This window comes from Schistocerca cancellata, chromosome 2 (assembly GCF_023864275.1).
Source record: "Schistocerca cancellata isolate TAMUIC-IGC-003103 chromosome 2, iqSchCanc2.1, whole genome shotgun sequence".
NCBI classification, from domain to species: domain Eukaryota; kingdom Metazoa; phylum Arthropoda; class Insecta; order Orthoptera; family Acrididae; genus Schistocerca; species Schistocerca cancellata.
Window position 1 is genome coordinate 58,766,884 of NC_064627.1, and position 1,153,433 is coordinate 59,920,316.

At 44.5% G+C, this 1,153,433-nt stretch overlaps 1 protein-coding gene and 1 pseudogene across 3 annotated transcripts; both read right to left on the reverse strand.

The window, feature by feature from the left end:
* Positions 1 to 155,308: 155,308 nt before the first annotated feature.
* On the reverse strand, positions 155,309 to 836,652 carry LOC126161331 (uncharacterized). 3 transcript variants are annotated; one of them, XM_049917091.1, is made up of 10 exons: positions 836,342 to 836,652; positions 412,557 to 412,698; positions 269,422 to 269,579; positions 232,964 to 233,036; positions 232,218 to 232,385; positions 227,163 to 227,361; positions 202,314 to 202,564; positions 186,781 to 186,877; positions 162,570 to 162,853; positions 155,309 to 156,877 (listed from the first exon to the last, which is right to left on the reverse strand). In XM_049917091.1, exons 1-10 carry the CDS (start codon positions 836,401 to 836,403, stop codon positions 156,863 to 156,865), a joined length of 1,449 nt encoding a protein of 482 aa, XP_049773048.1. In that variant the 5' UTR covers positions 836,404 to 836,652; the 3' UTR covers positions 155,309 to 156,862. The 3 variants fall into 3 exon arrangements, with proteins under 3 accessions (XP_049773048.1, XP_049773047.1, XP_049773049.1); XM_049917090.1 differs by having other exon boundaries at positions 162,605 to 162,853; positions 836,342 to 836,646; XM_049917092.1 differs by lacking the exon at positions 836,342 to 836,652 and adding an exon at positions 548,108 to 548,347 and having other exon boundaries at positions 162,605 to 162,853.
* Positions 414,574 to 415,298, reverse strand: LOC126161333 (proliferating cell nuclear antigen-like; annotated as a pseudogene).
* Positions 836,653 to 1,153,433: the final 316,781 nt, after the last annotated feature.

Here is a 1,153,433-nt window from a genome sequence, read left to right on the forward strand (position 1 = left end):
CATTCAAATGCAGAGCATACGCGGATGATATTGTGTTCCTCGTACGGAATGAGAGGGAGACTCAAACAGCACTGGATTGGCTACAGACGTATGGGATGGCAGCTGGAAGTGTGGTCAACTACCGAAAATCACAATTCATGCATGTGGGGCGTGGACTCGAACCAGGAACGGAAGGACCCTTACCTGCGGTAGAAACCCTCCGCTGTTTGGGTATCACCTTTCATAAAGAGACAGCGAGAACGGCTGCGGACAACTACCGAAGGCTGTTACTCAGAGTCCGCACGGCAGTACGACTAAACGCCCTACGGTCGATGGATATGCTGCAGCGAGTGTTACTCGTCAACCTTTATCTCGCGCCCATGATGTGCCACCTGACACACCTTCTTCCCTTGACGCGCACGATGGCTATGAGGATTCAGGCGGCTTTTGGGTACTACGTGTGCCTGGGACAACTCTTTAAGGTACAGTACAACACGCTTACCCTCCCAGCGCGAGAGGGGGGCGTTGGTTTAGTGAACGTGCACGAGAAGGCGCGTGCCATGTATATTAATACTATGCTCAAACGGTGGCGCAACAGGAATCACTCGCTTACGGGGACGATCATCGAAGAACTCGTACCCACATCGCATCTTCCTCCGGTCAGTGTCGGCCATATATCACCCCCTTTAACGTACACTCCTGGAAATGGAAAAAAGAACACATTGACACCGGTGTGTCAGACCCACCATACTTGCTCCGGACACTGCGAGAGGGCTGTACAAGCAATGATCACACGCACGGCACAGCGGACACACCAGGAACCGCGGTGTTGGCCGTCGAATGGCGCTAGCTGCGCAGCATTTGTGCACCGCCGCCGTCAGTGTCAGCCAGTTTGCCGTGGCATACGGAGCTCCATCGCAGTCTTTAACACTGGTAGCATGCCGCGACAGCGTGGACGTGAACCGTATGTGCAGTTGACGGACTTTGAGCGAGGGCGTATAGTGGGCATGCGGGAGGCCGGGTGGACGTACCGCCGAATTGCTCAACACGTGGGGCGTGAGGTCTCCACAGTACATCGATGTTGTCGCCAGTGGTCGGCGGAAGGTGCACGTGCCCGTCGACCTGGGACCGGACCGCAGCGACGCACGGATGCACGCCAAGACCGTAGGATCCTACGCAGTGCCGTAGGGGACCGCACCGCCACTTCCCAGCAAATTAGGGACACTGTTGCTCCTGGGGTATCGGCGAGGACCATTCGCAACCGTCTCCATGAAGCTGGGCTACGGTCCCGCACACCGTTAGGCCGTCTTCCGCTCACGCCCCAACATCGTGCAGCCCGCCTCCAGTGGTGTCGCGACAGGCGTGAATGGAGGGACGAATGGTGACGTGTCGTCTTCAGCGATGAGAGTCGCTTCTGCCTTGGTGCCAATGATGGTCGTATGCGTGTTTGGCGCCGTGCAGGTGAGCGCCACAATCAGGACTGCATACGACCGAGGCACACAGGGCCAACACCCGGCATCATGGTGTGGGGAGCGATCTCCTACACTGGCCGTACACCACTGGTGATCGTCGAGGGGACACTGAATAGTGCACGGTACATCCAAACCGTCATCGAACCCATCGTTCTACCATTCCTAGACCGGCAAGGGAACTTGCTGTTCCAACAGGACAATGCACGTCTGCATGTATCCCGTGCCACCCAACGTGCTCTAGAAGGTGTAAGTCAACTACTCTGGCCAGCAAGATCTCCGAATCTGTCCCCCATTGAGCATGTTTGGGACTGGATGAAGCGTCGTCTCACGCGGTCTGCACGTCCAGCACGAACGCTGGTCCAACTGAGGCGCCAGGTGGAAATGGCATGGCAAGCCGTTCCACAGGACTACATCCAGCATCTCTACGATCGTCTCCATGGGAGAATAGCAGCCTGCATTGCTGCGAAAGGTGGATATACACTGTACTAGTGCCGACATTGTGCATGCTCTGTTGCCTGTGTCTATGTGCCTGTGGTTCTGTCAGTGTGATCATGTGATGTATCTGACCCCAGGAATGTGTCAATAAAGTTTCCCCTTCCTGGGACAATGAATTCACGGTGTTCTTATTTCAATTTCCAGGAGTGTATGTGCGCACGTTCCTCGTGGAACACAGTTACGTTCGAGAGCGTTTACCGACGACCCGACAGTCGACATCGAAGGACGTGTACCATCTGCTTCTTCGACAGATCGCCCGGAATAGGGTGGAACGCAAACGTCCCGCTGTTAATTGGCACGTGGTGTGGCGCACGGTCCACCACCCCCACCTACCTACATCAGTCAGGTCAACATGGTACATTGTCGTCAACCGAAAATACCCTACAAATGAGAAAAAGTACGCAATACATTTGGCAGATTCGCCCTTGTGTCAACGATGCGGCGTGCTGGACACGGACGACCATCGGCTGGTCTGCGGCGAGGCATTGGCTGTCTGGACTCTCGCAAGAAAAATAATAGCGTTCATGCGGCGCACTATCTATACAGCAGGCTGTTCTGACATCGTATTTTTTCCAGAAGAAATGTATTTCCCGCGTCATAAGACGAACGCAGTGGCGTGGATCACAGGTACGACGGTCCATTACATCTATAGAGACACACGTACGAACTTACTGAACGTCCTGGATTACTGGCAATACTTGCAAGATGGACACACAAAACTATTACGGCTACAAAAGTACAAGGATTGGTATGCCAATTTCCTGGTAACGGTTTTTGCGGACCCGCCATATCCTTGGGGTGTGCCGGGTGCGCAGAGATGAGCGGCGGTGCTTTCGTTGTGAAACCGACCACGTAATGTGATCGACTAAGAACACTATGCGAGTATGCGACCTACGAAAAACTCACGCTTGAACAGTTAGCAAATGGATGTACTTCAACTCTTGTTTTCATATCCATAAATACTTTTCTTTCGGGTGCCGGAGGTGGCCCCATTTTGATTTTGTTGTTATTTCATGCTGCATGGTAGGACGGCAGCGAGGTTCCTTCCAGAACAGTTATCATGTGTCAGGACGTACTATGTTTATTTTGTGAATAATAAAGGTTTCTGTTGCTCCTACCTTCCTTCATATATTTAAAAAAAAAAGATGGTAGAGCACTTACAAAAAAAAAAAAAAAAAAAAAAAGGCAGTTAAGGCGACCGCTCGTGCAAAACGGGAATTCCGGGTTCCAGTAACGGTCCTGCACAAATTTTCATTCCCGTCATTCCCTTATAAATCCGACAGTTGGCCATGTTCGCAACTGCGAATACATTTCATGTAAAGCATACTTTCCACAAAAAACTTAACTGATATAATGTGCGAATTTATGTTACTAAGCAATGAAATTCCTGTACTAGTTTATTTTTACATTATTAACTTGTTTGTTTACGAAAAATAATTTCATTGTAAAGCAGAAAGCTACTTCCTCGTTCCAGAATTTTATCTTACAGCGCCATAGAGTATGAGTGCTTCTCTAAACTGCTGGGTCAGATACACAACTAAATCTTAACTGCAGTCGTTACATTTCATTGCTAACAATTTGGGACTATTTCTGTGAACTCTTTCGTTCAAGGATTTCACTGCATCCATACGGTAAACAGATTTGGTGGAGTTACGAAAACGCCCCCTGTGACGTGGGACACACGCTCAAGGATACTTTAACTCGATAAAGACAAGGCAATAATTACCAATCAAACACAAATTCTGACTTGCAATTTCCAACAGATAACAACTGCATGACAACAGAAAACTTCTGTTACCCCAGAATAATATACATAATTGTCCTAGAATTTGAAAAATTACAAAACAGACAAAATGTCTACGGGCGTCAAAGCCCACCCCAAACAAAACCCTCTTTATTTAAATCTTAAGAACCATACAAACAATGAATGATTTACTGAGAAAAACTCCCACAGAAGCAGGACACCTTTTAAGATATAACAGCACAACTTCTGTTTCTGAATAAGATATTAAAAACCCAGTACAATGAAAGTCATCTTTGAGGTATTACAAAATTTCAGTGTCAAGTAATGGCACATCAGTGGTGCGTGGAAACTGCAACTCAGATTGAGCCTGAATGGAGGCTGAGAGGTACGGTGAAGAAGGGAAGACGGACGCCTCGGCGTCACCAAGAACAAATAGTACAATATTCAGTTTACATTCGCGCTATCGGTTACAGTTCAAACTGCCACCACCAAGGCGTCGTCCCTCAGTTAAACGACCAGCTACGACGGACGACGCGCATCACTGATAATTCCACCGAAACAACATAAAACCACACAGAAACTGGTCAGTATCCAGAATCGATTGGTTATATTACATATATTCCACAAACACACACTCAATAATTACAATACGACAGGATTCTAGCATGCAATAAATTTTTCATCATTAAGCCTCTGCTTGTTTACCTCTGAACACATTACCTAAATAGCAGCAGCCAGAAAAAAAAAAGTTGGTAGAGCACTTGCCCGCGAAAGGCAAAGGTCCCGAGTTCGAGTCTCGGTCGGGCACACAGTTTTAATCTGCCAGGAAGTTTCAACGTTACTGAGGTTTGTGAAATTGACATCGGATTTCTTTGGGTACTGCTGCATTCAGTCCAGATAATTGCTTTCAAATGCCCATGGGTTAATCTCCTTTGACTTGCTGTGATACCATACTACTTTTCTGAAAACGTTTGAACACTGAAACAGCAGCAAGTTCTTCAGTTTGGGATACTCGACATCACGTGAGCAGTGAAATTCAACAAGTTTTCGTCCTGTGTGCTTCTCTTTCAACAAGTCGTTTGTTTGCAAATCAGTGACTTCCAACTATAGTTCGACTGGTACATCATCAAGATTAAGATCAAACAGTTTCTGGAACAGACGAGTGACGATGTCATTTCATTAAGACCTAAAAATCCCTGCAAAAATGCCTGTTTAAGTCACGAATAATTGTTTACTTAGATTGATATCTTCGGGGATTTTGACACAAAACTCTTTTAAACAGTGAAAATGAGAAAAGTTTTCGCCTTCCTGTTGTGCATCAAAAAATTACAGCTTTCTTTGATGGTTCAAATTATTCTAAGCACTATAGGACTTAACACGTGAGGTCATCAGTACCCTAGACTTACAAGGGAATGGTCAGACTTGTCATGTCGAAACCTGTGTTGCTTTTTTTACCACTGTGAGTTAACATTGCAAGAAGTCTGAATGCAGAATTTTAGCTGCTGACATGACCTGGAAGACTGTAAACAATTTTATGAAGTAAGACATTATTGTCGCATGGTTTTCGCGCTTATAACTGCCTCTTGTACAACCCTGACCTCTCTCGCTACGTTATACCAACGCCATCTAGGGACAAGATGGCGTTAGCTACGCGCCGCTCTCTCGGCACAGCAGTGAGAGAGCTGATTCCCAGTGAAAGCGATCATATGATAATTAAACATTCGTTGACAAATATGGCTGATATGTTATCTACAACATTCTTTCCAAATAGCAATGAAATAGACACAAATAAGTATACGGTTTAGAACATGTCCAAATTTTATTTCTTGTAATTACCGCAAAAATGCGAAATATTGATACAATGTTCAAAACCTAGGTTTCTTGTGCACCAAGAACATACAAGAAAAGACGACCCTGCGAATCACAGACGTTGTTAGATGTCCGCAGACAAAACTGGGCTGGTGTTAGGGATGAATCAGGCCTAGTATCAGTATATTTCGAGGAGTGCCACGCATATTTAATCAAATTCTGAAACCTTGGGGAGGAAAATTGATAATGTACTACTGATTGCAGCTTGAGAATATTGTCACGGTGATAGACAGGAAATTGCAGTGAACTGCACACAATAATTTTCTCTGTTAATTTTCTGTAAAATGCCTTCCACTGACGGAAAAAATGCTCTGTCTAAAGGTTGGATTACGTTCGTCGTGCCTGGTGGAATCTGAAGTATCTCTACTTCTTTGTCAAGGTGCACTCGAAATACAGCTTTTAATGAATCAGACCTTTTATGACCTGACCACGAATCTAGGAGAAGAGATTTGTTCCCGCAGATCGGAATAAAAGCATGACGCATGAAAAGTGTAACGTTTTCATTTCCCATTTTTCCAGACTTCGATGCGTCTACCGCAAGATTGTTTGCGTAGAACATTGTTCTTTTGACACGTGGTCCGAAACGTCCAGTTGCTTGTTGAAGACACACATATAGTTTAGGCAGCAATGAACCATCCAGACTAATTATGGGCATTATAGTGTATGAATGGTTGAGTGAAGTCGTGGACTGCGCTATCGCCTCAATATGTTTTTCCCCTTTGAATGACAGTGTTCTTTTCGTACGCATTTCTTTTTGAAAACCTGACTTATCTGCATCGTACACGTACGATTCACTAAAACTAGCGATCTTACTTTTTTGCATTCGCAAGAAAAGCTTCTATCATTTCGATTTGTGTCACTTCATTTTCCGACCTGTTTCTCGATACAAATTTTGTTATTTTTCGTGCCACAATTTTATGTGACCTTTTGAAGCGACTAATCCAACTTTGAGAAGCTGTAAATTCTTTAGCGCCTATCGCGTTGGCAATCTCTAACGCCCAATTACGCAAAGTTGTATTGCTGACACTAAATGACTGTTGTCTGGCATCGGTAAATAGCTCAAAAAGTCGCGCATTTATCTCCGTTGCAATTTCCAGTCGACTCTTACGTCGTCCAGCGACTTCCTTTTTCCATCTATACAATTCACGTTCATAACGGACAAAGCGATACTTATTTTGAACAGTACTGACACGTAGGCGATCCTCACCACTTTCGTTGAATCAGTACGTCACAGCTTTTTCTTTGTCTGAAGGTAATTGTAGTTGCTGGTGTTAATTTCGGAGATAACTTATGGTACGTGGCACTATCACTAGAAGAGTCTTCATGAGTGCAACTTTCGTCGGTGTCTTCGCCGTCTGTAGATTCACAGTCTGCAATATCGAGTTTTTCAGTTGTTTCTAGCCACATGTCTGCGCCTCTAGAAGTTTAACAACCATGTCGCACAACACATAGTCTTCACGCGTGTTTTCTGTTGATTGCTTCATTTGGCGTCTGTGGTATATCTCCATGGCAAGCAGAAAACCATTTACAGGGTTCGCCATCACCTGTGAGGAGAGATTGAATGGTCACCGTAAAGTGGCTTGCGGAGTAGATGAACATGTACAGAACATCTTTCACATCTCTAACCAGTTTCAGGACGGTATGTTTCGAAATACGTAGCAGAAATTTAAAGGACGCGCATGCCACAGAAACGAATATTCGTTTCCCCTTTCCACCAAAGCAGTGTAGCGATATTCCTCTGTAGTGAACGCCGCGATAAGACGGCCGCACTTGCCGACCATGCGCACAACGCTCGCGACTCGCCATTTCCAGGGGTGGCCAGCCGTCACTGCAAGCGCCAAGCAGGAAACACAGCCATGTTGTGATTTTTTTTTTAGGTGACTTCCAGTTCATGTCAGCAGCTGCAATTTTGCATACGGACCTTTTTGCACAGTTAAATAACAGTGCTAAAAAAAGCAGTACATGTTTCGGCATGACAAGTCTGACCATTCCCTTGTTAGAGCTACTTAAACCTACCTAACCTAAAGGCATCGAACACATCCATTCCCGAGGCAGGACTCGAACCTGCGACCGTAGCAGCAGCGTGGTTCCGGATTGAAGCGCCTAGAACCGCTCCGCCACAGCGGTCGGCTGCTTTCTCTGAAATCCTTTGATGATTCTGTAGAGATTACAAACGAGGTTATCCTCTTCGTGAAGTTGAAAATGACGGCTAGAACATCAGCTACACCATATACGTGGGTACTGTGTTGCAAGTCAGTGAGACAGTCAACATAGGTCGATATACGCAGCTCACGATGATCAGTTATCCGCCTACTCTTAGGAAGAAAGAAAACCCCGTCGACATAGAGGTCACGTCGGGATGTTCAAGTATCGGGAAGGATATCAATTGTGTCCTTTCAAATGAACCATCTCGGCATTCGCCTAGAGCGATTAAGCGAAATCACGGGGAACCTAAATCTGTACGGCTGGATGCGAATTTGAACCGTCATGCTCACGAATACTAGTCCAGTGTGTCCGTGTGCTGCACTGTAACAATAAATTAGATGTGTCTACTTCGCCTCTTCTAAAATTTAGTGTCAGTTGTTTCTTATTCCTTAATAAGGTGGGCAACGTTTCAGGATTCCATAGCACTACGAGGTGCATTCAAGTTCTAAGGCCTCCGATTTTTTTTCTAATTAACTACTCACCCGAAATCGATGAAACTGGCGTTACTTCTCGACGTAATCGCCCTTCAGACGTACACATTTTTCACAACGCTGACGCTATGATTCCATGGCAGCGGCGAAGGCTTCTTTAGGAGTCTGTTTTGACCACTGGAAAATCGCTGAGGCAATAGCAGCACGGCTGGTGTATGTGCGGCCACGGAGAGTGTCTTTCATTGTTGGAAAAAGCCAAAAGTCACTAGGAGGCAGGTCAGGTGAGTAGGGAGCATGAGGAATCACTTCAAAGTTGTTATCACGAAGAAACTGTTGCGTAACGTTAGCTCGATGTGCGGGTGCGTTGTCTTGGTGAAACAGCACACGCGCAGACCTTCCCAGACGTTTTTGTTGCAGTGCAGGAAGGAATTTGTTCTTCAAAACATTTTCGTAGGATGCACCTGTTACCGTAGTGCCCTTTGGAACGCAATGGGTGAGGATTACGCCCTCGCTGTCCCAGAACATGGACACCATCATTTTTACAGCACTGGCGGTTACCCGAAATTTTTTTGGTGGCGGTGAATCTGTGTGCTTTCATTGAGCTGACTGGCGCTTTGTTTCTGGATTGAAAAATGGCATCCACGTCTCATCCATTGTCACAACCGACGAAAAGAAAGTCCCATTCGTGCTGTCGTTGCGCGTCAACATTGCTCGGCAACATGCCACACGGGCAGCCGTGTGGTCGTCTGTCAGCATTCGTGGCACCCACCTGGATGACACTTTTCGCATTTTCAGGTCATCATGCAGGATTGTGTGCACAGAACCCACAGAAATGCCAACTCTGGAGGCGATCTGTTCAACAGTCATTCGGTGATCCCCCAAAACAATTCTCTCCACTTTCTCGATCATGTCGTCAGACCGGCTTGTGCGAGCACGAGGTTGTTTCGGTTTGTTGTCACACGATGTTCTGCCTTCATTAAACTGTCGCACCCACGAACGCACTTTCGACACATCCATAACTCCATCACCACATGTCTCCTTCAACTGTCGATGAATTTCAATTGGTTTCACACCACGCAAATTCAGAAAACGAATGATTGCACGCTGTTCAAGTAAGGAAAACGTCGCCATTTTAAGTATTTAAAACAGTTCTCATTCTCGCCGCTGGCGTTAAAATTCCATCTGCCTTACGGTGCTGCCATCTCTGGGACGTATTGACAATGAATGCGGCCTCATTTTAAAACAATGCGCATGTTTCTATCTCTTTCCAGTCCGGAGAAAAAAAATAGGAGGCCTTAGACCTTGAATGCACCTCGTAGTGCGAGGTGTGTTCAAGTTATAAAACCTCAGATTTTTTTTTCTCTGTACAAGAAACAGGTATAAACACGCAGTTTATTTTAAAATACGCGTGCACTCGTTGTGAATCCGCAGCAGAGATGGAAACAGTGAACGGCGCACGCATGTGCGAGAGTGAGAACTGTTTTTGATACTTGAAATGACGAGATGACTGACACTTCGTTTCAGGATTGGAAAACGGCATGCAGGTGTCATCCATTGACACAGTCGATGAAAATAAAGTCTCATTCTGGCTGTCGTTACGCGAGGATGTTGTCTGGCAGCATACCACGTGCTCAGCGTTGTGGTCGTCCTTCAACGTTCGTGGCCCCCACCTGGAGAGCACTTTTCGCATGTTCAGGTCTACATGCGGGGTTGTGTACTCACATTCCAGGAATAGCCAGTTCTGAGACGATGTGTTCCACACTCATTCAGCGATCCTCCAAAACAGCTTTCTCCATTCGTTCGATCATGTCGTCAGACCGGCTGGTGTTAGGCCGAAATTGTCTTGGCTTATTGACACATGACACTCTGCTATCTTTGAACTGTCGTACCCACGCACGTTAGGCACTTCCATGACCATGACACCATCACTGCATGGGTCTTTCAACTGGCGATGATTTTCACTCGGTGTCACACTGCGCAAATGGAGAAAACGCTGTTTTCGTAATTAAAACGTCGACATTATAAATATCAGACAGAGTCCTCGCTCTCGTCGCTGCCGCTAAGAATTCTGTGTGTGCCATACATTGCTGCCATCTCTAACTGAACGGAAAACGTGTGCACGCGTATTTTATAACAAATCACATGTTTCTACCTGTTTACATTTCTGAGGAAAAAAATTGGAGATCTTGTAACTCGAATGCACCACGTACACTGAGTGAGCAAAATGGTGAGGAGCATGTGAATTCAAACTTCACGCGTCAACATGTTATTTAGTTTTATTTCAGTGTTTACCAAGTTAAATGAACAGCTAAACTGGGAGTACCTTGAAGCACATGTCCCACAAATTGCACTTACTTCTAGTATTTGGTAATATGTCGTTAATAACTTGTCGCGATTTGACGTGAACTTTAATTCATTACAATTGCGAAGCACACACAAATGACACAAAGTGCGTCCAGAAAGGTCAAATGACAGCGCAGTACATAAAAGACGAAGTGTGTTGAAAATGCGAATACGCATGCAGCTAAGAATCATTCAACGCACTAAAGTGAGCCAGATTTGTGTGCGGCTGCCAGGGAAATGCAACAGAGCTGTGCGTAAGCATCAAGTCCTGCTACAATCTGACAAGAGTGGTGAAGGATTCTCCTCCGATTCGGTGCAGAGGTGCGGAACAGGAACTAGGAGCAGAATTTTTGTTCACGGGTGTTTGATGTGGTTTTGGCACGGAAAGGATAAACTTGCTGATGCGAAATATTCGAGTGAGTTGTGTGGTGATACAGAAGTTGCACCGTATCAGAAAGAACTACGCCGCCTGCACAGTGTGTGAAGGTGTATAACCTAATGAATTTATTATAATATTTTTGTTTAAAATGAATTGCAAAGTGTTTTCTTCGATTTCACTAGTTGACATTCAGACAATCAGGATGGTGGGGTGTTGGGTTGGGAGTCTGGGAGGGGGTGGGTGCGGGGGGAGGGGGGGGGGACACAACATTGCTAGTCCCGAGCCAGTCACTAGTGTTCTGAGACTATGATGGAGGTTTTGCCGAAGCACTTCTTGCACAAACAGTTTCGCGCAAGTTTTCCACGAATTTTGCTTCACATAGCGCTCACAACGAACACGCGCTGTTTAATTGTGAACACCATTTTTCTGCATTCAGCTGGTCACTAAATACGACTGCTCCTCCAACTCACTGAAACATAATGACACAGCGGAGTACTTGGGAGATGCGCGGTCCGTAGACAAGGGACAGCAACCTATTGCTCCATCCAAATGACGCTTTCCGCCATTTTCTGTGATTGGTAGTTTTCCTGTACATTATGAAGGGCCAGTTCCACATCACTACTGAAAATACTTATCGGGGCAGTTTGATTTTGCCCAGCCTAGTGTAACTCTGGCGAACACTAACGGCTATTCTTCACGCAGTGTGACCTGTCACACTAATGTGACCATCTGAGAAAAGCCCAGAGGACTACCTTTTGCAGCGCTGACTGCTGTGAGATGTTGTTGTGTGCATAGTTCTGCGTAGTCAGCGCGTACACAATTTTCCCGCTAGAGCGCGCCCCGCTAAGCACAACAGCGCAGGCGCAGTGCTCGTCCGTCTCCGCACTACGAGATGGCGCTGCCTTAGAGACGGACCAAATTCTGCTTCCGCCCATCAGCGTATTAATATGTAACGCAGCCAATCAGATTGCTGCCAACATAGAACCTTTTCTCCTCGCGGATCACACTCGCACAATGATACCTGAATGTGCGAGGTATTATAACGAGTGTACATACCTCCGATTAGTCAGTCTGCATTTGTCTGCACCAGTCTATAGTCCAGTTTGAGTCTGCGCCTAATAAGATTATCATATTCCTGTACATAGCCATGAAGATACAGGGTGTTTCAAAAAAGACCGGTATGTTTGAAAAGGCAATAAAAACTAAACGAGCAGCGATAGAAATACACCGTTTGTTGCAATATGCTTGGGACAACAGTACATTTTCAGGCAGACAAACTTTCGAAATTACAGTAGTTACAATTTTCAACAACAGATGGCGCTGCGGTCTGGGAAATTCTATAGTACGATATTTTCCACATATCCACCATGCGTAGCAATAATATGGCGTAGTCTCTGAATGAAATTACCCGAAACCTTTGACAACGTGTCTGGCGGAATGGCTTCACATGCAGATGAGATGTACTGCTTAAGCTGTTCAATTGTTTCTGGATTCTGGCGGTACACCTGGTCTTTCAAGTGTCCCCACAGAAAGAAGTCACAGGGGTTCATGTCTGGCGAATAGGGAGGCCAATCCACGCCGCCTCCTGTATGTTTCGGATAGCCCAAAGCAATCACACGATCATCGAAATATTCATTCAGGAAATTAAAGACGTCGGCCGTGCGATGTGGCCGGGCACCATCTTGCATAAACCACGAGGTGTTCGCAGTGTCGTCTAAGGCAGTTTGTACCGCCACAAATTCATGAAGAATGTCCAGATAGCGTGATGCAGTAATCGTTTCGGATCTGAAAAATGGACCAATGATTCCTTTGGAAGAAATGGCGGCCCAGACCAGTAGTTTTTGAGGATGCAGGGACGATGGGACTGCAACATGGGGCTTTTCGGTTCCCCATATGTGCCAGTTCTGTTTATTGACGAAGCCGTCCAGGTAAAAATAATCTTCGTCAGTAAACCAAATGCTGCCCACATGCATATCGCCGTCATCAATCCTGTGCACTATATCGTTAGCGAATGTCTCTCGTGCAGCAATGGTAGCGGCGCTGAGGGGTTGCCGTGTTTGAATTTTGTACGGATAGAGGTGTAAACTCTGGCGCATGAGATGATACGTGGACTTTGGCGTCATTTGGACCGCAGTTGCAACACGGCGAACGGAAACCCGAGGCCGCTGTCGGATCACCTGCTGCACTAGCTGCGCGTTGCCCTCTGTGGTTGCCGTACGCGGTCACCCTACCTTTCCAGCACGTTCATCCGTCACGTTCCCAGTCTGTTGAAATTTTTCAAACAGATCCTTTATTGTATCGCTTTTCGGTTCTTTGGTTACATTAAACCACCGTTGCAAACTTCGTCTTGTTGCAACAACACTGTGTTCTAGGCGGTGGAATTCCAACACCAGAAAAATCCTCTGTTCTAAGGAATAAACCATGTTGTCTACAGCACACTTGCACGTTGTGAACAGCACATGCTTACAGCAGAAAGACGACGTATAGAATGGCGCACCCACAGACTGCGTTGTCTTCTATATCTTTCACATCACTTGCAGCGCCATCTGTTGTTGAAAATTGTAACTACTGTAATTTCGACAGTTTGTCCGCCTGAAAATGTACTGTTGTCCCAAGCATATTGCAACAAACGGTGTATTTCTATCGCTGCTCGTTTAGTTTTTATTGCCGTTTCAAATATACCGGTCATTTTTGAAACACCCTGTAAATATATAGACACTTTGTCAAGTATCAGAGATATGTGAGAATAAGATTAACATACCAAGACCAAAGGAATTTCAGATTGTCAATTGTAAACAGCATCCAGAATCAAGTTACGTACTGTCTATCCTTTTTATTATTTTAATAAATGTGTGTGAAAATTAATCAAGTTCTGTTTAAAGTTGGTCACCGTCAATCTGCTACTCTAAGCGTGCAAGTGGCATTTCTATCGTCTGACCTAACGGCAGAAGATAAACACGCCATGATAAGACCACGAGACATATTGCTGACACTCGCCTACTTCGTTAGAGCGACAAGTCAAATAATCAGATGGTGTGTGTACCGAAGGTCTTACAGTACGCACACCACAGATGCGCAGCAAGAGAGTCATTGAGGTGCTGCAAAGTGCTGACAGGTGTACGGAGCCATGCCGACTCTGGTGTCGCGCGCAGCTGCGCTAGGTTTCTCGGCTGAGGATCCATGCCGCAAACACCCAATCGGTGTGGTCTCACACATTCTCTGTTGGCTTTAAATCCGGTGTGTTTGGTGGCCAAGACAGCACGGTAAATCCATCCTGATGCTCTTCGAGCCAAGTACGTACGAGACTGCGAGCTGTGTGACACATTGCATTGTCCTGCTGGTAGATGCTACTGTGCCTAGGAAAGACAAACTGCACGTAGGGTTGGACATGCCCCCAAGGATAGATGCATGCTTGTGTTGGTCCATCGGGATCCCCAGGGAATATCACGAAAACATTCCCCCCTTCGTTCATCTGGGCATTCAGTTACTCAACTGTTGTCCGCATTTCCACGCCACTACTGAAAATACTTATCGGGGCAGTTTTATTTTGTCCAGCCTGTACCTCGTGTGGCCTTGGCGAGCATCCTGAAACTTCCCCTCGTGTTTGAAATGAATGACTGTGCTGGTAAAACTTCTATGTTACTCGATTTTTAACTCCAGAGTGAAACGGAACCTACTGAGACTGTTTCCTCTTCACTTATTCTGACCATTTCTAAACTGACACACAATATTTTAGCGCAACGCAATCTGACTCTCAAAAATCCCTAAAAAAGAACAGCCTTGACTAACAATAACCTATGCCCTTCATGAATCACTTACCTCACCAAAATTTTCGTTGCTCGAACTACTGCAATACAGCGAGCGCCAATACTGCCAGCTAAATAAAAGATTCTAACTACGGAAGGCACCAACTATTGATAGGCATGTAGTTAGCGAATGAAAGATTTTGGTAGAGAACAAAAACAATGTATTTACTTTAATAACGTTCAAAAGTCATAATATGTATATATGGCGGCAGAGTTTCAGTGACCGTCAGTTATTACAAGATAATTTCATTTTCAGACATAACCGCAAACAACTTTTACATATAATACGAGTCACCTGCGGAAAGCTGATGAAACGACGTCTCCAAACGGATCAGAATAGGACTTTCTATCTGGATGTGATATAAACAATGAAGTCGGCAATTTCTATAAAAGTTTTTCGCGTTGTTATTGAAACTAAAATTATCTGAAACGGACGTTCTGGTCGAATAACTAGAGAGACAGGGAGGTGACTCAGATCTGTATCGAATTTGCGAGGTGCATCGACAGTTAATCTGGTGCACTGGACAACTTGAGTGTGAGTTTTGAGAGGTTTTCCACACTCCATGAGTTGGATGCTGAGGTGGTCCCAATCTCCTCCGCAAAATACGTGGTAGTACATAGAATGAAGTTTACACCACATCCCTCCCTAGGAATAAATCTGAAATAAATCAACTAGATTATGAGAACCACTTACCACGTATGATGAGACAATAGGGTGATGAATTAAAAAAAAAAATTCTCCGGAGAAGATTCTTAGAGCAAAAGAACATTCTCTCGAGAAATTCCCAATTATGTACGAATAAAAAACTGGAAGAATATTCTCTGACGAGGGAGCTATGTCTCACTTCCCACGTTCATTTTGAGACGGTTCTAGGTGCTTCTCAGCCGCGGCCGGCGCAGAACACGCACGCAATCATGTATTACGTTCATCTCGCTCAAACAGGCAAACTATTCAGTGTTAAAGTATGGAACTGGCATCAAAGTGCTCTGGAAGAGTTGCACTTCGTTTCGATTTTACTTTTCTATGAAGCAACAAATTATTAAGACGATTATGGACTTCTTACGAAAATGAGTTTTCTGACGTTGTTACCGAATTTTCGACATAGGGTAAACTGTTTTGTTCTTGAAGTTAAATGAAAACTTTATGCGAACGAGATCTTAAGAATAGATATTTTCCTATGCTCGAAACCGGAACTCTGACAGAGTTTTCTAACACGAAACAAGTTTAGTTAAACACAGCGCATAATGGTCCGCTCGTGCGTCAAGTACTTATGGGGTCGCCCGTGAGGTTTTGTTACAAGAAACAGATCGCGAGCATTGTAATAAACCAGATATTAATTTTTCTGATCTACCTACTTATTTCCAACATAAGGTTTGTACTGTGAGAAAACATAATGATGAACATCTGAAAATGTCATTCGCACAGTTGTCTGGTGTATACCTAAGTCTTGTCCTACACCAGTCTGAAAACCTGAGTGTGCTAAATAGCACAAAAATGTTTTCCACTTTCGCTTCGTTTGAGAGGTTGCCCCCCTTTCTTTCATTTCATTATTTTCGGGAAGGAAGTTCGTTAGCCAACTCACGTTTTTATTATTATTATTATTATTATTATTAACGGTGTATAAAGTTCCACAGTTTCGCTCTGCAGTATTTCTTCGGGCTCTCCCACGCCCGGGTTCCCGGGTTCGATTCCCGGCGGGGTCAGGGAGTTTCTCTGCCTCGTGATGGCTGGGAGTTGTGTGCTGTCCTTAGGTTAGTTAGGTTTAAGTAGTTCTATGTTCTAGGGGACTGATGACCATAGATGTTAAGTCCCATAGTGCTCAGAGCCAATCTTCGGGCTCTGAGCAACATACATTTTACCGTTTTTTTCATTTCTTTGCCATTTTACCAGTTTTACTTTTAATCAGATAGATGTATGCTACAGAGCTCACTTTAAAAAACGGAGAATGTTCTCCGACTGTAAGAAACTTCTCTGGTTTTCAAAAAATGGTTCAACTGGGTCTGAGCACTATGCGACTTAACTTCTGAGGTCATCAGTCGCCTAGAACTTAGAACTAAGTAAACCTAACTAACCTAAGGACATCACACACGTCCATGCCCGAGGCAGGATTCGAACCTGCGATCGTAGCGGTCGCTTGGTTCCAGACGGTAGCGCCTAGAACCGACAACCTGTCCAAGTGTGCTAACAAACAGGAACTTGATTCACAAGTTTGAGAGAACGGGTAGTCTCTGGTCTTATTCATATGAAGATGGTGAATATTTTTCTGGTTGAGCGACTTCCCCCACTGTTTTAGTCAAAAATGGTTCAAATGGCTCTGAGCACCATGGGACTTAACATCTATGGTCATCAGTCCCCTAGAACTTAGAACTACTTAAACCTAACTAACCTAAGGACAGCACACAACACCCAGCCATCACGAGGCAGAGAAAATCTCTGACCCCGCCGGGAATCGAATCCGCGAACCCGGGCGTGGGAAGCGAGAACGCTACCGCACGACCACGAGATGCGGGCCTGTTTTAGTCAAGCTGAGAACATTCTGAGGTGAAGAATATTCTCCGATTATTGGATGTATTTTCCACCTTTTACGCAAAAAACAGTTTTCTCTTGTTACCCAAACATGTTTCAGCATCTCTGTGCCATCATCAACAAGTGTAAAAATTGAACATATTTTCGATCGTAGCTAATGTAACAGGCGGAACCCGTATCTAATAATTCTAACTGCCAACACGAAATATACAAGAGCTGCAAATGCAGAAGATGAATATTTTCCGATTCGTTGTTCGCGAAACTGAGAACGTTCTCGGAAATTCCGATAGTGAAGTACATTCTTTGTTTTATTCGCATGACCCAACGATGCGAAGGAGAGGACATTTTAGACGCACCTTGTTCGCTTTAATGGGATCGAGAAATGACGATTCACACAGATTTCTTTACGATTAGTGTGAGCTACGACAGGTGCCGACTTCAAGTTTTTGCAACCATCTGGATATTCCTCCAAGGTCGTCGAAGTACAAGAAGAGTCCTCCGCAGCGAAATGAAGTTGGTAGCACTGGAAGAACCTTACTGAGACATCTGGCGGCTTAAAGAATGGCATCGTACCGGCGGAGAATTAACGAGTTTTCTGCCCCACTGAGCACGCCGGGGCTTCCTGCGGACGTTTTTCTCGTCGCCGCCGCGGCCGCCGTCTCGTCCTCTGGTTCTCTTTGGCGTCGCGCCTCCGCGGCGGTCAGCGGGCAGCGGGCAGCTTCCTTCGGATGGGGGTCGGCGACAGGGTCCAAGGTCGCAGGCGCCGCGCTCCCAGCCGCTGCCCTGAATCGCAAACAGCCCGCCGTCCGCGCCACCCCATTGGCCAGTCGCTATCCGGTGGGCGGAGTCACCGGCCGGCGCAGCTGGACACGGCGCAACAAGATCAACACGAAAAAAATCGCCCGTGCCGTCAATTTTTATGATACCAGTAGGCTCGACGCATAAACTGCGTGATACGTTTTACGCTTCTTTAAAATTCCCTTCTTATTTTCCCCTCCAGACCAACTCCTTTGACGATCGTGGACTGAGAAGTTAAGCGTATTGCGATTCCTCTGTAGCTGAGATTTCTCCTGCTCTCCTTCTCACTGCTTCGCTATCCCAATCACGTCCGGCTCATTTCGCATTCGACCATTTCTCATCCGCTGCGTGTGCGAGGGAAGACTTGGACAGCGCCCGTATGTTATCTAGCGTCAGATCGGGAGCGAGTCACTAACCTAGCGATGCGTGTTTTCCAGACCGCATCTAATCTCTTGCGCGAAACTTTGACCACAAATTGCGGGCTTCGGCGTAGTCTGAAGGTTAGGAGGAGAGAGCGAAAAGGTGGGGGTGGGCGATTTGCATGCAGGGGCCAACGTCCAGAGAATATCTTAATAGTCGCTGTAATTTTGCAGACCCGCTGTTCCACCGACACGCCGGTACTCGTTGGCTAGCGCAACGCAGGTGTTTTATCTTCCGCGAGAGCCTTCGAGGACTTTTCCTCTCGACGGCGGTCGGGAGCGGCGGCAGAACCAGACTCGCTTTCCTAGCCAGACACTGCATCGTTTCTATCACTTTCTAAGTTCCACCGTTCCAAACAGGTTCTTTGGTTTACGTTTCCTTTCTTCAATGCGAAAATTTCTGTGTGTGAATTCCAGGATGAGAACATGTGAGACAATTCATTTGTTTTCTTTTTTTCTTTTTTCCAGCGATTCCACGGCTTGCTCACGCAGCTTTAACGAGCAGCGCCCTAGCTTGTGTAACAGGGACGTGAGCCAAATGGAAGGTAACCTGAAGGTACAGTACCAGAGAACCTCGATCATAATATTTTTGAATCGTTAGGTAGCGTTAGCCTTCTCTTCAACGTTACGATTGCTCTGCGGGAATGTTCCTCAGGATAGCACAATACTGTCGAAAAAGAGTGATGCATTCACTTAAAAAAGGGTATTTTTCATCTCTGTTTCGGAGTAGTGGAGCCATTGGGTAAAAATTTTCCCACTGCCATTGGTGGCCCGTCGTCGTTGGTAGATTCTAAAAGAAGGTACTCACAGACATGGCACTCCGTCTTCAGGTCACGAGTGGCCTACCGGGACCATCCGACCGCCGTGTCATCCTTAGTGGAGGATGCAGATAGGAGGGGCGTGGGGTCAGCACACCGCTCTCCCGGTCGTTATGATGGCATTCTTGATCGAAGCCGCTTCTATTCGGTCGAGTAGCTCCTCAATTGGCATCACGAGGCTGAGTGCACCCCGAAAAACGGCAACAGCGCACGGCAGCCTGGATGGTCACCCATCCAAGTGCCGACCACTCCCGACAGCGCTTAATTTCGGTGATCTCACGGGAACCGGTGTATCCACTGCGGCAAGGCCGTTACTCGCAGAGATGCGGATTCCAAAATGCTATTGTTGTTTTGCCGCCTCGGTTGTTTCCTGGTACATGCAGAGTACCCAACCACGATATTTCTGCATTTGGTGTTCCATGACCATCATTGGACGCACGCGGTGGCGTTACTGTAAACAAGTACAGTGGTAACTAAGAAAAACTCATCACACAATCGATGCATCCGGGTTACCTGTGATTTAGTTCAGCGTGTCACTGAGAAACACCGTTCCTAGTGCAGTGCGGTGTTAGCCACAATCTTGAATACCCACAAGAGTGGAAGACGAAGCAATATATCGCGAAACTGGACACATTCAGATGAATTTTACCTGGAACAAAAAAAAAAACGGAATGGGGTAATGATGCCTTTACAGAAAGCGGTCTCTTGGGTAGCAAAAAATGATAGGGGAAGCCAGAAAGAAGAGATTTTAAGAAATCAAAGGAAGCCAGGGAAGAACTTACAACTTCCAGAAACCAAACGTCTTGTAGAAAAGTAGTTCTCTAGATGACTTCGATAAAACATTATGGTAAAGTACAGGGTGATTCAAAAAGAATACCACAACTTTAGGAATTTAAAACTCTGCAACGACAAAAGGCAGAGCTAAGCACTATCTGTCGGCGAATTAAGGGAGCTATAAAGTTTCAATTAGTTGTACATTTGTTCGCTTGAGGCGCTGTTGACTAGGCGTCAGCGTCAGTTGATGCTAAGATGGCGCCCGCTCAACAGAAAGCTTTTTGTGTTATTGAGTACGGCAGAAGTGAATCGACGACAGTTGTCCAGCGTGCATTTCGAACGAAGTATGGTGTTAAACCTCCTGATAGGTGGTGTATTAAACGTTGGTATAAACAGTTTACAGAGAATGGGTGTTTGTGCAAAGGGAAAAGTTCTGGACGGCCGAGAACGAGTGATGAAAATGTAGCACGCATCCAGCAAGCATTTGTTCGCAGCGCAGGAAAATCGACTCGCAGAGCTAGCAGAGAGCTGCAAATTCCACAATCAACTGTATGGAGAGTCCTACGAAAAAGGTTAGTTATGAAACATGAACGTCAACTACCCGAGGCGATGGATCGGCCGCCAGGCAGCCCGTGACAGAGCACTTCATCACTGGCCTCCAAGAAGCCCTGATCTTACCCCCTGCGATTTTTTCTTATGGGGGTATGTTAAGGATATGGTTTTCGGCCACCTCTCCCAGCCACCATTGATGATTTGAAACGAGAAATAACAGCAGCTATCCAAACTGTTACGCCTGATATGGTACAGAGAGTGTGGAACGAGTTGGAGTATCGGGTTGATATTGCTCGAGTGTCTGGAGGGGGCCATATTGAACATTTCTGAACTTGTTTTTGAGTGAAAAAACACCTTTTTAAATACTCTTTGTAATGATGTATAACAGAAGGTTATATTATGTTTCTTTCATTAAATACACATTTTTAAAGTTGTGGTATTCTTTTTGAATCACCCTGTATTATGAACAGAAGAAACAAATCTCAACAAGGAGAAAACTGCTCACATTTTCAAAAATTGAGGGGACAAGGAGAATATTTCGGAACATTTTGTAAGAGTCTCAAAAAATGTAAAAGTTAGAGAACCATCCTAACTCAACGTTCCGACATCGTGGGATACTTGAGAGCAACCAGAAATAATAAAAAGAGGCCAAATACACCATGGTATTCGCGGACAAAACGGGGGAACATACGCATTTTATCATATAAAAGTGCCGGCAGCGTGAAGAAGTTCCGGGTGGAATAACTAATAGCAGTGCAGGCCAAAGCGCTATTATTGTCCATGCAGGGGGAGGAAAGGGACTCATACATGAGTTAATTTGTGATTCGGAATCTAAATACAAGATTATCACGATGATACGTGTAGGAATAATAGACATAAATGGTTAGAAGGTAAACTGATTCCTAGCACCCCAGCTGGTATCATACTATTCAGAGAATTAAAGCCTCCTTCCCCAACTCACAAAAAAGGACATAACTAAATGACTCATTCAGAATAAATACAGTTGTCACATGATCTTTCATAAATTGCAAATTTGTACTATAAAAAACCAAAGCCTTTTTTAAAAGCAGATGCCATTTTAAAGCGTATCCTGTTCTGAGGCTCCCAACATTCACTCTGATTTGAAAACTACAGAGGTAATCTCGATTAAAACGAAACAAAAAAGAGCAGAAAAACGTTTCTTCCATTAATTTGACCACCCTAAAACAATTAACCAAAAAGTATTTATTTGAAGTTACCCGGCATGATGGCGTAAAACTTTTCGAACATGTGGAAGGAACTGAAAATGAATACTGGGGCAGAGATGGCTTAATGGAGGAGGCAATAGAGCACATAATAATCAGTCTTGGTCTGGAAACTGAAGATGAATATACAGCACAAGAGACAACAGTGATGTGGAAACTTACACGGCGGATGAAACTGGAAAGGAATACAGTGAAAAAGCTACAGCAGATGAAGTACTTGACGTCTACCTTTTTCATGATGGACCATCCACTTCATAGCTCTAATCACCAAGCTCTGTGCAGTTTTCATTTTATAACTGCAGCTGTTCCTTGTTTCCTCCCCTCCGCAGCCCCGACTACGTGCTGGTTCACGATAAGGTGACCAAAGCGCCCTCAGTCCTAGGTGTAATAATATTGTCGTCGACTAATATAGTGACCAGCCAGAACATTATGACCGTCAGCCTGATAGCCCGTACGACCACCTTTGGCACGCATAACGACGGCGACGCATCGTGGCATGGAAGCAATGAAGCCTTGGTATGTCGCTAGAAGGAGTTGGCACCACATCTGCACACTCAAGCCATCTAACTCCTGTAAATTCTGGGGAGGGAGGCGATGGGCTCTGAAGACACGTTCAGTTACACCTCAGGTGTGTTCGATTGGGTCCAGGTCTGGTGAGTTGGGAGGCCGGCACATAAATTAGAACTTACCACTGCTTTCTCCTGGCCTTGTAACTTGGCGCTTTATCTTGTTGAAAAATGCCCTACCGTAGGAAAACTTGATCGTCATGAAGGGGTGTAGGAGGTCTGCAGCCATTGTACTTGGCTGTCATGCTGCCTTGCACCAATTCCACTGGGCGCATGGATGCTCACGTAAATGTTTCCCAGAGCATACTGGAGCCACCGCCAGCTTGTCTCTGTCCCCAGTACATGTGTCAAGGAGCTTGAACCGTGGATTTACTTTCAAAATCTTTTCTTAAAGAATTGACATTATTTACTAGCGATTCATCAAGAACATTAACACATTTAATCACACTATGTGAGCGTGGAAGTAGTTGCCAGTGGGCAACTGATGAAAACAAATTTCTTTTAACAAATGTAATTTTTATTCCTAAAAACCCTTTCCTAAAAACCCTAATCAGAAAGCACCCTCTAAATATCAAGTTTTTTTTTTTTTTTTTTTTTTTTTTTTTTTTTTTTTTTTTTTACAGTATGAGCTTGCGGGCTGAGAACCTTGCCGCTCCCTTTTCACACGGCCGTAGTCACGACCGCTCACAACAACCTCTGAAAGACTACACTGGTGCCAATCTGCAACACACCAGATTACTTTAAACAAAAAATTTTAACAACTCACACAAACACATAAACTACGCACCCAGTAGGAGGGATGGAAATGGTACAAAACACTCACATTAAAAAAAAATTACTTGCTACCGAAAGTGCAACTTGTTTTTAAAAGGAAACTCTTATGGTGGAAGGGTGACAACTTTTTATACTAAAATGACCATTTAAATAAAAACCCAAGAAATGCAGTCTTACATAAAATGTACAAACATGCTCTACATTACCCATATACCGCCTCTCAAGATGATAGGCAAGATAAAAACATGTTTCAGGAATTCGGGCTTTATACCTTAAGCAATATATTCGTTAACACCGAATCCGACAAACATGACAGAGGCAGCTATTAACGTACGGCAGACCGACAGACAGACCGACACTAACTGCCTAACAAATGCGGACGAAAGACAGACGAGCAAGCTGGGGACGAGAGACTGACCAAGAAAACAAGTAGAATTTAACAAGTAACTGAAACAACATATCAGGAATCACTTAACTTCTAGTAACTGCGATTTCTGGCGAAGACTGGCGCTGCACCCGCAAAACGCTCTCCCGAACCGTCCGGTGCCAGCCGCTTCAACGGACGCCGTCTCACGGCGTCGCAGCTCGCCCCGGCCAGCCTGATGTCGTGGGTTGACTCCTGTTGCTCTCGTGTCGGCTGCGAAGCCACTACCCCTCGCTATACGGCGCGGCCCACTAGACTGACGTGGCGACCTCACATGCGCCGACGCTCGAGACGGTCAAGTCATCTTGTGTCCCAATGCGCGCCCGACCAACCGATCGATCCAACCGCCAATTCCCATTGCCTGAACAAACTCGAGCAGACTGGCGGCCTGACACATACTGGCACTCCGGACGACAGACAGACACTGACTACCCCACACTGACCTGGCTGACCAACTGACCAGACTCCTCGCCTAGCGAGTTTTTTTTCCTTTATTGATTTTCAATTCCCCCCAAAGGGGGCGGGCTGGCAGCAGCTTAGTACGCTGCTCTACAGCCTACAGACTTTTATTTTAAAAACGGAAGAAGAAAAGAAACAAGAAAAAACAGGCGATAAAACGGTGACGTAAAGAGTAAAATGGCGGAAAAATGCGGAAAGTTAAAACAGAAAGCAAAAGGGGTTGGCAATGTTAATAAAGGACACAGGAATCAGACGAGTAACATAGTACATACACAATTAAAAAACACGGCGACAGTCTGGTTTCTGTTCGCAAGAGATAAAAAGCACACCCAGCGACAGTATGATGGCCGTTCGCAACACTTCCCAAGAAACACAACACGGAACACTCACTGTAAAACACTCACTGTAAAATACTGGACGAAAAGGTCGGCACAAAGATGACACTCCCGAGTAAAAGGCAGATAGGGAGGGGAGGACCTGGAGAAGGAACCAAGGGGGGGAACTAAGGAGGGAGAGGACTAATAAAGGGGGAGAGGGGTAGGGCAGACGCGAGAGGGAATGAGAGGAGGCAGAGGATGGAAATGCAAAGGGACTCGGGGGAAAGAAGGGGGCAAAGAGAGGGGAGGTGGGGAAAAAAGAGGATGGAAGGGGGGGAGAGGGAGCCCAGGAAAAGGACAGAGGAAAGGAGGGGGAGTGAGGATCAGAGTTGATAGGAGGGATAAATGGAGGGAGAGAGGGCGTCATCCGGGGGGGGGGGGAGTTGATGGGAGCCACCTTGGGAAAGGAGATGTAGGGCAGGGGGGACACAACAGTGAAGATGTGGCAGGGGGCGGGGATGGGAGAGGAGTGGAGCAACCAGGGGGTGAGGGGGTTCAAGACAGTGGGAGGTGTAGAGGATGCGGATATGTTCGAGGAATAGGAGCAGATGGGGGAAAGGAATGAGATCATAGAGGATCCGCGTGGGGGACGGGAGGCGTATATGGAAGGCAAGGCGGAGTGCATGATGCTCAAGGATCTGGAGGGACTTATAGAATTTGGGGGGGGGGGGGCAGATATCCAGGCAGGACTGGCATAACAGAGGATGGGACGGATTAAGGATTTGTAGGTGTGGAGGATGGTAGAGGGGTGCAACCCCCATGTCCAGCCAGAGTTTGAGGAGTCGGAGGCGGTTGTGGGCTTTGGATTGGATGGAGCGGAGATGAGGGATCCAGGTGAGGTGACGGTCAATGGTGAGGCCAAGGTAGGTGAGGGTGGGGGTGAGGCGGACAGGACAGGCGCAGACAGTAAGGGAGAAATCCAGGAGCTGGAAGGAGCGAGTGGCACGACCTACGATGATGGCCTGGGTCTTGGAAGGGTTGAGTTTCAGGAGCCACTGGTTACACCATGCAGCAAAAAGGTCAAGGTGATTCTGGAGAAGGCGTTGGGACTGGTGAAGGGTAGGAGCGAGGGCGAGGAATGCGGTGTCATCAGCATATTGCAAGAGGTGTACTGGAGGGAGGGGGGTTGGGGCATATCTGCCGTGTACAGGAGGTAGAGGAGAGGGGAGAGGACAGAGGCCTGGGGCACACCCGCAGAGGGGTAGAAGGTGTGGGAATTGGCATTATGGATGGTAACATAGGAGGGGCGGTGGGAGAGGAAGGAGGCCACCAGACGGATGTAGTTGATAGGAAGGGCGTAGGTTTGGAGTTTAAACAGGAGACCGGGATGCCAGACACTGTCGTAGGCCTTTTCGAGGTCAAGGGAGACAAAAATGGCGGAGCGACGGGAGTTAAGCTGGAGGGAGAGGAGTTGAGTGAGGCGGAGGAGTTGGTCATCAGTAGAGAAGGAAGGTCGAAAGCCACATTGGGTGTTTGGGAGGAGGTGGTTTTGGTGGAGGTGGTGATGGATGCGCCGGGAAAGGATGGATTCCAAGAGCTTGCTGAACACCGATGTGAGACAGATAGGACGATAGGAAGAGGCATCAGATGGAGGCTTGTTTGGTTTGGAGAACATCAGGATACGGGAGGTTTTCCACCAGGTCAGGATAGAAGCCAGTGGCAAGGATGACATTGTAGAGGGTGGCAAGGGTTGAAAGGAAGGAGGGAGGGCAGTGTTTGAGGTGGCGGTAGGTAACGCAGTCGTGGCCGGGAGCAGTGTTGTGTTTAGTGCGGAGTGTGAGGCTGATGTCTTGTGTAGTGATGGGAGTGTTAAGTTCAGATGGTGGGGTGTGGCCCAAGTACTGGAAGCTAGGAGCAAGGGGAGGAACAGAGGTATTCGTACGGTCCATGACGTCAGGGAAGAGGGAATAATCAAAGTGGGGATCATCTGGGATGGAAAAAACATCAGAGAGGTGGGAGGCAAAGTGGTTGGCCTTGCTGAGGTTGTCAGGAAAGGGACGGTCATGAAGGAGGAGAGGGTACTGGGGGGTGGGGCGGTTCCCAGTAAGACGGTGGAAAGCAGACCAATACTTGGAAGAGTTTATGGGGAGTGTGGTGTTGAGTTGTGTACATGTCTGGCGCCAGGCACGGCGTGTCTTAAGCAGGTTGCGGATGTGTCGTTGTAATTGCCGGTGGCGGGTAAGTGTACCCCGGTCACGAGTGCGGAGAAAAGAGCGGTAGAGGCGGCGGGACTCTCGAAGGAGAAGGACGGCCTGCCTAGCGAGCTCATAGCGCCGCTTAAATGCACGTGAGCAGGCTACCTTTCCAACCAGAGGGAGACACCAAAGTTGCGATTGCTACAGCGGCGCCACCAGAATCGGAGGGCGACTGCTTCACACTACGCGCTGCGGCACGCTTTTCAAAACAGCAGATTTTACCACGGCTCAGAGATATTCCCCTGGAAGACGAGAGACGCGCGCCCTCCCTTCGGCATCATGTAGAAAGTATCGGGATTCATCAGACCATGCAACGCTCTGCCACTGCGTGAACGACCAGTACCGATATTCACGTGCCCATTCCAGTCGTAGTTGCCGATGTCTTAGTGTAAACATTGGCACGTGCAAGGGTTGTCGGCTGCGGAGGCACATCGTTAGGAGTTTTCGGTGCACTGTGTAGTGAGAGTCACTTGTTTTCTGCTCAGCACTAAAGTCTGGTATTAGTTCCGCCACAGTTCGCCGCCTGTCCTGTTTTACCAGTCCGCCCGGCCTACGACGTCCATCTGTAATGAGGGGTGGCTACCCGACCCCACGACGTCTGGACGTGGTTCCACCTTGGTTTCGCCACGTGTTGAAGACACTCTCCACAGCACTCCTCGAACACCCGACCAGTCCTGCAGTTTCCGAAATGCTCTTCCGCGTCTGCGGGTCATCACAATCCGTCCTCGCTACAGTCAGGAACCGCGCGACCGCTACGGTCGCAGGTTCGAATCCTGCCTCGGGCATGGATGTGCGTGATGTCTTTAGGTTAGTTAGGTTTAAGGGGCTCCGGAACGCCCTATACTTGCAATGTTAAAATAACGCTTATAAATTACATCTTTCCTCACAAAGTATTTGAGGTAGGAAGTTGAACTTTTTACAGATTATTTATTGGAACATGGGCTACAACTTAACACAGGGATTTTACAAAATTTTAGTTCAGTTATTAAAGATCATTTTTTTCAATTGTAATGAAAATTCAAAACATTTTTTTGCAATTTTTTATTTATATACTCAAAAATATACAGTTTTTTGGGAAAAGGCTGTGTTAAATTATGCAGAAGGTACTGTGTAACATTTACTGAAAGTTTGAAACAAATATGTTTGGAAGATCCTTAGAAAACATGTAATTAGTATGAGAAAATAAAAGTTTTGGGAATCGAGCGACAAAGATTGGATTAACTTTTTAGTGCATTCCAGGTCCATAGGATGGATTATCTTCATCCTCTGCAAACTCCTCCTCCAGCTTCCTCTTTTCCTCCTCCTGTTTACTCTTGCTTATATTTCTAGACTCTTTACAGCCCTGTCTGCAGCCCGAAGGCGTCCCTTGTCTAAAGCAAGCATCGCTCGTACCATGTTAGAATGTTATTATTTACAGTAATAACACATACCTTTGGCTTTCCAACATTTCTCCTTTTCTTAAAAGCCTTCAGAAGATTTCTAATAACTTTACTTTTACTCATTATTATACTTCAACAAAACAGAGACTCAAGAAACAGAATTAACTACGAATATTTTCGAGATAACGACAGAGTAAATAAACATGAAACAATCGACAATCACACCAGCGATATATATTGAACCATCACAGGTTAGCCACAACACATACTTTATCTCACATCACTAAAATGTACCTGATGAACACGGACGTTAATAATAACACCATTTGACAGCAGTTTAACAGCGCCACAGTGGGTCACGCCCATGTAGAACACATTTAAAAAAAAATTTAAAACAGTTGTAGTCTTCGGAATTGAATAAATTATATATCTATTAAAAGGTAATAGTCTGCAGATTCAGAAAACGCAAAAAAGTAAGAATTGAACTTTTCATGATTTTGAGCCTTTCCGGAGCCCCTTAAGTAGTTCTAAGTTCTAGGGGGCTGATGACCTCAGAAGTTAAGTCCATAGTGCTGAGAGCCATTTTTTTGAACAATCCGTCCTCGACCAAACTCAGGTAGAACGCGCCCCTTCCCCATTCTACACACGGACAGCACACTCACTGATGCTACATGCACCGTGCGTGTGTCTGACTAGCAACTATTCCTCGCCAGGTGACGCTGTCATCGTCTAGACGATAGGTCGGTAGGTCGGAGGCAGAGAGAGAGAGAGAGAGAGGGAGAGAGAGGGGGGGGGGGAGAAAGTAAGTATCTGTCCGATTGGACTCTACCTGAAAGTTGCTGGAAGATTAAAACAGTGTGTCCTGCCAGGACTGTAACCTTTGCAGCGATATAAGCAGGCCTTGTTTTTCACAACTCAACAGTTACGTGGTGGATACAGAACGAATTTTCACGCTGCAGTGGATTGCGCGCTGATTAAATTAGGTAACAGTCCACTGCTAACTGAGAATTCTGCATAGCCCACCTAGTTCTTGATTAGTGTTTTAAACATAGCTGCGCAACAGCAACGGTTCCACGTGATAAGACTAAAAACAGCCGACCAGTTGCAATGGATAAAGAAGTCTTTACCTAGGTTTCGGCAGATTTAAATCTGTCTTCTTCAGAAGGCGGTAATTTTACATAAATATGGAATGATGTATCATCGTCGTTTTTACAAATATCTGCATAGATCCATTAGTCCAAATTAAGATATAGTCGCTTGTGAGCTCTGCCACATCCATGTACTAATTTTTATTTACATGACAAACCCTATTTTCAGAGCTATATTTTAATTTGGACTAATGGATCTATGCAGATATTTGTAAAAACGACGATGATACATCATTCCATATTTATGTAAAATTACCGCCTTCTGAAGAAGACAGATTTAAATCTGCCGAAACCTAGGTAAAGACTTCTTTATCCATTGCAACTGGTCGGCTGTTTTTAGTCTTATTCTTGATTAGTGGTAAACAAGGTCGCTTAATCTCGCTGCTCCTTGGGGTAACGAGTCATCTTGCGCTGGGTGAGAGCCAATGTTAGTTCACGACTAGGTTTAACGTTCACATCTGATTTATGAGACAAACAAATAGAATCAAAAATTTAAATCTAAAAACCAAAATTGTTCTCATATTTTTCATAAAAAGAACTGAGACATAAAAACGACGCAAGATTTATTACCAAATTAATTTGAAATTCTAATTATAATTTAAAATTATTGTTATTATTTGTATTTGTATGATTTATTCCGGAAACAATTGGCAAGCTGTAGTTAGCTGTATGATAGTCTTTGGATGTAAAAGGTGGATGTATTTTAGGATCGCTTAACTGCGGGTTCCTGTGATTCTGTTGTTGATTTTCGTGTAACCAGTAGTACTGAGTATTGTCTGGTATGGAGTAGCGAGTTGGAAGTTGTTATCAGCTTTTCGACTGCAAATACGTTTGGACAATGAGTTTATTACACTGGAAGTCTGATATATGGAATCTTGTGGAAATATAAGTGATATTAAGGAAATAAAACAGCTGATGAAGAAACAGATTGAAATAATCTTAGAATTGTGTGACTGAAGCTAATCATACATAATAGGCACGAGCATTGTTCTTTACAGTGGGCTGCCATAGTTAACCGGCAGGAGATTTATCAAGGAGCAGCACGGAACGGACATTGAGCACTTATCCTTCTCACCTAGTACTCATTTGCGCTTATTTAGAGATGTAAACTAAAAAAGTTGGTTTGAGCTTCATTTATGTCGATTATTTATTCGACGTTACAGAGGATGAAGTCTCAAGTTGCACCTCCATTTTCTGCAGTTTAAAATAGGAGTGTTAATTTCTGGCGTAAGGAAATTCCAAATTTTCTGTTGAGTTGAAAATATTTGGGTTGCAATATGTTCATACGTTTTATGAAGACTTCTTTTTCTTAAGAAAAGTTTGTGTCGCTTAAGTTAAGTTACCTTGTACTTGATTAGTATAAACCGCATCTGCAACGTTTGTACCTCTTATTCGAATCTGATTCCTACAATAACGGGGGAAAGCGCATTTTGCCACACGTGTAAGGGAATACCTTAGAAATGTGTTTAGTAGGCAACTGAGACATGAAAGACGCCTGTTCGGTAGGTATTTCCTTCCATCAAGCCAGCAACGCTGCAGTACATAATTCGGTCCTGCGGAGGAATAAAGCTTTGCCATCAAAATTGATGTGTTCACACACAATGTCTGTAGCGAAAGGTGTTACTCATCTTATCCCCCGTATTAAATGACGGTCAGTTTATTTCTGGAAAGATGAAGACAGCGGAAAGACAATTCTATCAATGGGCTTCATAATGGAAGCAAACTTTATGAAACACCAGGACACGTTCATAGGGTTTGTCGACCTAGAAAAAGCATTCGACAATGTAAAATGGTGCGAGATATTCGAAATTCTGAAAAAAATGGTGTTAACTATAGGAAAAGACGGATGCTACAGAATATACATAGCAATTAAGAAGAAATGATAAGAATGGAAGAGCAAGAAAGGTTGTAAGACAGGGATTAAGACTTTCGCTTCTACTGTTCATGCCGTACACGAAAGAAGGAATGACAGAATTAAATGAAAGGTTAGGGAATGGGATTAAAAGCCCGAGTGAAAGTTTATCGCTGATGGTACTGCTATTCATAGTGAATGAAATGAACGGTCTGATGAACACGGAATGTGGACTGAGAGTAAACGGAAGAAAGACGAAAATGATGGAGAATAACAACATCAAAACCGGAGAATCACGAAGAAAGGGAATTCTGCTACCTTCGATGATGGAAGAAGCAAAGGGGATATATAAAGCAGGCAAAGGGGGCATTACTTTTCAAACGAAGTCCACTAGTATGGACCATAGACCTAAATTTGAAGAAGAAAAATTCTGAGAATGTACGTGTGGAGCACAGAGTGCAGTGGAATTGAATCACGTATTGTGGGAAACAGAAGAGAAAGAGGATCGAAAAGTCCGAGATGTATTCTTAAAGAAGGATGCTAAAAATTTAGTGAGCTGGTGAGGTTCTCTGCAGAATGGGCAAGGCAATGAATTTGAAGAAAACCCTAACAAGAAGTAGGGACGGTATGGTGCTATACATTCGTCAACACACCTGTGTTTATACCGTCCATATTTTTTTATTTTCACCACGCTGGTGTTACTAGTACGTTATTCAACCTGGCTCAGTATCGTAACCGAAACAATTGATAGAAGAAAAATTCTTCATGAATAAACATCAGCTTTTATGACAACTTGTGCTTGATGCATTGTGGGGTAGCGATTTAGATCTCTCAAGTGCTAGCGATTGTTTCACACCTACGACTTGTTCAGGCAAGCTTCACAGATTTATTCAGCAGCTATTTTAAATGATTCATTACTTGACACATATCTTCATGCGATTGTTAAATGTAAGTAAAACGACACAAGTAAGAACAGTAATTACTCCTGGCAGCTCCTAAAATTGCAAAATTATTGCACTTGAAGTAGCTATCCTCATCGTCACGTCCCTGTTAAGAAATTACGACGTCGAGCTGTCACATATGGTGAAGTTCGCTAGGTAGAGGCCTAACATCATTGTATACTAATGTATGGAATTACCTTTGCATTGTTGTGAAACGAACATAGCTCTTCCGACACAGGGAGTAGCCACAAAGTTGGCGGCTGGTAGATCACGACATTTTAGCATTTGCCATAAATTATTTATATAGAGTTTCAGGTAAAAATTGTTACAGATTCTGGTAATTATGAATTTGAGTAAATTGTAGGTATATTTACAAGTTTTTACGTAGAAATCGTCATCGATGCATCTACAGATGTGTGCTTTGCCTCTTTTTGTATCCCGCCTGGAAGGCGGCGCGTGGATCTACTCCTGAAAACTGAAACGTTGGCGGTGTGAAGGAAGCGAGTAGGAGCAGGTGAGGTAAAACACGTCGGTACTGCAGTGTGAATTAAAATCACCTTTACTGTAGCAAGAAGAATACAAAACTTTGCAATGAGGTGCGAAGTGTCCCTGTCGTCTGCTCCTGATGAAATGGGGAGAATCTGTAGCGGAGCTCGTAGGCCTGGACAGCGCCGGCTAGAGGGCCCTGTCGTCGATGTCGGTGTCGCAGTGCCAACCTACGCCGTGGCACCAGCTATCGATGCCACACCTGTAATGATGTCTATCGTATTTACTGAAATTTTTGGGTCATGCGATAGCAAGCAAGTTACAATCAGAATATTACAGGCACATGAATGTGCAAGTAAATACTATGTGAGTATGTTACCTACGATATTTAGCATTACACTAGATACGTTTACTGGTAGTGTAAGCCGGTTAAGTTTAGTGTATTTGTGACACATATGACGTAAAGACAACGACAATGTTTTATTCTGCAAAGTAGTTGTAATCACTTAAGGCGCTCCGGAACGCCCTATACTTGCAATGTTAAAATAACGCTTATAAATTACATCTTTCCTCACAAAGTATTTGAGGTAGGAAGTTGAACTTTTTACAGATTATTTATTGGAATATGGGCTACAAGTTAACACAGGGATTTTACAAAATTTTAGTTCAGTTATTAAAGATGATTTTTTTCAATTGTAATGAAAATTCACAACATTTTTTTGCAATTTTTTATTTATATATTAAAAAATATACAGTTTTTTGGAAAAAGGCTGTGTTAAATTATGCAGAAGGTACTGTGTAACATTTACTGAAAGTTTGAAACAAATATGTTTGGAAGATCCTTAGAAAACATGTAATTAGTATGAGAAAATAAAAGTTTTGGGAATCGAGCGACAAAGACTGGATTAACCTTTTAGTGCATTCCAGGTCCATAGGATGGATTATCTTCATCCTCTGCAAACTCCTCCTCCAGCTTCCTCTTGTTCCTCCTCCTGTTTACTCTTGCTTGTATTTCTAGACTCTTTACAGCCCTGTCTGCAGCCCGAAGGCGTTCCTTGTCTAAAGCAAGCATCGCTCGTACCATGTTAGAATGTTATTATTTACAGTAATAACACATACCTTTGGCTTTCCAACATTTCTCCTTTTCTTAAAAGCCTTCACAGGATATCTAATAACTTTACTTTTACTCATTATTATACTTCAACAAAACAGAGACTCAAGAAACAGAATTAATTGCGAATATTTTCGAGATAACGACAGAGTAAATAAACATGAAACAATCGACAATCACACCAGCGATATAATTGAACCATCACAGGTTAGCCACAACACATACTTTATCTCACATCACTAAAATGTACCTGATGAACACGGACGTTAATAATAACACCATTTGACAGCAGTTTAACAGCGCCACAGTGGGTCACGCCCATGTAGAACACATTTCAAAAAAAATTTAAAAATAGTTGTAGTCTTCGGAATTGAATAAATTATATATCTATTAAAAGGTAATAGTCTGCAGATTCAGAAAACGCAAAAAAGTAAGAATTGAACTTTTCATGATTTTGAGCCTTTCCGCAGCCCCTTAAGTCTTTGTGGATGTGTTCAGTACAATCAGCATATTAGTACTGAATATATGAAAGCTTACTAATGGTTTGCAACCAGGGTGTGATAATGATACACTGCTGACACATATGAGTTCCAACGTTTTTACCTGAGGAAGGTCATGTAGACTGAAACAAGTAGTGAATAAATATGTTTCATTCAACAGCTAAAGATATCGGTAACAATACCAACCTTGCAATAAATCATTGCTGTGGAGCACCACGTGTCAAAAAACTTCCTCAAACGGCTTGTTAGTAAATCGAACATATTTCTCGTAATCCCTGTGAGGAGCTGCGTCTGGCATGCTCTTGAATCCTGGAATAAGTAAGTTTAGTGCTGTCTGCTTGAACGTAACGATATGTAGTAGCTATAAGACGACTCGGCCTCCTATGGACTAACGCTGTTATTGTGGATAACTTAGTTTTCGACAATACGTTTTCATTGCACAAAAAGAACTAATTAAAACACAGCAAAAACCTACACACACACACACACACACACACACACACACACACGCACACACACACACACACACACACATTATTTTCCCTCTTTTAAGCAAATGTAAATATTGGCCATGGTGTGACAGTAATTTCCCGTTACATTTTTGTATCGTTTCCCTGTATAAATTAAAGACCTTTCAAAGGGACGTGGTCGATTTTCTGCCACAGGCTTGCTCTAATGACCACGTTGTCAACAACTTGCCATGAGAGCTAATAATCATTAAAACACCATGGCAGTTAGCAAATATTGGGTTGGTCCATGACATCAGTGCAACAATTTTTTTATATAATTTATGCGCAAATTACACTCTAAAATTATAATGCAAACTTCGCTGTCTGTAAGTGATAAACAGCGAAGTGTTTTGTCCAAGTCATTCCGTGATACAAACTCCCTATTCCTATGTGTATATTGACACGCAAAGTATCGACAAATATACACAGATAAGCTAGAACATTATGACCAGCCTTTGACACGAATAACAATGGCGACGCGTAATGGCATGGAAGCAATGGGGTCGTGATAGGTCACTGGAGGGAGTTGGCGCCATATGTGGACACAAAAGTCACCTAATTACAGTAAATTCCTTGGAGGGGGGCGCGACGAGGTCTAACATCCCAGATGTATTCGATCGTGTTCAGATCTGGTGAGTTGGGGGACCAGCACATCAATTGGAACTCGCCACTGTGTTCTTCGAACCACTCCATCACACTCCCGACCTTGTGACATGGCGCTTCATCTTGTTGAAAAATGCTACTGCCATCGGAAAACATGATCGTCATGAAGGTTCAAATGGTTCAAATGGCTCGAAGCAGTATGGGACTTAACATTTGAGGTCATCAGTCCCCTAGACTTAGAACTACAGGGCTATTACAAATGATTGAAGCGATTTCATAAATTCACTGTAGCTCCATTCATTGACATATGGTCACGACACACTACAGATACGTGGAAAAACTCGTAAAGTTTTGTTCGGCTGAAGCCGCACTTCAGGTTTCTGCTGCCAGAGCGCTCGAGAGCGCAGTGAGACAAAATGGCGACAGGAGCCTAGAAAGCGTATGTCGTGCTTGAAATGCACTCACGTCAGTCAGTCATAACAGTGCAACGACACTTCAGGATGAAGTTCAACAAAGATCCACCAACTGCTAACTCCATTGGGCGATGGTATGCGCAGTTTAAAGCTTCTGGATGCCTCTGTAAGGGGAAATCAACGGGTCGGCCTGCAGTGAGCGAAGAAACGGTTGAACGCGTGCTGGCAAGTTTCACGCGTAGCCCGCGGAAGTCGACGAATAAAGCAAGCAGGGAGCTAAACGTACCACAGCCGACGGTTTGGAAAATCTTACGGAAAAGGCTAAAGCAGAATGCCAGTTCGGCATTTCTTAAACAGGAGATTGGAAAACCGATGGATCGGTCGTGGTGGAGATCATGATCAGCAATTCATGTCATGGCCTCCACGCTCTCCCGACTTAACCCCATCCGATTTCTTTCTGTGAGGTTATGTGAAAGATTCAGTGTTTAAACCTCTTGTACAAAGAAACGTGCCAGAACTGCGAGCTCGCATCAACGATGCTTTCGAACTCATTGATGGGGACATGCTGCGCCGAGTGTGGGAGGAACTTGATTATCGGCTTGATGTCTGCCGAATCACTAAAGGGGCACCGAACATTTGTGAATGCATAAAAAAACCTTTTTGAGTTTTTGTATGTGTGTGCTAAGCATTGTGAAAATATCTCAAATAATAAAGTTATTGTAGAGCTGTGAAATCGCTTCAATCATTTGTAATAACCCTGTACTTAAACCTAACTAACCTAAGGACATCACACACATCCATGCCCGAGGCAGGATTCGAACATGCGACCGTAGCAGCCCGCGCGGTTACGGACTGAAGCGCCTAGAACCGCCCGGCCACAAAGGCCGGCCGTCATGACAGGGCGTACGTAGTCTGCAACCAGTGTATGATACTCCTCGGCCATAACGGTGCCTTGCACGAGCTCCACGACCGAAGGATGCCCACGTGAATGTTCCCCAGAGCATAATGGAGCGCTCGCTAGCTTGTCTTCGTCCTGCAGTCTGGAGCTGTTTCCCAAAAAGACGATGGATTCGCGTCCTCCCATAGGCGTAATGGAGAAGTTATCGGTATTTATCAAACCATGCAGCTGTCTGATACTGCGCCAACGTCCAATGCCAATGGCCAGGTGGCCATTTCAGTCGTAGTTGCCGATGTCGCGATGTTAAGGGGCTCCGGAAAGGCTCAAAATCATGAAAAGTTCAATTTTTACTTTTTTGCGTTTTCTGAATCTGCAGACTATTACCTTTTAATAGATATATAATTTATTCAATTCCGAAGACTACAACTATTTTAAAAATTTTTTTGAAATGTGTTCTACATGGGCGTGACCCACTGTGGTGCTGTTAAACTGCTGTCAAATGGTGTTATTATTAACGTCCGTGTTCATCAGGTACATTTTAGTGATGTGAGATAAAGTATGTGTTGTGGCTAACCTGTGATGGTTCAATATATATCGCTGGTGTGATTGTCGATTGTTTCATGTTTATTTACTCTGTCGTTATCTCGAAAATATTCGTAATTAATTCTGTTTCTTGAGTCTCTGTTTTGTTGAAGTATAATAATGAGTAAAAGTAAATTTGCTGTTGCGACTTTCAATGATGGCAACATTGTAAGGTGCAAGGTATTTAGAAATATGGGAATGAAGATAGGTTCTAACATGGTACGAGCGATGCTTGCTTTAGACAAGGAACGCCTTCGGGCTGCAGACAGGGCTGTAAAGAGTTTAGAAATACAAGCAAGAGTAAACAGGAGGAGGAACAAGAGGAAGCTGGAGGAGGAGTTTGCAGAGGATGAAGATAATCCATCCTATGGACCTGGAATGCACTAAAAAGTTAATCCAATCTTTGTCGCTCGATTCCCAAAACTTTTATTTTCTCATACTAATTACATGTTTTCTAAGGATCTTCCAAACATATTTGTTTCAAACTTTCAGTAAATGTTACACAGTACCTTCTGCATAATTTAACACAGCCTTTTTCCAAAAAACTGTATATTTTTTAATATATAAATAAAAAATTGCAAAAAAATATTGTGAATTTTCATTACAATTGAAAAAAATCATCTTTAATAACTGAACTAAAATTTTGTAAAATCCCTGTGTTAAGTTGTAGCCCATATTCCAATAAATAATCTGTAAAAAGTTCAACTTCCTACCTCAAATACTTTGTGAGGAAAGATGCAATTTATAAGCGTTATTTTAACATTGCAAGTATAGGGCGTTCCGGAGCCCGTTAACACTAGCTCATGCATGGGTCGGTGGCTGTGGAGACCATCGTTATGAGCGTTCTACGGTGCACTGTGTGTTCAGACACACCTGTACTCTGCCCAGTATTAAAGTATGAAGTTACTTCTGCTAGAGTTCGCCGCCTGTACTGTTTTAGCCGTCCATCCAGCTTACGACGTCCGACGTCTGTAATGAGGGGTGGCCACCCAACCCCACGATGTCTGGACGTGGTTTCACCGTCGTTTCACCACGTTTTGACTCACCACAGCACTCCTCGAACACCCGACAAGTCGCGATGTTTTCCGAAGTGCTCGAGCTGAGCCTCCGGGGCATCACAATCTACTCGCGGTCGAACTCATATAGATCGGCGCGCCTACCCCATTCTACGAGGTGCATTCAAGTTCTAAGGCCTCCGATTTCTTTTTTTCTAATTAACTACCCACACGAAATCGATGAAACTGGCGTTACTTCTCGACGTAATCGCCCTGCAGACGTACACATTTTTCACAACGCTGACGCCATGATTCCATGGCAGCGGCGAAGGCTTCTTTAAGAGTCTGTTTTGACCACTGGAAAATCGCTGAGGCAATAGCAGCACGGCTGGTGAATGTGCGGCCACGGTGAGGGCCTTTCATTGTTGCAAAAAGCCAAAAGTCACTAGGAGCCAGGTCAGGTGAGTAGGGAGCACGAGGAACCACGAAGAAACTGTTGCGTAACGTTAGCTCGATGTGCGGGTGCGTTGTCTTGGTGAAACAGCACACGCGCAGCCCTTCCCGGACGTTTTAGTTGCAGTGCAGGAAGGAATTTGTTCTTCAAAACATTTTTCGTAGGATGCACCTGTTACCGTAGTGCCCTTTGGAACGCAATGGGTAAAGATTACGACCTCGCTGGCCCAGACCATGGACACCATCATTTTTTCAGCACTGGCGGTTACTCGAAATTTTTTTGGTGGCGGTGAATCTGCGTGCTTCCATTGAGCTGACTGCCGCTTTGTTTCTGGATTGAAAAATGGCATCCACGTCTCATCCATTGTCACAACCGACGAAAAGAAAGTCCCATTCATGCTGTCGTTGCGCGTGAACATTGCTTGGCAACATGCCACACGGGCAGCCGTGTGGTCGTCCGTCAGCGTTCGTGGCACCCACCTGGATGACACTTTTCGCATTTTCAGGTCGTCATGCATGATTGTGTGCACAGAACCCACAGAAATGCCAACTCTGGAGGCGATCTGTTCAACAGTCATTCGGCGATCCCACAAAACAATTCTCTCCACTTTCTCGATCATGTCGTCAGACCGGCTTGTGCGAGCCCGAGGTTGTTCTGGTTTGTTCTCACATGATGTTCTGCCTTCATTAAACTGTCGCACCCACGCACGCACTTTCGACACATCCATAACTCCGTCACCACATGTCTCCTTCAACTGTCGATGAATTTCAATTGGTTTCACACCACGCAAATTCAGAAAACGAATGATTGCACGCTGTTCAAGTAAGGCAAACGTCACCATTTTAAGTATTTAAAACAGTTCTCATTCTCTCCGCTGGCCATAAAATTCCATCTGCCGTACGGTGCTGCCATCTCTGGGACGTATTGACAATGAACGCGGCCTCATTTTAAAACAATGCGAATGTTTCTATCTCTTTCCAGCCCGGAGAAAAAAAAATCGGAGACCTTAGAACTTGAATGCACCTCGTACGTACCGTCAGAAGAGTCACTGATGCTACATGCACCGTGCGTGTGTCTGACCAGCAGTCGTTCGTCACCAGGTGACGCTGCTATCTCCTGGACGGGTTTACGTCGGTAGCAGGTCGGTGGTCATAGTGTTCTGGCTGATCAGTGTACTTTCGTAAATCTGTAAAAGCAGCTGACTTGGAAAGGCACTTCACTCTCACCCTGAGAAGCTGTGACGGGAGTGTGTGAGCGGCCTCAGTATGTACAAACGTCAGAGTGCAGTTCCCACTGTCAGGACTTCCACTTTTAAGGATGCAATATTTGTGGTTTACTTATTCTAGGATTGAAGACAACTGTGTAAGCTGAAATGGCATGTCTACTGTCGCAATATTAGCACAAAAATACGCGCTTTTACACAGTTTTCAATGTCACAACAAAAAACAGCTGTCAGGATAACACATCTCTATAAGGGGCTCCGGAAAGGCTCAAAATCATGAAAAGTTCAATTTTTACTTTTTTGCGTTTTCTGAATCTGCAGACTATTACCTTTTAATAGATATGTAATTTATTCAATTCCGAAGACTACAACTATTTTTAAATTTTTTTTGAAATGTTTTCTACATGGGTGTGACCCACTGTGGCGCAGTTAAACTGCTGTCAAATGGTGTTATTATTAACGTCCGTGTTCATCAGGTACATTTTAGTGATGTGAGATAAAGTATGTGTTGTGGCTAACCTATTTTCAGAGACTTAGTAGCACCTGAACTGTTGAAAAAGTGTATTCACGGAAAAACTCAAAACCCCAATGAAAGTGTAAATAGTGTTATATGGACGAGAATCCCCAAGACTGTATTTGTTGGAATAGAAACACTTAACTTTGGTGTGTATGATGCTGTTGCGACTTTCAATGATGGCAAAATTGTAAGTTGCAAGGTATTTAGAAATATGGGAATGAAGATAGGTTCTGACATGGTACGAGCGATGCTTGCTTTAGACAAGGAACGCCTTCGTTCTGCAGACAGGGCTGTAAAGAGTCTAGAAATACAAGCAAGAGTAAACAGGGGGAGGAACAAGAGGAAGCTGGAGGAGGAGTTTGCAGAGGATGAAGATAATCCATCCTATGGACCTGGAATGCACTAAAAAGTTAATCCAATCTTCGTCGCTCGATTCCCAAAACTTTTATGTTCTCATACTAATTACATGTTTTCTAAGGATCTTCCAAACATATTTGTTTCAAACTTTCAGTAAATGTTACACAGTACCTTCTGCATAATTTAACACAGCCTTTTTCCAAAAAACTATATATTTTTGAATATATGAATAAAAAATTGCAAAAAAATGTTGTGAATTTTCATTACAATTGAAAAAAAATCATCTTTAATAACTGAACTAAAATTTTGTAAAATCCCTGTGTTAAGTTGTAGCCCATATTCCAATAAATAATCTGCAAAAAGTTCAACTTCCTACCTCAAATACTTTGTGAGGAAAGATGTAATTTATTAGCGTTATTTTAACATTGCAAGTATAGGGCGTTCCGGAGCCCCTTAACATCAAAACGTGATATAATCCTAAACACAACAATACTAAATATTAACTCCCAGAAGGTTAAAATGTCCTAAACGCGCTAATATTAAAGTTTAACTAGAAGTTTCTTTACAAAATTGTTCCTACACTTAGGGTATGATGTTGGTCAGTACTACGAAAACCGTTCAGTTCCGGTTCAAAGTTCGGTACTACTTTTAGGATGACAATCAAGTCTACGGTGGATGGTTAGTTATGTGACAAATTGAACAATAGATTACCCAAGGTCGCTCGAGTTTACAGTGGACGCAAGCTGGTGAACCAACAAGTTTACGCCTCTGCATTCGGTTTTTGCCTTAAACTGCCGTCTGGAAGGCCGCTCTCTTCCCCTGAAATTCCTATAAAACTAATTACACCTTTGCTGAATTTTACAGCAGAAACTTTCCCTATGTTTCTCGTCATGTGAGAGAACATGTATTCATCCCTAGTCTTAGAATGTGGCGATATACACGCGCATGGTTGGAGCAGTGTGCGTATTATAGTGCCCTCTCAGGTTTTCACAAGAACAATTAACTAATAGGCTGGTTCTTTAGTCCACAGTTGGAGCTAAGCGATGCTACAGCTAATTTATAGCTGGATATCAGTCCGCTGTAAACGCAGTGCTCACTCAGATTTCTCCTCTGCGTCGTACAGAGCGTTATGCGCTCCATTCTGCACTTGACACCAGTTCAGAGAAGAGTCCACGAAAATTTCCGTCTTGTCTTACTCATAGCCTAACTGTCTCCCCACCTGGGTTCTTTCGTTCTTCACGTTACGGCTTCTTTCGACTAATAGGAGCGTTCCTATTATTTTGTGGAAACTCTCTCTACCAATAGCAAGGTCCCTACCATTAAATTGCGTCGAAACTTTGGCTCTTTTCTCCTTCCTAGCGCGTTTCCGCCAATCAGACGTTTTGTGCCCTTTCCAGATGCCTAAATGCGTACATTGACTCTTTCATGTGAGTACCACTCACTGGACACGTGATCGGAAATGCGTCACTGGTCTTGTTTTGTATCCATTTGGAATTCCGAAATGCAGTTTTCTAAAAGCTTTCTTTCCTGCATTCCCTCAGATGGGCTGTTATACTCACTCTCCTCATCTCAGTCACCTGGTCAGTCATTCACTTTCCACCTGGGACACCCCTTTAAGTGGTTTCTCTGGTACCCCCTGTAGTGTGGCCTCGCCTCTGCCCTCGTCCCTCTGAATTCCAAACTAAAACGCCTCTCATTGCTTGTTTCACCTTTTTCTCAAATATGCAGAGTAGGAACAGTGTCTTTATTACTGTCAATTGAGTGTCATCCCTTTTTGCATTACATACTGATAGGCAAATCTGCTCATTACCGCCAAATTCAGTTAGGTGTCATATTCACCTTCCCGTTGCAATGTATAAAGCTCTCATGTAAGGTGCGAATCTGACCTTCATTTATTCTGCCACCTTACACACTCTTGTAGTGGGAAAGAGTGTACGGCATTTTTGGCCAGGAGACCCCATATTCAGGGAAGTTCGGCCACCAAGTGCAAGTCTTATTTCACTCAATGCCACATTGGGCGACTTGCACGCCGGGGATGAGGATGAAATGATGATGAGGACAACACAGCACCCAGTTCCCGAGCAGAGAAAATCCCAAATCTGGCAAGGAATCGAACCTGGATCCGCTTTCATGGGAGGTGAGCACATTAGCATCCAGCTAAGCAGTAGTATTTAATATGACAGAATGTGTGCTAACACTGAAAAAGAAAGTGCCCCATTAGTTGCAGTTCCTAGGTTTTTGTTGTTGTTGTTATTTGATCCCTCTTGCTCCATTTTGCAGGAGAGGCTATCAGCGATTCAAGTCAACCGCTCTTAAAGCAATGTTTAGGCAACACATAGGAAAAATTTAAAAGCTGTTATATTTAGAAATAATTTTACAATTTGTAAAAAGAAGATTTTATGTATAACATCTTTGGGTTTCTTTGTTTGTTTAAAGTTGGAACAAAAAAACTGATAGCTGAAAATAAAACAATAAGAATACGTTTAAAACACCTTGTGATAATAGTTATGTTAAAAATGAAGCAGTGCATTGTCGGATGGGAAAAAAATTACGTGTTTAGTAGGGTAGGAGAGTGTGAAAGTACGTGCAGAAGTCTGTTGGGTAATACTGATCGCGAAGAAGTGGAAAAGACGGAGAGGGAAGGGATGGAACCCTGATGAGGTGGAATAAGTGGGTTGGAAATTATAGTTAGTCGGATGGGTAAGCAACGTGACTGATTTCTTTGGCTGGGAGGGGGGGGGGGGACGTTTGAAATTTCATCGGGAGAGCACGCGGAGGGTGTTCAGTAGGTTAATGTTGGATGGAACGTGTCGCTATAAGCTCAACAGTTTAGAAATTAGAGGGGAGACAGCAGAATTATTGGAGTCGAGTTTACGGATGTTCTAGATTGTTCAAAGCCGTTCATTGTAAGTGAGAAGAGGTGAGAATTTGATGAGATGGTAAAGATTCCATGTGGGAGAAGGTAAACAGATGCATGATGTTCAAGGATTGTAGGATATTGTTACGTAAAGCTGATTTCCTTGCAACATTTGCATAGGAGAGAATAGGTCGCATCAAGGTTATGTAGATATGAAGGATAGCAGAGGGGTGTAGTTTTTGCCTATTGCGTGCTTCCTGTTATATGGTTAGCATATGGGGTTTCAATATTAGTTGCTGGTCGAATTTTACTCCCAGATATCGGGAGGTTATAATTAAAGAGCAGCTACTGACAGAGGCCGTTTTGCAGGCTGTAATTGTCGTATGGCAGCGAAACTTGATAGATATGTTAACGCGTTAATGCGGAACAGATTGGCTATTGTAAGAAATTAGTATCAATTTTGGTGCAGTGAATACAAAAAAATGGCTCTGAGCGTTATGGGACTTAACATTTCAGGTCATCAGTCCCCTAGAACTTAGAGCTACTTAAACCTAAATAACCTAAGGACATCACACACATCCATGCCCGAGGCAGGATTCGAACCTGCGACCGTAGCGATCGCGCGGTTCCAGACTGAAGTGCCTAGAACCGATCGGCCACGCCGGCCGGCTTTGTTGGACATTTTCTGTTCACATTTCGTTCCTAATCCATTGCATATGGAAAGATTTGTTTATGTCTTTCTTGCATTCGCAGCGCAATACTTGCACCTAGTGGCCAAAACTAGAACTAAATTTTTCCAGCGTAAATCGGTTCCGCATTAACTCATTAAAATATCTACCAAGTTCCGGAGCTATTCCATAATTACAGCCGACACTGCACCTCTCTAAGTAGCTGCACTTTCATTACAACCACCCGATATTTTAATGTATTGGTTTGTAGGATAACATCACAGTAAATAATGAGGTAATAGAAGTCACGGAGGTGTTAGCCCTAGAATTATTGCCTAGGTTTTGGAAGGGCTGTCCTGTAAACAGCGTCCAGTGAAATTTGCGCCCAGTGAAGGTAGAGAAAAGATTCACTAACAGCGCTGTCCGAGCTCCGCAACTAGTTTGGCAGGCAGAAGAGCTGACGTCTCTTATGTGGTGTACTGATGAAGAGGGTTAGAGATGCTATAACAAGAAGTGTAATGACAAAATTGTACATTCGCAATTGACTATAATCAATTTTATTTTCTGTCGGGCATTATTAGAAAACTTTTATGTTTGACCAGATTTTCAGAATATTCAGCTTAAAACGTGAAAAACAAATTACAAACACGCAATTTAAAATTCGTTTCTCCTATACTTGACGAAGCATACTTTAAAATAAATATTAAATAAAATACCTGTGGATGAGGATATAGCACATATAATGTGCACAAGAAGCTTTTCTGTATTAACTAAAAGGCCAGGATTGTATATGTGTATATGAAACTTAAGCCGTACGTATCTTTTCCTCCCATTCCTAGCTCTACATTGATCACAAAGTGAAAAGTGCAAGTGTTACAAGCGATGTGACAAATGTGAGTGAAAGAACGCCAGAAATCGGCAAGCTGAAGGATGGAAACTAACAAAAGACTGCGTTGTATTGGCAGAACACTTAAAAAATATAACAGACCTACTAAGGAGACTGCCTACACCACGCTTGTCTGTCCTCTTTTAGAATACTGCTGCGCGGTGTGGGATACTTACCAGATAGGACTGACGGAGTACATCGAAAAAGATCACAGAAAGGCAGCACGTTCTGTATTATCGCGAAATATGGGTGAGAGTGTCACAGAAATGATACAGGATTTGGGCTGACATCATTAAAAGAAAGGCGTTTTTTGTTGTGACGGAATCTTCTCACGAAATTTCAATCACCAACTTTCTCCTCCGAATGTGAAAGTATTTTGTTGACGCCGACCTACATAGGGAGGAACGATCACCAAGATAAAATAAGGGCAATCAGAGCTCGTACGTATAGATACAAAAAAATGTTGAAATGTGTGTGAAATCTTATGGGACTTGACTGCTAAGGCCATCAGTCCCTACGCTTACACACTACTTAATCTAAATTATCCTAAGGACAAACACACCCACCCATGCCCGATGGAGCGTTCGAACCTCCGCCGGGAAAGATAGAGGTGTTCATTCTTTCCGCGAGCTATACGAGATTGGAATAATGGAGAATTGTGAAGGTGGTTCGATGGACCCTTTGCCAGGCACTTAAAGGTGATTTGCATAGTATCCATGTAGATATAGATGTAAATCATCTCCAAGATGAAAATCGCCACTGATGATGCTTCCCAAATAAAAGAAGCGAAATAAACAAACTGCTTTCAATTAGTTGCATAGACGGTGATGATGATGATGATGAGCGTTTGGCGTCATTGGCCGGGAGGCCCCTCGCGGGGCAGGTCCGGCCGCCTTGGCGCAGGTCTTATTACATTCGGCGCCACATTGGGCGACCTGCACGCCGGATGGGGATGAAATGATGATGAACACAACACAACACCCAGTCCCTGAGCGGAGAAAATCTCCGACCCAGCCGGGAATCGAACCCGGGCCCGGAGGACGGCAATCCGTCACGCTGACCACTCAGCTACTGGGGCGGACTGCATAGACGGTACATACTAGTGTCCTGCATGACCGAGTAAGCGAGCACAAAATACGAGGTGGGGCGAGCACACCCTAACTGGATAGGCTACCCGCACTAGTTCTGACAGAGCATAGAAGCCGTGACCGAATACGTAGCACATAACTTCAAACACATTACACGTGTAATTATCCGTGTGTCACTGCAGCCGGGCTTCTTATTTGTGGTGTGTCTCTCTCTCTGTAATCATGTAGCGCGAGGAAGCCAGTAGAGTAAGACGTAAGATTGAAACCAATGTTTACACATTAAAGAAACGGGAAGGTCTAAAAAGCCAAGTGTGCAGTGCATTTCTGTTGGTTGTAGATGAAAACGTTGCGTCTACTGGGTACGTATCGTGCATAAACTGCTCCACTTTATTGTTCTTCCATTCGGGAACCAGTCATTTAAAGAAACACAGATGCAAGAAACCTCACAAAGATCGTTTCTCTGGCCGTCCTTCCGTTATCTTAATATGCTTGAAATAAGTGAAAAGCAGGAAATTCTTAACAATGTGCGACAAATGTGTGCTACGTACGCAGGTACAACATTCAATCATTAACATAATCGCTTTTGCGTAGTTAGTGGAATGTGTATTACAGAGAAAAGGGGATGTTGTGACTCGTATAATATTTCATTAACGTAAAACATCTCGTTTTCATGGGACCGGGGGTCGGGTTGTTTGGGGGGAGAGACCAAACAGCGAGGTCATCGGTCTCTTACGGGAATGTTTCGATGATTTCCATATCAGTTCTGTATTACTTGTCTCTTTTGTTTATTATCATAGATCCTTCAAGTACTGTGTCATCACCACCCAGAAAGAGAACTCGTTTCAAGGAATGGAGGAACAACAGATCATCCGCAGCAGATGAAGTAGATCTGTACATTTTAATGCACCCCGGAGATGATGATGACATCTTAAAGTGGTGGAGCAGACACGAAACAGATCTGCCAGATTTGGCTGCAGTTGCAAGACGTATTTTATGTATCCCAGCAACAAGCGCACCTAGTGAAAGGTGCTTTAGTAAAGCCGGCATGTTACTAACAAATAGCCGCAGGCAATTAAATCCGGAACGCCTTAGTGATTTCCTGCTGATCAACAATAACTATAATTTTGTTTATGTTGCAAACAACTGAACGTATGACACGTTACGTCTGTAAATGTTTAATGTTCTTTGTATGCTTTCTTTATGAAGATGGTTGTCTTCTAGATTACAGGGAAAGCACTTATTTAATGTTTCCTATAAATGAAAGGAAAAATATCTCTTTTGTTTGGAAATGAGACTTGTCTTCTATCCGCGATTGTATTGAAATATCATTTTACTTTCCAGGTGCTTTATGAATTTAGCTGTCACGTACCCGTTCTTGGAAACGTTACTTTTGTATTAAAAGAGAGAGAGAGAGAGAGAGAGACAGAGACGTGTTGGATTTGTACAGTACAGTGCAGTGCAGCGAGTCGGGGCGAGGCGAGGTGAGACGCCAGCGGTGGCCGGTCATGCTCGGTTACCCGCGTGTCCGGAGTCCGGACATCAGGCATGGGGCGTCCCCCCGTCAACAGGCGAGCCGTGACCCGTCAAACACGGAGCCTTGCAGCACTCTAGTATATACCTCCACGAATTAAACACAACTAAGGAAAGGAGTAAACAGAAAAAGAATACAATATTACAATATAAAAAAAAAGAAATGATCGTATGGCATTGCTGGCCGGGAGGCGCCATCCGGGGAAGTTCGGCCCCCGAGTGCGGGTCTTATCGCAGTCGACGACACACTGCGCGACTTGTGTGCCGGTGATAAGAATTAAATGATGATGACGACAACACAACACCCATTCCACGAGCGGAGAAAATCTCCAACACGGCCAGTCACCTTTTTTCTTCATTTTGTTCGTTGTTGATGGTTGTGTTTGGTCGTTGCGAACGTCACTGACATCCGACCAAGTTCGTTTGTTGATCCTTCCACTCGGTTTTTTTATTACAGAGGCCAACCAGTTGTCTGACCGAACACGCTGAGCTGCCGTGCCAGCTGCTAAGCAGGCGGGATGACAATACAATACAATATCTGTATAACATGAGAGACAAAGGCGAGGAACCCAGTGGGCGCACACTTTTGAGTACCTCAGCTGTTGGACAAGTGTGTCAGCATTGCTAACAGAGACGTCCAGTTTAGCAGCGATGTGTTAGCCTGTGATTCGTCGATCGCTTCGGATGAGTGTGTCCGCACGTCCGAACACAGCAGGTGTCACTGATGTGTGCGACCGACCGGTACGCGGAATGTTTGCGGGAGTTTTTTTGCAATGATGACAGGCGCCTTGCCCAACGACTCGCCATGCTTTTGTTCACTGCCAGGTCTCTGTAGACATTCTACAAGCGCCTGTGAATATCTATGACGCCCTGGTTGTCCACCAAATGAAAAACTCAATGACAGGTCTCTGCTTGGAAACTACCTCCGTTATACGGTATACAGGGTGGTCCATTGATCGTGACCGGGCCAGATATCTCACGAAATAAGCGTCAAACGAAAAAACTACATAGAACGAAACTTGTGTAGCTTGAAGGGGGAAACCGGATGGCGCTATGGTTGGCCCGCTAGATGGCACTGCCATAGGTCAAACGGATATCAACTGCGTTATTTTAAATAGGAACCTCCATTTTTTTATTATATATTCGTGTAGTACGTAAAGAAATATGAATATTTTAGTTGGACCACTTTTTCCGCTTTGTGATAGATGGCGCTGTAATAGTCACAAACATATGGCTCGCAAATTTAGACGAACAGTTGGTAGCAGGTAGGTTTTTTAAACTAAAATGCAGACTGTAGATAAGATTGAACATTTTATTTCGGTTGTTCCAATGTGACACATGTACCTTTGTGAACTTATCATTTCTGAGAACGCATGCTGTTACAGCGTGATTACCTGTAAATACATTAATGCAATAAATGCTCAAAATGATGACCGTCAACCTCAATGCATTTGGCAATACGTGTAACGACATTCCTCTCAACAGCGAGTAGTTCGCCTTCCGTAGTGTTCGCACATGCATTGACAATGCGCTGACGTATGTTGTCAGGCGTTGTCGGTGGATCACGATAGTAAATATCCTTCAACTTCCCCTACAGAAAGAAATCCGGGGACGTCAGATCCGGTGAACGTGCGACGACCAATCCACCTGTCGTGAAATACGCTATTCAATACCGCTTCAACCGTACGCGAGCTATGTGCCGGACATCCATCATGTTGGAAGTACATCGCCATTCTGTCATGCAGTCAAACATCTTCTAGTAACATCGGTAGAACATTACGTAGGAAATCAGCATTTAGATTGCCATCGATAAAATCGGGGCCAATTATCCTTCCTTCCATAATGCCGCACCATACACTAACCCGCCATGGTCGCTGACGTTCCACTTGTCGCAGCCATCGTGGATTTTCCGTTGCCCAATAGTGCATATTATGCCGGTTTACATTACCGCTGTTGGTGAATGACGCTTCATCGCTAAATAGAACGCGTGCAAAAAATCTGTCATCGTCCCGTAATTTCTCTTGTCCACAGTGCCAGAACTGTACACGACGATCAAAGTCGTCGCGATGCATTTCCTGGTGCACAGAAATATGGTACGGGTGCAATAGATGTTGATGTAGCATTCTCAACGCCGACGTTTTTGAGATTCCCGATTCTCGCGCAATTTTTCTGCTACTGATGTGCGGATTAGCCGCGACAGCAGCTAAAACACCTACTTGGGCATTATCATTTGTGGCAGGCCGTGGTTGACGTTTCACATGTGGCTGAACACTTCCTGTTTACTTAAATAACGTAACTATTCGGCGAACGGTCCGGTCACTTGGATGATGTAGTCCAGGATACCGAGCAGCATGTATAGCACACGCCCGTTGGGCATTTTGATCACAATAGCCACATATCAACTCGAATCGACGTTTTCCGCAATTGGTAAACGGTCCATTTTAACTCGGGTAATGTATCACGTAGCAAATACCGTCCGCACTGGCGGAATGTTACGTAATACCACGTACTTATACGTTTGTGACTATTACAGCGCCATCTATCACAAAGCGAAAAAAGTGGTCCAACTAAAACGTTCATATTTATTTACGTATTACACGAATATATAATAAAAAAATGGAGGTTCCTATTTAAAAAAAACGCAGTTGATATCCGTTTGACCTATGGAAGAGCCATCTAGCGGGCCAACAATAGCGCCATCTGCTTTCCCCATCAAGCTAGACGAGTTTCGTTATTTGTAGTTTTTTCGTTTGACATTTCGTGAGATACACTCCTGGAAATGGAAAAAAGAACACATTGACACCGGTGTGTCAGACCCACCATACTTGCTCCGGACACTGCGAGAGGGCTGTACAAGCAATGATCACACGCACGGCACAGCGGACACACCAGGAACCGCGGTGTTGGCCGTCGAATGGCGCTAGCTGCGCAGCATTTGTGCACCGCCGCCGTCAGTGTCAGCCAGTTTGCCGTGGCATACGGAGCTCCATCGCAGTCTTTAACACTGGTAGCATGCCGCGACAGCGTGGACGTGCAGTTGACGGACTTTGAGCGAGGGCGTATAGTGGGCATGCGGGAGGCCGGGTGGACGTACCGCCGAATTGCTCAACACGTGGGGCGTGAGGTCTCCACAGTACATCGATGTTGTCGCCAGTGGTCGGCGGAAGGTGCACGTGCCCGTCGACCTGGGACCGGACCGCAGCGACGCACAGATGCACGCCAAGACCGTAGGATCCTACGCAGTGCCGTAGGGGACCGCACCGCCACTTCCCAGCAAATTAGGGACATTGTTGCTCCTGGGGTATCGGCGAGGACCATTCGCAACCGTCTCCATGAGGCTGGGCTACGGTCCCGCACACCGTTAGGCCGTCTTCCGCTCACGCCCCAACATCGTGCAGCCCGCCTCCAGTGGTGTCGCGATAGGCGTGAATGGAGGGACGAATGGAGACGTGTTGTCTTCAGCAATGAGAGTCGCTTCTGCCTTGGTGTCAATGATGGTCGTATGCGTGTTTGGCGCCGTGCAGGTGAGCGCCACAATCAGGACTGCATACGACCGAGGCACACAGGGCCAACACCCGGCACCATGGTGTGGGGAGCGATCTCCTACACTGGCCGAGGGGACACTGAATAGTGCACGGTACATCCAAACCGTCATCGAACCCATCGTTCTACCATTCCTAGACCGGCAAGGGAACTTGCTGTTCCAACAGGACAATGCACGTCCGCATGTATCCCGTGCCACCCAACGTGCTCTAGAAGGTGTAAGTCAACTACCCTGGCCAGCAAGATCTCCGGATCTGTCCCCCATTGAGCATGTTTGGGACTGGATGAAGCGTCGTCTCACGCGGTCTGCACGTCCAGCACGAACGCTGGTCCAACTGAGGCGCCAGGTGGAAATGGCATGGCAAGCCGTTCCACAGGACTACATCCAGCATCTCTACGATCGTCTCCATGGGAGAATAGCAGCCTGCATTGCTGCGAAAGGTGGATATACACTGTACTAGTGCCGACATTGTGCATGCTCTGTTGCCTGTGTCTATGTGCATGTGGTTCTGTCAGTGTGATCATGTGATGTATCTGACCCCAGGAATGTGTCAATAAAGTTTCCCCTTCCTGGGACAATGAATTCACGGTGTTCTTATTTCAATTTCCAGGAGTGTATTTGGCCCGGTCACTATCAATGGACCACCCCTCTATATGCTACGTATAGCGCCAGCACCAAGCGGAGCTTCATGTAAGTATAGTGGCTGAAGTGGGATTATTCCGTGATGTTCAGCAACAAAATGAGAATTTTTGAAACGAAATTGGCCGAGAAAAAAAATTGTTTTGTGTTGCTTATTGATCGCTCCTCGTATTTTGGTTGCAGTGTGACACAACTACACTACTGGCCATTAAAATTGCTACACCACGAAGATGTCCTAGAGACGCGAAATTTAACCGACAGGAAGAAGACGATGTGATATGCAAATGATTAGCTTTTCAGAGCATTCACACGAGGTTGGCGCCGCGGCGACAGCTACAACGTGCAGACATGAGGAAAGTTTTCAACCCATTTCTCATACACAAATGGTGAAACGTTGTTGTTATACCTCGTGTAAGGAGGAGAAATGCGTACCATCACGTTTCCGACTTAGATAAAGGTCGGATTGTAGCCCATCTCGATTGCGGTTTATCGTATCGCGAAATTGCTGCTAGCGTTGGTCGAGATCCAATGACTGTTAGCAGAATATGGAATCGGTGGGTTCAGTAGGGTAATACGGAACGCCGTGCTGGATCCCGACGGCCTCGTATCACTAGCAGTCGAGATGACAGACATCTTATCCGCATGGCTGTAACGGATCGTGCAGCCACGTCTCGATCCCTGAGTCAACAGATGGGGACTTTTGCAAGACAACAACCATCTGCACCAGCAGTTCGACGACGTTTGCAGCAGCATGGACTATCAGCTCGGAGACCATGGCTGCGGTTACCCTTGACGCTGCATCGCAGACAGGAGCGCCTGCGATGGTGTACTCGCCGACGAACCTGGGTGCACGAATGGCAAAACGTCATATTTTCGGATGAATCCAGGTTCTGTTTACAGCATCATGATGGTCGCATCCGTGTTTGGCGTCATCGCGGTGAACGCACATTGGAAGCGGGTATTCGTCATCGCCATACTGGCCTATCACCCGGCGTGATGGTATGGGGTGCCACTGGTTACACGTCTCGGTCACTTCTTGTTCGCATTCACGGCACTCTGAATAGTGTACGTTACATTTCAGATGTGTTAAGACCAGTGGATCTACGCTTCATTCGATCCCTGCGAAACCCTACATATCAGCAGGATAATGCACGACCGCATGTTGCAGGTCCTGTACGGGCGTTTGTGGATACACAAAATGTTCGAGTGCTGCCCTGTCCAGCACATTCTGCAGTTCTCTCAACAATTGAAAACGCCTGGTCAATTGTGGCCGAGCAACTGGCTCGTCACAAAACGCCAGTCACTACTCTTGATGAACTGTGGTATCGTTTGAAGCTGCTAGGGCAGCTGTACCTGTACACTCCATCCGAGCTCTGTTTGACTGAATGCCCAGGCGTATCAAGGCCGTTATTACGGCCAGAGGTTGTTATTCTGGGTACTGATTTCTCAGGATCTATGCACCCAAATTGCGTGAAAATGTAATCACACGTCAGTTCTAGTATAACATATTTGTCCAATGAATACCCGTTTATCATCTGTGTAGTGGACTGACAAGACAGCCAGTCCACAGTGACGGGTAACCGAAAGGCACGCGTTTACACACGCCGGCTGGCGTTAGGTCTGAAACAGGATACGTAATGAATGCTATAAAGAAAAGTACGTAGCTGCTGGAATACTTAACTTTAATCCATCATTTGTATACAGCGTTCTTGATAATACAAGTGAGACTCTCTCTAGAAATGGTTAATGGCGCCTTGCTAGGTCGTAGCCATGGACTTAGCTGAAGGCTATTCTAACTATCTCTCGGCAAATGAGAGAAAGGCTTCGTCAGTGTAGTCGCTAGCAAAGTCGTCGTACAACTGGGACGAGTCCTAGTACGTCTCTCTAGACCTGCCGTGTGGTGGCGCTCGGTCTGCAATTACTGACAGTGGCGACACGCGGGTCCGACATGTACTAATGGACCGCGGCCGATTTAAAGCTACCACCTAGGAAGTTTGGTGTCTGGCGGTGACACCACAATCTGCATTTCTTCTTGGTGTAGCAATTTTAATGGCCAGTAGTGTAATAACGCACAGAATCACTGTTTTTTTATTTTGCCGGAAATGGAACGAGAAGCGAAACAGACGACGCGGCCAAAAAACGGTCCAGCAGATTCGAGGAAAGGCGTGGAGTCGTGAGAGCAAGGAGGCTCCCCCCGGACGCCTTCCGCGCCGCTGGCGACGGCCTGTGTGCTGCTGCGCTGTGCCCTGGCCGCTCGATCCTCCGGCGATGGATCGTGTGCCCCGGCGCTGCGGCGCGACGCCTCGCTCGCCCGCCTTCTTGTCCGCGGCGGACAGTCGCAGCCAGCGCCAACAAAAGGCTCGATGAAACAAAAGCGGGGCGGACTTTTGTCGCGGACGCCGTTGCGCGACCAGTGAACCCACGATTCGCGACGCCGTGGACTTAATGGTCCTTACATCCTGCGAGCGACGCCGGACCGCGCGCTCTCCGACCGCAGAGATAAAGCCGACACAGTCCTCGCTCGGATCGTGCGAGGGGTGCGGGCACGGACTTGTTTTTGCGGAGGCGTGAGTCGCGGAGCAGGCGACGATCTGCGCTCGTCCCGAGGTATACGGCACGACAACGACGGCGAACAGCGTCTTCGAGCGTTCCGAAACTTGTGCATTCCAGTACCAACTCTCGAATCATGCAGAATCTTTCTACGAGATCCAGCATGATCACGTTTGCGGAGCATGCAATTACAATCGTATAAAATTTATTTGTCCTCATTACACATTTATAAAATGATGATCGGAAGCAATCATTTTCAGTCTAAAATAGACATAAAAATATTCTTGTTAAAAGCTGTATCTACTTACACTACATAACCATGTCATTCTGAATGGAGAGAAGTCTTCCAAAGTAAGAGTGATTTCAGGTGTGCCGCAGGGGACTGTCGTAGGACCGTTGCTATTCGCAATATACATAACTGATCTTGTCGATGACATCGGAAATTCACTGAGGCTTTTTGCGGATGATGCTGTGGTATTTCGACAGGTTGTAACAATGGAAAAATTGTACTGAAACGCAGGAGGATCTGCATCGAATCGACGCATGGTGCAGGGAATGGCAATTGAATCTCAATGTAGACAAGTGTAATGTGCTGCGAATACATAGAAAGAAAGATCCCTTATCATTTAGCTACAATATAGCAGGTCAGCAACTGGAAGCAGTTAATTCCACAAATTATCTGGGAGTACGCCATAGCAGTGATTTAAAATGGAATGATCATATAAAGTTGATCGTCGGTAAAGCAGATGCCAGACTGAGATTCATTGGAAGAATCCTAAGGAAATTCAGTCCGAAAACAAAGGAAGTAGGTTACAGTACGCTTGTTCGCCCACTGCATGAATACTGCTCAGCAGTGTGGGATCCGTACCAGATAGGGTTGACAGAAGAGACAGAGAAGATCCAACGGAGAGCAGCGCGCTTCGTTACAGGATCATTCAGTAATCGCGAAAGCGTTACGGAGATGATAGATGAACTCCAGTGGAAGACTCTGCAGGAGAGACGCTCAGTAACTCGGTACGGGCTTTTGTCAAAGTTTCGAGAACATACCTTCACCGAAGAGTCAAGCAGTATATTGCTCCCTCCTACGTATATCTCGCGAAGAGACCATGAGGATAAAATCAGAGAGATTAGAGCCCACACAGAGGCATACCGACAATCCTTCTTTCCACGAACAATACGAGACCGGAATAGAAGGGAGAACCGATAGAGGTACTCAAGGTACCCTCCGCCACACACCGTCAGGTGGCTTGCGGAGTATGGATGTAGATGTAGATGTAGATGAAGCGACATTGACACTGCCACCTACTGGCACCCAATCCAGCTGTCAATTACCGTGTATTGCATGTCTATGAAAACAAAAACTGGGAAGGGGCATAATAAAAGCTTATAGAAACTGATAGTTTCATGTTGAATGATGGTGCTTGTTACTACTAAGTATACATAGTTCTGAAAGTCACTTTGGTTTAGACTGGAATAGGAGGGAGAACCGATAGAGGTACTCAAGGTACCCTCCGCCACACACCGTCAGGTGGCTTGCGGAGTATGTAGATGTAGATGTAATGTATAAAAATACAAGAAAGTAGCAGAGAACATACCATTAAAATTCAGTTACAGTGAACAATTCGTCACTTAGTATAGTCTGTCTGTAAACTCAAGAGCGAGCAGCGCTTTTGGTGGGGGAAGCGGCCTTTACCGGATGAACGCTGCCACCGGCCTACGGGGGCGCCCAAAATGTGTTGCCCGTTACCTGTCTAGCGGTGTAGACCGGCGTGCAGTGATATACGTCGTTTCTGTTCGTGGGATCTTAGTTGCCAGTGTCAGTCAGTTAACTTTGTACACTTACTGATGTACTTCGATGTCCGGAAGTGATGGATAATCGTCTAGCACTGCAAGAGAAAGTGCAGAATACGAGGAAGAAGAGGTATTTGCGGAGTAACGAGCGTTCGACCGTCTCTAATGTTATTACAGTGTGTATTAAAGAGGCGACCCAGAAAGAACTATTGGCTAACATTACCAGACCCAATCAAAGGGCTGCAATCTATGCAAACGTCGGCCTCGTCCAATAGAACGCATAAGGAACGAACGCGAAAAGAAGCCGCATGGTTTAGTGTAATCGCCACGAAGGAAAATCTTGAGAGGAAACCGATCGTTGTAGACAGTTTCAAAATCACGGAAGACCTTTCATGCTTATGGAACACTAAATCTCTATCTCGGTCACTATTCATCTGATTCTGAGACATATTGCTTGAAATACCGGGTAATCAAAAAGTCAGTATAAATTTGAAAACTGAATAAATCACGGAATAATGTAGATAGAGAGGTACAAATTGACACACATGCTTGAAATGATATGGTGTTTTATTAGAACAAAAAAAAATACAGACGTTCAAAAAATGTCCGACATATGGCGCTTCATCTGATCAGAATAGCAATAATTAGCGTAACAAAGTAAGACAAAGCAAAGATGATGTTCTTTACAGGAAATGCTCAATATGTCCACCATCATACCTCAACAATAGCTGTAGTCGAGGAATAATGTTGAGAACAGCACTGTAAAGCATGTCCGGAGTTATGGTGGGGCATTGGCGTCGGATGTTGTCTTTCAGCATGCCTAGAGATGTCGGTCGATCACGATACACTTGCGACTTCAGGTAACCCAAAGCCAATAATCGCACGGACTGAGGTCTGGGGACCTGGGAGGCGAAGCATGACGAAAGTGGCGGCTGAGCGCACGATCATCACCAAACGACGCGCGGAAGAGATCTTTCACGCGTCTAGCAATATGGGTTTTTTTTGTTCCATTAAAACCCCATGTCATTCCAAGCATGTGTGTCAATTTTTACCTCTCTATCTACATTATTGCGTGGTTTATTAAGTTGTCAAATTTTTTTGATCACCCAGTATGTGCGCAATAGCAATTCTAAACACTGCTGAAATTTTCTTCGAAACATGTACATCGATTCTGGACTTCTAAGCAAAAGGCTTAACGTACGAAGTGCGTTCACATATTAATTTTTATTTTTTGGTAAGAACTTTATTTGTTAATTTACAGCAATGTTATCTTCTTCAAAATATTACCCATTACATACTATACACTTGTGCCAGTGCTTTTTCCAATTCCAGATATTGTTTAGGAACTGTTTCTTCGCGATAGTTTATAGGTCTCTTAACTGTGCATTTTTAATCTCATCCATGCTTGTAAAACTGCTGTCCTTTAAGGCCAGCTTTGAAATGTTTATACCGCTTGTATGTCCTTGGTTCACTCATAACAGGTTCAGATGGCTCTGAGCACTATGGGACTTAACAGCTGTGGTCATCAGTCCCCTAGAACTTAGAACTACTTAAACCTAACTAACCTAAGGACATCACACACACCCATGCCCGAGGCAGGATTCGAACCTGCGACCGTAGCAGTCGCACGGTTCCGGACTGCGCGCCTAGAACCGCGAGACCACCGCGGCCGGCACACTCATAACAGGCTCACCAAAAGCGATACTTAACATTTCTAAACATTTCATAGACTTTATTCCAGTCCTATAACGAAATTTAATACACATTCTCTAATCTGTTTTTATACAAAACAAATAATTCTTGATGCTACCAAAACACATGTAACCTTTTTGACAGCTGACAACAGAGTAAATACCCAATATGCATAACATTGTACACTTACTTTTGAGACATGTTTACGAAGACAGTGACAAAAAAGTAGTGCAAATCGGACTAATACAACACACAAAATTTTAAATTTCTGCTTGCTTTTTAAGACTCTTAGTGTTGCAAGTCCTTCAAAGAAAACTTCTACCTTTTAGTATAAACAAAAAGTAAGAACAAGCCTAAAATTCTACAGATTGATTGCATTATATGGGATTTGTTTTACGAATAGCCATAGAGGAATATACAATACATTCACATGAACAGGCATTCGGTTCTATGTTTGTTGTATGATCCTGACTTCCATTCTTATCTTATATTATTTATAATGTTGTGTTACGGAAGACGCTATTGTTTTTTGTATTCCTTATGGTCGTAACGCATTTGTCTAAAAATGAACTCAGCCGAGACGTATGTGCATACGGCGTCGCCACAGATTTAAAGCGCGTGTCGCGGCAGGGCCAATACTACGTTGAGAAACAGCCTGTAGAAGCGCCTTTGACGTGGCTGGGTTGGCAGAGTGGGGATTCGCTCGCTCGCTCTTCAGTTTACCGACAGACTATAGTGGTAGTTAAAAAAGACAAACATTACAATAAGTTTGCAAACAAAAAGTCCCATTTGAAATTATATCTTCGTCATAAAATTAGACCTACAAGGGACAAGTTCCTGAACTCATGTGTGTGTAGAGATTGTGGTCAGTATTATACAGAGTGTTTCAGAAGTGATTGTCAATATTCTGGAATATGACAGAATTGATCATTCGAAAAAAAAAAAGTCACGTAAACATGGGTTCTACAGCGTATACCTAAGAGTTACGAGCAATTCTTGATCTTTGGTACTTTGGAGCAAATGTTCTCTACTGCAAACTCTTTGCTTTCCATATTTTGGGAAGTGATAGTATGGCCCAAAACAAGAAAAGAAATGTCCGGTAAACATGTGCTCTAAAATGCATACATTAATAGCTATGAGCACTTGTTCATGTTTGCTACTTTGAAACACAACTCTGCTAATGAAGAAGTACACATAATTTCTGAGGTATGCATTTTAGAGCACATGTTTACTGGACATTTTTCTTGTTTTGTTCCGTGCTTCCACTTCCCCAAAATATGGACAGCAAAGAGCTTGCAGTAAAAGAGATTTATTTCACAATATCGAAAAGTCAAGAATTGCCCATAGCTCTTAAGCTATGTGTCTTAGACCCCACGTTTACTTGACTTTTGTTTCGAATGATCGTTCCTGTCACATCCCTGAAAACTGACCAACACTTCTGAAACATCATATGTAGGCCAAACAGGCCGTTCACTACGTTTTAAAGAGCATACATATCTCCCCAGCATAGAACATAACATGCAAGTACTACATACAGTAACCAAGGGTAGATTCTTCGATGTACTAAAGATAACTGAAATCTTTAGCAACAAAAAGTGTTGTTCAAAACGAACTTTAAATCAACAATATGAGTTTCACCAGAATGAGTATTTTAATATTTCCAAACAGTTGCTTCAGTGATCTGATATTTTGACGACATTTTTTTAAATGTGATGTATGGGGTGTTCAAAACGTCTCTCCGCATTGCCGTATGATTGTTAGCCGCGCGTGCCATACGCTCAGTCAATATACTGAAATGAAACTCAGTGAAATGCAAGTTATTAATTTATTGAATATTCATTTTTACTTAAAAATTTTCACATTAAATGGTGGAAGTGTCCCCCCTGTTGTTGAATGCACAATTCAATTCGTCTAATCATGTTTCCAAACACAAGCTGTAAACAGTTGCTTTCGCTGCACGCCAGAAGAAAAAGTCAGGTGGTGTTAGGCCAGGCGATCGTGGAGGCCAACGTCCCTGTGGAATTATGCGATCACCAAAAACATCAGCAAGCAGTGACATTGAAACGCGAGCTGTATGCGCGGATGCACCATCTTGTTGAATATAAGCGTTCAGTATTTCACTCAACACAAGTTCTCCTATGAATGGGTACAGAATATCACTGCAGTATCGTTGTGCGTTTATTGTTTCGTTGAAAAGTATGGGACCCACAATCCGACGTCTAGAAATTGCAATCAAAACTCCACATACGAGAATTTTGCGAGTTCATGTAGCCGAATAAATGAAACCACGCCTCATCAGTGAAAAACGTTTCATTAAGAATATCCCTTCCATTATGTTGAACGAAATTTTTGAGCCATTGACAATAATGCAGTCTCTTGCCATGATCGGTGTTTTTCAGTTGTTGCACGAATGTCACTTTGTATGGGAAAAATTCTAATTTTTGCCCTACAGCTATGTGGGCCGTTCCGACACTAACATCGATTTCCTGGGCGAGTTTTCTTCCTGACTTGTTCGGACTCATTGACATTTTATCGGAAGTATCGAGTAGTTTATCCTCTGACAAAACGCTAGGACGGCCACTTCTCGGTGGTCCGGTATTTCGAAATTTGTTACTCAAATCTCGCGCAGTATCGCAGTGTGGGAGTGTTGTCTCCGTGAAAACTGAATCAAACGTTTGACGAACTGAAACTGTGTATTTACCGCCACCTTTGAACACTTGTTCGACTAAAAACACACGTTCTTCAATAGTTAGCCTTTTAACAGTGACAAAAACGAAACAAACGAACAAAGGAACAAACTTAAACGTTCAAATCAACACCTAACGACACACACCAACGATACTACTGACGTTGGCTGAGATAATGGAAACAGTGGAATGTTCGGAGAGTCCACTTGAAGGAAAGTAACACAGGCAGGCGAACAATCATACGGCACTACGGAGAGACTTTTTGAACACCCCGTATTAATACATAACAACAAGTGTCCTTCTGACATTTACTGCCACATGTGAAACCAAGATGACAGACGTACCGCTTCCGCGTGGCCCATCTACACTCTCCACAACAGCAACTCAAGACAGGATGTTTGAGCACGCGTGAAGGAAGCGATCCCTGCTAGCTGAATGAACACATTGGCGGTGCAGCGTTTTCCTCCCTTCCTTTTGTACTTTACATTTTATTTGTTAAATTAATCCGCAATTTACCAATGTCCATCTTTCCATTAATGAACGGGCAGCTTCCGCATTCTGAATACGTTTTCTACCTTCTCATACCTCTTCTTTTACGATTATCTGTTGTGGAATTTGTTACTACTCTCTCTTAAACTTCCAACATTTTTTTTCTTTTATGTTTTTTTTGGGGGTGGGGGAGGGGGAGGGGAAGGAGACCAGACAGCGAGGTCATCGGTCTCATTGGATTAGGGAAGGACGGGGAAGGAAGTCGGCCGTGGCCTTTGAAAGGAACCATTCCGGAATTTGCCTGGAGCGATTTAGGGAAATCACGGAAAACCTCAATCAGGATGGCCGGACGCGGGATTGAACCGTCGTCCTCCCGAATGCGAGTCCAGTGCCTAACCACTGCGCCACCTCGCTCGGTAAACTTCCAACATTCTTCTTCTGTGTATTTTGTTTGTATACAATAAATTTAATGATGTAAATGTGCACACTGTTGCACCCTCTAGCACAGGGATTCTCCAACTTTTTCCATCGCGCCACCCTTCTCAAAGATAAATTACTTTCCGCACCACCAGCCCCCAAATTTTCTTCCCTTCCCCAGCACTTCTCACACTTGGCACAAAATAGTCCACGGTATCTGCAATGCAAAACAGAGCTGAAGGATCTCTTTTTCGAAACGCCGTAATTTCCATTTACTGCAACGCTTAAGCCTGAAATTTGGCTCAAACCTTCCTCTGTAACGATGTACAAGCTTGGCGCCCTGTGACGTCACCATCGGTCTCGATGAAGCTCCAAACAGCAAGGTGTCGACACATGAGAAAGAAAGGTCACAGGTCAGAAGTTTATGTGATGTGTAAGGTGGGTTAATGATGTCACTGGCACCAAGTTTCACCACAATTCCGGTCAATATCACTGTTGACTTGTCATATAATCAGAGTTTAAAACAATACCGAAAACACAAGTCAGAACTGTCAATTCGCTACGGGAGGCTGCAGATTCTAGGCAACAAAACACACGACTTGTTATCACAAGCTTCAACGGCGTAGGAAACAACAATCCACAAATAACGAACAAATAGTAACCGTCGAGTTTTAAGAACAGGTAACTAATTACTCAACTTGAGGATCCTGCTTCGGAAGAAAGCGAGAAGTCGCTCTCGCAGCTAGCGCCTCCAAATGCAACAGCGCGTGCCCGCCGCCAAAAGCCCCGACCTGGCTTCGCGCTGTGGAGACTGTTGTCAGTGCTCAGTTCCAACGAGCCAACAGCGTCCAACCACATCCCAACTCGGAAAATGGTGTTCGTCCTGAGGATCCTAGGCGTCGTCGACTGAGACGATCGGCCAAACAAACGACCAATGACAGCCCACTTTCGCCGACAGCGGTCCCGGCGAATACTTCAACACCATACGGACCCGACTGTTGCTGGCTGCCAATTCTTCCCCGACTGATACTGGTGTCAGTGCTCAGCAGACCACATGTCGCCATCCGACGACCAGCCCACCGACCGACCAACGGCCTTCCGTCTGCGTCGACCACGGTCCCGGCGAGTACTTGCACCGTGTGGACCTGCCTGCTACTGACTACCAACTCGTCCAACCGCCGAGGAACGACGACCCATCTTGCCCACATTTGACCCCTTCTTTTGACGCCTCTGCGACGGAGGCCAGAACTGCGAAGTCCAGAGTTGAAATCACGCGGTTTTCTTATGATTGGATGAGGAAAACTTTCAAGACACAGTGCCGCCCGTAACCGGGACGAAGAGGCGTCAGGGGTGAGCCTTGCGTGGCTCGTGTTCATGCCGTTTATTGCTTGTCATCTTCTCTTACGGTACTGCCGCCTCGTTTTCTTGTTCCATTTACTGGCGTCACTAACTTCCTGCCTTACCTGTCCGTGAGTGACAGCAGCAGCGCTTATCGATAAGTGCACTGTCGTACCGTCTCTGGAGCGACCGATAGTATTTCCGGGCTGTCGTGTGTCTGGAGTTCAGTGGGGGATGCAGCAGCAAGTGGAGTCGGTGGACGGAGTCGGCGCAGTGAGTCGGCAGAGTCAGTCGGAAGACACTCAGTCTCATGTTAGTCGTTGTTGGGTTGTGGACTGAGTCTGGTTCGTCGTTCCTCGGCGGTTGGACGAGTTGGTAGTCAGTAGCAGCCAGGTCCACACGGTGCAAGTACTCGCCGGGACCGTGGTCGACGCACACCGAAGGCCGTTGGTCGGTCGGTGGGCTGGTCGTCGGGTGGCGACATGTGGCACGCTGAGCACCGACAGCAGTATCAGTCGGGTAAGAGCTGACAAGTGCGAGAATTAGCGCACAATCAGCTTAATAGCTCATGCATCGAAGCTGCTTACAAGAATAATATACAGAAGAATGGAAAAGAAAATTGAGAATGCGCTAGGTGACGATCAGTTTGGCTTTAGGAAAAGTAAAGGGACGAGAGAGGCAATTCTGACGTTACGCCTAATAATGGAAGCAAGGCTAAAGAAAAATCAAGACACTTTCGTAGGATTTGTCGACCTGGAAAAAGCGTTCGACAATATAAAATGGTGCAAGCTGTTCGAGATTCTGAAAAACGTAGGGGTAAGCTACAGGGAGAGACGGGTCATATACAATATGTACAACAACCAAGAGGGAATAATAAGAGTGGACGATCAAGAACGAAGTGCTCTTTTAAGAAGGGTGTAAGACAAGGCTGTAGCCTTTCGCCCCTACTCTTCAATCTGTACATCGAGGAAGCAATGATGGAAATAAAAGAAAGATTCAGGAGTGGAATTAAAATACAAGGTGAAAGGATATCAATGATACGATTCGCTGTTGATTGATATCCTGAGTGAAAGTGAAGAAGAATTAAATGATATGCTGAACGGAATGAACTGTCTAATGAGTACACAGTAGTAGAAATGAGAACAGCGAGAAACTTAATATCAGGATTGATAGTCAGGAAGTCAATGAAGTTACGGAATTCTGTTAACTAGGCAGTAAAATAACCAATGACGGACGGAGCAAGGAGAACATCAAAAGCAGACTCGCTATGGCAAAAAAGGCATTTCTGGCCAAGAGAAGTCTACTAATATCAAATACCGGCCTTAATTTGAGGAAGAAATTTCTGAGGATGTACGTCTGGAGTTCAGCATTGTATGGTAGTGAAACATGGACTGTGGGAAAACCGGAACAGAAGAGAATCGAAGCATTTGAGATGTGGTGCTATAGACGAATGTTGAAAATTAGGTGGACTGATAAGGTAAGGAATGAGGCGGTTCTACGCAGAATCGGAGAGGAAAGGAATATGTGGAAAACACTGATAAGGAGAAGGGACAGGATGATAGGACATCTGCTAAGACATGAGGGAATGACTTCCATGGTACTAGAGGGAGCTGTAGAGGGCAAAAACTGTAGAGGAAGACAGAGATTGGAATGCGTCAAGCAAATAATTGAGAACGTAGGTTGCAAGTGCTACTCTGAGATGAAGAGGTTAGCACAGGAAAGGAATTCGTGGCGGACCGCATCAAACCAGTCAGTAGACTGATGACGAAAAAAAAAAAAAAAGAGATGGCAGCCAGCAACAGTCGGGTCCGTATGGTGTTAAAGTATTCGCCGGGACCGCTGTCGGCGAAAGTGGGCTGTCATTGGTCGTTTGTTTGGCCGATCGTCTCAGTCGACGACGCCTAGGATCCTCAGGACGAACACCATTTTCCGAGTTGGGACGTGGTTGAACGCTGTTGGCACGTCGGAAGTGAGCAGCGACGCAGTCTCCACAGCGCGAAGTCAGGTCGGGGCTTTTGGCGGCGGGCACGCGCTGTTGCATTTGGAGGCGCTAGCTGTGAGAGCGACTTCTCGCTTTCTTCCGAAGCAGGATCCTCAAGTTGAGTAATTAGTTACCTGTTCTTACAACTCGACGGTTACTATTTGTTCGTTATTTGTGGATTGTTGTTTCCTACGCCGTTGACGCTTGTGACAACAAGTCGTGTTTTTTGTTGCCTAGAATCTGCAGCCTCCCGTAGCGAATTGACAGCTCTGACTTGTGTTTTCGGTATTGTTTTAAACTTGTCTTGAGTGGTGTTTGATGCCTTGGTCTTGGTGAGGGCGAGTTTGAACTTATTGGTATCTTGGTTTACTCTTCATTGGCCGATATTTTCCATTATCTGTGCAGCTGGATCTGACCGTTGGAAATCGGTCAGATTGTCGGTCGGTTGTGAACCGTCCCTAGGTTGTGTTGGCTTCCGATTAAGAGTTTGTCGGTCTGGCTGCCTGTCTCACCTAAACGTGCGTTAGTGTTACCTTCCCAGGCTGACCCTTGGAACCTTCTGAGCGCCGGTCCTTGTGTTTTACCTAGTGATTTCCTTTCAGTCTTAAGTACTCTGTGTGGCCTTCAGCCGAGTTTTCGACCGAGCGAGGTGGCGCAGTGGTTAGCACACTGGACTCGCATTCGGGAGGACGACGGTTCAATCCCGTCTCCGGCCATCCTGATTTAGGTTTTCCGTGATTTCCCTAAATCGTTTCAGGCAAATGCCGGGATGGTTCCTTTGAAAGGGCACGGCCGATTTCCTTCCCAATCCTTCTCTAACCCGAGCTTGCGCTCCGTCTCTAATGACCTCGTTGTCGACGGGACGTTAAACACTAACCACCACCACCGAGTTTTAGCTTATTAAAATTGCAAGGCTTTTCTTCTTAGGCGTTAAGCCGTAAAAAAAGAAGAAGTTTCTTGTTTGGTACGTGGCCTTCAGCCGAGTTTCAGACTTTTCAAAATAAAGATTGTTATTCTTTAGTATGAGGCCTTCAGCCGAGTATTACACGAAATATTTACAGCCTATTTAGATTAAACTTTGAAAATCTTTGTCTCCGCCTTAAACTGTAAAACTGTTCTTGATTAATATGAAGCCTTCAGGCGATTTCTATGGGAAAAGTTTAAGCTAAGGCTTTCAGTCTATTTTTATATTAAAGATAATAAAAATTTTGTCTAAAGAACAGAAGAACTCCTGTACCTCAATTCCTTGCTTAGGCCGTGTGCCTTGGATTTTCGATGTGGCCTTCACCCGATCTAAATTAAATCAAAGGAGGTCTTTCGTTAAAAGCTTGATAGTTTTGATTCTTGCTTGTGTGATTGTGTGTTTTAAGAAATAAAGTTTATATGTTGAATGCAACTGACAGTAACTTATTTTGATCCCTTTCCACTAATATAACCGCATCCGCTCTGTCCTGCTAGCCCAGGGATTTCAAAGGGGTGGAATAAAGGACGTCAAAGGAACCACCCCCTTCGATTGGACGTTGATTCCCATACATTTCGCAGTCGAAAACGACAGCTTGCACTGCGGTGAGTAAGAGGAAGACGTTGTTCACAACCTCTGACACTGGGCCCCTCTAAGACCTCCCCCACCCCACCCCTCCTCACCCTCTTCTGCAGAACTTCGGTGCCAAGGCCAACATTCACTGAAAATTTTAATAATGCACCTGGAAGGACAGAACAAGTGCTGCAATGGTGCTCTTGCGCCTGATAGCAGGCCATCTGGAATCGGAGGCTGCCAAAGGGGTTACTTGTCTGGAAGCGACTAGGACGTGCATTTTTTAAATTCTCAAAAAAGATCGACGGATGCCACTGTGTATTTTGTCGAACTGGTGGTCTAGTAGAGATCCTTTGCCGTTTAATTCACCCCTCTAATCACTCCACAGAGGGCCACAAAATAGTAGCTGCAAAAAATACAGGGTGTTTCAGAAATGACCGGTATATTTGAAACGGCAATAAAAACTAAACGAGCAGCGATAGAAATACACCGTTTGTTGCAATATGCTTGGGACAACAGTACATTTTCAGGCAGACAAACTTTCGAAATTACAGTAGTTTCGAAATTTTCAACAACAGATGGCGCTGCGGTCTGGGAAACTCTATAGTACGATATTTTCCACATATCCACCATGCATAGCAATAATATGGCGTAGTCTCTGAATAAAATTACCCGAAACCTTTGACAACGTGTCTGGCGGAATGGCTTCACATGCAGATGGGATGTACTGCTACAGCTGTTCAATTGTTTCTGGATTCTGGCGGTACACCTGGTTTTTCAAGTGTCCCCACAGAAAGAAGTCACAGGGGTTCATGTCTGGCGAATAGGGAGGCCAATCCACGCCGCCTCCTGTTTGTTTCGGATAGCCCAAAGCAATCACACGATCATCGAAATATTCATTCAGGAAATTAAAGACGTCGGCCGTGCGATGTGGCCGGGCACCATCTTGCATAAACCACGAGGTGTTCGCAGTGTCGTCTAAGGCAGTTTGTACCGCCACAAATTCACGAAGAATGTCCAGATAGCGTGATGCAGTAATCGTTTCGGATCTGAAAAATGGGCCAATGATTCCTTTGGAAGAAATGGCGGCCCAGACCAGTACTTTTTGAAGATGCAGGGACGATGGGACTGCAACATGGGGCTTTTCGGTTCCCCATATGCGCCAGTTCTGTTTATTGACGAAGCCGTCCAGGTAAAAATAAGCTTCGTCAGTAAACCAAATGCTGCCCACATGCATATCGCCGTCATCAATCCTGTGCACTATATCGTTAGCGAATGTCTCTCGTGCAGCAATGGTAGCGGCGCTGAGGGGTTGCCGCGTTTGAATTTTGTACGGATAGAGGTGTAAACTCTGGCGCACGAGACGATACGTGGACGTTGGCGTCATTTGGACCGCAGCTGCAACACGGCGAACGGAAACCCGAGGCCGCTGTCGGATCACCTGCTGCACTAGCTGCGCGTTGCCCTCTGTGGTTGCCGTACGCGGTCGCCCTACCTTTCCGGCACGTTGATCCGTCACGTCCCCAGTCCGTTGAAATTTTTCAAACAGATCCTTTATTGTATCGCTTTTCGGTCCTTTGGTTACATTAAACCTCCGTTGAAAACTTCGTCTTGTTGCAACAACACTGTGTTCTAGGCGGTGGAATTCCAACACCAGAAAAATCCTCTGTTCTAAGGAATAAACCATGTTGTCTACAGCACACTTGCACGTTGTGAACAGCACACGCTTACAGCAGAAAGACGACGTACAGAATGGCGCACCCACAGACTGCGTTGTCTTCTATATCTTTCACATCACTTGCAGCACCATCTGTTGTTGAAAATTGTAACTACTGTAATTTCGAAAGTTTGTCCGCCTGAAAATGTACTGTTGTCCCAAGCATATTGCAACAAACGGTGTATTTCTATCGCTGCTCGTTTAGTTTTTATTGCCGTTTCAAATATACCGGTCATTTTTGAAACACCCTGTATAAGCACCGTTAGCTGCTTTGGATCACGCTTAAATTCCGCCGAAACGTCCCTAGTTGTTCCAACCTGTACAGAAGCGCAAGAAATGCTGTCGCGCTGCGCTCCAAACGGGTGCGATGACGTTCGATGGAGATGCAGCTCCACAGTGTCCTCAGGAAACGGTTGTAACGCCGGAAAGTGTCAGCAGTGTGAAAGGTTGTGAAGGACGCCTATCTGTTGCTCATCGTACTGCGAACTGTAGTTTTCGAGCGCGAAATGTGTGGGAATCAACGTCCCATGCAAAAGGTTTCATTGACGCCTTTTATGGCACCTCCTGCGGCATTTTCGTCCCGAATCTGAGCGACGATGTTTCATGAACTTTTACCTCGGCTACTCATAAGAAAATCGCGTGATTTCAACGCTGGGCGTCGCGGTTCGGACCCCCCCCCCCCCCCCCCCCCCCAGTTGAGACGTTAAAAGAAGGGACGAAATGTGGGTCAGAGGGGGCGTGACGACTTTGCGATCGTGTGACACGTTGGTTACATGGTTCGTTTGGGCGAGGGGACCAGACAGCCATGCCATCGGTCCCACCGGATTAGGGAAGGATGTGGAAGGAAGCAGGCCGCGCCCTTTCAAAGGAACTATCCCGATATTTGCCTGAAGCTGAAACGTCCCCTTAGAACAATTATACAAGACTGTGCTTAAACTGACACACAATATTTTTAGCGCAACGCAATCTGACTTTCAAAAATCCCTACAAAAGAATGGCCCTGACTAACATTAACCTATACGTTTCACAAATCACTTACCTCACCAAAAATCTTCGTTACTCGAACTACTGCAATACAGCGAGCGCCACTACGGCCAGCTAAATAAAAGATTCAAACTACTGAAGGGACTAACTACTGATAGGCATAGTTAGCAAATGAAAGACTTTAATAGAGAACAAACAATGTATTTACCACAATACTGTTCAAAAGTCATAATGTATATAGCAGTTCATGATATCCAGTATTGCAAATTTCAAAACTCCGTCATCTCTCTCCTCACATCCAGCACTGCTGGCGGCTCACCTCCAACTGCTCAACGCTACGCGCTGTTCACATCCAGCTGCCCAACACTACAATGGCAGACAACAATGCAAACTACCCACAGACTGCGCACAGCACAGCCAGTGATTTTTCATACAGAGCGCTACGTGGCGTTACCAATAAGAAAACCTAAAAGCCTACTTACAAAGAGATTTAGGGCAATCACGGAAAACTTAAATCAGGATGGCCCGACGTGGCACTGAACCCTCGTCCTCTGATGTGTGACACGTCCACGGTGTTACTAGGCAGAATTTTGGTAAAATTTGATGCCAAAGTGACGTCATTACCCAACCTTAATGTGCGACGTGAACTTTTGCGCTGTGGCCATTTTCTGCAAGTGACGACACCTTGCTGTTCAAAGCGTCGTCTGGTCCGATGGTGACGTCGCAGGGTTCGACGCTTTTGCATCACTACAGAGGACGGTTGTACACACCTTTCAGCCAAATTCAAACTTTGTTAAGCGTCGCAAAGAGTGGGCATTACGGGATTTCCAAAAAGTATCCTTTAATTCTGGTCCACAGATTATTTACCTGGCTTTATTTATTCAATTGTAAGTTATAATAATAATAATAATGTCTGTCCTTCAAGCATATCAGAGTTAAACATTTTTTGCTTAAATTATAAATTTGCATTATTGGAAGGCACTGGAATCGAACGATTAGAACTAGCATCTAAATAACCACGTCTCTGTGTGTAGCCATTGAAACTGAGAAAATACAGGGTGATTCAAAAAAAATACCACAACTTTAGGAATTTAAAACTTTGCAACGACAAAAGGCAGAGCTAAGCACTATCTGTCGGCGAATTAAGGGAGCTATAAAGTTTCATTTAGTTGTACATTTGTTCGCTTGAGGCGCTGTTGACTAGGCGTCAGCGTCAGTTGATGCTAAGATGGCGACCGCTCAACAGAAAGCTTTTTGTGTTATTGAGTACGGCAGAAGTGAATCGACGACAGTTGTTCAGCGTGCACTGAGAATCCGCGGAAAACAACTCAGTATGAACGTGACTCGCCTAAGGTGAACGTTTTCTGTGCCATTTCCACCAATAAAGTTTTTGGTCCCTTTTTCTTCGAAGGTGCTACTGTAACTGGACTACAGTATCTGGAGATGTTAGAGAATTGGCTGTTCCCTCAGCTCGAACAAGAAGCACAACAATTCATATTTCAGCAGGATGGAGCGCCACCACATTGGCACTTATCTGTCCGTAACTACCTGTACGTCAACTACCCGAGGCGATGGATCGGCCGCCAGGCAGCCCGTGACAGAGCACTTCATCACTGGCCTCCAAGAAGCCCTGATCTTACCCCCTGCGATTTTTTCTTATGGGGGCATGTTAAGGATACGGTGTTTCGGCCACCTCTCCCAGCCACCATTGATGATTTGAAACAAGAAATAACAGCAGCTATCCAAACTGTTACGCCTGATATGGTACAGAGAGTGTGGAACGAGTTGGAGTATCGGGTTGATATTGATCGAGTGTCTGGAGGGGGCCATATTGAACATCTCTGAACTTGTTTTTGAGTGAAAAAAAAACCTTTTTAAATACTCTTTGTAATGATGTATAACAGAAGGTTATATTATGTTTCTTTCATTAAATACACATTTTTAAAGTTGTGGTATTCTTTTTGAATCACCCTGTATACGGATTTCACTACATTTTTTTTTTACAAATTATTTCACTAATTAGTTAGCTAAGATTCAACAGTTTCGATGCACACTGAAGTGAGAAAACGTTTACCAATCATGTCGGACCACCTTTTGCCCGGCGTAGTACAGCAGGGGGACTGTTCAACTTGTTGGAAGTCCCCTGTAGAAACATTGAGCCATGCTGCCTCTATTGCCGTCCGTAATTGCGAAAGTGTTGCAGGTGCAGGATTTTGTGCACGAACTGACCTCTCGAATACGTCCCATAAATTTTCTGGGTGGCCACATCATTCTCTCGAATTGTCCAGACTGTCCTTCAAACCTTAATCGCGTACAATTGTGGACCGGTGAAATTGCGCATTGGCACCCACATAAATACTGTAGTCCTTTGGGAACGTGAAGTCCACGAATGGCTGCAGATGGTCTCCAGGTAGCTAAACACAGCCATTTACAGTCAATGGTCCGCTCAGTTGGTCCAGAGGACCCAAACCATTCCATTTAAACACAGCCCACATATTATGGAGCCACTACCAGCTTACACGGTGTCTTGTTGACAACCTAGGTCCATGGCGGCGTCAGGTTTGCGCCACACTCGAAACCTACCATCAGCTATTACCAATGGAAACAGAGACTCATCCGAACAGGACACGCTCTAGGGTCCAACCGATATGGTCACGAGCCCAAGAGAGGCGCTACAGACGCTGTGCCCTTAGGAGAGGCACTCGCGTCGGTCGTCTGCTGCCGTAGCCCGTTAAGGGGCTCCGGAACGCCCTATACCTGCAATGTTAAAATAACGCTTATAAATTACATCTTTCCTCACAAAGTATTTGAGGTAGGAAGTTGAACTTTTTACAGATTATTTATTGGAATATGGGCTACAACGTAACATAGGGATTTTACAAAATTTTAGTTCAGTTATTAAAGATGATTTTTTTTTCAATTGTAATGAAAATTCACAACATTTTTTTGCAATTTTTTAATTATATATTCAAAAATACACAGTTTTTTGGAAAAAGGCTGTGTTAAATTATGCAGAAGGTACTGTGTAACATTTACTGAAAGTTTGAAACAAATATGTTTGGAAGATCCTTAGAAAACATGTAATTAGTATGAGAAAATAAAAGTTTTGGGAATCGAGCGACAAAAATTGGATTAACTTTTTAGTGCATTCCAGGTCCATAGGATGGATTATCTTCATCCTCTGCAAACTCCTCCTCCAGCTTCCTCTTGTTCCTCCTCCTGTTTATCCTTGCTTGTATTTCTAGACTCTTTACAGCCCTGTCTGCAGCCCGAAGGCGTTCCTTGTCTAAAGCAAGCATCGCTCGTACCATGTTAGAACCTATCTTCATTCCCATATTTCTTAATACCTTGCACCTTACAATGTTGCCATCATTGAAAGTCGTAACAGCATCATACACACCAAAGTGAAGTGTTTCTATTCCAACAAATACAGTCTTGGGGATTCTCGACCATATAACACTATTTACACTTTCATTGGGGTTTTGAGTTTTTCCGTGAATACACTTTTTCAACAGTTCAGGTGCTGCTAAGTCTCTGAAAATAGGTTTTATCACCTCCATTATTGCATCTCACATCACTAAAATGTACCTGATGAACACGGACGTTAATAATAACACCATTTGACAGCAGTTTAACAGCGTCACAGTGGGTCACGCCCATGTAGAACACATTTTAAAAAAAATTTAAAAATAGTTGTAGTCTTCGGAATTGAGTAAATTATATATCTATTAAAAGGTAATAGTCTGCAGATTCAGAAAACGCAAAAAAGTAAAAATTGAACTTTTCATGATTTTGAGCCTTTCCGGGGCCCCTTAACGCCAAATTTTGACCTATTGTCCTAATGGATACGTTCGTCGTACGTCCCGTACTGATTTCTCCTGTTATTTCATGCAAACGCCACTGCTCTCGATCGTAAAGTGAAGGTTCAAATGGTTCAAATGGCTCTGAGCACTATGGGACTCAACATCTTAGGTCATAAGTCCCCTAGAACTTAGAACTACTTAAATCTAACTAACCTAAGGACATCAGACACACCCATGCCCGAGGCAGGATTCGAACCTGCGACCGTAGCAGTCCCACGGTTCCGGACTGCAGCGCCAGAACCGCACGGCCACCGCGGCCGGCGAAAATTGAAGGCCGTCGACCACTGCGTTGTCCATAGTGAGAGGCAATGCCTGAATTTGGCTATTCTAGACACGCTCTTGACACCGTGGATTTCTGAATATTGTACTCCTTAACGACTTCGGAAACGGAAGGTCTCATGCGTGTAGCTCCAACTACCATTCCGCTTTGAAAGTCTGTTAATTCCCGTCGTGCGTCCATAATCACACTGGAAATCTTTTCACATGGACCATCTGAGTACAAATGACAGCTCCGCTAATGCACTGCCTTTTTATACCTTGTGTACGCAATACTACCGCCATCTGTATATGTGCATATCGCTACTCCATAACTTTTGTAACCTCAGTGTACAGTATACTGTTTCTAACTCAGTCGTTATGTATGAAATATCATGAAGTACAAATTACAACAGATCAATAGTCAACATTTAAATGACACTTTAAAAACTTTTAAGTTTAAATTGGCCGTCCAAATGGAAAATAAAGAAGAGTTAAAAAGCACATGGTTCAAAACTCGGACATTTTCTGACATTGACACATTTAGTGCCATTGAAAGGTCTCTGTTGGATTGCTTTCATGTTAATTTCTGAAATATGTTGCCATTTACGGCATAAATTCCTCTTCTAAATTTACTGTGGCGTTTCTGACTATCTGGGAGGAGACTGAGTAGTGGAACGTGTTACTTTTACACATAAACAAGAACGATCTGTCAGACTACTACACTTTAAAACACAGTTTATATGTAATTCATGTCACACAGTCTCATACGGAACCTACATCCGCTTTCTTTTATATACTGTATATGGTAAGATACTGTCATCCCCTTTCCCTTCTGTGTGAGAGGATGAATGAGCAAATGTATTTCTAGTTGCATGCTTGAGGGTAGCAGACAAGGCTGTGTGCTAGAGAACAGTAGGACCAACGTCGGAACAGGTAGCTACGCTTTCTAACAGCAAAGAGGTTTCTATCCTTAGTATGGTCCTGTCCGTCTCTTGTCATGATGGTATAGGAAGCTGCCCCTCTGGCCACTTCCGTTTGTATTTGTGAGCCACCCTCAAGGAGGGACCAGGTCAGTCTGTCCGTGGCGAGCGTCTGAAGTGGTAAGATCTCCGGCTAAGCGCGTGTCTGCTAAGTCGGTAGGACAATGGATTTCTTAAGTTCAGCCTCACTGAAAATTTAATCACCTTTATTTCAGGTTTAGCTCTAAAATATCTAATGTTATCTTAAATTGCAGCCCAGTGTAATTCTCGTGTGAAGTTAAAAATATATTCCGGTAGTTGCTTTGTCACTACTTTGTGAGTAAAGTGGAACCACGTGTTGATCAGTACCTCTAACTAAGTTCATCAATCTTAAATGCGAATGTGCGTGAGATTATAACGTCTCGTCTTGACAATAATTTTCAATATAGCAACTTTTCTTTATCCTCAACCCACGTGGGGTGTACTTTGTGAAACCAGTACCACGTGCTTATACAATTGTTTGACCCATCAGGTTAATAGTAAGACGATAGTAACCAGTTCGAGGTTTTTCTTTTGTAAATTGCCTTTCGATCTAATTTATTTTAATTATCAAAATTATTGTGGAGTTACACTCTTTGTGTAAACCAAGTTGACCACGTGAAGCATGTGGTGTAATCATCAAAGTAGCCCTCAGCAAGTCTTTTCGGGAAGATTTCACAAAGAGTTAATATGAATTTAGTATACCAGTGTGTGGTAATTACATTACGGACAGGATTGTGCTACGAACGTAACTTCTTTGGGTGAAAATTGAATCGGTTGGTAGGGGTTAATTTTCTCTTGCATATGTTTCAACGTTCTTTGTGTGTTGTTTTATGAATGCAGTGTTGTATGCAGTCTCCCAATCTTGGCTCCATATTTGATGTGTTCCGTAAGATCTCAAACTAACATTTTCACAGTCCTAAATAAGGCACCAGCTTAGTTATGACTCACGTTTAATATGCTGAAATTTCAATGATCAATGTTAAAATAAATTTCCAAATATAAACTGATTTACTTCTATATATATATATATATATATATATATATATATATATATATATCCTCCTGGAAATGGAAAAAAGAACACATTGACACCGGTGTGTCAGACCCACCATACTTGCTCCGGACACTGCGAGAGGGCTGTACAAGCAATGATCACACGCACGGCACAGCGGACACACCAGGAACCGCGGTGTTGGCCGTCGAATGGCGCTAGCTGCGCTGCATTTGTGCACCGCCGCCGTCAGTGTCAGCCAGTTTGTCGTGGCATACGGAGCTCCATCGCAGTCTTTAACACTGGTAGCATGCCGCGACAGCGTGGACGTGAACCGTATGTGCAGTTGACGGACTTTGAGCGAGGGCGTATAGTGGGCATGCGGGAGGCCGGGTGGACGTACCGCCGAATTGCTCAACACGTGGGGCGTGAGGTCTCCACAGTACATCGGTGTTGTCGCCAGTGGTCGGCGGAAGGTGCACGTGCCCGTCGACCTGGGACCGGACCGCAGCGACGCACGGATGCACGCCAAGACCGTAGGATCCAACGCAGTGCAGTAGGGGACCGCACCGCCACTTCCCAGCAAATTAGGGACACTGTTGTTCCTGGGGTATCGGCGAGGACCATTCGCAACCGTCTCCATGAAGCTGGGCTACGGTCCCGCACACCGTTAGGCCGTCTTCCGCTCACGCCCCAACATCGTGCAGCCCGCCTCCAGTGGTGTCGCGACAGGCGTGAATGCAGGGACGAATGGAGACGTGTCGTCTTCAGCGATGAGAGTCGCTTCTGCCTTGGTGCCAATGATGGTCGTATGCGTGTTTGGCGCCGTGCAGGTGAGCGCCACAATCAGGACTGCATACGACCGAGGCACACAGGGCCAACACCCGGCATCATGGTGTGGGGAGCGATCTCCTACACTGGCCGTACACCACTGGTGATCGTCGAGGGGACACTGAATAGTGCACGGTACATCCAAACCGTCATCGAACCCATCGTTCTACCATTCCTAGACCGGCAAGGGAACTTGCTGTTCCAACAGGACAATGCACGTCCGCATGTATCCCGTGCCACCCAACGTGCTCTAGAAGGTGTAAGTCAACTACCCTGGCCAGCAAGATCTCCGGATCTGTCCCCCATTGAGCATGTTTGGGACTGGATGAAGCGTCGTCTCACGCGGTCTGCACGTCCAGCACGAACGCTGGTCCAACTGAGGCGCCAGGTGGAAATGGCATGGCAAGCCGTTCCACAGGACTACATCCAGCATCTCTACGATCGTCTCCATGGGAGAATAGCAGCCTGCATTGCTGCGAAAGGTGGATATACACTGTACTAGTGCCGACAATGGGACAATGACTTCACGGTGTTCTTATTTCAATTTCCAGGAGTGTATATATCACCGGTTGTCGTATGACTATAAAAAATTATAATTAATGTTCGTCTGGTTGGGAATTTGGTAAGCTAGATAGGATACCTGGTGAAACAGTTGCTCAGTAATGCAAGATTAACTTCCCCAGACAGCTCACAGCTTTTAACCCGCTTTTATTGTCTATCAGCACTGCTTACACCACAAAATAAAGGAACAACGTTAACAACGTTACACCCTGTGTGTATTTAAATTTAGGAAAGGAAGTATTTCCAGTGTTGGTTGCATCTCTGAAGCGGCAAATCACAGATCCTCTTCCAGTTGCAGTCGAGAAAAATATTTCGTCTTTATTAATGGCATACAGAAAATGTCGACTCACACAAGTAAGTCTATACGAAGGGTAATAACACGACCACTGCCTTCTTGCTAAAGTGGGACAGTCATTCCAAATCTTCGACTTAAATTCATTTAGAAATGTCCTGTCACTCGAGAGTTCTGTTCTCTGCTAACTGTCTACTTTTGAGAAGAGTCTCATATTATCGAACGGGCTGTGGATGCAGGTATAATCAGATGAAGGTGCTGGAAATGTATCCTCGAATTGTTAACGAAGCTTTTCGAGGTGTTCTACATCTATTCTACTAATTTTACAAAATAGGAAGTCATCGTGCATTGGCCGGCCGCGGTGGCCGTGCGGTTCTAGGCGCTGCAGTCCGGAACCGCGGGACTGCTAAGGTCGCAGGTTCGAATCCTGTCTCGGGCATGGATGTGAGTCATGTCCTTAGGTTAGTTAGGTTTAAGTAGTTCTAAGTTCTAGGGGACTGATGACCTCAGAAGTTAAGTCCCATGGTCCTCAGAGCCATTTGATCCATTTCCTCGTGCATTTCATTTTCTTAACGTAGCGTACAAAAACAGGAAGCTGGAAAAATCGCCGATATCAGTACTACCATCAGGTTGCAGTTTTGAGCTATCATAATCACGTGGTAGCAATTAACGTTTCTTGTCAGAGGCTACTGCATTCCTACCATGACGACAGGATCGTCTGAGAGTAGTATCGACTTCAGACTCTGGCCAAACTGTTCTCCATGCATTTTGACTCCTGTGGGAAGAAGTAATTTCTCACCAATAATGAGTGGGAATTTGGATTTTGCAAGTAAGACACATTCTGGATACTCATAAGGCTTTCTTATGAACTGATACCTGTTTTTTGAGGACTCTGGTCGTGCGGTAGCGTTCTCGCTTCCCGCGTCCGGGTTTCCGGGTTCGATTCCCGGCAGGGATTTTCTCTGCCTCGTGATGACTGGGTGTTGTGTGATGTCCTTAGGTTAGTTAGGTTTAAGTAGTTCTAAGTTCTAGGCGAGTGATGACCATAGATGTTAAGTCCCATAGTGCTCAGAGCCATGTTTGAGGACTCTGACGTTTCCTTTTAGGTATTGCTAATGACGCTAAAAAAATTGATGGTTTTACTCACACGGTTTCGATGTTTCGTCTCCTTGTTTCTCTTTAGATTTATACTCTTCGAGCTGTCGCTGGTTGAAATCGAAAACACATTGTGGTTCTGCAAGTTATTCAAAAGGATGCTAGGAAAGCCTAATGTCAGATAACCAATATAACGTTTACGCACTTTGCTTTTGGGTTTAGAACTAACGTTGCTTATAAGAACAGGAGAAGAGACACTCGCTGAATCTTTACCATACGAACTGCTGTCATCACTGTGAACCTGCCACTTATCCATGGGACTGGCAGAACTTTGTATCACTTTATATTAAATCTGCTTATCTACTTCCACTGAACATGCATTATAATTGTAGCTAATTTTTGATATCTACCGGTCGTTTGGGTAGAACAGTTCAGGTGCTCTGAGGTGGACGGAGGAACTGTGACAGCGCAAACAAATTAGTGACACACAAAGTACACACTTTACTGCCCTGCAATTCTTTATTTAAGTTGAGCAGCAACCTGTTGGATTTGGTTGCCCACAGCCACAACTAAGCAGTGGCCTGTCAGGGCCTGCGTAGCTAAATACAACGTCAACAAGACTACGTCCATCCCTCGCGGCAGACTCTCAATCACTGTAGTTTTTTTTTCTTTATTGTTATTTTCAAACCTGGGTACAGGCAGGCCAGCAGCAGCATGCTACGCCGCTCTTTGGCCTCAGAGATACACACAAGATATAAAGGAAGACATCGAGAGAAAAAACATGGTACACAGAGAAACGGACACAATCACTATTTAAAACACATGGAGCCGTTCACGGGGGTAGAGCCCAAGATAAAATTTGTTCAGACACTTGGACAGAGACGAATATTGTCACACGTGAACAGAGGTGCACAAAACGAATAATACAGAACCACTAAAGCACAAAACGACGATACACATAGAACACGAGGCGTAGATCTCCGACGCGCGAATGTTCACTAACCGTGTACGAGTCCGGGGACCTGCCATGAAAGGAGGAGGGGGGTTGGGAGAGGGAGAGGGAGAGGGGAGAGCAGATGCCAAGGGCAGGGTAGACGAAGGGAGGAAGGGGGAGGGGAAGCCAGGGGGAAGAGGGGAGGAGGGACGAGACAGGGGAAAAGGAAAGAGAAGGGAAGGGAAGAGAAGGGAGGGAGGATGCCGAAAGGAAGGGACACAGCAAGTGAGGGGGAGGATCAAAGTTGGTAGGAGGGGTAGATGGAGGGGAGGAGGACATCATCAGGGAGGGGGAGCTGGCGGAAACCACCTTGGGAGAAAGTAAGGAGGGTGGAGAGATGGAGACCGGGTGGGACGTGGGAATACAGGCGCGGCAGTGGGCGATGGTGGGAGACGATCGGGGAGACTAGCGGGTGAGGAGGATCAAGTTTATGGGAGGTGTACAGGATCCGTATCCTTTCAAGGAAAAGGAGGAGGTGGGGGAACGGGATGAGATCGTACAGGATCCGCGTGGGGGAGGGGAGACGGATGCGATAGGCGAGGCGGAGAGCATGGCGTTCAAGGATTTGGAGGGATTTGTAAAAGGTAGGGGGGGGTGGAGATCCAGGCCGGATGGGCATAACAAAGGATAGGGCGGATGAGGGATTTATAGGTGTGGAGGATGGTGGACGGGTCCAGACCCCACGTACGGCCGGAGAGAAGCTTGAGGAGACTGAGTCGGGCGCGTGCCTTGGCTTGGATTGTCCGGAGGCGGGGAGTCCAGGAGAGGCGACGGTCGAGGGTGACGCCAAGGTACTTAAGGGTGGGAGTGAGGGCGATAGGACGGCCATAGATGGTGAGATAGAAATCAAGGAGGCGGAAGGAAGGGGTGGTTTAGCCTACGATGATCGCCTGGGTTTTGGAGGGATTGACCTTGAGCAGCCACTGGTTGCACCAAGCGGTGAACCGGTCAAGATGGGATTGGAGAAGGTGTTGGGAGCGCTGCAGGGTGGGGGCAAGGGCAAGGAAGGCGGTGTCATCGGCAAACTGGAGAAGGTGGATGGGGGGTGACGGCTGCGGCATGTCCGCCGTGTACAAAAGGTACAGAAGCGGGGAGAGGACGGAGCCTTGGGGCACACCGGCAGAGGGGAAAAAGGTGTAGGAATCTGCGTTATGGATGGTGACATAGGAAGGACGGCGGGAGAGAAAGGAGCCGATCAGACGGACGTAGTTGATGGGAAGGGCGAAGGTTTGGAGCTTGAAGAGGAGACCGGAATGCCATACGCGTTCATAAGCTCGTTCGAGGTCCAGGGAGAATCACTGTAGTAAACACTTGTCCATATGCGAAAGCCATAGTCGACTCCACTTGTGGACTAGGTCTCGCAGGCTGATCTCCTGAGTGAACTGTAGCTAGGAACGGCAACCCTGGGACTCCGTACTAAAACTGTCGTACGCCAACACCGAACATGAACCGTTGGTGCCCGTGGCCGCTGCTTATCACAACGCGAAAGTCCACCTCACTGCCGGCGGCGCGGAGGCTGCTGTCTGGCCCACGCTTGTGGTTGGTGGCGAACTTCAAAGCGCCGTCCGTGGCGCCCGTCGGAAACTGTCTCAGCGCGCCAGCTCCGCGTGCGTCCATTGGCGAGGACACAGCATATTGAGTTTATCTTTTCAGCTGACTTCAGAAGCGTGGTTGGAATCGAGTGGACAGTCACAATAGCTGTGATTAACAATATCTGCGCATTCTTGGTGTGTGTGTGTGTGTGTGTTCGTCTGCGTTGGAGCGATTTCAACCAAATTTCATATCCTCTCCTGCCAGAAAACGATCGCCGTGTGGTGAAGAATAACCTGCCTAACATAGTTCAGAAGATATGGCGTCATAAACATTGAGAGGCCTGATAAATCATCACATGATGCATGACGTTTTAATTCTTTACTTAATTTTTACTAAGTCTACCCTTAACCACATTTTGCAGACAGTATACTCATATTACGCTGAATGTACCTACAAAATTATATCACATAGATCAGGAGATGTGACGTCATAAAAACTGACACACGTGAAAAACTGCTCATCATGCTTGGCGTTTAAGCTCCTTTGCTACTAACTCTATTCGCAACATATTTCGCACACAGTATCCACATATCTTGCTGAATTTTCGTACACAAATGCCACATTGCAGGACACATAATTCATGAAAAACGAGTATGACGTCGTACTGAGATGTGTGAAGAATTGCCGCATCATGCATCAGTTTTAATACATTGATTCGTTACTGGTTAGACACTCGCCTTGCAGCACTAACCAAAACGTCCTTGCTGTTCTGGTACTGCGAACGGCTGAAAGCAAGGGCAAACTACAGCCGTAATTTTTCCCGAGGGCATGCAGCTTTACTGTATGGTTAAATGATGATGGCGTCCTCTTGGGTAAAATATTCCGGAGGTAAAATAGTCCCCCATTCGGATCTCCGGGCGGGGACTACTCAAGAGGACGTCGTTATCAGGAGAAAGAAAACTGGCATTCTACGGATCGGAGCGTGGAATGTCAGATCCCTCAATCCGGCAGGTAGGTTAGAAAATTTAAAAAGGGAAATGGATAGGTTGAAGTTAGATATAGTGGAAATTAGTGACGTTCGGTGGCAGGAGGAACAAGACTTTTGGTCAGGTGTATACAGGGTTATAAATATAAAATCAAATAGGGGTAATGCAGGAATAGGTTTAATAATGAATAACAAAATAGGAGTGCGGGTAAGCTACCACCAACAGCATAGTGAACGCATTATTGTGGCCAAGATAGACACGAAGCCCATGCCTACTACAGTAGTACAAGTTTATATGCCAACTAGCTTTGCAGATGATGAAGAAATTGATGAAATGTATGATGAGATAAAAGAAATTATTCAGGTAGTGAAGGGAGACGAAAAGTTAATAGTCATGGGTGACTGGAATTCGAGAGTAGGAAAAGGGAGAGAAGGAAACATAGTGGGCGAATATGGATTGGGCGAGAGAAATGAAAGAGGAAGCCGTCTGATAGAATTTTGCACAGAGCGTAACTTAATCATAGCTAACACTTGGTTCAAGAATCATAAAAGAAGGTTGTATACGTGGAAGAATCCTGCAGATTCTAGAAGGTATCAGATAGATTATATAATGGTAAGACAGAGATTTAGGAACCAGGTTTTAAATTGTAAGACATTTCCAGGGGCTGATGTGGACTCTGACCACAATATATTGGTTATGAACTGTAGATTAAAACAGAAGAAACTGCAAAAAGCTGGGAATTTAAGGAGATGGGACCTGGATAAACTGAAAGAACCAGAGGTTGTACAGAGTTTCAGGGAGAGCATAAGGGTACAATTGACAGGAATGGGGGAAAGAAATACAGTAGAAGAAGAATGGGTAGCTCTGAGGGATGAAGTAGTGAAGGCAGCAGAGGATCAAGTAGGTAAAAAGACGAGGGCTAGTAGAAATCCTTGGGTAACAGAAGAAATATTGAATTTAATTGACGAAAGGAGAAAATATAAAAACGCAGTAAATGAAGCAGGCAAAAAGGAATACAAACGTCTCAAAAATGAGATCGACAGGAAGTGCAAAATGGCTAAGCAGGGATGGCTAGGGGACAAATGTAAGGATGTAGAGGCTTATCTCACTAGGGGTAAGATAGATACTGCCTACAGGAAAATTAAAGAGACCTTTGCAGAAAAGAGAGCCACTTGTATGAACATCAAGAGGTCAGATGGAAACCCAGTTCTAAGCAAAGAAGGGAAAGCAGAAAGGTGGAAGGAGTATATAGAGGGTCTATACAAGGGCGATGTACTTGAGGACAATATTATGGAAATGGAAGTGAATGTAGATGAAGATGAAATGGGAGATACGATACTGCGTGAAGAGTTTGACAGAGTACTGAAAGACCTGAGTCGAAACAAGGCCCGGGAATAGACAACATTCCATTGGAACTACTGACGGCCTTGGGAGAGCCAGTCCTGACCAAACTCTACCATCTGGTGAGCAAGATGTATGAGACAGGCGAAATACCCTCACCCTTCAAGAAGAATATAATAATTCCAATCCCAAAGAAAGCAGGTGTTGACAGATGTGAAAATTACCGAACTATCAGTTTAATAAGCCACGGCTGCAAAATAATAACGCGAATTCTTTATAGACGAATGGAAAAACTAGTAGAAGCCGACCTCGGCGAAGATCAGTTTGGATTCCGCAGAAATATTGGAACACGTGAGGCCATACTGACCCTACGACTTATCTTAGAAAATAGATTAAGGAAAGGCAAACCTACATTTCTAGCATTTGTAGACATAGAGAAAGCTTTTGACAATGTTGATTGGAATACTCTCTTTCAGATTCTAAAGGTGGCAGGGGTAAAATACAGAGAGGAGGAGGAGAAGGAGGAGATTTGTGTTTAACGTCCCGTCGACAACGAGGTCATTAGAGACGGAGCGCAAGCTCAGGTGAGGGAAGGATGGGGAAGGAAATCGGCCGTGCCCTTTCAAAGGAACCATCCCGGCATTAGCCTGAAGCGATTTAGGGAAATCACGGAAAACCTAAATCAGGATGGCCGGAGACGGGATTGAACCGTCGTCCTCCCGAATGCGAGTCCAGTGTGCTAACCACTGCGCCACCTCGCTCGGTGTAAAATACAGGGAGTGAAAGGATATTTACAATTTGTACAGAAACCAGATGGCAGTTATAAGAGTCGAGGGACATGAAAGGGAAGCAGTGGTTAAGAAGGGAGTAAGACAGGGTTGTAGCCGCTCCCCGATGTTATTCAATCTGTATATTGAGCAAGCAGTAAAGGAAACAAAAGAAAAATTCGGAGTAGGAATTAAAATCCATGGAGAAGAAATAAAAACGTTGAGGTTCGCCGATGACATTGTAATTCTGTCAGAGACAGCAAAGGACTTGGAAGAGCAGTTAAACGAAATGGACAGTGTCTTGAATGGAGGATATAAGATGAACATCAACAAAAGCAAAACGAGGATAATGGAATGTAGTCGAATTAAGTCGGGTGATGCTGAGGGTATTAGATTAGGAAATGAGACATTTAAAGTAGTAAAGGAGTTTTGCTATTTAGGGAGCAAAATAACTGATGATGGTCGAAGTAGAGAGGATATAAAATTTAGACTGGCAATGGCAAGGAAAGCGTTTCTGAAGAAAAGAAATTTGTTAACATCGAGTATAGATTTAAGTGTCAGGAAGTCGTTTCTGAAAGTATTTGTATGGAGTGTAGCCATGTATGGAAGTGAAACATGGACGATAAATGGTTTGTACAAGAAGAGAATAGAAGCTTCCGAAATGTGGCGCTACAGAAGAATGCTGAAGATTAGATGGGTAGATCACATAACTAATGAGGAGGTATTGAATAGAATTGGGGAGAAGAGGAGTTTGTGGCACAACTCGACAAGAAGAACGGACCGGTTGATAGGACATGTTCTGAGGCATCAAGGGATCACAAATTTAGCATCGGAGGGCAGCGTGGAGGGTAAAAATCGTAGAGGGAGACCGAGAGATGAATACACTAAGCAGATTCAGAAGGATGTAGGTTGCAGTAAGTACTGGGAGATGAAGAAGCTTGCACAGGATAGAGTAGCATGGAGAGCTGCATCAAACCAATCTCAGGACTGAAGACAACAACAACAACAAGACACTCGTACAGTCGAGTGAAACTCCCTGACACCTGGAAACGCTTTTGACAGCTATCGACTGCGAAGCGCAAACGGCTGCAGGGGAAAATAGCAGCCATCTATGCAGCTATGAAGAGGCGTTGCCATGGAGATCTTTACAAAATCGCGATGTAGACATGTGAAGCAGGTGCCCCATAGCGTACAGAACTGTCCGGGACCATATTTCTTAATTTGGATACCGTACGGATACATATTTACATTATACATAGTTCTTTGTACGACTGTTTCACAATTTCAAAAGTGTTTTCGCGAATACATGAAAATGAAATTTTTTACATACTTCGCTACAAACACACTTAATTTTTTGTTTTCGTTTCTAATAGAAAATTGGCAAAAGGAATACTCGGAAAATGGTGAGTTTATCATCTAGTCTACAATATAAAATCCAATTATCGTCGTAGTATCCGTGACAGTTGGTTAGCTGTTAGATGGTGATGTTTCCACCTCTCCTCGATTATTCTAATAGTAATCCTCCCCATACAAAATATTCTAAATTTTAGTGTAATGCCTTACACATCTGGCTTTGGAATACCTAGATAGACTTTAACACCACAGACATTTAGACATTTTAATTTTGTTGATGGCAGCGAAACACATTAAATGCCACTTTTTAGAGGAGTCTTCCGATCTTTCCGAAGCAGTGTCTAAGCAGATCCCGAGACCGTGAGAATAGAACTCATCATTAATTTCAGGAATGCGGCTGGTAAACCAAATGAAATCTTAACTTGATTGTACTAGTCTTTATTTTCAGTTAGGGGATAAATTTGCTAACATATGTTTAGAACTATGCAATTCTAAGTGGCTAGTTACACAATCCGGCGGCCGGATCTCTGGGTTTTGTGAGTAGCGGAGTGCTGCCGGATAGATGATTATAGAATAAGTGGTTAACAACATTGCCTCGCTTGTCTAAGTGAGATTGGCAACGCCAGTTAATGTTCCTTTCGCTTGCTGTGGATTATCACTGTTCTTATGCTTGTAGTTCACGTGCATGTGATTGTAGGTTCACGTACGGTCCATGTGACCACATGATATGTGTACATACACACACTTGTCGTCAAAGAAAATTTGAGAATATTTATCTGGGAGAAGAGCAGTTTTTTTATTACTTTGAACGCAACCAGTCTCGGACTCAAGAAGCGTGTTTCTTTTTTTTTTTTTTTTTTTTTTTTTTGGGGCTGCACGGAAGCTAACTGCAGTTTTTTGCGGTCGAGAATGTTTATGTTCATTTTAAACAAATGTCGTCACATGTGGATATGCTATTCCGTATGCAGTGTGATGTTCCTACTTCTTTCCCCTCAAATTACTTTTCACTCGATCGAGCAGGGGCTTATGAAAGAAACAGCAATGCGTTCTAGTAATTTCATTAATAAATCAAGATGTAGGTAGAAACTTTTAAAAACGGAATTATTCAGTTTTTTTGCAGCCATAACAGCAAATCTCGATGATCAATTATTCAAAATGACAGTCACAAGCGCATTATTTATTTTGCCGCCAACCGGTTTCAACCCGCGATGGGGACATCTTCAGGGCAATTTACACTGAAGATGAAACCGGTTAGCGGCAAAATAAATAATGCCATTGTGACTGTTATTTTGAATAATTGATTATAAGTAAATTAATCGCTGTTTATCTCCATACAACTATGTTGTCTAAAAAAAACTGAATGAGCCACATTTAGTGATATAACTCTTTTGTAGATGTAACAAGAAACCACAAAGTAAAAACACATTCAATATGGGAGTGTTTGTGCTGTGGTTGGGTCCATTGAATAGCTACCAGCCAGCAGGACCAGGAAATTTACTCGACTCTTCAATAAAACTTGCTCCGTCGAAGCAATAGGTATCTGATGTTTACGCTGCTCTCTACGGAAGCCTCTGTTGTCGATGCAAGAGATACTTTTTCAGGTTTGTGTTGCCCTTTGCACGAGTTAACTGAAGTGTAATGGAACTATTGTCTACGTAGATCAGGTTTTTATGATGAACGCTGCAATTCATTTACACGTAGTCGATGATGATGATGATGTTTGGTTTGTGGGGCGCTCAACTGCGCGCGGTTATCAGCGCCCGTACAAATTCCCAACCTTTGCTCCGTCTAATCTCGCCACTTAATGAATGATGATGAAACGATGAGAACAACACAAACACCCAGTCATCTCGAGGCACACACGTAGTCGAATCGTTAAAATGTTTTCAGAAATATATTGCCATTTATGAATGAAAAACTGGTCAACGTGCGTTAAATCATGGGCAATGTCCCCCAAATGTATTAAGAGCGCAGAAATATATACAGAATTGTTCCTAGGTAGACGCTATCCAATTTGTCCCACCTCCTTTAATACCATTAAGAGACTTCACGAGGCTGGAAGTTTTGCCCCCAAGGAAGCCTTCTACCAACTACGCTGAAGGGCTAGCGGCTATTGCAGAAGCTTCAGTAAATACGCGTGTCAGTTCTCGTCAAATACAAAGACAGGTTGGCACAAGCCAATAGACAAATATCACGCATTCCAAATTTCAGTACATAAAGAGCTACAAGTTACTGATTTTCAACATAATTTTGAAAGCGTATTCTTCAAGAAGACAATAATTCTATGGGGGAAGTATTGTTTACTGTCGAGGCGATGCTCAAAAATCACGGGAATACAAATCTCAGGAAGATGTACTGATATTCGACAGAAACCCCGATTAGCTTCGCCGGATGTTCATCTAGAGGACAGTTTAGTGGTGTGTGGCATAATAGGAAATTACTTGATATGTCTTAATTTAGTTGATGGTACGACGAACTGGGAAAGATTCACTGATGTATTTGATGAGTACTTTATTCTTGTTACTAAAAATGTCTCTCTGAGAACTCGTCAAATCATGTGGTTAAAACATGACCGATGTTCTTTCCATAGTTCTTCCATAGTTCTTATGTATTAAAACGCTTATTTGTAAACCGGTAGGTCGGAAGAGACAGTTCACAGGTGGTCAGCCTGCTCGCCTAAACTTCTTACTACGGAGATCATGTAATGTATGGGGTCCACGTGTTCCAACTACTTTGAAGAGCATGAGAGCGAATAACAAGTGCTTGTAAAGCGATTACTCCTGATATGTTGACTGTAGTGACTTCATCAGTGATGCCGCGTGTACGATAATGTAGTGATGCATTTGCTTCTCACTTTGAATATACTCAAATGTGACTGCAGAAAATTTATTGATTTTTTTGGTTCACAAACTTTGGTTTTATGTATTTAATGTCCAATTTTACATCAGTGTCCTAAAAACATAGCACATGTAAAGAAACTGAACAAATTATTTTATTTCCTTTTAGAACGATATCTCTACAGAAAATTGCAATAATTTTGTCACTAACAAATATTCCTTTGCGTGCATCGCATGCTTTCGACGATGATATGACCATTTTTTGAATGTTCTGGGAGGCAAAAAAGATAATTAGTGTCAAAATGAATGACTTTCCAGCGATATAACGTTTTCTTCGGCACGAAACATGTTTACACCACTGTAAACACTAATGCACAACCATCTACATCTACATCTACATGACTACTCTGCAATTCACATTTAAGTGCTTGGCAGAGGGTTCGTCGAACCACAATCATACTATCTCTCTACCATTCCACTCCCGAACAGCGCGCGGGAAAAACGGACACCTAAACCTTTCTGTTCGAGCTCTGATTTCTCTTATTTTATTTTGATGATCATTCCTACCTATGTAGGTTGGGCTCAACAAAATATTTTCGCATTCGGAAGAGAAAGTTGGTGACTGAAATTTCGTAAATAGATCTCGCCGCGACGAAAAACGTCTTTGCTTTAATGACTTCCATCCCAATTCGCGTATCATATCTGCCCTACTCTCTCCCCTATTATGTGATAATACAAAACGAGCTGCCCCTTTTTGCACCCTTTCGATGTCCACCGTCAATCCCACCTGGTAAGGATCCCACACCGCGCAGCAATATTCTAACAGAGGACGAACGAGTGTAGTGTAAGCTGTCTCTTTAGTGGACTTGTTGCATCTTCTAAGTGTCCTGCCAATGAAACGCAACCTTTGGCTCGCCTTCCCCACAGTATTATCTATGTGGTCTTTCCAACTGAAGTTGTTCGTAATTTTAACACCCAGGTACTTAGTTGAACTGACAGCCTTGAGAACTGTACTATTTATCGAGTAATCGAATTCCAACGGATTTCTTTTGGAACTCATATAGATCACCTCACACTTTTCGTTATTTAGCGTCAACTGCCACCTGCCACACTATACAGCAATCTTTTCTAAATCGCTTTGCAACTGATACTGGTCTTCGGATGACCTTACTAGACGGAAATTACATCATCATCTGCGAACAATCTAAGAGAACTGCTGAGATTGTCACCCAGGTCATTTATATAGATCGGGAACAGCAGAGGTCCCAGGACGCTTCCCTGGGGAACACCTGATATCACTTCAGTTTTACTCGATGATTTGCCATCCACTACTGCGAACTGCGACCTTCCTGATAGGAAATCACGAATCCAGTCGCACAACTGAGACGATACCCCATAGGCCCGCAGCTTGCATGACGCAGTGTCTCAATCTGGCGGCGGAAGTTTCCTTGGAGAGCGGTGTAAACTTGCGGGTGGCATACCATTCAACGGTCGGAACAATAGCTCAAAAATGTCTGCATTCAATATATTCTTTGCTGCAGTCACCACCGACGCCTACTGCAGCGCAACACCGCATGCAGACCAGCGATGCGGGTTGCGCGACTCTGCTGCGAAGTCTGGTCGACGCAAGAGTGTTTACAAGAAAGTACCACAGTTGACAATAAACTCGTATGTGCGGCCAACGTCCATCAGAGGGCATCAAGCAGCAGCAGAGCAAGGGGGCGCGACGATCGGCGAACTATTTCCTAGCGATCACGTGTGTGCAAATAGTCCTGGAAATATCCTTCCGCCCGTGCCTAGAAAAGTCGACGCCCGAGCATTCAGCGGAGGATTCTCGACTCGCCGAGTGCGGAGTAGATCGGCCAGTCCAGCGGTGTGCCACCGCGACAGTCCTCTCTTGTGATGCGTCGCTTCCGTCGTGTTAGGCTAGCTACCAGCTGATAACAGCCGACTTCGATGTGGGACAGTCGTATGGGTATCGAGTCGAAGGGAACTTTGATTATAGGAATTAGTTGTTGTTTGCTTGATCCGCAGAAGGGATCCTTATTGGTTTTTTTGGTTTGGAGACTGTGTTACTGTTGGTGGTTTATTGTAATTTTCTCAATTAAAAAAAAAGTTGTCGAACGAGTTGGTTCTTGCTCTGCAGCTTTAGCATTCTTAGTACGTGAAACTTGGTTGGTAGGTACTCAGAGAGTGCACGGGATAAGGTGGATGGGGCCGTAAACAGTTACTGTGAGTTGCACAATCAACACACAACTTTATTTTTCTAAGAACCACTCATTTACACATTGCTTCAAAGATCACAATTAACAATACCGCTGAAGACCTAGTTAAAGAAAACTTGAGATGCTTTCTGGGCTGAAGGCCCAAAACCACACCTAAAAAAAGAATGGCTGAAGGCCTGGCTTAGAAATCAAGAGCCATTGAAATAGAAGTTAGTTAAAAAAACATGCAATTGAAACAATTAGCGGCTGAAGGCCTATACTACGCGTCTGGAGGACGACTATAATTAAAACACATTAATAAACAATTTTACTAACCATGAAATTTCATTTGAAACTTCCAGCAGAAAGGCCAAAAGCCTAATTAAAGAAATATTAACTTATTGGGTGACTGAAGGCAGCAAACAAATTTGAAACAACGGCTGAAGGCCTGAACAACAAGTCAGACAAACAATTTAAAGTAAACCCCTTCCTTCTTATAAAAAAATTTTCCTTTAAAGAATACACAAGGTTGAATGCCTTATCAAAAGGGGTTTACGTAAATCCTTGGCTGAAGGCCACACATAACACATCGAACAACTAACGGCCTAAGGCCTGGATTACAAACAATTTCAGATAGAAGCAATTAAAAGAATTTGTTTATGAAATAAAATCAATCTTCAAAATTTTAATTTAATACAGCTGAAGGCCTTTATGTCAAATTTAAAAGAGCTGAATTAATAGACGGCCGAAGGCCTTGCACAATAATTCGGACTAACACGAAAATCACAATCTAAAACAAACAGAACAAATGGTGCTCAGAAGTGTTCCAAGGGTCGGCCTGAGGAGGTAGCTCAAACATAAGGTGAGCTGAAACAGGCAGCCAAGAGTTAAATAATCGGATGGCAACCCAAACTAGGGACGGCCCAAGGACCGACCAACAATTTAGCCAATTCCCTTCTGTCCGACCAACAGCACCACGATGGAAAATATCGGCCGAGGTTGAACAGCACTACGTCTTCAGAAATTGGCGTCTAAAAACAGCCAAGGGAACAATAACCACTCTAAGCAAAATATGAACCAAACAACTTAAAAGGCTGTCGAACAACACACAGCATCAACAGGACGAGGAAAGGCACACTGCCGGAACACTATGCTAACGGCCAGGTCAGGTAACTGGGGCGTTAACGGCCACAGGACAGGAAATAACACTGGTGCACTTGACTGGCAAGTAACAGTCAATTTAATAATTAATCCCAATATAGGAAGACGGCTGGAAGATTTCATTGACTCCAACACATCATACGTTTCTGCTATCCCAAACGCTCAAGGGAGCAACAACCTGCAAATGAACGGAGAGATGTCACATTACTTGAGGGTTCATAACAGGTTAACTGATAACTCAACTTCAGCGTCCAGGTTCGGTGGGCAACGAACTTTGTCGCTCTCGCAGCTGCTGCCTCACGATCCGACAGCGAGCGCACGCCTCCAGCGGTCCCGGCCTGGCTTCGCGCCGCGGAGACTTCCTCGCTGCTCCGGCCCAACCGACTGACTCCATCCAGTACGCAGACAGCATTAAAATAACCGCTCAGTCAAAACCACACAAACTACACGCGGTTCCGCGAAACACTTCCGCAAACAACTCGAACAATACTAAAACCAATCACTGTAGAACAAGTAGGAGGAATCACAAGTCGACACACACAGAGAACCTGTAAGCGGTCGGCGACCAAATACACGTCGTCTGATGAGACGACTCACAGAACGACCAACCGACGTCGTCCCAACTGAAGTCGTGTGCTGGTAATGGTCGGGCGAGTCATGGCTGCCCGGACCTCACTGACGCTCCGTCCCCACTGAACTCCCGACACACAACGACCCCGAGATACTAGTGGTCGCTAAGAACATACGAGGTGCATTCATGTTCTAAGACCTCCGAATTTTTTTATCCGGACTGGAAAGAGATAGAAATAATGCGCATTGTTTTAAAATGAGGCGCCGGCCGCGGTGGCCGTGCGGTTCTAGGCGCTGCAGTCCGGAACCGCGGGACTGCTACGGTCGCAGGTTCGAATCCTGCCTCGGGCATGGATGTGTGTGATGTCCTTAGGTTAGTTAGGTTTAAGTAGTTCTAAATTCTAGGGAACTGATGACCTAAGATGTTAAGTCCCATAGTGCTCAGAGCCATTTGAACCATTTTTTTTTAAAATGAGGCCGCGTTCATTGTCAATACGTCCCAGAGATGGCAGCACCGTACGGCAGATGGAATTTTACCGCCAGCGGCGAGAATGAGAACTGTTTTAAATACTTAAAATGGCGACGTTTTCCTTACTTGAACAGCGTGCAATCATTCGTTTTCTGAATTTGCGTGGTGTGAAACCAATTGAAATTCATCGACAGTTGAAGGAGACATTTGGTGATGGAGTTATGGATGTGTCGAAAGTGCGTTCGTGGGTGCGACCATTTAATGAAGGCAGAACATCGTGTGACAACAAACCAGAACAACCTCGGGCTCGCACAAGCCGGTCGGACGACATGATCGAGAAAGTGGAGACAATTGTTTTGGGGGATCGCCGAATGACTGTTGAACAGATCGCCTCCAGAGTTGGCATTTCTGTGGGTTCTGTGCACACAATCCTGCATGACGACCTGAAAATGCGGAAAGTGTCATCCAGGTGGGTGCCACGAATGCTGACGGACGACCACATGGCTGCCCGTGTGGCATGTTGCCGAGCAATGTTGACGCGCAAACGACAGCATGAAAGGGACTTTCTTTTCGTCGGTTGTGACAATGGATGAGACGTGGATGCCATTTTTCAATCCAGAAACAAAGCGCCAGTCAGCTCAATGGAAGCACACAGATTCGCCGCCACTAAAAAAATTTCGGGTAACCGCCAGTGCTGAAAAAATGATGGTGTCCATGTTCTGGGACAGCGAGGGCGTAATCCTTAGCCATTGCGTTCCAAAGGGCACTACGGTAGCAGGTGCATCCTACGAAAATGTTTTGAAGAACAAACTCCTTCCTGCACTGCAACAAAAACGTCCGGGAAGGGTTGCGCGTGTGCTGTTTCACCAAGACAACGCACCCGCACATCGAGCTAACGTTACGCAACAGTTTCTTCGTGATAACAACTTTGAAGTGGTTCCTCATGCTCGCTACTCACCTGACCTGGCTCCTAGTGACTTTTGGCTTTTTCCAACAATGAAAGACACTTTCTGTGGCCGCACATTCACCAGCCGTGCTGCTATTGCCTCGGCGATTTTTCAGTGGTCAAAACAGACTCCTAAAGAAGCCTTCGCCGCTGCCATGGAATCATGGCGTCAGCGTTGTGAAAAATGTGTACGTCTGCAGGGCGATTACGTCGAGAAGTAACGCCAGTTTCATCGATTTCGGGTGAGTAGTTAATTAGAAAAAAAATCGGAGACCTTGGAACTTCAATGCACCTCGTAGTACGACAGTGCTTTTATCGATAGGTGCTGCTGCTGCCACTCACTGGCAGGCAAGCCAGCAACTTAGTGACGCCAGTAAATCGAATAACAAACGATACGAGAGTACCGCCAAATCAAGATGTCAAGCAATAACAGCACGAACACAAGCCACACACGGCTCAGTATGTGATTTCTTCCTTGATCTACAAAGGAGTTAGATCACTTTATACGTGAGACCTCATGCTCATGTTTCTGCTAATCAGTTTGAATTTGAATTGATCAATACATGTATGCAGTTCGAAAGTAGTCTTGTCAAATGTCGTTATTTGGTCATACCTCATTATATACAGTGCAGGAGCGGACAAAACTATTGAAACATCACAAACACCACATATTACCTTGCTCAATAGGGTGCAGGAAAACGACTGTAGTAAAAAACAGCTTCCAGTCGTCTGGGGATGGATGCATTCAGGTCCTGGATGGTTTTCAAAGAACTATTACAATGTTCTTTCTCCAGTATAGTTCCAAGTTCAATCAGAAAGTGATGCTGGGGGTAGATAGCGATCATGCACTGTTCCTTTCAAATTAGACCACAAAGGCTCAATAATATTGAGACCTGGTGACGGTGATGGTCAGGGAAATTGCGATTAATCACCCTCGTGCTCACAAAACCAGTCCTGAACGATGCGAGCCGTGTGAACAGGGGTCCAGTCGTCTCGGAACACGGCACCACCATCGGAGGACAAACACTGTACCATGGGACAGACCTGATCAGCCGAAATGGTCACATAATCCTTGACAGCAATGAGATCTTTCAGAATAACTATGGCGCCCATGTAATACCACTATATTGCTACCCAAATCGTCATCGAATCCACGCCGTGTTTCACACTTCGAAAGTAAACTCGACGTTGGAAACAGAAACAAAACTGATCCGACAAAACGACATTTTTTCCATTGATACATAGTCCACGTTTTGCTGTTAAGAGCATTTGCGTCAGTGATGAGTAGTTTTGGAATTCCATCTCGACCCGAAATTCCCAGCTTATGGGGATCCCTTCGTGTTGTTTTAATGCTGAAATGTTTCCTGAATGCGACATTCAATTCTGTAGTACACTTCTGCAGTTTCAGACCTCTTAATTTTCGTCACAATGCTCTTCAATGACCGTCTGTCACGATCACTCAACACGCACTCTAATATTCTGCGTGGTGTCTGTTTGTTCTAAGTCGTGTCTCCCTACCACTTTCGCGCAACGACGCTCTGAGCGTGTTTTTTAGGGAATGGACTAGTTTGAACCTGGGACCTGTTGCTGGTAAGAAGACGCCAGACCACACAAGACATGTAGAGTTCAGAAGAGTTCAGTGGGACTAGCGATGATATAACCAAATACTTAATGATTTCAGCGTCAGCTCCACTGCACTCCCTGTGAAAGAATCTTAATACTAACTAAATTTAGTGGAAGGGGTTCAAGGCTTTCCTATTTTTAGTTAGCTGGTAAAATAACATCGGAAAAGCAGTTAAGTTTACCATTGGAATTTTTATTCTACTCACAAAACATTGTTTATAAATTGCGCTACTGATGAAAGGAAATATTTTAAAGGGGCTCTGAGCACTATGGGACTTAACATCTATGGTCATCAGTCCCCTAGAACTTAGAACTACTTAAACCTAACTAACCTAAGGACAGCACACAACACCCAGCCATCACGAGGCAGAGAAAATCCCTGACCCCGCCGGGAATCGAACCCGGGAACCCGGGCGTGGGAAGCGAGAACGCTACCGCACGAAGGAAATATTTTAATACAGGATGATAAAAACCAACTACGTTCAACAAAAATGTGAACGAATATTCCCTGAATGGGTTTCTAAGTTCTATAATGGATCGAAGGATGACCTATGCCATATCACATCTATAATCTAGGTTTAAATTAAGTTTCATAAAAGAGAAAACTGTCAAAAATGGTCTACAGTGACCCTCAATTATCTTTAATTACTTATTAAACTTGTCGTAAATTACAGTGGCTGATGTGGCTTCTCAATAATTATACAACAGAAAAGTCATCGCATTTCAGATTTTAACTTCTAGTAGCAAATGTGAATACCACGAAGTTTAATTGACAATCGACACTAGTATTACGTAAAAAGGGAATGTAACAGATGAGATTTCTGCAGTTCTGAGTGAAGCCTTATGCGCTCTTATGCGGCATTGTGTGCGTTCATTACCTTGTCGGTGGTTAGGCAGTGTCAGGGGGCGGCGGGCGGCGCAGCTCCACACACCTCGCCGTCTCGGAAGCAACTCTCTCCTAACTTCTCCTTACTACAATTTCCCGAACTTGGTTTAAGAAAAAGGCATCTGGCTGTGTTTTCAACTGACCAATCAGGGTCTCAATGTTAACCTTAAACTCCGCCTACAAAATTCTGCCTATCCCATGAGAAACGTTATACTTTTCGTGGTGGGGCAATGTTTTTAATGTTTGCAACTTAACAGAGACGCGTATAGTCTCACGCTAAAACTTTCAGCTGGTGTGGCACTTTTAGTGTTATCGTAAGATCTATACTGTTCTTCTGGAGGGCTCTATCTTTTAACATGGGCTGGGGGGTGGTCTAGGCGGTCGGCCGGCGACGTGGGTGTCCGTCCTTTATCGTAGGGCCTTCTAGCTTACACGAATCTGCTCTCGGCTTCTGTTCTCGTTTCTCCCCTCGGAACTGCGTCTGTTTCACGGTGGGAAGGTATGACATGCATTTAGGCGTTCTTGTATTAGTCTGTGGTATTCCATTTGCTCACTCGTTGATCGTATTACTTTGCTTAATTGAATGTCAGGATTTATTCGGAGCTATGTGACATACTGCCGGATTTGCGATCATCTCAGGGTTTTCATGGAAAGTGTTGGTTTTGCCTGACACCTTACAACACTTTCGTCCACATTGTGACTTAGGGGATGATGTTTTTCCGCTTTGCATGTATGCGGTATAAATCTCTAGAAACACCAAAAACTTCGGCTACTTTGCTTAAGTAAGCACCCACCACAATTTGCCCACATTCCGGTTCACTTCGCTCCGACAGAATGAACCCACAACTACACAGAACAAAATGTCCTGACCAAGATTAACACTTGCAACGTATTGAGATCAATATTATAACGGGAACATACACGGAGAAGTTGTCAAAATAAAACCAATGAAAAAGCAGTCTAGATAGCTACGGCACTTTATTAAAATGACCGGTTTCGGCCTATACTTAGGCCATCTTCAGACAGCGCCATCAGTTGAAGTTGACGATAGGTACAACAGCCAGCTGACCTGAGAAGCAGTTTCAGCGACTGAGGTCAACTGGCTGTTGTACGCATCGTCAAATTCAACTGATGGTTCTGTCTGAAGATGGCCTAAGTATAGGCCGAAACCAGTCATTTCAATAAAGTACCGTAGCTATCTAGAATACTTTTTCACTGAAGTTACCAAACATTTTAAAGTTCTCAAAGAGCAAAGCAGTCTCAGGACGGACTACCAACGAAAGTAGTTTGAAGCTGCGACCAAGGAGAATTTTATTTATTTATTTTTTTCACTTTTACCGTAGATTCAGTCACATGAAGAAAAGAAATCGTTGGAACAATCGCACCTGAACTCTTGACATTCGGAATTATAGACAGATGTTTACTTTCCGGATACTTTTTGTATTGCGGCCGTTTACATACAACCGATCGCAGCTCCACAGGATGAGGGGAAAGTGTCTTCCCTCTTCAGGTACATTTCCAGATTTACGGAGGTATATTGCTAGTCCGTATGCGCATTTGGTTACGATTTTATTCACTCACGGAATGGCTGGGGCGAAAACATGTACTATTTGCGGCCTACAAATGGAATGCTTTAACAGTAATTTATTAGTGTATTTCGCACAGTTAGTGTAAATAAAATGTTTCCTATGTGTAGACAAATGACACATCCCAACAAAGCAACTTGTCTCTGGCGTTTAAACGAATATTAATTCTCTTGGCAATTTCAATCTCAGCGAATTATTAGCTGTGTTTTCCGAGAGACGGAAAATGAAGTGTCATTAGAGTTAGGGTGGAATGGGTAACCTACAGTGCCCTTTTAATGATTCAAGAAACCACAGAGAATGTAATGTGGAAAGCACTATGGGGGCTGTGGCTAATATATCTTATTAAAACAATGGTAACGATATGTGTGCTTCTCTCTCTCTCTCTGTGCGTGTGTGTGTGCGCGCTCCACACACAGAATTAACTACTTTCCTTCGTGCAATTTTTGTGAATTTATATGAAGGAGTAAGCACTATGTTGATTGACTCTTCCAGCAACGTACGCTCCCAGAATTTAACAACCAAGTACACCTGCCGTGTAAAGTCTACCAGCGAAGTTGGAAGAGCATCACCGTGACGCATTTTTTACTTCATAAACCTGTGAGGAAACGCACTGATTTTCTTTAAATCTGCTTTATTTCCTCTATCAGTCCTATCTTTCAAGGATCGCAGACAGACGAATAATACCCATAGTACAGGTCGAACGACGGTATTATATTTTTGATAGTACACAGCAAAATGTGCTGTGTCTTCTTATTTTGTAAGACAACATTTAGAAAAATATCGTTTATTTTTTCTCAGGTAGTGGCTTCTATGTTCAACTCTAATGACTCTCTTAAGGCGCTGTACCTTCGTGTTGCCCGGAGGTTCTACGACCAGGTGCTATTCATCCTTAAGACCACCCAATGGCTGGCGTGTACAAAGGACTCATAATCACTGTAATCCCTGGTCGAGTTATGAGTCAACTATAGTGCCAACTCTCACTCGCGTTTCGAATCGGAACAGGTTTCTCAAATTAGGCCCTTTTGCGTGGCGTGTAATTTAGGAGTCCCTGGCTGTTATTAGTCGTTGTTTTGTAGCTAGGACGAGATACATAAGGCCCATAAGGGCAGTGAAGCTTTCATTAGATTACTCACTCCACCAAGCGGCATTACTGTAACGGAAATGCTTCGGTGTTTACACAGCCTTCGAGATTTCCAAACCCGACAATTTTTCCGGAAATTGCATTTTATTAACACAGATTACTGTTTAGCACAATTTATCTGTGGAATGTATACGGAAGTGGATGTAATAACTTAGAACTCATAAACATTTAAAGTGGAATGAACACTACTCGACAAAACTTTGTTTATGTACAGTTTCTTCAAAAGCAGTCAGCTGCAGTTGTTACTAATCTGATTTTGTTCTATGTTCGTCAGTTGCGTATGGCGGCTACACTGAACAATTAAAATCTAAGCTTATGGATGTCGGTAACGCTTCGCGACTAATAAACATAACATTTAGTGACTGGCTACGGAGTATTTTCGCTCTCTTAATAACGAGGCCGTCCGTTCAAAGGGAATTCTTTACAACATTTTTCCTAGAATTACGTCACATCATATACAGTTGGTTCAAATGGCTCTGAGCACTATGGGACTTAACATCTATGGTCATCAGTCCCCTAGAACCTAACTAACCTAAGGACATCACACAACACCCAGTCATCACGAGGCAGAGGAAATCCCTGACCCCGCCGGGAATCGAACCCGGGAACCCGGGCGCGGGAAGCAAGAACGCTACCGCATATACAATTCATCAGTGGGTCTGGGGAAGGAAAGGATCGTACCCACACATGTTGCGTTATATACACTCATGTTCAGAAAACAAAGAACACCTTTAACAACTAGAGAGACGACGTACATATTGAAAGGACAAGTACCGGGTGATCAGAAAGTCAGTATAAATTTGAAAACTGAATAAATCACAGAATAATGTAGATAGAGATGTACAAATTGACACACATGCTTGGAGTGCCATGGGGTTTTATTAGAACCAAAAAAATACAAAAGTTCAAAAAATATCCGATAGATTGCGCTTCATCTGATCAGAATAGCAATAATCAGCATAACAAAGTAAGACAAAGCAAAGATGATGTTTTATACAGGAAATGCTCAGTATGTCCACCATCATTCCTCAACAATAGCTGTAGTCGAGGAATAATGTTGTGAACAGCACTGTAAAGCATGTCCGGAGTTATGGTGAGGCACTGGTGTCGGATGTTGTCTTTCAGCATCCCTAGAGATGTCGGTCGATCACGATACACTTGCGACTTCCGGTAACCTCAAAGCCAATAATCGCACGGACTGAGGTCTGCGGACCTGGGAGGCCAGTAGGCCAAGCATGACAAAAGTGGGGGCTGAGCACACGATCATCACCAAGCGACGCGCGCAAGAGATCTTTCAACACATACTTAAACCAGTTACAATTTTTCTCTACACTTTTTCTCACTCGGTACGACAAGGATGGCGAAGAGTTTTTGAACCACTTCGTTACTTATGAAAAGACAAGGGTTTCACATAAAAGTCCAGAACAAAGCGCCGGTCAATGGACTGGTATCGTTCACGATCCCTATCAAAACCTAAAAAAGTTGAAGAGTTTCGAGTACCAAAAAGATTGATGCCACGATGTAATAGGATTGAAAACGAGACCTACTCGTCGACTTTACGCCTAGAGAGGAGACCAGTTCCCTACTGTTAGAGTCATCATCGACTATGACGCGCTGTAAAACAAACAGCGCCGGCCGGAGTGGCCGAGCGGATCTAGGTGCTACAGTCTGGAACCGCGCGACCGCTACGGTCGCAGGTTCGAATCCTGTCTTGGGCATGGATGTGTGTGATGTCCTTAGGTTAGTTAGGTTTAAGTAGCTCTTAAGTTCTAGGGGACTGCTGACCTCAGAAGTTAGGTCCCATAGTGCTCAGAGCCATTTGAACCATTTTTGAAGGATTTTTTGGGAGGAAAATACAGTGGAAATGATGACCAACTGAAATATAACGTTATTGATGGGATTATATGAATGCGTGATGCCAGAGGCGGCAGAGGGAAGCTCGTGGTGCGCTACGACAAATGATTAAATTTGAACTGCGACTACTTAATAGAGTAGCTATGATATCAAAATACACTCTAAAACAATTTTTCTTTGCTTATCCCGAATAAAAATTTCCAGAGAAACAAAATTTCTTTGCTTTTAGACTGACCCTTGTAAATGAGCTAGACAATAAGTAGAGCAACTAACAACAAGGCAAGAAAAGCAATCCAAGAGATATCAAAATAGGTGAAGATTGCAAGTAACAGACGAAATTACATTACACTGAGAAAGTAAAGGAATGTTGGGGAACAGGAAATGTACCGTTATCTTTCCAGTATATTTCTAACATCTCTTGCACCATGCTGATCTTGAAAAATTATTTCAGTAATTTCTACTTCGCTTGCTTAGCGTCCAGTACTGTACTCAATTCCTCCCAAGAAGTCGTTTAACTGTCCTTTTACTTCACTTCCTGTGTCTTTACTAGCGCTCCTAGTGCATTTCAGCTTTTGCGGATGCCCCAACCACGTTCACTTCAAAAATTCCCACCGCCGTCATTGTTTCTCCATACCATTCACGTTTCTGCCTCCTACCTCTGCCTTATTTCCATTTATCAGTATTCAGTCTTATCTATATCTTTGTTGCCACGTGTTTCTCGCAAAACAGATTTACTTGTTTGATCATAGTATGAAGGCTTTCACGACCGGATGACATATCTTCTGGTAAACATTCCGGGATGTAAGGTCGTGGTCCATGAAACTCTTCAGCTCCTAACGTTTCGTCCAGAGCTGCGCTGGACATCTTCAGAGGGGTGTTTCTCCTCCGGTGAGTCTTGCCGACTGACGGGTCGGACGTCTGAGAGCGACTTATATATCGCAGAAAGTGGGCGTGGCCAGAGTTACACGTGATATGCAGAGATAATCTTTGTCAGAGATAAAACTTAACTATCGATCGTGATCTCGTCACGGATAAAACTGTCTAGCAATTCTGTAGTGCTACTGTCCAAATATCAAGTTTCATGGTCTCTTCTTTCCGATTAAAATTATCCCTATGTTTATATATTTCAATTGCTTATCTACAAAGCCGTGGGTAATAGTTCGTCGTCGTAGATAAAATTTTTGTTTCGGAAAACTTCACTTGATGATTTCCTGACTGAAAAGCGTGTTCTGCTACAGCCGATTTATCTGTTTTTCCTAATCGGCAAAGACTTCTGTGTTCTTTTAACCGTGTATTTACGCTTCTTTTTGTTGTTCCAATATAAACTTTTCCAAGTGTACACGGAATTTTATATACGCCACTGGCTGATAGAGGAGCGCATTTATCTTTTACAGACCGGAGAACATGACAAATTTTCTTCGTTGGTCTAAAAACAGGTCTAATATCATGTTTACTTAAAATCTTTCCAATCTGATCCGTTACTTTCTTTGTAAAAGGGAGAGAGACTGTATTCTTCCATCGTTTTTCGGGCTTGTCCTTAGGCTTTTTGTTGATTGGGTGCAGAATTCTGCTTGCTTCTTTCTTTGAGTAGCCATTTTTCTCAAAAGCGTGCTTCAGATGTTTTAATTCGGCGTCTAGATACTCCGGCGTACAAATCCGTCTTGCTCTGTCAACGAGACTTTTAATCACACCTCTCTTTTGTTGTGGATGGTGGTTAGAGTTTTTATGTAAGTATCTGTCTGTGTGCGTTATTATTCTAAAAATCTATTGTTTCAATCTTCCATCTGTCTGTCTCATAACTAAAACATCCAAAAACGGTATTTTGTTGTCATTTTCTCTCTCCATGGTAAACTGGATTCTTGGATTTATATTATTAAGGTAGTCAAAAAATTCGTCTAAGGCTTCTCTACCATGTGGCCAGTTTTATCTCTGACAAAGATAATCTCTGCATATCACGTGTAACTCTGGCCGCGCCCACTTTCTACGATATATAAGTCGCTCTCAGACGTCCGACCCGTCAGTCGGCAAGACTCACCGGAGGAGAAACACCCCTCTGAAGATGTCCAGCGCAGCTCTGGACGAAACGTTAGGGGCTGAAGAGTTTCATGGACCACGACCTTACATCCCGGAAGGTTTACCAGAAGATATTTACTTGTTTGATTCGTTGCTGCGCTTTTATATTCATCAAGTGCAATTTTATTAACTTTTTCGAGCTTGATTTTGTTGTAATTGAAATATTTAGGCATCGAATCTTTCATGGAAAACTGTACCATGGCTATGAGTTATTAGACTGACACCGTACGTCACTTGAAGCATCTGTTCATTATACCTGTCATTTAATGCATGTGAAGACTGCTTCACAACACCTCTCAACGAGTTTTGAAACGTTCACCCTGAATATATAGTTCAGCAGTGAGTTCCGAACACGCCCAAATATACCTTCCACAATGCTTGCTTCCTCTCATGGTTCAACAACTAGCGCGACAATGAATGTTTCATCACTGACAAGTGGTCTGTAATCTGTGGCATAACATTAAGCCTAGAAATTAGCCAAAGGTTGAAGGTTGATGTAGCCGGCCGCTGTGGTCGAGCGTTTATGTGCGCTTCAGTCCGGAACCGCGCTGCTGCTATGGTCGGAGGTGCGAACCTTGCCCCGGGCATGGATGTGTGTGATGTCCTTAGATTAGTTAGGTTGAAGTGGTGTAGGGGAATGATGACCTCAGATGTTAAGTCACATAGTGCTTAGAGCCATTTGACCCATTTTTAAGGCTGATGTAGGATTTTCAAGATCACACTTGAGCCGGACTGCCACCCAATGAAAAATCATTTACGTCTTCTAAACTTTGTAACAACCTCGTTTTCAGCTTTCAGCACCCTATGGACACAGTTTGGATTCGCTTCAGTCGGTATTATGTCGGCAGCACCTGGACTCAAAGTGCAAACACAGTCAAGACTGTTGTGGCCATGGGTACCACTGCCAGATGCTAATAGAAGGGCTTGACCATCGCTTTTTGTCGATGCTTGACGGTCTGAACTCACCACATACCGACGGCCTTGACGGACGTTAGAGATAAATAGTGCTGGCGTGTCAGTTTGGCATCATTCCATGTTGCTGTAGCAGTCACCAGTTTGAAGACTGGTTTGAGTCCACACTCCATGCTCTGTAAATCTCTTCTCTGCGTGGCTTCTGCAGCGTTAATACATTTGGACCTGCTCATGTATTCGAACGTGGCTCATCTTTTTCAATCGAGTGAGGTACTGCAGCAGTACTCATATCTGGGAGGTTCACATATCTGTTCAACCATCCAGATTTTGGTAAAAAAATGCAATACCTGCAGCTGTCCTTCTGATGTTATTTGTTAAATAGTTACCTGTTTCGGTGATTCAGCACACCATGTTCAGGCCCTAACTGATGCTGGGGGGGGGGGGGGGGGGTGAAAACCAGTCGTATACACCTGATACCATCAGTGAGCAACATCTATGAACTCATTTCCGTAGACTACCGTAACACCGATGTTACGTCTGCAACTATCAACTACCAATTACCAACAATGGTTGTACACACAACATCGCTGTTACAGTAGTCTAAAGACACCAGTTCATAGATGCTGCTCACTCATGAGATCGTGTATACGATTATTCACTCCCTTAGCGTCAATTAAGGCCTGAACATGGTTCACTGAATCATCGAAACTAGTTGCCATATAATAAATAATATCGAAAAGACGGCTACATAAGTGAAAAAAAAAAAAAAGAACTGACGGCCCGAGTGGCCGAGCGGTACTAGGCGCTACAGTCTGGAACCACGTGACCGCTACGGTCGCCGGTTCGAATCCTGCCTCGGTCATGGATGTGTGTGATGTCCTTAGGTTAGTTCGGTTTAAGTAGTTCTAAGACCTAGGGGACTGATGATCTCAGAAGTTAAGTCCCATGGTGCTCAGAGCCATTTGAACCATTTGAACAAAAAAATCCAGATTTACACGCATCAAAAAAAGTTTTGCACCAGCCCAGTTCCCAGAACTCCTGAAGATAGACGTTGACTGTGGCTATTGTATCACAGTTCCTTTAACTGTTCAAAAAAATGGCTCTGAGCACTATGGGACTTAACATCTATGGTCATCAGTCCCCTAGAACCTAGAACTACTTAAACCTAACTAACCTAAGGACAGCACACAACACCCAGCCATCACGAGGCAGAGAAAATCCCTGACCCCGCCGGGAATCGAACCCGGGAATCTGAGCGTGGGAAGCGAGAACGCTACCGCACGACCACGAGATGCGGGCTTTTAACTGTTCAAAGACGTCACTAAATCCACCTCTAATGTATACAGCCATGCATGGGCAGCGCCTATTGGACGGAGGGGTCCGACAGACGATCAGTTCCAGTCAGTCCACCAGGAAGGAGGTACACTGCTCGTGTTGTCTGTAGCTCAGTCACGTCTAGACGGACAATGCCGCGGTTCGATCGCGTCCGCATTGTTGCTTTGTGACAAGTAGTGAAGGCTTCCAGAATGAGATTTTCACTCTGCAGCTGAGTGTGCGCTGATATGAAACTTCCTGGCAGATTAAAACTGTGTGCCCGACCGAGAGTCGAACTCGGGACCTTTGCCTTTCGCTGGCAAGTGCTCTACCAAGTGAGCTACCGAAGCACGACTCACGCCCGGTACTCACAGCTTTACTTCTGCCAGTATCTCGTCTCCCACCTTCCAAACTTTACAGAAGCTCTCCTGCGAACCTTGCAGAACTAGCACTCCTGAAAGAAAGGATATTGCGGAGACATGGCTTAGCCACAGCCTGGGGGATGTTTCCAGAATGAGATTTTCACTCTGCAGCGGAGTGTGCGCTGATATGAAACTTCCTGGCAGATTAAAACTGAAGGTTTGGAAGGTGGGAGACGAGATACTGGCAGAAGTAAAGCTGTGAGTACCGGGCGTGAGTCGTGCTTCGGTAGCTCAGTTGGTAGAGCACTTGCCCGCGAAAGGCAAAGGTCCCGAGTTCGAGTCTCGGTCGGGCACACAGTTTTAATCTGCCAGGAAGTTTCATATCAGCGCACACTCCGCTGCAGAGTGAAAATCTCATTCTGGAAACATCCCCCAGGCTGTGGCTAAGCCATGTCTCCGCAATATCCTTTCTTTCAGGAGTGCTAGTTCTGCAAGGTTCGCAGGAGAGCTTCTGTAAAGTTTGGAAGGTAGGAGACGAGGTACTGGCAGAAGTAAAGCTGTGAGTACCAGGCGTGAGTCGTGCTTCGGTAGCTCAGTTGGTAGAGCACTTGCCCGCGAAAGGCAAAGGTCCCGAGTGCGAGTCTCGGTTGGACACACAGTTTTAATCTGCCAGGAAGTTTCAGTGAAGGCTTACTTTTTGACGGAAGTGTCCAGGAGTCTAGGAGTGAACCGAAGCCATGTTGTTCGGAGATACAGATACAGAGAGACAGGAACTGTCGATGACATGCCTCGCTCAGGCCGCCCAAGGTATACTACTGCTATGGATGACCGCTACCTACGGATTATGGCTCGGAGGAACCCTGACAGCAACGCCACCATGTTGAATAATGATTTTCGTGCAGCCACAGGACGCCGTGTTACGACTCAAACTGTGCCCAACAGGCTCCACAAGCGCAACTTCACTCCCGACGACCATGGCGAAGTCCATCTTTGCAACCACGAGAACATGCAGCGCGTTACAGATGGGCCCAACAACATGCCGGATGGACCGCTCAGGATGGGCATCACGTTCTCTTCACCGGTGAGTGTCGCATATGCCTTCAACCAATCGTCGGAGACGTGTTTGGAGGCAACCCTGTCCGGTTGAACGCCTTAGACGCACTGTCCAGCGAGTGCAACAAGGTGGAGGTTCCCTGCTGTTTTGTGGTGGCATTAAGGTGGGGGTGGGGGAGGGGGTACATACGCCGCTGGTGGTCATGGAAGGTGCCGTAAAGTCTGTACGAAACGTAAATGCCATCCTCCGACCGATAGTGCAACAATATCGGCAGAATATTGGCGATGCATTCGTCTTCATGGACGACGATTCGCGCCGCCATCGTGCACATCTCGTGAATGACTTCCTTCAGGATAACGATATCGCTCGACTAAAGTGGACAGTATGTTCTCCAGACATGATCCGTATCGAACATTCCTGGAATAGATTGAAAAGGGCTGTTTATGGACAACGTGACCCACCAACCACTCTGAGGGATCTACACCGAATCGTCGTTGAGGAGTGGGACAATCTGGACCAACTGTGCTTGATGAACCTTTGGATAGTATGCCACGACGAATACAGGCATTAATCAATGCAAGAGAACGTGCTACTGGGTATTAGAGGTACCGATATGTACAGCAATCTGGACCACCACCTCTGAAGGTCTCCCTGTATGGTCGTACAACATGCAATGTTTTCATGAGCAATAAAAATGGCGGAAATGTTAATTATGTTGATCTCGATTCCAATTTTCTGTACAGGTTCCGGAACTCTCGTAACCGAGGTGATGCAAAACTTTTTTGATGTGTGTAGATTGTCTGTGAATCTCCTAAATAGCTTAAGTCGAATAACAGAATTGTTCCCTTGAAAGGGTACGGCCAGTTTACTTCCTAAGTTTTCGGTAAAGTGATCGATTATGCGTGGTCTGTCGCGACATTATTGTCTCCGCGTAAAATCTTCAGCAATACTGACGAAGTCTCTTTTCCCAGTGAGATTCATACGAAGAAACGTCACAGTGGCAAGCCCACAACCGCGCAATGCTCGTGATGTTCGGAATTTCTATATTTCTAATGTCTCTACAATCGGTATCATCCAAGTGAATGCACCGAATGTTCCTATAGAATAAATATAACTACTAATTTAGTAATTGACATAGGAATGAAATAAAAGAATATGAGAATTTAAAAATATTGTAACCTCTGAAAATATCATATACATTTATATTATAAAATAAATGTATGATGGTTATTGTGAAACACAGTTCTAACATTACAATTAATATGACACCTTTGTATCCCATAATCTGATAAGAAACATTTGTGTAGCAATCTTTTACGGACGTTGGTATATAAGTGAAAATATAAAAAAGTAAATAAAATAAACAGAAACAATAATCAATAATCGCGTTTCGAATTTGGGGTAACAAGTGAGAGGAAGCAACGGTAGCCATTGTGCTACCATTTCATCTCAGATCATCAGGTACCCCTGGAAGATATCTCAGTTACGTTGAAAAGTTTGATCGTCGTTTCCTCAGAAATGGTCAAATGTCTACGGATAATCTAAGACACACGTTCGCTTATTTTGACTTCTCTTCCACTGATCAGAGTTCCACGAAAATCGGGTTATGGCACTTGTCACATTCGTGAGTAAGCTTTTGGGACTGTCATGGTATGTTGCTAACAGATTGTTCTCATTAGACTGTCCAAAGAGGCGTTTTTACTCCACGACAATGTATCAACTCATTCTGTATACGACAAATAACACATGCTGTTTACTTGGGATATCGCATCTAATCTGAACTGCCCCTCCCCTTCCCTCTACCCGTATTATCCTTCCGACAAGACATCGAGTAAACTGTTTCTTTTTTCTCGGATAAAAAAAAAAAAACATTGCGTGGCAGCCATATCTAAAAAGATGACGACGGCGTGATTTTGCGGGGTGGAATGTTACCTGAACAGCCAAATTGCACATTTCAACAACCGAGATCTCAACGAGGTCATCCGTCGTTGAGACAAGCGTCGCATATTTAGTATTTTATCCGTCCTCACTAACTGTAGTTTTATCTATAGAAATTCTCAACTAGATGCAAGAAAGAAATTTAATTTCTTAATAGCTTTTGGCCACTTATGGTAGTGCCCTTCTTCAGAAGATATACCGCTGGCATTATTTGCGAGTGTCAACAGTAAGATGCACACAGCAGTATTTTGCTGTATGCATATTATTGTTGACAATCGCAAATCATGAGATAGGCATAACCTTCTGAAGAAGGGCACTAGGTGCCCGAATCCAGTTAAGAAACTAAATTTCTGTTATGCAGCTGGCTACCGAGTAACTCGACATACACGAACGTCGCATTTGAAGATGATTATAAGGACTAACATCATCACCCGGAGTCACTGTCACAATGTCTTTTTTTTCCCCTACGTGGTAAGTAGAACTTCATGATTACCCCTCGCTTGACGAATTTCGCATGTTTGATGGATTACTAAATAAAGTTTTCCCATCTTATATTAAAATCATGGCTGTATCCAGTCATGCAGTGCTGTGGCTCAGTCTAGTTAAGTGGTAAAGAAAAAAAAAAAAGAAAGCACACATTTCTAATACTTCTAATACGTACCTGTGGGAAAGGGATATACGTCCTAGTTTCCTCCACCCCCTGTCTTTGTCTGCCTCCTCTCACTTCTTTTCCCTCTTTCTCTGTCTTCTCCTGCCCTCTCTCTTTGACCAACTCCTCCTTTCCACGCTCTACGTCCATTTACTCTTGCCCCTCTGACGTCTTCCCCCTTCTCTCTGACCTTCAGCCTTGTTTATTGTCATTGCAAATTCAGATTTTACTGTTCTAATCATATGCCGGTAAGCCTTAAATACAACTTTCGTATTTTGTGTGAAAACCGCCTGCGAAAAAAAAAAAAAAGAACAGCCCATCTTTGTGTACATAATTTGTATTTAAAATATACATATTGAGAAGGAATAAGCATGTATGAGAGCAAAAAATTTCTCAAATGGTTAAAATGCCTCGCTATTATAGTGAAAACTGGCTGCGGCGAAGAAAACAAAGACGCACATTATTCCAGAGGAGCACAGCACAGAATTTTCTTTCTTGCAGTCGGTTTTAACAGAACCAGTACATTTTTCTTTCAGGCAAGAAATTGAAACCACAGCATCAATCCGACGACTGTTTACACGGATATGTTATACGGTGTTTATTATGCCTTCCAATGACGTAGCCCTTCACAGATCTGAGCGCACAGTGAACTTGAAAATATGTTTATTAAGTAGAGAATAACGTCCGATCGGGCAAGAAATGGAAACCACAGCGAAAATCCGATGACTGTTTGCACGTGTTGGACGGTGCTTAATATGCCTCCCGACAACGTAACGTCGTAACTTGTAAATTCAGTCCGGAACCATGCGACTCTTAGGGTCGGAGGCTCGAATCCCCCCTCGGGGATGGATGTGTGTGATGTCCTTAGGTTGGTTAAGTTTAAGTAGTTCTAAGTTCTGGAGGACTGATGACCTCAGATGTTAAGTCCTATAGTGCTCAGAGCCATTTGAACCATTTTTTTGTAACTTGTAAATTTGCCTAGAAAGTAGCGTCTCCCACCAGGTTTGAGGATTTGGTGAGGGATATAGCCTAATGTCATGTAGACCACATGGCATAATTGTCACGCGTTGCCTTCTTCATGACAATATATTCTCGGCAGCACTCCGCGGGGGCAATTAAGATGCTTTTCGATGGGAAGTGTTTGATCAACCACTGCACAGCTCTTAATTGGGTCCACCTGTTTCATATGTGCTCACTTGAACGGACCTTACTTTTCAAATAGCCCTCATATGTAATTTCCGTCTAAATGTTTAACCAAGTATCGTTTAAAATTTGAATTAAATCGGGCAAGAACTGTTAGATATTTTTCCTAACAATGTTTTTTTTTTATTGTGATTTTAAACACCTTATACAAAGGCGGGTTGTCAGCAGCACAATACGCCGCTCTTCAGCCTTGAGTTTGACAACAAGTAGTACGTAAAGGTGGCACAGAGAAGACAGTCAAAACGGTGGGCAAAAAATGTAGACACTAAAAATCAAAAAAACATGGTGCCGTTCACGCTGGACGAGAAACAGCACTAACACTAGGCGACACGGTGCACATAACATGGATGATGGCGACGGCATGTGAACGGTGGTGGCGTGACGGCGAACAACACTACACACAAACGAAGGCACACACACGACACACTGACGGCGACGATCTCTGGCGCGCGAATGTTCACTGAGCGTGTACGAGTCCGGTGACCTGCCAAGAGAGGAGGAGGAGGAGGAGGGGAATGGGAGAGGGGAGAGCAGAGATGCCATGGGCAGAGGAGAGAGGGGCAGGGAGGAAGGGGGAGGGAAGCCCGGGGGAAGAGGGGAGGAGGGAGGGGGGATAGGAAAGAGAAGGGAAGGGAAGGGAGGGAGGGAGGGAGGGTGCCTAAAGGAAAGGACACAGGAAGTGGGGGGAGGATCAAAGTTGATAGGAGGGGTAGATGGAGGGGAGGAGGACATCATCAGGGAGGGGGAGCTGGCGGAAGCCACATTGGGAGAGGGTAAGGAGGGTGGAGAGATGACCGGGTGGGACGTGGGAATACAGGCGCGGCAGCGGGCGGCGGTGGGAGAGGATCGGGGAGACTAGCGGGTGAGGAGAATCGAGTTTACGGGAGGGGTACAGGATCCGTATCCTTTCAAGGAAAAGGAGGAGGTGGAGGAAGGGGATGAGATCGTACAGGATCCGCATGGGGGAGGAGAGACGGATGCGATAGGCGAGGCGGAGAGCATGGCGTTCAAGGATTTGGAGGGATTTGTAAAAGGTAGGGGGGGCGGAGATCCAAGCTGGATGGGCATAACAAAGGATAGGGCGGATGAGGGATTTATAGGTGTGGAGGGATCCAGACCCACATACGGCCAGAGAGGAGCTTGAGGAGACTGAGTCGGGAGCGTGCTTTGGCTTGGATTGTCCAGGAGAGGCGACGGTCGAGGGTGACGCCAAGGTACTTAAGGGTGGGAATGAGGGCGATAGGACGGCCACAGATGGTGAGATAGAAATCAAGGAGGCGGAAGGAAGGGGTGGTTTTGCCTACAATGATCGCCTGGGTTTTGGAGGGATTGACCTTGAGCAACCACTGGTTGTACCAAGCGGTGAACCAGTCAAGATGGGATTGGAGAAGGTGTTGGGAGCGCTGTAGGGTGGGGGCAAGGGCAAGGAAGGCGGTGTCATCGGCAAACTGGAGGAGGTGGATGGGGGTGACGGCTGCGGCATGTCCGCCGTGTACAAAAGGTACAGAAGGGGGGAGAGGACGGAGCCTTGGGGCACACCGGCGGAGGGGAAAAAGGTGTAGGAATCTGTGTTATGGATGGTGACATAGGAAGGACGGCGGGAGAGAAAGGAGCCGATCAGACGGACGTAGTTAATGGGAAGGGCGAAGGTTTGGAGCTTGAAGAGGAGAGTGGAATGCCATATGCGGTCATAAGCACGTTCGAGGTACAGGGAGAGGAAGATTGCGGAGCGACGGGAATTAAGCTGGTCAGAAAGGAGATGAGTGAGGTGAAGGAGAAGGTCGTCGGAAGAGAAGGACGGCCGTAAGCCACACTGGGTAACGGGAAGGAGGCGGTACTGGCGGAGATGCTGGTGGATGCGTCGGGTGAGGATAGATTCCAGGACCTTGCTCAAGACCGAGGTAAGGCTGATGGGACAGTAGGAGGAGACGGCAGACGATGGTTTGCCAGGTTTAAGGAACATGAGGATACGGGAGGTTTTCCAAAGGTCGGTGTAGTAACCGGTGGACAGGACAACATTGTAGAGCCCGGCCAGGGTGGAGAGGAAAGAGACAGGAGCTTCATGAAGGTGACGGTAGGTGACACGATCGTGACCAAGAGCGGTGTTGCGTTTTGTGCGGAGTGTAGCAATGACATCCTGTGTAGTGATCGGGGCATTGAGTTCTGTGTGTGCAATGTTGTCCAAGTACTGGAAACCAGGAGCGAGGGGAGGGACAGAGGTGTCAGTTCGATCGCGGATACACGAGAAGAGGGAGTAATCGAACTGGGGATCATCGGGGATGGAAAACACATCGGACAGGTAGGAGGCAAAGTGATTGGCCCTACTAAGGGCGTCAGGGAAGGGGTGATCATCATGGAGAAGAGGATAGTAGGGGGAGGGTTTAGTTCTGGTAAGGCGACAGAAGGCTGACCAGAACTTGGACGGGTTGATAGGTAGGGTAACATTTAAACGGGTGCATGTCTGTCGCCAGTCCTGGCGTTTCTTAGCCGCAAGCAAATTACGAATGTGTCGCTGGAGTTGCCGGTGGCGTCGTTGTGTGTCCGGGTCACGCGTGCGGAGGAAGGCACGGTAGAGACGGCGGGATTCACGAAGGAGGAGGATGGCCTGTGGGGGTAAGGTAGGACGGTGGGGGTGGATGGCGACAGTAGGGACGTGGGCCTCCACGGCCTCAGACAAGGTCTGCTGGAGAAAGGAGGCGGCATGGGTGACATCATCAGGGTGGTGGTAGGTGAAAGGGTGGCTATCGACCTGGGTGGAGAGGGTATCCCGGTAGGCATTCCAGTTGGCATGGGAATAGTCATGGACATACGTAGGAGGAGGGTCATTACGAGGGTCGAGGCGGGGGCGACGACCGTCTGAAACGGTGAGGAGGACAGGGAGATGGTCGCTACCAATAGGCTCCAGGACATCCACCGTTATGCGACCAAGGAGGTTGGGGGAGGATAGAATAACATCAGGAGTGGAGTTGGATTCAGGACGGGTGTGCTGGGGGATGGGGATCAGGTCGCCTTGAAGGGAGGAGAGGAGCCGATGCCACCGCCGTAACTGGGCAGCGGAACGACTATGGATGTTGAGGTCGGCGGTGATCACGTAGGAGGAGAAGGTACGGTCGATGTGGGAGAGGAAGTCGAAGGGAATAGGAGCGTTGGGGCGGACATAGATGGTGGCGCAGGTAACGGTAAGGCCAGGGAAGAAGAGACTAACGATCAGGTGTTTGGTGGGGTCGGGAAGGAGAGGTTGGAGCCGAACGGGGATCTGGCGGTGGTGCCTAATGGCAACTCCGCCACGCGCATTCGGGAGAGGATTATTGGAGTGGTGGAGGAGGTAGGGCAAAGTGTGGACGGTGTGGTGGGGTTGCAGGAAGGTTTCATTGAGGAGGAAGGCATCCACGCGGTGGGTGGCAAGGGTGTGCAGGAAGAGGTTCTAGTTGGCGGGAAGGGAGCGGATGTTGTTGCAAAGGATACGGTGCTGTCGCGCCATGACAGGGATTTAAAGGAGGGTGTCAAGACGGGAGAAGGTGAAATGGGCCTGGTTGTTGGAGTAGGTGGCGTACATTTTGAGTTGGAAAACGGAACGGGCGGCGAGGGAGATCTGTTGGAGGGTGTGCGGGCGCTGAAAAGGATGAACATTCTGAAGGACGATGGTGAGGAATCTGATGATGTCCTCAGCAGAAGGGGGTGGGCGAAGGGAGTTGCCAGGAAGGATGGGGGCGTCCAGAGGGCGGACGGGAATGGTGAGTTCGGGAGTGGTAGGAGGGGGTTGGGCCTTACACTTCTGGGAGTAGGTGGGATGAGGGAGGTTACAGGTATTACAGGAGGGGGGGAGGGGGACTGGAGATTGGGGCACTGCCGTAAAAAGTGGGCTTGCCTACAGTGCAGGCAGGTGGGGGCCTCGTGGCACTCAGATGTTGGGTGTGCATTATACCGCAAGCACCTTTGGCAGCGGAGGGATTGAGGAGGAGAACGGGAGGGGTCAACTTTGTAACGTTGGTTAAAAAGGAGGGCACCCTCCTTCAGGAGACGGTCAATGGACGGGGCGTGCTCAGAAAAAAACCGCATAAGGCGGGTGGGGCCGGCAGTGTTGTGGATGCGACAAACCGCACGCACCTCCAGATGGGGATGGGCCTGAAGCTCCGCCAACACCTCCTCCTCTGTGATCGTCGGACTGAGCCAAGTGATCACGGTGGTGAGGGTCGGCGGGCGATGCGGGGGTTGGGGTTGGTGGGAGGGAGGTGGGGAAGGAGCAGGGGTGAGGGAGGCATGATGGCCAAAGTGGGTGACAGGGATGCGGGAAAGGAGGTCTGTGTGGAGGGTAGGGCTGGGGGAGGAGATGAGCACCGAATCACGGCGAGGAGTGAGGAGGGAGATGGGGGCACCAGGACAATTCTGGCGAAGGAAGAGGGTGAGGTTCCGGGCTTCAAGGAGGGAGGGATCAGGACGGGAGAGGAGGTAGCGGTAGGAGGAGGGGGTAGAGGTGGAGGAGGAGGGGGCGGGGACGGGCGGGGAGACATCCATGGCATCATGGGTGGGGGAAGGGGGACGAGGCGGAGCCTTTTTGGGAGCAGAGGAGGTAGGGGTGCCACTGGGGCGCTTGACGGCGGCGGAGGAGGTGTGGGGAATGGACCGTTCGCGTCGTGCAAGTCTTTCGAGTTGACGCCACTTCGGCGACTTGCGTGTCGATGGGGATGAAATGATGATGATAAGGACACCACAACACCCAGTCCTCAGGTGAGAAAATCTCCGACCCAGTCGAATGTTGATGATAAAGAACGGTCTGGACGGCCTAGTGTCATGAACGAAAACTTGACACAAAAAGTTGATGAGGTAATTCGTCAAAACAGGTGCTTCACTATTAACGAATTACAGTGGAAACTTCCACAAGTTTCAAGATCAGTTGTTTATCACATTGTTACTGACTAACTTCACTAGTAGAAAATGTGTGCGAGATGGGTGCCGAAAATGTTGACAGCAGAATGGCACATTTTTTGCCCTTTTTGGAGCGCTATTGCAAAGATGGCAGCGAATTGTGGAGTTACACTGAGACGGTGATGAAACGTGATCTGCGCACTACACTCCAGCGAATAAACGTCAGTCTAGTGAGTGGCATCATTCAAACTACTCGACGAAACCATGAAAATTCAAACAAGACCTTTCAACACGGAAAATCATGACCATCGGTTTTTGGGACCGGAAGGGCATTCTCCAGTTAGACTTTTTGCCAAGAGGAATGACAATAAATGCTGAGAAGTACTGTGAAACATTATTAAAGCTTAGGCGAGCTATTTAAAATCGCCGGCGGGACTGCTCTCGAGCGACGTCTTTCTGCTTCACGACAATGCTCGGCCTGACGTTGCGTCGAGGACCCAGACGCAACATCCACCGTACAGCCCTCACTTAGCACCATCAGAATTTTACCTGTTTCCAAACCCGAAGGGATTTCTTGGCAGAAAGCGCTTGGAAAGACATGTTGAAAGAAACTGTTACTATCTGGTCTGACGGTCAGGCGGCAAAGTTCTTTGATGATGGTATGCAAAAGCTAGCGCCACAACTTGGTAAATGTTTAGATGTTCATGGTGACTGTTGAAAACTGAAAAAAATGTGTATATTTTAGTCTGTGATATAGTTTACGTTCATAAATAAAGTTTCTCTTACTCCATTATAAATACGTTCTTATTTTAAAAGCGACCCTCCTATATTAAAGATATATAGTCTATGTCATTTCTTCGGTTCTTTAGAAATTCATGTAAAATCTCGAACTTAATTGGTCAACTACTTTTGAAAAGTTTTGATAGCAATGTTCCCTTTTAAATACTACATTTTTATTTATACTCTGAAGCGCCAAATAACGGGTATAGGCATGCAGAGATACGTAAACAGGCAGAATACGGAGCTGTGGTCGGCAACGCCTATATAAGACAATAAGTGTCTGGTGCAGTTGATAGATCGGTTACTGCTGCTACAATGGCAGTTTATCGTTTTAAGTGAGTTTGAACCTGGTGTCATAGAAGACGCACGAGCGATGGGACACAGTATCTCCGAGGTAGCGATGAAGTGGGGATTTTCCCGTACGATCATTTCGCGAGTGTAGCGTGAATATCAGGAATCCGGTAAAACATCAAATTTCCGACATCATCGCGGCCGGAAAAAGATCCTGCAAGAACGGGACCAACGGCGACTAAAGAGAATCTTTCAGTGTGAAAGAGGTGCAACCCTGCCGCAAACTACTGCATATTTCAATGCTGGGCTATCAAAAAGTGTCAGTGTGCTAACCATTCAACGAAACATCATCGACATGGACTTTCGGAGCCGAAGGTCCACTCGTGTATCCTTGATGACTGCACGACACAAAATTTACGCCTCGCCTGGGCCCGTCAACACCGACATTAGACCATTGATAACTGGAGACATGTTGCCTGGTCGGACGAGTCTCGTTTCAAATTGAATCGAGTGGACGGACGTGTAGGGATATGGTGCCAACCTCAAAATCATTGGACCCTGCATGTCAACAGGAGACTATTCAAGCTGGTGGAGGCTCTTTAATGGGGTAGGGTGCGTGCAGTTTGAGTGATATGGGACCCCTGATACGTCAAGATACGACTCTGACAGGTGGGACGTAGGTAAGCATCCTGTCTGATCACCTGCATCCATTCATGTCCATTGTGCATTCCGACGGGCTTGAATTCCAACAAGACAACTCGACACCCCACACGTCCAGAATTTCTACGGTGTGGCTCCAGAAATACGCTTCTGAGTTCAAACACTTCCGCTGGCCACCAAACTCTCTAGACATGAACATCATTGAGCATATCTGGAATGCCTTGCAACGTACTGTTCAGAAGAGATCTCCACCCCTTGGTACTCACAGATTTATGGACAGCCCTGCACGATTCATGGCGTCAATTCCCTCCAGCAGTACTTTAGACATTAGTCGTGTCTATGCCACGCCGTGTTGCGGCATTTCTGCGTGCTCGCGAGGGCCCTGCACGATGATAGGCCGGTGTACGAGCTTCTTTGGCTCTTCAGTGTACATTATATAAATAATATTTATTAAAAATACGTACAAAAACAGTCGCGTATTCACATGCATTTTTGTGTCAAAATTTCAAAGTAATCGGTGAAGAACGTTCGGAATTTAAGATTTAGAACAAACGAATATGAGCTTTTTGCTAACAACGTACGCCCTTTATATGGTATCGATATATTTATAAACAAATTGTCCCTCCAGTAGGTGTACAAAAACATGTGCGTGTTAGAATGGAACTTCATATCAAAGTTTCAAAGCTATCCGTTAAGAACTGTCGGTGATTTACAATTTCGAAGAAACGAACAGTTGCATTTTTATTAAAATAGGCTAAACATTAATTTACATAATTTGGATTTGCAGCTCCTTGTGTTGTTTGAACTAAACGTCCACATAATTTTGTAATCTTTTAGTAAAAATGTTCACATTACAGATTAAATAAAAGGCAAACCCACTGATAATGGCACAGAGGTGCTGAAACATGTTTGGGAACTTGGAAGGAACGGTGATTTGCACGACTGGCGGACCTTACATCCTACAAGATTAATTTCCATTTGGCAGGTTAGTATTGAAGAGTTGTCTGTGGCGAATGCAAGCAGACAGTGCGCGAATTCAACATTATCTTTTGCATCCAGAACGCCGGAGCCACACTAGATTCGCTTGGAATGATCAGCAGACAGCAGCTGAGTACACGTCACCGCACAGTTTAAGTCAGCCTCAACTCGCAGGCCGCTGCGGACATTCCTTGTGCCCGCTGCTCAGCTCTCCACCGTACGTTGGCACCGCGACACTTCGGCAGCTGCGACCTACCCCCAAGGTCGCCACAGCCTCGTCCGCGCCGCTGATGACGCTAACCATGCGAAACAGATCCTGGCGGCGAGCGACTACGGGCGGAAAAAATAAACAAGAAGCACGTAGTGCACTTCCGAGAGAGGGCTCTCACTTCAGCGGACGACGTGCATCCCGAGGAGTCAGAGACATTCCAGCAAGCTCGGTCTTTGACTCCTCTGTCGCCTGGTGCGGCAGTTAAGCTTTGACCGTCGTTAAGGGGCCCCGGAACGCCCTATACTTGCAATGTTAAAATAACGCTTATAAATTACATCTTTCCTCACAAAGTATTTGAGGTAGGAAGCTGAACTTTTTACAGATTATTTATTGGAATATGGGCTACAACTTAACACAGGGATTTTACAAAATTTTAGTTCAGTTATTAAAGATGATTTTTTTTTCAATTCTAATGAAAATTCACAACATTTTTTTGCAATTTTTTATTTATATATTCAAAAATATACAGTTTTTTGGAAAAAGGCTGTGTTAAATTATGCAGAAGGTACTGTGTAACATTTACTGAAAGTTTGAAACAAATATGTTTGGAAGATCCTTAGAAAACATGTAATTAGTATGAGAAAATAAAAGTTTTGGGAATCGAGCGACAAAGATTGGATTAACTTTTTAGTGCATTCCAGGTCCTTAGGATGGATTATCTTCATCCTCTGCAAACTCCTCCTCCAGCTTCCTCTTGTTCCTCCTCCTGTTTACTCTTGCTTGTATTTCTAGACTCTTTACAGCCCTGTCTGCAGCCCGAAGGCGTTCCTTGTCTAAAGCAAGCATCGCTCGTACCATGTTAGAAACTATCTTCATTACCATATTTCTAAATACCTTGCACCTTACAATGTTGCCATCATTGAAAGTCGCAACAGCATCATACACACCAAAGTGAAGTGTTTCTATTCCAACAAATACAGTCTTGGGGATTCTCGACCATATAACACTATTTACACTTTCATTGGGGTTTTGAGTTTTTCAGTGAATACACTTTTTCAACAGTTCAGGTGCTAACCATCACAGGTTAGCCACAACACATACTTTATCTCACATCACTAAAATGTACCTGATGAACACGGACGTTAATAATAACACCATTTGACAGCAGTTTAACAGCGCCACAGTGGGTCACGCCCATGTAGAACACATTTCAAAAAAAATTTAAAAATAGATGTAGTCTTCGGAATTGAATAAATTATATATCTATTAAAAGGTAATAGTCTGCAGATTCAGAAAACGCAAAAAAGTAAAAATTGAACTTTTCATGATTTTGAGCCTTTCCGGAGCCCCTTAACTGCGCATAATTAAATCCTTGTTGCACGCAGCAGACGTTCCACCGCGTTATCGTGCGTCGCTTGAAGAACAAAGCGTTCCATGTGCGCATATCTAACAGCCTGTTCCGCAAACGGCAGTCTGTTGTAGAATAAAGGAACACGTCTGTATGCCAGCGTTTTTCGACCTCTCTGGAGACAGATGTTATCTCCCAGCAGATGTCGCCGTTCGGTGTAATACTCCTTCTTTGCCCCTTTGCTCATTATTGTACGGTGCCTTTAATTCTGTCCCTTAAAAGGTTCTACATCTACCTCTACATGTACATGGATACTCTGAAAATCACATTTAAGTGCTTGACAGACGGTTCACCGAACCATCTTCACAATTCTCTATTATTCCAATCTCGTATAGCGGCAGAAAAAACGAACAGCTCTGATTCCCCTTATTTTATTATGGTGATCGTCTCTCCTTATGTAGGGGTCAATAAAAGATTTTCGCATTCGGAGGAGAAAGTTGGTGATTGAAATTTCGTGACAAGATTCCGCCGCAACAAAAAATTGCCTTCGTTTTAATGATGTCCACTCGAATCATTTGAGTGGACACTCACTTCCCTATTTCGCGATAGTACAAAACGTTGCTGCCCTTCTTTGAACGTTTTGACGTACTACGTCAATCCTATCTCGTAAGAATCCCACACCGCACAGCAGTATTCTAAAAGAGAACGGACAAGCGAAGTGTAGGCAGTCTCTTTAGTACATCTGTTACATTTTCTAAGTGACCTGCCAATTAAACGCAGTCTTCGGTTACCCTTCCTCACAAGATTTTCTATGTGTTACTTCCAATTCAAGTTAATCGTAATTGTAGTTCCTAGACATTTAGTTGAATTTACGGCCTTTAGATTTGACTGATTTATCGTATAACCAAAGTTTAACGGTTTCCTTTTAGCACTCATGAGGACCGCCTCACACTTTTCGTTACTTAGGGTCAATTGCCAATTTTCGCACCATTCCGATATTTCTTCTAAATCGTTTTGCAGTTTGTTTTGATGTTCTGATGACTTTATTAGTCGATAAACGACAGCGTCATCTGCAAACAACCTTAAATGGCTGCTCAGATTGTCTCTCAAGTCGTTTGCACAGATAAGGAACAGCAAAGGTCCTATAACACTATCCTGGAGAACGCCAAAAATCACTCTTGTTTTACTCGATGACTTTCCGTCAATTACTACGCACTGTGACCTCTCTGACAGGAAATCACGAATCCAGTCACATAACTGAGACGATATTCCATAAACACACAAATTCACTACAAGCCACTTGTGTGGTACAGTGTCAAGAGCCTTCCGGAGATCCAGAAATACGGAATCAATTTGAAATCCCTTGTCAATAGCACTCAACACTTCGTGTGTGTAAAGAACTAGTTATGTTTCACAAGAACGATGTTTTCTAAATTCATGTTGACTGTGTGTCAGTAGGCCGTTTGCTTCTACGTAATTCATAATGTTCGAACACAATATATGTTCCTAAATCCTGCTGCAGATCTACGTTAATGATATGGGCCTGTAATTTAGTGGATTACTCCTACTACCATTCTTGAATATTGGTGTGACCTGTGCAACTTCCTAGTCTTTTGGCACGGATCTTTCATCGGGCGAACGGTTATATGTGATTGTTAAGTATGGAGCTAATGCATCAGCATTCTCTGAAAGGAACCTTACTGGTATACATTCGGGTTCCGAGGAATAAGTCAGGAGTCCACTACACGCAGAAGGCGGCCTCACGGTTAGTAGGGGCTGTGTGGCGTGGACTGGGCGGTTACTGAAAGGAACCTGACTGGTATACAACCTTGTTGCTTTCCTTAAGTGATTTAAGTTCTTCACTACTCGGAGGGTATCTGATTCTACGTTACTCATGTTGTCAGCTGTTCTTGATTCGAATTCTGGAATATTTACTTCGCCTTGTTTGGTGAAGAAATTTCGGACGGCTGTATTTAGTAGTCTGCTTTGGCAGCACTGTCCTCGATAGTATCTCCACTGCTATCGAGCAGAGAAGGCGGCATTGATTGTGTCTTGCCGCTAGCATACTTCACATACGACCAGAATCTGTTTGGATTTTCTCACAGGTTTTGCGACACAGTTCCGTTGTGGGAACTATTGTAAGCATCTCGCATTGAAGTGCGCGCTAATTTCTACCTTCTGTAAAAGGTCGCTTATCTTGGAGATTTTGCGTCTGTTTAAATTTGGCATGTTTTTTTCGTTGTTTTTGCAACAGTGTTCTGACCCGTTTGTGTACCAAGGAGGATCAGATCCGTATTCATTTGGTATAAATCTCTCAATTGCTGCCGATACTATTTCTCTGTATTCAAGCCACACTCGGTCTACACTTAGATTGATAATTTCAAAGGAGTGAACATTGTCTCTCAGGAAGGTGTCAAGTGCCGGCCGAAGTGGCCCTGCGGTTCTAGGCGCTGCAGTCTGGAACCGCGAGACCGCTACGGTCGCAGGTTCGAATCCTGCCTCGGGCATGGACGTGTGTGATGTCCTTAGGTTAGTTAGGTTTAACTAGTTCTAAGTTCTAGGGGACTAATGACCTGAGAAGTTGAGTCCCATAGTGCTCAGAGCCATTTGAACCATTTGAAGGTGTCAAGTGAATTTTTATCTGCTTTTTTGAATAGGTATCTTTTTCGTTTATTTTTGGAGGATTTGGGGGTTACAATATTCAATCTCTCTACGACAACCCTGCCTTCACTAATCCGTGTATCCGTTTTGAAGCTCGCTATTAACTCAGGATTATTTGTTGCTAAGAGTCAAGTGTGTTTTCACAACCGTTTCTTATTCACGTGCGTTCATGATCTAACTGCTCGAAATAATGTTTAGAGAATGTGTCTAGTACAGTTTCGGATGTTATTTTATGCGTACCACCGGAATTAAATGTGCATTTTCGCCAACATATCGAGAGTAAATTAAAGTTACCACCAACTATAAACGTATAAGTCGGGTACGTGTTTGAAATCAAACTCAAGTTTTCTTCGAACCTTTCGGCAATTATATCATCTGAAATGGGAGGTCGGTAAAAGGTTCCAATTATTATTTCATTCCGTTTGCCAAGAATGACCTTTGCTCACATTAACTCACAGGAACTATCTATTTCAATTTCACGGCAAGGTAAACTACTTCTAACAGCAACAATTTCGCCACCGCCAACTGAAATGTTTAGCCTATCCTTTCGGAACACCGTTAGGTTCTTAGCAAAAATTCGGGTGAACTTATCAACTCTGCTGGCTTTAGCCAGCTTTCAGTGCCTATAACGATCTGAGCATCAGTTCTTTCTATTAGTGGTTGGAGCTTTCCCAACATAGCTACGACAACTTACAACTGTTATACCGATGGTTCCTGTATCTACGTTCTTCCTGTGTTCGGCAGCACTCTTTGATAGTGAAGCCTTTTCTGTGTTTTCTCGAGACCTTCTATCATAAAAAACCGCCAAGTCCACGCCACACAGCCCCTGCTACCCATGTAGCCGCCTCCTGCGTATAGTGGACACCTGACCTATTCAGCAGAACACGAAACGCAACCACCCTACGTTGCAAGTCGAGGAATTCTGCAGCCTGCAGCGTCGCAGAACCGTCTGAGCCTCTGATTCAGACCCTCCACTCGGCTCTGTACCAGAGGTCCGCAGCCGGTCCCGTTGACTATGCTGCAAATGGCCAGCTCTGCTTTAATCTCGCAAGCAAGACTGGCCTCCATTGCCACTTCTGTTAGCCACTCGAAACCAGAGAGAATCTCTTCTGAACCAAAGTGACACACATCATTGGTACCAACGTGAGCCACCACCTAAAGTTGACTGCACCCTATGCTCTTCACGGCACCTGGAAGGAACCGTTCCACTTTTGGAATTACTCCACCTGTTACGCACACGGAGTGCAGACTGGCTTTCATCCCCTTCCTGGCAGCCATGTCCCTAAGCGGCCCCATAACGCCCCTAACGTTGGAGCTCCCAACTATCAGTAATCCCACTCTATGCGACTGCTCGGATCTTGCGGCTGAGAGGTTTCCTCTGAAACAGGACAGGCGACTGCATCTGGCTGAGCGACAGTGTCAGCCACAGACAGCACCTGGAACCTGTTTGTCCGACTAACCATGGAGCCTTACGTGCGGCCCCCTGTGATGTCTTTCGCTGCCTTCCACGCCCTGAGGCGACCTCCCACTCGGCCACAGGTGAGGGATTAACCTCAGTGCGAGCAGTAACTGGGCTGGCCACCGGTGAGGGCCGATAGGAGGACTCTGAGATGGTGGACGTCCGTTGGATCCCAACGGCCGGCCCACAACAGTGGTGCCCATCCACTGCAGCTTCAGGCTGTGTAATTGAAGCCATCACAGCCAGGAAATGAGAACGAAGCATCACCAGCTCGGCTCTAGTTGCATTCCTTTTTCTTTAATTTTGTACCTTTGTAATTGTATTCTTATGCTATAAAATTGTAATTGACACCAGTTCATCATATTATTAACTTGTAAGTTACATTTCACTACAGACATTTCTGTTGGTCATAGTATATGGACTTGCTCTATTATCCGCAAGACTCTTCAATGGTGATTGTGCACCTGCACAGTCACAACAGATGGCTGCTGGCCATCTCTACAAGGACTACAGTGGGTCTGCGCCTCTGGTGGCCCACCAATACCGTAATCTCTACCAGGACTACAGTGGGTCTGCTCTGTGATGACCTACCTACCAATCTTCTTCAAAATGTCGAATGACTCTGCTGTGGGTTTGCTCTGTTGTGGCCCATTACCTGTCCGCATGTCAAGAGTCAGCACTGTCTTTCCGTTGGAAGGACAACACTACTTCAAGACTGCATGGAAATCCACTACTTCTGTGTGCAGTTTCTTTTACTGCTCAGACTTTGAGAAAAACACTGCAATTTCACAGTGATGAACAATCTGTACTGTATTTATGGACTGTGAGAAAATTTTAGCTTTTGACCAACATTGTATAAATAAGTGTGTGCATTAGATATCTTTGTTATTGTAATTATAAAAAATTTTATCAAATTATTATTGGCCAGTGCCCAAAACAATTTGTAAAATTTTTTGTGGGGAGCATGGGGGCTATGTAAGTAGGCTGTTTATATTTTCTTATTGGCAACGTTACGTAGCGCTCTGTATGAAAATCACTGGCTGTGCTGTATGCAGTCTCTGGCTAGTTTGCATTGTTGTCTGCCATTGTAGTGTTGGGCAGCTGGATGTGAATAGCGCGTAACGTTGCGCAGTTGGAGGTGAGCCGCCAGCAGTGGTGGATGTGGGGAGAGAGATGGCGGAGTTTTGAAAATTTGTAATACTGGATATTATGAACTACTATATATATTATGACTGTTAAGGTAAATACATTGTTTGTTCTTTATTATCATCTTTCAATTGCTAACTATGCCTACAGTAGTTTGTGCCTTCTGTAGTTTGAATCTTTTATTTAGCTGGCAGTAGTAGCGCTCGCTGTATTGCAGTAGTTCCAGTAATGAAGATTTTTGTGAGGTAAGTGATTTGTGAAAGGTATAGATTAATGTTAGTCAGGGCCATTCTTTTGCAGAGATTTTTGACAGTCAGATTGCGTTGCGCTAAAAATATTGTATGTCAGTTTAAGCATAGTCTTGTGAATAATTGTTGAAAGGGGAGGGATGGTAGTACAGGAAGAAAAATATCAGTACGATTTATAATGTACAGAAGTGGGTGAACAGAGTTTAGCTAATACCTATTTGTTTCTTATTTACTTGTATCTTTTCTAACAGGTATGTGACTGCACATTGATAATAATGTATTAGTAAATTAAAGTTAAATACCGTGGTTTCAATCTATGTTCAGGCTAATCTCAGGGACTACAATTGATGCGGTATTGACTAACAGACTCACGAGGAAGGTTTGTGTATATGAACTACTGTAGTACTGCCACGGCAGACAAGTCAACCGGAGTTAGATAGTAGTACCGACGGGTGTTCAAATGGCTCTGAGCACTATGGGACTTAACATCTTAGGTCATCAGTCCCCTAGAACTTAGAACTACTTAAACCTAACTAATCTAAGGACATCACACAACACCCAGCCATCACGAGGCAGAGAAAATCCCTGACCCCGCCGGGGTTCGAACCCGGGAACCCGAGCGTGGGAAGCGAGAACGCTACCGCACGACCACGAGATGCGGGCCCGACGGGTGTAATGAATGTGCAGCTACTCACAGAGGTCCAGTGTCGGCTGTAATTGGCATATGGCACCGAAACTTGGTAGATATGCTAACGTGTTAATGCCTACCCAATTTACGCTGGAAAAAATTACTTCCAAATTTAGCCACCAGGTTGAATTCTGGTGCCATGAATGCAAGAAAGATGTATAAAATATTTCCATATGCAATGCAATAGGAGGAAGTTATTGTCTGTTCTACAAGATTATGGAATAGGAGGCAAACTTTTGCAACCAATTAAAGGTCTTTACATGGATAGTCAGGCAGCAGTTAGAGTTGACGGTAAATTGAGTTCATGGTTCAGAGTAGTTTCAGGGGTAAGACAAGGCTGCAACCTGTCTCCACTGTTGTTCATATTATTTATGGATCATATGTTGAAAACAATAGACTGGCTGGGTGAGATTGAGATATGTGAACACAAAATAAGCAGTCTCGCATATGCAGATGACTTAGTTGTGATGGCAGATTCGATTGAAAGTTTGCAAAGTAATATTTCAGAGCTAGATTAGAAATGTAAGGACTATGGTATGAAGATTAGCATCTCCAAAACGAAAGTAATGTCAGTGGGAAAGAAATATAAACGGATTGAGTGCCAAATAGGAGGAACAAAGTTAGAACAGGTGTACGGTTTCAAGTACTTAGGATGCATATTCTCAGAGGATGGCAACATAGTGAAAGAACTGGAAGCGAGGTGTAGCAAAGCTAATGCAGTGAGCGCTCAGCTACGATTTACTCTCTTCTGCAAGAAGGAAGTCAGTACCAAGACTAAGGTATATGTGCACCGTTCAAGCTTTCGACCAACTTTGTTGTATGGGAGCGAAAGCTGGGTGGATTCAGGTTACCTTATCAACAAGGTTGAGGTTACGGATATGAAAGTAGCTAGGATGATTGCAGGTACTAGTTGATGGGAACAATGGCAGGAGGGTGTCCACAATGAGGAAATCAAAGAAAAACTGCGAATGAACTCTATAGATGTAGCAGTCAGGGCGAACAGGCTTAGATGTTGGGGTCATGTTACACGCATGGGAGAAGCAAGGTTACACAGGAGACTCATGGATTCAGCAGTAGAGGGTAGGAGGAGTCGGGGCAGACTGAGGAGAAGGTACCTGGATTCGGTTAAGAATGATTTTGAAGTAATAGGTTTAACATCAGAAGAGGCACCAATGTTACCGCTGAATAGGGGATCATGGAGGAACTGTATAAGGGGGACTATGCTCCAGACTCAACGCTGAAAGGCATAATCAGTCTTAAATGATGATGATGATGATGATGCAATAGGAACAGAGTGTGAAGAGAAAAGGTCAAGCAAGCGAGAAAGACATAATATTCATTTTATTATTAATCCTTGCTTACACAATTTGTTCAGTATGAATACCGGAGACGTCAGCGAGGCGCTGCATCCGTATATCGGTGTGAGCAACGGTTGCTCGCAGCAGTTTCGGTGGAATATGAGCAACGTGTTCATGTATACTGGCCTTCAGACCAGGGAGAGACTGGTCATGTCCCTGGCAAACGTGTGTCCTCAGACCTTTCAGTCGGCGATACTCTCACAATGTGGCACTAATTGCTGCCATTCACATAAAACAGTATCATCAACAGTACATTAACAGCTGGTGGCCCATATTGGAATTAATTTTTTTCCCAGTGTAAGTCGATTCCTCATTAACCCATTAGCATCTCTAATAAATTTCGCTGCCATACTATAATTACAGTCCACACTGGACCTCTTGAGTAACTGCACTTTAATTGTAACAATCCGCTACGTGTGATACAGGGCCAGGTCGCAAGTTTCTTTTAAATGTCAATATTTAACAAGTGGCGCAGTGTCTGTAAGTCTGCACGTAATGGTGGATCGTATTTTCCATTCTTTAGATTACTATTAATGGAGGACGAGTAGGTGAATGCCTCTTATTCGTTTGAATGAGTCTAGAAATAATTGCTTTTCATTATGTCTGCCTCCGGAAAGAGGGAGAAAAAAGAAAAGTAATCCACAGATGAGTTATTATTATGATGTGTTGCCTGGATGCAGTGTCTATGACTTCAAAAGAACAGACACCACGTACATCCAGCAGCTGTGAAACACTATACCTAAATTGAGGGATATCATTGCTATCAGCTGCAGCGGGACATTAAGCGGAATCAGCGGCGACGAACGAAACACTGTACCGCACCGGGATTCAGACCCGGGATCTCACTGCGCCATCCGGGACACAGCGTTGTCGCAACTGCACGGGCTATCTCGGTACGCTTCAAGACCGATCCACGCTCCCACCGAGCGCCACTTATCCGCAGTCCTTTTCTACTCTGTTCGCTACTTAGAGATTCCCACATGACGTCTGACGTACACTACTAGCCATTAAAATTGCTACACCAAAAAGAAATGCAGATGATAAACGGGTATTCATTGGACAAATATATTATACTAGAACTGGTATGTGATTACATTTTCACTCAGTTTGCGTGCGTAGGTCCTGAGAAATCAGTACCCAGAACAACCACCTCTGGCCGTAATAACGGCCTTGATACGCCTCGGCATTGAGTCAAACAGAGCTTGGATGGCGTGTACAGGTACAGCTGCCCATGCAGCTTCAACACGATACCACAGTTCATCAAGAGTAATGACTGGCGCATTGTGACGAGCCAGTTGCTCGGCCACCATTGACCAGACGTTCTCAATTGGTGAGAGATCTGGAGAATGTGCTGACAAGGGCAGCAGTCTTCTGTACCCATAAAGGCCCGTACAGGACTTGCAACATGCGGTCGTGCATTATCCTGCTGAAATGTAGGGTTTCGCAGGGATCGAATGAAGGGTAGAGCCACGGGTCGTAACACTTATGAAATGTAACGTCCACTGTTCAACGTGCCGTCAATGCGAACAAGAGGTGACCGAAACATGTAACCAATGGCACCCCATACCATCACGCCGGGTGATACGGCAGTATGGCGATGACGAATACACGTTTCCAATGTGCATTCACCGCGATGTCGCCAAACACGGATGCGACCATCATGATGCTGTAAACAGAACCTGTATTCATCCGAAAATATGACGTTTTGCCATTCGTGCACCCAGGTTCGTCGTTGAGTACACCATCGCAGGCTCTCCTGTCTGTGATGCAGCGTCAGGGGTAACCACAGCCATGAACTCCGAGCTGATAGTCCATGCTGCTGCAAACGTCGTCGAACTCTTCGTGCAGATGGTTGTTGTCTTGCCAACGTCCCCATCTGTTGACTCAGGGATGAAGACGTGGCTGCACGAAGCGTTACAGCCATGCGGATATGATGCCTGTCATCTCGACTGCTAGTGATGCGAGGCCGTTGGGATCCAGCACGGCGTTCCGTATTACCCTCCTGAACCCACCGATTCCATATTCTGCTAACAGTCATTTGATCTCGACCAACGCGAGCAGCAAAGTCGCGATACGATGAACCACAATCGCGATAGGCTACAATCCGACCTTTATCAAAGTCGGAAACGTGATGATACGCAATTCTCCACCTTACACGAGGCATCACAACAACGTTTCACCAGGCAACTGCTGTTTGTGTATGAGAAATCAGTTGTAAACTTTCCTCATGTCAGCACGTTGTAGGTGTCGCCACCGGCGCCAACCTTGTGTGAATTCTCTGAAAAGCTAATCATATGCATATCACAGCATCTTCTTCCTGTCGGTTAAATATCGCGTCTGTAGCACGTCATCTTCGTGGTGTAGCAATTTTAATGGCCAGTAGTGTATTTCTGCATTCGCAATGGAGAAAGTGGATCCATTCCGATGATTCCGCCTAATGTCCCGCTGCAGCTGATACGAGTGATCCCCCTCAATTTACATATTAATTAGAAACACCTGATATATTACATCCGAGCGAAACCATATTCCTACACTTACGAAAGGCTTTCAATACAGTTCTGCACTATTGTCTAGTGAAGAAAATACAGACTCGCAGAATATCGGACCGGCTTTCTGACCGCATTGAAGATTTCATAGCAAATAGAGCTAAGGACGTCCTTCTCTACGGTGAGACGATGAGAAATTGTCAGACGTGTCAGCAGTTTCGCACGTGCCCCTCGGGAGTGTTAGAGTATCGATACTGTTCACAACGTGATATAAAATACTGAAGGTCCATCAGGCTGTTCGCAGAGTGATGCTTTTGTATATACGTAATTTTTGATGACAGGAAATTAGAGTAAAATGCAAGAAGACCTGTAGGTAATGAGCAATTGATGTAGGTATTGGCAGAGACCTTCAACTTAATTTAAAGTTTAGTACTGAGCGTCAGAAGGGAGAACTATTTATTACTGAGCAGCGTTTGGCAATCAGTACAAATCGTCTAGCCAGTCTGATACTCCGAATTGTTCATGAAAATACAGGGTGTCCATAAAGTCCCTTTACAACTTCAGAATTTTATTACAATGCAGTTGCTGAAATATTTTAACAAGACTTCCACGGCTCACATCTTGTCGAGCTTTGCGTTATAACGATTGCTTTCCCTATTTATGCCATCAGTGCCTTATTAGATTTCCATAAAAACCGAAAGCGCTGAACCGTCTAAAAACTGACTGGGGATGTATAGAGGGCAGGGTAACCTATGGAATATTTTTGTTCTACATAGTGTAACCTCCCCACAAAAGATTCTGTAACCTCCCAACAGTAAAATAAATATATAATTACTTATTTCATTCACATTCAGCGTAACCTTTCAACAGATACACTCCAAAACCCCCCAACAGTAAAAAATATAACCATAACATTGACATTTAGCGTAACCTACCAACAGATAAATTCCGTAACCTACCACTAATACAATGTGACTAACTTCTCAATAAAATTGTCGCTCACTTGTAACCTTTCAATAATGAATGTCAATTTAAACTGGTGAATTTTGGACGTCAGCAGTGCTGCGTCATGGCCCTGAAAGATCATTCTGAATAAATTGAAAATTCTTACCTCAATAAGGTCGCCGGATAACGCATATATATCTGCTCTTACAATAAATTTTTGTGGCACAGCCCAGTGCAATGCTGGCCGATAGATTTGTCATGTATAAAAAGAACAACTGACTTTTCTTAGCAATAATCGGGATGACCATGGATTGGGGAAATTAGTAAATTCTTTAAATTGAGATGAGTGATTGTCAAAAGTTACTTTTTATGAGAAAGATTATTATTAAGAGATTTTTTAAAATATTTACATGCGAGTTGAAGTAACAATACTACATATGCGCGAGGCTGCTTTTACCTTATATTATATCGCTCAGGCTCCGCCATCGCTCCCCCACGACCGGCCCAGCCAACACGATACACCAGACTGCTCGCTAGCAACTCCTACAGCTACACAGTTCCTACTGCAGTCAACACTACTCTTTGGTCTCAGATTCTCTTATAGCTTACATATCGCATGCAGCACGTGAGCAATCCATCGAAATTACATCTGCTCGACTGCGCTAGCAAAAAATTCTTTGATCGTGGACCTCTTACAATAGTTATCCTTCTGTCTGTTACGTACAAGTGAACAGTATTTATAACACCATTGAAATTGTCAACGTTTAATTGTTGATTAGTGACGTGAAAAAAAAGGAATGTTGTCGTAAAAATAAAGAAAACAAACAGGTTTCGTATGACACTAGAAAACGCAATTTCCTCACTAGAAAGGCGAAAGTGAAAAAGGAAATATCGAACCTCGCTTCGATACTTCATCAGACTTATATGTTTCTGCTATGCATCGCCGGCCGGAGTGGCCGAGCGGTTCTAGTCGCTACAGTCTGGAAACGCTCGACCGCTACGGTCGCAGGTTTGAATCCTGCCTCGGGCATGGATGTGTGTGATGTCCCTAGGTTAGTTAGGTTTAAGTAGTTCTAAGGTCTAGGGGACTGATGACCACAGAAGTTAAGTCCCATAGTGCTCATAGCCATTTGAACCATTTTTTTGTTATTCATCAACAACTTTAATTTGTGGTCATGATGAAGAACGTTCTATTGACTACAAAACAAAAATAATAATTATATATATTTCTTATGTTTTTAAATGTAAACTGTACTTGCATCAAAAGTAATCGCTTTGGTTACATGAAAGCTCAGAAGTTACGCGAGCAAATAGTTTTTATTACGTATATAATGCTATTTATATTCCGTAAAGATGTAAAATATACACGGGACTGACATTAAATGATGCGCGGCTCTAACTATACGCTAAACAATAAACGAAACGACCAAAAACCGAAGAGAAGTCGTTGGCTAGAAGTTTCTCTCTCACACTTTCATATGTGTTTCTTTCCTTACCGATGCTACCAACACTAGCGTTTACTACGTCATTTCAGTAGTGTACCAACTACTGAACCGTAGTTTTGGTAGTAAGTAAGTCTGACACTGGACTGTATTTGGACTCTGTTCAGTATGTTGGCTTGATACCAAGCCTCCGTCGGCGAGAAAACAAGTAACAACGCGTTACGCAACAGAAACTGGAACATTCCCTTCAAGCGATACTGAAATGGCGGACCTGAGCCGTGTGTGTGGGTGGCTGTCGCCCCTTCTTTCTGCCCCCACGCAAATCCTCAGCGCACCGCGCTGCTGACATCAATAAACGATTGAAACAAAGAAATTCAGGTTTATACACTCAGAAAAAAAGAACAGAACACCTTGAACGACTGGAGCTAGGACATTCATATTCACAGGACATGTACAGTAGTATGTTCTACAGCAATGATAAGCATATTAGTCATCTCAGTTCAGCATGTGTCCTGTTGCGTACTGGGCACAGGGTCCGCCATGGGCCCTGATAACTCGTTCTGCGTTTGATGGCATCGACGCGAATAACGTGCGATTGGCGTCCTAAGGTATAGCCATTCATGCTTCTTTCACCTTGTTCCAAAGTTCATGTGTGGTGGTTGGAATTGGATCTTAACGGTGCACCTGTCGTTTCACCATATCCCACACATTTTCGATTGGCAAAAAGTCGTGTAATCTGGCTGGCAAGGGCAAAAGGCTTCCCGTGACACCAAGTATGCACATGCTCGTGCAGCAACATGTGGTCGTGCACTGTCTTGCTGAAAAATGCCGTGCGGAAAGGGTATACACAAGGGTCGCAAGATGTCATTCACGTAGGTCACACTGATCACAGTACCCTGCACACGAACCAACTGTGAGCTGTGTTTGTACCAGTAGCACCCCACACCGTAAGTCCTGGAGGTGGCGCGAATACAGTGCGAATGCAGTCACCGTGATGCCGCTGCCCCTGTCAGCGGCGAACCAAAATGCGGGCATCATTTTCAAACAAACAGAACACGGGTTAATCCTGAAGCACTATCTAATGCCATTCCTGTCCCCCGTGACGTCGTTTCATGCACCACTGCCGTCTAGCATGTTTCTGCACATTCGTCAAAAGTAGGCTGAGAATTGGACGACGCGCACGTAACTCATGCCGCAATAAACAGCGACGGGCTGTCACCCGTGATCAAAGACCTTGTAAAAAATAACTAGACTCACTGATGGCGCTGCAGTCGCGGGATAATTTGAAGCTTCGGCTGGACGCCATTATAGTGGTTGTAATCTGATGTGTTGTGTAGTACTGTTGTTTATGAAGACCCTGATTCAACGTTGTATATTTGTTGGGACGTACATATAGTATTTGTTACTCGTAATTCTACTGTCGGTACGTTCCAATCAAAAGAAGTACAATGGTGAAGAGTCGTGCAGCGATTAATTGTACAAATAAATTCGAGAAAGGAACGAATATTACATTTCACAGGTAAGTGAATATTTTAAGTTGTTTTGTATGTCAGTGCACTTGCTTCATAAATGTTTTTGTAACACGGTATTAGTATAATGTCTGTGCATCTATTTGCAGGTTTCCTTTCTCAAAACCATAGCTGTTACAAAAATGGTTACACGCTGTCAGGAGGCAACATTTCCGACCGACAGAATACCATTTTATATGTTCTGATCATTTTGAAGAAAGTTGGCTGATCTGTACTGTTTTCATGGTCTAGGTTAGGTTGAAACTTGATAATTTGGTCGTGAGTTGCCAAAGAACTATGCCATATAGTCACTTCTCGTCATAAAATCTAAAGCAAGGTAGAGTCAGAAAATATCTATTAATATAGTGGGCAAATCGAGTATTTTGATGCATTTTGCGTACATCTATCGTAAATGAACTACGAAAAATGCTAGGGGTCCAGTACGCAACTTTTAGCTACGGCAGACTCCATGTAGTACGTAAGATAAATTCATAAACAGTGACTAGTTGCTGTTTGTTCATAAGTTAAAAAGTATATTGTAGTAACGTATTTAAATGAGGCATTATGTTTGTGACCTAACTCAAGGGAAGGCATTTTATAACCAAAAGTGGTGTATAAACATTCGAACTCCGCGCGTCAGTTTACCACTCTAATGGCCGCCGCCCAGCTATTCAATTTGTCCGCTCTTCACAGTCGACCACTCGTGCGGTTGTGGGGGCCTGACCGTGATAGTGTACGATGTGTTACAATGTTGCGCGAGAGCCGAGAAGGAGCAGATCTGTCGATCTTCTCGTAGGTGTGGGGGGGGGGGGGGGGGGGCGGTTGTCAGTGCCTCTAAACACGAGCATCAAGTTGCCAGATTGATACCCACAACTGGCAGCCCACGACTGGCCTCCTAATTACCAACTAATTACCAAGACATGGTCATCACTGCCGTGGAGGCACAAGCAGCTTTCATCAGAAAACACAACAGACCTCTTCCTTGCCCCCCCCCCCCTTTTGATTTCTCGCTTGACAGCACTGAAGTTTCAAATGGCGGTGGTCTGGGGTGAGTGGAATACATGCTACTGGGCGTCCGGTTCGGAGGTCTGTTTGAGGTAACCCACTTCTAACAGTTTGCTGTGTCACTGCGCTGCCCCTGCTCAAGTTAGGCCTACTGCTACAGACGCAGCACGATGCGCCAAAGCCACACACACTACACGATGGTCTTCCCTCTCGGTGGTGCCACGTGCCCGTCCGGGGCCCTGCCTTCTTGCGACCGTACGTTCTCCTGACCACCGCTGCTGAAAGTATTTGTACTGGCTACATTCCTGCCAAGTCTTTCTGCAGTATCGCAGAAGGAACATCTAGCTTCTCGTAGCCCTATTACACCACCTCGTTCAAACTCAGTGACCTGTTGGTAATGGCGTCTCTGTCGTCTTGAAGGCATTCTTGATTAACATCAGCTCACCACATCCTGTCTCAGAGGTAACTAACGTTCATGACCATTACAGCGTGTATTTAATGCAAATCTAATTTCTATACTCATAGTGACGCTATTATTGCCACTCTTTCGCGACTGGTGCGAAATTTGAATAGACACCGTCTTTCAAAAAACGAGGATAGTGGAATGTAGTCGAATTAAGTCGGGTGATGTTGAGCGTATTAGATTAGGAAATGAGACACTGAAAGTAGTAAAGGAGTTTTGCTATTTGGGGAGCAAAATAACTGATGATGGTCGAAGTAGGGAGGATATAAAATGAAGACTGGCAATGGCAAGGAAAGCGTTTCTGAAGAAGAGAAATTTGTTAACATCGAGTATAGATTTAAGTGTCAGGAAGTCATTTCTGAAAGTATTTGTATGGAGTGTAGCCATGTATGGAAGTGAAACATGAACGGTAAATAGTTTGGACAAGAAGAGAATAGAAGCTTTCAAAATGTGGTGTTACAGAAGAATGCTGAAGATTAGATGGGTAGATCACATAAGTTATGAGGAAGTATTGAATAGGATTGGGGAGAAGATAAGTTTGTGGCACAACTTGACCAGAAGAAGGGATCGGTTGGTAGGACATGTTCTAAGGCATCAAGGGATCACCAATTTAGTATTGGAAGGCAGCGTGGAGGGTAAAAATCGCAGGAGGAGACCAAGAGATGAATACACTAAGCAGATTCAGAAGGATGTAGGTTGCAGTAGGTACTGGGAGATGAAGAAGTTTGCACAGGATAGAGTAGCATGGACAGCTGCATCAAACCAGTCTCAGGACTGAAGACCACAACAACAACAACAACCGTCTTTCAGATGTAGAAACACGTCTACCAACTTTCGTTTAAGTCGCTCAACTCCTTCTTGGCGTTGACACTTTTTTCCGACAGTGTATTTGGTGTCACACTGCTGGAAAGAGGTTTCCTAGTCATCGATAACATAAACCTAGCACGATGCATAATTTTCTCGTGTCTTCAGTTTATGCCTTTGTTGTTAGGAATACAGTAAGCGGTGGAATGGACAGTGTCTTGAAGGAGGATAGAAGATGAATATCAACAAAAGCGAAACGACGACAATGGAATGTAGTCGAATGAAATCGGGTGATTTTGAGGGAATTCGATTAGGAAATGAGACACTTAAAGTAGAAGGCGAGTTTTGCTATTTGAGGAACAAAATAACTGATGATGGTCGAAGTAGAGAGAATATAAAATGTAGACTGGCAATGTCAAGGAAAGCGTTTCTGAAGAAGAGAAATTTGTTAACATCGAGTATAGAATTAAATGTCAGGAAGTCGTTTCTGAAAGTATTTGTATGGAGTGTAGCCATGTATGGAAGTGAAATATGGACGATAAATAGTTTAGACAAGAAGAGAATAGAAGCTTTCGAAATGTGCTACAGAAGAATGCTGAAGATTAGATGGGTAGACCACATAACTAATGAGGAGGTATTGAATAGAACTGGGGATAAGAGAAATTTGTGACACAACTTGTTTAGAAGGAGGGATTGGATGGTAGGACATGTTCTAAGGCATCAAGGGATCACCAGTTTAGTATTGGAGGGAAGCGTGGAGGGTAAAAATCGTAGACTGAGACCAAGAGATGAATACACTAAGGAGATTCAGAAGGATGCAGTTTGCAGTAGGTACTGGGAGATGAAGAAGTTTGCACAGGACAGAGTAGCATGGATAGCTGCATCAAAGCAGTCTCTGGACTTAAGACCACAACACGCATCAGCAATATCTCCAAAGGAAGGAATTCTATGGTACTTTTTCTAGTGAAGCTACATTTTCTTACCATGATCAGTTAGCTGACGGTATGTGGTTGGGATGAAAATCGTGATACATTGCGGTTCACATTTAGCCTTGCACCTATCCCCCTCTTAGCGCCACCGACGAAAACGTTGTCGTAACCATTCGTGGTCACGGGTTCAATTAAAAAACTTTTCACAGCCAGAGCGACGTTTTTTGCTTTATTATAAATACGTGTAACGTTTTATACACTGAGGTGACAAAAGTCATTAGATACCTCCTAATATCGTGTCGAACCACTGAAACGTCCCCTTTGAAAAATTATACATGACTGTGCTTAAACTGACACACAATATTTTTTACCGCAACGCAATCTGACTTTCGGAAATCCCTACAAAGGAATGGCCCTGACTAACATTAACCTGTACCTTTCACAAATCACTTACCTCACAAAAATCTTCGTTACTCAAGCTACTGCAATACAGCGAGCGCCACTACTGCCAGCTAAATAAAAGATTCAAACTACAGAAGGCACTAACTACTGATAGGCATAGTTAGCAAATGAAAGATTTTAATAGAGAACAAACAATGTATTTACCTTAATAATCATAATATATATAGCAGTTCATGCCATCCAGTATTACAAATTTCAAAACTCCGCCATCTCTCTCCCCACATCCACCACTGCTGGGGGCTCACCTCCAACTGCCCAGCGCTATGCGCTGTTAACATCCAGCTGCCGCTGCCCAACACTACAATGGCAGACAACAATGCAAACTAGCACACAGAGTGCTACGTAACGTTGTCAATAAGAAAACATAAACAGCCTACTTACACCACCTTTTGCCCGATGTAGTGCAGCAACTCGAAGTGACATGGACTCAACAAGTCGTTGTCAGTCCCAGAGAAAATACTGAGCCTCTATATCCGTCCATAGTTGCGAAACTGTTGCCGGTGCAGGACTGTGTGCACGAACTGAACTCTCGATGACGCCCCATAAATGTACGATGGGATTCTTGTCGGGCGATCAAGGTAGACGAATCATTCCAACTGCCCAGAATGTTCTCCGGACCAATCGCGAACACTGTGCATTGTGGTCCACAAAAATTCCGTCGTTATTTGGAAATATGAAGTGCACGAATGGTTGCAAATGGCCTCCAGGTAGCTGAGCATAACTACACTCCTGGAAATTGAAATAAGAACACCGTGAATTCATTGTCCCAGGAAGGGGAAACTTTATTGACACATTCCTGGGGTCAGATACATCACATGATCACACTGACAGAACCACAGGCACATAGACACAGGCAACAGAGCAGGCACAATGTAGGCACTAGTACAGTGTATATCCACCTTTCGCAGCAATGCAGGCTGCTATTCTCCCATGGAGACGATCGTAGAGATGCTGGATGTAGTCCTGTGGAACGGCTTGCCATGCCATTTCCACCTGGCGCCTCAGTTGGACCAGCGTTCGTGCTTCATCCAGTCCCAAACATGCTCAATGGGGGACAGATCCGGAGATCTTGCTGGCCAGGGTAGTTGACTTACACCTTCTAGAGCACGTTGGGTGGCACGGGATACATGCGGACGTGCATTGTCCTGTTGGAACAGCAAGTTTCCTTGCCGGTCTAGGAATGGTAGAACGATGGGTTCGATGACGGTTTGGATGTACCGTGCACTATTCAGTGTCCCCTCGACGATCACCAGTGGTGTACGGCCAGTGTAGGAGATCACTCCCCACACCATGATGCCGGGTGTTGGCCCTGTGTGCCTCGGTCGTATGCAGTCCTGATTGTGGCGCTCACCTGCACGGCGCCAAACACGCATACGACCATCATTGGCACCAAGGCAGAAGCGACTCTCATCGCTGAAGACGACACGTCTCCATTCGTCCCTCCATTCACGCCTGTCGCGACACCACTGGAGGCGGGCTGCACGATGTTGGGGCGTGAGCGGAAGACGGCCTAACGGTGTGCGGGACCGTAGCCCAGCTTCATGGAGACGGTTGCGAATGGTCCTCGCCGATACCCCAGGAGCAACAGTGTCCCTAATTTGCTGGGAAGTGGCGGTGCGGTCCCCTACGGCACTGCGTAGGATCCTACGGTCTTGGCGTGCATCCCTGCGTCGCTGCGGTCCGGTCCCAGGTCGACGTGCACGTGCACCTTCCGCCGACCACTGGCGACAACATCGATGTACTGTGGAGACCTCACGCCCCACGTGTTGAGCAACTCGGCGGTACGTCCATCCGGCCTCCCGCATGCCCACTATACGCCCTCGCTCAAAGTCCGTCAACTGCACATACGGTTCACGTCCACGCTGTCGCGGCATGCTACCAGTGTTAAAGAGTGCGATGGAGCTCCGTATGCCACGGCAAACTGGCTGACACTGACGGCGGCGGTGCACAAATGCTGCGCAGCTAGCGCCATTCGACGGCCAACACCGCGGTTCCTGGTGTGTCCGCTGTGCCGTGCGTGTGATCATTGCTTGTACAGCCCTCTCGCAGTGTCCGGAGCAAGTATGGTGGGTCTGACACACCGGTGTCAATGTGTTCTTTTTTCCATTTCCAGGAGTGTATTTCCAGTCAATGAACGGTTCAGTTGGACCAGAGGACCTTAGTCTGTCCCATGTCAACACAGCCCACACCACTATATAGCCATCACCACCTTTCACAGTGCCTTGTTGACAACTTGGGTTCATGGCTTTGTCGGGTCTCTGCCACACTCGAACGCTACCGTCAGTTCTTAAGGGGAGCCGGAGGTGCCTATGCTGCCCATGTTAAAATCGCTAAGTTTGAGGAACATTTATGAATAAACTACCAAATAGAAAAAATTGAATTTTTTTTTACATATAGAGTGGTTTAGTATTGCAGTTATGACAGAGGGATTTTGGAGTATCTTTTCTAGTTTGCTTACAATAATTTTTTTTATTAATGACCCAAATTTTTTTACAAATAATTGCTTTATAATTAAACTGAAGTGAAACTACTGAACATATTGCCAAATGGCTGTGTTACAATGTAAGTTTGACCACTAGGAGTGCTGTATAAAAATTTCATCACTCTAGCTTGAGTGGATTTTGAGAAAATGTTCCTTATATTCGAAAAATTCTAATTTACGGGAAATGGCTATCAAAGTTTCTCAATACATTCCTGCACTATAGGACGGATTATCAGGGTCTTCTTCTTCATCCTACAAAAGCTTCCTCTTCTGTCTTATTTTATGGTCTGTTGTTCCATCATACTTCATATGCCTTTCTCTTCTTTCTGCTCCTCTTATCCATTCTCTGTCAATATTTCTTAGTGCTCGTACAGTGTTCACCCCAGCTGTAAATTCTAATGCCTTCAGAACTTCACACTGTTCCCTTGGTTGTAGGTTGCTATTGCATCATAAATGCTAAAGTGCAGTGTTTTTACATACACCCTTTTAGGAATCACTTTCCAAATCAAATTGTTTACGCTCTCATTAGGATTCTGCGTCTTTCCGTGTAGACATTTGTGTAACAATTCTGGCTGTGCTGTCATGAAAAATTGGTTTTATTGCATTTATCGCAGCTGCTGGCAAACCATGTTTGTGATCATAGTCCTTTTTTGCATTATATTTGCACCAGGAATCTTTTGGGCACAGGCTGTGTTGAGGGTATTCATTGGAAGAGGCAGTATGAAGGAACAATGCCCACACTGCTTTCCGCATGTCACTAACATTACTAGTATTTTTCCTTATAGCATACCCATAGTATCTCTGTAGACGTTCAATCACCTCATCAGTAAGCCTGCCTCTCCCTCCTATTGTCTTTCCATCACTGAGCTTACTTGAACCCAAAGTTTGTTTGAGCCTTCGAAGCCGTAGAGACGATGCTCCGCGTTCTTAGCGCTTCATTTGTCACAGAAAACAATGTATCCAACCCTTGCACACTCGCTGCAAGCGTCACATAAGGCGCTGTATGCGTAACAGGCCGAGAAAATCCCAAGCAGTTCGCCAGGAAGTCACGAGAGGGTGTTAGATGCATTCAGCGGCCGCCCATTTCCTCTGCAGGCGTGGGGGAAAATGGTAATAACTCCACTTCTAGGGCGAGTATAACAATAATTCAGAGTTTACATTAAAGAGGAATGTTCCAATTAATTTTCGGTAGTAAAAAAGAAAAATCGTAATTTTTTGGATTTGACCACCTCCGGCTCCCCTTAACAACTGAAGTCAAGACTCTTCTCACGAGCCTCACGGTTTTCCAGTCGTCCAGGGCCCAACCGATAACCTGAAGAACCCACGAGAGGCGCTGTAGGCGATGTCGTGCCGTTATCAAAGAAACTCGCGTCTGTCGCCTGCTACCATAGCACATTAACGCCAAATTTCGCCGCACTGTGCTAACTGATTTGTTCGTTGTACGAGGGTCGCTCGAAAAGAACTGCACAACATTTTTGTAAAAATACAGTTTTCATTCTGCATGTGTGAAAGTTTTGCACTGTGTAGATACATCCTTCCTTCTTGTTTTCAAACTTAGTTCAACCTGTTCCCGTGAGTGGCGCCGTCACAGCCTGTCTTCAAGATGGCTGCAACACTTGACGTTCGTCAGAAGCAACGTGCTGTCATAGAATTCCTGTGCTGTGAAAACGAGACAGTGGGAAACATCCACAAGAGGTTGAAAAAGGTGTATGGAGATGCTGCTGTCGATCGCAGTACAGTTAGTCGTTGGGCAAGCAGGTTATGTGATGAAAGCGGGCACCGCAATATTGAGGATTGTCCTCGCAGCGGCAGGCCTCGTACTGCACACACTCCAGACAATGTGCAGAGAATTAAAGAATCGGTGACTGCTGACAGACGCATCACAGTGAACAAATAGTCACGCTACGTTGGGATAGAGGAAGGAAGTGTTTGCAGAATACTGAAAGTGTTGGCGTTAAAAAAGGTTTGTGCCAGGTGGGTTCCCTAGATGTTGACAATGGCTCACAAAGAAACAAGATAAACAGTATGCAGCGAACTTTTGGAACAGTACGAGAATGGTGGAGATGAATTTCTTGGAAGAATTGTGACGGGTGATGAAACATGGCTCCATCATTTTTCACCAGAGACGAAGAGGCAATCAATGGAGTGGCATAATGCAAATTCACCCAAGAAAAAAAAATTCAAAACCACACCTTCTGCTGAAAAAGTTATGGCTACGGTGTTTTTCGATTCCGGAGGACTCTTGCTTGTGGACGTCATGCCAAGTGGAACTACCATAAATTCTGATGCATATGTGACGACACTGAAGAAACTTCAAGCTCGACTGAGTCGTGTTCGACCACATCGGCAAAAGCAGGATGTTTTGCTGTTGCACGATAATGCACTGCCACATGTCAGTCAAAAAACCATGGAAGCGATCACAAAACACGGATGGGCAACACTGAAACACCCGCCTTACAGTCCTGACCTGGCTCCATGTGACTATCATCTCTTTGGGAAACTGAAAGACTCTTCATGGAACAGGGTTTGAAGATGATGACTCCCTTGTGCACGCTGCCAAACAGTGGCTCCAACCGGTTGGTCCAGAATTTTACCGTGCGGGTATACACGCGCTGGTTCAAAAATGGCGTAAGGCAGTTGAGAGGGATGGAAATTATGTGTGAGTCGTGCTTGGGTAGCTCAGTTGGTAGAGCACTTGCCCGGGAAAGACAAAGGTCCCGAGTTCGAGTCTCGGTCCGGCACACAGTTTTAATCTGACAGGAAGTTTCATATCAGCACACACTCCGTTGCAGAGTGAAAATCACATTCTGGAATGAAAATATTGTTCTTAAGGATGTATCTACACACTGTAAAACTTTCAGACATGTGGAATAAAAGATGGATTTAAAAAAAAAAAAACAGTGTGCATTTCTTTTGGAGTGACCCTCGTACTTCCCGTATATCTGCATTTATTTCACGCAGTATTGCTTCTCTGTTAGCACTAACAAATGTATGAACACGCCACTGTTCTCGGTCGTTAAGTGAAGGCCGTAGGCCACTGCGTTGTCCGTGGTGCGATATAGTGCCCGCAATTTGCTATTCTCGGCACAGTCTTCACACTATGGATCTCGGGATATTGAATTCCCTAATGACTTGCGAAATGTAATGTCTCATGGGTGTATACCTTCAGTTACCATTCCGCGTTCAGTGCCTGTTAACTGCCGTCGTGCGGCGATGATCACGTCGGAAACCTCTTCACATGAATCACTTGAGCTCACCAGTGCACTGCCCATCTCGTGTACGCTATTCTACCAGGCTGATACAATAGCTCCCTACTTAGCAATCATATACAACCGCTCGCTGACCGATAGATCTGTACCTACAGATTGGAAAATTGTGCAAGTCGCACCAGTGTTTAAGAAGGGTAGTAGGAGTAATCCATCGAACTACAGACCTATATCATTGACGTCGGTTTGCAGTAGGGTTTTGGAGCATATACTGTATTCAAACATTATGAATCACCTCGAAGGAACGATCTATTGGTACGTAATCAGCATGGTTTCAGAAAACATCGTTCTTGTGCAACGCAGCTAGCTCTTTATTCGCACGAAGTAATGGCCGCTATCGACAGGGGATCTCAAGTTGATTCCGCATTTCTAGATTTCCGGAAAGCTGTTGACACCCTTGCTCACAAGCGACTTCTAATCAAGCTGCGGGCCTATGGGGTATCGTCTCAGTTCTGCGACTGGATTCGTGATTTCCTGTCAGGAAGGTCGCAGTTCGTAGTAATAGACGGCAAATCATCGAGTAAAATTGAAGTGATATCAGGTGTTCCCCAGGGAATCGTCCTGGGACCTCTGCTGTTCCTGATCTATATAAATGACCTGGGTGACAATCTGAGCAGTTCTCTCAGGTTGTTCGCAGATGATGCTGTAATTTACCGTCTGGTAAGGTCATCCGAAGACCAGTATCAGTCGCAAAGCGATTTAGAAAAGATTGCTGTATGGTGTGGCAGGTGGCAGTTGACGCTAAATAACGAAAAGTGTGAGGTGATCCATATGAGTTCCAAAAGAAATCCGTTGGAATTCGATTACTCGATAAATAGTACAATTCTCAAGGCTGTCAATTCAACTAAGTACCTGGGTGTTAAAATTACGAACAACGTCAGTTGGAAAGACCACATAGGTAATATTGTGGGGAAGACGAGCCAAAGGTTGCGTTTCATTGGCAGGACACTTAGAAGATGCAACAAGTCCACTAAAGAGACAGCTTACACTACACTCGTTCGTCCTCTGTTAGAATATTGCTGCGCGGCGTGGGATCCTTACCAGGTGGGATTGACGGAGGCCATCGAAAGGGTGCAAAAAAGGGCAGCTCGTTTTGTATTATCACATAATAGGGCAGAGAGTAGGGCAGATATGATACGCGAATTGGTATGGAAGTCATTACAGCAAAGACGTTTTTCGTCGCGGCGAGATCTATTTACGAAATTTCAGTCACCAACTTTCTCTTCCGAATGCGAAAATATTTTGTTGAGCCCAACCTACATAGGTAGGAATGATCATCAAAATAAAATAAGAGAAATCAGAGCTCGAACAGAAAGGTGTTCGTTTTTCCCGCGCGCTGTTCGGGAGTGGAATGGTAGACAGACAGTATGATTGTGGTTCGATGAACCCTCTGCCAAGCACTTAAATGTGAATTGCAGAGTAACAATGTAGATGTAGATGTAGATGCGTAGATGTGCATATCGCTACCCCATGACTTCTGTCACCTCGCTGTACGTCCTGTGGAGTACGGTGAAAATGCTGAGGACCACGCGGTTGTTCCAAGATTTTTGGTTAGCAGCTGCCTGCTCGGAAACTCTATATTTCGTTGTGAGTGGTGCTTGTCTGGTTGTGGAGGTGACACCAGCCTTCGGCGAGGCCGCGGGGGTCGGCTGCCGCACTGGCCAGCCGGCGACCTTGCGGCAAGGCCGCGACTCACCGCGCCGGACTGGTGGGCGTTGCGCAAGCAGCATCCGGCTCGCAGATCGCCCCCGCGGCAGCCGCCACGCCCGCCGACCGTCCACTGCGGCTGGGGCCTCTGCAGATGCCTTCGCCAGACAGCAGTAAAAAGTTTCTCTTCACGATGATGATGTCAGAAGGACCGTATAGGTGGAGAGTAGATTGGAGGTCTGTATGGGGTAGGGGAACTGTCCCCTGACGTCATGGACGAACACATGGGAGTCGGTATTGAAGACACAGACGATTGGAGGTCTGTATGGGGTGGGGGAACTGTCCCCTGACGTCATGGACGAACACATGAGAGTCGGTATTGAAGACACGGACGATCCAGTATTACACTCAAACAGAGCTTTTAAAGACATGCGATCACGGAAGGCGGAAGGCAAGTAATGCGACACATATTTTTTTCCTTGGTCAGTTTCGTTGAAAAACGCAGAATTTCTTGTGTGACATCATGGAGTATCCATATACAATGTGAAAAGTATTTAAAACGACATTTTTTTATGACCAAGAGACAAAACATTAACACAACCCAATTTCGATTACAGTAGATCTTCAAAAATGTCTCCATTGACACGCAAACAAAGGTTACACCGTCAGATCATGTTCTGTCTGATACGGGCAAAACCCCAGGACTATCCTGAATTGTACCTGCTGCTGCTACTATACGTGCAACCAGATCCCCTTCTGATGCAACAGGAGTTGCGTAAACAAGGTTGCGCATCTCTCCCCACGCAAAAAAGTCCAGAGGGGACATATCTGTGGATCGAGCAGGCCGTGGTACAGGAGCAATCCACGTTTCTGGGAACCGTCGGTCCAGGAATCGACGCACACGACGACTGAAATGTGCTAGTGCACCGTCATGTTGGAACCACATGCGTTGTCTTGTAGGGAGCGGGACGTCTTCCAGCAAATCTGGCAATGCTCTGGCCAGAAAACTGTAATAGTGCCTGCCATTTAATGGCCTAGGTACCAGATAAGGCCCAATTAAACATTCTCCAACAACACCGACGCACACATTAACGAAGGACCGCACTTGATGACCGCTAGTAACTGTGACATGTGGGATATCCCCACTCTAAACATGCGAATTGTGCGTGTTGAAGACTCCATCACGCTCGAACGTTGCTTCATCGGTAAACAACACAGAGGAAGGAACTGTAGGATGCACTTCACACTGTTCCAGGTACCACTGCGAACACTGTGCTCTGGGTGGATAATCAACTGGTTCCAGGTGGTGGCCACGCTGTAAGTGAAATGGACGTAACAATTGCTCTCGAAGGACTGTTCTCGCATTCGTCTGATTCGTCCCCATGTTACGTGCAATTGCACGAGTGCTGATTGAAGGATCCTGCTCCACATGCTGCAAAACAGCTTCCTCAAATTGCAGCGTTCTTACCGTGCGACGGCGTCCCTGTCCAGGTAATCTGCTAAATGATCCGGTCTCACGCAGACGTTGCTACACAGCAGCGAAGGTCGTATGATGCGATTAGGATATTGTTGTTGATAAACACGCTGTGCAGCTCGTCCGTTGTGGTGCACTACGTAATACTCACCAACCATATCAGTGTAGCCACTCCAGGTGTATCGCTCCATTACTAAGCAGAGACAATGCACAATTACACTGGTGGACAGCAGTTGCCTACAACTGAAGATCTTAATATGGCCTCTAACAACTGAAGAGCGTAATACGGCCTCCACCGGTTTAAATAATCCTCGTAGGAAGAAATGAATTAGGGAAAAATATTTGTTTTGATGTCCCCTACAACCTCCCAGAGTTCGTCGGTTTAAATACTTTTCACCCTGTATAGTTTCATAAAATTCCGTTAGGTGGCGGCGCTGTACGTCTGTAACGGAGCTGCGTTCCAAGTACAGAGCTGTCGTTGAGTTACTTTTTGCGGGAAACCAGAGCATCGCAGATATACATAGACGCTGTCAAAACCTGGCAGTGAACAAAAGCACGGTGAGTCGTTGTGCGAGTGTCACCATCGCAACAAGGGACCCGCAAAATTGTCCGATCTGTCGTGTGATGGTGCCCCGCACACTGCTGTGACTCCTGCTGTGTTGGCACGTGCGGACACTCTCATTCGAGGTGATCGACGGATTACAGTCAAACGCCTTGCTGCTCAGCTGGACGTCTCTGTTGATAGCGCTGACACATTCTTCCACCATTTGTGGTTCTCAAAGGTGTGTACCCATTGGGTTCCTCGTCACCTCACCGAAGAAATGAAGAACAACCAAGGACCATCTGCGAGGACCTGCTTGCATGTTACAAGACTGATCGTTACAATATTTTGTCGAACATCGTCACGGGCGATGGAACATGGGGTCATCGAACCGGAAACAAAACGGCAATCAATGGAGTGTCGCCGCACCACCTCTGCTTCAAGGAAACATTTCAAAGCCTGACGCTCAGCCGTTAAAGTCATGGGGCCGGACTTTTGGAACTCTGAAGAGGTTATCCTGTTTGATGGCCTCCTTCATGGTGAAACTATGAACTCTGAAGTGTACCGTGTTACCATCACCACGTGTTCGTCGCAGAAAAAAAAAAGTTACGGTCCGCGGGGCTCTCCCCGTCGAAGGTTCGAGTCCTCCCTCGGGCATGGGTGTGTGTGTGTGTGTTCTCCTTAGTGTAAGTTAGATTAAGTGGAGCGCAAGCTTAGCAACCGATGACCTCAGCAGTTTGGTCCCATAAGACCTTACAATAAATTAAATTTAAAAAATGCAAATGAACTTCTCCTTGTCCTATGGAACTCAATGCCTCACACAAGTCTGCGCGCCGGCTGCTGTGGCCGAGCGGTTCTAGGCGCTTCAGTGTGGAACCGCGCGACTGCTACCGTCGCAGGTTCGGATCCTGCCTCGGGCATGGATGTGTGTGATGTCCTTAGGTTAGTTAGGTTTAAGTAGTTCTAAGTTCTAGGGGACTGATGGCCTCAGATGTTAAGTCCCATAGTGCTCAGAGCCATTTGAACCAAGTCTGCGCTCTCGAGAGGAGCTTACATAGCTTCACTGGACTGTTCCTCTTCCAGCTGTTTGGTCCAATGAAGGAGGCACTCCGAAAGTACACGGCTGACGGAGTGGTCACTGACGCAGCAAGACACTGGCTCCGGCGTCGACCAGTAAAGTCGGGGCATGCGGGCATAGAAGCCCTCGCAGCATGGTGGCTTAAGGCCGCCGCACCGAACAGGGTTTTGTAGCTAAAAGAGTGGGGAATAATGTTATTTATTGCAACCCTGAATAAAACCAACTTCCTTTCAGGAGAAAAGTGTTCCACTGATTGCTGAATGCCCCTCGTAGGTAACATTCCTTCGTAATTTCTAAAATCGTCGGTGTGTAGGAACCCATGAAACTGGAGACGTACAGAATTTCGGAAAAATGCCATCAAGACAATCCCGAGTATAGAAAGGGTAGATAACTACGAGAACTATCGTGCCATTAGCTGAACAGCTCACCCATTCATGTTGCTGACAAGAATGACAAGGATGACGATCAGTTCTGCTTTAGGAAAGCTGAAGAATACAACAGAAAAGCAATTTTAACGTTCTGCTTGACAATTGAAACAAGGCTCAAGAAACATCAGGACACTTTCATAAGATTTGTCTGCATAGAAAAGGCTTACATAATGTTAAAATGGTACATGTTGATCGAAATTATTTGGAAAATGGGTATTGGCTATAAGGAAAGGGGGTGAGATCCCCTACTGTACCCGCAAAACAGGACACATACACTCCTGGAAATGGAAAAAAGAACACATTGACACCGGTGTGTCAGACCCACCATACTTGCTCCGGACACTGCGAGAGGGCTGTACAAGCAATGATCACACGCACGGCACAGCGGACACACCAGGAACCGCGGTGTTGGCCGTCGAATGGCGCTAGCTGCGCAGCATTTGTGCACCGCCGCCGTCAGTGTCAGCCAGTTTGCCGTGGCATACGGAGCTCCATCGCAGTCTTTAACACTGGTAGCATGCCGCGACAGCGTGGACGTGAACCATATGTGCAGTTGACGGACTTTGAACGAGGGCGTATAGTGGGCATGCGGGAGGCCGGGTGGACGTACCGCCGAATTGCTCATCACGTGGGGCGTGAGGTCTCCACAGTACATCGATGTTGTCGCCAGTGGTCGGCGGAAGGTGCACGTGCCCGTCGACCTGGGACCGGACCGCAGCGACGCACGGATGCACGCCAAGACCGTAGGATCCTACGCAGTGCCGTAGGGGACCGCACCGCCACTTCCCAGCAAATTAGGGACACTGTTGCTCCTGGGGTATCGGCGAGGACCATTCGCAACCGTCTCCATGAAGCTGGGCTACGGTCCCGCACACCGTTAGGCCGTCTTCCGCTCACGCCCCAACATCGTGCAGCCCGCCTCCAGTGGTGTCGCGACAGGCGTGAATGGAGGGACGAATGGACACGTGTCGTCTTCAGCGATGAGAGTCGCTTCAACCTTGGTGCCAATGATGGTCGTATGCGTGTTTGGCGCCGTGCAGGTGAGCGCCACAATCAGGACTGCATACGACCGAGGCACACAGGGCCAACACCCGGCATCATGGTGTGGGGAGCGATCTCCTACACTGGCCGTACACCACTGGTGATCGTTGAGGGGACACTGAATAGTGCACGGTACATCCAAACCGTCATCGAACCCATCGTTCTACCATTCCTAGACCGGCAAGGGAACTTGCTGTTCCAACAGGACAATGCACGTCCGCATGTATCCCGTGCCACCCAACGTGCTCTAGAAGGTGTAAGTCAACTACTCTGGCCAGCAAGATCTCCGGATCTGTCCCCCATTGAGCATCTTTGGGACTGGATTAAGCGTCGTCTGACGCGGTCTGCACGTCCAGCACGAACACTGGTCCAACTGAGGCGCCAGGTGGAAATGGCATGGCAAGCCGTTCCACAGGACTACATCCAGCATCTCTACGATCGTCTCCATGGGAGAATAGCAGCCTGCATTGCTGCGAAAGGTGGATATACACTGTACTAGTGCCGACATTGTGCATGCTCTGTTGCCTGTGTCTATGTGCCTGTGGTTCTGTCAGTGTGATCATGTGATGTATCTGACCCCAGGAATGTGTCAATAAAGTTTCCCCTTCCTGGGACAATGAATTCACGGTGTTCTTATTTCAATTTCCAGGAGTGTATAAACCATTCGGGGCTATTGTTAGTTCTCTTCTCTTATTTTCTGCACTCTGATTGAGTCTATGTAGCTGCGGCGTGCGATATAGCTGGCATTTCCGTGTGATGTGCTACGGAAGGGATCAGGACACTTCTGTTAAATTGCAACGAAATTGACTATAGTTAATTTATACGCGACAGACTTCTGCCGTAGGTCACAGGCTGAGAATATCTGAGGAATTGTGCGCGTGAGAAAAAGTAGCGCTTCGTATTAAATTCTAATACATGCCGAATAACTGGAAATTGGATCTGTGGACTATACGAAGGGACGGTAAAATGAGTATAAGAACGGGACTGGACACTTACCTTTGTGAAAATAAAAGCTACGCAGTTTGAATGACTCTATCGAAGTATAGTAATGGACCATAGTCCTTGCTATAGTATCTCTGAGTGACGAACTACTAAAATCATGGAATTTTAGTTGCCGTAATTGCTCAGAGTAATTGAAAGATCAACCCTTCTTTTCCCTCTATACAAAACGCATTCATTCATGATCATTTTATTATTACTGATGTTATTAATAATAAAAAACTAAAATGATTTACATAGTGGCGTGTGTGTTACTAAATAATAACTAATATCCAAAGCCGTTATTAACTATCTCGTCTTGGGTAACGCAGCAACAAATGAAGGGTGATCGACTGAGCAAAAAGTTAACATTAATTATCATGAAAACCCGAAATTTCGTCGCGGTTGCAGTGAAGATGTTTGTGGCTGCTCCCTCTGATATATAGGTCTAACTAAAATCCGAGCATATACAGTAGATAATAACATTATATCTTCTTTCAGAGAAGTCGGTGACAGCAGATCGACGGACTGCGGCTACAAAATGGTTCATAAGGCTCTGAGCGCTATGGGACTTAACATCTGAGGTCATCAGTCCCCTATAACTTAGAACTACTTAAATCTAACTAACCTAAGGACATCACACGCATCCATACCTCCATACCCGAGGCAGGATTCGAACCTGCGACCGTAGCGGTCACGCGGTTCCAGACTGAAGCGCCTAGAACCGCTCGGCCAATCCGGCCGGCGGCGGCTACAAACGGCATGGTTAACAGCACCAGTACAAATTCCCAATCTTTTCACTTTTCAGATTCGCCAATTTGTTGAATGATGATGAAATGATGAGTACAACACAAACACCCAGTCTCCGGACGGAGAAAATCCCCTACCCGACAGGGAATCGAACCCGGGATTCCGTGAATCGGAAGGACTTCGATTTGTTTAAGTTTTGTTGTGGTCTTCACTTCGAAGACTGCTTTGATACAGCTCTCCATGCTAGTCTATCCTGTGCAAGTGTGTTCATCTCTGAATAATTACTGCGAACTACATGCGTTTGAAGCTACTCGCTGTACTCCTCCCTCAGTCTCCCTCTAGAACTTTTACAGGCCATACTTCCCTCCACTACCATCCACATTGACAAGTGTTTGCTGCCTGAGGAATGATGTGGTATGAGTCAGTTTACAGGATGCGTACACATAATTAGCGTTAACATTAACGAACACATTATACGAGTATTTTAGCCCATCTCATGCCACTACACTCGCAAGCTACCAGTTTTTAATTAGAAATTCTTCTGCAGCACAGAAGAAGTTTTCCAGGGCAGATTATTTTAGGTTAGATTTAAAACTTGCTTTTCTGCCTATAAGACACTTTTTAGTGTTGGGGAAATCAACAAAGACTTTTGTTGCTGCTTACACAACTCCTTCTGACAGCTGACAGCCTTAAAGACAGGTAATAAATGTCATTTTTTCCTCGAGGTTGTACTAACAGCACTATTTTTCACAAATTGTGGTGAATTATTTGTGTCTAATTACATTAGCGAATGTATGTATTGTGACTGTGTAATTAAAATGACTAGCTGCTTGAAGACGGCATGTAAACTTACGCATTATTCTTACAGCTCGCTTTTATGCAGTGAATAGCTTCTTTCTACTATAGAGTTTCCCAGACCGCAGCACCATCTGTTGTTCAAAATTGTAACTACTGTAATTTCGAAAGTTTGTCTGCCTGAAAATGTACTGTTGTCCCAAGCATATTGCAACAAACGGTGTATTTCTATTGCTGCTCGTTTAGTTTTTATTGCCGTTTCAAATATACCGGTCATTTTTGAAACACCCTGTACATTACTCCACAAAAAAGTAGTTAAGCTAGAGGTCTGGTGATAAGGTGCGTGAATAAAAACCGAGAAGTTACGACATGGAATCCTGGACCTACCACGGAAATTTTTTAGTTCGCCTTTAACCAAGCCTTCACTCTTCAATAACGTTACTATTCTCCAAGAACAAGTCGTTCGGATTCCACGTTAAACTGAAGGTCCTCTTTACCCGGCACAATTAATGGAGTAGATTAAGGACATGCATATCGCCGAAATGGCGTCCAGTTGACCTTTCAGTTGCACTGAAATATAATTATTACTCCGAAAAAGGACGCAAATGATCATGTGTGTTTCAGCAGAATTATGTGGATTTAAAATGACAGTATTAGTTTAGTAAAAATTAAAAAAAAGCAGTCGGTAATAAAGTATCCAGTTCTTTAACCAGCACTGTTGATCGTATTTCTGTATTTGTTTCATGTTCACTTACATTTTTACTCCTTCTCAATGAGTCAACTCCAGCACTTCCCTACCTGCCCTATAATTATAATTCGCTGTCAGTGTTTTGGGAAGAAAGTTCGTAAAGTGGTATCTGTGACGCTGTCAATGGCGTTCAGGGGATATTTCAGTAAATTATTTTTCTTAGCATTTTTAGCAAAGTCGTTTACAATTTAGCATTAATCTTAAGGTACTGAAATGGAATGATGAACCATCAGTACAAAGCTACGAGCAGTCAAGGACGCCTCCCCCCCTCCCCGGGCTGTCTTTGGTGGTGTTATGGTGTTTGGACAGTTTTCAAGATGGTGATGGTAGATCTCATAAGCGCAGGACAGCAAATAGCAGTTATGTTTATCACGAAGAGTAACAGCCGACTAACCGCTGTAACCCCAGCTGTTACATGCTGAAATAAGTCGTAGCTCTGCCCAACCATGAAATGTTTGTTGGGTTTCACAGTTCTTTTCCTTTGATGAAGCAATACCTCTCTTTGTTCACGTCGTTACAGAAATATATTGTTTGACTTCTTTACCAGAATAAAATCATTATAACCTTATCTACTTACGATTACCACTAGTGTAATGCTTTTGTACAGGATGGGCAAAATAAATCTCGTCCACAAAATATTTCATGTACCTCAATATAGGCAACCCTACTTACATCTTCCAAAACCACGCATCACCAAGGAATTATCAGAATGGGACGGAAATCGGTAGATCTGATGTAAATGTACTGACAAACAACAGATTACAATCTCAGAAGAAGTGGATGATTTATTTAAAAGAAAGAGCTTCACAAATTGAGCAAGTCAATAAATAATGCATTTGTCCACCTCTGGCCCTAGAGCAAACAGTTATTCGGCTTGTTATTGATTGACAGAGTTGTTGGATATTTTCTGAGAGATATCGTGCGAACCTCTGTCCAATTGGAGGGTTAGAGCATCAAAATCCCGAAATGTTTGGAGGGCCCTGTCCATAACACTCCAAGCATCTCAATTGGGGAGCGATCCGGCAACCTTGCTGACCAAGTTAGTGTTTGGCGAGCACGAAGACAAGCAGCGGTAGAAACTCTCGCCATGTGCGGGCGGGCATTATCTTGTTGAAACGTAATACCAAGTTGGCCTGCCATGAAGGGCAACGAAACGGGGCGTAGAGTTTCGTCGACGAATCACTGTGCGTTTGGTTGTCATTCGCGGCATCCTTACAGTACACACGATATTCTACGCCCCGTGTTGTTGTCCATGGCAAGCAGTCCTGAGCTCAGTTCGCAGGAATACAAATCCCGTCCGCACACCACGAAAGTCTCTACTGTTTGTCTTCAAGCTTGGCAAACCCCATCTTGGCCAGCAAGGAAGCCCGGATTTGTCCCCAACTGAGAACGTTTGGAGCTTTATGGGGAGGGTCTTTCAACTAGCTCGTGATTTTGACGATCTAACGCGCCAATTGGACAGAACTCTATCAATCTGCCAAACCGAAAAACTTCTTTCGTAATGGCCAGAGGTTGATCAACTCATCATTAACTTGCTCAATTTGAGAAACTCTTTCCCCTGAACAAACCACCCAATTTTTCTGAAGCTGTAATCATTTGTTTGTTTGTTTATGTACATCACATCTACCGATTTCCTTCCCATTCGGACAATTATTCTTTCATGCTGCGCCCTTTCTTTTCTTTTTCTTTTTTTTTCTTTTGCCTTCTAGTGTATTTTCTAGTCAAGATACATTTTGCCAACCCTGTGTCATAAAGGCAAGTTGAAAGTCTAAATATGCCTGGTAGTGTTTCCATTAATGGCACGTTTCTTGTTCGTTTTGGTAATGCTCGTTCCAATATTTCTGCATGTCTTGAGTTGAAGACTCCATCATGTTCCTCATAGTATCAGTGATATTGCTCCATTTTATGTAAGGAAGACTTTTGAAAAAATTGCAATTTCCCTTTATAGCAGAACTGTTACGAACTAACTCCTGATTCAAATTTCTTGACAGGAGAAGACAGTTTAGGTATCTCACACGTGGTGCTACTTAGACGTCTGGGGAATGGGTGACCCCCAAGAGATGACAGACAAATTTCAGTTTAATGCGAAAGATTTCGACGATGTATTTCAATTCGGCGTCACCTTCTTGGGCACTGTCTTTCTGGAGCTACAAAACTAAATAAATAAATAAAATAAAATAAAAATTTTGTTTTCTTGTAACTACAGTCAGCTGTAGCTTAGCATATTTTCATTTTCATTGAGGTTATATTCATGCAGTACGAAGTGCGAAGTTCGCTTGCTTTTAATTTTGAAGGAGACAAAAATATTCACTATGACAACACTCCAGTATGGACATAATAAGCATAAAAGCCTTGAGTATATAACTTAAAACTAAAGACACAGTCGGTAAAGCTTAAGAAAACATTGTCTCTCATACCTCTTTATATGTGAAACCCAGCCAAATACCAGCTATGTGTTATCTGAATAAATTATATAGATGTCTACAAATAGTTGAAGACATAATTTTGTGAAGTGGAAACAGTTCACCATCATTTTGTTGAAAATACTACAGGCTACTGGTTTTGAGTTTACTTTATTCATTTGATGGGTCACCGTGAAGAATCTATTCTGGTATCGTATTGTCTAATGTTCTGTGTTCAAGCTCACAGCTCAAATTTCACTATGGCCAAAAACATAAATTTGACTTTTATCTTCAGGCAGTTGTGAATGTAATAATCAGTGGTAACTAAACACCTAAGCATTATCTCTCGAGTACAATATAAGTGACATGTAATTTTTGAATTAATATGCATTATCGTCCTAAGTTACTACATAAATGGTGAACACAGAAATCTTTGAAAACAACTTGTTCGATTCTAAAGCAGTCCGATTTCCAAGATAAAATTGTGATCCTATAATTCTATTATTTCGACTTATTTTTTCAAGTGAAAATTTATTCAGAGATAACCAAGACTGCTCTAGAACAAAGTTAATTTTATTTTGTTTAATGTAATTAGAAGGTTTATCAATTTTGTAGCTACATATTAGTTTTCACTTCTCTGTGTACGTATTTGACATAATTGTTTCAGCTTCGAATGCGGAATGTAATATGTAAGTTCATTATTCTCAAATAGCTATCATAACACACTACCGATTCTAGACTTCAGCTCGTTTTAGGTTGTCATGTAAATTTTTATTTTCTGTTTTTAATATTGATTTTATTTACTTTCCTTGAAAAACTAGTTTTTTTTTAAATTAAAATTACCACAAGTGTTGCCAGAAACTTCATATCAATCTGTATCGTTCCTCTGAATCAAACTGTTCCGTTATTAATTAAACCTATTGTTTGGTGTGTTTATTACAGCAAAGTATTTGCCATGATCGGGTATGTCTCACATTCATTAGATATTTGTGCATCAGAAACAGTGACCACTGAGCAGCGGTAGTTCGAAAGAATAAGGTTTGTTCTTGAGAAACATCAACTGGAGTGTGACAATAATATCGTGTATGTAAAGAAAGTACCTTCTGTCTCCTACAACTTTTTTATTTTGTTCTCTGCCTTCTATAAAGGATGTGCGACTATTTGACAACTATGGGTAGCAATAAATGCCTTGCAAGAATACGCTGTGTGGCGAAAATACAGACAGGGAAGAGGTTGTGGGTAAAGCTTAGTGGTTGAGGAAATAAAACACAGAGACAACTGTATTAATTCCATCACCATTTTATTGCATGCTCTTACAAAATTTTGATAAAATACAGAAGGAACACATTAAGACGTACACATTACTCAGTCATGCTCTTCACTTTTGCAGTTTACTTAGGCGAGGCGCGCCGTAAGGCACATCGGGACGTTTCGCTCGCATGCGGTCACACGCGTTCAGAAACCTGCTCTCATCCTCCAAACACTTCTGCTAGCCTGTATCTGAACACTGCCACTTGATTTATGCTCTCGAAATTCGTCCAAGGCATTTCATCGCATCGGACAAATCTCTGTTCACCTCTCAGAAAAGCACATTTCTTTTTTACAAATTAGAAAAGCAAACCCATCGATTGTCTTCGTTCGCTAGACAGCATGTTTACATCGAGACAAGCGCACTCCCTCAAGCAACGCAAAAGATGAAAACAAACAAAACAATCATAAAAAGGGACAAATTTACACGCAGACACTCAAAAAAATGGCAAATCTCATTCACAGTCAAACCTTTCATACGGGGTACTGTATTTACAAAGGATAAACACTACAAAACATACCGAAAACTAAGCAAAAACATTGTGGTTATTGCACAAAGGGGCCTATTATTAAAAATAAATTTAGTATTTAGAAATATTACACATTCTGGAACAGATGGTTCCGTTCAGAACAATACAATATAATTGCTACATAGTGTTTCTTTTCGAACAAAAGAAACCAGAGTACATAAGTTTTTCCATTCTACCAGCGAATCGACGTCTCCACATTTGTTCTGGACAAAATGCAGAACGATTCGTATAGTATTTTGCTCAAAAGACTTACTGGTTGAGTATTTCACAATTAATATCATTATAAATAGGAAATAAGATACAAAATTATTACGCTGAAGTACGAGAGAATTAAAAACAAACTGATCATAGTCATAACGTGTACATAACTGTGTCACCTCTAGCTGATATCAACGCCTGAAGAACAAAACACCACTTATCATACTCTTTTTATATAGTGGTCCCGCAAGCCATACACAACTTTTAAATAATAATTACACATCCTTCGATTCGCAACAACAAGGCACTCCATTCGGCGACGTAGCTCCGTCGGAATGTACGGGTCGTGTGGGAACAGGCGGTAGAGCGGGGGAACGTTAACTGCTCATGCGCAACAGCAACGAAACCCGCTCAGCCGTCGGTTCCGAAGCGAAGAGACACTTGTCTCTCTCTCTCTCTCTTGAAGCAGTCTTTGACACACTCAGAATTCACGCACAAGAAAACCACATGGCCCCTCCGCGCACCGGACAAGTTTCCAGCTTCAATCAGAATATAACAGTCAGTCGACGGCCGCGTTAGTGGCGACAGCCTGGTAACGAAGAGTGATAACAGACGCAACAAAGTGAGAACAAAAAAATGCAAGGGCGCCTATTCAGACGAGCAGCGCTCGCTCGCGGCGGTGTTTTTCTTGTGGGAGGGTCCTTCAGTCCCAGTCGCCGACGAACATGGCTCTCGGCGTCGGTGGGATGTAGGCTCTCGTGGGGATGGGCAGGCGGCCGTATATGTGGTTGTAAGGCGACTCTAGCGCCTCAGAGTCTGCAACAGAAACACGGGCAGCGTTATAGCACAGCTGCAGGAAGAGGCAGTCACGTTACACAGCAAGTGAGTACAGTGTTTCATCCCCTCCTGTTCTTTCCTTATCATCCTGAACTAATAAGTAAGCTGTCGACAAGAAAATTTCCCTCTACCTCGTTCCACTGTTTTTCGTACTGAAGTTCGACATTTCTCGTGCATTCATTACAAATGAGCTTCTCAAAACTCATATTGTTCTTAGTATTCAGTTATCTTCGTCTAACAGTTGCACCTCACACCTTCCATAGAAAAATCTAAGTATTTTTATATTGTTCTAGTTCAGAATACTTCTATTCTGTAGTGACTTCATAAAAAGGTATCAGCTATTAGTTAAACACATGTCGGATGCTGAGAGCCATAAGGGGCCCAAGGCACAAACACGGAGTTTCGAGAAAAATAGATGTTTGTGAAAATCAAATTTATAGGCAAACCACCACTCTCATAGATTTAACTTGTTATTTAACCAAGTCACAACACCCTATATCTCCTATAAAAAATAATATACCCACTTTATGTTAAGAAATTTTAATTAATATTTAGCATTACTATTATTAATGTTAACAAACAAAATTTTCATAAATAATCTAGCATCAATCTCATTTTCACTGTCGTATGGTTTGTAATTTACGTGAAACTAGAATCAGAACATAAAGAACAGATACTAAACACATTACACACCCAACTGTGACCTCTCCCAGCACTTAATGGTTCTCCTTATCACCATTTTCATTAACAACATTCTCCGGATTGAGGTTCAGATAAAACTGTCTGTTCACCTCAGGCATGAAATCCAGTAGTTTTGTTAAGTCCGTGAATTTTAAATTCAATCTAGTAGTTTTGTTAAGTCTTCATGTTTCAAGGTTGATGTTTGCCTTCCACCTACGTATTTGGGCACTAGATTTTGCAAACTATATAGAAACTGTGGGCAACGTGCCGTGAAGAAAATTGTGACTTCACACGACTCCAATAAAGAATATGTTACTTTAAACAGCAATTCATGGCAACCTGTTCAAAATTTCATCGTTACAAAATTTCTGGAATGTGCATTGTCACCAAAAATATCATCTTTTGGTTTGGTTGTGAGGTCGGTAATACTCGTAAAGGTTTCCAAATCCTCTGCGTCCATTTTACAGACATGAATGCTGAAACCATGGAACATGACGCAGTGGTAATGGCATTCCTTCAAGTGCTTCCAGCTTTTATGAAGAAATGGGCTTCAGTGTAGCCAGTGAGAGTTCCTACACCAATGAAAATTTATGCTTTGGACCCATATGGAAGTGAATATCAGAGAAATAAGTGAGATAGCTTTTCACAAATACACATATATACCAGTATAGCGGTACAACAGAATGATACTGGTTCACCGTCAGATCAACAGATGTCAGGAGCATGCATACATGCTACAATCGCAAAACCGATAACGGTGTGCTTCAGGCCTTTATGGTTCTCAGCACCTCGTTTCCTTCTTAGTCACATTTTTCTTACTCGCGGGATGCATGAAAAGCAATTCCTTATTGCTTGGGCAGATTCACATGACTGGACAAATTAAAAAGGTACTTTTTTTTTAACAAGCTGTTTTATAAAGAGAGGATACTGCCTATTTGTCTTTCATTGCAACATTTACGCGCTGGCATTCAGGTATAGCTTTATATTAATCAATACCAACTATGATATTTGTTTACTGCGGTGTTTGTTCGCCAGAGAGGTGGTGGAGAAACAAAATAAACAGGACGGAGAGGAACAGTTAAACAAGACGATTAAGGAATTGCAAATGTCTTTTTGGAAATGAATGACAGATTATGGCAAATAAAAAGAACATGCAGTTTAAGAAAGGTGATACGAATTAAAAAAAGAACTGCAAATATATAGAGAGACACCGAAAGGAAAAATTTGTAACTGTAGTTGGATGTTAAGTTACAGCCACGTGAAGGATTTTCAACATTTCCATCTGAATAAAACATAATGTACAGGTAAATGAAACGGATCGGATGTAATGGAATAGAGTAGAATGAATGCGAAATGAAAATATTTTGTCGAGACCTAGTAACACCTTCCCACAACATTTAGACACCTTTGTCGTGCCATTTCATAATAGTGATTAATGATTCTTCATTGGTAGTTATGTTACTAGTTACTACTTCCTTCCCGGTTTCAGTCCTCGTAATTACTTGAGGAAACTGTTCACGCTGTGTGAGATCCAGCTTATATGTTCCTGTATATTTGCTGATTTCTGCTGCAGTGCACAGACTGCTCAGTTCAATACTCGGATAAGTTTGAATTCTCATCCCTGAAGAAGACATATTTTATACAGTTTAGTAGACTGATACCTTGCAGTATTAACGTGCATGTACCTCTATGGTATACCTTCTCCATGCATATTATTTTCTTTATTGTCTCTTGCTCCACCCAAAAAATTAATTTAAATTTCTTACACATAGTCATATTTAATTTTGCCGCTGCCGAATTAGTAGACAGTCAGTGCGTGAATGTTAGACACAAAGTGACCCACAGAAGAAACACAAACCTTTGAGTTAATTGTAGGAAAAGGAGTAGATAAAAAGAGAGATCACATAAATGGAAACCCCAGTAACCATAGATTGGACATATGCAAAACAGACGTGCGTAAAGAACCATTTACCAGAACATATATTTGAAAGGTGACACAAAAGTAAGCAAGTATATTCAGGACGAATTATGTATGTGACTTTCTTACTGTTCCCTCGTAAATCAGATTCCCTTTATCAGAAGAAAATCTGGAGTAGAACTGAAAATTAAAGTAAGAACATACATATACACAGAACATATTTTAAATTCTGATAGAGGTGCAGATACTGAAATAAGTATTTTACAAAATTTGAAGAAACAGTTATGTAAATTATTAGTGTTAGTAATTGTGTCGGAAAATGTGTCTTAGTGTACTCAATTCCCAGAAAAATGTTTATATTTCAGAAACTTAACTAAAGAATAAACGTAACATCCGTATAATTCTTTGGTTACATATTGTCTTTATGATAAATTCCTTCTCATTAGTTCACGTCACTTATTAACAACTGGCTAGTGTTTTTCCTTTCGTTGTGGCTGTGTACGGAATGAGCAATGTTATTTTCTGCCCCGTCCGCAATTCTTCTGAACCCATCTATAGTTGTCATTAACGAACATAGCACGTTGGTTATACAACAGCTGATTCCGTTAAAATTATCAGTGTCCCATATTTAACACGCACATTGAGTCTTATGTAGGTAAACAGCGTTACCTTCAGTACTTTCCTGACCCCAACACGGTATTATTTGATCTGTGCAATGAGTGAAATCCCCATTCGCTTGAAGAAACCAACGTCGTGACTGTTCGGTTAGGCCATGGCTTTCCATTCCAGTGGGACCCACGAAACGGGACCATGAACTACAGGGAGTGCCACCTCACCTCTGCTACCATGAAAATTTTGAATCTATTCATTGCTTTCAACGTTTTTTGCTGCAGTTTGTCATTCATTAAAAAAAAAGAGACAGAGAGTTCGACAATGTAAAACGGTGCAAGGTGTTCGAACTTCTTAGGAAATAAATGTAAGCTATAGGTATAAACAGGCAATATACAATATTTACAAGAGTCAAGGAGGGACAGATAATGAATAAAAGCCCAGAAAAGAAGTGATCAGTTATATAGAGAGTACCGTATGTCGCCGCTACTGTTCAATCTGTACGTCAAACAGCGATGACGGAAATAATAGACAGGTTGGGGAGTGGGATTAAAATCCAGGATTGAACGATATCAACGTGCAGATTCAATGATGGCATTGTTACTGTTAATGAGACTTGGGAGGAATTGCAGAACCTGTTGAATGGAATGAACAGTCTAAAGATGTGCACTGAGAATAAATCGAAAGACGAAAGCAACGAGAAGTAGCAGAAATGAGATTAACGATAAACACCAAAATTAGAGATCGAGAAGAAGATGAAACAAATGAATTGTACTAGCTAGGAAGTAAAATAATGTATAATGGATGAAGCAAGGAAATAAAAAGTAAATTAGCAGGGGCAAAGAACTCATTCTTGGCCAGTAGATGACTGATATTGTCAAACATCGCTATTAACTTCGGAGAATGTTCGTTCGGATTAGAGCATTGTATTGGAGTGAATCATGGATTGTGGGAAAAGCAGAAAAGAGGAGGCTCGGAGTGTGTGAACCGTTGTAGTATAGAAGGATGCTCTAAATTAGGTGGACTGATAAGATAAGAAATGATTAGGTTCTACAGAGAATCGGCGAGGAAAGAAATATATGGAGCTGACAGGAAGAAGGGTCTGAATGAAAGCACACGTGTTATCAAGGAATAACTTTCCTGGTACTCGAGGGAGATGTAGAGGTAAAGACTGTAGGGGAAGAGGAGAGATTCTAATATATACATAGGTGTCCAAAAAAATGTATCCACAGTTTAAAAGTCCATAACTTGCAAACTGATTGACGGATTTGTCGCATTTTTGGTGAAAGTGTAGCTTAAAGTCTAACTTAAAGATATCACTGTAGATGTTCGAAATGGTCACCATTAACATCTACACACAAACGATGCCGCACGAACTACTGACTGCAACGTGTTCAGTTGCGTATTTGCACATGAATGTACGATGGATTCTCGAAGTTCATCCAATGTGCGTGGCTTTTGTCGATAAACGACGTCCTTTAGTGTTCCCCACAGGTAAAAGTCCAGAAGAATTAGGTCCGGGGAACGTGGTAGATACTCCACAGCATCTCTACGGCCTATCCATCTTCCTGGTAGATTTTCGTCGAGATACGCCCTAACACGAGTTTGGTAGTGGGCTGGGGCATCATCTTGTTGAAAGTAAACTCTTACGTCTCCATACAAGTCTCGGATGGCAGGTAAAATGGATGTCTGAAGCTTCTGAAGGTACACCTCACCGGTAACTGTGTCGTCAATGAAGAATGGCCCAATCAAGCCCCGGTAAGACAACCCACACCACACATCTAATCCTGGCAAATTCACGGCTTTGTCCACATGGACGTTCGGATTTTCGGCCCAGTAGATGCAACTGTGGCGATTTACTGTACCACTGAGTTTGAACTGTGCCTCATCAGACCACACAGTCATCTGTACTCCATTCTACGATCTGGGTCGTCCTCGTTTATTGCGTGTAGCAATCGTTTGATACTCATTTCGCCATTGCCGTTGCACCTCATTAATACTTTCGTACTTAAAATACCCATTCAAAACTGTCTTCCTTTCATCAAACGTAAGCCTTGCGCCAGTCATGTTTACTCGAGTAACTAGGTGCAACTAAGAACAAAACACTGACTATCTGGCGACTGTCATCTGACAAAACAAAACAACGCAATACAAGGCTTGTGTGGCGATACCCGGAACTACAAACTATTAAACTACCAAAGGTGAGACAACTCCGTCAATTAGTTTGCCAGTTATGGACTTTTAAATAGTTGATGCATTTTTTGGACCCCTCTGTAGAACAAATGAAGACGTTGGTTGCAAATGCTACTCTGAGGTGAAGAGGTTGGCACCAGACCAGTCAGAAGAGTGGTGGGGCAAAAGTAAAGTATAGTTTGTCCCCCCCCCCCGGGTCTTGGTTGCTTTGTCGCGTGTTAGTAGGAGCTCAGAAGGAGAGCGAGAGAGACAGACGGGCATGCGTGTTACCGTAGCGGCAGCGGCTTTGACGAGTGCATACACACCCATGCCGCTGTCGAAGGAGCGCGCGTGCCACATGGTGGGCGGCGGGTGGTGGCCGTGGTGCGGGTGGTGGTTGTGGTGGTGCTGGTGGTAGAGGGCCTGCTGCGCCTGCACGTGCGCCTGCGGCGGGAAGGCGGCGAAGCGGCCCACCACCGACGGCGGGGGCGGCGGCGCCGCCTCCTTGGGCGGCGGCACGCGTGACGTCACGAATTTGGGCACACGTGCGCGCAGCCCGCAGTAGTACGGGTCATCTGCAACAAGATAACACCACCTTGTAAGTACGAGTTCACAGCAGCTGCCTAATAGCTCCTCACTCTAGAACGGTTAGGTTCTTTAACAGCTGTTAAACCGAGTAACGATAAACCTGTGTCTCATCAAAAGTATCCAGACATCTGTTATTAGACATTACTATGGAGTGTGTCCATCCTTCGCCTTTATGATGGCTTTGCTGGGGACAGTATGAGTGAGGTGTGTGAATGTCTGTGGAGGAATAGCAGCCCATTTTTTCTCAAGACCCGAAACCAAGGAAGGTAGTGATGTTGGGCACAGGGTTTTGAGCGAAGTCGACGTTCCTACCCATCCCAAAGATGTTCCATCGAGTTTAGGTCGGGACTTTGGCAGGTCATCCCATTTCAGAAATGTGACTGCCCACAAAATATTATGCTGCTTTAGGACAGGTTACACTTTCATGCTGATACAATGTCGTCTCCTAACTATTCCGCTACTGTACACAGTACATATGCTGCAAAATGTGTCCATACCCTTCCGTATTTAGCCTTCTCATAACCGCAATATGGAGACCACACACTAACCACGGGCCGCGCGGGATTAGCCGAGTGGTCTTAAGCGCTGCAGTCATGGACTGTGCGGCTGGTCCCGGCGGAGGTTCGAGTCCTCCCTCGGGCATGGGCGTGTGTGTGTTTGTCCTTAGGATAATTTAGGTTAAGTAGTGTGTAGGCTTAGGAACTGATGACCTTAGCAGTGAAGTCCCATCAGATCTCACACACACACACACACACACACACACACACACACTAAACACGAGAAACACCCACATACCTAATCCCATCCATACTTCACTGTTGACACGACATATGAAAACTGTTACGAACTCCAGGAGTTCAACATTTCAAAACTCTCCCATCAGACTGCCACAGGGTGTGGAGTGATTCATCACTCCAGATCACTTCTTTCCAGTCATCTACCGTCCGCTTGCTACTATCCCTACACGGATTGTGCAACCTGGGCTGCTGATAGCACTTTGGAGTGATTCCGTCCAACGATTTCATGTAAATGCGTGCAGCCATCGTCCGCAATGCATAACGGTCCCTGTCCATCAGTGCATAAGGTGTGCCTGGTGCCGTTCAGCTGTGGCTGTTCCATCGCATCTGTCTCGTCTTGGAAACGGGAAGATATGACCGCAGCTGAACCACTTCACAGTCACATCACCAGCAGTTGACTCAGGCAGCTTCACAAACATTGCTATGTCCGTGATGGGCTTGTTACTGATGTAACATCCGAAGACTAATCCACGTTTCAAGTCACTGAGTTTTCCTGTCGGATGCAGTCTGCTATTACTGCTTCTCTACTGACAACGCAATACTCTCCACTATCTTTTATACTGATAGGTCTGCCTCTCATGACATCTACCCGTCAGTTGCGAGTTATATACCGGTGTCTGGATACTTTTGCTCGGACAGAGTACATCCTTTGGCTATACGTCATGCTGCCTAGTGCCGGACAGGAGATTGGTTTACAGTAGCCAACGAAAAGAACACAAGATGATGATTTTTGTCCCTGTTGCAACAGCTAATTCAATTCTAGGGTCATTTAAGGTTGGCACGTGACATATTTAATTCTGACGATCTTAAATCATCGACTCTAACATACTGAGGTATGACAAGGGTGGCTGTGACCAACCTTTGAGGTAGTCGCGTCATTCGATAATAATTTCGTTATCACCCAAATAAAAGTTGATTAACTTCTTCCTCTTCTTCTACTTCAAGTGCGAACACTTCTACTTCAAGTGCAAACATTTCAGGATGGGTTTTACCATGACTGTTAACAATATCTATTGAAACTCTATGTTTACTGTTACTAATCACAATTTTTAACATTTCCAACAAGTTTTTCAGAGTTTTAAACCCGAATCATGAGGAATATGTGGACTAATATAAGTATGTGTTACGTGTACGACTTTGGAGTAACTATCCACTTCCAGAAGACAAAAAAAAATGGTTCAAATGGCTCTGAGCACTATGGGACTTAACATCTGAGGTCATCAGTCCCCTAGAACTTAGAACTACTTAAACCTAACTAACCTAAGGACATCGCACACATCCATGCCCGAGGCAGGATTCGAACCTGCGACCGTAGCGGTCGCGCGATTCCAGACTGAAGCGCCTAGAATCGCTCGGTCACTGAGGCCGGCTCAGAAGACAAAAACGAAATACTATTTTAGTACATGGCTCGAATTTTGTGGAGGTCTTTGATTGCTAATATGAACAAAAATATAAATATAGAAATACCTCCAGTGGTCACAGGCTCCGGTTTCTACCGTGTTTGTATTACACACACTTCGTAAACACTTAAGTACGCGAATAGGGCATCTAGACTTTAATAAGTGCAAAGAATACACAAAGTAATAATGTTGTCATCAGTCACAAAAAACATAACACTATTTTAGTGCAAGTTTGAAAGTATTATAGAGGTCTTTGGTTGCAAAATGTTTTAAATAATATAAACAGATCCGCTAACAAGTTGACAGGGAGTGCCGAAAATGATAGTTTCGACATGGCATATTCATTTGACGTTGAACTGCCATTACATGGTGATGATCAAGATAGTACACACTTTTTTTTAAAATTTTGCATCTTATTATATTAATTCTCCCTTGATATTACAACAGACTGCTGAAAATAAGCCATCCGCAAAGAAAAAACTGTAGAATTCGAAAAGTTTCTGAGGGCACTTTTCGATTAGTACGTGGTAATGATAAAAGTATTGTCATTGATTATAGCACATGAAATCACGATTTGTAACACATGCAAAACAACATACAATGAAGCGACAGCCATGTATGTCAGTGATGCGACTCACAAAGAGGTTCCAGAGTGGGACAGTCCGCTCCAGATCGGTTCATCCGAGTCAGCACCCGGCCAGCTGACATATACAGTTGTTGACTTTTTACTAGAAAATTCTGAAGAGAACTTTTGCAGAGTCCGCACACGTCAGTAATGCTGCCAGATGCGCTCTGGTGACATCTTCGTTGCAGGCGTGAGGAGTGGTTAGCATATCTTTGTACTGTTTCTGCTGCATGTTGTTTTTGGTCTAGTCGCAGAAACTGGGTATCTGTTTACGCAGGATTCCGTTATTATTTTTCTCGGCTAATGCAATTCCCATAGCTGTCGCCGTTACTACATCATCTATTGGGCCACACACGTGTTAACGTATGCTTATTTATCAATGCAAGACAAAAATGAAGACTTGGCCAGCATTTAGCTGGACAGGGTGTGCAAAGAGCACAGAGCAACATTCCGCGCCAGCGGTCACAAACACTGCTGTATTCGAACTGTTTGTGTGAGAGTCTGAAGATATTTCACTCGTTCGTAATCAGCCTGAGATATAGCTGCTTCTACAAAACAACTTTCTCTACAACAAGAGCGCTGACTGGGAACCACGATGGTACACCCACACCGCAGCGACCACCCGCAATCGATTGGGTTTCTGGTTAACAGCAGTTACCACTGCGGGAGGTCTCCATTTGCAGCGTGTGACACGTGCGCCGCCTCAGCAACAGCACGCGATCTTCAAAAGGTGCCGCCTGTAGCAGGCAACAGAGTAATGGTACACACATACAAGTGTGTTACGTGTCTGTGTCGTAGCTCTGCCCGCTAATAACGTATTTCTTTGATATCTTCAACAGCAAATTACTCTGTAGCTGCAGAAACGTGACACTAGAATTCACCAGTACAGTAGAGTCTTGCCTATCGTGACAATTAATAACGAAGCGGAATTAGGGCTGTTACGGTCGTCTACATAAAAGGGAAGAAAAACATAAGACAGTCGGTATTTAACGATCGGCCGATTCGAGAGCTATTGTGTGCCGGAGGAGCAATAAATTGCGCTCTCCTTTTATTGCGCTCGCGAAGCGGCTACGCGGATTAATCTTGCAGCGAACGGCAGACGCAAAATGGAAAAAAAGGAAGCGAGCAACGTAATCGGTCTCCACAGTTTGGCGAGTCCCGATTGGTGCGTCTACACCCCGGGCGCTGTCGTACCACTGTGCGTAATAACTGGTTCTGGTCCCGACGTGCGAACGTGACAGGCTAATGGGCCGCACATTCTGAATTCCGCATCTGAGATGAGGCTCCGAACAGAGGGCTCCCAGATATAGAGGGGGTAATTGGCGAGCATGGCGAATAAATTTTTCGCGTGTATTGATGCGTTCTGGTGGACGGTAGGGAGCCTTGTTCAATGGCCATGATGATGAAGTCGTCGACGGTGGACAATGGGCGTTAGCTGATTAAGCCAGGGAAAATCGCTGGACGAATAACATCTTACTATCACCGTTGTTGCCATGATACTGCACAAACTGCCAATATTCCAGTCTTATACGACATTTCGAATAAATCAGGCTCGTTATAATGCTTTCGAACGAAAGTCATTGTCCTGGTGTAACTTTTACAGCACACTAAAAAAAAAAAAATACATAAAATTATTCAAGCAGTTGTCTCCAAGAAATAGTGGCAATTACGAAGACCCCTAGTGAAACAGTAGCCTATGAGGATCGCAGGCACTACAGAAAAGTGAAAACTCAACGAAGTAGGTAGAGGCGGATGGAGACAAGAGACTCGCTTTCCTTCCTTGCTTGGGGACGCTGTCAGACAGAATTGCGAGGCTGCTTGCAAAAGGCAACATGAAAACCGCCTTCCGACCATCGCGTGACACGAAAGACTTTCTCGGCCGTCGAGACACCCATTAAAACTTAACCTACCAGGGATATACAGCATTCCTTGTGAATGAGACCGCCATTACATCGGCGCTGCATCTCGAAACGCTACGTGGAACATATCAGCCGAGTACGACTTGGACATACAGAGAAATGATCATCAGCAGAGCATAACATATACGAAGATCACACTTTCGATTCTGTCAACAGCAAGTTAATATGCCGAGCAAGCGGTTATTGGGACAGCATTGTAAAGGAGTCTGTAGAAATAAAGATGCACGAGAACATCGTCGGCAGCGACGAATGTTACCAGCTTAGTTCGGCGTGGAATCCCGCGTTAACTGCAATAGAACAAGATACATAAAAGGAACACTGAAAAAAATGTTTGCACTCAATTCTCTAAAAAGAGAAAAGTACGCTCTTGTCCGTCAGGGGAGAGAATGATGTTCTAAAAAAAAACTCGACACTACGCCAGATGAAGATATTTTAGACACTGGTCGAAACGCCGCGGTATCTTATTAACGCTACCATCATACTGGAAACACGAGGAAGTCTACATTCTCACATACAACTACCAGGGAACTGTGCAGTTCGGTAGTCATCAGACAATACGGTTTCCTTCCATGATGAAAAACATAGAGATCCTCGGTTGCGAAGAAGATGCGACACTAAACGTATCCGATTGCGCGATGACTGTTACAAATTTTTATTACCAGCAATTTTAAGGTAATGTTGGTTATGTAATAAAGCACACCAATCGTGTTCTGTAGCACGTATCTGCCGTGTATTGCGTGATTCAAGCCACGGGATGGGTTAAGTGAGCCTTAAGTGAACAGCACCTGCTGCTTGTGCAAGTATTTACTCGTAACGAATGTGCAAATGTGTGTGGATTCCTAAGGGACCAAACTGCTGAGGTCATCGGTCCCTAGACTTACACACTACTTAAATTAACTTAAATCAACTTATGCTAAGAACAAAACACACACCAATGCCCGAGCGAAGACTCGAACCTCCGGCGGGAGGTGCAGCGCAATCCATGACATGACGCCTCAAACCACGTGGCCACTCCGCGCGGTTACTCGTAACAGTTTGGAGTTTAATACAGCAGTGAATACTTGCCATTGTAATGGGGATCTTCGTCTTTATTCTGAATGACCGTTTAATTTCCTTACTTATGAGTCTTTGGTTATAAACCAAAAAGAGCCTTCCCCTATAGTTGGTAACACACTGGAGAAGTCTGACTGTTTTCTCCCGTGATGAAATATAAGAAACTGTTCTACGCGGTCTGCCAAAACGGCTATGGGCCGTTCGCGCACGGCAAAGCTCTTATTACATTCCACGTAAGTATTCTCCCGACAAGGACACCATCACCGACATAAACAGTACCCTCCTTTTTAACCATTCTTGGTTCAAATGTCTCTGAACACTACGGGGCTTAACATCTGAGGTCATCAGTCCCCTAGACTTAGAACTACTTAAACCCAATTAACCTAAGGACATCACATACATTCATGCCCGAGGCACTATTCGAAACTGGGACGGTAGCAGCACCGCGGTTCCGGACTGAAATGCCTAGAACCGGTCGGCCGGATGAACCATTCTTGCGCTGAATTTATCAACAAGACTATCTCGCACGTTCTACTGCCCAATCATAATGTTCCGTAATCAATGGTATTTTCTGTATCACGTGATATTCAGTTAGCAGAGGCATTCATACGGTATGATACCACTCTACACCGTAGCGACGAGGTGGGTGGTTTTACAGGAGACGACGGCCTACATGTTGTCGCTTTCCAGCACAGAAGCCTATCATCCAAACTCTGTTGACAATGACATTTCATCATCATGGAGGTGGCCCCAAGACAGACACTAGGCCGGCCGTTGTGGCCGAGCGGTTCTAGGCGCTTCAGTCCGGAACCGCGCGACTGCTACGGTCGCAGGTTCGAATCCTGCCTCGGGCATGGATGTATGTGATGTCCTTAGGTTAGTTAGTTTTAAGTAGTTCTAAGTTCTAGTGGACTGATGACTTCAGATGTTAAGTCCCATAGTGCTCAGAGCCATTTGAACCATTTGAACAGACACTAGTCTCTGAGTCTAGACACAATCGACCATCGAAAGGCCAGTGGCTAAACCTTCATGGATATGGACTGCCATATAGTCTGGACCTGATGACCATTACATTTCCCTAAAACTTCTGCAACACTCATTCTAGCAGTCATAACCAAGAAGTAAAGAAGGCAGATATGATTTAACTGGCAGTCGACACCGTGGTCATTAGTGACGTAGTCAGTCGAATGTCTGACGACTGCCACAGTCACATATCATATTGTAATCTCTCCAACATGTCAACACTCCCCACGTGAGTTGCATATCAATATAGGTCACCAGTGATTACCTAATTCACCGTGCATGAGTGTTAGATTATTCCTTGAGGGTGTTAGTTCCAACCTCTCAAGTGCTCCCTTTCTGCGTCCGTGTATACAGGGTGTTACAAAAAGGTACGGCCAAACTTTCAGGAAACATTCCTCAAACACAAAGAAAGAAAATATGTTATGTGGACATGTGTCCGGAAACGCTTACTTCCCATGTTAGAGCTCATTTTATTACTTCTCTTCAAATCACATTAATCATGGAATGGAAACACACAGCAACAGAACGTACCAGCTTGACTTCAAACACTTTGTTACAGGAAATGTTCAAAATGTCCTCCGTTAGCGAGGATACATGCATCCACCGTCCGTCGCATGGAATCCCTGATGCGCTGATGCAGCCATGGAGAATGGCGTATTGTATCACAGCCGTCCACAATACGAGCACGAAGAGTCTCTACATTTGGTACCGGGGTTGCGTAGACAAGCTTTCAAATGCCCCCATAAATAAACGTCAAGAGGGTTGAGGTCAGGAGAGCGTGGAGGCCATGGAATTGGTCCGCCTCTACCAATCCATCGGTCACCGAATCTGTTGTTGAGAAGCGTACGAACACCTCGACTGAAATGTGCAGGAGCTCCATCGTGGATGAACGACATGTTGTGTCGTACTTGTAAAGGCACATGTTCTAGCAGCACAGGTAGAGTATCCCGTATGAAATCATGGCGGTGAATCGAGGAAGTGCAGTACATACTGACGGAACTAAAATGAGTTCTAACATGGAAATTGTGCGTTTCATGACACATGTCCACATAACATCTTTTCTTTATTTGTGTGTGAGGAATGTTTACTGAAAGTTTGGCCGTACCTTTTTGTAACACCCTGTATAGCGTACTAATTAGTGCACAGTGCATGGGGGGAAAAAAGCCTACGACCAGGATCACTGGAGCATTTGACCCTGTGCCCTAATCGTCTTTTTTTCCTGCCTATGGTGTCTTCCGTTAGCAGTATGAGAACTAAAATGCACCGAGAGAGCCGGCCTCTATAGCCGAGCGGCTCTAGGCGCTTCAGTCCGGAACCACGCGGCTGCTACAGTCGCAGGTTGAATACTGCCTCGGGCATGGATGTGTATATTGTCCTTAGGTTAGTTAGGTTTACGTAGTTCTAAATGTAGGGGACTGATGACCTCAGATGTTGTCCTATAGTGCTTGGAGTCATTTGAGCACCGAGAGAGGAAGCTAATTGATTAAGTCACTGAAATCCTGCTATGCTTTTTGCAAGAAGTGAACCTCATATTCTCGTATGGGCATCCTAGTTTAGTCTATCTGCCGTTTCTCTAGGCCACTCCAATCAAATGTAGCGATGATTCCTTTAGTAAGGTATCGGGCGATCCCCGTTGAATAATTCCCCAACTGAGCTTGGTGTAACAGATACACTAAAACTTAACCTCATTTCCTTTATCTTTTGTTTTTTCACTGCCACTAAATGTGCTAAGTTACGCGATTGTTATGCCAAATTGTTTCTCGAGAATAAGTAAATCGATTTGATACTGACGTGACTAATTTTTCGCTACGCACGATCTGGCCCCTGCGCGTCCGTGGGAGCGGAGACGCAATGGCGCATCTTCCCAGAATTCCGTGGTCGAGTCAACAAAAGAGAGCGCCGGGGCGGCACGCACGGCGGCGCGGCCCAGCGCCGGAATGCCGTCCAATTTTGTGCGAATTAGAAGCTGTCACGACCGCGTCAGCGGCAAAGCGACAAGTCGCCTCTGTCTCCTTTATGCGCTACCGCTGCGGAGGATCCCGGTCGGCCCAAGAAAGGAGTCCAATTACTTTCACTGGAATACTTGTCTTTTGTGCGGAGGAATTCGATTGCCGCAACAGATGGTGCAGTAATTACAGTCGGGCGTGGCGTTCGGGCGCCACACATGTGGCAAGTTTTTTTGGCTAGCTTACCTGTAACAAAAGTGCGACATATATTTTTTTTATGCAGTACGTCGTCCTGCGACTGGTTTGATTTCGTCCTATATTTCCTTCATTGGTGGATCCGTGCCATCTGACATCGTCAATAATCAAATTTTTTACAGCAATGATCAAACTTGACATTTGGTGAACACGTGTTTTGTTTACATTTTTACGTGAGTTGTTTATGTTTTCATAGAGTTTCCGCGTAACCTAGCGCCCTTGTTGTTCCATGAAATCATGTTACCGACCACTACTTGTAGTGGATAACTATGGTAACTATTTTTAATGTTATCAAATAGTGACGAAGTACTGTATTTTTTTCCAGTCAGTGCAAACTTTAATTTTATTAATGTATTATATACTTAATATGTTTTAGAACAGTTAGTCTAATTCTGAAGACGACGCTCATAGTAGCGTCGCAGCGTGGTCAATTTTGACTTTATATTTGTGACCGAGGGCTTATTTGTTCAAATATAGTTATCAAATAATAATTTGATTATATGATTTTATATTTGTTCCACTGATTTAATAATAACATGCACACGATTTTCACTCTCTGCAAATTACGACCTTCTTTCTTTGTTGAGGTCTACTTCACCGGAATAGCGTAGTGCATATCCCGCTTCTACTTTTTCGTTTGATATCATACTTTAAATTCCCTTTTTAACACTCCTTAACGGGTTGGTACAGTGGTCCATTTAATTTTCATCATATTTTTGTGACACCGCGTATCCAAAGCCTATAGTTTACGGATTCTTCAGTCTTCTAATTGTAGGCGTTTCACTTCTGAGAGTGGATTTCGTCTTCTACGCAGATTCAAAACCTTTCCCCATTCAGTATTTTGCTGAAGAAGGTCTTCCTTTTCTGCCCTACTACGTCTTTTATGGCACCTTTGTCTCACCAGCTGTACGTTTTTTCCCACAGAAATCAACGCCATAAAATTATTTTTAAAAAATTACAATGCTAGGACGGACGAGATGATACACAATAGAGAAAATTATAAGAAATAGGTAACGAGGTAACAAAATTAATGTATTGCCAACAGTCGTAACACACATTAGTCTGATGTACAATAACATCCGACTGAAGGTGGTACAATAACACTGAAAGTTATTGAGGAGAAAAAGAATCAAAGCTGTGTCGTATGGAAAAACGCCGTCAACAAGTAATCGTTTATTTGTTACCCGCGGAAATAACGGAGAGTACAATAGATTTATAGACGTCAGTGATGGCTGTATAGTCTTCCATACCAGACATCCAAATTCTGTCATTTTGCACTGTGCGTTTCTCAACTTCAAAGCATCACTTTTCTTTTGGGCTTATTTATCTACAGAATCTAATCGCTTTATTTTATGTTAATTGTTCTGGAAAGTGTGTACGTCTGGACTCATATGTAGCAAGCCAATGTTACCGTTTAATGGAAAATAGTAGTTCGTACCAAAATAATTTCAACGTTCTTTTATTGGCAGTCACATGAATGTCCAATTTTCTTTGATGCTTATGGTCCATCAGAAAAAAGCTGTGGTAGAGGTATCATGAGAGTTCCTAAGTCTGTTTTGAACAGCGGTACAAAAAAATTATGCTAATTGCTACTCTAGAGACGGATGTGCGGAACGTAGCATAAAATTCACTGAAGTGAAACCTGACTACAATTGTCTGAAACGGTCTATTCTACTCGTTCATATCGATTTGGTAGGAATCTGAAATATAAAATACTGCAACAGTCCGTTGAACGACTGTGTCATGCCGGCCGCGGTGGTCTAGCGGTTCTAGGCGCTCAGTCCGGAGCCGCGCGACTGCTACGGTCGCAGGTTCGAATCTTGCCTCGGGCATGGATGTGTGTGATGTCCTTAGGTTAGTTAGGTTTAAGTAGTTCTAAGTTCTAGGGGACTGATGACCATAGATGTTAAGTCCCATAGTGCTCAGAGCCATTTGAACCATTTGACTGTGTCATGTCAGTGGCTGTGTGATCTGAACTTTTATATACAATAAATTAATTTTGTACCACTATTTAGGATAACGTCAAACTTTATCTTCGCTAGGACCGTGTTAGACATATTCTGATTGTGTCACCGTTCTGGTGGCCACGGACGTTCCGTTTACGTGTGTGTGTGTGTGTGTGTGTGTGTGTGTGTGTGTGTGTGTGTGTGTGTGACTGTACAGATGGTTCTGGTGTAATACAAAGTACAATCTGGCGATCGACAAATTCCATCGCGTCAGCATTATCTGGTAGAGGTTCTTGGAGGAGAGAGCACAATGCGTCTTGGTGAAGGCGTTCCCTAACGCGCTTCTTCGTGACATCACCTCCATACTGTTCAGGTCTTGGGTTCGACACCCCGTTGTACCTCTGTCTCCTCCTGCGTACTTTATATTACCGAGCGGGCAGTTAGACATACTGCCCACGACTGTCCACTCAAGCAGGACGGGCAGCCACGCCGTACATACTAAACGTATCGGCCGTGTGGCGACACTACGGAACAGTGGCCACTGAGCGAGAAGCTACAAAGTGCAGTTGTGTGTGTGTGTGTGTGTGTGTGTGTGTGTGTGTGTGTGTGCGCGCGTGCAGGGGGCAGCTCGGGCAGCCACGCGGCACCAAAGTGTACCGTAAATCAGGCCACAGCGGTGATAATGGGCGTCGCCCCAGGTGTTGCGAGAGGCAGGCCTCTCTGCCTTTACAGAACGCCCACGCGTGTTCTCTCGGTTGAGATGTCTTGCAGCGATACGGGTGGGTATTGGCTGCTATTCGCCGGTCTGGCTGCATTCGTTTCAACTACGCAAGTCTGACCGTGTAACATTTGTTGTTTTACAGAATCTGCTTTTTCAGGCAACTAAAAATCTAGCTCTACTAGTATGATCACGGTTTCTGCAGCCCCGAATTGTAATCGCTAGGATTTGACCGGAAAGGGGACAAAAGAACAATTTCTAATAATTTGAGTGCGAAGATTACTAGGTTGCATATCAGAAATCTCCGCTACGACTCTTTCTGACAGAGCAAAAGTGTCTGTTGGAGCATGTCTGGAAACCGATCCTTTGCATCGCTTGACGCAGATGATCCGTACGTTACTCTATGCATACTCGTCACGTCCTGCTTAGTGTTTTCGGGCGTAGAGCCCCGTGTTTCGGATTTTATAAAAAAAATGGTTCAAATGGCTCTGAGCACTATGGGACTCAACTGCTGAGGTCATTAGTCCCCTAGAACTTAGAACTAGTTAAACCTAACTAACCTAAGGACATCACAAACATCCATTCCCGAGGCAGGATTCGAACCTGCGACCGTAGCGGTCTTGCGGTTCCAGACTGCAGCGCCTTTAACCGCACGGCCACTTCGGCCGGCTCGGATTTTATATTCTTCTAGTATTCCACCCCCTACGCATTCGCAGAAACACGTAGACAACATACATATCACAACCACTTTTTAGAATCAGCTGCAATATGAAGTGTCCAGTTAAACATATTTGTTTATGGCGATGGTTTATGGCGATCTACCTCTTCAACATATTAAGGAAGTTCTTGATTCCTGCACTGCGCCAAATGGTCTCATGGAGCTATGAAATATTCCTCGTTGATCTATTGCTGCAGTATATTCCTTAGGACAAGTTAGGTTGTGTGTGAGGGCGGGGGAGAGGGAGGTGAGGTAGGGGGTGGGGAGAAAGAAACAGAGAGAGAGAGAGAGAGAGCGAGAGAGAGAGAGAGAGAGACTAAGTTTGTGCAGAAAACAGGTGTATTCTTTCTAGAATCGCATTAGAAGCTCGCAGTTTCAGTAAGTATCTCCGATTGTGTGAGAGTCCGAACAAGAATCCATATTCATAGACAAACCGTTTCCGTACTACACGAACGAACTGAAAAAAATCTTCTCTTCCTCATCTTAAGTTAGTATACTTGCAACCCTGTAATCAATATAGTAACCCACGATATAAATGACGTTCTCGATGCCATACATCAATGCAAGAACACACAACGGTAGTGCGATGTTGATAGACATATGAATATCTGATGTTGTTTACCTTTGTACTTGTCTTTGTTACGACATTCAATGCTTGGTTACAATCTATTCCAGACGTTACTAAAAGTAGTATCACTTTTACTCCCAGTACACCTGACGTATTGAAACACATTGTTTCCCATGTTTACTCCAGTAGCAAGAAAATCATTCGTCTCTGGTTCATATTTGAGTCGTTGTGTAATCGCCACGTTTCCTTCGAATTTGTAAAGGGAATTTATAAACACTATGATACTAATTATTTTCAACCATAATGGCTGTGTTTGTGAACCGTGACTGTGTGGGATAATTATTTATTTCAAGTTTCTGCTACCAGTAACTTCTTGTTTTATGCTTAACCAAACATAATGCAACGCGTTTCGAACATGTTTTGTTCATCTTCAGCCGTTTGTACATACATACGTACATACATAGAGAAATGTTACTTAAAAATAAACAGTCTTAATCTAGTTGGAGACTGGTTATTTTTAAGTAACATTTCTCTGTGTATGTATAAACGCCTGAAGATGAACAAAACATGTTCGAAACGCGTTGCATTATGTTAGGGTAAGCATAAAACAAAAAGTGACTGGTAGCAGAAACTTGAAATAAATAACTATGATACTATCTGGAGCCCCTAAGCACTCAAGTGTCAAAATACGTGTTATAAACTGGCTAATCACATCCGTTCGTCCACTTACGATGAATCCATTTCCTGCAGCAATGATGCATATAGAGAAAAAGTGCTCCAGTATGACTTTTGACATGCAGTATCACTTCGAAAGTGATTATTAACTTTTGACAGCATGTGAGCGGGATAGTGAGTCTGAGCACAACACTGAAGTACAGTACGCTTGCTTCAGACTGCGTGCGCGACAGCTCGGTCACAAACGACCTCCTCGATGCAATATATTCCGGCAAGCTGCGACTCTGTCGCAAGCGCCGGGGCACTCTCGTCCACGGTTCACTGCAGACGGCGGCGCTGCGAGGCAGGGGTCGTGAGTTCGCGGCCCGCCTCGTGCCTGGAACACGCGAAGCGCGCCGGGGAAAGTTCAGACAGCAGGCGCTGATCCCTGGGTCCGGACCCCGGAACACACTCTGCATCCACAATGAGCCGTTTTCCGATAATGGATACAGAAGCCGACGCTCATTTACATGTCGAACGGGGGCCGAAAATGCGAATTTTTGTTTCATTGATTATGGAAGGCCGAAAATGAGAAACGTTGGTTCTAAAAGCTTAGTCTGCTTTATATTTCGCAATTTATCAATGCTAATGATTATCTGGACGTGCTCAGCATTTTGGGATACTGGTGAACCGTCCAGTTCCTTGGCTGTACTTAAAAGTAACAGTGAAACTGATTTTCCAAAGCAGTCATTCCGCCCCCCCCCCCCCCCCGCCACCCCCTTTCCCTTACGCCACCTCTGGGACAAGCTGCCCCGTAATACACGCACAATAGAAGAGAGACTATATTCAATGTGAGCCTGACGTGTCTGCATGATTTATTCTGAGCACCACTTGAAAATGACTACACGTTTGTAACTTTCTTGTAGTGCTTCATAAGGTACTCATTTAAACTAACAGTCTCGTGGAAAATGCTGTTGTTTGGATTTTATTTTTATTATCATCGGTTTGCGTCCCCTTGCGTTACGGTACGAGCAGTATTTTCGTCAGTCAACGAAACTATGGAATATTTACCTGGCATTATTGCTTTTGCCTGTTCTCTTCCTTTTCCTTACTAATCTTACCTTCTTCTCTTCATATTACCCCTTTATCTTCTCTACATGTTTCTCCGTATTTCCATTTGAAGGACCTTCTGCTCCTACAGCTAAAATATTGAGCTTTTATTTCACAGCTTCTGTTTCTGTTACTGAGTTATCACGTTTACTTTATATAAAAATCACATTAATATCAGTACAAGTTTGTTGAATTCAGTCCATTTTGCAGTATGAAAAACATACATCACAGTAATATTTCCTGTGTATATAATGGCTCAGGAATATTCATCGTCATCCCAGTATTTCCCTGAGTAGCTTTGTTCGACTTATTGTTCAACATGCCTACAGTGTCAACAGGAAAAGGCTGGCTTTTGATATATTTTGACTCTTCAGGGACGATAGTTCCTCAGTATAATTGTCTTTCTACTTATAAAGTGCAAAAAGGGCTGTTAAATAATGAATGGCGCGTTGCACCTCAGCAGGTAGGCCGAACTTTTCCATTTAGAGCTATTTCTTCGCACAGTATCACACAGACCACAAATGGTTTAAATGGCTCTGAGCACTATGGGACTCAACTTCTGAGGTCATTAGTCCCCTAGAACTTAGAATTAGTTAAACCTACTAACCTAAGGACGTCACACACATCCATGCCCGAGGCAGGATTCGAACCTGCGACCGTAGCGGTCACGCGGTTCCAGGCTGCAGCGCCTAGAACCGCACGGCCACTTCGGCCGGCACACAGGCCACGAAGGAAGCCTAAGAAACGATCGATTATTTACCCCACAGATACTGAAGTGACGAGCTCTGGTGTTTTCTTCAGTTCCGTACGGAAGTGGACAGGGAAGGTTGTTGTTCATGGCAGAACTTTGTTCCTTCTTACCCAATCTCAGGAAGCTGAGAGGGCGCCAGATAGCTTATCACAATAATTGCAATGGAGTCTGGAAGGTGTCCATGTCGAATATGTTCGGCAGTATTTATGTTTTCGTATAGTGTTGTTGTCCCCTTTTATCGCCTGGCGATAGGATTATTACTGTGATTGGTACCTCAAAGACTCGGGAAAGCATCGTTGCACAATAATGGAGAAGATCTTTGGACAATCAGGCAAAATGTTTGTGAGTAAAGACATTCTTTGGTGGAAACCCTAACAGATTTTATCAGGCCAGACGTGATGAAGTGCAAGGGATTTTTTCACTACTTACATTTTTCCGGTGTCGTATTTCAAACTTTCATAGATCATATTAGAGACAGGATAAGGCTACACGAGGGCAATGTATTAATATCATGTGGAGTAATGCCGTTTTTTTGTTAACAGAATATTCTCTTTCAATATTAAGGTTGTGTTTTACGCAGTATGGTTGCATATGCAACGTATTGAGCGGAGGTTTCAATGAGGTTTCAATAAACGCACTGTCTCTTCAGTGCCATCTGGTGGGGGTCCCAAACACTCTAGCAGTATATTTTGTTTTCACGTGTGTTAGTGAAATCGTGTACGTGACAGTATCTTTATAGGCATCAGTGGTTCCCCAGCAATGACGACATTACGTAAATGCAAAAAATGGTTCAAATGGCTCTGAGCACTATGGGACTCAACTGCTGTGGTCATAAGTCCCCTAGAACTTAGAACTACTTAAACCTAACTAACCTAAGGACAGCACACAACACCCAGCCATCACGAGGCAGAAAAAATCCCTGACCCCGCCGGGAATCGAACCCGGGAACCCGGGCGTGGGAAGCGAGAACGCTACCGCACAACCACGAGATGCGGGCTACGTAAATGCACTTCAGTACAGTTTCTGAACGGCACCTTGTAGTATTATATATAGTTTATTGCAGTTACGAATCAGAAAAACATTTATAAACCAGGTTATTAATTTCGATCGGTAATGACTAACTTGAAAAGTACGAAATGGAGAGGCATCTTGTCGTACTCATTGTTGCAAAACTACAAAAGAAGGCATCAGAAATCACCTTGGTATAAACGAAATAATTTTAGGATATTTTGTTCTGTAAGTCAGTCAAATGGTTCAGATGGCTCTGAGCACTATGGGACTTAACTTATGAGGTTATCAGTCCCCTAGAACTTAGAACTACTTAAACCTAACTAACCTAAGGACATGACGCACACCCATGCCCGAGGCAGGATTCGAACCTGCGACCGTAGCGAACGCGCGGTTCCAGACAGTAGCGCCTAGAACCGATCGGCCACCCCGGCCGGCTCTGCGAGTGGAACAGGAAAGGTGACGACTAGTAGCGGTACAGGGTACCCTCAGCCACGCACCGTATGGTGGCTTGCAGAGTATGTATGCGGATGCAGATCTGTTGCAGAGGTGGAGAGTGAAATCCATGAGTCGTTCTATATACGTGGGAGCCCCCTGCCCTATGCTTTGCTGTAGCTACAGGTGTAAATATCTGACTGCCTGGCTGCTAGTAACATGTGAAAGCCACGCCTCCCCACTCCTCCCTCCGGCCTTCTGGAGAGCAGCAGCGAGCAGTCTGGACCGGCGGTGGACCAGCCGCCGCGGTCTGCGCCTGTGGTCTGCTGTGACACAGTAACGCTGCGGGCCCTGCGCTGTTTTTACGGAATGTTCTCCGCGGCCGCCGTGGCATTTCTACAACCTGCGGTCGCCGTGTCGCTTTCCCCCGATTAGGAATAAATAATACGCGCTTGTAGCCGGACCACAGGCTGCGCGCCGCTGTGTGGCTGGCAGAGAGGCAGGCAGGCGCCTGTCTGCTTCCACAGACGCCTCCCCGCTGTCGGCTGGCTCAACTCGTCCCACCGCGCTACCATAAACACTGACTGCGCGAGGCAAACTGTGCACGGGAACACGGGTCTTTTCCCTCCATTTGTCACGCCAGGGGACGTTTAAAAATAACGACGCCGGATTCTGCATCTAGTAGACTACAAAAAAATTACTGTCATAGGAATATACACTCCTGGAAATGGAAAAAAGAACACATTGACACCGGTGTGTTAGACTCACCATACTTGCTCCGGACACTGCGAGAGGGCTGTACAAGCAATGATCACACGTACGGCACAGCGGACACACCAGGAACCGCGGTGTTGGCCGTCGAATGGCGCTAGCTGCGCAGCATTTGTGCACCGCCGCCGTCAGTGTCAGCCAGTTTGCCGTGGCATACGGAGCTCCATCGCAGTCTTTAACACTGGTAGCATGCCGCGACAGCGTGGACGTGAACCGTATGTGCAGTTGACGGACTTTGAGCGAGGGCGTATAGTGGGCATTCGGGAGGCCGGGTGGACGTACCGCCGAATTGCTCAACACGTGGGGCGTGAGGTCTCCACAGTACATCGATGTTGTCGCCAGTGGTCGGCGGAAGGTGCACGTGCCCGTCGACCTGGGACCGGACCGCAGCGACGCACAGATGCACGCCAAGACCGTAGGATCCTACGCAGTGCCGTAGGGGACCGCACCGCCACTTCCCAGCAAATTAGGGACACTGTTGCTCCTGGGGTATCGGCGAGGACCATTCGCAACCGTCTCCATGAAGCTGGGCTACGGTCCCGCACACCGTTAGGCCGTCTTCCGCTCACGCCCCAACATCGTGCAGCCCGCCTCCAGTGGTGTCGCGACAGGCGTGAATGGAGGGACGAATGGAGACGTGTCGTCTTCAGCGATGAGAGTCGCTTCTGCCTTGGTGCCAATGATGGTCGTATGCGTGTTTGGCGCCGTGCAGGTGAGCGCCACAATCAGGACTGCATACGACCGAGGCACACAGGGCCAACACCCTGCATCATGGTGTGGGGAGCGATCTCCTACACTGGCCGTACACCACTGGTGATCGTCGAGGGGACACTGAATAGTGCACGGTACATCCAAACCGTCATCGAACCCATCGTTCTACCATTCCTAGACCGGCAAGGGAACTTGCTGTTCCAACAGAACAATGCACGTCCGCATGTATCCCGTGCCACCCAACGTGCTCTAGAAGGTGTAAGTCAACTACCCTGGCCAGCAAGATCTCCGGATCTGTCCCCCATTGAGCATGTTTGGGACTGGATGAAGCGTCGTCTCACGCGGTCTGTACGTCCAGCACGAACGCTGGTCCAACTGAGGCGCCAGGTGGAAATGGCATGGCAAGCCGTTCCACAGGACTACATCCAGCATCTCTACGATCGTCTCCATGGGAGAATAGCAGCCTGCATTGTTGCGAAAGGTGGATATACACTGTACTAGTGCCGACATTTTGCATGCTCTGTTGCCTGTGTCTATGTGCCTGTGGTTCTGTCAGTGTGATCATGTGATGTATCTGACCCCAGGAATGTGTCAATAAAGTTTCCCCTTCCTGGGACAATGAATTCGCGGTGTTCTTATTTCAATTTCCAGGAGTGTATATGCTTCGTCCACCTACGTAATACTACGGTCAAGGTGAAACAATCTTGAAAACACTGGACTCAGATACAGAAGGTCTGGAATTCGAGTCTCCACGACCTGTGTTGTCTCCAGTTTTTCGTGATTCCTGTGGATCACTTGCGACGGCAGCTAGACGTGGTCCTTCGACACAGACACAGCCATGATAAAGCCTGTATGTCACGTCAACAGAGACACACTTCTTCCCTCGACACAGCCTCCTTGAACTGAGCTAATACGCTGTCTCTATTAGCCATCATTTGACTTTCAAACTTTGTCCTCCCTTGTCCTCTATAGTACAAACTGCTCCACCGAGCGAGGTGGCCCAATGGTTAACACACTGAACTCGCATTCGGGAGGACGACGGTTCAAGCCCACGACCGGTTATCCTGATTTAGATTTTCCGTGATTTTCCTAAACTGCTTCAGGCAAATGCCGGGATGGTTCCTTTGAAAAGACACGGCAGACTTTCTTCCTCAACCTTCCCTAATTCGATGGGACCGATGACGTCGCTGTTTGGTCCGCTACCCCAAATCAACCAACCAACGAACTGGTCTCGTCTTGCATGTGCACATCACACAGGAAGTATGCTCAAGCAGAATCGAACGAATCTTCTTGCAACAGCTACATGCAGTACGCTCTGCAAACCTCAAAACTGTCGCAGATACGCTCATCCTGTAGCAAGTTCCACAGCATTTCACGGAGACAACTTTTCGACATATTCTTCTGGTGTTAGTTGCTGTCGTCACTGCTGGTAAGACGCGACTTACTAACGGACATGCGCAATTTCAGCTAAGCTAGCAAATATTCATCTTCACCAGAAAATTATTAAGATATTCGAAGTCAATACAACATCAGCAATTAAGTAAACACCTGACAGTGCCCGATGCAGAATGGCAGCCTGCCGCTGTGACCGAGGCGCTTCAGCCTGGAACCGCGCTGCTGCTACGGTCGCAGGTTCGAATCCTGCCTCCGGCATGGATGTGTGTTATGTCCTTACGTCAGTTAGGTTTAAGTAGGACTGATGACCTCAGATGTTAAGTCCCATAGAGCTTAGAGCCATTTGAACCAGAATGGCAGAAACGGTAGAAAACATTTCGGAAAGCCACCCACAAAGGACATCTGAAGAGCTTATCTGAACAAAATGACAATCGCAGAATTTCGACTATTTTTGTAGGAGAACGAAATAACTTTTTACTACATCGTGAAAATTTATTGTTGGAAACAATAGAATATAAGATAGCTTATTCGATGGAATGACCGAAATCAAGTTTGACCTCGCGTATAATGAAACAATAATGAACAATAGAAAGATAGCTTACTCGATGGAATGACCAAAATCAAGATTGACCTCTCCTACAATGAAAACTATTCTAACACTGAAACCGAATTAAACTGATGTTTACGTTCTCGAATCCTGTAGATATCCCAAACGAGGCAGTCATTTTTATTAAAATCAGTTAATAACAGCGCTTTTCAATCACATAATAAAGCTAAAGGCAGCTGTGGAGATGTGCCTTAGAGTAACACCTAAAATTAATATATTTTTGGAGTTGACAAATTAATACTACGTGCCTGGCAAGTTAAATGTGAGGAAAATGGTATCTCACTCACTGATACAATATATTTTCCGCGCAATAGACTTCCGAAAATGCACTCTCGAGACACTGCATAAGTGATGATAGTTATGTAAACACAATGATGTTTTTAACAATACCAGTAGAGAAAGACGCTTAGGTCGTTACAAGATGACAGCTTTGGCAGTTATGTAACATTAAGAGCCTTGAAAAATAAACAATATAACAAAGAAAACGCTGTAACTGTGTGCTGCCAAAGTTTGTTGGTAATACTACTAATGACAGTAAAAAACTTTACATATTTTTTATTATTAAATATTCCGACAATAGACTCTCTTAAACTTCAAAAGAAAAGGCGCTGAATACAGAGCACACGTTGAAACGGAACCGCTTGACGATCTTTTTGTCTAGAGGCTTTAAATGTTGTTGCAAATTGACTGAGGACGCCTTATATTGCAAAAAAAAAAAAAAAAATGTTCAGATGTGTGTGAAATCTTATGGGACTTAACTGCTAAGGTCATCAGTCCCTAAGCTTACCCACGACTTAACCTGAATTATCCTAAGGACAAACACACACACCCATGCCCGAGGGAGGACTCGAAACTCCGCCGGGACCAGCCGCACAGTCTATGACTGCAACGCCTGAGACCGCTCGGCTAATCCTGCGCGGCCTCATATTGCAGGCAGCACAGCAAGAGTACTCGGAGTCGACTTCGGAGCAAATAGATAATATTCATTTGTAGATAACACGGTCAGCTATTAGTTGTTCGATGGCGCGTTTGAAGTCAGAGAATGTACAATCAGACTAGCTCTAGATACCAGTTACTTCTCGTTCACCTATGTAGTCTTTGGAGTGCTGGTGATGTACTTTGGGAAAGGAAAATACTTTTGCACTACTGTTTACGAACTTATGACCTGGTTAAGTGTGGAAAATTGTTTCTCGTGCAGAGTAAGACGGGGAATGGTGTCGCAGAAAAGGTAAGTGAAAGTATTACAGCACATCCGTTATGTCGTCGTAAATTCGTACGAAAACTGCACCCTTTTGTAGTTGTTGGAGCGGTATGCTGGTGAAGCTCGTACCTCGTACGTTATTCGCTCGGAGTAGGCATTTACACAAGCACGGCGAGGGCGACTGGTGGGCGTGGATCGTTATTCTGTGGAGGGCGTCGGCAGAGTGGCGCGCTGTCACGTCCTCAACGCCGCGGGGCAGCATCCTTGGGCCACTTCTGCCGCTGATACCCATCAGCGGCGCAGCGGATGCTATCAGCCGGCTAACACCTGCCGCCGGCCGCTATCTGCCGCCTCACTGCTGGGGAGGATGCTTGCGAAAACAGCCTCCGGGTGGTATCAGCTAGCGAGGACGTCTGCACGCTTCGTGTACACACTCTCTTTCTTCGTTCACGCACGAGACACAGGCCAACATACGGAAATGTCATCCCAGAGTCTTCTCAAATAACGATTTGGGATTGAGCCGTAGTAGCACTCAATTTCATGCAGTTCGGTGGCGTCATTTTGGAAATACTCTACTGTCCAAAATTAAAGCATTAAACAGAAATCTTGCAAAGTTGCGTTTACACTGCCACAAAAAAGTTTATGCAAGTGACAGTAAAGTAGAAACAACGTAAAGAATATTGTTGTTGTTGTGGTCTTCAGTCCTGAGACTGGTTTGATGCAGCTCTCCATGCTACTCTATCCTGTGCAAGCTTCTTCATCTCCCAGTACCTACTGCAGCCTACATCCTTCAGAATCTGCTTAGTGTATTTATCTCTCGGTCTCCCTCTAGGATTTTTACCCTCCACGCTGCCCTCCGATGCTAAATTTGTGATCCCTTGATGCCTCAGAACATGTCCTACCAACCGATCCCTTCTTCTGGTCAAGTTGTGCCACAAACTTCTCCCCAATCCTATTCAATACTTCCTCATTAGTTATGTGATCTACCCATCTAATCTTCAGCATTCTTCTGTAGCACCACATTTCGAAAGCTTCTATTCTCTTCTTGTCCAAACTATTTACCGTCCATGTTTCACTTCCATACATGGCTACACTCCATACAAATACTTTCAGAAATGACTTCCTGACACTTAAATCTATACTCGATGTTAACAAATTTCTCTTCTTCAGAAACGCTTTCCTTGCCATTGCCAGTCTACATTTTATATCCTCCTTTACTCCTTTACTACTTTAAGTGCCTTATTTTCTAATCTAATACCCTCAACTTCACCCGACTTAATTCCACTACATTCCATTATCCTCGTTTTGCTTTTGTTGATGTTCATCTTATACCCTCCCTTCAAGACACCATCCATTCCGTTCAACTGCTCTTCCAAGTCCTTTGCTGTCTCCGACAGAATTACAATGTTAACGTAAATAATACAAAACGTATATAACTGCAACTTGCATAACAGTAGATAAATACGCTCTTCGTTTTTTTTTTCCAACTTAACGTATCTAGACACACATTCCGGCAACTGATTACTGTGCTCGATATGGGGGGGGTGACCACCTGTGGTAGCAGGACAGGCATGACAACGGTGGGGCACGCTGTAAATTATGTCATCAGATTCATGTTGAGGCAATAACGCACAGCTCCTGGCATGTCTTGCAGATTGGTTGGTGGATACTGGCGAGATGCTACCCCTCTCCCTAGTGAATCCCAGACCTGCTCTGTGGGATTCAAATCGGGACAACAAGCAGGCTACGCCATGCGTGGAAATTCTTCCGTGTCCAAGAAAATATCAACCACCCATACTATTCGAGGTCGAGCATTATCGTCCATCAGTACGGAGTCTGGGCCCACAGCACCTCGCAACCACGCCATATGAGCCAGAATGAGATTTTCACTCTGCAGCGGAATGTGATCTGATATGAAACTTCCTGGCAGATTAAAACTGTGTGCCGGACCGAGACTCGGAAGGCACGAGACGAGGTACTGGCGGAATTAAAGCTGTGAAGACGGGTGCCGAATGAAGTGTATCAGAACAGTGCCAGCTTTGCCTTCCAAGTATAGACACAGTGAAGCTGCATAAGAGCAAAGCTGACTATAAAAGTGCTGCACACGACGTACTGCTAACAAATGATGCTTCCGGTTAACTTCTGGACGGAACTGGCACACACACGTTAAGGAGTCTTCAATGCTGCCTCCCTGCTCCGTGATTCTCCAGTTTGCACGATGCCTTATCTTTCATCGCTCCTGTAGTTGGAATGTAACTACGCGCTGTGGACTGTGGAAAGCTACTGTAAAGTGTGGTACTCACCATATTTCTTGCTGTCCTTCGCCTTGTCGCGACCACTGCTTCTGGACGACGGGAATGGTTTCAGTCTGTTGTCTTCATCGACGTCATCGTAGTCCGGCTGTAAGAACAAATACCATAGTTATGTCGAGTTTTCTGATGTTCTAGCGGCTGAGATCTAAGTGTCATACAAGGTAAACTCCCTTTATGACGCAAAAATAATAATAAAACGTGTACAGAATAAATAAATAACATCGGTTTTATTAGTCAATACATGCGTAGTAGAAGAGTATAATTCTCATTTTCATTTCGTTCTGTTAGACATCCAGGTGTGTCAAATGCATAGCAAAAAGGTAGAGACTGCTTTGTATTCGATTTTGTTGCCCAGGCAGTTGTGTTGTGTAGAAGTTCCAGAACTCGGCTGCTTAGCCAAGAGAATTAAGAAAACCATAAATTAAGTACAACAGTTCAGCTGCTCCCTTTCCATCTACCTATGAAATGTGCAACAATATATTCATTCTTAAGCAGTAAATAATAAAATATACACATTAAATAATGAAGGTAAAAGCGCTATCGAATAAAAGGTTTTAATATACCAATAACTTTTAGTTTTGTTAATAGGCTTCTAGGCTTTTACGCGAATGATCACTTGAGTATCATCGCAGCTAATTTATCTTCTGATTCATGTCGAATCTGAAATACTTCATCATTCCTATAAAATTAACGAAATCTGATTGCTATAAAAAAGCAGCGTCAGGAATATAGTCGTGCGTTAAATGATCAAGTTCGTTTAATGTTTCACGCAAATTACTTCCGGTGCCTACTACGTGCTTAGTCTTCCATTTCTATATTTTAGATGGTAAATGTTTTACAGCACTGGCTCTGCCTAACATTACATACTCTAATCTAGGACTTCGAACTGTTCTGCGTGAGGTAAGCAACACACACGACAAGGGCATAAACGAAAAATTACTTTCTATATGCATCTGTACGTGCCCTAATGTCTGATTTCTTACCCTCATGTTCGCAATGTGGGATAGAAAATGCTGGAAGCATAACTGTCGCACAGTTTTGTTCGAATACAGCTTCTCTGAACCCAACAGAGTTTCGCAAGAACATGATTTTCCCATTTAAATTCTCCGAGAACAATATGTCAGAAATCATTTCGCCAACATCTTCTTCAGGGTTTCCTTTACAGACACATTTCATTTCCTCGAAACCTTTCCAACAAGTCTTTCATTAGCCATCCCGTACACTGATTTTTCTTAGGTTTACTTCTAAATGATTAAGTGCCGTAACGGGCTCAATAGGTCGGGCAGCAATCCTGTAATCGAATACTTCCGGTTCCTTTGTCTCTGTTATAGGCGCTATCTGTCAGTTATCCACTTTCAAAGAGAGTTGCCCATAAACTACACCGAATGGAACTTTTTTACTATTGTCCAATTATGGCACTTTCCTCACAGAACATCATCGTCAGCAAACGCTCTTAACCTTTATAATCTTATTGTTCTCTCTTGGTTCTGTTCATAATGCATATTACCCATCCTCGGTTATAGTTACTTGTACCACTGCACATCGTCGCACGCCTTTTACAGGGAAAAAAATCCGCTAGAAATATCTTTAAGTTTCTTGAGGCGAGCATAACGTCAGAACTGTCCCTCTCGTGCCTTTATCTTCATTAAAGCCACACTGATCGTTGTCTAACGGGGAAAATACCTGTCAGGCCTATTATTAATGAAAGGTTTGGACGTATTTTCTGTTTTTCGTTTGCCCACGAGACACTTCATTGATTTTGTGCCGACGTAGAAATATGTTGTAGGTATCTGCCTCTCATTTCTTGACACTTAGGTGGCTTGCTTATAAATTTTGCTGGTTATTTTATTAATTTGGTGACACAAGACTGAGTGATGACGTTGACGACCTTTCCCACTTCAGGAGAATCTTGCTTGATCATTGGAAATGGAATTTAGGACGTTCAGTTCGTAACAGACGATGTTAACTATTGAAATTGATATCCGTTATTCTTATTTGCAAGTAGTTTTACTTTCGATGTAGTATATTTTTATTGATTTCTAGTTGTTAGTTGTTCTTTATCAGTTTCCGTTTAGCTTATATATAAGCTGTACATCTTATTTCTTCATTCAAATTTTATATAAGCTCCGAAATAAAATGTACAGGTTTTTAGATATTGTGATCAGTGGGATACTTGAATATGTACTCTTGTCAGTGCGTTAGTTGTTTTTCTGTCTGCATCTAACAGACCACCCAGAAACACATCACATAATTTACTACCTGACGTTTTCTGCAGGGTCGTAACTGTACCACTATGTGGACTGCGTCTGCCAGTATAGACTAGCCATTTTGATTCCACGTGTTCAGACTTCAACACCTAACTTGCTTTCAAGGAGAAAATAAGCGTTAATGACTTTCTTGGAGGTATTTACCAGCCTAAAGACATACTACTGCTAACAGGTTCTCTGCAAACGAAGTGAATACTGATGCGAGGCTGTTCAGCACACCGTCCTCAGTTGCCAGTAAAAATATTCGCACTTGTACCCACGAGGCAGTGGAGAATCGTTGGTTTACAAATCAGGTTATTGGGTTCCAGGTCTAATGATAAGTGCTGCCGATCCTCTATGATAAATTGGTTACGTTTCTAGCAAAAAATTATAAAGTTTTGTTATATAATTTTTTGGGGCACACCCGATGTTACTTTCGACTCTGTGAAACTCGCTGTCCCGTGCTACAGAGTGGGTTTTGTTAGTCGAGTTTCTTACGTAATCACAATTCTGAGTGGGTGTCGCTCAGTGCTTCTGACTGACTATGCAGAATTACAGGTCGAAAAGGGATGAGACAGGAAGACCTACAGGGTGTTTCAAAAATGACCGGTATATTTGAAACGGCAATAAAAACTAAACGAGCAGCGATAGAAATACACCGTTTGTTGCAATATGCTTGGGACAACAGTACATTTTCAGGCGGACAAACTTTCGAAATTACAGTAGTTACCATTTTCAACAACAGATGGCGCTGCAAGTGATGTGAAAGATATAGAAGACAACGCAGTCTGTGGGTGCGCCATTCTGTACGTCGTCTTTCTGCTGTAAGCGTGTGCTGTTCACAACGTGCAAGTGTGCTGTAGACAACATGGTTTATTCCTTAGAACAGAGGATTTTTCTGGTGTTGGAAATCCACCGCCTAGAACACAGTGTTGTTGCAACAAGACGAAGTTTTCAACGGAGGTTTTTAATGTAACCAAAGGACCGAAAAGCGATACAATAAAGGATCTGTTTGAAAAATTTCAACGGACTGGGAACGTGACGGATGAACGTGCCGGAAAGGTAGGGCGACCGCGTACGGCAACCACAGAGGGCAACGCGCAGCTAGTGCAGCAGGTGATCCGACAGCGGCCTCGGGTTTCCGTTCGTCGTGTTGCAGCTGCGGTCCAAATGACGCCAACGTCCACGTATCGTCTCATGCGCCAGAGTTTACACCTCTACCCATACAAAATTCAAACGCAGCAACCCCTCAGCGCCGCTACCATTGCTGCACGAGAGACATTCGCTAACGATATAGTGCACAGGATTGATGACGGCGATATGCATGTGGGCAGCATTTGGTTTACTGACGAAGCTTATTTTTACCTGGACGGCTTCGTCAATAAACAGAACTGGCGCATATGGGGAACCGAAAAGCCCCATGTTGCAGTCCCATCGTCCCTGCATCCTCAAAAAGTACTGGTCTGGGCCGCCATTTCTTCCAAAGGAATCATTGGCCCATTTTTCAGATCCGAAACGATTACTGCATCACGCTATCTGGACATTCTTCGTGAATTTGTGGCGGTACAAACTGCCTTAGACGACACTGCGAACACCTCGTGGTTTATGCGAGACGGTGCCCGGCCACATCGCACGGCCGACGTCTTTAATTTCCTGAATGAATATTTCGATGATCGTGTGATTGCTTTGGGCTATCCGAAACATACAGGAGGCGGCGTGGATTGGTCTCCCTATTCGCCAGACATGAACCCCTGTGACTTCTTTCTGTGGGGACACTTGAAAGACCAGGTGTACCGCCAGAATCCAGAAACAATTGAACAGCTGAAGCAGTACATCTCATCTGCATGTGAAGCCATTCCGCCAGACACGTTGTCAAAGGTTTCGGGTAATTTCATTCAGAGACTACGCCATATTATTGCTACGCATGGTGGATATGTGGAAAATATCGTACTATAGAGTTTCCCAGACCGCAGCGCCATCTGTTGTTGACAATTGTAACTAATGTAATTTCGAAAGTTTGTCTGCCTGAAAATGTACTGTTGTCCCAAGCATATTGCAACAAACGGTGTATTTCTATCGCTGCTCGTTTAGTTTTTATTTCCGTTTCAAATATACCGGTCATTTTTGAAACACCCTGTAGTTACCCGAGTGCAGAGACGAAGGAAAGAAAAATCCCGCGACAGATCAAATTCACCAAGGTGTCTGCCAGAAAACGTGTTTAAACACAGTGGAATAGGTGCCGGCAGGAGATGCGTACTCAGGTATATTTCCGTGACGGGCGGAAGGAAGCGCTCCCCTACTCGGACGGTCGGCGCTCCAGACGGGCAGCCCGCGGCTCCCCCGCCAGGTGTGTCAGACAGCGCCACCCCTACTACTCTCAGCCCTCTACAGTAGACTACCGGCCGTCTCTCCAGCTGCTCATTATCTCCTCTTCTGGGAGCGGGCCGATGCAATGAGCGCTAATTAGGATCCCACGGGCGTCAAATGTGAGCCGTACAAAGCACACTGCCCGCGGCAGGCGCGCACACCTTTTTGTTCCTTATCGCACGCACGCAGCCTGCCTTACTCCTTACAAAAAGCTCTCTGTCGTATACGCGCAGGCACGTCTGACACGGTAAAATAAACTACAGTCATTTATTTTCACTGTATACGAGGTCCGTGAAACTAGTGGACACAGATGAATACTAACCCGCGTGTAAATCCGGAATACTGAAATTGTGATAAATACCTAGAAAATTACGTATGTCGAGTACCATACAGTAAGAACTCAGAATAAAATGTGAAAGGAGAATGGACAGATTATTTCAAAAATTACGATCTTCATCTCATTTCATTTTAAATAGTTTAATCGCTCACGTGGCCCGCGCATTTTATTACACGTATCTGGGCTTGGGAAATTCCCAGCAGTGTAAGTGTGGGACGAGCTGCTCAAAAAACATGAATTCCAAAATAATCTGTTTCAATGTTCATGGCTTATATACCAACACGTCTCCCTTCGGGTTCGAATCCTGCCTCGGACATTAATGTGTGTGGTGTCCTTAGGTTGGTTAGATTTAAGTAGTTCTAAGTTCTAGGGGACTGATGACCTCAGATGTGAAGTCTCATAGTGTGTAAGTAGGCTGTTTATGTTTTCTTTATGTAAGTAGGCTGTTTATGTTTTCTTATTGGCAACGTTACGTAGCACTCTGTATGAAAATCACTGGCTGTGCTGTGTGCAGTCTGTGGCTAGTTTGCATTGTTGTCTGCCATTGTAGTGTTGGGCAGCGGCAGCTGGATGTGAACAGCGCGTTGTCTGTTGGTCATAGTAATGGACAATATGTGAGAAGTAGGGACTGTTAGTGTTTGCACGTGTGTTAATAATTCAGCAAGAGACTGGATAACAGCATTGCTGGTTCTAAGGACAATTCCAAAATTTTTGTGAGTGCACAAGTGGTGGTTTATGGACTTGCTCTATTCTCCGCAAGACTCTTCGATGGTGATTGTGCACCTGCACAGTCGCAACAGATGGCTGCTGGCTATCTCTACAAGGACTGCCGTGGGTCTACACCTTTGATGACTCACCAATACCATTATCTCTACAAGGACTGCACTGGGTCTGCACCTCTGGTGGCCCACCAATACCGTAATCTCTACCAGGACTACAGTGGGTCTGCTCTGTGATGAACTACCTACCCAATCTTCTTCAAAACTTCGACTGACTCTGCTGTGGGTTTGCTCTGTTGGGGCCCATTACCTGTCTGCATGTCAAGAGTCAGCACTGTCTTTCCGTTGGAAGGACAACACTACTTCTTCAAGACTGCATGGAAATCCACTACTTCTATGTGCAATTTCTTTTACTAATGAGACTTTGTGAAAAAAAAACTGTAATTCCTATTATGATGAATGATCAGGACTATCTTTATGGACTGTGAGAAAATTTTAGATTTTGACCAACATTGTTTCAATTAGTGTGTGCATTTGATATCTTTGTTATTGTAATTATGAAAAAATTTTTCAAATCATTATTGGCCACTGCCCCAAACCATTTGTAAAATTTTTTTGTGGGGAGCATGGGGGCTATGTAAGTAGGCTGTTTATGTTTTCTTTATGTAAGTAGGCTGTTTATATTTTCTTATTGGCAACGTTACGTAGCGCTCTGTATGAAAATCACTGGCTGTGCTGTGTGCAGTCTGTGGCTAGTTTGCATTGTTGTCTGCCATTGTAGTGTTTGGCAGCGCAGCTGGATGTGAACAGTGCGTAGCGTTGCGCAGTTGGAGGTGAACCGCCAGCAGTGGTGGATATGGGGAGAGAGATGGCGGAGTTTGGAAATTTGTAAGACTGAATGTCATGAACATGTATATTATGGTTTTTCAACACTATTAAGGTAAATACATTGTTTGTTCTCTATTAAAATTTTTCATTTGCTAACTATGTCTATCAGTAGTTAGTGCCTTCCGTAGTCTGAATCTTTTATTTAGCTGGCAGTAGTGGCGCTCGCTGTATTGCAGTAGTTCGAGTAACGAAGATTTTTGTGAGGTAAGTGATTTGTGAAAGGTATAGTTTAATGTTAGTCAGGGCCATTCCTTTGTAGGGATTTCTGAAAGTCAGATTGCGTTGCGCTAAAAAATATTGTGTGTCAGTTTAAGCAAAGTCATGTATAAATTGTTCTAAGGGGACGTTTCAAGTGCTCAGAGCCATTTGAAACATTTTCTCCCTTCGGGTCATTCGGACAATAACGCGTGTGGTACCGGCTAGGCTGTTATGTTACTTTTGTGTTAGTCACCTATACACGAAAGAAGAACTACCTTCGATGTCAGAGGCCGTTACAGCATACTACCTCCGTTTGCGCTACGTCCGCAGATAGAACAGTGACGGAAGAAATTTTCCTCGCCAATACTGGGATGTTATTTGGAATTGTTTATAATTCCAGATAATCGAATATCCCTATTTTATCCTAACCTTTCTGTACAGCCTCGTGGAGTGAGGTAACATGTTGCAGTTCAAACTCACCACCTCTTGAACGGGCTTCAGTTTGTGTTAATACGATCTGTCATCGGTGACAAGACCTATAGATGAATTCCCTCAGTAAACGTATATTATTTTCGGCTACGAACTCTTACGCGACGGAGCCCCTCGATAAAAAGTTTCAGGTTAACTTGATGCGTCAAATTCGGATAAAATCTGAAGATTTCGATGATTGCCTCCATTATTGTCGTCAGGAGCAACCCGTGACAACGATAATGGATGCAGTTATCGTAAACTTGGTATTTCTTCCGTGTTTGACGCCGTTAGATAACCCTTAATTTTTTTTACAGACTTTATTTTCGAGTGACCTGAGTTTACAGGCCCTGATTACAATGGGACAGGAAGGCCCGCGGTCGACACCGTCAAATGAAACGATACAGTCAGTTAGTTGTAGTCTGAGATGCAAATTAAGTCACACACAAAGTTACCGCTGCGTGTAGTTAAACATGTTTATAGCTCTGTACCTACTGAAGAATTTAAAGATAGAAGACTGCTTATTGAAAGCAGAAGGATTATAGTCCCTTTTTGCTATCTTTCTGTGCGCAGGGTCGACAAACGTTATAAGAATCTTGACGACTGCATTGAAGTATTCGCAATATAACATCTCTCTCTATTTTAGAACAAAATTGGACATTGCGAGTGCCTTGAAAGGAAGCTGGTTTGTTGTTACACAGAAGTATATACTAATGTACATACTAGAAATACTTCTGACGTACAACACGAAACGTTTCCCTATTTTCTGTAATATCTGGAATCAAGAAACCGAATCGAAGATCGCTTCTCCACAGCTTCTTTCCATAGCATGGTTACACAGCGCAAATGCCACGGTTGAAGAAGTATACTATCATTGACGGCATCTGAAGCAAAGATCCGAGAAATAATCACGTGGATATGTTTCTTATCACACAAATACACCTGCAAAATCCTAGAAGACGGTCGGAAAGCAGGAACCGCTATTCAGGCTTGCAAGCAAAGCCACTCTTGCTGGGAAATAATTCTCTCCGTTGCTGCTAATGGACGCCTTCTGTAATTTACTTTCACTCTCGCGCCGTACAAAAGCTACAAACCACGGCAACTGTTTACGTTGTGGAAGCCGTGCGAAAAAGATGAGGAAATGAAGAGCGACGGCAGAACGGACTTGCTTCCGGGAAAGTGCGCTAACCCCTGCGTGTTGTTTTCTCCGCGCCTGTGTTGGCTTTAGCGTATCATTGGCGGTCTCCTAGTAAATACTCGCAGTAGCACTACAATGTAAGAACTGCATACCTGGTGCTGGTCCTCTCTTTCACTTCAGTATTTTCATTTCTCCGTCTTAATGATAACATGACTAAATAACGAGCAAAAATCTTGTCTCTGTGTTTATAGTACTATATATCCTCAACCTTGAGTCCCACCCGGATAGCAGAGCACATTAAGTTGCAGCTTCCAGGATTCCGACAGGCGAGCTTGTCCGTATCGAACCTGCCAGGAGAATTAATTACGAATTCTGATGAGTCGACCAGCTTATATGTGGTTTTTAGGCGGTTTCCCACATGGAATTATGTAAGCACCGGGCTGTTCACCACCGCCCGCCTCAATAATTGCTACGCAAACATTTGAAAAACGTTCTCACGCTTGAACATGAGTTACTGTAGACACAAACTGTTGGTATACATAAAATCCGTCCTGGGGGGGAGTTGTGGTGCCATGAAGGGCTTTCGGCCAGCAACTGTAACATTGTCAGAACCCACATAACAATGCCGACCCCATAGAGAAGCGGATGAAACTCAAGGAAGAAGAAGAACATGTTTTCACTCAACGTCGGGTTCGAAAGTTAGATTTTCCAATGGAGAATGTTTACGACATGTAAATAAGTTGTATTTGCTCCGTTTCAAGATTATCTAAACTCATTTGCTTTCGCCAACCAATGGTGAGCTTTGTGGTTGTGTGTTAGTGCGTGAGTGTAAGTCATAAATGTACGAGGAGCATTAAGTTAGCAATATAAGACTCTTTTTCTGAAAGCATGTTGATTTCATTCAGGATTACAGTACATCAAATTATTCCCCACGACTTCGGCTACAAAACCCTATTTTTCAGCATAATCTCCGGCCAATGCAACGGCCTTGCGCAACCTTACTGCGAGAGCCTACACGCCCGCACGGTAGCACTCTACTGTTCGACGTCTCGCTGCGCCAATAACCCCCTACCAACCACCTACTTCTTCCCGCAGAGGGCATCCTTCATTAGACCAAGCAGATGAAAGTCGGACTGTGCGAGATCCGGGTCGCAGGGTGGACGAAGAAGAACAGTCAAGTAAACTTTTGTGAGCTTCTCTCGTGTGCGCAGGCTTGTGTGAGGCCTTCCGTCGTCACGGAGAAGTCGGAATTCGTTTGAACTTTTGTGGCGACGGACACGCTGAAGTCGGTTCCTCGATTTCCTTAGGGCTGAGGGCGGAGCACAGCTGTGTGCGACTGGCCGGCGCTCGGGAGATCGGGCAGGTTTGCGCGAATTGATGCGAAGATGGCAGACGCCTCGCTCAACGACTCACCGCGCTTTTGTTCACTGCCAGGTCTCCGTAGACATTCTGAAAGCGCCTGTGAATGTTTGCAATGATCTAGTTTTCCACCGAAAAAAACTCAATGACTGCTCTCTTACTTAGGACGCACATCCGCTACAGACGCCATTCTGAAGGCTAGGTATAGCGGAAATTCATGAAATTACAGGAGCTGAGCGTAAATATTGCAAGATGTGTCACAAAAAAATTACGAAATTATTCAACCGAAATTGGCCGAGAAAGAATGTCTTGCATTACTTATTGAACGCCGCTCGCATTTTCATGTAGTTCTATTACGTTACAAGTTTGCCCAGAGGTCGATTTCGTTACCGGATGTACTATGTGTTGTGGACTGACAAGACAGCCAGTCCACAGTGACGGGTAACCGAAAGGCACGCGTACACACACGCCGGCTGGCGTGAGGTCTGAAACAGGATACGTGATGAATGCTATAAAGAAAAGTACGTAGCTGCGTTAATACTTAACTTTAATTCATCCTTGTGGTACATCGCTATTGTTAATACAAGTGAGACTCCAGATATGGTTAATGGCGCCTTGCTAGGTCGTAGTCATGGACTTAGCTGAAGGCTATTCTAACTGTCTCTCGGCAAATGAGAGAAAGGCTTCGTCAGTGTAGTCGCTAGCAAAGTCGTCGTACAACTGGGGCGAGTGCTAGTCCGTCTCTCTAGACCTGCCGTGTGGTGGCGCTCGGTCTGCAAATACTGACAGTGGCGACACGCGGGTCCGACATGTACTAATGGACCGCGGCCGATTTAAAGCTACCACCTAGCAAGTGTGGTGTCTGGCGGTGACACCACACTGTGGACCCCCGAAAGCATAAGAAACGTATCTTTGTCGTGAGCGAACGAGGTGCTTGCAAGTATCTGCGAGGGTCGTTCGCTGTGACGCAAACAGCTGGCTGTTGTAGCACAGTAAAGCTCTCTCGCCCGGCTGGAAACGGCGCCTCAGAGGCATCTGCTGGCGTGGGCTGGCATTCCGCGCCGCTGTCCTACAGGGCACAGGGCGCGCTCGTGCAATATTCATGGCGTAGAAAGTGACGCCGCCTCACACCACAGCACAGGCAAGTGTCACAGCCGGAGCGCGTCCGGAATGCCGCACACGTGTGTGTGTGTGTGTGTGTGTGTGTGTGTGTGTGTGTGTGTGTGTGTGCGTGCGCGCGCCTGGCAGTGGGAGGCTCTTCGCAACCCGCCACCGCAGTCCAATCGCCTCTGCTGCACAGAGTTACTCGTACGGTAGCTGACAGTGTGCGAATCACCCGAGACTCTGGCAGAACGATGGGACTCTGTGGTTAGTATCGCTTCCACCTTTCTAAAAAAAAAACACAGGTCACATCGCAACACAGTGGACGTCCAGTTTCGGTACTGGCGAGCAAATTCCAGTCTCCGTCGCCGATGAACAGCAGAGTGTGTGTGTGTGGTTTGAGGTTTTCGGGCGCTAAACAGCGTGGTCATCAGCGCCCAAACGCATAGAAACAGGAACACATGCAGTGAAGGGACGAAGACGGACACCGAACAAGGAGAACGGCTAAAAGACACAGACCTGACGCAGTTACAAATCCTCACATACAGAGGCAAAACGAGAGGAGAAGAAACGCACTAAAAGAGGAAAGGAAACACAAGGAAAAGAGAACAGAAATCGAAGTGAAACAAGTAGGTAATCGTGACTGGCGGACCTCTTACCTAAAGCCTGGGTGAGCCAGTCACCCAGCAGCACATTAAAATCCTCTCCCTAAAATCCGAGGCAACAAATTGGACAGGACACAAAACCGTAAGACCTTAACCGCAGTCGTTGTGTCGTCTTGCAAAATAGAGGGCAAATCCGGTGGCAAGGAAACCACCGCCCTCTGGTCAGAGAATAAAGGACAGTCAAGTAAAATGTGGCGGACCGTAATCAGGACGCCACAAGCACTGCAGATTGGGGGGTCCTCCCGCCGGAGTAAAAAACCGTGCGTTAAGGGACTGTGCCCGATGCGGAGGCGAGTGAGGAGAACCTCATCCCGCCTGCACGACTGGTAGGACGTACGCCATGGCCGCGTGGTGGCCTTGACCAGACGCAGCTTATTTTCACCGACTCCCAGCCACTCCTCTTCCCATTGACGCATAACACGAAAACGCAAAAGGGATGTAACAGCATGGAGGGGGACGGCACATTCAACAACGTGAGAGAGGGAACATGCATCTTTGGCAGCCACATCCGCCAGTTCGTTTCCCCTAATACCCACGTGCCCCGGCACCCAGCAGAAAGAAACCTCCTTCCCCTGCCGTTGCAGGTGGAGTAGGGCATCGTGGATGTTCTGAACGACCGTATCCGCTGGGTACAAGTGTTGCATGGTCTGAAGGGCACTCAGGGAGTCAGAAGAGATGAGAAACTTAAGACTGGGAACACATCTCATCTGCTCCAATGCCCGCAAGATCGCAAACAATTCGGCATCAAAGATGGTAAACGCTGCAGGAAGCCGTAACTTGACGACTCGATCAGGGAAAACAACAGCACAACCAACAGAGTCCCCCTGTTTAGAGCCATCCGTAAATACTGGTACATGGTCGGCATGCTGGTTTAAAATATCATAAAATAAGGAGGTAAAAACAAACACAGGAGTGCAGCTCCTCCGGTACTGTGACAAGTCTAAAAGGACACTGGGCCTCTGGAGCAACCAGGATGGCAGGCGGGTAAAACCCTGGAGTTGGGGTGCCACACGCTCCACACCAAGGGAAGGAAGTCGTCCGTGCCCTTTCAATGGAGTCACCCCGGCATTTGCCTGCAGCGATTTAGGAAAATCACGAAAATCTAAATCAAGATGGCCGAACGCGGGTTTGAACCGTCATCGTCCCGACTCAGTCCAGCGTGCTAACCACCGCGCCACCTCGCTCGGTCTTGAAATGAGCACAAGACACAACTCTCGAAACGCGATACTGAGCCTCCATTTATTTTAGAAAGAGCAGAAATGTATGGAATCTGGATCCAGAAAAGTATTTACCTCACTCCCAACTAAATACGCGCCGCGCGGGTTAGCCGAGCGGTCTTAGGCGCTGCAGTCACGGACTGTGCGGCTGGTCCCGGCGGAGGTTCGAGTCCTCCCTCGGGCATGTGTGTGTGTGTTTGTCCTTAGGGTAATTTAGGTTAAGTAGTGTGTAAGCTTAGGGACTGATGGCCTTAGCAGTTAAGTCCCATAAGATTTCACACACATCTGAACACACAACTAAATGCGCCGCAAAGGAAACGGCATTTCTACCTGCATCATGTGAAGTGTTGTTCGGCTACGCAACTCAAAAAGATGGCTTCTTTCGCGATTACTGGCCGTCTTGCGTTGCGATGTGTCCTGCGTCTGAAGGCTCTATTTAATGTAGACAATCACGATTGAATATGGAGTCCAGTCAAAGAAATGGCGTACCTAAAGACGAATACAACAATGTATCAATTCGAAAGAAAACGGGGTTGCACATGCTTGTCCTGTGGCCAAATAAAATTAGGAAATTAAGGATAACCACCTAGTGTCTGAGATACACAGGAATTGATTTCAAAATAATTTCGCAAGTCAAATACTGTCATTAACTGTCGTATTTCCAAGCAACGGTTTCACTCTGTCTGGCTGTTGGACGTAGGACCACTAGAACGCTACTGTTTATCGCGTACTTATGCGAGAACGTTATGCTCCCATATTATGCCACGAAGGGGACCCTAAGTTTAATTTTAACCGCCCCCGAAGTAGGAAGTACACTACATATATGATGTAGTAATTGTTAGGATTACCGTTAGAAACATAAAGTAAGGTGCAAGAGAGAAAATGGGAGCCGACAACTTCATTTGTCTCTTTGTTTTCAGTTAGTTTGGTTACTTGCTTTGTACACAATTAGAACCGCACATCACTCGGTGTTAGTGCACTGTGTATTTTATATCCTTACAGAATCTAAATTGAATTTCGTAAGTAATAAAAATTAGTTGATCACTTAATTTCTGCGTTTTTGTGTAACCAAAGCAATTACTTTTGCTGCAAGAATAGTTTACATGCACAAACTTTAAAAAAATATGTTATTATTATTGTTATTTTGTGCTCATTAGAACATTCTTCATTAATATCAAAGGCAAGAGTTTTCTTTTATTATTGATAAACGCGAAAGTTGTTTGTGAATAAAAGAAACGTGTTTTACATAAGTTCGTCGAAGTATTGAAGCGATGTTTGATGTACTTTTGCGTTTTTTTTCTCTCCTTAGTGAGGAAATTGTAATTCTGTCAGAGACAGCAAAGGACTTGTAATTCTGTCAGAGACAGCAAAGGACTTGGAAGAGCAGTTGAACGGAATGGATGGTGTCTTGAAGGGAGGATATAAGATGAACATCAACAAAACAAAACGAGAATAATGGAATGTAGTCGAATTAAGTCGGGTGATGTTGAGGGTATTAGATTAGGAAATGCGACACTTAAAGTAGTCAAGGAGTTTTGCTATTTGGGAGCAAAATAACTGATGATGGTCGAAGTAGAGAGGATATCAAATGTAGACTGGCAATGGCAAGGAAAGCGTTTCTGAAGAAGAGAAATTTGTTAACATCGAGTATAGATTTAAGTGTCAGGAAGTCATTTCTGAAAGTATTTGTATGGAGTGTAGCCATGTATGGAAGTGAAACATGGACGGTAAATAGTTTGGACAAGAAGAGAATAGAAGCTTTCGAAATGTGGTGCTACAGAAGAATGCTGAAGATTAGATGGGTAGATCACATAACTAATGAGGAAGTATTGAATAGGATTGGGGAGAAGAGAAGTTTGTGGCACAACTTGACCAGAAGAAGGGATCGGTTGGTAGGACATGTTCTGAGGCATCAAGGGATCACCAATTTAGTATTGGAGGGCAGCGTGGAGGGTAAAAATCGTAGGGGGAGACCCAGAGATGAATACACTAAGCAGATTCAGAAGGATGTAGGTTGCAGTAGGTACTGGGAGATGAAGAAGCTTGCACAGGATAGAGTAGCATGGAGAGCTGCATCAAACCAGTCTCAGGACTGAAGACCACAACAACAACAACAACAACAGTGAGGAAATAGCGTTTTCTAGCGCTGTTCGATAAATCTATATCGTTTTCTTTATTTTTACTACGACACCCACCTGGTTCACGTTACAAATTAACAATGGCCAAGCCGAGCGGTCTAAGGCGCTGCAGTCATGGACTGTGCGGCTGGTCCCGGCGGAGGTTCGAGTCCTCCCTCGGGCATGGGTGTGTGTGATTGACCTTAGGATAATTTAGGTTAAGTAGAGTGTAAGCTTAGGGACTGATGACCTTAGCAGTTAAGTCCCATAAGATTTCACACACATTTGAACATTTTGAACAATTGCCAAATAAAACTTGAATGAAATATTGACAATTTTAGTTTTTCTATAAATGCTGTTTATTCTTAAGTAACAGGCAGGTGGGTAACAACGTGAAACGAAAATTTTCCGTAAATTACCTGTCCCTTTATATATTCTCACTTACTTTCTAAATTGTTCACCTCTTCCGGTTTTTTATGGTACTTCTGTAGAGGAATCTAGTAAGACAATGGTCGCATTCGCAAAGAAAGCAATAGTTACGAGACAACGCCCGATAGGTATGCAACACACCAAATACACAGGTAAAGCGGATACGAACTTAACTGACCGAAGCTACTAGGAAAACAACCGTAGTCTATTTTTACTTACGGTAGTTTTACAACTCTACAAATAAGTCCCTCAGACGACGAGGATTTGCGACGTACCTTGGGTATGTCCTGCGGGTAGGCGGTGTCCCTGGGGGGCAGCTTTGGCGGGCGGTCTCGGCGCGAGGCCTGCTGCTGCTGGATCAGTTGGTCTCTGGCGGCGGCCACCACGCCCCCGGGCCCGCCTCCGACGCCCCCGGCGCCGCCCCCGCTGCTGCCCCCGCTGCTGCCGCCGCTGCCCGCCACGCTGTACGGATCCTCGTCGGGGATCGGGATGCGTGGGCGGTTGCGGATGTCCACTGGCCGTTTCACTGTAGCACACATCACAGACACCTGTTAGCACCGCGCGTCCAGTGCGGCTCCAGCGAAAGCAGCCGACTTCTAAATATGTACATCATATCGAACTGGAAGAAAGAGTGAAAAATAAGTCATACATTCACGTAACTTTTCGTTAAGCATCAATGCTTGACTGCTTAGTGTGAACAGAGGTAATGGGTTGTTCTCGTAAGTACAAAAATACGGAAACACTAAAAACATTAGGTGTCACCGTGCCTCATACTGTGTGAGAAAACCGCTGTCATTCAAAACAGTCGTCGGGGTTTGGATAAATACAGATACTGTATATGTTTCACGGGAATCTTAAACCATTCTTCCTCAATAATAGTGGTACGTTCGGGTAACGTTGATGGTGATGCACAGCGTCAGTACCCTTCTCTCCGAAGAAGACTATAGAAGCTCAATGTGATGCACACAAAACTAGTCTTGGACGATGCGAGGGGACCCAAATGTCTTGCAGCACGGCATCACCATTGCGGAACAAAAAAAATGGTTCAAATGGCTCTGAGCACTATGGGACTTAACATCTATGGTCATCAGTCCCCTAGAACTTAGAAATACTTAAACCTAACTAACCTAAGGACATCACACAACACCCAGCCATCACGAGGCAGAGAAAATCTCTGACCCCGCCGGGAATCGAACCCGGGAACCCGGGCGTGGGAAGCGAGAACGCTACCGCACGACCACGAGATGGGGGCATTGCGGAACAAACATTGTACCATGGGATGGAACTGACCAGCAAAAATGACCACATAATACGACCTCGCAGGGTAACCGTGGCGGCCACGCAAAATGGACGTGAACTCGGAGAGAAGTTGGAAATAGTGTGACACAAGACTCATCCGAACAAATGACTTTATTCTATTGCTCCCATAATCCAGGTTTGACGCCTTGGCTCCACAGTTACCCGTTCCGGGCACTTGCATCATGGATGGGCGGTTTTTGTAATTACAGCTCGCCCTGAAATTATTTACCTTCGTGTAGGTTTGGTGCAGACCGGATTCGCGAGGGCTACGTTCAGCGCTGCAGTTACTTCTGCACCTGTTATGCCCTTATTTTACGCCACAATCCTCATTCAATGCGTACTTTCGTCCATATTGTGCCTTGACAGATGATCCTTTTCCGCTTTCCCCGTATGCGGTGTAAATCTTCACTACGGTGGCTCTCGAAAACCAAACCCGTCGGCTAACTTGGTTACAGAAGCAACCACCGTATGAGCACCAACAATTTGCCCACCTTCGAATATACTGAGCTCCGATATAACGCACTCACGACTACATAGGACTTACACTTGCCAACGTACTGAGGACATTTCACAGGTACAGTTCGCAGCCAAATACAACACCACAACCTGTAGGCTTGGCTACCATCTGGAGTTATGTTCAAGGAAACCATTCTCGCGCTGTTTCCATATTTCTGTACACCCCCTATTAATATCGCATCAAAGACTGATGCCAAATTGCATCTTGAAATAAGATTCCAAGTTATAAAGTAGTTTTTTTGTTTGCCCTCCAATAGATAATAAATGGAAGACAAACGTAATTATTTCAACAAATTATTTTATTTCTAAAAGTTACGCACATTTGTAGTTACTTTTCGATATAACCACTGTAACGCTTGAGGGACTTGTCATGCCTCTGGACAAGCGTCCCAATACTCTATTCGAAAAAATGTTGGCGCCAATGAACTGTGATCGAAGATGAGACCTGTTGTTCGTTTCCTGAACGAGTCACAACCGCTTGCGGCCGGCCGACACGCGGGAGATCGGACAGGTTAGTGCGACATTGTTGCACACCGACTCACCGTGCTTTTGTTCACTTCCCGGTCTCCGTAGACATCCTGCACGTGCCTGTGAACATCTGCCACGCTCTGGCTTTCCGCCAAAAGAAACTCGATGACACCTTTCTGCTTGGACTGCACCTCCGTTACAGACGCCACTCTGAAGGCTACGTACAGCGCCGCCGCCTATCGGAACTTCATGAAACTACAGGGGCTGAAGCGGGAATATTTCACCGTGTCCCACTACAAATTCCCCATTTTTTCACCCGAAACTGGCCGAGAAAAAAAATTTTTGAATTACTTATTGAAGGGCCTCGTAATATCGCGCACAGTGTGAATCTAGGTATCTGATGGGTCTATATGACTGGAACGTTAGTATAGCTCTGTAGTTTCCAGTTCAGCAGTAAGAGGAAACAGTTCGCCGGTTAGTTTCTGTTGCGACCGACGCGTGGAACCAGGCGCGCGTGATGAAGTGCTTCGTTTGGAGAGCCGCGGCATTGTCTCATTGCGTGTACGTTACCACAGATGGCATTGTCAGTGGCTGCTCTGTGGCGGCCGTCGGGCCTCGTTAACGTCATGTCCGGTCGGAAGAGCACAAAACGAAGAGGTGGCCGGTCGGGTCCTGCCAGGAGCTGCCTCTGACTGGACGCCGGCGTAGCGTCTGCCAGCGATAGCCGCTGCACAATGCACACGCGCCACAATGCCTATATTTATCTGGCGTGACTCGAGGAAACCGACGGACGTATGTGCCGAACCCACCGGGCGTGAACACGCGCGATCCGCCTTAGTCATCCACAGAGCCGCCGAGGCGGGCAGCGAATGCCTCGATCCTGTCGCTATTGGAGGCGTTGCGCATCCGCAGCCACAAGAAATCTTCCTTCCACTTAGCAGCCCTAGGACTCGCTACTTCATGCACTAGAAAATCTGGTATTAGCCACTGCATATGCTTGATACGTGGAATCTTCAGCCCAGTGTAGTATCCAAGGACTTGTCACTTGAGGAAGCGGAAAAAACAAGATGGCTCTGAGCACTATGGGACTTAACATCTATGGTCATCAGTCTCCTAGAACTTAGAACTACTTAAACCTAACTAACCTAAGGACATCACACAACACCCAAAAACAAGATACGAGACATTTCGCTATCATTGTGTAACACGTTTCTCAGTGAGTAAAGGAATCATCCAGGTTTTTTTTTTTTTTTGGGGTCATCAGTCTTTTGACTGGCTTGATGCGTTGCACAACGAACTCATTCCCTGCTCCAACCTCTTCATTTCAGAGTACCACTTCTTCCTACCATCCTCAATTGCTTCTATGGATTTTTCCAGTCTCTGTCTTCTTCTTCAGTTTTCACCTTCTACAGATCACACCAGTGGCATGGAAGTTACTCCATGATGTCTTAGCCGACCGTTGTGACCGAGCGGTTTTAGGCGCTTCGGTCCGGAACCGCGCTGCTGCTACGGTCGCAGGTTCGAATCCTGCCTCGGGCATGGACGTGTGTGACGTGGGACTGATGACCTCCGATATTAAGTCGCATAGAGCTAAGAGCCATTTCAACCATGATGTCTTACTAAACGTCCTATCCTTCGGTCGCTACATCATGTCAATGTTGTCCGCATGATCGTCTCCTCGTTGATTCTGTGGAGAACCTCCTCATTCTTTGTCAGTCCACCTAATATTCATCATCTTTCTATATCATCATATCTCAAGCACTTTTGCTCTTTTCATTTCCATATGCCCCACACTTCGATACAATCCTGCGTTCCAAACGTACATTCCCAGAAATTTCTTCTTCAAATTAAGGCCAACGTTTGATACTAGTAGGCTTCCCTTGGAACGTCCTATTTACCCGTGACAGTCTGCTCCCAATGCAGCAGTATCCCTGTACTTCATCTACTCCATTGTCCCAAAATTTTATGTTAAGTTTATAGCTGATCTCAGCTTTTCTACTCCTCATTATTTTCGTGTTTCTTCAGTTTCCGTATTCCGTACTCATTAGACAGCTCATTCAATTCTCCTTCAATTTCACTGAAGATAGCAATGTCATCGGTGAATCTTATCATTTATATCCTTCCACCTCGAATTTTAATCCCACTCCTGATCTATTTCATTTTTGTCACTGCTTCTTCCTTCTACACATTTAACAGTAGCTGCGAATGACTGCATTCCTGTCTTGCGCCCTTTCTAATTCGAGCAATTCGTTATTGGTCTTCTTTTCTTACTTTTTTACCTCTTGATTCTTCTACATATTCTTTATTACTCGTGTTCGTCTATAATTATCACCTATTTTCCTGACAATTCCGATAATGTTGCACCATTTCAGATTGTCAAATGCTTTTTCCAGGTCGACAAACGCTATGACAATGTCTTGATTTTTCTTAAGTCCTGCTTTCACAATCAATCGTAACGTCATAACTGTCTTCCTGGTGCCTTTACCTTTCTTGCCGGCCGTGGTGGCCAAGCGGTTAAAGGCGCTACAGTCTGGAACCGCGCGGCCGCTACGGTCGCAGGTTCGACTCCTGCCTCGGGCATGGATGTGTGTGATGACCTTAGGTTAGGTAGGTTTAAGTAGTTCTAAGTTCTAGGGGACTCATGACCTCAGATGTTAAGTCCCATAGTGCTCAGAGCCTTTACCTTTCTTAAAGCCAAACTAATGGTTCCAATGGTTCTGAGCACTATGGGACTCAACATCTGAAGTCATCAGTCCCCTAGAACTTAGAACTACTTAAACCTAACTAACCTAAGGACATCACACACATCCATGCCCGAGGCAGGATTCGAACCTGCGACCGTAGCAGCCACGCAGTTCCGGACTGACTAGAACCGCACGGCCACCGCGGCCGGCAAAGCCAAACTAATCGTCATCTGACCAACCCGTAATTTTCCCCCTTTCTTCTATAAGCTATTCTTGTCAGCCAACTGGATACATGAGCTGTTAAGCAGCTAGACGCGTAACGGTCTAGTGCGAATATCGAGTGCGTGTTAGGGTAGTATCGTGTTTGTGTCGTCGAGTAGAACGCAAGAAATGAGAGGGGCTGCCGGCCGGTGTGGCCGAGCGGTTCTAGGCATTTCAGCCCGGAACCGCGCTGCTGCTGCTGCTGCGGTCGCAGGTTCGAACCCTGCCTCGGGCATGGATGTGTGTGATGTCCTTAGGTTAGTTAGGTTTAAGTAGTTCTAAGTCTGGGGTACTGATGACCTCAGGTGTTAATTAAGTCCCATAGTGCTCAGAGCCATTTGAACCATTTGAGAGAGGTTGAAAACCGGTGTCAGCACAGGGAACAATGGGGCAGCCCAACCTAACGTTCTCATTCGAAGGACGTATCGCTTTCAACAGAGGCATACAGCCTGTCACGGTGACACACAGCGGAGAGGTTTATCTTTTTATTTTTCAGTAAACGACACGTACATCACAGAACTTGTTCTTTATAAGAAGATAGAGTTGCTGGGCACAGAAATCCGTCTACAAAACTATCGCAGATACGAGCGACAGGACGGATAAACAACTTACGGTCAATTGCGTCACTATTTCTTTCGTCTGGTTACACACCAGACGCCACCGCAGAAGTGCCAGCCTCCGTACAAAGAGAACTATGATTAAAAACCTCGTAAAACCTTAGACGCAGTGACGACAAGGCCGTAAAGGCAACCACAGCGCATTAAGTTGTGATCTGGTGTAACGTCGTTAAACGCCAGCCTATAGGAGGAGCCACGAGCTACTCAGCCTTTAGGATGACGTACCCGTCTGAGACATTCACAATTTAATTTCCTGCCAAACCCGTGCTGCAAAAACTCCATGCGGGGTGTTCTAGCTGAGGCGTTTAACACAACGAGTCAGATGTCGTAGTTAGTGCTAGAAGGGTTGCAGACGACGAACAATTTTCGTGTGGTTACTCTGTTTGGGAAATAGTAGAGCCAAGGCGAAAACAGTAACTCAACTGTTCGTTCCGTGACCAATTGGGTTTCCAGGTGGCCTGCAAGGCGACTAAAGAAACGCTTTGCCGAAGAAGAACAAACAAAGCGAGACGTGCCCACGTAACGTCATGCTTTGCTTGGCTTCGTTGGTGGCATCGACAGCGAGAAGAAAAGTCTTTTTTCTTGAGTCACTGGTAAAAAAATATTTGGTTAAAGCTGCTGTCTAAAATTCGTTAACTCACATCAAAGTACTCCCAGCTTCATACCCTTCTCGGTAACATTACGTGCAGTTCTACAGTTGATGAATACAGATGAAAAATCAAAGAGTAACAGGAGCGTAACATACTAATTTTTTTATTTTTTATTTTTTTTTTTTTTTTATAAATTAACTACCGGTACAGATCCACCAACGATGACGACGAATACGTGATAATAAAGGGTTTCAAAATGCACGAATATTTTTGGGGAAATTCTTAATAGTCTCAATACATGGAGTCAAGGCCCATACAAAAAAAAAGGCAGCGTGAACGTTTCTTGTACGTAGCGACCGACACACTGCAGTCGGAGTAGAAAAGGTGATTGTGTATTAAGAGGCAGTCGACCTTGCACAAGAATTACACCGCTAGGAGTCTTGACAAATACGTTCACAGCAGAGAAGCTACGGATGCTAACCGCGAGGAGCTGCAACATTGTCCGTGACTCACCAAGACGCGTTGCAGTAGATCTTCTACGTCAGCGTTCGATGTCTACATCGTTCCTAGATAAAACCAACTCTAAATCGACAGTACATTTCTTTCATGTTGGACGAAGGATAATTTAGGTTTGGCACAACAAGTGCACGTGCTAATACTACATAAAATACATGCTTTAAAATCACAGCGTAATTCAAAATATGTTGCATAATTTCAAGCTAATACTAGATTTTTTACGGTTTTACACCCGAGGTTTACCATTTTGCAAAAGTGACGGGTTTCTAACCATAAACTGCAATAATAAGTAAGTGAAAAAACTCCTACTACACGAACTTTGCAGATTTTTTGAGTCTTATTGCCTTGTACCCGAGTGCAATATACGTGTTTATTATTCGTCGTACTAAATAATTACATCAGCTTTTAACGCAAAACCGATTACCCTAATGTAGTAGTTCTGAACTTTGGAAGATACTTTCCAAGTCTTTAAGTGTTATCGTATAAAATTTTGTTTTCATAAATTATAAAACCAACTCATGACAATAAAGATGCAAAACAATTCTGGGTTAGAATCATTTTGTTTTTTCATACATTAAAACACCATTCGCTGAACTAATTTTAGGTGACAGATTTAAACTGATTCTTGAACATAGTCTCGCAACTGGACCGTCGTCTTTCTCAGACAACACTTTGGTAATCGAGCTATCGAGGCCCACGCCGTGGTTCCCCTGACAACTTCATTCTGTTAGACCTCATCTCTTCCAGTCAGTTGCCAACTCCACACGACTTCTCCCAAGATGCAGCGTGGCCAGAGGAGAAAAATACAGAGGAGGGAGATAGGCCTGGATCGTTTTCTGTGACTAGATAATTGCGAGAAAATTTGAAAGGGAGATAGAGGTTAGTGAAGTCCATTTAACATAAAGAACAGTTCCGCCTGGTATCGAAACGGAAAAATACCCCCCCCCCCCCATTTTAAGGCTCGTAATGACGCCTTTTCGATTCATCAGTTACTCGTACTCGATTCCACACGAATGGCAGACACAGCTGCAACCCTTTCGACAGTTCTGCCATTAAGCCGAATAACGGGCAAACCAACGAAGCATTGGAACGTAAGGTCGCCCGAGTAAATAGCCGCTGAGGCTTTCAAGTAGCCTTGACAAGGCCGCCGAGTGGGATACAAGGCGAGCGTTTTGTAGGCGCAGATTATAGGTGGGCAGAAAACGAAACCTCGTGCGAGCGTTCTAGCCTTGACCACCGACACTCGTAGAGTCCCTGAACGAGGTATGCTGGTAATTTAGTTGGTGGCATTGGTCGTTATTTTTCATGTATAGACGCAAGAATATTACGGCTGCAAGCAGAGAGTCACAAATCAAATTCACGACGAATTTATTTTAATTTTAATGAACTCTATTCGCTTCACACTACCTTCACGAAGATGTTCCTGTGAATCTTCAGAATATAAGTCTTTCAGTTTTTCCAAAACAACGAGAATGATATATTTTACCATGTCATAATAACACATTATAATAAGCAGGTCCTCTGCTATTCAGCAAAACGCTGCTATTGGACTCGAAAGCAGACGGAAGGTCTTTTGCGCGTAGCAGCGACTGTACATCGTCGGAAAAGTTTTCATTGGCATGACAGTGTCGGAAATGGACTACTACCGATTGACTATCGGTTGGATTCACCTTTTCCCCACTGTACCAAAGCCTGTGGAAAACCGGAAAACAGGAGAATCTAAGCTTTTGAGGTGCGCTGTTACAAAATGTAGAAAATTAAGCGGAGTGATAAGAAATGAGTAATATGTCCGCAGGATCAGTGGGGAAAGAAATATCCGAAAACCACTGACCAGAAGCAGTGATTCATGGTAGGACATCAGGGAATAGCTTGCATGGGACTGGAGGGAGCTGTAGAGAGCAAATCAACAATAATAGAATACGTTGGGTATAAATGATACTCTGAGGTGAAGAGATAGACACAGAAGAGGAAGTCCTGTGAAGGGCAGTCTACAAACCAGTCAGAAAACCGATGATGAAGGAAAAAAAATTGCGTTGTAACTACTGCTGACGTCGCTCATCTTTACGTTCCAGAGATTGTGTTCACGTACAGATGAAAGAATGTTTCAAAAACAAAATTCGCCCTGCAAACTGTACTCTACAGTTCGCGTAAGACATTCTTAGATATAGTACCAAAGAGCTGCTATAAAACTTTAGTTTGCTGCATCTGCTTTCGACTACTCCATCATCAGGTAGATTTTAAAGTTTAAAATGACATATGCCACGTGTCCATAATTTAAACAATACACAGAGTGTTCATGAGTTGCCGTTACGAACTTCTAGGATTTGCAGAGGGGAGTGAGTACATAATACTTTGAACAGGAACCCATGTCCGGAAACGTAGCGTTTCCGTACCGGTACTACAGCCGACTGCAAACATGTTTGCTAGGTAGGTATGCAATTGGGTGGTCATGGTGGGCTGTGGTTACGTCGGATCGGCTGATGTCATTTGACGTCTGTCCTACCTCTCTGACCTGGTTCGAGCCTCATTCACATGTCGGTGAGTGGTAGAGCAACATGGTTGAGCTCACGTTTGCAGAATACACCGACATGAACCTTCCGACTGGCGAAGCTCGTAGTAACGGAAGAGCTGCCTTTATCAAGATCGCTCTCCACAATGTCTGACTCCACCGCATAACCTGTTCGCCACGGTTATGCAACGGCTTCGAGAATGGGTAGCTTCACCGTCGGCAGGCATGACTGGTGCTCCAAGAAGACGCCGCACACTCGAATTGGAAGAGGCCGTACAGCATGGCTTTGAAGAGAACCCGTCAACGAGTACACGAGCAAATTTCTTTGGCTATTAACAAGTGCAGCTGTAAAACAATTTCGCTTTACAACCATGTTTTCAAACGGATGTATCACGGGAAATGGAAAGTTTCTGGACATGAGTTTCAGTTCAAAATATTATCTATTCTTTCCCTCTACAAATCCAAAAAATTCGTAACGGGAATTTGCGTACGCCATGTACTTAACATACTTTGGAGCATAAGATGTTTTTGGGTTCCGTGGTCATTTGTTGACATTTTGCCAGCTGGCTTTCGTTTTGGTATCTTCAGTCGGTAATTTTTGTGACGTTTCGTCAGCTCGAGGAGCTAGCATTGTCAAAAACACACCCCCAATTTCTAGTGCCAATGCACTTATGGACACACAGTACGTAACATTTGGAGTTTTCTGGTCACTAGATGACGACAAAATAGTCGAAGGCAGCAGCTCCAGGGTAAAAGTTTATAACAAATACTTGGAGGTTTATACAAACAGCCTTTTGTTCGCTTGGCCTGGAGTCTTGTTCCACCTACATCTACATAAATACTTCACAAGCTAACGTACGGTACTTGGCGAAGGGTATCCTATACCACTAGCTTGTCATCTCCTTTCCTGTTCCACTAGCAAATAGAGCGAGGAAAAAACGACTGTCTTTTACGCCTCCTATTTATCTTCATCGTCCTTACGCGCAGTGTGTTTGCGGCAGTAGAAACGTTTGGCAGTCAGCTTCAAATTCTAGTTATCTAAAGTTTCTCAATAGTGTTTTTCTAGAACAACGTCGCTTTCCTTCCAGAGATTGTCATTGGAGTTCGCGAAGCATCTCCGTAACACATGTTGTTCGAACCTGTCGGTGACAAAGATAGATGTCCGGCTCTGAATTGCTTCGATGCCTTCCTTCAATCCGACCTGGTACGGATCCCTAACACTCGAGCCGTACTCAAGAATAGGTCGCACCAGCGTCTATATGCAGTCTTGTTTACAGGTGAAGCAATCTTTCCTAAAACTCTCCCAACAAACCGAAGTGGACCATCCGCCTTCCCTTCCACAGTTATTACATGTTCGCTCCACCTCACATCGCTTTGCAACGTCACGCCCAGATATTTAAACGCCTTGACTGTGTCATGTAGGTCACTAGTAATACTGTATCCGAACATCAAAGATTTCGTCTTCGTACTCATCTGCATTAACTTACTTGTTAGCTCACTTAGGGCTAGTTGCAATTCATCACACCAAGTGGAAATTTTGTCGAAGTCGTCTTTTGTTTTCTTACAGTCTCTCAACTTCACACCTTACCGTACACCATGGCATCATCAGCAAACAACCGCAGATTTCTGCCCATACCGTCCGCAAAATCATACAGGGTGTTTCAAAAATGACCGGTATATTTGAAACGGTAATAAAAACTAAACGAGCAGCGATAGAACTACACCGTTTGTTGCAATATGCTTGGGACAACAGTACATTTTCAGGCGGACAAACTTTCGAAATTACAGTAGTTACAATTTTCAACAACAGATGGCGCTGCAAGTGATGTGAACGATATAGAAGACAACGCAGTCTGTGGGTGCGCCATTCCGCACGTCGTCTTTCTGCTGTAAGCGTGTGCTGTTCACAACGTGCAAGTGTGCTGTAGACAACATGGTTTATTCCTTAGAACAGAGGATTTTTCTGGTGTTGGAATTCCACCGCCTAGAACACAGTGTTGTTGCAACAAGACGAAGTTTTCAACGGAGGTTTAATGTAACCAAAGGACCGAAAAGCGATACAATAAAGGATCTGTTTGAAAAATTTCAACGGACTGGGAATGTGACGGATGAACGTGCTGGAAAGGTAGGGCGACCGCGTACGGCAACCGCAGAGGGCAACGCGCAGCTAGTGCAGCAGGTGATCCGACAGCGGCCTCGGGTTTCCGTTCGACGTGTTGCAGCTGCGGTCCAAATGACGCCAACGTCCACGTATCGTCTCATGCGCCAGAGTTTACACCTCTATCCATACAAAATTCAAATGCGGGAACCCCTCAGCGCCGCTACCATTGCTGCACGAGAGACATTCGCTAACGATATAGTGCACAGGATTGATGACGGCGATATGCATGTGGGCAGCATTTGGTTTACTGACGAAGCTTATTTTTACCTGGACGGCTTCGTCAATAAACAGAACTGGCGCATATGGGGAACCGAAAAGCCCCATGTTGCAGTCCCATCATCCCTGCATCCTCAAAAAGTACTGGTCTGGGCCGCCATTTCTTCCAAAGGAATCATTGGCCCATTTTTCAGATCCGAAACGATTACTGCATCACGCTATCTGGACATTCTTTGTGAATTTGTGGCGGTACAAACTGCCTTAGACGACACTGCGAACACCTCGTGGTTTATGCAAGATGGTGCCCGGCCACATCGCACGGCCGACGTCTTTAATTTCCTGAATGAATATTTCGATGATCGTGTGATTGCTTTGGGCTATCTGAAACATACAGGAGGCGGCGTGGATTGGCCTCCCTATTCGCCAGACATGAACCTCTGTGACTTCTTTCTGTGGGGACACTTGAAAGACCAGGTGTACCGCCAGAATCCAGAAACAATTGAACAGCTGAAGCAGTACATCTCATCTGCATGTGAAGCCATTCCACCAGACACGTTGTCAAAGGTTTCGGGTAATTTCATTCAGAGACTACGCCATATTATTGCTACGCATGGTGGATATGTGGAAAATATCGTACTATAGAGTTTCCCAGACCGCAGCGCCACCTGTTGTTGAAAATTGTAACTACTGTAATTTCGAAAGTTTGTCTGCCTGAAAATGTACTGTTGTCCCAAGCATATTGCAACAAACGGTGTATTTCTATCGCTGCTCGTTTAGTTTTTATTGCCGTTTCAAATATACCGGTCATTTTTGAAACACTCTGTATATGTATATGGAGAACAACAGCAAACCTATCGTACTCCCCTGAGGTATACCTAATGATACTCTTGTCTTTGATCAACAATCGTCGTCCAGGACAACAAACTTGTTTTTTTTTTTTTTTTTTTTTTTCCCAAGAAGTCTTCGAGACACTCATGTATCTGTGAACTAATTCCTTATGCTCGTACCTCCGTCAACATCCTACAACTTTATTCATCGACCTTAAACTGACTGTCTCTGAGTGAGGCCATCTAAAATCGTCGTATTCGCCATATTAGTCCTCCGCCACGCAGCGTTCGGAAGCCGTGCGGAGCACCCCAGGTTGCGCGTGTACAGTTATATACACGTGCAGGCCTTCGAGCACCGGGATGAGTCACTTTCAGATCATCTACCTGCTGTATGTGATACCTCGCTTTCCAGTAGGCGATCAGACTGAAGTCACTCGACGGCATAGCCTTTGACGAAGCTTCGAGTGTACTTCTCTCGGAGTTAAGGTGCGCACAGACTTGCAGCAAGCGCCGCAGCCGGCGGTCAGCGAGCCCGCGTGGGCCGCAAGGACGGACGCTTCCCACGCGTCTGCGCGGCCACCGGCGCTCGTCTTTTGTTCCTCCGACGCCGCCAACGCGGCGGCGAGTCATCCGCAGCCAGCAACGCCCCTCCCTCCCCGTTCGGTGACGTCGGCCGCGAGTTATGGCTCAAGCGCGGCAGGCCGCGCGATAAAGCACGCGCCCCACCCGTCGCCGCAGGCGGTAACGTCACGAATTTATGGCGTGCCGTGCCAGGCAGATCTGCTTCATCGCTTTGTTCCGACCAGTATTGCGCAAACGCTTCCAAGTATAGGATTCTGTATGGTATGTGGCCACATGTCGGGAGCACGCCTTTCATAGATGCAGTCGACGGTAAATACCTACCAGGCATAGCGTAACTACAGATCCGTTGTCCGGAACGATGTGCGTCTGTGATGTACTGCTGTTTCTGTCGCCTACAAGGAAAGCTTTATTTATTGCAGTCTATAAATAGTTTGCAAATACTGAACCTACTGATACCACTCATGACGTCATCTCGTGGTCATGCGGTAGCGTTCTCGCTTCCCACGCCCGGGTTCCCGGATTCGATTCCCGGCGGGGTCAGGGATTTTCTCTGCCTCGTGATGGCTGCGTGTTGTGTGCTGTCCTTAGGTTAGTTAGGTTTAAGTAGTTCTAAGTTCTAGGGGACTGATGACCATCGATGTTAAGTCCCATAGTGCTCAGAGCCATTTGAACCATGACGTCATCAAAATGATGCATATCACTGATCAAAATGCAGTATGTCTAAAGCACGCTCCATAAGAAGACTTTAGAAATACGAGTAGCGTTCGATAATTAACGCAACACATCTCTTCCTCGACCAATGAAATATTGCCGCTTCAGCCCCTGTAGTTTCATGAAGTTCCGACGTAGCCTTCAAAATAGCGTCTGTAACGGAGGAGTGTTCCAAGCAGAATGCTGTCATTGAGTTTCTTTTGGTGGACAACCAGAGCATCGCAAATATTCACAGGCGCTTGCAGAATGTCTACGCAGACCTGGCAGTGAACAAAAGCACGGCAAGTCGTTGGGCGAGGTGCCTGTCATCATGGCAACAATGTCGCGCAAATATGTCCGATTTCCCGCGTGCCGACCAGCCACACACAGCTGTGACTCCTGCATTACTAGATCGTGCGGACACCCTCACTCAAGGCGATGGACGGACCACAATCAAACACCTCGTTGGACAACTGGACGTCTCTGTTGGTAGTACTGACAAAACTCGTCCACTACCTGGGGTATTCACTGATGTGTTGCCGCTGTGTTCCTCACCATCTAGCATGAGACTGTTAAGACTAACGAATTGCTTGAGCATTACGAGGCTGTTCGTAACAACTTTTTGTTGAACATCGGTACAGGCGATGAAAGATGGGTCCATCACTTCGAACCGGAAACGGCAGTTCATGGAGTAGCATCACACCACCTCTCCTCCAAAGAGAAGGTTCAAAGCCGTACTCTCAGCCGGCGACGGTCTTCTGAGACTCTGAAGGGATTATTCTCTTTGATGACACAATGAGATTTTCACTTTGCAGCGGAGTGTGCGTCGATATGAAACTTCCTGGCAGATTAAAACTGTGTGCTGGACCGAGACTCGAACTCGGGACCTTTGCCTTTCGCGGGCAAGTGCTCTACAAACTGAGCTACCCAAGCACGACTCTCGCCCCGTCCTCACAGCTTTACTTCTGCCAGTACCTCGTCTCCTACCTTCCAAAATTTACAGAAGCTCTCTTGCGAAACGTTGCAGAACTAGCACTCCTGAAAGGAAGGATATTGCGGAGACATGGCTTAGCCACAGCCTGGGAGATGTTTCCAGAATGAGTTCTGCAAGGTTTCGCAGGAGAGCTTCTGTAAAGTTTGGAAGGTAGGAGACGAGATACTGGCAGAAGTAAAGCTGTGAGGACGGGGTGTGAGTCGTGCTTGGGTAGCTCAGATGGTAGAGCACTTGCCCCCGAAAGGCAAACGTCCCGAGTTCGAGTCTCGGTCCGGCACACAGTTTTAATCTGCCAGAAAGTTTCATTCTCTTTGATGTCCTCCCTCATGATCAGGTGATCAACACTCAAGTGTATTGCGCTAGCCGGCCGGAGTGGCCGTGCGGTTCTAAGCGCTACAGTTGGGAACCGCGTGACCGCTACGGTCGCAGTTTCGAATCCTGCCTCGGGCATGGATGTGTGTGATGTCCTTAAGTTAGTTAGGTTTAAGTAGTTCTAAGTTCTAGGGGACTGATGACCTCAGATGTTGAGTCCCATAGTGCTCAGAGCCATTTGTATTGCGCTACCCCTAGAAAATTGAAAAAACGATCTCAGCGTGTTCGCCGCTACAAAAAGGCAAGCGAACTTCTCCTTCTGCATGACAACACTAGACCTCATACAAATCTGCACCCCCAAGAGGTGCTCACAAAACTTCATTACATTACCAACCCTACTGCCGTAATCTCGCACCTTCCGACCCCCATGTCTTTGGCGCAACGAAAGTTGCGCTGCACGGAAAGCAGTAAGTTGATTATGGGGAAGTTGTTGATGCAGTAAGGGGTTCTCTCCTAGGTTGACCAGTAGAGTGGTAGCATTCGGGCATACGGGCCCTCCCGGTAAGCTGGCGTAAGGTCGTCGTATTCAATGTAGATTGTTTTTAGGCAACATAGTTGTGTGGAGGTAACAGCGATTAAGTTACTTAGAATCAATTATTCAAAATGACAGTCACAATCGCATTATTTATTTTGCCGCCAACCAGTTTCACCCAGCGATGGGGTCATCTTCAGGGCAATTTAACATTTGGTCGCTCGCTGGAGTCGTCACCCTCCTGTGAACGGTTCGTGATAGTGCACAGGCAGGATGACGACTCCAGCGAGCGACCAAAATGGTAAATTGCCCTGAAGATGACCCCATGGCGGGTTGAAACCGGTTGGCGGCAAAATAAATAATGCGATTGTGACTGTCAGTTTGAATAATTAATTAATGTAGATTGTGTTGAATAATAAGGTCTTTTGGCGCAAAGAGTGGGGAATGTTATGGTGTACGGTATTCCTGAACAGAAGCAACGTACTTTCAGAAAAAAAATGTGTTGCAGTACTTATAGAATGCCTCTCGTATGTCATTTATTACCGGCCTAATATCGTTGGCACGTGCCCACTATCAGCTGCATCTTATATATTGGTTTCTAGCACATACCAAAGACATCTTCCAATAATTGGTTAGCAGAGGTTGAAAATACCGCTTCAGTTGTAAATTACTTTGTTTTCACACGATCGGTTTCGGACTGTTATAAGCCCATCCTCAGGTGTCGTAGCTGTGCTGTGGTCCCCGAGCGCCTCGTGTACTAGGCGCGGTGTGTTGCCTATGAGCGGAGAACAGGGGCCACAGCACAGCTACGACACCTGAGGATGGGCTTATGACAGTCCGAAACCGGTCGTGTGAAAATAAAGTAATTTACAGCTGAAGCGGTATTTTCAACCTCTGCTATAACGCTCAGTTGCGGATGTTCTGCCAACAGATTTGTTTGTAATAATTGGATAATTATTAGCCTGTTGCTGGCAAACGTCTTGTCAAGTGCTAAGGAACCATTATGTAAGATGCCGCTGATTATGGGCATGTGCGCCCGATACGACTACGGGAATAAATAAGTAAAACTAATCTCTATCGGACAGCTCATGCCAGGCCTATCCACCAGTTCCATATCTTCATTCCGTCACAGTACTGTCCAGTGTGTGCAGGAAGCGTGGCTGTTTAGAGTTTTAGAATGTAAAATGTACGCACGACGACTCGTGTACCGTGCGATCCACATCAACTTCGATATCGTAGAGTTCTTTTTTTTTTTTTTTTTAATTTGACACACACGCCATTTGATACGGACATGCATAATACTGCGTATGCGACTGATGATGGGTTCTATGCCCGAATATCAGCATGTTTTATTTGCAACTCATGCGTTTTAACAGGAAATGAGCTTCATGGCAGTCTACAGTCAATTACATCCGTAGTTCACTCTCAGTTTCCACTTAAACCCTCGTCACTGGTTAACAGTAAACGCTACGTTCTCACCTAATACAGGGACGTATGTCTTTCCGTAAACTAATAACCATTCCGAGATATTGAAGTCTGACGTTTGCTATGTACGGAGTGCTATCGTTATTACATTTTCAGACTCGGAAACAGGAAATGGTGCTACCGACACACGGTAACATTTCATATTACTTATCTACGGATCGACCCACGGCAGTGGATAAAGTTGCTAATGGATGACAGTATAGTAGCGCCAGATCTTGAGGTAAACTGTTGGTAGCACAGTTGTGTGGCAAGCAAGGGGTTGGAGAGATGGTGGCGTTAAATGTTAAACTCTTGCCGCATTATCTCACGGAATGACGTCACGATTGTGAACTTTCAGGTACAGATATGCAACTGGCACATTGCAATGTTGTCCGTTGCACTAATTTATACGTCCCAGTAGTAGTAATCATAAAACAGCTTATAGACTTCGGATAGAAACTCACGACTAGCTATGATTTACGAAGAGAAAATTGAACGCTGCATCGACGAATGATTCACTCATACTTGTCAATATTTTAACGCGGTACTGTTCGGCTGAATTAAGAAGACAGTCACCACGGACCGGTTAGGATGTGTCTACAGGAACACTCATCGCTAAACCAGCTTGCGACCCCTGGCAGTAGCACATCCTCTCTGTCCGTCGCCGTGCGTCATCGGCAAACCCAATCCTCCGACACAATTGCCGGTTCTCTTGCTCCGCCAGGGCAGCAGCGGAAGAAGATGCCGTAGAGCCGCATTCCTCCGACTCCTCCTCTTAATTGGCTCTTCATGCACTCTGTCACGGTCGAAAATACCTTTTTCGCATCAGTGCCCGTGGCTGCTTCGTCACTGGTGTGTGGAGTGACGAATGGGTAGCCGAGCCGAGTTTACGAAAGGTCGTTCAGAAACACGGTTTGCAGATCTTGTGGTGTGGGTGACGGAGCCCAGTCAGCGGAAGTCGCAAGTAGCTGTAGCTGAAGTTTGCGATCAGCGTGAAATAGTGGAGTGTACGACTTTGCGGGAAACCAGAAAGTGTGGAAGAACACTGAGGACATATTCCCAGTCTTGAGTGTATGCTCAAAGTGTCCATAGCCGTCTTGGTCACGTTCTTCAGAACTGCATGCAGCGTCATTCTGTATTTGTGTAGCTTAAGCGTTTTGTACACGGAGAAGGTTCCGTTAACGGATTCTGCCCGGTGAAGGTTTGTATTGAAAAAAAGAGATCGGCGCTCATAGCTTTACGGATATGCTAATAAATCATGCTTTATATATTGAGCAAAGAGTGCCACCTGTTCCGATTACCAGTGATTCATATTCTTCCTGTTACTTGTCTCTGCACTGAACGAATCGTCTATGGACATGACACTGAACTTTCCATTAAGAGCTGACTATGAACTGTTTACCTTGAGCTGAGGAGAGAGCACTTGTGTATTATCTGAAAGCGTTGTCCTTTCCTCTTGCGTTCAAAGAATACTTGTCTATTCCAAAGAATATTGTTCTGGAACGTTTGAGAGCTTCCTCCCGATCATGGGTGGGTCATACACAACGATCACTCCACAGTTTAGAATCTACGAATGTCAACGATTCTTTCATTTGACATTTCGTACTCGATATAAATTTAATTCCAGAAGACTGTAACTGTACAGGAGTTGTGTATTGTAGCTTCTATTCGTAATAATTCACGTGCATTGCGTGGCATGTTTACAAGATGTAAGTTGCCGCCCTCTTTGCATGCCGAGGTCATTTAGAATATTTAGGACTGATATCCTGCGTGTTACAGCTTTACATCTCTACTTTTTTAATGGGATTTAGACTAACGCAAATATCAATATCATCAGACACAATAGCCGTGACTGCACATTCCTCGTACTGGATGGGTATAATTAAAGCGCAGCTACCCACAGAGGCAGCAGAGAGATTTTCGTGTGGCAGCAAAACTTTGTAGATATTCTTATGCGTCAATGAGGAACCGATTTACACCGGAAAAATACAATTCCATTTTTGTCCACCAGGTGCAAATCTGGTGCTGCGAATTCAAGAAAGAAGTATAAAAGTTTTTCCACGTGTAATTGATTAGTAACGGGACATAGGGAGAAAAGGTGAAAGAAGTGAAAAAGCCACACTGTCGATTTTATTATTAACCGCCACTTACGCATTTTTTTCAATATTATCACGGGGATTGTCGACGAGATGCTGTACAGTGCCAGATTTGCACCTGGTAGCCAAAATCGGAACTAATGTTTTTTTCTGCGTAAATCGTTTCCGCACTAACGCGTTAACATATCTACCAAGTTTCGTTGCCATATGATATGACAACCCACTCTAGCAGCTGTACTTTAATTATAACTACCAAGTATGAAGAGGGGAATCGGCCTTGCATTCGTCTCAGAAACTCTCGAATACTGATACAAGTGTTTATGCTTCTACAGCCAGTGGAATAAAATCCTTCTGGTCATTAGATCATACAATTTTGTATCAGCGAACCATGAAGAGGACCGCTGCAAAAACGCTCAAGAAACGTCGGTTACTACAAAAAATCAAATTACCGTTAGTGTTATTACAAAACGACGCGTTTTAAAATACAAAAACATTTTATTCGTCTAGGCCGGTTAATGGAAACAGATACTTAGGAAAATCTTGTGCTCTCATTTATACGGTTCACTGTCCGTAGCATTTAGTGTTGCACGACAGAGGAGATTTTGGCGCTCCATGTAAGAGATTGGTCTTGGAAATGATTTGGAGCATTGGAGCTAAATGCTAGAAAGAGGAAGAGAAGGTAAAGAACGAGTGGCAAGGACAATCTTTTACCCAGACTACTGATATGATTGGCAGTAAAAAGTTCTACATCTATTGAATTAAATTCACCGGAATGAATCAATAAATCCAACCAATAAAACGCAATGGTATCAAACGATAGTGAAATCTGCTTTGAAATACTGGATCTGTAGTGTAATGAAAGTGTGGTTATAAAAATTGGATGAAAACGTAAGTAATATCATTTATGTCGGTCCTAGAAGCTCTCTCGCGTATCCTAGTGTGTAAGGTAACGGTTCGTGATTACTTGGATAGCTACCAGTGTTCGCGTCCTAGCCTGCTACAATATTTCATTTGTGACGACGTATCCGAAACATTGAACACTGGTGCTCAGTGAACGCCGAAACTGTGCGACAGCTTCGTTACAGCAGAGCCACGGTGGACGCGGAAGTGTGCGGCAGGTTTGCGTAACGCGCCGTCGTCTTCCTGCCCGGTGTCAGACACCGTGGAGCAGTCACGCCCTGTTCTGCCGTCAGAGGGGGCCTTGGCTGTGAGTCGCACGGCTTCACGGTCGTCCGGAAGTCCCAGCTAACTAGAGTTCGCGACGCGGAACAGGTGGTGTCAGCCTGTGTCGTTAATGGGCTGTCTGTCTGTCTGTCTGTCTGTCCCAAGAACACGGCGAGGCATCTGACATCTGTTGAGGGACCACGCTGTCGGTAAATCACGGTCCCCTCTGGAAGATACGACACAGAAAAGGGACATTAAATATGTAACAGTAATTCGTGGAGGACCGTTTCACCAATTCAGTAACGAATATTGGATACGTAACTGTGTTTAAGACTACAAAAAAGTCTGTTGCGGTGATAACATCGTGAAGGACCAACATCTGCCGTTACCACATACATTTTATTGTCGACCTACTGTTACTCTAAAACTCAGTTCAGAGACCGGTTTCATGCAAATATCTACGCCCCTGTATCCTGTGTAAGCCTAACAATCTCCGCAGAACGATTGCAACCCATATTCATACAAACCTACTTACTGTATTAATCGGTTGTACTCCGTCTACAATTTTTGCTGTACTCCGTCTACAATTTTTGCTCGCAGTCCCCTTCATTACCAAATCGACAATTGCTTTACGTCTCCGGATGTGACCTATCACCTGATCCCGTCTTTTTAGTAGTTTTGCCGTAAATTAATTTTTTTCTGCAATTCGAATTGGTACCTCTTCATTCGCTATTGGATTTACCCATTCAATCTTCAACATTGTTCAGTAATATCACATTTTTTTAAAGCTTCTGTTCTCTTCTTGCCTTATCGTCCATGCTTCAGTCCCATACAAGTCTACAATTCACTCAAACACCGCCGGCCGCGGTGGTCTAGCGGTTCTGGCGCTGCAGTCCGGAACCGCGGGACTGCTACGGTCGCAGGTTCGAATCCTGCCTCAGGCATGGGTGTGTGTGATGTCCTTAGGTTAGTTAGGGTTAAGTAGTTCCAAGTTCTAGGGGACTTATGACCTAAGATGTTGAGTCCCATAGTGCTCAGAGCCATTTGAACCATTTTTGAACTCAAACACCTTCATCAAAGACTTCATAACACTTAAGTTTTCATACCTCTTTTTCAGAAATTCTTTCCGTGCTATTTCCAGTTCGCATTTCATATCGTCTCAACTAAAGCCATTATAAGTTGTTTTACTGGTCAAATAGCTACACTGATTTACTACTTTTAGAGTCTCATTTTCTAATCTAATCTCTTCAGCATGACCTGGTTTAACGCGACTACATTCCAATCGTTTACTTTTCTTCATGATCATTTTACAACCTCTTTCCAAGACATTATCCACTGCATTCAACTGCTCTTCCAATTCTTTCGTTTTCTCTGACAGAACTAGAATGTTATCGGCAAAATTCGACTTCTTATTTTTTCTGCATGAACTTTAATCCCCTTTCACAGTTTCTCCTAGTTTTCCTTTACTACTTGCCCTCTATACAGATCGAATAACTTCGTAGATTGGCTTCAACACTCACTCTCTTCTTAACTACTGCTTCCCTTTCTTGTCTTTCGATCCTGTAACTGCAGCTTTGTTTCTGCAAAAGTTGTAAATAACTTTTCGCTCCCTGTACTTGACTTCAGAATTTCGAAGAATATAGTCCAGTCAACGTTGTCAAAGGCTTTCTCTAAATCTATAAATCGTATAAATGTAACTTTGCCTTTCTTTAATCCGTCTCCTAAGAGAAGTCGTAGGGTTAATTCTGCCAGATGTGTCCCTCAATTTCTCCTGAACCCAAACTGGTCTTCGGCGAGGTCACCTTCAAACAGTTTTACCATTCCTCCGCAAATATTTCATGTAAGTATACTGCAGTCATAACTTATTTAACAAACTGTTCGCTAGTATGGACAATGAAAAGCACATGCGTTATTTACAACTGAAACTACACTGACGTGACAAAAGTCATGGGATAGCGATACTCACATATACAAACGGCGGTAGTATCGCGTATACAAGGTGTAAAATGGCAATGCATTGGTGATACTGTCATTTGTTCTTAGGTGACTCATGTGAAAAAATTCCCGGCGTGATCATGGCCCTACGATGGGAATTAACAGACTTTGAACGCGGAATGATGGTTAGGGCTGTATGCATAGGACATCCCGTTACGGAAATCGTTAGCGAATTCAATATTCCAGTGTCAAGAGTGTGCCGAGAATACCAAATTTTAGGCGTTACCTCGCACCACGGGTAATGCAGCGACCGACAGCCTTTGTTTAACGATCGTGAACAGCGGCGTTTGCTTAGAATTGTCGGTGCTGACAGACAGGCAACACTGCATGAAATAACCGCAGAAATCAATGTGGGACGTACGACGAACATGTGCGTTAAGACAGTTTAGCGAAACTTGGCGTTAATGGGCTGCGGCCGTAGAAGACAGACGCGAGTGTCTTTGCTAACAGCACGATCTCGCCTTCGGGACTCGTGATCATATCGGTTGGACCCAGTGACCTGGCCAGATGAGTCCCAATTTCAGTTAGCGCCGATTTCAGTTAGCGCAGACCCGACGAAGGCATGGACCCAGGATATCAACAAGGCACTGTGCAAGATGATGGTGACTCCATAATGGTGTGGGCTGTGTCTAAGTGGAATGGGTTGGGCCCTGGGTTATGTTCGGCTACTTCGAGACCATCTGCAGCCATTCATGGACTTCACGTTCCAGAACAGCGATGGAACTTCAATGGATGACAATGCGCCATGTCACTGGGCCACAATTGTTTGCGATTGGTCTGACGAACGTTCTAGGCAATTCTAGCGTATGATATGGCCACCCAATTCAGCCAACATGAATCCAATCGAACATTTGTGGGGCTTAATAGAGAGGTCAGTTCGTGCACAAAACCCTGCACCGGCAAATTTTCCCAATTACGGAATACTGTAGAGGCAACTTGGATCAATATTTCTGCAGGGGAACTCCAAAGACGTATGGAGCCCGTGTCACGTCGAGATGCTGCACTACGTAGGGAAAAGGAGGCCCGACACGACGTTAGGATGTATTTCATGACTTTTTTCAAGCCAGTGTATTACGAGGGGAGTTCAATAAGTAATGCAACACATTTTTTTTCTCGGCCAATTTTGGTTGAAAAAACCGGAAATTTCTTGTGGAATATTTTTAAACATTCCCGCTTCGTCTCGTATAGTTTCATTGACTTCCGACAGGTGGCAGCGCTGTACGGAGCTGTTAAAATGGTGTCTGTAACGGATGTGCGTTGCAAACAACGGGCAGTGATCGAGTTTCTTTTGGCGGAAAACCAGGGCATCTCAGATATTCATAGGCGCTTGCAGAATGTCTATGGTGATCTGGCAGTGGACAAAAGCACGGTGAGTCGTTGGGCAAAGCGTGTGTCATCATCGCCGCAAGGTCAAGCAAGACTGTCTGATCTCCCGCGTGCGGGCCGGCCGTGCACAGCTGTGACTCCTGCAATGGCGGAGCGTGCGAACACACTCGTTCGAGATGATCGACGGATCACCATCAAACAACTCTGTGCTCAACTTGACATCTCTGTTGGTAGTGCTGTCACAATTGTTCACCAGTTGGGATATTCAAAGGTTTGTTCCCGCTGGGTCCCTCGTTGTCTAACCGAACACCATAAAGAGGAAAGGAGAACCATCTGTGCGGAACTGCTTGCTCGTCATGTGGCTGAGGGTGACAATTTCTTGTCAAAGATTGTTACAGGCGATGAAACATGGGTTCATCACTTCGAACCTGAAACAAAACGGCAATCAATGGAGTGGCGCCACACCCACTCCCCTACCAAGAAAAAGTTTAAAGCCATACCCTCAGCCGGTAAAGTCACGGTTACAGTCTTCTGGGACGCTGAAGGGGTTATTCTGTTCGATGTCCTTCCCCGTGGTCAAACGATCAACTCTGAAGTGTATTGTGCTACTCTTCAGAAATTGAAGAAACGACTTCAGCGTGTTCGTAGGCACAAAAATCTGAACGAACTTCTCCTTCTTCATGACAACGCAAGACCTCACACAAGTCTTCGCGCCCGAGAGGAGCTCACAAAACTTCAGTGGACTGTTCTTCCTCATGCACCCTACAGCCCCGATCTCGCACCGTCGGATTTCCATATGTTTGGCCCAATGAAGGACGCAATCCGTGGGAGGCACTACGCGGATGATGAAGAAGTTATTGATGCAGTACGACGTTGGCTCCGACATCGACCAGTGGAATGGTACCGTGCAGGCATACAGGCCCTCATTTCAAGGTGGCGTAAGGCCGTAGCATTAAATGGAGATTACGTTGAAAAATAGTGCTGTGTAGCTAAAAGATTGGGGAATAACCTGGTGTATTTCAATGCTGAATAAAACAACCCCTGTTTCAGAAAAAAAAATGTGTTGCAGTACTTATTGAACTGCCCTCGTACATTCTTCTTAAAACGCTCTGGTCAGCAGGAGTCAGGCTTTCCTTCACATAAGCTAAGACCACCCACTGAAAATGCCCTCCTCTGATGAGGACGAAACGTTGAATTTCTCAAATGAAATTCAGTCGACCACGGCTTGGAAACTTTTAGGGACAGTGATTAGCGATATGGCGCGGCAGCCTGAACGGGCGGGCAGCGGCGAGCGCTGGGACCCACCTGGCGGCAGCTTGCTCTTGAGCATGTCCATGGCGACGACGTTGACGACGAGCACCCAGATGGGGCAGTCGAGCAGCTCGGCCTCGTTCTTGACGAAGGCGACGGCGCTCAGGCACTGGCACTCCAGCCGGCGGCGGTCCGGGTAGGCGCGCCGCAGCTCGCGGCTCACGTTCTGCTGGAACTTCTTCATGTCGAACAGCTGCCAACACACCGCGCAAAACCACGCCGTGTTACTACTGTGTACAGGGAGCACACAGCTATCAAGCCCAACAAAACCCTCACTATTGTTAATAACTGTAGCCATCTTTCCACAGCGCCTACTTTACTTATGCTTTATCACAAAGACAAGAAAAAATGCCATCTCTTCTCTTTGACCGTTCCATTTGCACCTACCAAACATGTTTCGTCTTTTCATGCTAGGCATCAACAGTGGACTATACTATGAAGGAAACTATATATATATATATATATATATATATATATATATATATACAGGGTTATTACAAATGATTGAAGCGATTTCACAGCTCTACAAGAACTTTATTATTTGAGATATTTTCACAATGCTTGGCACACACATACAAAAACTCAAAAAGTTTTTTTTAGGCATTCACAAATGTTCGATATGTGCCCCTTTAGTGATTCGGCAGACATCAAGCCGATAATCAAGTTCCTCCCACACTCGGCGCAGCATGTCCCCATCAATGAGTTCGAAAGCATCGTTGATGCGAGCTCGCAGTTCTGGCACGTTTCTTGGTAGAGGAGGTTTAAACACTGAATCTTCCACGTAACCCCACAGAAAGAAATCGCATGGGGTTAAGTCGGGAGAGCGTGGAGGCCATGACATGAATTGCTGATCATGATTTCCACCACGACCGATCCATCGGTTTTCCAACCTCCTGTTTAAGAAATGCCGAACATCATGATGGAAGTGCGGTGGAGCACCATCCTGTTGACCGTCGGCTGTGGTACGTTTAGCTCCCTGCTTGCTTTATTCGTCGACTTCCGCGGGCTACGCGTGAAACTTGCCCGCACGCGTTCAACCGTTTCTTCGCTCACTGCAGGCCGACCCGTTGATTTCCCCTTACAGAGGTATCCAGAAGCTTTAAACTGCGCATACCATCGCCGAATGGAGTTAGCAGTTGGTGGATCTTTGTTGAACTTCGTCCTGAAGTGTCGTTGCACTGTTATGACTGACTGATGTGAGTGCATTTCAAGCACGACATACGCTTTCTCGGCTCCTGTCGCCATTTTGTCTCACTGCGCTCTCGAGCGCTCTGGCGGCAGAAACCTGAAGTGCGGATTCAGCCGAACAAAACATTATGAGTTTTTCTACGTATCTGTAGTCTGTCGTGACCATATGTCAATGAATGGAGCTACAGTGAATTTATGAAATCGCTTCAATCATTTGTAATAGCCCTGTATATATTCATATGAGATATGTAGCGATTCTAGGTAGCTTTATAATGTCATCTATTAACAGAAAGATGTTTGTGTAGTTTTTTACATTTTCACGTAAAAATGAATATATATGGAGGAAATTCCGTTCATCAGATATACTGATTATATACGCCTAGAAGAGGGATAAAATACAGCCAGTCTAAATTTACACAAGTTAAGAAAAGCAAAAAAGAGACAAATCAGCTTTGGTAACATAGAACTACTTTGGTAGTAGTGTCCTAACTGATGTTTACCCGTAGTATTATCAAACTCATAGCGAAGACGAACATCAACTGGTCATTGTTTCCAAGAAACCGATGAGAATGTATTGATATACATAATGAAAGCCGTGTTTGTGGTGTCACCGCCAGACACCACACTTGCTAGGTGGTAGCCTTTAAATCGGCCGCGGTCCGCTAGTATACGCCGGACAAGCGTGTCGCCACTATCAGTGATTGCAGACCGAGCGCCGCCACAAGGCAGGTCTAGAGAGACTTCCTAGCACTCGCCCCAGTTGTACAGCCGACTTTGCTAGCGATGGTTCACTGACAAATTACGCTCTCATTTGCCGAGACGATAGTTAGCATAGCCTTCAGCTACGTCATTTGCTACGACCTAGCAAGGCGTCATTATCATTTGCTATTTATCTTGTGATGCATGTACCGTCAGACCGATGTTCACTAATTATGGATTAAAGTTAAGTATTCCAACAGCTACGACCTTTTTTTGCTAAAGTCTAACTTCCTTAAATGTTCCAGACCTCACGCCAGCCTGCGTGAGCTTAAACGCGTGCCTTTCGGCTACCAATCATAGTGGCTTGGCTGTCTTGCCAAGTCACAACAGTGTTTCCCTCTTTGTTCATGTTAATTAAAAAGTAGCACGGTTTCGTTCTGTAAGTGGATTATGTTGTAGTGCATACTTTGAAGTTGGAGGTTAAGACGTTAAACAGTTGCTGTAAGTTTATGCTGTTTCTATCAATAAAATACAAATATTCGATTTCTAATTAAAACAAAGTTCACAGTTAAGCCCCTCTACGGCACAATTTTGACTCAAATGTTTGGGCCTGTGATTTGGTAAGGCTCATCTTTTACACCACGTGACAAAAAATGTGTAGCACCCAGAAAGGGATGAGGAAAGTAAGCGAAACTTTACGGGTTGAGAAGGCAAGCGACATTATGTCAATTACAACAAAATCGAGTCAAATTTATAAAAAGCTTTGGCAGCATGAGCTTACTTATTAGCATGACGTTGCAGCCCGTCTGGCCTGGATGCACCAGCTCGTCCACAGCTGTTGCAACTCGTACGTGATATCTCTGATACTGGCGCTGGCACGGAATTTACTACCGCAATGGCCCCAGACATGTTCTATTGAGGAAAGATCTGAGGATTTTGTTGGCCACACGGTTCTATTGAGGAAAAATATCTGAGGATTTTGTTGGCCACGGCAGTATCTCAGCATCACGTAGATTGTTCATAGAGACGCGTGCCACGTGTCGACAAGCGATGCTCTGTTAAAAAATGGCACCACTACATTGTCACATGAGAGATAACATGTGACAAAGCGATATGTGAGTGACATACCATTATGCCGCCAGAGTTCGCTAAAGTCATACGTGATGTCTGCCCACACCGCGACGTCAGAAGTAGCACCACTGCGTCCCTCGAAAACATTTGAAAATGGGACCTCTCCCTAGGTCGCCGCCATATAGACGATCGTCATCTGCAGTAATGCAGAACCGCGATTCGTCGCTGAACACGATGTGTATAGTTCATCTGCAGCCCATGCTTGCCGGTCTCACGAAAGGTATTCGTTTGTATTTTAGTGTTAACGGGCGCATACGCATGAGGCAGTAGTTTACAAGTCCGGCTGTTGCGACTCTCCAATCAATGCTGCGGGATAACACAGAGTTTTACAGCGACACCGTCACTTGTTCCAGGACGGCAGGTGCAGATACGAAGGGACACAACATGCTGATCCTCCCTTGCGATGATCTGGCGTGGACGACCAGCAGCTTGACCGTGATCATGCTTGCCCTGATGTTTCCATCCAGTCCAACATCGGACCACCGTCACATACGACTGGAGCACAAATCTGAGCACTGCGCGGTTCAACCAGCTGGCCAAATGGAGACCCACAATAAGGCCCCTTTGAAACTCTGTCAGATGCTGATAACGCTGTCTCCTACGAGTACGCACCGCGTCCTCCATCATCTGTCATCCCTCGCGCTATTCGTCCACGAGACTCAGAGGGCCATAGACACGGGTTCACAGGTAGATGCCGTGTTTCTTGACTTCCGCAAGGCGTTCGATACAGTTCCCCACAGTCACAGTCATTTAATGAACAAAGTAAGAGCATATGGACTATCAGACCAATTGTGTGATTGGATTGAGGAGTTCCTAGAGAACAGGACGCAGCCTGTCATTCTCAATGGAGAGAAGTCTTCCGAAGTAAGAGTGATTTCAGGTGTGCCGCAGGGGAGTGTCATAGGACTGTTGCTATTCACAATATACATAAATGACCTGGTGGATGACATCGGAAGTTCACTGAGGCTTTTTGCAGATGATGCTGTGGTGTATCGAGAGGTTATAACAATGGAAAATTGTACTGAAATGCAGGAGGATCTGCAGCGAATTGACGCATGGTGCAGGGAATGGCAATTGAATCTCAATGTAGACAAGTGTAATGTGCTACGAATACACAGAAAGATAGATCCTTTATCATTTAGCTACAAAATAGCAGGTCAGCAACTGGAAGCAGTTAATACCATAAATTATCTGGGAGTACGCATTAGGAGTGATTTAAAATGGAATGATCATATAATGTTGATCGTCGGTAAAGCAGATGCCAGACTGACATTCATTGGAAGAATCCTAAGGAAATGCAATCCGAAAACAAAGGAAGTACGTTACAGTACGCTTGTTCGCCCACTGCTTGAATACTGCTCAGCAGTGTGGGATCCGTACCAGATAGGGTTGATAGAAGATAGAGAGAAGATCCAACGGAGAGCAGCGCGCTTCGTTACAGGATCATTTAGTAATCGCGAAAGCGTTACGGAGATGATAGATAAACTCCAGTGGAAGACTCTGCAGGAGAGACGCTCAGTAGCTCGGTACGGGCTTTTGTTGAAGTTTCGAGAACATACCTTCACCGAAGAGTCAAGCAGTATATTGCTCCCTCCTACGTATATCTCGCGAAGAAACCATGAGGATAAAATCAGAGAGATTAGAGCCCACACAGGGGCATACCGACAATCCTTCTTTCCACGAACAATACGAGACTGGAATAGAAGGGAGAACCGATAGAGGTACTCAAGGTACCCTCCGCCACACACCGTCAGGTGGCTTACGGAGTATGGATGTAGATGTAGATGTAGATGTAGATGAAACACGGACAACACTGACTGCACTGTTGGTCGTTCTACTTGTCACAGAGAATTGGAACTTTAATCACTTACAGATCCACCTATGGTGTGTACATTGACACCCGACCCTGTCTTCTGGGCACTTCACTCTATTTGTCTGGCCTTGTAGCTACTTACAGTAATTGCTAGTGTGTACCCAGCGCGTGTTTTCCCCACCCCAGTGAGAGGCGCCTCCAAGTGTCTGCGTGCTCACCTTGACTGGTTTCTCCATCTCGAGCGCGCAGCCCGGCAGCTTGAGCACGTCGTTGCCGATGCTGGTCTCTTCGTCCGGAGAGCCGGCCGTGCTCTTCACGTAGACGTTGCTCTTGGACACGCGCTTCACCAGGATGTTGCCCTGATCGTCCATCTTGACTTTCACTCCCTGTGGATCCGAGGGTCGAATCAAATCACTGTACATGCTAGACACCCAGTATGACGCTGCACAATACGAACAAGAACCTCAGTCATACTTTAATTGAATTCGTACTGTCTACCGAGCAAACAAAGCAATTCTACCATGTTATTTCATACAAAATTGTTAAGGCTTTGGTGGCCACTTGTTGACAAACTGCCTATTGGCTTCTGTCTCGGGTTCTTCGGCCGACGTTCATCTAATGATTTTTCTGACGTTTCGCCAGCACGAGTGGCTGGCATTGTCAAAGCTTCACCCTCCATTGTCAAAGCTTCACCCTCCATTCAGCCAGCCACTCGTGCTGGCGAAACGTCAGAAAAATCATTAGATGAACGTCGGCCGAAGAACCCGAGACAGAAGCCAATAGGCAGTTTATTTCATACACTTCATAAGCAACACACATTTGTGCTCAGAATTTTTTTCATCTATACAGGAAATGAAAATGCAGATGTGAGCAATTTAAATTTCTTTTCCCGTCTTTACAGTCATGTATAAACAAGTTAGGGAAGGGTATGTAATAAAATCTAACGGCTGACATTGCAACATACCTGTCCAATGTGTCTCTTGACTTCCTCTGTCTTGGCGTCCCGCATTGGGTTGTCAAATCCGCACAGCCCGATCCTGCAACACAGCAGAAACCAAACGTCGTTGTATACATCTACAGCACGATAGCAAGTAGGAAATACTGCAATGTTGGCTGTGGGGACAACATATCTGTCGGTATTATGTCACGTATTTTTCTCTCTCTTCCCAATTACGTGAGACCGTTTTGATACAAAGCTACTCGTTTGTGGTACCAATCAATGCTACTAAAAAATAAAGAGAAAACACAACAATAAGAGAATCTTGTTTGCACATTACATTACTTAACTTGTTGGGCAGAATCAGCCAATCCTAACGAACAGAGACTGAGATGGAACTTTTCCAGTCGGGCATATTTTGGAAGGTATTTCAGTTCCATCAGTTGCCTTACAACCAATTATTTGCTAGAAACCCCTGTACGTAACTTAAAGCAGTACGCCACAGGGAAGGCAACCAACTTAGATTTGAAATGTGGAAGTTTACAGTCGTCGTGGAAGCCTGTAGGGTTTGGTCCTGCACAACCGTGCACGAATTTCTTTCAAATAGTTGAGGAAGCAATCCGTGTTTCTGTCAAATGTTCAATGACTGCACGCTACCTTTACTTTTGATTGAGTCCAAGTTACCAACCACAAATTCCCAAGAGAATGTATACGAAGGAATGACATTCTGAAAGCCCTTATAAATTATCACTCTGAAAGCACCAAAGTACAATACAGTAAGATATAACAGAGATAAGAGAGTAAACGAGCTCCTCCCACATCCTTCACCTACGCAATCATCTGCCGCGTTCGTAATGAAGTCGCTGTCGAAGGGCCTTTAAACCCTAATCTAAGATTTTCCCACAGATGCTTCGTGACCTAACCGGGCACAGATTAAATCCCACGCGCGCTCAAAATGCAACAAGAGAGTTCACTTCGCCGAGGAACAAACATGCCTACGCCCAAGGACAGCGGATCAGGAAGACGAAAGCGCCAATTAGAGAGCCAGCCAACACTGCGTATTCAAATTAGCCCGGCATTACGTCCATTGTCGCTCGGCAGACAATGGCACGGCCCATCTGCAATGCCACCCTTCCGATCGGCTAGTAGTGTACGCCGGAGTCTGCGTTGGCGAGGCATTTTATTGTCTGCGGAGCAGAACACGCGGCGGTTATCCAACAGCCCGCTGCCTCCCCACGCAGTACGCTAATGAACTGGCGGGATCGTGGCTCCGTCTTCCACCAATACGGCATCCTAACCCGCCTCATAAAGATCGGAAGGAAACAGAGCAGGAGGGAATACGGCCCATGAAATTCCAACTGTTCCACAGCGATTTTCACCAACTTTTGTGACAAATGAAATCTTATAATGTTGCTTAAAATCCGTCTTGATTGCAAAAAAATTTTTTATTATTCATATGACCGGTTTCGGTTCATTCATAATCATCTTCAGATCTGATATTTCAGTTACAGGAGTAACCCGTCCAAATCCAGCAACTTTCACATGCTACGTCGCATAAAATTTTATGTGACGTAGCATGTGAAAGTTGCTGGATTTGGACGGGTTACTCCTGTAATTGAAATATCAGATCTGAAGATGGTTCTGAATGAACCGAAACCGGTCATATGAATAATAAAAAAATTTTTTGCAATCAAGACGGATTTTAAGCAACATTATAAAATCACTGATTGCTATTATCCCATAAGACATTATGCCTGTTTTTGCAAAAAAAATGAAATCTTGGTGCGCAATAACAGTTTACTGCTAAATTTTCTCTCTCTCTCCCCCGTCAGCCTGTCTGTCTATCTCTCTCTCACTCTTTCACTCGCTCTCTCTCTCTCTCTCTCTCTCTCTCTCTCTCTCTCTCTCTCTCCCCCGTCTGTCTGTCTGTCTCTCTCTCTCTCTCTCTCTCTCACTCATTCACTCGCTCTCTCTCTCTCTCTCTCTCTCTCTCACTCATTTCACTCATTCACACACTCTCTCTCGCTCTCTCTCTCTCTCTGTCACACACACACACACACACACACACCATGCGCGCGAGTGGCTATTCGTCAGTACCTCTGATATTTCAGAAAAAAAGGCTACACAAAGATGACAGTCCATATAGAACAATGACAAGTATCAGTGGGTAGAGCGTCTCTGCGAGTTTCGTTTTTTAATGCGCGACGCACCGTAGTTGTGCTATAGGGTAGGTGTGTCAGAACCTGTAGACAAACCATAATGTCGCACCGCATTATATCGCGCCTGCCGGCAGGCAAACCAATGAACAGATTTCCAAACCGGGCTTCTGTCGCGCTTTCCCGAGAATTAAATGTCAGCGATTTCTATGAATTACGCGCACGTATTGACGTTCCTCGTAATGCAACGGTGTAATATGAATTAATAACTTGAAGAAGATCCTCTACCCACTGATGTGTGTCTGTTTTCTGTATCTCCGGTAGTTTTTCGCGTGAGCGTCTTCTGAAAACCCAGAGGTACTTACGAATAACCTTGTACATCAGATGTCCCTTCTAAGTGCCGTCAGGTGCGTTTTCTCTCATGTTTCGGTAGATATTTGCAAATTCGTTTTTCCAGCGTGTAGCTGGAGTTACCCCAAACAAACACCGCTCAACCCGTTTATCAAGCCCAGTGTCGACAGAAAGCGTCTGGTTAATTTCCGGATACAAACAAATTTTTTTTTAAAGCAGAATTTTTCATGTCCATTCGACAGAGCGGTCTAAAATTGGTCTATTGCCATATCTGTTTTGTTGACATGTGTTAAGACAGTAAGTAAAGCGCGAAGAATAACCAGAATTACAGCAGCGACTGAGAGTTGGTTTAAAAGTGAAAAAATAACAGTTGATACAATGTTTGCAGAGGATTTAGGAATAGAGTAACGGAGTATTCCAGAGCATGTGGCAAAGTGTTATTTTTTTTCCAGGTTGTGACTGCTGATATACCTTGGCACTGTAATACTACAAGTTGTGTAACTTGTCTCCCTTCACGGCAAATACTTTACAACACGTTAAAAGTAGATAACACCGAACTGATACAGTCCATCGATAAGAACTGTAAAATTTCTATACAGATGGGCGTTTATATCGGTAAACTGTTGGAGGTTTGCAGAGTCTGACCGCTCCGACCGTTCATACTAAGCTTCTGAGAACGTAACATGATCTGAATCACAGTTTTATTTATACGGGAGTGCACGAAAAATATTAGGCGTTATACAGACTATAAAGGAGCAGTCGTGTCGTGTCATAGCAAGACACTGAATGTGACACAAGAATAACTATAGGACGACGTAGGTAAAAAGAAAAGCAATACGGTATGTTTGCGAGTCACGTCAAGAATATATGGCCTTGGTTCCCACGCGAAAAAGAAGAATCGCGTTTGGCAGATGGCCGGCTTGTCCGTACGCTCAGGTATGAAATTCTAAACGCTGCCTCGCTAGTGAAATTCCTGAAGTGACAGTTTATTTTTTCGCGTCTGTAGATCCCGTCGATTATATTTAATAGCGTTCCAGCATTGCGTCGAACTGAAGTCCACCCAGAATAATAAAAGTCAGCCAAGAATGTCGGTATTTTTCAAAGCTTTGGTGGCAAAAACGACAGTCACTGTTAGTATAAAGGCGCCTCTTGTACGGTAGCAACTCATCTTTGTTCTCTTCGTACGAGCGATAAATTCAGTTTGCATAATTTGCGTACAATTTACACTAGATATGTGAAGCTAGGAAAGAGACGAAGAAAACAATCCTGTGCACAGGAGTAGGCATTGAAAAATACGGTTTCGTTATTGTTGATAGGATGAATGTTTCTGACAATTTCTCGCGATGAAAGTATCATTAGCTCCACAGTCAACGTTTGCATTCGCATTCCTCCTAACTGATTGTTAACTGATCGACAGCAACGATGTCAACATAGCGCCCTTCTTGTTAAATGTTATAACGTCAATGTCATGTGCTTCATTCCACTCTTTCGTAGGTTATACCGTACCATACTATAAATTTAACGTAAACTGCCAGCTCCGATTACATTAAATGTCGCTCGAATTACACGTAAAAGCACACGCCAAAACAGTCGACCATACAGATGATTTTCAATACACCTTTCAAAAAGTTTTAAGGGGAACTCTGCTCGATACTGCAACTGAATTTACGCGAAATTATATTACTCGAATAAAGCAATGTTCGTCGCGTGTGTAGAAGGGGAGAAATATAAGAAGTTAAGTTCAACGTCCCGTCAACGACGAAGTCATTGGAAACGCAGCACAAGTTCGAATTGGAAAAAGATTCTACGTCTGCATCTACGTGATTACTCTGCTATTCACAATGAAGTGCCTGGCAGAGGGTTCAATGAACCACCTTAAAGCTGTCTCTCTACCGCTCCACTCTCGAACGGCACGCGGGAAAAACGAGCACTTAAATTTTTCTGTGCGAGCCCTGTTATCTCTTATTTTATCGTGATGATCATTTCTTCCTATGTAGGTGGGTGTCAACAGAATGTTTTCGCAATCGGAGGAGAAAACTGGTGATTGAAGTTTCATGAGAGGATCCCGTCGCAACGAAAAATGCCTTTGTTTTAATGATTGCCACTCCAATTTACGTACCATGTCTGTGACACTATCTCCCCTATTTCGCGATAATACAAAACGACCTGCCTTTCTTTGTACTTTTTCGATGTCATCAGTCAGTCCCAGCTGATGCTGATCCCACACCGCACAGAAGTACTCCAGAATAGGACAGACAAGCGTGGTGTAAGCCGTCTCTTTAGTAGACGTTCTGCTATGTAAGTAGGCTGTTTAGGTTTTTTATGTTGGTAACGTCAAGTAGCGCTCTGTATGAAAACCACAGACTGCACACAGCACAATCAGTGATTTTCATATAGAGCGCTACAAGGCGTTACCAACATAAAAACCTAAACAGCCTACTTACAAAGTGTTCTGCCAATTGTGTTCGAAATCGTTCACGTGCTTTTCAACTCAAAAATCATGCCATTTACCTTCTAGATTTAGAGAAATCACAAGAACCTTTACGTAATTTTCAGACTTTCCCTGAAGATGTGTTCAATATATGGCTGTCGGTCTTCCACCGGATCACGTTGTATAAATCCCACCACATTTTTTCGAGGCAAGTGCTAGGGACCGCCATGTGGTTTCTGCTAGTGAGAGCCAGCAACGAGCATGTTATGGAGGCCTCGTCCGAAAGTCGCCGATCTGCCGGCCGGCGTGACCGAACGGTTCTAGGCGCTTCAGTCTGGAACCGCACGACCGCTACGGTCGCAGGTTCGAATCCTGCCTCGGGCATGGATGTGTGTGATGTCCTTAGGTTGGTTAGGTTTAAGTAGTTCTAATTCTAGGGGACTGATGACCTCGGAAGGTAAGTCCCATAGTGCTCAGAGCCATTTGAACCATTTGAACTACCGATCTGTTTCCAACGAGCCTTCTGTGCCAAGCCACTGGTGCTGCTGCCGATCTGTGCTGCGGCCGGGGGCTAAACTAAAACTAATAGCTCGGTGGATCGCACACTATGCTGTGGCGGATCTGCGACCACATATTCTTGTTTTCCTGTATACATAATGGCAGCAAGCTCATGGTTCCAGGTTCTACTTAGTCCCAATGTATAAGGTTATACGCCATGTGAATATGTATTACCTCCTTTATCACACATCACCAGAAGGACGAAACTGAGGATACATTTTTTATCTTCTTGTACAGCACCCGATGTCCTGTACTAAGGGAATTGTCCGCTATTGAAAATTCATCTAGTTGGTGCTGATGCATGTGACGATACGTCCATCACATCTGGCTTGTACTGTAACTCATGTCTGGACGGTGCAGGACACCCCCCGTCACGGGGAATCTCTCCCAAAAAACTAGGCTGCCGGATGGTAATACTAGCCCAGATTCTCCAAAAGGCGATTGCAGACAGGCACAGGACTTGGCCTGTTTGTTTCGAGAAACATACACTACTGGCTATTAAAATTGCTACACCACGAAGATGACGTGCTACAGACGCGACATTTAACCTACAGGAAGAAGATGCTGTGATATGTAAATGATTAGCTTTTCAGAGCTTTCACACAAGGTTGGCGCCAGTGGCGACACCTACAACCTGCTGACATGAGGAAAGTTTCCAACCGATTTCTCTTACACAAACAGCAGTTTACCGGCGTTGCCTGGTGAAACGTTGTTGTGATGCCTTGTGTAAGGAGGAGAAATGCGTACCATCAAGTTCCCGACTTTGATAAAGGTCGGATTGTAGCCTATGGCGATTGCTCTTTATCGTATAGCGACATTGCTGCTGGCGTTGGTCTAAATCCAATGACTGTTAGCACAATATGGAATCGGTGGGTTCAGGAGGGGAATACGGAACGCTGTGCTGGATCCCAACGGCCTCGTATCATTAGCAGTCGAGATGACAGGCATCTTATCCGCATGGCTGTAACGGAATATGCAGCCACTTCTCGATCCCTGAGTCAACAGATGGGGACGTTTGCAAGACAACAACCCATCTGCACGAACAGTTCGACGACGTTTGCAGCAGCCAGGACTATCAGCTCGGAGACTATGGCTGCGGTTACCTTTGACGCTGCATCACAGACAGGAGCGCCTGCTATGGTGTACTCAACGACAAACCTGGGTGCACGAATGGCAAAACGTCATTTTTTCGGATGAATCCAGGTTCTGTTTACAGCATCATGATGGTCAAAAATGGTTAAAATGGCTCTGAGCACTATGGGACTCAACTGCTGTGGTCATAAGTCCCCTACAACTTAGAACTACTTAAACCTAACTAACCTAAGGACATCACACACATCCATGCCCGAGGCAGGATTCGAACCTGCGACCGTAGCGGTCGTGCGGTTCCAGACTGTAGCGACCTTAACCGCTCGGCCACTGTGGCCGGCATCATCATGATGGTCGCATCCGTGTTTGGCGAGATAGCGGTGAACGCATATTGGAAGCGTGTATTCGTCATCGCCATACTAACGTATCACCCGGCGTGATGGTATGGGGTGCCACTGTTTACACGTTCGGTCACCTCTTGTTCGCATTGTCGGCACTTTGAACAGTGGACGTTACATTTGAGATGTGTTACGACCCGTGGCTCTACCCTTCATTCGATCCCTGCGAAAACCTACATTTCAGCAGGATAATGCACGACCGCACGTTGCAGGTCCTGTACGGGCCTTTATGAATACAGAAAATGTTCGACTGCTGCCCTGGCCAGCACATTCTCCAGATCTCTCACCACTTGCAAACGTCTGGTCAATGGTGTACTAGCAACTGGCCAGTCACTACTCTTGACGAACTGTGGTATCGTGTTATAGCTGCATGTGTAGCTGTACCTGTACACGCCATCCAAGCTCTGTTTGACTGAATGCCCAGGCGTATCAAGACTGTTATTACGGCCAGAGGTGGTTGTTCTGGGTACAGATTTCTCAGGATCTATGCACCCAAATTGCGTGAAAATGTAATGACATATCAGTTCTAGTACAATATATTTGTCCAATGAATACCCGTTTATCATCTTCATTTCTTCTTTATGTAGCAATTTTACTGGCCAGTAGTGTATTAATGTCAGTGTTCCACGTGGTTCGTCGGTAGTTTCGTGATAACATCGGAACTGTGTCGCACACGCTCTCGCGTGCGTCCGTATGCCGCAGTCCGCTGGAGTTCCGTTCAGTAGCGAGCAACGGCGGTTGGCTGGGAGCGGCGGCTGCTGGAAAAGGCTGGAAAGCCGCTGGAGCCGGCCGGCAGCCGCGCCCGATCTGCGACGGGCGGCCTTGGTAACGGTGTTGCTAGGCGGCTCGGCCCGCCTCGAGGTCGCCTGGCGCTGCGGAGCGCCGGCCCGTGGCGGAGGCGCTTCTCCTCTGAAGGCACGGCGCACAGTGTGACACCCGGCACTGCAGCCCGAGAGTCGGCCTAACATTCGCTCCGTTTTATGTAACGGATTTAATGTGAAATCCTGTGTTGTACGCGGCGGGCAAAATTAAACCAACCCGGAAGGTATTCCACCCACTTTAAATAGGCAACCCAACCCGCATCATTCATCTCAGGTAAGGATGATGTAAGTTGCGTTGCCTGTCTCCGAGCACATGAAATATTTTCCGGGCCAGTTTCGTTTTGTCCATCCTGTGTTTTACGACCACCTGTTACCTGATGAGTGGGAGTCCGTAGTTGAGTGGTCAGGACCCGAGATCGATTCCCGGTACTGTGTAACGGAACATATTAAAGGCTTTACTGTACCGAAGTATGCGATACCCTCCAAATTCAACCAGTTTAACGAGTATTTATGATTACAGAAAAGTTATTGTGTATGTTAACAATGATTGCATAACATGTCTGCGTAAACAGTCAACCCATTAAATTATACTGAATAACTGACCCACACAAAAGTTTATATCACTTGATCACTGATACAGCAAATGTCATCATGTAAAAACACTGAGTTCATCTTAAATAATTAATATGAAGTACGAAAAATAGTGGCCAACTTAGGTATTTTGGATCTCCTTAAATAAAATTCACCCAGTGAAACCTATTTGTTCATTAGGAGCGGTTTCACTCAGTATTCACGAAATCAATCCTATTTTAGACGAAAACCAATGTAATTCTTAATAATTCATGTTATTTACTTATTTATACAAATTAGAGAAGTCAATTGACAAACTTCTAAAAAACGGCCTTTTTGTAACAAAGAATTATTCTGTCAAGTCAACAAATCTGTCTGTCATTTTAATAACATGTTAAATTATGTCACTCGATGCAAATTAATAACTTTTCTGCACAAATTATGATAACAGATGTACATGTGACTTGTAAATTATATCTCTTTTTAGTAGTTCTTTGACAATGTTATAAATACAAGCAGCAAGAACGGTCGGGAGGCAGTCGGAATGTCACTTTGGTAAAGTGTGTTTGTGTGTTATTGTTTGAGGTGGATAAACAATGCAAAGAACATGTAACGGAAGTACTACTTTGTGTTAAGTCATGGTCTTTGGTGGACAGTGGAATTAAGATGGCCACCAGAGTAATAAATATTTGAAGTTTACGTATTTGTTGGTTTCGCTCGTTCTTTATCATCAAAAGCACATAAAAAAACACGGGACCTCATGTTTTTAACCCTAGACGACCAGATGTAGAGCCAGCATCAGCATCGAGAGACAGCAGCGATCCAGCAAGTAGCAGCGATTACCACAACACAATGCATTTTAATGGCGCCAACCTAACATTAAGTGCTAACAAGCTCCGTAAATGGGAGTGAAATAGTGCGATTATAGCAATTAGCTATATCTACGACCAGGCGACCATTACAACTGCCAGGTATTTTTCCTCGATGAGAAGGCTGGAACGGGTGCACTCGGCCCCTTGACGCCAGCTGTGGCGTTATTGGAACGAGGAGCGACGCTTCCAGGTCACGAAAACTGACAATGAGCGGGAGGGCGGCGTGGTGACGCCACGCTCCTCTACAACGCATCCGACAGGGCCGTTGGAGAAGGATGACACGGCGGTCAGTCGGGACCGATGGGCCTACCAGAGCATGTGGAAGGAGTTTATGAAACATAAGGCAATTTTTTTTTCCGGAAATATTCTGTTGGATTCGAATCTCTGTTGACTTTCCAATGGCTTCCTTCACTTACCACAGGCGAGGCGAATACTGGCATGGTTAAGCAAATACCACCAACCGGCTTCTTCCCCCCTCCCAACACCTACCCCTCCATCCTTCTCTGCTTCAGCTCTTGATTGGATTTTTTTCCCTAGTCGACAACACTTTAATTTCTAACCTTCTTTCCTTCATTGTTTCAATTACTTTCAACTGTAGCCAGCCCACGTACGATCCCTGTCACAGGAAAATGTGTGTGTGTGTGTGTATGGGGGAGGGGTTTAAATATTAGAGGGAGACCAACGCTTGAGAACATCCATTACGAAGGTTCACATGGATGTAGGCTAAAGTAGTCAGGAAGAGATGTTTCTACAGGATAATCTAGCGGGGAAAATAGCATCAAACCAGACTGAAGACTGAAGACATGAGATTTATTCTTTACTTCTTCATGAAATTCCAAGTATAAAGCATCTGTTACATTTAAATTACGCCATATTAACCGTGATATGCTGCTATTTGAATCAATGATTTATTTACTATCAGTTTCGCTGGCACAGGTCAGGAATCATCAGCTGTCATTAAACGCCAAATACGTGATGATTGTCTGTGCGATAGAGTCAGATGTTGATAAGTTTTCAAAGTGGTGCAATAAAAATTTGAGAAATGTAAAAGTGTGCACTTCACACAACACTAAAGTGTAATATACAGTCACTACAATATGAATGTAGGGACGTGAAATGGAACGATCACATGGGCTCAGTAGTAGATGAGGCAAGTGACTGTCCTCGGTTCCTTTGTAGGATACTGGGAAAACACAATTAACCTCCAAAGGATATTGCTTACAGACCAATAGTGCGACCCATCCTGAAATACTGCTCAAGTATTTGGGACGTATACCAGATAGTACTAACGGGGCATATGGAACTTAAGTGAAGATTGGCAACGCCAAGTGGTCAGTTGTTTGTGTAATTCGCGGAAGTGTGTCTAGCAAGTGTGGAAAAGCCTGAAGGGGAACGGCTTGGAGGCAGACAAGTATCTCGCGAAAACCTACTTCTAAAATTTCAAAACCTGGTATCAACTGTGTAATCTAGAAATATACTCCAGCCCCTTACGAATCGTTCAGATAGGGACAGAAGAGACAATATAGTCCATTTACAGAGCCTTTAAGCGAATGGAAACGTTGGGAACTTTAGTACGCTTTACAGTGGAAAGTACCCTCTTCCATACAGTTCTCAGCAGTTTGCATTGTGTGAATGTCGACGTATGACTGGTAGTGAGCTTATACCGAGGAATATGACGTTCTTAATACATTTACAAATTGCACGAAATTCAGTGTGTAACATATATGTGCAATCGTTACATGTATCAAAACTTTATCGAAGCGAACCGATGAGAGATCAGTTGTCTCAAACCTACATATGTTTTAAAAACGTCTGTAGTACAAAAATAATATTGGTTTCAACCATCTTACAAGGTAATAGCAGGTCCAGTGCCAACCCTTTGTGTTAAGTAGCGATTGAGATTCTCTCAGTGACTGACTACCTTCTCTACTCCGAGAAACAAAAGGCGAAAAGGCTCCTACAAATAACGCGAATACTGTCACCTGTGAGGCAAGGAGAGTGCTGAAGTGGCGATCGATCTGAACGGAATCGATGCCACGTGATCCGACGTCGGGAACAAAGAGAGGCCCGGCCGCGCTGTATTGTGTCGCTCTGTAGCTTGGCTGCGGCTGCTGTTGCTGTCTCCTTGACCGCTCCAGTATCCGGCTACGACACGCCCGCCTCACTACGCTACTCCCTTTCTACTCGCGCATTCGTGCACGTGCGCACTCTGGTATCCGCACACGTGCGTGAGTGCGTGAAACGCACGTGATGTGCGTGCACACCGCCCTACTGCTTGCGATTTCGCAACCGTGGAAGTCGACGAGCCCAATTTGAGACGATGCACGTGATTTGCATTCAGACCTACCGTTCTTGATACGATCATACTGTATTTCAGACTAAGTTAGGAAATCTGGCGCCGGCCGCGGTGGTCTCGCGGTTCTAGGCGCTCAGTCCGGAGCCGCGCGACCGCTACGGTCGCAGGTTCGAATCCTGCCTCGGGCATGGATGTGTGTGATGTCCTTAGGTTAGTTAGGTTTAAGTAGTTCTAAGTTCTAGGGGACTGATGACCACAGATGTTAATTCCCATAGTGCTCAGAGACATTTGAACCATTTTTTTTAGGAAATCTGGCTTCAGGTCCAGTTTTTTGCTGCGCCTAAAATGACACAAGGCATAGATACCAACGTGATATTTATTTTTTGCCTATCAAACGGTGCTTCTATTATTTTACTAGACGTTTAACAGAAATTGAAATTATAAGGGTAAAGTACGCAGAACACGAGTTACCAAAAGAATAATAATTTTTATTTTATTTTATTTTTATTTTTATTTTTTTTTACTTCGGCCGACTTTAGACCACAGGAATCAATTGGTTTGCTGGTTAGTCTTTCCTTCCCCTCTCAGAATTTCTTCATTCTTTCCTCTGTCCAGTCGGTCTTTGGTCGTGCACTTTGCTTTTCTTGGAACCCCCTTGAAGTACTCAAACTTCGTTCAAAATACCTCTCTATCACAGACCTCTTTCTGATTTATCCCAACTTCCTCCATGTCCTTTCTTATTTACTCAACTCATTCTCTGTCCGCCTGTAGTTTGATGGCGTAGACACAGATTTTCTTTGTCAATATGCATTCACTCGTTCTGAAGAACTGCCCCATGCAACTTCAGCTCTCTCTTCCATACAGCGCTTGTGATCTTCTTCACCTGTTGATACTGATCTTCACTTTGCTCTTTCTTCCATGTACCATCGTTTCTTTTCTGCGGTCCGAGTTTCTTCCTCTTCTCCTTTCTCATCCAGTAACGAGTATTCTGAACTGTAAAATGCTTCTGACTTAACTGTTGTGCACTGCCTCATCTTTGCAGTGTAGGGGGCTGTTCTGTTGTTATATCTAACTCGTACGCATGTTCCATGTTTCTGTCTTGTCCTTTGTTTGCTCCTTTAACAAGCCCATTTTGTTGAATCTATTCACAAAAATAGCTGAATTTATCTGTTCTCTCGTTTTTCAACTCTTTTATTCAGATGCCTTTTCATCGTGTTTGTATTCCACAAACTTTTTTTTAGGAGATCATTTACTTTAAATATACGTGAAATTACTATGTGTTACACACATTAAGTGATCGTTCTTAGCGTCTTTCAACTGTCGTAACTTATTAACCTGATCGGGAATTACTATTAGAAATGACTCTCGGGTACCTAAATAAGCAAATCATTTCGATGATTCGTTGTGGAATGGATCATTTACGCGAGTTAAATCGGCGATATAGGTTTCACGTTTAGCGCAACAATCGTTCGGTCTGCGGGACACGGAAGCAGTTAATGATACTAAATTTTATACGACTTACAGAATTAGATCAAGAAGATTACGTTCAATTAAATATTTTTATTCACATCAGTTATATAAGATAGCCGTCTAAGCCACTCACAGATTCGTAGAAAGAAGGGTGGGGAAAGACGACGGCTTAACGTCCCGTCGAAGAGGAGGTCATTAGAGACAGATCAGATTTCAATAAAATTGTGAGGAACGAAGGATACGACGGGATAAGGAAGACCAAACCATCTCTATCGAGTGCGTGCTTCAGACATAAACGATTAGATTCGAAATCGACTGGCGAGGAGTATAAATCGCTGTCTGAGCTTCCTAATTTCGATTTTCGAGTACCGAGTAATACATTTATATAATGTATTTATTTAGTCAGGATCTGTGGGTGCACCTGTCTCAGAGCTACAAATTAGCGAAGCGAAGCCGGCCGAAGTGGCCGTGCGGTTAAAGGCGCTGCAGTCTGGAACCGCAAGACCGCTACGGTCGCAGGTTCGAATCCTGCCTCGGGCATGGATGTTTGTGATGTCCTTAGGTTAGTTAGGTTTAACTAGTTCTAAGTTCTAGGGGACTAATGACCTCAGCCGTTGAGTCCCATAGTGCTCAGAGCCATTTGAACAATTTTTTTTTTTTTTCTTTAGCGAAGCGAATCACAAGTTACCCAGAACACGAAATGGGATTGGGAAGCAAAACAGGAAAAGCAAAAGATGGGTAGCTATATGGTAATATGTTAACCTGCCCTCGTTGTTGGAAAATAACTTGTAATGCCGTTGCCATCTCCCGGCCGTATGCACAGTACGTATCAACTCTGAGCTCTGGATCGGCTACGGCGAGGAGTGTAGCAATATAATGTGGCCGCGCACTTAATCGCAGCAGGATTTCGCAACGGCCTGCTTGCTCTACTTACTCGCTGCCCACCGGTCACGCCCCGCGACGCCAACGTAAGGCTTGGGCCGCCTGGAACGGGACCCCAGGCAGCCACCTTCTTGTGTAACACTCCTCTGGTGGCGGCGCAGTAATCGGTCCAACCACATACTGTGTATCGAGCACAATATGGAGCGACAGACCTGTTGTGTTCAACACACGTCTACACTCCATCTGCGACGCATCATTTTCGAGAACTTATTGTTTAGTGTTTGGAACAGTAATTATCCGCTTTAGATTTTAATTAGGAGAGGGATTTTACGTTCAGCTGAGTGTAATCCGATTAAAAGTCCGCAAATTCGGACGTGATCCTGGATGCCGGTGAGTTAAAACCAGGACCCCCAGAGTAAGTTCCGTGGGACATTTCCAGACCATGTGGTCTGGGGAAACTCACGTTTGTCAACAGACGAGAGCTAATGACCTGGTCTTCCCTAATCTGCGTAAAGTGTGTTGTGCAGATTCAGGGTGAGTGATACGTGTTGCGGTATCACTCTGTTTACGTTCGTTTAAGTGTCAGAAACTTGCCTGTAACCTCAAGTTTTCTTCCAGTAACATTACATGGGAATCGGTTAGTTACTTAGTTAAATGTTCCCTACAACATTTGCACGATATTTTACCAAAAAGATATGGAACGAGGCAGTTTACGGGATATGTGTATATGATTAGTGTTAACATTAGTGAACACACAATTTTTAGTCCTACTCATGCAACTGAACTTAAAAACAAGTTTAAAAAACAAAAAAGAACTAACAGTGTGATAATTCGGCGTAGAATGTTAATCAGCAAGTCAATAAATGTATAATGTTTTTGATTTTAAAAAAGCGTCTGATTCTGTACACCAAGAAACAATAGATAAAATCATTAGAGAGTTTCGTATTAAAGCCACTTTAGAAAACGTAGTTCGTGAAACTATGGCAAATAAGATACCCGAAATGAAATTTGTCTACCGGTATGCCATTTGAAATAAAAGTTGGTGTTACAGAAGAGGATGGCTTATCACTTTTACTGTTTACCCACGTATCAGAAATAAATGTAAGAATCAGGACTTGTAGCGAAAAATTTATAAAATTGAACCAATAAATCTGGGAAGGAAATGGAATTGAAGTAAACTGCCTGTCGTATGCAGGCGATTTCACTGTATTTTCAGAAAATATGGCAGAAGCAGTCGTACTAATAAATCTTATGGAAAGAATAGCCTGTAGAACTGCTCTCAGAATTTTGCCAAGAAAACTAATTGCCGGCCGGAGTGGCCGAACGGTTCTAGGCGCTTCAGTCTGGAACCGCGCAACCGCTACGGTCGCAGGTTCGAATCCCGCCTCGGGCATGGATGTGTGTGATGTCCTTAGCTTAGTTAGGTTTAAGTAGTTGTAAGTTCTAGGGGACTGACGACCTCAGAAGTTAAGTCCCATAGTGCTCAGAGCCATTTGAACCAAAACTAATTTCGTGACAAATATAAAAATACATCACAATACATAGAAATACAAAGAAATAGAGCAATTTATTGAATTTAAATATCTTGAAGAAGCCTTATCGCATAATGGGCTAAATAAATATGCGATATATGTAAGAGTTCGTAAAATGGACAGAGCATATTTGTTTAACTAAAAATATCTACAACAAGTAATACATCTCTACAAATGAAAGCTGGAACACTACACCACAGTGATAAGAATAGAAGTTTTATATGCATGTGATTGATTAATCACGCACTGTAAGCTGGATAGAAGAAGATACTTGAAAGGCGGATTACTCGTATCAGAAAAATTATGGGTGAAATACACACTACATATAGTTGGAAAATGAGATGAACCAAAATATACAGAAAGTACCAGGAGTAGTGTGCAAAGTGTAGTGTTCTTTGGACACATCTACTAAATGAAGCAGCACAAATGATGAAACAAATATTCCGTATTCCTGGGAAACAAATGAACAACAGCATCGATTACAGAAATAAGGCAACAACTAGAAAGAAACATCAGTCGGATATAACAGAAAGGAATTTTTTGAGTATAAAATACTAAATTTAAAACGTTTCGAAGCAAACATAAAAAAATCAGAAGGCAGGGAAGGAGAACATGTAAAGAAGGCGAAGGAGTAATGCAGAAATAGGAGACGAAAGAGGAAAAAGAGGAATTGCAGTTATTACGTGATCTTAGTTTTGTCAGTACCAAGATTCTTGTTTTTAAAAAATGGCTCAGGGAGGGAAATGCAAAATACAGAAGAACACAAAGACATGAACAGCAATTTATAATGGTGACTGTAGGAATGGCTAACAAAACACAGATACAAACACATCGTTTCGCGTTCTTGTACTCTTATTTCCGTCAAAATTGATGCGATTCGCCAGTTATCTCTGTTAGAAACTAGTGAGTGCTGACGGATTGTACTGGCGGGCTTACAAGAGCTGAGGTAAAATTAGGAAAGCATCCATTTGAATGCTTCATGGGAGTGATAAACTATCGAAAAATTTAATTTGAAGCTGCGAACCACATTTTGAACCTACCTTTGTGCTGATGCGTCGTTGACTAGCACAATCCGTAATGTGACTGAGGAAATTTAAAATTGCGTGTCTCATAATCTGCACATCAGTACATCAAAGGAAGGTTGTCGCAATAGTGAGAGAGAACAGAGCCAGGTGTGAGCGCTTGATGGCCGTTAATGATGCTCTTAGCGAGCGAAGAAGTAACTGAAGGAGAAAGTTCGTCTGTCCCCACGGTGGGTGTTGTGAGAAAGGGGCCAGGGCTTTTCACGGCAAGCTGTGACGATGCGGCCGCATCTGACACTGCGCGCTTACGGTTCTGTACTTCCTAGCTGTTAACATCGTCGGTGCCCTGTCATAAATCATCTACAAACCTTTTCCTGTCTCATGTGCGCATGCTGAAAAAGCTGTACATAGCAAACAGAACACTTCATTTTTCTAAGGAGCATTAACTGTTTCTTGCATCTTCGTGCAGCCGTGCGAACCTCGCATAAAAAGGCCGCAACACGTAATTCCGTTCCTCACAAGGCAGATGTGATGTCCACGTAATGCACCGTGGGACTTAACCTTGGGAACAAGTTTTTTCGAGAATGTCGTACTGGCCTAAACTGACGTAGAAAACGTTGGATTAAATTTCACCAAATAACGATTTCTTCTGTTTATTTAACATATCTTGGTTCCGAAATATAAAAAAAAAAAGAAATTGAAAATATGACTTTAATCTTGGGGGTATGACATGAGAAACCGCGACTATATCAGCGGTAGGAAAACATCCCTCAGAGACTGAATAAAAGTTGTCTACTTGAACTTCTCCTACTTTGTCAAAAATCATATTCTCTTCCTGCTGTTTCAAGGCTAGTAGGCACGAAAAAAATGATACCGCTTAGAATAACTAAATCCTAGCCTACAGCTTGGTTCAAAAACAAATCGCTATCGCTAATGGTATCAAATCATAAGCTGTAACTGTACTACTATTTGTCAGTATTCAATCCGATACCGTTTTCATCTGTGACGATGATACACTAAAACATACTTCCGAATGGATCAGTAAACATTGTAACTCTCGAACGATTTAGTATGTAAACGGAATTACAAGACATTTCTTATCATTTGTAGTTCGGTCGATTTCATTGGAAGCATTTAAAGTAAGTGAAAGCTGGTATTTTGCTTCGCGGTACAGATACTTCATTATATTATAGGTTTCCTCGTAATTGGCTGAGTGTGTCAGAAAACAGGGACACAGCTACTGGAATATGTCCATACCCAGCAGGTGTTCAAATCAGACTTCCACTTGCCAGAAAACTCCAATCTCCATTGCCCTTTCCTGTTGATTTCAGAGTCACATCTAGGGTCTAACGTCTTCCAATGACCTTATGTGACATATGACTGAAGAAAAGAACTTTCCTAGAAAAGAATAACTTTATGCCAATGCAAACGATTTTATTTGAATTGTGAATATGATCGCAAAAACGATAAAATTCTTAGTAAAGAGTAGAAGTACCCTCTCTCTCTCCCTCCCTTTTTTTCTTTTTTTTTTGTAGCAGACGCCATTAGTACGTGTCCCTCCATTCCAGGAAAAAACAAAGGAAGACAGGACCTTAATGACCTGTCGATGAGGATGGCAGTTGCGACGTAGCTAAAGCTAGGCTAGGGCAAGAACAGAGAGGAAAATCGCCCGTTCCTTTTACCAGCATTCGCCTAAATCTATATAAGGAAACCATCCAAAATCTTAGCTGGCAAGAGTGGATCTGAAGCGGCTCCTGCTCCAAGAGCAAGTGTAGCTCCTCAGTCACTGAGCATGACGGTAGTTTGAATGCGTAATTTACTGCTAGGGACCCATAGTGGCTGAATGAACTTTTTCATGAAACAAGAAACCTGGTTCGATGATTTAAAATAGATAATCTGCAACTAGCAGGTTGAGTCCATGCGACGTCATGGCTACTAAAGGAAACAGTGGGGACTAGAGTGCCGCGTACTGTTTTCAGAAACAAGTATCTGAAGTAGGCCGCCGTGTATAAATCAATGGAAAGCGGAGACGCGTACAAATATCCGTGCGACAGTAATCGGCAAGCGCGGTACGACTGTGCCGCGTGCTGATGTATGTCGTGATGTCGAGCAGATAATCGATGCGCCCATTGTGCAGAAGATATACAGCAAAGTAGTGGACACGGGGTACTCGGCCAGTGGAACACGGCCGGCAGGTGCGCCTCTACAGTGGTTTAGCGCCGATTGTATTCCGCGAGCAGCGGGGAAAAAAGATTCGAGAACCTATCGGCGGAGTTGGAAATCAAAATAAAGCAACACGGAGAGGTAGCAGAGCGGAGCGGAGTGGGCGTCCTTGGACCGCTGCGGGCGAGTGCCCGGCGGGGCTCGACTAGCGGACCGGTGGTTACGCAACGGGCACCGCTGCGCAGCGCGGAATGCGTGCGACTGGTGGCTGTGCGTGCGCTCGCGCGCCTCTGCCCGTCGTTGACGGGCGCGACTGCGGCGCAGAACGGAAAACGCAAATAAAAGTCTTGGCTCTTTATCAAGATATGTTCCCTGGACTTGTCGACACAGAAAAGCCGTTGGAAACTATAAAATGCTGCAAGATGTGCGAAATTCCGAGCGAAATAGGAATATGTTATACGGAAAGACTGGTAATATACAGTATCGCTCTAATACAAACGTCCGCAGCTCGTGGTCGTGCGGTAGCGTTCTCGCTTCCAACGCCCGGGTTCCCGGGTTCGATTCCCGGCGGGGCCAGGGATTTTGTCTGCCTCGTGATGACTGGGTGTTGTGTGATGTCCTTAGGTTAGTTAGGTTTACGTAGTTCTAAGTTCTAGGGGACTGATGACCATAGATGTTTAGTCCCATAGTGCTCAGAGCCATTTGAACCATCTAATACAAACCTGCTAACGATGTAATATAAAGAGTAGTAATACAACAGTAAAATTCCGTACTGATGAACTGAACTTGTTATTGCCAAAAATCTGTCTCCAGAATTCATTTATTGCGTGTTCAGCGTGTATATCGACGTTGTTCTGAACAATAAATTTCAAATAATAAACGAGACAAGAAAAATCAAGACACGTTATACGGTCTGTCGACCTGAAAGGGTGCAAGATGTTCAAAATTCTGAAAAAAATAGGGACAAAGGAAAGGCGAATTAAATACAACCTGTACAAGAAATAAGAGGGGAAAATAAGGGTGGAAGACCAGAAAATTTTGGAAATTTGTGGTAAGCTTCTATGGGACCAAACTGCTGACGTAATCGGTTCCTAGACTTACACACTACTTAATCTAATTTAAACTAACTTACGCTAAGGACAACACACGCACCCATGCCCGAGGAGGACACGAGCCTCCGACGGGGAGAGCACCGCGAACCGTGGCAATGCGCCCTGGACCACGCGGCTACCCCGCGCTGCTGGTAAACCAGGTACAATGTGTAATAATTAAAGGACTCTAAGACACGTTGCGGTCTCTCACCCCTGCTGTTCAATCTATACATCGAGGAACCAATGATGGAATTAAAATAAAGATTGAAGAGTGAGATTAAAGGATTTCTATGATATGATTCGCTAATGACGTTGCTAGCCTTATTGAAAGCTAAGAAGAATTTCATGACGTGTTGAATGAAATGAACAGTCTAATATGTACAGCATGTCTCCTGAGAAGAAACCGAAGGGAGACCAAAGTCATGAGGAGTAGGGCAATAAACTAAACGCTGCAATTGGTGATCACAAAGTAGATGAAGTTAAGGAATTCTGTCATCTTGCAAAAAATTAACCCATGACGGACGAAGGAAGGAGGACATAAACAGTAGACTAGCACAGGCGACCAGGGCATTCCCGTCCAAGAAAAGTCTACTAGCACCGAACATAAGCTTTAATGTTAATCACAATTTTTTCAGAATGTACGTTTGGAGCACAACATTGTACAACAGTGAATATGGACTAAAACGAAAACGGAAAAGAAGTGAAAAATGGCTCTAAGGACTATGGGACTTAACATCTGAGGTCATCAGTCCCATAGACTTAGAACTACTTAAACCTAACTAAGCTAAGGGCATCACACACATCCATGCCCGAGGCAGGATTCGAACCTGCGACAGTAGCAGCAGCGCGGTTCCGGACTGAAGCGCCTAGAACCGCTCGACCACAGCGGCCGGCTGAAAAGAAGTGAATCCAAGAGTCTGAGACGTGATGCTACAGACGGCATTCAGAGGACATTTCGTGAAAAGATCTCGCCACAGTGTAAAACACTTTTGTTTTAACTGTTGCCAGCGAAGCCAACTTATCGCGATAGTAATAAACGAGCTGACTGTCTGAGAACTATGCTACAAAAGCAATGAAATCAGATAGTTGTTTCTGTCGTTAACTGTCCACTCCGAGGCCACGACATTACCTCAACATACTCTCCACATGTCTATGAATTCTGTGGCATCTTCAGATCGTATTCATTGCTTGCATAACTCAAATTATGGATCCAAAAACACAGAATTTGCGACAAGTGTTAAAGGAAACTGTTGTCAGATTTCTGATGCTGTATATTATCTTAAAAATCAAAAATGTGTTCGGACTAATGGAGTACATGAGGAAGATAGTTCAAATTTCTTCTTGTGATTCTATTTCCAGTTCTTATTTTAAGTCATACCCTTTAATGAGAACGTACGCTGAAACGACGGGCTGTGCATCCAATGACAGTATCAAAAAAATATACCATTGTGAAGCAGATATATTGAAATGGGTATACATACGTAGTAAATGACGCCCGCTTCGAAAATCAGGAAGGAGAACAAAGGACCACTGGAAATCAGCTAAGAAGCCGCTGAGTTATAAGGAAAACACTTATTTGCTGGATGCTTTCTAATAATTTATGATGCACTGGCTTTATGTATGATCAGTTTGTCTTCAAGTGGCATGCTTTGGACGAAGACTGAGAAAGAGTGTTGTTTCGTAAACGCTCGTACGTACTCCGCTACCCGCATCAGCTCGTGGCAGTGATAATCGTAGCCAGTCTCGCCTTACACGGATGAACGCCACCCTCATTAGATGCCTACGGTTTTCACAGAATTCTATCACCCTGGACTCGGCACTCTGTGATAGTGCCCTTGCGGACGAGATGCCAAGTGCTCTTTTTGGTTCCCGTTTCTAAAACGCATTTACCGTACCCACATAGAAATTGTCCACGTGGAACGACTAATGGCTGTTTCTGGTGCATTCAGAGTGAGGCAGTACTGGATAAGCCCGTGTCCTTCACGAAAATCTCTGCCGGTGTGGGGACACGGTAGCAGCGGCCGTCGAGTACCCTCAGAGCTGTTTACACACCGCTGCCGGAAGCGCCGCTTGTGTTCCTCCAGCAGCCTCTACCGTTGCTGTCAACACGGAGAGAGAGGCGTCGAGGACAGTGCGAGAAGAGCTTTCAAGTCCTGAAAGCAACAAAACGTACCTCGAGAGCACGAACCACCTACAAAATCTACCACAACGCCGTTTATATTTTCTGAGAAAATAGATTAAGGAATGTTCACGACGCACTCCTTTTTCAGCTTACGCACTCGAATAACTCAAGTGCCAAATCGCTGTTGCAGCCTACACACTGTCGTAGCCAGCCAGAGTGGCGGAGCGGTTCTAGGCGCTAGAGTCTGGAACCGCGCGACCGCTACGGTCGCAGCTTCGAATCCTGCCTCGGGCATGGATGTGTGTGATGTCCTTACGTTAGTTAGGTTTAAGTAGTTCTAAGTTCGGGGGAACTGATGCCCTCAGAAGTTGAGTCCCATAGTGCTCAGAGCCATTTGAACCACACTGGCGGAACGCATTTCTTCTGCTAATGCATCATCGTCAGAGATTCAGAACACGCAACAAATAAACGATGCGAAAATGTTTTTGAAGAAAACAAGATCAATGCATCGATATGGAATTCTAGTGTCGTTTCAGTGTATTGCCCTTTATTTTTCATCAGTAGCAGGTTTGTACAAGAACCATCATAAGGATACTGCGTTAAATTAATTTATTCCTAACGCACTTACTATCGAGAGTTGAATATTAGGTTCTCATACAGGCGAGTGGCACTAAAGGTACCAATGCCCTGATCTCCAATAGCAGGGACGGGGAACAGTTGTAAAAGGTCAGGGTGGGTGGATTGTTGATAAAAACTGTGGCTGAGACACCCGTTCACTTTTCGACAGTCAATGACGACGAGGAATGGCAAGGCGTCGTCTGTCTCCGAAATCTTTATGGTCATGGAACATGTTGATGTAGATGAAGAACTCTTCCAGGTTATCCATGCGGCAAGAGAACGAATGTGTCGTCAATGTAACGATAAAAGCAATTAGGCTTTACAGGACCCGCGTCCAGGGCGATGTTTCCCAAGTATTCCATAAACAGGTTGGCTATAAATTACCATCGAGAAGCCGTCCATCTGGTTAAAACGTTCTCCACCATACTAAAAGTACGATGAGGTCAGGGTGTGCTTAAGAAGGTGCACAACAGTGGCGTCAAGTAACTGGGCGAGCAGATATATAGAACGTTTGAATGGGAACACGCGTGAATACAGAGATCAGATCAAAGCTGATCCAAAGGTTTAATTCGGCTGGTGAAGTCGGTCGTATTATTCATGTGGTACACAAAGTGATCGATGTGTAGAGTAAGGTCTATAAGAGCCCGCTCGGTTAGCCGTGCAATCTAACGGACGGCTTTCCGGGTTGGGAAGGAGCGCCTGGTCCCCGGCACGAATCCGCCCGGCGGACTTGCGTCGTGGTCCGGTGAGTCGGTCAGTCTGTAGATGGTTTTTAGGCGGTTTTCCATCTGCCTCGGAGAATGCGGGCTCGTTCCCCTTATTCCACCTCAGCTACACTATGTCGGCGATTGCTGCGCAAACAAGTTCTCCACTTACGGGTACAACACCATTGCTCTACCACGCATTAAGCTCGTGCCGTCGCAACTGGAACCTTGATGACTGATTAATAAAATAAGTGGCTGATATAATTTGATTTGTGTCCCACCAGCAATCTCTTATTTTACTCTCTTCGCAATTCATTTACAGTCAGTGAACATGTAAGGGCAGAAGTCGTCTGATCGCTCGTTAACAACTCTCGTCACAGCTTATCCATACCAAGCAGATACAAACCGCAGCACTCTATCCGTACATAGATATGTCAAAGTACTTGATACCAAAGAATAACCAGCGCACGGTGCGCATATTAAAGTGAGGATATGATACTGACATAGTCGTTGGTCAACCAGTGGTTAATAGTTTTACATAGACATACAGAACTGTCATATCAGACAATGGAAGCTGATACTATAGTTAATAATAATTGAAGGAAAGTCATGGAATAAAAGAAAATTAATATCTGGCTTTCTCCAAGGAAGTGTCGTAGGTCCTCTGCTGTTCCTAATTTATATTAACGATTTAGGAGGCCTTCCGAGCAGCCCTCTTAGATTGTTTCCAGATGATGCCATCATTTATCGTCTTATAAAGTCATCATAAGATCGAAACTGTTTGCAAAAATGATTTAGATAAGATGTCTACATTGTGCGAGAATTGGCAGTTGGCACTAAATAATGAGAAGCCTGAGGTCGTCCAAATAAGTACTGAAACGAATCCACTAAATTTCGGTTACACGATACAGCGCACAAATCTAAAGGCTATCAATTCAACTTAATAACGTTGGGGTCGCAGTGAATGAAACTAATGCATTTTCGGTTGTGGCAAGATCTTTTCACGAAATTACAATATCCAACGTTCTCCTCCGAAGGCGAAAATATTTTGTTGGCGCCCACCTACACAAGGAGAAATGGTCTTCGTAATAAAATAAGAGAAATCAGAGCTCGCACGGAAAGATTTAAATGTTGGTTTTTCACGCGCGCTTTTTGAGAGTTGAACGGTAGTAGGTGGTTCGATGAAAGCTCTGCCAGGCACTTAAATGTGAATTGCAGGTTAGTGATGTAAATATAGAAGATGATAGTAAATTTAGAAATATAGAAACATAGAGGTTACACTCGTCTGGTGTGAGACTTCCCTTGGGGAGGGGGGATGGACTGTGTGTCGAACAGCACAATGAATTTGAAAGAGTGGTTCGGTGTGGGGCGGCGGGGTGAAGTGGACGGCAGTAGTGGTCGGGGGGTTGTGGACCACTGCGGCTGCGGCGGGGACCGAGCCTCTCCGTCGTTTCTAGGTCCCCGGTTAACATACCATACAATAGAAGGTCTATAAGACGGCGATCCAATGGTCCTCAGATGGGCAGTAAGCGTGTGTCCTCCTTCATTTTTTGCCAGGCCATAAAATGACGGCGATCGAGGTGCCTGGGGATGCCTCTTGACTGGTCGTTGTTTGAGCGAGTGGTCAGCAGAGCGCAGGTGGCGAGCGTCCCAGATCGAGCCCCGAGACGCAGCCTGTGGCGTGTGCTGCTGCTAAGGCGGCCCCACCCTGGCCGCAGGCAGCCAATGGCGCGACGCGTTCACTGGAGCAGTCGGACCGGCTACATTCGCCAAAAGGGAATCACAAGAAAACCAGTTACGGGCAAACGGCCTCCGCTCGTCTTTCATTACCTCGGCGGCCACCAAGGACGCTCCGCCGCGTTGCAGAGTTGCGCGGACCAAGCTGTCTGCCGCCCAACAGGGAACAAAGCAAATTTTCGCGTGAGTTAGTTTCCGATGCTTTATATCCCCAGGCAGAAATCATTTCTGTGATGTAATCACCTTGGTTTTGAAGCTCTAGTAGCAACCGCGTTTGGAGATTAAATACCGGGTATTCTCGTCCGGCTATCATGCAAACAATTCTTGTTTATAAATCCACGTTTCAGCGGGAGGACGACGGTTCACTCCCGCGTCCGGCCATCCTGATTTAGGTTTTCCATGATTTCCCTAAATCGCTCCAGGCTAATGCCGGGATGGTTCCTTTGAAAGGGCACGGCCGATTTCCTTCCCTGTCCTTCCCTAATCCGATGAGACCGATGACCTCGCTGTCTGGCCTCCTCCCCGAAACAACCCAACCCACGTTTCAGCGCCTTTCTTCCATCATCAATGAGTACTCTTCTTCCTTGTCGTTTCGCGTTTCTCTTCGAGGTCAACATTTTTATATTGATTTGGGCATATTAGTGGGAGGTGGTAGCCAGATGACCTTCATGACACCACCAACCCCCCGCCACCTCCCCCCTCCCCCCTCCCCACCATGGAATGGAACTTATGTACCCAATTCATCTGCATCTAGAGGTAAATCTCATGTTAAAATGTATGAGCGTTTTCTATATGATTGCATAGCGTGTATCTGAAGCGGGATGTGAGTAATAGCCCATTGTTTACCAAGTTGGATGTGAGAAACCGCCTAAAAATCATATTCAGGCTGGCCATCTCACCAACCCTTGTGAGTAATCCGCGAGGCGTATTCGATCGCCCCCCTCCCCTTCCGACACTTAGTGGGTAGCTTCATTCACACACATCATCTACATTTCTTTGAATTATTGTACAAGTTATTTTCGAAGTATCTGTCCCTATGTGTATGCTCCTCTGCAGCGGAATTCACTCAGAAACATGATACATGTTTTTGAGGAACTGCTCTCTCAAGTAGCACTTTTGCGTTACACAAAACGTCGTCTTTATTTTGACGCAGTGTGTATAGTCCTTAGATTAGACTGGGACACAACGTTTGTATTTCTGCTGTGTTTCTAGCCCTTGGACTAGACTTGAACACAATGTTCTGTGAAGCTGCGAAGTGCAGAAGTGTAGCTTACGTGTGGAACTCCCCAGAAACATGTTCGTGTCGCTGGGTGCATTTACGCTACAGAAAGAGGATCTGGCAGACAAGGACGGCTACTTCGAAAATAACTTTAGAGATGGCAAGCTACTCGTGTACAATAATGCGAAGAGAGTCCTATGGAACTAAGCAGAGTAGAAAATAAGAACTGTAAAAAAATTACCAACTGAAGATTGCTCAAATGTGCTGAAACATGTTAGGGTATTTATAAATAATAGTTTCTTGCATGAAACGCAGACCTGAAGTCCTATAATTGGCCGGCCGCTGTGACCGAGCGGTTCTAGGCGCTTCAGTCCGGAACCGCGTTTCTGCTACGGTCGCAGGTTCGAATCCTGCCACGGGGATGGATGTATGTGCTGTCCTTAGGTTTACGTAGTTCTAAGTCTAGGGGACTGATGACCTCAGACGTTAAGTCCCATAGTGCTTCGAGGCAGTCCTATAATTTTTGTGATGTTCTATGTGTACTCCAGTATTGTTAATGAAGCCTATTATTGAAACTGCGATTAATTTTAGTTTCTGAATAAATAAGGTGTAGCTGTGGACCAGATTTTTTGTAAGTTGCGCAGTATTTCAGTAATCAGATTGCTGGAGGAGTTGGTTTCTATCTTACGCGACGTATACGGAAAGGGATGTGGGGACAAAAGGAGTAGTTTTAGGTTGAGAAATGGTTCCTAAATATGCTCCCGTTGTACGTTGTGCAATGGCAGCTTTCTGTCGCCAGCCAAAGGCGAACCATTAACGGCGGATTGGCAGCGTGCTCTGCCTTCCGTTCGCCTCCCTCTACGTAGCTGTTGCGTAACACACTCGAATATTGCGGAGCCACTGTCGCACAACTGCCAAAATATGTTGCAACTCTTCAGAGGTGAGTCCTGTCTGTGCAGTTGTAGTTTAAAGGACGTCGGACTCATGATTGCGAAATAATATTGCAATCACTGCAGCTTAAATGTTAAACGCGCGTTACGCGAGTGGGCCACCCATACAGTGGCTTATTAACAGCTGATGGAATCCGAAAGTTCCGCATCTAATTTATATGAACTGCCACATTCTTTTTATAGTAAGGTGTTCATAATTATAAATTGAAATCTAAGAAGAGAACCATACTAAAAAGACCATATTACAATTCGATAACGAGAAAGGACAGTAAAAAAGTTTTAGTGAAGCGTTTCAGATTCCCTGAAAGACTGTTGTTGACAAATTACTAAAAATCATTGGAGAATCGATGGTTTACTTTTTTAGATTGAAGTGTCGATTAATCGCAGGACCATTTTTTGAAAAAATGTCACTTTCGCTTCAGCCGTTATTTAAAGAGAGGAGTCCTGTAATCCGATGGGTGTGTTGTTACACGAGTCAATATGGCTTATCTCTCAAATAATCTAGACCGCAGTGAAAGCACTGGAATTTTCAGACCAGTAATAATGTTGATTATAGTTGTATATGGAACAAGCTAAAGAAGGGAATGGGAGGAGAGAAAGTGGGTGTTTAGAGGACAGAAATGTCACAGGTGCACCGTTTCTCTGCCGGGGATCTATGAAGCTTTCGGTGGCTTTCGATATTAAAAAGGTAATGTGCAAGCTGCCGTGTGATGAATATTGTTTTAGTGATCTTGCTGGCTTCCTATACATTTCTTTTCGTGCTGAGGATATGAAGCGTTATGTGTACGAGACTCTGATAGGCATTGCAGAAAAGCGCAGTAGGCATGGAAATTACCACATCAGTAGAAAGGCTTTTATTTTTTAATTCACGACAGGTTGCGGGCTAACAGATGCCTGTCATTAGGTGCAATTACTGAAAATAAACAAGATAAGTGAGATGAAAATAAGTAAAACAAAAGTTCTGGCTCTTATCTTATACCATGCCTCTTCACCTAAACGGTTTGTTTGTTTTATTATCAGTTGTCGCCAGGGTACATCGACGTACTCCTTTCTCACTTTTCATCGCATCAAGCCCAACCGCAGACTTTTCTGAATTATAGCTCTCGTTTACTTAATTTTATGCATACGAGCGTATGTAAAAATTATTTTGTGCGCACTTCTCTTGTTTGTTTTCGGCAACTGCACCTGATGATGGGCATTTGTTAGTCCGAAATCTGTCGCGAATTATAAAAGCCTTACAGCTTAAACGGTGATTTCCATGCCTATTGCTATGCTCAGTTGCGGATGACCCCCAGTAGAATTGCCAGAAGAGCTGATTGCGCTTTTGGATGAAATTGCAGCCATTGTTCTTGAGGCAGCTCGTTGCGACAGTTTCAGCAACATCTCTATCAAATATGCATCACACGGCAGCCTGAACACAGTTTCTGAACATACATATCATCGAACCTTCCAAAGAGCCCTAGCGTGGGAACCGTCTCATCACACATTCACCATATAAAAAAGGGTTTATTTTTATCTAATTTTGCATAAGTTGTTTTTTTCTATACTCTGTATGTTTTGCTTCATTTAATCGTCATAATGTTGTGATGTCTGCCTGCATAGCTGAGGGTCAGTGCGAATGCTTACCATGCAGGGTACCCGGGGTCGGGGTTCGGTTCCCGGTACTCCGGTGCTGCCAGGGATTAGTCATCGATTGGAGGACTAAAATGGGGTGGACTCAGCTTCGTGATACCATGTGAGGGACTACTTGAATGAGAAGCAGCGGCACACACCCACGCATCCCCCTCCCCCCTCCCCCAACCCACCATACAGCATCTCGATGAAGCTATTGGGTGAGGGTGACATGGCGGTCGGTCGGTGCCGATTGACCCGTATGGGGCTACAATGGCGGTACCAAAAAATTGTTCTGACGATGAGATCTTAGCAAGATGATATCTTAGAAACATATCAGCAAATTTTGATTTGTCTCGGTTACAAAAAAACATCTTTATTATAGCCTAATGTGTCCTTCATTTCTTCCGTCAAGTAAACTAGCGTCAACAGGCAGCTGCAGAGGAAACTCAGTTCGGTGTGAGCTCCAAACCACAGTGCAATTAGCATTTTTCACACCTGTGAATCTTTACCAGAAGTGAAATAAAAGTAAGCGACTGTACCATCTACATGCCCAGTGCCACGAATTATGTACAGTAGTTGACTAATTGGGGTCTGAAGATGGTCACAGCTGACCAAAATTAACTACATGGTTACTAAATTTTTTGTGATCGAAGACTGGGTTTAAATAATAATAATAATAATATTGCCTGGATTGCTGTGGAACCTTGTTGCGAATATGTCTGAACTCGTGACAGCAAAACCGCTAGCGCTGGCGAGTGATGTCTAATCCCAAATCTTTGTAATCACGAAACTTATGCAGGAAGTCATCTAGACTCCAAATAAAACAAGAGACGTACAGCCTTCTCGCTGACTCAGTGGAAGAGGAAGAAGAACAGATATTGCGGAGTTATTGCGTCGCAGGAGAGATCTGATGGGAAGCTTTATTCGCGAGTCACGAGTGTGATAAGTCTCGGCGCAGCGAGCTTTCGTAACGGCGCGAGAGCAAAGTGTCTGGGTCCCGCTTCTGGGCAGGGCGCCGCGCGGCGCCGGCCGCATTCCGATCCTGCCGATTCGATGGCAGGAAGCGAACTGGAGCGCCGATGCGCCGGCGGATACGAGGGCAGACGAGCACAGACTGCTCGTTATCCTGATAAGGACAGGGCGCGCGCCCAGCACGCGGAACTAACAAGCGGCGCGGCTAAACGCGGGCGCGGCGGAGGAAGCTTCGCAGGAAGTTAGCCACTGGCCACCGGCCCAGCACACACTTTCGCCCCGGCCGACAGCCGCTGCCGTATGCGGACTGCGTTCGCCTCGCAAGCCTCACGCCGTTGCGACAGTAGTCCGCAACCGCCAACTCCTTTCCTAGAACCGTATGATACGATGCAGTTCGCTTTCTTATCCACTCTCCAGTCACATTAATGAGAACACCTGTCAAAAGCCTGAACAACTTTTGCTGTGCGGAGCGCTGCAAGACGTACAGGAACAGTCGGTGAGTACACTACTGGCCATTAAAATTGCTACACCACGAAGATGACGTGCTACAGACGCGAAATTTAACCGACAGGAAGAAGACGCTGTGATATGCAATTGATTAGCTTTGCAGAGCATTCAAACAACGTTCGCGCCGGTGGCGACACCTACAACGTGCTGACATGAGGAAAGTTTTCAACCCATTTCTCACACACAAACAGCAGTTGACCGGCGTTGTCTGGTGAAACGTTGTTGTGATGCCTCGTGTAAGGAGGAGAAATGCGTACCATCACGTTTCCGACTATGATAAAGATCGGATTGTAGCCTCTCGCAATTGCGGTTTATCGTATCGTGACATTGCTGCTCGCGTTGGTCGAGATCCAATGACTGTTAGCAGAATATGGAATCGGTGGGTTCAGGAGCGTATACGGAACGCCGTGCTGGATCCCAACAGCCTCGTATCACTAGCAGTCGAGATGACAGGCATCTTATCGGCATGGCTGTAACGGATCTTGCAGCCACGTCTCGATCCCTGAGTCAACATATGGGGACGTATGCAAGACAACAACCATCTGCACGAACAGTTCGACGACGTTTGCAGTAGCATGGACTATGAGCTCGGAGACTGTGGCTGCGGTTACCCTTGACGCTGGACCACAGACAGGAGCGCCTGCGACGGTGTACTCAACGACGAACCTGGGTGCACGAATGGCTAAACGTCATTTTATTCGGATGAATCCAGGTTCTGTTTACAACATCATGATGGTCGCATCCGTGTTTGCCGACACCGCGGTGAACGCACACAGGAAGCGTGTATTCGTCATCGCCATACTGGCGTATCACCCGGCGTGATGGTATGGGGTGCCATTGGTTACACGTCTCGTTCACCTCTTGTTCGCATTGACGGCACTTTGAATAGTGGACGCTACATTTCAGATGTGTTATGATCCGTGGATCTAGCCTTCATTCGATCCCTGCGAAACCCTACATTTCAGCAGGATAATGCACGATCGCATGTTGCCGGTCCTGTACGGGCCTTTCTGGATACAGAAAATGTTCGACTGCTGCCCTGGCCAGCACATTCTCCAGATCTCTCACCAATTGAAAACGTCTGGTCAACGGTGGCCGAGCAACTGGCTCGTTACAATATGCCAGTCACTACTCTTGATGAACTGTGGTATCGTGTTGAAGCTGCATGGGCAGCTGTACCTGCACACACCATCCAAGCTCTGACTCAACGCCCAGGCGTATCGAGGCCGCTATTACGGCCAGAGGTGGTTGTTGTGGGTACTGATTTCTCGGGATCGATGCACTCAAATTGTGTGAAAATGTAATCACTTGTCAGTTCTAGTATAATATATTTGTCCAATGAATACCCGTTTATCATCTGCATTTCTTCTTGGTGAAGCAATTTTATTGGCCAGTAGTGTATTATTTTTAAGGTACCGACAGAGATGTGGAACCATAGCGGCCCCACTGCCGAAGACAGATTCGCTAGGTTTCTCGGTCGAGGATCGCTGACGCCAACAACCCCATTGAGTTGGCCCCACAGATTAAATCGGAGGAGTCTGGTGGCCAGGGTAGTACTGTAAACTCGTTCTGGTGCCCTTCGAACCACGCACGTATACTGTGGGCTGTGTGACACGTTGCGTTGACCTGTTGGTAGATGCCATGGTGCCGAGGGAAAACAAGCTCCATGAAGCGGTGGCCATGGTCCCCAAGGGTAGATTCATGCTTTTGTTGATCCAATGTGCCTTCCACAATGACGAGATCACCTTGCCCATGCCAAGAAAACGTTATACAGACCGTAAAACTCTCTCCTCTGGTGTGGATCCTTCCGACAATCCTACGACCATCACTGAAAAGTGATTCATGCTTTTGTTGATCCACTGTGCCTTCCACAACGACGAGATCACCTTGCCCATGCCAAGAAAACGTTATACAGACCGTAAAACTCTCTCCTCTGGTGTGGATCCTTCCGACAATCCTACGACCATCACTGAAAAGTCCACCTGTATTCATGCTTTTGTTGATCCACTGTGCCTTCCACAACGACGAGATCACCTTGCCCATGCCAAGAAAACGTTATACAGACCGTAAAACTCTCTCCTCTGGTGTGGATCCTTCCGACAATCCTACGACCATCACTGAAAAGTGATTCATGCTTTTGTTGATCCACTGTGCCTTCCACAACGACGAGATCACCTTGCCCATGCCAAGAAAACGTTATACAGACCGTAAAACTCTCTCCTCTGGTGTGAATCCTTCCGACAATCCTACGACCATCACTGAAAAGTCCACCTGTATTCATGCTTTTGTTGATCCACTGTGCCTTCCACAACGACGAGATCACCTTGCCCATGCCAAGAAAACGTTATACAGACCGTAAAACTCTCTCCTCTGGTGTGGATCCTTCCGACAATCCTACGACCATCACTGAAAAGTGATTCATGCTTTTGTTGATCCACTGTGCCTTCCACAACGACGAGATCACCTTGCCCATGCCAAGAAAACGTTATACAGACCGTAAAACTCTCTCCTCTGGTGTGGATCCTTCCGACAATCCTACGACCATCACTGAAAAGTCCACCTGTATTCATGCTTTTGTTGATCCACTGTGCCTTCCACAACGACGAGATCACCTTGCCCATGCCAAGAAAACGTTATACAGACCGTAAAGCTCTCTCCTCTGGTGTGAATCCTTCCGACAATCCTACGACCATCACTGAAAAGTCCACCTGTATTCATGCTTTTGTTGATCCACTGTGCCTTCCACAACGACGAGATCACCTTGCCCATGCCAAGAAAACGTTATACAGACCGTAAAACTCTCTCCTCTGGTGTGAATCCTTCCGACAATCCTACGACCATCACTGAAAAGTCCACCTGTATTCATGCTTTTGTTGATCCACTGTGCCTTCCACAACGACGAGATCACCTTGCCCATTCCAAGAAAACGTTATACAGACCGTAAAACTCTCTCCTTTGGTGTGGATCCTTCCGACAATCCTACGACCATCACTGAAAAGTCCACCTGTAGACGGCCAGCGTACGCCCAATTGCGGTACTGTCGTGCAAATTCTATCCTTCGTCGCTGATGAACAGCACTCAGGATGGGTGCAGGAAACAGGCGCCTGCGGAAGCAGCATTTGCTGAGCGGTCGTTGAGGAGACACTATTGGTAGTCCCATGGTTGATCTGGGCTGTTAGTTGCTCAACAGTTGCACGTCTGTTCGCCCGTACGCATATCTGCAGCGGTCGTTCATCCGTCATCTATGGCCCGTGGTGCACCATAGTTGCCTCGATGACGGTTTCGGATAGTGACATTTTGCCACGCACAGTATACTGACACTACACTAGCGCGCGAGCAGTTTACAAACTTGACCGTTACGAAGATGCTTCCACTTTTGGCCCGAAATCCAAAGATAATGCCCTTTTGGACGTATGATAAATCGCTCCGTTCCTGCTGTGCGAAAATGACTACTGTGTATTACCGTCCCCTCGGCGCACTATACATACCTTCCACTGCTAGTGCTGCCACTTCCGGTCTGTGAACTGTTATTGCACGCTCACTTCGAACACAGGCGGTGGTTACGAAGGTAGGCCTGAGCTCGCTCGCTCAATTCAGCGGACAAAATGCATTTTTAAACCTGCTAACTCGCAAATGGTAGTGTATGTACTAACGAGAATTGCACCTTCTACTGGATCAAATGGTTCAAATGGCTCTAAGCACTATGGGACTTAACATCTGAGGTCACCAGTCCCCCTAGAACTTAGAACTACTTCAACCTAACTAACGTAAGGACATCACACACAGCCATGCCCGAGGCAGGATTCGAAGCTGCGACCGAAGCAGCAGCGCGGTTCCGGACTGAAGCGCCTAGAACCGCTCGGCCACAGCGGCCGACACATCTTCTACTGGAATCTGCTATTATGAGATCTTGCTGATTGACGGTAGTACAACAACATGTAAGATCAATTCTTGACATTAATGACATAACGGCTTGTTTATAGCTTTTAGTCTCTTCTGCTTACTAGTTCTCATGTCAACAAGATGTGGTGTCTTATGACACAGATAATCAATTGGCATGATTTTAACTTTATTATACCCCAGTACAGCCGTAATAAATTATCATTACGCTTGTGGACTTCCTATCCTTGTACGACTGATAACAGTAAGACTGAATACTAGTGGCTCCCAGCAGAAGATACAGCTCTCGTTTGTACATACACTCTCAGTGACGAGTTAACAGGTACAGAAACGCAGTTTGTCTGCTGAGTTGTGCGCGCTCGGCCTACTTTCGTGACGTACGCGCCGCGACTTGTCTTTCTCGGGGGCCTCGGTATTTCCGTATTTTTGGTAGAGTCTTATGGGACCAAACTGCTGAGGTCATCGGTCCCTAAGTTTACCCGCTACGTAATCTAATATACACTGCCTAACGCTAAGGACGGCACACACACCTATGCCCGAGGGAGGACTCGAATCTCCGACGGGGTGAGCCACGCGGACCCTGACAAGGCGCCTGAGACCGCGCAGGTACCCCGCGCGGGGGACCTCGGTACCGTGGCGGAACGGAGTCGCTAGGAGCTGCCAAACTTGCCTTATGCGCCTGGATCATTCACGTACCCCCTGGAAGGTTCCAAAAGTTACCATTGCATCCACACAAGACAATCCAGGCAGTCAGTGGTTTCAACTCCTGATGATGATGATATGATGATGATGATTGGTGTTTTAGGGCGCACAACAGCGAGGTTATCAGCGCCCGTTCCCAAAAGTTCAATTCAGAGCCAAATGGTGAGGGAATTGGTATCGTTCAAATGGCAAGATTGGACACAGCACATCAAAACAGGGAGATAAAACTAGAAATAAAATAGCAGTACAAACAGGTAAAAATAATTAACGGTGGCTGAGTGACCACTTACAAATAATGGGTGACCAAACCACTGGACAGCACATTAAGGCTTCAATCCCAATATTTTGGGAAGAAGGCCAGACATCACACAAAAACGTAAAACTCTAGCGACACTCGCCTCATTATTAGTTAAAATAGAGGGCAGGTCTGGTGGTAAATTTAAATCTTCCCTCAAACCTACATATAAAACACACTCAGTTAAAATATATCGTATCGACAGCTGTGTCCCACATGTCGGACACGTTGGTGGCTCCTCACGACGTAACAGAAAACCATGTGTCAAAGGACAATGGCCTATTCTAAGCCGTGTAAGGGCTACTTCCTCAGCGCGTCGTTGTCGGAAGGAGGTGATCCACGGTCGGACAGAATCCTTCACCGCTCGCAACTTATTATCCCTCACGTCCAGCCACTGAGCCTCCCACCAACGCATGACCTTCCGAGTCACGAAAGACGTAATGGCCTGCAGGGGGACGGAACAGCGAGCAGGAGGTGGGATGGAGCAAGCCTCCTTGGCAGCCGCATCTGCAAGTTCATTTCCAGGAATCCCTATGTGCCCTGGAACCCAGCAGAAAATTACATCCTTGCCCTGCTGTTGCAAGAGCAGGAGTGCGTCCTGCACCTCTTGCACCATCCGATCTGCTGGGTACGTCTGTTCAAGAGCGTGTAGAGCACTTTGGGAATCAGAGCAGATGATGAATTTCGTGCCACGATGTCGGCGCATATGCTCTAATGCTTGCAGAATGGCAAACAGTTCTGCATAGTAAACTGAGAACTGCTCTGGGAGCCCTATCCGATGAACAATATCGGGAAACACAGCATAGCAGCCCATCAAATCCCCCTGTTTAGACCCATCCGTGTAAACAGTAATAAAATCGGAATGGCGTTCTAAAATCTCAGTAAGTGTAATTTTAAAAAGGTGGTCCGGGGTACAATACTTCCTGTAAGCAGCCAGATCAAGAACTAATCTTGGCCTTTGTAGTCGCCAGGGAGATCCCCTACTCCATCCCTGGTGGAGTACCTTAATGCCCTCCAGGTGTACTGACTCGAGACTCTCCTTTGCACGGATGCCAAACGGCTTTGTCGCCGCCGGACGGTGGCGGAAGAGACGTGCCAGTGCCGGCTGGGAAAAAGTGTTGGACAACTCCTGATGACAAAGGTGGAGACAGCTACCAAAAGCTCGAGTGTTTTACTCGTGGTGAAGCAACTTGTAAACCGGGAACGTTTTAAGGAAGAGCGAAAGATTACGAGACACAGTAACCCTCCTGTATACGCGGTCGAAATTGAACTCACTGTTAGAAAGAACGCGGCGGCGACAAGCGAAGATCTCGCTTACATTCCGGTCGTACCCAGAGTTCCACTATCTTATAGAAAGCTAACGAAGCTCCACTTCCAGCCATTGTCCAGGCTGGATAGAGCCCCGGACAGAGGCGCGCCTCGCTGTGAAGCGGCGGTACTCACCGGAAGCCGTCGAAGCCGTCGTCGGAGCCGTTGACGGTGAGGACGGGCGCGCGGGCGTACGCCTTGGCGACGCGCCGGTTCCGCTCCAGCACGATCACCTTGGCCCAGATCTCGTCGTCGATCTGGGTCCACTTGTCCAGCACCTCCTGGATGTGGTCCTGCGGGAGCACACCAGAAATGCAAGTCAGCCACCGCCCACAGCGAAGAAACGATTTGCAGGCTGCACATCTTACAAGACGACTCCCTTCTGTCGAGTCATCGTCATTATTTCGTGGTAAGCGTTCACAAATAACGTTATTACAAGGCACACTTAGCTGGTTATAGGTGGATAGAGGTCTGTATTATCTCTGAGGGTCGCCTAACAAGGTCTTGAAAAACTACCAGCCTTGTGTGAAGATTAACAATTTAGTCTTGCGTTAGCTTTATAGGTAAATAATCCTATGTCAGGATCACTAAAACTCCTCCTACTCGTTTCAGCCGTAGTAAAGTTACATCCTTCTTCCTGTAACTAACGTTGTGAGTGATACGCCACATATACGAGGGTTATTCGGAAAGTAAGGAACGACTGGTAGCGAAATTGAAGCCACAGTGAAAATCAAAACCGTTTTCTTTGAACATTTAGCTACATCTTCCAGGTACTTCTCTACATAGTCGCCTCTCCGACTTAGACATTTGTCAGAGCGTTATACCAAATTTCCAACACCATCGTCATAGAAGGCAACCGCTTGTGCTTTCCGATAATTCTCTACGCTGGTCTATAGCGCGTAGCCTGCGTTTCATGTGGACAGAGATGATACTCAGAACAAGCCAATTAGGACTGTGTTGTGGGTGATCGAACTCTTCCTATCAAAAAGGCTGCAGGACTTCTTTACTGCCCCTGAAGAGTGCGGCTGAGAATTGCCATGAAGAAGGGAGTGCGTGGCAGTTGTGTTAGGTGGGCTGCATTCATTAAGGCGAAGCCTCTCATAGGGCCCTCCTACTTGGAGACATTGTTATTCTGGGCACCTCTACTCGCTCACAGTGCGCGCACGACTGAAAAGAGCGTCTTGATGCGATCGACGGGCATACTAGAGACACTGCCCAAAACCTCTGTGAAAAGCCTCGTCGGATTTTCTCAGTGGTTTCCATTTCGCTACCAATCACTCCTCACTTTCCGAATAGCCCTCGTACAACTAGATATGGACTGTATGATAGTTATCACTATAAATCTCCTTGCATTTGAACGCAAGTGTGACAATATGAGCACTGGAGACATACATGGCTAACGTTGTAAATGCTGTAAACTTGACAACCTACTTTAGAGTATGCATGACAACAAGACCGATTCAGCTCAACAGATTATGGCGGTGTGTAGTGTCTGGTGGCTGATACACGCTGAATTAAGTAATAATTTTTTATTGATCTGAAAATGTCTTGTCAACGATATGATCTAGTTATCAATAAAGCAGTTTTAGTGATCTTGACATAGGATTTTTTACCCAAACTTTTTAACGTAACAGATCGCATATCTTCCGAGTGGCCAGTATGAAATAACTAGGTTAATCTTGCATGTCTTCAGCAACATAAAGTGGTAAACTTCACGAAACGTAAACGCTACTACACTCTTTTTTAGTACAAATTGATACAAGTTAATTAAAAAGGCACATTCTAGATATCAGTGGTATAGTATTCTCATACATTTTTTTGTTGAAGCTGACCGATATCTGCTAGTGTTGTTTCTTGACGGACGACAATTCACTGTCATCCACTGAAGAATCTATTCCCTGTCGAATCAGACCAATGCCACAGCTCTCGTTGCGAAAAATCTGTTGTGTGGAAAACATGGAACGCTATTGTGCAGCTCTTTGCAATACTCGCTTTATACTAAATACAAGCGAACCGCTTCTCAGTACAACACTAGATACAGGACATGTTTCCTCTTTAACTAAAACTAATGTTTATAATGAAATAACATCTGTCAAATTTTATTGTTTCTTAACAACTAATTGTTTGAACCACATGTATGAACAGTCTTGGTCTGTAAACAAAATTGTGCGACTGGAACAAAGCAAATCTCGTAAGTTCAGCGCCACACGTTTGATAAACAGAAAGACTAAAAAAACTTTTATCCGTCTCTTCTCCCAAGCATTTCTGACAATATGATTATTTACCTTCCCTTCCCGTTCTGCGACAGATGATTTACAAAACGTAGAACACAAGAAGTAAATAACAGGACTGAAATGGCCCAAGAGCAAGGGAAATGACGGAATAAGAAAAAAAAAATTAAAATATTTTGAAATGAATCGACAGTTGCCGTATTGAACTGTGTATTGCAATGAAGACCGGACGTTACTTGCAAAAGGCAGTTTTTGGTATGTTCCCTGTGTATTCATTACTTGTAACACCACTTAAATTAAATCTTGTAAGCTTGCGATAATAATAATCTCTACTTTGGGGATTCTAGTAATCCAAAGACGTTCTGCTAGCGGATGATTCTATCAGCCGTCTTCCTTCTCATCGCTTCATTTACGAAATATTTAAAATAATCATACTGTCCTTTAGAGTTGACGACATTGAAAATATATGGGATTGGCGCGTATTGACGCTCTGTTGTAAGCTGCGTTGCAGTAATAGCGTACTCACTCGGTGAGCTGTATAAATCTAATTAACATTTTTGTTATTTCAATGACCCAATTCGAATGATTATCTCAGAAAGGTCGTATGGACTGTTCTGGTGGTGTAATAGTGTGATGATCGTGTACTTGACGATAAGATTATCCGAGACGGTGAACGCTCATTGTTTGATTATTCATTTAATTACACTTAGGAACTTGCATCTTCATCAGAGTTTTTCCAAAAACTGTCTTAATTTACACTTACAACGTAATCGCTCACATTTCCTTTTCATTATTCGCCAGGTAGTACGGACATATATTTACATTAAATAATGTCTCATAGTCGTTGGGGAGCGATACGATTACCTAATGGTTTTCAGTATTCATCGGAGAACAACGCGGAAAACAAATTATGACAAATGGTTCAAATGGCTCTGAGCACTATGCGACTTAACTTCTGAGGTCATCAGTCGCCTAGAACTCAGAACTAATTGAACCTAACTAACCTAAGGACATCACACACATCAATGCCCGAGGCAGGATTCGAACCTGCGACCGTAGCGGTCGCCCGGTTCCAGACTGTAGCGCCTAGAACCGCACGGCCACTCCGGCCGGCAATTACGACATTTATTTTCCTTTCTCACTGCCCTACAAGGAAGCAATGTGACAGAACAGTTTTACTATTTTCGATTACGGCATACGGCTATACATACAGAAATAAAGGAGTTGTATACCATCATGAACATGAATTAATGCATAGGATGTGAAACTTATCTTCGTTCAGCCTCACAATACGGCAAATCTACGGCGACGAAGAAGTGACTGCACTTTCTTTGTGGCAGATATTTTCATTCAGCGTGGTAATGGTTCCTCTGCCAGGTCCCCCCGCTGCTTCGCACAGAAGTGACGAAATGGTAGAAACGCTGTTAGCGCAGCAAAACTACCAGACGGCGGCTTTCTCTGTGCGATCTTTAGGCCCGAGGCCGCGCAGGTCTTTTTCCCTTTAGAATCGCTGTTCCGAATTGTAGGCCAAGGGTCACAGTAAGAACCTCGTCTCCGAGGGAAAGCCGACTCGGCGGGTCACGCGATGAGAGGTAAATGAATCCCTGTCGCTAGCTCAGTCGTAATGCTTGTGTAACCGCCGCAAGGACCGGCGGATCTCGCAAGCGGCCGCACGAAACATCTTTCCTAAACATCCGTCACAATAGAAACACGTCCCCTGCGTTGTTAAAGCAACATGTGAAGGGCATCAAAATATTTAAGATTTTTATTTCTAATATTGTTCGGAAGTTCTGTGTTCGGAATGTGAACGAGCTGATGAAAAACTAACTGAGACACACCTAACGCAACACATACTAAGCATTTGCATTAGTAGACTGGAAGGATCAGATCACTCAAAAATTGGTCTCCACGTCAAAGGAAAACGCAGTTTTCATATACGCAATAACAGAAAAATGTACGTTTATATCCCGACTTCAAGACATGCATGTTGTCAAAAATGGTTCAAATGGCTCTGAGCACTATGGGACTTAACATCTATGGTCATCAGTCCCCTAGAACTTAGAACTACTAAAACCTAACTAACCTAAGGACAGCACACAACACCCAGCCATCACGAGGCAGAGAAAATCCCTGACCCCGCCGGGAATCGAACCCGGGAACCCGGGCGTGTGCATGTTGTCATCTATGAAGTGTGTATCAAAGTATCTTCCGACTTACTTAAGGTTTTGATATTCCGCTTTAATCAAATTAAACTACTGAATGATATCTAACTTACTATCAGACCCTTACTAATCATGTAACTATTCAAACATGTGAGTCTGTAACATGAGTTACAGTACACTTTCTTTCGCAACCGTAGCAGTTATCTGTGTATCTAATAATGGTTCAAATGGCTCTGAGCACTATGGAACTTGACTGCTGTGGTCATCAGTCCCCTAGAACTTAGAACTACTTAAACCTAACTAACCTAAGGACATCACACACATCCATTCCCGAGGCAGGATTCGAACCTGTGACCGTAGCGGTCGTGCGGTTCCAGACTGTAGCGCCTTTAACCGCTCGGCCACTCCGGCCGGCTGTAGCGCCTAGAACCGCTCGTTCACTCAGGCCGGCATCTAATAATGAATGTACTGAAAAAAGCTATTTCACTTTAATGCCTCCTTTCTTCAGTCCATGGCCAGACTAAACTACTGCTCCTGATTATTAATACCTTTGGTTATTACTGTTTCCTAGAACAATAAAATCCGTTATTGTGACCAAAAAACGAGAAACAGAGTTGCTGGCTGACCTTCAAAAGTGCAAAGATCCATGAAAAATATCTGTGTTACTTCCGCTCATTAACACATTGCGTTTTACACGTACCAACATAAACAGCCAACTACATAATTTTATAAACATAACGATAGCTTCAGAAACTCAGGGTTAGAAACAAACAATAATTCCTGCACATGATTCATTACTGTGAATATATGACGACATAATGTTGCTCAGCATAAATTATAGGAATAATTGCTGTTGGTAACGTTTCTCATGTAACAGAAGATGAGACTGCAATAACATGTGACAGCTCAGTCAAAATATAAAATAATAAACAAAAATAATTTGTGAATGGCATCGAATTAGTAAAATCTTAAGCAACGAGCGAAATGGAAGAAGGATGCTTTCTCTTTGTTTCAAATTATACACTCCTGGAAATTGAAATAAGAACACCGTGAATTCATTGTCCCAGGAAGGGGAAACTTTATTGACACATTCCTGGGGTCAGATACATCACATGATCACACTGACAGAACCACAGGCACATAGGCACAGGCAACAGAGCATGCACAATGTCGGCACTAGTACAGTGTATATCCACCTTTCGCAGCAATGCAGGCTGCTATTCTCCCATGGAGACGATCGTAGAGATGCTGGATGTAGTCCTGTGGAACGGCTTGCCATGCCATTTCCACCTGGCGCCTCAGTTGGACCAGCGTTCGTGCTGGACGTGCAGACCGCGTGAGACGACGCTTCATCCAGTCCCAAACATGCTCAATGGGGGACAGATCCGGAGATCTTGCTGGCCAGGGTAGTTGACTTACACCTTCTAGAGCACGTTGGGTGGCACGGGATACATGCGGACGTGCATTGTCCTGTTGGAACAGCAAGTTCCCTTGCCGGTCTAGGAATGGTAGAACGATGGGTTCGATGACGATTTGGATGTACCGTGCACTATTCAGTGTCCCCTCGACGATCACCAGTGGTGTACGGCCAGTGTAGGAGATCGCTCCCCACACCATGATGCCGAGTGTTGGCCCTGTGTGCCTCGGTCGTATGCAGTCCTGATTGTGGCGCTCACCTGCACGGCGCCAAACACGCATACGACCATCATTGGCACCAAGGCAGAAGCGACTCTCATCGCTGAAGACGACACGTCTCCATTCGTCCCTCCATTCACGCCTGTCGCGACACCACTGGAGGCGGGCTGCACGATGCTGGGGCGTGAGCGGAAGACGGCCTAACGGTGTGCGGGACCGTAGCCCAGCTTCATGGAGACGGTTGCGAATGGTCCTCGCCGATACCCCAGGAGCAACAGTGTCCCTAATTTGCTGGGAAGTGGCGGTGCGGTCCCCTACGGCACTGCGTAGGATCCTACGGTCTTGGCGTGCATCCGTGCATCGCTGCGGTCCGGTCCCAGGTCGACGGGCACGTGCACCTTCCGCCGACCACTGGCGACAACATCGATGTACTGTGGAGACCTCACGCCCCACGTGTTGAGCAATTCGGCAGTACGTCCACCCGGCCTCCCGCATGCCTACTATACGCCCTCGCTCAAAGTCCGTCACCTGCACATACGGTTCACGTCCACGCTGTCGCGGCATGCTACCAGTGTTAAAGACTGCGATGGAGCTCCGTATGCCACGGCAAACTGGCTGACACTGACGGCGGCGGTGCACAAATGCTGCGCAGTTAGCGCCATTCGACGGGCAACACCGCGGTTCCTGGTGTGTCCGCTGTGCCGTGCGTGTGATCATTGCTTGTACAGTGTCCGGAGCAAGTATGGTGGGTCTGACACACCGGTGTCAATGTGTTCTTTTTTCCATTTCCAGGAGTGTAGTTAGCTTGCGTTTGCTAAACAGGAATGTTTATCGAGATGCGACTGCATGGACACAGTTCGCACAAAAATTAATGACTGCTGTGTTACTGAATAAAAAATACGTATGCGCATTCGTAACCACAGTGTTGTGTGATTGCAGCTTTCATTACTAAGGCGGCAACGTATGCCCTTAAGAAATCTTGTGTCAGTGTTCCGCGTTCCGAATGCAGCACTTCGGCATCTCTCTTACAGTTGAGGGGGCCGAAGCCCAGTGGAGTGTAACAGCGGGTTGTTACTGCAGTCCGAGATTAGACGCGTCTTGCCGGCTGTGAGTTTTCACACCTCCTCCCCGATCACCGCTGGTAACGGCAGAATGGCAACGCCGATCGTAACATAAAGAAAAGAAACAATCAGTCTGGCAGAAGAAGAGCCACTTTCCGATCAGGCGAGATAAAAAGCCCGGCCTGACTCCAACCGCGAAGATCTAATCACTACTCGTCAATGCAGAGAACTTCCAGGAAGCGAACTCGTCCCAGTAGAAGGCGAAACTTCAATTTGAATACGAGCTGTGCTACGGTTGATACATTCTCAGCCTTGTCGTACGTCACGTTCTAGGTGATCGTGTGTTTAGCGATAATTTAGGAACCCTTTTCACCCAGTGCGGGGGTAGTATGTGACTATTGGACCATGACTGAGACAAAGAACACAATGGACTATTTCAACAGTTAGCCACATTCATTGCATTTTTTTTGCCATACATAATGTGCACTGAGCGTAAATTTTGAAAACATCGTAAATCTCGCTCCAGTACGCAATAGCATTATCGTGACGTCTTGTTAACTGCAAAGTAATTTTGTCGTTTAGCAAAGATCTACCTAATACTGATAAAAAAGTAACGATCTTTGAAGAACGTCATGATTAACCGCCAAGAGCTGCTCATAAAAAATATTTATAATAAAAGCAGAATCGGACCACAGACCATAAAAAATACAGAATTTTTACAACAGTTTACAAGGCAATATAAAATCAGTGCCGTCAGGAAAGATAAAATCCATTATTTTGCTAACGGCGTCGATTTTACATCGTCTTGTTATCTGTTGTAAATTATACGTAATGATGGTCTGTGGAACAAAGCTGGATGTATGATAAACAATTTTTTATCAGTAATTCTTGGCGGTGAATCACGATTTTCTTCCAAATATTTAATAGCTGTGGGGCACCACCTTCTTAAAATATGTTGTAATAATCTTTACATGCCAGAAAAGGAACGAAATGTCGGAAACGCTAAGCGCAGAGAATTTGTATTTGTCATCTAGCATGACCAACATGGCAACTTCAATGAACGCATATCTTCCATGGAATGGAAGAGAGAGAAAAGGAACAAAGATGCCTAATATCACATAGGGAGAACCCAATAGTTCCTACAATAGCAACTGTTATCTGACTTGGTTGTCAGTATGCAACAGAAAGTTAAAGCAGCCACATACCGGCTAAGCATGATATGCTTCCAGAATCTCCGTTAATTTCATTTATATCAAAATAAACTTATAATGTCTCCCTATAAAGTTCTCAACAACATTAACAGACTGCAAGAAACAAAGCAAAAACTGACTTCCTGAAGTCGATCGATAAGTTGAAACTCGTAAGCAACGTCACAGAATTCGGAAGATGCATCATGAAAAAGAATTGTGAAATACTCTAATTTCTTAAATTTAAATAGCTAGGTGAAGTCATGCAACCGGCCGGAGTAGCCGAGCGGTTCTAGGCGCTTCAGTCTGGAACCGCGCGACCGCTACGGTCGCAGGTTCGAATCCTGCCTCGGGCATGGACGTGTCCTTAGTTAGATTTAACTAGTTCTAAGTTCTAGGGAACTGATGACCTCAGGGTCGCAGGTTCGAACCCTGCCTCGGGCATGGATGTGTGTGATGTCCTTAGTTAGATTTAACTAGTTCTGAGTTCTAGGGAACTGATGACCTCAGATGTTAAGTCCCACAGTGCTCAGAGCCATCTGAACCATTTTTTTGAAGTCATGCAACTCTTTGTAATTGATACACTTGGAAAACAGAGCCATTACGGTTTTCAGATATAATCAAGATTAGACAGTGACGTAACCCAAATACCAGGATGCTTCGGGAAACCTAGAATTATAAACCAAGTAGGGGAAACTGCAAATAATATAAATCAAGTCGTAGAAACTGCAAATAATGTCGTTGAATCAACAAAAGTCTGTGAGATCCACTGATGCCTTAGTAACCAAGAACTGTACGAGATTCGGCAGTATATCAAATGCTATGCGAACACGATGGAGTGAGTTTTTCAGACACATTTCAAGAATCAACGACAACATAGCTTACAACTTATTTTTCAACTAAATCTAAAGCGAAAGACGATTTGTACGTCAGGCGGTTAGTAAAAAAAGACTAGAGGATGTATAAAACGAACATCATTGAACAGAATACATTTGAGGCAATCAGAGTAAGAAAGAATACATCTGCATTCCAGCGTTTCCAGAAGCTAATAAGAGCGTAGTTCGGAGAAAAAAAAACAGTTCGATGAATCTAGTATAACAGCATAATGTATGAGATGGGAAAGAGGCAACATCAAAAACAACGGAAATAAAAAGAGCCATTCATACCTAAATTTTACGTCGTTGATGGAACCGTGGGGACATAGGCGTATCATAAAATTAGAGTAATAATGAATTTGCCTCAGAGTGCAGTTACATGATCTTTAGTTTGATTTACGATGTCCGTTTCCAAGACTTCTACCCTCATGTGGGGAGGTACATGTGAATAGCAGCATATTCCGTGAAGGTGTGAATATTGTAAATGTATTTAAGTTACCATCATTGCCGGAGGCTAGAGGCCCCGAAATCTATCATTTCAAAACAAATTCAAGATCATTTAATTGCAGTCTAAAGTATATTCACTCAGACTCTCAATTTATACTATGACTGCAGCCCCTCTGTTCCGTCGACAGTGGAAAATTTAAATATTTACATATATATCTCGCCAGGAGGTAGGTACTGTGCACAGGTTCATCTGAAGATGAGGCTAGAAGCCTCGAAATCGATCATATTAACACAAAATGAAAGATTATTTAATTGCTGTCTGAAGAAAATTCATTTTTAGACACGCGTTATTCATACTCTTTTTAGGGAAGATTAACGAGGTGGGCGCAAAATGAATATTTCATGTACCTTAAGAATGCAACTGAACTTTCAAATCAAATCAAATCAAATGGCTCTGAGCACTATGGGACTTAACTTCTCAGGTCATCAGTCCCCTAGAACTTAGAACTACTTAAACCTAACTAACCTAAGGACATACATGCCCGAGGCAGGATTCGAACCTGCGACCGTAGCGGTCCTGCGGTTCCAGACTGTAGCGCCTAGAACCGCACGGCCACTCCGGCCGGCAACTGAACTTACATCATCTGCTCCTGTGACAGATAATGGAAGTTGGGTTTCCTTTCTTAAGGTGCATGAAACATTTCCTGGGTCAGTTGCTCACGCTGTATAAAGAAAGAGTTGTAGTAAACGACTTACTCAATTAAGAGGGAGAGAGAGAGGGGTGGGGGGGGGGGGGGAGGTGTATAATCAACACAGCTTCATCCAGTGGCTCTCTCACACATTGCAGATCGCTTAAAAGTCGCAAGCTGTGTTCTCAAAGCCCCAGAGCAATCAATTGCAGACTCACACGCGGTGCGATAATAAACAGCCAGTTCCGATCTCCCGTCAACGATTTTGATCCACGCGCTGCTAATTGGTTGCGAGGCAGTGTAGCGCGAGAGAGAGGAGATTGGCTACCGCCAAGGCCGCTATTGGAGAATCCGTCGTGGGCTGCACGTGCCGGACCACGTGGAGGAAGCGCGGACTCAGGTAGTTGCCAGCTCATGCAGCCTATTACAGGCGTTTAGAACGCGAGGAAAATGAATCACGGGTCGGCTCGCGCGGTAGCCGAGAGCACAAAACCGGCGCCGGCGCGGCGAATCGGGCCGGTTGTTGTGTTCCTCCATGTCCCGTGCGGTCGTTGCCACCGGTGGCGAGGTGCTGGCGTTCCAGCAGGGGCCAGTGTTAAATGAAGACGCAGAGTCCAGAGTGACGGCCACCTTGCACCTCGCTGCGCCGCTGTCTTTTCTTTTTAACAGTTCTTCCTGTGGACTGTGGAATAATTTACAGGTTTCTACATCTACATCTACATCTACATCCATACTCCGCAAGCCACCTGACGGTGTGAGGCGGAGGGTACCTTCAGTACCTCTATCGGTTCTCCCTTCTATTCCAGTCTCGTATTGTTCGTGGAAAGAAGGATTGTCGGTATGCCTCCGTGTGGGCTCTAATCTCTCTGATTTTATCCTCATGGTCTCTTCGCGAGATATACGTAGGAGGGAGCAATATACTGCTTGACTCTTCGGTGAAGGTATGTTCTCGAAACTTTGACAAAAGCCCGTACCGAGCTACTGAGCGTCTCTCCTGCAGAGTCTTCCACTGGAGTTTATCTATCATCTCCGTAACGCTTTCGCGATTACTAAATGATCCTGTAACGAATCGCGCTGCTCTCCGTTGGATCTTCTCTATGTCTTGTATCAACCCTTTCTGGTACGGATCCCACACTGCTGAGCAGTATTCAAGCAGTGGGCGAACAAGCGTACTGTAACCTACTTCCTTTGTTTTCGGATTGCATTTCCTTAGGATTCTTCCAATGAATCTCAGTCTGGCATCTGCTTTACCGACGATCAACATTATATGATCATTCCATTTTAAATCACTCCTAATGCGTACTCCCAGATAATTTATGGTATTAACTGCATCCAGTTGCTGACCTGCTATTTTGTAGCTAAATGATAAACGATCTATCTTTCTGTGTATTCGCAGCACATTACACTTGTCTACATTGAGATTCAGTTGCCATTCCCTGCACCATGCGTCAATTCGCTGCAGATCCTCCTGCATTTCAGTACAATTTTCCATTGTTACAACCTCTCGATATACCACAGCATCATCTGCAAAAAGCCTCAGTGAACTTCCGATGTCATCCACCAGGTCATTTATGTATATTGTGAATAGCAACGGTCCTATGACACTCCCCTGCGGCAAACCTGAAATTACTCTTACTTCGGAAGACTTCTCTCCATTGAGAATAACATGCTGCGTCCTGTTATCTGCGTCCTGTTATCTGGATTCATGCCCAGCTAGGCCCCGTCAAATTATATGAATGTGGGGTGTCTGTTCTTTCGGACACATTGTGGTCTTTTTTGCAGCAGCTTTCTCAGACGAGTGCTATTTTCCACTTTTGGCCATACTCTTACACTGTTCCTAAGGCTCTTTAAACTATCACATGCAACTGGCTACGCTACGAAATCTCTAAAGTATGCACAACTGACATGTCAGAAATGAATGGTAATAAACAAAAGTTGTGCGTCCCGTTAGGGCACAATGAGTAAGCCAAATATTCGCAGTTTGTTCCGTCTTATGGGAGACAGAGAAATGCCGAAGGATCTCATTTGGAAGATTCTCTTTACAATGATTCCGAGTTTCCCTGTCCATTTCCTCTATATTCGCTCTTCCTTGATTCACACAGGAGGTCGGACGTATTTGCGCATCCGTACTGAAGAAGGTGGATTCATGCCCAGCTAGGCCCCGTCAAATTATATGAATGTGGGGTGTCTGTTCTTTCGGACACATTCGTATACTGTAACTGTTCTCATACTGGCTACAGGCGCTTCCGCGTTACCAGTCGAACAGCAGTCCGGGTTGGCAATTGGTTGCAGATTATATGGAAGACAAGCAGATTGCAAACGAAAATAGAATGGTACGAAGAAAAATAAGAGCAAATAAAAGACTCAATACTATTTTGAAAATGAAGCGACAAAATAATAGGGATAAAAAATACATATAAATCAATTTACTGAGTAAAAATAAAAGCCTCTTCATTAGTTTAAGAAATTAAAAAATGGGTGCAATAAGTTTCCTTTAATTTACGTCTATGGTCACAATCTTTTTTGTTTAACAGATTACCGGTTTCGGTCTTTAATGACCATCATCAGACCTGTTTCATAAAAACAAAGTCCTAATGTACTGCAGCCATTTGACGTCACGTTTATTCGCTAACCACTACGCCACGCCACTACACTTCGAAAGACTATATATTTATGGCTCTGGTGACCCAACCGCAACGATAAATTAGCATAGCACATAGAACTTCGTCTTCAGGCCACAAGTGGCTCATCGGGACCATCCGAGCGCCGTGTCATCCTCAGATGAGGATGCGAATAGATGGGGCGTGTGGTCAGCACACCGCTCTCCCGGTCGTTATGGTGATTTTCTGTGATAGGAGCCGCTACTATTCGGTCGAGTAGCTCCTCAATTGGCATCACGAGGCTGAGTGCACCCCGAAAACTGGCAACAGCACATGGCGGCCCGGATGGTTACCCATCCAAGTGCCGGCCACGCCCGACAGCGCTTAACTTCGGTGAACTGACGGGAACGGGTGTATCCACTGCGCCAAGGCCGTTGCGTAACGATTAATTGGAACCTTCAAAAATGCAGCTTCTCGCAATTTCATGCGAAACTTATCTAAAGTACGTCGATCTCTGTGATTATAGTAACTGTATATGTGACGCTGAACCGAGTCTTGTGAGGAAGGCTCTGAGCACTATGGGACGTAACTTCTGAGGTCATCAGTCCCCTAGAACTTAGAACTACTTAAACCTAACTAGCCTATGGACATCACACACATTCCTGGGCGAGCAGGATTCGAACCTGCGACTGTAGCGGTTGCGCGGTTCCAGACTGTAGCGCCTAGAACCGCTCGGCCACTCCGGCCGGCTGTGCGAAAGGGTGCTGTAGTGTTTTAGCGAAGTGTCAAAGGGTTCTGTAGTGTTCTAGCGAAGTGTCAAGTATCAAGTAATTGCCCTATCGTTCACTATAGCTCGAGCGCCAAATGGCATCGTGGACGTCGAGGGCGAGCAATGGAATAAAAAAAATGGTTCAAATTGCTCTGAGCACTATGGGACTTAACAGCTGTGGTCATCAGTCCCCTACAACTTAGAACTACTTAAACCTAACTAACCTAAGGACATCACACACATCCATGCCCGAGGCAGGATTCGAACCTGCAACCTGCGCGGTTCCGGACTGCTCGCCTAGAACCGCGAGACCACCGCGGCCGGCGGCAATGGAATACACCAACGCATACGCGAAAGACCAATAGCGGAGTACAGCGGCCATGTGTCAAATGGTTTCATAATTCGTGCTCCCTGGACAGGTGGAAACTGTACCAGCTAGCACGTCCGGTCTAGTAATGCCGCTCATTTGCAGACCTGCCTCGGGCGGCCTGTGGTTCATAAGGACTGTCCGCGTTGGGCAAGCGCGGCTTGTTTTGTTTACAGATAACGCCGCCGGCTGGAAACGGAGAGAAAACGGCTCTCAGGCGCCTTGCACAACGACCCCCGACTGCGCATTCTGCTCTTTTGTTTCCGTTTGCGCCACGCCGCTTCCCACCGCCTTCTCCCATGGCTGCAGGGCGGCGACCAAGTGTTTCCCACACACACGCACACACAGTAGCGCCGGAGTGACACCGGAGCTAGTCAGCCGTGTGGGAGGCCGGGCTCGCTCATTCGGATTTCAGCTCCACTTTCTAACAGCACTCAGTACGATAACATCCCGGACGTTGTAAAAAACTCTATGATAATTTTTACAATGTTGCTCAGGGAAGCCGCATTGGTAGTGTGGATTCCACTGCGCTTTCGTTAGTCTGTAAGATGGGCATGTCATTTTGATGTTTTGTGAGTGATCGATGAGCACGTCAGAGGGAGAGCGAGTTATGATACTGTTAAACAATCTTTGGTCTTGTTGTGGCACAGTCTTTGCCCCTGCGCAGACCGAAACATTCGTAGTAGAAGTGGTGACGAATTCAGTAGTGCTGTGTTAATTTTAGACTGTGTTCATTGGAGGAAGAGCGATTTATCGTAAAGGATAGCAAGACTGAATATGACTTACATATCGAAATGTGAAGAGAATATTAATTTTAATTAAAGTTCTTTTTTAGAGAGACGTAATTTGAGATAAGACTGCAGCACTGGGCAACTAGTTTGTCGCAGGTAGATTGCCGGAATGACTACTGTCGGCTAGTTAACTTAGTTCACTTGTTCAGAGCTTAAGCTTAGCTGTAAAGATGACGCGAAGTTTTATTCTGTCTTTTTGAATACATACTTCATCCTAAAATCGTTGTCTTGGAATATCTTCTCATAGGAAGAGTTACGTTCCCCATCCCACTGTTCAAAGAAAGTTTATCATTACGCATTACCACACTGCATCTTGTGGTATGCAACAGTCTGAATATTGTTTGGAAATTTTATTTAAGAAATAGAAATGTAGCTTATCGGCTGTTTGCTGTTGTGCTTCCAAGAACTCTGCAACATTGTTGTCTAAGATGCGGGGTAAGTGGAAATTTTGATTAGGGCCCAATAATTGTTTTACTTCAGTTGTGCACTTAATATAAAGACAAATTGTATTCAGACCAGTTACGCTTCAATGAAAACTAGGTTCTCTTTAGGCAAAGGGTAGAATACCGGTGTAAGTTGGATAACAGTTTGTGGGTGAATTGTTTTGGTAATATGCAGACATTTTATGGGGTGGTAGGTAAATTTTGGCTACCTTTCATACAGAAACACATAATGGGGAACTTAGAAGCCTTTCGTCTCTGTAAGGGAATACCAAGCTGGTGTGCAAACTAGGTGGTGCTTTATGGAGGAATAGCTTACTCTTCCATTAAAAATTTGGCCAGTGGGAATCGAGACAAGCCTAACTGCCTCCCAACTTGCAACTTCTTATGATAAACTTTACACATGTCTCGTACACGTTCATCTTCGTAATGCATCACAATATATCACAAGGATTGGCGCTTCATTATAATAGTATATCAACATGGCCATAACTCGATTTAAAGGGCAGAAGTAGACCTATCCCTGATAAACTGCGGAACTTTGCCTGATAGAAACTTGTAAGGCTGCTACTGTACTCGGTTGCACAAATTCATCACAAGCTTTTTTATTTTTATATCACCTATCGCATTGCAAATAAAAATTTGTGGAAGCGCTTCAGTACCTCTGTGGTGTTTTCCTACCGGCTGAATTTATTTTCGATTGTAGTCCGAAGAATTTAATACTGTCAACTTCCTCTGTTTGTCGACAAGTTTTGAACTGCATGTTGTGTGTGTGTGTGTGTGTGTGTGTGTGTGTGTGTGTGTGTGTTTGTGTTTTTCAAAGTTTAGTGACAAGAATTGGTTAGGAACCATTTATTAATGTCCATATCACAGTTTCATTAACCAATCTTCTAAGACTTTATTTGGCTTTGTATTTACTGGAATGTTGTAAGACCTGTAAACAAAACAAACTTGGCGTCTGGTAAAGCAAAAGACCGTAAATAATAAGAAGGCTATGAATTTCCCAATACCGCCACTTGCTCGGTCAATTGGTAAGTTTCTGCACAGTAGATTGTTAGCGTCATGTATGTAAAAAGGGAAGGCGAGCAGATCTGCGACGCAGACCTCTGGTCTGGTCGGAGCGTTGTCCCTGTGAGTGAAGTCGGCTCTTGCGACGACATTTGCCGCCTGGAGGTGTCGCTTCGACACGGTGCGGCGGTCGCCGTGTACTGCCTGCCCTGGTCTACTGTCCGTCACAGCAGACACTCCCTCCTGTAACAACCTCTCGCCCTGCGGCGCAGACGGTTCCCGCGTGCCAGAGCGACGCTAATGTGGTGTCGCTCTCCTGCGTAAGGCGCTGCGAATGGCAAATAGCGGCCACTGTGTGGGCGACAGAGTGGCGGCGGGACGGTGGGCTGTGGAGGGGAGGGGGAAGGTACGCGGGTCAGTAAGTGTCACCGCCAGGTGGCCGCTCTGGGCAGGGAGAAGCTCGGGGGGTGCGTCTGTTATCTACAGGGTGTCCCAGAAATATTGCGACGATTTTCTAGGGATTGTAGAGGGAGTCTTGAGGAATAAATCGAGGATAGGAAATGTCCGGAAACATCAACCAATGACGCTACGGAGCGTCGAAGTTTTAGACGCCGGCGCCTGCCACTAGGCCAGCTCATCCGCAGCAAATGCGACTTTGTACGTCGACGGGCCGTAGGCGAAATGTCCTGCAATGCCGTTTGTTATTCAGTGATCTCGACTGATTGGCACGATCACGAGTGGAGAAGATGGAGCTAGCTGATGCATAGGCAGGCCCCATCTCCTATCAATGCGTCTCTCTGTTGCCTCGGTGGATGTCGGCTTCGGGCATGCTTCTCCATCCGCATTTTACTTTTCTCCTGTAATCCTCTAAAATCGCCGAAGTTTTTCGGTATACAGGAGAAAAATGAACTGTGGATGAAAACCTGTGTCCGAAACGTTCGTTCACCGAGACAACAGAGCGTCATATTCATAGGAAACAAGGCCTGTCTACGCCGCATTCGACTGGCGAATGTAGCAATCAGTCGCGGTCACTGAATAACAAACAATATTGCAGGACGTTCTATTTTAAACGTGTGTGAAATCTTATGGGACTTAACTGCTAATGTCATCAGTCCCTAAGCTTACACACTACTTAACCTAAGGATAAACACACACACCCATGCCCGAGGGAGGACTCGAACCTCCGCCGGGATCAGCCTCACAGTCCATGACTGCAGCCCCTGAGACCGCTCGGCTAATCCCGCTCGGCGCAGGACGTTCTGCCAACAGATCTTCAGTGTACAGAGTCACATTTTCTGCCGAAGGGGTTGCCTAGTGGGCAGGCGCCGGCAACTATATCTTCGACATTCTGTAATGTTGTTGGCTGACGTTTCTGGATGTGGATTCCTATCCTCAAACTGTTTCCCAAAACACCATCTACAACCCCTAGAAGTTTGTCAGTATCGTTCTTTATATTGCAAAGTTGCTATATTAGTTCATGGTGTACTATCCCAATAGTGGGAAGCCTATCTGAAGGGTCCAAGGGGCAACAAATGTTTAATGTTCGGTGTTTGATATAATTATTGACAAAATTTAAAAATTTAAAATGCTGCCATATTTTGCTCATTAAGAAGTATAATACAGCGTTGAAGGTTTGCCACAATAAGACAGCTACTGTTCAAATGGCTCTGAGCACTATGGGACTTAACATCTATGGTCATCAGTCTCCTAACAGCTACTGTATTACAGTTGTGTATATGTCTTGAAGCAGCATAACTTATGGGGCGCGAATTACCCAGATTGTATTTGTCCGAGCCAGCCGCGGTGGCCATGCGGTTCTGGCGCTGCAGTCCGGAACCGCGGGACTGCTACGGTCGCAGGTTCGAATCCTGCCTCGGGCATGGGTGTGTGTGATGTCCTGACGTTAGTTAGGTTTAAGTAGTTCTAAGTTCTAGGGGACTTATGACCTAAGATGTTGAGTCCCATAGTGCTCAGAGCCATTTGAACCATTTTTGTGTTTGTCCAATATTTGAGAACGGGAATACTTAGTGACTTCCAAGAAACTTTACATACAATTTAAAAGTTTCACAATTTCTTTTCCTACTTGAAAAACAAAACGAAATGATAAAATGAAAAAAAATTATTGTTTACTACATTTTTACTGTTCTTCCAGGAAAAGTTGAGCTTTAGGAATGACGTTTTAATTTATTAGTTCTTCATTACGAATTCTGCTGAAGACAGCATCCACATATACCACTCAACGAACCTGCAAAATTCTGTCATTGTACGACGCATAGTCCAGGAGATTACGTCACAATCTTTGAGATGCATGGAAAAGTAGCTTATGCTACAAACTGCGCGCAGGTTATACAGACCATATTCGTCCAGTGCTCCATAATGAGAGCAGTTACCTACTTACAACAAACTTAAGCATAATTTCAGCCTTTTCTGAACTTTTTCTCGCTTATATACCTGCCGTCAAGTATTTAATACATACTCTCATTTGTAAAGCAGTCTGCTGTTTTACACAGGGGAGTTTAATTGTTTAAAGAATACAATACGCAAGAGCTTCAGTTAAAAGTGTCTTTGCAGAGGCAGACTGGTGTGCGCTGCGGACAGCGCGTCCCGTGGCAGCAGAGGGAACTGGTGTCGCGGAGTGGCGTGGTGTGGGAGTATCGGGTTGCGGTGCGGATGCCTGTCGCAACTCGACCCGGGTTGACGCTCGCAGTGGCCTCGGCTCGCACCTGTTTACAGCCACCTTGCAGCCGCGCTCCTGCAAGCCGCGCGCATCGCACTCTGCAAACTCTCCGTCAGCGATTACAACCGATTACTTGTTCCAGCTGGGTCTTTATGTCGGGTTCAGCTAGTCTATGAGCGTCTAGAAAGTCTACATACCGACAGTATAGGATATATGCGTTTTACAATATCGATGAAACGAAATTTTGTGAATACGTAATTAAAGAAGGAAAGATGCACATACGCACGAGAGCTAGGCTCTACCCTTAATATTAATATTAAAAACATGTACAGTTTGCAAAGGAACATCTCATGACGGAGCACCACTTTATATGGTTAATCCTGCGCCAATGTTCGTATCCCAAAGAAAGTCTTGGAACATCTTTGATAAGGACTGTAAACAGCGAAAAAGTCAAGCTCAAGTGCTGTGCGGTCGAGAAATGTACACAACGATGATGCACAGGAATGCAGGTATTGCATCGTGGTTTCCCAGGAATAATGCGCCTGAACTAAAGACCAGAACAGCTGTTAGATATTGGAACAACGCCTCCGAAATACGTTGTAAATAAAAAAGAATTTAAATTTAGTGATTGATTACGTCACGTTTCATTTATATTTTTCAGAAAAGGGGAACTCAAAATTTAGCGTCGCGGGAGGGTTGGGGGAGGGGGGTACTGGGAAGGAACATAGTTTTAATATGTTTTGTAGTTAGTTACCCGTACAACTTGTAATTCCTCGTACAGTGAAAGTACATCCTATGTACATGAATTCATTTGTCAACACCAGCACATGGTGATACCTCAGGTTTCCAGCTGCAGCATACAGATGCATTGAGAGATTCATTGGGGAGCATAATGTGTTCCAATGTTATTATGAATGGTGCCAAAAATGAAACCGATGCGGCAGAGAGTGTGGAAATCAGTGCTGGCACATACATAAACTGCTCTTTTCTAATAATGCAGACGAGACCGCATTGTTTAACATTCTAACGCGAAGAAACATTGTCCACACACCATTGGCTCGCAGATGCTACTTTAAACAGGGTGTATTGTCATACTGATTTAGTAAGTTACCGTCTTCAAACTGTTCCTCTGCTGTCGGCAACGCCTACGTAAGACAACAAGTGTCTTGCGCAATTGTTAGATCGGCTACTGCTGCTACAATAGTAGGTTATCAAGATTCAAGTGAGTCTGAACGTGCTACTATAGTCAGTGCACGAGCGATGGGACAGAGCATCTCCGAGGTAGCGATCAAGCGGGGATTTTCCCGTACGAGTGTACCGGGAATATCAAGAATCCGGTAAAATATCAAATGTCCGATATCGTCAGAAAGAGATCCTGCAAGCACGGGACCAACGACGACTGAAGAGAATCATTCAACGTGACAGAAGTGCAGCCCTTCCGCAAATTGATGCAGGCTCCAGTGATGTGCAATTAGCAAGTGTCAGCGTGCAAACGATTCAACAAAACATCATGGATATGGGCTTTCTGAGCCGAAGGATCATTCGTTCACCCTTGATGACTCTACTCCTCGTCTGAGCCCGTCAAGACCGACATTGGACTGGTGATGACTTCAAACATGTTGCCTGGTCGGACAAGTCTCGTTTCAAATTGTATCTAGTGGATGGACGTGTACGGGTGTGGAGACCATCTCATGAACCCATAGACCCTGCATGTCAGCAGGGGACTGTTCAAGCTGGTTGCAGCTCTGTAATGGTGAGGGGCGTGTGCAGTTGGAGGGATATGGGGACCCTGATACGTCTAGATACGACTCTGCCAGGTGGTTCAAATGGCTCTGAGCACTATGGGACTTAACATCTGTGGTCATCAGTCCCCTAGAACTTAGAACTACTTAAACCTAACTAACCTGACATCACACACATCCATGCCCGAGGCAGTATTCGAATCTGCGACCGTAGCGGTCACGTGGGTCCAGACTGAAGCGCCTAGGACCGCACGGCCACACCGGCCGGCTCTGACAGGTGTCACGTACGTAAGCATCCTGTCTGATCACCTGCATCTATTCATGTCCATTGTGCATTCCGACGGACTGGGGCAATTCCAGCAGGACAATGCGACACCCCATGCGTCCAGAGCTGCTACAGAGTGGCTCCAGGAACACTCTTCTTCTTTTAAACACTTCCACTGGCCACCAGACTCTCAAGACGCGAATATTATTGAGCATATCTGGTATGTCTTGCAACGTGCTGTCCAGAAGAGATCTCCACCCCCCCCCCCCCCCCCGGCGCCCTCGTTCTCTTACAGATTTATGGACATCCCTGGAGGAGGAGGATTCCCTCCAGAACTACTTCGGACGTTAGTCGAGTCCATAACACAGTTCGGCGTGCTCGTGTGGGCCCCACATGATATTAGGCTCTTCAGTGTAACTTCCCGACAGTAAGGACTGCGCAGTGCTCGATATAACAGACAGCTACTTTGCTCCCCCGTCTGCAGTAACCAATTCTCCAGCCTGTTGTCAAAATAATTCTACAGAGCACACTGTTTACCAAGTTCCCGTGAGTCACTGCTTGGAGTTTTTGCGTACTCGTTTTTTCCCGACACCTCCTGCTTTTCTGGGATCCACCGATGGCTTCATCGCTGGGAGATGAGTATCCTTCATACTATGTTAGGAGAACCTTAGCAGGTGGTAGCGCCGTCGCCAGATTCCACTTGTGCAACGTTGTCTGTACGGAAGCTACGTGACTGAGTACAATAGTACTCGCTGCAGCGACACTAAGGAGCTGCGTTAGGAAGGTGCACAAAATCGCATTACGTGGCTGCCTGTTGGCGGGTGGGGGTAGGGAGATGCGGCAAGCCCACTTTGCCAGGGAACGTGCGTCGCTGTACGGACTATTGCAAGTACTGTGTAGGAGCACGGCATAGTTTGGCGACACCACCCCACGCAACGCCTCAACGACACTTGTCGGGTGGGGAGAGCCTTAAGCAGCACAGAACGCGCGCTCTCCGAGATGTTTCTGTAACGAGGAGGTGCAAGCCAGTGGCCGCTACTGCAGCGGAGCAGAGGCTCCGTCCTTGTGCGGTAGGGGGAGTGGCGCTGCATCCGGCACGCCCTCGTCGCCCCGCGACCTTGCCGCCTCACACATCCGTCCGTCGGATCCGCCAGGCCCGCCGCCTACGTGCCGCCGTTGTACCTGCCCGGGCTCACCGGCTTCAAACCCAGGACACGAGCGTCCGCTCTGTCACGGCGCGACAGCTTTGCAGCGCTCCCGTAATGCGGACCCGCGCTTGGAGGTGAATTGTGGCTGACAGCTTTGCCCGCATGTATCTCACCATTCAATAATTTGGTAACGGTAAAACAAGGAACCTCCCCCCCCCCCCCTCTTGTATCACGTCTGTATGCTCGACTGCCTATACGCCAATGCAGCACGTACAGCGTGTTTCAAAAATGACCGGTATATTTGAAACGGCAATAAAAACTAAACGAGCAGCGATAGAAATACACCGTTTCTTGCAATATGCTTGGGACAACAGTACATTTTCAGGCGGACAAACTTTCTAAATTACAGTAGTTACAATTTTCAACAACAGATGGCGCTGCAAGTGATGTGAAAGATATAGAAGACAATGCAGTCTGTGGGTGCGCCATTCTGTACGTCGTCTTTCTGCTGTAAGCGTGTGCCGTTCACAACGTGCAAGTGTGCTGTAGACAACATGGTTTATTCCTTAGAACAGAGGATTTTTCTGGTGTTGGAATTCCACCGCCTAGAACACAGTGTTGTTGCAACAAGACGAAGTTTTCAACGGAGGTTTAATGTAACCAAAGGACCGAAAAGCGATACAATAAAGGATCTGTTTGAAAAATTTCAACGAACTGGGAACGTGACGGATGAACGTGCCGGAAAGGTAGGGCGACCGCGTACGGCAACCACAGAGGGCAACGCGCAGCTAGTGCAGCAGGTGATCCGACAGCGGCCTCGGGTTTCCGTTCACCGTGTTGCAGCTGCGGTCCAAATGACGCCAACGTCCACGTATCGTCTCATGCGCCAGAGTTTGCACCTCTATCCATACAAAATTCAAACGCGGCGACCCCTCAGCGCCGCTACCATTGCTGCACGAGAGACATTCGCTAACGATATAGTGCACAGGATTGATGACGGCGATATGCATGTGGGCAGCATTTGGTTTACTGACGAAGCTTATTTTTACCTGGACGGCTTCGTCAATAAACAGAACTGGCGCATATGCGGAACCGAAAAGCCCCATGTTGCAGTCCCATCGTCCCTGCATCCTCAAAAAGTACTGGTCTGGGCCGCCATTTCTTCCAAAGGAATCATTGGCCCATTTTTCAGATCCGAAACGATTACTGCATCACGCTATCTGGACATTCTTCGTGAATTTGTGGCGGTACAAACTGCCTTAGACGACACTGCGAACACCTCGTGGTTTATGCAAGATGGTGCCCGGCCACATCGCACGGCCGACGTCTTTAATTTCCTGAATGAATATTTCGATGATCGTGTGATTGCTTTGGGCTATCCGAAACATACAGGAGGCGGCGTGGATTGGCCTCCCTATTCGCCAGACATGAACCCCTGTGACTTCTTTCTGTGGGGGCACTTGAAAGACCAGGTGTACCGCCAGAATCCAGAAACAATTGAACAGCTGAAGCAGTACATCTCATCTGCATGTGAAGCCATTCCGCCAGACACGCTGTCAAAGGTTTCGGGTAATTTCATTCAGAGACTACGCCATGTTATTGCTACGCATGGTGGATATGTGGAAAATATCGTACTATAGAGTTTCCCAGACCGCAGCGCCATCTGTTGTTGAAAATTGTAACTACTGTAATTTCGAAAGTTTGTCTGCCTGAAAATGTACTGTTGTCCCAAGCATATTGCAACAAACGGTGTATTTCTATCGCTGCTCGTTTAGTTTCTATTGCCGTTTCAAATATACCGGTCATTTTTGAAACACCCTGTATATCATTCAAGCAGTCCTTTCACTAGAATTTTACGAGGGCTATTCTGAAGGTAAGGTCCCATAGGTCACGAAACGGAAACGGCAGTGAAATTCCGATGAAACATTGCACTGATGTCTTGGGCAGTGATCATGTCACGTCGCTCTTTTCAGTATTGAGTACACAATGAGCATGCAGATATACCTATAACAGTAGTGTCTCCCGCCAAGTATGTCTGCCTGCTGCGAGGTTTCGCCTGAATTTATGCAATACCGCATAATGTACCTGTCATGCATTTCCTTCTTCGTGATAATTCTCGGCCGCCCAACGAAGGGGCATTGAGGATGCCCTTGCAGCGTTGTCGATGGGAAGCATTTGATCATCCACCACACAGCCCAGAATTAGCCCCCCCTGATGTTCATCTCTGTTCACATGAACACTTTTGGCAAACACAATGAACTGCAAGCCAGTGTAGAGAAGCGGCGGAACGCACAGGCGGCTCCGTCTATGACGAGGGTATTTGAAAATTGGTACAACGCTGCGATAAAGTCGGAACGGCGACTATGCAGAGAAGTAGCTGGAAGGTGTAGCAAACTGTTGACAATAGAACATTTTTGATTTTTATTATGGTTTCCACCGTACTTTTCTTTCCGAATAGCCCTCGTAAGGTAAACGTAATAATATGTCGCGAACAGGCGGACGCTTACAAGGAAATGGCGGAAGTGACAAGGTGCACAAAATAACCTCCGCCACACACAGTAAGATGGCTTGCGGGTTACACAGGGTGTTTCCGTAAGAGAGTGCAAAAATGTAAGAGGAGATAGAGGATGCTCCACTGAACAATTTGAGGTAGCAATCCTGGGGTCGGAGAAGTTATCTTAAGGAGATAATGGGAATAACATCATATTACTGCGTAGTTTTTACTTTAGTTACAGTTCGCTGTAAGTACCATCATTGACACAGTGAACGTACAATTTCTAGCGTACCTTACAAAATGTGCTGAAACTGACGGCTATCAACCTCAATGTAAGTATGACAACGGCAAACAAGATTCTGACAAATATCCCCAGTATGTATCGAGCCACATCCCAGGCACCTACATTTCTTGCAACTAATTCCATCTCTGGGAGGCAGCGCCCATTTCACGTGCAATACTACAAGTGCACGTTCCAGCACCTCCTCTTCAAAATCGGGTGTGGGATTGGTCCTTATGTTGCCAGCTGCCTCGTTTCTTCTTTCCAACGAACCTGTCTCCCGGAATCGTGGATCGAGAGAAATGAGCACTCATCGTGACGGACGACGCCTGTTAGGAAATCGTTCCCTGCACAGCCTTTCGGCATCGAGATCATTGCAACGTACTTCGCCATACACAAGGTGCATGTCAGTCAGTCCTGCGAAACTGTACCGATATTGCTCCATCGTACTGTACGGTACGTCTCTGCATAGCACTCAGTAATGAATGGGTCTGTTGTTGATTCATAGCACGTTGTGTCGTATGACAATGTAAATACGATACAACAGAGGCACCTTATGAACAAGTAAACAAAAGCTGCATCACCACTTCCAGGCTCGTGCTGTTTGTTTGCTAGCAGGAAATAAAGAATGTACATGCGAATAAGCAGCACAGTACGCGTATTAGCCGTTAAATAAGTTGGAAAACAGTACTGCTAGATAAGGCGGTAGACTATTGTACTTCCATTTCTGCTTAAGCTGCCTTCTCCGATCCCAGGTTCCCTGCCTAAAATTGTTCAGTGGAGAATTCTCTATGTCACGTTACATTTCTGAACGCCCCTATGGAAACACCCTGTATATGCACTACTAAAATCTTAGAATAACATCCGTGTTGTGCTATTTGAATATTTCTTAGCACTTTCTCATTTCCACCTCCACTACTGCTCACCCCACTGTTGCTGGGAATGCCGATCGAGCGACTCCGGACTGCTTTCCGCTTGATGTCAATCAATCTGCCATTCCGGAAACGAGGCCCATTGCAGTGAACGCTTTGTGGCTCGCTGCTTTCTCCTAGGGGGGTAGGGTGTTTCCAGTTGGGCGGAAAACGCACCCAGTGGTAGACGCCAGCATAAGGAAAGAAGACAGACAGACAGAATCCGCCGCTTCCGCCGGTGCCAGCGCTGCGTGCTTCCTCAACACTCTGTTCGCAAATTGAAGAGCAAGCAGGCGAGTCTCCATTCTCTTGACCCAACTGCGTCACAATGAGCAACAACTGATTGTTCCACCAAGTTATACCGCCCCTTTAACAGCGCACCTTGTGAATCAGTGGCGACCTGGTGTGGAGACAAGGCTAGGGAACTGAAGACTGAACACTAAATGTAATTCGGAATTGGTCACTAACACAAAACACGGAAGAAACGCACACGATAGAACCCGGTTATATCACCGCACGCTGCTCTGCATTGCGAGACGAGATACTGATTCTTAGTGATCCTGTACGGCAGTTGTAGCGTTCTGCCGGTAAAGGGCACTTCCCCCTAGACCAGAGCTGCACGATCTTCAGTTCACTGACAAGTTACGAAGCGTATTCATAAAGTAAGGTCCGATTAGGCGCAAAATGGAAATGGCTGTGAAAACCCGATGGAACTTTGCACAGATGTGTTGCGCAGTGTCTTCAGTGTGCCTGTCCATCGCTTCAAGTGGCTCTTTTCAGTTCAGAGCGCAAAGTGGTCACGTAGAAATGCCTAAATCAACAATGTATCCCGCCAAGTATATGGATCTGGTGAGAGATTCCGCCTGAAGCTATGCAGCCCACATAACACAAATGCCACGCGTTTCTTTCTTCGAGACAATTTTCAGCCGCGTTCTGCAGGGGCAATGACGACGCTCCTACAGCGTTTTCGGTGAGCAGTGTTTGATCAGTCTCCACAAGACACCGCCTGTACCTCGACCCCCGCGCTGCGTCCTCCTGCTTCCAGTGAATGGACACCGGTACTCCTCCGCTGGCCAGAGCGCGCTGACCGCTCCGCGTCTGCCGCATTCCACACCTGCTGACATAAGAGAGGCCGTAGTTTCTCCGGCCACTGCCGGCCCTGCCCACTGGGCGTGACTAACGACGCGCACCAGAAACAGCCAGCGCTGACATGTTTTGCGGCCGTGGCGTAGCTTTCGTCGCCGCGGCAGCCTGTACCTGCCCCTAAAGCGCTCGGCTGTTTTCTTCCGGGAGCTCCCGGAAAAACGACAAGATTTTACAATACGCCCCAACGGACCGGTACTCTCTTCCGTTGTTTACAGCTCACAGCCCTGCCTCTACTTTCCGCATTAAAAAACTAAGCTGATACAGGACTGGAAAAAAAGATATACGAGGGCAGTTCAATAAGTAATGCAACACATTTTTTTTCTCGGCCAATTTTGGTTGAAAAAACCGGAAATTTCTTGTGGAATATTTTCAAACATTCCCGCTTCGTCTCGTATAGTTTCATTGACTTCCGACAGGTGGCAGCGCTGTACGGAGCTGTTAAAATGGCGTCTGTAACGGATGTGCGTTGCAAACAACGGGCAGTTATCGAGTTTCTTTTGGCGGAAAACCAGGGCATCTCAGATATTCATAGGCGCTTGCAGAATGTCTACGGTGATCTGGCAGTGGACAAAAGCACGGTGAGTCGTTGGGCAAAGCGTGTGTCATCATCGCCGCAAGGTCAAGCAAGACTGTCTGAACTCCCGCGTGCGGGACGGCCGTGCACAGCTGTGACTCCTGCAATGGCGGAGCGTGCGAACACACTCGTTCGAGATGATCGACGGATCACCATCAAACAACTCAGTGCTCAACTTGACATCTCTGTTGGTAGTGCTGTCACAATTGTTCACAAAAATCTGAACGAACGTCTCCTTCTTCATGACAACGCAAGACCTCACACAAGTCTTCGCACCCGAGAGGAGCTCACAAAACTTCAGTGGACTGTTCTTCCTCATGCACCCTACAGCCCCGATCTCGCACCGTCGGATTTCCATATGTTTGGCCCAATGAAGGACGCAATCCGTGGGAGGCACTACGCGGATGATGAAGAAGTTATTGATGCAGTACGACGTTGGCTCCGACATCGACCAGTGGAATGGTACCGTGCAGGCATACAGGCCCTCATTTCAAGGTGGCGTAAGGCCGTAGCATTGAATGGAGATTACGTTGAAAAATAGTGTTGTGTAGCTAAAAGATTGGGGAATAACCTGGTGTATTTCAATGCTGAATAAAACAACTCCTGTTTCAGAAAAAAATGTGTTGCATTACTTATTGAACTGCCCTCGTATAAATAAAATACGGGCTAAGGTAGTGACCACCCACACATTGAACCGTTGTGAGTCAATGCTTAAGATGTAACACCACTTCCTTATGTATATAACATATCAATAGAGATTAATTAGCAGCTGTTCCAATCTATAAGATGTGCGATGCTTGGTCTTTGTCAGGTAGTAGTACTAGTGTAAACTGCATGCGGCTACTTTCCTCCGACCCTTATCGATATAATGTGTAACTATATCGTTTATATGATTGTAGTGTACGTTTTTCAAACGCGATATTTTACACATCTACTGATGTCGACGCGCGCAAACGCTTGTTCTGTCTGCCTAATGACATGGATGGATCTCTTCACTATCGTCTTTTTCCACTATATGTTACCGAGTAAATATGTAGGATGAATTCTGAACAATGGCACTTTCTTTCAGTAATTTACCGCCTAGCCCCATACTGCCCAATTACTAGCAATACTTACTTCTACAACTGGGACTTGGATCAGCTACCTCCACATTATAGTACTACTGTGATTTAGGAACTTTGCTCTATTGGTATATGGACACCATAAGTGACATTATGTAATCGTGGAACCCACAGTTTTGGCTAATGGAGGCGTGTACTGTGATTATTTGGAAAAAATTGTGGCGTTCCGTCTCCTTTCCGTATACACGAGTGCGTTTTCAACACTGTGTTGACTCCCCAATAACACGTCCTTGGTTGTAAGATGGGCGAAATCTACAAGGAAAAATATTTTCAGAACAGTACTATTTGAGGAAAATATTGTATGAAACCTCTAGGATAAACAGTGAATTAGGATAATGTGCAGTTTTATCAGCACATTCGTTGGGAAAATACAGGGTGTAACCAGTAAATTCAGATATTTCTATTGTCGACTAGGACGGTGTAATGAACAACATTACATGTACATTTACTTCATTTGCAACTGTTACAAATAGAATGTTTTTAGGTTGGTTAGTACCTCCAACTATTTGTAGCAAGAGCAAGCGAATAGTGCTTATTTTCCCCAGGGCAGCAGGTCAGGTGTTGTAAGTGCAGACACGTGCACGCAAACGGTAAGTCTATACTGACAGGCGTAGTCTGCTTACTGGTACAGTTACAGCCATACAGAAAACATCAGGTCATAAAGCTTGTGACATGTTTGTAGGAGGGCTGTTAGATGTAGAGAAAAAACAACCATCACAATGATACATACAAAGGTACAATATATAAAAATATCTGCACTTATACCTGTTACTACTTGGATAACAGTTCAGCTCCAGATCGAAAAGTGTATACAGCGGATAACAGCGTATATTGCAGAAAAAAAAGAAAAAAAAACTGAACGAATTCACTACGTCTTCGTTATTCAGAAAAAAATATAAATTCTTCTGAAATAAATGTATTTTCATTGGATATTGACTATACAGTTTAGATGTTATATGATGGTGGTTGGGCCGGCCGGTGTGGCCGTGCGGTTCTAAGCGCGTCAGTTTGGAACCGCGTGACCGCTACGGTCGCAGGTTCGAATCCTGCCTCGGGCATGGATGTGTGTGATGTCCTTAGGTTAGTTAGGTTTAAGTAGTTCTAAGTTCTAGGGGACTGATGACCTCAGTAGTTAAGTCCCATAGTACTCAGAGCCATTTGAACCATTTTTTTATGGTGGTTGGGGCATGTATCCAAAGATATAGATGATACATTGAACGAGAAAGTTTCTCGCTCGAGTCTAAAAGATAAGAAAAGCGTGAGATTTTGATCTAATGGATGGAGAGTAGATGCCTCGGAAACAGAGGTGGCATGGAACGTGCACAGACAGTAATGCACAGGGAAGAATAGACGAGGACTTGACCCAGCAGTGGTGTAAAATGGGTGACGACGACGATGGCGACGATAGTGAGTATGATGATGGAGTCATTTTACAGTCTACAGTGCTAGTCACTAAACTCGACTGCCGCTCCGGTTGAACAGAGTCGGAAGTAAACCACCTGTCGTACTGGGGATGGAGTTTTACCGGTCGCGGCGCCTAGTGCGCACGCAACCCGCCAGACGGCGAGCGCGTCGCGGTCACTTTCGTTTTCGCAGTCCGTGGCCCACATTAGCCACAGAGCGAGGCAGGAAACCGGCCGAGCGCCGCATGGCACCGAGCACAGAAGTGAAATGAAAACAATCGACTCGGCCGTTATTTTCTCCTCCGCCCGTCAGGCACGGCAGGATTGCTTCCGCTCCACTAACCTTCCGGAGGACTACTTCTTAACAAGCTGCAGCGTGCGTATCTCAGACTGGAACGACAATCGTTAAGGCTTCAAAAAAAAGCAAGTCCCAAATATTGGAGGCCTCGCGGTTTTGAAACCTCTCGCAATCAGTCGAATCGCTCCGTGACAAGCGACACCGTTCTTTTTTGCTTGCGTGTTCTCTCCCCTGACTTTTTTGCCTGTATATCGTGAAAGTACCGGTACTGCTTCCATAATGACTTACAGATGATTTCACACAACGACCTACATTAGTGCTCTGGGTCAAAAATTCGCTTTTTTTGCAGAAAATTAGCTACTTTCACGGGGCCTCCTTGTATTACAGCCTACGTTGTTTTGTTTCCTTTCCTTTTTGCTACAGTATACATTGTAAGTAGGCTGTTTATGTTTTCTTATTGGCAACGTTACGTAGCGCTCTGTATGAAAATCACTGGCTGTGCTGTGTGAAGTCTGTAGCTAGTTTGCATTGTTGTCTGCCATTGTAGTGTTGGGCAGCGGCAGCTGGATGTGAACAGCGCGTAGTGTTGCGCAGTTGGAGGTGAGCCGCCAGCAGTGGTGGATGTGGGGAGAGAGATGGCGGAGTTTTGAAATTTGTTATACTGGATATTATGAACTGCTATGTATATTATGATTTTTCAACACTATTAAGGTAAATACATTGTTTGTTCTCTATTAAAATCTTTCATTTGCTAACTATGCCTATCAGTAGTTAGTGCCTTCAGTAGTTTGAATCTTTTATTTAGCTGGCAGTAGTGGCGCTCGCTGTATTGCAGTAGTTCGAGTAACGAAGATTTTTGTGAGGTAAGTGATTTGTGAAAGGTATAGGTTAATGTTAGTCAGGGCCATTCTTTTGTAGGGATTTTTGAAAGTCAGATTGCGTTGCGCTAAAATTATTGTGTGTCAGTTTAAGCACAGTCATGTATAATTGTTCTAAGGGGACGTTTCAACATAGTGAATTATGCCCTTACTTTGCCAGTGTTATCTTCCCCAAAAATTTCCGAGTCCCTGTCCGCTTTTAGGGGAGTCACATTTCAATAGTTGGTGGAGACAAGAACTTTCCTAAGAATGCAATTCTATTATTCTCGGTAGTAATTAGATGGTAGGTGTTTTTGAAAGAAATTCAATACGGAAAGGCAGGTCTTTTCTGTGTAATTATCACGTCAAGGGCTCAGCGTATTCTACCATGAAAACCGGGCAGTGATTACCGTCAGCATGTGTAATCATAGCATATTGTTTGTTGAGGTTTCAAAACTAAATTTATGATATTATTTAAATTCTTCATTTGTGTGGCCTTATTGTCCGTAGTTGCTTTACAATTCCCGAGGGTATTTTTATCCCGTCTGGTGAGAAAAACGCGCATTTTTTGGAGTTGTAAAGACGGACCAAAAATACCCTCCTGAACTATGATAGTATATTTATTAACTTACTTATATTACTTTATAAAACACGTTGTGTTAGTGTAAATGTGCCGACTGTTTAAAGCAGTAGCTACCTCTACCTGTATCTAAATACACATTCAGTCACTGTACTGTACGTTGCTGAGGTTCAAAATGGTTCAAATGGCTCTGAGCACTATGGGACTCAACTGCTGTGGTCATAAGTCCCCTAGAACTTAGAACTACTTAAACCTAACTAACCTAAAGACATCACACACATCCATGCCCGAGGCAGGATTCGAACCTGCGACCGTAGCGGTCGTGCGGTTCCAGACTGTAGCGCCTTTAACCGCTCGGCCACTCCGGCCGGCTACACGTTGCTGAGGCTACTTAGTGTATCAACGCGTTTCCACTCTTTACTGTCCGACTTGCAAATGCTACGCAGGAAGAAGGAATGGTTCAAATTTGATCCCTATTGTCATTTCGCAAAATATACCAAGAGGAAGCAATATACTGCGTGATTCTTGTAGGAACTGCCACTCTTGGAATTTTAACAGTAACCTGTCTCGTGATGCTTAATGGCTCACAGGAGTAGGATCAGCATCTGAGTGACGCTTTCCAGTTTATTAAACGAACTAATAGTGAGAAAAACACTTATTTGGACGTTCTCTATTTCGTCTGTGAGTACTGTCTGGCAACTATCTGAGACTCTGGTAATCGTCGAATCGAGGGTTTTGTAAGGTACCTTCTTCATGGATGGATTCTCCCAATCAATTTGAGTCTCGTACATCTTTTACTACGATTAATTTTATGTGGTCGTAACATTTTAAAACGTACCGTATGAATACTTCTCTATATTTAATGAATGTTAGTCCTTCTGCTGATTGTTCGGTATTCGCGTAATCATACATTAGTTAGAATGAAATTTTCATTCTGTAGCGGAGTGTGCGCTGATACGAAACTTCCTGTCAGATTAAAACTGTGTACCGGACCGAGACTCGAACTTGGGACCTTTGCCTTCCGCGGGAAAGCCATCTGAGCAAATGTCTCGAGTTTGAGTCTCGGTCCGACACACAGTTTTAATCTGCCCAGAAGTTTCATACAGTAGCTGCTTTTTCCATCTGTTTATGCTCAGTACGTTATATTTCTTTACTTTCAGGGTCAGTTGCCACTTGCTGCACTAATCCTGGTCCTTTGAAGTTGTTCCTGGATTTCACTACAGTTTTCCAGCGCTGCGACTCCTCTGTATAAAACAGCATCTTCTTCGAACAGCCTCATGGAGCTTCCAGTGCTATCCTCTTCGTCATTTATATGTCTACACATATTATAATGCCCCTGCCACTTTTTTCTGTCTGTATGTTATGCTTATCTCAGGAACTACTGTAAAGATTTTCATGCGGTTTTCGGAAATAGACTGATTCAAGAGGAATGTTTCAGCGTGTCACTAAATTTTTTAAACAAGTCGTCCAGCCGTAGATATTTAGTGCTACCTGTGCGGAGCCGGAGCGGGTCGCTAGTGTGCTCTAACAGAGTCCGGTGAAACTCGGCAGCAACAGTAAGCGCAGAAGCAGGTGACGGAGCAGAGTGTAGCGACACGCTGGGAGGCGCCGCGGGCTGACGGTGTCTGCAGGTGCGGCGGTTCGCCGAGCAGCCGGATGTTCTATTTTTAAACACGCACGCGGCCCAGCCCGGTCACACATCAACATGCCGCCTCCCGAGGAACAGGTACCTCGCGCAACGCAGGTTGCCTGCACCGCAGGCGCACACACCGCCGCGCACGGGCAGGGACACAGCGGAGCATTTAGACTGGCGATCGAGGCGATATGGCGGATGAAGTGTTTCCTGACTTCCGAAAAGCATTCGAATCGCTAGCACACCAAGAACTGTTAGTAAAAGTTCACTCACAAGGGCTATCAAACGAAATTTACGACTATATCATTTATTGGTAGGGAGCATGCTGCATGTTACCTCCGATGAAGAGTTGTCGATAGAAGTCTCAAGTACAGATTCGACTCCCGGTCCGACACAAAGTTTTAATCTACCAGGGAAGTTTCAGAAGTCGAAGTAACTTCAAGCATGCCCAGGGATGCTTGTTGCGACCCTTGTTATTCATGTTCTATTTTAATGACATGTATGGCAGTATCATCAATAACGTCAGTCTTTTTGCAGATGATGCGGTAATCCGTTATTAAGTGCTGTCTGAAAAGAAAGCCGCACAAATATTCTGTTAGATTTCGATAAGATTTCAAATAGGTGCGAGGGCTGTCAAAGAGCATTAAATGTACAGAAATTTAAATTGTACAATTACCCAAACGCAATAGTTAGTGTCCTTTGACTAGAACATCCATGAGTCATAATTGGAACCAGTCATCTTTCAAAAATGCCTGTGTGTATCAATTTGTCGGGTAACGATATGGAATCATCACAAAGACTCAGTCGGTTGGTATCCCTTTCACAGACTTCGGTTTACCGGCAATAAACGGGGAAAACCCAGTATACGAAAGAGAGAGCCTGCAAATCACTTGTTGTATCACTTGTTACACTATTATCCAGATAAGACTAACAGGGCACGCTGAAAATACACAAAGAACGGCGTCACGAACTGTCACAGGTTTGTTTCAGTCACGGTAGAGCGTCGTGGAAATACTGAAAAACCTGGACTGGCACACGCTTTAAGAAAGCCTACTATTCGCATAAAAGAAGTTAACACTCGGCGCGGTGGCTGATGGGAGCGACCGTAAATGGGAAATGCCTTTGCGGTCGCTCCCATCAGCCGCCGCGCCGAATATCAACTTGGGTTGCGCAAATAATACTTACAGATTTCCAAGATACAGTATTAAATGTAAAATTTGGAGAAATTCTTCAACCATCTACCTAAGCCTCGAAGGGACCGTGAGGACAACGTTAGACAGGACACGCAGAGTCGTTCTTTCCGCGCTCCACACGCGATTGGAAGGAAGTAATCCTATCATATTGTACCGTCCTAAGTGCACTCTGCCATGGTCTTCACAGTGGTTTGCAGAATATACATGTAGACGTACATGTAGGTGCTGATGTAGATTCGCTAACAAGGAAGCAGTCCCAGCAGAGTAATTCTGTAGAGTGACTCATTTGCCCAGAGACAGGAGGATATGATCAAGGGCTGAAGTTTTTTTTTTTTCAGTTATAACTAAAGTCACTGCACGCCGTTATTCATTATGAACTAGAATATGATTGCAAGGGAGCGAGTGGGTCTCGCTGAGTGCTCTGTCCCCGAGAAACTCGAAATTTAAAGACAAAGAGAAGTATAGAATGCTCACGCTTGTCTGACTGACTGTGAAGAAACTGGTTTATTTCTTTGTAACTGTTGATGTGCGGTGCACAGAGGACCCAAATTTACGTTTCTGAGATCCGCAAGATGTACGACGTAGCTGCAGAGGTGTTCGCCCTCTTGCACCCAAGTAAAGGTTAGAAGCTCTCTTGACTTACGGCTAGTGACTCAGTCCGCGCAGGTGTTCGTGACGAAAAAACGTCGTAGTGAAATGTCAAAGAGTCTGCGTTCCGACGCAGCGTGTGTGAGACTTCTTCAACTCACGCGTCTATCAGAAAACAAAGAAAACATTGTATTATATCGCAACTGAATAACGTTTCCTCATTACACAGGATATAACTGTAATTGTTATCGAATTAGTTCGAATAATCAGTACACTATGGGCATAATAAATATATTCATACGATGATGAGTACTGTAAGACTGAAACAAGTACTGGCAGGATATGGAGTGCAGCCTAACATGGAAACTACAAGTGGTCTCCGTCTAATATATCGCGGACTGTTTCTCCATAAGTACTTTACAAAGAAACCATATGGCAGTGATTACTTCACAAACAATGCATATGGCACAAAAAGGCACTGGAGTCACAGGGAAAATCATGAAGTGGACCAAACCACCAGCATGTGGTCCACAAATCAGTTACAGTGAATGGTACATAACCGTTCGACGTAACAGTGGCAGCAGAATCTGATGAAAGCCGGTTAGGTAACTCCGAGTTCCAGGTAGCTTGTTTCTTTTAGTCGGTCGTTGCTACCGTGAAAAGCGCGATTCTAGCCGGCTAACAGCTGAATGCGGAGAAAGTCGACAGAGAGAGCGTGAAATAGCCGGTTATCTGATTACGGCCGGAGAGCACCCAATTTACGGTGGTTCTCTGCAATGTGGCACAGTTTATGCTGACTGCGCCAGAACACTTTGTAGCTGCCTTACTCCTGCAAAATTATGCGACTATCTCGATGTGTCTCGCTAACCTGGAGCAGTGTGTGCTTTACTATCTGATACACTGTGCAGTGCGAACTGCAGTGGACATAACATTTACGCATAGGACAAATGTAGCAGCAGCTATGGCACTGTGTTAATTATGACTGCCTGGTGTTTTTTAATGGGATAACGTACTATGCTGTACTATCAGCAACAGTGATTGATACGTGCTTTCATTCCTGGCACTCTACGTATCACAGGGAGGAATGGCTAAATGATTATGTTAGCTTATGTCCTCCTCCGGTGCACAGACATCGCGACTGAAGAGTTGGAAACAAAGAACGTTATCTTGCCAATTCCCTTCTTGAATTCATTGCAAACTGAGCCTGGGTTCGGCACAAATGATGATATCGGTACTGTGATTGTTTCCGAAGAAACTTAGAGATACTAATATGCGAAAACAGTGAAGAGAAACCTAGCTATTTTTTGCTGGGAGATAAAACTCATTGACATAAGCGTAAGACATCGCAGTAAGATGCGGAAGGCATCATTATTCTAAATATTAGTCATACTGAACTACTTATTTGCAAGGGGTGTTTGGAAGAAAGCAGAATCGTGTTGCATGTCACGTGCGCGACGTAAGGTACCCAGTGTCTCACGGTATACAAACGAGAGACAAACCTAAGTGCCATCAAGAAAGCATCCGTACCCGTGGGTCGAGTCTAGAGATGACACCATTGACACATTAGACGTAGTTTCGAAATAAGCAGGTCACAGATCAAAAAACGGCAATTTTCACTTGCTTTGTCGTATTTCATTGAACCACTTTCAGTGTCAGGGAAGAGACAAAAATGTTTATTTCTTCTCCGTCGTTTAGCAGACCCAGTATCCTGCTGCCAATATCATTGATATCGATATGATGTGGAGTAATAAAACGAAGAAGAATTACCGGGCTCACTGCGGCGTAAGGAGCAGATGATAACATCTCAGTTAAAAAAAAAAATCCTGAAACACAAGCTAAATTCACAAAATGGTGCCTGTGGTAGAATATTATGAGATTCGAAACGAGGAAGAAATATTAAAGAGGGAAACACTTTCTAACGTTCTGCAAAATTGTATTTTCTCAAGAACCGGCTTTCGGCTTCTGAGGCCATCTTCAGGTGACAATAATTTTGCAGAGCATTACGAAGTGTTTTCCTCTTTGATATTAATATAATTTTCTGTCAAGTACCGACGGAAAATTCAGCAAACGAGGAAGAAACGTTGAAACTTAATTTTCGGACGATATGGATTGGACAAGTATTGGGAGAAACAAGAGCAGTTCTAAAATGATTTTCTGGCAAAGAAAAATGCTAAATCAGATTAGGATTTGCTCTTCCTGAATACGAATCTATAGCCGCAGTAAGAGCCATCTTGATATGACATCCCAAACGACAATTCAGGTACCATACTTTTTTCTGTGCGCAATGAAAGATGCACTTTTGATCCATATTAATGTATTTCTGAATATGGAAACAAAGATATGGAAACAGGCTGCAAATACAGCACATATGTGCAGAACGCTTAAGAGCTGCTCTACCAGGGGGTCAGTTTCGAACTTCGTGTGTGTTGGCGATGGGAGCGCTGTATTTTTCGCATGCAAAAGTTGGCTGCATTTCGTTGTCCGGACAGGTGTCCACTCGGCTCAAGGAAAACCACCCGCCCCTGGCCAGCCGGTCGACAACCGCTTTCTTTGCCAAAAGCATTTTAATAATTGGTATGTTTTCCGTACAACTCTGACACCCAACTGTGAACTTAGAGAAGGAAAAAAAAAAGAAGCTAGCACTGCACTCGGTATTTTCTCGAAACTTGTCCGCCGCACAGCATACAACGTGGGCCGAGTGGAGGACACCTGTTTGTCTTTCGTTCATAATGACAAAAAAGAAGTTTGATGTCGAAGGATGATAGGACCGGAGCTCAACTGTTCCTAAATGCGAGTCCAATGTATTTACGAGTATTTTATTTTTATTAGAAGTCACATTCATGTAGAATTGTCTAGATGAACACTGTGTAGCAATTTGATTGTTACTTATTTCCCCTCTGGATATCCTGTTTCAATTTCGGGTTTGTAGCCATTATCAAGTGATTCACTGGTGCGGTGTCCGTTCGAAAACAGTTGCATCTCATTTGTAGTACATGTGAAGAACATTTTTATTTGACCATACAATGATCGTCATGTTTCTTCAAGTACCAACTGAAAGCATCATCTCACTTTTTGCTTTAACGAACCGTATAATTTTGACTCTGTAGCAAAATTTTAAATTTGTATCTTCCTAACAAGTATCTTGCAAATAGCCGGAAGTAGTCACTAATACTCTGACTATCTTCATTTAGCTCTATGCTGTTTCTTTCTTTTGCATAGAGCAATAAATGGGAAGACTGGTCCTTCTCGATAGGACAGTAACGAAGCTCGCTAAGAGTGATAATGGACAGGACGCAGTTCTACTTCGTAAGGAGGTGCTTAATGACGTAACTTCTCTTTACTTCCCATAAATTTATGATCTGTATTTTAGGAACGATCTCTATAAGTCCCCCTCCCGGGAGAATACAAGCCTAGTCGAACGGTAACGAATTACACCAAAATACAGAGTTGAAAATACTAGGCGAATACAAACTGTGTACCGCACGGGAACGGACTCAAAGTTTTAAACTGCCAGGATGTTTCAGAACGCAAAACACAAATCATATATGTATTCTGGGAGAGTAGTAATTCTACAGAACGAATCAGCCACAGAGGTGAGAAGTTCATCCTCTTTAGCGGTCAATATTTTTCTTTCTTAACGTGAGTGTAACCCAGATCCCCGAGTTTCGTGGTCAGCGCTCTCTCAACACATTTCACTCACAAAGAGGAGGCTTCAACTGGCCACACCTTCTAAACTCCAAAGAGGTTCTGCAGTGACACCACAAGGTGTATCAGCTCCCAGAATACCAACACACGTAAGTACAGCTTTCCGTTAAGAATAATCTTGATCTTTAAAGCTAGAAAGCTTTAGGGACGACCGGAGGTGTGGAACTCGGATGGCGAGGCCAGCGCGCGGTGCGCGGTCGGCCTTGCCCTTAATTACCAGCCGGACCACCAGCCTCCAGAGACCACTTGAGCGCCGCTGTTCCCTCGCGATGGCCTTCGCTGGAATTCGCCGCCGGTTCCTTCCCGTCAATTCGAGGTTGCAGGGGGCTCCCGTTAGTTATCTCGCTTACATCAGCCCAACAGCAAAACTGTATATCGACTTACAATGGCCAAAATATACCCAATCCGAAGTAAGAGTGATTGCAGGTGTGCCGCAGGGGAGTGTCATAGGACCGTTGCTATTCACAATATACATAAATGACCTGGTGGATGACATCGGAAGTTCAAAAAAAAAAAAATGGTTCAAATTGCTCTGAGCACTATGGGACTTAACATCTCTGGTCATCAGTCCCCTAGAACTTAGAACTACTTAAACCTAATTAACCTAAGGACAGCACACAACACCCAGCCATCACGAGGCAGAGAAAATCCCTGACCCCGCCGGAAATCGAACCCGGGAACCCGGGCGTGGGAAGCGAGAACGCTACCGCACGACCACGAGATGCGGGCATCGGAAGTTCACTGAGGCTTTTTGCAGATGATGCTGTGGTGTATCGAGAGGTTGTAACAATGGAAAATTGTACTGAAACGCATGGTGCAGGGAATGGCAATTGAATCTGAATGTAGACAAGTGTAATGGGCTGCGAATACACAGAAAGATAGATCCTTTATCATTTAGCTACAAAATAGCAGGTCAGCAACTGGAAGCAGTTAATACCATAAATTATCTGGGAGTACGCATTAGGAGTGATTTAAAATGGAATGATCATATAATGTTGATCGTCGGTAAAGCAGATGCCAGACTGAGATTCATTGGAAGAATCCTAAGGAAATGCAATCCGAAAACAAAGGAAGTAGGTTACAGTACGCTTGTTCGCCCACTGCTTGAATACTGCTCAGCAGTGTAGGATCCGTGCCAGATAGGGTTGATAGAAGATATAGAGAAGATCCAACGGAGAGCAGCGCGCTTCTTTACAGTATCATTTAGTAATCGCGATAGCGTTACGGAGATGGTAGATAAACTCCAGTGGAAGACTCTGCAGGAGAGACGCTCAGTAGCTCGGTACGGGCTTTTGTTGAAGTTTCGAGAACATGCCTTCACCGAGGAGTCAAGCAGTATATTGCTCCCTCCTACGTATATCTCGCGAAGAGACCATGAGGATAAAATCAGAGAGATTAGAGCCCACACAGAGGCATACCGACAATCCTTCTTTCCACGAACAATACGAGACTGGAATAGAAGGGAGAACCGATAGAGGTACTCAAGGTACCCTCCGCCACACACCATCAGGTGGCTTGCGGAGTATGGATGTATATGTAGATGTAGATAATGGTGCCTTCCGCACGGCACTAGATCGGTTCTGCTGCTACAATGACATGTTATCAAGAGTTAAGTGAGTTTGGTCGTGATGTTATATACGGCGCACGAGCGATGGGACACAGCATCTCTCAGGTAGCGATGAAGTGGGGATTTTACCGTACGATCATTTCTAGAGTGTGACGTGAATGTCAGGAATCCGGTAAAACATCCAATCTCCGACAACGCTGCGGCCGGAAAAAGATCCTGCAAGAACGGGACCAACAACGACTGAAGAGAATTGTTCAACGTGACAGTAGTGCACCCTTCCGCAACTTGCTGCAGATCAACAAGTGTCAGCGTGCCAATTATTCGACGAAACACTATCGATACGGCCTTTCGGAGCCGAAGGCTCACTCGTATGCCCTTGATGACTACGAGACACAAAGCTTTACGCCTCGCCTGGGCTCGTCAACACCGACATTGAACAGCTAATGACTGGATACATGTTGCCTGGTCGGACGAGTCTCGTTCCAAACTGTATCGAGCGGGTGGACGTGTACGGCAATGGAGACAGCCTCAGGAATCCATGGAACCTGCATGTCCGTAGTGCACTGTTCAAGCTGGTGGAGGCTATCAAATGGTGTGGGACGTGTGCAGTTGGAGTGATATGAGGCTCTTGATACGTCGAGATACGACTTTGACCGGCAACACGTATTCTGTCTGATCACCTGCATCCATACACGACCCTTGTCCATTCCGACGGACTTGGGGAATTCCAGCAGGACAATGCGACACCCCACGTCCAGAATTGCTACGGAGTGGCTCCAGTAACTCTCTTCTGAGTTTAAACATTTCCGCTGGCTACCAAACTCCCCACACATGAACGTTATTGAGTTTTTATCTGGGATGCTTTGCTTTATGGGCAGCTCTGCAGGATTCCCTCCAGCACTACTTCAGAGCTTAGTCGAGTCTGTGGCACGTCCTGTTGCGGCACTTCCGCGTGCTCACGGGCGCCTTACACGATATTACGGTACAAGTTTCTTTGGCTCTTCAGTGTACAATGGTTACGATGGGCAAACAATCTAGTGATATTCGAGAACATTCCCAAGGAATGCAGCTGAAATCGCTCATTTGTACAGTTATTGCATCTTTTTCATGAGAGCATAACAATATGCTCAAAATTCGTGAAGATTATAGATGATACCGATTTTAGTTTTTCATATTGTTCCTATAGTGAAAGTTAAATTGGTTCAGTGCGGAAGTCAAGACTGTGTGCCGAACTGGTATTCGAACCAGGATCTCTGCGTACCGTGTCGGGCGTGCTGCTAGTTGTGCCATTCGATAATGCCAACGAATAGCTAAGAATGTTACTGTTATTAGGTTCTGTTATGATATGCGAGGAAGAATGCCATACGCCTTAAGCCCTCCGCTGCTGCTCAGTCAAAGGCAGTCTAGAAAAGAAAGTTCTACCAGTAAAGGGGCTGCCAACAGAGAGGCTATTAATAGCTTTATTCCCAGGTCGGAAGTAGGACATCTCTGGCAAGAACTCAACGAGCAACATTTGGATTAAAAATTTATACATCGGTAAAACGCTCATTTGTCGCTATTCGTTTATACGTCACATTCTCGTGATCACCGCGGAGGAACTCCAAATGACAGAGCGACGCAGAGTTTTCTAATTTTTACTGTCGGCAGTAAATGCATTGTCTTGTAGTGACACCAAGAAAATGTTTTGTGCTACGTCATTACACATAATGTGGTGAGGCGTCATTATTGGACGACGGTATTGCGCTACCCTGGCGTTCAGCGGTGTTTCGTCAAAGAAACCTTGTAATTTCTTTCTGAATATAATTGAAGGCTACCTTCCAGTTACTATATTTAAAGGTTGCAAACATGTGACGTAGCATGTGAAAGTTGCTGGATTTGGACGGGTTACTCCTGTAACTGAAATATCAGATCTGAAGATGGTTCTGAATGAACCGAAACCGGTTATGTGAATAATAAAAAATTTTTTTGCAATCAAGACGGATTTTAAGTAACATTATAAAATCACTGATTGCTGTTATCCCATAAGACATTATGTCTGTTTTTGCAAAAGTTCTTCAAATCTACAAATGGTATTAACGTTGGCTTTCCTTTTTCAACCTACCTTCTACGGTAAGATATAACCAGTTTTGCCTCGCATTCCTCCAACACCCAAACTGATCTTCCCCGAGGTCAACTATCAATCTTTCCATTCTGCTGTAAGTGCCCGTTGTTTGTATTTTCTAGTATGTCAGCTACACTACTAGTTTGTCGATAAATGACAGATACGTCCTGGCAGCCAGCTGAAGCTAGCCAGCCAGGTAGGTGCGCCTGACGGCCAGCGAGCGAGTGTCGTAGCTGCTACGTATCTGCGCGTTCCATCGTCTGGACTGGCGACGCGTCGCGGAGCGGCGCCGTGCAACATGTAGAGTAATTGACCCGCGGTCCCGCCTCCTGGTGGGTGGTCTCGCCAGGACGAGGCCCAGAGTGGACGCCAGACACCCCGGGGGCAAGCTGGCACGGCTACCGCGAAATCGACGAGGTCATCGCCAGGCGCGCTCCACGGGCCTTATTGCGTGCCTCTCGGGGCATTGTGCGCTAGCTCGGGAATTTAGGGGTGAAAACGGAGTAACACGTGAATTATTTACAGGTAATGAACGCAAGTGAAAACACATGACAAATACGAGGCTTGGTTTTACCCGGCCTCCGATAGGCCATAAATAATACGAGGGCAGCTCAATAAGTAATGCAACACATTTTTTTTCTCGGCCAATTTTGGTTGAAAAAACCGGAAATTTCTTGTGGAATATTTTCAAACATTCCCGCTTCGTCTCGTATAGTTTCATTGACTTCCGACAGGTGGCAGCGCTGTACGGAGCTGTTAAAATGGCGTCTGTAACGGATGTGCGTTGCAAACAACGGGCAGTGATCGAGTTTCTTTTGGCGGAAAACCAGGGCATCTCAGATATTCATAGGCGCTTGCAGAATGTCTACGGTGATCTGGCAGTGGACAAAAGCACGGTGAGTCGTTGGGCAAAGCGTGTGTCATCATCGCCGCAAGGTCAAGCAAGACTGTCTGATCTCCCGCGTGCGGGCCGGCCGTGCACAGCTGTGACTCCTGCAATGGCGGAGCGTGCGAACACACTCGTTCGAGATGATCGACGGATCACCATCAAACAACTCAGTGCTCAACTTGACATCTCTGTTGGTAGTGCTGTCACAATTGTTCACCAGTTGAGATATTCAAAGGTTTGTTCCCGCTGGGCCCCTCGTTGTGTAACCGAACACCATAAAGAGCAAAGGAGAACCATCTGTGCGGAATTGCTTGCTCGTCATGTGGCTGAGGGTGACAATTTCTTGTCAAAGATTGTTACAGGCGATGAAACATGGTTTCATCACTTCGAACCTGAAACAAAACGGCAATCAATGGAGTGGCGCCACACCCACTCCCCTACCAAGAAAAAGTTTAAAGCCATACCCTCAGCCGGTAAAGTCATGGTTACAGTCTTCTGGGACGCTGAAGGGGTTATTCTGTTCGATGTCCTTCCCCATGGTCAAACGATCAACTCTGAAGTGTATTGTGCTACTCTTCAGAAACTGAAGAAACGATTTCAGCGTGTTCGTAGGCACAAAAATCTGAACGAACTTCTCCTTCTTCATGACAACGCAAGACCTCACACAAGTCTTCGCACCCGAGAGGAGCTCACAAAACTTCAGTGGACTGTTCTTCCTCATGCACCCTACAGCCCCGATCTCGCACCGTCGGATTTCCATATGTTTGGCCCAATGAAGGACGCTATCCGTGGGAGGCACTACGCGGATGATGAAGAAGTTATTGATGCAGTACGACGTTGGCTCCGACATCGACCAGTGGAATGGTACCGTGCAGGTATACAGGCCCTCATTTCAAGGTGACGTAAGGCCGTAGCATTGAATGGAGATTACGTTGAAAAATAGTGTTGTATAGCTAAAAGATTGGGGAATTACCTGGTGTATTTCAATGCTGAATAAAATAAACCCCCTGTTTCAGAAAAAAAATGTGTTGCATTACTTATTGAACTGCCCTCGTATTAAAGAGTATACAGAAACGGACGCTGAAGAGCCAAACAAACTGGTACACTTGCCTAATCTCGCTTAGGGCGGCCGCGAGCACATGGAAGAGCGGCAACACGACGTGGCATGAACTCGACTAATGTCTGAAGTAGTGCCAGAGGGAAATGACACCATGAATACCGCAGGGCTGTCCATAAATCCGTGAGAGTACGAGAGGTTTGAGATCTTTTCTGAACAGCACGTTGCGAGGCATCCCAGGCATGCTCAATAATGTACATGTGTGGGGAGTTTGGTGGCCAGGCAGAAGGGTTTAAACTGAGAAGAATGTCCCTGGAGCCACTCTGTAGCATTTTGGATGTGTGGGGTGTCGCATTGTCCAGCTGGATTTCCCCAAGTCCGTCGGAATGCACAATGGTCACGAATGGACGCAGGCTGCTTACGTACGTGTCACCTTTCAGAGTAGCATCTAGACGCATCAGGAGCCTCACATCACTCCAACTGCAAACGCCCCACAGCATTACAGAGCCTCCACCAGCTTGAACAGTCCCCTGCCAACATTAGGTTGTCTCCGTACACGTACACGTCCTTCCGCTCGATACAATTTGAAACGAGACGCTTCCGACCAGGCAACATGTTTCCAGTCCTCAACAGTCCAATGTCGGTGTTGATGGGCGCAGGCGAGGCACATAGCCTTCTGATGTGTAGTCATCAAGGGTACACGAGGGAGCCTTCGGCTCCGAAAGCCCATATCGATGATGTTTCGTTGGATGGACCGGATCCTGACAGTTGTTGATGACCCAACATTTAAATCTGTAGCAATTTGCGGAAGGTTCAAATGGCTCTGAGCACTATGGGACTTAACTGCTGAGGTCATCAGTTCCCTAGAACTTAGAACTACTTAAACCTAACTAACCTAAGGACATCACACACATCCAAGCCCGAGGCAGGATTCGAACCTGCGACCGTAGCGGTCTCGCGGTTCCAGACTGTAGCGCCTATAACTGCTTGGCCACACCGGCTGGCTTTGCGGAAGGGTTGCACTTCTGTCACATTGAACGATTCTCTTGAGTCGTTGTTGGTCCCGTTCTCTCAGGACCTTTTTCGGCCGCAGCGATGTCGGAGATTTGATGTTTTACGGGATTCCTGATATTAACGGCACTCTCGTGAAATGGTCGTACAGGATAATCCTCACTTCATCGCTACCTCGGAGATGCTGTGTCCCATCGCCCGTGCACCAACTATAGCACCACAGCGCCGTATTCTACCTGTTTACATATCTCTGTACTTGAATACGCATGTCTACATGAGTTTCTTTGGTACTTCAGTATATTTTGTTACTTTTAAGTTATGTGCACTTCTAGTTACTTTTCGACATAATCGGCGTAACGACTGATGCATTTGTCGTACCCGTGGACATGAATTCCAGTATCATCTCCATAAAATGTTGTCGCCGATGAATTGAAATAAGCCTTGACAGTGCCTTGAAGTTTCTTGAGTTCGGAAGCGCTGCCCTGCTAGCAACTCTTTAAAGTACAGTGAACAGAAGGAAGACATTCGGTGCATTGTCAGGAATGTATGGTAGGTAATCGATTATGTGCTACTGAAATTCCTCAAGGAGCTTTTCGGTTGGATCCACACTACGAGGGATGGCGTTGTCATGGATAGGAATAATTCCAGAAATCGGCATGCCTCTTCTCTTGAAAAGCTCTCTGCAAACATCACAATAATCTATTGCATTAATCGTGGTACCCGCTTGACAATTCACACATGGCGGGAGAAACAGTTGAGGTGGGCAAGTTTATGTCACTGCTACTCAACACAGATTGACGTCTTGATCTCGACATGACAGAGCGGGTGCCGCGGGGGATGAACAGTCGCCTACTGGCACACCACCCGCCTGCCGCTTGTCTGTTGTTTCTACTGTGCGATCGGAAGTTGAACAAAAAAGAAAAAAGAAGGCACTCGTACAACCATATTAAATCTATCTATTAAGAGATCATATTGAATACGGAATGCCGCTTCTTAGAGAAATATGTCGAATCACTGCGCAGCGCAACACCACACTGATCATTACAGTCATACAAAGAAAAAAGATTAACAAACTAGTTGAGAAGTTTGACCATTGGATTATTAATCGTAACCCACCGACTTATTTTGACAAACGTTTTCCTCAAGTGATCACAGACACACAAATACCACTTCCTATCACTAGTCCAGTTTGGGTTAATTGAGAATGTTCTGTTTTTCAATACCGATCAACATTGGCGTTCTTGATAAGATGTATGCAAGAATCCCGTGTTCATCTGGGGGCTACCTGCAGATGGGTAATTTTACCATGGTCTCAATTTTTGTGAATTTTCCATTCTCACTTTGTCTTCAGGTACTCTGTGTACAGTCAAGATTGACAAGTCCATTTTTTTTTTATTTTATCTGCAGCATCGATCGATTGGTTTATCCTGTGACGAGTGGAAACTGCCCGACACTGGAAAGGACATGCGTGCCAATTAACGCGATTAGTAGTGAGTGAATAGATATTGTGGCAGAAATTCTATCTGGGAAACGCGGACGTCTCTTGTCTTTAATATGAGAAAACATTAGCAAAGGTGAATCACGGAAACAAGAGTTAGTGAGAAATGGTAAGTGAATCCTGTCGTTTTCAGTCTGGAAGCTACGTAGCTACTGCTCGTACAAGTGTAAGACTCAGTTAAAAGGATATGCTAGGAAGAGCACGAACGACTATTTTGCAGAGCACCGACAGTTTTCCTAAATAGCGTGACGATGTTGGTTAATCCGTATCCGTTGGAAAGACACAGGGAAGCGAGTCATATCGGGGCTTCTCTGCTGCGTCTTTGTCCATGTTCGATCTACAGAGCGTGCACGCGGGACTGACATTAAGGAACCGGAACGCCGTGAAAATGAAAGCTAGCTCCTGAGAGCGTGTTGCGGGTTGCGTTCGCACAGTGTGCAGGGGCCTGCGCCTCGGCTACTGGAGTTACAGAGGCGAGTCACGAAGTCGAGGTCGTAGGTCCTCCGCAGCCTCGCCTGTTAACTACCTGGGGGCAACGGGACACGCAGATCTGCTGCTCGATGACGCCAAACAGCTGAGTGGTGGCTGCTGTAAGCGGGCAACTGCAGCACTTCTAGGCAGAAAGATTTATCGAAGTGTGCGTGTTGCATCGAGACCGTAAAAGAAAGAATACAGACACTGGTTGGACAAAGACGAAGTACACTTAAATTTCTTAAGAAGGACATTGTTTACAAATCACGTGTCCTTTCAGAAAACAAGTAACGGTGAGTGTACCCAAGTAAAGGGTACGCAAAGTGTATATTTTGTACAGGTGTTGCCACACACCAAGCAAATGTCTGAAAAAGGCCATGTTTCAAAACCGCCAAGACCTGCCGGAAAAATATAAATCAGCTGTGAACCCACAGCATGTAGAGTCCACTGGAAATGAAAAGGGAGAACCTGACTGCGGTTTTATATGAAGATGCATTAGCCGTGTCAGAACATTTTACTACCGACTCTGTAATGTATTTTACTATTGACGGCAGTGACGCAGATTGCATCTGATGCCACAGAACGTTGGCATACAGGCCGCTGGAAGTAATGTCATTTCACATGATGATCAGATGACCGAATCCGGAAGAATACAGTGTGTTAAGAGTGTACGTGCAGATACTGTGACCATTGGTGCTCTAATCAGTTCCCACTTTATTGTGTTAGTTGTTTTTTCCCTGTATGTTCCTGCAAGTACGTCACAGAATTTACTATCTGATGTTTTCTGCTAACTGCGACACTAAGTGGTGTACCCTTGTCAGAATAGACTAATCGTTTTGCGTCCACGCGTCTACACCTGACCTGCTACCCAGGGGAAAGTAAGCGTTATTGGCATGTTCTTGCCATATATACTTGGAGATATTACCCATCCTAAAACATACGCCTCCTAATAGCTATCATTATTAGCCTGCAGATGAAGTACATACTGATGGAATGTTGTCCGTTGACTATCCTCAGTCAACAACAAAAATAACTACTTATACCCCTAACAACCAATATAAAGAATTATTGCAACAGAAGCTCATGGCAGTTTTCACATGCGAGTTCCTTAGATTACAAGTACATTCGAATGGCGAGAGAATGTAACACACATGTAAAAAAAACATGTTTATTGACGTTTCAAACTGTATGACCACGTATTTCGCGAAACCTACGTACAAATCTCCAAAAATAAATTAACAGACCACAATGCCTTGTTGAGAGAGTGAAGATAAAATTAAGGCGAAAATAGTAGCGTGTAGATAGATAAGCATTAATTCTTCTTACGCTCCATCAGTGACATAAAGAGGGAATCCATAATGTGTGCCCTGCTTAAACATACCCCCTACCAAAAGCTAGAGAACGCAAAATATAGACAAAGATATGCTTGAGGAGGGGAGGGGGGGAAGGTGGTAAGTTCTTTTGCGCTATTATTCGGAAACTACCATGAAGCCATAAAAGGGCCCCAAAAATCCCACATCAGGCTGGCAGGAAGATATTGGAACCACTATAAATCGACATGAAAGCAATTATAATCAATGCATCACTGGACGAGATGCCAGAATTTCACAGTTGAACTTTCCAGAATCCAGTTAGTTCTACGAGAGAATAAACCGCATAACTGCCAGGGATTTTTGGTTCGGGAGAGGACAGGAATGAGGTTCATTCATCCTTGCGAAGCCGACTGAGGAGCTCCTTGACCGGGTAGTAGCGGCTTCAGGTCACGGGAACTGACAACGACCAGGAGAGTGGTGTGCTGACTCCATGCCCCACCGTTCCGCATTCAATGACACCATTGGTGGATGATGACACGGCGGTCGGTCGGTGCCGTTGGGCCTGCGAGGGACTGTAGACGGAGTTCACGCTTACAGCTACATACTTGCACTCTAAGCCAGTGTGCAGTACATGGTTGAGGGTACTATCACCATAGTTATAGAATTCCTTTCATATTCCATTCGCATACTGAGCTGTCTTGATGCCTCTGTACGTGTCCTAGTCCATCTTATTTTATTCTCATAATCCCAAAGCGAGATATACGATGTTGTTAGAATAAAGGCTCTGTAAATTTATCCACGAGAATTCTGCGAAAACTACGTCGTCTTCCTTTTAGTGATTCAAATTTAAGTTCCCCGAGCATCTTTCGTATGGGGTGTACCGGCCTGTAACGAACGTAGCAGCACGGCCCTGGATTAGTTTGATGTCCGCTGTGATGCTTACCTGATAAGGGCAATAGTATTCAAGAATTGGTCACACTAGCGTCTTGTAAGCAATTTCCTTTCGAGGTGCACTGGATTTTTTCCAGGACCCTGCCAATAAATCCATTTCTTCCATAAACCTACCCTAGTACTGATTGTAAGTGATCGTTCCACTTCGTACCGTGTCTTAGTATAACCACTAAATACTTATACGGTGTGACGTGCTCAATATATTCATTATTCATCTTGTAATCGGTTACTGTCGGGTTATTCCCCTTAAAATAGGCATTACTTTACAGTTATCCACATTTAAAGAGAGAGTGCGTGAAATTTTGAAATAGATAGCTGTAATAAGACACTGTAGCGTTATAAACGTAAGTAATCGTAAATTTTTCTCTGTTCTTTCTGCTATGTATTACTTAGTTAACCGAAACCGTGCCCATGTTTCGAGTTGAATTATGGGGGCAGTCGAGAGGCTGACGGCAAAAGTTACAAACAACATTCTAAAAAACTAAAGCGTTAATTTAACGCCTGAAAGCTACAATGAACAGTCGCCCGTCGGCCATTAACATACCGTAATTACGGACCGAGAGTGAAACGCCTTTGTCGCTAGCGACACACGGCGTTTATGCGCAACTTTATGGTCTGCTTTACAGTGGGGAGGACGAGTTTTTTCGCACCGCTGCGCCAACCGGTTTCGCTGAATACTTATTACCATTTCTGGCGTCTGGCCACTTGAGACTGGGAGGGGATGGGGCGGCGTGGTAAGGGGGGAGGGGGGGGGTGGGCGAACAGCCGCCTAAGCATGTCGGCCAGAGCAGTAGGCTTCGCGGTCCAGACCACAATTCGGACTTCTCAACGTCTTCATTCCACGATTTTTATAACTTTCAGAGTGGAGTTACAAGTGATGAGTGATGCAGCAATGTACCTACTTGATACGGAGGACCACAAGGAATTGTAGAAGCTGGAAAGACGTTGTGAGCAGAATACAGCAGGCGAAAATTGGATTCAATTTGACAAACGACATTGCAACCAGCAAGAACATCAATCTGGAAATAAGGAGACGGATGATGAAATCATTTGTGCTGTGTGAAATCGGGACAACAACAAAAGAGGAGAGAAGACTGTTAGAAGCCCTGCGAATTTAATCTTACAGAATGATGACGAAATCAGCGGGAGACAGAGAGAGAGAGAGAGAGAGAGAGAGAGAGAGAGAGAGAGAGAGAGAGGGAGAGAGAGAGAGAGTTACGAATGATGATTTGTTGAGAAGAATACAGGAAACCACATCTCTATGCACGCACATCCAAACAAAAGGATGCAACCATTAGGAGATACTTCAAGACACAATCATTGAAACACAAGACCTACTGAGGGAATGTATACCCGGAGGACGACCAAGATGTCATGCATGTAGCAGTTTCATATAGAAGTTGTGTGTGCTAAGTATGCCGACGGGAATGGTGTTCTGCTGTAGACTAATCTCTAGAATGACAAGAAAGAGGAATAAATGAAACAGCTCAAAAGATAATCATCAGGAAATTACGTTCTCGTCATCTTTTTGCTATTGAATAACGGATCTTCCTCTGTCTGCATTGGTATTACCATCATTTCTGAAGAGCCCAATCTTGTCCTTGGCTTCTTGCTTCCACGAGAGTGGGAGAACAGAGACGATGTCTGTGAACGACTTGTTGTGTTAATTTAATCGTGGAAGACACAGTAAATAACTTCATTCACGCCTGCTTTGTTGCCAGAGGGAAAGCGAACTGGGGAGGATGGGGGAGAGGGAGAGGGGTCTTCGCACGTTCGCAAAGGACGGAGTCCTCACGCATCTTCGGCGCTAACAGCTTGGGAAGCGCTACATAAACAAACGCCGTACACTTTCACCGCCAAAGTGGGACACGGCGTTCCTTTGGCATTAGCGGCGGGTTTGCACGCGCTGCTTCAAGCGATTAACATTTACGATTATGTGACTGAACCCTCACAAGCAGATGGCCGTTGTAGACCGACTGCACAATTCTTCCTCGGTTCAGTGCGGCAATAAATACGCAGAGAAATATATGCGGCACAGTGAAAACAGGATACCTGTCACCTGCTCTACGATTTTAGGTGAAGACTTTGAAGTATTTTAATTTTCACGTTTTCAGATGTTCTTTCTTTCAGCAGACTAGAAAAATGACAACTGGGTAAGAATTAGGAGAACTTAATTGCTCCTTTTACCGTTTATGTAACTCACTGATACTTAAATTTGTTATTACAAGTCACCCTACCGACATAGTGTAACAACACGTCATAGGATTCCAAGTCTCCTAGAATTTTTTTGTAAGCTGCACTGAACTGATTCAGATATTGTTGGTGTTCTGAGCACTATAGTAGTAAACCAGAAAAAAATTGATCGTTTTATATGCTGACTGGAACCTTTATAGAAACTGAAGTAGCCTGTTTAGAATAAATATATATCCATACAATGAAAGATGTCTCAAGCTCTGATTGGAACCCGCGTGCTCTGTGATGTAGTTTGTTTCGGATAAATACTTGTATAAGTACCTACATGTATAACGTAACATAAAAAATCTGAATACCTACTTTCACTCTATTAGAATAGTAAATCTTATATCTGCATAGCTTGACGGAGACAGTGGAGTCGGCCTTGAGACGCTCCACTTAATCAGAACTACTGTCGCTTAAACATTTAATTACGTGTCGCTGTGTGCGTGCGACACGAAAGGTTACGGCGTGGGAAACCTGGACGCAGTGGGAAGACTCAAAATGAAACTGCTTTGCAAATTTGTTTCGTTGGCGTGATTGATTGAGGGCTTGAAACTGTAGCAAGGTTTCTGCCAAGATGCCTACGCAGCTATGCCTTTTTTGTGCCCCGCGATTGCCGACGAACACGAGGACGCCGACATTGAAGAACCTGTTCACCTAATCCTTCAGACGAGAAATCATGAAAGTATTGGACCGGTACAATTCGTGTGACATTCAGAGAACGCTACGCAGCAAAAATCTGCCAATCCCTAATTACTAGGGGACACTGATGGCCACTTAGTGACGAATGTTTGGTTAAGTGCGTGTATGATTATGTGCAGACACTAATGTGCAGACATCTAATAAGTTTAAGGGCATCATTCATGGCATCCTGAATGTTTCCAGCCCGCTTTAAGTGCATCGATGTTTTATGTCTACTCCAGGTTGATTGTCAAGGGTTATTGACTAATCAAAAAATAAGTTATCTCTTCATAAAAGTAGTAAATTAGACAGTAATACTGATGAAGCACTAATAAATATTTAAGATCAATTTAGACACTAAAATAATAATTTAAATAAATATTTAAGAAAGTATCCTACTTTTGATATTTTCACATGTGTAAAAATTATTTAGTCTGTTAGTAAACAATTCGTGAGCTCACTTCTTACATTCTAATCAACAGATACATTCTCCCTTTGTTTTTCTGTTGGGAAAAGAAAGCATTTTGTATGGTCTCTGCATTGAAATAACGCCCATTTCGTCCATGTTCGAAATTTGATGAGGTTGAAGATTATGTCTTCCGAAAACTTATTATTGAAAAAGGGTTCCACGTCTGTTCGGTTGAAGCTAGAAGTTCGTAGTGAAACAGTTGGTAGTCTTTTCAAAAAATGAGCGAAGCAGTCGTCTCCGGTACACTCATTATCCTGCTGCTAAGATTTAGAACATTTAACAGAATTTGCCACGCAAAGATCTCAAGCCAAAGTTTTGATTTGTTTTGGCGTTAATCCGTAGTAAGCTTCGGATGTTTGTAGAACACATTGCTTTAAATCCTCGTCATCATCACAAAAACATTTCCTATGAGGAAATATAACCAACGGTTATGGAGGACCGAACTACCTTTCCGTCGTCTAATCTTAGGGAACTCTCTTATATCTTGCTAGAGTTCAGTAACTAATTTGATAACTGTAGCATTACGAATTAACTCACTTTTTCTAACTTCCTCACTGCTGAGAGCGTGACGTTGGAAGCAGCTTCTCCTTAGTACGTCTTTATTTTTAAGATTTTCAATATATTTACCTGAAATACACGAACAAACTATGTGACACCATGCCCGAAATTTTTGTGGCAGCCAACCCCGACGAGAAATTTCAGAGAAAAAACGAACTGTAAAAATAGGTCTTGAACCTAACCTCAATGTGTATATGGACCAACATTGTGCAGTTATTATAAAACAATAGAAAATTAAAGTGACTTCATTGAATACACAGTGATTAGTGAGAGGTAATTACATCAGTAAACGAATTGTTACAGCTTCGAAAAACAGAAAAACACCAATACAAATCTAGAAAACTGTCGCCAGGAACCTAGAAACTGCATGCAGAATACACAGAATATTATAATCGAGCTGCGGCTTCATTTTAGGCCACTAGCAAGCAGCAACGACCAAAAACAGAGACTTGTGACAACCAACTGCGACCACCTGCCCTGCCTCCCCTATACATATTTCTTCAAACGTATTTAGTTCTTTGTTACAGGATAAAATGAAGAAATTTTGATTGGATAACTGTTCACTAGAATACAAATAATCGTAATTCAAAGGTACGTGAAAGTAATGTTCCTTTTAAATTAAAACAAGTGAGTCAGTAATGAAAGAACGTACACACTAGCAGCATACGCGGTTTTCACACATGTGTGCACAGTGGTTGAAATACTCGTTTTCGGGAAGAGCGAACTTTATAACGCCACTTTGACTACGCCTTCTGTGGTTTTCCGAACCACTTCGGGCCACTACAGACATCATTCCTCCAACTAAGGAGCAGCTAATGTACACCGCCATGAAAACTGGGAAGCCGTGAAGAAGGCAGGCAGCAAACATCAAACTGGCATGAAGTGTATTACATCAGTGGATATCTAGATGATCAGCATTCAGCGCAGCCGCATATGGTATGTGGGAGTAACGTCAGATACTCTCTGTATGCAAGGAAATATGAGATAGCGCCTTTCTCATTCAGAAATGATGTAAGGAGGGGAATGGAATAGAATAGCGGGAGAATCGTGAACTAACGGGAGCGCAGTTTGCCATTCGGCGACGTTGCTGCTCATGCTGGTCGAGATATAATAACTGCCATGGAAAAACGCAATCGACGGGCTCAAAAGTGCTGTACTCTACGCAGGATCTCAAAGGCCGCACGCGATTAGCGCTCGAGAGGACAGACATTGTTCGCTCGGCCGTGAAAGATCGCATAGCGAGGTAAGCGACTTGAATCATTAAATATGAGTTTCCTTCACAACGTTCGATTACAAACAAGTTGAGATGGACATTCATTCACTGGCAACACTGTCTAGTTTGAAACATACTGTCGTTGACCAGACGTGATACCTGTCGCTGATTCTATTGTCTGGCCTATTACAGGGTTGTGGCAGCAAGCGGTGCACCACTCCTTGTAGCCGCGTAGGACACTTCGCGTTGATACACAAAAAGTCGGGAGTGGTCGTGGCCGTGAACCCATCTGAACACGACAGCTCCTTTCTGCCATTCTTACATTGTGACAGGCACTGCTTCCGGAGAGATGAGTGGCACATACACACTACTGTCATGACATATGTAACGGTGTAGGGTTACGTGGCAGCCTGGTATGTGTACCCTTTTAAGGAGATGACTATCATTTTAGTCAATGAGCTTAGTTATCACTCTACTACGGTGCAAACCCCCAAGTCTAGGGCAGCAGATTCGTGTGTGTCACGTCAGGAAATCGTGCTGCTTGTAACGGACGGCCGTTCTCGCCTGCGCCTGCCGGCAGCACGTCAGCCTTGGCGGTATATCGCTCGTCACGCTCGATAACAGCGACAGCTACAGACCGCTCTCCTGTTGTACAGATCCGCAATACGCTGCTCGTTACGCGCGCCGTCGTGACCGCCGCCACCTTGTGCTAATGTCTGCCCGCACACGGCGGACACACTCCAAGCGCCCGCCACACTTCGCTTCCGGCGGCGAACCTCACATCATATGCTAACTGCAGATACTATTCAAAGCAAAGTCTCATAGACACTTTTCGTTCCACAGGTAGAGTTGTAAAACTACCGCAGGCTGCCGCTCACTAAGCGTAGACGGTTAAGGCCGTACCTGCATTACCTTTCCGTTGAGTGTGTTGCATACCTGTCGGGCGTTACCAAGTAACGATCGCTTTCTGTACGTATGTGATCAGTGTCTTGCTAGATTTCTCTAGCACTGAACCGCCTAGAAACTAAATGAGGATATGTAAAGGGCCAGGTAACCTATGGAAAATTTTTGTTCTACATAGTTACCCTCCTGTCTGTTACTTAAGAATAATTGATATTTATAACAAAACTCAAACTATGAATGATTAATTCAGGTTTTATTCGACAATTGTCGATTTGTAACATGCAAAGCAGGGGTGATGTAGTGAACATAAAGAAAACAATACAGATTTATCATATAGCGCTAGAAAATGCAATTGCACCAAAAATGGCAAAAAAACACAAAACAAGAATATATCAAACATCGCTTCAATACCTCGCCGAACTTCCATAAAACATGGTTCTGTTCATAAACATATTTCGCATTTATCAACAATAACAGGAAACTTTTGCCTTTGATAACGATGAAGAACGTTCTATTGAGCACAAAATAACAATAATTATACATATATTTTTATGTTTATTCATATAAATTGCATTTGCATCAAAAGCAATTGCTTTTGGCACAGAAGTTACGTGATCAATTAATTTCTGTTATGTATAAAATGCAATTTATAATCTATAAGAATATAAAATACACAATGGATTAACATTGAGTGATGCGCGGTTCTAATTATGTGCAAAACAAAAACGAAGAGTAATCGTAGGCTGCTGTTTTCTATCTTATTCATTTACGTTTCTTTTTCTACCAATTATACCAATACTACCGATAATCCTACCGTTCTATGTCATTTATGTAGTGCACCAACACTGCCAGATGGTAGTTTTGGTAGAGCATAACTTCAACTATAGGCAATAGTCATTACGTGTTAAGCTATAGTCCTGACGTGCGTATTTCAATTGTTGGCACCTGCCACTACAAAACGTCTGTGATAAAGACGTGAGGTCCATGATATGCTAACCAACCGCGGCATACGCCTCTGACGTCACTAGGCGTCTGTGTGTAGACTCAAGTGATTAGCAGGTAAACTCTCCCGGCTCTTAGTGTCTGCTTTTCCAAACCGGAACCTTTACTTCTCCTTCAAGGAGCCAATCTGATGTCTTCACGAGATAGAATGTTTCCCCTCCCAAGAACCTCCTTTACCGATGCCTTATACCCTACATTATTTCATGTGTGTACGGAACAAGCAGTTAAGGAAACCAAGGCGAATTTTGGTGATGGTATTAAAGTTGAGGGAGAAAAAATAAAGAATTTGAGGTTCCCTCTGATAGGAACAGAAGATAATTATTGTAGTCCAATGCCCTCCTTAACACAAACTTCATTTCACATCTCAGCCCCTCTTAATTTTCCCCTTCTTAATTATTGCTGAAACTCTCAGATAATGGGAAAAGGGAGGGCATTGAACTACAATAACCCGTGCTGCGGTGTTAACCACAATGACAGGGTGGTGTAATAGATAACATATCTACCTAGTAAGCAGGAGACCCGAGTTCAAATCCCGACCGTAGCACAATTCTTAATGCATTGCTTCAACTTCTATCCATATCGGAGATAAAATTGAGAGTCAATATGTAATGCCACCAGATTTGAGGTTTGAAAATGTGCGACAGGAAGCAAAGGACTTGGAAGAGCAGTCTTGAAGGGAGGTTATTAGAGGAATACCAACAAAAGTGGAACAAGGACAATGGAATGTAATCAAATTAAATCAGGTGACGCTGAGGTAATTAGATTAGAAAATGAGACACTTAAAGTTTGCGGCAAAGTAACTGACAGTGGTCAAAGCAGAGAGGATGTAAAATGCATACTGGCAATAACGAGAAAAGTATTTGTAGAAAAGGATAATTTGTTAACATCGAATATAAATTCAAATGTTAGGATGTCTTGTATGCAGGTATCTGTACAGAGGGCAGGCTTGTATGGAATTGCACTCTGGGCGGTAAACAGCTCAGGCAAGAAGACTGTGGAAGCTTTTGAAGTGTGGTACTGCAGAATAATGTTTAAGGTTAGAGGGACAGATCGAGTAACTAATGAGGAGGTACTGAACTGAATTGGAGACAAAAGATTTTTCTGCGTCAATTTGAACTCGACTACTTGAATTTGGTAATCCACGGAAGGGCGGGAGGCCAAAACTGTAGAGGGAGACCAAGACTCGAATGCAGTAAGCTGGTTAAAATGGATGTAGGTTGCAGTAGTTATTTGGAGATGAAGAGGCTTTGACGCAATAGACCAGCATAGAGAGCTACGTCAAACCAATTTTCAGACTGATGGCCACGACAACAACAATAATAACAACAACAGGAGCGACGGGCAATGAAATCGCGACCTCAGCGTGACAGGTCGTTCATATGTCGTCAACACTAAGAGTATCGCTTATGAAGAAGTAGGACCTTCTGCGGAAAGAAGTTAAGAGTGCCACAGAAGTAGACCTAAATAAGGGGAAAATATTATTACAACTGGGATAGTCTATGGAACGTACTCGACTGTGGATTTATTGGTAAACCTGTTTCGTATTCGTTTGAATAACTTAGGAAGACCAAGGGAGACCTCAATTAGGACTGCCACATTCCGTAGTTTTAGAGAGAAAAAGAAACGCACAGAGGTATACACCAGCCTGAAGAACAGTATACACGTTCTGGAAAACTCGCAGCGAACCTGAAATCCTTTCACGAACAAGTGTTAGCATTTGTGCAGAAGATGTCTTATTAAAGTTATTTAGAGTGTAGTAGAAACTGTCGAGCAAACACACAAAGTGGAATAACTCAGATACGTATCCCACTTTGGTTTTCTCTCCTCTAGAAGCACGCGTGCAGGATCAGACTTTACGACACAGATGGGGCACGTCAGATACAAAGCGTGTGTTTGCAAAGGTTGCAGGGGGGCGCCAGCTAGAAGAAAGCGAACGTGCGCACACGCTTCGAGTGGGGCGGAATATTGAATAATCTCAGAGCTTCGCCGTGTCTACCGGAGACCCCCAGCTACTTCTAACAGAAACAGTACGTGTCATGAAGATATGAACACACCATTAGTTACAACATAGGTTACGCCACCATTTATACACGTGCTTGTTCCCGGTGTGTGATCTTCCTCCGAGACGTTCGCTGTTCGAGTACGTGCCGTAGCCCGCTGTGACCCCACTATAAAATAAACCGGTGTTAGAAGAAAGAGAGCCCGCAAGAATGAAGCGGGCGAAACTTTCTCTCTAGGATGAGTTGCTCGCTCGCGTAACAGTTGTGAGAGACGGACGGGAAAAATTCCTTGCTTTTTCTTCGTGCTTTAATTGAATCGACTTCAGAGGAGGAGAGGTAAATAATATCCCGCCCTCACCACAGAACTCAACATAATTTAAGCAGACGGAGTTTTAGGAGTAGCGTTCGAAAATGTTGTGCTGATTTGAAATTTTCTTCCTATATGCATGTAGGAGAGAAAAATATTGAGGAATTGTAGACAAAAGATATGCAATAAACTTAATATTAATATTTGGCATCATGAAGTGGATGGAGTGTAGAAATTCTGTTACGTAACTTGGAAGGTAAAATAACACACGTCAGCGAAAGCAAGTACGACACAAAATGCAGTCTAGTATAGGTAAAATGAGGCATTCCTAATCAAGGAAACTATCTACTAGTACCAAACACAAGCCTTTCTTTGAGCAAAAATGTTCTGAGAAGCTACGCTTGGAATACAGCTTTCTATGGAAGTGAATCTTTGATTGTGAGACAAGCGGAAAAGAAGAGAACTGAAGCATTTGAGATGTGGTGCTACAGAAGAATTTCGAAAATTAGGTGGACTGATGAGGTAGGAAATAACGTCATCGGTACAATCCTCGAGAAAGGGCATATTTATAAATGTATTTCCGGGGCAGTTTTACTTTGGCGACCCTGTACAAAGACCACACCATCTCTATCGGGCAATACGTTTAGTTCTCCACTATAGTCAGTGTGTATCATGAAACTGAGTTTTTAATGGCTCGATGTGATTTCTGTGACTACCACATAATGTGCGTTGTGCACGTTAGGCCACTACTGGGCAGGTTTCATTGAGCCTATGTAAGTAGACTGTATAGGTTTTTTTTTTTATTGGTAACGCCACATAGCGCTCTGTATGAAAATCACTGGCTGTGCTGTGTGCAGTCTGTGGATAGTTTGCATTGTTGTCTGCCATTGTAGTGTTGGGCAGCTGGATGTGAAGAGCGCGTAGCGTTGCGCAGTTGGAGGTGAGCCGCCAGCAGTGGTGGATGTGGGAAGAGAAATGGCGGAGTTTTGAAATTTGTAAAAAGGGATGTCATGAGCTGCTGTATATATTATGACTCTTGATGACTATTAAGGTAAATACATTGCTTGTTCTCTATTAAAATCTTTCATTTGCTAACTATGCCTATCAGTAGTTAGTGCCTTCAGTAGTTTGAATCTTTTATTTAGCTGGCAGTAGTGGCGCTCGCTGTATTGCAGTAGCTTGAGTAACGAAGATTTTTGTGAGGTAAGTGATTTGTGAAAGGTATAGGTTAATGTTAGTCAGGGCCATTCTTTTGTAGGGATTTTTGAAAGTCAGATTGCGTTGCGTTAAAAATATTGTGTGTCAGTTTAAGCATAGTCTTGTATAATTTTTCAAAGGGGACGTTTCACTTATTTCATTTTCTGAGTGTGGTGAAGCACCATCGGTCGAGTCACCTACGTTTCCATTATTTTCGGGGATCATACTGATTAAAAGTTTAAGTGTCTATCTTAACTTGAAAAAAAAAATTTTATGATAATAAATATTAACTAGTGGTTTCGACCTTATGAAGTACAATAAAATGATTTACAGTGGCTATCCCGTGTCACTACAAACAACAATGAAATGCAATACACATTCAATAGGAAAATGCACTTATTTAATTAACCTTAGTACGCTGCCTTCATCAGATACTATCCTTACGTGTAGACTGCTCTCGGCATATCTACAAATGATCAGATTATGGAAACCGACTGTTAATAAATACACTCCTGGAAATGGAAAAAAGAACACTGCGAGAGGGCTGTACAAGCAATGATCACACGCACGGCACAGCGGACACACCAGGAACCGCGGTGTTGGCGGTCGAATGGCGCTAGCTGCGCAGCATTTGTGCACCGCCGCCGTCAGTGTCAGCCAGTTTGCCGTGGCATACGGAGCTCCATCGCAGTCTTTAACACTGGTAGCATGCCGCGACAGGGTGGACGTGAACCGTATGTGCAGCTGACGGACTTTGAGCGAGGGCGTATAGTGGGCATGCGGGAGGCCGGGTGGACGTACCGCCGAATTGCTCAACACGTGGGGCGTGAGGTCTCCGCAGTACATCGATGTTGTCGCCAGTGGTAGGCGGAAGGTGGACGTGCCCGTCGACCTGGGACCGGACCGCAGCGACGCACGGATGCACGCCAAGACCGTAGGATCCTACGCAGTGCCGTAGGGGACCGCACCGCCACTTCCCAGCAAATTAGGGACACTGTTGCTCCTGGGGTATCGGCGAGGACCATTCGCAACCGTCTCCATGAAGCTGGGCAACGGTCCCGCACACCGTTAGGCCGTCTTCCGCTCACGCCCCAACATCGTGCAGCCCGCCTCCAGTGGTGTCGCGACAGGCGTGAATGGAGGGACGAATGGAGACGTGTCGTCTTCAGCGATGAGAGTCGCTTCTGCCTTGGTGCCAATGATGGTCGTATGAGTGTTTGGCGCCGTGCAGGTGAGCGCCACAATCAGGACTGCATACGACCGAGGCACACAGGGCCAACACCCGGCATCTTGGTGTGGGGAGCGATCTCCTACACTGGCCGTACACCACTGGTGATCGTCGAGGGGACACTGAATAGTGCACGGTACATCCAAACCGTCATCGAACCCATCGTTCTACCATTCCTAGACCGGCAAGGGAACTTGCTGTTCCAACAGGACAATGCACGTCCGCATGTATCCCGTGCCACCCAACGTGCTCTAGAAGGTGTAAGTCAACTACCCTGGCCAGCAAGATCTCCGGATCTGTCCCCCATTGAGCATGTTTGGGACTGGATGAAGCGTCGTCTCACGCGGTCGGCACGTCCAGCACGAACGCTGGTCCAACTGAGGCGCCAGGTGGAAATGGCATGGCAAGCCGTTCCACAGGACTACATCCAGCATCTCTACGATCGTCTCCATGGGAGAATAGCAGCCTGCATTGCTGCGAAAGGTGGATATACACTGTACTAGTGCCGACATTGTGCATGCTCTGTTGCCTGTGTCTATGTGCCTGTGGTTCTGTCAGTGTGATCATGTGATGTATCTGACCCCAGGAATGTGTCAATAATGTTTCCCCTTCCTGGGACAATGAATTCACGGTGTTCTTATTTCAATTTCCAGGAGTGTATTTATTTATCAGGAGCTCTTGGCAGCTCTGAAAAATGACTTTTTTTCCTAATAGTTAAAGCAGGAAACAAAATAAAATACAGAACGTACACGTGAAATGAAATTCGCGCTTTGTGTGTCGGTGAGAACGTGGTACGTGGCGGTGTGCAGAAGACGGGCTACGTGTTGCAGACCGCCCGCCTCCGCTAAGGGCAGCTGCTCACCTCCCTCGCGGCCTTGTTCCGCTATTGGCTGTCGGAGCGGCGAGAGGTTCGCATTCCGACACATTCCGGATCCTCGCCAGCCGCCAAGCTACGTGCCTGATGCAACCAACTTAATTATGGCCTGCGCAAACAACGGTGGTCCCACCTGTCTGTGACGTGGCTCGCAGCTGATACTCATTTCGGTCGGCAGTAAAACATACTGCCGATTCACCGGCGTCACCGACTACGTAACATCGCAACAATGCGTTGTCCGCTCGCGTCGCATGTAGCCTGTGTGAATTCCATTGGTATAAGACTTCTAAAATAATATGTCTGAATACGAAACCTGCTGTTTTGACTGTTTGGTAATGTCTAGGCTTAGATCCAAACATCACTGCATTCTTATCGGAAGGATGGCCGCAGTAATTTTTTTTTTTTTTTTTAAGTTGGTGGAGGGTTCACACCGAATTCATGTAGTGTCATTCTGTTTTGTTTTAATCACGCAGTATTTTAGGTCAAACAGTTTTATTTAGCTACAAATAACTTTAGGATGATGATGTGAAAAATAATGGATTGTAGTACCTGTATTGTGCCACTAGCGTGTCAAACTACTTGCCGCGCAGGGTTAGCCGAGCGGTCTAAGGCGCTGCAGTCATGGACTGTGCGGCTGGTCCCGGCAGAGATTCGAGTCCTCCCTCGGGCATGTGTGTGTCTGTTTGTCCTTAGGTTAATTCAGGTTAAGTAGTGTGTAAGCTTAGGGACTGATGACCTTAGCAGTTAAGTCCCATAGGATTTCACACACATTTGAACATTTTTCTCAAACTACTTCTCGTAGAAATTAAAGAGGGCCAATCTTGATCAAAGAGTAATAAATAAATTTGAAAACTGAAATTGGTATTGCATTCATGATGTGGGTCTACCCATCAGAATCGACCTTAATCTCTGTTGCTCCATGTTTTCTTTGAGACTAGTAGGCTATGTAAATTTTTGTTACTATACATAACTTAACAAAGAAACAACTACATTTCAAAAACCTCAGTACAGCCACCGCACTATACATTTTCGATGCAGAAGCATTTCCACTATAATCTTGCCCTGTGCGAAGTGTGAACGTTCCCACGATGTCACCACATTTAATTAATGAGAAAGCATCTCATTTTAATACTTAAAAACTTAACAGTAAGTTGGTTCCTCAATTCTGGAGAGGTCATGTTGATTATCTGCTCAATCGACTTACAGTTAATACGCTGTAACTTCCCATACTTAAGTGTAACGGAGAGCTGGCCGGGGTGGCGCAGTGGTTCTAGGCGCTACAGTCTGGAACCCAGGGACCGCTACGGTCGCAGGTTCGAATCCTGCCTCGGGCATGGATGTGTGTGATGTCCTTAGGTTAGTTAGGTTTAAGTATTTCTAAGTTCTAGGGGACTTATGACCTCAGAAGTTAAGTCCCATAGCGCTCAGAGCCATTTGTAACGGAGAGATTCGTATTAGAAAGGACGATAAACGCAAATGTAACTAAAATTAGTTAAATTGTTGGACTAATTAAACATTTCTTAGTGACACGTAAACTACGTTTTCTTCAGTGGGCCTATAATCGTTGCTAATTAACTTTTTTCCATATTTATGAGTATTTCGCCTGGACTGAAGTCCTCTGCATATCGTTCCTCGTCTGCCGATATTTTCATGTCACACATGCATGAATCCACACGTCTTCGACTTTGCTTCACGTGTTCTGACACTTTCCTGTCTTCACATGTGCCGACAAACTGGATACCTTTTGAAGCACATCGATTAATGTGTTCGTTCTTCCATCATAAGTTTTCCACGGACTTCCTTCTTCAGCCACGCTTTCTAGTACCATGTCATTTCGTATTGGACCTGACCAATTAATTGTCATGTCTTTGTTAGCATCGAAATTCAGTCTCTTCCAGATTTTCCTCCTCCGGTTTTTCCAGAGTCCGCATCCTCCATCCGCACACTGCTGAACTGCCGATCTGTACTTTGCTAAATCACTTTTTCAGTATCTCCTGCACTAAAGTGCTTCTGATGCTTTGCTTGCTACACATGTTCTTATGTAATCTTTTTCGTATATGGTAGATTTCTTTCATAACTTGTACTACGTCACCCGAAATTTTCATATTCTCCTTCGAGCCACTTTTCACCGCGCTCGTTTATAGTGGACGAACACATCACCGATCGGCAGAAGCTCTGATAGTGGAACGGTACGACCGAGGCAGGCAGTCATAGTTCACTGCTAGCTCGTCAGACTGACGTATCGCGTGTGCTTGTGTATGTTGTGAGCAGCAGATTGGTTTCAGCGCGGGTAACTCTACACCGCCTCGCCATCTCGGGTACCTCATGCATTATGCAGCAGCCGCGCTTCCCGATGCTATCCCCGGCACACATGACATTGTGAGCGCGTACGAAAACGCAGAGCACGGGCGTCTTCTCGGAAGGGGACTTCATCTTCCGGCGGTAGCGGCAAAATCTGATTCCTACAAGGTCGCCCCGTTTTGCGCCGTAAGCAGCCATCGTTGGTGAGCGCCAGGAACAACACTATGGAAGGAAAATTTTCCACATTTGCGTTCCTTTAATTTGTAGGGAATGGATTCATATCGATCTTCCGTGATTCCAGTATAATGTGGCAGTTCGATTACTTCCTGAGTTTAACACTTAACAGGTTTACACTGAGAAAGCATAACATAATCTACTTTCTTGCACCAGACTCTGAAAATATGTAAGTAATTGTTTGATGCATCATTGTAAAACATTCTGTGTATTTACCCACCACACGCCTGTACGCTACTGCGCAACGAATTGGTTCAAATGGCTCTGAGCACTATGGGAATTAAACATCTGAGGTCATCAGTCCCATAGAACGTAGAACTACTTAAACGTAAGGACAGCACACACACATCCATGCTCGAGGCATGATTCGAACCTGCGACCGTAGTGGTTGCGCGGTTCCGGACTGAAGCCCCTAGAACCGCTCGGCCACACCGGCCGGCCGCAATGAATTGTCGCTGGTGACACAGCGATATGAGGTTCCGTTAATCGGTGTCAGAACAGTTGCTTTTACTGTAGTTCGCTGTCCACAGAACTTCCCACACCTAACATTATTTTTACGTTGCTGGCATCACGGCACAAGATAATATCACACACCCTTTAGTCTGAACTCTCGTCATGAATGTTCTGTTTTTTGTTATTTCTGACGGATCAGTGCGTCCTTCTAAATGCTGTTGGGTGTGCTATGTCCAGAAAATCGTCCAGTATGTGAAATATCTTCCTTCCTCGCCTCCTCTTCCCATCCTAAAGCTGTTCTTATAAAGACCTAATTCGTTCTTAATAAAATGTCTTACCCAGTTTTTTTTTCTTTCCTTATATACACTCAGTAATGATCTGAGCTCTCCCACTCTTCACGATTCGTCCTCATTTTTCGCCCTATCTATGCAATTTATTTTTACGATCTTCCGCCGCACCCACATCTCAGCGCCCTCCATCTTCCTTCCTCATTGTCCACGTTTCAGAACCACGCAGAACGGTGATTCTCCAAACAAAACACTTCAAACAAACTGCCTCAGACTTTTGTCCATATCGTTGCAGAAAACTCTTTGATTCTAAAATGCGTCCTTTTCGATTGTCATCCTAGTTTTCTTTTGTGTAATGCACTTCTATATTTTTTCTAGTCTGCACTTGTTGTAACGTTCCTCCATTTAGCATTTTCCTTATCATTTTACCTCCTCCTAGTGCCACTACTCTTATTGCTTTGTATTATTTTAATTCCATAGCTCTTTCGCTTAGCTTCAATGACACCCCTTATTCCCTGCAATCTTCTGCACCCTTTGCTATAAGGATCATATCGTCTGAGTACCTCAAACACCAATTTCTCCTTGCTCCAACATTATTTCCTTTGTCGTCTAGTGGGTTGTTTGAATCGATTAATGGAGAAAACGGCGTATAATACTAATATTTATAAAGCCTATTTCGCTGACGAGAGCCGGAAAAGAAACAGAAAACGAAATCCATTAATACTAGCAGATTTTCGACCGAATGTTTCAAAAAGTGAAAGCACATATTACAGAAGTTACACGCGGAAATTCCAGAAAGAAGTATGAGGTTTGATGTTCATCGACATCAAGATCACTTACGACGGAACATCAGTTCGTAATGCACAAGGACAGGATTTGTTGGAGTCCTCCGAAATTTATTCTGAAACAATGTAGTTAAACCACGGGAAAACACGATTTAGGACGTTTGCACGGCAATATGAATCCGAGCATTAACCAGAGCGTGTCTTCCTGTGTCCTCTGTTATTTGGAGAGTTTGAAAAGACGTATGAAGTCAGACTTCACAGCTATGATACTGCTCTCAGTTCTTGATGACACTCTGCCTGGATTCATGATCAGCTAAGTTTCCTGTATTATGCCAAATTAGTCGTATCGTAAATCTTGCAAAATCTCTACATAGTGTACTGGCCACATCCTGGTGCAAGCAGTTGTGGTACTCCCTTTGCTCTTGAAGAAATCGTAAGCTCTAGTGCGCCATATATCAACGCTGAGGTAGAGCGCTCTTTATCCTTGGAAACGTGGGTTCCTCATCACGTAACCTTGCCCAAATTTATTAGGTATAGCGGTGGTCAGGCTAACGGTACAAACACACACACAGACACACACACACACACACGCACACACCCACACACGCATTCCGCCGGCTGCTAAGAGGCCGCCCGGCCTTCTTGTGTACATAGCTGTGCACCGAGGCGTGAAATTGTGAAGAAGCGGCCAGGCCGCGACAGTTGTAGCGGGTCGCCGCGCAGCGTCTGCACGATGCGTGTTACGCAACCCAGGCTCACGTTTATATTTAACTCTGGAGAAGTGCAAAGTGGCGTGAGCCGCGGTCCGCTCCTTCCAGCGGCCAGCATCGTCAATGAGGTGCTCCAAGGACGAGCTGCGACGCCACAGCCTGCCCCACACCTCCATCGCAAGGTGGGCGCTGTCCGAGACGCGTGTGCAGCATACGGGGACTGCTTCTACACAGTTGTTCAATAAAATTACACCACTAAGAAGCGTAGCACTTGCAGTGCGAAAAAATATAGTCTGTAAAGAAAACAGAATTTATTCGACAGAAAGAGTTTAACAAATTGAGCCAGGAAATAAAGCGTTAGTCCACCTCTGGTACTTATGCAAGCAGTTATTCGGTTGGGCCCTGAATGATAGAGGTATTGGATTTGTTTTTAGGCCTACCGTGCCAAATTCTGTCCAACTGGCGCGTTAGATTGTCAAACAACCGAGCTCACTGGACGGTTCTGGCCATAATTCTCCAATTTTTCTCGGTTGGGGGAGATATCCGGTGACCTTGCTGGCGAAGGTAGAGTTTGGCAAGCAAGAAGACAAGCAGTAGAAACTTTCGCCGTGTGCGGGCGGCCATTATCTTGCTGGAACGTAAACCCAAGACTAGAATGAGATTTTCACTCTGCAGCAGAGGGTGCGCTGATATGAAACTTGCTGGCAGATTAAAACTGTGTGCCGGACCGAGACTCGAACTCGGGCCCTTTGCCTTTCGCGGGAAACGGCTCTACCAACTGAGCTACCCAAGTACGACTCACGCCCCGTCCTCACAGCTTCACTTCTATCAGTACCTCGTCTCCTACCTTCCAAACGTAACAGAAGCTCTCCTGCGAACCTTGCAGAACTAGCACTCCTGAAAGAAAGGAGACTGCGGAGACATGGCTTAGCCACAGCCTGGGGGATGTTTCCAGAATGAGATTTTCACTCTTCAGCGGAGTGTGCGCTGATATTAAACTTCCTGGCAGATTAAAACTCATTCTCGAAACATCCCCCAGGCTGTGGCTAAGCCATGTCTCCGCAATATCCTTTCTTTCAGAAGTGCAAGGTTCGCAGGAGAGCTTCTGTAAAGTTTGGAAGGTAGGAGACGAGGTACTGGCAGAAGTGAAGCTGTGGGGACGGGGCGTGAGTCGTGCTTGGGTAACTCAGATGGTAGAGCACTTGCCCGCGAAAGGCAAAGGTCCCGAGTTCCAGTCTCGGTCCGGCACTTAGTTTTAATCTGCCAGGAAGTTTCAAGCCCAAGACTGCTTGCCATAAAGAGCAACAAATCGGAGCTAGAATATCATCGGCGCACCACTGTGCTGAGGGTCCTGCGGATGACAACCAAAGGGGTCCTGCTACGAAAAGAACTGGCACCGTAGACCACCACACCTAGTTCTCGGGACGTATGGTGGGCGACAGTCACCTTGGTATCACATTTCGTTTCATGCCCACCCAATGGAAATATTTATTTCCTTTAAACTAAACCTACGTAAACTTGCGCTATTTTTCTCATTTTTCATCGAGATGTGGCGGACAAACTTTTACTTTGGCAATGGTTGTGTCCTACCTCGTACAGACAACGCCACTTTTAATATTCTTTATTTGAGAATTTGAGTTTAACACACACATCCGCTATGCCATTAGTAGTCTGTTATTGCTCTTGTAGGGCCTCTTCCCTACGCCAATTGGTCGTGGAGTACTACAGCTGGAGCATAATCGACGTGAGATGGGGAAGGTATATTCGTCACGTCCAAAATGCCAGCCAGCAATGACATTGTGTTTTCACTCGCATCGCTAACGGGTTGAGTTAATGGCCCGCCAGCTAGCTAGCGGCAAGAGGAGAAAAAGACAAACAGGAGAGGATTCACGGAGCGTTTTTGGCTCTGACGGAGACCGCGTCCTTGACTGCTCCCAGTCACCACGTCCGGTCCATCAGCCTCACTGAGATTACAGCGGGGCACCTGCCACCAGAATAGGTTGGGATGTGGTTAAATATAATTTCAGCTGCGAGTTGTCTTCAAGTGGACTTTTTATTTTACAAGTGGAATGCTCACTGAGAACAAATGTAAAGCGCACCCTACTGAAACCATTGCTTAAGAGTGAAATCATTTGTTTGTAGTCATTTTTGGGTTATCGTTCTACTCCACTCATTCCTGCTTAGAATCTCGGACAAAACTACCCGTTTTATTTGCCCACTACGTACAGACTATTGCACAATACATCCGTAATTAGTCTTTGTTCAGTAGCTTTTAAACTGATAGGAATGGGAGTCAGAATTTTAGTATGTAGACCAACAGTAAGCTTCAGTTTATTGGTCGAACTAACGGATTCCCATTCATTACGGTTCGCTTCTCGACCCTTAGTGCTACTTCATCAGAATGCTATTCTATCGACGTCATTATAAATTGCTTCATAGATATGTCTACGCCTACATTCTAAGTTTATACATCAATACAGTACTTCAACAACGTTTCCCCTCTTTCTTCAGTGTTTTTCTTCCGCTGGGGGATTCCCCGGTAATGATTGGCAAACTAATATCCGTCACTTATGTTTAAGTTTGTCGTCATCCACTCCCCATAAGCTTCAGATATCCGAAGGAAGAAGACTAGAGTGCGCGACGTGTCTGTAAACCACGAACCTTTGTTCTTTCAACACTGGAATTTTGGCTGTCCACGTATTATTTTTCGGAAGTAAAGGCGGGGAGCCGCTTTGCCTTGTACTTAACACAGTATGGAGAACCACCTTCGATCAAAATTTCTCACTGACATCCTGCTAGTCCCATATCTAAATAGGCCCTTGTAAACGATGAAATTTGTTTGTGAAATTCGCTGTTTACTACACAGGAGTTTGTCAAACAAACCAGCAAACAAAACCAAGTACGTCGAATTTAATGTCAATGACGAACCAGCTGTCTTGCTGTACATATCGTCTCGAGAAGTAATTTGACCTTAGTGGACAATGTAGCAGGCGCAGTATACAAACTTTAAATCTTCTACATCTGCTCCAGCTGCCAGGTATCTGAAAGTTATAGATAATAGTCTGGCTAGCGACAGGCTATTGTTTGACAAACGCTTGGATAGACAGTCTAACATTTTTGTCAAACAACCGTCAATCAAACACGCCGGACACGATCTATGTTAGACAGACACGTTAAACGAAGTAATATAAAGCCAAAAAAATTTGACAAACCAGGAAATTTGTCAAATTTTTTGACGGTTTACAGAGGCCTTTAGCATGTGTTCCATCCGTATCTAACTCAACTTCCTTTCTCTGAGCGTTAACATATATCAACAGGTCTAGTTACAGAACAGTTGAACAAACGGTAATCCGCTAACCGGTAATTCGTTTAATCTAAGAGGTTACAGCTAATTGTCGAAATGATTAATTATAACCCATGAGTAGTAATTGAAGAGAAAGATTTGGCAGTTACACAAACGGCCTTTTATAATACTACGTATGACGTCACAAAAGATCAGAGCCTGAAGCAGTGAAATTCTTCTTGGTCTTAACGCATCTTGATACAAAACAAAATACAAAGAATTTTCTAAAAAGTTTGACTGTTTACGTAAGCGTCTGTCAAACAACAGCGTGTCGTTAGCCGGACTATTATCTATAACATTGACATATCTGGCAGCTGGAACAGTTTTAGAAGATTTAAAGTTTGTATATCGCACCTGCTACATCGTTCATTAGCGTCAAAATACTTCGCGAAACGATATGTACAGCGATATAACTGGTTCATCACTGATGTTAAATCTGACGTACTTGGTTGTTTTGCTTACTGGTTCGTTTGACAAACTCGTGTGCTGTATACAGCGAATTTGACAAACAAATTTGATCGTTTACAAGTCCTGGTGCACGTAACCCTCGGTGACGCGACATTCGTCTCGATGAGGATCTCCCATGACAGTAGTAAAATCGCTAATTCCTTTTTATTTTATTTTTTTATCTATTTTACATCCAGAACAACTTGAGTGACTCGAAATCAGGCCGCCATAGCTTACGTTCGAGAATTATAGAGTGGTCTCCAGTATCCGCATGAGGCAGCCAAGTTCGTAGTTGCACGGCGTGGAAACTGAACAGTGTTAGAAGGGGCTCCAAGGCCACGATCGACTCGCAGTATCGATAAAAAGCGGCACGCCGAGTGCAACCAGTCCCCCCGTCCCCCCGTCGCTGGCGGAAATCCCGTTACGTGTCGCGAGGGGGCCGCCCACGGACAAAGGCTCGCGTCGGCGTTCACAGGGCGCCCGACGCCTTTCGTCACACTTCCACCTTCAGCAAATTCGGCCGAAAAGCGTCTAAGCTGGGTCAGGGGTCGGCAGCGAGGCGTCACGCAACGTGAGAGCCAGCCGCGGGGAGTGTTCCTTGGGATGGCCTTCAGCTGAGGCTGATCTCATTGTGTGCTCACAGCTGGTCGAGGACCTGTGGCGGCTGGCTCTTGGCCTTTAAAAAGCATCTCCACAGGGTCGACGTTAGAATGAGCATTGAAGCTCGTATGAAGCTAAAACCCGATGTGGTCGCAGTGACTGATATAAGAAAACCACACTTTTTTTCAGATTTTATTGATTTTGTAAAATTATGTTAGCTTCTGCAGATGAAAGGTGTTGTTAAAGTGTGCAAGGCTTCGCCATATACCTTTTCTACACTCCTGGAAATAGAAAAAAGAACACATTGACACCGGTGTGTCAGACCCACCATACTTGCTCCGGACACTACGAGAGGGCTGTACAAGCAATGATCACACGCACGGCACAGCGGACACACCAGGAACCGCGGTGTTGGCCGTCGAATGGCGCTAGCTGCGCAGCATTTGTGCACCGCCGCCGTCAGTGTCAGCCAGTTTGCCGTGGCATACGGAGCTCCATCGCAGTCTTTAACACTGGTAGCATGCCGCGACAGCGTGGACGTGAACCGTATGTGCAGTTGACGGACTTTGAGCGAGGGCGTATAGTGGGCATGCGGGAGGCCGGGTGGACGTACCGCCGAATTGCTCAACACGTGGGGCGTGAGGTCTCCACAGTACATCGATGTTGTCGCCAGTGGTCGGCGGAAGGTGCACGTGCCCGTCGACCTGGGACCGGACCGCAGCGACGCACGGATGCACGCCAAGACCGTAGGATCCTACGCAGTGCCGTAGGGGACCGCACCGCCACTTCCCAGCAAATTAGGGACACTGTTGCTCCTGGGGTATCGGCGAGGACCATTCGCAACCGTCTCCATGAAGCTGGGCTACGGTCCCGCACACCGTTAGGCCACAATCAGGACTGCATACGACCGAGGCACACAGGGCCAACACCCGGCATCATGGTGTGGGGAGCGATCTCCTACACTGGCCGTACACCACTGGTGATCGTCGAGGGGACACTGAATAGTGCACGGTACATCCAAACCGTCATCGAACCCATCGTTCTACCGTTCCTAGACCGGCAAGGGAACTTGCTGTTCCAACAGGACAATGCACGTCCGCATGTATCCTGTGCCACCCAACGTGCTCTAGAAGATGTAAGTCAACTACCCTGGCCAGCAAGATCTCCGGATCTGTCCTCCATTGAGCATGTTTGGGACTGGATGAAGCGTCGTCTCACGCGGTCTGCACGTCCAGCACGAACGCTGGTCCAACTGAGGCGCCAGGTGGAAATGGCATGGCAAGCCGTTCCACAGGACTACATCCAGCATCTCTACGATCGTCTCCACGGGAGAATAGCAGCCTGCATTGCTGCGAAAGGTGCATATACACTGTACTAGTGCCGACATTGTGCATGTTCTGTTGCCTGTGTCTATGTGCCTGTGGTTCTGTCAGTGTGATCATGTGATGTATCTGACCCCAGGAATGTGTCAATAAAGTTTCCCCTTCCTGGGACAATGAATTCACGGTGTTCTTATTTCAATTTCCAGGAGTGTAGTTTCATCAGATGCTGAACAAACATTGTGGCACTAGGCCTTGAAATTAGAGAAGAGATGTAACTGATATTCAGAAGAGCGTTCATAACAATTACTTCATTAACAGTCATTTCATCGTTGTCAGGAGTATAGGACTATTATTTCCGTGTCAGGAATGCTTCAATAATAGCACACCATCTTCATTCAGAATATTTTATTTTGTACTCAAGTGCATCACCTTTCGAAGATAAACACACTGCTTACCAGGAATCCATTCGCGGTTTGAGTGTTGTAGCCGTTTCAGTTTTTCACCTAGCAGTAGAGAAACTATACAGCATGATAAATGTAATTTAATGTGTAAATATTGGATTTTTAATGGTTACATATAGGGTGACAATTATTGAACTATATGATATAAAATCGTCATAGCTTCTGAACGGTTTCCGTTAGGATGTTCAAACAGCACTTTGCCCGCGCGTCGTATGGGAATTAGTGTGCACTGTATGGTTTGGTTTAGCGACGAAGCCCAGTTTCAGTTGGATGGGTTCGTCAATAGGCAGAATTGGCGCATTTCGAGACTCACAATCAGCATTTCGCCATCGAGAAGTCTCTTCGCCCTCAACAGTCGACTGTGTGGTGTGCAGTGTCCAGTAGAGCAATATCTGTGCGATATTCCTTGATGACACAATGACTACTGAACGGTACGTGAAGGTTTTGGAAGATGATTTCATCCCCATTATCCCAAGCGACCCTCATTTCGACAAGCAGTGCTTCATGCAATACGGAGCTCAACACCATCGAAGTAGGGGTATGCTTGATGTCCTGGAGGAGCATTTTGGGGACCGCATCCTGGCCGTGGGGTATCCAGAGGCCACTGCGAAGGCTCTCGATTGCTCCCCCATATTCTCCGGATCTGAACACATACGACTCCTTTTTGTGGGGTATATTAAAGACAAGGTGCATAGCAATAGCCGGCCGGGGTGGCCGAGCGGTTCTACGCCTACAGTCTGGAACCGCGCGACCGCTACGGTCGCAGGTTCGAATCCTACCTCGGGCATGGATGTTTTTGAGGTCCTTAGGTTAGTTAGGTTTAAGTAGTGCTGAGTTCTAGGGGACTGATGACCTCAGCAGTTAACTCCCATAGTGCTCAGAGCCATTTGAACCGTAGCAATAACCCCAAAACCATTGCTCAACTGAAAACAGCCATTCTGTAGATCATCGACAGCATCAATGTTCCGACACCTCAGCGGCTCACGAGAATTTCCCTATTCCTCTGCGTCACATAATCGTCAATGATGACAGGCATATCGACTATGTCATAATCTAAATACGAATATCTGCAGTGACGTTTACATGTTGAATAAAGTGTGTGTATTCTGTAGTTTGCATGTAATTTACGTTTCCTTCATGTAGTTGAACAGCTGTCCCCCAGTACATTCGGTCACTAAGTACACTTGGCGTCTGCATCGGGTAAAATCCTTCGTATGGCGTGCGGGTAATTATCCTAAAACCATCACTTGTACTTTCATTTTAACCTAATATTTATACTTGCTGAGGTTCTTCCAACGATTCTCAGTATGACACCTGCGTTGTCTGTGATTAGTTTTTTGTGCTTCGATCCATTTTAAATCGCCCCGTACATACGTAAGGTACGAAATATTTTGTGGGAATGACTACTTCCAGTGACTGTTCTGCAATCGCGTAATCACACAACAATGGATCTTCCTTCCTACTGATTCGAAATATTCTACCTTTATTTATGGTGAGGGTGAACTGCCTATCTCTGCACCACGCGTCGATCCTCTGCAGATCTTCCGGCGCTTCGGTACTACTTTCGCTGCAATATTCTATTCTTCGCAATTTTTTCGCAGCACAGGATAATGCTAGAAGGCTGTTCTGACGACGCAATGTGCTATTTTAGCATCTTCGTTTTGCTGCATGTCCGAGGAGCATGTAAACAGCTATTACATCGAAATGAAAAGCCACAAAGTAAATGTAGCTCGGACTACATGGGTATGTCTCTAGAGAATGAATTCATTTCTCTTTGCAGCTTTCAATCTATTTTTTACAGTTGTGTTAAGACACATCAGTCATATTGAATACTTCTCAAGAAATCCTGTGTCAGATTTAACAATTCCAGGAGTACGTATGATTTAATATATTCTGTTTTCATGTGATATCCAATTCAACTTCGTATTACAAGCAGCAACAGTTTTCAGACAAAGTAGTACTTTATAGAGCTCTTTAACAAAAAAATTACATGTTATAAAAAATCACTTTATTTAAGCCTAACTTTTGGTTCCGCTAATAAATGTTCGAGTAAAATCAATGAGAGTACAAAAGCTTCCCCTTTTGTAGAACACCCTTTTATGTTCAACAAATAAAAGAATAAAAGAACATGATTTTACGGGGAAGGCTAATTAGCTCTACTCTCGAGTTCGGACAAACATTTCTCTGCAGCATTGTCGCAGTGAAATTGTTAGTTCACTGTTGACGCAGTAGTGATTTACGGTAAATTAAAACTGTAAATCCACTCTAATGTCAACCACAGACAGTGGGCTTTCACAGTATTTCCAAAAGTTTGGTAGTATTACAATTTACCATACTACTTTGCCTCACTCACTGTTCACGGGAAAGATGATGTGTGAATTTCAAAGAATGTGAATCTCATACGAATAAAATGCCGTAAACATTTTTTATTTATACTAGTTGTGAGTTTGGTTTCCAGCCCGAAAGGGGAGAGCATTTATAATCGTGAAAAAGGCGCAAAATCTCCGTTCAGATGGGAAAGTTCCAATAAGTCATAGGTACATCACATTAAAATGTTTTCGTTATGAAGCGTTGGATTTTCTCATTTACAGTAGGACTGTAGAGGACAGGTAATTGTAAGACCACAAGTATGCTATTTCTGCTCGAAAATAACAGTTGCGAAATTAGCTTGTAAACACTGCCGCCTGAGTAATCTTCTGAGACCACCGGCTGGAAATACAGTCCTTCCAGTAGCGACGGCGTCCATCTTGTTTCGTAATGTGCCCCTCAAGCCGTTCTCGCCTCTCATCGCTGCCTGATTACCGATTTCACGGACTCAACTGAACTACCGGCGGAGTTGCTCATCGGGTTCGATTTTCAGGAAGCGAGCGAACCTAATCAAGCCGCTGACTGACCTTAGCGCTATTTCCTGCCAAGTATGGGCATCTGCCGCGTAGGTGGTTACTTGGTAGCGGCCTTCACAGTATAACAACAGCGTCCGTCAACGAAGAAGTTAGAGTAATTGTACAGATGCTATAGAAAGCAACTGCAGTATTCACGGAGCTTGTTTAACAAATGTAATTGATAGGAATGGATTATGGAACAGCATAATTAAGCACTCCATATTCAGGCCGCAAGTGGAACATCCGACCGCCGTGTCATCCTCAGATGAGGATGCGGACAGGAGGGGCGTGTGGTCAGAACACCGCTCTCCTGGTCGTTATTATGGTTTTCTTTGAGCGGAGCCGCTACTATTCGGTCGAGTACCTCTTCAATGGCATCACGAGGCTGAGTGCACCCCGAAAAATGGCAACAGGGCATGGCGGCCCGGATGGTCACCCATCCAAGTGCCGGCCTCGCCCGACAGCCCTTAACTTCCGTGTATCCACTGCGGCAAGGCCGTTGGCAACAGCATAATCAAGATGGTGCAGGGGCTATTAGCAACACTGTAAGTCTTTTAGAAGTCTCTTCTTACATTTAATGTAATATTAATGTTGTCCGCTTGTCAAAATCTTGTCATCAGGTTGGACTGAATGTTACACTCGATGTACATTATGGTAAATGGTTCAAATTGCTCTAAGCGGTATGGGACGTAACATCTGAGGTCATCAGTCCCCTAAACTTAGAACTACGTAAAGCTAACTAACCTAAGAACATCACACACATTCGTGCCCAAAGCAGGATTCGAACCCGCGACCGTAGCAGCAGCATGGTTCCGGACTGAGGCGCCTAGAACCACTCGACCACAGAGGCCGGCCATTATGTTAAAATTTTGCAGATTGCAAATGAGTTAAAGTATTTATTGTTTCATTTCCATAATGATAATATAATATGATGTGACTGCGACTTAGGGGAGTAGTGTGGGTTAAGGAAGGTAGATAAAGCAGGGGACAGAAAGGGAGACAAGAAAATGTGTAACTATCGAAGAAAGTAAACTAGTAGTACAGGACGGACGATTATAAAAAGGCGTAAACAGGTAATTAATTATTAATCGCAAGATTAAGAGACTATATGCCTTCGATAAGTATTCTGTAATCCTTAACACTCAAATGGCGAAAATCAAGATAAACAACTAAAAATATCAGATACTCTGATTTGTTCTCTAAGTGTTGGCGCATGATTTGCACACATAGCGAATGTTAATTTCCTAGTGCTAATGCAAGTGAGGAACAAGAAAACTCTGATAACATCGCTGTGATGTTTACAAAATTGCCGAGCCTAATAGGTGTTTGGTATCTTGTCTGTGCTTTCCTGATGGCAGTGTTGTTGGGGTTTCTGGGACATTGTTTAATAACTTGAAGGACAGTGCACACTGAGTTGCATTGTCCTCCATTTGGAGCCAAATTTAGTGACAGCGATTCAAACACTCCACTCGAACTCGGCTGACGGCTAAAACAAGTTGATTTTATTCAGGATTCCGATACACCATATTACTTCCAAATCTTCTGGCTACGGTCTGAGGCGCCTTGTCATGGTCTACGCGGCTCCCCGCCCCCCTCCCCCCCCCCCCCCCCGTCGGAGGTTCGAGTCCTCCCTCGAGTATATATATATATATATATATATATATATATATATATATATATATATGTGTGTGTGTGTGTGTGTGTGTGTGTGTGTGTGTGTGTGTGTGTTGTCCTTAACGTAAGTTATGGAACGATGACCTCAGCAGTTTGGTCCCATATACGACCTTATCACAAATTTCCAACATTTTTTTCTGGCTACGAAACATGTTTTTCAGCATAATATCGGTTCAATGTGACGGCCTTACGCCACCTTACCGGGAGGGCCTGTACGCCCATATGGTACCACTGCACTGGTCGACGTTGCTGCCAGTGTCTTGCTACATCAATAACGTCCCCATCATCGACGTACTGCTTCCCACGGAATGCATCCGTCATTGGGTCAAACAGATGGAAGTTTTCTGTTATGTGGCAAGGAGACCAGCAGCTGCACACCTTTGAGTACCACAACTGGTGGAAGAGAGTCTCAGCACTAGCAGAAAATACGTCCAGTTGAGCAGCGAAGTGTTTGTGACCCGTCGACCACCTCGAATGAGAGTGTCCGCACGTTCTAACATTGCAGGAGTCACAGCCGTGTGTGGCCCGCACGAGGGAGATCGATCACGTTTGAGCGATCTTGTTGCGATGATGACAAACGCCTCGCCCGACGACTCGACGTGCTTTTGCTCACTGCCATGTCTCCGTAGACATTCTGCAACCGCCTACAAATATCTGCGGTGCTCTGGTTGCCCGCAAAGAAAAATTCAATGGAGCTAGGAACGCACCTCCGACACAGACGCCATTTTGAAAGGTACTACAGCGCCGCCACCTGTCGAAACTTCATGAAAATATAGGAGATGGAGACGGGAATATTCCACGATGTACGACAACAAATTCCGGGAGAGTCCCTTTGTATACCCCCAAACTGCAATAAATGCAGACACAATTTGCATGTTATTTATGTCATTCGGTTGCCCCTGGCGACCATTCTGGCATCCCGCCCACACCCCGCGCTCGCCCGCCCGTGCAGGTGAGACTGTGATGGTGGCCACAATTACTGCACACCTTTTGGTCGGTGTGACGTTAATTCCTGACTGCGGTAGTGATGGAGCAGCGCTGGCGGCGCCTGCTCATCCGCCACACAGAAGGGAGCAAAACAGCTGACGGGGTCGACGGCCGGCGGGCAGCCGCAGAGAAACCCAACCCCGCGCCGCCTTTCGCTGCTCTATACCGTTCCGTGCCGTATGCAAGCGCCACGCGGCTTTCGCCGCTGAAACCGCAGCCGCCACTGCTATGCACAGCGCACCGCAGCGACAGGTTGCAGTCAGTGACCGTTGCCCAACGCCTTGCCGTTCCCAGCGTTGCGTTACGTTACGGCACCCCACAGGCGCCACGCCGGGTCCGAACTGGTCCCGCTGTCGGTCCACTGTACCCGTCAGCTACCGCCCCTATCTCCCATGTCCTACTTGCTGTCAGCACTGGTACTGCGTCTCGAGTGCCATACCCCTGTAGTTTACAGCAACTCTTTCACTACATGTTATCGCTGCAGGCACCTACATTGTGAATGGCCAAACGTCATCTACATCAATACAGGGTGATTCAAAAAGAATACCACAACTTTAGGAATTTAAAACTCTGCAACGACAAAAGGCAGAGCTAAGCACTATCTCTCGGCGAATTAAGGGAGCTATAAAGTTTCATTTAGTTGTACATTTGTTCGCTTGAGGCGCTGTTGACTAGGCGTCAGCGTCAGTTGATGCTAAGATGGCGACCGCTCAACAGAAAGTTTTTTGTGTTATTGAGTATGGCAGAAGTGAATCGACGACAGTTGTTCAGCGTGCATTTCGAACGAAGTATGGTGTTAAACCTCCTGATAGGTGGTGTATTAAACGTTGGTATAAACAGTTTACAGAGAATGGGTGTTTGTGCAAAGGGAAAAGTTCTGGACGGCCGAGAACGAGTGATGAAAATGTAGCACGCATCCAGCAAGCATTTGTTCGCAGCCGAGGAAAATCGACTCGCAGAGCTAGCAGAGAGCTGCAAATTCCACAATCAACTGTATGGAGAGTCCTACGAAAAAGTTTAGTTATGAAACCTGAACGTCAACTACCCGAGGCGATGGATCGGCCGCCAGGCAGCCCGTGACAGAGCACTTCATCACTGGCCTCCAAGAAGCCCTGATCTTAACCCCTGCGATTTTTTCTTATAGGGGTATGTTAAGGATATGGTGTTTCGGCCACCTCTCCCAGCCACCATTGATGATTTGAAACGAGAAATAACAGCAGCTATCCAAACTGTTACGCCTGATATGCTACAGAGAGTGTGGAACGAGTTGGAGTATCGGGTTGATATTGCTCGAGTGTCTGGAGGGGGCCACATTGAACATCTCTGAAGTTGTTTTTGAGTGAAAAAAACCTTTTTAAATACTCTTTGTAATGATGTATAACAGAAGGTTATATTATGTTTCTTTCATTAAATACACATTTTTAAAGTTGTGGTATTCTTTTTGAATCACCCTGTATTTTGCAAACCATTATCATACACATGGTAATGCGTACTTCTCACTGTATCTGTATCCTGACCCAATCACGAAAGGAGTGCCTCTGTATTCACTGTAATTTATCTGATCTTGCCCTCGCGACTTCTACGCGAGCGACACGTAGATGGTTGAAGTACTCCTATATCCGAGGTTCATCATCTGAAGCTGGTTTTTAAAACTCAGTAACCAGGCTGCCTCAGGATACTTTGTGTCTACACAATGCGATCTAATTATCCGGACACCCCTATGTCATGTGTAACTAACCACTAGAGAGGCCGATCCGACAGCACAAAAGGAGGCAGTCTGGAACACACTGCTCAGATATCGTGTCTACAAAGCGCCGTACGCGGGTTCGGATCACCTCAAACGTTCAGTAACAATTTGTTCTACCCCGGCAAACCTGCCGCTGCAAGAGTACTGAAATGATGGTCCAAAGGGCAATAAAGAGCTCGTACTACTTATTCTCTCCTATGCTTTTCGCGTACCTAATGAGGGGAAAATGACCGTCTATGCACTGAGGTGACAAAAGTCATGCGACATCAATATGCATTTATAGAGAGGGCGGTGGTATTGCCTGGACAAGGTATGAAAGGGCAGTGCGGAAAAAAAAAATGATTCAAATGGCTCTGAGCACTATGGTACTTAACTTCTCAGGTCATCATCAGTCCCTTAGAGCTTAGAACTACTTAAACCTAACTAACCTAAGGACATGACACACATCCATGCCCGAGGCAGGATTCGAACCTGCGGCCGTAGTGGTCGCGCGGTTCCAGACTGTAGCGCCTAGAACCGCTCGGCCACCCCGGCCGGCTGCAGTGTGGAGCTGTCATTTGTACTCAGGTGATTCATGTGAAACAGATTACAACGGGATTATGGTCACACGACGGCAGTTAAAAGACTTTGAGCGCGGAATGGTAGTTGGAGCTAGACGCATGGGATATTCCATTTCGGAAATCGTTAGCGGAATTCAATATTCAGCGATCCACAGTGCCAAAAGCGTGTCGAGGATACCAAATACCAGGCACAACGGACAACGCCGTGACCGACCGCCTTCACTTATCGACCGAGAGCAGCGGCGTTTTGCATAGAGTCGTCAGTGATAACATACAAGCAACACTGCATGAAATAACCGCAGAAATAAATTTTGTCGTACGACAGACGTACCCATATCCTGGGCTTGTGACCATATCGGTTGGACCTTAGACGACTTGAGGGCAGTGCCTGGTCAAATGAGTGCCGATTTCAGTCGGTAAGAGCTGATGGTGGGGTTCCAGTATGGCGCACACCCCACGAAGCCATGCACACAAGTTGTCAACAAGGCACTGTGCAAGCTGGTGGTGGCTGCACAATGGTGCGGCCTGTTTTTACATAGAATGGACTGGGTTCTCTGATGCAACCGAACCGATCATTGACTGGAAATCAATATGTTTGGCTATTTGGAGACCATTTGCAGGCATTTACAGACTTCGTGTTCCCAAACAACAGGACGCCATGTCAGAGGGCCGCAGTTGTTAGCGATTGGTGTGACGAACATTCAGAACTGTTCGGGTCAATGGTTTGGCCATCCAGACAGCCCGACGTGAGTCCCCTCGAATACTTATGCGACATAATTGAAATGTCAGTTTGTGCATGAAGTCCAGCACTGGTGACACTTTCGCAATTATGGACGGCTGTAGAGGATCCTTGGCTGAGTATTTCTGCAGGGGACTTCCAATGAACTGTTGAGTCCATGCTGTGCCAAGTTGCTCCATTACGCCGGGCATTAGAAGGTCCGACACGATATTAGGTGGTGTCCCATGATTTCTGTAACGTCAGTGTATTCCACACGGCGGACCCTAATCCCTCCTATGATTTGAAAGTCTGTAATTAGTTTATCTACCATGGAAATTAAATAAACAAATGTTTGTTAACTGCTATAATACACTTCTTTTTTCCGAATGATGGAGTGTCTACAACGCTGTAAGCAATGATATCAGTCTGGCAAACTGAACTGAATTCTGTTTACCAGGAAGCAGCTGCACTCATAAATTTATTTTATCATGCTGACGTAGTGATTCGAACTAATTTATTGTTCTTTTTAGTACATTCGAGTCACATCTCTTTTCGCGAAAAAAGTAAAATAAAATAAAATGAATTTAGACTGCACTCAAACTTTGAATCTGTAGAGGAGTGTGTGCTGACATGACAGTTAGTGGCAGAGTAAATCCGTGTGCCGGATCGAGTCTCGAACTCGGGACTTCTGCCTTTCGGTGGCTACTACCTGAGCTAGCTAAGCACGACTCACGACTGGTTTAGTCTTTAACATTACATGCACTACATACGACACCCACACTATTTATGTCGTAACTTCAACAGAACCCTATGATGATTTAGTATGAGACATCCTGAAGATGTTCAACGAAACGAAACTGCTCGTAACACAATAAATGTGTAATAATACAGCTGAGATGGTTTTAATAAATCATTAACATTAATGTGAGTTGTGGGCTTAACATGATCAGGAATTTAATTTTCACTCTCACTTTCAGACTCGGAAAGTAAATGTGAATATCAGGTTTGAACGAGATGATGTAATCTGTAGCGTACTTCACCCACTGCGCTAATCTGTCAGCATCCTTTGAGATTATAAGGTCAAATTTTGATAGCGACGAAAGAGAATAAAAGAAAAAAGTTGTGTTAGTGCTCGAAGCCAATGAAGAAATAAATTTCTTCCTTTTTCTCGAGGCACTCTCATTCTACCTGTTCAACAATAAGTTTCGTAGCTATAAAGCCTATTTCCTATACCACATCGGTTACAGTTTTCCAAGTGGAGTCTGGAGTGGCTTTCTTACCCGACAAGTTGTGCGGTGTAAAGTTGGCAGCAGTGGGCGCCTTGAAGCGGAGTGCTGGGGGAGAAAGTGCGGGGCGAAGGCATAATTTGCACGCGCATGCAACAGGTGGAGCCGCCTACCTGCCACCTGCTGCCGACAACTGGGGCGCCAGACTCTACCCGAAGATAATGAATACACAGGCAGCAGAAACTGCACTGCGCCGGAGTTGCGTTGCAAATCCACATCTGAGTGCAAGATCTACTTCATTAACATTCACGAGTGATAAAAATTTCATAAAACCGGGAACAAGGGGCTGCGTATTAGGACGAAGTACGAGTATTTGCGTACCACAGCAGTAGTCGGAGAATAAGCAATCTGAGTTTTCTATAGTTTTTGCAAAACTGCTGCATTTCGCAAATACATTCGGCTTAAGATTTTGAACATGCGTTTCATCAACTATGCATGTAATAGCTTCAGTTGTTTAGGAATAACAGTCAACCAGCTGCAATATACAAGTTTATTAAATCCTAACCATGGTTTCGACCGTTTTAAAACTGTCTGCTTCAGAGGGTATTGAATACAGACTCGCATAATATACTGTGTATCCAATGTTGGAGTCATTGATTCTGTCTAGTACATGGGCGTCTCAACCGCTTAACTACCATTTAAAATACATGATTTAAAAGTAGTAGCTCTCAAAAGTAAAGGAGGCAATGTCAAATGTCTGATATTTTAAAAACTTTAAGACAAAGCTCTACAGTAAAGAGCTACTACTTCTAAATTATGTATTTTAAGTGGTGATTAAGTGGATGACACGCAAATGTACCAGACAGAGTCAACGACTCCCACATCGAATATTGACAATATGATTCTATGTACATACACTAACTTCCGTAAAAGACAGCTTTAATCCTGTCGAAACTATGGTCAGGGTTTAATAAACCGGCCTTTTGCAACTACTTAGCAATTATTCTAATCAGCTGAAGACGTTCAGCTTAATTACTCCGTTGTCCACCATAACCGACGAAAATGAATTGCAACTATCTTTTACAGGCTACATCTGAACTTGGTTAAAAACAATAGAATAGAACCGAAAAAGTGTACAGATTGTTAACTAAAATGACAGATAGTTGTAAATCAAAAGTGAAAGACATTGGAGAAGATTCTGTTCTACTTTCTTGTCTGAATGTTCACAGAGTGAGAAGAACATGTCATCTCCTAGAGTTTTTACTGACAGTTGTTCTTATTCCTGGTAGCTGAAGTATTTCATCTTCACAACGTTAACATTTGGCACTCCGTTAAGTGCTGAAAAAAGTGTTTTCTAGATACAACATATGTCGTGCAAGCGTATGCTCCCTGCAGAAATGAATACAAGGACTATCTCCATGAAAACAGTCGTGCAGTGGTTTAAAATTATAAATGCTAAATACGAAGTTTTAAATACTGATTTTTCATGAAAACGTAGTTATACGTATGTATGTGCCCCGGTCATAGGCACAAAATGCCACACGTGCGATTGGGAAGTCAACTGTCCCCTCCCCTCCACTTCTATGCAAAACAAAATTTCAAATACCGAACTTGGATCATGAACCGACAAACCGACGTTCAGGCTGTCGAAAGCCAGAATATCTTACGGATTTTAACTAGCAGTAAGTGTACCCAAGGTATTTGTAGCGAAACTGTAAAACTTTTTCGTCATTTCTCACAAAACGAAACGCCGCTCTCCTTCCACTCCGTGGCTCTGACGTGTGAATATGGAATCGATGGGTTCAGGAAGGCCATACTGACCGTCATGTAGCGTCGAAACTGCCTCACGCAACTAGCGCAAAAGAGGACATACTTACCACACGCTCGACAATGCAGAATTGTTCATCCATATTACGCACTCTTCTCATATGCCAATGTGTCACTATCGTTGAGACCCAAGCCACAGTGGCAACGAAACGGCAATGAAGATTATAACGGAAACAGAAGAGAGTAGTGGGTGGGTACAAGAACTCTCTAATCAATAGTTACACGTAAGAGTCAATATATTACTTCGAGGGTAGAAAATATACTAGAAAGGGTGTATGATACAATTACGTATAGGAAGAAATTTCCTGGCAGAATATAAGTACTAGCTGAGCAGAGAAAGCTGATGTAAGGATGGAAGACGTAAGCAAGTGACAGAACGTAGATCTGGAAGAATCTCTCGATGTTTAGCGGGTATGACGTTTCGGTTGGCCACGAGTCGCGTACCCGTTGTCCGCGCGGCTCATACATATGTATCTGGAGCCGTCGGCCGTGCTCACATTCCTTGAGCCGTGGACGACCTCGCTCAACACCTGCGCTCCCCCGGTGGACGTCCTCATCTTCCTTTTTCCAAGTTTCAATTTCTCAAGCTCGGCCTGTAAATCTTGACGCCTCGAGGCCGTCTGCTGGAATCTGTTTATCCCTTAGCGGCGGGACCTGTCGGCCGACCTCCGATCTTATTACGGCCCCTCTAAGGAGATCCCCATTTACACGATGTCACCGCGGTAGTTACAAGCGCAGTAGAGGCCGTCGCGAAGTATAAATTGTAAGCTAGGGTATTTAATTCTTTAGTTTGCGTTAGTATAAAGTCATAAAATTGTGCTGGCCGTTAAATTTCAGCAGCACGCAGGCGACATGCGAGACACGTCAAATCGGACAGTTGTTTGGATACGCATACTAGTTATGGCAATCATGAGAATTTCAGAATAACGCACATAACAGATAGGTGGAAAGCCCTCTACATTCTGTATGTAATGGGTAATCTGAATATTGCATATATTTAAGAATACTATGTTGTTCATAGTGTAAGAACGAGGCAGGCGTACCAGTATGTGTCGAAATTTGACAGTGGAAGGATTGAGGTTTATCCGTGTTATTACTACTCCTGTTGGTTGGAATTCCACGACTGACACGTGAATATGGAATCGATGGGTGTCAAAGCGACCTCACTCGACTAGCGGACGAGAGGACATACGTATCACCCGTTCGGCGATGCAGGATTGCTCATCCATATTACGCAGTTTCAGTCAAGAAATGCGATTACTTAAATAAGAGAGACCATCATTAGAATTATGACGTTTCTTAGACAACTTTTACAAGTCAAAAATTCCCGACTGCGCCGAGCTTTATATATATATATATATATATATATATATATATATATATATATATATATATATATATATATACAGACTTATCGCGAATGGACCCAGAAGGATCACGTAAAGCTTTCTGACGTCGTTTCTTCCATACTTCTTTCATTCGTTCTCCATGTTTTCTTTTTCTTTCTTCTGTCCATTTTGTTCCTGGTCTCTTTAGTGCTTCCTTCTCCGACAATACAATCCACTTTTCCACCTTATTTCTAAAAGTTTTTCTATCTTTGACATCTTTAAGTTCAATATTTGCTTTTTGTAAATCTAATTTTACTTGGCTAATCCATGGTGTTGTTGATTTGACTTTTTCTATGTAAGTGAGAATTCTGTTGGTGAGTCGTGTGGGGCGAAGTCTAGTGACATGTCCATAAAATTTTAATCTTCGCCTTCTTATGTCTGCTGCCAGGTTTGATATAGTTTCTGTGGTTCTTCTTGATTGTATCCGGTATCCTTCTTCTGTTAATTTTGGACCTAAAATCTTTCTCATAATTTTGCGTTCTTCTTTTAGTATTTTTTCTAAGTCACATTTTGTGTGGAGTGTGAGCGTTTCACTAGCATATAGTGCTGCTGGCTTAATTACTGCGCAGTAGTGTCTGATTTTTGTGTTCGAGGAGATGCATTTTTTATTGTATATATATATATATATATATATATATATATATATATATATATATATATTTGGGAAGGTGGGAGTGGTCATCAGTTTTCAGATTTGGGCCCGGCACAAATTCCTCTCCTGTGCTGAACTCTTTCTCTCTGTATCCAACGTTCTTAGTTATTGTTGGGTATATGCCTCTCGCTGGATGTCCCGCAGTTTTTACCCTCTAGAGCTGCCTTAAGTATTACGGAAGTGTCACTTCCTGTCTATGTTTTCCACACGTCGATTTTACGTTTTAGGGAGGAATATTCATTCCTCGTCTTGTCAGTCCACCTCATTTTCAACACTCAACACATTTCAACCGCTTGGATTCTCTTCTTTTTCTGTTTCCATAATTCACTTTCATGCAATACTTTGCTCCAGATGTACATTCTCAAGAAGTTGCTCCCTCAAATTAAGGTCAGCGTTTGATACTAGTAGACTTCACTTGGCCAGGGACACAGTCTTTTCTGTGCTAGTCTGCTTTTTTACATCCTCTATGCGTTGTCAATCATGCCTTGTATTGCTTCCGAGGTAGCCACAAAAGAACCATTAGAACCGTGTCAAATAAAGCAATGCCGTGCCCAAGCTAACACTCGGGTTGGACATGGCTTTACCTTAAACAAAAACAAAAAATTTGTATGAACTAGATATCTCGTAACACTGTCCGCCCCCGGTAGCTGAATGGTCAGCGTGGCGGATTGTCAATCCTCTGTGTCCGGGTTCGGTTCCCGGCTGGGTCGGGGAATTTTCTCCGCCTAGGGACTGGCTGTTGTGCTGTCCTCATCATCTTCCTTTCATCCTCATCGACTGCAGGTCAAATTGAAACACCGGCACCCGGAGAACGGTCTGCCCGACGGGGAACCCCAGCCATACGATTAAATTAAATTAAAAATCTCGTAATACTGCTTAGTCATAATTCGTTTAAAACGAGTCAAGTACCACAAAAAACTGTTGGAAATTGGATCGTCGTCTCACAGTCGGGTAATTACGGTACTTGTTTCTCGCGGAACACTGCCCAGCGACTCCCGCAGTAGGGACAGAGGATCGTAAGCCAGTATCGTGGAAAAGCAAGACTGCATTCCGAGGCCCGTCTCGCTAGGCCGCAGTGTGTGCGGAGTCGGTGTCAGTAGTGTGGCCACGTGCTGGCAGGCTGGCGGTACTGTTAGCAGCAGCGGAACGCGGGCCCAACCCGCGCTGCGTGACCCCAGGGCAGCCGCGTTCCACGCAAGGACGAGCCGCTGCCGCTGCCGCTGACCCCCTCGCTGTCTTCCTACTTGGCAAGGGGCGCGCCGATGACTGTATCATCGCCGCTCCCTGCCGGCTGCCGACCTGCCGTACGTTGCGGCGCCTAACGGCGAGGCCAGAGCGTGCCTGGGGCTCTGCGACAGCAGAGTCGCTACCAACGCAGCACTGAAATGTATTTAACCATCCTACACAGTCCAGAACGAACCATAAAGAGTTTATGGTAACGAGGCACACGTGACCACTTCCTGATCTTCATCACTAACAAGTGACCAGTCAAAATGGCTCAAATGGCTCTGAGCACTATGCGACTCAACTTCTGAGGTCATCAGTCGCCTAGAACTTAGAACTAATTAAACCTAACTAACCTAAGGACATCACACACATCCATGCCCGAGGCAGGATTCGAACCTGCGACTGTAGCGGTCACGCGGTTCCAGACTGAAGCGCCTTTAACCGCACGGCCACATCGGCCGGCCAGTGACCAGTCAAATTAGTGGTTAAAACTGTGGCAACTGTGACATTACGAGAAAGAGAATAGTTGTTTCGATAATAGTAATGTGTCAATGTTTACAGCAATAATAATATCCATCAAACAAGAACAAATGTGACCGGTTTCTTTATAGTGTTAGAGCGTAGCAGGAGTAGCATATTGAATATGAGTAGTGAAAAACGAAAGATGTCCATATAAAGAGCAAGTAGGGAAAATACTGAAAGAAAACGAAAAGAAAAATGTATAAGGAAGATTACATACGGGAATAAATAAAAATCAAGTTGAAGATGAGTGTTATCAGATAGAAAGGATTACAAAAGGGAAATAAAAGCATCAGCGTGAATAGCAAAATTGAAGGAAAGTGGTAGAAAACTGAAGATGCCAGTGTAAAGGCAGGAAACGCATTGAAAGAAAAAGTAAAGGAAAAAGTGTAAGACCGGTATTATGCGGATACAAATATAAACTAACTAAGAGAGGGATACTGACTGAGAGGAAGAATTGGAAAAAGGGGAGGAAAAGCGATAAAACGATTGAGAAATGAAAAATGATATATTTCGTGCAAAGCGGTTGCGATTAAATTGTACTGATGAGGTTATAAAAACAGAAGAGTACATTTAAATTGCACGTATTGCGGCTCGGTGACTAGAATGGATCAGTGTAAAACAAAGTTTAAAGTTTCCACCCTGCTTGATGCAATAATTCCCAGGTGTGTTTTAAATAATTTACTTTAGATCGTACGAAAGTAACGCTTTTGGTAGGTGGTCGTTTCCACAGGTGCAGATGAGGTCAGTCCCACTGGTTCAAATGGTTCAAATGGCTCTGAGCACTATGGGACTTAACATCTGAGGTCAACAGTCCCTAGAAGTTAGAACTACTTAAACCTAACTAACCTAAGGACATCACACACATACATGGCCAAAGCAGGATTCGAACCTGCGACCGTAGAATAGCGCGGTTGCGGACTGAAGCGCCTAGAACCGCTCGGGTACTGCGGCCGGCCCCAGTCGCACTGAAGAAGAGACCTTCGTAACAGGTGCCGCCAATTATCCATCATTTAATCCTTGAATGGTTATACTGTTCCACTAAAGTCTTTATATGTTTGCTTAACGTGAAACGTAACGCGTTTACATAAGCGTTTGCTCAGACTTCCTATTTGGGGGAAGTGTGGTGGACAATCCTAAATAACTAATCACTCCGGCATACAGTGAATTTTTTAGGAAGTTTTGAGAAACTACTAAAGCTTTCCTAGTTGGCATTTAAAATCTCCTCGTCCTCTATTACAAGTCTCCAGCAGCTGAATCTTGTCACAACGAGCGGAGTGGGACAATGGCAAGCCGTTGGACTTTAATTCCGGAAGACGGCGGTTCAGTTCTCTTTTAGACTATCCAGTTTCAAGTACTCCGTGGTTCACCTACGTCTTCTAAGGTAAATAACGTGATGACTCCTTTTAGAAGAATCAGGTAGATTTCCGTAAATGTCTTTCTGAAATCCGAGGTTGTAGAACTTCCCTAATGACCTAGTCAGCAACAGAACGTTAAATCCTAATATGCTTTCCTTCTACAACGTGTAGCCCTTAGCGCAGAAGGAGGTGGTGTAGGAGGAGATTAGTGTTTAACGTCCCGTTGACAATGAGGTCACTAGAGATGGAGCACATGCTCAGATTAGCGAAGGATGAGGAAGGAAATCGGCCGTGCCATTTCAAAGGAACCCCCCAGACATTTGTTTGAAGGGATTTAGGGAAATCACGGAAAACCTAAATCAGCATGGTTGGACGTGGGTTTGAACCGTCAAATTCAAACGTCTCGAGAACGTAAATTATTTAACGTTGGGTAGGCCGGGGGAACGACAAGTTTCACAAAAAGTATAAATCGCACTAACGTTTGTTCTTCTGTTGAGCTAAATGTCCCTCTAACACTGTTCCGACAAGGAAATTTAACAGCTAACACTGTGCAAGGTGTATTTCCTACTCGTCGTTTCATTAATAAACATAAATTATTGTTATTCTGCATCTCGATCAGGACTTCACAGTCCACCGCTGATTAGGAGGGCGAACTGGGAAATTTGACGTCAATTTCCATATAAAAAGCTGACCTGAAGAGATTATGGAAATTGGCGTCAAATTATCCAGTTCGCCCTCCTAATCAGCAGAGGACTATGAAATCCTGATCGAGATGCAGAATAACAATAATTTATGTTTATTAATGAAACGACGAATGGGAAATACACCTTGCACAGTGTTAGCTGTTAAATTTCCTTGTCAGAACAGTGTTAGAGGGACATTTAGCTGAACAGAAGAACAAACGTTACTCGTCTTTGTACTTCTTGTGAAACTTAACGTTGGGTAGGCCGGGCAACGACAAGTAATTTACGTTCTCGAGGGCGTTTGCATAGTGCATTCCGGTAAGTTGTTTGAACACGTTACACGCATTGTTTGGCAGCCAGTATGTACACGGGAGGTGGCAGGAATGCCACTTGAGTATTCAGAGGGCGCACAGCGGCGCAAGGTGAGCACACAGGGCGGCCGCAGTCGCTAACCAGCCGACCCAATGTTTAACGGTAGGCGCGACCCAGAGGAACACGCGAGGCCGTGTCGTGGCGGCCACACCCGCCGACCTCAGGGCTCACTCACTGCTCCCGTGCTTCCCTGTGGCACTTCAAGGACTGCACTAAGCATCCGGAAGTCTGGCGTTCGTGTGCACGCCTCTTCGTGACGTTTCAGGTCCACATAATTATCACCATCAGAAACAGCAGATACTGATCAGTTGCCGCTGAAGTTGTCTGAGCTGAAAATTTAGCTTTTTTATTTACTGAGCATCACTGAAGAGTTGATGCACGTTTGGTGACGATCCATACACTCATGACACAAAAAAAAACACAGAGTCTCACGGAAGTGAGACCTGGGTGACAATCTGAGCAGTTCTCTTAGGTTGTTCGCAGATGCTGTTGTAATTTACCGTCTAGTAAGGTCATCCGAAGACCAGTATCACTTGCAAAGCGATTTAGAAAAGATTGCTGTATGGTGTGGCAGGTGGCAGTTGACGCTAAATAACGAAAAGTGTGAGGTGATCCACATGAGTTCCAAAAGAAATCCACTGGAATTCGATTACTCGATGATTAATACATTTCTCAAGGCTGTCAATTCAACTAAGTACCTTGGTGTTAAAATTACGAACAACTTCAGTTGGAAAGACCACATAGATAATATTGTGGGGAAGGCGAGCCAAAGGTTGCGTTTCATTGGCAGGACACTTACAAGATGCAACAAGTCCACTAAAGAGACAGCTTACACTACACTCGTTCGTCCCCTGTTAGAATATTGCTGCGCGGTGTGGGATCCTTACCAGGTGGGATTGACGGAGGACATCGAAAGGATGCAAAAAAGGGCAGCTCGTTTTGTATTATCACATAATAGGGGAGAGAGTAGGACAGATATGATACGCGAGTTGGGATGGAAGTCATTAATGCAAAGACGTTTTTCGTCGCGGCGAGATCTATTTACGAAATTTCAGTCACCATCTTTCTCTTCCGAATGCGAAAATATTTTGTTGAGCCCAACCTACATAAGTAGGAATAATCATCAAAATAATATAAGAGAAATCAGAGCTCGAACAGAAACGTTTAGGTGTTCCTTTTTCCCGCGCGCTGTTCGAGAGTGGAATGGTAGAGAGATAATATGATTGTGGTTCGATGAACCTTCTGCCAAGCACTTAAATGTGAATTGCGGAGTAATCATGTGGATGTAGATGTAGATGTAAAAGTGAAAATAACAACGTTCCAACGAAGGAATTCATGGATCAAAACTTCCAAAACGAAGCGCAAAAGGCATAACGTGTAGTACCTGTGTAGAACAAATAGGAGGTACATACGAGGGTTGGAACTATTTATTCTCAACCGGTGCAAACGAGTTACATGTTTGCACTTGTTATTGTCCTTCAAAGTAGTCACCAGCTTTGTTTAGAAATGGTTGCCAGCGATGTGGAAGGCGTAGTACACCGTTAGCCGAGCCTCTTCTCTTGATGGTGCGAATGGAGCGGTCTAGTGCTTGTTTAAATCTCTGGAACAGTTCTGAAGTGAATGCCACGAAGGCTAAACTGAAACGCGAGTCCAACGAATGGCGTTATTACGGGTCGCCGCCAAAGTCGAAAGTTCGTCAGAGCCCCAGTATGGTAAAAGTTATCGTGATTCTCGTGTACGACTGTGATGGTGTTATCCTAACGTATTACGTTCCTCCACGGCAGACCGTCAGTGCACAATATTACTGTTCGTTTCTGGAGCATCACCTGCGACCAGCTTTGTGAAAGAAGCGGCGACACTTTCTGTCCAACGCACCCGTCATTTTGCACGACACTGCTCGGGCGCATACAGCGCAAGCTGTGGCTGCTCTGTTCGGTAGATGGGACTGGGAAGTACTGTACCATCCGCCATACTCCTCGTACTTAAGTCGTTGTGACTTTTATTTGATTCCGAAGATGAAGGAACCACTTCGTGGCATTCGCTTCAGAACTGCTCCAGAGATTCGACAGGCAGTAGACCGCTCAATTCGTACCATCAACAGAACGGGCTCTGCTAACGGCACAGTACGCCTTCCACATCGCTGGCAACCAGTTCTACAAAACGCTGGTGACTACTTTGAAGGACAGTAACAGGTGCAAACATGTAACTCCTTTGTATCGGTTGTGAATAAATAGTTGCCATTATTTAAGTTCCGATCCTCGTACGTCTGGAAGCTCCTTCGTTACACGTCGCTGTTGAAAACCGAGATTACACCACGACACATACACAAACTTTCATCTGGTCATAGATGTGTCTGTTCGCTGTATTCACAATTCGTAATTTGTTAAATAAGTGGAGGATGGGGGGTGGGTGGCTTGAGGGCGATTTGAACCCAGGTCTCCCCTTTCGCAGTCTAATACCATGGCCAAAAAACCACGACACGACTGTCATTAACGTTGTTCGACATTGCATATATTAGGGTTGGACCGTTCTTTGCGTTTGTTTTTCCACAGTACACTACACCTTCCTTCTGTTTTCATGATTGATTTGTGTTCAGTTGTTGACGGGCTATCCAGTGGACCAACTCTGGTATGTTTTTTTTTAGCAATTTAATTGAACATTTTCTGTAACCTTTTGCTTGGACTATTTGTTTTATACTGTAGTTAGTATTCTCGTGTAAGTTCAAGATGGATGCCATTTCAGTCTTTTCTGTGTAACAGCGTTGGCAATCAATTGTTTCAACGGCGTTGACTCCATCTTGTCTTTTTGCTACAGACGTGTGTCAGTTATTACCCACGTAACATTAGACATTTGAGGAACGCGCCGCGACTTTAACTTGCGCGGCAAGAATAATTGACAATCAGAATTTCAGTTGGCAGTACCCATTTTAAGTTGGCAATAGTTGAATTTCATTATGGCGGACGGACAATCGAGCGCGAACTCTGCAGACGAAAGCGACGGCACTGTTAACAAACATTACCGCCTCCTGCTCCGAACGGAACACCACGACTTTTCTAACGTCGGAGAGTACCGCACGAATTTTCCGCTGAAAGGTAATAGAATTTCTTAAAGCTGGATCAATTACACATGTTGCTGCTGTTCTCCGACAAATCTGGTGTGATTAATAGTAATTTATTCTGTCACGACAAAAAGAACCAATTTTATTTTTACGAAAGCAACAAAGCTTTCAATTAAATTTTGAAAAAAAAAAAAAATCATACCAGACAACTTACCACTGAATCTGTGGGGGATGCGATGGCGAGTTTCCCTCGTAAGTGAAACTAGAGTTTTCCGTAGACTAAGAACGATGGCTAAACTTTGACGTATAGGAGTACAGATCATTGGCAGAGGTGACAGAAGGGATGAACGGAAGAAACAAATCCTGCTAGGACCGACTGAAGACTGAATGCGACACCTTTGGACACGGATCCACCTCGAACCAAATCTGTGAAGGATAAGAAGCACCCAAATGTTTTTCATCCGCGTTTTTTTTTTTTTGGGTCATGCTGTCACTGCCTGGTGGAGGCGCTGATGGTGGCTCAGAATGCTAAGAATGTCCAAACCGGCCGTACCTAGGCAGAGTGCAGTAGGCGGCAGTAAACCGGCCACCACGGCGGTAGCCACTGCTACGTGGTGCTGGCAGCCGAGCCACGCTTCTGCAAATGTCAAGGACTGCGGCTGCGTGATTGGCCAGCCAGTCCCGGGACTGGCAACCCGCCGACCGTATTAACTCCCGCATGCCGCACCGCACGGCGAGCCGATATGCAGCGGTATTACAACTCCCCAAGGCCGGCCGCGCAGAAAGTGCGACTCGAAAACAATGCCGGAGAAGTCGGCGCACATTTCTGCGGATTGTGTCGTGACACATTACTCTACGTCCAGCGTCTGCCGAAGAAGTTATTACGTGGGTCTTTCAATAGGAGACCTGGTAACGCAACGCTCGGGCCAATTGCAGCATTAAGCATAATAGCCAAAAAAATTTCAGTATCACTTACTTTCGTCTCAGAGGAAAGGTCACCAAATAAAAAAATGGTTCAAATGGCTCTGAGCACTATGGGACTTAACTTCTGAGGTCATCAGTCGCCTAGAACTTAAAACTAATTAAACCTAACTAACCTAAGCACATCACACACATCCATGCCCGAGGCAGGATTCGAACCTGCGACCGTAGCAGCAGCGCGGTTCCAGACTGTAGCGCCTAGAACCGCACGACCACTCCGGCCGGCGGTCACTAAATAAGTTTTCACAGCCAACCGTTTATCCATAAGCATCAAGTAGTCCAAAACTTACAGATGCATCACACATACCTTTCAGTTTACATATCTACGTTATTACAAATGAAGAAATCTCATTTATGATTATACAACCTTTCGAGCCGCGCGGGATTAGCCGAGCGGTCTCAGGCGCTGCAGTCCTGGACCGTGCGGCTGGTCCCGGCGGAGGTTCGAGTCCTCCCTCGGGCATGGGTGTGTGTGTTTGTCCTTAGGATAATTTAGGTTAAGTAGTGTGTAAGCTTAGGGACTGATGACCTTAGCAGTTCAGTCCCATAAGATTTCACATACATTTTAACACTTTGAACAACAATTTGTAATGAACATCAACTATGACTTTCACGATACGTCAAGAAATTTTGAAATCTTGCGAAGTACAAAATATTCCTTTGAAATAATCAAGAAATCAAACTGTATAATTATGGGAGCTAGTTAGCATAAAACAAGGATTTCCCCGTAATGTCTTGGAACTTTCGACAACAGTAATTTGCCCGTACGATTCTCGTTAAAAGTTGGGACTAAAATATAATCGATCAGTCTGGATTTCTGTGTGGGTATGCGTGTTTGTTTGTTTCTGTGTGTGTTAGTAGTGCATGTGTGTGTATTTGGTTTATTTAGAAACTAGTTTATTTACCTAAGATGCAGATATTTACTTAAGTGTTATCGTTAATGTTATTTGTATTTTTAATTACTAAGCAATTGCTTTTTTTTTTCTTTCTGTGAATGTAAGCTTGAAGTTTTCAGTGGAAAGGCCCCTATGTAACATTATATTGCTATATTGGTATAACAAAACGGAAAGGTAATAAAATAATAGAAACCTAACAGAAGTCCGTTCAAGTTAACATGGGCAAAACTTTCACACACAACTTAATGTCAGAAATACACAAGCGATACGCCAATCTTGTCATTTCGGCAAATGTCTCGGAAGTTGGTCAATCCAGCAGATATAAAGGCTCCTAAATGACGCTGCAAAGCCGGATCATGAGCAATGGATTAATGAAAGGCGCTGCGTACGCAGTAGTATGAGTGAACTGTCCCACTAATGATGCTCGTTGTGGCTACCGTAAGTACCTTTTCATACCATCACTCCTTTAATCTTTTGCAGGATAGACGTTTGGGAGATGCTTTGATTGTTAATATACACTTTTTATAATAACGAATTTGGATAAATTTTTATCTTCGAATGGTGATTGATACTTTACGTTTGTCATAATGAGACGTTTCAGTACTTTTACTCAGAGGCCGCTCACGTACACACACAATCATTATCGCTACTTTGCAGCTGAAACAAACTTTCTGTGGACACTATATTCGTGAAATACTTATTAGGAGTTCAGAGGTAAAGCGTACTACATACAAAAACATCTGAATCAGAACGAGTAAGTGTAATATCAAGATCAAGACAAAAGTTTATGAAACGCCCCCCCAGAACTAACTTTGCGAAATATTGGACCGTCTGCCCCATGCACAACAGAAAACATGTGCGGATAGAGCCGCAAGTGGTAACGGGCACTACTACCGATAGTGGTCTGATGAAGAATCTTACCCCATACGCATCGCTGGTTGTGCGGAAAACTCGGACCTGAGCGCGCCTTTTCCAACAGGAGAGACTATTTTGCTGCGTCGTTTAACATCCAAGAGCCTTTACGCAAGGTGAGGGCAGTCGTTCTCCAGGTTTCGCATGGAACAGTCTGATGCAATCGAGCCGCACCAAAAATTTGTGAACAGTTTGCAAGCATTGACAAAATACGATTCTTTAAGTTTTTCGTCGAAGTGTGATTAATCGGTTTGTTCACAGAGGGTACGCGAAATTACAAACGAAATGAATGGAAAAAACAAGGATGGTCACTGTTAGACAGTAGTTGGCAGGCTGTATTATTATTATTTGAACAGTTATTAACAGTGCCGTACATTGTTATAGCGGTTTTTTTTGTGGTTTTAGGGCACACAACTTCAATGGTCATTAGCGCCCTGACAACGTTAAGAATGCACCGCGAGACACAAGTTTAAAACAACAACTAAAAGGGAAAACACGATAAAAGACAGACTGACAGGCATAGGATTAAAAAACAGCATCATCAAATGTCCTTAGAGAGGTTGGTCAAATTGATAAAACGAAGAACACGAGCAACTGCTCGTGGGTCATCCGCTAAAATGGCATCGAAAGTACTTGGCAGGTTAAGATCTAGACGCAGTGTGTTAAAATCTGGACAGGACATTAAAATGTGTCGAACCGTCAGCAAGTGTCCACATGGGCAGAACGGCGCCGGCGCAGCCGTCAGCAGATGGCGATGGCTGAACCGGCAGTGTCCAATTCTTAACCGGGCCAAAACTACCTCCTCCCGCCGAGAAGGGCGTGAGGAGGACGTCCAAGCCACGGGAAGAGGTTTTATGGCCCGAAGCTTGTTGTCTGTAAGTGCAGCCCAATCGGCTTGTTATAGCGTGATATGGCAGTGACGCAAAGCCGAAAAGGGAACTAAATTTAACTGCTAATATGAGTGTGAATGGGACTAGCCATTGCTGGGAAGTGTGTTACTTACGAACTCAATAAACGAAGTAAATGGTATGAACTTTTCCACTTATAAAGAAAAGAGACGCGTTGTTGTTTTAGGTGACACGTTTAGTTTTTCTTATAAAGCGTGTTCTCTCTGGTAACCATCTGTGTCTGTTCACCACAAAGAAAACTGTCAATTAAGAAATAAGGAAACATAGCAGGATCGAGGTCACAAAGTCCTATGCAAGTACTGCGCACAGCATGTTTAGTTTCTACAGTGGTGGGAGCCGCTTAGCTGCCGGGCTGTTGTGGACAGCTGAGTCCCTCCCGCAGAGAGGGAAAGGAAGGAAAGCGACCGGAAGCCACCGGCTGTGGAAGGGGAGAGCGGTGGGGGTACGGCGTCCTTGCGGCTGCCGACTGGCCGCCGCTCCTGTTACCAGGACAGGCGAGGCGCGTGGCGGGCACCAGGGCTTTGTTCCAGGCTGGCTGGCCCTAGCGTCCTTACACACGTCCTAGTCGCTTCCCTCTGCACGCTGCAAGGGAAACACAGCTCCAATATACCACGTGCACTGACTAGGAACCAGGCATACACTGCGACGGTTCAAAAATGGTCCAAATGGCTCTGAGCACTATGGGACTTAAACATCTATGGTCATCAGTCCCCTAGAACTCAGAACTACTTAACCCTAACTAACCTAAGCACATCACACACATCCATGCCCGAGGCAGGATTCGAACCTGCGACCGTAGCAGTCACGTGGTTCCGGACTGAAGCGCCTAGAACCGCACGGCCACCTCGGCCGGCTGCGAGGGTAAGGGATCATTCGTAGGACGTAACAAGCAAACAGCAGGATCATCTTTGCCCTCAATGGCTGACGGTTGGTTTGTCGGTTAATTTGGGAGAGGGGCCCAAACAGCGAGGTCATCGGTCCCATCGGATTGGGGAAGGATGGGAAAGGAAGTCGTCCGTGCCCGTTCAAAGGGACCATCCCGCCATTTGCCGGACGTGATGTAGGAAAATCACGGAAATCTAAATCAGGATGGCTGGACGTGAGTTTGAATCGTCGTCCTTACCCGAATGCGGGTCCAGTGTGCTAACCACTGCGCCACCTCGCTCGGTAGTGTCTGACGTGGTGGCAATGTAGAATTTATAGGGGTGTGTTGATGCAAAACTAGAGTTCACTCTACCAAAGCTACAGTTCGTTAAGTTTTGGTTCACTACATAAATGACATCTGTCGTCATCAGTCCCCTAGGACTTAAAAAAAAAAAAAAAAAAAAAAAACTTTATTTCCAAATACATATTAATCATACAATATAGCCCACTACCTTATGTGATTAGTGGGCCGTAATACATATACATTGATTCATGTTATTGCAGCTATTCTACATGTGACTTAGTAACTAGTTTGTTAGAGCGCTATGTAAAAACTACAATGGGCATAGTATTATGTTCTTAGAGCTAAGTGGTAACCTTCTAACTATGGACTAGTCACTATATCCTACAGCGTTACAAATGTGTCAGTTAGAATATAAACCTACTATAAGGCCTTGCTCATTGAGCTAACCCCAATGAGCGTGCCCCTGACACTGGGCAGGCCATGGTGTTAGTCGCTGCAGGTTCCTATAACTAAAGTCTATATCTAAGTTCTACACTAAACTTATCCTAGGGTCAAGTTTGGGTGCGTTGTCTATTCCGGTTTATAAGTGCACCCCACTCCCCCATTCCTGAGCGCGGCGGATTCTCAACTGAAGAAGTCGGCCTTTCCGCGCGCAGGCGGTTCGGGCGTAGGGTACTAGACTTCATCGTTATGTTAAGATGTCTTTGTAAGGTGCTAGTTCATTTCTCTTAGAAAGTCTCTTAGGACTTTCTGTGATACCGCGTTTGCCAGTTCATTGATAATCTGAAAAGTGTCGCGTTGTCTCAACAGTCTGAATGTGTCATTATGGGGTAGTTGGTCACGTAACACAGAGGCCACATCATTGAAAAGGGGGCACTCGTAGACTACATGGTCAGGAGTACCCTCCGGAACACCACAGTCACACGCGGGTGTCGCCTTTCTTCCGAAACGACATAAGTATGTCGGATAGGGTCCATGGCCAGTGAGAAGGTGAATAAGTCCCCTAGTTGGTTCAAAATACTTCATTTCCATTCTTTCCCTGACGTCTGGTAAGAAGTTGAATGTTCTTCGCCCTGTTTCTTCATTTTCCCATGAATGTTGCCACAGCTGATCCCCTCTTAGCCTGATCTCAACTTTATTTTCCATCCTACTCCCTAAGATCTCTTCTATTTTATCCACGTTTCCCTTCTTTGCCCAGTACCAAGCAGCCTGCTCACGAATTTTAATGTCTAAGGGGCAGAGTCCCATTATAACTAATAGGGCCCCTCCTGGTGTGGTCCTATAAGCCCCCGTTGATCTCATAATCATGTTTCTTTGTACTCTTCTCACTGCCATGGCGGGCACCACCCTCGTGAGCCTATGTGCCCAGACTCCAGAACCGTAACCAACTATGGAGGTGAGTATGCTGTTATAGTTTGATGAGATGTGGTGGGAGGTGGAAACGTTTATGTCCAATGGAGATGAGGTTATTGAGTACTTGTAAGGCTCTTTGTGTTACGGTTTCAATGTGTCTGCTAAATGACCACCTCTCATCAATGATGATGCCCAGGTATCGAGTCTCACGTCGCCTGAGAACTGGTGAACCCTCTATCCTGACTGTTGGATTCCTCGCTAGCTGTCCCTTTAAAAGGAGATATGTCGACTTAGTTGGTGATATTGTCATCTTTGTTTTTTGGCACCAAAGTTGAAGTGTTCTTATTGCACGTTCTATCTTTGGTTCTATGTCTTCTCGGCTTCGGCCGCCAACCAGTAGGAGGAGGTCATCGGCGTAGGCTATCACCTCCAGCGCGTCATCACTTTGCTGTAGTGTGTCTAATAGAGGTTCCATGTGGATGTCCCAAAACAGGGGACCTAATACGGATCCCTGGGGACATCCCTTGGTGATTGTTTTTGTTACCCTTGTGCTGGGGGATGATAGCCAGACCTCCCGATCCTCACAATAGCTCCTCAGACATCCGTATAGCAGCCCTGGACACTCCTTCTCCCGTAAACAGGAGAAGAGCGAAGGCCACCACAGGTTGTCGAAGGCGCCACTTATGTCCACCATGATGCCAACAACGTACTTGTACGGGGTAGAGCCACAGACCTCAGCCGCGAGGGCGATTGCATCAGATGCTGACTTAGAACTACTTAAACCTAACTAACCTAAGGACATCACACACATCCATGCCCGAGACAGGATTCGAACCTGCGACCGCAGCAGTCGCGCGGTTCCGAACTGAGTGCCTAGAACCGCTAGACCACGTTTTTTGAATTGTTTGGTTGTCTGTTTTGCACATTAGAAGAACCGTACATCATTCAGTGCTAGTCAGATATGTGTTTTATATTCTTACGAAATATAAATTGCGTTATATAAGCAACAAAAATTAGATGATCGCGTAACTTCTCCGCGTTTATGTAACCAAAGCAATTCCTTTTGATGTAAGTACAATTTACATTCACAAACGTATATAATTCGTGTATGAAAGTCTTGCCCATGGTAGCTTGAACAGACTTTGCTTTGGTTTTTAAAAATTTTACTGCCTTTGGCTCTTCATATAAGAATTTAGCAATACAACGTTACATCGGCGCCTTTCCAGTGAGAACGTCAAGCTTTCATTCACAAAAAAATTAATTGGTAAATATTGTTGTTTTGTGCTCAATAGCACGTTCTTAATTATAATGAAAGGTAAGCGTTTCCTGTTGTTATTGATAAATTCGGAAGTTGTTTATGAATAAGAGAGACATGTTTTATGTACGCAATGTTTAATGCTTGTATATTTTTGTTTTGCTTTATTTCCAATTTTACCTTTTTGTTCAGGAAATTGAGTTTTGTTGCGCTAAATCTGTATCGTTTTCTTAATTTTTACGACGACATTCCTCTGTTTTACGTTAAAAACTGACAATTATCGAATAAAGCCCGAATTAAACATTGAAAACTACTATTTTGCTATAAATACTGTTTATTTTTAAGTAACAGACAATAGGACAGCTTTGTAGAACAAAAACATTATGTAGGTTACACCATTATTTATCTGTCCTCACTAGGGTTATAGACAGTTCACCGCTTCTGGTTTTTGGGGGAATCAAGTAAGACACGGATCACATATGTAAAGAAAGCGATCGTTATGAGGTAACGCCCGATAGGTATGCAACACACCTAACGTACAGGTAATGCAGGTACGAGTTTAACTGACCAAAGCTATTAGGAAAACTACTGCAATCTTCGTTTACTTATGATTCTCTATGGTAGCCTACGGTAGTTTTACAAATCTCTTCTTAACCCAGACACAAACCTATACAGAGAAGAGGAAGAAATGTAGAACATAGTGTACCACTGATGGTGATTCTGGTACACAGTGGCCAAATTTAAAATGGGCGGGGAAACCTTTCTGGAATCTTTGGACATCGTAATCCAAAGCATAAATAGGTCAGTTAGGAACCCATCCGAAATGGATCTGGCCATCAGTAAATATTCCTGAAGTCGGATGTAGCGTCCGAAAAGTTTCGACAAAACCGCAACACCGGTTAGCTATGCCCTGTGAAAAGCCATTGGGACAGTACCTATAGTTGGTTAATTTAAAGCTTTAGCCAGTTTAGGCGCATTGATGACGCGGCAGTACACGAAGAGGGATTTTAACAAGAACAGCCGTGGTGGCCTACGTACTTTGCAAGTACTTCCCACTGTGGACACATGAGACGGCGAGCAAGCGCCCGGGGCGGACTGGAAGCCAGCCAGCGACGCGCCTGCAGCGGCGTCCTTGGGCCGGGTGCGTGGTTCGCGGTGCGTGCTGCGTGGTGCAGGCGAAACCGCGCGCGTATCGCCTTTCCCACGGTGCGCCGGGACGCAGGGTCGAGGCCCGTCTCGCTTTTCGGCCGGCTTCCGCCGCCGCCGCTCCTACACAGGCGCTGCCTTCCTCCCCACAACTGGGCCACGGCCGGCGCATCGCACGACACGACACAACACAACACTGCCGTGCTCCACATCACACCTCGTAGCTGCCGTAACTGACGCCGCGGCAACGGACAGGCCGCATAACAACACAGATCTAGTAAGGCCGGTATTACACTATCAAATTTCTTTGTCAAAGATTTGATCAAAGATGTGATCCAATATTCCGTCCAATATATTTGACAAAGATCTTTGACGTAGCGCTAGAAGGGGTATTACACTGTCATCAACTTCTTCGTCAAAGTTCAAGATGGCTGACTACAACTTGTTATTAACCGCAGCAGTTGTACGTACCCCAATTGGATTGTGTGCACATGCGGAAAAGAAGTGGGGGAAAAGTGGAACCATACATACGAGGCTGACAGTCTTAAAGTCCTGGGATTACAACTTGATAATAAATTCAGTTGGGAGGAGCACACCACAGAACTGCAGAAAGGCCTTAACAAATCTGTATTTGCAATTCGAGTGTTAGCAGACATAGGCAACATAAAAATGAAAAAGCTTGCTTACTTTGCCTACTTTCATTCCATAATGTCATATGGTATATTATTTTGGGGTAAATCTTGAATCAAACAAAAGTATTCAGAGTCCAAAAGCGTGTAATATGTATTACTTGTGGAGTAAATTCACGGACGTCCTACAGAAACCTCTTCAAAGAACTGGATATACTAACTACTGCCTCTCAGTATATTTACTTCTTAATGAAATTTGTCGTAAATAATATATCTCTTTTTTCAACAAACAACTCAGTTCAAACATGATCTGCACAAGGACTTAAAAGCACTTACTATAGTTCAAAAAGGGGTCTACTACTCAGGAACACTCATCTTCAATAATTTGCCGGGAACATAAAAAAATTTAGTTAGAAATAAAGATCAGTTTAAAAGGAGCCTGAAAATGGTACTACTAGCGAACTCCTTCTACTCCATTGGCGAAATTTTTAATAGAAACAAATGGTGTATTGTATTTATTCATACTATTAGTATTGTTATTTCAGCTTTAAAAAAATCGACATGTTCCACATCCACGAGGATCTCCTCAGCACGGATCTATGGAACGAAAAACTAATCTAATCTGGGTGAAGCCGTGGGTTTTACGACGACACGATAAAAGCATTCAACAAAACTTGTTACGTGAGCTTACAGTGGAAGACGTCACGTCGTACATCAATTACTTAAGAATAGATGAGCATACATTTATGTATGTGCTCAATGAAGTGTATCCTCATATCACAAAGCACAATATTCACTTAAGAACTGCTACATCTTCAGAAGACAGGCTTGCTGTAACACTCCGATTCCTTGCTACAGGAGAGGGTTATGTTATGTTAGGTTAGGTTAGGTTAGGTCAGGTCAGTTCTGGTCAGGTCTCCAATCTTCTTAATCTATTTTTGTATTCAGGGAGCCTCACGTTGTAAAGCGCCTCATCAGCTTCAGACATCTTTATTAATTTTGTAGTTGTCGGCACACACCAATTGTATTTACCGGCAATGGTTATAAAAACACTACAGACGACAGAACGCTGCAGCGAGGCTAGCGCTCCATATGGTAACATGTCACATTACAGTGAACAGAAGACAAGCGGTTTCTTTGATCAAATATACAGCGAGGCCCTAGATTTGATCAAATATTGGACGACATTTGACAAAGTCCCTATTACACTATCAAATATCTTTGACAAAGATATTGGACAAAGATATTGGACAAAGAAATTTGATAGTGTAATACCGGCCTAAGAGAGAAGTCATTTGATGGCCACTTCATCAACAGATACCTGCAGCGAGGTGATACTAGCCGACCACCATATTATTGCACCTGACCTCCCGTGGCTGTATCGGAAACACGTGATGGCGTCACAGTAAGCAAGCACAGTGGTGACTGAGGAAAATAAATCGCATTGTGAATGCTTTAAGGACAGCTGTGCATATACTATGAAGTGGTACAGCGTACGCTCGTGAAATACCACGATAAAAACTCACGATAGACTGACGGAAACGCCTCCACTCTCAGGTGCATCATTCAGAGACGAAACTGGTGCACACAAAATATAATTCTACATTCTCAACCCTGTTAGTGGATTCAATCAACTTCTGAAGAGATCTCAACAAGGTTCCTCAGCCTTTTGGTTGAGAAGGGCTTTACCTTACCGTCTTATATCAGTTCGTTGGATATTCCTCAGTGAAGCAAACTGGATACTTTATAACTTACACTTCGTTCCAATAAACAATTACAAGTGAAGAATCTGGGTCCGCAGCTCGTGGTCGTGCGGTAGCGTTCTCGCTTCCCACGCCCGGGTTCCCGGGTTCGATTCCCGGCGGGGTCAGGGATTTTCTCTGCCTCGTGATAATTGGGTGTTGTGTGATGTCCTTAGGTTAGTTAGGTTTAAGTAGTTCTAAGTTCTAGGGGACTGATGACCATAGATGTTAAGTCCCATAGTGCTCAGAGCCATTTGAACCATTTTGAAGAATCTGGAGATATACTACAGCCTTCTACGAATCACTCTCGTTGAGAGATGGATCGGAGAGCATTGAAATGCGAAGGGGACGGAGATGTATGAAAGACAACCTGTTTCGATTCGCCTGCGTGGACATACATGCCCCACAAGCCAACATACGGTACTTCGTACGAGTGCTACTCATTTCCTTTTCTGTTCCACTGGCAAGTAGAGCGAGACTAAAACTACTGTCTACACGCCTCCGTAAGAACCCTGACTTCACCTGTGTTCGCGGTCCTTACACGAGATGTAGGTTGGTGACTGTTCTGCAGTTATGTTGCAAATGCTAGAACTCTAAACTTTCTGATTATTGAGTCACGAAAAGAATGTCTTCTTCCCTCTTAGCATTACTCCAATTTGAGCACCATTTCCCCTGGCACGCACATGCTGATGTGACCTACCGGTAACAAATCTAGCAGAACGCCTCTGAATTGCTTAGATGGCTTCAGTTAATTCGAGCTGGTGAGAGTCCCGAACACTCGAGCAGAATTTAAGAATGGGTCGCATAAGTGTTCTGTACGAGCTCTATCTACATTACAGAGGAGCTACACATTCCCAGAATGGCCCCAACAAACCAGTCGACCATTCGCCTTTGCTACAATCGACCTTGCATGTTCGTTCCATATCAAGTCGCTTTGCCACGTCAAGCCTAGATATTTAATCGACGTGATTGCATCAAGCAGCACACCCTTCAATACTGTATTCGAACGCTACAGGATTGTTTTTCCAACTCATCTGCGTTAACTTACATTTTTCCACATTTAGAACTAGCTTGCATTCATCGGATTGGAGTGTGCTGAGCAACAGTCCCACAATACCTACCACTGCCTGGTACAGAAACAACTGTTTCTGGTTTTCCATTACTAGATGGAGCACACTTATTATGGCAAGTGAGCTAACACAACAGAAATGTGAAGAATATGTTTTGCTTGTATTGTTTTGTTTCTTACGGCTTGCCATGAAACAATGAAAACGAAATAGCGTTACTGTCACATGTAATGCGACTTTAGACTGTGTTGTGTTCATGTTTTGAACTATATCGTAATAAAAAAACAGGACTGTTGTAATATGTACGTTTAGCTTCATCTGTAAGTCGCTTTGATCTCAATGAACGGATAATAACCAGGGATGGGGTTCAAACAAAAAAATGCTGAAATGTTTGCGGGGAAGGGGGTGGCAAGTCCCTGGTCACCGTTAGCGAGTTACGCTACTGTGTTCGGTGCACCCAGAAAAAACTTGTAATTTTGCCGTATAGGGGAACGTGTAAGGAGCTGACAAGATAATTTCAGCCAGTTAAGATAAAGTCACCCTCAGCCTGAATGTTGAAAAACAGACTTATTAGCCCTTGCCTTCATCCGAACGTTCAGCTGACATACCCAGGTAGTTGCAGTGGCATCTACGATTTTCTGTGAGCTCCAAAACGCGCTGCACCTTAGCTCACTCTACAATCTACAGGAGAATGAACCGGAAGTGTCAGGACTTCCTGAGATGGATAGAATACTGAACATTTCATCCTTTGAATTTTTTTTCCAGGCGTTTCCTCACTTAGCCACAGAGCTAAGACTTTTAATTGCCTTCAATTAAGAGCAGGCTGTTTAATTCCTGGATGCAATATCTTATTTGTGGAAAGATCTCTGCCTCTCTCTCTCTCTCTCTCTCTCTCTCTCTCTCTCTCTCTCTGTGTGTGTGTGTGTGTGTGTGTGTGTGTGTGTGTGTGTGTGTGTGTGTGTGTGTGTGAATTGTGTAAGAGATGTGTTACGCGAGGGGCTGCAGGATGCGCATGAAATTATTCTAGATACCCGATAACCTGTCGCTACTACTCAATAAAAACGGCGTTTTATATCAAACCAAAACCATGGGTTTCGATCACATGATCATCGTCAGGTATCATAAAATTATTTGAAATCTGTATTACAATATCCTGAAGATGAGCAGATTGTCAATACCACTGCTTCGTACAGAAATATTTATCAACAGCCCTTGGCTTTTCTGTGACTCTTTTTAGGGCAACGCCTGCACAAAACGTAATTTAATTTCCGACAGTTCACTCACAAAGACGCAAACAGTGCTAAGGTGTGGTCTCGGGTGTATAAGCCGTACTGGCGGCAATACAGAGGACACGGAGCAGCAACAGCAGCAGCAACCGAGGCTGACGAAAGCAGAGGGTCGTGATGCCGCCGCCATTGGCGTGGCGCAATTGGGTCAGGCACGCCCTGCTATACCTCTATCCCACACAGACTGCGGCTACTCGCCTCTGCAATTACCTCTTGCTGCAGGCGGGCTAGACAGCTTATTGCTGGCTCCAACATCTGCACCGAAATTCTGAATCTGCGAGGGGAGAGCAGACTGTGGTACAGTATCTATCATTCAAAAGTTATAAGATGGCTTGCAGAGTGTATATGCAGATGATCAAAAATTCAAATGGGAGTAGATATGGATGTTCAGTTCTTGATGTTTTCAAAGAGACTATCCCGGCATTAAAAGTTAATGACTTAGAGCAGCAATGCTAAGCGAGAGGACATTTGAACGTCTCCCTCCCGGACGGTGAGTGTATAGCTCTTAGCCGCGTGCCAACCCCGCAGCACACAGCAGTCTTGTAGAATTTGCGGGTGTTTACACGGTACACCTGCTAGCGAGAGAACGTCGACCCGAGCGAAAGGCGGCCCGGTTCGCGGCTTGCTGCAGAAAGCGAGAGTCGAATGCCGGTCCCGCGGCCAACTGGGGCAGCCGGTGACGCAAGCTGCGGCCTTCCTGCTCCGCATTCCCGCCCTGGGCGAACAAACAGCCGTCGCCGGACGGCTGTCCGACACACCAGCTGCCGGTATCAGCAAACAGCGTACTGCAAATGGATGTGACCGAAGTCCTCTCAACGAAATTAATCACTGTGCTCTTTTGACAAACACCTTCTGTCTCTTACTTTTCTAGTCTGTTAGGAAAATGAAGTCTCCAATATTCACAGGATATAGCGATTTTGTTGTTGTGCACGTCAGTCCGAAAGCTGGTTTGATGCAGTTCTCCGCGCTGGTCTATACTGTGCAAGCTTCTTCATCTCTACATAACTACTGCAACTTAATCCACTTGAATCTCTTAGCCATAAGCCTGCTCAAGCCTTTGTCTCCCTCTACAATTTTTAACTCTCACACTTTCTTCCGTTACCAAACTGACTATTCCGCGATGCCTTACGATGTGTCCTGTCAGCTGAATCCTCCTTTTAGTCAAGATGTGCTACAAATTTTTCCCCATTTTAATTCAATAGCTTACTAATTCGATCTACTCATCTCGTCTTCATCATTCTTCTACAGTACGACATTCCAAAGTACCCCATTCTCCTCCTATCTGCGATGTTTATCGCCCACATTTCACTTCGATACAAGGCTACGCTCCATACTGACACATCCAGGAAAAAGACATCCACACATTAAATTTATATTCGATGTTAGTAAATTTCTCTTTTTCAGCAACACTCTTATTATTGTTGCCGGTATGAGTTTTATATCCTCTTTACTTCGGCAATCGTCAATTATTTTATTCCCAAATAGAAATATTCATTTACTACTTTTAATCCCTCAGCTTCTCATCCAGTTCTATCAACATCACCCGATTTGACATTCCATTATCAAATGGTTCAAATGGCTCTGAGCACTATGGGACTTAACTTCTCAACGCTTCTTCCTTCGACTGCTATGATATGTCAAAGTTGTAGATAAATTTTCAGTCTCTTAATTTTACTTCCAGAATTTCAAAGAGTGTGCATTTCCCACAGTGGCTACGACGTATAACGAGTATAAATATTCAGTGAAAGTCCACAGTGCTTTACTCTTCGACTAATGGGCAGTAACTGTGGAACCTGTCAGTGGCATTTCAGTACAAATACCGCCAATAGCCAATTCAGGCACATGAAGAAACCTTTAGTATCAAGCATTCAATTGTCAGTAAGGTTACTTAAAATTCTTTTCATTTAATATGAAATCGAGCCTCAAACGGCTCCAAAACTAGTGAAAACAAATAAAGTAATAAGTGACTGGGGACAGTTGTTTGTGCGTGCTTGTAAGTCATTTAATATGCAATCATCCACAATAGTTAACCTTTATTAGTAACCATATTTCTCCCCGTGAATGCTTGGTTCTGTTCAAGACCTCTTACATGACACAGAAAGATTAAGCAGAAAGAAAAGTGTTAACAACCGATTCTTTTCTCCTGTCCAACATTGGATTACGGAACATTTTTGTAGCAGTTTGTCAGGCTCCTATCCGAAACAAATTAGGTTCAGTGAGACTCTTTTTCATAAAACTTGACATTATGTTTAACGTCAGATGGAGCGACCACTTTTCAGTCAAGGATTAAATTTATTCAAAATCTCGATCGTATCGGTTCGTAATTATCGGATTCGACTTCAGACTACCCCTTCTCAGACCCTTGCAACGTATTTAACAAAGCCTGCTCTGCTATTTCGCATCTCCATACGCAGTACTATCAAATTTATCCTTTGTCCACATCGCAATACTAGCTTCGGTAAATCACTGCCCGTAGTCACACCATGTTCTCACCGATCGTATCAAAAACTGTTCAGCTAATTTGCGTCATCATAATCAGTGCTATTAGTCCATTAGATGACGCTAATTTTTAGGACTGCCTCAAAATTTCTTTGTATGCAGTGTTATACTTGAGATCCGCACGGGATGATGACGTAGCACTAGCGGTATTACTTGGCTTTTGCCGAGACGACGTCCTTGCATTCAGAAATAGCTGGGCGGCTGTAACGGCGGCTGCGCCCTACTTAGCGGTCACGCCGCCTTGCGCAACACGTCTGCTTTGCGGGCAGCGAACGCTGCAGGCGCTTCTCCACAGCGAATACGGAATTTTATAATCCAGGACACACATTTACGGTACGGAGTGTATGATGTGAGTTAGGTGACCTACCTTAAGATGTATGAAATATTTTCCGGACCAACTTAATTTTTCCCGTCCTGTATACTATTTATTAATAAAATTTTGTTACGGACTCTGCCGCCACCTTTGTGAGGAACTGCGCTCCAGTAATTCATCAATCGTCAGAAGAAAAAACGATGTGTAGTCTTTCCTGTTGTTGTTGTGGTCTTCAGTCCTGAGACTGGTTTGATGCAGCTCTCCATGCTACTCTATCCTGTGCAAGCTTCTTCATCTTCCAGTACCTACTGCAACCTACATCCTTCTGAATCTGCTTAGTGTATTCATCTCTTGGTCTCCCCCTACGATTTTTACCCTCCACGCTGCCCTCCAATACTAAATTGGTCATCCCTTGATGCCTCAGAACATGTCCTACCAACCGATCCCTTCTTCTGGTCAAGTTGTGCCACAAACTTCTCTTCTCCCCAATCCTATTCAATACTTCCTCATTAGTTACGTGATCTACCCATCTAATCTTCAGCATTCTTCTGTAGCACCACAATTCAAAAGCTTCTATTCTCTTCTTGTCCAAACTATTTACCGTCCATGTTTCACTTCCATACATGGCTACACTCCATACAAATACTTTCAGAAATGACTTCCTGACACTTAAATCTACACTCGATGTTAACAAATTTCTCTTCTTCAGAAACGCTTTCCTTGCCATTGCCAGTCTACATTTTATATCCTCTCTACTTCGACCATCATCAGTTATTTTGCTCCCCAAATAGCAAAACTCCTTTACTACTTTAAGTGTCTCATTTTCTAATCTAATTCCCTCAGCATCACCCGACTTAATTCGACTACATTCCATTATCCTCGTTTTGCTTTTGTTGATGTTCATCTTATATCCTCCCTTCAAGACACCATCCATTCCGTTCAACTGCTCTTCCAAGTCCTTTGCTGTCTCTGACAGAATTACAATGTCATCGGCGAACCTCAAAGTTTTTATTTCTTCTCCATGGATTTTAATACCTACTCCAAATTTTTCTTTTGTTTCCTTTACTGCTTGCTCAATATACAGATTGAATAACATCGGGGAGAGGCTACAACCCTGTCTTACTCCCTTCCCAACCACTGCTTCCCATTCATGTCCCTCGACTCTTATAACTGCCATCTGGTTTCTGTACAAATTGTATATAGCCTTTCGCTCCCTGTATTTTACCCCTGCCACCTTTCTTTCCTAATATATGGAATTTTGATGGTGTTACTTCTACCGATTTGATGTTTAGTGCGTGGCGTCCTCATAGTGTTCCAATTCTGATGGCCAATAGTGTATTTACCTTGCGTTCCTTCTGTACACGACCGGTCTAGATTTTCTTCGAAGTCCAAACGCGTGAAGATGTTTTCGGGCAACGGGGAAGAGCACGCGATTGTTCCTGGTCGCCTTCGCGATTTGACGCGGGCTTACGGGGCTGCAAGAAGCGCCGCGCTGCAGACCGCGACGGACTTGGGAAGCTGCTACGATACGGGAGGCGGGGGTGCTCCGGAGGGAAAGTCCTGCCCGGCGAGCGCGGCAGCTGGGGAAGAACGCGGCAAGAAGTGCAGCTCTTCTCAGGCACGGCTGCGCTACGTAATGGCGCCTTTTTTCGCCCGTGCGCCGCTGTACGGACCCCCTCCGTCTGCGAGCGGAGATGAGGAGCTCTACAAAGAAGACGCAGGATTCGCTTTCGAAGGCAGGCTTCCGGAAACGCGATGGCTCTAAGTCGGCTCAGCTGTAAGAGCACTATACATTTTCGTTATGAAGTACTTAATCATTTACAAAAAAAAAAAAACTTAGTTTTCGACTCCAGTCACGTTTTTATATCAGTGCCGGCCGCGGTGGTCTAGCGGTTCTGGCGCTGCAGTCCGGAACCGCGGGACTGCTACGGTCGCAGGTTCGAATCCTGCCTCGGGCATGGGTGTGTGTGTGATGTCCTTAGGTTAGTTAGGTTTAAGTAGTTCTAAGTTCTAGGGGAGTTATGACCTAAGATGTTGAGTCCCATAGTGCTCAGAGCCATTTTTTTTATATCAGTGTTTATTTTAGCACTAGGCGTTTCGCAACATACTCCCATCATCAGGTACCAACCTACTCATTACAAGATAACGACAAATAGTGTGTTGTTTATAAAATTCATACCAGAGTCGGAGACCTCATCTGGTTCCAAGTAATATATATGAATGGGATAAAAAGTAGTGGTAACACTGCCGTAACACCAAGGATGTGCATCACATGATAGGCCTGCTGTCTGCAGGTGATAGCAGAAGCTCACTTGATGTACTGCAGTGAGCGGCGACGGCTGCGTTTGAGTCAGTTGCTGTGTCTGCTGTCTGAAAGCTCATGATGCCAGTTCAAGTGACCTAACAGTAAGTGTGGGGAAAATGAACAACGTGTGTGGATCAAGACTGAAGTGGCGCGTGGTTGGAGCGCACTAGAGTGTTTCCCTATCGTACTGCATTCCACCATCCTTCACGACAATGAACGATGCGACACGGCAAACCCCATGCAGGAGTTCCTGCGCACGTGGGGGGAGGGAGGGGGGCAGGGGTGAGATATACTCGAACATTCACCGTATTTGCTCGGTAAGAGTCTGTGCGAGGACATCGTTCGTGCCATTGGGCGGTTCTTGCTAGACATCGACGGAGATGGATACGCTGACGATGTAGCCTTCCATCTCTGTGGGTGAAGATGATAAAGGTTCGGGGCGATTATATTGACATGTAATAACATGAGCAACTGTCAATGAATTTTCGTATGAAATATAAGCTTGTTGCCGCTACTCTTAACAAAAACCCATGTAGATAAATTAAAGAACCTAGCTAGGGTTTTCTATGTATTGCGTTATGAACTTTAGCGTTTCATGGAACATTTATCTTTAAATTGCGTGTGTGACGTAGCGTTCACGATTATAGATATCAAGAGAAGATTTTGGGTAAGTGGTAGTTGGGAACTGGGTATTTTCTTCTGTAGATAACTGTTATGAACCGTTTAGCTTCCAGAATAAGGAACGAACTGTAGTATTTAGTTTAAATGAAAACGTACTTTACTTCAGAGGAATTGGGTCGTGCGTGAAAACATCAAGCGAACAACAATCACGACTAAACAGTAAAAGTCAGTGTTTGTAATGGAGTTTCTCGTAAGACCACCAGATATACGTACGTGTAAATGTAACGCTTAGTCTGACGAAATAGTACAGTTCCACCACGCTTGCCACGTATGCATCGCATAAAGAGGCTGAATCTGTGCCGTAAAGAGAGGTTATCTCATCAATGTGCGCTAAGCAGTCGATAAAAGTACTAAACTTTGTGAAATTTTACTTGTATTACGAAACTGTTCTTTGTCACAACTTTGGAATATAGCAAAATATTCTCTCTTTTGTTTTTGTTCTGTGTTTCGTTTCTATTATTGTATTTCGTTGTATCATTAGCTGTAGGCGCACGCAGGGGTTGAAGAGGTACGTACAAACTTAAAGCAGATAGTTTTGTACTTACCACCCACCGGTCAAGTGAAGATAAAGTAGAAATGCACAAACCTGTAAAAGAAGGAAAACAGAATTATTAAAACCTGTCAATCAGTAAGTAATAGAACTAGACATGTAATTAAATCTTTGTAAGTGACTATAAGAATATTGTTGAAGCGAGTAAAATTGCTGTCATTAAACGCCCTTAACTCATTTCGATGGGAGCCGAGTATGAGAAACACTTTCATCGAAACAGCTCTCGCCTAACATTTATGTACTGCATCAGAATATTTGTACGAGTTCAATTCTTTCTCACGTTCAACTTCTTGCGATTCTGCGTTGTCAGTCCTTTTTCTGCTTTTTCTGGCGATTCTTAATGTTAATCTTTCCCTGTCGGTACCCAGAACAAGATACTCACTAGTTTTCTAGACCGACAAATTCTATGAAAGTAATCTCGATCATTTTGTGCCTCAACAGCTGAATAATGCGAATGTTCTTGAAGACCACCGCAGCTGTTATTTCTGGTGCGTTCGTTGTCACACAACCTGGATTGTTCTGAAATCTTCAGACGACAAAGTAGCAGAAATGCGCCGGTGTCACAAGTAGGCACGATATTTCCAAGTCCTGACAACGGCTCATTTCTGCTACTGAATGTATTCATTTAGAATGCACCCGGTTATGTCTTAATAAACGCACCTGAAATAGCGGCTGTGCTGATTATTATTAACATTTCTGTGACCGTACCGTGGTTTCTCTGAAGTATTACCTCCATTATCAAGTGCAATGTCAAAACTGCTTCTGTGGTGCCTCTACTTTTACTAAAGCCAAACTGATCGCGCCATCTAACAGTCCCTTACGAAACCCTCAACAGTTCACAAACTAGTGCCTTATACTCTCCTATATCTATTCTATACTAACAATAAAACTTTAAACCGTGTCTCTCTGTCTGTTTGGACATGCTGATGTCCAAAACAGGTAGACGAATTTTCGTGGGGTTTTCGCAGGTAATTTGAGGTTAGCTTGGGGCAACACACAAGCGTTATTTCATCAAAATGGGATCACGAAAAACAAAACATATCGTAAATTACCCAAATTAAGGAAAACTATTTACTCTTTGAAGAAGCTATTTACTCTTTGACTTTCGAACTTTACCATATTTATGAAAATGCTATTATCGGGTGAAATGTTCTATGTAAAACCATTCAGAGTAATGAATATAATGTATATATAATCCTCAACGGGTTTAACGTACATTTCCGTGCTAATAGTATTGAATGTGGACGTAAGTCTGTGTGTTACGTTTTCAGGACAAAAGCGCTGAACCGATTTCGATGAAATTTGGTACGGAGATAGATGAGTCCTGAAGGACAACATAGGTTACTTCAGAAAGTGAAAATTAAATAAATCGGTCTCTAAGACGGCGAAATAGGAAACGTGATATCTTTTTTTTCATGACTGAACAAAAACCGCATTAATAAAACATTAAATTTGTTGTATAATTTACACCTTGTATAATGTATAGTTACTTCAACAGCACAATGCATAGTTGCAGGCTCCTGCTCACACCCTTCCGCATGGACCACATGCTGCCGCGGAATAGTGAGTTGGGACGTTTCGGGAGCAGGCGTGCCATGCTTACCCGAAAAAACAAACGTGTGAGGGCAGCTGACGTTATTTCAATACCTTAATTACCCACCGTCACGCATCATAAGAAACCTACTGACATGCCAGTGTAGCCTCTGATAACAGCCAGTTACACACAACCACGTGCTGTCCAAAATATTCATCGGTTATTCATTTGCAGATACTCCTCCTAGTATACGAGGTGCATTCAAGTTCGAAGGCCTCCGATTTTTTTTCTCCGGACTGGAAAGAGATAGAAAGAGGCGCATTGTTTTAAAATGAGGCCGCGTTCATTGTCAATACGTCCCAGAGATGGCAGCACCGTACGGCAGATGGAATTTTACCTCCAGCGGCGAGAATGAGAACTGTTTTAAATACTTAAAATGGCGACGTTTTCCTTACTTGAACAGCGTGCACTCATTCGTTTTCTGAATTTGTATGGTGTGAAACCAACTGAAATTCATCGACAGTTGAACGAGACATGTGGTGATGGAGTTACGGATGTGTCGAAAGTGCGTTCGTGGGTGCGACAGTTTAATGAAGGCAGAACATCGTGTGACAACAAACCGAAACAACCTCGGGCTCGCACAAGCCGGTCTGACGACATGATCGAGAAAGTGGAGAGAATTGTTTTGGGGGATCGCCGAATTACTGTTGAACAGATCGCCTCCAGAGTTGGCATTTCTGTGGGTTCTGTGCACACAATCCTGCATGACGACCTGAAAATGGGAAAAGTGTCATCCAGGTGGGTGCCACGAATGCTGACGGACGACCACATGGCTGCCAGTGTGGCATGTTGCCAAGCAATGTTGACGCGCAACGACAGCATGAATGGGACTTTCTTTTCGTCGGTTGTGACAATGGATAAGACGTGGATGTCATTTTTCAATTCAGAAACAAAGCGCCAGTCAGCTCAATGGAAGCACACAGATTCACTGCCACCAAAAAAATTTCGGGTAACCGCCAGTGCTGAGAAAATGATGGTGTCCATGTTCTGGGACAGCGAGGGCGTAATCCTTACCCATTGCGTTCCAAAGGGCACTACGGTAACAGGTGCATCCTACGAAAATGTTTTGAAGAACAAATTCCTTCCTGCACAACAACAAAAACGTCCGGGAAGGGCTGCGCGTGTGCTGTTTCACCAAGACAACGCACCCGCACATCGAACTAACGTTACGCAATAGTTTCTTCGTGATAACAACTTTGAAGTGATTCCTCACGCTCCCTACTCACCTGACCTGGCTCCTAGTGACTTTTGGCTTTTTCCAACAATGAAAGACACTCTCCGTGGACGCACATTCACCATCCGTGCTGCTGTTGCCTCAGCGGTTTTCCAGTGTTCAAAACAGACTTCTAAAGAAGCCTTCGCCGCTGCCATGGAATCATGGCGTCTGCGTTGTGAAAAATGTGAACGTCTGCAGGGCGATTACGTCGAGAAGTAACGCCAGTTTCATCGATTTCGGGTGAGTAGTTAATTAGAAAAAAAATCGGGGGCCAAAGAACCTGAATGCACCTCGTACTATGCCATGTACTCAATGACGACCCTAGTCAGAGTTTTATGGCCCCAAGTTTTTCTGAAGATTCCTTGTGAGCAGCACGTCGTTCAGCGCGAGAGAACCGCTCGGTCGGAACGCTCTCTCTAGCCGACAGAGGACCCAGCGAGCGGCCGCCAGCCGTCCCGTTACGTCAGCTCTCGATTCTGCACGGGCCATAAGACACGGCTCCGTTCTGACAGAAAACGGGCCCTCGTCTACGGTTGTGGTTCCCACGGCGACGACGACAATGTGCCGCCTTCACTCCGGAGAAACCGTGCCCGAGTGGCCTGACCCGTTGCGCAACGGTTGGGATCAGCAGCCGGGAAACCCGTAATCCGTACACGGGCGAACAAAGCACGGTCACTCCACGACCGTGCTATATACGGGGTGTTTAAAATAAAAACAGGGTAAGTGCTGACAGACCTCTAGCTCTGACAGTTCCGTACAAACTTAAAGATAAGTGTAGATAGTGTATACGAGGTGTGGCTAGAAAAAAACCGGACTAGTACTGGTGAAACAATAAAACGAATTCAATAAGGCTCAAAGTCGCGTGGCCTGTCACGTGACTCTCGCTCCGCCTACTGCTCGAGTTTCATCTGCCTCCTGCACTCAGTCTGCCCATGGCGTCTGTTTTAAGTAGTTGACGTTTTGTCTGTGCGTCGGAAAATGTTGAGTGTACAGAAAGAACAGCGTGTTAACATCAAATTTTGTTTCAAACTAGGAAAATCTGCAAGTGAAACGTTTGTAATGTTACAACAAGTGTACGGCGATGATTGTTTATCGCGAACAGAAGTGTTTGAGTGGTTTAAACGATTTAAAGATGGCCGCGAAGACACCAGTGATGACACTCGCACACTTTGTTCATGTTGAAACTTTCATGAAGAATCTGCCTAATACTTTCCTTGTCAACTCCTGTTAACTGAGACACTGCTCTGATTGTTAAACGGCGATCTTGTCGAACAAGTTTACCGATTTTTTCAATGTTTGCATCAGTTTTTGCTGACAATGGTCTGCCAGTGCGAGTGTCATCACTGGTGTCTTTGCGGCCACCTTTAAATCGTTTAAACCGCTCAAACACTTGTGTTCGCGATAAACAATTATCGCCGTACACTTGTTGTAACATTACAAACGTTTCACTTGCAGATTTTCCTAGTTTGAAACAAAATTTGATGTTAACACGCTGTTCTTTCTGTACACTCAAAATTTTCCGACGCACAGACAAAACGTCAACTACTTAAAACAGACGCCACAGGCAGACTGAGTGCAGGAGGCAGATGAAACTCGAGCAGTAGGCGGAGCGAGAGTCACGTGACAGGCCACGCGACTTTCAGCCTTATTGCATTCGTTTTATTGTTTCACCAGTACTAGTCCGGTTTTTTTCTAGCCACACCTCGTATATGCAGACTGTGGCGACGAATGGAACATTCTCCCAATGCCTGGATTCGAACCCGGGTCCCCTGCTCAGTAGGCAGATGCGCTAACCACTATGCCACCCTGGTACAGTGGCTTTGCACAACTGCACGGATCACCCCATCAGACCTCCTTGCTGAATCCAAATTCTCTTCACGCCTCAGACCACTTGCAGAGGCTCTCTATCTATATTGGAATATCACCTCAGCTTCGAACGAAACGGGGAATCCTGCCTGAAATTCATGCTTACGTGCTTTAATATAATGACACTATATGGCTCCAGAGACCTTCGCAGGTCTCAAACATCTGTGATCTATATGTGGGAATTTAGATAGAGGGTGAAGAAGTGCTATGATAGTCCGTGCATTTTTGCATAGCCACTGCGCCAGGGTGGCCTTGGTACAAATTTTCATTCGCTCCTTCAGTTTGCATATATATATATGTAATAGATGTTTGGGATTTGAAAAGGTCTCAGGAGCCGTATAGTTTCATTTGATTAAAGCACCTAATTATATATGTAAATAATTGCCTGGTGCAAGTGTTTCAATTGGACGCCATATCGGCAGCTCGCGTGTCCCTAACCTACCTCAGTTATCCAATCGTGGAAAGGGAATCTACAGTTAATCGGAACCAAGCGTTGTTTCTGGCTAATCCTCATATCGTTGAGATGTGAAGGAAAGGTTAAAACAAAGACTGAAAAATCCCTGGACCGACTGAGATACTGTTTCCCGAGATCTCTCTGCTTCCAGACACGCGCTTACCGCTAAATCACTGGGCCCGCCGTGCCTATAGACAATTCATTTATAAGCTTTGATGAGTTAGTCGCGAGTATCAAAATATGTGATGTATGTGGCCTTCTCTTTTGACTGCGTCGACTTAGAAGATTTAATTATAAACATCGCCAAGGCACTCTACATGTTGGTATTTGACAAATTTCAGCTTGATACCTCTACCCATTCCTGAGAAAAATGGGGCTTAATCTTCGTACAGACAGACAGACAGACAGACAGACAACAAAGTGATCGTATAAGTGTTCCGTTGGTCCTATAAGTGTTCCGTTTCAACAGACTGAGGCACTGGACCCAAAAAAAGTGTAACATATACGGTCAGGATATAGTACTGGTGAAAACTAGAAGAAAAGTTCTCATAATGATACGTCCAGGAACCAATACCTGTCAACGTATGAGCCAATTTCCCCTCTGATTCCCATCTGAAACAGACACTAAAGTTCTGTATGTGGTCACCAAGCATCTTGACACCTCCTTTGTCCCTTCTTCGAAGTGAATCAAGCACTCTTTCAAATACAGCTGCCACCATTCCTATTGCGCCCTGTGTGTTGGTCACATGCTGCTGTACGTCTGCACATTATCAGTGGGTTGGGCATTCACCAATGTATTTAAACGTCCACATAGCCACATATCTTTAACGGATGCAGGTTTGGAGAACGGGGAAGCCGTGCGACCTAACCATCTCGACTAATCTCTCGCCCACGAAACAATGCGCTGTGGTACTGTCGCGCGATTCGTAGATACTGAGGAAGTGCCTCATAGCGCATAAACCACAGTCGCTGTCATTCTCTAATAGTGCTGATAATTCACTCCGTAGCTTTCTCCAACAGTAAGACGGCCTGCACCAACAGATACTACACAACACTCGTCACAAATGACATAGTCCACAGCTCAACAGATATTGGTTTCCGGTTATAAGAAGAGCAACACATTTCTTTCTTGGTAAAATTCTTTGGATGAAATTCGGAATTCGTTGTGGGACATCGTGGAATTTTCCCGCTCCAGCCCCTTTAGTTTCATGAAGTTCCGACAGGTGGCCGCGCTATATATATCCTTTAAAATGGCGTCTGTGACGGAGTTGCGTTCCAAACAGAGAGGTGTCACTGCGTTGCTTTAGCTTCAAAAACCAGAGCACCACAGATATTCATAGGCGCTTTCACGATGTCTACAGACACCTGGAAGTGAACAAAAGCACGGCGAGTCGTTGGGCGAGGCGTCTGTCATCGTCGCACGAGGTTGAGGAAACTTGTTCGATCTCCCGCGCATAGGCTGGTCATACACAGTTGTGACTCCTGGAATTCTGGAACGTGCGGACACTCTCATTCTAGGTGATTGACGGATTACAATCAAGCACCACGTTGCTCTTCCGGGAATTTGAAGGGGTTATTTTGTCTGATGTCCTTCCTCATCTTGCAGCGATCTACTTTTAGTGCATTGAGCTACCTTCACGAAGTTGACGAAACGACTTCAGTGTTCTCGTCGCCTCAAAAATGTAAACGAACTTCTCCTTCTACATGAGAAACCAAGGCCTCACACAAGTATCCGCATTCGACAGGTGTTCACAACACTTCACTCTCGTTTTCCTACTCATCCACCCTACAGTCCGTACCTCGCACCTTCCGACTTCTGCCTGTTTGATTCAATGAAAGATTCACTCCGCGGGATTCGGTACGTATGTGATGAGGAGGTTATTGACGGAGGAAGACGTTGGCTCCGACGTCGACCAGTAGAGCGGTACCATGCGGTCACACAGTCACTGAACGGAGATTATGATGAGAAATATGGTTTTGCACCGAAAAGAGTGGGAAATAATACGGTGTATTTGAATCCTGAATAAAAACCAACCAGCTTTCAGAAAAAGACAGTGTTGCATTACTTACTGAACGCACCTCGTGTCTATTTTATTCGGCCAATATTTGTCGCGCCAAGAGATGGCTGGGATCGATACATTTTATTCTCAGACTCTCTCGTAGGTCAGGGAGAAAATCATGAAGTTGCGGTCTTGCCATGTATGCATGCACCAGCTTTTGAGACGGCGTTTTGTGTAGCGGATAGCAGGGCTAGTGGAATTCCGGCAGCCATCTCTCAGCCGATGCCACCAACAGTTGGCGACTGTGTATCGCTAACCGAATGTGTGTGTGTGTGTGTGTGTGCGAGTTGACGGGTTGTGGCGCAGAGCGAGCGGTCAGTGCGCAGCCGGTTTACGTAAGCGCCGCGGCTCCGGTTTCGGGCGCGCACCGCTTGGCGACAGCCTCGCCGGTAACTCGACACACGATTGGCAACTCGAGACGGCGTAACGTCCCGCGCTGCGCCGTGCCGTGCGCACCGAGACTTCGACCACCCCGCGTCTGCCGCTGTACGTGCGACATGGCGGAAGCAGTGCGAGGAATGCTGACCATTTAAACTGTAGCGTAACAGAATTTTATTCATTGCACTTATACAGTACAGTGGGATTAAATTTGTAGCTCATACAGGGTGCGAAATTTAGTACACGGAGCTGCACTTCCAGCAGCGAGATTAGCTCTATCGTGGGTGGGCATCGAGTCGAACAGCCCTCGGATGACAGAAAAGGCTACGTCATTTACTGTTGCTTCAACGCTACGCCAGAATTCATCAACCGTAGTGGCTTGCGTTAAGTAACCTACGACCAGACCTTTTGAACTGGTGAGAGAACTCAAGAACACGCTCCCGACGGAAGCCGTTAAACACCATTTGAATCAAGATAGGTCAGGATTACACGGGTAAAATGAGGTCTAGTGGCTTCAGCCTCAACAAAGCATGTAATCCTGCGTTTTCTTCGATGAACTGGCAAAGACATCGCTACACTGCGACTGCTATTGATGCAGTGGTACACCAGCAAGGATTGAGCGTCAAACCACGTAACACAGTATCATACAAAGCACTAAACACTGAATACCATCTTTGGTGCTTGTGCGTTCTGTGCCCGCAAGCGCAGTGACGTGTCTCTCGTGTTTCAGATAACGGATGCGCGTCTTGAACCTTCAGTCTGCGAGCTCAGTCGCAAGATGTTCGAAAGGTGTACAGCCGACGTACATTCTGAGAAAAAAGAAAGACACACCGTGAAGGAGTTATGCGAATAGGACGGAAAATGATAAACATGATGTATATCTATAGATAAACAAATGGCTACAATGTTCAAATAATCTACGAGAGTGTAGCCGGGTGACGTCGTCGACAACCGCCGATATTTCGACAGGACCACACCCTGACATATTCAGTGGCATAATTGCATTCATGATGTATGAACATCAAGAGCTCAGATGGAAACCCAGTTCTAAGCAAAGAAGGGAAAGCAGAAAGGTGGAAGGAGTATATAGAGGGTCTATACAAGGGCAATGCACTTGAGGACAATATTATGGAAATGGAAAAGGATGTAGATGAAGATGAAATGGGAGATACGATACTGCGTGATGAGTTTGACAGAGCACTGAAAGACCTGAGTCGAAACAAGGCCCCCGGAGTAGACAACATTCCATTGGAACTACTGACGGCCTTCGGAGAGCCAGTCCTGACAAAACTCTACCATCTGGTGAGCAAGATGTATGAAACAGGCGAAATACCCTCAGACTTCAAGAAGAATATAATAATTCCAATCCCAAAGAAAGCAGATGTGGACAGATGTGAAAATTACCGAAGAATCAGTTTAATAAGCCACAGCTGCAAAATACTAACACGAATTCTTTACAGACGAATGGAAAAACTATTAGAAACCGACCTCGGGGAAGATCAGTTTGGATTCCGTAGAAATACTGGAACACGTGAGGCAATACTGACCTTACGACTTATCTTAGAAGAAAGATTAAGGAAAGGCAAACCTACGTTCCTAGCATTTGTAGACTTAGAGAAAGCTTTTGACAATGTTGACTGGAATACTCTCTTTCAAATTCTAAAGGTGGCAGGGGTAAAATACAGGGAGCGAAAGGCTATTTACAATTTGTATAGAAACCAGATGGCAGTTATAGGAGTCGAGGGGCATGAAAGAGAAGCAGTGGTTGGGAAGGGAGTAAGACAGGGTTGTAGCCTCTCCCCGATGCTATTCAATCTGTATATTGAGCAAGCAGTAAAGGAAACAAAAGAAATATTCGGAGTAGGTATTAAAATCCATGGAGAAGAAATAAAAACGTTGAAGTTCGCCGATGACATTGTAATTCTGTCAGAGACACCAAAGGACTTGGAAGAGCAGTTGAAGGGAATGGACAGTGTCTTGAAGGGAGGATATAAGATGAACATCAACAAAAGCAAAACGAGGATAATGGAATGTAGTCGAATTAAGTCGGGTGATGTTGAGGGTATTAGATTAGGAAATGAGACACTTAAAGTAGTAAAGGAGTTTTGCTATTTGGGGAGCAAAATAACTGATGATGGTCGAAGTAGAGAGGATATAAAATGTATACTGGCAATGGCAAGGAAAGCGTTTCTGAAGAAGAGAAATTTGTTAACATCGAGTATAGATTTAAGTGTCAGGAAGTCATTTCTGAAAGTATTTGTATGGAAGGTAGCCCTGTATGGAAGTGAAACATGGACGGTAAATAGTTTGGACAAGAAGAGAATAGAAGCTTTCGAAATGTGGTGCTACAGAAGAATGCTGAAGATTAGATGGGTAGATCACATAACTAATGAGGAAGTATTGAATAGGATTGGGGAGAAGAGAAGTTTGTGGCACAACTTGACCAGAAGAAGGGATCGGTTGGTAGGAGATGTTCTGAGGCATCAAGGGATCACCAAATTAGTATTGGAGGGCAGCGTGGAGGGTAAAAATCGTAGGGGGAGACCAAGAGATGAATACACTAAGCAGATTCAAAAAGATGTAGGTTGCAGTAGGTACTGGGAGATGAAGAAGCTTGCACAGGATAGAGTAGCATGGAGTGCTGCATCAAACCAGTGTCAGGACTGAAAACCACAACAACAACAACAACAATTGCAATCAGGCTGGTATTCCACCTCTGCCGGAGTCTCTCCAGATACGTCTTCGCTGGCCATTGTGGCTCAACTCGAAGCGGGACTCGTTACTGGAAACAGTTCCACTCCAGTCAATAAGATTCTACGCCGAAGACTTGTCTCGAAACGCATGGGACAGTTGTGGGATACCGGACTGACTGTCGCCCGCAATACGGCCCGACAACCAGGAGTGACGATGGTCTGGAGGGCCGTTTCTTTTCATAACAGGTCCGCTCTGGTTGTCACTAACGGCGTCCTTACAGCACAGCCGTACGTCGACGATGTTTCTTACCCGACAGGGCAAGCCATCCTGGGCTTCCATTTCAGCAAGATAATGCCCGCCCGCAGACGGCGACAGTTTCTACTGCTTGTGTTCGTGCTTGTCAAACCCTTCTTTGGCCAACAGGATCGCCAGATCTCTTCCCAATTGAGAACATTTGGAGCAGTATGGGCAGGGTCCGGCAGCCAGCTCGGGATTTTAACGATCTAACGCTCTAATTGGACAGGAGGACATCCAACACCTCTATCAATCAGTGCCAAGCCGAATAATTGCTTTTATAAACGCCAGAGGTGCAACAACTCGCTATTAAGTTGCTCAATTTGTGATGTTCTTTCTCTTGAATAAATCATCCAGTTTTTCTGAAATTGTTATCATTTATTTCCCTGTACATTTTAATAAAATGGTTCAAATGGCTCTGAGCACTATGGGACTCAACATCTGAGGTCATAAGTCCCCTAGAACTTAGAACTACTTAAACCTAACTAACCTAAGGACATCACACACACCCATGCCCGAGGCAGGATTCGAACCTGCGACCGTAGCAGTCCCGCGGTTCCGGACTGCAGCGCCAGAACCGCACGGCCTCCGCGGCCGGCACATTTTAATAACAACTATCTATTTTCGTTCCATTCGAATAATACCTTCGTATCGCACCCTTTGTTTTGACTTAGAGTGTATGTTAAAGAAATCACGTTTATACTGCTTCATGTCCGAAATATAGTGGCTCAGCCAGTATGTAGTGAAAACGTGAAGATGCACAGATTCTGTGATGTTTGTCAAGCAGGGGACACAACCTACCAGACGAGGACGGGTCTGCGGAAGGCGAAGGGCAGACGGGGGATACTGTCGTTGACTGGAAAAGATAACTCGTTCGGTAGGCGTAATGCCTGTGAACGGCAAGTATTAGGTTTCGAGTCCAGGTCAGGCACACAGCTTTAATGTGCTATGAAGTTAAAAACTGAACAGAAGTTGTGAAAGGAAGTCACTATGTCGAGACGACATGGACTGGTAAACAAGGGTCACGAAAAATGGAATAATTGCTGGAAAACGATGCTGTTTCGCCCGAGACTAGGTGTCCAGCTAAAGAAACGAAGCACAAATATCAAATTTGTCCATCACACTATATTAGCATCCACTGCATGTGCCATTTATATATGTGGAACTGTATACCTCCAGTGCCGTATTTAATGTTAGCATTTCATCACTACCGCCGAAAAGAATTCACTCTTCTTCTCACGTTGTCAAAAACGTTTTTCATGCGCATGCCCTCAATAGAATTTGACGCTTAGAACGAAATGGGACTTGGGGCGACAACGACGATGTTCATTTCGTATGTGTCGCGGCCTGATGCGAGCCATTTCTTGCTATTGTCACTAGTTGATTGGCTTGCGTACCAGGTACCGAATCTAATTGTTTTGCGTATATGAGTGTAATGATTGCATATGCAGTTTAGTGTTATGTCCCTATCCGATGACCAGATCACCACAAAAAGTGCCAGCGCTTTCTCTCCATCATATACCACGGAGGGGACTGCAGTTTAACCAGGGACTCAGACGTAGCGTCTGGTTGTTACGAATCGTACACCTTCTCCTCTCCTCCCACAGTGAATACAGGGTGATTCAAAAAGAATACCACAACTTTAGGAATTTAAAACTCTGCAACGAGTAAAGGCACAGCTAAGCTCTATCTGTCGGCGAATTAAGGGAGCTATAAAGTTTCATTTAGTTGTACATTTGTTCGCTTGAGGCGCTGTTGACTAGGCATCAGCGTCAGTTGATGCTAAGATGGCGACCGCTCAACACAAAGCTTTTTGTGTTATTGAGTACGGCAGAAGTGAATCGACGACAGTTGTTCAGCGTGCATTTCTAACGAAGTATGGTGTTAAACCTCCTGATAGGTGGTGTATTAAACGTTGGTATAAACAGTTTGCAGAGAATGGGTGTTTGTGCAAAGGGAAAAGTTCTGGACGGCCGAGAACGAGTGATGAAAATGTAGCACGCATCCAGCAAGCATTTGTTCGCAGCCCTCAGCTTTAACAAGAAGCACAACAATTCATATTTCAGCAGGATGGAGCGCCACCACATTGGCACTTTGTGTCCGTAACTACCTGAACGTCAACTACCCGAGGCGATGGATCGGTCGCCAGGCAGCCCGTGACAGAGCACTTCATCACTGGCCTCCAAGAAGCCCTGATCTTACCCACTGCGATTTTTTCTTATGGGGGTATGTTAAGGATATGGTGTTTCGGCCACCTCTCCCAGCCACCATTGATGATTTGAAACGAGAAATAACAGCAGCTATCCAAACTGTTACGCCTGATATGCTACAGAGAATGTGGAACGAGTTGGAGTATCGGGTTGATATTGCTCGAGTGTCTGGAGGGGGCCATATTGAACATCTCTGAACTTGTTTTTGAGTGAAAAAAAACCTTTTTAAATACTCTTTGTAATGATGTATAACAGAAGGTTATATTAAGTTTCTTTCATTAAATACACATCTTTAAAGTTGTGGTATTCTTTTTGAATCACCCTGTACTTCACAGGCAAGATTCAAACCGAGTACCACCGCACTAGCACGCGTTAGCGACTCCAGTTATGGAGGAACCTGGCAATATCGCCGTGATCGAAACGAATAATTGGACGAAAGTAGGTGTTGTTTGAGCATAACACAAAGAACAAAGAGAGCTTGGGAATGGAATATTTGCCAATATGCAGCGCCGGAAACTTTGATCCAAAGAAACAAAACTTTGTCTTGTGGATACGAGTACTGAAGTGGCTGCGCGCTTTGCGCAGAAGGAACCACCCAGCTGGAAAATGACACGACTTCCTGACTACGCCGTCCACCCTCTCAGCCCGTACCCGTCCTGCCGCAGCCCACCCCGACGCCCTCCCAGCGGCTCGGGCTCAGTGCGCTCGCCCGCTGAATAGAGGGTTAATTACAGAACGTGTCCCAGGGGTCGAGCCCCCATAAATCTGGCCTTCTCCACGCCTCCGGTGGGGCCGCTCGTGGAATATATATTAGCACCCGCTCGCCCTATTAATTTATATTTAATTAAAATTTACTCTCGGTCGAGAGCCGGAAACGACCAAAAAGTCGACCTCGACGGCAGGCGGCGTCTTGTGTGGGGGAGCAGTGCGCCCCGTGTTGCGCTGTCCCGCCTTTGAGCTGCCGCGGGAGCCCCGACGCCGCCTGCCTCCGTGGTACACGCCGCACAGCCGGCGACAGAGACGTTCTAATCTGCCGCGCCAGTCCACAGGGGTAATCCTCTCAAGAGGGCGAGTCAACGGCCGGCACCTCGCAGACGGAGTAGGGAGCATTCAGGCACAGCTACTTCCAATTCCTTATCTGAATAATTACTTTCTACCTCACTGTCAACATAACGCCAACGGCTCACCTGCCAGTAAGTCCTTATCAATCAACTTCGCCTTTCCGTTCTTTCTCGAAAACTCATATCTTTTTGCCGGCCGGTGTGGCCGAGCGGTTCTAAGCGCTTCAGTCTGGAACCGCGCGACCGCTACGGTCGCAGGTTCGAATCTTGCCTCGGGCATGGATGTGTGTGATGTTCCATAGGTTAGTTAGGTTTAAGTAGTTGGCTCAAATGGCTCTGAGCACTATCCGACTCAACTTCTGAGGTCATCAGTCCCCTAGAACTTAGAACTAATTAAACCTAACTAACCTAAGGACATCACACACATCCATGCCCGAGGCAGGATTCGAACCTGCGACCGTAGAGGTCACGCGGTTCCAGACTGAAGCGCCTTGAACCGCACGGCCACACCGGCCGGCTTTAAGTAGTTCTAAGTTCTAGGGGACTGATGACCTCCGCTGTTAAGTCCCATAGTGCTCAGAGCCATTTTGAAACATCATACTTTTTTCGTAGTTCCTTGACGTTAGCTTCTGGCCAAACGAGGCGCTACAGACTTTCACGGACGTTCAATACAAAGGAAATAAATATTTTCTTCGTGACAGATTTCACAGCTCCCAGATCATGCGTACACCACAAATAAAGGCCGTCATGACTGCATTATGTCGTGGCAGTGTAGTCGAACTGGAAATATGATTCTGTCACTGGGAAATGCAATTACGGTTTTCGTAACACTGGACTAGACTACATTGAAGAGCAAAAGAAACTGATACATCTGCCTAATATCGCGTAGGGCTCCCGCGAGCACGCAGAAGTGCCGCAACACGACGTGGTATGGACTCGACTAATGTCTGAAGTAGTGCTGGAGGGATCTAACACAATCAATCCAACAGGTCTGTCCACAAATCCGTAGGAATACGAAGGGGTGGAGGTCTCTTCTGAACAACACACTGCAAGGAATCTCAAATATTTTTATAACTTTCATGTCTGTGGAGTGTTCCAATTTTCTTGGTTCTTCAGTGTAGGATCGCTTTGGTATCCGTCTCTGTCTCTGTCTCTGTCTCTCTCTCTCTCTCTCTCTCTCTCTCTCTCTCTCTCTCTCTCTCTCTCTCTCTCTCTGTGTGTGTGTGTGTGTGTGTGTGTGTGTGTGTGTGTGTGTCTGTGTTTCTCATGAACAGGTAGATTTGACACATACTATATAATATATGTCGTGTGACTAGAGCCTTCCGTCGGATTTTGTATATGGATTTTGGCATATTGGCCAGATGACCTTTATCACGCCACCGTGATACATGTTTTTGAGAAACTGCACGCTCAAGTTGCACTTTTGCGTTGTAAATGTTGGGTGACTAGGGCCTCCCGCAGGGCAGACCGTTCGCCGGCTGCAAGTCATTCGATGTGAAGCCACTTCGGCGACTTGCGTGTCGGTGGGGATGAAATAATGATGATGAGGACAACACAAAACACCCAGTCCCTGAGCGGAGAAAATCTCCGACCCAGCCGGGAATCGAACCGGGGCCCTTAGGACTGACATTCTGTCACACTGACCACTCAGCTACCGGGGGCGGACTGTCACATACTATCATCTGTGGTCTCTTGGCGATATAATAAACGTTTGTTTTTAAGTCACTGCAATCAAAAGATAGGGCCATTTATGTTACACATTTTGTTACTCGCAAACTCATTCATAAAATCTATAGGCTACTTCCGCTTGAAGTAGAATCATTAAATTTGGCACAATGAAAGGTTTCACAGTACAAGTAAAGTAAAAGAACCAGAAAATTGTTAATTTGTAATTGTATCACGCGAAAAAATATTTCTTTTAAAATTTGTTATCCGAGTCCAAACTTGAAATTAAAGCATTCTCGAAAGTCTTGGAATTCCTGGTACCTATATCTTGTCAGTATCAATGTCGATAAGAGGTAAAAAACGTCGAGATCGTAGGTTCCCGGAATGGATGAACTGTCTATGTACTTAATTAAGTCGAGTCGTACTCGCACCTGGCCAATTTTTTAAAAAAAATTAATTGGAACGTCACCCACTAAAATCCTAGAAAATTCCTCAAACATACGGGAAGGCTGCATGGCCTTCACATCCAAAAGGAGAAAAGAAAGTCCACACTTTGACTTTCAATAAAGGTGACTGGTGGTCGTACTACTTCCAGCAACTTTGTAATGCTGTGTCGATAGCAAAAAGATTCCTCTCGTACCTGTGCGCTCAGCAGAAGGGTTACTTATTCCACGACGTGGAAACGTGAGCGGACATCCGAGCTGTATTATCCTGCTGCGTGTACACGCTGTAGGTGGACAAGTAGGGGGAGACCTTGCGCGGCAGAGGGTCGCGTCCGATGTGTGTATGTATTATTCAGAGCACGCGTCGGACCGCGCTGACGGCTGACGGCTGACGCGAAAAAGTCGTCTGGCGGGACGGAGACAGCGACGCGCGGCCGCACAATGGCGGCTTGTTTATTAGCGGCGAGCAAAACCGAACGGATGCCGTCTGGCTGCAGGAATCCTGCCCTGGGCGGCGGGTCCCGCGTTGAAAGCGAAAGGGCCGGCCGCCGCCGCCGCCGCCAGACGCAAGAAGCGGCGCTGAGGACGTGACCTACGTCTGCGATGAAACGCGCGGGGATGCAGCGGCGGTGCGGCGCTGCCCGCTTTTAATTAACCGGTGTGATTTCGGTTATTAAAAGGGCCGGCCCGGCTCAATGCATTTTTAAGAGACGCGCCGGGAGCCACTCGCCTTTAGCTCGGTCATCGCCGAGGTCAAGGTGCCCGCGGCCTGCGTGGCAGTGAAGAAGAGGTCAGCGTCGACGACTATGATGTAAACGCGACGGGTTCGTAACAAAGTTCAAATATTATATAGCAGATGGAGTCGGCAGCAGTGAACGTTTTCGAGCACGGGACGTGGGGACTGAAAGAAAACTACACCACTGGCCATTAAAATTGCTACACCAAGAAGATGACGTGCTACAGACGCGAAATATAACCGACAAGAAGATGCTGTGATATGCAAATGATTAGGTTTTCAGAGAATTCACACAAGGTTGGCGCCGGTGGCGACACCTACAACGTGCTGACATGAGGAAAGTTTCCAACCGATTTCTCATACACAAACAGTAGTTGACTGGCGTTGCCTGGTGAAACGTTGCTGTGATGCCTCGTGTAAGGAGGATAAATGTGTGACATCACGTGTGTAGGCACTGACATAATTAGGGTAACTGGAGCATGGGTCACACTACTTCTTTGCTCACCATAGGAGTGGGAAAAACTGATATTTTAGTTCTGAATAACCGGTCTTTCTCGGTATTTCTTTGGCTTCGTCATTGTACATATTTCTTATTCCAATACACCCGTTTGCCAGGGCAACGCTGCTAAAATTTTTCGTTACTAAGTAAAACTTCTTTCAAAAACGAGTAAAATTTATTCGTAACATCTCTATTGCTTTGAAATATTGGCTATTTTAATAACGCCGACAGCTAGAAAGGAACTACAAACACATGTCATAAGAATCGGTACAGCATTGCTGAGGCAATCATGTAGCTGTCACTGTGTGGCATTGTCTATTAGATGATACACGTGCAGCGTTCGGCGACTTGCACACACCCGTTCTGTCATCGCTGAAGACAATGATTCATCCACATTTTGTAATAAAAATAGAAAGCTGCCTGCTGCCTGTGTCTACATATTATGCCTTACCTACTTGTAGCCCTTGGAAACGGACAGATTGACACGAAAGTTAGAGTATTCCAACCTCAGTTTTCATCCTTTAGCGCCGACTATTCGTAATGCCCAGATAGTGGTATGGTCCTCGATTACAAATGATTTTTGAGCAGAGTTTCAAAAAAATTAGAATCAATAGTAGTACACTGGTGATTTATTGTTGAATTCAACCTGTCACTACTATTCGGGAAAACCAGCGTACGGTGGACACACGGAGTTCTCTTTTATCCACGTATTCTATGTGATATTTTGATTCGATGTGTACTGTACTCCATGTCGAACATCACTGCTGGAGCTGGTTCCATTTGTAATGGTGCGTTACTGTGTCACGAATATTGCAAAAGGTTAGAAACACCGATTCGGTACGATCTAGCACGATTCTTTTTATTTCCCATGCGCAATTCCTCTCCAATTGGAGTCGAGTAAATGCATTTCGAGTTGTAAATTATTAACTTGAGATCGTGTCTTTGTTCCTGTCAATTCGTTCTCGCCGTGGGTTTACCTCACCACCGAATATTTGTTTGTTTTATGAGTATGACGGAGTAGGAAGAAGCATAAAAGCTATTCCTGTTGAATGACTGTAAGTGGCTTCAATCTAGAAACACACTGTAACACGTAGCACAGCTGTTCACCTTATGCCACTTCTTGTGCAGTAACGACTCATCAAAACACGTACGTCAGATGGTATCGTTGCGGTTGCACACTTGTTGATTCCCCGCGTTCGTTGTCTGGAAGCTGGCGGTCCGAACCGGTGTTGGCGCCGTCTGCAACAGGTTTCTGCCTTGCCGCTACTTGCTGCCGGCTTACCAGCCACTGGGTTAGCCGCGCACTCAGCCACTGGGCTACTGGGCTGCCGCGAGAGGAGTCCGCTTCTATGTTTCTCCTCCTAAGGGCACACTTGCACCGGTAATTCATTTGACCCAGCATGTCGCTGTGTAAAGTGCGGCATTCTTACATGTGGCTTGGTCGACGAAATACGTTGGCGGTCACCACCATTATCATCATCATCATCATCATTATCTTCTTCTTCTTCTTCTTCTTCTGTTTCGCTTCATGGATTAAGCTTGGAATTCTTCCCGCCTTCAAGAATTATCTTCTCATCTCTTTGTTTGTGCTCCTTCGTCTCTTCATCCATTTGGTGTATGAATACCGATTTCGGAAGCTTTGCACTGTCCTTCCTGTATGTTAATTGTTGCGGTACATGTATCCTATTTCTTCTTCTTAAAATTGTTTCCAGTCTTAGTACTTGGCACATAGTTTCTTTTCAGATTACCTACTCTAGATAGAGTCTTGTTATGGTTAATAACTTCGTTCCTTCTCCCTGTATTCCAGGTTGTTTTTGTTAGAACATAGCACTCGCTACCTTGCAGAAATACTGGGAGAGCCGAAGGAGTAAGCATTACATTTTGTAAAATGCTGGTGACTTGACCCACTTTAATGAATTGATAGGGATAGGGAAACACAGTACTGGACATACACGGTGCTCCAAAATTTCTGTTACATCCTTGTGGAAATTCTAGATGAATAAAAATTTTAATAGGTGCATACGTCCAGAGACTATCATTTCCATGGTACAAAGTAAATATTATTGATTAGGCGTTTTAATTTTCGAACTAAAATCTTCTTCTGTTTGTGCTCGACAGCATTTATATGAGACTTTTTTTTATGTGTACGATGATAAGCTGTTACTACAATGCAGCTGTTTACGGTAATTTCCGTCATCATCTGGTAGACCTTAGAGTTTAAAATGGCATATGAATGCTTTACGACAATGGAAATATGTTACACACCTTGTTACTCTTTAAAAGTCTGCAAAGTGATGACGTGAACTGTCGAAACTGGCAGCAGTGGTCTCTTAAAAAAGTTACATACTAGTTTCTTACGCAGTTAAATACTAAAGCTTGTAGCTCCCATAACAGAAAAAGGACTCAAGAACGAAAATCCGAGGATCTCGGTGGGATCCATCTCTACCTACCCACCATGCCGACAAATGTCGCGTGGAGATCTCCAGCGGTAACTGCTAATGTTCTGACGGGGATCTTCGTGTCGAAATCACATTTCCTGACAGCGAATTCTCTGTCGCAGATCCACCAGTACCTCTTGCAAGGAAAGCAAGTACCCATGAGCCGTTGGCTGGCAATGTGGACCGCCTCATCAATTCATCATATCTGTCCATGCACAGATTACCCAAATGTGCCCAAATCCATCATGCGTGGAATGGGGGTTTTCTTCACCCCAATGTCAGTAATAAACGTCGACATTAACTCGGGAGTAAAAACGTGAGCTGTTTACCCTGTAACACGGACCGTTCCTGGACACTTGTTTTTGTGTAAATTTGGTCATCCGTACAACCAGCAATAGGAATTCTGAAATTCGTTGTACAGCTGTAGTGGCACAGACTCAACAATACGAATTGTCACTGTGACAAAGGTCATCTACGCTAGTAGTAATAGCTCCGGTAGCTTATGGGACGTGTGTTCAAAAAGGTTCAAATGGCTCTGAGCGCTATGGGACTTAACATTTGGGGTCATCAGTCCCCTAGAACTTAGAACTACTTAAACGTAACTAACCTAAGGACATCACACACATCCATGCCCGAGGCAGGATTCGAACCTGCGACCGTAGCAGTCGCGCGGCTCCCGACTACAGCGCCTAGAACCGCATGGCCACCGCGGCCGGCGGACGTGTGTTGCCATGACATAGTCACTGACGTAGGAGACTTTTGTTGGAGATTTGTCGCGAATTCATTGTCAAAACTGAGATTTTTTTGTACTCAGAAACGACACTCCAACCACCGCGAAAGGCCCAGCGAACAGACATGACGCACGAATTCTGCTGCAGAATCAGGTATGACGAAGAAGCAGTAGCGACAAACATTGGAGCGGCATTCCAAACAAGCCAAGTGCCGTAGCTCCGCGTCAGCGACGAGTCGTGTATGAAGTAACGCAGCGGTTGCAGAGTGTTTGCCTCTCCTCGCGCCTAGAAAGCCTTCACGACGGCACGCGTCCTTGCCTAACGGAGTCGGATTAACGCTGCCCCCCACCCACTTCGCTGTCTTGTGCCCTGTTGCCGAACTCTAGCCAGGTGCTGCGGCATCTCCACACTTATTGCTGAGTATGACGTAGCTCGCAGCTTACCAAACCAGAACGGTAAAGTGCCCAACTGAGTCACACACTGTTGTGCAGTACACCCATTCCTACAGTTACTACTCAAAACATACTGAACTTAGCCACGGTTGAGGAAATCGTTAAACATTCTCTGTTAAGCTGTAGCTACTGGCTAGTTGTACAAGGCTTTCTGTCTTCCGTTATTATTATTATCATTATAATTTTTTATTGGTTTTGACTGTTAAGGACAATATGAAATAGCTTACATCTTCTTTCTTTTCCAATAGCTTTTCAATCTTTCCCTCCTGCCTCTTCTTTCCTCTGTCCATACTACATCAGTCTATTTGTTTTCTGCTGGAAGCCCTTGAAACATTTAACTTTTGCTCTGAACTTTTCTCTTCTTCCATTTCTTCCTCCGTTACTTCTATTTCTCTCAGGTCTGCTTTGACTTCTTTCATCCACGTCATTGATGATTTTTAGTTTCTGTTTTAGTTTTGTTAGCCTCTTTATATCTATCCGATTTACGTGTCCATAGTATACAACTCTTTTCTTCCTCATTCTGACTGCTACTGGTCCTATTTTTTCATAAATTTCTTTATTACTTCTTAATTTCCGTTTCCCATTATCAAGTCCTGGTCGCAAGACTTTCCTGATTATTTTTCTTTATTTCCTTTCTATTTCAGCTATTTGTTTAGCTGTATTTAACGAATGGCATTCTGAGGCACAAACGTTTTCTGGTTTAATGACAATGTCGTAGTGTCGCCGTTTTGCATTTATGGAAGTGTATTTCTTGTTATGCAGCTCTTTTGTTAGTTGAAAATCTACATCCGTTTTCCTTGACCTCGCTAAGTTAACGTCTTTGCCCAAAGTATTTGGTTGTATTAATTCTCCTATATATTTATATTGCGTAGTTCTTCCATAATCTGTTTCCACGTACTTCGCTGCCTCATTCGCATCTTCGTAAATTGTATTTTTTTCTCCGCAAGATGCAGATAGGACTGCCTTTTCAGCTGTCTCTTGTAGGCGATTTATCTGCATTGTTACGTTTCTATAGCTTAAGCTAAGATGGCAAGGTCGTTTGCAAAATCCAAACAATCAAAACTCAGATTATCTTCCTTTCTCCAATTGTTATCCAATAAATTCCTTCTCCGTCTGGTCTTTTCCTCTAATCCTTCATTACATTACTTTCTCTAGTAAAACTGGGCTGCAGTTATTATTATTATTATTATTATTATCATCATCATCATCTATAGGCATAATGGCGATATGATGATATTGGACTTGGGGTGCTCAGCAGAACGGTCATTAGCGCCCTTACTGAGTGACTGCATGCCAATCTCGTGCAGAGAACGGTGTCTGTCCTTCAAGCCAAGTTGCTTCTAGTGTATTACAATTCAACTGTCAATTGCAAAAATCGCTTTTATGATACACCAAACTACGACAATCTAAATAGGTGATTGACAGTGCTAAACTGTCTGGTCGAACAATTAACACACAGCTCATTGACCTACAGAATCTTACAACATATTTTACACTGTTGTTGTCGGTGAGGACGGTGAACAAGTCTCCAGCGAAACTGAGAGTTGCCGTTATGTTGCAATATAAAACATTTTATGTAGTTAAAGCATGCAATACCAAAAGTATTAGGCTAAAAGTTTCATATACTGGTGGATTTTCCCGCCGAAATGTAAATGGGCAGTCTCCCGTCCTTCCATCGGCGTGGTTGGCATGAAGTACGTCACTCCAGGATGGTCATTTTCATTGTCCACTGACGCCAGCCTTCTCCGTCAGACAATGAGATGATGGCTTACTGAGGAACGGCACACCGAAGTAATACACCACATCTGCACCCTTCTTTGGCTGCTTTATCGTCTGCGCTGTTTGCCCGTACCCCAACATATCATGGCATCCAGCAAAAGACCACAACTTTGGCTTGGTTTTGCGTCCGCTTTTAATTGTCGTGGATGGTCTCAGTAATTCTTTCTGTTGGATGCATTTTTTTTACAAATTGTAGAGCAGATGAGAAACTTTTTGATGTGATGTCTTCAGGGTTCCGTATGTCTCCGCATCATGATTTGGTAACTTTTCGAGAATACTAACTCTGAGAACCCTATCAGGTAAAACTGCTGAATAGCCCACTGCATTCCTCTGCTTAGATCCATCGGTAGATATAACGTGATAAAAGCTTTATCCAGTTTTAGAATTGATGAAAACAAACCTTTAAGAAATAGTCTCGAGTACTAGACTTCTTGCCTTCAGTCAAGTTTAAAATGCCACTGGACCTCTGAACGCCGTGACGGGAACTGTTGCATCACTGGCTGTTTGCGTATGACAATGGCTTGGTCGCATATGCTCGATTCGAGAACAACCTCGCTGAATTTAGTTGTTCTGCCACACAAAATTCCAATAACTGAGGCAATGCTACTATTACGTTTTTCCTGTTGCTAAGTTCTTTCCGTGTTCTGATACGTTTCTTTAACGATTCTAAAGGCAGAAATAAGAGACTGCAATTATTATAGGCAGCTTACGGCCAGTGGCATCTAGATGCGGAAGATAAACAGGTCCAAATAAGACTAAGTTCCGCATTCAGACCAGTTTGGTTTCTCTCCCGCGTAGGACATTTCCACGAAGGAAACCGCTGCCTGCCTTGCGAGACGAACGGACCGCCGTCTAGCTAGTGGCTCTCCAGTGCAGCCGTGTAGAGGACAGCTACTGCCGCCGCAGGTGAAAGCGGCTCCTACCCATAAACACACACACACACACACACACACAGCGCGCACGCAAAGTGGGCGTGAGCAGGTTACGCGTCAGCTGGCAAGCTGCGCCACGCGTTGTCTTGTCCCTTTGTGTGTGGACACAGTTGGCTGTATCGACCACACAACACGGGAGCACCACCGTCCTCTCTCTTCGTCGAGAAACTCTGAGACACTTTTTCAACTTAAGGACAGTTCTTTCTCGGCTATACATCTCGGAAGTCTCTATATTATGCAGGCAAATGATCTAAACCAGTGGTAGTCAACCTGATCCCTGTCGCCCACTGCAGGGCGTCCCAGCTTTCATTGTAGGCGGTAGGCGATAGGGGTTTTAAAAACATTTTCATTATATTTTCGTAAAATTTTGACATAAAGAATTTGGTAAGTATTATTATATGCTTTAACTAGCAGTAACTCTCTTCCATGATGATGATGATGGTGTTGTTGTTCGGTTTCTGGGGCGCTCAAGTGCCCAGTTATCAGAGCCCGTACAAATTCCCAACCTTTGCTCAGCCCAATCTCGCCACTTCCATGAATGATGACGAAATAATGAGGACAATACAAACATCTCGAGGCAGCTGAAAATCCCTGACCCCGCCAGGAATCGAATCCGAGACCCCGTGTACTCTCCATCAAGTCCATAAAGCTAAGTTACTTTCCTACTTTATAAATCATCATTACTGTGGAATGGTGGGCGTTCGGAAGATTTTACTGTTAACAGAGGTACAAAAGTGGGCGGTTGGTGAGAAGAGGTTGACTACTCCTGATCCAAACGAGGGAAGTCTGGTAAACATAAATTCAATAAATGCCATCTGGTTTTTAGTCTGGTGCAAGCCATTCGCTTAAACGCCTCTTGATGACATGGATGTAGCATCGCTACTTCTTTACTCGAGGGCTTATCATTTGGCTTGCAGACGCTCGGTGAATCGCACTGTAGTTCGTATCAAGCAAGGCAATCGCGGGGAATCGAGTCCAGTTCCCCGGTCCCCGGCAGATTAGTAACCAGAGGATACTACCCACGAAAACATGGAGGCGACCAGTACCCTGATGACGCAAAGGGACATTCCCATCTCGAAGAGACTCGCTCATCATCATTCGTGTTCTCCTGTGCATAATATTCACAAATCTGGAAAACGTACAAAGATCTATTACATATCTAATGAACCTAGGTTGTTTGAACCGTCCACATTTACATCGACGTACTTCGTAAGCCATTCTACTGTGCAGGACAGAGGGTACATCCCACCAATATTATCGATTTTTTGTTCTATTCGATTCCCGTACTGTGCAAGGGAATAACGACTGTCTATATGTCTCTGTGCCGTAATCACTCTTATCTTCTTTTCATGATCCCTACGATATACTTTGGTAGCAACGTAATGTCTTCTTCGATTACCGCATCTCTACATTTTCCCACCAGGGTTTCAAGGGAGCTACACCCCTACTGCAGCGATTCCCGTTTACATCGTCCGAGTATTTCTGCTCCATTTCCTTATGGGGTATACCGATCTGCCCCGATCCTGGCAGCATCTCTTTGTCTACCTTCTGTATCCGTTGTCACGTATACTTGAAAAGTCTCCAAACACTAGATCAGTATTCTAGAACTGGTCGCACTAGCATCTTATATGCGATTTTCTTTACAGATGGATTGCTATTTGTCAGAACCAACAAATCTAAACATTCTAATCACCTTCCTTATTTTTTTGCGTGATCGTCCCATTTCATATCGCTTCTTAGTATTACCCCAAAACAGACAATGTGATGAGTTCAAAATATTCAAGACCGATGTTGTAATGAGGTACTATCGTGCCTTTTATCACTGTACAGTTGTTGTCTTACATTTATCAGCATTTAAAGAGAGCTGCCATTAATTATACCAAGTGCAAATTTTGTCCACCTTTTTCCGCAGTTTCCTACAATTGTCTAGGGGGGCGATACTTCGCTATATACAACAGCATCGCCAGTGAACAATATTAGAGTGGTGCTGATTTTGGCTGATACATCCTTTTTGTATTGTGGAAAATGTAGGTCCTAATATGCATCCTTGGGACATAATCGACGTAACTTTCGCTTCTGTGCAACATTTATAGAGGCAACCACATACTTAAGAATACAACCCGTATGGTCGTACCTTGGATAGTTTTAGATAGAGGGAATGTGATTACTTGTACACACGCCGCTTATGAACAAAGCAGCTCACATGATTGTTTCTTTTTTTCCGAACCCCTACGGATTCGCTTAGAGAAGTTTGATTTACCCCACGACTGTGATAACGTGTGAGCTGAGAATATGCTCTAGGATTATTAACGAACGTCATCGATATTGTTAAAATCATCTATAAAACTCATTTTCTGTTTTTTAGCCACGCCGATGCCAAAGTAAGAACTCTTTGTGCTGGCACCAGTGGACTGAAATGCAGATGCGACTCAAATGCGCTGGCAGGTAGAAATGCACTGCTTAAAGTGATTCCCGTAGTCACTGAAGGAGTAAGTGATCCTGTATTCATTCGCCTAGTCAGTCACTGTGCTGGACTGCGTCACGTACTGCTGACTCTGCTCTGTGTTTCCTCAGCTCCCTAATAGATGACGCCGATGCACCTTCCTCCAGTAAGCATGGAGTTTGGCAATGCCCCTACGGCGCGCTTGCTGCAACGCCGAGTGACGTTATGGACCAAGGACAGATGCCACGGAGTTCCGCTTCGGGTCTTGTTGTAATATGTCGAACCGTTCACTCCAGCGATCTTACGATATGGCACTGACGTAGCGGCCATTGTGGAAACACTTCCGGTCCGCAAACATTCCTAGCCAGTGGCAACTCAACTCAGATCAGTGGCGTGGATCACTCTTTAGACGTCATGTGCTTAACTGTATTTTACTATTCTGTTATAAAGACCTATTCAGCTCTCTACAAACTGATCTTTATAAATCGGAATCGTCAATTGCTTATTCCCCTCAAATGACTTGTTACTGTGGGAAGAGGAATTCCACCTTATGCAAGACACCGTTTTTTTTCTGTTTTGTTTAACCCAGACATATTTCAGTACTATCTTCAGTGAGTTCTTTTTTATTTTTTAACTGTAAAATTGTTGTTACACATCAACTTTTAGCGAAACTTTTCGTACTTAATAATTACAATTGTGAATGAAAAACTGTTGTAAAATATTATACATGTATTCACCATTGTAAATATTGTGTACTAAAAGATTCGGTAAATGTTAATATGTAACAACAATTTTACAGGTAAAAAATAGAAAACAAGACAATGAAGATAGCACAAAACGTGCTGAAACATGTATGGGTGAGCCGGCCGCGGTGGCCGTGCGGTTCTAGGCGCTGCAGTCCGGAACCGCGGGACTGCTACGGTCGCAGGTTCGAATCCTGCCTCGGGCATGGATGTGTGTGATGTCCTTAGGTTAGTTAGGTTTAAGTAGTTCTAAGTTCTAGGGGACGATGACCTAAGATGTTAAGTCCCATAGTGCTCAGAGCCATTTGAACCATTTGAACCATGTCTGGGTGAAACAAAACAGAAAAAAGCGGTGTCTTGCAAAAGGCGGAATTCCTCTTCCCATTTCGTTGCAAGCACGGGTATAACAAGAAGATCTGCCACACCACAAGATAATTTGTTACTAGTTTCTAAAAGAAATGACAATTATCGTTGTGCCCCTTCACAATTATGCAACAGAGTCTATTGTATGAGAAGAGCAGAATCTCTTAAACGGCTATGTTCATGCTTTCTGTATGGTAAAACATACGTCAACAGATGCAACTTTTGTTGTAGTGTTAATGTAGTTTGGCACTAAATAGATCTTGGCCCAAAATTCGGGTATTTTTCTAGAGTTTGATTTCGGATTCACACTTTTTTTTTTTAAATATTGTAGTCTTATAACAATATAAGAACTCCTTTTGTCGTTCTTATATGATGCTTACGTCAACGAGGGTTGAGCAAAAGTGTCACTACAAAGCGGTGAAAACTATGTCGACTTCCCTCTCACAGTGGAAATGAAGAGAATAAGCATTCTCAACAAGAGAGACATTACAGTTAACTTGAAAATTCTGATCTTTGCAAGAGTCATTTTATTTCGGAAGATTGATTGTGCTGACGTTATTGCTCCACAAACTTGAATGGTACTTGCAGCTCGTCACACAGTTGCTGATTGAAGTTCCTGTCTTTTTACTCGAGTAGGGACAAAGAAATGCTATTGACACCCGGAAAACTGCACATGTTTGTTGGGCTTCTGTAGTACTTCGACGGTAGCTCACACTGTAGAGGTGGTAACTGCACAGTCGACACAGTAACAAACACTCGATTTACAGCTTCATGTTTTGATAGGTGTTTGTCGACCACAGCACGATTTCCTGCACGTAATGTCTCCAGGCTTTGACGCACCGTTTAGATCACATGGACACTGTCATTGTTGAGAACTATCCTGTAAATGCAGCTGCTTATCCAACAGTTCGATGACTTTGACGAAACAATTCGTTGTGTTCGGCACACAGAAATTCCTTGTAGTATCGACAAGTTTCCTTCGTACGTAAGCTAGTCTTGAAATCACTCGGTACATTACACACACACACGACGTTTTCTTCTCTTCCACGAGCTAGAAGAAGCACAAAATTGAACAAATACTGAAGTGCTACTGACGTTAGATAGCCATTACATATAGTTTCATGTAGTGGTCTTTAAACTGACGATGATATTTATGACAGAGTACGTATGGATTATTCTTGACAAATTGATTGCTTCCACTGTACCTTGATTAACATCCAGAGACTACAATACAGCGGAATATTTCTTCTAGAGAACTGAAATGTTATGGTGAAATGAAACTTTAAAGAAAAGAGTACTCTCCACATAAATTTGGAACGTAATAAACACTAAACATTTTCATGATAATGGAAAAGCTATACTGCGGTGCACAGTCCACTGTCAGGTAATAACAACAAGTGCGCCTGTCACGTCGTTGAGGCGATGATCTTTATTTTAGTTACAACTTCTCTTAAACGTAATGTCAAAATCAGTCTCGGCACTAGGGAAAATTTTTAGCGGATTTGCTAAGCAGAATATTATTCAGATTATTTAAGTTACACGTGTTGCTGGGTGCGACTTGTTGTTTATTGGTAAATAAGAATTTTTGCAGTCAAGAGTTGAAATATTTTTGTATCCTCAATGACCTGTTTGGACTTTCCCAGAAGATTCTAAGATAACAGCTGTATCTCTCTAAACCGGTCACTGAGGAACTAAAAACATTACAAGACGCCATCTAAGGTGCAAAAATTATTGTATATATCAATTACTGACATTTCCAAAGTAACTTTCGAAATTTTCCTCCCTCGAAATAAAAAAAAAACAAATAAATAAATAAATAAATAAAAATAAAAAGAAAAAGAAATTGTTCCTCAGCACTATAGCTACTATGAACATTATATTGGTGATGGTAATTCCTGGCCTTCCATGTATTCAAGTGTTGAGATCAACTGGAGGGCCTAGAATTTAATATGGTATCCCAACTACGGTGCTTTTGGGTATTCCTCACGTGCTGAAGTGGCAGTAAGTGACATTACAACACAGCTAAAGCATATCGGTACTAGAAATGTCCAGCAGAAACACCTAGGGAAGGTCACTATAAATATTTATAACCTAATAAAGAGGCTGATATATCGTCTAAAGTTGACAAGCCAGCCACTAAACTCGGCAAATAGGTGATTCTGGAACGGTTACTAGCAACAGTTAGGAGTAATTCGAACAGAATGATAAGAGGGCATGTAAGAATCTAATACTCGATCAACAGTCGGGGTGACAAGTGTGTGATGTTGCGGTGGCGTGATACGAGGAGTAGCTTTTCGGCACTGACCTTGTACAGCTTGTCCCTCTGGTACCAGACGTCCTCCTCCTCCTCCTGCACGGCGAACGTGGAGTCGAGGTTGAGGTCGTCCCTGGAGCGGGACAGGATCTTCCTGCGGGAGACCATCTCGTTGTGTGGAGCGGGGCCGCAGCTGCAACAGAGACGCGGGGCGGCCGGTGAGAGCGTGTCGCTCGGTAGTCGGCGGCAGACTGGCAGACTGGCAGCCACTGGCGGCCCGCGGCCTCGCCAGTGAAAGGCGGCGCGGCGCGGCGCGAGCGGTTACCACACTGCGGCGCGACCGCGGCTCGCGCCGCTGCAGTTCCGTCTGCTCCAGGCCGCAAGGTCCCGCACCCAACTTATTACTCTCAACGAAATTTGGCATTCTTCCGGAAGGAGTTTCCACTCTGCGGCGAAGTTCATCTCGATTTGATGCTTCGGGGCAAATTAAAAAATTGCGTGCCGGACCGGGACTCGAACCTGGGACCTTTGTCTTTCATATGGTCTGATATGGTTCGCTGGTTTGTGCGGGGGTTGAAGAGACCAGACTAGAAAGGCCATCGGTCCACGCAAAGATGCCTAGAAAACAGTGTCTCCTACCAAGTATGAAGGCCTGGTGAGGGATTTCGCCTAATGTCATGCAGCCCACGTAACACAACTGCCAAGCGTTTCCTTTATCTTGACAGCACTGTGCAGGGTTTTCGACTGGAGGTGTTTGATCACCCACATTACAGCCTGTAATTTATTTCCCCTAAGTTTCATCTCTGTTCACGCGAACACCTGGCTATGAAGACAACGAACTGTAAACCAGCGTAGAGAATTGAAGGAAACCACAGGCGGCCGCCTTCTATGACGACAGTATTGGAAAGTTCATTCAACGCTAAGAAAAATGTCTAAAGCGGAGAGGCGACTATGTAGAGAAGTAGCTGAAAGATTGATGCAAATAAAACATTTTTGATTTTCACAGTGGCTTTCATTTCGCTATCGATCGCACTATTCTTTCCGAATAGCCTTCGTATATGTGACATGTAATTAACGTTATTTTCCCCTCGGCAACAGGTCGGCTGTGGAAGTGTCTACACAAGGATGCAAAATGGTTGGTCTATAGTGAAAGACGTAGTCAGTTTAGTTGTGCAGTAACAGCCATGCATTTATACTCTTTACATCCTGTATAAAAATACATTTCACTGTAAAAAAAGCCACCAACTTAAATTACAAAATTTAGTACTGCACGAATAGTACGTGATACCAGTAACTTGCTAAGAGTCTCACAGATAAAGTTATCCACATGAGTATTAAAAATTTCTTTTATGTAATAAATCGCACAAACCTAAAAGCAGCAAATTAAAAAAAAAGAAAAAATCCAGGAATTACAACTGCGAACAACTTACATTGGAACATAGACAATGTTGTGGTTAAAGTGAACCAAAGACTGCGTTTTGTTGCACTTATAAGATGCAACAGATACACAAAAGAGACTACCTACACCACGGTTGTCCGTCTCTTTCTTTCTAACACATTCCTGCGCGGTATGGAATCCTTAAAAGATAGGACTGACACAGGACTTCGAAAAACTTCAGTGAAGGGGAGCTCGTTTCGTATTATCGCGAAATGAGAGAGAGAGAGAGAGAGAGAGAGAGAGAGAAGGATATGAAAGGATATGAGACGCGAATTGGGGTTGCAGTCATCAAAATAAAGGCGTTTTTCGCTTCAATAAATTTCACTTTATCCTCTGAAAACGAAAATATTTTGTTGAGCCTACGGTAGAGAAATAGCTAGAGCTCGTTAGATGAACTGTCCACCAAGTACGTAAGTGCGAATTGCAGAGTAATCATGTAGAAGTAGATGCAGTTGATAAGTTCCATAAAACAACAGTTTCTGTATATTGTGAAGTTGGGTTGTAACAAACCAGTGATTCACTTTTCCCTCTGCATATTACCCGTTATAGATCACGCAAAATACATGAAAAGACCTTTCCTGAAATGCTTTGAAACAAAACAAAGGACTTAACGTGGCCTTCGAGTATAAATTAATTATTCTCGTCATCCTGAATCTTAGGTGACGTTAAGGAATGTAGCCGGTATCGCCTATTTTATATTCCACAACTAATGGAACACCAGTAGACACTGGAAGCTGAACGACAGGTGAAATGGGTGAGGCCTTTGTAAAAGATGGTACGTGTCTGCATGGAAATGTCAAAGTGACTGGTTCTTGCATTTCAGTAGTCGCTGACCCTACCTATCTGTCAACATTAACAATCTGTGCCAATTTTGCATTAACTGAACCAGTGTCTCCTGCCGCAGAAAACTTTACACTCTCTTCCTACCATGACATTACACATGATTCGCCAAAATGGCTCACGTCTCGGCAAATGGAAGAAAATTTTGCTGACGGAAGCCTTATTATGCAAGACTTCTAATTTCTCAAATGCTCCTGAACAAGTTCATCATTTTCATTTCATAGTCTGAAATTTTCTCCTGATTTGGAGATTAGAAGACAAAAGTATCGGGTTTTGACCGTAACTATGTCATATCTAGAGGCACATTTGAATAACTTTGCTAAACTTACCAATTCATTTCCATGCAAAGATTTCTATCGCATCGGTATCTGCCGAATCTGTCACATCTAATTAAGTGAAACCAAGCTGACGTGAGTGTTACGCAGCCATCAAATGTTGCTTCATTTAGAAATTCTTTTGATTGCCTACAAAACTTTCTTCATAGTTGAAATCTGCACATGTCTTTCTTCGAGCATTTTGATGATAATATGTGATAGTTGATAACATGACACGAAGACCTCCCTGGCTTCATACACAAAGACCTGCGGCATGAGACGAATGTTCACTGAATATTGCACCAAGTTACCTTTCCAAACACGACTCATGAACCACCATCCATGAACCGACCTCGCACTCGCAGCCTGGATGATCGGAGAGTTCGTGGCGGAAGTAAAGGTGTGAGGACGGTTCGTGAGTGACGGTTCAAGAATTGTACTTGGATAGCTCAGTAGATGAGCACTTGCCCCAAAAAAGGCATATGTTGCAGGTTTGAGTCCTGGGGGCGGTACACAGTTTTCATCTGCCAAGAAGTTCCAAATCTACCATGCTCAAATAGGAATATCCTATGTACCTTGAAAAACACTTTTTATTAATTTGCAGATGCCACCATGGCATTTAGTATGTTTACGGCAGTTGTTTTGGAATCTGATGATTCATCATCAGAACCAGTACCTTATTACGAAATTATGCGTCATGTCGTCATTTGGCGTTGGTCACTTGATTTTAAGATACCGTTTTTACTGACAGCCCATTAGAGTCGAAAACGGTTGTCATAAATGCACCAAATACTATCAAGACAACTGTGAACGAAAAAGCATGTTTTACTGTTATAGATCATTTCAACATCCCCCTGTGGGGAGAGGCCGTCATCTCTCTATGGAGCTCTTCGGACCACAACAAAAAAAAATTATAAAATTTACTGGAGAGTTTTAAAATATTCTATGAGGCGAAAATTCAAATAAAATATACAGGGTTTATCGTAATTAATAGCGGACTGGCACGGATTGTAGTATCAGACAGCAGAAGCAAAAACATGCCAGTAAACACGAGTCAGCAAACAAGCCATTTGCGAGATAACTTCGGATGTTTGGTTACGAGCCGTCACAGACTTCTGTATGAAGTATGTATTCGACTATATTATAAAAATCAGTGGCTTGGTGACTCAATAGGGTATTAAAATTGGTTACCGGTTTCGGCTTTCCAGCCACAATCAAATCCAAAACCATAACAACAATATGTAGGCGAATGTCAGTAGTGACTACATGTCTACGTATCGCTGCTAAATTTTTAGATATGACAATGGCTAAGAATACGAAACCAGTAATCAATTTTAATAAAATACCATGTGGACTTTATAATTTAACCTGCTACAAATGTCACCGTCTTCCCAGGAGGTACAAAAGGCCACGTATCACGAAATGTATTTGAAATGTCAACTTTTAAATTAAGGCGCTATGTAATAGGATCAAATTTCACTATGGGATCGTATGGTTTACTGGTCCTCGTCGCGCTTTGCAATCTGCTTATGACATCAAGCGATATAGACACTTATAATTTATGGTAAGAGCTACATTCTACACGAAAGTATAGTATTTCCGTATGATACTTTTAACAGTAACAGAAACTACTTTTCTAATATAGGAACACAAACTTTATCTCTTCATGTTTTTAAGAGGTAATATCATAAAAACACAAGACCGCTTTTTATGGTTTCTCTTTATTCGGGGAACTATAATGTGCTTTACTTTTCTTTCCGCTGTTTTCTGGTACTTAACCCATTAATTTATCGTCCAGGTGGCTCCTGTCTTTCTGTACGTTGTTATACTACAGCGTGGTTTGTCCATATGAGTGCTAATAAAAAACCCACGCCGAGCAAGCTGTTACGTATCAAGATAAAAAAAAAGCAGTTTTGGAGACAGAAGGGGAGGACTCGGATGAATCGTTGACGTCCTTGATGGATAGAGATCAGTGTGAGTGGGAAGTACGAGCGTTGAAAAGTGGAGCTTAAGAGGGAAGCGAAGAAAGGAAGGTGAGCATTGGTTAGGGTCCCTAGATTACAGGGTGGTTTATTACAAGCGTGTCATTTCTGTGTGTTCATGTATGTGAATGTGCCGGTGTGTGTACGTGTGTCGTTATATTCTCGGGGTCAGCTCTGTGTGGGGGGCTTGTGAAGAGTGCCGGGCGCAGTGGAATAAAGAAGCAGACAGGCAGCTGCTACCGAAACCTTCCGACCGCATCTCTTTTTTTTTTATGCAGGGTCGCCGACTGACCCAAAGGGAAGACCGTTGACGGCGGCACTAACTGATCTCACGGCTTAGCGGTCTCTCTACAACAAAGGAAATCTGTTAGTCACAATCATGAAAGCTTCTTCCAGATGTCTCCGCCATTAAAGTCAGATTTCACTTTACGATCTTTTCCGTTGTATAATTCGTGGCATTAACTTTCAACCCTGCAATCTTCACCCTCCATATTTCAGTATCTTTTACGAGGGAGTTTTGTGGTGCTGTTATTGTTGCCGTTAACATTTAATTGCAGTGCAATACTGGCTACTAATGCCGCAACTGAATGGTAATAAACATTTTTGACAGCAGACGTGCTAATGTCTCTTGGGGAGGTCCGCTATGTTCCTTATAAATTGCTGGGGGACCTCAGGTAGCGATGACGAGTTCAGACGCTCAAGGCCAGACAGTGAAAGTGACCTGCCACGAAAACGTTGGCCGACATTCCGCAGCGAAATAGCTGGCTACGTGGCACAATCCAGAAACGTTGCGCCATGGTGACTGCCAAGATACGAATCTCATAAAGGTTCCTGAGCATTTGATGGCCGCCATTACAAATTCCTTATTACACCTGCGTTAGTTTCAAAGTTACATGACAAAACTGTTGTCATGGAGTATGGCGCTCTGTAGAACACCGTGGTGTTTCTGTAAAAGTCTAAACAAGAATTTAGCTGCTGAAAAATCATTACATGGAGAGGGAAGGCTCCCAGTCAAATTTTACGGTTTGGTAGGCAAATAAGTGAAAGAACGTACCTTCTTTTTCAATTCCAAAAATTATCACTTTGTTCCTGACCCCAAATACAGACAAAAATGTATACAAAATAAAGTTAAAATAGAAGATATTTAAGTATCTACGATAGACAATTCAAGAACACGTTCTATAATGAAAGAAATGACAAAATGGAAAGTACATACCAAATTTTTAATACACTACAATAAACACAGCATATGAAGATACGAAAAAATAAGGCATTGCAAAACGGTAGTGAATCTAGAATGTTTTTATGCAAATGAACGTCTAGCACTGGCTTATAAAGTAGACAAACTAGAAATAATAGAGACAAGAATCATGAGGACAAATTTAGATCCAGGCCTGGTAACTAAGAAGCAATGATGACATACATCCAAGTATAAGGAAAAAAATAGAAACAGTAAGAAACCTGGTATATATTGGATATTTGTAGGGGTTGATAAATAAAGCTTCAGTTATCTCTGGGAAAAGTCGTTAACAACCACTCGTATCCAAGAATAAAAAATACACGACATAAAAGCTGGAGAAGCATCAGAAAGAGATATTTTCAGAAAGAAAGCGTTAAATTTAGAAGGATTCAAGGGAGAAGCAGTAAGAGAGTAGATCTAAAGTGTTCTGAATAATGAGAAAATGGGACATGGCGGAAAGATGACAGAGTAATGGAAGAAAAGAGGAAATGAGAACGAACTATAATTGTCTGATGGTCAAAATCGAAGGAAAAACTCTAAAAATGAAAGTTATTCAACACAAAACAATTAATTTAAAATGTATCGATGAATCTTTGGTATTAAAACTCGTCATTCACATTAATATAAGTGCAGTGAGGATATTAAAACTGCTTAAAATCGGCAAGATAGTAGCCAGCTCCATTTTAGCATTTTTAGTTTCATCTGGCATGCTAAAATTCACCGCCAAGTTTTTACTCGTGTTTCGTAAACACTGGGAAGGGAGATGCCGTACACGAAATGTGATTCAATTTCTCGCAGTTTCTCCGCATGCCAGAACGTGTAAGTCAGCAGGTAACTACATTATTTATTGCAGAAGTGGCATTCAAACTACGGAAATTTTCTATACGGCTGCAGAGACGGATAAATTTCCAAATAGCATTTTAGTCGGTAAATTTTGCACATTACTTACTCCAATTAGGCGTTTCCCCTTCTGTACCAACAACGGCCCCTATGTAATTAATTCCAATGTTTTATTTAGTGTAAAGATGATTTGAGTGCATTGATTCTTTTGTATGTCCATCGATATGGTTGTACGTACCAAAATTTAATACCAATTAGTCTGATATAGATTCTGACTCCTGCGTGTCAACATATTATTTCTCACGTTCATTTATCTTTGAGTATGTGTTTGCATAGTTTTATTATTTCTGGAGATTGGGCGGAAATCGTACGGTAAACTGTACTTAGAGTAAATCCGATAGATATTGTCTCTTTCCAGTTGTGGACACTTGACTAACACGATCTATGTCCAGAGCAATCTCTGAAATGTCTTGTCTCCTCCCCATTGCACCTGATATTACACTCACTCTGTAAATACCGATGCGAAGCAGTGTACTGCATTTTAGCTACCTGCATTACGGCCATTAACTTTTATTTTTATTCGGGGCTGCGTAGAGTTACACAGTCGGAGGGAAGTTAGCGCCTGCCGTGCGCGCAGCACACGCCGCACGTTGGTGGAGCGGGTAGCCTAACCAGACACCGCGAGGCGCAAAGCGGCGACAGCGGTGGATTGCTGCGCGAAACTTGAAACGAGTTGACTGAGATGACTTGCAAGAACAGTGGCCTTTCACCCCTCCTTGTTTCATTCTTTGACATGATTTAGCTAATAATACGCATACAACATATGATTATATTCCTAGATTTTTTTTGTTCACAATATTTTAGAGAATGTCTACATTATGTTACCAGAGGTTACTTTCTGAATCGTATACATACGTACGAGTAAACAACCATGAAAGCACCGAAGACTGTTCAGTGTAGTCTATATACGGAAGTCACAAATTCTGTTGACGAACATCAGATAAAATCAGTCATTTAACACAGATATTACGAAAGGTAATAATTTTCTTGTAGTTTTCAAACACTTGCTATCTCCACACAAAAAGCTCGCGATTGTATACTCTTCTTGACACGAGGAGAGTTAGCTATAACTATCCTGATTCGTTAAATTAATATCTGAGGCAGTGATTCCGGGTACCACATTAAGCCCCGTCTTAAAATGACAAACACCCTGTTGAGAATCATCATTGAGGAGTAAATTTACTATTCAGATATGCGAGTCATACAAGCTGAATAGGCGAACCAGAAGCAGCAGTCAAGAAAGCATGCGTTCAACTATATTGTAGAAGTATATTGGCCTTATGATAGTGTTAACTGATATATTTAGGAGTGGCTTAGGAAAACACCATTTGTGATCTTCTGTGGATGCTCTTCACTGACTGTTAAAATGGTTAAAAGTGATGAAAGTACATGTTCGTGTCGGATGAATGACTGTTTTATAAAAATGTATGTTATTAGATGTTTATAGACAAGTAATTACGACGATGACTGTTTGGCTGTCACTATTTGTTCTAAAGTTGAAGCGTTTGTTTGCGTTCTTCTTTTTCTTCATTTTAAGAATATTATGTACAATCATTCGGGTTTTAAGTATTTCCCAAAAACTGTAACAGTTATCCAAAAGTAATTAAAAAACTCAAAAGTAACGTTCAGGAACAAAAACAGCAAATTGAAGAAGTAATACGAAATCACTGGAAGCAACATCTGAATTCTACAGTTTCCTTATTATTTTAGTGCATTGACTACAACATTTTTCGCATAACGTATAACGTTTTCCTCTTGTATGATATCTCTAGAAGTGATCTGAAGGGCAGTAGATCTTTGACAATTGTGTTGCACTAGTCTGCCATGCTGAGGGCGCGGAACTGTGGGGGAATTAAAATAATTTACCCCAGCTACAACGTGTTATCCTAAAGAGAGCAGCTTCTGATTAAATTAGCTGCAATTTATGGTTTCAGCTGAACAGTCAAAGCTCGGCTAACTTTAAGTTTCTATTCACGCCAGGCTACGTTACATTTGCGAATTTTCTGTAATGTCTACAGCGTAATGCTTGACTGTTAAATGAACTATGCTGAAAGTATGGTAACGCCCTTAATGTCTTCAGATAATAGGCTGTTCACCACGAACAGTACTGCAGTAACATAGTCGACATTTAATATATATATTATATATATAATGGGCGGGGTTTCTACGGCTGTCGCCGACTCTCGCATCCCAATCTCCATCGTTCACGGTCATTCCAGTCTCCTTCATTAAGACCTCTCGCCGTCATTGCTTCGTTGACGTCGTCTTTCTAGCATCTCGCAGGTCTAAGTACTGTAAGGTGCAATATTATTAACAATGAAATTTAAGGTCTCATTTTTTTAGTGTTGTTAACGTACAGAGAGCACGAATGGCCTTTTTCCTGACACGTACACTAGATCAGTTAGGGTCAAGTAGCCCATAGTGAAAAACAAAACAAATCCAAACACTTGTTCATTTAAAAATCACATTTTTTGCAGAAAATGCTCTAAATTCCTGACTCCAACATAGCTACAAAGTTCGTATCACCGAAAAATGAATGGCGCAGCATCTCCAAAGTTCCTATCGAACTGTGAATGATTGTCGCAGTCTCAAAAGACGTTCGCTTGTCGCTGACGGGCTGTCACTTGTAGATCGTAGCCTCATAAATGTACATTTCCGAGCTACGGTTATCTGGAAAACTTTGCTTGTGTCAACACCTTGGACACTACTCTTGACCTTCCCTTCGACAGCAAACGTGACTTTGTGCGGTGACGGACTGTACTTGGAACATCTCGCAATGTTGTTTGTTATTCAGTGATCACGACTGATTGCCACGATCGCGAGCGTAGAAAATGGAGATAGCTGCTGCGGAGACAGGCCTTGCCTCCTATGAATGCGATGATCTGTTGCCACTGCGGATGACTCTTCCGGACAGGGGTTTCCGGTTGCAGTTTATTTTTCTCTTGCATACCGAAAAACACTGCAGGTTTTAGAGTGTTCCAGGAGAAAAAGTAACTGCAGATGGAAATCCGTGTCCGAAACTGTGATCCACCAAGGCCACAGGGCATCGCATTTGTAGGAGACGAGGCCCTTCTAAGCAGAATCTAGGTCCATTTTTCCCATTGGTGACCAGTCGTGATCATTGAGTAACAAACAACGCTGCGAGACCTGCCGCTGACGGTCCGTCAGCGTACAAAGTCACGTTTGCTGCCGAAGGGGTGGCCTAATGTAAGCCCCAGGCCCCTATAATTTCGACGTTCTGTAGCTTCGTTAGATGACGATTCCGGACAGGGGCTCCTGTCCCCGATTTGTTCCTCAAGACACCCTCTACAACAGGGGCGGGCAGGAATCCTGCACGTGTGCGGTGCACATGCACGTGTGCAGTTAACAGGTGTTCTGCGCGCACACAGGGGCAAGCTGGCCACCCGCTTCTCTCCCCTCCCCGCCACACCGTCTCAACGCTTCTTCCTTTGTAATGCGCCTTTTTTCCTGGCCCGCTTTATCGAATCAAGGAATAAGGTTTGTAGGAGTGCTTGAAAGTAATCTTGGTTTGAAAGAGTACCTACGATACGTTTTATTTAATTATCACAGGTAGAGTTTACAATACGTTTAATGTCTGCAACAAAATTTTTACATACAGACAAACGGAAACAGTTACGTAAATTTTCATTACTGATGTTTGCTCTTAACCGAGACTTTCATAACAGAAAAAAAAACTCTCACAAACGTATGTCGAGCGAAACATCGACATTATCTTCATGGCTTCACGATGGAGACGAGGAAACTCTTGCTGTGGAAAGTCGTGATAAAAATCTATTACACGTCTTGCCTAAAGGAACTTGTCTCTCAGACGAGACTTACGCTGTAGATCTATTAATTCCATTTGCAAACTGCGATGAATATCATCTACAGAAACAGCAGATTGTTTCGAGAACTATTCAAAACCTTGGGTTAAGTAAGATATATCCCCAAATCGCTTGAGAAATTCCTCTTTTATTGCGCCAAGAACGGCAACATACTGAAATGTATTATAATGGCGTTCATTATTAAACTTCCGCTGACCAGCCAGAATACTGTCACATATTATACATTTCCAATTTTCACGTTTTTGCACAGAGAAAAAAATGATTATCCCATTCATTTTTAAAAGATATAAATCTCCAATTCTCCGTTTCCTTGATTCACTCTGCAATTTCCGGTTATTGAGATACAACATTCACTACGTAGTGGTCGCTTCGCTTCAGCGTCCGCATCTTAGCCTGGTACTACACTGCCGCAACCTGCTGGCTGTCGCCACTGCCCCTGTCGACGATTGCACGCGAGCAGCACACGTGCAGCGCTGTGTGCTCATGAGCCGCGTGCAACGTTTGCGCGCCCCTGCTCTACAACATCTGGAAGTTTGTTGTAACACTTCTGGGACACTCGGTATACGCTTCTTCGTTAGGGTAGATCCTGACTGGCCTGAATGGTTCTCATTAAGTGGATGTTTACGCTATGTTGTCCAACACCTGGACAAATCTGTGTGTGTGTGTGTGTGTGTCTGGGAGAAGGCCGGAGGCGGTTGTCGGAAGCAAGTGGGGGGGAGAGGTCGTGAGCAAGGCAGTCGGCACGACACACACCTCCCTACCCGCTGGCGGCTGCTTCTGCCCCCCACCGCAGCGTTCCCTTGAGCCTCTTTTCCGGCGCTGGTGGTTGCCTCACCTGTCCATTGTTGTTGACCTGCCGAGATAAGCCGGCGAGGACTACAGCCCGCACCGTGAAGCAGTCGTGTCCACAAACCTCGATACGAGCCTTCTCGAGCGGGAGGGAAGTGTGGGCTCGTTCTGGACAGGGGATTTCCATCTGGGGCTGCTCGTCGTTTAGCGAGTATCGACAGTGGTCTGAAGAAAGGCCGTCTGTGCTACTGATACATGTTCCTTAATTATGAATGTGACGGGTCTAAATACGAATGTGGTGTTTTAATTACTTATTTGTTATTGTCTTAACACAGACTCTGCATTTTATCTACAGGGTGATTCAAAAAGAATACCACAACTTTAGGAATTTAAAACTCTGCAACGACAAAAGGCAGAGCTAAGCACTATCTGTCGGCGAATTAAGGGAGCTATACAGTTTCATTTAGTTGTACATTTGTTCGCTTGAGGCGCTGTTGACTAGGCGTCAGCGTCAGTTGATGCTAAGATGGCGACCGCTCAACAGAAAGCTTTTTGTGTTATTGAGTACGGCAGAAGTGAATCGACGACAGTTGTTCAGCTTGCATTTCGAACGAAGTATGGTGTTAAACCTCCTGATAGGTGGTGTATTAAACGTTGGTATAAACAGTTTACAGAGAATGGGTGTTTGTGCAAAGGGAAAAGTTCTGGACGGCCGAGAACGAGTGATGAAAATTAGCACGCATCCAGCAAGCATTTGTTCGCAGCCCAGGAAAATCGAATCGCAGAGCTAGCAGAGAGCTGCAAATTCCACAATCAACTGTATGGAGAGTCCTACGAGAAAGGTTAGTTATGAAACCTGAACGTCAACTACCCGAGGCGATGGATCGGCCGCCAGGCAGCCCGTGACAGAGCACTTCACCAGTGGCCTCCAAGAAGCCCTGATCTTACCCCCTGCGATTTTTTCTTATGGGGGTATGTTAAGGATATGGTGTTTCGGCCACCTCGCCCAGCCACCATTGATCATTTGAAACGAGAAATAACAGCAGCTATCCAAACTGTTACGCCTGATATGCTACATAGAGTGTGGAACGAGTTGGAGTATCGGGTTGATATTGCTCAAGTGTCTGGAGGGGGCCATATTGAACATCTCTGAACTTGTTTTTGAGTGAAAAAAAACTTTTTAAATACTCTTTGTAATGATGTATAACAGAAGGTTATATTATGTTTCTTTCATTAAATACACATTTTTAAAGTTGTGGTATTCTTTTTGAATCACCCTGTATTTTACCTCTCTTCCAGATTTATGGCAAATCCGCCACGCCTTTCCCTTTCGTATTACACGTTGAAAGCTTTCAAAAATATTCAGAACAATATGGAAGGGAAATTAACAAAAAATCACTCTGGTCATCACACCCTGAGGACGACGCAATGCCGGATCCTCTGCCAAATACTTAACTGAATGTGGTATTGTCGCATGGAGTCAAATCACCACTCTCCTAGCCGTTGCCAGATTTGTGAACCTTGGCGCGGCTATTTCTTTGGCTTAGGAAGTGAACTGGTTTGCAGGTAGACAGGAAGAAGGTGAGCTTGAACCTTCATTTGGCCAAGTGTGGTAGCTTATTTTTGGATTACACATCACTAAAGCCAAGGGTTATCTAATGATATGGGAGGTGGTAAAAATATGTGCCTTACGAATAAGGTATGCAGGTGAAACGACTTCGGCATGTGCTGATAGCTGTGCGCGGTCCTTAAGGATCGTGAATACAAAAATGTGGATTTTCACGGCCGAAAACGTCACACTTATTAAAATATTCCGGTCTATCACCCATCGTCGAATAATTTTGTTAGATAAAACAAAAATTTCGTGTCCATCTGCAAAGAGCACCTACAAAAAATGGGTCAAAAGGCTCTAAGCACTATGGGACTTAACTTCTGAGGTCAGCAGTCCTCTAGAACTTAGAACTACTTAAACCTAACTAACCTAATGTCATCACACACATCTATGCCCGAGGCAGGATTCGAACCTGCGACCGTAGCGGTCACGCAGTTCCAGACTGAAGCGCCTAGAACCGCACGGCCACACCGGCAGCACCTACAAGTGTGATTATAGTTTCTACGAACGAATGGCACCCTCGCTCACTACTGACTAGCGTAAAAGTTCGTTTACGCGAGCTCCTGTGCAGATATGTGACGCCACACCTTTTCAAAACTCGAGCTCAATCAGCCTCTGTCGGTTTGCTGTCGTCCGCTACTGCTATTGCCCCGCAGTGAAGACTGGTGCACGTCTTCCACCAATCAAATTTGCTGGTGCGTTTAGTAACCTCGATTTACTCTGTACACAGCCTATTCTATCCGCTCGTGGCAGCTAGGTCCGAGTTTTATCAATCCGAATGTGATTGACTTCCGATTACACAGGGTGTGTCGCAACAGCTGATCGATCTGTTTCTCCTCTTCTACAGCTGGCCTTAAGTTCTTCCAGCCGTTCTTGCAGCGTTCTTTTGGAAGTACCGACGTACACGTATCCCAGCTACATGGTAATATGTAATTCCTACTTTTTCCAACGATTTCCGACCACCCTCCGCCGACCTAAGGCGTTCCTGCATCTTTCATTTGGATTTCAGACTACGGCGATAATCCACTTCTTCAACGTTTGTATCTCCATTTATAACTGCAAGCCGCTTTACGGTATGTGAAGGAGGGAACTTTTGGTACCAATACGTCTTCTTTCCTCTCCCCCCGAACCTCACCCCATCTGTGGCCCCATCCCCTTTCCTTGTTCCATTCACGAATGACGCGCGGGAAGAATGTTTCTCGGTAAAGCAGATTTTTCTTATCGTAGTCATTTTGCGAGGCATATATGGAAGGAAGTACTATGATGCTTCACTCTTCTTGTAATGTACACTCTCGATATTTCAATAGTAATTGTCTGTGTGGCATACAAAGCCTCTTTTGTAGCGTCTGCCATTGGAATCTGATGATCGACTGCGCAACTCTCTCGCGCCGAGTGAGCGATCGCTTGACGAAACTCGCCACTCTTCTTTGAATCTTCTCTACCACCTCTGTTAATCCCAGTCTGCAATGGTCGCAAACTAATGGACAATACTAAAGATCTTCCTTATGCGAACACTGACGTCCCTAAGGAACGGCAGGAAACCTTTGGCTTTCGCAGGCAGTTAAGCCAAAGAATTCTCAGAGTTTGGGAATCAGTGGGAACAACCGTAGCTGATTCCCTTACTGTAGTCTAATACAACTGACTGGCCCCAGAATATGGAGTAAAAAGCCTCGTTCTGCCAGTACGGCAGCAGAAGTGACATCATCATCATCATCCCGGAGATTAGAGACACCGGGAAATTAGCACCCACAGCCGAGTCTGGCGAGCTGTATAAGTGCCTCGCGGCTATTAAAAGTGAAGATGGGTGCTAGGACCTGTGGAAGAGGAGCCACACACCCAGAGGCAGTGAAAGTGTGGAGGCGCGTGGCGGCCGCCGACCTTGAAAGCGGCGGTGCGGCGGCCAGCTCACGGCTCACGGCTCACCGACAGGTGCGCTCCGGCGTCACGCCAACAGTTTCTCCCTGGCCACCTCTCACACATCTCTCCCTCTTATTCAGCAGTGACGCGGGCCACGTAAGACTTGGACGAGAAAATTCGAGGCATCTGCTTTCTAAACGTACAGATAAACCACCACTGGTCGCGTTGTCCGCCGCTCGTGGTCTCGCGGTAGCGTTCTCGCTTCCCGAGCACGGGGTCCCGGGTTCGATTGCCGGCGGGGTCAGGGATTTTCACCTGCCTCGAGATGACTGGGTGTTTGTGTTGTCCTCATCATTTCATCATCATCCAGGAAAGTGGCGAAATTGGACTGAGCAAAGATTGGGTAATTGTACGGGCGCTGATAACCACGCAGTTGAGCGCCCCACAAACCAAACATCATCATCATCATCATCACCACTGGTCGCGTGTTCTTTGATTTGCTCGGTTTGTTCCACTCGTCGGAAGCGAGCATCTGGGGATATTCATTAGACTGGTGGCAACATGTTAAGAGTTCTCAACCATCACCATCACACAAAGTGGTGTGAGACAGATCTGCAACGTTTGTTCTTAGCTCATCTCGAATTACTTTGTCTTGGTGATAGTGTCGAACGAAAGTTTAACCTCTGACGTGTTGCCGCCAGGTCAATGAATATCTGTGGATACCTGCTTCTGTTGAGCGAATCTAGGCGAATAAATCAAAGAATACGCGACTTGGGTTGGTTTATCTTTACATTGATCAATACCGGTCGATGCATCCCTGTGGGCGATGCGGAACTTTTCTATACGACAGCGTTTCTAAGAAACACGAGGGGCGTTCAGTAACTAGACGCAACAGATCTTTCTCCTCGGCTGAATTTTGGCTGAAAAAATGTGGAACTTGTTGTAGCACATCATAGAATATTGCTGCTTCAGCTCCTATAGTTTATGAATTTCCGATAGGTGGCGGAGCTATCCGTAACATTCACAACTGCGTTTGTTGCGGAGGTGCGTTCCAAGTAGAAAGCTGTCCTTGAGTTTCTTTTGGCGTAAACCCAGAGCATCGCAGATATTTATAGGCGCTTGTAGAATGTCTAGAGAGACCTGTCAGTGAACAAAAGCACGATGAGTCGTTGGGCGAAGCGTCCGTCATTGTCGTAATAAGGCCGTACAAACGCGTGCTTGCCGGCCGCACAAAGCTGTGATTACTGCAATGCTGGAACTCGCGGACACTCTCATTCGAGGTGATTGACAGATCACAATCAACCACCTCGGTACTGAACACGTCTCTGTTGGCAGTGCTGACACACTCGTCCACCATTTGGGTTCCACTGGTTTCCTCGCCGCATAACAGAAGGCCATAAAGAGCTTTCATCTGTTTGGCCAACGAAGGATGCACTCCGCGGAAAGCAGTACGTGAATGATGGGGAAGTTACTGATGCACCAAGACGTCGGCTCCGGCGTCGACCAGTGGAGTGGTACCAAGCAGGCATACCGGCCCTCCCAGGAAAGTGGCGTAGGACAGTCGCATTGAATGGAGATTGTGTTGAAAAACAGGGTGGGGAATAATACGACGTATTGGAATCCTGAATAAAATCAACCTGCTTTCACAAAAAAAATGATGTTGCATTATTCATTACCTAATTTACGAAAATTCTTGTCCAAATGACTCCTTTATTATCCAAGCCTATTGGTAGTCTGACTGCTGCTTAGTAGTTACTCGGGCATATACTAGTTCTCGAATCCCAACGCCCGGGTTTCGATACTAGTTTGTTTTAGAATTGAATTCATGCGGTTGACTTCAGTGGGGTGAAAAATCGTTTTGCGAAGCTAAATTAAACTGAACGTCGTTGTTTAATCACTGTTGGAGGAATACAAGAACACCATATAACTATGCCGTTGAAACTAAACTTCGGAATAATGAGTTCGTTAATACTCTTCACAGCAGCTATTACATTCAGGGTCTATCACAATTGATAATGCAAACTGGCATGGATGAAAAAATATGATGAAAGTAACTAAAACGTGTCACTCAACAACGGTGTGAAAAAGAGCCGTTTCCGAGACAGCTGCAGTTGTCGCTTACCACTGCTACAGACTTCGATATGAAATTCTGTCCGTTTGAAATGCCAATTTTTCAATTAAGTTCTCAACTAATTGGGCTGAAGTTGCATCCATGGTGGCCCAGTATTGGAGTATATGGCACGCGGGTGATAGAGCATCTGCACATTTTACTGCTTACGTTGAAGACACCCAAAATTGTCCAAGATATACATCGAAATAATCACTGACTAGATGTGTAACAGAAATTTAATTTTTTAACAGGTTTCAGACACTTAGTGGCCTTCTTCAGAAGGTTATAATTACCGCATTATGTGCGAGTGGCATTCGGCCTATTCCTGTGGTCATGTGCTTCATAGTGCCTGTACAAAAATGGTCTAATGAACCCAGACAACAAGTGCAGACATCATGCTAAAGCTGGAGCTAATCAGATACTTAGCTCCAGTCCTGGCATGGTGTCTGCACTTGTTGTCTAGCTTCTTTATACCATTTTTGTACAATCACTATGAACCACATGAGCACAGAAATATGCTGAATGCATCTTACTGTTGACACTTGAAAATACTGCGATAGTTATAACCTTCTGAGGGGGGAGGGGCACTAAGTGCCTGAAACCGGTTAAGAAATTAAATTTCTTTTATGCAACTAGTTGCTGATTGTTTCGATATAGATAACTACAGCTGCTGTAGATGGATAATATATCAAATGGTCCAAGATGTATAGTTCAGGCAGGGCCTGAACTTTGGCCTCCAGCATTACCTGATCTCAGTGCTCGGTATTTTTCTGTATGCGTGTCTTATCAATAGTGAAATGTTCAGAATTCCCATTGAGACGGTTGAAGAACTGGAGCAGAGAACTGTACTGTTTTGTTAAGCTTCATAAGATGATATGAGAATGTTTGAAAGACTTCGGAACTCACTGACGAGACGAGTGAAATACTGCATCAAAACGCGAAGAAAAGACGCGGGGAACATAGCCAACAAAAAATACGATTGTGCAGCAGACTGTAAGAAATAACAATGGGCCGTGGGTACTGTTACGTTCTCTAACGGCATTCATTTACGGCCAAGGCGACGATTTGTGGTTTATACAAATAAGATGTCGTACCTTTAAAAAATGAAGGAGTAATTCATCTTTTAAAAATGCAACCACAGCGTCGTCTCTAGTCAAAATTTATGCAAAAAAAAAAACAGATGTAACAACACAGTGGATCGCTTTTAGAATTTGGTTCCAATGACAGTCGCCTGGAAGAACTTTATAATTTTTTTCTAGCTACTGAGACTTTTAATTTCTATTTTTTTATTTTTTTGACCTCAACAAGGAAGTCAACATCTGGACGAAGAGGCTAAGTGGGTGTCACGAAAGCGGTATCACGTCATTTGCTAGTACACATTTACACGGAATTCTTGCCTGAAGAGTGGAGTACATGTAAACAAACGCCGACACGTGCGAGAAACGTGTGGCGCCGGGACCGCAGGAGCCGTTATTACTGCGGAGGCGGCGGCCACGGACACTCCGCTGCGTCGTCTCACGTACGAGGTCGGACACGGACCCCGCCAGTAGCGGTGGATGCGTCGAAAAACACGCATTGTCAGAACGGTAGCGTAGCATCCAATGCCGAGGTGCAGTAGTTTCTACTCACGAGGGGAAGGCGCATTTCATTTGCGATTGTAAAGTTTCACCTTGACTTCAGACTCCCAAGTCATACAGCACCGTAATGGCGTTTCTTCTCTGTTCACTCGATAGTATGAACTAAATACTGCAACTGTTTCGAAGATGTTCTCTTGTCAATGACAGCAGGCGGAGATACACGTCATTTTGTTGGTTTGGTAGTAGTCTTAGCTCTTGTGTCAACAGAGATAATGAGGCAAGCATAGCATTTTGACAGAAAACTGTACTTTCTTTAAAACATTAGACAGTTCTTGAAAATGGTTCAAATGGCTCTAAGCACAATGGGTCTTAAGGGGCTCCGGAAAGGCTCAAATTCATGAAAAGTTCAATTTTTACTTTTTTGCGTTTTCTGAATCTGCAGACTATTACCTTTTAATAGATATATAATTCATTCAATTCCGAAGACTACAACTATTTTAAAAATTTTTTTGAAATGTGTTCTACATGGGCGTGACCCACTGTGGCGCTGTTAAACTGCTGTCAAATGGTGTTATTATTAACGTCCGTGTTCATCAGGTACATTTTAGTGATGTGAGATAAAGTATGTGTTGTGGCTAACCTGTGATGGTTCAATATATATCGCTGGTGTGATTGTCGATTGTTTCATGTTTATTTACTCTGTCGTTATCTCGAAAATATTCGTAATTAATTCCGTTTCTTGAGTCTCTGTTTTGTTGAAGTATAATAATGAGTAAAAGTAAAGTTGCTGTTGCGACCTTCAATGATGGCTACATTGTAAGGTGCAAGGTATTTAGAAATATGGGAATGAAGATAGGTTCTAACATGGTACGAGCGATGCTTGCTTTAGACAAGGAACGCCTTCGGGCTGCAGACAGGGCTGTAAAGAGTCTAGAAATACAAGCAAGAGTAAACAGGAGGAGGAACAAGAGGAAGCTGGAGGAGGAGTTTGCAGAGGATGAAGATAATCCATCCTATGGACCTGGAATGCACTAAAAAGTTAATCCAATCTTTGTCGCTCGATTCCCAAAACTTTTATTTTCTCATACTAATTACATGTTTTCTAAGGATCTTCCAAACATATTTGTTTCAAACTTTCAGTAAATGTTACACAGTACCTTCTGCATAATTTAACACAGCCTTTTTCCAAAAAACTGTATATTTTTGAATATATAAAAAAATTGCAAAAAAATGTTGTGAATTTTCATTACAATTGAAAAAAAATCATGTTTAATAACTGAACTAAAATTTTGTAAAATCCCTGTGTTAAGTTGTAGCCCATATTCCAATAAATAATCTGTAAAAAGTTCAACTTCCTACCTCAAATACTTTGTGAGGAAAGATGTGATTTATAAGTATAGGGCGTTCCGGAGCCCCTTAACATCTTAGGTCATCAGTCTCCTAGACTTAGATCTACTTAAAACTAACTAACCTAAGGACATCTCACACATCCATGCCCGAAGCAGAATTCGAACCTGCGACCGTAGCAGCAGCGCGGTTCCGGAATGAAGCGGCTAGAACCGCTCGGCCACAGAAGCCGGCCACTCAAAAGTCAGACCGCGTTAGCAGTAGGTCATATTCACTATCTGGGGGAATATCTCAGGGCATAAATTGTAATTGTGTGAATACGCGTGTGTAGTTTCAAAACGATTTGCACCTAACACAACTTGCTGAAGTTTGCAGCGGTGATTTGTAGAGCATTCCGGATTTTTTAAAATCAGGACAGGGCTCTGGTCTTACTATTCAAATTCATTCACTGTCATTACATCAGCTTATGAACGGAACTTTGTTAACGGAAACACGAAAAAAGAAAAGCCGGGCCGTGTGGCCAAGCGGTTCTAGGCGCTACAGTCTGGAACCGCACGACCGCTACAGTCGCAGAGTCGAATCCTGCCTCGGGCATGGATGTGTGTGATATCCTTATGTTAGGTTTAAGTGGTTCTAAGTTCTAGGGGACTGATGACCTTAGTAGTTAAGTCCCATAGTGCTCAGAGCCATTTGAACCAAACATAAAAAGCGCCGTCTGAAAACTGTTGACACAGCACAGAAGACCGTTCACGATTCAAAGAGATAAATGAGCATTGAATAATCCGCTATATTTTGACAATGGAAATCTCTTTCTCCACCTGTTAGTCGCCAAGGCCATACACAAAGACTGGGTTGTGACAGCGCATAATGAAGTCTGCCTTCCTATTCGATAACCACAGTAAAAATTCTTCGCCGTCGTGAATTGTGTGACAAGTCGGTTGCAGGCATTGTTTTTGGTTAAACGTCGTTCTGGCACAGTCTCCCTCAATAAAAATCTTTTGAAGATTGCTACGTGAAGTAACACCATCCGGAATTGTTATTCAATTGCTTGTGACCATTATTTCCAAGTACTCGTGACATGATTTCACTTTAAGGCCTCTATAGTTCCTTGTTTGAAAACGTGATAATCCTAGCTTCCGTTAAACATAACGGATTGAATGACAGACTTGATAGCCACTGACAGTTAATTGCACATGCATGTTGACTGTTGAGACAAAAACGTCAAGGACGCACACATTCTCTATACTACCTTTCATCATTACATCTGTTCATTATCGATGATGTAGTGTAGCTTCGTCGCACTGTTATCGCTCAAATAACTATAATTATGTAATGCAAATCTCGTTTCCTTTCACGTAACTAGTTAATGCGTGATTTGGATGAGAGAATATGACATTTTAGATGCTCACATTTTGCACTACGTAGTCGCTGACACCACAGAATAAGCCAATCCTGAACGTGGGTGGCAACGTTACCTGGTTTTTCAAAACAAGTACGGATTCTTTTTACGTGTGTGAAACTTCTAAACTGAACAAAGTCGGAATTTTTTTTCGAAAGTGACATCTGTAAGGGCTCAAATTAACACATGCAGGTCTAAAATTCTTGGTATATTACTTCCTGTATTTAATGTGCGCTGTTATATACCTTACTGATATTTCAGCTCTGTAAACTGCTTTATTGAACCAGCCATTCTCTACCATCGAGTGAACTACAAAATTAGAGGCACGTAAGCCAGCAGTTCATAGTTAAATCAAATTCAAATTTTTTGTAAAATCTCGTCGCCAGTTTGAGAGTTGGTGAAACGGCTTCTGGTGCAGTACACTACTAACACAATTTCTCCATGCTACTATTACACAGCTTTGCCCCAGGGTCAGGTAACAAGAAAGGAGAACAAAGGTTCTATAGTACTCCAAAAAATTAGTAACAAAGTTAGACAAATTTGTTAAAAGATTTACTTATCTTTGTAACTAGTTGAATAATGAAGTCTTCAAGAACGCTTGTAATACAAAACAAAAAAAAGATCCTCAATGGCTAAGTGTAAATAATCGTAGGCAAACTTCACAGTACACAGCAAGTGCAGTTTACAACTGTCTGTTCACTTCTAAGAATTCGCAAAACGACGTTCCTTGTCTAAGTCATCCCTGGACGATGATCTATAACCAAGTGGGCGAGAGCTGCTCTTCTGTCTTTCGAGTAGACTTCTGTCCGTTGCCGTCCGGTCATTGGCCGGCAATGGCAGAGGCGAAGTCGATATCTTCGTCCTCAGCGCCGCCCGTGGCGGTGGTCGAACCCGCTCTATGGCACTGGCAAACAGCTCGCATCTTTGCGCATATGGTGCTTTCGTCCTGGCTGTGTCTCGTCCGGACGACGCGGCATAATGTGCCCATTTTAAGGACACTTCTGCCTCCATGAGACGCACTGAAATACAGGGGGCGCACAGAACAATGAATAATGTAATACCCTTGATCTCCGTTAAGCCATTGGTAAGCATAAGCAGTTCATTACTAGGCTTGTTTTTTATTTGAATTAGTGCTTCATTTGCAGCTCTGGTTCTGCATAAGTTTCGCTGGGTGACAACGAATCCATTTGTAAAACTGCTTCACGAACTGTAAAATACACAGCAGCAACGTTGACTTCTGTGTAAAGGCTGTCGGGTGCAGGTTTACCAACGTAGCTCTTTTTCAGACAAAAAGCTAAATTTTTTTTTTACAAGACTGCCTATTATTTCGAATTGTTTAATGATACGATATGTGAAATATCTTGCGATGTTTGTTCATGCTGACTTGTGTTTTTAACAGGAAAGTAGGGACAGTTCCGCCTACATCGGCATAACCGGCAGCCCTGTTGAGTGAGGTACGAGGCCTTTGTTCATGGCGAAAGGTGCAGTTGGGAGAACTCGGTTGTGGCTCCGCCCCGGCGGATGGGTCGGGTTTGCTCGGCTGCGGGAGAGGACGCCTTAACAGGAAAGGGTGCGCGGGCGTCCCACCGGCCGGTTCGCGTCCCCGGGGTTCGGGTAAGGTAGCCGAGCGCAGACTGCAAGCCCCTCATTGGCCGGCCAGCCCGCGAGAGGGCTCGCCATTGGCCAGCGCCCGCGCGGCGCGTAGGCTTGCCAACGTAACCGGCCGCGTGGGACGCGATGAAGAAACGGAGCGCTGACTCAAGATCGCGGCGAGGGGCGCCCGTACGGCCTTCCGGGTTCATCGAATCCTCCCAGCAGAAGCGACGCATAACAACACCACGGCATGTTCTGCAAATGACTACGCTGAACTTGAGACACAGAGCTGTAGATAATTGCGTTTGATTACCGAAGACGCCAAGTGCATTTCAGCTTCCAACTCGCTGGAAAATTGCTGCCCAGTTGGTCAACAATGAGGAAGGAATCACCAGCACAGTCTTTCTGAAGGAATCTTTCCGTAATTTGCTTGGAGTAATCCGAAAAACCCACGGAGTACCTGAACATTTTAACAATTTAACTTATTATCGAGCTAGATTGAATGTCTTAAACGTTTCATACTCTGTTTCATTTGGGGCACGAAGGAAGATAGTTGATTGAACGGATGCTATGGTCAATAAGCTATTGCTTACGGTGCGTACGGTGTAATGATCGGAATATTTGATTTCGTTTTTGTGCTCAAGAAGCAATCGGCCTACGTCTAAGATTGTACGTTTTCACATGCAAAACGATGTTGATGGTCGTTTAGTGAAGCCTGTTTTCTCCATCAAGCCTACTATCGGCACGTGACTTTGAATAAATAATGCCAAGTACAAAAGATGAGTGAGAAAGCTGGAGAATTGAAGGAAATTAATATCGCACCGGAAAGTAAAACATCTCTCTCTCTCCGAACATTAGATCTACGTAATTTTGTTGCAGTATGTACACACTTTAAAAATCTCCCTGACATGCCGCGACCATAAATATATAATCTAGAATAAGATGAGAAAAAATGTCTACATCAAAAATTCATTCAGTGCTAGTGGATAACATTTTATATGTTATTCATTCTATAGAATTATTTCCAGTAAAGGATACACAGATTTTGTTGACTGAAGACACATAAGACGTCCGCATGTCAATTTTCCTAAGTTTCCTATTTGTCCCCTTTGATCTTTCCGCATGAATGTGTTTCTGAAGAGCGTTTTGACGGTTCCACAGCATAATACAAAATTCAGTCATCAATAAAATAAGAAGATGGCGTGAGTTTTTATGTTTTCTGTTATTCTTTGCATTCTTCTATATTATTATTATTATTATTATTATTGTGGTCCTTTATTTCAACTAAATAATAGGCAGTTTATTTTTATTTCATACCAGTTTCTCTTCTTTTTAATTTCCAAGCATCCTCAGTGAATATGTGTTTGTTGGTTTTTAGGTGAAATTTGCTCTGAAAATGTCGAAAATCGGACATCCTCGTGCACGCAGGACAGCCAGGTACATTGCCAGGGTGACACACGTGTCTATGATTACGAGATCTCATACAAATCGTACGTAGCATCAAACAGTAGAGGGACTTGACCTCCAAAAACAAGAGAAATTATGAAAAAAGAAACGCAAAATAGTACGCATCTGGAAACACATTCATTGTATGACGATGTTATATGTATAGAACAATCATGTATTACAGGACACTGAGAATGATTCGCAAATAAAAAGAAGCGAAATGCACACTGCATAAAAATAAACGGTAGTAGTATAGACAGAAAAAGACAATAGTAATAATAATAATAGTGATAGTGAAAACAGTAACAAGACAAAATGATGATTGTTACAATGAATATAATTTTCAATACTAAATAACTTCTTAACTCCACGATGAGAGAAACTAGCGGAAGATTAATCATAATTATTAAAACGTCGTAAAATTTAAGACTGTAGCAGGGTATAAAAAAGGACAATTTGTACTTAATTTGGTATGTAAAATACCATTGGAGGTCTAATACTTGTAATTATCTAATGCGTAACCTGTAAATTATGGCTTCCTTTGAATAACATGTGGAGTAGTAACTTAGGATGGTTTACTAGCAATGTAACACCCCCCTCCCCCCCCACCACCACCACCCTGTGTTCTAGGGTTAAAACCCGAACCCAGTGACAATAAGCTATATGATAATTAGCCGTATATGTAACGAAATCGGCAAGAACTCTGTGGAAAATATGTGGTATGCAAGCCATATAATGTGTGAGAATTTAAAATACGTCCATCAGGTAAGACATATCACATTCTAAATATTACTGTATGTGAGACCGTGCGAAAGAAACTTCCCAGAAGTAATTCAGTTAAAAGTATATCGGAATGTGGGTAGGGCTATCGAAATTATTTAAAGATGTTAACATCCCGCACCACTCTGAACTGAAAAGCTGCAGTATGGATTACGGAAATATACCTCCCTCCATTTTGGGCGCGGAGGTGCATTGTTTGCGACACCGCGGGCTGTTTCCTCGTGGCCAAAAGAGCGCTTGGCTGAGCCAGGGTCCCGTTCAGCTGAGGCGGCGCTCGTGTATCGTGTGGGCAGCTGGGTCTTTGAACCCATTCCGGCTGCGAGAACAACCGCTTCACCTCTTTACCGGCTACTGACGAAGTGGTACTGCACAACGCATCCTTCGTTACGAAATTGTCAGGCACCTTCCACCAAACACGTCGGTTTTAATCTTTCGTGTTAGTTTATAACGCTTGCTGACAAAGCGAACCACTAATTACGGAACATCTGGGATAAAAGTTTACCAGAAAGTTTCCACTGAAACCTAGGATTCTCCCCATAGTAAGACGTAACAAGTACCTTACCACAAGAATGTGCTAGTGTTTCGGCTGCGGTGACATCATCACTTCTGTGCACCTCACTATTAGCCACAATCAACCCCCTCAGCACGCCAACCCACAACCCCCGCAGTCATCGAAAAAAAATGGGGTCAGACTGCAACTATCAATTCCGTCAGCTATTTACAGTCACTCATCCGTCTCATGTAAGATGAGTGACATACGCGTATGTTCCAACTGTAAATAAATTCTTCCGATAAAACTCGTCGTGTTTGTTGAACAAAAAATTTTCAGATGTGCGTGAAATCTAATGGGATTTAACAATTAAGGTTATCAGTCCCTAAGCTTACACACTACTTAACCTAAATTACCCTAAGGACAAACACGCACACCTATGCCTGAGGGAGGACTCGAACCTCCGCCTGGACCAGCCGCACAGTCCATGACTGCAGCGCCTTAGATCGCTCGGCTAATCCGGCGCTGATGTTTGTTGAAGAGAGTACAGTCTAAACTAAGGGTCACGATTTGGACGTAGAGATAAATCTCAATCACTGACACATTTACTCGGTTTCAACATTTCTTTTCTCGAATACTGGTTCCGCACATTCTACATCTACATTCTACATTTATACTCCGCAAGCCACACAACGGTGTGTGGCGGAGGGCACTTTACGTGCCACTGTCATTACCTCCCTTTCCTGTTCCAGTCGCGTATGGTTCGCGGGAAGAACGACTGCCGGAAAGCCTCTGTGCGCGCTCTAATCTCTCTAATTTTAGATTCGTGATCTCCTCGGGAGGTATAAGTAGGGGGCAGCAATATATTCGATACCTCATCCAGAAACGCACCCTCTCGAAACCTGGCGAGCAAGCTACACCGCGATGCAGAGCGCCTCTCTTGCAGAGTCTGCCACTTGAGTTTGTTAAACATCTCCGTAACGCTATCACGGTTACCAAATAACCCTGTGACGAAACGCGCCGCTCTTCTTTGGATCTTCTCTATCTGCTCCGTCAACCCGATCTGGTACGGATCCCACACTGATGAGCAATACTCAAGTATAGGTCGAACGAGTGTTTTGTAAGCCACCTCCTTTGTTGATGGACTACGTTTTCTAAGGACTCTCCCAATGAATCTCAACCTGGTACCCGCCTTACCAACAATTAATTTTATATGATCATTCCACTTCAAATCGTTCCGCACGCATACTCCCAGATATTTTACAGAAGTAACTGCTACCAGTGTTTGTTCCGCTATCATATAATCATTCCGTGAGCAGTGGGTTTCGAGCTGTGCTTGTCCGTCGTTTTCGGCCGTGGCTTCTGTGTTGGCTTTGTGGCGAGCATCGCGGGTGCAGAAGCCGCGGCGACGACCCACTTTCAACGGATTCCCCAGACAATTACTTTTGCTCCGGTCAGCCGTCTCTCTCTGAGGAGATTTCACTTCACTTCGACGCAAGCAGGACGACGACGACACGAGATAGAGTGGCGGATTCCGTAGGCTTCATATCCGCTAAGCGCTCGTGTACGCACGGGCCGAACCCCACGAACCATCAACATTATTTCTTTTTCTTTTTGACCGAGATTTAGAACCTTCTTAACAAAGTTATTACTCCGTATTTTCTGAGGTATTTTACGCACACCTCCCACGTATCTGAAAAATGTCATATTTTAACCTCCAACAGTTTCTCATATACAATTCTTTATTCATAACTCATTTCAATCTTTAGGTCATCTTCAGTTATCTTAAAGTTATTTACTACAGCCTACAAAGTAGCATTAACACTGTGGCGCGGAGTAACATAAAGTCACCCTACGCCAATGCTGGTAACTGTAAAATACATCATATAGTTAGTAGTAAAAATCCATTAAAACTGTTAACCTTCCTATATTGTTATGATCGGGTTCCTGATTTTCGTGTGGATGCACTGTATACAGGCTGTCCCAGGAGGAATGGTCAACATTCAAGGATACGACAGGAACGATCATTCGAAGCAAAGGAGATCCGGTAAGGATGTGCTGTAACATGGAAACCTTGCCATGCCCATGAGCACTTCTGTGGTAGATGAGATGTGTTTCACAGTAGCGAAATTATTGTAGCTCTTAAAGCATGGGCTGTAATAATCACGTTTGCTGGACATTTTTTCTTGTTTTGGTGCGTACTACCACTTCTGGAAAAGAGAGAATCAGTGCTCTTGCAGTAGAGGAGTTTTATTTCACAGTATCGGAGATGAAGAGGTATGCATTTTAGAGCACATGTCTAACAGATATTTTTGCTTCAAATGATCATTTCTGTCATATCCATGAATACTGGCCATTCTTCCTGGAACACCTGTACATAAACATAGCTCCCTCTTTTCGTATGGAGGCACTATACATGTTAACCTGATAACAATAGTAGATGAAAACTGGAAGTTTTAGTGTATTTTACTGTTGACTGTGTAACGTATTTTACTATTAATGGCAGTGACACAGGATGGCTTTTATGATATTCAACGGAACAGAATTAATGTTGTCATGTAATGATAAAGTGTGACGTAGTCACTGCGTCATATCTGATCTGAGGCTTTCCCGGCGAATGTGCTGTATCCAAGGTTCCAGCACCACCTGATGATGGCGGAACGGTTATTCGCCGAAATATCGTGGAACTTCGACGATCGGATCCGGCTGGCACCCGAGAACCTTGGATACATACTTCACTGCGTAATGTAAGCTGTAATAAATAACTCTGAGAAACTGGTTGTAAATGAAGAATAACTTATCGGTAGCACTTTGCTGTCGAAATACAACGTTAAAAAAAACCGAGCACTGCGACTGAGGAAACATGAGATAGAAAAAGGAATCTTTATGAAATGGACACACAGTGACTTAGGGGAATCAGGAATAACAAGTGGCGAACATAAATTAAGAGTTAGTAGAATGAGATTTTCACTCTGCAGCGGAGTGTGCGCTGGTATGAAACTTCCTGGCAGATTAAAACTGTGTCCCGGACCGAGACTCGAACTCGGGACCTTGGTTCGCAGGAGAGCTTCTGTAAAGTTTGGAATGTAGGAGACGAGGTACTGGCAGAAGTAAAGCTGTGAGGACGGGGTGTGAGTCGTACTTGGGGAGCTCAGTTGGTAGAGCACTTGTCCGCGAAAGGCAAAGGTCCCGAGTTCGAGTCTCGGTCCGGCACACAGTTTTAATCTGCCAGGAAGTTTCATAAATTAAGAGTTAACTGAAATATGTGCCTTTATTCCTCAAGACACTTGCGGAGATGGGGAGAGAGATATTGGTGGGTGAACCCAGAAACAACGAACTACATTTAAGATGTTGCATATCTACACATAAAGTATATCAAATAATGATAATTTCTTTCTTTTTGTTGTTGCACTTCTTTCCACTAATTCAGTTTTGTTGCTGCATCACTACGGCCCATGTTTCCAACCTCTCAATATCTTTGGAATCTTATTTGCGCTGCACTGTTTTAGATATTGTCTGCTGTACCAGTTTTTACCTTTAGACGATCTTCTTTTCGAGAAGCTATGTATTTACCAAAGTTTTACATTATTTACATTATTTATCGTTATGTATTTTATTTCTCCAAACGTGAATGTGGCACACTAATATGGTTCAAATGGCTCTGAGCACTGTGGGACTTAACTTCTGAGGTCATCAGTCCCATAGAACTTAGAACTACTTAAACCTAACTAACATAAGGACGTCACACACAACCCTGCCCGAGGCAGGATTCGAACCTGCGACCGTAGCGGTCGCGCGGTTCCAGACTGAAGCGCCTAGAACCGTTCGGCCACCCCGGGCGGCGCACACTAACATGGTTATTCATCAACGCCGTAGCTCAGGTTTATTACGGACCCGTATAACGGCATTAATTTTTTCTGGGCAGAATGGTTTTCTTTGACGAATATTGTTAAATAGGGCGAAAATGATTTGAATCTTGTTTTGAGACACGTGTCTGACCATCCTGGGACGTGTGCCGTAGGAAACCACTTGTGGAGGTATAGATTTTCAGCACCGACCAGGAGCAACGTTTCAGCTGGTATTCGCTAGTCGTCTGCTGACTGCAGCGAGGTGAGGCGCAGCTCCTCTAGGACAGTCAGTCCGCCGCTTGCCAACACCTACGCTGCTTGACGCCACCACAGCTTTGCGCAACTCCTCCTGTTCGCAGGGCGGCCGTAATAAACATCACGCGCCACGTAGGACGGGCAACGTGCCGTGGAGAACAGCGCTGGCAAGAAAAGTGACTCCGGTGTAACAGCCAGCGTTCGGCGGAGACAATTATTGAATTATATCAAAGAAAAGTAAATTCGTTACAAACTACGGTGAGTATATAATTTATTCAACATGTAAACGTCACTACATTTATTCGGATTTAGGTTATGACAAGCTCCATACGCGTGCTATCATTGGCGATGATGTGGCGCAGACGAGTAGTGAAAATCTGCAGGAAACGCAGAAGTGTCGGAATATCGATGCCGTCGATGACCTCCTGAATGGCTGTTTTCATCTCAGTTTTGGCGTTATTACTACACACTTTACCTTTAATACAGACCCACAAAAAGGAGTCGTATGTCTTCAATCAATATGGCGGCCACTCGATGCGCATGCCAGTTCCCTCTGGGTACCCCAGAGCCAGAATGCTGTCCCCAAAGTGCTTCCCGCGTCCGACCATCCTGATGTGGGTTTTCCGTGATTTCCCTAAATCGCTTCAGGCAAATGCCGGGATGGTTCCTTTGACAGGGCACGGCCGGCTTCCTTCCCCATCCTTTCCTAATCCGATGAGACCGATGACCTCGCAGTTTGGTCTCCTGCCCCCAAATCAACCAACCAACCCAAAGAGCTCCTCCAGGACATCAAACATTCTCCTGCTCCGATAGGGTCAAGCTCCGTCTTGCATGAACCACATCTTGTCGAAATCAGAGTCACTTTAGATAATGGGAACAAAATCATTTTCCAAACCTTCATGTACCGTCCCGCAGTCGCCGTGCCATCAAGGAACATCGCACCGATTATTCCGTGACGGGACACTGCACACTACATAGTCACCCGTTGAGGGTGAAGAGACTTCTCGATTGCGAATTGAGGATTCTCAGTCCCGGCAATGCGCTAATTTTGCTTACTGAGTAACCCATCCAAATGAAACTGGGGCTTGTCGCTATACCAAACGACGTATGCGCATACTAATTCTCATCATGCCCCGCGGTCAACCGTACATTTTGAACGTCATAATGCAAACAGTTCAGAAGTTATGACGGTTGTTTTCATACAGTTCAAAAATTGTCACCGTGTAAGAAAACACGTTTAAAATAGTTAAGGAATAAATGAAAAATCATTAGAAAGAGAGGAAGGAAATGAGAGTTTCAACCATTCTTCTTCCGTCTTCTGCAACTCAATGAACTAGTCATCTGGGAAATAATATTTGAAAGCTAGCCAAACGTTCAAATGTGTGTGAAATCTTATGGGACTTAACTGCTAAGGTCATCAGTCCCTAAGCTTACACACTACTTAACCTAAATTATCCTAAGGACAAACAAACACACCCATGCCCGAGGGAGGACTCGAACCACCGCCGGCACCAGCCGAAAATGAAACGTTAATTGGAAATCGAAAAAGTGACGAAGAAAATTCACTCAATCGGGAAAATGGCGAAGAAAATTCACTCAAATCTAAATCTACACCTATACTCTGCAAACCACCAAACGGAGTCTGGCGAAAGGTATTTCGTGAACAACTGTCATTTCGTCCCTCCCTCTTCTGTTCCAGTTGCAAACAGTGCGTTGAAAGAGCGATTGCTACCCGCATTCAGCCCCACGCCACATGGTGGTATGCAGACTCTAGATGTAGATGTAGATTTGAGTGAATTTTCTTAGCCGCTTTCCCGATTTCCATATAACATTCCATTTTCACTAGCTTGCAAATATTATTTCCCAGATGGCAAGAAAGAATCCCTCTAATTTCACCTTCATCGAATTTTCGCGAGTTATACGTAGCAGGAAACACTACATTGGTTGAATCTTCTAGGGAAGTACGCTCTCTGAACTTTAACAATAAACCACACCATGGTGCAGAACGCCTCTCTTGCAGCGCCTGCCAATGCAATTGGCCGAGCTTCTCCGTGAGGCTTTCGCGCTAGCTAATCAAACCTGAAACCATCTTCGCTGCTCGTCTTTAGATCTTCTCTACGTCCTCTATCAATTCTGTGCGGCACAGATCCCAGACGACGAGCAATATACAATTATTGGTCATATGAGGAGTTTGTAAGCTACCTCATTTTTGGTTGGACTACACTTCCTGAGGATTTTTCTAATTAATCTCAGTCTGGCATCCGCCTCTCTTACTATTTGTTTCATGGCGTCGTTCAATTTATAGCTCCATATGGACAGTTACTGACATTTAACGGATGTGACTGCTTCCAGTGTTTGATCGACAATCATGCCAACTTACGATAACGGAAATAGATCTGTTACGATGATGTAATGCTGTAATCTGGTTTATTGTCTATCCTTGTGCAGCGTGTTTCTAGTCGATTACGTTCTTGCTACGAGCTGTGTAAGAGATATCACGTCCAGCCCTTCTCAGCTTTTAAACACTTTTGAACCATCGGCTAGACGGAAATAAAGATTTCGGATCTCTGTCCCTTGCGGTGCCCGAATCAAGGCAAAGAGTAGTGCTAATAAAATCCATAAATTTACAGCTTAGAGGAACTTCCTATTTCAGCTTTAAGATGAAGTAACAAACACAATAAAGAGACCAGGCATGATTCTGAAAAGGAATTAATTGAGTTCTTTTGAGGGGGGAGAGAGGGGAAGGGCAAATTGAAGCGCTGAAACCGCACATGACACTTCACGACTAGAAACATGTATTAACAGGCTGCAGGCTTTCCCGTTTAACTCCCCACATTCCTTCCTCCTCCCTCTTCTACGCTGGAAATTACCTGAAATAAAATAGAAGACACTGTACCTCAACTCTTCACATGATACAGTACACATGAATGGTAGTCAACAGGGAAACTCCCCACTTTCCAGTAAAATCTACAACAACTGCCTGCTGATATACTGGATTTCAGACTGCTTCCAGTGTTGTCGCTAAACTTAGTCCTGGGCTGGCACGCATCCTGTGACGGGCGCTGGTTCGTATGAAACGCCCACGGCGACGCTGCGAATGTTTTCTCAGAAAGGCAGCTGCCGCTGTGTTCCGATTAAACTAAGGCGAAGAATTCGCACGAAGTACCTGGAAATCCCGCATCATGCGTTGCATGCAAATAGCTGCAGCACTTTGTCCCCCTTATAAGTCCCCCGAATTATTAGTTTAGACACAACGACCATACAATTAACATCACGTACGTTATTTGACAGTCTTACACTGACATAGTTTATAAAATGGTTATTTCAATGCTGATAGTGTACTTGGCAGAGCTCCTAGTATAATGCACAGGTTAGTTCTTACCAATGGTAAATATCTAGTCATAGTCAAACATTTCTACTATGGAAACAACCAACATCTCTGCCTCTGAATATTAGATAGAATTGCCCAATATTTTACGAAAAGAAGTGGTTCGAAGCGTTTGACATGTTTTATTACAAAGGGCTGCTGAATGCTAGGTGGACTGATGACAGGTGAGGTCCTCCCAGACTCAGCGAGGAGAAGAATATATGGATAACGCTGACTAGAAGAAGGGACAAGTTTTTAAGGCCTGTGTTTCCGATATTACGGAATAACGTCTGTGGTATTACAGGGAGACACAGAAGGTAAAAATTATGCGAGGAGACAGATTAGAATATACATAACAAAAAAAAGAAAGACTTGAATGTAGATGCTGCTGGGTTAAACCTATCGGAAAAGTGATCACATCCCCTCGTCCCCTCTCTCCTTCCACACCCATAGAACATTGTCTCATTGCGTTAAATGACTTATCCGACCATAGTCATCTTGTCCTGGGCATAGACCAACTTTTGTAGCTTTATTTAAAACTTAATACTCAAAGACATCTTGGTATACGTCTCTATCTGTGTGTTCACACAAGCAAGACGTGATCACTACTGTTATGAAAAACTGGGACACGTACAAGGAACAAAAATGGCACTCTTTTGAACAGATATACTCTTATTAGGGTGATGGCTGACGATTTTTTGTGTATTCGTGGTGAAGGGCGAACCCACCAACGAGGGACGGAAGAGCACATTCTCCCTCCTCACCACTGCACACCCGTTCCCAACCCCGAGAAAAAGAAATATTTGCCAATAAAACTCAAATCAGTTTAGGAAGCTCAAATTATATGTATACTGACTAATAGCAAGTGCACCCAGGAACATTTGTCGTGAAATATCAAAGCTATTTCGTCAATCACCGCGAAATTAACATGCGCCGTTCCCCTTCCCCCTCCCCAAAAAGAACCTTCCAGCTCAGATTCTCGGTACGCTGCTGTTCGTGGGTGATTCATAGTTTAAGCAGGATCATCGTACACGCAGTATGAAATGGCACGAGATATTTTGTTGGTAAAAGTAAATCGGATTGTTTCTGATCCGTTATACCTATCTGTACTTCACTTGGAAACATAATTTTAAATATGGATTGTGTTTGTGAGTAAAGTGCAAGCAGGAAAACGATCGGTAGTGATAGCTTTGTAACGAGATGCCAAGAAATATTACGTTGCGAGAGGAAAGACGTTGGTGAAAATTCTGCAGCGGCGAGTGGTCCGTGCTGGGCCGGTTGCTCCTCGTGGCAGATACGTGTGGGCCGCACAATGGGCAACCACACGCCCTTATGACGTCACAGCTGCGAGGCGTGGTCCACGGGATGTTCTGCCTGTGCAGCGCCTTCCGTGCGCAGTGATGCTACCTCCTGTGTCAGCAAGAAGCGTCTCGTTACTCCCGACAAAACTGCAGCAACAGTGTACGGCGTGAAACGGAATGCAAACTCCTGCCACACTACCAGTACGCTTTGTAACTGGCTGAGCCAGGTAACATGTCGTTCTGAGAGTTGAGACTGCGCATTCGCTCTTCCATTTCTATGATAGCTCCGACGCTTATTCTGAACCCAAATTTTACCCACAACCCACAATAAGAAAACAATGGCGCGCCAGTTATCAGAAGCATTATTACGAATCAAATGCAATTTTTAATATTTCGAAGGCGTTGAGCCGGATAGGCAACTCAGCTCTAAACCATTGCCAATGTAAATGAACCCGTACTCAAGGGCCACCTTGTCAGGTGTACGCTAAGGAAAACATAACTAAGTCGGCGATACTTGCCCTGTTCCACAAAATTTAAGCACATTTTCCCACAGTTCACAAACTCACAAATATTACAGTAAGGGCACCTTCGGTCCTGCAAGGCAGGAGACAGCGACTATACGTCCGAGAAACCAATATGCTCCCAAATTTTCAGCTGTTGCGATTTTCTACGAGTGTCTTCTGAAAATAGCGTAAATCTGATGAGATGCGCGATGGGAACATTTTCATAGATGTACCATCAGCAGAAATATACCATTACTTTGGGAGTTGTAAAGAATACGGCAACAGTATACTCGCAGCGGCAAAACTGTATTATTCGGCACACAAAACTTGGAGCTGGTAAATCTACAAAGGAGTAGGAGTCCGAGAATGAAAAGCCTTGCCAATTGGGCACAACTTACTTACTCTTACGCGGACTGTTGCCTGGTTCTGCTGTGTCATCGAGCACCAATCAACGCTACAGTAAACCAATAAGCACTAATTTCACTATCGTGCGCACTGATTACTTGGCGATTGAATAAGTGGCTGTAACGAGATAGAGCCTCAAGGGCAACGACTTTTGGGAACAAATGGTATTTCCAAGGCCACGCCACACCCTTTGCGCCTGTAGCATCGTGAAGAGGTGGCCAGCGGAGTTTCATTAACACTTGCTGTTTTATTTTACTAGCATTACTTCTCCCTTGTTGGGCCATTGTTGTTCGCTTTGTTTGCTCGGAGCTGTTTGGCATATTACACTTGGAGCGAAAAGCACGTTTCGTATTGAATAATTTCATGCAACGCAGATTTTCTACGAATAGGAGTTGAGATCTGTTACTTTCTTATACCTATACTGGACTCCTTTTACACAGTATATTCCTTTCACAATGATAACATTATGTACTTTGCTGATAGAAATACGTTTCGTTCGAAAACGATTTTGCGTTCTTCAAAACGATTTTTGTCTATATAATTATGTAGTACAATGGTCGTGAAACGTTTTTGCTCAAGAGTCACTACTGAAGTAAGGGAGGGGGGGGGGGGTGGCATGCGTACCGAGCCCTCAAAAGACTAGTTGTAATGACGCGATAAGTTGTCCGCCGGGCCGCCAAGTTCTGATCGGTAAACGTCGGAACTAATCGGAAGGCTTCGTGTCGACTGTTCTCTGTTTCAGATTGCCGCCACCCTCAGCGACTCCAAAGTTGTGACACTGTAACTGCCTGACGAAGTGGTGTTATCTGTTTGAGCGGATGATTAACTGACTGGTGACAGTAATCGTCCTTACGTGCACCGAGTTAGGTGGTGCAGTGGTTAGCACACTGGACTCGTATTCGGGAGCACGACGGTTCGAACCAGCGTCCTGCCATCCTGATTTAGGTTTTCCGTGATTTCCCTAAATCGCTTCAGGCAAATGCCGGCGTGGTTGCTTTCAAAGGGCGCAGCCGACTTCCTTCCCTATCTTTCCCTAATCCTATAGGAGCGATGACTTCGCTGTTTGATGCCCCTCCTCTAATATGACAAACGTACGTTTTTGGGGTGTCAGGATACTTTTGATCACACAGTGTATGTGCTGAAGCCGTCAAAACTATTGAGCTCGTGTAGCTGCCAGCAGTAGCCAATGCGCTTAAGGGGCTCCGGAAAGGCTCAAAATCATGAAAAGTTCAATTTTTACTTTTTTACGTTTTCTGAATCTGCAGACTATTACCTTTTAAGAGATATATAATTTATTCAATTCCGAAGACTACAACTATTTTTAATTTTTTTTTGAAATGTGTTCTACATGGGCGTGACCCACTGTGGCGCTGTTAAACTGCTGTCAAATGGTGTTATTATTAACGTCCGTGTTCATCAGGTACATTTTAGTGATGTGAGATAAAGTATGTGTTGTGGCTAACCTGTGATGGTTCAATATATATCACTGGTGTGATTGTCGATTGTTTCATGTTTATTTACTCTGTCGTTATCTCGAAAACATTCCTAATTAATTCTGTTTCTTGAGTCTCTGTTTTGTTGAAGTATAATAATGAGTAAAAGTAAAGTTATTAGAAATCCTCTGAAGGCTTTTAAGAAAAGGAGAAATGTTGGAAAGCCAAAGGTATGTGTCATTACTGTAAATAATAACATTCTAACATGGTACGAGCGATGCTTGCTTTAGACAAGGAACGCCTTCGGGCTGCAGACAGGGCTGTAAAGAGTCTAGAAATACAAGCAAGAGTAAACAGGAGGAGGAACAAGAGGAAGCTGGAGGAGGAGTTTGCAGAGGATGAAGATAATCCATCCTATGGACCTGGAATGCACTAAAAAGTTAATGCAATCTTTGTCGCTCGATTCCCAAAACTTTTATTTTCTCATACTAATTACATGTTTTCTAAGGATCTTACAAACATATTTGTTTCAAACTGTCAGTAAATGTTACACAGTACCTTCTGCATAATTTAACACAGCCCTTTTCCAAAAAAACTGTATATTTTTGAATATATAAATAAAAAATTGCAAATAAATGTTGTGAATTTTCATTACAATTGAAAAAATCTTTAATAACTGAACTAAAATTTTGTAAAATCCCTGTGTTAAGTTGTAGCCCATATTCCAATAAATAATCTGTAAAAAGTTCAACTTCCTACCTCAAATACTTTGTGAGGAAAGATGTAATTTATAAGCGTTATTTTAACATTGCAAGTATAGGGCGTTCCGGAGCCCCTTAAATGCACTTTGCTCAGCAGCGGGCGGGCCGCTTCGCACCTGATGCAGCGCTGTATCCCACGCGCATTCCGTCACGGACGGGGTTATTCCCCCTCTCGCACAACACCACGTCACCGCGCCGTTCCTCCTCCATCTGAACAGTAATAACTGATGCCTGCAGATACACTGCCGTGCTTCCGTCTAATGCCCTTCCCTCCTTTGTGACAGCCAAAACTACCTCATCAAGCACTGAATGGCGAACAGTCCTCGAGAGAGATTTGCTTTCTTAACTACCAAGTCCACTCGCCAACGGTTTTGAAGAACCCATTTCTCATAATGTCAACATGGGAACACACGTAGACACGTATCAATGAACACACAACCCAACTTTGCCAAGTGTGCCATAGCCGGATGAGATGAATTTACATACATTGGAAGTCGGTTTTGACCCGCCTCGTAATAATGTTTCTGCATTTGATGTTACAAGTGTGCAAACCGGGATATATTGCCACCTATGTTGCTTTTACATCTGTATCTGTGGAAGGTGACACTTCGGTTCTCAGTTGGTGAAGCCAGCCAAAGTGGACCCGAACTCTTAGTAATCTTAGTTATGGTGATATACTGATAGGCAGCATAGCCAGAGGTTTGGCTCAGGATGGAAGCTGGCGGTGATTGTGACTTGGCGAAGCGAGGGAAATTGACTTCGTTAGACTAAATATAACTATAGTTACGACACTAATTTTACGCATATATCATTGCAATGAGATGTTGATTTCCGCCATTTTGATGATGACGATTTGGGTTTCCTTCGTCAACGAGGTCGCAAGAGACGGAGCAAAAACTCAAGATTAAGAAAGGATGAGGACTGAAATCAGCCGTGCATTTTCAAATGAAACATCATGGCTTTAGTTTCAAAATGAATCAGAAAAATCACGGGTAACTTCTATCTGGATGGAAGGAGAGTGACTAGAAACGTATGCACTCTCCATACAGTGACGTGGTCAGCGTTACCCTGTACACCAACTGCTTCTTTGACGCTGACATTAGGGTTATCGTCAACTGCACGAAGAATTGCCTCGTCCATTGCAGGTGTCCTCGTCGTTCTAGGTCTTCCCCAGTCGCGAGTCATAGGCTGGAACGTTCCGTGCTCCCTAAGACGCCGATCAATTGCTTCGAACGTCTTCTTGTCGGGACGCCTTCGTTCTGGAAATCTGTCTCGATACAAACGTACCGCGCCACGGCTATTGCTCCGTGCTAATCCATACATCAAATGGGCATCTGCCAACTCCGCATTTGTAAACATTGCACTGACTGCAAAACCACGTTCGTGATGTGGGTGTGTTTTCCACATTTTCTCCTAAACAACTCAACCTATTTCAACCAAACTTGGTGAACATATCCCTTAGTGTCAGGAAAAAATCGCTGTGTGGGTAAGAACCAACTACCTATCATACTTCAGGTGATATGAAGTCTTAAATAATGAGATGCGTGAAAAACTGCCTTATCATGCATTAGGTTTAAATTTATTACTGCTGTGCTACTAACTGTATTCGCAATAAATTTCGCAGGCAATGTCCACATATGCTGCTAAATACACTTACAAAATTATATCCTGGTAGCGCACATATTTCGGGAGATGTGAAGTTATAAACATTGAGATGACTGAAAAACTGCCGCGTTGAGAATGAGATATAAATTTATTACTTCTAGCTGATAACTCTATTCATCGTAGCTCCTGGATATTTAACTAAATATGCTGTTTATAATCAGGTTCTGAGTTAAATAAGCATTACAGAGAATTTGCATTACATGTACTGCGTTCCATAATGTCGATACTGTATTTGTACATTTGTACATTATTTGTGTTTGTTGTGCGACTGTTTCATACTTTCAAAAGTGTTTTCACGAATGTTGGCCGCAGTGGCCGAGCGGTTCTAGGCGCTTCAGTCCGAAACCACGCGACTGCTACGGTCGCAGGTTCGATTCCTGCCTCGGGCATGGATTTGAGTGGTGTCCTTAGTTTAGTTAGGTTTAAGTAGTTCTGTTCTAGGGGACTGATGAAGTCCGATGTTAAGTCCCATAGTGCTCAGAGCCATTTCAACCATTTTTTTGTTTCCATGAACAAATGGAAATAAAATTTTTTCGATAACACACTAGAAACACAGTTCATTTTTTTTTATTTTCGTTCCTAATAGAGAAGTGGCGAACTGAATATCCGGGCAACGCAGGGTTTGCCTGTTAGCGTCATTGTAAAGTGACGTATGGATGAATAAATAGTTGTATTGTGACGGTCTTCTGTTCGGACATAGCCCACAAAAAAGAAATGAATAGTGTTTACGGAACTGGGGACAGGAAACCACTCCTGACGACATTAATAATACCAATCCGGCACTGGTGTCTGTGGTTTTGGGGGAATTTGACGTGCGACTTCAGTGCCCAGTGCGTCCAGAGGGCGAGGCCAGTGTTTGGCCACCTCGCTCATTCCTGTCAGCAGCGCATGTGTGAAAGCGTGTGTGATGTAGAGGGCAGCAGTGGGGCCCTTCGGAGGCGACGTGTGAAGGCGCGTGCCGGTACTGCCGGCCGCGTAGCGTGCAGCGGCGCGCTGTGCTGTGCTGTGGTCCAGAACCTGCCCTCCCCTCTTACAGTGACTTTCCTTCACCCACTTTCCCTGCAGCAGCAGCCGCCGCCGCTCGGCTCGCTGTTCTACCCGGTTGCCACGTCTAGTAGCGCAGCAACCGTCTCTACTGCATTACGTATTTGTTTATTTATTTATTTATTTTTTGAGTCATCAGTCTTGTGATTGTTTTGATACGGCCCGCCACGAATTCCTCGCCTTTCCCAACCTCTTCATCTCAAAGTAGTACTTGCAGCTTACGTCCTCAATTGTTTGCTGGATGTGTTCCAATCTCTGTCTTCCTCTAAAGCTCCCTCCCGTACCATGGAAGTTATTCCCTGATGTCTTCACACATGTCTTATCATCCTGTCCTTTCTTCTTGTCAGTGTTTTCCATATATTGCTTTTCTTGCCGATTCTGCGGAGAACGTACTCCTTCCTTACCTTATCTTATTAGTCCACCTAATTTTCAACATTTTTCTGTAGCTCCACATCTCATATGCTCCTATTCTCTTCTTTTCTGGTTTTCCCACAGTCCACGTTTCACTGCCATGGAATGGTGCGCTTCACAAGTACATTCTCAGAACTTTCTTCCAAAAAATAAGGGCTATGTTTGATACTAGTAAACTTCTCTTGGCCAGGAATGCCCTTTCTGCCAGTACTAGTCCGCTCTTGATGCCCGTCCGTCATGGATTATTTTCCTTCTTAGCTAGTAGAATTCCTTAACTTCATCTACTTGGTGATCACCAGTCCTTGCATTCGTCTTTCTTCGATTTGTATGTACGAGGGCAGTTCAATAAGTAATGCAACACATTTTTTTCTCGGCCAATTTTGGTTGAAAAAACCGGAAATTTCTTGTGGAATATTTTCAAACATTCCCGCTTCGGCTCGTATAGTTTCATTGACTTCCGACAGGTGGCAGCACTGTACGGAGCTGTTAAAATGGCGTCTGTAACGGATGTGCGTTGCAAACAACGGGCAGTGATCGAGTTTCTTTTGGCGGAAAACCAGGGCATCTCAGATATTCACAGGCGCTTGCAGAATGTCTACGGTGATCTGGCAGTGGACAAAAGCACGGTGAGTCGTTGGGCAAAGCGTGTGTCATCATCGCCGCAAGGTCAAGCAAGACTGTCTGATCTCCCGCGTGCGGGCCGGCCGTGCACAGCTGTGACTCCTGCAATGGCGGAGCGTGCGAACACACTCGTTCGAGATGATCGACGGGTCACCATCAAACAACTCAGTGCTCAACTTGACATCTCTGTTGGTAGTGCTGTCACAATTGTTCACCAGTTGGGATATTCAAAGGTTTGTTCCCGCTGGGTCCCTCGTTGTCTAACCGAACACCATAAAGAGCAAAGGAGAACCATCTGTGCGGAATTGCTTGCTCGTCATGTGGCTGAGGGTGACAATTTCTTGTCAAAGATTGTTACAGTGGATGAAACATGGGTTCATCACTTCGAACCTGAAACAAAACGGCAATCAATGGAGTGGCGCCACACCCACTCCCCTACCAAGAAAAAGTTTAAAGTCATGGTTACAGTCTTCTGTGACGCTGAAGGGGTTATTCTGTTCGATGTCCTTCCCCATGGTCAAACGATCAACTTTGAAGTGTATTGTGCTACTCTTCAGAAATTGAAGAAACGACTTCAGCGTGTTCGTAGGCACAAAAATCTGAACGAACTTCTCCTTCTTCATGACAACGCAAGACCTCACACAAGTCTTCGCACTCGAGAGGAGCTCACAAAACTTCAGTGGACTGTTCTTCCTCATGCACCCTACAGCCCCGATCTCGCACCGTCGGATTTCCATATGTTTGGCCCAATGAAGGACGCAATCCGTGGGAGGCACTACGCGGATGATGAAGAAGTTATTGATGCAGTACGACGTTGGCTCCGACATCGACCAGTGGAATGGTACCGTGCAGGCATACAGGCTCTCATTTGAAGGTGGCGTAAGGCCGTAGCATTGAATGGAGGTTACGTTGAAAAATAGTGTTGTGTAGCTAAAAGATTGGGGAATAACCTGGTGTATTTCAATGCTGAATAAAACAACCCCTGTTTCAGAAAAAAAATGTGTTGCATTACTTATTGAACTGCCCTCGTATGTATGTATATATGTTAACCGGGGACCTAGAAACATCGGAGAGGCTCCGTCCCCGCCGCAGCCGTAATGGTCTACAACCCCACGACGACTATCGCAGTCCACTTCACTCCTCCGACGCCCCACACCGAACCCAGGGTTATTGTGCGGTTCGGCCCGCGGTGGACCCCCCAGGGAACGTCTCTTACCACACTAGTGTAACCCCTATGTTTGCGTGGTAGAGTAATGGTGGTGTACGCGTACGTGGAGAACATGTTTGCGCAGCAATCGCTGACGTAGTGTAACTGAGGCGGAATAAGGGAAACTAGCCCGCATTCGCCGAGGCAGATGGAAAACAGCCTAAAAACCATCCACAGATTGGCCGGTTCACCGGACCTGGACACAAATCCGCCGTGCGGATTCGTGCCGGGGACCAGGCGCTCCTTCCCGCCCGGAAAGACGTGCCGTTAGACCGCACGGCCAACCGGGCGGGCGATTTCTTCGATTTACACTCAATCCATATTCTGTACTCAGACTATTCATTCCATTCAGCAGATCCTGTAATACTTCTTCACTTTCACTGAGGACAAAAATGTCATCAGTGAATCTTATCATTGATATCCTTCCACCGTGAATTTTAATTCCGCTCTTGTACTTTTCTTTTATTTCCGTCATTGCTTCTACGATGTATACGTAGATTGAACAGAAGGGGGGAAAGACTACATGCCTGTATTACGCCCTTTTTGATCCATGCACTTCGTTCTTGGTCTTCCATTCTCATTGTTCCCTCTTGCTTCATGTATAGATTGTGTATTACCCGCCTGTCCCTGTAGCTTACCCCTATTTTTCTCGGAAATCCCAATCTCTTGCACCGTTTGACATTGCAGAACGCTTCTTCCAGGTCGACAGATCCTTTGAACGTGTCTTCATTTTTATTCAGTCTTGCTTCCATTATCAACCGCAACGCCAGAACTGCCTCTCTGGCGCCTTTAGCTTTCTTAAAGCCATATTGATCGCCATCTAACACACGCTCAATTTTCTTTTCCATTCTACTGTATATTATTCTTGTCAGCAACTAGGACGCGTGAGCTGTTACATTGACTGAGTGATAATTCTCGCACTTGACAATTCTTGCAATCTTCGGAATTGTGTGGATGATGTATTTCCGAAAGTCAGATTATATATCGCCAGACTCATATTCTACACACCAACGTGAAGAGTCGTTTTGTTACAACTTCACACAATGATTTTGGAAATTTTGGCGGAATGTTTTCTATCCCAACTGCCTTATTTGATCTTAAGTTTTCTAAACCTCTTTCAAATTCTGATTCTAATACTTTATCCTCTACCTCTTTTACACCAACTCCTGTTTCTTCTTCTATCACGTCATCAGACAAGTCTTCCCTTCATAGAGGCCTTCAGTGTAATCTCTCCACTCATCAGCTCTCTCCTCTGCATTTAACAATAGCGTTCCCATTGCACTCTTAATGTTGCCACCCCTGCTTTTAATTTCACCGAATTTTGCTTAGACTTTTCTATACGCTGAGTCAGTCCTTCAGACAACCATTTCTTTTTCTTCACATTTCTCGTGCAGGCATTTCGCCTTAGCTTCACTGGACTTCTTATTTATTTTATTCCTAAGTGACTTCTGCTCCTGTACTTCCTTCTGTATTCCGTAGCCACAGATCACACGCGTGCGTAAAGTATTGTTTTTTTTTCAATCAATCAGTGGTTAATGAAACAATGATAACCAGTTTCGTCCTTCAAAGCCCATCTTCAAATGCTTCAATACAGAACAGAAAAACTTAAATTAAGACCTAAAACAGGTGCACTAATATTCACTAGCTCTATTTGCGAGCTATTAAACTTCGGTTGCACGATATATCAGTCATATCTGAATGCCGTAAATTCTACAAAATACAGAGGAATTACAATTACGAATAACTTAAATTGGAAAGATCACATAGAAAATGTTTTGGGGAAGGCGAACCAAAGACATCTGCTAGCGGCCCAAACTCGGTGCTAAGGACGTGCTCAGTGTTACGAATGTGCCCGTTTCCATACTGTGACGTCCTCAGATCTTTTGAGTTATTCTGCGGCACGGACAACGAGTGTGCAATATGAATGTCGAATTTCCATTCATCCTCGCTCTGAGTATGAATTAGCTACCGTTTGCAAGATGTCGAAAGTTCATCGCAAGGAAAGACTAGATGACATCCCACCCTTATCTGGAGAAACTATCACGTAGCAACTTTTCACACCTTTCGTCTTCCCCCTTTCCCACAGCTGTACAAGTTCATGAATAAGACATTACACACTGACAGGGAGAAGGCTGGAATGCACGGAAAACAAATTACGGTGAAACAAAGACAAATACAGGCGCCACCAGTCCCAGAAAACTTCTCACCGTTAAGAAAAAGATACTGGTGCTTCTGGTGTGGTAGATATACAAATTTACGATATATGGCATTGAGAAAGGGATGTGCACTACATGCCTATTGACAATACGGCCAATTTTATATACTTTGTGACAGTACTTCCAGCAAAAGTTACAGACCACTGTAGTAAACAAATTATTTTGAGATCTGTGGAAAATACCACACATTTCTTTCACGCATTCGACCAATTGGATAGAGCGCCACACATTTCTTTCACACGTTCGACCAATTAGACAGAGCAGCACCGTATTTCATCGCCCTGTGGCACTGTTTTGGTTACCACTTTACACGAAGACTTATTCGGAAAATGATACCCGTCTTTTATTTGTTGGGTTTAAAGGTATCGTCAGCAAAAGAGAAGTCTTTATTTGCTAACGATTTTGTAATTATGACAACGGATTGGACTGGATTGTTTGGGGGAGGAGACCAAACAGCGAGGTCTTCGGTCTCATCGGATTAGGGAAGGAAGGGAAAGAAAGTCGGCCGTGCCCTTTCAAAGGAACCATCCCAGCATTTACCTGGAGTGATTTAGGGAAATCACGGAAAACCTAAATCAGGATGGCCGGACGCGGGATTGAACCGTCGTCCTCCCGAATGCGAGTCCAGCGTGCTAACCACTGCGCCACTTCGCTCGGTGATGACAACGAAAATTATTCGCTTAGGTCATGATGAAGCAGTCGTCTTAATATCCTTAAATCATTCAGGGTAATGTATAAGAGCCTAAAAGATTACGCCTGTAGCTGGATCGGAATGCTGTCGTAATTAATTGACTTCTCATGGTCGGGGTTCACATTCACGCAGAATTTATTAGAGGACATCATATTCGACTATCAGCTGATTTTTTCGTTTAAAACCCAAATATAGACCGGTTTCAATCGCAGACCATCTTCACGGATTAGGGCTAAAACAGTTTAAGCCACAACATCATATCTGTCATTACTTAAAAAATGGCCACGTCTCGTATGAAGAGCATGTCATGATTCCCAGTACACGACACAGGACTCTTAAAAGCATACATATTAATGACACGCGAAACATACCAGTACAGCTGAGCGGAAGAAAAACTGAAGAAACCGTGCGTTGATCTTCTCGAGAGGATTGGCCATAACCACGAATGGTTCAATCGTGTGACCACGGGAGACGAACTTCGGATATTTGAGTACTATCCTGAGACAAAGAGGCAAAGTGAGGAGTGGCACACTGAGACATCTTCCCGACCGAAAAAAGATCGAATGAGCACATCAGAGGTCAAAACAACACTGATTTCCTTTTTTGACAAAACAACGCTGATTTGCTTTTCTGACAAAGATTTTCGTGCATAAAGATTTTGTTCCTACGGGACAAACTGTCAACCAAGTGTTTTACAAAGACGTCCTTGAAAGGCTCAGGAAAAGGATGAATCGAATGAGCTTGGTCATTGCAGACAAGTGGATGCTGCACCATGACAACGCCCCATGTCACACGGCCACTTCCACCACGGGAGTTTTTGACCGCCAAAGCATTCGTGTTACTCCGCAGCGCTCCTGTTAACCTGATCTGAGTCCTCGTGAATTTTATCTTTTTCAGAAATTGAAAAATGTATTAAAAGGGCGCTGGAGAATGTGATAAACATGTTGAAGGCACTGCCAGTTGAAACCTTTTCGGGACTGCTACCAAGACTGGGAACAACGAGTTCTACCGAAAGGAACTACCTTGAAAGGAACAATATTTTTGTTTGAAAAAATAAATAAATAAATAGATAAAAATATTCGTAGATGGAAAATCAGTCTGATTACTTTCCTCACACCCGCCGTATGTTTTGATTTTTCCGTATAAGCCCTAAAAGGAGCAGAAAAGAAACCAACACCTTTACTTTCGAGCGTCTATATTAGCCGTCGTCGTCTCATCCCTCCCAGCAAGTGTGGATGAAGTGAAATCAGCTTTGGTTCAAGGATTATTGTTTGTAGAGGTTTTATTTCCTTAAAAAAAGAAAAAAAAAACAGAGAGAGAGAAAGAGAGAGTGGGGGGGGGGATTTATGCGCGCACATACACGTGAAATGTATGTTTTTCCTTCATTTTAGATTGATCTCCGTAACTTCAAAGCAATATTACTCATTTATTACTCATTATTACATACTCAGCTAGTGACGGTTAGTTATCAGTGGAGAGCCTAGTATATCGTCTGTACAGGGAACATTTATCTGAAGGTGATTTTTTTTGGAAAATATTTTTTTCCTACTTTACGTGAAAGACAAACAAAAGCAAAAGGCAGTAAGGCGTCACGGGCTGGTGGCGCAGCCTCACACGGTACATCCACGTACCTGCCGTCTCAAGGCCGCGAAGACGGTGGGACGAAAACAATATCATCCCGGCCCCAGGGAACTTTCCCTCCACAACCTTGAATCGGCGGCTCGCCTCGTGTTTCCTTTCTCAGTGGAGGCCGGCGGCTGCATCCGCGTGGCGTGTGACGTGTGGTGTGTGGTGCTCTCTGAGGAAACTCTCTCTAGAGGCCACCTGTGCGTTCCGACGTCCAGCCGCCCTCGCCTCGCACTGGATACAGGCTGGGGAAGCGAGCAGTGCGGTATGAAGTGTCTCTCTCTCGCCTCCATTTGTTTCGGGAATCCCTGGGTTTGCGACAGCCTGGTGAGAATTGGGGGCGGAGGGAGGGGGGGTGCAACTGGAGCTGACACGTCGAGCTCTAACAAGTAGAGATGGGCAAAACTGTTCTTTTCAGAGATCGGATCAGAACTGTTCACTCCCTGAAATGAATTAGCTCTTTTTCATGACTCACCACTCATTTACAATAGAAAATAAATGGAAGGTACATTGCCCTTTAAACTTGGTTTATTCCAGTACTACACCTGTATTTTGATCTTATTTGATCCTATTTTGAAGTAACACAGATAATGAGTAAGAATTTTGTATTGTTTATTGAAATTTCCACGATATGACAAAGTTTTTGATTATTGATTTATTTTGCACTATCATGGTTTTTTGGGTGATCGGAAAATGTTGTAACTTGAGATTTACATTAACAATATATTTGGCTATAATGTATTAAAATTTCATTAACCTCATACAAATACATCACATGCCATATATTTTTAAAGTGAACGTTTCCTTCCGAAGACGCCTAAAATCGCAAAATCCGTACCAGAATAAGAAAAAAATATATAAATTTGACTAAGACGAAAGTGCTGCACATAGCCTTACGCAGAATAAAACAAGGAAAATATTGGTGTATCACATTTTGCGATACGTTTATCGGTTCGCTCGTAATTAAAGCATAAATTCGAGTGTCCATAATAAAAATCCTCTAGTAAGAGGAGTCGTCAGGAACCTAATCTGATCAGTTTAAACAAATAAAAATAAAATAAAAATAAATGATGTATACATAACATAATAATGTAATATACATAGCGGTATTACTAAGAAGAACAATATCCAGTAGAGACGAACTCCGATGCAGAAGCACTGAGTCGAGCAGGTCGAGTCGCGAGCTGTATTACTGCATGAGCTGAGACTGCAGAGACCAGAGTGACACCTGAGTCGCTTTGCTCAATACTCTGGCTAGAGTCGAGAACGGTGGGGTGAGCGTTGAGCGGGCGAGTTCAGAGGGTGGGGGGAGTGGTGAATGGCCACCAGTCACCCGCTCCGAGACCAATCGTCCGTTCTCTTGCGAGCAGATTGTTGCAAGTAGTTGCTATGTTCTCCGCTAGGAGGCTCTCTGTCCTGTTGCTTGCATAAACTTCCCAGAGGGCAGGACGTGTGACTGAAACGATCGCCGACAGAGTGCGATGCTAAGTTAAGGTGCGCCAGACACTGCATACGGCAGACGACGCACAGAGACGGCACGGCATATGTGAAACACAAAATCCAATGGGGCACTGCACAATGCAGGCAGCCAAGGTAGAAGCAGGGCAGAGGACGGCGCTGGCTGTGTTGTGTGGCGTGCACTGTGCTCTGACCAGCAGAGGCGCCGCTGATATGCTCCGTCTCTCTCTCTCTCTCTCTCTCTCTCTCTCTCTCTCTCTCTGCCGTGGGAAACGTTTGGAGCTACCGTTCTTTTTTTCTGAATCACTGATTGTTCACTCCTTTGAAAGATTCAACTCTATGAATTAGTTCAGGAGCGGATCCCCCATCTCTACTAACAAGACAGTCATCAGACACTGATCATATTTCTTTGCGTTTGCTCCCAGTTGGCGCGTAAAATTGTTCACCATTTCCATCTTTATTCCAAAACAGACTGTAAAACCTATCACTGTTCTTTTGAACATACGTGGCAAATAAAACCGGCTACAAGGTTTCTCTTTAACAAAAGAAAAGGTACACAGTCCAAGCACTTTGACGTGCTTTCTGCTACATCAGCAGGTACATATGACGAATCAACATCCACTTCTACTATCGCCGCGCGGAGTGGCCGCGCGGTTAGAGGTGCCATGGCAAAGATTGTGCGGCCCCTCCCGCAGGAGGTTCGAGTCCTCCCTCGGGCATAAGTGTGTGTTGTTCTTAGCATAAGTTAGTTTAAGTTACGTTAACTAATGTGCAAGTCTAGGGACCGATGACCTCAGCAGTTTGGTCCCTTAGACATTCACACACATCTGAACATCTGAACGTCTACTCTCTTAAACAGGCTGTTCGGAAATTTTCGTTACAAAATTCTAGGACTTGTAGAGGGGAGTGGTAGGTAATATTCTGAACTGAAACCCACGTCTGGAGACGGACCGTTTCGGTGCTCCAGCCATTTCAAAACATGTTGGTAACGCGACCGTTTTTACAAGTAACTGATTAGGCGCGACTCTGTACACAACTTATTTTACACTCTCACTCATTAACAGCCAGAGACATTGTTTGTGTACTCACTGACGTGTTCTCTTTAAGGTGATACGGGACGCCCTCTTCCAATTCGAGTTTGCGGCGTCTCCTACGAGCACCACAGTCACGCCTGCTGACGGTGAAGGCACCCTCTCTCGAAGCCGTTGCGTAATTGCGGCGAAAAGGATGTGCCATGGAGTAGGACGTTGTGGAGAACGATCTTGATAAAGGCGACGAGCAGCTCTTCGATTACTGTCAAATTCGTCATTCAGAAGTATCATGTCGGAATATTCTGCAAACGTGTACTTAACGGTGTTGCTCTAACGCTCACAGACACATGGATGAGGCTCGAATGAGGTGGGACAGGTATGATACAAGTCAAATGACATCAGCCGATCCGATGTAACCACCCACCATCATGACTACCCTGTTGCATACGTACGTATCAAACATGTTTCGGGACGGCTGTAGCGCGGGAATGGTATGTTTCCGGACATGTGTTCCTATTCAAAATATCATGAACTCACTCCCCTCTACAAGTTCCATACGCTCAGGGTGTAATAGGTATAAAGGCAGGTATTTTTATATGTGGTACCTTAATATCACTATGTTGGTTGTTTCTCCTTTGTGTCGAATAGTCTTCCGACAAACACATCACAAACTATACGACCTGATGTTTTCTACGTGGTTCACTGCTCCACTAAGTGTTACCATGCCTGTCACTATAGACTCATCGTTTTGCTACCACGCGTCCACACTTCAACATGCGATCTGCTGGCCAGGAGAAAATAAGCATCAATGGCTTGCTCATGCCACATGTACTTGGAGGTACTAACCAATCTAAAAACATACAACTTGTAATTTGGAGGTACTAACGAATCTAAAAACATACGATTTGTAATGGCTATAATAATTAGTCTGGAAACTACGTAATTACTGAAGTAATGCTGTTCAGTACACAGTCCTCGTTCACCAACAGAAATATCTGCACTTATTCCCATTACACCATATAAGATAACACTAAACTGATTTCCTGTTTCATACACAAGTAATTCAGTTGTCCCTTCTACTGGATTTTATGTAACCTGCAGTACCTTCAAGTATCACATGTAAGATCTCCATACTCTCTCTCTCTCGCTATGTCAAAACTATTAATCCTAAAGACAAAACGAACAGGAACTTTTTATAGGAAATTTTATGTAGTTAAATTTTGTGCTAGGCTGCACTTTTGCTAGAGGCCGTAGCTCTCAAATTATTCAAGAAGTGACGCGTCTGCCCGCATCTCGTGGTCGTGCGGTAGCGTTCTCGCTTCCCACGCCCGGGTTCCCGGGTTCGATTCCCGGCGGGGTCAGGGATTTTCTCTGCCTCGTGATGGCTGGGTGTTGTGTGTTGTCCTTAGGTTAGTTAGGGGACTGATGACCATAGATGTTAAGTCCCATAGTGCTCAGAGCCATTTGAACCAAGTGACGCGTCTGCCCTGAATAACTCGAAAACTGTGGCCTCCAGCGGCAACGTATCGCTGTACAAATTTTAACCGTCTTAAATTTCCCACAAAAAGGTCTTGTTCGTCTTTTCTGTAGAAATAATAGTTCGCACGTAGCAAGCGAGAGAATACGAAAATCTTGCAATTGGTGTTTGGAGGCGTTGTGGGCTGCATAAAACCCAACGGTAGGGGCAGCTGAATCACCTTGTGGATGTATGAAGACCTGAACAATGTAGAGCAAAAGATGACTGTGACACCTTTCGTAAAGAAGTCGTCCATGGTGAATTTTTATGCGGTAGCTGTGAGCCAAGAAGAGACGCTGGCGGCGCTTATAATCTGGTTTCGCTTTGCCGCAGCAGACCACAAAAGCAGGTGTGGCCACGGCGGACACTCCAGGCTGCTGCCTGTCAGTCTCCGCCGCTTTCTTTGGGAGCTGCCAGCCGAGATTGGATCCCACAATGGCGCCCCTCCAGCCTGTTTCGACGCCAGCCGATCGACGGCCGTCAGTTTTAACGAACAAATTCCTCCGTGCAGCAGCGTAAGCGGTTTATACTGACGCAAAAAGCAGTGGCAGCAAAACCAGTACGACCGCTGTTTACACAGACGCAGATGGCGCAGGGCGAGATTTTTCCAATAACGGCTTTGTGTACCGATCGCACGTCTGCCACCTGATCCTTTTATTCAGCGAGTGCGGATTAGATTTAACGGATATAACGCACGATGGCAGCTTTTGAGATTAATTTACTGCCTGGCTTCTCTGTTTAATTTTACGGGAGAAGTTGTTCTGTGCATGCTGTGCTAAAACGTGCAACTGGACCACTGGAAGAGCGCTTATAATCGACTGAAGGCAGTAAGTTTTCTTGAGAGATCTGAATCGTATTTCAAACGGAGAACTGAACTGGCTGTGTTCTATGGACGCAGATATTTCTGTGCCCCATGCGCCTCACAACACCTCCTTGTTACAGGCCAACAGCTTCTTAATCCTTCTCTAAAATACGAGACTTCGGTTTGTCTTTCTCTCTGCGTAATAGCTGTGAAGCAAAAACATTCCCTTTCATACTAAGTATTTGTTATATTTTCGTTTTATTGGGAAATGCGCAGGACATTACTTATTACGACCATGATTCATCGTCAGACATAAAATACTTGTTTCACTTAATTAATACGAATTTTGTTATGGAATAAAAACTAATGTAAGGAGTGGCAGTAATGAAGGATATTACGGTCAAGCTAAAACAGCAACAGGCTACTTCTCCTTAACAGACCGTGGACTCTATTCCTTTTTTTTTCAATTGTCGTCAACAGCTTTTGTTTCCTGCACGTGTCTGAAGAGAAAAATACTACATAAAACGGAGAAGATGAGTACCACATTATCTGTTACTCTGATATCACTAACCTGAAATTTTATTTTTAGTACAACGCAACACGTTTCGAGCCCGGCCTCAAAACCTTTATAACTAGTTCTTTGTTGTAAATACGTAGTTGGACCTAGATATTTTTAATGTATTTCGAAATTGATGGGATAATCTCAAAATTAGAAATAAAATAAACGTATAAATTGTCGCATATTGACTCGTACCAGCATAAATAAACAAATTTGAGTGTGCAGTCACAATCTCTTAAATGTCACAATGAGTAATAATGCTACTTAATCGTTTAAATCATTCACAAAAATGTAAAAAAGTGAAAAATGTGTGCATCATCACACTGCAAACGACACTAAAATAGAAGTATTATGATATATAACGAACAAATACATTTTTTAAATCTTGAAAATGTAAAAGGATGCTCTAAGCAACGTGTTTGGCTCGTTTTCAGTGATAACGGCTACATTGCGGGAGAATTCCTACGTGACCATCATCTCGTTATTTCACAACCCGACCGTCGCAATGTTATTGGTACTGAAACGGCTCCGTCCTCATTTAAAAGCTATCGAGAAGTGATAATCTTGCTCCTTAGATGTGGAGAGGAGATTACTCTGCGCCTTGCTAGCACAAGGGCTTGAGGCAGCATGTGAATCTACTTGCAGGTTGGTTTAATAAAAGAAAGAAACTTTTTAGTATCGAGCGAGGTGGCGCAGTGGCTGCTAGCACACTGGACTCGCATTCCGGAGGACGACGGTTCACTCCCGCTTCCGGCCATCCTGATTTAGATTTTCCGTGATTTCCCTAAATCGCTCCAGGCAAATGCCGCGATGGTTCCTTCGAAAGGGCACGGCCGACTTCCTTCCCCATCCTTCCCTAATCTGACGACGTCGATGTTTGGCCTCCCCCCCCCCCCCCAAACAACCCAACCCAAACTTCTTAGTATAAGGCAATAACGATGTACAAACGACAGCGTTTCCAACATTTGATTCACAGAATGTCTCCAGTGGCCTATACCAAAAGAAAATCGCACTGTCCCCAGAAATGCATGTAAAACGAATTACGTTTATATCTCTCCTTCCAGCCTACATTCTGTGACAGAAGGTGCATACTGTACCAGTATTATCTCCCCTCTCCCCCCACCTCCTTTTTCTATTGCGTTCACTAATGGTGAGTGGGAATGACAATTGTTTTTGGTACTTTTCTGTAAAGATCAGAATTTATCTAATTGTACCGCCGTCATCACTGCGTGAGAGGTAAATCTGGAAACTTCATTTTTTTTTTCTTTACTCATATCGGATATGGGTTCTCATAAATTTCAGAGTGCGGCTCTTTGCAGTGCACGGCGTCTTTTATGTAGAGGCTGTTTAGCTTTCGTATGAAACCACCGAAGAGTTGTTAGAACGAGTGTTTTTGTACCCGATTTCCTGAGGGACCCTTCAGTAAACAGCCCATGATCTACTTTCTATAAGGCTAGAACTGCGTAGTCGCTCTACCTTAACTCGACCCGGAATGTTACTCATAAATACTTAACTTTTGCGACTGGATCAAATGACTAATTGGCGATCGTACGGTCAGATAATACAGTTTATTTTCATCCAAACCTGTCCGTTTACTTAAATTGTTTCCTTCATAACTGTGCTCCCAGTCATCAGATACTGGTTAAATGAAGACATGTTTCGGCTGAAGCTGTAACTTTATGTAATACTTTCATTTGCTACTAGCTGTTTCCAGCCAGGAGTGGCTATGGCTAAATCTGGTTAAATGGAAAAGAAAGAAAATAAAAAGCGTACGTTTCTAATATGTTTGGGAAATGTATACACGTATTCAAGAAGAATATAATAATTCCAATCCCAAAGAAAGAAGGTGTTGACAGATGTGAAAATTACCGAACTATCAGGTTAATAAGTCACAGCTGCAAAATACTAACGGGAATTCTTTACAGACGAATGGAAAAACTAGTAGAAGCCGACCTCGGGGAAGATCAGTTTGGATTCCGTAGAAATGTTGGAACACGTGAGGCAACACTGACCCTACGACTTACCGTAGAAGCTAGATTAAGGAAGGGAAAACCTACGTTTCTAGCATTTGTAGACTTAGAGAAAGCTTTTGACAATGTTGACTGGAACACTCTCTTTCAAATTCTGAAGGTGGCAGGGGTAAAATAGAAAGGCTATTTACAATTTGTACAGATGGCAGTTATAAGAGTCGAGGGACACGAAAGGGAAGCAGTAGTTGGGAGGGGAGTGAGACAGGATTGTAGTCTCTCCCCGATGTTATTCAATCAGTATATTGAGCAAGCAGTGAAGGAAACAAAAGAAAAATTCGGAGTAGGTATTAAAATCCATGGTGAAGAAATAAAAACTTTGAGGTTCGCCGATGACATTGTAATTCTGTCAGAGACAGCAAAGGACTTGGAAGAGCAGTTGAACGGAATGGATAGTGTCTTGAAAGGAGGATATAAGATGAACATCAACAAAAGCAAAACGAGGATAATGGAATGTAGTCGAATTAAGTCGAGTGATGCTGCGGGAATTAGATTAGGAAATGAGACACTTGAACTAGTAAAGGAGTTTTGCTATTTGGAGAGCAAAATAATTGATGATGGTCGAAGTAGAGAGGATATAAAATGTAGACTGGCAATGGCCAGGAAAGCGTCTTTTGAAGAAGAGAAATTTGTTAACATCGAGTATAGATTTAAGTGTCAGGAAGCCATTTCTGAAAGTATTTGTATGGAGTGTAGCCATGTACGGAAGTGAAACATGGACAATAAATAGTTTGGACAAGAAGAGAATAGAAGCTTTCGAAATGTGGTGCTACAGAAGAATGCTGAAGATTGGATGGGTAGATCACATAACTAATGAGGAAGTATTGAATAGGATTGGGGAGAAGTTTGTGGCACAACTTGAGCAGAAGAAGGGATCGGTTGGTAGGACATGTTCTGAGGCATCAAGGGATGACCAATTTGGTATTGGAGGGCAGCGTGGAGGGTAAAAATCGTAGAGGGAGACCAAGAGATGAATTACACTAAGCAGATTCAGAAGGATGTAGGCTGCAGTAGGTACTGGGAGATGAAGAAGCTTGCAGAGGATAGAGTAGCATGGAGAGCTGCATCAAACCAGTCTCAGGACTGAGGACCACACACACATACACACATTAACCTCCTTCTGCCCCCTATCTATGTCCATCTCTTCCTCCTGCTCTTTTTCCATCTCGTACTCCTCCCCCCCCCCCCCTCTCTCTGTCCATTACCTTCTCCCCCTTTCTATGTCTACCTCCTCCTGCGTCCTCTCTGTCTGTCTCTCCCTTCCGCTTTCTAGATGTTTCCTCCCTGTCCTCTGTCCATCTGCTCTTTCCCCTTTGTTATTGTAAATTCAGATCCTGTAGTAGCATTCTAATCATAAAACAACTTTGCTGTTAGCTAACAACATTTCACTATACCCTATGTTCCCCCGAATGTCGAATATTCGTTAGGGTATTGTGTATAAAATTTGAAGTAAATCGGTTAAGAACTTTTCGAGATTTTTGGTAATAAAGTATCCTCTTTATAATAGATCTTTGGGTAAAAAATTCGAAGCAGTTGGCGAAGAACATTTTAGCAAATGATTTCCCCTGTAATTATTAGACTTATGTTGATATATTATACGTTGCACTGTAGCAGGTATATAAAAACACGCGCGTATTCGGCTGCAACGTTGGGTCAAAATCTCAAAGCAATCGGTGAAGAACTTTCGGAGATTTACGATTTTGAAGAAAAAAAACATTTACATTTGTATTTATATAGTTTGGCCAATTTGCACCTAATCGTTATTATCAAGCATTTGCATGTAAATGGTCGTACATCTACCGTTTGTGGAGCACACGGGAAAATTTTATTTTTTGATTTTCATCCTATGTAGGTGCGAAGGGTAACAGCCGTGATTCAACCTGATACGTGTTATAGTAATGGTGTATAGCATAGACAGTTGTATCTGTGAAAATGAAGTTATTCGCTGACTCAAAATGTCTTTTGTTGTGCTACTGTGAGACCTGCCGCATCTGTTTTCACTCATAAATGGCTTGCTTCTTTAAGGCGTCAACGATATCTGTATGCGGTAGACACTGCTATGACGTCAGGTTCTTCATGAGATACGAACTTAAACTGCCAGGGATGGTACCGGCACTGAAGACCCTACAAAAGCCTAAATTCTTGAACGTAGCGCTATTTGACGGAGTTTTTAAAAGAAACGACTTTCCGGCTATTGGTACGCCAGCAGGCTGTTATTATGTTGTCGCTCACTGGCCATAAACAAAACGGAGCGGTGTCCGCAGCTACGGCGTTGTGTGTGGAGCCGCTGCCGCCGCCGCCGCCGCCGCCGCCCGTGGACGCCAGACGCTATAGTATGCGGAACTGTGCGCCGACTTCCGGTGCGAGGCATGCAGTCACGCTCCGAGATGGCTTCACCTGCAAGCAGCACTGGGTGCTCCGAGCTAGGGCTGCGGGTAAATATCGATACATCGATACGTTTCACAGAAAAGATATCGGTATCTGTCTGCGGCACATTCACTCGACATATCGATACACAAACGCCAATATCGAGTATCGATACTTTTATTTAGTTATATTTTTTCGCAATTTTCGGCAAATATTTGAAATTTTTCTTTTGAAACTGTAATAGAACACAAATGTACTTTCACTGTGTGCAGGAGTCTTACTACTTTTTTGAGCTTTCGTCACGTCCAGTCTCGCTCTTTGACTCTGTGAAGCAAGTATAGGTGGCACAAATGAGTGCTATTGCACTGAAGGATGGCAATGTGAATAGATTAACAACTTTTCCGATGTGAGGAAATAGTACGCCAGTTGCATTAAAAGACTATTTTTAACGCAACCAGTGTGTTATTTCCTGAGTCAGCGAATAACTTCATTTTCACAGATACAACTGTCTATGCTATACACCATTACTATAACACGTATCAGGTTGAATCACGGCTGTTACCCTTCGCACCTACATAGGATGAAAATCAAAATGTGCTACCTCGTTGGTATGAAGAATATCTACACTACTGGCCATTAAAATTGCTACACCAAGAATAAATGCAGATGATAAACGGATATTCACTGGACAAATATATTATACTAGAAGTGACATGTGATTACATTTTCACGCAATTTGGGTGCACAGATCCTGAGAAATCAGTACCCAGAACAACCACCTCTGGCCGTAGTAACGGCCTTGGTACGCCTGGGCATTGAGTCAAACAGAGCTTGGATAGCGTACAGCTGCCCATGCAGCTTCAACACGATACCACAGTTCATCAAGAGTAGTGACTGGCGTATTGTGACGAGCCAGTTGCTCGGCCACCATTGGCCAAACGTTTACCGTTGGTGAGAGATCTGGAGAATGTGCTGGCCAGGGCAGCAGTTGAACATTTTCTGTATCCAGAAAGGCCCGTACAGGACCTGCAACATGCGGTCGTGCATTATCCTGCTGAACTGTAGGGTTTCGCCGGGATCGAATGAAGGGTAGAGCCAAGGGTTGTAACACATCTGAAATGTAACGTCCATGTTCAAAGTGTCGTTAATGCGAACAAGAGGTGACCGAGACGTGTAACCAATGGCACCCCATACCATCACGCCGGGTGATACGCCAGTATGGCGATGACGAATACACGCTTCCAATGTGCGTTCACCGCGATGTCACCGAACACGGATGCGACCATCATGCTGCTGTAAACAGAACCTGGATTCATCCGAAAAGATGACGTTTTGTCATTCGTGCACCCAAGTTCGTCGTTGAGTACACCATCGCAGGCGCTCCTGTGTGATGCAGCGTCAAGGGTAACCGCAGCCCATGGTCTCCGAGGTAATAGTCCATGCTGCTGCCAACGTCGTCGAACTGTTCGTGCAGATGGTTGTCTTGCAAACGTCCCCATCTGTTGACTCAGGGAACGAGACGTGGCTGCACGATCCGTTACAGCCATGCGGATAACCTGTCATCTCGACTGCTAGTGATACGAGGCCGTTGGGATCCAGCACGGCGTTCCGTATTACCCTCCTGAACCCACCGATTCCATATTCTGCTAACAGTCATTGGATCTCAACCAACGCGAGCAGCAATGTCGCGATACGATAAACCGCAATCGCGATAGGCTACAATCCGACGTTTATCAAAGTCGGAAACGTGATGGTACGCATTTCTCCTCCTCACACGAGGCATCACAACGACGTTTCACCAGGCAACGCCGGTCAGCTGCTGTTTGTGTTTGAGAAATCGGTTGGAAACTTTCCTCATGTCAGCCCGCAGCTCGTGGTTATGCGGTAGCGTTCTCGCTTCCCGCGCCCGGGTTCCCGGGTTCGATTCCCGGCGGGGTTAGGGATTTTGTCTGCCTCGTGATGACTTTAGGTTAGTTAGGTTTAAGTAGTTCTAAGTTCTAGGGGACTGATGACCATAGCCGGCCGCGGTGGTCTAGCGGTTCTGGCGCTGCAGTCTGGAACCGCGGGACTGCTACGGTCGCAGGTTCGAATCCTGCCTCGGGCATGGGTGTGTGTGATGTCCTTAGGTTAGTTAGGTTTAAGTAGTTCTAAGTTCTAGGGGACTTATGACCTAAGATGTTGAGTCCCATAGTGCTCAGAGCCATTTTTTTGATGACCATAGATGTTAAGTCCCATAGTGCTCAGAACCATTTGAAGCTCATATTTTTATAGGCCAGATATATGTCGATAAAATCGACACTGCTCGATACATCGAGGGCCGATAAAGTTATTTCTCAAACATCGATCTATCGGATTTCCGTTATTTTGAACAATGTTAAGAGTCCTATGCCAAGCCACTGACAGACCGTGACAAGCGCCTCGAGGAATTACTGGAACACAGTGTCAAAAGCTTCCGAGCGACTCCGCTGCAACTGAGATCCCGCCAGAGCAGCGGGGCCGAGTTTCGTAAAGGGCCTCGTTGCAGAACGCGACGGAGTTGCGTACCGCTCGCTGTCGGAAGCAGATTAGATCAGAATGGCGCGCAATTACCAAACCACCGGCGGCATATTCCGAGTGTATCGGGCGCTTGAGCAACACAAAGGAGCGAGCATCTGCACTGTTTGTTCACGCCGAAGCCTCTCACTGGGCAACTCTCGCGCCGTTGTCTATCCAGCTTCTGCCGGAGGAGTCTTCCACTTGGCGTCGTCGCTTCTAGGTGCGGGAACCGAAACATCACGAAGAAACACAGCAGTTGCGTTTCGTACATGATAATATTGACTTGAGATGTGTGAATTAATTAAAGTTCAATTTAGTTCTACAATTACAGTGTGAACAACCTAAAACTTGCACCGCAAATATTTCGATAATGAAAAGGGCCATTGATATGCGGATTTCACAGATTCGTTTTAAATGTGTATTTGTCGACAAAAGTTACAAATATTTCAATGGAACAATGCGTATTGACAGTAGCACACCCAAAGTGGATTAAATTACAACAATATCAACTTTGTTTGTTGCAATAGTCTGGTGGAAGTAGTTTACGAGGTATCGCAGTTTGAACATTGTAAACACGAACAGTTGTTTGTTCCGTGTGGTAGTACAAACGAATATGAAATTCGTATATGTGCGTCTATGCAGCCCTACACTATGTTACCCGTGTTGTCAAATTGGACATTGAGTAGGCCAAACGAAAGACAAACAAAGGTGAATACAGAACGTCTGTGGCGTCTGACACGTAAAGAACCAGTGTATACTCAAAGCCGTTTCTCAATGTGACCACCGTCAATACAAGCTTGCAATCTACCATGCAACGATTGCCTCACATGCTCTAGCATTTCAGCGGAAATTGCAGTTCAGGCACCAGTAATACATCGTTTCAAGTCATCTGTTTTGTTTGGGGGGGCTGAGGAGGCTGATGTGTATTGGGATATCTTTATTCGTATATGGTACAAGAATGAACTGCTTACTTCCTACATTCACCATAAACCATGACTACTTCCGCGTTTTTCGCGTTGGAAAACATCATCTTGCAAGCTCATCCTTCTACGTCCACTATCACACAATAACTGACAGAACTGTCGCAATGCAATCGCATTGAAAATGGTTCAAATAGCTCTGAGCACTATGGGACTTAACATTTGTGGTCATCAGTCTCCTAGAACTTAGAACTACTTAAACCTAACTAACCTAAGGACATCACACACATCCATGCCCTAGGCAGGATTCGAACCTGCGACCGTAGTAGTCCCGCGGTTCCGGACCGAGCGCCTGAACCGCTAGACCACCGCGGCCGGCCAACCGCATTGTAGGCCTACACAAACACAATGTAAACATACATAACGTTGTTGCGTAAGCAATAGGATGGAACAAACAGGTATCGGTGTTTGCAATGTTCACAATGCGACAACTCGTAAACTACTTGCTATAGCTCCCTCAACAAACACAATTGCCATTCTCATTTACGCTACTTTCAGGATTTTAATGTCAGTATACACTCCTGGAAATTGAAACAAGAACACCGTGAATTCATTGTCCCAGGAAGGGGAAACTTTATTGACACATTCCTGGGGTCAGATACATCACATGATCACACTGACAGAACCACAGGCACATAGACTCAGGCAACAGAGCATGCACAATGTCGGCACTAGTACAGTGTATATCCACCTTTCGCAGCAATGCAGGCTGCTATTCTCCCATGGAGACGATCGTAGAGATGCTGGATGTAGTCCTGTGGAACGGCTTGCCATGCCATTTCCACCTGGCGCCTCAGTTGGACCAGCGTTCGTGCTGGACGTGCAGACCGCGTGAGACGACGCTTCATCCAGTCCCAAACATGCTCAATGGGGGACAGATCCGGAGATCTTGCTGGCCAGGGTGGTTGACTTACACCTTCTAGAGCACGTTGGGTGGCACGGGATACATGCGGACGTGCATTGTCCTGTTGGAACAGCAAGTTCCCTTGCCGGTCTAGGAATGGTAGAACGATGGGTTCGATGACGGTTTGGATGTACCGTGCACTATTCAGTGTCCCCTCGACGATCACCAGTGGTGTACGGCCAGTGTAGGAGATCGCTCCCCACACCATGATGCCGGGTGTTGGCCCTGTGTGCCTCGGTCGTATGCAGTCCTGATTGTGGCGCTCACCTGCACGGCGCCAAACACGCATACGACCATCATTGGCACCAAGGCAGAAGCGACTCTCATCGCTGAAGACGACACGTCTCCATTCGTCCCTCCATTCACGCCTGTCGCGACACCACTGGAGGCGGGCTGCACGATGTTGGGGCGTGAGCGGAAGACGGCCTAACGGTGTGCGGGACCGTAGCCCAGCTTCATGGAGACGGTTGCGAATGGTCCTCGCCGATACCCCAGGAGCAACAGTGTCCCTAATTTGCTGGGAAGTGGCGGTGCGGTCCCCTACGACACTGCGTAGGATCCTACGGTCTTGGCGTGCATCCGTGCGTCGCTGCGGTCCGGTCCCAGGTCGACGGGCACGTGCACCTTCCGCCGACCACTGGCGACAACATCGATGTACTGTGGAGACCTCACGCCCCACGTGTTGAGCAATTCGGCGGTACGTCCACCCGGCCTCCCGCATGCCCACTATACGCCCTCGCTCAAAGTCCGTCAACTGCACATACGGTTCACGTCCACGCTGTCACGGCATGCTACCAGTGTTAAAGACTGCGATGGAGCTCCGTATGCCACGGCAAACTGGCTGACACTCACGGCGGCGGTGCACAAATGCTGCGCAGCTAGCGCCATTCGACGGCCAACACCGCGGTTCCTGGTGTGTCCGCTGTGCCGTGCGTGTGATCATTGCTTGTACAGCCCTCTCGCAGTGTCCGGAGCAAGTATGGTGGGTCTGACACAACGGTGTCAATGTGTTCTTTTTTCCATTTCCAGGAGTGTATATAGTCCCACTTAGAAATTTGGAACTGTTGTAAATAACTCCACTTTCGTCAACAAATCAATTGTGTGAATACCATATATCGATAGTGCCTTCCACGTCCGAAATATATGCGGTGCAAGTGTTAGGTGCCTCACCTTGCACAACAATCAAAGATTCAATAAAAATTGAGAAAATGCATACAGCGCACAAACAAGTAAGAAGTGTAGAAAATACGATGCAAAGCTCAAAGTATTTGAGATAAAATGCACGTACCCGAAAAGAACGCTAGCTTGGGTGTTCAAAATCAGTTCACAGAAAAAGCTCCAAGATAGCGTGCGAACAGTACACAAAAAGAAAGAATATGGATCGAGATGGCAGTGGTAGAGGAAATTTAATGATATCAGGACATCAGATCTCGATCGGTGAATCAACTTGAAGACAATCGAGTGTTTAAGAATGTTTATTTGGCGATATGTTTTAAAAGGATAAGTAGATGACTAGTCAAAGAATTGGTGAAACATTAAGTAGGAAGAGAACGGAGATACCAGAGGAAGAATGAAGTAACAGGCTTGGAGCAGAAAATGATATGGATGGTCAGACAGACAAATTACAATACTTGTAGTTCTAGAATTAGACAAACGACGACAGCCTGTCATTTGATGCTTCTGAAACACATTTTCGCAAGTGATTACTCTCTGAAACGTTACATCCTCAGAGACAAATGATGTCTGTTTCAGGGTTGCCCGCTTATTCGCGGAGTGAGACGGCTTTAGAAAAAACTTAAAAAGTCTCAATTGCTCTCGATTTTTGTTTACTACAGAGAATGCTCATGGGCACCCTCATAAAGTCATCCAGAAAGTTGCTAGTTTTTCTGTAATCATTGCTGGTCCTATACACGGCATCACGACCGAGAACCAAGACGTACGCATAATGATAGTAAACACTGTAGGCAGTGCTACTGCTGCTGCTTCTGTTGATGTAGCAGTTGCATCTACTGCTTCTGAGTTCCCGAAGGCTGTGATGTCTGCTTACTTGACAGCTACGACCTATGAGCCATAGTTCAGTCATCGCGTTGGAAGTAGACGCGTACCTCTAACCGGAAAACAGCCCGGCCGGTCTGAAGCAAGAAGAGGTGACGCATTTGTCAGCTACAATCAATATGCGCAGTAGAGCCAACCACACAGGATCACTGATCGTGAAGCTGTTATTTGATGAAGACTAGAGCTGTCGATAGCAATCGATGCTTCCTGAAAATGATTCAGCTCATTCGGCATACCGTATACGTCAGTTCGCGAGCTTGTTTATTTACCATATATGTTCAGATATAATTTTCATTATGATCAGACTAGCGCAAGGAAATATAAAATGTGCAGGTGTTACTTCGAATTTTTTAGTAACAGCTCACTACGAGGGAACGACGCCTACGTTAACTGTGTGAAAGCTCAAGGGCTGTAGTTTGAAAGACATAACACTGCAGACTTAATATGCGTATTAACAGAGTTTTTTTCGAAAAATGGAGTGTAAAAATATAAAGGACCAAATTGTTCCGTGCTGCTGTACTACATTAATCTGTGAAATCTACGTACATCCATTCCAGAATACAAAGCGGTAACTAACTAACGCTGAACTCAACGCGACAGTGCGTTAAAAAAGTACAGTTCTGCACTACGTTAGGTAGTGCTGGATTGCTCTTGCCTTTCTCCGACCTTCGAGCTGACTTGTTCAGTAAGTTGTCATAAGGACATAGAGTTCAACATGAGCTGAAAACTACGGTGCAAGACGGCATTTCTCATACACAAAACGCTTGTCAGACGTGAAAGAAACGAAACCTGACAACCACTTGAGTTGTGCCGGATGTGCAGTAGGATATCGACAGTCGGATGGTCAGAACTGAGTTGGATTTACGCGTTCTCTTGCGTTCCCTCTTTCTGCAGACCGGTGTGGGAGTTTCGTACCAGTGACGAGGCGGCCGCTGGATAGACTGGCCAACAGCTTCCACACGTGTTCCCCAGCGACATTTGCATGAGATCGGTTGTCGGTACCGTTGGGGCGACCGCAGCCGGACGTGCGGTGTGCGTCGTGTCGCTTCGTGAGTTGGTGCTCGGCCAGACAGCGACGTGTCACCGGCGGGCTAGCCGTACCAGGCGGCACGCTTCCCAGTGCGTCCTGTAGCCGGTGCAACACGACTACCCTTGAGCCAGCTCTGTGTTTTGGTGACGGGATGAACGTTTCTTACAGCAATGCGCTTCAACAGAAATCATTTGAAAATATATGACCAGCAAAGCCGTATCACTACTGCGATCGGGAGGCTACTAGCAGCATAATACAGCATTTAACATGATCCCCGCAACATCCCGATCTTTGAGCTATAGTAAACTGTATAGGAATTCACTCCCTGACTTTATTTCATAGTTTTCTCGAAGGACAAATGCTGGCGTCTCAGCATTGTCTTAGACACTTTCTCCTTAGCCTACTACTTGTACTACCCCCTCCCCCCCCCCCCCCCCCCCCCTCCGGAACTGTTTTGATGCCGCCAGCCCCGAATTCCTCTCCTGTGCCCAGCTCTTCATCTCAGAGTAGCACTTGCAATCTGTACGGATGGATAAAATATGATGTCCTGTACTAAACACGGTCTGAATTTAATTACGCAATAATACCATGAGTATATACTGGGTTATTACAAATGATTGAAGCGATTTCACAGCTCTCCAATAACTTTATTATTTGAGATATTTTCACAATGCTTTGCACACACATACAAAAACTCAAACAGTTTTTTTAGGCATTCACAGATGTTCGATATGTGCCCCTTTAGTGATTCGGCAGACATCAAGCCGATAATCAAGTTCCTCCCACACTCGGCGCAGCATGTCCCCATCAATGAGTTCGAAAGCATCGTTGATGTGAGCTGGAGGTTTAAACACTGAATCTTTCACGCACAGAAAGAAATCGCATGGGGTTAAGTCGGGAAAGCGTGGAGGCCATGACATGAATTGCTGATCATGATCTCCACCACGACCGATCCATCGGTTTTCCAATCTCCTGTTTAAGAAATGCCGAACATCATGATGGAAGTGCGGTGGAGCACCATCCTGTTGAAAGATGAAGTCGGCGCTGTCGGTCTCCAGTTGTGGCATGAGCCAATTTTCCAGCATGTCCAGATACACGTGTCCTGTAACGTTTTTTTCGCAGAAGAAAAAGGGGCCGTAAACTTTAAACCGTGAGATTGCACAAAACACGTTAACTTTTGGTGAATTGCGAATTTGTTGCACGAATGCGTGAGGATTCTCTACCACCCAGATTCGCACATTGTGTCTGTTCACTTCACCATTAAGAAAAAATGTTGCTTCATCACTGAAAACAAGTTTCGCACTGAACGCATCCTCTTCCATGAGCTGTTGCAACCGCGCCGAAAATTCAAAGCGTTTGACTTTGTCATCGGGTGTCAGCGCTTGTAGCAATTGTAAACCGTAAGGCTTCTGCTTTAGCCTTTTCCGTAAGATTTTCCAAACCGTCGGCTGTGGTACGTTTAGCTCCCGGCTAGCTTTATTCGTCGACTTCCGCGGGCTACGCGTGAAACTTGCCCACACGCGTTCAACCGTTTCTTCACTCACTGCAGGCCGACCCGTTGATTCCCCCTTACAGAGGCATCCAGAAGCTTTAAACTGCGCATACCATCGCCGAATGGAGTTGGCAGTTGGTGGATCTTTGTTGAACTTCGTCCTGAAGTGTCGTTGCACTGTTATGACTGACAGATGTGAGTGCATTTCAAGCACGACATACGCTTTCTCGGCTCCTGTCGCCGTTTGTCTCACTCTGGCGGCAGAAACCTGAAGTGCGGCTTCAGCCGAACAAAACTTAATGAGTTTTTCTACGTATCTGTAGTGTGTCGTGACCATATGTCAATGAATGGAGCTACAGTGAATTTATGAAATCGCTTCAATCATTTGTAATAGCCCTGTACTTTGATGATGATGTTGATGATGATGATGATGATGATGATGATGTCCCATACTCCGAGGAGCGTAGGGAACGATGCAGGAGACACGCGCCGTCAGCTAGGATCAGATGGTTCAAATGGCTCTGTGCACTATGGGACTTAACATCTGATGGACTTAGAACTACTTAAACCTTACAAACCTAAGGACATCACACACATCCATGCCCGAGGTAGGATTCGAACCTGCGACCGTAGCGGTCGCGTGGTTTCAGACTGAATCGCCTAGAACCGTTCGGCCTCATCGGCCGACCCGCCGACAACGCAAGGTCTTAGCGAAGATGGTTTGCCATTGCCTTCCTCAGACCGTAATGGGGATGAATGATGATGATGAAGACATCACAACAACACCCAGTCATCTCAAGACAGGGAAAAACCCTGACCTCGCCGTGAAACGAACCTTGGACCGCGCACGCGGGTAGAGACAACGCTATCGCAAGACCACGAGCTACGGACAGTGTATACTTTATTGACTTGTTATTATTACTTTATTCCTTGTCCCAATCTGATTTTTTCATATATTTCAGCAAATATTCGATATCGGGCGTAATTCCGATGATGCACTGGATCGGCCCCCATTGTCGCCGCCTTAAGTGTTTATTACTAGTTCCAAAAAAGAACATGTCTTCATTCAGTAACCGAATTACGAAACCCAATGCTCGTTTTTTTGTGTCATTTTATTACACGATGCATCATGATGAGAAAACGTCTTCATTATCTTTCCACGATAACGCATCATCGTGTTAAAGATAGGTCGATAACACAGGATCTGTCGATTTTTTTTCTCCCCTTATCATTACAATCACCCTTTCTCTCTTTGCTCATCTTATTCTACATAAACAACTGTCAAACAATTTTAATTACGAAAAAAACCGATTACGGTAGACTCCGAGGGACTCGCCGCAGTTTAATTGTCTTTATAGTGTCCGTAATACCTTTCTTACCGGGTTCGATATATTGGCTGAAAGACACTTGTTTTTTTTTTTTTTACATCGGAAACTAGCAGGGTGGACGTCGAATACAAGCTTGCAGATTTCTTCGATTTCTGTGTGGCAAGAGTTTAGCGGACGTACCTAAACTCACAAGAATTAATTGAAATTAGCCAAATATAGTAACTACGACACATAAAGGAAGGGAAGTTATACTTCAGCTTCCCGTCATCATACTGAAATAATTAACTATGGAGCACTATCTCAGTTTGGACGCGGATGGGAAAGGATCGCACCTGTTGAGTTGACTTGGGTATATCGCTAAAAACTAAATTTGGGTGGCTGGACGAGTATTTGTACCGCGCTCTTCACGCGTACTACAGTCAAATGAATACGTAGAACAAAGTATAGGAGAAGTAGATGCCAGTCTGAGGTTCTTTGGAAGAGTAGGCGTAACTGATCCACGGAAGAAGTGTTCAAAACACTCGGTCGACCGACTCTGGAGTATTGCCCATCAGTCGAGGACCCTTGCCAGGCCGAATTAACAGGAGACAGAGATAAGATCCAACGAAGAGCGGCGCGTTTGGTCATGGGATCGTTTAGTCCGTGGGAGGCGTTACGGAGACGCTCAACGGACACCAGTTGCAATGCTACAAGAGGCGCCTCGCACCACGGACAGGTTGACTAAATGATGGGACAGTACAATTGTAGAAATTTCGGGAAAAACACTACTTACGCCCGTATAGCTCTCGCGAAATGACTACGACGAGATCAGCTCACGCGGAAGTTCCGACTAACCATTTTCTCCACGCACCATTCGCGCATGGAACAGTAAAAGGCGAAAACGTAATGTTGGCTGAAGGCGTTACCGTATGGTAGATTGCGGAGTCTTGTTGTAGAAGGAGATGTTATGCAATGCCTCATCTGCTAGATTATCTTATTGGAGCCTACAACATAGCATTAATGAGAATCACAGGCAATCCTAGAATCTATTGCACAGGCATGATGTCACTAGTCATGTCACAGTACACATAGCCTTCTTATTGAGCATAAAACTAAGTCACTCGTTTTCAATGTTTGCCTTTTAAGCTGATATCTGCAGCGACCTATAAGAACAGAATTGGAAAACTAACCGAGACAAATTTTTCGTTAGGAGCAGTCATTTATATTCCCCTTGAAAATGGATAAAGGTAAAATAAAGCGCATAAATGGAGACCAAAGTCCGGTAACATTCGAATCTAGAATTAGTCAGTTCAGTCTCACTGACGTACTACCTGGGGCCTAGCATTTCGAGGCAACATCATTTAGAACGTGAACTAAAGTGAACAGTGTTGAGACTTTAGCCGGGAGAATATGGAGAAAACTAAGCCCATCTACAAAGAAAATCATATTTCAGAGACCTATTCTATAATACTGCTCGTCTGTTTCGAGTTCTCATCAAGTTGTTGTGAATCAAATGAGCGAAAGACATCACAGGCATACAATAAAGGTTCTAACTTATTTCCTGTGCGTGACATAGTTTCGGAGTCGCAGAGCAAGCTTTTATGAGAATAGCTGGAATAAAGAGAATGGACTTTCGAAAGAGTCCTTAGTTGGAAAACCAGTGTTCGCAACTGCGAGACTGGTTGGGAGATTTTATGAGAAACACTGTAAATTACGTACTACCCGACAAGGTAACCGAGAGCGCTAACGCGCTGCTTCCTGGACTCGGGTAGGCACGCCGGCCGCAGATCGAATCCCCCTGGCGGACTGACGACGAGGGCCGGTGTGCCGGCCAGTCTGGATATGGTTTTTAGGCGGTTTTCCACGTCAAGATAGGTGAATACCGGGCTGGTCACCACGTTCCGCCTCAGTTACACGATTCGCAGACATTTTCAACACGTTCACACTATTCCATGGATTACACTAGACGCAGACAGTTGGGGTACACACATTCCGTCTCGGGGGGGGGGGGGGGGGCAGGGGGAGGAGGGAGTGGGAGGGGGGAGGGGGAGGGAGGAGGGGGGCGTACGGGGTGGCGGCAAAAGAGCATCCGGCCACCCCTTAAAATTAACACACCAAATCCGGTTAACCAAAACTTGAGGCCCCGCCCGTCTGGATAAATGCTTGGAAAGAGAGAGAGACCGCAGATTACGTACTGAGGTATAAAGATTTACTCACGGGAGGTAGCGAACTATGCTCGTGTGCTGTACTTCTGTGGCTTGAAAGCTTCAGGAAAGGAATGGAAATGTAGTTACGAACTGTGTCTCGACTCTCAATACATTACGCATCGCGCAGCAGATCAGATACACAAGGAAAACTCAACGACTCTGTGAAAGTTCGTAAACTTTCCAAACAGGCGTCCATATGTAGAATGGTTGTTCATCATTCCAGACAACCAGCAATAATTTATTAGTCACCCCATTAACAAGAAGAATGCAACCGAAGTCTCTAACACAATGCTACAACAGTATGTGGAGTATTATTTCGAACGTGTGATCTCTTCGTCACGTTCACGCACTTGTATATCTTTTTATTATGATCACTCCGTCTTCAGGCCACGAGTGGCCTACCGGGACCATCCCACCGAACCTCCAAGGCAACGGCCTTGCCGCAGTCGATACACCGGTTCGCGTGAGATCACCGAAGTTAAGCGCTGTTGGGCGTGGCCGGCACTTGGATGGGTGACCATACAGCCGCCATGCGCTGTTGCCATTTTTCGGGGTGCACTCAGCCTCGTGATGCCAACTGAGGAGCTACTCGAGCGAATAGTTGCGGCTTCGGTCAAGAATACCATCACAACGACCGGGAGAGCGGTGTGCTGACCCCACGCCCCTCCTATCCGCATCCTCCGAATATCGCCTTTTAATGCCTCCCCTTCAATATACATCCAGTTCTACGCAGGTTCCGAAGAGTGAACGATTTAGTGTTGATGCATCCGGGACGAAGTTCTTCCACACGACATTCTCGCCCAGTATCTACGTAGGAGTCCATAGACAAAGCGTCTCGCGGGAGAGCGCTGCGTGTGCGTGTGCGTGTGCGTTGGTGCGTGCGGCGAGCGGCCGGCGACGGGCACTGCCAACTCCCACGACGCGCGGCGCATCCCGATGCCGCAGGGAGCAATGACAGCTGAGTGTGTCGCCACTCCACACTCCCACACACGCACCTCTGGCTCTCCGCGTCCTACACTCGCGCTGCACCGTGCTCGCTCACTCGTAGGTCTTGCCACTTGGGTGCAAAACGCATCCAACATGCTAAATGACGATCTCAGCCGACAACCTTAGGGTATTTAAAAGAAACTGTCATGTATTCCTGCAGGAGGTAGTACTGGTCAAAACTAGAAGAAAATTTCCTGAAATTACATTTCCTTAAACCAACACTTACTTGTTGAGATATGGCTCAATCTGTCTTCTCATTCCTCTCTGTCCGTTACGTAGACGTAGGCACTCTATGCAGTGCTGCTTCTGGTCACCAAGCATCCTGACGCATCCTTCATCCCTTTCCGAAATGAATCACGCAGTGTTTCAAATACACCTAGCTCCACTCTGACAGCGTCACAACCACACGCTCTTGTAACGAATGCACACTGTCGATGGTTTGGGATACACCAATGCAATTAAATGTACCGCTGCCCGACGGGGAGACCACGCTACCGAACCTCCCGTTGCCGGTGACACATTATAGTGAGGTATTGTCGCTCGGTCCATAGCAAATGGGGTGGTGCCCAGTCGTGAATACACCACATTCGTCGTCTTTCTGTTAGGGTAACTTTCTACAACAGTACTAGTAATTCATCTGGCAGAAATCGGTCATACACCGTACCTGTTAATCTGATAAAGTGCTTGACCCTGTGAGTGTCATCTACAATCCCTGCCCGAACACTGATACTAATAAGACCCTGATACGTCAGCTCCATGACTGCTCGAGATTTCCGTCCGCTTGCACGCGTGTATGGTGGTCATTTATTGTGACGTCTTTTGTAAATCCTTCCTCATCTGTTTGGAATTCCAAAATCTTCAACCCATATCTCGACAGGTATTAGTTTCCGGATACATAATTATCAGAACTTTTTTCTAGTTCTGATAAATAATACCTGTAGAAAATATGTAAAACTTTTACTCTATACACCTGTAGATACATCTTCTGTGCACCACAACCCACCTTGCTGCGAGTAAAGGAGTACATAGTGTGCTAGTGTGACATCATCTTCCCCTTTCCCTATTCCATTAGTAGATGACTGCCAGATTTTGTATCTATTAGATTTTCTTTACTTTGGAGACATTATCACCAAGAGGCTTTTAATATTCCCTTTCACAATTTGAAGAGTGGATCTTGTCATCATGCACAACTTGTTTATCACTGAGCGTTTCAGTAATGTTCTCATACTGGACAAAGAAAGATGTGAGTCTTCTCTATTTCTTCCGTTAATCGATCTTTCTAAAAGACTATACTGAAGAAACATACTGATAAAGAATTTTTCGTAGGTAAATTACGCTTCCTCACGAAGCGTCCAGTCGACTGCAGTGTGGAAACTGCTTTCCCCACGACTAGTTTTATGGAAATATAGACTTTCCAGGTGGATATTACAGATGAAAAGCTCTCGATTTTGCAGCCAGGTAGCAGAAGACGAGAAGTATGACACTAGTTGAAATGTCTAATAATGTGACCTTCTGTACACAAATGCATTGTGTGAACAGAGAGAGATAGCTTCCGTTGCATTTACCAGACAACTGGGATACATCATTAACTGTGTTATCGCGCTTTTTTCAGGCATGTCTCATGTTGGTTTCGCTTCAGCTTGTAAGGAACGACGTATTGAGATTTTTTTCCTAAGAAGGTGTCAGTCCTGTAGCTTACAATCTCTTATGCACCGTAAGTACATCTTCTCTTCAGTATACGGCACAGCGCAATTGTATCGAAAGCCTCAAAGTGAAGAAAGACGGCGTAGATTTGTTTGAGATGTCTGTTACCTACTGGGTGTCGAGTGCATATCAACGGTTTCCTAATAGAAACCGATTCCCATCAAAGAGTGATCCCCAAGAAATCCATTAAAGAGAGCCCAAGAAATGTTTCATATTCCTACAACAAATGGAGCTTGCTAATTAAGTATGTAATTATATACATCAGAGCTGCAATCTGTATTAAAAGCTCGCAACAGCTGCGCCTCTTCCGATAACTGTGAACTCTACTTTGCTCCAAAGATTTACGATAAACTGAGTAAGCTGTTTGCTACAAGGCCAGTTCTCTTACATTATTGCTTTGAAACGTAATAGTTAACCCATCGAATACTTTGACGATTGTGTCTACTGGTTGCTCGACTGCATGAAGAGTTGTGTGTGTCTGTTTGGTGAGACCCCTGAGAACAGAACTAATCGCCGAAAACCGGCGTCATCGTACCTGGCCCGCAAGTGAAATCGCGCGTCCCTTCGCCTCGGCGTAGTTTAGGTACGCCTGGCTGTTGTGATCGGTGCTGCCACGTTTCACCTGATCTTTCCACAAAAAGCAGCTTTGTTCGAACAGCTTCGTCGACGTGTCGAAAGAATTCTGATGGTAGTAGTGCCGCTTTCGGTGTAGCATTTAGCGACGCCTTGCGTAAGAACCCTGAATGCTGCTTCTCTCCCACCACTTGCAATTTCATCGCGAGGCTTTGTAATTATTTTGCGATTATCGCATGACCGTGTGTTCCAGCTGTAAGATGGGAAACGGTTGCTTAACCTACGCGCCGGAGCCAGACACTCTCCTCGCAGACGTCTGACATACCTGTCTCTCATTACACCTTTTGACTTGCAGTTCGTACCGAGAAAATCTAGTTGCGCCGTATTTTCACAGATTAGCAATAGTGACTATTCAAGAACGAGCACGTTACGGGACATTACCCATTGCTCCAGCCCAACAACGGAGGTGTAACCAGTACACTTGCGAACAGAGACACTTCCTCCATCATCGCATGCGCGACTGAGTGGGAAATCAGAGGACTAGATGTACCGATTGTGGTACATCAGCAAAGTTGTTCTGACAACGGATACACTTTGCTTGGTGTCTGCGAATGCTTCGCAAGCGCTTCTATGTTTACTGATGTGTCACTTGTCTAGTAACAACATTCCCCGCCTGAACACGTAACCACAAGGTCATTGCGCGTATGTGCGAGTACCTTACGTCCGTCAGATTTTCCAGCAGAAAACGACCTCTATGTTTCTCATAGAATCACTTTTTAATCCTCATGTACATATTTCAGTTCTATCGGTCTCTTAGCTGATGATTCATTTTCGCACGTTTGTCGCTGTAAAACACATGAGGTGTTACGCTTGTTAGGTTCCACAATTTATTTATAACTTGATGGGGTAATGCTTCTGTACGTATGTCATAAATTGTTGCTAAGACTACGTTAGTTTCAGTAAGTAAAGGAAAGCTAAAAGAAACTATCCAGAAAACCTGAATCTGTTTGGATTTTTTTTTTTTTGGCATTATCCTACTGGAGACAGAATGCCTTTTACCTTCTTTAGCTCTACTAATGACCATACTCAGCCATCTGCAGAGGAAAATCAGCAGTTTAAACCGTAGTGAAACTTAATGTTGTACCAAAACTTTTACTGTGGGTATTGAAAAGTAAAGCCATCATTCGAAATTTCGTTTGAACAACAACGTGGTCTATTACCATCTACCACTCGGAGAACCCAAGTGGTGTCTTGATTTTGCTTTAACCAGCAGAGCAAATCCTAGGTCCAACTGGACGTTTAACTGTGTACGCGAGGGATGAGTCTAGAAGAGTGAGTACTAATCGTCACAAAGCCAGCAGGACAACTACTTTCACGTTAGAAGTTCTAATATTGATCAATCTTTTTAAACAGGAAGTTGGTTCTAACGCTACAGTGGTTTACTAGGCATGGTCCTACTGAAAATGATCTGCCGCTGAATTCCTCCGACCTCTGAATTAACTTACACAGCCGATCAAAGGAAGATCTCACGTGGATTGTGAACCACGATGCTACACGAAATTTTTGACGTTAACAAACATTATCAGAGGTGAAATATGTGATAAGTGTCATGTAAAAATGCTGAGCAGCCCAGGGATGGAACCCGAAGTCTTTGGATTCAAAGTCTGACACTTTACAGCGTTTTTTTCGTTACATGCTGTTCATTTAAAATAATAAAAAAGGATGACTACAAAATAAGAAAACAAAAATTACAGAAATCGATATTTACAATATATTATCTGCTTACTTCTCATGGTCGGGGTTCACAGTCATGTAGAATTTTTTTAAAGGACGTCATATTCGTCGAAGAAATTATTTATTTCACAACTGCATTTTCGTCGTTTTGGCCGTTTTTAAGTGGTACTGTCATCATCAAAAAGTGAAAAGGCCTATTCTTGACGAAAACATTTGTACTTACCTGTGGATTTTAAAGTGTGACTTTAAAGTGTTTGCAGTAACACTTGAAAATGCCCCAAAGGCCGAAATTGCAATTGTCAAATAAATAACTTCTACGGCAAATGTCCTTAAAAAAAAGGTATGTTGTCTCTTACAGAAATTTCTTCAAGTTAGATGCTTTGGAATGCGATATGTGATATATGCCGAGTTATTGTTTCAGACAGCGGTTATGATGCCTCGCCTGAAAATTTTTGTGTATGCTAGCTGCAAGCGTTACTTGCTCTTTGGTTGAGTCTCTGGAGTATCGTGGGACCAGTTCACGTTCTTACGGAAGTTTCAAGTCCCCGATCTCTTCCTACAGAAAGCTATATAAAAATGGTGATTCAGGTGCCCCTACTTATGGGTTTTATGCAACCCGCAATACCTTCAAATACCACCTGCAAGATTTTCATATTGTCCCGCTCGCTACAAGCAAACTGTTAGTTCTACAGAAAAAAATGAACAGGATCTTTTTGTAGGAAATGTAATGTAGTTAAATTTTGTGCTGGGACACACAGGACGCACTTTTCGAATTTATGAAGGAAAACACAAAAATGACCTTCAAACACGATTTTGTTGAATAACTCGAAAACCGTGGTCTCCAATGAAAGCGTGTCTCAGTCCAAAATTTAACTACATTAAATTTCCTACAAAAGAGTCCTCATTTTTTCCTGTAGGAATAATAGTTTGTGCATAACGAGTGGGAGAATTTGAAAATCTCTTACGTGGTTTTTGAAAACGTTGTGAATTGTATAAAACCTATAGGTACTATGTGACTCATCCATATAAGACAATATGAAAACAAGTAACTTAACAAATTATTTTGCTTCTTCTTTCATACTAAAAACTTTCCATTGCTTAATATACATACATTATGTTAAGAAATATACCACATTTTGAGATGTGGAAATATAGACCAACACAAAAAAGGTCCAGTCAACAAGGGCACTAAAATGCATAACTTGAGACCTATGAGCACTTGTTGATCTTCGCTGCTGTGAAACACTTATTTTTTACAGAAAACGTTATTAGTGTCATACAGCAGAGCTTCTAATGTAATCCGCTTGCTGTTACGTACGACATGCACATGTGAGCCATAACAGAAAATCATGTCTGTCATGTCGCTTGTGGAATAATAATCTTCCTTTATACAGGGAAGCGCAAAGATAAAACTACAGTTTGAAAGTATTTCATAAGCGTATCAAAACAGAGAATGGTTCCATTAGAAATAAGTTATGCGGTGCACTTATCCAGAACTGTGCATACGGTTTTTTTAGCAACAATACTAACTGAATACTGTATCCATGTACTATAACAGAGGAGTGAGTCCTCATTTGTTTACTGTATTCTGCGGGACATTTGTAATAGCTCAAAAATGGTTCAAATGGCTCTAAACTCTATGGGACTTAACATCTGAGGTCATCAGTCCCATAGACTTAGAAATACTTAAACCTTACTAACCTAAGGACATCACACACATCCATGCCAGAGGCAGGATTCGAACCTGCGACCGCAGCAGCAGCGCGGTTCCAGACTGAAGCGTCTAGAACCGCTCGGCCACAGAGGCCGGCTATTTGTAATAGCGAAAAGCTTGCGGTGCAAGAGGTGTGTTTCATAGTAGCGAAGATGAACAAGGGCTCATACATACCTCTGGAGGTAGGTACATTTTAGAACCCATGTTTACTGGATGTCTTTGTCTCCTTTTGGTCCATACTACTACCTCCCAAAACATGGAATAGTTTCTTTTACCGCGCATTATATTTTAAAGGACGTTGAGCTTAGTCCTTATTTAAACTTTGCATATTCGAAACCAACTGCATGATGTTGTCTCAGCTCTATAACTTAAGATGCAACCTATAATTTCCTTGGGAGGAATATTTTAAGGTAGTGGCTGTTTTTCTGGAGGCCCCGGTATTTGACTCGCCTTATTGAGGATTTCTTGTCTTGGCAAATACTGCGTGCATAATATTACTGTATGTTCCTTTGATGTCTACGTACCTTCCACTTTTCGTATCCTCGGTAACCATGTACATACCGAACTCTAAAATTATTTGGGGGCTTTCACACATTGTTTAATGATGACATAGGATACGAATTTTCCCATTAAGCAGATGATACCAATGTCTCCACCCACCGCGTCACAAATTACAGGAATCAAAGCGGAAGGCTTGCGCTACGGGAGAGACGTTGACCGTGAAGCGGTACTTCGCACGCTGACACTTGGCTTGCTCCCGCTGCGTTCTCTGGTAACGGTGCGGCGGCGCTGCAGGGCGAGGTGTTGTCGGGACAGAAGTGGTAAACAGGTGCGGGACTTGCTATTCCGTCCGCCCCGTCACTGGCAGGCGGCTGTCGGCCGCTGGGTCAGTTAGCCGAGGGGCTAACGGCGTGCGGAGTCTTCTGCCAGCAACGGGAGAGCGACGTCAGCCCTGCCCACCGTACCGCGCGCGTCGCCTCGGCCTTGCAACAGCACCCACAGCCCAACACCCTGGGTAATCCCCGGCGACTGGCGCCCGCCGACATCGCGACCAAACCTGACGACAGCGTCTAAGCCAGGGGCGGGCAAATGTTGCACGCGGCTCATGAGCGCACAGCGCTGCACGTGTGCTGCTCGCGTGCAATCGTCGACTGTGGCAGTGGCGACAGCCGGCAGGTTGCGGCAGTCTAGTACCAGGCTAAGCTGCGGACGTTGATGCGTAGCGACCACTACATAGTCAACGTTGTATTTCAAGAACCGGAAAATGCACAGTGAAACAAGGAAACGGAGAAGTGGAGATTTGCTATCTTTTAAAAAGTAATGGGAAAATCATTTTTTCTTTGTGCAAAGACGTGTAAATTCAAAATGTTTAATATGTGGCAGTATTCTCGCTGGTCAGCGGAAGTTTAGTATTGAAGGCCATTATAACAAATTTCACAAGGACGAGTACAATTTATTGTCGGATTCTGAGCGGATGGGGAAACTGACTGACCTTAAGAAGAGCGATCTGACGATACCAGATGAATCTGTCGTAGTTGCTGTGGTCACGACAGTGGTCATGTCTCTCATGTAACTGATTTAACATTTTATGGAGCAGCGTTTTCAGTTTTTCGGGACGACAACAATAATAGCCCAGCGGTACGAGCTTAATATAGCGAGATCTGGAAAACCATTTGCTGAATTAGTAAGTGTCGGTTAAGAGCAAACATCAGTGATGAAAATTTAAGTAACTGCTTGCGTTTGTCTGTATGTAGAAATTTTGTTCCACTCCACCTGTGATAATTAAATAAAACGTATCTTAGGTAATAGGTACTCTTTCAAACCACGATATCTTTCAAGCACTCCTACTAATCTTATTCCTACATTCAATAAAGCAAGCTAGGAAACAAAACGCATTGCAGAGGAAGGAGCGGACAGAAGGTATGGTGGGGAGGGGAGATAAGCGGGTGACCAGCTTGCCCCTGTGTGCACGCAGAACACCTGCAAGTGCACCGCACACCTGCAGGACTCCTGCCCGCCCCTGGTCTAAGCTTTTCGCCTGGCGTGTGCGGAATTTAGAAAATGTGGTGTCGTCCAAAGATTGAGACGACACGCCACAGTCGGCAACGCACATCGATACCACACACATTAGCAACATCTCGCTGCAATCCGCAACGACGCACGGACGAGGCAAAAGAAGACTCACCCTCTCTCTCAGCACAGTCGTGACCTTGCACGGCGGTCAACATAGAGCCGAGCATGGACACACTCTGCCCCACTTCGTGACCTCAGCTGATGCAGTCAAGAATTATTCAGGTGTCAGATGGACATGTACATTCGTAAATGTTGAACACCGTACTTCAGGAGAACAGCTTGTTAGTTAGTGCACCAGGTGATGCTTTAATAGTCAATGACAGTTGTAAATTATCAAGCATTGCTCTGGCTAAGGATTGTATAAAGTGCGTCTTCTTATCATTCATGTAATAAAGTGAACCAGTATTTCATATGCTTTACTTCTAATGAACCATCTCCCAGAGCAATCAAAGAACACACAATTATCTACATCATACCCCGCAAGCCACCTAACGGTTCAAATGGCTCTGAGCACTATGGGACTCAACTGCTGTGGTCATCAGTCCCCTAGAACTTAGAACTACTTAAACCTAACTAACCTAAGGACATCACACATACCCATGCCCGAGGCAGGATTCGAACCTGCGGCCGTAGCAGCAGCGCGGCTCCGGACTGGAGCGCCTGAAGCCACCTAATGGTGTGTGGTGGAGGGTACTTATTGTACCACTAACTGAGCCCTCTAACCCTGTTCCACTCGCTAATTGCACGTGGGATGAATGAACATTAGTAAGCCTCCGTATTGGCTCTTTTTTCTTCAATTTTCTCCTCATGTTTATTACGCGAGACGTATGTAGGGGCAAGTAATATGTTGTCCGACTCTTCCCAGAAAGTGCTTTCTCGAAATTTCAATATTAAATCTCTCCGTGATGCACAAGGCCTCTCTTGTAACGTCTGCCAATGAAGTTTGTTGAGCATCTCCGTAACATCCTTGTACAGACTAAACGATCCCGTGACGACACGTGCCGCTCTTCGTTATCTTTTCTCTATCTCTTCTGTCAGTTCTGTCTGCTAGGGATCACAGAGAGATGAACAGTACTCAAGAATGCGTTGGACAAGCGCCTTGTAAGCCACTTACCTCGTGAATGAGTTACGTGTCCTTAATATTCTTTCTATGAATCCGACATCTGTTTTTCTCACTATCGGTTTTGTGTGATCATTCCACTCGCTCCGGATAGTTACACCTCTATATATATTTCGGCAGGTACTGCTTCCAGTGGTTTGTCATCAATAGTGTAGCTATGGAGTAGTAGATTTCTTTTCCTATGTATTCGCAACATGTCACATCTCTTACGTTCAGAGTGAACTCCCAGAGGCTGCATCATTCATCAGTTCTCTTGACGATGATGATGGTTTATGAGGCGCTCAACATCGTGGACATCAAGTTCCCAATCTTGCCAGTTCCAATCTCGCCACTTCCCGAATGATGATGAGATGATGAGGGTAACACAAACATCCAGCCCCCTGGTGGAGAAAAACCTCGACCCCTCCGGGAATCGAACCGGGGTCCCCGTGATCCAGAGGCAGCAACGCTAGCCACTAGACCACGAGCTGTGGACAGTTCTCTGGAGGTCATTCTGAAAATCGTTACTATCTTCCGCCGTTACTACTTTCTTATAGAACAACCGCATCATCTTCGAACAGCCTCAGAGAACGTCTGACGCTTTCTACTGGATCATTTATATATACAGGGTGAAGTGAAATTGGCGCGCTCGGGCTTCGCAGCGAGACTCCTCACATGCCAACGATAAAAAAAAAACATGTCTGTCACAGAATTTCGTCCGGCGAGTACATCCGGCAGAAAAAGGACGTTACAGAGTGGCAACCTGGCAACACTGTAACCACATGTAGGATAAGTATCTTTGCAAGCATACATTAGCTATGTTGTACAGTTGGTGCAATGGCTAGAATTTTGGGTTAGCATGCAGGAGGTCAAGGATTCGATCCTACGTTCGGGAGCATTTTTGTTTTTACTTGCTAATTCCATTCTGACATTTCATACTGTAATACACACCGTTTCTCAACTCACATGTATCCTAAATTTACAACATTTTGTAAAGTTGAACATAACAAATACGTGGTTAGGCAAACAAGAAATAGACAGTTGAAAGAAATGATCTGTCATAGGACAGAATAACTACAAAAACAATATCACTAAAGATGATAGCACAGTACAACAACACAACATCTACTTGTCATTTACACTACATGTAATATGAGCGCTCAGATGTCGCGCATTAGCAACCAGTGACAATAATAGTGTCCATATTAATGTAGACATGTTAATATCTCAGTTAGTGTCACGCACATCTTCATTGTTTTTCGAGGGATCATTTGTGTCGCCAGCTTATCCTTTCCTTTTCATTTATTTTCTCTCATTTCGCCTGAGAGTGAAAATTTCCGCATCCAGCCTGACAGCGGGTAAAATATCCAGTGTAGAAAGTGAGAGTCAAGTTTTAGCTTCGCAACGAGAGCCGCGCGCAGAGAAATCTGCCGAGCCGTGTGTTGCGGAGAGGCGGTCGGCTATCGCATTCACGCACCTGCGTGGCTGTCGCATCGTCGCCGCATATCGTCTTCAACGAAGACGATGCGCTGTCCTCGCTTCATGTGCTGCACGTGTCACGGAAAAAGGAAATGTGCAACACGACTTCGGCTGCATGTGAATCGAAACGGTGTCTGGTACTGTGCTAAGGTTTCGGCGTTTCGTTAACAAGTAGCTTCATTTATCCCGAACTATTCCACTGGAATGTCGGCACACTTTCTAATCACAGTACGCTGGTAGCTCATGGACCAATAGGCTATCTTAAAAAGAAGCGATGGATGTCTTATGCTTCTGATAACACTAAAACACTGAACGCCAAGCTAACCACTGAATGTAAGTGAATGAGACGAGGTGCTTAAAAAAAGCGGGAAAAGAGTTAAATACAGGGTTATTACAAATGATTGAAGCGATTTCACAGCTCTACAATAACTTTATTATTTGAGATATTTTCACAATGCTTTGTACACACATACAAAAACTCAAAAAGTTTTTTTAGGCATTCACAAATGCTCGATATGTGCCCCTTTAGTGATTCGGCAGACATCAAGCCGATAATCAAGTTCCTCCCACACTCGGCGCAGCATGTCCCCGTCAATGAGTTCGAAAGCATCGTTGTTGCGAGCTCGCAGTTCTGGCACGTTTCTTGGTAGAGGAGGTTTAAACACTGAATCTTTCACATAACCCCACAGAAAGAAATCACATGGGGTTAAGTCGGGAGAGCGTGGAGGCCATGACATGAATTACTGATCATGATCTCCACCACGACCGATCCATCGGTTTTCCAATCTCCTGTTTAAGAAATGCCGAGCATCTTGATGGAAATGCGGTGGAGCACCATCCTGTTGAAAGATGAAGTCGGCGCTGTCGGTCTCCAGTTGTGGCATGAGCCAATTCCGCGGGCTACGCGTGAAACTTGCCGGCACGCGTTCAACCGTTTCTTCGCTCACTGCAGGCCGACCCGTTGATTTCCCCTTACAGAGGCATCCAGAAGCTTTAAACTGCGCATACCATCGCCGAATGGAGTTAGCAGTTGGTGGATCTTTGTTGAACTTCGTCCTGAAGTGTCGTTGCACTGTTATGACTGACTGATGTGAGTGCATTTCAAGCACGGCATATGCTTTCTCGGCTCCTGTCGCCATTTTGTCTCACTGCGCTCTCGAGCGCTCTGACAGCAGAAACCTGAAGTGCGGCTTCAGCCGAACAAAACTTTATGAGTTTTTCTACGTATCTGTAGTGTGCCGTGGCCATATGTCAATGAATGGAGCTACGGTGAATTTATGAAATCGCTTCAATCATTTGTAATAGCCCTGTATAAGGGGCGAGCAAAACGTTTTCGTTTGCGGACGTTGCCGAAGCGTGTACGCAGCCTTGTGCGACACCGATAAGGGTCTGCAAATACCGGTGTGTAGGCAAGGGATTAGCGTTGCTTTGTAACAGAACATTTTTGATCGCCTCTTATAATTTCTGGATGAACTACGGTTAGCGAGGTTTGAAGGATACTATCAATTTCAAATGTGTAATCCTGGTCTCACACCTTTAGCCGATTGTCGCGCCACTCACGTCGTATGGAATAGTGGGGAATAACTAGATAAATATAGTGAGGAAAATCCTGGATCATAGAAGAGGTGTATGAAAGACGGATGAGAAGTTCTACAAAAGAACTGTACCGGGTCATGAAGACGATATCATGAGAAAACTCAGAAGGGATAGATTTGTGGAACATGTGATCAGGATGAATACAGATACAAGAACTAAGAGATTATGGGAGGCAACCTGTAGGAAACGAGAGGATTAAGTGGATTTTTCAATTCTGAAAGAATAGTCATAGATGGTGGGATCAGCTTAGTAAGGAGGGCAAAATGGAGAAGGAAGTACATACAGCAACCTGCCAGAGATCGAGAGGACTGCACCGGTGGAATAGGCCAGAGAAGAGAAAACAGCAGACCTGGAAACAAGATAGGGAGAGAAGATGAGAAAGGATGAGAGGAGGAGTGGAAAACGTAATCTATGAAGTGGCTGCTCTTAATACTATTGAGGTCCTAGCGAAAGAAAAAAAAATACGTGTCTCTTAACGGCCTGGTGCTAGTCTTTCAATTGACTCGCTGAGTTGGAAAACGAGTCATGCCACAGAAAACAAATATTTCAGGATAGCAAAAAACTATTTTACTATACAGTGGGTTTAAGCACGCTGTCGTGAAGATGCCGTGTAACCATTGGTCCCAGGGTGAAACAATGCACACCATTACAATATACTTTAGCCACCGACTGTGGTTAGCAATAAAATTTGGATGTACGGAGACGACGCCCTTTTCGAACCGGCTGATGGCGATGAGGCGGCTAGCGTTCTGTTTGCAGCGAAATGGCTGTGTTGTAAAAGTTTATATTATACATATTCATTGCAGTAATAAAAGAATGTGTTACGAACACACAGGTTTATTCATAATGTACCTAAAACACAACCACAAGCGAAATACATCAAAGCAGACAATGGTGGGTATGCTTCATCTTTATCTTGTCCATCCTTCGCCGACCACTAGCAGAAGCTGTTATAAAAAGGTCATGGCCGTCGAGAACATATTGTAGAATTTTCCTTACATCGTCTACTTTCTTCTTTTTTACTTGAACAGATTCACCACACACTTGTTGAAGTGGACATGGCTCCTCCTGTAGCTCAGTACCCTTCTAACGAGCGGTTCTGTAGGTGGGACACGAGCCCCTGTTATAGCAGACGGTGCGTACAGATATGAAGATCAGTTATCTCCAGTAAACGTAATTTCCAACTCATCGATTCAGTTGGATGTCATTTTCCCAATAATGAAACAGAGAGAGGGGAATCCCAACCATGTTCCGTTTCTGGAAAATCTTCACAGCATTAAGGGATGAATGTTAAGTTAAAGGCAGAATGAAAAATTTTGATGGACCGGGACCCGACCTCGCGACCTCTCTGTTTCCACAAGCGCGCTTTACCTCTTGACCGCCAAACCCGTCTGTAAGATTTCTTACCCTTCAAGGAAACACCGTCTAGTTGTCAACTAGAATGCAAACTGTGGTGTCACCGCCAGACACCACACTTGCTAGGTGGTAGCTTTAAATCGGCCGCGGTCCATTAGTACATGTCGGACCCGCGTGTCGCCACTGTCAGTGATCGCAGACCGAGCGCCACCACACGGCAGGTCTAGAGAGACTTACTAGCACTCGCCCCAGTTGTACGACGACTTTGCTAGCAACTACACTGACGAAGCCTTTCTCTCATTTGCCGAGAGACAGTTAGAATAGCCTTCAGCTAAGTCCATGGCTACGACCTAGCAAGGCGCCATTAACCATTTCTAGAGAGAGTCTCACTTGTATCATCAAGAATGCTGTATACAAATGATGGATTAAAGTTAAGTATTCCAGGAGCTACGTACTTTTCTTTATAGCATTCATTACGTATCCTGTTTCAGATCTAAGCAAGCCGGCGTGATTTGACGCGTGCATTTCGGCCTCCTTCTCAAAAAACAGTGTCGCCATGTCTGCCGACACTTCACAAACTGCATGTTAGTGTACGTCGATTGATAGGACAAGATTGTTATTCAGACCACGAGAAACACAATTGATACAGGATGGCATTTATTGAACTATATGAAATAAAATCGTCGCAACTTCTCAACAGTTTGCGTTAGGACGTTCAAATTCCACAATTGACCGCGGGGCATGATGGGAATAAGATGTGAATATGGTTCGGTTTAGCGACGAAGCCCGCTTTCATTTGGGTGGGTTCGTCAATAAGCAAAATTGGCGCGTTTTGGGGGACTGAGAATCCACATTACGCGATCGAGAAGTATCTTCACCCTCAACGGGTGAGTTTGTGACGTGCAACGCCCAGTTAGGGGATAATCTGTGCGATATTCCTTGATGGCACGACGACTACGGGGCGGTACGTTAAGGTTTGGGAAAGATTTCATCCCCATTATCCAAAGTGATCCCTTGATGCCTCAGAACATGTCCTACCAACCGATCCCTTCTTCTAGTCAAGTTGTGCCACAAACTTCTCTTCTCCCCAATTCAGTACTTCCTCATTGGTTATGTGATCTACCCATCTAATCTTGGCCGGCCGGAGTGGCCGAGCGGTTAAAGGCGCTACAGTCTGGGACCGCACGACCGCTACGGTCGCAGGTTCGAATCCGGCCTCGGGCATGGATGTGTGTGATGTCCTTAGGTTAGTTAGGTTTAAGTAGTTCTAAGTTCTAGGGGACTTACGACCACAGCAGTTGAGTCCCATAGTGCTCAGAGCCATTTGAACCATTTTCTAATCTTCAGCATTCTTCTGTAGCACCACATTTCGAAAGCTTCTCTTCTTGTCCAAACTATTTATCGTCCATGTTTCACTTTTGGTATTGGAGGGCAGCGTGGAGGGTAAAAATCGTAGAGGGAGACAAGAGATGAATACACCAAACAGATACAGAAGGATGTAGGTTGAAGTAGGTACTGGGAGATGAAGAAGCTTGCACAGGATACAGTAGCATGGAGAGCTGCATCAAACTAGCCTCAGGACTGAAGACCACAACAACAACAATATCCAAAGTGACTCTGATTTCGACAAGATGTGGTTCATGCAAGACGTGCTTGACTCCATCGTGAAGAGACTGTTTCATGTCCCGGAGGAGCACTTTGGGGACCGCATTGTGGCTCAAGCGTAGCCAGAGACCACTGGGATGGGCCTCGATTGGCCGCCATATTCTCCGGATCTGAAGACACGCGACTCCTTTTTGTGGGGCTGTGTTGAAGGTGACATCAATGATACCAAAACCATTGTTGAGCTGGAAATAGGCATTCGGGACGTAATCGACAGCGTCCATGTTCCGATACTTCAGCGAGTCATCCAGAATTTCGCTATCCGTCTGCGCCACATCATCGCCAATGATGGCAGGCATATCTAACATGTCATAACCTAAACCCGAATATCTGTAGTGACGTTTATGTGTTCAATAAATTGTGTGCACGCCGTAGTTTGTAACTAATTTACGTATGTTCGTAAAGTTCGATAATTGTCACTCTGTATTAGCGAGGGTGCGATGAACTGGCGGTCGGCCAGCGAGCGCCGTACCGTTCCCCACACACGTCGCCACGCGCCGCCTCCGACACACGGGGGAGCGCGCGTTCCAGATTGGCCGCGTGGTGCTCTCGGTTTCATCGCGGGTTTCTCTCCTCTGCCCTGCGTCTCTGGTTGTTTTCCCCACCCCGGCGCGGCCCTCTCGCTTTTTACCGGTGGGAGAAAGGCGAGCTGCTGGCCAAGCAGCCGCCGGCCACTGGCTGCTGCCACCACCAGCGTTTCTCTCCGACACTCACATCCTCATCAGGGCCAATGCTGCACTCCACATACAAGCTCAACCAAATGTGACATTATCAGACCGGAGCTCGGGATCTATTCTGCAAGTTCTTTCTTATTCACAAATCTATCACATTTTACAGTTTACTGGTTTCAGTCGGTATGAAATCAAATGACCAAGATTGGCGCTAGACTACTTGTAAGTAGGCTGTTTAGGTTCTAAGTAGGCTGTTTAGGTTCTTATATTGGTAACGCCGCCGCCACGTAGCGCTCTCTGTATGAAAATCAATGGCTGTGCTGTGTGCAGTCTGTGGCTAGTTTGCATTGTTGTCTGCCATTGTAGTGTTGGGCAGCGGCAGCTGGATGTGAACAGCGCGTAGCGTTGCGCAGTTGGAGGTGAGCCGCCAGCAGTGGTGGATGTGGGGAGAGAAATGGCGGAGTTTTGAAATTTGCAATACTGTATATCATGAACTGCTATATACATTATGACTTTTCAACACTATTGAGGTAAATACATTGTTTGTTCTCTATTAAAATCTTTCATTTGCTAACTATGCCTATCAGTAGTTAGTGCCTTCCGTAGTTTGAATCTTTTATTTAGCTGGCAGTAGTGGCGCTCGCTGTATTGCAGTAGTTCGAGTAACGAAGATTTTTGGTGAGGTAAGTGATTTGTGAAACATATAGGTTAATGTCAGACAGGGCCATTCTTTTGTAGGGATTTTTGAAAGTCAGATTGCGTTACGCTAAAAATATTGTGTGTCAGTTTAAGCACAGTCCTGTATAATTGTTCTAAGGGGATGTTTCATACTACAACAAGATACTGGTTTCGATGATGAGACAGAAGGGTCTAAACCGGTGAACTATCATAAACCCACCAAACACAATCCAAAAAAATTATAAATCACAAAACTTAGAGATAAATGGCTTTCATTGGATATTTAATTTAAAGTAAGTAAAAGCTGCCCACAACATGAAGACTGGAGAGAGTATCACATTGCTTTGCGAAGCATGGTCCTGTTGGAGACACTACGCTCATATCTTCATCGAAGCTTTCAACTCAGCTAGCCACTTATCCAGGGAAGCGCCTCTTGACTCTGTACACGAACCACGGTCTGACTTGATATTTTTCATACAAGCGGTAGAAATAATCCTAGGATCGACTGGCAACTGAAACCCAGACCTCGGCATTATTCTACTGAGGAATACTACTTTAACATAGGCGTAAATCGGTTTGGCGGTAGTGTGGCTCCGCGCCCCAGAAGGTAAATGTCAGACTAGCAATCACTCTTCACTCCATATCGATACTAAGATATATTCTGTCATTTATCGATATTTTGCAATCTGGAAATGATTTTTTAACTTAAAAATGTCAAGTTGCACCCTGATTCCAAAGCCCATTAAACTGAAGATCTCCTATAATCGCCTGGGTGAGTCGCCTTAAATATCGGTGGAGCGGATGGCGCATTTTACCTTCAATAGGAACATTCCCAGTAAATTGCTATGGTGTTGGAAGCAAGCTTCGGGTGGATAACTCCTTTACATTGCTTTTAATATTTTATTTAACAGATGTTTAGTCGCCCGGTGGCTTCCCACTAGCACAGGTAACACTAACTAACAAAGAGTGACAATTATTGAACTATATGAAAAAACTTGAATTAGTTACCAACTACGGCCTGCACACAATTTATTCAACATGTAAACGTCACTACAGATATTCGGATTTAGGTTATGACATGTTCGATATACCTGACATCATTGGCGAAGATGTGGCGCAGACGAATAGCGGATTCTGCATGATCCGCTGAAGTGTCGGAACACCGATGCTGTCGATGATCTCCTGAATGGTCGTGTCGACCTTAGCAATGGTTGTGCAGTTGTTGCTGTACGCCTTGTCTTTAATAGAGCCCCACAAAAAGGAGTCGCATCTGTTCAGATCTGGAGAATATGGCCGCCAATCGCGGCCCATACCATTGGCCTCTGGGTACCCCTGAGCGACAATGCGGTCCCCAAAGTGCTCCTCCAGGATATCAAACACTCTGCTGCTTCGATAGGGTCTATTTTCATCTTGCATGAACCACATCTTGTCGAAATCAGAGTCACTTTGGATAATGGGGATTTATCATTACAGCGTGGTATATCTTGAAGAAACATCATCGCGTGCGGCTAATGAAGCTTTTTATTTGATTAGAATTTATAAACAGAAAATTCCTTCATTTAAGCATTAAAAAAATTGACTGAAATGTGACCTTAAAGACTGAAACTGAAAAACAGAAAACTTTTCGAGGACGACGTCCAGCTTTGATGTTATCTACTGCGAGGCCATCAGATGAAGTGCAACGTTAGTTGAAAGAGAAGGAAGGAATCGTCTTGGATCTGGTTGTTATTGTGAAATTCGTTTACCTACAAGCGTTAGATCTACATTCAACTAACTGATTCCGTCACGTGTTATACTTTATGATGTCCAGCAATCAGACGTTCCTTCTGGAAGACTTAGTCACTGGCACAATCAGTGAGGTTAACACCCTCCGAGTTTAAGAAGTGACTCTCAACCGTGTCTGGAGGTGTCACCTGGCAACTTCGCTTTGCAATTCGTGCGGAACTGTACTGCCGTTGAAGGGGAAGAGTCTTACTTATCCTCACACGCCATCACAGTAGAGTTACGCGAAGCGCAACGGGAACAAAGATGGCAGTTCCCGTGGGAATTGGGCGCCTCTGCCAGCCAGATCCACGCCAAGACTGACTTCTGGCGGCGGCAGGGCGTTATTAATTAGCTGCACGTAGGTAAGAAATGAAGCGTGGTGGCTCCGTACGCAAGACTGCGCTGGCGTCACCTAAGGCTTTGTTGACGGAAGGGGGGCCCCGCGGCCCGGCCTGTTGTGAGAGGCGGCACGTCCCGCCCGAGATGAGATATGCCTCCCGCGGGCGTCCAGTTGGCCGACTCGCAGTGTCACAGTGCAAATGCTAGCCGACTTCTCGGCGTTAGCCTGCGAAGGTTCTACTCCGTTTAGCAAGGGCAGGCGTTCGACAACCCCGTCCAAGTCTCGCACATGACGTGAATTTCGCTTTCGTGATAAGCGCGCCTCGCTTGTTCAACTGTGTGGCCGAGCAGACGTCTGAACCAGCCAACAATCTGAGACCTCCCACAACTTCGTCATTGCACGCCAAGGGAAACTGGATCGAGCACGTGTTAGCACTGCCTGATCAGCGTTTTTTTTTTTTTTTTTTTTGTGGTTTTAGGGCGCACAACTTCAGTGGTCATTAGCGCCCAGACTACGTTAGGAATGCAATCCAAGCACAAGTTTAAAACAGCAACTAAAAGGGAAAACACGATAAAAGACAGACTGACAGGCATAGGATTAAAAAAAAAAGAACAGCATAATCAAAGGTCCTTAGAGAGGTTGGTCAAGTTGATAAAATGAAGAACGCGAGCAGCTGCTCGTGGGTCATCCGCTAAAATGGCATCTAGACTACATGGCAGGCCAAGATCGAGGCGCAGTGTGGTAAGATCTGGACAGGACATTAAAATGTGCCTAACCGTCAGCAAGTGCCCACATGGGCAGAACGGCGCCGGCGCAGCCGTCAGCAGATGGCGATGGCTGAACCGGCAGTGTCCAATTCTTAACCGGGCCAAAACGACCTCCTCCCGCCGAGAAGGGCGGGAGGAGGATGTCCAAGCCACGGGAAGAGGTTTCAAGGCCCGAAGCTTGTTGTCCGTAAGTGCAGCCCAATCGGCATGCCACAGCGATAAAATGCGCCGACAAATGACCCTGCTACAATCTGACGAAGGGACACAACAAGAAGCTGTCCCAGGCTGGAGGACCGCAGCCTTGGCCGCGGCATCTGCAGCTTCGTTCCCAGGGATACCGACATGGCCAGGAACCCACATAAAGCTAACCGGAGAACCGACGTCCACCAGCTGCTGAAGAGAGCGTCGGATCCGGTGCACGAAAGGGTGAACCGGATACGGATCACTGAGGCTCTGGATGGCGCTCAGGAAATCGGAGCAGATGACATAAGCAGAATGTCGGTGGCGGCAGATGTAAAGAACAGCCTGGTAGAGGGCAAAGAGCTCAGCTGTGAAGACCGAACAATGGCCATGGAGCCGATATTTCAAACTTTGTGCCCCGACAATAAAAGAACACCCGACCCCGTCATTGGTCTTAGAGCCATCTGTATAAATGAAGGTCATATTAATGAACTTCGAACGAAGTTCGACAAAACGGCAGTGGTAGACCGAACCGGGGGTAACCTCCTTTGGGAGCGAGCTGAGGTCAAGTGTGTATGAGGTCAGAATCGAGGAGTCGAAACCCGCAGCTCGTGGTCTCGCGGTGGCGTTCTCGCTTCCCAAGCACTGGGTCCCGGGTTCGATTCCCAGGGGGGGCACGGGATTTTTCACCTGCCTCGAGATGACTGGGTGCTTGTGTTGTCCTCATCAATTCATCATCATTCATCAAAGTGGCGAGTTTGGACTGAGCAAGGTTTGGGAATTTGTACAGGCGCTTACAACCGCGCAGTTGAGTGCCCCACAAACCAAACATCATCATCATCATCATCATCGAGCAGTCATGTACATAAATAGACGCCATGTGCATGTTGTGAAATCTTAAGATATCACAACGATGAGATTAGCTGCTGGCATTGCTACCCTCGAGAAAGTCAGGAAGACTTACAGGACCTGGGGAAGGGAATGAGCTACTGAGCACAGAATGTGGACTGAGAGTAAACCGAAGGAATAGGAATGTAATGAGGAGTAGCACAAATGAGATTTGCGTTAAATTTAACATCAGCATTGAAACCCCTGTAATAGATGGAGTGAAGCAAGTAAGCTATCTCTGAAGTAAAAGAATACATTACGAACAAAGCAATGAGGATATAAGAAGTAGAGCAGCGCAGTGAAAGGAAGTCTGATACTGTCAACCACAGGCCTTGAGGAAGAAATTTCTGGGTATGTACGTTTGTCGCACAGCATGCGGAAGTAAACCATCACTGTGTGCAAAAACGGAGAGGAAGAGAATATAAATGTTTTAGATGTGGTGTTACATAAATATACTGAAAATAAGATGGATTGATAACGTAATGTGTGAGGTGGTCCTCCGTAGAATCTACGAGGAAAGGAATATGTGGTAAACACTGACTGGAAGAATGCAGAGGATGATCGTACATGCGTTAAGACATCAGGGAATAATTGCCGAGGTACTAGAGGGAGCCGTAGAGGCCAAACACTGTAGGAATGACACAGAGAGGTCTAAGTCCAACAAATAATCGAAGAACTTGGATGTAAATTCTGCTTTGAGATGAGGACGGCACAGAAGAGGAAGTCGCTTCTGGCTGCATCAAACCATTCAGGAGGCAGCTGACAAGATGCTTCGCTGAAGCTAACTAAAATAATAAATGTTGAGTGAGTCTTCAGCTTGTTATCTTGTCACATATTATGAAACACTACCAATATGGGTGCGGACGCCGAAACATTGTTCCAGTTTAGACAGGAGGATACGATACTTGTTTCGATGTTTATCAACATATGTTACTTACAAGACGTGGGGAACATGTTCTCCATGTCTAACTCTCCAACAGTTGTTAGATGTTAGCGCACTGCCGGCCGTTGTGGAGGAGCGGTTCTAGGCGCTTCAGTCTGGAACCGCGCTGCTGCTACGGTCGCAGGTTCGAATCCTGCCTCGTGCATCGATGTGTGTGATGTCCTTAGGTTAGTTAGGTTTAAGTAGTTCTAAGTTCTAGGGGACTATTGACCTCAGGTGTTATGTCCCATACTGCTCAGAGCCCTTTGAACCATATGTTAGCGCACTCAGAATTTCGCCAAACTATTATTAAGTCTTGTAGAAGTCTTTCCAAGCTGAAAGCGCTGCGAGCGAAATTGCAACACATGAGAAGCATCCGCAGCCGCAAGGGAAATGTTATACTAACGAATTTTTCTCTTTGGTCCTCGATGTTGCTATGTTTCTGTTACAGTATGAGTATAATGTGCGTAATATGTATTAGAAATATTTTTACTTCTATTTCAGTAAATGTACTCCTACACGTTTCTTTCGACACATTATTGTCTCCTTCTGTTGGTCTTATACCGTCACACATGTGCTCTGCTCTGCAGTCGATGATCACTAATTCAAAGTAGTTATAACCTTTTTTTATGTGAATTCCTCTATTCACGTTGCTTCCCGCGTGTCTTCACATTACAAAATGTAATCAACGCACAAGGATGAGAGGAGTAAACAGACAGTATTGACATGTTAACGAAGCATTGACCTTTTCTGGTGCCCCAAGAAGTTCACACAGCCCTTTCCCTTTTTTAATCTTTGCTTCCCGCATGCCGTACTCGGGTGTGAAACTAACTCAGTGCCGGAGAATAAGCATCCTGAAATAGATAATCTGTTAAGTTATTTAATGTAATCAAGTTTTCGAACTGTTCTCTCTTCAGTTAAATGCGAAGGGTTGATTTGATATCATTCTCTTCGATTTCCCTCATTTTGTAAGTTCATCTTTCTTAACATGAGCAACAATAATTCAATACTTCCATCACTTTGTATTTTTTCTGGCCTTGTTTTCTCCGATTAATCATATTTCTGGGCACATGCGTGACCCTTTTTTTAGATTCACGATACAGGCGATACGTATCAATTTCTTGTTTCGTGATGTAGAGTTGTTTTTGTTAAAATTGGAGGAGCGTTTCATTAACGTAGAGCTGTAACGAAGAGAAGATTAGTTTGTTGACTCAGTACACACAAGACCTACACGGTGTAATCCATTACACCGTGACCACCCAACAGGACAGCTAGAAGTCGACTAATTTCCTTCCGATACGTCGAGGAAAAACATGCTTCAATCCACAGGTGAAGGAACCGTAACAAGTTCTTGCAGCGGATCTCGGCACCTGCCTACTACTTTGTAGAATGCCCGGCACGGACCACGTGATAGTTGCAGTACTGGGAGAGAATCTCTCTGAAGAGCGGAGAGAATTTGTGAGGGTGGGCTATATGGATGTCAGTAACGCTGTAATATGTTTATAATGGTCCGGTTCTGTGTTCATATGTCCAAACTTTTTTTTTATTGCATTTCGCTTCGAGGCTACGTATCTTCTCTGTGTACTTACCGTACATTAAGGTTTACTTTTAAAGTTCAACTTAACTGTAATAGGTATAGATGTGCTACCTAAAATGACTTACGAAAATCTGTGTCGGACCGCGACTCGATGCCGTATTTCCCGCTTGTCGAGAGCGGCCGGCTTACCACTTAGGCCATCCAAGGCCGCTCCTCGGATCGATCCAAACTTCCATAAATCGCATACCAATTTCTTCTTATATATTATTAATTCATTTACTCAAACTCACACATATCGTCATTCCCCCGCTGGTGTTACTATCAAGACAACGAGAAGTTTTAGATTATCTTTGATATTTTCGTCACAGGCCCAGCTTCGCCTTATATATATTTATGTTTAATGACGAACTATAGTTTCAAGCAGACAGCCTAAGTGGTTAGGCGACCGATCGCGATAAGCGGGAAATACGTGTTCGACTCCCCGTCCGGCAAAAACCTTTCAAGGCGCTTCAGTCTGGAACCCCGCGACCGCTACGGTCGCAGGTTCGAATCTTGCCTCGGGCATGGACGTGTGTGATGTCCTTAGGTTATTTAGGTTTAAGTAGTTCTAAGTTCTAGGGGACTGATGACCTCAGATGTTAAGTCCCATAGTGATCAGAGCCATTTGAATAAACTTTCATGTGTGTGTCTCTTCAGGTAGTACTGTAGTGGACTGACAAGACAGCCAGTCCACAGTGACGGGTAACCGAAAGGCACGCGTTTGCACACGCCGGCTGGCGTTAGGTCTGAAACAGGATACGTAATGAATGCTATAAAGAAAAAGTACGTAGCTGCTGGAATACTTAACTTTAATCCATCATTTGTATACAGCATTCTTGATGATACAAGTGAGACTCTCTCTAGAAATGGTTAATGGCGCCTTGCTAGGTCTTAGCCATGGACTTAGCTGAAGGCTATTCTAACTATCTCTCGGCAAATGAGAGAAAGGCGTCGTCAGTGTAGTCGCTAGCAAAGTCGTCCGTTCAACTGGGGCGAGTGCTAGTAAGTCTCTCTAGACCTGCCGTGTGGTGGAGCTCGGTCTGCAATTACTGACAGTGGCGACACGCGGGTCCGACATGTCTAATGGACCGCGGCCGATTTAAAGCTACCACGTAGCAAGTGTGGCGTCTGGCGGTGACACCACAAGTACGTCTACACCTATTACAGTTAAGTTGAATTCCAGGTTCGAATCTTGCCTCGGGAATGGACGTGTGTGATGTCCTTAGGTTAGTTAGGTTTTAGTAGTTCTAAGTTCTAGGGGACTGATGACCTCAGATGTTAAGTCCCATAGTGATCAGAGCCATTTGAATAAACTTTCATGTGTGTGTCTCTTCAGGTAGTACTGTAGTGGACTGACAAGACAGCCAGTCCACAGTGACGGGTAACCGAAAGGCACGCGTTTGCACACGCCGGCTGGCGTTAGGTCTGAAACAGGATACGTAATGAATGCTATAAAGAAAAAGTACGTAGCTGCTGGAATACTTAACTTTAATCCATCATTTGTATACAGCATTCTTGATGATACAAGTGAGACTCTCTCTAGAAATGGTTAATGGCGCCTTGCTAGGTCTTAGCCATGGACTTAGCTGAAGGCTATTCTAACTATCTCTCGGCAAATGAGAGAAAGGCGTCGTCAGTGTAGTCGCTAGCAAAGTCGTCCGTTCAACTGGGGCGAGTGCTAGTAAGTCTCTCTAGACCTGCCGTGTGGTGGAGCTCGGTCTGCAATTACTGACAGTGGCGACACGCGGGTCCGACATGTCTAATGGACCGCGGCCGATTTAAAGCTACCACGTAGCAAGTGTGGCGTCTGGCGGTGACACCACAAGTACGTCTACACCTATTACAGTTAAGTTGAATTCCAGGTTCGAATCTTGCCTCGGGAATGGACGTGTGTGATGTCCTTAGGTTAGTTAGGTTTTAGTAGTTCTAAGTTCTAGGGGACTGATGACCTCAGATGTTAAGTCCCATAGTGATCAGAGCCATTTGAATAAACTTTCATGTGTGTGTCTCTTCAGGTAGAACGTCTACACCTATTACAGTTAAGCTGAATTTCAGGAATAAATTTCTATATTTGAAAATGTAATTCATCATCAAATTCAAATACTAGACATTAATGTTTTATTTACACCTTTCATTTCGCTGCCTTAGGGAGCGAGAATGCAAGGCGAGACCAATTACCGGCTTTTAGGCTGTCACATTTCCCGAGCTTACGAGAATGGAACGGGAAGAAAACCTAATCAGTCGTACAATGGACAGTACCCTCTGCAACGGACTTCCCAGTTCTTTGCAAAGACTTAGATATAAGATTGAAGCCAAAACATTGGGCCTCGGCCTACCACAGAAAATCAATGGTGATTTTGTTACGAAATCAGTTTCCATTGTTGTAAAAATACGTTTTTCGCAGTATTTTGTTTAAATAAACCATTTCATCTTCAAAACTACCTGCCCTGCATGTTATCAGACAGCTTCTGCAACTGGGACAGCAAGTGTTATTTGGACCGATCGGTATGTTCCGCAGTGCGATATATCGCCTTTGTGACTCACCACTGGAACTAGTTTTCATCTCCACCACATGCAGTACCGGTTATCGAAAGCACGTATGCGCCAAACGAGCCACTACAAGTCTCCCTGCGATTTCCCTGCTCTGACGGCCGCCGAGAAACGGTTACAGCTGTAATTGAGTGTCCGCGCGAGCAAAACGCAGCGCAGCCGGGCTCTAACAACAGGGGACAGACCACCGCACGGTACTGAAGCCCCGCCCAGGTGTCAATGGAGCACTGCCCGGAGCGGTGGAAAGCGCAGGCCGGCGTAAATCAGAGCCCCGGAGTGCTGGAGCTGCAGGCGCCCCGTGTGGGCGGGCTGCGTGCGGGGCGGAGCGCAGAGGTGAAACCGCGACACGTGCTCTGCAAGGGCAATGGCGGTGGCGGTGGCGGTGGCGGCGGCGGTGGCGGGCTGTTGCGAAAAGAAGAAACGATACGCCGCCGAGCCGAGCCGAACCGGCGCTACTGGCCCGCTTGAGACATACCAAGAGCGCGCGAGCTTTCGTTTCTCCAGCGTGCGTGGGACACCGCGCCGCCAGTTGCGCAAAGTATTTTCGGCGTAGCGGCTTCCGCTGCGCGGCATTGTACTGGAGAAACTTGGCGCAGCTGAAACTGCGTACATTTGCACTGTTGCTAACTTGGCACGTACCGCTAGTCTTATAAGTGTTATCTGGAAAGGGAGAGGGGCTAAAGCAGGGCTTCCCAATCTTTTCAGCTGGTGGACCCCTTCTTCAGTCGAAAATCCATGGCGGACCCCTAGTCTGTTCCGAATGACCCCCCCCCCCCCCCCCGGAGTATCAATAGTCTTTGGTTTAGAGATGAATGAAAACAACTTGAAGGTCAAAAATCGACTTATGAAATAGGTAGTGCACTGACAAAGCAAGTTTAACATTTAATGATGCCTGGGGCCGCATACGTGCCAGCGAGCGCTGTGATTGGTCGTCAAAGCTCGCTCCGCGCATGCGTAAAAGGTTTCAGTGCATCTGCTGCCGTGAGCCGGCGCACCAACGACCCCCGTACTGTTGGGAAACAGTCGATCAGAGAAGCCGCATTGTCCGGCACTGAACCGTGTATGCGATCTCACTTGGAAACCGCAAAGGCTGCTTGGGAATACGAACTGAAGTAAAAGTACACTTTTTTTTCACACGAAAAAAATAGTGATGAATTTGATTTTTACATTTTTATTCAATACTTTTACTCATTATTTTACACGATTTGGTGAAGCGTGGCCGCGGACCCCCTAGAAAGAGCCGGCGGTCCCCTAAGGGGCCCGCGGACCACACGTTGGGAAGCCCTGGCCTAGAGTAAGCATCAACGTTGAGGTCATTAGCGACAAAGCACTCGCTGAAAGGCTAAAGGGGGGGGGGGGGGGAGCAGCAGAGAAGAGAAAACCAACGTAATTCTCGCACTTAGTTACTTAACTCTACTCCTTTCCTTAAAAAAGCTACAAAGAAAAGCTCTTTCCTGTCATAATAACCCGACTGGTATTTCAGAGCGTAATAGTCATAAATTAATAAAGGAATAATTTCAGGTTCTATTTACTCATCCACGGTTTCATTCGTATCACAATGATATTGCTTCGAAAGTATGGTTCAAATGGCTCTGAGCACTGTGGGACTTAACATCTGAGGTCAACAGTCCGCTGGAACTTAGAACTACTTAAACCTAACTAACCTAAGGACATCACACACGTCCATGCCCGAGGCAGGGTTCGAACCTGCGACCGTAGCGGTCGCGCGGTTCCAGACTGAAGCGCCTAGAACCGCTCGGCCACCGCGGCCGGCCGTTTCGAAAGTATTTCCACCCACTTTTCTCACAGAACACTTACAGCTGCTAACTTGTCATTTGCTCTTCGATCAGACCTATCATCTATGCCTAACACACGTGAGATGCATTTGAATTGTTTCTCTGATATTACGGCAGGACAGTTGTTTCTCCCTGTTTCTGGATTCCGTAGACTCTTTGTTAAGCCAGCATAGGATTTGTAAACATCATCCAGCAATAAAAAACTAATATAGACTTCAACTATAATTTGATCTAAAGTAGCCATAAACGTTTGGTTAAAAAATATTAGTCATTTCTACCACAGTGTTCTGAATATTATCGCTTACAAGAGCTTAGGATTTTTTTATCACTTACTCTATATATAACTGGAACAGGAGTCAGTTTTGTAACGTTTGCACTGGGTGGTTCTCTACTTTGTGGCCAAGATTCTAAGTTCCACATGGTTATTTTTTTCTTTTGATTGAGCTACGACGACCACTTCCACGTCGCCATGTGCGGTTGGTTGGGGTTGTTTGTGGGAAGAGGCCAAACTGCGAGGTCATCGGTCTCGTCGGATCAGGTAAGGACGGGGAAGGAAACGGCCGTGCCCTTTCAGTGGAACCATCCCGGCATTTGCCTGGAGCGATTTAGGGAAATCACGGAAAATCTAAATCAGGATGGCCGGACGCGGGATTGAATCGTCGTCCATGTGCGGTATCAGTGTGTGAAGTGTCTTATGTTTCAGATGTAAGATGAATGCTGTCGTCACTGGAGTGATTGCCTTCTTCAGAAATATACTTCTCACCGCCAGAAAGAATTCGTTTCGTCATAAGAGCAACACAAAATTTACAACGTTTGGCATTTGAATTGATTTTGCAGCAAATAGTAGATGAATAATTACTGGTACCGATAATGGTTTGATCATTTGAACGTAATAAGCGATCTTTATTATTTTTTAACTTCAAGGTTTCAATAACAAACAAGTGAAACTATATAAAACTATCATGAATGTAGCCCGAATGTAACCCGAACGTAATAACAAAATTTTACTACCACTATTTGTGCTTGTTGTTTAATTTTGGAAACCCACATGATACAGACGCAAGAGAAAGAAGTGCAACAAATTAAACTATAACAGGGGGGAGAGAACATCTTTTTGTTTCCATTAAGCTATGTAGAATCTGCAGAGAAAGAGTCTTTAATTCTCGAGCGCTCGTGTTGAAATACAAAAATTTTATGGAAGAACAAACGTCTTTGCGGGTTATATTGACCCGGAAATAAGAGGGGGTTAAACAAATCAAGCAAAACATCAGAATGTGTCACCAGTTGGGTGCTTCATCTGACGAAGAAGTTTCTGCACTTAGGATCGTCGGATTAGAAACTCAGTTCATTCGACTTCTGTACCTCAACAAACGTGACACCTCACACGGTTCGTATGAAAACTTTTCCTGGAATACGCCCTAACGAGACAGTCGCGACAGTCATACTTTATTCTTACCCATTTGGCACCTTTCGTTTGCATAGCCCAAATGCTATGTCTTCAGTGTGGGTGTTTTTGAAAGCGAAGTAGCTTCTCCAATATTACATACTGATTTACACGAAAATAAAGAAGAACATTGGCGCAGACAACTGAGGCGTTACTTAAGTATCTAATTACCCCTAAGAGACGAGAGATGATGTCTCAAGAGCATTCACGAAGATGAGCTTCCAGTAAATTAGACATTTCAGTCCTCGGGCGTCTTTTTCTACAGTTAAGCCGTCGGCACATGGACCGTGCATCCCAACGTTGAGCGTTGAGCGTGCCGAGTTTCTGACGTCATAGCGTGGAATAGCACGCTCGGGCGTCTTTCCGAACGTGCAGAGCAATATCTGGCATGTCAGATATTCGGAGCGTGCGTCTGAGCGTTGACCAATGAGATGGCACAACGCCACCTACGTCACACGCACGCCGTCTCTCTTCAGTACAGAGTTCTGAGGCGCCATATTGGCGTTCATTTCATGCCTATATGTATATATGCCGTTTCTGAGCACCAGCAAATTGAGAATCACTGGAAAACGCCATGTTGGTTGTGTGATTCGTTCCAATAACATTATGAGAAACATCGTATTCGTGGCAAAAGAATTATTGTAACTGCGTATTATGACAGTAGGCTATTTGAAGGCAGCGACACACTGAAGATCCAGCAAAAACGCATTGGTCTTGGTACAATTTGTTATAATTAAATTTCAATTAGTAACATAATTATCTACGATTAACGGTTTTATTAGGGAATACAATATAATTAAGAATATAAAGGAAGTTAAAGAATATGTAGGAAGTTAGGGTTTAGCGTAATGGTTAGCGTCTCTGTTCCAGAAGAACTTTTTGTTGTGGCGGTGGTTCGCGTCTTGACACTTTCAAATTTTTTTCCAACATTCCCGTTTTTATTAGGTTCTGATACTTTATTATTAGTTTACTATAAGTATATGCTACAATATTTGATGTTATGTAAATATACGTTCACCTTTTTTTAAGGAGCGGCTTTGTTCGATAGGCTTAATCTACAGGACAGCTTGCGCTACTTGTATAAAATTGTTTGCTCCTTTTTCTTTTACACTTCGTAATTCACATGTTACAAAGATTTTGCTACTGGGTAGGAACAGTGATCAAGTAAGCCTGACCTTGGGGTTTTACTAAAATCTGGGAATGATGAAATAATGTTTATCGTATGCAGACAAATATTCCAAATTTGTACCGCGCTGTTTGTAATGGAACTATTATAAGCCTGTGTCCTTATAGATTGGACATGGTACTTTCCTTTTCGTGGACGATGGAGGAAATGTGCGTTTTAACAGAGCTAACGTGGGAATTTTACGCATGCCCGTTGAGTAAACAGTGTGATTTATGAAATAGAAACACCCCTCAACTGCCGCTGGAGTGCGTTGCGATCGCGTATACCACGTTGGAGCCCACGTACCGTGTGCACAAGTCGCATCGTTCCTGAGCGTTCAGCAGCACGTTGAACTTGGCACGGTCAGCGTTAACGTTCGACAGCACGGTCCGTGTGCCGACGGCTTTACGTTGTTCGGCAAGACGGAGCCAGCCGAGGAGCGTGAATCGCCGAGTACTCTGGCGCCTGCGCCGAGCAGGAAATGTGCGCTTCCGCCTGCACGGACTGTCGCAGCCGGGCGCGCCGTCACGAGGCGAGATAGCGCATGCGCGGGCCGTGCCAGCAGCGGGAACGTCTGGCGGCGCATGCCCTATCACTGCACCACTACTGGACAGGCCTATCGCCGCCCTGGTTGCGATACGACTCGAGCTGCCGATAAGCCCGTACAGCTCCGCGCTGATTTCCCAGAAGGACGCGGCGCAGTCGCTTCCGAGACCCGTAACCACGGCTACCGGCAGCGCTGTGCTACTTCTGGTTTCAGTCTCGTCTCGTAGCCACAACCGTCTGTTCACACTTTAACGGATACCGCCACTTTTTTCCAGAGTGTAACATCGAATAGCATATTCTGTATCACCTATTCGTATAATAATAACGCCTTGTACTTCACACGTTCATAAGTTTTGTTGCGCTAGAAAAAAAGTCGACAATGCAAACCTGTGCAAGACGTTAGAAATTCTCAGAAATATAGGTGTAGTAATTTGTAACAAAAGAACGCAGTATGTCATTCTCAATGGAGAGAAGTCTTCGGAAGTAAGAGTGATTTCAGGTATGGCGCAGGGGAGTGTCGTGGGACCGTTGCTGTTCGCAATATACGTAAATGACCTTGTGGATAACATCGGAAGTTCACTGAGGCTTTCTGCGGATGATGCTGTGGTATATCGAGAGGTTGTAACGATGGAAAATTGTACTGAAATGCAGGAGGCTCTGCAACGAATTGACGCATGGTGCAGGAAATCGCAATTGAGTCTCAATGCAGACAAGTGTAACGTACTGCGAGTACATAGAAAGAAAGATCCTTTATCATTTAGATACAGTATAGCAGGTCAGCAAATGGAAGCAGTTGATTTCATAAATTGTCTGGTAGTAGGCATTAGGAGTGATTTAAAATGGAATGATCATATAAAATTACTCGTCGGCAAAGCAGATGCCAGACTGCGGAGCTGCAGATTAGATGAAAATATCGAAAAAAGCTAAGTCGTGGTACTGAATGTAAAGAAGAAAAAAGGTGTTGAAGGCAAAACTTGAGCAAAAGGAGGAACTGGTTTATAAATCACAACCTGGGGCATAGAGGAATCGTTCGTTTGGTAATGGAATAAACTATTTGGAGAGGGGGGGGGGGGGGGGAATCGTGGAGGAAGAGGAAGGCTTGATCCAAGTAAGGCGGTTTGGAAAGAGTTTATCTTACGGTAGTTGCGCACAGATGAAAAGTCTTGTGCAGGACCGACTAGCGTGGAGAATTGCATCAAACCGGTCTTTGCACTGAAGACCGCAACAACAACATAAATTATGTAACAACATTAATGCATTTGACTACAATAATGTAGTTTACTGTTGAGAGCAGCATCAGTAACGCGGGATGGTTTTTATTTTATTTTCTGACGCCACATTAGCGATGATACCATATAGACTGGCATAATGGTTTGTGAGATACCCGGTGATGACCAGTTAATAAGACTGGTAGTGAATATTTCATCAGCAGCTTTTGGTGTGTTTTGAATATTATTTGCTTAAAAATCATTATCCGTGAAGAAAGAGTCGAATATATATATACACAGCAAGAATCGTATTACAAAGTGTGTGTAAGTAACAGCTCCTTCGCATGTGAAGCGAGCCTTCGACTATGTCTTTGATACCTGCATTGTCAGGACAAACGTAGCGGTGCAGATAAGATTCCTCCTACCTACCCTCTCCCCCACCCCTCCCTCTCCCCACTTCACAGTCGAGATGTCACCGCGGAGGGGAGCGATGTTTTCACGGCTGCGATAATTAGACATGTGGCGTGGAGCTACTCACCTGGTTTCACCGGTCAGCATTGGGGCCGGTTTCCCCTGGCGCGCCAGAGAAATCGACGCCTCGCAACGCGCCGGAACAAGCTCGCACGGCGGCGCTTTAAAGTGCCAGCACGCTCTTTTGTTTCCTCGCTACTCGGTGATACGTCAGCACTACCGATGCTACGTGCCGCCTCCTATCGTTACAACGCACCCCTGTCAGCGATAACGGATGTTTTCGGGTTACGTTGCAGACAATGTCTTCTGTAGCGAGTGCGAATGTACCGTCTAAAATCTATTTCTTGTATATCGTGCCGTTGTATGCCTGCCTACGTACAGGACTTATCGAAGACCAGATCTGTAATACTAAACGACTAAAAGGATCAGCCTATTTTTGTTGCGGTTTATCTGTCTAATGGCTCAACGGCTCCCTAGGGCAATAAATATTTTATGTTCAGTATTTGATAAAATTATTGACCGAATTTAAAAACTTAAAATGCTGTCACAATCTACTCATGAGAGGTACACTGAAGAGGGAAAGAAACTGGTACACCTGCCTAATATCGTGTAGGACCACCGCGAGCGCTTAGAAGTGCCGCAACACAACGTGACATGCACTCGACTAATGTCTGAAGTAGTGCTGAAGGGAACTGACACGATGAATACTGCAGGGCTGCCATAAATTAGTGAGAGTGGGTGGAGATCTCTTCTGAATAGCACGTTGCAAAGCATCCCAGATATGCTCAATAATGTCCATGTCTGGGGAGTTTGGTAGCCAACGGAAGTGTTTTAACTCAGAAGAGTGTTCCTGAGGCCACTCTGTAGCAACTCCGGACGTGTGGGGTGTCGCATTGTCCTGTTGGAATTGTCCAAGTCCGTTGGTATGCTCAACGGACATGAATGGATGCAGGTGATCAAACAGAATGCTTACGTACATGTCACAAGTCAGAGTCGTATCTTGGCATATCATGGGTCCCTTTTCACTACAACCACACACACCCCACACCATCACAGAGCCTCCAACAGTTTTAGCAGTCCCCTGCTGACATGCGGGGTCTATGGATTCATGCGGTTGTCTCCATAGTCGTACACCTGCATCCGCCCGATACTATTTCTAACGAGACTCGTCCGACCAGCCAACATGTTTCCAGTCATCAACAGTCCAGTGCCGGTGTCGCCTGGCCCAGGCGAGGAGTAAAGCCTTGGGTAGTGCAGTCACAAGGGTTCACGAGTGCGCCTTCGGCTCTGGAAGCCCATATCGACCACGTTTCGTTGAATGGTTCGCACGCTGACACTTGTTGATGACCCAGCATTGAAATCTGCAGCAATTTGCGGAACGGTTGCACTTTAGTCACGTTGAACGATTATCTTCAGTCGTGGCTAGTCCCGTTATTGCAGGATCTTTTCCCGGCCGTACAGTCGGAGATTTGATGTTTTACCGGATTCCTGATATTCACGGTACACTCGTGAAATGGTCGTACGGGAAAATCCCCACTTTATCACTACCTCTGGGGATGCTGTGTCCCATGTTCAAACTCACTTAAATCTTAATAACCTGCCATTGCAGCAGCAGTAACGGATCTAACAACTGTGCCAGACACCTGTTGTCTTATATAGGCGTTGCCGACCACAGCGCTATATTCTGACTGATTACATATCTCTGTGTTTATACCCATGTCCATACCAGTTTCTTTGGCGCTTCAGTGTAGAATCTCATGTTTAGGGAGCGTAACTCACGCCGCGGCATTTCTCCGGACTTTATTCTTCCATTAATTGAGAATGAGACCGCTTAGCAACATTTAACAACGTTTCGCATAATTTCGAACTTTTACGAAACTGCTTCTCGCTGACAACCTGCCCAAAATTGATGAAAGGGAAAAGTTTATCGCTTACTCAGGCAGTAAAACTTAAGGATCAAACGTGACGTTTTAATTTATTATATCTTTGCCATAAACTCTTTCCGCAACACATTTTGCAGACATATACGACTGAATATACTGGTAAAAATTATACCCTTGTATGACACATAGCTCAGGAGATACGTCATAAACATTGAGACGCCTGAATGAAAAGCTTTCCTTAACACCAAGATTATACTCGTCTAGCGTTTCATAATGAGAGCAGTTAGCAACATCCAACGAAGACTATAACAAATTTCTAACCTTTTCTAAGCTTACTTTATTCTAATCAGAAACTGATGACGCCAATGTAAGTAGGGCTTTGCGTCTTCAACTACAAAGGTTTGGCGTGCTTATCGTGAAATATTTAACACGTTAACTCATTTGCAAACTAATCAGACGTCTGAAGCTTTTCTTTAACAGGAGTTTGAATCTTTAAAGAATCGAGGGTAAGTGAAGGGGGGGAGGGAGTTAGGTACCTGGAATGGTACAGTTGTAAGACAGTAGAGAAGCAGACGGGATGGAAAGAAAAGGAAAGTGGGATAACTGCTCGCTGTGCACAAGCAGCTGATGCAATTCATGGAAGTGAGCAGCTTTGTTTCCTTAGGGCGTGTGTTCTACACGACTGAAGCTGCCGCTAATGCGTGAAATAAGCCGCTAATAGAAGAGACAGCATACATCCGCCATAGTACATTTGGCCGTTAACTGTGCATATCGCCGATAATTGTTCTCTTCGTCGCGTTGTGGCACCTCCCATGACGCGATGCACTGCTAACAGGAAAAGAGAAAGCGGTTTCAAAAATTCATATCCCTACGTACCCATGCCACCAAACTATGTTATACTGTAATGCTGTAACACATGTCTGAATAACATGTGTCGTTGGCGATATGGCGTAGTGGAAAGGGACCGGACTTGCATTCGCGAGGATGGCAGTTCATTCGTTCCACCCTGCAGTCCAGATGTAGATTTCTCGTAGTTTGCCTGAACTGTTTAAGGCAAATTCCGGGAAACTGATTTTAAATGAACGTTGTCTGTTTCCTTCCCGATTTCGAACTTCTGCTGTCACTAATGACTTCGTCGTCGACGGCACCTTAAACCCTGATCTCCCTTCTTTCTTTTGTTACGCGAGAGTAAACGAACGCCAACGGGTAATACACATTTTTTCTTCTAAATAACTTACTTAAATATTCAAGAGGTTACAAACGTGTTATCTATTTTTGTGGTACATTTTTATACTAGTATTTACTTATTTTTTGTCCTCTGATTTCGTTGTCGATAAGAAAAACCGTAATATTATGAACACCTTAAGTTATCCGTGAATGGTATATTTACGCACCTATCGTTGTTCTATATTGTTATATGTCTCTGTGACATCAGATTAAGAAAAAAATGAAAAGGAAACATATCTTTTCTGTTTTCTAAACCAGGAACTTCAATACTGACTTACTGGGACACAGCGTTTAATGTATTATGCGCATACCGTCGATTCTTTTCTACGGCTAATTCTCTTTTTTTCGGATTTGCCTCCTGCAGAGCTATTTTTACCGATGTGTGGACATCATAGTCATCGTCAGCGTCTAATTCTGTAACTGGCGCTAGTCACTTCAGTCAGGTCAGTGTCTCCCAAAGTTATCAGTGCGATTCTCAGAGTCTTATTCGTGAGAGAGCTACAATTCTCCACTCGCTGGACAGTGATTTTAACTGCGATTCGATGTGTCTTATCCACATTTCACCAGTGGAATTAATTAGAGGCATGAACGCGTCCAGTCATGGTTTCAGCAAGACTGTAACCTCCAGCCGTTTCACTTAGTGATCTGCAAATAAGCACTGAGTGACCCATAATGCAGAAATGCTTCTCTTGTTTGAACAGTCTTTCAAAATTTGACCTTTTAATGGAATTCATGTGATCTAAAATTTTAATTGCGTACCGCACGGTGACCTTCAAGAGACTCTGTAACAAACTTTCCACTTCGTTCACCTGATGATATTTTTGGCCTTCCTTACCTAGGAAGTGAAACACTACTACAGTCCCCTGCGAACCCTCTGGAAACCTCTTAACAATCTATAAATATCTATCGGGTATTATAATTTACTTTTTTTGTGTATGACTCAATATTCAAGCAGGCTCTCGTGAAGGTTCTATTCCAGGTTCGCGTTACTTGAAGTTCAGGACGCTGCGCATGAAACAAACTTTTAATAGAAAATTACGTAATTTTTACTGTTGTTCTGTCGTACGATCCTCACTGTTGCCAATTTGTGTATCATTTACGAATGGACCATTCCATCTTCTATCGCTGACCGAGATCGGGGTGTGGAGTGGACGACCTGTGCGTGGTGGAGACAGGAATTTAGCGTTTCAATTGGAAGCGAGATCGTCAGAGACGCAGCTCTGATGGTCAGAAACCGAACGCCTGCTCAATGGTATGAGAAGAACCATTTTAATCTCTATGAAAGGAACATCTCAGCAAATTAAGCAGTGTAGCGAGTCAAGCATAACTTTTTAACTTAAATCACCAGACGTGAATATGCTGTTATCTTACCACTGAGGCACATAACTGCAAGTGTACCGATCGGAACGGTATAACAATTTTTTTTTTTCAGTTTTCCTTCCCAAATGTAACTTCCAGTGTGCCACGCACTGCACACGTGAGATTCCTCAGATCTTGACAAAAGAAATATGAAGCACTGTGCGACCATTTATTTCGACTTCGCCTCGAGACAGTTTGTGTCCTGTCTTGCAGAGAGAGAGAGGAAGACAAAGTGCCGGCGCCCACACGGCGACGCGGAGGGCCAGACAACAGATGATCGCCTGTCACGGGTGTCAGACGTGCAGCTTCTGTGGGCCAATCTGTCCGCAGCGCCGCGTGCGTGTGCGTGCGCGTGCGTCACGCACCCCGGCACGTCGCCGCATCTCAGGTTCCCCCCGGCTGGCGACACGCAGGCATTCCGACGCTGACGGACCGCGCATGCGCAGAGCCGACAGCGCATAGTGGCACGCCCCAGGTCCGCGCGGCGCGAAATAACTGATAACCACCAGCCGTCTACGTAGCTTGCCGTACAGGTGTTAATCTCGCTTTTTCTAGCAATCGCGGCGATAGCAGGAAAACCCACCGTACACTCATTAAAAAGGCAAAATTAAGAAAGATTACACTGCTACTTCTCATTATGGGAAAATAACTGACAAATTCGGCGCCTTACCGTACACCACGGCATCATCATCATCAAACAACCGCGGACTGCTGCCCACTCTACCCGCCAAATCATTTGTAGAATTTGGAAATTTGTGGTAAGTTCCTGTGGGACGAAACTGCTGAGGTCATCGGTCACTAGGCATACACACTACTTAATCTAACAAACTGACTTAGGCTAAAGACTATACACACACCCATGGCCGGGGGAGGACTCGAACGTTGCATTGGCCGAAGATTTGGAGACATGTGCACCAAAAATTCCTTCCTACCTTCGTTCGGGCACTGTGGTTCTCTGTCACCTGTGGCAAGTTCAACACCAACCAACGACTCTATACAATTGGACTAGTGGACACTCCGCTATGCCCGAAATGTCGCCAAGTGGATGACGACCATCACCGCTTAACTTGTATCGCGGTGGAGGACGTATGGCTCCTAGGAAGACAGATGATGGCTTGCTACCTCCGTGCGACCCCGCAACATATTACACCTGCTTCCTTCTTACATCCGGAGAGTGACTACTTTCCGGCGACTAAATCACACTCGATCATCTGGGTCAAAGGTTGGACGATCGCGTACCTCTATGGGGACGCTGCCAAGTCGCGACTCGACTTTTGGTATTTCTTGCAGCAAGCCCACAATGAGGTTCATAGATGGTCACACTATCGGAAAACCTTTGCCAGCTATCTTCAGGCGGTCTTCCTCGACCCCCCACGCAGTTGGGATGTGCCGGGTGCAGTCGGTGTGCACATTTGACAGCTGATAAGGAACCTCACGCTTCTCTCACCGCTCCATATATAATGCACATACTATACCATGAAATGATCTACATGTTCCTTTTAACAGAGTGATCTTTATGGAAAATAAATAAATAAAAACAACATCCCTGTAAAAAAAAAAAAAAGATGGTAGAGCACTTGCCCGCGAAAGGCAAGGGTCCCGAGTTCGAGTCTCGGTCCGGCACACAGTTTTAATCTGCCAGGAAGTTTCATAAGGACCGTTTTTCCTAAACTCGCTTTCTGCAAAATTGTAATTTTTGTGGAAACGCTGAAGACTGTTTAGGAACTTGTATATGGGTCAAGATTTTGCAGACTTCACATGTAATACATTAATTTCTAAACAGCAGTACATATTTCTGTAAATCAGAAGAAAATCTACATATATATATTTAAAAAGCCCCTGAAAATATCATTTACTTCAAAACTTCCTTTCTGCATAACACAATGATGTGAAACTTTCTTTGCTACCAACAATTTAGCAAGGAAACACAATTGTAAACGTATAGCTGTTTTAACTATTAATGTTACAGAGTACAGTAATTACATCAAAAACCATTTACATAATTTAAGTCAATCCAATTAACGTGCTTATAGTTCAGTTCTCACTCTGTTTCCCCACCTACATTTTCCATCACATCACTTTGATATACACTACCCACATCACTGTTCTCCTTCAATGTATTTCCACAGAACTCCCTGGCAACATCTGGTGTTTGGACGGCCTTCGCAACTTTGCCAAATGTTGACGCTTTTCTTTACTGATATGATTCATCGCTTGCACTTTTTGGGTTGCGTCCATGGCTATGAAGGATTTCTGTCCTTTCTTGAAGATCTCTACAACAGCAGACTCCTAACAACATATCTACCTAAGAGAAATTTTAACCATGAGGTTGTTTTACTCGATAACTTGGACTTTGGCAATGTTGAAAGGCCATTTGGACTTCTGTTTGAGATTATACACATTCTAATCATCTTTCAGTACATTGACATCACCACAGTTTCTGAGGCTGTCCTGATACTGCTTAGGTGATACAATTACTTCTCTCTCTGTACCATCCATTCCACTGTACGTTACGTCAGTAGTGTAGCAGTCGCTGCGTCCTCTTGTGGACGTATAGTCGCTTGAGACGTAACCGCATCTGGCATCTAAGGGCCCCGCACATGCTCCAGGGTATCTTTCACTGGTTCTTTTGTATGACACACTTCTTCTCTTCCTGACCGTTTCGACTTCTATTACAGGTTGAGTATCGTTCTGCCATTTTATTTAAGAAATAAGCTTTTAATCACAGGCTAAGAACACATAAAACACCCAGAAAGGCAGTTTTGCAACTGACGATGACCTAACAACAATGTAAATCGAAAGAAAGGAAATGCCACGAGGTCATATCGTCACTTCTGCAGGTGTTACCATAAAGAACAACGAAAATTGCGTGATTAAAATTAAAACTATTCACCCCACAAAAATAAGCTGTAGAAAGTCACTTTCGCTGCATCAGTTTCGTGGCGGAGTTCTGGAATAACGGCGGACAGTGCGCGGGTTCTAAACTAATGGCCACTAAAATTGCTACACCACGAAGATGACGTGCCACAGACGCGAAATTTAACCGACAGGAAGAAGATACTGTGATATGCAAACGATTAGCTTTTCAGAGCATTCACACAAGGTTAGCGCCGGTGGCGACACCTACAACGTGCTGATATGAGGAAAGTTTCCAACCGATTTCTCATACACGAACAGCAGTTGACCGGCGTTGCCTGGTGAAACGTTGTTGTGATGCCTCGTGTAAGGAGGAGAAATGCGTACCATCACGTTTACGACTTTGATAAAGGTCGGATTATAGCCTATCGCGATTGAGATTTATCGTATCGCAACATTGCTGCTCGCTTTGGTCTAGATCCAATGACTGTTAGCACAATATGGAATCGGTGGGTTGAAGAGGATAATACGGAACGCCGTGCTGGATCCCAACGGCCTCGTATCACCAGCACTCGAGGTGACAGGGATCTTATCCGCATGGCTGTAACGGATCGTGCAGCCACGTCTCGATCCGTGAGTCAACAGATGGGGACGTTTGCAAGACAACAACCATCTGCACGAACAGTTCGACGACGTTTGCAGCAGCATCGACTATCAGCTCGGAGACCATGGCTGCGGTTACCCTTGGCGCTGCATCACAGACAGGAGCGCCTGCGATGGCGTACTCAACGACGAACCTGGGTGCACGATGCCAAAACGTCATTTTTTCGGATGAATCCAGGTTCTGTTTACAGCATCATGATGGTAGCATCCGTGTTTGGGTACATCGCGGTGAACGCACATTGGAAGCGTGTATTCGTCATTGCCATACTGGCGTATCACCCGGGGTGCCATTGGTTACACTTCTCGGTCACCTCTTGGTCGCATTGACGGCACTTTGAACAGTGGACGTTACATTTCAGACGTGTTACGACCCGTGGCTCTACCCTTCATTCGATCCCTGCGAAACCCTACATTTCAGCAGGATAATGCACGACCGCATGTTGCAGGTCCTGTACGGGCCTTTCTGGATACAGAAAATGTTCGACTGCTGCCCTAGCCAGCACATTCTCCAGGTCTCTCTCCAATTGAAAACGTCTGGTCAATGGTGGCCGAGCAACTGGCTCGTCACAATACGCCAGTCACTACTCTTGATGAAATGTGGTATCGTGTTGAAGTTGCATGGGCAGCTATACCTGTACACGCCATCCAAGCTCTGTTTGACTCAATGGCCAGGCGTATGAAGGCCGTTATTACGGCCAGAGGTGGTTGTTCTGGGTACTGATTACTCAGGATCCATGCACCCAAATGGTGTGAAAATGTAATCACATGTCAGTTCTAGTATATTTGTCCAACGACTACCCGTTTATCATTTGCATTTCTTCTTGGTGTAGCAATTGTAATGGTCAGTAGTGTAACTGTGGAAGTAGCTCGGTTTTGAAGTAAACTGTTTCCCGAATAAGAAGCACGGCTACTTCAAATAGTGTATGCCGTAAAAAACTCCTTTTGGCCGTCTTTTCAGGAAGCAGGTTTTGAAAAAAACGGTCCTGTTAGTATCATCCGTAGCGTTAAACTTTTGTATACTCATCGCACGTGCTCCGACGCTTGAGAAAGCTCCGTAGAAAGTACGCGTCACGAAAATACCCGCGGGCGTGCGAAATACGTCTGAGCGTTTCGACACGGCGCGAGGCGCTCGTCGGCCGCCGCTGCGCTTGACGAAAGCGAGACAGCCCGTGCACGGTGTTGCAGGCCGGCGCGCAATGTGGAACCGCAGGCCAGGTAGGCCCCTGTCGGCAATCCGGCCCGCAGCGCCGCGGCGCGCTTATTAAACGCGGGGGCGCCGCGCAACCCTCCGCCGCGTGCCCGGCAGCCTGGCCCGTTGACACGGTTCCCAGCGGTCGCCGTCCTCTGTGTACAGCTCGCACGAAGCGTGTCACGGCTCTCCGCGAACCCGCAACGCTTGACAGCTTCCAGCAGAGGCTACGTCTGAACGAATTCTGGCTGTGTCCGAAGGTTCGCTGTAGGGACGGCGGTTATCGCGGCAACCACCGATATCCAGTTACGACTGTCATTTTTTTTTGTGCCAGGTTATCCTGAGCGTTAAAAGCGCTCGAAATAACCTCTTTCTGAAATGACTGATTTTCGGTTTTCTATTCCTATTATTTGCTGTAATAAACGTAGAAATCGAGCACAGATTGAAAAATTTTTGACTCCCTCGGTTACAATATACACAGAATCAAAATGCTAAATTAATGAGCCAAGTAAAAGAAAACTTATTCTGTAGTGGGCTGACAAGACAGCCAGTCCACAGAGACGGGTAACCGAAAGGCACGCGTTTACACACGCAGGCTTGCTTTAGGTCTGAAACAGGATACGTAATGAATGCTATAAAGAAAAGTACGTAGCTGCTGGAATACTTAACTTTAATCCATCATTTGTATACAGCATTCTTGATGATACAAGTGAGACTCTCTCTAGAAATGGTTAATGGCGCCTTGCTAGGACGTAGCCATGGACTTAGCTGAAGGCTATTCTAACTATCTCTCGGCTAATGAGACAAAGGCTTCGTCAGTGTAGTCGCTAGCAAAGTCGTCCGTACAACTGGGCGAGTGCTAGTACGTCTCTCTAGACCCGCCGTGTGGTGGCGCTCGGTCTGCGATCAATGACAGTGGCGACACGCGGGTCCGACATGTACTAATGGACCGCGGCCGATTTAAAGCTACCACCTAGCAAGTGTGGTGTCTGGCGGTGACACCACATATTCCGTCCACTGTTCTCTGCTTTTCGCGAAAAGTAGTAAATTGTTGGATACTAAAAGAACTCACAAGCACTCTCCTACTGTTTCTCATTTTCTTAAACTCTGCTCAACAATCATTTTTAATCGGGTATCAGTACAGACGAATGGAAAAACTGGTAGAAGCCGACCTCGGGGAAGATCAGTTTGGATTCCATAGAAATGTTGGTACACGTGAGGCAATACTGACTCTACGACTTATCTTAGAAAATAGAAAGGCAAACCTACGTTTCTAGCATTTGTAGACTTAGAGAAAGCTTTTGACAATGTTGACCAGAATACTCTGTCAGGTTCTGAGGGTGGCATGGGTAAAATACAGGGAAGGGAAGCCTATTTACAACTTGTACAGAAACCAGATGGCAGTTATAAGAGTCGAGGGGTATGAAAGGGAAGCAGTGGTTGGGAATGGAGTGAGACATGGTTGTAACCTATCTCATTTCTTATTCAATCTGTATATTGAGCAAGCAGTAAAGGAAACAAAAGAAAAATTTGGAGTAGGTATTAAAATCCATGGAGAAGAAATAAAAACTTTGAGGTTCGCCGATGACATTGTAATTCTGTCAGAGACAGCATAGGAGCTGGAAGAGCAGTTGAACGGAATGGATGGTGTCTTGAAGGGAGGATATAAGATGAACATCAACAAAAGCAAAACGAGGATAATGGAATGTAGTCGAATTAAGTCGGGTGATGTTGAGGGTATTAGATTAGGAAATGAGACACTTGAAGTAGTAAAGGAGTTTTGCTATTTGGGGAGCAAAATAACTGATGATGGTCGAAGTAGAGAGGATATAAAATGTAGACTGGCAACGGCAAGGAAAGCGTTTCTGAAGAAGATAAATTTGTTAACATCGAGTACAGATTTAAGTGCCAGGAACTCGTTTCTGAAAGTAGTTCTATGGAGTGTAGCCCGGTATGGAAGTGAAACGTGGACGATAAATAGTTTAGGCAAGAAGACAACAGAAGCTTTCGAAATGTGGTGCTACAGACGAATGTTTAAAATTAGGTGGTCTGATAAGGTAAGGAGTAAGGAGGTTCTGTGCAGAATCGGAGAGGAAAAGAAAATATGGAAAACACGGACAAGGAGAAGGGTCAGGATGAAATGACATCTGTTGAGACATCAGGGAATGACTTCCATGGTACCAGAGGGAGCTGTAGAGCGGAAAAACTGTAGAGGAAGATAGGGATGGGAATACATCCAGGAAATAATTGAGGACGTACGTTGCAAGTGCTAGTCTGAGATGAAGAGGCTGGCACAGGAGATGAAATTCGCGGCGGGCCGCATCAAGCAAGTCAGAAGACTGATGACTCAAAAACCACTGACCACCTAACATTGCCGAAACTAGCATTATCAGCAAAACTGCCTCTACTGTATGTAGCGACGCACTCGTTGATTGCTTCACTGTTACAGGTGTCCGCGTCATATCCGCAAGAAGATGCAAAGTCACTGAAGCATCGAGTGATATCGAGAGCCGCCCGTAGCGACTGGCTGGACCGGACTTTTGTGTTTCGCGTCCCAGGAAGGGCACATTCCTTAACGAACGGCAGCGCAGCGCCTGCCGTTTGTCAGAGCGTGTAGCGTCTGGGATGCGCGCCAGTCGGAGCCGCCAGGCCGTGTTTACACTCCCGCAGGATTAGAAAGTGAGCGCGTGCTAAGGTCGACTGGTCCATTAGGTGGCGTTCCTGTGGAGCCACGCTCGGCACTCTGGCTTACAGCTCTCTGGAATGCCGCACTGACATGGTTTTACATTTTACTTTACGACAGAAAAGAACATTGTGTTGTCTAAGACACCCCGAAAGAAAACAAAATTCGTAATGAGATTATTTCGGCCTGCGGGTCCACTCGTCATTCCACCTGTTGCAATTAGCGTCCATTAGTGTCAAATGAACCATTGGAAAACGTTTTATTGGATAATCTGCAAAACATTACATACGTGTATTGGCCTTATATATGGGAGTCCGACATTTTTAACATTGAATAAATTGACTATGGAACGCGCTCCCCTGTGATCTGCGTCTTATCCAGAACCACTTAGCATTCAAGAGGGAACTCAAGACTTACATATTAGGGACAGTATAGCCACCATTGTCGTGCCCCTCTCATCTTTTTCTTTCTCCTCTCCATCATAGCTTCGAATTTTACCATTCTATTTCTCTTCCTCTAACCCATCTACTCTTCTATATCTCTTTCACCCCATTCTATCGTCTTATGTCTCTGCTTGATGAGAATAACTCACAAGGTGCAAGAATATAACGAGAAAATTCCCAACTAGCAATAGGACTGACATTCATAAAAGAAAAAATATGTTTACTTTCCTATACATAGTCATTACTATTATTATTATTCTTGATTATTGTAATTATTTTTTGATTGTTATAATTATCATTGTACTAATTTTATAATCTCTAATTTTTTCTGTAACATTAATACTGTATAACATGTTATATGTCCTTAATGTTCTGTAGAAACTGAAATTTGTTGAATCTGAGTATGCCTGGTTAGGTGTAAGAGAGGGCCTGAAGGCCCTAATCTTGCCAGGTAAAATAAATGCATAAATAAATAAATAAATAAATTGCTTTTCCTGCTCACTGAACGTTGACGTCATCTCATGGTATTCATCGCTAAAGACAAAAGTAATTTAAGCGATGTCTGCTGACAGAGGGATTAACTGTAGATCATGTTCAACGATATGAACTACTGACACGATTTATTTTCTATGAAATGTGAGCGTGAACTGAAAGAGACTGCACAGGAGCAAGATAACTGGTCTTTTTAATCGGTGTGGAACTCGGAATTCCATACTTCCGGAGATGGATTCTCATTAACTGTTCTTTGGTTTACGTATTTATTGTTTTAATTCAAAACTTATTTCCTTCAGTCTACAGCAGTTTAGAAATTAATGCAACTGTTTGGAATGAGGTTCTAAGCAGAATCAGCGGGTAAAGGAATATGTGGCAAATCCTTACTGGAAGAAGGGAGAAAATGACGGATGTTACGATATCGAGGATTACTTTCCATGGTACCAGAGGAAACCGTAGAGGGCAAAAACTATAAGCAAAGACAGAGGCTGGAGTACGTCCGACAAGTAGTTGAGGTTGGAAAAGGTGAGAAAGCGGCGGGCCGTACCAAATAAAATGCTGATAAACCCAATAAATATTTTTAAACGATTTTTCTTCCAGATTTTTAACGACCTAGCTGTTAAAAGTCCAAGATACATGGTAAAGTCGGTCACACATTTATAATGTAGTGAGGAATTCAGTTGCGCAGTTTCATCACTTCGTGATGACCGTCTAAGGCGAGATATGTTGAACTTCAAAGTTAGTAAAAAAAAATAGAAGGAAACTATCGTTAGCTCGAAGTAAACTAATCACACGTGAACAGTTGTTATCTGTTTAAGATTTATTCATTTTGAAACTGCAGCATGTCTCAAAACATAGTTCACGTAAGATGCAGAAACAGAGTTACGTATCTAGACAGCTATTCCTCCCAGGGCATGTAGGCATGTTATACACTCCATAATGGTAATAATAAAAGAAACACAAAAACTGAGAAACTACTTTTTTAAATACTCTCGTAAACTTAGGATACGCGCCAAACTTCAGACAGCCTCAAAATTCTTGAACGCTAACGGTAACGTCAAACGAAAATCAGGGTTTTGGATTAATGACTGAAAACTCGTACCCTTCCTTGCTTTTCACGGGTAATACCCTGACCCCTCTAATCACAACGCAGCTTGTACTCCAAATCTAAGGCTAGACCTTCGGAGGTCTCCGATGTTATCAGCGTGTACTGGATAGCAGAGGCTTTCCCGTGGCGAGCACCACGTTGCAGCCGCCACGTGTTTGCTGGCGCGCCGCCTGGCCCAGCGGCGTGGTGTCCCCTCTCTGGTGGAAGCGACTTTCTCTGCTCGGCTCCTCTGCTACGCTCACATACGAGCCGATCGTTCCTGGATTCTTCGCTCGCCCGATTTCACTCGCCGCCGTGGATGCGACGGCGCTATCGCGTTGCTGCACGGAATACCGGTGAGCAACTTCGAGAGCCCCTATTCCGTTCGCCTGGATTCACCGAGAACAGGTGTACGCTTCCGTGGTTCACGGGTAAGGAAGGAAGGAAGGAAAGGAGGAGGTCAGAAGCTAACGGCCTGTCGACGTAGTGGTCACTGGAGCTCGAGTAATAATGTAGATGCAGGAAAAAGGATTTCAGCATGACAATGAGGTCATTATAAACGGAATACCAACTCGGATTAGTGTGGTATGGGGAGAGAGAGTCGACAGTGCCTTCAGTCGAGAAACCAAATCGACGTTCCCTTGAAGCAATTCATCAAAATATGGAAAAACTAACGCAGGATGACAGGGCAGACATATGAGACCCTTCGTTCTGGAATAGGTGGTTCTAACGTACAATCACGCCAGTACTGTGATTCAGTAGCAGTGGATCAGTTACCTGACTACGACAACTTGTAGAAACAGTTACCGATCAGTGTGGTGGACAAGCAGTTTCCAGTCCAAGTACCAATCCCATTAGAAAACCATTGGGACCTTACACTAAAACAATGTCGGATATACCTGCCTGTAGCTGGAAGCTGAAACTTCTTCTTTTTAAGGATCGAGTAGCCAACGCTCGATACAGCGCTTACTATAGTTACGATATTTCAGTGCCTGTGTTATTCGAAATTACGATGCAAAGTTCCTTGTGCCATGCATGCATGTGCGAAGCAACATTGCATTGTACTTCTAAACAATACAGGCACTGCAGCTTCGCATTTATCCGCCGACACCGGCCAAGCGACTTTCAAGTAAAATGTCTCACCTGTACGGTAATAAACATAATGGATGTACGAGTACAGGTTGTAGGCGCATCTACATCCATACTCCGCAAGCCACCTCACGGTGTGTGGCGGAGGGTACTTCGAGTACCTCTATCGGTTCGCCCTTCTATTCCGGTCTCGTATTGTTCGTGGAAAGAAGGATTGTCGGTATGCCTCTGTGTGGGCTCTAATCTCTCTGATTTTATCCTCATGGTCTCTTCGCGAGATATACGTAGGAGGGAGCAATATACTGCTTGACTCCTCGGTGAAGGTATGTTCTCGAAACTTTAACGAAAGCCCGTACCGAGCTAATGAGCGTCTCTCCAGCAGTCTTCCACTGGAGTTTATCTATGAGCTCCGTGATTACTAAATGATCCTGTAACGAAGCGCGCTGCTCTCCGTTGGATCTTCTCTATCTCTTCTATCAACCCTATCTGGTACGGATCCCACACTGGTGAGCAGTATTCTAGCAGTGGACCAACAAGTGTACTGTAACCTACTTTCTTTGTTTTCGGATTGCATTTCCTGAGGACTCTTCCAATGAATCTCAATCTGGCATCTGCTTTACCGATGATCAACTTTATATGATCATTCCATTTTAAATCACTGCTAATGCGTACTCCCAGATAATTTATGGAATTAACTGCTTCCGCCGGCCGAAGTGGCCGTGCGGTTAAAGGCGCTGCAGTCTGGAACCGCAAGACCGCTTCTGCCAGTACCTCATCTCCTACCTTCCGGAGTTCACGGGTAGTGGCATAATTGCCGGCCGGAGTGGCCGAGCGGTTAAAGGCGCTACAGTCTGGAACCGCACGACCGCTACGGTCGCAGGTTCGAATCCTGCCTCGGGCATGGATGTTTGTGATGTCCTTAGGTTAGTTAGGTTTAACTAGTTCTAAGTTCTAGGGGACTAATGACCTCAGAAGTTGAGTCCCATAGTGCTCAGAGCCATTTGAAACATTTTTTGAACCAATTAACTGCTTCCAGTTGCTGACCTGCTATATTGTAGCTAAATGATAAAGGATCTTTCTATCTGTGTATTGCAACACATTACACTTGTCTACATTGAGATTCAATAGCCATTCCCAGCACCAAGCGTCAATTCGTTGCAGATCCTCCTGCATTTCAGTACAATTTTCCATTGTTACAACCTCTCGATATACTACAGCATCATCCACAAAAAGCCTTACTGAACTTCCTATGTTATCCACAAGGTCATTTATGTATTTTGTGAATAGCAACGGTCCTACGACACTACCCTGCGGCACACACTAAATCACTCTCACTTCGGAAGACTTCTCTCCATGCTACGTTCTGTTATCTAGGAACTCTTCAATCCAATCACACAATTGGCCTGACAGTCCATATGCTCTTACTTTGTTCATTAAACGACTGTGGGGAACCGTATTGACTGTTGACGACGAATTAAAGTTTGGGTTTCGCCATGAGTCGTGCACGGATAGCCGAAGCGGTTAAGCCAATCGCTCGCGATAAGCGGGAAATCCGAGTTCGAGTCCCGGCCCGGCACAGATTTTCATCGATGTTAGTCCATAATTGCAATCGCGAATAAATTTCATGTATTACTATAATTGGTTCCGGCCATGTACTTAACGGTCCACAATTATCCACTATCTGGTGTGTATGGCAAGGAGCAGTAGATCAGAAGATAATGAAACGAATTTTTCCATTTATCGAACTAGGACACCTGCTTTGACCGAGCTGAGTCGGATCCGTGTAGCACCTACAAACACGACTAAGACTGCTTTTACACGGCATTCTCAAATCTGGTTCTCGTAAACAGCTTTCCCAATATCGCTTCTGGTTTTTCATGTAATCACTCCGATATCGAATTCTGGAAACTGCCGGATTTCCTCTTATACAATCTATAGTCGCTCGAATTTAAAAGACTGACCGTTTCTGAAACTTGCTTGGGTTGTCGGGTTCCTACTTGCTTTTAAAAATGATGGATAATCTGGAGGCTTAGGACAAGAACAAAAATTAGACTAAGTAAGAATTAGTCCACCCCCCACGCATTTAAATGAAGTGAATTAGCCAACACGTTGCCTACGTCAAACAACTGATGATCGCGAAACTGACGTGGGAATGGGTTAGCAAAAGTGGTTGAGGCTTCAACAAGTAAACTCGTGTCAGCGAAAATAAATTTTCCGAAATTCGGTTTCTGTTTTCTGGGAGTTGTGTTGCGTGTAAATGTAGCATACGTGAATGTGAGTCAGCGAAAACAGTGTTACGTGAGGGTGTTCAGGTAACAGCTTCAACTTTGACTGAAATCTTTCAGTGTGAAGAGGCGAAAACAAAGGCGCAGCCGGGCGGGCGGGCAGCCCTGCAAGGTGCCGGCTTCCTGTGCGTGGCGCGCACACATGGCCGCCACCTCCCACCCTCCCTCGACTTCCCCTCTCCCCACTTCCTCTGCACGGAAGGCGCATCGGACATCCGCAACCGGCGCTAGCCTTTGGAAGGCCAAAACGCCCGGCTCCCTTAACCGACGTTTCGCTTTGTGAAGTGACGTAGTTCGGTCTTTATTGATTTCTTAGCTCTGCTCAGAGAAATGAATTAGCAGAGATGTGTAATTACAATTAATTTTATTTTCTTGGCAATGTCTGTATGTGGAACAACATGATCATCAATGCTGGACTGCACGTATCACTGTTAATCCTCTTCATATAATCCAAGAGTTGTTGCTTGTTGTTTGTTTGGGGGGAAGAGACCAAACAGCGAGGTCATCGCTCTCATCGGATTAGGGAAGGATGTCGGCCGTGCCCTTTCAAAGGTACCATCCCGGCATTTGCCTGGATCGATGTAGGGAAATCACGGTAAACCTAAATCAGGATGGCCGGACGCGGGATTGAACCGTCGTCCTCCCGAACGCGAGTCCAGTGTGCTAACCACTGCGCCACCTCGCTCGGTGCAATCCAAGGCAAAAGTTCAAACGGCACAATATGACCACAGGACATAAAGTTATTACTGATTAGAGACAATTCCAATCTAAAAGACTCCGTGAAGGGACTGAAACGTAAATAGCGACGCGTGTTGAAAATGTGTGGAGAGGGTGAAAACGTCACCTAGCGTAAAGCACTTCTTAGTGGAACGTGCTTTCTGCTGCCGCCTCTCACTTGTCGTACGTGTCCAAATTTTGTTATAAAACTCGAAGAAGTTGGATAGAGACGCAAGTGCATGAAGAGTTGACCCAATAGCCGTAAACCGAGCGAGGTGGCGCAGTGGTTAGCACACTGGACTCGCATTCGGGAGGACGACGGTTCAATCCCGCGTCCGGCCATTCTGATTTAGGTTTCCCGTGATTTCCCTAAATCGATCCAGGCAAATGCCGGGATGGTTCCTTTGAAAGGGCACGGCCGATTTCCTTCCCCATCCTTCCCTCACCCGAGCTTGCGCTCCGTCTCTAATGACCTCGTTGTCGACGGGACGTTAAACACTAATCTCCTCCTCCAATACGCGTAAGCAAAAATAACTGGCGCTACGAAACTGGTGCTGATGCACTCGAGTTGGTTCGACCGTCAATAAACGACAGCGAGCATCGAGGATGTGACCAGTATTGTGACTGTCAGATTAATATCGAATGGACTGAGGGTTGACAGGGACAGTAATAATATTATTGAGGCATCCTCACAGCTTCAATTCTGGTAGTACCTCGTCTGCAAGGAGACGAGGTACTGGCAGAATTGAAGCTGTGAGGACGGGTCGTGAGTCGTGCTTGGGTTGCTCAGATGCTAGAGCACTTGCCCGCGAAAGGCAAAGGTCCGGAGTTCGAGTCTCGATCCGGCACACAGTTTTAATGTGCCAGGAAGTTTCAAGGCAAATGTTCACGCATGAGCATAGCTTTAGAAAGCATCGCTCGTGCGAAACTCAGCTTGCCCTTTTCTGACACGATGTTGTGCGAGCTATGGATGAAGGGCAACAGGCAGGTTCCATATTTTTAGATTTCGGAAAAGCAGTTGATACGGTATCTCACTGCAGTCTGTCAACGAAGGTACGAGCATACAGAATAGATTCCAAGATGTGTGAGTGCCTCGAAGACTTCTTAAGTAATAGAAAACGGTATGTTGTCCTCGACGGCGAGTGTTCATCAAAGAGAAGGGTATCGTTAGGAGTGCCCCAGGGAAGTGTGAAAGGAGGGCTACTAGGTTCTGTACACACAAATGATCTGTCGGACAGGATGGGCGGTGACCTGCGATTGTTTGCTGATGATGCTGTGGTATACGGGAAGGGGTCGAGTTTCACTGTAGGAGGATACAAGACGACTTAGACAAAATTTCTAATTGGTGTGATGAATGGCAGCTTGCTCCAAACCTAGAAAAATGTATGTTAATGCGGATGAGTGAGAAAAACAAACCCGTAATGTTCGGATACAGCATTAGTAGAGTCCTGTTGACACTGTCTAAACGTAAAGCATTATCAAATCAATGTGAGGATTGTGGTAGAGAAGCGAATGGTCGACTTCGGTTTATTGGGAGGATTATAGAAAAGAGTGGTTTACCTGTACAGGAGATCGCATATAGGACGCTGGTGCGACCTATTCTTGAGTACTGGTGGAGTGTTTTGGATCCGTACAACATCGGAGTGAAGGAAGACATTGAAGCAATTCCGAGGCGGGCTACTAGATTTGTTACCGGTAGGTTCGAACAACACACAGGGGTAACGGAGATGCTTCGGAAACTCGAATGGGAATCTCTGCAGGGAAGGCGACGCTGTTTTCGAGTACAGTACTGAGAAAGTTTAGAGAACCGGCGTTTGAAGCTGACTGCAGCACGATCCTACTGCCGCCAACATACATGTCGCGTAGTGACGACGAAGGTAAGATTCGAGAAATTAGGGTTCATACGAAGGGATGTAGATAGTCGTTTTTACCTCGCTCTGTCTGCCAGTGCAGCAGGAAGGAGGGATACGACTGGTAGCGGTGGCTTGCGTAGTATGTAGATGTAGATGTAGTTGTGAACGTAGAGGAGAATGTTGAAGAGTAGATTAGTAGATGGGATCACTAATGATGAGTTACTGACAAGGTATGACACAACGTGACTAAAAGGAGAGGTTGGTTGACGAGAAACGTCTTGAGACATCACTAAATAGTTAATTTGTTAACGGAAGAACGTGTGGGATTAAAAACTGGAGAGCAAAGCTTGACTAACGGGTGTAGGTTGCAGTAGGTATGTAGAGGCCTCTGTAGGAGAGACTATCGTCGAGATTGCAGAAGACTTGTTTTCGCACTGAAGACAACAACAACAACGACGGCGACAACAACAACAACGCCTTAGAAAATAACCTTTAGCGAGCGACTGAACTGGAAGGTCCACCTCTTCCTGAATCACTTGCTCGTGCCTGCCACAGTGCTGATAAGTCGTACTTGAAGCACGGACTGTATGGTAGCGGCAGCAAGCAGGCTGCAGCTTACACGAGAGCGAGACGCGCGCGCAGCGACTGCGCATGCGCGGCGACGCCGGACGGAGAAAACGCGGCCACGTCGCGCGGCGCTGCGCCGTGATATCTGTGTCACGCCGCGCCGGAGAAAGGTGTCCGCGGGGTGGGCGGCGTTACCCAGCCGTCCAGCCCCTGCGGAGCCGTAAGCCGTATGCTAATGGCGGCGCGCAGGTGCCTCGTGGCGCGAGCAGGCGTTATCCAGCGCCGCTATTGTATACCGCCGCCCTCACACCTCATCCTTATGCAACACCGGCGAGGGAGAACTTTTACTACCGAGCGGCTGTGGCTCCTCAAATGTTTCACTGTTTCTGGTTGACCTTCTGTACCTCGATCTTTACATCGTTGACGTCTCAGGGCACAGTATATTTTTTTGTATACGAGTTGACAGACAACATTTAAGAAGCTGGGACGCTATAACAAAGATCCAAATAACCCACCTCGATTCCGACTTGGAATGCAAATAGGCCCACTGTAAGAAACTTTAAATATTAATCTGATTCTTTTCACTAAAGCAACACACTGAAGTAACCCGTATTCAGTTGTCAACTAAACACTCTGCTTCAAGACTGCTTGTGTCGCAGTAATATGTTATTCGACACTCTGAGTTATCAAGGCTCCACGCCTGGTTGGTTAGGAAGGAGTTCAAGTTTGGATGTCTGAAGATGGGTGTAATCCCGAAACACGTAACATGTTCTAATAAAAGAGTCGACTGAACATCTCATGACTTTATTGCGATTGTGCAGCATTGGTTGCCAATTATAAACACTCAAGACTGCGGTTAATGTGTAAAGCAGTTCGTATTTTCCACGGTGCCTTAGCAAGTACTTATCCACGTTGTATGGCAAAACTCTTGATAACAAATTAAACAAGTTCTTTCTTTCTTAGAAGTCGACCTGCCGCTCGCAGTCCGCTCTTTTCATGAAGTTGCAAATTTATTTTTAAATTTGTAGCCGGACGCTCTTGCTATCGCCACATTCGTCAGTTACGAGGGGCGTTCCATAACTAACGCAATACACTTTTTTTCTGAAAACAGTATGATTTTCCAGAATGAGATTTTCACTCTACAGCAGAGTGTGTACTGATGTGAAACTTTCTTGTCAGATTAAAACTGTGTACCGGACCGAGATTCGAACTCGGGACCTTTGCCATTCGCGGGCATGTGCTCTACCGTCTGAGCGACCCAAGCACGACTCACGTCCCGTCGTCACAGCTTTACTTCTGCCAGTATCTCGTCTCCTACCAAACTTTACAGAAGCTCTCCTGCGAACCTTTCAGAAGAAGCACTCCTGAAGGAAAGGATATCGCGGAGACATGATATACGGTGAACTACGGATGAACGGCAACAGGCAGATTCCATATTTTTAGATTTCGGAAAAGCAGTTGATACGGTATCTCACTGCAGTCTGTTAACGAAGGTACGAGCATACGGAAGACATGGCTTAGCCACAGCCTGGGGGATGTTTCCAGAATGAGATTTTCACTCTGCAGCGGAGTGTGTGCTGATATGAAACTTTCCTGGCAGATTAAAACTCTGTGCCGGACCGAGACTCGAACTCGCGACCTTTGCCTGCCAGATTAAAACTGTGTGCCGGACCGAGACTCGAACTCGCGACCTTTGCCTCCGGCGGGCAAGTGCTCTACCATCAGAGCTACCCAGGCACGACTCAGGCCCTATCCTCACAGGAAGGCGAAGGTCCCGAGTTCGAGTCTCGGTCCGGCACACAGTTTTAATTTGCCAGGAAAGTTTCACGATGATTTTATTCAGGAGTTCAATACACCATACTACTCCCTACTCCTTCGGCTACACAACCCTGCTTTTCAAAATAATCTCCGTTCAAAGACACCGACTTACGCCACCTTATTGGCAAGCCTGTATGCTCGCATGGTACCACTCTACTGGTCGACGGTCGGGTCAGCATCTTGTTGCATCAAACAACCTCCGCCTCATCCACGTCCTACTTCCCATGGATTTCATCCTTTACTGAGCCAAACACATGGAAGTCGGAAGATGCGAGCTCTGCACTGTAGAGTGGACGAGAAATAAGTGGCCGATGAAGTTTTAGGAGCCCCTCTCGAGTGTGCAAGGCTTGTGTGAGGCCCTGCGTTGCCACGGAGAAGGAGTCAGTGGCAACGAGCACGCACGTTCCAACCTGTGTGCGGCCGGCCGGCACGCGGGAGATCAGACAAATTTGCGCGACCTTATTGCTGTGATAACAGACACCTCGCACAGCGACTCACCGTGCTTTTGTTCACTGCCAGGTCTCCGAAGACAATCTGCAAGCGCCTATGAATATCTGCGATGCTCCGGTTTTCCACCAAAAGAAACTCGATGACAGCTGTCTGCTTGGCACGTTTGCAGACGCAGACGTCTACTCTGCTGCCTTAACAAGAAGTCGCGGTAACGCCGCTACTCGACAGCTGGCGTTGAGGTGTAGTACTCAACAGGCTCTTAAGATTTCGAACATAGATTTCTCGCGAACTTGAGAGGCGCAGCCTACTAGAGTAGCCTTTATTTCAGCTGACAAGGGGACCTTGCGGACTGACTCTTTTCGACTTTTTTCCCCAAATCTACGGAGTTTGAAATTCAACACCTAGACATCTATTTTTTAAAAAAAATCGAGATTAGAAGATTTCCGAGCGCCTTTAAGAATAAAACATTTCTAGTTTATCAACAATTTGTCTGTAACGTAATATGTTTTTACCGTGAAATCGCTGGTTCGATCTTCCTAGCAGCAATTTTTTCGATCTTCTGCTTAAATTTTACGTTTATTAATAAATAGAAATATGAATTAACAAATACAAAATCACAATTTTTTTTTTCAAAAAATTACATCTAGTTTTGATCACTGGTAATACTAAAATAAATTAATATTTGACATAGACAATTGTGTTAGATAACTAAAAAATACATCTCAGTAATACTATTCTACCTCTATAAAGAAGAAATTATTTTATTTCCTATATCATGTTTCACCTTTTTCTGTAGGGAATTTTGACTTATTGTACTTTATTTTCATGTAAGTATGTGTTACTTTTATTAAAATTATTATTTAATCTTTGTTTATTAACATTTCCATTTGTTTATTAACATGGCATGTAAATAAAAAAAATGTTGTTGTTAATGAGATTCAAATCGATTTCACGCTTAGAAAGCTATGATGCTATGCAGTTGTTATTGAACTGAATGTTCACAATTTCAGAAAATCCAATAAAAATCGTTACATAACAAAAGATTTGTGTATAATCATTTCTTCTAGCCTTGTTGTAGAATCCTCAGCTTCATCTACCGACCAATACGTAATTACGTTGGAAAGGTTTTGTATCTAATAGCGTTCTGAAATCTAATCTCAAACGTGGAACTCTACAGAAAAAAGGGAGGCACCCAGAAGGGGAACTGGAAACTAAATGAAACCTCACGGTTTGAGTGGGTATGACATGCTATTTCAGTGATTACCGATTCAAATTTACAAAGGACTTGGCAGCAATAGCCAACTTATAAGTATGACATTGCTCCCCCTTTGGCCTGAATGCATACACTGATTGGGTTGGGAAAGGTGCCATAAATCCGATTTATCCTCCTCTGAGGCTATCTCGCCAACAACTATTGTAACTAGTCCCACACATGTTCCGCCGGGGACAGATGTGGTGATCGCACTGACCACAGCAATACCCCAAAATCACGAAGATGGTGCTATGGGCAGTTTTTCTAAAACTACTCCGTAACCTAATTAATAAATAATTGTTGAGAAGAAGACACCAAATCAATTTAAATTAGTACTGCTGCGTGAAAGCGCGCACACAGTTAAATCTAGTACCAGTGACTGGTAAGGTAAACAGTACAATTTCCTTTAATTCTGTACGGTGACGAATCATTGTAGGGTTTTCGCATAACTTGGAATGGCTAGCCAGCTATGGGTATAAACAAGAGCTCCAAGGAGAGTACTGTGCGCAAACCATAAAAAGGTTTCTGTTGAAAGCCAGGACTTAGTCAGGTGTGTGCTGGGGACAGATACGAAAATCCCAGGCGGTTCCCGTAGGGTGGCAGACCGAGAGGGCCCGACACGCTGCAGATTTTCAGTGTGTGAGGAGTTAAAGAAAACTCTTTAGAAAAGATGGGATCTGCGGAGGGAATAGCTCAGCGTGGGACATAGTCGTTGGGGAGCGGTGGACGTTGCAGCTGTAGATGTTTACATTTAGTACGGAGGCCTGCGGCTGGCTCATGACGATTACTTTCATAGCGGCGGCGGAGTCTCTTGGGTGCCAACAAGCAGCTGATCGTGTTGGACGAAACAAAAAAACGCAAGTATAGTGAGAGATAATTTCTCTCTACCGCCCACTCTTAAGAGAAAACTGAGCAGTATTTGTTAACCATGGCAGTTTCGTTAGAAGAAGAAAGTTGTTGTAACTGTTGTGAACTTTTCATTGGTAGAAAGTGTGAAAGTACACTGCTATTGGCTACGAGGTTGTGGCGCTGACAGAACCAGCCAGATCTTTGTGCAGAAGAGGGCAAAGACACCTCGTGTCAGAAGGAGACTGCAGATAGACACTTTAGTACTATAGAGGGAACTGTCTTCACTTTAGAGCTGAACTTCGCCACTACTGCGGCCATCCTCTGCACCCGAGTTTCTGCAGAGTGATAAGCATGGACCGCGTGTGCACGCTTCCTGACGAGGGGACCTGGAAGTTATCTGTTCCACATCAAAGCTTCGTTTTCTGAATTAATCCATACAGCCGGCTAGCTGTACTCAATATGGACCTAGGCGTATTTCAAAATCACCCACCTGTGTCAAGATCTAATGGTTCAAATGGCTCTGAGCACTATGGGACTTAACATCTGAGCCCATGAGTCCCCTAGAAGTGAGAACTATTTAAACCTAACTAACCTAAGGACATCACACACATCCATGCCTGAGGCAGGACTCGAACCTGCGACCGTAGCGGTCGCGCGGTTCCATACTGAATTGCCTAGAACCACTCGGCTACAGGGGCTGGCTCGTCAAGATCTTTCGTACATATTTTTGTACTCTTGCATCCTTTTGTAATTATCTGTATCGTTCCTCCAGCGCCCACAATCACATTAATTCGTCTAATAATAAAGTGGATTGTTATAGTGACCTCTACTTTCATTTAGTATGTTGGCGAAAACCTTTATCATCTACGTCAGTTGTGGTACCCATATTTCATGTTTAATTGGCACCCCCGTCAAAATCGGATGCATAGTTAGTTATACATACCGTGACATTGCTTCTTGTTTTTCTATTACGTGATGTAGTGGGAAGTGAACTCTTCACTGTATACGTCACCGGGTTCACATATCATGAGTATGTTAACACCTAATAACAGTTCAAAGAGACGTGCCATTTGTGGACGAGAGTTATATTGAAGAATGGCACCAAGGTACTGTCACATAAGAGGTAGCGTATGAGGCCGCAGAATGTCCGTGCTCGGTCTGACATACCTCAATCACTTTCAGTAGACTCCCACAAGATGACGCCAGAACTGACGCTGATGTGCGTCTCCAAAACATATGAAGAGTGAGACCTCTGCCCAGGTTGCCGAAATAGCCGCCCACGTTGACCATTCAGAGTGCGAAAAACGCGAATTGTAGCTGAACAGAATGCCACATCATTCAGCAGCCGCCTCTTGGTTTCCAGCCATGGCACCACTCCAAATGCAGCCGTTAGCCTACGCATAGGACGGCAATATTACAATCTGGATGCTGCTAATCTCTAACCAGAGGTGTGAAATGACACACAATGTTGCGCGGAGTCCTCTACTTGTCCTCGGATGGCAGGTGCAGGTGTGGAACGGTTACGACGAGCTTGGTGCACAGGGTGGCGATCCTCCCTTGTCGTGGAACCTTGAAGACGAGTATGCTTGCCCTCACGTTCCATACAGTCCAACATCGGACCACTGTCTCAGCCGAATGCCCTACAAATCTGAATATTGCACGATTCGACCAGCTGACCAAATGGAGGCCCATAATGAAGCTCCTTCAAACTTGAGACGCTGGTAACGCTATGTCAGACAAGTACACGGTACCTCCGTGCCCTACACATTGATCACTCAAGATCTGACTCGGTCTATGCCTCTTACATATCCTACCAGGCCTGATGCACTAATGCAGTTGGTGGCCGTTCTACCTGTTACAGAGAACTGTAACTCGAATCATTTACATAGGCGCCGGTGGTGCGTACATGCACGAAGCTACACAAAACATCCGACCATGTCTTTTGGGTGCTTCTTTTTTTTTGGTCAGGCAGTGTATTTTACTTTTTTTTTGAGAATTACGTCGTGGTGCTTTAGGAAATTGATGTTCGGACACTGATCTTCATGTGGGGGCCATCTCCCCGCATCGTGCAAAAGAAGCGAGCAGCAGAAGCAGCGAGGGAGCCCGGCTACGGCGACAGCTTCCGCCGCCCCACGGCGCGCCCGCCAAGGCCTGTGCGACAATGCCGTGTAGGCAGCTGGTAGGCCCGCCGCTAATTGTCCGGGCCGCCTCCCATGTGGGACGTTGCTGGCAGCAGTCTGGCCTTGGGGAACCTTCCTCTTCCGCGGCCAGCAGTCGCCACCTCACCCCAAAACACTGCTGCTGCACCGTGCAAAAGTCCAATGAGGAGGATCTACCACACACCAGTGATACTAGTATACCACGGACGTCGATTCACTCGGAGATAATGCTTCCATTTCATCCGCCCCATAAAATCTAATCTGTGTAGTAAAAAAAAAAAAAAAAAAAAAAAAAAGTCGTGTGGCTAGGGCCTCCCATCGGGTAGACCGTTCGCCAGGTGCAACTCTTCCGGTTTGACGCCACTTCGGCGACCTGCGCGTCGATGGGGATGAAATGATGATGATTAGGACAAAACAGCAGCCACCCCTGAGCGGAGAAAATCTCCGGCCCAGCCGGGAATCGAACCCGGGCCCTTAGGATTGACATTCTTTTTTTCTTTTCTTTTTTTTTCTTTTTTTTTGTAATCTCATTTTGTTCGTTAGATTTCGGTGCAATTGTTCGTGACGGACGCCCATGACGCCCGTTGGAGTTCGTTATTGATCCATTTACTCAGATTTTTTTATTACAGAGGGCAGCTAACCCTCTGACCGAACACGCTGAGCTACCGTGCCGGCTGTCATTCTGTCGCGCTGACCACTCAGCTACCGGGAGCGGACATCTGTCTAGTGTCATACCTGATAATTCTGTACAACTTTTCTTTTATGTGACAGATTGTGGAAATCCTCATGCTGCATTTCGCTCAATTTGATTTACCATACAGCACAAATGACAGATGTCATAATACACATTTCATCATCGTACATACACGGCAAGCCACCATACGAAGCACGTCAGAGGGTACCGTCTATCATTGCTAGCCATTCCCTCTCCCTTTCCACTCGCAAACGGAGCGAGAGAAAAACGACTATCTATATTTTTCTATCCAGCCCCTGACCACTTATCTTGTCTTTACGGTACTTAGCGAGATATACAAGTTTTTTAAACGTCTTTCGAACGAGCCCATACGGCCATTCCATTGGGGAATGTCAATTACGACAATACGAAAGCGAGGACAAGAGAACGAGCAGTCCCCGAGCGAAGAAAGTATTCGACCCGGCCGGGAATGTAATCCAGGCTCGTTCGGTTAGCAATCATTCGAGTTGGAGGTGTACGTTGGTGGCAGTAGAATTATTTTTCGGTCAGCTACAAATGCCAGTGCTCCGAATATTCTTAACAGTGTCGAGATGACTGGGTAGCTTTTATAGTAAAACATAACGCGAATTTGCAATGAAACAAAATTCTGTTACAATTGGTGGTCACTGTACCCCAATGTCCTGGGATAGAGCCCAAAGGTCTTACTTGGTCTTATTGCATCACTTATTTGTAAGAGGCGTCTTATGAAGTGAGAACATGTTGTTGTTGTTGTTGTCGTCTTCAGTCCTGAGACTGGTTTGATGCAGCTACTCTATCCCGTGCAAGCTTCTTCATCTCCCAGTACCTACTGCAACCTACATCCTTCTGAATCTGCTTAGTGTATTCATTTCTTGGTCTCCTCCTACGATTTTTACCCTCCACGCTGCCCTCCAGTACTAAATTGGTGATCCCTTGATGCCTCAGAACATGTCCTACCAACCGATCCCTTATTCTAGTCAAGTTGTGCCACAAACTTATCTTCTTCCCAATCCTATTCAATACCTCCTCATTAGTTATGTGATCTACCCATATGAGAACATGAAAACATAAGGCACTGATGATGCTGATTTGTGCCTCCAGTGGTCGATGAAACCGATTAGTAATGTATTTTTCGAAAGGATCAGCTAACTCCTCACATTAATCATCAACAATGCCAACACAGCACTGCCCTCCACACGCACTTTCAATAATCCCCTATACTGAGCACCTGAACTCTGGGCGTAAAATTCATTTTTCGCAATAATGGTCCAAATGGTGAGAGTTAAGACCACCTGTCCAATTGAGGCGGCTACACTGTGCAGCAAACAACGCAGTACTACTTTCTTTTCGTTTACTGAAAGACAAAGCCAGAAACTCCTAGCGTCGCTGAATTTCAAGGAGTGTAAATGTCACAGATTTGCCTAGATAACGGTAGGCTAGAATCTAGATGGTGATGAATTTCTCTATCAAGGTATTCTTAAGGCATTAAGGCATGTTCAGACTCTCTTCTAAGTAAATCAGAGGACAACGGCGCAATAATTTTATGATCTAAGAACCAAGCATGGGTCAATCTTGGAATACGTTTGCTGGTTTCTGAGCAAACAACTCTCATCACATTGAAGGAGATTTGCTCACCACTAACTTCAACTACGGAGAAACACGTTTTTGGAGACCTGAACCAGAGTAGCGTCCCAAGTACGTGCGTTTTAAATGTGTGGTGCTAAAGCTTGTTGGTATTATATTAAGCAATTACAGGACGCATATCTTTCTGAATAAATGAAGGCCCGTATTTCTATAATTTCAATCTTATTATAAATGGTATTGGTGTATATATTTCCTCCGGCCGTTCTGGCGGAGCGGTTCTAGGCGCTTCAGTCCGGAACCGCGCTGCTGCTACGGTCGCAGGTTCGAATCCTGTCTTGGGCATGGATGTGTGTGCTGTCCTTAAGTTAGTTAGGTTTAAGTAGTTCTAAGTCTAACGGACTGATGACCTCAGATGTTACGTCCCATACTGCTCAGAGCCATTTGAACCATTTGTGCATATTTTCCATTTCTGAAGGTAGGAAATAATCGAAACCTTAGACCATGCGTTGCATTTCGTTTAGTGTCTACCGAGAATAATCTATCTTGATTAATACTTATTTCTTTCCCCTGGTCTCACCTCACAGTACAATACAAATACCATACAAATAACATAATCGTTTGTGCAAAGCGCTGAAAGATCTATAGAGAGTCTTTCCATGTTTCTGTGTGCTTCCCAAATATCGCAGTCTGCATCAAAAAAAGTATGTATATACGTTGACAAAATTCGTTATAGGCTACGACTATGTTTTATGTCACCCAAGATTACAGCAAACCAGCTTTATACACTGAGCGACATGTGAACGCTAGCGCTCGGTCATTGTCGAGTAATATCAGAAGAAAAGAAAACGAAATTGTTGAACAATTCACGATGTTACGTGACGGATCCAGCTGCAAGTATTTTTGTGTGCGCACCAGTCTTAACAGAAGGATGCCACTTCCGATACCAAAAACAGTCTTAAGCTATTAACGGTTTCAGAATATTCAAAGCTATGGAAATGATACCACTGAACAAAATCGGATGACATGAAGCACCAACAAATCGATCGGAAAACGTCTCTAGAAATGTAAATGCAACGAACAACGGACGTGACTCGAATCTCTGACCATACATATTTCATACGTCATGAGAAAAATCAGAGGCCATATCCGAGGAAGGAACCTGCTTCCGAACCAGGGGATTGGTCTCAAGCAGTTTATATTCAAAATTTCTCGGTGCCACATTAAGTACCTCTAATAAATTTAAAATTTAAATTTCTCTGCCCGATATCTCGAATACGATCTTCGACTCTCTTAAAAGTGGAAGTGATTCCCCTTACACTCGACTACAACGCTACAATGTACCATCTGGTTAAGAACTTCATTAAGCTGGGTACACTGCAGGAGATTTTTTTTAACATACAATCGCCTCTGTGCCCTCACATTCAAAACATTTTGAGACTACCTCTTCAATCGACCTAAATTATTTATTTCGAATTAGTTCAGCACACATTCATTAGCAAATCACTCTCCAGATTACTGCCTTAAACGGTGTGCAGACATCTTAACAAAATGACCTCCACTGAGATTTCTATGAACAAATGTGCTCCAGACAGCAGTAGCCACACTATCACATTTAACAGAGCGAAAAGGAGGAACCGTCATAATAAAGTCGATCAGAACTTTGTTATTTCCGTATATTATTCTGAGACTCCGATTCAACAGCAGATGCTAATCATTCGTTTTGCAAAGTGAGTTTCTGTACTTCTGTTTCCTTCGCTTCTTTGGACAAGGCGTACTGCTAGCTTATGACTAGTTTCAAATGCTCATCCCAACTTCCAACTATGTTTGAAGAGTACGAAAATAACTAGCAATGTTTACTTTCCATTGCCCTTAAGCCGCTTTCCACAGCTCACAAACAGCCGATATCTTTTTGTTGCTTTAGTAAACCAGATCACCTCATATGATATATTAACAATTAGGATTAAGCAACATTTCATACCATGATACTATAAATCGCTGCAGTTGGTCGGACCTTGTTATAGCTGACACTTTTAATATTACTGGAATATGTATTTAGTTTTTGATCCATTAAAAACGTAGAAAGTCAGAGGAGTAACGCGATTTAGAGAAGAGTTCTTAAACGTTTCATGATCAAAATGCTATGGAAATCAAATCAGCAATTACTGAAGCAAAGAATTAAAAATATCGAAATATTTACACAAATGTTCGCTGCTGTCACTGGACAGCTTCGTGTAATTAGTCCGTACCGATATTAGATCATACTAGTCGCCGCTGGTTGACACTGAAATCAATTTTTATCCGTCGTCAAGGTACTGTGAATCTAAGAGAGACTGTCGTCAAAGACTTTGGCTTGAAATATTTTCATAGTGTTTTCGATTAGTCCACAGAATTCCACAGCTTTTTATCTGCATCTGTAAGTGCACGTATATTGGGTAGCACACGGTGCTCTTCTGCGAAGCAGTTGATTAACTGCTGAGTTTATCGTACTGATTCAGTAATTGTTACATGTCTCACTTTTCAGGTTTCCCTGTAATGTCATATTATCCGATTTAATCTGAATATTTGTATTTGCTTCGTTATCGGCACATAAATACAAACGACAGTATTTTCTCAATTATCATGACCGTAGACGCGTCATCAAATACTTCAGGCAGCAGTAACCAAGAATCAGTCTTTTAAACCCTTCTGTGATGGTAAAAAAATGTACAAGCCCAAGGCACGGACATTAGCATCCTTTCATGGGTGGCAGTGTATAGCTGAACGAGGCACGCCCGCCTCAGGAAACTGTTTCAAATTTTTCCACGATCCGGAAAGATAGATGATGATGATGTTTGGTTTTTGGGGCGCTCAACTGCGTGGTTATCAGCGCCCGTACAATTACCCAATCTTTGCTCAGTCCAATTTCGCCACTTTCCGGGATGATGATGAAATGATGAGGACAACACAAACACCCAGTCATCTCGAGGCAGGTGAAAATCCCTGACCCCGCCGGGAATCGAACCCGGGACCCCGTGCTCGGGAAGCGAGAACGCTACCGCGAGACCACGAGCGACGGACAACGGAAAGATAGATTTATTTATTTTGGTACCACTTCTGAACACTGTGACAATTCTTTTAAATATTCTTTCCAAGTAGGGCTGGACATGCATAGTTGACTTGGGTGAAGTAGAAGACTGTCACTGCGATTTAAGATCGACGTCGACCTGTACTAAAGGCTCAGTTAGCAGATCACTGTCTGAGAAAGACAGAGGTCAGGATCATCGTTGAAAAAGATCGACTTGAAGACAGTCGGGGAGAGAATTCCTCATGCTTGCTCAAGATCGTCATGCGTAAAGACAAAAAGATTTATCAATAGTAAATACGTCAAATCAGTGCCTTCGATAATGCCCCTGAAGTAATTCGTCGTTAAAATAGATAACTGAATCTTTTGACTGTTCTGTGACGCACAACATCAGCGTAGAAAGAGAATACATTAGGTAGAAAAAATGCAATGAAAGTAGATAGATAATCTTTCGTACATTCGGGTCTACAGCGTCTGTGAATACCTTAAAGGAATTAATTTTCCTGCGAAGGCTGTTCTGTTATTTTTTTTTTTAAGTAAACCCTATTTCACTATTCAGCAGTTATAATTTCTTCCTCTTTGACATCACAAGCTCTATCAAGGTAAAAATATTATGCTTACAGTATGTTATGTACCATACGTCACTGTGAGAGAAAGCAACAAGTGACAAGACAATTTTACTAGGGAGCCTTCGGTTGTTCTCAGATAGTGACTTGTGGAATATAACAAGCGATAAGCATACTTTGTTGTGATGCAACTTGATGATGCTCTAGGGAGACAAAATAGCTATTTACTAAACAATAGAAGTAACTGTTTATTTCAAAGTAAAAGAACGGTTTTCGGAAGGAAGCCACATCTTTTAAGGAATATATAGAAATTCGACTATTTTTGTTCTGACAAACACAATTGGGTACAACTGGTGATTATGATGGGAGGACAAATTAGGACACAGTTGTATCATCCCCATCATTAGGTGCATTGTGACAATCGATATACGCCATTGCCAGCTTCTTTTCTACGCCTACACATGACGTGAGATTTCGCTGCGTCCAGACAAACATTAAGAATACGCAGTGGAAATTGGACAGATAGAAGTGACACTAATGACAGAGCTATACAAAGCTGTGAACTGGTGGTATGGGTAGTATGTGTAGAGGATGACATTGGTAGATTAGTTATATCGAGAGCAAAGACTCACCAGTTTATTTTCTCCAATAGATGGTAGTGGTGTCTGGAGCTTGAAGAGAGCGTGCGTCACTGAGTAGTATAGCCTTGTGCACACAGTGTTCCGTTTCACTGGCGACTCGTGTCACAGGATCGCCGGCAGAGTGTCCAGGTGATAGCAGTCGCCCCGTGTACCAGCAGGTGGTTCGCCTCTGACAGCATTCCCTCGCACCCCGCCTGGCTCCCGACACCGCCGCAGCCTTACTGGAACGAACGCCGTCGCTGGCCGCGCCTCGCGCCGCGCCGCGCCGCGGCGGAGGGGGGGCGCCGTGACGTCACCACTGTGACGTAGCCGCCCTCCGCCGCAGCCGCCGCTAACTGTACAGCGGGCAGCACCGCGACCACTTTCCGTTTCCAGCGGCCGGCCTGACATCTGGCGGAAATCCCCGGACATTATTGCCGAATTAAGAAGCCGAGCAAACAATGCTTTCAGCCCGCTGGGATCCTCGGAATTTCACGGTTCCGGATTCTGTAGACAACTCAGACTGCTGAAGCGGGAACTTCAATACCGGATAGACCGTAGCAATTGCGTTGTTATTCAAACTACAGAAATGTTTTAAACACTAAACCGCTGGAGAAATTTCCAAGTACGATGAATGTAAGAATAATCTAGAGACTTCCTGGCAGATTAAAACTGTGTGCCGGACCGAGACTCGAACTCGGGACCTTTGTCTTTCGCGGGCAAGTGCTCTATCACTCTACCCAAGCACGACTGACGCCCCATCCTCACAGCTTTACTTCTGCCAGTACCTCGTCTCCTACCTTCCACACTTTACAGAAGCTCTCCTGCGAACCTTGCAGAACTATCATATCAGCGCACACTCCACTGCAGAGTGAAAATCTCATTCTGATAATCTAGATAATTCGCTTTCAGTTTGTTGATCGTTGTTTTATCATCTTCGGGTTACAGGTTTCAGCTAAAATAGGAAAACAGGTAAGATCGATGGACTAACAGAAGACCTGTAACGCAATTTGATGCGCCACACACAAAGAAAAATTTAGAAAGAAAATTCACGACTGGACAGCTGGCGTCACGGAAAATCTCACGAAGCCCGGAACAACGTGTGTTCACCAACGGAAATGAGCTCGTTTTGAATGAAAGTAATAAGGGAATAAAGAAAAGCCAAAACAAAACTACGAAAATGACCCTTGCACATCGCGTTGTCCGGTAGGACCCAAACCGGAATTTTACATACATTATTACATATTTTTCTCTAAGGCAGGTACTGAATAAATACGAATGTTCTGTAGACTGTCGACGCTGCGTACAACAGGTGATCTGAAGGTAATAAAATAACGAATAACGGCGTTGAAATAAGTGTATTTTCTAGAAATAAGGATAGTGGATGACTCCTCGTTCCAGTTTCGGTAGGAACACTCTGTCTTGTAAACCATGTCCGACCGAAAACATGATTTTAAAGGAATTTCATTGTATGTATAACTGCTGCACTTCTCCTTTTTTTGTTTTGCAACTCATTTAGGTCTATGCTGGACCATCTCTAGACCACATACGAGTAAAATGATCAGACGAACATCGTACAAATCTGCCTTTACAATATGACAACTTCATGCTACACAAAACTTGTGAAAAGTGGTCATATTGTAAGGATATGTTTGTATGATGTTCAGCTGATCATGTTTTATACAGTACGAAGATGGTCCAGTACAGTCCGAACTCTATTGTTGAATAACAAATAAAAACAAGTGAAGCAGTTGTACATATAATAAAATTCCTCAAATATGTTACAGATGCCAGTGTTTGCTTACATACAATAGAACGGTTTTAGGTTTTTTCAGCGGAATGTCTCTTTCGTCACACCACTGTCTTGATGCCAATTTTGCCACCATAAGTGTTACAGCGAATCCATGCTGCGTGTATGGTCAGATAACAACGTCAGAAGTCCCTTCGATTATGTTCGAACTTTTCAACGCGATTTTGAAATGGTCTTTCTCTATCACTTTTAATCTTGAGGGAGTAAATGCAGCACCCGGCCCACATCCAGCTGACGAACATTTGTCAGCAATGAATGGTATTGCGCGTCTGGAACGTGTTTAATCTGCAGTCCTCGCACCACGACGATATTCACGTATCCAGTAATGAACGGACCTGATGCTGGTGCAAACACTTCATGACCTCATTTGGCACCATGGAACCGATCTCTCCCCTCCCTCCTCTTTTATTTAACAATCATGTTTTCACCACTGCACGAGACTCACATTTACCCATTTCCAATTATTGTGTAACATCCGTTATCAGCAGTAAAAACTTGCGCTGCATCTGTTTGGAACTTTAAGCAAACACGTTACCCGAATAAAACTTAACAACAACCACATCCCTCTCTAAAGTATACAGCTAGTTCGTAGAAATTTACCGGACCTGTCAATCCAAGAGGTCCAAAGTTACTATCCCCACATGTGTTCTGGACACCAGTGGATATCTTATCCGATGGATATTGTTTTACAACTATTTTGGTTTTATTTGCAAAACTATTTTTGTAGGTGGTGTCTCCATTTTATTTCCCGTCGTTTCGTGTATTCTTTCTCTGATGTTTGCCGATGATAGAAGGGTTAGTCGTTGGCAATGAGCTGAAAGGAAAAAATATGTTCAAGGAACAAAGTTATACGTAAACTGACTGGACCAACATGGGGATCACAGCCTGAAGTTCTTCGATCATCAGCAAAGAGACTTTGTTTTGCAGCCGGAGAATGTGGGAGGTGTCTTACCACTCCAACAAAAATGAAGTCGTTTTACATGAGGCAGTCAGGATTGTCGCCAGTGAGTCCTACATGTGTCCATAAAATTTACCCACCTGCGTCCATAGCACCACCAAATATCAGCCACTATCCAGTGAAACAGAGAGGCAAAAGTAGCAAACTGGGTCACTGTTCTTAATGTATAATCACGGAGTCGGGAAGAGCTGTATCCAACGCACAGTACCGCTAAAAGGCCGACCTGAGAGCCACCGCTTATCTTTATGGTTGGATACTGTGAAAAATACAAACCAGCATCCGAAAGTAGAAAGACAAGGGAAGCAGCTGCAGTACAGTACTTGCAGATCACTGAATAGATTACGGACGGAAGTCATAAAAAGCAAAGTGAGCGTGGTTAAGACGACCAGTGTGAATGCAAAGAAACACAGGTGATTGGACATTTCCGTATGTGCCCAAGGATGGAGCTTGCTCGCACAGCGGAAGACTTTTTTATGCAACAACATTACCACTAAAGCTGCAGAGTTATGGAAGAAGAGAGTTTAGACGTTCTCGCCCGGAACCGGAAAGCATGTAAGTAAATATCTCGTGTATTACACTAGTTTACATTATTACTCGACAAAATACCCGGCCGTAGCGACGATTTAATTGGTCACGTGAATGGATACAGTCACGATACAGTTCAAAGCAGTGTGAGATGTTGACTCGCAGTGCAAGTGTGGGAAGTCATCACGGAAAATGCCTTTGTGGGCAGCAGCGACGGCTGGTGCTAACGTCATTACATTTATTAGCGATGAGCAAGAGGGAAGAACGACAGTACTGACAGAAAAGGTGACGGAAAGTGAAAGCTAAATGTGGAAGCTGAGTAAGTCGATGGTGTGCCAGATACAGCAGGACAAAAGGACTCAAAGAATGGGATTCAGAGGTCAAGAAGCAAAATACACAAAATAAATATTTTATTGACTACATCATTAAATGTCTCTTAGGCAGCAAGTACTGCAATATTTTGAGCAATGCATAGAAATATCAACTTCGCGAAAAGGTCCCAGGATTTGTTGCACAGAAGTGGACATTAAGGCTAACCAGGAAACTTTGACAAAAAATTTTGGTGCCAGAATGAAAGAGTCATCCCGTGTGCAACGGAGACGAGATAGTTTCAGAAAAGGAATACTGTATAAAATTTTTATTTAGTAATTCGGCATCAGAATGTAACCGATTAATGGTTTATTTATGGGAAATGTAGATCCATGCACATTACACTGTGAGTGAATGCTGTAGAAATGTGACAGGAGTACTGTCAAGCAATAGTGCATATCAGTGTTTAATTGTGGTGCTACGTGTGGAATGGCGTATAGACGTGCAGCTATTCCACTGCTCCGCATGTGTAAGGGGCGATCAAAAAATTTTCGTTTGAGGGCGCCGCTGCAACGTATGTGCAACGCACGACTCCGATGCGGGCGTATAAGCACCGACAAGTAGGCAAGGGATGAGTGTGGCATTCGCGCCTTTCCGACGTGCGTGTGACAGGTGAGGAAACATTAGCTATGACGACGTTTGTATCAAATGCATCGAAACAGGACCAAAGAGCTGTTATTCTTTTCTTGGCTGTCGAAGGACAAACACAGGTAGACATCCATCGGGGAATGAAGAATGTGTAAGCGGCAACATGTCTTTCGAAGCCACTGTTGTGGGATGGTACGCAACGAGAGGTGCTGCTGTTTCATGATGACGCACTACCCCGTACCGCAAATGTCGCACGCTGAAGTTACTTCAACTCAATTAGGAGACACTGGAGCAGCCGCCCTATAGTCTTGTTCTCTCCCCACGCGACTACCTCTTGAAGGGTCGACGATTCCTGTCGGACGCAGGATGTGCAGCAGGCATTATGGTGTTCTTGACGCAGCAGGACACGTTGTTTTACCAACCGGGTATCTTCAACCTGATGTATCGGTGAGATAATTCCTTCAATACTCAGGATGATTTTGCCTGATTGGCATGCTGATTTTGGACTGTACGGCCATCGAATAGAAACTTTTCGATCGAGTTTTATAAGGTTAATGGAGTGTACGCTATTACTGTTCTCCCCTCCCCGTTTCTCGGTTATAATATGACTGTGGTGCCACCCTTGATATGTCTGCAGTTCATTTTGTCCCGTGAATAACGGTTATTCATCAGTACCTTCGAGGCTTCAGAAGACGACTGCATGAGAACTAAAATACTCACAGAAAAGAGACACTCATCATTGGACAGGGCATCTCTGTAAGTGTCTATCCAAATCACAGGTGCTCAACATGGGCATTTGTCACCTACCAAAGAAAGCGCAACAGCAACCCGCTTTGGAAATCTGCTCATCTGCAGACGAGAAGTAATTCGATGCGACAATACAGAGCGGACGGTTTGTCTAAGTGTTCTTATACGCCTGCTCATCCTCCTGCAACTTCAGCACGGTGCGTTTTCCGAACGAAAACTTAGAGACACGCAATATCCTGTGTTATTTTCTTTTAGTCTTGTAGTTTTCGCGCAGTCACCTTCTGACACAACACAGGTGATCATCAATAACCCTGTAATTACTGTCGCAATAGTATAGTTTTAGGAGTAGATCAGGCCGTCTTGTCCAGGCGTTGCTGTGAATTTTTCTGCTTAACACTCTGAGTAATCAGCTCTCGTACCGCCGCGTTTTTGTGTAGAATTTGAGAACGGTCTGGTGGCAATAGTTGCAATGTAGAGGAACTCTAGTGATCTCGGCGAGGTATCGCGAAAGGAAGTTACGTGACACGTAGCAACCTTCTCATCTCGGTGTAGCAGTTACAACCAACGTCTTCCATTGTTTATCTGAAATATTCAGATCTCTGTTTCCCCTAGAACGCTTGCACTAGGGAAATTATTCTCCGAGATCTTATCACTTGTCCTACCATCCTGTCCCTTCTCTTGATATCTTCCACATATTTCTGTCCTCGTCGATTTTGTGGAGGATCTCCTCATTTCATATCGTATCTCCCCACCCTACGGAAGTATACTCTAGTAGCGGACACACTACAGTCATGTAGAGGATAGAGTCAAGTTGTGGAAGCAGCATGGGATCCAGACTTATCAGCGGGCACAGGGCACGCAAACTTCCAACTGCTTTCCTGCGGATTTGCCTGAAGCACTGATAGCACGTATGTTTTCGATCTACTATGACACCTCATCCAACTATTACCCACCTTTCTTCAGTTATTGATTTGATCTGTTCAACATCGGTTATAACGAACAGCACTTTTGCAGAATGAATTTTTTCACTCTGCAGCGGGGTGTGCGCTGATATGAAACTTTCTGGCAGGTTAAAATTGTGTGCCGGACCGAGACTCGAACTCGGGACCTTTGCCTTTCGCGGGCAAGTGGTAGAGTCTCGGTCCGGCAGACAGTTTTAATCTGACAGGAAGTTTCAGTACTTTTGCAGTTAACACGGATGTACAACTGATGAATACAACTGGTACATATACCTTTGTCACACACACGTAACCAACATTTCTTAAGTGAAACATCGTCGTATGAGGTGGTGCAAAGTTTGAAGCACTCTAATTGCATTTAGGATGGCGGGGGTTCAAATCTCCGTCAGACAAGCCAAATTTAAGTTTCCTTAAATCATTCCATGTGAAAAATTACGGAGCCTCTGAATAGACCATGAAGAATTTCGTTTACCCATCCTAGTCCAGATGAACTAGTGTAATTATTCATATGTAGAGCTTGTAATAACAATGTTAAGTCTGGCGGATGACAATGTGTCCAAAGCCAAGTTCCACATAGTAGAAAACATCAACTTACGATAATTCTAAACAACAGTTTACTGCCGATACATGTAAACATGTTCGATGTCACCTTCAGTCATTCCTCAATTCGTACACCTGAGAACTTTTCACTTGATTCGAGAACAGTAATCACTACGGCTTGCATTTTCATTCTTTTTCAGTACCATATCACTCCAAGTAGTTTAATGGAAGTGATCGCTCGCATACGAGAAACGTCGAGGAACATGGAATATGACATCAAAATAAATTTCTTAAATCGAAGACAAACACCGGTAAAACTGTGTTTGTGACAGAAGGAAACCAGGATATACACAAAACTCCGAATGTATTCTGAGATCGCATAGACAAGAGTTCCGCTGACAGAGTATGCTGCGTTGGCCACATGTGGTAAAATAATATCGCATTAATAACACGGTTACCATTCTTTTAAGCATAAAATTGTAATTTGCCGGAAACTGTCATCCTATAGACAAGATGTGACTCATCTCTTCTCGTTAGACAGTCACTGACTTCATAAAATCTGGCAAGTCACTTTCTGCCGAACACGTATGTGGGAACTGCAGGATAATTACGTACATGTAGGTGGAACACGGCGAGAAAAGCGTTACTATGATTCTCAACCAGCGTTAGTAAGAATCATTTCTAAGGACATGGAACTTCAGCTACTTCCACACTGTAGCTCCTTCCCCGCAGCTACGTCATCACTGGTGCAAGTTACAGAGCAGAGCGATTGCCGAACGATTCTTGCGTACCTAAACGGTAGGTAATGACGTCATTTCCCTTGCATTGTTTTGCGGAGAAATACCACAGTTGACGAAATAACGCGCGGGACATCACGCATGCTGAGGTGAAAGCTTCCAGGGTAGACACTTACAAAACGACTTGGGATGACGTCTGGGCAGTTCCTTTGCTGCTGCATACCGCATTAGGGGAAATGCCAACTGAAATAACTGGACTGCGCAGGAGTTGTTAGTAAGAAGCTATGTCCTAATAGTGCACGCCACATAGAAGCAGCTGCCGTACGTTGCATTTCACTGCCGTTAGTTATAAGACACGCAAGCACTGCCTTCTACGTCCAAGTGCAGAATCATGAAACGTTTGTCTAAGGTACTCGCTCATCACATGAAAACTATGTGTTGACTTCCAAGGGTTTATCAATGCGTTGAGAGTACTTTTTTCTTAACAGACTTATTCCATCCCAAAAAGGCATTATGCCTATGCTTTCAATATCAGTTCAGATCCACCATTAAAAAAGCTGATCACCAAGTGAAGTACTTCGCTATCACTGACCAATACCAAACGTACTTGAATAATGGTAATACCAACAGCTTATTGGAATCCAACGTCTTTTATTCTTTTTAACACATGCTACCGGTTTCTAAACTAAACAGTGTGATCTTCAGGCCCCAAGCGTAACCTGCCAGCGACAGCCGCAATGACAAAGACCAACGAAGTCTCCAAATGGGAACAGTTATAAAGCATGTACGCCAGAATGTGCAACTAAAAGAATCGTATGCAGCAAGGCCAACTATACTGTGATGTTCATCAGAGTTTCAGCATAAATCATTTTCAGAAAGTCACACTGAGCATGTTAGATTCGGCTTCGAAGAACTTGTCCGCTTTCCTCGTTTCCCACAGAAAACTAGATTTTCTAATACATCTGCCCCCCTACCTCCTCCCACTCTGCTATCGTTCTACGTTGATTAGCGTCATCACTGCAGAAGATGAACGGAACCGCTACCTAAGGAATGCGATGTTAGAGGGAAGAAATTGCTGCGGCTTTCCTGTTTTAGAGTTCACTGCGCTCCTGCGAAACGGGCGGATGCAACCCGCTTAGCAAATATGATGGTTCGGCTGCATCACTGCTGGCGTGAGCGACACCGTGACGAATAAGTTCGTAGCGTTTTTATGTAAGCGACAACAGACACATTTAACAGAGACTTCAGTCATCAATAGTACATTCTCCTTCTCAAGTTACAATATTCTGCCTACGCTGGGGTAGCTTTTCGATTCCCCGACTGCAGAAATCACGTCGTTTTGAGGCGAAGAACTCGTCGAGCCATTTTGGAAGTGCATTTTCATCTAGAAAGAAAGTTCTTTGAAGATTATTCGCTGGAAAACGTGAAAATCTGAGAACACAAGATCAGGTGAATAAGGCGGGTGCGGAATCACTTCCCAACCCATTTCTCGTCAGTCCAGCAGAATAAGGACGAGCGTTATTGTGGAGTAGCATCCCTTCACCGCAGTCTTCCTGGTCGTTGTTCTCGAATTGTATCTCAAATGCACAACATTATTTTTTGTGGATGCACGCAGGTCTTTGTTTGGGCTCAACAATTCCTTTTTTTTTTTCTTTACTTTAGCATAAAGATACCATTTCTCGTCACAGTAGCGATAAAGGATAGGAATGGTCGCTGTTGCTAACGAGGCTATTGATGACGAGCAAGAGGAGAAGCACATTTGGCCACTCGCTATTTTTGTGATTTTGGGTTAATGTTAGAGCATTTGGTACCGATACAGCCGATTTTTTAAGCTTCCCTACCGCATGGAAATGTCTCAAGATTGTGGAATGGTCACAGTGCATCACATTTGCCAGTACTCGAGTAAAACGACGTGTATCATTGTGGATTAATGCGTGTAGATGATCTTCAACAATCCCGGGATGTCTTTCTAATGTCAAAACGATCCTCCTTAAAACCAGAAAACCAATTTTCTTGCTATACTCCGTCCAATGGTTTTATCCCCACACACGGCACAACTATATCTGGCGTCCTCCGCTGCTGTTGCCCCCCTACTGAGCCGGCCGGGGTGGCCGAGCGGTTCTAGGTGCTACAGTCTGGAACCGCGCGACCGCTACGGTCGCAGGTTCGAATCCTGCCTCAGGCATGGATGTGTGTGATGTCTTTAGGTTAGTTAGGTTTAACTAGTTCTAAGTTCTAGGGGACTGATGACCTCAGAAGTTAAGTCCCATAGTGCTCAGAGCCATTTGAACCCTCTAGTGAACTGAAACAGAAGAATATGTCGGAACGATTTCTTGGCTTGGCACTTCATTTTCTAGCATCCGAAGCTTCACTCATTGTTTCCTAATTTTGCAATATGTAAACTAAAATAACAATAGTCAACTACAAATTAAAAATGAAAATCGATAAATAACCCCATACCAACCGGAATAGAAACATGCAAAAGAAAAACGCTACGAACTTATGCACCAATCCATTAAGTCTGAAATGGTGAAGCAGTGCGAGAAAATTACACAACCTCTGAAACTTCCCTCCAAACTGCAGTTGTACTGAATAAAATGTTCTCGGGTTTCCAACCGCGTCAATTGGTTAAAACTACACGAGCTTTCGGCCAAGCACTCCTTGGCCATTGTCATGACACTTGACAATGGCCAAGGAGTGCTTGGCCGAAATCTCGTGTAGTTTTAACCAATTGACGCGGTTGGAAACCCGAGAACATTTTATTCAATGTTATCGCCGCGAGACTCTGCATTCATACATGTAATTGTACTGTATGTATAAGAAAAACACAATTGAAGCGGTCAGCAGAACAAACTGCTAACCCACATTAGCGTAACTAGAAAAACTGCAGGTTACATTTTCGATTAAATTCAACGACAGGAACACAGATACGGTGGCAACAATTTATTCAGTAGACAGTGGATTCAAGCGTTACACGTGAAACTTGTTGTTACTATCATGTGGTGCATTCGATAACACTTTAGACAAAGTGGTTAATCCTTACTAAACTGAAGGGTAGCACTTTAATTCCGCCAACCCGTTAATTATAACATAACGAAAAACCGACCCTTTACGTCTCAGTCATGTTTGCACTTCCACTGTGAACGAAGAGTGTTTCGTGGCGATATGTAGCATATAAAGGTCTCATTCAGTCTTGAAGACGAATCTGACACAACGGAAAAGTTACTAGAAGGAAAATACAACAAAGGAAGGAAAGTAGATTAGGCTTCAACAAACCTTCAACGGTGAGGTCGTTAGAGACGAAGCACGTGCTCGCACTGGACAAGGGTTGGGAAAGAAATTTGTCTTGTCCCTTTAAAAGGAACCGTCTTGGAACCTGCCAAAATCGATTTATGGATACCAAGGAAAACTTAAATCCGGATGAAAGGACTAAGTTCGAATACCGTATATTCCACTTAGAGGTCCATTGCCTTAACAATGCCTGTGTCATACCCCAATATAAAGTCGCGCAATTCACAACAGAAAGGCAATGATTAGTACCAAAAATTCTCCTCAGTTGATTACCGTTATTTTTCATACACAACGAAAAATATTTTTAATGAAACACTGTTTTTCTTTACAGCTTATTATATTAAACTTCAGGAGCGGTTCTCCACCGGATGAGCTACTGAAATGCCTCAGGCACTAACTGAACAATGTATATCACTATCTCTCTTCTTTACATAGTTAACGTACAAGTATGGATTAACTGTCGCGCGAGATTAGCCGAGCGGTCTAGGCGCTGCAGTCGTGGACTGTGAGGCTGGTCCCGGCGGAGGTTCGAGTCCTCCCTCGGGCATGGGTGTCTGTGTTTGTCCTTAGGATAATTTCGGTTAGGTAGTGTGTAAGCTTATGGACTGATGACCTTAGCAGTTAAGTCCCACAAGATTTTACACACATTTGAATATTTTTTTATGGACTAATTTTGGTCCTTTTTTGACAGACTCTTCGATGCATATTTAAAACTTCATCATTAAGTCGCCAGTGTGAGTGGACAAAATGTTTTAGAGTTAAAGATTGCTTTCATTGCTTAGGATAATTATCCTTTGTGTCTTTTGTGATGTATGTGGAAGAAAGGAATATAGGGATTAGTGTCCCGTAATCAGTAGGGTAATATTACGAGATTGATCTGGGAACATAAAGTCGGCCTAAATGGCCGAGCGGTTCTAGGCGCTACAATCTGGAACTGCGCGACCGCTACGGTCGCAGTTTCGAATCCTGCCTCGTGCATGTATGAGTGTGATGTCCTTAGGTTAGTTAGGTTTAAGTAATTCTAAGTTCTAGGGGATTGATCACCTCAGAAGTTAGAAGTTAAGTCCCATAGTGCACAGAGCCATTTGGACCTTTTATTTTTTTAGGAAAATAAAAGCAGTGATAACAGGGAACCATGTTCAAACATCGTACTAATATACGAAGCTAAATGTACGTATATGTGCATTCGAACCTGCAGAAAATACAAATCGACATGGTGAAACCATGACTGGGTTACTCCTCTTCCCAAATACTCAGTCTCGAGCAACAGCTGATGTGGAGGAGCACCGAATCCGAATGCAGCCCTTTTTTTTTGCGCAATGAGCGCACGTTTCACTCCAACAGGACTGTACCACCGCTGAGAATGATAACACCTACTTTATTACATTATCGCCACAGGTATCACGCTGTGATACGTCAAAAACCAGTCCTGCACTGGCTGATGCCATCCTTCGCTATACTGCGAAGGGAGGGGTGTGTGAACCGATAATAAAGGGCGACAACGCATGTATGTTTCTTGTAATGTCGAAGTCGTCGGCCCAGCTGACCTCGGAGCGTCACGCACACGTCTCCGGTGCGCACGACTCGGCTGCCGGTCTCGGACCAGCGACACGGGACGGACTCCCGCGCAGACGGCGACAAAGGTCACGCGGGCGGTGGCCGGCGCGAGCTGCAAAGTTCGAGGACGTCGACTGCACAGTGTGGCGGGCCTGAAATTCTGTACGCGTCTCGTCGAGAGACTTTCGCCGTACCTTTGTGTGTCTGTTCTCTACTAACTTTACAAATGTTAAATACAATATTTTATAAACATTCGGAGTTATGAAAATCACAGTCCAATGTGTGAACTGCCTTTCCCACAAGGATATTCGCAATAATTTCCACTCACGGAAGGAAAATTGTATTGAAGCAGATGAGGGGAATGCGGGAAGTGGGAAACAGGAAACATATTTTTTTTTTTTATTTTGCAAAAGCCTTTGATCGGAATGACAGCAAAGAGCTACAGACCATAATGACTCGGAAACATACCTGAGATGGGACTCGGACCCACGAATGCGTCTTCAGGAAGCTGTATACTAGGAGCCGAACAACAATAACGTCTTTTTTTTTTTTTTGGAGAACATCATGTTCGCCGTTGACTGTAGAAATCACGAGCGTAATTCGGAAAGTAAGTTCCGTTTGGTAATTAAAAAAAGAATCGAACGTATATAAAGGAAGCAATTTATTTCACAAAAATCTGTAACAGTTACACTACATTTAAACCTAGCCCCCGTAATTTTCCAGGCATTTCTCATAGCCTGGTATAAGTTTATGTATTCCTTCGTCATAGAATGTTACCGCCTGTGTTGTCAACCACCTGGTAAATTGTTCTTCTGTCTCTTCATCGTTGCTGAAGCGTTTACAACCAAGGAACGACTTCGGATGCCGAAAGGGATGAAAATCACTAGGAGCGAGGTCGGAACTGAACGGAGGATGACCACAAGCGTCCCAGCCAAAGCTCTGGAGGAGTTGTTTTGTCAGGTTCGCAGCGTGTGGTCGGGCGTTGTGGTGAACGAAAACCACATCTTTTGAGAGCATTCGTCTGCACTTGTTCTGTACTGCGCGGCGCAGTTTCTTAAGAGTCTCGCAATAAATATGCTTATTGGTTGTTTCACCCCGTCGTAAACAGTCATCCAGTAAATTGTCTTGTCTGTCCCAAAACACTGTGCGCATGACTTTCCGGGGTGTCAACAGTTGCTTGGGTTTACCCTTTGCCAGGGACGAAGTGTGCCTCCATTCCATCGATTGCCTTTTCTTTTTAGGGGTGTCATAACCAACCCGAGTTTCATTCATCGTGACTAACTGGGATAAATATTTCTCGCCATCGTCACTTTAACGTGTCAAAAAAAATCAACGGCGTTGCCCATCTGATGTTGTTTTTCAGTAACAATCTCGTAAATTACTGTTCATGAAATGGAAGTTGACCAGCAATAGCATTAATCGCAAACCTATGGCTTCTTGGAATCATTTCTTCGACTGCACTAACCAGTTCATCAGAAACCACAGATGGACGTCCACTTCGATCTTCGTCATGCACTTGATCGCGCCCTCCCTTAACTTGTCGGACCCATCTTCTCACCAATTTTTCCAGAAACCTCGAAGATTTGTCTATGAATGTCACTTGGTTTAACGTTCTTAGCATCCAAAAACCGGTTCATAGATCTCAGTTCACATGCGGCGGGATTTTCGATCAACGATGTCATTATAAACATAGAATACAGAGCGAGCTCGAAATGGCGTCATTTCGTTCTGCTTGTACCAAAGATACTACTATCAATGAGCGAAATTGCGATCGCAACAGTGCCGCCGAGAATAATAGAAACGGAATTAATTTCCGAACTACTATTTCACTATTGTAGTTCCCGTCTTTGGACCATTTCCAAGAGGCACTGCAAAAGATTTTGCTTCTGCAGTACCACTTGAAAATAGCCCCAAGGCCGAAAATGCAACAGCGAAATAAATAATTTCTACAGTCAACGGCGAATATGATATCGTTTAAAAAATTTTACTTGAGTGTCAACCTCAACTGTGAGAAGTTAATAACGTCGTTCACGTGTTACCCTAAACAGATGTAATATGAGTTAGTTTTCTGTAGAAAGAAATAACTCTGTGTTTTCTTCGCTTATTTCATTCTCTGAAAAGTTTCATTTTATTTGAAAATATTTATCAGTGTATTGGGACAGTTTCCCTACTTACGCACAGACTTCAGAAAGGCAGTTACACATGTCGTCCCTCGCTAAAAACCGTTGATCGACGAGGTTGACGGATTGTCAGAAGACAGTACACGTTTCGGGATTCTCGCACGCACAGTTCTGCTGCGGTATGGATAACACGTGCACCATAATGTGCGAGTCAAATAGTGCGGCACCTACAACAATGCTCGCAAAGTTTAAACACGAGGGGCGGTACGATTGTTATGGAGGACAAAGCGTCTATTATGTTCGTATTTGGACCAAATGGAAGGTGGCGTCTAGCTGTAACGAAATGGTTCCGACAATCTGACCAAGTCCGCACAGATGTGTATGATGCTGATCCGCCATACAATCTAAATGTTGCACCATGCGATCTCTACCTTTCGGGTCAGCAGAAGGAAGATCTGAGGGGTGAGGGGGGAAAGAGATTTTCCTATTTACTTTTTGAAGTAAGCATAGACATGCACTCGGGAGGTCAATGATTCAGAGTACCATCCGGCCATAAGACTGCTGGGACAGTTCTCTGTTAAGGGACACGGCTGATTTTGTTCCCAAATCTCAGCTTATTCTCCGTCTATAGCTGGCTCATCGTATGCGTGAAGATGAACCCCTTTACTTCTCCCTTCCTTTACTATGCAGTGTCTGAATGGCCGCAACGGAGATGCTGGGACTGTTCAATGTGCACATATTCCGCTGTAGAGGCGGGAGGGGAACCGCAGGAATGGCGGTATGGGCTAACGCCCTACGCTTCCTGAGGTCTCTGTTCGCATTACAGTAAGCTGGCTCCGTCACGGTTCACGGAACAAAGCATCCGTTGGTACGTGTAGCACGGCGGTCATTTAGCGCCTAAAAATAGCACGTTAAGGTACGATTCCAATCTGCGGAATTATTTAAGGAAAACAGTCACGTTTCCATTAAAACCACACAGTCAAGTAAATTCCGATTTCCTTCCAGCTCTAACCTAACAACAACGCTTTTCTGAAGACCGTTCAAAGACACGCCCTAAGACGTGTAACTGGTACCAAAACGAATGTGTACAAATCCTAGCAGAGCATAAATTATAATGTAATCTTTTCGTAAGAGCTATCTTCTATTGCATTCCAATATCTGGGCTACGTCATGTCCAAGTGACTGTGGTGCTGAGTGGAAACAGTTTCAACCCTACCAAATAAAATAACAAATAAGACGTCTTTTTGTTATCGGGTATTGTATCCTGAACCTTTGTCTGCAATACAAGTTGATATCTTACAGACGAAGACTTATAGGTCACAAAGAAACACTATGGATGGAAAAATAAATTTCAGAAAAATTAAATAATTAAATTTTTTCGTGCTTTGGCATACTTGTCATGTCCCTGAAACCACCTTCGTAGTTAAGAACGCTGTAGGTTGTTAGAAAAGGAAGCAAATTAGATAATACCAATCCCCCAGTCCTCCAATTCCCACCAACTTTTGTTATGGGGAACAAAGGCAATTCTCCAACCACTTGTCTTAGCTGTATTTATTATTTCATCTTATTTGCAATCTATTTTGATCCTATTACAGCTTCATCTTCAAGCACGGCTATCGACGGAACATACCATCGCATTCATAGTCTGTTAATGCTCTTTCTAGTGTGGGACCTATAAGACTGCTCATGTTTCTGAACGTTTTATGCTGTTATTAGGAGAGCCTAAATTTTGATAAATAATCAGCATTGGCGGCCGAAGACTTCCGGCATAAGAAGTCAGCCTCATTCTGCCAACGGCCTTGTCAAAGAGGGCGGAGGAGCGGATAGAGGTTCAGGGCACTCTCTTGTCCTAGGGGTGGGAAATTGCCCCTAAAGGCGGAAGAATCAGCAATGATCAACGACATTAGGATGCAGAAGGCAATGGAAACCACACGTAACGTGTATCCACAGGACATATGGCCTGTAATTGAAGAAGTGTCATGATGATCTCTCCATTGGCAAAAGATTCCGGAATAGTCCCCCATTCGGATCTCCGGGAGGGGACTGCCAAGGGGGAGGCTACCATGAGAAAAACATTGAATAATCTACGAAAGAATAACGTTCTACGAGTCGGGGCGTGGAATGTCTAAAGCTTGAACGTGGGAGGGAAACTAGAAAATCTGAAAAGGGAAATGCAAAGGCTCAATCTAGATATAGTAGGGGTCAGTGAAGTGAAGTGGAAGGAAGACAAGGATTTCTGGTCAGATGAGTATCGGGTAATATCAACAGCAGCAGAAAATGGTATAACAGGTGTAGGATTCGTTATGAATAGGAAGGTAGGGCAGAGGGTGTGTTACTGTGAACAGTTCAGTGACCAGGTTGTTCTAATCAGAATCGACAGCAGACCAAAAACGACAACGATAGTTCAGGTATACATGCCGACGTCGCAAGCTGAAGATGAACAGATAGAGAAAGTGTATGAGGATATTGAAAGGGTAATGCAGTATGTAAAGAGGGACGAAAATCTAATAGCTTGGAATGCAGTTGTAGGGGAAGGAGTAGAAGAAAAGGTTACAGGAGAATATGGGCTTGGGACAAGGAATGAAAGAGGAGAAAGACTAATTGAGTTCTGTAACAAGTTTCAGCTAGTAATAGCGAATACTCTGTTCAAGAATCGCAAGAGGAGGAGGTATACTTGGAAAAGGCCGGGAGATACGGGAAGATTTCAATTAGATTACATCATGGTCAGACAGAGATTCCGAAATCAGATACTGGATTGTAAGGCGTACCCAGGAGCAGATATAGACTCAGATCACAATATAGTAGTGAAGAAGAGTAGGCTGAAGTTCAAGACATTAGTCAGGAAGAATAAATACGCAAAGAAGTGGGATACGGAAGTACTAAGGAATGACGAGATACGTTTGAAGTTCTCTAACGCTATAGATACAGCAATAAGGAATAGCGCAGTAGGCAGTACAGTTGAAGAGGAATGGACATCTATAAAAAGGGCCATCATCGAAGTTGGGAAGGAAAACATAGGTACAAAGAAGGTAGCTGCGAAGAAACCATGGGTGACAGAAGAAATACTTCAGTTGATTGATGAAAGGAGGAAGTACAAACATGTTCCGGGAAAATCAGGAATACAGAAATAGAAGTCGCTGCGGAATGAAATAAATAGGAAGTGCAGGGAAGCTAAGACGAAATGGGTGCAGGAAAAATGTGAAGACATCGAAAAAGATATGATTGTCGGAAGGACAGACTCAGCATACAGGAAAGTCAAAACAACCTTTGGTGACATTAAAAGCAACGGTGGTAACATTAAGAGTGCAACGGGAATTCCACTGTTAAATGCGGAGGAGAGAGCAGATAGGTGGAAAGAATACATTGAAAGCCTCTATCAGGGTGAAGATTTGTCTGATGTGAAAGAAGAAGAAACAGGAGTCGATTTAGAAGAGATGGGGGATCCAGTATTAGAATCGGAATTTAAAAGAGCTTTGGAGGACTTACGGTCAAATAAGGCAGAACGGATAGATAACATTCCATCAGAATTTCTAAAATCATTGGGGGAAGTGGCAACAAAACGACTATTCACGTTGGTGTGTAGAATATATGAGTCTGGCGATATACCGTCTGACTTTCGGAAAAGCATCATCCACACAATTCCGGAGACGGTAAGAGCTGACAAGTGCGAGAATTATCGCACAATCAGCTTAACAGCTCATGCATCGAAGCTGCTTACAAGAATAATATACAGAAGAATGGAAAAGAAAATTGAGAATGCGCTAGGTGACGATCAGTTTGGCTTTAGGAAAAGTAAAGGGACGAGAGAGGCAATTCTGACGTTAAGGCTAATAAAGTAAGCAAGGCTAAAGAAAAATCAAGACACTTTCATAGGATTTGTCGACCTGGAAAAAGCGTTCGACAATATAAAATGGTGCAAGCTGTTCGAGATTCTGAAAAAAAGTAGGGGTAAGCTATAGGGAGAGGCGGGTCATACACAATATGTACAACAACCAAGAGGGAATAATAAGAGTGGATGATCAAGAACGAAGTGCTCGTATTAAGAAGGGTGTAAGACAAGGCTGTAGCCCTTCACCCCTACTCTTCAATCTGTACATCGAGGAAGCAATGATGGAAATAAAAGAAAGGTTCAGGAGTGGAATTAAAATACAAGGTGAAAGGATATCAATGATACGATTCGCTGATGACATTGCTACATTGCTATCCTGAGTGAGAGTGAAGAAGAATTAAATGATCTGCTAAACGGAATGAACAGTCTAATGAGTACACAGTATGGGTTGAGAGTAAATCGGAGAAAGACGAAGGTAATGAGAAGTAGTAGAAATGAGAACAGCGAGAAACTTAACATCAGGATTGATGGTCACGAAGTCAATGAAGTTAAGGAATTCTGCTACCTAGGCAGTAAAATAACCAATGACGGACGGAACAAGGAGGACATCAAAAGCAGGCTCCCTATGGCAAAAAAGGCATTTCTGGCCAAGAGAAGTCTACTAATATCAAATACCGGCCTTAATTTGAGAAAGAAATTTCTGAGGATGTACGTCTGGAGTACAGCATTGTATGGTAGTGAAACATGGACTGTGGGAAAACCGGAACAGAAGAGAATCGAAGCATTTGAGATGTGGTGCTATAGACGAATGTTGAAAATTATGTGGACTGATAAGGTAAGGAATGAGGAGGTTCTACGCAGAATCGGAGAGGAAAGGAATATGTGGAAAACACTGATAAGGAGAAGGGACAGGATGATAGGACATCTGCTAATACATGAGGGAATGACTTCCATGGTACTAGAGGGAGCTGTAGAGGGCAAAAACTGTAGAGGAAGACAGAGACTGGAATACGTCAAGCAAATAATTGAGGACGTAGGTTGCAAGTGCTACTCTGAGATGAAGAGGTTAGCACAGGAAAGGAATTCGTGGCGGGCCGCATCAAACCAGTCAGTAGACTGATGATAAAAAAAAAAAAAAAAAGAATTAGGAGAGCGGACCAAGAGAGGTAGAACAGCGGTAATACACTAGTCTCGCATTTGACAGAATTCGAATCCCCGCACTCCTATTGAGATTTAGGGTTCACGTGTTTTCCAAATCAAATGGTTCAAATGGCTCTGAGCACTATGGGACTCAACTGCTGTGGTCATAAGTCCCCTAGAACGTGGAACTACTTAAACCTAACTAACCTAAAGACATCACACACATCCATGCCCGAGGCAGGATTCGAACCTGCGACCGTAGCGGTCGTGCAGTTCCAGACTGTAGCGCCTTTAACCGCTCGGCCACTCCGCCCGGCTCCACGTGTTTTCCCTAAAGCTCTTAAGGCACATGCCAGGACGGTTCCCTTGAAAATCACACAGTCCCGCCAAAAGACTGGTTTTACTCCTGGCGTATAAACGACGCCAGCGCAATAACCATTAATAATTATAGACAACAGATGTGCATTCGAGCAGTGAGTTGCGAGCTGGCTGTGTTAAGTAGTGGATGTGCGGTCATAGTGTGTCAACGCTGTTGTGCCACAAATTGTAGCGGAGCAATATCTCTTAATCAAGTGTCCGAGATGTTCACCAGAATGTTCAGAAGACAAGAAAAGTTTGTTCAAAATGGCTCTGAGCACTATGGGACTTAACATCTTAGGTCATCAGTCCCCTAGAACTTAGAACTACTTAAACCTAACTAACCTAAGGACATCACACAACACCCAGCCATCACGAGGCAGAGAAAATCCCTGACCCCGCCGCGAATCGAACCCGGGAACCCGGGCGTGGGAAGCGAGAACGCTACCGCACGACCACGAGATGCGGGCAGAAAAGTTTGTGCAATGTTTCTTTTGCACACCTTGACTCCCGATGAATAACAACGACGCGTGGACGCCTGCTGCGAGTTGATTAGATGCAAAACGCGAACAAGTCTTTTTTGGAAAATACATCGTGAGACTTGGTGTTATAAACACGAATCTACTACAAAACGACAGAGTGGAGAAATTCGCAGGAAGATTCGATGCTTTGACAACATAAGCCACTGTGACGCAGTGCACCGAACACTCCTAACGATAACTGTCCGCTGGCAACGACCCATGCATGTGTCAGTGTTACACCAGGACTAAAATGGGCACGTGACCATCGGCACTGGACGTTGGCGCAGTGGCACTCCGTTGTATAGTCTGATGAACCCCGATACCCTCTTCATTATGCCGATGAGAGGGGAGAAGTTCCCTGAAACCTGCATTGCGAGGCGGAGACAAGCTGGCGGCGGCTTCATTATGCTCTGGGGAACATCACGTGGGCGTCCATGGGTGCAGTGGAACTGGTGCAAGGCACCATGTCGGCCAACGATTATCGTACACTGTTCGCAGACCACGTACACCCCTTCACGACGATCATGTTTCCCGTCAGCATAGGCGTTTTTCAAGAAGAGAATGCGCCAAGGCACAAGGTCATGACTCTGATGAAGTGGGTCGAAGAACACAGTGAAGAGTCCCTCCACCCACCTTCCCAACTCGCCAGATCTGATCCCTACCGAACACACCAAGGATGTGATCGAATGTGGCGTCAGAGCTCATGGCCCCTCCCAGGAATTTGCGGCAGTTAGGTTCAGATGTGGTGCCAACTCCCTCCAGCGACTAACCTAGGCCTCATTGCTTCCATGTCCGACCCGGTAGCTGAATGGTCAGCGTGACAGATTGTCAGCCCTCTGGGCCCGGGTTCGATTCCCGGCTGGGTCGGGGAATTTTCTCTGCCCAGGGACTGGGTGTTGTGCTGTCCTCATCATCATCCTATCATCATCATCGACTGCAGGTCGCCGAAGTGGCGTCAAATTGAAAAGACCGGCACCCAGCGAACGGCCTGCCCGACGGGGGATCCTAGACATACGACTAAATAAAATAAATTCCTTCCAGGCCACGGCGCATCGCCATTTTTATCTGTGCCAAAGGCAGACGTACCGGCTATTAGGTAGGTGGTCATAATGTTTTGACTGGTCAGTGTATACTAAATCGGAATGCTGAAAATAAAAACCTGTAAAATTCTTGATTTGTAAGCTTTTCCGTGTCTGGCGAGTTATGTAGTCGGTTACACAACAACTCTTGCTGACAAGGGAACCTCCCCATCGCACCCCCCTCAGATTTAGTTATAAGCTGGCACAGTGGATAGGCCTTGAAAAACTGAACACAGATCAATCGAGAAAACGGGAAGAAGTTGTGTGGAACTATGAAAAAAATAAGCAAAATGTACAAACTGAGTAGTCCATGCGCACGATAGGCCACATCAAGAACTATCCGAGCTCATGTGTGCTGTGGTCCCGTCGTTAGCGTGATCAGCCGCGGAGCGAGAGGTCCTTGGTTCAAGTCTCTCCTCGAGTGAAAATTTTAATTTTTTATTTTGACACAATTATCAAAGTTCAGGCACTCACACATAGTCAACTTCGCTCTGCAAAATTCTAGGACATGTTCAGATTTGCTTGGACATATGCAGGATTTGACGGTCTACACACGGAAAAATTTGATAACGTTAAAAACATATGTTTCGACAGAGCACAGGGAAAACTGTGCGACTGTGAAACTGTTGCATTCATTTTTTGCAGTTTATGTGACAAACTCTTATGTTTTCATCACTTTTTTGGGAGTGATTATCACATCCACAAGAACACCTAAATGGGGCAAGGTAGAGGAATCTTTTCAGCCATTCGCCAAGTGTACAAGTTAGGTGGGTCGACAACATATTCCTGTCATGTGACGCACATGCCGTCATCAGTGTCGTATAGAATATATCAGACGTCTTTTCCTGTGGTGGGATCGGTTGACATATGACCCTGCGATAAAATGTTCTCGGTTCCCATTGGAGCGGCACGTCCTTTCGTCTACTAATCGCACGGTTTTGCGGTGAGGTCGCAAAACACAGACACCAAACTCATTACAGTGAACAGAGACGTCAATGAACGAACGGACAGATAATAACTTTGCGAAAATAAAGAAAGTAAACTTTTCACTCGAGGGAAGAATTGAACCATGGACCTCTCATTCCGCCGCTGCTCACGCTAACCACGAGACCATGGCGCTTCTTAGCTCAAATACTCCTTAACGTTACCTACCTTGCGCATGGACTACTCAGTTTGTATATTTTGCTTATTTTTTTCATAGTCCACACAACTTCTTCCTGTTTTCTCGATTGATCTGTGTTCAGTTTTTCAAGGCCTATCCACTGTGCCAACTTATAACTAAATCCGAAGGGGGTGCGATGGGGAGGTTCCCTTGTGAGTTCTTCACGTAACTGATGATGAATTCTGGGCTGGGACGTCGAGGCTTTCTTTTACATCATCATCTCAGCCGTACTGCCACTGAATAATCAATGACTGATGCCTGAAGGAACAACTAAAATTAAGACTCTAAATATCTGTAAACACTAGTGTAGGCTTCTTTTCCCTGTCAGTTATATCCACACACGTTCCTATATTTTACGAGCCCGTGGATCCCTAGTGGTAGGGAAGTAGAGGATTAAGAGATGTCTGGGTGTCTGGAAGTACACCGTGAGAAGCGTGCGCTGCGTAACCAAGACGGCGCCTGTCGCGCTCCTTTGTACGTTCGTGCAACAGCACTGCACGCGCAGATGCGGGGGCGTCGCCGCTATCTGATGGCGCCGCGCCGTACCTACACAGACAGACAGACGGACGAGAGCACAGTGCGTGGGAGGAGGGGGCGCGTCCTTGGGAGGCAGCGCCACATGGCGGGAACGCCCTGAGCCGGCAGACACTACGGTCACAACAGACAACCGGGATAAGCAGACAAAGTATGGCGAAACGTTACCAGGAGATCAGTGTTACATATGACACTATAAATTTATCCCTCCAGTTCAACATTTAATCCTTTTTTTTTTTTTTTTTTTGCAAATAATCTTGCTCAATTTACGAGGGTTATTCGGAAAGTAAGGTCAGATTAACCTTTCCACAGATGTATCACGTTGCTCTTTGCAGTTCTGGGCGCACACTGAGCCCTTGAAGATGTCTAGAAAATAGTATCTCCTTCAAAGTGAGATTGCCTGCTGACAGATTTCGCCTGATTTCGTGCAGCCCCACATAACGTAACTGTCACGCATTTCCTTCTTCGTGACACTGCAGGGACTATGAGAACGCTGCTGCAGCGTCCTCGATGTGAAGTGTTTGATCACCTACTATACAGCCCAGACTTGGCTCCCTCTGATTTTCATCTCTGCTCATGTGAACCGCCTATGAAGACAGGATTTTGGCCAGAGCAGGGAACCAGGGTATTCGGAAGTTGGTACAGCGCTACGACAAGTGTCTGCGTCAGAGCGGTGAGTATTTAGAGAAGTAGTTGGAAGGTGTAGCTAATACCTGCAAATAAAACATTTATGATTTTCACAGTTGTTTCCATTTCGCGACCCATCGAAGCTTACTTTCCGAATAGTCCTCAATTTATGCCAAATACAAGGTGTGATCACAAAGTTTAAATTATCACCTCTAAAATTTAAGTTACGTAATTTATTTTTTGTTTCCATGTATACCTCTGTAGTTCTGGTACATACTGAAACCTCACGCTACGCTACTGAATCCTGCTGATAGAGAAACTAATTAAAACGGTGCACACTGCGGGACTGAGAGGCAGCAGAAATGTTGCAGCTATGTTAGTTCAATCCAATGACCTCTTTAGCCACCTAAGCAGCATGGACGAGCTCTTGACGTATCAGAACGACACCGAGACAAAAGGGCAAAGCAAGCAGTGGAAAAGTGAGATTGCACCATGGTCGGAAGAGGCAAGGTGATGCTGTTTTTTTTTTTTTTTGGATTGCCAGGGTGTGGTAAAAACACAAAATGCTCGTAACGTGTGAACCGTCACAAGAGTATACAACAAAAATCTTCTGGCGAGGTTACGGAAGTCTGTCAAGACGACGAGTCACAGGAAGCTGTGGAAGGGTTGATTAGGATCCACGACAACGCCCCAGTTCATTTTGCAGACTCCTCCCCCCACCCCTCCCGCCGTTGTATTGTCGTGACGTAACAACCAGTGACGTCTTCTTCTTTCTTCAGATGAAGAAACCATAGCGTCACTGGAATTTCCTGAACAGCCAAAATGCGAAAAGCAGAATTTTACATCCAAGGTCTCGACAAAGCCATTCACCGGGAAAAAAACGAGCGGTAAATGTGTAGAGAAGTCTAGCACGATAACTAAGGTTTATGTTCACATGAGTTTTTCGAGATGATAATTAAAACTACCACACATACATTCTCCTCTCAACTATGCTATATATTCCGATGTTCAAATTAATGCTGCACTTGACTTTAGAATCATAAGCTTTCCACCTCTAACCATCTGTACATGGCGCCATGAGCAATCTTGAAAAAAGGCAAGTTGAAAATTGCCTCAAGAAACCAGACAGAAAATGTGAGCGTATCCACGGATTCTGGAATTAAAAATCAGCATGTACCAGGATGGCCACTATTTTCCGTAACTAGTAGCCGCTTTCATACTCCTTCGACTGCAAATACTGGTCGCGTTCACTAGTGGAAATGTCAGACTTGCAAGTCGTAGTGAGCACATGTTACCGGACCTGGTGGCGTTTCTCGTGCAGACAGGCTTTCATTCCGGAATCGGTGACTGCTTTAAACTTTTCTAATTTGTTTGGAGAGTTTTTAACGTTTGAGTTCTCGATTATTCAGAACCACCATAACAGATGTATGAGAATGTCATGATACTGAACGAGAGGAAAATATAGTCACATATTAAATAAATTGGCAGCCGAGGAAACTAGTTCTTATTTCATCACGAATACAATCAATAAAATTTTTTGCATTAGGTCTGGTGCAACCGGTATACCCTGAGTGATTTCATTTACGTAGATTTAATTAATACAAAAAGCACTCGAAAACTTTCTCCTAGTCTAAGTTATCAGCTAGTTTCCTTTTGTAGTACGATCGCTGGGGCCAAATGACTCATCGACGGTGCACTAATCATTAGAGAAGGAAGGAACCAAACTTAAATTTCGACTTGTGGTTACGCTGAGATACAGATGTGGTACTATTCTCGGACTGAAAAATAATTGGAAAAAGGAGTCATTGAAGAAACCGTCCCGTCACTTGCTTGATGTCACATGGGGAGATCACTGGAAATTTGCACAAGGAATAATGTACTGGAAATATAGACATGAATGTTAACAAAAGTCATATATAAGCAAAAAATACAAGCTTTTACGCCTTAAGAGAGACAAATGACAAAGTGATTACGCGCTCGTGGTAATATTAACGATGTCAGTGTTGGTGCTCCTGTTCTTACCACGCATAGAAATCTCCAGATTTCTTACTGAGTGCCATGTGCCACTTACAGACTTCGATGTAAAACGCTGGTCATCGTGAAGTAATTTATTAAGCTGAACCTGAACTGCGTCTGCGCACACGATACCTGCAGCTGTTCATCCCCAGACGCCAGCGAAGACGGAAATCCTTTCCGGGTATCCTCTTTCCTCGTAGGTCTCCCCGCCAGGAGCGCTGTGCGTGACGGAGACGAAGAGTCCAGATGCTGGAGCGGATAGTGGCGTCTGGCCAGCTCGGAGCGCATTTTTGTTGTTCCCTAAATCACGCGGAAAACCTGGGGCAAAGCCCTCCGCAGCGCTCGGCACGTGCGGGCACCACTTCCCGTCTCCTTGCGTGCACGTTACTGAGATCTGTCTGGAGCGCTACAGAATGTGATTTTCACTACAGCTACCGTTCTCCGAGTTACGAAATGCGACGTACTTATATTTTTAAAAGCAACTTATTTCTCAGCAGAATTAAAAGTTCTTTCGCCTCGCCATATACAGAAAAAGATCGCGAAATAGACAACATTCAGCTTTTCCTGTAATCATCAGTTTTTCTTCTTTTTTCCAATAATACATATCTCCGTCTGTTGATTCCAGCTGAAATCATTATGATGAATGTATGGCCGTGTCTGTCCCTTTCTTGATGTTAAAATCTTTTTAATACTCTTCCCTCGTCCAGATTTCATTAACATACACCCATATTGTTTTATTCTAATATCTGTCTCTAAGGACGTAACACGATGACTCAAATATAAAGAGTCACATTTTCCTGTTTAACGCAAGATTCTCTGGACAGTCTATTATTGTGCTAAGTTCTACTCAACAGTATTCTGTGGCTCTTTGATTTCACAGCTTATTGTAGTCACAGACCGTTTTGGATAATTGATCCACTACAAACTTACGTAAACTAGAAGATCTTCTATACGTTAGAAGGTATCAAGATCTGTTGTGAAAACTGCAATGAAAAAAGAGAATAATAGGGACAAAAGTATGAAAATTGGCGAAACATTATTTCGTCGTTTGCCTTCACATGATATTTCTTCGCTTTCTTTTCGTTCTTCTCCTTTTCTTTTCAACATAGCAGAAACACGGACACATTCGAGATTAATTTCTTGGCAGTAAGAGGTACACTCATGTATTTATCAACTCTGCCCTTGGAGGGTGGTCGCTCTGAATATTATAATCAATATTTTAAATATTTTTAACGAATTGTTATATATTAAAATCAAACTTATTGGTTTACGTATGCAAATAAAAGTTTCCATTTCCTTCTTAACTTAAATACGGTAGCATCAACGCTTGAAACACACACAATTCAACTTAGAACACCATAGACATCAGAACCGATGATTAGTTTTGGACGTGACATGTAGTGCAGCTGCTATGAGGATGGGTGCCATACATTAAAATTTACATTTCGTTATGTGCGCTAATCCAATTCCATGATAGACATATACTCTGAAAAAAAAAGACGACGCACAACGAAGGAATTGTCCGAATGTCGTCTTGTCGCAACGTTTCAACGAGTTTAATAACCATCATCTTCAGGTCATCTTCGCCTGTGGCAACCAAACTCATCGAAATGTTGCAACAAGACGACGCCACCACTATGCTGATCACCCGAGAAGATTTTAGTATCAAATCAAGATTTACGTCAGTTTAATGTAACAATTATTGTCGAGTGCAAGTAATTATATTTACGACCTCGCCACAGAAGAGAATTTATTTTTTTCCTACATCCGGTCATACGTAATGAGTATGTGAGGGAACACTGTGGGTAGAGTGCGGAATTCCAAGAAAGGTTAGTGCCGTTGCGGTACCGCGCAGTTTACGGCCTTTGACGGTCATAAACTGTCATCCGTTAGCTAGAAACGACGACTGTTATTTTCACTTCATGGGCTTCCAGTAAGCGGTGTTCCTCGCCCTCGTTATGATTCATGTAAAAAAAAAAATTGTGGCTTTGAACTATGGAGTCGGTGTGGCATTATGTCTTTTCAGATTGTACGCGAATTATAAAAACAATATCTATTGTTTTTAGTTTTTAAGATCATTAGTAAACTGTGTATTCAACAGTCACAGGAAGTGCTATGCCATGTAAAGATGTGCCACGAATGTTGCAGCTAGACGTGGCGTAAGGGGAGAGTGTGGACACGATTATGAACAGTGTGTCGCAGACAGAAGTGTAGTGAACATTGCACGACGTCGCCAATAAACCTACATTGAACGTGGGACGACAACCGGTGCAAGAAACATGGGTCATAGCAAATCGGAGACTACACAAGAATTTGGTTTACGATATCAACAGGATCTAGGATGGGTCGTCAGTATTTCGGAGACAATGTTCCCACACGGGCGTAAACCGCCGCACAGGACGATGACAAGTTTTTGACGAGCGGACTTCACGTCGCCTACGCAGAGCCTTAAGGGGCGATCCACGGCCAAATTTCTACCAAGACTCTACTGAGTCATAGCCTTCAGCAGCCGACGACCGGCGAGTATCCCAGTTCCTCCCCATTCTTTTGGATGTTGTCATTGATAAAAGTGGGTGCGCAAGCGAGTCGAAGTGCACAGTCGGAAAAAAAGAATGCAAGACCATCAAGGTCAAGGTTACTTTACTGACATGTGGGGTGACAGGTAGTTCATTATTCTACGAGTATACGATAACAAATTTAAACCAGCCAAGTGACAAACACGTCTCACAGTAGAGGACGCCCAAATAGTTGCATCAGTACACGGTGTACCCTCTCTGCGGCAACGCACGCATGCAATCAGGAAGGTATTCTACAAAGGGCGTTCAAAAATTTTTGCACAATCGTCTCTAATTTTTTATTTTTTGCCGGAGCAGAATGAAATTATTTGTGAACATACTTGAAACATTTAGCTATAAGTTGCTGTATAAAAGTATTTTCTTTTGTTTACAGGTGAGCCATAATGGACCGTGAAGTAGATGTCAGGTTGCGACAACGGTCGGTGATGGAGTTCCTCTTCTAGACCGGCGATGACTCTGCCACATCGATTCACAGGAAGTTGCTCCCTGTTTATGGGGAGGACACAGTGGATCGCATCAGTATCCAGCGGTGGTTGCAGAGGTTTAAAGAAGGTGATTTCTCTCTACTGGACAAACCACGATGCGATAGCCCATCGATAGCAGTGAATGATGCTAATACGGAGACCATTGATCAAATCATCCAAAATGACAGATGTGAGACGACACGACAGCTTGCTGAAATGACTCGTTTGTCATTAGGTAGTGTGGTATCACTGGTACAGTCGCTAGGGTACAGAAAAATCTGTGCACATTGGGTGCCTAGATTATTGACAAGAGAAATGAAAACGACGAGGAAGAATGTGTGCGAGGGTCTCATGAAGACCTTTACTGAAGACTGAAAACAGTGTTTTGACGGCGTCATTACCCAGGATGAAACATGGTTGTTTTCTTCCCAACCTGAGAGCAAAACCCAGTCCATGGAGTGGCGTTATCCGGGTTCTCCTCGGAAGAAGAAACCAGACTTTCACGAACAGCAGTCCGAAAGGTGATGGCCTCCTCCTCTTGAGATCAGTGTGGTGTGATTTTCATTGCCTTTTTGGAACCTGGCTCCACAATTAACCGGGACCGTTACTGTTTGTCATTGGAGAAGCTGCGAGGTGCCATGAAGACCCACAGACCACAGCTTCAAGGTCAGCTCCTCAGACTACACCATGACAATGCCAAACCCCATACAGCCCTTATGAAGCAGGAGGAAATCAGGAAAATGGGTTGGAAAATTGCTCCTCATCCTCCCTACAGTCCGGACTTGCCTCCGTCTGATTTTTACCTCTTTGGTAGTCTGAAGGCCCACCTGCACGGTAAAACATTTCTTACAAGGGAACCTCCCCATCGCACCCCCTTCAGATTTAGTTATAAGTTGGCACAGTGGCCTTGAAAAACTGAACACAGATCAATCGAGAAAACAGGAAGAAGTTGTGTGGAACTATGAAAAAATAAGCAAAATATACAAACTGAGTAGTTCATGCGCAAGATATGCAATATCAAGGACAATGTGAGCTTAGGAGCGCCGTGGTCCCGTGGTTAACTCAGCAGCTGCGGAATGAGAGGTCCTTGGTTCTAGTCTTTCCTCGAGCGAAAATTTTACTTTATTTATTTTCGCAAAGTTATGATCTGTCCGTTCGTTCATTGACGTCTCTGTTCACTGTAATAAGTTTAGTGTCTGTGCTTTGCGACCGCACCGCAAAAGCGTGCGACTGTGCGATTAGTAGACGAAAGGACGTGTCTCTCGAATGGGAATCGAAAACATTTGATCGCAAGGTCATAGGTCAACCGATTCCTCCACAGGAAAACACGTTTGATACATTCTATACGGCACTGGTGACGGCATGTGCGTCACATGACAGGAATATGTTGTCGTCCCACCTAACTTGTACACTTGGCGAATGGGTAAAAAGATTCTTCTACCTTGCCCGATTTATGTTTTCTTGTGGATGTGATTATCATTCCCAAAAAGTGATGAAAACATAACAGTTTGTCACATAAACTGAAAATGAAGAATTAAACCTTTCACTCGAGGGAAGACTTGAACCAAGGACCTCTCGTTCCGCAGCTGCTCACGCTAACCACAGGACCACGGCGCTTCTTCGCTAACCATCTCTTTGATGTTGCATATGTTACACATGGACTACTCAGTTTGTATATTTTGCTTATTTTTTCATAGTTCCACACAACTTCTTCCTGTTTTCTCGATTGATCTGTGTTCAGTTTTTCAAGGCCTATCCACTGTGCCAACTTATAACTAAATCTGAGGGGGTGCGATGGGGAGGTTCCCTTGTTAGTCAGAAAGACCTTATTTCCTGTGTCAAGCGATGGTGTAAAAGTCAATCCCCAAAATTTTACCAAAGTGCATTTACATCATGGAAAGAACGTTGGGTCAGATGCGTCACAGGTGATGGAGGCTACATTGATATGCTCAATGTACAGCTAAACATTCCAAGTATGTTCACAAAACATTTCATTCTCCTCCTGCAGAAAATAAAAAAATTATAGACGACTGTGCAAAACTTCTTGGACGCCCTTTGTACTATGATTGTCTGAAGCATCTTGCGTTTTTAGTTTTAATATGGCGATAGTTCTACTAGGCCCTGGAGAACGAGTAATTTCCCGCCTCGTCGTGTCCCATACATGTTCAAATGGCGAGAGGAATCTGACGATCTTGATGGCCATGGCTGTTGTTCTACACTATGAGCATCATCCTGTCGTACAAATGGGCTTAGCAGGGGGATAACGCCCTGTCCCGGTTAGCGGACACTGCCTACTTTACACTGCAGAAACACCAGATGTGACCGCGAGTTGTAACTGATGGCCCCAAAAACCACGAAGCCGGGGATGGGTCATGTGTGCCGTGGGCGAACGCGCACTGCATTAGGTGGCTTACCAAGCCGTTGACGTACGCGTGTAGTGCACCACTCGTATACAGACAGTGTCTACTCTCATCCTGAATACAAAAGAGCGCCAGTCCACTCGCCAGTCAATTGTTTCACGACACCAAAGTACACTCCTGGAAATTGAAATAAGAACACCGTGAATTCATTGTCCCAGGAAGGGGAAACTTTATTGACACATTCCTGGGGTCAGATACATCACATGATCACACTGACAGAACCACAGGCACATAGACACAGGCAACAGAGCATGCACAATGTCGGCACTAGTACAGTGTATATCCACCTTTCGCAGCAATGCAGGCTGCTATTCTCCCATGGAGACGATCATAGAGATGCTGGATGTAGTCCTGTGGAACGGCTTGCCATGCCATTTCCACCTGGCGCCTCAGTTGGACCAGCGTTCGTGCTGGACGTGCAGACCGCGTGAGACGACGCTTCATCCAGTCCCAAACATGCTCAATGGGTGACAGATCCGGAGATCTTGCTGGCCAGGGTAGTTGACTTACACCTTCTAGAGCACGTTGGGTGGCACGGGATACATGCGGACGTGCATTGTCCTGTTGGAACAGCAAGTTCCCTTGCCGGTCTAGGAATGGTAGAACGATGGGTTCGATGACGGTTTGGATGTACCGTGCACTATTCAGTGTCCCCTCGACGATCACCAGTGGTGTACGGCCAGTGTAGGAGATCGCTCCCCACACCATGATGCCGGGTGTTGCCCCTGTGTGCCTCGGTCGTATGCAGTCCTGATTGTGGCGCTCACCTGCACGGCGCCAAACACGCATACGACCATCATTGGCACCAAGGCAGAAGCGACTCTCATCGCTGAAGACGACACGTCTCCATTCGTCCCTCCATTCACGCCTGTCACGACACCACTGGAGGCGGGCTGCACGATGTTGGGGCGTGAGCGGAAGACGGCCTAACGGTGTGCGGGACCGTAGCCCAGCTTCATGGAGACGGTTGCGAATGGTCCTCGCCGATACCCCAGGAGCAACAGTGTCCCTAATTTGCTGGGAAGTGGCGGTGCGGTCCCCTACGGCACTGCGTAGGATCCTACGGTCTTGGCGTGCATCCGTGCGTCGCTGCGGTCCGGTCCCAGGTCGACGGGCACGTGCACCTTCCGCCGACCACTGGCGACAACATCGATGTACTGTGGAGACCTCACGCCCCACGTGTTGAGCAATTCGGCGGTACGTCCACCCGGCCTCCCGCATGCCCACTATACGCCCTCGCTCAAAGTCCGTCAACTGCACATACGGTTCACGTCCACGCTGTCGCGGCATGCTACCAGTGTTAAAGACTGCGATGGAGCTCCGTATGCCACGGCAAACTGGCTGACACTGACGTCGGCGGTGCACAAATGCTGCGCAGCTAGCGCCATTCGACGGCCAACACCGCGGTTCCTGGTGTGTCCGCTGTGCCGTGCGTGTGATCATTGCTTGTACAGCCCTCTCGCAGTGTCCGGAGCAAGTATGGTGGGTCTGACACACCGGTGTCAATGTGTTATTTTTTCCATTTCCAGGAGTGTAGTATGGATGGCGGTGTCGTGGTGCCAGTGATAGCCAGTCAGATTCATACAGTTTATTAATCCTGGTGCAAGCAGGCAGTTCTCACTGATTTCTGACAGCAGGTGCGACATGTGCCCAGATTTCGTCCCTGGATGATGTTCGGTTGGCTACCGCTGCTCGTACAATGACTTTCTTTTGTATCGCATGGATGTCCACATCCTGCTCAGCAGGTGTGGGAATGTTCCGCAGACCACTGCTGAAAGCGGCGACACATCACCAGAACACTGTGTGCAACAGTCTGCCAGTAAGTCCATTCTGCTTCGCACAGGTCCACAACGCGATACCGTTCAAGTGCCTGAAACAGTTCAATAGGAGTACGTACTCGTCGGTGGGACATGGCTGTAACCTAGAATGAGTGTTGCAAACACTGTTCAGCCCTAAACTAAACACAAGTGCTGCCCACAGAGTCAAAGCAGAGGGCGCAGAGACAGGCTTCCTGAGCGCCATCTGGTTGACGATGGCCGTGACAAACGAATCATTGACACTACAGTCCCTCATTATCCACATATTATACCGTGGTGCTACTGGTCGCAGCTCTTGATTATTGGAATAGATGCACCAAATAGATGCTTATAATAATCTTTATTCTCGACAGACTGTTTCGGCCTTTATCGCCATTGTCAAGTACATGCTTTTGGTGAGAATATGAATATCATTTATATGAAAGGGATTATATTGAGCTCACATCTAGACTGATGTGACGACCATTTGACGTTGTTATTGAACTTTATTATAACTGCCACTGTTTTAATAAGATGATAAATAATGTAAATACGAGTATGCTGAAAATAAAATGGTAATTATGGTGTGACAGTATTTCGACAGTTACACTCTTACGACGCTGTATGTTTACAAAGATTGTGCAGATGATCAGCGATAGTGGCTCTGAGCACTAAGGGACTTAACATCTGAGGTCATCAGTCCCCTAGAACTTAGAACTACTTAAACTTAACTAACCTAAGGACATCACACACATCCATGCCCGAGGCAGGATTCGAACCTGCGACCGTAGCGGTCGCGCGGTTCCAGACTGTAGCGCCTAGAACCGCTCGGCCACCCCGGCCGGCTCAGCGATAGTATTTTATTAACTAAAATTTGTTACGATTGTCTTCCGTTGTTGCATATGTAACTTCCAATTTATCCATTTGCGTGGTCAGTGAAGTTTTTAGGAAGTACTTGTGTCTAAATTCTGTATGTTCGTTTAATATTTCTCGTGTGTATATGGATCTATAAGTCTCTTAGAATGTTCATTGCAAAACCTTTTGATATTCGCTCGTATCAAAAGGATGATTTTGGTTTTTGAAGAGGAGCAAGGAGGTCGAATGATTATTTTCGCTCTCTCTAATTTATTCTTTATACCTAACACTAAAAGTTAGTCCTGTTTGGCCAATGTAAAACTTATTACAGCTGCCATATTTCATTTTATATATGCCTTATGATATTTAATATAAATGACATTCATATTTATACATATTCTCACAAAAATTGAAATCTCAGGTACTTGACAGTGGCGATAAAGACCGAAACAGTCTGTTGTGAATAACAAATAAGCAGCTATTTGCTACATCTGTTCTAATAATCATCTCGTTATCAGACATCATTATGGAGCTGGCCCCTAAAGAAGAAAAAAAAATAGCAGTCCTTGATGACGTTGCATCTTTTTTCGGAATTGCCGATGAAAATTTTCGTTTTTTTCGATCAAGAGGCGTCGTCGTGTTCCCGACCAAGAAGCGTCGTTGAAAATTATAACTCTTCGATAAGAATTTATGAAGGGAGTGTATCTATTCGAAACGCAAAACCTTTTTCACGACATCATTTTGTTGGAGGCGCGAGAAAACTATAAAAATTTTTGTGTTTCCGCGCAGCTCTCACCTTGACCGTAGATTCGCTGTCTTTCACATCAATTTTGTTCCTGTTTCATTTCGTATCTACGTTCTCCGACAGCGCTTCCCCAATGTTCCAATTTCTTATCTGTATGTGTTTCTACGTATGACTTCCAAGAATTTGTCGGAGCTCTTTCTAAATGGTTTTTGACTTGTTTTGAACCAGGATATAGTTTTCAGTAATTCAAATGGTTCAAATGGCTCTGAGCACTATGGGACTTAACAGCGAATGTCATCAGTCCCCTAGAACTTAGAACCATTTAAACCTGTCTAACCTAAGGACATCACACACATCCATGCCCGAGACAGGATTAGAACCTGCGACCGTACCGGTCGTGTGGTTCCAGACTGAAGCGCCTAGAACCGCTCGGTCTCACAGGCCGGCTTCAGTAATTCCGTAAATTTTGTATGTCTCGTTACTAGAAGTCTATGGATGTGTGAATACAATTTTAAAATTGTTTTCCTGATGTCTGCCGCGAGTTTGGATCGTTGTTATGTTGTTTTCCCATTTTTCAGTCACTCGCTCTGTTTGGCCCAAGAACCTATCTCATAATTCTGCGTTCCTCTTTCTAAACGATTCCCATACTTGTATGTGAAGTATGAGAATTTAGTTGCTATACAGAGCTTCTTGTTTGATAGTGTTGTTGTAGCGCATTTTTTTTTATATAGAGGCAATCCTTATTTCAGATGTCGTGAGTTCTTCCATAGGCTGTCTTAATTTTCTGTAAGCGAATTCTCTGTGCTATTTTATAGCCCAGTAGGTTCAAGGACCTTGCCTGGGTATTTGACAGTCTTTGTGCGTTTCTGCATGTTTATTGCAGTTGTCTTCTGATTTGCTAATATGGCTGAATTGTCTGCAAAGATAAAGCATTCAGTTATGGTATCAACTGTATGGCGTCCCTGTTGCACAGATATCCAGGAGTTTTGAATTTTAAACTCTTTTTCCACTCTCGAATGATTTTGTCCAGAACGATGTTTACGAGGAGTGGGGACGGACTGTCTCCCTGTAGGAAACCAGTTTTGATCACGAGGGAGTCAGATATTTCGTCCATAAATTTCATTTTAGAAACTGTGTTGGTGTAACAATGGCGTGCTTTCGGGCTTTCTGTCGAGATGTTGTTTACATCTTATGCATAGCTCTTCTACAACCGAAGCAGCTATCTTCTACACGTGCTGCGAGTTTTGTGGGGCAACAACTGAGGACAACATCCGGAAGCACACCATTAATCAGCCGTTCCGAGAAAACCTGAGAAATCACATTGTGTTGGTGTATGTAATTACTTTCAGAAGTTTTGGATCTAGTCATTATTACAACAAATTATGAGCTAACAATTATGTTTACGAAGACCACGAGTGCCGACTGAGTACGGCCACCTTCGAAGGAGCCTGAGGTTCCGTTGTCACTAAGGCAAACTACGAACGTGGAAGTAGCAAAGTGGAGCTTTGTTTGAGAAAATAAGTCATTATGAAAAAGCAACGCCGAATCAGAGCAACAATACGTAATTGTTGCGTCACGAGTTGGCAGCAGAGGACAATACGAGTGTTGGCACTTTCCCTGAGCTGTGCAGCGCTTCGCCTCGCCGCCGTTATGAGGAAGCCCATAAGGCGGGGGAACCACTTCTACGCGGAGGCCAGCGTTTCCACCTTGTAGCTGCGGGTTTTGCAGCTGGTTTCGTTCAAGCTCGCCGATCAACTAGCGTCAAAAAAACCACGCGAAAACCAGCGAACTATCCTTTCACGCGAATAAAGTAAAAACTGCTTCGTACAAGGCATTTATGAGGGCCTGATCGTTCAAACCATCTGGTTGGGTAATGTGCAATTTCTGTCACATTCAGTACGTGGTTGACAGACAAGGAATTTACTTTCCATCGACAACGAATTCATAAGAAACGATGCACATCCTTAGAGCGCACGAAATTTTTATTTCTGAAGGAAGAATATAAGCATTCGCCCCAGTAACCTCGGGAAACCATGGAGAAATCTGTGTCTGCATTAATGGGCAGGAAGTTAACTCCTGTCCTCTCTAATGCACGTTGTATGCCTTAAACACTGCGCCATCTCGATACCTGATAAGCAAAAGAAAAACGTGAGCTTTCCATACGATCAAGTTAACATTACACATTTCTCAGTTTCGGAGTAGTGTACTCACTGAAGAAAAAAGCGTAAGCTCAGGCAGTAATTGAGTAAAGAACACGAATTAACGAATATGAAGACCTCGACTGTAAACAGTGGTAAGGGACAATCGATGAGAAACGTAGTTATTGCATGCAAAATGTGATAAGCGATGTGTTGTATTCATATAAGTTGATAGGTCCATGATGAACCCTTGCTTATGGCAACTTTGTGGGGATGTGTAAATGTAAAGAGTGGTAGGAGCCGTAAACATAGCTACCAGTAGTAGTAATGCGTGCGAAGTTCGAGCCAGGAAAATTCTTTTCAGAGGGGATCTTTATGAATCTGAGGTTGATGTCCAAACTACGAGACAGATAAAGGTCCTGAATAAATTCCCGAACGCAAATACGCTTCAAAAGCTGTTTCTAATCAGGTAAGTGTGAATATTTATTTAACCAAGTAAACCATGTTCTTTCCCTTCCTCAGTTTACGTAAATTTACGTGACAGGGTCATAGTAGAAATGTAAGGGCCGAGCTTAACTCCGTTTACGTGCTGTGGTAAGGTGCTTGTTAAAATTAATCGCAAAAAAATGGTTGAAATGGCTCTGAGCACTATGGGACTTAACATCTGTGGTCATCAGTCCCCTAGAACATAGAACTACTTAAACCTAACTAACCTAAGGACATCACACAAGTCCATGCCCGAGGCAGGATTCGAACCTGCGACCGTAGCAGTCCCCCGGTTCCGGACTGAGCGCCTAGAACCGCTAGACCACCGCGGCCGGCAATTAATTGCATAATGTGTTGAATCACAAATTAATTTTGGAGGTTGTTATAGTTTATAATCACAAAAATTGTTAATGTATGTCTTAAATCAAAAACTGAAGCAATTCAGACCATTTAAATCTATATTTTTGAGAGGTTTTGCAGTAATGTTTCCTTAATTCGCCCAGCAAGTAAATAGTGGTAAGTCAATGTCAATCCATTTAAGTGCCCTCAGCTTTCAAGTACACACTGTTAAGCACCCATTGATCAATATTTAAGAATAATATTTTATTAGGCCACTACATTTTCACGATCGCTCCGTGGAACTACATCTCAAACGCTTCAATTCTCTTATATTTCGGTTTTCCCACGGCCCGTAATTCACTTCTAAGCAATCCTGTTCCACACACATACATTCTCAGAAATTTCTTCCCCCCTTGACGTCTGTATTCGATACGAGTACACTTGTTTTTGCTGGGAGTGTTCTCTTCGCCGAAGCTAATATTGTTTCCCTCTCATGTGTTATTTTGCTTCCAAAACAGCACAATTCCTTCACTTGGTGCACTATGTGGTCTCTATTCTGATGCTAAGTTTGTCGTCAATCTTTCCCTGCTGCTCCTCAATTTGATCCTCCAACTTAAAACACACACTATTGGGTCAAGTAGCGCAGTGGTCAATATTGGACTTCATTCCGGGAGGACAGCGGTTCTGATTGCGGCCCGACACCCTGATGTTCGTTTATTGTAGTTTCTCAGTCTTCTTCTTGCGCCAATTCAGTATCAGGGCTCACCATCTCTTCCTCGGTCTACACACACCCCTTCTCCCAATAGGATTATATTCCATTGCTTGTCGGGAGATTCTCTGAGAAGGCATATGCAAGAACATCATTCCCATCCTGTTTTGGTTGGATTCAATGGCTGTACCCACAGTTCTTTCCTCCTTTCTTCATTTCTTATTCTGCCTTCTTCTGTGCAGCCTTTACTGATATAAGGAACTTCATTTCTGATGTTTCACGCCGTCTTAAGTCTTTTGATCCTTTCAATTATCCCTACAAAAGAATGGCCCTGACTAACAATAACCTATACCTTACATGAATCACTTACCTCACAGAAATCTTGGTTACTCGAACTACTGCATTACAGCGAGCACCTATACTGCCAGCTAAATAAAAGATTCTAACTACTTAAGGCACTAACTACTGATAGGAATAGTTAGAAAATGAAAGATTTTGGTAGGGAACAAACAATGTATTTACCTTAATAGCGTTGAAAAGTCATTATACCAGTTCGTGACATCCAGTTTTACAAATTTCCTTTTTCCCACGGACACACGTTCAGACAGTCCGCTCTCAAAATTCTGCCATCTCTCTCCCCACATCCACCATTGCTGGCGGCTCACCTCCAACTGCGCAACGCTGCGCGCTGTTCACATCCTACTGCCCAACACTACAATAGCGAATATTCCAGCAATGCAAATCAGCCACATATTGCACACAGGACAGTCAGTGATTTTCATACAGAGCGCTACGTGACGTTACCAACCTAAAAACCTAAACAGCCTACTTACTTACGCGCTGTACCATGCAGTTTGCATAGTATCCTCCTAGAAGGTGATACTGTTCCTCATACGTCGTACCCTAGCACCCTCTCTTGCTATAGTAATTAGTAATGTTGTGTCCGATTCACTTCTCTTGCAGACTCACATTGTAGTGGATGTGATACACCGTTGTACACAATGATTCCGTATTCGAATCGAGAGCTTGCCGACATGGCCTTTACTTACGAAAAGGCAAACGGCAGCGGGCGGCGGGCAGCAAAGCTGTATCAGGAGACCTATCCCCGCTGACAACAATCACAGCATTCAATGTTTGCAACTGTGTTTCGCCATTTATCTGAGACAGGGACGTTTCAGGAAGCAGGAAAGCATGAAGGACGTATCCGAAATGTTCGGATACCAGACTTGGAGGAAAATGTGATTAACACCGTGGAAGGCTACCGCCGTGTCAGTTGGCCTGCCATTATAGCAGGGCTTCACAACATACGTGCTCGCGGAGCAAGCTGTGAGCAGGAAGGCGCGAGCACAGAGCAGCGCGAGCACGCTACCCCCACTACCGGACCAGAGCGGAGAGTGGGGAAAGTCACGTGGGGCACACAACAGCTGCCGCCAGTCAATGTAAATCCGCGGCCACCTGCAGGGATATCAGTCAAGAATAATTACTGCGACAAATGAAATAAATAAAGGAAAATGTACACATGCCACATAATTTTATTAGCTTAGTATATGCCTCTACATTCGCATTAATTTGTGAACTGTTACACAATAAAAGGTGTCACTGAAGTGTGGGATTCTCGGTTATCTTGTACTTTTTGCCCTTTACAATTGCGTCTATGTTCGGAGTCATTGTTCTTGTGCATTTTAGGCGCAGCGTGCAGTTTAAATTTCGATCAGACAATGCGTTTCTCAGGCGCGTCTTGTTACATTTCATTGCAGAGAACAGTTGTTCACAAACATACGTGGAACCGAACATTGATATTATTGTAGCCGCCAGTTTGTGCAAACGAGGAAATCTATCCTGAGGGAAGTGTCTGTAGAATTCCAAAATGTTTTTCTTGTTCTGAAATTTGTCTCTGTATTCTCTGTCACACTACAGGTCAATAATTTCTTGCTGCAGCTCAGGACGAATCTCTTAAATATTCGCTGAATATGGAGAGAACAAATCAAAATCACTGCCTAGTGTTGTCAGATCTTGAAAGCGCTGATCAACTAAACTATGTGAATAACGTTCACAGTCTTTGTGACCATCTTGCATGGATGATAATTTAGGAAAATGAGCTAGGTTTCCTATTTCCAGCTGACTCACCCAAAGTGTCAATTTCATTTTAAAAGCTCGTATTCGATCTATGAAATGAGTAATTAGCAGATCTTTACCTTGTAGTAAAATGTTCAAAGCATTCAGATGGCTAGTTAAATCTGCTAAGAACGCGAGATCACATTCAAACGTGCGCGCGCATTTCCCTCCCTCCCCTCCCTCCCTGCTCGCGAGCGCGTGCCTGAGCAGACGCGAGTACTCGCGCTCAAAACCGGCCAGTTGTTAAGCCCTGCATTATAGGGTAAGCCAGAACACCTTGAGGAACATTCTCCATGGCAACTGTTATTACCCTAATCACTTACAGTGTGTGCATGGCTTACTAGCGACAGACTTTCCACACAGAGAGCAGTTTAGTCTCTGGCAACCATGATTCCGGAATTGGTTTAAATGGCTCTGAGCACTATGGGACTTAACATCCCCTAGAACTTAGAACTACTTAAACCTAACTAACCTAAGGACATCACACACATCCATGCCCGAGGCAAGATTCGAACCTGAGACCGAAGCGGTCGCGTGGTTCCAGACTGAAGCGCCTAGAACCGCTCGGCCACACCGGCCGGCGATTCCCGGAATTGATTGTATGACTGAATAAATGGTCTCTAGCATGGAAACCATGCATTTCCGGACGAATGTTCATTAGACCTTTTTTGTTCTGTATCCCTTCATCTATCAATCCCTGAAGTTTGTACGTGGTATGATTCCGTATTTTTCAAAAAAAAAAAAATGGTTCAAATGGCTCTGAGCACTATGGGCCTCAACTGCTGTGGTCATAAGTCCCCTAGAACTTAGAACTAGTTAAACCTAACTAACCTACATCTACATCTACATCTACATTTATACTCCGCAAGCCACCCAACGGTGTGTGGCGGAGGGCACTTTACGTGCCACTGTCATTACCTCCCTTTCCTGTTCCAGTCGCGTATGGTTCGCGGGAAGAACGACTGTCTGAAAGCCTCTGTGCGCGCTCTAATCTCTCTAATTTTACATTCGTGATCTCCTCGGGAGGTATAAGTAGGGGGAAGCAATATATTCGATACCTCATCCAGAAACGCACCCTCTCGAAACCTGGCGAGCAAGCTACACCGCGAAGCAGAGCGCCTCTCTTGCAGAGTCCGCCACTTGAGTTTGTTAAACATCTGCGTAACGCTATCACGGTTACCAAATAACCCTGTGACGAAACGCGCCGCTCTTCTTTGAATCTTCTCTATCTCCTCCGTCAACCCGATCTGGTACGGATCCCACACTGATGAGCAATACTCAAGTATAGGTCGAACGAGTGTTTTGTAAGCCACCTCCTTTGTTGATGGACTACATTTTCTAAGGACTCTCCCAATGAATCTCAACCTGGTACCCGCCTTACCAACAATTAATTTTATATGATCATTCCACTTCAAATCGTTCCGCACGCATACTCCCAGATATTTTACAGAAGTAACTGCTACCAGTGTTTGTTCCGCTATCATATAATCATACAATAAAGGATCCTTCTTTCTATGTATTCGCAATACATTACATTTGTCTATGTTAAGGGTCAGTTGCCACTCCCTGCACCAAGTGCCTATCCGCTGCAGATCTTCCTGCATTTCGCTACAATTTTCTAATGCTGCAACTTCTCTGTATACTACAGCATCATCCGCGAAAAGCCGCATGGAACTTCCGACACTATCTACTAGGTCATTTATATATATTGTGAAAAGCAATGGTCCCATAACACTCCCCTGTGGCACACCGGAGGTTACTTTAACGTCTGTAGACGTCTCTCCGTTGATAACAACATGCTGTGTTCTGTTTGCTAAAAACTCTTCAATCCAGCCACACAGCTGGTCTGATATTCCGTAGGCTCTTACTTTGTTTATCAGGCGACAGTGCGGAACTGTATCGAACGCCTTCCGGAAGTCAAGAAAAATAGCATCTACCTGGGAGCCTGTATCTAATATTTTCTGGGTCTCATGAACAAATAAAGCGAGTTGGGTCTCACACGATCGCTGTTTCCGGAATCCATGTTGATTCCTACAGCACACAACACCCAGCCATCACGAGGCAGAGAAAATCCCTGACCCCGCCGGGAATCGAACCCGGGAACCCGGGCGTGGGAAGCGAGAACGCTACCGCACGACCACGAGATGCGGGCCCGTATTTTTCCTTTTGCTTTCTGGGTCTGTTTCCGTAAGAACTCTCTTATTTTTCTTTTCTACGGTTTCTTCTATCTCTTCGTCCCAAGCTTTAAGTTCCCCAGTATCACTTATTATTTGAGTTAGACAAATGCCGATTTTGTGCTACCCTTCTTCTGAGAAGCGCTTTGTCTCTAATGACGCCATAGTCGACGGTACGTTGAACTCCAACCTTTCGTCCTGATGCTTTTACTCCAAGGATAGCCTTCAAAAAACCTTTCGCCAACAACACTAAGAAAAGACTGCCACGTTCACAATTGAACTGGGATGCGTCTGTTGGATCGCATTATCGCTCCACCGCAGTAAGAGAAGACACAATGGAGAGTGGTAACTAGCACTGTGCGAGATGGCAGCCTGTAAGGAGGGACCTCCGGTGTGGAGGCTGACTGGGTGCCTCGTTAGCGGCGGCCGTTCGCCAGTCGCCATCCGCCAAGGCCGCCCGCCCGCCGGACGGAAACAGCGCCGCTGAGGCAGATCTGCGGCCGACCTTGCCCAACCACGCCCGCTCCGCGGGGCAATCCGCGCACTCAGATTTTACAGCCAGCGCTTCGCGGAGCTCGCCATCGCGTGATCCGTGTGCGGCCAACAAAGCACGAAGCTTGTAACCGGCCTACGCCTGCGGTGCCCCCTCCTTCCTCCACACAACTGCTAGAAAATCGACTTGCGGCTATTCACCTTGTGTTTCCTCACCTAACCATACAATATGTACAAAAATCGAGGGGGAGCAGCAAGTATGGAAGACCAAAACAAAGTGCTCGGACAAAAAGGTGTGCAAAACAATAATGCAGAGTTCGGCGCTACCGTTCAATATACACTGAAACGCTGAAGAAACAGGTTTTGGCATGCGTATTCAAATACAGAGATAGGTAAACAGGCAGAATACGGCGCAGCGGTCGGCAAGTTTCTGGCGCAGTTGTTAGATCGGTTACTGCTGCTACAACGGTAGGTTATCAAGAAGTAAGTGAGTTTGAACGTGTTGTTATAATTGGTGCACGAGCGATGGGACATAGCATCTCCGAGGTAGCGATGAAGTGGGGATTTTCCCGCTCGACTATTTCACGAGTGTACCGTGAATATCAGAAATGTGGTAAAACACCAAATCTCCGACATCACTGTGACCGGAGAAAGATCCTGCAAGAAGGGGGCCAACGACGACTGAAGAGAATAGTTCATCGTGACAGAAGTGCAATACTTCCGCAAATTGCTCTAGATTTCAAACCTGGGCCATCAACAAGTGCTGTGTGAGAAACATTCAACGAAACATCATTGACATGGCCTTTCGGAGCCGAAGGCCCACTCGTGTACCCTTGATGACTGCACGACACGAAGCTTTACGCCTCGCCTGGGCTCGTCAACACCGACAATGGACTGTTGACGTCTGGAAACATGTTGTCGGGTTGGGCGATTCTCTTTTCAAATTGTATCGAGCGGATGGACGTGTACGGTTATAGACACAACCCATGAATCCGTGGACACTGCACGTCAGCAGGGGATTGCTCAAGTTGGCGGAGGCTCTGTAATGGTGTGGGGCGACTGCAGTTGCAGTGATATGAGCACCCTGATGCGTCTAGATACGACAATGACAGATGACACATATGTAAGCATCATGTCTGATCACCCGCATCCATCCACACCACCAGGACAATGCGACACCCTAAACGTCCAGGAACACTCTTCTCAGTTTAAACACTTCTGCTGAGCACCAAGCTCCCCAGACATGAACATTGTTGAGCATATCTGGGATGCCTTAAAACGAGCTGTTTAGAAGACATCTAGACATTTTGAGAGGTGGCATGAGCCCCCTCTCATATTTCTATCTTACGATTTTCCTCTCTAATTGCATGCCGTGAAAAGTTGCTATTCCTTCACACGTGGACTTCCCACGCAGCGTCTCTCGTCACCCGGGTGGTCCGGTGATAGGCGGGCTCTGCTGATCTTGAAAGGGTAAGCCGACGGGTGTGAGGGAGTCGAGTGAATGCTTTCCAGACGCCGACATTGTAGAATAGCGGCGAAGACACGCTCGCAAAGGGCCTGAAGTAGCGGCTGGGCTAGAGGTTCCGTTACTTCGCAGAAACTTAGCGAAAACACTTTCTGGCGGGCTACCAGCGAGGCGTGGGAATGACTTGTGTACCCAGGCAGTTGTGGCGGGCAAATTCCCACGCTTTCTGCAAAATCGTAACTGTGATTGGCTTGCTCAGGGCATAGCTCCGTGACGTAGCAAAATCAGCGCAGAAATTGGCGCCAAGAATCTCCATTGGGAGAGGGTAAGGAGGGTGCAGAGATGGAGACCGGGTGGGACGTGGGAATACAGGCGCGGCAGCGGGCGGGGGTGGGAGAGGATGGGCGAGACAAGCGAATGAGGAGGATCGAGTTTGCGGGAGATGTACAGGATCCATATCCTTTCAAGGAAAAGGAGGAGGTGGGGGAAGGGGATGAGATCGTACAGGATCCGCGTGGGGGAGGGGAGATGGATGCGATAGGCGAGGTGGAGAGCATGGTGTTCAAGGATTTGGAGGGATTTATAAAAGGTATGGGGGGCGTAGATCCAGGCCGGATGGGCGTAACAAAGGATAGGGCGAATGAGGGATTTATAGGTGTGGAGGATGGTGGAGGGGTCCAGACCCCACGTACGGCTGGAAAGGAGCTTGAGGAGACGGAATCGGTAGCGTGCCTTGGCTTGGATCGTCCGGAGATGGGGAGTCCAGAAGAGGCGACGGTCGAGGGTGACGCCAAGGTTTCCCCCTCGTATTCTTACGGATTTATGGACAGCCCTGCAGGATTTATGGTGTCAGTTCCCTCCAGCACTACTTCAGACATCAGTCGAGTGCATGCCACGTCGTGTTGCGGCGCCACGATGTTACGCAGGTGTACCAGTTCCTTTGGCTCGTCAGTGTACGCCTATACAGGGTGGTCCACTGATCGTGACCGGGCCAAATATCTCACGAAATAAGCGTCAAACGAAAAAACTACAAAAAACGAAACATGTCTACCTTGAAGGGGGAAACCAGATGGCGCTATGGTTGGCCCGCCAGATGGCGCTGCCATAGGTCAAACGAATATCAACTGCGTTTATTACATATTCGTGTAGTACGTAAAGAAATATGAATGTTATAGTTGGACCACTTTTTTCACTTTGTGATAGATGACGCTGTAATAGTCACAAACATATGGCTCACAATTTGAGACGAACAGTTGGTAAGAGGAAGGTTTTTTAAATTAAAATACAGAACGTAGGTACGTTTGAACATTTTATTTCGGTTGTTCCAATGTGATACATGTACCTTTGTGAACTTATCATTTCTGAGAACGCATGCAGTTACAGCGTGATTACCTGTAAATACCGCATTAATGCAATGAATGCTCAAAATGATGTCCGTCAACCTCAATGAATTTATAAAACGGGGGCCAATTATCCTTCCCCGATAATGCCGCACCATACATTAACCCGCCAAGGTCGCTGATGTTCCACTTGTCGCAGCCATCGTGGATTTTCCGTTGCCCAATAGTGCATATTATGCCGGTTTACGTTACCGCTGTCGGTGAATGACGCTTCGTCGCTAAATAGAGCGCTTGCAAAAAATCTGTCATCGTCCTGTAATTTCTCTTGTGCCCAGTGGCAGAAGTGTACACGACGTTCAAAGTCGTCGCCATGCAATTCCTGGTGCATAGAAATATGGTACGGGTACAATCGATGTTGATGTAGCATTCTCAACACCGACATTTTTGAGATCCCCGATTCTCGCGCAATTTGTCTGCCACTGATGTGCGGATTAACCGCATCATTTGTTGCAGGTCGTGGTTGACGTTTCACATGTGGCTGAACACTACCTGTTTCCTTAAATAAGTAACTATCCGGCGAACGGTCCGGTCACTTGGATGATGTCGTCCAGGACACCGAGCAGCAAACATAGCACACGCCCGTTGGGCATATTGATCATAATAGCCATACATCAACACGATATCGACCTTTTCCGCAATTGGTAAACGTTCCATTTTAACACGGGTAATGTATCACGAAGCAAATATCGTCCGCACTGGTGGAATGTTACGTGATACCACGTACTTATACGTTCGTGACTATTACAGCGCCATCTATCACAAAGCGAAAAAAGTGGTCCAACTAAAACATTCATATTTCTTTACGTACTACACGAATATGTAATAAACGCAGTTGATATTCGTTTGACCTATGGCAGCGCCATCTGGCGGGACAACCATAGCGCCATCTGGTTTCTTCCTTCAAGCTAGACAAGTTTCATTTTTTTTTTTTAGTTTTGTCGTTTGACGCTTATTTCGTGAGATATTTGACCCGGTCACTATCAATGGACCCCCCTATATATATCTCGCAGAAGCAAATGTGCAAATAAAAGTTCAGGAGTAAGATTAAAATCCGGGATAAGAATTTCAGAACTTGCCGAATGGAATGAACAGTCTAATGAGTACAGGATGTAGACTGACGATAAATTGAAGAAAGACGAAAGCAATGAGCAGTAGCAGACATGAGATTAGTGGTAAACGCACTAAGTGCATAGTGCATGGAGTTAAGAAATTTTACTATGCTGAAAGTAAGTAAACACATGAGGTATGGTACTAGGATATAAAAACAGTTTAGCAGATGCAAAGAGGGTATTACTGGCCAAAAATCTACTGGCGTCATAAATTGGCCTTTACTTGAGGAATCGATTTCTGAAAATGTACGTTTGGAGTACACCATTCTATGGAAAAACGGAAAAGAAGAGAATCGAAACATTTGATATGTGATGCTATAGAAGCGTGTTCAAAATTAGGTGGACTATTAAGACGAGAAATGAGGAGGTCTTCCGCAGAAGCGGCTAGGGGGAGGATCATACAGAGAAAAACCGACAAAAGAGGGACTGAATGCAACGACGTGTGTTTAGACTACAGGGAATAATTTCCATGGTAGGAAAGGGAGGTGTTGAGGTTGAAAACTGTAGGGAAAGATGAGCAATGCAATATATGCAACGAATAAATAAGGAATTAGGTTAAGAACTGTTCTAAGATGAAGAGGTTTGCACAGGGGCGGAATTAGTGACGAGCCTCATCAAACCAGTTGCAAACCAGTTGAAAGACCCCATACAACCCCCAGCCCCCCCCCCCCCTCAAAAAAAAACCCGAACCAACCTACTTCTACACCTAAGACAAAACGCCACGGTACATGATCACTGCTTGAGGCGTCACTGAATGAAAGAGAACAGAATTGGCGGTGCAGGAGGGGTGAGAGGGGGGGGGGGGGGGAGGAGGAGACTCGGACGAGTGGGACCTGTGAGTCCTCAGCAAATTTTTCTCCCTGCGGTTATTGTTAACTTTCGAGATCGGAGTCACTATTTCTAAACGTATTTCCGTAGATTTCCTCACAAGGCATCGATGCTATTTTGTTCCTCCCATTCAGGAAGAAAGTAAATTGTGCCACTAAGGTTAGAACGTTATCGCTCCATCGTCTTAGGCAGCCGCACAGTCGTATGCTGTCGATGCTGGAGTATACAAATATATATAATAACGTTAAATTTTTGCTGTGAACGGTGGGACGTACATCGTCCGTGGAGCTGCTTTTGTAGAGGGACTGCAACGCTTAAATGAAGCGATGAAAAAGCTACAATTGTAGCTGTCGTATGTAGGCCTGCTGTTGCGGTCGTCTTCGCCAGAGTGGTTGACAAGGGTAATCAGCAAAGAAATGGTAAATGGACCATGATACCTGATACCTGATAGACCTAACCAATACCACACGTTTTAGCAACCTGTGGTGCACCTTTCGTAGATCTTAGTCTACATTGTGTTTCCTCTATATGTACTTCCACATCTCTGCACCGCAAGCTCCAGCAGTCATATTCTGGAGTTTAGGGACTGAAATAACAGTTCTGATTCAACTCGCGTTGCTCATTGAATATTAACATCCAGTTTTCTTTTTTTTTTACTAGCATTTTCGATTTCTTCCATATCTCACCGTATAATGAGTGACATGGGGTACATACTGTACCTGCGTTATTCCCTACTTATCTCTAATCCTCATCCTCACCGTCCATACGGGAATAGTGCGCGGGACGTACGTCGGCCTCTACGTCACCCTTGCAGGCCTAATTTTTCTCTCGTGGTGGCTGTTACGAGGAACACATTTAGGACAAGGCAAAATGTTTCTCGACTCGTTATGAAGCGTTCACTCTCCGCATTGCAGGGGCAGGCCCTTATATCAGCGAGGCTTTCACACTACATAGAATAACCTATACCGAATAATGTAGTTTTTCTTAAAACTTTCCTCTTTCATTAAAAAAAATTTTGTAAAGATTCCGAAGTGAACTGAACAATACACTGACGAAATATCTGCAAATTATAGCCTCCGTGAATGAAATACACTTCTGAATGCACGCTCCTCAGCGTAGAATCTGTACCTCGAGCAAGCAGAAAGGAAGCCAAGGAAAAATTGTGGAAGGGAATCAAAGTTCAGGGAGAGGAAACACAAACTTTGAGATCTGTTAATGACACTGTCATTCTCTCAAAGGCGTCAAAGAACTTGTAAGAGAAACTAAGCGGAATTGATACTGTCGTGAACAGAGGTTATAAGATGAACAGTAACGAAAGTGGAACAAGGTTAATGGAATGTAGCCTAAGTCAGGCGATGCTCAAGAAATTAGATTGGGAAATAACACATTAAAAATAATAGATCATTTTTGCTATTTGGGCAGGAAAATAATATAATTGGCCGCAGGAGAAAGGATACAAAATGCAGGCTGGCAATTGCAAGAATAGCAATTCTGAAAAAGAAAATTTTGTTAGCATCGAAGATAAAATTGTTAGGAAGTATTTTTCCTGAATGTATTTCTGTGGAGTATAGCCGTGTGTGGAAATGAAAGGTGGATAAGAAATTCAGACAAGAAGAGAATGGAATCCTTTGAAATGTCATGCTACAGAAGAATGCTTCATGTCAGATGGATCGATTAGATGAAGAGATACTGAGTCGAATGACCGGAAAAAATAAATTTATGGCCAAGGTTGACTAAAAGAAGGTTCGGTTGATAGCACATTTCTGAGGCAACAAGGAATACCCAGTTTGGTGATGGGAGGAAATGTGAGTGAGGAAGGAGGGGGAGGGGTATGAATTTTAGAGGGAGATTTAGGCATGAATTGAGCAAGCAGACTAAGATGGATGCTGTTTTTAGTAGTTATCGAGAGATGAAGAGGCTTCCACAGGATAGTCTAGTGTGGACAGCTGCATAAATCCGTCTCCGGACTGAAACTCACAACAATGCTCTTCCAAGGAATCTGTCACCTGCCATCATGAAATTTACATGGACGTTCGACTCTACATGGCTCCACATGAATATAATCGTTAGCCTTTAAGAAGCCGTAACACAGCTGGTAATCTTGAACCGCAGAATTTTTGTTGATCGAAGAAATACGTAACTTCTGGAGCTCCAGCCTTCATTGGAGAAAGTTCTTTCCACGAACAATACGAGACTGGAATAGAAGGGAGAACCTATAGAGGTACTGAAGGTACCCTCCGCCACACACCGTCAGGTGGCTTGCGGAGTATGGATGTAGATGTAGAAGTCGCTTGCGCTTATTTTGTCAAAGCGTTCATCGTCAAAGAAGTGAACTACACGTATTTTAACAATACGGTAATTCCACATTGTCAAATGATACGTCGCTGTGGCTCGGAAAATGGGATACTGAAAAAAATGTTCCAGATCTCAATGTTGTGAGTATTGCTACAAAGAGAGAACTAAATTCGCAGAGTATAATCATTGCCAGACGGGCCTACATTGAAACACACTACAAAACTAGTGTCTGAGCAACACCTTCAACATTACTTTGTGAAGCCCGCGTTAGTTAATATACGCCTGACACGTCGGCTGCACTGCAAGGCAGCGCACGGGAAACCGGACACCGCTATCGCAGGCCGCATCAGTGCTGCATTGTCGACGCTGTGCGTAATTAATGTGCTGCTCTACTTTGTCTGCCAGTGAAAAGTAGTTACAGTCTGCTCGTTACCTGCTTTCTTAGTTATGTCACATGTCTTACAGTTCTGTGCAACGCTAGTACACACAGATAAAGCGTTTGAGGAATTGTGCTTTCCAACGAAATTATTAAAACGAAAAATCGTTTTTGCCTTGAAGAGGTACGACAAGAATTAACACTTAAGGGACTCCGGAAAGGCTCAAAATAATGAAAAGTTCAATTTTTACTTTTTTGCGTTTTCTGAATCTGCAGACTATTATCTTTTAATAGATATATAATTTATTCAATTACGAAGACTACAACTATTTTTAATTTTTTTTTTTGAAATGTGTTCTACATGGGCGTGACCCACTGTGGCGCTGTTAAACTGCTGTCAAATGGTGTTATTATTAACGTCCGTGTTCATCAGGTACATTTTAGTGATATGAGTTAAAGTATGTATTGTGGCTAACCTGTGATGGTTCAATATATATCGCTGGTGTGGTTGTCGATTGTTTCATGTTTATTTACTCTGTCGTTATCTCGAAAATATTCGTAATTAATTCTGTTTCTTGAGTCTCTGTTTTGTTGAAGTATAATAATGAGTAAAAGTAAAGTTATTAGAAATCCTCTGAAGGCTTTTAAGAAAAGGAGAAATGTTGGAAAGCCAAAGATATGTGTTATTACTGTAAATAATAACATTCTAACATGGTACGAGTGATGCTTATTCTTAGGAAATGTAAGACAGTGGATTAAGTACTGAAACACTGCTACATCTTATTGAATAGTACGTATATAACGAAACGATCGTCGTATTCAAAATTAATTCAAGTCTATGTTTCATTCTCAGAAATCATACATAAATGTTCCACCTTAAAGGTTAAAGCAGTCCTTATAACACAATGTGTGGCATTTGCAGTGCTCTTTCCTGCTTTCTGGGAGGAGAAAATGGTTCAGATGGCTCTGAGCACTATGGAAGTTAACATCTGGGATCATCAGGCCCCTAGACTTTGAACTACTTAAAGCTAACTAACCTAAGGACATCACACACATCCATGCCCGAGGCAGGTTTCGAACCTGCGACTACAGTCGCAGCCGCGGCCCGCCCTGGGAGGAGGGTCATCATAAGAAATTTCTTTGGAGGTGTTCCAATATTGCTTTGAAAGTTATTGTCCCACCTAGTGTGTTTCGTTCCCAAGAAGATCTGTATCGTAGGCGAGGTCGTAATGGTACTTGCGATTTGCATACTGTGGCGTTTCCGTTTCTTTTTCCTTTAGCCAGTAATCCGAAATAAATTTCGGCGCGATAGTTGCACCATTTATTGAAGGTACTGGTTCTTCATATTTCCCTACCTGGTGTTCAACAAGAGATTCATTAAGAGTTGCTGTGTGCTGGCTTTCGGCTTCAGCAGTCTCTGTAGGAACATTTTCATATTTTATGCGATTCGTAGCAAGATCACGATCTGTGTTTCTAGCCGAAGCAAACTCACGCTCATCGAACAGAAGGGGTCATAAGGCTCCAGCACAGATTTCGTTGAACCAATGGACTGAATTACCGGCTGCAGCTCCTTTACAAAATCAGCCTCAACAGGCGACGAGGTAGTAAACTTACCTCATTCATCTTGTCCCAGTCAGCTACGTTAACACTGATTTTTTTGAGTAGGATTAAGAAGAACAAGATGTGAATGAAGAGCGGCTTTCGAACGCTTACTGTGTGAGGTAGTCATGCATGGCAAGGAATAATCAAATGTCTACCAGTTATTCAACAGCCCGGGTTCCCGAGTTCAGGGATTTTCTCTGCTTCGTGATGACTGGGTGTTGTGTGCTGTCCTTAGGTTAGTTAGGTTTAAGTAGTTCTAAGTTCTAGGGGACTAATGACCATAGATGTTGAGTCCCATAGTGCTCAGAGCCATTTTTGAAGTTATTCAACAAGAGGTTTACGTTGAATGCTTTGAGAATAGTGACGCTTCAGACAGCGTACACTGTAACTGCCAAACGCATTCTGAATTGGCGGCAACGGATTCACCGCGGAAGTTTTTAGTGTGTCGCCTTGTGAAGTGTTAGCAGTTACCGTATAACTAGAGTTTTAAAACTACCGTACGCTACCGTAACTAAGCGTAGACTGCGGTAGATTTTCTAGCAGCTTTGGTCAGCTAAGATGGTAATCACGTCACCCATACGTTAGGTATGTTGCGCACCTATCGGGCATTACCCCATTTCGACAGTTTTCTTTGTGTATTTACAGCAAAACTGAAACAGTCAATGTTTAATTCACGCTTTATTCCAAAACTGGTGATCTGTAAACCGGACCAGAGATATGTTTTATAAAATACAAAAAATACAGAGTTATCACATATACCAAGCGAGGTGGCGCAGTGGTTAGCACACTGGACTCGCATTCGGGACGACGACGTTTCAATCCCACGTCCTGCCATCCTGATTTAGGTTTTCCGTGATTTCCCTAAATCGCTGCGGGAAAGTGCCGGGATGGTTCCAAATGGTTCAAATCGCTCTAAGCACTATGGAACTTAACATCTGAGGTCATCAGTCCCCTAGACTTACAATTACTTAAACCTAACTAACCTAAGGACATCACACACATCCATGCTCGAGGCAGGATTCGAACCTGCGACAGCAGCAGCAGCGCGGTTCCGGACTGAAGCGCTTACAACCGCTCGGCCACAGCGGCCGGCTGGGATGGTTCCTTTCAAAGAGCACGGCCGACTTCCTTCCCTAATCCGGTGAGACTGAGGACCTCGCTGTCTGGTCTCCTCCCCCAAAACAACCCAACCCATTTATCACGTTGCGCTAGAAAATGCAGTTTCCTCAAAAAATCAATAAATAAATAAAATTAAAAAAGGCTAAACAAACCTATCATACATCGCTTCAATACTTTGTCGACTTATATACGTGGAACAAAAAAAAAATGTGTGTGAAATCTTATGGGACTTAACTGCTAAGGTCATCAGTCCCTAAGCTTACACACTACTTAACCTAAATTATCCCATGGACAAACACACACACCCAGCCCGAGGGAGGACTCGAACCTCCGATGGGGGGAGCCGCGCGAACCGTGACAAGACGGCCTTAGACGGCACGGCTACCCCGCGCGGCTATACGTAGAACATATTTCTGTTATTCATAAACAGCTTTTGCACTTATCAATAACATCACGAAACTCTTGCCTTTGTTCATAATGAAGAACGTTATAATGAGTACAAACTAACAACGGTTAACAGGTTTCTTCTGTTTGTGCATGTAAACTGCACTTGGATGAAAAGTAATTGCCTTGATTGAATAAAAGCGCAGAAGTGGTGCGAGCAGCTAATTTTTATTACTTATAAAATGCAATTTATATTTTGTAAACACGTAAAACACACGTTGGACTAAAGCTGAAAGACGTACACTTCTAATTACGTACAAAACAAACGGACGAAGGCCACAGAGAAGCCGTCCGCTCTTAGTTTCTCTCTCATACATTCATTTACAATTCTTTCCTACCACTGCCACCAATGCTATCAGTGATCCTACCATTTTCTACGTTATTTATGTACTGTGCCAAACTAACAAACCGCAGTTTTAGTAGAGTGCAGCACCACGTATGTCGATACTACATACAAGCTTGAACGTAAACCAAATGACTAGTCAGCTTACCCCATTAATCAGTTTGCCCCGAGTGCCCCTTTTATAAAAGAGGTGATTGCTCCGTTTCTCCCAGAAATTGGAATTTACTTCAAACAGTCTTATAACGTATTGCTCTAGTACGTAGGGAGTGGCTTGTTTCAGGTACTCGCTTACGTTGTTGTTGTTGTTGTTCTTGTTATGGTCTTCAGTCCTGAGACTGGTTTGATGCAGCTCTCCGTGCTATTCTATCCTGTACAAGCTTCTTCATCTCCCAGTACCTAATGCAGCATACATCCTTCCGAATCTGTTTAGTGTATTCATCTATTGGTCTCCCTCTACGATTTTTACCCTTCACGCTGCCTTTCAGTACTGCATTGGTGATCCCTTGATGCCTCAGAACATGTCCTACCAACCGATCCCTTGTTCTAGTCAAGCTATGCCACAAACTCCACTTCTCCCCAATGCTATTCAACATCTCCTCATTAGTTATGTGATCTACCCATCTAATCTTCAGCATTCTTCTGTAGCACCACATTTCGAAAGCTTCTATTCTCCTCTTGCCTAAACTATTTATCGTCCATGTTTCACTTCCATACAAGGCTACACTCCATACAAATACTTTCAGAAACGAGTTCCTGACACTTAAATCTGTACTCGATGTTAACAAATTTCTCTTCTTCAGAAACGCTTTCCTTGCCATTGCCTGTCTACATTTTATATCCTCTCTACTTCGACCATCATCAGTTATTTTGCTCCCCAAATAGCAAAACTCCTTTACTACTTTAAGTGTCTCATTCCCTAACCTAATTCCCTCAGCATCACCCGACTTAATTCGACTACATTCCATTATCCTCGTTTTGCTTTTGTTGATGTTCATCTTATACCCTCCTTTCAAGACACTGTCCATTCCGCTGAACTGCTCTGCCAAGTCCTTTGCTGTCCCTGACAGAATTACAATGTCATCGGCGAACCTCAAAGTTTTTATTTCTTCTCCATGGATTTTAATACCTACTCCGAACTTTTCTTTTGTTTCCTTTACTGCTTGCTCAATATACAGATTGAATAACATCGGGGAGAGGCTACAACCCTGTCTCACTCCATTCCCAACCACTGCTTCCCTTTCATGTCCCTCGACTCTCATAACTGCCATCTGGTTTCTGTACAAATTGTAAATAGCCTTTCGCTCCCTGTATTTTACCCCTGCCACCTTCAGGATTTGAAAGAGAGTGTTCCAGTCAGCATTGTCAAAAGCTTTCTCTAAGTCTACAAATGCTAGAAACGTAGGTTTGCCTTTCCTTAACCTTTCTTCTAAGATAAGTCGTAGGGTCAGTATTGCCTCACGTTTTCCAACATTTCTACGGAATCCAAACTGATCTTCCCCGAGGTCGGCTTCTACCAGTTTTTCCATTCGTCTGTAAAGAATTCGCGTTAGTATTTTGCAGCCGTGTCTTATTAAACTGATAGCTTGGAAATTTTCACATCTGTCAACACCTGCTTTCTTCGGGATTGGAATTATTATATTCGACAGGTGCGTCAGTCGGTCTCAAAATAATGTGAAACGAGATACGGACGCTGACGCTGCAAGCCACTAGACGTTTCCCCTCGGCGTCATCACCATTAAAATCTAATATAAGCGATTGCCCAGATGGACTGTTACGATAAGAGTTGGTGGGAGAGTGAGGGGGTGGGGGGGAAGGAAAGAGGATGCGAGTGGAGGATGGAGGGGAGAGAAGAAAACAAGCTGGCTGTAGCGCCCGGCAGTCATTTGTTCCGGCAGGGGAGAGGAAAGCGAAACGGCGCATAATTGGTCGCGGCGCTGCGGACCGTTACTGGAGCGCGCTGCGGAATGCGCATGCGCGCAACAGAGCTCAGGGCTCCACATTCCGAGCAAGGACGGCTCGCAACCTTCTGCGGCAGTCTCGTCGTGGCCGCGTGAACACTCGCCAACGGGCTACTGCGTGCCTTGCTTTTGGTGCAGTCACGTACTAGCAGTCGTGTGCTCTAAGAATAGTACGGTTCGGTAGTTGCGGTACAGTACACGAATGACGTAGCAAATGGTAGGATTAGCGGTACTATTTGTAGCTTGGTAGGAAAAGAAACATAAATGACGTGTGTAAGAGAGAAACTGGGGCCGACGACTTCTCTTTGTTTTTTGTTTGTTTGTTTTGCAACATAATTAGAGCTGCACGTCGTTCAGCGTTAGCTCATTGTCTGTTTTACATCCTTACAGAGTATACATTGCGTTTTATAAATAATAAAAATTAATTGACCACGTAACATTTGTACTTTTATGTAACTAAAGCAATTACTTTTGATGGAAGTATGGTTTACATGGACAAAATTTAAAAAAATCTATATATTTATTATTCTTATTTTATATTTAGTGGAATATCCTTCATCATGATCAAAGGCAAGAGTTCCTGTTATTGATAAGTGCGAAATTTGTTTATGAATACCAGAAACATGTTTTATATAAGCGCGCCCAAGCACTGAAGCGATGTTTGATAAGTTTTTGTCTTGCGATTTTTTAGAAGTTTACCTCTTCTTTAGGAAATTGCATTTATTAGCGCTATATGATAAATCAGTATACTTTTACTTTTATTACAATCCTCTCTGTTTCACGGTACAAATCGACAATTTTCGAATGAAACCCGAATTAAATATTGACAGTTTCAATTTTGCTATAAGTGCTTTTTATTTGTAAATAACAGAGAGGAGGATAGCTATGTTGAACAAAAATGCCCGGCAGATTACACGGCCTTTTCTATCTCCTCACTCAATTTCTAGATGGTTCGTCACTCCCGGTTTCTAGAGAAATATAGTAAGACACTTTTTTATCGTATGGCTGGGACCCCCCGTCGGGCAGACAGTTCGCCTTTCAATTTGACGCCACTTCGGCGACCTTCAGTCCCTGGACGGAGAAAATTCCCCGACCTAGCCGGGAATCGTACCCGGGCCCACAGGATTGACAATCCGTCATGCTGGCCATTCAGCTACAGGGGGCGGACAGTAAGACACTGATAGCATACGCAAAGAAAGCGAGCGAAATGAGGTAACGCCCAATAGGTATGCAACACACCTTACGTACAGGTGACGCGGCTGCGAGCTTAATTGACTACAGCTACTAGAAAAGCTACAGTAGACTACTGCACCCTACAGTAGTTTTACGTCTCTACATACTAGACAGCTGCAAGATGTTCGTTTCCCTAGCGTTCTGTATTCTGACTGTTCGAATGCAGGCACACTGCCTGGCTTTAGGAGCATTCCTTGTTGCTTGAAACGTGTTGGTAATACAAGTATCCACTGTGCCTCTCGTTCTTTAATTGATGTAGCTCTTGCTAAGGCGATCACCGTCATTATAGCTGTACAACAATGTTCTGTTAAGTGAAAAAACACCGCCTTTACTAAACGTGTTAAACGACTAAAAGCAGCAGGCAAGACATGGAACACATGGTGGATAAATTGCAGGAGGTATACACAAGATGCTGTATAAAAATATAATTTCTAAAAGGCAGAGTACATGTATATTGGTAAACAAGGAACAGATTTAATTCTCGAGACGAAAATTTTTTTAAAATAATGTGGAAATCTTATTTATTTACGGTTTATTATATCCAGTGAAGGCATCTGTCACAATGATATTCAGCTCAAAGGAGCAACTCGAAAGCGTGTAACAAAGTCCGTATGTGGCTTGATTTGGAGCGATGGTATTAGTCAACAATCCAAGAAAAGGACGTTCCACAGTATTATTGAGAATCTAGTTATTTATGGTGCAGAAATGTGGCCACGTACGAGTGAAAGAAAGAACAAGATTAGGACTGTGGAATTACGTTTTATGAGAAGAGACCTGCATGTCGCACGTGAAAATAATGTCAAAACATATAAAGTATGAAATCAGTATCCCGGCGGTGGTTCGATTCCTCCCTCGGGCATGGGTGTGTGTGTTGGTCCTTAGTATAATTTAGGTTACATAGTATGTGGACTGATGACCTTAGCAGTTAAGTCCCATAAGATTTCACACACATTTGAACTTTTTTTTTCTTGAAATAAGTGGAAGAGACACAGTTCGTAATGATCAGAGTGGAGAATAAAAGAATCCAGTGTTTTGGTCATATTTAAAGAATTAGTAATGACAGGTGACTTAACAAGGAGTTAATACGGACCCATTGGAGAAATAAAAGAGGATACCCATATATGTCACGGGAATCGAGCAAGGGGTGAGATGGCTTTAACAACTTTCGACTGAAGCAAACGAGACTGCTGGAAGAAAAAAGAGACTAGAGGGAAAAGTAAGGAAGGAGAAGAAGCGCAAAAGAAACAAGAAGATGACTTTAGAATCTGTCAGTCGTAATTTTTTTTAATGTGGTATATTTTCTCTGACAATGGGGTCAGCAGCTTTAATTACCTGTGTAGTAGAACAACCGGTGATAGATTCTGACAGGAGTTTAAATGTAGAACTCACAAGCTAAATCAATATTCAGCATTAAGAAAATGGTACTAACGTAGAAAATTCTTGGTTTAAACATCAGAATACTTCATGTAAACATTTTTGTTTGGACCGTTGCCCTGTATGGCTCGGAGACATGAAGAGCAGGGGAGCCAGAATGGAAAACAACATAGGCTTGTTGAGGCACAGTGTCGAAGGAGAGTCGTAAAGATTCCATGGACTAAGAGAATGACCAGTGAAAAAGGATTTCGGCGACAAATGAGAGAAGAGTTGGTTGTGTGGGACTATCAAGGAACAGAGGAACCGAAGGTCTGGATAACTAAACTGACATTGCCCCTTCACTGTGAGATTAATAGATGAAAAAAAATGCATGGTAAGAATGTATGAGAAAGACCAAAATTTCAGTACATCAAGCAGATAAAACAGCACCTGAAACCGACAACACATTCGGAGCTGGAGAGGCTAGCAGGAGACAGGGAAGAGGGAGAACAAGAAATGCTGCAGACCGATCTACGGATCGAGAACGAAAGGAGAAGATTAAGAAGAAGGAGAAGGGTATTGTCTCCCAGATTTCCTCTTTACTCCATAACGCACCTTCTACGTGGCTCTTTCTGATGCTCTTCTGCAGCACTTAATACTTACCCTGTTTTCTTTTTAGCAATCCAGTACCTCCTCTTTGACAGAGTTAAGTCGATGACCTGTGATCTAATGCTGTATATAACGTAAGTAATATAAAGTTTAAAATATCTGAAACAGGGTACGGTTTTATAAATACCTCAGCGCCATCACGTTTTCAGAAAACGGGAGGCACAACTCTTGGCCTTGTAGCAGGCAACAGCCCGGACTTCGTCCCAAGTGACTTAAGAGTTGCCTGGAAAACCTTAGTCACAACGAGCCCTTACTCAGGGCTGAGAATCGACTGTGCCACCTCTCTTAGTGAAGTGATGCTTGCACTTCTGTTCTTTCATAATAGTTATTACTTGAAATTTACCAAACTGTTTAGCAAGCATTATCATTTTGTTTCGAGGCTTTCAGCACGTTTCCTAGGGTGGAGAGTACTAGATGATCGATACATCGGAAATAAGACTGGCCTTTGTGACAGACTGCAGAACGGTCCTACTGCAACCACAGTACATTTTGCGCAAAGAGCGCGAATATAAGATAAATCGGGGCTCGTACAGAAGCATATAGACAGTTGTTTTCCCTCGCTCCTTTTGCAGTGTAACAGGAAACGGAATCACTAATAGTCATACAAGGTACCCTCGGCCATGCACTTTATGGTGACTTCTGCAGTAGGTATGTGGATGTAAAATACATCGGTTGTTGAGCACCGCTGGCGCACCCCAGTCAGCTCATTAACTGTATTTCTTTAAAAGTTTGTTTCCATAGTGAGTGTGGTGTCACCGCCAGACACCACACTTGCTAGGTGGTAGCCTTTAAATCGGCCGCGGTCCGCTAGTGTACGTCGGACCCGCGTGTCGCCACTGTCAGTGATTGCAGACCGAGCGCCGCCACACGGCAGGTCTAGAGAGACTTCCTAGCACTCGCCCCAGTTGTACAGCCGACTTGGTTCACTGACAAATTACGCTCTCATTTGCCGAGATGATAGTTAGCATAGCCTTCAGCTACGTCATTTGCTACGACCTAGCAAGGCGCCATTACCAGTTACTTTTGATGCTGTAAAACATGTACCGTCAAGAGCGATGTTCACCAATTATGGATTGAAGTTAAGTATTCCAGCAGCTACGTATTATTTTTGCTAGTCTCATATCCCTGACCTGTCCCAGACCTCACGCCAGCCTGCGTGAGCTTAAACGCGTGCCTTTCGGCTTCCTCATAGTGGATTGGCTGTCTTTCCAGTCCACTACAGTGAGCAGCGATTTCCTTCTCTGAAGGCCGCATGTAAATGCCGCATTTTCTGTTCCCTAATTAAATATCGTATTTTAAGGAATTGATGATTTAGAGCTTTTTAAATACTTTTGAAAACTCACGTTATTACAAACAATCGGGGTTACCCAATAGGAAGACATCAGTTACAGGACGTATGCCAGATAATGACAAGTTGTATCAACATCAGTAGTAATGACCAACTGCTTCAAACCCTAGCATGCGGGAAACTGTCCATCTCACATAGAAGGTAAGTAAGGCCATCAACATCGATCAGAAAGGATATTTTCCAGGCATTCCAGAAAGATAACCTGGAAGCACAGAGAATGGCCCTGTTACCTAGGAGCAGGTTTCTATCGTCCAGGAGATGTACGATTGAGGGAAGGTTCCAAACGTTGTTTACAGGGTCTCGGGGACTAGGCTGAAAAAGTGTCATGCATCTGTGTCACTCTGAACTGTAGTGCAGCATTCAATAACAGTTGCTTGGCCTGCCGTAACAATGTGTAACTTAGTTTTTGATGTGGTACTGTGAAAACACAAGTGGATTATTACAGAAGTTAAAACCAACTACCATCGACTATTAATTTACCTATTTATCAAAAAAGAATTGTGCCGTTACCGATTTAGAGACACTGGATCACTTAAATATGAGCGATAGCTGTACCATTACTGAAATTACATTCACATCATAGACTAAATAACGCAATATGGTAATTCTCATGATCTTCTCGATCTTTTCCATTATTTTGGAAGGAGACTTTTCTCTGTGGGTCAGAAACTGATACCGATTTTTTTATTGAAGCAGCAGTTCCACAATACAGTTTATGTTTTTGTTTGCATTTGTGTCTTTGCTGCTAAATTACGCTATATACAATAAACATTAGGGGAAACTTTCTGACGAAGCATTGAACTCGGCACTTCTAACGTCAACACCCAATAAGGAACGAATGGAAGATGAATGCATGGGAAAAGAGCAGCTTTCTATTCAGAAGGAACGACGAGTCAAAGAAATAGAAGAGCGTGTTGTAGGAACAAAACAACGTAAGCTAGAGTTCATTACAACAGTGCCAAAGAATAGGAAGAAAACAAAATACACAGCTAAATGATTATTCTTTAGAGTGAGAATCAGACTTCTCACACCATGACAGCTACTCAGATATAGACGTGGGCTTACTGTCTGGTGAAGAAGCATCCGAAGAAGAAGAAGAAGAAGAGCAAGAACAAGAGCTTGGGAATTCAATGAAGATTCTGAGGACCTAGCAAAGTACTACTTACTAGGTGCCTAGGTAGCTTGGCCTCAGTAACTGAAGTCTTTCGGATTACCCTACTATTCCTCGTGTCGTAGAGAAGAAAGAATTATTTTTGTGCAGGTATTTTTAAGCATCATTCCAGTATTGTGTTGGTAACTTGGCTACAATACAGCAATGTTAAAAAGGGTTATTTCAAGTGTTTTTATTGTGCAGTCATCCATTTTTATCAAAGTTTATTTCGAATGGAGCAAAGATCTACACTGCCGGGCTGTACCTCATTTCGTGGGGTAAAATCACGCAATTTTTGTTTTAGCTAAATTGTAAATTTCTCTGGAATTAATTATCAGACAGAGCTGGAATTTGGATGAGTTGTAGGTAACAACCGAATCTATTACTTTAATTTAAAATCGCGGGAAGATCTGCCCCTCAATGACCTCAATATTAGAAAAACGGGAAACTGCAAGGCTTTACCCTCATCTACCCTATGGGGAATCAGTGAAGGCGTACTAAAAAAATAGGAAAACACAAAGAAATACGAGGTACTGGAGTTGTTACGTGGTCCTAGTTGGTCAGAGACAAAAGGGAATAAAGTGTAAGTGTAGAACTTCTATTACCAAAACAAATACAATATGATATTTATGAATTCGGATAAGTTGTTAAGAGAAAGCGGGCTGCCGAAATGACGTAAGACTGTTTGATGACTGAAGCGAAGGGCGTGTGCTGTTCTAGTGACGGTGTCCGTGCAAGTGAAGCTTTGTGATAGATTTCGTTCGTGGGCGACGGGTGTGCGCCCACAGACGGTGTAGCAGCCGCAGGTTAATGAACGCGACCCGGCGTGAAAGCTCATTAGACTTCTCTGGTAGGAGCGAAAGTCGTGCCACAAACGGCGAGGGAACTGTGTTGTCCACGCACAGGCCGGTAACGTTCCCCTCGCTAGCCCCTCCGTTCCCATATGGGACAGCACGTGCGCCCTGCTCCACTTCTGACGTCAACACGCGAACGCTCGCATCGGCCGGAACTAACTGCTGGCGGACTTGAGGCGAAACAGTGAGTGGCAAAGAAAACTTACGATCCAGCAGGAACTGCCGCAGTCATGTTTGTCTTATTTGATAAAAACTTTCCAACATCGCATAAATATTTCTTAATTTACAACAACCGGTTTTGGCAGACTTCGCTGTAATCTTCAGGTTTTCAAACATTTTTGTTATAAAACGTGTTCATTTTGGGTTGGACTTTCACGCCAAGTTGCAGTGGTAGTGGATAAAATGTAGCACATTATCCAAAGGTTTGTCATAAATAAAATAAAAAAGAACCTTACGTAAATATCCAACCCTTGTGTAATATGCAACATTTTATCCACTAACTTCATAGCTTGGCGTGAGGTTCCAACTCAAAATGAACACGTTTTACAAAACAAATTTTTGAGGACCTGAAGATGACAGCAAAGTCTGTCGAAACTGTCCGTTGCACATAAAAAAGTATTTCTGCGATCTTGGCATTAGCGAGGTTCTACCAAGTATAACAGATCGCTCCTTCTGATTTCTCATCATGAGAAAATTCAGTCAGTTTATGTTATTGTTTTGCTATGTGAGGTTCTAGATTAGATTTGAACCCGCGCGGATAGCCGAACGCATTAAAGCGCCTTTTCCAAGATACAGGGAGGCGAGCCTGCCCCGCATAGAATCCGCTTCACAGACGAGAGCTGGTGAGCCGGCCAGCTTGGATGTGATTTGTAGGTCGTTTTCCCATCCGACTAAGTAAATACCGGACCGGTGGTACCCAGGTCCCGCCTCAGGTACACGATATGCAAACGTTTACGAAACGTCCACACACATGAACACAGACTTAGTCTAGACGGAGACAGTTAGGGTCTCTATGCTGTTCAGTTTTGGAACGCAACCTACGTCCAGCTTAGAGACAGAGGTGATGACACTTTCTGCAGGATCTGAGCATCATTTTGCAGGACAGTGTTCAAGCACGTACAGTGCAAGCTGTTACTGATTTGTTTGACTGATGGGGCTGCTAAGTGCTATACCACCTATCGCACTCCCCTCACTTAAGCCCTCGTGAGTTCAAATCGATTTCTAAACTGAAGGAAACACTTCACGGCATTCTCTACAAATTCGTTGGGCAATAGACCGCGTCGCTCGAACTGTCAACACAGCTGGCACTGCTAGGAGTATCCTACGACTTCCACATCGCTGGCAACGGGTTATACACAGTGCTGGTGGCTAATTGAAGGTCAGTAAAACTTTGAAATACGTATCTATTTTGTACGAGCTGTAAATAAATAGTTGCCACTATTAAGGTTCCAACCATCATATTTCTTTACTCGATAGTTTCCAACTTTTATTTGTAACAGTACTTTATAACAGGTATCGTATCGAATTATTTTACTGTTTACCCGAAGTTTTGGCCACATAGCTCACCAACACTTGCAACAGCTCAACGCGTCAGCGGCAACAGGGCAATGAGTGACAATAAATGAGCTAAATAACCACATAGAACGCAGATTTCGACAAACTGAAGATAATAATTTGGCTGCAACATCCTGCCTAATTTACACAAGATTTAAAAATATACGTTTTCCAGGTTACCAGAGCTCGTGTTAAGCCAGTATCAACAACAATCAGCTAATAATCTTGCTGACACTGCTCGTACCAGCAGCAGCGAACCAGATAGTGAATTTCCTCTTGAAACGATACATTGCTTTTGGAGTTGTCATTAGACTTTAGGACTAACAAACAAAAGAAAGAAGACTGAGCAGTTGCCTCTTTCGAACCTGCTCTAGCAGATTCAAAAATGAAGAGATGGAATGAGCATTTATTTGACAATACGTTTGTCACCACTGTTGCCATTCCTTTAGAGCAAAGGGAATACACGAAAGTTTTATTCCCCGGTTGTATAAAATAGACAACGAGTACCTGACGATTCCAACGATCGTTTATGTTCAAAGGCAGGTAGTACGTTGTTAAGGTCACGTAACAGATTACCGGCGATCGGATAAATTTTTTGTCTTGAGTGACTGCACGGTGGGAGGTTGGGAAGTTCAGTAAGATTTAATTTATTTACTTTAGGGTACTATTCAACTGTTTTTCCGATAATTTATTACGTACTTAAGTATGTAAAGATGCAAATTTTTAAAACTGTAAGATTAAATAATAATAAAATAATTTAAAATTTATGAAAATTTAATCTCTCTCTCGCTGCCTGTCTGTCTCTCTCTGTCTTACAGATGGATTTTTAAATATAGAAGTGGAGACATTGGAGCGGATAAGAGCTGCTATGCTAGGCTTTTTATCTAAACTTAGCATCGACTATTAACAGCCCGCCCGCGATTCTTTAAAGGATCGAAGTCACATGTACAAAGCACTTCAGACGTCTGATTATTGTTTCAAGAAAAGCTACTTTTTACACGCATTTCGATGTTTATAACATCATATTTCCTGAATTGTGTGTTGTACAATGATATAATTTTGCAGTTAAATTCAGAGGTAAACTTGAATTTTGTCTGCGAAATGTTTTGTGAATAGAGGTAACAGTAAATGAGTAACAAATTAGAACGTAATGTCCGATGTTGAGGATCTGCCGCATTAACAGCGAAAAGGTAGGAAGCGATAAACTTTTTCCCTTTCAGTATTTAGTGCGGGGTATCCGAGAGAAAAAGGTATCGAAAACCTTTGAAATTACGTGTAAAATTTTATGGTAATATCTCACTGCGATTTTGCGTTGACTGATGGAGAAATTACTGTTGGTCAATCATGGCCTGCCCTACTATTGTTCATGTGGACTCTGCTTTACGTTCATTAGCTACTAGTTTGGAGAATTTTACATCTCGTGATGTATTGCGTGTCAGTCTATTATGGTTACTCAGTCACAGTCACAACATGAACTGGTATTTCTGGTAATTATAGATAAAGAAAAGTGCGTACGCGCTCGTCGTCTGTTTAAATTGTTTTATAATAATACTGTTACTGCATTTATTAGAGTACATGGTGTAAATATGAATATATTAAATACGATATATGGTATAAATATGAACTGTTCTGTTAGCATCTTGTTTTTATTCAGGGTACCAATGCAGCATATTATTCTCACTCTCTTAGCTACAAAACCGTTCAGTGCGACAGCCTTACGCCACCTTTCTAGGAGAGTCTTTATGCCCGAATGGTACCACTCTACTGGTCGAGTTATGCAGCATAACTCACAGCGCGGAAATGATCCATCACCCAAGGCATATACAAATTTTCTAATGTTAATACTTGTTTACTTTTGTATCCCGCCTGGAAGGCGGTGCGTGGGTCTGATCCTGAAATATGACAAAGAGGCCGAATGAAAGGAAGCGAGTAGGAGCAGGTGAGGTAAAGCACGCCGGTACTGCAAGTAAAGTAAAAGAGATTTTTACACGTATCTTTGTACAGATGAGCACTTAGGAGTGCAGCCAAAGTCCAGACAAGAAAGTCTCAATAGCAAGCTGAGGTAAAGCGATGGTTTTCGGCCGTCTGCTCTTCATGAACTGGGCGAAAGTGGAGCGGCGCTCGTAGAGCTGCACAACGAGGGCCAGAGGGCGCTGTGGTCGGTGTAGATCTTCCGCTCTCGTAGTGCCGACCTACGCTGTGGCTTCGGAACTATCGATACCACATTTACAGTGTTAAACCTTTATTGGTGGATTATACGTTTTAGTGAGTAGATAATGACAGCATTTTTAATTTTAAATATGGTCAATAATTATATGAAATAATGAAAATCAGATTTTTTTGCCCTGGAAGCCGTTAGAGACGCAATCTGCAATTGGGACGGGCCGACAGGGCAAACGGTTTAGACGTTTATTAATATAGATACCTCAGTGTATCCATTTTCTTTGGATACTTTTATGAGAACCACCCTTTTCTTACGATTCTACTAGCAACGTTCAATAAGTAATGCAACACTTTGTGTTCTGTTAGCATGTTGGTTTTATTCAGGGTACTAGTACACCGTATTATTCTCACTCTTTTGGCTGTTTTAAAGAAATCTCCATTCAATGCGACAGCCTTACGCCACGTTTCTAGGAGAGTCTTTATGTCCGAATGGTACCACTCTACTGGTCGGCGTCGGAACCAACGTCTTAACCTCCCAGTAAGCTACGCACTACTTCCCGCGGAGTGCATCTTCCATTGGGCCAAACAGATGAAAGTCGGGAGGTGCGAGATCCTGGATGTAGGGTGGATGAGTAAGAACTGTCCAGTGAAGTACTGTGAGCCCCGCTCGGGTGCGCAGACTTCTCATGGAGAAGAGGTTCGTTTCCATTTTTGTGGCGACGAACACGCTGCAGTCGTTTCTTCAATTTCCTGAGGATAGTGCAGTACATTTCAGAGTAGATCGTTCCACCATGAGGGAGGACATCAAACAGAAAAACGGCTTCAGTGTCCCAGAACACCGTCGCCATGACTTCTCCTGCTTAGGGTGCGGCTTTAAAGTTTTTCTTTGGAGAAGACGTTGTGTCGCGCCAATGCACAGTTACCCCTTTTGTTTCCGGTTCGTAGTGATTAACCCCTGCGACGATCACACGAGGTGCATTCAAGTTCTAAGGCCTCCTATTTTTTTTCTCCGGACTGGAAAGAGATAGAAACATGCGCATTGTTTTAAAATGAGGCCGCGTTCATTGTCAATACGTCCCAGAGATGGCAGCACCGTACGGCAGATGGAATTTTACCGCCAGCGGCGAGAATGAGAACTGTTTTAAATACTTAAAATGGCGACGTTTTCCTTACTTGAACAGCGTGCAATCATTCGTTTTCTGAATTTGCGTGGTGTGAAACCAATTGAAATTCATCGACAGTTGAAGGAGACATGTGGTGATGGAGTTATGGATGTGTTGAAAGTGCGTCCGTGGGTGCGACAGTTTAATGAAGGCAGAACATCGTGTGACAACGAACCGAAACAACCTCGGTCTGACGACATAATCGATTAAGTGGAGAGAATTGTTTTGGGGGATCGCCGAATGACTGTTGAACAGATGGCCTCCAGAGTTGGAATTTCTGTGGGTTCTGTGCACACAATCCTGCATGACGACCTGAAAATGCGAAAAGTGTCATCCAGGTGGGTGCCACGAATGCTGACGGACGACCACACGACTGCCCGTGTGGCACGTTGCCAAGCAATGTTGACGCACAACGACAGCATGAATGGGACTTTCTTTTCGTCGGTTGTGACAATGGATGAGGCGTGGATGCCATTTTTCAATCCAGAAACAAAGCGCCAGTCAGCTCAATGGAAGCGCACAGATTCACAGCCACCAAAAAAATTTCGGGTAACCGCCAGTGCTGAAAAAATGATGGTGTCCATGTTCTGGGACAGCGAGGGCGTAATCCTTACCCACTGCGTTCCAAAGGGCACTACGGTAACAGGTGCAGCCTACGAAAATGTTTTGAAGAACAAATTCCTTCCTGCACTGCAAGAAAAACGTCCGGGAAGGGCTGCGCGTGTGCTGTTTCACCAAGACAACGCACCCGCACATCGAGCTAACGTTACGCAACAGTTTCTTCGTGATAACAACTTTGAAGTGATTCCTCATGCTCCCTACTCACCTGACCTAGCTCCTAGTGACTTTTGGCTTTTTCCAACAATGAAAGACACTCTCCGTGGCCGCACATTCACCAGCCGTGCTGCTATTGCCTCAGCGATTTTCCAGTGGTCCAAACAGACTCCTAAAGAAGCCTTCGCCGCTGCCATGGAATCATGGCGTCAGCGTTGTGAAAAATGTGTAGGTCTGCAGGGCGATTACGTCGAGAAGTAACGCCAGTTTCATCGATTTCGGGTGAGTAGTTAATTAGAAAAAAAATCGGCGGCCTCAGAACTTGAATGCACCTCGTACAATGTAGGCTTTCACGGCCAGTGTTGTCTTCAGTTGAAACTTCCGGGCTCAGAGGCCGTAGTCGATGTATAAAATTTCCACCTAACGTTCCGTCTCCATCTGCAGGACACATCTTCTGAGGCAGTAGCCGAACGACCTCAGAAGATGTCTCCCGCAGATGGAGACGAAACGTTAGGTGGAAATTTTATACATCGACCACGGCCTCTCAGACCGGAAGCTTCAACTGAAGACCCTGTGACGATGTTCGACGAAAAATTGTCACTGTCAGCCTTGTAACGCGCAAGCAATCTCGGACAACGGCTCATAGTTGCTCTTTATCGTCTTCTGCCAGGCGGCAAGGGACCTTTGAGTATCCCAACTGGTGGACTAGTGCGTCAGCACTACCAACAGCGGCGTCCAGTTGTGCAGCGAGGTGTTTGACTGCGATCCGTCTGTCACCTCCAATGAGAGTGTCCGCACGTTCCAACACTGCAGGAGCCACAGCTGTTTGCGGCCGGCCGACGCGCAGGACATTCGACACGGCTGCGCGGCCTTGTTACTGTGCAGACAGACGCCCCGTCCGACGACACACTGTGCTTTTGTTCACTGCCGGGTGTCCGCAGCTCGTGGTCGTGCGGTAGCGTTCTCGCTTCCCGCGCCCGGGTTCCCGGGTTCGATTCCCGGCGGCGTCAGGGATTTTTCTCTGCCTGGCACCCACCTGGATGACTTTTTTCGCATTTTCAGGTCGTCATGCAGGATTGTGTGCACAGAACCCACAGAAACGTCAACTCTGGAGGCGATCTGTTCAACAGTCATTCGGCGATCCCCCAAAACAATTCTCTCCACTTTCTCGATCATGTCGTCAGACCGAGGTTGTTTCGGTTTGTTGTCACACGATAATCTGCCTTCACTAAACTGTCGCACCCAAGGACGTACTTTCGACACATCCATAACTGGGTGTTGTGTGATGTCCTTAGGTTAATTAGGTTTAAGTAGGGGACTGATGACCTCAGATGTTAAGTCCCATAGTGCTCAGAGCCATTTGAACCATTTCCACTGCCGGGTCTCCGTAGACATTCTGCAAGCGCCTATGAATAGCTGCGATGCTTTGGTTTTCTGACAAAACAAAGTCAGTAACAGCTCTCTGCTTGAAACGCACCTACGTTATAGACGTCATTTTGAAGGGACTTCATGAAACTATAGGGGCTGAAGCGGGAATATTCCACGATGGCCCACAATAATTTCCGCGTTTATTTCAATCAAGGTGACCGGGAAAAAAAAATGTGCTGCAATATTTTGCTGAACGTCATCGTGACGTTGAGTAAATTGGTGATATGTTTCGTTAGGTACCGTATCTCTAGGCCATGCGCGGGTTGGGGAGCCTCTCTGGAGGTCAGTGACCCCGGAGTGTCCCGAATCGTCAGGTAGCCGGTGGCCGGTGGCTGCGCGGCCGTACGTACCGTGGCCAGGATCTGCCACGCACCGAGCAAGATGGGTTTCTTGTGCGCGGCGGTGCAGCCCCTCGCACCGCACAGCAACGTTTACGGCGCTGTCCATCCCATTAGTCACGGTCCGCAGCTATCGACCGGGCCAGGAGATTTTCCCACTTAGCGTTCCTCCGCGCCCCGGCTTTCTTTTTTCACTCCATCTCACTCCCTTTCTCCCGGCGCTGCACGCACTGCCGGACCCTCCCGCACCCCTCCTTCAATTTCTCTGTCTTCCGGCTAAAGAACGGAAATTACTGTCCAGTGTTGCAGACGAACTCTATGAGAGGAAGCTACGCCTTGTTTCAGCTCCAGTCACGAGTCGGAACGCTCCTCCACTGTTGTGTGCGGAGAGCTAGGAGAAACGCGGCGGTCACCCCCTTCATTAGCGGCATACAGGAGGGGAATTGTGTTCTGAGTGAAGTGAGACAGCCGCTGTGGCCGAGCGGTTCTAGGCGTTTCAGTCGGGACTCTGCTGCTGCTACGGTCGCAGGTTCGAATCCTGCCTCGCTCAAGGATGTGTGTGAGGTCCTTGATTTAGTTAGGTTTAAGTAGTTCTGATTCTAGGGGACTGCCGGCCGGGGTAACCGAGCGGTTCTAGGCGCTACAGTCTGGAACCATGCGACCACTACGGTCGCAGGTTCGAATCCTGCTTCGGGCATGGATGTGTGTGATGTCCTTAGGTTAGCTAGGTTTAAGTAGTTCTAAGTTCTGGGGGACTGATGACCTCAGCAGTTAAGTCCCATACTGCTCAGAGCCATTTGAACCATTTTTCTAGGGGACTGATGAACTCAGATGTTCAGTCCCATAGTGCTTAGAGCCATATGAACTGCCTGGACTCTGTTGGGTAGAAGGGCAGAGAGTTGTATGCAGATAAATTGGGTTGCTGCCGTATGCAATTAGAAACGAAAAAAAAGTAACTGAAGAAGCTCATAGCTAAAGAAAACTAGGCAACTAAAAAGTGAGTAAAAATATTGCTTCTTTGTGTAGAGTTGAGCAGAATAATACTTTAACGTAAGACATAAAAGCTGGGTGCTACTAAAAGCCAAATGAGAGTATCTTAAATTATAAATTCTGACTACTCCAGACAGAAGTCGCACTGATAGCACAAAACATAGAAAAAAGGAAACACAAAATATCGAATCGTGAAGCTATAAAAAAAGCTCAACATTTATTGAGGGATAAAGCGCAAACTCATGTAAAACAAAGCGCATGATAGTAGACGCCTATGAAAAACAGTTTCAGCGAGAGTGGGAAAGCTGGTGGCACTCGTCAATTTGGCAACAGATCAAGCAGCGGTTGGTGTAAATCGAAACGGAATATGCTGAGGTGAACAGAGACTAACGCAAAAAGAAGAATCACATTGATGAACTCGAAAAAGAGGTGATAAAGAGCAGAGCAGAAATCGGAGTTAGTAATCTTTTTACTTACTGTTCGTGTTTATTTTAATAACTATTTCTTATCGCTGCAAAAGCTCTTTCGCTCCATATGTGTGCTAATACAAAATTGTGCATATGCGTACAGTAGGTACAAGGGATGCTTCTGTGTCTTTATAATTGAAAAGTATACAAAAAATTAGAAACAGACAGGTTTATAATGAGTTAACAAAACACCTTTCCATTTAATGGTCTCATCTCAATTGAGACGATTTGGCCAAGTAATACAGTGCTTCGGAAAATACTGTATTCTAAATGCCGGAGATAATTTAAGCTGTCCACACTACTACAGTTTCATTCCGAAACATCATGAAGGGCCAAGTTATCCCTGACTTATCATCATGCAGATTACGCTCCAAGATAATCGGATCTGATTTTCATTCCACATAACAATGTGTTGTACTGCGCCACACAGAGAAAACCCTATATCAAATTATCTTTTTATAGTTTATTTTATTTCATCTGGACTTCACTATCTAATGGGCATTTAGGCAGCTACAAGGTTCAAAATGGTGGTGGTGGTTGTTGGGATGCTTAAGGGGGACTAAACAGCTAAGGTCATCAGTCCCCCTTCAAAATGGCTCAGAGCACTATGGGACTTAACTTCTGAGGTCATGAGTCCCCTAGAACTTAGAACTACTTAAACCTAACTAACCTAAGGACGTCACACACATCCATGCCCGAGGCAGGATTCAAACCAACGACGGTAGCGGTCGCGCGGTTCCAGACTGTAGCGCCTAGAACCGCTCGGCCACTCCAGCCGGCGCAGCTACAAGGTAAATGGTAAATAATGACATACAGCAAAAAAAATTAATGATATAATATGTAACCATACAAATATAGTTTAAAACAACTTCTTAAGGCAATGTATACAAACGACTGGACATTAAGTTTGGGTTATTTATAGGAAAAGCTAGAGAAACGGTGTAACAATATTAACGATGAATAATAGAATTAGTGTACAGAAGTATTTGTTTTAATGTTCTCATATCTTTGGACCACACTCATGTAATAATGTTTGAGTGATATTTCCGCCGTTGGGAGGTACAAACTTCTTTATTTGGTATTAGTACATGATTTCGACCTTAAGTCATTATCAGGCACAACACTGAAAAAATATTTATACAAATGCATAGGAAGTGAGAAGGACCTAAATGATAGCAATATAAAATGAAATTTGTACATTTCAATGACATAAATATCATTTGAACAAAGGTATTTGACACGCTGTATAAAATTTTACTGGATAATTCGACAAATATACCGTAGCTGTTGTAGCACCACTTATTAAGAACTCAAACGAAAAGGAATAGGAATAACAGCGATAGAAACCTTCGAAGCCTAAGCTGCAGCAACTGTACATATAAAACACCAATTAACAGGAAACGACTACTGACATAAATACCAATCAAGTAAAAAAAAGACTTTTAGGTACTTTTTCTCATTTATCCTATTTTAAACTTCGCAATCAGCAAAACAAAATGTATTTCTTCTTTCTATTTACCTTGATATGTTTTGACACTTACATGACATCTTCTGTGGGTCTGTTTATTACTGAAATTACATTAATTGTGAAAATAGATTTGTACAGATCGGCCTTCTTTGAAACCGTTATTGGGGTCTGAAAGTAGGATAACATGCTTTCTGCTCTGTTCAGCATCTTCGTTTTGTTATCTGTTTTGATTGCAATTACATACACCGCTATTTGTACGTTTTACTCTGCACCTTCACTCGCATTAAACGTTTCCTGTACACAAAACGAGATTTGGGAGTAAAATAATATTCACCAACAGACATTATGTTTGCGTATGGGTAAACAGAAAAAAATTCGCAGATGAGGGATTTTAAAAAGACAAATTTAATTCGCAAACAAGGAAGAAAACGTCAACAGGAGCTTCCAAGCCCAGGAAGGATGTTTTTGGTTCGTAATTACAGAAGATTCCAACTAAACACTCGGTTCGACAACGAATGAACTTTTCTACACCACAGACGTGAAAATTAACCTCGTCATCATCATCCCAGGAGTAGCAGCATAACTGTCAACAGATTCTGATCGTCCTTGTTCAAAATAATAATAATAATAGTAGTAATAATAAGGCTCGATGCTGGACACATTTAAAGAACTTGGAGAAAAAGTGTGGTTACAAAACTCATTTGAGAAAACAGAATTGTTACACTCAAGACAGAAATCACGAATCTGAAAAGAAAATATGGTGAAACCAACAGGGTCCCGTACTTTAAATACCTCAGAGACAGCAAAAGCGCCCCCAAAAAGTAAAAAATAGCGTTAGGGTTACTCCAAAAGCTATACAACAAAAAAACCCGTCAAGATAGGCAAAAATTCAGCACTACAACACGTCATAACTGGGTGTTGTGTGATGTCCTTAGGTTAGTTAGGTTTAAGTAGTTCTAAGTTCTAGGGGACTGATGACCATAGATGTTAAGTCCCATAGTGCTCAGAGCCATTTGAACAACACAGTCATAAAACCAACAGTCATCTGCGCAAGCAAAACATTGACGCTTAACTGAAAACACGAACTCAAAGAGATCAAAACAAGACTAGAGAAAGGCCGTTAGGACAATTTTAGGAGCAAGACGTACCCAAGAGAAAAAGAGGCTACCATCAAAGAAGACATCACAAAAGTTTTCAAACTTCTAAATTGACATTAAGGAAATGCGAATGAAATTCTTTGGTCATCTCAACAGACTATCAGAAATGCGACTGCCAAAAAGTATAAAAGGCTATGTGACGTCACTTAAGAACTCAACATATCGACTGAACGAAATTCGAAAGGGCCTCAAGAACGCAAACGTAAGACCAGTCCATGTTTTAGAAATAGACACCATCGCATGTAAAGTAGACAAATGGAAAGTTACATCAGAGCAATCGAAACAAAACAGAACAGACCAGAGTGATCGGAAGAACGTAAGCAACTTCCTCGGAAAGAATGAAAGCCTACTGGGACAACAAGAAGAACCTCAATAAAAACTGACTGAGTTATTCGCTTAACGTCTTCCATTTATTGGGAGGATTCGATAATAATGATAATAATAATACGGCTCAATGAATGTAGGGCAGTAGGAAGTGGCGCCCGCAAATGAAGCAGCGGGCAGGTAGGGACCCAGGAAACAGCAAGCACGGGGCAGGGGTCGCGGCGTCGACGGACCGCCCCCGCCATTACTGGACGCGTGTGCGGCCGTCACGTACTGTCCTGCACGACGCGTTGGCATCCGTCGGCCGGAGAGAAGATTTGCAGTAATCCCCCCGTCCGTAGGTATTCGCTGGTCGCGTCGTAGTCTGCCCGTTCTCTGCAATCTGTTTGAGGGGTTTCCTACAATACGTGTCTTGCCTGGTGATAAATTTTGCAAAGCGACAAGATGATGGAAGTCAATGTATTTGCATGCTTTACCCTTCTACTGAGGATTTACTGTTTCTCCAGTGGCGTCCGCGGTTGCACACGAGTACTACCAGACGCCCACATATTAACGTCCAGCAACCACAAAAAACACCTTTCTTCAGAATAAGCATCAGTAACATTATAATTTGTAGCCCATCCCCGATGTTATTCAATCTGTATATTGAGCAAGCAGTAAAGGAAACAAAAGAAAAATGCTGAGTAGGCATCAAAATGCATGGAGAAGAAATAAAAACTTTAAGGTTCGCTGACGACATTGTAATTCTGTCAGAGACAGCAAAGGACTTGGTAGAGCAATTGAACGCAATGCACAGTGTCTTGAAAGGAGGATATAAGATGAACATCAACAAAAGCAAAACGAGGATAATGGAATGTAGTCGAATTAAGTCGGGTGATGTTGAGGGAATTAGATTAGGAAATGAGACACTTAAAGTAGTAAAGGAGTTTTGCTATTTGGGGAGCAAAATAACTGACGATGGTCGAAGTAGAGAGGATATAAAATGTAGACTGGCAATCGCAAGGAAAGCGTTTCTGAAGAAGAGAAATTTGTTAACTTCGAGTATGGATTTAAGTGTCAGGAAGTCGTTTCTGAAGGTATTTATATGGAATGTAGCCCTGTATGTAAGTGAAACATGGACGATAAATAGTTTGAAAAAGAAGAGAATAGAAGCTTTCGAAATGTGGTGCTACAGAAGAATGCTGAAGATTAGATGGGTAGATCACATAACTAATGAGGATGTATTGAATAGAATTGGGGAGAAGAGGAGTTTGCGGCACAACTTGACTAGAAGAAGGGATCGCTTGGTAGCACATGTTCTGAGGCATCAAGGGATGACCAATTTAGTATTGGAGGGCAGCGTGGAGAGTAAAAATCTTAGACGGAGACCAAGAGATGAATACACTAAGCAGATTCAGAACGATTTATGTTGCAGTAGGTACTGGGAGATGAAGAAGCTTGCACAGGATAGAGTAGCATGGAGAGCTGCATCAAACCAGTCTCAGGACTGAAGACCACAACAGCAACAACAACAACAACAACATTACAATACAGAGTGCACTTCTTCCGGCGTATTTTCGTGTTCTGTAAGCTAGCATTCTTATTTAACATTACTTTGTAAACTTCTATGACATTAGCTTCTCTCGAAGTACACTGCTAAACAAAAGTTTGGTGTACTATTGTAAGATGTAGTCTACGATACTAGGGGTCTCTCACTGACCTAGGCACTTTATGAAGTATCCAGTTAGAGCCCTTATACTGGATGGTCCTTACTGCTTGCGTGCTTTGCAGCCGTTACAGAGTCACGTAAACATACCGTAGCCACGGCGGCACTCCGCGAATAGTCCATTATCAACAACAGCCTCATTCACTTTGTGTTCAGCACTGCAGAAACATGCTATGTAGAGGCATAGAACACTTTTATAGAGTCAGGAAAGTGGCTTTAGCCGGCCGCGGTGGTCTTGCGGTTCTGGCGCTGCAGTCCGGAGCCGCGGGACTGCTACGGTCGCAGGTTCGAATCCTGCCTCGGGCATGGGTGTGTGTGATGTCCTTAGGTTAGTTAGGTTTAAGTATTTCTAAGTTCTAGGGGACCTATCACCTAAGATGTTGAGTTCCATAGTGCTCAGAGCCATTTGAACCATTTTGAAAGTGGCTTTACTTTCGGCAGGTCGTACAAAGCATGTTGCCGATTGGTTAAATGTCACTCAAAATGGTGTGTCTGAGGTGTGGAGAAACTACAGAGAGATGGGAAACGTGAACGATGGACCTCGCAGTGGCCATCCTCGTATGACAACACCAATGCAGGAACGTTTCCACCAACTGTCGGCTCACAAGCGCCCAACGTCAGCTGCCAGAAGTATTGGAAATGACTTCTCACGGCAAGCATGGATTCGTATCTCACACCAATCAGAAGTTTCACTATGAACCAACGGAACCGATGCAATCGAAGGATCTGGGCTCTTGCACATTATCATTGGACCACCGCAGAATGGAGTAATGTCATGTTCGCCGACAAGCCGAGGATTGGTTTTCGACCGAAATCTGGATGTGTCAGGGTTTGGACAAGCGTTAGACGACGCCAGGAACGCCGGTATGTTCCATCCATTTAAATAAAAAAATCTTTATTTCATCATTATTGTGATACAAAGTAACCTACTACCTGAATACATTAGTAGGTCCTATTTTTTACTATTTCTACGTTTCTATCTGCAGCTATTATTATGTTAACACTACACGTTTTACTACAATCCATCACCACTATGGGGGTGTTCTGCTACTATGCTATACTATGTTATTACTGATGATTAATTATTATAACTACTCTACCTGCAGCGTTACAAGTGTGCCAGAGCACAATACAAACCTACTTTTTTGGCCATTCCCACTGCGCTAATCCCAGTGGGAGTGCCCCTGGCACTGGGCTGGCCGGTGACGTGGTCGCTGCAGTTCTATGCTATTCTATTATCCTAATTTGATCTTATAACTAACCTTAACCTAATGTCATGATCGGTGCATAGTCAAATCCGGTGGTAGTATACTGCCCCCCAACCTATTCCGAAGACCTGGCGGACTCCAGCCGTGAAGCGACTGGCCTATTCCACGTCCCGGCGGAACAGGGGGGTGTACGCGACAAATCTGGTGTTTTTTATTGATTGTTACGTAGGTATTCTTTGAGGACTTTACTCGATATTTCACTAGTTAGTTTATTCAGAACGTTGAAGGTGTTTTCGTGCCGGAGCAGGTGGTACGTGTCGTTGTTCGGCAGTTGTTCCCTAAGTTGGTGTGCAACATCGTCGAAGAGGGGACACTCATACACCACATGGTCTGGAGTGCCGTGCACTGCTCCACAGTCACACGCTGATGCTGCCCTTTTCCCGAACCGACAGAGATATGTCGGGTAGGGTCTGCGCCCAGTAAGAAAGTGCAGCATTCCCCTTGACGGTTTGATGTAGGTAAGTTCAAGTCGTTCCTTTATGCTTGGAAACAGCTCGTGCGTTCTTCGGCCAGTTTCATCACTATCCCAGAGTTCCTGCAACAATTCCATTCCCCTTCTTTTGATGCTTGGTTTATCTCCTACATATACCCCCATAATTTCTTCTATTTTCTCCCTTCTATTTTTCTTGATCCAATACCAGGTGGCCTGTTCCCTAATTTGTATGTCCAGTGGACACAGCCCCATCAGTACTAAAAGTGCCCCTCCTGGAGTTGTTCTGTATGCGCCTACTGACCGTAGGAGCATATTTCGCTGCACTTTTCTTACGGCCACGGCAGGCATGACCCTCGTGAGCCTGTGTGCCCAGACCGCTGACCCGTAGCCTACTATGGATGTGAGGATGCTGTTGTGATACAGTTTGATAAGATCAGGTGGGAGGTGAAATCTTTTGTGCCCTATTCCATTTAAGTTGTGTAGTACTGTAAGTGATCGTTGTGTTACTGTGTCTATATGCGATGCGTAGTTCCACCTCTCGTCGATGATGACACCAAGGTACCGAGCTTCTCGGCGCCTGAGGATTGGTAGGCCATTTATTCTGACGGTAGGGTTTCTTATGAGTTGACCCTTGAGCAGCAAGTAGGTTGACTTGTTAGGTGCTATTGACATCTTTGTTTTAAGACACCATGTGGTCAGTATTGTGATAGCTCTTTCTAGTTTCGGCTCCAATTCTTCGCGGCTGTGGCTGGTTTGCAAGTGGAAATGAAATGTTCTGGGCGGCAATTATGATGGGAGAGTGGACCCCTCTAGTTCCCATCCAAGACAATTTGACTGGTCGCCGATACTTCCAAAAGGTCCTACAAACGACTATAAGGCCCTACAGACGTGAAGTCGGTGACAACTTCATCCTATCGATGACAACGAAAGACTGCATCGTGCTCTAACAGGATCTCCGTATCTTCAAAGATGCAACATCAACCGAATGCATTGGTCAGCACTGTCCACAGACACGAATGCAATTGGGCAAGAATGGGACCTATTAAGGGTGGTGATTGCGCAGCGTCAGAATCCAACTGACGATCTTCAGCACCTCAGCGAAGCTGCCATTGAGGAGCGGGAACTCATAGCACTTGTCTCATGCGGAGATCATCGAAGTCCAGGGAGGACGTACTCACTACTGAAGGCTGATAATCATCGTCAGCAGATAAAGATTTTCACTGCATTTCTTGGCAAAATGTAGACTTAGGAGAGAGCCTGGTATGTTTTGCAATAATTTTTTTTCTAACTAAGCAAAATCGTTCTTATTTTCAGAATAAATTATGCTTATTTTGTTAATAAGGTATTGTTTGAACCTCAGAGGGTGCACTATAAGAAGTCATTATAGTAAACTTTATGATATTCCAAACTTTTGTTGAGCTTTGTGGTTCTAAGCACGCTGGGCAAAAAATTAGTCACCGCCACGAGTCGTCACACAGACGCCATTTAACGTGGCCTCTCGATAATGGGGCCTGCCGCGGTGGTCTAGCGGTTCTGGCGCTGCAGTCCGGAACCGCGGGACTGCTACGGTCGCAGGTTCGAATCCTGCCTCGGGCATGGGTGTGTGTGGTGTCCTTAGGTTAGTTAGGTTTAAGTTGTTCTAAGTTCTAGGGGACTTATGACCTAAGATGTTGAGTCCCATAGTGCTCAGAGCCATTTGAACCATTTCTCGATAATGGGCTCAATTCGGCGAGTAACAGAATACACGAGTTTGTTTATGTATGCCGTCTCCAACTGAACCCACTCATTGATGATTAGATTCCCTAGAGTTTCCGAATTTCGGGGATGTTGATTATATCGTTTCAGCGCTGTTTCAAATAATCTAAAACGGTTCAAATGGCTCTAAGCACTATGGCACTTGACATCTGAGGACATCAGTCCGCTAGAACTTACAACTGCTTAAACCTAACTACCCTAAGGACATCACATACATCCATGCCCGAGGCAGGAATCGAACCTGCGACCGTAGCGGTCGCGAGGTTCCAGACTGTAGCGCCTAGAACCGCTCGGCCACCCCGGCCGGCTTGAACAGGTGCAAGTACGAGGAAGTGATGTGCTTAGTAGTGCTAGAAAATTAGACTTATGGCTAGGAAACATATTTCTTGAAAAATTGAAATAAGTTTGCATACAGATAAACAATAACAGAAAGTACTAAACGAACAGACAGATTTTAAACATAAAACGATACAAAAAATTTATTGAAGTCTTAAATTACGATAATGGATAACCAGAAACGGAACAATTTCATATCCAAAGGGAAAATTAACTTCAACTAACATCATAGACTTCACAGTATGAATCACTTAAAACTTGCACCGCAAATATTGCGGAAATGGAAAGTGGTATTGATGTGCGTTTTCAAGGAATGGATTTGTAGTCAGCGGCTTGTTAAGTTACCCAATAAACGCATTTTAAAATTACTTCCCAAGTATATTTGTTGCACAAACATACACTTTTTTTAAATGGAACAATGTCTATTGATATGAACAAGTGTGAAAGTACGGTTGCAGGATTCTAGTGCGAGTCGTTTACGACACATCGTATTGTGGAAAGTTCTCACACCGACGTTTGTACAATACCTGTTATAGCATACTGTAAAGAACAATACAAACAGTACAATGGTATACACTAGTCATGTGGAGTCTGACCAGTAACGAGACAACTGAGCATCACAGGTTATACTTAACCCTTTAATTGTTCTGGACGCTTTAAAGCGCGAGCCTTTGTACCTGTCCCTGTGTGCTCTGAACGTGTTTACGCGCGGCACCAGCCCTTCTACCTGGTACTCTGAACGTGTCTACGAGTCTACGCGTAGACACATTCAGTGTATCAGGTAGAAGGACTGGTGGCGCGCGTAAACACGTTCAGAGCACACAGGGACAGGTACAAAGGCGCGCGCGTTAACACGTCCAGAGCAGTTAAAGGGTTAAGGGGCTCCGGAAAGGCTCAAAATCATGAAAAGTTCAATTTTTACTTTTTTTGCGTTTTCTGAATCTGCAGACTATTACCTTTTAATAGATATATAATTTATTCAATTCCGAAGACTACAACTATTTTTAAATTTTTTTTGAAATGTGTTCTACATGGGCGTGACCCACTGTGGCACTGTTAAACTGCTGTCAAATGGTGTTATTATTAACGTCCGTGTTCATCAGGTACATTTTAGTGATGTGAGATAAAGTATGTGTTGTGGCTAACCTGTGATGGTTCAATATATATCGCTGGTGTGATTGTCGATTGTTTCATGTTTATTTACTCTGTCGTTATCTCGAAAATATTCGTAATTAATTCTGTTTCTTGAGTCCCTGTTTTGTTGAAGTATAATAATGAGTAAAAGTAAAGTTGCTGTTGCGACTTTCAACGATGGCAACATTGTAAGGTGCAAGGTATTTAGAAATATGGGAATGAAGATAGGTTCTAACATGGTACGAGCGATGCTTGCTTTAGACAAGGAACGCCTTCGGGCTGCAGACAGGGCTGTAAAGAGTATAGAAATACAAGCAAGAGTAAACAGGAGGAGGAATAAGAGGAAGCTGGAGGAGGAGTTTGCAGAGGATGAAGATAATCCATCCTATGGACCTGGGATGCACTAAAAAGTTAATCCAATCTTTGTCGCTCGATTCCCAAAACTTTTATTTTCTCATACTAATTACATGTTTTCTAAGGATCTTCCAAACATGTTTGTTTCAAACTTTCAGTAAATGTTGCACAGTACCTTCTGCATAATTTAACACAGCCTTTTTCAAAAAAAAACTGTATATTTTTGAATATATAAATAAAAATTGCAAAAAAATGTTGTGAATTTTCATTACAATTGAAAAAAATCATCTTTAATAACTGAACTAAAATTTTGTAAAATCCCTGTGTTAAGTTGTAGCCCATATTCCAATAAATAATCTGAAAAAAGTTCAACTTCCTACCTCAAATACTTTGTGAGGAAAGATGTAATTTATAAGCGTTATTTTAACATTGCAAGTATAGGGCGTTCCGGAGCCCCTTAATATGACCACCAGCAACGGCAACACACGCTTCCAGTCTGGTATGGAACGACTGATTCACACGTGCAAGCATTTCAGCGGAGGTGGCGGAGCAGGCTGCAGTAATACATCCTTGCATATCATCGGGTGTAGTTGGTATGCCCTTGTAGACAGCGACTGTTAGCTCTCCCCACAGGGAAGAGTCTACAGGCGTCAAATCCGGGGAACGGGTCATCCAAGGTACAGGCCCTCTGCGTCCAATCCAACGATTTGGAAACAATTCGTAAACACATGCTGAAGTATTTCGTGCGCTATGGGCTGGTCTGTTAGGAGGCAGCAATACTTGGCCGCGTTCAGTGTTCCGTCTATGAAAGACGGACCTATGAATTGATGGTTCCCTATCCCACACCACACGTTTACACTCCATGGACGCCGACTTTCCATCTGACGAAGCCAAAGGGGATTGTCAACAGACCAATAGTACATGTTTTAGCTGTTTACCTGTCATGATTGGAAGATGTGGCTTCACCACTAAACAAGATACATTATACACTTGGAGTTTACTATCTTAACTCCCATGTACAGAAGTTAACACGATTCTCATAATCGTTTTCATGCTGTTCTTGATGGAGAGGGACGTGATAGGTATGGAACCTATGACGATGGCGACTGACTTGCACTTCTTCGTGCGACTGCACGGGAGCTAACGTGCGAATCAACTGCAACGGCAACAAGAACATTAATTTCCCCTTGTTCATTCGTGACTTGTTTCCTTCTGTTACGTTGTCTACGTGTCGCACTACCACTTTTAAGTAACTAGTTGAAGAGGATGATAAATAGCTGCCGAGATTGTTGATGGGGTATCTTGCCGCATACACCGTACAAGAACGAACGGCAATCGTCCTACACTCTCCATACACGATGAGTATGTCGGCTTTTTCTGCATTGGTAAATCCCATCGCCCACTCACGACCTAGTGCTTGGACTGTCACACACTAAATAACTAGCAAAAGGCAATGAACTCAAGGAACGCACAGGCACACTTAAGCAAACATAACAACATCGTACCTACCAACTAAGCAGGTTGAATTGCGCAAGTGTTGGTGTGGAAACTTTTCAAAATACGATACCTCTTAAACGACTCGCACTAGAATTCTGCAACAAGCAGCATTGACATTCTGATTTACCCTACTCTTAGTCTGTTAATGTCGAGAGGCATTATTCTACTTGAAAAAGTATATGTTTGCACATTAAGTATTATTACAATCTGTTGGTTGGCTAACAATACGAGACCCTGAGTACCAATCCATACTGTGAAAACTGCACATCATTAGCACATTACATTTCCACAATAGTTCCAGTGCAAGTTTTCGCCGATTCGCCTTGTGTAAAGCAACTTTGTAAGCATGTAGCATCGTTGGTGGAATTGTCAAATATACTTTCAGAACTTCTTTAACATATAAATACGGACTTCTTTGTACGGCATCCTCTGTCGTGAAAAGGGACCAACAAGCCGTCACGAATTCGTTACACTACAAACGTAGATCACGAAATCACAGACAGCAATTTCGTAAGTGACAGTACCCACTGGTGTGGTATGGAAGTCAAGAAGAACTAGACACAAATACCATTGTACAACTTATTGCTATAACATGTAATCACAAAAATTTAAACAGATAATAATAAAATTCTATGTATTATTCGCAGACAGTTTGACGATTGCAGTTACAGCTGAAATAGGCCTATCGTAGTAAAGAAATTCCATTGAAGCAGTGGACTTGGACTCATGTTATCAAAGACAGAATTATACAGCATAAAAGAGACGCAAGAAATTGACGAACGGAAGACTAATCGTCAAGGTGTGAAATGAAACAGTATAAGAGCATATGCAGGAAATCAACGCAAGAGCTTAAATTAACCTGTAATTTGCCCCGAATAAAGTGTCTTTTCTTGTTAAGGGATACACGTATTCAGAACATGTTACTGTATCTCACAAGAGACAAACGCAGCATTTAACAGTTCTGTAAGAAACTGGGTAAAGAAAAAAAAACTATGAAGCATAACGCGTTGGAGATATACCTTGTAAGTAGGCTGTTTATGTTTTCTTATTGGCAACGTTACGTAGCGCCCTGTATGAAAATCACTGGCTGTGCTGTGTGCAGTCTGTGGTTAGTTTGCATAGTTGTCTGCCATTGTAGTGTTGGGCAGCGGCAGCTGGATGTGAACAGCGCGTAGCGTTGCGCAGTTGGAGGTGAGCCGCCAGCAGTGGTGCATGTGGGGAGAGAGATGGCGGAGTTTTGAAATTGAACTGCTATATATATTATGATTATTAAGGTAAATACAGTGTTTGTACTCTATTAAAATCTCTCATTTGCTAACTATCCCTATCAGTAGTTAGTGACTTCCGTAGTTTGAATCTTTTATTTAGCTGGCAGTAGTAGCGCTCGCTGTATTGCAGTAGTTCGAGATTTTTTTGAGGTAAGTGATTTGTGAAAGGTATAGGTTAATGTTAGTCAGGGCCATTCTTTTGTAGGGATTTTTGAAAGTCAGATTGCGTTGCGCTAAAAATATTGTGTGTCACTTTAGTGAATGTTTGAGTACGTTCAGTTTTGCTCAGCTGTTTGAAAAGCAAATAGTGTAAGAGGTTTATCAGCACAGTCGTGTAAAATTTTTCTAAGGGGACGTTTCATAACCTGTGGTTTGAAACAGTATCGAATGAATGTAGTACAACCAGAACACGTCATGGATATAAACAATGGTTCAACAATGAATTACTGCTGTATCACAGAACGATGCAAAAAGGTCCCAGAGTGAAACTACAGGGTGAAAATGATGAGTGTGAGTGTGTGCACACTACTGTGAGGTGACCTAAGGTCAGATGAGGACTGCGCAGCAGACAATCATTACACATTTTGACAAATGGGAGGTACAAACAATATTTGATAAGTGCAAATCATACCCAGTATCTTTCACTGTATTAGGTAGTTTGTATTGCTTCACACCACTTTCCTACTAAGATTTGCAACCAACAGAAAATAATAACTTTCCCTGCACGAAAACGTTCTATCTGCTGTTCGAGTTGTAATACCGTGGACGTCTACGTTATTCTATAATTGTAATAATACTGGTCGTAGTGTACAAAAGAGTTATATTCCTGTCTGTTGCGTGATATTCTTCCTGAAACACGTGAACAAGCTGATACATTTGTATCGACGACACCGTTCGATGTATCACCTCAAGCCGTCTGTTGTGTTTAAACCGCTCACGACGCATCCTGCGTACAGAGTTGAGAAAGCGAGGGAAACTTCGGATTTGTACTTATGCAGTTGATACCCATATTCCCAAACATGTTTTCGTTATAGTTTGTATTGGACAATCGATAAGTGTAGTTTCATAAATCGGAGTTTTGCACTTCCTGTCGACCTTAGAACTATCCTTCCATCTGTTCCCGCTGTAGTAAATGTGGAAACCCGCTCTCGTAACAGCGATATCTAGATGACTCTTTGTCTTGAACCGCGCCCAACCTCTCAAAGCTCACTGTCTCTGGGGGCTCACCGACGTGCCGTGGCCTCACTTTCACCGCCAGAGTTGAGGTGAAGGGCCGTTTTACCGTAAAAGTGAACACCTGTGTTTTACTATCGTGATGGACGCTTCAGATGTCCGCCAAGCAGTATTACGACTCTTTACATTCAAGCCACTCGATGCGAGGGCAATGCTGACAAGTGTAGCACTATAATAAATAACGGATGGGACTATTCGGAAAGTCAGAAGGGATACAAAAATTCAATGATACAATTTTGTAGTAGTATCATTCGTCTCTCGAAGGAAGGGTTACTCAAAAATAAAAAAATAAATGTGCCCTAGGTGGCACTGCACTTTGGAATACTGTAGGTAGTTCTCTTAAACATGCAGTTCGTTAATATCTCTATGATACAGTGTACTCGTACGAAACAGAATACGTTCTCCGGAGACGCCATTCTCTTTGGTGACACTCATACTAAATATCTAATGTTCTAATATTTCCAAAAACAAGAAATTGGAACTATGTCATTTCATTCAAAAGGAATGCAACAGATTCCACCCGATTTCCGGACAATACTAAACTACACAATACGGAGGATCATTTCTAGACAATTCGGGAGGACGACGGTTCGATCCCGCGTCCGGCCATCCTGATTTAGGTTTTCAGTGATTTGCCTAAATCGCTCCAGGCAAATGCCGAGATGGTTCCTTTCAAAGGGCACGGCCGACTTCCTTCCCCGTCCTTCCCTAATCCGATGAGACCGATGACCTCGGTGTCTGGTCTCCTTCCCCAATAACAACAACCAACGACAATCATTTCTAGACTAGTATGAATGTAGCGACTTATTTAATGTATTATTAACCATTCCGCAGATAAATAACATTATCTGTGAGTGTTCATATCGGACAGCTTACTTAAATAACAAGGCTATACACCGAAAGTTGAACTTGGGTCTGTCACTCCAATTACAGGAGGCAACTACAGGTACCACACATGCAGCCACGCGTGAAGGTCTCGTTGAGTCGAAAAAAAAATTAATTATTTCATCATTATGTATATTTACGTGAAAAACTGCTCCTAAACTGAGACTGTTTTTTGGTTGTGCTTACTTGAAGAAAGAATTTGCGCTCCTTTATATGTCCTATTTACTATGCAACAAAATACGGATTTGTTATTTTCCAATAAAATTAAGTTATATATTCTGCCCCATAATTTCAGCATCTTTCCCAAACGTTCATTCAAGATCCAGTAAATGATTAGGCAGGGTTTGCAGAACAACCGCCATACTCGTAATAATCAGTGTGTGCGTAACATTGGAGGGAAGATCGGACAGGTTCGTGCGACCTTGTTGCGGTGTGACAGACGCCTCGCTCAATGCCTCACATTGATTTTGTTCACTGCAATTCCGCAAGAGACTAAGAACATCTGATATGATCCGGTTTTCTGCCAAAGGAAACTCAGTGACACTTGTCTGCTTGGATGGCAGTTCAGTTACAGGCGCCGTCTGAGGGCTACGTATAGCGCCGCCACCTGTCGGAATTTCACGAAACTGTAGCGGCCGAAGCGAGAGTATTTCACGACGTCCCATAACAAATTCAGCTTTTTTTTTCAACGGAAATTCTCCAAGGAAAAAACATGTGTTGCGTAACTTATGAAATGGAAATGTGGTGTGGCTAGGGCCTCCCGTCGGGTAGACCGTTCGCCTGGTGCAGGTCTTTCGATTTGACGCCACTTCGGCGACCTGCGCGTCGATGGGGATGAAATGATGGTGATTAGGACAACACCCAGTCCCTGAGCGGAGAAAATTTCCAACCCAGCCGGGAATCGAACCCGGGCCCTTAGGATTGACAGTCTGTCACGCTGACCACTCAGCTACCGGGGCCGACCGCGTAAGTTATTAATTTGTGGCAGAGTGGGAAATGACCTCCTGCCACGCAGTACACAGTGGTTGAGTTGGGCTGTTTTGGGGGGAAGAGACCAAACAGCGAGATCATCAGTGTCATCGGAGTAGGGAAGGACGCGGAAGGAAGTCGGCCGTGCCCTTTGAAAGGAACCATCCCGGAATATGCCTGAAGAGATTTAGGAAGATCACGGAAAACCTAAATCAGGATGGCCGGACACGGGACTGAACCGTCGTCCTCTCGAATGCGAGTCCAGTGTAGTAACCACTGCGCCACCTCGCTCGGTCCTACACAGTGGTAGATGTACTTTTAAAATAAATCTATCGGTCTTATAGTAGCAGAGTTCCCGAAGCCTTAAGAAATCTCTGACAAGGGAACCTCCCCATCGCACCCCCCTCATATTTAGTTATAAGTTGGCACAGTGGATAGGCCTTGAAAAACTGTACACAGATCAATCGAGAAAACAGGAAGAAGTTGTGTGGAACTATGAAAAAAATAAGCAAAATATACAAACTGAGTAGTCCATGTGTAAGATAGGCAACATCAAGGATAGTGTGAGCTCACGAGCGCCGTGGTCCCGTGGTCAGCGTTAGCAGCTGCGGAACGAGAGGTCCTTGGTTCAAGTCTTCCCTCGAGTGAAAAGGTTCCTTTTTTTTTATTTTCTCAAAGTTATGATCTGTCAGTTCGTTCATTGACGTCTCTGTTCACTGCAATAAGTTCAGTGTCTGTGTTTTGCGACCGCACCGCAAAACCGTGCGATTAGTAGACGAAAGGACGTGCCTCACCAATGGGAACCGAAAACATTTGATCGCAAGGTCATAGGTCAACCGATTCCTCCACAGGAAAACACGTCTGATATATTCTATACGACACTGGTGACGGCGTGTGCGTCAAATGACAGGAATATGTTGTCGACTCACCTAACTTGTACACTTCGCGAATGGGTAAAAAGATTCTTCTACCTTGCACGATTTAGGTTTTCTTGTGGATGTGATAATGACTCCCAAAAAAGTGACCGACAGATAATAATTGTCTGAAAATAAAAAATTAAATTTTTCACTTGAGAGAAGATTTGAACCTACGACCTCTCGTTCCGCAGTTGCTTACGCTAATCACGGGACCACGGCACTCCTAACTTCGCATTCTCTTTGATGTTGCTTATCTTGCGCATGAACTACTCTGTTTGTATATTTTGCTTATTTTTTTCATAGTTCCACACAACTTCTTCCTGTTTTCTCGATTGATCTGTGTCAAGTTTTTCAAGGCCTATCCACTGTGCCAACTTATAATTAAATCTGAAGGGGGTGCGATGGGGAGGTTCCCTTGTGAGAAGCTTCCATCACGACCAGCTGCCCGATTCGGCTTCGCTTTACTGCGCGATGCTCGTTCTAAGAGATTACAGCCGACACGGGCAGCAGTCACAGCACGATTAATTCGCAGTTAAAGGTCGATTATAGCGACTCCCGCGCCGGCCACGTCGGTGCTCCTGCGGCGTTTCTCGCCCCTTCCACGCGCGCACGGCCGGACGAGGATTACGGAGCACGTGGCTTCCCGTGCTCCGCGGCCGCCCGTGATTTCCCCGTTAGGCGCTCTCACGTAGCTCCCAACTGCAGCCGCAGCGGAACCTGCGTGCGCGCCGGCAGCCGCCAGGAATGCCCATTACGGGATGCGTGAGAGCGCAAGGACGCCCCGCACGCAATGCGTGCCCTGTTGTGGCTACCCTTCAGGCGGCCGACCGTCGCACTGCGTACGCTCTAGCACCTCCAGTTGGTCTACGCATGCCTGAAGGAAGCACAGCACGAATGGAAGTAAACGTCATTAAAATTTCGTATTTTGTCGATATCAAGGTGATACCCGGTAGGCACAGCAATTCGGCGCGGTTCCCGCTGAGGCGATAATATACGTATTACGTATATACGTATTCCGAAGACGGCAAGAGTTGACAAGTGCGAGAATTATCGCACAATCAGCTTAACAGCTCATGCATCGAAGCTGCTTACAAGAATAATATACAGAAGAATGGAAAAGAAAATTGAGAATGCGCTAGGTGACGATCAGTTTCTCTTTAGGAAAAGTAAAGGGACGAGAGTGGCAATTCTGACGTAACGGCTAATAATGGAAGCAAGGCTGAAGAAAAATCAAGACACTTTCATAGAATTTGTCGACCTGGAAAAAGCGTTCGACAATATAAAATGGTGCAAGCTGTTCGAGATTCTGAAAAAAGTAGGGGTAAGCTATAGGGAGAGACGGGTCATATACAATATGTACAACAACCAAGAGGGAATAATAAGAGTGGACGATCAAGAACGAAGTGCTCGTATTAAGAAGGGTGTAAGACAAGGCTGTAGCCTTTCGCCCCTACTCTTCAATATGTACATCGAGGAAGCAATGATGGAAATCAAAGAAAGGTTCAGGAGTGGAATTAAAATACAAGGTGAAAGGATATCAATGATACGATTCGCTGATGACATTGCTATCCTGAGTGAAAGTGAAGAAGAATTAAGTGATCTGCTGAACGGAATGAACAGTCTAATGAGTACACAGTATGGGCTGAGAGTAAATCGGAGAAAGACGAAGACAATGAGAAGTAGTAGAAATGAGAACAGCGAGAAACTTAACATCAGGATTGATGGTCACGAAGTAGATGAAGTTAAGGAATTCTGTTACCTAGGCAGTAAAATAACCAATGACGGACGGAGCAAGGAGGTCATCAAAAGCAGACTCGCTATGGCAAAAAAGGCATTTCTGGCCAAGAGCAGTCTACTAATATCAAATACCGGCCTTAATTTGAGGAAGAAATTTCTGAGGATGTACGTCTGGAGTACAGCATTGTATGGTAGTGAAACATGGACTGTGGGAAAACCGGAACAAGAGAATCGCAGCATTTGAGATGTGGTGCTATAGACGAATGTTGAAAATTAGGTGGACTGATATAGTAAGGAATGAGGAGGTTCTACGCAGAATCGGAGAGGAAAGGAATATGTGGTAAACACAGATAAGGAGAAGGGACAGGATGATAGGACATCTGCTAAGACATGAGGGAATGACTTCCATGGTACTAGAGGGAGCTGTAGAGGGCAAAAACTGTAGCGGAAGACAGAGATTGGAATACGTCAAGCAAATAATTGAGGACGTAGGTTGCAAGTGCTACTCTGAGATGAAGAGGTTAGCACAGGAAAGGAATTCGTGGCGGGCCGCATCAAACCAGTCAGTAGACTGATGACAAAAAAAAAAAAAAAAGATAAGATATGCTGCATGACTCGCGATAGAATGCAGGAGCAACGTGCTCTGGCGGAGCACATAGGAACATACACTAGGTGAAAAAGAGCCATGGGATAGCGATATGCGGATATGCCGATGGGGATAGTGTCGCGTACACAAGGTATAAAAGGACAGTGCGTTGGCGGAACTGTCACTTGTACTCAGGTCATTCGTGGGAAAAAGCGGCGCGGGGTAGCTGTGGGGTCAGGGGCGCATTGCGACGCTTGGCGCGGCTCACCCCGTCGGAGGTTCGAGTCCTCCCTCGGGCATGGATGTGCGTGTGTTGTGCTTAGCGTTAAGTTAAAGTTACATTAAGTATTGTGTAAGCCTAGGGGCCGACGACCTCCGCAGTTTGGTCCAATAGCAACTTACCACCACTACTGAAAAGGTTTCCGATGTGATTATGGCCACACAACGGTAATTAACATACTATGAAACCAGAATGCTAATTGGAGCTATCTTTATTCAGCTCATTACATTAAACATATTAACCCACTACCTAACTACGCTAGACACATGGGACATTTCATTTCGGAAATCATTAGGGGATTCAAAAGTGTACCGAGAATACCGAATTTCAAGCATGACCCCGCACCGCGGACAACGCAGTGGCCGATCGCCATCAAGTAACAACCAAGAGCAGCGACTAGAATGAAATTTTCACTCTACAGCTGATATGAAACTTCCTAGCAGATTAAAACCGTGTGCCGGACCGAGGCTCGAACTCGGGACCTATGCCTTTCGCGGGCAAGACGATGTACTGGCGGAATTAAAGCTGTGAGGACGGGGCGTGAGTCGTGCTTGGGTAGCTCAGTTGGTAGAGCACTTACCCGCGAAAGGCAAAGGTCCCGAGTTCGAGTCTCGGTCTGACACACAGTTTAATCTGCCAGGAAGTTTCATATCAGCGGACACTCCGCTGTAGAGTGAAAATTTCATTCTAGAAACATGCCCCAGTCTGTGCCTAAGCCATGTTTCCCCAATATCCTTTCTTTCAGGAGTGCTAGTTCTGCAAGGTTAGCAGGAGAGCTTCTGTGAGGTTTGCAAGGTAGGAGACGATGTACTGGCGGAATTAAAGCCAAGAGCAGCTACGTTTGTGTAGAGCTGTCACTGCTAAAAGACAAGCAACAGTGCGTGAAATAACCGCAGAAATCAATATGGAAGTACGACGAGCCTATCCGTTGAAACAGTGCAGCGAAATTTGACGTTAAGGTCTATAGCAGCAGACGATAAATCGAGTGTGTTTTCTAACAGCACGACGCCGCCTGCAGCGCCTTTACTGGGTTCGTGACAGTATCGGTTGTACGCTGGACGACTAGAAAACCATAGCCCGGTCAGGTGAGTACCGATTTCAGTTGTTAAGAGCTGATAGTAGGGTTGGAGTGTGGCTGTAGAGTGAAAATTTCATTCTAGAAACATGCCCCAGTCTGTGGCTAAGCCATGTTTCCCCAATATCCTTTCTTTCAGGAGTGCTAGTTCTGCAAGGTTAGCAGGAGAGCTTCTGCAGTTTGGAAGGTAGGAGAAGATGTACTGGCGGAACTAAAGCCAAGATGTAAGTAGGCTGTTTATGTTTTCTTATTGGCAACGTTACATAGCGTTCTGTATGAAAATCGCTGGCTGTGCTGTGTGCAGTCTGTGGCTAGTTTGTATTGTTGTCTGCCATTGTAGTGTTGGGCAGCGGCAGCTGGATGTGAACAGCGCGTAGCGTTGCGCAGTTGGAGGTGAGCCGCCAGCAGTGGTGGATGTGGGGACAGAGATGGCGGAGTTTTGAAATTTGTTAGACTGGATATTATGAACTGCTATGTATATTATGATTTTTCAACACTATTAAGGTAAATACATTGTTTGTTCTCTATTAAAATCTTTCATTTGCTAACTATGCCTATCAGTAGTTAGTGCCTTCCGTAGTTTGAATCTTTTATTTAGCTGGCAGTAGTGGCGCTCGCTGTATTGCTGTAGCTTGAGTAACGAAGATTTTTGTGAGGTAAGTGATTTGTGGAAGGTATAGGTTAATGTTAGTCAGGGCCATTCTTTTGTAGGGATTTTTGAAAGTCAGATTGCGTTGCGCTAAAAAATATTGTGTGTCAGTTTAAGCACAGTCTTGTATAAATGTTCAAAGGGGACGTTTCAAAGAGCAGCTACGTTTGTGTAGAGCTGTCAGTGCTAACAGACAAGCCATGCGCTCAAGTTGTCAACAAGGCACTGTATAAGCTGGTGGTGGTTCCACAATGGTGTTGGCTGTGTTTATGTGGAATAGACCGGCTGCTCTGATCTAACCAGACCGATCACTGACTGGAAATGGTTACGTCTGTTTACTTGGAGACCACTTGCAACTATTCACGATCGTGATGTTCCCAAACAACAATGGGATTTTTATGGATGACAGAGCGCACGTCACCGGGCCACAGTCGTTCGCGATTAGTTTGAAGGACATTCTGAACAAGCTGAGCGAATGATTAGGCCACCCAGATCGTCCGACATGAATCCCATCCAACATTTATGCGATATGATCGAGAGGTCAGTTTGCGCACAAAGTGCTGCACCGGCAGCTCTTCCGCAATTACGGGCGGCTGTAGAGACAACATGGCTCAGTATTTCTGCAGGGGACTTAACAATGACCTATCGACTCCATGCTACTTCGAGATTCCGCACTACGCCGGGAGGAAGGAGGTCCGATAAGATATTAGGAAGTATCCCATAACTTTTCTCACCTCAGTGAACTGTCACCCCGATTACATGGCGACTCACGGTAAGTGGACCAAATCGCCCTCATAGGTTTTTCGCCCTCATAGTAGTGGTAATGTATCAGGCGACAGCAGCACAGACGAAGAAGGCTATCATAGTACAAGAACTTGATGTAAAGTACTAACATCGGCTAGCTAATACACTGGAATTGGTAGATACTAACGCATGTAAATATTATAGCCCTACACATAAAAATGTGCTGATCACTTCACAATCCCACACGACACAAACCGTCTCTCATTATTAAGATTAGTGACGAAATGGAAAGCAAAAGCTTTAGCTTACAATACTAACATCCCGTGAAATTATAAACCAGGTGGTTAGTTGGCCTGTTAAATTCCACTGAATGAAAATACTCAAGACGGCCTTTTAATGGAGGGAGAGTACAAAAAAGACGAAGCAACTCAAATGCATACCGAAACTGGAAACATCGACTAAGTGAATTTCAAGACACATTATTCTCAAGCAAAAGTAACAACGAGGATTCGGGAATATATATATATGAGCCACAGAGCTACTGACATCAAACGCTAACATCTGGATTACGAAAGACACAAGTGACACTTTAACGATGGAAGAAAGCACAAAAAAGGCAGAAATGTACTCGTTTCAAACCTTGGAAGGAAGATGGTGTGGCTATTTATAACGGAGTGTGCCAGTAAAATTAATACGACGTATATGTGAACAACGACACAGAGATTTGTAGGAAAACGTGTATCACAGAAGTACGTTCCTCGTAAACCTTATTAGAAGAGAATAGAAAAACTACAAGTTTTGAAGTCAACGCTAAAATAATCGTTCCATAGCCTGCTACCACCTCACCAAAATCTGGTTTCGGAATCTTAGACAGCTCCGAAAATATCTGACAATTAGCAATTTATGTCACTCTCCCTTGTACTACTACATTAGTCTATGAATATGAATAACCCATTATATCTCACTAGTTCTGTGGACTTTATATTAGCGACAACACACACACACACACACACACACACACACACACACACACACACACACACACACACACAAACAAACACCTTCAGTTCTTTAGTTATCTCCCTTTATATTTCCCACACAGTTACAATTCATACAGTCTTTCTCCGCATTCGATACATTTTCTTCGAAACTATTTGTGGGCTACTTGTTTCCATGCGATTTATTCTTCGACTGGCAAATATTACGACCCTCATCGTTCCATGTTCTTTTGTTCGTTATTCCATTCACTGGCATCAGAAACGAAATGAAATGCCTTGAAATATTTCACTGGCTGGTGGTTGGCGACTGTAGTCACTGTCATTATCTTCGCGTGTCGCTTATGAGTAACGTCGAAGTGGCGTAATGAAATTAGTATGGGGATCAGTTAACTTGTCCTTTAGTAAGTATAAATGACAACTGTTTCGATATTCCTAACGTCTCGATCAAAGACAAGATTTTTTACTTCTGTCAGTCCTATGTAGATACCTGCTGTTAATGTACGAGACATCTATTGAAATAATCTTGTCAGCTATCTCTCTTGTCTGCCGGCACTATACTGTCTCGTCAACTACTCACTTTTTTGTAGTAGTTCTAGTAGTAATGAATTATGAGAAGTTCTGGTCGTATAGTTCCAACGTGGTGCTAGCTTCTCGCTTTGATGCCACTTCAGAGCGTTATGGGTTATTGTCTATGCTTATTGATCAACCTACCTTGTCGGCTGGCCTCGAGAGGTTGACTGGAATCCCTTCCACCCTAGAAAAAAAATCTAAATTTGTTCTCCACGAATCTGTAGACTTCCGTCAGTAGACAATGACGTTAGTCGCTGGCGACGGAGACCGACTGCAAGAACATTTCGAGACAGGCAAGTTTCTCTGTCAGTTACACAAAATAAAAATAATTAAAGAGATTTTAATTTCAATACCGAATGGCCTCTCGTTCAGCGAAGATTTCATTCCGTATTCAGTACGTTTTCGATTGTCATTCAACGAGCCGAGACCCGACTTGAAGACCTGGAGTGTTATTTATAACGTTCTCGGTACTCAGACGTGCAGAAATAAATCACGGTGAGCACCGCGGACTCCTGCTGGGAAAGCACGGACGTAATATCGAGTTTACTGCGTTCGGAGGGTGGACGTCCCCCGGCTGCGACGCGACGGGTACGCAGAATACATAAAGCCAGGTGGTGCGTGCGCGCCGCCCGCCGTAACCGCTCGGCTGGCGAGGTGAACAGTCTGGCTGGATTTACATGACAAAGGCGGGTAGGCCGCGGCTATGGGCAATTCCGGCGATGTCGGGGCAGCCCTCGATCCGTGTACTCCGGGTTCAGATCCGGGACGCGCTCTTCTGCTCCGAGCCGGGAACACACGCAGCAGGTGTACGCACTCTGCGCTGACACGCCACGGCGCCTGCGGATTCGTGATGTATGACTGCAGACCACCTCACGGGAAACTCTCCGCATTTACATACCGACAGTTAAGTGTCAGTAAAAACTAGGGTGTTCATAATAAGAGTGACGCGCGAAGCATACAATAAATTCCACCGCCATACGTTAGCAAAATACACTGACGAAAAAAAAAAAAAAATCGCAACACCAAGAGGCAGTCGCGCAACATAGACGAAAGTTGGTAGGCGTGTTTCTACATCTGCAAGATGATGTCCAATAGCATAAGACTGGCACTAGTAGCGCCACTATGAGGATACAAATCGGGTATGTTTTAAATACATGCTGCAACGAGCATGAGCAATAGCTACCTTTGAGATTGAACGCGCTGAGTAAAAATCAGTCAAAAATGCTTTTACGGTGACAAAGACGCCATTATCGACACCTCACTGAGTTTGAGCGAGATACTACCGAGAGAGACGTCCATCGTGTTCGGCGTATGGCTCTGACGCTTCGCACTTCATCTCCAGCAGCTACAGGGTGTTTCAAAAATGACCCGTATATTTGAAACGGCAATAAAAACTAAACGAGCAGCGATAGAAATACACCGTTTGTTGCAATATGCTTGGGACAACAGTACATTTTCAGGCGGACAAACTTTCGAAATTACAGTAGTTACAATTTTCAACAACAGATGGCGCTGCAAGTGATGTGAAAGATACAGAAGACGACGCAGTCTGTGGGTGCGCCATTCTGTACGTCGTCTTTCTGCTGTAAGCGTGTGCTGTTCGCAACGTGCAAGTGTGCTGTGGAGAACATGATTTATTCCTTAGAACAGAGGATTTTTCTGGTGTTGGAATTCCACCGCCTAGAACACAGTGTTGTTGCAACAAGACGAAGTTTTCAACGGAGGTTTAATGTAACCAAAGGACCGAAAAGCGATACAATAAAGGATCTGTTTGAAAAATTTCAACGGACTGGGAACGTGACGGATGAAAGTGCTGGAAAGGTAGGGCGACCGCGTACAGCAACCACAGAGGGCAACGCACAGCTAGTGCAGCAGGTGATCCGACAGCGGCCTCGGGTTTCCGTTCGCCGTGTTGCAGCTGCAGTCCAAATGACGCCAACGTCAACGTATCGTCTCATGCGCCAGAGTTTACACCTCTATCCGTACAAAATTCAAACGCGGCAACCCCTCAGTGCCGCTACCATTGCTGCACGAGAGACATTCGCTAACGATATAGTGCACAGGATTGATGACGGCGATATGCATGTGGGCAGCATTTGGTTTACTGACGAAGCTTATTTTTACCTGGACGGCTTCGTCAATAAACAGAACTGGCGCATATGGGGAACCGAAAAGCCCCATGTTGCAGTCCCATCGTCCCTGCATCCTCAAAAAGTACTGGTCTGGGCCGCCATTTCTTCCAAAGGAATCATTGGCCCATTTTTCAGATCCGAAACGATTACTGCATCACGCTATCTGGACATTCTTCGTGAATTTGTGGCGGTACAAACTGCCTTAGACGACACTGCGAACACCTCGTGGTTTATGCAAGATGGTGCCCGGCCACATCGCACGGCCGACGTCTTTAATTTCCTGAATGAATATTTCGATGATCGTGTGGTTGCTTTGGGCTATCCGAAACATACAGGAGGCGGCGTGGATTGGCCTCCCTATTCGCCAGACATGAACCCCTGTGACTTCTTTCTGTGGGGACACTTGAAAGACCAGGTGTACCGCCAGAATCCAGAAACAATTGAACAGCTGAAGCAGTACATCTCATCTGCATGTGAAGCCATTCCGCCAGACACGTTGTCAAAGGTTTCGGGTAATTTCATTCAGAGACTACGCCATATTATTGCTACGCATGGTGGATATGTGGAAAATATCGTACTATAGAGTTTCCCAGACCGCAGCGCCATCTGTTGTTGAAAATTGTAACTACTGTAATTTCGAAAGTTTGTCTGCCTGAAAATGTACTGTTGTCCCAAGCATATTGCAACAAACGGTGTATTTCTATCGCTGCTCGTTTAGTTTTTATTGCCGTTTGAAATATACCGGTCATTTTTGAAACACCCTGTATTTGAGCAGCAGTTGGCACCACAGTGATGCAACGAATTGTTACAAATCGGTTTCTTCGAGGACAGCTCCCGGCGAGACGTCCTGCAGCGTGCATTCCATTGACCCCAAACCACGGCCGTTTTCGTCTTCAGTGCTGTCAAGCGAAAGCACTTTGTATGATGGAGTGGAGCTATGCTGTGTTTTCTGCCTGAGTGCCAGTGATGGTCATGTTTTGGTTAGAAGAAGGCCAGTTCAAGACCTGCAGCCAACCTGTCTACGGCCTAGACACACTGGACCTACACCTGCGATCACGGCCTGGGATGAGATTTCATATGATAGCAGGAGCACTCTCGTGGTTATCCCACGACTCCCCACTGCAAATTAGTACGTCAATCTGGTGATTCACCTGTTATGCTGCCGTTCGTAAACAGCATTCCAAGGGGTATTTTCCAACAGGATAACGCTCGCTCACATACCGCTGTTCTAACCCAACACGCTCTACATAGTGTCGACATGTTTCCTTAGCCTGCTCGTCACTGGACGACAGCTCCAGCATCGTCCAAAAACAGCATTAATCGTTCCTTCGCTGACTAAGTGTAGCAGCCATGGAACTGATATCCGGCGGCAGGTGTACAACACAATGTTTGCATGCTTGCTTCCAACAGTCCGGCAATTACACTGGTTATTAATGTATCAGTATTTCACAGTTGCAACTGCTTATCTAGCGCTTACATTAACATGTTATCTTGCGATGTTAATCACTTCAAGATGTTACCTAGACAACGGTATTCTTGAAGTTTTATCACTCTACATGAATTATTTAGTAGGGTTGCGAATTTTTTCCATTAGCACATTTACAGGCAAATGGTGGTAGTAGAAATTAGTGCGTTCATAAAAAGATCTCCTCACGAAGCGTACAACAAATTCCACCGTCATACGTTACCAAAAGTTATTGCCGAGATTTCTACAAAATTCTAGTCCTTCCGAAAATCACTAAGTGGATCGAAGGCTTATATTCAATCATTCCTAGACCAGTCTGGTGTGGCAGAAGAGCACAGTAAAAACAAGAGTGAACTTTTAAATCTCGCGACTAAAATATTATTGATGCTGGAAGACCGTTCAGACATAACTTCTTTGGGGCGCCACACAAACTCCCCTATGGAGGAAATACAAATAGGCATCCCTGGCGATGAAAACCAGCTGAAACTATTAAGAACAAATAAGTCGCCAGATTCAGATGAAACCCCAGTTACATTAAAAGACAGTACTCTTCAGCAGTGGCTTCTTACCTCGCATGCATTTATGGCGAATCTCTCCACCAGGGCGAAGTCACAAGCGACTGGAAAAACACTCAGCTGACTCCGGTATGTAAGAAGTGCAAGGGAACGAATCTGCAAAATTACAGACCAGTAGCCAGCCGGGGTCGCCGAGCGGTTTTAGGCGCTTCAGTCTGGAACCACGCGACCGCTACGGTCGCAGGTTCGAATCCTGCCTCGGGCATGGATTTGTGTGATGTCCTTAGGTTAGTTAGGTTTAAGTAGTTCTAAGTTATAGGGGACTCATGACCTCAGAAGTTAAGTCCCATAGTGCTCAGAGCCATTTGGACCGTTTTTTGAAGCGGTTTTTTTCTTCTAATAATGAAGTACAATTTACAATTTGTACAGAAACCAGATGATAGTTATAAGAGTCGAGGGACATGAGAGGGAAGCAGTGGTTGGGAAGGGAGTGAGACAGGGTTGTAGCCTCTCCCCGATGTTATTCAATCTGTATATTGAGCAAGCAGTAAAGGAAACAAAAGAAAAATTCGGAGTAGGTATTAAAATCCATGGAGAAGAAATAGAAACCTTGAGGTTTGCCGATGACATTGTAATTCTGTCAGAGACAGCAAAGGACCTGGAAGAGCAGTTGAACGGAATGGACAGTGTCTTGAAAGGAGGATATAAGATGAACATCAACAAAGGCAAAACAAGGAAAATGGAATGTAGTCGAATGAAGTCGGGTGATGCTGAGGGATGTAGATTAGGAAATGAGACACTTAAAGTAGTAAAGGAGTTTTGCTATTTGGGGACCAAAATAACTGATGATGTTCGAAGTAGAGAGGATATAAAATGTAGATTGGCAATGGCAAGGAAAGCGTTTCTGAAGAAGAGAAATTTGTTAACGTCGAGTTTAGATTTAAGTGTCAGGAAGTCATTTCTGAAAGTATTTGTATGGAGTGTAGCCATGTGTGGAAGTGAAACATGGACGGTAAATAGTTTGGACAAGAAGAGAATAGAAGCTTTCGAAATGTGGTGCTACAGAACAATGCTGAAGATTAGATGGGTAGATCACATAATTAATTAGGAAGTATTGAATAGGATTGGGGAGAAGAGAAGTTTGTGGCACAACTTGACCAGAAGAAGGGATCGGTTGGTAAGACATGTTCTGAGGCATCAAGGGATCACCAATTTAATATTGGAGGGCAGCGTGGATGGTAAAAATCGTAAGGGGAGACCAAGAGATGAATACACTAAGCAGATTCAGAAGGATGTAGGTTGCAGTAGGTACTGGGAGATGAAGAAGCTTGCACAGGATAGAGTAGCATGGAGAGCTGCATCAAACCAGTCTCAGGACTGAAGACCACAACAACAACGATGAAGTACCTTGAGAGCGCAATTGTTCTATCCACCAAGGAACACATATTTAGAAAGCATCGATCATGCGAAACTGATCTTGCCCTTTCCTCTCACAGTATCCTGCGAACAATCAGCCTGCCATTTTCTCGCTTGATATCCTGCGAACCATGGATGAAGGGTAAGAGGCAAATTCCATATTATTGAATTTTCGCAAAGTATTTGACACAGTGCCACACTGCAGAGTTCGGAGCATACAGAACTGGTTCTCAGTGCATGAGTGTCTCGAAGACTTCGTGTAATAGAACGCGGTATAGATCTGTCATCATCATCATCATCATTTAAGACTGATTATGCCTTTCAGCGTTCAGTCTGGAGCATAGCCCCCCTTATACAGTTCCTCCATCATCCCCTATTCAGTGCTAACATTGATGCCTCTTCTGATGTTAAACCTATTACTTCAAAATTAATCTTAACCGAATCCAGGTACCTTCTCCTCGGTCTGCCCCGACTCCTACTACCCTCTACTGCTGAATCCATGAGTCTCTTGGGTAACCTTGCTCCTCCCATGCGTGTAACATGACCCCACCATCTAAGCCTGTTCGCCCTGACTGCTACATCTATAGAGTTCATTCCCAGTTTTTCCTTGATTTCCTCATTGTGGACACCCTCCTGCCATTGTTCCCATCTAGTAGTACCTGCAATCATCCTAGCTAATTTCATATCTGTAACCTCAATCTTGTTGATAAGGCAACCTGAATCCACCCAGCTTTCGCTCCCATACAACAAAGTTGGTCGAAAGACTGAACGGTGCACAGATAACTTAGTCTTGGTACTGACTTCCTTCTTGCAGAAGAGAGTAGATCGTAGCTGAGCGCTCACTAGATTAGCTTTGCTACACCTCGCTTCCAGTTCTTTCACTATGTTGCCATCCTGTGAGAATATGCATCCTAAGTACTTGAAACCGTCCACCTGTTCTAACTTTGTTCCTCCTATTTGGCACTCAATCCGTTTATATTTCTTTCCCACTGACATTACTTTCGTTTTGGAGATGCTAATCTTCATACCATAGATCTGTATACTTAAATTTTCCTGGAGACATTTGAGTCTCACCTTTGTTGACGATAATGATGGGAGATGAAGAAACGCATTAAAAGTTGTGCTATAGCCAGGACTTGAACCCATATCTGCTTGGTTGGTGGGCAGGTATGCTAGCAATTGCAGCATTACAGCTAACATAGCTGCATGGACTGCCCTAGTCCAATGCCCTCCCTAACACAAACGTCAGTCCACATCTTCAGCTCATTTTCCCTTTCTCAGATCGTCACTATTGCTGGGGAGCTACTCCAATAACGGAGAGGCTTGCCAATAGTGATGTTAGCTATAGTGCTCTGGTGATGTAATGCTAGCATATCTGCCCAGTAAGCAAAGGAGACCCGGGACCAAGCGCTGGCCACGGCATAAATTTCAGTTCATTTCTTCAGCTTCCATCGTTATCGTAGAACCCAGTGTGTTCGACATGCATGGCGAGTGTTCATCAGAGACAAAGGTATAATAAAGAGTGTCCGCTTTTGTTCTCTCTCTTTCTCTCTTTTTTTGTCGTTAGTCTTATGACTGACTTGATGGGGCCCGCCACGAATTCCTACCCTGCGCTAATCGTCTCTGCTGAGCCACAGTCTGCTGCTACCTGAGGCTTTATGGATATGAGCAGCCCACTTTGGGTCACCTTTCACGTATTCTTTTTAAAAATTTTGTGACTAAAGCCTTTTGCCTTGATATTTATTTTATACGTGACATGCCACTTTAAATATTTAAATTCTGATGAAGGCACTCATATAAGTGTTGAAAGCTGGTCAAAAAGATAAAAATCGTGACCAAGGGCTTACTTAGTTCATTAATTTATAAACTGTCACTGAACCAAGCAGCCATGTCCGAAACTCTTATTTGTTCGATTTATTTTATACAGGGCAGCAGCACCATCCAAAATGCAGTCGATGTGCTAATTATGAGCTAGTAAAGATTTAAATACGTTTTACGTCGACAGTAGGTGCGCAAGCCCGAAACGTTTATTGAGATTTTTTTTTTTTTAAGTGGCTGATTGCTGTGTTTCTTACAGTAAGCAAACTTACTCTTTCCATCTATCGTCACATCCACATCTCAGAACCCTCCAGACCTGACTTTTCCTCTGCATTGTCCACCTATCAGCACCACACAGGAGAACGCGCCATACAAAATACTTTATCAGTCATCTTGAGTAACAGTCACTTGGATGCTCTCCTAAATAATTTATTTAACGACCGATTTCTCAGCCTAAAAGCCACATCATCAGGTTAGATGTATTAAATTAGTCTTTTCCTAAAATCTTTGTTCATATCGGTGCAGAGAACTCGACTTTTCTTAGGAAATGTCTCTTTCGCCGTTGCTGTTATGCTTGTAATTCATGTGATGCACTTCGAATCGCTTTTCTTCTCCTTGAAAGGTGTTTAAACTTTTACACATGGCCTTAATTTTCTGCAACCACCATTATCTTAACATTTTTATCTTCTCCTGTTGCGGTAACTCTTGTTTTTCTTCTACTGATTCTCTTTCCACAGCGCTCTGCTTTAGCTTCTGTGACCTCAACTACTTCCTGCGATCCTTTTTCGTCGGTCGCCGTCATTAAACCTCAAATACCATATTTTTCTTCCTATCTCCTTGTCGTCCAGTGGGTATTTCCTATGTACAGATCGAAAAGGTATGTCTTACAGGCCAGTCTGATTGCTGAACCATTTGAAGATAACCTTTCACTCCCTATATTATATCCTTAACAAAATGAAGTGCCAACTGCAACTCTTAACATTCCACTCTGACCAAGGAGAACTCAGCCACAGGCACCTCACACTATTGGAATCTCGAAAATACCGTGGAGAACCGTAACGTCGCAAGACAGCACCTACATTCATTTTCCGAGCTCGCTGTAAAGTACTGGTTCACCCACGTGACGAATACGTGTTATGTCTAATGGTGGCAGTGAACCCAGACGCCTCGAGCGCTGGAGAACTGGTGCTCTCTTGCTCTCGCATTCCGTAGCGACACTTGGACGGACCTGTGCAGGCGGCCATCATCCGTGCCGAATGGAAAGCACTACATTCCGTCTAGGCGCGCTCGTAAAGCGGAGGCGCCGTAGCTCACGTCCGGCCCGGGACGATTCCACCGCAATTACCGTCGCAGTGCCGGTATTTACAGCCGGCCGGGGAGGTAGGTGGCGGCGCCTGCCCACGTCGTATTATAGGGAGGCACCCTGCCAAGGCAGAGCGCGCGCCCCACGAAATACGATAGCACACCGCGGCGGCCGCCTTGTCCATTACCGGCTAGCAGCGCGTAAGCGATACCTAATTAAATAAGTGCGGCCCCTGACTATAATTAAACGTGCCTAAGGGAGGCCTGGGGAGGGGCTGGGTGAGGGATGCCCTCCAGCCGATACCTCTTAACGTCGGCAGTGGGCGTCAGCGGTGGTGGCATGTTCCGTCTGGGCCGTACCTGACGTGGGACACCAGCAGCTTATGAGGGGCACCTGCAGCGGCCAGTGCTCACCACAGACTGTAAAGAAACCGGTGAGTCATCCTGGCGTAAGGCTCAATTTCCAAGTATCTCGCATATTTCTGAGCTCCAGTTCCTACTATTAGGTTGGTGCGTAAGTTCGTAGCGGTTTTCCGTAAATTTAATAAACACGAAAGACAAACATAAGAGACTTTCGTCATCAATAACACACACATCAAAAAAGGTTTTGCATCCCCCTGTTTCCCAGAACTGAAGACAGACGTTGACTGTGGATATTGTATCACATACACAGTCCCTTTGACTGTTCAGATATGTCACTAAAGCCGCCCAAAATTGTAAACAACCAAGCATGAGCAGCGCCTAGTAGATGGAGGGGGTCCGACTGCCGATCAGTTCCAGTCACTCCACCAGTAAGGAGTACACGACTCGTATTGTCTGTAGTTCAACCATGCCTAGACGGTACATCGCGTCCGCATCGTTACTTTGTGCCAGGAAGGGCACGCAACAAGGGAAGTGTCCAGGCGTCTCGGAGTGAACCGAAGCGATGTTGTTCGGACATGGAGGAGATACAGAGAGACAGGAACTGTCGATGACATGCCTCGCTCAGGCCGCCCAAGGGCTACTACTGCAGTGGATGACCGCTACCTACGGATTATGTGGCTCGGAGGAACCCTGACACCAACGCCACCATTCTGAATAATGGTTTTCGTGCAGCCACACGATGTCGTGTTACGACTCAAACTGTGCGCAGTAGACTGCATGTTGCGCAACTTCACTCCCGACGTCCATGGCGAGGTCCATCTTTGCAACCACGACACCATGGAGCGCGGTACAGATGGGCCCAACAACATGCCGGATGGACCGCTCAGGATTGGCATTACGTTCTCTTCACCGATGGGTGTCACATATGCTTTCAACCAGACAAACGTCGGAGACGTGTTTGGAGGCAGCCTGATCAGGCTGAACGCCTTAGACGCACTGTCCAGCGAGTGCAGCAATGTGGAGGTTCGCTGCTGTTTTGGGGTGCCATTATATGGTGCCGACGTATGCCACTGGTGGTCACAGAAGGCGCCGTAACGGCTGTACTGTACTGAATACTATCCTCCGACCGCTAGTGCAACCATACCAGCAGCATATTGGCGAGACAATCGTTTTCATGGACGACAATTCGCGCCGCCATCGTGCACATCTTGTGAATGGCTTCCTTAAGTATATCGATATCTCTCGATTAGACTGGCCAGCATGTTCTCCAGACTTCAACCCTACGTAACATGCCCGGAATAGATTGAAAAGGGCTGTTTATGGACGACGTGACCCACCAACCGCTCTGAGAGATCTACGACGAATCGCCATTGAGGAGTGGGACAATCTGGACCAACAGTGCCTTTATGAACTTATGGATAGTATGCAGCGATGAATACAGACATTCATCAATGCAAGAAAACGTGCTACTGGGTATTGGAGGTACCAGTGTGTACAGGAATCAGGACAAGCACCTCTGAAGGTCTCGCTCTATGGTGGTACAACAGGAATGTGAGGTTTTCGTGAGCAATAAAAAGGGCAGAAATGATGTTTATGTTGATCTCTATTCCAATTTTCTGTACAGGTTCCGGAACTCTCGGAACCGCGGTGATGCAAAACTATTTTTGATATGTGTATATTCTCCTTCAGTATTTACAATAGTTTTTCAACGCTGGAGTACCTTTCAATTCTGCGGCTGCAGAAATCAGCGGTCTTGAGGCGAAGAACTCGTCGAACGATGTTGGGAGCGCATTTCCAACCGGAAAGTAAATTCCTTGAAGATTGTTCGATAGGGAGCGGAAAAGGTGAAAATCTGTGGCGCAAAATCAGGTGAATAAGGTGGGTGCGGAATGACTTTCCAACCCAACTCCTGTGTAGCCTTTTTGTCAGCTTACCAGAATGCGGGCGTACGTGAATCATATGGATCGTTTTGAACAACCTGTACTGAAAGCGCAGGTGTCTTCTGTATATAAGAAGAGTGAAAGAACGGACTCACAAAACTACAGACCAACATCCCTATCTTCTGTTTGCTGCAGAATTCTATAACATATTCTGATTTCGAATATAATAAATTCCCTAGACGCCGGAAAACTTTGTCCCGTTCATCTTGACTCCCGAACAGAAACGACGCGTGGTTGCCTCCCGAGACTTGATTGAAATGCAAAATGTGGAAAAATCTTTTCTGGAAAGAATCATCGCGTGTGACAAGACTAGTAATGGACCCAAGTGCTGAAATTCACCTGAAGGAACAACGCTTTGACGACGTAACCGACGTTCAAGACGATGTGACGTGCAAGGTGTACAACATCAGGAAAGGTGTGACTGTTTCACTTGATAATGGAACGTTCTGTGCGTTCCACAGGAGGGGGAGGGCGGGTATAATATGAAGCATTAAAACTGGTGTGAACAAACGAAACTAGTTTCGTGCTCCCATTACTCTGGTTTCTTTGACAGCTCTGGGAGAAGACTCAACAAAGTAGAACACATGAAATAGTAGTTCACTTTGTTACATACATGAATAAAAGATTTACGTAACTTTAGCACGAGTCTTTGCCACAGGACTGCTTGGTGACTTAATATTGTTATTAACTACGAAAACATAATTTGATGCATAGGTTAACAAACTGTTCTCCTGCATTACAAAACGCAACATTTATGAAAGTACATTGCATCACGACGTTTGTGTAGTGTCTAGGAAGCCTGTGTGGTGTCACCGCCAGGCACCACACTTGCTAGGTGGTAGCTTTAAATCGGCCGCGGTCCATTAGTACATGTCGGACCCGCGTGTCGCCACTGTCAGTAATTGTAGACCGAGCGCCACCATACGGCAGGTCTAGAGAGACGTACTAGGACTCGTCCCAGTTGTACGACGACTTTGCTAGCGACTACACTGACTAAGCCTTTCTCTCATTTGCCGAGAGACAGTTAGAATAGCCTTCAGCTAAGTCCATGGCTACGACCTAGCAAGGCGCCATTAACCATATCTAGAGAGAGTCTCACTTGTATCATCAAGAATTCTGTATACAAATGATGGATTAAAGTTAAGTATTACAGCAGCTACGTACTTTTCTTTATAGCATTCATTACGTATCCTGTTTCAGACCTCACGCAAGCCGGCGTGAGTTAACGCGTGCATTTCGGCTACTTCCGAGTGGCGTGGCTGTTTTGGTACGTCACAACAGCCTGCATATGCAGTTCGCTAGACGAACAATCAAACACGTCGTATTAATGAGTTTTATTACAATAAAAAAATTAAAATAAGAAAATTACAATACTTAACTTTGGCAATTACACAAATGTGTCGGAAGCAAAGGGCGACGTACAAAATAATTACTCTTCTGCAGTATAGAGAGTCCCAAGTCGGTGCTACATAGCGTGTACAAGCGAAGTGACTACAGTTGACACTTCTATCGAAGTCTCTGATCTTGAATCTGCTACTCAAGTGGGCAGTCACCGGTCGGTCGTGGCGCTTATGTCCTCTTCGCACAGGGGCCACTGCTGTCGCGTTGTCGTCCTGGAAGGAAGCCGGTCAAGCATGTGATTGGCTGACTTCTTCTCACAGCCTTCTTTTCTTTGTCGTTGCCGACTGGCGTGCCGGCGCTTGACTTAACCCCGTAACAGTTCAGCAACTCGTTGGTCCTATAATGTTGATTCCTTCACATAAGGACACGAACTGAGGCTGGGCTCTTGCTTGCTCAACACTATAATGATCTCGATGGGAGGCTTGGCGTGCTGAGAGGTTGTCTTCCGGAATGCCTCCCACGGTTGTTGCGGATTGCAGGGAGTCCTCGCTAATATTTGTAGTACCCATTCGTGTTGCTCACTTTGGTATGACACTTCAATCTCTGGACAATACCACGAAAACCACCATCTTGATTCTTCTCTGTCATTTATTATCGAGTTACTGTATAAGATACTTTTTGGACTCAACGTAGTAGCTGAACAATGCAGGGGCTTCGTTATACGGTAACTAAACCAAGACAGCTACATTTTGTTCATGATAATACACTGATTATGTTAAGACTTAAACAACACAGAGATTCCATGTATGATAATCAAATTACCATTTTTTTCGCTAGTAGGCAAGCATAAAGACCGTCAAAAGCTTTCACACTAACGGACCGAAAGCCACCTGTCATTTTTAAGCATAAAATGTGGACTACATTGTCAGTCCATCTGATGCAAAGAACTGACCGAGGACCATTGTTCTCTAAGCTGAATTTATTTTCTTCTTTTCTTGTGCCTTTGTCGCGCATCGGCGCAGGTCCGGCCTGGTTATGAATGGTTTTGGCATGGTTACTTTAAGGGTGGCCGGATACAGTCCCTGTCGCAAGAAAGCTAACCTTATTATTCCTTCAAATACACCATCTTAATATGCAGCGTGAAATTTCAAATTGCTTATAGCGAGCGAGATTACACACAGGCGAAGTTTTGTGCTACTAGATTCGTGTCGCTGATTCTGATGGTCAAAATCTGATGTCATTTCGTGTACCTTAAAACCGATTATTCCATTTACACTGAGAATTCACATATGCGGGAAGCAGAGTTGAGCAGCTGTAGCCAAAGATAGAGAAACGTCTCTCTCGACAGATGAAGAGACGTACGTTAAAGAAACCTTCAGACGTAAATCCACTGTTTTAATCTACTGCCTGCGAGACCAGGTACTGGATTATGTCTCACGAATATGAGACACTCGAGAAAGGCTGTTCACCAGCGTGGTGCATGCCATAACCCTTGAAGTTACGATAATTTGTGGCAACTCACGATTATCTCCCACTGGATGCTCCTCAGAATCTTGCAGCCCTTTCACTTTCGCCTGTCTGGGCGGCAGCTGAGGCAAGCAACAAGCCGATGGTGCCCGGAGATTGGCGCTGGCGGTCCTGAGTTCGCGTCCTAGTTCGTGTAACGCCAGGCGGGTTGCGTAGTTCAGTCGTGTCGGCACGGCGGTGACAACACAGCCTGGGAAGGATCCGGGTTTCCAGCAAGCTGTCACTGATCATCTCCAGAACGTCGACGGCGCGAAAGACAGGCAAGCAGTTCTTTGCACTCCATTAAGAAACCTGAATATACGTGCTTAGTGGCTGACCCTAGTAATTAATGTTTCATACACCCTGAGCTGGACAACATTGTCTTTCAATCTATGCAGTAGTAGCAGGCAGGTACAAAAGACAATTTCAGTTCCTAGGCCACACTCGGAATTGGAAAGCTCAAATAACACAGTTCGCATCCTTTAAACAGCACTTTAACCGATCTCCCACACTCGTTGAACTAAACCGCTACAAAATGATAGATGTATCTGTGTGTAAAGAGGGCACGTTAAAGAATTTGAGTTGCTCGTTGGCTCACTTCTGTAGTGATTTAGGAAAACCACGGAAAATCGAAGTTAAAATGGCCGGACGGGGATTCAAGATTCAAGAGCAGTTGAATGGAATGGACAGTGTCTTGAAAGGAGGATATAACACGAACATCAACAAAAGCAAAACGAGGATAATGGAATGTAGTCGAATTAAGTCGGGTGATGCTGAGGGAATTAGATTAGGAAATGAGACACTTAAAGTAGTAAAGGAGTTTTGCTATTTGGGGAGCAAAATAACTGATGATGGTCGAAGTAGAGAGGACATAATGTAGACTGGCAATGGCAAGGAAAGCGTTTCTGAAGAAGAGATATTTGTTAACATCGAGTATAGATTTAAGTGTCAGGAAGTCGTTCCTGAAAGTATTTGTATGGAGTGTAGCCATGTATGGAAGTGAAACATGGACGATAAATAGTTTGGACGAGAAGAGAATAGAAGCTTTCGAAATGTGGTGCTACAGAAGAATGCTGAAGATAAGGTGGGTAGATCACATAACTAATGAGGAAGTACTGAAAAGGATTGGGGAGAAGAGAAGTTTGTGGCACAACTTGACCAGAAGAAGGGATCGGTTGGTAGGACATGTTCTGAGGCATCAAGGGATCACCAATTTAGTACTGGAGGGCAGCGTGGAGGGTAAAAATCGTAGGGGGAGAGCAAGAGATGAATACACTAAGCAGATTCATAAGGATGTAGGTTGCAGTAGGTACTGGGAGATGAAGCAGCTTGCACAGGATAGAGTAGCATGGAGAGCTGCATCAAACCAGTCTCAGGACTGAAGACCACAACAACAACAACTGCATGAAGTAGCAAATCTGGAAGAAAAGATCAGTTATGTTCAGAAAGGAGAAATTCCGAAATCTGCCGCATTCGGACATTGAAAGATTTCATTTGAGACAAATGCAAATTCGTACCAATGCCCGTATTCGGAACCTGGTCTCCTGCTTACAGGGCAGATGTGTTAAACGTCTACGTCACCTTGGCACAGGGGTTAGACACAATTGCAAGGAATACTCGAGTACGCCTGCCCCCTTAGTCCAAATTCTCATTTGCCGCACACTACTAAAGTAGCGTCCGTGACCCTTTTTCCTCTTATTGCTCGTGGCATCACGATAAGTCCTTTACGAGTCAGGGCGAAGAGTATTCTGCAATGAATGAACATAAGAGTATAAAAATTGAAGGAGGAGGTGGAAGAAAGGAAAGGAAAGGAATTATTGATATCATCTGCATTGGGACTTTGCACGGAATCAGTTGCGGTGACGAGCGAAAATGTATGCCGGACTGGGATTCGAACCCGAGATCTCCTGTTTACTTCTTTTTGTTCTCATTTTGTTTGTGATTGTTCGTTATATTTGTTCGTGGCGGACGTCCCATGACGCTTGTTCAAGTTCATCGTCGATCCATTAACTCATTTTTTTTATTACAGAGGGCAGCTAACCGTCTGACCGAACACGCTGAGCTATCGTGCCGGCTATAGGCAATTGCGTTACCTACTGCGCCACCTGGACACAGGGTTTATCGCAGGCGCGTCCTTGTCGGCACACACTTTCGCTCGTCGCCGCCTGTGCTGGACCAACTCCTGATGTAGTTGATATCAATGATCCATTGCCTTCCCTTTCGCACCCGGCTTCCTTTAGTCGGCATAATATGTTTCATAGCTGCGTATTCCGCATGCTAGTTTTTCCTTCGCGCTTACATTTCTCAATCACATGACCGACAGTGGACATAAGCTTTCCTGATGTCACTCTTTTGAGAAACACTGGCGTCAGGAAGGGCATGCGGCCACCATATGGTACTAACATTACCAAAGCCGATAGGGCAATGCCGTTCCGTAGTGAAACAGGGAAAAAACAACTGCCGGCCGGGGTAGCCGAGCGGTTCTAGGCGCTTCAGTCCGGAACCGCGTGATTGCTACGGTCGCAGGTTCGAATCCTGCCTCGGGCATGGATGTGTGTGATGTCCTTAGATTAGTTAGGTTTAAGTAGTTCTAAGTTCTGGGGGACTGATGACCTCAGATGTTAAGTCCCATAGTGTGCAAAAAATGGTTAAAATGGCTCTGAGCACTATGGGACTCAACTGCTATGGTCATAAGTGCCCTATAACTTAAACTATTTAAACCTAACTAACCTAAGGACAGCACACAACACCCAGCCATCACGAGGCAGAGAAAGTCCCTGACCCCGCCGGGAATCGAACCCGGGAACCCGGGCGTGGGAAGCGAGAACGCTACCGCACGACCACGAGATGCAGGCCCCATAGTGTTCAGAGCCATTATTTTATTATCAGGAGAAGAAGAGTAGTATTATTGATGTGTGTTATTGTTTTCATTTAACAGTAAGGTATTTCATGAATCTTAATTTTTTCATGCAGGCAGTAATTAGAAATGAAGAGATGTTATTTTTATTTTAAAATATGATTCGATATTTACTAACTAACATTTCTATTTGTTAATAAGTACGGAAATTAAACAAAAGTAAAATAATAGCGAGATTCGAACCAGCAACTTTACTCTGCCTAGGCTACGCACTCAGCTACCAAGGACTATACAAATGTGTTATGCTTAAGAGCGCAACAGCAATCTTCAGTGACGACTTTTTCTGGGTTTTTATTTATTTATTTTGTAACTGTATCGTGGAAATGGAAATGCCGCGTGACTACGGCCTCCCGTCGGGTAGACCGTTCTCTGGTGCAAGCCTTTCGAGGTGACGCCATTTCGGCGACTTGCGTGTCGGTGGGGATGAAATGATGATGATAAGGACAACACCCAGTCCCTGTGCAGAGAAAGTCTCCGACGCAGCCGGGAATCGAACCGGGGTCGTCAGGCATGATATTCCGTCGCGCTGACCATTCAGCTACCAGGGGCGGACAGTTGTGTCGTGTTGTTGTATTAAATTCTGACAGTGACACGCATAGGAAGAAAATCGAAGAGGGTTAGTCCGTTAAGTCCTCTTGTCAAAGCTGTACAAGGAAAGTAAAAGTTGAAGCGTCAATAAAACATAAAAATTATTGATATATAAGAAATTCATCCGGGGTATGTCACAGCAGTTACAGGGTGCATTTGTGTTCCATCATCTTATTTTGTTCCTCAGCTATGTAACAAATAGTACACGCGCAGTCACCGAAATGACAGCCTGCCTACAGCTGGGAAATGGAGCGCGGAGCTCCATTTTGAAGGGGCAGGCTGGTGAGCGGCGGTGACCCGGGGGCTCCAGGGAAAGGGCACTACCGGAACAATGGCTGGTCGCTTGTGGACCCGCGACCTGCGAGGAATGCCGCCGAGGAAGGAGACGGCTGCGCCGCGCCAAGGCTGCGCTCGCGAAGCTGCCGACGCGTCAGCCGAGGCCACGCGTCGCCTCTGCTCTCACACGTGCAGGCATCTCCCAGCCCTCCACCTCAAACGTACAGTAGACGCAGCTTCTCCAGAGAACACATTACTGTAAGCGAGCATCAGCGAATTATCCTGCTTCTACATCTAACTTTACGGAACAAAATATAAGTCACCCCTTAAAACTCCGTCCTAACACGCTTCGGAAGGCACAACGGTACCGACCGACCGTCGTGTCATCCTCAGCCGATAAACGCCACTGGATGCGGATATGGAGGGTCATGTGGTCAGCACACCGCTCTCCCGGTCGTTGTCAGTTTTCACCAAGCAACAGCAGAGGAAGGATAAATACTCCTGTTGTTGCACGCGGGAGATGAAATAGCGATGTCATAGTTGCGCAGATGGGTCGTAAAGGCGAATGGAGTGGGATGTGTGGACCACAACCGACTCATTGTAACGGTGTCAGTAACCGCACGCGGGAACACGAAGTGCCGCGCTCGCCTACGAGTGATGAGCCGCTAACAAGCCCACATTGAGCGGCGCGCTCGCGGTATTTGCGTGACAAAAGCCCGTGCCAGATATAGCGCCGCCCACGCGCGGCCGGGCGTCCGCGAGTTCCGCAGCCTCTGCCGCGGCGGGGTCCGCCCGCTTACGACACAATGGCGCGGGTCGCGGGGCGAGCGCCGCGCAGGCATTCTGGGGCGCCACGCCTAGCCGGGGAGCAGCACGGTGACGCAACGTCGCTCCGGAACTTCGCGCCCGAGATCCAACTCCAGGCGTGCTCGTGATGCAAGACGTAGCTGCTGGGGACGCTGTCCTACAGTCGAGGAGGAAAGATACGGATGGGATAACCTACAAAGGCACTATGCGTCGTCCTGGGTGTGTACCTAATAAACATTACCGTACGTCTTACAACTGCGGCATACTACACCACGAAGATGACGTGCTACAGGCGCGAATTTTAAGCGACAGGAAGAAGATGCTGTGATATGCAAATGATTAGCTTTTCAGAGCATTCACAAAAGGTTGGCGCCGGTGGCGACACCTACAACGTGCTGACATGAGGAAAGTTTCCAACCGATTTCTCATACACAAACAGCAGTTGACTGGCGTTACCCGGTGAAACGTTGTTGTGATGCCTCGTGTAAGGAGGAGAAATGCGTACCATCACGTTTCCGACTTTGATAAAGGTCGGATTGTAGCCTATCGCGATTGCGGTCTATCGTATCGCGACATTGCTGCTCACGTTGGTCGAGATCCAGTGACTGTTAGCACAATATGGAATCGGTGGGTTCAGGAGCGTAACCGGAACGCCGTGCTGGATCCCAACAGCCTCGTATCACTAGCAGTCGAGATGACAGGCATCTTATCCGCATGGGTATAACGGATCGTGCAGACACGTCTCGATCCCTGAGTCAACAGATGGGGACGTTTGCAAGACAACAACTATCTGCACGAACAGTTCGACGACGTTTGCAGCAGCATGGACTATCAGCTCGAAGACCATGGCTGCGGTTACCCTTGACGCTGCATCACAGACAGGAGCGCATGCGATGGTGTACTCAACGACGAACCTGGGTGCACGAATGCCAAAACGTCATTTTTTTGGATGAATCCAGGTTCTGTTTACAACATCATGATGGTCGCATCCGTGTTTGGCGAGATCGCGGTGAACATACATTGGAAGCGTGTATTCGTCATCGCCATACTGGCGTACCACCCGGCGTGATGGTATGGGGTGCCATTGGTTACACGTCTCGGTCACCTCTTGTTCGCATTGACGGCTCTTTGAACAGTGGACGTTACATTTCAGATGTGTTACGACCCGTGGCTCTACCCTTCATTCGACCCCTGCGAACCCCTACATTTCAGCAGGATAATGCACGACCGCATGTTGCAGGTCCTATACGGGCCTTTCTGGATTCAGAAAATGTTCGACTGCTGCCCTGGCCAGCACATTCTCCAGATCTCTCACCAATTGAAAACGTCTGGGCAATGGTGGCCGAGCAACTGGCTCGTCATAATACGCCAGTCACTACTCTTGATGAACCGTGGTATCGTGTTGAAGCTGCATGGGCAGCTGTACCTCTACACCCCATCCAAGCTCTGTTTGACTCAATGACCAGGCGTATCAAGGCCGTTATTATGGCCAGAGGTGGTTATTCTGGGTAATGATTTCTCAGGATCTATACATCCAAATTGCGTGAAAATGTAATCACATGTGAGTTCTAGTATAATATGTTTGTCCAATGAATACCCGTTTACCATCTGCCTTTCTTATAGGTGTAGCAATTTTAATGGCCAGTAGTGTATATGAAAAAGGGAAGACAGGACTAAATACAGCAAATTACAAGCCAACAAATAACTGGCAATAAACAGCTTAATGAACGGGGAAATGACACCTGACAGACTGCATGGTACACAACAGACAAATACATTAAATGTATTCGCAATAACGACTGCTCGCCTTTCCATGTGGCTCTGCCTGCACGACTGACGGCCAGAACCAAACTTCCATATGTCGTCAACCGTGCGTGTATGACCTGTACTCGCACATCCATTGTGTATACTCCTGTACGTTGTACTTGAAAGTCGCTTGCCCGGTATTGGCAGAGAAATATGTTATTGCAGTGCCTGCGTTATTCTGATTACGATGCAAAGTTTCTTTGGAAATTAATCGGGAAAAACCCGGTTCGAGTCCCGGTCCGGCACACATTGTCATTGTCGTTGATTCCATTCTACACCTAATGCCTGTCCTTATTCGCAGTTGCGAATACATTTAATATACACTCCTGGAAATTGAAATAAGAACACCGTGAATTCATTGTCCCAGGAAGGGGAAACTTTATTGACACATTACTGGGGTCAGATACATCACATGATCACACTGACAGAACCACAGGCACATAGACACAGGCAACAGAGCATGCACAATGTCGGCACTAGTACAGTGTATATCCACCTTTCGCAGCAATGCAGGCTGCTATTCTCCCATGGAGACGATCGTAGAGATGCTGGACGTAGTCCTGTGGAACGGCTTGCCATGCCATTTCCACCTGGCGCCTCAGTTGACCAGCGTTCGTGCTGGACGTGCAGACCGCGTGAGACGACGCTTCATCCAGTCCCAAACATGCTCAATGGGGGACAGATCCGGAGATCTTGCTGGCCAGGGTAGTTGACTTACACCTTCTAGAGCACGTTGGGTGGCACGGGATACATGCGGACGTGCATTGTCCTGTTGGAACAGCAAGTTCCCTTGCCGGTCTAGGAATGGTAGAACGATGGGTTCGATGACGGTTTGGATGTACCGTGCACTATTCAGTGTCCCCTCGACGATCACCAGTGGTGTACGGCCAGTGTAGGAGATCGCTCCCCACACCATGATGCCGGGTGTTGGCCCTGTGTGCCTCGGTCGTATGCAGTCCTGCTTGTGGCGCTCACCTGCACGGCGTCAAACACGCATACGACCATCATTGGCACCAAGGCAGAAGCGACTCTCATCGCTGAAGACGACACGTCTCCATTCGTCCCTCCATTCACGCCTGTCGCGACACCACTGGAGGCGGGCTGCACGATGTTGGGGCGTGAACGGAAGACGGCCTAATGGTGTGCGGGACCGTAGCCCAGCTTCATGGAGACGGTTCCGAATGGTCCTCGCCGATACCCCAGGAGCAACAGTGTCCCTAATTTGCTGGGAAGTGGCGGTGCGGTCCCCTACGGCACTGCGTAGGATCCTACGGTCTTGGCGTGCATCCGTGCGTCGCTGCGGTCCGGTCCCAGGTCGACGGGCACGTGCACCTTCCGCCGACCACTGGCGACAACATCGATGTACTGTGGAGACCTCACGCCCCACGTGTTGAGCAATTCGGCGGTACGTCCACCCGGCCTCCCGCATGCCCACTATACGCCCTCGCTCAAAGTCCGTCAACTGCACATACGGTTCACGTCCACGCTGTCGCGGCATGCTACCAGTGTTAAAGACTGCGATGGAGCTCCGTATGCCACGGCAAACTGGCTGACACTGACGGCGGCGGTGCACAAATGCTGCGCAGCTAGCGCCATTCGACGGCCAACACCGCGGTTCCTGGTGTGTCCGCTGTGCCGTGCGTGTGATCATTGCTTGTATAGCCCTCTCGCAGTGTCCGGAGCATGTATGGTGGGTCTGACACACCGGTGTCAATGTGTTCTTTTTTCCATTTCCAGGAGTGTAATTCATAACGACTGTATTCGCCGAAATGCCTGTTCCTTTGAACGCTCAGGCACTCCGGCGACTTTGCACCGTAATCAGAATAATACAGGCACTGCAATACCATACAACAGACAGGGGTCGAACATCCGAGAACGAATAAGCATGAAATGTATAAAGCCGAGACGTGGTACAGTCCAATGTCGTATGGTATGATCCGCTGTCTTACAGGGCATGAACCGTACCCACATCATCTCCATCGTGTTGGACTAAGTGATACAGACATGTGCACATGTGGAGAAATCGGCACAGCGGAACACATCACATTACACTGCGACACGTTTAGACACGTACGACCACAACGACCGACAGTGACATACGACAAAGGATAAGTCAGCCGGACGACTGGTTAGAACTAAACACCAGGCACACAAAATTTCACAAGCACTCCACACAGCATACATACAGGTACGACCGTACGTGAGACGGAGAATAAGGAATCAACGTATAACACAACTGAACACATAGAACGATTCCGACAACAACACAACCACTGACTTGCGGACGTCAACAAACTCTCAACAAGACAACATGGATACGTACAACAATATAAAAGTAAATAACAGAATAATAAAAAATGTAGATGAAACTTCCTGAGCAGGCGATGCATTTTCCCGTAACAGATCATTTTCCATAATGTATTACTGGAAGCTGCACTGAAACAGTAAAGGAATATAAGAAATGTATACTAATTTATTACACATAATGAAAGTTCGTAAATAACATAATTCAGTAAGGTTTATAATTAGATCTAAGCAAACTGCTGCTCTATCTGGGACTGGCTCGAAGCTGTATTGACACCGGTGTGACTCCGGGCCTAAGTGTGCGATTTTAGAGCGTGGGACCCAAGGTTCGAATCTCTGAATTTTTTTGCATTACGTCGGACAGTTGTTTGTTTGCATTGAGCTAAGATTTATTAGTTTATTTACCGTCTGCGCTGGGTAACTCCAAAGTACAGTATAACGAAAACCTACCGTACTGCGTAACAGGTAAGTAAGTTTAAGCTTTAAGCATGACTAACATTAAATGACTCACGTTTTCTTTACTATCTGAAGTCTGTAAACAAAAACGGAAGGGACTAAAGGAAAGAAACAGAAAATAAGAACAATTTTTGCTTGCTTACAGCGAGGACAATAATTTTTTAAGTTCGCCGGCCGGTGTGGACGAGCGGTTCTAGGCGCTACATTCTGGGACCGTTACGGTCGCAGGTTCGAATCCTGCCTCGGGCATGGATGTGTGTGATGTCCTTAGGTTAGTTAGGTTTAAGTAATCCTAAGTTCTAGGGGACTGATGACATCAGCAGTTAAGTCTCATAGTGCTCAGAGCAATTGTAAGTTCAACGTTTATAACAGATCACATTTATAAAAGGTGTTTAGCCTAGCGGAACGATCAGTAGCACTGCCTTCTATCGGCGAGAGTAGTAACGACAAGCCCAATCGCTGCACTTGTGGCAAGATACGTCATCTAGTCATGTCACGTGTTCATCATTGGCCTTCAGTTTGGGGTATTTCCCGCCATCTGTGGCCATATGCGTCTTATATTAAATGACATATCTCAGCCTCATCTGCGTCGCTTTGTGAATTTTTACACGTTCACAAGAATCACTCTATATTGGCTCACTCTTCTACGAGCTTGCGCACCCGCATTATCCACATCGTGATGCAGAACGGCTCGCTCGCATATTCTGCCAGTAGAGTTATATGAGCGTCTGCGTGACATTTTCGCACTTACTAAATGAAAGACTAAAGAAAAGTGTTGATCTTATTTGGACCTTCACTATTTTCTCTATCCATCACATCTTGTACGAATACCAGACTGACGCGTAATATTCAAGTACTGGTCAAGCGAGGGTTTAGTTAGCTGCTTCTTTGTGGGCCGCTCACATTTCTTGAGGATTCTTCGTCTGCAGGTCTTACTGCATTTCGCTATAATTTTTTAGTGTCGCGACTTCCCTGTATACAACTGCCTCATCCGCGAAAGGCCTGATGCTTCCACTGTACAAATCACTCAGATACCTAAGAAATGAAATAAAGTTTAATCCACTGAATTACAAAATCATATCGCTAACATCGATTTGCAGTAGGATTTTAGAAATGTACTGTGTTCGATCATTATGAATTACCTCGAACAAAACGACTTATTCACAAATAGCCGAGATGGATTCAGAAAATATCGTTCTTTTGAAAAACAACTAGCTCTTTATTCTCGTGAAGTAATGTGTGCTATCAACACGGGATTTCAGAATGATTGCAAATTTTTAGATTTCCAGAAGGCTTTTGACACCGTTCCTCACAAGGGACTTCCACTGAAGCCGCGTGCTTATGGAGTATTGACTCAGCTGTGCGACAGGGTTCGTGATTTCCTGGCAGAAACGTCAAATTTCGTAGTAATCAACGGTAAGTCATCGCGTAAAACAGAAGTAATATCTAGCGTTTCCCTAGGAAGTGTCATAGGCTCTCTGCTGTTCTTGATCTACATAAACGAATTAGGAGACAATTTGAGCAGCTCTCTTACATTGTCTGCAGATGGTGCTTCATTCCGCCGGCCGCGGTGGTCTAGCGGTTCTGGCGCTGCAGTCCGGAACCGCGGGACTGCTACGGTCGCAGGTTCGAATCCTGCCTCGGGCATGGGTGTGTGTGATGTCCTTAGGTTAGTTAGGTTTAAGTAGTTCTAAGTTGTATGGGACTTATGACCTAAGATGTTGAGTCCCATAGTGCTCAGAGCCATTTTGGTACTTCATTTACTGTCTAGTAAAGTCATCAGATGTTTAAATCCAATTGCAAAATGATATAGACCAGATTTCTACATTGCGCGAAAAGTGGCAATTGACTCTAAAAAATGGAAAGTGTTGTGGCGTTGCAAGACAGCCACGCCACTCGGAAGTAGCCGAAATGCACGCGTTAACTCACGCCGGCTTGCGTGAGGTCTGAAACAGGATACGTTATGAATGCTATAAAGAAAAGTACGTAGCTTCTTTAATACTTAACTTTAATTCATCCTTGTGGTACATCGCTCTTGACGATACAAGTGAGACTCTCAGATATGGTTAATGGCGCCTTGCTAGGTCGTAGCCATGGACTTAGCTGAAGGCTATTCTAACTATCTCTCGGCAAATGACAGAAAGGCTTCGTCAGTGTAGTCGCTAGCAAAGTCGTCGTACAACTGGGACGAGTCCTAGTACGTCTCTCAAGACCTGCCGTGTGGTGGCGCTCGGTCTGCAATTACTGACAGTGGCGACACGCGGGTCCGACATGTACTAACGGACCGCGGCCGATTTAAAGCTACCACCTAGCAAGTGTGGTGTCTGGCGGTGACACCACAGAAAGTGTAAAGTCACCCACATAAATACTAAACGGAATCCGCTAAATTTCGGTTACACGATAAATCACACAGATCTAAACGCTGTAAAAACAACTAAATACTCAGGAAATACAATCACGAATAAATTGGACCGAATACATAAATAAAGTTGTGGGGAAAGCTAACCAAAGACCGTGATTTATTGGCAGAACACTTAGAAAATGCAACTGGTGTACTAAAGAGACTGCGTGCGCTATGCTTGTCCGCCCTCTTCCGGAGTCCTGCCGCACAGTATAGGATCCGTATCAGGTAGGACTGACGGAGGACACTGAATAGTTCAAAGAAGGGCAGCCCGTTTTGTGCTATCACGAAATAGCGGAGAGAGTGCCACGAATATAATAGGCGAACTGGAGTCGCAATCATTAAAATAAAAGCGTTTTTCGTTGCGGCAGGATCTCCTAACGCAATTTCAATCACCAACTTCCTCCTCGCGAAAATATTTTGTTGGTGTTACCTACACGAAGACGTGATCATCATAATAAAATAGGAAGAATCAGAGCTACGTTGGAAAGATTTAAGTGTTCGTTTTTCCCAGGCGCTGTTCGAGAGTGGAACGGCAGAGAAATGGCTTGAAGGTGATTGGATGAACCCTCTGCCAGCCACTTAATTCTAAATTTCAGAGTCACTATGTAGATGTATATATAGGTCATTTATAGATATATTGCGAAAGATAATGGCCCTGTAACACTCTTTTGGTGTAAACCAGAAGTTACATACACATCTGAAGATTTCTCCCCGTTGAGAACGACATACTGTGGTCTGTTTGCTAGTACCCCAAAATCCAGTCACACCGCCGGTCTGATATTCCGTACTCTCGTATTTTATTCATTAGGCAACAAAGAAGGACTGTGTCGAACGCCTTTCGGAAGTCAAGGAAACCGACATCTACTGCTTTCTGGGTCTCGTGTGAGCTGAGTTTCACATTTACCGGAATACTGGTTCCATATTTATCTTTATTTATATGTCCTAAAAAAATAGTTGTGATCATGGGGAGCTTATATTATAATTTTTCTTAAAATTTATTTTTGATTGCCGGCCGCTGTGGCTGAGCTGTTCTAGGCGCTTCAGTACGGAACCGCGCTGCTACTACGGTCGCAGGTTCGAATCCTGCCTCGGGCATGGATGTGTGTGATGTCCTTAGGTTAGTTAGGTTTAAGTAGTTCTAAGTCTAGGGGACTGGTGACCTCAGATGTTAAGTCCCACAGTGCTTAGAGCCATTTGAACCATTTGTTTTTGATTCCGATCGTTACATCTGCATCATAACACTACATGGACACGGACCATTACACTATGAGTGGCAAAAGGACAAGAACAAGGGCAGGATGATAGGACATGTATTACGAGCTGCTTAGCTGGGAACTGTATAGCGGTTTTATCTACTTACAAGGTACATTGGAGTTTCCACGAGGGATACATCTTTCAGGCAATAAACCTGACGTTGCCATAGCAATACTTGTGTATCCATTAATTTTGAATTCTGATACCGTCTTATTTGCTGCAGAGAAAAGAATTGTTAATGACGGGCAGTTAGTACAACCAGCATTAATTTATGGGGTTAATGTGAGCGAAAAGGGCATTTATCTCTATTCATAGAAGCATAATGGATCACGTAACGGAAAGAGCTCATCATCTGAGAAATTTCTAACCATGTTTCTCTCCTGCAGATTGTCGTGGTCGATAAATTAACAAGCTGTTAATATGGGTCTTCTTCGCAGATGATATATGAGATCAAAGAATGTTAGTTCGTCGTTAGCGCTGTGAAAACAGCTGCCAGTCGCGGAAGAAATATAGCGTCATTGTTGTAGGACGTATATGTTTCCAACCGCTGTTAAACCAAACGTGCATAATTATGGAGTATGGTATTGTATGTAAGTAATTTATACATCTCAATTAATCTTTCAATATTTATGGCTTCGTGAAAGGAATAACAGTCCTATATTTTTCTATATCAAATATTTTAACGCACGCGCTTCCTCGTAATCGATCGTACGGATGGAGGTCTGGAAAGAGTATCGATAACAAATTAGGTTCATTTATGTTTGCGCTGTGCATCTTCATTACCTCCTGTCATAGCCTACACGCCCGCTGCTAAAATTATAGTCAGTGAGGTGATTGGAGTCACATAATCGATAAATGTCGAATGTCCACGATTGATATGGTCTGCTTTTCCATCAGTTCCAACTTTAACTATCAGATTACACTTTTCACTGCGCCCCTCATGTCAATAAATGAAACTATTCCAAATTAAATTACACATAAGATTACGCAGTCTCTTTCGTAAACGTGAATGCACTATCACCGCTAATTAAGACGGACAGTAATCGAAAGCAATCAGTTTCGGTCGATATCATTCAACTTATCCATCACCAACCCCCGTCAGCCACCTCACCGATTGTCGCCACAAACCACGCGCATTTCACAGAATCCTGGCTGCAGTCTATATGTAGATACACTATTGTTTATTATACGAAAAAGAATGAAGTGTGTTTTTATAGTTTTATTAACTGTAAGGTTTCAACAGAATTATCTACATTGCCCAGACACCATTAAAAGGCACGCAGCTCAAAATACAAGGATGTTTATTTTTAAAATGGGGACTATAGAATATATTGTCACAGAGTTCTTGTCTTTGTTGCAACAGTGTCACGTAGGGTGAAAGTATGAAGTGGAACTTCCCGTACTCAGTGTTTCAGTTCGATTCAACTTATAGGAACCACTTTGAAACTTTTAATTTTAACTGTAATGTTGTTTCACGATTTCAGAACACTCATTGCGTACACATCGCCCACAACAAGACTCCAGCGACGATGTCGAATTTTCTAAGAATGGCGTAACTGCCTTATGGGTAGTTTCTAGTGATGTCAGGTTTCAATCATTAATTAATACCCTATTTGTTCGTGAATAGCAATTAATAAAATGCACAGTAGTAAATGTAATGATTGTATGACTATGGCCAACTACCTATAACGAAAATACAACGTTCTGAAAAGATGAACCTCCACAAGTACAATGACAGGTAAATGTGTCTTCATTACTAAACAAGATACATGATACATCTTAAGTGTGCTGTCTTAATGCCCATGTACAAGAGTTAACACGATTCTCACAACCGTTTCCATGCTGAGAGATTCACATCACTGGTTGAAGAGACAGATAAATGGCTGCCTAGATGGACGTCGTGTATTGGGATAGCTTGCCGCGTACGCCGTACGAGAACGAAATGCATTCTTCCTACGCTCTCCATACATTATCAACAAGGCAGGTTTTTCTGTATTTGTAAATCCCATCGTCCACTCACGACCTACTGCTTGGAGTGTCACACACTGATTTCCGAGCAAGTCTCAATGCACTCAGAGAACACACAATCACACTGTAAGCAAACATAACAACATCAAACCTTTCAACTAAGCAGGTTGAATGGCACAAAGAAGCGTCACTGCGGAAGCTTTTCAAAATACGATATCTCGTAAACGAGTCGCAATAGAATCCTGCAACAAACGCCACAGATATTTCAATTCACCCTACTTTTAGTGTGTTAATGTCGATAGGCTTTGTTCCACTTACAAAAGTGTATGTTTGCACAAAAAATGCATTTTCTAAGTGTCATTACAACCTGTCGATTGGCTAAAAAGTACGAGCCTCTGACTACCAATCCATTCTGTGAAAACCGCGCGTCAATAGGACTCTCTATTTCCACAATATTTGTGATGCAAGTTTTAAGTGATTCGTCCTGCACTGACATACTTTTAGAACTAGTTTGAGAAGGATGGGACAGGCAGTCGGCCGTAGCCTTAGAGAATTTGCTTGAAGTAATTTAGGGAACCACGAGAAATCTATAGAAAATAGTCTGATGGAAATTAGAGCTTTCATATTCCCGAATACCAGGCCAGTCTGGTTAAAACAACGCCATCGCAGTCTGACATTCCACAAATATTGTTCGCAATATTCTGAGAGTAAAACTTGCGTTTTGTTCTTTCTTTCAAACTAACTGGGACAACCTTTCTGCTTCAGAGTGGAAATCTAGCAGTGTACGTGTGCCCAAAAGCGGATACTGCTGAGCGAGTCCACGAGTACATTGATTTCTGGAATAACGAAGCGTTACTATTGATAAAGCTAGGAACAAGTTTGTCGCGACGACATGTGCTCGTGCTGTAGGAATGTATACGACGAGCGAAGTTTCCTGCGACAACTCTCGGCCTGTGAGTCCCGGAGACCGGGAGTTCCCCAGGCGTTGCGCCGCGACGCCCACGGAAGCGAGCGAGCAAACTGATTCCTTTGGCGAGCGGTCTCCGCACCTGCCCTCCAAGGACACTGCTAATTGCGGGTCCTACCCAAGTCATGCGTATCCCAGGCGACGCACGCACCAGTTTTCCCCGCCACACCGCAGACCGTGAATCATCCGTTTTTCCCCATCTGCATTCCGGCAGTTTCATTTGGCTTTAATAGAGCAGGGTACTTGTACCTTCCTGTCCCGAGCGAGACGGCTCAGCGAAAAAAAAAAAAATGGTTCAAATGGCTCTGAGCACTATGGGACTTAACTTCTGTGGTCATCAGTCCCCTAGAACTTAGAACTACTTAAACCTAACTAACCTAAGGACATCACACACATCCATGCCCGAGGCAGGATTCGAACCTGCGACCGTAGCAGTCCCGCGGTTCCGGACTGCGCGCCTAGAACCGCTAGACCACCGCGGCCGGCTCTCAGCGAAAAGAATAATGGATTTGCAGGTTGAGGGGGAGAGGTTTCAAAGGTCTAGCCATCCTATATCCCGACGGTATTCCTGTCATTTACTAGATTCAAAGTCTGTCATCTTTGAAAAGAAGCAAAACGTCAGACTGAACTGTCGTTACCTAAACAAATTAAGAAAGTAAATTCATTTCTAGGTGCCTTGGTATAGTGTTGCTTGGTATATGTTTATTACTGTCACAGACTTAATTTCACCAGTAGGTCTACATATACTTATGTTGATTGAATAATTTAAATAATTAAGGTCCGGATCACAATTAGCTACCTGTCAAGCACAAAAACTGCCAACATCGGTAGTCTGAAAGACGTGATTAGAGCAGCCAACGCGTAAAAAAATTAATAGTTTTAAGATTCAGCAACACTAGACAATTTTCAGATTTACAAAATCGTTTTCAGAGATGTAATTCGTGCTAAAACAAGCGACATAGCGCACTTGTGACCAGTTATAACATAGTTCTACTTCATGTGTAGTTTTCGTACTTCACTGTTGTTTAACACATTCGTAGAAGTAAATACATTTCCTAACGGAATGAAATTTTGTTCATGAGTACTTCTGGTACCTTCTTGAGAAGTTGGTCCCTCTTCAGTGGTGCTCAGTACACACTAAAATAGAAGACAACCGTTAAAGAAAGCTGCAGCACCACGTCCGAAATTTTCATGTGGAAAAACCAATAGTAGAATCCACAAAGATTTATTCCGAATGATTACTATTAAGAAACGCTGCATTCTCATACGTCTGCTAATCTAACGTGCATTTGTGAGGTTCTATTAACAATCGTACAAGGATCGTACGATTCGTAGAAAGATGCTGGTGTCTTTCCAGATGTCAGTGCTTCTCTGGCTAAGCTAACAGGGTTACTCTGATGGTTTTGACGTTACGATGGTAACTTTCAAAATCAGGAAATGAGATTCGGCGGCAATGGACAAGTTAGAAAAATAAATAAATCTAAAAGAGCAGCCACGCGAAGAGGAGGTGAAGAGCTAGAAAATGCTGTATGGAAATTTTGTTACCCATTATTGACCTGAAGATCTATACCTGTATAACAAAGCAAGTTTTCAAAAACGTGGTATTTTCAGCATAATAGGCACATAATGTATCATGGTGCACTGACAAGCAGGTCCCATTCGGACTTGGGGGGCCTTTTGGGAGGTTAATAATGGACAGCGATACACGAAGGGAAAAAAGGAACTGAGAGGACCATGTGAAACCAAAGGTACATTGAGAAGATACTGTTACCAGGTGGTGCGTAGTGTACTCACCAATTAAGTAATTTGAAATTTTATGTATTTTCAGTGAGTCATGGGGAGGCAGAGGAAAATAACGACTGTGATTCTAACTTCATCATGTATCAGAATTTATGTTTTCTACAACTCCTTACATCAGTCTGGATGAGGGTATAAAAGTCATGTGCGTTGTTGTGGTCACTGCTTAAGATTGAGATCAGCTGCACGAAATGCTCCAGGAGACGACGTCATTGGGTTTTCACGAGAGACGACACCCATTCGCATTCTGAAGAGCTTCCGAGGACAGGCCACGCACAAACAGCTGCGTCTAGCATCCGGTATGCTTACGGCGTTCATGTTGGCGTCTCAGAGGAACGTCATTACGTCTACGTTGTGTTTGCGGTGGAGGTGGACGGGAATTTTGTCACAGTTTCGAACAGTCATTGATTGAACACTCTTCATGATGCACAGTATGTTCGTATTCTTGGAAAAGCTTAATGAAAAGGCATGTCATGACAGAGGTTACATTTCTTGTGCCCGTCCGCTTTAGATCTGGCGATTTCCCGATTAATTGCGCCGGGCGCCTATTCAGACCGATTAGGGGATACAATCAAGTATCACAGATTACGTAAAGGGTGGATGAATGGGGATTAAGAAACAGCGACCCGTCGATGACGACATCATTGAAGACGGAGCACGTCATTCACATTTCTCATCGAACAAACCACAACACCATTTGGTGAGCCTCGGTACACTCCTCTGACCAATACTTTCGCACACAAGGGCGTTGTGTTTGTAATGTGTCACATGCACAGGTTAAGTCGTCTTCCTATAAATCTGCGCTTGTTACTGTTTGCTAAGCTCGTCGCAGTTGGGTTGTATCCAGCTGGTTGTTCACACGTAATTTCTAGCAGTAGTAACGATCACCTCGCGTCGCGTACTGAAGAGCATCGTTTTCGAACACTTAATTTTAATCAATGTAAGTAAAAAAAGTAGCCACCTAGTAGCGTAGCTAGAGTATTTTGCAACCGGGGCACGTGCCCTTAACGCCGTTTACGTGCGGGTGCGTTTGTAACAGACGAAAAAAATGGCTAAATGAAAAGAGCTATAGTAGTAGTAGTAGTAGTAGTAGTAGTAGTAGTAGTACTAGTGATGGTGGTGGAAGAGGAGGAGGACGAAGAAGAAGAAGGGAACCACTGGAGGAGGCTGAAATGAGAAGCAGGCAGAGATGCATGAAACGAAATCATGAAGAGATTCAGATAGAACTTTGTTGGAGAACAGTTCCGAATGACCTAACTCGCTTTGCCACGGAGACCTCTGTGTGTGGCTTTCGCTTCTAGATGGAATCAATTTCATTATGACAAGTTAGCCAACGCTACGAAAGTGCAAAGAATACTTTTTTTCTTTCTTTTTTTACGGCTTTGCACTGATTGACAATGAAAAGGGAAACGCGTTGTATTGTCAAGCAATGTCAATTTGAACTGCGTTTTATTTCAGGTTTTGAACTGTATACTAGAAGACAAATGATTATTCGACTGTGTAACGTTTACTTCATTGTAAAGTCATGTCGATCTCAATAATGGAATAAACAAGCAAGGCAGCAATGAGGATTAAGGAAGGTTCAAAAATGGTTCAAATGGCTCTGAGCACTATGGGACTTAACTGCTGAGATCATCAGTCCCCTAGAACTTAGAACTACTTAAACCTAACTAACCTAAGGACATCACACACATCCATGACCGAGGCAGGGTTCGAACCTGCGACCGTAGCGGTTACACTTGTTACGGCGCTATAGCACACATGATTGTTCTCACTGGTAGTGTAACACTGTAACGCTGATTCAAGATATGGCCAAACCATCATTTTCGTTCAACTAATGTTAGACTAATCTGTTTGTATATACAGGGTGGAGAGTTTTAAACCTTAATGGAGAATAATTCGGGATGGAGACGAGATACAGTAAAATGTTTTCGATAAAAGCTGTAGGTGGCTAAGAGTGTCATGCTTTGCTGCTAATGACCGTGACGTTGACCGTGATTTTGAAGGTGATTTGCATGTTAAAGGGATTTTTTTTGTGGGAACCGTAATAATATCTGATTTAAGATTTGAATAGAGTGGTAAATATTACGTATTCAAGGTCATGGTATGGTTCAATGAAGATCAAATGAGCAAATATGTGTTCAGTTCTAGTAGGGATTAACTTGGAATTGAGAAGAAAAAAAAAAGACAGACACAAATTGGAAGTGGCATACCGAGGAATGAGTACTCACTCAACGACTCCTATCTCAGCGATGCACTTATGTTTGCCAGTAAACAGGTTAATTAAAACTCAAAGTTTAAATCTCTTTTCGCTCTTCTCAAAGCCGTCGTCACAAGCAGGCGTCTCCATGATACAAAAGTCAATCTTCTAATAACGTTGGATAATTACCTTTAAGATCATTGTTACTGGTAATGACATGTGACCCTTTGTCTTCCTTCCAGTTTTTATCTATCTGTGTATTTTGCTGTATTCCTCCTCTGTTCCGGGTTAATCTGTACTACAACAAAGAACATATTTGCTACGTAAAGGTTTTTTTTTAAATTACCGCTACCAGTTTAAAAAACCTTTACATATTTCTTGAGACAGTCACAGTCGAAAAATAGTCAAAATGACTTCAAACATATTTGCTTATTTGACTTTCTTTGAACCTTGCCATGACCTTAAATAATGTATCATTTCATATGTAATATTTACCACTCTAACGAAATTTTAAATCAGATATTAGGGTTCCCACAAAAAAAAAAAAAAAAAAAAAAAAAACGCTTTACCTTCCAAATCCCCTTGAAAATCATGTTCAAAGTCACGATCATTAGTAACAATGGGTGACCCTCTTCGTCACCAACAATTACCAAAAAATTTTGCTGTATCTGATCGCCCCCCGGGTTTTGCCCGTTGTGGATTACAATGGTTCACCCTGTATATGTGATGTCTATTCTCTCGAGTAGTAGTGCGTGGATAAGTTGAGAATTTGGGTCTGACGGAAGTCGTGCTAGCGCTGTCCACGCATGTGTCCAGGTGAGGCAGTGGTCAGAGCATCAGCCTAACAAGCAGAAGACCCGGTCCGGCACGAATTTTCATCATTCATTGATTTCAATCAGTTCCCGCTTCCAGCCAACGTCTGTATCTCCTTTGTCTTAATGTGCCTGTAGACTCATACGACAAAACGAAAATTGTCAAATGAACAAAGAAGATGCTCCCTCGCAAGAAAACTATCTACAGTTTTTTAGAAGCTTTACAAACAACGGTCTTATGCGGACAGACTGAAACCCACGTGAAGAAGGTGATGTACTTCGTGTAACAGGCGTAATTTGCTCGGAACAGATTGATCCAGTGACCGGCAGGGGCGGATGTCGGCTGCCGCAGCCGGTTGTGCGGAGAAGACAGGCAGGCTGCGAGGACAAGACGCTGAGGTCGCTCCGTGGGAAGGCCGCCCCATCTCAGACACTTGGAGTTCGCAGTGGAGCGGCACCCGCGACTGCACGTGCTCAATGAAGCCCCTAATGGCGCGTCAACACGACACGCTGGCTGGCGCAACCCAGGGAAAAAGCACTGCGCAAAAGAAAGTGCTGACGGATGAGGTACTTCGTAGCACGGGCGGCCATCCGTCCAATTGGCATAAGAGCTGCTGCCCTGGAGATGCCATTACACAACAGTCCATTTTTCTGAAGTTCGGAATCAACCGTAACGTTCGAAGAAGAAGCTTGAAACATCTCGGTATCAGAAGGCCATTCCGTCCCGCCTTTCCAATTATAAGTTTGAAAGCGAACTATTCCGTTTTTAACTCACGAAGCCTGATGGCATGCATTTTTTTCTTATTATTCCTGCAGTGTTTCCTGTGCCAAATGCAGGGTGAATTCAGATTATTAGCGGCAACGGACACGGTTGAAATATGCGGCCAGGCAGCAAAAACATTCCAGTAAACATGGTCCGCGAACGAGGTGTATGAATGACAACTGTGAATATCTGGTTACCAGCGGCCAGGCACTTCAATATTGTATACAAAGTGAGTCAAAAACGACTTCATAACATTGGATTGATGCAACTTACAGAATAGGTAGATGTGCCATTTTGTAGTAAACATCCTCAAGTTTGATTCATGTAGTGCATCAGTACCGCATCCAGTCCGCCTCCATAGCTCAGTGTCCAGCGCAGCAGAACGCCATGAGAGGGATCCGGGTTCGATTCCCGGCCGGGTCTGAAACTTTCTCCAGTCGGGGACTGGTTACTGTGTTGTCTTTATCATCATTTCATCCTCATCGACACGCAAGTCGCCGAAGTGGCGTCAACCAAAAATATTTGCACCAGACCCGACGGGAGGCCCTAGCCACACGGCAGTTCATTTCATTTCATTTCACTAACCCACCCGCCACCAGGAGCGCCAGGGTAGTGCACAGCTACAATAGTTACTTTCACTGGTGCGGAATGTACTCCACTGCATCTTTTTTGTATCTACACTGCTGGCCACCGTAAATGCAACACCAAGAAAGACAAGAGGTAGCACAACAAAATTTATTTTGTAGATAACATGTTGACCAAGTATCAAATGATTACGTTTACAGACGTCTGTGACATGTGGTTCCTCCCAGAATCAGTAGCCAGAGTAGCCGCCATTGTTGGAGACCACCGCTGCCACACGTCTCGGCATTGAGTCAAAGAGACGTTGGATGTGTTCCTGGGGTACAGCAGCCCAAGCAGCTTCCACACGTTGCCAAAGATCATCTGGTGTGGCAGCTGGGGATGTAATCTGGGTCACTCGTTGAGCAACCATGGACGATATGTTTTCTATCGGCGAAAGATCCGGAGAGCGTGCCGGTCAGGGAAGCAATTCAATCTGGTTATTGACGAAGAACCTTTGGACAATGCGTGCCACGTGTGGTCGCGCATTATCCTGTTGAAATATGGCTGTGGCCGAGCCCTGAAGGTAAGGAAGGACAACTGGCTCCAGCACCTCGGATATGTAGCGCCGGCTATTTCAAGTACTGGCAATGCGTACTAGAGTAATATCCAATACCGCCCAATACCATAATACCCGGTGCAAGACCAGTGTGGCGGTGCATAATGCAGCTGTCCAGCATCCTCTCTCCACGGTGTCTCCACACTCGAATCCGACCATCGTGGTGCTGCAGACAGAAGCGTGCCTCGTCAGTAAAGACAACGTCATTCCATTCTGCCGTCCACATCCGTCTGTCATCACACCATTGGCGACGGAGACGTCTGTGGTTTTGCGTCAATGGTAGACGAAGCAATGGACGTCTTGCGGACAGACCACTCCGCTGTAAACGGCGTCGAATGGTACGCGCAGACACTGGATGATGCGTTACAGACGCAATGTGCTGTGCTATGGTTCGGGATGTCACTGAGCGATCCGTCACTGCCATGCGCACAATTTGCCTATCAGCACGTGCAGTGGTGCACCGAGGTGAATGCGATCGACCACGTCGGTCCGTCGTACCCTCCTGCATCCAACGGTCACATTTCCGCATTACAGTTGTTTGGTTTCGTCCAACACGACTAGCGATTTCTCTGTATGATAATCCACAATCTCGGTAAGCCACTATCCTTCCTCTGTCGAACTCGGATACTTGATCAAAAGATGTTCGCTGTTGTCTACGAGGCATAACTGATCGTCTTGTGAAACAACCACAAAGTAAACACACGTGCCGAACGTACACTCGTCGAAATCGCCAAGCCTTAAATGGCGCTATGAGGTGGCGCCACAGGCGCGCGTGATGTGCGTCTGCGCTGAAATTCTAATCAGTTGCATATCTCATCGCTGCAAACCCATGGTGTAAATTTCACTTGATTGGGATGCTTCCATCAGGGTGTTGCATTTACGGTGGCCAGCAGTGTAGATATGCTTGAAAATTTTTTAATTCCACGGATCGATGAAGATGACCGAGATGGGATGGTTTAATACCAGAAAGACGGTTCACCATCTCGTTTCCTCACGGAAGTTGGAGGTTTCCTCGATAATCATTTCCCAGGCCGGTGGACTAGCCGTGAAGGGCGCAACTGCATGGCCATCTCGCTCTCCAGACTTGACACCACTGGATTTCTTTCTCTGTGATGTCATTAAAGACCGTGTGTATGTTCCTCCCCTACCAGACAATTTAGCCGACCTGAAAAATCGGATCTACGCTGCCATTGCACAAGTTACACCCTATTTGCTGCGACGAGTGAAGGAAGGAAGTGATTACCAGTGGGTTGTTCGCCGCATCACAAATGGTAGTCACATCAAACTAAAGTGAAACTTGTATGTCAAACTTGAGGTTTTTACTACAAAATGACACATCTACCGTTTCTGTAAGTTACCTCAATAAATTTCTATAGCCTACCTTTCCGAAGTCGTAAAGTCCTTTTTGAATCACTCTGTATTTTTCTAGTAGTTGTAAACGTATTGATAGATAAATTTTTCGGTTGAATCCCCATCTAACTCACCAACGGAAATTATGGTGCTCTTGTGTGATCCCAATTAAGCGTATATGGGACGCCATCGATCCTGGTGTGCACTGACCAATCTTCGTGCGCCACGATCTTTGGCTGAACGGTCAATGGTCACGATGACTCCACAACGCTGTCGGTGCCTCATAGGGTCCACACTTGACATGACACGACCACCTTGAGGGCTACAGTTGGCAGTACGCTCTACTATGCAGTTGTGTCTAGCTCAATTGTACGTAAGTGTATTTCTTATTTGATTCGATATTTTACAAAATATATTCTGCGACCGTCCGACACAAAATATCGTACCCCACCGTTTCGAGTTCACTGCATGTTGTCATGCAACAAGCTAATGATACAATAGGAAACCTGTGATGCCAGAGGTTATTGATATCTTTGGTTATATAAAAATAACTTTCTACAAATACATGTTCATAAAAAGTGGTTATTTCATGCTTAAATATTCGTACCCTACGCATATGAATTTAAAATTCAGTAAATTAATTTTTTTGATGGTGTCCCGGCGATTGCTGTTATCAAAGATGTAAACTTCTTGGTTTCTATGTTATACCTCTGCTCTTGTTAGTTGTGCTTGATGGGAGCGGAGTTGTAAATGGAGCTGGTGTGCTTTTGTAAGACTACTGAAGGCAGATGTATTTTGTGTTACCAGTTCAGAGTGTGATATATTGCTGATTATAATTGTTTCAAAATTCGGAAACTTTATTTCGTTCGATAATCTTTGAAAGCCGTCTGATTATCACAATCTTTTCATCAGATAATATCACAATACTTTCAGCAGTTAATGTACCTTCAAAAGAATAGAATGCACGACCAGCATCATGCCCTACAGGAGACAACGGGACAACCAACGATATAATCAACTAAGTAATAATTTACCATGTGGGTGCGCAGTTCGATGCAACTAACTTAAAAATAATTATCATTGTCTGGTTAGAAGACAGGTAATTGAAAATTGAGCAATGGAGAGGTGCATTAGAACGCGTCAGGGGCATCTGTCAGGATCCGATTTATGCCTGTCAGTTTTTCATTGGTCACTGCCAGGTGCTTGAGTGCTGATGTTCCGAAATGTCCAAAAATGAAATGTTTGGCATGTTCTCATAACAGGAGAAAAAGCTAGATCACGAACGTACGCAAGTAAACGACCCCAGTAACAGCCTTTTCAGCAAAACAAAAGGGAAAGGTCTTTTATCGGGAAACGACGCAAAATACACGAGGCTTTGGGGTGTCTCTCTCGTCGTCAAGCATGGTATATGGCCGCCGCGTTCCCCATATACTTATGTCCTATTGGGTCCGTCTTCATTTAAATCGAACGTGACCTAGTCACTCAACACTAAACGTGAAAGGAAATTCTTATATTCCATTTTCATGCCCCCAACGATTTCGAAAGCTGTTGTCTGTCACCGTCATGAAGAGCTTGCTGCAACTGAAACCTCTATGGTTTCAAACACAAACGTCGCCACAGAACGCTCCCAAACACATCAAGAATGGACTGCTCTCGACTACCACGACGAGTAGACTTCTGTGGACTACAATCAAAACTCTAACGAATATACTGTAGATCCTGAAGGAGTCATCACCATCTCGCCTTGGCGGACACTGGATAACGAAGAAACGTGCGAGCGAGCGAGCGAGCTGTCTGCGCTATGGAGACCTCTGCCGGTGAAACGTCCCCTTTGAAAAATTATACACGACTGTGCTTAACCTGACACACAATAATTTTAGCGCAACGCAATCTGACTATCAAAAATCCCTGCAAAAGAATGGCCCTGAGTAACATTAAACTATACCTTTCAGAAATCACTTACCTCACAAAAATCTTCATTACTCGAACTACTGCAATACAGCGAGCGCCACTACTGCCAGCTAAATAAAAGATTCAAACTACTGAAGGCACTAACTACTGATAGGGATAGTTAGCAAATGAAAGATATTAATAGAGAACAAACAATGTATTTACCTTAATATCATCAAAAGTCATAATATATGTAATTTCAAAACTCCGCCATCTCTCTCCTCACATCCACCACTGCTGGCGGCTCACCTGTAACTGCGCAACGCTACGCGCTGTTCACATCCAGCTGCCGCTGCCTAACACTACAATGGCAGACAACAATGCAAACTAGCCACATACCGCACACAGCACAGCCAGTGACTCCCATACAGAGCGCTACGTGGCATTACCAATATAAAAATCTAAACAGCCTACTTACACCGGGAACGTCAGCAGGTAACTTCTAACTGGCGTCAAAGTAAATATAGGGGTGGGACAAAATTATAGAAAGACCGCGATAAATGCATGCTTGAACATACACTATATGATCAAAAGTATCCGGAAATCCCCAAAAACATACGTTTTTCATATTAGGTGCATTGTGCTGCCATCTTCTGCCAGGTACTCCACCTCAGCCACCTCAGTAGTCATTAGACATTGTGAGAGAGCAGAATGGGGCGCTCCGCGACACTCAGGGACTTCGAACGTAGTCAGGTGATTGGGTGTCCCTTGTGTCATACGTCTGTACGCGAGGTTTCCACACTCCTAAACATCCCTAGGTCCACTGTTTCCAGTGCGATAGTGAAGTGGAAACGTGAAGCGACACCTACAGCACAAAAGCGTACAGGCCGATCTCGTCTGTTGACTGACAGAGGCCGCCGACAGTTGAAAAGGGTCGTAATGTGTAATATGCACACATCTATCTAGACCATCACACAGGAATTCCAAACTGCATCACGATCCACTGCAAGTACTATGACAGTTACGCGGGAGGTGAGAAAACTTGGATTTCATGGTCGAGCGGCTGCTCATAAGCCACACATCACACTGGTAAGTACCAAATGACGCCTCACTTGGTGTAAGGAGCGTAGAGATTAGACGGTTGAACAGTGGAAAAACGTTGTGTGGAGTGACGAATCACGGTACACAATGTGGCGATCCGATGGCAGGGAGCGGGTATTGCGAATGCCCGGTGAACGTCATCTGCCAGCGTGTGTAGTGCCAACAGTAAAATTCGGAGACGGTGGTGCTATGGTGCGGTCGCGTTTTTCATGGAGGGGGCTTTCACCCATTGTTGTTTTGCGTGGCATTATCACAGCACAGGCCTACATTGATGTTTCAAACACCTTAATGCTTCCCATTGTTGAAGAGCAATTTGGGGATGGTGACTGCGTCTTTCAACACGATCGAGCACCTGCTTATAACGCACGGCCTGTGGGGGAGTGGTTACACGAGAATAACATCCCTGTAATGGACTGGCCTACCCACAGTCCTGACCTGAATCCTACAGAACATCTTTGAGATGATTCAGAACGCAGACATCGTGCAAGACCTCACCGAACAACATCGATACCTCTTCTCAGTGCAGCACTCCATGAAGAATCTGCTGCCATCCCCCAAGAAACCTTCCAGCATCTGATTAAACATAGGGTGGGAGCTGTCATCAAGGTTAAGGGTGGGCCAACACCATATTGAATTCCAGCATTGCCGATGGAGGGCGTTACGAACTTGTAGGTCATTTTCAGCCAGGTGTCGGGATACTTTTGATCACATAGTGTAGATACAAATGCTAGCCAAGTCTGCATGTTGCGCTGTTGTGTTTGACAATGTTAGAGACCTGTTTAGTGTCCTCAATACGTTGCAACTGACAGTCGTGTTCAGAACAGTGTTCTGTGAAGTTGTGACTGCATTTCGTCGGAGATAAGAGAAATAAAACGTGGGCAAATTGTTGCTTCTCGTATGGTGGGTGCTTCCGTAATCAGTGGAACCAAAGTGCTTGTTGTTTCAAAAGCCACCATATCGAAGATTTATACCACATACAGGGAACGCGGAAAATCGTCACCCGCTAAGTCACAACGCGGACGAAACTGCGTGCAAAGTGATCGTGACAGATTATCATTTAAGAGGATTTCGACGAAGAATGCACTGGCAGCACGAAAACAACACGAAGGGAGTTCCAAAAGCTGGGAATTGCAGGACGTACAGGAATTCAAAAACCACTCATGCAAATGCCGGTAACAGGAAAACGTGGTGCCGAAGTCATAAAACCTCGAATATGGAGCACTGAAGAAAGGCATTTGGTCGGATGAGTCTCGTTTCCCACTATTTCCCAACTGTGGGCAAGCTCACGTTGCAATAGTGAAAATGGCGGTGGTTTGGTGACGATTTGGAGAACCACATCGTGGTTCTCCAATGTGCCCCATGGTTACTATGGAAGGTCGCATTATCGTCAATGAGTGTGAGACGATAATGATGTTTGGTTTGTGGGGCGCTCAAATGCGCGGTCGTCAGGCCACATACAAAGTCCCAATTTTTACACAGTCCAATCTTTGCACAATCCAACTGAGCCGCTGGCATGAATGATGATGATGATGAGGAGGAGGAGGAGCAGGAGCAGGAGCAGGAGGGCACCACTAACACCCAGTCCCCGGGCAGAGAAAATCCCGAACCCGGCCGACAATCGAACCCGGGACCCCGTGATACAAAGGCAGTAAGGCTAGCCACTAGACCACGAGCTGTGGACCTGATTATGCGACCATTTTGGCTGCTCAGGTCCATCCAGGGTACAGTATTTGGTATCCAGTAGTGACGTTGAGTTCCAAGACGAGAGGTCCCATTTTCACGCAGTCTGCATCGTCGAGAGATGATTTTGTGAGCTCGAGGATGAATTGTTGAATCTCTCCTGGTCAACACAGTCACCAGATTTCAGTATTATTGAGCATTTGTGGTCTACTTTGGAGAGACGGACGCGTGATGGCTGTCCATCTCCATCTTCGTTACCTGAGCACCGGTGCACGTTATCTGGCAGAGAAGGTGCGGAAGGGCCGAGCAGCGCGCCTGGTACAGACTTCGTGCGTAACAGCCCGCTCTCTCTGATGCGGCTCTCCACACGTGTTACTGCATACAAGGCACGAGAGGTATAAGCAACAGTTTTTCTCTGCCACTTTTTCACAGGAAGAATGGTGTAAGACTCCCTTGAAAACGATACAGGGCCTGTATTTACTCATTCTCAGAAGACTGGAAGCTGTTTCGATGCCAACGGTTTTCCTACAGCGTGTTACGCATGATAAGTGTTGTGTTTTTGGTGTTTCCATATTTTATATATAACTGCTAAGCTCAAGTAAAAATTTACCCTGGTTTCCTATTTTCGTTCGTATGGAAGACATAGCCTTGTGAAATCGGTTGAAATTCTTGCAAATATTTCGTATTTTTCTTGATGAATAATTACATTTCACTTCCATTTTTCGAATATATTACGTCGACATATTTGTGAGAACAACGCCTCAACTGTACCTCTGAAGATTTATTGTTTTCTGCGCGTTTTATCTGCTGCCACCTATTTAAATTTCGTGTGGTACTGGACACCACCCATGTCTTTCGGTTTGACGAGAGTTCAGTGACTAGTGTGTTAACAGGGCTGCTATATCTCAGTTGCCGTTACCAGGTTTCTCGAACACTCTTCCCTGCTACAGCGCTCACGAAAAATCTAGAGCCGTCTCTACAATGGCAGCAGAGGTAACTATACAATATCGCTCGAGGCAGCATCCATGTAACAACACATCGATCAACCACGTCAGGAAGATGAAGATAATGTTTGACGTGGCTTAAGCGAACTGTAGAGGCTGTTCTTAATATCATACAGCGAATATAATGCGAAAAGTATCGAAGGTAATTACGTATGACTCGGAGAATCGTATATAGACCCTGTATAAGATTATGCTAAACACAGCCGATATATATCACGCGAACGGAAAGTTCATTTCAAAATGAGGGCTTTACTTATGAGTGGTGCAGGCAGATTTAAATTGGAAACGAAGTTTATTTCTCTTATTACGCAAGTGGAATGTTTTTCTCATCGTAGTGCTTGCATCTAGACGAGTCCTACATATCGTCCGAATGGATCTCTCGCGGTTCGAGCTACTGCTCTGCTTACATTCGTGCTCCTGACTCGTTTTCCGAGACTAGATCCGCCGTTTTGTAATCACCTCGTGATCGGAAGCTAATCTCGACCTCCTTTTGAAGCCGGCTGCGCGGACGGAATGAGTAGCTAGGTTGCCAGGCACGACGAAAGGTTGTAGATGGAGCACTGGCGCACGTTATCTGGCAGGGAATGTGTGGAAGCGCTGAGGGGCACGTCTGATACGGAGTTCGTGCGTAACAGCCCGCTCCCTTCGATACGGCTCTCTGCAGGTGTTACTGCATTCAAAGCTCGAGAGATATTAGCAACAGTTTTTCTCTGGTGAGCATGACTCGGTAACTAAGAGCTTCAAATCCGAATAGTGCCAAAGCGCTTCCAAATTTGCTCGTAAGAATTTTCGAAATAAGAGTCCAAGAAAGGGAACTTAGTGTTTCGCGAAATCCTGTTGAAGTCAGAAAAAAATCTTTTACATTATACCTTGACTCTTCTATGCAAGACATGCAAAAGAGTGACGGGCAGTGATGTTTATTTGGTTATATTCTTCAACACACTAACATAGGCTGAGTCAGCGACTTGAATCTCAAAGGATATCAACACACATTCCGATGTAACCGAGCCATAAGCTTCCTCGGTGTCTATGAATCGCAGATAAAATACTAATTCATTCGCACTACCACGTTCTATACATTTCTTTCAAGAGTCCCTAATGTTCCATTGTGCTACCTCCACTTGTAAATCCAACTTGTTCCTGTACTTGGTTAAAGTCTGTGTTTTCTTTCTGAGGGGTTGGCAATGATTTCAGTGAATATACACTGAAGTGCCAAAGAAACTGCTATACCCATGCGCATTGAAATACAGAGGTACAGTATGTAAACAGGCAGAATATGGCGCAGCGGTCGGCAACACCTACATAAGACAACTAGTGTCTGGCGCAGTTGTTAGATCGGTAACTACTGCTACAGTGGCAGGTAATCAAGATTTAAGTGAGTTTGAACGTGGTATTATAGACAGTGCACCAGCGATGGGACACAGCATCTCCGAGGTAGCGATGAAATGAGGATTTTCCCGTACGACCATTTCAGGAGTGTACCGTGAATATTAGGAATCCGGTAAAACATCAAATCTCCGTCATCGCTGCGGGCGGAAAAAGATACTGCAAGAACGGGACCAACAACGACTGAAGATAATCGTTCAACGTATAGAAACTGCAACCGTTTCGAAAACTGCTGCAGATTTCAATGCTGGCCATCAGCAAGTGTCAGCGTGCGAACCATTCAACGGAACATCATCGATATGGGTTTTCGGAGCCGAAGGCCCACTCGTGTACCTTTGATTACTGCATGACACAAAGCTTTACGCCTCGCCTGGGCCCGTCAATACCGACATTGGACTGTTGACGAGTGGAAAAATGTTGTATGGTCGGACGAGTCTCGTTTCAAATTGTATCGAGCGGATGGACGTGTACGAGTATGGAGACAACCTCGCGAATCCATGGTCCTTGCATGTCAGCAGAGGACTGTTCAAGCTGGTGGAGGCTCTGTATTGGTGTGGAGAATGTGCAGTTGGAGTGATACGGGACTCCTGATACGTCCATATACGACGGGTGACAAGTACGTAAGCATCCTGCCTGATCACCTGCATCCATTCATGTCCGTTGTACATTCCGACGGAATTGAGCAATTCCAGCAGACAAAGCGACACCCCACACGTCCATAACTGCTACATATTGGTTCCAGGTACAATATTCTGAGTTTATACACTTCCACTGGCCACCAAACTCCCCAGACATGAACATTATGGAGCGTATCTGGGATGGATTGCAACTTAGTGTTAAGAAAGGACCTCCAACTCGAAGTACACTCTCACGAATTTATGGACAGCCCTGCAGGATTCATGATGTCAGTTTCTTAGTCGATTCCATGCCACATCGTGTTGCGGCACTTCTGCGTGCTCGCGGTGGCCCTACACTATATTAGGCAGGTGTATCAGTTTCCTTGGGTCTTGTGTGTACTTTACTTGGTTAAAGGTCAGTGTTTCCCTTCTGAGGGATTGGTAATGATTTTAGTGAATATATTCTACGACGAGGCTGTTGATATGTCTACAGCTTTTCATCTCTTGCTTCCATCCACTGTTGTGAAATAGAACAATTACGACATTCCCGAATGATTCTGGCGCTCTGCTGCAACGAAGTGCACGCTGTTTTGAAAGTTCCTGGCAGATTAAAACTGTGTGCCGGGCCTTCCGTGGGCAATGCTCTTACCGGCTGAGCTACCCAATCATGACTACACGATCTGAGCTCTTGATTTTTCTCTCGCCAGTTCCTCTTCTGTTATTTTACAAATTTCACAGGAGCTCCCTTCCTTACCTTGTTTGGCTACCAATACTGAAAGGAACGATACTGCAGAGATGCATCTTAGTCGTAACCCATAGGGTTGTTTCCAAAATAACTATTCTTCCAAGGTACGTAGAAGAGCTTCCGTGAAATGTAGAGGAGAGGTTTTACAGACGTGAAGCGGTGATCGTAGATTGTGAATCTTCAGCGGATACCTCAGACCGACACACAGTTTTATTCTGTCAGGACCTTTCAGTTATAGCTTTACCAGTGTTTTGTATGCACAAGTTTTCATAGGCAATGTGAATTTCTTGAGAGAATTCACTTCCCTTCATAGGTTTCAGTATTATTTTGAAATGAACGCTTCATTTCGTAATTTAGCGATTAACTGATTTCAGCCACTTGGATATTATCAAGTTGTTACGTACACAGCAAGATACTTTCCTCACATGCGTGACGAGGAAGCAAAATATTATGACGTCCCTAACATGGTTTCGCGCAATAATATGAGATAAGGGCACAACTCTCTGACGTGAAGCCCGTATATAAACTGACAATGCCCAAGGAGGCAAAATTAGCTAATCGTTAAATTATGTAATGCAGTCATTACCTCAAACCTGAAAAAAGCAGGGAACGCCGGTAAATGACTCAGCTCAAACAAATAATTCTAGCATTTTTCCAGTTTGGGGCAATTTTCTTAAAAAAAAATGGTTCAAATAGGTCTGAGCACTATGGGACTTAACTTCTGAGGTCATCAGTCCCCTAGAACTTAGAACTACTTAAACGTAACTAACCTAAGGACATCACACACATCCATGCCCGAGGCAGGATTCGAACCTGCGACCGTAGCGGTCGCACGGTTCCAGACTGCAGCGCCTAGAACCGCTCGGCCACACCGGCCGGCGCAATTTTCTTCCTGGACTGATACGACTGATATCCGGAGTTGTGTATAACGGAGAAGAGGAGAGAAGTAAGTGATCCACACCGATAACGCACGCAATCAAAGAAGCAGAGGAACCCAAACACAAAGTCCAGCTTCTTCAAAAAGAAACATCCCGTTTCATAAGACTATGTCTTCTACATGAATGAGAATAAGAACTTTTAGTAATTTTAACTTACGATTGGAAACGGAAAATTTACTGCTGCGGCAGCTGTAAGTTTCTGTTTCATTTGGTTGCCGGTAGAGGTCTCCCTGGCGCAGATAGCCCGTTCACTGTGTTGTAGGACTCACGTAGCTGGATATGCTGGAACTTTGCCTTTTCCGCAATTACGAGAACGTGTCGAAAATTCTATTATACAACCGGACGGAGCATCACCGCACTGGTGCCTGCATGTAAAAAGCATTCCTTAGCAATGAACTACCTCATCGCCGGACGGGTCCTAAGTGGTGTACGGATGTCGCATAGCAGCATTGGCTTTGAAGTTCCCATAATCTCACAGTGTGCCTGTTTTTTGGGGAGGAGATGGGGGGGGCGGGGTTGTGAAAGACTCTGTACACCTACTTTCCCTTACAATAAATGTGCGCATAGCAGCAGCGGTGAATCCACAAACTCCAAGCTCGCTTGCAAATGTATGGTACGAGTTTGACTATCGTCTAGATTTTATCGACGGTCCTGTGGACGGTACACTGAATATATATGAAAGTTAAGTGTAAACTATGATTCTAAACGTAATTCTAAACTATAGCCCGAGACTGCATTTGCATGCATGTAAAATCGTGTGGTACTGGTGAAAATAAAAACTTCGTAAGGCTATGCTTAAGCTAATATTTACCCCAAGTTTCTATCTTATGATACGAAGTAAATCTGTCATCATTCCAATGATTGGTCTGAACGCTTTAGTGCTTCACTAGCGTGGTCCTTATGGAGGTGGTACTCCATTGCCTTCGAGCGACCTTCGAGCTGACTCACACAGCCAGTGGTGGGGGTACCTAAAGGTTAACGTGTACTCCGAGCAACTCAGTAGTTTTGACGTTAAAAGATATTGCCAGACCTGAATGAAGTGAGACATAAAAATCCTATGATCGATCAGGTATTGAATCCGACACGTTCGGATTTAGTGTCTCTCGTTTAGCCACCGAGAAGATATAGTCCTGTGAAATCGGAAGAGTTATTTGAAAAATTATGTATTATGTATGTTACAAAAGACTAAAACGGTCACCTAGTCAAGTTTCGGGTTGCCTACCTAAAGGCTTAGCACACTGGACTCGCATTCGGGATGACGACGGTTCAAACCAGCGTCCGTCCGTCCTGATTTAGGTTTTCCGTGATTTCTCTAAATCGCTTCAGGTAAACGCCGAGATCATTCGTTTGAAAAGGCACAGCCGACTTCCTTCCCCATCCTTCCCTAATCCGATGGGACCGATGACCTCACAATTTGGTCCCCTCCCCCAAATCAACCAACCAATGTCACATTAAACCTTTAAGACAGTAAGTCAACTACTAAAGTTAGAAACTATGTGTACGTCTTGCGATAGCGTAAATCAGGCCGCGCAGATTACCCAGACTATATTTGCCCACAACTAGTGAAGAAGAACACTTAAGAGGCTTACAACAAACTTTGCTCATACTTTCAAACTTTGTCGAAACTTTTTCTCCCTGAGACTCCCCCACAAAATAATTAAAGGAAAAAGTGTATCGCTTACTACATTTTCGCTGTTCATACAGCATATCCCCAGCATCAAGCATAACATTTTAATTTATTACTTCTTTACTGCTGATTTTACTGGCAGCACATCTTTTATATAGTATCTACATATGCCACTAAATGTACCTGCGAAATTATGTCACTGTACGACACATAGTTCAGGACATGTGACATCATAAATATTAGATGTGTGAAAAACTATGTATTACTTGCAAAAACAGATCTTACGTAAGTACAGAAAGGGGTTATTACTTCCATAATTTACGTTTTAGTTTTGACTTTTTCGTCAGTCAGTAATCCGGAACTAATAACAGCAAGATAATTAGGCTCCTGTGTTTTCAACCAATTTAACATTCATTTGGAAAATAATCAAATGCAGGTGTTTTGTACAGGGAGTCCGTTTCTATAAGGAATTGTGGGTGGGAGGGCGTCACTAGCAACTAAACGATTAGACGACAGTCGACAGCGTCCGAGTTGCACTTAGGAGTCTGTGTAGCGCTCGTTGCCGTCTCCACCTACGTCTTCCCCAGGCGCACACTAGTAATTACGGCTCCCCAGCCTATCTAGTGGATCGGAAGAGAAGTAATTACGTTTTCCGCAGGGTCCGCTTTGCGAGCTGTCCGGTCTCCAGCGGTAACTCGTCTGCGGCGCGTCCTTCCCCGGCGTGCCACATGAGTGAACCAGCGGACGCGCGCAGCCTCCACCGGGAGGGAAAAAAAACAACAGAAAGAGGACGCTAGCTTCGAGGCTAGCTGGTAGCTGGTAGCTGGCGGTAAATTGAGGGCCACCGCTGCGGAGCGATCGTCCTTAGCCGCGGCCGTGACCGGCCTTGAACCCCACACCCCCTCCCCTCCTTTCTCCAGCACTCGATGGTCCGTGGAGGATCTGAGCGGGACGACAAGCCGCGCCGATTGGCCGGGATCTCTGCAGGTCTTACGTCCCTGCCTCACTCATGCCAGATAACTGTTTGGATCCTCTTCAGCTCACAAGAGCATATAAAGAAGTTCCTTCCTTCGAACCTCTGTCATGACTACTGTGCAACTCACAAGTAAGTGATTGGCAGAGGGTTAGTCTGATCACTTTCGCACTATCTGTCTATCGTCCCACTCTCCAACATCGCGCGGGAAAAACGAACTCTTAAATCTTTTCCGTGCGAGCTCTGCTTTCTCTTGTTTCATTACAAAGATCGCGTCCTCCTATGTAATTGGGTGCCAAGAAAATATTTTCGCATTCAGAGGAAAACGTTGGAGGTTGAAATTTCGTGGAAAGATCCCGTCGCAACTAAAAACACCTCTTCTTTAATGACTGCCACCCCAACTCTCCTATCACACCCGCGACACTCTCTCCCCTATTTCGCAATAACACAAATCTAGCTGCCATTATCTGAACTTTTTAGACGTCCGCCGTCAAACATATCTGGTAAGAATCCCATCTGCACAGCAACACTCCAAGTGGCGGCGGACAAGCGAAATGTAAACAGTCTCTTCATTACACCTGTTGCATCTTTCAAGTGTTCTGGCAATAAATCGCAGTCCTTGTTTTGCCCTCCCCACAACATTATACAACATTATCTGTGTGATCTTTCCAGTATAGTACAGTACTTGACAGTTTGAAATGAAAGGAAAGAAATTTGATGTTTAACGATCCGTCTACCAACGACTCTGTGCGTAATTCAGTGAAGCGTTGTATTTAAGAAACAGCTGTAGCTCTTCCTTTTACCTTCGGCCCTGTGCCCGAGCGGTTCTAGGCGCTTCAGTCCGGAACCGCACTGCTGCTACGGCCGCATGTTCGAATCCTGCCTTGGGCATGGATGTGTGTGATGTCCTTAGGTTACTTAGGTTGAAGTAGTTCTAAGTCTAGGGGACTGACGACCTCAGATGGTAAGTCCCATAGTGCTCAGAGCCATTTGAACCATCTTCCTTTTATCAACCTCTAAACTTTCTTCAAAAGTTTGCTTCTGTCAAACAGCAAAACAAATCCTCCTATCTTCTCCCAGTTAGGCTTCTTTCTTTCTTGCTTTCTCTGCATTTCTCGATGAGTCACTCCTCTTTCTTTGTATGTTCATTATCTGTATAGTGATCCCCTTTCTCCCCTCTTCCGTGCGTTCTGCGATATCTATTACTTCCAGCGCCCACAGTTTAAATCCATCTGCCTGTATTTTATTTATTTATTTTCTTGTTCTACTTTCCATGAACGAAGGTAAAAGGTTTTTTCTGCTACACAAACCACTGTTCAGCACTAGTTTTGTCACTATGTGGTCAAAAGTATCCGGACACCTGGCTGAAAATGACTTACAAGTTCGTGGCGCCCTCCATCGGTAATGCTGGAATTAAATCTGGTGTTGGCCCACCCTTAGCCTTGATGACAGCTTCCACTCTCGCGGACACACGTTCAGTCAGGAGATGGAAGTTTTCTTGGGGAATGCCAGCCCATTCTTCACGGAGTGCTGCACTGAGGAGAGGTATCGATGTCGGTCGGTGAGGCCTGGCACGAGGTCGGCGTTCCAAAACCACCCAAAGGTGTTCTGCAGGATTCAGATCAGGACTCTGTGCAGGCCAGTCCATTACAGAGATGGTACTGTCGTGCAATCACTCCGCCACAGGCCGTGCATTATGAACAGGTGCTCGATTGTGTTGAAAGGTGCAGTCGCCATCCCGGAATTGCTCTTCAACAGTGGGAAGCAAGAAGGTGCTTAAAACATCAATGTAGGCCTGTGCTGTGATAGTGCCACGCAAAACAACAAGGCATGCAAGCCCGCTCCATGAAAAACAGTACCACACCATAACACCACCGCCTCCGAATTTTATTGTTGGCACTACACACTCTGGCAGATGACGTTCACCGGCGATTAGCCATACCCACACCCTGCCATCGGATCGACACAATGTTAACCGTGACTCGTCACTCGACACAACGTTTTTCCACTGTTCAGTCATCCAATGTTTACGCCCCTTACACCAAGCGAGGCGTCGTTTGGCATTTACTGGCGTGATGTGTGGCCTACGAACAGCCGCTCGACCAAGAAATCCAAGTTTTCTCACCTCCCGTCTAGCTGTCATAGTACTTGCAGTAGATCCTGATGTAGTCTGGAATTCCTGCGTAATGGTCTGGATAGATGTTTGCTTATTACACATTATGATCCTCTTCAACTGTCGGCGGTCTCTGTCAGCCAACAGACGAGATAAGCCTGTACACTTTTGTGCTGTGCGTGTCCCTTCACGTTTCCACTTCACTATCACATCGGAAACAGTAGACCTAGGGATGTTTAGGAGTGTGGAAATCTCGTGTACAGACGTGTGACAGAAGTGACACCCAGTCACCTGACCACGTTCGAAGTCCGTGAGTTCCACGGAGCGCCCCATTCTGCTCTCACACAATGCACGTATGTTTCTGGGGGTGTCCGGATACTTTTGATCACATAGTGTATATTATACCTAATCGCTTTTACCACACGTTCGTCGTACTGAATGTAATGTGAAATATACTCTATGATCAAATGTATGCAGACACCCGTGTGTAATGCAGAATTGACCACCAGATGCCACGAGAGCCGAACCCGCCAATATAAAAGGGAGCGGGAAGAATATTGCGTTGTCCGTAGGGAAGCAGTAACAGCAGAATGGGTCGATCAGGAGAGACTGGTGACTTCCAACGTGATATAGGCATTGATGTCACCTGAGTAACAAATCCGTGGGTGACATTTCAACCTTCCCAAAGTTACCCAGCTCGACTGTCGGTGATGTGTGTGTGAAGTGGAAACGTGAAGGAAAAATCGCAGCTAAACTGAGGACAGGGAGATCTCATGTACTGACAGGCACTGTCCGTTGAGCACTGCGGAGGGCTGGCCGGAGTGGCCGAGCGGTTCTAGGCGCTTCAGTCTGGAACCACGCGACCGCTACGGTCGCAGGTTCGAATCCTGCCTCGGGCATGGATGTGTGTGATGTCCTTAGGTTAGTTAGGTTTAATTAGTTCTAAGTTCTAGGGGATTGATGACCTCAGATGTCAAGTCACATAGTGCTCAGAGCCATTTGAACCATTGCGGAGGATGGTGGGAGAAAATCGCATGAAATCAGGTGATGGAATCACTCATGCATTACAAAGAGCTACCAGCAGTCCACCTAGCCTATATTCCGGAGAACCTCCTATTTTGTACCTTATCAGTCCACCCAGTTTTCAACATGCTTCTGTAGCACCACATCTCAAATGCTTCGATTCTCTTCTGTTCCGGTTTTCCCACAGTACATGTTTCACTACCATACAATGCTGTACTCCAAACGTACATTCCTCAGATTAAGACCTATATTTGATACTAGCAGACTTCTCTTGGCCAGTAATGCCCTTTCTGCCAGAGATAGTCGTTTTTTATGTCCTCCTTGTTCCGTCCGTCATGGGCTGTTTTGCTGCCTAGGTAGCAGAATTCGTTAGTTTCGTCTGTTTCGTGATCACTATTTCTCGCTGTTCTCATTTCTGCTACTTCTCATTACATTCGTCTTTCTTGGATTATGCAAAATAAGTGCTAACAAATCGCATTCTGATAAATAAATGCGGCTATTTGAAGCAGATAGTGAAGATTACGACAGTTTTGGATTTAGAGAATGATTTTTTTTTACTCTGCTGCGGAGTGAGCGTTGTTTTGTAACTTCCTAGCAATTTAGGACCGTGTGCCGGACCCGAAATCTTGCCTTCGCGCGTAACGCATTTCCCAGCTGTGCTAGTCAGGAAGCTCTGGGGCCGCACATGAGTCGTATGTGGATAGCAGATTCAGGGTTCGAGTAGCGATCCGGCACACGGTCAGTTGCTAGGTGGTTTCAGTTTTTGATTAATGTTGAATCTGTGATCAACGTAAAAAAAATTCTTTGTACTCTGTGCCACAATTTTTCGATAGCCAGTGGGTGGAAATGTTCGGTCTCTAATTTCACTGCGCTTTAACACATTAAATATGAGAACAGGTACTGAAGTACCTTTACCTCTAACGTTATGTCGACAACGAGATCATTAGAGACGTACGTCTCAAGACATGACAGGGGTATTGATGGAATCGACTGTATTCTCTTCAAAGAAACCGCGTCAGAATTTGCCTCCAGTTGTTTGAAGAATTCATAGAAAAGTAAGTCTGTTTTGCTGGACTAGGATTTTAATCCCGTTACAAAGGAATGTGAGACCACCTCTTTAATTGCTATGCCACTTCACTCGGTGTAACAGTTTCGGATGAAAAAAGAAGAGACGATGATCTTATTTACAGAGTCTGAGCTATGTAACTGCTGTGCTTTCTCAGCCAGCTACAAAATAAGCTAAAATATCGAATTTACACTTTTTTTTTAAAATCACGAAGACGCGGATTCGAACGCTGAATTCCTCTACAGATTCTTGATTAAAGAAGTAGACCAAAAACAGCTATAATTAAATTGTTAACCTGTAGGTGACCCGCCAACATTTACCTGACTATAAAAATATGTGTGAGTGTAACAACTCTTTCCATTATCAAATATGTTATCGCGACTAGGAAAAACATCCACAATCACAGGTTAATATCGCCCCAGAAACAACTGGATTTAGGGGCGCGTTTTGTGGTGTCACCGCCAGACACCACACTTGCTAGGTGGTAGCCTTTAAATCGGCCGCGGTCCGCTAGTATACGACGGACCCGCGTGTCGCCACTATCAGTGATTGCAGACCGAGCGCCGCCACACGGCAGGTCTAGAGAGACGTCCTAGCACTCGCCCCAGTTGTACAGCCGACTTTGCTAGCGATGGTTCACTGACAAATTACGCTCTCATTTGCCGAGACGATAGTTAGCATAGCCTTCAGCTACGTCATTTGCTACGACCTAGCAAGGCGCCATTATCATTTGCTATTTATCTTGTGATGCATGTACCGTCAGACCGATGTTCACCAATTATGGATTAAAGTTAAGTATTCCAGAAGATCCGTACTTTTTTACTAGACTCAACTCCTTTAATGTTCGAGACCTCACGCCAGCCTGCGTGAGCTTAACGCGTGCCTTTCGGCTACCAATCATAGTGGCTTGGCTGTCTTGCCAAGTCACAACACGTTTCTCAAGTCATACTATGCAAATATTGGTCAGAACCCTACGTTTTGCACCCACGTGTATGCTGAATGTAAAACAAATTTAAAAACGACATCCACAAAGGCATATATGGAATCATTTCTGCCACTCTCTATCTGTGACTCGCGCAGAAAGAAACCCTTAAAAATGTTACGATAACAGGTATCCTATACCATGCATTAAAGGGATTCTCAGAGTGTACATGTAGAAGTTACAGGGTGCCAAAACGGTGAAAAATGGGAGGTGGGGGCAGATTACGTAACAGAGATCAACAAAAGGTTCTGGAGGAGGAAATGTGATCGACGAAACAGAGAAGTGGGAATTAATTATGCCGGAGGATACGAACATTCGAAATCTTTTCAGTATGGCTCACTAATTTCACTCCATCTCTTAGTGAAGTATTTTCCATACAGCTCGCAAAAGATATTTGGAACTGCTGGATGGAAATTCCCGAACGCCGTTTTAGTCATCTGTCACTGGAAAGGAAAGTCTTTAATCGCGCACGTTAACATCTTTTCTTCTCACGACGTGAATGCTGAGTATTTAGTGTAAATGGTTTCGTTGGTCAAATACTCACACAGTGTTCAGAAAAATGTAGAAACCATATGGACGTCCCTATTCAGTTTAACGTTAACTTCTGGAGGTTTCCACAGCGTTGTTAGAATTATAATCACAGCCCGACCCACGGGTAAAACACTGCTTCGTGGAGTGACGTGTTTTACGACTGCCACGCGACAAGGGCTTAAGGGCCGTATACAACCGAGGCGGTCTCCGCTTTGGCGGTGTCACCCATGGCGCCTTTCGACTCTAATTAGGCGCAGTCATGAGTCTGCCTCAGCTGCCGGCGTTCCCGTATTGTGTTACAGGCGGGCGGAATTTATTGCCCCGCAGACACTAGTATCCGCTTCCTCCTCCTCCTGCTCCCCCTCCTCCCCCCCCCCCCTTCCTTGTCGTTAGCTTCCTCGGACTCCCGTTATAAATTTCGCCTAAGCATTTTTTGTGCTAGCCATAAATGTAACACAATGCATATCGCTTTACCAAAGAGGCAATGGATGTAATTTGTATCTTGCGTAACCGTTTCTCCTTTGTATACGACTTCGTGTGGTTTTATGTAAAACAGGGCCATTCATCAAGATGAAAAGTAGAAACGCGTAAGGGCTATATGTTACAGTTGTTCGAGGTAGACAGCGTGTCTCAGAGAACAGTTTTAGGCGTCTGTTCACTTGAAGGTCGACCACGCAACAATCAGACCGTGTTGGCCAATTCGTAAATTCATAATACCGTATTACTATCTGGAAGCAGTGGGAATCAAATAGTCGTCGAGCTATATTGATTTTGTTTCTGTGGCACTTCACTAAATTACTTGGGCTGAATGACAGTGCGGTTCCTCGAACAGCTGAGGACTAGTTCCTTCCACCGTCCATGCCCTTGTGAACGAGATCTCTCTAATTTTACCTAAATTTGTCCATGTCGGATAGGATTGCTTAAGTACTGTTACTGTGGTACAACATTTATAAAGTACCATTTTTGTCAGCTCTATTCAAGATTAATTCCACTATTTATTGGCACTACTCGTTTCGGCAGCATGTCTTCATTAATTACTTGTTATTTGTACATTAGTTGTTGTATTACGCATTCTTCTAAACTGCACAAAATTTTTGTTGGGTCTACCAATGAGGTTATAGTCCAAAATAAAATTTTAAAGAAACATAGGGAATGTTTGTCCAATACTGGAATACATACGTGATGAGCGCTGGTCCCATGAACTAAAATTAAAAAAAATCTTCTTTTCTCTAACACGTAAGTGTGAGTAGGTGGAAAAAAATCAGCCAAACAGATGCAAATAATTGTTTTTTGAAACCCTTGACCTAGATTTTGGTAATTTTAAAATTGTGTTCTTCAGAACATATAATGGATCTTGTGCCGTATACCTTCAGAAGAAATCTTTTTAAAATTGTCAAAACCTAGAGCGACGGTGCCAACACACCTTCATTTGCAATTCCTTGGCTTATTTTTTCAATCACTGAAAGTTTAACGTCGTACAGTTGCAGAATTTGTAGCCCTGATTAAGATTTTATTAAATAAACTGATTATAACACTGTATAACATTTGTCATGAAGCAATTATGCTTCTACAAAAATACTTGCATCCATAGTGTATGTATTATATTAACAGCAGCAAAAAGTTTTACATGCTCCAGCCATTGCGCTGTAAACAATTGTATGAGAAAGTGTGAAGCGATATCTGTTCTTGTGCACTGTCCTTACATGCAAGTAAAAGTAACTTTGAGATTATGTAAATAATACAGTACACCGCATGGTGCATATTAATCCACCCGGACGGGCCGACAATACTTCGGCACATAACCTCAGTGGCAGACCCAACAGAGAATTCCTTTACATTTCATAGGAATCTATGATATGGAAACTGATTTATGTGCAAGAAGTAGGCAACTGATGCTGCCGCAACGCGTCGTGCCTATAAATATTGGAATAAAAATGTGACTGATGCTCAGAAACTGTTATTTTATGAATTTTATCACTAACGTCGTCGACGTCGACAAGAATTTCAGTACTATCCTTAATTAGGACGCAAGATAGACCTTCACCACCGTAGTCATTATTTTTGTGTTGCAGATCTTTGCTTCCGTTTCCGCTGTGCACACAGCAAAAGAGCGCTCCTTACATTATGTCGTTACATCTGACGTCCAGCGCGCCTGCCATCTCTACTAAACTACTACACCGAACATTGTCTACAATCTATTTTGCATTTCTACAATTTGTCTGCTCTGCTACATCTCTACTTTGCTGCTTCTTCTGCGCTAACTTCACTGTTTCTGGATTTTTTGATGCTGCTGTAAATATTCGACCATACCGTCCATGTTCCTCCTTCTGATATCTTCTGCTGTAATTCCTCGCTGATTCTTCTTAGCACTTGTTTATTTTGTACTTAAACTGTCCCCATCATTTTTAACTATTTTCAGTAGCACCATGTTTCAAAGCCTCCAATCTTTTATTCGCACTCTCAGTCGTCTAGACGTCTACTTTGAGGGTCTTTTTTCTCATTTGTGTTTCACTATTTGATATGGGTAGAGGGACTTCATCCGGTCCAATCTGCAAGTGATATCTCCCATCGGTCATCCTTGCTAATCTTACTTCTTAGACAGGAGAATCTTTTCACTTCTTCCACTCGCATGTCGTTCCAAATTTTGATTCTAAGCAAGACGTTATTTTCCTTTCTGTTAATCTTCATCAGCCTCGTCTTCACTCTGCTTACCCGTAAGGCATATTCTATGCTAAGGGTGCTGTCCGTCCTTTTCGAAAGGTCATCCGAGTCTTCCTCACAACTGGCCACAGGAGCTATAATATTAATTCAAACTGGTTATTTCAAAATGCATGTAAAACACTACAGAAAGTGCCGTAACCGGCAGTGCAAATTAACGTATTTCTTAACAGCGGCCGAGTTCATGTTTTACGAGTACAGCTGTGGCAGCACAATACAGAACGTGCATAGAATTATTTAATATGGTCAATTGCCTAACTGCAAGCTGTTAAATCAAAATATATCAAGGTCATCCTGCGCCCCTGGAAGAAATTCCTCCCTCCCCCCCTCCACCCCCCATCAAACTACATTTATACGCATTTTATACTCAGATTTAACAAATTTTATAAATGTGAAGTGTGTAAGCAGGTTTAATAAAAATGAAGCGTTACTGAAAAACTTTACCCAAATGAACTAATGGCGAAAAATATTGCACATAATAAATTAAATGCATCATTGTTCTAAATAAATCACAAAAAATTTCAAAATAAAATAAAAGTAAACTAAACACACATGTATTATTGCTTGTAGTAACTAACTTGCATTGGTTTCAGTAAGATGTATTATGAAGAACAGATTATATTTGCTCCTCGTCAAATAATATTAATAGTGCACAAAATTACTGATCAGAAATAAAAGAGAAAGGGATGTAGTTAAGAGTTAAGAAAATACCCGTTTCCAGGTGTTGTGCTTTCATTACAATTTTGTTTTGCATTTCTTTTGTTTTGAGCGAAGCAATCTCATTAATCATGTGACTGACGTCAAGTTTAGCCATGTCGTTTGACTGTCGATACTTGGCCCTACGCAGTCTTTTTATCTTCTTTAATTCACCAAAATTGGTTCACAAAATGCTGCGGGCCCTGGCGTAGTCTTAAATATCCTCAGAACTATTTCGACGTTTGGATAAGCATTTCTTGACAACAATTTAATTCTTTAACTATTTTTAATGCATTTCAAAATATCTGAAGAAGAACAGAAAACGCCTGAAACTAGTTGTAGTCTATGAACAAATAGGTCCAGCCTTGTGAATGAGAGTGACTTGTAAAGAGATGCACATCTCTCATTTTCTTATTTGAGAACCTTTTTTATGTTTCGGCTGCAATCATAGCGTCTGCTCTGTTAACCTACTGTCTCGCTTCACGAAACTAATTCCGTAGAGAAATATTCGTTAATGAAACTATGAATAAATGGTAAATTACATGCATGGGCAGTGAGAAGTTGCAGAATATGATTGTAGTGCAAGTTTATAGAAGTGGTTTCTTATTACTGAGAGCGTACTTGACCATAACAGAGAAACGATGATTCGATAAGATAACGGGAAAGAGGCAGAAGGCGATGCGGGAAGGAAGAGACAATGAAGGACCATAAGAAACCTACAACTTTCATAGAACACATGAAGTGATTTCATGGCTCGATTTACAACAAGAAAGATTAGGTAAGCATCCAACTGTTCGGCACTGCGCAGCTTTAGGCGTTCCTTATTACCAAAATTTGAAAACTCGCCTACGCTTTTAAAATGTATGTAGGTACATATTCAGTTAGCTCCTGGTCACACAATAGATCTTACTAATGAAGCCAAAAGTAAAATATTTCTGCTTTCACGGTGTAATCCCCTTTGCCTCCGAAGTCTCCAACGTATACAGCAACAAAAGTAGTTACAGAAGCCTACCTCTGCGTGCGGTGTACACAGTAACTTAACAGCTGGAAGCCAGAAGCCATCTGTGACACTTACCTGCAAAAGAAAGAAAAATGTACAATCTTAGTAGAGAATTCTGACAGTTTTCATAACACAAACAGATAATACAAATAAGGAGCAAAGCGAAGTGACACATTTAATTTCCATTCTCTGAACCTGTATCATGCAACATATACACACAGTAAATAACGTGTCCTGTGCTACAAATTATGTAGCTATACAAGGGCTGGAACAATGCCTCCATACTGCAAAGACGTCAAGACGACTCCAAGGCTACGTAACAGCTAATAATGTGTGGATAGGAACAAATATTTATTCATGAAGACTTGACATGATTCGAGTGGAGATATATCAGAAACTGGTGATATTTTTTATGTAGTCTGCAGCCACATTTGTGTTTATAATGATTACCGAGGTGAGTTCCATTTTAGAACATCTCCAGTTGCAGTGATTTTCTTTAATAAGTATGCCATGATCCAGCACCTAACTAGGGAAAATTTTGCAACTACCATTACGGTTCCTTTGAAAAGGATTTCCGTACCCGCCATTCCCACAAGCCTACTTTGTGATTCGCCTCTGACTTCGATGCCAACGAGACGTTAACCCGTGATCTTCCTTCCCCTCTACCAAAGTATTCTATTGCACTACAGTAGCCTGCAATGAGAAGCAAATTGTGGCATGGTACCTAGAGGCCACACACGCAGCTCCGCCGGGAAGAAAGTGATGACTTCTGGATCTCATTTACTTTGTGTGTGTGCAGTCGCTGAAGCCTCACCTCGGTAAGGCGAAATTTCGGAGTGACAGAGCGCAAGAGGTAGTACTTGCAAAGATAAATACTGAACTTAAGGCTTTTTTTTCTTTTTTTAGCACTGAATCGGTCTTAACAAAACTCTGGACACCGATGTTTATCGTAATTAAGAGGTTGAAAAGTGACAATTTATGTTTTATCCTGTTACATATATTTCATTGTAATTAATTTATATTATACGGGGTGTTACCGTAAGAGCGTGCAAAAATGCATCAGGACAAAGGGAATGCTCGACTGAACAATATGAGGTAGAGAACCTGGGGTTGGGGAAGACAGCTTGAGGAGCTATGGAAGTAAACTTGTCTACCACTTTATCTAGCATTCCTGTTTTGTGCTTATTTGCAACTAACATGCGTAAAGGTTTACAAGTATCTGTGGTGTTAATCTAGCGTACATTCTTTATTTCCTGCAAGGAAACAAAGGATAACGAACCTGATTACTAGGAACTCATGATTCAGGTTTTGTTTACTTCACTTGTCCATGAGGTGGCTCTGTCGTATCGTGTTTACATTTTCCCATGAATCAGTGAGAGACTCACTCATTACTCAGTGCGATGGAAAAGTACGGTACAGTGTCGCAGAACTGACTGACATGCGCCATGTGTAGGGGGAAGTACAGGGTGTTTCAAAAATGACCGGTATATTTGAAACGGCAATACAAGCTACACGAGCAGCGAGAGAAATACACCGTTTGTTGCAATATGCTTGGGGCAACAGTACATTTTCAGGCAGACAAACTTTCGAAATTACAGTAGTTACAACTGTCAACAACAGATGGCGCTGCGGTCTGGGAAACTCTATAGTACGATATTTTCCACATATCCACCATGCGTAGCAATAATATGGCGTAGTCTCTGAATGAGATTACCCGAAACCTTTGACAACGTGTCTGGCGGAATGGCTTCACATGCAGATGAGATGTACTGCTTCAGCTGTTCAATTGTTTCTGGATTCTGGCGGTACACCTGGTCTTTCACGTGTCCCCACAGAAAGAAGTCACAGGGGTTCATGTCTGGCGAATAGGGGGGCCAATCCACGCCGCCTCCTGTATGTTTCGGATAGCCCAAAGCAATCACACGATCATCGAAATATTCATTCAGGAAATTAAAGACGTCGGCCGTGCGATATGGCCGGGCACCATCTTGCATAAACCACGAGGTGTTCGCAGTGTCGTCTAAGGCAGTTTGTACCGCCACAAATTCACGAAGAATGTCCAGATAGCGAGATGCAGTAATCGTTTCGGATCTGAAAAATGGGCCAATGATTCCTTTGGAAGAAATGGCGGCCCAGACCAGTACTTTTTCAGGATGCAGGGACGATGGGACTGCAACATGGGGCTTTTCGGTTCCCCATATGCGCCAGTTCTGTTTATTGACGAAGCCGTCCAGGTAAAAATAAGCTTCGTCAGTAAACCAAATGCTGCCCACATGCATATCGCCGTCATCAATCCTATGCACTATATCGTTAGCGAATGTCTCTCGTGCAGCAATGGTAGTGGCGCTGAGGGGTTGCCGCATTTGAATTTTGTATGGATAGAGGTGTAAACTCTAGCGCATGAGACGATACGTGGACGTTGGCGTCATTTGGACCGCAGCTGCAACACGGCGAACGGAAACCCGAGGCCGCTGTTGGATCACCTGCTGCACTAGCTGCACGTTGCCCTCTGTGGTTGCCGTACGCGGTCGCCCTACCTCTCCAGCACGTTCATCCGTCACGTTCCCAGTCTGTTGAAATTTTTGAAACAGATCCTTTATTGTATCGCTTTTCGGTCCTTTGGTTACATTAAACCTCCGTTGAAAACTTCGTCTTGTTGCAACAACACTGTGTTCTAGGCGGTGGAATTCCAACACCAGAAAAATCCTCTGTTCTAAGGAATAAACCATGTTGTCCACAGCACACTTGCACGTTGTGAACAGCACACGCTTACAGCAGAAAGACGACGTACAGAATGGCGCACCCACAGACTGCGTTGTCTTCTATATCTTTCACATCACTTGCAGCGCCATCTGTTGTTGAAAATTGTAACTACTGTAATTTCGAAAGTTTGTCTGCCTGAAAATGTACTGTAGTCCCAAGCATATTGCAACAAACGGTGTATTTCTATCGCTGCTCGTTTAGTTTTTATTGCCGTTTCAAATATACCGGTCATTTTTGAAACACCCCGTGCATTGAAATGCTCTCAATGCTGAAAGGCTGTCCAGGGATCGATTTACTAACAGGCAATATCCGTCACGAAGAGTCTTTCGATCGACGAATGCGGGAGACTGGCTCACTGGAAAGAAGAAACGAGGGACCTGACAACATGCGGACCACTCTCACACCCGATTTTGAAGATGTTCACCGATGTTATGCTTGCATTAAGGTCGGGGGGGTTGTGTGGGGGAAGAGACCAAACAGCGAGGTCATCGTCTCATCGGAGTAGGGAAGGACGGTGAAGGAAGTCGGCCGTGCCCTTTCAAACGAACTATCCCGGCATTTGCCTGGAGCGATTTAGGGAAATCACGGAAAACCTAAATCAGGATGGCCGGACGCGGGATTGAACCTTCGTCCTACCGAATGCGAGTCCAGTGTGCTGACCACTGCGCCACCTCGCTCGATTGCATTAAGGTTGATGGCCGTCAGTTGCAGCACATTTTGTAAGGTGCAGTACAAATTGTACTTTCATTGTGTCAATGGTGGTATCTGCAGTTAACTGTACCTAATGTAAATAAAAAACTACACAGTAATGTGATTTTATTCCTATTATCTCCTTATCTGGTTTCTCTGACACCAGGTTCCCTAACTCAAATTGCTCAGTGGAGCATCTTCTGTGTCCTCATAAATTTTTGCACGCTCTTTTCGGAAACACTCTGTATGTAAAGGGTGAGCGGCATTTATATCGTGAACGGTCAAAGGTATCGAAACCAGGTATTAGGCCAACGATAGTACGCAGGAGAGAGCGTAATCTCCTTAGCTCTTGCATCAACCGGACTGAGATAATTATAGCTTTTTTTAAAGGAACGATACACCTTGGTAACGACAGTCGAAAGCTGTTGATAAGACAAGTACGGTGATGTAACGCATATTAATGTTTGCGTTGAAATTTTTTGCGAAAAACATCCGACAATGTGCTTAAATTGAAGGGCAAAGAGGCAGGAATCGGCTATTTCGGTGTAAAAACCTCGAAATGTGGCTCTCACTCCAGGCTCCGCCGTTGTATCGGCTCTTTTCGTGTTTTCACAAAAGCTGTCCGCAGTGTGTACACACATTTGAAACACATTTTTCTTAAGGCATTCCTGATACATCTACATCTACATCCATACTCCGCAAGCCACCTGACGGTGTGTGGCGGAGGGTACTCCTGAGTACCTCTATCGGTTTTCCCTTCTATTCCAGTCTCGTATTGTTCGTGGAAAGAAGGATTGTCGGTATGCCTCTGCATGGGCTCTAATCTCTCTGATTTTATCCTCATGGTCTCTTCGCGAGATATATGTAGGAGAGAGCAATATACTGCTTGACTCCTCGGTGAAGGTATGTTCTCGAAACTTCAACAAAAGACCGTACCGAGCTACTGAGCGTCTCTCCTGCAGAGTCTTCCACTGGAGTTTATCTATCATCTCCGTAACGCTTTCGCGATTACTAAATGATCCTGTAACGAAGCGCGCTGCTTTCCGGTGGATCTTCTCTATCTCTTCTACCAACCCTATCTGGTACGGATCCCACACTGCTAAGCAGTATTCAAGCAGTGGGCGAACAAGCGTACTTTAACCTACTTCCTTTGTTTTCGGATTGCACTTCCTTAGGATTCTTCCAATGAATCTCAGTCTGGCATCTGCTTTACCGACGATCAACATTATATGATCATTCCATTTTAAATCACTCCTAATGCGTACTCCCAGATAATTTATGGAATTAACGGCTTCCAGTTGCTGACCTGCTATTTTGTAGCTAAATGATAAGGGGTCTATCTTTCTATGTATTCGCAGCACATTACACTTTGAAACGTCCCCTTAGAGCATTTTATACATGACTGTGCTTAAATTGACACACAATATTTTTAGCGCAACGCAATCTGACTTTCAAAAATCCCTACAAAAGAATGGCCCTGACTAACATTAATCTATACCTTTCACAAATCGCTTACCACACAAAAATCTTGGTTACTCGAACTACTGCAATACAGCGAGCGCCACTACTGCCAGCTAAATAAGATATTCAAACTACGGAAGGCACTAACTACTGATAGGCATAGTTAGCAATTGAAAGATGTTAATAGAGAACAAACAATGTATTTACCTTAACAGTCATAATATATACAGCAGTTCATGACATACATTTTTACAAATTTCAAAACTCCGCCATTTCTCTCCCCACATCCACCACTGCTGGCGGCTCACCTCCAAATGCGCAACGCTACGCGCTGTTCACGTCCAGCTGCCCAACACTACAATGGCAGACAACAATGCAAACTAGCCACAGACTGCACACAGCACAGCCAGTGATTTTCGTACAGAGCGCTACGTAACGTTGCCAATAAGAAAACATAAACAGCCTACTTACAATTTGTCTTCATTGAGATTCAATTGCCATTTTCTGCACCATGCGTCAATTCGCTGCAGATCCTCCTGCATTTCAGTACAATTTTCCACTGTTACAACCTCTCGATACACCACAGCATCATATGCAAAAAGCCTCAGTGAACTTCCGATGACATCCGTAAGGTCATTTATGTATATTGTGAATAGCAACGCTACAAGTTAGCATGCAGTTCCAGTTACAACAATGTACGCTTGGGTGTAAGAATAATGTATAAAGTAAGTGCAAAATGAAATGCCTTTGATCGTAGTTGCGTAGACCAATTAGATTCTTTTCCTGCTGCATGCAACGACGGAGATTGGCATGACGGCCCACTTGGTAGTGTTTATACCGAAACACCCGATTCCTGGCACCTTGGCACTCAGCTTTAGCTCCTTTCTCAGATGCTTCTGTATATGTCGTCAGACGAATTTCGTTGATACTTCGACAGATATTTGCAGTTTCATTTTTGCAATGCCTAGATGGCGCCAGCAAACAAATACTGCTCATCATGTCTTTCCTGCGACGCCTAGTGCTTCCCGTTACAAACAAACTGACTTTTAGAGCGGATTTCTACGCGCCCATGTCATAGAACATTCCCAGATGCGTCTAGTGCGACATACGCTTTATCGATATATATGTAAACAGGGCCAGTAAAACACGAAGAACAACCGGTACTCCAGCAGCCACTGAGGAACGCTGCTGCATGGTGGTAGCAATCAGCGTGGACCAATGTTCCACTTATGTTAATTCTGATGCGCTAATTTTGACGTGACAGAGGCTGTTTGGTTCCAAAATCTCTTGAATGATAGTCTAAAATTGCAACAATCGTAAGCCTTTTTTTTAAAAAAAAATGTGAATACAATATGTTTTGTTTGCCAGAATACCTGATTTATTTGAGAACTTCAGTGATTTAAACCTTAAAGATCTTTCAAGAACTTGCGGATTAAAAATGCAGTGAATATAGGAAATTTTGTTTTTACTTTTGCTATTGTTGAGGTAGACTTGTAGACTTAGAGAAAGCTTTTGACAATGTTGACTGGAATACTCTCTTTCAAATTCTAAAGGTGGCAGTGGTAAAATACAGGGAGCGAAAGGCTATTTACAATTTGTACAGAAACGAGATGGCAGTTATAAGAGTCGAGGGACATGAAAGGGAAGCAGTGGTTGGGAAGGGAGTAAGACAGGGTTGTAGCCTCTCCCCGATGTTATTCAATCTGTATATTGAGCAAGCAGTAAAGGAAACAAAAGAAAATTTCGGAGTAGGTATTAAAATCCATGGAGAAGAAATAAAAACTTTGAGGTTTGCCGATGACATTGTAATTCTGTCAGAGACAGCAAAGGACTTGGAAGAGCAGTTGAACGGAATGGATGGTATCTTGAAGGGAGGATATAAGATGAACATTAACAAAAGCAAAACGAGGATAATGGAATGTAGTGGAATTAAGTCGGGTGATGCTGAGGGAATTAAATTAGGAAATGAGACACTTAAAGTAGTAAAGGAGTTTTGCTATTTGGAGAGCAAAATAACTGATGATGGTCGAAGTAGAGAGGTAATAAAATGTAGACTGGCAATGGCAAGGAAAGTGTTTCTGAAGAAGAGAAATTTGTTAACATCGAGTATAGATTTAAGTGTCAGGAAGTCATTTCTGAAAGTATTTGTATGGAGCGTAGCCATGTATGGAAGTGAAACCTAGACGGTAAATAGTTTGGAGAAGAAGAGAATAGAAGCTTTCGAAATGTGGTGCTACAGAAGAATGCTGAAGATTAGATGGGTAGATCACATAACTAATGAGGAAGTATTGAATAGGATTGGGGAGAAGAGAAGTTTGTGGCACAACTTGACCAGAAGAAGGGATCGGTTGGTAGGACATGTTCTGAGGCATCAAGGGATCACCAATTTAGTACTGGAGGGCAGCGTGGAGGGTAAAAGTCGTAGGGGGAGACCAAGAGATGAATACACTAAGCAGATTCTGAAGGATGTTGGTTGCAGTAGGTACTGGGAGATGAAGAAGCTTGCAGAGGATAGAGTAGCATGGAGAGCTGCATCAAACCAGTCTCAGGACTGAAGACCACAACAACAACATTGTTGAGGTCGTTTGAATGGCGCACCCGACAGCAAGTTTACTCCAGTCTCCGTCCAGTGTGACGTAATCATCGCCTATGGCTTGATGCGGCGGCGGAGAACGGCGTAAATTTACGGGCAGTGCGCCACTGAAATGGCCGCGTCAGTAGCATAAAAAATCCCTGTATTCATTGTATTTTTGCTCTTTAGTTTCTTGACAGTTCTACGAGAGTTATTTGTCTCAAACATGTATTGCATGCTGGTGCAAAAATACTATAATACCAATATAATCCTTGCAGATGCCCCAGCCAGGTACATGTAAGGGTACAGTTGTGACTCGATCCTGTACAATAAATTGCATCTTAACATCTGCCCGTTTCTTCCTGAAATACCAAAGACCAAACTGAAGTACAATTGCTTCTGCGCGTTAGCGTAGCAGCGTTACGTAAGACGATAGACGGTGTGTGTGTAGAGAGCTTTCACTAGTAAAGCGCACAGCGCGCCTTGCTGCGCTTTCCTGTCACGAAGCCAAGTTACGATCACATGTCTCGATGGCCGTGGAACAACAGTGCGAGTGGAACGCAGCCTCCGCTTCCCTCTCTAACAGGAACACCCGCAATCCGCTCGTAGCTGCTCGGCAGTACCGTTTACATTTTACGCTAGCGCAATTCCGTTAATCGATATCTTTTCTGACGTACTTGCACCACTCGTTTAAATGCATCCGAGGTATTTCCACACGCACGTAGTATGTCTTTCTGTTACAAGCGTCTCCTCTTGCTTTTCCGGACGAGTCGTTCAAACTGTCAGTTGTGTTACGCACATCAAATAATGGCACAAAAAAGGGACAGAGGTGAGTGCTGCGCCATACCCTCCACAATATCGCTAGTAATAGTAATAGTAATAGTAATAATAATAATAATAATAATAATAATAAACCCCGTGGAGGCCCGGGAAAAGAATAGGCCTCCGGTATGTTCTGCCAGTCGTAAAAGGCGACGAAAAGAACAAACCACTAATAGGGCTAACCCCCCCTTTTAGTGTGATTACTTGGTTCAGGACAGAACTAAAGAAGCCTCGGACAAGTGCCGTCATGGTCGGGGACGACGCTTGAACCCTATGCCCGCCCACAATGGTAACGACACTGCTAGCCAACTGGAAAATGATTTAAATCCAAATAGAGGTGTTTTGCAGGATATGCTTCCTGCAACCACCCTAGAAGGAAAACAAAGACAGAGGATGAGATGGTCAGATGAAGTTAATCGACACCTCATGTTCTGTTATTACCAAGCAACAAACCTAGGAACCAACACAACTGGATACAGATCACAAGTATACACAACATTTATTACCAGATACCCGGAATTAAAATTTTTAACAGAACAACGACTAGCTGATCAGAACCCGTGTAATAATAATAAATAACAGGATACCCCAGTCAGAATTAGAAAACATCAAACAACAAGTACAACAAATACTGGAACAAAATAATGTGCAATTAGAAGAAGAAGAAAATACAGTAATGGACTCAAACATCCCAGAGAAAACAAACAAAGAACAAAACGCGTCAATTAAACAATCAGAGGAAAACGAAATCTTAAGACAGCCACCAGAACAAGCACAAATAGAACATGAAGTGACACACATGTTAGATATAGAAGAAAAATTTCAGTTGACATATATAGAATACAAAGACACAAATACAGACATTAGACCATTCTTGCATTGACCACCAAATAACCCACAAGTCGAAACAACAATAACAACTATCAACACAATCATACACAACAAAATAAATGAAAATACAACTATGGAAGAGTTACAACTACTGGTTTATGTAGGAGCACTCACTACACTAAATATACATACTAGGCAGAGATCAGAACCAACCAACACACAGAAGAAACCCACAAAACCAGCATGGCAACACAGGCTACAGATCAGAATAGAAAAACTGAGAAAAGACATCGGACAGCTAACACAATTTATAAGAAATGAAATATCAGACAAAAAACGAAAAAGGTTAGGTATAATCTCACAATAAGAAGCAATACAGCAATTAGATGAAAAGAAGCAGAAATTACAAGCATTGGCCAAACGACTTAGAAGATACAAAAAAAGTGAAAATAGAAGGAAACAAAACCACACATTCAACACAAACCAAAAGAAATTGTACCAAACAATAGATAACACACACATAAAAATAGACAATCCACCAAACATAACAGACATGGAACACTTCTGGAGCAACATATGGTCAAACCCGGTACAACATAACAGGCATGCAGGGTGGATAGAAGCAGAAACAGACTCATACAAGATGATACCACAAATGCCTCAAGTGATAATTTTGCAACATGAAGTCACCCTAGCAATTAATTCTACGCACAATTGGAAAGCCCCTGGAAATGATAAAATAGCAAATTTCTGGCTAAAGAAGTTCACCTCAACACATTCACATCTAACTAAATTATTTATCAAGTTACATTGCAGACCCATACACATTCCCTGATACACTTACGCATGGAATAACCTATCTGAAACCTAAAGATCAAGCAGACACAGCAGACCCAGCTAAATATCGCCCCATAACATGCCTACCAACAATCTACAAAATATTAACTTCAGTCATTACACAGAAATTAATGACACATACAACACAGAACAAAATTATAAATGAAGAACAAAAAGGCTGCTGCAAAGGAGCACGAGGATGTAAAGAGCAACTGATAATAGATACAGAGGTGACATATCAAGCTAAAACTAAACAAAGGTCGCTACACTACGTATACATTGATTACCAAAAAGCCTCTGATAGTGTACCCCACTCATGGTTACTACAGATATTGGAAATATACAAAGTAGATCCTAAATTGATACAGTTTCTAAACATAGTAATGAAAAACTGGAAAACCACACTTAATATCCAAAGAAATTCAGATAACATCACATCACAGCCAATACAGATTAAGCGTGGAATATACCAAGGAGACTCATTAAGTCCTTTCTGGGTCTGCCTTGCTCTGAATCCACTATCCAACATGCTAAATAATACAAATTATGGATACAATATTACTGGAACATACCCACACAAAATCACACATTTGCTATACATGGATGATCTAAAACTACTGGCAGCAACCAATCAACAAACTCAACCAATTACTAAATTGGTTGTATTCAGCAATGATATAAATATGCCTTTTGGAACAGACAAATGTAAGAAAAATATCATAGTCAAGGGAAAACACACTAAACAAGAAGATTACATATTGAATAACCACCGTGACTCCACAGAAGCGATGGAAAAAACAGATGCCTATAAATATCTAGGATACAGACAAAAAATAGGAATAGATAATACAAATATTAAAGAAGAACTAAAAGAAAAATATAGACAAAGACTAACAAAAATACTGAAAACAGAATTGACAGCAAGAAACAAGACAAAAGCTATAAATACTTATGCTATACCAATATTGACCTACTCATTTGAAGTAGTGAAATGGAGTAACACAGACCTAGAAGCACTCAATACACTTACACGTTCACAATGCCACAAATATAGAATACATCACATACATTCAGCAACAGAAAGATTCACATTAAGCAGAAAGGAAGGAGGAAGGGGATTCATCGACATAAAAAACCTACATTATGGACAGGTAGACAATTTATGAAAATTCTCTCTAGAACGAGCAGAAACTAGCAAAATACACAAAGCAATCACTCATATAAACACATCTGCTACACCACTGCAATTTCATAACCACTTCTACAACCCTTTAGATCACATAACATCAACAGATACGAAGAAAGTAAATTGGAAGGGGAAGACACTACATGGCAAGCACCCGTATCATCTAACACAGCCACACATCGATCAAGACGCATCCAACACATGGCTAAGAAAAGGCAATATATACAGTGAGACGGAAGGATTCATGATTGCAATACAGGATCAAACAATAAACACCAGATATTACAGCAAGCATATTATTAAAGATCCCAATACCACAACAGATAAATGCAGACTTTGCAAACAACAAATAGAAACAGTAGATCACATCAAAAGTGGATGTACAATACTAGCAAATACAGAATACCCCAGAAGACATGACAATGTAGCAAAAATAATACATCAACTACTTGCCATAAAACATAAGCTAATAAAACAACACGTTCCCTTATACAAGTATGCACCACAAAATGTACTGGAGAATGATGAATACAAATTATACTGGAACAGAACCATTATAATAGATAAAACACCACATAACAATCCTGACATCATACTCACCAATAAAAAGAAGAAATTAACACAACTAATCGAAATATCCATACCCAATACAACAAATATACAGAAGAAAACAGGAGAAAAAATTGAAAAATACATCCAACTGGCTGAGGAAGTCAAGGACATGTGGCATCAGGATAAGGTTGACATTATACCGATTATACTATCAACTACAGGAGTCATACCACACAATATCCACCAGTACATCAACGCAATACAGCTACTTCCAAACGTATATATACAACTACAGAAATCCGTAATTATTGATACGTGTTCAATAACCCGAAAGTTCCTAAATACAATGTAACATATACCGTACAATTAAAAGGAAGTCGCGCTTGATGAAGGTCCGCGTCACTTTCCATTTTTAACCAGACCTAATGTCTGAGAAAAATAGAAATAATAATAATAATTTCATGTGGCTCTACGGTCAGGTGGGTGCAATTCTTTCAATTGGACGCCACCTTGGCGGCTTGCGTGTCTTGTTGGGATTCAAAGTAAAACTTTTCACAGAATTAATGTTTGTTATCGTACTAAGCAACGAATACAAGAAGAAACTGGCAAAAAGTAAACGGTCAGTTGTTTTAAGCACGTGATTTCACTTAGGAACCACCAAGACACACACTTTTCAAGCAGCCATCATTTTAACATTTGAAAGAAAATTCTTGTTGTTCCTAGAAACAATCCCACTTCATGAAACGTTCACAAACGTATGGTGCCTAAAACAATTTATAGCTCTAAACAGAGAGCAAAATGGACCTCAAATTTGATAAATGTTTTATCAAAACTACGCACTTTCCCACTGGTTTCATTTCGAAACGACACCTGAAAGCAATAGCACAAACTCAAATTTACGTTACAATAACTTTAGCTGTCCCTACTTTCACTGTCGGTGATATCTTCAATATGACCACTATAAAAAAAGACCGCTTGTCACGAGTTCCTACAATCACACAGCACAATCTCCGCGCCAACCGTTTCTTTAAATGCTACTAGTATTCGTTGGCGTACCTCATTGTACCACCAGATGTTTTTATCTTGCAACATCATCGGTGGTTTCATGCTAAAGTCACTAATCGTTAAAAACAAAAGTTGTATAATGATGGCTTCACAAATAAGGCACTGGTACACACAGGATTAGTCTGTCCGTAGTAATCCTATCGAATAAATAGGACCTATAGTTTAAAGTGAAATCTTAAACACGTGTCGTTCTTGGTGAAATTTCACACTGAATTGAGGTTAACACTAGTGCAAAGGCAGACAAAAAAATTCCGTGTTCCGACCGAAATTCGATCTCACGACCTTTCGGTTTCCAGACATTCGCTTTGCTATTAGACTTCCAGGGTGACTATCGTCAGTAATCAGCAAGACTAGAAAAGAATTATTCAACCCCAGGAGCCATCGCTCCGAAACAGCGCAACACCAAATCTAGCTTTGATAATGACCTCGATTCGGCGGGACGAAAGTCGACAAGTATGACAAGTATGTCCAGGTATACCGTACCCATCTAAAGCCACCCACTGATTATTACATCCCGTACAGCTACCGGACTACGGGGATATTGACTGCCAAGGTTCACACTTACGTATTTTCTGTGTGATTAAGGTTAGTGTGCCTAAGCTTTCATCAACCAAGAACGTATGCCGCGAAGACGGCTGTTGTCATCTTAGAAGATGCAAGCATATACTGTCTGAATATAAATTCCTGAAATGGACTGGCCAGAACCCACTAAAACAGCTTTGGGTTGAGTTACATCGTCGACTTCACTCCTCGTCCCAGCGCCCAACATCACTCTTCTCTGATTTCGGCTCTTGAGGAAGAATGATTTGCCATTGCTCCACAGACATTCAGATACATCGTTGAAAGTGTCTCCACATGAGTAGAAGCCGCCATAAAGGCGAAGAGTGGACACACAAATTAATAATGTCCACAGATAAGTGGCTTGATCTTTTTTATCAGATAGTGTGTTTATCTCGATAACATTAGAATGTAGACACTTGCTTAGCCGGCCGAAGTGGCCGTGCGGTTAAAGGCGCTGCAGTCTGGAACCGCAGGACCGCTACGGTCGCAGGTTCGAATCCTGCCTCGGGCATGGATGTTTCTGATGTCCTTAGGTTAGTTGGGTTTAACTAGTTCTAAGTTCTAGGGGACTAATAACCTCAGCAGTTGAGTCCCATAGTGCTCAGAGCCATTTAGACACTTGCTTATCGAGAATGTTGAAATAAACGTCCGAGTTCACGTTCAAAGTAACCTGAATGAGTGAATTGATATCATGATACGAAAAAGACCCTTAGAATGACACAAAGGTCTACAGTCTGAACCACATCTTCCACACATTGTAGTTTAACCGCGTTAAAAAATGGTTCAAATGGCTCTGAGCACTATGGGACTCAACTGCTGAGGTCATTAGTCCCCTAGAACTTAGAACTAGTTAAACCTAACTAACCTAAGGACATCACAAACATCCATGCCCCAGGCAGGATTCGAACCTGCGACCGTAGCGGTCTTGCGTTTCCAGACTGCAGCGCCTTTAACCGCACGGCCACTTCGGCCGGCTAACCGCGTTATTGTGTCGACGGTCCACTCGACGTCTTGCACAGTTTGAAAAGAGGCAAAACCGCGACTGAACTCCATTCAGCTACTGTCCATTTCCTGTGATTTTAGCGACGTGTGACTATGTTTCGCTCTGGGAGGTACTCGACTGCAAATGCTTAGTGCACGCAGTTGCCTTCGCGGAGTTCACTCGGATGCTGATTGAGACGGACCTACGATCACTGAAAGCAACAATTCTTGTAGGTCTGAAACTGTCTGGTGTAGACAAGGCGACGGTTATGGTCTTTTTATGACAACTGTTCTTATTCCTTGTCACATGGCTGCAAATGGTACACCATTCCTTGTAGAGACGTTCGACTATCGGGTTGATATACCAACAAATTAGGCAACTTCATTCATCTTGTGGTCATGGGCACACCGAAATATGATTAACTTTCGTCTCCAAGTCGACCCATCTTTCTTCTGATTCCATAATACCAGCTGGAGCATATTCATACCTAACTCACTGCCTGACTTACTTCAACAATGGAGGGAGACGTGACTGCCCGGTACATCAGTTCTATGCTGTCTTCAGCGCGCCAAAGTGAATAGTGTGCTCTTTTGAAAAGTTGACTAATATTTTACCTGTTGAGTTTCTAATGACATAACGGTCCATCCACAATATAAAGTCTGTTCCTACAAGGAAGAGAATTTGTTCCTATACTTGTCTGCAACAGTTACTTGATGTGCATGCTAACAGCATTGGCAACTCATTATTGGAGACCTACAAGCTATATATATATCAACCGACCTATCGTTTTGTTTCCGAAAACATCATTGTCTTTTGTTCTTACTAGGCGGGGCGATAAAAAAAGATTACGTTTGAGGGCGTTGCTCTACTGCTGGGGTTCCCAACAAAATTTTCTCGAGGACCCCCCTCATCGAGCATGATAGGTACCTTGTCATATGACAGTATCAAGTACCTAAAAAAGCCAAATTAAGAGTCTGTTTATACGTTTTCTATTTTTGGTACGTAGAAAAAACATTGACATAATTATTATTGAAAAAATATTGAGCTTAAAACTTTTTTTCAATTTAGCCATCTTTGTTATTGTTAAGTCCGCAGCTCGTGGTCTTGCGGTAGCGTTCTCGCTTCCCGCGCACGGGTCCCGGGTTCAATTCCCGGCGGGGTCGGGGATTTTCTCTGCCTCGTGATGACTGGGTGTTGTGTGTTCTGCATCATCATTTCATCATCATTGACTCGCAAGTCGCCGAAGTGGCGTCAGCTAAAAAGGACTTGCAATACGGCGGCTGAACTTCCCCGCATGGGGCCTCCTGGCCAACAATGCCAAACGATCATTTCATTTTTTTTGTTATTGTTAAATTTTTGATTATTGCTTAAAACTTTGTCTTCAAATCTGGGTGTTTAGTATAACAAACTCCTTAAAAAAATAAAAATTGAGTATGAACTGAGAATGACAGGAAAAAATTAAAAGTGAGTGTATTGGTCTTTCAAGTATACTACACTTGAGATTGCATTGAGTAGACATATATGAAAAATAAGAAAACACTGATTTCATACAAGGTATTATTTATTTGAAAAAAAAAAATACAGCTACAACAGAGTACTCCATCAGTATACAGTTAGTTTTAATTTTCAGTTGTTCTCGTTTTAACGAACCACTTTTTAACTACGCGAACCGTAGCTTCCGCGAAAAACAACGCTTTACAAACACTAGTGTTTTAATACAGGATATGGAATATGTAAACAACACGGTCTGTGAAAGCACTGGCGCCGGCCGAAGTGGCCGTGCGGTTCTAGGCGCTGCAGTCTGGAACCGCGTGACCGCTACGGTCGCAGGTTCGAATCCTGCCTTGGGCATGGATGTGTGTGATGTCCTTAGGTTAGTTAGGTTAACTAGATCTAAGCTCTAGGGGACTAATGACCTCAGAAGTTGAGTCCCATGGTGCACAGAGCCATTTGAACCATTTGAAAGCACTGGCAATAAATCAACAATGGCCGATTGTCGTCTAAAATGCGAGTTTCTGTGTAAAGTGGCTGTCAGTTGTCAGCTGCAAAGAGGCAGCGCGCGCAGTCTGACGGCATACAGCAGAACTATTTGCCTCTATCTAATTCTAGTTTTGCGCTAGAGTCTGCTAGTGTCAGTTGGCTCTAGGAAGACGCTAGACGCAGAACTTAGCGTTCGCTAAAGCTCTGCTCATGCAGGAAGCGGCCAAAAAAAATCTATTATCATACGAAATACAGGGTGATTCAAAAAGAATACCACAACTTTAGGAATTTAAAACTCTGCAACGACAAAAGGCAGAGCTAAGCACTATCTGTCGGCGAATTAAGGGAGCTATGAAGTTTCATTTAGTTGTACATTTGTTCGCTTGAGGCGCTGTTGACTAGGCGTCAGCGTCAGTTGATGCTAAAAGATGGCAACCGCTCAACAGGAAGCTTTTTGTGTTACTGAGTACGGCAGAAGTAAATCGACGACAGTTGTTCAGCGTGCATTTCGAACGAAGTATGGAGTTAAACCTCCTGATAGGTGGTGTATTAAACGTTGGTATAAACAGTTTACAGAGAATGGGTGTTTGTGCAAAGGCCGCCAGGCAGCCCGTGACAGAGCACTTCATCACTGAGCTCCAAGAAGCCCTGATCTTACCCCCTGCGATTTTTTCTGATGGGGGTATGTTAAGGATATGGTGTTTCGGCCACCTCTCCCAGCCACCATTGATGATTTGAAACGAGAAATAACAGCAGCTATCCAAACTGTTACTCCTGATATGCTACAGAGAGTGTGGAACGAGTTGGAGTATCAGGTTGATATTACTCGAGTGTCTGGAGGGGGCCATATTGAACATCTCTGAACTTTTTTTTGAGTGAAAAAAACCTTTTTAAATACTCTTTGTAATGATGTATAACAGAAGGTTATATTATGTTTCTTTCATTAAATACACATTTTTAAAGTTGTGGTATTCTTTTTGAATCACCCTGTAAATTAAAAAATTTTTTTTTTTTTTAATAGCATCTTGAGGCCGCCTCTGGCATACCTCGCGGACTCCTTGGGGTCCGCGGACCACCTATTGGGAACCACTGCTCTGGTGTATACACAACTTAGCGCGACCCTGATGCGGGTATATAAGCACCGACATGGAGGCAAGGGATTACTGTGACATTTGTGTCTTTCCGACGTGCGTGCGGTAAATGCGGAAACGTGAACTATGCCGAAGTTGTTACCATATGCATCCAAACAGGACCAACGTGCTGCTGTTCTTTTCTTGGCTGCCGAAGGCCAAACACTGGTACGTACCTATTGGAGAATGAAGAATGTGTATGAGGCAGCACGTCAATCGAAAACCATTGCTGTGGGAACGTCTGGGAAAACTGCGACAAAGGATGCTGCTTCTTCATGATGACGCACGTTCCCATATCGCAAATGTAACGCAGAAGTTACGCCAACTCAACTTGGAGACGCTCTAACACTCGCCCTATGGCTCTGGTCTCTCCCCATGCAATTATCACTGCTTCAATCCCTTAAAAAAGTACTTGATAGGTCGACGATTCCTGCGGACGAGGAAGTGCAGTAAGCATTTACCGAGGTCTTCACAGAGCAGGACACGGTGTTTTACCAAACGGGTACCTTCGGCCCGGTGCGTCGGTGGAATGGTTGCCTCGATGCTCATGCAGATTGTGCCTGACTGGTATATCGGTTCTGGACTGTGCGGCCTTCGATAGGAAACTTTTTCATTGTGTCTTCTATTTCCCTGTATATTCTGAGACCGCGTGAGCAGATGATACTCAACTACAGGACGAGTCACAGCATACAAAAATCACAGCAACCGATCAAAAAAACAGTGTAAAATTATATTTTTAACATCTTCCTGCCTTTGACTGTTAGCTTTATATCACTACTACAATTTCTATCATGAATTCATTAACGAGCGGCAAATTTCGTGCTTAGCGAACAAAGGCGAAAATGTTATCCAAAAGCAAATTCCACATGAATATGATCCCAGCACAAGATAAGATAAGCGATAAAGGAAGCGTTCTGCAAGTGGATATAGTATTCCCGTGAAGTCAAGGCTAAGGTAATACTGCTATCCCTTTTGGACGAGTCCCACTTCTTCCTTCTGGCACCATGAATTAGTATACGTATATGCATGGCTGAGTTGTGCGATGACATATCGAATCTTTGTGACCGTTTTTTTCTGGCATAGTCTTTATAAAAGAAAAGAGTTTCATCAAGAAATAATACCGGTGGACGTAATTTACTACAAATAAACAAAATAAAGAAACTTTCGCTCTGGATGCTCTGTGTGCACGGATATTATTCTTATGGTAAGGACAATACCACTCGATTTTCATGCATGGTCTCGCACCGGGTACTTCACGAATTTTTGCCATCTCTCTTCGCATCAAAGAATTTGATGTGTCTGATTTCACTGTTTATTCGATGATCAAGTAACAATAAATGTTACTTTGACGAAAACGAGAATTCTTTGTCAAAAATTTATTTAATTGTGTTCGGTAGCAGTTAAGCTACAGTTTACAGTTCGCAAACCACAAGTCGGTGGTAGCACGCTGCCTTATTTGCTAAATCATTTACATTACAACAGCTCTTACTTCGTTCGCAAACGCCTATATCAAAAAACATTGCAGCAATAAGAAAATTCTTTGGAAACAGAAGGGCAAAGCAAGTTAGAATGATGTATCACGTCGCAATTTATTCCTTCCAATTACTCTCGATGAGTAATGTCGCACGGGACTGCTACGGTCGCAGGTTCGAATCCTGCCCCGGGCATGGGTGTGTGTGCTGTCCTTAGGTTAGTTAGGTTTAAGTAGTTCTAAGTTCTAGGGCACTTATGACCTAAGATGTTGAGTCCCATAGTGCTCAGAGCCATTTGAGCCAGTAATGTCGCAACGAGGAAACCGACCACCTTATCACGACATAATTTCAAATCAAATCTGTATTTCACACTACGCTACCGAGAAACGTTCCATAAGCCATAAGAGATTAACATCCATCGCAATTACATGCTCTGACATCAAAGTTCAAGATGTGAGTAATATCCTCTGAACTACGTCATTCTTTACAATATACTAAAAGTCCTGACTACCGCGTGTCATGACGGAGGAGATGGAGGGGCCAGAATCGCATCATTTGAAAAGTGAAACTTGTTGACGACGTTCTTGTTGTGAAAAACGTCCGAGGATATGATCGCATGCATTAGATGCAATTGCAATGCGTGCACCGGGGGCTGAAGTCAGGACCTTCGTAATAACTGTTCACTGTTTTATCGTTACATGTATTGACACTCATATGGCCTAAAGAAGATCAGTTCTACTCTTCAATGAAAGCTTGCTGAAGCGGTATTCTACGGCCGTCATTGTGTTTCAGGTACAAAAGCGAAAAATGATTACTTTCTGTCGTGTGTAAGCGAGTCCAACTCTAAGCACTCACGTAGCCTTGTTTGAAGAGGTTTTACAGCTTAGGACTTCCCAGCGGCGTATCCCAGTCCAGGAAAGAATGGTACCCTGTGGGATGGGATGTGTTGGTCACAGCGCTGCGCCCACGTCACTGCAAAGCCGCGCCCGTTTTTCTGCGGTTTCACACTCGATCTGTGGAGTGATTCACTCAGGGTTAACAACCGCCTCCATTCCCTGCCGTGACTTGCAAGTGGCCGCAATGTCGCCGTAACAGGTCCAAGGCCTGTCTGCCACGTACTGTGGCCGTTTCTGCGAAGAATCCAGTGCCTAACCTCACGCATTTTTCTGTAACATTTTATTTTGCAGTCCGAGAATACATTTATCTATTACAGTTCCTTCTAAGAAATGACATCTACTCTGAGCTTGAAATACTCCCTGCTACACACGTTTACATTCATCTACATCTACAGCTACATGACTACTCTGCAATTCACATTTAAGTGCTTGGCAGAGGGTTCATCGAACCACAATCATACTATCTCTCTACCATTCCACTCCCGAACAGCGCGCGGGAAAAACAAACACCTAAACCTTTCTGTTCGAGCTCTGATTTCTCTTATTTTATTTTGATGATCATTCCTACCTATGTAGGTTGGGCTCAACAAAATATTTTCGCATTCGGAAGAGAAAGTTGGTGACTGAAATTTCGTAAATAGATCTCGCAGCGACGAAAAACGTCTTTGCTTCAATGATTTCCATCCCAATTCGCGTATCATATCTGCCACACTCTCTCCCCTATTACGTGTTAATACAAAACGAGCTGCCCTTTTTTGCACCCTTTCGATGACCTCCGTCAATCCCACCTGGTAAGGACCCCACACCGCGCAGCAATATTCTAACACAGGACGAACGAGTGTAGTGTAAGCTGTCTCCTTAGTGGAGTTTTTGCATCTTCTAAGTGTCCTGCCAATGGAACGCAACCTTTGGCTCGCCTTCCCCACTATATAATCTATGTGGTCTTTCCAACTGAAGTTGTTCGTAATTTTAACACCCAGGTACTTAGTTGAATTGACAACCTTGAGAATTGTAATATTTATCGAGAAAGCGAATTCCAACGGATTTCTTTTGGAACTCATGTGGATCACCTCACACTTTTCGTTATTTAGCGTCAACTGCCACCTGCCACACCATACAACAATCTTTTCTAAATCGCTTTGCAACTGATACTGGTCTTCGGATGTCCTTACTAGACGGTAAATTACAGCATCATCTGCGAACAACCTAAGAGAACTGCTCAGATTGTCACCCAGGTCATTTATATAGATCAGGAACAGCAGAGGTCCCAGGACGCTTCCCTGGGGAACACCTGATATCATTTCAGTTTTACTCGATGATTTGCCGTCTATTACTACGAACTGCGACCTTCCTGACAGGAAATCACGAATCCAGTCGCACAACTGAGACGATACCCCATAGGCCCGCAGCTTGATTAGAAGTCGCTTGTGAGGAACGGTGTCAAAAGCTATCCGGAAATCTAGAAATACGGAATCAACTTGAGATCCCCTGTCGATAGCGGCCATTACTTCGTGCGAATAAAGCGCTACCGGGTAGATGCTTTTTGCGGCACGTTTGTAACTACTCGGACTTTATACAACGGACGAAAGGTGCAGCCACCTACAAATACCATATCTACTACAGAAATGAAATTTTTTACTATGCGACGCAATATTCACTGCGTTAAAAAAATTAAGACTGGGATTTTTCTCAAACACGTGCTTTTAATGGATACTGCTCCTCCAAGAGAAGAAGGAAAATAAAAGAAACATGCCGATGTACTACAAAAGCCAAGTGGAAGCTTTTAAAATTACGCTACTTTGTCTGCGGGACAAGTGAACGAAGTATACTTCTCACAAACATTTCTTTTTCCTCCAGTTTACATTTAGAATTAACAGAAGGAATCAACTATAATGGAATAAAGAACGTTATCTCAATCAAGATAAACTGGAAGACTTTGCTGTACCTACATTTTCTATTAATATTTTATACTTCCGTGAAATATACCCAATAGCTCAAAGGCTGTTTGAATTGCCGGAATTACGAGCATTTTTGCTACTGATTTTGATCAACAGTTACGTACATACAAAGTAACTTACGTATTGAAGGAAATCACTTCCTGATGGATAACTAATGACTCTCGATTGCGATAAACCTCAGTACATGTTTACAGGTTTATATCTTTCTACGGGGTGATGTCGGACACACTGGTGATTGCTGCATTATTAATTAATTGAAGGACTTTTTTTTTTTAACCTGGAGGGACATCAGCGCTCAGATGGAACGCATGCGAAGCGGTGAGGATAGGTTCGGGTGGGAGCGAGGGTTAAACGTAACTAGGAATCTTTTCCTGCAGATGGAAGAGTGGTATTTTATTTTTTCATATGTTGTGCAAGCGCGCTGTCTGAATTAAGTAAAATGCTCACTGGAAAAAAATACATGGGAAACGTCATTTTTTATTTATATAACTCTAAAGGAGATTGTACTTTAATTTATAAACGGCGTGTAATTTAACACTTTTTAATGTATTTAATAAATATTATGTATTTTAAATGTCTCTGGCAGATGTGCGGACGTAATGTTACCGGTAATAGCCCCTGTGCCACGTCACACACCAGCAAGGGGGTTAAATAATAACAGAGGCGAAATAATGGTGCTATGGAACAGAAAATTTAAAAAGAGTCTACATATACCTGTGCATGTTCCAGCGTAGTTCTGGAACTCCTTCGGAAATTTCAACCAAAATTAGTTTATACGTTACAATCAGGAAAAAAAGAAGATATTGTGCGAAGGAGACGCTCTTGGTACGCCTAAAATTCGAGTTATAGTTTATAAGAGGTTGGAGCCGTAAAGTAAATGAAAACTATCATTATTAGCGTCAAGTCAGCCGTTTTCAGAGTCGCTTGTCTGACTGGTGGCGAAACTGATGGCATTTAAGTGCGCATTTAGTAGAGTATAACGAACAGAACTCTGATTTCTAGTACGCTCAACTCATTTCGGTTTTTAAACTGTACTCGCACATTTAAATCAAAATTATTTAAAACAGCACTACGGAAGATAATGAAAAATAAATAACAGATTAATGTCAGGTGATTAGTATATAAATAAAAATAATAGTGAATACATCATTCGAGACTACCATCAGTAGTACTCAGTCAGCGGTGATTACTTACGCATCCTCTCTAATTTACATCAGGGACGTAGCAAGAAGTACGAGTTGAAGTTAGTAAATTATTAGAAGACAACTGAGTCCTTGATATAAAGCCAGTGCTATTGCACTGGGGATCAACTTGTTTCATCTACATCTGATGTATGACAACGAAGTCACTTGCTGTCATACTACGACTCCTAACAAGCTATGCTCAAAAAAATTGTCTATAATTGAAATATATAAATATTTTTTAAGTGTGCAAGTGTTTCCGCGCTATTGAAATTCAATATGTAATTAACATCAAACTCACAAAAGACGATCTGAGGCAAATTATAATTCAGTACCAAAAATGGTTCAAATGGCTCTGAGCACTATGGGACTCAACATCTTAGGTGATAAGTCCCCTAGAACTTAGAACTACTTAAACCTAACTAACCTAAGGACAGCACACACACCCATGCCCGAGGCAGGATTCGAACCTGCGACCGTAGCAGTCCCGCGGTTCCGGACTGCAGCGCCAGAACCGCTAGACCACCGCGGCCGGCAATTCAGTACCTCTCCGTATTTCGCAGAGAGCATTCTTCCCCAATCTTGCAAACATCACGACGGCACTTATGTTGGAATTCTGCAACTTCCTGCAGTTGAATATTAAACTGCAGAAGCATTACAAATAATGTCTTAGATTCCGCATCTTTCAAGGTAGGCGGTGCAGATAGGAAGGGGATGGTGTAGCGATTCTATACAAGTGTAGTACGGCTGGTTTGAATTTGGCGAACACAATCCGCAAGACTAAGTGCAATCAGTAAGTACAACAATTAGCCCGATAGAAAAATGCTGTCAACACAAAGGAAGCGCCCGCACACGGCAATCCTCACCGTACTGAGGACGCAGACCCACAAGGTCTCAGTGTATAAGCAGACCGTACGTCTCTACAGCCGTAGTTCCGCTGGATACGGATGTTGAAATTCTTGCTGACTTTCCAAGGAAGTAGTCCCAAACGCCGCCTCATCCGCTGCTGTGACAAGCTACAGCCAGTTAGCTGACCACAATGACATTTAGTGAGCAGCTGACGTACGCACGCGTCACTCCGTCCTTGTGGTCAGAGGCTGAGTGCTAAGCAAATGACTAGGCCCTCCGAGATGTGTCGTCACACGTTCGTAGACAGTCCCGTTATCCCAAAATATCCGGTACACCAACATCGGCACGTCCTCTTACTTCCCAGTCACGTCCTCCTTGCGTGTGTTCCACCTCCCTCTGTGGTTGGGGAAAGAAATTGACGCTACACTCTACCTCATGAATGAGCAGTTTCGGATTTCGTATCGTGGTGCGACGTGCTGCCTGCAGGGGATGACGGACATCATTAAAGATGTTGTTATCCGGGAACTGACTTGACGGTTAATGAGTTTCCTCATGTAGCATTTGATGCAATACACCGTCATGTGAAACCCTGCCTATTTTCTCATTTCCCTACACGCACATGTCAGTTCTGGTCGTCATTGTAACTTACAAGTAACTAAAACCGCTACTTTCAATACATGCCTTCCTCTTCCACCAAATATGTGTCGGAGATCTCTTGCTATTGTTTTCTACTTCAGGAACTCCATAGTATTATGACATACATCTATATCTAATTTGCAGGCTACCATATGGTGTATGGCTGGGGGAAACCTGTACCACGACTGGTAATTTCCTTTCCTGTTCCACTCGCAAACATAGCAAGGGGGAAAAAAGACTATCTATATGTCTCCGTAAGAGCTCTAATCTCTATAATCTTCACGGTCCTTACGTGAACTGTACTTTGGCGGCAGCAGATATCGTTCTGCAGTCGGCCTCAGATACGGAATCTCTAAATTTGGCCAATAGTGCTCCCCGAAAAGAAAATCGGCTCCCTCCAGTGATTCCCATTTGAGTTCCCGAAACATCTCCACAATACTTGCGTTACCTACCGGTAACAAATATAGCAGCCCTCCTCTGAATTACTTCAATGTCTTCCTTTAATGCGACCTAACGCGGATCTCAAATAATTCGAACAGTATTCAGCAATGACTCACACTAGTGACATATATGCGGTCTCCTTTACAGTTGAACCACGCTTTCCCAAAATTCTCCCAATAAACCGAAGTCGACCATTCGCTTTCCCTACCACAGGTTCTCACATGCTCGTTCCATTTCATATTGCTTTGCAACGTTACGCCCGTATATTTAAACGAAGTGACTGTGTCAAGTAGGACACAACTAATGCTGCACTCGCTCGAACATTATGGATGGTTCAAATGGCTCTGAGCACTATGGGATTTACCATCTGAGGTCATCAGTGCCCTAGACTTAGAAATACTTAAACCTAACTAACCTAAGGACATCACACATATCCATGTCCGAGGCAGGATTCGAACCTGTGACCGTAGCAGCAGAGCGGTTCCGGACTGAAGCGCCTAGAATGGCTAGCAAAATTTATGTCGCTCACAATGTCTGTTCCTGAGACATATAGTGAAACTTTGGAGGTGAAGGATTATAGCATGCCAGTTTGTTGATCACAGGTTATTACGAACATTAGTTCAGACGAACGAACCAGTCCTGCTGTTTTCGAAATAACCACTTTGCCAATTTGGAAATGTAACGAGATTACTAATACGCAAATCGGGAAGGTCAGGTGCGAATGTGAAGCACATCGACACCGGAAATGAGTCCAGTGGTCAGTCTCTACATCCCTGCTTCGTTGCGATTACTTTTCAAGCCATTACAGTGTTGCTTTACATCGCCAGAAACATATGTGATAACCCAATGCAAGTGATACTTAGAATCGTCACCGGTTTAAGTAATTTCCCTATAGCGGCGGATACGGCTCATCTTCATCTCTGTCCCCTCGTTTTCCAATTGGAGGAAATCTTGACGAGTCTTTTCTTGCTGCATTAGGCCGAAAGAACTGTTTCCTACTCGAAAAAACAAAAGCTACCAACGCACAATCTGCGACAGGGTATGTGTTGTGATTAATATTGCCTCTTCCAATTTCCTATGGTACGGATAATCCCTAAACTTCGCTAACTGTCTAAACTTTCGCAGACAGTGCCATCCGTATGGAGGACAATAGTCTGTTATCAATAATCGTAGCAGTTTCCACTCAAACGATCAAATAAAAATTTTCCCCAGCAGGTGAGGTGCTGATAGATCAGCTTGAGAAATCCCGTCAGTGTAAACAGCTTTTCATCTATTTCCTCATGTATAAAGTATATAATAGTATTACTGACTGAGACGAGTGAGAGTAACTAATCTCCAAAATTTGTTCAGATTGCTTTGAAGTAAGGAACAGTAAGGAAAACGAGTGCTAAAAAGAAATGCAAGGGAAACGTATTCCTTTAAGATCAGACTGTCATGGTGCTCGAACACTGGAAGAGAGTAGCGACCAGTTTCCCAACAAACTTGCAGAGAACTTTGGAGCATTCCACATTTGCCAAATCCTCAAACACGTCAGTGTTCAGAATTTAAATTTGTTCACCTTGTAATCTACTGAGTCAAAGTAGTTACGCGAAATATTACGAAAATTCTATACAGACAAGTTCGAAGCATTAAAGATTTAGGCTCTAAATGACAAAGATTCTGACTAGAAATCCGATAATCTATTGAAGCAAAAAATGCCTGGTTCGAACCGCAATTACGAGCAGAGAGGTCATCGCATTTGGAACGCTAATGTGGACTCGAGCACCTGATTGACAACATAATCTGGAATTTGTAACAGCAGGTTTGTATTAGAAAAGGAGGTTGCATCGTGTCTTGTGTTGTGTTGTTTAGGCATATCTCTAAAAATCAGATACAATGTTAACGAAATCACACAAGACCTAACACATTGCTTTCCATTTTCCATCACCCAACGACGACGCACGTGCTGCGAGTTTCTACCCTAAGTTGGTGGCGCAACGAATTTAGTTCGCCCGGGGACGTCCTGGTTTTTCAGCTTTGGACGGCAGCTATCTGCTTCCATCAACGACACCTTAACGCCCCCCACCTTCCCTCCCCCTCTTACCACCGCCATTTCACCGTCGTTCTTCCATTACGAAACAGACTAGTGCTCCGGAAATGCCCGTGGAAAACATATTATGTTGTACGACCTTGGGGACATTTCTTAATGGCTGGTGAATATTTCTTATTTTGGACTTGGTGCGTCATTCCTTGTGGGCGACTCTGCCGATACTGAATGCGCAAAATGAATCTGCGGTAGCTTTAAGTATCAGCGCAATGACGTTAACACTTCTATTTGACCGTAAACAAGGGTGTAAACAGGTAGTATGTTTTACAAGTATGGTCTCCAATACGACAGAACTCTACTTTGCGATGGATGTATGTTAAAAAGATATGAGAGCAACATCGGATAGTGTTCCAAATAAGCTAGGTAGTACTGATAATGTTCTCAGTTCACTTACGCATATTATAAGACGAGGTGAGCAGCAACACTCTCAGGATGTCCGATAACTACGCATTTGTCTCCAGGACGATATCGTCACTGTATCACTTGAGATTTTAGTAGAAGGACTTTGAGGGCATTTATATGAATACGTGGTGTCTGTTCATTCGGATATGTTTGAAAGACACCACGCGGAAGCGACAGCTGTGATGCGTGTTATTTTAATTGAAGGTGGAGCGGGGAGAAAGGAAAGGAAGGGGAAGGAACTCATGGAATCGGCTGCTTAGGTACCATACGTAGAATCAGCGACGACTAGTGAAAATGTGTGCCGTGCTGGGACTCGAATCCGGGGTCTTCAGCATACTAGACAGTTGCGTGCGCCACCTGGAAACAGTTTTAATCGCATATACGCGGGTTATCTCAGTACGCTCCTAAGTCGACCCACATTCCCACCCGGTGTCACCACCACTCATCCGCAGTCGCCGCCCATGTCCTCTGGACAAGTCGGAAAGAAGGCGCCACACTTTCATGACATGCGTCGATGGTCTGTGAATCCACCTCGAATCGACCTCCACCGGCAATCTAAAACTACCGAGCACGGAGGACATCGACGGAGACTGAGGGTAAGCGGTGGTGCCAGGTGGGAATGTGGCCCGGCCGAGGAGTGTGCCGAGGTAGTCCATGCATGTGGTATTAAAACTGAGTCCAGGTGTCACAGTGGTTAAGGGGCTCCGGAAAGGCTCAAAATCATGAAAAGTTCAATTTTTACTTTTTTGCGTTTTCTGAATCTGCAGACTATTACCTTTTAATAGATATATAATTTATTCAATTCCGAAGACTACAACTATTTTTAAATTTTTTTTGAAATGTGTTCTACATGGGCGTGACCCACTGTGGCGCTGTGCGACATGTTAATTACCTTGGTGACGGTGATTCTAAAAGTTTCAAACATGTTCAAGGACTGAAGCCCTATGGTGATGATGTTGTAGTACAGAAATTTGAGTGTATTGGACACGTACAGAAGCGAATGGGAACAAGACTTCGGCGACTGAAAGCTTCGTACAAAAAAACAAAAACTCAGTGATGGTAAAGGGTTGGATGGGAAGGGAAGGTTAACTGACAGTGTAATTGACAAAATACAGAACTATTATGGAATGGCTATTAGGCAAAATACACAAAGTGTCGACGAAATGAAGAAGGCTGTTTGGGCTCTTTTTTTTTCATACTTCTTCAACCGATGAAAATCCCCAACATAGCTTGTGTCCCAAAGAAGAAGACAGTTGGTGTAAATATAACAAAGGATTGCTAACTGGTGAAGTGTACACTCATAAGCATAGTCTGCCTCATGCAGTAATGGAGGTGATAAAACCAATTTTCAGAGACTTAGCAGCACTTGAACTGTTGAAAAAGTGTATTCACGGAAAAACTCAAAACCCCAATGAAAGTGTAAATAGTGTTATATGGTCGAGAATCCCCAAGACTGTATTTGTTGGAATAGAAACACTTCACTTTGGTGTGTATGATGCTGTTGCGACTTTCAATGATGGCAACATTGTAAGGTGCAAGGTATTTAGAAATATGGGAGTGAAGATAGGTTCTAACATGGTACGAGCGATGCTTGCTTTAGACAAGGAACGCCTTCGGGCTGCAGACAGGGCTGGAAAGAGTCTAGAAATACAAGCAAGAGTAAACAGGAGGAGGAACAAGAGGAATCTGGAGGAGGAGTTTGCAGAGGATGAAGATAATCCATCCTATGGGCCTGGAATGCACTAAAAAGTTAATCCAATCTTTGTCGCTCGATTCCCAAAACTTTTATTTTCTCATACTAATTACATGTTTTCTAAGGATCTTCCAAACATATTTGTTTCAAACTTTCAGTAAATGTTACACAGTACCTTCTGCATAATTTAACACAGCCTTTTTCCAAAAAACTGTATATTTTTGAATATATAAATAAAAAATTGCAAAAAAATGTTGTGAATTTTCATTACAACTGAAAAAAAAATCATCTTTAATAACTGAACTAAAATTTTGTAAAATCCCTGTGTTAATTTGTAGCCCATATTCCAATAAATAATCTGTAAAAAGTTCAACTTCCTACCTCAAATACTTTGTGAGGAAAGATGTAATTTATAAGCGTTATTTTAACATTGCATGTATAGGGCGTTCCGGAGCCCCTTAAACCAACTGCCTAGTGTGCAGGAGATCCCATGTTCGAGTACTGCTCCGGCACACATTTTCACTCGCTGCTCCTTAAAGTCCCGGTCCAACGGATATCATAAGTTCCTTTCCTTTCTCTCCCCTCCACCTTCAGTTTACATAACATTTGACAGCATTTTCATACGGGTTTCAGAATGAAAGTCAACGTTATATGCCGACAAATTAATACAAGTGCTCATGAACGAGAGAAAGAATGCGATGGTGTCTTGTTACAGTGAAAACGTTTAACGTCTAGAGCCCGTTGCACCGTTTAGATTTCTAGGAGGTGTAGTACAAAACGATACGAACTGCAAAGAACATACGAAATCGGTAGTAGGGAAAGTGAATCATACACCTCGATTTGCTGGGTGAATTCTGAAACAAATACAGTGCATCTGCTGAGAAATCCGCAATGAAGACTAGTCCCACCTACTCGGCTGTACCGAACCAGTGTTATAAGGTGTGGCACACGCAAGACACCAAAGGAAATACGAGACGCATTGCTAGGATCATAACGCGTGAGCATAGACGGTACGAAAGTGCAACATAGACGCTCAGTCTTCCGAGGCAATTTGTTTATCATTTTTAATTTTCAGTGCTATTCCCTGCTACAAAGTATTTTTGTGGGTAAGTGGCAAAAAGATGGGGGCGTAGTGGTGAGACACTTGACGCGTTTTCGCGAAGGCGGCGGTTCAGATCCCCGCGCGACCATCCAAATTTATATGCTTGTATGGCTATGGTGTCAGACACCATATCCACATAAGTATATAGTTCTGGCAATGCCGGCCATGACCTTCTTCTTGCGAATGCACACGTACTATTCGAACTCTTGCGAGACTTGGTAAGAATGTCTTCCACGAGTATTGAGTGTGTTGGGTAGGGAAACTACGAGTGTAGTGTGTGGACATACAAGGTGAGAATGTGGGTCTCATGGGGAGCGTGCAAGGGATAAATCCCTGGAGTCGCACTATCCTCTGTGCCCTCGGTGGCTCAGATGGTTGCCGGTGCGGTAGCTCAGCGTGTGCGGTCAGAGACCTGTTTGGCCTCTGTAATAAAAAAAACTTGCTACAGAAGAATGCTGAAGATTAGATGGGTAGATCACATAACTAATGAGGAAGTATTGAATAGGATTGGGGAGAAGAGAAGTTTGTGGCACAACTTGACCAGAAGAAGGGATTGGTTGGTAGGACATGTTCTGAGGCATCAAGGGATCACCAATTTAGTATTGGAAGGCAGCGTGGAGGGTAAAAATCGTAGGGGGAGACCAAGAGATGAATACACTAAGCCGATTCAGAAGGATGTAGGTTGCAGTAGGTACTGGGAGATGAAGAAGCTTGCACAGGATAGAGTAGCATGGAGAGCTGCATCAAACCAGTCTCAGGACTGAAGACAACAACAACAACAACAACAACAATAAAAAAAAACTGAGTGGTAGGATCAACAAACGAACTAGAACGGATGTCATGTGACGTCCGCAACGACCAAACACATCGATCAAAAAATAAATAAATAAATAAATGGATAGAGCGTCCGCCATGTAAGCAGGAGATCCCGGATTCCAGTCCCGGTCGGGGCACACATTTTCACCTGTCTCCGTTGATATATATCAATGCCCGCCAGTAGCTAAAGGTATTAATACATAATTCTAATTTCGATCCAGATTTATATTTTCCACGATCTCCATAAATCGGTTGAAGCGATTGCAGGGACGGTTCCTTTGAAAGGGCACGCCCCGTTTCCTTTTCCATCCTTTCCGATTTCGAGCTTGTGCTCCGTTTGTAACGACGTCGTCGTGGACAGGATGTATTTCCTTGCAGCAAATTTAAATATTGGTCCTTGAAGGAAGAAGACTTTGTTCTTTCGAAAAAGTTTAAAGGAAAAGTTTACAAAAAAATTGCGTAATACCTTTACAGCCTCCATCGTGTACCGTGTGTTTGGTTGAAGAGAAAATGATAGGAGCAATTACGCTGCATATGGAAGCACACAAGCAGTAATTTTCCTCTCACTGCATACGCGAATGTGAGAGAACAAGAAGCGCAGAACAAGAAGCGCCCTATATCAGTACGTAGTGTCCTCTAATATTCACTGTAGACTGGCGGTCAGATTACCTTTAGCCATTAAGACAGGCGGTGGCGTTAAGCGGCAATGAAAGAAACACACCCTCTGGACGTAAACTCTGCTATCCAATTTTTTTCCGACGTTTTCAGGTAAATGCTGATTCTAAATCTTTGTTTCACTTACCGCCGACTCTTTAACTGTAATAATAGAAGAACCAAGCAAAAACAATAGGAACGTCATATGTGTCGTCTGATACTACGTGAAAATACTGCGGAGCCATGCTTAGATCCCGATGTAGTACGGTATATGATTTTATGTATATGAGTCTATGGTTTATAACAAAGCCAATTACTAATGCTGATTTATCTGAAGGAGAACAGCTACAGAAGTAAAATTTCTTTGTTTGATTGCAAATTAAGGATATTCCAGACTGAATTTCTTACAGCGTGATAATTTGCTGATAACAGAATCTGGAAATATGAAGAAAAGTTCGATCAAAATAACTATAGTATTGAAACATGGTAATTTTCTCTGAGTAAAGTTCGACAAGCGCACGAAATATCGGATTGTTAGAAACAAACCCTATCAAGGATCAATGCCAAAATAATTATTTATCTTGAGTAAAGAAATAATGAAAATAAAGTATGTGGTAGACTTGCAAACCCTTTTCAAAAATGAAAAAAATGCAGACGCACTCATGTTAATAGTGTTAGTTTTAAATACGTATCTGGGCACTATTCGCACATTACTTGAAGATATTCAACGCGGTGGGTGATGAGGCGTATCTCAGTCGATACAAATCTAAGGTAATCGGTTGGCAGTGACAGCTTTAACTCACTGCCAACATAGTCTGACTGTGCTAGCAGACAGCACTGAGCGTCGTCTGCTTTTGTATACGAAAGTGAACGTGACTTCCCGACTTTAACGAGACACGAATCAATACTCGGCACACTGAAGACTACACAGAATGCCGATAACAACGTCCGAGAACGTTGTGTTGCATGCTGCGCTAAGGTTGGCTCAATGACTCTGAGCACTATGGGACTTAACATCTGTGGTCATCAGTCCCCTAGAACTTAGAACTACTTAAACCTGACTAACCTACGGACATCACACACATCCATGCCCGAGGCAGGATTCGAACCTGCGACCGCAGCAGTCGCGCGGTTCCGGACTGAGCGCCTAGAACCGCACGGCCGCCGCGGACGGCCGCTAAGGTTGGTTGCAGCCCCAAACAAATGGATGTTGTTCCAAGGACGTACACTATCTTGTGACGGTTCCTGATTCTGCTTATCCCATCAGGCACAGCGTCGAATGTCTTCTTGCTGTGCGCCATGGAACAGGAGTACATCGAGCAACACTCTTGAAAATACGATACCTGCTATTTCGAACCTGAGGAAATCTACGGGTTCTCCACATCTGTGTGAAAACTAAGGATATCCGTATATACAAATCGTACTTTTAAAAAGAATCTATTACATGAAAATACTATTCCATACTATCTTTAGTTTACATGTTTTAATTGGGAGTAACACTCAAAATACAGGAAGGATATTGTCAGTGGACGTGGTTGTCTGAAATTTAAAATAGCGAAACCAATTCACAGAGCATTATCCGAGATACGTGGACATATCTCACCGACTTCACTGTAGGAAATGAAACAATACATGCAACGCCGAAGGTATGTTCATTATTCGCGGTAAAGACAACAAATTAGTGGCACATACTACGCGGATAAAAACTAACAATGTAAACTACTTGAACAACAGAGAGTGCAATGCTCTCCAAATGTCAGTGAGAATATTATTTAAGCTCATCTATGACAGTCCGAACTATTCATGAACGTATGAAAGTTTACGTTTTCTTGCGACAGAGTCGCACAGCAAGTTTGCTCTGCTGCCGTTGGCCGGCCGAAGTGGCCGAGCGGTTCTAGGCGCTACAGTCTGGAACCGCGTGACCGCTACGGTCGCAGGTTCGAATCCTGCCTCGGGCATGGATGTGTATGATGTGCTTAGGTTAGTTAGGTTTAAGTAGTTCCACGTTCTAGGGGACTGATGACCTCAGATGTTAAATCCCATAGTGCTCAGAGCCATATGAACCATTTTCTTTGCTGCCGTTGCTTACTCTGATCGAGTTACAAGATCGAAATTTTGTGTTACTTCTAAGGTCATTAGTCCCCTACAACTTAGAATTACTTAAACATAACTAATCTAAGGACATTACACACATCCAGGCCCGAGGCAGGATTGGAACCTGCGACCGTAGCGGTTTCGCTGTTACAGACTGTAGCGCCTAGAACCGCTCGGCCACCTCGGCCGGTTTTGTGTTACTATAGGCCAAGCCAGGGCACCAAAATTCCCCTGCGTTTTTCAGTGCTCGGAATTTGCTCTTAGTAAGGATTCAACGGTAATAAATAATGTAAATTAATGAATAAAATGTCAACCCATAAACTGGAATTTAAAGTGACTATTCCTTTTTAAGAAAATGGCTCTGAGCACTATGGGACTTAACATCTGAGGTCATCAGTCCCCTAGAACTTAGAACTACTTAAACCTAACTAACCTAAGGACATCACACACATCCATGCCCGAGGCAGGATTCGAACCTGCGACCGTAGCGGCCGCGCGGTTCCAGACTGAAGCGCCTAGAACCGCTCTGCCACAAAGGCCGGCTCTTCCTTTCAGGTTTTGCAGTTATTCGTGCGGTATACCTGTGTTAAAAGTTCAGCAGGAATTTCAGTGTGATGCGTATGATGACGGTTGCGAAGTAAATTTCTGTTATGTGCTACAAAGTGCTTTCAGATGGATAGACTTATTCACAAAGCACTGGAAATTTAACACTTGGAGCGGCAACTACACCGTCTTCAGATATTTTAGTTATTATAACTTTTGGGTATACACTTTATCTATGAGACTGCAAAATAAAGTTGTTTTATCTAAACATTTGTGAAGATGGTTCTAAACAGAAAATGTATCGTACACATTAGATCTAAGTGTTTCAGGAGACATTCGAGCGACTTTAAATGTCGGAAAAACATGAAAATGTGATACTAGCCGTTGGTTTTGACAAGTGACGTTGCAAATATACGTCAAACGACGTAAACAGCATGGCGACTCAATGTTATATACTTGGCTACATTCAAAAACATAAACAAACTAGTCGTTTCTGATTACGAGAATTTTGTGAATCGGGAAAAAGAAATATTTCGAGCCATAACTACCGTGCTCAATCACGAATTGATAAGTGAAACATTTACCAGAATGAAAACTATTGGAGTACGGTATCATAAAGGAAGAGTTTCATTATAAATCAGTATCAAAGGTTCTTTAGCTATACAGCTGATGCGATGCGCAGTACACATCAGTAGTAAATCGAAATGATATCACAAGGAGAACTTCAACATTTATCAGGAAGAAAACGAAATACATACGGAAAAGTTTTACAGCTGTAGTGAAGACTATTATCCATACCACACATAAAAATATATATTTATAGTAAAGAAAAATGACTGATAAATGAAGTGTTGGAATTCCAGTCGAAAAAGATGTACTATTGTTCCTCATGCACATCAGAGATTAAAAAAAATAATTTTTCTACAAACCAATGAAAATATGACAAGGATCAACACTATAAAGCAATTAAATTCAAAATACGTACCACGAAGTGACATCACTGCAACCGTTACCATTAGGTCACCGGTCAAAGACTAAATATCAGCGTAAGTATCTGTGCGAATGCTACTAACGGGAGTTGAACATATCATGGTGCGTTGCCCCGAGCTCCAAGAGGTAGTATCTAGATCAGCTACAAGGCAAGAATATGTTATTTGCATTAGCAAATCAGTCGTATTATCTTTGTGTAATATGTATGGTGCGCTGGCATAGACATCAGTACACGGATCGCACGCCGCCGCGAGATGGCATGACAAGCTAGAGAAACAAATGACCGCCGGAAATAATGGCCAGAGGCAGAGAGTGGAACAGCGGCAAACGAGAAGCGATTCTCTTTTGTCTTGCTCTATAAACCCCCTGGCAGGGAATCTCCCTTTTTACGAGCTGATAACGATCTCAAGTGCCCGATTCGTTCTCTCTTTCTTTTGCGCAGTCCGTCCTGTTATGGAGTTAGTAGTGCGTTGGCAGTGAAGCTATGATTCTTTGTTGCTACCTCCTGGCGCACAGAATACGCTTCATATTTCCCGCTTGTCAGCTAATTAGTTATTCCGTCCAAGAGTGAGCAAAAATATCCGACAAGAAAATTGCAGGCTGGTCAGAAGTCTGAATCTCACAACATAACGAACACACTAGTAAATATTTCACATGTGCCGTTTCCTAAAATTTGCGCCGGGACGTGTCTAAATTATGACTTCCTTAATTTTCCTCAGGCACGTAGTAAAATAAATTATTTCATCCACTTAACTCCTTTTCAAAGTGCAACTACCGAATGTGTGCCAAACGATACACAAATTTACGGCGTGCATGCTTTTCTAACCACAGACCTTCGTTTTCCTATTTTACTGCAACAAATTGACATTTGAAAGTTCTACATTACCTGTAGCATTAAAAAAATATTAAGAAACAGATAATCTGTACACACAGAAAAGAATAAAAGATGAAATGCACCACGGAAACGTACAATGTTATACAGTGACTCATCCTCTCGAAAAGCATTAAAGCAGTTGGCAATGTAAGCAACACGACGACGAAAGGATAGTAGTTAAGATCATCATGTCCCGTCACTCGACAACAACGAGATTTTCCAATTAAACCCGGAGCGTTATTATCTGATGACTAACAACTTATCCTGTCGACTTCACGGGGTGTCATTTAAATTTCAGAGGCAAAAAAGCCAACTATATGTCTCTATCTGAGCTGCACTTCAGCACTTCATATTTCTTCGTCTGCTATAGTGTTAAAACGAGCGCCAGTATCAATACAGCTGAAGTGCTCCTTAGGAATGATGCCTCATCGGAAAACTGAGAAGCAACAACTCCGTTTGGCACCAATAACAACTTTCCTCCTGACCGAACAGTTTGTTTGGGAATCAGAGGCGTGAATAGGTCCACTACTCGAACGTGCCTTTTCAGGAATGGAAGTAAGCAGCTAGACTTCTCACTCCAAGAGGGATATGAATTAAGCTGCTGGTTCACAACCCGCTGCGATGGAAGAAACAGATGATTGTAAAACGCTTTTGCTGGAGCTTTTGAAACGTCACAGCCACATTTTAAACAAAACGCAACTGTCAGTATCAAAAAGGAATAAAGCTATCATTCAGCTTAGTTAATTACTTAGTGTTATTTTCGATGGATCATTTGCACGATAAATCGTAATGATGTGCACCGATTCACATAGCAAATTAATTTGTAAATATGGCTACATGTTGTTTTCATTATTCTCATTAAATATACAGAGGTGAGCAATTCCTACCTACAGCCCTTTACACATTACAATTATAGGAATTCTTCTACGAAGACAAGGAGCTGTCAAGTAGAAATTTTTTTCAATTCGTTTCAAAATTTTACTTTGCTATCTGTCAGGCGTTCCATATCACTGGGTAACTTATCATAAATGCTAGTTGCGGCATTGTGCAACCCCTTTTTGTGCTAAAGACAATCTTAATGTGGAGTAATGTCTGTCATTTTTGCTTCTGTTATTGAAATTATGTACCTAAGTGTTCCTTCTGAACTGCAGCGGATTATTTACGGCGAAATTCATGAGTGTACAAATATACTGTGAAGTAATAGTCAGCATGCCGAACTCTTGAAACAGAAGGTGATCGAGAGTGAATACCACATATTATTCTTACAGCAAGTTTCTGAGAGGTGGACACTACCTTTCCTACAGATGAGTTACGCCAGAACATTATTCCAAATGAAATTAATGAATGAGAACACGCAAAATATTTCAACTTCCTGATTTATCTCTTCCCAAAATCTGCAATGATTATAAGTGCAAATGTGGCGGAACTAAGTTGTTTTAGGGATTCCAAAATGTGCTTTCTCCAGTTTAAATATTCTTCTTCAATATGGACACGTAAGAATGTTTAAGTTTCTACCCTGTTTATTATTTCCTTACCATGTGTTACACTTATTATCGGTGTAGTAGGCCTACCCCTAGATGTGCAGCACTGATTATGTTGCGTCTTTTTGAAACTGAGGGTAAGACCATCCGCAGAAAACCAGCTAGTGGGAAGAACCCTGTTTACCATTTCTTCTGTTGCTGTGTGTATACTTGGTTTGATTACAATACTCGTGTCAACTGCAAAAAGAACTAATTCTGCTTGTTGTATACTGTATTACACGGAAGATCATTTGCATATGTGATGAACAGTAGCAGATCTAAGACAGAGCTTTGGGGAACCGCATAAGTGATTTCTCTCTATTCTCAATAGTGTTCCCTACTGCATTGGTTGTATTATTAAGTACAACTTACAGCAGGAGAAGCCCTATGTATTCTATTTGGCACATCACTAACAGAAAGAGTTGGAAGTACGAAATGCAGGGTGAAGCAGACAGCAGACGAGAAACAAATCAGTTAGCCTACAAGAGTAAAAGAAAGAATTCCTCGGTCTATCGCAAGCAGGTGCTAGACGCTTGAAGATACGTCAACTCGCGAAAGCCTGTCGTCAGGGTTCAACAACCAGCATTAAGTGAGGAATCTACGAATAGTCTCCCCTACAAATGTCTACGTATCGTCTCCGTCGGACCACGTAGACAAGATGGGAGTGGTTACTGTGAGCACAGAGGCATTTAAAAAGTCGTTAATCGAGAGCTCCATGCGCGAATCGAACGGAAAGAAAACTTTTGTCAGTGCTACAGTGGGAAGTACCCCTTACCATGCACTTCACAACGATTTGCAGATTATAGATCTCAATATACACACATCGAAAAAAGTTCTGCAGCATCCCGGTTCCCAGAAATCCTGAAGATATTGTATCACAGACACAACCCCTTTGACTGTTCAGAGATGTCACTAAACTTGCCCATCAGCTATGCATGAGCAGCGCCAATTAGAAGGAGGGGGCCCGACAGCCGATCAGTCATTCCACCAGGAAGGAGGTACACAGCTCGTGTTGCGTGTAGTTCAACCATGCCTAGACGGTCAATACCGCGGTTTGATCGCGTCCGCATTGTTACTTTGTGCCAGGAAGGGCTCTCAACAAGGAAAGTGTCCAGAGGTCTCGGAGTGAACCAAAGCGATGTTGTTCGGACATGGAGGAGATATACAGGAACTGTCGATGATATGCATCGCTCAGGCCGCCCGAGGGCTACTACTGCAGTGGATGACCGCTACCTACGGATTATGGCTCGGAGGAACCCTGGTAGCAACGCCACCATGTTGAATAATGCTTTTCGTGCAGCCAAAGGACGTCGTGTTACGACTCAAACTGTACGCAATAGGCTGAATGATGCGCAACTTCACTCCCGACGTTCATGGCGAAGTTCACCTTTGCAACCACGACACCATGCAGAGTGGTACAGATGGGCCCAACAACAGGCCTAATGGACCACTGAGGATTGGCATCACGTTCTCTTCACCGATAATTGTCGCGTATTCCTTCAACCAGACAATCGTCGAAGACGTGTTTGGAGGCAACCCGGTCAGGCTGAACGCCTTAGACAAACTGTCCAGAGAATGCAGCAAGGTGGAGGTTCCTTGCTGTTTTGGGGTGGCATTAAGGGGGGGGGGGCTGCGATGTATCGTGCTGGTGGTCATGGAAGGTGTCGTAACGGCTATACGATACGTAAATGCCATCCTCCGACCGATAGTGCAACCATCTCGGCAGCATATTGGCGAGGCATTCTTCATGGACAACAATTCGCGCCCCCATCGTGCATGTCTTGTGAATGACTTCCTTCAGGATATCGACATCTCTCGACTAGAGCGGCCAGCAGTTCTCCAGATACGAACCCTATCGAACATGCCTGTGATACAGTGAAAAGGGCTGTTTATGGACGACGTGACCCACCAACCGCTCTGAGGGATATACACCGAATCGCCGTTGAGGCGTGGGACAATCTGGACCAACAGCGCCTTGATGAACTTGTGGATAGTATGCCATGACGAATACAGTTGTGCATAAATGCAAGAGGACGCGCTGCTGGGAATTAGAGGTACCAGTTTGTACAGCAATCTGGACCACCACGACTGAAGGTCTCGCTGTATGGTGGTACAGCATGCAATGCTATGTTTTCATGAGCAATAAAAAGGGCGGAAATGATGTTTATTTTGATCTCAATTCCAGTTTTCTGTACAGGTTCCTGAACTCTCGGATCCGAGGTGATGCAAAATTTTTTTTGATGTATGTAATCCGTCTCTGGCAAGGATATCAGTTACGATAGTATGGAATGAAAGATATTACTGTACATGTTCCATAACTTGCGCATTTGACATGAACACAGCTGTATAAACAGTGACTTTTCAGGGATCTGGATAGTTGGTACTGATGAGGTAGGACCGTCGTCCGGGAAAGTGTTTCTCAGTGAGGTGCAGCAGAGTTCGACGCCCGAGATGACCACTGAGGAAACCAGAAGAAGTGATAGAAAGAGGGAGCTCTGTGGGCACAAGGCTGAAGAGCTGAGAGGGATTGCTCCGGATACAGAGAGTATTCAGGCACAGGCAACTGAAAACCACTGCGACGCACGAGGAGACCAAACTGCAGTTAAAAGTATTACGCCTATAAATGGAAATCCTTCTGAGGAACTGACAACAAAGGCAGATTCAAAACGTTCTCACAAACAGATCGCCCCAGGAGGAACAGACAATATTCAGGGATCTACATCTACATCTACATGGATACTCTGATTACCTTTAAGTGCCCAGCAGAAGGTTCATCGAACCACCTCCACAATAATTCTTTATTATTCCGACCTCGTACAGCGCGGGGAAAATACGAACGCTTCATCTTTCCGAACGAGCTATGATTTCTCTTATGTTATTATGGTGATCGTTTCTCCTACGTAGGTCGGCGTCAACAAATTATTTCCGCATTTGGAGGAGAAAACTGGTACTTGAAATTTTGTGAGAAAATTCTGACACAACGAAAAACGCCTTTATTTTAATGATGTCCGCCCCAAATCCTGTATCATTTCAGTGACTCTTTCACCCCTATTTTGATATAATACAAAACGTGCTGCCGTTCTTTGAACTTTCTCGATATACTCTGTCAATCCTGTCTGGTAAGTATCCCACAGCGCGCGGCTTTATTCTAAAAGAGGGCGGACAAGCGTAGTGCAGGGAGTCTCTTTAGTAGACCTCATTTTCTAAGTGTCCTGACAATAAAAAGCACTCTTTGGTTAGCCTTCCCCACAGCATTTTCTATGTGTTCCTTCCAATTTAAATTGTTCGTGATTGTAATTTCTAAGTACTGAGTTGAATTTACGGCTTTAGCTCTGACTGATTTATGGTTTAAGTTTAACGCATTACTTTTAGCACTCATATGGATGACCTGACCCTTTTCGTTATTTAGTGTCAAATGGTTGAAATGGCTCTGAGGACTATGGGACTTAACATCTGAGGTCATCAGTCCCCTAGAACTTAGAACTACTTAAACCTAACTAACCTAAGGACATTACACACATCCATGCCCGAGGCAGGATTCGAACATGCGACCGTAGCGGTCGCGCGGTTTCAGACCCCTAGAACTGCTCGGCCACACTGACCGGCCATTTAGGGCCAGTTTTTTCACCATACAGATATCTTTTCTAAATCGTTTTGCAATTTGTTTTGATCTTCTTTACTTCTTTCGACTTTACTAGTCGATAAACGACAGCGTCATCTGCAAACAACCTAAGACGCTTCCTCAGATTTCCTGCCAAATCGTTTATGCAGATAAGGAACAGCAAAGGGGCTATGATACTACCTTGAGGAACGCCAGAAATCACATCTGTTTTACTCGATGATTTTCCGTGAATTACTACGAACTGTGACCTCTCTGACAGGAAATTACGAATCCAGTCACGTAGCTGAGAAGATATTCCATAAGCACGCTATTTCACTACAAGCCGCTTGTGTGGTACAGTGTCCAAAGCCTCTTGGAAATCTAGAAATACGGAATCAATTTGAAATCTCTTGTCAATAGCACTCAACACTTCATGTGAGTAAAGAGCTACTTGTGTTCCACAAGACCGATGTTTTCAAAATCCGTGCTGGCTGTGTGTCAATAGACCGTTCTCCTCGAGGTAATTTATAATGTTGGAACGCAATATATGTTCCAAAATCCTGATATGACAGGGACGATCATTCAAAGCAAAAAAATCCATTACACATGGGTTCTAAAATACACTCCTGGAAATGGAAAAAAGAACACATTGACACCGGTGTGTCAGACCCACCATACTTGCTCCGGACACTGCGAGAGGGCTGTACAAGCAATGATCACACGCACGGCACAGCGGACACACCAGGAACCGCGGTGTTGGCCGTCGAATGGCGCTAGCTGCGCAGCATTTGTGCACCGCCGCCGTCAGTGTCAGCCAGTTTGCCGTGGCATACGGAGCTCCATCGCAGTCTTTAACACTGGTACCATGCCGCGACAGCGTGGACGTGAACCGTATGTGCAGTTGACGGACTTTGAGCGAGGGCGTGTAGTGGGCATGCGGGAGGCCGGATGGACGTACCACCGAATTGCTCAACACGTGGGGCGTGAGGTCTCCACAGTACATCGATGTTGTCGCCAGTGGTCGGCGGAAGGTGCACGTGCCCGTCGACCTGGGACCGGACCGCAGCGACGCACGGATGCACGCCAAGACCGTAGGATCCTACGCAGTGCCGTAGGGGACCGCACCGCCACTTCCCAGCAAATTAGGGACACTGTTGCTCCTGGGGTATCGGCGAGGACCATTCGCAACCGTCTGCATGAAGCTGGGCTACGGTCCCGCACACCGTTAGGCCGTCTTCCGCTCACGCCCCAACATCGTGCAGCCCGCCTCCAGTGGTGTCGCGACAGGCGTGAATGGAGGGACGAATGGAGACGTGTCGTCTTCAGCGATGAGAGTCGCTTCTGCCTTGGTGCCAATGATGGTCGTATGCGTGTTTGGCGCCGTGCAGGTGAGCGCCACAATCAGGACTGCATACGACCGAGGCACACAGGGCCAACACCCGGCATCATGGTGTGGGGAGCGATCTCCTACACTGGCCGTACACCACTGGTGATCGTCGAGGGGACACTGAATAGTGCACGGTACATCCAAACCGTCATCGAACCCATCGTTCTACCATTCCTAGACCGGCAAGGGAACTTGCTGTTCCAACAGGACAATGCACGTCCGCATGTATCCCGTGCCACCCAACGTGCTCTAGAAGGTGTAAGTCAACTACCCTGGCCAGCAAGATCTCCGGATCTGTCCCCCATTGAGCATGTTTGGGACTGGATGAAGCGTCGTCTCACGCGGTCTGCACGTCCAGCACGAACGCTGGTCCAACTGAGGCGCCAGGTGGAAATGGCATGGCAAGCCGTTCCACAGGACTACATCCAGCATGTCTACGATCGTCTCCATGGGAGAATAGCAGCCTGCATTGCTGCGAAAGGTGGATATACACTGTACTAGTGCCGACATTGTGCATGCTCTGTTGCCTGTGTCTATGTGCCTGTGGTTCTGTCAGTGTGATCATGTGATGTATCTGACCCCAGGAATGTGTCAATAAAGTTTCCCCTTCCTGGGACAATGAATTCACGGTGTTCTTATTTCAATTTCCAGGAGTGTATATACGTTAAGAGATAAGAGCAGTACATCATCTTTGGTACTGTGAAACAAATCTCTTATATTGCTATCTGTTTTCCATGTTTTTTAGAGGAGGTAGGATGTAACAAAACAAGAAAAAATTGTATAATAAACATGAGCTCTAAAATGTATACTGTAAAAGCTATAACAGTTAATCTGTAACAGAGATGTGTTTCACAGAAGTGAAAAGGGGCAATTGCCCACAGATCTTGAAATATGTATTTTAGAGCCCATATTTACTGGAATTGTTTTGCATCGAGTGATCTGTCCTGTCGTATCCCTGGATACTGACTTATCCTCCTGGGATGCGCTGTATGTGCCCTGTAGTTGTTTCTACTTTTTATGCTTTTGATTTAAAAACAACTTTGACTAAATTGTTACTGATCTGCATATCGTTATCAACAAATATTTTCCCCAGTGAGCAGTAGACCAGCAGACTAATTCCACTTGTGGCTAAATTTCGCTAAGAGCTAGAGAGATCGCGATCTCTGGTTCGTCTAAGGGCAGTCCTTGATAATACTGAGATCAATAGTAACAATGAACTTTATAACAGTTTCTTCTTCGTGAAGGATAGAGCGATATCTAGTGTCCCGTGATGGATAGCTTTCAGTCTCTTGATTTGACACACCTAGTGATGGGGTTAAGGAACTGCGAGACACTTCCCGCTTCCGTCAATCGCCGTTTGGTTTTATTAACAGGTATCAAACACGAGTCGCGTCTCAGCCGGTGGATGGGACGAGTCGCCGCAGAAGTCATACATGAGTTTCACATGTTTATTGTGGAACGTAACTGAGGTACGACTACAAAAATGCGAGATTAAAACCACTACTCGCTGCAATTGGTGTCCGCAGCTCGTGATTTAGTGGCTAGCGTTGCTGCCTCTGGACCACGGAGTCCCGGATTCGATTCCCGGCCGGGTTGGGGATTTTCTCTGGCCGGGGAATGGGTGTTAGTGTTGTCCTCATCATTTCATCATCATTCGTGACAGTGGCTAGATTGAACTGTGTAAAGCTTGGACTCCGTAAAAATTGGGACTTTGTAAGGGCGCTGATGACCACACAGTTAAGGGCCCGACAAACCAATCATCATCATCATCATCATCATCATCATCTGTAATTGATACTATCAAAAGACCTAAGCAAAGAACTACCGAGGAATCTTACAATACCAGTAAATTAATTGTAAAGTCCATGAAACTTTTTTTTTAAATCTGTACCGATAAATGGGCAAGAACAACATAACAAAAGATTCAGTATGTGGAAAACAAGATTTGAAAGCTTTTTTTCTATTTTCGTTTTTTTACTACGTTTGTAAATATTCTCTGAATCCATCTTTCGTCACACCACACACATCTAATTGATATAGTCTAATTCTGCCGTGGCTGATCTAGCATGTAAAGAGTGACGGTAAGGACATCTGCTGCGATGTGGTGTTACAAGTCTTTGAGGTTCTGTGGTAGAACTGGGACATACTATTGACGTAATAGCAGAAGAAAAAAAAATTGCGAAGTGCCAAGATCTGTGGAAATGGTGGCCACTCGCTTAGTGGTCGCACCTCACAACTTCTATTTATCGACGTGGTAACGTCTCTTTCAGCTAATCTCGTACACAATTGCGGAAATGTGAAGGGGCGCCATCTTGTTGAAAGATGAAATCGCTGCTATTAGTTTAAAGTTGTGTCATGAGCCACAACTGCAGCATTTCGAGACACCTGATACCCACCACTGTCAGTTCTCTCAGCGAAGAAGAAGGGCACATAGACTGTCTTCTTGGACACAGGACAGAATATGTGGTGTCACCGCCAGACACCACACTTGATAGGTGGTAGCTTTAAATCGGCCGCGGTCCATTAGTACATGTCGGACCCGCGTGTCGCCACTGTCAGTGATTGCAGACCGAGCGCCGCCACACGGCAGGTCTGGAGAGACTTACTAGCACTCAGCCCCAGTTGTACAGCCGACGTTGCTAGCCATGGTTCACTGAGAATTACGCTCTCATTTGCCGAGACGATAGTTAGCATAGCCTTCAGCTCCAGTTGCTACGACCTAGCAAGGCGCCGTATTCAATTGCTATAATATTTCTGTATCATCAAGAGCAGTGTTCTACAAATGTGGATTAAAGTTAAGTATTCCAGAAGCTACGTACTTTTCTTTATAGCATTCATTACGTATCCTGTTTCAGACCTAACGCCAGCCTGCGTGAGTTGACGCGTGCATTTCGGCCTCCTCTAAATTAGTGTGCGTTGTGTTGGCTAATCTGCCGACACAACAGAATACGTTCGATTTCTCGTAAACTTGTCACGGAAAGCTATTTGCGCATTCACAACCGACTGGAAAAGGGCAAACTGTAGCACACCGTCATTTTCAGCGACTAGGTTGAAGGCGCCCTTGACGGAGGTTTTCCAAACTAACTTCCCGGCACCACGCTTCATAAAATCTTTGAGAGTTTATCGTTCATGTATTTTTTTCATTCGTTACATTATGTTTAGCCTTTTAGCTATAGTGATTTATTTAAATGTTTCATGGACTTCATAATCACCCTGTATTGGAGATGTGACGTACAAATAGAAGATTCAGTTGAGGATGTGCACTGTATTTCTCTGCTGTAGAGTTTCGGTGTTCATTAAGTACTGACGGAGCACGAGGTATCACCATCCAGCTGACGCCTGCACAATAAGCTATAAAGCATGTGTATAGTCTTCGTGATTCAATCTAAACACACGCGTTTCGCGTCATGACCTTCCTTCCTCTCAGCTTGTTTGTGGCGAAGGCGCCTACTTCTTGTCTCAGAACCTGTCTCTCAAGGATTTCATAGAAGTAATTATTAGCTGAGAGACTCAACAATATCTTTTTTCCTCTCGCAGTCATCTTATTAAGTAACGCTGATCTAACCATCTCTGTAAATGTCACTACACGTCATGACAACTAATACTCTAATTGAGAGGATAACGAAAGTTCCCTGTTCACTTCTGCGCAAATTCGGGTAATATACCTGACCAGTGCGGATTAACATTCGCTTAGCTTTCAAAAATGGTTCAAATGGCTCTGAGCACTATGGGACTCTGAGGTCATCAGTCCCCTAGAACCTAGAACTACTTAAACCTAACTAACCTAAGGACATCACACACATCCATGCCCGAGGCAAGATTCGAACCTGCGATCGTAGCGGTCTCGCAGTTCCAGACTGTAGCGCCTAGAACCGCTCGGCCAATCCGGCCGGCTGCTTTCAATAGCTTCGAATCGATTTACAGGATCAAAACCAGCCATTAAACATTGAATTCTCTAAGACAGAGTGAAATTGTCATTGTTGTATGACGAAGGCGTGCAAAGCAAACCTATATGCTCGCTGAGTAGTGAATTAAGTATCGTGCTTTTCTCAGATCCATCACAGTAACTGGGGTTGCTGATACGCAGGGAGAATTAATTCTCAGCGCCACAGTTTGTTGAGGTAATGACGTACAATTATCTGTTAAAAATGGTCAGCTCGGCAGGTGTAATTAAAGGATGTGTTGCCAGATATGTAATACCTCATAACACTGAATTTCTAAATAATATCCTTGAGATTGAAATACTGATGTTCTCACTACAACACCGAATTACATGCTTTGAAATAAGATCCAGTACGAACGTCCTTAATAATATCGGAGTAACGCGAGACAAATCTACACGGACGGCTGGAAATATATAGTAGCAGAAGGTTTCGTTTATACAGACACTACAATATTTCAGGCTGAGCAGTGCACACTGTATACCTCTCAGTTAGTCGATAATAGCAACGAAATTACTTGCAGTACCGTCTTAAACACGGACAACAAGGGACTGCAGACACCTTTACTGTATAATTACACCTCTGTTATACCTGGACACTACTGAAGAGTAGCTCTGAACAACGACAGAATCATCTTTCGTCCAAGGTACTTTAAAAGTGGCGTGAAGAATAACCGAGGGAAATAGACTCGCTATGATTTGAGTAACAGCACATAACATGTCCGGTGACAAAAATGGAAGGCGAAACAGCTAACCACACAAGCAGTTTTCCGGAGACTGTGCAATAGAGGAACAAAATATATGCCCTCAATTTTGGGTTTCACATAAAAATATATAAATCAAAAAATAACTGTCAACAGAGAAACGCACTGCAGATCTTTTCAACCGGGTATGCCTCATCAGCGATTCCTGAAAGGTCTCAGTAACGGTTCCACGACTGAAGTACGCTCACGGAAAATGTAATAAACACATTTCCGGGGAGGCGTGTCACTTATACAAAACTGAGAACTCATTAAATTTCGGCCGAGGAACCGCATGAACCCTATTGCTTCTAATACTTTGGCCGTATGGCTTACAGCCGTGTTCAGATGGAGTCGACAGACTGAAGCTCCAGAACACGCTCCGTCCTTTTAAACCGCAAATCACGGCGCTGCGCGTGCGGCCAGAGATACACAAGCGCCAGAGGCGTTGATCTGCGGCAAAGAAGTATGTATAAATTGAATCTGTGGCCACGCGGTCAATCCATACTTGATTCGAGGTATCATTGTGAGCAGTGCTGTAGGAAAGTCTCTGCGAATTTATTAAAGAAAGAGCCGGTTTCCATGATTTGTCCACGCTGAAACCGCTGTCTCTATAATTCTACGCCAAGCCATTTTCAGCTTTTTCTTTCACCGCTGAGTGTCGAAAAGTTGAAGCCCATTGGAGACTCGTTCGACCTATACTTGAGTATTGCTCATCAGCGTGGGATCCGTACCAGATCGGGTTGACGGAGGAGATAGAGAAGATCCAAAGAAGAGCGGCGCGTTTCGTCACAGGGTTATTAGGTAACCGTGATTGCGTTACGGAGATGTTTAGCAAACTCAAGTGGCAGACTCTGCAAGAGAGGCGCTCTGCATCGCGGTGTAGCTTGCTCGCCAGGTTTCGAGAGGGTGCGTTTCTGGATGAGGTATCGAATATATTGCTTCCCCCTACTTATACCTCCCGAGGAGATCAGGAATGTAAAATTAGAGAGATTCGAGCGCGCACAGAGGCTTTCCGGCAGTCGTTCTTCCCGCGAACCATACGCGACTGGAACAGGAAAGGGAGGTAATGACAGTGGCACGTAAAGTGCCCTCCGCCACACACAGTTGGGTGGTTTGCGGAGTATAAATGTAGATGTAGATGTGTAGATTTCCGATATTTTCATACTCACGGTGTGGCTGGTATCGATGAAGTTCTCTACCGCAGCCGATTTGGTGGACTGTAGGAGCCCGGTGTGCCTACGGTGTTCCGTGCATCTTTAATCGTCTGGCGGATATACGAAAGACCGCACTCGCAGGGAATCCTGTGAACCCCGGGCTTGCGGAGCTTCGGGTCATCCTTAACTGAACCCAAAAGACTGCTTTCTTCGGTGGAGTGCGAGAAAAATTGCTAAGTTTGTGCTTGGAGAGGACACGACCTGTTGTTGACGATAGGCTTCCCACGCATTGCAGAAAACCTATGTGTTTATATACCTCTGTACCTTCTTCCATGTTCCTTAGGCATGGTATACGCCTTGCAAATAAAAGAAAATGTACGCAGATAGCATGTTTAGAAGACTCGTGAACTTAGGTTACATATTGCTTACAATGACGTTACTACATACGAATGAGTTGAGAAGCACAGAACTGAACTAAATTTGTTTCGAGATACAGTTAGAAGACTTTTACTATCATCACCACCACCCACAACTACCGACATCATCCAGCATAACTGTCAGTTATTTCTGCTGCTGTTGATTATGGGGTTAACGAGATTAAACACGTTAAGTCGTCACATTTCTATTCACCTCCCTCCCCTTTCCCAGGGCGGAATCAGAGTACCCCACCTGTCTGTGTCTAGGGGAAACCCTATGTTCAAGTGTGCTAAATGTTGCGTGGCGTGCATCTGAAGCAGGATGTGGGTAACAGCCCGGCATTCATCAAGGTGGATGTGGGAAACCGCCTAAAAACCACATCCAGACTGGCCAGCACACCCATCCTCATTGTTAATCCGTCGGCTGGATTCAGATTCGTGCCAGTATGCCTCCCCATCTCGGAATCGGGCACTTTAACGTGTAGAGCTATCCGGGTGGGTGTCATTCATTTCAGCTTTACGCTGGCTAAAGACCTCCCTCTACACTTTCCCACGAGTTTCTGTTACCCATGTTGCTCCTGGATATTTTACAATGTCATCTATACACCATCCAATATACCTCGTCGGTGCTTTCTCATTTCTTTGAATTCAGCAATCTCGTTGGTCTCTTTACTATTCATTCGCATGATAAATATCTCGCTCACCTGCAAATGATTTTCATTAGAGCGATTCCGCTGCAACATGGAATTCTGCTATCATAATTACGACTTCTACTACAGTCTGTTTTCTGAAATATATATACCCTCTCTGTCTCAGTGATTCCCAACATGCATCAGCAGAGGGACAAGAAAAGCGAACGGAACAGAGGATTAGTTGTAGTGGAAATCGTAATATGCACAATACACTGATGAACCAGAACAAAAATGGTAACTGCCCACAGCGAGATTGAAAACCACCTGATGGCTTCGCGGGCCCGTATTGCTGTGAGGAGAGTGTATAAGCAGAGAAGAGCGATTTGGGAATCATTCAAGCAACGAATGAGGATATTGGATGACATAATGACTCTGGCAAATGGCAGACAGTTACGGTCGGAGATCTGGAGACGAGCATCTCGGATACGGCAAAGATTGCTACTGTCGAGCACCTACGGAAAGTAGATCAAGAACGCTGAAACCATGAATAGGCGACAAGATACTGGACGTCCACGCCTCATCGCGGAACGTGGATGTATGAAGACTTGTCCGCTCTGTAAAGGAGGACATACAGCGAGCGACCTGACGACAGAGAATAGTGCTGGTGGAGGCAAAGGCATTTCCGAGCACGTCGTTCAGCGCACAGTGTTGAACATGCGGCTCCGCACCATGCGAGTCCTGCATGTTCCCGTCTCGACACAACCACATCGTCAGTTGCGATTGTGATGGGATCATCGAGACTGGACCGTGGGTCAATGGAAATATGTCGCGTTGCTAAAGTGTCTATCCAGTTTGACGGAGCTATTGTGTACTGGAAACAAATAGTCGTCGACAGTACGTTTCACGTCTGCGGGTTGAGACTGTAATGCATAATATGCAACGACTGACCAAATCGACCTTAGCGAAATATGGCTTAATGAAGTCCTATGGACTATTTTATTGCGATACTACGTCAGCTCAACTACGACTCCGCGGCAGTTTAGGGATACTACGCGGTGCGTGGGTAAGGTCTAATCGGGTAGCTAATTTTTTTATCGACCAGAACAACCGATCTGAGAAACTCTGAAAAGACGAAGTAAAGGATCCTGCGCTGAGAAGTTGTAACAACAACGATGTTGTACTATTCTACATATAAGTAAATTTTTTTCCATCTGATTTTTCGATAAACTAGTGTAATTGATGTTCTGATTTCATTTCTTTTTTGTTTCATGTCATTGTGTTAAGAAAACTGTAAACAAGTTTCAATGTGAATATTAATATTTATGTCAAATGTCAAGTAATATTGTAATAGAATTGAAATGTAACAAATGTTGAAACTGTTGTAAGGTGTTTAAACTTGTAACTGTGCGTCTGGTCCATACGTAGGCAATGTGTTAGGATATGTAGAATGCAAAACCTCGGGTGAATACCCTGTCTGTCAGGGAGCGGTAAAAGGTGGATGACAGGCGAGCGCGGGAAAATGTGCACGGGCACTGCACGGCACAACGGGCTCAGCAGTAGTAGTTGGAGTTGGGCATTGGTCTGAGCAACACCTTCTGGATCGAGGAGGCTCTCCTGGAAGACGTAGTTTCACTGAGCCTCGGGTATGCTGTTCCAACGCCCACACAGCATGGCAATATTCCATAGGCACTAAATGGAAAAGTGTTGCGACGCTAAGAAGAATTAAAGTGCCGATACGTCAAGAGCCATAGCTGTGGTTGTATGTGTGCTCTGTGCCTCGCCATCTCCCCGCTCGTCAACCGCCGCATCGATACAAGCAGGTTGAAAGTTTTAGTACTGTATGCGTATGGACCATAGAGTGACTGTTCAATAATAACCTAAATTTTACCAGAACTTTCCCCTCATTTAATTATCCTCACAACTAACCTAGGCAGGGTCCTTTCCAAATGTTGTGCAATCCGAGTGTCCCGAAATGAAAAATTAAATTTTGTGTTACTAATATTTACTTGCAGACCTAGTTATGTTAGAATGGTGTTTAAAGAACTGTTTTGTTAGTGAACCAGTAAATGAATAACGAAGTTGAAAGGTAACTTTAATATTGATATAGTAATGAAGTTATTATTTCGAGACAGATATAAAGGTATTTAAATGAGAAGTAAATAAGATAAAAAGAGTAGTAACTCATGTACTGGAAATCTTGAACGCATGATAATTTCAGTAATCAATTTTTTTAATATAGTGATCATAACAGTTTCAGGATCCCCCACCCCCCTTTTTATTCATTTGAATTCTGAAGTGTTCCACATTGGTTTGACCAGCAAAAGTAAAAGTCAATATATAAGTCAAAATTTATCAGTGTTTTATCTTTATGAAAATTGACATTTTGTGTGTGGCTCGAAAGTGCTATTTCTAGGGTGACCTATGCCCGATTTTAATCAGATTAATAGACAGTATAAAGTTTTGTAGTATACATTATAGTGTAGTGTTATGTATTCATGGTTTTTCCATATCAGTTCAGAACGTGAAACTATCAGTTCAATAGATTTTCTGGTTCTAAAATTTTACTATTATTATTATTAGTCGTAAAGCTCCCAACAAGGAAGACGCTAAGTAAAGATGGTTCACTTCTGGGGCTTCTTATTCTTCTTGTTTGCCCACCAGGTCTTCATTCTTTGCGAGAATTCAGCTTTTCTTTCTTCGCTCCATTTTGTTCCAGTTCTCGGCGCTTTTGTCTCTGGTTTGACCTCCCATTTGTCAACTTTAAGTTTGAAATTGTTTCTTTTGTTCATGTCTTCAGTAGTAATGTTGGCTAATTCCAGATCTTTCTTTACATTTTTGATCCATTCTCCTCCATTAACAAGGGATGCTACGTATCTTACTATTCTTTTTGTAAGTCTGTGATCGGGAAGTCTCATTATGTGGCCATAGAATTTTAGACGCCTGTTCCTCATGTCTATCTCTATGTTAGAATATTCTTCAATTTTAGAATTTTTCTGTAATCTATACCCCTCTTTGGTCCATCTTGGTCCCAGAATTTTCCTAATGATTTTCCTTTCCTCTTTCTTCAGGTTTTCCATATCTGTTTTTCTTTTAAGTGTCAAGGTTTCGCTGGCATATAGCATTATTGGTTTAATTACCGACTTATAATGTTTAATTTTTGTATTTATAGATAGACATTTTTTATTGTAAATGTTTTGGACCAGCCCTAGACCCCTACGAGCTTTTAATATTCTTTCTTGTTGTGAGTATTTTTCAGAAATTATCTCTCCTAAATATTTAAAGTATGGTACCCTCTTAAATTCTCCATATTTGGTTTGTAACTTAGAAATTTCTAGATTTGTTGTTGTAAACACCGTTTTCTCAAAAGATATTTGTAGGCCAACTTTTCCTGCACACTCTTTTAAGGTTTCTATCTGTTTGACTGCCATTTCACTAGAATCTGCCATTATTGCAAGATCGTCTGCGTAGGCTAAGTAGGGGATTTGTAGGTCATCTTTTTTGGTTCCCAGTGATATTTTACTATATTATGCAGTGTTACTACTTGTTGTTTTGCATGAATATATACCAACTTGTACAGGGAAGAAACTCAGTTAATGCCTAATTAGGCTGGCGACCGTAATATTATTAAACTGGTAGCATCTTCAGTGTTGCTTTTGGCCCATACTGACGTGTAATTGCATTTCGGACTTACTTGACGGATCATTATTATTACAGAGTGGGTGTAAGTCTGATTTGCCACCATTCAGCTACACGCGGTCAATATCTATACGAAAATCCTCTCTCGTAAGGTGAACCCCGCTCACTTACCATGTTGTTGTTGTTGTGGTCTTCAGTCCTGAGACTGGTTTGATGCAGCTCTCCATGCTACTCTATCCTGTGCAAGCTTCTTCATCTCCCAGTACCTACTGCAACCTACATCCTTCTGAATCTGCTTAGTGTATTCATCTCTTGGTCTCCCCCTACGATTTTTACCCTCCACGCTGCCCTCCAATACTAAATTGGTGATCCCTTGATGCCTCAGAACATGTCCTACTAACCGATCCCTTTTTCTGGTCAAGTTGTGCCACAAACTTCTCTTCTCCCCAATCCTATTCAATACTTCCTCATTAGTTATGTGATCTACCCATCTAATCTTCAGCATTCTTCTGTAGCACCACATTTCGAAAGATTCTATTCTCTTCTTGTCCAAACTATTTACCGTCCATGTTTCACTTCCATACATGGCTACACTCCATACAAATACTTTCAGAAATGACTTCCTGACACTTAAATCTATACTCGATGTTAACAAATTTCTCTTCTTCAGAAATGCTTTCCTTGCCATAGCCAGTCTACATTTTATGTCCTCTCTACTTCGACCATCATCAGTTATTTTGCGCCCCAAAAAGCAAAACTCCTTTACTACTTTAAGTGTCTCATTACCTAATCTAATTCCCTAATCATCACCCGACTTAATTCGACTACATTCCATTATCCTCGTTTTGCTTTTGTTGATGTTCATCTTCTATCCTCCTTTCAAGTCACTGTCCATTCCGTTCAACTGCACTTCCAGGTCCTTTGCTGTCTCTGACAGAATTACAATGTCATCGGCGAACCTCAAGGTTTTTATTTCTTCTCCATGGATTTTAATACCTACTCCGAATTTTTCTTTTGTTTCCTTTACTGCTTGCTCAATATACAGATTGAATAACATCGGGGAGAGGCTACAACCCTGTCTTACTCCCTTCCCAACCACTACTTCCCCTCGACTCTTATAACTGCCATCTGGTTTCTGTACAAATTGTAAATAGCCTTTCGCTCCCTGTATTTTACCCCTGCCACCTTTAGAATTTGAGAGTATTCCAGTCAACATTGTCAAAAGCTTTCTCTAAGTCTACAAATGCTAGAAATGTAGGTTTGCCTTTCCTTAATCTTTCTTCTAAGAGAAGTCGTAAGGTCAGTATTGCCTCACGTGTTCCAGTATTTCTACAGAATCCAAACTGATCTTCCCCGAGGTCAGCTTCTATTAGTTTTTCCATTCGTCTGTAAAGAATTCGTGTTAGTATTTTGCAGCTGTGACTTATTAAACTGCTTGTTCGGTAATTTTCACATCTGTCAACACCTGCTTTCTTTGGGATTGGAATTATTATATTCTTCTTGAAGTCTCATAGTACAGGCTTTAATGAGTATTGTGTGCCCCACGCGCACGTTACAAAGTATCAAACATTTCCAGCCAGTAAGGCCAGACGAATTACAAATTTACTGCGGATAACTGATGATATTGAATGTTGTTAGAGAGTGTCTAGAGCGTGGGCGGAGGCTGTGTGGCGGCAGAAGTACGAGAGATGCAGTCGTAACTGATTTCCATGTGGCGAAGTTCAGGGCCTTGTCCTTGACTGGTGGTGAGAACCGTCTGGAGGAAAAAAATAACAGCGACGACTACAAGGACTGAGAATCTTGCTGGCGCCATGTTTAAGTCGATTGTTTCACCATTGCGTCACCCTTGCAGAGTGCAGGCAGCGCTTATTGGTTGTGTATACCAAGGGCGCCGTACGGTTGATTATCTACTGCTAGCACAAGTACAGTACTCTGATTTGCCTGGAGCAACGGGTGGGAGGAAGAGAAGAGAGGCCCTCTTGTTCGCATTGCCTTGCTTTGCATTATTCCTACCATGCAAACCATGTGGTTACGGGTAAAACGCAATTTCACATGCAAAGAATGTGTCCCTCCATTTGTCAGATATTTATACTGCGTATTGACAGAACTGAACAAGGTCATTATCGACGGAATAGAAGCTCGGATTGCGAAACAAATGCGGCTGTATCACAGTCAATGGAACCTAAACCAGGATGGCGTGATGTGGATGCGAAACCTGCACCTCTGGAATGTCCAAATAAGAGCACCATCTCGCTCGATTTTATTATGGAACTTCGACTGAGTTCTACTACTGTGACTGGAAGAGAAAAACAACGAATAGTTGGTGTGAAAAACGTCGATAGTGATATCTGTGTATGTGTTTCTTTTATTTATTGTTATGGGCAGGCAGTGGCACATTGCCGCTCTTCAGCTCGAAGTCGACTCTTGGTAATTCCAACCTCGATAAATAAAACTGATTGCCTGACTCGGAAAAAAAAATCTCGGTACATCGAAGAAGTCCTGTGTGTTTGACTACACTCGGTAAATCGAAGCGATTATCGTGTCATACCGTGAAAAAGCTCTCTATAATTCGAAGTTAGTGTTTATGTAACACTCGTTAATTCGAGTCTTTTCGTCAGCTGTTTTGGTAATTGTTTCGATATTCAACTCTTCACAGGCATTAATTTGTTATATCAATAATGAATATAGTAGTACAGTACAAAAACCAATTGGGAAAATGACTTCGTGGAAGTTCAAATGCTCGACTTTTGCTGTACCATTCGGTTGATTTAGGGTCAAATGTGACACTGGATGATTTTGTACATTTTAACGATTATGTGGAGAGGAGAAGAAGCAGGGCCAGTTACATCTGCGACTCCAGACGAGAGAAAGTCGTCATTGGAGCTGTTGTACAATATGTAGGGTGGGTACAATTAAACTTTCGCTACTTGAGAGGCCCCCATGTAAAACGAATGACCGTCGGACAATGACACTTCGTGGAAGCATTTTTAAGAACATGCGGAAGAGGTATAACAAATAAACCATGGAAGAAACATTTTTCTTTCCATAATACAGGGCAAAATTTGTTAATTGCGTACCATATTCACGTTCCTCGTTACAAATGTTGCTCAGTGTGACGATCACCTACAGCCCCCACAGCCTGGATACCATTTCACACTTAGTTTAACGGTGGACCATCGTGACACAACTCCGGCACTGCGCGAGTATCACGCGTAGCGTCCAGTTTTCTCGATAACTTCAACGATTTCTGGCGTAAGTGGCCGTCGGCCTCTCCCAGTAACAACTCCCAAACCGCCACCTAATTCGACTTCCGAAACAAGTTCTTCAACCCCAGTGCGGAAAGAGGACCTCTTCGTATTCCCTCAATGCGTCGGTTCTCCTCAAGAGTACTGTACTATTGGTGTTGTTTTGAGAAAACAGCTTTACGAGTAAAGCCCTGTTCACCTCGTCCAGACTCTCTGACTGTCTGCAGCTGCGATGCACACTGATGTTCGTGTTTCGTGTCCACCTCGGCGTACCAGTACCGGCACCTAACAGCAGGTCATGACACTAACACAACCAACAACGCGAATCCTGCAGCGCACAGTCTGGACATTAGACGTATAAAGATGAGTACCCACACAGCAAATAGTTTTCCGTCTGCACTGGCTAAAGTAGTGAAAGTTTAATTACAACCACCCTGTATACACTTAGAACAAAAATATAAAATGATTTAGTTTTGGCTTTGGTCACAAAAGAAAATGCTCTTGCCCAAGCGTGCTGGAACTCACTGAAGCAGTACTCTTATTTCGACTATAATAAAGACTAGAAATTCAAAACGGGCTAAGTAAATTTTTGTGAAAAAAGAGCTTTTGCTGTCGATAGGTGGTTCGTGTCAAGGCTATTACCTGACGAGAAGTGCTACGTCCTTATATGCTCCCGTTAGTTAATGAAGATGCTGAGGTTATGATGTGTGGTAGGTCTGAATACTGTAAATGGTCCAAAATCAATTAATAGACAATGTGAAAGTGTAAGTAAGAGAATGGCAGAGAAGAAAAGAAGAGTGTCTGGTTTATCATACAAGACGGAAAAGGAAAAGAAAGACCTCACAAGCGACAGCCAAGCACGGAGGTAAGGGGTCAGTACATCAAACGTTAATGGTCCACAACAAGAGTAGCTACGAGAGATTCTTCCAATTGAAAACAAACAATATAATGTTGTAATATGACAATGTGTCGCAGAACTTGGTTTTAGGTTACTTGCAAATGAGGGTGTTATTTTCACTGCTTGTCATTGAAACATAAGACCAATTTATTTACTACGCTCTCTAAGACAAACCGACACAACACACGTTCCTAATGAGGCTCATTGATGTTATTCCAGTAGAACGTCGGCGAAATGGAAAGTACGCCGATCCAACGGAAAGTTGACTCCAGTGTATATTGATTTTCATCGTTCCTGATGCAGAGGATGCACATAAACAGATGCGTAAGAAGACATTTAAGGATGTTTCCGGTATTTCAAAGAGAAAAAAAGAGGCCATGGCACAGAAGAAAAAGACCAGTGATAAGGTTTTCAAAGACAAAAGAGGTCGAGCATTCAATAGAAAATACGCAGATGAAGATTCCGCGTCGTCTTGCTATTGTAATCATTGCAAAAACAATACAGCAACAATATACTGTTATTTTCTTTGCGATACTACGGGGGTACCAGTTGTTCCGTTAAGTCTCTGAGTTAGGTATCAGATCACAGCGGCCTACAGTGCGACTTACCAACGTATTGTTTGTATCAAGGCATTCTACACGAAATAAATTGGTTTTCTTTCAATATCTCGAAATGTTAGTTTTGGTATGTTGCCCATTTTGAATTTCTAGCCTTCTGTTTTTTAATTCCACCCTACTCAGTCAAACTTTAGAGCCTGCACTGGAAAAGGATAGTTTAAGGGGTGACTTGACGAAGGAAGTGTTGACAGATTGGTGTTCCACGTCCCATTGATAACGAGACGGAGCACTATTCCGGGTTGGGAAAGGAAAATCGGCCGTGCCCTTCGCCTTAAATGATTTACAGAAATGATAAAAGCGCCGATTCCGAGGTACGGGGAAGCGAGCCCGCCCCAGATCGAATGCACCTCGCGGGTTACGACGAGTTGTGGTGATTCGGCCATCCTGGATGTGGTTTTTAGACGGTTGTCCGCATCACACTAGGTAAATAACGGACTGACACCATTTCAGGGATCAGATACTCTCGACGCAAACATTTAGACATCGTTTCCATACTTGCACACACTTTTACTCTATGCACAAGCAGATTGAGATACATAGCTTACACCCACTGGGAGTGGTGGCGTAAGGAAGTGTATCGGGCCACCAACTTTGCCCAACCCATATGACAATGCTGAACCCGTAAAAAGAAACGGGAAAATGCAGAAGAAGGAGGAGGAGGAAGAGGAGGGAAGACAAATATATATGTGAATGGCTGGCTGACCACTGCGTCATCTCAGTGGGTGTGCTGGGAGGACTGTGGTGTAGCAATGTATAGTGTGGGAAAGTGGGCGGTAGGAGAAAGTGGATTTGCGATAGGGGAGATCACTGCGCAGTCCAGGGAAGAGGAAAGAAAAGAATGGGGTGGAAGCGGAGGAGAGAACCCTGATGTTGGATAATGTAGGGCGGAATGGGTTCGATTTGACAGAAAGGATGAATGTCAGAGGGAGTCTCGTTATATAGGAGAGGGTGCTGTGGAAGTTACGTTGGCAGCGAATATGCTGAGTCATCGATCCCTAGACTTACACACTACATAAACTAATTTATGCTAAAAACAACACACATACACACACACACATGCCCGAAGGAGAACTCGAACCTCTGGCGGGAGCGGCCGCGCAATCCGTGACATGGCTCCTCTAACCGCGCGGCTATTCCGTTCGGCTGTTACATCAAGCTTCACGCTTATAATTCATACCTTCTGTGCTGCTAATTCTATTCGCAGTAAATTTCGAAGACAGTCGCCACATAAACCGCTGAATGTACCTACACACGTATCGCTGCACGACACTTAGTTCAACAGACATGACGTTGTAAACAGTGAGGTGTGCGAAAAAGTGCCGCATCATGCACGAAGTTTTAATACATTTACGCTTTACTCAGATGGTTCAAATGGCTCTGAGCACTATGGGACTTAACATCTATGGTCATCAGTCCGCTAGAACTTAGAACTACTTAAACCTAACTAACCAAAGGACAGCACACAACACCCAGCCATCACGAGGCAGAGAAAATCCCTGACCCCGCCGGGAATCGAACCCGGGAACCCGGGCGTGGGAAGCGAGAACGTTACCGCACGACCACGAGATGCGGGCTTTTACTCTTTACTGCTGAGACACTCACTCATACATTGGACTCCAGCTATGGAAATCCCTGACATCAGGCAGCGCATTAGACGGCTCTCAGCTGAGAAGTACAAAGCACAAGTAGGCGAACACTATCGCCGTCTACAGAGCTATGAACACGCGTTGCCTTATAAACGTTTACAAAACAGCGTTGTAGACACACGCGAAGCAGTTGCACTTATAAATTTGTTCATTATGCATATTTTTTGTACGAGTGTTTCACAACTTCCGAAGTGTTTTCACGAATACATGGAAGTGAAATTTTTTCGATATTACACTACAAACGCAGTTCATGCTTTGTTTCAGTTTATAATAGAAATCTGGCAAAATGAAAAATAGGGACATGGTAGGTTTGTCAGCTAGTTTGTCACACAAATGCTGCATTCAACCCAAGCTGGAGACACCTCTCAGCCACAATTCGAAGTAAAAGCGGCACCAATCTGTCCCTCAAATGAGCGATAATTGCCAGGTTAAAAGCCAAAATGGAACCGAGACGGCCGTTGGGCCGCGCTAAACTTGAGGCCAATTTTATATTCTACATGTAAACTCTCTTTATTTCTAACATAAATATGACATGGCCTGAAACTGAACAACGGACATGTGGCTGCTAAACTTGAATGTTTCCTGTTTGATTAGACGAAAAGCAATCTTCATGTGCGCCAAACAATGACAATTTTCTTTCCAAAACGCCATAGCGCCTCTAAATTTTTCACTAAATTTTTGGGACCACCGTTATATAAAGTTAAGAGTTCCTTATACCGACTATTTTCCAAGTTTAGTTCTGTATATAAAACCATTATGCTATAATAGACCAGAAATATTGAGCAGCTTTTATTATGGACAAGCAATGTGCCACGAATCTCGATGAATGCTATCGTTTCTCAGACAGAATGAGCAGGTACGGAATTAGACCGATCATGTACGCACTAATAGAAGGAAAGGAAGAAAAAAGGTTTTCAAAGCCTTTGTTCCCCGCCCCATTATCTGGTTAGACCTAAACCACGCCCCATTAACTGTTATCAAGTTATCTTTCGTACTATTCTGATAAGCGTAACTAATCTGAAAACAGTTCACCATTTCGAATCGTACACTCTTTCTGACTTAATGATCGAGTTAAGGAAAAGTGCTTCGCTTTTTAGAACATTTTAGGCGTATTGTGTGTCCTGCATTAACTAGCAGTATACCACCGACCTCGAAGGGTGAAAAACGAACAATTCTGCGACGAAAACGGACGCGAGAGAAGCGAAAACTCCCGTCGTCATGCCGCTTTATGACCGCTAATTCAGGCCTGTTACGCGAACGTCCTTCGCTGGAATAGCGGGAGAGGCTCTTCGCTGTCCGACCTCCGACCCTAACTTTCACTCTCCGCTGCGGCGCTAAGCGGTTCGCTCCCGCACTAGGGACGCGTGCTGCCATCTATGAGGCGGCCTCTCAACTGCAAGGCGCTGCCGTGCACGCCAATCGCTGGAACTAAACTGTGCGCGAGGCAGCCGGCAAAATTCAAGTATGTAATCTCCAAGAACGCGGTTATCATTACAAACACTCCAAGCTTATAACAAAATTGTAATGCAAAAACTATAAAACTCAAGATTGAATCTTTCATTGGAATAAACACTGATTTCGTATTAGGAGAAATAACCCTCCGATGGCTATTACATGCTAGGTGATACGCTGACGTAAGACAATGTTTGTATCCAAAGGCGTCACGCTCCCAGACACTTGCATACCACAAATGGTACAAAAGACACTTTTTGGAAGGTCGAATTTTATAATTACGTAACACTCAAAAAGCACCAATTACGGTGACTACTTTAGCTTCAGAAACCCGTCACACAGTATGATTACTTGCTTGTACAGGGCATGTTCAGGTGATAGAACACAAGCTAGGTTATATCAATGTCTTTAGACCACGCTCGCCAGTGCTGAGATTTGAAAGCTTATTCTGAATCACGTTATGGCGAAACAAAGTTCCTGCATTGCGAGCTACGTTAATTTTGACAATCGCAGCTTTTCCCATTTATAGCTGAAATCAAGCACTAATTTTAACAACTTACCAACTTATTATATTAACATTATATTAGAACTACAATTGACATTTTTCCTGCGAAAATCGCAATATTAATTCACTATTTAACAATTGGCCACGTAAAAGTGTAACACGTCCAGTTTGAAATATCGTATCTCCTTCGACGTACCGTATTCCCGTTTTTGGATACATTTTGCTTCATCCAGGTCACAGTCCATATAAGTCTGGAACACAGCGTATCAGTTTGCGAGAAAGCATTTCGCTTTCAGACGTTTCTCAGAAACACGTGTAAAAAGGTTGTTATGCCTTTATCTAACATGACATACACATTTATCCATCACGTTCTGTTTTACGCAAAATTGAGGTTCATGATTTATTACTACAATTTAATAGAGCATAAATACTGAGACTATATTAACATACGAAGCCAATTATAACGAAAATGTTAATAATTAAGGAAACTGTTGTAGGGGATCAGATAATTTAATAATTTTTTGCCTCAAAATCTTCGAAATTCCTTGAGTTTTCGACATGAGGAGAGATATAAATTCCCTCTTCTACACTGATTCTTAATATCAAGTGCCAAACTTTTGCTACAAAACATCCACAACTCTATGCATCACATTGTGCTTCTGAAGTTTTCAACTGAGCCCCCTACTATTAATGTTCTGGTAATAGCAGCTGTTATTAGACATTAGTCGTGATGCCTCTCTCGCGTTTTTGAACTAACGTTAGCTAAATGTTGTTTAATATGGTATGAAATTGTACATTTGAGGGCTTGGAACTTGTGAAGAATAATGTACTGATAAAGTGCAACTTACATTTCGCTCTAAAATGTAAATGACTCTTCTTGTTTGATTCTCTGAAACGGTACATTTTCTGTTTTTTATCTTATTTTGTAAAGCGAAGGAAAATTAAAAATTGGTGCCAAGTCATATTCTTCTAACTTTTTCCCATTACAAAGTATCCTGTGTCGAAATAGGGCGGCGAAAAATGTTTATTGCGTAGATTTGCATGGTCATTTGCCTTAAAATTGGTCGCTTTTAAAACAAGGGCCGAAACAACCCTTTGTACATTATCTCGCAAAAGCGCATCTTTTCTCAAAATATTTAAACCATTGCAAATGTGGTGCCCTGAAAAACAAATCGAACGTAAAAAGTCATGTGCTTGTCGATAGATGTAGCCGCCAGTTACACTATGTGATCAAAAGTATCCGGACTCCTGGTTGAAAATGACTCGCAAGTTCGTGGCGCCCTCCATCGGTAATGTTGGAATTCAGTACGGTGTTGGCCCACCCTTAGCCTTGATGAAACATTCCACTCTCGCAAACATACGTTTAATCAGGTGCTGGGAGGTTTCTTGGGGAATGGCAGCCCATTCTTCCTGGAGTGCTGCACTGAGGAGAGGCATCGATGTCTGTCGGTGAGGCCTGGCACGAAGTCGGCATTCCAAAACACCCCAAATATAATTCTAATTTCGCTCAATAAATATGTGCATATGTCATCCTTGGACGGGAATGTACGTAACGTAAGAGTGCAGGTTGTGCCACATGGACAACGACGACATATAGAAGTTTGGATCTGGTCATGATTCGTACACGGATAGCCGATGCAGTTGAGGCGCGCCGCTCGCGTGAGGCGGGAAATTCGGGTTCGAGTCGCGGTACGGTACAAATGTTCATTGTATACAGCTGATGGTGGTCCATATTCATAATTGCGAATACATTTCTTGCTCCAGGAAGCCTGCCGGAGAAAGGGGGACTAAGTTTATCGTGGAGTCTGAACCGAGTGTCACTCCCGGCGACGCTTCACAACACTGAGCGGTGTAGGCTAGGTTGAAGGGAGACTGAAATGTTCCGTGGTTCGACCGGTGTTCGAACCCGCGACCTTCCCAGACTCGCGCTATACCATTACATCACCAGGCCCAACAAGGAGGATAGTTTCGAACACTGATGTCGTGAAGGAGCGGAGAAATACTGCTTCATTTTTATGAGGATACTTGGAGCCGCATCGAAAGCTAGACTTCTTAACAGTCAATCAATATGAAAAAAAAAATTTAAAATTTTTCGCATAATGGACCTTGATTGTCATAATAAGCAACGAATACAAGAAGAAATTGGCAATAAGCCAGTTGTTTTAAGAAGGTACACAGTACATAAAATCCCGCCTGCAGCCTGCGATCATTTTTATGTTAATAATTGGCAACCAATGCTGTACAATCGCAATGAAGTCATAAGATGTTCAATTGACTCTTTTATTAGAACATGTAACGCGTTTCGGGATTACACCCATCTTCAGACATCACAAACTTAAACTCCTTCCTAACCAGGCGTACAGCCTTGAGAAGTCGAAGAAAGTGTCGAATAAGATATGACTGCGACACAAGCGGTCTTCAGTATATGCTCTGCTTCACGACTGCTTGTGTCGCAGTCATATATTATTCGACACTTTCTTTGAATTGTCAAGGCTGTACGCCTGGTTGGTTAGGAAGCAGTTGAAGTTTGTGATGTCTGAAGATGGGTGTAAACCCTAAACGCCTAACATGTTCAAATGAGTCAGTGGAACGTCTCATGACTTTATTGTGGTTTTAAGAAGGTTGTTGTTCTCTGGAATATGACTTTAAAATTTTTCACAAAATTAATCTTTGTTCTCATAATAAGCAATGAAAATAAGAGAAAAAGAAAACAGACTCATAACGCCTAAAACAAATTGCAGTCATAAATAAGAACCAAAAATGGTCGTAAAATTTAGCAAATTTTGTATCAACACTACATACTCGCGTAGTGGTTTCGATTCAGTAATACTCATAAAAGCAGTACAACAAACTCGAATTTACGTCAAAGCATCTTACATATACTTCATCTTACCGTCGATGATCTCCTCAATACGACCAATACAAAAAAAGTCAGAATCTCCGACAATCACATAAGCGCAATCTCCCTGTCGACCGTTGCTTTGAACGCTATTTGAGACTGTACAATGCACTACATTTGTAGAAGTTTGCTTTCGAATAGCAACGTGGTTTCATGCTAAAGGCACCGGTACATTATAAAAACCGCTGGTACTCGGCTTAGTACCAGCGAGTATATGTGTGTGTGCGTGTGTGTGTGTGTGTGTGTGTGTTGCGCGGGGGAGGGTGGGTGGGTGGTGAAGATCCGTGTTTCTCCTTTTTTCGGAATCTGCAGTATCGTCTGTGGCGACCACAGAGAGAAAATGTTGTGCATCAGGTATTTTTCACGGCCGGAAGTCCATTCATTCCGCGCGCAGAGAGATACAATCGCTTGGCCTTGACATTATCGGCGCTGGACGCCGAGCCATAAGGAATCTGGAAGGTAGCTCCTACTTGCCACATGTACCTTGCTTCTGCATTTCGATACACGCTAACTACGTAATTTCCACCGTTTTCCCGGTTTTAACACGTATTTGCGAACGAATTTACAGCCGTGTCTGGCACCTAAGCCCGTCACAAAACGAACTAATAGAAATCGCTTTGTTTGTAGGAAAAGGTACTCGCAGAATCCAGCTTTGCGAGGCGTGTTCTGGAGGCTCCATAGCGAAAAGCGCTTTACACTTCAGGTATGGGTATGGTTTCAAGACCCACTCGTGTACAGAGTTTTAATCTGTTGGAAAATCACCAGCTGTCAGCTGGACGTTTTTCGTTCCAGACAACGTCGTCATCGTCGGGGACTTCACACAAGTTTCTTTTTGCGGAAAATAGGAGACCGCAGGCTATCGAAACGCGCTACTCCCACCTTGCTGCCGCATGTTGCAGGAATACGAAGACTAAGTCTATATCTGAAAGCGAGTACCATGTTAGACGAACACTGCAGATCGATACCGAAACGTCTACTCAACAAGTCCGCTGTCAAACGGTGAAGACGTCTTGGGTTGTGCACCTCATAGCCCCCGCAGAGCGCTGGCGAAGCCACTTGGGGAAGAAAGATCGTTTGAAGTGGCAACTTGATGCAAAGAACACGTGATTCTTTTAACTGAGCAATATGTAATGGAACAGACATAAATTGCATCAGTAAAGAAAAAAACACTTTGTGCATGACGCACATTAATTTGTTTCATTTTTCTTGTGCACCCTGACACGTCTCGCCTTCATAATTTTAACCAACATGGCAAGGAGGTAACAGAGATTTGTTCTTAGTGATGAATCTAAAAAAAAAAATAGTATCGCTGAATCTATCATTTATTAAAATGGCTGCTCTCGGTACGTTTAAACGGCCACCTTCAGACTATGAGCAACATTTGGCTGGAGCTGGCGGCAGGAATGGGAAAAACCCATGAGTTAAAACCGATAGCGCTATTTTAGTTTTGAATTACCGGTACTTGTTTGGTCTCAGGTATAACAGATGTTTCTTATTTTTTACTAATAACCGGGTAAAAATTACGAAATTCAGTTAGCCATAGCAGCAGTACTAAAATTTTTGGTTCTTAAATGATTTTTTTTAAAACAAGTAATTTTTATTAGTAAAATTTCCATTCCTTTGAAGTATTGCGTTATTGTAGAAAACTGGAAAGTGATCAGTGCTATTTTAAGGAAAATGCAGACTGAAACGAACAACAAACACGCTGCATAAAAAATGGCACAGCATGACTGAGACAACAACGTACCTGTTACCATGTGGCGTGGCCTATTAGATGGTACGCGTGTACAGGCGTGGACAAAACGAGCGAGACCCCTCGCCTTTTCGTTATGCTGATCCACACAGCTTTAAAGTCTGCTACACAGCATAACAGGCAAGGCGACGAAGTGCTACCAACATACTATACACAGGCGTGAAATTGAAAAACTATCCGAAATTTGTCTGTTTTCAATCATGTGTAAGACTATATCAACGCTGTTTAGTGTCTTAACCACAACACCTAAATATAAGATGTAAATGAAAGGAGAAACGCTAATTAGTATGAACTGTAATAATAAAAATGAATTTCAGCTTATCGAGATAACATAACTGTTTTAGTAAGACAAAGTATCCCTGATCGTTACGAATTAGCAAAGCATCATGCGCATTCGGCCGCGAAATGGTGTCAACGTTCAGACCAGTCATACTGGACTTCCGCTGCTGACCTACCATGAAATTCTACAACAGTTTCGTATCGACATTCACGGGGCGCCGGTACAGATTAAAGGTAGCAATAAAACGTATTGGGGGTGCGAGAATTTCTTAAAATTCCTTTACTGATAGTCTATCTGCCTCCATCGTGATTAGAACCGAAAACAAACCAGACCTACCTTGCAGTAGCAAACACTACGCTAGCAGACAATGCAGGCAAACAGCCCTCTATTATTACCCCAGACATGAATAAACCGGCAATTTCACAATGAAAATGGCAATATCATCTGCAGTCTGTTGCACAGAGCTTTCTGGACTCAAAAACATGAATTGTCTACCTTTATGTCACCGCTTATGTGACAATCATTCGGGATGTTTATCGAAATAACAAAAAACTGTTACTAGCGAGTAAATTTAGTAGGATAATTCTGCACCACGCCAGGAAATAAACCTCGACGTAGCTGCCAAACGTATTCTACAATATTTCGAATTCTCCATTAGACGTACCATAGCCAAAAAAACGTTCATTAGCCGAAGCATTCCTTAAGGTAGCTAGCTGTGGCATTAATAGTGGGATCTGATTTACCACGTGTATAGGCAAATGGATTTTATTTGCATTCCTCTAAACGTGATTTGGATCGAAAGCTTAGCTACGATTAATATGCTGATGTATCGACTGCAACTGGAACATTTCGAATAAATTTACGCGCAAGGTCAAAAAATGACTCTAAGAACTATGCCACCTAACTGCTTAGGTCATCAGTTCCCTACATCTAGAACTACTTCAACCTACCTAACCTAACACACGTCCATGTCCGGGGAAGGATTGGAACTGATGGCGCAAGGAGCCGCGCGGTCCGCCATATGACGCCGTTGAGCGCACGGATAACCGGCGCCGGCAAGCTGTTAATATCGTCTGGTGCTGCTAAAAAGTTATTCATTTCTGGTGAATGATTTTCTGCACAGTTCATTTAAGAAAGAATAACTAAAATATATTTGATGTTACGGAAGAAGAAGGATGCCTAATTCATTTCCCCTTGTCTTTATTCATGATGTTAGATTCGCAATCTGAGCATAAGTACTATCCATAACCACACTTTGGATCCAAGTCATAGTCACAGATATGCGAATACAACACATTGGCTCATACTTGAGATATTTCGTTTTTCACAAAGTGGGGGCACACTATGCTGTGGCGTTTTTGAAGCGCGAGTTTCTCCAGTGCTAGCTGTCTCAGCACATCAGCTGAGCGAACTTGCATGGTATGTTGGTAGCACTTCGTCGCCTTGCCCATTATGCTGTGTAGCAGACTTTAAAGCTGTGCGGATCAGCATAACGAAAAGGCGAGGGGTCTCGCTCGTTTTGTCCACGACCGTACATGCAGTGTGCTAGACTCGCTCCATCTGGTCTACAGGGTGGTTCGTCACTGTCGTAAATGGCCGCCAGTTGCAATACAGTCTGGCACCGTCCCTAGTCTGGAGGTACTTTAGAAAGTGTGTTATCAATAAAGCGCAATGCTCCAGTTGCTTTAAAAGATTAAAACCGGGAGCAGTCAGAAAAAACCTTGGGTCGTCATATAAAGAAAAAACTTAAAACTTTGCAATTCGTTCATAATTTACAATAAGTATAGACAGTAGATACTGTGATACATAACTACATAATATGGAATTATCTGCTTGTAGCCCTTGAAAACGGACGAATTAAAACTAAAAACAGAGTTCTTGAACCTGCGTTTTCTCCCTTCCTAGATTACAAAACCATTTTTGAGCAGAGCTTTGAAAAATTATAATCAGTAGCAGAAGACTGATGCCTTTTTGTAGTATTCAACCACTCATCGCTTTCTGAGAAAAGCAGAAAACGGTGGATGGACTACGTTTTCTTTTAATTGCGTATTTAATTTAATATATTGATTCTATGTATCTTGAAACAAAAGGAACCAAAATTTTTTCAGTCTTTATCAGATTTCTACGTTTACTAAAGGACGAATAAAAGTTCGAAAATAGGTTATTTCAGAAATCGGTTTTTTGAGCCGTTTTAACAGACAGGTTAAGATGGCGTGGGAAAAAATCGACATAACCGAAAACCGGTTGTTAATGCGATAACCTCTATCCCTTGCTAATGGCATGGGGAACAGCTGTGAATGGTCACAACGGTGATGTTTGTAACCACACACAGCTGTTCACCACGCTGCAAGCTCCAGCCCTTTAAACGGGCCGAAACCGGTCATTTTAATAAATGAGAGAATGTGCGATCTTGACTGTTCTTTCTAATTGACGTTTCACCTATGTATAAGGTATCTTCAATAGGTGTCTTGAAATATTACATGACATGGATTATAGATTTCATGGAACTTCTTGTAATAAAATGGAGCGTTACAGATCAGCGTAAAACAGTTCATGGAAACATTTGAAACATCTCTGTGAAGTCGTTTCATAAGACGCTTGCCGAATTCGGTACAACTTATTCATTTTACTACCTGATTTTAGCTCAATTCATGAGCTCTTCCAGAAAGACTGGGCACTCAAATAAGGCCTATTGAATATTATATGTGTGTTTTAATGTGGGGCTTCGGTTTTGTTTTGTGGGAAACGCTGAGATGGTCATCGTCTGCTGGGAGCAGTAGATGTTGCTTCTCGTTCGAAGTAGAGCACAGGATGACCAACTTAGGTTTCCAATGCCTGAACAGAGAGGTTTACCCATCTTAGTCGAAGGCTGTTTCTGTGTGTGAGGTTGGTGACGGAGCGCTACCCCTCTGGTAGCTTCCGCTGCACGGGGAGCTAGGTCATCTCGAAAGAGAAAGGGGCACTCTTCGGTGAACGCTTGGAGAGTACGGATCGTAGCTCTTAAGGGAGGTTTCAGGTGATAGGAAGCAGGTTGAGTTACGACTTCGTTATGTTTAACTGATGAAATACTTAAGAACTTCAGCTTAACTGAAGCGTGTGAAACGAGTTATTTTTCAGAATGTACCATAATTATATTGCTTTAAATAGACGATTTTTGGGTGTTTTAGTTAAAAGTGTGGAAGTTACTTTGTTGATTTTGAACAACGATGAAGTAGAATTTAAAATGGTAAACCGTACTTGAGAGTAATACCGTGTCGAAGCGGGTATGATTTTTAATGATTTTTAATCTTATATTTTGTGGAAGTTGCTTTTGTCTTTGTGTGTCGATTTTGTGCCACGTGTTTGGTAATCAGTGACCCTTCCGGTCCACCACGGCACCGCAATAGGCTTTATTTTAACAGTTTGCTTGTTTAATGAGCTATAATTTCTGCAAGAATATCTGTTCTTTCGTGCGTTTTCTACAAAGTAGCACAACAGTTTGATTCGGAATTCACCACGTGCTCTAGTTCGGCCGTTTGCAAGCAGCAGACGCAGTTAGTATGTTGAATAACTATCGCACAACCTCGTGCGTCGGTTAAACATCTGTCCAGAACAGTGCATGCGCAGAATCGTAATGCGAATCTCACTGAGATATTTTCATGGTATGAATGCAAAAGAGATGATAGTATCATTGTCTCCCACCACCGTTTTCTGTGTTTCTTCTTGTTGTAGTTAAATTGTGAAATGTTACATTCTCAGGTTATTCTTACTTAAATATTTATAGTCAGGCACCAGTTATGTGTAGTTAGGATGTGCAAACAAATACTTAGATACAATAAATAATCTACGTGAAAGATAAATTCTGTGGTGTTGATCCTACCCACTTACTCCGATTTCCAATCCTGAATTAATCGAGTTCCTTCATACACGACATGGAGTGCTATTTATCTGGCTACTTAAATAAATTTGCATACTTGTAATTAAATTATTAAAGTAATTAAACTAATAATTTTCCAGCTCCGTTTTCTCTAAATGGTTAGGAAGGTTCAAATGCCTCTGAGCACTATGGGACTTAATTTCTGAGGTCATCAGCCCCTAGAACTTAGAACTACTTAAACCTAACTAACCTAAGGACATCACACACATCCATGCCCGAGGCAGGATTTGAACCTGCGACCATAGCGGTCGCGCGGTTCCAGACTGAAGCGCCTAGAACCGCTCGGCCACAAGGGCCGGCAGGTATAGCACCAACAGTAAAGTACGGAGGAGGTGATGTTGCGGTGTGGAGGTGTTATTCGAGGTTAGGGTGTGGTCCTGCTACTGCACTTTAGGAAACACTAAGTGCAGAAGAATATGAATACATTTTACAGCATTGTGTACATCGTACAGTGGAGGAACAGTTCGGAGACGATGATTGTATCAGTGTCACAATGCACAGCCATAAAGCAACATCTGTGAAGCAACGATTTGTAAACAGTAACATTACAGAAAAGGACAGGCCTTCGCATAGTCGTAATCTGAGCCCAATAAAACAAGTGTGGGATGAGTTAGAACGTCGAATTCACTCCAGACCCCAGCGTCCAACATCACTACCTGCTCTGGTTTCTGCTCTTGAGGAAGAATGAGCTTCCTTTCCTCCACAGACATTCAGACACCTTTTGGAATACATCTGTAGTTGCTGTCGTCTTGTTTATCGCCTTTCTTGTGTGGCACATGTACCAGAGGCTCCTTCCACTCACCTGGCATTTTTTATTTTTCCATATTTCCTGAAAGATTAATGTTAGACAATTTTTTTTTATGTTTGGTGGAGCAACGCTTTGCATATTTCTGTTCCATGTATTTGTGGCACAAGGGTTTGTATGTAGATTGAAGGGTATCACTGCTGTCAGCTGTAGCGGGACACTACCCGGAAACAGTGGCGACGAGTGAAAACGTGTACTGGACAGGGATTCGAACCCGGGATCTCCTGCTTACTAGGCAGGTGTGTCAACCAGTGCGCTTAGAGTGGTCAACAGTGAGTAAACCATGGACAGGGGCTGCGGGTAGGTGGCGTTGGATGGGCCGTGAGGCGTGCCGGGATAGTCCGCGCAGTTGCGATAAAGCTGTATCCCCAATAGCGCAGTGGTTAAAACACCTGCCTGGTAAGCAAGAGATCCCGGGTTGGAATCTCGGTCCAGTATACATTTTTGCTCGTCGCCGCTGATCCCGCGTAATGTCCCGCTGCAGCTGATAGCAATGATCACCTTCTGCACGCTTTCATACAAGAGTTTGTGTCTTGTAAGTTTTGTACGTTAGCAACCAGTTGACACAACCAGCTTTTAGCTCGCCAGACACCATTTTGCACGTCCTGTACAACCTAGTTATTGCATATTACACGTTCCCCCACGTGAACGGGTCGTTGTGTGGTCCAGCCGTCCGTGCCGCCGCGCCGCGACTGTCTGTTTCTGCGCTTCGCTTCCTGCATCGCCGCCCGCTGCAGACAACGAGGTCGGCTCGGCGCAGGAATGCGGCGTGTAATGTCAGGGGACGCGGCTCGCATCCCAGCCACTGGCGCGGCTCTTGCGACACACTGGAAGCGCCAGCGTGCCAGGCTTGTCTCGGTCAGTGCACGGCTAGACTCGCTTCCAAGTCTAGCGTTGCAAACAGTTACTTATTTACCTACTTCACGTCCGCTGCGGTCACCTGTTCTGTAGACCGTGCGCTGCGTCAACAATCGATCTCCACTGCATTCCGTCTGTTGCTGTTTTCTCCCAATTGACCACGTTTGTTAATCAAAAATCAATATATCGATATTTCATCGAACGTATTTAGATATATACCAGCGATATATTTCACCCAATATATCGATACGTCGAAATCAAAATTGCCAATATCGAGGACTGATATTGTGTTTTTTATTATTTTTTTACAGTTTTCAGTAAATATTTGAAATATTTCATTTGAATATAGTAGTAGTAGTAGTAGTAGTAGCCATCTAGCAGGCCAACCATAGCGCCATCTGGTTTCCCCCTTCAAGCTAGACGAGTTTCGTTCTTTGTAGTTTTTTCGTTTGATGCTTATTTCGTGAGATATTTGGCCCGGTCACTATCAATGGACCACCCTGCATAATAGGCGAAATACCGCGAGTATAGAGGATAACGGGTAAGGAGCACTACGTTAATAGTGTGTGGATAAACTGAGAATTTGGGTCTGGCAGAAGGCGTGCTGGGATAGCACAATCAGTTACCGTGACTACTGTGTCCGGATGGTTTGGTGGTCCGAGCACCTGCCTAGTAAGCAGAAGACCTGGGTTCGAATACCGGTCCGCCACAAATTTTCAACTTTCCCCATTGATTTCAATCAATGCCCGCTCACATCAGTGTCTGTAATTCTTTTGCATCTTAATTAGATATGTGTTAATCAACACATACTTGGTGACTTTTATATTTAAATGACATAGACATTCGTTCTGAACGGAAAAAAACGAAAAGATAATGACCGAGACAATACTTTAACCAGCAATTACGTCTAGAAAAGTGAAACGTCCCCTTAGAACAATTATACAAGACTGTGCTTAAACTGACACACAACTTTTTTTTGTTTTTTTTTAGCGCAACGCAATCTGACTTTCAGAAATCCCTACAAAGAAATGGCCCTGACTAACATTAACCTGTACCTTTCACAAATCACTTACCTCACCAAAAATCTTCGTTACTCGAACTACTGCAATACAGCGAGCGCCACTACTGCCAGCTAAATAAAAGATTCAAACTACTGAAGGCACTAACTACTGATAGGCATAGTTAGCAAATGAAAGATTTTAATAGAGAACAAACAATGTATTTACCTTAATAGTGTTGAAAAATCATAATATACTTAGCAGTTCATAATATCCAGTATAACAAATTTCAAAACTCCGCCATCTCTCTCCCCACATCCACCACTGCTGGCGGCTCACCTCCAACTGCGCAACGCTACGCGCTGTTCACATCCAGCTGCTCAACACTACAATGGCTGACAACAATGCAAACTGGCCACAGACTACACACAGCACAGCCAGTGATTTTCATACAGAGCGCTACATAACGTTGCCAATAAGAAAATATAAACAGCCTACTTACATAAAGAAAACAGCCTACTTACATAAAGAAAACAGCCTACTTACAAAAGTAACGATTTTTTTCGTCTTTGCATCATGGAAATGCTCTTAGAATGCCTACCATTGTTCAAAAATTTACGTTGGGGAGGAATCGAATCCCGATCGCTCACGTTGCAAGCGAGCATTTTACGACACTCATGTCGAGCATCGACAAAATCGTCCGAGAATTACTGAATTAAATACTCTCGGAAAATTTCAGAGTCAATTTTCTCGCAATTTTTTTTTTAGAGTGATTGATATTTGAGTTCATAACTTCGTGAACCACAGTTGCAATAACTTTAAGAAATCCGATTAACGTGTGAACTGGTTGTCAATGCGCTCAATGCTTACAAGTGATTGGCACGTACTGGCCATTCCACTACCGCCGCCTTAGCTGAGTGGTCAGCGTGTCTGACTGTCACACAGCAGGTCAGGGTTCGATTCATGCGCGGATCGTAGATTTTCTCCGCAGGGGCGCTGGGTGTTGAGTTGTCCTCATCACTCCGTAACCACCGACACGCAAGTCGCCCAGTGCGGCATCGACTGAAAAGTCTTGCACCCAGCGGACGAACTTCACCGTTTGGGCACTCCCGGCATACAAACAGTTAATTGCATTTACGTCATCGTTGGAGGGTCAAATGACTGCCTGGTGCCATTTCTACACCAACTAGAAAGTCCTAGCGACCGCAGTGCACTAACATTTTGTCCGCTGAGCTCGGTTACTTCTACTTGCTGGCAGTTTCCACACTATTGAGCCCTAGCAGCCGGGTTCAGGTATGCCTTATCTCTTCCGTGCACCTTGTGCGGCTGCATTATTACGACGTCCGGCTGGGAGCGGGCGGCATTCTGCAGCTTTCGCCGTGACGCAACACCTGCAGCGCAACGAAAGGGTACGGGTTCGATCCGAGACGGCGCAGCGCGGCAGACAACTGCCGATGGGACAGATAGCTGCGCAGAGACCTGCAACCTGCAGCCTGCAGAAACAGGCAGGCCTGTCTGAGCGAGGTAGGCGGGGCATTACAGTCGCGTCGCACAGCTGTCTGCCTCACATGTCCACACGCATACGGACACGCACGACATCGGTTTTCGCCAGCTTTGTAAACGTTGCAAAACGTATTGTGGCTGAGAACCATTACTTTGAAGTCAAAAACAGATGCTCTGTTCCTATTTACTTTCTTTCTTTGTTTTACCATGCCAGTTAACTAATTACCAAAAAAATGGCTCTGAGCACTATGGGACTTAACATCTATGGTCATCAGTCCCCTACAACTTAGAACTACTTAAACCTAACTAACCTAAGGACAGCACACAACACCCAGCCATCACGAGGCAGAGAAAATCCCTGACCCCGCCGGGAATCGAACCCGGGAACCCGGGCGTGGGAAGCGAGAACGCTACCGCACGACCACGAGATGCGGGCAACTAACTACCAGCCTCAGCTACAGCAAACTATGTTTCATACACAGAAATGATCTCTCAATCACACTAAGGTAACTTTTCTCCAACTTCTCTAATTGTGCAGTACAACTGTGACCAAATATTCATGTTACCTGAGGAAATACCGCAAGCAGACGCTTGTAGTATGTCTTATAATTAAATTTTTCTCAAGACATTTGAGTCTCATTCCTATCTATGATAAGAATCTGAAGAAATGAATTAAAATTGGTGCGACTGCCCGTACTTGAACCTAAGTCTCCTTATTTACTAGGCAGGAATGCTAGCCATTACACCAATGCAGAACAATGGCTAACATTACTGCACAGACTTCCCGAAGATAAATACACTCCTGGAAATGGAAAAAAGAACACATTGACACCGGTGTGTCAGACCCACCATACTTGCTCCGGACACTGCGAGAGGGCTGTACAAGCAATGATCACACGCACGGCACAGCGGACACACCAGGAACCGCGGTGTTGGCCGTCGAATGGCGCTAGCTGCGCAGCATTTGTGCACCGCCGCCGTCAGTGTCAGCCAGTTTGCCGTGGCATACGGAGCTCCATCGCAGTCTTTAACACTGGTAGCATGCCGCGACAGCGTGGACGTGAACCGTATGTGCAGTTGACGGACTTTGAGCGAGGGCGTATAGTGGGCATGCGGGAGGCCGGGTGGACGTACCGCCGAATTGCTCAACACGTGGGGCGTGAGGTCTCCACAGTACATCGATGTTGTCGCCAGTGGTCGGCGGAAGATGCACGTGCCCGTCGACCTGGGACCGGACCGCAGCGACGCACGGATGCACGCCAAGACCGTAGGATCCTACGCAGTGCCGTAGGGGACCGCACCGCCACTTCCCAGCAAATTAGGGACACTGTTGCTCCTGGGGTATCGGCGAGGACCATTCGCAACCGTCTCCATGAAGCTGGGCTACGGTCCCGCACACCGTTAGGCCGTCTTCCGCTCACGCCCCAACATCGTGCAGCCCGCCTCCAGTGGTGTCGCGACAGGCGTGAATGGAGGGACGAATGGAGACGTGTCGTCTTCAGCGATGAGAGTCGCTTCTGCCTTGGTGCCAATGATGGTCGTATGCGTGTTTGGCGCCGTGCAGGTGAGCGCCACAATCAGGACTGCATACGACCGAGGCACACAGGGCCAACACCCGGCATCATGGTGTGGGGAGCGATCTCCTACACTGGCCGTACACCACTGGTGATCGTCGAGAGGACACTGAATAGTGCACGGTACATCCAAACCGTCATCGAACCCATCGTTCTACCATTCCTAGACCGGCAAGGGAACTTGCTGTTCCAAAAGGACAATGCACGTCCGCATGTATCCCGTGCCACCCAACGTGCTCTAGAAGGTGTAAGTCAACTACCCTGGCCAGCAAGATCTCCGGATCTGTCCCCCATTGAGCATGTTTGGGACTGGATGAAGCGTCGTCTCACGCGGTCTGCACGTCCAGCACGAACGCTGGTCCAACTGAGGCGCCAGGTGGAAATGGCATGGTAAGCCGTTCCACAGGACTACATCCAGCATCTCTACGATCGTCTCCATGGGAGAATAGCAGCCTGCATTGCTGCGAAAGGTGGATATACACTGTACTAGTGCCGACATTGTGCATGCTCTGTTGCCTGTGTCTATGTGCCTGTGGTTCTGTCAGTGTGATCATGTGATGTATCTGACCCCACGAATGTGTCAATAAAGTTTCCCCTTCCTGGGACAATGAATTCACGGTGTTCTTATTTCAATTTCCAGGAGTGTATTATCGACATGAGTCAGATAAGCGGTCGGACCTACTCAGCCCGCTTTTCAGTTGCTTATCCACTCCTTGTGCGGCTGCAAATGATAAGCGGCAAGCGAACCCAAATACTATTCAAACTCATAGAGACATCGTGATTTTTAACCATCGTTAATGTGGACTTCTCATACTAACAATGGCTCCAGCATACTGATATCGATTATGCTGAACAGCAAATTCGTTTGTCAGTTTGTTGATACAGCAACAACGTACGTCAGTTTTTATTTAATGCATGGCTTGAAATTATTTTCCAATCTTTTTTCAAGTACCACTTTGTTAGTGAGATATATTATAACGATAATAATTTTATATTTGAAACTTCCTGGCAGATTAAAACTGTGTGCCCGACCATGCAAGGTTCGCAGGAGAGCTTCTGTAAAGTTTGGAAGGTAGGAGACAAGGTACTGGCAGAAGTAAAGCTGTGAGTACCGGGCGTGAGTCGTGCTTCGGTAGCTCAGATGGTAGAGCACTTGCCCGCGAAAGGCAAAGGTCCCGAGTTCGAGTCTCGGTCGGGCACACAGTTTTAATCTGCCAGGAAGTTTCATATCAGCGCACACTCCGCTGCAGAGTGAAAATCTCATTCTGGAAACATCCCCCAGGCTGTGGCTAAGCCATGTCTCCGCTATATCCTTTCTTTCAGGAGTGCTAGTTCTGCAAGGTTCGCAGGAGAGCTTCTGTAAAGTTTGGAAGGTAGGAGACGAGGTACTGGCAGAAGTAAAGCTGTGAGTACCGGGCGTGAGTCGTGCTTCGGTAGCTCAGATGGTAGAGCACTTGCCCGCGAAGGCAAAGGTCCCGAGTTCGAGTCTCGGTCGGGCACACAGTTTTAATCTGCCAGGAAGTTTCATATCAGCGCACACTCCGCTGCAGAGTGAAAATCTCATTCTGGAAACATCCCCCAGGCTGTGGCTAAGCCATGTCTCCGCTATATCCTTTCTTTCAGGAGTGCTAGTTCTGCAAGGTTCGCAGGAGAGCTTCTGTAAAGTTTGGAAGGTAGGAGACGAGATACTGGCAGAAGTATAGCTGTGAGTACCGGGCGTGAGTCGTGCTTCGGTAGCTCAAATGGTAGAGCACTTGCCCGCGAAAGGCAAAGGTCCCGAGTTCGAGTCTCGGTCGGGCACAGAGTTTTAATCTGCCAGAAAGTTTCATATCAGCGCACACTCCGCTGCAGAGTGAAAATCTCATTCTAATTTTATATTTGTTTGACATGTAGATAATGTTTTTTTATTCTTGTAAAACAGAATTGTTCGATACACGATGTTGTTGTTCAGCACCATCGATACGCTTGCAGTATTAGAGGTGCTGCACATGCGGCCAAGGTTTGCTTCTGCCCAAAGGCGAAGCGGTTGTGACATTTATTTATCCTGTATGACATATCGATGACCTAGTATGTGGTACGTAGTCTCACATGCACAGTTCGATTACCTAATCAGATTTCAGGTATTAAATTTGCGCATTAAAGGCATAACCTTACGTTTGCTCTTGCTTGACGTCCGAAACAGGCCATTTAATAAATTTTACTTTGCAGGTGAGGCAGCACGTCACATACTGTATCTTGACCCTTGCCGTTGCTCATTGCCATGGTGATACTTATTACCAGTATTAATGGGCAATTCCTTTTCCATCAAGGGTTCCTTTCTCTAGTGACAGCTTCTACATTATGATAGTATAATACAAGAAAGAGCCGTAGATAAAAGGAAGAACAACTCCTCAATTTTGGCCCTAGAATACAAGAACAAATGACCTCTGCCACGTGTTAACATCTTACTTTCATCCTTCATAGCAAAATGTTCGACAGTGAGAGGTTATACGTTTATGGCCAGGAATTACGAATACAGTTTTCTCCTTTAGAGATCGAATCAACGTATTATTTTATCACTGATGGCTATTCAAGAAATCACTAGTAAATAACGCACATGTAATCCAACGCAAGACAAGAAAATTACTGTAGCGCCTCCTGTGTCGGAAAATGTCAGTCAAATTCTGTCTGTGAATATTAGTGAACATGAGATCATGCAGAACTGGGAATTGCAGCATTCTGCTGAAACCTGGCGTTATTGCAAAGGCTTATATGGACACATGCCTTCCTTCAAAAGTCATCTTTGAAGGTGATTTTATTACACCGCTGCTCTAAGGAAACTCATATTTATGGACGCAATTAACGCAGTAGCGATCTACTGTGGCTCAAAACTATCGTTAGAAAAACATCAAGATGTAAACATCAAAATACGATGGTTGTTCAAATAGTAAAGACAACGTCATCTGCGACAAAATGTTCATTCAGGAAATCAAAGAAGTACACCAAGTTAGTAAGGTACTGGCATATATTACTTATCCAAATAGCCATCACTGTTGTCTACCGGAAAATCATTCTGCGGAAACCGACGCAAACAACAGTGTTTCAAATCTAAGAGCCACTCAACGGATCCTCCTGAACTTAGGCGTCAGCTCTGAAGTGGTGATCGGCCAGGCGCTTCGAAGGGAGACCCGTGCTAACTCCCTTGGGCGGTGGCTCGAGCTGCATTGCTTTCCAATACATTCCATACAAAATGCCGGACCAAAACCACGCGTTACCGAGACCGTATGCGGTCGTACGGTGCCATGCAACAACACGGCACGTTTCGAAATCAGTCTCGGTCATTTCCTCTGAATCGCCTTGCGTAACCATTCCAACGTGGAACAATAACTAGCAGCTGTCACGGTCTCTCTGGGTGTGAGGAAATCAATCAGTTGCTCTGACTGTGGCCGTAACTTTCTACACCGTTGCTTTGAACTTCTTATAAGGATGAGACAGTGCTGTCCCCAAGAGACTGACGTTCTCTTCGTCTGAGGTGACACAAAATGACCTTCGTTTCTTCTTCTTTGATGATACGGTGCTGGAATGTAACAACCTTCACCTCATATCACATTATCTACTGGAGAGACTGTCTCATTTACTTGGTTTGATAGTTGCCATCATACTCAACGAGAACACGTTTTCCAGCAGGCACATGAGTTGTACACGATATCTACTACATTTCCGATGGAAATACTGAATTCATGTGGAACTGATCTCGCATTTATACAAGTAGCGACTTGAATCAACCTCTCAGCGTGGCGCACTTAGTCATCTGTGGTGGACGTGTCTTGCCAGCCTGATCTCTGCTCGTATCACACAACTGCTCTCACTCCAAGGGACCAAAACCACCTCAGTTTTCGTGACATTAAATTCGCTCTGTGAACTTTCTCCAGTTAGTTATAAAGTGCAGCTGGGGACTTTTTTATACGTAAAAACTTCTTACACTTCGCAGTTCAATTACTAACGATATGTCCCTATTTCGAAGCGCAACTGCATATAAAATTTTATTATTTTTTTTCTTTTTTTTCGCTCCTCCCCCAGCCACATACGGGGCACACATGAGCTGTCAGCGGTACAAAGAACTCGCTCTTCAGGAAAAGGATTTATATGTAACACAAGCCAAACACAATAATTTTGCGAAAAGATAGGTTAGGGATTATTTATTAATAATCTTTCGTTATCTGTCACAAATTTTATTTTCTAATTGCAGTTCAACGCGTTTCGGATCTATAACCCCATTTTCAAGGACTGTGTGGATATACTAGGAGTTACATCTGTTTCAGTTTTACACCTAACAGTGAAAGGAGGACACAGTTCTTAAATTATACAAGATAAAGTATACTTCAGGGAGGATTGCTAAGATAAAGCTAGAGAAACGAGAGGGAAGTCTAGTAACATATTACCAGTGTTTGACCACATGACTTGTATTCTGCATTGGTGAAAGACTTCCACATTTCCATTTACATTTTGAAACTGTTTAGCACGTTCATTACACAACTACATGACTAAAACGGTGCATATTAACCTATGTTACAGTGATGTCAGGGAGTATTAGATTTACTATTATTTACATTTACATAATTGACGAAATAAAATAAGAAATTGTGAATTTACTTAGAGCAGTGATCGTTAACAATTTTACTTTGGGGTGCACATGTAAATAATGGTAAATCTAATATTCCATCACATCATTGCAACATAGGTTAAATGGTTCAAATGGCTTTGAGCACTATGGGACTTAACTTCTAAGGTCATCAGTCCCCTAGAACTTGGAACTACTTAAACATAACTAACCTAAAGACATCACACACATCCATGCCCGAGGCAGGATTCGAACCTGCGACCGTAGCGGTCGCGCGGTTCCAGACTGTAGCGCCTAGAACCGCTCGGCCACCATGGCCGGCGCAACATAGGTTAATATACATCTTTCGAATCATGTAGTTCTGTAATAAAAATGTTAAACAGTTTCAGGATCTACGTGCAAATGTGGAAGTCATGTGGTCAATTGCAAGTAATATGTAACTAGACATTATTTCTCTTATTTCTGTAGTTTTATCTCATTAATACAGTCTGTGGCATACTTTACCTCGTTAAATCCAACAACTGTGTCGTTCTGTCTCTGTTAGTTGAATAATTGAAACAAATGTGACGTCCAGTATATCCATACAGTTCTTGAAAATAAAACTGTAGCACCGAAATGCGTTAAACAGCAGTTAGAAAACAATATTCGTGAATGACGCCGGGATATTGTTTATTAATAATCCCTAACATAGAAGTTTCAGTCAATGGCAGCCCATGACTTAATGGCTATTAATAACAATGTAAGAGTACGATTTTGAAGACTTCTTTCGTATAAAAGAAACTTGATTTTCTTTGCTTTAACAAAGTTAAAACAACAAAGGATGTGCAAAAGGCAAAATAGAAGGAGAAACAATACATTTAAACATGTTGTAAATTCGATGATCTTAAAAGTGGAGGACTGTAGATTCAGTAATAGTTTAAGGACTTCCCTGGCAAACAATGGTATTTTGTTATAGGGTTTTAGTAGGGTAGGAGAGTGTTGGTATTAGAGGTCTCATGAATCGATGGAGAAGGTGCTGGAGTACATGTGGAAAGTTAGGGAGGAGTGGTTTGGGATGTTGATGGGGTACCAAGAGATTAGGTGGAAATTTGGAAAAGAGATAGGGAAAGATGGAGAGGGAAGGGCAAAAAGAGGGAGCCGTGACGAACTGGGATAGCAGAGTGGAATTATAGTTGGAATATTGAAAGGATTTCAGTGTCTGGAAGACGGAGAAGGCAGAAATTTCGTTCGAAGAGAATGAAGAGCTTGTGTTAGTGTAGGGTTCGCATAATGTTTCGGTACAGAAGGGGCAGCGTACCAGTGTTGGAGCCGAATTTGCGGGACGTGTAGGTTGTTCGTATGTGTTCAGTGTGAGTGAGGAGGGACAGGAATTTGATGAGATGGCAAAAGACGTGGGGAAAGATAAAAGTGTGCGGGAAGCGAGGCGAAGTGCAAAGGGTTGAAAGAATTCGACGTGATTTGTGAAACTTAGGTGGAACTCTTCTGTCTGGACATGGAATTTAATTCGCACAAGGTATTTACACAATCCTACTGAATCATCCTCGTGCAAGAGTGGTTTAGAAAGTAGTGATGTTTCGGGTAGAAAAAAAGAAGTGAACGGTAAGGTACCACGAGGATATAGCCGTAGATGGCTCGTGACCATCTAGCGTGTCGACGAAAGGCTAACTGCAGTTGGTTGCATCTCTGCGAGTTGTATAGAGGAAAGAAGATGTTGCCTTTCTCCTATCAGCCAGCGCCGCCTGAAAGTGGCGCCAGAGCTGTTAGCAGAGGTCTTCTCTCGAGACCCTGCACTTTCTCCGGCGTGGGCACGACTGCCATCTTGGGCCGCACCTGCTAATCCAGAGGCGGTCTTACGCAAGCCCATAGACACGCGCCACGGCCGGTTAGCGGCGTTCAGGGAGCGTGCGCGGAGCGTTGGACAGCCTAGGTACCCACAGAGCGAGCTAACTCTGCCTGCTGCATCCTAGCAGGTTCCACTGAAAACTCATTAGCGTCATCGACGAACGCTGTTCATGTCTTTACGTTTTAAAAAAGGATTTTTGTGTTGAAGATGGATGATATACACTGATGGGCCAAAACATTATGACCACATGCTTAATAGGTAAATTGCGGGTGGATGGCTTGTTGGTGTTAATTTGGCGCCTGACAGCGTCCCAGACGTGTTCCAATGAGTTCAGATTAGGCGAATTTGGTGGCCAAGAGCTGAACTTGAGTACAGAATCATGACTCTAAAACAACTCTAGAGCGATCCTGGCCTTACGTCACGGACAGTTATTCTGCTGAAAGATTTTATCGCTATCTGGGATGACATCAAGCGTAAAGGGATGCACGTAGCCGCATGTTCACGTAGTCCAACGCTGTCTTGGTGCTTCCGATTACTGTCACAGGTCGCCTGTACGAGTTGTGTGAGAAACGTAATGAGACTGACAACAATGCGAGTAACCTGGAAACGCTGTTTTGTTCTACTTATGTAGACCGGTGTGTTCGTGCCTTCCAGATGTTCCGACCGAGTTGCAGCTCCGTACAGCGATCACGTGATTTTTGAAAGCGCCATCAATGAAGTTGAGTTTTTGTTGTGTGTTACAAAAATGGAGCAGCAGAATTTAGAGCAACGCTACGCAATCGACTGTCGTATTACATTTGGGGAATCCTGCGAATGTGACCTCTGAAAAGTAGAAACAGCCAGTGGAGAACATTCCTTATGAAGAGCACAAGTTTTTCGCTAGCACATATAATTTGTGTAATACCGAGAACACGTTGAAGTTTAATCTCCCTCAGGGAGACTTTCAGCCTCAAAAACCACCGAAAACATCGAACATGTGCGATTTTGTGATATCAGATCGACGTTTAACATAAATATGACCTTTTGATCTTAAACACTTTCACCGCACATCAAATTTTGACCGAAAGTTTGCTCATGCGCAAGATTAACACCAAAACTTCACAAATTAGCAGAAGGATAACCGAAGAAACGTTTGCGTTGCTCCTGAGAGGGTTGCCAATAATCGCAAATAGTTCAGTCATGTGATCACAGGTGATGAATCCTAGACTTTTTAGTACGAGCCTGAGACAAAGCGGGGAAGTGCGGAGAGGCACACTGAGACATCTCCTCGACCGAAAATAAGCTCGAAAGAGCAAATCAAAGATCAAAACAATACCGACAGTAGGGGTACCGTGCATAAGGAAGTACACTACTGGCCATTAAAATTGCTACACGAAGAAGAAATGCAGATGATAAACGAGTATTCATTGGACAAATATATTATACTATAACTGACATGTGATTACATTTACACCAAATTTGGTTGCACAGATCCTGAGATATCAGTACCCAGATCAACCACCTCTGGCCTCAATAACGGCCTTTATACGCCTGGGCATTGAGTCAACCGAGCGGGGTGGCGCAGTGGTTAGCACACTGGACTCGCATTCGGGAGGACGACGGTTCAATCCCGCGTCCGGCCATCCTGATTTAGGTTTTCCGTGATTTCCCTAAATCACTCCAGGCAAATGCCGGGATGGTTCCTCTGAAAGGGCGCGGCCGACTTCCTTCCCAATCCTTCCGTAATCTGATGAGACCGATGACCACGCTGTCTGGTCTCCTTCCCCAAACCAACCAACCAACCAACCATTGAGTCAAACAGAGCTTGGATGGCGTATACAGGTACAGCTGTCCATGCAGCTTCAACACGATACCACAGTTCATCAAGAGTAGTGACTGGCGTATTGTGACGAGCCAGTTGTTCGGCCACCACTGACCAGACGTTTTCGATTGGTGAGAGATCTGGAATGCGCTGGCCAGGGCAGCAGTGGAACATTTTCTGTATCGAGAAAGGCCCGTACAGGACCTGCAACATGCGGTAGTGCATTATCCTGCTGAAATGTAGGATTTCGGAGGGATCGAATGAAGGGTAGAGCCACATCTGAAATGTAACGTCCACTGTTCAAAAGGCCGTCAAGGCGAACAAGAGGTGACCGAGACGTGTAACTAATGGCACCCCATACCATCACGCCGGGTGATACACCAGTATGGCGATGACGAATACACGCTTGCAATGTGCGTTCACCGCGATGTCGCCAAACACGGATGCGACCATCATCATGCTGTAAACAAAACCTGAATTCATCCGAATAAATGACATTTTTCCATTCGTGCACCCAGGTTCCTCATTGAGTGATACGAGGCCGTTGAGATCCAGCACGGCGTTCCGTATTACCCTCCTGAACCCACCAATTCCATATTCTGCTAACAGTCATTGGATCTCGACCAACGCGAGCAGCAATGTCGCGATACGATAAACCGCAATCGCGGTAGGCTACAATTAGACCTTTATCAAAATCGGAAACGTGATGGCACGCATTTCTCCTCCTTACACGAGGCATCACAACGTTTCACCAGGCAACGCCGGTCAACTGCTGTTTGTGTACGAGAAATCAATTGGAAACTTTCCTCATGTCAACACGTTGTAGGTGTCACCACCGGCGCCAACCTTGTGTGAATGCTCTGAAAAGCTAATCATTTGCATATCACAGCATCTTCTTCCTGTCGGTTAAATTTCGCGTCTGTAGCACGTCATCTTCGTGGTGTAGCAATTATAATGACCAGTAGTGTATGTGGATTAATGTGATTAAATGATCTTCATCAAACTCTGAAGGTCATCGTGAACGTGGAGAGTCAGTTACGTCAAAACGATCTTCCTGAAAACGAGAAAACCATTTCCCTGCCGTGCGCTGTTCAATAGCATTATCCCCATACACGGATCTTACGTTTCTGGCGGCTCCGCTGCTGTGACCCCACTGACGAACTCAAACAGAAGAATATGTAGGAAATGTTGTGATTGTCTCCAAATGACAAAATGATAATATGTAAACTCATACAGCAACAGTGAACTACAAATAAAAAATGACAATCGATAAAAAACTCATAGCAACCGGAATAGCAACATTCAAAAGAAAAACGGTATGAACGTTTTCTCCAGGCTAACACATTTGTCTACTACCTTCTCGTAGCTAGTGTTCAGTCACGTAAAATGTTTTGAAGGTCATCAAGGCCACTTATGCTGTTTATGCCGTGTGGCTGTTATCAAGTGCAAAACTGTATTTCGGCACCTGTCAAAATCTTAAAAAAATATGTGATATGTGTATAACGTCATCATAATCATATGTTGGGTATTTAGCATTTTTTCATCTTTTACACAAATCACATCAAACCACAGCACGTGTGCACTTGTACATAACAACTGAAGTACTTTGCGACGAGAAGGGGGGGGGGGTATATTATTTAAATTCAGTACTGGCTTTGACTACAATGCCGGCCGTTGTGGCCGAGCGGTTTTGGGCGCTTCAGTACGGAACCGCGAGACCGCTACGGTCGCAGGTTCGAATCCTGCCTCGGGCTTTGATGTGTGTGATGTCCTTAGGTTAGGTTTAAGTAGTTCTAAGTTATACGGGACTGATGACGTCAGCTGTTAAGTCCCATAGTGCTCAATGCCATTTGAACCATTTTTATCCTTAGGTTTAAGTAGTTCTAAGCTCTAGGGGACTGGTGACCTCAGATGCTACGTCCCACAGTGCTCAGAGCCATTTGAACCATTTGACTACAATGAAACCTAAATTTAATATTATTACGCAACCCTATAGTATCGTAACATGTTTCTTTACAACTCGATCATCCTTATTCATTAGCTATGATCGCAAACTAATTTTATAGTGCTTCTTTTATTCCAACGAACACAGAAGCACAATTTCTTATACCTAGGAAGCTTAACCACTTCACATGACCGAAGAAAGAGACACACCAGAAGCTAACAACAGATGAGAATGCTTCCTTCAAGCAGGAACGTTTGCATCATGTTCACGAAGATAGATGAGGGTGAGTAAGAAAATCAGCCTTTAGTTTTCTGCAGGAACCATCGCGTCATTCGCCTGAAGTTATATAGAGAAACCACATAAAACTAAATATAGATAACCAGATTTGAACGTAGATCAAGTTTTTCCCGAATATGATTACACTGCTGTAAAAACTGTGTTACCTTATTAAGTAAACTTTTCTGTGAAGATGGGATTCACTGTTATTAAATATTACCGAGAAAGACGTTTCGAGAGCTGTGTATCAGGAGTACAAAGCAGTTTGCAAATTAAATGTGGGCAGTGAGAAAAAAGAAGAGGAAGAAACTCCGTGCCTTTGAAATGCGATCATGCTTAATTATCTTGATAGTTAAATCTGCAGATAATGTACGACATGATAGGCAGTGGAATGGAAAGGGGTATACGGGAAGCTCTAACCAGAAGAAGTTAGCGAGAAATCTTCTGCGACATACAGAGCTAATTTGCTTGGCACCGGGAAGGCGAGGCAGACCAAAAATTAATGTGTAAAATAGATTATGGAGGGTGGTGACTGCAGGGAACTTGCAGAGATGTGAAGATGGCAAGAGATGACAACAGAAAATAATGTTTTCGAAAAACTGTTCAAAAAGGAAAATGTATGGTACACCAATCCTATAGCTACACACGTTCCACATCCTGTGACAAGAATAATTTAAATGATTAAAAACACGCGAGTGCACAATAACCTACAGTGACAGGCAGGTAAGGGACCAGAAGGTAAGGGAAATCTGATGCAACAATTAAGGGTGGAATACTACTTCCTCTGTCAGTAAACTCAGCTACAGAAAATTTGTGGTTCTTTTTATAAGCATGTAGCTCATGCAGAGAATGAGAAACTTAGAATTTTGTACTATGTACGGCTTTTTGTGTGTGTGTGTGTGTGTGTGTGTGAGAGAGAGAGAGAGAGAGAGAGAGAGAGAGAGAGAGAGAGAGAGACACGGAAGGAGAGCAGAGGAAGATAGAGAGAGGGGCTAGCGAAATGCTGCTTGTCCGAGAAGGCTAAGGCGCTCTCCAGAATGAATTACTTTCCTGTGTCCTACATTTACGGAATCTCTCTTTCTGTTAGATCCGTTATGAAAGCAAAACTCGAGCACTCAATAGCGACGATATGGATTTGCAGAAGCATACAGGAACTTTCATCTTTCTCCCAAGCACATTCCTCATTGTAGCATTAGCTGTTTGCTATCCTCAAGCTTGGCGTGTGGCGGAGGGTACTTAGTGTGCCATTGACATTTCGCTCCTTCTGCCGCCGCCCCTCCCTCTCATTCCTTCACCGCTGTTCCAGGCGCGAATGCTCCGTAGCAAGAACGATTGTTGGAGAGCACCCGAGTGATCCCTCTAACTTCACCTTCATGTATTTTTTCGTGAAATATACGTAGGAAGCAGCAAGATATAATTCGAAACTTCTAGGAAAGCACGCTCTGGAAAGTTTAATAGTAAACCACACCGTAATGTAGAAAGCCTCTATTTAGCGTCTGCCACTCGAGTTGTCTGAGCACTTCTGTGACGCCTCCGCACTTACTATGTGAACCTATGGCGAAAGGTGCTGCTCTTCTTTGGAAGTTCTCTATTTCCTCTTCGAATTTAATCTGATACTCGTTCAGAAAATTTGGAACTTTGTAGTAACTATGGGACCAAACCGCTGAGGTCATCTGTCCCTAGGCTTACACACTACTTAATCTAACTTAAACTAACTTACGCTACGGAAACAACACAAACACCCATTGCCCGAGGGAGGATTCGAACCTCAGACGGGGAGGAGCCGCACGAACCGTGGCAAGGCGCCCTTGACCGCTCGGCTACCTCAGGCGTTCCCGTTACTCGTTCAGATTGACGAACAATATTCAAGTATTAGTTGAACAAGTGATATGGAAAATATCACCTTCGCGGCTGGACTACACTTCCTGTGGATTCTTCCAACGAATCTGTCTGGCATCTGGCTTACCTGCGAGTCGTTACATTTTAATTCGCTCCCAGATATTTAATGGAGTGGATCCCTTCCAGTGACTGTTCTGCAACGGAATAATCGTATAATAACGGGTCTTCCAGTCGGTATACGCTCTGTATGTTAGGACTATGTCCGTTTACCTTGAGGGTCAACAAGCAATCCCTGCACCAGGTGTCTACCTTCTGCAGCTCTTCCTGCACTTTGATACAATTTTTTAGCGTTGCAATTTCTATCATAGAGATTCCTAAGTTATTCACTAGGACATTTATACAGGGTAATTCAGTTGTCGCTACCTATGGGTTTTATGCAACCCGCAGTGGCATCAAATACCATGAGCAAGATCTTCGTATTCTCTCCTCGCTACACACAAATTATTAGTCCTACAGAAAAAAATGAATGGGACCTTTTTGTAAAAAATTTAATTTATTTCAATTTTGTACTGGGGTATGTTTCTGCTAGAAGCCATAATTTGCGAATTATTTGAAGAGAAACGTACAAAAATAACCTTCAGATGCTTTTTTCTTGAAGAATTCGAAAACCGTGGCTTCAAGTGAAAACGCATCGTGGTTCAAAATTTGGCTTTGTTAAATTTACTACAAGAAACTCCCATTTATTTCTTATGCAGGACTGATAGTTTTACGTAGTGAGTGAGAGATTACGAAAATCTCGGCTGTGGTTTTTGAAGGCACTGCGGGTTGCATAAAATCCTCTGGTAGGGGCATCTGAACCGTCCAGTATACATGATGTCTCCCCTAAGAGTCGTAACGCGCATTTTCTCTGATGTTTTGGCACATATTTTCAGTTTCGTTTTTTGCGAAAAGTAAATGGAGTCAGCCCAAACAAACACTACTTTCCCCATATTTCATGCGACGTGCACCATTGGAGGAAAGTGTTGTTGTTACCCATTCCATAGTAAACGATTTTTAAACCGAAATTTTACTTGCCTGTTTGATAGAGCGGTCCCAAATTAGTCCAGTGCGATATTCGTTTTATTGACATGTATTGGCTTGGCCAGGAATACACGAAGAATAACCAGTGCTCTTGCGCTGACTACTACCGTCTTGCAGAAGCGCTGCTTAGTCTCTGCTGCAGTGCTGGTTATTCTTCGAGTCTTCCTGTCCCTGTCAATACATGTCGATAAAACGAATATCGCACTGGACTAATTTGGGACCGCTCTATCGAACGTGCACGTACATTTCAGATTTAAGAAGCATTTGGTTTGTAGCGAGAAATAAAGCGACGCTTTCCGTCGGAAATAGGCGTCGCATGAGAGACGTGGTGAGCTATATTTGTTTGGTCTGACTCATTCTTAACAATGTAAAAACTAAATTGCAAGTATCTACTGAAACACAGGAGAAAGTGAGGCTGACGATGCATAGGAGAAGCACCCGGTATTTTGTAAACAGTTATATACTACTGCACACACCTGAAGTTATTATTACGTCTGAATATTTCTCGCTGTTATGAATGAGATGCTGTATTCTGTATCGACGTATATGCTGATATAAAGCAAAATTAGTTTAACCATCTGTACTTCACTTTCGTCACATTGATACACAAGCTAGCACTAAATGAGCTATGAGTAGAAATTAATGGCTCATATACAGGGTTATTACAAATGATTGAAGCGATTTCACAGCTCTACAATAACTTTATTATTTGAGATATTTTCACAATGCTTTGCACACACATACAAAAACTCAAAAAGTTTTTTTAGGCATTCACAAATGTTCGATAATTGCCCCTTTAGTGATTCGGCAGACATCAAGCTGATAATCAAGTTCCTCCCACACTCGGCGCAGCATGTCCCCATCAATGAGTTCGAAAGCATCGTTGATGCGAGCTCGCAGTTCTGGCACGTTTCTTGGTAGAGGAAGTTTAAACACTGAATCTTTCACATAACCCCACAGAAAGAAATCGCATGGGGTAAAGTCGGGATTGCGTGGAGGCCATGACATGAATTGCTGATCATGATCTCCACCACGACCGATCCATCGGTTTTCCAATCTCCTGTTTAAGAAATGCCGAACATCATGATGGAAGTGCGGTGGAGCACCATCCTGTTGAAAGATGAAGTCGGTGCTGTCGGTCTCCAGTTGTGCCATGAGCCAATTTTTCACCATGTCCAGATACACGTGTCCTCTAACGTTTTTTCCGCAGAAGAAAAAGGGGCCGTAAACTTTAAACCGTGAGATTGCACAAAACACGTTAACTTTGGTGAATTGCGAATTTGCTGCACGAATGCGTGAGGATTCTCTACCGCCCAGATTCGCACATTGTATCTGTTCACTTCACCATTAAGAAAAAATGTTGCTTCATCACTGAAAACAAGTTTCGCACTGAACGCATCCTCTTCCATGAGCTGTTGCAACCGCGCCAAAAATTCAAAGCGTTTGACTTTGTCATCGGGTGTCAGGGCTTGTAGCAATTGTAAACGGTAAGGCTTCTGCTTTAGCCTTTTCCGTAAGATTTTCCAAACTGTCGGCTGTGGTACGTTGAGCTCCCTGCTTGCTTTATTCGTCGACTTCCGCGGGCTACGCGTGAAACTTGCCCGCACGCGTTCAACCGTTTCTTCGCTCACCGCAGGCCGACCCGTTGATTTCCCCTTACAGAGGCATCCAGAAGCTTTAAACTGCGCGTACCATCGCCGAATGGAGTTAGCAGTTGGTGGATCTTTGTTGAACTTTGTCCTGAAGTGTCGTTGCACTGTTATGACTGACTGATGTGAGTGCATTTCAAGCACGACATACGCTTTCTCGGCTCCTGTCGTCATTTTGTCTCACTGCGCTCTCGAGCGCTCTGGCGGCAGAAACCTGAAGTGCGGCTTCAGCCGAACAAAACTTTATGAGTTTTTCTACGTGTCTGTAGTGTGTCGTGACCATATGTCAATGAATGGAGCTACAGCGAATTTATGAAATCGCTTCAATCATTTGTAATAGCCCTGTACTTTCAAGCAATGATCAAGTTCCTAGTGGTCGCAGCGTGTAATTCATTACTTCTACGGAAAACAAAAATTTCTGACCCCGCTGAGTTGTGCTCACTCGCCCTGCGCGTTAGAGAGCGCGCGCGGACGGGTGCCCGCTAAAACGTACTTTTCCAGAGGATGTGTAGTGTCAGGGGTAGCACCTCGTACTACGTGTCGGCCGCGTTACTCTGAGTGAAACCCCACGCGAAGCCGTCAGTTCGCCTACTTCCGAGCGAAGACGGAGTGGATCCGTTAGGTGCGCCGGCAGCCGGATGGAGATCCGTATCGTGTCTCCAGCCGCTCGCTTCTGGCCTTCGAGCACTTCAGAACTATCTGACGGCGTCCAGCAATCCTAGCGCCGGAACGGGATGCACAGCGAGGCTGTTCCTCAGCTATTCCAACTCGACCAACCACGCCGTGGCAAAAGTATTCTCAGTCTCCCCCAAAAATGCTAGTCAAGAGACACACTGAGTTTGCTTTACACATATGCACTCGGCACCGTCGACAAAATTTCGGAAGCTACTCAGAGATAGTTTCAAAGCGACCCACTGTCTCCGATGGCTAGTTGCAGATCAATTGCATTCCAGAAAACGTACCCGCAATTGCGAATATGAGTAACCATCGGCTGTGTATTGGAATGACGAGAGTGCGAATTTGTGCCGGACCGGGGGTCGAACGCGGATTTCACGCCTCACCAGTCGCCTTAACCGCTTCGGCTATCCGTGCACGAATCACGGCCAGACCCAAAGTGTCGGAACCTGCACTTGTACGTTACGTGTATTCCCGTCCAAGAAGGACATATTTATTGAGAGTCGAGGGCCTGGTATTGACGATTAATTATTAAGAAGTACCATACAATGTTCCTTCGGGCGTGCGTGCATGTTCAAAGGGACATTGCATCGTATTTATTAATAATAGAAGCACTGCTGTTGGAAGGACATATTTATTGAGAGTCGAGGGCCTGGTATTGACGATTAATTATTAAGAAGTACCATACAATGTTCCTTCGGACGTGCGTGCATGTTCAAAGGAACACTGCATCGTATTTATTAATAATAGAAGCACTGCTGTTTCGTAATCGCATTTCGTCTGATTTCCTACTCCCAGGAACCCTTGTATCTGTACTGCATTGAATTTATTTGCACAAGTTTCCAAACGTCGACGGCATGCGCTGAATGTCTTCTTCGGGAAAAAGCAAATCAGTTCACTCACAGTACTGGCTGTTAGGATAAATTGCCCGATCGCGGCATCTCACACTTTGGAGATGAGAATTGACAATCAACATCTTGCCTCATCATGGTAACTATATGCTTTGGGGTTGCGTAACGTCACGTGTTTACACCGACAATCCGCGAACAATTACTGAGTTTAAACATCAAATTGAGAGAGTCATTGCTGAAAAAGATCGAAGAATTTATGAGAATTTTATTTAAAATTTGTAAAAATGTCAGACTTTGTCAGCCGTTTTCCACACTTAACGGTATTACGTACTTCTGAGTTAAAAATAAAAACATTTCAACTTCTCCAAGTCTCTAATTTGTTCAATCCAAAAACTGTGCATTTTCATTCGGACCCCCTTTATTATAGGAAATAAAAATGGAGGAATAGGCAGCTACGTGAACGCCCACTACGGTCAGTTCGTTGAGTTAATAATAATCCGTTATTTGCGAGAGAAGTGGCGTCCTTTATTGCCAGCACCGAAACCATTTGTACTTATCATCTTCGTAGATAAATTGTGAAAATTTGTGAGCGTTCTCTCTGCGAGAAAGAACCTCACAATATATTGTTATTTAATGAGTGTCGAAATTTCGTAACGGATTAAAAACTGAATGGCCTATCGAGACTCTAACATAGAACATTACTTTTCGCAGGCAGTGAATAGACCATAAGGTGATCAATAGCGAAAGGCAAGGTTCCGAGTTTGACTCCCGGTCGGTACATAGTTTTAATCTTCCAGGGCGTTTTAAAACAGATTACACTACGCTGCAGAGGAAAAGATTCATTCTTAATTCGCGTTGCTCCCTGCTAGTGCCGAAGAGACGTTTGCAGTTCACAATTATTAAAATGTAAGACGTGTAAAGAAAATCCAGTCGATCAGCGCAAAATAACATGGGAAACTGAAATAACTGTAACATATCTGTCGCGAAAGCTTGCGTTTACAGACTGCCAATTTAATCACTCCACATTTTTGGACGTACGCAACGCCACATGTGTGAAAAACTCGATCACTGTAATAACCAGTCTCATCAAACTCTTTGTGCTGTAAGTAAATTATATACCAGTTTGGAGTGTCCAGTGCTAGATACAAAACGTCCATTGAACCACGGCTGCAGAGTCCGTTTTATGGAACCTATACGCATAAATGGCGTTTTCCGAACAACGTAATAGATAGATTCTAAATTGAAAAGACCTTGTTTTTATAAAAAAAAATATGTTTGAAGCTGCGCCACTACATAAATGATGCTTTTTTTTTCCTCCTGAACTGAATGGCGCAACGTTCTATAATCATATCTCTCGTTTGAAAAGATCACTTTACTCAGTTTTGAGGTGAGTTGGTTATTCAACGAGTGGTGGAACTCGGAAAAGTTGTCTACAGTCTCCTATAGTCTTAACACGGTAGATGAAACAATGGAGAATAATAATCACGACATGGAAGTGGAATCAAAAATCAAGAACAACTCGTACCGCCTGCGGTGTGGAGATAAGTTGGTCTGCTGCAGCCGGAAGAAATGAATGCGTTCCGAAAGCAAAACAGTCGAATTAAGTTCTGAGTGGCATTACGTTAATTTCCCATAGATTGGTGGAACGAAAACTAAAATGTCTGAAAGCAAAGGCTAATGATGAAAACTAACGAAAAAGTGGAAAATAACAAAAACTAGCAACTGTTACACCCGACGTCCTCAATTATTAGTTGGATATATTCTAATCTCTATCTTCCCCTGCAGAATGTGCTCCCTCTAGTATCATGGAAGTTATTCCTTGATGTCTTAACACACGTCCCATCCCCCTGTCCCTCCTTCTTGTCTATATGATCCACATATTCCTTTCCTCGACGATTCTGTGGAGTAGATTCCGATTAGTTATCTCATCGGTCCACCTTTTTTTTTTCCTCGACATACTTCTACAGCACCATATCTCAGACTCTTCGATTCCTCACTAGACTATGTTACTCTGTTTAAGGTTTTGTTTTTACATCACCTAGAATACTCGATGTGATGTGCGAATTCTCATACAGTACGTCTCAAGCATAATAATATGGAAGCTGTTGCTGTTAGTGGAAGAGCCTGTAATAAAGCAGGAACTTTGAAAGGTAACCACGTCTTAAGTACCGTGATGAGGCTATAGTTTATCTCGACGACAGGACAGAAATTTAATATGTCGCTAGTAAGACGGATGAAGCAGCTGAAACGTAGAAAGTTAGAAAGTATCCACCACGTCATGTGGAAATCAGTCTACGTATAATTCCGCGCGACGTGGAGAAATTTTTGTTTCATTAAGACGCGGTAAGGCACGGTTGTTTGCACGCGACGTGGTTATGTAAAGAGCCTGGAAGCTCGACTGGCAAACACAAGAGGAGGAAAGCTGTCGGTACTTCCTCTCCACAGCGGAGAAACAATCGGCAGCCGAATCTCCCGTGCCGCATGTTAACGAGGAGGCAGCCCTTGAACTCAATAGCCCATGGGAACTGCCTATAAACTAGCATCTTCTCCACAAACAAAAAAATATATTACCCAAATGTAATTCATCTCAACTCCTTCAATAAGGTTTCCAAGTAATTTTTGTAAACATGATCTTTAGCCTTACTGTAACGAGAAGGAAAAAGAGCTATCTTCCTACAACATTGTAATGATTAAATTTTTACGTCATATTAAGAAATCAGTTTTTATCTCAGTTTACCATACTGTAGACCAGGGGTCGGCAAGTAGTTTTCAGAGGGGTCCGGATTCCGGATTCGGTGTAAAGTTTTTTATGCAGGTCCAGAAAAAAAAACTAATTATTAAAAGGTAAGGTTTTTTATTTTGTTTCCAAAAAAAATGTAAACCAAGTAAAACAAGTAGTTCTCAGTTAATATCGTAATATATTCAATGTGACAAATTACATCGACGGTCTTGAGTCAGTTTTTTAAAGTTCGGTGTACGAGGGGTACAGCAAATTGCGAAGTATGTCTTCGAGGTGGCCGTCCGTCAACCTTGACCGATATGTGTTCTTCGAAAAATTCATTTTCGAGAACGACGATTCGCATATATATGTCGAACCAAACATAGTCGCCAGATTGATAGCTACTTTCTTACAATTTTCATATTTTTATGTCCGCAGCTCGTGGTCGTGCGGTAGCGTTCTCGCTTCCCGCGCCCGGGTTCGCGGGTTCGATTCCCGGCGGGGTCAGGGATTTTCTCTGCCTCGTGATGACTGGGTGTTGTGTGCTGTCCCTAGGTTACTTAGGTTTAAGCAGTTCTAAGTTATAGGGGACTGATGACCATAGATGTTAAGTCCCATAGTGCTCAGAGCCAGCCATATTTTTCTGAAACATGTTTACCCCAAAATTCTTCAGTGGATGCCGTTTTATACATTTGCAAAGAAATATCTTCTTGCAAGTCGATTATCTCCACTTGAAGTGAAGACTTTGAAAAGGCTGAACAACTTAGCAGCCACTTCAGTACATTCTGCCGATGCATCAACTTCATAAGTAAATTTTAGGAATTGAGACAGCTCTCCAATTTCCACTGTGCTCTCTTTGACTAAAACGACAGGTTCGGACTTGTTTAACAAATGAACGAGTGAGCAGTGACGCGTGGTGGGAGGCGCTACTCGCCGAGAAAAATAGAAGGAAATGGATCGACTCGACTAAATGATTTGCTAATCTACTCGACTAAATTTGTGTTTTTCACACACGTTTCGTTACTAAATTACTAGCCTAGTGCGAACGAGGTGCCGGGATACTTAGCTGGACGTCGGACTGTATTTAAGAATATTTGGCGGTCCAAGGTTCGACCTTCCGCGGTCCGTATACGGATAGATGTCACTGAGTTCTTATTGGCGGAAAACCAGTGCACCGCACATATTCATAGGCTCCTGCAGAATATCTACGTAGACCTGGCAGTGAACAAAAGTACGGCGACTCGTTGGGCGAGGCGTCTATCATCGTGAACAACTCAAACAGTTTTACCAAGAACCTTATAAATGTTCAATGTGAGCACCATTTGTCACATGGCACATATCAAGTCTATAGCCTAGTTCTCCCCAAACGTTGATAAGTATGTCTTCAGTGATTGTAGCAACAGCTGATTCAATCCGGTTACTTAATTCAGGGAGGTCTGCTGGTAGCAGAGGCACGTACACACGATCCTTGATGAAGCCCCAAAGGAAAAAATCGCATGGCGTTAGGTCGGGTGAACATGGAGACCATGCAAAGCAAGCCCTGTCATTGAGCCCCCTGCGGCCTAACCAGCGCTTGTGTACGGTGAGGTTCAACCAATCGCGTACTGCGCTATGCCAAACACAACTGTTAGAATTGCTCTTTCATTTGACATATCATTTATAACTGTAATTTTAATGTAATAAATATTATAAAGCGTTAAAACCCCGATATTCATTTATAAACATCCTGTACTTGCATTTTACTATGTTTATCAACATTTTTTCTCTGTTAGTAACAATAAAAAACAATGAGACAAAATTCATCCATTTTATGGACTTTACTGCCTCAAAACGGCCTGCATTAGACTATTAAAGTAAACTAAAATAATAGTCGTCGTGTACCCATTCGTCATTAGTTCACTGAAGTATCACATTCATTCTTGCATGCATATGTTATTATGAGTGGTGTCAAGCAAAGTGACAAAAATTTTTGGTTTCAGTTTGCTGTATTTTACGTTGGGTTTCTGGTATCTGGAGGTTGGGGAAGAAAAAACCCTTGCTGGACAGAAACATCCAAGAGGAGCATATGGGTATAAACATGGGTTTCCGTAACACTTTTATTTTTTGAATGGGAAACGTTTTGCCCAGTGCTGTTCGTGGGGATGCGCCATCATGTTAACCTTTGTGTTAGTAGTGTTATGTATCTCAGGCTGTCTTCAAATGAGTATTTCCTGTCTTCAGTATTAGTTTTAACTATTGGAATCCTTAATTTGTGTTACGGAACTAATTTTACAATACATTCAGAGTCATATTAACATCAATTAGACATTACGACTCTGTACTTGCCTTCATATACGTAATGCTATATAACTTTCGCCCAAGAAACTCACAGACATAAGAAAACAAGAACAATAACTGAAGTTCACTTTGTGTCTCAAAGTACGCTAATGCATATGAGCATTGGACAATTTAATTTTTTAAGTATATAAATTTACTTATCTGTAACCATAAGCATGAGATCCCTTAATATTTGCCTGTACCTTAAAAATATTTTCCAAAGAATCTTATGACTTTTTCACTTTTTTCCCCTATCTTCAATTTCCATGTTACAGCATATGTGATGGAAGAAATATATACTTCGTTACCTGCTTAATGAGTAGACTCAAAAATTTCACATTCCATGTGACTTCCATGAAGGTAGGCGTATGGTTCTCTGTCAAATGGCTCTGAGCACTATGGGACTTAACATCTGAGGTCATCCGTCCCCTAGAACTTCACTACTTAAATCGAACTAACCTAAGGACATCACACACATCCGTGCCCAAGGCAGGATTCGAACCTGCCACCGTAGCGGTCGCGCGGTTTCAGACTGAAGCGCCTAGAACCGCTCGGCCACAACGGCCGGCGTTCTCTGTCAACTTTAACATGTGTTCACACAGAGAAACATACAACTATTGCTTGTACACGGGTACATAGTAGTAATAAATATCAGGTTGTTATCTAGCATACGTAAATGATAATATTACTAAGTAAATTTTGAGTGACTACCAGGAATATTGTGATTTCTTCAGCGTTGGCAACTTAAAGGGTCCAGTAACTGAAGGGATCATTGAAGCGGGAGCACTAATTCAGTTGCAGCAGGCGTCGATTGTGGCGTTCTTGAAGGGACTACCACAGTTACGGAGTCTGTAATGTAATATTGAAAAGGCCGAATAATAAGGCGACGTTGTCGAGATGAAAACGTGGTGCTTCTGAGATACAGGTAAAACATTTCTCCAGTGGGCCACATCTTTAGTGTATCCAATTCAAATACAATTTTGTCAGTTATATTTCGGCTGCAAAGAAGTAGTGTAAATTGTGTTATAGACTAACAGTGGGAACGTGGCTTCAGGGGGAAGTTGTTAAAAGAACTGATCAAAACCTTACCAATCTTCCATTATCAGTTTCATCGTATCGGCAAGAGAACGAGCTACTGTTTGGCGTAGCGTTGGCCTTTGAGGAGTGGCGACAACCTAAATGACGTAACGTAGATCGGAGCAGTAGAGAAGACGCTCGCCTCTAGCGTGTTCGCCTGTGATGGACAGGCGCGGCTGGAGGGTTCGCCGTAGAGGTGGCGGTCTTGAGCGGATCTCCTTGACCCGCATATCTCCGTAGCAACTGTGTTTATCTCCTCCGCTACGCCGGCTACACGCGGAATGCCGTTAGCCGTAGCGGGATGAACTCCCCACCTGAGACATTAAAGGTTGTTCTGTGTCCCATGTCAGTTTTGTTTCCATAAAGTGATAGCGTCACATTGTGACACCAGCTACCAAACTTCCTGGCAGAGTAAAACTGTGTGCCTAACGGGGAATCTAATCTTGAACATTGCCTTTCGCGGGCAGTTCTCTTACCGACTGAACAATCCACGCACGACAAAGAACCCGTCCTCAGAGCAATATTACTATCAATATCTCTCTCCTGCTCTTCTAGGTTGTGATTAAACCATTTCTCTGCGATTTCCATTCTTCCCGGAACGCTAGCCCTGCTAGGTATGATGAAGAATTTCTGTGAGGTCTGGAAGGTAAGAGATTTCATTTCATGTCATTTCATTTATTACTTATTTAAGACCTGCTGCCTGATATTTTAAAAAGAAGGTCGCACTTTATACAATGTGCAATAGTACATTGGTGCTCATTACTATCAAACTTTGTTTTGAGCAATAAAACAAAGGTAATAACAATGAGATTCAAAGAAAATCAAATTATCTGTAGGAAGCAGAGCGTTAAAATAATAAATGTTAGTAATTTAGAAGAAAATAATAGAAAGATAGGAAAGGAACGATCTAAAAATTTTCTTTATTGTTAAAACAAACTACAACATATAAATTATGCTTCATGGTGCTATTCCAGGAGGGAGGGCCTCGTCAGAAACATCGAGCCTGTCCCACCTAAAGTAGCGTACGAAACTGCTTCTTCTTACATTACTAAATGAAATATACCATGTGTGACTGTGGATATTTGTTTCTACTGTCTAAGAAATAGTACTACTTGTTACATTTTTTAAGTGCTTATGCAGGACATACACATTGCTATATTGGTATTGCTGTATGTAGACGTAGTTCTGTTTGTATTGCTTTAGCTAGACGTTGTTCTGCATGTTGCGTGGGTGCTGTTGTTTGTGTGCGTGATACTGTTTCCCTTGGCCAGTACCAAAGGCGAAAAGGAAGCCTCGGAACTTAAAATTAGGGCCTCACCTCCCCGTATGGCGTATTATTTAGATATAAGGACTGTCTCGTTGCTTATATTAGTCATTTTCCTTTACATTATTTAGTTATAATATTTGAAGTGCAGTTTGGATGTATGATCCAATCACGTGCTATGTCTTTCTTATAATTATCTTATTTATCTATTTTACATGTTATACTGTTATGTTTTGTGAGTCTGTGATAACATTATTGTTATGTTTATGACGTTTTCAGTTTCTACACCTACATCAGTGTCGGTGGCTGTGTCTGAGTTTGTGTCCTCCAAAGGGTCTTGTTGTCGTGTTTGTTAAATGTCTGTTCGAGGTCTGACGTATGGGTTTTCTTGTAAACATACATTATGCAGTGTTCTTGAAACTCTATCAGCGATGTTGCCAAGAGCACACAATCTGTCTGGATCGCGAAACATATCTTTGATGTCATTGTATTCTGTTATATGTGTTACGTCTGTGAGGGTGTTGCAATGTAATGCCACGTGCTCAAGAGATCCATATGTCACACATGTGTACGTAGCACTGTGGCCAAGGCCCACGCGATTCGAACGTGCTGGGTACGACCCGTGGCCGGTCAAAAACTGAACCATCCGCAAGGGGAAAACACTACGGCATTTTTCGGTCGTCTTCCACACCCGTCGCCATGTTTTAGGGCGCCAGCTGTTTAATTGACGCATTTCACGAACCTAAAAGCAATCGCTGATGCTGCGAGGTCGTGGTGAGTGTGTTTGTGTATGTGTCTGTGTGAATGATTATGGCATTCCGGTCAATGTGTGTTGCTTTGTCCAATACTTCCCGTTTCGTTATGTGTGTTAGTGAGTTTTTGTTTGCTAGTGATATGTCTATATTACTGACTCCACCAGCGTTACCACAATATTTTGGTGCTTGTCCGCTCTTTTTTGATACAAAGAGGTTGCATTCATGTATGATGTGAACTATCAGATGTCCTCTAGTATCTATTCTATCAGCATACGAGAGCGTAGAGCAGGAGTTAATGTCTGTGAGTATATGTAGTATTCTATCTATGCAAAATTGTGGAATGTGCCTGATTAGGTCTGCAAATGGTTCAGTGTCGTACGTATAATGTGCGTACTTTGATGTGAGTATCCATGTGTCGCGACGGCGAGTGATGTCTGCTGTAGCTTTGTGCTCCGTACAGAGCTGCGTAACCTTTGTTAACGTGAAGGTCACGTTTGTTATTGCTATAGCAACCTTACGTCTTTTGCCTCTGTGACTGTCATGTAATGCTTTCAAAGCCCTGGAACTTTTTCACCACCTATGGTTTGTTCCTAGAGACAGAGCACATCAGCTAAGTTCGATGCCTAGTAAAGTACTCCTCATGCAATCTAATTGTATTATCTTCAGATCAGCAACTGAGTGTAAGCGAAACTGGGATGTAACCTCCATGGCGTAGAAGTAAACGCATCTATGTGCTCTCAGAAAGCCCTTGTAGACCATATCTAAGTTAAAGTACAGATGAGGTACTGACTGAAGCGAATCTATACTGTTCAATCACATTAATGTGACCACCTGTCGAAAGTCTGAATAGTCACATTTTGCAGCCCGATCGAGATGGTCCCTCAGAGTCTCTATTGAGTTTAAATCCGGAGAGTTGGTGGTCAGGGGAGTACGGTAAACTCATACTGGTATTCTTGGAACCACGCATGTACTCTGCGAGCTGTACGATACGTTGCGTTGTCCTGCTGGTAAATGCCATGATGTCGAGCAGAAAGAAACTGCATATAGTGGTGGACATGGTCCCCAAGATTGGGGCATACTTTTCTGATCCATTGCGTCTTCCGTCTTCCAGAATGACATCATCCAGGGAATGCTACTAAAACATTCCCTAGGCCATAATGCTCCTTCCTCCGGCCTGACGATTGTTGCAGTGTATATGCTTTGGAACCCTTTCACGCCGATGGAACATAAAACGTGATTCATTCGAAAAGGTCGCCTATCGCCACTCAATGGATGTCCAGTTCCGGTGTTAGCGTGCAAATTCCGGCCTTCGTCGCAGATCAACGGAAGTCAGCAAGCCAAATATCATGTCCTTTAGGGCGTCAGATAAATCGCTTCGTTTCCGCATTAGGACTAGGCCTGCACTTTTTTTCGCGCCGGCCCTCCCTCCCCCCTCCCGGGACACGCTTTGTATACTTTCCACTGACAATGCTGCCACCTGCCGTTTGTGAGTGATTATTGTGATTATTGCACGTTGATTTTGAACATAGGCGTTGGTCACACTAATGTGAGTGAACCGCGTATATTGCAACAACTGTTATTGATGACCAAAATTTCTGCTACCTCCGATTCGGTCGTCAGCTTACTAATAACCGTACCTACGAAGGACGGTGTACGTGGTTGTATGAACTAGTTTAAAAAACGCTTTGCAGAAACTTCCGCAACACTTACAAATCACATTTTTCAAAGCTGACGTAAAGAGTTTGAGGGAACGAAGACACCACATTTTGAAACTATAGTCCACTACTGCTTTCTTCGTCACATGTAACAACGGCCTCAAGTTTTCCTTTCTTTCTGTCACTGACTGAGCGTGTTACTGCCTTTCTGTTCATTGAGTCGATTACGAGGGTCTCCAGCACCTGGTAACTAGTATCATTGGTAGCTGCTGCACTGGTTTACCCTTCTGTGATAGGTGGTTTATGCTCTTCACAAAAGCCACATGATGTTTACCACGAATAGGTTCCTGTTAGTGGAACTAATGTTCCCAGTGACACGGAACCTGGCCAGCGACTTCTGCTGCACTGTACAGGACGCCACACGTCGTCGATTTCACACTCATCAATAGTCCGTATAACGCACTGAATCCAGATGGCCTGCATTAACCTGTTCCTCTCAAGCATCTCATTTGTCCACATAAACGAAGTCTGCCTTTCTGTTTACAGCCTTACCTTTTCCAGTGCAGGGACATGCAGACTTTGTACCTCAGTTCCTTCTAGAGAAATCCGATTTTTTTTTCATGTGTGTTCTGCTGTATTATTGATTGTGAGTGTTCTTTAAATGTCAGTGAAAAAGCTCAGAGAAGACTAGTAAAATACAAATGTACAAGAGAACATATGGACAGGCAGACACTTCTACATTTTAAGTGCGCATTTCAACAGCAAGACACACATTATAAAACTGTCAGAGTGCTGAACTCTGTGATCTCTGAGTACTAGTACCGCCTCGTAAAATGCTACGGGTGTGGGCTTAAAATGTTCCTTTATTGCGTATGTCCACTACTGGTACAATTAAGCGACAAAAATGCGAACAAATTGTAAATAATAAATGAAATTTTAAAATAAGTAAATCAATTACAATAAGCGACAACTTCAAATGTTTGTTAGCGAACTTGCATTAGTCTGCTCTAAAACTGGTCTAAAAATGAACGATGACAAAGCCAAAGACATGATGAATGATGGACACCGGAGGGAAAATATGTCTTTTGAAAGTACGCATCTGCAAAGGGTCATGGAATGCGTCTATCTGACTCACCTTGTAAATATGAAAGGAGACGTAAAACCAGAAATATTTCGGTGTATTAAATTATCCGGCAAGTTTATGGACGATACTTTTCAGTTTTGAAGTCTAAGATGTCGATTGAGCTGAAGAAAACGTTTTCGAGCAAAGTATAATGCCAGTAATATCTAACTGTTCATTGTTAATAAAGTAATAGTAATCCAAAGAGAAATGGAAACAACACTGTTGGGTTCCGCAAAGAAAGACAGAAAGATGGTAACTGGTATCAGACGGACAACAATGGTGAGTGACACAATGGAAAGAGTGAACACCTTGAAATGGCAGTGGGCTGCTCATGTCCCTCGAAGAAAAGATGGCATTTGTTCAAAACAAGTACTAGACTAGAGCTTAGTTTACCAAAAAAGACCTAGTGGAAGACCACCAGGCTGAGATTTAAGAAAGGCAGGTAGGTATCTTGAATTGGCAACAGAAACCTCAAAATAGAAATGGAAGAACCTGCAGGGATGTTATGCTGCACGCCGACTAAAACAGTCCACATCACCAAGTAATCAGACTGTTTGATGTTGAAGAAGAAGAAGATGATGATGATGATGATGATGATGATGATGAAGTAAGCATGGTAAGTATAAAATTACTGTTTTTTACCTAACGGCATAAAACGAAAGTAATGAGGAGTAGCAGAAATGAGATTAGCAATAAACATCAAAATTGTGGGTCACGAAGTAACTGAAGTGAAGGAACCCTGCAACCTTGCAAGCAATACAAAAAATGAAGAACGAAGCAAGCAGGACGTAAAAAACAGACTAGCGTCGGCAAAGAGGGAATTGCTGATCGAAAGACGTCTACTGGTATCAAACATTGTCGTTAATGTGAAGAAAACGTTTCTGAGAATGTAGAGCTGGATCACAGCACTGTGTGAAAGTGAATCATGCTCTGTGGAAAGAGAATCGAAATGTTTGAGATTTAGTGCTAAAGAAGGACACTGAATTGGGTGGACTGATAAGATGAACAACGAGGAGATTCCACAGAATCGGTGAAGATATGAACGAGTGGGAAACATCGACAAGAATAAGAACAGGGTGGTAAGAGATTGTTGAGACATGAAGTAATAACTTTCATAGTACTGTTGGATGCTATACGGAGTAAGAACTGGAGGAAGATATTAGAATATATCGACCAAATAATTAAAGACGTAGGTTGGAAGTGCTACTCTAAGATGAAGAGGTTGGCACAGAAGAGGAATTCGTTGGGGGACTGCATGAAACCAGTCAAAAGACAGATGACAGAAAAACATCAATTTGTGATGAACACACGAAAGACCCCTGCAGCTACGCCGCTGACGAGCCGGACGTATGGTCCAGCAGCGAAATTTAAACTGAAATAAAAATCAATGAAAATGAACAAACAGTTTGGCAATGTTTTAATTTCCTGTTCTTGCAAAGCTTGGTGACAAATCGACACGTTAACATTGTATTTTCTGGGAATGGAAGCCACGAAATATGGACGCAGCTTTTACAGTGCGAGAAAGGGCCGTAAGAATAATAGCTGGAAGTAGTAGCCGGGGTCATTGTAAAAAGCTATTTGAAGAACTGGGCATCCTCACGGCACCAGTTTGTGGTGCATATCGGGGAAAACATCATCAAGTACCTCTCTAAGAATTCTATGCATAATCGTAGAATGAGAGCCAGTTTTGACTTATATCTGCTATGGAAAATTAAACAAAAAAAATTTTGTATCAGGGAACAAAACTGTATAATAAATTGTCAAAGGAAATAAAAAGATTACTAAAGTAGAATACATCTCTTTCAAAAGGCAGCTAAACATTGATTATTAGTAACGCATGCTACTCAATTAATGGTTACTTAGAGGAGTTAGAGTAACGGATAGTAATGAAAGGGAATAACTACGACACCTTGTCACATTTCAGTATGAGATCAGGATTTACTGCTTTTACAAGAAAATCAAATATGTAAAATACATGATAGTGATGTAATTCTTCTGACATCAGTTTTTCATGTGAACTGAGGGGCATAGTCGAATATGTGTGGACATGGAATCTGCTCTCAGAACAAAAAATGGTTCAAATGGCTCTGAGCACTATGGGACTCAGCTGCCGAGGTCATTAGTCCCCTAGAACTTAGAACTAGTTAAACCTAACTAACCTAAGGACATCACAAACATCCATGCCCGAGGCAGGATTCGAACCTGCGACCGTAGCGGTCTTGCGGTTCCAGACTGCAGCGCCTTTAACCGCACGGCCACTTCGGCCGGCCTCTCAGAACAGACTGATGTTAGTGCAAGAGGCACGGCAGCATCTTCACAGTCCGAAAGTCTCCAGTGGAAGGCTTCGGAGATGAAGAACGTTAATGTGTTTTGTATTAAGAGGTAACTCTAATAAACTGTGTGGATCAAGAAACACTGTGCAACAGAGACCAACCAAATGAGGCAGTGCAGCTGTTAAGACACTGATTTCACATTCGGGAATATGGAGATGTTCTCCCCGATTTGGGGTTTTCGTGGTTTTCCTCAATGACTAAGGTAAATTCCTTAATCAAGACCGCGACTGTTCCCCTTTCCTATTCTAATAGATCACCTATCCTATCCTCACAAACCTTGTCATGTATTCTGTTGTTATACACTCCTGGAAATGGAAAAAAGAACACATTGACACCGGTGTGTCAGACCCACCATACTTGCTCGGGACACTGCGAGAGGGCTGTACAAGCAATGATCACACGCACAGCACAGCGGACACACCAGGAACCGCGGTGTTGGCCGTCGAATGGCGCTAGCTGCGCAGCATTTGTGCACCGCCGCCGTCAGTGTCAGCCAGTTTGCCGTGGCATACGGAGCTCCATCGCAGTCTTTAACACTGGTAGCATGCCGCGACAGCGTGGACGTGAACCGTATGTGCAGTTGACGGACTTTGAGCGAGGGCGTATAGTGGCATGCGGGAGGCCGGGTGGACGTACCGCCGAATTGCTCAACACGTGGGGCGTGAGGTCTCCACAGTACATCGATGTTGTCGCCAGTGGTCGGCGGAAGGTGCACGTGCCCGTCGACCTGGGACCGGACCGCAGCGACCCACGGATGCACGCCAAGACCGTAGGATCCTACGCAGTGCCGTAGGGGACCGCACCGCCACTTCCCAGCAAATTAGGGACACTGTTGCTCCTGGGGTATCGGCGAGGACCATTCGCAACCGTCTCCATGAAGCTGGGCTACGGTCCCGCACACCGTTTGGCCGTCTTCTGCTCACGCCCCAACATCGTGCAGCCCGCCTCCAGTGGTGTCGCGACAGGCGTGAATGGAGGGACGAATGGAGACGTGTCGTCTTCAGCGATGAGAGTCGCTTCTGCCTTGGTGCCAATGATGGTCGTATGCGTGTTTGACGCCGTGCAGGTGAGCGCCACAATCAGGACTGCATACGACCGAGGCACACAGGAAAAATCGCTGGGCGGCCTGCTGGCCCAGTTCTGCCTCATTGTCAGGGCAAGTCTGTCATCATCTCTGCTCATCGGAGCGTAAGATGCGCCTCGTCCCGAACGAAACTCGTAGCCCAGAGCTAGACCAGCTGTCAGCTGGGCGACCGTTCAGCAAGCCGCCAGCCGAGTGGAAACGGAGCCATCGCGACGCGACAAGCGCCGGTCGCGTGCTCTGTTCGGGTCGCTCCGCGGTTTTTTTGGTTTTGGGAAACCAGGCAGAGGAAAGCGAGTCAAGTGGGATGCACTTTGACAGTTGGCCCAGTTTCGTCCGCGAGGGACATCCGCAGAAAGTCGTCGCAGGATGCGGCGCGGCTGCGTGTCTTCTGAGGCGCGTTATCGCATGGGCGGACACCTCCTTAGGAACCATCTCGACCCGCCAGCTTTCGCCGTCGTAGGTGTCAGGCACGGGGAAAGTCACCGCACTCCGGAACACGTCTCGCTACAAACACCCACTTCGTTTCTCGTGAAAAACTGTACCCTATGCGTGGCATTCAGATTACAACATTGCTCTTGAAGTACTCGTGAGAGGAGATAGGCTGCTTTAACTCTTCACAGAGTCGTTAACTGAATATTAAAGCTGTACGCCTAACAGGTGGTTCCAAATCGAATACCGGCAGCTTATAAATCAAATGCAGCTATTCACGCAGGTCCAGTGTTAGCTGTAATCAACGTATAGTAGCGAAACTTGGTAGATATGCTAACGCGTAAATGCGGAAGCGGTTTAAGCTGGGAAAAAATTAGTTCTAATTTTGACCACCGAGTGCAAACTTGGCGCTGTACAGCATCTCGTCGATGTTTCCGGTGCACATACTGAGCAAACTGTATAAGTGGCGGTTAATAATAAAATCAACATTGTTGTTGTTTTTGGGGGAAGAGACCAAACAGCGAGGTCATCGGTCGCATCGTATTAGGGAAGGATGGGGAAGGAAGTCGGCCGTGCCCTTTGAAAGGAACCATCCCAGCATTTGCCTGGAGCGATTTAGGGAAATCACGGAAAACCTAAATCAGGATGGCCGGGTGCGGGATTGAACCGTCGTCCTCCCGAATGCGAGTCCAGTGTGCTACCACTGCGCCACCTCCCTCGGTTAAAATCAACATTATACCTACCTCACTTGACCTTTTCTGCCCACATCCCATTCTTAATCCATCATATATGGATTCATAATCAAAACGTCTTCGGTCCCGGGTTCGATCCCTGCCACTGCCTAAATTTTGATAAATAATCTGCATTGGCGGCCGAAGACTTCCGGCATAAGAAGTCAGCCTCATTCTGCCAACGGCCTTGTCAAAGAGGGCGGAGGAGCGGATACAGGTTCAGGGCACTCTCTTTTCCTAGGGGTGGGAAATTGCCCCTAAAGGCGGAAGAATCAGCAATGATCAACGACATGAGGATGCAGAAGGCAATGGAAACCACTGCATTAAAGACACGTTACGTGTATCCACAGGACATGTGGCCTGTAATTGAAGAAGTGTCATTATGATCTCTCCATTGGCAAAAGATTCCGGAATAGTCCCCCTTTCGGATCTCCGGGAGGGGACTGCCAAGGGGGAGGTTACCATGAGAAAAAGATTGAATAATCTACGAAAGTATAACGTTCTACGAGTCGGGGCGTGGAATGTCAGAAGCTTGAACGTGGTAGGGAAACTAGAAAATCTGAAAACGGAAATGCAAAGGCTCAATCTAGATATAGTAGGGGTCAGTGAAGTGAAGTGGAAGGAAGACAAGGATTTCTGGTCAGATGAGTATCGGGTAATATCAACAGCAGCAGAAAATGGTATAACAGGTGTAGGATTCGTTATGAATAGGAAGGTAGGGCAGACGGTGTGTTACTGTGAACAGTTCAGTGACCGGGTTGTTCTAATCAGAATCGACAGCAGACCAACACTGACAACGATAGTTCAGGTATACATTCCGACGTCGCAAGCTGAAGATGAACAGATAGAGAAAGTGTATGAGGATATTGAAAGGGTAACGCAGTATGTAAAGGGGGACGAAAATGTAATAGTCATGGGCGACTGGAATCCAGTTGTAGGGGAAGGAGTAGAAGAAAAGGTTACAGGAGAATATGGGCTTGGGACAAGGAATGAAAGAGGAGAAAGACTAATTGAGTTCTGTAACAAGTTTCAGCTAGTAATAGCGAATACCCTGTTCAAGAATCACAAGAGGAGGAGGTATACTTGGAAAAGGCCGGGAGATACGGGAAGATTTCAATTGGATTACATCATGGTCAGACAGAGATTCCGAAATCAGATACTGGATTGTAAGGCGTACCCAGGAGCAGATATAGACTCAGATCACAATATAGTAGTGATGAAGAGTAGGCTGAAGTTCAAGACATTAGTCAGGAAGAATCAATATGCAAAGAAGTGGGATACGGAAGTACTAAGAAATGACGAGATACGTTTGAAGTTCTCTAACGCTATAGATACAGCAATAAGGAATAGCGCAGTAGGCAGTACAGTTGAAGAGGAATGGACATCTCTAAAAAGGGCCATCACAGAAGTAGGGAAGGAAAACGTAGGTACAAAGAAGGTAGCTGCGAAGAAAGCATGGGTAACAGAAGAAATACTTCAGTTGATTGATGAAAGGAGGAAGCACAAACATGTTCCGGGAAAATCAGGAATACAGAAATACAAGTCGCTGAGGAATGGAATAAATAGGAAGTGCAGGGAAGCTAAGACGAAATGGCTGCAGGAAAAATGTGAAGACATCGAAAAAGATATGATTGTCGGAAGGACAGACTCAGCATACAGGAAAGTCAAAACAACCTTTGGTGACATTAAAAGAAACGGTGGTAACATTAAGAGTGCAACGGGAATTCCACTGTTAAATGCGGAGGAGAGAGCAGATAGGTGGAAGGAATACATTGAAAGCCTCTATGAGGGTGAAGATTTGTCTGATGTGATAGAAGAAGAAACAGGAGTCGATCTACAAGAGATAGGGGATCCAGTATTAGAATCGGAATTTAAAAGAGCTTTGGAGGACTTACGGTCAAATAAGGCAAAACGGATAGATAACATTCCATCAGAATTTCTAAAATCATTGGGGGAAGTGGCAACAAAACGACTATTCACGTTGGTGTGTAGAATATATGAGTCTGGCGATATACCATCTGACTTTCGGAAAAGCATCATCCACACAATTCCGAAGACGGCAAGGGCTGACAAGTGCGGGAATTATCGCACAATCAGCTTAACAACTCATGCATCGAAGCTGCTTACAAGAATAATATACAGAAGAATGGAAAAGAAAATTGAGAATGCGCTAGGTGACGATCAGTTTGGCTTTAGGAAAAGTAAAGGGACGAGTGAGGCAATTCTGACGTTACGGCTAATAATGGAAGCAAGGCTAAAGAAAAATCAAGACACTTTCATAGGATTTGTCGACTGGAAAAAGCGTTCGACAATATAAAATGGTGCAAGCTGTTCGAGATTCTGAAAAAAGTAGGGGTAAGCTATAGGGAGAGACGGGTCATATACAATATGTACAACAACCAAGAGGGAATAATAAGAGTGGACAAGCAAGAACGAAGTGCTCGTATTAAGAAGGGTGTAAGACAAGGCTGTAGCCTTTCGCCCCTACTCTTCAATCTGTACATCGAGGAAGCAATGATGGAAATAAAAGAAAGGTTCAGGAGTGGAATTAAAATACAAGGTGAAAGGATATCAATGATACGATTCGCTGATGACATTGCTATCCTGAGTGAAAGTGAAGAAGAATTAAATGATCTGCTGAACGGAATGAACAGTCTAATGAGTACACAGTATGGTTTGAGAGTAAATCGGAGAAAGACGAAGGTAATGAGAAGTAGTAGAAATGAGAACAGCGAGAAACTTAACATCAGGATTGATGGTCACGAAGTCAATGAAGTTAAGGAATTCTGCTACCTAGGCAGTAAAATAACCAATGACGGACGGAGCAAGGAGGTCATCAAAAGCAGGCTCGCTATGGCAAAAAAGGCATTTCTGGCCAAGAGAAGTCTACTAATATCAAATACCGGCCTTAATTTGAGGAAGAAATTTCTGAGGATGTACGTCTGGAGTGCAGCATTGTATGGTAGTGAAACATGGACTGTGGGAAAACCGGAACAGAAGAGAATCAAAGCATTTGAGATGTGGTGCTATTATCGAATGTTGAAAATTAGGTGGACTGATAAGGTAAGGAATGAGGAGGTTCTACGCAGAATCGGAGAGGAAAGGAATATGTGGAAAACACTGATAAGGAGAAGGGACAAGATGATAGGACATCTGCTAAGACATGAGGGAATGACTTCCATGGTACTAGAGGGAGCTGTAGAGGGCAAAAACTGTAGAGGAAGACAGAGATTGGAATACGTCAAGCAAATAATTGAGGACGTAGGTTGCAACTGCTACTCTGAGATGAAGAGGTTAGCAGAGGAAAGGAATTCGTGGCGGGCCGCATCAAACCAGTCAGTAGACTGATGACCAAAAAAAAAATGTAAACATTTCTAAACGTCTTTCTTCCGTTCACAGTGCCAGATTTACATCTGTCTCGGGTTTGCTTTTCCAGATGTGTTGGTTTTACGTTCACAGTGATACACAACAGTATGGATAAGTACACCGATCAAAATTTGAATGATACGCTCACCTCGTGTGCGGGTCCGCTCAATGCAATGGAACAGCGGCACTACGAAGCTATGTTGAAAGACATTACAGTACTTTTACTTCAGAGCATTGTCACATTACCCTGTGCTGTTTGCTGTAAGTTTTGGTGATAGCGTACTATGGGCTTTTTCACTGTTTTGAAGATATTTCCACCGAAACGAATGTAGCCGAGGTAACAAACGGAACTTATCCTCATTAAAACTAATATAGGCCTATATCTTTAACGTCAGTGAGTTGTACAATTTTGGAACATGTTTTATGCTCCAGTATTACATTTCTGGAGGTCGAAAATCTCTTCTGTAATAGCCAGCATGGATTCCGAAAAAGCGATTTCATGAAACCCAGGACTCTCTGTTCGTCCACGAGATCCGCAGAGCAGTAGATTTAGGAGACCAGTAGACGCCGTGTTCCATGATTTCCCGAAGACATTCGATGGAGTTCCGCAATGTCGCCTAACGGAAAAAAACGAACGTATGGAATATCGGACCAACTGTGCGACTGAAATGAAGAGTTTCTACTAATTAGAACACAGAATGTCATTCTGAACGGAAGGAAGTCTTCAGACGTAAAAGTAATTTCGGACGTGCCCCAGAGGAGTGTGACAGGACCATTATTTTCTAGAATATCTATAAATAACCTTGTACATAACGTCGGAAGTTCCGTTAGGCTCTTCGTGACTGACGCTATTCTATAGAGAGAAGTCGCAAAGGTGGAAAATTTTAGTGGAAGGCAGAAATACCTGCACAACACGGACGCTTGGTACAGGAAGCGGCAGTTGAACCTTAACATAAACAAATGTAACATATTGCGAATACATACACAGATAGATCCCTTATTGTATGACTAAAAAATTGCAGAACAATCGTAGGAAGCAGTTACTCCCAGAAAATACCTAGGAGTGTATGTGCGAAACGATTTGAAATGGGAAGACCACATACAAATTGTCGGAGTAATACAGATGTGGGAGTGAGATTCGTTGGAAGGCTCCTCAGGAAATGTAGTCCGTAGACAAAGGAAGCGACTAGGAAAACACTCGTTCCATCAATACCTGAATACTGCTCATCAGTATGGGAACCGCACCAGGTAAGACTGACAGAGGAAATAGAGAAGATCCAAAGAAGAGCAGCACATTTCGTAACAGGTTCGTGTCGTAAGCGCGAAAGCATCACGGAGATACTCAACCAACTCCAGTGGCAGAGGCTGCAAGAGACCCGTTCTGCATCATGTTATGGTCTACAGTTAAAGCTCAGAGAGCGTACATTCCTAGAAGACTCAACAAACATACTAGGTATAAGTCACGAAGGGATCATGAAGATAAAATTAGAGAGAGTCGAGCTCACACGGAGACCTACCGGCAATCGTTCTTCCCGCGAGCTGTTCGCGACAGGTGCAGGAAACGGGGGGAAGTGAGAGTGGCACACTAAGTACCTACGACACACACCGTCGGTGGCTTGCGGAGAATAGATGCAGATGTACAGTATATTATTACTCTGTAAAGAGCTATAGAAGACAACGAGTCCCGTGATACTCGTCTGAAAATAGAAAATACCTTTGAACAGCCTCTCATATTTTGTCAGTTCGTTTCGGATTCACCCATATAGTACAACACGGCGTTGTACTTGTGGTTATCGGTCCCAGGAATGCTTTGATACAGCTGTCCAAGCTAGTATGTCCTGTGCAAACCTCTTCATCTCTGGATAACTACAGCACCGTACATACATTTGGCCTGCTCACTGTATTCTCTTCTTCATCTACAGTTCTCAGTATCCCCAATGCCTTCCATTACCAAACTAACGCTTCCTTGATGCCTCAGGATGTGTCCTATTAACTGATCCGTTCTTTTAATTAAGTGGTGGCATAAATTTCTCTTTTTCTTAACCCGATTCAGTATCTCCTCATTAATTATCCGATATAATAATTTTCAAAATTTCTTCTTTGACACCAAATTTTGGAAGCTTTCATTCTCTTCTTCGCTGAGCTGCTTATAGTTCACGTTTCACTTCCGCACTGGGCTACACTCCATACAAATACCTTCAAAAAGCATTCCTAACAATTAAATTTGAATTTGATGTTAAGAAATTTCTATTTTTCAGAAACACTTTTCTTGCTATTGGCAATTCGCGTTTTGTATCCAGTCTTCTTCGATCGCCACCATTTACTTTGCCACCCAAACAGCAAAATTCTTGAATGAGATTTTCACTCTGCAGCGGAGTGTGCGCTGATATGAAACTTCCTGGCAGATTAAAACTGTGTGCCCGACCGAGACTCGAGAACTCGGGACCTTTGCCTTTCGCGGGCAAGTGCTCTACCATCTGAGCTACCGAAGCACGACTCACGCCCGGTACTCACAGCTTTACTTCTGCCAGTACCTCGTCTCCTACCTTCCAAACTTTACAGAAGCTCTCCTGCGAACCATGCAGAACTAGCACTCCTGAAAGAAAGGATGTTGCGGAGACATGGCTTAGCCACAGCCTGGGGGATGTTTCCAGAATGAGTTCTGCAAGGTTTCGCAGGAGAGCTTCTGTAAAGTTTGGAAAGTAGGAGACGAGATACTGGCAGAAGTAAAGCTGTGAATACCGGGCGTCAGTCGTGCTTCGGTAGCTCAGATTGTAGAGCACTTGCCCGCGAAAGGCAAAGGTTCCGAGTTCGAGTCTCGGTCGGGCACACAGTTTTAATTTGCCAGGAAGTTTCATATCAGCGCACACTCCGCTGCAGAGTGAAAATCTCATTCAAGGATTCACATGTTTGCCAACACTGTATCCCTCCCAGTCATGTGTCCGCAATATCCTTTCTTTCAGGAGTGCTAGTTCTGCATGGTTCGCAGGAGAGCTTCTGTAAAGTTTGGAAGGTAGGAGACGAGGTACTGGCAGAAGTAAAGCTGTGAGTACCGGGCGTGAGTCGTGCTTCGGTAGCTCAGATGGTAGAGCACTTGCCCGTGAACGGCAAAGGTCCCGAGTTCGAGTCTCGGTCGGGCACACAGTTTTAATCTGCCAGGAAGTTTCAGCAAAATTCTTGTACTACTTTTAGTATCGAATTTCCTAACCTAACTCGACTACGCTGAGGTCAAAAAAGTCATGGGATACCTCCTAATATCGTGTCGGACCTCTTTTTATCCAGCGTAGTGCAGCAACTGGACAAGGCATGGACTCAACAACTCGTCGCAAGTCCTCTGCAGAAATTTTGAGCCATGTTGCCTCTGTAGTCGTCCAAAATTTCGAAATTGTTGCTGGTGCCGGATTTTGTGCACCAACTGACCTCTCGATTACGTCCCATACATGTTCGATGGAACTCATATCGAGAGATATGGACAAATCATTAGCTCGAGTTGTACAGAATGTTCTTCAAACCAATCGCGAACCACTGTGGCCCTATGACATGGCGCATTGTCATCCATAAAAATACCATCGTTGTTTGGGAACATGAATTATATGGCTGCAAATGGTCTCCTAGTAGCCCAACATAGCCATTTCCAGGTGATGATAAGTTCAGTTAGACCAAAGGACCGAGTCCATTCCACGTAAACACAGCCTGTACCATTATAGAGCCACCACCAGCTTGCACAGTGCCCTTTTGATAACTTGGTTCACGGCTTCGTTTGGTCTCCACCACACTCGAACCCTGCTACCAGTTCTTACCATGTGAACTCGGGACTCGTCTGACCGGTTCACGGCTGTACAGCATCCAACAGATACGGTCACGAGCCCAGGAGAGGCGCTGCCGGCGGTGTTGTGCTGTTGGCAAAGGCACTTTCGTGTCGTCTGTTGTCGTAGCCTATTAACACCAAATTTCTCTCCTTGTCCTAACGGATACACTGATTTTTGCGGTCAGCTCACACACAGTGTCTCTTGTCCGTTAGCACTGATAAATCTACGCAAATGCCGCTGCTCTCTGTCGTTAAGTGAAGGCCGTTGGCCTCTGCGTTGCCCGTGGTGAAAGGCACTCTCATGGGACTCTGGATCTCGGAATAATGCATCCACTAACGATTTCCGAAACGGTATGTCCTATGTGTCTAGCCCCAGCTAAAACTCCGCGTTCGAAGTCTCTTAATTCCCGTCGAGCTGTGATAACACATCGGAAGCTTTTCCACATGAATCACCTGAGTGAAAATGACAGCTCCGCCAATACACTACACTTTTATACGTTGTGTACGTGATACTACCGCCATCTGTATATGTGCATACCGCTGTTCCATGACTTTTATCACGTCAGTGCATATTCGTTTAGCCTTTTTACTTCTGTTAAAACTTGTAAATAATTATTACTCTGTAATGAGCCACAAGAGACCTAGGGTCCCTTCTATCAAAATACTGAGAAACTACCTATGAAGAATGTCCGAAATTTTGTCGGTTCGTTTCGGGTACACACTGTAACAACAACAACAACAACAAAAAAAAGAATTTCCAATGGAATAGTTAACTAAGCTGCTGAATTTCGGGTGTGTGGACCACACCGTCTAAGTAGCCACACTCTGCACGTGACACGAGGACGGTCCTATGTGCGATGCCTCCAGATTGCAGCGACAGGCGCCGTCGCCGTCAAATCACGCCCCCGGCTCCCCCCCCCCTCCCGCCCCTCCTCCCCCAGCGCCGCACCTGCTTGCCCTGATTCGTGCCGTTGCGTAACTTCACATAAACCATAATGGCGATCACCGCCGCGGCACCACATAAAAAGGAAACGTGCTAAAGGTGAACGGCTTCGTTCGCATTCCAGCCGTCGCAGGCGGGACGCCCACGTTAGTACTTCGCTGACACACTGAGAGCCAGATTCTTTTTTCTGCCTCGAATACCGTTAAAACATCTACTACACCTGCTGCTAGCATGTGAAGCGTTTGTCACAGTGCTACGCCCGTTACAAAATCTGCGAAATTATCCGGAGGAACTAGTGTAACATCATAAAATGTTCATTCGAAGCAAAAAGGAGTAGAAAACACGATTTCTAAAATGTGAGACATTAAATGCGATAAGGACTACTTGATCTTCGATATTGTGAAACAAATCATTTCTACTGGAAGCTCTTTGCTTCCCGTAGTTTGAGAGGAGGAAGTATCGACCAAAACAATAAAAAACTGTCTGGTAAACATGGGCTCTTAAGCGGTTACCGTAGGAACTATGAGCACTTGTTCAGTAGAAAATGTGTGTCAACAGCAGCGAAGATGACCAAGTGTCCGTAGCTCTTAAGGTATGCACTTGAGACCCCATGTTTACTGAAAAATTTTGTCTTCTTTAGTCAATACTACCTCCTCCCAAACTATGGAAAACAAAGAGCTTGCAGTTGAAGAGAACTGTTTCACAGTACCGAAATTGTAGAACTGCCCATAGCTCTCGTGTTATGCACTTTAGAGCCCATATTTACTGGACTGTTTTGCCTCTAATGATCGTTTCTGCCATATCCCTGTGTATTGATCATTCCTCATAGGACACCCTGATAATTATTTGAGAATAGCTTACCCCCAACATGTCTGATGATTTTTTCCAAGCGAAAGACTTACTCGTTCGAAAAACGTATCTTATTCTTCTGAATCTTCCTTCTTCTTCTTTGGCGTTGCATTTCATTGTTGACCTCGAACTCTTCAATAGTTCTCATCTAGTAATCACGATCCAGCGCACGAGCTTTCCATCTCCTACAGCCTAATTTCTGCAGTCCCGTGATGCCACAGACCGGTCTAGTCCTCGGTCGATCACGTCTTGTTTGACCTCCCTGAAGTCCCATCTGAGATCCTCTCAGCTACAACTGTATCACTCATCCGTGCCACGTGCCCCAACCTAGACAATCTCGCTGATTTCACTATTTCTGTGACAGGTGGACCTTTATACAGAGTCAAGTCACATCAATGAGACAACCGCCTCATCGTGCAATAACCACTCACAGGCGACAGGTTCCATCACTAACCCGTCGTAATTTGGAAACGAAGCGAATTATCTGACGCCCAAAAGGACGCGATACAAGGCCTTTGTGCCAAGGGTTAAGTTTATAAGCCGTTCGCGTGCCACCTTGGTTAAAGTATACCGTGCATGGCAAGATGGTGTTATCCAAACCTGGTGCCGAGGCAAGAGTGGTGCAGCACGGACGGCTGAGGAGATGTGTTCGAGAAAATAGACTTCTAGCTGTAGAGCAACTGACCACCCAGATGGACGAAGGGGCCACCAACAGTGCCTTCTCAACGACCATTCAGCGAACGTTGTTGCTTATGTGACTCCACACCAGCTGCCAGTTTGATGCACCCATGCTGATTACTCTTCATCGGCGGCGAAACGTGGAATTTGCACCACAATACCGCAACTTGACGTCCACTGAGTGGAGACAAGTGGGCTTTCTAGATGAATCACTGTTTATGCGCCACCGTACAGATGACCGTTGCTGTGTATTGTCCTTCAACAATCGTCGTGAGGGTCTAGCCGGAGGAGGGAGCGTTATGGTGTGGAAAATGTTTTCGTCGCGGTCCCTGGGCGATCTCGTCATTCTGGAAGGCACAATGGATCAATGGGGACCTTGTCCATATCTACCTGCAGTTCGTTTTTTTCCACGGCACGATAGTACGATAGAATGTACCAGCAGGGCAGTGCAATGCAACGTCTAACACAGCTCGCAGTATATGTGCGCCAGTCGAAGAGCACAAGGATGCTTTTACCGTACTCGCCTGGCCATCAACCTCGGATCAAAACCCAATAGAAATTCTGTGGGGCCACCTCCATCGGGCTATATGCCCTCTGGATTCTCAGCCGACGGCACTGGAATCAACATGGCTCCGCATCCCTGTCGGTACCTTCCAAAATGACTTCCCTCATGTCGCGCCGCATACTGCTCTATAATAGGTAGTTGTTCAGGCTTTTAACAGTGGTCGCATTAATGTTGGTGGACGCTAATTGCAGTATACAGCCGATGGCAGTATCTCGAACTCCATCTTCCTTCTTCACAGGTCGGGCATCTAGCAATGCAATAATTTTTAATATTAATGACCAAGTTTCCGAGTAAAATGTATACGTTGGTCTTGTAAGCTTTTTATAAATGATTAATTTTGTAATAGCAGTTAAGATCCTCGAGGAAAATACCTTTTTTCCGTAAAATAGGTTCTAAAAACACTTGGAGGAGTATTTGTGACAAGCAATCGATTTCCAGTCATATGACGATTGATACAGATTTAGTTCCCTTGCTTCTCAGAGTTAACTGTGGTTGATGAATGTAATGTTAAGTGCACTAATGACCAAAATTGTACTAAAACAGAGGATGACAGACTAAAGGCCAAAATACTAAACGTCTTTTTCCAAAGCTGTTTCACAAAGAAAGACTGCACTGTAGTTCCTTCTCTAGATTGTTGCACAGATGACAAAATGGTAGATATCGAAATAGATGACAGAGGGATAGAAAAACAATTAAAATCGCTCAAAAGATGAAAGGCCGCTGGACCTGCTGGAACACCAGTTCGATTTTACACAGAGTACGCGAAGGAACTTGCCCCCCCCCCCCCCCTCTTGCAGCGGTGTACCGTAGGTCTCTAGAAGAGCGCAGCGTTCCAAAGGATTGGAAAAGGGCACAGGTCATCCCCGTTTTCAAGAAGGGACGTCGAACGGATGTGCAGAACTATAGACCTATATCTCTAACGTCGATCATTGTAGAATTTTGTAGCACGTATTATGTTCGAGTATAATGACTTTTCTGGAGACGAAATCTACTTTGTAGGAATCAGCATGGGTTTCGAAAAAGACGATCGTTTGAAACCCAGCTCGCGCTATTCGTCCACGAGGGCCATAGACACGGGTTCCCAGGTAGATGCCGTGTTTGACTTCCGCAACGCGTTCGATACAGTTCCCCACAGTCGTTTAATGAACAAAGTAAGAGCATATGGACTATCAGACCAATTGTGTAATTGGATTGCAGATTTCCTAGATAACAGAACGCAACATGTCATTCTCAATGGAGAGAAGTCTTCGGAAGTAAGAGTGATTTCAGGTGTGCCGCAGGGGAGTGTTGTAGGACCGTGGCTATTCACAATATATAAAAATGGCCTTGTGGATAACTTCGGAAGTTCATTGAGGCTTTTTGCGGATGGTGCTGTAGTATATCGATAGGTTGTAACAATGGAAAATTGTACTCAAATGCAGGAGGATCTGCAGCGAATTGACGCATGGTGCAGGGAATGGCAATTGAATCTTAATGTAGACAAGTGTAATGTGCTGCGAATACATAGAAAGAAATATCCTTTATCATTTAGCTCTATAGAGCAAGTCAGCGACTGGAAGCAGTTAATTCCATAAATTACCTGGGAGTACGCATTAGGAGTGATTTAAAATGGAATGATCATATAATGTTGATCTGCGGTAAAGCAGATGCCAGACTGAGATTCATTGGAAGAATCCTAAGGAAATGCAATCCGAAAACAAAGGAAGTAGGTTACAGTACGCTTGTTCGCCCACTGCTTGAATACTGCTCAGCAGTGTGGGATCCGTACCAGATAGGGTTGATAGAAGAGATAGAGAAGATCCAACGGAGAGTAGCGCGCTTCGTTACAGGATCATTTAGTAATCGCGAAAGCGTTACGGAGATGATAGATAAACTCAAGTGGAAGACTCTGCAAGAGAGACGCTCAGTAGCTCGGTACGGGCTTTTGTCAAAGTTTCGAGAACATACCTTCACCGAGGAGTCAAGCAGTATATTGTTCCCTCCTACGTATATCTCGCGAAGAGATAACGAGGATGAAATCAGAGAGATTAGAGCCCACACAGAGGCATACCGACAATCTTTCTTTCCACGAGCAATACGAGACTGGAACAGATGGGAGAACTTATAGCGGTACTCAAAGTACCCTCCGCCACACACCGTCAGGTGGCTTGCGGAGCATGGATGTAGACAAAGACTAGTACCGCAGCGAAATTACACGATTCCGGTCCAGAAAGTAGCGAACTGGCTGCATGCAACGTCTGCTGCAAGGACGTAGGGCAGAAGAGGTCATTTGAGCGGAGTACAGAGCGAAAGTGACGGTAGTGCACTGCGTCCGGCAACGGAGAGGGGTGTGCGTACTTGCACGGAGCGCTGTGGAATTCCTCAAGGAAACAAAGAAAGGTGAAGGAGTGTCCGAACGATCGGATCTAGAAGGCGTAACGAGCTGTAACGACGCGGGTAACATTTGCGGCGGCCGCGCCACGCCCCGGTGCGCCGCTGACCTACAGAGCGGCTGGCAGGGAGGGCAATTTCGCCGGGGGCCGTGGGAACTGCCGGCGGTGTCCAAGCGGGCCGCACTTCTTCAGCTGCGCCGCCAGCGGCTGAATACCCAGCAGACGGCTGCCGGCTGCAGTGGTCGCGTGTCCAAGGCCCCGGGCGCGGCCCGTGCAGTGACGACACACTGCAGAGCTCTCGCTGAACACGTCCGCAGCGTGTGTCAGCGCCGAAACCTTAACACACTAGGTGCTCCACTGCGAGAGGAGGACATCCGCAAATATGACCAAAATCTGCTGGATAAGCTTCTATACTTAACCCTTTCCAGCCCGTTGGCCCATTTCGAACTATTACAATATGTAGAAATTTCTGAAAAATCCACGAAATCCAAGTTGTTCCACGTGTCAATATACACTATTAGCCATTAAAATTGCTACACCACGAAGATGACGTGCTACAGACGCGAAGTTTAACCGACAGGAAGAAGATGCTGTGATGCTGTCGCCTGATAAAACAAAGTAAGAGCCTACGGAATATCAGACCAGCTGTGTGGCTGGATTGAAGAGTTTTTAGCAAACAGAACACAACATGTTGTTATCAATGGAGAGACGTCTACAGACGTTGAAGTAACCTCTGGCGTGCCACAGGGGAGTGTTATGGGACCATTGCTTTTCACAATATATATAAATGACCTAGTAGATAGTGTCGGAGGTTCCATGCGGCTTTTCGCGGATGATGCTGTAGTATAGAGAGAAGTTGCAGCATTAGAAAATTGTAGCGACATGCAGGAAGATCTGCAGCGGATAGGCACTTGGTGCAGGGAGTGGCAACTGACCCTTAACATAGACAAATGTAATGTATTGCGAATACATAGAAAGAAGGATGCTTTATTGTATGATTATATGATAGCGGAACAAACACTGGTAGCAGTTACTTCTGTAAAATATCTGGGAGTATGCGTGCGGAACGATTTGAAGTGGAATGATCATATAAAATTAATTGTTGGTAAGGCGGGTACCAGGTTGAGATTCATTGGTAGAGTACTTAGAAAATGTAGTCCATCAACAAAGGAGGTGGCTTACAAAACACCCGTTCGACCTATACTTGAGTATTGCGCATCAGTGTGGGATCCGTACCAGATCGGGTTGACGGAGGAGATAGAGAAGATCCAAAGGAGAGCGGCGCGTTTTGTCACAGGGTTATTTGGTAACCGTGATAGCGTTACGGAGATGTTTAACAAACTCAAGTGGCAGACTCTGCAAGAGAGGCGCTCTGCATCGCGGTGTAGCTTGCTCGCCAGGTTTCGAGAGGGTGCGTTTCTGGATGAGGTATCGAATATATTGCTTCCCCCTACTTATACCTCCCGAGGAGATCACGAATGTAAAATTAGAGAGATTAGAGCGCGCACGGAGGCTTTCAGACAGTCGTTCTTCCCGCGAACCATACGGGACTGGAACAGGAAAGGGAGGTAATGACAGTGGCACGTAAAGTGCCCTCCGCCACACACCGTTGGGTGGCTTGCGGAGTATAAATGTAGATGTAAATGTAGATGTAGATGTAGATATCCGAATGATTAGCTTTTCAGCGCATTCACACAAGGTTGGCGCCGGTGGCGACACTTGCAACGTGCTGACTTGAGGAAAGTTTCCAACCGATTTCTCATGCACAAACAGCAGTTGACCGGCGTTGCCTGGTGAAACGTTGATGTGATGCCTCGTGTAAGGAGGAGAAATGCGTACCATCACGTTTCCGACTTTGATAAAGGTCGGATTGTAGCCTATCGCGATTACGGTTTATCGTATCGCGACATTGCTGCTCGGGTTGGTCGAGATCCAATGACTGTTAGCAGAATATCGAATCGGTGGGTTCAGGAGGGTAATACGGAACGCCGTGCTGGATCCCAACGGCCTCGTATCACTAGCAGTCGAGATGACAGGCCTCTTATCCGCATGGCTGTAACGGATCGTCCAGGCACGTCCCGATCCCTGAGTCAACAGATGAGGACGTTTGCAAGACAACAACCATCTGCACGAATAATTCGACGACGTTGGCAGCAGCATGGACTATCAGCTCAGAGACCATGGCTGCGGTTACCCTTGACGCTGCATCACAGACAGGAGCGCCTGCGATGGTGTACTCAACGACGAAGCTGGGAGCACGAATGGCAAAACGTCATTTTTTTCGGATGAATCCAGGTTCTGTTTGCACCATCATGATGGTCGCATCCGTGTTTGTCGACATCGCGGTGAACGCACATAGGAAGCGTGTATTCGTCATCGCCATACTGGCGTATCACCCGGCGTGATGGTATGGGGTGCCATTGGTTACACGTCTCGGTCACCTCTTGTTCGCATTGACGGCACTTTGAACAGTGGACGTTACATTTCAGATGTGTTACGACCCGTGGCTCTACCCTTCATTCGATCCCTGCGAAACCCTACATTTCAGCAGGATAATGTACGAACGCATGTTGCAGGTCCTGTACGGGCCTTTCTCGATACAGCAAATGTTCGACTGCTGCCCTGGCCAGCATATTCTCCAGATCTCTCACCAACTGAAAACGTCTGGTCAATGGTGGCCGAGTAACTGGCTCGTCACAATACGCCAGTCACTACTCTTGATGAACTGTGGTATCGTGTTGAAGCTGCATGGGCAGCTGTACCTGTACACGCCGTCCAACCTCTGTTTGATTCAATGCCCAGGCGTATAAAGGCCGTTATTACGGCCAGAGGTGGTTGTTCTGGGTACTGATTTCTCAGGATCTATGTACCCAAATTGCGTGAAAATGTAATCACATGTCAGTTCTAGTATAATATATTAGTCCAATGAATACCCGTTTATCATCTGCATTTCTTCTTGATGTAGCAATTTTAATGGCCAGTAGTGTAGCATGCTAGTTTGTAAAAAACATCATTAGATGGCAGCACTAAGAGGATGGTACACAGGACATTTCTTCCATTTTGTGCTCAGTCGAATGCATGGGGTCATTACTGCAGGAGATCTGCTAATGAATTATTTTTAGGGTAAATTTTGTTTATTTTTTTAATTTAAAAATATGTAGCTGTACTGTACGAAAATTGTATTTTATCATAGAAATGTTACAAGGTTAAAAAAAAAGAAATGGGCTCACAGGGACCCAGTGGGAACATTAGTACCTACTCGTAGATCTGCAAGTGAGGTTATCCAAAGAAACATTACTGTGTGAATAGAAAATCCAAGGGAAAAATGGTATTATGCGTAGTGAACCTTCGGCTTCTTTATAAGCGACATCTTTCCCAGCCCAAAGAGAAGCCCATGTCTTTGCTGAAGTTCGGCCTACAAATGGCCAATGCGTTGCTTCGGACTCAGAAACCTGACAAGAGGATCTAAAGCAACAACTATGCACAACCTCCATGCTCTTCATCATGCACTTGCTGACGATGTTAGGTTCGACCATATTGTACACTGGCCTGTACAAGACAGTAACGAACAAAGACGCAATCTGTGTAGACAGATTAAATCACTCATTAGGTGTGCAAAATGTAACGTGCCATTGTCTCTCTTTGACAAAAATAACAGTTTTGTTAAAATTTGACTCTAGGAGAATACTGCAATTTTCTTCCAATGAGGTCGACTGTTTGTGCTGGATATCACAATTTTTTTCCTATTAGTGAACAAGAAAGTATTCAAGTACTTGTTTAAAATTTCCCAAATAATGCTATGGGCCGGCCGCTGTGGCCGAGCGGTTCTAGGCTCTTCAGTCCGGAACCTGCTACGATCGCAGGTTCGATGCCTGCCTCGGGCATGGATGTGTGTGATGTCCTTAGGTTAGTTAGGTGTAAGTAGTTCTAAGTTCTAGAGGACTGATGACCTCAGATGTTAAGTCCCATAATGCTCAGAGCCATTTGAACCATTAATGTTATGAATATTATTAACTGTATTCAGGTTCCTGACCTGTATGCTCAGTCTGGATCCATTAGAAAAAAAATTGCCCTAACACAAAAAAAAGTGTAAATCATGTTTACAGTGCTTCTGGAAGTACCCAAAAGTCAAAAATAGAGTTTTTACCTTTTTCCTAATGCGACATAAAATTTGAGCCCGGAAAGGGTTAAAAGTAGTTTTTCAAGGAAACGGGCATTCTCCACAAAAGGTACATAGCCTAAGGTACCGAGGATAAAACCTAAAGTAGACTTTCCTGTCTGTAGTCGAAAATCGATCGGATCGTCAGCAATCATTAAGTCAAAGTGATTTTTCGACCTCCATCGAAGACAGCAAGACTTTTAGGTACCTTCAAAGATGATGTGATATATAAGAACACCTGAAAGTGCGGCCTTTCGTACGTCGGGCAGACGATGCGTGTAGTTGATGAAAGATGCAGCAAACACAGAACATACACCTGGTTCTTACAGCCCCATAACGCCGGCCGCGGTGGCCGAGCGGTTCTAGGCGGTTCTAGGTGCTTCAGTACGAAACCGCGCGACTGCTACGGTAGCAGGTTCGAATTCTGCTTTGAGTATGGACGTGTGTGATATCCTTAGGTTAGTTAGGTTTAAGTAGTTCTAAGTTCTAGGGGACTGATGACATCAGATGTTAAGTCCCATAGTGCTCAGAGCCATTTCAGCCATTTTACAGCCACATAAATCGGCTGAGCTGGAGCAGTGGTATTTATGTCTCAAATGGAACTGTACTTTTGTAAATGTTGAACGTTTACATCAGGCGAGGAGTTTGTAATTGTGTGCGTCAAGTAATACATTATTATCCAAAGGCAGCTGTAAATATTCGACACACTGCTGCGGCAATGTACTGTATAAAGATAATCATCGTTTTTATCATTCTTGAAAGAAAGTGAAGTAATGTTTGACATGTTGTGTTTCCCATGAGCCTACCCCAGAGCAATCAAAGGAACCCACAGTTATGACCGGATGATTGTAGTTTCTTCATCTCATGACACAACGCATGCATAGGTCTTTGACGCCGAACATCATCCCTGGAGTTTGTGCATTTGTGCCTGCAAGCGCTCTGGGACGGTCCGCGGGATTTCAAAGGGCGGAGCGTCTGCTGTAGTTTCAGTTTGTCAGCTCCCTCGGAACCAGGCCAAGAGGACACGCCGAAATATCAAATAAAGAAACAGGGGTTCTGCTATTGTACGCACTAAATCTAATGGATTAGTCACTGCGGCGCGAAAACAGGAAGAGACACGTTATAAACACCATCACTCCAAATGGTTCTGAGCACTATGGAACTTAAAAGCTGAGGTCATCAGTCCCCTACACTTAGAACTACTTAAACCTAACTAACCTAAGGACATCACACACATCCATTTCCGAGACAGGATTCGAACCTGCGACCGTAGCGGTCGCGCGGTTCAAGACTGAAGCGCCTAGAACCGCTCGGCCACAGCGGCTGGCAAACACCATCACTACTGTTTTCTTGGCGTGTATGATTAATGGTGAGCTTTCGCATGTTCTGCCGAGTTGTTGATCCTATTTTGCTGCAAGACACGCGCATTTCAACGACCCAGTCGTCTTCTTCAGGTGCTGCGAGCTGGATTGTTAATGTGTACTCGCTACCTAGACTCTAACCAAGCTGGGATGTACTGTTGGTGTCGCGCCCGCTTTTTGTACGTCGTTAGTTCGACTCCCGACGTCCGCTATGCATTATGATGCTCATTCATTTTCCGGAGCCTGCAGTCAATACGTAAAATGCGCAATCTCTTGACGTTTTTACAGCTCTGATGGGTGAGGTGACTGGCACATTTTTAATAAGTTGAGTGTCGGATTCCACGTCCTGCTCAAGTTGAAACCACTGTCCAGATTTCTTAAATGTTCCAGCATTTTATTTCGATAGACTCGTTACGTAAGTTCTCCGAGAGACTTGGCGTTTTCAGCGCGATATTGGCCTCATCGTATTTCATTTCATGATTACGTTCTAGGCTATGGCAGGCGTCACTGGATTTGCTTAGTTGTTTTAGACGGATGTGTCGTTGATGGTTATCACAGCTGTCTTGGAATCCTCTAATAGTCTGCCCACAAAAGCAGACTTTTAGAACAGTCGAGGAGAGGTGCGAAAACAGTTAGCAACATATACGCCTAAAACAATGAAGCAAATCAGCTGTCGCCGATCAGTGCCTCGAGCACAATCGTGAAATGAAATAGGCGACTAGAAATGTGGTGCATACGCCAAATGTCTAGGACAGAGTAACTGAGCTGTATATATCAGGACCGTGAATACCTGAAGACGCTCGTGTGTGGTGAACAAAACTAGCAGTAAATCAAGCAATATGCGATGTGTGGCGGTTTATCTGTGCATAACGTCCTGAAAAAGCTCCTACTCGAATGCTAAATTTTCACGCACCTCTGTAAAGCCAGTAACACAATTGATTTCGGAGGGTTTATGCAGAAAGTGCAGTACATCTGTTAAAATAATATTCACTGGACACGTGGACATCATACCGTTCTATCAATGGTCGACATTTAGCAACTAGCACTTCTTTGAAACGGGAACTTCCAGATGTACAATGATATTGCTGATATTTCGACAGAACATACGGTCTTGGTAGCGGAGAAGATGACTTTCTGATGAATACATACGTTCAGATTTTGTCTTAGTTCTGATCCAGTATATTTCCTCCCCTTTATCATAAAATTTACATCTCTAGGTGAGGTTACCCCGTGGTTAGCATCCTAAGAGCATCATGACTTTAAAGCGATGTGGTATTCAAATGATCCTTCGGCTTACATTGCTTTGACGAAACGGAAGAAGCCGATCAAAGAGAGCTAACCTTGGGTATTCCTTACTTTGCAACTGGAGGCTGTCCATTACGGGATGAAACGACAAAACCTGATCCAGTGTGGAAGGCCTCTCCCAAAGGCAGAAAAACAGGCATTGACTCACTCGTACTGGCGTGTACCACCTTTACACTAGTCACTAAAGCCTTCTATCAAAGTTCTTGTACGATAAATTAGTTTTATCATGACCTGAACGAGAGTGTATAGAAGCCTTTAATTATCTGTTCGGACAGAAGTTGCACCACTTCTAGACAGTTTTTCACTATTAACGATGGAAAAGGAACGAAGTATGCGTAGAGATTAACAATGATGTCAATAGAGACACTCGAATTGTGGAAGGACGGGGGTAGGAAATAAGACGTACTCTTTCAAAGAACAATCACAGTTTTTACTTTAAGCCATTTAGGAAAATCCCGGAAGAACTATAGATAGATGGCCGGATGGGGATTTAAGCGGCTCCCATCTCGAATTCGAATCCAGTGTCTTGACGCTGAGTCATCTCGCTCTGTCCTCCTTGTGATGACGACTTCACTTTGACGAATGTAATGTTGGCAAATGACCCTTCTAGAAACAACACATACTAGGATGTATAAAAAACCGTCTATGTCAAACACAATTGGTTATTCATTCATACGTTGTAATGAGTGCTATCCATAGTGGATGTCAAATTGATTCCATATTTTTAGATTTCCAAAAGGCTTCTGACACCGTTCTTCACAAACAGTTTTTAATCAAATTGTATGTCTACTGTACATCGTCTCAGTTGGGCGACCGAATTCGTGATTTATGTCACAAAGATCACTGTTCCTAGTAACTGGCAAGAAGTCATCGACTGAAACTCAAGTGACATCTGGTGTTCCCCTACTCAGCTGTCCCCAGTATATACAGACGACTTAGGGGACCATCTGAGGAGACATCTTAGATCGTTTTCAGATGATGCTGTCGCATATTGTATAGTGAAGTAAGCAAAACGATTTGCAAAATGGATTATACAATATATCTGTACGGCGTAAAAAATGGCAGTTGATTCTGAACAATTAAAAATGTGGGGTCATCCTTATGACTACTAAAGAAGTATTAAATTTCAAATACACTATGAACTACACAAATTTAAAGGCTGCCGATTCAAGTAAAAACTTAAGAGATTATAATTACGAACAAATTAAACTGGGGAGGTGAACAAAAGACTTTATTTTATTGGCAGAACGCTTAAAAGATGCAACAAATCTACTAAAGGGAGTGCCTATAGTACACTTGCCTATCCCTTAAAGAGTGCTGCTGTGCTGTATGGGATCCTTACCAGATAGCAATGACGCAGTATGTCCAAAAATTTGAAAGTTGGGCAGCTCGTATTGTATTATCGTGAAATTGGGGAGAGGGTGTCACGGATGCGATACGAAAGTTGGGGTGCAGTCACCAAAGCATATTTCTGGAGATCTTCTCACGAAATTTAAATCACCAATTTTCTTCTCAGAATGCAAAATTATTTTGTTGGTTCCCCCAACATGAGAATAAATAACCATCGCAAAAAATAAGAGAAATCAGACGTCGCACGAAAAGGTTTAGGTGCTAATTTTTCCCAAGTGCTATTCGAGAGCGGAACGGTCAAGAAACACTGTAGTCTAACAAAAAATGGTTCTATGAAGCCTCTGCCAAGCACTTAAGTGTGAATTGAAAAATAGTGGTGCTGATGAACAACTTGAGAGGACGGATATTTCAGTGCAATGCCTCGTTCTGAGATGCCAACAGCCGCTCGGATCACTTCCGAACAATGAACCTAAGTCTATCGAGTCACTCTTCACACAGCTTACAAACCATGCCCGATAATATCTGGTAGTCACGCTGATTCAGTTTTCTATGCTGTAACATCTTCAGTGTAAAGTAATATATTCCCAACACAATTGTAGATAGAATCACCTTTTCCTTCATTTAAGACAACTATCTACGAACAGTTGATATTAAGGGACTACTTTTTCTTGCAGTCTTCTGGGTATCATTAGAAACGTTAGCACACTTTCGATAAACAGTTTGAAGTAATTCATTTTTTCCAGGAAAGGGAACCAGTAGCGGATTAACATTTATACGGGAAGAACCCGAACTGCAGAGATAAAATTTGGAATATTGTTAAGGAATATTTTCTGAGTATTTCGATACCAATGGTATCCGTTGGCTCGTTACAGAGTGAGTGTAGTTCGTTTGATTTCTTATCCCCATTTATTTTTGTATTTATTACACGGGAAATATTTGCAGACCATTGCAAATTTCGACGATATTCGCTGTGTCTTGTTTGGATACAAGTTTGTTTCATTCACTCATTCACTAACATCGACCATATATTTAGGGGTTGTACAGAGGAGTGACACGAACAGGACGAATAAAAAATATCAGTACTGGGGAAGGCGAATGGAAGGGTTCTAGGAAAGAGCAGTACATCTGCAATAGAGACCGAACAGAGGCTAGCGAGACCAGTTACAAAGACTCCTCTAGCGTTTGGAGTCCTTACCAGAGACGTGCTGCTAGGTTCGTAATTGGGAAGTATAGCCGGTACTGAGATGATTGAGGAAAATGAATGAGAACCTCTAGATGGTGCAAATGGCTTTGAGCACTATGGGACTTAACATCTGAGGTCATCAGTCCCCTAACCTTAGAACTACTCGAACCTAGCTAACCTAAGGACATCACACACATCCATGCCCGAGGCAGGATTCGAACCTGCGACCGCATCATCAGAGTTGTTCTGGACTGAAGCGCCTAGAACCGCTCGGCCACAGAGGCCGGCTGAGAACCTCTAGAAGGAAGGCGACTTGGTTCTCCCTTCCCTATTCCTATTGGGTACACTTAGCCACTGTTCGAGGAAGACTCTGAGAAAATTCTGTTGTCATCCTTGCACATCTCGTATAGGAATCATGAAAAGTAATTGATTGCATATGCACTTTACCGACTTCGGCGTTAGCCTTCTTCACATCTCTTACAGCAAATACGTAGAAAAAGATCTACAATTTATTATTACATTACAACAAGTATAATGGATTGTAATTCATATTTATATAGCTCCTATGAGTAATACAGGTAAGATGTACAAACATAATACTTTTTCCTGCTGCTAATTGCAAAGTTCATCTTGTCGTAAGTTGTTTTTTGTACGGCGTGTACATGTCGTTATTTAAATGTGCTGCCGATGGGTGGTAATGGCATGTTTATATAAAAATAAGTAGGTAAAATAAATGGCATCATCCATATCTAACAAACGGAATAATATACTTCTAAAATATGTAGTTGTTTAAAAATATACATGAATTTACATAAAACTCTGACCTGAATATTTATTTAGATGTTACAACTCAACAAATTTTTTACTTTTATTTTTGTTATGTTCTCATTTGTAAAACCTGAACGAGTATTCAGGACAATTTTAATATAAATTTATGTGTTTTTCAAAAAACTGCGTATTTTAGAAAGTATATTATTCAGTATACCAGACATTCTGAAGCAAGTAACCTGTTTTACTTATGTATGATTATGTAATAATGCCAACGTCACTCACCCACAGTACTTTTAAATTGTGACGTTTATACGCTGCAGAGAAAAACTCACAAGATACATTTTGTATTTAGCAGTGGGAAAAATTGCTATGTTTGTACATCGTATCTATGTTAATCGTATCGGTTATACAAATATGAATTGCACCTATTTAAGTTTACTGTAAATGAAATTCTGAATTCCAGATTTTTTTTCACATTTTCAGTAGTAAAAGTGAAGATGGCTAACGCCGAAAACGGTAATCATAATAAGCTGCTTATGCGATCAACAGCGTAAAATAATCGCAATAGAAGTGCCTCGTGATCGCGGGCTCTCAACGTGGCATTGTGTCTGTCTTTTATTTATATCTCGCTCAAAACGCATAAGGAATAGGGCAGAAAATCGCTAGTATTAGTCCAAAGTACCCTCCGCAATGCACTGTACAGTAGCTCGCGGAGTATATTCGTAGAAGTAGATATTACTCGCAACGAATTTTTTTTTTCCCCTCACTTAGTTTCTATCTTCCATATAAGCCCTTCTTCGTGGACATCTTATACAGTCTAGGGATTCCCTTGACAAAGTCACGTCCTGATGTAGCGTAGTATGGTTGACACTTCTCTTTTTTTTTGTGACAACTGGTGTATCGTTCGTTTCACAACTTTGAGCACTATTAGTAACTCATCAGTAGCTTTCACATTCCCAGCCCCCCATCTCCCCCCTGCGGCATCCAACCCTTCCCAACCTCTCCAGTTTGAACATTTTTTCCGACTCTGTCTTCAAACGAACCAACACCACATCCGTTGCATATTTTCCATCTATTAGCCACCTCTTCAGTGGTTCTCCTAAACCACTTTAGGCGAACCCCTATATGGTTCCTGCAATACAGCCAGTTTCGTCCTCTTCCCAATACGTCTCCAACTTACGTGTTATTCCGTCTGTGATAACGTAGCATATATCGTCCTTCCCTACCGGATAAATTTAGAAAACCTTATTGGAGAAGATTGTGCTACCATTATGCTGCCACGTCTATCTCGCGCAGGGATCATAAGATAAGAGAGATTAGGGCATGTACGGAGATATGTAGACAGTCATTTTTTCCCTCGCTGTTTACACGGATGGAACAGAAAAGAAAATCCGATAATATCGCTACGATGCACCCTCCATCACGCGGTTCACTGTATCTTGTGAAGTGTGGATGTAGATGTGGATAATATTTTGAACTGACAGTCAGTTTCCCTTTTTTTTCTCCATTAATTTATAGCTACCCTGTAAGCTACCAAATTGATAAATTCATCTCCTGATGAAAGAAAAAGGCCGGCCGGTGTGGCTGAGTGGTTCTAGGCGCATCAGTCTGGAACCGCGTGACCACTACGGTCGCAGTTTCGAATCCTGCCTCGGGCATAGGTGTGTGATGTCCTTAGGTTAGTTAGGTTTAAGTAGTTCTAAGTCTAGGGGACTGATGACCTCAGATGTTAAGTCCCATAGTGCTCAGAGCCATTTGAACCATTTTTGAAAGAAAAAGTCATTTTTCTTTTTGACAACAAGTTTTTGGCTGGTTTTGCAGCATTCGGGTGCTCTCCGCGCCTCCCCCCCCCCCCCACTCCCTCCCTCCCAGTTTGGTCCTTTCTTCCCATCTGGTGTTGAAGTGAGTCAGTGATATGCATTTTCTATTAGCAACTTCGTAAGTTTTTGGTGAATGCTGGAATGGTTTCTCCAATACGGCCACGCTCGATTTCATCCCCATACATCTGCAACTAACCTAAGGACATCACACACATCCATGCCCGAGGCAGGATTCGAACCTGCGACCGTAGCAGCAGCGCGGTTCTAGACTGAAGTGCCTAGAACTGCTCGGTCACAGCGGCCGGCGCACTGTCTCTAATGACCTCTTATCTGTCATCCTTCCGCAGAATCATCTTACAGATTTTATTTTTTTATTACTGTGTTACACGTATCAGATGTTATTCAATCTGTATATTGAGCAAGCAGTAAAGGAAACAAAAGAAAAATTCGGAGTAGGTATTAAAATTCACGGAGAAGAAGTAAAAACTTTGAGGTTCGCCGATGACATTGTAATTCTGTCAGAGACAGCAAAGGACTTGGAAGAGCAGTTGAACGGAATGGACAGTGTCTTGAAAGGAGGATATAGATGAACATCAACAAAAGCAAAACGAGGATAATGGAATGTAGTCAAATTAAGTCGGGTGATGCTGAGGGAATTAGATTAGGAAATGAGACACTTAAAGTAGTAAAGGAGTTTTGCTATTTGGGGAGTAAAATAACTGATGATGGTCGAAGTAGAGAGGATATAAAATGTAGACTTGCAATGGCAAGGAAAGCGTTTCTGAAGAAGAGAAATTTGTTAACATCGAGTATAGATTTAGGTGTCAGGAAGTCGTTTCTGAAAGTATTTGTATGGAGTGTAGCCATGTATGGAAGTGAAACATGGACGGTAAATAGTTTGGACAAGAAGAGAATAGAAGCTTTCGAAATATGGTGCTACAGAAGAATGCTGAAGATTAGATGGGTAGATCACATAACTAATGAGGAAGTATTGAATAGGATTGGCGAGAAGAGAAGTTTATGGTACAACTTGACCAGAAGAAGGGATCGGCTGGTAGGACATGTTCTGAGGCATCAAGGGATCACCAATTTAGTATTGGAGGGCAGCGTGGAGGGTAAAAATCGTAGGGGGAGACCAAGAGATGCATACACTAAGCAGATTCAGAAGGATGTAGGTTGCTGAAGGTACTGGGAGATGAAGAAGCTTGCACAGAATAGAGTAGCATGGAGAGCTGCATCAAACCAGTCTCAGGACTGAAGACCACAACAACAACAACGTATCAGAATATTGCCTTACCTGCTGCTTTTGCTACTCCTCTTCGTTCCCCCGCCTTTGAGGGTTCGGTATAAGGACATCATCTTGGTCGAGTACGACGTGGTGGCACACAATCACTTCCCAACACTCACAAATGAGAACTGTACAGAGTCGACACACAAGGAAAACAGGTGACAACTACTAGTATCGGCACACGTAGAGGATAGCACCAGAACCGAAGACGCGGAGCGAGTAAAGTTATCGCACACAGCCGACTACTGCCAGAGCGGCGACAAACGGGAGACGGTCAGTAGTGCAGACGAGACGGCGGGCGACCGGTCCGCGTGGTCACGGCACGGTGCAGAGCGGACTCGCTGGTGCTCGCTGGGAAGTCGGCGCGGTACTACTGGCCGGAGGTGGGCGCGTGCACGCCGCTGCCGCTGCCGCTGCCGCTGCGCGCACGGGCGACTTTCGCTGCAGGCGGCCCGCAGCTGCCGGCTAAGGGCTGAGCTGTCTCGGCAGGTACCGCTAGCCGTTCGCGGTTACGTCCGAACGGCCGCCAGCGCGTGTCATCCGCGGAACCGCGGAATGTCGCCGAGATGAATCACAAAACGCGAATGGAATCTCTCCCACACCTGATGACACCCAAGTCGGTGGTGTCGTCGGAATATACCTGCCGTCGGGGATTTGGGTCAGGGATACAGTGATGCTCTCGAGAAGGAACGCGTCAGAAGAAAAGCCCGTAGAATTTTGCGAACTGCGGTGCTGTGTACACGCTCGCGGTGTACACACGCTGATGACTACACAGTTGACGACAGTGACTGTGACAACTTTCTGCGAAATCCGCCACTGCTTATGAGATCTGCTACATTACTGTAGGTATAGCCTAAGGGTATACACAGGGTGTTTCAAAAATGACCGGTATATTTGAAACGGCAATAAAAACTAAACGAGCAGCGATAGAAATACACCGTTTGTTGCAATATGCTTGGGACAACAGTACACTTTCAGGCGGACAAACTTTCGAAATTACAGTAGTTACAATTTTCAACAACTGCAAGTGATGTGAAAGATATAGAAGACAACGCAGTCTGTGGGTGCGCCATTCTGTACGTCGTCTTTCTGCTGTAAGCGTGTGCTGTTCACAACGTGCAAGTGTGCTGTAGACAACATGGTTTATTCCTTAGAACAGAGGATTTTTCTGGTGTTGGAATTCCACCGCCTAGAACACAGTGTTGTTGCAACAAGACGAAGTTTTCAACGGAGGTTTAATGTAACCAAAGGACCGAAAAGCGATACAATAAAGGATCTGTTTGAAAAATTTCAACGGACTGGGAACGTGACGGATGAACGTGCCGGAAAGGTAGGGCGACCGCGTACGGCAACTACAGAGGGCAACGCGCAGCTAGTGCAGCAGGTGATCCGACAGCGGCCTCGGGTTTCCGTTCGCCGTGTTGCAGCTGCGGTCCAAATGACGCCAACGTCCACGTATCGTCTCGTGCGCCAGAGTTTACACCTCTATCCATACAAACTTCAAACGCGGCAACCCCTCAGCGCCGCTACCATTGCTGCACGAGAGACATTCGCTAACGATATAGTGCACAGGTTTGATGACGGCGATATGCATGTGGGCAGCATTTGGTTTACTGACGAAGCTTATTTTTACCTGGACGGCTTCGTCAATAAACAGAACTGGCGCATATGGGGAACCGAAAAGCCCCATGTTGCAGTCCCATCGTCCCTGCATCCTCAAAAAGTACTGGTCTGGGCCGCCATTTCTTCCAAAGGAATCATTGGCCCATTTTTCAGATCCGAAACGATTACTGCATCATGCTATCTGGACATTCTTCGTGAATTTGTGGCGGTACAAACTGCCTTAGACGACACTGCGAACACCTCGTGGTTTATGCAAGATGATGCCCGGCCACATCGCACGGCCGACGTCTTTAATTTCCTGAATGAATATTTCGATGATCGTGTGATTGCTTTGGGCTATCCGAAACATACAGGAGGCGGCGTGGATTGGCCTCCCTATTCGCCAGACATGAACCCCTGTGACTTCTTTCTGTGGGGACACTTGAAAGACCAGGTGTACCGCCAGAGTCCAGAAACAATTGAACAGCTGAAGCAGTACATCTCATCTGCATGTGAAGCCATTCCGCCAGACACGTTGTCAAAGGTTTCGGGTAATTTCATTCAGAGACTACGCCATATTATTGCTACGCATGGTGGATATGTGGAAAATATCGTACTATAGAGTTTCCCAGACCGCAGCGCCATCTGTTGTTGACAATTGTAACTACTGTAATTTCGAAAGTTTGTCTGCCTGAAAATGTACTGTTGTCCCAAGCATATTGCAACAAACGGTGTATTTCTATCGCTGCTCGTTTAGTTTTTATTGCCGTTTCAAATATACCTGTCATTTTTGAAACACCCTGTATATTCAGTAAGAAAATGTATGTCCTCATTTTACTAAGGTCTGAAGCTCTTCTTTTCTTTCTTCCGTGGAGATGACACATTGGTGTCGAAACATGTCTGGGTAAACATAAAACTAAACTAATAGTGTTTGCACAAGGCTGATTTCCAAAAACACCCAGTTTTTAAAATAGGTGTCCTACGTAACACGGGCGCCATAATACTAATCAGGAAAGTACTTGGGCACGAACAAACAGATCTGTATGAACGTTTGGTTACAGCACCATTACGTACCTCTGAATGTGCTGGTGGGTGTCGTTTTTCTGCAAAACTCTGCAGTCATGCTCTAGATATCACTGTAGATGTAATTGTAGACGCCATATGCAATGCAGTAATCTTAACTACAAATGTAAATGCGGAATGTCAATAAAATGCTCCGAGCAATACGAATGACAGCAAAACGCACAGTGAAGAAATGCCAAGTTGATCGCATGGCGCATTTGCACATTCTATGATATCAGTGTTGAACGCCACGTCGGTGACACTTTTGAAGTTGTTTACTGGTTCACCAATATCGTAGCCAGCGTTCTGCCACGCGTAACGAAGCATTGGTCTGTATACTCCCGCAGATAACTGATTGTAAATGACAGAATGCATATTCATGATAAAGAATCTGTCATGCAATTTCGGCTGCACATTACTGGAACGTAGTTTAATGAAGTCTGTTATTCTCCTGGCATATATTTTATATTGCCTGAAGAAATACACATCCAGAGGTTGTGCATATTTTGTAATTTTAGACGGAATGATTTTTAAATCTACATATTTTCCGCCTGATGCTTCCAGTAGTACTCGTTCATCCTTATGTCCAGACCAGGAGTCACAAAGTACTAATGACTTTCTCGACAAATGTGGATTCAAAACTGACAGAAAAATCGTCTTCCGATGTTGTTTCGTCATCTTCCCACTCACACTTGCATCGACGACGACATTTGGAGGGCACCGCGTTTCTATTTCCCTTGACACGCGGGGTCCAAACTTTCCACTGGATTCTTGGAAGCAAATATAGAGTTTGTCTGCCAATCGTCCGTCCATCGATATTGCAACATCGATCGTGTAACTATCTCTACATCGACATCTACATTTATAATCCGTAACCCAGCCAACGGTGTGTGGCGGAGGGCACTTTACGTGCCACTGTCATTACCTCCCTTTTCTGTTCCAGTCGCGTATGGTTCGCGGGAAGAACGACTGCCGGAAAACCTCCGTGCGCGCTCGAATCTCTCTAATTTTACATTCGTGATCTCCTCGGGAGATATAAGTAGGTGGAAGCAATATATTCGATACCTCATCCAGAAACGCACCCTCTCGAAACCTGGACAGCAAGCTACACCGCGATGCAGAGCTCCTCTCTTGCAGAGTCTGCCACTTGAGTTTGCTAAACATCTCCGTAACGCTATCACGCTTACCAAATAACCCTGTGACGAAACGCGCCCCTCTTCTTTGGATCTTCTCCATCTCCTCCGTCAACCCGATCTGGTACGGATCCCACACTGATGAGCAATACTCAAGTATAGGTCGAACGAGTGTTTTGTAAGCCACCTACTTTGTTGATGGACTACATTTTCTAAGGACTCTCCCAATGAATCTCAACCTGGTACCCGCCTTACCAACAATTAATTTTATATGATCATTCCACTTCAAATCGTTTCGCACGCATACTCCCAGATATTTTAAAGAAGTAACTGCTACCAGTGTTTGTTCCGCTATCATATAATCATACAATAAAGGATCCTTCTTTCTATGTATTCGTAATACATTACATTTGTCTATGTTAAGGGTCAGTTGCCACTCCCTGCACTAAGTGCCTATCCGCTGCAGATCTTCTTGCATTTCGCTGCAATTTTCTAATGGTGCAACTTCTCTGTATACTGCAGCATCATCCGCGAAAAGCCGCATGGAACTTCCGACACTATCTACTATGTGTTGCACAGTTAACTGATTGCAACATCGCGACAGTGTTTCTCTCCCCTTTCATGGATAGCGTTCTGTCGCAAGAAAGTTCATAGTTGAACTGACTCTGATCACAGTTCCATACAGAACTAATATCGATATTTCTCTCGTGATATGCTCATTGACGTCAGCAACAAACGTTTGAGCTCTTTCAATCAGCTCTTCTTCGTCGATCTTATCTTTTCGTGCTTGGAGCATAGTGATACGGCTGTGAAGTTTGTACACCCGAGATTTCTGGCTACGACCAATGCCCAATGTTGTAAATGCCAATAATGAACGGCGGAACCGCATTCTCGCGCTTCATCGAATTTCGCCATTACACGCTCGTTGATGGTCTTGAACAGCAGTGTACGATTTCCTTTGAAAACTGTATTTCCTTCTCTTTTCTTTGCCACGTAATCCAGTATGTTTTTAATACTGCTTTTAGACTTCAGTTTAGGGTATCTTTTCAGAAGCGCCGGCCGCGGTGGTCTAGCGGTTCTAGGCGCTCAGTCCGGAACCGCGCGACTGCTACGGTCGCAGGTTCGAATCCTGCCTCGGGCATGGATGTGTGTGATGTCCTTAGGTTAGTTAGGTTTAAGTAGTTCTAAGTTCTAGGGGACTGATGACCTCAGATGTTAAGTCCCATAGTGCTCAGAGCCATTTTCAGAAGCTTGTCGTATGTGTCGAAACCTCTTACGTAATAATCATCGTACATGTTCTCCAGTGTGTTGTCATCAAACGCCGTGATGATACTTGCAACTTTAACCTTCTTCTTGGGAGGCGGTTTGTATTCACTGTCACTGCTTCCACCGCCTCTTCCCGCACTTGCCGTAGCACTACCGTTTGCAATGAGTTGTTCGTCATTATCGTCCCTATCATCATCATTATGTGGTAGTGTTACAACAGTATCTGTTTATAACTTATGCTCATATTTCTGCACTATAGTAGATACCAGAAAACATGCGAATGATTCGTCTTCTGCACCAATACCATCTTCACGAAGAAGGGTTCTTCGTAACTTTATCTCAACCAATCGTAAAACATTAGCAGGATTGATTACCAATCGCCGAGCCATCTGACGCTTCAATACACAAATAATATCACAAAACGCAACTTCAGAGGCACACTGCACCGTCCCTACTGGCCCCAACTGGCGTACCGGCAGGTCAGTGTGCAATGCGGCATGGCATACGCAGAGGCCTCTAACGGACGAATGCAGAGTTTTTCAGATGCGGGAGTATCACTAGTGCAATAAGATACCTTTACGTTATTTCTCACTCGATTTTGGTGTACCTGTGTTTGTTCGAGCCCAAGTACTTTCCTGGCAAGTGCTTTCAGGAGTTCAGTCGAGTAGTTATGTCCATTTTTTTGCACGATATTTCGACGACTGCCTCTATCGTCCTCTTCAGGTGCTGCGAACTGCGTTTTTTAATCTCGCTGTCTGGATTTCAACCAGACTGTGAAGTACTGTGCCCACACCCCGACATCTTTAGTCATCAACATCTTCACTTCAGGCATTAGGCTTTTTTTCGTTCTCCCTGTTACAGTACCGATCACTTCCTTGACTTCTTCTCCCAACTGGTTAAAATCGTCTTACCTGGAAACGTGATCTTTCTTCACTCATTCTTTCGAGATGTTTATTCCAGTTTCTCGTATTTCCTTATATGCTGCTGATGGTGTTAAATGTATTTAGTTCTTCCCTAAATTCCGAATTTCGAAATCTGTCAGATGTTGTTAGAAACATCATCTCTGTGGCCTGTATGCATCTTTCGTGGCGTTTACTTATACCCCCACGGTCGCAGGTTCGAATCCTGCCTCGGGCATGGATGTGTGTGATGTCCAGAGGTTAGTTAGGTTTAAGTAGTCCCAAGTCTAGGGAGCTGATGACCTCAGATGTTAAGTCCCATAGTGCTTAGAGCCATTTTTGAACGTGTTTTCTTTTTTTATCATCGTTATACTGATATGTGACGTCACAACATAATAATTACAATGTTTGACCTGTCCAATTGTTCTATTGATGATCACAATTTTTGTCCGTACAGTATATTTCCCTTGAAAGCCATTGCTTTTGCTCTTTTTTTCTGAAATTGTCCAATAGTACTCTTCGCAAACCTTACCTAATAAATGAATTCCCTTTTGTAGGTCATCTTCATTATCACCCAGCAGCGTGGCGTCGTACGCGTATAAAAGACAATTCAAGCGGGAGTTACTGTTAATCTTAATCCCCGATAAAAATCTCCTTCCATTTCCGAATCGCATCATCTAAATAAATGTTAAAAGGTGTGGGTGAAATGCTACACCATCGTCTTACTCTTTTGTTTGTGGTTACAGGCTGTGTGGGATAAGCAGTTTATCTGAAATTACAGTCATATGTTTGTACAAACTTTTTGAAATGTTTATTGGGTTTTGTGGATATCCTCTTTTCCTCATAATTCTCCACAATTTCTTTCTATCAACATTATGGAAAGCCTTAATAAAACCAATGAACGCTAAACGGGTTTCCCTATTACCTTTTCACTGTTTTTCGAAATTTTCTTTTATTATAAATACTGCAGCTGTTGTCAATCTGCCCCTCCGAAATCCCATCTGTTCTTTGCCTAATAAAGTCTCGGCTGTAATCTTTAACCTCTTGTTCAAGATTTTTGCATAAACTCTGTATGCGTTGTCACGTAAGCTGATTCCTCTATAGTTCTCGCAGCTATAGCTGTCTCCTTTGTTAAATAGTGAAACCACCTTTGTACGTGACCATGCTTCTGGAACAGTTGCCTTTATCCAGCACACATTAAATGAATGCAGCAATCTCTTTTGCTGTAGAGTGCCTCCATATTTTAACAGTTCAGCGTTTATACCATCCGTACCAGTAGCTTTTCTGTTTCTTGTGGAGTTGAAAGCTTCTCTTAAATCATGTATGCATAAATTGTCTACAAATCCAATTTCAATTTCATCCTCTACATTCTCAGTGGAGCATGTTCTATCCGTTTTGCTTATTGGGTTTATTTATTTTAGTAACTTCTTTTTCTGTTTTATTTAGCATTTTCATTGTTTTATAATCGATGATTTGCTTTCCGTGAACACCGCCTTGTATTAAATTTGTAAACCTTGGCGAACTAGTTTCATTGCTCAATTGCTGCTTTTCTCTCTTGTTTGTAAATCTGATGATTCTCCTCTAATGCTTCTTTACTTCAGTATCAAATATTGTCCCAATTAGAACAAATGTATTCGAAATGTAAATCTTTCGACGACATCTCCAAGTAGTAGCGCTGAAATTTCAACCATGGCCTGTGGCCTGGCTTAACAAGAAACACAATAAAATTTCAGCACTTGTTGCAATTTACTGTACACTGGTACCTGTTGAAGGAGGTATTCGAATGTCATCTTCGCATTTCTTGCAATACTGCACTCACCTCTGCGATGACACCACCGAAACATCTCGTAAATCTTGATAGGACAGCGCTACTCGACGCTCCAGTTCTTTGTCATTCAACGGGGTGCTGAACACATCTCTTTGGAGAAAACGACCTACGCTCCCATGCGTTTGTTTGACTTGGGCGTGACCCCCATGACTGCCACGCTTTTATGTTTCCGTAATTACTTCGTGGCACCTGAAGATGAAGGTTTAAGCTTCGAAGCCAGTCGTGCAATAAATAAGAAATTACTGACAGCTGGATCTATATAAATACACTCCTGGAAATGGAAAAATGAACACATTGACACCGGTGTGTCAGACCCACCATACTTGCTCCGGACACTGCGAGAGGGCTGTACAAGCAATGATCACACGCACGGCACAGCGGACACACCAGGAACCGCGGTGTTGGCCGTCGAATGGCGCTAGCTGCGCAGCATTTGTGCACCGCCGCCGTCAGTGTCAGCCAGTTTGTCGTGGCATACGGAGCTCCATCGCAGTCTTTAACACTGGTAGCATGCCGCGACAGCGTGGACGTGAACCGTATGTGCTGTTGACGGACTTTGAGCGAGGGCGTATAGTGGGCATGCGGGAGGCCGGGTGGACGTACCGCCGAATTGCTCAACACGTGGGGCGTGAGGTCTCCACAGTACATCGATGTTGTCGCAAGTGGTCGGCCGAAGGTGCACGTGCCCGTCGACCTGGGACCGGACCGCAGCGACGCACGGATGCACGCCAAGACCGTAGGATCCTACGCAGTGCCGTAGGGGACCGCACCGCCACTTCCCAGCAAATTAGGGACACTGTTGCTCCTGGGGTATCGGCGAGGACCATTTGCAACCGTCTCCATGAAGCTGGGCTACGGTCCCGCACACCGTTAGGCCGTCTTCCGCTCACGCCCCAACATCGTGCAGCCCGCCTCCAGTGGTGTCGCGACAGGCGTGAATGGAGGGACGAATGGAGACGTGTCGTCTTCAGCGATGAGAGTCGCTTCTGCCTTGGTGCTAATGATGGTCGTATGCGTGTTTGGCGCCGTGCAGGTGAGCGCCACAATCAGGACTGCATACGACCGAGGCACACAGGGCCAACACCCGGCATCGTGGTGTGGGGAGCGATCTCCTACACTGGCCGTACACCACTGGTGATCTTCGAGGGGACACTGAAAAGTGCACGGTACATCCAAACCGTCATCGAACCCATCGTTCTACCATTCCTAGACCGGCAAGGGAACTTGCTGTTCCAACAGGACAATGCACGTCCGCATGTATCCCGTGCCACTCAACGTGCTCTAGAAGGTGTAAGTCAACTACCCTGGCCAGCAAGATCTCCGGATCTGTCCCCCATTGAGCATGTTTGGGACTGGATGAAGCGTCGTCTCACGCGGTCTGCACGTCCAGCACGAACGCTGGTCCAACTGAGGCGCCAGGTGGAAATGGCATGGCAAGCCGTTCCACAGGACTACATCCAGCATCTCTACGATCGTCTCCATGGGAGAATAGCAGCCTTCATTGCTGCGAAAGGTGGATATACACTGTACTAGTGCCGACATTGTGCATGCTCTGTTGCCTGTGTCTATGTGCCTGTGGTTCTGTCAGTGTGATCATGTGATGTATCTGACCCCAGGAATGTGTCAATAAAGTTTCCCCTTCCTGGGACAATGAATTCACGGTGTTCTTATTTCAATTTCCAGGAGTGTATGTTCCGCAGTCGCTGATGTCCACCTGGTCAAAACTTTCGTACAGATATTTGAGACATCGTGAAGGAGAAGTTGATTGGTACAACACTTGTATTTGCTGTGTAACGTTTCCTCAAGACAACAGAGAAATTATTTGAAATGTGAATATCATTGTCTTGAAACCACGCCCAAATCGTATCCGCCCACGTCGCAGAGCTTGCTAACGTCAGCTTGTGCGGTGGCAGAGGACTCGGAGGTGGCCTGATCGAACCTTGGTGGCGGAAGAGATTTTCATTGGCAGTACCTAACCGGCAAAGGGAGTAGATGTGGTGGTGGTGTAAATATATTGATCAGCAGACTTTGAGCGAATTCTCTGGATCAAATCCCAAACCTCAATGCAGTGTCTCATCGAATGAGGGCAGGACATCTGACATTGTGGTGATCCGTCCATCGGATGTGGACGTTAAGCGCGGCAGCCCCGTTGGTGCCATTCGAGCGGAGTGGACCATGTATCGGCACAGAGTTTCACCCTCTCCTTTCTCATACCATTCCACAGCACAAACATGACACTACACATTACTGTCACCAACACTCAAGAGGTGCAACTAAGACACTACAATTCTCAACTCAGCGTGAGAAAAGGAGTCGTTGTTCGCCGAGGATCAAAACCTTTTCGAATTATGTGGCTTAATAACCACTCAGAGGCCTTCCAGTCAACAATACCACACAAATTTACTGAATACTTCTTAGCACTGACGAAACTGGATTACACTTGGTTTTCACATTGCATGCGGCTATAAAAACAACTACTTAATTTAAAAAATAACAGAAAATTTAAAAAGGTAAAGGGTGTTATAGTACTTACGGCGAAGTAAGAGCTCAATCAGTTAGACTGTGTCTGCCGTGACTGCTTTACGCATCTACTGCGACCAGTCAAGTAAACAGTTTTGTTTACGTTTATATGGTAACAGCTTTGCCAGCAGTCAGCGTCCTTCTTTCGCTACACGGAGCGGAACCACTAGGAAAATTCTCTTGCATAAAATTACTTGCACAAAAGCTTATTTCGACACCGTTAACTGTTCATAAAACATTTAGGGCGTCAATGTTACGAGAAGGAATGTGTGTACAAATAATTTACCAAGCAGACATAGGGAACACACCCACTTTCATCACCGATGATTCTGTTGTCTACACTAAACCGTCATAGTAAAATTGCAGTAAACGCACTTAAAACCACTTGCACAAAATCACTCTTCATGTACAGAACGCCTTTATCCGTTATTGACAATTTCATAGACTCCACTGGCGCTACAAAAGGAATACGAAATTGAATGAACATGAAACGTACTTAGGCACCAGAAACATTGGGATAATTAAATTTATCGGAATAATTTGTGATCCTCACGTTCTCAGCCTAACTCTTTGAACAGAAGATGAAATTCTTAATTTAAAAAATTAGAAAATAACAATTTCAAATAAATTGAAACAGTTTTCTTCTCCATCGTACTAAGGACCAAACAAGATAGTTTTGAGGATTTATAACGGTACGTTTCCTTTGATCCTGTCCCAACGTTAGGCCGTGCACTTCACAGAGTCTTTTATAAGTGCGTATGTAGACGCTCATATAGATGGAAATGAAGACTGTTTAATTTTGCCATCCTACATGGTTAATCACGAAGATTCTAAGGATACATAGTTTTCCAATTTATCTAATGCTATTATTGCAGTATTGTGGTATGTAGTTGCAAAATGGAAGGAAGTTGTTTATGTATCCTCGACTTTCCTGATACTTGATTCTTAATTTCAGTTGTTTAGTGGTTCGTTGCTGAAATAGGTACCTGCAACACACGCCATTTAGAAGAACATAGCAATAAACCCTGCCCGTCTTATCACAGTGACCCTCAGAACTATAATTATCACACTAAAATGATAGATACTGTCTTCATTTATCATTTTAGTAAATTACCAATAACTCACGATATTCTTATTTCTACAGACACGAGAGGGAGTGATAAAGAGACTCCATAAAAAAATTTCAAGAAGCTAGGTACCATATTATATTTGACGTGTAACTAGTACTTAGGATGAGGACTACACGCATTTACTGTATAGTTTGATCCTACCGCCGTTACTTACATGGCGGATGAATGATGCCAGACAGAATAACACCGAACTCAAAGATACGAGATGTTCTTAAGCGAATTTAAATCAGATGCTACGGAGCTCCGTAGATTAAGTTACGATATTCTATCCGAAATGCTTACAATTTACACTTCACGCCCCTTAAATGATGAAACTTGTCAGATTCACTGTTTGCAATACCCGGGTTTGTCAGACGAGCGCGCAGTCCTACCAACCAAGTATGTCAAATGTGACCCCACTTATGAAGCAGCTGCCACGCTGTGCTTATCGTATCGCAAAGATTTTTGACACTAATGGGGAATGTACGAGTTGCAATGCGAGATACAAACCTTACATCTTCGAAATCTGCCCCAGCTGCCATATATCGCAGTTACAGATAATAGTCCGGTAAGCTGGCTACTGTTAGATAAACGCATGGGTAAATGGTTTAACTTATTTGTCAACTCGTGCGCCAATCAAAACATCGATGAAACACGTCAAACGCAGACTATGTTTGACAAATACGTCATACAAAGCAGCACAGTGGCAAATAATTTGACAAACACGTGAAGTTTGTCAAACTATTTGAACATCTACAAGCTAACTTCATATTTTCCAAAACGTCATTGCTATCTTTTCTCCACAAGATGGAAAAATCACAAGCTCCAAAGATATGGATCAACAGAATAATAACATTGGCACTGCACCGAGCTTTGTCTGTGGTTTCGAAACATTATTTCCGGTAAATGGCAAGATAGTTCCTTTGAATGGGTCACGGACGATTCCATTCTCAACGCTTTTCCAACTGAGCTAATGCTCTGGTGCTCGCAACACATATAAGGTATTGAAAATCGAAAAGGTGACAACTGTTTTCCTTGTTTTTCTTATTCGCCTATTTTTAGTTTAGAAATTTTCTGGTTCTAATGCAGAACACACTTTCCCAGAGAAGTCTTCGATGTTTATAGAACCAAAGGCTATTGGGAAACATATGCGTACTATTACTACTAGAGTTACTCTTTGTGTAACTAAGTCAGTCGAAAGTAGCGGTTCTAAGTATTAAGTGTATAGCAAATTTGATAAAAACTTATATGTATTGATCACACTTATCAGAAACCGTTCATGATGTTCACTATCTCTGTAACTAGCGCAAATGCCGATACTAAGGCCAGCAGCGTTGGCTATGCGAAACAGCGTTCTCGAGGCGAGAGAAAGTATTTTGTGTGGTGGAATTCGCGCAAACAGAAGCTAACGCGAAACCGCAGACCCACTTTCCGACAACATTGACCAGGTACTCGAAAAGTTCAGCGTTCCACACTGACAAAAACATTCGAAATCAACAGCAGTTACTCGTTCCAGTAAACAAGTAAAACTTCTACAAGCGTCGAGGGAAAGGGTATATTTATTAGAAGTTCAGTTTACACCTGTACTAAAGAAAGATCTGTTGTTGTTGTTGTGGTCTTCAGTCCTGAGACCGGTTTGATGTAGCTCTCCATGCTACACAATCCCGTGCAAGCTTCTTCATCTCCCAGTACCTACCGCAACCTACATCCTTCTGAAACTGCTTAGTGTATTCATCTCTTGGTCTCCCTCTACGATTTTTACCCTCCACGCTGCCCTCCAATACTAAATTGGTGATCCATTGATGCCTCAGAACATGCCCTACCAACTGATCCCTTCTTCTAGTCAAGTTGTGCCACAAACTTCTCTTCTCCCCAATCCTATTCAATACTTCCTCATTAGATATGTGATCCACCCATCTAATCTTCAGCATTGTTCTGTAGCACCACATTTCGAAAGCTTCTATTCTCTTCTTGTCGAAACTATTTATCGTCCATGTTTTACTTCCATACTTGGCTACACTCCATACAAATACTTTCAAAAATGACTTCCTGACACTTAAATCTATACTCGATGTTAACAAATTTCTCTTCTTCAGAAACGCTTTCCTTGCCATTGCAAGTCTACATTTTATATCCTCTCTACTTCGACCATCATCCGTTATTTTGCTCCCCAAATAGCAAAACTCCTTTACTACTTTAAGTGTCTCATTTCTTAATCTAATTCCCTCATCATCACCCGACTTAATTCGACTACATTCCATTATCCTCGTTTTGCTTTTGTTGATGTTCATCTTATATCCTCCTTTCAAGACGCCATCCATTCTGTTCAACTGCTCTTCCAAGTCCTTTGCTGTCTCTGACAGAATTACAATGTCATCGGCGAACCTCAAAGTTTTTATTTCTTCTCCATGGATTTTAATACCTACTCCGAATTTTTCTTTTGTTTCCTTCACTGCTTGCTCAATATACAGATTGAATAACAATGGGGAGAGACTACAGCCCTGTCTCACTCCTTTCCCAACCACTGCTTCTCTTTCATGTCCCTCGACTCTTATAACTGCCATCTGGCTTCTGTACAAATTGTAAATAGCCTTTCGCTCCCTGTATTTTACCCCTGCCACCTTCAGAATTTGAAAGAGAGTATTCCAGTCAACATTGTCAAAAGCTTTCTCTAAGTCTACAAATGCTAGAAACGTAGGTTTGCCCTTCCTTAATCTAGCTTCTAACATAAGTCGTAGGGTCAGTATTGCCTCACGTGTTCCAACATTTCTACGGAATCCAAACTGATCTTCCCCGCGGTCGGCTTCTACTAGTTTTTCCATTCGTCTGTAAAGAATTCGCGTTAGTATTTTGCAGCTGTGACTTATTAAACTGATAGTTCGGTAATTTTCACATCTGTCAACACCTGCTTTCTTTGGGATTGGAATTATTATATTCTTCTTGAAGTCTGTGGGTATTTCGCCAGTTTCATACATCGTGCTCACCAGATGGTAGAGTTTTGTCAGGACTGGCTCTCCCAAGGCCGTCAGTAATTGTAATGGAATGTTGTCTACTCCGGGGGCCTTGTTTCGACTCAGGTCTTTCAGTGCTCTGTCAAACTCTTCACGCAGTATCGTATCTCCCATTTCATCTTCATCTACATCCTCTTCCATTTCCATAATATTGTCCTCAAGTACATCGCCCTTGTATAGACCCTCTATATACTCCTTCCACCTTTCTGCTTTCCCTTCTTTGCTTAGAACTGGGTTTCCATCTGAGCTCTTGATGTTCATGCAAGTGGTTCCCTTATCTCCAAAGGTCTCTTTGATTTTCCTGTAGGCAGTATCTATCTTACCCCTAGTGATACTCGCTTCTACATCCTTACATTTGTCCTCTAGCCATCCCTGCTTAGCCATTTTGCACTTCCTGTCGATCTCATTTTTGAGACGTTTGTATTCCTTTTTGCCTGCTTCATTTACTGCATTTTTATATTTTCTCCTTTCATCAATTAAATTCAATATTTCTTCTGTTACCCAAGAATTTCTACTAGCTCTCGTCTTTTTACCTATTTGATCCTCTGCTGCCTTCACTACTACATCCCTCAGAGCTACCCATTCTTCTTCTACTGTATTTCCTCCCCCCATTCCTGTCAATTGTTCCCTTATGCTCTCCCTGAAACTGTACAACCTCTGGTTCTTTCAGTTTATCCAGGTCCCATCTCCTTAAATTCCCACCTTTTTGCAGTTTCTTCAGTTTTAATCTACAGTTCATAACCAATAGATTGTGGTCAGAGTCCACATCTGCCCCTGGAAATGTCTTACAATTTAAAACCTGGTTCCTAAATCTCTGTCTTACCATCATATAATCTATCTGATACCTTTTAGTATCTCCAGGATTCTACCATGTATACAACCTTGTTTTATGATACTTGAACCAAGTGTTAGCTATGATTAACTTATGCTCTGTGCAAAATTCTACCAGGCAGCTTCCTCTTTCATTTCTTAGCCCCAATCCATATTCACCTACTACATTTCCTTCTCTCCCTTTTCCTACTACAGAATTCCAGTCACCCATGACTTAAATTTTCGCCACCCTTCACTATTTGAATGATTTCTTTTATTTCATCATACATTTCTTCGTCATCTGCAGAGCTAGTTCGCATATAAACTTGTACTACAGTAGTAGGCGTGGGCTTCGTATCTATCTTTGCCACAATAATGCGTTCACTATGCTGTTTGTAGTAGCTTACCCGCATTCCTATTTTCCTGTTCCTTATTAAACCTACTCCTGCATTACCCCTATTTGATTTTGTGTTTATAAGCCTGTAGTCACCTGACCAGAAGTCTTGTTCCTCCTGCCACTGAACTTCACTAATTCCCACTATATCTAACTTTAATCTATCGATTTCCCTTTTTAAATTTTCTAACCTACCTGCCCGATTAAGGGATCTGACATTCCACGCTCCGATCCGTAGAACGCCAGTTTTCTTTCTCCTGATAACGACACTATCTTGAGTAGTCCCCGCCCGGAGATCCGAATGGGGGACTATTTTACCTCCGGAATATTTTACCCAAGAGGATGCCATCATCATTTAACCATACAGTAAAGCTGCATGCCCTCGGGAAAAATTACGGCCGTAGTTTCCCCTTGCTTTCAGCCGTTCGCAGTACCAGCTCAGCAAGGCCGTTTTGGTTAGTGTTGCAAGGCCAGATCAGTCAATCATCCAGCCTGTTGCCCCTGCAACTACTGAAAAGGCTGCTGCCCCTCTTCAGGAACCACATGTTTGTCTGACCTCTCAACAAATACCCTTCCGTTGTGGTTGCACCTACGGTACGGCTATTTGTATCGCTGAGGCACGCAAGCCTCCCCACCAACGGCAAGGTTCATGGTTCATGGGGGGGGGGGGGGGGGGGGGGGGGGAAGAAAGATCTATCTCACGTAATCTGCTAGGAATATGAAATTCCTTGATGTTTCCGCTGTGACGTTCACCGATACCATGTTCCTACACTATATCCGCATGTACACACTCCTCAAACCACTTCTCGCCCACAATGAAGCAATATCACCGGTGCTGAGAGTCCGGCACTACGAAGACTTGGTGAGGATGCGGACACGGTTGTTCTCCGCGTCGATAAAGGAAATGCCATTGTGTTAATATCACGCGAGGTTTACACTTCTCGGACGAAACATCTGTTGGATGTTTCCACATACCGCAAGGTGAGTAAGGATCATACGAACTCGTTGGTACGCATAGCGGCCCAGCTCCTGAAAATGCCGCCCTTACTCGAAGGAGTTGTGAGCGGGTTAGAACATCGGGGGCGTGGTTCTGCAGAGATTATATGGGCTTCCTAAGGTCTACAAGAACGATGTACCCCTGCTGCCCGGCAGTTTTGCGACCCCCACGTATTACGTAGCTGAGCATTTAACTTCTTGAGGCCCCATGTTGAGAAGTGCCCTCACCGCATCCGGGATTAAGCAGAGTTTATCAGCACACTGAGGACTTTAAGGCTCTAATTTGCTAGTTAGTTTGGTGTCGTGTCATTATTTGGTAAAGTTCCACCCGCAGTATCTCTACCCTTAACTGGAAAATTTTTTTAAACAAACAAGTTGTAAGCTTGTTTAAGCAAGTGTTCTCCTCATCTTAACATTTGTTGAATTACATGACTAAAGTCATGGGGATGCGATCGTATTTGCGTTATCTCCCTAGGTGATCAACATTTTTGTGGAAGATTTTGAAGAGAAGACGTTCAATTCCGAAAATTTTTGAGCTTTCCATCTTTTGGAGGCATGTGGATGACAACTTTTGTAGTGTGACTCCATTGCGAGAAGAAACTTGATCAGTTCTTGGACCATTTATAGGAACATCCGGAACACGGAAAGAACGGATGCCCCACTGTCTTAGATGCCTTGGTTCATCGTAAAACCGACGGCACCGTGGGACATGTTGTCTTTCGCCAGCCGACATACACAAATCTGTACTTGCAAGGGAACAGCTGCGGATACGAATGGTGTCCTGAAAGCACTTGCACACAGGGTATACATGACTGCTGATGATGACCATGCACAAGAAGAACTTAAAGATCTCGAAGAAGAGACTGAAGGTAACAGCTTATCCATCATGGACAATCCTCAAGATTTTGTAATTCAAGCCGAATATGAGAGTTCCGTCTCAAGAAGCCTAACGTTCTTAGAAAATCTGTCTTGTAAAATAGGTCGTGAAGGATGACTTGATTCCACGAAAGGCAGTCGTACATACACTCCTGGAAATTGAAATAAGAACACCGTGAATTCATTGTCCCAGGAAGGGGAAACTTTATTGACACATTCCTGGGGTCAGATACATCACATGATCACACTGACAGAACCACAGGCACATAGACACAGGCAACAGAGCATGCACAATGTCGGCACTAGTACAGTGTATATCCACCTTTCGCAGCAATGCAGGCTGCTATTCTCCCATGGAGACGATCGTAGAGACGCTGGAGGCGGGCTGCACGATGTTGGGGCGTGAGCGGAAGACGGCCCAACGGTGTGCGGGACCGTAGCCCAGCTTCATGGAGACGGTTGCGAATGGTCCTCGCCGATACCCCAGGAGCAACAGTGTCCCTAATTTGCTGGGAAGTGGCGGTGCGGTCCCCTACGGCACTGCGTAGGATCCTACGGTCTTGGCGTGCATCCGTGCGTCGCTGCGGTCCGGTCCCAGGTCGACGGGCACGTGCACCTTCCGCCGACCACTGGCGACAACATCGATGTACTGTGGAGACCTCACGCCCCACGTGTTGAGCAATTCGGCGGTACGTCCACCCGGCCTCCCGCATGCCCACTATACGCCCTCGCTCAAAGTCCGTCAACTGCACATACGGTTCACGTCCACGCTGTCGCGGCATGCTACCAGTGTTAAAGACTGCGATGGAGCTCCGTATGCCACGGCAAACTGGCTGACACTGACGGCGGCGGTGCACAAATGCTGCGCAGCTAGCGCCATTCGACGGCCAACACCGCGGTTCCTGGTGTGTCCGCTGTGCCGTGCGTGTGATCATTGCTTGTACAGCCCTCTCGCAGTGTCCGGAGCAAGTATGGTGGGTCTGACACACCGGTGTCAATGTGTTCTTTTTTCCATTTCCAGGAGTGTATTCCCGGTCAGTGTGGTTTTCCGTTTATCGGACATACTTTAGGTAAAGTTCAGGAACGCTACACTCGCCTGCTAAAACTGAGCTCTGCTCGAACAAGCCACGCAGGGCCAACTGTACCGACCGGCCGCCGTGTCATCCGCAGCCCACAGGCCTCACTGGATGCGTACATGGAGACGGCCTGACAAATCTGTCTTGGTGGAGCACTGTATAGAAGCAAGCCACCTTATGGATTGCGAGTATGCTCAGATTTAAACATCTGATTCATCCTTCCGGGATTCAGTTTTCAGGGTAGCCACTGGAATAGCTCGATGAATAATTTAACTAAACATGATGATGGTTTTAACCTTGACAGATTGTGGAATCCACACTGGAAATAGTTAGCTGTCACAGACAACGGTACTGTGTGCCTGTCGACCAGAATTTTTGAAACAAGATCCTTCACAGAGGGCTCTCGGTAGCATATCTCTCTGCTGCCCGTATGGTACTCCTCCCACTACGATTTTCCGTGTGCTGTTCCACCCTAGTCTCACTCTATTGGTATACAAGGAGGACTCGTCCCAAAGATGAATGAACGGTTTGCAGTCGAAATATTATCAGCACACACAGTTTATTTATTGCTGAATTCCCGCAATTATATGGCTCAAGCTCCAGTTTCTTCTACGAGATAGAGTTTCATGCGATCACTTCCTTTGACATGCATGTCGTTTCTGAAAGACGAGATTTCGCGGTCTTCAGAATGCCCGTAGTACGCTAAGACGCCCCTCTATCTCTGCTAGGAATTAAAATTTTGGAATGGTGATGGGGTTTTCTGTTCGTCAACCTTTTTGTGGACGTATTTCCTTCTTATCATAGCATCTGGTCGCTACAAACCGAAGTGTATCCAATACAACACAATTCATTATCGGTGGATTTACAGTAACGGTGTAGTTGTGTATTTTAGGTGATTTTTTTACATCCCTTGGGCGAAGACGAACGGTAAATCGCCGTCTTGCGAAGTAAACACGAATACAGTTAAAACAGAGAAATCGTCGAAATGGATTCAATGTGTTTGAACTTAGCACACATACTACGTATACGAAAGTGTTTTCTTATCGGACGCAAAAAAAAAAAAAAAATGGCTCTGAGCACTATGGGACTTAACATCTGTGGTCATCAGTCCCCCAGAACTTAGAACTACTTAAACCTAACTAACCTAAGGACATCACACACATCCATGCCCGAGGCAGGATTCGAACCTGCGACCGGAGCGGTCACGCGGTTTCAGACTGAAGCGCCTAGACCGCACGGGACGAAAAAAAAAAAAGAAAAAAAAAGCAAGATGAACAAAGGCAGGAAGAAATCAAAATCGACGTGGTAGCAAAGAAATGAACTAATATTTACACATCTTCATCTAACACTAATGGCTTTAATCTTCAACAGACGCAAAAATAGCGTGAAACATAAAGTACAGATAGCATTTTGTAGCGTTATGCATTTGGTATGTGCAACTTGATGGTTATCGGAACACAAACGTAAAGGCGTGGGAAGTGATCCTAGTTCCCTCCTAAGATTTATTCCACCATTTAACGTTATTTTCATGTGTGTCTGTTCTTTCAGTACGTGGCAAGGGCTCCGCTGAATCTTCCCTCATTCCATTCCAAACTGACATCCGGCTGTGTCTTAGTTAATCTTCGTGTTGGAAGTAAAAAAGATAGTCTGTCCATAATAATATCCAGCCTTTGTGCCAACTACACTGGCGGGAAAAAAAAGCGCAACGCCAAGAAATAATGTAGAGTAATGAAATTTCAAGTACAAATTTCTCTAGATGACATGTTTATGTGATTCCCATTGCAAGATCACTGGTTAATGTAAGCGAGAGAAAAGCCATTGCAAATGTGAAATTCCGGTACCTTAATAACCGTAATAACCGTCCGAATGTTCAATGCAATCATGCGAACGTACGTACGTGCATTGTGTAGTACAGGTGACGGACGCCAGTTTTCGAGATGGAGTTTCATGTCTGTTGCACTTGATCGGTCAATACATGGATGGTTAATGGTGGCTGATGATGACGCTGAGTCCGATGACGCTCCATACGTGCTCGATTGGAGATTGATATGGCGATCGAGCAGCCCAAGGCAACATGCCGACACTCTGTAGAGGAAGTTGTATTACAACAGCGGTATGTTGGCTAGCTGGTATGGTGTTCGTGAACGGCAAGACAACTGGTCGGATCACCAGACTGACGCACAAATTTGCAGTCGGGGTGCACGGGATAACCACGACGGTGCTCTTGCTGTCATTGGAAATCGCACCCCGGACCATAGCTCGAGATGTGAGCCCAGTATGCCTCGCATGCAGGGACATTGGTTTCAGGCCCTCAACTTGCCTCCTTCTAACCAACTCACGGCTATCACTGGCACCGGGGCACAACCAGATTACATCAGAAAACACAACAGACCTTATAACACTCCTGTCTCCTACTGCTATACCTTAACCTCGAGGCTGGAGGCAGTTTGCAAAACAGAATTATTTAGTTATAGCAATTATGGTATAAAGCAACAGAGCAGTGTTAGCCTCTGAGAGGAATTTTGTTATCTTGACCGTGTTGTTCCTAACGGAGGTGGCTTATCGGAAATGAAAGTCAGAATTACTTAAATATTTGAACAGTAACAAACGGAATTTTGCCTATCTGCACTGTTTAATGGATAAAGAAAATGGTCGCCAGCCTAACTAGGCAAGAGAATGATTAACATTCTCGTTCAAGAAAATATTTATTAGTAATTTTAGTGGATAAACACAACCTATACTTTGTTACACGGGAGTGCAGTGAACTCTGACACACATATGTTTTAAGATTGAAGCTAACAACTGGAGCAGCACAAACTATTTGCAAAATTATAAGAGATACCGAAACACCCTATTACTTTCAGGCTTACATAAAGTGAATGGTCTTTATAACATTACTATTAACATGCACTTCTAATACACAAGATACACAAACACTTAGCAAACATGAATATATAATGTTTCACAACTGCAGCTTTCTCACTTTTACTACAGCGAAACACAATACTGGCCAAATTGCAAGAAACTGACTCACCTTTTAGAATTTACTACAGACAATAATGTGATCATTTGCCTTATAAGCCTCAGTCTTGAGAACTTTTAATATTGAAGTTAGCAACAGCACTTTAAATAGCAGTTTTCATAGGAAAATTATTTTGAGCAAATAACATTTACTTTAACTCACTCTATTGCCACATTAACTTTAACTTTCTTTTTACTAAGTTCAAGAGGCATTAATTAGCAAAACTCTAGGCTTTAATTTCTTTTAGTAAGGACACTCGGATATCACTTTAGCTCAAAACGGAGAGGAACCTGAGAGGTGTTATGACGAGGAGGAAAATCAAGGTAGATACATAAATTCAGATACAAATTACCTTATATTTCAGCACATTAGCACGTCCATTAAGCTGATCCTTCACTGTACATCATTATAGTATTACGTTGCAATAATTGCGCAATGTGGTGGCAACTGCATGTTGGTAGGTGGAATTGTAGGCAGAATTGCTGGACTCTGTCATTTCTTGGTGGCGATGATAGATACAAACTCCAGAATAGTTCCAGCTATTTATCCATCCATCCGAGACATTGGAAAGTAGCAGGAAAAGCCTCTCTCTGAATCAGCACAATATGCACCTTTATAATGGCAGTGCACGGACTCGTAGCTCGTCTCCGACTGCTGGCTCGTCCCCGACTGACTATCAGTTCCACCTTTTCCATCTAGGCCAACCACAATTCGCGCGCGCTACACAGTTCCGTTCCCGAGGGGAACCACTACACCTTTTACATACAGAATAACTAAGAGCCCTAAGTGAAGGTCAGCAGTTTACATAACAGCAACCAAATACATTAAATAAAACAAAACATTTACACATGTTGACATCTCTACAAAAAATTATTCACACAAAATTACAATCATATACAGTAAGTTTTGTTCCCTCCAAATGGGACAAAGAATTTAATTACAGATACACTACTTTGCATAGAATCAAATCACGACATCAAAGGTTTGACAAAGAAAAGAGTATACAATTTTGTGTTATCTGTTCAATCAAACACATTTACAGATACTCAATGTTATAACATTAAATAAAACAAAACAAAAAAATAAATCCATACAGCATAAGAGCTGTGGTGTTACAACCTCCACCGCAGCCTCCAATCAGCCCTCGCTTGACACTTCTGAAGCCGCAAATGGCGGTGGTTAGGGGACAGTGGACCCCATGCTACAGAGCGTCCTTATCGGAACTGTTCGTTATGTCACTGTGGTGCCAATGCTGCTCAAAATGCTGCTGCAGATGCCGGACGATGCGTCAGAGCCATACGCCGAACAAGACGGTCTTCCCTCTCGGTAGTGCTACGTGGCCGTCCGGAGCTCGGTCTTCTTGCGATCGTACATTCCCGTGACCACCACTGCCAGAAGTGATGTATAGTGGTTGCAATATCGCAGAAGGAACATCTAGCTTCTCGTAGCACTATTACACGGCCGTCCGGTGTGGCCGAGCGGTTCTAGGCGCTTCAGTCTGGAACCGCGCGACCGCTACGGTCGCAGGTTCGACTCCTGCTTCGGGCATGGATGTGTGTGATGTCCTTAGGTTAGTTAGGTTTAAGTAGTTCTAAGTTCTAGGGGACTGATGACCTCAGAAATTAAGTCCCATAGTGCTCAGAGCCATTTGTGTGTGTGTGTGTGTGTGTGTGTGTGTGTGTGTAACTATTTACATTATGTTTCACTTACAGTTTCTTTTTCCGTCATTTTCATTGTCAAGTTCCATGTATTGAGTTGTCACTGTCACTGTTTACCAGCTGTAATAATAAGATGGCGGACAGTGGAACAGTAGAAGGTGTGAAATCAAGATGGCAGACAGTGGGAAAGTTGAAGATGTCATTGGCGCTTGTTTTGAATTTCTCAGAGAGGTGTGTGTGTGTGTGTGTGTGTGTGTGTGTGTGTGTGTGTGTGTGTGTGTGTGCGTGTGTGTGAAAAGAAAGAGGGAGAGGGAGAGAGAGAGAGAGAGAGAGAGAGAGAGAGAGAGATCTTGAGCATTTATCATTATTAATATAAATATATTTATTTATTTATTGTGTCTGTGTGTGTGTGTGTGTGTGTGTGTGTGTGTGTGTGTGTGTGTATAAAGGCGGACCCCACTCAAAAACGTATGTTATTCTTAAAGCAAACACAGACAAAAGAGCTTCAACATCAAGATGATACAACGCGTATTTAAATCAAACCTGAGTTGCATCCTACAAGCGCCACTCTTATCCAACTGGTGCGAAATATGAATAGACACCGTCTTTTAGATGTAGAAACACGCCTACCAACTTTCGTTTATGTCGCACAACTCCTTTGTGTTGGGGATTTTTCTTTTTTTTTTTTTTTTGTTGCAACAGTATATGTTATTTTTCATATGTCGCTTTGACGAAGAATCAGTTACATTTGTTTTTGACAACTGTTCCTATTGATAAGAGTGAGCCTCGGCGTACAATAATAACTTTGGTCCTCAAGATCAGTTTCAGAAAGTCGAGGAAGGAGATCAGACGTGGCTTGTCAAAACCAATTTTCCGGGATTCGCATGAACTACACTGGGCAAATCTTGCAAATCCAAATGTGAAGTTTGAGGATTCATCATTGGTTTTGGCTTCTCGTACGCATGTTTTCTAAAATTACTGTTCTTTCCCATAAATTTCCAGCTGTTGCAATCAGAGCTGCCACCCTGAATTGACGGCGACGTGGTGATGCGTTTGCCATTGCATCTCACTAACTGTTTTGTGTGTAGTATCCTCCTAAGGAGTACTGTTGCAGATGAGCACACTCTCATATTGTTTATGGCTAGGGGAGGAAAACAGACTTGGCCTATTCAGTAGAACTACCGCGGTGCTTACCTTGAAAAAAAAAATACAGAAAGGACATTACACTTAGACTTAGGCGGTCAAAGCGGAAATTGTTCCAGTTACTTCAGAATAGGGAACATTAAGTGCAGTCCAAGGTTATTTCAGGTGCTAAACTTTTTCACATGAATCAGAAAGAAAGTCGACATTATCTGACGGATATTTTGTGAATTTCGCTTTCAGTAGGTGGCAATGCGTTTACGTAAGTAGGTGAAAGCTCACGAGGAAGTCTTGTTTTTTGTTAGACAGCCCACATAATTGTGCAGCTCGTCCTTTCCCCTGCATGAGGAGTGGAAAGGTAGCCAGCAGCTGTTACCACAGAGTGGTTTGCTAGCCGAACTCTATATGGTAAACTAAAAAAAAAAAGTAAAGATAGGAAATCGTTATTCCCATCTGAAATACGAAACCATTTAGCAAAAGACATTAACAGTATATTTAGAAAAGGAAGCTCATGCGCCGAGTAGATGTACAGCTTATAGTGATGACGCAGCGATCCTTACTGACAGAGAAGACTGGGGGAAGATGATGCTGCAGAAGCTACACGAAGCAACCCAGAATAGAAGCCTGAAAACTGAAAGTGTAGAAATAACACTGTGTGGTCGAGAATGGTTACAGCCAAGGGTGTAAACAAAGACGCTAATAAAAGAGGATTCAAAATGGTTCAAATGACTCTGAGCACTATGGGACTTAACATCTGTGGTCATCAGTCCCCTAGAACTTAGAATTACTTAAACCTAACTAACCTAAGGACATCACACACATCCATGCCCGAGGCAGGATTCGAACCTGCGACCGTAGCAGTCGCGCGGTTCCGGACTGAGCGCCTAGAACCGCTAGACCACCGCGACCGGCAAAGAGGATTACGAATATGGAATTGGCCTACAGCACAAGCAATACATTTACAACAAGAAATCGTCTATCGAAAGCAAACTAAGGCCACACATCGCAGAGACCGTGTAGATCAGAAAAGGCGAGAAAAATACTAGGGAAGACAGGTGAAATTTGGAAAAAATAGAGAAATCATGAGCTGCGTACACATACTAATGAACTGACAGAAGAAACTACATATATATAGTTGAAGTTTGACTGGTATATTTCTAGAATGAGCGGCAGCAGAATTCTAGAAGAATCGGGAAGTACACTAAGAAATGCAAGACCATCATGGCATGGATGAGAGAAGTTTCAAAAGACGTAGAGCAAATATCCCTAACCACAGAAAACAAGAGACGCGTACAGAAGAATAATAGAAAGCCTCTAAAGGCCCCACGCGGCGAATCTTTTTCCACTAATAAAGCAAAGACATGTGGTATTAATATTTTAAAATGACGTTTAATAATTTCTCACTTGTTCTCAATAAACGGAAGTGCTTAAACATTATTATATCTCATAATGGCAATTTGGTTGTTGTAGAGGGCGGAGGCATGTTCTACCGATGGGTGACAAAATAGTACTATGAAAATGCAGTTATCGTTCTTCAAATTAATAGGACGATTGTATAAAATTTTTCTATATTCAATACGACGGATCACGACCTAAATGAGTTTTTCTAGTCCCAAAATCTTAGCACCAGGGAAAACTTTAATCACTTTCCACCAAAGTTCGACTGCTTTCATGCAGAAGAGGAATACAGCGTCCCCAGCAACGTATATCACGAAAACACGCAAAGACTTCAGGAAACCCGAGAAACAGCAGAGGCCCCCTACGTGACCAACAGAGGGCGGCTAGAAACCGTAACATGATCCGTGGAGGGCGCAAACGCGAATATAAAAGGAGTACTACCTGAAAGATTTTAAGTCACTAATTGTGACTGACATAGGTTACATTTAAGACCGAAACGTACTATATGTTTTTCTTTGCGTGGCCATCTTCCGCTGTAGCTGTTAGGTATCAGTGATTACTTTTTTCCCGTCATAACCTTATTGTAATTTAAGAGTATCTTTCCCCAGATACATTTCGCTTTTGTTCACAAAGCATCGTCATTGGTCATTCTCGAAATATGGTGTGTGTAATATGTTTCTACATTTTGCTATTTACAGATTAAAAACGCCCGCAGCTCGTGGTCTATTGGCTAGTGTTGCTATCTCTGGATCGCGGGGTCCCGGGTTAGATTCCCGGCCGGGTTGGGGGATTTTATCTGCCCGGGGACTGTGTGTTTGTGTTGTCCTCCTACTCATAATCATTCGCGACAGTGGCTAGATTGTACTGTGTAAGAAACTGGACTGTGAAAAAATTGGGACTTTGTACGGGCGCTGATGACCGTGCAGTTGAGCGCCTCACAAACCAGACATCTTCATCATCATCAGATTAAAAACAGTTTTCTTTATAAGTCTGGTGTCAAATTTGCTTACGTTCTACATTCCCCTTTTTTAATTTCCACTGAAATCTACTGCCTTTTCCCTCGTTGTTAGCGGAGTTTGAAGACGAACAACACATCTCACCTTTCACGAGTTTTCAGGTTTTACGAACTCGCATTTTCTTTAGTCGTATTTGCGATTTTTGCACGTCTCTTCGCTTTTGTAAACTTCACAAACATTGTTTTTATTGTGGCGTATCAAGACAGCCACGCCACTCGGAAGTAGCCGAAATGCACGCGTTACACACGCCGGCTGGCGTGAGGTCTGAAACAGATACGTAATCAATGCTATAAAGAAAAGTACGTAGCTGCTGTAATACTTAACTTTAATCCATCATTCGTATACAGCATTCTTGATGATACAAGTGAGACTCTCTCTAGAAATGGTTAATGGCGCCTTGCTAGGTCGTAGCCATGGACTTAGCTGAAGGCTATTCTAACTGTCTCTTGGCAAATGAGAGAAAGGCTTCGTCAGTGTAGTCGCTAGCAAAGTCGTCTTACAACTGGGACGAGTCCTAGTACGTCTCTCTAGACCTGCCGTGTGGTGGCGCTCGGTCTGCAATTACTGACAGTGGCGACACGCGGGTCCGACATGTACTAATGGACCGCGGCCGATTTAAAGCTACCACGTAGGAAGTGTGGTGTCTGGCGGTGACACCACAGTTTTCACAGAAAAAGTGTTGCATTTTCACATGTTTTGCACTCAGCAGAGCGTTTTGTTTGTTCATTTATATGAATGAGTGGTGTCTGCTCTTTCGGACATGTCTGAAAGAAGACACCACGTATCCATATAATTGGTTCGCCTAGATTGGCGGATGCACCAGTACGGCCGACCTCCTGAGGTAATCTCAGAGTAGCGAGCATGGAGGAAACGGACAGGGAGCAGCAGATAGGTGGTTTTCGGTGGGAATGTGGGTCGGCCGTGAGGCGTCCAGGGATAATCCGCGCAGGTGAGATGGACACTGTGTACCGGGGAGCGCAGTGCTTACCGCACCTGCCCAGTGAGCAGGAAGTCCCAGATTCGATTCCCGGTCCGGCACGCATTTTCATTCGTCGCCTCTGATTCCGCTAATGTGCCGATGCAGCTGACATCAGTAATCTCCTCTCATTCCTTGTCTTCTCTCTCCTCCACCTTCAATTTAAATGTTCGTTCACTTTCTTTTCGGTGTAGGTTGCGAGTATTAACAACACGACGTGAATAGGTAAAAATATTGTATTTACGAGGCTGAGAACACTCACAACCTACGTGAAAGACAAATGAATTACCAAACAACAGCACTGTGCTGAGTGCGAAATTGGTGAAACTACACTAGTATTATTATGAAGTCGGATTTTTCGAAGTTTTCAAAAGTGAACTGAAGCGCAAAAAATACGAATGTAACAAAATGTGAGGTCTTAAAAGCCGAAAAGTTGAGAAAGGTGAATGCGCAACCGGTATTTTTCCGACTTCAGCCTCAGCTACCAACGGGGGAAAAAGCACCAGACTTGAGAACATGCAAACCAGAGGACAAAACACAGTAGGCAAACAGTACACTAAATTTATTAAGAAATCTGTTTTTATCTATACGTAGCACAATGTAGAACATGTCATTTATACGCCATTCCCGACCGACCGCTGAAGATTCTTTGTAGCTAAAAGCGAACAGTGTCTCGTGAACACCACTCTTAAATTGCTTCAAGCTGACGACGGGAAGCAAACTATAGTAATTGGAACGCATATATCAGCATCATTTTCATTAAAAGGGAAAGGGATTACAGGAAAAACAGAAAATATGGTAGACGTGTGGAAATTACTGAAACTATAAAGTCTTCATGTATGACATGTGGACTTCCTAAGAAAAAGCGGAACTTCGGCAATGTTACAGTAACGCTACACAAACCAGTTTGTCGACTTGATGAGTGGGAATCACGTCCCGCTTTCAGCTGTTCGTGATAAAGTTACGCATTACGCATATCTCACGGTGCACCTAGCCTTCACTTCATTGCAACAGCAGTAGACGCCGAGCACTAAACGTCCACAAACGGTACGGTCCGCGTCTGCCAAGACGAGAGGCAAGCGAACACGAAGGTCAGCGGCCGTCAAATGCCAGACTGGGGTTCCTCTCCCCGTCCAAGGCTGAACTTACACATTGTTTGGGACGAGCACCAATGCCCGCCTGTGGGCCACCGGAACGCAAGCCCCCCTCAACCGGTGACTGGGCTACACGTTACCAACACACTCAAACTGTGCGACGGTAAGAAGGAAGACTAATGCTTAACCTCCCGTCGACGACGAAGTCATTAGAGACGAAGCACAAACTCAGTTGCGGACGGATGGGTAAGGAAAAAGTTTGTCTCCTTTGGAAAGAAACCATCCCGGCATTCGTCTTAAGCAATTTAGGGAGACCACTGAAAACAAGTCGGTAATTTGAAGCGCTGCACAACGGAATACGTATCGAGCCACACACCACTGTTCCACATCTCTCAATGCTTGCGATGTGATCATCCCAGCACGGCTCACGAGCGTGCATAATGGCACAAGTTTTCACTCCATCCATTCCTAGATCCACAAAATTCAATTAATCGACGAAAAACGTAAATACAGTACTTCTCAGGAAAAGAAAAGAATACAGCAAAATCCTGGACAACATAATACTTGATATGAACGAAGTATGCTACCTTAGAAGCAAAATAATGCAAAATGGACGAAGCAAAGTACACTTGAGAAGTAATTTAGCACAGCAAAGAGAGACTACTAGTGTCAAACATAGGACCTAACTTGAGAAAGATATTTCAAAGAATCCATGTCTGGAGCGCGACGTTCTATAGGAGTCAATTATGTACCACGGGAAAACTGGAAAAAATGAAAATCTAAGAGTTTGACACATGCTGTTACAACACAATGCTGAACATGAAGTGGACTGATAAATAATGAGGAGGTTGACCGAAGAATCGGCGAGGGAAAGATTACGTGGGAATCTGTAGGTAGTTGATGGGACAGGATGAAGGGACATGTAACTTCCATCTTGCTAGGGCGCTACAGTAGAGGCAACAGTTCTGGGGAAAGCCGAAATGTGGTCTGTACAGAACAAATAACTGAGGTATGCAGAGAATTTGACATGGGAGATGATATTTTAGCATAGGTCATATCTAGCGAGTTGTAAGACTAATAACTACCCAACATCACAAACGAAGAAAGTATACCTCACAAAGCATTGCAAAATATGGGCTAAGCATAACTTATATTTTCCTACATACGTCTATTGTCGTAACTAGACTTGTGTATATTTCCACAAGGTAACAGGTGTCTGGAAAATTTGATTATCCATCTGTGAAAGTTCGGCCAAATTATTGTACTCTCTCACGTTCCAGTCTGTGAGAAATATTAATTATTTACTTACACGTCAACTTCCGCAGGACCAAATTGAGGAGCCAGTCTCCAAGGTCATGGAACGTGTCAGTACATGAAAGTACAACATAAAAGTAATAACAGATAAAAATAATATGTTTATGAACCCGAAAAAAGTCAAGCCATAAGTTTAACTAAACGCAATCAACAATACAGCAAGAATCAGCTTAATTTTTCAAGGACCTCCTCGACAGAATAGAAGGAATGACACACGAGGAAACTCTTAAGTTTCGATTTGAAAGCGAGTGAATTACTACTAAGATTTTTGAATTCTAGTGATAGCTAATTGAAAATGGATGCACCAGTATACTGCACACCTTTCTGCACAGGAGACGCCGGCCGCGGTGGTCTAGCGGTTCTAGGCGCTCAGTCCGGAATCGCGCAACTGCTACGATCGCAGGTTCGAATCCTGCCTCGGGCATGGATGTGTGTGATGTCCTTAGGTTAGTTAGGTGTAAGTAGTTCTAAGTTCTAGAGGACTGATGACCTCAGATGTTAAGTCCCATAATGCTCAGAGCCATTTGAACCATTTTTATGCACAGGAGTTAAGGAAGTCCGATCCAAATGCAGATTTGATTTCTGCTGAGTATTATCTAAGTGAAAGCTGCTTATTCTTGGAAATAAACTAATATTGTTAACAAGAAATGACTATAAGGAATATATATATTGAGAGGCCAATGTAAAAACACCCAGACTCTTGAACAGGGGTCGACCACTTATTTCCCGAGCCACCTGTTTCTGAGCCAGAAATATCCTTTTAGAATGGAAAGAGTTACCCCAGAATATAATACCATACGACATAAACGAATGAAAATAAGCAAAGTAGATTAATTTTCGTGTCGAACGATCACTCACTTCAGATATCTTTCGAATAGTAAAAATGGCTTCATTAAATGTTTGAACCAGATCCTGAACGTGGGCTTTCCACGATAGTTTACTATATATCTGAACACCTAGAAATTTGAACTGTTCAGTTTCACTAATCATATGCCCATGCTGTGAAATTAAACGTCAGGGTTTTTTTGAATTGTGTGTTAGAAACTGTAAAAACTGAGTCTTACAAGGGGAGGCCGCCAATTGTGAAATTCAGATTCGATTCATACTGCGCATAATAAAAGCTCATGGCCAGAGGTGTAATGTGGCAAAGCACCAAGATGCACTTCTCAGCCGTTGTTGAGAAAATCGTCATTTAACTGTCGCTGCGCTGCCGCTGCGGTGAAATACTCTCTACGATTAATAATTTTCAACAGCGTCGTGGCGCAGCGGTAAACGCTCGGGTTCGTAATCCGAAGGTCGCCCGATCGAATCCCGCACTATGCAACTTTTTTTTATTATTTGTTTTTTTGTAATTCAAATGTATACACACACACACACACACATTATATATAATTCCAGGCAATCAGTTGCAACAATTATGCATATAATAAGTTGTTGAAAGAAGACGTAGAAACGATATTCCGAAACGATTACGTATATTGTAAGTCAAACGTTCGAATTAGAATAGAGACCCCACGAACACAAATTTGCTGTGGCAGGTATGAAATATAAACTCCGTTACTCGCTCGCTGCACTTGAAGGACAGATGTTGAATGGGGCGAAACGAGCCGCAGCATAACAGCGTAGTTGCCTGCTAACTTCGAAAGAAGGTAGATGCGGTCCCTAGCGCAACTTATAACATCGTCGAAAATCAGTGCGTGGAGCTTTGGTACATCCTGTTAAACAAACGGAAAAATGGAGACGGCACAATTGGAGAGCGATCCGGGCCCTTCGCATGAAAGTAATGTGATCGAAGAAGATTCTATACACAGTGAAGTGGCGAAACAACTATTGAAAGATGCGTTGGTGTATTTTGAAAGCCTCCTTCGTGACAGTAATCGCATCGCAGCAGAACCGTCATCATCAATCAACGAAGAAGCCATGCTAATTGGGGAAGAAATGTTCCAGAATACGCTGCAAATGCTCGCCGAAAAAACCCTCGTTCATGATGAGGAACTGATAGACATTAATGAAATCGACGATAATAATGCCTACGAAGTCGTTGAAACGAGTCCCATTGCCAAAGAATCATCAGACGAATACGAGCCGGACGAGAAGAAAAAAAAAAGGGTACGATTATATTTCTCTGGACTACAAAATTAGAGCTGTAAATCTGGCCAAAGAACATCCAGGCTGGAGTCTCAAAACTCTACAAAAAAAGGGGTGCTCTCGTTTGACAAGTAGGGCTATTTATCCAGGTGGGAAGAGCAAATCAAACGTGGCGGTAGCAAATTTGATATATATTGTACCATCGATTCATGGGTGCATGATCGCTTCGTAGAAGCTCGACAAAACTTCCAGCAAGCAACTACCAGAAACCTGCAGCAGTGGGTCTTGGGCGCTGCGAGTCAGTTCCCAGATTTCAACTTCAAAGCTTCAAAAACATGGGTCACCGAATTTAAAAAGAAGAACGGGATTCGGCAACGGAAAATCACAGAATTTGTTTCCCGGAAAGAGACGGCTACCCAAGACGAAATTTTGGCCGCAGCGGACATATTTCGGATCCAGACGCGAACGTTGATAACTAACTTCGACAAAGATTTCGTAATTAATACTGATCAAACAGGTACGTAAAGAGCTGTTCACAAATGTCATATGACACGATGATAGAATATGATAATCTGATATATGATTGACAACACAGATTTCGTATATTTCTTATATAAACTATATTTTTATATTTTGTTTGTCAGGGTGCCAGTACCAGTCCACGTTCAACAGAACTCTCGCCGAAAAAGGGTCAAAGGCTGTCCTGGTAACCCGACACGACATGAACAAGGTGACGCATTCGTATACGGCACAATATTCAATCACGATGTCTGGACGAGTCTTGCCTCTTGTTTTCGTATGCCTCCAAGAGTCCACAGGTACGTTTGGACCCAGAGTACAGAAGACAGTCGACGAGTACGCCAAGAAGTATACCAACGTTGTTATTACATCCTCCAAATCCGGTAAACTAACAACGGGTTTGTTCATGGACTTCTTGCGTAATGCTTTGCAACCATACGTACAAAAGAAAGAGTTTCTCCTTCTGATCGACTCTTGCAGTGGGCAAACGAACTCGGCGTTATACGATGAGACGTTCCAGGACGATAAGAAGTTACCAACGTGCACTATAAAAGTCATTCCTCCAAAGTGCACTCCTCTCGTCCAACCGTGTGACGTTTATTTTTACCGGCAGGTAAAAAATTTGATCAAGCGCCTTCAAAATTGTGCTTTTTTAATCGAGCGAAACCGTGACATCAACTCCAGAGACGATTGAATAAAAATTCAATCCATCGTCCACCACCAATTGTCTTCTCCGATTTTTGCCGATATGATACGATACGCGTGGTATGCATCAAACCTGACGAACGATAGAACAATTTTTCAGAATGTCAATCAGGTGTGTTTCCCAACAGGTAATTTAAAAAACAATTGTTCTTGTAAAAACGCATCGTTTATCAGATGTGCTCGATGTCGTGCTGTTTTCTGTTTTCCATGTTTCTATGATAACTATCACTCTGGTTTGTGCGATACTCCAGCTACTTCTGGTCACTAATTGTTCATGATGTGCGAGTGTATACCGAACTTTTCAATAAATTGTATTCACTTGAATATTATTTGTGATATTGTGTTTCATTTCAAGTATTATTTTTCCACGACAAACGACTTTCAACAACTTATTATATGCATAATTGTTGCAACTGATTGCCGGGAATTATATATAATGTGTGTGTGTGTGTGTGTGTGTATACATTTGAATTACAAAAAAACAAATAATAAAAAAAGTTGCATAGTGCGGGATTCGATCCGGCGACCTTCGGATTACGAACCCGAGCGTTTACCGCTGCGCCACGACGCTGTTGAAAATCATTAATCGTAGAGAGTATTTCACCGCAGCGGCAGCGCAGCGACAGTTAAATGTCGATTTTCTCAACAACGGCTGAGAAGTGCATCTTGGTGCTTTGCCACATTACACCTCTGGCCATGAGCTTTTATTTTGCGCAGTATGAATCGAATCTGAATTTCACAATTGGCGGCCTCCCCTTGTTAGTGTGATTTCGCGTTAGTTTATTTTACGCAAACCATGAACTTATGTCATGAACTGCACTCTTTGAAACCGAACCAGTGTTTCAACCATCATCATTTACTACCAAGCTAGTGTCATCAGCAACAGAAATATTTTAGAATTACTCGTAATACTAGAGGGCATATCACTCATATAAACAAGGAACAGGAGTGGCCCTAACACTGATCCTTGGGGCACCACCGCACTTGACCGTACCCCACTCAGGCCCCACATGACAGCCGTTCTCGACACTGTGAATAATGACCTTTTGCTGTCTGTTGCTAAAGTAAGAGGTGAACCAATTGTGCGCTTCTCCCCATATTCCGCAATGGTCCAGCACCTGGAGTAATATTTTGTGATCAACACAATCAAACGCCTTAGTTAGATCAAAAAATATGCCTAGCGTTCGAGACCTTTTGTTTAACCCATCCAGTACCTCACAGAGAAAAGAGAATATAGCATTTTTAATAGTTCAACTACTTCTAAAGCCGAACTATACATTTGATAGCAAATCGTGTGATATAAAATGATCAATTATCCTTACATACACAGACTTTTCAATAACTTTAGCAAACACTGATGGCATAGAAATAGGTTTAAAATTGTCTACATAATCCATTTCTCCCTTTTTATAAAGCGACTTTACTAATGAGTACTTTAATCGTTCAGGAAACTGACAATTCGTAAAGGAAAAATTTCAAATATGGCTAAATACAGGGCTAACATGTGCAGCACAGTACTTTAATATTCTGCTAGGCACCCCATCATATCTATGAGAGTCCTTACGCTTCAGTGATATAATTATTGACTTAATCTCTCCTTTGTCTGTATAACACAGGAGTATTTTAGACATCAATCTCGGATAGGTATTTGCCAAAAGAGTTATATGATTCCCTGTAGAAACTATCTCTAGATAGTTGCAGAAACTGCATGCCGGTATAGTTCTAACAAGTTTTTTTACAAGAAATATGAACAGACAGAGAACGGTTTCCAAGTCTCCCACTCGTAGAATGGATCCGATCACTTACTTTACCGCACATAGAAGCGTCAGTTTACATCACCTTATAGATATTCAAGGGTCTATACTGTATATGACATGCATTTTCATTTTTATTGATGGTTACCACGAACGCTAATTGTACAGGTGTATGTATCTCATACCACTAGTTTATGTTTGTAATTATGTTGTATTCGCGATCGTGCCCAAGATTAGTGAATATTTATTTGCGCGATGTCATTAACAAAGTATTTTTAATTATGTCGTTTATTGTGATATAGATTGGTTTCCATTGTATTAGTCTTCCAAGTACGTACATGATTGGTTCTGTATTGGGTCTTAACTGCATATAGGTAATCATTTCGATTTTCACGTTACATTGTTTGTACAGTGTTGAGTTTTAGTATATCTGGCAGTGTGCATAGCAGTACTGACAGAGTACTACAGGATGATTACACCCCTACACACACACACACACACACACACACACACACACACAATTTTACTTTAAACAATAGGTTAGGTATGTATTACATTTTTAATTCTAGATAGTATTTCGTTTTGATGTCATGCTGTTGTTGATGTAGATGCTTTTATACTACTATTATGACCTGACAATGACGAAATGTATCGCTGAAACTGGTTGGCAATAAACAATTAACGAAATTCCTGCTGACGATAGGGTTGAAAATTGTAATATGTATAGATATCTGTATTGCTAAAACACAGGTCTCTGTGTGAGGACAGACTGATACATATACCAGCTGGTTTTTGTTTCCGCATGTATGGCTGTAAGGTTTCCTTTTCTATTTTTGACCAACATTTTCTACTACAAGAATAAGACGCACTTCTTTAAACACGGTTAATACAGCAGATCTGTAGGGATAACATTCTTCTGCAATTCGGAAAGTTATATCTTTACAGTGCAAGATGAAAAACAGTGATATTAAAAGTAGCGATATTACCACGCTCCCTTGAAGAAGAGAGAAAATATCTCTGGTTCCCGAGGAATGTAGGAATATGCGAGGCAGTACTGGCTCTACAACATATCTGAGAAAATAGGTTGAGGAAAGGCAAACTTATGTTTATATCACTTGTAGGTTTAGAGAACGCTTTTGACATCGTCAATTGGAATGCACTGTTGTAGAATCTGAGGATAGCAGGGATAAAATACAGACATCGAAAGGTTGTTTACAACTTGTATTGGCGCTACATCTTAGAAGATAGGTTGAAGAAAGGCAAACTTCCTTTTATATCATTTGCAAATTTAGAGAAAGCTTTCGACAATGTGCACACTTCGAAACGCAAAGATAGCAGGGATAAAATACAGGAAGCGTTGTGTTATTTACAACTTTTAAAGAAACCAGATAACAGTGATAAGAGTCTAGGGACATGAGGAGAAACATCGAGTGAGAAGAAACATATACTAGTGGCCTACTCCCTATGCTACTCAGTCCATACATTGAGCAAGCAGTAAAAGAAACCAAGGAGAATTTTCGAAAGAGAACTGAAATTCTGGGAGAGATAATGAAAACTTCGTTTGCCGATGGCACTGAAATTCCGTCAGAGACGGAAAACGGCGTGTACCGTGTCTTAAAAGGGGTTATAAAATGAACATCAATAAAAGTAAAACAAGGCTAAAGGAATGTAGTAGAAATAATTAAGTTCATGCTGAGGGAATTAGATTATTAAATGAGACACTAAAAGTAGTAGATGAGATTCGCTGTTCAGGTAGCAAATAAAACGATGGTGGCAGAAGATATAAAACGCAGACTGGCCGTAGGAAGATAGGCATTCCTAAAAAGAGAAATTTGTTAACAACTTTTCTGAAGGTATTTGTGTGGAGCGTAAGGTTACACAGAAGTGAAAAGTGGACTATAAACAGCTCAGCCACGAAGAGAATAGAATCGTTTGAAATGTGGTGCTGCAGAAGGTCTAAGATTAGATGGGTAGATCGAATAACTAACGAGGAGGCACTGAATGGAATTAAGGAAGAAATAAATTCAATGCACAACTTGACATGGTTGATAGGACACATTTTAAGGCATTAACAAGTCGTCAATTTGGTAACGGAGGAATGTGTAGGGTGCAAGGAATGAATACAGGAAGAAGTTAAACTGAAAACAGGAAGTTAAACTGAAAACAGGTAGAATAGGTTTGCGCAGGATAGTCTAGCGCGAAGAGCTGCATCAAATCTGTCTTCGAACTGAGGATCACAACAACAACATCCTTCAATATGAAGGTAAATTGTCAGATTTTCAAACACTAAATAAAATTTCTGCCCGATTGAAAAACTGTATTTCCGTCTTTAGATAGCCACAGTGCGCTGAATGTCACTGGGCTGTGTGATACGTTTGGCCCCCCTAATAAGCACAGTGTTCAGGCTCAGAGTTGACTCAGTTCGCTAGACGACTCACCGTGGAGCCTTACGAGCTGGCCCACCTTGCTCGTACGTTTGTGGGAACCTCGGTTCGCTCCTACGTTTCTATTATTCTGCGGCTGAAGAAAACAATGTGCTATCACTTTTAATTCCGACAGCTTCCACAATGAAAAGCCGCCCACCTTCGCAGGTCTCGGTATCCTACTACGGCACTACGACGTCACAATTACGTGAGCATTCTTAATGAAGTCCGCTAACGATTCATTCTCTCTGTGCGAGGGTCAACCAACGCACCTCTGCGCTATGAGCCAAGCGCGTGGAGTACGCGCAGGGCTAAGACACTGGATTCGCAACGAAGGGAAACCACCTCTAAAGTCAGATTCCTTCGGCATACTTACTGATGTCGATCACAACACGACGTTATTGTTTGTTCTGGTAGATAAAGGCGCGATTCGGCATTCTGAAAACGAAACGGCATGTAGGAATTAAGGTTCAAAAATGGTTCAAATGGCTCTGAGCACTATGGGACTTAACTTCTGAGGTCATCAGTACCGGACAACGTAGAACCACTTAAACCTTACTAACCTAAGGACATCACACACATCCATGCCCGAGGCAGGATTCGAACCTGCGACCGTAGCGAGGAATTAAGGTCAGAGTCCTTATCACCAATGTAGACGGGACAATAGCTGAAGTGAAGAAAAACTGGCCGCGACCTATTAAAGAAACCATACTGACATTCGCAGCAAGGGACTTCAGGACGCAATGGGAAACCTTGTCGAAGTGTATGTTCTTCTATTTGAAAGCCGCACCACCGAAGAAACGAGTCCAGTTGTGAGGTTTCCTTTAGAATCGACGTTGTTGTTGTTGTGGTGGTCTTCAGTCCTTAGACTGGTTTGATGCAGCTCTCCATGCTACTCTATCCTGTGCAAGCTTCTTCATCTCCCAGTACCTACTGCAACCTACATCCTTCTGAATCTGTTTAGTGTATTCATCTATCGGTCTCCCTCTACGATTTTTACCCTCCACGCTGCCCTCCAATACTAAATTGGTGATTCCTTGATGCCTCAGAACATGTCCTACCAACCGATGCCTTCTTCTGGTCAAGTTGTGCCACAAACTTCTTTTCTCCCCAATCCTATTCAATACTTTCTCATTAGTTATGTGATCTACCCACCTAATCTTCAGCATTCTTCTGTAGCACCACATTTAGAAAGCTTCTATTCTCTTCTTGTCCAAACTATTTATCGACTATGTTTCACTTCCATACATGGGTACACTCCATACAAATAATTTCAGAAATGCCTTCCTGACACATCTATACTCGATATTAACAAATTTCTCTTTCTCAGAAACGATTTCCTTGCCATTGCCAGTCTACATTTTATATCCTCTCTACTTCGACCATCATCAGTTATTTTGCTCCCCAAATAGCAAAACTCCTTTACTACTTTAAGTGTCTCATTTCCTAATCTAATTCCCTCATCATCACCCGCCTTAATTCGAATACATTCCATTATCCTCGTTTTGCTTTTGTTGATGTTCATCTTATATCCTTCTTTCAAGACGCTATCCATTCTGTTCAACTGCTCTTCCAAGTCCTTTGCTGTCTCTGACAGAATTACAATGTCAACGGCAAACCTCAAAGTTTTTATTTCTTCTCCATGGATTTTAATACCTACTCCGAATTTTTCTTTTCTTTCCTTTACTGCTTCCTCAATATAGAGATTGAATAACATCGGGGAGAGGCTACAACCCTGTCTTACTCCCTTCCCAACAACTGCTTCCCTTTCATGTCCCTCGACTCTTAAAACTGCCATCTGGTTTCTGTACAAATTGTAAATAGCCTTTCGCTCTCTGTATTTTACCCCTGCCACCTTTAGAATTTGAAAGAGAGTATTCCAGTCAGCATTGTCAAAAGCTTTCTCTAAGTCTACAAATGCTAGATACGTAGGTTTGCCTTTCCTTAATCTTTCTTCTAAGATAAGTCGTAACGTCAGTGTTGCCTCACGTGATCCAGTATTTCTACGGAATCCAAACTGATCTACCCCGAGGTCGGCTTCTACTAGTTTTTCCATTCGTCTGTAAAGAATTCGTGTTAGTGTTTTGCAGCTGTTGCTTATTAAACTGATTGTTCGGTAATTTTCACATCTGTCAACACCTGCTTTCTTTGGGATTGGAATTATTATATTCTTCTTGAAGTCTGAGGGTATTTCGCCTGTTTCATACACCTTGCTCACCAGATGGTAGAGTTATGTCAGGACTGGCTATCCCAAGGCCGTCAGTAGTTCCAATGGAATGTTGTCTACTCCGGGGGCCTTGTTTCGACTCAGAATCGACGTGTCCCTTTCATTTCTGATAAGAAGTTATTGCACTGGGTCACGTCTGCTTAAATGCGTCATTTAAAAGTTGCGCACAGGAGGACCTACCGAATTAGGCACCAGTGCCTGTGGTAACGACGGCCCACGTGGGAACGTACGTTGAGAGAGACTAACGCTGAACGTTACGTGTGCAGCAGTCTCCGAACAGCTAACGACAAGAATATAACATATTACAAAAAGTTCACAAATTAGAAATCCAATACTGTGGGATATTGAGAAAGCAATCACCCACTACAGTTTACGGATATCACGAAGTTCAATGCAGACATCATTGACGCTTACGGAGTCTGTGTTGATACGGTATCTGTATCTTCGCAATGTACTGTCTTCAGACAGGCATGCATGTATGAAGACTGACGATTACAGTTGCAGTCAACATTACGAAATATATCCGCATTCTGCGACTATGCATTAACGTCGGTTGTTTGAATATTTGTGCCGGACTGGAATTCGTTCCCGGACTACCCATTTATCGCGACCGCTCGCCTTAACAACTTCGGCTATCAGAGTACGCCTCCAAGACCGATCTAGACTAACAAATGTCACGTAGGCATAACCCTTATTAAGCAATGGCTATGTTCGAAACACTAATCTTTTGATTAGTAGGCAGGGCCACCCCTAGACCACGGGTTCACCCTTACAAATTTTCCGCAGCTCGTGGTCTAGTGGCTAGCCTTGTTGCCTCTGGATCACGGGCTCCCAGGTTCGATTCCCGGCCGGGTCGGGGATTTTCTCTGCCCAGGGATTGGATGTTTGTGTTGTCCTCATCAATTCATCATCATCAGTTCATCATCATCATCATTCGTGACAGTGACAGTAAAAATTGGACTGAGCAAAGGCTGGGACTTTGTACGGGCACTGATGACCGCGCAGTAGACCGCCCCACAAACCCAACCAAACATGACTTTTGTAAGGTGGCTATAATTTCGCACCTTACGAGCACTCATCTACATAATTTTCCGTGATTTACAACCGGAATTAGGTATCATTTGATAGGTTGTACATCGTATATATGAATATTTAAAGAACACCTTGCAAATACACTCCTGGAAATTGAAATAAGAACACCGTGAATTCATTGTCCCAGGAAGGGGAAACTTTATTGACACATTCCTGGTGTCAGATACATCACATGATCACACTGACAGAACCACAGGCACATAGACACAGGCAACAGAGCATGCACAATGTCGGCACTAGTACAGTGTATATACACCTTTCGCAGCAATGCAGGTTGCTATTCTCCCATGGAGACGATCGTAGAGATGCTGGATGTAGTCCGGTGGAACGGCTTGCCATGCCATTTCCACCTGGCGCCTCAGTTGGACCAGCGTTCGTGCTGGACGTGCAGACCGCGTGAGACGGCGCTTCATCCAGTCCCAAACATGCTCAATGGGGGACAGATCCGGAGATCTTGCTGGCCAGGGTAGTTGACTTACACCTTCTAGAGCACGTTGGGTGGCACGGGATACATGCGGACGTGCATTGTCCTGTTGGAACAGCAAGTTCCCTTGCCGGTCTAGGAATGGTAGAACGATGGGTTCGATGACGGTTTGGATGTACCGTGCACTATTCAGTGTCCCCTCGACGATCACCAGTGGTGTACGGCCAGTGTAGGAGATCGCTCCCCACACCATGATGCCGGGTGTTGGCCCTGTGTGCCTCGGTCGTATGCAGTCCTGATTGTGGCGCTCACCTGCACGGCGCCAAACACGCATACGACCATCATTGGCACCAAGGCAGAAGCGACTCTCATCGCTGAAGACGACACGTCTCCATTCGTCCCTCCATTCACGCCTGTCGCGACACCACTGGAGGCTGGCTGCACGATGTTGGGGCGTGAGCGGAAGACGGCCTAACGGTGTGCGGGACCGTAGCCCAGCTTCATGGAGACGGTTGCGAATGGTCCTCGCCGATACCCCAGGAGCAACAGTGTCCCTAATTTGCTGGGAAGTGGCGGTGCGGTCCCCTACGGCACTGCGTAGGATCCTACGGTCTTGGCGTGCATCCGTGCGTCGCTGCGGTCCGGTCCCAGGTCGACGGTCACGTGCACCTTCCGCCGACCACTGGCGACAACATCGATGTACTGTGGAGACCTCACGCCCCACGTGTTGAGCAATTCGGCGGTACGTCCACCCGGCCTCCCGCATGCCCACTATACGCCCTCGCTCAAAGTCCGTCAACTGCACATACGGTTCACGTCTACGCTGTCGCGGCATGCTACCAGTGTTAAAGACTGCGATGGAGCTCCGTATGCCACGGCAAACTGGCTGACACTGACGGCGGCGGTGCACAAATGCTGCGCAGCTAGCGCCATTCGACGGCCAACACCGCGGTTCCTGGTGTGTCCGCTGTGCCGTGCGTGTGATCATTGCTTGTACAGCCCTCTCGCAGTGTCCGGAGCAAGTATGGTGGGTCTGACACACCGGTGTCAATGTGTTCTTTTTTCCATTTCCAGGAGTGTATGAATATTTAAAGAAGACTGACATTGTCACGTACACCTTGCAAATAGTTGTTACAGATTATTGCATGAAAGATGATGGAGTGTCTTTATTATCAAAACGGCGTAATGCACGATTGCCTATACTGGTAGAGGTTGGAACGGCAGTGGAAATGAAACGGCAGGCGTAGCTCAGGCCCTGGGTGGAAAAGCACGCACATGTGGGTTGGTCCTGCTGACACAGGAAGTACCCTAGACGGACGGTCGGGGCACCTGAGCGCTGAAGCAACGCAATGGCGGCCGGCTGGTGTTGTAGCGAGGACGGAAGGATAACCGGATAATACTTCGGAAACTCTGAAAATCTTGGACGCAACAGAGATGAACGAGGAAGCCTTACCTCGGAAGTCATGCAGGCTGGGTTATTCCCGAGGATTTTTGCTCTGAGAAGCGTACCATTGTATGCATTCCTAATGAACAGGGATAGGTATTTCCTCGCAAACTTGCCGCGCTGGACGACAAAAGACTAAAATATGGTTGGTCGGCGTTCGGAAGAATCTGTAGAGAGAGGTTTCGAGAATATGATCGCATTCTGCAGTTATGAGGGAGGGGAGCCGAGCTTTGCTGGGAAGCCAGCAGTGGAGAGGATGTGGTCTTCCGTTTTGAGCGCCCGTGTTTGGTGGTCACTCAGTATCAGCTTTTGTTGGTACATACGGACTTGCTGTCTTTGCTCTCAGATTTTATAGTTAGAACGGTTAGGCACTGCACTGTTGCGAACTTATACGATTCTGGACTTCGCCTCCGGGTAGGGAGTCGCGCGTTCATTGATTGAGAGCACTTTTTCTGCCTATACTCACGTTGAGACGTTATCCGAACTCCGTGCCGGCCGCTGTGGCCCAGCGGTTCTAGGCGCTTCAGTCTGGAACCGCGCGACTGCTACAGTCGCAGTTTCGAATCCTGCCTCCGGTATCGATGTGTGTGATGTCCTTAGGTTAGTTAGATTTAAGTAGTTCTAAGTGAAGGGGACTGATGACCCCAGATGTTAAGTCCCATCGTGCTCAGAGCCGTTTGAACCATTTTTTGAGTTCCAGTGTGCGAGCGCGATAAATTTTACCAAGCAGATGGGATTTTAAATTAGTTACCCGACTGTGTAAAGTGTAATCTACGTTGCTACTTGTAGGTGTTCCTTGGTTTGTTTGGATACTGAGGAAGGTTTAGAGGATCTTACAATACCGAAATGAAAAGAATTGCTGAGTAATAACGATAGAGAATTGTTCTGAAACCAGAACTGAGCAAAACACAATATTAAGCCGAGGGCAGCCTTCGATGACGTTACACATTGAAAAAACGACACAGAAGAGACATACTGAAACGATACACAGAGCTGTGATCAAATCGGAAACAGAATGTCGAACCATTTGACACACATTAAACTGACGAAGGGGCAGCTTTTGGTGAATCATACCACTTGACTGGAGCCAGTGGAGCGAGAGATAGTAGCGTTCGACGATTGAACGAATAGGCGTATGTGTGCTGGCGACATTGCTGCGGTTCAAACGGCTCTGAGCACTATGGAACTCAACATCTCAGGTCATCAGTCCCCTAGAACTTAGAACTACTTAAACCTAAGTAACCTAAGAACATCACACATATCCATGCCAGAGGCAGGATTCCAACCTGCGACCGTAGCGGTGGCGCGGTTCCAGACTGAAGCGCCTAGAACCGCTTGGCAACTCCGGCCAGCTGAGCGTCCCAATTTGTACGTGAAGGACTCAGTTGTTCCATGTCCCCATCGGATTCTGTTGAGCACTCACCAGGTTCTTCTAGATAGTTGGAAGCCTGATATACATGTAGGTCTTCGAGGCCACAGCGAAGTATGCTGGTGTCGTTTTCCCGTTTCTCCTTCGACACATCCTCAATCTTGAATGGTTCGGGTTCTCGAGCTGTCCAAAATGGTTTTCTTGATTTGAGACGCGTGCAGGGTGGATTGAACAGTATTTCCTGGGTGGGTAGCCTTTGGGAAAGCTTTTTGTTATTAATCTTTTCCCGTTCACGGGCCGCTGCTTCTTGTCGTCTCAAAAGTGTTGGGGCGATGCTACTGAGAGCATAAAGGCAAGTAGTGGGGTTGATCTCAGGGTGCCCTTTACAATTATCATGCGGTCATTCAGCTGAACGTCAGCCTTACTGGCAGGCACAGCTCTGGATACAAAAATGTTTCAATGGCTATGTACATAAATACTGTATGTTTTCCTGCTTTTTAAGAAATGAGAGAGTTAAAGAATGTATATATAACTACCTAATATAATGACTGAGTTGTGCACGTGTCAGTACTCTCGTACAGCCCATTCATATAATTAAGAAAGATAAACCTATTTTTGTAGAAACTATTCAATCTTGCATCTCCGTATCCAATGTAAGCAAACATATCTGTGACATGTACAACTTCTTGTTGCAGAGGAGAGGACATACATCAGGCAATAGTATGCAGACCTTCTACTACATTATCGTCCTTGTAATTACAGTTCACTGTCAGAAATTCATGTTTGTAACCTCCAAATTGCCTTTTCTAAATAAACAATTTTTTTATTTCCAAAAGAGCCTACACTGCCCTTGGTCTGCGATTGTGAAAAGATGTCTGTACTCTTGACCAACACCAGCTACGTAAATAAACAGTTCTCCACCTGAAGATGATAGTGTGAATCATGGAAAAGCGCAGCGGCAAAATAAAAAGGTGATTCTGGGTGTTGTGTGATGTCCTTAGGTTAGTTAGGTTTAAATAGTTCCAAGTTCTAGGGGACTGATGACCATAGATGTTAAGTCCCATAGTGCTCAGAGCCATTTAAAAAGGTGATTGGCGCAGAAACTGGTTCATTTGCATTGATCAACAGTCGTAGTCCTTATAATGTCTCTTATGGACGAAATATTCACAAACTGTCATTGTCGTCATTCGTTTATACAGCTGCTAACTGTCCGTATTCGCAACTGCGAATACATTTCACATACATATAGTCCTGGAACAATCCTCTGATTGATTGCTTATTATTTCCTACCCGACTCGACCATCCACGCGTGCATCTCGGCAAGTGGCGGTCCTGAGAAGATTCGCTGCGTTACACTGTGTGTCGTATGTACAGGGTGTTTCAAAAATGACCGGTATATTTGAAACGGTAATAAAAACTAAACGAGCAGCGATAGAAATACACCGTTTGTTGCAATATGCTTGGGACAAAAGTACATTTTCAGGCAGACAAACTTTCGAAATTACAGTAGTTACAATTGTCAACAACAGATGGCGCTGCGGTCTGGGAAACTCTATAGTACGATATTTTCCACATATCCACCATGCGTAGTAATAATATGGCGTAGTCTCTGAATGAAATTACCCGAAACCTTTGACGACGTGTCTGGCGGAATGGCTTCACATGCAGATGAGATGTACTGCTTCAGCTGTTCAATTGTTTCTGGATTCTGGCGGTACACCTGGTCTTTCAAGTGTCCCCACAGAAAGAAGTCACAGGGGTTCATGTCTGGCGAATAGGGAGGCCAATCCACGCCGCCTCCTGTATGTTTCGGATAGCCCAAAGCAATCACACGATCATCGAAATATTCATTCAGGAAATTAAAGACGTCGGCCGTGCGATGTGGCCGGGCACCATCTTGCATAAACCACGAGGTGTTCGCAGTGTCGTCTAAGGCAGTTTGTACCGCCACAAATTCACGAAGAATGTCCAGATAGCGTGATGCAGCAATCGTTTCGGATCTGAAAAATGGTCCAATGATTCCTTTGGAAGAAATGGCGGCCCAGACCAGTACTTTTTGAGGATGCAGGGACGATGGGACTGCAACATGGGGCTTTTCGGTTCCCCATATGCGCCAGTTCTGTTTATTGACGGAGCCGTCCAGGTAAAAATAAGCTTCGTCAGTAAACCAAATGCTGCCCACATGCATATCGCCGTCATCAGTCCTGTGCACTATATCGTTAGCGAATGTCTCTCGTGCAGCAATGGTAGCGGCGCTGAGGGGTTGCCGCGTTTGAATTTTGTACGGATAGAGGTGTAAACTCTGGCGCACGAGACGATACGTGGACGTTGGCGTCATTTGGACCGCAGCTGCAACACGGCGAACGGAAACCCGAGGCCGCTGTCGGATCACCTGCTGCACTAGCTGCGCGTTGCCCTCTGTGGTTGCCGTACGCGGTCGCCCTACCTTTCCAGCACGTTCATCCGTCACGTTCCCAGTCCGTTGAAATTTTTCAAACAGATCCTTTATTGTATCGCTTTTCGGTCCTTTGGTTACATTAAACCTCCGTTGAAAAAAAAAAAAATGGTTCAAATGGCTCTGAGCACTATGGGACTCAACATCATAGGTCATAAGTCCCCTAGAACTTAGAACTACTTAAACCTAACTAACCTAAGGACATCACACACACCCATGCCCGAGGCAGGATTCGAACCTGCGACCGTAGCAGTCCCGCGGTTCCGGACTGCAGCGCCAGAACCGCTAGACCACCGCGGCCGGCTCCTCCGTTGAAAACTTCGTCTTGTTGCAACAACACTGTGTTCTACGCGCTGGAATTCCAACACCAGAAAAATCCTCTGTTCTAAGGAATAAACCATGTTGTCCACAGCACAGTTGCACGTTGTGAACAGCACACGCTTACAGCAGAAAGACGACGTACAGAATGGCGCACCCACAGACTGCGTTGTCTTCTATATCTTTCACATCACTTGCAGCGCCATCTGTTGTTGAAAATTGTAACTACTGTAATTTCGACAGTTTGTCCGCCTGTAAATGTACTGTTGTCCCAAGCATATTGCAACAAACGGTGTATTTCTATCGCTGCTAGTTAGTTTTTATTGCCGTTTCAAATATACCGGTCATTTTTGAAACACCCTGTAGGAATGGCACAAGGAAACCAGGTGGCGACAGCTACTTGGAGCTTTTTGGTGTTGCAGGTTGTGGCGCGACGAGCAGGTGATGAGGCGCTGTGTCTCCCTGGTTGGTGCACGCCGGCGCCCACAGCGCCAGCCACGCACTGATTCATTAGCGCGGCCGCCTTCTCCTCTCCCGTGGCGAGGACGCGCCGCGTGTCTGCGGCAGGCAGGGCCGCCTCCGCTGGAGAAACCGCCCGTCCAGCCTCGTCTCCAGACGAGCTCCGGCGCTGCTCCACTTAGCAAGCCCTAACAACAGCCCTCGCCAACAATTATTGCTGCCTGCAGATTGCCGGAGCAGGAGCGGTGGTAAAGCTGGCGGTAATTTTGGCGCTTAGCACTTTCTCGAAATCCAGGTCGGAGGAACAGACTGTATACATTTGCTCTCCGAGGCTGTGTGAACAAACCTTCTTCGAGCGTGTTCGGATATTCTTGTGAAACATGTGTACTCGTAGATATTGAAACTGTTGTGTCTAGACAAGACAGTGTAGACACAAGGCGACGTAACCGAAATGCACGCGTACACACACACCGGCTGGCGTGAGTTCTGGAACAGGATACGTATTGAATGCTATAAAGAAAAGTACGTAGCTGCGTTAATACTTAACTTTAATTCATCCTTGTGGTACATCGCTCCTGACGATACAAATGAGACACTTTGAATATGGTTAATGGCGCCTTGCTAGGTCGTAGCCATGGACTTAGCTGAAGGCTATTCTAACTGTCTCTCGGCAAATGAGAGAAAGGCTTCGTCAGTGTAGTCGCTAGCAAAGTCGTCGTACAACTGGGGCGAGTGGTAGTCCGTCTTTCTAGACCTGCCGTGTGGTGGCGCTCGGTCTGCGATTACTGACAGTGGCGACACGCGGGTCCGACATGTACTAATGGACCGCGGCCGATTTAAAGCTACCACCTAGCAAGTGTGGTGTCTGGCGGTGACACCACAGAAACAATCGTGCCTGCAGAAGGCAAGAAACTCCATATGGCTACGAAGATTCGACGAGAATCGGGTCCAAGCCGCGCGGAGTGGCCGCACGGTTAGAGACCTCATGTCACTAATCGTGCGGCCCCTCCCGCCGGAGGTTCGAGTCCTCCCTTGGGCATGGGCGTGAGTGTTCTCCTTAGTGTTCAATTAGTTTAAGTAGTGTGTAACTCTAGGGACCGATGACCTCAGCAGTTTGGGCCCTTAAGAAGTGACACATTTTGAGAATCGGGTCCAAATGGATTACCCATCGAATTCTACATCAGATAAATTCTACATCAGATAAATTCTGCATCAGTTAAATTCTTGTAGTTAATAGCCTATGTTTCCAATTGCTCCCCATTAGGAGAACAATAACCAGAGAAACTGAAACCATCATACATATCCAACACACTAGGGGGCCATCAATAAGTAATGCAACACTATTTTTCTGCAAGCAAGTCGGTTTTATTCAGGATTCCAATAGACCAAATTATTCCCTTCTCTTTCGGCTGCAAGACCCCTTATTTTTCAACGTAATGTACGTTCAGTGTGACAGCCTCGAGACACCTTACTGGGAAGGCCTATGCGCCAGCATGGTACCACTCTACTGGTCGACGTCGGAGCCAACGTCTCGCTGGGTCAATAACCTCCCCATCATCCACGTACTGCTTCCCGTAGAGTGCAACCTTCATTGTGCCAAAGAGATGGAAGTCGGAAGATCCTGGTTGTAGGGTGAATGAGGAAGAGCAGTCCAATGAAGTTCTGTGAGTTCCTCTCTGTTGCGCGAACTTGTGTGAAGGCAATTGTGCAGAGAGGTGTTCGATTACGATCCGCCGATCACTTTCAGTGAGAGTGTCCGCACGGTCCAATATTGCAGGACTCACAGCTGTGTTCGGCCGGCCGTCGTGCGAGAGATCGGACAAGTTTGCGCAACCTCGTTGCGATGATGACAGAGGCCTCGCCTAACTACTCACAGTCCGTTTGTTCACTTCCAGGTCACCGTAGACATTCTGGAAGGGTCTATGAATATATGGGAAGCTCCGGTTTTGTGCCAAAAGAAACTCAATGACAGCTCTCTGCCTGGAACGCACTTCCGTTAAAGACGCCGTTCTAAAGGCTACTCATAGCTCCGCCGCCTATCGGAACTGCATACTACAGGACCTGAAGCGGGAATATTCCACGATGTCCCACAAGAATTTCCACAATTTTTAAACCAAAATTGACCAAGGAAAAAAAATGCATCGTTACTTATTGAACGCCTTTCGTACATAGCACGGCTGAGAGGAAAAGAAGCTTCAAGTAAAGACGAACAACTGTAACAACAAATTCAGTCTCTCGATTATATGAGAAAATTATAAAAGCGAGAATCGGATCACAGATTTCGAAAAAAGAAGAGCAGAACGGATTCCGCGCCGCAAGAACATGCAGAGACAATATGTTTTGCCAAAACAGATCGTCGAAGAAAGACTGGCCAGGAATTTAGAGACCCATATAGTTTTCACTGATATTAAGGAAGCCTATGACAGCTTTGCCTTGTGTAGATTGTGGACTGGAGCGTTAGATAATATAGCGAATCGTAACGTGTTCAGGCCGTTGGAGCCTTATATACTGGCACAAATTGTAGAACTGAAGTAGGTACAAAAATATCTAGAGAGATTATAGTGATTAAAGGATTGCATGGATGCGCCAAAGCAGCTACGTTATTTAAAGCACACTTTAATTCCGCCTTAAGATCGTCGAAACGTTCCTGTCGCAGTATGGGTCTGTCTACAAATAATGACAAGTTTTTGACTTCACATTTGCTGATGGCTAACGGAATCTGGACAGAATGAGTATACTAAGATCTTTACGGTTAGAAAGCTGCACAGAGAATATCAAAATGAGGGTCAATCATTAATTTAAAGAAAACTGAATATTTGGTTACTGAAGGACTGAATCAACATCTCAAGCTAAATTTTGGGTTAGTAAGCTCTCTGGAGTCTTACAATTGTTTGAGAGCTACTATTACCAAAGAGGGATTCAATAAAATAAACATTAAGAACCGCCTTGGCTGAGGTAGACAAACAGTCAAGCAATTAAATGGATACACATATTAAATCGGAAACCAAAATTAGCACATTAAAAATTATCTTAGAAAGTATAACAACTTATGGATTAAGAACATGAGGTGTAGGTGAAAGAATTAGGAGGAATGGAAATGCAATTTTGGAGATGTTGCTGTAGATTCACACTACAGGATTAACTAAAAAATGAAGGCATAACCAATTGAATGAACCTGGGCACCAAAGTAGTGGATACAGTCGAAGCAAAATGATTGAGATAGTATGGGCATCTATGCCGTTTGAGTGAAGCATGGCCTAAGAACATCATGGAATGCATTCCAACTAACAAAAGAAGTAGAGAACGCCCGAAAACAATATGGCAAGAGGAGACAGAAAAAATTCTCGTATCTCAGAGAGCTGTTTGCTGGCAGAAAATGTGAGACTTTGGAAGTTAGGATGTGAGAAGAAGACAGCTGAAATATACAGAGAGGGAGGCAACATCGATGATAATAGTTACCTCTTTAATCTCCTGAATGCAGAGTGGTTTTGTATAAGACAAAGGTTGTTAAAAGGTAAGTTGATCCAGAGTTGTATGGTTGAACTGGAAAAGAAGATGGAGCAACAGGTACACACACGTACAACTAAGACGCTGGGCATATACACTGCAGTTATGGACCAATAAGAGGTGTATTATATGCGAGAAGAGGCGACTAAGAAGCTCATGAATGAAAATGGAGCTGGTGGAAATGACGTCACCTATCCTGTCGCGTATATGAAACATGTCATGGGCTGGAGTGACGTGCTCAAACAACCGAATGTTACACACCTCTTGTATAAGTGTTCCTCGAGTTGTCTGCAGTGTTCACTATTGGTGCCGTTTTGAACTACATGGCAAAAGTAATAAAAGTAAGGTCAATTATTATTGGTTTTTCCATCTTTACCTTACTGCAATTAATTAAAGAGAATTTTGTACCAGACACGTTTCGCTTTTATTTATAATGCATCTTCGGTGATGTTCTTCAGACCATTGCTTCTTCCTTCTTTGTTAGAGGAGAGTGGAACAAGCGTTACACGTATACACTTCGCAGTTTTTGCTTTTCTGCGCTTTCTCTTAAACTCTTTTGGCGTTATTTACACTACACCTTACTTTTGCCAATAAAACTACAGTTATGTGTTCTCACTCAGGACAGTATTACCACGATGATATAAATGGTCTGAAACGGTCACATTCTGAGCATAACCGGTTTCCATTGCAAATAAATATTTTATTGCAGTCAAAACTGTTTTAACTCATTTTGAAGTATTTTAGCCAGATTGCTGCTTCTTTTCACGAGAAATGCTCTCGAAAGTTATTTGATTCATGTCCTGGAGTAGTGGGACTCAAGTGTCCGACCTACAATTCTTGATTTGTGTTATCGATGGTTTCCTTAAATGCCAGGATGGTTTCTGAAATAGCCCACGGCCACTCCCTTTTCCTATCCTTCCCCAAAAGAGCTAGTGCTTCGCCTCTGCCAACCTAGAATTCGGAGGGACAGAATGCCCTAAACTTTCTTCCTTCTTCCAAGTACTTGATGTCTCACCGCATTTAAAAACTAACTTAACAGACAAGAATTTTAACAGCATTAAAATTTCCTTTTCTCTCCTACGAAAGCGTATCGTCATCTTTTAGGGATACGTAATTTTTTTCTATACTTTTAGCTGTGATTTATTGTAAATGTAAACGAGCGAGGTGACACAATTGCATGAGACAGAATACCTGATTATTTATGGTTTTATTAATAAAAATATGGATGTGAACATTGGGTGATGATGATGATGATGCTGACGATGACGGTAGTGGTGGTCTCTTTAGGCTATTTCATTTTTCTGCAGCTAAATTCAAAACTGATGAACATAATAGTTATGCAACGGGATTTGTATCTCCGAGCACCATCTATGAAATTCCGATTCGGCTATTGAGGCTTCGACATCCCACGTTTTCGGAAGATTACTGCAAACAGCAGCATCATTACTTAACAAGATTGCAATAATTTGCATCACTCAACACTAATAGACTCAGTTAGTGGTCTATTCCTCATGAGCACTCAATAACTCATAAATTACGAAAAAAACGAAAAGAAAGAACAACACATTCATTATCACTTGCATCAAATATGCACACTATGTGATTCACATGTGTAAGTTCCTTTTTACTAATACTATGGAGCTCTCTTATCAGTGTGAAAGTCACTGTATACATTCCCAAACCAACCTCACGGTGTGTGGCTGAGAGTACTTTGTATAATATTATCCTTTCCCTCAGATCCGGTTTCTTTCGTGAATGGTGTTCGGCAAGGGCGATTATCAGCACGCCGCTGATTTCCCTCTTTGAATTTCTATGAATTTTCCCTCCGTGGTTATTTCACTTATTGTCAGAAACAATGCGTTGCGACGTTCATCTTTGACGGAAATGTACACTGCCGGTATTTTAATTTCAAATTTCTCCGCCATGATAAACATCTCTCTCGTAGCGTCTGCCAATGTAGTTAGATGAGCATCGCCAAGCATCTCTCTCGCGCTTATTAAACTAACCTGTGCGCTTCTTTGAAACGTCTCTCTCTCAATCACTCTTATTTACGAAATACCTATCATGGGTCTAAAACAGGCGAGAAACACTCAACAATCATTGGATATGAGCTTTATTTTTTCCACAATTCCATCCATTCCTTTCTTGTAAGGGATTTCATAATATCCATCCCTCCCCCCCACTCCTCAAATAACTACAAAAATCGGTCTTAATATGAGAATAGATTTTAGAAAAGTGGCTGTCGAAAAAAAGTCGCATTAAAAATCGTGCAGCATCTAGTCCTATATCTACTTCATCATGATGGCGAAAGTATAGTGAAACAGAGGATCAGTTAATTTTCTTAGTGCTATTGCAATGTATCGAAGTACTACGTCTTTCTCTATTAATAAAAGTACGAGGCAAATATGAACGCACTCACACACACACACACACACACACACACACACACACACACACACACACACACTAAATTGAGATGTTCTTCCCAGCTTCTGACCACCAGCTTTGAGATGTTTCGCTTGGTTGTAAGGCACTTGCCACGACTGGTGAACTACTGTCAGTTATTATTACCGAATTACCACTTTGCCAGCTATTTGGCTGAAAAGAACCGAGGCTGTATTTTGGGTCTGATCTCGAACAGTGTGCTCTACCTTTGAAGCATGTAATGAATAAATAAAAGAATAAAGAATCACCGAACAGCTTGTACGTTTAGGAATAGAGAACGAAGTGTACCAAAATAAAATAAAAAAACTTCTCTGTTGAGACTACTAGCTCTCGTCATGTTTGGCTAAGAAAAATTGGACCAGTTGGGACAGATCTCAAACAGCCCACAGTCGGCTCTACTCTTTGAAGAAAGGTATTTAACGTATCAAGAAAAGCAGCAGGTAGGCACATATCAAGCTGGTGATTGACAAGCATCAACACACTTTAGTTCCCTCCATTTTTGTCTGGGTGGAAATATTGAAGGATATACCAAAAAATAGTTCCAGCCCACCGTTCCGAACAAGTTTTTCAGGAGGCTTCCTTTGATCGTAAGGCACTGGTAATTCTCTTCCACATACTTCCATTCACGAGGGGCCACCTCTCCCAATCGCAGCTCTCTGAAATCTGGCTGAGAAGATGCGGTCTCTACAACGGACCGAGCCGGCCGAAGTGGCCGAGCGGTTCTAGGCGCTACAGTATAGAACCGCGCGACCGCTACGGTCGCAGGTTCGAATCCTGCCTCGGGGATGGATGTGTATGATGTTAGTAGTTCTAAGTTCTAGGGGACTGATGACCTAAGCAGTTAAGTCCCATAGTGTTCAGAGCCATTTGAACCACTTTTGAACAACGGATCGAGATTTCGAACAGCCCATCATGCAGGGAATAAAACGTAAAAGAGAAGTTATAAAAATGACAGTGAAATTCTACCAAGTAAACCTACCCAAGGAATACACTTCGATTTTGATCGGATATGTTGTAGTGTAGAGAAAAATAAGAGATACATATTTTGTTGTATGTGCCGATAGGGTCGTTAAGTGGGTGAAAAAAGACAAGCATTCAGCAGCCTTTGCTTTTTTTTTTTTTTTCTTCCGGAACAAATCTGTGGTTCATCATTACTGTACGGATTTACATAAACGTTACAACAATAATTTACGACCAATTTCAAATGTTGTTGTTGTTGTGGTCTTCAGTCCTGAGACTAGTTTGATGCAGCTCTCCATGCTACTCTATCCTGTGCAAGCTTCTTCATATCCCAGTACCTACTGCAACCTACATCCTTCTGAATCTGCTTGGTGTATTCATCTCTTGGTCTCCCTCTACGATTTTTACCCTCCACGCTGCCCTCCAATACTAAATTGGTGATCCCTTGATGCCTCAGAACATGTCCTACCAACCGATCCCTTCTTCTAGTCAAGTTGTGCCACAAAAATTTCTCTTCTCCCCAATCCTATTCAACACCTCCTCATTAGTTATGTGATCTACCCATCTAATCTTAAGCATTCTTCTGTAGCACCACATTTCAAAGGCTTCTATTCTCTTCTTGTCTAAACTATTTATCGTCCATGTTTCACTTCCATACATGGCTACACTCCATACAAATACTTTCAGAAACGACTTCCTGACACTTAATCTATACTCGATGTTAACAAATCTCTCTTCTTCAGAAACGCTTTCCTTCCCATTGCCAGTCTACATTTTATATCCTCTCTACTTCGACCATCATCAGTTATTTTTCTCCCCAAATAGCAAAACACCTTTACCACTTTTAAGTGTCTCATTTCCTAATCTAATACCCTCAGCATCACCCAACTTCATTCGACTACATTCCATTATCCTCGTTCTGCTTTTGTTGATGTTCATGTTATATCCTCCTCTCAAGACACTATCCATTCCGTTCAACTGCTCTTCCAAGTCCTTTGCTGTCTCTGACAGAATTACAATGTCATCAGCGAACTTCAAATTTTTTACTACTTCTCCATGGATTTTAATACCTACTCCGAATTTTTCTTTTGTTTCCTTCACTGTTTGCTCAATATACAGATTGAATAACATCGGGGAGAGGCTACAACCCTGTCTCAGTCCCTTCCCAACCACTGCTTCCCTTTCATGCCCCTCGACTCTTATAACTCCCATTTGGTTTCTGTACAAATTGTAAATAGCCTTTCGCTTCCTGTATTTTACCCCTGCCACCTTTAGAATTTGAAAGAGAGTATTCCAAACAACATTGTCAAAAGCTTTCTCTAAGTCTACAAATGCTAGAAACGTAGGTTTGCCTTTCCTTAATCTATTTTCTAAGGTAAGTCATAGGGTCAGTATTGCCCGACGTGTTCCAAAATTTCTACGGAATCCAAACTGATCTTCCCCCGAGGTCGACTTCTACTAGTTTTTCCATTCGTCTGTAAAGAATTCGCGTTAGTATTTTGCAGCTGTGGCTTATTAAACTGATAGTTCGGTAATTTTCACATCTGTCAAAACCTGCTTTCTTTGGGATTGGAATTACTATATTCTTCTTGAAGTCTGAGGGTATTTCGCCTGTCTCATACGTCTTTCTCACCAGATGGTAGAGTTTTGTCAGGACTGGCTCTCCCAAGGCCGTCAGTAGCTCTAATGGAATGTTGTCTACTCCCGGGGCCTTGTTTCGACTCAGGTCTTTCAGTGCTCTGTCAAACTCTTCACGCAGTATCGTATCTCCCATTTCATCTTCATCTACATCCTCTTCCATTTCCATAATATTGTCCTCAAGTGCATCGCCCTTGTATAGACCCTCTATATACTCCTTCCACCTTTCTGCTTTCCGTTCTTCGCTTAGAACTGGGTTTCCATCTGAGCTTTTAATATTCATACAAGTGGTTCTCTTTTCTGCAAAGGTCTCTTTAATTTTCCTGTAGGCAGTATATATCTTACCCCTAGTGAGATAAGCCTCTATATCCTTACATTTGTCCTCTAGCTATCCCTCCTTAGCTATTTTGCACTTCCTGTCGATCTCATTTTTGAGATGTTTGTATTCCTTTTTGCCTGCTTCATTTACTGCATTTTTATATTTTCTCCTTTCATCAATTAAATTCAATATTTCTTCTGTTACCCAAGGATTTCTACTAGTCCTCGTCTTTTTACCTACTAGATCCTCTGCTGCCTTCACTACTTCATCTCTCAAAGTTACCCATTCTTCTTCTACTGTATTTCTTTCCCCCATTCCTGTCAATTGTCCCCTTATGCTGTCCCTGAAACTCTGTACAACCTCTGGTTCTTTCAGTTTATCCAGGTCCCATCTCCTTAAATTGCCACCTTTTTGCAGTTTCTTCAGTTTTAATCTACAGTTCATAACCAATAGATTGTGGTCAGAGTCCACATCTGCCCCTGGAAATGTCTTACAACTTAAAACCTGGTTCCTAAATCTCTGTCTTACCATTATATAATCTATCTGAAACCTGTCAGTATCTCCAGGCTTCTTCCATGTATACAACCTTCTTTTATGATTCTTGAACCAAGTGTTACCTATCAATTTCAAATAAAATGATTAAATCTCAAAAGGTTACAACTTGAAAATGGAAAATGATGCACCAAATGTAAAAAGAGAACACAAATACAACGTAAGATTCTTTTATACTTCATATATATGTACATCTAGGTAAGACTCATTAAGCAACCCAACGTGATAACTGGCATTGAAGTAGACACTTATCGAGTGCCCCACAGCGATCTAGATATTTGTAGCTTATTTCCCACAAACGTGTCGTTGGAATATTACTTCATCATATATGACTGAGTTCGGGGCCAGACGGAGTAGTCGAGCGGTTCTAGGCGCTACAGTCTGGAACCACGCTGCTGCTACGGTCGCAGGTTCGAATCCCGCCTCGGGCATGGATGTGTGTGATGTCCTTAGGTTAGGTTTAAGTAGTTGTAGGAGACTGATGACCTCAGCAGTTAAGTGCCATAGTGCTCAGAGCCATTTGAACCATTTTTTTTAATTTGGCATTAACGATGCTATACGTTTTGGTATTAGTCAAATGTCGAAATGAAAAACAAAATAGTGAAGGGAGCGGATTTCAAAAAGAACTACGTTTTTTCACAAATCTAGGTGCAACATTGTAACATACACTAAAACCAGAAAACTTTTATGTGAAGTATGTTTTTATATCTTCTACCGATTCAACGGTGAACTCAAAACTATTAAACTCAATTTTTTCAAACAAATGTTTCAGCCCCTTAACAGGCATATTATTTTCCTCTACACTGCAACATACTCAAAGTTGGATACATCGAAGTGTATCCCTTAGGTAAGTTTACTGGCAAATACGAAAGACTGGTTCATATCAGTTCTGCTCTGACGCCGAGTCGAAGAGTTCCACGATGCTGATCGCAAAGGTCTGAGACGTGTATCGACCTTCTGGTGTACTTGGGCTCATCTTGCAGCTGACGCCTCCTCGTCTGCTGTTGCAGCTGGTGCCGTTACAGCTCATAAGTTTATTCCGGGCCCTCGTAAGCAACCAGATCCGGACTCTGAGCAGGATGCAGTTTTAGAAGATTAAACGAGGCGGTTGGGTAATCGCAGCAGCTTCTCGCCGCCGCCGTTATTTCGGAGGCGTCCTTTGTCGGCAGACGCGAGCCCCCTTCCCTCCTCCCCCCACCCCTCGCAGGGCCGCTCACGGAGCGCCGCTAACCATCAGTTTGGCGCGGCCCGCCCACGCGGGCCAGGTGTGAAGTGCCGGCCTGCCGGGCGGCGCGGGTGGCGCTGACGTAACGCTGACGCACCGCGCCAGCCGGATGCAGGCGGCCAGCGGCACCGCCAGCGCAGTACTGTACTGTACTGTACTGTACGCACACAGCCGCTACTCGGCCGCTACTCCGCCACCTGCGGCTGGGCTGCACGGCAAGGACGCCCGGTCCGCGAGGAAAGCGCGAGCGCGGCTTGCTCTTCTCCAGGCGGAATGCGCTGGCCAACGCCGCGTCCTCCGTCTCGTGGAGGTCTCGTTCTTTCTTGGAGGACAACAAATACCACGAGTAGTCAATTCCCATTTCTCGTTTTGCATCCCCATCGCAAGAGGCTATAGATACGATCGACGTGGGTTCTATTGAGGCAGAGACTCGCGCCACTGGTGTCCTCGCTGTTCTTGTTGGTCGAGGCTGATACGTTTTACAGCCGAAGCCAGAGGCTCGTCTGGTTGATTAAATACCACAGCAGTTTGACGGGCCATCTCTCCAACAAGTTGGGGTAATCTATGAGATCTATCCATCCTATCAATTATAACAAACCTCACTAAATACACTCTGTGACAAATAAGAAAGACGCACCATGAAGGAATTATCCAAATGGGACGGATGACCCGCCTGATTAAATCCGCAGGACAGAACAGGTAGTTGGAATTGTGGAAAGGGGCCAAAAATGAGTGGCTCTCAGTTACGCTGGAACACACATGATTTTATTTAGTCGCCCAAACATTACAGCGCAAATTTCAGAGCTTAGCTATCCATTGAATATGTCACACAAACTTATGGCTCAAGGACACAACCTCTTTATTTTTTAAAAGGGCTGAAAGCCCATGATTTAAAACACAACTACAATAAATTTTCAACAGGCATAAACCGAAAGGTTTAATCCTTAAATAATATTTCAAATGAGGCTGAAGGTCCAAACAATCTAAGATTTAACAAGTAAGGAATTTAAATTTTAAGACGGCTAAAGGCCCATCTTTGAGAAACACAACAACAATAAATTTTCAAAAGGCAGAAGGCTCAAAGCTTTATCCAAAAAATATTTTAAATGAGGCTCAAGGCCCAAACACTGCAAGAATTGACAAGTAAGGAACTTTCACTTTTAAAACAGCTGAAGGCCCATTATTTAAAACCAAACTAAAAGCATACAAATTCAAACCATCGGCTATGAGCCATTAAAATACACAATCAAACACCAATAAGAAAAGGCAGTTACAGCCAGCGGCGATCAGAAGTTACCAGGGGTCGGTGTGCACTTGAAATATTAACGTTCGCTTACGGGAGACAGGTAGTTGGCCCAACTATATCCAATCCGCCGGCAACCCAACCAAGAGACAGTCAACGGACCCGCCGACAAGACAGGCATCCACTCGACTAGTACACAAGGAACTCCAAACCCAAAAAAGGCGTAGCCGCCCACTACTCAACTTTGATGTCCTGGGTCGGTGAGCCACGAACCTCGAAGCAATCGGAACAGCTCCCACGCACTCTGACACTGCGTAGTGACCGCCAGTGGGCCCGGCCCACTGCGCCGCGCGGAGGTTTCCTGGCTGATCCACACCAACCGGCGGACTCCTCAGAGCCAGTACGCCGACAACATTTAAAATAACTTGTCAGTCAAACTCACACAAACTACACACAGTGAAAGGTGGCTTTCATTTGTGACATTCATTTCGCAGATTATTGTGCATATTTGGGGTAAATAAACCCATATAATGCTTAATTAGTCTTATTAGGTAGATTAGAAAGAGAGATACGTGATGACTAAAAACATGTCTGAAATAATACGGGCTTTGGTAATAATAATATTTAGTTGCATGCTGTAGGTGTAAGCAAAGTGGATTTGCCAGTGGTGGCGGGGAGGCGAAGGCCGGTGAGCGCCGGAAGAGCATTGTGCAGGGGCCGGGGGTCCCAGGGGATGCGGCCACTAACCTGCAAGCATCAGAAAGAACGCCGCCGGGTGCCAGGTGAGAGAGAGAGAGTGGAAATGTCGAGCAGACAGAGAGCGTCCAACGTACGCGCTGGCTCCACCCGGTCGCGCGCTGTTTTAGCGGCAAATGGGCTGAGTTCTGATTGGGCAGTTCACGAGGAAGTGCGGGAAACGCTGGAGGTCAACGCCCGCTGTTTGAACAGAGAAATGTTTGGATAGGTGGAGAAATTGTATCACTCCGCGAGGGAGATTTGGGAGGCCATTGCAGCGTCGGAATTGGCTGATCAGAGTTTGGCGGCAAGATTGTCGCAAGAGCATCGTGCAGAGGGAGGCAGAGGAGAGCGTCGTGTGCCGTCAAAGCAGACAGTCGCAAAGTTCGGTATCTCTGAGATAGGGACTTAGATTCTGAATACTGTGCTGTGTATGATCTAGAGTCTGCAGCTACAGTAGGATATCAGCGTCCACGATAGGCATTGCATTGACTACTAGTATAATTGCAGTTGATTCAGCCTTATAGGCTGGCAGTCACCATTAAACTTAGTCAACCAGTGCACAGAGCTAGCATACTGGTATTGCACGTTAGTACAAGACACACTGGGCTGCATCTTAAAGGTTGTTGAACCAGTCTTGAAAGCGTTGTATACCATTTAGAGGAAGTATAGGGCTTGTGGTATTAGTAGTTTCTGAGTAGTTTATTCTGCTCAAGATATTTGAGAGACTTATCTTAATTCAGCGACTGCAGTCGTCGCCCCAGCAGTATCGACGGAGCCAGCAGGCTGGTAGACGGTATTGTAAAACTTGCAGCAGCGGCAGTAAAGTTCAGAAATAGTTGTTGGATCGTGTTCTTGCCATCCACTGAGCATCCGTGCAGTTTTGCTTACGATTCGTTATTGGTTATTTGTCTTTTTGCATGTTGTTTGGTTTGTTTCTTGGTGGTGGTGTCCGAAGTACGTATTATTTCAGACACAAAAAAAGAAAAAGATTATAGGAACGCAGCAGATCGCATTTACCATTTGCTTATCTAGGGGCATAACTAAATCTAACTTCGCATCAACTTAACATTAAGAGCTGAGAGCCAATCTTACCAGCGTAGTATATCTAAGAACAGTGTACAATTTGTTTAATTTGTTTTCATTCATGATTAGTTCAATATGATCTAATTCCTATCGTGAGATAATTTACAATAAATACAAGTTATTTACAATATCGCTTTTGATTCAGTAGTTGGTGGTAGTTAGCCGTCACTGTCACAGTAATATATTTTATTCAACAGCGGGCACTACCCCAAAACAAGTCTTCCAACAGTTTCACGAACATTTGCACGAAGAACCAGACAATGCTAACGGCAGTGACTGTACAATAACAGGGACGAATCACGAGTCGGCACACACAGCCAACCCATAAGCAATCGCCGGCCAAACACACGCCGTCCGGCAAGACGACCGACCGACGACCAACCAAAGTCGTCGTCACTCCAATCATGTGTGTCGGCACATGGCGGTCCGGACCTCATTACTGCCGCGCCCCAACTGAACTTGTTCCGCGTGCCAACTCAATCACTGCCAGGTCCGAACTAACAGCTGGCGAGTTCCAACTGGCTGGTCGACACACAACGACCGGGAAGTAATAGCAGTCCATCAAAGATCCGTTTTGTTGCCTTTGATGGCAAGTAATCCTAGGCTTACTTTTCAGCAAGATAATGACCGTCTTCAGATGGCTAAAGTTCCTACAGCTTGTCTTCGTGCTTGCGAAACCCTACCTTGGTCAACAATGTAGCCGGATCTCACGCCAGAAGACAACGTTTTGTACAGTATGGGCAGTTCACTTCAACCAGCTCCAGAGTTTGACGATCTAAAACGCCAATTGGACAGAGTTTGGCACGATATCCTCAGCCGAACACCCAACAACTCTCTCAGTCATTGCCAAATAGAATAACAGCTTGTATAAGGGATAGGGAAAGACCCTCGTATTATTGACTTACTCTATTTGTGAAGCTCTTTCTCCAATAAATGAAGTTGTAATCATTTGTTTGTCTGTACGTATACATCTACCTATTTTCACCCTAATCGGATAATTCCTTCGTGGTGCGTGATTCTTTTTTTTTTTCGAGTGTGCATCCCCTCTTGATTCAACATGTATGGTACTTTTACAATCATTTCCATTCATTGATCACATATGTTCCCTACTGTGATTACCGGCTTAGGCGTTGACTGTCTCCAGCTCTGTTACAGCAAATATAAAAAAAAGACTGCAAATATAGACTACGTTACAACAAACTTAAGACTACAACCCACATTTGCATAGGGTCTATGAGTTACGTAGGTACAAATTCTTTCCGATGCATTGTAAAAAAAAAAAAAAAATTATCCTGTAGTAAGTTTTTCTTACAGCCTGTACAACCCACAATTTAAAAGTGCTGCAGATGAATGTTATTGGCATCTTTATATAATCATATATTAACAAAATAGGAGGCGTGCTACATTACGTTCTTCTCGAAGAAGATAAGAAGATACCCAGGTTACAGAACAGACGAAAACAAGAAGCCGGCCGTTGTGGTCGAGCGGTTCTAGGCACTTCAGTCCGGAACCGCGCGACTGCTACGGTAGCGGGTTCGAATCCTGCCCCGGGCATGGATATGTGTGATGCCCTTAGGTTAGTTAGGTTTAAGTAGTTCTAAGTTCTAGGAGACTGATGACCTCAGATGTTAAGTCCGATAGTGCTCAGAGGCATTTGAACCATTTGAACGAAAACAATAAAACTAAATAGTTAATACTATATTAGATGGAAAAGTGGGTACTTGGATGTATCTAAACTAATTGTGGACTATACAGCTTGTTTCCTGTTATTTAATAAGAAATGGTTGGGACGCATACTTGTCAACTATTTTACTTTTTATATTTTACTTTTTATAGTTGTGAAACATAAATGAATATTCAGGTCACACGTTTTTTAAAAAGTGTATTTTTGGATATACCAGACACTATGACCTATTTTGTCTACAAATGATTATATATGAAGACGCCAATAGTGTCCATTGCTGGACCGGGATTCGAACCTCGGGCCTTTGCTTTCTGCGGTCAATTTCTGTACCGACTGAGCTATCCAAGTACCACTCATAACCTTCCTCATAGCTGTACTTCCGCCGATACCTGTTCTCTTAACCTCCCACATTCCCGGTAAGGGCGGATATAAGTTCTACTTGGATGTCTCCGTTGGCAGAGCGCTTACCCGAAAATTTCGATCCCTGTCCGTCACACAATTTTAATCCGCCAGAAAGTTTAAAACCAGCGCGCACTCCGTTGCAGAGTGAAAATTCATTCTGGATATCATTTAGTGACAATGCATTTTGATTGAATTCATCTCCATCGATCCATACACACTGACGCATTTACTTCGATTCAGATATGAAGAATGACATCGTTTCCAGGTGGTTCTTATTTTAAAATAATAGTTTATTAATAATTACTAGCCAGTTTCGAGTTGTTCTCACTCTTAAGTGCATCCCCAACCATAACAACACTCCACACTACATTTCAGAATCAGAAAAGCACAAAACTTGCTAAATTGCTTAATAAAGAAAATATTACAGCTTGGAGGAAACGGTCATTCTGTTAATTTATCGAGACTGTGGCTCCCAGACTGAAGAAGTCAGTCATTTTAAATATATCAGGAGGCTGAACAGGAATGCAACTATGCCCCTTCCGCATACGAAATGAATATAGTAAACACTTCGCTAACATGTGGATGACAACTTCTATGATACATTAGAGGCTGAGGAGATGAACATCACACAACTGGTACTAAGTGATTAAACTTCAATTCCATTCGGAATTAATGTCTACCATCAGCATCACTATGAGGTGTGACGCACACAGGCACGAGTACATTTTTTCGTTCATTGTGGCATGGTAGCAAAGTGACTCCGAATGTCAACTTGAAGAATCTCTTACAGTGTCTGAAATACGTAATTTGTCAGTTCATGATGGTTGCTAGTATGAAAATATACGTACCTCCACTGCGTTCGAGACAAGCTTTATGGGTGAAAAATCTGGGAACCAACCAATCCAGTCAAGGATCTATACATTCCTCGAGGTTTTCTGGTGTGAACTACGGTGTGGAATGTTGCATTGTCCTGCTGGATTATGCTATTTTGTACCATGGTCATAATGGAAATGACAACAGAGTTTATCATTATACCCAGATACTGTCGAACATTCTGGCTGAAATCAACAGTCGCCAAATCAATCCTAATGTCAGATCCAATAGTTGTACACACCATGAATGCAGGAGCTATAGGAATGTCGAGAATTACTGCTTCCTATAACGAGGATAATGGAATGTAGTCGAATTAAATCGAGTGATGCTGAGGGAATTAGATTAGGAAATGAGACACTTAAAGTAGTAAAAAGAGTTTTGCTATTTGGGGATCAAAATAACTGATGATGGTCGAAATAGAGAGGATATAAAATGTAGACTGGCAATGGCAAGGAAAGCGTTTCTGAAGAAGAGAAATTTGTTAACATCGAGTATAGATTTGTCAGGAAGTCGTTTCAGAAAGTATTTGTATGGAGTGTAGCCATGTATGGAAGTGAAACGTGGACGATAAATAGTTTAGACAAGAAGAGAATAGAAGCTTTCGAAATATGGTGCTACAGAAGAATGCTGAAGATTCGATGGGTAGATCACATAACTAATGTGGAGGTATTGAATAGAATTGGGGAGAAGAGAAATTTGTGGCACAACTTGACTAGAAGAAGGGATCGCTTGGTAGGACATATTCTGAGGCATCAAGGGATCACCAGTTTAGTATTGGAGGACAGCATGGAGAGTAAAAATCGTAGAGGGAGACCAAGAGATGAATACACTAAACAGATTCAGAAGGATCTAGGTTGCAGTAGGTAATGGGAGATGATGAAGCTTGCACGGGATAGAGTAGCATGGAGAGCTGCATCAAGCCAGACTGAAGACCACAACAAACAACAACAACACGATCTTTTAACAGATCTTCTAGGGACGGATTGGCGTCTTTCTCACCGCCTCAAACAGAAACGGGACTCATCGCCAAACACCAGAGAATGCCACTTAATTCTCCATTTGACTAGTACACCATGCAAATCGCTCTTGTTCTGTGGCAACTCGAGATCAGAACCCAACTTCTGTGTAATCTGTTGTCGACGGCTCGTAGCGTCGCTCTGCCTATATTTCATCCGTTGTCATCCGTCTATTCGCCACAGCCAGTAGAATAATCCTACGATCTTCTCGTGGCCGAGTCCTTCTGGAAGCCTGTACTTCTTGCCACACTGTCGTCTCGAGTCCATCTCGTTACCATTCGCTATGTCGTCATGGTACTATAGCTGTCATTGCGATCTATGGGCATGATGCTCCAATGACCCTCATGCCAACGACTGGACCTTTCTCGAAGTCCGAAAGATGACGATAAGCTGGACATGCATGTCCCCGGACATACTTTGTTGAGATGTAAACCTGAGAAGTTATAGCAACACACTCAGTAGCCATCATGTACTCACACAGTTCTTCATTTGTAGTATTGGCTAATTTTGTGCTAGAAATACTAAACGTAAGCTCGCTTAGAATGAAATTTTAATCAACACATTCGACAGTCGTGGAAAAAATAGAGTATCATTTGGGTAGCGCTTGGTCAAGGTATTCATGGCGGAAAGCTTTGAATTTGGGAAAGTAAGTAGATGCAATCAAAGATAGTGGCACAGACGGCGGGACGACTCGTACTGTAGTGAATTGCGCGCCAGAGTGACCGTTTAGAAACGAGTCTGCAGACGAGAGAGCTCTGTATCGCAGACGGACGCGCGCCTAGTTGTAGCTGCTCTGCTCGCGGGCTTCGCCGCATTAATTCACCGTGTCGGTCACACTTTCTTCTCGCCTCGTCTTCTCAAGAGAAGGTCGACAGGCGCTCCAGTTCCGGGTTCTTGTTTCATTAAGGCTACCCATCCTGTAACCTAACCCAGTCGGGTACACCATAAGACCTTACACAATTCTTCGTCGCCATTGTTCAGTTGATGCAACCTTCTAAATCATGGCTAGTCGTAGCAATTGTTATATTCGATAAACGACAGGCTTTAAAATTGCCTGGGGTTTCCATGGATATTAATATCACTTTGATGTGTGTTACAGTCCAGCTCCTGTCCGAGGGCGTTGTGCGAAGATTAATGAAGGTTTTTATAGCGTTGAGGAAAAGGGAGAGGAGGAGGAAGAGGAGGAGGAGGAGGTGGAGGTGGAGGAGAAAAAGGAGAAGTTGGGTGAGGAGGAGGAGGAAGAGGAGGAGGAGGAGGACGAAGACAAGAACAAGAAGAAGTTGGTGGACGAGAGAAACGAAAAGTAAGAGAAGAAGAAGGAAGCAAATAAAAGAAAAGGGAGCAGGAGTGGGAATATGAAAGTCAGGGTAGAAAGAAGGAGGAGAAGAAAAAGAAAGAGGAGGAGGAAGAGGAGAAAACGGAATATGACGACAAAAAGGACAATAAAAAGGAGAAGGACAAAATAAGAAGAAGAAGAGGAGGAGGAGGAGGAGGAGGAGGAGGAGGAAGCAGGAGGAGGAGGAAGCAGGAGGAGGAGGACTAGAAGTAGGAAGAGAAGGCGGAGAAGAAGATGAGGAGAAGGAAGACGAGGAGTAGGAGCAGAATGACGAATAGCGCAGCACTATAAACAGGCAGAGTAATGTGAGATTGTTGGAGATGCTTTTATCAAGATCATGGAAATAACTTTAAATGCTGAATTCAATTCGAAAGCAATTTCAGTGGATTTTCGGGTACGTCTAACACAGTTTGCCGCTCTTACGTAATGTAAGGCGGGAACTTTAGTACTCGGCAGTTTTGTTTATCAGATCGGCCGGTCTGCTATCCAGCTGGGTCTGTCTCGGAAGAGGGGACGCTAAGCCGTCACACGAGAACTAGGCGACAAAAGCCGTCACAAGGTGTCCAGTTGCCTCTTTATCTAGGGTAGCCCCCGGTCGAGGGGGATGGGGCTGGGGGTGTCCATAGCATCTCCCTCACTCCCGTGGTACTACGCCTGTGCTGTTTACCATCGCAATTTGCCAACCGGACGCTACGTCGGCTAACGTTGCCACGATAGTTGGTTTTTCTCTCAGGGACTCTGATTTATTAGTGCTTCTGCAGTCGATGACACTTGACTACGAACTGCATTCCTAAAGTTACGTTCACATTGAAAGATTTGTCACCTAGACTTGTACCTGGCACATGTAGCCGACGAGGTGTCGCAAAAGTAGCACGTTCCTGCGAAATGTACCTCCAACATCGACACTAGAATTCCAAGGAATGTTCTGTTTAGCACCCTCGCCTGTGTCCGTTCGCTCATAGGAAACATGGCGCAAATCCCTGATACATTTTCTACTGAGCGTGCCCAGTGAGTTCACAGGTTGTACGTCGCCAGTGAGAACGCTCACGTTCGCTGCTTCTATCGGAGCAAATGTCCCTGAACTAAGTCGCGACATACATGTACCGAGATACACTTCTCAACTGCTTATGCAGGGTACAAATCTGCCCCACAAATCCTTCAGTGTGAATGTAACTTAAGTGCGTAGCGCTACACTGCTGAGTTCACACGGGGGTCCATCCTGTCATTTACTATACCTTGTGTTTCTACAGTCAAATGCGGCTGTCTTCTGACATAAAAAGAATGCAAATGGATGCATGTGTGCAATACAGGGTACAGAAAATAGAAAAAGAGAAACTTTAAACATTTGAAACGGAGTTTTGAAAAAACAAATCATATTGGCAATTATGTGGATAGATGACGCTTGAAATGCAGAATCATTGAACAGTTCAGACTAGGTTTTGATTTGTGGGACTTACGAACCCAAACGACTAGGTAATCTGTCAACTCAGGGAACGGAGAAAAATGAGATTATGGAAGTATTGATGCCGTTGCTGTCATAGAGATGAAATGTGACCGTCGCATGGTATAAAGATACACAAAACTGACCCAGTTGCAGTTTCTGAGTAAAAGTCACCTTTCTTCCAGTCATTTCTAACTCCACAGAAAAACTCCGTAATGCTTTCATATCGGCTGTATACTGGAAAGACGACAACGAAAACTTGTGCCGGACTGGGACTCGAACCCGCATTTCGCGCTTTACGCGAGCAGGTTTCTTTTTTCTTTTTTTTTTTACTGTATCGGGATTTGAGCCCTGGATCTCCTGTTTATCATTTTTTTAATGCAAGTGCTCTGCCCACTTTTCCTTTTTTTTAGATCTCCTGCTTACTTTTTTAAATAAAATAAAATATTCCTTGGAAACAGAAATAAGTGGAGTTTTTTACATAAATTGTTTAACAATAACAAATATAAACTGCTTCTTTCAGTACAAAACAATAACGGACCACTTTCGGCTATCTTTGCGCGAATACCACCAGACCCATACTTCCGTAAGTCGTCGTCCACGTATCACAGCCTCCATTCGTATGTTATGTGTATTGTGGTCTAGGAAGGCCGTATTTATTGAGAGTCGAGGACCTGGTATTGGCGAATAAATACGAAACAGCATACATGCATGTCCGAAGGAAAATGACATCGTACTTCTTAATAACACAGACACTACTATTTCTTCTCTTCCATATGGGTTACAGTGAATGCTTATGAACGCTGCTAGAGCGTCTTCATATTTTTTGGACCTCTCCTTAAAGACGAAGCTGTGCTCCGGAGTGAAAGGGCACTGGTTTAGAAATTCGGATAAGCGATCCACCTTCAATTAAAGATCGATTCTCTAAAGTCGACATAATCGTCTTGACAGAATTCAGCAACTGTGTACTAGCAGATATCTGAGATAATTCTCATTTACTGTCCCTTCTGTTTCACATTTTTAATTAAATTACATGTGCCGACTTACCGTCATATATGTGTTAGCTCCTTTAAAATCATCTCAATGCTAGCGGCGCATAAGGCTCTACTCTTACTTCCAAACAGAACTAAACTAAACTCGGCCCGAACAGACCATGAAGACCCAACCGTTCTGACCGGCCGCCGTGTCACCCTCAGCCCACAGGCGTCACTGGATGCGGACGCGCGAGAGGCAAGTGGTCAGCACACCGCTCTCCCGGCCGTGTATCAGTTTACGAGACCGGAGAGGCTATTTCTCAATCAAGTAGCTCCTCAGTTCGCCTGACATAAGCTGAGTGCACCCCGCTTGACAACTGGCCGGCAGATCGGATGGTCACCCATCCAAGTGGTAGCCCAGCCCGACAGTGCACAACTTCGATGGTATGACGGGAACCGGTGTTACCACTGCAGCAACGCCCTCCAAACACAACTAAGGATTACATCTCAGGAAGAGTGACTCACCCAAAAGGGGAAGAGGAAACGAAATGAAGAGGTAAGTGATGTCATTTCAGTGAACATTAAATCGAGGCAGACTTACAAAGAACCTGATTCATCGATTAACACGATACGACGCTATTTATCAGCAGTTCTTTACTTCCCGGTCGCTGCCGTTTGTGCTGTGCTGATGTCAACGCCTATATAGGACGGTAAATCCCCAGTTCACCGGCTGTTAGTCTCTGACCGGTGGTGCGGCATGACTCAGAACGTGGCAGGGAGTTCTTTTCTTGTCGCTGTGTAGGGGTTACGATTTGCTTGGCGCATTGTACCGTGATCCTGCCTTGTAATGGGGAGATACGGTCGGCCGGAATCTTGACGACGATTATGCCTGCCATCACGTTCCCATGCAATCTAAGTCGGGTCACAGTCACACCTGAATGCCCCACAAATCTGGATAACGTAAGATTCCAGAGACCGGCCCACCATGGGACCCCTTTCATGCTCTGCCTGGTGCTACTATCACTATCTCAGAAGAGTACGCTGCATCTCTCTATCATTCACAGTGATCACCCAACATCCGACGCTGTTCACGTCCCCTACACACCGTGTTTCAGGAGGAACGGTAAATACACTGAAGAGACAAAGAAACTGGTATTCCTACCTAATATTGTGATGGCTCCCGCGAGCACGCAGAAGTGCCGCGGCACGACGTCGCATGGACTCGACCAATGTCTGAAGTAGTTCTGGAGGGAATTGACTCCTGTCCATAAATCAGTAAGAGTACGAGGGCATGGAGATCTCTTCTGAAGAGCACGTTGCAAGGCATCTACATGTCTGGGGAGTTTGGTGGCCGGCGGAAGTGTTTAAACTCAGAAGAGTGTTCTTGGAGTGACTCTGTAGCAATTCTGAACGTGTGGGGTGTCGCACTGTTCTGCTCGAATTGCCCCAGTCCGTAGGAATGCACAGTGGACATGAATGGATGCAGGTGATCAGACAGGATGGTTATGTACGTGTCCTCTGTCAGAGACGTATCTAGACACATCAGGGGTCCCAATCACTCCAACTACACTCGCCAGATATCATTACAGAGCCCCCCGCAGCTTGAACAGTCCCCTGGCATGCGTTGTCCATGGATTCATGAAGTATTCCCTGTGGTGTCACCGCCAGACACCACACTTGCTAGGTGGTAGCTTTTAAATCGGCCGCGGTCCGCTAGTATACGACGGACCCTCGTGTCGCCACTGTCAGTAATTGCAGACCGAGCGCCGCCACACGGCAGGTCTAGTGAGACGTACTAGCACTCGCCCCAGTTGTACAGCCGACGTTGCTAGCCATGGTTCACTGAGAATTACGCTCTCATTTACCGAGACGATAGTTAGCATAGCCTTCAGCTACATTTGCTACGACCTAGCAAGGCGCCATTACCAGTATAGATATTGAGATTCTATTAATGTATCAAGAGCGATGTTCTACAAATGTGGACTAAAGTTAAGTATTCCAGAAGCTACTTACTTTTCTTTATAGCATTCATTACGTATCCTGTTTCAGACCTCACGCCAGCCTGCGTGAGTTTAAGCGCGTGCCTTTCGGCTTCCTCTCATTGTGTCTAGGCTGTCTTGTCTAGACACAACATTCCCCATACCCGTACGCGTCCATCCACTCGATACAATTTGAAACGAGACTCGTCCGACCAGGCAACATGTTTCCAGTCATCAACAGTCCAATGTCGGTATTGGCGGGACCAGGCGAGGCGTAAAACTTTGTATCGTGCACTCATCAAGGGTACACGAGTGGACGTTTGGCTCCGAAAGCCCATATCGATGATGTTTCAATCAATGGTTCGCAAGCTGACTTTTGTTGTTGACCCAGCATTGAAGTCTGCTGCAATATGCGGAAGGGTTGCACTTGAATGAACGATTCTCTTCAGTCGTCTTTGGTCACGTTCTTCCAAGATCTTTTTCCGATCGTAACGATGTCGGAGATTTGATGTTTTACCGAATTCCTGATATTGACGGTACACCAGTGAAATGGTCGTACGGGAAAATCCCCACTTCATCGCTACCGCCGAGATACTGTGTGCCACTGCTCGATCGCCGTCTATATACCACGTTCAAACTCCCCTAAATCTTGATAATCTGCCATTGCAGCAGCAGCAATGACTGATCCAAAAATTGCGCCATACAGTAGTTGTTTTATACAGGCGTTCTCGACCGCAGTGCCACATTCTGCCTGTTTACATATCTCAATATTTGAATACGCATGTCTGTACCAGTTTCTCTGGCGCTTCAGTGTACTTTAGGAGGTGGCAGTATAAACGAATTGCAATAAAAATGCTATATAACACAGAGATAAAGCTGAGTTCAATGCATTTTCGTTTCGTGTGTTGGTATACCGGTTGCTACGGGCACATTTATGTCAGCAGTAGAGTGTTGATGTTCATGTTGTGAAGTTGTGTTTTAGTTTACGTTGAAGTTTGCTGGCTGGCTCTGAGCACTATGGGACTTAACATCTATGGTCATTAGTCCCCTAGAACTTAGAACTACTTAAACCTAACTAACCTAAGGACAGCACACAACACCCAGTCATCACGAGGCAGAGAAAATCCCTGACCCCGCCGGGAATCGAACCCGGGAACCCGGGCGTGGGAAGCGAGAATGCTACCGCACGACCACGAGCTGCGGACTTGAAGTTTGCATTGCGATTTATTGGCAAAGTCTACTGTACTGTAGCGTGTAAACATGTCGCACTTATTTACACGTGCTGAGAGTGCTGATATGATATTTGTGCATTAGTTTTGTAATGGAAACGCTGCTGCTGCTTGTTGAGAATAAGGCATAAGATTTCCTAACAGTTGACTGCCAGATTCAAGAATGTTTACTAGTTTGTTCAATACACTGCGTGACACTGGTACAGTACTCAGCAGTCGTACTGCATCTGAACGTCTAAATGAACAGACTGCGGATGAAGTAGAAGGCATTATTCAGTCGGTAGAAGTAGTGTCTCTCTAAAGGTGTGGTGTGGATTGATAGACAATGAGATGTTGTGTTTCCGCATCGTCTCACAGGACCTTGTTATCTACACTTTCTTGAAAATGAGCTTCCTGCATTATTGGAAGCTGGCCGGGGTGGCCGAGTGGTTCTAGGCGCTTCGGTCCGGAACCGCGCGACTGCTACGGTCACAGGTTCGGATCCTGCCTCGGGCATGGATGTGTGTGATGTCTGTGTGATGTCCTTAGGTTACTTAGGTTTAAGTAGTTCTAAGTTACAGGAGACTGATGACCTCAGATGTTAAGTCCCATAGTGCTCAGAGCCATTTGAACCATTATTGGAAGAGGTTCCTTTAGCTACAGGAATGCGTATGTTAATTCAGCATAATGGGCCTCCTGCACATTGTAGTCGTCAGGTGACACATCATCTAAACCTAACATTCTCCGAAAGATAGATCGGTAGATATGGGCACGTTTCTTGGGCACCAGGGTCCCCGGACGTTACCCCTTTTGATTTTTGCCTGTGGGGATGGTTGAAAGACGAAGTCTACGACGTAAATTTAGCCAAAAGATCCAATTTAATCCTTCAGATTATGAGAAGTGCAGCCCTCATAAAAGAACCCAAAGACGACCCCAGAAGAACCAAACGTGGTGTTATCAAGAGAAATCAAAAGTGAATTGCAGTTGGCGGTGGAATTTTTGAAAATCAAGCGTGAACGTCCTCATTTGCTTTTGCTTTACGTACCTTTCGGTTACATAGTAACTAGCTGTATCTCTGTACTCAATCAAAGTTGGACACATGTTAAATGGCTTTTTTTAATGCAATTCGTCTAAACTACCTCGTCCTGATATATTTACCATTACTCCTAAAACACACTATGTACCACACCAAGGTTTATAACATCATTTCACACCAACAGCACTAATGAAGAATGAATTTTCACTGTGCAATGGAGTGTGCACTAATATGAAACTTCCTAGCACACTTACATTCGGTTTCCGGCCCAGGACTCAAACCGAGGACCTTTGCCTTTCGAAGGGCAAGTGCTCTACCAACTGAGCTGCCCAAGCTGTGTCATCGCAATAGTGTAGTTGGCCCGAAGAGGAGCGCTGTCAAGACATCAGAAACGTAGATTTTATAATTGTTTTCACTCTTCTGAAATGACGTGATCTAACACCAAAAAGTATTTCACTGAAATGTTATGAAACGATTTGGGGCGCTTGAGAACTGTTGATGAAATATGTTACCTCATCGTTCAACTGGAGAGAGCTTTGCAACGACTGTGTGCAGCCAGCAGGAAGCATAGAGCAGAGAAATCATCATAGAGATTGTCCAATACTCTATCGACAATACTGATTTCTGGAATCGTGACAGGTTGGTAGGTTCTTTGCATAATGTGCTCCTAAACGTTTTGCTTAACAACACGTGCTGTGTGTGTTGGGATTATTGTCGTTTTGAATGACTGCCCTTCCTTGTGAGTATCTAACCCTTCACACTTACGTCCCGGCATCACTGTGCAACCGTGACGTCACACAGATACACGCCGGGGCCTACGAGAAAGACAGGCTGCGGTGCGTACATCACGGTACGTGACACCTCATGTATTACGAGTGTCAGCAGCCGTCTGCAGATGGGAGCGAGTAACTGTTTCAGATAAGTTTAATAATTCTTAAATGCACGTTTAAATTCATGCAAGCTCTCGATAGTACACAACAAAATTGAAACAAGTAAATGTTGATTTTCCGTGGGCCCTGCATGGAGCTGAACGTTCCTGAAGTGTGGCTTACAAGACTACTAGTGTGACGTCACAAGTTCGTTGCTGGATCCGTATATCCCCTTGGGCCCGGGTGCACGAGGTTCAAAATGGTTCAAATGGCACTATGCGACTTAACTTCTGAGGTCATCAGTCGCCTAGAACTTAGAACCACTTAAACCTAACTAACCTAAGGACATCACACAAATCCATGCCCGAGGCAGGATTCGAACCTGCGACCGTAGCGGTCGCTCTGCTCCAGACTGTAGCGCCTAGAACCGCACGGCCACTCCGGCCGGCCGGTGCACGAGGAGCTAAGTGATTATTCAGGAAGTGCCGGCAAAGAAATAAATTCCGTGTTACTCGCCACAGCTAGATTCAGGCTTATCGATTTGACGCCAATTAAGCGTTTACTAATGTCGCTACTTATTTATTCTAGCAGATTATTATCTGGCTTTAAGAAACTGAGTGATCACAGGTACAGACATTCCTCCGCTGAAAACAGTTCAGAGGTACCGAGTCGCAATCGAAGCACGGCCCTTACAGCCGCACTAGCTACACCACAGTGTTACTCACTGCCCTCCTGTATTCCAGGAATCTGAGTGGATTACCTCGTTCACCCAGTTTTCTCCATACAAACGTGCGTGGAGAGTCACTATCGACTGATTATTTGGTTTCGTCGTAACTCGTAGGTTGATTTACGGCAGTGGTTCCCAGCCTGGGGGTAATTACCCACTGACACAGTGTAAAAAGAAAAAGTTCAATACTTTTTTTATCACCAAACTAAATTATTTTGTTGTCCGCAGCTCGTGGTCGTGCGGTAGCGTTCTCGCCTCCCGCGCCCGGGTTCCCGGGTTCGATTCCCGGCGGGGTCAGGGATTTTCTCCGCCTCGTGATGACTGGGTGTTGTGTGCTGTCCTTAGGTTAGTTAGGTTTAAGTAGTTCTAAGTTCTAGGGGACTGATGACCATAGATGTTAAGTCCCATAGTGCTCAGAGCCAGCCATAAATTATTTTTAAGAGATCACTTCTACAGTCAGTGTTTCGTAAATGATGGTACTTATTATGTAAGTTACCAATAATTACATTTTTTACAACAGTATCATGTGACACAGTGTATTGTTTACTGTTGTGTCTGGACAAGACAGCCTAGACACAATGAGAGGAAGCCGAAAGGCACGCGCTTAAACTCACGCAGGCTGGCGTGAGGTCTGAAACAGGACACGTAATGAATGCTATAAAGAAAAGTACGTAGCTTCTGGAATACTTAACTTTAATCCACATTTGTAGAACATCGCTCTTGATGATACATTAATAGAATCTCAATATCTATACTGGTAATGGCGCCTTGCTAGGTCGTAGCAAATGTAGCTGAAGGCTATGCTAACTATCGTCTCGGCAAATGAGAGCGTAATTCTCAGTGAACCATGGCTAGCAACGTCGGCTGTACAACTGGGCTGAGTGCTAGGATCTGTCTCTAGACCTGCCGTGTGGTGGCGCTCGTTCTGCAATTAGTGACAGTGGCGACACGCGGGTCCGTCGTATACTAGCGGACCGCGGCCGATTTAAAAGCTACCACCTAGCAAGTGTGGTGTCTGGCGGTGACACCACAGTTACAGCTTGTAAAGTGATGTATGAATAACATCTTCCTCACATAGTTCACCCACTACACACATACTTGTACTTTGCATCATGATTCTATGACAGTAAAATTGAGACGTATACACTGAAGCGGCAGAGAAACTGGTATAGGCGTGCGCATTCAAATACAGAGATATGTAAACAGGAGAAGACGGCGCTGCAGCCGGCAACGCGTATATAAGACAAGGGTCTGGTGCAGTTGATAGATCGGTTACTGCTACTACAATGGCAGGTTATCAAGACTTAAGCGAGTTTGAACGCGGTATTATAGTTGGCGCACGAGAGATGGGACACAACATCTCCGAGGTAGCGATGAAGTGGGATTTTCCCATACGACCATTTCACGAGTGTACCGTGAATATTACGAATCCAGCAAAACATCAAATCTCCGACATCGCTGTGGCCGGAAAAACGATCCTGTAAGAACGAGACCAACGACGACTGAAGAGAATCGTTCAACGTGATGTACGTGCAACCAATCCGCAAATAGCTGCAGATTTCAATGCCGCCCATCAACAAGTGTCATCGTGCGAACCATTCGACGGAAAATCATCGATAGGGGCTTTCGGAGTCGAAGGCCCACTCGTGTACCCTTGATTATAGCACGACACACGGCTTTACGCCTAGCCTGGGCCCGTCAACACCGACAGTGGACTGTTGATGAGTGGAAACATGTTGCCTGGTCGGACGAGTCTCGTTTCAAATTGTATCGAGCGGATGGACGTGTACTGGTATGGAGACAACGTCACGAATCCATGGATCCTACATGTCAGCAGGGGGCTGCTCAAGCTGGTGGAGGCTCTGTGATGGTGTGGGGCGTGTGCAGTTGGGGTGATATGGGACCCCTGTTACGTTCTGACGGGTGACACGTACGTAAGCATCCTGCCTGATCACCTGCATCCATTGTGCATTCCGACAGACTTGGGCAGTTCGGGCAGGACAATGCGTCACCCCACATTGCTACGGAGTGGCTCCAGGAACAGTCTTCTGAGTTGAAACACTTCCTCTGGCCACCAAACTCCCCAGACACGAACATTATTGAGGATGTCTGGGATGCCTTGCAACGTGCCGTTCAGAAGAGATCTCCACCCCCTGTACTCTTACGGATTTATGGACAGCCCTGCATGATTCATGGTGTCAGTTCCCGCCAACACTATTTGAGACATTAGAGTAGTCCATGACACGTGGCGTGTTCGCGGGGGCCCTACACGATATGAGACAGGAACACCAATTTCTTTGGCTCTTCAGTATACACCGTATACGCATAAATATTTATGAAAATGCTTTCTCCCAATTGTAGATAGTTCCCGCGCTAGAACGGAAATTGCCTGATATTCACTTCGCAACAATGAACGAACTAACTGGCAGCACGACACTTCAGTAACTGTATAATGGTTACTACACTGCATTAGGGGCCTACACTGTTTCTTTGTTCTTCTTCTGATCATTATTATCATTATTATTATTATTATTATTATTATTATTAGTGGCAGTGTTCACACACGTGCTATTGGCAGCTTGAGGTCTTCCAGTTGCTACCAGTTCAGAATTGAGAAGTCCACAATCAAGTGATTTACAAACAACAGGCCTAGGTCACATTTTAACTTGGATGGGGATGCATGATGTGTATGAAGTACGTGTCGGTAGTGAGGGAAGTAGTGCTGAGGAACTTGGTTTCTAGGATATGCCTTCTCTGAATGTGGATAGTTAGCTTTCTGTTCTGAGAAGGTTGCACAAGCAATGCACTGCGAATTGCTTCATCATTCTATATAACAAAAATGTTGTCAGAGTCAGGCATCACGCATTATCTCCTTGACTTATTATTTCTTTTTTTAATAAAACATTTCCAACTACATATCATTTATCTTTCGTTACTTGGAAAAATAAAAACGTTCAAAGAATATTTTTTTCGATTCTTAAGTTTTCTTGGGCACTAATGTTGACGGGGGAGAAATGGATGGGTCGCAACAGGAGGGTGGTGGTGCGGGAAGGGGGCGGGGGGGCGAAGGTGCTAGCAATTATGCGGTTGTACTCGGGGGTAATGGGTTAAGAAAGCTTAGAAACCACTCCTTTACAGGTACTAGACTTCATTCTAAAGGCTGTCTGTGAGGCTGGATAATTTATAACTTGCGGACATATTACGACTATGGCCGCTGCGTCTCGCTCACGGTGTAGCGTTCAGGCGAGCATGCACTTTATCCCTTATTTGCGGTTGACGTTACGTTCGTTGTTCTAGGCCTGTAATTGAAAAGGTACTTCTCGCTGCCCAGCTTTCTTAACCCATTACTCCCGAGTACTACCCGCCATGATTCAGCCCTCCATCATCACGCCATAGAAATTACCGAACTACTGGTGTCTACTAATTTTTATCTACCGACGCACCACGCAGTTAGTCTAGCACGTGGCACCCTCGAAGCATGTTACAGTGCGCGCTGAATAATACGACCGGTAGAAGTGCAGTCGGCAGGGCAAGAATGGTCAGAATGGTAGTGGTGGGGGTTGCGTGCAACACGATATAGAGGAAAAGCCGAACGCTGGAGGGAAAGCGCCGTTCTAAACTGGAGCCTACACTCATATCTGTTTGCAGATACTGTATTAATTGGAGCCCTTCCATGGTGACCGTGCTAATAATCTAAAGTCACTTTCGTTTTGTTTGGTATGTAAAAATATTTCCATTGAAAATGTAGCAAATACAGAAATTTATTTTCGCTTGACTTGTTAACCATCTGTAACTTCCATAGAAGCGTCGTGAGTGTCAAATTTTGATGAAAACCTACATTTCTCTTGTTGACATGTTAAAATTTGCTTCTCTTGCCAAAACACAGAAGAGTTTATACGATGTCACTTGACTAATACGTTGTGCAAATACAATAGAGTGAGAACTCTGAAAGTGAGGATTCTCTGCCTCGTGATGACTGGGTGTTGTGTGACGTCCTTAGGTTAGTTAGGTTTAAGTAGTTCTAAGTTCTAGGGGACTGTTGACCATAGATGTTAAGTCCCATAGTGCTCAAAACCATTTGAACCATTTGAAAGTGAGGAACTGAGGACTTCCTAAGATTAATAGCTTATGAAAAAATACATCTACAGTACAAAAACAAACGTTTTAAGTCTTCACTACGTTGCTCCAAAACCAACAACATTTCTCGTTTCACCAAGTACCAATTGCCTTTAAAAATTACGCACTTCCATCGGAAGAGTTTGTAGTTAGTGGAATAACACGGTAGATAATGAGGTTTCGTGTAATAACCATATTGCAAAATACTCTCCTCTTTGTGTGCTGTCATTTGCCAAAATCTCTTTACGATATCTCAAACCGCTTATGAAATATTAAGAAATGACATGGATATTTAATACTACTGGCGCGCACGATCGTAAATGAGTGTGGTACGAAAGATGAATTTTCTTGAGTTTGATGAGAAGATAGAGTCCTCTACCCAAGTCTAAAGAAAAATTCAGTATCTTAGTTAAATTTCATATGCAGCAACTTATTATGTAATGCGCACCAAACGCGAAATCATATTGACCCCTGTCTTTTATTGCAAATTTTTTCGAATTTCGTGCAGTTTCTTACTTAATTGCAAATAGTACAATAACTATGGCCATTAACGAAATGAAGGGGACGTCATGAAGCAGACATATAAAGCTATTAATAAGGCGCCAAACACCTAGATTTTGTAACATCGTTTGAGAAGTATTACAGGGAGTGTGCCTCGATTCTGACAGAGCGCTGCGTCGCCAACCGGCCGAGAGCGGGTAAACAGTTGGCTTCTCCTTCACAACAAACGAATGAACCCGCCCAGGCTTCGGACGAAAATTGGCCACTGTGCATCGGCCACCGTATCCTGCTCGGACTCGACTGTAAGACGTACTCTCGCGCAGCCACGTTGCATCGGCCTCCTCAAAGTTACCTTAGCTTGTTCACCGTTAGAGTGTCTCTTGATAGGATCCACGTCAAGTGTCGCTTTTTCCGAAAGCCTTTCGACTCTGCATAACTTGTTCCTGCACGTGTCGAACAATATCTTTAATTAATCGTGTATCAAATTATTTAACATGTTACAATGATATTCGTTTACGAACAAAACTCCTTACTGATGCTATAACGTTACACTTTAGAGCCGCAGACGCCTTTCACTCTTTATTATTTCTCCTTTCTTTTCCTGTTGTCTTTTCCCGTTTCTCTATGGGGAAGGCATTATTATATATCGGTTTTGGCAGTGTTAATGCGTTGGTGGCCAGATGCCCTTCCTAACTCCACCACTCCCACCGGGAATAAATCTCTGTACGAATGAAACTATATGGATCCAGAGACCTTCCCAAGTCTCAAACATCTATGTTGTATATATACCGACTCAAGCAACGAATGAAAATTTTTACCACGGCCGATAATCGAACCCGGGTTTGCCAGGGTTCGTAATGGTTCGCACATCTGTCTAGTGAGCGGGAGACCTTGGTTTGAACCCTGGCCTTTGTGCAAATTTTCATTGATCCCTTTAGTATGCATAACATATATACATCAAAATTGTGTACCCCTTCTGCCTGCATCTGGTGTAGATCTCTTCTTCAAGTGTGATTTCGTTTCCAAATTGTTTGCGTAAATGGTAACCGAAGCCCAACGAGGTTTCCATCCCGGTATTTACCTAGGTGGCTGTGGAAAGCCACCTAAAAACCACATCCACGTTGATCGTCTGACCTGCCTTCTTTGCTAACCCGCGAGGCGGATTCGATCAGGGCTCGCTCGCCTCTCCGTATCCCGGAAGCAGGAGCGTCAGCTCGCGCCGCTATCCGAGCGGGCGCGTCTCGCCCTTTATATGACAGGGAATCTCAATGTATCTTCTGATTATCGTTATTCTGAAATGATCTACAGTTCTCGTTTTATACGGTAATACTTTGAAATTGCTAAACATGTATGGGAATCAGATATAGACTCTAATCTGCTTCTCCCCCAATATACCCAATGTATCTCCTCCTCACTCCCTCTTTGTCCGTCTCCTCCTCTCCCCCCCGCCTCCACCTCTCTCTGTTCATCACTTCCTCCACCCTCCATCTTCTCCTCCCACCATTCTCTGTCCATCTCCTCCTTTCCCTTCTCTATGTCCACTCTCATCCTCTCAACCCTATGTCTCCCTCGTCTTCCCTCCTCTTTCTCTCACTGTGAATCTCGGTTATTGTTATTGCAGATTCCTATTCCCTTGTGGTATTCTAATCGTAACCTGATAAGTCATAAACAAAACTTATGTTTGCAATAAAAACTGACTGCTGGAAAGAAAACAGCACACTGTTTTGTTTCCATTAAAAAAAAAAAAGAAAAGAAGGATTGTGTGTATTATGAAAAATAATATGTATGGGAGAAACAGCTTAGCTTACTGTGAGAAAGAAAACAAACAGCACATTTTCACAGAAGATCACAGCACAGCCTTTTCTTTATCATAGTCGGTTTTAGCGGCAAACCTGTACATTGGCCGCTCGGGGTAGCCGCGCGGCTTAAGACACCTTGTCACGGTCCGTGCGGCTCCCCACGTCGGAGGTTCGAGTTCTCCCTCTGGCATGGGTGTGTGTGTGTTGCCCATAGCGTAAGTTAGTTTAAGTTAGATTACAAAGTGTGTAGGCTTAGGGACCGGTGACCTCAGCAGTTTGGTCCGATAAGATCTTACCACAAATTTCAAAATTTCCTGTACATTATTCTTTAAAAAATATGTAGCATGTGTCCGTCTGAGTGTCTATTAATCGCGTAACATTTGAAGTAAATGTGTGAAGAACTTTTCGAGATTTTTGGTAACAACGTTTCTCCTTTATATATTACATAGATATTTATATTTAAAAAAAAAACATGTCGCCTGTGTCCGTCCGAATCATCATTAGAACATTGGATAAAAGTTTGATATAAATTAGTCAAGTGCTTTACGAGAGTTTTGCTAACAACTTTAAATAATGACTTGTCTTCATATAGTAGTATAGATTACATGTATATTTAAATACTATGTGTATTAAAAATATGTATGGCCGAACTTGTATTAGAGTGTCGCGCAAAAATCTGAATTCAACTAGCAATTACTTTTCGAGATTTTTGTCAAAAACGTTATGCAAAGACTTGTATTGATATACTAGTATATATAGATTCAATGTTTTTTCTCCGGCGTCTTCTGTGAGCACTTTTAAATTGCAGTCTAAATTTTATCTGATGTGATGGTATTTCATATACGGATGGAAATGAGCGGTGCGTTATGTTTGCGAAAACGCAATTCTTCTTGATCTCTTTCGTCAAACATATTTCGACAGTTTAGTGCTATCAGCAACGGGCCATAATTTCTTTCATTTTTAACAAATGAGGCGCAAACTGTTGTTACTATTGTTTGCCTTTTGATCTATTTTTGGTGGGATTGTTCCTTTGTTGTTCGTAGGCAGCCTCTCACCTACGAGAATATTACTGTTTAGGACAGTAGGCGAAAATTAATGACAGTCAACTAGCGTGTCTGTTCCGCAAATATTTACAAGTAACCGTTTCTTTTGACGATACCAATTTTCTTCACGCACATGGTGTTCCGAGATAATATTACATCGACAATAACTCTGTTATGTATGTTTTCATCGTTGCCACTCTGCTAAGCTCTGCACCGCACTATCTTTACGATGCACAGTGGTGGGATTTATGCTATATATGATACTGTAGTGAACGTCAGTTAATAAAAAGCTGTCCAGACCCATTAAATTAATGTTCTACAACCAAAATGAAATAGCAATAATGGTAAGAATCGAAGTTAAAATCACTAGAATAGTACCGAAAGTGAATCCCTAATTACTCAAATGTTGTCATGAGAGCTACACGAGTTTCCACCTGCTCGCTAAACAACAATGTTCTTCAAGTTGAGAGGCCACCAACAAGCAATAAAGGCACGGTCCCCCCAAAAATAAAAAGGGCAAACAACAGTAACAACGTATAATGCTACTATTTATGAAAAAATTTTGAAATTTCGAATATGAAATGAAATCTTACCAAATACGTCTAGGAAGTGTCGAAATATATTGTGTAAAGTAATCAAGTGTATATTTTCAAAAAGTAAACGGATTCAGTTACTATAATTGACCTTTCAAACATGCTTAATGGACAGCACCACAACCTAAAAAAAAAAGAAAACTGAATCCTCGTTTGTATCGTCTATTTAGACCATAGGAGAGTTTCCTTAAAAAAGATTGAACTATGCTAGTTATATCATTATCACTCTTAAGTACAAACCGGAAATATTAACACATCTCTTCGCAAATATTGATCTCGAGATTTTTCTAAGCCTTTGCTTATTATATTAGAGTAATTTAGATTCAGTTTTGACGCGTTAGTGACATCAGAGCTATTACCAAGGGATACGGAGTCTCTGGTGAGTCTAACTGAAACTGACTGAAATATGTGCTGTGGATGTATGCTCTCTGTATTCACCTCTGTAGCGCATCCCGCATATTTCCAAGTACATCTAATATTACAAACCACAGGGCAAGAACGCAGCTTGTTGATGACTTCGAAGAGACGTTGATTTTTCGTTTCTATTACTCTCCGCAACAATTTCTTGTAAAGTTTTCATGCAGTTACGGATTCATCTACCATGCGCTTGTACCTAATTACATGCGAGGACACAACTGAGATGACGACACAGCCATTATAAGAGTCGCCTGTTTATTTGCAGACTTGAAGGACGCAGTCAGCAATTTGTCATAATGATGTCTGAAGAGAACGGCGCCAGGCACGCTTGTTACCGCAATGTACGGTGTATGACATCTGATTCCGTATCCGACACGTAACTTGGTGTCGGGTTATGTCACTTCCCACACGTAACGCGGAAAGCAAACTAACTAGCGGCACTAGGCAACATCGCTAAATAATACCAATTAGATTATCCAGAGCAGCGAGTAACTTTTTTTGAACAGGTGGCCAAAAACATATAATTATAAAAACAATTATTTTACTTAAGAAGAATATCCAAGCTGTAATGAAATGTGAATACATCGAAGTGAAATGCCGCAAAACATTGTCAGTCACGCTTAAAATTGCTATTCACTATACTCGTAAAGGATAAATTACAACAATTATCTACGTCAGTCACGTTTTATTTACTTTCACGACGAGTTTCGACGCCTTACATTCTCATCTTCGGGCCGGCCGCGGTGGCCGTGCGGTTCTAGGCGCTACAGTCCGGAACCGCGGGACTGCTACGGTCGCAGGTTCGAATCCCTCCTCGGGCATGGATGTGTGTGATGTCCTTAGGTTAGTTAGGTTTAAGTAGTTATAAGTTCTAGGGGACTGATGACCTAAGATGTTAAGTGCCATATTGCTCAGAGCCATTTGAACCATTTCTCATTTTCAATTGGAACAGTGGATTACACTACATTTTTGTCAGTTTTGTGTTTTATTTCGCTACAAATAAGCAATAATGGTAGAAGGATTACAAATTTGTAATAATAAAACTGCTTAAAACATGTTCCAGCAAAAAGAACCTTGATGTTCGTAAAAAATATATATCTTTATCTTTCTGAAACATATTGCAATTAGCTATATTAGTTTTTTTAAATTGTTTTCCTAGTGGCATATTATGTAAACAAATACTCAATTACCTTACTGGTATACGTCCAGCAAACAAAAATCCAATGTACTCCACTGATCCACTTGGAGAGGAAGGTGTAAGCGCTTTGGACGCTTCGTGGCAGTAAATAAAAAGTGACTGACACAGATTATTGTTTCAATTAATCCTTTACTGTCATAGAAGGTCGCAGTTCCTAACGACAGTTCGACATGGGTGGTAAAAGCCACATATTCATGTTTACGCTGCTTTTCAAAGAATAAGCCAGTGGGTTTACTACACAAGCAGCTGGACAGCGCTGCTACAAACATTACAAACAGAAATAAAATCTAAAAGCATTTAGGCAACTGCTCGAAAATTCCTCTATAATGTATGCTATTTTCATATGTTAAAAATATGGTTCGATTGTTGTTATTCTGAGCCATTATACACGCATCAAATAAAGTTTTCCATCACCCCGGTTCCCAGAACTCCTGAAGATAGACGTTGACTTTGGATGTTGTATCACAGACACAGTCCCATTGACTGTTCAGAGACGTCACTAAACCCGTCCAAAGATATAAAAAACCATGCATGAGCAGCGCCTATTCGACGGAGGTGGTCCGACAGCCGAGCAGCTCCAGTCATTGTACCAGGAAGACGGCTCGTGTTGGCTGTAGTTCAACCATGCCTAGACGGCCAATACCACGGTTCGATAGCGTCCGCATTGTTACTTTGATCCAGGGAGGGCTCTCAACAAGGCAAGTGTCCAGGCGCCTCTGTGTGAACCAAGCAATGTTGTTCGGACATGGAGGAGATACAGAGAGACAGAAACTGTCGATGACATGCCTCGCTCAGGGGCTACTACTGCAGTGGATGATCGCTACCTACGGATTATGGCTCTGGGGAACCCTGACAGCAACGCCACCATGTTGAATAATGCTTTTCGTGCAGCCACAGGACATCGTGTTACGACTCAAACTGTGCGCAATAGTGCCACATATGCCTTCTACCAGACCATCGTCGGAGACGTATTTGGAGGCAACCCTGTCAGGCTGAACGCCTTATACACACTGTCCAGCGAGTGCGGCAAGATGGAGGTTCCCTGATGTTTTGGGGTGGCGTTATGTGGGGCCGACGTACGCCGCTGGTGGTCATGGAAGGCGGCATAAGGGCTGTACCATACGTGAATTCCATCCTGCAACTATATCGGCAGCATAATGGAGAGGCATTCGTCATCATGGACGACAATTCGCGCCCCCATCGTGGACATCTTGTGAGTGACTTCCTTCAGGATAACGACATCGCTCGACTAGAGTGGCCAGCATGTTCTCCAGACATGAACGCTATCGAACATGCCTGGTATAGATTGAAAAGAGTTGTTTATGGGCGACGTGACCCACCAACCACTCTGAGGGATCTACGCTGAATCGCCGTTGAGGAGTGGGACAACCTGGACTAACAGTGCCTTCATGAAATTGTGGATAGTACGCCACGACGAGTACAGGCATGCATCAATGCAAGAGAACGACCTACTGGGTATTAGAGGTACCGATGTGAACAGCAATCTGGACCACCACCTCTGAAGGTCTCGCTGTATAGTGTTACAACATGCAATGTGTGGTTTTGGTCAGCAATAAAATGGGCGGTAATGATGTTTATGTTGATCTCTATTGCAGTTTTCTGTACAGGTTCCGGAACTGTCGGAGTCGAGATGATGCAAAAAAAATTTTTATTTGTTTACGATTCAATTCATATTTACCGTCGACAGTATTTTAAAAAGCTTAAAATTAATGTATATGTCTAGTGCAGAAATTGGTGATCAGTAACTGTTTTGCAAAATTTAGTTTTTCAGCTTGAGTCACTTTTACTTAGCAGTATCTATGGGCACAGCTCATATCAGCAAAATGCTGTCATCGTCAGGAGCCTCAGGGTTCAGTTTTCAATAACTTTTAACTGTGTATTTCTTTGGAGTGTGCTGAAAGATATTTTCTTGGTGTATCAATGAAGCTATGTACTGAAACCTATCCGTGTACAGACCGTTTCAGTGTGATCCTTCAGGAGACTGTATTTTTTTAATAACCTGTTATTTCTTTACTTATATTTTTAGTTGAGTATATCCTTCTTCGGCACACAGAGCTCAGGAATAAACACAACAAGATCTATTCACACTTCCAGATTCAGTTCATTGCATTCCAAATGTTCTGAATTGCTAAGGTTAAATTCGTTTCACCATAAAAACAATATTTTCAAATACAAACGTATTTATTTGCTGATGCACACGGCGTAATAAGATTATTTTTGTTTCTTGGGTATTCAGTCTTAGCACCTGAAATAAATTTTTATGTTATCAGTTAAGAATATATGGAATATAGCCTGCCTGCTTTGCTGAGTGGTAATGTGTTTGTCTAGCATGCAGCGGGCCCGGGTTCAATTTGCGGCCGGGTTGGAGATTTTCTCCGCTCGTGGACTGGGTGTTGTGTTGTCCTCCTCCTCATCTCATCATCACCGCCAAGCAAGCCGCCCTATGTGGCGTCACCTGAAATAAGACTTGCAACCCGGCGGCCGAACTTCCGGATGGGGCCTCCCGGCCAACAATTCCATACGATCATTTCATACGTAATGTTAACAACTGAATGCGGAGGTATGAAGTGATATTGTTCTGTTTATTGCTGTGCTCTGTCTGTCAAAAAAGTACAGTTGCGGCTATAAATGTAATCAAAGATATAAGTGAGATGATTTAAACATGCAGCCAACTTAAGGTACACAATGAAATACTCCAATCTTTCTGTACAGGGACAAATCTCGATGCATAACCTCCCTGACATACCCAGCACATAGAGCCTCTAAAACACCTCATGATAGCAGCGTGATGCCGAAACGCTTGAAAGTGTTACATAGTAAGTCTGCCATCGTCTGCTCCTAACAGCAATTCTGCTACCTTGGAAGCAAAACAATACATGATGGACGAAGCAAGGAGGACATAAAAATCAGACCAACACAGGCGAAGTGGGCATTCGTTACCAAGAGAATTCTGCTAATGTGAAACATCGGTCTTAATCTGGGGAGACATTTCTGAGAATGTACATTGGGAGCACAGCACTGAGTGGAATTAAATCATAGACTGAGGGAGAACCTGAAAAGAAGAGAATCGAAGCGTTAGGAATGTGATGCTATTGGAGGACGTTGACAGTTAGGCGGACTGATAAAAGAAGAGAAGTTTCTCAGCAAAACTGGTGAGGAGAGAAGTATGCGGAAAACACGGACAAGTAGAAGGGTCAGGGTGATCGGGCTTGTGTTAAGACATCTGGGAACAACTTTTGAGGGAGCTGTAGAGCGTAAAAACCCGAGGCGAAGACAGATGTTGGAATATATCTGACAGACAGCTGAGGACGTTGAGTGCAAGAGTTACTCTGAGGTGAAGAGGTAGGAACAGGAGGGGAGCCGCGTCAAACCAGTCAGAAGACTCATGATTCAAAAACGTAACTCGTCAAGTGAACACAATAACCGTTTGGAACTGAAGGATATAGTTTAACTATCTAGATGTTCTTATGACGACTTACCTCTAGCCTTCACCTCCAATAACAAGAGAGCAGATGTGTGTCGACAATGAGCGACCCTCCGGATCTTTTCAGTTGATGAGTTGCTGTGTTAAGGTTGATGGAGATGTGATGAGATGCATATGCATAAGGTCTCATAATGGCAACTTGGATTTGCCGTAACCGGCCTTCAGAAATAAAATTGTAATCAGCGATCTTGGCAACTGAAGTTTTTCTTTTATATTTCATTTCTAAATCAATTGTTCAAGATGTTCTTCAGAATTTTTTGAGAAAAAGTGTGAGCAAAGTTTTTCCTGTACATCTTGACTCCCGAACAAAAACAGCGACGCCCGGGCGCTTGTCGTGACTGTACTTAAATGCAGAACGTCGACAATGCTTTTTTAGAAAAAACATCGTGGGTGATGAGACGGTGTTATCAGTACTAACCTACCATAAAACGTAAATATGCAGAAATACACATGAAAGGTTGAACACATTAAAGATGTAACTGACAGTCCAATAAATGTGACACGAGTTGAACAAGATGCACAAAGGAGGACTTTTACGAACGTTCCTTGAGTTCGTGAGTTGTATTCAAGTGGGGCGGGGGGGGGGGGGGGGGCTTTGTAGAACATCTATAACATTAAAACCACCATATTAACAGTACTCTATTTTTTATTAATCCAGTCTCGTAACTTTTTGGACTGGCGGGGTGTGGCTTTGTACAGACGTCATTTAGTTTCCTATTATTTTAATCTAGTGAGGAAATTAGCTTAGGAAACAGTGAGGAAATTAAGATTAGGAAACGAGACACTGGAATCAGTAAGAAATTAGATTAGGAAACGAGATTTACTCTAAGTTCTGCTACTTAAGTAGAAAATTAACTGATGGCAGCCGAAGAAGAGAGAATATAAATGCAGACTGGCAATGACAAATAAGCGTTTCTGAAGAAGAGAAATTTTTTTAACATCGAGTATGGACTTAAGTGATAGGAAGTTTTTCTGAAAGTATTTGTACGGAAGTGAAACATGGACGATAAACAGTTTATACAAGAAGAGAACAGAAGGTTTTGAAATGTGTTGCTGCAGAAAAATGCTGCGCACTATATGGACAGATCGCGTAACTAATGAGGAGGTACTGAACAGAACTGAGGAGAAAAGAAATTTGTGGCACAACTTGACCAAAAGAAGGGAGCAGTTGATAGGACACATTCTGAGACACCAAGATATCACCAATTTAGTACTGGAGGCAACTGCGAGATAAGGCGGGGATGAGGGGTGTGGGGTGTGCGGAGGAAATCGTAGAGAGAGAGAGAGACAAAGAGATGAATACAGTAAGCAGATTCAGAAGGATGTAAGTCGCAGTAGTTATTCGGAGATCAAGAGGCCTCACCGGATACAGTACCGTAGAGAGCTGCATCAAACCAGTTTTCGGAGTCAAAACCACAGCAAAAACAACATTATTTTAATAGCTTATGATGACCTGGTAATAGTCAAAATGATACCATCTCAGTGAATTGAGGCTGAAATATATATTTAACAAAAATTTTGCCATACACTCACTGTGTTTCCCAAGGCAGTCTCACCAGTCCGGGTAGAAGTATGTTAATATCAACGCCACCTCCAAGCCAGTTTTAAAACTGAAACTTCTTGGCAGATTAAAACTGTGTGCCGGACCGAGACTCGAACTCGGGACCTTTGCCTTTCGCGGACAAGTGCTCTACCAACTTTTTTTTTTTTTTTTTTTTTTTTACAGGGATGTTGTTTTTATTTATTTATTTTCCATAAAGATCACTCTGTCAAAAGGAACATGTAGATCATTTCATGGTATAGTATGTGCATTATATATGGAGCGGTGAGAGAAGCGTGAGGTTCATTATAAGCTGTCAAATGTGCACACCGACTGCACCCGGCACATCCCAACTGCGTGGGGGGTCGAGGAAGACTGCCTGAAGATAGCTGACAAAGGTTTTCCGATAGTGTGACCATCTATGAACCTCATTGTGGGCTTGCTGCAAGAAATACCAAAAGTCGAGTCGCGACTTGGCAGCATCCCCATAGAGGTACGCGATCGTCCAACCTTTGACCCAGATGATCGAGTGTGATTTAGTCGCCGGAAAGTAGTCACTCTCCGGATATAAGAAGGAAGCAGGTGTAGTATGTTGCGGGGTCACACGGAGGTAGCAAGCCACCATCTGTCTTCCTAGGAGCCATACGTCCTCCACCGCGATACAATTTAAGCGGTGATGGTCGTCATCCACTTGGCGACATTTCGGGCATAGTGGAGTGTCCACTAGTCAAATTGCATAGAGTCGTTGGTTGGTGTTGAACTTGCCACAGGTGACAGAGAACCACAGTGCCCGAACGAAGGTAGGAAGGAATTTTTGGTGCACATGTCTCCAAATCTTCGGCCAATGCAACTTGGGGTGTTTGAGTTCAATGACATTACGACTTATCCGTCGTTGCAGCCAAACATAAAAATCCTTCGCGCATGGTGGTCTCGTGCGCGGAAGCTCGTCTCTGATATAACTAAGTTCCACGATAAATGTTGATACATGCGCAAAATGTGGCGTAATGTTGCCCACCGCTACCGGAGGTGTGAGGGACGCTGGAACTAGGAGATCCAGTAGGCGGGATGTAAGGGAATCACGCCCGCTACGCCATTGCTTGTACATCGTGGCTAGAAGGAGCGCCGTCGCTCGACAGTGAACATTCGTAAGTCCGAGTCCCCCCTTGTCCGTAGGGAGCGTGAGCGTTGTGTATCGCACCTTGAGGGGCGATCCAATCATCACAAAATAGCCTAGTGCTGATTGAAGTCGACGTCCGAGCGTGAGTGGTAGGGGCAGGATCTGCGAAATATGCACCATTCGAGAAACCACATAGGTGTTCAGATATTCGACTCGCTGCAAAGGATCAAGGCTCCGTAGGAGATGTTGTCGGACCATGGTACGTGTTGTCTGTAAAATACGTCGGTAGTTAACTGCCGCAGTATGTTTTACAGATGAGGTAAAGTCTATGCCGAGATAGCGGAATCGTTGCACATAAGGAAACGGACTGATTTCTTCCGGCGTAAGGCCCCTTCCAACCGGCATTGCTGCCGATTTGTTCATGTTCACTGCAACCAACTGAGCTACCTAAGCACGACTCTCTCCTACCTTCCAAACTTTACAGAAGCTCTCCTGCGAAACATCCCCCAGGCTGTGGCTAAGCTATGTTTCCGCAGTATCCTTTCTTTCAGGAGTGCTACTTCTGAAAGGTTCGCAGGAGAGCTTCTGTAAAGTTTGGAAGGTAGGAGACGAGGTACCGGCGGAAGTAAAGCTGTGAGGACGGGGCGTGAGTCGTGCTTGGGTAGCTCAGTTGGTAGAGCACTTGCCCGCGAAAGGCAAAGGTCCCGAGTTCGAGTCTCGGTCCGGCACACAGTTTTAATCTGCCAGGAAGTTTCATATCAGCGCACACACTCCGCTGCAGAGTGAAAAATCTCATTCCAGTTTTAAAACTGTTTATCTTGCCCTCGTATGTCACTGTAAATGCAAAATCAGCTGCAAAAGTTTCTCGGTGGAGTTCTCGCATGTCTCTCATCCAGGGGAACTGGCAACGATTTGAGCGAAAGCGCGGTTGCGTCAGCGAGTGAGCACGCCAGTAGAGCAGTGTATCGAGGGTGAATGTCGGTACGTGCAGTCACGGGCAGTGAGTGCTGGTGTTATTACGTCCGGCTAACCTATCGGCGTGACCCGACCCGCAGAGAATGCGGCAATGGAAGGGGGTGGGGGCGTCCTGCCGATAGGTCAGGGGCGCTCGCTGCGCCTGTCACACCCTGGAGGGACGGCTGCTAATGAAAACGGGGTCGGTGAACCCGAGGGGCCAGCAGGGTCACGCATCTATCAAGGGGGGTGATTCGGGATGGTTCATCAAGGAGCGCGTCTCTGAGGTAAGGTGGGCTGTGTCTTACCTTCATGCCGACTGTGATGTTGTAAGACGTGTATATTTCTATTGTCTATTGTCAAACCACAATTTATGAAAGATGTTTATATTTTATTAATAGGCTTAAGTAGGAATAATTAACATTTGTCATGTTGGAAATAATTGTGGTAGCAGGGAATGTCTGCACCAAAGTGTTGTTGGCAGGAGAGACCCCACATTGATATACAGCGTTATTACAAATGATTGAAGCGATTTCACAGCTCTACAATAACTTTATTATTTGAGATATTTTCAAAATGCTTTGCATACACGTACAAAAACTCAAAAAGTTTTTTTAGGCATTCATAAATGTTCGATATGTGCCCCTTTAGTGATTCGGCAGTAATCAAGCCGATAATCAAGTTCCTCCCACACTCGGCGCAGCATGTCCCCATCAATGAGTTCGAAAGCATCGTTGATGTGAGCTCGCAGTTCTGGCACGTTTCTTGGTAGAGGAGGTTTAAACACTGAATCTTTCACATAACCCCACAGAAAGAAATCGCATGGGGTTAAGTCGGGAGAGCGTGGGGGCCATGACATGAATTGCTGATCTCCACCACGACCGATCCATCGGTTTTCAAAATCTCCTGTTTAAGAAATGCCGAACATCATGATGGAAGTGCGGTGGAACACCATCCTGTTGAAAGATGAAGTCGGCGCTGTCAGTCTCCAGTTGTGGCATGAGCCAATTTTCCGCGGGCTACGCGTGAAACTTGCCCGCACGCGTTCAACCGTTTCTTCGCTCACTGCAGGCCGACCCGTTGATTTCCCCTTACAGAGGCATCCAGAAGCTTTAAACTGCGCATACCATCGCCGAATGGAGTTAGCAGTTGGTGGATCTTTGTTGAACTTCGTCCTGAAGTGTCGTTGCACTGTTATGACTGACTGATGTGAGTGCATTTCAAGCACGACATACGCTTTCTCGGCTCCTGTCGCCATTTTGTCTCACTGCGCTCTCGAGCGCTCTGACGGCATAAACCTGAAGTGCGGCTTCAGCCGAACAAAACTTTATAAGTTTTTCTACGTATCTGTAGTGTGTCGTGACCATATGTCAATGAATGGAGCTACAGTGAATTTATGAAATCGCTTCAATCATTTGTAATAACCCTGTAATTTTAAAAAGGGCGGGAGAGACCGCGTATGGATGCATTTTAAGAAAAGAGCGGGAGAGACCGCGCATTGATACATTTTGTGATGGTAGCAGGGATTGTCTGCACCAGAAAGCATTGTTGGCGGGAGAGACCGCACTTTAGCGTTCGTAGGAAGTCAGTAGTAAGCGAGAAGTGAAGCGAGTCGGTAGCAGGTCTGAAGCGAGAGGTTGAGAGGAGCGGTGTGCCTGCCAGCCACCAGCTATGATTTACAAGAGATTATAATCGGATGTACAAAGACATCAGCTAACTATTATCATAAGAGGAACTAATATTATTGAATTCTTTTTTTTTAGAAACTCAAGACTACTGAAGGTATGTTTACGCAATGCTAGTTGTAAGATTATTGTAAAATGTAAGTCCCATTTGAACGTTTGCAAAATCATTTCATTCAGAATATAATTAATTTTTGCCAGCAATATTGCATTACTGATTATAATCCATCCCAAAAACCACCAACGTAAAACTTTGCAAAGTTTTATTGTTGTTAAGAAAAAGTTTAACTATGAATTACCTAACTTCAGTCAAATTAATTAAAGAATAACGTCAGCTTTGCTATTAAAGAATAATGTCAGCTTTGGTAATTAATACAGCCACTTATTATGACAGCCCACCAGCATCTAATAGAGTATGGTAAAACAGAGTAAGTATATTGATGTCGCAGTTCGACGTAGCAGTCAGATGGCGATCCAGTAACAGTAAAAAAGGTAAGGAACCGTTTTGGATTATTGCAGGTAACGACTGAGGGCCACGACGACGACACATTCTGTGTTTCGTCGAAATAATCAGAAAATCTCTTTTAATAAGCAGGATTTAAATTTGTATGTGAAGATTGAGAAAGAGAATCAATTTCAGAGGGAAGATTTCATTTGTTATTATTAAGCAAGAGATAGAAATCCTAAGGAAAGGTTTCATAGGTTATTGTAGAAGAGAAGGTTGCGTAACGAAAGGGATATAGAGGAGACGGGAAGGTTTCAATGTTGATGGAACATTAAATGGCTACGTGAAGGTGGATGGCAAGTGAAGTGAAGTGAAGCAGTGGAACGTTGAACTCATATTCAGGAAGATTCGGTGTCAAATCCCAGTTAAATCTGTACAGTTGATGTTTTCCCTGGGCCCCTCAGATCACGCTAGGTGCTGGTCTTTCAGCAAATTCTGTGGCCAGGCTGTTTAATATGTCGTAGATTTTGTTGATGGTGGGGTGTTAAGCTCTCTAGAATGAAGCAAAGAAATAAAAAAATCGATGACATCCTTTTAATACGGCCCCAACGAATTAAGATGTAATTAAGTTGGGGGATACAAACGATTTCTACACTCCTGGAAATGGAAAAAAGAACACATTGACACCGGTGTTTCAGACCCACCATACTTGCTCCGGACACTGCGAGAGGGCTGTACAAGCAATGATCACACGCACGGCACAGCGGACGCACCAGGAACCGCGGTGTTGGCCGTCGAATGGCGCTAGCTGCGCAGCATTTGTGCACCGCCGCCGTCAGTGTCAGCCAGTTTGCCGTGGCATACGGAGCTCCATCGCAGTCTTTAACACTGGTAGCATGCCGCGACAGCGTGGACGTGAACCGTATGTGCAGTTGACGGACTTTGAGCGAGGGCGTATAGTGGGCATGCGGAAGGCCGGGTGGACGTACCGCCGAATTGCTCAACACGTGGGGCGTGAGGTCTCCACAGTACATCGGTGTTGTCGCCAGTGGTCGGCGGAAGGTGCACGTGCCCGTCGACCTGGGACCGGACCGCAACGACGCACGGATGCACGCCAAGACCGTAGGATCCTACGCAGTGCCGTAGGGGACCGCACCGCCACTTCCCAGCAAATTAGGGACACTGTTGCTCCTGGGGTATCGGCGAGGACCATTCGCAACCGTCTCCATGAAGCTGGGCTACGGTCCCGCACACCGTTAGGCCGTCTTCCGCTCACGCCCCAACATCGTGCAGCCCGCCTCCAGTGGTGTCGCGACAGGCGTGAATGGAGGGACGAATGGAGACGTGTCGTCTTCAGCGATGAGAGTCGCTTCTGCCTTGGTGCCAATGATGGTCGTATGCGTGTTTGGCGCCGTGCAGGTGAGCGCCACAATGAGGACTGCATACGACCGAGGCACACAGGGCCAACACCCGGCATCATGGTGTGGGGAGCGATCTCCTACACTGGCCGTACACCACTGGTGATCGTCGAGGGGACACTGAATAGTGCACGGTACATCCAAACCGTCATCGAACCCATCGTTCTACCATTCCTAGACCGGCAAGGGAACTTGCTGTTCCAACAGGACAATGCACGTCCGCATGTATCCCGTGCCACCCAACGTGCTCTAGAAGGTGTAAGTCAACTACCCTGGCCAGCAAGATCTCCGGATCTGTCCCCCATTGAGCATGTTTGGGACTGGATGAAGCGTCGTCTCACGCGGTCTGCACGTCCAGCACGAACGCTGGTCCAACTGAGGCGCCAGGTGGAAATGGCATGGCAAGCCGTTCCACAGGACTACATCCAGCATCTCTACGATCGTCTCCATGGGAGAATAGCATCCTGTATTGCTGCGAAAGGTGGATATACACTGTACTAGTGCCGACATTGTGCATGCTGTGTTGCCTGTGTCTATGTGCCTGTGGTTCTGTCAGTGTGATCATGTGATGTATCTGACCCCAGGAATGTGTCAATAAAGTTTCCCCTTCCTGGGACAATGAATTCACGGTGTTCTTATTTCAATTTCCAGGAGTGAATGTTACTTGGGTTCGACAAAAAGTAATGGCAACACTGCGATAACATGAAGGATGTGCGTCACATGGTATGCCCATTGTCTGTAGCTGACAGCAGGTCAGCTGAAGTAATGCTGTGAGCGACGGAGGCTGTATTGGAATCAGTTGCAGTATCTACTGTCTGAAAGTGCGGGATGCCGATTCAAGCTCCCTAACAGTATGTGTAGGAATTATCAACAACGTGTGTGGATAGAGATGGAATTGGCACGTGGTCGGAGCGCACAACATTGTTTCGTTCTGGCACTGCATTCCATCATCCATCTTGACAATGCACGGTGCCAAAAGGCGGACACGTGCAGTGTTGCAAACCTGTGGGGTGGGAGATACTGTAACATCCACCTTAGCCACCGAATGTGTGTCCATGTGATTACGACCTGTTCACCACACAACACAATAGACGCCACTGTCCCGACCAAAGAGCGCTCCTTGCAAGACATCGACAGAGATGGATGCACTGACGGTATACATCTCTGTGGAAGAAGGTGACAGAGACTCGGGGTGATTATACCGAGCGTATGTAATACGGTGAACGTCTGGCAATAAATTCTGGTATGAATTACAACCAGGTTGCAACTACTTTTTATCCAGCCCTTGCACACTAGTATAATACAGGATGCCGAAAGCATCCATCTTGATGTCTGAGAGCTGCCAGCATAAAGCTTGTGAACGTACTGTCGAATCTGCGCACTACAGTCGAGGACAGGCTAGTGAGGGCCTCGGCTATGGAATGTCATGTGGAGATATGGCTGGCTTACAGGGCTGCGAAAGGCGAGTGTGGCGATCATGTTCAACGCATCTTTTACGCACTGTGCGCGTTGTCTGACTAACAACGGCTTTGCCACTGGCAAGATATTCTGTAGATTCGAGCCCTTCGCATCCCAGGTCGTCCTTTGCCGACCCGAGAAGAGGTGGAATTTACTTTTATTTCATGTTTTCTTAATATTCTGCCTAATTTCGACGAAATATTGCCGACATTCCGAAGGACTCCCTGGACTTCAACCGTCCCTTCTCCTCTTGATAGCGTGGGTGGTCACATTTCTTTTTTTTTTTTAAGGCTGTGCTGATCTAATGTGGAGAATATCGATTATATTTGAACACTGATTGCAGGTGCTCCAGCTCCTGTGCTAGACTGTCTTCACGAAATGTTCAAATGTGTGTGAAATCTTATGGGACTTAACTGCGAAGGTCATCAGTCCCTAAGCTTACACAGTACTTAACCTAAATTATCCTAAGGACAAACACGGACATGCCTGACCGACCAGCCACCACAGTCCATGATTGCAGCGCCTAAGACCGCTCGGCTAATCCCGCGCGGCCTGTCTTCATGAGACACATGTGCCCGGTTAACCAATGTTCGAAGGGAGCTCTTTGTACGAGGGCAGTTCAATAAGTAATGCAACACTTTTTTTTTTCTCGGCCAATTTTGGTTGAAAAAACCGGAAATTTCTTGTGGAATATTTTCAAACATTCCCGCTTCGTCTCGTATAGTTTCATTGACTTCCGACAGGTGGCAAAGCTGTACGGAGCTGTTAAAATGGCGTCTGTAACGGATGTGCGTTGCAAACAACGGGCAGTGATCGAGTTTCTTTTGGCGGAAAACCAGGGCATCTCAGATATTCATAGGCGCTTGCAGAATGTCTACGGTGATCTGGCAGTGGACAAAAGCACGGTGAGTCGTTGGGCAAAGCGCGTGTCATCATCGCCGCAAGGTCAAGCAAGACTGTCTGATCTCCCGCGTGCGGGCCGGCCGTGCACAGCTGTGACTCCTGCAGTGGCGGAGCGTGCGAACACACTCGTTCGAGATGATCGACGGATCACCATCAAACAACTCAGTGCTCAACTTGACATCTCTGTTGGTAGTGCTGTCACAATTGTTCACAAAAATCTGAACGAACTTCTCCTTCTTCATGACAACGCAAGACCTCACACAAGTCTTCGCACCCGAGAGGAGCTCACAAAACTTCAGTGGACTGTTCTTCCTCATGCACCCTACAGCCCCGATCTCGCACCGTCGGATTTCCATATTTTTGGCCCAATGAAGGACGCAATCCGTGGGAGGCACTACGCGGATGATGAAGAAGTTATTGTTGCAGTACGACGTTGGCTCCGACATCGACCAGTGGAATGGTACCGTGCAGGCATACAGGCCCTCATTTCAAGGTGGCGTAAGGCCGTAGCATTGAATGGAGATGACGTTGAAAAATAGTGTTGTGTAGCTAAAAGAATAACCTGGTGTATTTCAATACTGAATAAAACAACCCCTGTTTCAGAAAAAAAATGTGTTGCATTACTTATTGAACTGCCCTCGTATTTAATGGGTGGTGGCAGCTGAAACTAAACTCCGCCCGAACAGGCCATGAAGCCCCAACGGTACCGACCGACTGCTGTGTCATCCACAACCCACAGGCGTCACTGGATGCGGAGATGGAGGGGCGTGTTGTCAGCACACCGCTCTCCCGGCCCTATGTCAGTTTACGAGACCAGAGTCGATACTTCTCAATCATGTAGCTCCTCAGTTTGCCTCACAAGGGCTGAGTGCACCCCGCTTGCCAACAGCGCTCGGCAGACCGGATGGTCACCGATCCAAGTTCTAGCACAGCCCGACAGCACTGAACTTCGGTGATCTGACGGGAACCAGTGTTGTGGTGACAGCTAGACTATTGCAAATACAGGTGGGCGGGTTTATGGTAAACGGAATGCCCCAATGATCCATCCACTTTCCGTCTGATCATGGCAGACAGCCGCTCTTGTCCACTTCCTTCCTAATTTTTTTTTTTATACTCCGCAAGCCACCTTCAGTGCCTCTATCGGTTCTCCCTTCTATTCCAGTCTCGTGTTGTTCGTGGAAAGAAGGATTGTCGGTATGCCTCTGTGTGGGCTCTAATCTCTCTGATTTTATCCTCATGGTCTCTTCGCGAGATATACGTAGGAGGGAGCAATATACTGCTTGACTCTTCGGTGAAGTTATGTTCTCGAAACTTTGACAAAAGCCCGTACCGAGCTACTGAGCGTCTCTCCTGCAGAGTCTTCCACTGGAGTTTATCTATCATCTCCGTAACGCTTTCGCGATTACTAAATGATTCTGTAACGAAGCGCGCTGCTCTCCGTTGGATCTTCTCTATCTCTTCTATCAACCCTATCTGGTACGGATCCCACACTGCTGAGCAGTATTCAAGCAGTGGGCGAAAAAGCGTACTGTACCCTACTTCCTTTGTTTTCGGATTGCATTTCCTTAGGATTCTTCCAATGAATCTCAGTCTGGCATCTGCTTTACCGACGATCAACATTATATGATCATTCCATTTTAAATCACTCCTAATGCGTACTCCCAGATAATTTATGGTATTAACTGCTTCCAGTTTTGTAAGCTTATTTGTCCGTCGCTGACATAGAAGACCGCAAACCTACCTTCCTTCCCGCCTGGGCAAGCTGTTCAGTGACTAGAGTACATGTAAAGCTTACTGGGACAGGGTAAATGCTAGCTACAATGAAGTCGATAATTCGATTGTAATACTGGCATTTTTATTTGATATCCCCCACTAGTGACAAAATTTACAAAAAAAAGTTAATTTCTTTGTCCACCCACACACTCCTGAGAATGGCACATTAACAATTTGCAATTACGCGCCCCTGTTACCGGCAGCTGCGTTGATAAATACTCGGCACCTCGCAAGGATAACTACCAGATCAAGCATATTAGGTAAGTTGTTGGAAGTGGTTAAGCGTTGGTGAAAATCTCGCTTCTGAGCACACAAAGAGCTCTAACCGCAGAACTCTGCACGGAACACGCGTTGGTGCAATGCTGCGATACAGACCGTATATCTCCCTTCGAAGACGATGGCCAAGACGCCGTCTCCAAGTCGATGGCTGAAGGCGAAGTCCCCTTCACAATTCTGTCGTCTCCCACGCGTACGAAAACGCGGCGGAAGAATACTCAGTTTCGGCCGATGTCGAACGCTCTATCATCGCCGAAATCCCTCCACTGAGATCTACCCAATGATGAGTAGGTCATAACGCCCCCAGGCAAACGAAATTCCCGTCTTCGCCACGTGTTGCCCAGCACAGGTGGCTCCGGATGCCGGGCTATCCCCAAAAAGCGCCGTATTGTCCCGCGTTTCCGGTGGCCGCTACCTGCCGCCCACGGCGGCCCGGCGAGCTGCGACCATCTGCAGACTTTACATTCCACAATTCTCAACTTCCGACACTTTTCACCAAGTCAGTGACTCAATCATGCAGACATGCAGGGAATCTACATCTACATCTACATCCATACTCCACAAGCCACCTGACGGTGCGTGGCGGAGGAAATACTGCTCGAGAGTGCCTCATATTCATCATAATTCAATAGAGTCATGGTCTGATGCCCTTGCCAGTCCCTTTATTATTAATACTAATGTCGGTAAGCTAACGTGTAAGTGCCCATGTCCTGGCACCTTAAAATTTGATATCCTTTTGGATAGAGTTGAGATGCTGCAAAAAGAGTGTCAGTCTTTCTTCACCGGTGACGCCACACTACAAAAATATCATCCACATGTCGCCAAAAGTCCGCAGCTCGTGGTCGTGCGGTAGCGTTTTCGCTTCCCGCTCCCGTGTTCCCGGGTTCGATTCCCGGCGGGGTCAGGGATTTTCTCTGCCTCGTGATGACTGGGTGTTGTGTGATGTCCTTAGGTTAGTTAGGTTTAAGGGGCTCCGGAAAGGCTCAAAGTCATGAAAAGTTCAATTTTTACTTTTTTGCGTTTTCTGAATCTGCAGACTGTTACCTTTTAATAGACATATAATATATTCAATTCCGAAGACTACAACTATTTTTAAATTTTTTTTGAAATGTGTTCTACATGGGCGTGACCCCACTGTGGCGCTGTTAAACTGCTGTCAAATGGTGTTATTACTAACGTCCGTGTTCATCAGGTACGTTTTAGTGATGTGAGATAAAGTATGTGTTGTGGCTAACCTGTGATGGTTCAATATATATCGCTCGTGTGATTGTCGATTGTTTCATGTTTATTTACTCTGTCGTTATCTCGAAAATATTCGTAATTAATTCTGTTTCTTGAGTCTCTGTTTTGTTGAAGTATAATAATGAGTAAAAGTAAAGTTATTAGAAATCCTCTGAAGGCTTTTAACAAAAGGAGAAATGTTGGAAAGCCAAAGGTATGTGTTATTACTGTCAACTTTGGTTCTAACATGGTACGAGCGATGCTTGCTTTAGACAAGGATCGCCTTCGGGCTGCAGACAGGGCTGTAAAGAGTCTAGAAATACAAGCAAGAGTAAACAGGAGGAGGAACAAGAGGAAGCTGGAGGAGGAGTTTGCAGAGGATGAAGATAATCCATCCTATGGACCTGGAATGCACTACAAAGTTAATCCAATCTTTGTCGCTCGATTCCCAAAACTTTTATTTTCTCATACTAATTACATGTTTTCTAAGGATCTTCCAAACATATTTGTTTCAAACTTTCAGTAAATGTTACACAGTACCTTCTGCATAATTTAACACAGCCTTTTTCCAAAAAACTGTATATTTTTAATATATAAATAAAAAATTGCAAAAAAATGTTGTGAATTTTCATTACAATTGAAAAAAAATCATCTTTAATAACTGAACTAAAATTTTGTAAAATCCCTGTGTTAAGTTGTAGCCCATATTCCAATAAATAATCTGTAAAAAGTTCAACTTCCTACCTCAAATACTTTGTGAGGAAAGATGTAATTTATGAGCGTTATTTTAACATTGCAAGAATAGGGCGTTCCGGAGCCCCTTAAGTAGTTCTAAGTTCTAGGGGACTGATGACCATAGATGTTAAGTCCCATAGTGCTCAGAGCCATTTGAACCATTTTTGTCGCCAGAAGACTTGTGGTTTAAGTTCTGCGTTACTCATTGAACGCAGCTTGTATTGTCTCTCGAGGTACCTTCTTGTCAGAATGAATGTTTATGTACCGTTTCTCATCAGCTTCTGGCCGAAATGCGAATATTTGTTGTTCGAATTTTTGTCTACTAACCAGTGCCGGCATGATTTGTGTTCTGTCTCCAGAGGGGACTCTATAATTAGACGTGCTGTTCAGTGATAAATTGTAGGAACGCAAAATGAACACTGAGGACTGTGAGGAACGTGGCAACTGGTTTCCAGTATCCGGGATCGCGACAAATTTTTAAGACGCGGATGCGTTGCCGACGGTCGGCGAGGAATGTTGCGACGCGTCCGTAGGTCAAGGAGAAGGAGCGCAGTCACGACTGCGTGTCGCGAGCTGTGAGTCCCGGCGTCTGCCTCAAGGCCCCCGTCACAGACGCCTCCCACACCCGCTGACTGCGCTAGCGCCGATTCGCGAGTACCAGTCCCGCTACTGAGGACAAACACGCATCTTGTACAACGTTCCAAAGTGACAGATCCTCCTACGATAAGCGTACTACCAGCAACAATATCTCATTTGCGTACTATCACGTGGATTCGGAACATATTCCAGGAAATAAATCAAAGCAAGGAGAAATGTGGAAAAAGAATTAAAGCTCAAGAACAAGCCATAAAAGTTAACCGATGAAACTGAAATGCTGTCAGAGACAGCAAACGGTTTGGAAGGTCAATGGAACAGAGCGGGTAGTGTCTTGAGAAGAGATGAAAATCTACAGAAGTGAAAGAAGGCTAACAGAATATAATCGAATGAAATCAGGCAGCGCAGACAGAATTAGGAAATCAAACACTAAAGCAGTCGATGGTTTTAATATTTGCACAGCAAAGTATCTAACGACAGCGGAAATAGAGCTGATATCAAATGCAGACCGTTAATACCAAAAAAAGCGTTTCTGAAAAAGAGAAATTTGCTAACGCTGAATATCAATTTAATTATCAGGAGGTCTATTCTGAAAGTATCTGCATGGAGTGTAGACCTCTACGGCAGTGAAACGAGGACGATAAATAGTGCTGACAAAAAAAGAAGATTCTGAAATGTGCTGCTAGAAAATAATCCTGAAGATTACATGGATAAATAGAATAACTAATGATGAGGTAATACATCTACTTCGGGGAAAAAAGAAATTTGCGACACTAAAATAACAGAGCGGTTGATAGGATCCGCCATGAGGTATCGAGGAATTGTCAACATCGTAATGGTAGGAAACGTGCGTAAAAATTGTAGGGGGAGACCAAAGCTTGAATACAACAAAAAAAGTTTCTGAGCACTATGGGACTTAACATCTGTGGTCATCAGTCCCCTAGAACTTAGAACTACTTAAAAGTAACTAACCTAAGGACATCACACACATCCATGCCCGAGGCAGGATTCGAACCTGCGACCGTAGCGGTCGCGCGGTTCCAGACTGTAGCGCCTAGAACTGCTCGTCCACCGCGGTCAGCTTGAATACAACAAGCCGCTTGAAATGGATGTAGATTGCAGTAACTGTGCCGGAACGAAGAGGCTTGAACAGAATAGATTAGCGTAGAGAGCTGCACAATACCAGTGCTAGGACTGAAGACCATACTAACAGCTACAGTGTTCACCTCATTCGCATACGGCGTAGTCCGACTGGTGAAGTGTCGGCTATGTTTTTATAGGTCATAGTATGGGGTGATCTGACGGTAAACTAGTGTTCTCAATCTCTGATCCTAGTTAATAATAGACAAAAATTGGACATGCCTTTTTTTTTTTAAAAAATAAGATCAACTAGTGCTGGTGCCGTGCCCCATAAGTGCAATGGCCACACTGTGGCTAATTAAAGTAGGAGGAATTTCTGCCCTGAAAGCATGTAAACCAGTTTCTTTACACTGACGCAACGGAACCATGTGGCACAGTATACCCTTATGGGGACGTAAGGAAGTTGAGGATTACCTCATATAATTATTAATATATTGCCTGATGCACCTGAAAATGACCTGAGAGGCTTGAAGCAAAAGATTAAACTTATACCTTGAGATTTATTACGATTATTTGTACATGAATGAAGTTTAACTGCATAACAAACAATGTTGTTGTTTTTGGGGTGTACGGGGACTCAGTAACGAGTTTATCAGTGCCCTTATATGCTAGTGTCCCTTACGAAATGTGGACTTGGCAAAGTGATGAACGTGGGATGTGGTGGGGGGTTGGGTTCCTCTACGAGGAACAAAGGAAAGAATTTTATGAGCTTTTGTGTGATCGAACATGCTGCAGCAGAGATAAGCATTACTAAAGAAATGTCGTGTGACTAGGACCTCCCGTCGGGTAGACCACTCGCCGGGTGCAAGGCTTTCGATCTGACGCCACTTCGGAGACTTGCGCGTCGATCGAGATAAAATGATGTTGATTAATACAACACAACACCCAGTCCCTGAGCGGAGAAAATCTCCGACCCAGCCGGGAATTGAACCCGGGCGCTTAGGATTGACATTCTGTCGCGCTGACCACTCAGCTCCCGGGGGCGGACATAAGCATTACTGAGGGCAAAGAACAAGAGAGAAATTTGTTGTTACTAATTCACTAATTCGCGATGCTGATAAACTTTAACGAAGTTTGCACAGGACATCAGCAGGGCGAGAGAGAAGAAAACTTAAGTAACAAAACGAGCATACTGCTCAACCTAAAAAAAAATGCGTTGTAGGTAATTTAGACTCCATCAATTCGGAATGAGTTTGATACATAGAATAGTGACAAGTAACAATCTTTGACTGTGACCTAACTGACGGTACGCCAGGCAGGCATCTGCATTGCGCCTCACGGACGTTGCCTCTTGGCACACCTGCACTGTGCGTCCCCATCAGCCAACAGCATCCCCTACACATCCAGTCAACACGTCCGGTCTTCAGCTTCCCGTTCGCTCCTTTATCAGCGAGAGAGGACCCACTTTTTGGCGCACCTTCTGGCCAATCACGGCTGTAGTTTCTGAGCGCAACACGGCGGCCCAGTCGACTCGCGTCAAAAGCTCACGCTATACACAGGCTCTCTCGATACATCTGAAAACTTCTGACGCGAAATTCCAGCAACAAATGGAAACACAGGCCCACGAATTCGGCGGGAAAGATCGTTCCACTTACGTGCTCAAAGTCACGTACGCCAACACAGACAGGGCTGGTGTCCTCTGCCACTCTCTCTCTCTTCTTCGATTCCTCGCCCTGCTATTATCCCGCGCATTCTAACGGTTCAGCACTACGTTTCTAAGCATGCAGAGAGCAGAAAATTCCCCTCCACTCTAAGAGAATGGATTTCATGCAAGACAGGGAGCGTTCATGAAATAGAGGCTGCTGACCTCGTTTCCCGAGTCATGCAGTAATACAAACAAAATAGTACACTGCAAAAGCCCTTATTACATTTCTCAATGGGACATAGATACGTCTCAACCAGAAAGCTGACGAATGAAGAATTTACAATCCCCACCGCTATGTGACGCCTGGAACCTGTCTTACTCAACTGATTCCTACAAAGAAATAGCTAAGCCTCCTTCCATCAACGCCATACGCCCTATCCACATAAACAATTCCTAACCTCCTTCATTCTCCTCCGAAGATACAATCCTTTTTTCCTGGCCACAATTCTCCTAAATATTGAAAGTTGCTTCTGACAAATTTCCATTCTATTCCGCTTTTCTTATCTGGAGCTGGTAATCGAGTCACTGACGACAATCTCCAGACAAACCACAGCACTTGATCATCAGCGTCAATAGCATTGCAACGTCAATTCCATCATACCATACCTATCACCATCGCAGCCACAAACTTCCACATAAAGATCAATCACTTAATGAAATTTGTACTTTTCTACCATCCTTTTGTATATGAAATTGCTCATGGTCATAACGAGGGTGATGACTCACGTTTATCGCAGCTCTGGTGGATACGATGGACGAACACTTCAAAGAGGGTCAGGCTATTAAATACACCTGTCAGGTCATGGCACGCATGGTATTTCACAGTTCTTTCGTATCAGAACAGCGCGTCTTTCGGCATCGCGACCCTCTGAAACACTGTTTTGCCATCACAATACGCGGCCCCACAGTTGGATGGTCCCACCCTCTACCTTGGTTTGATCTCGCAAGGCGTCACCATACCCTCTGATACAATGCGAGAGCTTTCCTGTATTTGCTGGTATTTGCACTGAGGGGACAAAAGTCATGGTATAGCGATATGCGCATGGCGGTAGTATCACAGGCATAAGAGGGCAGTGCATTGGCGGAGTTTTCATTCGTAATGAGGTTCCCAATGTAATCATGACCTCACAACGGGACTTAACAGACTTTGAACGTGGAATGAAAGTTGGCTCTAGACGCATGGGACATTCCATTTCGAAAATCGTCAGGAAATTCAATATTCCGACAGCCACATTGTCAAGATTGTGGCGACAATGCCAAGTTTCAGGTATTATCTCTCACCGCGGACACCACAGTGACCGACGCCCTCCACTGAACGACCGAGAGCAGCGGCGTTTGCGTAGGGTTGTCAGTGCTAACAGACAGGCAACACTGCGCGGAATGACCACAGAAACCAACGTGGGACGTATGACGAACTCATCCGTTACGACAGTGCGGCCAAATTTGGCGTTAATGGGCTATGGCAGCAGATGATCGACTGGAGTGCATTTACAAACAGCATAACACCACCTGCAGCGCATATCGGTTGGACTGTAGACGACTGGAAAACCGTGGCCTGGAAAGATGAGTCTCGATTTCAGTTGGTAAGAGCTGATGGTAGATTTCGAGTGCGGGAAGACCACACGAAGCCATGGACCTAAGTTCGCAACATGTCACTGTCCAAGCTCGTGGTGGCTCCGCAGTGGTGTGGGCTGTGTTTACATGGAATGGAATGGGTCCTCTGGTTCAACTGAACTGATCATTCAGCTACTTGGATACCCTTAACAGCCATTCATGGACTTCACGTTTCCAAACAACGGTGGAATTATTATGAATGACAATGCGCCTTGTCACTGTGGCACAATTGTTCGCGAATAGTTTGAAGAACATTCTGGACAATTCGAGCGAGTGATTTGGTCACCCAGATCGCCCTACATGCACCCCAACGAAAATATATGGGACGTCATCGAGAGGCAGCTACATAAAATCCTTCACTTTCGCAACTGTGGAGCAGATTAGTGTTTAACGTACCGCCGACAACGAGGTAATTGGACACGGAGAAAGACCTCTGATTAGGAAAGGATGGGGAAGGAAATCGGCCACGCTCTTTCGAAGGAACCATCCTGGGTTTTGGCTGAAGTGATTTAAAGAATTCACGAAAAACATAAATCAGGATGGCCCGACGCGGGTTTGAACCGTCTTCCTCCCGTATGCGAGTCCAGTGTGCTAACTATTGCGCCACTTCGCTACTTGGAAGCCATTTGCAGCCATTCATCGACTTCACGTTCCCAAACAACGATGTCATGTCAGAGGGCCACAATTGTGTGTTTTCAAGAACATTCTGGAAAATTCCAGCAAATGACTTTGCCATCCAGATGGGCCGACATAAATCCGTGGAGCATTTGCGGAACAGGATCGAGAAGTCAGTTCGCGCACAAAATCCTGCACCGGCAACATTTTCACAGCTATGGACGGTCACAGAGACAACATGGCTCAGTATTTCTGCAGGGGACTTTCAACGATTTGTTGAGTCCATGCCACATCGACCTGCTGCACTACGCCGGGAGAAAGGAGGTCCGAGACGATATTAGCAGGTATACGACTTTTTTCACCTCAATGTATGTCACACCTGTTTGTAGGCTAATAGTTTTGAATAGCTTAGTTGGGGCCAGGGCCAGAATCCACCACGGCGTAGGAGACACGTTATGCGACGTATTGCTTTACAGTTATATATAGACGCATTGGAAAGGACAAAGAAATATTTGTAGCCTTCACAGACCTGGAAAATTCCTTACACTGAGTGCAGTGGGATAAGCTGGTGGATATCTCGAAGAGAAAGGGAGTAAAGTGGACTGATTGCGAACCTGTACTTGAATCAGATGGCAAGGATACAGTTTGGAAATGACACTTCGCAAGACAGCGACATCGGGAGACGGGTCACGCAGGGCTGCTGTGTCTCGTCGGTCCTACTAACATTTACACTGAAGAGCCAAAGAAACTGGTACAACTGCCTGATATCGTGTAGGGGCCCCCGAGCACGCAGAAGTGCCGCAACACGACGTGACCTGGACTCGACTAATGCCTAAAGTAATGCTGGAGGAAACTGACACCATGAGTCCTGCAGGGCTGTTCATAAATACGTAAGAGTACGGAGAAGGGGAGATCATTTCTCAATAGCAAGTTGAAGGCATCTCAGATACGCTCAAGAATGTTCATGTCTGGGGAGTCTGGTGGCCAGCGGAAGTGTTTAAACTCAGAAGAGTGTTCCTGGAGTCACTCAGCAGCAATTCTGGACGTTAGGGGTGTCGCATTGTCCTGTTGGAGTTGTCCAAGTCCATCGTAATGCACAATGGACATGAATGAATTCTGGTGGTCAGACAGAATGCTTACGTACGTGTCACCAGTCAGAGTCGTATATATACGTGTCAGGGGTCCCACATCACTCCAAGTGCACACGCCCCACACCATTACAGATCCTTCACCAGCCTGAAAAGCCCCATGTTCACCTCCAGGGTCCGTGGATTCATGAGGTTGTCTCCACACTCGCACACGTCCGTCCGTCCGATACAATTTCAAACGAGACTCGTCTGACCAGGCAACATGTTTCCAGTCATCAACAGTCCAATGCCTGTGTTTACGGGCCCAGGCGAGGAGTAAAGCTTTGTGTCGTGCTGTCATCATGGGTAGACAAGTAGATCTTCGGCTCCAAAAGCCCATATCAAAATGGTTCAAATGGCTCTGAGCACTATGGGACTTAACATCTGTGGTCATCAGTCCCCTAGAACTTAGAACTACTTAAACCTAACTAAGGACATCACACACATCCATGCCCGAGGCAGGATTCCAACCTGCGACCGTAGTGGTCACGCGGTTACAGACTGAATCGCCTAGAACCGTACGGCCACAACGGCCGGCACACATATTGATGGCCCAGCATTGAAATCTGCAGCAGTTTGCGGAAGGGTTGCACTTCTGTCACATTTAACGATTCTCTTCAGTCGTTGTTGGTCCCTTTCTTGCAAGATCTTCCTCCAAGCGTAGCGATGTCGGAGATTTGGTGTTTTACCGAAATCCTGATATTCATGGTACATTCGTGAAATGGTCGTACGGAAAAATCTCCACTTCATCGCTACCTCGGAGATGCTGTGCCCCATCGCTTGTGCGCCGACTGTAACACCACATTCAAACTGACTTAAATCTTGATAACCTGGCGTTGCAGCAGCAGTAACCGATCTAACAACTGCGCCAGAAACTTGTTGTCTTTTATAGGCGTTGCTGACCGCAGCGCCGTATTCTGCCTGCTTACATATCTCTGTATTTGAGTATACATGCCAATATCCGTTTATTTAGAGCTTTAGTGTATATGGAGGAAATAGAGAAAAATTGTATGTAACGGAAAAAAAGGCGTGAGGATTGATAGACGGAAAACAGAATGAATAAGATTCGCAAGTTACGTGGTGAATCTTGCAGAAAATGGAGGGCCTGTTATTCACATGATAAATCAGCAGAATGAAAATAAATAAAAAGGAAACAAAAAGCATGGTTAGAGGCTTAAAGAAAAAAAGCGAAGTTAGGGCCTGAAACTATATAACAGGTGAGAGCATTGAAGTATTTAGAAAGTTGGATCAGGAAAGACACGCACTGTGAACGGGACATCAACGTCAGAATGGCATCGGCGAAACAGGCATTTCAAAATCAGAAGAAATACTTAGCTAGTGGCTTGAACACAGAGTTAAGAAAGCTCTAGTGAAGTGCCCGACATGGAGCGCAGCCTTTTATGGAGCAGAGACATGGTAACTGAGAAAGTGAGACGAGAGGAGAAGTGAAGCTTGTGAAATGTGGATATGGCGCAGAATGGGGAGGATCAGCTGAACTAATCAGGGCAGGAATGAGGAGAAACTGAAGAGAGTTGGAGAAGACCGGAGGATGAAGCTGACAGTGGAAATAGGAAGCTAAACCGGATAGGACATAATCAGAGACGAGATTGTGATATGAAATTTTCACTCTACAAAGGAGTGTGCGCTGATATGAAACTTCCTGGAAGATTAAAACTGTGTGCCGGACCGAGACTCGAATTCGGGACCTCTGCCTTTCCCGGGCAAGTGCTCTACCAACTGAGCTACCCAAGCACGACTGACGCCCCGTCCTCACAGCTTTAATTCCGCCAGTACCTCGTCTCCTACCTTCCAAACTTTACAGAAGCTCTCCTGCGAACATTGCGGAACTCACTCCTGAAAGAAGGGATATTGCGGAGACATGGCTTAGCCACAGCCTTGGGGATGTTTCCAGAATGAGATTTTCACTCTGCAGCGGAGTGTGCGCTGATATGAAACTTCCTGGCAGATTAAAACTGTGTGCCGGACCGAGACTAGAACTCGGGACCTTCGCCTTTCGCGGGCAAGTGCTCTACCAACTGAGCTACCCAAGCACAACTCACGGCCCCTCCTCACAGCTTTACTTCTGCCAGTACCTCGTCTCCTACCTTCCAAACTTTACAGAAGCTCTCCTGGGAACCTTGCAGAACTAGAACTCCTGGAAGAAAGGATAGCGCGGAGACATGGCTTAGCCACAGCAGGAGAGCTTCTGTGAAGTTTGGAAAGTAGGAGACGTGGTACTGGCGGAATTGAAGCTGTGAGTCGTGCTTGGGTAGCTCAGTTGGTAGAGCACTTACCTGCGAAAGGCGGAGGTCCCGACTTCGAGTCTCGTCCGGCACACAGTTTTAATCTGTCAGGAAGTTTCAGAGACGAGATTGTCTTATAGTAGTTACTCTTGAAGGCTTCATTTCGGGGAAGAGAGGGAAGGGCAGAAAAAATACCAGATGGTGTATGACGCTGAGCTACCGTTCCGGGCCGGCCGCGGTGGTCTCGCGGTTCTGGGCGCGCAGTCCGGAGCCGCGCGACTGCTACGGTCGCAGGTTCGAGTCCTGCCTCGGGCATGGATGTGTGTGTGATGTCCTTAGGTTAGTTAGGTTTAAGTAGTTCTAAGTTCTAGGGGACTGATGACCACAGCTGTTAAGTCCCATAGTGCTCAGAGCCTACCGTGCCGGCAATTGAGCTACCCAGGCACTGGCAGAAATAAAGCTGCCAGAACTAGTCGTGAGTCTTTCTTGCATACCTCTGTCGATAAAGTACTTGACGGCGAAAAGCAGAAGTTGAAAATGGTTCAAACGGCTCTGAGCACTATGGGACTTAACTTCTGAGGTCATCAGTCCCCTACAACTTAGAACTACTTAAACCTAACTAACCTAAGCACATCACAAACATCCATGCCCGAGGCAGGATTCGAACCTGCGACCGTAGCGGTCGCGCGGTTCCAGACTGTAGCGCCTAGAACCGCTCGGCCACCCGGGTCGGCGAAAATCAGGGGTCTCGAGTTGGAGTCTCGGCCCGGCACATAATTTCAATCTGCCAAGAAGTTTCAAGAAATAGGCCCAGAGAAGCAGGAATACCAACATGCAAAGCAAAGAACTCTACGAACTTATGCCACAACCCAATATTTCACACTCTCTGATTCCTTTACTGATTAATTCAGCACTACAAAATAAAACCGGAAACGATCGGCAGGAATGCAGACCCTCAAAACTTCGGACCGCTTTCCCCCCCCACCCCCCCCCCCCCCCCACCCCAGTGTGAGGGGATTCAGTCGGAACGGCGTCTGTGCCTAATGCGTAAGTCACGCATGCGCGGGAGATTGGTGGCCGGCTTTCTATAAACGGCGGTGGCCGCGGCGTGTTTGCGCTGGAAACAGCCCGCGGCTGCCCGGCCTAGCGGAACGGGCCCTGACCGCTTCCTCCCCGCCACGTTCTCCAGTGACGGACTCCCTCCTCTCCTCGCCGTGTTTGGTTGCCGCGCCAGAGTCGCCGGTTACGCCAGCCTCGCCCATTAAGCTGCAATTAGCGACGTCGATAGCTCTCAGCTCTTTATACGAGTACTGCGCAACTAGGTGGCGCCCGCACATTATATTGACATTATTAAACGCAAAACCCGCTGTCTCATGCAACTTCCTACTCGAATAAGATAAGTACAAAAGTTGAAGAACACAATGAGCGAAAGACCTTGCATACTCTTACTGGGACAGACATGTGGCAAAAACAACAGTATTATTCCGTCTTCCTTGATGAGCTGGCACAGGCTAGATCACACAGATAAATCCTTTCGTTACATATCCATATTAATTTTTTTTTCTTTTCCTTTGTACTCGTGGCGCTTTAAAACTAATTTAAAAGAAATACATTTCCTGCTGTAGTATAGCAGGGCGGTCTGAGCAAGTTCCAGTCTCTCTGTACCTCCTCCATGACCTTTGGGGGACCATGACCTCAGTTGGTAGAGCACTTGCCCGCGAAAGGCAAAGGTCCCGAGTTCGAGTCTCGGTCCGGCACACAGTTTTAATCTGCCACGAAGTTTCATATCAGCGCACACTCCGCTGCAGAGTGAAAATCTCATTCAAGTTACAGATACATGCTACACATCAAACCTAATGAGAACTGTTAAGAAAATTATGTATAAAAATATACACATATAATGTGAACATGTAACAAATTATAATATTTTCTGACGGTTGTATAGGAGCGGTGTGAGCTAACGACGCTGTTTTGGGCGCCTTGCCATGATTCGCGCTGCTGCCCCGTCGGAGGTCCGTGTTCTCCCCCGGGCCTGGGTGTGTGTGTTCTCCTTAGCGTAAGTTAGTTTAATGTAGATTAAGTAGTGTGTAAGCCTAGGGACCGATGACCTCAGCAGTTCGGTCCCATAGGAAATAACCACAAATTTCCAGTTTCCATTGTATAGGGACATTCTTCACTCTAAACAACTCTGTGATACTTACTTAATAGAATTATAAAACACGACGTCATAAGAATATACATGGGTTGATATTTTTGTCTTCGTTCCACACTTTACTTTTCGGTCGCTTAAATTTTTGAAGCATTGTATCAGACATGAAATTGTAACATGAAAAATGTAATATTTGTTACAAAACAACGTTTAAACTTGATCATAAATGGTTATAAACATTAAAGTAAAATAACTACATGTTGTACATAGGTACTATGGTGACACATCGGGAGGAAGTTGTCTCAAATAAGTAAAAGCATATTATAAAGTTGTCAAAGTTCAGATTAACCATTGCTGAAATATTTACCACAAACACATTAAGGACTATTTAGCTCTAAACGAGGACAATACTCAAGGGCCCTGCCCCTACAAATGTGGCACTGAACCCTGTCTTCTGCGAAGATTTCAAAGATAGTACAATATTGTATCCTGTCTATCACTGAATGTTCTCTGAAAAAGCTATATCCTGAAACAGGTTTCATACACTGTGTGATCAAAAGGATCCGGACACCTGGCTCAAAATTACTTACAAGTTCGTGGCGCCCTCCATCGGTAATGCTGGAATTCAGTATGGAGTTTTCCGGCCCTTAGCCTTGATAGCAGCTTCCAATCTCGCAGGCGTACGTTCAATCAGGTGCTGGAAGGTTTCTTGGGGAATGGCAGCCCGTTCTTCACGGAGTGCTGCACTGAGGAGAGGTATCGATGTCGGTCGGTGAGCCCTGGCACGAAGTCGGCATTCCAAAACATCCCAAAGCTGTTTTGTAGGATTCGGGTCAGGATTCTGTGCAGGCGTCCACTACAGGGATGTTATGGTCGGTAACCACTCCGCTACAGGCCGTGCAATATGAACAGGTGCTCGATCGCACTGAAAGATGCAATCGCCATCCCCGAAATGCTTTTCAACAGTGGGAAGCAAGAAGGTGCTTAGAACATCAATGCAGGCCTGTGCTGTGATAGTACCACGCAAAACAACAAGTGGTGGAAGCCCCCTCCATGTAAAAGACGATCACACCATAACACCACCGCCTCCGAATTTTACTGATGGCGCTACACACGTTGGCAGATGACGTTCACCGGGCAATTGCCATACCCACACCCTGCCATCGGATCGCCACATTGTGTACCGTGATTCGTCACTCCACTCAAAGTTTTTCCACTGTTCAATTGTCCATTGTTTACGGTCCTTACACGAAGCGAGGCGTCGTTTGGCATTTACCGGCGTGACGTGTGGCTTATGAGCAGATGCTCGACCATGAAATCCATGGCTGTCCACCTCCCGCCTAACTACCATAGTACTTGCAGTGGATCCTGACGCAGTTTGGAATTCCTCTCTGATGGTCCGGATAGATGTCTGCCTATTACACATTACGACCCTCTTCAACTGTCTGCGGTCTCTGCCAGTCAACAGACGAGGTCGGCCTGTACGCTTTTGTGCTGTACGTGTCCCTTCACGTTTCCACTTCACTATCACATCGGAACCTAGGGATGTTCAGGAGTGTGGAAATCTCGCGTATGACACAAATGACACCCAATCACCTGACCACGTTTGAAGTCGGTGAGTTGCGCGGAGCGACCCATTCTTCTCTCTCACGATGTCTGAGGTCGCTGATATGGAGTACCTAGCAGAAGGTGACAGCACAATGCACGTAATATGACAAACGTTTGTTTTATGGAGCTGTCAGGGTACTTTTGATCAGATAGTGTAGCTACTTGTTTCTTTTCCCATAAGGTTTACGTCTACTTCCTCATGCACTTCTTTGAAATAAACTTGACTTATTAAATTTTTAAAAAACCATAAAAGTTTAAATTTTTATCCAGTAGAGCATAAAAATGTTTTGTCTGATACAACCAGAACGCAACAGTGTCATAATTTAACATTCCCTTTGGAGCTATGGAGCAGACATTGTGACAGGCTACATTACAGGGAATAATATCAATTGTATCTAAAGATACAAGGGACGTTCAATAAGCAATGCAACGATTTATTTTCTGACTGTAAGTCGGTTTTATTTAGGATTCCAATACACCACATTAGTCCCCACACTTTTGGCTGCAAAACGGTGATTTTCAACGAGCTCTCTGCTTGGAACGCATCTCCTTTACGAACTTCATGAAACCATAGGGGCTGAAGCTGAAATATTCCACGATTTCCCCCAACAAATTCAGCTTTTTTCCAACTGAAACTGGCCAAGAAAAAAAATGAAAAAGTGTTGCATTAGTTATCGAATGCCCCTCGTAAATGTGGTATTACTTACTTGCAAACAGAATACAGCACTGCAAACTTAAATTCGTGCACTGAAAAATTCGATGTTTTTGGATTGAAAATCACATAATCGCTCTTGCTTTTCTATATTTTATACTTCAGTGGCGCATTGGGTCCTTCCGTTAGTGCTAGAATTTAATAACAGTTCATGTTAGATATAATAAGCCGTCTGATACTGGACGATCTTCCCCTACGGAGTACGCACAAACGCCTGCTTCTCCTGTGTGGCCACTCCTCGTTCGCCAATAACTCAGAAGCAACGACCCAGCGTAAAATTGCACTCTCAGTGATTCGCAAGGCAGCTGCGGTTTACGACGTACATTCTTCACGGTGCTTGACGATGAAATTCATTCAGCGGCTGGGCGCTCTAGTGGGTACACACAGAAGAAGGGAGGCAAATAATTCACGACCGGCTCCCAGGTCGGCCACTCGCTGCAAGAAGGGCGCAAAAACTCGTCTCAGACAGACGACAGGCGCAAAGCCTGCTGAATGGGACTTGTTGTACAGTAGAATGGGGACCAGAGCAGTCTGTTACTTGCCGTATAGTGGATACACCAGTAACACCTTGTCGAAGTATTGTAATGACACTTATTTTATTGATAATGGAATGCGATGTCTCGTTTGGAGTGTTCTCTTTACTGTGTTTCAAAGACTGTAACTGAGTCAGTTATTTTCATATTTACCAGCAAATAGCTGCTATAAAACTTAATATTTTGCAGCTAGATGCGACTATTTCGTCTTCATCTACTACACTTGAAGTTACAGGGTGTTTAAAAAATGACCGGTATATTTGAAACGGCAATAAAAACTAAACGAGCAGCGATAGAAATACACCGTTTGTTGCAATATGCTTGGGACAACAGTACATTTTCAGGCACACAAACTTTCGAAATTACAGTAGTTACAATTTTCAACAACAGATGGCGCTGCGGTCTGGGAAACTCTATAGTACGATATTTTCCACATATCCACCATGCGTAGCAATAATATGGCGTAGTCTCAGAATGAAATTACCCGAAACCTTTGACAACGTGTCTGGCGGAATGGCTTCACATGCAGATGAGATGTACTGCTTCAGCTGTTCAATTGTTTCTGGATTCTGGTGGTACACCTGGTCTTTCAAGTGTCTCCACAGAAAGAAGTCACAGGGGTTCATGTCTGGCGAATAGGGAGGCCAATCCACGACGCCTCCTGTATGTTTCGGATAGCCCAAAGCAATCACACGATCATCGAAATATTCATTCAGGAAATTGAAGACGTCGGCCGTGCGATGTGGCCGGGCACCATCTTGCATAAACCACGAGGTGTTCGCAGTGTCGTCTAAGGCAGTTTGTACCGCCACAAATTCACCAAGTATGTCCAGATAGCGTGATGCAGTAATCGTTTCGGATCTGAAAAATGGGCCAATGATTCCTTTGGAAGAAATGGCGGCCCAGACCAGTACTTTTTGAGGATGCAGGGACGATGGGACTGCAACATGGGGCTTTTCGGTTCTCCATATGCGCCAGTTCTGTTTATTGACGAAGCCGTCCAGGTAAAAATAAGCTTCGTCAGTAAACCACATGCTGCCCACATGCATATCGCCGTCATCAATCCTGTGCACTATATCGTTAGCGAATGTCTCTCGTGCAGCAATGGTAGCGGCGCTGAGGGGTTGCCGCGTTTGAATTTTGTATGGATAGAGGTGTAAACTCTGGCGCATGAGACGATACGTGGACGTTGGCGTCATTTGGACCGCAGCTGCAACACGGCGAACGGAAACCCGAGGCCGCTGTCGGATCACCTGCTGCACTAGCTGTGCGTTGCCCTCTGTGGTTGCCGTACACGGTCGCCCTACCTTTCCAGCACGTTCATCCGTCACGTTCCCAGTCCGTTGAAATTTTTCAAACAGATCCTTTATTGTATCGCTTTTCGGTCCTTTGGTTACATTAAACCTCCGTTGAAAACTTCGTCTTGTTGCATCAACACTGTGTTCTAGGCGGTGGAATTCCAACACCAGAAAAATCCTCTGTTCTAAGGAATAAACCATGTTGTCTACAGTACACTTGCATGTTGTGAACAGCACACGCTTACAGCAGAAAGACGACCTACAGAATGGCGCACCCACAGACTGCGTTGTCTTCTATATCTTTCACATCACTTGCAGCGCCATCTGTTGTTGAAAATTGTAACTACTGTAATTTCGAAAGTTTGTCCGCCTGAAAATGTACTGTTGTCCCAAGCATATTGCAACACACGGTGTATTTCTATCGCTGCTCGTTTAGTTTTTATTGCCGTTTCAAATATACCGGTCATTTTTGAAACACCCTGTAAGTTGAATAGTCTCTGTATACTGGATGATGATGTGCCATAAACCAAGTGCAATTGTTTCCACAATCTAAAAAAACATGTACTTAACATATTCTGAAATCACAAACAATGGTATATTCCACTTATGATTTAACTTCGTCAGGTGATGACAAAAGAGTCAGGAAGGGTTGCAGCAAAATAAAGTTTTATAGCAGTTCTTTGATGATACATCTAAATAGGTGTGCTGTCAAAGATGTGGAGAACATCTTAAAGGAGATTTTATAAGCCATTAATGTTTTCCTATCATTGTACATAATAACACTCAAACCCTGACAACTTACGGATTCCAGTCTTTGAGCTCAACATATTCCTTAAAGACATGAACGTCTGAAACAGGCTCTCAAATATTGTTTGTTGAATGATTTGTCTTGAGTGCCAGCTGGAATCATGATACATGAATTCTGGTATTAAAATGAGTGTCCAACATTCCACTTACCGTAGCTATTATATTTTGTCATCCACGCCCCTGTGACGACAGATGAACTCAGACATTCCATAAAAATTACAAGTATCCGCCCTACTTACGTTTTCAAAAGTCATTTCCTTTCTAACCCTTTACCGTTGGTATCATAAGAGCCAGTTTCAGGAAAATGTGTTCCGTATCCCGCCGACCGCTGTCCTAATACCGCCTATCAGGCAAGTTTAAAAACATCTCTTACAGGAGTTCGAGACATGCCAATTATAAAATCAACGTTTCTCCAGTGCTATTTGATGTAAACTGATTTAAAGAGCAATACAGAGATGCTTCTATAATTTAATCTAACACAATTTAAAAATAACCCTACGGACTTTTTTTTCAGGTGTGTTTACGATTGATGGTGAAAATTAAAATCGTCTTTTGTTCAATGAACCCTTAGATAGTAGTTCCTTAAAGACCTTGAGGAATATTACATGACAAAGTTGGAGTCTTCCTCAAAACTAAGTGCAACCGCTTTTGAACAGCACTGTATTTGCTTTAGAAAACGTATGGCGAAGAGTGTTATTAGTAGACAGATGGAAAGTCACTGATTCATGTTGTTCTGAGTAAGGCCCAGAACATACCTTCTCATATCAGTATAGTTATTAACAAAGTCTTGTTTCTAAATCTACAGTCACTACTTGCTTCCTCCCGAGCTTCTTTCTTTCTATTGCAGTTATTTTGTTTCGCCCTTTCTCATTTTTTCTTATGTAGTCTCGAATAATTAGTTGATCTTCGTACTGTCTCAACTCAACTTTAAGTCTTCTCATTTCTTTATTTCGAATGAGGATATTGACACCCAGATTGAGGAGTTGAACTAATCATTTTGGCTTTTACTTCCTGTCAGACGGCACCTTAGATGCCTTTTCAGTTAAACAAAACTGGTGGTAATGTATTAAATTGATTAAATTTATACAAAACGCTTGAAGAACTTAAGTGCATTCAGGTATATGATCCCCGACACTAACGTATTGTTTATAGGGAACATTTGGACCATGTCAGTGGGCAATATTATGCACACACTTCAGTTCGAGCATTCATTTAAATGACTGAAGTTAAAATAGGGCTCTTTGCGAAATATTGTTTCATACCACTTCAAATGGTATCAGCAGCAATAATACTCAGTCGCATTCACCTAGTCTTTCCCCAGCACGAACGGAGGCATATACATGAACAAGATTAGAAAATTTCCATCGCTGCCTTATTTATCACAGGGAGCGAGATGCTACAACTGTATGTAGTGGCACCCCCAAAACAATACGTCGAACTACAAGATGGCTTTCGTATAGCATTCAGAACAGATGTCGGCGATACCATGTTCAGTGGTGATATTTAGAACAATCCTCTTAAAATACAGTAATTACTCAATATGTTCGGAGCACAGTGAGTGAGTAAATCTTATGATTAGCGAAGTTTTATAACAAAGCAACTGATTAATTCAGACCTCAGGAAGGACTCATAGCCTTCCGTTACGATAAAATGTAATGTTACGCGATGCATTTAGAGCTCTGAAAACCCTTCTTTAAGTGCTTAGTATTATTATGTTGCCACGGTACATATTAGTTCACACTGTTCGTATTACCCACATACGAGTTAATTTTATGATGCAATGTGACTAAAATAATCATTTGCACAAAAATTGTGTACTAGTTATACTGTCAATGCATTTTAAATGGACAAACTAATTTCAACAGACACATTTTTTCTGTAATTTTAAAAATTCCTTTCAAGAAATGTTCAAACCCGAGCTACTACAGCCATCTAAAGCACAAAAATCTGCAGGAAGCTATAATCTTAACCAAACCCAAGTCTTAGAATAGAGAAAAATGTAATGTTATTGTGTACAGATATTCCTTAGAATGTTCGTATTTTTGAAGTATACAGAAGTATTCAAAATCTTAAAATGTGTAAGCAAGAAAATGTAGTTTTAAACATTAATCATGTATGCTTCAAGCCCGTGCAACTGATACCAGAACCTACAAATAATTTGGTACAAGTGATAAGTTTGTCATAATTTTATCGCATCAAACAACTATCGTAGTTCCAGTAGGAAGTCTCGTGTATCAAGAGAGACGACATAATTATATTAAGTGCATCGTGATTTTTTAATGAAAGGTATATGACTAGAGACGATTATTTTATAAATGTAAGTCGGTTATGGCTCCCACATTGACAATAATGGATAAAATTCAGTACACCGTTGAGTCACTTTTAGCAAGCGACGACATGGTGCATAGTCTATTGACATATTTTACACCGTTGGACAGTGTACTGTGTGCACACAACTAGAGTTTTTATACACAATGACAAAACTATTTGTGGATTAATTATCACATCTTACGATAGAGATGATTTACCGCAACCGGTAAAGTGAATATTGTTTTAGTAACTACGCGATCGTGCCATAACAAATTATTATGTAAAATAAGCTGAGTTCTGAGGCAACAAGGGATCACAAATTTAGCATTGGAGGTCAGCGTGGAGGGTAAAAATCGTAGAGGGAGACCAAGAGATGAATACACTAAGCAGATTCAGAAGGATGTAGGTCGCAGTAAGTACTGGGAGATGAAGAAGATTGGACAGGACAGGGTAGCATGGAGAGCTGCATCAAACCAGTCTCAGGACTGAACATCACAACAACCACAAAATCAGCTCCGTTAAAACGCTGTTCGAAACGATCATCTCGACAGTGCGATGTACGGCTATGTGCTATAGTGTATCACAGAATATGCATTCCATATAAAGAGCGTAATCCCCTTCCAACTTGCTTTTCCTACTCTACTTCACCTTCTATTCACGTTTTTGTTTCTTTCTTCTGCCCACATTGCTCTTCACTTTAAATTTCTTTTCGAGTATTAGGTTTCCAAATTTCTTATTTTATTTAGAGAGATTTTGTATGAGTGTTGCAGTTACAGATCTATTCTGGCTTGCGTAATCTAAGCTGTTGTACAGTCTGGAATATTTGTTGCGTTCTAGAAATTATACTTTTTGTATATACTGTGGTGCTCGTCCACAGATCGCAGTGCCACAGGAAGCCGACAACGCGAACAGATCTCACACACATTGGCGAGGACCACTCGCTGCAATCCGCTGCCATCAATGGGAGACACTCCTCCTATTCTGTCGAGAAGTTCCTTGAAAAATTAAGCGATTCCTACGTTATAATGTAGGTTGCGTTTACTTAAACGTATGGCTTGTCTTTTTTTCGGGTTCATAAACATTTAACTTTATCTCTTATTACTTTTATGTTGTAATTTCATGCACTGACACTTCCATAACCTTGGGGATTTGCTCCTCAATCTGGTCCTGCGGAACTAGACGTGTAAAATAAAAAAAAGACCCACCCTCCACCTCAGTATACCAGCGCGCTCACTCTGAGGTCAACATAGTCCCAGTTCGTGACAACAGCTACAGAAGTCAGCATCATCGTGCAGGACAGTGGCAGTAAAAGTTTCCGATGAACTGTAATTTGTAAATGTTGCATTTTCTACTACAAGAGAACAATTTTTTAACCCGTGCATCAAATTATGCTTTCATAGTCAACGACTGGTGTATGTTACAAGCAGTCCTATGGCAAACAACTGTGTCCAAGTTACGTAAATCTTTTATTCAATTATGAAATAAAGTGCACTAATATTTCATGTGCTATAACGTGATGAGCCCTCTCGCAGAGCGATCAAAGAAACCACAGTTACGGCTGGACGATTGTAGTTTCGTCTGGTCACAATATATACAGTAGTATGGACAGATAGAAACCAGTGTTAACCAAGAAACGTGTGAAGATTTATTAACAAACTGCTCACAGACTTCCCTTCCTGAACTTCCATTAAACTACTATTCGAGTGTAATTACTATGTAAGCTTAGTAAATCCAGCAGCAATTACAAATCATCGAGAAAGAAAGTGCAACATCTCCCCTCGCCGCCACGAAAGTCTTTACTGGCGTCGTGTAGGAAAGAGTGGAAGTAGCAAATGCTGAAGCGGGGATGTTAATAACTGCGGAAGTGAAGCGAGGAAGACGGGCGGGCGAAAGTTTTTCGACAGAGCTGCTGGGCCGCTTCTGCGCGGGCGTCTGGTGACATCGCTTAGCAAAGAGAGGCGCAGGCGGCGGCGGCGGCGGCGGCGGCAGAGCCGCACTTGGCCTGGCTGAACACTTTCTCTAGAGGCGGGCCGCCACGGCCGCAAACACCTGTGGAGGCCGAAGGAGCCATCCACTTGGCGGGAGGGAGGGGCCAGCGCTGTGAGAAAACGCAGCGAGCGGCTTTTAACGGTGCCGTCATCAGACGTCTCGACTCCTCCGGCAATCTTTCTACGTCTGCATATACAGGGTGTAATGGGTGCTGCGGGTATTTTTATTGGTGACTGAAGACGGTGTGCTGAATAACATTACATCAGTATGTGCGTCATTTGCAGACTCGTAATTGTAGCTGTTACAAGTCATATGTTTTTAGCTTGGTTAGTACCCCCCTAGTACATGTGGAAAGAGCAAGCCATTAATGCTTACTTTCCCATGGGCAGCAGGTCAGATGTTGGAAGTGTGGATGTGTGCACACGAAACGGTTACTATACTGACAGACGTAGTCCACTTACGAGGCGAACACGGCCAGTGCCATAACCCGATTCCCTAGTAACTTCGCTCGGTGGAAGAAGGGCCAAAATAAGCGAACAAGCCTCGGCTTCCTCACAGATACTCGACGGTTTCTCAGAAAACGACAGTCAAAGTTTTCGAGATACAGGTCCAACGAGGAGCGGTGCGTAAGCTTCACGGAATAGTTCAATAAGGTGCAGGGCGTTACGAAGATGCTCGATAAACTTCAGTGGCAGAGGCTACAAGAGTACGCAGTGCGTCACTGATAAATGTACTGTTAATATTTCGAGGGCTTACATCGCAAGAAGAGTCAGGTGATATACACTCCTGGAAACTGAAATAAGAACACCGTGAATTCATTGTCCCAGGAAGGGGAAACTTTATTGACACATTCCTGGGGTCAGATACATCACATGATCACACTGACACAACCACAGGCACATAGACACAGGCAACACAGCATGCACAATGTCGGCACTAGTACAGTGTATATCCACCTTTCGCAGCAATGCAGGCTGCTATTCTCCCATGGAGACGATCGTAGAGATGCTGGATGTAGTCCTGTGGAACGGCTTGCCATGCCATTTCCACCTGGCGCCTCAGTTGGACCAGCGTTCGTGCTGGACGTGCAGACCGCGTGAGACGACGCTTCATCCAGTCCCAAACATGCTCAATGGGGGACAGATCCGGAGATCTTGCTGGCCAGGGTAGTTGACTTACACCTTCTAGAGCACGTTGGGTGGCACGGGATACATGCGGACGTGCATTGTCCTGTTGGAACAGCAAGTTCCCTTGCCGGTCTAGGAATGGTAGAACGATGGGTTCGATGACGGTTTGGATGTACCGTGCACTATTCAGTGTCCCCTCGACGATCACCAGTGGTGTACGGCCAGTGTAGGAGATCGCTCCCCACACCATGATGCCGGGTGTTGGCCCTGTGTGCCTCGGTCGTATGCAGTCCTGATTGTGGCGCTCACCTTCACGGCGCCAAACACGCATACGACCATCATTGGCACCAAAGCAGAAGCGACTCTCATCGCTGAAGACGACACGTCTCCATTCGTCCCTCCATTCACGCCTGTCGCGACACCACTGGAGGCGGGCTGCACGATGTTGGGGCGTGAGCGGAAGACGGCCTAACGGTGTGCGGGACCGTAGCCCAGCTTCATGGAGACGGTTGCGAATGGTCCTCGCCGATACCCCAGGAGCAACAGTGTCCCTAATTTGCTGGGGAGTGGCGGTGCGGTCCCCTACGGCACTGCGTAGGATCCTACGGTCTTGGCGTGCATCCGTGCGTCGCTGCGGTCCGGTCCCAGGTCGACGGGCACGTGCACCTTCCGCCGACCACTGGCGACAACATCGATGTACTGTGGAGACCTCACGCCCCACGTGTTGAGCAATTCGGCGGTACATCCACCCGGCCTCCCGCATGCCCACTATACGCCCTCGCTCAAAGTCCGTCAACTGCACATACGGTTCACGTCCACGCTGTCGCGGCATGCTACCAGTGTTAAAGACTGCGATGGAGCTCCGTATGCCACGGCAAACTGGCTGACACTGACGGCGGCGGTGCACAAATGCTGCGCAGCTAGCGCCATTCGACGGCCAACACCGCGGTTCCTGGTGTGTCCGCTGTGCCGTGCGTGTGATCATTGCTTGTACAGCCCTCTCGCAGTGTCCGGAGCAAGTATGGTGGGTCTGACACACCGGTGTCAATGTGTTCTTTTTTCCATTTCCAGGAGTGTATTAGTTTCTCCCACACACAGGTTGGCAAGCGACCACGAGAAGAAAGACTTAGAACTTTTACTGAGTCTTACCAGCAGTCGTGCTTCTCTCGCATCACTGTCGGAAGGAACACAAACTGGAGGAAATGGTATCGGTACCAGAAGTATCCTCCGCCATATACCATCAGATGCTCTGGCAATGTCGACCAATTCACAACGCGAACGAAAGTGTATGTGGAGTGATCGTGACAGGTGGTCACTGGTGAGGATTTTGACGAAAAATAAGTAGATGACGGTTGCAAAAGTCACTGTGGAACTGAATGTCGTATTCACGAACCCGGTCAACACTAAAACAACACGAATGGAGCTCCATAAGCAGATAATTGTAAGGCGACCTGAAATGCCAAAACCACTCACCAGTGACGCACATATCCGTAAGAGGGAAACGTGGCACCGAAGCCATAAAATATCGAGTACGGGTCAACGGCAGAAAGTCATTTGGTCAGATTAGTCTTGCTTCACACTGTTTCCAGCTTCTGGCCGAATTTATGTCCCAAGAGTGAAACATGGCGAGGGTTCGGTGCTGACTTGGGCAGACATATCGTTGTATTCCATAGACCGCATGGTTATCGGCAATGTCGCGATATTTCCAAGCACTGTGTGACCATTTTGGCTGATCAGATGCATCCCATGGTACAATCTTTGTTCCCCAATGGTGATGCTGTGTTTCAAATGTTCACACAGCTCACATCGTCCAGGGCTTATTTTCTGAGCATCTACACTCCTGGAAATGGAAAAAAGAACACATTGACACCGGTGTGTCAGACCAACCATACTTGCTCCGGACACTGCGAGAGGGCTGTACAAGCAATGATCACACGCACGGCACGGCGGACACACCAGGAACCGCGGTGTTGGCCGTCGAATGGCGCTAGCTGCGCAGCATTTGTGCACCGCCGCCGTCAGTGTCAGCCAGTTTGCCGTGGCATACGGAGCTCCATCGCAGTCTTTAACACTGGTAGCATGCCGCGACAGCGTGGACGTGAACCGTATGTGCAGTTGACGGACTTTGAGCGAGGGCGTATAGTGGGCATGCGGGAGGCCGGGTGGACGTACCGCCGAATTGCTCAACACGTGGGGCGTGAGGTCTCCACAGTACATCGATGTTGTCGCCAGTGGTCGGCGGAAGGTGCACGTGCGCGTCGACCTGGGACCGGACCGCAGCGACGCACGGATGCACGCCAAGACCGTAGGATCCTACGCAGTGCCGTAGGGGACCGCACCGCTACTTCCCAGCTAATTAGGGACACTGTTGCTCCTGGGGTATCGGCGAGGACCATTCGCAACCGTCTCCATGAAGCTGGGCTACGGTCCCGCACACCGTTAAGCCGTCTTCTGCTCACGCCCCATCATCGTGCAGCCCGCCTCCAGTGGTGTCGCGACAGGCGTGAATGGAGGGACGAATGGAGACGTGTCGTCTTCAGCGATGAGAGTCGCTTCTGCCTTGGTGCCAATGATGGTCGTATGCGTGTTTGGCGCCGTGCAGGTGAGCGCCACAATCAGGACTGCATACGACCGAGGCACACAGGGCCAACACCCGGCATCATGGTGTGGGGAGCGATCTCCTACACTGGCCGTACACCACTGGTGATCGTCGAGGGGACACTGAATAGTGCACGGTACATCCAAACCGTCATCGAACCCATCGTTCTACCATTCCTACACCGGCAAGGGAACTTGCTGTTCCAACAGGACAATGCACGTCCGCATGTATCCCGTGCCACCCAACGTGCTCTAGAAGGTGTAAGTCAACTACCCTGGCCAGCAAGATCTCCGGATCTGTCCCCCATTGAGCATGTTTGGGACTGGATGAAGCGTCGTCTCACGCGGTCTGCACGTCCAGCACGAACGCTGGTCCAACTGAGGCGCCAGGTGGAAATGGCATGGCAAGCCGTTTCACAGGACTACATCCAGCATCTCTACGATCGTCTCCATGGGAGAATAGCAGCCTGCATCGCTGCGAAAGGTGGATATACACTGTACTAGTGCCGACATTGTGCATGCTCTGTTGCCTGTGTCTATGTGCCTGTGGTTCTGTCAGTGTGATCATGTGATGTATCTGACCCCAGGAATGTGTCAATAAAGTTTCCCCTTCCTGGGACAATGAATTCACGGTGTTCTTATTTCAATTTCCAGGAGTGTATACCTACATCTGCATCATACTCCGCAAGCCACCTCATGGTGTGTGGCGGCGGGTACTTTTTGTACAACTAACTGAGCCCTCCAGCCCTGTTCCACTCGCCAATAGCGTTTGGTAAGCATGATTGTCGATAAGTCTCTGTATTAGCTGTAATTTCTCGAAATTTTTCCTCGTGGTCATTACGCGAGACGTATAAGGGGGTAAGTAAAATGTTGACCTACTCCTCCCGGAGAAGTGCTCCCTCTAAATTTCAGCAGTAAAGCTCTCCCTGATTCACAGCGCCTCTCTTGTAATGTCTGCCAATGGAGTTTGTTGAGCATGTCCGTAACGCTCCCACCCCGACTAAACGATATCGTGACGAAACGCGCCGCTCTTCGTCGGATCTTCTCTATCTCATCTCTCAGTCCTACCTGGTAGGGATCCCAAGTAGATGAACAGTACTGAAGAATCGGTCGAACAAGCGCCTTGCAAGTCACTTCCTTCGTTGATGAGTTGCTTTCCCTTAAGATTCTACCTATGAATCTGAGTCTGGCATCTACTTTTCCCACTATTTGTTCCATATGGTCATTCCACTTAAGGTCACCCTTCATAGTTACTCCTAGATATTTTACTGTAGATACTGTTTCCAACGGTTTGTCGTCAATAGTGTAGCCGTACAGTACTGGATTTCTTTTCCTAGGTATGCGCAATATGTTACATTTACTTACGTTCACGGTCAACTGCCAGGGACTGCACCGCTCATCAATTCTCTGGTGACCATTCCGCAAATCGTTACTATCTTCTGGCGTTGCTACTTTGTTATAGATAACCACATCATTTGCGAATAGTCTTAAAGACTATTCGATACTTTCAACTAGATTATTTATATATATTGTAAACAGTAACGTTCCTATCACGCTTTCTTGGAGTACTTCGGAAATTACCTGAACATTTGTCTACTTTGTTCCTTTAAGAGCGAAGTGTTGAGTTCTACCTGCAATGAAGTCTTAAATCCAGTCGCAAATCTGCTCCGGTACTCGACAAGCTCATATTTTTCTTTCACTAAATGGCAGTGCGGGACGGAGCCAATGCCTACCTGAAGTCAAGGAACACGACATCAACCTGGGAGTCGTTGTCTACGGCGCTGTGGGTCTCATGGAAGAACAGAGCGAGCCGAATTTCGCTGGATCACTGTTTGCGGAATCCATGTTCCTCTTTATAGAGGAGACCTTCGCTCTCCAAAAACGTCATAATTCTTGAGCATAAAACGTGTTCCATAAATCTACAACATATTGACATATTTCTATCAACGATATATATCTATAATCGTGTGCATCTATCATATGATCCTTCTTAAAAACGGGAATGACCTGTCATTTCTTCAAGTCGCTAGGTACGCTTCGTTGCTCAAGCGATCTACGATAGATTATTGCTAGAAGGGGTGCAAGTTCTTTCGCATAGTCTTTGTAGACTCTTATGGATATCTCGTCTGTTCTGAAGCCTTTCCACTACTAATAGATTGTAGATGTTTTTCTTTTCCGTGCCGCGCGGAGTGGCCGAGCAGTTTGGTGCGTCACGTCACGGATTGCGCGGCCCCTCCCGAAGGAGGTTCTAGTCCTCCCTCGGGCATGGGTGTATGTGTGTTGTTCTTAGCGTAAGTTAGTTTAAGTAGTGTGTAAGTCTAGGGACCGATGACCTCAGCAGTTTGGTCCCTTAGGACAACACACACATTTGAAAATTTTCTTTTACGTGTGGACGAACAGCCGCCTCCCCCTGGCCTTCACTGTCACCTTATCTGAATATTATTCAGCTTAATTGCTCTACTTTGGGGACAAGGGTGGGTGGTCGCTATCCATTTCCATCATCGTTCCCTGAACTTGCCACTGTTTTGCAGGAATAATGGTACAATATTGTCTTGCAAATCGTACAGGAGCTGTATTTATCCATTATCCACTGAAAGTCGTTTAGAAAGCCAACTGCTTTCCTATTCCGCACGGTAATGTGGTTTTGATGTTTCTACATTTTTGTCCACCCCCTATAGATATTCTACATCAGCAATCAAATATTGTAGCTTAACCATAACTTAGAACATTATGGGCTATGATGTGTAATTCTCCACCTCTCCTACATATAGCTAGAGTATATCATCTCCGTGCGTCTGCAGGTTTACAAGATACCTTCTACCGCCAATTGAGATTTGGAGTTCCGTATATCCACTGGTCAAGACAGCACCAAGAACACACAGTCAAAATTAGGCTCTACTTTCGATGTTTCTATGATTCCTAGCAGCACTCAAATGTCATGAACACATTCCGTAAAGACTAGGGTCTGCACGTGACCTGCTGTAAAGCGTCCGAACATCCCACAACGCAAATCACGATACGGATGTAGAAGTTCACATCTTGGCGCTACAGCGTCCGAGAGACTGCACTTTGTTCCCAGCTACAGTGTAAGGACGAATGAAACCTCACTGGAGTCTAATGTATTTGTTTTATGCTTGAATCACCGGCCTATTCGAAGCTGGACGTACTCTTTTACCTGTAGGATAGCACAGATTCGGTTTGTGGTGGTCCTTGGCTGTCGTTTACCGTAACTTCTCACATTTTCAGCTTTTTCCCAGAGTTTGTCACCATTTGTATAGGTACTTACCAGACTTCTTTTGAATAAAAACATTGCACATTATTTACATACCAACGGCAACAAGGCCTGCTGCGTCATTTACCGAACGAATAGCAAATAAGTGTAGCCAATTAAAAGTGTTTCCTTTCTCTGTAGCATATTCTCCATACCCTCAGGTAACGCTCTTAAAATATGCAAATCATATCGGCTGTATTCTGTGAACAGTGAATGAACACGATGAGGGATTACACTATTTGGCACCGTCACTAAGCGAGTGCAATAAATTCTTACAGCGCATTGTTTATCGGCTGGACGCATGATATCATCGTCCAAACGGCCCCACAACCTGCCGCCAAGGCGCTAATTAGCAGCAACAGACGCGAAGCGCCTCGGATACCCAACACGTACTACTATAGTGCGATCACGCTTCCAAATAAAAATTCACCTAGCAAAAGGGAGCTAACGATCTTTCAATTAGCTTCTCACGTAAGTATTCAGTGTTGGTCAACCTGAACAATCAACTGTACAATGTTCAAACGTGCGTGGCTCTTATTATGCATATCATGAACCAAGGTACAAATGCCTGGATACGAGCGAATAGCAATTTCGTGAAAAGAAAAGGATTCGGACATTAAATATTTATACTGTATGCCTGCGTTCGCAAATTTTTATACCGTTGCGTAAAATGATTTGCCGTTGCGGCTCACGTAAAAATTAAATGATTTTGTGTTATATGCCTTCTCGAAGGCTATATAATCAAAAGGGGAGGGAAGTAAGTGAAAACGTGATGGGAGGTATGATACTGTGAGAAAAGTTAGTCAAGGCACTGAAAGACCTAAGTTGAAACCAGGACCCTGGAGTAGTCGACATTCCTTCCGAATCGTTGACATGCTCTGAGAGCCACCCATGACTAAGCACTTCCACCTAGCGTGCGAGATACGTATATGAAGTTTCAAGAAGAATGTAATATTCTGTTGGTGGATAAGTTCGTAGCGTTTTCCCGTAAGCTCAACGACTCACTGCCGGCCGTTGTGGCCGAGCGGTTGTAGGCGCTTCAGTCCGGAACCGCGCTGCTGCTACGGTCGCAGGTTCGAATCCTCCCTCGGGTATGGATGCGTGTGATGTCCTTAGGTTAGTTAGGCTTAAGTAGTTCTAAGTCTAGGGGACTGATGACCTTAGATGTTAAGTCCCCTAGTGATTAGAGCCATTTGAACCATTGACGATACCCATAACCGTTCAGGTTAGGTTAGTGGTGTTTAACGTCCCGTCGACAACGGGGTCATTAGAGACGGAGCGCAAGCTCGGGTTAGGGAAGGATGGGGAAGGAAATCGGCCGTGCCCTTTGAAAGGAACCATCCCGGCATTTGCCTGAAACGATTTAGGGAAATCACGGAAAACCTAAATCAGGATGGCCGGAGACGGGATTGAACCGTCGTCCTCCCGAATGCGAGTCCAGTGTGCTAACCACTGCGCCACCTCGCTCGGTCATAACCGTTCATCAATAATATATTCTCCTTCACTATTTACAACAGTCTGCCAACGCTGGGGTAAATTATCTATTCAGTGACTGCAGAAATCACGTGGTTTTGAGGCGAAGAAATCATCGAGCCATGTTCAGAGCGCATTTTCATCCGAGAAGAGAGTTTCTTGAAGGTTGTTCGAGAGAGAGCGGAAAACGTGATAATCTGAGGGCGCAAATTAGGTGAAAAAGATGGGCGCGGAATGACTTCCAAACTCAGCTCCTGTGTAGTGTTCTTTGTGCATCTAGCAGAATGCGGGGGACGTTATCGTGCAATAGCATCATTCCACGCAGTCTTCCTGGTCTTTATTCATGGACGGCCTCCCCAAGACGCCTCAGTCATCGATAGCAAATGTCAGAGCTGATGGCTACACCTCGGGGAAGCAATTCATAGTACACCACACCACCAGTGTTCCACCAGATGCTTTAAGATATACGAACGGTCGGTGTTGCACACGAGCCAATTGATGACGAGCAAGCGGAGATGCACCTACGGCCACCCGCTCATGACTCAAATGGCTCTGAGCACTATGGGACTTAACATCTGAGGTCATCAGTCCCCAAGAACTTAGACCTACTTAAACCTAACTAACATAAGGACATCACACACATCCATGCCCGAGTCAGGATTCGAACCTGCGACCGCTGCTGTCGCGCGGTTCCGGACTTTATTTTTATTTTTCGAGTCCAGGACATAAAATAATTACAAAAACTAATAAGTATTGATTCACATAAAAAATTTGCAAAATTAAATATGTACAGTACTATTTATGACACAGATTCAATAATATTTTCACAATATATATAAATGACCTAGTAGATAGTGTCGGAAGTTCCATGCGGCTTTTCGCGGATGATGCTGTAATATACAGAGAAGTTGCAGCATTAGAAAATTGTAGAGAAATGCAGGAAGATCTGCAGCGGATAGGCACTTGGTGCAGGGAGTGGCAACTGACCCTTAACATAGACAAATGTAATGTATTGCGAATACATAGAAAGAAGGATCCTTTATTGTATGATTATATGATAGCGGAACAAACACTGGTAGCAGTTACTTCTGTAAAATATCTGGGAGTATGCGTGCGGAACGATTTGAAGTGGAATGATCATATAAAATTAATTGTTGGTAAGGCGGGTACCAGGTTGAGATTCATTGGGAGAGTCCTTAGAAAATGTAGTTCATCAACAAAGGAGGTGGCTTACAAAACACTCGTTCGACCTATACATGAGTATTGCTCATCAGTGTGGGATCCGTACCAAATCGGGTTGACGGAGGACATCGAGAAGATCCAAAGAAGAGCGGCGCGTTTCGTCACAGGGTTATTTGGTAACCGTGATGGCGTTACGGAGACGTTTAGCAGACTCAAGTGGCAGACTCTGCAAGAGAGGCGCTCTGCATCGCGGTGTAGCTTGCTCGCCAGGTTTCGAGAGGGTGTGTTTCTGGATGAGGTATCGAATATATTGCTTCCCCCTACTTATACCTCCCGAGGAGATCACGAATGTAAAATTAGAGAGATTAGAGCGCGCACGGAGGCTTTCAGACAGTCGTTTTTCCCGCGAACCATACGCGACTGGAACAGGAAAGGGAGGTAATGACAGTGGCACGTAAAGTGCCCTCCGCCACACACCGTTGGGTGGCTTGCGGAGTATAAATGTAGATGTAGATGTAGATATACACAAACAAGCAGCAGATAAACAAGCAGCAAGATGATTATATTTTTTGACGGGCCCAGTATTCAGCGGTTTCGCTGGCTGCAGCAAGACCACAGATAGTGCATGCAGCCGGTAGATTCCTGCAGACTAGCAGATGCTGTTCGTCCTGTACGTCACCACACTGACAAGTTTCCTCCTCATTACTTCCTGAGTTTGGCTTTACACCTTGACACTCCAACCCGCAGTCTGTTCAAAGTCTTCCAGGTCACGTATGACCCGTGTGAACCTTCGGCTATTTTCTCCTTGACCGTTTTGTGATTGTCTTCAGCTTAGGAGTCTCGCCGAAGCTCCTCTCTGAGAGTTCTGGGAAATGAACGAATTGCCATAGTTTTCTGTAGGAAGCTTTTTCTTGACCTCAGTCTTGGCTGATTTTGATGGTTTTACTGCAGAACACGCGGTACCCTCACGCCCAATTTTTGAACCTTTCCCTTTGCAAGCAAATGTCGCACGATGGTGGAATAATCACAGTTCATCACATTTGCCAGTTCTCGAGTACACTGACGTTGATAATTGTGGATTAATGCGTTTAAACGATATTCATAGAACCCTCAACGTCTTCCTGAACGTGGAGAATCAGAACGATCGTTCTTAATATGAGAAAACCGTTTCCTTGCCGTGTTCTGCCCAGTTCCATTCTACCCGCAGACGGCGCAAATGTTTCGGCTGCCTCCGCTGCCATCACCCCTCCACTGAACTCAAACCGAAGAATATGTCAGAAATTTTCCTATTTCTCCATTTGGAACTCCATTTTGTGGCGTACACACCTTCACTCACTGTCTCCAAGTGACAAAATGATAATACATTAACTCAATTGGCAACAGTCAACTACAAATAAAAGATAACAATCGATACATAAACCCACAGCAATCGGAATTCCAACATGAAAAACAGGAACAAACTGATGAACCAGCCATATACTTTCGAATCCAGAGATGGCCGGTGCAGACAGGTTTGAATACTACTGAACCATCATGGTTACAATACACTGCCACGAACTGTTTACAGAAGAACGGAAAAACTGATAAAGTGCTCTTCGAGGAAGATCCGGGGAAATGTAGGAACATGGATGCAATCCTGACAGTACAACACACCTTAGAAGGTAGGTTAAAGAAAGGGAAATCTACATTTACAGCATTTGCAGATTTAGAGAAAGCGTTTGAAAATATTGATTGCACTGCATTCTTTGAAAATTTTAAAGTAGCGGGGATCAAATACAGGGAGGGAAAGTTATTCGCAACTAGTAGAGAAACCAGACTGCAGTAATTGAAAAGGGAGTGAGACAGTGTTGTATGCTATCCCCGATGTTATTCAGTCTTCACACTCAGAAAGCAGTAAAGGAAGCCAAGGAGTAATTTGGAATGGGAATTAGGTTTGCCGATGATACTGTAATTCTGTCAGACGGCAAAGAAATTGGAAGAGCAGTTGAAAGGAATGGATAGTGTCCTGACATAATGTGAAACCTTGTGATGAAGATCAATAAAATTAAAACAACGGTAACAGAATGAGTCGAATTATATCGGGCAATTCTGATGGAATTAGATTGCGAAATAATATACCAGAAGAAGCACATAAGTTTTAATATTTCGGCAGCGAAAAAACTGATAGTGGTGAACTAGAGAGGTTATAGAAAGCAGACTGGTAACAGAAAAATATGCGTTTCTAAAAAAGAAGAATCAGTTAACACCTAACGTATATCTGTTAGGAAATCATTTCTGAGGGTATTTGTCTGGAGCGTAGATCTTTATGGAAGTGAAACGTTGACTATCAGTTCGGACAAGAAAAGAAGATTTTGTAATGTGGTGCTACAGGATAATACTGAGGAACAGATGGATAGATTGAATAAGTGATGAAAAGGTGCTGGATCCAATTGGGGTAAAAAGAGACTTATGGTCTAACTTGACTAAAAGAAGATATGGGTTAAAATATTCTGAAGTTAATTTGGTAATTTAAGGATGTGGGTATGACGGGGGAGTAATAATTGCAGGGGGAGGTCTACGCATGAATATAGCATGCAGGTGCAAATGGATGTAGGTTACATTAACTGTACAGAGATGAAGAGACTTGCACACAACAAACTAGCGTGGAGGCCGATCTTCGGACTGAAAATCACCACCACCACAATAACAACAACATCTTTGTAAAATACCTTCACCTTGCCTAAGTACGAGAACCTCTACCACAAACTAGCATGCAACTTACGTAATTTTACAACGTAGTCATCCCAAGGTCGGCAAAGAAAACATTTTATTGGACGCGAATCAACCAATTGCACTCCAACGGTCGCACAATTGTTTTAACAAGGATCGCCAGTCACGTTTCGACCAGCGAGATAAAGTTAATTAGTCACGATTCCGGCGCCGCTGATTTGAGTCCAGCTGCTACGTGATAACACGCTCGAAACCACCAGAGCCGACGACCACTGGACCGAAAATGAATTACTCGACCACTAAATCGAAAATTATACGCCGCTTACGATTTACACTCAACCACTGACTGGTCCTCGCAACGTTCTGTGATGTCTGGTGGAGAAAAAAGGCGCGCCATGTTAAACTGTGTTTGTCAATGCGTCACGTAAATTCGAATACTTGGCACCGCTGCTTATTTCTCCTTCAATTTTGTCTGCACCCACGGTGATTGACTTGTCTGGTGTAGTCCAGTGATACAATCCAGACGAAAAGCGACGCACACATTCATCTATGCATTTATAATTTACAGGGTGTTTCAAAAATGACCGGTATATTTGAAACGGCAATAAAAACTAAACGAGCAGCGATAGAAATACACCGTTTGTTGCAATATGCTTGGGACAACAGTACATTTTCAGGCGGACAAACTTTCGAAATTACAGTAGTTACAATTTGCAACAACAGATGGCGCTGCAAGTGATGTGAAAGATATAGAAGACAACGCAGTCTGTGGGTGCGCCATGCTGTACGTCGTCTTTCTGCTGTAAGCGTGTGCTGTTCACAACGTGCAAGTGTGCTGTGGACAACATGGTTTATTCCTTAGAACAGAGGATTTTTCTGGTGTTGGAATTCCACCGCCTAGAACACAGTATTGTTGCAACAAGACGAAGTTTTCAACGGAGGTTTAATGTAACCAAAGGACCGAAAAGCGATACAATAGAGGATATGTTTGAAAAATTTCAACAGACTGGGAACGTGACGGATGAACGTGCCGGAAAGGTAGGGCGACCGCGTACGGCAACCACAGAGGACAACGCGCAGCTAGTGCAGCAGGTGATCCAACAGCGGCCTTGGGTTTCCGTTCGCCATGTTGCAGCTGCGGTCCAAATGACGCCAACGTCCACGTATCGTCTCATGCGCCAGAGTTTACACCTCTATCCATACAAAATTGAAACGCGGCAACCCCTCAGCGCCGCTATCATTGCTGCACGAGAGACATTCGCTAACGACATAGTGCACAGGATTGATGACGGCGATATGCATGTGGGCAGCATTTGGTTTACTGACGAAGCTTATTTTTACCTGGACGGCTTCGTCAATAAACAGAACTGGCGCATATGGGGAACCGAAAAGCCCCATGTTGCAGTCCCATCGTCCCTGCATCCTCAAAAAGTACTGGTCTGGGCCGCCATTTCTTCCAAAGGAATCATTGGGCCATTTTTCAGATCCGAAACGATTACTGCATCACGCTATCTGGACATTCTTCGTGAATTTGTGGCGGTACAAACTGCCTTAGACGACACTGCGAACACCTCGTGGTTTATGCAAGATGGTGCCCGGCCACATCGCACGGCCGACGTCTTTAATTTCCTGAATGAATATTTCGATGATCGTGTGATTGCTTTGGGCTATCCGAAACATACAGGAGGCGGCGTGGATTGGTCTCCCTATTCGCCAGACATGAACCCCTGTGACTTCTTTCTGTGGGGACACTTGAAATACCAGGTGTACCGCCAGAATCCATAAACAATTGAACAGCTGAAGCAGTACATCTCATCTGCATGTGAAGCCATTCCGCCAGACACGTTGTCAAAGGTTTCGGGTAATTTCATTCAGAGACTACGCCATATTATTGCTACGCATGGTGGATATGTGGAAAATATCGTACTATAGAGTTTCCCAGACCGCAGCGCCATCTGTTGTTGAAAATTGTAACTACTGTAATTTCGAAAGTTTGTCTGCCTGAAAATGTACTGTTGTCCCAAGCATATTGCAACAAACGGTGTATTTCTATCGCTGCTCGTTTAGTTTTTATTGTCGTTTCAAATATACCGGTCATTTTTGAAACACCCTGTAACTGGCGTGGTAGTTTGCGACCGTATCTCTCACCTTCGAAAATCAGAACTTCCTCGCCTTGCGAAACACCAAAGCTCCTCCCATTCACTCTATGATATTGCGCTCTCGGCTCTCCGATGTCTCGAGTCCAGAACATTTTCGGAAAGCTATTCAAAATGTAGCCCTGTGACAAATCAATCGTTTGTTTATAAGCCGCTTGGCATTTGTCCGAGAAGTACCCCTGTGAAATAACGCTGCATCTGCTTCAGCCAACAACTCGTCTGTCGTTACTGCAGTCTTTTCGTGGGCCTGTTGCCTTCCTGGTGCTATTATTTTTTATCAGTTAATTAAACAGTTAATTATTTATTTAAAAATGATGATCGGTTTCGGCCTTTATGGTGGGCAGCTTCAGACCTAAAACATTATACAGATACAAAGAGTGCCAAATTAAATAGGGGAGTCAGAAAATAACGTAGTGTGCGAAAAAAAGATCAACAAGAGTTAACATAGCATTTACCCATATGGCTGCAGCCGGTGGTGCGTGAAATTACAGTCGTTTGCTGCAGCTAATGCCTGCCACAAGTTAAACAGAGTGGAAAACGCGCTCTTATGTCGCATGACATCAGCCTCTGCCAACGAGAAATGACTTACGTAAGATGTGTTCCAATGAACGAATAGAAATATGAAAGAAAATATAAAAATATTTGTATAACAACATACGGCGTCGTCCTGGTACACCTCTGACTACCAGCAGCCATCTTGACGACGACGTCTCCACGGAAACAGCGTCCATAAAGTACCAACAAATGCCACCAGGCAGCGATCGATTAACAATAGCCTATCACATCGGTTCTTTTAATTTGAAAAGTTTTTAGCTTACACGATATTATCAACGAATTGATGTAGTTATTTGTAAGTTACATTTCGTATAATGTTATACAAATACTTTCATTTTCTGAAACATACACTCCTGGAAATTGAAATAAGAACACCGTTAATTCATTGTCCCAGGAAGGGGAAACTTTATTGATACATTCCTGGGGTCAGATACATCACATGATCACACTGACACAACCACAGGCACATAGACACAGGCAACAGAGCATGCACAATGTCGGCACTAGTACAGTGTATATCCACCTTTCGCAGCAATGCAGGCTGCTATTCTCCCATGGAGACGATCGTACAGATGCTGGATGTAGTCCTGTGGAACGGCTTGCCATGCCATTTCCACCTGGCGCCTCAGTTGGACCAGCGTTCGTGCTGGACGTGCAGACCGCGTGAGACGACGCTTCATCCAGTCCCAAACATGCTCAATGGGGGACAGATCCGGAGATCTTGCTGGCCAGGGTAGTTGACTTACACCTTCTAGAGCACGTTGGGTGGCACGGGATACATGCGGACGTGCATTGTCCTGTTGGAACAGCAAGTTCCCTTGCCGGTCTAGGAATGGTAGAACGATGGGTTCGATGACGGTTTGGATGTACCGTGCACTATTCAGTGTCCCCTCGACGATCACCAGTGGTGTACGGCCACTGTAGGAGATCGCTCCCCACACCATGATGCCGGGTGTTGGCCCTGTGTGCCTCGGTCGTATGCAGTCCTGATTGTGGCGCTCACCTGCACGGCGCCAAACACGCATACGACCATTATTGGCACCAAGGCAGAAGCGACTCTCATCGCTGAAGACGACACGTCTCCATTCGTCCCTCCATTCACGTCTGTCACGACACCACTGGAGGCGGGCTGCACGATGTTGGGGCGTGAGCGGAAGACGGCCTAACGGTGTGCGGGACCGTAGCCCAGCTTCATGGAGACGGTTGCGAATGGTCCTCGCCGATACCCCAGGAGCAACAGTGTCCCTAATTTGCTGGGAAGTGGCGGTGCGGTCCCCTACGGCACTGCGTAGGATCCTACGGTCTTGGCGTGCATCCGTGCGTCGCTGCGGTCCGGTCCCAGGTCGACGGGCACGTGCACCTTTCGCCGACCACTGGCGACAACATCGATGTACTGTGGAGACCTCACGCCCCACGTGTTGAGCAATTCGGCGGTACGTCCACCCGGCCTCCCGCATGCCCACTATACGCCCTCACTCAAAGTCCGTCAACTGCACATACGGTTCACGTCCACGCTGTCGCGGCATGCTACCAGTGTTAAAGACTGCGATGGAGCTCCGTATGCCACGGCAAACTGGCTGACACTGACGGCGGCGGTGCACAAATGCTGCGCAGCTAGCGCCATTCGACGTCCAACACCGCGGTTCCTGGTGTGTCCGCTGTGCCGTGCGTGTGATCATTGCTTGTACAGCCCTCTCGCAGTGTCCGGAGCAAGTATGGTGGGTCTGACACACCGGTGTCAATGTGTTCTTTTTTCCATTTCCAGGAGTGTATAACCGTCATTCGGCTATACAACAGGTTTTATTCCACAGTCTAGATTTAGGCCTTAGGCCATTTTTAAGTGTTACAGTTTATCAGGTTTTAAACTTTGCTACACTGATTCTAAGCAGTCACATTTGATTTGGTCATCTACCTCATTCCACACCCATATCAAGTGAATACGTCATGCTAATTGCCAGTAAATTAGCCTATTACACAAACGTTCTCGAATTTGCTTTTGAAAAAATTTGTTCATACAATCTAAGATACATATTTTTACGATACCTTGTATTCTACTCATGTCTAACGCATTTTTGATACTTGTAACACTTGAAATTGGTCTAAGGCTGAAATCGGAATCGTGGAATATAACCTGTTGTAAAGTGAGTGGCGGTTATATCTTTCAAAAAGTTTTGTATGATTTTGGCTCCACACAAAAAGTCATTAAAATACTTTTAAGTCTTCTTTCATCTTTCTATTCGTTCATTTGAGTACGTAGGTCATGTGGCATATCCCGTGCTTTCCACTCAGTTTGATCCCTCGCAAAATAGCCATCAGCAACAGCAGACGACTGTGAGTTCACAGAACTGTTCCGGTTGTAGCCATGTGGGTAAATGCTATGTTATTTTAACTCGTTTTGATCTTATTTCTTTCTTCGCACACATTATTGTTTTATCGCTTCCTTTTTAATTTGACACTATTTATATATTCACAGTGCGTTAAATCTGAAGATGACCACCATAAAGGCTGAAACTGGTCATCATTTTTAAGAAAATGATTACTGCGACCTATATTTTCAATTAATTGATAATTCGCAATAGACCTCTGTCAAGTCTCCAAACGTGTTATCTAAAAAATATATTTAGTTTATTACAAGGTGAACAACTTTGCTTCCCCCTTTTTTTCCCCCAACATTTGAGGCTTAAATGAAACAAATTGGTTACACATGTATCATTCAAAGTATTTTCCATCGCTGGCCACTACTTTCTCCCATCTTTCGGGCAGTGCACGAATCCCGCGTCGAAAAAATTCAACTTTTGAAGCGATCCACGAATCGATCCAGTTTGTGACTTCTTCATGAGATCGGAAGTGCTGGTCAGCCAGGCCATGCGCCATTGATCTAAACAGGGTATAGTCAGAGGGAGCAATGTCTGGAGAATACGGCGGGTAGGGTAGGACTTCCCATTGTAACGTTTCCCAGTACGTTTTGACCTCTTTTGCAACGTGGGGTCGAGCGTCGTCGTGCTGAAAAATCACTTTATCGTGCCGCTAGCTGTATTGCGGCCGTCAGTCTTTTAATGCTCTGCTCAAACGCATTAATTGCGTTCGGTAACGAGCACCTGTCATTGTTTCACTTGGTTTTAACACATCATAGTACACTACGCCGAGCTGGTCCCAGCAAATGCAGAGCATGATCTTGGAGCCGTAAGTACTCGGTTTGGCCGTCGACGTGGAATCATGACTGGGATATGGCTTGGTTCAAATGGCTCTGAGTGGGACTTAACATCTGATGTCATCAGTCCCCTAGAACTTAGAACTACTTAAACCTAACTAACCCAAGGACATCACACACATCCATGCCCGAGGCAGGATTCCAACCTGCGACCGTAGCGGTCACGCGGTTCCAGACTGAAGCGCCTAGAACCGCACGGCTACACCGGCCGGCCGACAGGGATATCCCCATGATTTTATGCGTCTAGGGTTGTCATAATGAACCCGTTTTTCGTCCCCTGTCACAATGCGATGCATAAATCCCTTCCGTTCTTGCTTCTGAAGCAACTGCTCACAAACGCCGTTCAACGTCTCTTGGTTTCAGCTCACACGGGACCCAAGTTCCTTCTTTCGCAATCATGCCCATAGCCTTGAGACGTTATGAAATGGCTTGCTGTATCACTCCCACTAATCGTGCCAATTCTTCTTGAGTTTGACTTGAGTCTTCACTCAGCAATGTCTCCAATTCTGCATCTTCGAAAACATTCTCTCTTCCGCCACTATGCCGGTCTACGACGTTGAAATCACCGTCCTTGAAGCGTTGAAACCACTCACGACACGTTCTTTCACTAATAGCGTCCTTACCATACGTACTTGAGACCATTCGATGAGACTCAGCCGCTGTTTTCTTCATACTGAAACAAAACAGTAGCACCTCCCGCAAATGACGAGAATTAGGCTCGTAAACTGACATTTTCAGTCAAGAACAACTTTATGATGCAGACAGAAATCGACTAATGTTTGAATGAGGTTATGTTGACCGAGGTCCAAGCTAACGGCCTGAAATCTGCGATCTGTTTCTTTCTTCCGCTACTTACCATTGTCGCCACCTATCGGCAAATGGCGGAAGCAAAGTTGTACACCCTTCAGGAAATTAATGAATAATTTAAAATTGAAAGACAGTTGACTCCCGATTTTCTGTGCGTGCTCTAGGCGAGTGTGAAACAGAAATTACATATCATCATTTTCTCTCTAAAGGAGTAATTTAGGGACAGATTAATTCTAATCCCACGCTTTCAAATTGTAATTATTGATGGTTAGCAAGACGACTGTCTTTGTTACAGATCCTCATTGGTTTGTAGCTGTGTGGCGAAACGAGTGCTGTACCATTGCGAGACATGCAGAGGCGCGCATGTGCGTAGACATAACCTAAGAGTGAAATTAAAAATCAAAATAACTTTTCCAAACTAGGTCGCTTCTGCGTATTAATGTTAATATTGCGAAGTCTCAGAATGATCTAGAGAATATGATACTAAATACATGAATTCAAGAAAAAATAAGTGGTGCTAAATAATAAGATCAGAAAGCTAAAACTTGATCGGAATATACAAAAGTTACAAGTCTCAACTTGATCGGGGCAATATCTTGATAAAAATCTCCGTTTTTACGAAAATTTGAGGGCGCTAAAATGAGACTCATAAAGATGAACATTGGTATGTAGCCTCAGTTTGATACAAAAACACTAACTCTGTGACTCCACTAAGCTACCTCTCATAGTTTTCAAGCTATTCGGCTAAAATTAAATTTGGAACGAAAACATCCCTATTCAAAGCAGATTAGGTATCATTTGTATTTGATACAGGAAGTTCTAATTACAGCACTTGATTACATTGATAAAACAATACAGCTGTATCAAGTTTCAAGACTTTAGTGTGAACAGGAATCATTACACGGAATATAAAATAGGCAGTTCAGAGGTCATGTTCTACTGTTGGTTCCGTTCTAAGAATTCTAGCAGGCAAAGTTTAAATAAAATCGAACTAAAACTTTTTCAGTAACTAAAGAAAACTTAACTACATTCATACGAAAATTAATAAGATTGTCAGTTGTTAAAAGACAGACACGTTAATTAATGTGGTACCTGTGCACTGAGCGGTTGATAGCAGATGTTACGTTCAGCGGTACGCTGCACCCATATACACACATCAATAAAAGTTTTTCATCACCCCAGTTCCCAGAACTTCTGAAGATAGACGTTGACTGTGGATACTGTACCACAGGCACAGTTCCTTTGACTGTTCAGAGATGTCACTAAACCCGCCCAAAGATGTAAACAATCATGCATGAACAGCGCCTATTAGACGGAGGGGGTACGACAGACGATCTGTTCCAGTCTTTCCACCAGGAAAGAGGTACACGGCTCGTGTTGCCTGTAGATCAACCATGTCTAGAAGGTCAATACCGAGGTTCGATCGCGTCCGCATTGTTACTTTGTGCCAGGAAGGACTCTCTCCAAAGGCGTAACGGAGTGAACCAAAGCGATGTTGTTCGGACATGGAGGAGATACAGAGAGACAGTAACTGTCGATCACATGCCTCGCTCAGGCCGCCCAAGGGCTACTACTGCAGTGGATGACCGCTACCTACGGATTATGGCTCGGAGGAAACTTAACAGCATCGCCACCATGTTGAATAATTCTTCTCGCGCAGCCACAGGACGTCGTGTTACGACTCAGACTGTGCACAATAGGCTCCATGATGCCCAACTTCACTCCCGACGTCCATGGCGAGGTCCGTATTTGCAACCACGACACCATCCATCGCGATACAGATGGACCCAACAACATGCCAAATGGACCGCTCAGGATTGGCACCACGTTCTCTTCACCAATGAGTGTCGCATATGCCTGCAACCACGCAACCCGGTCGGGCTGAACGCCTGCGATACATTGCCCAGCGAGTGCAGCAAGGTGGAGGTTCCTTGCTGTTTTGGGGTGGCATTACGTGGGGCCGACGTACGCTAGTGGTGGTCACGGAAGTTGCCGTAATGGCTGTACGATATGTGAATGCCATCCTCCGTCCGATAGTGCAACCATATCGGCAGCATATTGGCGAGGCATTCGTCTTCATGGACGACTAGAGTGGTCAGCACGTTCTCCAGTCATGAACCCTATCGCACATGCCTGGGACAGATTGATAAGATTTGTTTATAGACAAGGGGATCTACGCCGAATCGCCATTAAGGAGTAAGACAATCTGGACCTACATTGCCTTGATGAACTTGTGGATAGAATGCCACGACGAATATAAGCAAGCATCAATGCAAGAGGACTTGCTAGTGGGTTTTAGAGCTACCGGTGTGTACAGCAGTCTGGACCACCACCTCTCACTATACGGTGGTAAAGTATATAATGTGTGGTTTATATGAGCAATAAAAAGGGCGGCAATGATATTTATGTTGATCTCTAGTCCAATTTTCTGTACAGGTTCCGGAACTCTCGGAACCGAAGTGATGCAAAACTTTTTTTGATGTGTGTATAAATATATCCAAAGAAGCAGTAAGAAGCTACACTTTGCACCGAGAAATGAACCTTTCCGCGTCACTCAAACCCCTGCCTCGGAAGATACCACAGCCGGGTAGCTATCAAAAGAAATGTCCGTAAAACTAAGAAGTGAACTCGAGAGGACCGTACACTGTCCTTGATCCCTTATATTTCACGGAAGAACCTGTTTGTGTGCAGCCCGTAGTGTTGACAAGGAGCGAGATTATTTTCCACTTTTAAGGCGAACAATTAACTCTGATGATTAGAAGTCAGGGAGGTAGCTTTGAACTTTAGTAATGCTATTTCTGACAGAGGCATTATTATTATTACTGCTATCATTAATGTTTATTATTATTATTATTATTATTATTATTATTATTATTATTATTATCATCATCATCATCATCATCATCACCATCACCACCACCATCACCATCATCATCACCATCACCATCATCATCATTAATGTTTATTATTATTATTATTATTATTTCTTCGCTTTTCAGACGTTATGTCTGGTTAAAAATTGAAAGGTTATCAGTCCCCTATAACTTAGAACTACTTAAACCTAACTAACCTAAGGACATCACACACATCCATGCCCGAGGCAGGATTCGAACCTGCGACCGTAGCAGTCCCGCGGTTTCAAATGGTTCAAATGGCTCTGAGCACTATGGGACTTAACATCTTAGGTCATCAGTCCCCTAGAACTTAGAACTACTTAAACCTAACTAACCTAAGGACACCACACACATCCATGCCCGAGGCAGGATAAGAACCTGCGACCGTAGCAGTCCCGCGGTTCCGGACTACAGTGCCTAGAATCGCACGGCCACCGCGGCCGGCTGAGCGATACCTTCCTTGGAGGTAGTCAGACCAGTCAGTAAGCAACAATCTGACAAATCTGGAGACTTCCCCGGAACTCAAGCGTAAGCCGGACCTAAGTTTTTGTAGAAACAGCCGATTAAGTTGGCAACAATAAATAATGCTACCCTCACAGTTCTCTCTCTTCTGGACCGAGTCTTTAAACAGAACCCAGCAAGGTCACTTAGTCGCACTTTTGTTGGTGTCCTGGAGCAGTCAAAACAGAGCCTCCGTGTTGTCAGTGTCCGTCATAGCGGACCTCCTGCTAGGTGCCATGTTGAAGCACGGCCGGCTCTAATACCTCACGCAGTTACAGGAGTAGAGCGTCGATGAAGGTCGAGTATGTTTACTATTCCCGAGACCTGAGTGATCTACGTGATTGGCCCGATCAGAGACAACATCCGACCGCCGTCTGCGCAACACGGCAAGATACTACGGACTACAGGCAAGGTAACACGCCACTATGTTCCCTGTTGCTCGTCGTTGCTAGTATTTCCTTCTCATGTCTCTATCCTAAAGTGGCTTATTTATCATTTTTGTAACATTTACCTTTATTTGATGCTGATAATAGTAAAAAAAAACACAGAAAGGACCACACCACAGTCACGACAATGGGAGAAACTCGGATTTGCCGCATTAATTAGAATTAAGGTTTACAGGGTGGTTGTAAAGTGAATATCTATTTTTAGTAGTACGATCATCTCTTGCTGGCGTGTAAGAACATTGACTAATCTTTGCTATTTATGATTCGTGAGGCTGATCGAGTGAGAACCAAAAACTGGCTGGTGTACACATAGTAGAAGGGAGAGCTAAGATTGCTGCCAGGTATGAAGTTTGGTTGTCGGTGGTCGTAGTGGAGGCAAGAGTGAGGTAGGAATCCAAAAAGAACTGTGAGAAGAAATCAATGATAACTGGTAAAGAATCAAGTCGATCTGGGAGACCCTCAACATCGAAATCGGAAGATATTGTAATGTTGTTCAGCACATCTTTAAACAGAGCCGTTGAAAGTGAACAAGACAAGCTACTAGGGAAACGGGATTGTCACGTCACACAGTAATGACAGTTTTAAAAAGTGATATATTTTCATCGACCTTGGAAGCAACATTACGCGCAACAACTGTACGATGAAGACTGCGGCAGGAGAATGGAACTTTGTGAGTTTATGCTTGGTTGGAGAGGTCATGGCCCCGATTCGTACAATATCATGCGCTTTGATGAAGCGATATTTCACGCTGGAGGTTTTGTGAACCTTCACGTTTGTCATAATTGCCGAAATCAGGATCCAAATGTAACGGCTGAAAAAATGCAATCAACACCAAAAGGAACCGTCTCGTATTGGATGACGTCAAGTAGATTCTTTGGCCCATACGCCCTATCGGTACCATGCATGGTGCACAATACTTGGAGATGCTTCGAACGTAAGTATAGCCTGTGATTCAAGAATGGGATAACGGAAGGGAATTGCTGTTCATTCGGAATGGGCCTCCACCCTAGTACGCAGTTCCAGTGAAAGAACGGCTTGATGAAAATTTCCATGGCAGGTCGATTGGCGGCCGGGGACCGACAGAATAGCCTGCACGCTACCCTCATCTCACCGCATGCGACTTCTTCCTTTGGAACTGGGCTAAGGAACAATTGTACAGGTTAAAACGAAAGGATACTAACAGTCATGAACATAATAGTCATGAAGTATTTGTAAATATATCAGTTGAGTTGCTAAGAAAAGCCGTGGATATGGTTCCTAAAAAATTAGAAGACTTGTGTGACAAATGAAAGTGCATATGGTGAAATGTAACTTGGCAACCAAACGTTACACTTTAACAATATATTCAATAGAAATGAAACCATGACGAATTGTGTACTTTCTGAAATATTCATTGTTACAAATAGGTACCGATTTTTGCAACCACCCCTTGTATACCACAGGGAAACGAATATTAAGCACTGAAATTGGGAGGAAAGAGAGTGCACTATTGCCGGCCGGAGTGGCCGAGCGGTTCTAGGCGCTACAGTCTGGAACCGCGCGACCGCTACGGTCGCAGGTTCGAATCCTGCCTCGGGCATGGATGTGTGTGATGTCCTTAGGTTAGTTAGGCTTAAGTAGCTCTTAGTTCTAGGGGACTGATGACCTCAGAAGTTAAGTCCCATAGTGCTCAGAGCCATTTGAACCATTTTTTAGAGTGCACTATTTCCTCGCAGTTTCAGTGCTTAATGTTAGTTTTTGGGTTTTTCGATTGTATGTAAATTTTTACACAGAGATTTTTCAATTAATTATTCAAATCTGGGCGCCTCTCATTGTTATGATAGTGTTGCAGTCCTTCCCGTTCATCTATATCTCCATTATAATCGCCGATTAATCGATGTTTAGAGTGACTGCTTGATTCACACCTGTAACTGAGATCGAGTCAAACGCTTCCAAGACAGTTCTGCTACGGCATCATCTTTTTCGATTTTCAGTTGCTAGGCGAAATAGTGGGTAGCGTTGGAATCCTTCCCATAGGTAATTGCATTTGCCTTAGGAAATTCAGCCCTTCACCAAAAGTTGCCGACAAGAGTATGGCCCTTGTATGAAAATCGAGCAGGAGTGCCTTTCGCTAACGAAGTCTGTTTTCTGAAATATCTGAAGCGGTACCTTGTAACATGCTTAGTTGTTACCACAAAGTTCCAAATATACTTAGGGTCAAACTTGATGGAAACATCGACCAACGTGTCATTTGGGAGACCTGAAATTCCAGTAACAACTTGCTTTTCACCAGCAACTCACGACACGTCTCTGTAATTTGTTGCATATCATTGTGCAATATACACTAAGAAGTTTTTACCACGTCATTAATTTGTTCAAATGGCTCTAAGCTCTATGGGACTTAACATCTGAGGTCATCAGTCCCCCATAACTTAGAACTACTTAAACCTAACTAACCTGACATCACGCACACCCATGCCCAAGTCAGGATTCGAACATGCGACCGTAGCAGCAGTGCGGTTGCGCACTGAAGTGCCTAGAACCGCTCGGCCACAGAGGCCGGCCATTAATATTTTGCATATAAATGCGGACCTTGCACCACCATAGTATTACTGATCACCTTACAAAGGTCCCGCATCACAAAGCGATCCAAACCAGAAAAATTCAAAATAAAAAAAAAGTGTTCGGTTTGCTCCATAAATGCATAGCTGACAGTCTTGTTGTCCTTGGAGCCATAGGCATACAGGGTTATTCAAAATTACTTTCACTAAGTTTGGGGATAGGTTCATCATACAAAAGAGCAAAAGTTCATTCAGACATATGTAGAAAAAATCCTTAATTCGTTAATGAAACTTTATGCTGAACAAATCAGCCACACATTGTCAACTTGAAAGTGTTGTCATCTCAGAAACCCATAATAAATATTGAAAAAGTCCTCTTGCAACCACAAAAGCATACACTTGTCGAATTATGGACCGTCAAACCCTTTCAAACAGACTGTATCGAATGATTTCGCAGGCTTCTACGACACATTGATGAAGAGTTTCTGCATGTGATTTGTCTGCTACATTAATAAATATTGTTTAAGGTGTCCCCACGTACAAAAATCCAAAGAACTGAAGTCTGGGGAAAGTGTAAGCTATAGAATTGGTCCCTCTCTACCCATCCATCTTCCACAGTAGATATCAGCTGTATATCTACAACATCAAGACCAAATTGCGTTGCGGCTCAGTCATCAGTGAACGACACGTTCCCTCTTACTTGCAGGGGCACAACTTCCAGTAAGCCTTGGAGAGTATTCTGAGTAAAGTCCCTGTGGTAAGCACCCGTGAGATATATATACACTCCTGGAAATGGAAAAAAGAACACATTGACACCGGTGTGTCATACTTGCTCCGGACACTGCGAGAGGGCTGTACAAGCAATGATCACACGCACGGCACAGCGGACACACCAGGAACCGCGGTGTTGGCCGTCGAATGGCGCTAGCTGCGCAGCATTTGTGCACCGCCGCCGTCAGTGTCAGCCAGTTTGCCGTGGCATACGGAGCTCCATCGCAGTCTTTAACACTGGTGGCATGCCGCGACATCGTGGACGTGAACCGTATGTGCAGTTGACGGACTTTGAGCGAGGGCGTATAGTGGGCATGCGGGAGGCCGGGTGGACGTACCGCCGAATTGCTCAACACGTGGGGCGTGAGGCCTCCACAGTACATCGATGTTGTCGCCAGTGGTCGGCGGAAGGTGCACGTGCCCGTCGACCTGGGACCGGACCGCAGCGACGCACGGATGCACGCCAAGACCGTAGGATCCTACGCAGTGCCGTAGGGGACCGCACCGCCACTTCCCAGCAAATTAGGGACACTGTTGCTCCTGGGGTATCGGCGAGGACCATTCGCAACCGTCTCCATGAAGCTGGGCTACGGTCCCGCACACCGTTAGGCCGTCTTCCGCTCACGCCCCAACGTCGTGCAGCCCGCCTCCAGTGGTGTCGCGACAGGCGTGAATGGAGGGACGAATGGAGACGTGTCGTCTTCAGCGATGAGAGTCGCTTCTGCCTTGGTGCCAATGATGGTCGTATGCGTGTTTGGCGCCGTGCAGGTGAGCGCCACAATCAGGACTGCATACGACCGAGGCACACAGGGCCAGCACCCGGCATCATGGTGTGGGGAGCGATCTCCTACACTGGCCGTACACCACTGGTGATCGTCGAGGGGACACTGAATAGTGCACGGTACATCCAAACCGTCATCGAACCCATCGTTCTACCATTCCTAGACCGGCAAGGGAACTTGCTGTTCCAACAGGACAATGCACGTCCGCATGTATCCCGTGCCACCCAACGTGCTCTAGAAGGTGTAAGTCAACTACCCTGGCCAGCAAGATCTCCGGATCTGTCCCCCATTGAGCATGTTTGGGACTGGATGAAGCGTCGTCTCACGCGGTCTGCACGTCCAGCACGAACGCTGGTCCAACTGAGGCGCCAGGTGGAAATGGCATGGCAAGCCGTTCCACAGGACTACATCCAGCATCTCTACGATCGTCTCCATGGGAGAATAGCAGCCTGCATTGCTGCGAAAGGTGGATATACACTGTACTAGTGCCGACATTGTGCATGCTCTGTTGCCTGTGTCTATGTGCCTGTGGTTCTGTCAGTGTGATCATGTGATGCATCTGACCCCAGGAATGTGTCAATAAAGTTTCCCCTTCCTGGGACAATGAATTCACGGTGTTCTTAATTTCCAGGAGTATATATATATATATATATATATATATATATATATATATATATATATATATATATATATATGCTACGAAGAAATTATCCGAATGGGACGGAAATAGGTAGATCTAATGTACAAGTACAGGCAAACAAATGATTGCAGTTTCAAAAAAAATTGTATGACTATTCAAGACAAAGAGCTTACGCGTTCAGAAAGTCAATAACGCGTAGGACCACGTCGGGGCCTTATGTAAGCCGTTATTGGCTTGGCGGTGATTGATGGAGTTGTTGGTGTCCTCCTGAGGGATATCATGCCAAATTCTGTACAAATAGTGCGTTAGATTGTCAAACTCCCCAGTTACTCGGAAGGCCCTACATTTAATCCTCCAAACATTCTCTTTTGGGGAGAGATCTGGCGGTTCTGTAGGGTTTCGCAAGCACGAGGACAAGGAGTAGGAACTCTAGCCGTATGCAGGCTGAAATTATCTTGCTGAAAAATAAGCCGAGGATGGGTTGCCACGAAGTGCAACAAAATGAGGCGTAGAATATTTTCGACATACCGCTATAATGTAGAGGTGCAGCCGATGAGGTCCTGCTATGAAAAGAAGTGACACCCCTGGTGATAGGGCCGTACAGCGTCCGACAGTCAGGTTGGTATCCCTCGGTTGTCCAGGGCGTCTCCAGATACACCTTCGACCTCGAACGTCACTGACTGGAATAAAATTGCCTTCAGTGAAAAGTCCCACTGCGAAATGAGCCCCGATGATGAGCGGAGGCGTGTCTGAAGACGACCCGGACAGCGGTTGGATACCAACCTGACGGTGGGCCGCCTTACGGCCCACAACTAGGAATGAAGATCTGGGGTGCCATTTCATTTCATAGGAGACTCCCTTTGGCTGACATCCGCGGCACCTTTACAGTAGAGCAGTACGCCGACGATATTGTACGCCCCTTTTGATGCCCTTCATAGCAAGGCATCCTGGGCTTGCATTTCAGCAAGATAATGGCCGCCCGCACACGGCGAGAATTTCTAGTGCTTGCGAAACCCTAACTTGAGGAGCAAGGTCGCCGTTTCTCTCCGCAGTTGAGAAAGTCTGGAGCATAACAGGCAGGGCCCTCCAACCGGTTACGAATTTTGATGATGTAACGCACCAATTGGACAGAATTTGGGACGATACTCCTCAGGAGAACATCCGACAACTCTAACAGTCAGAGCGAAGCCGTAACTGCCTAGATAACGCGTTTTGGCTTGCTCCATTTGTAAAGCTCTATCTCTTGAATAAATCATCCAATTTTTCTGAGATTGTGATCATTTGTTTGACTGTGCAGGTACATCAGATCTACCGGTTTCAGTCCTATTCGAATAATTCCTTTGTGGTGCGTGTTTTTTCTCCTTTTTTTTGGTATTTGAATAATCTTATATGTCGACCCGTATGCTACGCAGTCGTGGAGGACCAAATAGAACCTATGGCGATAAGTTTAGAACCCTTGTGATCCTAGATGCCACACCAGATACCCATTTCTATGAAGGCGGAGAAGCTTCTACTGCAAGAGAGCTGTGAGTACAGTGGTTTGAATGTCGAGATATCGGCGGTGGGGCGAAGCTCTGTGGCGCTGAATCAGCTGGGCACTTTCACTGGCGCGGCGCGGTGCGCTGCAGGAGCAATGAGCGGCGTAACTCGTGCACGAGAGCAGTGCGGAACGTGACCGCTCGCCGGCCGCAGTTACGCCACGCCGCGCCGGCCACAGGGAGAACGACCCCTGCCGGCGCTTCCACTGAGGGCCATGGTGGAGTGGGGTGGGGTGGAGAACGCGAGCGAGTTCAGCGCCTCTGGAGGCGGGCACTTTGCGCAAGCGCGGCCGAGATCGCAGGTATGCGGAGGCGATCAACTGCGGCCGTACGGTACAGCGGGCTGCGGTACGTGTCGCAACTGGCGGCGAAGCGGGCAGCGGGGCGCGAGATCGACAGACACAGCCTCACACGCGTCACTGCGGGCCGAACAGCAAGACAGTCTGTCTAGGAATACGGTACATCTTTTACGCTCACGCACTACGATGTTTTTCGGGGAACGAAATCTAATCTTCAAAAATCAGCACGGATTTTGCAAACATAGATCGACCGGAACACAGCCCACAATGTCCGCCCATGACATCCAGAGACACATCGATGCCCAGGTGGCTTCTCTGAATGTGAGAAGTCATTTCATGCAGCTCTGCACCGTCGTTTTCTTAACAAAAGACAAGCTTACCGGACGAGATTTGTGACTGGATTCAGAATTTCCTTGCGATTAAGTCAACACGTCAGTCTTAAAGGCACAAAATCGACAGATGTAAGATACTTTCAGTAGTATGCCAAGGGACTATGATAACACCGTTACTGTTAACAATATATACACGGCGTCCCTCCTAAGAGTCATTAGGGACATTTTTCCTCGTGTTTCGGCAAATGCACTCCTGGAAATTGAAATAAGAACACCGTGAATTCATTGTCCCAGGAAGGGGAAACTTTATTGACACATTCCTGGGGTCAGATACATCACATGATCACACTGACAGAACCACAGGCACATAGACACAGGCAACAGAGCATGCACAATGTCGGCACTAGTACAGTGTATATCCACCTTTCGCAGCAATGCAGGCTGCTATTCTCCCATGGAGACGATCGTAGAGATGCTGGATGTAGTCCTGTGGAACGGCTTGCCATGCCATTTCCACCTGGCGCCTCAGTTGGACCAGCGTTCGTGCTGGACGTGCAGACCGCGTGAGACGACGCTTCATCCAGTCCCAAACATGCTCAATGGGGGACAGATCCGGAGATCTTGCTGGCCAGGGTAGTTGACTTACACCTTCTAGAGCACGTTGGGTGGCACGGGATACATGCGGACGTGCATTGTCCTGTTGGAACAGCAAGTTCCCTTGCCGGTCTAGGAATGGTAGAACGATGGGTTCGATGACGGTTTGGATGTACCGTGCACTATTCAGTGTCCCCTCGACGATCACCAGTGGTGTACGGCCAGTGTAGGAGATCGCTCCCCACACCATGATGCCGGGTGTTGGCCGTGTGTGCCTCGGTCGTATGCAGTCCTGATTGTGGCGCTCACCTGCACGGCGCCAAACACGCATACGACCATCATTGGCACCAAGGCAGAAGCGACTCTCATCGCTGAAGACGACACGTCTCCATTCGTCCCTCCATTCACGCCTGTCGCGACACCACTGGAGGCGGGCTGCACAATGTTGGGGCGTGAGCGGAAGACGGCCTAACGGTGTGCGGGACCGTAGCCCAGCTTCATGGAGACGGTTGCGAATGGTCCTCGCCGATACCCCAGGAGCAACAGTGTCCCTAATTTGCTGGGAAGTGGCGGTGCGGTCCCCTACGGCACTGCGTAGGATCCTACGGCCTTGGCGTATCGACTGCGTCGCTGCGGTCCGGTCCCAGGTCGACGGGCACGTGCACCTTCCGCCGACCACTGGCGACAACATCGATGTACTGTGGAGACCTCACGCCCCACGTGTTGAGCAATTCGGCGGTACGTCCACCCGGTCTCCCGCATGCCCACTATACGCCCTCGCTCAAAGTCCGTCAATTGCACATACGGTTCACGTCCACGCTGTCGCGGCATGCTACCAGTGTTAAAGACTGCGATGGAGCTCCGTATGCCACGGCAAACTGGCTGACACTGACGGCGGCGGTGCACAAATGCTGCGCAGCTAGCGCCATTCGTCGGCCAACACCGCGGTTCCTGGAGTGTCCGCTGTGCCGTGCGTGTGATCATTGCTTGTACAGCCCTCTCGCAGTGTCCGGAGCAAGTATGGTGGGTCTGACACACCGGTGTCAATGTGTTCTTTTTTTCATTTCCAGGAGTGTATTTGCAATTTATTTTCTGCAACGTGTAGTTGGTGTCAGCCGAAAGAAATACTGCTCAACACATCTTTCATGCGACGTCTAATGTCGGCGGAAAGCTTCGATTTGTGCGCCTTTGCAAACAAAATTACCTTTAAAGCGGAATTTCACGTGTCCATTCGATAGAGTGGTTCCAACTTAGTCCAGTGCGATACTTATTTTATGGACATGTATCAACAGGGACTGTAAAACGCGAACAGTTGCGAGTACTCCAGTAGCGACAGAGCAGCGCTGTTGCTTGGCGCCAGCAGTCGGTGCAGTCCATGGCGCCGTTGTCACTGCTGGAATATTGGTTACTTTTCATCAACATCTAAATGTGAGTAGATGGTTCAAATGGCTCTAAGCACTATGGGATTTAAGATTTGAGGTCCTCAGTCCCCTAGACTTAGAACGACTGAAACCTAACTAACCTAAGAACATCACACACATCCATGCCCGAGGAAATGTGGGTATAGGTATGATAGTGTTTCACTGTTTCTATTAACACATATGCCTAAAACTAATATCGCACTACACTAATTCGGTGCCGCTCTGTCGCATAGGCACGTAAAATCCAGCTTCAAAAAACATTTTGTTTGTGACGGGAAATAAACCGACGATTTCCGCTGACAATGGGTGTAGTGTGACAGACGTGATGAGCAGAATTTGTTGAGGCAGCCTCCAGCTACACATTGCAAATATAAAATTGCAAATATCTGCGGAAGAATTATATCCAATGCGTCTCATCACTCTCAGGAGGGACACCCAGTGCATACGGAAGAGCTCCACCGACTACTTTCAGATGCGATAGTATGGACCAAAATATAAAAAAAAGTCTAGTAAACATGGGATCTACAACGCATACGCTAAAAGGTATGAGCACTTGCTCATATTCGACACTGTAAAACACATACCTTCTACTGCAAGTTCGTTCGTTTGCATATTTTGAAAGGAGGTAGTATGGACAAAAACAAGAAAAAATTGCCAAGTAAACATGGGCTCATAACGTAAACCTGAAGAGCTATGAAAACTTGTTCAGTAAAAGAGACCCGTTTCACATTAGTGAAGATGAATGAATCCTAATAGCTCTTAAGGCATACATTTTAGAGTCCATGTTTATTGTACTTTTTTATTATTTTTCTGTATGCTACCACCCCTAAAAGCGTCGTGGAGTTCTGGATCACCCTGCATACATACGTATGTGTGTTCCGTCCGAACAGGTTTCGGGAGGCCGATCGGTACCGACCGACCACCGTGTCTTCCGCAACCGATACCTGTCATTGGATGCGGATATTGTGGGACATGCGGTCAGCACACCACTCTCCTGGCCATTATCAGTTTTCGTGACCCGAGCCGCTGCTTCTTAATCAAGTAGCTCCTCAGTTTTCCTCACAAGGGGCTGAGTGCATCCCGCTTGCCAACAGATCTCGGCAGAGCCGGATGGTTAGTCATCCAAGTGCTACCCAATACCAACAGTGCTTAACTTCGGTGATCGGACGAGAATCGTTGCTACCACTGCGGCAAAGCCGTTTGAATACACACGTTTATCCTAGTGAATAATGTCGCCGCGCGGGCTTAGCCGAGCGGTCTCAGGCGCTGCAGTCATGGACTGTACGGCTGGTCCCGGTGGAGGTTCGAGTCCTCCCTCGGGCATGGGTGTGTGTGCTCATCTTTAGGATAATTTAGGTTAAGTAGGGAGTAAGCTCAGGGACTGATGACCTTAGCAGTTAAGTCCCATAAGATTTCACACACATTTGAACATTTTGAATAATGTCGGAAGCTCTATACGACCGTTCGTAAGTGATGCAGTTTTCTATGAGAGGGTAGCAACAGCAAAAGACTTTAACAAACTGCAGAAAGACCTGCAGAGATCGATAATTGATGTGGGAGCAGGCAGTTGGCTGAGCTTAAATGGTTGGTTTAATGGTTCTGAGCACTATGGGACTTAACATCTATGGTCATCAGTCCCCTAGAACTTAGAACTACTTAAACCTAAGTAACCTAAGGACATCACACAACACCCAGTCATCACGAGACAGAGAAAATCCCTGACCCCGCCGGGAATCGAACCCGGGCGCGGGAAGCGAGAACGCTACCGCGAGCTTAAATGAATGTAACGTAGTACGCGTAAATAGGTGAAGATTCCACTACTGTACTATTACACTATAGACGAGAAATCACTGGAAACTAACTACCAAAAATACCTAAGAATGACAATTTGAAGCGACCTTGAATGGAATAACCACAAAAAAATGTAGGAAAAGCAGGTGTCAGTCTGATATTCATAGGAAGAAGAAGTGGCTTACAAAACTCTTCTTCGACTAGTTATTGCTCATCGGTCCGGACCCTTATCAGATACGATTAATAGAACTGATAGAAAGACCAAACGAAGAGCAGCGCATTTTGTCACGGAATCGTTCAGTCGATACGATAGCATTACGGAAATTCTCAGCATACTCTAGCCGCAGACGCTACAAGAGACGTACTGCGCATCACTCAGAGGTTACTGCGGAAATTCCGAGGGGGTACGTTCCGAGAAGAGCCGGACAACATAGGGTTCGCCAGATGACCACAGCGAGAAACTCTGGGAAATTAGAGATAACAAGAATGGAACAAGGAAGGGGGGAATAGATAACGGAACCTGGAGTGCCCTTGGCCGCACGCGATAAGGTGGGTTACCATCACAGTGGGCACGAAGTGTAGGACACCATACTGAGAGTGTGGTGTCACCGCCAGACACCACACTTGCTAAGTGGTAGCTTTAAATCGGCCGCGGTCCATTAGTACATGTCGGACCCGCGTGTCGCCACTGTCAGTAATTGCAGACCGAGCGCCACCACACGGCAGATCTAGAGAGACGTACTAGGACTCGTCCCAGTTGTACGGACGACTTTGCGAGCGACTACACTGACGAAGCCTTTCTCTCATTTGCCGAGAGACAGTTAGAATAGCCTTCAGCTAAGTCCATGGCTACGACTTAGCAAGGCGCCATTAACCATTTCTAGAGAGAGTCTCACTTGTATCATCCAGAATGCTGTATACAAATGATGGATTAAAGTTAAGTATTCCAGCAGCTACGTACTTTTCTTTATAGCATTCATTACGTATCCTGTTTCAGACCTAACGGCAGCCGGCGTGTGTAAACGCGTGCCTTTCGGTTACCCGTCACTGTGGACTGGCTGTCTTGTCAGTCCACTACAGAGAGCTTATTGACAAACCATTTCTTTAGTCTTGTATTCGATTAAACGAATATTGTGAGTAAACACAGTACCGCGACCACTGATGTATATGTTCAGATAGTAAGATTTAACGGAACCGATTTTCTGAATAGGTTATTAAGAGCGGGAATGGCACTAATGATCGCTATGCTTGGTTTGTGTGACCCTCTAATATCCGTGTTTGAAGAACTGATAATACAAATCCAATTCTCCTCTGTTTGCCAATGCATAATCGTCTTGATTTCATTGCTCAAGTTCCTTTCACATCTCGTTTGTCATCATCAGTAGTTTTCTTCTTAATTTGTTATTTGGAATTATAAATAAATATCTTGATAACAACAGTGACACACGAATCTAAAAGTTAAGCATACATATTTTTTCCGTGCGATTTTTATTTTATTTTCGCTTCATTATAATTAGGTTTTGCTACAAACAACCCTGTCGGAGGAACATCCGCAACTGCGCATTATACCAGAGGTTGAAAATACCGCCGGCCGCGGTGGCCTAGTGGTTCTGGGCGCTTCAGTCCGGAACCGCGCGACTGTTACGGTCGCAGGTTCGAATCCTGCCTCGGGCATGGATGTGTGTGCTGTCCTTAGGTTAGTTAGGTTTAAGTAGTTCTAAGTTCTAGGGGACTGATGACCTCAGAAGTTAAGTCCCACAGTGCTCAGAGCCATTTGAACCATTTGAAAATACCGCTACAGTTGTAAGGTTCTTCTATTTAGAACACGACCGGTTTCGGGCTGTTACACGCCCATCTTCAGGTGTCCATGAATATAGACTCCGTGGTCTTCGCTCGCTGGTAGCACAGCGCGTCTTGTACTCGTCCACCGCGGCGAACCAAGTTGCAACACCTGAAGATGGGTGTATAACAGCCCGAAACCGGTCGTGTTCTAAATAAAAGAACCTTTGTACAATAGCGCTATTTTCAGCCTCTGGTATTAGATTTCGGTTTCAGAACGTCAGTGCATAGGACAGTAAACTGAAATTAACAAAAAGAAGCTCATTTTGTTGTGTGTTCTGTGAAACGTTAGCTACTATGTAAGAAAAAAGATTTATTTGATACTGAAATTTCCTCGCACTATACATAAAGTGGACTTTTATTCAATGTCCACTACATTTCTAAACAATCACGATGTCACAGGAGGCAGGCTACCTGAGTGCAATGAATAAATACTGTATGTGAGTCAGTTCATATTATAGTTTCTGTTGATCAGAAGTATTTTTAAAGTGACTGATGTGAAAGTAAAACTCCACTGATGATAGAACAGAACGGCCAAAACTTTACTGGTTGAAAAGAAATAAAGAAAAATAGTTTCTTTTTCCAAAAATGACCATAACACTAGTATAATTAAACCACAGGGAAACTCTGTATTCATAGATGCACTTCACAGTAGTTCATTTTATGACAGTTGAAACATCGGTAATCAGTTTCATCTGCATAACAAAATTCATTACGAATGAACCACGAATTGTTTAAATATTCATAATCATCAAGTAATTTAAAAGTCACAAACTGCCTACCTGTAAATTCTCCACTAATATGACTGAAATTAAGAATTTTAGGGTGCAACTTCTCGTCGACAACGCGGTCGTGAGAGACTAAAAACTAGCTGGGACATGATAGTGTCCGAAAACGACGAATATGTTAACATATAAACTTAGGTGTTAGAAGTATTTTCAGAAGGTATTTGTGTGTAGTAGAGCCCCGCACAGAAGTGAAATGTGGATAATAAACAGTTCGGACAAGGAGATATGAGGGGCGATCAATAAATAACACAATATATTTTTCTTCTGAAAGCAGGATGGTTTTATTCAGGATTCCCGTACTCATTATTATTCCCCGCTCTCTTGGCTACGAATGTCTATTTTTCCATGTAATGTCCGTCCGATGCGACGGCCTTGCGCACCTTATTGGGAGGGCCTATGTGCCCGCATGGCACCGCTCTTCTGGCCGACATGGAAGTCAGTCTTGCTGTATCAATAACCTTCCCATCATCCACGTACTGCTTCCCACATTGGGCTAAGCAGATAGAGGGTGTGAGGTCCGGACCATAGGGTGAATGAGAAAGAACAGTCGAGTGAAGTTTTGTGAGTTCCTTTCGGTAGCGCAGACTTGTGTGAGGCCTTGCAAGGCATGCAGAAGGAGAAGTTTGCATTTTTGTGACGAAGAACACGCTGAAGTAGTTTTTTCAGTTTCCTGAGGGTAGCACTGCAGGAGTCACAGCCGTGTGCGGTAGTCGGGCACGCTGGAGATCTGACAAGTTTGGGCGACCTTATTGCGATGGCCGGCCGGGGTGAGCGAGCGGTTCTAGGCGCTACAAACTGCAACCGCGCGACCGCTACGGTCGCAGGTTCGAATCCTGCCTCGGGCATGGGTGTGTGTGATGTCCTTAGGTTAGTTAGGTTTAAGTAGTTCTAAGTTCTAGGGGACTGATGACCTCAGAAGTTAATTCCCACAGTGCTCAGAGCCATTTGAACCTTTTTTTTCCGACGATGATAGGCACCTCGCCCAGCGACTCACCGCGCTTTTGTTCACTGCCCGTGGACATTCTGCAAGGGCCCAGGAATAGCTACGATGCTCTGGTTTTCCACCTAAAGAAACTCAATGACAGCTCTCTGTCTGTAAAACATCTCTGTTACTGACGTCATTTTGAAGGCTGCGTACAGCACCGCCACCTATCGGAACTTCGTGAAACTATAGAGGTAAGGCAGGAATATTCCAAGATGTCCCACAACAATTTTTCAACCGAAATTGGCCGAGATCAAAATGTATTACATTACTTATTGATCGCTCCTCGTAGTGGAAGCCTTCGAAATATGGCGCGACAGAAAAATCTTTGATTCGATAGCTTAAACGGGTAGATCGAGTAACTGTTGAGGAGATACTGATTTGAAATGTTTGTTGCAGAATTTGACTGAAAAAAGTGATCCGTTCATAGGAGACATCCTGAGACAGCAGAGGATCGTCAGTCTGATAATTTAAAAAAGATTGGCGGCGGGGGTAAACAATGTAGGCAGGATGAAATCGATGTAGGCTTCTGTTTTATTCGGACATGATGAGACTTGCATGGGATAGACTATTGCTGAGAGCTACCTCAAACCAGTCTGCGGACTCGAGACCGCAGCAGACTGCATGGGGGCTTAATAAAAATGTAATGCAATTAATTTTAGTAGCTGTCTGTCCGATTACGCAAGTCTCGTAAACGGCTGGCCCTGACAACTAATTGTTACGCTATCTGACTGCATAGAATGACAACAAAGAATGAAATGAAAATTTCAGTTAATACAATTAATTAATTAAGTCCCCAGCAACTATAAAACCCACGAAATCAACAAAGCACTAGTGTAGCTGTTCTGTATGTGGTAGTATGACTCAACGCACATCAGGCACGGTTCTTCTTCAACAAGACAAGAATTTTTAAGTAGCAATTATACTGACGTGATAAAAGAAAATTACAAATACTATAATTATGCAAGAAAACCAAAATTACACTCTAATACGAGAACACACGCCAGATGCTTTGTTGACTGAACCTGTAATGAAGCATTATTCAGGACACACAATAATAAGAAAATAAAGAACAGTAGTTAGTTACCTTAATTTATATTGACGAAAAGCACTCTAATCATTACAATATCTCCATTAGAATAACATCTGCTATCTCTTCCATCACATAGCTGCATAACATGGAACAACACTCACTACTACCGCATATCACTCTGACTTCAGCTACAATCAGTGTCCACCACAACTTCTCGGCAAGAACTCTCGGCAAGAACTGCCTGCCACTACCTCTCAACACGCACTGCCAGTGGAGGCGGCGGAACAATACTCTCTCTGGCGCGATTTTTGGCGCTGTGGCTCAGTGTAGCCACCTTTCATATGCCCTTCCTCCACGGGCTAGAATTTGATGGTATTTTTGCCAGCATTGGTGGTGAAAATACCACCAAATTCGTCAAAAAAAATACAGACAAAAATAAAAGATCATATTAATACGTAAATATCATATAACTAGATAAAATTTTGGCTTTGCACTGACCTTTCAATAGCCTAATATATAAAATACACTAAGCAATACAATTTCTTTCATACATGTGACTTTACATAATAGTTTACAGAAATATCATGTGGTTAAACAATTCAATCGATAACGTCAGCAATGACGAATATGTGCAGGTAAGAGTTTTATAACAGTAATACACAAAAAATCAGTTAATACAAATATTCACAACAAGTAGTTCACAGTTCCATCAGTAGCACCCAGCACTGTTGAATAGGTGCTGACAGCAACAAGTGACATCATCTCAGTAGAAGCAGTCCATCAGTGGCACCCAGCATTGTGGAGTAGGTGCAAACAGCAGCAGGTGACATCATCTCAGTAGAATCAGTCCATCAGTGGCACCCAGCATTGGGGAACAGGTGCACACTCCAACAGGTGACATCATTTCAGTAGAAGCAGTTCATCAATGGCACCCAGCATTGTGGAGTAGGTTCAGACTCCAACAGGTGACACCATTTCAGTAGAAGCAGTCCATCAGTGGCACCCAGCATTGTGGAGTAGGTTCAGACTCCAACAGGTGACACCATTTCAGTAGAAGCAGTCCATCAGTGGCACCCAGCAATGTTGAACAGGTGCAGACACCATCAGGTGACATTATTTCAATAGATGCAGTCCATCAATGGCACCCAGCAATGTTGAGTAGGTGCAAACAGCAACAGGTGACATCATCTCAGTAGAATCAGTTCATCAGTGGCACCCAGCAATTTTGAGCAGGTGCAGACACCAAGAAGTGACTTCATTTCAGTAGAAGCAGTCCATCAGTGGCACCCAGCAAAGTTGAGTAGGTGCAGACACCATCAAGTGACATTATGTCAGTAGAAGCAGTTCCATCAGTGGCACCCAGCATTGTGGAGTAGGTGCAGACCCCAACAAATGACATTAAACAACTATCACTGATTACACTGTTCCTCAGCACAAATTAAAAATGTCCTAGTGGCACCAATCATGTAGAAACAGTACAAGTAACAGTCCATAATTTCGTCCCTACTCAGACAGTTCAAGCATGAACAAGAGTTTGAATACACTTACAAATGCTTTTACAATGCTTTTACACTAAACATACAAATCATAACAAACACACAAATGATATCAGATAATTGTTATATTACTATTACAAATACACAAACATCAGTTAATAATTATGGGTGTCAGTGCAAGCCACTACAAACAAATAAAATAATATTTAGGAGATAGGTGGGTAGGATTAGGAAAGGAAAACACACTCACTCATCTTTCATCCACATTAAGTACTACTGTGTAATTGTATAGTGTTAACTGGCTGAATCCACTTCTGTCAAATTTCATGTTCATCATGTATATCAAGTAGTAGTGACAGCAATGTATAACAGTCAATAATTGTTAAGTCAACGTCATAGTCATCATGTCAAGACCAATGTTTGCCAAGCCAGATCAAAATGTACTGTTACTGAACAACTGTCAGTGTGCCAAGATATGCAACTTCCTCTCTCCAAAAAAAAAAAATACATACTGCTTAGTGATTTAACAAAGTGTGTGTAGACAATCTTCCTTCCATTTTAGTGTTCTAGTCTGCTATCTTCATCCTCCTTGTTCCATATAGACCAACAACAAAAAAAATATGCACCTCACTTATTTTACCTCTTATACCCATACTCCAATCAACTTCATACAATCTCAATACCTCCATAATACCTCTTCAATACGTCGACATATAAACCTTAGCACCAATATCATTTCACTTCCATAACAACTCTTTCCTCAAGTCAGTCTCGTCGATAAAATCCTAATGCAAACCTCATCATCCCATACAATCAGAAGACACACTGTCAACACACAACCTCTGTGTAATCCATCTGACCAAAATCTTCTACTCATTATGAATTATAAACAAAGAATGCATACATGACCTCTAACAGACTTAGTTCGAATAACTCTCAGTAATTAAGTACGATTACGGAGTGTGAATGATCATAATATTTCACAGTGTGTACACCACTTCAAGAATTATGGCAAACAGAAGCAAACATGTGGAATATTTCTTGTGTCAAGTGTCACTTCCTATTTCAATTGCTCACGAAAAATGCAGTGTAATAACTGTGTTGGTATGTCATGTCGTTAGCTTCCTTCCTATTGGCATACATTTATACAGCTTTCATAAAACCTCCAGCTCATGTGACTTCTATAATGTTTCTTGTACTAATGTCGTTCGGCGAATGACTGCAGTTCATTTTCTTATGTTAAAATATAAAGCACTGAGCGTAAGCAAAACAAGCAACAGCGAGTAAATATACCAGTAGAGAACAGAATGTCAACAAGTGGATGCAGCACAAATCTTACAACGAGGCTCTGCCAAGCGAACAATCTGTAAATAGTACCATAGTGTAACCTAAACTCTATGTTCATACACAGTATAATAGCATTTCTATATACAAAATTAAAGAGTAGTTGTGACAACAAACAGAAATGTGTAAATGTGCAATCCATACGCATAGCAGTAAACATATATCTTACGTACTAAACAGGTCATCAGCATCGTATAACCGTAAGCAAACATATGTAATCTAATAAATAAACATGAAGGCGCAAGCAATTAAATCACAAAGTATAACTTACATACCTAACCACATCAGCACAATTTATCAGGTGACAATTATAATTTAAATAAATAGGCACAGCAGGCACATAATTAAAAATATGACATCAGTGAAAAAGCAGTGCAGCCAAGCGATGCATAATATACACAAGTTACAACTCAATTCATGGATAATCATTGTCAAAATCAGTTAACGTACGCAAGCACGTCGCTTCACCAGCAAATTCATAGAACATGTAATTAGCACAAAGTATGAATCACGTAATCGCGAGCAGCAAATTACGTCTAAAGTACGTACCTAAGTGGAAATATGTTACCTGAAAAATAAACTCAATTAATAATTACCTTTTTAGTTTATTACTTTCTTCTTCGAAATGACATTTTTCCTGAAATTTTCTCGATAGCAAGTCGTCTTAACGTCGGACACGCACAGAATTTACCTGAAGTTCTTAAATACCTTATAGAACCGTATCCTGAAAAATACTGAATGTTAATAACAGAATTTATCATGTCACTATAGCTTTATACTGAATTTAGTCGGAGAATTAGACTGTGTATTTATTTACGGCTGTCAGTGCATTCGCACTGAGCGCTCGATCAGCTGTAGGCGCGTGACGTAGGAAGTGATTGTTTGCGGTCAACGACTGCCTTTAGCGGCGCGCAGACTTGACTGTTGCTTTGAGTATATGCCGCCGCCAAAACACAGCGCGGTATCCTTGTACTCTCCGTGTGTTTACATACAACTGTTAGTTTCTCACAAGTATGTCATTCTACAAAAATTTTGACGTTTGATATATGATGTATTCCCTTAGAGCGTCGTGATTTAAGAGTTTCTACTTCAACAGTGTTATCATGTATAATTTTGCGAATTCTATATGGACCGTTATAAAGCAGAAAAAATTTCCGACACAAGCCTTTTCCTTTATGAGACAAACGATGAGACTTAATTAACACCTTTTGACCAACTGACAAGATTTTTAAACGACCAGGACGCTTAGCTGATTTCTCTCTTCTAGCAGCCGCAGATGCAATATTTCGTAGAGCCACGTTGACAACTTCAGAATGCCGCAGTTTCCGTGAAGGCGGAAAAGGAACGATTTCAGCAATGCGATTTGTCGGTGCTTTGTTTTTTAATATCAGTATAGGTGGTAAAGAAGTTGAGTCGTTAGGAAGTTCATTCAGAATGTTTTGAAAAATATGAAGATACTGATCCCACGTTCTGTGATTCTGATGACAATAAAGACGACACAATTTATTGATTTCCTTCATCCATCTCTCTGAAGCGTTAGATTGAGGGTGAAAAAGTGAAATGAAAATTGGTTTAATTTTACGACGCTGTAGAGTACGAAGCCAAATTTTAGAACGAAACTGTGATCCATTATCTGATATAACCTTATCAACATGACCCACTTCTTTAAGAAAATGTTTGATGAAAGCATTAGATACTGAACGAGCTGTTGCTTTGCGTAACGGTGTAAAACACACATATTTTGATGTCAACTCCACTGCTACGAAAATGTACGCAAAACCATTAGTAGATCGAACCACTGGACCGAACAAATCAACTGCAGCCATGTCCTTTAATTTTGCTGGAATGATAGCAAACAACGGTGCTCTGTGAGAAACTGTCGGCGGTTTAGCCTTTTGACATAATTTGCATTTGGCAAGAACAAATCGAATACGTTTTTCCATATTATTGAAGTAGCAATTTTCTCGTAATTTATGAAAGCATTTTCTGGGACCAAAGTGTGCATAACTGAAATGCGTATACCAAATCAGCTTATTAACCCACTCATCAGGAATACAAACTAACCAAACAGAGTTGTCGACCGATTTTCGTTTGAAAAGAACTTTCCAGATAGATCGAACGAGGTGTGGCCAAATTGTCCAATTTAACAAAGCGTCTAAGAAAATTACAGACACCAAGGCAACTACGAACATCACGTTTTATGGTAGGAACAGCATAATTACGAATAGCGTCTAATTTCTCTGGATCAGAAAGAATACCTTCTGTAGAAATAATGTGACCGAGAAATCTCACCTGAGAACGACCAAATTCAGATTTTTCTAAGTTCACTGTAATGCCAACTCTTGCGAAAATACGTAATAATGAACCCAAAATTTTGTTGTGCTCACTCCAAGAACGTTTAGCAATAAGAATGTCGTCAACATATGAAGTAATATTGTCACGAAGATAAACAGGTAAAATTTCATTTTAGCTACGAATGAATGCTGCTGAAGATACAGTAAGTCCAAACGGTAATTTCCAAAGTCACTTTTGGGTAAAATCGTCATATCAGGTTATTTTTTACTTACTCACTAGATAGATTGATAGTCGAAGAGTTGTTTCGATAGATGCAAAGAATAGTAAAAGAGTAGGCAGCGGTACAGAAAACTAAAAGAGAAATAGCACCACTACAGCTCGAGGCCCTGTGCACGCTACGGCACATATTCACTTAGGAATAGTGAATCCCCTGAGGACTTTAATAGCTGCACATTAATTTTAGTTTGTGACTTGGTGGCAAATTTCGCGGAAGTGCGTACGTAAATTGATATAACCATGAACATGGATGTATCTCATTCTTAGAATTACGAAAGATCTTAAATTTCCAAACAGTCAAGAAGAGCTTATAGTCAAAGTTTTCGCCTCGTGGCGACAAAGACCTACCGCGTCTGTCCCAGTCCCAAAGTCGATTATTGTCAAGTTCGCGCGCCTGGCGCTCTCTTGTTGCATCCCGTAAATGAAATAAATTACTTTCTTCAAACCTCTCTGCTATCTGTGATTCCAAATTTCTTTTGCTGTGTTTTCCTACAATTTCGCCTTCGATTTGTTTGACTTGCTTTCGTAATGCCTCAACTTCCCTTTTAACGCGTTCATTACATTTTCCTTGATTTTCAACATGTTTATTTATGTTCTGGTATTCTTTGGTTTCTAAAAATGGCAATGGTGCCGTATCATCTGAATCTCTATCCCCATCCAAACTAAGACCTGTCAGTCTATCTGAGATCTCCTCAACTCTTTCCGATGAGTCACCTATTTTTTCTTTCTGCTTATCTACGTCTTCCGTAAGTGTCGCGACTCGGGTTTCGGTATTGTCACATTTAGTAGTTAACTGTCCACACTGTTGTGTTAAGTTATTTATTCTGTCATTTGGTACGGATTCCTCGATTCTTTCAAGTATTTCTTCCTTATCGATTGCACGTTGTAAATTTAATTCTGAAAATTTTTGTACTATCACGCGATCTTTTTCTTCCTGTTCTCTGTCCTGTTCCTCTTGCCTAATCTCTACTGCAATTAAACTATTGTTGTGAGCATTCAAAATCGGTTGTACTTCTTCTCTGATTTCATTCTTTGATTCATCTTTCATGTTTTTGAAACATGTCCCTGTTCGTGAGCCTAACTGTGTTTCCATTGTTTCCATCTCGGTTTTACTTGTTCCTATTTGTGAGCCTAACCGTATTGTCATAGTTTCCATCTTCGAGTTAATTCTTCCTATTTGTGATCCCAGTGAGTCTAACCGTATTTTCATTGTTTCCCTGTCTGTTTTTAATTCAGATCCCAAATTTAGTATAGCATCCATCAACTGCTCCATTTCTTCTGTCGTTAACCACGCAATCTGAGAATTTTTCGATTGTGAAAAATTTTGAACTGTTTCCGGACTATTTTCCCTGCTTATTAAATTGTTTTCAACACTACTATTCATCACACTGTTTTCCTCTGTTGGCGAGTTCGCCATGTTAACAATTTCGTCATTCTCACTATCCATCATTTTTGCCTTTTTCATCGACCGCGTAATCATTTACTAAATATACAAAACTCGTCACTATACGAAATTTATACACAATGACACTTTATCACCAACAATATCAATCACAAGAAATGCTTCCTTCAAACACGATTAACGAACAATAGAACAATGACAATTACCAATCTACACATGCAAAAAGACTACAATTACTAAACTACAAATTACTACTACAATACTACTGTCTACTATTTCTACAATCAGAAGATTCCAAGGGACGATCCGAAGCAGCGGTCGCCACGTGCATGGGGGCTTAATAAAATGAAAAATGAAAATGCAAATAATTTTAGTAGCTGTATGTCGGATTACGCAAGTCTCGTAAACGGCTGGCCCTGACAACTAATTGTTACGCTATCTGACTGCATAGAATGACAACAAAGAATGAAATGAAAATTTCAGTTAATACAATTAATTAATTAAGTCCCCAGCAACTATAAAACCCACGAAATCAACAAAGCACTAGTGTAGCTGTTCTGTATGTGGTAGTATGACTCAACGCACATCAGGCACGGTTCTTCTTCAACAAGACAAGAATTTTTAAGTAGCAATTATACTGACGTGATAAAAGAAAATTACAAATACTATAATTATGCAAGAAAACCAAAATTACACTCTAATACGAGAACACACGCCAGATGCTTTGTTGACTGAACCTGTAATGAAGCATTATTCAGGACACACAATAATAAGAAAATAAAGAACAGTAGTTAGTTACCTTAATTTATATTGACGAAAAGCACTCTAATCATTACAATATCTCCATTAGAATAACATCTGCTATCTCTTCCATCACATAGCTGCATAACATGGAACAACACTCACTACTACCGCATATCACTCTGACTTCAGCTACAATCAGTGTCCACCACAACTTCTCGGCAAGAACTCTCGGCAAGAACTGCCTGCCACTACCTCTCAACACGCACTGCCAGTGGAGGCGGCGGAACAATACTCTCTCTGGCGCGATTTTTGGCGCTGTGGCTCAGTGTAGCCACCTTTCAAGACTCCTGAAAGTGATTCCACTGCCTCAACCATCGCGCCATATCGATCGGTGAATTCGAGTTGGTTTTTGAAGTATATGTGAAATAAGCAAAGGAAGAAGATACACAGAGCGACAAAGAGCGCCGACAATACGCGTGTTACGGCCGCCTGGACTCTGATAGCGGCGGCTGGCGCCAGCAGCAGCGTCCAGTGACCACTTTGCAGCGCCGCTTTACTATCGCGGCTTCCCTTTCACTGCTGGCATTTCGCGGCCGACTCGACCTATATCGCGCGGGTGCGGCGGTTGCGCGCAGGAATGCAGCCGGCGGTTAAGTGCGGTGCGGCCCCGTCGGCATTGTTCACCCCTCTATTATTCCGGGTCTTGCGCGTGCCGTGCTGCTCCGACCAGGTAATCTGCAGAGATACGGCGATGCGTCCAGCACTCAACGGTGATGTCTGCCTCCCTCGGCTCATGATCTGGAACTCGTGGTACTGCGACACTCCGAGTCGTATCTGGTCGACTTACAATGACCATTTGTAACAACAATGTTCGTGATTACGGAAGGTTTCTGCAGTGAGAAATTCCGTGAGACTATATAATCAGACGTTCGTGATGGTTGAGCCACAACATTATGACCATCTACACTCATGCTCATAAACTAAGGATAATGCTGATACATGGGGAAACAACGCTGTGGGCGGTTTGCGGGTTTAAATCACCTCGGGGTATGACCATACGGTGCATTTGACCTGCGGTCGTCGCAAGGTGGCGCTGGCAGCAGTCCACATGCGCAGAGCTGTGTTGGTACATGTCAGAGTACGGTGCAGCGAGTAAGTGTGCAGACGCTTTCAGACGTACTGATGCTGGCTGTGTGTTGAAAATGGCTCAAAGATCACATATTGATGACGTTATGAGGGATAGAATACTAGGGCGACTGGAGGCTGGTCAAACACAGCAGGTCGTAGGACGGACCCAAAGTGTGCCACAAAGTGTGATCTCACGATTATGGCAACGACTCCAGCAGACATGAAACGTGTCCAGGCGCAACAGCACAGGACGTTCACAGTGCACAACACCACAAGAAGGTCGATATCTCACCATCAGTGCCCTCAGACGGCCACGGAGTACTGCAGGTAGCCTTGCTCGGGACCTTACCGCAGCCACTGGAACAGTTGTCTCCAGACACACAGTCTACAGACGACTGAACAGACATAGTTTACGCCTGGAGACCTGAAAGGTGCATTCCACTGACCCCTGGTCACAGGAGAGTCCGGAAAACCTGGTGTCAAGAACACAATACATGGTCATTGTAACAGTGGTCCCAGGTTATGTTCACGGACGAGTCCACGTATAGTCTGAACAGTGATTCTCGCCGGGTTTTCATCTGGAGTGAACCAGGAACCATATACCAATCCCTTAATGTCCTTGAAATGGACGTGAATTGAGATCGTGGTTTGATGGTGTGGGGTGGGATTATGACTGGTGCACGTACACCCCTGCATGTCTTTGACAGAAGCAATGTAACAGGTCAGGTGTATCGGCGCGTGATACCAGTATGTCCATCTTTTCAAGGGTGCAGTGGATCCCACCTTCCTCCTGATGAATGATAACGGACAGCCCCACCGAGCTGCCATCGTGGAGGAGTACCTTGAAACAGAAGATATCAGGCGAATGGATTGGCCTGCCTGTTCTCCAGACCTAAACCCCTTCGATCACGTCTGGGATGCTCTCGGTCGACGTATCGCTGCACGTCTTCAAATCCCTACGAGACTTCAGGAGCTCCGAGAGGCACTGGTGCAAGAATGGGAGGCTATACCCCAGCAGCTGCTCGACCACCTGATCTAGAGTATGCCAACCCGTTGTGCGGCCTGTGCGGCGTATGCATGGTGATCATATCCCATATTGATGTCGGGGTACATGCGCAGAAAACAGTGGCGTTTTGTAGCACATATGTTTCGCGGCGGTTTTCTCAACTTATCACCAATACCGTGGACTTACAGACTTGTGTCGTGTGTGTTCCCTATGTGCCTATGCTATGAGCACCAGTTTTGTGTAGTGCCACGTTGTGTGGCACCGCATTCTTCAATTATCCTTAATTTATGAGTATGAATGTACTTGAAAGCCTGTTGGTCCACCCCTGGAACGCAGATCAGCAGTGACCTGCGTGTCATAGATTCGACAAGTACTTGATAGGTTTCCACAGGTTTGTGGCACCGGATGCTTACGCACAGGTCACAAACTTCCCGTAATTTACGGGTGCTTGGTTTATGGACGCGGAGCCCATTTGCGTCCCACTTGGACTTCAACGGATTCAAATAAGCCGAATTTGTTGGCTAAGACATCAACCTGAGTTCATTACCATGCTCCTCAAACCATTGCAGCACGATTCTGGCCTTGCGACATGGCCAGTTATCCTACTACATCTACATCTACATACATACTCCGCAATCCACCATACGGTGCGTGGCGGAGGGTACCTCGTACCACAACTAGTATCTTCTCTCCCTGTTCCACTCCCAAACAGAACGAGGGAAAAATGACTGCCTATATGCCTCTGTACGAGCCCTCATCTCTCTCATCTTATCTTTGTGGACTTTCCGCGAAATGTTACTTGGTGGCGGCAGTAAAATTGTACTGCAGTCAGCCTCAAATGCTGGTTCTCTAAATTTCCTCAGTAGCGATTCACGAAAAGAACGCCTCCTTTCCTCTAGAGACTCCCACCCGACTTCCTGAAGCATTTCCGTCACACTATCGTGATGATCAAACCTACCAGTAACAAATCTAGCAGCCCGCCTCTGAACTGCTTCTATGTCCTTCCTCAATCCGACCTCATAGGGATCCCAAACGCCCGAGCAGTACTCAAGTATAGGTCGCACCAGCGTTATATAAGCGGTCTCCTTTACAGATGAACCACATCTTCCCAAAAGTCTACCAATGAACCGAAGACGACCATCCGCCTTCCCCACAACTGCCATTACATGCTTGTCCCACTTCATATCGCTCTGCAATGTTACGCCCAAATATTTAATCGACGTGACTGTGTCAAGCGTTGCACTACTAATGGAGTATTCAAACATTACAGGATTCTTTTTCCTATTCATCTGCATTAATTTACATTTATCCATATTTAGAGTTAGCGGCCATTCTTCACACCAATCACAAATCCTGTCCAAGTCATCTTGTATCCTCCTACAGTCACTCAACGACAACACCTTCCCGTACACCACAGCATCATCAGCAAACAGCCGCACATTGTTATCCACCCTATACAAAAGATCATTTAAGTAGATATAAAACAACAGCGGACCTACCACACTTCCCTGGGGAACTCCACATGATACCCTCACCTCCGATGAACACTCACCATCGAGGACAACGTTCTGGGTTCTATTACTTAAGAAGTCTTCGAGACACTCACATACTTGGGAACCAATCCCATGTGCTCCATGACCTACCACACTTCCCTGGGGCACTCCAGATGATGCCCTCACCTCCGATGAACACTCACCATCGAGGACACCGTACTGGGTTCTATTACTTAAGAAATCTTCGAGCCACTCACATACTTGGGAACCAATCCCATATGCTCGTACCTTAGTTAGGAGTCTGCAATGGGGCACCGAGTCAAACGCTTTCCGGAAGGCAAGGAATATGGCATCCGTCTGATAGCCTTCATCCATGGTTCGCAAGATATCATGTGAAAAAAGGGCGAGTTGCGTTTCGCAGCAGCGATGCTTTCTAAAGCCGTGCTGATGCATGGACAGCAACTTCTCTGTCTCAAGGAAATTCCTTATATTCGAACTGAGAACATGTTCGAGAATACTGCAACAAACCGATGTTAAGGATATTGGTCTGTAATTTTGAGGACCCGTCTTTCAACCCTTCTTATATACAGGCGTCACCTGCGCTTTTTTCCAGTCGCTCGGGATTTTACGTTGGGCAAGAGATTCGCGATAAATGCAAGCTAAGTAAGGAGCCAATGCAGTAGAGTACTCTCTGTAAAACCGAATTGGAATCCCATCAGGACCTGGCGATTTATTTATTTTCAACCCATTCAGCTGCTTCACAACCCCAGGGATGTCTATCACTATGTCCTCCATACGGGAATCTGTGCGAGACTCAAACGGCGGTATGTTTGTACGATCCTCCTGCGTGAAAGATTTCTCAAATGTTAATTTAAAATTTCAGCTTTCGTTTTGCTGTCTTCCGTTGCCAGCACAGACTGATCAGTGAGTGACTGGATGGAAGCCTTCGACTGGAAGATGTCACCCCTTTTGGGGAAGACATCAGGCATAAGGGATTGCAAGTAGTTCGTAATAATGTTCACGTAGTCCACAGCTGTCATGGTGCATTCGATTACTACCGCAGGTCTCATGGAAGCCCACGTGAACGTCCGCCGTAACATAGTACTGCTCCCACACAGTCGTGCTTCCGTGGCGCGCTGCACGTTTCGAGCAGCAGCTGCCCTGGATGACAAGGTATCTGGAGACGGCCATCGACCTGTTTGAACAGTGAACGGGGCTCATCCGACCAGGTGACACGATTCCATTGATCCGCCGTCCAATCTCGATGATTTCGTGCCTACTGTCACCATAATTGACGATGTTGTTGGGTCACCTGGGAAGACGTAGGGGTCCTTTGCTGCAGATCAGCGCTGTACTCGGTCGCCAGATCTGCCGCAGACCGCCGCCTATCCTGCTTTAGAGAGCGGGCAAGCCTCCGGTACAGACTTTCTGTGATGACGTATGGACGCACATTTTTGATGTGTGTATTTATTTGTACTCCTTTCGAATTCCTTCGGCTGGAGCTCAAAGTGAGCTCAGCATACTCTTGTCACCGGCCCGCGTATTCCTGCCCCACAGCGTGGAGTAAGGGCACTCAAGATTATCTTTTATGAAAACTTTTATTATTTCTCTAATAACAGTTGGATGACAATCTATTACACCACGTTACCAAGATGTGAAAATAGGTGCATACGTAACTGATGTAATACTACTGTAAGTTTTTAAAAATATTTAGTAACAAAAAATGCGTATTTTTACAGCCAGCTACCCTACACCATGCCCTATTTGTAAATACCTTCTACAGAAGATAGTAATCACCAAAATGGAATGGCCTATGGTACCTGCTGGCGTGAACCCGTTTGAACGTGCTTGCGACTAGTTGAAACTTTCTGTGCATCGTCGAAAGTAACGTCGTGGTGCTGTAACCCAATAGCATGGGTTTTATCTTGTTTCTCACAGTAAAGCTTCACATTTTGTTTCTAAGGCTTATTTTCTTTCCTTCAGTCCCTTGAATGAAAGCCAACACACGTTCAGAAACATGAAAAAGGAAAACTTTACCGTATAGCGTTGCATAACATAAAATACTATTACTTATACGTTTGTTAAACTACTATTAATTATCTAGTCAAAGACAAAAAGTATATATGTTTTAAGAAAAATTGTGTCATCATGATGATAACTGCATCTAGAGAACAACATTAGAGCTTGAAAACAGCTGTCACAATAGTTGTGCTGTTGTGTTTTAGGTGCTACTGGTGAGGCATTATAATGATATTCCAGTTGTATGTTAAGTGACCATCAATTAAGAAGTGATTTGTCAGTGGAACAAATTCCCCGTAGACAGATACATACACATCTACATAGATATTCCGCAGGCCATCGTGCGGCGCGTGTCAAAATTTTTGGAAATTTGTGGTAAGGTCTTATGGGACCAAACTATGGAGGTCATCGGTCCCTAAGCTTACACACTACTTAAACTAACTTCAACTAACTTACGCTAAGGACGACACTCACACCTATGCCCGAGGAAGGACTCGAACCTCTGCGGGGGGAGCCGCACAGACCGTGACTAGACGCCCGAGACCGCGCGGTTTCCCCGCGCACGGTGCGTGGCGGAGGGTACTCTGTACCACAACTCGTCATTTCCTTTCCTGTTCCACTCGCAAACGGAGCGAGAGAAAAAACTACTCTCTATATCCCTCCGTATGAGCCCTAATTTCACGTATCTTATTTTCGTGATCCTTACGAGCAATGTTACGTTGGCGGCAGTAGAATCCTTCAGCAGTCGGCTTCAAATGTCCGTTCCCTAAATTTTCTCAATAGTGTTCCTTGAAAAGGTCGTCTTCCCTCCAGAGATTCCCATTTTGGTTCCCGGAGCACCTACGTAACAGTTGGTGTTTTTCCGCAGCCACCGGTAACAAATCTAGCAGCCCGCCTCTGAACTGCTCCGATGTCTTCCTTCAATCCGACTTGATACTGATGCCAAACACTCGAGCAGTACTCAAGTAAAGGTCGCACCAACTTCCTGTATGCGGTCTCTTTTACAGGTGAATCACTCATTCCTAAAATTGTCCCAATAAACGGAAATCGACCTTTCGTCTTCTCACGTGCTCGTTCCATTCCATATCGTTGTGCAACGCTACGCCCACATACTGAAACGACTTGACTGTGCCAAGCAGGACACTACTAATATTGCATCAAAACGGTACCGTTTGTTCTTCCCTCTCATCCTCAATAACTTACATTTTTCCACTTTTAGAGCAAGCTGCCATTCGTCACACCAACTATAAATGTTGTCTAAGTCGTATCTTCCTATGGTCACTCAACTTCGACACGTTACCGTACATCACGGCGCCAACAGCAAACAACCGCAGATTTCTGCCCACCCTGTCCTTCAAGTCATTTATGTATGTAGAGAACAACAGAGGTCCTGTCACACTTCCCTAGGGGCACGCCTGACTATACCCTTGTCTCTGATGAATACTTCCCGTTACAGGACAACACACTGGGTTCTACTACTTAAGAAGTCTTCGAGCCACTCACATGTCTACGAACAAATTCCATATGCTCGTACGTTCGTTGACAGCCTGCATGGGGCGCCGGCCGCTGTGGTCGAGCGGTTCTAGGTGCTTCAGTCCGGCGCCACGCGACTGCTACGGTCGCAGGTTCGAATCCTGCCTCGGGCATGGATGTGTTTGATGTCCTCAGGTTAGTTAGGTTTAAGTAGTTCTAAGTTCTACGGGGCTGATGACCTCAGATGTTGAGTCCCATAGTGTTCAGAGCAATTGAAGCATTTCTTTGCAATGGGGCACCGTGTCAAACGCCTTCCTGAAATCTAGAAATATGACGTCCGCCTGTTGCCCTTCATCTGTAGTTTGCAGCATATCATGTGAGAAAGAGGGCAAGCTGAGTTTCGCAATAGCGATGCTTTCTGATTCGTGGACATAAGCTTCTCATTCGAACTGAGAATATGTTCAAGGAGTGTGCAGCAAACCGAAGTTAGGGATATAGGTCTGTAATTTTGCGGGTCCGTTCTTCTACCTTTCTTATATACTGGAGTCACCTGTGCTTATTTCCATTTGTTTGGGACTTTGTGCTGGGCGAGAGATTGCAGGCTAGGGAAGGGGCTAATGCCGTAGCGTACACTTTGTAAAACCGAATTGGGATTCCATTCGAACCTGGTGGTAGCTTCTGTCGCCAGGTATACAGCTCATTAATTTTACATTCTCACCCGAGCGTCGACGCTGCAAGGAAAGAATATTGTTTTACTGGAAGTAAAATTACCACAACGGCCTATTACCTATGCCCTTTCAACTGAAGTAACATTCCCTTTGTCCGGGTCGGCACTAAAGATGAGACATCGTAAACGGTGTCGTGAGCCCAACACAGCCTCTGGAACGATATTGCTTCGCCGTTCTTCTTGTTGCAAAACGAGAGCCATCGTTACGACCACGGCATTTCTCCGGCAGTGGACATTATGGCCTTAACTGTGTTGTGACACAGCAATAAAGGATGCGGGCGGCCGCCCCAAGTACCTGATATTACGCCAAGTGGATGTCAGTAGCCTTTCCACATTCCTCACTGGGTTATTAGTAGTGCAGATACAAAAGTAATCGCAGCGGATAATCAGTCACCCCTAAAACGACATCACGCCTACACATGAAATGTATTCGCTGTTGTGAATACGAACAACCATCAGCTGTGTGAGGGAATTACAATGAAAATTTGTGCCACACCGGGACTCGAACCCGATTTTCCCGCTTTATGCGAGCAGTCGCCTTAAACTTTTTTTTTCTAATTCCCCACTAAACACGTTATTGTAAGTTGGTACGGTAACTATCTTACCTTTGAAATAAATTGCTGCTTCAAAAATGTAAAATAGTAATCAGTGAAATGAATTATTGTACAATTAAACTGGTGTCCAAAATTAAAGCAACGAACGGAATTGAAAGGTTTCGTTTATTTTACCATACAAAAGAATAAACAGCCAACATGCGTAACGGTAGACAAAAATGTTCTCCGTTTTCTCCAACTTAACGAATTTGCACGCACATTCCAACAACTGATTAAGGTACTCAGTACGGGGTGTGTCCACCTCTGGCAGCAACCCAGGCCTGGCAAGGATGGGACATGCAGTGAATGATGTCATCAGTCTCGTGTTGAGGCAATAACGCCCATTCTTTCTGCAGAGCTGCTCGCAAGTCTTAGAGAATGGTTGGAGGATGCTGACGTGATGCAACGCGTCTCCACAGTGTATCCCAGACACACTCTATGGGATTCAGATCGGAAGAGCGAGCAGGCCACGCCATGCGTGCAATGTCTTCTGTTTGCAAAACATCGACCATCCGTCTTCTATGGGGTCGAGTAATATTGTTCATCAATACAAAGTCTGACCCCACAGCACCTTACAACAACCACACAAGAGGGCCCAAGATCTCATCACAGTACCTCACAGCAGTTAAATGTTACCGATTCACCTGTACAATTTCATGAAGAACTGTTCGAGTGTTCAGCGTAATCCCTGCGGACACCTATAGTGATCCTCCTCGATATCGGTCCCTTTCCACGTCTGGGTCCCGAAATCCTATTTCACGTTCCCTCCAGAGCCTAATCGGTCGAGAATCACTCTCCAGACTAAAAAGGGACTCATTTGTGAGAAGAACATTGGACCACTGTTCGAACGACCAGGTGGCATGTCGATGACTCCGCTCTAGACAGTCCCTTCTGTGAAGACGTGTCAGAAGTACACATACAGCAAGTCTCCGACAATAAAGGCTACTCTTCGGAAGCCTTCTCTACAGCGTTTGCCTCGATACGACACGTCCAGTAGATATTGCGAGGTCAGATGCCAGTTACCGTGCAGTTCTAAGGCGGTACAGTTGTACCCTTACACTGGTTTCTCTTTTTTCACATCACACGTGGTCGGCCCCGCCCTAGTCTTCGGGATACAGTTTCGGTCTCTATAAATTGTCGCCACATACGAGAAACAACAGAACGATTCACGTCATGCTATCGGCCCACATCCGTTTGCGATTATCCTGCTTCCTTTCTTTCTCTGGCCCCCCACCGCAGAGTGTACGGTATGCATCTTCTCTACGTCATACTGCACCGTCTGTGGCTGTGTGCACAGCGTTTGTGGAGTAGGACTAACCAACAAACACTACCCCGTTTGATGGCTTCCCTGACGTCATCGCTGGCGTCGTTACCCGTTGACCGGAATGTCATATTCCGTGCAGGAGACGATCGTACGGACATCTGTTGACAGTTTTTATGATTATATAGTGAATCAGACATAGGAAGGGGGAATAGCGATTAGCTGCTTTAATTTTGGATACCAGTGTATGTTCGAGAATTACTCGCCAATATTTTCAAATTACTGATCAAAATGTTTTTATGGAATAAAAACAGGCGTCGCTCCATTCTTTAATGAGAAACTTCTTAACTGTGTTTACTCGATACGGAAGAGAATCTTGGCACACTTTCGATTTAGGATTACTACTGTCACTGTTGTCTTACTTAATTGGCACTGATCTTACTTAAAACGTAAGAAGTCACCAGTATGTAATACTCACGAAACTTGAATAAATAGAGAATTTAAACCACTTTGTATTAAATATTTTCCTATTTTTTTCAGAAAAAAGCAAACATCAAGTGCGACTCAATGCACTAACACACGTCAATTATTTATCAGCCTTGCCGGCCGCGGTGGTCTAGCGGTTCTGGCGCTGCAGTCCGCAACCGCGGGACTGCTACGGTCGCAGGTTCGAATCCTGCCTCGGGCATGGGTGTGTGTGATGTCCTTAGGTTAGTTAGGTTTAAGTAGTTCTAAGTTCTAGGGGACTTATGACCTAAGATGTTGAGTCCCATAGTGCTCAGAGCCATTTATCAGCCTTATGTGCAAAATAATCAGCACTTGTCGTGTTCCAGGAATCTAATAAACTACTGCATCTTCTCTCTCATCAGTTATTATAGTTTTCCAACGTTTTGTTGCACTACATTGTTATATAGTTGCAACTGGTATTGAGTTTAGAAAACAATACATACCTCCCTTATCAAAAAATACAAGGCTTCAATTATTTACAAATGTTAGTGCATCACAAGGAATATAACAGTGCATTACATCAGTGGATATCTCTTTGTCGGTGTATTCACTACTGTTAATATAAATGGTCCAAATTGTCTGTCCCTACAATTTTTGTAGTCATAGTCAACTCCCAAGCTAATGCAGTCAAAAGTCCTGAAATGTGTCGGCAGTGACATTGTGTAATGTTCTACATAAACATACGACGAATGGCAAATAAGTTCTACTATGAGAACAATCATCCTATTCCGCAGCTTCTTTTTCCGTGGCTCGGATACGTAAATGCACGTAATGAGTTCGTGGTGTAGGCACCTGTACCACGACAGTTTCTAGATCTTCTCAAGCCTTTTTCATGCTCCATTTTGGCTACTTCCATGTCGTCGTACTTGTACACAATTATGTAGTTTCAGTACAGGGAAGCAAAAAATAAAAAAAAAGGTTCAAATGTACATGGTTTCCTAAGGGACCAAACTGCTTAGGTCATCGGTCCGTATACTTACACATTACTTAAACTAACTTATGCTAAGAACAAGACACACACCCTTGTCCGAGGTAGGACTCGAGCCTCCGGCGGGAGGGGCCACACAGTCCGTCACGTGATGGCTCAAACCGCGCGGCCTCTCCGCGCGGCTACAGCGAAACATGCATGCATGTCCAAAAGAACATTACATCGTTCTTCTTAACGACACAGGCACTGCAATATCCGCGTCATGCTAGTACAGTATAACACAGCCTTCATAACTGACATACAGCGTACCCATCTAAAGCTACTCGTTGATTTAGATTCCGTGCAGCTACGAAAGTGCGCGGATGTAGGTAGATGCACCTCACCCGCCTTACAAATAGTACGACACATGTTCTATAGGTTTACGTTTAGGTGGTTTAACAGCTCAGGGATGTGCGCTACGGTGCCAGTGTGTTCGTCAAACCAGGGACTACTGTGTGCAGCCCTGTGAACGCTGCTCTTATCATCTGGGATGAGGGGAGTATCAGAAAGCTCATCATGAAAACAATGTCGATATAAACATCCTGCTCATGTCCACCCTAACCTAAATCAGTAGGCTCCAGCCACGGTACGAAAAACACCCCAGAGCATCGCATAAACAACGCCATTCTCAACCACACCTTTCACACAGCGTTGTTTAAACACTTCACGGGACCCTGCATCACTTTAAAAGGGGCTAAGTCGTCTCTAGCCATTTACTGTCTAGTTCCTGTGTTGTTTGGCCCATTGACATACAGGTTTATGTGCAGATGTGAGCAATGACCTTTTTGGGAGCTCCAGTGCTATAGGCCATAAGTAAACCTTTGCCATGGAATTTTGTCATACGATGACATGATTGGAGACCGTGGCTGTTATTCGAAGACAAATGTTAATGGTGATGGGGCAGCAACAAGCCACAAATTTAGTTTCAGTTCCTTTATACAAAGGGTACCGTTACCGGTTTCGAATCGTTATGATTCATCTTCAGACGGTTTAAATGCCTTTCTTACAACATGGGGTGCGTTTGTTACATATTAACTGTCGCGAAATGTCGGTTTGGAGTGTTTGTTTTCGTAACATTCGTCCACCAGACTCCAAACCGACATTTCACGACAATTAATATGGAAGAAACGCACCACATGTTGTAGGGAAGGTATGTAAACCGTCTGAAGATGAACCATAACGATTCGAAACCGGTAACGGTACTCTTCGAATAAAGGAACTGAAAGCAAATTCGTGGCTGGTTGCTGTCCCAACACCATCAGCCTTCGCCATGTTTGGTCGGAAACTGGTTGACACGGACCTGCATCCACTTTAACAGCAATTCATGTCGGGTTCGAAAACGGTTATCATTGTCAAGGTATAGCCTCTGGTCCCAGTCGATTAGGACTTGTTTACAACAACCACTCCTACGCTATGTTACATGGTTTTGTGTAGGCAGTCAATAGCTACACAGAGAAATCACCAGAGGACGCCGCCAAGCGCACGCCGTTCACCCCAGGCGTGTCAAAGTTCCGGCGAATCGTCACATAGATGGCGCTCGCATACTGAAATAACGTACGCCTCCGCTAAAGGTCATCCAAAGCAACGGATCGATCCGTCGTAGTGATTTCAGGTGCCACAGGGGGCGCTGAAATCAGCAACTACTTCCTGATTTCCTCAACGAGATCGCATATGCAAGATTATTCCGCCTGTCGCGGATGAATGGAGGCACACGACGACACTCAGCCACTTCCTGCATTTCCGCAGTTGCGCATCCACTTGTGGTTTGTCCGTTCTTCCGTGCTACAGTTCCTGCAGACAATGATCAATGGTTGCCTCTATAACGGCAAGCCGCTATTTACCAGTGATCGCCAGACAGTGAAAATTCATGTCCCTAGTCAATTCAGATTCACTAGACACATGAACTATCATAACTTTAGTCCAAACAGAAATCTGTAGAGTAGGTAGTTAACTTTCATTGTGTTAGGGTAGTTAAAGGAGAGGAATTTAACTCGGGCGCCAAGTCCCTATCAACATTTCAAGTTCGAGTACTGTACACACTAGTGGAAAAATGCTCCTATCCGAGCACAAAATGGAAAATATGTTTGTTTACTCAGAAGTCTCTGAAAAGTAAGGTGCCAGCTGCCTCATTCTACTATCTTCAACACCCTTCAAAATTTTCCCACAAATTTTGGTGTATGAACATATTCGCGCTTTTTCTGACATGCAACTCACCTCAGACTCTCACAAGCTTCCCTAACTGTAACTCACAAACACCTGCTATCCCATGGCTGTAAGTAGCCCATACCCATCCACTCCCAGCTGCCCATTCTTACTCACTCATTCAGCCCAACTCAATCTCATTATCTGCTCGTCTCACTGTCACTCTCTCCCTCTTGGTCTCTTTCACTGCTAATATCTCATTTCTTCCTTCCCACTGCTGCTGCTGTCTCTTCTGATTGTCACTACCTCTCTTCCTCATTGTAATTGTCATATACTCTGTCTCTCATCCACTTCCACTTTCTCTGTATTCCTCCACGTCCTCCCCCCCCCCCCACCCCACCACCACCATTCCCCTATGGCACTGTCTCCTTCATTCTTTTCCTAGCTTTGTTCTGTCACTGTCAACTCTATTCCACTGCCATTGTGTCCCTCTCTGTCTTTCACACATTGTCTCTTTCACTCTTTCTGTACCACAACCATTGTTTGCTATCTTCCAATATTTATTATTGTTTTGTCCCTATGCCATTGCCACCGTCTTCTCTGTCAGCATGAAAAAGCAGGAATATGTTAGAATGAGGCAGCTGGTACCCCACTTGTCAGTCAGAGTCTTTTAAATAAACAGGAACATATTCGCATTTTTTTTCTCTCTCATAGGAGCAGTTTTCCGCTGGTATGAGCAATACTAGAGCTTGGAGCGCTGCTAGCGTCGAAGCACTCTCTTTAACTAACCTAATACATCTTTACCACCGCTTTACAATAAGTTACTTATTTGTATTGCTTTGACGATGAACGATGGGACTATAACTGTTTTTCCTGTGCCCTACAATAATTTAAAGGATACTATGACCTGAAGATACATTTTAAGAATGCGAAACTGGACGTGACATTTCAATAAAGGACTTTAACAGCCTGAGCGGAAGGCCTTTTATTCAACATGTTTAGCAAAAACTGTCAGCCTTCGTCCTTCTTTATGGTAAAGTTTCAATAGTCCTCCTGTAATTGTTTATCTCTCACGACGTGCTGAATTACACTTTACTTGTAACGCAGAAACCTACGGTTTTGCCGGTCTCGGTGGCCGTGCGGTTCCAGGCGCTGCAGTCCGGAACCGCGGGACTGCTACGGTCGCAGGTTCGAATCCTGCCTCGGGCGAGGATGTGTGTGATGTCCTTAGGTTAGTTAGGTTTAAGTAGTTCTAAGTTCTAGGGGACTGATGACCTCAGATGTTAAGTCCCATAGTGCTCACAGCCATTTTGAACCAACGGTTTTCAAAGAAGAGAGGAAGTTAAAAGTCGAAGCATTTCAAATAATGTCAATCATTGATGGTTAATGGCAACATTGGGTTCTCCACATGCTGTTCTGTCATATGTCACAGAGCAAATTATACTTCAAGAAAAATGAAAACTGACAAAGTGGATGTTCGTCGTTTGTAAATATTGCACCTAGATGCACCTGGAAATGGTGAGGCATGGTTAAGTATTCCGACCATGTGTTCTTTTAGTCCCAAACAGCTTTCTAAGGGGTGTGAGTTCTCTACACAGAACTACTGAGCTGACGTCTCGCTCCCGCGCACTTGTTAAGGAGGAAAACGCTCGTCTCCACTTACAGAGACCGAAGATTCCAGCGGCGAGGTTCCCGTCAGTAGCTGCGCCTTGTAGCGAGACAACGAGGTGAGAAATTAGAGCGCCAATTTAAATATTCATTACCGGGTGAGAGTGAACATCTAGCGCGTCCCACACAGACTTCCTCTAATTAACGAGAGTGATTAATTTCTATCCACGGCAAGCACTAGTTTCTCCGCTATGTTCATGACAGGATAATTTATCCACTCCACTGGCGCTTATCATCCCAAATTTAATTCAGAGTCTGTAAACGTGATTTTAATAGCAGGCCCATGCATATCATGAAAGCGTTATGATATTTGAATTTTCTTTGTTCGCCAATCGTGAAGACGAAGTCCAGGTTAACGAATTTAGAGATTCATTCGCTTTAGCCTTGAGGGTACACCCACTTCAGTTTTCAAAATTCTTTTCTGGTGCCACTAACTACGACCGAGAACCAGCATCCTGCATTATTGGACGAAAGAAATCAAAAGTAGACTAATACGATCCAGTGCGTATTTGAAGACGTGCCAGTTTTTTCTTCAGTGCCAAGTTTATTGCTTCAGAGATCAAAAATTGTCACAGGTATGGACTTTCGTGATCGCTACACCTGGACTGCACGCCACAGAATTGCTGCTATTCAGTTGTGATTTGTCTTTCGCAACTCAAAAGTTATCTTACCTCTGTACAGAATAGAAATACACAATGTCTAATCAAATGAGAGTTACTGAAGGTTAATGTCCCTCTCAACGCCATCATTTGCAGTAACAGGTGAAAATGTTTACGACACATGAAGGCAGAGCTTGTCCTGTTTGTTGGTGAGACCCAGAAAGCCGTACCGCGCCCGGGATGATGCTGTCTTTCTTGACTTCCAGGAAGTGTTCGATATAGTTCCGTGCTGTCCCATAATTAACGAAATACGAGCGTACGGAATATGAGACTGACTATATGTGTCAACTGGATGGTTTCTCGTAAACACAACATAGCATTGCATTCTGAATGGAGAGAAGTCTTCATACATAAAAGTGGCTTAACGTGCACGCCAAGGGAGTGTTATACAATTCATTTTTTTTTCAAAATATACATAAATGAGGCTCTTAATCTAGAATGACATAGAAAAGATCTTCGCTTGGTGCAGGGAGTAGCAATTGCCCCTTAACGTAAACAAGTGTCTGGTATTGCGAACACATGGACAGAATGAGCCGTTATTGTATGATTGCAAGATTGCAGAATGATCACGGGAAGCAGTTATGTCCATAAAATATCTAGAGGTGAACGACCACAGAAAAATAATCGCAGGAAAGGCAGATGCCAGAATGAGAATCGTTGGAAGAATCCTCAGGAAATGCGTTCGGTCAACAAAGGAGTAGCTTAGATAACAGTCGTCCAATCAGAGCTATAAAACAGCTCGCCAGTCAGGGATCCGTACCAGATATGATTGATAGAGAAAATAGAAAATATGCAGGGAAGAGATTCATTTTGTAAGGGAAAAATTTTTCAAATGTGTGTGAATTCCTAAGGGACCAAACTGCTGAGGTCATCGGTCCCTAGACTTACACACTGCTTAAACTAACGTACGCTAAGAACACCACACACACCTATGCCCAAGGGAGGACTCGAACATCCGACGGGAAGGGCTGTGCGAACAATGACATTGTGCCTCTAAACGCGCTGCCACTCCGTGCGGCATTACGGAAGGACAGTTCCAGCCAATACCAGCCCTTTAGAAGCATTTCAACTCTACGGTCAAGAAATATGTTTATCACAACTAGAACTGTGAATGGCGCGTGTCCCGGCACTATAAGGGCGGCCAAACAAGCGAACGTGTCTTCGCGGCCATGGTTTACCTCGGTGAAGCTAGGTAGAGTCACGTGACCTGCCTCTGGGGTCAGCGAGAAATACGGACCCTGCAACGAACTTGTGACGTCACACTAGTCGCCTTGTGCGCCACACTTAGCGAACGCTCGGCCCCGTGCAGGGTCCACGGCAAATCAGTATGTAATCGGAAAAGGTACCCTCTAAAAGTCTTAGTTTTGTTGTGTGCTATTCAGAACTTGCAAGCATTTAAACAGGCAGTCAAGAATTATAATTATGGAACTCGTCTGAAATGGTTACTCGCTCTCCGCCGGAAACGATTGTGGCACTCGAAAGATCTGTAGTATCACGTGTTGTGACGTAGGCGCTGCGGTCTGTTTTCGTCTTGGACCTCGACCTCTCTCATTCGCATGAGCCTGGAACATACCTATACCGGTTAAAAATCATCGCTTCTGAACACTCTGATCAGGACACAACGGCGATGGCGACTAGTATTAGCAAACAGTGCCGATTTTGTGCTCCCATGGAACTAGGCTGTTTCGAAACCTGGTACATCTATTTGTATTTGTACTTTGTATTAAGTACTTATCTTTGTGAACGACGCCATTGCCCAGATTTCAGTCGTGAGTAGCCATTTACGTCATTCTCCTCTTGAATGTGTCCGGTTAGGGCCCTGGGTCGTAACTTTTTTTTGTTTTTTAATTCATGTAACAAACTTAACTTCGAACTTCACGGTGTTACCATTGTTCTACTGTGAAAACTGCACTAATATTAACTTGGCACTGTCAGAACTACTACTGGCTGTCTGTTGTTCGTCTTTTAGTGTTTTTATTTTACGTTACGAACTTACATTTCTGCATCGAATTCTTTTTATTGTTTGTCTGTAGAAATTGCAATTATGTTAATACGGCACTTTTCTAACTACTTTTGACTGTATGATTTTTGCTGCCCAAAGTCCTCCAACGCTGACTTATGTCATGGCACTGAAGGGGCGTGTATGTGCTAGTCGGTCGCACGGTATCACGCCAGCAAGATGGTTCAACGTAGCGTCGTCACAGAATGGCATAAAGGAGCTATCGTGTTTAGACATGGCCATGACCACACCGTGAAAGGAGTTGCCCAATTTTCTGGTATATGAACGCAGAATGTCCGATGTGTGTAGGAATGGTGTACAACTTGCAGCGGAGTAAAATCACTTAAAACAGTGGTCGTAAAGAGATTCGTGCCGCCAGGGACCAAGGACGAGTGCCACGCCTTATCAATGACAATCTATTTCAGATCAGACAGCAAATGGCGTCGCCAGCAAATGCTGGCCAATCTCGACCAGTTTCTGAGCGAACAACACGTAGGAAACTTCATGCAATGGGCGTTTAGTCGAGCACCTCGAAAAGCTAGTGCTCACAGCGGCACGTAAAGCTACACGTCTTCAATGGACCAAACAACACAGAAACCGAGCTGTAGCTGACTGGGGGCGTGTATTGCAGCCGAGCTGTTGCCTCTTTCCAAACGATGCAAGGTCTCGAGTGCCACACGAACAGATGACACTCCTTTGAACCACGGTGTGCACAGAGTGTAGTTTGGGTCGGTGGTTGTTGTGTGATATTTTAAGCGTGTTTCTCGTAGTATGACTTGGGGGGGGGGGAGGGGGAGGGCACTCATTCTGGTTACCGTGAACATAAACACCGGTGTTTATTTCAACATTATATTCATTATGTGTGTGATCCGCACACTCCTGTCTTTCAGAATGGCAACAGCCGCGTTCACAGGACTCCACGCGCACTTTCCTGTTCGACGAACTCTCAGACACTAGCGCACCTCTATTGGGCCGCTGAACGGTTCAACGTTAATTCCAAAGAAGAGTCTGAGATTATTTGGAATAGTGGATGAAACGTAGAAACTACATCCTGGAGTTTGATAGCTCCATGCGATCTAATCTTCAATCGGTGGCTTCAGCTGGATGAGACATACATGGAGGAACTTGTGGACTCTGTTATCGCCACTATCAAGGCTAGACGCCCCGATATTATCGCAATGTCTCCTGAAGGTAACCGATTTTTTGTCAGATACAGTTATAACCGAACATCTGTTCCAACGGAGACCTTCCGTAGTATCCTCTGGACTACCGTATCATGCGGCTGTACTGTTTGAGCTTTACCTTACGCAAGTCATCGTTTACCCACAAGATTATGAATTAATTCAGTTTGGAACAAATTAGTGTACAAGGGGTATTCAATGTGTAATACAACACATTTTGGTTCTCGGCCAATTTCGGTTGAAAAAACGCGAAATTTGTTGTGAGACAACGTGGAATATACCGCTGGTTGCGATAGGTTGCGGCGCTATACGTGGCCTTCAAAACGGCATCTGTAACTGAGTTGCGATTCAAGCAGAGAACCGTCAATGAGATTGTTTTGGCGGAAAACCAGAGCATCACACATGTTCCTAAGCGACTGCAGTATGTCTAGGGAGACCCGGCAGTGAACAAAAGCACGGTGAGTCGTTGAGCGAGGCGTCTGTCATCGCGGCAACAAGGTGGGCGCAAACCCGTCCGACCTCCCACATGCCGGCCGACCGCACACACAGCTGTGACTCCTGCAGTGCTGAAACGTACGGACACTCTCATTCGAGGTGAGCGATGGATCTCAATCAAACAGCACGCAGCTCTACTGAATGTCTCTGTTAGCAGTGCAGACACACCTGTCCACGAATTTGGGTACCCCAAGGTGTGTGGCCCCTGGATTCCTCGCCGCCTAACAGGAGAGCACAAGGAGCAACGAAGCACCATTTGCGCGAAGTTGCTTGCGCGTTAAGAGGCTAATCGCGACAACTTTTTGTCGAACATCGTCACAGGCGCTGAAACATGGATTCATCTCTTCGAACAGAAACAAAACGGAAATCCATAGAGTGGCGTCTCAGCACCTCTCCTCCGAAGATTAAAGTTTAAAGTCGCTCTCTCAAACGGTAAAGTCATGACGACGGTCTTCTGGGACTCTTGGGGGAGTTATTCTGCTTGACGTCATTCCTCGTGGCGCAATGATCAACTCTGAAGTGTACAGGGTTATTACAAATGATTGAAGCGATTTCACAGCTCTACAATAACTTTATTATTTGAGATATTTTCAAAATGCTTTGCACACACATACAAAAACTCAAAAAATCTTTTTAGGCATTCACAAATGTTCGATATGTGCCCCTTTAGTGATTTGGCAGACATCAAGCCGATAATCAAGTTCCTCCCACACTCGGCGCAGCATGTCCCCATCAATGAGTTCGAAAGCATCGTTGATGCGAGCTCGCAGTTCTGTCACGTTTCTTGGTAGAGGAGGTTTAAACACTGAATACTTCACATAACCCCACAGAAAGAAATCGCATGGGGTTAAGTCGGGAGAGCGTGGAGGCCATCACATGAATTGCAAATCATGATCTCCACCACGACCGATCCATCGGTTTTGCAATCTCCTGTTTAAGAAATGCCGAACATCATGATGGAAGTGCGGTGGAGCACCATCCTGTAGAAAGATGAAGTCGGCGCTGTCGGTCTCCAGTTGTGGCATGAGCCAATTTTCCGCGGGCTACGCGTGAAACTTGCTCGCACGCGTTCAACCGTTTCTTCGCTCACTGTAGGCCGACCCGTTGATTTCCCCTTACAGAGGCATCCAGAAGCTTTAAACTGCGCATACCATCGCCGAATGGAGTTAGCAGTTGGTGGATCTTTGTTGAACTTCGTCCTGAAGTGTCGTTGCACTGTTATGACTGACGGATGTGAGTGCATTTCAAGCACGACATACGCTTTCTCGGCTCCTGTCGCCATTTTGTCTCACTGCCCTCTCGAGCGCTCTGATGGCAGAAACCTGAAGTGCGGCTTCAGCCGAACAAAACTTTATGAGTTTTTCTACGTATCTGTAGTGTGTCGTGACAATATGTGAATTTATGAAATCGCTTCAATCATTTGTAATAGCTCTGTATTGTGCTACGTTCAGGAAAATGCAAACGAACTTCTTCTCCACAGCAAAGCAAGGCCTCACACAAGGCCGCGCACCCGAGAGGAGTTCACGACACTTTACTGGATGTCCTTCCTGATCCAACCTACCACCATGATTTAGCAGCTTCAGAGTTTCATCTGGGTGACCTAACGAAGGAGGCACTCCGCAGGAAGCAGTACATGGGTGATGGGGAGATTACTGAAGCAGCATGACGTTGGCTCCGACGTCGACTAGTAGAGTGGTACAACGTGGGAACACAGGTTGAGACGTGGCGCTCCTGTCTAGGCCCTGTGTGTTGGGAGAAAGACTCATGCATGCACAGTGACAGATGGTCTGCAGCGGACTCAGTCGAGTACGTAGTTCTAATTTTCATCTGCTAGAGGACAGCAGTGCACAGCGACATTCAAGAAACACGCCAAGAGAATGTTTTTGTGAATTGTTCTGTTTATTTCTTGAAGGCTCTTTTGTTTATTTATGTCTGTACAATTTTTATATGCTTTTCGTAATGTGAATAATGCGTAAATGTGGTCTAAAGTATATATGTAGATCATTGTTCTACTGATGAAAGCTGTACGTAATAGTGTGAGAAAGTTTTAAGACAGTGTGAATGCATCTTTCAAATTCCGAAGTGGCATGGGTCAAATACAGGGAGTGATGGCTATTTACAATTTGTACAGAAACCAGATGGCAGTTATAAGAGACGAGGGGTATGAAAAGGAAGCAATGGTTGGGAAGGCAGTGAGACATGGTTGTAGATGTTATTCAAACTGTATATTGAGCAAGCGATAATGGAAACAAAAGAACAATTCGGAACAGGTTTGCCAAGGACATTGTAATTCTGTCAGAGACAGCAAAGGACCTGGAAGAGCAGTTGAACGGAATGGACAATTTCTTGAAAGGAGGTTATAAGATGAATATCAACAAAAGCAAATCGAGGATAATGGAATGTAGTCGAATTAAATCGGGTCATGCTCAGGGAATTAGATTAGGTAATGAGACACTTAAAGTAGTAATTGAGTTTTGCTATTTGGGGAGCAAAATAACTGATGATGGCCGCATAGAGAGGATGTAAAATGTAGACTGGGTACGGCAAGGAAAGCGTTCCTGAAGAAGAGAAATTTGTTAACATAGAGTATAGATTTAAGTGTCAGGAAGTCTTTTCTGAGTGTATTCGTATGGAGTGTAGCCATATATGAAAATGAAACACGGACGAATAGAAACTTTCGAAATGTGGTGCTACGGAAGAATGCTGAAGATTAGATCGGTAGATCATATAACTAATGAGGAGGTATTGAATAGAATTGGGGAGAAGAGAAATTTGTGGCACACCTTGACTCGAAGAAGGGATCAGTTGGAAGGACATGTTCTGAGGCATCATCAAGGGATCACCAATTCAGTATTGGAGGGCAGCATGGAGAATAAAAATCATAGAAAGGGTGACCAAGAGATGAATACACTAAGCACATTCAGAAGGATGTAGGTTGCAGTAGGTACTGGGAGACGAAGAAGCTTGCACAGTATAGAGCAGCATCAAACCAGTCTCTGGACTGAAGACCACAACAACAACAATATGTTAAGTAATTTTGTGGTAAAAGGAAAGCTAATTCGAGTGCAAATGAAAATGGTAAATAATGTAAAGTATAAACAAAATATCAGAATGTTAAATATTTATTTCGGGAAAAAAGTACAGTTCGAAAGTGTGTTATTTGTTGATTGGTTAGTCATGAAAAGCACGGAATAACGCGGGAGAATAATGTTTTTCTATTGACCTTAAAGGAAACTGACGTATCAGAACGGAGTATTCTTCGCGCGTCTTTTCTCTTGGAGATATAGAATGGTTACACCAGTCTAGAGTTGAGTCGGATCCCAGCCTTTGAATGGTACTGTCGTGTGTAGTATGAGAACTGAAGGAAGTTGCCGATTTTAGTTGTTCTATATGTTTCAAAAGTGTTTTAAAGTGAAGGCGTTTTTATTTCGGTGTGTTTTTTTTAGAAAGTATGGATTTTTTCAGTAATTTTGTGTATGAGAAGAGACAGTAAATCCGCGTGGCATATTGAGCAGATCGGTGACTAAAAACTCGAGTGCATTCGACGCCGATAAACTTAATAGTATGGCGAGCATTTTCATTTAAGAACAATCCGTGTTTAATAGCTGCTTAGATCTCGGGAAATACGTTATCATAAACTTGCTGACGTGAATGAAAGGGTTTGTGCATGACTGTGTTAAGAGTAGCGCGGGTTTGGTACTGAACGTGAACATTATTGAGTTTCAGAATATACCGAAGTTTTGCCAGTATTTCCATCTTTGATTCAAAATTAAGAGCTTTTCCCGATTCTTGGAATAGTTACGTTGTATGCAGCCTGGCGCGAGTTGCACTACGGTAGGTTTCCTCTCGGCTTTCGTACCGGCGATCTGCAGCAGCGAGTTGACAGGTAGGTGCAGGTAATGGACGAAAGGAACCGCGGCGCCGCAAGGTCCTCCCAGTAAGGTGGCGTAAGGCCGTCGCACTGAACGGAGATTATGTTGAAAAATAGTGTTTTGTAGCATAAACAGCGAGGAATGATATCAATAAAACCGACCTACATTCGTGAAAAAGAAAGTATTTCAGTACTTATTGAACGTCCCTCGTATCTGTACTACACTGTTACCTTTTATCCCCCCCCCACCACCACCACCACAATATTCTGAGTAATTTTTGTTGCTACTTACCCTGATGTGGTATTACGATCTGTTATGTACCGTTGTATGCTACATACGCCCTTAACCTTCTTGAGTAATCGTTGTGCCACCTACGAAGTAAAGTGACGACTGCATGGTATGTACACCACGTGTTAAGGAAAAAAGTCTTCATTTTTCCATTTACCTATTGCTAATGTCGCAATATCGGAAGGAGAAAGATCGGAATATACAGTTTTACATCACAAATATCTGTCGCCGCAATGAATGGCCAATTCCTCTCTTTAAAATTAAAGCAGGTTTGGTCACGCAGAATAAAATAAAAACGGTGAAAAATTAAGCGTCATTGTCGTTCATTGTACTGCCCGTGCGATGTTAAGAATGTTGGCTATTCAGCTGGGGGCGTATTCAATGCTGAAAGGTATTTTCACTGGCGACGTTGTGGAGGCTGCTACGTGGGCGAAGATCCGAGGAACGTGACACGGGCGGTCCTGCCTGCCTTCGTACTGCATCGACGTCGCTCGCCGACAACGGTGGCCTGTCCGGTCCCAAAATACCGAACAGCCGGGTCACGAAGACGGCAAAGCGCAGCATCCGGACAAAGTAAGAGGAGGAAGGGGGACGCAGACAGGAAAAAGGTACAAAGAAAAATAAAGCGATGGACCGATCCCGCGTTGGCGATGCAAATGTTTTGATATTTTTACTGCCCAGTGCAAGGAGCGGCGGGGTTCCTTCCCCATTGTGAGGCGAAAGAGCAAAGTGTCATGCGGGCCAAAAGGCAGTGCAACGGAGGCGGGGAGGGACAGAGCCAATAAACAGTGGGAGGCAGTGTAAACAATGAACAGGGCGCGAGCGCCGTGGAATTTCGCCGCCGTCACGGACCAACGGTCGCGTGCTTCAGGACCGACCATATATCTGGCAGCCGCGTTCCTCAAGGCTCGATACGTGCGCCATTACTTGTCTCCTGCAGTTAATCGACGGCGGCAACAAATTACTCGCCTCAAAACACTGACTAAATCACTTTAACTGCCTTTGTGTTTCAGAAGTACTTGGCGCATGTATATGAACTAGGCGTCAACCAAATTTCAAAATGACAAGTGTTTAATGCATGGTTAATACTCGCAATGTTTGTTTTTATATGGTGACAGCGGTATTTACGAACTCGCGTTAAAAGAAAATATATACGGCGTGCACATAAAGTCCAGGAACACTTTCAACTACACTCCTGGAAATTCAAATAAGAACACCGTGAATTCATTGTCCCAGGAAGGGGAAACTTTATTGACACATTCCTGGGGTCAGATACATCACATGATCACACTGACAGAACCACAGGCACATAGACACAGGCAACAGGGCATGCACAATGTCGGCACTAGTACAGTGTATATCCACCTTTCGCAGCAATGCAGGCTGCTATTCTATCATGGAGACGATCGTAGAGATGCTGGATGTAGTCCTGTGGAACGGCTTGCCATGCCATTTCCACCTGGCGCCTCAGTTGGACCAGCGTTCGTGCTGGACGTGCTGACCGCGTGAGACGACGCTTCATCCAGTCCCAAACATGCTCAATGGGGGACAGATCCGGAGATCTTGCTGGCCAGGGTAGTTGACTTACACCTTCTAGAGCACGTTGGGTGGCACGGGATACATGCGGACGTACATTGTCCTGTTGGAACAGCAAGTTCCCTTGCCGGTCTAGGAATGGTAGAACGATGGGTTCGATGACGGTTTGGATGTACCGTGCACTATTCAGTGTCCCCTCGACGATCACCAGTGGTGTACGGCCAGTGTAGGAGATCGCTCCCCACACCATGATGCCGGGTTTGGCCCTGTGTGCCTCGGTCGTATGCAGTCCTGATTGTGGCGCTCACCTGCACGGCGCCAAACACGCATACGACCATCATTGGCACCAAGGCAGAAGCGACTCTCATCGCTGAAGACGACACGTCTCCATTCGTCCCTCCATTCACGCCTGTCGCGACACCACTGGAGGCGGGCTGCACGATGTTGGAGCGTGAGCGGAAGACGGCCTAACGGTGTGCGGGACCGTAGCCCAGCTTCATGGAGACGGTTGCGAATGGTCCTCGCCGATACCCCAGGAGCAACAGTGTCCCTAATTTGCTGGGAAGTGGCGGTGCGGTCCCCTACGGCACTGCGTAGGATCCTACGGTCTTGGCGTGCATCCGTGCGTCGCTGCGGTCCGGTCCCAGGTCGACGGGCACGTGCACCTTCCGCCGACCACTGGCGACAACATCGATGTACTGTGGAGACCTCACGGCCCACGTGTTGAGCAATTCGGCGGTACGTCCACCCGGCCTCCCGCATGCCCACTATACGCCCTCGCTCAAAGTCCGTCAACTGCACATACGGTTCACGTCCACGCTGTCGCGACATGCTACCAGTGTTAAAGACTGCGATGGAGCTCCGTATGCCACGGCAAACTGGCTGACACTGACGGCGGCGGTGCACAAATGCTGCGCAGCTAGCGCCATTCGACGGCCAACACCGCGGTTCCTGGTGTGTCCGCTGTGCCGTGCGTGTGATCATTGCTTGTACAGCCCTCTCGCAGTGTCCGGAGCAAGTATGGTGGGTCTGACACACCGGTGTCAATGTGTTCTTTTTTTCCATTTCCAGGAGTGTATTTATTGCACAAGAACTAAACATTGTACAGATGTCATACATATTGCATTTTGAAGAGAAACTGAAATTTTTTTTACAAACATTCGATATGCGAACCGTGAGTGTCCCGGCAGACGTCAATACGGTAATCGAATTCTTGCCATACCCGTACCAGCATGGCATCGTCGACTGTGGCAGTCGCTTCCCGTATTCTCTCCCGGAGCTCTGCTATATCACGTGGTACAGGCGGTACATACACCAGACCTTTAATGTGTCCCCACAGATAAATGTCTCATGGAGTGAGATCTGGTGATCGGGGAGGCCATTTCATGAAACAGCTGTCTCCTTCTGTAGCATGGCCGATTCATCAGTGCGGCAGCTCCGTGTTCACTTACCCACGAACTTCACGATGAAAATGGGGTGGAGGCCCATCCTGCTGAAAGATAAACGGAGAGTAAGACTACATTTGAGGCATCAGCCATTGCTGCAACATGTCCAAGTAGGAATATCCTGTGACAGTGCTCTCGGCGAAGAAGAATGGCCCGTACAGTTTTCGACGTGACAAGGCACAAAAAACATTTAACTTTAGGGAATCACTCTCAACTTCAGTGCAATCGTTTGGCTGCTTTGTACCCCAGATTCGACAATTATGTCTGTTCACTTTCCCATTTGTGTGATAAGTGGCTTCGTCGCTACAAATTAAGCGATCAACAATGCTATCCCCAGCCTTATTCAATTGTTGCAGCTGCGACAAAACTCAGAACGCTTGTCTTTTTCGTCGTCATTGAGCTTCTGCACTAGCTCCAATTTGAATGGTTTCATAGACAGCTTCTGTCGCAGGACTTCCCACACTGTCACTGGAGCCATTTCGAGTTCACGGGATGCACGACGCACCGATTTCTTTGGACTCCTTATGAATGTCTCTCGCATGCTCTCCACATTCACTTCACTCACACTGGGACGTCCGCTTCTCTTTGCCGGGCACAAGCAACCCGTCGTAACGAATTTGTTGTGACAGTGGTAAATGGCCCTCCTTGTTGGTGGCTTCTTACCGTACTTTGTTCTAAACATACGTTGAACAGCTGTAGCACACTTGTTTTTGTCAAACTCCAAAACACAGATATCTCGCTCCGCACCTGAACTCGCCATGTTTGCGACTAGCGCTGACTATCGGCAAATTGCCAAACTACTCAGTGGCAGTATATATGAAAAAAAAATACTTTCTGGGTTTCTCTTCAAAATGACATATGTATGATATCTGTACAATGTTTGGTTCTTGTGCAATAAATAATTGAAGTGTTCCCGGGGTTTATGTACACCCTGTAGTTTTGTAATTGCTTTCCTTACCTCTTGAATAGAGGAGTTCAGTGATACATTTCCCAAAATTACCTTCAATGTTGCTGTAACTGAGCGGAGTTACAACTTGAAAAATGGTTCAAATGGTTCTAAAAGCACAATGTGACTTAATATCTGAGGTCATCAGTCCCCTAGACTTAGAACTACTTAAACCTAACCAACCTAAGGACATCACACACATCCATGCCCGAGGCAGGATTCGAACCTGCGGGCGTAGCAGCAGCGCGAGTTCGGACTGAATCTCGTAGAACCGCTCGGTCACAACGGACGGCGAGTTACAACTCTTATGCTGTGTCTACAAGAAAACGAAACGCTGCCGGATCTAAGGCTCATACACAGAGCAAATTACAAGGATATTTTTCCGAAAGTCTCACTTCTGAAGTTGACATGTGAAACATTGCTGTGCTATTTCCGTGACCTGTAGTTGCCGTTAGAAACTAACATCTTTTATTCTGAAAAAAAAACTGGTCAGTACTCCTATATCTCTGCATGTCAACAAGTTGCAAATATTAACAATACAGTACAATACTCACCTCACTAAGAAAAACCTTCTTTCGATATCAGTAGCGTTCACATTACCTGAATAATCCTGTGTACAATTGTGAGGTCAGTGCTTGGACTTTTATGTGTGACGGAATTAGTCTCCATTGTTTTACATTATCACGAACACTGGTGCCATAATCGTATCATTACGAAAGAAGGGACATTTTCATACGAAACCTGCCGTTTATTTACTGGCTGACTAGTTTCGGGCTTTGCTCATTTTCAGAAGCCACCTGTTAACAGAAAACATTTTTTGGGACTAGATGCATAGAAAGAGGATAGCAAAGACATCAGTGATAAGCTGATTCATGTGGTAACAACTTAGTATTTAAGATATGGTCGGTGTGGACATTCTTTTTACGTTATCACACGTAAATGTGTCTAATATCTGCGTTAGAAAATATCACAGATGTAGTTACACCTTACAGTATTATACTAACGAAGTGCATAGTATACGGGATCATTTTTTCCACCGTGTACAGACTCTAGGGACTGATCTATGAGAGTACACGGAACAAAAAAGGTCTTATGAACTTACACTACCCTCCATAAGTTTGGAAAAACCTACTAATTATAGACAATTGAAAGGAAATACAGTATAAAAATGCATTTTGTTGTTTTCCAAATATTTATTAAGCTCAAATATAACACAGGAAGATGCAACAATTAAATTTTCGATTCCTCAAAATAGGAACCCTTTGCTTTCATCACTGCCTTACACACACTCTGCATGAAGTGCGTCAGTTTCGCCAAGGTTTCAGTTGGAATTAATCTCCATTTTTGCTGCAGGACCTCCCACAATTGTGACCCAGTCATGATTTCCCGTTTTCGGATCCTCCTGTCCAATTCATCCCATAGCGGCCCCATTCCATGTTTTTCAATATTTTACGAACCTCTAGAGACATCACATAGTTATGGCACAAGCGAGACGTATGTTTCGGGTCGTTGTCTTGGTGCAAGATAAACCCTTTCCCAATCAGACGCAAACCAGATGTCTTAGCATGTCGCTTGAGAATGGCATGATAATCCTCTTGGGTCAGTTTTCCGTCTATTTTCACCAAATCTCCGACTTTACTCCCTCCAAAGGATCCCCATACCATCACAGAACCCCCTCCATGCTTAACAGTTGGAATTACGCACTGAGGATTCAAGCGTTCATGGGGTAAACGGCGTGCAAATTGACGGCGTTTACTTCCAAATATTTCGAACTTGGATTCATCAGTGAATAAGACTCTTTCCCAATTGCCCGCTGTCCAGTGATGGTGTGTCTTAGCCCACTGACGTCTTTTCTTCTTGTTACACGGCGCAACAGTGGTTTTTGTTGCTACGTAACCTCGGAGGTTGTTGTCTGCCAGGCGTCGTCTTACTGTAGACTCACCACCGGTGTATCCCCCGTTGCGTTTAGTTCAGCAGTCAATTCACGGAGAGTTTTTAATCTGTTACGTTTACTGGTCAATACCAAACACTTTTGCTGGAGCTCTGGTATTTTCCTGGGTGCTCCTGAGTGAGGACGATCTCCATAGGAGCCTGTTTCTCGATGCCGGTGTATGGTTTTGACAACTGCGCTGATGGAAATAATCAGTTTCTTTTGCTATTTGTCGGGCACTATTGCCTTCCGAGTGCAAAGTGATTATCATTGCCCGAGATTCATAAGGAATCTGGCACTTTGGGGCCATTTACAATTACTTTCGCGGCGTGTTATACCTTTATGCAAACGCAATTTCAAGTGAACAGAAATGTAAACAACGTACCTCAACGTAGCCATGCGGTCTACTCGCAGCACCTGGCGTGGTACAAATGGTTCAAATGGCTCTGAGCACTATGCGACTTAACTTCTGAGGTCATCAGTCGCCTACAACTTAGAACTAATTAAACCTAACTAACCTAAGGACATCACACACAGCCATGCCCGAGGCAGGATTCGAACCTGCGACCGTAGCGGTCGCTCGGCTCCAGACTGCAGCGCCTAGAACCGCACGGCCACTCCGGCCGGCTGGCGTGTTTAGTAGAACTGCTTGGACCGGTAAGGTCGGTTTGCATAAAACGGAGCAATACTAGTATGTTCGAATATGTATGTATATGTACAATAATTAAATGTACAATACTGTACGTGTCATTATTAACCGTTATTTGAGCTTGCTATTCCGAATTCTAACCAATAACTCACTTACATCTTACTCCGTTGTAATACGCAGCATGGTGTTTCTAAACTTATGGAGGGCAGTGTATGTCCGGAAATGCATGGTTTCCATGTTATTCAACCATCAAGTTACCTTCCATTAGGAATGTGGGTGCACTCAACGACTGTGATATGACTTTCAAATGATAGAGCTTAGCAATCAGTAGTTCTTTTCTTTCAGGTTTTATTGGTCAAATCTAGATTTCGCGTAGTGTCGAGCCATTATCAACGGACTATTTCAAGGTATCAATCCATGTCCTAGTACGTCAGTCCGCTGTTGTTCGGGCTTCTGTCACAGTTCGTTCAAGACTACTCTGATACGTCATCCCCTAGCGCCCTCTTCTGCCTTAGTAATTGGTAAGGTCGTGTCCGATTCATTTTCCTTGCTGACTGACCTTGTAGTGGATGTGATACAGCATTGTACCATCTGACCCTGATACTAATCAAATGTTGTCCTTCGTATGACCAAAAAATTCATACCAATGGTCACGGCCAGTAAAATACGGGGTCATCCTATCTGAAGCTGCACAATTAGTGTTATGCGGTGGAAGAAAATTTCGTTGACAGAGCTCGAAAAGCAATGCTCATAAGTAAATTCAGTCCTGACGACAGTACGCCAGTTTTGTGCACTAAATTCCAATATTGCCCTAAGCGTCCTATGATCTCATATGGCATTGGTGACGGCCATCCGTTTGTTAGATAATGCATTAAGCTTGGTGGGCTGTAGGCATTGAATGGATTAACCTTTCCACCAGCATAGCTTATCCTCAGCAACACATCACTCCACACCACTTAACAACTCTTAATATCTCTTAATCAGCAATAAAATATACGTCATCACCGAGAAAAACGGAAATACTCTCAACTTCGGCATGTGCGTTATGGCTTGAAATTAGCTTTTGTTCGTGATTTGCAAAGAGATCTAGGAGACCCAGACATTCACATTATGAGTTATACGGGACCCCTGATAGGTCTAGATAGGACTCTTACAGGTTACACGAACCTAAGCATCCTGTCTCATCACCTGCATCCATTCATGTCCATTGTGCATTCCGATGGACTTGGGCAATTCCAGCAGGACAATGCGACACCCGACACGTCCAGAATTGCTACAGAGTAGCTCCAGGAACACTGTTCTGAGTTTAAAGACTTCCGCTGGCCACCAAACTCCAAACTTTTCAGACATGAACATTATTGAACATATCTGGGATGCCTTGCAAGGTGCTGTTCAGAAGAGATCTCCGCCCACTCGTACTCTTACGGATTTATGGACAGCCCTGTAGGATTCATGACATCAGTTCCCTCCAGCACTACTTCAGACATTAGCCGAGTCCGTGCCGCGTCGTGTTGCGGCACTTCTGCCTACCGCGGGAGCTCTACACGATGTTAGGCTGGTGTACCAGTTTCTTTGGCTCTTCCGTGTCGAATTTTACGACTACCTGTCGTAGATGTCTTGTGGTCAAATGGCTCTAAGCACTGTGGGACTTAATTGCTGAGGTATTCAGTCACCTAGAACTTAGAACTACTTAAACCTAACTAACCTAAGGACATCACACACATGCAAGCCCGAGGCAGGATTCGAACCTGCGACCGTAGCGTCCGCGCGGTTCCAAACTGAAGCGCCTAGAACCGCTCGGCCACACCGTCCGGCGGTTGTCACATCATACGAGTATGATGAAGCAATATTCTCTAACGGATTGCTTGACCACCACGCAGGTAGCGATAGATGCACTATACATCGTAATCGAGTCTTGTGATCGCAAAGTAGTACGTTAAAAACTAGAACATCGCTGAAAAACTTATGCCGTTCAGTGCCTACAAACGCCTGTAATTCTCACAAATTCGCAGCGTTTACTGCAACAGTTTGTTCGAGTGTTCCGTTATACGCTGCAAGAATACTTGCGTGTTTGGCCTGCCAGAAGTGGATTTCTGGTCAGTATGTCAAGGACACCTCTTCCGGAATTCTTTAGCAGCTCGCGCCTGCCTCCCGTAGCTCGATTTCCCTCCGAACGCAACACCTCCTACAGACCACGGTTGCATTAATAATGGGAAAGTTGGCGCCTGCGAAAGAACTTCGGAGAAACTTGTGACGAGATTTCGGCAAGCACTTTTGATGCTGATGCAGTTTCCCCCTGTGTTTTGAATTCTCACGACCATATCGTTCACAGCTAAAAATCGTGCAGTTAGACACTTGTTTATAAGAAAATTTTCTGGTGCAATACGCAATTAGCGTTTTGCACAAACCGTTGTTACTGTGCGTGGTGCTTTTGCCGTTCATTTTGGTGCAGCGGCAGTTTACGACATCTGAGAAATCTATAAATGAAACTCAGTCCTATGTCCGGAGTGCGGGACATCGCCTGGTTAACTTCCAGTAGTAAAATACCAACAGCCGTTAATTGGGTTTTATTTGTTAGGTAACCAACAACTCAACAACTGACAACTGTTCAAGGTGGGAAAAAAAATCCTCATGATACTAGTTGAGAGTGCTGCATTGATCTCTAACACGAGAGTTACTCGATATATGCAAGCCTGAAGATGGCATATTGTAATGCCAAAACTGGTTGCCTAACAAATAAAATCAAAATAATGGCTGTTGGTATTTTATTATTGTTCTGAGAAACCTGTTCCGTACGCTACTGTTCAGTATTGTTTACACAACAACGCGAAAGAGCTCTTCCGTTGTTGCACGATGCACATGTTTATTACGCCTGGAGATGTATCAGATTTTGGTTGTGTTATGAGAAAAATTCGTCTAAATTGGTCTGGAGAAAAAAGCGTTTATATTAACAAAATAATATTTTTTCTACTTTTCAACGGACTACAAGCTTTCATCTTGATGTTTGAAACAATTTCCCACAAACTCTTTCACGTCCTCGTTGTCCTGGAACCTCCCCCAACTAATGCGTTTTTCAGTGCACCAAGCAAATGGAGATCACTAGGTGCTAAATCAGGACTGTAAGGACGATGAGCCAGTACTTCCCAGCCCATTTTGTTGATGGTTTCACGTATTAGTTGAGCAATATGAGACCGTGCGTTGTCTTGCTGAAGAATCACACCTCTCCTCTGAGATCCACGACGTTTCTCTCTCGTGGCTGGCTTCACCGTGCTTTAAAACAAATCCGAGTAGTATGGGCTGTTCTTTGTACGCTACTTTTCGAGATAATCACAAGAAACTAGACCTTCAGCATCCCAAAAAACACCGTCAACATGACTTCCTGCTGATACTTGGGTTTTGAATTTTTTCTTGACAGGTGTGTTGGTCTACTTGCACTCCATGCTTTGTCTCTTTGATTCTGACTCATAATAGTGAACCCAAGTTTCATCAAAAGTCAGAATTTTGTTGAAGAGTTGCTTACTTTCTCTTTCATAACGTTCCTTTAGTCAATGGTGGATACATATAGAGGGCACGCGGGGATGCCCGCATTGGCACCATTTTTGAACTGCTCTACCCACTTGTAAAAATTTGCAAGATTCATGCAACCTTCACCACAAACTTTAGACATTTTACACCATATATTCACTGGTTTCTCGCCTTCCGGAAGTGAAAAACGAATAACAGAATGTTGTTCAACTAATGTGGACGTTTCAAGCGGACTCGTCATCTTGAAATGTATTCTTGAGGCTATAAACAAAACAATGTTGATACATCAGCTAATCAGGCCGCATCCCAGTGATGCAAACTTAAAAACATAAAAGTTTCAAACTTGCCCTACTAACAGTTTTTTCCCCAGCCCAATCTGTCACTTTAATTATTGAATGGCCCTCGTACATTTCAGAAGAGTTTATTTTTTTTCCTTTTTGTGGAAATGTACGCCAAAGAACTGTTTCAGTAACGTTCATTTAATAACATCAAAGAAGATAGGGTTTCTCCACATGTGTCTTGGAAATCGATAAGAAATTACTCCGAGCTGACCAAGCGACGTCACATGTTAATTAAAGCCGGCCGAAGTGGCCGAGCGGTTCTAAGCGCTTCAGTCTGGAACCGCGTGACCGCTACGGTCGCAGTTTCGAATCCTGCCTCGGGCATGGATGTGTGTGATGTCCTTAGGTTAGTTAGGTTTAGGTAGTTCTAAGTTCTAGGCGACTGATGACCTCAGATGTTAAGTCCCATAGTGCTCAGAGCCATTTTTTGTTGATTAAGAACAAGTTACCCGTCTTTTGTAAAAGTTAATGATTTTTTCCTAGATCGTATTGATCCCTATTTTGTTGATGGGTGTGTAGTCAGTGCCAGCCCATAACGCAATGGTCCTGGCTTTATTAAAAAAAGTCACATAGTGCTACCAATATATTGAATTTATTTACGTTTCTTCGACATAAAAATAGAGTTAAGCGTAACTATGATATTCCTTTCTCTCTCTCTCTCTCTCTCTCTCTCTCTCTCTCTCTCTCTCTCTCACACACACACACACACACACACACACACACAAGCAGAACAGAGCCTGTACTACGCCCGTACTGTACTGTAAATTCATCACCGTAACCATTTATTATTGCCGGCCGCTATGGCCGAGCTGTTCTAGGCGCTTCAGTCCGGAACCGCGCCGCTGCTACGGTCGGAGGTTCGAATTCTACCTCAGGCATGGATGTGTGTGAGGACCTTAGGATAGTTAGGTTTCAGTAGTTCTAAGTCTAGGGGACTGATGACCTCAGATGTTAAGTCCCATAGTGCTTAGAGCCATTTGAACCATTTATTATTTATTTACGGACGAAATGTCGTAGCTTCCAATATTTTTAAAAGGGAACATCGCAACAGTTTTATCACTCCGTTGGTGACAACCGACATTTTGCGCGCTAGGACGTCGCCTTGGACTAGATTCCGATGGTGTCTACATACACTTCGTAACCTTCTGTGGAATTCGTAATTGGTCTCGACGAATTCACTAGGAACACTCTGCGATACACCACAATAAGAGATAGTAGTTATTAACATGAAGCCGATGGCCTTGTCTCGTTGAATACTCTGGTTCCCGTCTGATCACCAAAGTTAACCTTATGGACCCCATTGGCTTCGGCCGCAACAGACCTTTCTATTCATTCTGTTTGGAAGTACCAGTGGCTTTAGTACGAAATCAGCAATGCTACGAACTCCCTGTACCACGGGCTCAAAGGATGACTTCAGTTTTTGCATGGTTCATCGTCCGGGTACGTCACGCTTCTTGGTCATTTTCCCTTTGTCTTTTTGTCTTTCTAGTAAAGTGGAAGATGAGTGGTGGCGTAAAGTTCCTGATCACCAGACTTCGCTCCAGTCTCCTGAATTAAATTTCAACTCTATACTTCCTCTATTTCTTGATTACTTTAGTGAGAATACTGGTGTCGTGCGCTTGGAAAGGTAGCCTTTCGCCTTCCACATTGGGGTCGAGTGTCACTGGTCTCTATGTCCTCTTTCGTTGGCAGAAGGCAGTCCGTGAGTCTCATTAGGTGAAGAGCGCCTCCCCTTTTTTTCAGAATACTGCCAGCTTCGCGGAAGTCGGGTAGCTGCCCGCTCCACGGCTTTTGAAAGCTGGGCTCGCGCCGACATCCACTATGATCAGCGAATGCCGCAGCTGCCCTCCAGTCCACGGAGAATGCACGAACTTAAAAAAGCAAGCTGCCACGGCTCTGTTTGACCAGCATTCAGGAAACAGTTGCGTTGGCTCTAAAAATTGGGTTCAGCCAATAGAAGTGCGTCGCTCTAGGCAGTGTTCATCTCATGGGAGGCTGACCAGTCGTGTAGGCGTTGCTTTCGGACCAGTACCAACTTGCTTGTAGTAAGCATAAGGAAGGAAGTTACATTTGCTTTCCACACTTTTTTCATGAATTTAGCAACACTCCTAGCCCATCACATTGAGAACAGCATGGAATCGTATCATCCATGTTCAGTTTTTCGAGATCAGTTGGGAAGGAGTAACACAGGTAGGATCACTTGGCAACCGGCTGCTGTGTGGAGAGATAATTTTGATGGATTGCGTCCTAGCGGCCTCTGGTGCTGTTTGGTTGGTTGGTTTGGTTGGTTTGTTTGGGGGAAGGGACCAAACAGCAAGGTCATCGGTCCCATCGGATTAGGGAAGGATGGGGAAGGAAGTCGGCCGTGTCCTTTCAAATGAACCATCCCGGCATTTGCCTGAAGTGATTTAGGGAAATCACTGAAAACCTAAATTAGCATGGCCGGACGCGGGTCTAAACCGTCGCTCTCCCGAATTGGTGCTGTTTGGTAGACTTTGTGTTTCTGAAGAAATATAAGTTTGCAATCTTGGGTATCATTCTGAGCAACTCACTTAACTTGTGTGTTTCAATTATGCAACGAGTGTTGTGGATTTGATTCACTGTGTTCTGTAACTTTGGATTCCTTAACTTTGAAACCGCTAGTTGAAAATATAAGAATTCTGGTGCTTCCTTTTCCATGCAGTCTTGCAGGTAAATTTTGGTACTCCAACACTATTAGAGTCATTATCAAAAACCTTAGATATATGCAGATGTCTTAGATCTCTTTCAATTTATTGTTAAATTCATGAAACGTACGGTACAAATAAATCCCTGCTATACACAGACGTGACTTAAATTACACGAATCTTTAACTTGTCCACCAAAGTTTTGTGGTTAGGCGACCCATTAAAAATAAAGGTAACCTGTTGTATACCAAATTGCTTGAGTCCGCGGTGACATTGCTCGCCGGCCGGGGTGGCCGAACGGTTCTAGGCGCTGCAGTCTGGAACCGCGCGACCGCTACGGTCGCAGGTTCGAATCCTGCCTCGGGCGTGGATGTGTGTGATGTCCTTAGGTTAGTTAGGTTTAAATAGTTCTCAGTTCTAGGGGACTGATGACCTCAGAAATTAAGTCCCATAGTGCTCAGAGCCGTTTGTCCTTGCTCACAGTGGCCAAGAACAAGGATAATTGACGTATTACTCTGTGAGAGCAAAGAGCATTGCTCTCGCTCGTCCTGTGTTAACCACAAATTGGTTTTATTAACTAGGGAGAGCTAAATCCACTTCCCCTAAGAGTGTAAGTTAGTCGAAGTCTGACTTTAATTCACAACACAACAACCGGGCTTCCAAAACATATCATGGTAGGCATTTAAAGACTGATGAAGAAGTGATTTTCGAGGTGGAACGTTTTGTGACTTTCACAGTCATGGTCTTCGCCAAGTCATCAGTCGCTGGGGAAAAGGTGTACCATTGAAGAGTGAATACGAACAGTAGGATTTCCATCACCGTCAGATTTCATGGTCAGAGCTTCCTTTCTTTTTTTTTATGTGATAATTAAACCAATATGTCTACCAGGCGTACTGACGCAACCGTCTTATATCACCAAGTAAAGATCCTCATTGTGAATCTTCTTTCCAAGGGACTGGGTGTTTGTGATGTCCTCATTATTCCATCATCATTCGCGAAAATGGCTAGATTGGACTATGTACAGATTGGGAATTTGTATGGGCGCTGATGACCGCGCAGTTGAGTGCTCCACAAACCAAACATCATCATCATCATCATCATTATCATCATTATCATCTCTCCATGGGAGACCCTTTCTTTTCGTTCATGCAGTTCATAGTTTAGTAAAACCCTTCTTAGCTGACACCTGCGAGTCAAGTGCTTTTTGATGTTCCACAGCATGTGGAGAGCACCATCATTATTTCTGGAACAGATGATAATAAAAGAGAAGGGGAATGGGGGGGAGGGGGGGGTGTGCAAGAGTGAGACTGTTCTACCTGTTTACCACTTTCCGCCTATTGCAGTGTTGTTATCTCAGGGGATTTTTTTTTCTTTATTGCAATTTTAGCACCGCATACAGGCGGGCTGTCAGCAGCATAGTACGCCGCTCTTCAGCCTTAAGTGGTACAATCATAAGACAAAGAGGCGATATAGACAATACAATGAAAAAGGTGGGCAAAGAAAGTAGAGACAAAAAACAATAAACATGAAGCCGTTCACGCTGGACGATAAAAACACTAACACTTGTTGACACGGCGCACAGAACACGGAGGACGGCGACGGCACATGCGAACAGTGGAGCTGTAACTGCGAAAGAACGCGAAACACAAAACACAAAACGAAGCACACACACGAGACACTGATGGCGATGATCTCCGGCGCGCGAATGTTCACCATGCATGTGCGAGTCCGGGGACCTGCCAAGAGAGGTGGTGGAGGAAGGGGAGTGGGAGATGGAGAGGGGAGAGCAGCGATGCCACGGGCAGGGGAGATAGGGGGAGGGAGGAAGAGGGAGGGGAAGGCCGGGGGAAGAGGGGTGGAGGGAGGGAACGGGGGGAAAGTAAAGAGAAGGGAAGGGAAGGGAAGAGAAGGGAGGGAGGGCGCCGAAAGGAAAGGACACCGAAAGTGGGGGGTGGGGCAGGGTCAAAGTTGATAGGAGGGGTAGATGGAGGGGAGGAGGACATCATCAGGGAGGGGGAGCTGGCGGAAGCCACCTTGGGAGAGGGTAAGGAGGGTGGAGAGATGGAGACCGGGTGGGACATGGGAATACAGGCGCGGCAGCGGGCGGGGGTGGGAGAGGATGGGTGAGACAAGCGGATGAGGAGGAGCGAGTTTACGGAAGGTGTACAGGATCCATATCCTTTCAAGGAAAAGGAGGAGGTGGGGGAAGGGGATGAGATCGTAGAGGATCCGCATGGGGGAGGGGAGACGGATGTGATAGGCGAGGCGGAGAGCATGGCGTTCAAGGATTTGGAGGGATTTGTAAAAGGTAGGGGGGGGCAGAGATCCAAGCCGGATGGGCATAACAAAGGATAGGGCAGATGAGGGATTTATAGGTGTGGATGATGGTGGAGGGGTCCAGACCCCACGTACGGCCGGAGAGGAGCTTGAGGAGACTGAGGCGGGAGCGTGCCTTGGCTTGGATTGTCCGGAGATGGGGAGTCCAGGAGAGGCGACGGTCGAGGGTGAATCTCAGGGGAAATTTGTTTATTGCTAAATTTATTACTCAAAAATAATTTACATTTGAGAACAGCATTTGAAATCAGTAACCAAAAAAGGATTGGTTGTATTGAATGCTGGAATGTTCATAGGATACATTGCAAACATTTTGTTGCCACAAAATATACACGATGAACATTAACGAAACCGACAAGCGGCAGGGAAGGATTCCTGACTGCAAGTGGAGGAAAGGAAATCCTATGAACATGTGTCCGGGAATACATCGTTGCTGCTATAGATGGCGCTGATGAATGACTGTTCCTCTGACCAGGTGCTGTGTGTTACTTGCACGTTGCAGGCTGTGTTATTGACCCAGCGTACCGTAAGCAGCAGAATGGTCCGGTATTCATACTGGAAACAAGCCGAGATGGTGTTTGTGTACAACCAAACAGATGGAAAAGGTCGAAAGAGCACGGCTATACCAAAACAGTACCCTAACAGACACCAACCACATCACACAACATTTGAAGCCCTTTTTGGGCGTCTGTGTCATCATGGGTCCTTCCAGACAGACCTACGCGCAGGGATGTGGTGGACTGTGCGGACACCAAATGTGGAGGGCCAGGTTCTACAGCATACAAGTGGCCCGCCAACATGGTGTAAGGCAAAGTAGGATTACGAGTCCGGCAGTCCATTATGCGACGTGTGAACGCGTACAATGCATCTCATGGAGGCCACCCTGAACATTTGTGACGTGGATGCGATGTAGCTCTGTGCTGTGTTACGGGACTATTTGTTGTCGTCGCAGGCACACTGTCCATTTCCGGACACATGTTCGTAGGACCTTTTTTCCTCGATATCCAGTTAGGAACCAGTCCCTACAGTTTGTCGGCTTTATTGATGTTCACCCTGTGTATCGTTTGGATCATAGCTTCACTTCCTGTCATTACCCATTAATAAGCTTATTATGGCACGCTTAATACACTCCTGGAAATGGAAAAAAGAACACATTGACACCGGTGTGTCAGACCCACCATACTTGCTCCGGACACTGCGAGAGGGCTGTACAAGCAATGATCACACGCACGGCACAGCGGACACACCAGGAACCGCGGTGTTGGCCGTCGAATGGCGCTAGCTGCGCAGCGTTTGTGCACCGCCGCCGTCAGTGTCAGCCAGTTTGCCGTGGCATACGGAGCTCCATCGCAGTCTTTAACACTGGTAGCATGCCGCGACAGCGTGGACGTGAACCGTATGTGCAGTTGACGGACTTTGAGCGAGGGCGTATAGTGGGCATGCGGGAGGCCGGGTGGACGTACCGCCGAATTGCTCAACACGTGGGGCGTGAGGTCTCCACAGTACATCGATGTTGTCGCCAGTGGTCGGCGGAAGGTGCACGTGCCCGTCGACCTGGGACCGGACCGCAGTGACGCACGGATGCACGCCAAGACCGTAGGATCCTACGCAGTGCCGTAGGGGACCGCACCGCCACTTCCCAGCAAATTAGGGACACTGTTGCTCCTGGGGTATCGGCGAGGACCATTCGCAACCGTCTCCATGAAGCTGGGCTACGGTCCCGCACGCCGTTAGGCCGTCTTCCGCTCACGCCCCAACATCGTGCAGCCCGCCTCCAGTGGTGTCGCGACAGGCGTGAATGGAGGGACGAATGGAGACGTGTCGTCTTCAGCGATGAGAGTCGCTTCTGCCTTGGTGCCAATGATGGTCGTATGCGTGTTTGGCGCCGTGCAGGTGAGCGCCACAATCAGGACTGCATACGACCGAGGCACACAGGGCCAACACCCGGCATCATGGTGTGGGAAGCGATCTCCTACACTGGCCGCACACCACTGGTGATCGTCGAGGGCACACTGAATAGTGCACGGTACATCCAAACCGTCATCGAACCCATCGTTCTACCATTCCTAGACCGGCAAGGGAACTTGCTGTTCCAACAGGACAATGCACGTCCGCATGTATCCCGTGCCACCCAACGTGCTCTAGAAGGTGTAAGTCAACTACCCTGGCCAGCAAGATCTCCGGATCTGTCCCCCATTGAGCATGTTTGGGACTGGATGAAGCGTCGTCTCACGCGGTCTGCACGTCCAGCACGAACGCTGGTCCAACTGAGGCGCCAGGTGGAAATAGCATGACAAGCCGTTCCACAGGACTACATCCAGCATCTCTACGATCGTCTCCATGGGAGAATAGCAGCCTGCATTGCTGCGAAAGGTGGATATACACTGTACTAGTGCCGACATTGTGCATGCTCTGTTGCCTGTGTCTATGTGCCTGTGGTTCTGTCAGTGTGATCATGTGATGTATCTGTCCCCAGGAATGTGTCAATAAAGTTTCCCCTTCCTGGGACAATGAATTCACGGTGTTCTTATTTCAATTTCCAGGAGTGTAGTTATCTATAGCACATTACAAATAAAGAAAGAAAACAATTATCATATAATAATCATCTCAGGGTCGTCTTCTCAGATTTTAGACAAAGGAACAATTGGCAGGCTGATTTTCACTGTGGTTTCTTTATCTTTACCAGGGGGGCTATTCCATTCTGGATGGCGTAAACCAAACCATACTGTGTGCAGGAGTGGACAGACAGCGTATACGAATGGGAGGTTTTACATGGAGATGCCGAGGTCACCGTTGCTGTATCTTGATCGATGCGACAACAAAGGGGTACATCCTCTATGAGTTGTGACAATCCGCGCTTAATCGTCTCTGGACCCTACAATGTGTTTTACGGGTGTTTGTTATTGAGCACTTGCCAGGGTGGCAGTCTTTATAGTCCACAGTAGCGAGCAGTCTCGAAAAACCTGCCGGAGGAAGCATTCGAATGGCAACCGAGTCGTATACCAAAATTTACGGTCGCGTTTCAGGCGAAATGTAGTATTTGCACGGAGCAGTAATCGGCCAGTCGTCGAAGAGGGGAGGATTCAACAAATCTGAATTTTTATTCGAATATTGTCGTATAATCATCATTCCTTGGTTCTATGTTCTTGGGATGCACTTCTTCTAACGCAAATATGATAATTGTGTTATGTACAGCGCAGTTATAAGGAAACAGGTACACATTACAGGCATCTGAACATGCTTCACAAAGAAAATGTACCGAAACATGTACAGCACAATAAAAACAGCCTTTCAGTAAGTTGCATTAGACGAACTATGTCTGCAGTAATCGTGGTACAATTTATTTAGTATAGCTCAATAACAGTTTTCCACAAAGTATATAATTAACTGATAGGGATGTGGTGTCACTGCCACACACCACACTTGCTAGGTGGTAGCTTAAATCGGCCGCGGTCCATTAGTACATGTCGGACCCGCGTGTCGCCACTGTCAGTACTTGCAGACCTAGCGCCACCACATGGCAGGTCTAGAAAGACGGACTAGCACTCGCCCCAGTTGTACGGACGACATTGCTAGCGACTAGACGTACGAAGCCTTCCTCTCATTTGCCGAGAGACAGTTAGAATAGCCTTCAGCTAAGTCCATAGCTACGACCTAGCAAGGCGCAGTCAACCATATCTGGAGAGAGTCTTACTTGTATTCACCATAAACGATGTATAATCAAAAAGGATGGATTAAAGTTAAGTATTCCCAAAGCAACGTACTTTTCTTATTAGCATTCATTGAGCATCCTGTTTCAGACTTCACGATATTCTGGGTGAGCTTATAGCGTGCCTATTCGGCCCCTTCAAAATAACACTGTGTCGGCACTTCTGTCGACACATAACAAGGGACATCTCAACCCGTTGTGCTTACTGAATTCTACCAAAGCGATGATCAAATAATGTTAATTAAGGAACTAATAGTAATCGACAAGGAAAGGAGTAACAGCAGCGAAGTGAGCAAGCAAGGCGGCTCCCATGGCGGTGACTGAATGAGCTGAGCCAGGTGCTACTGGCGGTGACTAACTGGGTGACCAGCTTGGATTTTTTGTCTTGCCAGCTGAGTTACTCATTAACAAATTTCATTACTGTTGCGTATCACCCTAATGCATTTTCCAAGAACGTTCCTCCGTAAAATCTTTCTTGTAGTCTTGAGTAGTTATGCTATACCTACATAATTCCTTGTTGTATGTCGGGTTCCTTCGACCTGCATACAATCACAAGCTGTTTGTCTGTCTGGTACATTGGCAGGTACAATAGCTGGAGACAGCTGGTTGCACTTGGGGATCCCTCACTTACACAAATGTCACACATCTGAGACTGACAGATATGGAATCTGTAAATTCAAGAATTGAGGACAAACCGAATTTTTTGTGATGACAATTGTACTATCATTTGGTAGTGTCCACATTCAGTGTTCGCAAGTATACCTTATGTATCACAGATAGGAAAAATTGTTTTTCTATTTATTATAGATTTCCTGTAACATTAATGTAAAAACTTCACATATCATTTCTTGCAGTCATCTGTATACTTGAACACCTGACATTTTGTTATTCACCGAGAATTTTTTTTTAATATAATGGACACTACATTGGAAACCACTAAATTCGTCTTATTACTTTTACATTGACTGTCCACCACCGTTGTGCCCGCTACCACATTATTTCAACTACATTTAATGTATCACTTTAAAAAGCTATTTTAAAGCACATAATGACACAACAGAAGAACAGTTGCAACTAACTTGCACAGACCCATTGTAGTGCTTGTTTTTTACCACAATTCTTGCACTATCACATGTGGATATTGGTATTCATTTCATGACTGGCACCCAATGAAAATATGTCAAATATACACAGAACAACAACCGTTTGTAAATATTTTTTCATTGTTAATTCCGGTGATAACATGCTTCTGCCAACCTGAACACTTCGTTTTCACTGTTTTGCCTCAGACTGGAAGGCTAGCGATATCGGTATCCTAGCCAGCGGTACACACAGCTGCGAATATCGCTGATTTTCCAGAATATTGTTGACGGTTTCTCCTCTCTTCGACTGCAGCTACTGCCTGATATCACCGACAGTGTAGGGTAGAGTCAGTGATGGGTTCTTCCCGATGGCAGACGAACGTAGTCCGTGCACGTAGGTATAGTACACTACTAGCCATTAAAATTGCTACACCACGAAGATGAAGTGGTACAGACGCGAAATTTAACCGACAGGAAGATTTGGCTCAAATGGCTCTGAGCACTATGGGACTCAACTGCTGAGGTCATCAGTCCCCTAGAACTTAGAACTACTTAAACCTAACTAACCTAAGGACATCACACACGTCCATGCCCGAGGCAGGATTCGAACATGCTACCGTAGCGGTCGCGCGGATCCAGACTGTAGCGCCTAGAACCGCTCGGCCACTCTGGCCGGCCCGACAGGAAGAAGATGCTGTGATACGCAAATGATTAGCTTTTCAGAGCATTCACACAAGGTTGGCGCCGGTGGCGACACCTACAACGTGCTGACATGAGGAAAGTTTCCAACCGATTTCCCATACACATACAGCAGTTGACCGTCGTTGCCTGGTGAAACGTTGTTGTGATGCCTCGTATAAGGAGGAGAAATGCGTACCATCACGTTTCCGACTTTGATGTCGGATTGTAGTCTATCGCGATTGCGGTTCATTGTATCGCGACATTGCTGCTCGCATTGGTCAAGATCCAATGACTGTTAGCAGAATATGTATTCGGTGGGTTCAGGAGGGTAATACGGAACGCCGTGCTGGATCCCAACGGCCTCGTATCACTAGCAGTCGAGATGACAGGCATCTTATCCGCATGGCTGTAATGGATCGTGCAGCCACGTCTCGATCCCTGAGTCAACAGATGGGGACGTTTGCAAGACAACTATCTGCACGAACAGTTCGACGACGTTTGCAGCAGCATGGACTTTCAGCTCGGAGACAATGGCTGCCGTTACCCTTGACGCTGCATCACAGACAAGAGTACCTGCGATGGTGTACTCAACTACGAACCTGGGTGCATGAATGGCAAAACGTCATTTTTTCGGATGATTCCAGGTTCTGTTTACAGCATCATGATGGCCGCATCCGTGTTTGGCGACGTCATCGCCACACTGGGGTATCACCCGGCGTGATGGTATGGGGTGCCACCGGTTACAGGTCTCGGTCACTTCTTGTTCGCATTGACGGCACTGTGAACAGTGGACGTTATATTTCAGATGTGTTACGACCCGTGGCTCTACCCTTCATTCGATCCCTGCGAAACTCCACATTTCAGCAGGATAATGCACGACCGCATGTTGCAGGTCCTGTACGGGCCTTTCTGGATACAGAAAATGTTGGACTGCTGCCCTGGCCAGCACATTCTCTAGATCTCTCACCAATTGAAAACGTCTGCTCAATGGTGGCGGAGCGACTGGCTCGTCACAATACGCCAGTCACTACTCTTGATGAACTGTGGTATCGTGTTGAAGCTGCATAGGCAGCTGTACCTGTACACGCCATCCAATGCCCAGGCGTACCAAGGCCGTTATTATGGCCAGAGGTGGTTATTATGGGTACTGATTTCTCAGGATCTATGAATCCCAATTGCGTGAAAATGTAATCACATGTCACTTCTAGTATAATATATTTGTCCAATGAATACCCGTTTATCATCTGCATTTCTTCTTGGTGAAGCAATTTTCATGGCCAGTAGTGTAATTACCGAAGAGAAATTATTTCTAAGGATTATTTGTAATATAGAGGACCTTGAAATGACTTGCAGTAATCTACAAAAATAATGATTAAATTGTGAATATGAATTTATTAATCACTGAGCTTGTGGAGTTGAAAATGATAGAAGTGTATCATCCGAGCGAGAACCATTGTTTGAACTGCACGAGAGTGAAGTAGGGCTATTTACTTGCTTCATTCCGAGAAATAAAACAAACGAAAGTAAAATTAGTCAATAAGCTCGATTTTTAATGAACAATCGTTTAGGCATAGTTCCCTGTTGCAGGAAGCAGAGCGCAGGCTCACAGATGTCCGATTGCCGTACTGTAAACGCAAATTAGGTTGAGGTTATAACAGTCGCGGTTTTTAATCATTTCTGTTCAGAATGAGGTGACGATAGGAGAAGAACAATCGGAGGAGAAATCGTCACCTATTCTAATACTAAAATGAGACGGGACAAACAATCAGTATTACGTATGTAACAGAAAAACCTGTGATCAAAACAGTGACTCCACCTTCGTGGTATGGAGGAACAGCCACAAGTGGGTCGTCGTAGTGTCCACCCGGCAGTGGGTCAATGTCGGCCGCGGCAGGCGTCGACTCATCTCGCACTTGCGATGTCCCACGCCGTTACGCAAAATGGCTCAGCGTTGCAGCTCACGCTACGTGATGTGCGTCACGGAATACTCCTAATGCCGCCTGAGTCGTTTACATGTCAGAAGAAACCTGGAAGGAACTCTGAGAAGCAGACGCCACCTCCTGGAAGTGTTGCAGAATCGAATTCCGTCTCCTGCCACTAGAATAACTCCGCTTCATTGTAGTTAATGACCAGAAAGTATACACGACGATCCTGTGGCTTAAGATGACTAACTGTGATCAGAAATTAGCACGTATGCTAACTGCAAATTGTCAGCTTCTTACTTTTCTTTTGGTTTTGAGCTGACCTAATGTTCTCATAAAGAAATGTAAGAGAGATTCGTTCACTCGAGCATTGTTCCAAGTAGATAGCCATGTATGGTGATAAATTCACACGTTGTTTGGCTTTGATTTTCCGCATAGTGAACAAAAAATAAGATCTCCAACTTCATGAGCATCTCATTTGTAACAAAAATAAAGAATCCGGTTATGTTACAGGACTAATCGGATATTTACTGACTACATCATAGCGTTTGTGTGTGGAAGAGTAAAAGTACAAAGTGATGAATCATTAGTAAGTATGGTTTGTCGGGAGATTTCCGAGATAGTAGATGAAACTGCATGCAAGATGCAAGTGCCACCAGTTCTAAGTTATTGCTCCAGCGGTTGGGATCCTCATCAAGCAATGATGGTAATAGACATCGCACGAGTTGGGAGACGCGCTACTAGAAGAATAACAGGATGGTGAACATGAAAATGTAGCAGAGGTGCACAAGAAACTTAAATGCAAATGAAAAGAGAGGCAAAAATGGCTCTGAGGACTATGGGACTTAACTGCTGTGGTCATCAGTCCCCTAGAACTTAGAACTACTCAAACCAAACTAACCTAAGGACATCACACACATCCATGCCCGAGGCAGGATTCGAACCTGCGATCGTAGCGGTCGCGCGATTCCAGACTGTAGCGCCTAGAGGAAATTAATGTTTAACGTCCCGTCGACATCGAGGTCATTAGAGACGCAACACAAGCTCGGATGGCGGAAGGATGCGTTAGGAAATCAACTGCTCCCTTCGAAACGATCTGTCCCGGCAGTTTTCTTAAGCGATTTAGGGAAATCATAGAAAACCCGTATCTTGGGGCCAGATAAATAAGGGTCCAACGCACCCGTCAGAATCCCGAAAAAGTGGCCATAAATTTAAAAAAAAGTTCAGGGTTGAGAAGTTTCATTTAATAGATGGGCTAGAGTAATGTTGGGACTATTGAATCCCAATTGTTTCTTCCGAATATTAAATTTCGTTCGTGTGAAATATCTTTGTTCAGCGAAATCAGACAGATTTTCTTTTCAGACCGAGGCTATTACAGGAGGTATGTATTTAATTTCGAATTCTTATTTCATTACTTGGCCATTAATTTGTATTTTGTTTTCGTTAATTAACTTCGTACCGAAATGCAAGCAAAAAAATTGTAAAACGCGAGCGAAAAAGAGAAATAAGTTTTGGATTCCACGACATTCCGCCTTCTTTTTCATTCCGTCCTGAAGTATGTGCTATTATCTTTGCGACTCAGTCTTAAAACCCAGCCAGTAGACGCAAGTCCGTCGTTGAGCTATTTTTAAGCGATAATTGCAGAATGTCTTTATTTATACTGAGAAAACAAAATTTAAAATTTTACTAAAAGACGAATAAAACACACATACACACATAATCATGTAACTGTTATTGCTATAACACCGCGAATGAGCTATTATAAAGTAAACATTAATTTCCGAGTAAAATAATATATTTTAAATAAATCAAAAAACATAGAAAGACACTTTATAAGATAGTTATATTATTTAATATCTAGTCCTTTCCGTGATAGATTATATTTTTTAAAACTATATTTTACTGTTACGTATTTCTTCTTTGAGGAAACCATCTTCGAGGAAAGTGAAAACTTTGTTGTCGGGAACTGTTACCACCTTGGTATCTGTTGCAGAGGATTACAGGCAAGCAGATGCTGAGAATGATGAAGAGGATACAAATGTGGGAGAGAAAGACGATGAAAAAGGAAAAGAAGAGGAAGAACAAGAAGCATAAAAGGAAGAAGACTAAGAAGGCTTATAAAACATTCAATTTTTGTTACTAATTTATATTTTCTGTAATGAAGACAGTAATAAGGCAGTTTTGTAATAATATTTACCATAAAAATTATAAATGTACACCAAAAGCATTTTTTGCCATTCATTAATTTTTTTCGCCTTATTCGATCCACCATTTTGAATTTTTCAATTTTCATTTAAAAAATCGTTGTTAGAAAGGTTACAAATTCCATTACACCCATTTTTGACCATATTGGAGTAGATTTTGCAATTTTGACTATGCTTCTAAGATTCTAGCCCGCTGTGCGCCACTGTGACAAGAGGGATTAGGAAGCATACTACGAAATAACGGCTGTAGTTTTTCCTTCCTCAGTAACCAACTGGAACAGAAAATAAAATCTCTAGCATTAGTACGGAACACTCTCCGTCACTCGCAATACAACAGCGCTATAAGTTACCCAGTCGCTTATTTCTCTTTTTCTGAAAGTATAAATTCAGTATACATGTTATAAAGTAAAGATTTTTCAGTTTCACTCCAGTATGAACACAAAACTCTATTGCATACGTTCCCTACCATGTTCAAGTATATATTATTGGGTGGACCCATTCTTGAGCAAACAACATAGTTACCTCAGAGAGGAACATGGTGGTCTCAGGTCCCCTCCACAGTATTTGATAAGCTGCGCCTCTGAATTATTTCTCTTAAATTTAAAATGAAGATCTGTCGGACCAAGTGGCATCAGTTAGTTACGACTTCTCCTTGTTTTTTTTTAAATTTATTTTGCAAATAATTAGAACCGCACAGCATTCTGTGTTAGTCCATAGTGCATTTTATATGCTTAAATAATATAAATTGCATTTTGTAGGTAAGATCGCATAACTTCTGCGCTCTTATGTAATCAGAGCAATTACTTTTGATGCAAGAACAGTTTACATGCTCAAACATCAAGATAATACATATAATTATTATTGTTGTTATTTTGTACTCATTAGAACGTTCTTCATCATGATGAGTTTCCAATTACTATTGATAAATGTGAAAGCTGTTTATGAATAATAGAAACATGTTTTATGTATGTTCCACTAAGTATTGAAGCGATATTCATATATTTTTATGTCGTGTTTTTTAATTTTACCTTTTTGTTGAGGAAATTGCGCTTTCTAGCGCTATATGATATATCTGTATTTGTTTCTTTATTTTTACTACACCCTGCTTCTATTTCATGTTGCAAAGAAACAATTTCCTAACAAAACCCGAGACAAACATTGACAGTTTCAGTTTTGCTATAAATACTGTTAATTCTTAGTAAGAAAAGTCTTCCATTGGTTACCTGGCACCCTATATATCCTAATTTTCTAGATGGTTCACCGCTTCCAGTTTTTGGGGTAATCTAGCAATACACTATCGCAATATGTAAAGAAAGCGATCATTATAAGGCGACGCCCAATAGGTATGCAACACATCCAATGTACAGGTAACGCAGGTACGACCTTCACTGACCAAAGCTAGCAGGAAAGATACTATAGTCTACACACACGGTAGCCTACAGTAAGCTGCAGTAGCTTTACAACTCTGCTCACCACTACCCTTTCTAAACTCTCACAAACGGGAATGCTAGGAACGTTTTATTTCCACAAAAATTTTTTCCTAGATAGTAAGCAATATACACTGACGAGCCAAAATACACTCCTGGAAATTGAAATAAGAACACCGTGAATTCATTGTCCCAGGAAGGGGAAACTTAATTGACACATTCCTGGGGTCAGATACATCACATGATCACACTGACAGAACCACAGGCACATAGACACAGGCAACAGAGCATGCACAATGTCGGCACTAGTACAGTGTATATCCACCTTTCGCAGCAATGCAGGCTGCTATTCTCCCATGGAGACGATCGTAGAGATGCTGGATGTAGTCCTGTGGAACGGCTTGCCATGCCATTTCCACCTGGCGCCTCAGTTGGACCAGCGTTCGTGCTGGACGTGCAGACCGCGTGAGACGACGCTTCATCCAGTCCCAAACATGCTCAATTGGGGACAGATCCGGAAATCTTGCTGGCCAGAGTAGTTGACTTACACCTTCTAGAGCACGTTGGGTGGCACGGGATACATGCGGACGTGCATTGTCCTGTTGGAACAGCAAGTTCCCTTGCCGGCCTAGAAATGGTAGAACGATGGGTTCGATGTACCGTGCACTATTCAGTGTCCCCTCGACGATCACCAGTGGTGTACGGCCAGTGTAGGAGATCGCTCCCCACACCATGATGCCGGGTGTTGGCCCTGTGTGCCTCGGTCGTATGCAGTCCTGATTGTGGCGCTCACCTGCGCGGCGCCAAACACGCATACGACCATCACTGGCACCAAGGCAGAAGCGACTCTCATCGCTGAAGACGACACGTCTCCATTCGTCCGTCCATTCACGCCTGTCGCGACACCACTGGAGGCGGGCTGCACGATGTTGGGGCGTGAGCGGAAGACGGCCTAACGGTGTGCGGGACCGTAGCCCAGCTTCATGGAGACGGTTGCGAATGGTCCTCGCCGATACCCCAGGAGCAACAGTGTCCCTAATTTGCTGGGAAGTGGCGGTGCGGTCCCCTACGGCACTGCGTAGGATCCTACGGTCTTGGCGTGCATCCGTGCGTCGCTGCGGTCCGGTCCCAGGTCGACGGGCACGTGCACCTTCCGCCGACCACTGGCGACAACATCGATGTACTGTGGGGACCCCACGCCCCACGTGTTGAGCAATTCGGCGGTACGTCCACCCGGCCTCCCGCATGCCCACTATACGCCCTCGCTCAAAGTCCGTCAACTGCACATACGGTTCACGTCCACGCTGTCACGGCATGCTACCAGTGTTAAAGACTGCGATGGAGCTCCGTATGCCACGGCAAACTGGCTGACACTGACGGCGGCGGTGCACAAATGCTGCGCAGTTAGCGCCATTCGACGGCCAACACCGCGGTTCCTGGTGTGTCCGCTGTGCCGTGCGTGTGATCATTGCTTGTACAGCCCTCTCGCAGTGTCCGGAGCAAGTATGGTGGGTCTGACACACCGGTGTCAATGTGTTCTTTTTTCCATTTCCAGGAGTGTATTATGACCACTGTTTAATAGCGTATAGGTGCATCTTTGGACAGCAATACAGCAGCGATTCTACGAGGCATGGCTTCGACAAGTCCTTGGTATCTTTCCGGATGTATAAGGTAACAGAAGTCTATCCATAGATCACGCAAAGTCCATAAACCGTAGGCCAATGATTTGTCTGAGAGGAGGAGGATCCCAGACGTATTCCACAGTTTCAGATCAGGTGGATCTGATGGCGAAGATATCAACGTGAGTTCACTATCATGCTCCTCAGACTACTGTACAACGACCTTGTACTCGATAGTTAGCCTGCTGGAAGGCGCCACGCCATCGGGGGAGACATTGTGCATGAAGGGCTGCAGGCAATTCCTAACAACGCTCAGAAGACCTGGACTGTCATGATGTCTTAGATTACTATCCTCGCGAATGTAGCCCCCATAACACAACCATCGGGAAAAAAGCACAAAAAATGCGAATATGTTCTTGTTTATTTAAAAGACTGACTGATACGGGAGGTGCCAGCTGCGTCATTCTACCTTCCTCAGCAGCTTTAAAAATTTTGGTTCAAATGGCTCTGAGCACTATGGGACTTAAATCTGAGGTCATCAGTCCCATAGAACTTAGAACTACTTAAACCTAACTAACCTAAGGACATCACACACATCCATGCCCGAGGCAGGATTCGAAACTGCGACCGCAGCGGTCGCGCGTTTCCAGACTGAAGCGCCTAGAACCGCTCGGCCATACCGGCCGGCAACGGTGGAGTAATGGGAGGGAGGGCCGGCTTCAAAATTTTTCCAAAAATTTTGATGTGTGAACATATTCGCGCTTTTTTGAACATGCAACTCACCTCTCACTGCCACAAGCTCCCCTAACTGTAACTCACTCAAACGTCCATCTGTAAGTCGCTCATACCCATCCACTCCCAGTTGCTCATTCTTACTCATTCAACCTATTTCATTGTCAGTATCTCTTTGTGTATTTCTATCATTGTCTCTACTACAGTCTCTTCTCAAGTGTTGCTGTCTTCCTTTTGCTCCCTCTTACTGCTAATACCTCATTCCTTCCTTCCTACTGCTGCTGTCTCTTCTCACTGTCTCTCTTCCTCGTTGAAATTGTCATATACTCTGTCTGTCATTATCAATGGCTGCGATCCACTTTCACTCTCTCTTTCTCTTTAATCCCCCCCACCTGTCACTGTATCCTTCACTGTTTTCCTAACACTGTTCTGTCACTGTCAATTATGTTCCACTGCCCCTGTGTCCCTCTCTTTCTCTTACACTGCCATTGTCTCCTTCAATGTTTCTAGAGCACAGCCACTGTCTACTATCTTCCATGGTTTATTACTTTTCCGTCTCTGTCCCGCTGCCACAATCTCCTCCTCTGTCAGCGTAAAAAACCGCGAATATGTTCCAATGCCAAAATTTTTGGAATTTTTTTTAAAGGAGCTCAGGAAGGTAGAACGAACAGTTGGTGCCCCACTTTCCAGTCGGAATCTTTTAAATAAACTGAAAAATATTGGAATTTTTTGTACTCCGATAGGAGTATTTTTGCATTGGTTCCATTCTTTTCCCTGCTGCAGCTGGGCATAACTCGTATGAAAAGATATGTATTTGTCAGTAAAATTTAGATAGTTTACTTATGTGAAATTGAAGTAATGTAAAACTAATCTTACACCTCGGACCGGATTTTACGTGCAAAAAAAGTTTGCAAGTTCTTCATTACTGAAAAATGAGGTTCACAGATGATAATGGAGATACTTTAGAGCATATTTCTCCTTGCTACGTCAATCAACGTTTTCGTCACACTCCGCGATTTTACGTTTGGGGAACTTGAACCTCTGTATCTTGGAAACGGATAAAAATGTGAAAAAATTTTCAGCTTTGTTCGAGTTCTGGATATAAGGAACTTATCGTAAAAATTTCAGCCATTCGCTGTGCATAGCCGTCTCGGAACCGTCGACTGTGTTCTGGTCCGCTGGTGATGACATTTGACTCTACCTTTTTATCACAAATGGATCCTGAGATATGCGCACCGGAATATCCTGTTTCTATACGCGGAGTTTTGGAACATATTAAGATGAAGCAACACGTGGAATCATATTATCGTTGGATGTGGATTTTTGCTTTGGTTATGAAATATCGTTCTGCACCTACATCTACACAGATACTCCGCAAGCCACCGCAAGGTGAGTGGCGGAGGGTGCCCTGCACCACTATTTGTCATATAGCCTCCTGTTCCACTCGCCAATAGAGCGAAGGAAAAACGACTGTCTCTGAGAGCCCTAATTTCTCGTGTCTTATCTTCGTGGTCCTTACGCGCAATGTATGCTGGCGGCAGTAGAATCGTTCGGCAGTTAGTTTCAAATACCGGTTCTCTAAATTTTCTCAATAGTGTTTCTCGAAAGAACGTCGCCTCCCCTCTAGGGATTTCCATTTTGAGTTCCGAAGCACCTCCGTAACACTTACGCGTTCTTCGAACCTACCGGTAACAACTCTAGCAGCCCGTCTCTAAACTACTTCGATGTCTTCCTTTAATCCGATGTGGTACGGATTGCAAGAACTCGAACAGTTCTCAAGAATAGGTCGGGAGAGCGTTCTATAAGCCGTCTCCTTTGCAGGTGAATCACTCTTTCCCAAAATTCTCCCAATAAATCGAAGTCGACCATTTGTCTTCCCTGCCACAGTTTTCACATGGCCGCTCCAACTCATATCGCTTTGAAACGTTACGCCCAGATATTTAAGCGACTTGACTGTGTCAAGATGGACCCTAGTAATACTGCATCTTAACATTACAGATTTTTTCTTCCTACTCATCCGCATTAACTTACGCATTTTCCACATTTAGGTCAATTCATCACACCAACTGGAAATTTTGTCTAAGTCGTCTTGTATCTTCCTAGAGTCACTCAAGGTCGACACCTTACCGTACACCACGGCATCATCAACAAACAACCGCAGACTGCTGCCCACCCCGTCCACCACGTCTTTTATATGAATCTTCTATGTAGCGAACAACAGCGGTCCTATCACACTTACACAGAGCCATGAGAAATGATAATGTGACATTGAAATTAGACCGACAAGAGAAAAATTCCTCGGCAGCTGATTTACACTGCGCCTTAATTTCGCGGATGCACGTAGAGAGTGGTTAATTTAGTGCGATTCGAGATGCTCAGTAGTGTTGCGACACGAAAATAGCCACCATTTCGTAACTTCCGGATGTTGCCACCCAAATGCCGTTCAGTCTTTGGATAGCATTGCTCGGCCGTGGAGGTCCGGTTCATGCGGTTTCGGGATGCCCCCAGTGCTACAGGCGTAATCACTATACAGCTCCTAATCAATTTGCTCAATTGGTTGCTTGTTTCCTCGCAGGGAATTACGTTTTTTGCTTTACGGCCTCATTAAATAGTACGCGTCACGCAAGTTTAGTAATGATGTACCGCGTTCATAATGCATGTTTTCTTTCAACTCCTTGCCGGTTTCGAGCAGAAAGCGTGTGGTATCATAAAATGTAGTCAGACATTGGCGTTCTCTTATAAAAACAAAATTACGAGAGAAGTGGGAACAGTTTTACAAACCTTGAAATACAACTTAGTTAGCCGGTCGTTCTTTTAATAGAACCAACGTTCTCTCATATCCACTGCTCAGACCTGTTGATCGCCTATCACGACCGTCTTCTGATGAGCTGACTTTTCACTGTAGTATCGCTGCCGAAGGAAAAGTACCGTCGCCCCAGATCACGAATACCCTTACGAGTAACAAGATTAAGACATTAAGAAACCACGCATAATTACCTACTACATTCGTTTATGTCAATTCTCCACTTCATTTCCAGCTTTCGGGTAGACAAATCTTTTAACAAATTCCTGAACGTGATATTTCTTTGTGTCGTGTCTTCTGTTAACCATTTTTGTACTGTCTCCTATTTTTGGTGGAAGTATTGGCTGTCTATTTCCGCTTAAAAACTCAGTTAGTGAATCTGTTACTATCGTCCTTAATATATGGTCCAAAAACCTAATTTACCTCTTCCATATTAACGTAAATCATCTAGCCTTCTTCATTCTTGTAGAAACTTTCATTTCTTCTTTGCCCAAATTCTCCGTCCACTATTCTTTGCAACCCCAAGAAATTTCTTATGTTGCTTTCTTTTCTACACTCCTGGAAATTGAAATAAGAACACCGTGAATTCATTGTCCCAGGAAGTGGAAACTTTATTGACACATTCCTGGGGTCAGATACATCACATGATCACACTGACAGAACCACAGGCACATAGACACAGGCAACAGAGCATGCACAATGTCGGCACTAGTACAGTGTATATCCACCTTTCGCAGCAATGCAGGCTGCTAGTCTCTCATGGAGACGATCGTAGAGATGCTGGATGTAGTCCTGTGGAACGGTTTGCCATGCCATTTCCACCTGGCGCCTCAGTTGGACCAGCGTTCGTGCTGGACGTGCAGACCGCGTGAGACGACGCTTCATCCAGTCCCAAACATGCTCAATGGGGGACACATCCGGAGATCTTGCTGGCCAGGGTAGTTGACTTACACCTTCTAGAGCACGTTGGGTGGCACGGGATACATGCGGACGTGCATTGTCCTGTTGGAACAGCAAGTTCCCTTGCCGGTCTAGGAATGGTAGAACGATGGGTTCGATGTACCGTGCACTATTCAGTGTCCCCTCGACGATCACCAGTGGTATACGGCCAGTGTAGGAGATCGCTCCCCACACCATGATGCCGGGTGTTGGCCCTGTGTGCCTCGGTCGTATGCAGTCCTGATTGTGGCGCTCACCTGCACGGCGCCAAACACGCATACGACCATCATTGGCACCAAGGCAGAAGCGACTCTCATCGCTGAAGACGACACGTCTCCATTCGTCCCTCTATTCACGCCTGTCGCGACACCACTGGAGGCGGGCTGCACGATGTTGGGGCGTGAGCGGAAGACGGCCTAACGGTGTGCGGGACCGTAGCCCAGCTTCATGCAGACGGTTGCGAATGGTCCTCGCCGATACCCCAGGAGCAACAGTGTCCCTAATTTGCTGGGAAGTGGCGGTGCGGTCCCCTACGGCACTGCGTAGGATCCTACGGTCTTGGCGTGCATCCGTGCGTCGTTGCGGTCCGGTCCCAGGTCGACGGGCACGTGCACCTTCCGCCGACCACTGGCGACAACATCGATGTACTGTGGAGACCTCACGCCCCACGTGTTGAGCAATTCGGCGGTACGTCCACCCGGCCTCCCGCATGCCCACTATACGCCCTCGCTCAAAGTCCGTCAACTGCACATACGGTTCACGTCCACGCTGTCGCGGCATGCTACCAGTGTTAAAGACTGCGATGGAGCTCCGTATGCCACGGCAAACTGGCTGACACTGACGGCGGCGGTGCACAAATGCTGCGCAGCTAGCGCCATTCGACGGCAACACCGCGGTTCCTGGTGTGTCCGCTGTGCCGTGCGTGTGATCATTGCTTGTACAGCCCTCTCGCAGTGTCCGGAGCAAGTATGGTGGGTCTGACACACCGGTGTCAATGTGTTCTTTTTTCCATTTCCAGGAGTGTATTTCCCTCGCTATAACTGAGAGTGCGTATTCTGCAGCATTAACTCTTGTTGGATTTACTATTGAATTATAGTGACTGAACATGACGCTGAGGAGGTATTCTTTTTATAATATATATCTTCCGTTAGGTGGCATGCCGTTTCCATTTCGCCAAACTTCTTTCATTTCGTTTTAGTGTAACCCCCACCAACAAAATTTGTCACTTGATATCACAAACAGATTAGGTAGTATTTTCATCATGAATTTCGTTTATCGAAAAATGTTTCGTCTCCAGCTGCTCTGGGACTTTTTTCATGATGTTTTGTTGCTCATATATTCTAGTACTGTATTGCTCCCAGGAATTATACTTTTCTTTTATTGTACACGGTAGCCAATTTTAGAAAAATCAATCTCTTCGTCTAAAACCCTTGGACACGGTTAGGCCGCATTTTTATAACGACGATTGAAAACAAATTATTTAATCAAGTGCATTACGAGTTTTAATTTCAAAGGACAACGTCAGGTTGGTCCGAAACTTTAGTTCTTTGCATACATCTGTTACTACACCATTCTCTACCCATTGATGTAAGACATTGGGCATTAGAAATAAATTGTATGCTGAACTTCAAAACTAGTAGACAAGTCAAATATAAAAAGGAAATTGGTACGACGAATAAAAGGGGGACATGCTACATCAGTGAGATACAAGGGATGTTCAGTAAGTAATGCATGCAAATTTTTTTCCTGAAAGGAGATTGGTTTTATTCAGGATTTCATCATATTATTCCCCACTCTTTTGCCTAAAAAACCCCACTTTTTAACATGATTTCCGTTCAGTGTGACGGTCTTACGCCACCTTACTGTGAGAGTGTCTATGCACGCGTGGAACCACAGTTCCAATGTTGCTCCATAAATGACGTCATCATGATCCATGCACTGTTTCTAGCGGAGTTTACCTTTCATTGCGCCAAACAGTGGTAGTCGTAAGGTGTCAAGTAAGGTGGATGAGGAAAAACAGTCCGATGAAGTTTTGTGAGCTCCTCTCGGGTGCATAGAATTGTGTGAGGCCTTTTGTTGTCATGGAGACGAGAAGTTCGTTTGCATTTTTGTGGTGAAGAACACGTTGAAGTCATTTTTTTCAACTTCCTAAAGGCGTCAGAATACAATTCAGAGTTGATCGTTGCACCATGAGGGAAGACATCAAAGAGAATGACCACTTCAGAGTCCGTCGCCACGGCTGTACCGCCTGAGGGTGCAGCTTTGAACTTTTTCTTCGGAGGAGAGTCGATTTGGCGCCACTCCATAGATTGCGTTTTGTTTCCTGTTGAAAGTCATGATGCATATTTCATCGCCTGTGACGATACTCGACAAAAAATTGTCACGATTAGCCTCATAATGCGCAAGCAATTTCTTGTAGATGGTCCTTCTTTGCTCCTTATGGTCTTCTGTTAGGCGGCGAGGAACCCAAGGAACATACTACACCTTTGAGTGCTCCAGCTGGTGGATGTGTGTGGCAGCACTACCAAAAGAGGCGTGTAGTCGTGCAACGAGGTGTTTGATAGAGCCGTCGATCACCTCGAATGAGAGTGTCTGCACGCTCCAACACTGCAAGAGACACAGCTGTGCTGCCGGCCGACACGCGGGCAATCCAACAGGGTGTACGCGACGTTGTTGCAGTGATGAGAGCCGCCTCGCCCAACGACTCGGCGTGCTTTTGTGCACTGCCGTACCTCCACTGACATTCTGCAAGCGCTTATGAATGTCTGTGATGCAGTGGTTTTCCGACAAAAGAAACAGCTCTCTGCTTGGAACACACCTCCGTTACAGACGACCGAGAAAAAAATATGTGGCGTTACTTACTGAACGCCCATTGTGCGTCTGACAGATCCAAATATAGTTGACGACGGGAACAAACGTTGTCTCATACAGTTAGGCAATGTTTACACAAGTACTGCAAGAACTGGTGTAACTTGATGAAATGGGATCTAAACAATGAAATAGCCCTACGGAAGAGGCGCGTCTATGCAAGTGGTGACTTGACACCGTGATGACATGTCGGGTTTTCCGCCGCTGGGGACGAATGGTTCTCCTCTAAGCTACGAAACACAACATTAGAAAGGGAAAGTCGGGGCGTGCCCAGAAGCTGGACCTCATCACCACGAGCGCCTGAATCAGCACCGCCCGCTCGCAGCGGTCTCGCGACGCGGGAGCAAGAGAAAGCAAGCAGCACGTCGGCAGACCTTGAGCTAATTACACCGCTTTTACCGCCAACTTTCCGCGCAGGTGACAAACGCTGACGTTTGGGAACGGGGCTGTTTGGAAATCCACTCGCACTGCCCGAAAGTAATGCTGTCGCAATCGCATTTGAATAAGACGCCACATATTTCGTCTTTGCATTCGTTGCCTATCGAAATTTCATATGTATCTGACCAGTAAACAGGTACTTCCCAGTAATTTTGTTGTTGCTGGAGTTCTCTCTGAAAATATTGTTTAGTACAACTAAATATACGAAGAATAGTGTCCATTTATTTGTTTGTAATTCGTACAAATGTACAATTTTATTCCGATCGTCATGAAATTTTGCGCAATTAACTTGCAAAACAAGAGAAAGATTGGTGTCTGCATAAGATTTCGTAATCTTACTTCCAACGTATATGTATGTAATTCATAAACGGGAAAGGCTGTTACCGAAAATCTCTGATTTATTGGAGATATCTACATTCAGATGAAACAACGGAGATAATTAATGAAAAGTTAAATGCCTAATAAAAGAACTATAGTGTTAAATTAAAAGGAAGGTGAGCGTTGGCCGTAATATTGATGTTTTATTGATAGCAGAATCGGTTTTCGATCACATAGTGATCATCTTCAGTGCTGTACAAATTAAACTCGGACACTGGTATCAAGTTATCAATATCCTTCTCAGTTTTGGTTATTAATAACTTGATACCAGTGTCCAAGTTTAATTTGTACAGCACTGAAGATGATCACTACGTGATCGAAAACCGATTCTGCTATCAATAAAACATCAATATTACGGCCAACGCTGACCTTCCTTTTAATTTGACGTATATGGTCGTTGTGCACACAACACTCCATGCAGTCGCCAATCAACGAACTATAGTGTACTAAATTGACTGTAATTCCCGTTGTGAGAATAAGTTACAGCAGAATTTTCTAGAATTTGACAGGGACATGATTGCAAACTCTTATTTATTTATTTATTAGTTGCCGTTGTTACAATTACATATACCATAGACGATCTTTTAATCCGTGTTTCACAGTTATATTTATTACACAATACCACAGTGCTATACAAACGCTAAGGCAAGTCGTGGACATAGTACCAAGAAAAGTTATTTGATCGAGGAGCAATCAAAGGATAGAACAAAACGCGAGATTTCCCTAACTGTGACGTAAACTGTTCGTAAAGTTCGATTCGTGCTCGAACACACCTCCACTCCAAATGTAGAAAACTGAGCTGAAAAAATGGAAGAAGAATTCTCCAAAAACACCACGAGATACTTATCACAACGTGTAACACCAGATGGCGCAACTAATCATCACGTCATACAGGTGAGAACGTATTCATTCGAAGCGTTCCGTTAACACCCAGTCAGCCAAATGCCTCCTTAGATTTAAAGCAACTGGCTTGAATTCGTTGTGGTATTAATAAGGCACAGGGCCAATCACTTTGTGCGGCCGGCAGATATTAAACATCCAGGGCGATACCGGATACGGCAGCTAGTTATTTATATTGTTGATAATGCATGACATTCTCACATGCCTCGCTGGGATGCGATTAAGTGATTTTTTTATTCCTGGGTGCACACAGACATGAACTTTTTTAATGACTATCATTCCTGCATCTTTCATTTTCTAGTTTTCTTTTACAGTACTGTACAAGTTCGGTTTGGGCTATTTCCAAGTACCCTTTCAAAAATATTACGTCTTCAGTACATCACTTTGTACTTAAAGTTAAAAGTGGCGACATAACAGAATACAAAAAAAAAATAGATCTAATGACTCAGTGGATACATTAGTTAGTTATCTGAACATAAAAATCTGCGATGGCAAATATCGCCATTCAGCGGAAGGTGTTATTACATAGAAGATGTGCAAACTTTACAAAGAGGATAGGCACATGTGACACATGTTTTCTATATCTTGCTGACGATAGACACAGACACAGTACAGATGGTTATGAAGATACTTTAATTCAAAGACACTGTAGTTTTAATATGCTGTTGTCAAATACCACCATACTTTGTATTTACTGTAACTGATGTACCATACACAGTGTTGCTGAAATGTCCGTAGAATCGCCCAATGCACCTACCACTGCCTGCACTGTTGGATACAGAAAAGCTACGAGGCATGTGCTATCGTCTTTCTAGGGCTACAGTCTGCAGCTGGAATAAGTCCTTTGTGACAAAACCGTCCTTCGGAATGGGCCTTATTTGCCATAGCACATATTTTCCTTATCAAACACCTAACAAATGTATCTAGAAAGTCATTACATCTAGTGTAACTTAAATTCGGTTTGGTCACTGCTTTCAGCTTTAACTAAAATATTATATGCTGAAGACCTAACAGAGGGCGAGTACGGTTGCGTACAAATTTATTTATGTACATAGACAGTTCATCCATTTCGGGAATCGATAATCTTGATTATTTTCACCTGTTATCGACATTTATACTGGCAAGATATTGGTCCCGGGAATACCAAGCTTTTCGACAATGTTTCAGTTTCAATAACATAAATATGACAAAGTCATGCAGGAGGTAGACGGCCACTTTTACACTGAAGAGGCAAATAAACTTGCACACGTGCCAAATACCGTGTGCCACCTTCGCGAGCACGCAGAAGTGCCGCGACACGACGTGGAATAGACACGACTAATGTCTGAAGTAGTGCTGGAGGGAAATGACACCATGAATCCTGCAGGGCTGTCCGTAATTCCGTAAGAGCACGAGCGGATGGAGATCTCTTCTGAGTAACACGTTGCAGGCCATTCTAGGTATGCTCAATAATGTACATGTTTGGGGAGTTTGGTGGCCATCGGAAGTGTTTAAACTGATAAGAGTGTTCCTGGAGCCACTCTGTACCAATTCTGGACTTGTGTGGTGTCGCATTGTCCTGCTGGGATTGCCATAGTCCGTTGGAATACACAATGGACCTGAATGGTTCAAATGGTTCAAATGGCTCTGAGCACCACGGGACTCAACTGCTGTGGTCATAAGTCCCCTAGAACTTAGAACTACTTAAACCTAACTAACCTAAGGACATCACACACATCCATGCTCGAGGCAGGATTCGAACCTGCGACCGTAGCGAAAAATGGTTCAAATGGCTCTGAGCACTATGGGACTTAACATCTGAGGTCATCAGTCCCCTAGAACTTAGAACTACTTAAACCTAACTAACCTAAGGACATCACACACATCCATGCCCGAGGCAGGATTCGAACCTGCGACCGTAGCGGTCGTGCGGTTCCAGACTGTAGCGCCTTTAACCGCTCGGCCACTTCGGCCGGCTGGACCTGAATGTATGCAGGGGATCACGAAGGATGCTTATACGTGTCACCTGTCAGAGTCGTATCTAGACGTGTCAGAGGTCCCCACACCATTACAGAGCCTCCATCAGCCTAAACAGTCCCCTGCTGACATGCCGGGTCCATGGATTCATGAGGTTATCTGCACATCCACACAAGTCAGTCCGCTCGGTACAATTGGAAAGGAGACTCGTCCAACCAGGTAACATGTTTCCAGTCATCAACAGTCCAATGTCGGTGTTGATGGGCCCAGGCGAGGCGTAAAGCTTTATGTTGTGCAGTCATCAAGGGTACACCAAAGGGCCTTCGGTTCCGAAAGCCCACATCGATGATGTTTCGTTGAATGTTTCGCACGCTGAAGCTTGGTGATGGCCCAGCACTGAAATCTGCAGCAGTTTAAGGGAGGGCTGCACTTCTCTTCAGTCGTCGTTGGTCCCGCTCTTGCAGGATCTTTTTCCGGCAGCAGTGATGTCGGGGATTTGATGTTTTATCGGATTTCTGATATTCACGGCACACTCGTGAAATGGTCGTCCGGGAAAATCCCCACTTCATCGCTACCTCGGAGGTGATGTGTCCCTTCGCTCGTGCGCCGACAATAATACCGCTTTTCGACTCAAATCTTCGTAACCTGCCATTGTAGTAGCAGTGACCGATCTAACAACTGTACCAGGCATCTGTTGTCTTATATATGCGTTGCCGACCGCAGAGCCGTATTCTGCCTGTTTACATACCTCTGTATTTGAATACGCATACATATACCAGTTGCTGTGGCACCTCAGTGTTTAATGATCAGTAGTTCTCGGTTGAGGCAGACTAGTCTGCGAATGTGTGTTCCATATACAGCTCGAATCTTCATTTCTACGTACAGCAATCGCTCCTGAATAAATTCCGAAACGCGTCATGTGACCAACAAAGTCGTTCCCTACCTGATGTTTAGCTTTCACCGTTGCAACCGCGTCAGCCTGAATGCAGAACTTCTGATTGTTTTAATGCCAACTTTGACGTTGGATAACAAATGACAAAAGAAATATTTTTAGTGTGATATAATTATAAATTAACAATTTTAGGATTTTTTCCTTTACTTGTGCTGTGAAACTGCTTCTTGCCAAATATCGTGATTCTAGGTCAAAGGGAAGCACCCTATAGCTTTTGATGAAAGAGTTTGCCAGTATCAAAATACGTGACGTAAATGGCCTTTTCTTTTGACTGCACTGACACGAAAGCTTCAATTTTTTATAACGCCAAGGGATACAAATTTGAAATGGATATTTCTGCCACTACCTGATTACAGGAGTTTTTAACAGTCGGACGGACTACGAAGTGAACCTATAAGAGTTCCGTTTTTACCGCCTGAAGTACAGAACCTGAGCAACCGCCTAAGGCTAAAATAATGCAATAAGTTAATTAAAAAAATGAAACTTAACAGTTCCAAGAAATATGGAGTCACTAAAAAATACCTGTATTGTATATGTCTACTGTAAACGACGTAGCTCGAAAATAATAAATCGTAAGGAAATTTCGTGTGTTTAATGTTCAACTGCATCCCGAAATTGTAGCTACAGTACAGAATGCATTAAGGAAGATCTAAATGATCAGTCAATTTACAGGTTTTCGTGGAAGAAAATTGAGTTTAATAGAAAACATCTGTGCGAATATTGTTATGTAAACATATTATCGGGTCTACTGTCTTTGAACGTACAGAAAACGGCTCGAGGCAGTCTACATGTGAACACAGTATGCATATCCGTCTCACTCTCCAGTCGTAGACAGTATCAGACAAAATAATTTTGTTTCCACCATAGGAAAGAAATGGAACCCAGCGTAGTTGCAATAAGGTATGTAAACGAACGACTGATGTGGATAGATTTGACAGTGTCTAGCAAGAAAATTAGGATTGCGTCAGTATATTCGCATTGTGAAGGGACAGATCAAGATAAGATGGATAGTTTTTATGAGGCACTCAGTGATGTAGTTGTTAGAGTAAAGGACAACGACAGTGTTCTGCTCATGGGTGATTTTAACGCCAGGATTGGAAATCGAACAGAAGGGTATGAAAAGATTATGGGTAAATTTGGAGAGGATATGGAGGCCAACAGGAACGGGAAACAACTCTTGGATTTCTGTGCCAGTATGGGCTTAGTAATCACAAAGTCCTTTTTCAAACATAAGAACATTCACCGGTATACTTGGGAGGGCAGGGGAACCAGATCTGTCATTGACTATATAATAACAGATCAGGAATTCAGGAAGGCTGTGAGGGACACACGTTTATTCAGGGGATTCTTTGATGACACTGATCATTATTTAATCTGCAGTGAAATTGGGATTGTGAGGCCGAAAGTGCAGGAGGTCAGTTCCATATTTAGGAGGATAAGAGTGGAGAAACTTCAGGATAAGGAAATCAGGCACAAGTACATAACAGCGATCTCAGTAAGGTACCAGTTAGTTGAATGTAGTCAATTACAGTCATTGGAAAAGGAATGGACAAGTTACAGGGACACAGTACTAGAAGTGGCTAAAGAATGTCTTAGAACAGTAGTGTGTAAAAGTAGGATGAAGCAAACAGCTTGGTGGAATGATACAGTCAAGGCAGCCTGTAAAAGGAAAAAGAAGGCGTATCAAAAATGGCTACATACCAGAACCCAGGTAGACAGAGAAAGTTATGTTGAAGAAAGAAACAAAGCCAAACAGATAATTGCAGCATCGAAGAAGAAATCGTGGGAAGACTTTGGAAACAGGTTGGAGACTATGGGTCAAGCTGCTGGAAAACCATTCTGGAGTGTAATTAGCAGTCTTCGAAAGGGAGGTAAGAAGGAAATGACAAGTATTTTGGACAGGTCAGGAAAACTGCTGGTGAATCCTGTGGATGCCTTGGGCAGATGGAGGGAATATTTTGAAGAGTTGCTCAATGCAGGTGAAAATGCGATCAGTAATGTTTCAGATTTCGAGGTAGAATGGGATAGGAATGATGATGGAAATAGGATCACATTTGAGGAAGTGGAAAATATGGTCAATAGATTGCAGTGCAATAAAGCGGCTGGGGTGGATGAAATTAAGTCGGAACTCATCAAATACAGTGGAATGTCAGGTCTTAAATGGCTACACAGGATAATTGAAATGGCCTGGGAGTCGGGACAGGTTCCATCAGACTGGACAAAAGCAGTAATCACACCTATCTTTAAACATGGAAACAGAAAAGATTGTAACAACTACAGAGATATCTCTTTAATCAGCGTTGTGGGTAAAATCTTCGCAGGTATTGTTGAAAGGAAAGTGCGAGTATTAGTTGAGGACCAGTTGGATGAAAATCAGTGTGGGTTTCGGCCTCTTAGAGGTTGTCAGGACCAGATCTTTAGCTTACGGCAAATAATGGAGAAGTGTTATGAGTGGAACAGGGAATTGTATCTATGCTTTATAGATCTAGAAAAGGCATATGACCGGATACCTAGGAGGAAGTTATTGTCTGTTCTACAAGGTTATGGAATAGGAGGCAAACTTTTGCAAGCAATTAAAGGTCTTTACATGGATAGTCAGGCAGCAGTTAGAGTTGACGGTAAACTGAGTTCATGGATCAGAGTAGTTTCAGGGGTAAGACAAGGCTGCAACCTGTCTCCACTGTTGTTCATATTATTTATGGATCATATGTTGAAAACAATAGACTGGCTGGGTGAGATTAAGATATGTGAACACAAAATAAGCAGTCTTGCATATGCGGATGACTTAGTTGTGATGGCAGATTCGATTGAAAGTTTGCAAAGTAATATGTCAGAGCTAGATCAGAAATGTAAGGACTATGGTATGAAGATTAGCATCTCCAAAACGAAAGTAATGTCAGTGGGAAAGAAATATAAACGGATTGAGTGCCAAATAGGAGGAACAAAGTTAGAACAGGTGGACGGTTTCAAGTACTTAGGATGCATATTCTCACAGGATGGCAACATAGTGAAAGAACTGGAAGCGAGATGTAGCAAAGCTAATGCAGTGAGCGCTCAGCTACGATCTACTCTCTTCTGCAAGAAGGAAGTCAGTACCAAGACTAAGTTATCTGTGCACCGTTCAATCTTTCGACCAACTTTGTTGTATGGGAGCGAAAGCTGGGTGGATTCAGGTTACCTTATCAACAAGGTTGGGGTTACGGATATGAAAGTAGCTAGGATGATTGCAGGTACTAGCAGATGGGAACAATGGCAGGAGGGTGTCCACAATGAGGAAATCAAAGAAAAACTTGGAATGAACTCTATAGATGTAGCAGTCAGGGCGAACAGGCTTAGATGGTGGGGTCATGTTACACGCATGGGAGAAGCAAGGTTACCCAAGAGACTCATGGATTCAGCAGAAGAGGGTAGGAGGAGTCGGGGCAGACCGAGGAGAAGGTACCTGGATTCGGTTAAGAATGATTTTGAAGTAATAGGTTTAACATCAGAAGAGGCACCAATGTTAGCACTGAATAGGGGATCATGGAGGCACTGTGTAAGGGGGGCTATGCTCCAGACTGAACGCTGAAAGGCATAATCAGTCTTAAATGATGATGATGATGATGATGATCATAGGGTGCATCATCACATTACCATCAGGACGAACGCGGTTGCTTCGGTAACAACCATTAAATAAGCGCGCTTTAGTTGGCTCTGAAGTGTGTTGTCTTCTTTCTTGAAATAAATCGAAGAAAAGAAGACTGCGGTATGTCAGGTGGACAACGAGATCTCTAGATATGCAGAATAGGAACCATTTGGTTATTAAAGATACAGCACAAACTTGAAAACAACACGAATGATGAAGGAAATAGGATGTGTCCTTTTCAAAGGAACCAATTCTGATATCAATCTGAATTTGGGGTAACATCGAAAAGATGGAATGGCCGGACGGGCCTCTCAAATGCGAGCGCAGTATGTTGACCGCCGCAAAGTCTCGCTGGGGCAGTCATAAAATACGGAACTGTAAAAACAAGACAGATAAACCGTACATAGAGAGAAAAGATTACATAAACATTACAGCACTAACCTGATAAAATCGCAGGAACCTCAGTGCTAGTCAGTTTCGGCTTCCAAGATAAGTGCGATTGTTTGAAATAACCATCATACTTCTGAAAATATCTCTGATTACAATAAATTGCAGCTTATAAATGTTTGGGAATGTGCCCACTCAGATTGCACCATACGGATTTTCAGTTTCTTCCCAGTAATCTATTAGTAGTAGCTGAAAGGAATGGACAGTGTCTTGAAAGGAGGATATAAGATGAGCATCAAAAAAAGCAAAACGAGGATAACGTAATGTAGTCGAATTAAATCGGGTGATGCTGAGGGAATTAGATTAGGAAATGAGACACTTAAAAAAAAGTTCACATGTGTGTGAAATCTTATCGGACTTAACTGCTAAGGTCATAAGTCCCTATGCTTACACACTACTTAACCTAAACTATCCGAGCACAAACACACACACCCATGCCCGAAGAAGGACTCGAACCTCCGCCAGGATCAGCCGCACAGTCCATGACTGAGGCGCCTGAGACCACTCGGCTAATCCCGCGTGGCAAGATACTTAAAGTAGTAAATGAGTATTTCTATTTGGGAAACAAAATAGCTGATGACTCTCGGAGTAGGGAGGACATAAGATGTAGACTGGGTATGGCAAGAAAAGCGTTTCTGTAGAAGAGAAATTTGTCGACATCGAGTATAGATTTAAGTTCAGGAAGTCTTTTCTGAAAATAATTGTATGTAGTGTAGCCTTGTATGGAAGTGAAACATGGACGATAACTAGTTTAGACAAGAAGAGAACAGAAGTTTTCGAAATGTGGTACTACAGAAGAATGCTGAAGATTAGACGGGTAAATTACGTAACTGATGACGAGAAACTGAATAGTATTGGGGATAAGACGAATTTGTGGTGCAACTTGGCTAGAAGAAGGGTAGGTTGGTAGGACACCTTCTGAGGCATCAAGGTATCACCAGCTTAGTAATGGAGGGACGTGTGGAAGGTAAAACTCGTAGAGGGAGACCAAGAGATGAATACACTAAGCAGATTCAGTAGGATGTAGGTTGCAGTAGTTACTCGGAAATGAAGAGGCTTGCACAGGACAGAGGTGCATGGAGAGCTGCATCAAAGCAGTGTCTGGATTGAAGACCACAACAACAATCTACTAGTGCAGCTTGTTCTCAGCAATTGACAACATACTATAGAATTCCTCATTTGTTAGAAATGTTACACTGTTAAATCCACAGAATATGAGGACGGTCGGTATTCATTTGCACTTTCTTGTGCGAAGTACTCTTGGGAGTGATTTTATTTTTATTTTTTCTCTCTTTCAAGATTGGCTTGCACGTCTATCTCGAAATGCGGTGGTGCGATGTCCTTGTTCTCACTGTGCCCAAAGGTTAATGTGTTGCTTCCTCGCAGACAGTTCGAGGGCAGATGATGTAGCAGCACTTAACGCACTTACATGCATTTCCACCGCTAATACATCCTAATGAATGCCCATGACCATTGAACTAAACCTCACATAAAAACTAAGGAGATGAGTAACTCTGCACCTCGCTTCTTCATATCTCTGTGTTAAAGTGCGATATGCCTCACGTAGCCCCTCCCATCCTTAGTTACTAATAACAATTTCGAGATGACTCAAAGTTAAGAATTGGTCCCCATTGGGGTGTACAGTAAGGTGACAAAGGTCATGGGACAGCGATATACAGATGGCGGTAGTATCGCGCACACAAGGTATAAAAAGAGCAGTGCACAGCCGGAGCTGTCATTTGTATTCGGGTTCAAATTCAAATGGCTCTGAGCACTATGGGACTTAACATCTGAGGTCATCAGTCCCCTAGAACTTAGTACTTAAAGCTATCTAACCTAAGGACATCACACACGTCCATGCCCGAGGCAAGATTCGAACCTGCGACCGTAACGGTCGCGCAGTTCCAGACTGTAGCGCCTAGAACCGCTGGGTCACACCGGCCGGCTGTATTCAGGTGATTCAAGTGGAGAGATTGCCGAAGTTATTATGGCCACACAGACTTTGAACGCGGAATGGTAGTTGGAGCTAGACGCATGACATCCCATTTCGGAAATTGTTAGAGAATTCAATATTCCGAGATACACAGTTTCAAGAGTGAATCGAGAATTACCAAATTTTTGGCATTAACTCTCTCACAACGGACAACGCAGTGGTCGCGTTCCTTCGCTTAACGACCGAGAGCAGCGGCGTTTCCGTGGAATCGTCAGGGCTAACACACCAGCAACACTGCGTGGAACGATCGCAGAAATAAATGTGGGACGTTCGACGGACGTATCCGTCAGAACAGTGCGGCGAATTTGCCGTTAATGGGATACGGCAGCAGACGACCGAGGAGAGTGCCTCTGCCAACGACAAGACATCGCCTGCAACGCCTCTCTTGAGCTCGTGCACGATATGGGGTTGCGCCCTAGGCGACTAGAAATCCATGGTGCGGTCAGATGAGTCCAGATTTCAGTTGGTAAACGCTGATGGTAGGGTTCAAGTGCGGCGCAGAGCCCCCGCGAAGCCATAGACCCGAGTTGTTGGGGTTGTTTTGGGGAGGAGATCAGACAGCGAGGTCATCGGTCTCAACGGATTAGGGAAGGACGGGGAAGGAAGTCGTCCGTGTCGTTTCAAAGGAACCATCCCGGCATTTGCCTGGAGTGATTTAGGGAAATCACGGAAAACCTGAATCAGAAAGACCGGAGGCAGACCCAAGTTGTCAACCAGGCTCTGTGCAAGCTGATGGTGGCTCCATAGGAGTGTGGACTTTATTTACGTGGAATGGACTGTGTCCTCTGGTAGAACTGTACTGATCATTGAGCATCTGCAGCCATTCATGGTTCAAAAATGGCTCTGAGCACTATGCGACTTAACTTCTGAGGTCATCAGTCGCCTAGAACTTAGAACTAATTAAACCTAACTGACCTAAGGACATAACACACAACCATGCCCGAGGCAGGATTCGGTCGCTCCAGACTGTAGCGCCTAGAACCGCACGACCACTCCGGCCGGCGCCATTCATGGACTTCATGTTCCCAAACAATGATGGAATTTTTATGGATGACAATGCGCAAAGTCACCAGGGCACAGTTGTTCACAACTGGTTTAGAGAACATTCTGGACAGTTCGAGTGAATGATCTGGCCACCCAGATCGCCCAACATGAATCCCATCGAACAAATGTTCAAATGTGTGTGAAATCTTATGGAACTTAACTGCTCAGGTCATCAGTCCCTAAGCTTACACACTACTTAACCTACATTATCCTAGGGCCAAGCACACGCACCCATGCCCGAGGGAGGACTCTAACCTCCGCCGGGACCAGCCGCAGTCCATGAGTGCAGCGCATAAGACCGCTCGGCTAATCCCGCGCGGCCCCATCGAACATTTATGGGACATAATCGAGATGTCAGTTCGTGCACGAAATCCTGTACCAACAGCACTTTCGCAATTATGGACCGCTGTAGAGGGATCATGACTTAATTTTCCAGCAGAAGACTTCCAACGACTCGTTCAGTCCACGCCGCGTCGTGTTGCTGCGCTACCCCGGCCAAGAGGAGGCCCTATACGAGGTGCATTCAAGTTCTAAGGCCTCCGATTTCTTTTCTCCGGACTGGAAAGAGATAGAAACATGCGCATTGTTTTAAAATGAGGCCGCGTTCATTGTCAATACGTCCCAGAGATGGCAGCACCGTACGGCAGATGGAATTTTACCACCAGCGGCGAGAATGAGAACTGTTTTAAATACTTAAAATGGCGACGTTTTCCTTACTTGAACAGCGTGCAATCATTCGTTTTCTGAATTTGCGTGGTGTGAAACCAATTGAAATTCATCGACAGTTGAAGGAGACATGTGGTGACGGAGTTATGGATGTGTCGAAAGTGCGTTCGTGGGTGCGACAGTTTAATGAAGGCAGAACATCGTGTGACAACAAACCGAAACAGCCTCGGACTCGCACAAGCCGGTCTGACGACATGATCGAGAAAGTGGAGACAATTGTTTTGGGGGATCGCCGAATGACTGTTGAACAGATCGCCTCCAGAGTTGGCATTTCTGTGGGTTCTGTGCACACAATCCTGCATGACGACCTGAAAATGCTGACGGACGACCACACGGCTGCCCGTGTAGCATGTTGCCAAGCAATGTTGACACGCAACGACAGCATGAATAGGACTTTTTTTTCGTCGGTTGTGACAATGGATGAGACGTGGATGCCATTTTTCAATCCAGAAACAAAGTGCCAGTCAGCTCAATGGAAGCACACAGATTCACCGCCACCAAAAAAATTTCGGGTAACCGCCAGTGCTGAAAGAATGATGGTGTCCATGTTCTGGGACAGCGAGGGCGTAATCCTTACCCATTGCGTTCCAAAGGGCACTACGGTAACAGGTGCAGCCTACGAAAATGTTTTGAAGAACAAATTCCTTCCTGCACTGCAACAAAAACGTCCGGGAAGGGCTGCGCGTGTGCTGTTTCACCAAGACAACGCACCCGCACATCGAGCTAACGTTACGCAACAGTTTCTTCGTGATAACAACTTTGAAGTGATTCCTCATGCTCCCTACTCACATGACCTGGCTCCCAGTGACTTTTGGCTTTTTCCAACAATGAAAGACACTCTCCGTGGCCGCACATTCACCAGCCGTGCTGCTATTGCCTCAGCGATTTTCCAGTGGTCAAAACAGACTCCTAAAGAAGCCTTCGCCGCTGCCATGGAATCATGGCGTCAGCGTTGTGAAAAATGTATACGTCTGCTGGGCGATTACGTCGAGAAGTAACGCCAGTTTCATCGATTTCGGGTGAGTAGTTAATTAGAAAAAAAATCGGAGGCCTTAGAACTTGAATGCACCTCGTACAGTAGGAGGTATTCCGCAGCGTTTGTCGCCTCAGTGTATTGTTTGGCAGCTCTATTTCACCCTGTTTTATAATTACAACGTAGCGGAAGTGAAGTCTGGCTTTCCTGATTGGCCCTCTGACGTTATTCCAGCAATCAGTACAGTGATGTATAGCAGATGTTTGGGAAGATCCTGTCACAAGGACGTCACATTGCAACATCTGCTAAGGTACAGAAACTGAAGGAGGAGAACCCTGTAGAAAAACGCGCGCCGCGTAACGTAGGCATCAGTGTCTGGAAGCTGTTGCAGAGGAGCCGGCTCATCAGAGCCACCAGTGAAAGCGAACGCGTCTGGCTGGCAGGCCGAATGTGTGTCGAGAGGGCTTCATGTGGGCCACAGACGGATCGCCAGTCATCACGTTGAGTAACGCCGGCCGGCCTTGTCCACTCTTTCCGCATTCCCCAGTCTGCTGCCTCTGTGCGGCTCATCCGCATATTGCGCTCCAAACACGAGGAAACGTTCGCCCATCTGGTGTGTGTATGGGTTCAAACACACATTATGTATCTGTCTCACAACGCACTCAAGTCTACCCTAAATGTGCTTCAGTACTGAGGCCTACGATATGAGTGAGACCAAATGGCACACTTTCTCCTCGGTCTGGCGATGATATTTAAGCTCCACACGTATACTTATCAATTCTCCATCAAATACGAAGGTTGGAACTTCGTTAGTGACAGTTATGTATTTACAGCTCGTACAAAATAGATACGCGTTTCAAAGTTTTACTGACCTTGAAAACAGTCACCATCATTATTTGTAACCCGTTGGCAGCGATGTCGAAGTCGTAGAATACTCTTAGCAGTGCCAGTTGTGTTGACAGTTCGAGCGGCGCGGTCTGTTGCCCGACCAATTTGAAGCAGTTCTGAAGCGAATGGGTTCAAATGGCTCTGAGCACTATGGGACTTAACTTCGGAGGTCATCAGTCCCCTAGAACTTAGAACTATTTAAAGCTAACTAACCTAAGGACACCACACACATCCATGCCCGAAGCAGGGTTCGAACCTGCGACCGTAGCGGTAGCGCGGTTCCAGACTGTAGCGCCTAGAACCACTCGGCCACCCCGGCCGGCTGAAGCGAATGGCTTGAAGTGTTTCATTCAGTTTCATCAGTCAAACAAATCAGTAACAGCTTGCACTGTACGTGGTTCAGCATTGTCCTGCAAAATGATGGTCAGGTCCTGCAGAACGTGTCATCACTTCTGTCTCTAAGCTGGTCGTAGGATGTGCTCCAAAAATTATCAGCATAGAGACAGAAGTGATGACACTTTCTGCAGGACCTGACCATCATTTTGCAGGACAATGCTCAACCACGTACAGTGCTAGCTGTTACTGATTTGTTTGACTGATGGGGCTAAAAATGGCTGTGAGCACTATGGCACTTAACATCTATGGTCATCAGTCCCCTAGAACTTAGAAATACTTAAACCTAACTAACCTAAGGGCATCACACAACACCCAGTCATCACGAGGCAGAGAAAATCCCTGACCCCGCCGGGAATCGAACCCGGGAACCCGGGCGTGGGAAGCGAGAACGCTACCGCACGACCACGAGCTGCGGACGACTGATAGGGCTGCTAAGTGTTATACAAACTACTGCATTCCCCTGACTTAAGCCCTCGTGAGTTCAACTTGATTTCTAAACTGAAGGAAACACTTCACGCCATTCGCTTCAGAATTGCTACAAATTCTTCGGGCAATGGACCACGCCGCCCGAACTGTCAACACAACTGGCACTGCTAAGAGTATCCTACGATTTCCACATCGCTGGCAACGGGTTATTGACAATGCTGGTGACTACTTTGAAGGTCAGTAAAACTTTCAAACGCGTATATATTTTGTACGAGCTGTAAATAAATAGTTGCCACTATTAAAGTTCCAACTTTCGTATTACTATTAACATTGGTCGATGTAACAGTTCACTAGGATGACTTGCTACAGAAGAGAATAAACTCCTAACTGGTCACGAAATGAGCGCTACGCCCATCTATGACGATTCTAGCCCTCAAAAACCTTGAGATATCTTGCCTATACCAATGCTGACTGGTTTCCTAGATCTCCCAAATTCTACCGCTCTCTGCATATCGTATTCTCCGCATCACCTTCCACGCACACCTGGCACACGCGTCGTTTGTCGTTTAGCTACGTTCCCGTTCCCGTTCCCGTTCCCGTTCCCCCCCCCCCTTTCCCCCGCACCATAAATTGCCGTCCTGGGTACGAGGCACAAGATAAACATCGCCCGTGTGTGACTGGCTGCACCATACACCACATGCCTTATAATCATCTCTACAGCCCGTAGACGCCAACACCGTTTCGTACGGAGTCTCGAGAAGAGACATATTACTAGTAATTCGAAATTGAAGGAAGTTAGATAAAATGCCTGATTTTCAGATAAGTTCCCAATTTCGGATACTGTCGGAAATGGTCAAGTAAGTGCCGGAATCTAAGCCCAAAAATTGTGAAGCATCACAGTTGGATCGCAAAACTGAAAAAGGTAGAGATGTCTATATGGCAGCCACTTTTTTCATTTTTCCATTATCTGAATTTTTGCTTGTAGCACCTTGTGGTTCCATTCTGCAGTGAAAATAACGATAAAATACGACTATCGTGCTATGAACATCTGAATACGATCACGTCTGGTGAGCGAAACTAGTAATAAACCAAATAATATTTTACCTGTGGCGGTTTGTTTGCGAATTCTTCATCTAGCTCTACATCTCTTCAATCCATACTTAAGTGATTGGCAGAAGGTTCATCGAACAACTCTCAGGATATTTCTCTACCGTTCCAGTCTCGAATAGCAAGTAGAAAAAACGAAAACCTCCGTGAGAAATACCATTTTTCATTTTATTACGATGGTCATTTCTCCCCTTGTAGGAGTGGTCTACAAAATATATTCGTATTAGAAGGAGAAAGTCAGTGATTAACATTTCGTGAAAGTATCTCGTCGCAGCGAGAAACGCCTTTGTTTTCGTGATTGCCTCCGTATCTTGCTTATCATATACGTCACACTTTAAGCCCTATTTCTCATTAATAACGAAATGAGCTGCACTTCTTCGAACTTTTTCATGTCCTACGTCAATTCTGATTGTTAAGGATCCCATGCCGAACAGTGTACGCTGCCGGAATCGGAATAAGAAATGAGACACAAAGAGTAGTAGATGAGTTTTGCAATTTGGCCGAGGATATCAAACGTAGACTGGCAACGGCAAGAAGAGCGTTTCAGAAGGAGTTTGTTAACATAGGTTGCAGATGTGTTAGCGAGATTTTCTAAAGATATTTGTCTGGAGTGTAGCAATGTATTGAATTGAAACATGGACGATAAACAGTTTAGCGAAGAAGAGAACAGAGGCTTCTGAAATTTGATGCTCAAAAGAATACTGAAAGTTAGATGGGTAGGTAGCGAAACTTTACGCGAAAAAATACGACGAAAACGATGTCTAAGGCTACAAAGTTATGGCACAACCAGCGCAGGTACTGGTAAAGGCCTACCCGTATTAAAGTGTGCGTGTGAAATGTGTTAGTTCTTGCGAATATAATTTTGTTACTTCACTATTTATGAAACATAAGTAATTCCGAATTTCAGGTAACGGAAATATGGAAGCAATGTCTTACGGAACTACTCACCTACCTCAGATTTTTTCCCCGCGATCGGAAGCCATTATGTGTAGAGTAAGGAATGATTAGGGAGCTGCTACGAAGAGAGTTACGGGTTTATAAAGACAGCTCGCACATTCGTTTTTCCTCACTCTACACCGAAATCTAGCAACGGAGAATTTTTAATTTTGTAACAGCACTGTTTTGTGTCATAGCCAGACACAAATTAGGCAGGTCGATGTCCAAAAGTGTAGTAGAGAACGGACGGTAGCATGATTGCATATCAGTACCGATGAACAAGTCAAAATCGTCTTAAAAAATAACGGCACTAGAATCAAGGTTCGAAAACCGAAGTCCGGATACAGAACGCGAGTTATCAGTTGTCTGTGTGGTTCGGCGTATAGATACTACAACATGAAGTTACGAACTGCCAATCCAAGCGGCGGGCCGAGCATGTATTTCCTGCAGCAAGCCAACGGCCATCTGCACGTCACTACAGTATCTCTCCCTTCGCAAGGAAGCCTACAAAGTTTCCCTCCATTCTGATCTTATAAAGAGCAACCGAAAGCTAAGCAAGAGTCTTCCAAATATACACAATCTCTCCTATACTATAGAAGCAGTGTAAAAGCCCAATACCGTGGAAAATATCACATGACTCGATGATGATGATTAGTGGTTTAGGGCGCACAACAGCGAGGTTATCAGCGCCCGTTCCCAAAAGTTCAATTCAGAGCCAAATTGTGAGAGAATTGGTATCGTTCAAATTGCAAGATTGGACACAGGTAGATAAAACTAAAAATAAAATAGCAGTACAAACAGGTAAAAATCATTAACGGTGGCTGAGTGACCACTTACAAATAATGGGTGACCAAACCACTGGACAGCACATTAAGACTTCAATGCCAATATTTTGGGAAGTACGTCTTTCGTGACTCGGAAGGTCATGCGTTGGTGGGAGGCTCAGTGGCTGGACGTTAGGGATAATAAGTTGCGAGCGGTGAAGGATTCTGTCCGACCGTGGCTCACCTCCTTCCGAGAACGACGCGCTGAGGAAGTAGCCCTTACACGGCTTAGAATAGGACATTGTCCTTTGACACATGGTTTTCTGTTACGTCGTGAGGAGCCACCAACGTGTCAGACATGACTCGATTTAAATCAGTTAGGAGCTCCAGACAGCGACAGGCGCCGGGTGAAACGATACGGCCATATTTTCCCTACGCAGACTTTTACTTGTGTTGTGTTTGCTATGGCTTATGGTGTCGTAGCGACCATAAGCAGAAGTATGTGCTACGTGGATACTGTCGCCGTCATTCTCTGAGTCGGTTTCTACATCGGCAGCGTGAGCGATATGGGGACATTCCTCCCACGCGAGGAATACGGAGGTGGTTTAATTGACACGAGAGAGTGATCACTGCATGCCTCCGACTTTACTGCACGCGTATGCTACGGCATCGCATGCAGCTCCGTTCAAACGCTGTGTTCACAGGAGACTGAACGGTAAACGGAAGCTCATCCCTGGCGAACACTGATTGCGTAGCAACCGGGGATTGTCGTCGGCAGGGCAGCAACCACGACGGACACTGTCAATAGATTGCGCAAGTTTTTTTCTGTAAATAAACAACGACTTCTTTTACGCCTTGTTTCTCCCAGACGCGTTCCGCCTTCTTTCCAATTCAATGCATCATGAGTTCTAAGGCGTCCGATTTCCTAATTAACTACTCACCCGAAATCGATGAAACTGGCGTTACTTCTCGACGTAATCGCCCTGCAGACGTACACATTTTTCACAACGCAGACGCCATGATTCCAAGGCAGCGGCGAATGCTTCTTTAGGAGTCTGTTTGATCACTGGAAAATCGCTGAGGCAAGAGCAGCAAGGCTGGTGAATGTGCGGCCACGGAGAGTGTCTTTCATTGTTGGAAAAAGCCAAAAGTCACTAGGAGCCAGGTCAGGTGAGCAGGGAGCATGAGGAATCACTTCAAAGTTGTTATCACGAAGAAACTGTTGCGTAACGTTAGCTCGATGTGCGGGTGCGTTGTCTTGGTGAAACAGCACACGCGCAGCCCTTCCCGGACGTTTTTGTTGCAGTGCAGCAAGGAATTTGTTCTTCAAAACATTTTCGTAGGATGCACCTGTTACCGTAATGCTCTTTGGAACGCGATGGGTAAGGATTACGCCCTCGCTGTTCCAGAACATGGACACCATCATTTTTTCAGCACTGGCGGTTACCCGAAATTTTTTTGGTGGCGGTGAATCTGTGTGCTGCCATTGAGCTGGCTGGCGCTTTGTTTCTGGATTGAAAAATGGCATCCACGTCTCATCCATTGTCACAACCGACGAAAAGAAAGTCCCATTCATGCTGTCGTTGCGCGTCAACATTGCTTGGCAACATGCCACACGGGCAGCCGTGTGGTCGTCCGTCAGCATTCGTAGCACCCACCTGGATGACACTTTTCGCATTATCAGCTCGTCATGCAGGATTGTGTGCACAGAACCCACAGGAATGCCAACTCTGGAGGCGATCTGTTCAACAGTCATTCGGCGATCCCCCAAAACAATTCTCTCCACTTTCTCGATCATGTCGTCAGACCAGCTTGTGCGAGCCCGAGGTTGTTTCGGTTTGTTGTTACACGATGTTCTGCCTTCATTAAACTGTCGCACCCACGAACACACTTTCGACACATCCATAACTCCATCACCACATGTCTCCTTCAACTGTCGATGAATTTCAATTGGTTTCACACCACGCAAATTCAGAAAACGAATGATTGCACGCTGTTCAAGTAAGGAAAACGTCGCCGTTTTAAGTATTTAAAACAGTTCTCATTCTCGCCGCTGGCGGTAAAATTCCATCTGCCGTGCGGTGCTGCCATGTCTGAGACGTATTGACAATGAACGCGGCCTCATTTTAAAACAATGCGCATGTTTCTATCTCTTTCCAGTCCGGAGAAAAAAAATCGGTGGCCTTAGAACTTGAATGCACCTCGTAGAATAGTATAGTTTCGTTTTAATACATGCTATTTGTAGATTATAAGACGGTTCATCTCTCCTTTTTTATGTAAATAAGTGCTTACTTACAGTTCTTCGCGTTTTTAGTTGGAGTCTGCGTTTCCTCTAATGTGGCCACACTACGGATCTATTTACTAAAAATATGCATGTTTTTGTGTTCCGACCTTTTTTCTTCCCACTTTTCATCTTGCTTGCTCTTAATGTTGTGATGCACTATCAGTCTTCTGTCATTAATTACTGATATTTGATCGAAAACAGTGATTTCATGATATAAGGACGATACAACTAGTGGCTATCATCTGTTGACTAAATTGAAGGAACACCTTCGTGGAAAACACTTTGTCGACGACGACGATGTGAAAATGGAAGTGAAGAAGTGGCTGAAGAAAGCGGCGGGAGACGTCTCTAACACAGAACCCAAAAACTCGTCCCACAGATGAAGAAGTGTGTTGAGGTAAATAGTGAGCATGTGGGGAAAATGATGCAATACTTTTACTACAATTAACGTAAATTTTATTAAAATTAATTCATATTTTGTACCTCAAAAAATTTTTGTAACCTTACTTTCCCGGTTAGCCTCCTGAAATGAGTTTTCGATCAAATTTCTATCATTAGTGACAGAAGACTGATAGTGCGTCTCGACAATAAGGGCAAACAAGACGAAAAGTGGGAAGAAAAAGGTTCGGAACATAAAAACACGCTTATGTTTCGTAAATAGAGTTGTGGTGCGACCAGATGAGAAGAAACGCAGATACCAACCAAAACGTGAAGAACTGTAAATAATCACTTATTTACATAGAAAACGAGGCGTGAACTGTTTTATAATCTACAAGTAACACATATCACTCTACAGCGCACCGATGATGCAAAACGCGTCTGGGAGAAATAAAATACAGTGCATCAAGAGAAGACTTTTTTATTTACAAAATACATAATTCTGTGCTTGTTGCGGAGGATGCCCACACAAATAAACTCGAGATTTGGTATCTTCCATTTTCATCCACTTGTTTTTGCACCGCATGGTCTTATTCCTGATGACGATCCGTCAATGAACATTCCTACCCTCACACGTTCTGGAGACAAAGCTCCTCTCAGCGATCCACCTTATCCCGTCTTCACACACCGTTATGATACCGACGAATTGGACAGCGGTACCATAAGTAGCCCATGCAAGGCGAATTTGGAGTCCTCAAGACGAAAACGTAATGAAGGTGTTGCTTCTAGCTACAAATTCATTGGGAAAAACAAGAGAAAAGAAAACAAATCGGAAGGCACAAGTAATGCTGCTACAAGAAAATAATTTACGAATGGCAAACGAAAAATAGAAATTACGTGAAAAAAATAACAGATCGCATTGAAATTCTGATGACATTTTGTCAGCTGACGACGAGTGTGGTTGTGATGAAGAGTGTATTTCTTTAAACAGTCCCACAAAGATGATTGATGTAGTGGAGAATAGATAAGATACTTTCTGTAATTTCATGGGAAACAAGTTATTCATAGCAGTGCAGAAGCGTCAATGGAAAAACTATAAATGTGGTTTATAAGTGAGTAAACGAAAGGGTCAAAACAAAGTAAATGAAACAAAGCAAACGATTGTTCAAAAAATGGTTCAAATGGCTCTGAGCACTATGGGACTTAACATCTGAGGTCATCAGTTCCCTACAAGTTAGAACTACTTAAACCTAACTAACCTAAGGACATCACACACATTCATGCCCGAGGCAGGACTCGAACCTGCGACCGTAGCAGTCGCGCGGTTCCTGACTGAAGCGCCTAGAACCGTTCGGCCACCGTGGCCGGCCAAACGATTGTGCAGAAACAACAGCTGTGATAGGCTTGTGCACAATTTACACAGTATCTTGTTTGATTTAATTTCCATTCTGTAGTACTATCACCTTAAGGATGGCATTTCTGCAAATTACATTTCGTTATGACACCCCTAAATCTATGTATGAATCAAATATTTTACAGAGTAAATGAAAGGACTTCCGTTATCAGCTTTAAGCTAAATAATTTAGATTACGAAATTAGGTAACTACACTATCCTAAATTAAGCGTCCTTTGTTATTTAATTTAAATTTGCTCTTATTCACGTATTCAGTACGATTTTGGATAAAACACACAATAACTCAATCAGGAGGCATATCTTTATAATGTACTTGGAAATTCAAGCCGAAAATTACTTTCCATTCTGGAGAAACAGATTTTTTACGAACTGTATCCGATGACTGGCCGCGCTGCTCCCTGAATGGGGGAGGAAGAATCTGGATATGAAGGTGGAGGCTCTCTCCAAGAATTCCAGTCATATTATCATCCGAGTGACAGCGTCGTCTTGCAGACACATTTCAAAAAGTTTCATACCATTCTTGCCCGAAGATGACGAGTGGGAAACTTGAAACATTAGTTAAGGACGACACTGCTAGTCAGATGACAAACAGAGAAGGTTTCATCAGTGACCTTGATATTCACAAAGGCAGCGCTGAAAAGGTGCCACCTGGTGTTTTATTTTTAGTGTATACGAGTAGTTATGTCTACGGAAAATATATCCTATGGAGGAAAATGTTTCCACATGTGTCAAACTCTTTTATTTAAAATATCGTGTGACACAAGTTGTTGATATTTAGAAAGATAAATCTTCCTTCGATGTGTGTTAGTGAGAAAAATACGTACGCGAGAATAGTCACGGTGTGCATAAAGACTTTTACCTGTACTCCCCCCCCCCCCCCCCCCACACACACACCCTCTTCAAGTGTGAAAGAAAAAAATATTAATGTTCCACTTCACCAAAGAAGAATTCCTCTAATGTGGCTGCGAAGTCTTTCGCGACGTATTTCCTGAGTAAAAATTTCTCGGTGTACATGCCGCGTCAAATCAGGATAAATCTCCGAGCTTTCGACCACTACCTCCATGGTCGTCGTCAGGGCTAAAACTGACTGTCGTGAGCTAGCGAGGTTCCCACTTTTATATGCAAATGACGGATTCTTATTGGCTGGAATACGTCAGTGATATGGCGCGTAGCGAAGTGGTGCCCTCTACTTCCATAGATGTAGTTGCTATCCCGCGTTGCTTGCAGCACCATCCCTTAAATCAGGAGGTAAAGTGCGAGAAGTTTTTTTCTCTGCGATTTTTCTTTGTCCAGTGCACTCTGCCGACCGCTGCATCGAGCACCAACGCCACCTGAAATACAGGTATTTGGAAAAATCAGCGGTGGCTGAACATAGCCGGCTTAACAAGCATAAGATTTTATTTGAAGAAACCAGAGTAATAGCCCACACATCGAATTACTGGGACTCTGTGATCCGGGAAGCAGTCGAAATTAGACTTAGCGATAATAACTTTAATAGAGACAACGGCTATGCACTCAGCAACACTTGGAAGAGTGCACTGGATAAAGAAAAATCGCAGAGAAAAACTTCTCGCACTTTACCTCCTGATTTAAGGGATGGCGCTGCAAGCAACGCGGGATAGCAACTACATCTATGGAAGTAGAGGGCACCACTTCGCTACGCGCCATATCGCTGACGTATTCCAGCCAATAAGAATCCGTCATTTGCATATAAAAGTGGGAACCTCGCTAGCTCACGACAGTCAGTTTTAGCCCTGACGACGACCATGGAGGTAGTGGTCGAAAGCTCGGAGATTTATCGTGATTTGACGCGGCATGTACACCGAGAAATTTTTACTCAAGAATTCCTCTACTTTTACACATTCACTGGGCGCCTTGATTTTCATAATTTACTGAAAACTGTACAAAATAAAGGCAGTATTGCACTGCCACGTAAACCTGAACGTGGTGATGGAGCAACGCTGTTTTAATACTTCTCCCGCTCGCTCTAACAGCCAGTCTTCCTGTATTATTTTCCTTTTATTACATATCCGGATGCCGGTGCAGCAACTACTACTTAACCTGTATGTTGTGAGTGGCGACTGTTATATGATGTAACAATATGTAGAGAATTACGACCACACGCGAGTCGTCGCAGTGAAACGCGAAAGACGGTTTGTACTCAAGCGTGTCCCGTTTCACTGTGTGAGCCCTGTAATTAATGGCGTAAGTTCGTAGACAGGCGTATTCCGTTACGATACGTTAAAAAAAAAGCTAAAACTCAAAGAAGGAAGTAAAACTAGGGCTCAGCGGCGACGACGACGACAACGACGATGATGTGATTACAGACAGAACACACAGCGTCGGATTGATGGAAGGAAACTGCCGATGTCTTATTCAAAACAACCATCCAGTCATTTGCTTTAAGCGATTTAGGGAACCCACGAGAAACCTAAATCTGAATTACCGGACGGAAAATTTGAAGCGCTGTAATCCCGAATATAAGTCCAGTGTGATAATCGCCGCAATATCTCGCCTGATTCAAATATAAACAAACTAATAAAACACTTTCAGTGTTGTTGTTGTTGTTGTTGTTGTTGATGATGTCTTCAGTCTAGAGACCGGTATACTGCAGCTCTCCATGCTACTCTATGCTGTGGCAAAACCTCTTCATCTCCGAGTAACAACTGCAGCCTACATTCTTCTGAATCTGCTTAGTGTGTTCATCTCTTGGTCTCCCTCCACAATTTTTACCCTCCACGCTTTCCTCAAATACTAAATTTGTGATCCCTTGATGCCTCAGAACATGTCCTACCAACCGATCTCTTGTTCTAGTCAGGTTGTGCCTCTTCTCCCCAATTCTATTCAGCACCTCCTCATTAGTTAAGTGATCTACCCGTCTAATCTTCAGTATTCTTTTGTAACACCATGTTTCAAAAGCTTCTATTCCCTTCTTGTCTAAACTGTTTATCGTCCATGTTTCACTTCCATACTCGGCTACACTCCATACAAATACTTTCAGAAAGGACTTCCTGACGTTTAAATCTATACTCTATGTAAATAAATTTCTCCAGAAACGCTTACTTTGCCATAGTCAGTCTACATTTTATATCCTCTATACTTCGACCATCAACAGTTATTTTGCTTCCTAAGTAGCAAAACTCATCTAGTACTTCAGGTGTCTCATTTCCCAATCTAATTCCCTCAGCATCATCTGACTTAATTCGACTACATTCCATCCTAGAAATGTAGGTTTGCCTTTCCTTAACCTATCGTCTAAGATATGTCGTAGGGTCAGTATTGCCTCCAACGTTTCTACAGAATCCAAACTGATCTTCCTCGAGGTCTGCTGCTATCAGTTTTTCCATTCGTCTGTGAAGAATTCTTGTTAGTATTTTGCAACCGTGACTTATTAAATTGATAGTTATTCTTGAAGTCTGAGAGCATTTCGCCTGTTTCATGCATCTTGCTCACCAAATGGATGAATTTTGTCGTGGCTGGCTCACCCAAGGCTGTATAATCCCAAAAGAATCGTGCAGTTTCTTGGACACTATCCCCTCAATCCTCTTCCCCCTCCCCACTCCCCCCCCCTCCACCCCGCCACTCTCCCCAGAGACTTAGCGCCCTTACATCACGTCGCATCTATAGCAATTAATACGAGCGAGGATCTTCCCACGGAGATGAGTCATGGGTATGTCGTAATAGCCGTACGATCAGATCAGACAGTAGCTGCTACTAGTTATGGCTGTGGCTGAAAGGTGTCAGTATCTTACGGACTATAAAATTCTTAGCAGTGAAAATAATTTCTTTTGGAAACTGTACTGTATCCTCTGTGAATATTACTTCTATTAATTACTGTTGTGTCAATAAATTTAGTTATTGGTGTGTATGCAGGTGTGGATGCAAAAAAAAAACAATGAATATTATCATGTCTATTGATCTTGCTTAGCGTGAGAACTGTGGATGTAGAGTGAATCATACTCTCATGGGAAATTTCAAAAGTGCCACTAGCCAGTTTACTGTACTGAGAAAACAGCAAACATCTCACGGTTATTCAATTATTTAAAGAGATAGCTGTCTTGATATCTGCGTATTTTTTAAATTTGTTCATTTAATAAATTATTCATAAAAGCTGTTGGGCTGTGATTCATTACATGCAAAAGATGCGGGGTAGCGTGGGTTTAATACTGGTATTGGATTTGCTGTGATATCTATCAGCCAATCGCAGGGCTGTACCTTCGCGAGTGAGTTAATGAACTGATTTGTGACGTATAGGACAGTCGCAGCTCAGCCTTTATTGAGTTGGGACGCTTGTATTAGGAGCTCTTAAGAGAAGTGATGACTTTGCGGAATTATGAGTTAAACTTGACTGTGGAGTGCCACAAAGTGAACGCGACAGTGTTCGTGTGATAGACAAGCACGCGAAATTCCGATTTTTATGTACAAACTGTAACTTTTGAATCAACTAAAATATGCGTGACGTATTGTGCAAGTCGAGACCGAAACCTGAATGTCCAAAGCGATGGTGTTGCGGAATATCTGAGGGAGCATTTGTCACAGACAATACGTTTTGTAATCTCTTGCTAACAGGTTAGATTTGTTACCATGAACTGGCTAATGCAAGTGACTGTCTCTCTCTCTCTCTCTCTCTCTCTCTCTCTCTCTCTCTCTCTCTCGTGTGTGTGTGTGTGTGTGTGTGTGTGTGTGTGTGTGTGTGTGTGTGAGAGAGAGAGAGAGAGAGAGAGAGAGAGAGAGAGAGAGGGAGAGAGAGAGAGAGATCCTGAAACTAGAAAACATTTGTTGCAACCTCTAGACACGAATAATGCGATTGGTTACACTACAGATTTTCGAGTCGAAATAGACTGTTCGTTTTCTAACAGAGCAGGTTTGTGGACCGGACTGCAGACAAAGGTGAGTAGATATTTTCTGTAGAATGGGCTCCGCCCTCCCTCCTCCCAGGTTCCAATGAGATGTATCACCAAATTTATACGCTCACGGACTGAACAAATCACTACACTGAAATTGTGGATGCAAGCTGTTTTAGATTGTTACTTACAAGACCCGAAATACGCTCACAAACGACGAAATGTCGTGTCGTTTGATCTGTCACGAAGTCACAACTCGATACTGAAGTTATTAGCAAGGCAGAACTAGTTCAGCTGAACAGGGACACGGAAAGCGAATGGCAATTTCCTCAATATGGGAACCACCGTAGTATGTGCCTGAAGTGGCGTAATAATAAATAAAAACCGTAATCAAGTGGAACAGAAAGGGATTTGTAATTTGAGCTCTTGGACATGCGTCTAAATTCGCCGTGAATGGCAGTTAATATGTCTTCCTCCTAGCCCTTAGTTGCTAGACAGACGTCCGGACGTTCAATCTTCGAAGTGTAATACCCACGCAGCGAAGTATTGTCTAATCTGTCTGGCGATGGGCTGTGATTGAGGCAGCAATCAACATTACTCCCCTCGCTCGTTCACGTCTTCAGTGCGCTGTTTCAATCTCTGCTACATCTGTTTCAACGTTGCCCGGATGTCATTCTCTTCACCTTAAATTACAATCAATGTACCAGGAGGTTATGACTGAGGAGCGGTTACTCACCGATGTCGGGTATGGGCTGTAATTACCGTATGGTACCGAAACTTGTTAGATATGCTAAGAAGTTAATGAGGAACCGATTTAAGCTAAAAAAATTAGTTCCAATTTTTGCCACCAGGTGCAAATTTGTCGCTGTAGATCACGTCGCTTTACGGATGCAGCATCTCGTCGATGTTTCCGATGCTCATGTTGAACAATCCGTGTAAGCGTCGGTTATTAATATAATCAAGATTTTGCCTTTGCCACTTGTCCGACTTTTTCTGCCAATATCCTGTTCCTAATACATTACGCATGGAAATTCTGTAACTTTTTCTTGCATACAAAGGCGACGGTCAAAGCTGGAACTAACTTTTTCCATCGTAAATCGGTTCTACATGTATATCTACATGGTTACTCTGCAATTCACACTTAAGTGCCTGGCAGAGGGTTCATCGAACCATTTTCATACTACTTCTCTACCATTCCACTCTCGAATGGCGCGTGGGAAAAAAGAACACCTAAATCTTTCCTTTCTAGCTCTGATTTCTCTTATTTCATTATGATAATCATTTCTACCTACGTAGGTGTCAACAAAATATTTTCGCATTCGGAAGAGAAAGTTGATAGAAATTTCGTAAATAGATCTCGCCGCAAAGAAAACCGCCTTTGTTTTCAGTGACTGCCACGCCAACTGGCGTATCATATCAGTGACACTCTCATCCCTATTGCGCGATAACACTAAACGGGCTGCCCTTCTTTGCACTTTTTCGATTTCCTCCGTCAGTCCTACCTGGTAAGGATCCCCCACACCGCGCAACAATATTCCAGCAGAGGGCGGACAAGTGCCTCGGGACCCAAAGATATGGGTGAGGCCGAATAGACTCCCGTATTTCTTTACGTTACAGACTTTGGGAAGATGGCTGTCAAGCAGGCATGGTAAGGTCCTGTCCCCTTGGTAAGTGCTAAGGTTTCCCGCTAGCAAAATGTCATGGCCAAGAGAACAATGGGATTATCTAACCATATCACTCTTCAGCAACACTGAATGGATGAACGTGATACAAAGATTGATTCAGAAGAGCATCCGTAACAATCCTAACCTGGCCGTGTCGATACTGAGATGGGTTCTAAAACCAAGGAAAACTGGACCTAAATTACTAAGGAAACAATATGGTCATTCTAGTCGATCCAGAACTCCAAAAAACATCGCAACTGTCAAGGGGTCCGTCGAGTAATCTGCAGGTGTTCTACACAAAGACAATTGCATATACTGATGAACCAAAACATTACGACAGTCTACCTAGGAGCGTGTCGGTGTACCTTTGCAACGTAATATAGCAGCGATTCTGCGACCAGTCCTTGGTACTTTTCCGAAGGTATGCGGTATCACACGTCTACGCAACAGTCGCGTAATTTCCTTAAATTACGTAGCTGGCGACCCATAGCGTCCCAGGTATTTTTCACCGGGTTCCGATCAGGAGACTTCGGTGCCCATTATGTCGTAAGTCCGCTATAATGCACTTCAGACCACTGTAGCACGATTCTGGCCTTCTGACACGGATAGTTACATTAACAAATGGTTCAAATGGCTCTGAGCACTATGGGACTTAACTTCTGAGGCCATCAGTCCCCTAGAACTTAGAACTACTTAAACCTAACTAACCTAAGTACATAACACACCCATGCCCGAGGCAGGATTCGAACCTGCGAACGTAGCTGTCGCGCAGTTCCAGACTGTAGCGCCTAGAACCGCTCGGCCACGCCGGCCGGCTTACATTAACAAGCCAAGACGTTATGAGCACTGCCCACCGCGATGTTGGAAGTCGCCTGGGGGCGTTGTGCGCACGTGACGCAGTAACGACAGTATGTAAGCGGAGCAGATGCGGACCGGGGATCACCCTGGCGAAGATATGGGCTGCAAATGGGGAAATACATTGAGATAAGAGACTCTGAGAAAGTGCAGATTATCATTACGCAGAGCCTATGAACGAGTACCTCGAAAATGGCGAGGCTGATCGAATGTTCACGTGCTACTGCCGTGAGCGTCTACGGTAAGAAGTAGGACAGTGAAACGACGTCTGGCTGCTAAATGGTTCGTCCACCACTCTTCACAGGACGTGGGTTTCGGAGGCTTGTCTGCTGTGTAAAGGACGATAGATGCTGATCTTTGGCATCTCTGCCGAAAGAGCAAAATGCTGGTGCGTTCATCGTAGATTGTACATTGTTGAACATGGGGCTCCGGAGCAGAACACCCCTACGCGGTTACATATTGACCCAGCGACATCATCAATTACGATTGCAGTGGGTTCGGGATCATTGGGATTCGGCCGCGGATGAATGGAACGTGTCAGCTCTTCGGGTGAATCACACTTTTGATGGACTAGGTCGATGGCCGTCTACACGAACGCCCTCATCCAGTAGAACGGCGGCCCGAAACCTGCATTCGGAAGGACGCCGCTTCAATCCCGCGTCCGGCCATCCTGATTTAGGTTTTCTGTGATTACCCTAATTCGCTCCTGGCAAGTGCCGGGATGGTTCCTTTGAAAGGGGACGGCAGACTTCCTTCTCCGTCCTTCCTTAATCCAATGAGACCGACGACCTCGTTGTCTGGTCTCCTCCCCCAGACAACCTAACCCAACCTCGAAACGAGCAGCGCACCACGTACGTAGGCTGATAGGAGCAGCTATCGCAGACATTCTCCCGGGCCAAGCTCGCACGGCAAGATTTAAGTGTCGTTTTTTCCGCGCGCTGTTCGAGAGTGCAACGGCAGAAAGATAACTTCAAGATGGTTCGATGAACCCTCTGCTAGGCATTTAATTGTGAAATGCAGAATAATAATGAACATATAGATGAAATCAGGGAGGCTGGAAGTTTTATTTGTTTTGGCGTTAAATGGAATGAAATGAAATGTCGTGTGGTTAGGGTAGACGGGTCGCCTGATGCAAGTCTTTTGAGTTGACGCCATTTCGGCGACTTGGGCGTCATTGGGGATGAGATGATGATGATGATGAGGACAACACAACATCCAGTCTCTGAGCGGAGAAAATCTCCGACCCAGCCGGGAATCGAACCCGGGTCCGTTTGCATGGCATTCTTTCACGCTGAGCATGCAGCTATAGGGGCGGACGGCATTAAATTAAAATTTAGGTCTACAACATCGGTTTCAAATCATCCAATAGCATGAGAAGGCAATAAGAGAATAAATCTCCGCCATTGCTCGGGATATACTGCGCAAAGTTTCGAAAAACTTCGTGCAAAATCTTCGCTTTCGTGTCGCAAGTGATGGCTGTCAGTTGGAGCAGGTTTGAGAACCTAGGTTCGAGAACCTTATTACTAGTATGTTTGGAAAAAAAGAAACATGTTTGTGTCGTTTCTAGTTTGTTTCTGATGGATTTTAAAGTAGGGGAGTTCAGTAGAAGATAAATTCGTCTGTGGGATTTCGCCGGTAAGGGTCGGCAAATTAATCATGTACAGTTGTTCCTCCCTCATCACGAGACTGCACACGAAAATCATTAATCAAGCGCCACACATCCGCGCTGTTTTACATACAGTGATTACCATGAGTAGAACGGAGAGCTAAGCTTGATGTGACACGTGGTGTTATTCGAAAGGACTAGTATGTGAGTACTGGGTGTTTACCCTCTCCCTACTATATCAGCATACATCTACAACTAAAAAATACACTCTAAAGGGACTCATCACACTCGTCTACAACAAACATTCTTGAAGGACTAAATTCGCATTTCATTAAGTAAATGTGTCAACATGCGTTATTAATGAAATATTTCAAATTAGGTTACGCTTAGGGTCTGTGAGACAGTACTAGTACTAAATATTACTACTAAAACATCACTACTGTAAAGCAATTTTTGCGGTAAAGAACAGATAAAATGGCTTCAGTTCAGGTGTGTGGTACGCAGGCGACTTCACGCCCTTGTTTCTGCTAATGTTCGGAGTCCCGGCGCAGCGACCGCCAGACTACTTGTAAGTCACTCTGAAGAAGGCCCCTGGTTTACGGGTCCGTGCATAGTTGTTACAAAGAAAACTGCACTCTGTAGTTCATTGTGGTTTTGTACCTCTGCTCGTCGCTGACCTTCGGAGATTCGCGGGATCTGCAGGTGACGTTGCTGACCTGGGGAAGGAAAGTCATTCTGCCGGCCACGGCCGCTTCCCTTTTGTTACCCAGCCCGAAGAGGCCAGCGGCTATCCCGTCACTTCCTAAAGAATGGAAAGGAAGGTTAGGGGAGAGGAACTCGCGTCAAATTCGAGGTCTGTGGAGATGACCGTCGCCATCATCTACACTAACAATAAAATCTGTAAAACCGTCGTATCCGTCCCTCTTTGAACGCGCTAAATCTCTAAACCCAACAGACGAATTTTCAGGAGTTTTTCGCAGGTAAATAGTGCATAGTTTGGGCACCGTACAGGCTGTAGTTCAACAAAATCGGATCACAGACGAAAAAGATATCGTGATTCAAAGTTTCACTACAACTTTTTTGTCCGTCTATCTTTCTGACTGACTGACTGAACACGCCAGTCTGCAAAACTTCTAGACGGAGTTCTATGGGGAGTTAGTAACTCAATCTTAGCTAGGGGCTCTGTACAGGCTATATTTCATCAAGATTGGATAACAAAGAAATAAAGACATTTAAGCATAAATTTTTTTTTATTCCAGTCTTTGATCACAATATCAATTCTTTTGACGATGACCGGTTTCACTCAGTAATGACCATTCCCAGGTCTTTTCTACACCATGTCCTAAAGTGATAAGGCAGTAATGGCATCGTCAAAACTTATAAATATACTCAGCGCAGCATCGTCACATAGATCTTAAATAAGGTGTAGAGTAGGCCACATCGTATCCAGTCATTGATTCAGATGCCGTTTCTCTATTTGCTATACCACTCTGTGAAGATAGTTTTAAGAGGAGTCAAAATGATAAAAAGGAAGAAACCTATGATATACCACATCGGAAAAACTTCAAATAATCGCAGCGTAGACTGCAGCAAGAAAGCTACCGTCTGAATGCCAGCGCCACTCCGCGATTTCTGTTGGAACTACTTTCTCTTCGCAAGTGCACTTGGCGCTCTCTTACGTACAGACTGCACACTAAGTGAACGGCAGGCCGCTACAGCCTGCCGATTCCTGAATTATTCAGGAAATTTATATGAATTTAACTACAGAAGCCACACAGAGTTTACTTGAGTGATTGAAAACTGAGTGGACAGAAAACAAAGATATACTGTTCACTAAAACTAAAACTGTTCTCAACCCTGTGGCTAATTTGAATCCCACATGACTAAGCATTGTGGAGGCACGCAGTTCTCTACCGTGACGGTACGGTGAAGTGCGAATTTTCCAACGGGATTTACGATGAAAAGAGTGCGTCAGGAGTATCTTTAGGTGCAGCGGCCAAACTGTCTGGGATTAGCAGTACGGTCAAACAGACACCGGAGTAGCAACTTCAAGAGAACAACATTGTACATTTTATCGTCAGATAGAAATTTAGTTTTCGCATTGTATGTATTAGGGCGTACTCACTCTTCATCGTCGTCGAAATGAAAGAAAGCGGAAGAGGAAATGGTGGATCAACCTATACTGAAAGGTCAAGAAAGGAAAAGCTTTTTCCCTCACATAAGGAAATGAATGAATATACAGATAAATGTTTTGAGGGTTATCCAATAACAGTTAATGGTTTCAAAATTTTGACTGCATCTCCATTTCTCGGCTTAAATAGCTGAGATGCAGGCTTTCATTGAAGCACCTTCAACATCCATGCATGAATTGTTTACCAACGTTTACTTATTAGTACTGTGGCCGGGTACTCCCTGTTTTTATTAGTGGTTGGGTTTGGGGTTGGGTTGTTTGGGGAAGGAGACCAGACAGCGAGGTCGTCGGTCTCATCGGACTGGGGAAGGATGGGGAAGGAAGTCGGCCGTGCCCTTTCAAAGGAACCATCCCGGCATTTGCCTGGAGCGATTTAGGGTAATCACGGAAAACCTAAATCAGGATGGCCGGACGCGGGATTGAATCGTCGTCCTCCCGAATGCGAGTCCAGTGTTTTATTTGTGGTCCGGACACCAATACCTGTTCGTATATCGGCCGTTGAAGATCCGCGGTTGACTGCCTGCATTTTATTTATAGATGAGGCCTGACTCACAGTAGATTCGTGGTAAATTACTACAATAAATACTTACGGGCAGACGGAGATCCTCGAACAGTCATAGAGCTGAGGTATCAGGATCGCTTCAGTATCAATGTATGGGTGGGAATTGTGCCATACACTGTGACGGAATGTCACATAAATTGACATTTCGAGAAAAATTAAAAGGGCTTTTTGTGTGTAAAAAATAGTGACGTGTAACCTATAAATTATTGAAAGACTGCGTCAGTGTGCGCGATGAATATCAAATATTAAAAAGTGTAGTTCATTACCTGTAAAGCTCGCAAACAGCGATGCAATTAACAAATTGCGTTTTGTTTATAGTATCTGTGTAACGTAGAAGAAGAACAGAGATAATGTTTTTGGGGTTAGATTTTATTTCCTAGCTTCTTTCGTGTGGCGGAAGGCCGCCATTGTGTCACAGTCTGATATTTAATGTAAGTCTGTCTCTTCGGGTTCCCGGGTTCGATTCCCGGCGGGGTCAGGGATTTTCTCTGCCTCGTGATGGCTGGGTGTTGTGTGCTGTCCTTAGGTTAGTTAGGTTTAAGTAGTTCTAGGTTCTAGGGGACTGATGACCATAGATGTTAAGTCCCATAGTGCTCAGAGCCATTTGAACCAAGTCTGTCAATTATCAGAATATATGTCTAATTGTTGTTATAAATTGTTGGTTACTGAAGTAGTGAGCACCTCCCATAATAGCTACCATTAATTGTAATTAATAAAACTCTGCTTCAGAACTTCGTATTGCGGGGAGCTCTTTTATTCCCTAGCAGCATTTGGTCGGCCATTACGCTGAAGATATTTTTTAATTAGAAATTCAGCCTGTAATATTAAATGCAAATGTGTGAGACTTCTATGTCTTGATATTTTAATAGTTTCAATGCCAGTAAAGTAAAGACAAATTCCATTCATTAATGTTTTCGTACTGAATGAGTTCAGTATGTTTAAAACTGGCCGCTTGACGGCAGATGAGATTCTTCTGTTTTTGCCTTGCAGAAAACGAATATACAGAATATACAGAAAAATGTTCTGTTTAATAAGCATAAAAAGTATCTCAGTTTCTTTGTAATGACCAGTAGCCCCTGAGGACCAAATTAATCATTACAGTTTGCGTAAAAGCACGCATATTTCTCTCCATAGTAGCAGCGCTCACGCAACTATCTGTTAGAAGGCGGTGAGTCGCACGCTGTGTAAAAAATGTTATTTCGTGCGCACTTCGGAATAGCCGATGTCTGTACGTACGTTATCGTGGTATTGGGTTATTTCAGAGTCTCATGCTAGCCCACAATATTTAACAGAATATTGCAGTATTCAGTATTTATTCTTTTATTAATCACTGCATACATAGAATTTAACAAAACTCCCAAACCCGAGTACCGTGATAACACTTAACATATTAACAGGTGCAGCGTATAGCCGACTGTAGCGCGATGAATTACCAGCAGTATACGAGGCCTGTTCATTTTCGGAACATTCGTAATTTCGCGCCAGTGGTGTGTTGGATCGAAATGCGGTTGGCAACCCTGCGCACGCCTGTGTTTAATGTGTAACTCCCGGAAGTTTCATGGTTGTATGTCTGTTGGTTATTGTTCAGTGCTGTATTGAGTACAATGTTGCGTCGCACAGTTTGCGAATTTCGAGATGGTAGAGTTATAGAAGCAACGCGTCTGCATTAAATTTTGCGTGAAACTCATGAAAACCTGTAGAGACACACACCACATGGTACAGGAAGCCTACGGTGGCGAATGCTCAACCCGCACTCGGTGCTACGAGTGGCTGATACGGTTTAAAAATGGCCCAACGGAAAATAAAGATGACTGTCGTTGCGAACGCCCTTCGACGTCTACCGACGACGCTCATATCAGTAACTTCAACGAAATTGTGTGTGCCAATCGAAGACTGACTTCCCGAGAGATTGCAGTCGAGTGTGACATTCCAGTTGGATCAGGTCAAGTAATCCTGACACAATATCTTGGGAGGCATCGCGCTGCCACCAAGTTCGTCCCACGGTTCATGAGTCAAAACCAGAAAGACCCTCGCCTCACAATCTGTGAAGAGCTTTTCGATCGCGCAAATGAGAAGGAGACGTTTCTGAAGAGAATTATAACCCGTGATGAAACGTGGTCTACGGTTATGATGTTGAGGCCAAGGCTCAATCTTCACAATGGACCAAAAAAAGTCCGTCAGGGCAGGTCAAATGTCAAAGCCATGCTGATATTTTCTTTGACTATGAAGGATTAGTTCACCAAAGAATTCGTGCCACAGTGAGCAACTGTTAATCGATGGTACTATCGAGACGTGTTGCGACGCATGCGAGAAAATGTGAGACAGAAACGGGCTGGCCCGCATCTCGTGGTCGTGCGGTAGCGTTCTCGCTTCCCTCGCCCGGGTTCCCGGGTTCGATTCCCGGCGGGGTCAGGGATTTTCTCTGCCTCGTGATGGCTGGGTGTTGTGTGCTGTCCTTAGGTTAGTTAGGTTTAAGTAGTTCTAAGTTCTAGGGGACTTATGACCACAGCAGTTGAGTCCCATAGTGCTCAGAGCCATTTGAACCAGAAACGGGCTGAAATATTCATGGCTCTTGAATCACGATAACGCACTCGAACATTTATCCCTGTTGGTGCGTGACTATTGTACAAAAAAAGAAAATCACCGTGCTGCCTTATCCTCTGTTCTCTCCAGACCTGGCTCCGGCGGACTTTTTTTTTATTTCCAAAGTTGAAAACCGCATTGAAAGGACGAAGATTTGTAACGATACACGGGATAAAAGAGAATTTGCAAACGGCGCAACAAGGGGCGCACCAAGACTGCTTCCGGAAGTGGAAATGGCGTTGGGAGCGGTGTATCAATTGTGGAGGACAGTCTTTCGAAGGAGACCGTGCACAATAAGTAATAGGTGAGGGAGGAAAAATTTGTGGTGAAAGTTTCCGATTTCTTTGAACAAACCTCGTATTCGCAAAAAGACAACTACTGTGGTTTTATGCACGACGGGGCACCACGCCGTTTCCTAAGGATTGTGCAACAGTACTTCACCTCACCGTTTCGTGGGCGGTGGACTGCTCGGGGGGGGGGGGGGGGGGGTTCGGTAGTGTGGGCTCCTCGTTCACCGGACCAGAAACCGTGATACTTCCGGCTATGGGGACATTTAAAGGCACTGGTGTTTGCTCAATCCATGGAGAACGAGCACAAGTTACAGGAGCGTGACGTCTGACCAGCGCATGTGACGCTATCCGAACAGTGTCAGGTGTATTTGAAAGAATGCGTGAATCACACTACGAAGAAGGGCTGGGGGATATATCATGATGTATCTCTACATCTACATCATATTCCGCAAGCTACCCAATGGCGTGTGGCGGACGGGTACTTTCGGTACCACTACTTGCTCCCTCCAATCCTGTTCCACTCGCGAATAGTGCGTCGCTAATGATTGTCGGTAAGCCTCTGTGTTGGTTCTAATCTCCCGAATTTTCTCCTCGTGGTCAATACGCGAGATGTATGTGGGGGGGGGGGGGGGAGGGGGGGAGTAATATGTCGTCCGACTCCTCCTGAAAAGTCGGTTGGGTTGGGTGGGTTGTCTTGGGGGAGGAGACCAGACAGCGAGGTTATCGGTCTCGTCGGATTAGGAAAGGACGGCGAAGGAAGTCGGCAGTGCCCTTACGAAGGAACCATCCCGGCATTTACCTGTAGCGATTTAGGGAAATCACGGAAAACCTAAATCAGGATGGCCGGACATGGGATTGAACTGTCGTCCTCCCGAATGCGAGTCCAGTGTGCTAGCCCCTGAAAAGCGCCGTCCCAAAATTTCAATAGTAAATCTCTCCGTGATGCACAACGCCTCTCTTGTAGTGTCTGCCAACGGAGTCTCCGTAACGCTCTCTCGCCAGCTAAACGATCCCGTGACCAAACGCGCCGCTCTTCGTTAGATCTTCTCTATCTGCTCTATCAGTTCTACCTGATAGGAATCCCAGACAGGTGAACAATACTCAAGAATCGGGCGAACAAGCGCCTTATAAGCCACACTATGTAAACAACCTGCAGCACTGTCTATAATGCGTACTTCTACGTAAGAGACAGTTTGCCCCATGTGTAAGCAGATATTGGTTTCCGGAAATATTTATCGCTAAATGAACTATCCTTCCATTTGCCCAGTACTGCCTCCTGTAGGAACATGTGGGGCACTTTTAAACACAGTGTATGTTGATGTAACCACTGTATATATTGCCATTTCCAGGCAGTGTTTGAAATTCCTAATGCATACCCACACGTCATTGTCTGAAGAAGATTGCTAATGAGGAAAGAATTCATTTTCACTAAGTTAAGCATTTACTTCTTATTCTATAACGGCCGTGCTAACCGTGCATCTGAACGTCCTCAACCAACATAATCTTCATCACTTCATCAGACATAATATGAATAATGTGTGTATATGAGTGCGTGTGTGTATCAGACACGTACACATGGTACCGTCACATTAATATGACCACCGCTTATGTTCAGCGCCAACGTGCAGTAACCACTCACGGAAGGTGGCAGTACTCCCAGTGATGAGACGACGGTGAATTGCTAGGGACGCGGAAAATACACTCCTGGAAATTGAAATAAGAACACCGTGAATTCATTGTCCCAGGAAGGGGAAACTTTATTGACACATTCCTGGGGTCAGATACATCACATGATCACACTGACAGAACCACAGGCACATAGACACAGGCAACAGAGCATGCACAATGTCGGCACTAGTACAGTGTATATCCGCCTTTCGCAGCAATGCAGGCTGCTATTCTCCCATGGAGACGATCGTAGAGATGCTGGATGTAGTCCTGTGGAACGGCTTGCCATGCCATTTCCACCTGGCGCCTCAGTTGGACCAGCGTTCGTGCTGGACGTGCAGACCGCGTGAGATGACGCTTCATCCAGTCCCAAACATGCTCAATGGGGGACAGATCCGGAGATCTTGCTGGCCAGGGTAGTTGACTTACACCTTCTAGAGCACGTTGGGTGGCACGGGATACATGCGGACGTGCATTGTCCTGTTGGAACAGCAAGTTCCCTTGCCGGTCTAGGAATGGTAGAACGATGGGTTCGATGGCGGTTTGGATGTAACGTGCACTATTCAGTGACCCCTCGACGATCACCAGTGGTGTACGGCCAGTGTAGGAGATCGCTCCCCACACCATGATGCCGGGTGTTGGCCCTGTGTGCCTCGGTCGTATGCAGTCCTGATTGTGGCGCTCACCTGCACGGCGCCAAACACGCATACGACCATCATTGGCACCAAGGCAGAAGCGACTCTCATCGCTGAAGACGACACGTCTCCATTCGTCCCTCCATTCACGCCTGTCGCGACGCCACTGGAGGCGGGCTGCACGATGTTGGGGCGTGAGCGGAAGACGGCCTAACGGTGTGCGGGACCGTAGCCCAGCTTCATGGAGACGGTTGCGAATGGTCCTCGCCGATACCCCAGGAGCAACAGCGTCCCTAATTTGCTGGGAAGTGGCGGTGCGGTCCCCTACGGCACTGCGTAGGATCCTACGGTCTTGGCGTGCATCCGTGCGTCGCTGCGGTCCGGTCCCAGGTCGACGGGCACGTGCACCTTCCGCCAACCACTGGCGACAACATCGATGTACTGTGGAGACCTCACGCCCCACGTGTTGAGCAATTCGGCGGTACGTCCACCCGGCCTCCCGCATGCCCACTATACGCCCTCGCTCAAAGTCCGTCAACTGCACATACGGTTCACGTCCACGCTGTCGCGGCATGCTACCAGTGTTAAAGACTGCGATGGAGCTCCGTATGCCACGGCAAACTGGCTGACACTGACGGCGGCGGTGCACAAATGCTGCGCAGCTAGCGCCATTCGACGGCCAATCACATGCCGTGCATGCCGTGCATGTGATCATTGCTTGTACAGCCCTCTCGCAGTGTCCGGAGCAAGTATGGTGGGTCTGACACACCGGTGTCAATGTGTTCTTTTTTCCATTTCCAGGAGTGTAGTACAGTCGTTGTCGTAATGTGGAAACGGAGCGATATGTCTGACGTCCAAAAGGGCACAAGCGTTGCCTTTCGGGCCAAGGGTCGAAGGATTTCCGAAACTTGGCATGCCGCCGTCGCTAAAGTATACCGTGCGTGGTAAAATGGCGCTACCCAAAATCGGCGCCGAGGCAACTATGGTGCGCCACGGGCCATGGATGACAAGGGTGAACGACGGCTGTTTACGGGCAATTAGGCGTGCAACTGTTGAACAAATGATCGCGAAAGTGAACCAAGGTGCTACCAACAGTGTGTCCTCAATGACTATACAGCGAACTATGCTATGTACGGGACTCCGCAGCAGGTGCCTGGTTCATGCGCCCATGCTGACAGGTGTTCATAGGCGATGAACGCTGGAATTTGCATGCCAGTACCGCAATTGATCGCTCACTGAGTGGTGGCAGACGGCCGTTTCAGATGACAGGCAGACAGCCATTTGCGTGAAATACGAGGGTTGGAGCTTAAATAGTGGCAACTACACTCCTGGAAATTGAAATAAGAACACCGTGAATTCATTGTCCCAGGAAGGGGAAACTTTATTGACACATTCCTGGGGTCAGATACATCACATGATCACACTGACAGAACCACAGGCACATAGACACAGGCAACAGAGCATGCACAATGTCGGCACTAGTACAGTGTATATCCACCTTTCGCAGCAATGAAGGCTGCTACTCTCCCATGGAGACGATCGTAGAGATACTGGATGTAGTCCTGTGGAACGGCTTGCCATGCCATTTCCACCTGGCGCCTCAGTTGGACCAGCGTTCGTGCTGGACGTGCAGACCGCGTGAGACGACGCTTCATCCAGTCCCAAACATGCTCAATGGGGGACAGATCCGGAGATCTTGCTGGCCAGGGTAGTTGACTTACACCTTCTAGAGCACGTTGGGTGGCACGGGATACATGCGGACGTGCATTGTCCTGTTGGAACAGCAAGTTCCCTTGCCGGTCTAGGAATGGTAGAACGATGGGTTCGATGACGGTTTGGATGTACCGTGCACTATTCAGTGTCCCCTCGACGATCACCAGTGGTGTACGGCCAGTGTAGGAGATCGCTCCCCACACCATGATGCCGGGTGTTGGCCCTGTGTGCCTCGGTCGTATGCAGTCCTGATTGTGGCGCTCACCTGCACGGCGCCAAACACGCATACGACCATCATTGGCACCAAGGCAGAAGCGACTCTCATCGCTGAAGACGACACGTCTCCATTCGTCCCTCCATTCACGCCTGTCGCGACACCACTGGAGGCGGGCTGCACGATGTTGGGGCGTGAGCGGAAGACGGCCTAACGGTGTGCGGGACCGTAGCCCAGCTTCATGGAGACGGTTGCGAATGGTCCTCGCCGATACCCCAGGAGCAACAGTGTCCCTAATTTGCTGGGAAGTGGCGGTGCGGTCCCCTACGGCACTGCGTAGGATCCTACGGTCTTGGCGTGCATCCGTGCGTCGCTGCGGTCCGGTCCCAGGTCGACGGGCACGTGCACCTTCCGCCGACCACTGGCGACAACATCGATGTACTGTGGAGACCTCACGCCCCACGTGTTGAGCAATTCGGCGGTACGTCCACCCGGCCTCCCGCATGCCCACTATACGCCCTCGCTCAAAGTCCGTCAACTGCACATACGGTTCAAGTCCACGCTGTCGCGGCATGCTACCAGTGTTAAAGACTGCGATGGAGCTCCGTATGCCACGGCAAACTGGCTGACACTGACGGCGGCGGTGCACAAATGCTGCGCAGCTAGCGCCATTCGACGACCAACACCGCGGTTCCTGGTGTGTCAGCTGTGCCGTGCGTGTGATCATTGCTTGTACAGCCCTCTCGCAGTGTCCGGAGCAAGTATGGTGGGTCTGACACACCGGTGTCAATGTGTTCTTTTTTCCATTTCCAGGAGTGTATTTATTTATAACCGATAACAAATAGTTACATGTTTGCACCTGTTACTGTCCTTCAAAGTAGTCACCAGCGTTGTGTAGAACCCGTTGCCAACGATGTGGAAGGCGTAGTATATCGTTAGCGGAGCCTGTTCTGTTGATTGTGCAAATGGAGGGGTCAACTGCCTGACGAATCTCTGGAACAGTTCTGAAGCGAATGCCACGAAGTGGTTCCTTCATCTTCGGAATCAAATCAAAGTCACAAGGACTTAAGACCGGGGAGTATGGTGGATGGCACAGTACTTTCCATCGACCGAATAGAGCAGCCACAGCTTGCGCTGTATGCTCTCGCGCACTGTCATGCAAAATGATGGGTGGGTTGCGCAGAAACTCTTTCCGCTTCTTTCGCGAAGCTGGTCGCAGGTGATGCTCCAAAAACGAACAGTAATACTGTGCATTGACCGTCTGCCGTGGAGGAACGTAATGCGTTAGGATAACACCATCACAGTCGCACACGAAAATCACCATAACCTTCACCATGCTGACGCACTTTCGACTTTCGCGGCGACTCACAATGGCGCCATTCGTTGAATTGGCGTTTCTTTTTTGGCTCGTACGATGTGGCCCATGTCTCATCCATTGTTACGATACGGCGTAAGAAAGCCTCTCCTTCTCACCCATAACGCTCCAAGTGCGTCTGAGCAGCGTCTTAACGCATCCATTTCTGCATTTCTGTCAAGTCATGCGGAACCCACCGTGATGCAATTTTTCGCATGCCCAGGCGTTCCTTCAAGATGCGAAGCACAGGTCGTATGAGCTAATCCGGTTTCGTGGGCGAGCTCACGAAACGTCGAAAACTGCCCACTGACGCGCCAACAGCATGCACTTCTTCTTCAGAGATGCCAGGACGACCTGCCCGATGCATGTCTGCCACAGGTTGCCGACCTTCGTTGAAGGCTTTTACCCCACGTGCCACTGCTCTGAACGGCAATGCCGATTCCCCGCACTCCTCTTGAAGACCTTGATGACACTGTAGTGCTGACACTGTCGTGCCTCTGGCACATTCGATCTTGATCCGACTCTGTTGTTCCTGTTTCGAAAACATAGTGACACCGTTACGTTAGACCGCTCGCTCACAAGTGACTGTGTTTCCCCACACCGGTGACGTGGGACGGGCGAGCCCATTTGCTCGGAGGTAAGGTAGGTATGTCAACAAGGTGTGCTATCAGCAACAATAGTAGCTTCCATTGCGTTGTGTCTCCACCTTCGACCATAGATACTAGTAGACTGGCCTTGCTGTGCAGAAGCTATAGGGCTGGTGTGGCTCCAACATAAACCACGTGACTGTTGGCAAAACGCGGCGGGATTTCAAATCAGCGGTCTGCCATCCTATGTTTGTATCGTATTTTCCCCACATTTCTCAATTGACTGCTAAACGCCTCCAACGAAAATTTCTTTTTCATTTGCGAAAAATTATGCCAGAACTACAGTTGACCTGAATTTGTTCGCAGTACCATTTATAAAATCTAACAAATACAGAGCCGGCCGCGGTGGTCTCGCGGTTCTAGGCGCGCAGTCCGGAACCGTGCGACTGCTACGGTCGCAGGTTCGAATGCTGCCTCGGGCATGGATGTGTGTGATGTCCTTAGGTTAGTTAGGTTTAAGTAGTTCTAAGTTCTAGGGGACTGATGACCACAGCTGTTAAGTCCCATAGTGCTCAGAGCCATTTTTTAACAAATACAGCGAACGCCACTCTGGTGGGCAGCGGGACGAAATTAATGTAAACTATCAGTTAAAGTAAAATGTCGTTAACATTCTTTTAAACAGTAAGAGTGGGCTCGTGTCGAAACTTTAAACATTGGATTCGCCGCGTTATGAGCTCTAGTCACTTATAAAAGAAAATGGGATATGGGAATTATGTATACTATAGGTGCCAAAATTGTCGAATTTAGGAGCAGGTCCATTTTAGAGTATCAGTTTTAGGTGCACTTCAAAGGTTCAGTTCCCACTATTTTTACAAAAGTTTAAACTATCAGTTTAAAAAAAATGATATTTTAGATGAAAGGTCAGACTTTGAAGTTTCAGAAAATAATTTTGGATCCTAGGTTCAAAAATGACAGAAACTGTAAATATAAATTATAAATATACATTGTAAATAATAACTAACCTTTGCTTCGAGCAAAGGCGCGTATGTGAAGATGGCTTGAAGTTTTTCCGTTTCAGGGCCTGTATCCAAAGCTGCCTTCGGTTTTCATCCTTACGGAACCTATGAGTAGGAACGAGAAACGATTGTACTTACTTCTGTAACCGAATTATCACAGATACTTTCCAAAATGTAATACGAGTCTGACTTTACAGGCATCACTTTCAACACTTTAATTTACGTGATACTCTATTTCAAGCGTAAAAAACATATAAAAGTCACTTCAGCAGATTTCAATAAATGGATCTGCACTATCATAGAAACACTTACACGTGAAATGTAATGCCATTTCCCCCGACAAAACGCTGAATGCAGCCATAAGCGCAACACGAAACAACCATGTTTTGCCAACATTCACGTGACTTCAGCCCAGAGATGTTGGAGCCACGAAAATGACGTCAGGGCCAGTCTATTATATTTATGGTCGAAGGTCTCCACAGCAGTGTTGCCACTATTTAAGTTCCACCCTACGTATCTGAAAGCAAATACCCTGCAGCAGTCGTCGGAAGGGTCCAGGCCGGAGGAACGCTTTCGTGGCATTCCCTGGATGGTCTTGTTATTCTGGAAGGCACAGTGAGTCAACACAAGTATACATCCATCTTTGGGGAGCATCTCCGTCCTATAAGCAGCTTGTTTCTCCTCGGCACGATGGCATGTACTAGCAGGACAAAGCAATGCTTCACACAGCTCGCAGTGTACGTGCGTGGATCGAAGAGCAGCATAATGAGTTTGCCATAGTCCCCTGGCCACCAGACCCCGAATTTAACCCCAATCGTGAATTTTCGGGACCATCTCGATCGGACTGTTTGCGCCATGGACACTCAACCAATAAAATCTAGCGCAGCTGAACACTGCACTGGAGTCGACATGGCTTTGCATCCCTGTCGGTACCTTCCAGAACCTTACAGATGCTCTTCCTGCACGTTTAGAAGCGGTCCGCGCTGCAAAAGGTGGTTATTTTTACTAGGTTATTTATTTTTATTTATTTATTTACACGTCAAGTTCGGCAGGACCAAATTGAGGAGGAAATCTCCGAGGTCATGGAACGTGTCAGTACACGAAGTTACAACATAAAAGTAATAACAGTTAAAACAAAAATGTTCATGAACCCGAAAAAAGTCAGTCGATAAGTTTAAGTAAACGCAATCAACAATACAACAAGAATCAGCTTAATTTTACAAGGAAAGCCTCGACAGAATAGAAGGAGTGATCCATCAGGAAACTCTTCAGTTTCGATTTGAAATTGCGTGGATTACTGCTAAGATTTCTGAATTCAAGTGGCAGCTTATTTAAAATGGAGGCAGCAGTATACTGCACACCTTTCTGCACAAGAGTAAAGGAAGTTCGATCCAATTGCATCTTTGATTTCTGCCGAGTATTCACTGAGTGAAACGTGCTCATTCTTGGGAATAAGTTAATATTGTTAACAAGAAATGACAGTAAGGAATATATATATATTGAAAGGCCCATGTCAAAATACCCAGACTCGTGAACAGGGGTCGACAAGAGGTTCGTGACTTACACCATTTATTGCCCGAACCGCCCGTTTCTGAGTCAAAAATATCCTTTCAGAATGGGACGAGTTACCTCAAATTATAACACCATAGGACATAAGCGAATGAAAATAAGCAAAGTAGTCGAATTTTCGTGTCGAACGATCACTTACTTCAGATACCATTCGAACAGGAAAAATTGCAGCGTTAAGTCTTTGTACAAGATCCTGAACGTGGGCTTCGCACGACAGTTTACTATCTGAACACCTAGAAATTTGAACTGTTCAGTTTCACTAATCATATGCCCATACTGTGAAATTAAAACGTCAGGTTTTGTTGAATTGTGTGTTAGAAACTTTAAAAACTGAGTCTTACTGTGATTTAGAGTTAGTTTATTATCTACAAGTCATGAACTTAGGTCATGAACTGCACACTTTGAAACCGAGCCAATTTCGCACACAACATCCTTTACTACCAAACTAGTGTCATCAGCGTACAGAAATATTTTAGAGCTACCCTTAATACTAGACGGCATATCCTTTATGTTAATAAGGAACAGGATTACATTACATTAATGCGAATGGACGGTGTAATTATCATCACTTCAGCAAGTGTTTGTGTGTGTGTGTGTGTGTGTGTGTGTGTGTGCGCGCGCTTCAGTAAGTCTAATGGTGCAAGTCTATTTTGTAGGAGTAATGTAGGTAGTCAACCAAGCATTTGAGGAAGGTCATGTACTGCTAAAACACCTGTTGTTCACTCTGTCGAAAATGCACGTAGAAGAAGAAACGAAGATAGGCAAGTCATTCAAAAATCGTTCAAATGGCTCTGAGCACTATGGGACTTAACATCCGAGGTCATCACTCTCCTAGAACTTAGAACTACGTAAACCTAACTAACCTAAAGACATCACACACATCCATGCCCGACGCAGGATTCGAACCTGCGACCGTAGCAGTCACGCGGTTCCGGACTGAAGCACTAGAACCGCTCGGCCACCGAGGCCGGCTAGGCAAGTCATTGATAAACGCTATGGTTCGCACGAATTGATAGCTGTATACATTATGTTTTCCAGTTTTACTTTAACAACATTGTTACAACTGCCAAGCCATGACAGATGTACTGAAGAACTGAAACTTCTCTCTCATTTGGAACTGGGAATTGGTTTCCAATAAAGTTTAACGTGCTATCAAAGAATGAAACGTATTATAAATAAAAAGCACAATATAGTTCATATTCTACAGTAACTTTAAAGTCTGAGGATGGTCCTACGAACGGAAAATTGTCGAAGAGAAAAAACTTAATACTGTTGAAAATACACTATATTGTTCTTTTCATTTATGATTATGAAGTTGTTCTACCAAAACGTGACGGAACAGCTGGCCGCGGTGGTCTAGCGGTTCTAGGCGCGCAGTCGGGAACCGCGTGACTGCTACGGTCGCAGGTTCGCATCCTGCCTCGGGCATGGATGTGTGTGATGTCCTTAGGTTAGTTAGGTTTAAGTAGTTCTAAGTTCTAGGGGACTGATGACCTCAGATGTTAAGTCCCATAGTGCTCAGAGCCATTTCAACCATTTTTTTTTCGTGACGGAACAATGAGTTAAAATTGAACATATATTGTCACAGTACCTGCTAATTAGTGTGTTCTACACACCGTACTAATATTCAACCTGCGCTCTTTCATCCATGTAGCTTATCTCAACGGAAGTCAGAAAAGTGCAGAAGTGCAGCAAATTAAGAAACCCATTGTACATTTCCCTCGCAGTATCATTATGTTCTAACTTTACTACAGGTGATAATTTTTATTTTATTCGCCTTCTTGTCACTTATTCAAGACCAAAAATCTGCTGTACGTGTCTCTTTCGGAAAGAGAAACTCGCCGCCAACGTCTGATATTGAAATTCTGGGTATTGGATGCTTCGCAGTTTGTATGTATTTGATAAAGGACATCTTGTTATACACCATGACTTGCACTTCAAAATTATTTGTTTGCCAGATTGATGTTCGTGCATATAGCTCATCATCTGTGGTAGCTGATATAAAAGATAAACAACAAATTTATGCATCTCTGTGTCAGAAACAAGTGAACACTTCGTATGAACTACAGTAGAATCTTAATACAGTGCTCATCTGCTTGAAATGATGTACCTGTCAGGTTTGTATACGTTTCTCGTTTATTCTCCGTATCACCTAGCACTGAAGATGAGCTGCATTTCAGAGTCTACTACAAAAATCTCACGCTCAGTTAGTTATGGCAAGTGGTTTTAGTTTCTACGTATGAGTTCCACAACGTGACACTCGAAGCGGTTTTCCTGGCCTTTGATCTTATCCATTGTTCATTTTAAGCCTTCTCTTTGTATCTCGCGATTTCCTCCTTATTTCATTTCGCTTACAGCTCCACCTGTCCATTAACGACTTCTTGTACAAGCGTAAGACTGCTCAGCCATGCAGGTCAGCAAGAAACAGAGGGCAGTCCATCAAATGTCAAGCAGTTACCTTCGGATTCAGTACCCATGTGTTATTCATTTCATTGTTTACAATAGACTTCTGTCTTTGTAAAAAAACATTGCGATACTGGAACATTCTTCATCACCCCCACGCAGCGTAAGGAACCTTGGAAAAGGAAGAACGAATGAAGGAAGATTAGAGTTTAACCTCTTTTCGACGACAAGGTCAATAGGGAAGGACGATAAGCAGATATGGAAACGGAAACTGGGGATGACCTTTCACAGTAACTGGGACTTACGGCACCGCTACCTAATGGTTTTGTAGGGTGGTCCCATTGGAAGTGATATTTCCCTATCCTCCTCCAAACTAACGATTTATTCAGTCACCCCATCCTAGTTGGCCTGATTTAAAATGTAATGTAAATCAAAATGTGACATCGCATTTTTCATTTTGACACCAGCACAAAACTGATCCATATGTTTCATCGTAACCATCATTATCATGGTCACCATCATCAGCATCATCACAACGGTGTTTCATGAGTACACCAGAGACCAATGCACATCCTAATAGTAGATACCAGTAACTCGCCTTTAAAGAGTCGAACTCTTATCTATAAAACAGTTTCAAAAGTCTGAGTGAATATATATATATATATATATATATGTGTGTGTGTGTGTGTGTGTGTGTGTGTGTGTGTGTGTGTGTGTGTGTGTTTGTTTGTTTGCGCGTGCGTGTGTTTGCAGCTTATGGGCGCTCAACGGCGAGATTTTCAGCGCCCTTGCACTCGTCAAAGCAAACGAATGTGGATAAAATCTCTAAAATTATTGCGCACAATGAGGAGGAAATATCTAAAATGCACTCATTCACTCGCTCCCACCTTATTACCGTTGAGCCACAATATCACTCTCTCTCAAACGCCTGTAGACAATTGAGAAAGGATGGAAGGCGCTACACCTGGGAATAAAACAGATTGAAGTCCTTAGAAGAGCTAAAAGAAGACACAGGGAAATATAACTGGCTGGCTACTTAAGAAAAAACATGGTTGAACCAGTCACTCTGTTAACACATTAAGAACATGCCCCAAAAATTTTCGGGAACTAGTTGGACACATCAATGAGTTAATGAGTAAAATATTAGACGTTAACATTGCAAGCGAGAAAAAGTTTAGAAAAGGTTTGAAATTGAGTTTAAGCGCTCTCTCTCTCTCAAATACTGGATGAATGTACAAAGGCGTGCTGAAAAATAATGCCTCCGATTTTCGTATGTGAAAACTGTTAAAGATTTTTAAATACAACAAACGTTATTGACATTCTACATCTTTAATCTTCATGTCTACATATTTATTTCTCAACGTAGTTACCCTGGCGACGAACACATTTCTCCCAAGGAGGACCAGTTTGTTGACCCCGTCACAGAACGTCAGATTTTGTGGACGGCACCTCAACCTCACCTCTGCTCGCTCAGCTTCCTCACTATCGCAGTGAAGTTATCGAAGTTGTTATTTAATTTTTGGAAACATGAAAATCGAATGGGGCCAAGTCGGGACTCTATGGAAGAGGATCGATGACAGCGAATCCAAGGCGTCGGACTGTTGCAGATGTCGCAGCGCTCGTGTGTGGTCTGGTATTGTCATGCTGAAGGAGAGACCGGTCAGTGTGTCGACGAACTCTTCGAATTCATGCTTTCAGTTTTCCCACCCCATAGTTACGTTACACATCTCTATGTTACACGCTACAATTCATAGCAATTCATACGGTCGCAATTTGCATCAGCTAAGAGGGGAAGTCGATTAAGTAATATGAATGACATGTAACAGCGCAACCATATTGCGAACAGAACAAAAAAAATCGGAGGCATTACTTTTCAGCACTTCCTCGTAGTAGGGATATTTGCACGTAGTAGGCTATACTGCATTATGACATATACACATGTTTAATACTTGTCTTATTGTGCTAAACCTTTAAAGTAATACGCTCCTGGAAATTGAAATAAGAACACCGTGAATTCATCGTCCCAGGAAGGGGAAACTTTATTGACACATTCCTGGGGTCAGATACATCACATGATCACACTGACAGAACCACAGGCACATAGACACAGGCAACAGAGCATGCACAATGTCGGCACTAGTACAGTGTATATCCACCTTTCGCAGCAATGCAGGCTGCTATTCTCCCATGGAGACGATCGTAGAGATGCTGGATGTAGTCCTGTGGAACGGCTTGCCATGCCATTTCCACCTGGCGCCTCAGCTGGACCAGCGTTCGTGCTGGACGTGCAGACCGCATGAGACGACGCTTCATCCAGTCCCAAACATGCTCAATGGGGGACAGATCCGGAGATCTTGCTGGCCAGGGTAGTTGACTTACACATTCTAGAGCACGTTGGGTGGCACGCGATACATGCGGACGTGCATTGTCCTGTTGGAACAGCAAGTTCCCTTGCCGGTCTAGGAATGGTAGAACGATGGGTTCGATGACGGTTTGGATGTACCGTGCACTATTCAGTGTCCCCTCGACGATCACCAGTGGTGTACGGCCAGTGTAGGAGAGCGCTCCCCACACCATGATGCCGGGTGTTGGCCCTGTGTGCCTCGGTCGTATGCAGTCCTGATTGTGGCGCTCACCTGCACGGCGCCAAACACGCATACGACCATCATTGGCACCAAGGCAGAAGCGACTCTCATCGCTGAAGACGACACGTCTCCATTCGTCCCTCCATTCGCGCCTGTCGCGACACCACTGGAGGCGGGCTGCACGATGTTGGGGCGTGAGCGGAAGCGGCCTAACGGTGTGCGGGACCGTAGCCCAGCTTCATGGAGACGGTTGCGAATGGTCCTCGCCGATACCCCAGGAGCAACAGTGTCCCTAATTTGCTGGGAAGTGGCGGTGCGGTCCTCTACGGCACTGCGTAGGATCCTACGGTCTTGGCGTGCATCCGTGCGTCGATGCGGTCCGGTCCCAGGTCGACGGCACGTGCACCTTCCGCCGACCACTGGCGACAACATCGATGTACTGTGGAGACCTCACGCCCCACGTGTTGAGCAATTCGGCGGTACGTCCACCCGGCCTCCCGCATGCCCACTATACGCCCTCGCTCAAAGTCCGTCAACTGCACATACGGTTCACGTCCACGCTGTCGCGGCATGCTACCAGTGTTAAAGACTGCGATGGAGCTCCGTATGCCACGGCAAACTGGCTGACACTGATGGCGGCGGTGCACAAATGCTGCGCAGCTAGCGCCATTCGACGGCCAACACCGCGGTTCCTGGTGTGTCCGCTGTGCCGTGCGTGTGATCATTGCTTGTACAGCACTCTCGCAGTGTCCGGAGCAAGTATGGTGGGTCTGACACACCGGTGTCAATGTGTTCTTTTTTCCATTTCCAGAAGTGTATTATACCTCATAATGAGGAGAGTATGACGACATTTTCTATTTTTAAAATTACTAAATAATTATATGAAATTTTTGTTGCCCCTGGAAGCTGGTAGATAGGCACGCTGCAGCCCGTACCGATTTTCCAGGCCTCGGATTGGCGACTTAAAATGTAGATGAACTGACATTCTTAATAAAACGTGATTTTGATTCAGTAGTTGTCAAGCAAAGTAATTTTAGAAGAAAATGAGGGTAGAGATAGCTGCAAATACACCTTACCAATACAGATGAATCAATGTATGGCAGCATAAGACGCTCAGACTGATACCAGATGTAACAAGAGGACCTCGCACACTACACTCAATGCAAACAAGCGTACAGCACACGATAGTATGGTAAACGGGGCCGGGTTTACAAACGGCGACTCTCTACTCTCTAGGAAATCTTTTCCCGGTGCCCCACCCCTTCTACCCCTTCCCCCCCCCCGCTCCCCTCCCCTGTACTCTCACTCGTTTTGGTTTGGACTTTCAAGGTTTTTAGTTTTCGCTCATTTTTGTTGCACTGCTACAATAAGATTCCTTATTATAAATAATGTAATCAGTAATGGAAATACTTGTAGTATGCATATCAAGAGCGTCGCATTTAATACCAATATTTCTGCCTATGGTCATCTTAGGCTTGTCAGAGCAGTGAGGAGAAACAGATTCAACTTACGTGGTGTCTCATTTTGGACGGAAATTGAGAGAGAGGAATGGTAAGTAATAGGAAACCGAAGTAGCCACTTGCACTTAAGAGTAAGTACGAAACAAATCAGGCCGATGCGGGATTCTCCACAGACAGAAAACCAAAAAAATTAATGTGCATCCCGAAAATAAAAATTGATCTTCGGGGGCTGTTCAGTAAGGAATGATTATAACTTTTATGGTCATAATTTCTCGCACTAAAATTTAATCTTATGAAATTCTGTTAGCTTAATGTGCAACAAACACGGCGTTGTAATTTCATTGTTGGGACTCCTGGTTCCCACCTGTGAGAGGCAGGCAACGTCAGACATGTTCACCATCGCCTACCGCTGCAATGGGGGCAGCACGTGAAGAACAATACGCGGCTTTGAAATTCTGATTTAGTCTCAGCAAATCTTTAGCTGAGGCCTATACAATGTTACAAGACGTCTATGGAGAGAGTGTTTTTCCCTGCAATGCAGCTCGAAGGTGGTTTAAAATGTTTAAAGAGGGGAGACAATCAATTTCAAAAGAAGGCGGACCCGGTGCTCCAGTTACTGCTCTTACGGAAGAAAACATCAACACTGCTGCTGTCATTGTGAGAGAGGATCGACGAATTAACTTAAGATCTCTTTCTGAAATACTGAACATTTCATTGGGTGCCACCCACAGGTTGGTGACAGAAAAATTACCCATTACACGTGTTTGTGCGCGATAGGTTCCAAGACTATTGATTCCCGAACAAAAGGACATTCGCGTGCAGGTCTGCATGCAGTTAAAGTTGGCTTTAGAGGAAGATCCGAAGTTTCTTTCAAGTGTAATCACTGCTGATGAAACTTGTCTACATCATTTTGATCCTGAGAGCAAACAGTGGAAATTTCAATGTGGAAATCTCCTTCATCACCAACCCCGAAAAAAGCAAAAGTGGTTGCTTCTGCTGGGAGAGTTATGGTCATATCATTCTTTGATATTCATGGAATGGTTTATCAGCATGTTGTACCTGCACATACATCAGTAACTGGACAGTACTACAGGGATGTCCTGAAAACATTGCAAGTCCGTATCAGGCGCAAAAGATCACATTTCCGCGAAGCAGGCTGGATGCTGCACCACAATAATGTGCGCCCGCATACTGCCAATGTTGTTGCTGAATATCTTGCAAAAATCAAAGTGAAGTGCATCCCTCACCCTCCCTATAGTGCGGATTTAGCCTCATGAGCCTTTTTTCTATTCCCTAACATAAAGAAACGCCTTCAACCATCAGAAGCAGTGGTGAAGGTTGCAGAGGCCATTTTGAAGAACCTCTGAAAAAATGGTTCCCAGCATGTATTTGAAGACTGGCACAAAGCTGGGAAAACTGCATCGCATTCATGGGAGATTACTTTGAGAAGAACCATCAAAATTATGAGGATGAGTAAAAGTATGTTGTTAAAAAAAAAATATGATCATTCCTTGTTGAACAGCCTTCGTAGGAAGCTGAACCCTTACACCTAGAAATACTATCGTCCTTAATGCCTCTTTGACATCAACATCAACAATAAGGTTGATTTCTAACGCTACCACCACTGTAGCAGCACATTTCACAGCCAACTCTTCCATAAAATGTCATAAAAATTTCACATCGATTGTTAATGATACTGTTACAGATCGGGCAGTTCATATTTTCATTTCCACGCTAGTAAAAATACTGCAAATATTTCAGCTTGAACGAAATCTTCCTTTCTCTCATTTAAGAACTGGTTACTTGTTTTGTGCACCATTAAGCTATTTCACACTGATGATCGAGTCCAGTGGACTACTTTATAAAAATATATATCTAAGAGCGTATTCATGGCAAGTGACAACCAAAGTAATAACAACTTGTTCACTAATCGACGCGAAACGCAGCTATCAGTTGTTACTAACTACATTATCAACCATCCTTCAATAAACTCAAAAATAAACCTAAATCTACGCTGGCGACAGTTCTACTGGTTTGCTTTCCATGTTTTCAAGTGACATACGTCTTTTCTAAGTTTAGGGAAAATATGAACGAGGATCTCGGTGCCCCCTTTCCTTCCCTCTCGGCTCTCTAGGCGGGGTCTACCTGGCCTAAGCGTAAATCCGGCCCTGATGGTAAACGCACAAATGTTTGAATTGCAGTACTCCTGGCATTTCCGAACCAGAAACGGCAACCGAGCTGGCGAGGTAGCTGGAGAAAGAGCGCCAGCAGACCACAGCGCTAGAGAGCGGACGACGGCTCAACCATAGTCCTTAGCTCTCTCTGCTTGCGAAGAGGGCTGGCAGGTGGCGGCGCTGTACACTATACAGTCAGCAAGGCAGCTTTCTTAACGTAAACTCGCTGTGTGGCTCCACTGCTAACGGCGCGAGAACGCAGCTCGACTTAAAATGCTTAGCAGAAGATAGGAAGAGTTTGTTGCTTCCACGTGACCAGAAGCCAACGTTTATACGTACACTAAGTACTTCTTTGGCAACGGAAGTTTCCGTCACGGGGAAAATGCTCTCCCAGTAAGCCCACCATGAAGACTCCGGTCACAATCCATTTAGGAGGTTCAGGGAACGTCCATCACCTCCAAGTTCAAACATAGTGGTGAGTTAAATGTTTAGAACACTTTAGATAACACTGTAACGTATTGTTTCTTAGCCACCCGCGTGGGCTAGCCCTGTTCGTTATTTTAGTAACCTGGTCCAGAATGCGGGGTGCAGAGTGAAGAGGGCTTTTTCTTCGTCTTGGAGGTGATGGACGTTCCCTGAACCTCCTAAATGGATTGTGACCGGAGTCTTCATGGTGGGCTTACTGGGAGAGCATTTTCCCCCTGACGGAAACTTCCGTTGCCAAAGCAGTACTTAGTGTCATGCCAAAAGATAGAGCCTTACAGACGTGCTGTAAAGGGAGGGGCGGTTAATGGCCGATGAGGATGCCTACATCCTGCTCTTGATTGGCTGAAAGACCTATATAGTAAACTAGGATACCCTAATACTCCTTCCACCTCTCTGCTTTCCCTTCTTTGCTTAGGACTGGTTTTCCATCTGAGCTCTTTATATTCATACACGAGCTTCTCTTTTCTCCAAATGTCTCTCTAATTTTCCTGTAGGCGACATCTGTCTTTCTCTAGTGATATATGCTTCTAAATCCTTACACTTGGTTTATCAGTGACAAATGGGCGTATTACAAAGCCCTTTTTTTTCGGGAAATATTACAATCTTTTTCTCTCGTTTATAAAGTACCAGGGGACCTCAAAAAGTAAGTTAGGTCTTATGATGGCAGGCCAAATAAGTTTTACTGAATGCTTCACTACACATCTAAATGACAGACGCATGTCACTATTTTTCAGTTTAGTCACCAAGTCTCTGTAAATAAAAGTCAAAACTGTCTACCAATTGTCCAATTCCTCGACAGTAAAAAACCCGCTCCTAGATCACGGAGCCATTGGAAAACAGCTGTGAAAATCTCTTTCCCTCCAGATGTTCTTTCAGCTTGCTGTAAAGATGGAATAGCACTGTGCAAAATCTGCTCTTCGCAGTCAGTTTCACCCACGTCAGTGCAGTCTCCGTCAGACTGTTGCCCCGTCTCACTACGACTGGACACGACACTGCATTTGATCCACATAGCACCAGAATTGCACAGTGAAACTGCGTGCAATTAAGATATTTTCCTCAGAAGAATCCTATTGTCCCGCATACTTAAACTTTAGAGTAGAAAGCCCAGTTGCCGCACCATTTCAGTGTCTCACTGTGAAGCACCTGTTAACAGTACAGTAGTGGAATTACACTCCTGGAAATTGAAATAAGAACACCGTGAATTCATTGTCCCAGGAAGGGGAAACTTTATTGACACATTCCTGGGATCAGATAAATCACATGATCACACTGACAGAACCACAGGCACATAGACACAGGCAACAGAGCATGCACAATGTCGGCACTAGTACAGTGTATATCCACCTTTCGCAGCAATGCAGGCTGCTATTCTCCCATGGAGACGATCGTAGAGATGCTGGATGTAGTCCTGTGGAACGGCTTGCCATGCCATTCCCACCTGGCGCCTCAGTTGGACCAGCGTTCGTGGTGGACGTGCAGACCGCGTGAGACGACGCTTCATCCAGTCCCACACATGCTCAATGGGGGACAGATCCGGAGATCTTGCTGGCCAGGGTAGTTGACTTACACCTTCTAGAGCACGTTGGGTGGCACGGGATACATGCGGACGTGCATTGTCCTGTTGGAACAGCAAGTTCCCTTGCCGGTCTAGGAATGGTAGAACGATGGGTTCGATGACGGTTTGGATGTACCGTGCACTATTCAGTGTCCCCTCGACGATCACCAGTGGTGTACGGCCAGTGTAGGAGATCGCTCCCCACACCATGATGCCGGGTGTTGGCCCTGTGTGCCTCGGTCGTATGCAGTCCTGATTGTGGCGCTCACCTGCACGGCGCCAAACACGCATACGACCATCATTGGCACCAAGGCAGAAGCGACTCTCATCGCTGAAGACGACACGTCTCCATTCGTCCCTCCATTCACGCCTGTCGCGACGCCACTGGAGGCGGGCTGCACGATGTTGGGGCGTGAGCGGAAGACGGCCTAACGGTGTGCGGGACCGTAGCCCAGCTTCATGGAGACGGTTGCGAATGGTCCTCGCCGATACCCCAGGAGCAACAGTGTCCCTAATTTGCTGGGAAGTGGCGGTGCGGTCCCTACGGCACTGCGTAGGATCCTACGGTCTTGGCGTGCATCCGTGCGTTGCTGCGGTCCGGTCCCAGGTCGACGGGCACGTGCACCTTCCGCCGACCACTGGCGACAACATCGATGTACTGTGGAGACCTCACGCCCCACGTGTTGAGCAATTCGGCGGTACGTCCACCCGGCCTCCCGCATGCCCACTATACGCCCTCGCTCAAAGTCCGTCAACTGCACATACGGTTCACGTCCACGCTGTCGCGGCATGCTACCAGTGTTAAAGACTGCGATGGAGCTCCGTATGCCACGGCAAACTGGCTGACACTGACGGCGGCGGTACACAAATGCTGCGCAGCTAGCGCCATTCGACGGCCAACACCGCGGTTCCTGGTGTGTCCGCTGTGCCGTGCGTGTGATCATTGCTTGTACAGCCCTCTCGCAGTGTCCGGAGCAAGTATGGTGGGTCTGACACACCGGTGTCAATGTGTTCTTTTTTTCCATTTCCAGGAGTGTAGTCACGCAATGTGGGCAGACGGAACGTTCGAGAGGCGTCCCATGCTGGAGCAGCGGCGAGTAACCTTTCGGACGGAGAACCAAGCCGCATGTCGTCCACAATTAGTTCTTACAGATTACCATTAAATTTTAGCTTCCAACCACATCGGTGGTCCTGCTTGTACTGAGCATACATTTAATAATTACAACTTTAATCATTTTTATGAGAAAAGTGAGAAGTTTTAATTAAGGCGAACTTTCATTAGATGTTGAGATGGACCAGTCACAAGCGAGCAGGAGGAGACCGGCGAAACGGTGGTTAAGCGTCTGTAGGAGTCGCGTTCGGGACTGAAAGCTGTGAAAGACGTAAGTGACAGAACACTGAGTGACACGGAAATATAGCGTGTGATATTACCGGAAGATATATAAACTAAATATTAAAGCATATTTCGTAAATGAGGCTGTTATTCACGGAATTCAGAAAATACTTCAAGTTTCAAAATTTACCTTTACTGGGCCTGTGCGTCTGCAGACTGTTCAGGGCACGGTTTGAATAAATTTTGAGAGGCATTTGAGAGGGACCGTAAGTCAGCGTCCGTTTGTTTATTTCTGCCGAGTCATAGTTCGGAATTTTATTTCGCACTACTGTTCGTCTGTGCACCATTCAATATAGGAGCAACGAACTCGCGACCTGCTGGGAAGAAGAATCCCAATGGAGACCTCAGCATCTACAAACTGCATCTACAGAAGACGCCAGGTGAGCCGCGCGGGATTAGCCGAGCGGTGTTAGGCGCTGCATTCATAGACTGTGCGGCTGGTCCCGGCGGAGGTTCGAGTCCTCCCTCGGGCACGGGTGTATGTGTTTGTCCTTGGGATAATTTAGGTTAAGTAGTGTGTAAGCTTAGGGACTGATGACCTTAGCAGTTAAGTCCCATAAGATTTTTATGAAAAAAAAAAAAAAAGACACCAGGTGAGCAGAAACTCCTCGAGATAATCAGCGAAGATACAGGGTGATAAATGCAAAACGGCGTTAGGTAGTTTAATTCCAAAGCGTCTGTGTAACCTAAACGACGAAATTCTGTGCCGGCTGGTGTAATGTATGGAAAGCATCTAGTAGGCACCGAGCATATGCCTTGAAGACCACCGGTTAGATCAAAATCTGCAGTGCTCATCACTTTCCACTGACTATTTTCACTTCGCTATTTTTTCACCGAATTTGTGTTATATCCCTCTCGTCTTAGAGTGAAACGACACGTGTCACTTACTTTCTGACGTCCCTTCGTATTCATGTTGTTGACTGTGTTGGACTGTTCATATTTCACTGTGTGTTCCATTTGCCATTTCTGCAGCCGCCACTATTCTTACCACCTGCTACATAGCCGTAACATTTTTACCTATCGCCGTAGACACGCCGCGATGACGATCTGGTAACATTCCTGGCTGACATGAGTTCGGAACGCAGAGGTAGCGACCGCCGCGTAATGAATGAGAAAGTAATCTCAGCGAGCGCGTGACGACACCTGACGCAACGGAATAACGTCTCCGCCAGACCCCCGCGTCAACCATCATCAGTCAAACGGCTCCGTGGGGCTGGTATTAGAGAGGCTGCGGCCATTCATGGCTGCGCGACCTCTGGCTACACCACCCAGCTCTGCTGGGCTGCACACACACACACACACACACACACACACACACACACATGAATTATTCAGTGGCGGTGCGTCGGTGCGTGCTGGCCACGCTAATAGCTTCTTCTCCCGGACGGCGTGAGCCGAGGCGCTGTTGGTGATGGGGGGCGGGGGGTGGGGGGGGGGTGGCAGCCCTTGTGGTTGACCAAGACGAATGGTCAAGGCGACGGCCGGCGCTGTTGTGGCGCCACGCCGTTAGCGAGTGCGCCGGCGCAGGAATGTGTGCACACGAGATTCCGAGCTCACACCTACTCACGAGACGGCGCCCAACAAGCGTGAATAAACAATGTTCTTACCTAAGGAGGTCTAGTACTTCAAAAATATTATACAATGACGGTGAAAAAATCGTAATACAAGAAGAAGTTTTGCGACGTAACGAAATTTAGTAGGAGCGTTTTTGATCTGGAAATTTATGTCTATTCAAATTTCGTGCCAGTCGCATAAGAGTGGCGATAGCAGCGCCATTATGGGGATGAAAATCAGCTTTGCTTTAAATACACGCTGTAACGGTCGCAAGCGTTAGTTACCTTTGAGACTGGATGTCCCGAGATGACGTCAGTCAAGCATGTCTTTAAGGCGACAAATGCCTTTCCGAGATTGATGTCTGAAATACTCCTCTGTGATACAGACAAGAGGAAGATTGAGTCAATAATTAAATCACTGAAGACTGAGGACTCTCATGGATATGATGGAGTGTCTAGCAGAATATTAAAGCACTGTGCTGCACATGTTAGCCCTGTATTTAGCCATATTTGTAATTTTTCCCTTAGGAATGGTCAGTTTCCTGAGCGATTACTCAGTAGTAAAGCCGCTTTATAGAAAGGGAGAAGGGGATAATGTAGACAATTTTAAACCTATTTATATGCCATCAGTGTTTGCAAAAGTTATTGAAAAGGCTATGTATGTAAGGATAATTGATCATTTTATATCACACGATTTGTTCGGCTTTAGAAGTCGTTTAACAACTGAAAATGCTATCTTCTCTTTTCTCTGTGAGGTACTGGATGCGGTAAACAAAAGGTTTCGAACGCTTGCCATATTTTTTGATTTAACTGAGGCATTTGATTGTGTTGATCACAAAATATTGCTCCAGAAGTTGGACCATTACGGAATACGGGGACTAGCTGATAATTGTTTCACCTCTTGTAAGCGTATTGTCATATCGCTGGCTTAGTTGTGGAGTATCTTTGCGGGCAGCCGCGTCTGTAGAGAATCGAGCGCGGGACACGGGACTGCTATGTTGTGTAGTGTGTAGCTCTGCATGTAAGAAGCATTGTTAGTATTTAGGTTGAAGTGTTGCTACAAGTGCTACCAGAGTAAAGTGATTAAATATGGAAGTAATTCAGAGGAAAGTGCGTCAAGAAGTAATTAAAACATGAGCAGTGCCGCCGATAACGTATTTGTGTATCCTCTCGTTGCGTGTCGCACAGTATCAATCATCCGCGCCGTGTTCGGTCTCCCAGAATGAACTGACGTGAATCAGTAGAAATTAGTTACCATAAAAGAGTGCAGTCAAGTGCCAGTGTCTGGTAGCGAGCGTGAGGACATGCGTTCGATCATCGAGTTTCCGCATTATCACCAATCAGCCGCGCCGCGACAGTTACGTGCACGCTCGTATAAGTGAGAACTGAGAACTGAAAAATTAGCTTTACGAACTATCAGTTTAATAAGTCACAGCTGCAAAATACTAACGCGAATTCTTTACAGACGAATGGAAAAACCTGTAGAAGCAGACCTCGGGGAAGATCAGTTTGGATTCCGTAGAAATGTTGGAACACGAGAGGCAATACTGACCCTACGACTTATCTTAGAAGAACGATTAAGGAAAGGCAAACCTACGTTTCTAGCATTTGTAGACTTAAAGCTTTTGACAATGTTGACTGGAATACTCTCTTTCAAATTTTAAAGGTGGCAAGGGTAAAATACAGGGAGCGAAAGGCTATTTACAATTTGTACAGAAACCAGATGGCAGTTATAAGAGACGAGGGGCATGAAAGGGAAGCAGTGGTTGGGAAGGGAGTGAGACAGGGTTAGAGCCTCTCCCCGATGTTATTCAATCTGTATATTGAGCAAGCAGTAAAGGAAACAAAAGAAAAATATGGAGTAGGTACTAAAATCCAGGGAGAAGAAATAAAAACTTTGAGGTTCGCCGATGACATTGTAATTCTGTCAGAGACAGCAGAGGACTTGGAAGAGCAGTTGAACGGAGTGGACAGTGTCTTGAAAGGAGGATATAAGATGAACATCAACAAAAGCAAAACGAGGTTAATGGAATGTAGTCGAATTAAGTCGGGTGATACTGAGAGAATTAGATTAGGAAATGAGACACTTGAAGTAGTAAAGGAGTTTTGCTATTTGGGGAGCAAAAGAACTGACGATGGTCGAAGTAGAGAGGATATAAAATGTAGACTGGCAATGGCAAGGAAAGCGTTTCTGAAGAAGAGAAATTTGTTAACATCGAGTATAGATTTAAGTGTCAGGAAGTCGTTTCTGAAAGTATTTGTATGGAGTGTAGCCATGTATGGAAGTGAAACATGGACGATAAATAGTTTGGACAAGGATAGAATAGAAGCTTTCGAAATGTGGTGCTACAGAAGAATGTTTAAGATTAGGTGGGTAGATCACGTAAATAATGAGGAGGTACTGAATAGGATTGGGGAGAAGAGAAGTTTGTGGCACAATTTGACTAGAAGAAGGGATCGGTTGGTAGGATATGTTCTGAGGCATCAAGGGATTACAAATTTAGTATTGGAGGGCAGCGTGGAGGGTAAAAATCGTAGAGGGAGACCAAGAGATGAATACACTAAGCAGATTCAGAAGGATGTAGGTTGCAGTAGGTACTGGGAGATGAAGGAGCTTGCACAGGATACATTAGCATGGAGAGCTGCATCAAATCAGTCTCAGGACTGAAGACCACAACAACAACACAACAGTGTTATATCATTACTAGTTACAAGGAGGACTATTACAAGATATCTGTATGTGTGACGAGTGTAAGAACTTTCGTTCGATCATTCGGCTTCCGCAACATCAACGATCACCCGCGTCGTGTCGGTTACACGTACGCTCGTCCGAATGATCTTTGGACTGTTAATCATCAAGGTTGTTAATTGGGATAAACATTTACGATTTAGCGTGTAAACTGTGTAACTTGTTTTCGATATCGTCTCAGAATATAGATGTTCACACAAGACATAGGACAGCGTTGTGTTCTAACGTTGAGTGGCTCCCCTAATCCCGTTTGCATATTTCGATAGATAATCTCAGGCAAGCCAACACCAGTGTGGAGCAGAACAGTACGACCGCCGGGGGATTACCAGGTACGTGGTGTGGACAGGGCGCACGGTCAAGGAACGACAACCACGTTAACGGTCTCCCACCCCCATTCGTACTCCCGGGCGTGTTACACTCTCACTTTAGCAACAGGCAGCAAAAGGTCATTATTCACAATATTGATAACGGCTGTGATTTGGGTCTGAATGGGGTACTGTCAAGTCGGGGGTGCCCCAGGGATCAGTGTTGGGGCCACCCCTGTTCCTTATTTGTATGAAAGATATGCCCTCTAGTATTACAGGCAACTCTAAAATGTTTCTCTTTGCTGATGACACTAGCCTGGCAGTAAACGATGTAGTGTGCAACACTGGCTCGGTTTCAAATAGTGCAGTTCATGACCTAATTCATGGCTTGTAGAAAATGAACTAACGCTAAATCACAGTAAGACTCAGTTTTTAGATTTTCTAACACATAATTCAACAAAACCTGACGTTTTAATTTCACAGAGTGGGCATATGATTAGTGAAACTGACCAGTTCATATTTCTAGGTATTCAGACAGATAGTAAATTGTCGTGGAAAGCCCACGTTCAGGATCTTCTTCAAACACTTAATGCTGCCATGTTTACTACTCGAACGGTATCTGAAGTGAGTGATCGTTCGACACGAAAATTACTCTACTTTGCTTATTTTCATTCGCTATTGTCGTATGGTATTATATTTTGGGGTAACTCTTCCCATTCTGAAAGGATATTTTTGGCTCAGAAACGGGCGGTTCCGGCAATAAGTGGTGTAAGTTCACGAACCTCTTGCCGACCTCTGTTCACGAGTCTGGGTATTTTGACATTGGCCTCTTAATACGTATATTCCTTATTGTCGTTTATTGTTACCAGTATTAGTTTATTCCCAAGAATAAGCAGCTTTCACTAGGTTAATACTCGCCAGAAATCAAACCTGCATTTGGATTGAACTACCGTAACTCTTGTGCAAAAAGGTGTGCAGTATACTGCTGCATCCATTTTCAATAAGCTGCCACTCGAATTCAAAAATCTTAGCAGTAATCCACGCGCTTTCAAACCGAAACTGAAGAGTTTCCTCATGGGTCACTCCTCCTATTATGTAGAGGAGTTCCTTGAAAACTTAAGCTGATTCTTATTGTATTGTTGATTGCGTTTACTTAAACTTATGGACTTACTTTTTTCAGGTTCATGAACATTTATTTTTATCTGTTGGAAGGTGGCTACACTGAGTCACAGCGCCAGAGATTGCACCAAAGAGTATTATTTCGCCGCCTCCACTGGGGCAGTTGTAGTTCAGAAGTTGCCGTGGGCAGTGCTTGTTGAGAGGATGTCGAGAGCAGTACTAGTTGAGGGCATGTCGTGTGCAGTTGTCCTGTTGGGTGAGACAGCAGATGATGTTCGATTGGGGATGTCGCAATGATCACAGTGTATTTTTCGTCAATATATATGGAGGTCAATTTTTTATTACAAATTTCCTAATTAACAATGCCTCTTGGTCACAGGTTCAGTCAACAAAGCATCTGGCTTGTGTTCATGTATTAGACTGTAATTCTGGTTTCTATGTGCAATTATAGTATTTCTGGTTTTTTAATTACTTCATTGTAAATGGTGTTTAAAATATCTTGTATTGAGGAAGAACCGTGCCAGATGTGTACGTTGAATCACACTTCCACACACAGAATAGTTACATTTGTGCTTTGTTGTTTCGTAGCTTTTATAGTTGCTGGGGACTTAATTAATCAATTGTGTTAACGGAAATTTTCTTTCATTCTTTGTTGTTATTCTAAGCAGTCAGATTGCGTACTAATACTACTCAGGGCCAACCGGTTACGAGACTTCGTAACCGGACAGACAGCGACTAAAATTATTTGCATTTCATTTAATTAAGCCCCCATGCACTGTTATTACGTTTATGTTGTAATTTCATATACTGACACGTTCCATGACCTTGGAGATTTGCTCCTCAATTTGGTCCTACGGAACTTGACGAGTAAATAAATAAATAAATAAAGCCATTATCAACACCTCACTGAGTTCCAAGGTCGTGCACTAGGAGTATGAGAAGCTGGATGTTCCTTCTGCGATAGTGATGGAGGCACTGGACGAGTACATGATTGCTGGCAGCGGTGGTCTCGAGAATGTGTGGTCGCAAGAAGATCGGGCTCCGTACAGCCACGTACCACTTCCGAGAGGGAAGACCGTCGTGTTCTGCGTATGGCTCTGGTGCACCGTACTGCTTCTGCAGCAGCAATTAGCACCACAGTGACACAACGAACTGTTAGAAATCGGTTACTTGAAGGACAGCTCCCAACCTGTCCTCCAGAATCGTGCATTCCACTGACCCCAAACCACCACCGTTTGCGTCTTCAGTAGCGCCAAACGAGAGCTCATTGAACGGCAGGGTGGTGATCTATTGCGTTTTCTGATGAGAGCTGGTTGTGGCTCAGAGGCAGTAACGGCCGCGTGGTGGTTAGGAGCAGGCCAGTTGAGGACCTGCAATCAACCTGTCTGGGTGCTAGACACGCTGCACCTACACCTGGAGTTTGGTATTTCGTACAACAGCAGGTACAATCTCATGGTAATCCCACGCACTCTGACCGCAAAATTGATCGTCAGTTGCCGATTCGACTTGTTGTGCTGCCGTTCATGAACAGAATTCCAGGATGGCGTTTTCCAAGAGGATAACGCTCTTCCACATACCGCTGTTATCACCTAATATCATCTACAGAATGCTTTGACCTGCCCGATCACCAGATTTGTCTCGAATACAGCACATATGTGACATTATCGGAAGGCAACTCCACCATTATCCACAAACATTAACAGTCCCTTTACTGACCAAGTGCAACAGGCATGTAATCCCATTCCACAAACTGACATCTGGCACCTGTGTAACACATTGCATTGTTTGTATTCAACATTCTTTCGGTTACACCGGTTATTAATGTACCACTGAATCTATTGAATCACTGAAATCACTGAAATATGATACCTGGATTAATGTATTCCAGAAATTTTATTAGTCGACGTTACTTTTTGGTGTTGCGATTTTATTCCGGCAGTGTATTTCCCGCATATTTCCTTCTGCAGCGTCTTATGAGAGAGGTTATACAAAGTAGATTAGTGGTTAACGTGCATCTGATTCACTATTGCGATACTATGAAAAGCTAAAAAGTAGTTATTTAGCAGTAGTAAAATTTCGTTTTTTATTTAGGTCATTTGAGACTACGCCAAGTAAGTGGAAGATATTTCTGGAAACCTCTTTTGCAGCCCGAAAGCCTTGCATTGTTTTCCTGGTCGCCTACTTTCTCTCCTCTGTCCAACTACTGTTCTGCTTTTTGAAGCCCTTAAAGCTGTTGAGCAATGATCTGTACTTTGATTGGCTAGAGGTATCTTCCGGATTCAGTTTTCTTGAGGTCCTTCTTTACTCCCGTGAACCATTTATTGAAGATTTCAGATCTCTTGTTAAGTACATTAAAATGCTTCGGTAGTTGAGAATAGACAGACAGATCGTTATAGTGATAGTTATAGTGACAGTTAGTTACTTGTTCCACAGATTACATTCACGATAGAGGTGGAATGAGTGAACAGAATAAACACGGAATACTTACATAAAACTAAAAAAATTGTGTGTGTACATGCTGGCTATTTACAGGTCTTCCCTAATAAAATAAATAATTATATCTACTCAAGAATCCCTTTATGATATAGAAGCAGTTGTTAAAGGAAAGTTGTTTAATCCAAATTTGGCAACACTTCCATCACCTGTAAGACATTCTTTTTCCATGGGTAGATTGTCAAAGAGCTATACAGCGCCGTTTTCATCCCCAAAGTTAGATTGATTAAAGGGTAATGCGGATCAGTTTTCCTTCTAGTGTTGTACTTGTGAATATCTCCGTTATTATCAAACCAGATGAATTCCTGATAACAAATCTCATTTGTGGATGAATGTACTGTGGGGCTGTGGTCAACATCGATGCTTAAAGAGATGCCCTCAACATGTATGCGTGTGAACACCAAACATTATTCTAATTACTTTCTTTTATGCAGTAAACACTTTTGGCTTAATCAATACCTCAGGGTATTACTCCATAAAACATCAATGAACGAAACTATGCAAAATACCATAACTTACCGACTTACGAATCGCAGAAGTTGGCAGTTATTCCTATGACAATTGCGTCCGTAGAACATTAGTAGTCGTTTCCTTATTGACTGCATCAGTCGTTCGTTATTCCCGTATAAATCTTCTCATCCTCGCAGTCTATAGTGTTCGTCTGTTACCTTAGGATCCATCGTTTTAAGAAAGATGTTAAACTCGAAGTCTTCGGTTTCCCTCAGACCAGCGTTTCCCGTTATTCTGTGGCATTCACCTGCGTGCGTAGGCATTTGGGTTTGACTGCTGTGTTGCAGTGCCTCAGTTTAGCTTTCGCTGAGTGTGTCTTTGTCTTACGTACAACATGCGTCCTACAATAAGAAGCGGCCGTCTTCTCTCCCCTGCTGCTGTTGGCTTCTTTTTCGCTAGTTTTCATCTTTACTATATCACCAACGTATACGAAATTATCAACTTTTTCTATTTTACCATGCTGTGCTGTAAGATGATGAGACGCTGTTCAGATGTTGTTTATGTACTTTCGTTCTCGAAAGAAATCTGGAGCGCAGCTTTTTCTACTTGTTTCTTCGACGGTGGACGAATATTCCACAACGTCAGAGGGGGGCAGAAGATTCGGCTCTACGGCTTACAACCCTAGTTCTAACTAGGGTCAGAGTTGTCTGTCTCTCCAGACACTGTAAAGTAGTAGAGTATACTGTAGTGTGAGAATGACACACACTACAATATCGTGAGAGCAGTGAATCAATCAATTCACCAATAAATTTTCGACTTAACAAAATGGAAGCTTGTGAGAAAAGTGCTTTTATCCATGCGAAGATGAGGCACTGACCTCACGCAAGACCATACGACAAAATGTCTGTCTGTAACCTGTAAACTTCTGTGAAGTGCGTGGCGGAGGGTACCTCCAGCTGTACCAGGTATCAGGGTTTCCAGTCGTGTATGGTGGGCAGGAAGGATGACGAGTTAGATACCTCTGTGGGCGCTGTTATTGGCCTAATCTTGTGATGGCCGTCCCTGTGGCAGCGATACGTGGGTGTATTCTTAGATTACTCACATAACACTGCGTCTTGAAATTTAGTTAGTTAAGTTTTCGTGAAATGTTGGCATCTATCTTCTAGCGTCTGCCAATCCAGGTTTTCAGTATCGGTCATGATTTCACCAAACTTATGACCACTCGTGCCACCCTTCTTTCCAAACGCTCAATAATACCTGTTCGTCCACACTGGTACATATCCTCGGTTTGGTATAGTTCCCACCCACACACTTGAGCAATATTCTAAGATGTTTTGCAAGTAATCTCCCTTACAGATTGACTGCAGTTTCGCAGTATCCTGACAATGAGCCGAAGTCTGTCACGTGCCTTATCCACGACCGAGTTTGCGTGATCATTCCAGTTCTTATCCCTGCAAACTGTTGAACACGTGCATCTGTACGAGCTGCACCTCAATGATATTTTTGTCATAGGATAGCACTTTTTTTGTTTAGTGATGTGCACAGCCTTACATTTTTGGGCATTTAAAATAAGCTGCCAATCTTAGCACCACTTTGAAATGTCATTAAGATCAAAGGGAATATTTACGTAGCTTTGTTCTTACCGTACCCCAGTACAGGTAACTGCATCCTCTGCGAAACGTTTGAGTAAATACTGTTTGCCACAGGAAACAGACTCTTATTAACGATTTTGTTTAAAAGAGCTACATCTTTAGAAATTTAATCGAATATATCTGCATGCTTAGCACTTACTTTGAATCTACGCTTATTCTCCACAAGGCACCATGCAGTGTGAAGTGGAATCTACATACCATTATACAATTTCTGTATCAGTTTGCTTGTACGAGTAAGACATAAACAGCTTTGAGCAGATAACGATAGTCAGTGATAATATACTGTACAGTTGGCGTACGGTACTTACGACAGCCTGCAAAATGTTAGTTTAACTATATAAAAAAGAATCACCTCCAGATGAAATTAAATCATTATCACCTAAGTTGAAAATACGCGTGCGTATAATGAAATCGTCTTTGGCGCTGAAGATTCATGTTACAAGTGGATGAGAAATAAAGTGATTATCAGGTACTACGTCTTTCGATTTATTAGGTCTGAAGTAACAGGGGGCATAATTAATCTTCGTACAGCGTCATAATCAGTATCCGTCCTTCTGCGTGGCGTGTGCTCTGAATACCGGCTGACAGTAGTTACCAAAGCCAGTAGCATGCTTCACACAGAGGCGTATATAAATCTCGTGAAATTAACCGCCGGCGAGAAAAAAGAAAAATGAAAAAAAAAAAATAGACAGTCACTCCAAACGACTGTCAAAGTTTGCCCACGAAATAGAACCGTTATATCTATGTTCGGAAAGAGAATACCCAACATTAAATAAGTGCGTGATTCAGAAATACCGAGAAGCAATGGAAGAAACCTGTAATATCTTAGAATGCGCAGTTTCGTTGTGAACAAAGGGTACACTAGTCAAATTTTCTGCAAAATACACCAAAGACCCCGTTAGTACGTTGCTTTGCAAGGCAGAATAACCACACGCTTTGAAGTAGACAAAAGTAGAGCTCAAATTCGCAAGCCCTGAAATCGTTGCTTATTAGTGATTTCAAGAATTCTGGAACGCCACAGGTATTCAGGAAAAGTTCGTCAAAAGAAAAAAATGGCTCTAAGCACTACGGGACTTAATATGTGAAGTCGTCAGTCCCCGAGAGTTAGGACTACTTAAACCTCACTAACCTAAGGACACCACACACACATCCATGCCCGAGGCAGGATTCGAGCCTGCGACCGTAGCGGCAGCGTGGTTCCGGACTGAAGCGCCTACAACCGCTCGGCCACAGCAGCCGGCTAAAAGTCGTCGGCCACTATAATATCAAAAAAATGGCTCTGAGCACTATGGGACTTAACATCTATGGTCATCAGTCCCCTAGAACTTAGAACTACTTAAACCTAACTAACCTAAGGACAGGACACAACACCCAGCCATCACGAGGCAGAGAAAATCCCTGACCCCGCCGGGAATCGAACCCGGGAACCCGGGCGTGGGAAGCGAGAACGCTACCGCACGACCACGAGATGCGGGCACACTATAATATCGATCAGTAGTAACTGTACCACAGTAGCAGCAGCGATATCTAGCACGACGAGATCATGCGATGTGTTCAAAGCCAATTCGCCTAATGAATGGTGGACTCCATGTTGTTCCCAAGTTGTGCAGCGATCGTAAACCATTAAATTACCAAACATGCAGCAATCAGTTGAAATCGATTTGCAAACGTGAATAAATAAAACATGATTTTGCGACTGGTTGCTGCATATTTGGTAATTCTCCTAATATTGTAGCTGTCCTAATAGATACTGTTTTTTGAGAAGCGGTACACTGAGGTGACGAAAGTCATGGGACAGCGATAGGCAAACATACAGACGGCGGTAGTATCGCCTACACAAGGTATAAAATGGTAGTTCGTCGGAAGAGCTGTCCCCACCCCTCTTATGGGTCCTCATCCTCCATCAGCTCCTTTCCCGGTTCCCCCCTTCGTTTTTACTCTCCTTTCCCCCCTTTTTTGTTTTCCCATCTTCTGTCCAGTTTCCCCCCACCTGCTCTCGACTGTGGTATGTCACATTTGCCAACTTTTTAGTGCAGTGTTCCAGTGACTATTCAGTGTTGTTTGTCTTTCTCGTGTTGCGAACAGAAACCATGCTGTCGCTAGGTGTGAATTTTATGTCTTTTGCGAACAGAATCCAGACTGTCGCCGTGCTTTTTAATTGTCTGTCTATTGTTTTCCCTGTCTGCTTCGTATGTATTTTATTAGCATCATCATCCCTCTGTTGTTTGTTTTAAGTTGCACGATTTCTTTTCGCCATGTTACTCTTTAAGTCTCCGATTTTATCGCCTGTTTTTTATTATTTATTCTCTTGAACTTTCTCACAAAATGTGTAGGCTGAAGAGCGGCATAGTAAGCTGCTGCCAGCCCGCCCCCTTCGGGGGGAATTGAAATCCAATAAAGAAAAAAAAAGAAGAGCTGTCATTTTTACTCGGGCGATTCATGCGAAAAGGTTTCCGACGGGTTTATGGCAGCATGACGGGAATTAACAGACTTGAGTGGTAGTTGAAGCTGGATGCAGTGGACATTCCATTTCGGAAATTGCTACACAATTCAGTATTTCGAGATCCACAGTGGCAAGAGTGTGCCGAGAGTACCACATTTCAGGCACTACATCACACCACGGACGACGCCGTGGCCAACGGCCTTCACTTAACGACCGAGAGCAGCGGCGTTTACGTAGAATTGTCAGCGCTAACAGACAAGCAACATTGCGTGGATTACTCGCAGAAATCAACGTGGAACGTTCGATGAACGTATCCATTAGGACAGTCCGGCGAAATCTGGCGTTAATGGGCTGAGGCAGCAGACGATCGACGCGAGTGCCCTTGCTAGCAGCACGACGTCGCCTGCAGTGCCTCTCCTGGGCTCGTCACCATATCGGTTCGACCCTAGACGACTGCAAAACCGTGGCCTGGTCAGATAAGTCCCGAATTCAGTTGGTAAGAGCTGATGGTAGTGATCGAGTGTGGCGCAGACTTCACGAAGCCATGGACCTAAGTTGTCAAAAAGTCACTGTGCGAGCTGGTGGTTGCTCCATAATGACATGGGCTGTGTTTACATGGAGTGGAATGAGTCCTCTGGTCCCGCTGAACCGATCATAGACTGGAAATGGCTATGTCCGGCTACTTGGAGACCATCTTCAGTCATTCATAGACTTCATGTTCGCAAACAACTTTAGCGTTTCCATGGGTGATGTCACCGTGCCACAATTTTTGGCGATTGGCTTGAAGATCATTCTGGGCAATTCGAGCGATTGGGTTGGTAACCTAGATTGCCCGACATTAACGCTATCGAACGTTTATGGGACGTAATTAAGAGGCCAGTTTCTGCACAAAATCCTGCAGCGGCAGCACTTTCGCTATCACGGACGGCTATAGAGGCAGCATGGGTCAATATTTTTGCAGGGGACTTGCAACTACCTGTTGAGTCCAGGCCACGTCGACCTCCCACACTACGGCGGACAAAAGAAGGCCTGCCACTGAGGCCGAGCGGTTCCAGGCGCTACAGTCTAGAACCGCGCGACCGCTAAGGTCGCAGGTTCGAATCCTGCCTCGGGCATGGATGTGTGTGGTGTTTTCAGGTTAGTTAGGTTTAAGTAGTTCTAAGTTCTATGGAACTGATGACCTCAGAAGTCAAGTCCCATAGTGCTCAGAGCCATTTGACAAAAGAAGTCCGACACGATATTAGGAGGTATCCCATGACTTTTGCCACGTCAATGTGTATCGGGGTCTCTGAGCACGTTCGTCCGCCAGATGTCCGCCGATGTCTACGGAAATTCGATACTGGTTTTCCGCCAAAAGAAACTCGATCACTGCCCGTTGTTTGCAACGCACATCCGTTACAGACGCCATTTTAACAGCTCCGTACAGCGCTGCCACCTGTCGGAAGTCAATGAAACTATACCAGACGAAGCGGGAATGTTTGAAAATATTCCACAAGAAATTTCCGGTTTTTTCAACCAAAATTGGCCGAGAAAAAAAATGTGTTGCATTACTTATTGAACTGCCCTCGTAAATTCAGCAACATTGAGACTCGACCACAAATGAAACGAGCAATGTTGTTCAAAGACGAATCTCATATCGGGCGGTAGAACGATTATCGCGGAACTTACGTACGTAAATGAACTTTTCACCAGTACAGTAATATGAAGTGGTCCAGATTCCGAAAGATGATTTTAACACTACAGTGCTTTGCTTGGCATGGTCTTGTTGGAGCCGGTATGCCTTTGCAATCGTACGGTCTTCGAACTAACTCACCACAGTCAGTAATGGGAGAAGCTACAGTTTATCGCGAACTCCAAACCACAGCAGTGCTCGGCATCTTTCACATTCACAACTAACTGACAGGAGTAAAAGAAGCGATAATTGACAGAAAGAATACATGGACCCACAGGGTTGCAATCGTGCACTTTTGGATTTGTTGTTTGACTCTTACCCACTGAGGTATTTTTTAAAGAAGTGTTTTATTGTGATGAAGTACAATGTGCTACATTGTCATGTGTGGTGAGTTCTATTCACCACTTTCCAATTTGGTTCTGAATAAATCGTCAGAATCTGTCGGGAAAAAATACCTGCAGTAAATTTGAGAACAGAAGCTAAAAGAAGCAATATCAAAGTCCTCCCTTTGTCGATGACGTAGTAATAAATACAAGACTTATCGAATAAATAGAACGACGTATACTACGGAAGATAATTGAGAATTGTATTTACTGACGGAATATTGTAATTAATTTGTACGTAAAATATGTCTGAAATTTTATGAACACGAATAGACAACTCACGCTTGAACAAGAAAATCTTCAGCATCTAAAAACGGAAACAGGGAACAGTGCGATGGCTAATCGACACCATAAAGGATCTAAACCAAGTAGCTTTCCATTCAGAGGCAACTACAGGGATCGACTCAACATGCGTCCATGCCCATACAACTAACAAAAAGAAGTCAGACTAAATAAAAAGGCATGGACATCAGAACGTAGACAGACCCATAGTGACAGCATGAAGAAGTTTTGCGAACATAAGAACAATAAGGTTAGAGATAACTAGTGGTTCCACTTGCTCTTCAAAGTGGTAAACAAAATAAAATAACGGCTACTCGGAACATTCTGTCAGAGACAGCAAGGGACCTGGAAGAGCAGTTGAACGAAATGGACAATGTCTTGAAAGGAGAACATAAGATGAATATCAGCAAAGCAAAACGAGGATAATGGTATGTAGTCGAATTACATCAGGTGACGCTGAGGGAATTAGGTTAGGAAATGAGACATTTAAATAGTAAATGAGTTTTGCTGTTTGGTGAGAAAATGATTGATGATGGTCGAAGTACAGAGGATATAAAATGTAGACTGGCAATGGCAATGGAATCGTTTCTGAAGAAGAGAAGTTTGTTAACATAGAGTATAGATTTAAGTGCCAGGAAGTCTTTTCTGAAAGTATTTAAATGGCGAGTAGCCTTGTATGGAAGTGAAACATGGACGATAAATAGTTTAGACAAGAAGCTTTCGAAATGTGGTGCTACAGAAGAATGCTGAATATTAGATGGGTAGATCATGTAACTAATGAGGAGGTACTGAATAGAATTGGGGGAAAGAGGAATTTGTGGCACAACTTGAGTAGAAGAAAGGATCGGTTTGTAGAACATGTTCTGAGGCAACAAGGGATCACCAATTTAGCATTGGAGAGCAGCGTGGAGGGTAAAAATCATAGAGGGAGACCAGGAGAGGAATACACTAAGCAGATTCAGAAGGATGTCGGTTGCAGTAGGTACTTGGAGATGAAGAAGCTTGCACAGGATAGAGTAGCATGAAGAGCTGCATCAAACCAGTCTCTGGACTGAAAACGACAACAAAACTCGGAAAGTAAGTTCCGATCGGTCGCGAAATGGCTATCCTTGTGAAAATCCGATGAAACTTTGCACAGATTTATTGTGCAGTGTCTCCAGTACGCCTGTCGATCGTGTCTCGTAACTCTTTTCAGTTATGAGTGCATAGTAAGCATGTGAATATGCCTATAGCGTCTCCCAGCATGTGAAGGCCTAGTGAGAGAGTGCGCCTGATTTCATGCTATCCACATAACACAACTGTCATGCAGTTCCTTCTTAATGACAATTCCCAGCCACACTCTGAAGGGGCAATGGAGATGCTCCTGCAGCTTTGTCGACGGGAAGTGTTTCGTCACCCACAATACAGCCCGTAACTGGCTGTCCCTGAGTTTCATCTCTGCCCACATGAAACGCTGGCTTTAAAGACAATATTTTGATACAATCAACGAACTGTAGACCAGCGTAGAGTATTGGCGAAAAACACAGGCGGCTGCCCTGTATAATGAGAGAATAGGAAAGTTGACACAGCACTATGACAAACGTGTAAGTCGGAACGGCGACTATGCAGAGAAGTAGCTGGAAGGTGCAACTAAATATTGCAAATAATACAGTTTTGATTTTCACAGTGGATTTCATTTCGCGGCTGATTGGAAATTGCTTTCCGAACAGCCATCGAAATAACATTAATAGAAGTCGACAGGTGGGCCGTATCTTTATTACACCTACTTTTTTCTTCTCTCATCCCCAAACCACGAAAACTTCGTCTCAAGGAAGTTAAATGTGGCCCAATGAATGAAGGGTGACGGAGGACTTTTACAGCGTTCCAGGGCCACTTTGACAATCCGGGCTGGACAATGGAGCGTCGCCAAAGACGGGAAAAGACCGCGTCCTTCAGCCGCGTTCGGATGTCGGGAACCCCGCTCACAAAAGCGAAGCTCCGAGGCCTGTGACACGGGTCCGCTGTAGGCATCTTTCGCAACGCTGATCGTCGTGACTCCATCTCAGCAAGCGTGACGTCACAGCCCCATTTTTGGTGCGGTTGGCGGACATCACACGGTTTGTGCCGCCACGACAAATTCGCCGCGGAAAGCTAAATAAACGAGTGCTGTCACTGGGGGAGAAGACAGCTCTGCCAATCGGCTTCCCTCAAGGCTCTTTACGTCCCTATTACATCACATTCCTATCCACAAATACGTGCCTTCACAAGTCGTTGCTAATTGCATTACAACAGCTACTCGCTGTCTTCTTCACATCTTTAAGTGTTCCCACCAATTAGTTCAGAGATGGTCGTATGAAACAGCGCTCCAGGATATTTGTCGTCATTGAATCGCTAAGCCGCCATTAACTCACGAAACGTCACCTGTAACTTTCACTCTTAATAATCATCAGTCTCAACCGTTGTCATTAATACTGAAATGGCCTATTTATAGTCCTTAGCGGAGTGGAAAAAGATATAAACGTCCTCAAGTTCCTGATTAACAAAGCGAAGACGTTATAGCAGAAATGTTACAGCTGTGTTCATATAAAGGATGGAACATCTGGAACACAGAGAGGAGTTTAAGGAGGAAGTGTCTTACCACCACTAACATGTATCTTTGTCATGGGCAGAACCATTAAGTCCATTAACGAGAGTTATAGTGTACCTAATGACAAGATGTTTTCAGACAACGTTCTGCTATGAGGGAAAAGTGAAATAGAAGAGCAAGTGACGCTGAGTACTTGGATAAACCTGTTCCGTGAATCCGATCAATAAAGAATCAACATTAAGGCAGTGGAAAATACGGCATACTGGGAAGGAAAAGTTTCAAACATTAAATATTGGAATATATTTCCAGTTCAAAGTACATGGCGAGTATTATCTTTAAGCACAATAGCGCAATACAATTAATCAACCAAACGCAAAAGGCCTCACATTTCTTTACACAAGCGGGATATCTTCTGCGGGATAACAAAATACCCAATAATACAGCTCCAATGTTAGTACCAATTCTGAACAATGAACTGAAATCATGTACGCTTCTAGGTAAAGAAACCAGAAACATCCAAGCTGTAAAGTGAAAACGTTATAAACGTTGTGAAAAAGGCTAAATAAGACAATGGAATTAAACATGAACAAAGCTGGCATCTAAAAACCTAATCAGATGGACTAAGAAAACATTAGATCAAAACTGAAATAAACGGGAACGATGCTGGTTTCAAAACAGGCAGTACCGATGTTATAGAAAACATCACATTGCAGTGATATGGTCATTTGACGGGCATGGTAAAATGTAAAATAGCAAAAATTACTTCGAAGCAGATGAACCACGAAAAAAGACTAAGGGAAAACTCCAGGAAACGATGGTTAGGGACTGTGAAAGTAGAAGTGAAAAACAGAAGCTAAACTGGTACGGGTGTCAAGGGCCAAGAACTGTTCAATGACAGGAAGACATGGCGAACGCTTTTGCATTATTCACCCCTCCCCCCCCCCCGCCCCCTCCTACCACTTCCGTCTCCATGAAACTGGGGTTGTCATGATGATGTTTATATTTATGATTACGAGCGGAGTACAGGCTGCGATGCAAATTTGTGACAAGTAATGCTGCGCGCCAAACGTCAAATTTACGTTCCGTTCTATTCCGAAGTGCTTTAATCATGACTGTGTGTTACTCGATATTGTTTCTTCAGCTACTTGCGCATCTACAGTCCTTACATTCGTTAATCCACAGACACCGATTGCACCCAAACGTAATGTTTTACGGATAACTGTCCTTGTTCCGTGGTACAACAGGCACATCTCCGAATTTTAAACCCGTTTTCATTTTTATTCGGTTTTAACTGTCCAATCTGAAGCATTTCCCTGTTCAAGAGCAGAGACAGTTGAAGCTTTGTGGTGGACTTAACTGTAAGCTGTGGAGAGCACGTAGTCCTGAGTAGAAGGTAGTGAAGTTCATGTATGAACTTGCTGAAAGCTGTAGTCCTGTGGGATTATTCATCTGAAAAAACCTACTATGTGACAGAGCGAGAGTAAGGGTTCCGGTATAAGTCAATATCCGTAATTGAATTGTGAAGTTGCTTTTCAGTAGCCATGATTATTAACGAAAAGTATAAAATCATCCTATCAACTTTACTGGGGGCGGTGTTTAACACGATACGTTGTCTTAAGGTATGAAGTGCTTATAATAATCATGTAGGCCTAACCAGTTTTACTCTTTTCGTTTTTCCAGAATGAAATAACGACGACCTTTTTTACTTTTCTTTATGCGATGACTGAACAGAAGTATGCAGACAGAAGGAGAAAGGACATAGATCAGTAATGGGTAAGCATAATCCGATCCCACGTTCAGTACCGCGAATTTCTCTGGAGGGCAACGAGGTGCCGAGATTCAGAGCATCTGACATGATTAAAAGTTTAACGCATTTCGTTGAGGCGACGCTTTTTTAGTGGCTGAAAGCGATGATAACGTGGAAGGACCTAGATCTGCAGTTCCTATTAAACGATATTTGCTTCTAGTGATATTTGTTTTTCTTCATTTTTATTGTTGTTGAAAGTGATGATGACGTGAAAGGAAAGATATTGGGCGAGGGAGAACTACTGACCCTGAAGGGAAGAAGACGAAGAAAACAGGAAGGTTGGAAAGTTCCGTCTACTTCGGTGTCATTACAGGCGGGGTACAAGGTGGGAAAGGACAGGGATGCGGAAGTAATTCGGCTGTAGCCTGTTGGTGAACCATTCCGACGTTAGTCTAAAGTTATATAATGAAATACTTAAATCAGTGTGTCTGGACAGAAATTTGAGCCCTTCTCTTCATACACTACCACTTGTCTGCGTACCGGAAGAGGATCTTGTGCTACAAGCTGTGAGTGTAAATGCTCCTGGCACTCCTAGTTCTCGAAGGATCTCTCACCAATAGACAATCATTTTTTGATGCAAATGGTACTTATTTAAAGGGAAACCGTCCATTAATGAAGTCAATCCATAGTGCTAAATTGCTAATCCAAGAAACTTCCCGAGTTCCAGGTTGTCTGTCTATCGGCTTGCAAGGACAATAAAACTTATGTTTTCAGAACTAGCTAACAAACCAAGCACTTCCGGGGTATTGATTTTGTCAATTTTCTATTAGAAACGAAAACAAAAAGCGATTTGTATTTGTAGAGTAATATCACGGACAGTTTCTGCACGCTAGACACAGCTGCTTCGCGTGTCTACGACACTATTTTGTAAACGTCTTTATAGCAACACCTCTTCTTAGCACTATAGTCGGCAACTCCTATCGCCTATAGCCATTTGCACTTCGCATTTGAAGGCTGTCGAAAGCGCTGTCAGGTGTCAGGGATTTCCTTAAAATCACTCGACTGTAGGAGTGTCTTAGTAGTAAAGAATAAATGTGTTAAAATTTTTTCACGCATGTGTGTTTATCATGTCTTATCTCCTGAGCTATATAGGAAGGCGGTTCTCATGCGACAGCGACTGTTGTCGAAGAGTAAACGATACGCGTACCAAGTCTCGTTGACATAGATCCAATAGTTTAGGAGGAGATGTGGAAAATACACACACACACACACACACACACACACACACACACACACACACACACACACACAGTCAGAAATTTCAAAACACGATATCAAGAACAGGTAAAACATATCGACATGAACCAGTCCACATTCTATCATCACATCAGAACTGAAAATCACCAAATAAACCTTTCAGAACACGCTATGGAAATCGTTCGAAAGAAATTGAAATTTACACTCATACGCGCAAATATGCCAACAAAATCTTCAATAAATAAATTGAATTAAAATATAAAAACTACGAGTATATCGACAACTTTATTGAGATCATCGAAATCAATCATGGGTAAATAAACTAAGAACGCATAACACCACCACTAAACAAAACAAAGGTAATAAAACCACATAAATCCACAGATTAATAACCGAGACGTAAAAAATAGAACCAATAAATAGAATAAAAAATATATCTACTCGCAAACCCTTAAAATAAATCAGATACTTAACGATAATTCAAGTAAACAAAACAAAGATTACAACATCTCACAAAGAATATCAGAGATATAACCATAGTACATCGCTAAAAGCTGTCAAAACAAGCAGTCTAATACAAAAATAATCGACCATCTCAAAAACAGTTTGCAGTACCTGCATAAACTGAAGGCCAATATATCTCCACTTACGTTAACATTTACACAGTATTAGCAATGAAGATGTGTTAATGATGTAAGTATTTCAAAACTGTAACATAACTTGTGGATAACGAAAACGTACACAGACTTTTGTTTCAAAATTGATTTTTTTTTTCAGATAGCTTGAAAATGACCATGCGGTTCGAAATGAGCTCATAGCAATCAGAACACCTCAATAAAAACATTATAGGAGCGTGATTGGTTTTTCAATATATAACGCAACTGTAAGACATCAAGATAAATGTTACAGTTAGAAACCGTGTATTATGTCTTGAGGCAGCAGAAGTCACGGCGCACAAATACCCAGACTATATTAATCGAGTATTTTATAATCAGTGCACTGAAGTTACTTGCGACAAACTTTACACGTAATTTCAAAACTTAACGATTTTTTTCTCGCTGACAGTCCCACCAAGCGATAAAGGTAAAAAGCTTACCGTTTACTGTATTTTTTCTGTTCATGAAGAAAAACTGCAGCATCAGACACGACGTCTTAAACTATTGCTTCTAACTCTACACGCAATACATTTTGCTCGGCTCTAAGCACTAAACATCTGAGGTCATCAGTCCACTAGACTTAGAACTACTTAAACCTAACTAACCTAAGGACATCACACACATCCATGCCCGAGGCAGGATTGGAGCCTGCGACCGTAGCAGCAGCGCGGTTCCTGACTGAAGCGCCTAGAACCGCTCGGCCACAGCGGCCGGCTATACATTTTGCAGACAGCATCTATATATCGCAGTAAATACACCCGCAGAATTACATCATTGTACGACACGCAGTTCGGGAGATCACATTTTCCCTATCTTTACACATTAATTTATTAGTAACAGCAATAGTGGCTAATTGTGCTGCAACGGATGTAAATCGAAATACGTCACATTAAGGTAAATTACTTTGCATAGGTAAGGTCTAATGATGCAGTTATATTAGTAGTACCTTACAAGCGGCTTGTAATCAAGTTGTGTGCATATGGAATATTGTCAAAGTTATGTGACTACTGCCGGAGAGATCACAGTTCGTAGTAACTGACGGAAAGTCATAGAGTAACACAAAGGAGAATTCTGATGTCCCCCAAGGTAGTGTTATAGGCTCTGCTGTTCCTTATACAGGGTGTTTCAAAAATGACCGGTATATTTGAAACGGCAATAAAAACTAAACGAGCAGCGATAGAAATACACCGTTTGTTGCAATATGCTTGGGACAATAGTACATTTTCAGGCAGACAAACTTTCGAAATTACAGTAGTTACAATTTTCAACAACACATGGCGCTGCGGTCTGGGAAACTCTATAGTACGATATTTTCCACATATCCACCATGCGTAGCAATAATATGGCGTAGTCTCTGAATGAAATTACCCGAAACCTTTGACAACGTGTCTGGCGGAATGGCTTCACATGCAGATGAGATGTACTGCTTCAGCTGTTCAATTGTTTCTGGATTCTGGCGGTACACCTGGTCTTTCAAGTGTCCCCACAGAAAGAAGTCACAGGGGTTCATGTCTGGCGAATAGGGAGGCCAATCCACGCCGCCTCCTGTGTTTCGGATAGCCCAAAGCAATCACACGATCATCGAAATATTCATTCAGGAAATTAAAGACGTCGGCCGTGCGATGTGGCCGGGCACCATCTTGCATAAACCACGAGGTGTTCGCAGTGTCGTCTAAGGCATTTTGTACCGCCACAAATTCACGAAGAATGTCCAGATAGCGTGATGCAGTAATCGTTTCGGATCTGAAAAATGGGCCAATGGTTCCTTTGGAAGAAATGGCGGCCCAGACCAGTACTTTTTGAGGATGCAGGGACGATGGGACTGCAACATGGGGCTTTTCGGTTCCCCATATGCGCCAGTTCTGTTTAGTGACGAAGCCGTCCAGGTAAAAATAAGCTTCGTCAGTAAACCAAATGCTGCCCACATGCATATCGCCGTCATCAATCCTGTGCACTATATCGTTAGCGAATGTCTCTCGTGCAGCAATGGTAGCGGCGCTGAGGGGTTGCCGCGTTTGAATTTTGTATGGATAGAGGTGTAAACTCTGGCGCATGAGACGATACGTGGACGTTGGCGTCATTTGGACCGCAGCTGCAACACGGCGAACGGAAACCCGAGGCCGCTGTCGGATCACCTGCTGCACTAGCTGCGCGTTGCCCTCTGTGCTTGCCGTACGCGGTCGCCCTACCTTTCCAGCACGTTCATCCGTCACGTTCCCAGTCCGTTGAAATTTTTCAAACAGATCCTTTATTGTAAGGCTTTTCGGTCCTTTGGTTACATTAAACCTCCGTTGAAAACTTCGTCTTGTTGCAACAACACTGTGTTCTAGGCGGTGGAATTCCAACACCAGAAAAATCCTCTGTTCTAAGGAATAAACCATGTTGTCTACAGCACACTTGCACGTTGTGAACAGCACACGCTTACAGCAGAAAGACGACGTACAGAATGGCGCACCCACAGACTGCGTTGTCTTCTATATCTTTCACATCACTTGCGGCGCCATCTGTTGTTGAAAATTGTAACTACTGTAATTTCTAAAGTTTGTCCGCCTGGAAATGTACTGTTGTCCCAAGCATATTGCAACAAACGGTGTATTTCTATCGCTGCTCGTTTAGTTTTTATTGCCGTTTCAAATATACCGGTCATTTTTGAAACACCCTGTATATAATCGGTTTTGGAGACAATCTAAGCTGCCGTCTTAGGTTGTTTGCAGAGGCTGCTGTCGTTAATCGTGTAGTAAAGTCATCAGAAGATCAAAACCAATTGCAAAACGATTTAGAAAAGAATGATATCTGTGTGGTCCAAAAATTGGCAACTGCCCTAAATAATGAAAAGTGTGAGGTCATCCACAATAGTGCTAAAAGGAATCCGTTTAATTTTGGTGACAGGAAATATCAGTTAAATCTAAAGGCCGTAAATTCAACTAACTACCTAGGAATTACAGTTACGAACAACTTAAATTGGAATGAACACATATAAATTGTTGTGTGGAACGCGAACAAAAGACTGCAATTTATTGGCAGGACACTTACAAGATTCAACAGATCTACTAAAGAGACTGCCTACACTACGCTTGTCAGTCCTCGGTCTGGGAACCTTACCAAATGATTAACGCAGTACACCGAGAAAGTTCAAAGAAGATTATCGAGATATAGGGGAGAGAGCGTCACTGACATTACACAGCTTTTTGGGTGGACATCATCAAAACAAAGGCATCTTTCGTTGCGACAGGACTTTCCCATGAAATTTCTGTCACCAACTCTCTGCTCCGAATGCGAAAATATTGTGTTGACGTCGACCTACATAGAGTGAAGGTATCATCATAATAAAATAAAGGAAATCAGAACTCGCACGGGAAGATTTTACCGCGTGCTATTCGAGATTGGCTGGCCGCGGTGGTCTGGCGGTTCTAGGCGCTCAGTCCGGAACCGCGCGGCTGCTACGGTCGCAGGTTCGAATCCTGCCTAGGGCATGGATGTGTGTGATGTCCTTAGGTTAGTTAGGTTTAAGTAGTTCTAAGTTCTAGGGGACTAATGACCACAGATGTTAAGTCCCGTAGTGCTGAGAGTCATTTGAACCATTTTATTCGGATTGGATTAATAGCGTATTATTGTGAAGGTGGTCGGATGAATCCTCTGCCAAGCATTAAAGTGTAATTTCCAGAGTATCCATGTAGATGCAGATGTCGGAAAATGTTGAGTCATAGCATAATGCAGAATTAATACTGTAGAGCCAATTCCTGTGATTGCATGGCAATATACACTCCTGGAAATTGAAATAAGAACACCGTGAATTCATTGTCCCAGGAAGGGGAAACTTTATTGACACATTCCTGGGGTCAGATACATCACATGATCACACTGACAGAACCACAGGCACATAGACACAGGCAACAGAGCATGCACAATGTCGGCACTAGTACAGTGTATATCCACCTTTCGCAGCAATGCAGGCTGCTATTCTCCCATGGAGACGATCGTAGAGATGCTGGATGTAGTCCTGTGGAAAGGCTTGCCATGCCATTTCCACCTGGCGCCTCAGTTGGACCAGCGTTCGTGCTGGACGTGCAGACCGCGTGAGACGACGCTTCATCCAGTCCCAAACATGCTCAATGGGGGACAGATCGGGAGATCTTGCTGGCCAGGGTAGTTGACTTACACCTTCTAGAGCACGTTGGGTGGCACGGGATACATGCGGACGTGCATTGTCCTGTTGGAACAGCAAGTTCCCTTGCCGGTCTAGGAATGGTAGAACGATGGGTTCGATGACGGTTTGGATATACCGTGCACTATTCAGTGTCCCCTCGACGATCACCAGTGGTGTACGGCCAGTGTAGGAGATCGCTCCCCACACCATGATGCCTGGTGTTGGCCCTGTGTGCCTCGGTCGTATGCAGTCCTGATTGTGGCGCTCACCTGCACGGCGCCAAACACGCATACGACCATCATTGGCACCAAGGCAAAAGCACTCTCATCGCTGAAGACGACACGTCTCCATTCGTCCCTCCATTCACGCCTGTCGCGACACCACTGGAGGCGGGCTGCACGATGTTGGGGCGTGAGCGGAAGACGGCCTAACGGTGTGCGGGACCGTAGCCCAGCTTCATGGAGACGGTTGCGAATGGTCCTCGCCGATACCCCAGGAGCAACAGTGTCCCTAATTTGCTGGGAAGTGGCGGTGCGGTCCCCTACGGCACTGCGTAGGATCCTACGGTCTTGGCGTGCATCCGTGCGTCGCTGCGGTCCGGTCCCAGGTCGACGGGCACGTGCACCTTCCGCCGACCACTGGCGACAACATTGATGTACTGTGGAGACCTCACGCCCCACGTGTTGAGCAATTCGGCAGTACGTCCACGCGGCCTCCCGCATGCCCACTATACGCCCTCGCTCAAAGTCCGTCAACTGCACATACGGTTCACGTCCACGCTGTCGCGGCATGCTACCAGTGTTAAAGACTGCGATGGAGCTCCGTATGCCACGGCAAACTGGCTGACACTGACGGCGGCGGTGCACAAATGCTGCGCAGCTAGCGCCATTCGACGGCCAACACCGCGGTTCCTGGTGTGTCCGCTGTGCCGTGCGTGTGATCATTGCTTGTACAGCCCTCTCGCAGTGTCCGGAGCAAGTATGGTGGGTCTGACACACCGGTGTCAATGTGTTCTTTTTTCCATTTCCAGGAGTGTATTAACGAGCTAAGTATTACATAAGTTCAGTAGTGTAGAAGTGTGTTGCCAGTTAATTCTTTGAACGTATACACGTGGAGAGCAGTTTTCAGCTGCAGATAAGGTGGTTGTATCACAGCCTGAGTCATTACCTCCGGATTATACAAATGCCTATTTTAAGGTACCAACCATAAGGAACGTAGTAACGGTTCCTATGATGTGTACAATGTTGGTTTCCCTAAGGGTGGACCAATAATTAAACATATGGTACCACGGAGTAAAGGGGAAAATGCAAACGTAGGCTTCCGCGGCCTTTGTCACATCCAATAAAATTCTTCTGGGTTTGGGGCCGCATTGTCAACTATAAAGTTCCGACGTTTCGGCGACTACTGCAAAATACCTTCCTCGGGGTTTATTGCTAACTGCAATAAACGGTTTGTTGCTAACTGTAATACACCATGAGGAAGGCGTCTTGCAATAGTCGCCGAAACGTATACATTTTACAGCTGACAATGCGGCCTCAAACCCAGAAGAATTTTGTTGACTATAAGTGGAAAACTTTCGTCGCTAAAAATCTTTCAGTGTGTCATAAATTACTATCATTGCTCCAAATTCTATGACCTTCCGGATACTTTCACTTTTTCCTTCTAAAAAGCTGTGCTGCTGCACCATAACCTATTAAAACACAGACTAATCAATACGATAAGTCCAGTATACAACTTAAAAATTAGCGATGGCTATCGAATCATTTCGACTAACAAAAAAGCGGCATCTTAGCTGTGACACTTGTCGCAAAATGTGGTAACTTGTTATAATTCTCTCTTCGTAAATTCTTACATTTCTCTTCATAACTTACAACCAAACTTTTTTCAGATATACAACGCAAATTCTTAAGATGCCTATGAAAATAGACGGTACTTTTCAGTGAGGTGGAATTGTAGCAGAGATACAAGACCCAAATTCTACAAGGCGCTTGCCGAGAAACTTTATGCCTAATGGAAGTCACGTGACTTTGGAGAAATATATGTTGACAACAAAAATTCTGTTCTGCGCATCTGAATGGACAACGAATATATTTTCCTGCTCTGTGAACTGGAGCAAGAGTGTCATAAATGAAGTAGCATATCTTTGTTGAAGGTGGACAACAATAACAGTCTTATTTGACTAACAAAGCTTACAAACAACATTCATTTGAAGTCTCAGTAGGGCAGGAGGTGTTGACACAGTTTGTACTATGGCCTAGCAAAAATTGGTAAGGAAGTGCAAAAACCATGGGCATTAGAATTGGCAATGATACCCTGTTCTCCCAAATCTCGCCGGCGATAAGGTCATTTTCGCCGAGGAAGAAGTGAATATAAGTTACATGTTAAGAAAGCTTAAAGAAGAATATGAACAGAAGGGCATGAAAATAAACTTCAAAAGCATTGAATACTTGGTTGTCGAGGTAAAGGAGGGGATCTTTCTTCGGGTGATGGATCTTAAGTGTGTTATATCATATAAATACTTGGAGGCAATGATTCCGGACAAGGATGGATGCAATGAGGAAATAAAGCACAGAACAAGCTAGGGAAAGATAGCAATTAAATTCATTTGGAGTAAAAATACGTAAAAAATTGAAAAGTATATACAAAACAATAGTTGAGAGCTTAGCTCGGTATGGTGTTGCATTGTGGGAAGTCTGCACGGTCATTGGGAAGAAATAAAAAGCAATGGAAATGGAGTTCTGATGACAAAGTTGTGAAGTAGGAAGGTAACTCGAAATAAGAAATGAAGAGAATAGATGGTAGTTTCCACGGGTACTGTAGACATAATATAAAACAAACGGCTAATATTATGTGGACATCTTACAAGAATGCTTCAGGAAAAATGGTCTTCTAGAATATAGCACTGAAGACGTCCACGAGATAGAAAAAGAGGAAGTCCCCAGCTACAATGGATGCGAGAGACGCCAAATGGTGTAGAATACTCGCAGGAATAAGAAGAAGAAGAAGAAGCGGCGAACATCAAACTTAGTGATGGTGTCGGTCTTTCTGTACATACTCAACCTTCAATGCGACACATCTCTCCCAGCGATGGCGTGCTTGATGGAGACCTCGGTTGTAAAAGTCTGCATCCACCTCGGATGTCAACCCACCGTCGTTCAGGATATACTTTCCACGAAATGGATATCAAGTAGGAGAATACGGGGGGGTGGGCAAAAATTTGATAGCCAGACGAAGCAACATGTGTGACTTGTATCCTGTGCGGAATAAACAGGGACATATTTGTGGATCAGAAACAACCTTAGGACGAGTCCCGCGAAGCTTCGTCTTGACACCCTCTCGTAGCCTCGTTAAATTTCGAAGCCCACACCTACTACAGTAGTACAAGTTTATATGCCAACTAGCTTTGCAGATGATGAAAAATTGATGAAATGTATGATGAGATAAAAGAAATTATTCAGGTAGTGAAGGGAGACGAAAATTTAATAGTCATTGGTGACTGGAATTCATCAGTAGGAAAAGGGAGAGAAGGAAACATAGTAGGTGAATATGGATTGCGGGAAAGAAATGAAAGAGGAAGTCGTCTGGTAGAATTTTGCGCAGAGCATAACTTAACCATAGCTAACACTCGGTTCAAGAATCACAAAAGAAGATTGTACACATGGAAGAATCCTGGAAATACTAGAAGGTATCAGATAGATTATATAATGGTAAGACAGAGGTTTAGGAATCAGGTATTAAATTGTAAGACATTTCCAGGGGCAGATGTGGACTCTGACCACAATCTGTTGGTTATGAACTGTAGATTAAAGCTGAAGGAACTGCAAAAAGGTGGGAATTTAAGGAGATGGGACCTGGATAAACTGAAAGAACCAGAGGTTGTACAGAGTTTCAGGGAGAGCATAAGGTAACAATTGACAGGAATTGGGGAAAGAAATACAGTAGAAGAAGGATGGGTAACTTTGAGAGATGAAATAGTGAAGGCAGCAGAGGACCATGTAGGAAAAAAGACGGGGGCTAGTAGAAATCCTTGGGTAACAGAAGAAATATTGAATTTAACTGATGAAAGGAGAAAATATAAAAATGCAGTAAATGAAGCAGGCAAAAAGGAATACAAACGTCTCAAAAATGAGATCGACAGGAAGTGCAAAATGGCTAAGCAGGGATGGCTAGAGGACAAATGTAAGGATGTAGAGGCTTATCTCACTAGGGGTAAGATAGATACTGCCTACAGGAAAATTAAAGAGACCTTTGGAGAAAAGAGAACCACTTGTATGAATATCGAGAGCTCAGATGGAAACCCAGTTCTCAGCAAAGAAGGGAAAGCAGAAAGGTGGAAGGAGTATATAGAGGGTCTATACAAGGGCGACGCACTTGACAATATTCTGGAAATGGAAGAGAATGTAGATGAAGATGAAATGGGAGATACAATACTGCGTGAAGAGTTTGTCAGAGCACTGAAAGACCTGAGTCGAAACAAGGCCCCGGGAGTAGACAACATTCTATTAGAACTACTGACGGCCTTGGGAGAGCCAGTCCTGTCAAAACTCTACCATGTGGTGAGCAAAATGTATGTGACAGGCGAAAACCCCTCAGACTTCAAGAGGAATATAATAATTCCAATCCCAAAGAAAGCAGGTGTTGAAAGATGTGAAAATTACCGAACAATCAGTTTAATAAGCCACAGCTGCAAAATACTAACGCGAATTCTTTACACACTAATGGAAAAACTAGTAGAAGCCAACCTTGGGGAAGATCAGTTTGGATTCCGTAGAAATATTGGAACACGTGAGGCAATACTGACCTTACGACTTAACTTAGAAGAAAGATTAAGGAAAGGCAAACCTACGTTTCTAGCATTTGTAGACTTAGAGAAAGCTTTTGACAATGTTGACTGGAATACTCTCTTTCAAATTCTAAAGGTGGCAGGGGTAAAATACAGAGAGCGAAAGGCTGTTTATAATTTGTTCAGAAACTAGATGGCAGTTATAAGAGTCGAGGGACATGAAAGGGAAGCAGTGGTTGGGAAGGGAGTGAGACAGGGTTGTAGCCTCTCCCCGATGTTATTCAATCTGTATATTGAGCAAGCAGTAAAGGAAACAAAAGAAAAATTCGGAGTAGGTATTAAAGTCCATGAAGAAGAAATAAAAACTTTAATTCTGTCAGAGACAGCAAAAGACTTGGAAGAGCAGTTGAACGGAATGGATAGTGTCTTGAAAGGAGGGTATAAGATGAACATCAACAAAAGCAAAACGAGGATAATGGAATGTAGTCGAATTAAGTTGGGTGATGCTGAGGGAATTAGATTAGGAAACGAGACACTTAAAGTAGTAAAGGAGTTTTGCTATTTGGGGAGCAAAATAACTGATGACGGTCGAAGCAGAGAGGATATAAAATGTAGACTAGCAATGGCAAGGAAAGCGTTTCTGAAGAAGAGAAATTTGTTAACATCGAGTATAGATTTAAGTGTCAGGAATTCGTTTTTGAAAGTATGGAAGTGAAACATGGACGATAAATAGTTTAGACAAGAAGAGAATAGAAGCTTTTGAAATGTGGTGCTACAGAAGAATGCTGAAGATTAGATGGGTAGATCACATAACTAATGAGGAGGTATTGAATAGAATTGGGGAGAAGAGGAGTTTGTGGCACAACTTGACAAGGAGAAGGGACCGGTTGGTAGAACATGTTCTGAGGCATCAAGGGATCACAAGTTTAGCATTGGGGGGCAGCGTGGAGGGTAAGAATCGTAGAGGGAGACCGAGAGATGAATACAGTAAGAAGATTCAGAAGGATGTAGTTTGCAGTAAGTACTGGCAGATGAAGAAGCTTGCACATGATAGAGTAGCATGTAGAGTTGCAACAAACCAGTCTCAGGACTGAAGACCACAACAACAACAACAACATGATAATCTGTTGGTACCACACCACTGCAGTCCATAGAAACAACACCACGCCCGATCAAAGTGCCGAATCCACTTGTATCCATTACTTACTTTGTCTCTTGGTCCTAGTGAAACACTCAGACTCGTCCATGACGATTACGAATCTAAAGAAGTCATCTAGGATAGCCTGGTGAAACTGCAGCATTTTCGCTGCTGTCTATGTTAGACAGGCTGTTTGAATGGGTGCTGCCATTTTCAATCGTTGTCGTGTCTGAAATGTGTAACATGTTGGAAATTGATCAATGCCTGATTTGGAGTTTTTCCACTATCGCTTCGATTGTGATACGCCGGACTTCGACTACCAGGGGCTCCACTTCTCATCTTCACAGAGAGATGATCTTCTTAGTCATTCAGGTTTGTTTGATCACAATGGAAGCGTCTGCGCCTCGAGATCTCTATGTCAATTGATGGTGCACTGTTATCGTATGCTCCCGCAACTCAGTATGGTTTGTTGCAGCGTTGTTCCTCTTCAAATGCAGTAAACAACTAACGCACTACACTCCGCTTTATGAATGGGCTGCGCAATTTTCTTTTGACTCTTCTAAAGAAACAAAAATTCATTACATCTTCTCCTTCTGTAGGCTATCTCAGTCCACAGCTGGATATTGGCCTGCTCCATATGTTTCCATCGCTTTCGTTTTTGAGCTAACGTGTCTGGTACATTCGAGTTTGAGCACCAGTTTCGCTTCATCAAGCCATCTCTTTAGACGTCTTCCAGTGCCTCTCTTGTGGTCCCATGGTCTCCAGTGAGCGATTCTAGGAGTCCACTTGTTGTGATGTTGTCGAGCTACGTGCCAGACCTACGGCCATTTCATTCTTCTAATTTTTTCTAAGACGTCTGTTACCTTTGTTCTCCTACTAATGTCCTCTGATCGTATCCTGCCCCTGAGACTGACTCCTAGAATCTGTCGCTTCACGGCTAGTTATGTCCTCTGTGGTTTACAAACACTTTTCTTAGTCAGAGTCATAGTTTCCAGGCCGTATATTGTTACAGACTTTAGCTTTCGGGTTATGTGGGACGTCTTTATTGGTCAGGATGAGTTTTAGTTTCCGGAAAGCTGCCCAGCTGAGCCCTGTTCTGAGGGGGATTTGTACATTGTGATTGATTTTCCCTAATTTGATATTGTACCCAAGATAGATATATTCATCAACAGCTTCTATAGACTGGTTTCCGTCTGTTAAGTGGTTCGTTATCTGGGATTAGTATTTTGGTTTACTAATATTCATTTCCAAGCCAATCTTCACAGGGCAAGTTTTGTTCTTGAATCATACTCTTCAGTTGTTCCAAGTGTTCATTTACGAACACAACATCAATTACGCAACTATATTTTTTTTTTCGAAACAGTAAGTAAAGCTTAATGATCATGTCGTGTATGTTACCTTTGATCGGCTTCTGCGTGGTAGCTGTCACAGACTACTGGAACGCTTTACACCACCCCTTCTTCATCCGTACGAATGGAAACAGTGCGGCGACACTGACAGACACCGCACAATAGTGTCAACAACAAGAATAGGTTCGTGGCAGCATCAGAATCGGGGAATGTGCCGCATCACGGGCAGCTAGAGCTTGCCCGCGCTCACGTAAGGCTTCGTTCGCTCTTTTATGGGCCGTGAAGGCACGACTCCCACCCTGTGTGTGCGTCCATTCCATCCTGCCGTCCGGCGTTCACAATCCCTGTCACACAGCACGGGCGAGATGTGCTAGCGGCCACTCATAGGGACCACCGCTCGTCCAACACATTACAAGAATAGCCCACACACGTTCGCCCTTCT

Coding starts and splice junctions, on each gene's coding strand:
- LOC126161331 (XM_049917090.1), bottom strand. CDS start 836,403: ATGATGTCCTTATACCGAACCCTCAAAGGCGGGGGAACGAAGAGGAGT. Junction 233,037..269,421: donor GACGGCTTCGACGGCTTCCG/GTGAGTACCGCC, acceptor GCTGTGTTGCAG/GATCGGGCTGTGCGGATTTG. Junction 227,362..232,217: donor AGATGGAGAAACCAGTCAAG/GTGAGCACGCAG, acceptor GTGTGTTGGCAG/CTGTTCGACATGAAGAAGTT.